Source organism: Dasypus novemcinctus, chromosome 8 (assembly GCF_030445035.2).
Source record: "Dasypus novemcinctus isolate mDasNov1 chromosome 8, mDasNov1.1.hap2, whole genome shotgun sequence".
In the NCBI taxonomy this organism is placed as follows: Eukaryota; Metazoa; Chordata; class Mammalia; order Cingulata; family Dasypodidae; genus Dasypus; species Dasypus novemcinctus.
In genome coordinates, this window is record NC_080680.1 from 14794275 (window position 1) to 15899406 (window position 1105132).

At 40.9% G+C, this 1105132-nt stretch overlaps 11 protein-coding genes, 1 long non-coding RNA gene, 6 other non-coding genes and 4 pseudogenes across 41 annotated transcripts; 15 read left to right on the top strand and 7 right to left on the bottom strand.

Annotated features, from left to right (window-relative positions):
* Positions 1 to 33475: 33475 nt before the first annotated feature.
* Positions 33476 to 112630, top strand: BICD2 (BICD cargo adaptor 2). Of its 3 annotated transcripts, none has more exons than XM_058301471.2 (8): positions 33476 to 33803; positions 68911 to 69123; positions 73610 to 73762; positions 75127 to 75582; positions 76636 to 77679; positions 78410 to 78561; positions 81113 to 81323; positions 112547 to 112630. In XM_058301471.2, exons 1-8 carry the CDS (start codon positions 33564 to 33566, stop codon positions 112556 to 112558), a joined length of 2481 nt encoding a protein of 826 aa, XP_058157454.1. In that variant the 5' UTR covers positions 33476 to 33563; the 3' UTR covers positions 112559 to 112630. The 3 variants fall into 3 exon arrangements, with proteins under 3 accessions (XP_058157454.1, XP_004452341.1, XP_004452340.1); XM_004452284.5 differs by lacking the exon at positions 112547 to 112630 and adding an exon at positions 83305 to 85446; XM_004452283.5 differs by lacking the exon at positions 112547 to 112630 and having other exon boundaries at positions 81113 to 85446.
* On the bottom strand, positions 51417 to 51610 carry LOC111762691 (U2 spliceosomal RNA). The gene has a single exon (XR_002795737.1). It is a non-coding gene; the product is annotated as a U2 spliceosomal RNA (small nuclear RNA).
* Positions 112631 to 170916: 58286 nt separating the features above from the next.
* On the top strand, positions 170917 to 238414 carry IPPK (inositol-pentakisphosphate 2-kinase). Its single transcript, XM_058301472.1, has 13 exons — positions 170917 to 171142; positions 184715 to 184762; positions 186979 to 187074; positions 195287 to 195353; positions 197283 to 197404; positions 198851 to 198940; positions 207479 to 207537; positions 210011 to 210083; positions 212452 to 212731; positions 215290 to 215440; positions 216263 to 216365; positions 230272 to 230351; positions 235233 to 238414. Exons 1-13 carry the CDS (start codon positions 171062 to 171064, stop codon positions 235456 to 235458), a joined length of 1476 nt encoding a protein of 491 aa, XP_058157455.1. The 5' UTR covers positions 170917 to 171061; the 3' UTR covers positions 235459 to 238414.
* On the bottom strand, positions 234498 to 666107 carry CENPP (centromere protein P). Of its 2 annotated transcripts, XM_058301476.2 has the most exons (8): positions 665922 to 666107; positions 635337 to 635518; positions 607124 to 607212; positions 595889 to 595977; positions 532768 to 532864; positions 240440 to 240519; positions 239014 to 239105; positions 234498 to 238570 (listed from the first exon to the last, which is right to left on the bottom strand). In XM_058301476.2, the coding sequence occupies exons 1-8, from the start codon at positions 666026 to 666028 to the stop codon at positions 238446 to 238448; spliced, it is 861 nt and encodes a 286-aa protein (XP_058157459.1). In that variant the 5' UTR covers positions 666029 to 666107; the 3' UTR covers positions 234498 to 238445. The 2 variants fall into 2 exon arrangements, with proteins under 2 accessions (XP_058157459.1, XP_058157458.1); XM_058301475.2 differs by lacking the exons at positions 234498 to 238570; positions 239014 to 239105; positions 240440 to 240519 and adding an exon at positions 363800 to 364207.
* LOC139439425 (zinc finger protein Helios pseudogene) lies at positions 267791 to 289969 on the bottom strand (annotated as a pseudogene).
* On the top strand, positions 279204 to 279335 carry LOC111762692 (small nucleolar RNA SNORA31). The gene has a single exon (XR_002795738.1). It is a non-coding gene; the product is annotated as a small nucleolar RNA SNORA31 (small nucleolar RNA).
* Positions 317530 to 369306, top strand: ECM2 (extracellular matrix protein 2). 2 transcript variants are annotated; one of them, XM_004452279.5, is made up of 10 exons: positions 317530 to 317778; positions 337876 to 338173; positions 341898 to 342086; positions 344323 to 344877; positions 347759 to 347874; positions 349974 to 350109; positions 355616 to 355773; positions 358553 to 358692; positions 360065 to 360391; positions 368117 to 369306. In XM_004452279.5, exons 2-10 carry the CDS (start codon positions 337900 to 337902, stop codon positions 368283 to 368285), a joined length of 2064 nt encoding a protein of 687 aa, XP_004452336.1. In that variant the 5' UTR covers positions 317530 to 317778; positions 337876 to 337899; the 3' UTR covers positions 368286 to 369306. The 2 variants fall into 2 exon arrangements, with proteins under 2 accessions (XP_004452336.1, XP_004452335.1); XM_004452278.5 differs by having other exon boundaries at positions 317638 to 317778; positions 344257 to 344877; positions 368117 to 368869.
* Positions 353535 to 353642, top strand: LOC111762699 (U6 spliceosomal RNA). The gene has a single exon (XR_002795745.1). It is a non-coding gene; the product is annotated as a U6 spliceosomal RNA (small nuclear RNA).
* Positions 394978 to 395084, top strand: LOC111762696 (U6 spliceosomal RNA). Its single transcript, XR_002795742.1, has one exon. It is a non-coding gene; the product is annotated as a U6 spliceosomal RNA (small nuclear RNA).
* Positions 407976 to 433895, top strand: ASPN (asporin). 2 transcript variants are annotated; one of them, XM_004452281.5, is made up of 9 exons: positions 407994 to 408260; positions 411393 to 411528; positions 415886 to 416159; positions 419444 to 419556; positions 425193 to 425406; positions 426268 to 426378; positions 429669 to 429762; positions 430168 to 430306; positions 432584 to 433895. In XM_004452281.5, the coding sequence occupies exons 3-9, from the start codon at positions 415916 to 415918 to the stop codon at positions 432779 to 432781; spliced, it is 1113 nt and encodes a 370-aa protein (XP_004452338.1). In that variant the 5' UTR covers positions 407994 to 408260; positions 411393 to 411528; positions 415886 to 415915; the 3' UTR covers positions 432782 to 433895. The 2 variants fall into 2 exon arrangements, with proteins under 2 accessions (XP_004452337.1, XP_004452338.1); XM_004452280.5 differs by lacking the exon at positions 411393 to 411528 and having other exon boundaries at positions 407976 to 408260.
* OMD (osteomodulin) lies at positions 488478 to 500628 on the top strand. The gene is made up of 3 exons (XM_012522829.4): positions 488478 to 488802; positions 495760 to 496709; positions 497229 to 500628. Exons 2-3 carry the CDS (start codon positions 495764 to 495766, stop codon positions 497555 to 497557), a joined length of 1275 nt encoding a protein of 424 aa, XP_012378283.1. The 5' UTR covers positions 488478 to 488802; positions 495760 to 495763; the 3' UTR covers positions 497558 to 500628.
* On the top strand, positions 508487 to 526162 carry OGN (osteoglycin). The gene is made up of 7 exons (XM_012522863.4): positions 508487 to 508595; positions 509635 to 509885; positions 511885 to 511978; positions 518003 to 518161; positions 521158 to 521360; positions 523380 to 523475; positions 524314 to 526162. The coding sequence occupies exons 2-7, from the start codon at positions 509712 to 509714 to the stop codon at positions 524482 to 524484; spliced, it is 897 nt and encodes a 298-aa protein (XP_012378317.1). The 5' UTR covers positions 508487 to 508595; positions 509635 to 509711; the 3' UTR covers positions 524485 to 526162.
* Positions 553104 to 553882, top strand: LOC101436377 (G patch domain-containing protein 11-like; annotated as a pseudogene).
* Positions 666108 to 666409: 302 nt separating the features above from the next.
* On the top strand, positions 666410 to 700703 carry NOL8 (nucleolar protein 8). Of its 5 annotated transcripts, none has more exons than XM_004452276.4 (17): positions 666410 to 666470; positions 667816 to 667999; positions 668524 to 668586; positions 670493 to 670571; positions 672696 to 672828; positions 673763 to 673831; positions 675624 to 677531; positions 679362 to 679472; positions 679916 to 680038; positions 680324 to 680414; positions 683270 to 683408; positions 684138 to 684215; positions 693996 to 694267; positions 698236 to 698362; positions 698953 to 699023; positions 699630 to 699712; positions 700174 to 700438. In XM_004452276.4, the coding sequence occupies exons 2-17, from the start codon at positions 667861 to 667863 to the stop codon at positions 700222 to 700224; spliced, it is 3537 nt and encodes a 1178-aa protein (XP_004452333.1). In that variant the 5' UTR covers positions 666410 to 666470; positions 667816 to 667860; the 3' UTR covers positions 700225 to 700438. The 5 variants fall into 5 exon arrangements, with proteins under 5 accessions (XP_004452333.1, XP_004452331.1, XP_023442810.1 ...); XM_004452274.5 differs by lacking the exon at positions 666410 to 666470 and adding an exon at positions 666634 to 666717 and having other exon boundaries at positions 700174 to 700703; XM_023587042.3 differs by lacking the exon at positions 666410 to 666470 and adding an exon at positions 666661 to 666717 and having other exon boundaries at positions 673763 to 673826; positions 675569 to 677531; positions 700174 to 700571.
* An 8420-nt stretch (positions 700704 to 709123) lies between these two features.
* IARS1 (isoleucyl-tRNA synthetase 1) lies at positions 709124 to 792624 on the top strand. 3 transcript variants are annotated; one of them, XM_071216587.1, is made up of 34 exons: positions 709124 to 709431; positions 714932 to 715057; positions 715826 to 715982; positions 716230 to 716349; positions 718793 to 718875; positions 721241 to 721358; positions 731246 to 731393; positions 738499 to 738586; positions 739291 to 739351; positions 742300 to 742395; positions 745416 to 745538; positions 746483 to 746574; positions 747264 to 747362; positions 748857 to 748983; positions 751279 to 751352; positions 751739 to 751933; positions 753984 to 754070; positions 756610 to 756693; positions 757912 to 758056; positions 760020 to 760140; positions 763528 to 763619; positions 764827 to 764904; positions 765844 to 765965; positions 766300 to 766402; positions 766658 to 766741; positions 768872 to 769046; positions 772313 to 772425; positions 774154 to 774249; positions 774653 to 774829; positions 775740 to 775845; positions 780438 to 780563; positions 784940 to 785083; positions 785776 to 785928; positions 792074 to 792624. In XM_071216587.1, the coding sequence occupies exons 2-34, from the start codon at positions 714939 to 714941 to the stop codon at positions 792154 to 792156; spliced, it is 3789 nt and encodes a 1262-aa protein (XP_071072688.1). In that variant the 5' UTR covers positions 709124 to 709431; positions 714932 to 714938; the 3' UTR covers positions 792157 to 792624. The 3 variants fall into 3 exon arrangements, with proteins under 3 accessions (XP_071072688.1, XP_058157460.1, XP_071072689.1); XM_058301477.2 differs by having other exon boundaries at positions 709140 to 709535; XM_071216588.1 differs by lacking the exon at positions 709124 to 709431 and adding an exon at positions 713386 to 713634.
* LOC131279577 (glyceraldehyde-3-phosphate dehydrogenase-like) lies at positions 711307 to 712139 on the bottom strand (annotated as a pseudogene).
* Positions 713389 to 713522, top strand: LOC111762694 (small nucleolar RNA SNORA84). The gene has a single exon (XR_002795740.1). It is a non-coding gene; the product is annotated as a small nucleolar RNA SNORA84 (small nucleolar RNA).
* LOC111762695 (small nucleolar RNA SNORA84) lies at positions 761261 to 761392 on the top strand. The gene has a single exon (XR_002795741.1). It is a non-coding gene; the product is annotated as a small nucleolar RNA SNORA84 (small nucleolar RNA).
* An 85495-nt stretch (positions 792625 to 878119) lies between the features above and the next one.
* Positions 878120 to 908807, bottom strand: LOC101432796 (zinc finger protein 84-like). Of its 3 annotated transcripts, XM_071216592.1 has the most exons (6): positions 908545 to 908807; positions 905050 to 905156; positions 886709 to 886835; positions 886337 to 886432; positions 880885 to 882473; positions 878120 to 880218 (listed from the first exon to the last, which is right to left on the bottom strand). In XM_071216592.1, exons 2-6 carry the CDS (start codon positions 905065 to 905067, stop codon positions 880168 to 880170), a joined length of 1881 nt encoding a protein of 626 aa, XP_071072693.1. In that variant the 5' UTR covers positions 905068 to 905156; positions 908545 to 908807; the 3' UTR covers positions 878120 to 880167. The 3 variants fall into 3 exon arrangements, with proteins under 3 accessions (XP_071072693.1, XP_058157462.1, XP_058157461.1); XM_058301479.2 differs by lacking the exon at positions 905050 to 905156 and having other exon boundaries at positions 908545 to 908795; XM_058301478.2 differs by lacking the exon at positions 905050 to 905156 and having other exon boundaries at positions 880110 to 880218; positions 908521 to 908728.
* Positions 908808 to 1001453: 92646 nt separating this feature from the next.
* Positions 1001454 to 1012252, bottom strand: LOC131279406 (uncharacterized). Its single transcript, XR_009186739.1, has 2 exons — positions 1012069 to 1012252; positions 1001454 to 1007970 (listed from the first exon to the last, which is right to left on the bottom strand). It is a non-coding gene; the product is annotated as an uncharacterized lncRNA (long non-coding RNA).
* An 8971-nt stretch (positions 1012253 to 1021223) lies between these two features.
* Positions 1021224 to 1040938, bottom strand: LOC101432344 (zinc finger protein 345-like). Of its 11 annotated transcripts, none has more exons than XM_071216593.1 (7): positions 1040181 to 1040269; positions 1035510 to 1035860; positions 1033559 to 1033691; positions 1029168 to 1029203; positions 1028479 to 1028605; positions 1028133 to 1028228; positions 1021224 to 1024427 (listed from the first exon to the last, which is right to left on the bottom strand). In XM_071216593.1, exons 3-7 carry the CDS (start codon positions 1033613 to 1033615, stop codon positions 1022866 to 1022868), a joined length of 1878 nt encoding a protein of 625 aa, XP_071072694.1. In that variant the 5' UTR covers positions 1033616 to 1033691; positions 1035510 to 1035860; positions 1040181 to 1040269; the 3' UTR covers positions 1021224 to 1022865. The 11 variants fall into 11 exon arrangements, with proteins under 11 accessions (XP_071072694.1, XP_071072697.1, XP_023442809.2 ...); XM_071216596.1 differs by having other exon boundaries at positions 1028133 to 1028306; XM_023587041.3 differs by lacking the exon at positions 1033559 to 1033691 and having other exon boundaries at positions 1040181 to 1040305.
* A 54897-nt stretch (positions 1040939 to 1095835) lies between these two features.
* Positions 1095836 to 1096690, top strand: LOC101443447 (E3 ubiquitin-protein ligase RNF144A pseudogene; annotated as a pseudogene).
* Positions 1096691 to 1105132: the final 8442 nt, after the last annotated feature.

Genomic DNA, 1105132 nt, shown 5'->3' on the forward strand with positions numbered 1-1105132 from the left:
TAAGATACTTCAGAACTTCTTTTTAAAGATTATTTCACATCCCCCTTTAAAGGGTACAGTTTAGTGGGTTTTAGTATAACTGGAAGGTTTTGCAGCAATTAACCACTATCTAAATCAAGAACCTCTTCATCACCCCCAGAACAAATCTCTGAACCAATTAAGCAGTTTCTTCCCATTTCCCCCTCTCCTAGTCGTTGCCTAACTCTAATCTGCTTTCATGTCTCTATGGATTTGTCTAGTCTAGACATTTCATATGAATAGAATCATACAGTATATGGCCTTTCATGCACGGGTACTTCATTCCTTTTTATGGCTGACTAACAGTCCATCGCACTGCTGTACCACAGCACATTTACCAGTTCATCCATTGATGGACATTTGGCTGTGCCCAATTTTTGGCTGTTTTGAATAATGCTGCTATGAGCATTTATGTACACGTTTTCATGTGAACATATAACTTCAGTTTTCTTGGGTATATGCTGGGTCATATATGATAACTCTGTTTAAAGTTTTGAGGAACTTCCAGACTGTTTTCTAAAGTAGCAGCACCATTTACATTACCACGAGCAAGTGATTAGAGTTCCAGTTTCTCCATATCCCAGCCAACGCTTATTACCCTTTTGAAATTTTTAAATTAGAACCATTCTGGTAGGAGAGAAGTGGTATCTCATTGTGGCCTTGCTTTGCGTTTCTTTGATAGATAGTGATGTTTAGCATCTTTTCAGGCTAGCCATTTGTATATATCTTAAGAAATGTTGTTTCAAATCTTATAGCCATTTTTAAAATTGGCTATTTGTCTTTTTATTGTTAACTTGTTCTTTATAAATTCTGATGCTAGATTCTTATCAGGTATGTAATCAGACCATTTCATTTTGTGAACTCTCTTTTCACTTTCTTAACAGTGTAAATTGTAGTACAAACATTTTTAATTTTGATGAAGTTCAATTTATTTCTTCTTTCCTTGCCTGTGTTTTTGGTGTCATATCTGAGAAACTATTTCTTAATTCAAGGGCACACATATTTATACATATTATTTTCTCTAAGGGTAATATCTTTTTTTTTTACTTTTCATTTTGAAATACTTTCAAACTTACAGGACTAGTTACAAAAATAATTCAAACCCCATACAGAGAGCCCCAACTTGCCCCTGCCACCCAGATACCCAAATCCACCAATTTTAACACTTTGCCACATTTGCCATATCATTCCATCTATCCGCCTACCTGTCTAGTTGTCTGTCTATATACTTATCAATCCATTTCCTGAGCACTTGAGTGTAGATTATATATACATTTCTCTTTGAACACCTAGTACTGCCATGTACATTTCCTAAGAACAAGGATATTCACTTACGTGAACCATCTTAAGTACAGTTACCAAGTTCAAGAAATTTAATGTTGATATAAAGCTTACAGTCTATATTCTAGAATTCTAGCTTTATATCAACATTAAATTTTTATGGCTTTTTAAAAAAAGATTTATTTTAATTATTTATCCCTCCACACACACACACACCTTGTTGTTGTTTTGTGGTAGTTCTCTGCTCTCTGTGTCCATCTGCTGTGTGCTCTCTGTGGCTGCTCATCTTCTCTTTTAGGAGGTACCGGGAGCTGAACCCAGGACCTCCCAGGTGGAAGAGAAGCACTCAGTCACCTGTGCCACCTCATCTCCCTGGTTTGTTGTGTCTTTCCTCTTTGTGTCTCTTTATTTGTGTCATCTAGTTGCGTCAGCTCGCCATGCCTGCCCACCATGTCAGCTCACCTTCTCCAGGAGGCACTGGGAACTGGACCCAGACCCTCCCATGTGGTAGGTGGAAGCCCAGTCACTTGAGCCACATCCACTCCTCAGTAATGAGCTTTTAAGCCTTTCTCCTCCATTCTTAGAGCCCATCCAGGGTCACATATTGCCTTTAATTGTCCCTGTCTCTTTAATTGCTCACCCCAGCCGCTAGACTCATCGAATGGACAAGGATCTATGACTCTCAGTAATGCTTTGCTGCCTGAAACATCCCCATTCTAGGAATCTCTCCTAACAAAAGAATTGCTCTGGGGCTCAAAGATGATGCACATGGATATTTATTGAAAGAGACCAACTTTTTTTAAGGATTTATTTTTATTTATTTAATCTCTGCCTTCTCGTTTGTGCTCACTGTCTTCTCTCTGTGTCCATTCATTGTATGCTCTCTGTGTCTGCTCATTTTCTCCAGGAGGCACTGGAAACCAAACCCAGGACTTCCCATGTGGTAGGCAGGAGCTCAATTGATTGAGCTGCCTCTGCTTCCCGCCTAGAGTTTTTTTTTAAAGATTTATTTTTTTATTTTTTATTTATTTCTCTCCCCTTCCCCCCACCCCAGTTGTCTGCTCTCTCTGTCTATTTACTGTGTGTTCTTCTATGACCGTTTCTGTCCTTAACAGCGGCACTGGGAATCTGTGTTTCTTTTTGTTGCGTCATCTTGTTGCGTCAGCTCTCAGCTCTCCGTGTGTGCAGCGCCATTCTTAGGCAATCTGCACTTTCTTTCGCGCTGGGCAGCTCTCGTTAGGGGGTTCACTTCCTGCACGTGGGGCTCCCCTACGCGGGGGACATCCCTGCGTGGCAGGGCACTCCTTGTGCGCATCAGCACTGCACATGGGCCAGCTCCACACGGGTCAAGGAGGCCCGGGGTTTGAACCGTGGACCTCCCATGTGGTAGGTGGATGCCCTAACCACTGGGCCAAGTCCACTTCCCCCACCTAGGGTTTTAAGTACAGCACTCCTATAAAATGAAGTACTCTCTGGTCAATAAAAAAGAATATGTGTGATAGGAAACTGTATACCATATACAATCATTTATTTATTTATTTTTAATGAAAAAGAATGTATTTTTGCATATCTCCTTGTTGGGGGGCTTACATTTCTCTGTATATTGTTCTTTTCTCACATACAAATATGTATAACCTTAGTGCAGGTTCATCTCTGATAGAGACGAGCATTTTTGGACTAGGACCCTGCTCATCAAATTAAAAGCCACTCCATATTTTCTGTTTATCAAACACAATGAAGTAGGTAGACTGTGGAAAAGCTAAAACTCTAAATCACATTGCTTTTAGTTCCCACATGGCTTGTATATATATGTTTTCACTTTTTTTATTTTGAGACTTTTTATTCCAAGATAATCGCAGATTCACACACAATTATAGAAACTGTATGCAGAGATCCTACATCCCCTTCACCAGTTTCCCCCAGTGGTAGCTTTTCTATACCTATGGCACATTATCACAACCAGGAAGTTGACAGTGATACAATCCACTGATCTTATCCGAAACCAGTTTTATGTACACACATTTGAGTGTGTGTGCTTAGTTCTTTGCAATTTCATCACGTGTAGATTCATTAACTCACCCCACAGGTTCATATAGAACATTTCCATCTCCACAAACATCCCTACTGCTGCCTTTTTATAACCACACACACCTCCCCTGCCCGATCCTTAACTTATGATGACCCCTCGTTTTCTTTCCATGTCTCTAATTTTGTCCTTTCAAACGTTATATAAATGAACCCATACAGTATGGCACATTTGGGGGTTGGCTTTTTTCACTCAGCATAATTCTTTTGAGATTGATCCAAGGTGGTGTGTGTACCAATTTTTATATTTTCTATCCTTTTTTTTGTTGGCTAGAATTCCATGGCATAGCTATTCCACACGTCGTTTAACCATTAGCCTATCAAAGGCCTTCTCGGGTTGGTTTTCAATTTTAAACTTTTATGAATAAAACTGTGTAAACCCAAGTTCTCATTTCTCCATGATAAATGCCACGAGTGAAAGTGCTGGGTCCTATTGTAGGTGCATGTTGGGTTTTATAAGAAATAGCCTCCTTTCTAGAATGGTTGCTGCTGCTCCATTTTACATCCCCATAAGCAATATATGAATGATCTAGTTTCTCTGCATCTTCAACAGCATTTGTTGCTGTCACTATTTATTTTAGCCATTTTGATAAGTGTGTAGTTGTAAACTATTTTAAATTAAAACTTTTAAACTTGTGCATATTACCTAAAAACAATAACAGTTCTGAAAAAAAATAAGGGAGCGGATGTAGCTCAGTGGTTGAGTGCCTGCTTCCCATGTCCAAGGTCCTGGGCTCGATCACCGGCAGGAAGGCAGGAAGCAGGAGCCCGCGTATTTCACAGTATCTGCCCTGAGCAGCTTAGCAAACTAAAATATCATGCAGTCTGCCTCATGAGAGCAACTGACAAATGGGATATCAATGTATCCCTTTAAAACAATAGGTGGAGGCATAAGGTCAGATTTCACATCCACTGGCCAGGACACCCTGTGCCCAGCAGGGGCAGCTGCTCGGAAGTCAAGTGACACATTCAGAGCAGAGGCAGTTGAGTGATTTTTTTTTTTTAAGATTTTTTTTTCTCTCCCCTTCCCCCTCCTCCAGTTGTCTGTTCTCTGTGTCCATTCGCTGCATGTTCTTTTTGCCCACTTCTGCTGTTGTCAGCGGCACGGGAATCTGTGTTTCTTTTTGTTGCATCATCTTGCTGTGTCAACTCTCTGTGTGTGCGGCGCCATTCCTGGGCAGGCTGCACTTTCTTTCGCGCTGGGCGGCTCTCCTTACAGGGCGCACTCCTTGCACATGGGGCTCCCCTATGCGGGGGACACCCCTGCGTGGGGCGGCACTCCTTGCGCGCATCAGCACTGCGCACGGGCCAGCTCCACACAAGTCAGGAGGCCCGGGGCTTGAACCGCGGACCTCCCATGTGGTAGGCGGACGCCCTAACCACTGGGCCAAGTCTGCTTCCCTTGAGCGATGTTTTATGTTCTGTTTTTTTGTTTTTTGTCTTCTCATGCTTTATAAAGATAATGTTATTACAACATTAAAACATTTCAGAATTGTTATGAAGAAAGTTTACAAACAGACTGAAAAATTAAAAGCATGGGAAGCAGTGTGTGCACCCATCACCTCCAACTACTGAAACCTTTTCTCCTGCTGATTTGTCCCCTTTTTACTTTCTGGAGTATTTTTAAAGAACCCCAAACATTGTGTCTTTTACTGTAAATACTTTAGGAGGCATATAGATATATTAAGGCATTCTCTTACATAATCGTGATGGCATTATCACACCTAACATTAACAGTAATTTCTTTATCAAAGAACGTTCAAGGGAAAGTAATGCCCCACCCTCCTGCCACCAGTCAGACCTCAGCAATTCCATTTGATTTCACTTCGCATTCTTTCCTGGTCCGTTTCCCAGGAAGGGCATGTTTACAGAGTCCCAAGCACTGGGCATGCTGTAACCGCCCCACTTAACATAGTGTCATGCTCACTTCCACCCGGATGTCCCCATCATCTTCATCAAGGATATTGCATGATTTTTATTTTTTTTTTAAATATTTTATTTTATTTACTTCTCCCCACTCCCTTGTTGTTTTTCACTTGCTGTGTCTGTTCATCTTCCTGTTTCTTAGAGGAGGAACTGGGAGCCAAACCCAGGGCCTCTCATGTGGAGCGAGGGGCCTAATCTCTTGAGCCACTTCTACTCCCTGCTTCGTTGTGTCTCTCAGGTTTTTCCTCCCTGCATCTCTTGTTGCGTTATCTTGTTGCATTAGCTGGCCATATCTGCTGGTCGCATCAGCTCCCTGTCTTCTTTAGGAGACACCGGGAACGTCTGCTCCTCGCTTTGTTGAGTCTCTCATTATGTTTTTTCTTCTTGTTTCCCTTTTTGTGTCAGCTTGCTGTGCCTGCCTGTCATGCCAACTTACTGACTTCTTTAGGAGGCACTGGGATCCAAACCAACAACCTCTCATGTGGGAGGCGGGAGCCCAGTTGCCTGAACCACACCCGCTTCCCACATGATTTTAATAAACTGCATTAACTTCCAAATTCCATTTGATTTCATTTCCAGAATTAGGACAGACTCCTAGAGGAAGAGCTCTTTCCTCTACCAGACTGCCTGCCCTTGAAACACTAGTTGCAAGTTTGGGGCTCCCTACGCCTCTGGTCAACTAGCTACAAATTCAGAGGTAGGGAAGCTGAAGCAGTTGTGCACCCGCCTACCACATGGGAGGTCCCAGGTTCGGTTCCCAGTGCCTCCTAAAGAAGATGAGCAAGACAGTGAGCTGATGTGACAGGCCAGCACAGCGAGCTGACCCAACAAGAGGACATGATGAGATGATGCAATGATGAGACACAACAAGGAGACACAATGAGAGACACAACAAACAGGGAGTGGATGTGGCTGAAGCATTGGGCACCTCCCTCCCCCTTGGGAGTTCCCGGGTTCAGTTCCTGCTGCCTCCTTAAAAAGAAGACTAGCAGATACAGAGAGCCCACAAGGAGGGTGGAGGGTGGATAAATAAGTAAATACATCTTAAAATAAAAATTCAGGGGTACCCACCACCCACTCAGGCTTGATAATCTGCTAGAATTTTTTTTAAGTGCTATACTTACGATAACAGTTTTATTATAATGAAAGGGATACAAATAATAAGAAAAGAAGAGATCCACAGGGTGGGTCTGGGAGGGTCAACAAAGCAAAGCTTCTGTGTCTCCTCCCTGTGGAGTTACAACACCTTCCTGACGTGTATTCCTAATCCGGAAGGCTCACCTGCGCTTCGGTACCCAGAGTTTATGCGGGGTCTCATGACACGGTCGGGATTGACTGAGTCAGCACTCATGAGGTTGACCTCAGTCTCTTGAGCTCAGGCAGGTGAGATGTGGCTCAAAGCCCCAGGCCCCTCGCCGCGAGATTCATGTGTGTCCTGCTGGCCCCGTCCTGCTTTATCTTGTTAGCACAAACCGTCAGGTGTGGTCTGGGGCCCACGAGGAATGACAAAAGACTCCCATCACTGGAAAGTCCGAGGACTAGAGGCCACCTCCAGGAACAGGGAACTAAGGCCATATCTCTTTTTGAAGGCCAAATCCCTCTCCAGATACCTTTTTTAAAATAGCACCAACCAAAACTACAAAACTGATAAAATTATAACATATTAAATTATAGGAACACAGAACCTGGACACAGTCGTCTGTTATCCCACCCCCCACGGAGAGCCATGATGTGCCATTTGGCAAATATTCCTGCAGATGGTTTCCTGTCCCTCTCTTGTGTTATTCTGATTTTTTTTTTTCTTATTTCATATGACGGGGTTATACTGAATCTGTTGGTTTTCATATGGCTTGTTAAACCAAAAAAAAAAAAACTTGGACATGCTTCTGTGATGGTGCTCACAATTCCTTTTTTAAAAAAGATTTATTTCATTTATTTATCCCCCCCACTCCCACCCTCCCGTTGTTTTGAGCTCACTGTCTGCTCTCTGTGTCCGTTTCCTGTGTCTGCTCGTCTTCTCTTCAGAAGGCACCAGGAATGGACCCTGGAACCTCCCATGTGGGAGAAAGGCACTCAATTGCTTGAGTGCTTCCCACAGATTCCTCTTTGATGGCCATGTGGATCAAAGAGGATTAGGGTTAGGGTTAGGGTTGGGGTCACGGTTAGGGTTGGCCCCTCTGCCGCTGACTGCTTCAGGTCTCTGCTGATTCAAGGAAAAGGGTCTGAAGAAAGGCCCATGGCATTGGTGGTTCTAGGCCTGGCAGTGGCTGTGGCATTTGCACATTCATTAAATGCGCCTCTGGGAGCTACCTGCAAGGGCCAGCATCAGGGATGGTGACAGAGGTCACCCATTCCCCTTTCTCTGGGCCCCTGCAGATGCCACCTCGGCTTGCCACATCCTTCCCACGTTGGCTGGAGTCACAGCTCCCTCCAGGTCCACCCTGGCACTCGCATAAAAACTTCTCATAAAATTTAGGATCTCACAGCTTCATTGAGCAATTCCTGAATCGGACAGCATCCCATTCAGAAAGAAGGGAGTTCCACCACAGGCGTGGAAGGGAGGCTTGTGTAGGGCAAGCGCAGAAGGGAGGAAATGTTTCCACGGGCTGACGTTAAGTTTCCATTTTACATCGTGGGGCGAGGGGGGTGTCTTAGGAAGTGGGACTAGGTGTACATTGATTAGTATGGTATGCTTGTCCATTCTGATAAGCTCTCTCTACTGGACCCTGGACCGAAACTGGTTTATCACCAGGTGTTGCTTATCTGCAACACTGAAGGGTGCATTCCGTTTTCTCAGAAAGCCCCTGCTGGTCAATTGTGGGGGTTGTTTTTGTTTTGTTTTTTTAAGATTTCTTGATTTATTTCTCCCCCTACCTCGTAGTTTGCGCCCACTGTCTGCTGTATGTGTCTGTTTGTTGTGTGCTCTGTGTCTTTTTGTCTTCTTTTAAGAGGCACCAGGAACCAAACCCAGGACCTCCCATGTGGCAGTGAGGCACCCATTTGTTTGAGCCACATCCACTCCCTGCTTGTTGTGTCTCCTTGTTGCATCAACTCATTGCATCAGCTCACCACGCCAGCCCTTCACATCAGCTCACTGTCTTGCTCGTCTTCTTTAGGAGGCATTGGAAACTGAACCTGGGACCTCCCAAGTGGGAGGCTGGTGCCCAATTGCTGGAGCCACATCTGCTCCTGGTCAATTGTTTTTGCCTTCTGGAAAATCCCTTCTCTTGAAGGGGTCCACGTGGCAGTGTCCAGTGCAGGCAGCCGTTTTAGATTACGTCACAGCTGTTAGGTAGACGTCTGCTCGCCACCATTGCCTTTGGGCACCTTTTGGTTCTAGAAAAATCCCCAGTGCATCCATTAGTTTGTGATTGAACCCGATGATATTTCAGGCTTTTTTTTCCTGACTTGCTCCTCAGCTCAAGAGGGTGGATGGAGGGAAGGGGGTGGCTACTCCTGACCACAAAGGTGAGGGTTGGACAGGTCATCGGAGCCCGCGGCTTCCCCCTGCTGTTTCCAGAAACAGACATGGATATAAATGTTTTTGAAGGTATACTGGCTGTGCCCAGAAAAACTAAAATAACTGAATCATCCCCTTTCTAGAGGGCCTCTAGATACACCAGGGTAAGATATTAGCTGTAGCATCACGTAACCAGAAAAACAATTAACCAAGGAAAGAACCTAAGTGTTGATTAATAAGGGACTGATTAAACAAAGGGTGGTCCGTGGATACTGCAGAATACTATAAAGCTGTTGAAAACATTAAGGTCGCCTCTATTCGGCGACAGGGAAGGCATCCATGTTCCTTTGTGAAATACTAATTTGCAGAACAATATGTCAGAAATGCAAATGAACCCACGAGTCCTGTGGCAAACTAACACTACAGATACGTATTGCATAGAAAACAAATCTCCCCTAGGGTTCCACAGTAATTTCTTTGGAAAGTTGGATATACTACTATTGAAATTATTTTCAAAAGGGAAGGGAAAAAAATTACTGGCCTAACTAAAAAATAAAAGGCATGGCAAAGGACAGAGTTGGGTGTTTTTGATGTTGGAGTTTTGATGTTGGCGTTGGATGCTGAAGCCTTAGGCTGGAGCCCCAGGAAGCTCACAGAGGAGAGAGAAGCCAGCCCCAGGCAGAGAGGAACCCAGGAAGCCTGAACCCTCGCAGATGTCCGCAGCCATCTTGCTCCAACACGTGGAAATAGACTTTGTTGAGGGAAGGAACTTATGCTTTATGGCCTGGTATCTGTAAGCTCCTATCCCAAATTAACACCCTTTGCAAAAAAAAAAAAAAAAAAAAAACAACACAAAAAGGTGGGGTGGGGAGGGAAACAGCATGCCACAGAAGAGAGTGGAGATGAGACAGGAAAGCAGTCGCCACCCTCCCTGCGGATGACCCGGCTGCGCTCTGCTCCTTGTCCCCAAGCTGCTCCACCCCAGGCGCTCTTCTTTTGCCCTCCTCGGAAGAACACCTGCTCATCTTTAAACTGTTCACAGGCCGCCGGTTAATCTTGTTCCCAGAGGAGTAAGTGGGCGCTCCAAGCTGGCACTTGAGCTGAATTCTCTGTCCTTCAGGGAAGGAGACGGTAGCGGGAGACTGGCGAGAGGGGCGAGCTGGCCCCTGGTGCGCGCTGTGGCCGCCGCGCCCTGCGGACCCTTCCCTGGCCGGGCCTCCGCCGGGGGCGGGGGGGGGGCCCTGGGGGAGCCCAGCCCCCAGCCCCCAGCCCGGGCGAGGGGGCCGCCGGCCGGCCGGGGCCGTTTGGCCGGGGGTCTCTTCTCAAACGCCTTGCGGTCCTCTTCTGTGGCCGAGGTTGTGCCATGGAGGCGCCCTCCTTCCCTGGGGCCCAGGGGTGCGTTGGCAAGGCTGCTAAAAGCGGGGCGCTTCCAGGATGGGGTCGGGTCAGCAGGCTCAGGGTGCAGGCGTCTAGGGGCGCGGGAGGAGGAGGTCCCCGGGCTGAGGGACCCCGCCTCGCTCCGTCCCCGCTGTTCCTCCTTTCCTGCCCCTTCCCCCTCTCCCCCTCTCCCCCTCTCCCTTCTCTTTCTACCTTCTGCAGCAATCGCCAGACCGCTACCCCAAGGGCTGGATGTTGGAGGGAAATGCTTAAAGGCCAGCAACCCACGGCCCCGAAAACATGTCTGCAAAAGACTCTGATATTTGATACTGAAGCATATAGCACAGTTTTCAAGGTGTAAAGTGACAAAACTCATCGATGGTGTTAGAAGCCAGAAGGGGGTTTGGGGTTGGGGTGAATGAAGACTAATGCCTGGAAGGGGCACAAGGGAGCCTGAGCCCCTGGTGCTAGAAGCTTCTACCTGACTTGGGGGAGCATGGGTCATGAGTACAAGAACTGTCATAAGTAAAAATCCACTGAGGTACGCATTTTACTGTGTTATACGTTAATTAAAAAAAAAAGGTCTAAAGAGGGAGTGAATGTAGCTCAGTGGTTGAGCGCCTGCCTCCCACGTCCAAGGTCCTGGTTTAATCCCTGATACCTCCTAAAAAAGAAAAGTCTAAAGATAATATCGTTAGGTATATGGCATATCAGCTTCTGTAGTAAAAAATAATAAAAAATCCACGTGCTTATTTGTATGTGCAAAAGAAACACTGGAAAGACTCAGCAGGAACAATTCCAGCGGTGGCGTCTGGGCAAGACCAGGAGAAGGTAGCAGGAACTTTCCACTGTGTTATTTATACTTGCTAGTTTTGATCCATGTAAAGGTACTGCTAATTTAAAAATTAAATGGAGACACAGAATCACAGCTATGTACGGCAGGGGAAGCATGGAGAGATTGAGAGGTGATGAGTTTTGTTTGTTTGTTTGGTTTCTGTTTTTTATTGTATGATTACTGGAATAATGAAAACACTGAAAATGATTGGAATGATGAATTCACAACTATGTGGCTACGGCTACTACCACTGATTGTACACTTTGGATGTATTTGTGCTTTATTAATATGTATCAATAAAACCGATTTGTTTTTAAAAATTAAGTGACAAGGACTTTGCACCGCATGTCTTGCTTATTCTTGTTAGTTTTCGTCCATGTAAAGGTATTGTTAATTTAAAAATTAAGTGGAAAGGGAAAAGCAGTGACGATATTAAATGTGAAAGGTGGTTGTGAAGAAAACTTTAACCGTAAAGCACTATCCAAACATTATCTATTAATGTGATAAAGAATCCATAAAACTTGAAAAAAAGATAATAGGGGAAATAAAATACTTTGTTGGGCTTTTTACATTGGGCGCATAGTTAAATCACATTTTGAGGGGAGCCAAAGTGTCTCCGTGGTTGAGCACAAGCCTCCCACCTACGAGATCCTGGGTCCAATCCCCAGTTCCTGGTACCTGAAAAAAAAAAAAAAAGTCACGTTTTGAGCCTGAATCATTTTGGCACAGGATGGCAGAGATGGCAGTGCTTGAAGCCACATTAGGGAGAGTGACCCTCACCACTTTCAGTGGCCTTGGTTTGCTCCCATGACCACATTTTGATATACTTTGTTCACCAAAGATACTTTATTTTGCCATTCAGCCCTGGAAAGCTAAGACATAGGCCTTTCACTTTCCTGATAATGTCCTTAGATGCACGAGTGTTTATAATCTTGATGACGTCCTCTTTATCTATTTTTCCTTCTGTTTCACGTTGCCAAGTTCAACTTGAATTGCCAAATTCAAGGTCAAGAAGATCTCCCCCTATGTTTTCTCCTAAGAGTTTTATGGTTTCAGCTCTTATATTCACGCTGTACCATTTTGAGTGACTTTTTGTGTATGGTATGGGGTCGGGTCCAAATTCATTCCTTGCGTGTTGAAATCCAGGCTCCCCAGCACCATTTGCTGAAGGGACCATTCTTTTCCCATTGAGCTGATTTGGCACTTTTGTCAAGAACTCAGTTGCTGATAGAGATGAGAGTTTATTTTGGACTCTCAATTAGATTCCATCAATCTACATATTTATCCTTATGCTGGTACCACGATGTTTTGATTACCGCAACTTTGTTGTAAAAATTGGAATTGGAGAGTGTGAGTCCTCCAATCTTGTTCTTTTTCAAGATTGTTTTGGCTATTCAAGGCCTCCTGCAGTTCCACATACTTCTTTAAAAAATAAGATTTATTTATTTATTTCTCTCCCCGCCCCCCCACCCAGTTGCCTGCTTTCTGTGCCCATTCACTGTGTGTTCGTCTGTGTCCGCTTGTATTCTTATCAGCAGCACTGGGAACCTGTGCCTCTTTTGTTGTGTCATCTTGCTGTGTCAGCTCTCTGTGTGTAAAGCTCCACTCCTGGGCAGGCTGCGCTTTTTTTGCTTGGGGTGGCTCTCCTTATGAAGCATGCTCCCTGCACGTGGGGCTCCCCTACGTGGGAGTCACCCCTGCATGGCACGGCACTCCTTGCACGCATCAGCACTGAGTGTGGGCCGGTTCACCACACGGGTCAGGAGGCCCGGGGTTTGAACCCTGGACCTCCCATGTGGTAGGCGGATGCTCTATTAGTTGAGCCAAATGTGCTTCCCCATATACCTTTGAGAACTGCCTTTTCCATTTCTGCAAAAAAGGCTGCTAAATATTTATAGAGACTATATTGAAACTTTTTATTTACATTTTTGTAATATTAAGACACAGCAGGAAGCGGACTTGGCCCAGTGGTTAGGGCATCTGCCTACCACATGGGAGGTCCTCGGTTCAAATCCCGGGCCTCCTTGACCTGTGTGGAGCTGGCCTATGTGCAGTGCTAATGTGCGCAAGGAGTGCCCTGCCACGCAGGGGTGTCCCCTGCAGAGGGTAGCCCCACGCACCAGTAGTGGACCCGTAAGGAGAGCCGCCCAGCGCGAAAGAAAATGCAGCCTGCCCAGGAATGGCGCCGCACACACGGAGAGGTGACACAACAGGATGACGCAACAAAAAGAGACACAGATTACCTGTGCCGCTGATAAGGATAGAAGTGGTCACAGAAGAACACACAGCGAATGGACACAGAGAGCAGACAACTGGAGGGGGTAGGGAAGGGGAGAGAAAAAAAAAAAAAGACACAGGAAGTCTTTCCATTTATTTAGATCTTTAGTTTCTTTCAGCAGTGTTTTGTCATTTTCAAGATACAAGTCATTCACCTCTTCAATATTTTATTCTTTTAGATTCTATTGTAAATGGAATTGTCTCTTATTTCTGGTTATTATTTATTTGAACAAGCTGTCATATGTTAGATTATTAAGAATAAGAAATACTAGTGGGAGTGGATGTGGCTCAAGCAGTGAGCACCTGCCTCCCTCACAGGAGGTCCGGGGTTCGGATCTTGATGCCTCCTGATAAAACAAAAACAAACAACAAGCAGAACAATGAGAAAACCAACTCAGGGAAGCCAAGGTGGTTCAGTGGTTGAGCGCTGACTTCCCACATATGCAGTCCTGGGTTCAGTCCCCGGCCCCCAGGACCTAAAAAAAAAAATACTAAAATTTTTATTTTACTTTTTTATTCCTTCTCCAATATTTTTCCTTTCTTTTTTTTTTTTCTCTCTTTATGTGGATCTGCTTTGCTGACCAATATAATTTTCCTTCACTTTGAAGAACTTCTCGAAACATTTCTTGCAAAGCAGGTCTGCTGGCAACAAATTCCCTCATTTATTGGTTGTCTAAGAAAGTATTTTTGTTTCATGTTTGAAGGATTTCATTGGATACAGAATTCTAAGGGCTTTTTTTCCTTTCAACATTTTAAACATTTCACTCCATTCTTTTCTTACTTGCACAATGAAGAAAAGTCTGATGTAATTCTTATCCTTTTTCCTCTATAGGTAAAGTGTTTTTCTCCATTCTCTGGTTTCTTTCAAGATTTTCTCTTTGTTTTTGGTTTTCTGCAGTTTGAATATGATATACCTAGGTTCAGAATTTTATTTAATTTATTTTTTTGTATTTATCCTGTTTGGTGTTCTCTAAGCTTCTTAGATCTGTGGTTTGGTGTCTGTCATTAATTTTGGAAAATTTTCAGCCACTATTATTTCAAATTTTTCTTTGGCACCTCTCTCTCCTTCTTCTCCTTCCAGTATTCCCATTATGTGTATGCTACACCTTTTGTATTACGTCAAATATTTCTTCTGTTCCTCTCTTCTGGTATTCCCATTACAATGCATGTTATACCTTTTGTAATTGCTCCACAGTTCTTGGATATTCTGGTCTCTTTCCTTCACTTTTTCTCTTTGCATTTCAGTTTGGGATCTTTCCTTGACATATCTTCAAGCTCACTGATTCTTTCTTTGGCTGTGTCCAATCTACTGGTAAACCTATTAAAGGTACTCATTTCTGTGTGTTTGAGTTCTATCATTTCCAACTGACTATTTCTTAGAGGTTCCCTCTGTTTTTATTACTCATCTATTCTTTCACGTTGTCCACTCTTTCTAGTAGAACTCTTAGCCTGTGAATCATAGTTATTCAAAATTCCCAGTCTGCTAATTCCAGTCTCTGCCCTATCTGGGCCTGGTTCTGATGCCTGCTTTGTCTCTTCAGAATGTGTTTTTTTCTTCCCTTTAGCATGCTTTTTAATTTTTGGTTGAAAGCCGGTTATGATGTATCAGTAATAGGAACTAGAGGTAAATAGGTCTTTAGCCCGAGGTTTTATGTTTATCTAGCTGAAAGTTAGGCTGTGTTTAACATACGTTACAACCTAGGCATCAAAGGCTTTCATTTGGAAATCTCTGGTGTCCTTGTTTTGTAATGTCTCCCTCTTGTCTCTGGGTTTCCCAAGAAACTCCTTCTTAAGTGGAGTCTGTGCTTTGTAGCTCTCTCAGTTGTAATTCAGTTATCTTGGGGCCCTGTTGAGTGGTAGTAAGGTATTGGGGAGGGGAAGCATTCTATAATCTTATGATTAAATCTCCATTTTTGTTTTGTGTTGCTTTTTGGTGGGCCAGAGTCCCTGCTCTTTGATTTTCACAAGTTTCTTAGCCTTTTATCCCCCTTATGTGAGAAAGGAAGGCTAGATGGGGTGGGTGGGTGGGGGGTTGGAATCTGCCTATTGCCCTTCTCCAAGTCAGATAAGTCTTCGGTAATTTCCCTTCAATATCGGCCTTCAGTATAGAGAACAGAAGGAAGATAAGAATGCTCTGGGCTTATGTCAAAATAGTTACTTTCCCCTCCTCCTGGTGGAAGCATGGAGGGATTTTCCTCTTCACTGTAGAGAAGTTGGTAGGGCTCCCTGGACCTAAAATTCACTAAAGCTTGGGGGTCCCCCAGAGCCTGGGCCCCCTGGGGTTTTAAACTCACATGCTAGCCATACTCAGCCACTAGCATTAGTTGCCTTTTATTTTTTTTAAAATTTTTTAAAGATTTATTTTATTTATTTCTCTTCCCCTCCCCCCCCCCCCCCCCCCCCATTGTCTGCTCTGTGTCCATTCGCTGTGTGTTCTTCTGAGTCAGCATGCATTATCTGGCAGCACTGGGAAACTGCGTCTCTTTTTTGTTGCATCATTTTGCTGCGTCAGCTCTCTCTGTATGTGTGGCACCACTCCTGGGCAGGCTGCACTTTTTTCACACAGGGCAGCTCTCCTTATGGGATGCACTCCTTGCGCGTGGGGCACCCTTACGCAGGAGTGCCCCTGCGTGGCACGGCACTCCTTGTGCACGCAGCGCTGCACATGGGCCAGCTCCACACAATGGTCAGTAGGCCCTGGGGATCGAACCTGGACCCTCCATGTGGTATCCGGACGCTCTATCAGTTGAGCTACATCTGCTTCCTTAGTTGCCTTTTACGTGTTCCCACTGTACTAGCTCCAGCAGTAGGCTTCTGCTGCCAGCAAACTGGTATCTCTGTATTCACCCTTGTCCCCAGTTTTGGGTGCAGTGGCTTACCTGTGATCTCAATCTTCTGATGGACCTAAGAAGAGTTGTTTTTCAGTTTGTCTGGCTTTTTTTCTGGTTTTCAGGATGTGAGTGATGACTTCTAAGCTCTTTACACGTCAGAGTGGAAACCAAAAGTCCGTTATTTTGGTTTTACTTCTACTTTTTATGGAGGTATAACTACACCCAGGAAAGTGTGTAAAGAGTGCAATCTTAATGTACACAAGTGAGGCAGGCTAGATTAGGGATTAAAGAGATGAATCTGAGACCTGGCAGAAAAACATGGCTGTGAAACACGTGGCCATGGAGACCCCACAAGATGGCTGCTGGAAGAGCGCTGCGAGAACCCCCATTCAGAATGGGATTTCCTCCAAGATCAAGGAAAAGCCCTGGATATTCTCAAGGGACCTTATCGTTGGGCCTTCCTCAGGGATTGACGGGTGGGGTTACCAATCAAAACAACAAACAACTGGAATTCCTTGCCTAACGATGGAATAATTAGTGGTTTAAAAAGCAAGCACAGAGACTAAATCGCTTGCTTTGCCCTCTCTCTCCCAGCTTGGAATAGCATGCAAGTAGACCTGGGGATTTGTAATCTGTAACAGAGATTTGTAATCTGTAGCAGAGATTTGTAATCTGTAAGGTGGGTTTGTAATCTGTAAATCAGCCCTTTCTACCTTTTTTTAGCCTTTTTCCTCTCTCTGCCTGGACTAATCCGCAAGTATATCTGGGACCTGTACTCTGTTATTTTCTCCCATTTCTTTTCTCTCATTTTCTTAATAAACTACTGGCCTAACTGAACTGGCATGGACTTGAAACTCTTTTTTTTGTAACATAGCCAAGAATCTAGAGAAAATCTGGTAACACATATATATACCCGTGTGGCCTTAGATTAAGGTAGAAAACATTTCCATCTCCTTGGAAGGCTGCCTTGCTCCGCTTCTCAGTCAGTACACCATCCAGAACACTAGTCTGACTTCCATCATTACCAATTGTTTGCCTGTTGTGAACCATCGCAAAAACAAGGTCATATGCTATGTCCTTTTTCAGGTTTGGCTTCTATAGTGGGTTGAATGATGGCCCCCAAAAGATATGTGCACCCGGAACCCATGAATGTGGCTATTTGGAAAAAGGGTATTTACAGATGTAATTAAGTTAAAGCTCTTGAAAGATCATCCTGGGTAATTGGTGTGGGCCCCAAGTCCAATGATAGGTGTCCTCACAAGAAGAGGTAAAGGGAAGCAGTTGTGGCTCAACCGGTAGAGCGTCCACCTACCATATGGAAGGTCCAGGGTTCGATCCCCAGGACCTCCTGACTCGTGTGGTGAGCTGGCCCACGCGCAGTGCTGCCATACACAAGGAGTGCTGTGCCACCCAGGGGTGTCCCCCACATAGGGGAGCCCCACGCACAAAGGATGTGCCCCACAAGGAGAACTGCCCCATGTGAAAAAAGCGCAGCCCACCCAGGAGTGGTGCCACACACACGGAGAACTGACACAGCAAGATGACACAGCAAGATGATGCACAGAGAACTGATGCAGCAAAATGATGTATAACATGCCTCACTTGTGTACATGTCAGTCCCACATGACAAGAATGCAAACAGACACAGAAGAACACACAGCAAATGGACACAAAGAGCAGACAACGGAGGGGAAGGGGAGAGAAATTTAAAAAAAAAACTTAAAAAAAAAAAAGAAGAGGTGAAGGCAATGTGAAGACAGAGACTGGGGTGACGGGTCTATAAGACAAGGAATGCCGAGGAAGGCCAGCAGCCACTAGAGGCGAAGAGAGAGGATTCTCCCTCAGAGAAACCAGGAGCCAACTCTCCCAATGCCTTGATTTCAGACCTATGGGAGAATAAATTTCTGTTGTTGTTGTTGTTTTTTTAAAGATTTATTTATTTATTTATTTAATTGCCCCCCCCCCGGTTGTCTGTTCTCTGTGTCTATTTGCTGCGTCTTGTTTCTTTGTCCGCTTCTGTTGTCGTCAGCGGCACGGGAAGTGTGGGCGGTGCCATTCCTGGGCAGGCTGCACTTTCTTTCGAGCTGGGCGGCTCTCCTTATGGGGTGCACTCCTTGCGCGTGGGGCTCCCCTACGTGGGGGACACCCCTGTGTGGCAGGGCACTCCTTGCTCTCATCAGCACTGCGCATGGGCCAGCTCCACACGGGTCAAGGAGGGCCGGGGTTTGAACCGCGGACCTCCCATGTGGTAGATGGACGCCCTAACCAACGGCCAAGTCCGTTTCCCAAATTTCTATTGTTTTAAGCCATCAGGTTTGTGCTAATGTTACAGTAGCCCTAGGAAATGAATCAATTTTGTATCTCAATGTAGTATCTGTGAGATTCATCCACATTGTTGTATAAGTATTTCATTTTTTAAAAAATGATTTTTAGAACAATTTTGATTTACAGAAAAATTGTGAATAGAGTTCCCATAAATCCTGCACCCAGTTTCCCCTACTATTAATCTCACATTAGCATGGTACATTTGTCACAGTTAAGGAGCCAATATTGATACATCATTAATTAATACACTGATTAAAGTCCATACTTTATTCAGATTTCCTTGGTTTGTTTCTTTTTGTGTTCCAGGATCCCGTTCATGAGATCATATTACATTTAGTTGTCATGTTTCCTTAGGCTCTTTTTGACTGTGCTCTCAACTTTGTTTTTTGATAACCTGGACAGTTTTGAGGAATTCAGGCCAGGTATATTGTCAAATGTCCCTCAGGTAGGCTTTGTCTGGTGCTCTTTTCATTAGATAGGGGTCATGGTTTTGGGGGAGGTGATGTGCCATTCTCATCACATCATATCAAGGGTACATACTATCAATATGACTCATCACTGGATATTGAGCTTGTACACCTGCCTAAGGTAGTGTTTACCAAGTTTCTCCACTATAAAATTATTCGGATTATTTTCTCTTTTCCATACTATATTCTTTGGAAGGAAGTCATTATGCACAGCCCATCCTTAAAGAGTAGGAGGTTGTGATTCATTTCTTTGAAGGTAGAGTATCCATATAAATTATGTGGAATTTTTCTGCTTGGGAGATTTGTCTCTTTCCCATTTATTTATTCAATCACTTAATACAATTACAAGTTTGGACGACTCGTGGATATTTATTTTATGCTTTGGCATATAATCCAAAACTATTCAAATTATTCCAGCTTTGCCATTGGCAACTTTTTCATTTGGCTCCTGTGCCTCTTTTATATACTCCCATCACTGTGGATTTTGGGAGCATGTTCCTAACTTTCTGGCATTACAAGATGCTCCAAGCTCATTTATTTCTTGCCCCAGTACCAGAATCAGTTCCTTTTATTAGAGAATAGTATTCGAAACCAAGATGGGTGCTCTTTTTATTGCTCTGAAATATTCTTTTGAATAGATATACAATTCATATAGACATTCTCCTGGAAGTGGACATTTGGATTGTTTCCAGATTTGGGCTATTATGAATAAAAATATTAGGTATTATCTTGTATAAGTCTTCTGATGAACACATGTCTTCATTTCTCTTGAATATATAACCAGGAGTTCAACAGCTGGATAACAGAATAAATGTATATTTAGCTTTGGTGAAAATTACCAAACAAATTTCCAAAGTGGTTGTACTAATTTACACTCCTGCCAGCAATGCATGAGAGTCTCATTCTTAGTATTATAATTCTTAAAAAATATTAGCATTCTGGTGGTTACTACTCCATGCATTAATAATTCTCTTTGTCATATGCTATTAAAGATAGATGTAATTTTCCCTAGGCATTGAGGTCAATGTAGGATATAACCAGGTGGCCACAGCACTCTATTTTAGCTAAAAGCAAGGACATAGGAAGTAGAATTTTTTTCTTCGGTTTTTACCAGATTTGAAAATTTTTAAAACTAGCTCACAAAATACCTATCATTATTTTAAGTGAATGCCTAGGGACCTGAAAAATCAAGTTTGGAGAACTGCAACAAAACTGTGCAGTAGAACTTTTTGTGATGGACATATTCTGTATCTGCACAGTCCAATATGTAGCTGTAGCTTTATGTGGCTATGGAACATTTATTTGAAATGTGGCTAATATGGCGAAGGAACTGAATTGTTTTTATTTCATTTTATTTTAGACTTATATGGCCACATGCAGCTCATAGCTACAGTTTTGGATGGCACAGCTCTAGAATTATGTCTTCTAGATTTTAGACTAGTAGAACTTAAAAAAAAAAGAAAGATGGGACTGATATAAGGCTGTTAATTTTTCAGATAAAATCCTTTAAAAAATACTCTGCCAGGGAGTAGTGACACCCCAATATCAATGAGCTCACCTATGGCCCTTGACTTTACTTTTTACATACCATTCTCCACTAAAAGGAACCAGGCCCTTTGAAAAGATAGCTGGTTCCAGAAAAGGGGCAGGGAAAGTATAAGAGGAGATGGGAACATCTTCTTATGACAAAAAGTAAGAAAACATTTACAAAATGATGCGGACATATCAGGAGGAAATAGGAGCCAGCTTGAAGAGTCTCCCGTTGTCCAAATCTGGGACACTTTGAACATCAAAATAATATAGTAGCAACAGGAAATCCACATGTAAAAGAATGAATGTGGGCCTCTACTGCTCACCATTTAGAAAAATTAAAATAGACCAAACTTAAAACTACAAAATCCTTACAAGAAAATATAGGGAAATATCTTCAGAACCTTGTAATAGATGATGCATTTTTAGATTTTACACCAAAAGCATGAGCAACAAAAGAAAAAAATAGAGAAAATAGACTTCATCAAAATTAAAAACTTCACCCATCCCCCAGATGGCTCCCTCATCTGTTTTTTCGTTGTTTGCACTCATTGTCTGCTCGTTTTATCTTTAGGAGTCATCAGGAACTGAACCTGGGACCTCCCATGTGGGAGATGGGCACTCAACTTCTTGAACCACATTCATTCCCTGCTCATTTGTTTTTGCTTATTGTCTTGCTCATTGTCTGCTTGTTATTTTTTCTTGTTGTCTGCTCATTGTTTTTGCTTGACATCTGTTCGTTGTTTTTTTTGTCTTCTTTAGCAGGCACTGGGAGCCAAACCTGGGCCCTCCCATGTGGGAGGCAGGTACTCAACTACTTGGACCACATGTGCTCCCCCAAATTAAAAACTTGTGTTCATCAAAGGACATTATGAAGAAAGTGAAAAGACAACCTACAAAATGGGAGAAAATAATTGGAAACCGTATATCTGATAAGGGCTTAATGTCCGGTATATATAAAGAACTCCTACAACTCAACCACAAAAGACAAACAACCCAATTAAAAACTGGGTTCACATGTATGAGGTCCTGTGTTCAATCTCTGGTATCTCCTACAAGAAAAACCCAACCTGGGTCAAGGATATGAATAGGCTTTTCTGCAAAGAAGATATTCAAATGGTCAGTAAGTACATGAAAAGATGTTCATTATCATTACCCACTTGAAAAATGCAAATTAAAACTATAATGAGTGTATTAGTCAGGGTTCTCTAGGGAAACAGAATCAACAAGAGGTATCTGTCGATAGTAAGAGATTTTATCAGAGTCTCTCACGTGGCCATGGGTATGCACAAGTCCAGGTTCCACAGGCAGGCTGCAACCAGGGGCTCCAATGAAAGTCCAATGAGGGAAGCAGACTTGGCCCAATGGATAGGGCACCCGCCTACCACATGGGAGGTCTGCGGTTCAAACCCGGGGCCTCCTTGACCCGTGTGGAGCTGGGCCATGAGCAGTGCTGATGAGTGGAAGGAGTGCCGTGCCATGCAGGGGTGTCCCCTGTGTAGGGGAGCCCCACACGCAAGGAGTGCGCCCCGTAAGGAGAGCCGCCCAGTGCGAAAGAAAGTGCAGCCTGCCCAGGAATGGCACTGCACACATGGAGAGCTGACACAACAAGATGACGCAACAGAAAGAAACACAAATTCCTGGTGCCACTGATAAGGATAGAAGCGGTCACAGAAGAATACACAGCGAATGGACACAGAGAGCAGACAACTGGGGGTGGGGGAGAGGGGAGAAAAATAAATAAATAAATAAGTCTTTTAAAAAAATAAAGTACAGCATCTGACTGTGCAATATCATTTTAAAAAACAAAAGGAAGTCCAATGAAAATCCAATGAAGGTTCTTGACGAGTTCTGGGAGATGTTGGCTGTCCAAAGATGAACTGGGAAATTCTCATTCAATGCTGGAATTACTTTCCCTTTTAAGGCATTCAACTGATTGGATAAGGTATCACTCCTTGCTGACAGCAATCTCCCTGATTGATGTAATTATAAGCAGCTATCTATGACTTACCACTGTAGTAAAGTCGATGGTGACTGAAGTTCATAAATGCCCTTGTATTACAGTTAGCCCAGTGCTTGCTGGACCAAACAACTGGACAACATTACCTGGCCGAGCTGACACATTAGCCTGACCGTCACAATGAGATACCACTTCACACCCACCAAGATGGCTATTACTTAAAAATCTGAAAATAACAAGGGTTCTGCAAGGATACAGAGAAATAGGAACCCCTGTACAATATTGGAGAGAAAGTAAAATGGTGCAGCTACTGTGGAAACAGTTTGGCGGTTCCTCAGAATGTTAAACATCAGATTACCATATGACCTGACAATTCTATTCCTAGATATATACCCAAAGAACTAAAAGCAGGAACTTGAGCAGACACTTGCATATTGATGTTCATAGCAGCATTATTCATGATAACCGAATGTCCCATCAATGGATGAATGGATAAATGAACTGTGGTATATCCATACAATGGAATATTATTCAGCTGTAAAAAGAAGTGAAGTGCTGGCAAATACAACAACATAGATGAACCTTGAACACATCATGTTGAGTGAAATAAGCCAGTCACAAAAGGACAAATATTGTATGGCTTGTCTTCTATGAAATAATTCGAATGAGCAAATACATAGAGACAGAAAGTAGAATAGTGGTTACAAGGAGTGGTAGGAAGGAGGATTGGGGAGTTATAGTTTGGGATGGTGAAAATAGTGAGAGTTTTAATTTGGGATGGTGAAAATAGTATGGAAATAAACAGTGGTGAAAGTTACACAGTACTGATAATGTATTCCATGTCAAAGAATAGTCCACTTAAAATGGTTAAAATGATTTTTATGTTAGGTAAATTTTACAAGTAAAAATAATATATTATTAAGAAATAATATAATAACAAGTTACAACACATAAAATAAAATAGAAAAATTGGATGTGGCTCAAGCAGTTGGACAAACACCTACCACAGCTGACGCAACAAAGTGATGCAACAAGATGATGCAACGAAGAGACACAACAAGGAAACACAATGAGAGACACAACAAGCGGGGAGCAGAGGTGACTCAAGCAATTAGGCACCTCCCTCCCACATGGGAGGTCCTGGGTTCAGTTCCAGGTGCCTCCTAAAAAGAAGAGCACACAGCGAAAAGACACAGAGAGCAGACTGTGAGTCTGGGGTGGGCAGAAATAAGTTAAGTCTTTAAAAAAAATAAAATAAAATACGAACCCTTTTCCATATCGATTTATTTATTTATTTATTTATTTTTAAAGATTTATTTATTTATTTAATCCCCCCCCCCCCGGTTGGCTGTTCTCTGTGTCTATTTGTTGTGTCTTGTTTCTTTGTCTGCTTCTGTTGTCGTCATCGGCACGGAAAGTGTGGGCAGCGCCATTCCTGGGCAGGCTGCACTTTTCTTTAGCGCTGGGCGGCTCTCCTTACGGGTGCACTCCTTGCGTGTGGGGCTCCCCTACGCGGGGGACACCCCTGAGTGGCGCGGCACTCCTTGCGCGCATCAGCACTGAGCATGGGCCAGCTCCACACTGGTCAAGGAGGCCCGGGGTTTGAACCGCGGACCTCCCATGTGGTAGATGGACGCCCTAACCACTGGGCCAAGTCCGTTTCCCCATATCGATTTAAACGGTGAGAAGAAAAAAATTTTTCTTACAGTAAGATGCCAACTAATAACTGATGAAATGAGAAAATTACCATTTGGCAACTAGCATGATAATTCAACCAAGAAACTTCATAGAATGCTAAACCTCGTGGGTGAAAGTGTGATGAGGAATGGGATATTTACCTAATCTCACAGTACTGCCCCCAAAACAATTATGAAGGGAAAGAGAATAACCTTACAATGGAGAAGGCTGTCAGGCTTAAGAGATCTAAGTTAACATCACCAAGGACAGGACAAATTGATGTAAGAAGCACTGAGAAGAATGCAGCATCTCTCTGTACTACTCCTGCCAGAGATACCTAATCTGAATGGAACCATGAGGAAACTTCAGAAAAGCCCCAAATGAAGGACATTCTAGAAAATAACTGACCTGTAATCATCAAAATTGTCAAGTTCACTCAACAGTAAAGACAAAGGCACTATTCCAGACTGAAAGACCAAAATCCACATGAGATTCTGAACTGAACCTTTTTGCATTAAAGGTCATTAATGAAATAATTGATAAAACCTGGTGGCTCCTGGGGATTGGCTGGCAGTAATGTATCAATTTGTAGTCTATTGATTTTGATGGCTTTATTGAGGCTATGTAGGAGAAGGTTGTTTGCAGGAAATTCCTACAAAAGCATATGGGGCTGATGTTTTCTTGGCCTTCTCCCCAGTTCTCTCCATGGACTCCTCCTCGTATTGCTCATTTCCTCACAGCAGCTATTAAACACACCTAATTATCTTATTTTTATTTGTAGACTGTCTATTGACACTTTACCCAATTAGAGTGTGACTCTGTGGGGGAAGGTGCTTTGTCAGCCTTGTTCATCTCCAGAGGAATGTGTCAAACAATGAAGGAAGGAATGCTTGCTCTTTACTTGTTGGTGTTTCCCATGGTTAGTGCTCTGTTTTTCTCACACTCCACACCAGCCGGCTCATTTTTCCTACCATCATCTGTAGCCAATGATGATGTCTGTTGACATTATCTAGGGCAACACCTTCACCAGAGCTCTGACTCTCTTACCTGGCTGGCTCTGGCTCCTGGGGGATTCCCATACTCAGGATATCCAAGGTAGGTCTCAGACCTCCTGCTCCTCTTCCTCCTGTGGCCCTTGCTGGTTAATGGCCATACCAGTTACCCAGTCTCCCAGCCAGAAGTCGGCTGGCATTCTCTCCACTTCCCTGTGCCCATCTGCGGCTGGCTGTTACTTTTGCCTCCTCAGCCTCCGTTCCCTTTCTTGTAACTATATATGTCATCCTCAAGTTCATTCTAGTGGACCTTCGTTCCCCACTCTTGGTCCTTATGGGTGGGACTGACCCAACCCCCACTCCAGGGATGGGTACATGATTCAGGTTGAGCCAATCAAAGATGGGGATTTGTTCAGACATGGCCAAGTGATCCAATACAGCCAACGGGAGTCAAGCCCTGAGCTTTCTGATGGAATACAAGAGGTACTCTTTTCCTTTTGGGGTTGCTAGGCTGATGCGATGAAAGCCTGGAGTGCTGGGACCACTTTGCCAGTGGGCGGGGAGAGCCTGCATGGGAAGAAACCAAGAAAGAAAGAAGGGGGCCAAGGAAAAACAGAGAGACAGTGCCTTGATGACATCACTTGACTCTCAGATCCAGCAGGCCTGAATGCAGCGGTTCCCCAGATTTTCCAGCTGTGTGAACCAATGAACTCTCCCCACTTTTTTGGTGAGACCTGAATCAGGTTTTGTCTTTCATTTCTAAAGGGTCCCGACTGACACACTCTCCACCAGAGTCAACCGACCTTGCCATGTTTACCTTAGGTGTCTATCTCTTCCTCTCCATCCTGGCCACAGTCAGTGGTCAGGCCTCGTGGTTCTTGTCAGATGTGACCACAACCTCCAATGGGCCTCCGGTTTCCAAGCCAGCCTTGATCCATTCCCACAGGAGAGCCAGTTGACCTCTTGTCACCTCCTGTTGACCAGAATTGCATCACACGGCCTTCCCTAAAACCAGGAGATGGTAAGACAAAATTGGTTCCTTAGGCTAATAACGATTCAGCCTCTGGGGCAGGAGGACCACTGATACCTGGAAGGCCAGCTTCCATCAGCAAAGGTAGAGCGGGACACTGAGGAGCACACAGCCAGGAGCATCCACCATGCCCCTGTGGTTTCCCCCCTCATTTGAATGCCTCCGAATCTTCTGGAATTTTATAACAGATAAAACTCGCCCAGGTCTCACGCCTGGAGGTTCTGTTTCAGTTTGGACAGAGGCCCAGAGAGCTGTGTGTTTGACAAGAGCACTGGGGTGGACAGAGAGAGATGCTGTTCAGGTCCCTTATCAGGGAAGGGCTCCCTGCCCAGCTGCCAGGAGTGCAGTGGACAGTGGCTTCCAGCTGGCAGCTGCCTCAGAGTTGGCCTTGGTTGCAGGAGCTGCCCTGCCTGACATGCCCTTCCCAGGTGGCCCAGATGAGTGACCCGGCCATTTGGTCACCACAGGACCCTCTGAAAGGTAAGGTTTCACTCCAGAGCAGTGGCTTGCTGGAAAACTGGCTCTTAGAGGGGAATAAAACCCAAAATATGCAAAGCTTATTTGTAATGTTTGCTGATTCCCATGGTGTAAATCCTCCCCAATGGTTTAACAACCAGCTGGCAAAATTCCTGAAGATGTAACAATCACTACCCCTGAACCTGTCCAACTGAGCTGGCTGGGCCCACCCACCGTGCAGTTATACTTCTTTCGCTGCCCCCTCTCCTTGCTTCCCCTTTCCTTTCCCAGGGCTTGACCTGAAGAACCATGTTCCTCCCCCAGTTTCTCAGCAGCTGCTTCCTGCTGCTGGAGAACAAGCCCTGTGTGCGTCCGGGCACCATGAGCTCATCGGGGCAGAGTGAGTCACTTACGTCTGCCCCCCTCAAATGGGAGGTGCCGTTTCTCCTGAGGGCAGGTTGGGAGGCTGAGGTCAGGAGTCAGACCTAGGTTTGCACAAGCCCCAAATGATTTTGGTCAAGAGCAGCTTGGAAAGCGATGACTCAAATGTTTTGCTGATGGAGTTTTAGGATCTGATGTAACCCAGCTCCTCCTGCTCACCTCCAAATGCACGTGTGTGTAAACACATACACATTCCGTCATGCGCGGCCGTGCTGAACTCACCATTCCCTCCTGCCCCCTCCAACGCCACGCTTATTCATGATCCCACGTCTTTGCATCTCTGGGGCCTTCTTTCTGGAATGCTCTTCTCTGTCTTCCACACCAAGCAAACGGCTGCTCACCTTTCAAGAGCCAGCCCACTCATCAATCTCTCCGTGATATCTGAGTCCTCCAGACCTAGCACTGCTCCTTTTCAGGCTCCTGCAGGCAATGCGTGTGTCCAGGTACCAAGAGTTCATCATGGCAGACTTAGTAATCTCTATCCGAGCCCCTCTGTGATGGGAGCTCCTTGAGGGTGGTGATGGGTGCTGCTCCTCCCGAAGGAAGGTTGGGAGGCTGAGTCTGGGTCAGACCTAGGTTTGGATCTTGGGGAAGTCATTTAACTTATTTGAGCCTCAGTTTCGTCACTTATAAAGACTGTGGTACCTACCTTATAACCTGTGAGGCTTAAGAGAAATGGCGAATGTATGCAAAATGCTTGGCAGGACGCTTGAACAGAGGAAGCGTTCAATGGATAGGTTGGTATCAGTGTCATCATTGTCATTAGTGTATTTGAACCCCAGAACCTGGCAGAGAGGAGGGGTTTACTGAATGAATCACATTTGGGTCAAAGACCCATCTCATGTTAGATAGCATGACTACATAAGGATGCCAAGTTCTCCACCACGCAGGCAGCTAAGCACAGCTGGGCAGGATGTCACTTAACAGCAAGAAGGTTTTGCTTCTCAGCCTGCCATTAGGGTGGAAGGCCTCCATCTACCAAAGGGAGCTGCTGTGATGAAGGCTGTGCCTTTTGCTCAGTTTCTGGGGGAGACTTGTTCTATAAGACATGGGGCTACAGAGAGCCACAGGCGGAGAGGAGATGGGACCTCCGGAGGGAGGAGGAACTCATAGGGCAGGCAGAGCTCTAAGGGGAGCAGGGAGCAAGGGAAGCGGGCAGAGGCTGCCGAGGGGGCCAGACCCAGGCCAAGCCCAAGGCTGGACCTCTGTGCGCATGAGGCCCTTGCCACCTTCACTCCAGACAGGGAAGAGGTGGGAGACCCAGGGAACCTGCTTACAAGGCAGGGTATGACGGGCTGGCACGAACGTCACTTCCCTTTGTCTCCAGTCGGCCTGGCTAAGCATCCAGTTGTTGCTGAGGAGAGCAGGCTTCTGCTGGAGTTCCCCGGCACTACCCAGGAGCCCACACATCTTGCTCTCCCTCTTCCTCTTTTGCCAAGGCTACCTGTCCTCCCGTGCACTCCTTGTTTTCCAGTCCAAAAGTTTTCAGGGAGTGGTGGACGGAGAGGCCAGACTGGACTTTGGGGTCAAGCCCGTGTCTCCATCGGGCTGGGTCCCAACTCAAACACCTTGGCTGAGCCATTCACATTTCTTCATTCACTCTCTCCTTCCACAAATCCTGGAACATCTGCTATGGTCCCTGCCTTCAAGTGGCTGACATTCTGGTGGGGAGATAAGCAGTGGAAAAGGAAATGAGTAAAATGTGCAGTAGACTCTGGAGAAAAATCAAGCAGTGCCCAGAACTAGGGGCTGCCAGAGGCACAAAGCCAGTCTGATTAGGATGACTGTGGAGCAGAAAGCTGAGCAGTTGAGGGAGTGAGCCCTGTGGATACCTGAGAGAAGAGCCTTTCAGGCAGAGAGAAGAGCAAAGACCCTTGCTGGCGGAATGGCAGGGAGACTGGGTGGCCAAGGGTGGTGAGAAAGGGGGAAGAGTGGTAGAGATGTCAGAGGGGGTGGGTCAGCACCCTGCACAGGGACTTGGAGGCTATTGCAATGATTTGGTTTTGATGCTGGGAGGGTTTTGAGCAGAGGAGGGATGTGGCCTGACTTGGATCTAAAGGGCCCCTTGACTGCTGTAAGAGGAGAGACTTGGGTAGGGGAGTGAGGGCAGGGCAGCCAGTGAGGAGGGGCCTGCAGTAGTCCAGGTGGGAGATGATGGGGCTTGGACCCGGGGAGGTGGGAGAGGGGAGAAGAGTCTGAGTCTGGGGCTGTTCTGATACCTGGGCAGACAGCCTTGGCTGACAGATTGGGTGAGGGGTATGAGAAGTGGGAAGTCAAGGGTGATACCAAGGCTCTTGCCTTGAGCCTCAGTTTCCTCATTTGTGAAATAGATGGGATAATTCCAAACCTTCCAAACGTGGTGAGGACTAAATGGGACCATAAATGTTGAGTACTTGGCAACATTGGGTACCCAGTGGGAGCTCAGTAAGGGGCAGCCTGTCTGTGGCCGCTCTGTTTCTGGTCCCTGCCAGTCCCCCTCTTCCTGCAGCCTTTGATTGACCAACTCCTAGCATCCTCTGGGTCTCTGCTCAGGTGTCACCTCTTCCAGGCAGCCTTTCCTGATGCTTTCCCTCCTCTCCCATCACAGACATCATGGCTTCCACTTCTCCCTCAGAGCTCTAACCTTGATGGCCAGAGCAGCTGTCTCTCCTGCTGGAAGGAAGTACCAAACCAGAGTAACAGGTCTCTGTGGCCCCAGCAGAAGAGTCCTTGCCTGTAGACTGAAGCCTTCCCCACCCCTTCGACCACCACCCAGTCTCCAAGGCCAAAGCTCCCTGCACCATCTGCCCTCTGTTGGAAAGCAGGGCGGGGCAAGGGGGAGACCCAACTCAGGCCAGTCTGGGGCAGATCTGGGTGTTACCACTGAGGCTGTGTGACTTGGACCAGTCACTGACTCTGGGAGCATCAGTTCCTCCTACACCAGGAATTTGCTCAAACAAGGCTTGTTCCTTCTTCCCTTGGATCTCCTCTACTTAGGGTGATCAATAGTCCCAGTTTGCCCAGGCCTGACAGTTTTCCCAGGGACTAACAGTGCTAAAACCAGGGCAGTCCCAAGCAAACTGGGGCTGTTGGCCATCCTATTCCTACTATGGTTGAGCGCAAACATTATTTTCAATTTCAAAAGTTAAAAATATGACATATTATTCTCATAAAAATAAAACATGTTTATACCACTATAAGAAATCAGGTCCCCTTGGAGAAATGGTTGATTCCAAGTTGGGGACATGGAAGCACATGATTCTAGAACTTGTAGAGCCAGAAAGGAAAGCTCAAAAAAGATGACATGTTGAAAGGACACAGCAGCCAGTTTGAAAGACTGGCACCCCCAATGGCCAAATCTGGGATGACTGGAGCATCAAAATTAATAAAGAGAAACTCTGTTGCAATAACCCCCCAAGTACAAGGGCAAAGACCAGTGAAGAAGGATGGTCCAGTGATGGGCCCTTGATATTGATGACTACGGTTATAAGCCTGTGTGCTTGAAATTTCAACTGGGGCTAGAACTGCAGGATACCTAAGAGTTACCTCCTGAGAACCTTCATGTTGCTCAAATGTGGCCACTCTCTAAACCAAACTCAGTATGTAAATGCATTACCTTCCCCCCAGCGTGGGATATGACTCCCAGGGATGAGCCTCTCTGGCGCCAAGGGATTACTACCAAGCACCAGCTGGAGCTGTAACCAGAAAAAGACTTGAATAAAAGGGGGAGATGGTAAAGACAAATGCGTTTATATGGCTAAGAGACTTCAAAATGAGTTGAGAGATCATCAGAGGGGTTGCGCTTATATACATCTCAGCAGAATCTCAAAGACAGCAAAAGTAGATACAACCCAAGATAGTGGTTCTCCTGAGGGCCACAGAGACACCCATGGCCTATGGTCATGACAGACAGTTCTGGAGTTCATTGCCTTGCCAGTGGGTCCTACTTTGGAATTTGTGCTCCGGAGTGTGATGGAGTTGGACTCAGATGTGACCTCTCTATGCATGCCTCTACTGTCACTTTTATTGAACCTGTGGTTGGCACTGGAGTTGGTGTAGGGTTAGGAGGTTTGATCTCTGGACTATGTGCCAGCTGGGCCTTGAGCCTCAGCAGAGTTGTAACACTACTCTCCGGTTTGTTGGACTTACCAAGGCCAGCTAACAGGGAGGTAAGGATGGTCAACCACCACACCAGGGAACTGAGAGTCTATAGCTGCAAGCAGGAGAATTCCATCCATCAGCCATGTGGGATCTAAGCCCCCTCTCAATTTAGAGGTGGAGTAGACATTGCCATCCCAGGGTCTACAAGATGGAGGAATAAAATATGGATTAGAGTGGACTTACTGGTCTTCTTCTGTAGAATTATTGCGACTCTAGCAATGGAAGAAATTATATCATTGATATGGAGACGGTGGATGTGGGAGTTGCTGAAGGCAGGGAGAGGGAAAAAGAGGAGTGAAATTGGGCCATTTTTGGGACTTGGAGTTGTCCTGAATGATATTGCAGGGACAAATTATATATCCTGCCATAACCCACTGAATGGACTGGGAGAGAGTGTAAACTACATCATAAACTATAATCCATGCTGTGTAGCAGTGCTCCAAAACATACTCATTAAATGCAATGAATGCACCACACTAACGAAAGAAGTTGTCTATGTGGGGTGTGTGTGTGTGTGGGGAGTAGGGTATATGGGAACCTCATATTTTTTAATGTAACATTTTTGTGATTTATGTATCTTTTTAAAAAAAGATAATAAAAATAGGAAAAAAATTTATAGAGTAATGGCTTGTAACCCATTGAATAAAATATGAATCCATGAAGCCATATTGATGATAAATGAATAAAAAGGGAAATATTTTCCTTGCAGTACAAAGTCAATTAATAAATGGAGAAGGAATGATAGAAATAGAAAAGCAACTAATATGTTAAGAATTCAGGCAAGAAATATCAAATAATGGTAAAGCTAGTGGGTAAAAGAGTGAGGAGTAACCAAATATTTGCATAGTCTCAAAGTGTCTTCTACACTTTTAATTACAAAGAGAAAAATATAATTGTAACTTGACAGGGGAGATACCCAGCAGATACCACCTTAATTTAAATTGATCTAAAGTAACCACCACCAATGGGACATATCAACATTATGTACCTCCAGATATGATGCACTGAGACCTTAGCCTCACTTCTGTGATATTCCTGCCAAAGACATGTAACCTTAACCTACCCATGGGAATACAACAGACAAACTCAAATTGAGGGACAGCGTGCAAATAGCTGACTTGTAGTCCTCAGAATGGTCAAGGTCATGAAAGACAAAGACTGAAAAAGCCTTCCAGATGAAAAGAGCTTAAAGAGGCATGCTAAATGAGTGAAAGCATGGTCTGAGATTAGATCCGGGGCCAGAAAAAAAGGAGCGGTAAAGGACAGTACTGGGACACCAACGAAATTGGAATATAGACTGTGGATTAGATATAGATGTGGATTGATGAAAGTTAAAGATCCTGAATTTGAGAATTGTACTGTGGTTATGCCTTTATTCTTAGGATATATATCCTGAAGTTTTTATGGGTTACTAAAAAAATATATATAGTGAGGGCTTAAATTCTCTTTAACCCCTACACGCTCCTCTTCTGCTAACATACTGTCGTTTTGGTGTGTTGTCTTGCAGCCGCTTTCCTCAACATTTATATCCATCTACGTTCCCACAGAACAAATCTAATATTGTCTCTGTCTTTATTAGAAATCCAGAAATCTCATACTGGGGTTTTTTTTCCACTTCTCATTCTACAATGTCTTGGGGGCTGTGCCCACCTCATTTATTTCAACAGAATGAGGCTAGTCTGTTTTGTAGCTAGTTCCTGTTGTCATGCATCGAAGTTGGTTCCAATGTTCGACCTCCACAAAAAACGGGACGCGACGAACATTCCCGCAGGGTCTGAGGTTTTCTCCAAATGGGCTCCAGGTCAGTTACTTAAAAACGCCAGAATCCGTAACTGCTCTCGCGACCCGTATCAGGGCACATCGCCCCCTCTTGTTGTAGCTCATTTAATCCTCCCAAGAGGCCTATCAGGTCGCACTAAAATCTCCACTCCCAGGCGGGAAAACTGAGGCTGAGAGCAGCAGAGCCATTGGCTCGGGAGCGCGCAGAAGGTCACGAGGCCCGGGGCTCGCCGCCAGGCCTCCGGGCCGTTTGTCAGCGAGCGCGGAGAGCCTAGAACACCAGGCCGTCACCCTCCGCCTCGGAATGTCCCGGGAGCCGCTCCAGGGGAACGTCACTCTGAGGAGCCCCGACCAGCGTCCGGCCGCCAACCCCGCGAGGACCGGAAGACGCGCGGCGGCCGCGAGGGGGCGCTCCAGCGGCGCCGCCTCTGTGACGTCAGCGGCGCAGGCCAATCGTGGCCGGGGGTAGCCGTGACGTGCCGGCGCGTGGCACGTCGGGTCTGGTAGTCGGCGCGCAGAGGGCCTCCAGCCCCCACAATCCCCCGGGCGGCGGCGGGGAGCAGTGCGGCGGCGCGGCGGCGGGCGGGGGCGGCCGTCGGGGATGGGCGGCGGTGGCTGCTGAGCGCGGCGTGAGAGACGGCCCCTCGCCTGCCCGAGCCCCCGCCGCGCGCCCACCATGTCGGCGCCCTCGGAAGAGGAGGAGTACGCGCGGCTGGTGATGGAGGCGCAGCCCGAATGGCTGCGCGCCGAGGTGAAGCGGCTCTCCCACGAGCTGGCCGAGACCACGCGCGAGAAGATCCAGGCGGCCGAGTACGGACTGGCGGTGCTCGAGGAGAAGCACCAGCTCAAGCTGCAGTTCGAGGAGCTCGAGGTGGACTACGAGGCCATCCGCGGCGAGATGGAGCAGCTCAAGGAGGTGCGCGCCCGCCGCCCCGGGCCCGGCCGCCGCCACGCCCTCCCTCCCGGCCGCCCGCGGGCCCCGCCCGGCTCGGACCCCCTCCCCCGCCCCCAGCCTGCGAGCCGGAGCGGGCGGGGGCGGGGGGCGCCTGGGCCTGCGGAGCCGGCTTCCCTGGGGCGGAGAGGGAGGCGGCTGGCGCCCAAGGTCACCCTTCCCTTGGCAGTGGGAGATGGGTCCGGGAGATGCTGGTTGTGGAAGAGGGGTCCGGGGGCCTCGCCCCCTCCCTACCCTTGGCGGCCTTTGCGGGTGGGGCCGCGGGGACCGGCAGCTGGACTCTGGGGACCTCGGCTTCCGAACGCATCCTTTCGGATCCCGGCCCTTCTCTCCCCTTTCCCCACGCCTGTGAGAAATGGCAGGGGCAGAGGCCTGAGGGGCCAGGAGGAGGTGCTGGCAGAGCCCCCCTGATCCTGCAGCAGACCCCCTCCCAGGAGGATACCGGCCTAAGGGGCTTCCTGGGAGCCAGGCAGGAGGGTCCCATACTGGATAGACAGAATGTGTGGGAGTGAATCTTGACCTCGGCGAGCAAAGGCAGGGAAGCTGCTCCGGCAGGCCGCTGTGCGGTTAAGGCCGTCTCACCAGCTCTACCTTTCTCCTCGTGGCTGTTCTCTGGTGACAGCTTTATAAGGTGGGGGTAATAACCTCTGCAGTGTTTTGACAAGCTAAGGAAAGGCCAGGCCCGGGTCTGTGTCTCTGTTGAGCAAATCACTTCCTCTGTCTGGACACAGCTCCTTTTAGCATGGTTTCAGCTCTGGACAGAGACCTAAGGAAGTCAGGGACTAGGTTTTGCATGGGGTTGTGGCTGCTGGGCTGGGGTCCACCCAGTGTTCCCTTCCCAAGCTCTGCTCTCCAACCGGGACACTTCCTCATCGCTGTGATTGCTTCTCTCACCACCTCGGATGTATTGTTTCTCATGCCCACTTCCTGTCCTGTGCCTCCCTCCCAGGACCCTTCCTTGGGTGCAGTGCTGCCCCAAAGACCTCTGCAAATGAGCTTGCAGGTCTGTGGGTGCTTCTGTGGGGCTGGGTTCCTCATGGACAGAGACTTGTTTCCTGTTTCATTTTCACTTTGGGCATTAGATTAGGCCCCCAAGTTGTCTGAGATTTTCTTGGGGGTGGGGAGGTGCAAAGGGGGGCACTCGGAGCTTTGGGGAAGGCAGCTGCTTTAAACACTAGTTTCTCCCCCATTCCTCCCCAGCCTTAAACCCTGATGCAGGGCTCCTTTCCTGGGTGGAAACACTGGGTTTGGACCCAGGTCCTGTCCCTGTCTAGTGATGTGACTGTGGGCAGGCCACTCTGTAAGTCTTGGTTTCCCTCCCTGCAAAATGGGAATGTGACACTGGGGAACCCAGAAAGAGTTGTTTTGAGGATTGTATATTTGGAAAAGCCTGTTGTGGTGTCAGGCATATCAGGGGTGGCTTCTGTGGTCTGCCAGTTTCTCTGACAGTGTATGTTCCCCGTCCCCCTAGCTCTCCTGGTCCCCATGGGCTCTTGCTGCTGTCTCCTGGGTCTCAGGGATCCTCCATGCTTGCTGCTTCCTGGACTGCTCACTCCCCACTCCCAGCCAGCCCAGGGCAGGGGCCTTGGCTGCTTGGAGCCTCCCTTGCCTCACTGCCCAGTAGGCTCTCCCTCTGTGATGGTGGAGAGGAAGCAAGACTTTAACCCAAGCCCAGGCCTTAGCGCACTCTCTGGGCTGAGGAGGTACTAGTTTACACTAGCGAATGATCTAGTGAGTAATCGAATAATCAGTGCGGGGAACAGGAGGGGGCAAGGCTGGGAGCCGGGCTCCTCCCACTCTTATCCTCTGGAAAGCTCCACGCTGGCTGTCAGAAGAGGGCCTTGGTCATCTGTCAGCAGGTGTCAGTGCCTCCTGCAAGCCATTCGGGCTGGCGCTGGAGCCACAAGAGGGATGAGATGTGGTCCCTCCGGTGAGGGCCCCAGATTGGAGGGAGAGAAAGTCAGACAGATGGGCAGATGAAGTGCGGGTGGAGACATGGGCCTGCCACAGGGGGCTGGGGGCTGTGACACACAGCTGTGGGAATGCTCTTGATGGGATGGGGCTCCCCTCTGCCGGCTGCCGCTTCTGGCAGACAGCCGCCCCCTGATGCTGTCTCTTCCTTTTGTGCACCCAGGGAGCAGGCCGGGCGGTGGTTCCCAGCGGGCGCAGTTGAGCCCCTCCTGGGCAGACACACACGTCTCCTTTACGTGCCCAAGTGCTGGCGGTGCGAGTCAGCTGTAAGAGTGCGCCGTCATTGACTGAAGGAGTTGCCAGTTCAGGACATCTCACTTGTCAGCCCTGGGGCATGGCGAACACAAACATTTTGGCACAACATGAGGATCTTGGTGTAGTTTTGTGGCCTGTGTCAGGAGGGTGGGTAAGTCCCTAGCAGAGCCAGGAGGAAGGTGTACCAGTTTCCCCATGTCCTCTTTAGCTGCCCAGTTGGATTTGAATGTCCCCTCCTGGCTTCCCCACTTGCTGGCCACATGACATGGGACAAATTGCTTCCCCATTCTGAGCTTCAGTTTCCGGCTCTGTAAGGCAAGGCTTCAGTTTCCTCTGGAGGTTTATACTGGCATCTGGGGGCACTTGCTTCAAAGTTTCAGGGAATGTTGCTAGAAAACTTGCCCCAGTTCACCCGTCATCAGCATGTGCAAGGCCTGCTTACTCATTCCTATGCCAGCATAGGGTATCGCCAGCTCACTTTATTTGGCCAATACAATAGTTGAAAACCATAATTCTTATTTTAAAAGTCAAGATTTAAAGAGACAGTGTTAGGGTCTTTTTTTTTCTCTCCCTGTGGAGAGTTGAACCATCTGAATTTTTAAAAGCTTATTTCTGGAACCGAAGTGATTTTAGGTTATTAACAAATAACGCTCCATGGGAGTTGCTGCTCCTCTTGGTCAGCATTTGCAGATAAAACAGTTTCTGAGGGAGAGAAGCTGGCGGGTCTCAAGGGGACGGGGGTGTGAGCAGAGCCGAAGAGGGTCCTGTGGCGGGGGAGTTGGAAGCCCCCGCTCTGGCCCGTGGCCTTTCCTGTTGGTGGGGGGTAGGTGTGTTCTCAGAGGTGTCACTAGCAGCACGGACACTGACCCGGGGCCGGGTCGGTGCCCGCTGGCCCATTTTACCAACAGTGCTTTGAGTCAGGCTCCGTTAGGGGCACATCTGTCCCGAGTCCAGCTTTTCCTCCCTGCGTCTGGTGTGGCACTTGAGAGGATCAGGTCTGAAGAGGCTGAGTGACTTCAGGCCAGGTTCATGCACTCCCTTTCCTCAGCAGGGGTTGCCAGTGCCCACCCGCAGGGCTTGGGCAGGTGCCCTGAGCAGTGGGCTGCGTGGGGCGTGGCAGGAGGGTGGGGGGGCCTGACGGTGGACCAGGCCTGGCCCCTTGCGTAGTCTTTGTGGCTCAGGGATGGTGAGGGTGCAGAGCCTCTGCCACCCTCCTCTCCAGGCCTCCCCCGGGCCAGGGCCCAGGGTGTCATCCAGCCTCATCCGTGGCTGTGCCCCCGCGCTGAGAGTTTGGATCTTGGCCGCCTCCTGCCTTATTGTCACCTTGGGATGCGGCTGAGCTTTTGGGGTGTCAGTTTTCTTCCGTGAAGTGGGGTGAGGTAGTACCTCCCAGAGAAGGTTGAGGGTAGAATCAGGTGAAGTGTGGTGTGGCGAGGGCCGGGCGCAGGTAGGCATGTTAAGGTGCGTTGCTGGCTCCGTGTCCTCACTCTTTTCTCCAGCTTGCTTCAGACCTTGAGGTCCTCACTGCTGCACCTGGAGCCCCTTACCATTGCGGGCGGCACTGCTCCTGCCCTTTGCCCCCACTCGGTCGTCAGGGGCCCCCGCAGCCGCCTCCCTCAGGGCCCACCTCCTTAGCTCCGTGCCCAGGGCCTCGCCAGGCTGGCTTGGGCCTGCGTTTTTACCTCTCGTTCTCCCTTCTTCCTCACCTCTGCTGAGCTAGACTGAGTGTGGCTGCACCCGCACCCCTGCCCCCCCACCTACCTGCTGCTTGCCTGTCCTCCTGGGAAGCCCACCGTTGCATGTCTGCCCGCCTGGCTTCACCGTCTCTCTGGGCAGCCTCCCTGCCCGCTGCCTGTCTCCAGCCCCTGTGCTGTCTCGCTCCCATCCACCAGGGCCTGTCGGGTAGCGGTGAGGCTCATTGCCTTGGACGTTTCTGCTCTGTGCTCCTCGTGGCATAGCGTCTTGACTTAGGTCAGTTCAGCAGCACCACGAAGGGCTTGTCCTGGCCAGGGAGGGCGGGGCGCAGCTGGTGGGAGCCTGGGTCCCGTCCCCTCATCCCCATGCCCCCCCCGTCCTTGGCATCTGCCAGGCCTCCCTGCCCTCCTACAGCACCCACAGCTCAGGGTGAGAAGGATTGGTCCTCTCCCCCAGGAGATGGGGTCATTGGGGCCGAGGAAGGCCTAGCCGCCCACGTTAGTGTGGGAAAGGGTCCTCGGGATCCAGCTTCCCATTCCAGGTTGCTGGGCAGAAATGATGGCCGTGATGTCAGGTTAATCTCATCTGGGACGATGCAGACTGTCAGGCTGGGGTAGGGTCTTTGCGTGGAAGTGGGTGTGCCAGGGACTGGGAGTGGGCATGTGGGCCAGGCTCTGGAGGCTCCTGGATGAAGGTGCTTGAGAGAGGCTGTGTCTGCTCCCGTTCTCACACCTTTACCTACAGGGCCGGCATGGCCTCACCTGCACTCGTAGCCGTACCCCATTTGCTCCTGCAGTCCTCACAGCAGCCCCAGGACATCACCATTCTGGCCTGTTTTATAGCTGGGGAAACTGAGGCACGGAGAAGCACAAGTAACTAACTGCCCAAGGCTGTGCACCCAGCTCAGCATCTGCTCTGACCCACCAGAAGGCAGGGAGAGAGGATGGCTGGAGAGGAACCCCTGTGTGTTCCACCGCTCGGGGTCTAAAGGATGGCCGCAGTGAGGTGCCGCCACCTCAAGTGTGGCTTTCTGGGGAGGAAAACCCTGATTTTGGTTTAAACATGTAGGGGCATCTCCTGCTCTTCTGGTCCCACCTGTGGATGTCTTTGCATCCTTGAGGGGAGGCCACTGTTGCAGAAGCCCATGTCTGGAGCCTAGAACTGCGGGGGCTGGGGAGCTCTGGAAGACCCGCGCGCCTGTCGGGGGCTGCCCTGGGCCTGAAGAAGCCCAGTCATGGCAGCTGGGTCCTAGGGAATCCTTGTGGCAGTGAAGGTGGGCCCCATCCCCAGGGGTCTTACAGTTGAGGGGAGGCAGCTACCAGTGTCCAGAGACGATGGCCCTGTGGCCCCAGTCTTGTCTCTACCGTGCCGGGCGAGTCGTCTCTCTTTGCTGGACCTCCCTTTCCCGCCTATGAAGTGTGTGTGGTGGGGCCAGGAGGCCATTGAAGGAGTTTTGAAAGGCCCATCAGCTTTTTTAAAATTTTGTTTTGAATATTTAATATTTGAAAATATAAAAATAATTAAAGAAAAAGAAGATACAGCTGAATATAAACATACGTGTTGGGAAGTGGCCCATCTGCTTTTGAAAATGACTGAGACGCCAAGGTGAGCTCTGGTGCTGTTTCCTCCTGCAGGGCTGGGTGTGGGCCCCTGCACACCTCAGATGGCCGGTGGGCCTGGCTCTGGAGTCTGCCTGGCCAGCAGGATGGTGTGTTCCAGGCAGCCCTGTTCACACGTGGAGGAATGGCCCAGGCCAGCTTCTGGATGCAAGGCTGGTGTGGGCTGTGACTTTGAGGAGTGCCAGGCATGCTTGGAGGCTTAGCAAGTAGAAGCCAGAGGGAAACACAGCCAAAGCCAGTTAAAAGCCAGCCCTGCCAGGGTGTACAACCTGAGGCCTGGGGCCCTGGGAGGAGAGCCTGGTGAAGGTGATGGAGCCAAGCCAGGGCATGACTTGGGCAAAGCCAGAGGGCGGGTTGAGGGGGGTGGGCGGGTCTCAGGCAGAAGGGCCCTCAGGAGCCGTGTGACCCTGAACAAGGCCCTCTTCAGATGGCAGGCCACTTGGATCTCTCATTGGCCCCCGTTGTCACCGTCCGTCCCTAGTTCATTTGCTAAACCCGCCTTTATCGGCGCCTGCTTTGTGCCTGCCCAGGGTAGCTCTGCCATGTGTTGTGTGTGTTCTCCAGGCAGGAGAACTCAACCAGGAGGGAGGAGTTGCGATGGTGCCCATTCTACAAGTGGGGGCACGGAGGCCCAGAACAGGGACAAGCTTGCTCACGTGTATTCACGGGCCGGGAGCAAAGCGGCCGACTCAGCGTTCTGGGCTTGCGGTGCTGTGTGATCCTTCCCCTCTGGGCCTCTGTTTCCGTGTTTTTTTCTCTTTTTATGGATTGTAGAATGTCCTTGAGGTGTTTTTCTCTTGATTAGACTGAGGTTCCTGGAAGGAAGGCCCCAGAGGTCAGGTGTCTTCTCATTCCTTCATATCAAGGGTACCTGCTGTCAGCAGGATTTTCATTGCAGAAGCTAACTTTGACCTCTTGGCTGAGGTAGCTATCAGGTATCTCTGCTGAAAAAGGTTTTTCTTTTTCCTCCCTTTTCTATACTGGACTTTGAAATGGAACCTTCTGCCCTTCCTCCTGGGAGCAGAGTATCTCCTTAAATTATTTGGAATTTTTCTACATGGGAGATTTGATTCTTTTCTTTCATTTATTTATTCAATCAGTTATTTGTCAGTACAGACTCATGGATATGTATTTTATGCCCTGGGTTACAATCTAATACTACTTTGGATTTTGTTTCTCATATTGTTCTAGTTGAAATGGGGAGCTCTTTTAGTTGGCCTCGGTGCCCCCCTTGACATATCCCTGTCATCCATCATTGGGGGTTTTTGTTTGTTTGGGGAGCATGTCCTTATTTCTGGCACTACTAGATGCTTCAGGCTCACTTGGCATATTTCCTGCCCCACTCCTGGAATCAGTCATTTCTCCAAGGAGCCCTGGTCCTTTTATTGGCAAATGATATTAGAAACCGAGATCTGGGCGTTGGTCGTGCTTCTTGCTGTTGGGGTGTCATTACTTCTTGGCCCTTTCGGCTGACAGGGCAAGCAAATATGTGGGTGGATACTAACCCGGCGCGTGCGCAAAGCTATACATATTTCTGCATGGAGCTATGTGTATCTGTATTAAGCTTAACACAAGTCTATATCGAGGTCTCCAACTGAAGTCCTTACCACACGGCTCATTATCACTGCCCACCCTCCTCATTTGTGCCCTCCCACTTCAACAGCAAGGAACCCGAGGAACCCGGCTCTCACCATCCTCCATACAGTTACCTAACTGGTCGGTTCTAGTGTAATGATGGTGGTTTTCGGATTGTTAACCCCTGCGGGAAACACCCTTCTCAGCTGGAGCCCCGTGCTTACGCACAGCCCCTTGTGCTTTCAGTCTTGCAGAGTCCACTCATTTCCAAAGTTGCTGAGGTCAGCACATTTTCCTTCCACCCCTTCAGGGACGTGGTTTCAGAGATTTGTAATACAATTAAGTTCTGTTGCCACAAATCTACTTTCCTTTCTGGGGTCCTTTAACCATCTAAATGATTTTTTTTTTTTAATTTGTATACCTTAAGCTTCACTTTTGGTTCTGTGACGTTCTATGGGAAGCAGGCGCTCAACTACTGACTACACCCACTTCCCTGTAAAATGTCTTGTGTTCCCTATTGCAGTATCAGAGAGAGTAGTTTCACCACCCTAAAAATTCCCTGTGCTCCACCTATTCAGTCTAGGAAGCAGCCTGGATTACCTAGATTTTTGTGGGATTAACTGAGATGCCTCATGTCCAGTGGTTGTTTCTGGAAGATGGTGCTGGAGCTTATTGGAGGTGACACACTTTCGCAGCTGGGGTTGGCTGGTTAGTTCCCTCCCAAAGTGTGACAAGTGGCCACTCTGGGTTTCCCAAGACTCTGCCATCAATTCATTTGGGCCCTGCCCTTGTCTGGCTCCTTCTAGGGACCTGATGACACCGTCTCCCTTGTGGAACCTCCTCCTGCCTGCTGGGAACCCCAATCTCACGCTTCAGCCCTCCTGCCCCTCCATGGCTCCTAGGGTCAGACCCCATGCCTGGGATGTCCAGCCCTGACCCCCCTCCCCAGACCTGGCTTCCTCCTCTCTGCTGACTTTGGGACAGTATTGCAAGAACCCCACACATGGATTTGTGGTGCTTCCAGATCGTGTTCTCAGCTCCAGGCCGGGCTGAGCTTGGGCTTTCCCACGGCTCTGCCTCCTGCCCCACGACTTAGCCTTGAACCACGGCTGGGCCTCCCACGCACAACTGCGTGCCAGCCACACCTTCGAGGGAGGGGCCTTCTCCCAGGGTCTCGCCTTCTGGAATGTCCTTCTCCTTCGCCCACACTGGCTGAAATCTGATGTGCCTTTCTATTTCAGCTCTTGAAGGAGGGAGGCTCACGGAGGGAAAGGGCCTTGCCCAAAGTCCTGTGGCAGGCCAGCCAGGTACCAGATGCCACCCGCTTCACACTCCTCGTGCCCCTCGGAGAAGCCTGTGGTCCCCCCCGATGACAGCTCTTGCACTTGTCTTTGTTACCTTCCCTGTAGGTTCACCTCTTTTGGGGGCCCCACAGGTGACCCGAGGCTGTAGGCTGGCACAAGTGTTTGCTTCTTCCTTTCCCGTGCTATGGTGGACGGTCACCTGAGTGCCCACGCCAGCTGGACGTGGGCCACAGTCACCAGCTGTGGTGTGGGTGGCAGCTTGCTTGGCCCAGTTACAAGTGGCTTATGCTACTTACCTAGGTGGGTTGTTATGATTGGATTATTCAGTGGCCCTGGATTAGTCTCCAAAGGAGGGTATCAAGGGTGATTTCATAGAGGGGCTTGTCTCCTCCCTGTGTGAAGGACTGATCCGTCCACGTGTCGCAGGCTGTCACTGCGGAGGAGCTGGATGTCGTGTGTGCCAGGTCCAGTGATTGCCCAGGAAGGGACCTGCAGGCCCAAGCCCAGCTGCGCCTGCCCAACCTCACACGGGCCAGGCGGCAGCCCCGGGTGTGGTGGATGCGGGGCCAGACTTGGAGACCGGGGTTCAGGTCTGGACTTTGCCTCTCTCACCAGTGAGTGAGTGGGCCCTTTCTTCTCTGGGGCCATCTTCTCGTGCCTTTTACATGGGCATGAGAATGCCTTGGGTTCCTCGGAGCATGTGAGAATGCGCCTTGTGACAGGTGTAATTGCGGCTGTGCAGCAGAAGTTCCTGTGGGTTAGGATGACTGGCGCCGCATGCCAGAGGTGGGGGGACACCCCACCCCCCTGGGACCCAGAGGCTATGGGATGGGGGACGCTCACCCCGCTGGGACCCAGAGGCTATGGGATGGGGGACGCTCACCCCACTGGGACCCAGAGACCCCGGGATGGGGGGACGCTCACCCCGCTGGGACCCAGAGACTGCCATTTCTTTCTTCTTTTTATTACCTGTCAGCACTTGATGTGTTTGTGAACTCCCACTTACATTACTATTTTTTATTATTCCGATCTTTAAATGTTAACTTGTTTAAAAAGAGTTTATTTCTCTACTATTTAATTGAAAAACCATCTATCTGTGGTAAATGGGTACTAAGTGTAAAAATCAATACCTTACCACTGCAAGGAAAAATGCTCCTCCTATCACACCAAGGTTTCCTGGGAAATAAATACTAGTTTAAAGCCCTCCCAGCCCCTGCCTATTTTCCAGGCCCTAGGCCAGGGAAGGTGCCTGATATTCTCATGCAGTGTCAGGGCCTCCCACCCCCCTTTTCTTTTCCCACTCTCCAGCAGTGTGTGCAGCTGATAGGCAGCTGATAGGCCTCATGTACCTTCCGGAGCATTCTAAGCACATGTGAGCCTGTGTACCTTGGAGAGGTGTGACCATGTTTGCTGCGTGTCTCACAGGGTCTCCCCAAGAGGTGGCAGCATGGCGTGGGGGGGGGACCTGGGCCTTGGAGGGAGTCAGCCCTGAGTTGGGTCTCCTGTCTCTTGCCCAATGTGCCTTCCTAGCGCGGGGCTGATAACTTGAATTAGGTGGCTCAGAGAAGTCGGGTGTGTGGGAAGGAAACACTGGTAGCTCCCGCCGCTGTCCTGCTGCCTGGGGCCCATGGGACCTGGGCAGCTGCCCTGGGTGCCTCAGCTAGTGGAGCCCCTGAGCTCCACGGGGGACTGCTCCTCCCGCCCAGTGGGTGCAGGAGAAAGGAGTCCTGCTCAGGGCAGCTCGTGCGGGAGCCCAGCCGCCGTGGCGGTGAGGCCGTCCCCAGCTGGCCTGCGTCCTTGGGTGCAGAGCCAGGGTCTGTGGGGGCCTCCGCCTGCCTGGGGCTCAGCTGGCCAGAAGCCTGTCTCCCGACACCGGCGCAATTAGGGGTAATCTTTGCTAAATGGCCCTCAATTCTGGTTAAATCCCGCTCGCCTGGGATGAATTCCCTGTTCTCTAAAAGCAGCTTAGGGTTTGGGACGCTGCCCAGGGCAGCTGGGTGTGCAGTTGGCGGAGGGACGACCACTGCCGATCACCCCACAGCTGAGGCCAGAGAGACATGGGCCCTGCTGAGGGGTGAGGGGTGCTGGGCCGCAGCTGGCTCAGGGTGGGAGCCTGGAGACCACCCTGCCTTCGTTCTCTGTGGCTCTGGGCTGCGCTTGTCAGTGCCACTAAGAGGCTGGCCGGCTCACTCAGCAGGGCTGCCCAGCCTCCTTCCATGGGCACCTTCACCCACTTCCTCTGCTTCAGCAGAGGTGGGACCTGGGGCCTTCCCAGACCAGCTCCTAGGGATGGGGCCTGGGCCCGGGCAGGGCCTGGAGAACCTTGGGATGGGAGCTGTGCTCAGCTGCCTGCCCCCACCTCCACTCCCGACCCACACATCGCCTGACTCTTAGAAGCCCAGAGCACCTTGGGTCCCACCTCCTGTTGCCAGGACTTGTGCAGCTTCCCAGGGCTCCACCCTGCCTGCCAGGTGAAGTGATAGAAGCTCCTGGGGCCCCCTCACCTCCTGCCCCTTCCCCACCATACCCCTGCCCCTCCCCGGACGCACCCTGCTTTGAGAACCACCTTGTGCAAAGAAGCAAGAATGGTTTTGGAGTGGTAACCTTATGTGCCACTTGGGTGAATTATCTGACCTTGCCGTGAGATGGGGTTGATAAGGATCTTTGCTGGGCTGTCTTCTCCTGAGGGTAGTAGCTTTTCTTGTCTCCAGGAGCCCAGGGCCTGCTGGGCCAAGCCCTTTGAACAAAGGGAGGAGGGAATGGGGGTGAGGGCTCCTTCCTGGTGCCTCCCTGTGGATGTGGCTGGGGAGCTGCCTGAGGGGGTGGTGCGGCGAGGTCGGTCGTGTGGTGTCCACGGGGGCCTTTGGCAGGTGAGCCAGTCCGTGGAGGGGGCCTGGTTTGGGAGCAGATGTATTTCAGGTCTCTTAGCTGATCTGGGTGGAAGTATAAGTGCGGTGGGGGTGGGGGGGCAGCCAGGCTGCTAGCATCCCAGGCCTGGGTTCTTTCAAAAATTCTAAAGCCCAGGTCACACCCAGACCAATTAAACCTCAGGGGTGGGACGCAGGAATCAGGAGTTTCTTAAGCTTCCTGAAAGATTCCAGTGGGCAAACCTGTCTGGGAAGCACTGATCTGGCATTTGCAGTTTAGCCTTTGGGGAATCTGAGCCTCCCTCTGTGGGGTGGGGCTGGGATCCAGCCTCCCGAGGCTGAGAGGCTTAGCTCCACTGATAGCTTGGGGTGGATGCCAGTTTGCATTTGTCTCTAAGATGACACCCTGTATCCTGGGCCCTCCGATAGCCCTGGCCTGCCCACTGCACATGGAGCTCAGCAGGGTCTCCCACTGTCCCGGCTTGGGGTGCTGGCCTCCCAGACTGACCAGCCGACGTGTTGGTGGGCCCTCTCTGGCTGGGCTCTCTCCTGGGCCCTGCAGGCTACTCTGGCCCTTGGTGTCTCCTCTCTGGAGGGGCATGAGTGGGCCGAGGAGAAGCAGGGGCCCTGGGAAGGTGGAGGAATTAGTCCCAGGAGCATCTTCAGCCTGCTAAGTCACAGGGTGGAATCCTTTCGCTGACTGGGGGTGGGGGTGTAACAGGAGCCACCCCAAAGGAACCCTGCAAAGCCTGCTCACCCAGCCCCCCAGCCACCTACCCACTCATCAGACCTGACCCCCGCCCACCCACTTGGGGCATCCCTGGATGCTGGCAGTCACCTCCCACCAAGCGTCCCCTCTTCTGCCTGTGCTCGCTCATTCCTTCCACATGTTTATTGAACGTATCACTGCCGGATCACTGGCCAGGCATGCCGTTACCCCTCTCTGTTCCTCCATCCCACCCAGGAGGCTGGCTGAATCCTGGAGGTGCCCTTGACCCCTTTGGTCTGACCCGCTTCCCTCTTCAGCCCAGCCCCTGGTGGGCAGGCGGTCCACACTGCTGCCTGCTGGGTGTCTGGGCCATACACCCCACTCTTAGCCTCGCTTTGGCATGGGGTCCCTCCCAGCACTGTCAGTGCACCTGCCCGTCCTCCCCACTGAGCCCTGGCCCAGACCTCTGCCCCTCCCAGACATGGGGCACACATAGCGGTGGGCATAGTGGCCCCTGTTCTCTTTCAGCAGGGACAGGCAGGCGGCCTCAAGCACCTTTCACCTGCTTCCTAGCAGCTCCTCCTGCCGGGAGATGTCGCGGAGCCGTGTTGTCACAGAGCTGTGTCCACCCTTCTAAAAGGTTCTCTCTTGGTCGGCTGGAGCTCGGGGTAGGCACGGGCACCCCATCCTTTGCACTCCACACCCTCTGGGCCTTGCCTTCCCCAGAGGCTCCTGGAGACCCTGCTGCTGCCCACCTGTCACTGGGGCAGAACACTCTGAGGCGGAGGAGGCCCTACTGCGGAGGTGACTTTTTCGGGTGGCCTCTGACCTTGAGGAGCAGACAGATCTGGAGTGACTCTGACTGCTGCCCGGATGATTCTGCTTTGTAACAGCTTGTCACTTTTTGAAAACTGAGGTAGAACTGGCATGCAGTGACCTGCACCGTTGGGTAGTGTAGCGGCAGCTCCAGTGAAGGGACAGTGCCTCTCCATTCTCCTGAAGTGCCTTCGTGCCCTTCCTAGACCAGCCCCCAGCCAGAGGCTGCTGCTCTGCTTTTGCCCCTGTAGACTGGAGTTCTCTTCTAGAGTTTCATATGAATGGACTTATACAGTGTGCATTCTTCTGGGTCTGGCACAAGAAGCCATTGCTTAGTATAATGTGTTCAGAGTCATCCAAGCTGCACTTACCAGTAGTTTCTTTTCCCGGCTGAGGAGTATTGCGTTGCCTCAGTATGCCGTAGTTCGTCCATTTACCTGTCAGGGGACATCTGGGTAGTTGCCTGTTGTTGACTACCAGGCACACAGCTGCTGGAACATTCCTGAGCAAGGCTGTGTGTGGTGTGGACATATGCTTTCCTTTTTCTGGGGTGGACTCCATCTCGCACTTGTGTCTAGAAGCCTGGCATTGACATATACACATGCCACCCTGTCCCCTGGCGAATAGCCACTCCTGCGCCCGAGAGTGCTCCCACTAGCCAAACATCTGGGGACGAAGGGGGCTTGTGTCAGTCAAGAGAGAAATGAGCCCTGTGACCATGAGGAATCAAGCCCAGGGCCAGCAGGACCTGGTTGCAGGCACATCTGAGTGAGGGGCACTTACCTCCATGAGTCTGAGCTTTCCAGACGCCAGGCCTCTGCGCAGGAAGGGCCGGCTTCTGAGGCATGCCCGGGCCCTGGGAAGCCAGGCTTCCCGTCATTCCATGCTTGGTTCCGAGGAGCCGGCAGGTTTGGCCTGTGGTCTGGCAGCTGAGCCGTGGGGGCTCTGCCAGGGAGGAGGGTGCTGCTCCCTCCTCGCTCTTCCTGCCTGGCTCATTTGGGGAAGCTGTTACGGAGTTCCTTGTTCTCAGCCTTGTTCCTCCCCTGCAAAAGGGAGAGAATCCCACCTGTGAGAGCCGCTAATGAGCTTGGGCTGGAGCAAATTGTACTGTGCACCTAGCTGGGGGGGGTGATACTTCCTCCCTGGGGCACCAGGAGTCCTTAGCAGCCCTTTTCGTCTTCTGTCTCCCTCCTCCACCCTTGACTCCCCAGCAAAGCAGAGAGGGCGCCAGTGACATCTGCCTCCTACCTCATTGCCCCGGGATGTGAATGGTGCCCTGGGAGCCCCAGACTGGCCAGGTTGGGGGTGTCTGGGTAGAGTAGCCTCCTCCTCGCCCACCCGGCCAGGGGCACTCCAGGATTGTTCAAGGCTGTCAGACCCACCCCACAGGCTGCCCTTGTGAACAGGCTTGCTGGGCACTTGAGTTCAGTTTCCCTGGGGGCTGCTTTAAGCAGGGCTGCTGTGAGCACCCTCATCTACCGTCCAGATTCTTCTTTCCTTTGGATTTCTTTCTGGGTATGATCCCAGGCCAATTAATAGGTGAAGCAGTAGGTTTCAGCTCTTATCAAGCCCAGATGCTCAGTCCATTGCCGTGGTCCCAAGAGGTGCGCTTGACCACAGGCCCTTCTAGTTGGTGCAGTGGTGCTTTGCGGCTGTGTTGGCTTTTCTTACTTGCTAGCTGGGCTGTGGAGGAGCTGAAGCTGACTCACGGCCTCGTGTAAACCAGCGGTCCATTTCTTTTGACCATTTACTTAAGTACCATGCCTTCAGGTTTTTGCTGAAGTGCATTGACAGAAATGTGGTGGTTTGTCTTGTCTCAGATACCACCCATTTCATCAATGACAGGTGATTGAACTCCGTGGGGTCTCTTCAGACCTGGGGTACATTTCGTTTTGGGTTTTATGAATCTTTCAAAATGTAATTACATATAGTAAATGCACAGACTTAAGTGTCTGTGTGTATTTTGACAATATATACATCAGCCCTGGGGCGTGTTTGCCAATCTCCTTTCCTTTTTAATCCCCATGGGTGGGAGAAGCTAAGGCTCTGAGCTTTTCGTCATGTGTTTGGATATAGCATTTCACATACTGAATCCTTACTGTTGGGTTGCTTGTGAGGTTTTTAAAAAAATAATTCCAATCTATTTCAATATAGTTTAAGAGAAGTTTTTTTTTCCTGTTTATCGACAATACGGTTCATTTTCTGTTTATCGTTAAGCCCTGTTCATAATAGTTTCACTGTAGTCGAAATGATTGTCATATTGCACAAGCCTTTTTTGTTGTTGTTGTTGAAGTGTAAAATAAATCTGAAAACTATATACAGCATCATTGTGCAGCTTGATAATTATCAACGTGCACACACCCATGTAGTCTCCAGCAGATGGAAAAACAGCCTATCAGCAGCGTCCCAGCGAATTACTTCCTAACCTTCCTCCAGAGGTCATCCTTCCAGACTCCATCCTTTCGCCTCACCTATTTTTTACCTTACTATAAATAGAATCCCACAATACTTATTTTTGTGTGTGCCTGGCTGCTTTCACTCAGCATTGTATTTGTAAGCTTGATGAGCATTGTTCCCTGTATTCGTAGCTTGTTGGCAAGTAGGGACATACCCCAACTTCCTTCTCACCTGGGTAGGTTCCCTGGGGGAGCAGTTGGAATGGGCTGCTCTGAGCAGCTGTAGTTGCACCACCCTGCTGCCTGTGGACCCAGGGCAGGAGACTCTCCTGGAGCTGGAGTCACTGCCGCAGCCCCGCAGGAGAGCCCCTCCTGCGCCCTCCCCTCCCCTCGGAGGGTGGGATCCTCCTCCTTTCTGAAGGGTGTGCTCATTTGCATTTACCTGATGCACCTTTTTAAATGTTTACTAGCCCCTTTGCGGAGAACCTGTTCTAGACCATTGCCTATTTTTTTCTTCTGGGTTCTCAGTATTTTTCTTACTGACTTGTGGGAGTTCTTTATATGTTCTGGCTATGTATCCTTTTTGCTATCAGCAGTAGCTCTGAAACAGTGTAGTGAAAGGAGCTGGCATGGAGGCATTGGGGACAGCTCAGTTCCAGCTGTGCCTCTGCTCCCAGGGATAGCTGAGTGATCTCAACATGGCCCTTGGTCTCTAGGAGCTTTGAGATAAGCATCAAGTGAAATAATATATTTAAGGAGACTGGAAACTTACAGAGTGGCTCATGATTTTTTAGTAAATGGTAGCCATATTGTTACTAATATTACTTTAAAAAAAAAAAATGAGAGGGGACTTCACACCTGCTAGGATGGCTGTGATCCTAGCAGCCAGGCAGACGATAACAAGTGTTGGTGAGGCTGTGGAGAAATCGGAACCCTCACGCGCTGGTGGTGGGAATGTGAACGGGTGCAGCTGCTGTGGGAACGTGGGACAGTTTCTCACAGTGTTAACCATATGCCCCAGCAGTTCCACTCCTGGGTGTATTCCCAAAAGAACTGAAAATAAAGTTCACATAAAAACTCATACACAAACATTCATAGCACCTTTATTCATAATAGCAAAAAAGTGGGTATAACCCAGATGTCCATCAAGTGATGAATGGATAATGTGGTAGAGTCTGACAATGGATATTGTATGTTAAGTGAAAGAAGCCAGTCACAGAAGCACATCTTGTATGATTCTCTTCAGATGAACTACTCAGAAGGGGCAAATCCTTAGAGACAGAAAGCAGTTTCATGGTTGCCAGGGATGGGGGTTGGGGGTGTGTGACTTGGGAAGTGACTGCTAATGGGTGTGGGGTTTCTTTATGGGGTGATGAAAATGTTGTGGAATTAGATAGTGGTGCTGGTTGCACACTCTTGTTGAATATACTAAGAACCACAGAATTGTACACTTAAAGGGTGAATTTTATAGTATGTGAATCGTATCTGAAATTTTTTTTTAATGCAGGGTAGAAGGCAGCCTTTAGGCTTGGTAATTCTTCCAGGCAAATTTCACTGCATGTTTTTGTTCACAGAAGAGTTTGAGGCAGCAGCCCCCAGGGCACTTGGATATAGTGCCCACGTGGCCTCAAGCCTGAAAAGCAGCTGGAGGAGTAACCCCTTCCTGCTTTCTCCTTGGAGTGCTGGTACTTTTCTTTGGATAAATCGTATGTTTCCAGTTATATCAACATCCAGGAGGTTGACTTTTTTTTCGGTCAAGGTTATAAATATAATCAACCTTTTAAATGATGCGTTCCTAAAATAACTTAAGTGGGCAAATTTGAGATCTGTGAGTGACCTTTTATGAGGTGTTTCTCAGTGCCTTTTCTAGCTAAAATTGCCCTCTGCAAAAGATGCAGAATGGATTTGTGCTTTCCAATGTCTTTCTGCTTTCTCCAGCCTTCTGATAAATGTGAGAGTGGGTCGTCTCGCTTTGACCTGATCTTCAGGCGAGTAACGCAAATGCGTCTCCATTTGTAAATGCTTTCCCATTACTTATTAATGCTGCACATTATTTTTTAATGGCTACTCTTGGTTTTAAATCTATCTGGGTAGATTTAGTGTAGCTATAGAGCTCTTTTTATGACATTAAGAAAATCACCACATCTATTTTCGGTTGCTTCCTTTGTGGAGAGACCAAGTTACATGAACACTTCTCCACATAGATGGCATGCTTTATTTCCTTTTTTAAAAAATTAGCTAATCTGTAAGACAAAACGATGGCAGTTCATCTTCTGACACTCTAATTTTATTATTATGTTTGTTTGTTTATCCCCAATCCATATCAGATACTGCTTTTTTTTTTTTTTTTTCCTCTTTTTTTGGTCCCCGAAAAGGTGTGCTGTTCCTGGAGTACTGCAGTGAATACCAGATCTATGTGTGGAGTGGATGGGAGCATGCTCCTATTCCAATGCCTGGCTCCCAAAATCCTTGGAATATATTGTTCTCGGATAGAGGACGTATCAGATATTAGACTGATAAGAACAATACTATACTTGATCTTAGCCAAAAGACTAAGAAGCAGTATATATAATGTTGCTTTTTTTTTTTTTTTTTAAAGATTTATTTATTTATTTAATTTCCCCCCCTCCCCTGGTTGTCTGTTCTTGGTGTCTATTTGCTGCGTCTTGTTTCTTTGTCCGCTTCTGTTGTCGTCAGCGGCACGGGAAGTGTGGGCGGCGCCATTCCTGGGCAGGCTGCTCTTTCTTTTCACGCTGGGCGGCTTTCCTCACGGACGCACTCCTTGCGCGTGGGGCTCTCACGCGGGGGACACCCTTGCGTGGCAGGGCACTCCTTGCGCGCATCAGCACTGCGCATGGCCAGCTCCACACGGGTCAAGGAGGCCCGGGGCTTGAACCGCGGACCTCCCATGTGGTAGACGGACGCCCTAACCACTGGGCCAAAGTCCGTTTCCCCAAATGTTGCTTTTTTTTTAAGGTACCCGGGCCATTGATCGAACCCGGGACCTCATATGTGGGAAGCTGCCATTCAGCCACTGAGCTACATGGCTTCGACTTAGATTTTCTTGTTCGCCTGTTTTTGTTTTTGTTTCTAGGAGGCTCCCGAAACTGAATCCGGAACCTCCCTTGTGGGAAGCAGGCACTCAACTGCTTGAGCCACATTTCCCCATATATATATTTTAAATCGAATTGAATTGGCCACCTCGATATTGTGTTCCTAAGGCAAGAGTTTTCTTGACCACAGTAACTTTTAATAAAGTACATAGTTGCTTCTCTGCTGAAAATGTTGGCTCTGTGATGACATGCGCACCCCCTCCTCTTTTCCTCTCATCCTGTCTCTGTGGTGGTGTGGTAGTGCAGGCCAGCGCTGTGGGGGCGTCAGGCCCTTTGCCCCGTGTGCCCTCGGCAGGGCCGGGGAATACAGTGTCCCCTGGTCTAGGGCACTGGACTTTCTTTGGACACTTACCGCTCTATATAAAATCGTGGGCATGTTTAAAAATATGCACATTTAGTTGCTTTGGCTTGTTGTGTCATTTCCTCTTTGGAAGATGGCCTCGTTACTTTGTTCAGTTTCTGAACTCCTGGAGCAGGAAGCTGTTTCTTTTTATCTTAATGAATATTTTTAGTGCATCACCCCCCACCCCAGTCAGTGTAGAACTGCTTTGGCAGTGGTCCCTGCATTTTGACATGTTATGTTTCTATTTTTTGTTGATTTGGTTTCCTGTTTTTTGTTCTGGATGCCTTCTCTGATAGAGACATTATTTAAGAGATCTTTTGTCAATTTTCACATGTTTGGGTACATGCTAACAAAAAAAAATACTATGTTTTAGAACAGTTATAGAGTCACAGAAAAAATTGTGAATTTTAAAAAATCTTGTTCTACCATGGTGCATACGTCTGTGGAAGTTCTTCCTTTTTTAGATGACTCTGGCACCCTTCAGATCCCATTGAGTTGTCCTTTTGTTTTGAAACAGATCTGTGTATCTGCAAAAGAAAGTCCTGCCCTTTGTCCTGCAGTAAAGTCTTCTCTGTGTTTTGTTTTATTTTATTTGCTAAATAAAATGCAATTATTTTATTGTTTCGTGTTATTGTGTTATATTTTTATTGTATTTATAGTGAGTGGCTAAACTCCCTGGTTTCTCTTCCTTTTCCTGGTTGACATATTCATGCATTTCGAGCATCATTATGTATTTAGTGCTAGATTGGGTCCCATGGATTTAGTATTGATAGCCTTTGATGGGTGAGTTTAATCTCTTTGTAAGATCTTTGGCTCATAATAATGTTATTGAGCTTGTGTTTCCATCAGCTTAATAAGCCTGAGCCCAGTCTTGAATCTAATAAGATTTAATGCCGTCTGGTTTCCCACGTGTCTTGTGCACCAGCTGGAGCTGGCCTAATAGTCGCAATGTAAAGAAATGTGCGGGGGAGGCTGCTGCCCCGCCCCCCAGCGCCTCCTTCCAGCTGTCAAAGATGCAGCACTGTGTGTTGAAACCTTTGGCTTGCATGCACTGGTTTTGAGGGAAATCCATCAATCATGGAATATTTATTGAGCCCTTATGGTTGTGAGGCCAGCCGGGCACTGGCCTTAAGTCACCATTTGTGCGTTCTTGGGACCAACTGCCTGCCGTTTCATGACCTCCTTCGCCCTCCCCAGAGTGGAGTTGCTGGGTGAGAGGCCAGCCTTACTCTGAAGGCTGCTCCGTCCTTCTTTAGGGACGGAAGAAAAGCCCTGCAGGAACACAGGTGCCCACCACCCATAAGCACCTTGCCACGTGTGTGCAGGGTAGACTGAGGCACATCCATTGGGGGCTCAGGGGTGTCAGCAGACCATGGTTGTGTGGGCTGGGGGCCAGGGCGCTCCCGGGGCGGATGAGGAACCTGGCTAGCCCCTCACAGGCCCTGCCTCATGTTCAGTGAGTGGCTGCTCCCTAAAGTCATGCTCCCCGAATGCTTGGTTCTAGTGCAGAGCCACTTTGAAACAGAAACGAGGTGCATCGGTGGACATGTCAGGGGGTTCTCTGTGTGGGGTGGGGCATGTGGTACTCAGTGACCAGATTATCGTGAGCCAAGGGAGGTAGTGATTCCTGTGATTCCATGGTGCCCCAGAATGTGTGGCTTTTGAGTCTCAGCCCAGAGGTAGGTCTTGGGGGCCTGACAGTGGCTGCTGCCCCTGTACCACCGGTGCCCAGCGGAGGCCTGGCCAGCCGGTGTGAATAAATGCTTCTTGCTGGGAAGGGCGCGTTGGTGGAGGTTGCATGTATGCGTTGAAGCCCTGTGGAAAGGTCCTGCTCGGGCCAGCCAGCTGGCCTTTCCAGCCAGCCCAGGCAGAAAGACTGGTACTGGTGCCGCGCTCTGGGTGCCCCAGCTACCGGTGAGGACGAGCCCTTCCCCCTGCAGCCGGCTGCCCTCTGGGGCCCTTTTCTGCTCAGCTGGACACTCCCACCGGGAGCCTGGCCTCTTCTACCTTTGCAGGTGGCGGGAGGGCCCTTGTAGATAGCAGAGGGCCAGGCTGGGCTGCTGGGACAGGGGGTCCTGGGTGCCCAGGGTGGCCTGTTTCCGAGAGGGTGAACCCACCCTGGGGCAGGCGTGGGATGGCCGTGCAGGGAAGGGCATGGGGCCAGCCCCACTCGGATGGGTGGTGCTGGGCCCACTCAGGGATTCTGACCAAGACAGAGGAGTTCCATATCCCAGCTTCAGTGTGGAAACTGCTTCCTGGAAGAGTTTCTTGCCTCAGTTGACTGACTCATCACTGGCATTTGCTGTGCTGGCTGTGTCAGATGACGGGCTGGCTTAGGTAGAAGAGAGAATTCCCCAGAACAGCCCTGCCTGGAGGCGCCGTTCCCAGCCCTGGCTGCTGTCCTCTTGTTGGAAGCACTGGTCCCGGCAGCCAGGCCTGAGTGTTCTTAGCCCTTGTTCTGGAAGGTCAGGTGGGGGGTGGTTCTGAGGTTTCCCCGAGGAAGGTGTGTTGCGGAGCCTTGCACAGGTGGCCCTAGAGGCTGCAGGGGAGACCTCCACAGATGAGCGCTGCTGCACGCAGGTGTTCAGCTTCCATTGTGGGAATGCTGGGAGAAGAAGATACACTGTGTTGGGATTGTTCTCTTAATAGTGGGAAGGGCAGGGGGCTGGCTTTCCTTTGGAGAATTAAGAAAAGACCTTTGTTGGGGAGGAAATGGATCGAATTAGTTGTCACAGAGCCAAACGGAGCTCTGCTGACAAAAGGAGGGGCAGGTGAGAAGGGGCAGATGGGGAGGGGTAGGTGGGGAGGGGCAGGGAGAGTCTACTTCTGCCCCTAGCCTCTTGCCTCTGTGCTTTTGCCCTCCACCTGGCACGCCTCCTTCCCTTCCCGGCTCCAGGTGTTGCCTTTTCCTCTTCTGCACGTGCCTCAGAGGTGGAGGTGGGCTCCCAGGGTCAGCGGTGGAAGCCCTGTGGACCCCAGGAGGTGGTGATTCTCTGTGCTTTGTAGAGATAAAAAGGCACGCACCTGGCTCTGAGTAGTGTTGGGGTGGAAGCAGTGGACACCCCATGTTGTGACTGGGTGAGGCCCCAGGCCTGGCCTGCTTCTCGGTTCCTGCCTGGTGCTTGGGGCAGCTGGCGCAGGCCCCTGCGGCCTTGAGGCGCGTGGCTGGGCTGCACCTGCCCCCTCACCTGTCCCTCTGCGTGCCCTCCAGGGCAGGGGCATGAGGTTGTCTGGAGGTCTGCTGGGAGGGGGCCTCCTGCACCTTCCTGGCCACCCAGCCGGAACCCTGGTTGCTTCCTGGAGTCGCTCTAGTGCTGGCTTCCTTGCAGCCCTCCCTCACTGTGGTAGAAGCCACGACAGTGACAGCAGGCGTGGCTCCACGTGTGTTGTCTGCCCCGATTTCTCCTGGGTGGCAGGTCTGCAGGTGGAGCCCGGGCTGCCTACCCTGTGGCCCCTGGGCCTGCAGGGACGGCTCCACCCTGACGGGGGCTGAGTCAGGAGTGCAGACAGCCCAGGAGAGGGTCCTGCTCCCACTTGCTTCCTCCTGGCTCTGCAGGGGCTAGCGGTGAGGGTCCTGCTAGGCCCAGACCAGGGTGGGCTCTGCACAGACTCATAGTGGGCCCCTGTTCTGTGCAGGTGCTGTACTGAGTGCCTCCTAGTATTTATCGAGTTCCCATGGCAGCTCTGCTGATGTCCTTTAGACATGTGGAAACTGAGGCACAGGGAAGTTGAGTCACCCATCTGGACCTGTCCAGCAGGGGAAGTGGGAGCTGGGCTGTGCCTGTGGATTTGTCCCCTGGGACCTGCTAGCTCAGGGGTTAGGGTCCAGCAGTTTGCAGGAATGGAGGCAAGCCCTTTAGGAGTGGCAGATCTGATGCTGGCCCCTGCTTCAGCTGTTTAAATGCCTTTCCGTCCCTGAGCTTGTCCCTCTGCCTCTGGATGGGCACACTCCTCCCCTCTTCGTGTGAATTGTCATTTGTCTCAAATGCCTATGATGCAGCCAGGCACACATGGGACTCTTTAGCAGATGTCAGGGAGGCATGGAGCAGGAAGGGTCCAAACTTGGGTCTCGTCCGCTGAGGCGCCCACCTGCATGGCCTGCTCAGCAGGTATCGGGAAGTCGGCCTATGCCCTGCCCCAGGCTTGGGTGGCCCCTCTCTGCAGCACTCCTGGGAAGGCAGGTGGCCCGGCCAGCCCTCTGCACAGGCGCCTGGCTGAGCTGAGCTGCAGTCTGTCTTGGTTTCTGTCTTGGTTTCTTGTCTTGACGGTAAGGGAAGGCGAGAAAAGGCGATCCTCTCCAGGGAGGGCAGGTAATCCTGGGCCCAGGCGACTTCTGGGGAGGGGAAGGGAGGCTGGAAGTTTGAGGTTTCCTGGGTTTTCAGCCAGGTGCGTAGAGCCGAGCACAGGACCGTGCCTTTTGGGGTGATGGCGGTGTGTGTCCGCACCTCAGTTTTGTCTTGTGGGATCTGTTCTTAGGCTGAGCTTGGCGAGTATAAGGGAATTGCTCCCCCAGGAGCATGGCAGCCATCTTGCACCGGTCTTCAGGCTGCCTGGTGCTCAGCAGTCCTCATCTCGGGGAAACACAGACTTGACCTTGCCAGTGATTCTCAGGCATTTTCAAAAGCGCCTCTAATCGTCTACCTCAAGTAGCACTTGAAAACTGGTTCGAGGGGTGGGGTTGCCCAGGCGATGGCAGGGCGCTCGGAAGGTGAGTCCCTAAAAGATAGGCGTGCTGACGTAGACCAGGGGCAGCAGACTGCGGCCCGCAGGGCAGATCTGCCCGCACAGTTTCTGCAATGAAGCCTGTACCCAGTGTCGTCCTGTTTTCACTCTGGAGTGACATCGCCCTCTGGCCTGCTCCCTCCCCCCACCCAGGCCTCAGGTGCTCACACAGGGCTTGAGGAGAATGTCTGGGTGGAGGCTGCAGTGTAAGCAGGGCCTGCTTGAGTGGGTGGGAGCCCAGGAGGGCCCTGGGCCAGCTGTCTAGGATGTGGGCTCCAGATGGCACAAGTCCCGGCCGGCAGAGCTGCTGGAGTCTGGAGTCGCATCCCCCTTGCCCCAAGCAGCCCCACCCTCCACCCTGGCTCCTGCCCTTCCTGAGCAGCCACGGGTACAGGTGGCCTGCTGGGCCTCCCCATGGGGGCAGGGAGGGCTCCTGGGGCGGGGGCCACTCCCCAAGGGGTGGAGGGAGGTTGCCGAGGGGGAACGGTGGATGGGCCTTGGGCCTGGAAAGTTCCTGAGCTCCCCTTGGCTTCCAGGCTCTCAGTTCTGACAGGCTTTGCCCTAGGTTTGGAGCAGCCCATGGGGCTGCTGGACTCCAGGAGGACAGAGGGGGCCAGGCCGGGTGGGTGGGATCTGGCTCTGGAGCACTCCCAGGCCCCCCTTCCTCCACCCACTGTGGGTTCCAGGCAGGTGGCGCTCGCATCAAGCTGCCCATTTCATTTTCCTGCTGGGTCGCCAGTGACGTCTTCAAATCGAGCTGCAGACACATCCCAGTGTTAGAGTTGCGCCTGCCTTTCAAGCCTGAAAAACCTCCTTGTCGCTCCTCCATTGGTTACTCTTTGCTCAGGCTGGTTCTGCTCGTTTCTTGCCCTGGGCCTATGTTGGGGTGCTCGTGTGGCAGCAGACGGGGGCTGGTCCCCAGGAGCGGCCTTCCCGTGGTGTCCAACACCCACCCTGCACCCCCAGCTTCTGGGGTGCTGCCTCCACCCCGCAGGCTGGCCTGTGAGTCTAGGCCTGTTGAAACCCGCCCAGGGCAAGAGCCAGTGAATGACTCACTGCAGGAGTCCAAGCCCTCAGCCTCCTGTAACCATAGAAACGCTGAGTCCTGGATGTCCACTCTGCCGCCCATGTGGAAGGGGGCTGCCCTGGGGCCAGCGGGGCCGCTGCATATGCATCACGCTGTGAGAACTGTGGGGCCCTCCCCCTGAGACCCAAGATCTGGACACCCTCAGGGGTTGCCGCCCGTGCCCGGTGCTCACACGTGTGCAGGGCCTCCACTTCCTCCGACCCCCTCTCTTCCCCCCTCGAGAACCTTGGCTCAGGGTCCGTGGTGGGGTAGCTGGACAGACAGTGCAGCTTTGGGAAGGCCTGGCAGGGGTGCAGAGGGCTCAGGGGCTTGGCTCTGGCTGCCCCTGGCAGGGGCTCTCCTGTGTGCTGGGACCGAGACCTGTCCCCTGCGCGGGGGCCAGGCTCTACTGGTTGTCCCTCTGTGCTCGCCCACTCCTGTGGACCGTGCCCTCCCCACCCCTCCTTTTTCAGCAGCTTCACTGTGTCGTTGGTGAGCACCTGCCCGCGGCGTTGCGTTCCCATGGCTGCTTGCTGGTCTGTCCTTGTGTGGCAGCACCCCTAGTGCTCAGCGCCGTCCTTCTGGGGGTCCCTCTCTGGATTTCAGGGTTCCTCAGCCTGGGCCCCCCATCAGGGTGGAATGGGCCCTGGCCTGGCCAGACCTGGGCATTCTACCCCTTCCCTACTCCAGGGCTGAGCCACTGGGGTCAGGGGGTGTGGGGAAACTCAAGGGGGGCCCCATCTGAGTGGAGGGGTGAGGGACACACGGTTTATCCAGGCGGGGGGGGGGCTGGGCCGGGCCAGAGTTCTGGAGGATGGCCTGGGCAGAGACAGAGGCAGAGAGGCCACAGGGCATCGGGGGGCGGGGGTGCTGGAACCCCAGAGTCAGTAGGGAGCCCCTGGAGAGTTGAGAGCAGCAAGGGACTCAACTGATGTTGTCTTTCACAAGCTGAGCCTGTGGGGGCTGAGGTAAGAGAGGCTGGCGGAGGCTGCGTGGCCACCGGCCCCCTTTCCGGAGCTGGCACTGTGGTGAGTTCTTTTAGCAGAGGCTGAGGTTGGCGGCATCATAGATGGCTCCCCAAGGTCCCCCAGTTGTGATGCCATCGAGGGGAGGGAGGCAGCAGCAGAGGCAGCAGGGGGTTCAGCCGCACTTGCCTGGGACGGGCACATGTCGTGGGGGAGGAGGATGGGTTAGGGGGGTGAGGGGAGCGGGGCACGCCTGGGCACACCCGTGCTTCTGCCCCTGGTCTCCACATCTCCGAGTGGCTGAGTGGGGTGCCGGCTCTTTTACCGACCCCCTTCTCCTGGTGCAACTTGTTGCCCGCAACAGACTGCTGTCCTCCCTGACGCCAGCTCAGCGTGGCCCTTTGTGCGCTGCAGCCCAGCTGGGTGGCCTCGGCCAGGTACTCCACCTGCAAGGTGGGCGTGTTTCCATGTCCCCTCCCATCACCACAGCAATTCCCACGGGCGGCGGGCACTGTCGCCCATTGAGCCCCCTCCTGTTCCTCCGTGAGGTGCCCCCGGGCCCATGCAGGCCCTTTCACAGGACCTGGAGCCCGAGTGAGTGAGGACAGGGCTGGGGGAAGCCGGCCCTCCGGTCTAGTGTGCTGGGGCTGGCACGCTTCTAGCTGAGCCCTCACACCACCCTCTGCCGTGGCCGCTACTATTGCCTAGTAACTGCCAAGGTCCTGGGCAGGGTGCAGAGCTGGGGTTTGAGCCCAGCCCAGGGGCCCCACACCCACCACACCAAGCTGCTGTCTTCATAGCACCCCCTTGCCCCAGGACTGTCCCTCCTGCCCCTTCCTGCCTCTGACACAGCCCTGTCTCCCCACTCGCACTTCCCCCCCATGGTTGGTCCCTAGGGACCCACTTCTCTTCTCTTCCAGCTCCACACTCGCTCTCACAGTCTACTCGTGGTGCTTCTCAGGCATGTTGAGCCCCCGCCTCCTCGTCTTGTGCACCCTGTTCACTCAGCTGAGACCACCCTTTCTGTCCCCTCTGACACCCCCGTTGGCCAGCCTCCCTCCCGTAGTTGTGCCCCTGCACCCCGAGGCCTGCCTCTGAGGAAGGGCCAGGCCTTCTCCAGCTGTGCTGGTTCTGGGCACCCAGTAGGCACAGATGGTTGCACGATGTCCATGTGACTGTCCCAGACAGACAGGCTGGAATCTTCCCCGAGACACTTGGCTGGTGTGTGACTTCATTCCTGGGCTCACCTGCCGTGTCTGCTCTTGCCGGGCCTGGGTGGCATCAGAGCAGAATGCAGGGTGTGTGCAGGAAGAGCTTGCGCCAGGGACAGCGTCAGCGCCGCCTGAAGCCAGGGCGGCCCCTGCAGGGCCACGTCGCCGAGGTGGCACCTCCTCGCAGCCCAGCCCAGTGGGCCGCGGTCCAGGGGGGTGGGGGCTGAGGGCAGGCTGGGGGCAGGGCGGCAGCTGGGGTCGCCTTTCCCCAGCTGGATCTGGACGGCAGGGCAGACAAACCCAGCCGGGGCTGGCTTGGCTCTGGCTGAAGGGGCTGAGCAGGCTCTTAGCCTGCACCTGCTGTGGGCAGGGCAGGGACTCACCTCCGTGGGGCACTGGCCTTCGCGTGCTGGTGAGGCCCAAACCGCCAATATCAGCACGCCCGCAGCTGGGGACGCCTAGGTCAGGTGACAGGCTCAGCTCAGTCTGAGCTCTCAGCGCACGGCTGAGGCCATGGGCGTGGGAGCAGGGAATGGCCCTAGGTTTTGGGGAAAGCGGCGCTTGAGGTAGGGGACGTCAAACTGCATCTGGTGATTATCTCAAAAGATACAGGAGTAGCATCTGACAGTTCAGCATCCACTCCTGATTTAAAACAAAAAGCAAATAAACCTCTGCGAAATAGTGAACATCCTCAAGCTGACAGAGCCTCTTCACCAAACCTTACAGCTAACACAGTGAAAAACTGAATCTTGCCACTTATATTCAACATTATACTGGAGTTTGCAGCCTGCAGTGCAGTGAGGCAAGAAAAATAAGACACTTAGAACTGGAAACAAAGATGTAAAACTATCGTTATTCATACTTTATATGATGGGGCCTATGTAGAAAATCCAGTGAAGGTGCCAATGTTAGAGCAGTGTTATTCACAGTAGCCAAAAGGCGGAAGCAACCCAGGTGTCCATCAGTAGATGAAGGAGTGAACAAAATGTGCTTTGTACATACAATGGAGTATTATGTAGCCAAGAAAAGGAATGACGTGCTCACACAGTGTCACAGCATGGGGAAGCCTTGGCAATAACATTGAGTGAAATAAGCCAAACACAAAAGGACAGATATTGTATGATTTCATTTATCTGAAATATCTAGAATGTACAAATTCATAGACAGAAAGTGGAGTACAGGTTACCAGGGGAGAGGGAATGGGGAGTTCGTGCTTAATGGGTACAGAGTTTCTGTTTGGGGTGATGATGGTAGCACAACACTGTGAATGCAATTAGTACCATTGATTTGGACTTGAAGGTGGGTGAAATGAGAAATTTTATGTTATGTATTTGCTACCATAATTTTAAAAAATCCAATGTAATCTACAAAAAAAACTACTAGAATAAGTGAGTTTAGGTTGCAAGATACAAGATCAGTATACGAAATTCTATTTGATTTCTATATATTAGCAATTTACCATCAGAAAGTGAAATACCACTTAAAGTAGCATAAAAATACTAAATGCTTATGCTTAAGTTTGGCAGAAGATGTTCAAAATGTAGGAAACCACAAAATACTGCTGAGAGAAATTAAAGACCTAAGTAAATGGAGAGCAATACCTTGTTTGTGGGCCAGAAGAATCAGTATTGTTAAGATGTCACTTCTCCCACAGATTGATCTATTGATGCATCCCAACACCAGTCAAAATCCCAGTAGGCTTTTGGTAGAAATTGACAAGCTGATCCTAAAATTCATATAGAAATAGCCAAAACCACTTTCTGTGCCAGTTAAGTGTTAACTCCTCACTTACATATAAATCTGATGATTGGCTTTTCCATTTCTGCAAAGAAGACTGTTGGAATTTTATTGGGATTGCATTGACTCTGTAAATTGCTTTAGGTAGAATTGACATCTTAGCAGTATCTGGTCTTCCAACCCATGAACACAGAATGTCCTTCCATTTATTTAGGTCTCCTTTTTTCTTTCAGCATTGTTTATAGTTTTCCATGCTTTAATTTATTCCTAGATAGTTGATTCTTTTAATTGCTATTGTAAATGGATTTTTTCCCTTGATTTCCTCTTCAGATTGTTCTTTAAAAAAAAAAGATTTATTTCTCCCTACCCCACCCCCTTGTTGTTTTGCTCTTGCTGTCTGTTCTCTGTGTCCATTCGCTGTTCTGTGCCTGCTTGTCTTCTCTTTAGGCAGCCCTAGAAACTGATCCTGGGACCTTCTGGAGTGGGAGAGAGGCACTCAATCTCTTGTGCCTCCTCAGCTCCCTGGTCTGCTATGTCTCTTACTATCTCAACTCTGTGTTGTCTTCTTGTGTCATCTTGCTGCGCCAGCTCTTTATGCAGGCCAGCTTGCCTCACGGCCAGCCCTTCTGTGCAGGCCATCACTCTTCTTGGACCAACTCGCCGCCCAGGCCAGCTTGCCTTTCACCAGGAGGCCCCGAGACTCAAACCCTAGACTTTCTATATGACTGACGGGAGTACAATCGCTTGAGTCACATCCTTTTCCCCAAATTGTTCTTGACTTAACCGTTCCATTTTCATCTCCTTTGGTGAATTGTTTGTTGTTATTTTAGTGGTTGCTTTAGGGTTTAGAGCATGGGTCAATAAATTTTTCTTCAGGAGCCAGATAAGTGAATATTTTAGATTGTGGGCCATAAAGTCTCTGATGTAACATATAACTCTGCCTTGTAACGGGGACACAGCCATTAGACTATGTAAATAAACAATCATTCCTGGGTTCCAGAAAATGTTATTTATAAAAACAGACCTGGGCTACTTGTTTGCTAACACCTGGTTTAGTGTATATAGTTTTCACTTATAACAGTCACATGATGTTATACCACTTCTTGTATAGCATAAGAACTTTACAACAATCTACTTCCATTTCTTCCCAAGCAGTGCTGGTGTTCTCTTGCCCTGCTTTTGATCTCTCCTTATTTTATGGAATGCTTTCAGGAGTTAACTGCTTTTTTTTTTTTTTTAGCTGAAAGCCACGGAACATAAAACTAACCATCTTAAAATGTACAATTCACTAGCATTTAATGCATTCACAGTGTTGTACAACCACCAACTCTTGTCTAGTCTGAAAACATTGTCATCACTCCCAAAGAAAACCCCATGCCTGTTAGCAGTCCCTCTCCATTCCTTATCCCCCACACACACACTCCAGCCCCTGGCAACCATCAGCCTGCATTTTGTCGCCATGGATTTACCTATTCTGAATACTTCATTCAAATGGAATTAAATGCTATGTAACTTTTGGTGACTGGCTTCTTTCACTTAGTGTAATGTTTTTTTTTAAGTTCATCCATGTTTTAGCATGTTTCAGCACTCCATTCCTTTTGATGGCAAATAATATTCTGTTATATGGATAGATCACACTGTATTGTTATCCATTCATCAGTTGATTTGACATTTGGTTGTTTCCATCTTTTAGCTTATTGTAAATAGTGCTACTATTTACAGTTGTGTAGTTTTCTGAGTACCTATTTTCAGTTCTTTGAAGTGTATACATAGGTGTAGAATTGCTGGGTAATATTATGTATAAGTTTGTGAGGAGCCACCAAACTGTTTTCCAGAACAGCTGTTCCATTTTACTTTCCCACCAGCAAATACAAGGGTTCCAGTTTCTCTACGCTCTGATCAACACTTACTTTCTGTGTTTCATTTTGTTTTTTAATTGCCATCCTGGTGGGTACATAACTGTATCTCATTGTGGTTTAGAATTGCATTTCCCTAATGACTAGTGAGCATCTTTTCATGTACATATTGGACATTTGTAGATCTTCGGAGAAATGACTCTTCAAGGCTTTTGCTCATTTTTCAATTGAGTTGCCTTATTTAGTTGTAAAAGTTCTTTCTATATTCTGGTTACTAGACCCTTTTCAGATATATGATATGCAACTATTTTCTCCCATTCTATAGGCTGTGTTTTCATTTTCTTGATAATATCCCTTGATATACCAAAGTTTATTTTAATTATGTCTAATTTATCAAATGTTTTTCATTTGTTGCTTGTGTTTTCGGTATCATGTCTTAAGAGTCTATTGCCAAAGGGAGCAGATGTAGCTCAAGTGGTTGAGTGCCTGCTTCCCATGTACAAAGTCCCAGGTTTTATCCCTGGTACCTCCTAAAAGCAAAACAAATGACAAAACCAATACTTACTGGGGAGTAGATGTAGCTCAGTGGTTGAGCACCTGCTTCCCATATACAAGGTCCTGGGTTCAATCCCCAGTACCTCCTAAAAAAAAAAAGAAGAATCATCCATTGCTGAATTCATGGTCATGACGATTTATCCATGTCTTCTTCCAAGAGTTTTATGACTTTGCTCTTATGTTTAGGTCTTTGATCTGTTTTGAGTTAGTTTTGTTATGATGTGAAGTAGGAATCCAACTTCATTCTTTCACATGTGGATATCCAGTTGTTCTAGCACCGTTTGCTGAAGACTCTTCTTTCCCCGTTGGGTGGTCTTGGCGACCTTGCTGAAAACCTGTTGCGCATAGGTGTATGGGTCATATTTCTAGACTTCAATTTCCTGTGTTTATCCTTATGCCAGTACCTCGCTATTCTGATAACTGTAACTTTGTAGTAGTAAGTTTTGATATCAGGAAGGATTTCTCCAACTTTGTCGTTCTTTCCCATGTTTATTTTGGCAATTCTGGTCCCTTTGCCATTTCAGATGATTTTGAGGATTGGCTTTTCTATTTCTCCAAAAATGACTGTTGTAATTTTGATAGGGATCCCCGTTGAATCTCAACAGTTATAAATTCTTTAAAGATATTTATGTATAAAGAAAAACGAGTCTTTCCTATTTCCCTGCATACTTACCATTTCTGGCACTTTTCATTCCTCCCTCTAGATCCAGATTTCCACCTGCTATTTTTCTCTTCTACCTGAAAGATTTCACTTAACGAATCTATTGTAATGCAAGTAGCTTGTGAGGAATTCTTTTAGCTTTTGTGTGTCTGAAATGTCTTTATATCACCTTTCTGAACAGTTTTCTCTGGGTATAGAGTTCTAGGTGGATAGGTATTTGCTTTGTTTTTTCAAGAGGTTGCGCCACCATTTCTCTGTTTCCACTGAGAAATCTGCTATCTTCCTCTTCTACTCCCCTCTAAGTGAGGATTATTTTGCTTTTGGCTATTTTTAGGGTTTTCATTACATCCCTGATTTTAAGCAGTTGTATGCCTTAGTGCAGCTTTCTTTGTATTTCTTTTGCTTGAGAGTCAGTAAGCTGTTAGTATTTGTGGGTTTATAGTTTTCATCAAATTTGGAAAATCTCCAAACATTATGTCTTCCAGTATTTTCTCCATCCTCCCCTCTCTCCTCTCCTGCAGGAACTTAGTTACCCATGTTTTAGATACTTGAAATCCCATACCTTACAGGAGGCTCTGTTAGTTTAAAGTCTTTTTTTGTTCTCTTTGTGTTTTATTTTGAGTAGGTATGTTACTGTGTCTTCAAGTTCACTAATCCTTTTTTCCTCACTTTGTAATCTGCTGTTCATCCCATCCGGTGTGTTTTTCATCTTGTACATTATAATTTTCATTTCTAGAAGTTTGGTTTGGGTCCTTTTGATACCATCCATGTTTCTGCTTCTCTTGATCTATTTTTCCACTAGCTTCCTGCACATCTGGAATTCAGTTGTGATAACTCATTCTATCATGGTTTCTTTTACTTGATTTTCTTTTGTTTCATTATGGATCATTTTCCCTGTTTCTTTGCATGCTGGATTTTGTGAGTTTTACTTGTTGGGACCTGGATAGTTTTGTATTCCTATCTATATTCTTGTTAGGGGATGTGGTTAAACGGGAAACAGTTGGACCCTTTCCAGGCTTGCTTGGATAGGCAGGACTGGAGGAGCGTTTTTTCTAGGTCTCTTTTGCCAGGCCCCTCTGAGTCTCTACCTGCTGCCTGTGAACGACAAGCTTCTCCACTCTGGCTGGTGAGCTCAGGGGCATTTTGCCTGTGTCATGCTAGGATTGTTGCCCCATCCCTCCTGGGGGGTCCTTCCCCAGCCTGGTGGTCTCCTCAGGCCAGCACTGATGGATCCGTCTGTCTGGGGATCGCATTCACCCTGGGCTTCCAGCTCCTTCTCCCAGGATTCAGCTAGGGCTGGCCTTGGGTCCCCTTTGGGGTACGGTGGGGGGAGGGGGGCTGCTGCTGCACAGCTCACCTTTTCCTGTCTCTCAAGATCACTGTCTTTATTACCTGACGTCCACTATCTTGAAACCCAGCACTGATGCATACAATTTTTTCAGGTTTTTTGAGCGTTTTCACAGAGGAGGTAAACCCTTTACTATCTCGCCTTGGAGGGAACGTCCTCATCTTAGTTGTTTTTGAAAAGCTGCCTGGGAGCCTGGGCGGAGGTGAAGATGCAGGGAGGTGAAGATGCAGGGCAGAGGCCTGGCCGGGCTGGCCTGAACTCTCGCGGCTCTTCGGCTCTTTGCAGCCTGTGGCTGTCACCCCCAGGGCGCCTCTGCTGGTGCGTGGAGCTTTCACGGGCTGCTGATCTCCTGCTGCGGGCCGAGAGCTTGCTCTGGGCCTTCAGCGTTTGCCCTGCTAGCCCAGGACGGGCCCTGCCGGAGCAGCGTTTGCAGGGACGCCCTGAGAGGCTGGTGTCTCAGTGCTCCTGGGGCAGGCTCCTCCTGCTCCCTGGGAGTGCCCTTGGTGCCGCCCTGCAGCCACTCACCAGGCCGGCGGGGCAGGGGGCTCTGGCCCACCCACTGCCTCCTCCCTCCCTGCTCTTGGCCAGGAGGCGGGCGCGGGCGCTGGAGGACGGGCCTGGGCCTTGGGGCGTGACCTGGCGCAGCGTCTGGCTCCGTCCATTGGCCTGGGTGACCGGAAGGGGCAGGTGCTGGTTAGAGCAGATAACTAGCGAGTAGGTCTTTCCCCTAGACCTGGAAGAAGGACAGCAACAGAGAGCGTCCCCCTGCATGACTGTGTCCGAGCAGCAAGTCGGAGGCCCGTCTTTGGCCTCTTGCTCAGAGGGCCTGTAGTGATGGGCTGGGAGCAGCGTAGGAGCCCTCAGCCCCAGGAGAGGGTGTCTGCTCCCAAGGTCGGCGTTTCTCCCTCCACGCGCCCTCCAAGCAGGCAGCCAGGAATGGCCCACCCGCTTCGGAGGGCCTGTCTGAGCCAGTGTTCCCAAGCTCCTTTGTTCAGAGAGCCTCCCCAGTAACGCACACGCACACACACATCCACGGAGCGTGAGTGTCTGCAGTGGCGCTCCACTGTCCACGTCGCCCAGGCGGTCTGTCTCCTTCCTCCGGCGCAGACTCCTCAGCCCTTCAGCAGCCACCTGACTTCTCCTGCTAGACCTGACTCTGCTTATGTAATCAGGGCCCTATGGAAAGCAGAGACTCTTTTTGATTTGTTGATTTATAAACAGTTCTGCTTAGGAAATACTCATATTCCTGTCTTTGCACATTTTCCCAGTCATCTTGGGGAGCAAACTGGGAAGTTATTGAACTACTGAGTGAAAATATCCCTATTTCTCCAATAAGAAGTGAAAAGGCGTCCGTGTCCTTGCTCTCCAGTGGCCCTCTTTTGATTCGCTTCCCTTCTGAAATCAGGAACCCTGGAGAGAGACAGGTTCTCCAGCCCTGCCACTCTCCCCTCCCTGAGGGTGGCTTCCCGTCTCCCGTCAGGTGGGGCCGGCAGTGGGCCCGGCTCCCTGCTGCCTGGTGGGGGGCAGCAGTGGCGGGTTGGGGGCTGCTGGCCCTGGCAGCGGTGTGTGGAGATGATAGACCTCTCAGCAGGGCCATCCCGCTGCCTTTCACCCTCAGCAACCCTGCCCCACCAAGGCTGGGTGACGAAGGTGGGAAGGGAGGAGCTCGCCCCGAGTGTGGTGACTGGGTGCTGCTGGCCACGGCCCCAGCTGGTCAGGGGCACGGGCTGGGCCTACAGGGCCCTGCTGCCCGGGCTGCAGGTGCGTGAGAGGCCTGCATGTCCCCTCGGCTGGGTCTGCCGCCTCTTTGTGATGGCTCTTGTTGGGAGCCACCTCCCCTCGAGCCTCAGCACCCCTAATGCCTCCCAAGGCCCTTACTCGCCTGGTATTGACAGCCCTGCCTGCCCGCCCTGCCCGATCTACCTCCCCTCTGTTTGGACTACTCTAGTATTTTCCCTCCATGCCTGGGGCTCCCTTCCCAGGACCTGGACCCCAATTACCTGCCCCAGGCCGCATGTGTGAGTCCCTCCCACCCCAGCCTTCCCTGTTTGCCCCCCGCCCCCATACTGGAGCACTGTCCCCTTCCACTCACGGGTCACGGCCAGCAGCTCCCAGGAACACGTGAGCAGGGGGCTTAGAATCCGAGCAGAGAAAGAGGCGGGGAGAGCAAGGGCAGATTTCTCCATCTCTTGCTTGTGGGGAGGCTCCTCGGAGGGGAGGATGGGGTCTCAGCTATTCTGTGGCCCTGGGACACCTTGCTCATGAGTTCTGTGTCTCCCGGCTGCAGGCGTTTGGACAGGCGCACACGAACCACAAGAAGGTGGCCGCGGATGGTGAGAGCCGGGAGGAGAGTCTGATTCAGGAGTCGGCCTCCAAGGAGCAGTACTACGTGCGCAAGGTGCTGGAGCTGCAGACGGAGCTGAAGCAGCTGCGCAACGTCCTCACCAACACCCAGTCGGAAAACGAGCGGCTCACCTCGGTGGCCCAGGAGCTCAAGGAGGTGAGGGGCGGTGCAGGGACGTCGCGGTCAGCTATGCTGCAAGAATGCTGCGCAACAAACCTGCCTTACACTTGGTGGCTGAAAACAACCGCCGTTCCTTATGGCTCGTGAGTCTGCCGATTGGCAGGTGGTTCTGGACGGGGTAGGCTCGCACGTGTGTCTGCTCAGCTAGCCCACCTGGGGCAGCTTCAGCCTGGACGGCTCATCTCCGTGCCCCGCAGTCTCATCAAGTGGGAAAGTGAACAAGAAGGGTGCTCGTTTCAAACCTCTGCTTGTGCCGAGTTTGCTTCCTCCTCATTGGCCAAAGCAGGTCACATGAGCGAGCGCAGCGCAGAGCAGCCTGGGCGACAGGGCCCCCAGGACAAAGGGTGCCTCACTGCCGATGGGGACAGTAGCGCCACCGGGCCTCCTGGGGTCCGGTTTGGGGCCCACAGGGTGTTTCCGGCAGGTGCTCCATCTCCCCTCCGTTTGATTTTCCTTCCTTAGGGAACGCTGTCCCACTCAGGCCTGTGCCCTTCGTGGCTGCAGGTAGAAACAGACCCAGGTTCTCCACGGGGAGCCCAGGGAGGTCATATATGTGAGAATTACGAAGGGAAGACAGGTGCATGTTGGGGTGTGAGCAGGTGCCCCTGCATGAGCCAGGCCATCTGGGAGAGGGGGTCCTGTGCCCCCTCCCTGTGCTGGGCACGGGTCCCCTCCTTGCAGGAGCAGCGGTCGGGCAGAGACTGTGGCCAGGTCAAACCTTGGTGCCAGGACAGCCGGATGCTGCAGGGCTCTGTGGGCCATGGCCAGGGCGGGGGCTTCTCTCTGAGGGGGCTGGCGCTGTGCGGGGTTCCAAGCCAGGAGGGGTGGCCAGGGCAGGCTCTGGGCCCTTGGCGGTTGCTGCGTTGGGATGGCTGGGGGCCAGGGCAGTGGCAGGAGGGCCGGGGAGGGTGACTTTGCGGGGTGGAGATGGGGAGTGAGGGAGGGAACGGGGGCTGGGAGCCACGGCCAGGCCAGGGCTGAGCAGCTGGCAGGGCGGCGCTGCCGCTTTCCAAGGTGGGAGTGCAGGCAACGGGGGGGGGGGGGCGGCCTGCTGGGAGGGCGTCCCTTCCAGGCTGCAGTCCTGGCAGGACCTCGGGGACCTTGGCCTCTGAGCCCCAGGTTCTCCTCTGTGGCGGGAGGCTGTGCGTGGGAGGGAGTCAGAAGTGCTCTGGCACGTGTTCCCCCTGCTGGCAGGGCAGAGCTGTTGCTGAGCCTCCCTCCAAGCCATGGGACCCTGCACCAGCCTCAGTTTCCCCATCTGTAAATGAGGGTCTCTGAAGCCCCTTGCTATGGGAGTGCTCTTGGCCCTTCCTTCCTTCTGTGGTGCTTCTGACCCTGGGAAGACCACAAGCCGAGCAGGAGAGGTCCCTGGAGGGTTTTCTTGGGCGAGGGGGCAGGATCAGCAAGCACACGGCAGGCAGTGGTGGGGTTGGAGGCGAGTAAACGGGCGCGAGGCAGCCGCCGTCAGCCCCGCGGGGTCGGGAAGGGGGCGCGGGGGCTGTTGACCAGGTGTGCAGGCCGGGGGCAGCAGCCTGAGCAGCCGGGGGCGGGCTGGCGCCTCAGCAGGGCTGGTGTCCAGCGGTGGCGCCCGGGGAGGAGCTGGGGCGGGGTCCCACGGGCGATGGAGAGTGGCATGATCTCATCTCCTCCAGGGCTGCCTGGCGCTGGGTGGGTGTGGGGCGGAGGAGCCAGAGGCGCTGACACAGCCTCAGCCCTGGCTGCCGTCCAGGCCCGCCTCCTGCGGAAGAGCCAGAGCCGGCGCTCCCTCAGGCCGCCCGCTGGGCACCTCTTCCAGAAGGGCCTGTCGCAGTCCCGCCAGGGAGGGCTGGGGTGGCCCGCGCAGGCCGGCAGCCGGAAATGAGCTCAGTGCAATCCCAAGAGCGCCTAAACGGCTGCGCGGCCTGGCCAGGAGGAGTTACTGAGTTACGGGGGTGGGGGGGTGGGGGGGTGCTTCCTGTTTGTCCTGTTTGTGCCTCTGGAGGAATGTTGGCTCCCGCCCCTCCCCTCCCTTCCTCCTGGGTGGTGCAGGCACTGCTGCGCTGTGACTGAAGCAGGCAGCCTGGTCTCCAGAGGACCCCCACCTCCGCCCCTGCCCATGGGTCCCCGGCCATGTGCAGCCTCCCGGGGCTCCATCCTCTCCGTCCCCTCTGTCCGGGCTTGGCCTGCCATGTCCTGGTCAGGGTGAGGAACACCCCTGCCCGCTGTGTGCCTGGACCAGAGCCTGGTCCTGTTCTCCTCCCCAGCACACTCCCCAGTTGCCACGACCGTCCATGCTGGGCTCTGGGCATTCAGCTGCCTGCTGTCCCCCCGCCGCGCCAGCTCAGGCCTCGGGTGTGATGCCCAGGGACTCTTAGCAGCCTGGTGCCCCCTCGGCGGAGAAGAGCCGTGCCCAGGAGCCGCGCCCTTCTGCGTCCCTGTCCTCCCTGGCCTGGTCCTTCAGGCTGTGATGCCCGCGTGGGTGTCCCTCTCCACCCTTGGGGGGTGACCTCTTAGCAGCCACCTGAGCAGTGCTGGCTCTGTGTCGGCATGGTTCTGACACCTCATAACTTCTCCTTTTCCCATCCTCTTGATCGCCCTACCAGGGTGCCCCCGTTATTTCCCTCTTCTTTATACACGGGGGGAGACGTCCTGGGGCCCCCAGCTGTGGGGATACGTGGGGACTTCTCCAGGCCGCCCTTCCCGGCTCGAGGCCCGGCCTCTGCGCTGTCGTCTTGTTGAAGCAGGAACACGCTAGCCTCGTCGTGGTGGCCCAGCTCCTGCCTGGCCTTCCTAGAGCCATCCTCAGGGGGCCCGGGCTGGCAGGGGGGCCAGGCTTCTGGAGGACCTGGGGAGAGGAGGCCGTCATGCAGAGGGGCCGGGCCCGGTCACGGGCTGGGCTGGAGGACGGCCAGGGGCCCGGATGCACGGCCGAGGCTGGTCGGGATCGGCCTGGCTGGGGAAGCAGGTGAGGAGGGGAGCTGCTGGGAACGGCCTGCGAGGAGGGCCGGCAGCTCCTGGGCAGCAGCTTAGGGCAGGGTCAGGAGCCGACAGCTGAGAGCGAGAATGTGTCCTGGACGGATGTCCCCGTCCCTCCCGGCCAGGGGGCAGGAAAGGGCTCTTTTCCTCACCAGGGGAAGACGGAGCCTTAAGACGACCTGCCGGCAGGACGCCAGGGCTCTGCTGGGTCACTGCCCAGAGCCTGGGTCCGATCCCAGGAGCGCTGTGGGGCGTGGGCAGCCTGGGCCCGGGAGGCCCTGGGTGGCTCCTTGGCCCTCGGCCAGCATGCCCAGGCAGCGGCAGGGCAGTGGGCAGCCGGGCCAGGGCTCCAGAAGCCGGGGAAGCAGCAGAGGAGAGCTGTCCGGGCAGGGGGAGGGTTGTTGACGGGTGGCCTGGAGGCAGGTGTGAGCTCGGGGCTTCGGGGCAGGGGCCCCGGTGGCACTGGCCACGAGGCAGGCGCATTTCACCCTAAAGGCAGCTGGAGGCTGGGAGACTAAGGCTGGCCCAGGCACTGCCCTTGAAGGAGGCATCTTGCATGCCCACTGGCCTGCAGAGGAGGGGCTGAGCCCTGCCTCGGTCTCCCTGCCTCCACGCCAGGCTCTCCAAGAAATCCCATGCCCCCTCCTCCGTGGAAGTCCTCCTGTCTCTTGGTCCTGCTCAGATTCTCTCCTCGCTGACCTCTTCCCGATGACAGCCGCCCTCCTGCTTGTCTTGACCGGGGGCTCTCTGGCCGTGCTCTCTGGCCCCTCGCCCGGTCGGCCCCTTTGGGTTTTGGGCCCAAGTGGTCTCAGGGCAGAGGCCTGTGGGCTGGGCACTGGGCATGCCCCTCCACTGTCTGAGCGGTACCCCTCTCACGCCTTCCGTGTGCTCCCTCCTTTCCGGGGGGACCCCAGGAGCAGTGGGTTCTGCTACCCCACTAGAGCTCCGGCGCAGGACAGCAGTGACCCCGGGAAGCACCCCTGAGCAGACGGCCCGGGGCGGCACCCAGCACCCAGTTGTTCCTGACAGACATTGCTTGAATGACACAGTGGACACTGCCCTTGGGAGGCGGGAGCCAAGCCTGGCCTGTGGAGGAAGCTCGAAACAGAGGGCCCTGAGGAGAGGGTTCCCGAACCGGTCACAGAGGCCACGTGCTGTGTGACTCCATTACGTGACGTGCCCAGAAGAGGCCAGCAATGGATGAGAGAGGAACTGCTATTTTAGCCCCATTTTGCAGATGAGCGGCCCAGGTCACTTGCTAGCAGTTCCACAGCTGAGAGTGACTGATGGGGTCCTGAGTTGAGGTGGCCTGACTCCAGACACATGGCCACCCGCCCCCCCCGCCGCACCGCCCATGGGCTTCATCTCCCCTCCAAGACAACCGCTTGGCACTGTGGGTCTGGGCATCTGCGTCCCGGCTGGTGGCTGCAGCGTACCTGGCCACTGTGGGCCTCCCCGCTACCCGGCCCAGAGCGCTCACAGGCACCTTTCTCCTCACCTCCTGCAGATCAACCAGAATGTGGAGGTGCAGCGCGGCCGCCTGCGGGATGACATCAAGGAGTACAAGTTCCGGGAAGCCCGCCTACTGCAGGACTACTCGGAGCTGGAGGAGGAGAACATCTGCCTGCAGAAGCAAGTGTCTGTGCTCAGGCAGAACCAGGCAAGTCTCCGGGCCCTGGCAGGGGCCGCCGGGAGGACGCGAGCAGGCTGTGTGTCCCCGTGGCCCCCTCCCCTGTGCCCCACCACTCCCGTCTTCCCAGGTGCAGGAGGTGCACCCCCTCTCGTTCCACGCCTCGGCAGGCCCAGGGCCCGCCTGACCCCGAGGGGGCAGAGGGATGCGGTGGGTCTCTGGTCACTCCTGAGTCCCCCAAGACCACAGTGGAGGAACGGTCTCCAGCCGTGGCCTGTCCCCTCTCCAACACCAACACCCCCCACCCCCACCCCGTGCCTTAGATCTGGCGCGGAGCTGCGGGCTGTGTCTGCTTTGCCCCTGCCTTGGCCCTGGTCTCCCGCCGGTGGCTTTTCCCTGAGCCTCCGTGCACCGTCCTGCAGGGTACACTCCCCTCCCCCACGTGGGGAAAGGGGGAACCTGCTTCCTAAGGAAACCCCAAGTCCTTTCCCAAATGCCTTGAGGCCCTCTTTGCTCTCCTCCGAGCAGGTAGGCGCCACCTTCAGGGAGCAGGGCGTGCAGCGTCGCGGGGAACAGCAGAGCCTCCCCAGGCCCACAGGGATAGGAGTGGACAGCCTGTGCCACCCGTTCAGTGCTCGTGGAGGGCTGCCGAGTTGTCCTAAGTCGTGAGCGCCGCTGGGAGATGGGCAGGCTGTCGGCAGAGCCCTCCAGCTCCCGAGGAGAGCGCCTCCTTCCTGCATCTGCACTGGGGAAGCTGAGGCTCGGGGACCTCGCCCCTGGCACGCAGGCTTGGCTCCTGGAGGCATCTACTCGTCTCCCCAGCTGGAACTCGCTGTCCGAGACCCCGCTCCACATTCCTGTCCTGGGGGATGGTGCGCCGAGGCCACACAACCCCCGACCCACATGGATCTGCCCCCATCTAGAGAGCGTGGACGTCGGGGTCCTCCTCGCCCTGGGCCACGAGCCCCAGAGATCACTACTTAACTTTTGTTGCTGTGTCTCCAAAGTTTTAAAGGCTTTTTTTTCTTGAACAAATAATACAAAGTAATAACAAATGTTTTGAGAATGTTCCCAGGAACCCTGACCCTCCCCACCCCATCAAGCATCCGCTTCCACGCTGCTGTTTGTCCACCTGCAGATGTAATTTCACTGAGACACCGTTTCGGAATCGGTCCTTTTCCCAGTCGAGGTCAGCGCTTCTGCGGCAAGTGCCAGCTGGTGCGAGGCGCGTCTCGCCCTGCTGCGCCCCGTGTCCCGGGGGCCACCGCCTGCCTTGGCGGGCAGTTCCCGCACTCGTGCTTCCCGGCAGGGCCTCGGCACCTTGTGCCCATTCTGTCGGGTGTGAGCAGAGCCTCCCTGTGGCCTCACCTCGCGCTTTCACCTCCCTTTCCCAGGTGGAATTCGAGGGCCTCAAGCATGAAATCAAGCGGCTGGAGGAAGAGACCGAGTACCTCAACAGCCAGCTGGAGGACGCCATCCGGCTCAAGGAGATCGCCGAGCGGCAGCTGGAGGAGTCGTTGGAGACGCTGAAGACGGAGCGGGAGCAGAAGAACAGCCTACGCAAGGAGCTGTCGCACTACATGAGCATCAACGACTCGCTCTACACCAGCCACCTGCAGGTCTCCCTGGACGGCCTCAAGTTCAGCGACGATGCCGCTGAGCCCAGCGGGGACGCTGAGGCCCTGGTCAACGGCTTCGAGCACGGCGGCCTGGCCAAGCTGCCTCTGGAGCACAAGGCCTCCACGCCCAAGAAGGACAGCCTGCCGCCACCCTCCCCTAGCCTGGTCTCCGACCTCCTCAGCGAGCTCAACATCTCCGAGATCCAGAAGTTGAAGCAGCAGCTGATGCAGGTGAGGACGCGGCAGGGTGCGCGACCCATGGGCTCCTCGTCCCACCTCAGTGGGGTCCCTCGTCCCAGGCCCTGGAGCTCTAGAGCCCCTGTCCTGTCCTCTCTTTAGGGTTGACCACATCCATGCCTCGTCTAAGTGTCCTCCCGGCACCCGTACTTAGTTTAGTTTAAATTCTACATGGCACACCAGAAGGTGTTCCTTGTTACGGAGTGAAGCGTGGGTCCCCGAGGCACCCACATGTCCCTTTTTGCCTGTGTGCACTGTCCCCCACTTTGCGTTCTGTGGGACCAAGCGTGCCACAGACCTGCAGGAAGGGCCCCTGCGGCACTCTCCCACCCTCCCGAGGGTCTGGGACCCACTTGTGAAATGATACCTTCAATCCCCCAACAAGGCCTTTCACAGACGAGAAAACAGGCCTGGGGGGTGGGTTGTTTAGGGTCCTGGCCTCCTCTGGTTCATCCAGCAGGTGTGGCTCGAGCACCCCTAGGGCACTAGGCAGAGAGGATAGTGTGTCCCTGTCCTGGGGGGCTGAGATTATTCGGGGGCAGTGAGGGCCCTCCCTGCATGTGCTTGGCAGGCCTGGGACCTCAGCTTTTGGAGCTAGTGTCCCCCAGAGCATGGGGTGGGAAAGCGAAGTGCCAGCCCCGCAGCCACCGTGGAGTGACGCACCGTGGCCATGAACAGCCCCGCACAGGCTCTGGGCCCTGGCCCCCTCCCAGCCGAAAGCTTTAGGCAGGTTCCCGGGCGCCCCAGCCTTGGCTGGGCAGTGCTGGCAGCAGGCACTTGCCTGGCCCGTGGTGAGGCCCAGAGCATGCCGTGGCCACACAGCTGCCACGCGGACAGCTCAGGCCGGCAGCGCTTGAAGGGCCCGTGCATTACTGCATCTGTTCTCCCCACACCTGCCACAGGGCGCTGCCACTGTCCCCATTCACCGATGAGTAAACAGGGGCCCAGAGTGGCTGAGGACCCTGCTGGGGCTGCCAGCAGCACAGGCTACCGCTCGGGTCCCCTGGGAAGTGTTAACGTGCCTCCCCTGCCCCTGTGCCTGTGCAGATGGAGCGGGAGAAGGTGGGCCTGCTGGCCACGCTGCAGGACACGCAGAAGCAGCTGGAGCACACGCGGGGCGCCCTGTCGGAGCAGCACGACAAGGTGAGCCGCCTCACGGAAAACCTGAGTGCCCTGCGGCGCCTGCAGGCCGGCAAGGAGCGGCAGACGGCCCTGGACAGCGAGAAGGAGCGGGACAGCCACGAGGACGGCGACTACTACGAGGTGGACATCAACGGGCCCGAGATCCTGGCCTGCAAGTACCACGTGGCCGTGGCCGAGGCGGGCGAGCTGCGGGAGCAGCTGAAGGCCCTGCGCAGCACGCACGAGGCCTGCACGGCCCAGCACGCTGAGGAAAAGGGCCGCTACGAGGCCGAGGGCCAGGCCCTGACCGAGAAGCTCTCCCTGCTGGAGAAGGCCAGCCGCCAGGACCGGGAGCTGCTGGCCCGGCTGGAGAAGGAGCTGAAGAAGGTGAGCGACGTCGCCGGCGAGACGCAGGGCAGCCTGAGCGTGGCGCAGGATGAGCTGGTGACCTTCAGCGAGGAGCTGGCCAGCCTCTACCACCACGTGTGCATGTGCAACAACGAGACGCCCACCCGCGTCATGCTGGACTTCTACCGCGAGGGCCAGGGCGGGCCGGGCCGGGCCAGCCCCGGGGGCCGCGCCAGCCCCGAGGGCCGCGGCCGCCGCTCGCCCGTCCTCCTGCCCAAGGGGCTGCTGGCCACCGATCTGGGCAAGGCGGAGGGCGGGAGCGGGGACAGCAGCCCCTTGCCCAGCCCCTCGCTCCCCTCGCCCCTCAGCGACCCGCGCCGAGAGCCCATGAACATCTACAACCTGATCGCCATCATCCGCGACCAGATCAAGCACCTGCAGGCGGCCGTGGACCGCACGACGGAGCTGTCGCGGCAGCGCATCGCCTCGCAGGAGCTGGGCCCCGCCGCCGACAAGGACAAGGAGGCGCTGATGGAGGAGATCCTGAAGCTCAAGTCGCTGCTGAGCACCAAGCGCGAGCAGATCACCACGCTGCGCACCGTGCTCAAGGCCAACAAGCAGGTGCGCGGCCAGGGGAGGCTGGGGGCCGGGCTCAGCGTCCACCTCGAGAACTCGCCCCCCCACGGACATCTTCCCCAGCCCGGGTCGCACGGCCCACGTGGGCCTGCGCCTGCAGACGGGGCTCGGTACACGCTTCCCCTTTGCTGCGGCTGGAATGCCCCAGCCGCCTCGGACTCCCCAGTGCGGGGGCTTCTGCTGCCTCAGGGCCCCAGGGAGGAGCTCAGGTCAGGGGGTCGGAGAGGGGCCCGGGGGCCGGCCCTGGCAGGCCCCCCGCTTCAACCAGAGCCGTTCGGCAAACAGGAAACCAGGGCTCTTCGCGGTAGTTCTCCGTTGGGGTTCCGTGAGCGGCGGTCCTTGCTGTGTAAGCAAAGGCTGTCGCCTTACTGCCAGGCAGAGTGGAGCTCGGGGTTTAGGAGGGGTCCCCAGGTAGAATTTGGGGGCCCCGTGGTCTTTCTTGGCTCATCGAGAGTCAGCTTGTTAGAGCTGCTGTGGAAATGGGCTTCCTTTTGCAGCTTGTGCTGTAGGAGTTTGGTCAGTAGGATTGTGCTGGAGAAAAGGCATCCCCCAAGGTGCTTTCTGGGGGGCCTGAGACTGCCCCTTGTGCGCGGCGGAGCCCCAAGTGCCTCTGGGCTGGCTCCAGCCCTGCAGGCCCTGGGCAGGCAGGGGCGGGGTCCTGGGCCCTCCCAGCCGCTGCCCCCCTAACTCGCCCGTCCACGGTGTGTCCCCCTAGACAGCCGAGGTGGCCTTGGCTAACCTGAAGAGCAAGTACGAGAACGAGAAGGCGATGGTGACTGAAACCATGATGAAGCTGCGCAACGAGCTCAAGGCACTCAAGGAGGACGCTGCCACCTTCTCCTCGCTGCGCGCCATGTTCGCCACCAGGTAACAGCATCCCCGTGAGCCCCGGGCAGCAGGCGCCCTGCCTCTGCCAGGCCAAGCGCCCCACCAGCCGGGCTGCTGCCCAGAAGGGGAGTTTGCCCTGAGGAGGGGACCTGCACCCACAGGGCGCCAGCAGGGCACCCTGTCCCAGCGCCTCGACCCTGCTAGCACTTTCTCTCCAGTGAGAGGGCAAAGCTGGTGATGCCACCTGGGGTGGGGGGGGCAGGCGAGGCGAGGCCTGGGGGGTGGGGAGCGCCCACTGGGAACGCGTTCCTGCTGCCAAGGCTAGCCCGGAGGGCCGCGTCCCTCGCTGTCAGGGAAAGATTACAGATGGGGTGGGGCTCGAGGAGCCTGAGCGGTTTTCCTTCCGCTCTGGGGGGGGAGTGGGGTCACAGCAGAGGAGCAGGCTGTCCCAGTGCTGCCGTTGCCCTGCCTGCGCTTCCGCCACCAAGCCCTGTGGGAGGCTGAGGGCGGGTCGCATCGCAGCAGGAGTCCTGCCACGCCTGACCACGGGCTGGATGGGGGCACCCACGGGTCCCTTGCTGACGGCGAGCGAGGGAGAGGCCGTGTCCCCGCCTCCATGAGGACTCACCTGAACGGAGGGCGCCAGGGCTGCTGCTTCCACCCCGCTCGCTCACGTGGGGTGGGGAAAGGGGAGGGAGCCGCTGGCTCTCCGTGTTCCCTGCGAATCCAATCGCCAGCACCTCCTTGGCCACCGCACACTAATGGAAATGGCTCACCGGGCTCTTGGGTCGGGTCTGGGCAGGGCCCAGTGGAGAATGCGGGCCTGTGCAGTCAGGCTTCTAGCTCTGGGGCCTGTTTCTCTGGGATGCCTCCCTGGGGAAGTGTGGGCCAGGAGGCTGGAGAAAGGGGGGCTTCCTAGGTGTCCCCAGGTGTTGGGGGCTGCTGCAGAATCCCTCCATGGCAAGGGCTAATTCAGAGCATCTCTGCCAGGTACCCACTTTGCACCATCCAAAGACCGATGGTGCCCCCTGCTGGCCGGCAGCGGCCGGGCACCGTGCGGGCGCCCTCCCTGGCGCACAGACCGCCAGGCCTTCCGTGTCCGGCCTGTAGCCCAGGCAGCAGAGGCTCCCATCATGCAGGGCCCGAGCCTGAGCTCAGGTCTGCTTTTCCTCACGCCCAGGCCTCAGTACGCCCAGTGGCTGAATTCCTGTAGGGGTTTATCCTAAACTGGGTGTGTGAGCTGAAAGAGCAGGAGAGGACTAGCAAAGAACGTCCAAGGGTTCTCTGGAAGCTTCCTCCTCTTCCTGGGGCTCAGGCAAGGTTTTGGGAAAAGATTTCACCACTTTCCAGCCTCTGACATCCGAACCTTGGGTTTTTAGAACCCGCTTTATTTAAAGGCACATCGTCCCTGAGTTTTCCCTTGGGGCAAGGCCAGAAACCTTTGCCCTCCTAACATCAGCCTGTGGCTCTGGGCGCAGGGCTGGGCACCCCCTGAGCACTCGGGCAGCCCCCTCACGGGGCAAGGGCGCCGTGGGCCTGTGGCCAGTACGCCCCGGCCCCGCCTGCTCTGTGGCACGGTGGTCTCGGGGAGGCCGCTGCCCTGGCTGCGCTGGGTGCTCAGGCAGCTGGAGTGGGTGAGAGAGGGCGCTTTCCTCTCCCTCCAGGCCGGTAAGTCCCAGATCCAGCAAAGATGCAGGGGCCGCTCCCCTGGGAGCGGCTGCAGGCGCCATCCACATACGCTGTTCCCTGGCTGCAGCTGTTCTGCCCACAGCCCTGCTAAGCACCGGCTGTGTGCGCTGCTCTCCCAGGCCGGGGTGCTCCTGCCCTCTGGGGGTTTGCACCCCACACTGAGAGCCAGGCAGCATCGCGGTGCAGTCACAGTCTTGACTGGGCCAGCCCTTCAGCCGGCTGAGCCTGGGTCGCCTCAAGGCTTGAGGGACGCCGCTGGGTCCCCTTGTGCCAACCTGCTGCAGAGGGTCCCTCCCAGAGAAGGCCAAGTCCTCGGGGCAGATGGGCACTTCATAGAAGACCACTTCCAACTGAATTGGCAGATCGGGGCTGAGTCAGTGCAAACCTGCCTCATCAAACCAGCGCGCTGGGGCTGCGCCACCTGAGGCGCCAGGCGTGGGCTCTCACCTGCGGTCAGGGGCCTTTGCCCAGCACCTTTGCTAAGAACAAACCCCCCCACCCCAGGAGCCACTGAGAGCTGGCTCTGGCATCGCTGAGTCTGTCAGGGATTCAGTGGGGCTTGGCAGGCCTTCCCAGAGGTCCACTTCACCACTGGCCCCACTCTCCCTGCCGCCCAGGACGGGGCTGCGGCTCCAAACCCAGCCCTGCCTCTGCTTCCGGCCCTCGGTTCTCTCGAGTGTTTGCGATGTCCCTCGCCCTCATCTCCCCACTTCCAGGAGCTGCTGGGTTCAGGGCCTGCTCTGAGTCTCTTCCCCAGTACCCTCTTAGCCCTGCCCCTCCCACCTGGGACCTGCCTTCTTTCCCACCCCTGTCCTCCTGCCTGCCTTGAACTTGCCTCCCCCACCTGGGTCCAGCCCTGGACCTGCGCACCCCTCCAACCACGCCCTGTGCCACCCTGCAGGTGCGACGAGTACATCACGCAGCTGGACGAGATGCAGCGGCAGCTCGCGGCTGCCGAGGATGAGAAGAAGACGCTCAACTCACTGCTGCGCATGGCCATCCAGCAGAAGCTGGCTCTGACCCAGCGGCTGGAGCTGCTCGAGCTGGACCACGAGCAGGCGCGGCGAGGCCGCACCAAGGCCACCCCCAAGGCCAAGCCCGGCCCCCCCAGCGTAAGTCACACCTGTGCCTGCGCCAGCGACAGGGCCGACGGCCCCGGGCTCACCAGCCAGGTCTTCTGCAGCGAGAAGTATAACATTTCCTGCGACTAGGCCGCGGGGCGCCACGTGCCGCAGCTAACACGCCGCCTGTCCACTCCCCTCCACTAACCCAGCCCACAGGGGCCTGGCTGTGGGGCGCGCGCTGGGAGGCTCGCCCTAACCGTGACTAATGCACAAAGGGAACGCTTCTAACTGAGGCTGCACGGGACCTGGGCGGGCTGCTGGCTGCTTCTCACGGCCTCCGCAGCGCGGGGCGTCCGCACGCTCAGCTCCTCCATTGGGGTCAGGTGGTGGCGATCGCACATCCTCACGTGAGCAAAGCATGGTTTCCTGGGGCCGCGGGCAGCCGCAGCTCCGTCCGAGTTGGCAGCAGGCACGTCCCTGGCGTGTGTGAGGTCGGGTTGCCCCCTCTGGCCCGTCCTGCTTCGGGAGGTGAGCTGCTGAGGATGCTCCCCATTGGTGTGCTCTACGGACACGGTTCCTTTGTAGTTTGTGTAGTGTATCATCGCAAGTTACGCTCGGGACAAAAATGCACAATTACTCCCCCAAACGCAGTGAAAGCAGCCCTGCCTACCCACATCTCCCCGACCCAGGCCCGCACACACCCCCTGGGGACTGAGCCCCTTCACACAGCAGGGGCCATGGGCGACCATGACCCGGGAAACCAGCGCTCGGCAGCCTCAGTTTCTCATTTCTGAGATGTATGTGCTTGCCCAGTGCCTGCAATGTGGAGAGTTGGAAGGCACGGGCCTGGGGTTTCCTCTTTTAATGAACAAAGCTTTCCAAGTGCCTAGCCAGAGCCTCTGTACTCCGTGGGCAGCCCCATCCCTTTGTACCTGAGGTCCCCCAGGCTCTCTTGGCAGGTGCCCTCGTGGGGCCAGCGTCCCTGGGACTGGTCACATAACTGCTAGCAGTCCCCGTCGTAGCGGCCAGAGTCTTTCCAGGGACATTGACCCCTCAGAAGCAGGGCTTTGCAAATCCACACCTGGAACCCAAGACGGGCGGGAGCTCAGGTGAACTGGAAACACTTAGTCGTGCTTAGCAGCAGCCCAGTGGGGATTGGCAGCTCAGCCCGTGGCCGGTCCCAGGATTCCCAGGTAGGGAGAGTGTGGTTTTCTTTATTTAGTGCAATTTGGGGGGTGGGGAATGTGGGAGGGGGAGAACAAGTGATTACATAGAAGGAGAGCAGGCAGCCCTAGGGGCCTGTGAGTCTTCCGTTATCAGAGGCTTTCTCTACACTAGAGCTTTGGCAGCGGGCACCATCTGAGTTTACATTCTCTGAAGCAGAACTTCTCCCAGTATTCCTCTTCTGTGTCTGGCGGTGGGGCATGAGGCTGCTGTTCTTTTTGTTTTTAAAGGGCTTTTGGCTGTTGCTGCCGCCACCACTAACCCAGAGGGCAGAGGGACGGCCTTTCTGTGGAAAGGAAATTACCATGACCACTCGCTTCTCTGTTGGTTCTTGAGCGTGTCCGGTCCCCACCCATCTTCAAATGCTCCAGGCATTGCCGACAGATTGCACCTGAGGTGTCAACTCGCTGGGGGCTGGGACCTCTCCGTGGGTCCCCCCACGTGGCCTGCTGGGGGGGCATCTGGGCTTGAGTGCCCCCCACCCCCTTGAAAAAGGACTGTGCCGTCCCCTGCCTGCACAAGCAGGACTTTCTGGCAGGGTGACCTCCTGCCTCGCCCTGCCTCGCATGCCATCTCCCGCACGCCGCCCTGCGCCCTCCTCGCGCCCAGCCGCCGGGCACACAGCTTCTCTCAGTACTTGTAAAGGGTCTTGGCCTCGGTGGGGACCCCGCTAACCACACGCAGCTGTTCGCTGCCGACTAACCTGCGCCGCACTCGGAGCGCGGCCTGACGTTCAGTTGTCAGAGGGACAGGGCGCGGCGAGCCACCGCCTTTCTAATGCTGTCTTGTTCTCTCCTGTTTGCAGCTGTAGAGTAGTTGCTGAGGACTCGGCCCCTGGCAGCTTCTTTCCTCGCCTCTCGTGGTGCGGTGAACGGAGTGCTGACCGCCCACCCGAGGAAGGAAAGGCGGCCTAAAAGTCCACTTAAAAACGTTGTCTGGATATGCCACTGCAGTTTTTTTCAAAACAGCATTCCCCGAGTTTTTAGTGGGAGGAATGAAAAGCTTTAATGTTGAAAACGCTGCGAGCCGCTGCTTGAAAAGACCTTTTTACAAGTGCTGAAGAATCTGCTTCAAACAGTGATCAACATGCTCGTTTATGAACCTACTAGAAATGCTCACCATTGGGGGATCCTTCTTCTTACAGAGATTCCTTTTTTATCCGATAAACCTGTGCACTTTTGATATTTTGATATTATATTTGCTTCTTTAATTCCTCACGTTAGAGACGGTTCTCAGATGCTGTGGTTTGTGGTCATGGTTGCATAGCCTCCGTCTTAGCTCTCAACTTGTTGATTTGACATCAGCACGTTGCAAAGATGTGTCCTCTTTGTCATGTCTAGCTCTAGACTGTGTAGAACGAGGGCTTCGACCCCGCAAGGAGCTCGGCCACATGTGTCCACGCTGTGGCCCGGCAGCCTTTTAGATGATGTGGCGTTACGGTTCGTGTTTGAAATTATGGATTTTAAATGCCATGTTCATTAAGAAATCCAGGGTATTCAGATTCTGGGGTTTTTCATATTGTATTATTATTATTCTTAGGAATAGTTCAATGTAACAAGAAGAAAACTTGACCTTTGCTCTGGTTAAAACAGTAATAGGCACTTGGAAAAAAAACTGATAAATTATTGAATGAATAGTATTACGTACAAATTCCAGAATTTTCTGGGTTTTAGGACATTGTGAGGCATGACTGATTAACAGAATTTTATACAACTGTACCAGTGAAATTCCAAATTGGAATTGTTTTGTTACTCTGGTTGTTGTGCCAAATTGTGGTACACTTAGAAAATTCTCCAGCCGTCGATTTTTAGGGTGTTTGATTTCAACGCCTTTTTGTTAGTAACCATTGCCAGTAGTGCCTTCATTGTTTAAGGGACGTGTCCCAGAGTAGTTTTTTCTCGAAAATGGACAGTGACGAGCTAGTGTGGAATCTTCAAGGCCCGTGTGGAGCAATAAGTGTGAAGTGAGTGCACGCTTTCACACCTTTACCTGGGGAGCTTCATTGAGAAAGAGAACAGAGATTGTACAAAATTCTGTTAGTCAGTGATCCTTTACTGTGCAGATCCTTGCAAATTCAGGGGCTTAGAAAACAAAAGCAAACACAAAACATTGAGTGTGCTTTGGGAACCAAATGGACTTCTATGGGACAAACTAAGCAAGCTCTATTAAAACGCGTTTGTGAGGAACCGAGACTGTGTCAGGAATGCTCTCTTTGTGCAGAGGTGGGCAAGGGGGAACCCTAGGATTCTTTGCAAATGTGAAAACAGGACATTAATATCCACTCTTGCTTGGTGTAAACTAATCACTGTTAATTTCAGGAAACAGAAGTCATTAGAGCTCCTTAGCAAACCAGATCTGCCTGCTTTTTCTGTTTTGCTGAGGTTCCTGTGAATGGCAAATTGGTACTTGGGGAGGAAGAAAAAAAAAACTGCCCTCCCACCTCCAAAAAAACCCTACAAATTATAATAATATAAATGACAAGAATAAGAGAATTCTGTTTCCTGGAATAAGCATTTCTTACTTCTAGTCGTAGGGACTCCTATTTTTACCTTCTGTTACAGTATTGATCCATAAGAAATGTTGTTACATTTGAGATAACTTCATCTGTATGGGGTATTTATTTGCAATGTTGTCTGAGTACTGTATTTTTTCTGTGCATTACCCTAGAATGTTGGTCTTTATTTTAAGGTCATATGCATGTTTTCCTGCCAAGGAACCTTTACACAGACCCAAACAAACAAACAAAAATTAATAGTAAGCAAATGCCTTCAGTTTCAGAGAAAATGAGGCAGAGCGTGAAAAAGGAATAGGAAGGAAAAATTAATTGAGACTCTTGGGACACAAATATGCCTTCACTGCCACGTAGGCAGCACGCATAGGAACAGTGGGCCTGTGTAAAGAGTCACGTGGCAGGACCAATAAATAAAGAGAATAATGAAAGACAAAACACATGTCTTCTTCTCTGTGGCTGCTAGGAGCCCTGCGCCAATAGCTGTGGTTCTAGCAGTGAGGAATCGGAGTGCCTCAAAATTAACACGAAATATGCAACAGCAAAGCACACTCCTGGGGAGTCTTGGTGACGGGAGCTGGAAGCACTGCACCCGGGGGCCCATCGCGGGGCTGTGGGGAGGGGAGGCGTGGGTGCATCCCCGGGGTCCTGCCCTGCACCAGATGCCCTTTGCGGGGCGTTGGGACGCGGGGTGCACGTTCAGGGGCCTTCCATGGTGGCAGGCACCGCAGGTATTGTAAAAACCCAGCAGCGTGATTGTAAGAAGACATTGCCACTTACATAAAATAGAAGCACAAGTATCCTGTACTACCCTGACCTCAAAGAAAAGAGATTCGGGTAATGTGGAATCTCCTGCTGTCCAAACTCTTGCTCTACAAACCCAGGAATGAATGGTTTTGGGCAGCAAGAGTTACCTGTTGGAACGCACAAAACCGTATTTATTTGCAGGAATACACTCAAATGATGGCCGCTGGGAGTGAGAAAAGGAACATCCCTGGGCTAATTCAGAGCCTCTCCCTCTGCTGACTCCCCATCCACCCCCACCCCCTTAGTAGCCACTGCCGCGGCCGGTGTCAAGTTGGGGACTTTTCTGTGTTTGAATAAAAGGGGCTTGTTTGGAAGTCACTGGAAGACATCTCCCCTGCCTGCTGGACCACATTGTCCCAGTAGGCCTCTGCAAGTGACTGGAAATAGTCAGGTGGCACCCACTGATCTGATGGCACCCCAGATGGAGGAAGGAGCCTGTGGCTGCCTCTGCTCACCAGCGGACTGCAGCAGCCCTGCCTGGGCCGCCGTCGGCATTAGGGCCTTCCTCGTGGAGGCACCAGGGGCTGCCGGGCAGACCTCCCTCACACAAGGGTGGGTACTCCATCGTGGCCCCCCAGCTCCACCCTGTTTGTGAGTTTGATTTGCACAAAGGACCCAGGTGCAGAGTGCCCGGGGCCCTGGCTCACCTTGGTCTTGGAGGCAGAGCTGGAATGGCAGCATTTCACATGGGTGGACCTGCATCTGTCGGAGGGAATGCCATGAGAGGCCTCCTGCCTCTTTCCACCCCCTCCATCTCCCACAGCGGTTTTCACCTTGGGGGCCCTCCACCACCCCAGGCAGGTGACCAGGGCGGAGCCACCAGCCTCAAGAGTCTGTAGCCATGCATGACGCCTTAATTGGCAACAGGAGGCAGCAGGCTGGAAGGACACACGGACTCACAGACCCACGAGGCCCTGGGTCCCGGCAGGAGCCACCTGTAGCCTCCAGCCTGTGGCTTGCGCCCGAGAGGAGGCGCAGGACCCTGGAGCTCTCCCACCCCAGGCTCGTTTTGGTTTAGACTCACTGCACACAGGTCTCGGCAGCCCACGGCCAGCTGCCTGGGATAAAACGGCTAGGGAGGACTGAGCGGGACCCAACGCTCAGCTGCCTGTCCCGGTTCCTGGCCACGTGTCAGTCCCTCATCGTTCGTGATGCGCCTGAGTTAGACGGTTACACATACCGGCGGGATGAAGGGATGACTCGAGAACCCCCTGAGTTAACAGGAGACCACAAGGCAGCCGTGGTCCAGGAGTCGGCAGAATGACAGTGTTTCTCTTCAAGTTGTTATTTTGAAATACTTTCAAACTTACAGGACAGTTTCCAAAATAATAGAAACCCATACAGAGAATTCCAACACACTCCATCCCCCAACGCACCAGTTGGAACATTTTATCAATCTATCTATTCATCTAAGAGACTGGATCAATCCATTTTTTTTTTAAGATTTTATTTATTTTTTTCCCCTTTCCCCCTCCCCTCCAGTTGTCTGTTCTCTGTGTCTGTGTCCATTTGCTGCGTGTTCTTTGTCCACTTCTGTTGTTGTCAGCGGCACAGGAATCTGTGTTTCTTTTTGTTGCGTCATCTTGTGTCATCTCTCTGTGTGTGCAGCACCATTCCTGGGCAGGCTGCACTTTCTTTCGCTCTGGGTGGCTCTCCTTATGGGGTGCACTCCTTGCGTGTGGGGCTCCCCTACGTGGGGGACACCCCTGCATGGCAGGGCACTCCTTGCGCGCATCAGCACTGCACATGGGCCAGCTCCACACGGGTCAAGGAGGCCCGGGGTTTGAACCGCGGACCTCCCATGTGGTAGACAAACGCCCTAACCACTGGGCCAAGTCCGCTTCCCTCAATCCATTTTCTGAACACTTGAATGTAGGTTGTATTAGCCAAAGGGGTGCTGGTGCAAAATACCAGAAATGGGTTGCTTTTTAAAAAGGGAATTTATTTGGGGTAGGAGCTTCCAGATACCAGGCCATAAAGCATAAGTTACTTCCCTCACCAAAGTCTATTTCCACGTGTTGGAGCAAGATGGCTGCCGACGTCTGCCAGGGTTCAGGCTTCCTGGGTTCCTCTGGACTCAGCTCCTCTCTTTCCTCCACAAGGTCAGCTGTAGACTATCAGGTGAAAGGCTCTGTCTCTCTCCCTGGGGTTTCTTTTGTGTCTAAGGAGCCATCTTTACTCCTCTGTGTTCTCCTGGCTGAGGTCCTCTCTTCCCAGGGCTTGCTTCTCTTTCCTCTTCGTGCTGACTTCCTGGGGCTCTAGCTTAGACTTCAGCATCAAACTCCAGCATCAAAGCTCTAACATCAGAGACCCTCAACTCTGCCCTTTGTCATGCCTTTTATCTGTGAGTCCCCACCCCTTTAAAGCCCTAATCATAACTTAATGATGCCCATGTACAGACCAGATTACAAACATAATCCAGTGTCTTTTTAAAATTAATAACCATAGCAAGCTGCTACAGTTGCGTACATCATCTTCCTTGAACACATTACCTATGTTCATTTCCTAAGAAGCATATTTATGTAACCACCTTAAGTGCAGTTACCAAGTTCAAGAAAGTGGCATTGATCTTGAGCTTACAGACTATTTCAGCTTTCCCATCTCAACCACTCCCAAGCATACCATTAGGAGGGATTACTCATTTACAATATCGCACCCCCACCGCCCTCCAGCACCGCCAGTCAGCCTAGAGATGGGCCTGCTCAGGAGGGCCTGGGTGTCCCTGTGCTGCCTTGGGGAGACCATGACACATCGGGGAGATGCAGCCAGATTCGGAAGCCGGGGAGGGTGCTCGTGCCTGGGGGCAGGTGACCCGAAGCGCAGCATGGGACTCAGAAAAGGCTCTGGGATTGCAACACCAGTCGTGTGCCTGCCAGTGACCCTTATGTTCTCTCAGGAAGCCCGTGTCAGTGTTCAAAGAGCTGGATCTCTGTTAGCAGGGAGGGGTCAAATTAACTGGGAAATCCAGTCCATGGGCATTAGGCAGCCTTTAAGAACAAGGCCAGGGAAGTGGGCGTCTGCCTACCACATGGGAGGTCCGCGGTTCAAACCCCGGGCCTCCCTGACCTGTGTGCAGCTGGCCCATGTGCAGTGCTGATGCGCGCAAGGAGTGCCCTGCCACACAGGGGTGTCCCCCGCGTAGGGGAGCCCCACGCGCAAGGAGTGCGCCCTGTAAGGAGAGCTGCCCAGCGTGAAAGAAAGTGCAGCCTGCCCAGGAATGGTGACGCACACACGGAGAGCTGACACAACAAGATGACGCAACAAAAGAGACACAGATTCCCGTGCCACTGACAACAACAGAAGCGGACAAAGAAGAACACACAGCGAATGGACACAGAGAACAACAACTGCGGGGAGGAAGGGGAGAGAAATAAATAAAAATAAATCTTTAAAAAAGAAAAAAAGGCCACTCCGAGGTTCAGACGTGAAACAGTCTGTGTGCAGCGGGTTCCCGTGAGAATTACACGAGCTAGATGTGTACGTAGGAGATGGGTCTGGTATGACAGCACGGGAGAATAAATCCATAGCAGGTGTATCTCACGGTGTCCAGCACACGTCAGCAGTCGGCAGCGATGCCCTCCTGTATCCGGTCCCCGGGGCAAAGGTACCTGTGCGTTCAACACGACTCAGCGCGGCTTCTCGGCCATTCCGGGGAGGTGTCGCAGCATCGAGGTCCAGGCTCGAGCCAGCTGTCTCCAGGAGCTCCTGGAGGACCCCGGAGCCAGGCTGGGAAGCAAGACTTGGGCAGGATGCAGGCCCGGGAGCGCCCCTGAACAGCACAGCAGCCGCCAGCCCTTGGGTCGAGGGGAAGGTCCATGAAGTGACGGAGAACTGTCCATTCACTGTCCCCATTGCAGGGGCACGGGTCAGGGGTGCGGGAGGCCCTGGGACCGTGGCTCCCGCCTTGGTGCGGAGACACTTACACTGTGCCGGAGCGCTCTGTGGCACGAGCTGCCCAGGGGACGCGGCCTGGGCGCTGTGGGAGGAGCCAGGTGAGCAGCACATGGCCCTGCCGTGCACGGGGTGCGTGGGGGGGCTGGACCCCCAGGAGCGGGGTAGTTGGGGAAGCATTGCACTATGTGGTGGGCAAAGTGTTTTTCGTAGGGAGGTGACACAGCCCTGGGCGGTAACGGTTCGCACCCGCGACAGGAGGTTCTGTGCACAGCCAGGTCCATCTCGTCCCCTCTGCTCAGCTGGGAGGCCTTGCTGCTGGATGTCAGACCCCATGTCCCAACTCCAGGTCCAGTATAGCTACTGAGAGGCAAGCGCAGCTGCCCGAGACACCCTGGCCACGCTGGCCGAGGGCCAAGGAGCCACCCCAGGGCCTCCTGGACCCAGGCTGCCCATGCCCCACAGCGCTCCTGGAACCGGACCCAGACCCTGGGCAGTGACCCAGCAGAGCCCTGGCCTCCTGCCGGCAGGTCGTCTTGAGGCTCTGTCTTCCCCCGCTGAGGAAAGAGCCCTCTCCTGCCCCCTGGCCGGGAGGGATGGGGACATCCGTCCAGGACGCACTCTTGCTCTCGGCTGTCAGCTCCTGGCCCTGCCCTGAGCTGCTGCCCAGGAGCTGCCGGCCCTCCTCGCAGGCCGTTCCCAGCAGCTCCCCTCCTCACCTGCTTCCCCAGCCAGGCCGATCCCCACCAGCCTCGGCCGTGCATCCAGGCCCCTGGCCGTCCTCCAGCCCAGCCCGTGACCGGGCCCGGCCCCTCTGCACGACGGGCTCCTCTCCCCGGGTCTTCCAGAAGCCTGGCCCCCCTGCCAGGAGCCCGGGCCCCCCGAGGATGGCTCTAGAAAGGCCAGACAGGAGCTGGGCCACCACGACGAGGCCAGCGTGTTCGTGCTTCAACAAGAAGGCGGCGCAGAGCCCGGGCCTCGAGCCGGGAAGGGCGGCCTGGAGAAGTCCCCACGCATCCCCACAGCTGGGGGCCCCAGGACGCCTCCCCCCACCTCCCAGAACCTCGGGTCCCAGGAAAAAAAAATCTAACAAAAAATCCCCTAAAGTACTTCAGCCATGCTAAACAGAGAAAAGTGTTCCCTTGTGAAACACCTAATATGGTAAAAGTGATTGATGAGTGAAACCCATGGAGAAGTGTGAAGTGAGAAAGAACTGAGGGAAATTGTCCACCAGAATATAACCATGAAGCAGAAAAAACTACTTGTAGCGTAAGTCTACCCTCCAAACTGAATTAAATATTAAACAAGGATTTGAGAGTGTGCAGGATGACCTTGAATCATAAGTTCAAAAACTAAAAATAGAAGTGGACCAAAAAATAGGGAGAAATGAAAAAGGAGTTGCCTAAACCCAGGAAAGACAAAGGGAGAAAAGACAAAATTTTCTTAAAAATGAAAAATTATTCTGTGTCCAAGGAGACTAGACTTAAATGGAAATTTAATAAGGGCCCTCCAAGAAAGGTGGGAAAAGAAACCAAGACAATAAAAATGGCATGAAGAAGTAAGACAGGTTAGAGAAAAAATTGTGGAAATGGAAGAAGGCAATTTAACAGAGTTCAAAGAATAAAAACAACAAAAGGTAGTTAATATTTGAAATCCAATAAAACTTTGCAGGAAAAAAAAATGTTCCGATACCACACATCCAGGTCTTATTGGGTATCTGGAAAATTGAGTGATCACTCTGAGACATACTCTAGTAAAACCATTAGATCCTTTATCAGTTGACGGACATTTAGGTTGTTTGTACTTTGGGGTTATTACGAATAATGTGGCTATGAGCATTCATATACACTCAGCCTTTCTGGATGAACCCCCTGGAAGATGGAGCTTCATCTGCCCATTTGCTTACTAGGAGAACTTCAGCAAAAGAACTGGTGGTGAGCACTTTAAAATATATAGATACACATCTAAGACTAAAACCAAGGGTGGGGATGAAGGTAGAACACTAGCATATGAATGTTACCTATTACGGAAAGTATAAATAATACAATCAGAAAACGGGGAGAGAGGGAAAGAGGAAAATAGAGAAAGCTCATTGTCATATAAGATCAAAATCTTTAAGTAAGAAAGAAGCACACGTAAATGTTAAGGATATTGTGCTGGGTATCCTTTAAATTTGCTGTTTGCATCAAAGTTTTCATAATGAAGGAAAAAAAAAACTTTTCAAAATATGGATAAACTTATTCAAAGGAAATGAAAACAAAAAGCAGGAACAGTGATCCCAGGAGTAGAAAAAGTAGAATTCAAGGCCAAAAGCATTAAATAAGATAAAGAAGGACCCTTTTTATGTCAAAAGTCACAATTTACAATGATGCAATTACACATGAATACTTATGCATCAAATAGCATAGGAAGCAACTTATGTAGGTAAAGCTACAGGAGATATAAGGAAACAAACACAATAATAACAAAGTTTTAATACATTGTCAGTACATGATGGATAAAAATAAGATAGTGGATAAAAATAAGGTAGAAGGTGTAAACAACATAACCAATAGAGTAAATCTTATGGATGTTTTATTAGAGTTCTCTGGGGAAACAGAACCAACAGGAGATACCTGTAAATAGTATGAGATGTTATAAAATTGTCTCACGCGATCGTGGGATGCCCAAGTCCCAATTCCATAGAGCAGGCAGAAGCCAGGTGTTCTGATGAAGGTCCTTGAGTTTCCCAGGAGATGGTGGCTGTCTCAAGTACAGATGGGAATTCTCTCTGAACGCTGAAATCACTTCTCCTTTTAAGGCTGTCAACTGATTGGATGAGATGTCACTCATTGCTGAAGGCAAAATCCTCAGTTGATTGTAGATGTAGTCAGCCACAGATGTAATCAACTCACTGATAAAGTCCATGAAATGCCCTTCTATTACAATTAGCCCAGTGCTTGCTTGACCAAACAACTGGATACCAACTTGGCCAAGTTGACACATTAGTCTGACCATCACAGATGTGTACTGAATTCTACACCCTAGGAGAAAATACATTTTCTTCTCAAATACCCATGGCACACGTGCAAAATGGATCAGTACCTTCATAAATCAGAAATATTCCAAACACTCTGTTCATAATGCAGTAAAATTAATTTCACTAATAAAGACAGAAAGGGCCTCCCATCTGGAAATTTAAAAACTGTCCTATTAACTCATGGGCTTAAGGAGAAATTCAAACTAAAGTTACAAAATTAAAAACAAAAAAAAAACACCAATGAGAATGAAAAAAACTACTTTTCCACAAACTATGCTATACATATAAATCAGCAATCACAAGAATACTATTACAAGAAGCACTTTCCCATTAAAATTAAAGACTAAGAATAAATTAATTAGAACGTTACCATATGACAGTTTGATGTTATTTTATGAATCCCAAAATGAAAAAAGATTATATTCTTGGACTAATCCATTCTTGTGGGTGTAGGGCCCTTTTGATTGGACTATGAGGCATGAGCCAACTTGGGTCTTCACAGAGGAAGAGACACACAGAGACAGGAAGCTGCCATTTTGACCCTGTCATGTGAGAGAGGACTCAAGCAGCCAGAGCTGGAGCCCAAAGTCCCCAAGAGGCTGGGACCACAGAGCAGCTCGGGGCTGAAGAGATGAGTCGCCTCTGATGCCTGGCTGCCCACAGCTGAGCTCTGAGAGACAGTATATTCTGGAGGGGAAGGCGGGGACCTCAGCAGAGATGGGTTGCCTTCTTCACCACATGGCAGGACACCGGGATCTCCAGTAGTTGACTTTGGAGGGACACATCTCTGATGATTTGGACATTTCATGGCCTTGGAATTGTAAACTTTTATCCTAAATACAATCCCCATTACAAAAGCCAACCTGTCACTGGTACTTTGCACGAGCTGCCCCGTGGCAAATAAGGCAGTATATATCCAAGAGAATTGAAAATATATTATGTTCGGGAAACGGACTTGGCCCAGGGGTTAGGGCGTCCGTCTACCACATGGGAGGTCCGCAGTTCAAACCCCGGGCCTCCTTGACCCGTGTGGAGCTGGCCCATGCGCAGTGCTGATTCGCATAAGGAGTGCCCGGCCACGCAGGGGTGTCCCCCGCGTAGGGGAGCCCCACGCGCAAGGAGTGCGCCCTGTAAGGAGAGCCGCCCAGCGCGAAAGAAAGTGCAGCCTGCCCAGGAATGGCGCCACCCACACTTCCCGTGCCGCTGATGACAACAGAAGTGGACGACAACAGAAGTGGACAAAGAAACAAGACGCAGCAAATAGACACAGAGAACAGACAACCGGGTGGGGGGGGGGGGAATTAAATAAATAAATCTTTAAAAAAAAAAAAAAGAAAATATATTATGTTCATAAAATAAGAATTGTAGCAGCATCATTCATAATAGCCAAAAAGTGGAAACAATCCAAATATCAAATGAGTGGATAAATTGCGGTATATCCGTATGATGGAATATTATTCAGTCACATAAAGGAATGAAGTAGTGATAGATGCTTCATCATGGATCAATCTTTAAAACATTCTCAAGGAAAGAAGCCAGACACTAAAGGTCATATACTGCATGATTCCTTTATATGAATTCCAGAATAGACAACTCCATAGGGATAAGGTGCATTAGTGGTTGTCTAGTGTTTGAGGAGGAGCAATGAGGAGGGGCCACTTAATGAGTATGGCACTCATTTTGGGGGTGATTATAAAAATGTCCTGGATTTAGATAGTGGTGGTAGTTGCACATCACTGTGAATATACCAAACCACCTAATATTACACTTTAAAATGGTTAAAATATTGAATTTTATGTGAATATTATCTCATTAAAAAGTAAAAAAGTAATGAAGTACTGCTATATGCTAGTTGGATAGACTTGGAAAACATTATGTTTCTTAACATTAAGAAGCCAATCTTAAGTGGGTACATTGTATGATTCTATTTATATGACTGTCCAGAATAGGGAAATCCATAGAAACAAAGTAGATTACCTATTGGCAGGTGCTAGGGGAAATAGGAATGGGGGACTGACTGCTAAAGGGTATGACATTTCTTTTATAAGTGATGAAAATGATCTGGAATCAGATAATGGTAATGGTTAAACCACAAGGAAGGAAATAATAATGATAAGATTAGAAAATGGTGCAGAGAATAGAAAAACTATATATAATCTTAATAAATTTTTAAAAATTAAGAAAATTTCTGGTTCTCTGAAAAAATCAAAATAGACAAACCACTAAATAACTTAAGAAAAATAAGGGTACAATCATGCATATACAGAATAAGAAATTACAAGAGGTAAGTAGCTATGTAACAGGAATTTTTAAAATTACATGACTATTTTGCAGAATGCTTTGTAAGTAAATATAGAAACCGGGACGAGAAGGGTAATTTTACAGGGAACTACAGATGACCAGAATTGGCCTCATTACAGTTAGAAAGCTTAAAGGGACTAATTTAACTATCCTACAAAAAAAGGTTGATGAAATATTTTAAAATTCTGAGAGCCAGGCTCCACCCTGAACAAGGTGGTGGCATGAGGTACTTCAGGGCTCCTTCCTGCCCCCCACCCCTAAGCTCTGAACAACCAGAAAGAACGGGCAGAAACGATTTTTAAAAGCTGCACCCCCCCAAAAAAAAACAAAACAGACTTCAATAACAGGGAGAGTATTAAATAAAAAACACTTCTAAGCAGCGGGCTCTCATGGCACTTGGTGGCCTCTCCCTCCCCCCGCTGTGTCTCCAGCCTGGTGTACATACCTGATTCTGGTTTTGGAGCAGAGCAAATCTTGTGTGCATACTAGGAGCACGGATGCCTGGCCCATCGGTGTGGTGGTGGCCTGAGAGACTTGCTGTCCCAGAACTTGCGCTGTGGGTAGAAGGCAGCTCACGGAGTTCTCCTGCACAATGCTATGGGAGAACAGTCTAGGAAATACAGTGCAGTGCCTGGGGCCTTGAGGAAACTCTTTCCTAAGGAAAGGTGAACCTTCAGAACACTGTAAATGGAATTCCTGAGGTCACAGGCACATGTTAAGAGACATGTGCGGTAAGCATCAGGGAAGCCCCTATGCTTGGCCTGCAGCTATTTTTGCAACTCAACTCAGTTCATGCATAAAGTGCTGAAGGAGGGAACTTGCAGAGTCCATTGGAAAACACTAGGAAAGGGGTGTTTTATTTCCTCCTCTTTTTTTTTTTTTTTTTCTTTTGAGGAAATGAAGCCTTCTCCTGGAGGTGAAACAATTGCATTCAACTACATATCCAGGGCAAGAATCATACGCAAAAGAGCTGAGAAAATCTGACCAGGGCTACTCTAAAGATCCAGAATAAGTTGGACCAAGTGTCAAAGAAGAGCAAAGTCAATCAACATTAGAACCCTAGGCAAGAGGGAGAAACTGCTCTTCCGAGTTAACGCAACAAAATAATCAGATCCCAGACATCAGCAAAAAATTATAAGCCATACTAAGAAACAGGAAGATATGGCTCAGTCAAGGGAACAAACTAAAACTTCAGAGGAGACAGAGAATTGGGAACAACTAATCAAAGAAGTTCAAATAACTCTCCTAAATCAATTCAAGGAGATGAAGGAAATTATGTATATAGAGCTCAAGGATATTAAGAAGAAAATGTGTGAACATAAAGAAGAATTTGAAAGATTAAAAAATAACAAATTATGACAATGAAAGGCACACTAATTGTAGAAGTCTGATATGGTTATGAATTCCAAAAAGTAGATATTGCATTTGTTCGTAATCTGGTCTGTACCTGGGCGTGATGACGTTATGAGTAGGGCTTTGATTGGGCCACAGCATTAGGGCCCACCTTGGGGCATGGGGACTCACAGATAAAAGACATGGCAAAGGACAGAGCGGAGGGTTTTTGATGTTGGGATTTTGATGTTGGAATTTGATGCTGAAGTCTTAAGCTGGATTCCTAGGAAGTAAACTCACAGAGGAAAGAGAAGCAAGCCCCAGGAAGAGAGGAACCCAGGAAGCCTGAACCCTGGCAGATGTCGGCAGCCATCTTGCTCCAACACGTGGCAATAGACTTTGGTGAGGGAAGTAACTTATGCTTTATGGCCTGGTTCTATGTAAGCTCCTACCCCAAATAAACACTCTTTATAAAAACCAACCAATTTCTGGTATTTTGCATCAGCACCCCTTTGGCTGACTAATATGCTCATGAAAACTAAAAATACACTATGGGGGAACTTCGGGAAGATGGCTTCAGAGTAGGGCAACAGGGCTCAGCTCTCTCACAGAAACAAAAGATAGATGGCAGGAAGCTTTCTGAGGGAGCTGCTCTGGGGGTCTGCATATGAGGAGGGCCAGGGACAGACTAAGAGCCAACGTGAAAACTGTGTTACTAGGCCCCATGGCCAGGACGGACGCCCAACCCCACGCTCAAGACGACCTGGGCCAGCCCATGGCCCGCTGCAGCCAACCGAGAGGGGAACAGCCGTCTTCCTCCCGCTGAGGAGGGAGAGTGCAGTGGAAGGAGAGCGGTTTCTCTTCAATAATTTTGGCCAGCGGAATCCATTTTGAATCAGACCAGAATTCACCAGCTAGCGGAGGTCGAAAGGGACACCTCCTTGGAAAGGCTAGCCAAAGGCCCCATCTGCTGGCAGGTTGGGAAACTGCAATAGATACAAAAAGGTCTTGGAACGCCCATGTCCAGGCGCTCTCAGATCTGGTCTGTGCTGCATTAGTGGGTCCCTAGCCACGTTTTCATAACTTAAGCCGGGCAATCTTAAAGATTTAGAATAAGTTGAAACAAAAATCAAAGAATAACTGTGAAACGAAACCATTAGGCAAGAGAGAAATTGACTGTCAGAGTAAATTCACCAACATAAAATCAGATACCTAGACATCAGCAAAAAAATTATTAAGAAACAGGAAGATATGGCCCAGCCAAAGGATAAAATTAAAAATCCTGATGAGATACAGGATTTAAGACAATGAATGATATTCACACAAATCTCCTAAATGAATTGAAGGAATTAAACGCAAATACGGCTTAAGAAAGGATATTAAGAAGACACTGGGTGAGCATAAAGAATAATTTGAAAGTCTGCAAAAAAACAGAACTTCTGGAAATGAAAGACAAAATAGATGAGATTAAAAATATATTACATGGGGAGCAGGTATAGCTTAGTGGTTAAGCTCCTACTTCCCATGTAGGAAGACCTGAGTTCAATCCCTAGTCCCTTAAAAAGCAAAGAAACAAAAAACATCAGAGGCATAAAACAGCAGACTTAAATTGGTGGAGGACAGAATTTGTGAATTGGAGGAAATAGCACCTGAACCTGAAAAGACAGGAGATCAGTAAAAGAAAAAATATTTATTGGAGCAGAGTCTCAGGTAAATTAAATGGCAATGTAAAACATACAAACATATGTATTATAGGTGTCCTAGAAGACAGTGGACAAGGGTCAGAAAAAATATTTGAGGAAATAATGACCCAAAACTTCCCAACCCTTATGAAAGACATAAATATCAATAAACAATGGGAAGCAGGTTTGGCTCAACGGATAGAGCATCTGCCTACCACATGGGAGGTCAAGAGTTCAGATCCAGGGCCTCCTGACCTGTGTGATGAACTGGCCCACGTGCAGTGCTGATGCGCGCAAGGAGTGCCATGCCACTTGGGTGTCCCCTGTGTAGGGGAGCCCCACGCACAAAGAGCAGCTCACCACATGGGTCAGGAGGCCCTGAGTTTGAACCCTGGACCTCCCATTTGGTAGGTGGACACTCTATCAGTTAAGCCAAATCCACTTCCCTCTATATTAGTCTTGACTCTATTCCCAAGGAAAATGGCTCATCTCTCTTCCCAGAGTCCCAGACAGAACTCTCTTTCCTGTGTGTCTTCTTGAGTGAGTGTCCATTTATATTAGCTCACCAAGGGGGCAGGGTCTCAAAGCAGGCTACGCCTAACTGACATAGCCCAATCAGAAGCCTTAGAATGATTTTATCAAGTAAACTTAATCAGAGACCCTCACCAAATTTAATACAATCCAAGGGCATCATACCCAAAGGAACAGACCAGTTTATAAACATAATTTTTCTCTTTTTGGGATTTCTAAATAATCTCAAACTGCCACACCAGGGAAGCTCAATTAGACTAAGTGCTAATCTCTCATCAAAACCATGGAGGCAAGAAGGCGGTGGTATAATGTATTTAAGATTCTGAAACAGAAAAAATGCCAGCCAAGAATTCTTTATATGGAAAAACTGTCCTTCAAAAATGAGATGAGTTTAAAGTCTTCACAAACAAAAACTAAAAGAGTTGGTGACCAAAGGAAAAGATTTACAAGAGATACTAAGGGGAATTTTGCAGCCTGAAAGGAAAAGACAAAGGTGGGACATTGGAGAAGAGTGTAGAAATTAAGATTATTAGTAAGAGTAACTAAAAGACTAAAAAAAAAAAAAAAAAAGCAGGCAATATGAAGATATGACAATGGAAAGCCCAAATGATAAAATGGACAAAGTAGGCAATGCCTTTACAATAATAACATTGAAAGTTAATGGATTGAAATCCCCAATCAAAGCATAGAATGACAGAATGAATAAAAAAATATGAGCCATCTATATGCTCACCTTAGCTGCAAAGACACAATCAGGCTGAGAGTGAAAGGTTGGAAAAAGACAGCCCATGCAAACAGAAGCCAAAAAAAGATCTGGAGTTGTGATGCTAATCATAAACAAAATAGATTTTAAATGCAAAACTGTTACAAGTGATGAAGAAGGTAATAATATAGTAATAAAAGGGCCAATTCACCAAGAAGAAATAATAATATAAATATTAATGCACCTAACTTGGGTGCCCCAAAATACATGAAACACTCACTGGCAAAGCTGAAGAGGGCAATATATGTCTCTGCAATAATAGTTGGAGACTTCAATACACTAAGCATTGGGTAGAACATCTGGACAGAGGATAAATAAGGAAATAGAGAGCTTGAATAATATGATATATGAGCTCAAACAAACACATTTTTAGAGAATTACACCCCAAAACAGCAGGATATACATTCTTCTCAATTGCTCATGGAAGCTTCCCCGAGAAAGACGATATGTTGAGCCACAAAATAGGTCTCAACAAATTAATTTAAATCATACAAATACTTTTTCTGATCAGAATGGAATGAAGCTGGAAATCAGTAACAGGAAGAAAAAGGGAAAATATACAAAAGATGAAGATTAAACAACACACTTTTAAATTATCAGTGGGTCAAAGAAGAAATTGGAAGAGAAATCAGTAAATATCTCAAGATGAATGAAAATGAGACTACAACATATCAAAACCTATGGGATACAGCACAGTGCTGAGAGGGAAATTTATAGCCCTCAATGCTTACATTTAAAAAGAAGAACTAAAATCAAAGACCTAACTGCACACCTGGAGGAACTAGAAAAAGAACAGCAAACTAATCCCAAACCAAGCCAATGGAAAGAAATAATAAAGATCAGAGCAGAAATAAATGAAATTGAGAATAAAAAAACAATAGAGAGAATATTAACAATATCAAAAGTCAGTTCTTAGAGAAGATCAACAAAATCAATAAACCCTTAGCTAGACTGAGAGAAAAAAAGAAAAGAGGCAAATTTTAAAAATCAGAAATGAGAGGGGAGACATCACCACAGATCCCACAGAAATAAGCATGATCATAAGAGGATACTATAAGCAACTGTATGCCAACAAACTAGACAATGTAGATAAAATGGGCAATTTACTAGAAACACACAAACCACCTACACTGACCCTAGAAGAAATAGAAGAGGGAAGTGGACTTGACACAATGGATAGGGCTTCTACCTACCACATGGGAGGTCCGTGGTTCAAACCCTGGGCCTCCTTGACCCGTGTGGAGCTGGCCCATGCACAGTGCTGATGCGCGCAAGGAGTGCCGTGCCACGCAGGGGAGTCACACGCATAGGGGAGCCCCATGCGCAAGGAGTGTGCTTGGTAAGGAGAGCTGCCCAGCACGAAAGAAAGTGCAGCCTGCCCAAGAATGGTGCCGCACACACGGAGAGCTGACGCAGCAAGATGATGCCACAAAAAGAAACACAGATTCCCAGTGCCACTGATAAGGATAGAAGCAGTCACAGAAAAACACACAGTGAATGGACACAGAGAGCAGACAACTGGGGATGGGGGGAAGGGGAGAGAAATAAATAAAAATAAATCTTAAAAAAAATAAAAGAAGAAATAGAAGACCTTAACAAACCAATTACAAGTAATGAGATTGTGCACAACACTGTGATTATACTAAAAGCCATTGATTATGTACTTTGGATAGATCATATGGTATGCAAATATATCTCAATAAAACTGCTAAATAAATAAATAAATCCACATACCAGATAAAGTCCAAGAATAGCTAAGAAAAAAAAAAGGCATTGGATAGATAGTATGGTATGTGAATATATCTCAATAAAACTATTTTTAAAAATTATTTTAGGGAAACGGACTTTGGCCCAGTGGTTAGGGCGTCCGTCTACCATATGGGAGGTCCGCGGTTCAAACCCCAGGCCTCCTTGACCCGTGTGGAACTGGCCATGTGCAGTGCTGATGCGCGCAAGGAGTGCAGTGCCATGCAAGGGTGTCCCCCGCGTGGGGGAGCCCCACGCGCAAGGAGTGTGCCCGTGAGGAAAAGCCGCCCAGCGTGAAATGAAAGAGCAGCCTGCCGAGGAATGGCGCCGCCCACACTTCCCGTGCCGCTGACGACAACAGAAGCGGACAAAGAAACAAGACGCAGCAAATAGACACCAAGAACAGACAACCAGTGGTGGAGGGGGGGAAATTAAATAAATAAATAAATCTTTAAAAAAAAAAAATTTATTTTATTTCTCTCCCCTTCCCCCTGCCCCCAGTTGTCTGTTCTCTGTGTCCATTCACTGTGTGTTCTTCTGTGACCACTTCTATCCTTATCAGTGGTACCAGGTATCTGTGTTTCTCTTTGTTGTGTCATCTTGTGTCAGCTCTCTGTGTGGGCGGCGCCATTCCTGGGCAGGCTGCACTTTCTTTCATGCTGGGCGGCTCTCCTTACGGGACACACTCCTTGTGCATGGGGCTCCCCTACGCGGGGGACACCCCTGCATGGCACGGCACTCCTTGCATGCATCAGCACTGCGCATGGGCCAAATTCACATGGGTCAAGGAGGGCTGGGGTTTGAACTGCGGACCTCCCATGTGATAGATGGATACCCTATCCATTGGGCCAAGTTCGCTCCCCATACTACTTTAAATAAATAAATAAATGTGCAAGAATTGCCAGAAATAGCAGCTATGTACAGGTGGGGAAGCATAGAGATTGAGAGGTGATAATTTTTAAAAAATTATTATTATTGAAATAATGAAAATCCTCTAATAATTGAAATGATGAATATACAACTATGTAGTTATGCCAGATACCATTGCTTGTACACTTTGGATGGAATGTATGCTTTATTAATATGTACCAATAAAATTGATTTGTTTTAAAAGAGAAAAATCACTCAACGTAATGTCCTCTAGGTTCATCCATGTTGTCATGTGCTTCATGACTTCATTTCCTCTTACAGCTGAATAATATTCCATCATACGTATATCCATTCATTAGTTAATGGACTCCTGGGTTTCCATTTTTTGGTAATTGTGAACAAGGTACTATGAACATTGGTGTGCAGGTGTCTGTCTGTGTCTCTGTTCTCAGTTCTACATTCCCACCAAACAGTGAATAAGTGTTCCTGTCTCTCTACATCCTCTCCAATACTTGTAGTTTTCTGTTTTGTAATATTGGCCATTCTAACAGAGGTGAAATGATATCTTATTGTAGCTTTGATTTTCATTTCCCTAATGTCCAGTGATGCTGAGTGTATTTTTTCACCATTTGTATCTCTTAATTAGAAAAATGTCTATTCAGTTCTTTTGCCCATTTTAAAATCAGGTCATTTGTCTTTTTATTGTTGAGTTAGGATGTCTTTATAGATCATGGATATTAGACCCTTGTCAGATGTGTGATTTCCAAATATTTTCTCCCATTGAATAGGCTGCCCTTTTACCCTCTTCACAAATTCCTTTGCAGTGCAGAAGTGTTTAAATTTAAGGCAGTCCTTGTTCTATATATTTAGGATTTCTCTGGTTTAACTGCTCAAACCAGGGCTAAGGACACACTATAGGGGTGCTGGCAGTTTTCAAGGGCCTTGGAAAGGGAGGCAGTAAAAGTCCCTGTTTACCTCTTTATTATTTTTCCTTTTTCGTGCACTTTTTTGGTCTCGCCTCTAGATGGCTCTCTTTGGCAGACTTCTTAGCGCAGACCCCAGGTGCTATGGGGGGGTGGGCGGGGGAAATGCATTCAGTGTAACTCCTCAGGTGGGTGGGTGGTGCAGAAGCAATGTCCTCAGGGCTGGCCAAGGCTCACAAACTTTCTAAGAGCTGCTGCAGTCCATAAACTGCTATTTTACCCTTAGCCAGCTACACCCTACCTCCCTCTGCCTCTTCAGCAACCAGCCCAGGACTATAGGGAGGTTTTTTGAGGAGGCAAATTATCTTTAGCTGCCTGTCTGCAATCAGGGCAAACAATGTCACAGCCCCACCTGGCCTGGAAGTGTGCAACCCCTCCAACCAGCAGACCAAGTTCACTGGCCAAAATCTGAATTCGTTGTAGGCTGTGGCCCTCCCTTTCCCCTTTCTTGGGGAAGAGGACCCCTGCAACCCCTCAGTCTGCAGCCACTGAAATCCACAGCTGCCGCAGTCCAAAAACTGCTATTGACTCCATAGGTGGGGGGATGGCCACCTGCTGCTGCTTTTGCAGCTCTAATCGTGGGATTTTTCAGCCAGCTGAAATGCCTTTCCTTCACCCGTCTCTCTTCTGGGTGGTGTCTCACTTCCCTTGCAGCATTCCCAGAGAGTTTCTGCCTGTCCTCTAACTTTTTTTTCTGGGAGAGAAGCAATCCCTCTGCCTCTTTAATCCTCCATCTTCCCAAAAGTATCTTCATTCATTTATTTTTTTATTTTACGTTGTTGTTATTTAGGAGGTACCAGGGATCGAACTTGGGACCTCGTACATGGAAAGCAGGCACTCAACCACTGAGCTACATCTGCTCCCCAGTGAGAGTTGGGTTTTTTGTTTGCTTGGGATTGAACCCGGGATCTCATGTGTGGGAAGCAGGTGCTCAACCACTTGAGCTACATTCACTCCTCTTTATTTTTAAAAGAGCTTTAGATTACATAAACGTTACATAAAAAATACAGGGGATTCCCAAATATCCCACCCTATTTCCCTCCTACATTTTCCCTATTAACATTTTTCATTAGTGTGGTACATCTGTTACAATTGATGAACACATACTGAAGCATTTCTACTAAGCATTATCTGTAATTTACATTATGGTTTACACTTTGCACTGCACAATTTTATAGGTTGTATCTGTCATTGCAATATCATGCAGAACAATTCCAATGTCCCCAAAATATCCATGTTACACCTTTTTCCTCTCCCTCCCCTCAGAACCTCTAGTGACCATTGTCTTTCTATCAATGTTATAATTTCTTCCATTACTAGAGTAATAATAAGTCTACTTTAGTTCATAGTTGCATTCCTCCCATATGTTTGTTCACTCCTCAATATTGAGGACTTGGAGATGGTGCTGCCCCTTCTGATTCTGATTGAGAGAAGACTTAGATCCCATGGTGCAGATGGATGGAACTGTCTTGCTTGTAATTGTAGACACTCTCTGTTTTGGGGGATGAGACTTGCCCATTATCATTCTTTTGTTAGTTATCCTGGGCAAGTCCAATGAACTGGAGAGTAGGTGTTGGATGCAGTCTAATGTATATTTAATCTTATCCATCATGTCTTTCATTCCCATAAGCTCTGTTACTTTTCTTCACAGGCTTTCAAATTGTTCTTTATGCTCACACAGTGTCTTCTTGATTTCCTTTATCTCTTTAGTCATATTTTCTTCAATTCTTTGAATTGATTTAGGAGATTTGTGTGATTATCATTGATTAGTTGTCTTAAATCCTGTCTCTCATCAAAATACTTGGTTTGTTCCTTTGGGTGGGCCATCTCTTCCTGTTTCCTAGTATGGCTTCTAATTTTTTGCTGATATCTAGGCATCTGAATATGTTGGTGAATTTACTCTGGTGGTCAATTTCTCTCTTGCCCAGCATTTTTTTTCATGGATCTTCTTTGCTTTTTGGTTCGACTTATTCTGCATCTTTAAATTGCCCAGCTTAAGTTATCAAACTTAGGTCAAGGACTCACTAATGGGGCACAGATTTTTCTTCCAGGAGTTTGGGCTAGGAGAAACCTAAGAGCAGTTTTTCACCTTGCAGTTTCCAGGCTGGCTAGCAGATGGCACTTGTTGGCGAACCTTCCATGGAAGTGTTTCTTTCAACCTCTGCTTGCCTGTTTTTCTGGTCTTGTCAGAACCAAGATTCAGAGTGGGCTCTGCTGGCCAAATTCACTGAAGAGAAGTCTCTTTCTGCCCTCTGCCATAACCTCCACCTTCCCTGGAAGGAAGTCTTCTCTTTCCCTCTCAGCCGACTGCAGCAAACCATGGTTTTTATTCGGGCTGCATGCCTTGTGGGTGGGGGGTGGGTACCCTTCCTGGCTTCCCCGAGGTTTAGTTACTCATCATTGTCATTTCAGATTCTTTGTCTCTCTGTCCCTTGCCCTCTTGGGGATTGAACAGCACGTCCTGGTCTGCTGACCCCCAAAGTTAGTCCCTTAGATAGCTTTTCTTTAGCCCTGCCTGCTTACTGTGATGCTTTCTTTCCAGAAGTTTCCAGTATCCTTTCTTGTTAAAAAAAATTCTGAAAGATAGGAATAGAAGGAAACGTTCTCAACATGGTAAAGTGCATATATGAAAAACTCACAGCTGACATTGTACTCAATAGTGAAAGACTGAAAGTTTTCTCTTTGAGACTGGGAACAAAATGAGGATGTCCACTGACACCACTGCTATTCAGTATTGTGCTAGAAGTCCTAGCTAGAGCAATTAGGCAAGAAAAAAAAGGCATCAAAATAAGGAAGGAAGAAGTGAAATTTTTGCTATTCATTGATAATATGATCCTATACCTAGAAAATCCCAAAATATCCACAAGAAAGATCCCAGAACTAATAGAAGAGTTTAGCAAAGTGGCTGGACACAAGATTGACACAAAAAAATCAGTGGCATTTCTATATACTACTAATGAGCCATCTGAAGAGGAAGTCAGAAAAAATTCCATTTATAATAGCAATTAAAAGAATCAAATATTTAGAAATAAACTTAAACAAGAAAATAAAGGATCTCTATTCAGAAAACTATAAAACATTCCTTAAAAAAAAAAGATGAGCTATATAAATGAAACCAATATTCTATGTTCATGGATTGGAAGAATAAATATCGTACCATTAAGATGTCTTTTTTACCTAAATTGATTTACAGACTCAACACAATCCCAATAAAAATTTCAACAGCCATTTTTACAGAAATGGAAAAGTTAATTTTCAAATTTATTTGGAAGAGTAATGGCCTCTGACTTGCCAAAAATTTCTTTAAAAAGAAGAACAATGTTGGAGGACTCTCTTTTTCTGACTTTAAAGCATATGACTTAGTTACAGTAGTAAAAACAGCATGGTAGTGGCATAAAGATAGATATGTTGACCAGTGGAACTGAATCAAGAAATTAGAAATGGATTCTCATGTCTATGGTCGAGTGGTTATTGACAAGGTTCTCAAACCCACCCAACTAGGTCAAAACAGTCTGTTCAACAAATGGTGCTGGGAGAAGCAGATATCTATATCAAAAGAAAGAGGACCCCATCTCACACCTTATACAAAAATTAACTCAAAATGGATCAAGGACCTAAATATAAAAGCTACAATCATAAATGTCCTAGAATCAAATGTAGGTTTCTTAAACTTCACACACAAAGCATGAGCAATGGAAGAAAAAATAGATAAAATTTTTTTCAGTAAACCCAAATTTTCTATAAGAAAATATTAAAAAAGATAAATGGGACCTTCTAAAAATTAAATACTTTTGTGCTTAAATGACTTTGTTAAAAAGGTGGAAAGGCAGCCTATAGTGGGAGAAAATTTTTGGAGATCATATATCTGATAAGTGTTTTAACTCCATGTTAAAGAGATCAAGCAACTCAATGATAAACAGACAAGCAAACCAATTAAAAATGGGCAAAAGACTTGAATAGACATTTTCCAAAGAAGAAATAAAAATAGCAAAAAAAAATCACATGAAAAGATGTGCAACATCTCTAGCTATTAGGGAAATGCAGATCAAAACTACAATGAGATATCATTGCATACCTATTAGAATGGTCACTATTAAGAAAACAGAAAACTACAAGTGTTGGAGAGGATGAGGAGAGCTAGAAACATGTATTCACTATTGGTGGGAATGTAGAATAGTACAGCCGCTATGGAGAACGTTTTGGCAGTTCCTAAAAAAGTTGAATATAGATTTGCTACATGACCCAGTAATACCACTACTGGGTATATACCCAGAAGAACTGAGAGCAGTGACACAAACAGACATCTGCACACCAATGTTCATAGCAGCATTATTTATGATTGACAAAAGATTGAAACAACCCAGGTGTCCATCAAGTGATGAATGGATAAATTATGATGTATACACACGATGGAATATTATGCAGCTGTAAGAAGAAACAAAGCCACGAAGCATATGACAACATGGATGAACCTGGAGGACATTATGTTGACTGAAGCAAGCCAGAGAAACAAGAACAAATAAAGTATGATTAGCCATTATGAACTAAATATATTGTGTAAACTTACAGAATTAATAACTAGAATATGGGTCACCAGAAAATAGAATGAGGTTAGCGAATGGAAAGCTAAGGGTTAGCTTTTGCAGAATTGGTTTTTAAAAGTTGTGTGTTTATCTTTGGAAATGAATAGAAAAGATGAAAACACATCATAGTGTTTGTAACTAGCAGTGCTATTATATGGGTATGACCATTGTCGAAATGGAAAGTCTAAAGTCATGTATATTACTAAAAGGAAAGCTAAAAAATGTAACATGGGACTGGATAGCTAGGTAAAACCTCGTGTGAAGTATGAATATGGGTAATTTTGTATACATGATGGTTTTTCTTTGAAACAGAAATATTATTATGTTAATGTTATGAGATGTTAATATCAGGTAAAAAAACACACACATCATGCTAAGTGAAAGAAACCATACACAAAGTTCTACATATTGTATGATTCCATTTACACAAAATGTAAATATAATCAATTTATAAAGATGAAATTAGATTAGTGGTTATGTAGGGCTGGGGAAGGCTAGAGAGATTGAGAGGTGACTGCAAAGGGGTGTGGAGTTTTGCTTTGTGTGTTTTCTTGGAGTAATGATACAGCTCTAAAATTTTTTGTGGTGATGAATGCACAACACTGAGTATACTAAAAGTCATTGATTGTACACTTTGGGTAGATTGTATGGTATGTGAACATATCTCAATTAAAATGGTTAAAAAAAAGCTTACAAGGGAAGCGGATTTGGCCCAATGGATAGAGCATCCACCTACCACGTGACTCGTGTGATGTGCAGACTCATGCACAGTGCTGATGTGCACAAGGAGTGCCCTGCCACACAGGGGTATCCCCCGCGTAGGGGAGCCCCACGCGCAAGGAATGCACCCCTCTAGGAAAGCTGCCCAGAGCAAAAAAAAAGTGCAGCCTGCCCAAGAGTGGCGCCGCACATACAGAGAGCTGATGCAGCAAGATGACGCAACGAAAAGAGACAAAGATTCCCGGTACCGCTGACAAGAATGCAAGCAGTCACAGGAGAACACACAGTGAATGGACACAGAGAGCAGACAACTGGGGCGGGGGGTGGGGGTGGGAAGGGGGCGGGAAGGGGAGAGAAATAAATAAAAAATAAATCTTTAAAAAAAAACAACAGAAAAACCTTACAAGATAAAAAATTCAGTTAACTATATAACCTGAAGGACAAATATCCACCAACCACAAACAACTTGTCTAATCTTTTCCTTTAAAAACTCTTGCCTGAAATGCCAAGACAGGACACAATTTGAGTTGCAACTTGAATCTGTCTGCCCCAAGTTGCAGTTCTAAGACCCCCAAATAAATATCTTTGCTGCCTTGGAAAAAAAACAAACATACAAAAAAACCCTGGAATGAGATATAACTTCATGCCTTACAGAATGGCCATTATTTAAAAAAAGAAAAAGAAAAGTACAAATACTGGAGAGGATGCAGAGAAATGGTGTGATGGTTAGCCTAAAGTGTCAACTTGGTCAGATAATTGTGCCCAGTTGTTTGGTGAAGAATCACTGGGCTAATTGTAATACGAGGACATTTATGGGCTTTAGTCACCAGTGAGTTTACTGCATAGACAGTTGATTACATCTACATCAACCAGGGAGATTTTCATCCACAATGAGTGATGCTGTATCCAATCAGTTGAATGCCTTAAAAGGGGAAGTGATTTCAGTATTGAGAGAGAATGTCCCAGCTTGTCTTTGGACAGTCAACGTCTGCTGGACACTCTCAAGGACCTTCATTGGACTTTCATCAGAGCCCCTGGTTTGCAGCCCTCCTGTGGAACCTGGACTGGTGCGTCCCCATGGTCAAGTAAGACTCTTATAAAATCTTACTATTTACAGATATCTCCTGTTGATTCTGTTTCCCTAGAGAACCCTGACTAGTACAAATGGGAATACTCCTTCACTGTTGGTGGAAATGTAAAATGGTGCAGCTTCTGTGGAAGACAGTTTTTGGCTGTTCCTTAGGAAGCTAAATATAGAACTGCCGTATGACCTGGCAATCTTGTTACTAGGAATATATTCAGAAAACCTGAAAGTAAGGATGAGAACAGATATATGCACACTGATAGTCATAGTGGCATTATTCACAATTGCTAAAAGATGGAAACAACCCAAGTGTGCATCAACTGATGAATAAAGTGTGGTATATACATATGATGGGATACTATTCAGCTAGAAGAATAAATGGGCTTGGGCTGCATATGACAACTTGGACGATCCTTGAGGATATTATGTTGAGTGTAAATATTGTATGGTCTCACTAATATAAACTAAATACGGTGAGTATACTCATGGAGTTAAACTATAGAGTATGGATTATTAGGAGATATAATGTGGGTTTGGAAGGAGGAGCTAATGCTAAATATATGTGGAATGGTTAATAAAGGGGATTGTAAGTGTGGGGAAATGATTAGCGTTGGCACATTATAGTGAGTATAATCAACACTGCTGATTTATAAGTGTGATTGTGGTTGGAAGTGGTCATCTAGGGAGGTTAATGTCAACTGAAATAAAGCTAGAGGATAATCTATGGACTGTATAACAGTGATTTTGGTGGTGGTTGATGATTGTGGTTAATAGTAAAAATACAAGAATGTTCCTCAATTACAAGGTGTTAAGAGTATGGATATACATGGGAAAATATAACTAATGTAATGTATAGACTATAGTTAACAGTAATATTCCAATATTTTTATAGCAATGGTAAATGATGGACTATATCAATACCAAGGGTCAATAATGGAAGGTATAAGAGGATATGGGATTTTTTCTTTTGGAGTAATGAAAAGATTCTGAGTGGGCTGAGTTGATGACAGCACAACTCTGATGAAACTGAGAGCCGCTGAGTGTACACTTGGCTGGATTGTACAAGGTAGGGGACTATATGACACAGCAAACTCCATGGTGAATGATGGACTGTGGTTAACAGTGCATATATGAGAATGTTCTCCCATGAACTATAACAAATATCAATACAATACATGGTGTTAATAATAGGATCATTTGTGGGGGGAAATACACCATATATAAGCTATGGACTAAAGATAGCAGGAATATGATGATGTACTTTCATCATATGTAACAAATGTGTCACAACAGTGTATGGTGTTGGTGGTGGGGCAATGTACTGGAATCCTGCATGGTATTCATGATTGTTTTGTTAACTCACTATTTCTCAAATAAGTAAATTAACTAATTGTTAATAAAAATACACTAGGGAAGCAGGTGTAGCTCAAGTGGTTGAGCGCCTGCTTCCCGTGTATGAAGGCCCAAATTTGATCCCACGTGCCTCCTAAAAACAAACAAAACAAAAAGTACAGCTCTCATTGGGGAGCAAATGTGACTTATTGGTTGACCACCTGCTTCCCATGTACGAGATCCTGGGTTCATTTCCCAGTACCTCCTAAAAAAAACACACTAGATGCACACAAAGGTAGATTTGAACTGACAGAAGAAAGAGTCAGCAAGCTAGAAGGCAGGACAATTGAAATCATACAGCAAAAGAAAAGACAGACAAAAGAACAGAAGAAATTGAGCAGCGTCTCAGAGACATGAGTGACAGCATGACGCATTCAAATATTTCAGGGACAGCATGGGTGTCCCTGAAAGAGAAGAGAAAAGGGGCAGAAAGAATATTTGAAGAAATAATGGCCCAAAATTTCCCAACTCTTGTGAAAGACATAAATATACATGTCCAAGGAGTATAATGTACTCCAAATAGGATAAACCCTCATAGACCTACTTTGAGACACATATTAATCATCATATTAAATGCCAAAGATAAAGAGGATTCTGAAATCAGCAAGAGAAAATATGTTGTATACAAGGGATTCTTTTTTTTTTTAAGATTTATTTATTTATTTTATTTCTCTCCTCTTCTCCCACCCACCCACCCACCCACCCCAGTTGTCTGTTCTCTGTGTCTATTTGCTGCATGTTCTTCTTCGTCCACTTCTGTTGGTGTCAGTAGCACAGGAATCTGTGTTTCTTTTTGTTGCGTCATCTTGTTGTGTCAGCTCTCCTTGCGTGTGGTGCCATTCCTGGGCAGGCTGAACTTTCTTTCGCGCTGGGTGGCTCTCCTTACAGGGTGCACTCCTTGCACATGGGGCTCACCTACGCGGGGACAACCCTGCGTGGCATGGCACTCCTTGCGTGTATCAGTACTGCGTGTGGGCCAGCTCCACACAGGTCAAGAAGGCCTGGGGTTTGAACCGAGGACCTCCCATGTGGTAGATGGATGCCCTAACCACTGCGCCAAGTCTGCTTTCCCTTACAAGGGATTCTTAAGAAGACTAAGTACCAATTTCTCATCAGAAACCATAGAGGTAAGAAGGCAGTGGTATATATTTGAGGTACAAAAAGAGTAAAATTTCCAACCAAAAATTCTTTATCCAACAAAAGTGTCCTTTAAAAATGAGGGAGAGTTTAAAATACTGATAGATAATCAGAAACAGAGTTTGTGAACAAAAGGCCTACCCTACAAGAATTACTAAAGGGAGTTCTTCACAGTGAAAGGAAAAGACAGGATAGAGTGGCTTTGAGTAGTATGAAGAAGTGAGGATCTTCAGTAAGTGTAACTAAAAAGCTAAATACTTTTAGTTTATGCATCATCAGTATATAACTCTACTATAATTTCTGTAAGAGCAAATACAATTGAACAGGAAAATTTCACATATCCTGATAATGGACATAAAATATAAAGAGGTAATATGGGGGATAAAAAGCAATGTAAAGAGGGGAAACAGGAGGATATGGGAGCAAAAATCATGTGTATGCTATTGAAGTTCAGTTATAGATGTTGGTTGTATAACAAACTCTAGGGTAATGACAAAGAAAGTATTTTTAAAATACACCAAAACTGACGTGAGAAAGGGATCAGATAGTTGCAACACAAAAGATTAACTCTACAGGAAAGGAAGCTGCAGTAAATGAAAAGAGAGACAAAAATATATAACATATAAAACCAAAGGACAAAATGGCTGAAGTAAGTACTGGCCTTACAGTAATAACGGTGATTTTTTTTTTTTTTTAGGCAAAAGAGTAAAGAGTTTATTAAGAAAAAAGAAAATGAGGAAAGTACATGGTTCAATGCATGGGCCGCCGGCATACTGAAGGGTGAGTTATGTGCCTGGGTGAAGTAACCTGTGACCCCAGGTCAGTACTTTTTAAAGTCTTTCCTCTTTCCTCTTTATAATATTGGGGCAGTTGTTTGCAGTTCTGATTGGCTACCCCACCTGTCATTTTTCAGGGGGCCAATGGTGAGGCCTTTCGAGGGTATCCAGGGAGGGTATCCCTTGACCCTGAATGGGATTCTCATTCCAAATGGGATTCTCATTCCAGGGTCTCGTGGGATCCCTCAGGAGGTTTCTGGGTGAGGCCTCCAAGCCATGTGGTCTACTGACCATGTTGTCCACCAGCCATGTTGTCTACAACATGACCCAAGTCTTCCCTTTCACTATACGAACCTGCCTCAACTCCCTCCTCAGGGGGTTTGCACACTTATTCTTAAGGGGGTCCCAAAGGGTGATGGCCAATCTTCTGTAGCTATTTCCTCTGATAACACTGATTGTTAATGGATTAAGATCCTCAATCAAAATACACATATTGGCTGGAGGATTTTAAAAAAACACGATCCAACCATATGTTCTTTACAAGAGATTCACTTTAGACCCAAAGACAAATAAATTCAAAGTGGAAGGATGGAAAAAGGTAAACTATATAAGTAGTAACTGAAGAAGAACTGGGATAGTTGTACTAATATCAAACAAAATGGACTTTAAGTCAAAAGTTGTTACAAGACACAAAGAAGGACACCATATATTAATAAATGGGGGCAATCATCCAAGAAGAAATACAATAATAAATATTTATGCAACTAACCACAGTGCACCAAAATACTTAAGGTAGAAATAGACACTCTACAAAAGTGTTAGAAACTTCAATACGACACCTGCTTCAATAGTACATCTAGAGAGAATATCAATAAGGAAATAGAGAACTTGAATAACATGATAAATAAACTAGACCTAACAGACATATAGAGAACATTGCACCCCAAAATAGCAGGATATACATTCTTCTCAAGTGCACATGGATCATTCTCCACGACTGACCACATGTAAGGTCACAAAACAATTCCCAATAATTTTTTTTAGGAGGTAACAGGGATTGAACCCAGGAACTTGTATATGTGAACCCAGGAACTTGTATAGGTGCTTAACCACTAAGCTATATCCTCTCCCCTCCCATAAAATCTAAAAGATCGAAATTAGATAAAGCGTGTTCTCTGACCACAGTGGAATGAAACTGGAAATCAATATCATGCAGAGAACTAGAAAATAAACAAATATATGGAAGTTAAATAACACAGCCTTAAACAATCAGGGTCAGAGAAGAAATTACAAGAGAAAGGAATAAGTATATTAAAATTAAAATTAAAACACAAAATTTCAAACCTGATGGGGTACAGTGATGATAGTGCTAAAAGCTAAATTTATAGCCCTAAATACTTAAATAAAAAAGAAGAAAGAGCTAAAATTGAAGACCTAACTTCATATCTGGAGGGACTAGAAAAAGAATAACAAACTAAACTCAAAGCAGTCAGAAAGAAAGAATTAAGAAATATTAAAACAGAAATGAATGAAATAGAGAATAAAAAACAACAGAAAGGAAGACAACCAGCAAGATGGTGGCAGAGTAAGGAGCTCCTAGAGTCAGATCCTGCTACAGGGCAGTCAGTAATCACCCAGAGCTATCTGGAGCTAGCTGAAGCACCTGTTTGGGGACTTCAGGAGACCAGAAGAGCACCTTGCAACATCCTTGAAGGAATGGAAGGAGAGGACTGCCCATTTGCAGAGAAGACTCATAAGTAGAGCTCTCCATGCCACAGAGGCCAGTGCCCATCCTCCATTGGAGGCACAAGCTGTCTCAGGAGCTGTTCTGTGGCTGGAATTGAAAGTTACACTTTCCAGAAATGGGGGAGGAAGAGATGGTTGGGCACCAACTTCAGCTACTGATGAGTAAATTCAGCGGCGTAAAGTATAATCCTAAGAACAGCTAAATTTTGAGCTGTCCAATCCAGAAAGAGACCAGCCTCTTTCCATCCAGATCAGATTGCAGCTGTAGCCTAGGCCCCAGTGCTGACTGTGGCAAGGAGGAAGCTGCGGGGACCTAAGCCAGCCTCTCCAAGAAATTACCAGCCACTCTGGTGGTACAAGCTGCCCCAAGAGCTGTTCTGTGGCTGGAATTGGAAGCTCCATTTCATAAAAACAGGGGAGGAGGAGATGGTTGGCTACTGGTTTCAGTTACTGATTAATAGACTCAGCTGGCTAAGGTATAACCCTAGGAACAGCTGGGGTGTGAATCTGTCCAAGTCAAAAAGAGGCCAGTAGCCACCATTTTTACTCCACCCCCAGCCAGAGCGGGGGAAAGTCCTGCTGACTGAAAATCACAGTGATGGTAGAAACCGGTTTCTTTCACCCAGATCAGGCTGCAGCTCTACTGGCAGGGAGGAGGCTGGCAGGCCCTGCGCCAGCCCATCCACATAACTGCAGCTACCTTTGGCTGGCACAGACTGAATAATTGGAAGTCTACCAGGACAACTGTGGTCATCTTGGACCCGCTCTGCATAGATTGGTGCCCACACCTGCAGCTCCATCTCCGCCCCAGGCAGGGGAGAAAGGGGTGTGAAACTTCATCAGTCTCTCTAGGCCTGTACAACTTGGATTATTCCACACAGCTGTGACTCTGTCCCTACCCCTGGCAAAGGAGAAAGTGGGGAGAAGCTTCATTGGTCCCTGGGGCAATGGGGGCAGCTTGAATCTCCACAGCTTATAGCACCAATTATGTCCTTGACTCCTACTGCACAACCAGCAAGGGAGAAAGGGCAGTAAGCCCTAAACTAAAGAGAAAAACTGCACCTAGATAAATGCTCTAGTAAACCAGATGCCATACACCAACAAGAATTAAAATCCACACCAAGAAACAGGAAGCTATGGCCCAGTTAAAGGAACAAGAAAAGCCTCCAGATGACATGAAGGAGTTAAGACAACTAATCATAGATGTTCAAACAAATCTCCTTAATAAATCCAACGAAATGGCTAAAGAGATCAAGGATATTAAGGAGACACTAGATGAACACAAAGAAGAATTTGAAAGCATACATAGAAAAATAACAGATTTATGGGAATGAAAGGTGCAATAAATGAAATGTAAAAAAATTGGAATCATCTAATAGCAGATTTGAGGAGGCAGAAGGAATATTTGAAGAAATAATGATAGAAATTTTCCCAACTCTATTGAAGGACATAGATCTCTATGTCCAAGAAGCACAACATACTCCCATCTGTAAAAATCCAAATAGACCATGCAAATTCATGAAATGTTCCATATTTTTAGGCTGCCATGTGCATTGGCATGAGATCCAGGCACCAGGACCAAGGATCACCAGCAGCCAGCCCCAGAACACCAGTCTTCAGGAAGAAAACATAGCCTTCATGAGGCCTTGATGTGGACTTTTTCTAGCCTCAAAAACATGAGCTAATAAATTCCCATTGTTTAGGCCAAAAAAAAAAAGATGTCTATTCTACTCAAATTGATATGCAGATTCAATGCAATCCCGATAAAAATTCCACCAGCATTTTAAAAAAATTGGAAACATGATTATCAAATTTATTTGGAAGGGTAAGAGGTCCTGAATAGCCAGAAACATCATAAAAAGGAAAAGCAAACCCTCATCTCCAGACTTTAAATCATATTACCTACCTATAGTGGTAAAAGCAGCATGGTAATGGCATAAAGACAGACATATAGAGGAACCAAATTTATGATTCAAAACAGACCCTCACATGTATGGACAAGTGATTTTTGACTAGCTTGTCAAGCCCACACAGCTCAGGCAGAACAGTCCATTCAACAAATGGTACTGAAAGAACTGTATATTCATAGCTGAAAGAAGGAAAGAGGACCCCTATTTCACATGTTATCAAAAAATTAACCCAAAATGGATCAAAAACCTAAAAATAAAAGCAAGAATCATAAAATTTCTAGAAGAAATTGTAAGAAAATATCTTCAAGATCTGTCGGTAGGTGGTGGATTCTCAAAGGAATTAAGAGGAAGACTGAGATGGACTACTGATGTTTAACATATGTAGAAGTTTTAATTAGCTTTACTGTAAAATGTGGACATATATAGAGTGGATGGTAACATATAGTTAGTAACAGCTAGTTTATAAATGGGGACGTGACTGAAAATGGTAGTCTAGGTATGTAAATGCCAATTGACAGAATGCTAGAGAATAATCTAGGAGCTGAATAGCACAGTAAACCAAGAGGTGGATGAGAATTGTGGTTGATGGAACAGATGCAAGAGTGTCATTTGTGAGCTAGAGCAAATGTACATCATTACTGCAGGGTGTTGGGAATGTGGAGAAGCATGGGAAAAATACAACTGGAGTGACCTATGGACTGTGGTTAACAGTAATAATATAATATTCTTGCATTTATTCCAAAGATGTACTGTGTTTATAATGAGGCAGTATGGAAACTGTAAGCCAAATGTACACTATGGATGTGGTAACAATTAGATGATATTATCTTATCTGTAACAAATATTCCACCACAGTATGGTGTGTTGATAGAGGGGTGTTGTTTGGGAATTCTGCACATGTGCATGATTGTTTTATAAGTTTACAACTTCTGACATTAAAAATATATTTGAAAAATAATAATAGGGTGGGTTGGGGAAAAAACACACCAAATGTAAGATAAGGACTATAATTAGTAGTAAGATTTTGACAATATTCTTTCATAATTTGTAACAAATGTCTCATGACAAAGCAAGGTGTTGGTGGAGGGTTGATGTATGGGACCACTGTATAGTGTTACACATGTTTGCTTCGTAAGTTCACAACTTGTTTATGTATGTTCACATGTAAATGATATAAAGATAATAATAGGTAAAATAATAAAGCATTAACAAAAGCAAAGTTTGTTCTATGAAAAGTTCAATAAAATTGAGACACCTTTAGATAGACTGACAAGAAAGAAAGAGAGAAGACATAAATAAATAGAATCAGAAAGGAGAAGAGAACATTACGACTGACACCACAGAAATAAAAAGGATCAAAAGAGAGGATACTATAAATAATTGTATGCGAACAAATTACAAAAACCTAGGTGAAATGGACCAATTCCTAGAAACACAAACAACCTATGTTGACTTTAGAAGAAATAAAAGATTTCAACAGAACAAATATAAGTAAAGAGATTGAATCAGTCATAAAAAATCTCACAACAAAGAAAAGCTCAGGACCAGATGGCTTCAAAGGTGAATTCTACCTAACATTCCAAGATGAATTAATATCAGTCCTGCCCAAACTCTTTTACAAAATTGAAGTGGAATAAACATTACCTAGTTCATTCTATGAGGCTAATATTATCCTAATCCAAAGCCAGATAAAGATACTACAAGAAGAGAAAATTTAGATTAATTTCCCTTATAAGTATAGATGGAAAAAGCCTTAAGAAAATACTTGCAAATTGACTCCAACAGCACATTTAAAGGTTATATGCTATGATCAAGTGGGTTTTATCCCAGATATACAAGAGTGGTTCAAAATAAGAAAATCAATGTAATACACCATGTTAACAAAATGAAGGGGAAAACACACACACACAGAATCATGTCCTTTGATGCAGAAAAGGCATTTGACCAAGTCCAGGACTGGTTCTTGATAAAAACACTTAGGCAAGAAAAAGAAATAAAAGGCATCCAAATTGGAAAGGAAGAAGTAAAACTTTCACTGTTTGCAGATGACATGATCCATACAGAATAGGCTAATATTCACTTTCAAACTTGACATCCTCATATATTACGACATGAAATGGATACAATTTGTTGTATGATAAGGGGAAAGTTTGGGGAAGAAGACAGAGAAATTCATTTTGTGTACATATACAATCATCATCATAAAGAAACAAGGAAGAAAGATTCATGATCATCATAGTCCTCATTTCTGTAATAGTTCACGCGGTCAAGTTTATATTTATCACTACCTTATTCCACTCTCCATTCCTTGTTTTCATTACCCTCAGCAAGCACTTCAGCTGGCTGTGGTTCTTTGCCTGGTTGGGTGACCCAAACTTTCATTCCTGAAGATTCTGGGTCATTGGTAGTCCTGCTTGGATTGGGTTGTTGCAATTTTCCATTGATTTTAATCATAGGACATGGCAGTACTAGGAGATGCCCTAGAGGATCTCCTGTATTCCAGGCAAACTCTTCTGTACCCCCATTATGTAGATGCAGTCCTATTTCCCCTTGATAGTCAGGATCAATCACCCCAGCCAGTACAGTAATTTCCTTCTTTGACTGTTGATTAAGAGGTAAGAGGAGCCCAAAGTGGCCAGGTGGCAGGTTTAACTTCCAGTTCAATGGAATCATTGTTGTGTTCCCTCGTGACAGCACTCCTCCTTTTGGCACTAAAACTTGTAGACCAGCAGAGTTTGAAGTTGCAAGGACAGGAAGCAAAAATTTTCCTAGTGGGTCACTAGGGGTAATAGTGAGTGGTGCCACCCCATTTCCACCCCTTGATTCCTGGACCCATGGATCCTGGTTATGGGACAAACAGCATCATAGAGTGGATGCTGATTTAAAGGATACACAGGGCAGCGGACTTGGCCCAGTGGTTAAGGCATCCGTCTACCACATGGGAGGTCCGCGGTTCAAACCCTGGGCCTCCTTGACCTGTGTGGAGCTGGCCCATGCGCAGTGCTGATGCGCACAAGGAGTGCCCTGCCACGCAAGGGTGTCCCCCGCGTAGGGGAGCCCCACACGCAAGGAGTGCACCTTGTAAGGAGAGCCACCCAGTGCGAAAGAAAGTGCAGCCTGCCCAGGAATGGTGTTGCACACACGGAGAGCTGACACAAGATGATGCAACAAAAAGTAACACAGATTCCTGTGCCACTGACAACAGAAGTGGACAAAGAAGACGACGCAGCAAATAGACACAGAGAACAGACAACCAGGGTGGGGGGTGGGGAGAATGGAAGAGAAATAAATAAATAATAAAAAATAAAAATAAAGGATACACAGCCTCCTGGAGAATATTGCCCCAGCCCTGCAAGGTACTGCCACCTAGTTGGGGCTGTAATTGAGTCTTCAAAAGACCATTCCACCATTCTATCAATCCACCTGCTGCAGGGTGATGGGGAATATGGTAAGACCAGTGCATTCCATGGTCATGTGCCCATTCCCACACATCATTTGCTGTGAAATGGGTTCCTTGACTGGAGGCAATGCTGTGTGGAATGCCATGGTGGTAGATAAGACATTTGGTAAGCCCACAGATGGTAGTTTTGGAAGAAGCATTGCATGCAAAACCATATTCAGAGTATGTGTCTATTCCAGTTAAAACAAATCGCTGCCCTTTTCATAGTGGAAGTGGTCCAATGTAGTCAACCTGTCACCAGGTAGCAGGCTGATCACCTCGGGGAATGGTGCCATATTGGGGGCTGAGTGTGGGTCTCTGCTGTTGGCAGGTTGGACACTCAGCAGTGGCTGTAGCCAAGTCAGCCTTGGTAAGGGGAAGTCCGTGTTGCTGAGCCCATGCATAACCTCTATCCCTACCTCCATGGCCACTTTGTTCATGAGCCCACTGGGCAATGACGGGAGAGGCTGGGGAAAGAGGCTGAGCATTAGCCACAGAGCAGGTCACCTTATCCACTTGATTGTTAAAATCTTCCTCTGCTGAAGTTACCCTCTGGTGAGCATTCACGTGGGACACAAAAATTTTCATGTTTTTCACCCACTCAAAAAGATCAATCCACATACCTCTTTCCCAGACCTCTCAGGCACCGATTTTCTAATCAAGTTCCTTCCAAGCCCCTGACCATCCAGACAAACCATTGGCAACAGCCCATAAATCAGTGTACAAACGCACCTCTGGCTATTTCTTCTTCCAAGCAAAATGAACAACCAGGTGCACTGCTCAAAGTTCTGCCCACTGGGAGAACTTACCCTCACCATTGTCCTTCAGGGATGTCCCAGAAAGGGGCTGCAGCACTGCAGCTGTCCACTTTTGGGTGATACCTGCATATCCTGCAGAACCATCTGTAAACCAGGCCCAAGTTTTCTCTTCCTCAGTCACCTGATTGTAAGGGACTCCTCAAGAGGCCAAAGCTGTGGGCTGGGAAAGAGAAGGTAACATGGCAGGGGTGGTGACATGGGCATTTGGGCTACTTCCTCATGTAACTTACTCATGCCTTCAGGACCCACTTGAGCCCTATCTCATATACACCACTTCCACTTTATTATGGAGTGCTGCTGTGCACCCCCAACTCTATGGTTTGGTGGGTCAGACAATACCCAGCTCATGAGAGGCAGCTCAGGTCTCATGGTAACTTGATGGCCCATGGTTAAGCGTTCAGGCTCTACTAAGGCCCAGTAGCAGGCCAAAAGCTGTTTCTCAAAAGGGAAGTAGTTATCTGCAGAGGATGGCAGGGCTTTGTTCCAAAATCCTAAGGGTCTTTTTTGTGATTCTCCTATAGGGGCCTGCCAAAGGCTCCAAACAGCATCTCTATTTGCCACAGAGACTTCTAGTACCATTGGATCTGCTGGATAATATGGCCCAAGTGGTACTGCAGCTTGCACAGCAGCCTGGATGTGATGAAGAGCCTCTTCTTGTTCTAGTCCCCAGTCAAAAGTAGAGCTTTTCTGGTCACCGGGTAAATGGGTCTGAGTAGCACACCCAAATGAGGAATGTGTTGTCTCCAAAATCCAAAGAGATCAACTAAGCGTTGTGCCTCTTTTTTGGTGATAGGAGAAGCCAGATGCAACAGCTTATCCTTCACTTCAGAAGGGATATCTTTTTTTTTTTTTTTAAAGATTTATTTTTATTTATTTAATTCCCTTCCCCTTCCCCGGTTGTCTGTTTTCTGTGTCTTTTTGCTGCGTCTTGTTTCTTTGTCCACTTCTGTTGTCGTCAGCGGCACAGGAAGTGTGGGCGGCACCGTTCCTGGGCAGGCTGCTCCCTCCTTCGCGCTGGGCGGCTCTCCTTATGGGTGCACTCCTTGCGTGTGGGGCTCCCCTATGCGGGGGACACCCCCGTGTGGCATGGCACTCCTTGCGCGCTTCAGCACTGTGCATGGGCCAGCTCCACACGGGTCAAGGAGGCCTGGGGTTTGAACCGTGGACCTCCAGAAGGGATATCTTGACATGCCCCACACCACTAGACACCTAGAAATTTCACTGAGGTGGAAGGACCTTGTATTTTAGTTGACTTTATCTCCCATCCTCCCTCATGCAAATTCCTCACTAATAAGTCTAGAGTCTATGCTACTTCGTGCTCACTAGGTCCTATCAACATGATAGCATCAATATAATGGACCAGTGTGATGTCTTATGGGAGGGAGAGACTATCAAGGTCCCTGTGAGCAATATTATGACACAGGGCTGGAGAGTTGATATACCTCTGAGGCAGGACAGTGTAGGTATACTGCTGGCCTTGCCAGCTGAATGCAAACTGTTTCTGGTGGTCCTTATTAATAGCAGTTGAGAAAAAAGCATTTGCCAAATCAACAGCTGCATACCAGGTAGCAGGGGATATATTGATTTGCTCAAGCAATGATACCACATCTAGGACAGCAGCTGCAATTGGAGTCACTACCTGGCTAAGTTTATGATAATCTACTGTCATCCTCCAAGATCCACCTGTTTTCTGTACAGGCCAAAAAGGAGAGTTGAATGGGGATGTGGTGGGAATCACCACCCCTGCATCCTTCAAATCCTTGATAGTGACACTGCTTTCTGCAATCCCTCCAGGAATCTGGTATTGCTTTTGGTTTACTATTTTGCTAGGTAGGGGCAGTTCTAGTGGCTTCCACTCGGCCTTTCCAACCATAACAGCCCTCACTCCACAAGTCAGGGATCCAGTGTGGGGATTCTGCCAGTTACTGAGTAGGTCTATTCCAGTTATGCATCCTGGAACTGGGGAAGGAGCTGGGGAAGGAATGGGTCCAGGGACCCACTGAACCAACTGTGAGATGGACCTGAGCTAAAACTGCATTAATCACCTGACCTCCACAAGCCCCTGCTCTGACTGGGGGCCCACAGTGATGTTTTGAGTCTCCTGGAATTAATGTCACTTCTGAGCCACTGTCTAATAATCCCCAAAATATCTGATCATTTCCTTTTCCCCAATGCACAGTTACTCTGATAAAAAGCCATAGATCTCCTTGGGGAAAGGTTGGAGGAAGATTAACAGTATAAATTTTGGGCAGTTTAACAGGATCCTTCCCCCAGGAGACCTGACCTGCTCCTCATTCAAGGGGCTTAGGGTCTATAAACTGTCTCAAGTCTGGGAATTGATTAAAGGGCCGTGATTCTCTTCATCTGTAATTTGAGTTAAGGTTTCGTTCACTTAACCTAAAACTCTTCTGTTTATACAGATCCCGAAGAAATTTAGTAGACTGCCTGTCTATTTCACTGCTAGGTACCCCAAGATGTATTACCCAATGCCATAACTCTACATGCCTTAGACTATTTTGAGTGTTTTTTTGTTTTTCTTAAAAGATTTATTTTTTTATTTATTTATCTCCCCTTCCCCCCCAGTTGTCTGCTCTCTGTGTCCATTCGCTGTGTGTTCTTCTGTGACTGCTTCTACCCTTATCAGCTGCACCGGGAATCTGTGTTTCTTTTTGTTGTATCATCTTGTGTCAGCTCTCCATGTGTGTGGCACCATTCTTGGGCAGGCTGCACTTTCTTTCACTCTGGGAAGCTCTCCTTATGAGGCGTACTCCTTGCACGTGGGGCTCCCCTACGCAGGCGACACCCCTGAGTGGCACGGCACTCCTTGTGCGCATCAGCACTGTGCATGGACCAGCTCCACGTGGGTCAAGGAGGCTCAGGATTTGAACCGTGGACCTCCTATGTGGTAGGCGGATACCCTATCCATTGGACCAAGTCCGCTTCCCTTGAGCGGTTTTTTGAATCTGCCTTTCATTGCAGTAGCCACGTCCACCTTGACTTTGGTGATCAACTGCCCATACTTGACTTTTACAAGACTGACATCCAATCATCCCCATAATGTTTAAGGATTATAATTCCACCACAGCCCTCCCTATAGTAAGAGAAGAGCAACCACAGAGCTCTTCAGGGAAGACGGAGTTAGTCTTACAAATTTATTCTTCACAGTCCTGGTTAAAGGTGTGTCCTCTGGACATTCCTGGGGTGGGTGGGTATTTCTGAAATGATAAATCCATTCTAGCATTCCAGTCTTCCTAAGCCTTTGAATTAGTTCCTCTACTGTATACCAGGGCAAATAGGGCATCTCAACCTCAGACATGTTTGGCCATCTTTTGGCCCATGTTTCAATCAGCCACCCAAGCATACTGTTGGAGCCCTTTCTAAACTCTTAAGCTACAGTGTTGAATCCAGAATTTCTGCTTAGTGAGCCCATATCAATAAATTCAGCCTGATCCAACTTTATATTCCTTCTACCATTATCCCATACCCTCAGTATCCATTCCCACACATATTCCCCAAATTTCTGTCCTTGTAAGTTGGAAAACTCATGCAGTTCTTTCTGAGTATACCTTACTTCCCCATGGGTCACACTTTGTATTTCATTGTTGGGGGTTTATTGTGATTTTAGTCTAGTAATAGGTCTTGAAGACAAGAGAGGTGGTGGGGGTGGGTAAGGAGAATGGTTAGAAATGCCTTGCAAGCTACTGACCTCAGGGCATCCCCTTGCATTTTCTTCTGGTGAGAGTGGATTAATCTCTTCAGGCAGGGCTTGGAAGGCGGTTTCCTCACGGCACACTGGAGGCTCCGCTGAGCACGCTGGCGTTTAGGTGGCATGTGCCTCAGGGTTAGGAAGAGGTCCAGACTCCTCTGGCAGGCTGGAAGCTGGGCAGGGCAAGCTTCAGTTTGGCTGTTTCAGTCCTGGGGCAGGCTGGAGGCTGGATGGTACAAGGTTGACAAGGTGTGGTCTGGACAGGGCAGGCCATGTCAGGCTTATCTGGCAAGGTCTCTGCAGAATTCAGGGTTCCAGTGTCTCCATCAATATCACCATCATCCCCTATGTCTCCATCCCAATTTTCTGGATTCCACTCTTTTTCAATCAATGCCTTCGCTTTAACCGCAGAAACCCTGTGGGGTTGATACTATAGTTTCCTTTGTAACTCCACTACTTGAACAATGAGAGTCTCAGTTTTGTTCTCAGATATTTCCAGCCTGTGGCGACAGGAGACAAGGTTTTCTTTCAGAGCACAATTAGAAACTTTCACTTCATCCATTCAGTGTTTAAGTTTCAAAACTGAGGACTTTAACTCATCTCTTTCTTTGGTAACAGTATCCAGAGTATCTAGGAAGAGCCATCCAACATCATCATATGGTTTGACTCCACAAAACTCTGCTAAGGTGTTGAAAACACTCTCACCCAGATCCTTGCTTCTTACAAGCCTGGAAGTAGGGGAATCCAGTGATGCTATTTTGCAGATCTCGATTGCCAACTCCTGTCATGGACTGTTAGCAGCCTCTTCATTATTGGAAAGGGAGTCGTCAGTACCCTTGAGTCCGATTAGAGTAGAAAGACAATTGCAAAACTCCCAGAACCACCTCAGGCATCCTATGTTTAAGACTCTGTTCCTCAAGAACCACTCCCAGTATCAAGCTGTATTAGTCAGGGTTCTCTAGGGAAACAGAATCAACAAGGGATAGCTGTTCATAGTAAGAGATTTATCAGAGACTCTCACACAGCCGTAGGGAGGCACAAATCCAGGTTCCTCAGGCAGGCTGCAACCAGGAGCAGCGGTGAAAGTCCAATGAAGGTTCTTAACTAGTTCTGGGAGATGTATTCTGTCCAAAGATGAGCTGGGAAATTCTCTCTCAATGCCGAAATCACTTCCACTTTTAAGGGATTCGACTGATCGGGTTAAGCGTCACTCATTGCTGAAGGCAATCTCCCTGATTGATGTAATTATAACCAGCTATCTATGATTTACCACTGCAGTAAAGTCAATGGTGACTAAAATCCATAAATGCCCTTGTGTTACAGTTAGCCCAGTGCTTGCTTGACCAAACAACTGGGTGCAATTACCTGGCCAAGTTGACACAATAGCCTAACCATCACAAGTACTATTTAATGTTCTTTCATCAGTTGTAGCAAAGGTACCACACTAATGCAAAGTGCCATCAATAGGAGGATACGTAAGAACAGTGTATTTTTTACATGACTTTTCTGTTAACCTACCACTTCTCTAATTAAAAATAAATTTTAAAAAGGACATTATTAAAACATAAGAAAAATTGGAATGTAGAATGTAAGTTTTATATAAATGTTAAATTTCTTCAACTTGATAATTGCACTTTCAAGGTGATTACATAAGCAAATAACTTTGTTTGGAAGTATTATGTGTTCAAGGAGTATGATGTGTGCAACCAGCTCTCAAATTTCCAGGAGACAGATAGAAGGAAGAAAGGAAGGAAGGAGGGCAGAAAGGGGAAAAGAAAGGGAGGGAGAAGGGAGAACAAATGTGGCAAAATGTTAAAATGGTGGATATGGTATCTAGAGGGGGTGGGGGTACGTTGGATTTCTTTGTATGGGATTTATATTATTTTTGCAACTGTCCTCTAGGCTTGAAATTAATTCAAAATAAGAGTTTAAAATATAATAATAATAATTTATTAACTTGAGCAATCATATCATTTATCCTAACTGAAATTTTTGAAATACTGTCAGTGATAATAAAGCAACTAGATTTTTCTAAAATTATTGTTGCCTACATCACTTTGAATCTTTAAAATGAAAGGAGACTTACATGGAAAATTCTAAAGTTCTAAACAAGGACGAATACTAATAAACAGTATGATGATGTCAAGTGAGAGGTTTGTTTGACTCCAATGAAAGCTGATAGAGGCAGTGTTTTTCTTTTTATGTTTTTTTTTCCCCGAGACAGCATTTTAAACCATTTTTCTTTTTGCTAAATATGTCAGCAGTAACACAGTGAAGGACCCTAGAGTTAACACCTGAACCATACTGTGATTTATCTGTTCTCTGTTATGTCAAGTTAACTCTTCAGTAAAACATGCTGTGGAATTTTTTTTAAAAAACACAATTACTGTTGAAATAAATTTTGCCAAATAATGACGCAATTTGTTTAAATACAAACTTACTTTTTTGTCATCTTAAATATTTAGTAGATACGATGCTAGCTTATTTGACCTGTAAACTTGTATAACATTAAGGAGAACATTTCCAAGTAAAATAAAATGCTTATTATATTGTATTTAACAATGATAAGTCAGGATTCAAAGTTGTTTTTATTAAACCTTGACGTTGCAAGTTAAAAATAATAAATTAACACCAATCCTGCTGATGTACTCCAAATAACCGAAGATGAGGAAATACATCTTAATCATTCTATAAGGTAAGCATCGCCTTAACACCTAAGCCAGATACAGATATAACAAGGAAACAAAATGACAGAGCAATATCCCTTATGAATATATATGTAAAAATCTTAGACAAAATACTAGCAAACTGAATCCAACTGGACATTAAAAGGATTATGCACCATTATAAAATAGGATTTCTACTAGGAATGCAAGGATAGTCCAACATAAGAAAACTCAATCATTTACAATACAGCACATTGAAGTATGTAAGGAAAAAAGCAACAACACATGTCCTTCTCAAAACAGGAAAGATAATTGATAAATCCCTTTCTTGATGAAAACACTCAGAAAACCAGGAATAAAAGGACATTTAGCCAACATGATAAAGCTTATATATGAAAAAATCCACAGCTAACACCATACCTAGTGATGTTAAGACTGAAAGCTTTCCCCCTAAATAAGGTTGCTGATGCAATAAGAGACACAGTGAAGCAGGGGAGAGACGTGGCTTGAGTGATTAGGTACCTCCCTCCCATATCAGAGTTCCTGGGTTCAGTTCCTGGTGACTCCTAAAGAAACAAGGGAGATGAACAGACACAGCAAGTACAAACAACAAGGGGTTGGGGAGTAATAAATAAATAAATATTTTTTTAAAAATAGACAAATTCACAGCACAAAGATGTGAATATACATTTCCCCAAAGATAGACAAATGGCCAATAAACATGAAAAGATGCTGAACAGCATCAGCCATCAGGAAAATGCCATTCAAAACCACAATTAAATATAACCTCATACCCACTAGAATGGCTGTTACTTAAGTAATAATAACATGTTGGCAAGGAAGTAGAGGAGTATGAGGCTTCGGACATTGTTGATGAGAATATAATACGGTTCAGTCCCTGTAGAAAAAATGTTTGGCAGTTCCTCAGAAAGTTAAACATAGAATTACTATATGATTTGGCAATCCCAATTCTAGGGATAAACCTATGGCAGTTTGAATTATGTAAACCCAGGAAAGATATGTTCTTAATCTGTGTTCCTTTCAGTGAAATTTATTTGTAAACAGAACCTTTTAAAAAGATGTTATTTTTCATAAAGATGTGCAAGATACAGCTGAACTGAAATAGGGTAGGCCTTAATCTGTATTAAGGAATCCTTATAACTAGAAGAAATTCAAACACAGTCATTCAGGAAACACCACAGGAAGAACACAGAATCAGCAGAAAATCAGAGAGCAGACACAAGAAGATCCAGAATGCCTCGTGATGGGGGAGAGAGATGGAAGCTAAGGAACCCAGAGGATTGCGGCAAGCCAGCACAAGGACGCGGCAGACTTTGGGGGAAAAGTATGGCTTTGCTGATGGCTTGACATTGGACTTCTCATCCTCCGAAATATGAACCAATAAATTCCTGATGTTAAGCCAACCTATTGTGTGATATTTGTCATAGAGCTCTGGCAAACCAAGCCAATAGTCACATGAATTGAAAGCAGGAACTTGGGCAGATATTTGTACACAAACATTTATAGTAGCATTATTCACAACAGCCAAAAGGTGGAAACAACCCAAATGTCCATTAGCAAATGAATAGATAAACAAAATGTGGCATATACATACAATGAAATAGTACCTTGAAAATGAATGATGTTCTGATACATGCCACTATCTGGTTGGACCTTGAAGACATCATGGTGAGTGAAATAAGTCAGACACAAAGGGACATATACTGTATGATTCCACTGATAGGAAACAGTTAGAATATGATAATTCATAGAGACAGAAAGTAGAATACAGATTAAAGGGAGAGGGAGGGGAATAGGGAATTAATGCTAAAGAGTACAGAGTCTTTGGGGTGATGGAAAATTCTGGTAATGGATGGTGTTGAGGGTAATGCAACATTATGGACCTGTTTAGTCCCACTTGCAGTGGGTTGAGATGGGAAAGTTTATGTATATATATACATATCCACATGATCCTGGACTGGATCTAATAATGGAGGAGAATAGGCCCAAAAGGACATTATTGGGGGCATATGAAAAAAATTGAACTTGAAAACTTTAAGTAAGGTGGTTACAGAAGTGAATACCATTGTTATTAGGAAATGTACATAAAAAGATTAAGTGGTTGAAGATGTATACAAATTTCTCATAATATTTTGAAAATAGACATAAATAGAATGATATGGCAAATGTGGCAAAATTTGGTGGATCTGGGTATCTGGGTGGAAGTATGTTGGGCTTATCTTTATGGGTTTTTATTATTTTTGAGCTGCCATGTAAATTGGAAATTATTTCAAAAATTAAAAAAAAACACTGCAGAAAGAAATGACAGAAGATCTAAATATATGGAAAGATATCCCATGTTCATGGATTGGAAGATGTAATATTGTTAATATGTTGTCCTAACTATTAAAAAATTTGTTTGCTGCTTTAGCATCCACTTCCCTCAACACTGAGCTTTTTTTTAAATATATAAATTATTTTTTTAATTATTATTTTTTTAAAGATACATAGATCACACAAAAAACATTGACCTTTGTTCTGGTTAAAAACCCCCAGATCTCAAGCCCACACCACACCACTCACACACCTCATCTAAAACCCACACCTCCTTTCAAATGAGAAGGTAACCATCTCCACCACCCTCAGATTCCCAGTCTCTTTCCTTTTTGTGTGCATTTGCTTTAAACTAGCCAATCCTTGACTCACACAGGAAATCTACTAACCTCCAGCCCTGGACCACAATAAAGGCACAAGTCTGCAGGTTCCTCTCACTCTGCTTCTGTGCTCCCCACCATTTGTTGAGCCACCTGAACCTGTCCTACTTTCCATCAACCCCTCGTGGTCCCCCTCTCTCCCTGGGACCTGTGAGTAATAAATTATATTTTCTCATGAGTTATTGTCTTGGTCATACCTGACTCCCACTCAGACCCAAATTTAAAATCTAACTTAATCAATTTGAAACATATGTCAGTGGTACCAACAGCTATCTACAGATTCAACATAATTCTGATCAAAATCTAAGCAGGCCTATTTTTTTGCAGAAATAGAAAAGTCAGTCATCAAATTCATATGGAATTCCATGTAGCCAAAACCTTCTTGAAAAAGAACAAATTTGGAAGACTTACCCTTCCCAATTTTAAAGTTTATTATAAAGCTATGGTAATTGAAAACAGTGTGGTACTGGTGTAAGGACAGACATATAGGCCAATGGAATAGAACTGAGAGTTCAGAAATAAATCTACTTATCTATGGCGAACTGATTTTCAACTCAGGTGCCAAGTCCACTTAAAGGGAATGGGGAAATGTCTAACGAATGATGCTGGGAAAACTAGAATATCTCCTTGCAAAACAATGAAATGGAAACTCCATCTCTGTACTAGGATTCTCCAGAGAAACATAACCAACAGGATATAATATGTATATATATATAAAGAGATTTATTATAAGAATTGGCTCACATAACCATGGAGACTGGCAAGTCTGAACGCCATAGGACAGTTTAGCGAATGAAAGCTTTCCAGCCTTTGAAACCATGAGCAATAAATGGTGCAATAAATTCACATTGTTTCAGGCAACCCATTGTGTGTCTAAGAGCCAGGAAACTAAGACAGGTTTTCTTTTGGAGTTTTGGAACTAAACAGAGGTGACAGTTGCATAACATTGTGACTGTATTAAATGTCACTGAACTGTTCACTTGAAAATGGTTAATTTCATATTATGTGAATCTCATCTCAATGAAAACAAACAAAATGAACATAGATTTAAATGTAAAGTTATAAAACTTTCAGAATAAGACAAAACACAGGTGAAAGTTTTCAGGATCTAGTACTTAGACATGACACCAAAACTGTTATCCATAAATGAAAAAAATCAATAAATTGGACTTCATCGAAATTCAAAATTTTGCTCTGTTAAAGTCTATTAAGAGAATGGGGGGGGGGGACAAGCTAAAGGCTGGGATAAAATATTTGCAAACCACTTATATGACAAAGGACTCATCTAGAATATATAAAGGACACTCAAAAGTTCAACAGTAAAAAAAAAAAAATCCAATTAGAAGGTAGACAAAAGACAAGATAAGACATTTCCCTGATGTGTATATACCGATGGCAAATAAGCACATGAAAAGATATTTAACATCAAAAGCCAGTAGAGAAATGCCAATCAAGACCATGGACAGGTATCAGTACACACCTATTACAGACCATTAGCTAAAAGAAAATATAGTGACAATACCAAATGCCAGCAAGGATGTAGAGGAAGTGATTTTTCATCCATTGTTGGTGGGATTTGTAAGATGGTACAGCTACACTGGAAACCAGTCTTGCATCTCTTAAAAAAACTGAACATACTGTTATGTCTACACATACGTAGAAAGTGGCCACAGTAGTTGCTGAGGGCAGGGAGAGGGAAGAAGGGATGTGATGTGGGGGTATTTTCAGGACTTGAAGTTGTCCTAAATGATATTGCAGGGACAGATGTTGGACTTTGTATATCAATTGTTTATTACAGCTTTATTTATACTTTTCCAAAACTAGAAACAACTATAATGTCCCTCATTATGTTACACAATGAGGAACACAAACTGGTGCATTCAAACTATGGAATATGACTCAGCAATGAAAAGGAACGAGGCAGAGTGCGTGTAGCTCAGCGGTTGAATGCTGGCTCTGAATGTACAAGGTCCTGAGTTCAATCCCTGGCACCTCCTAAAAAATAATAAATTAAATGGAAAAGGAAAAGGAATGATACACTCAACAACCTGGAAGAATCTCAAAGACATTAGGCTAAGTGAAAAAAAGCCAGCCTAAAAAGATTACATATTGTTAGAGGTTTGCAATAATTAACAAACTGTAGCTCAGTTTCCCCTCTTAGGCACTGGGGAAAGGCTAACCCCATCCCCCAGAAGCCTATGTGCCTAAGGGCACAGCACTTCCCCACAGGTTAAATAAAGAAACCACATAGAGAGAGGAGTAAAGGGAAATGGAAACCTTCCCTACCTACATATCAGAGGGAGATAAAATCCCTACTGATCAAAGAAACATCTGCTCCTGCAGCATGCCAAGGAACCATAACTCCCTAACCCACTCTCTTCTAGTCACCATCAGGGAAAGTTTTCACCTCTAGGACTTCCTATCGGCCCCTGCACCTCACTGAGACCTTCAAACCCCTCCCACCAACTATCATTCCCCCTAGGAAAGTTCTGTATAAATTCAAGTCCCCCCTTCCAGGAGTGGGCTGAAGTCTCTCTTAAGACCCCCACCATGCTGGTGGGGGGGGGGGGACTGAAGTCTGTTTTTCAGACCCCCTCCGTTGGGAGAGCTTCTCAATAAATTCTTTGTCTATAGTCATTTCAGTCTCCGTGTCCCAGTAAGCACCGTACTTTCTCCAACACATATTGTCTGATTTCTTCCATATAACCTTCTTGAAATGACAAAATTATAGAGATAGAGAACAGAGGGGTGGCTTCCAGAGGGATAGGGGGTGGGGTTGAGGAGGGGTGGGTGTGGCTCTAAAAAAGTAGCATGATGTGATAGTTTTGTCTTGATTGTGGTGTTGGCGTATAGAGCAACAAAATGTGGTATGTGCATACAATGCAATACTCTTTGGCAAAAAGGAAAAGAAAAGAAAGTATGAATCTCCAAAGTATTATGAGGTGTGAGAGAAGCCAGAAGCTAAAGACTCTATTGCATGGTTCTATTTATATTACATGTCCCAAAGAAGGCAAATGCTTGCTTGCAAGGGATGGATTGTATTGTACGTAAATTATACCCCCCAAAAAGCTGTAAAAAAAATCCCATTTGGAAAAATGAAAGAAAAGGAAACACCCTGGTGGCTCTAGGTCTTCCTGCCTGGCAGTAGCGTGGGTTTCTTCTTTCCTAATTTGCTCACCTGGCTGCCTATTACAGACTCCAAATATAGACATGGACACAACGCTTCACCCTCCCCTCCTGCTCCTCACCTAAAGCCATGCCCTTTAAAATGTGACTTTGCAGCAACTCCCACTAAGAGATGGTGTCTACTTCCCCACGCCTTGAATCCAGACTGGCCTCTTGACTTACTTCCCACCCCACCTCACCCCTGCCCAGATGTCTCCCTTACCTGTTTGCTCATTGTTTTTGCTCATTGTCTGCTCGTTGTCTGTTTTGTTTCTTCTTTTGGAGGCACTGGGAACTGATCTGGACCTCCCAGGTAGGAGGCAGATGCCCAATGGCCTAAGCCACATCCACTCCCCTTGACTTACTTTGCTAATAGGATGTGGCAAAGTGATGTTGTGCTGGTTTCAAGCTTGGGTCTCAAGATGCTTTGAACTCTTTCATTCTCTCTCTCTGAAACTGGTCCTGCACTTTGGAAAACATGCCTGGGGCTAGTGTACTAGGTGGTGAGAAACACTGGTCCATCATCCCCCTTGTTCCAGCAGATGGGCAGCCAAGGAAGTGAAGGAACCCTAGACCATCTAGCTGACCCAGATGCATGAAGAAGTGCAGCCAAGGTCAGCCCAGCCTCATCCAAGACAAAAGAACCATCAGTTGACCTACAGGCACATAGCTAAATAATTGGGTGTCATTTTTTTTTTTCATAATCCATTATACATTTTAATTGTTATTGTGTTTCTTTTTTTTTAAGGCATGTCCTATCTCTATTTTATTTTTATTTTCCCCCCCCCTTTTTTTTAATTGACTTTGTAATAATATTACATTAAAAAAATATATATATGAGGTCCCATTCAACCCCACCACCCCCACCCCACCTCTCCCCACCCAGCAACACTCATTCCCATCATCATGACACATCCATTGCATTTGGTAAGTACATCGTAGGGCACCTCTGCACCTCATGGTCAATGGTCCACATCATGGCCCATACTCTCCCCCGTTCCATCCAGTGGGCCCTGTGAGGATTTACAGTGTCCGGTGATTGCCCCTGAAGCACCATCCAGGGCAGCTCTATGTCTCAAAGACGCCTCCACCTCTCATCTCTTCCTGCCTTTCCCCATACCCATCAGCCACCATGTCCACTTTTCCCCATCCAATGCCACCTTTTCTATGTGGACATTGGATTGGTTGTGTCCATTGCACCTCTATGTCAAGAGGAGGCTCAGATTCCACATGGATGCTGGATGCAATCCTCCCACTTTCAGTTGTAATCACTCTAGGCTCCATGGTGTGGTGGTTGTCCTTCAACTCCATCTTAGCTGAGTGTGGTGAGTCCAATAAATCAGATTGTAGGTGCTGGAGTCTGTTGAGGCTCAGGACCTGGCTATCACATTGTCAGTCCAGAGATTCAAATCCCCTAGATATATCTTAAACCCCAACACTAACGGCAACTCCAGCACATTAGCATGAAAGTCTTATGAAGAGAGATCCCATCTGAGTCCAGATTCATCACACATAAACACCAGTTCCAAAAAGGGGCCATCTGACCTGGTAATTAACCCCATCTGCCATGACCATAACTCCCATGGGTCTCTTTAGCCCTCAAAGGAACCAATACCTGGGGGTTGTATCTGCTTTATCTGTCTCTCAGACTCTGCTCAGTTGTGCAATTGGGTGTCATTTTAAACCACTCATCTGGGGGTGGGGGCATGGCAATTTGAGATTATTTTATGAATTTCAAAAAGAGAAAGATTATATTTGTAAACTAGTCTATTCCTCTGTGTGTGATAACTTCTGATGCTATTAAATTCAGCTGAGGGGACTTTGACTAGATTGCCTATTAAGATTAGATTTTTAAAATATATATTTATTTCTTTTTAAAGTATACATAAATCACATAAAATGTTACATTAAAAAATATAAGAGGTTCCCATATATCCCACTCCCCACACCCCCACCCCTCCTACATCAACGACGTCTTTCATTAGTGTGGTACATTCATTGCATTTGATGAATACCTTTTGGAGCACTGCTACACAACATTGATTATGGTTTACATTGTAGTTTACATTCTCTCCCAGTCCATTCAGTGGGTTATGGCAGGATATATAATGTCCTGCATCTGTCCCTGCAATATCATTCAGGACAACTCCAAGTCCTGAAAATGCCCCCATATCACACCTCCTTTTCCCTCTCCCTGCCTTCAGCAACTCCGGTGGCCACTGTCTCCACATCAATGATATAATTTCTTCAATTGCTAGAGTCACAATAATTCTATAGTCGAATACCAGTAAGTTCATTCTAGTCTATAATTTATTCCCCAATCCTGAGGACTCTGGGATGGTGATGCCCACTCCACCTCTTAAATGAGAGGGGACTTAGATCCCAAATTGCTGATGAATGGGATTCTCCTGCTTGTAGTTGTAGACTCTCTCAGTTCCTTGGTGTGGTGTTTGACCATCCTTACCTCCCTCTTAGCTGACCTGGGTAAGTCCAACAAACTGGAGAGTAGGTGCTGCAACTCTGCTGAGGCTCATGGACCATCCAGAGATTCAAGTCTCCTGGGCATACACAAACCCCAGTGCCAATCACAGGTTCAAAAGTGACAGAAGAGGAATGTGTAAGGAAGTCACATCTGAGTCCAACTCCATCACACTCAGGAGCACAAATTCAGAAGCAGGGACCACTGGCAAGGCACTGAACTCTGGAGCCATCTGCCATGACCGTAGGACTTGGGTGTCTCTGTAGCCCTCAGGAACACCACTCCCAGGGGTTGTATCTACTTTGGCTGTCTCTGAGATCCTGCTAAGTGCATAAACACAAACCCTCTGAAGACCTTCTGACTCATTTTGAAGTCTTTTAGGCATATAAACTCATTTATCTTTACCATTTCCCCCTTTTATCCAAGGTATTTTTCTAGTTGCATCACCAACCAGTGCTTGGTAGTAATCCCTTGGCTCCAGGGAGGCTCGTCCCTGGGAATCATGCCCCATGCTAGGGGGAAGGTAATGCATTTACATGCTGAGTTATACTTAGAGAGTGGCCACATTTGAGCAACATGGAGGCTCTCAGGAGGTAACTCTTAGGTACCCTGCAGCTCTAGGCCAAGTTGAAATTTCAAGTGCACAGGTTCATTAGCATAGTCATCAGTATCAAGGGCCCATCATTGGACCATCCTTCTTCACCAGTCATTGCCCATGCACTTGGGAGATTGTTCCTGTTTCATTGGGGAATGTGACAGAGCTCCCAGGATGGGGACTCAGCACTCCCTCAGTTGTCATGTGAAACTACACCCACTGGCAATACCCAATGAATATCCGAACATATCTATATAATCTTTGTGCATGCCCTGGAGAACTCCCTCCCACCCATGCATCCCCCATCAATGACACCCCACACTATTGCTCCTCCCCTGCCATAGTTGAACCCCTCTGTGATCCAAAACTTGTTAAAAAATGAAGCCTAATATATTGTCAAATTCAATTAATAGGAAAATGAAATAGTGATGATAGGTTTAAAGATTAGAAATAAAATACATAATAATTTAGATAAACTAAAATAAAAAATAAATTGGGGTATTAAAAAATGGAAAATATTTAAAAAAATTTTTTTTGGGCATTTTGCCTTTCATCACTGTTGTAGATGTTGTTCTGTATGTACAGTGGCAAGGCAATCGCTTTCATTTCTTCCTCTGGTCCTGCATCTTTTTTTTTTTTTTTAATTATGTCTTCAAAAAAGTTTTAGGTCACAGTAAAGTCACATATTGAATATAGGGGACTCCCATATAGTCAACATTCTCTCCCTTTTTCCCCTTTCCCCAACAATGATCTTTTTACATGTGGATGTTACATTTGCTACAACTGATGTACAAACATTGAAACAGCTACTAGCCATGGTTCCATTATGGTTTACACTATAGCCTACATTTTAGACTGCACACTTTTATAAATTTTTGGCTACATTATGGTTTACATTTTATACTGTACACTTGTATAAATTTTTGGTGAAATTTAACATGATCTGTATCCATCATTGCATGATCATGCAGAATACTTCTATTACCCCCCAATAACCCCCTCTTCCATCTATTCTATTCCTCTCTCCCCCTCCCCTCGGGGCCCACAGTGACAACCAAGCTTCACAGATACTTGCAACAATGCTGAGGGCTTGACACATTAGTCTGCCCTCCCCCACTGGGAGCCAACCATGCTCTTGAGAGACTCCGTCCCCTCTGTTTGAGAACTCGTCTTGTCAGAGTGTGTTGTATCAGTGGGTGGAGACTCATACAGTGAGAGGGAAGGTGTTGTACCCCCTCCTGGGGAGGCCTGATGTTCTCAAACAGAGGGGACGGAGTCTCTCAAGAGCATGGTTGGCTCTCACTGTATGAGTCTCCACCCACTGATACAACACACTCTGACAAGATGAGCACTCACATACTCCCTAGAAGCCTGCCCCAGGTGCACCCTGTGTCAAATGCCCCCCATCCAACACCCTAAACCATTAATTCATTCTTATTATATTTTCAAAAGCGTTTTCTCAACATTATGGTTTCAACTATGTACCCACCAACCTCCTGTGTTCACCTGCTCCCCCCAATTCCATGGGCCATCTGACCCGCCCTCCCAACCCAGGCCCCATCAAGACTGCAAAGCCCAACCCAGTAGTATCCCTATACCCCCGTCACATCTCTTCACTGCACAACTATTTACCTCCACTTTATCATAGATTTTGCCCATGTGGACATTGGCAAGATTAGAGCTATTTTGATCTGATATACTTCAATAAGGCATGAGTTAGGTTGGGTCTCCACCCCCTTGCTGGGTCTGATATAAATGGACACTCACTCAAGAAGATGCATGGGAAGAGAGAGACAGCTCAGTCCTTTATGATCCTGCCATGTGACAGAAAGAAGGCTCAAACAGCTAAAGCCCCGGGGAGAGAGGGATGGTTTTGCCTGATAGCTTACAGCTGACCTTGGGAAGAGAGCGGAGACTAATACAGGAGGCCCAGAAAGAAACAAGCCCTATGCCGGGATAGAGAGGACTTCACTTAAGTAGGAAGCCTCAAGAGGCTAGTACATGGAGCCTCAAGAGGAAGAGAAAGCCCAGAGGGGAAATCTGAAATCTTGCAGAGCTCGCCCGCCATCTTGCTTCAACATGGGCCAGCTGACTTTGGTGAGAAAGTACCTTTTTGGTACTTTGAGTTGGACTTTCCACAACCCTGGGACTGCAAGCTTTGACCCCAATTAAATACCCTCTATAAAAGTCAACAGATTTCTGGTACTTTGCATCAGCAGCCTTTTGGCAGACAAACACAGGGGGTGATTTGTTATGCAGAATTCCTAACTCTCTTGTTCACTGGGAGGCTCTCTGCTGTGCATTCATCTCCAGTCACATCTGAGTTGGGCATTGAGTAGGATGACTCTTCTGGGAACTATTAGGAGGGTACTGGGTCTAGAGTCAGAGAATTGTCCTATAGAGGGTTTGGCAAACTACAGCCCACAAGTAACATCTGGGCTGCAGCCTGTTTTTTTTTGTTGTTTTTTGTTTAAAACATTTAATTTAAACGTTTTTTGATGCATCACCACTCTGTGTTACAACTGAGTCATTAATCTTATATCCCCTTCAACATTAATTGGTGTGTTTTCATAATGCTGCTGAGAAATCAGCTGTTTATGCAGAGGTCCAAGGGAAAGGCCTTTTGAGATGTGTGCGAGTTACTTCTTTGTATCTACAAAAGCTTCCTTACTCTCAGCTTTTCATCATTCACAGGATTTAGCTTCTGAAGATTCGTAGTACTTGGCTTGGCTTTGCTGGCTGATCACGTGAACTACATTGCTGGACTTCTGCCCTTACTGGCTGTCGTCAGTCCTCTGGTACCTATGCATAGCTGTTCAAACCCCAGGTGAGGCCATCAGCCTGCTGCCGCCTGCTTTTGTAAATAAAGGTTTATTGAGACACAGTCATGCTTGTTTATTTCCTTACTTTTAGGGCTGCTTTCCTCCCACAGTTGCAGAGTTGCAGAGAATGTCTGGCCCACAAAGCCTGAAAGACACACTCTCTGACCCTTCCCAGAGAAAATTTGCCAACCCTTGCCTTCTAGGGTCAAGATCACAAGGATTTCTCTCAAAATACAATGACCTTTCAAACTTAGTAGGCATCTAAAGTATGTGAATTTATTGAACTCCCAGAGCCAACGGCCAACGCTGAGAAGTTCCCTGGGTCGTGGCTGGGGAAGGTAGAACGAGCCCGAGCATCTCCTCTGTTTCCTAGCCTCCGTCCCTGATAGGTTAGTGAGCTCCATCCCGGTCTCTGAAAACCATAACCTGGGAAAGGATGGCACCATGAATCAGCACCTGGCTCCCAAGCTGCATCTTTCTACTCTTCACAGGCAAGGTATTTGTCCTTTTCCTCAAGCCAAGAGGTGCCCTAGAAGGAATCTGAGAGATCAGACTTCTCTCCTGTCCCAGTTCTAACTCTTGTTCTGGTTTCCACTTCCCTGCCTCAGAAATCACTAACTTTGCCTTGAGGCTGAGAAGTCAATTTCTCCAACAAGATCAATTAGGATGCTTTTGTTTGCAAGTAACTGAAAACTGGCTTGAGTGATAGTGAAATTTATTGGTGCCTATATCTAAAAGTTGAAAAGGAAACAGCCTTCAGGTGTAGTTTGTTCAGGGCTCTAGTTCTGTTTTGCCTTCCTCTGACCTCCTCTACACAGAGCTCATCCTCAGGATGCAAACTGGCTCCAGAAATAGTTCCCAGGCTCAGCTTGGCACATCAACCATCCAGGAAGACAGACTGCTTCTTTCTGTCCACCCATAAAGTAACATTTTGGGCTTTGCTCATGGACCTTCTTAGGTCACCTGTCTACCCAAGGGCAGGGATGCTGTGTGCAGAGCAGAAGGGGGAGGGAGTACCCTTGTTTGGCTTAGGCTAATAAGGGTCCCCCAAAAAGCTGCAAGTGAGACATTCCCACCCCAGTTCCACAGCAGCCAGCGGGAGGGCTCTAGGGGAAGAGATGTTGGGATGTTACCACCCATGTACTCCACATCAACTCTGTAGGTCTCTGGGTTATGGGATACCCCACCATCTTGGATTACAGGCCACAGGCAGAAAGGGCCCTGCAAAACACAGCTGTATTTTCTTCCCTCTGCTTTTTTTTTTTTTGTGTGTGTGTGTGTGTTTTATTTTTTTTAATTTTTTTCTTCTTTATTTTCTTTTAAATTTTACATTTAAAAAAATGAGGTCCCCATATACCCCCCACCCCACCCCTCCCCCATCAACAACCTCTTCCATCATTGTGGCACATCCACTGCACCTGGTGAATACATTCTGGATTACTGCTGCACCACATGGACAGTGGTCCACATTGTAACCCACACTCTCCCCCAGTGGCCCAGTTACCAGTGGGCCACGACAGGACACACAACGTCCAGCATCCGTCCCTGCAGCACCACCCAGGACAACTCCAAATCCTGAAAATGCCCCCACACCATATCTCTTCTTCCATATCCCTACCATCAGCAGCCACTGTGGCCACCCTCTCCACATCGCTACTACAATTTCTTCCCTTACTAATCACAATAGTTCCCCAGCAGAACACCAGTAAGTCCACTCTAATCCATACTCTATTCCTCCATCCTGTGGACCCTGGGATGGTTATGTCCAATCACCCTCTACAGCAACAGGGGGCTTAGATTCCACATGGATGTTGGATGAAATTCTCCTGCTTGCAGCTGTAGACACTCTTGGCTCCCTGGTGTGGTGGTTGACCCTCTTCACCTCCCTGTCAGCTGGCCAGGGTAAGTCCAAGAAACCAGAGGGTAGGAACTGCAAGTCTGCTGAGGCCCAGGGCCTGGCCATCACATGGACAGTTTAGAGATTTAGGTCTCCTGAGTATACACCAACCCAAACGCCAACCACAGGCCCGGTAAAAGTAACAGAAGAGGCATGTGTAGAAAAGTCATATCTGAGTCCAACTCCATCATACTCAGGAACACAAACTCCAAAGTAGGGCCAACTGACATGGCCCTAAACTCCAGAGCCATCTGCCATGACCATAACTCCCTCTGCTTTTAGACAGATGAGCTTCTACCTAAAAGTATCTTTTGCCTTTAGGACTTTTCTGCAGCCCACACGGAAAGAACTCTCATGCTAACATTTTCCCACAAGTGTCCTGATAGTCAAGTCTTGACAGGCATGTGGACTATGTACACAACAGGCAACAGTTCTACTGGCCATTTCACAACGAATAAGAATCATCAATTTCCCAGCCCAACATAGAGGGGTTATCTTCATGAAAATTGCCTGCTGCCACTTAATTTTTTAATTTTTTATTATTAATTATTCCACCCACCCCCCCGCCGTTGTCTGCTCTGCTTTCTTGTGCCCATTCACTGTATGTTCTTCTGTGTCCACTTGCATTCTCGGTGGCACAGGGAATCTGTGTCTCTTTTTTTTTGTTGTGTCATCTTGCTGCATCAGCTCTCTGTGTATGTGGTGCCACTCCTGGGTGGGCCGTGCTTTTTTCATGCAGGGTGCACTCCTTGTGCATGGGGCTCCCCTACGTGGGGGACAGCACTGCGTGGCACAGCACTCCTTGCATGCGGTAGCACTGTTCATGGGCCAGCTTGCCACACAGGCCAGGAGACCCTGGATTCGAACCCTGGACTTCCTATATGATAGGTGGATGATCTATCAGTTGAGCCACATCCTCTTCCCTATTGCCACTTTAGAGCATGCAAAACCTCAGTTTCCTGATAATGCAAGCAAAAGTCCCAGAACTGAGAATCAACTGATATGCCAGTTGGCCTGACTCCAGTCACATGACCATCCTTAAACTAATCACTGTGTCGGATTGGCTTAGCCTAGGTCACATGATCCAGGCAGAGATGAAGTCAACCTTACTAGGACAATCTGAGCTGAGAGTGGGTAGGGTGCAGGGTGTTTCCAAATGGAAATACCAATAGTGTTGTCACACATAGGGCCAAGAGGTGCTAGACCAAATACATTTGTTACTTCCCCATGTGGATTGGTTTGGGTCCCCATTGGGATTGTCAAAAAGACTTAAGAGGGAAGTGGATTTGGCTCAATGGATAGAGTATCCGCCTACCACATGGGAGGTCCAAAGATCAAACCCAGGGCCTCCTGACCCGTGTGGTGAGCTGGCCCATGCACAATGCTGATGTGCGCAAGGAGTGTTGTGCCATACAAGGGTGTCCCCCTCGTAGGGGAGCCCCATGCTCAAGGAGTGTGCACTGTAAGGAGAACAGCCCCATGTGAAAAAAGTGCAGCCTGCCCAGAAGTGGGGCCGCACACGCGGAATGCTGACACAGCAAGATGATGCAACAAAAAGAGACACAGATTCCCAGTGCCACTGACAAGAATGCAAGTGGACACAGAACACTCAGCGAATGGACACAGAGAGCAGACAACTGGGCGGGGGGGGGGGGCCGGTGTGAGAAGGGGAGAGAAATAAATTTTAAAAATAATAATAAATCTTAAAAAAAGAAAGACTTAACAAGGAAAAGGCAATGGGCTTGTCTGGGGAGTGCAAGAAAGAAGGGAGCCACAGAGACTGTGGCTTGTTTCTGGACTTCTCTCAAGAAATAGAGATAGTGTATGGTGTGATGGTGTTTTAGTTTGCTAGGCTGCTGAAAGCAGATACCATAAAAATGGGTTGGCTTTAACTTTGGGGATTTATTAACTTACAAGCTTATAGTTTTGAAGCTGTGAAAATGTCCCAGTAAGGCATCATCAGGACAATGGTTTCTTCCTGAAGCACGACTGCCAGTGAGCCTTGGCTCCTCTGTCACTCGGCAAAGCACATGGTGGTGTCTGCCGGTCTCTCCTTTTTCTTCCTGGGTTTGTAGCTCTCAGCTTCTTGCTTCCGTGGCTTTCTCTCTCTCTTTGTCTGAATTTCATTCTCTTATAAAGGACTCCAGTAAGAGGATTAAAACCCATTGTCTGGGTCTGCCAAAGAGAGCACCTCTGATACAAAGTACCAGAAATCTGCTGGCTCTTATAATGGCGATTTATTTAGGGGTAAAAGCTTACAAGGTCAAATCAAGACATCAGCAGAGATGCTTTCTCACCAAAGTCCGCTACTGTTGATCCCAGTGTATTGCCACGTGGTAAAGCAAGATGGTCACCAATCTGCAAGGTTTTAGCCTTCCTCACGGGGCATCCTCTCAGGCTCAGCTGCTCCGCTTTCTTCTGGATTTCAGCTACAAGTTGGCACAGGGCTTGTCTCCTAGGGCCTCCTGTATCAGTCTCGGTTGTTCTGCTCTCTTCCCAAATTCAGCCGTCAGCTATCAGGCAAATGGCTCACCTCTCCCCAGGGCCTCAGCTGTTTGAGTCTTCTCTTTTCTGGCACATGACAGGACCAAAAATGAAAGAGTTCTCTCTTCTGTCTGTCCATGTGAGTCCATTTATATGAGACCCGGCAAGGGGGCAAGGACTCAACCTGAGTCACGCCTTATTGACATAGTCAAAAAAGCCCTTAAGCAATCTTAGCAGGTAATCTAATCAAGTCCCTTCAACTAAATTTAATGCAAGCAAAGGGTATCACACCCAGAGGAATAGATTAGTTTACAAACATAGTCTCTCTTTTTGGGATTCATAAAATAATTTCAAGCTGAATGAGGTGGGTCACATCTTCACTTAAGATCCTACTCACCAAAAGATCCTACTGACAATGGATCCACTCACACAGGAACGGATTAACTTTAAGAACATACTTTTCGGGGGTCCACACACAGCTTCAAGCCATCATCGGTGGTCACACTCAAGGCCATGCAGGATGGGCTGCATTTCTGGGGCAGAGAATCCGTATGGACTGAGAGTCATGGTGTGCCAGCTGGACATTCAGGCGTTCTTCAAACCTTAGCCCTTCCTCATCCCAGACCCCCAAAGTCTTGCTCATCTCCTGCAAGCTACAACTCTCTGATCTTCAGTTTCCTGAAGCAAAAGAAGAATAATGCTATCATTTTCACAAGGCTATTGGAGGAATTGAGGTTAGGCTCTGAAAGCTGGGTAGATTTTCAGGTTCTAATTCCAGCTCCATCATCGACTGCCCGGGTGATTGGGGAACTCACTGGCCGCTCTGAACCTCCGTTTCCTTCTCTGCACATGCATGTCCATAATAGTAAAAAGCACAGATTATAGAGCCAGGCTGCCTGGCTTCAAATCTTCCTTCTGTCACTTATCTACCTATGAGAACTTGGAAGGTAGTTCTCTCCTTTTCTCGGTGTCCTCAGTTCTAAAATGGGGACAATCATGGTACCTCCCTCCTGGGGTTGTTGCAAGGACTAAATAAGTTGGCAGAGGTAAAGTGCTTAAAAGAATAGCTGCCTCAGAGTGTGCTCTTTTCATTGCTATTATTGTGAGGATAGAAAATATCTACAGAACCGAACCCTGCTTTGCTCATAGAATTGCTCAGTGGGTGGTAGTCACATGTGAGAAGCAGCATAGGGTACAGTAGAGGTTCTCAAAGTGGGATCCCTCGCAGCACCCCTGGGGTTTCTTACGAATGCACATTCTCAGGCCCCACCCAGGGCCCTGGTTCAGAAACTCTGGGGTGCAGCCCAGGAGACAGGTGATTGTGATGCTTGCTCAGGTTTGAGAACCTCTGTAGACCTTATTAGGGTGTGTTTAAAAATACATCCATACATGCTTTGTCACTGCTCTCCTACAAAGGGCGGAACCTAATTCCCCTCCCATTGCGTGCAGGCTGGGCACGTTGGCTCACTTCCAAAGGATACACTCTGGCAGTGGTAGCGCTGTGTGATTTATAGATTAGGACACATGTACAAGGCATGGTGCTTCCTGCTTGCTATCTCTTGGACCTCTCCTTGTGGAGAGAGCCAGCTGCCACGTTGTGAGGACACTCAGGCATGGAACTAAGGCCTCCTGCCAACAGACGCATGAGTGCACTTTCCTGGAAGCAGATCCTTCAGTCCCCGTCGAGCTTTCAGGTCACTGCGGCCTGGGGGACGTCTTGACTCCAGTTTCATCAGAGACCCGGAGTCAGAACCAGAAGCCTAACTGCCCCTGAATTTCTGGTCACAGAAACTGTGAGATAACCAGTGTCATTCTAAGCCACTATGTTTGGGAGAAATTGGTCACACAGCAGTAAATAATACAATAAGTTAGCCTCTCTGTGCCTTGGTTTCTTTATATAAAAACACAATGTTTTCCGTGTCTAGTTGTGAGGATTTAACCCCCCATTCATTTATTTAGCCCCTACTATACGCAGCCAACTAACCAGCGATGACAACTGTTAATCCCCATCTTACTAGGTTAGTGGTCTCACGCAGGTGCAGTTCCCCGAGATCTCCAGGCCCCACCCCAGCATGAGCCCTTGGGTGTCCCCTCCATGTGGGGTGCGGGGAGTAGAACAGACAGGCCGAGCCGCCAAGGAGCAGTTGCAGCCAAAGCGAGTGCCTGCCAACGCGGCGCATGTCCAGGCGCTGGGGCCCGTTTCAGCTCCTGTCAGCTGGCCGCACCCCCCCGCTGAGCTAATACAAGAACAGAGAGGCGGCTGGTGCTGGTGTGCATGCACCTGCAAAGGGCTGAGCGTATGCAGCCTACCAGTCGTCTTCCTAGACCAGAGGACGGCACCCGGGTCGTCTGGGGACCCTGTCTAGACCCGACCTTCCAGAGGGAAATCTGCAGGAATACGAAACTCTCGGAAATCCGCGGGGCCCCCCCGGTCAATTTTTAAAATCAATTTTATTCATACATATTCATAAAGCATGCAAGCTACCCAAAGTGTATAACCAATGGTATTTGGTATAATCACAGAGCTGTATGCACATCACGTCAATCAATATTAGAACACTTTCATTGCTCCAATAATAATAATAAAACGAAAAAACTCTCTTTTAATAATCACCTTTCAATCTCTCTATCCTTGCCCTGCCATTTCCTTTATTTATACTTATATTTCGTATGGATGGAGTCAAACAATATGTAGTACCTTTTGTCCAGTTTCCTTATTTTAGTACATTTCCCTCTCTTTCACCCTTAATGGAAGAGTATTAATATATTACTATACATTACTGTCCGTAGTTTGCTTTGGTTGTATTTTTGCCTGATAGTAACATCTTATAAAATTAATGTATATTTGTTCTGTTTCAAAGAGAAAGTCTTATATATGCAATATTACCCTTACTCATTTTTCACACAAAGTTTCACTATGCTATACAGACCCATGTTACATTTTTTAGCTTTCCTTCTAGTAATATACAGGACCTTAGATTTTCTCTTTCAACCGCTATTATACCCATATATTAGCATTGCTAGTTACAAACACTATGCTATGCTTTCACCATTTCTCTTCATTTCCAAAGATTTATGAATAAACTTTTTACCAATTCTGGTAAAAGAGTAAATCTCAACTTTTCATTCTCTACCCTCATTCTATTTTCTGGTGACCTATATTCTGGTTATTAACTCCATGAGTTTACTCAATATATTTAGTTCATAAAAGCACAAGCATACAATATTTGTCATTTGTGCCTGGCTTGCTTCGCTCAACGTAATGTCCTCCAGGTTCATCCATGTTGTTATATGCTTCGCGACTTCATTTCTTCTTACAGCTGAATAATATTCCATTGTGTGTATACATGACAATTTGTTTATCTTTTCTTCAGTTGATGGAAGCCTGGGTTATTTCCATCTTCTGGCATTCATGAATAATCCTGCTATGAAAATTTGTGCGCAGGTATCTGTTCATGTCCCTGCTCTCATTTCTTCTGGGTGTATACCTAGAAGGAAAATCTATGTTTTTCTAGGAAAATCTATGTTCAACTTCCTTAGGAATTGCCAAATAGTCCTCCACAGTGGCTGTACCATTCTACATTTGCACCACCAGTGAATAGGTGTTCCTATCTCTCCACATCTAACAAGTGTGAAATGATAGCTCATTGTAGTGTTGATTTGCATTTCCCTAATTGCTAGTGATGCTGAACATCTTATCATGTGTTTTTTCACCATTTGTATTTCTTCCTTGGGCAAATGTTTATTCAAGTCTTTTGCCCATTTTTTAATTGGGTCGATTGTCTTTTTATTATTGAGTTATAGCACCTCTTTATATATCATAGGTATTAAACACTTACTAGACAAGTTGATTTCCAAATATTTTCTCCCATTTAGTTGGCTGCCTTTTCACTCTTTTGAAGTCCTGTGAGGGGCAAAAGTGTTTAATTTTAAGGAGGTCTCATTTATTTATTTTTCTTTTGTTGCCCATGCTTTCGCAAGATCCAAGAAACCTCTACCTACCACAAAGTCTTGAAGATGTTTTTCTAATTTTCTTCTGGCAGGCTTTATGGTCTTGGCTTTTACATTTAGGTCTTTGATCCATTTTGAGTTGGTTCTTACATAGGGAGTGAGATAAGGGTCCGCTTTCATTCTTTTGGTTATGAATATCCTGTTCTCCCAGCACCATTTGTTGAAGAGATTGCTTTGTCCCAGTAAAGTGGACTCGGTAGACTTGTCAAATCCAGTTGGCCCTAGACATGAGGGTCCATTTTTGGACTCTCAATTCCATCCCATTGATTAATGTGTCTACCTTTATGCCAATGCCAGGCTGTTGTGATCACTGTATCTTTGTAATATGTTTCAAGGTCAGGTAGTGAGAATCCTCCTACTTCACTCCTCTTTTTAAGGATGTTTTTGGCTATTTGGGTCCCCTTTCCTTTCCAAATAAATCTGGTGATTGCCTTTTCTATTTCTGTAAAGTAGGCTGTTGAAATTTTGATATTGCATTGAATCTATAAGTCAGTTTGGGTAGGCTTGACATCTTCACGATATTTAGTCTTCCAATCCATGAACATAGAATGACCTTCCATTTGTTTAGATCTATTTTGATTTTATTTTTTTTAAGATTTATTTTATTTATTTCTCTCTCCTTCTCCCCCCCCCCCCCATTGTCTGTTTTCTGTGTCCATTTGCTGTATGTTCTTCTGTGTCTGCTTGCATTCTTGTCATGTGGCACTGAGAAACTGTGTCACTTTTTTGTTGCATCATCTTGCTGCATCAGCTCTTCGCGTGTGCAGCATCACTCCTGGGTAGGCTGTGCTTTCTTTGTGCAGGGCAGCTCTACTTGCGGGGTGCACTGTTTGCATGTGGGGCTCTCCTACGCGGGGGACACCCCTTCGTGGCACAGCACTCCTTGCACACAGCAGCACTGCACATGGGCCAGCTCACCACACAGGTCAAGAGGCCCTGGGTACCAAACCTTAGACCTCCTAAATGGTACGCGGACGCTCTATCAGTTGAGCCACAACCACTTCCCTTCTTTAATTTCTTTTAGCAGTGTTTTGTAGTTCTCTGAATACAGGACCTGTAAACTGATTCTTATGTAAGTGAGTTTTTTTGTTGCTATTGTAAATTGAATTTTTCCCCCTGATTTACTTCTCAGATTGTTTAATAGTAGTATATAGAAACATTACTGATTTTCAGGCATTGATCTTGTATCCTGTCACTTTGCTGAACTTGTTTATTAGCTAAGGTAGCTTTGTTGCAAATATTTTGGAAATTTCTAAATATGGGATCATGTCATCTGCAAATAGTAAGAATTTTACCTCCTTTTTTCCTATGTGGATCCTTTTATGAGGATTTTTTTGTTTTTTCTTATCTAATTTCTCTACCTAAAACTACTAGCACAGAGTTGAATATCTGTTGTGACAGTGGGCATCCTTGTCTTGTTCCCAATCTTAGAGAGACAGTTTTCGGCTTTTCCCAGTGAATATAATGTTCACTGTGGATTTTCATATATGTCCTTTTTCATATTGAGGAACTTTTCTTCTATTCCTAGCTTTTGAAAAATAGGATAATTCCCATTTTTATCAAGAATAAATGCTGGATTTTGTTGAATGCCTTTTCTGCATTAATCAAGATGATCATGTTGTTTTTAGCCCCTACAATTTGTTAATGTGGTATATTACATTAATAGATTTTCTTGTGTTGAACCACCCTTGCATACCAGGAATAAATTCCACTTGATTTTGGTGTATATTATAATATGGTTTTGGATTTGATTTGCAAATATTTTGTCAAAAATTTTTGCATCTACGTTCATTACAGAGATTGGTCTGTAATTTTCTTTTCCTGTAGCATCTTTATCTGGCTTTGGTATTAGAGTGAGGTTGATTTATAAACTATGTTGGGTAATTTCCCCCCCCCCTTTTCAATTTTTTGCAAGAGTTTAAACAGGATTTGTGTTAATTCTTCTTGAAATGCTCGGTTGAATCATTTGTGAAGCCATCTGGTCCTGGACTTTTCTTTGTTGGGAGATTTTTGATAATTGATTCAATCTCTTTAAATGTCCTTGGTTTGTTAAGGTCCTCTATTTCTTAGAGTCAATATATGTTGTTCATGTGTTTCTAGGAATTTGTCCATTTCATCTAGGTTGTCTAGCTTGTTGGCATACGGTTTCTCATAATAGCCTCTTTTTTTTTCAAGGAGTCATATCTTTTATGGGTAATATTTCTTTATGTTTTGAAATAAGGAAGAGTTGTGTTTTTTTTAAAAACACAATCACAGTTATTACACCTAAAAATAACAAAAGTTATTTAATACCGTCAAGTATCCAGTCAACATTCATATTTCAATTATCTAATATATTCTCTAAGTATATTTTTTATTTTTAAAAGATACTTAGGTTACATAATATTTACATAAAAAAATATAAGGGATTCCCATATGTCCCATTGCCCACACCTCCCACTTATCCCCACATTATCATGATATCCTCTTTTGATCCTTTTTGTTTATGTGGTATCAGTTGTAACATCCCCCCTCTCTTTTCTGATTTTATTTATTTGCATCTTCTTTCTTTTTTTCTTTGTTAGTCTAGCAAAGGGTTTGTCAATTTTATTGATCTTCTTAAAGAATCAGCTTTTGGTTTTGTTGGTTTTCTCTATTTTGTTGTTATTGTTGTTCTCAATTTCATTGATTTATGCTCTAATCTTTATTATTTCTTTCCTACCACTTGCTTTGGGAATGGTTTGCTGTTCTTTTTCTAGTTTATCCTGTTGTTAGATCTTTAATTTTAGCTCTTTCTTCTTTTTTAATATAGGCACTTAGAACTATAAATTTCTTCTCAGCACTGCCTTCACTATATCCCATAAGTTTTGATAAATTGTGTTCTTGTTTTCATTCATTTCAGTATATTTACTAATTTCATTTTCAATTTCTTCTTTGACCTACTGATTACTTAGGAATGTGTTGTTCAGCCTCCACACATCTATGAATTTGCCTCTTTCCCATCTATTATTGATTTCCAGTTTCATTCCATTATGATCTGAGCAAGCACTTTGCACAATCTCAATCTTTTTATATTTATTGAGACCTGCTTGTGGAGAAAGATCCATGAGCACTTGAGAAGAATGTATAACTTGCTGATTTGAAATGCAATGCTCTGAATATGTCTGTTAGGTCTAGCTTGTTTATCATGTTGTTCAAGTTCTCTGTTTCCTTGTTGATCTTCAGTCTAGTTGTTCTATCTATTGATGTAAGTGCCGTGTTGAAGTCTCCAAATATTAAGTAGAGATGTCTATTTCTCCATTCAGTTTTACCAGAGTTTGTCTCATGTATTTTGGGGCATATTGGTTAGATACATAGATATTTATGACTGATTCTCCTTCCTGTTGGATATTTCCTTTTATTAATATATAATGGCCTTCTGAATCTCTTGAAAATTTTTTGCATTTAAAGTCTGTTTTGTCTGATATTAGTATCTTTTTTTGGTTATTGTTTGCATGGAGTAACTTTCTCTAACCATTCACTTCAGCCAGTTTGTATCCCTGGGTCTAAGGGGGTTCTCTTGTAGACAGCACATTGGATGGATCTTCTTTTTTTTTCAATCCATTCTGTCAGCCTTTATCTTTTGATTGGTGAGCTTAATTCAGTCATATAAAATGACACTGGTATAAATGTATTATTTACTTCCACCAATTTATTCTTTGGCTTTCATTTTATTCTTTGCAATATCTTATTTTTGCCTGTCCTTTTATACCTTTTTGGTTATCCTTTCAGATATTCTTCACTTCTACCCTCTCCTCCAAGTCTCTCCCTTCTGTCTTTTCCTTTCAGGCTGTAGGGCTTGCTTTAGTGTTTCCTGTAGAACCAGATTCTTTTTTCACAAACTCTCTTAGTTTTTGTTTGTGAATATTTTAAACTCGCTTTCATATTTGAAGGACAGTTTTGCTGGATAAAGAATCCTTGACCGGTAATTTTTCTCTTTCAGTATCTTCATTATATCATACTGCTGTCTTCTCACTTCCATGGTTTCTGATGAGAAATTCGCACTCTTACTGGGCATTCCTTGTATTTGATGGTTTGTTTCTCCCTTGCTACTTTCAGAATTTTCTCTTTATCTTTGGCATTTGACATTGAATAGTATGTGTCTTGGACTAAGTCTATTTGCATTTATTCTGATTGGGGTATGCTGTACTATTTGGACCTGTAAGTTCATTTCTTTCATCAAAGTTGGGAAATCTTTAGCCATTTTTTCCTCAGATACTCCTTCTGTTCCTCTTCCTTTCTCTTCTCCTTCTGGAACGCGCATAACATATGGGTTATTGTAACTTCATGTTATCATTCAACTCCTGAGCCTTGATCATTTTTTCCCATCCTTTTCTCTCTGTGTTCTTCTTTCTCTTCAATTTCAGCTATTCTGATTTCAACATCAATTATTCCTTCTTCTATGATTTCAGGTCTGCTGTTGTATGCCTTTTTTTTTTTTTTTAAAGATTTATTTATTTTTATTTATTTAATTCCCCTCCCCTCCCCCGGTTGTCTGTTTTCTGTGTCTTTTTGCTGCGTTTTGTTTCTTGTTTCTTTGTCCGCTTCTGTTGTCGTCAGCGGCACTGGAAGTGTGGGCGGCACCATTCCTCGGCAGGCTGCTCCCTCCTTCGCGCTGGGCGGCTCTCCTTATGGGTGCACTTCTTGCGCGTGGGGCTCCCCTACGCGGGGGACACCCTGCATGGCGCGGCACTCCTTGCGCGCATCAGCACTGCGCATGGGCCAGCTCCACACGGGACAAGGAGGCCCGGGGCTTGAACCGCGGACCTCCCATGTGGTAGATGGACGCCCTAACCACTGGGCCAAAGTCCGTTTCCCTGTTGTATGCCTTTAATTGTTTTTAATCTCACCTATCGCATCTTTCATTTCCATAAGCTCTGTTATTTTTCTATTCAGGTTTTCAAGGTCTTTGTGCTAGCCCAGTGTCTTCTTGATGTCCTTTATCTCTTCAGCCATATTGAATTTAAACTCACTGATTTGTTTTAGGAGACTTGTTTGAACCTCATTGATTAGTTGCCAGCCTGGTTGGTTTTTTAAAAAATCGACTTTCTTGAGGTATATTGTACATACAGGAAAGTGCAACCATTGCAAGTCCAGCTGGATGCATTCTGGTAAATGAATGCATCCACACCCACGTAACCAGGACCTCAATAAAGATATAGACCATTTCCATCAACTCCTGAAATCCCCCTGTGCCCCTTTGTAACAATCTGCTTGTCATCAGGGTAGACTGATTCTGCTTGTGTCTTTTGCTCAGCATAATGTTTTTGAGACTTACCAGTGCTGTATGTTCTAGTATGTACCTTTCTATTGCAGAGTAGTATTAAGGTACGGATATAACACAGTTTATTCTCTCACCTTTTGATGGGCATTTGAATAGTTTGCAGTTTGGGGCTTTATTTTTTCATTTAAAAATTAAGCCATTTTGAATACTCCTGTATAGATATTTGTGTCTATACAAGTCTTGTTTTTCTTTGGTAAATCCTAAGAGTGGAATTGCTGGGTTGTATGGAATGTGTGTGTTTAACTGTCAGAACCTGACAAACCATTCTGTAGAACTGCCAAACCATTTCACACCCTTATCGCTAGTGGAAGAGGATTCCAGTAGCTTTGCATCTTTGCCAGACCTTGTCATTTTAGCCGTTCTGGTTAGGTGTATAGTGGTATCTTGTGGTTTTCATGTGCTTTTCTCTTTTAACTAAGGATGTAGCACACTTCGTTATTTAGCATTTATAATTTCTAGTTATGAACTGTGAAAACTTTTACCTTCAATGGACTAATTGTGTGCATGTATGTTTGCCTTTTTATTGTTGTGAGAGTTCTTTCTTTATTCTGGATTCAAATCCATTTTCTGATATATGTAGATTTTCTCCCAGTCTATGGCTTGCCTCTTAATGTCTTAATGGTATGCTTTATTGAGTAGGCACTTCCAATTTTGACAAAATACAACCTATCAAGTTTTTCTTTTATGGTGTCTTTTGTGTTCTAAGAAATCTTTACCTGCCTTAAGGTCATGAAAATGGTCTCTTGTGTATCTACAAGCTTTGTATTTTAGTTTTCATATTTTATGTCTGTGATCCACCTCTAATTTGCACATCATATGAGGTAGGGGCAAGGTTCATTTTTACTCCCATATGGACATCCATTTGTTCTAGTACAATATATTGAAATGACTTTTCCTTTCCTCCCTTGGATTGCTTTGGTACCTTTGTCAAAAATCACTTGACCATAAGGATATATATATTTATATATATTTATATAGTTATATTTATATAGTTATATATATATAACATTATACCAAAGTCATACTATTTTTAATTTTTTAATTTTTAATTTTTATTTTTGTTTTTTTCCTTCTTTCTTTCTTTTTTTTAAATACTATTTTGATTACCGAAGTTTGGTGAAATCAGGTAATATAGGCCCTCAAATTTTGTCCAAGATTATGTTGCCTATTCTAGATCCTTTGAATCTCTATAAATTGTAACATCAGCCTGCCAGTTTCTAATACCATGCTGGGACATGTTTGACTTGGTTCTGATTTCAATCCAGAAAAGCATAAGGGAGGAGAAGTGCATATTCCCACTGTTCAGGTAACACAGTAAGCCTCAACAAAAAATTTTTAAAAGGAATACAAGAACATTTAGCCTATAAATTATGCAGCTCTGTTGCCCACCTCCTCTCCCTGAAAGGAGCCTCTGCTGAGTTTCTTGTGTTAACTTCCCCATCTTTTTTTTCTAGGCACATTCCTTTCTTAAAGGAAGGCACCGTGCACCGCATGCAGTTTTGCACCTGCAGACCTCCTGCACAGTACGTGCGAGTTGCCGTCTTTCTTTTCAGGGGGCACAGAGTATCCCAGAAATGCCAATCCCCAGCAATGGCCATGGAGGTGGTTTCCCACTGTTCAAACCAAGTCCAACAGTGACAGGCCTTTTGCAGATTCCTTGGCATATGTTTTTAGGGGTGTAGTGGAGATAACTTTAGCTCCTCCACAATTCTGGGTATAAGAAACGTCCTAATCTTGCCTTGCTCGACATCCACTGTAATCGATTCCTAGCCCCCAGTCCCCTGGGGTGGAAGGAAATTCAATCCCCATCCCTGGGGTCCCCTCTCCCCTCCTTGTCCAGGTCTGGGGAATCTGGCCCAAAGCGTCCGAAGAGTTCCCTGCTAAGTAAATCATTCGAAGCTTTGCTGCCAGGGTTGGTGACGCTTCACTTCTGATGCATACTTGGCCGGGGGATGTGCCTGAGCCTTGTGGCCCAGCACCTGGGGTTCGCCTCCCTGGGGGGTCATGTAGCTATTTCTTCTACCCTAAATGATCTTCCCCCAAAATGTACATTGGGCCATATCCCTCCCATCTTAAAATTCTCCCATGACCTCCCATTACAATAAAAAGAAAAAAAAAATCCTGCCTACTTTCCCCCTCACTCTCTAATGCCAGTCATGCAGGCCTCCCTGTTCCCTGCCTCAGAGCCTTTGCACCTGCTGCTGATGCTTCCTGAAAGCCCTTTTCCTTGACCTCAGACCAGAAGGGCTGAGATTTAGAAATCCTGACATAGAAGAGTGAGCTGAATTGATCTTACAAAATCTTCTGCATCCAGGTCTATTTCAGAGAATTTCTTAGATACAATTCAAAGGGTTTTTGCAAACGTTGTATTCTCGTCAGGTCGCCAAATTGTGTTCCCAAAAGATTCCACCAGATTAAAAGATTGTTGACAGTGTGCGAAAGGATGCTCATTTTATCACAGCCTCACCAGCAATGGGTGCTGGTGAACATTTATGTTCTTTACTATTTCTCCTTATCGAAGAGCTAGAGAAGCCAGATCTTTGGACAGCACGTTCAGGACTTTTGTAGAGTGGAAGGTGTCGCTGTTTTCTAATTCTTGTAATAAGAAGATTCTCTGGCTGCTGATGCGATGAAGCAGGTTTAAATTCCAGGGGTTGTACAAATCGTTTTGTGCCTGCTGGGGGTTAATCGCAAGCAGCTTGTCTGGGTATGTCAGTGGCTAACCTGAGGTGAGTCTGCTTGGGAGAAGCCTAAGAAAGCAGTAACTCTGGAAGGTCTGCCAGGGCTGGGCAAGGGCAGACTCCTGGGGTGAAGTTTCCTAAGAGGGAGATGGAGCAAGCTGAGTGAGCAGCCAGGTCCTGAGGGGCAGGCAACAAAAATCCGGCTCCCTTGTTCCCTGGGGAGCGATGCAACTCCTGGAGGTTGCTCAACACCTAAACCCAGCTCTACTGCCTTTCCTTCCCAGCCCTCTACCCTCTGCTTTTTTTCCTTCTCAGCCCACCAAGCTCCCCAGGGAGGAGAGGCTTTTTCCAGCTCTCACCTCCGTCTCGTGGGAAACCTGCCTCTCCTCTTTGGTCTTGCAAACAGGCACATTTTCCCAGAGTTCTACTTCTCTGGCAGCCATGCCTGCTCGTTGGCACCCCTGGTTCCTGCCTTGGAAATAACTTTTGGTCCACGGGCTTCGTCAGGAACTGCTTTCCTCCCCACCCCCCCAGATACGCACGCATCCCCCCCGCCCCCATCCTCCATCTCTGGGTGACTCACAGCCCTTCCCTGGCAATGATTTCCCCAGTGCCTGGAAACCACACCGAGATTGCCTGGAGAGAGTTGGCAAGGGGAATTCGCTTGGCGCTGGCGGTGGACAACATGTTCCTGCTCAGGCTGCCCCTAGTGCCAGAGGGGTAGAGAATGCCAACAGCCTCACCTTGGGGTAAATTGCCTAATTGGAGTGAAGAAGACAAGGAACTTTTTGGGCTAGCCTAAGAGCGGCCCAGCAACATTCCTACCTGTTGACCGGTCAGCACAAGCACAGATTTTCCCGAAGCTCCCCTTTCACCCAATGGTGACGGGGGCACTGGCCCTGGCGCCGGGCCTGCATCTCCAGCAGGGTTCCGGTGCCAGGCTTCCTGCCTGCCTCATTCTGCCTCAGCCCTTTCCCCTCCTCTGTGCAGGCAGTCCTCCCCTTCTGGGGACTCTTGGTGACTCTTTCTGGACACTCGGCAGGTGCTTTATGGATGCTTTCAGAATGAAGGAGACTCCGACCCGTGGCCAAGGCTAAAGACCAATTCCAACCTCGCTGGACTCCAGGCTTGCTGGGATTTTGCCCTGAGCTTTCTCTTGGGCTACAGAGCTGCCCACCGGCAGCAGGTACCAGCCCAGTTCACCAGAGCTGCCGTAACAGATACCACCCGGGGGTGCTTGAACCAGTGGGGGTTTGATTGACTCATGGTTTTGGAGGCTGGAAGTCCAAAACCAAGGGGTGGGCAGGCGCAGGCTGTCTCTGAAGCCCGCAGCGTTCTGGGGGTGGCTTGCCGGCCCTCTACAGCTCAGCTTCTGCCTCCGTCACCCAGCGACCCGGTGTGGTCAGCCAAAGGGTGCTGAGGCGCAAGACCAGAACTCTGTTGGTTTTTGTAAAGAGTACTTATTTGGGGTAGAAGCTTACAGTTATAAGGTCCTAAAGAGTCCAACTCAAGTCTGTTTTCTCACCAGAGTCAGCTGCCACATGTTGAAGCCAGATGGTTGCTGATCTCTGTGAAGGCTCAGCCTTCCTCTCTCTCAGCTACAGGCGGGCATAGGGTTTGTTTCTTTCCAGGCTCAGCTGCTCTGGTCTCTGGACAAGTCAGTTGTAAACTAGCAGGCACGTGGCTCAGCTCTCTCTGGGGCCCCAGGATCAAAGTTCTCTCCTCGGTTGTGTCTACGGAACTCTCTCTTCTTTCCTTTGTATCTTCTTCTGTGGGTGTCTGTTTATAGCACACCAAGGGGGCAGGAACTCAACCCTGAGCTGCACCCTACTGAGGTGGTTGAATCAAAGCCCTAGTCTTTTTTTAATTTTTTAAAAATTTTATTTATTCCTCTCCCCCTCACCCCCTCATTGTCTGCTCTCTGTGTCCATTCACTGTGTGTTCTTCTGTGTCTGCTGGTATTCTCATTAGGCAGCTCCAGAAACCGATCCTGGGACCTTCTGGAGTGGGAGAGAGGCGATCATTCTCTTGTGCCACCTCAGCTCCCTGATCTGCTGCATCTCTTTTTGTTGTGTCATCTTGCTGCGCCAGCTCTCCATTGGGCCAGCACTCCTGTACAGGGCAGCACTCCTGCGTGGGACGGTGCTTTGCTCAGGCCAGCACTCTGCGCAGGCCAGCACTCCGCATGAGCCAGCTCGCCACACGGGCCAGCTTGCTTTCACCAGTAGGCCCTGGGCATTGAAACCTGGACCTCCTGTATGGTAGGCGGGAGCCCAATTGCTTGAGCCACACCCACTTCCGTCAAAGCCCTAATCTGGATTTAATCAAGTAAATGTAAAACCTTTGAATTTAATACAGTCAAAGGATGTCACACCCAGAGGAAGTTTATAAACATATCCTTCATTTTGGAGTTCATAAATAATACCAAACTGCCACACCCCACCCTCTGAATTCCAAAAAGACATTACCGCTGTTAAAAAACAACAACAACTACAAATCTTAAATCAGTAACAATGCTAACTACAAAAATCACATCACAATGAATCGGTTAAAGAAATACAGTTTGTCTTGGGGTAAAGTCCCCTCTGGCTGTAGGTCTGTGAAACTTACAAAACAATTTATCTGCTTCCAATATACAAAGGGGCAGACATGGGTAATTTGCATTACCTCAAGGAGAATTTGGGAGGGAAATGTGAGTCACTGTCCCCTACAGTTCTGAAAACCTGCAGAACATACTCGATTAGATTTCAAAATCTGAGAGTCATTCTTTTTTGTTTGTTTGTTTATTAAAGTTTTATTGCGATATAGTCACATACCATATGAACTATCCAAAGTGCATAATCAATGGCTTTTATAATATCACATTGTTGTACATACATCATTTCAAAAATTTTAGAACAATTTCACTACTCCAAAAAGAAAGACTCCACATTTAAATTGAAATGTAAATTTAAATCAATTTATAAAGATGAAATTAGATTAGTGGTTATATAGAGCTGACGAAGGAATGCTAAGGGGTATGGAGTCTTAATTAGTTTTAAAAATGCTGGTCAGGAACACTGAATTAATTTCATAACCACTAATGGGCTGTGACCTACAGCGTACCTTAAATTCTTTATTTAGATCTCTGTAAATTTTTTTTTGTACTGGATACATATAAAATTTTTAAAATCATACAATATGTTATAGTACAATATATTTTATTCATAGTAAGCAATCATATATTATTTGTCCTTTTGTGTCTGGCTTGCCTTGCTCAACATAATGTCCTCCAGGTTCATTCATGTTGTTATGTGCTTTACAACTTCCTTTCTGCTTAGAGCTGCATAATATTCCATCGTGTGAATACACCACAGTTTGTTTATCCATTCATTAGTTGATGGACACCTGGATTGTTTCCAACTTCTGGCAATCATGAATAATGCTGCTGTGAACATTGGTGTGCAAATGTCTATTCATGTCACAGCTCTCAGTTCTTCTGGGTGTATACCCAGGAGTGGTATTGCAGGGTCACATGGCAAGTCTATATTCAACTCCTTTAGGAACTGCCAAACAGTCCTCCACAGTGGCTGTACCATTCAGCATTCCCACCAACAGTGAATAAGTGTTCCTATCTCTTCACATCCTCTCCAGCACTTGTAGTTCTCTGTCTTTTTAACAGTGGCCATTCTGATAGGTGTGAAATGATAGAGTCATTCTTAAGATGCTGCTTTCTTCTCCTCTTTGGGCCCTTGTGCGGCCCACCCTTTCCACAGGCTTGCCCAATGGCCATTTCCTTGGTTACATCCTCAACAAGCATCTGGATAGTGACTGAGCTCCTGGACTCACCCTCCAAGAACACTGGGGTGTCGGCCACTCTTTCCCCAATCTGTGGGGTACAGTCTCAGCCCCCTTAGTGGAGTGAGGTGGCAGCAACGTTCCCCCTAGTACAGGCCCCATCCTCTCAGAACAGTGAGTTGGCCATCTGGCCTTCCCTAATCCATGGGGGGCAGGTCCACCCCTCTCAGGGCACTGGGGTGTTGATCTCACTCTCCCCAACCCTTGAGGAATGTGCTCCACCCTCTCAGTAGCCTGGGGAGGCAAAACTCTCCCTGAACATCTGGCCACAACAAACACCTACTTCAAATGCAGAGGCAAACTCCCCTCTCCGTGTACACGGGTGGGGTCTCTCTCTTGGCCCAAGGAGAGGTCTTAATTCCAGACCTCAGCTCTCATCCTTTTCCTCTTATACCGTTTTCCCTCCCATCTCTCCTGTCCATGTCCCTGTTAGGCCAGGCTGACAGTGGCTTTGTTCATACAGCTCTCTCAAAAAGCTTGTTGGTTTAGCATGCAGGAAGTAGGGGTCCAATCCATCAGACAGTGAGACTTTCCACAAGTCGTTCCTGTTTAACTGCATTTTCAATCCTGACTTACAAGTTCCAAGGTTAGCTAATTCTTAAATGGAACACTGTTGCCTGGGGGCTTGATTTCCAGAAGCTTGGAATTTTCAGAATCAGTTTCTGGTTTCAGTGTGCCCAACAGTTCAGTTCTCAGTTTATCGCTGTCATCTAGCATTTTGCTATAAGCTACAAGGAGAAGCCAAGTCGCATTCCCTGAGTTTAATGTGGAAAGCTCTTCAGTAAGTCATTTTCAAATTCTGCCCTCCATGTAACATCAGGAGTCAATCTCGTGAAGTTCTCTGCAACTGTAATACACGAATCACCTGTCCTCCAGTTTGCAATAATAGTTTCATCATTTCCTTCTAAGGCCTCATCAAAAGCCTCTTTAGCATCCAAATTCCTACCAGCAGCCTCTTCAAAGCAATCTAGGTCTTGTCTACCAAGAATCTCACAATTCCTCCCCAAAATGACCCTTACCCGTTTATGAAACCATTCCAGCATTTTTGGTAATTCCAAAAACATGACCTTATGCTCCTGGTACTAAATTCTGTGTTAGTTAAAGGGGTCCTGATGCAAAGTACTTGATGCAAAGAACTCTGTTGGCTCTTATAAAGGGCATATATTTGGGGTGAAAGCTTACAGTTACAAGGTCCTAAAGAGTCCAACTCAAGTCTGTTTTCTCACCAGAGTCAGCTGCCACATGTTGAAGCAAGATGGTTGCTGATCTCTGTGAAGGCTTAGCCTTCCTCTCTCTCAGCTACAGGCGGGCATAGGGTTTGTTTCTTTCCAGGCTCAGCTGCTCTGGCCTCTTGACATGTCAGTTGTAAACTGGCAGGCACGTGTCTCAGCTCTCTCCGGGGCCTGAGGATCAAAGTTCTCTCCTCTGCTCTGTCTATGGTCCTCCCTCTTCTTTCCTCTTTGTCTTCTTCTGGGAGTGTCCATTTATATAGCCCACCAAGAGGAGGGACTCAACCCTGAGTTACATCCTACTGAGGTGGTCAGATCAAAGCCCTAATCTTGATATAATTGAGTAAACATAAAACCTTTCAATTTAATACAATCCAAAGTTGTCATGCCCTGAGGAAATGACCAGTTTATCAACATAATCCTTCTTTTGGAATTCATAAATAACATCAGACTCCAACATCTGGCTTCTGACTCCTCTGCTTCTACTGATTTCCCAAATTCCTCTGCCTATAAGGACATCAGCCTTGTATTAGTCAGCCAAAGGGGTGCTGCTACAAAATACTAGAAATTGCTTGGTTTTCTTGAAGGGTATTTATTTGGGGTAGGAGCTTACAGATACCAGGCCATAAAGCATAAGTTACTTCCCTCACCAAAGTCTATTTTCACATCTTGGAGCAAGATGTCTGCCGATGTCTGCCAGGGTTCAGGCTACCTGGGTTCCTCCCTTCCAGGGTCTTGCTTCTCTCTGGGTTCAGCGTTCCTCTCTTCCCAGGGCTTGCTTCTCTCTGGGCTCAGGGTTCTTCTCTTCCTGGGACTGGCTTCTCTTTCCTCTGTGAGCTGACTTCCTGGGGCTCCAGCTTAAGGCTTCAACATCAAACTCCAACATCAAAACTCCAATGCCAAGGGAAGCAGACATGGCTCAACTGATAGAGTGTCTGTCTACCATATGGAAGGTCCAGGGTTCAATCCCCAGGGCCTCCTGACCCATGTGATAAGTGCTGCTGTGTGCAAGGAGTGCCCTTCCATGCAGGAGCACCCCCATATAGGGGTGCCCCACGGGCATGGAGTGCACCCTACAAGGAGAGCCACCCCACGTGAAAAAAGCACAGCCTGCCCAGGAGCGGCGCCACACACACAGAGAGCTGACACAGCAAGGTGATACAACAAAAAGAGGCGCAGTTTCCCAGTTCTGCCGAAAGGCAAATGGATGCAGAAGAACACACAGCAAATGGACACAGAGAGCAGACAATGGGGGGAAGGGAGAGAAATAAAGAAAATAAATCTTTAAAAATAAAAAAAAAAAGAAACTCCAACATCAAACCCCCTCAATCTGTCCTTTGCCATGCCTTTTATCTGTGAGTCCCCACTCACCAAGGGGTGGGGACTCAGCACCCTAATGACGTGGCCCAATCAAAGCCCTACTCATAACTTCATCAAGCCCAGGTACAGACCAGATTACAAACATAATCCATATCTATTTTTGCAATTCATAACTACATCAAACTGCTACAAATCTTATTGGACTCAGGCTCTCCCTGATTCACTTTGGCCTGCATACCTTCAAAGGCCCTATTAATAAATGAGTTTGCAGCCACAGGACGGAGGAGTAGAACTTGAACTTGTCTTTGTAGGGGACACGATTCAATGCTAAGAGTGTCCCGTGGGAGACTTGTGAAGGGGTTGCCCTGGGCCTCTTCTCTCCTCTGCTCCACTAAACCAAGTACATACACAAAGAACTCCATGGCCTCTCTTCAGTGCTAATGCCCCTTGCTCCAGCCTGCAGGGCTCCATGTTTACCCCCAAGGATATTCCTTTTTTTTCTATTTTTTTTAAAGGTTGTTTTTTTAGAGAAGTTTTTGAATTTCAGAAATATTACATCAAAAGTCAAAGGAATTCCCATATAAATCCCCACTCGGCCACACACAGTTTCCCCTTTTATTAACATCTTACATGAGTATGGTACATTTGTTACAATTGATGAACCAATGCTGAAGCATTGCTACTAACCAAAGCCCATAGCTTACATTATGGTTTGCATGTTGTGCTCTATAGGATGTTCTTTATCTCTGCCTTTCAAAGTCCCACACGAGACAAGTGCCTCCCTCTAATCCTCCTCCTTCTCCTGTGCCTCACTCCTCTGTCACTTACTGTCTCTGTGGCTGAGCACAAAGAATTTATTTAAATGTTCTGATGGCAACTTTCTAGTCCAGGGCTAGGTGACCCCACACAAACAATCTGTTCAAACTCTGGGCATCCGTGAAGCAGCAGTACATACCTGGGCCTCAAAGGAAGAGGAGAAAAGATTTTACATTCATTCATTCATTCATTCATTCATTCATTCATTCATTCATTCATTCATTCATTCATTCTACAAGTGTTTATTGGGTACTGTCTGGACCTTGGACACTGTGGGAACCAGAGAGACAGTCTGTGGCCATTGTGGACTTTCATTTCCATGGTGGGGAGAGGGGTGGTGTAGACAATATGCAAACAAGAAAAATATGCAAACAAGAGAGGTGATTTCAGATAGCTATAGAAGAAAGTCTTTCACAAAGATGAGAAAAACAAGATCCTGAAGTAGTTAGAAAGAGGGTGGAGAAAGAAGCCTTTGGGCTGCTGGTCAGAGGGTTTCTTGGAGGAGGTGGTTGAGAAGGATTGACTGAATGTGGAGAAACGTGGCTGTGCAAAGATTGGGGCCAACAGGTCAAGGTCCTGAGTGCTAAAGGAACTCCTTTGGATCTCTGCAGCCAGATGTCTCGAAAGGAGCCATTTGACCTGCAGGTTTTGTTGTTTTGTGGCATCTGAATAATGGCACCTTATTGAAGTTCTCATTTGCAGTCGAAACCTTTGATGAAGCACCCACAGCAGTCTGTTCTTACTTGGAAGTGAGCACAGAGGTGAGGGAAGACTGGATTGAGGCAACCAAGCCCTTTTTTTTTTTTTTTAATTCTCCCCACCCCCCTCACTGTTTGTTGTGTGCTCATCTTCCTTTCAGGAGGCACCGGGAACTGAACTCAGGACTTCCCATGTGGGAGGGAGGTGCCTAATCACTTGAGCCACCTCTGCTCTCTATTTTGTTGTGTCTCTCTTTATGTTTTCCTCCTGTGTCTCCTGTCGCATCATCTCGTTGTGTTAGCTTGCTGTGCTAGCCCATTGTGTTAGCTCGCAGTGTTGCTCGTCTTCTCCAGGAGGCACCAGGAACCTAACCCTGGACCTCCCATGTGGTAGGTGGGAGCTCAGTCACCTGAACCACATCTGCTTCCCTACACTCAATTCTTTAAAAAAAATTTTAGAGCAATTTTAGGTTTACAGAAAAATCATGCAGAAAGTACAAAGTTCCCATATACCTACATAGTTTCCCGCATTATGAACATTGTTCATTAGTATGGTAAATTTGTTACCATTGATGAACCAATATTATAATTATATTATTAACTATAAGCCATAGTTTACTCTTTTTTTTTTTTTTTAGGTACCAGGGCCATCCCCAGGACCTCATATGTGGGAAGCCAGTGCTCAACCACTGAGCAACATCAGCTCCCCTGAGTTGGTTTTTTTGTTTGTTTTGCCTGTTGTTTGTTTTGTTGTTGTTGTTGTTTTCAGAAGGCACTGGGGACTGAACCCAGGATCTCCCATGTGGGAAGTAGGCGCTCAACCACTGGACCCACATCCGCTCCCCAGGGTTCACACTCTTTGTGATCTAGAGTTCTATGGTTCTTTGAAAAAAATTTTTTGTGTGTGATAACACATGAACAACCTAAAATTTCCCAAACAGCTTCATCCATCCAGAATAGCCACCTCGAGAAGACTGAGCGGTCCTGCCCCACGACCACGGGGATGGCCATGGGGCCGGGGGTGCTTCTTGCTCTTTCCACTGCTTCCCAACACAGGTGTTGGCTGTGCGGTGCTTGGGTCGAGGGTGCTGAGCTGTTTGCTGGCTCCTGGGCACTGGTGAGGGAGGACAGGGGCCAGACGCTTTTACTGAAACTGAAGCAAGTAGGTGGGTGTGGAGCAGAATGCTTTTCTGGATTTTGTGGTGCTTGTCTGTAATCTTTTTTTTCCTCCCCCTTTATCCGTTTACTTATTCTTGTGTAATTTTCTCAGATCTTATCATTAGGCCACATTTGCTTCAGATCTTTCTGATATTTGAGAAGTAAAACGTTTCAAATGCTCCTGAGTCCCCTGTGTGCCCTCAACCCCTCCCCTTCTCCATAAGTCTCCGTCCTGAGTTCAGGATTTATTGATGTCCCACGTGATGTCATTCTTTGACTAGTCGGGATATAGTAATAGTTTTCATGGGCAGGGTTTTAGCCTTTACATAAAGGAGACCACACTGTGCATCGACTTCTGCTATTTTTTTTTGCTCGGCCTTTTACTTTTGAGAGTCACCCAAGCTGATAGACAAGGATCAGGTGCATTTTAACGGTTTCGTAGAACTGTTTGTGAATTCATCATAACGTGTTCATGCATTTCTCCCGCTGATGGACATTTTAGATTGTTTTGAATGTGTTTCACTATTACAAATAGTGCTGCCACAGCTATTTTTTTTTTTAAGATTTATTTTATTTATTTCTCCTCCCTTTCCCCCCATTGTCTGCTCTCTGTGTCCATTTGCTGTGTGTTCCTCTGCATCTGCTTGCATTATCCTGTGGCACCGGGAATCTGTAGTTCTTTTTGTTGCATCATCTTGCTGCGTCAGCTCTCCGTGTGTGCGGCGTCACTCCTGGGCAGGCTGTGCTTTTTTCACGTGTGGTGACTCTCTTTGAGGGGGCACTCCTTGTGGCACAGCACTCCTTGCACATATCAGCACTGCACATGAGCCAGCTCACCACACAGGTCAGGAGGCCCTGGGTTCGAACCCTGGACCTCCTATATGGTAGGTGGATGCTCTATCAGTTGAGCCATGTCCGCTTTCCATGGCTATTTTTGTTGTGTCCTATGTATGCGTGGGAGAGAGCACATCCAGGAGAAGGAATTTCTAGATTACAGGGCAGCCTCGGTCTTCACTATTTACCATCAAATTGCTCTCAAAGTAGCTATACCAATTTACAGTCTGATTAGAGGCAAAAGGAGAGTTTCTATTGCCTACTTCCTTCTTAGCCCTGGCCATAGTCAGACTTTTTAGTTTTTGCTAATCTGCTGGGATATGGACTCTTATTCCTTTTAATTTTCTTGGGGTTCTACTTTGTACCTGCCTGGTTACAAGCGTAGTCCAGTCTTGTTTCCTATTTTTGTTGGTCACTCTGGGGCCCTCTTGCTCCAGTCTTATGGCCATTTTCCTCTTGGGTTATGTGTCTAATCTTTTTGAGTTGTAGTTCTTTATGTAATTTGTTTATTTACAAAGATATGTTATATATTTCCTTTTGCTAGGTAATACATGTGTATGTACAAAATTCAGAAAGTTAAAAAAAGGATATACAGACTAAAGCAAGGTTTTTCGTTTGTTTTCCCACTTCCCCATTCTTCTCCTAATATGCATTTGTTACTAATTTCTTGTGTTTCCTTCTAGAGATAGTCTTTGCCCATAGAAACATTTGGCTGACATTATATATGTATATATGTGTGTGTGGGCAAGTGTTGTATATTTTTATAGCATGGTAGCAAAATTGTGTCCTACATTTTGCCTCTTTCACTTAACAATGTATCTTACAGATAGCGCCATTCTATGTAATGGCTACATAGTATATCTTTAAGGGATAATTTAGGTGCTTCCAACTTTCTTTTTTTGTCAGTGCATTGCATTTATGTGGCTTGTGCTGTGCAGATTTTCATTTTTAATATAGATAAAGGTGTTGATCTTTTCCTTGATGGCTTGCATTTTTTTTTCTTTTTAAAGTCAAATTGATGATGATGATGATGATGATGATTTGGGATGAGGGGCTGGTGACATTAGGGGAAGCTTGGGTCTCCCCAGTCATCCTTTGGTATAATCACCCTTTTGCTCAGATCTTCCTGGAGTTTAAAAGCTGGAGGAGGGAAGCAGACTTGGCCCAGTGGTTAGGGCATCGGTCTACCACATGGGTGGTCCGCGGTTCAAACCCCGGGCCTCCTTGACCCGTGTGGAGCTAGCCCATGTGCAGTGCTGATGTGCGCCAGGAGTGCCGTGCCACGCAGGGGTGTCCCCCCCCTAGGGGAGCCCCACGTGCAAGGAGTGCGCCCCATAAGGAGAGCCACCCAGTGGGAAAGAAATTTCAGCCTGCCCAAGAATGGCACCACCCACATGGAGAGCTGACACAACAAGATGATGCAACAAAAAGGAACACAGATTTCTGGTGCCACTGATAAGGACAGAAGCGGTCACAGAAGAACACACAGCGAATGGACACAGATCAGACAACTGGGGGGGGGAGGGGCAGGGAGGGGAGAAGGGGAGAGAAATAAATAAAAAATAAACTTAAAAAAAAAAAAAGCTGGAGGAAAGAGAGGTAGGTGGAAGATAGGTGGGCAGCAGACCCTGTGGTAGCAAACCCCAGGAGAGCAACTAGCTCATCAGCTCCGAATCCCCTCGGAGGCAGTGGGTCACCGTAGGACAGAGAGCTCTTGCCCTCTGAGCAAGCTCAGGTGAGCTGACTACCTAGGAGTGCACCTTCTGGAAAAGCTGCCTGAGGTCCATCCAGCTGGGTATCCTGAGAGCATGGATGGAGGCCTCTTGGGTTTTATCCAAGTTACAAAGGCCACTCAAGCTTTTCATGTAAAATTCAAACGTTACACAAACACAGAGCATTATTGGTGCACACTGCCAGGAACCCTACCCCAAAGACCACCTCAGTTACCAACAAGGCGCAAGTCCTCTATTTTCTCTTCAGACACACACATTATTCCTGTACTTACTCCACTTTGTTTTTTAGTGGGCTTTTAATGTAATCGCTGGTTTTCAATTTGCCTCTTTTCAGTTGACAACATATCATGGCCATCTTGCCCAGCAAGACAAAGATACGGCTATGTCATTCAAGAAAGTGAGGTAGGAGAATTAGTTATATTTTAAAAAATTCATTAGTAATGAGTGAAATTTTTATTACTGAAGTGGTACACATATGCCTGCTCTTTGTAAAAGGGTCAACAATTCATGAGTGTAAGGGGAAAGTGGCAATTCCCCCTCTAGTTCCCCCTGCTTTTGCTCTTCCTCCCAATGGGAAGAACCATCTCCATTTCTTTTTCCTTGCCTTTACACACACATATGTGATAGGCTGGAACATCTTCCATGTCAGTACAGAACAGATCGGACACACATTTTTACTGGCTGTATAGTTTTCCTAAGCATAATATCTATCATCTATCAATCATCTATCATCTATCCTGATCTCATAACTGAGTGGCTCTCACACTTGGGGGCCTGAGATTCTAAACATGGGTTGCCAAGCCCCCTAGCAGACCCTGCGAATTGCATTCTGCTGGTAGATCCGGTGCAGCATTTCAAGTCTGCAGGCCATCCTGATGTGCTCTAAAGCTGGGAACCAAGCCCTGGCCTATCATTTCTCCTGTTTTTGTACAAACACTCTTCTACATGCCTTCAAGCACTTGAGGGAGAGTTTTGTAGGAAATATTTCTAGGTATGGAAATCAGGAGCCAAAGGGGATTAGCTGCATTCATCATTTTTTCTTTTTTCTTTTTTGCTATCATCTTAATATGGCCAAAGTGAACTCCAAAAATGCTCTACTGTCCCCTCCCCCCAGCAGCAAAGCACAGGAGTGTCCTATTTTTCCTCTCCCACCCACAAGAAACACTGCATAAGATCACTGTGATTTTTGTCACATTGATATTTGAAAAAGTACTTCATTGTTTTATTTCATCATGAATGAAGCTGAGAGATGAATGCCCCCTTTTTTTCGGATATAAACTTTTAATCTTGGAATTACTTTAAATTTACAGACACATTGCAGAGGTAGAGGGTTTCCATATACCTTCAGGTGATAACACCTGACATTAACTATGGAGCATTTGCCAAAACTAAGCAACTAATATACTAATGACACTCCAGACTTTATTTGGATTTCACCAATTTTGCCACTAATGTTCATTTTCTGTTCCAGGATCCAATTCAGGACCCCACGTTGCCTTTAGTTGTCATACCTCCTTGGTCTCCTTGGGTGTGTGACACTTTCTCAGACTCTCCATGTTTTTCATAACTGTGAGTTTTAAGAGTAGTGGTCAGATATTTTGTAGAATATCCTTAGGAAACTTTCAAACATACAAAAAAATAGCAAGTAGTCCTCACTCAGCTTCAATAGTTATTAACATTTCGCCATGTTGTTTCTGGATGGCTTTTCAGTGTCACTAGAAATTAAGTTTTCATTTTTCTTTCTTCCTTTTTTTTTTTTTCTTTTTTAACACACGAAAAAGAGAAAACGTGGATAAAGTGTTCAGAATCTAGGTGGGACCTAGTTGGAAAAGCATAAACTGTCTAGTCAGATAGCTTCCAGTTCAGGAATCTTAAGGTGGCATTTCAGTCTTTGCTTAAATATTCCTGGTAGCAATCCACTCCATCCCAGTATACTGTACTATTAGTTTGGACTCTTTGGGTTGTGAGTTGCAGGAACCCAAATCAAACTGTCATGAGCAAAGGATGGGATTCACTAGCTCAAAAGGCATCTGGGTATGATTAAATCCCTGGGTTATTTCTCAGCTCTGATTTCCTCTCTACTGCTGCCATCCTCTGGTGCCTAGATGGCTGTTACCAGTCCTAGCTTCTCATTCACACCAGGTAAAGTGTACTTCTCCTTCTCAACCATTTCAAAACAAGTCACAGGAGTGAGTTTCACTGGATGAACCCGATCACATACCCTCCCCGAACCAATCATTGTGCCAAGGAAATGAAGGTAATTCCTGATGGGCCAGGGATAGGTATGTGGGTCAATTCAATTCAGACCAGCTGGGCCTAAGAGAGGACCTGTGCTTCCCCTAATAAAACAACCCAGTTATTATTCTAAAAAGAAGGGGGTGTGGATCCCTCTAAAAAGAAGAGGGATGAGACCACCATCCCTCTGTCTCATGCCTCACTCGTGTCCTCCCCACTCCTGCAGATTGGACGATTTTCCCCTTTGTCTCCCACTGTTAACCCCAAGGTAATTCTTTCAAAGTCTCTTTCTCTGTAGCCAGTGGTGAACCCAGATGGGGGTAAAGGTGGGAAAGAGTTGGTGTCATCCAACTGCAGTCTGTGGAGGATTTAAAAACAATAAGCAACCCAAAATTTGGTCTTTTTATCATCACCATATGCTGACAATTCTAGACAATGTCAGGGATAAAATAATTCTCCTTGGGCAAAAAAATAAAATAAAATATAGAACATTTCCAGAACAACAGGGGCTTCCTCAAGGCAATGTTTTAATACTTCTAATGCTTCAATACTCCTTTCACAGGGTGCTGAGAAATTTAGTCATGTTTACAGCACCCTGGCTTTGTGTGAGGTGTGGGGAAGGTCTGGATTTTCCGTAAACCCCGAAGTCTTCTCATGGTCCTATGAGTGCTTCATTGGGAACCACTTACCTCCAGGAGTGGGCTATTTCTGTCCCCATTTCTCAGGGGTTCCCTGGAGAGGGACCCTTTTGGGGCTCAGGGCCGGGGAGAGAGATGTTCAAAGCTGTCAGCTTGTTTTTCTCTCATTGGCCCTATTTCAGTAAGAACCTGAGTCAGCCCTTCCCAACGTGTCTGAGGTCCTCCCTTTTGGAGCCACATATTTGTGAAGCCAGATTTTCTTCAGTACTTCAACCAAAGCAATATGTTGAAACAGAGCGAATGCCAAAGAAGATGTGTGAACCCACCTATGTTCTATTAGGCCATAAAGAAATCTGCAAAAATGTAAATACCACTCTTCTTTATTGGGGGAGGGAGGGCATTAAATAGCTACTTTTCATAAAAAATGTGCTTCTCAGTAAAAAATATTTTTAAAATGATCAGTTTCAATTTATAATATGGTAAACATTGATAGACATAACCTACAGAAACAAACGTTTTGACGCTCTCATTTTTAAGATTGTAGTGGTTCTAAAACCTAATTTAACCCTGACAGCAGCTCTGCAAAATGGTATTATTCCCACTTCAAGTATGCGTGAACTGAAGACGGGAGAAAGGGATCGGACCTCCACTTCACTACCACTAAATGCCCATGTAGCACTGGAACCCAGAATCTCGTGCTCAAAGTGCGTCTCTAACGGTTCAGTGAAACCTATTCCACCCACAAAAGCACAAGGCAGATAGCGGTTTGAATCCTGGCTCTGGCACTTAAAGAGTCCGTTCACTTTTTCAAGTCACAGTGTTCTCATTTGTAAAATGTTGATGACAATATTTTCTTCCCCACAGGATAACAGGGTGATTCCGCGTCAGTAAACGCGCTTTGCGCAGAGCCTGCATGCTACAAACCGGAATATTAGTAAACCCGTTGAAAGAAGTTACAGCCCCATTCTCCACATAAGAAAGCCGAAACGTAGGCGCCAAATGCAATGCCTTATTTGGGACACATGACTGAGCCGCCAGGAGTCTCCAGGGACCCCCGGCCGCCACGACCACGCCACTCCACTCCCAGCCAGGTTACTCTGGTACTCTGAGCAACCTCCCGTGCCTCTCGCCTTACTCACATCCGGGGCAGCAGGCCGGAAGTCTCCTTTCCGGTTCCTGAGATCGCGCTCCGGAAGTGAGTCAATGTGCCAACACCTAAGATGGCCACACGGCCTATCCTCCGCAATAGTTGATGGAGGGGAAGTGGGCGCGAACTCGGAAGTTGCCCGACTTGGTCATGGTGGCCCCCTGGGGGCGGGGCTTCCGGCGGCCAACCGCTGCGCCTTGAGGCCGTCGGGCCGCGCGGAGCCTGCGGCTGACAGGCGCTCCTCTGTCGACGGCGGCGGCGGCGGCGGCGGCGGCGGCTGCCCAGAAGAGGCCCGGTGGCCGCTAGCTCGCGTCGCCGCGTTCCGAGCCCGCGAGGCGCCAGGGCCGCGCCGGGGGATGGACGAGGGGAAGATGGACGAGAATGAATGGAGGTACCACGGCGAGGGCAACAAGAGCCTGGTGGTGGCCCACACCCAGGTGAGGCGGCGGGCGGCCGGCGCGGTTGCGCGGGCCTCACCCCCACGACCCGGGTCGGCGGGGCTCCCGGCTTGCAGTCCAGTCCTCCGTGCCTGCCCGGTCGGGCTTCGCGTCCCCCCAGCACCCTCTACCGGATCGGGTTCCGCGTCCCCCCAGCACCGCCCCGGGTCTGGTGCGCGTCCTCCAGCACTGACCTCCCAAGTCGGGTTCTGCGTCGCCCCCGCACCCCTTCCTGGTCCAGTTCCGCGACTCCCCAGCCCTGACCCCTGGGGTCGGGTTCCGCGATCCCACCCCCAGCCGACACTCTCTCCACGTGCGGTTCTGTGACTCCCCAGCATGATCCTCTCCCGTCCTCCTCCTTCTTCAGAACCCACCGCCTGCCCCTCCGGCCTCCCACCCGGTGGGTGCCACGCGCGTGGCCTCACGCGGTTCCGCCCCGGAGCTTCCAGCCCGACTTCGAAGCAGCGGAGGTGGAGGCTGCCGGGTGAGGCCGTCCCAGGGTGGCGGGGGCCAGGCTGGAGGGTTTGGGGCAGAGACTGAAGGAAGAAGTAAAGCGCCAGGGATGCTTTCTCCTCATCACCGAGGAAGATGTGGCTGGTGAGCCGCCTGGAGCTGCTGCTGTTAGTAACGATAATCGAGCATTGCCCACAGGTTCTCCTCCAGCCTTTAGAACCTCTGCATGGAGCCAAGCTTCTATCCTTTCTTAATTTAATGAGGGTGAGGGCTTCAGAAACTGCATCCCCTGACTTCAGCAACAAAGTCCCCTAATCAGGTGAACACGGAAGAGAAGCTTATGGATTCGTGTGAGGTGATCTTTTTGACACGGCTTGCTCTGGATACAACCCCGCGGGAATGTGGCCGGCTGGAAGAAGCAGGGAGGCTGGGATGGGTGTCATGTAGGGGTTAAGAACAAGGGATTTAGAGTCACCCAGTGCTGGGCAGGATTCCAGTTCTGCCACTGCCTGGCCGAGGTTCAGTTTCCACATTTGTAAAGTGGAGCTGGTAATAGAATCTGCTTGGGGAGTTGCTGCAAAAGCTTAGGTGAGCTGGAAGCCAGACAAGTTAATGCTGAGCAAGTGATAACTATAGTCCCCCTTGGACAGAGGAAGAGAGCAGAGCTTGGAGAAGTTGAGGGCCCTGACCCAAGCATCACATTGGAGGTGGTGCAGATACTGGGCACAGACGTCTCACCTCTAGTCCTGTCCTGCCACTGCTACAGAGCCAGATGCACTGGGTGGGCTGCAGCATAAGCCTCAAATATCCAGATGGCCCCTTCAGGTTTTGCCTTTGCAGAGTTGGGAAACTAAAGAACTGAGATGGCATGCTTTGTTCAAGAGATTTAGATGAATGACTAATGAACAGGGATTAACCCGAAGAGGCCCTTCTCTGTGTACTGTGTAGTCTGCTGGGCCTTCTTGCTTCTCAAGGTCAGGTGAAACGAGGGATCTTCTAGTATGAATCCCTTTCTTTGTTGGATTCCTGCCGTGATCCCGAGTCCTTTCATTAAAAAAACAATTTTTTTTTTAAGCATGGGCATCTTTTAAGTGGAGCATTTCAGGAGTAATTACAAGCAAAGGAGAAAGTTCCAGATGTGGAGCAAAAGATTTGGAAGGTAGAGGCACCTTCTGGCCAGATACCCCTGAAGTTTGGATCCCTTTAACACTCTTCTTGACGAGCGTGTGTTCATCCTGTCCTTTGCACAGGCATCTCCTGGCAGCTGACAGCCTCCCTTGTTACACAGCTCCACTGTGGTTCTTTCTTTTCTTCCTTCCCCCCCTTCCTTCCCCTCCCTCCCTTGTTGTCATGGACTTATGTTATTCTTTCTTTATTTTACATCTAAATTTGGCTTCTTCTTACTCCTGCTTGGTGGTTGGTTTTAGTTCATTTGAACCTGAAGTGTGATTAGTCTCATGAGAAAGCCTTTCCCATGAAGTTAAGGTCTGGACTGTGCCTGTTATAAATAAATTAAACTGTGCTCCTCAAGTGGTGAGCAGCTAGAGGAAGCCTTTGCAGCTTGTCTCATCCTTGAACCCTTCCTGCTGATTCTACCATGCCTAGCGAGCTTGCTCTGGCTGCGGACTGAGGAGGAGGTGAGAGCCTAGAAGGCAGCTTTTCAGTGCCCCCTTAGGGCTTTGTGCCCAAGGGCGGGGTACGTGTGAGGGACGTATAGAGAGAGAAGGTGGGTGAGGGAGAACAACAGGAACTGCTGCTCCTGTGGGTGCTGTGAGGGAGGCAGGTCAACGGGGCAGGAGTGGAGTCTGGGAGGAGGCCAGCCTGGCCTTGAGGACACTATTTTATGCCTTCCTTTCTGCTTCAGGTGGGAAACACTTGCTTCTTCACTCAGCTCATCGGATGCCACCTCCTTCCTTCCAAGGTAGCAGGGAGGGCTTTGGCCAGGTTTCTTCCAGATAGGGAGAGGGTTCCTTTCTCTGAGAGGGCATCATCTTCTCTTGGGATTGGAAAAGGCCTTAAGCCCTTCCCGTTCTCCAGTGTAGGAAGTGTTCAGACAGCCAGTCAACAGACAGCGCAGCCCCTCACATCTGGTCCCTAAGCCCTGGCTTCCAGGAGCTGAGCTGCTCGTTGGGAGCTTTGCTGATGCACAGGTATCTGTCCTAGGAGAAGCTTAGTGATGGTCATCGTGAGGGTGGCAGCTGCCACCTTGGAGCTGAGGGAAGGCTTCATGGAGATTGAGAAATCTGGGCACCTGAGATGTGCCACAGGAAGTACATAACATTTTAGGGTGTACTGAGGCATGGGTGGTGAGAGGAAGGACAGTTTGAGGCCACAAAAGTGATTGCAGGCAGTGCATAGAGAGCCTGCCTTCTAAGGCTAAAGTGCCAGTGTTGTTAGCAGAATTTCTGACGATGGTCATCAGCTTCTCCGCTGCTCCTTCCCCTAGACACAGCCCAGGCCAGCACTGGACAGCTCGAGCCTTGCATTCTCATTTTGCCCTCTGGCCTGTCTTCTGGCTTCGGTTGCCATTGACTTGTTACTCTGCACCCTTGGGCTGCAGCTGTGCAGTGTAGCCTTTCCTCTGCCTCGCATGTCTACCCCTTCAGTGTTCTTGGCCCATGTGCAGGTGTGCTTCCCTGGTGCTCACATCCTGGCCTTCGGTGGGCATATGGCTTTGCATGCTATGACCCCGTCAGGTGTGTCCTGGGCAAAGGTGTTTCCCACCTGGGTCACATCCTTTCCTTCCTGCCACCTAAAGGCATTTGATCGGTTTTGAGTTTTAGCAGCCATGTCGAGTCTGGGACAGTTGACCCCTCAGGTTGTTCCTGCATGAGCTGTGGTCAGGTCAGCATTTTCCTTTCTTGTAGGGAGAGCATCACCTTTACATTTGCATTTACCCTGCTTCACCTTCATCTTGTTGGTTTTGGCTCAGTGTCCTAGCCTGCAAAAGGTCACTTTCAATCTGACTTGCCATTCGATCTCCTCAGTGTCTTCCAGGTGCTTGTTATTTGTGCTCAAAGGAAATGAGTGGACGCTCCTGTCTGGCACTGAGCGAGGCATTCCAGGCTGTCCTTGACCTTTGGGACATAATGGGCAAAGCAGTTTTCCTAAGTTTCTTCAGGACATTTTTCTTCTTGACAGAGGTATAGTGGAAGATGGTTCTATAGCTGATCTGCCAACCAAGAACTTTTCAGAAAGATGAATGAAGCTCATTTCCTTTCTTTTGAGTCTCATAGCCTTCCTAAGATTACAACCAGTGCTTTGGATCATTTCTGCAAATTGGTGCACTGGGATATATTTTATCTGGGCCTTAAAGATTCAAAGTTTAAGAAGTCAGGTGCGCTCTTCTATTTCTCCTTTCATCTTGTATTTCAGGATTTTTGGTTTGTAAATCATACTTAATGGAGATATTGAAAGCAAAATAGGAGTTTTTCTGTCACTTTTTTTTTTTTTGAGGTACCAGGGCCTGGGGATTGAACCCAGGACCTTGTATGTGGGAAGCCGGTGCTCAACCACTGAGCTACATTGGCTTCCTTGAGTTGGTTTTTTAGTTTGTTTTGCTTGTTGTTTTTTGTTTGTTTTTCCAGGAGGCACCAGAACCGAACCTGGAACCTCCCATATGGGAGGCGGGAGCACAACCGCTTGAGCCATGCCCGCTAATGCAAAATAGTAGTTTTGCCTACTGTTTTTTCTGCACCCCCCCTTCCCGGCAACCATATCGCATATTCTCCAGCTCTGACACACTCCCTTTAATTTTTGTCTGCATGTAGTTGAAAGAGTCTTAACTTTTCATGGCTTCTAGCATTTTTCTTAAAAAAACAAACTAAAAAGCTTCCCCAAAACACAAGCAAGTCATGACTTACTCTGTATTTGGGATTTTCAGTGGCCTTTTTATAGTTTGATCCCAGTGATGTGAATTATTTCTTGGTGTTGTCCTCCTTTCTTTTAAAATCTGAACTCATCAGAGAGCTTTGCATCTTTCTTTATTTCTGGGATTATTTGTGGTTGAATAACCAGGGATTGTTTATTCCCAAACTCTCTTCCCTTGGGTAACTTTCTGCCACAGGATCATTCCTGTCCTTTAGACTGAGCTCTTTGGAATCTGCTTTCCTAATGCTTGAGGATGTTGGCAGTCCTTCTGTTTACTTTTACGCCTTCTGAGATAACATGATTTCTTTCCCCACCACCCCAGCACCAACCCCTTCCTCCTCCTTGGCGAGAATTAAGTCAGAATAGTCATTTCTGTGTGCTTCCTCGGGCAGGCGTGAGTACTGGGAGGGGAGGATAGTGTTCTCTGCTACAGAAAGGAGGCCTCCAGCATGATCACCCTGTCTTGGAGTGGGGGTTTGAAATCTCTGCCAGGGTCGGCCCGCAGCCCAAGGGCACCTTCCCTTCCTCTAGACCAGCTCACCTTTTTCTCTCTTTGACTTTTACTCGGCACTTTTTCTTCTTTTTAAAATTTTATGGGAACATTCATATTGTGTGTGTGTGTGTTTAAAATAGCTTTATTGAGATATTCATATACCATACAATCTATCCAATGTGTGCAATCAGTGGCTTTTGGTATAATCACTGTGTTGTGTGTTCATTGCCACAAAAATTTTTTTAGAACAATTTCATTACTCCAAAAAGAAAAACTCCCACCCCTTAGCACTTTTACATGGAACTCTGCTTGGTCTTCTGGCTGGCAGGCTTTATGCATCCCTTCGGAACTCCCCAGAGGGCTTCTTGTACCCCAGCCCTGAGAATGAGGTGAGCCTCTCCATGCTCTATTCTGGCCTCCAAGCTCCCCTGGAACTGTGCCATCAGCGGCATGTTCATGGGCGAGCTGTTCTCTCACCTCATTACCCTGCTTTGCGCTTCCCCCTTCTTCCTGACTGGCTCACGCCTGAGTCTGCTGTTAACCTCGCAGCAGCCCGCGAGGTCAATAAAGCAGCTGCCTTTGGGGAGGGTCAGTGCCTTGACCAGGTTGGGCAAGAGCCAGGCCGCTGCCGCTTCATGCCTGGCTGCCTTCTTCCCTCTGACTTCCTTGTTTTAACCTGCAAAGCACCAGGTTCCTTTTTCTCTATGGAGCATCTTCCCATGTCACATCTTCATGCATCATATCTGGCTTTGTAGGTTTTTTGAGATTGAAGAGTCAACCTGAAGCCAAATTGTTCCATCGGAGAGTCTCCTGTCGGAGCCCCAGTGCCTTCAAGGCTGCTTCGACATCAGCCAGCTCCCTTTGGGGACTTGCACCTGAGGAATAGAGCTGCCCCTGTCCTTGTGTCTTATTCCCTGCAGTTCCTGGGGAGGCATTTCTGGTCATATCAACACGCTTGGCAGGCACCTCGTCATGCTGTGAAGGGACATTCTGGGTGTAGGCTCAGTCCTGGCCCCTGGGGCTGGAATGCCCCACAGGGCAGGCTCTGTATCGCTGTGAGCACACCAGGGCCAGGGAGGGGGGAGAGTCTGCAGGGAGGTGGCCTTACTGAAAGGTGACATCTGAGCCAGCTCCTCTGGGCTGGCTTTTCCAGCCACTCTGCCTGTGAAATCAATCATCTCAAGAGGCAGGGCTGAGTGCCCTTTCTCTGGAAAGGCCTTTGTCTCCCCCCACCCTAGGGCAGCTTCCTGAGGCTGACAACACCTTCTGTGATTGTGCTTTTCTATCTTCTCTTCCCTGGAAAGTTTTCTCATCTCAACTTCTGGGGAATCTTCTTCTCTGGGGCCCCCTGCCTGGGTCAGCTGCTCATACTGATGGAAGAGCTGACGTGTCTCCCCCTAACAGGGAAGCCTGTGCGCTGGGTTGACGCCCCCAGCATGCATGCCCTGGGGGACACAGGACAGCAGTCTCTCCCGTCCTTGCTGGGTGGATTCCACCCAGACGTGCCCTTCCATGGCTTCCAACTGACAGATGTCCCTTGTCATAGAATGATGTTTTAGGGCCATTTATTTACTTAATAAATGTCTATTGAAGGATATCATTCATATATGAACATACATAAATAATAAGTATATAGTAAAAGTTATGAATTTATAAAACAAACATGCATATCATCATACAGGTCTTCCATACATCCTCCCCGCCACCAAACACCTTGCACTGTTATGAGCCATTTGCTATAAACTATGAAAGAGCATCATCAAAATATTACTAACTACAGCCTATAGCTTACATTTGGTGTATTTTTTATCTACTGTCAATTATGTAGAATATTAGAATATTAGAATGTTAGAATATTAGAAGGAAGAAAGTAAAAACAAAACAGTATTTCCCCAGTAAGGAAACAACCACTGTTATTAACTCTTTGGAGCATTTCCTTCCAGACTTTTTCAATGTGCCTTCACTGAATAGTGAAGAACCCTCTGCACACTTTTGTTTTCAACTGTTTTGGATCAACTTTACAGCATAAACATAGAGAAAAGCCTTTGCACACAGGTCCTTACAGGGGACCGTTGTGATCTTGGCCCTGGCAGCACTGTTGAACATTCTTATTTTTGCACTTTTAGTCTAGTGTGAGCTGTGCTTCACTGAGTCTCTGTGCATCAATCTGCATCTTCTTTTTTTGTTGACTTGGGCTGGTTCCCTGAGTGGGGTGAAGGGCACCCCCACCAGCTTCCCCCAGACCATGCCACACTCTGCACAGCCTGCAGAGGGTCCCTCCTGGCACCCTGGCCAGCACTGAGTGCTTATTATTAAATACTGCTGTGCTATTATGAGTGAGGAATCGTGGCCCTTAACTTTGAAGGTTACTTAGTATTAAATGTATCACCTAACATTTTTAAGGTTATTCAGTGTATGTGTGTATTTGTATATACAGGCGGACCTCGTTTAATTGGTTTTCACTTTACTGAGCTTTACAGATATTGCAGTTTTAACAAATTGAAGGTTTGTGGCAACCCCGCATTGAGCAAGTCTGTGGTGCCATTTTTCCAGCAGCCTGTGCTTACTTCATGTCTTTGTCACATTTTATTATTTTTATTTTTAAAGAAGTTTTAGATTACATAAAAATATAGGGGATTTGCATTTTTATTAAGGTATAGACATTGTTAAAAATTTTTTATTAAGAAACTTTAGATTACATAAATGTTACATAAAAAATGTAGCGGATTCCCATATGCCCTACTCCCTCCCACTCCCACAGTTTCCCACATTAACAACATCATTAGTGTGGTACATTTGTTACAATAGATGAACACATATTGACACATTGCCACCAACCATGGATTATAGGTTATATTATAGTTGACACTCTACCTGCACAATTTTGTAAATTATGACAAGTATATTATGGCTTATATCCATCATTGCAATATCATGCAGGACAATTCCAGTAACCTGAAAAATGCCCCATATTATACCTGTTTTTCCCTCTCCCTGCCCTCAGAACCTCTGGTGGCCACTGCCTCCACATCAGTGATAAAAGCTCTTCCATTGCTAGACTCACAATAACTCTATAGTAGAACACCAGTAAGTCTGCTTCATACATTGTATTTTTTAAAACCGAATACTAATGTATATGTGATAGACTCCAGGACAGTGTAAACAAAATTTTTTTATATGCGCTGGGAAACCACAAAATTTGTGTGTGGCTTTATTGCGCTGTTGGCCTATTGCTGTCCGGAACTGAACCTGCAATATCTCTGAGGTCTGCCTGTATGTAGATTGTTCCTCTTGTCTTCCATCTGCCCATCGGCTTACTCAATTTGATAAAATAGTTGAATTCTCATATAGTTTCCCAAGGTATAACTTAGCATTCCAGACTTTTCTGTGTGTAAGCCTTGATTCTGTGTCCTGCCCTTGGTAAGAACTGCTTGCTTTTGCCACAGTGCAGAAACATTCATTAAGCCCTGCCCTTGTGAAGCCTACCTCTTCATTCTGTCTCCTCATTCTTTCTGTATTTTATCTTAAACCTGAAAAGGTCAATTTCAAAAACCTGGTTTCACATATTTGGTATAAAAGAAAGGGAGTTATTTCCTTCAAAATAGCTAGTTTGAGTCCTGGAGCTTATCACTCTAAGCCTGAGAAGGCCAAATTATCTATCTATCTATCTATCTATCTATGTATCTATCTATCTATTTATCGAAGCATTTCATTTTAGAATTAAAAGAGAAACCAATCATTGAAAGCAAAGGCAAAGGAACCTCATCAGACAGAAAATGAACAGAAGCATGATGGAAACAAAGTTTATATATAATAGTTGGTTATAGATGCCACTCCAAATGTACCATTCGCCACAGTTCAGATTATTTAAGAATTAATAATTTAAAACTAATACATGGAAAAGATTTTAAAAAATGAATGGTCGTATTAATCAGATTTCTTCTGACAAAGAAATGTCCTGTATTTCACTGTGGGAGCAGTGACTTTGGTATTCAGCATGTTATGAAGGTAATATGAACACGGGCCTCACTACAGGAAATGTAGCCATGCATTGCCCTTGGGGGGGTCAGCACTGCTCCTGGGCTGTTCCTGGAGAAGGCTCGTCTGCCTACCGCCCTGGCCGGCCCTGCTTGAATGGCACTGCCTGGATCCCCTGGCAGATGGTTTTCCCAAGGCTTCTCCCTGTGACCTGTCGCCAAGCGCCCCTGGCCTCAGCTGGCAGAGTCCCATTGTGCCTCTCCCTGGGAGGAGTTGCCAGGGACTGGACAGAGTGGGTGAGCTGGCAATCTGGGTGCTGCTCTGTCAAAGGTGGGGTCGGTGTTATGTGTGGACTCTGGGCTGATCCAAATCAGCCTTCCAGGCTGGTACCATGGTTCCCATGTGGGATGGGCTGGGCTGAAGCAGCTTCTCTGATGACAGCTTTTTTTTTTTCAAGGTAGCAGAGCTTGAACCCAGGACCTTGTACACCTTGTACCTGGGAAGCAGGTACTCAACCACTGAGCTACATCTGCTCCCCAGTGAGAGTTGGTCTTTTCGTTTGTTTGTTTTTAGGAGGTACTGGGGGTCACACCAGGGACCTCGTACATGGGAAGCAGGTGCTCAACCACTTGACCGACATCTGCTCCCCTGTTAACAGCTTTTGACTAATAAAGGAAATCAGTGGGAAAAGCACCATTTTCCTTGAGATGGCCATATCCCTACATTTAGAATTTCCTACCTGGTCTTGGTTTTGATTCCCTAATGGAACGGGAAAGAGAGAGAGTTGCCTGTGGAAGAGGATTGAAAGAGACGGTGGGGGGCTGAGGGAGGTGGGGCTCCTGAGGACCAGAGGCTGGCCAAGGCCTCTGCTGTGAGGAAGGGGCTGCTCAGAGCCAAGGACAGTCCTGGCCACACCCTCTGCTGGGGGCAGCTATCGAGTCAGAACTCCACCCCCCAGGTCCTGACTTTTCCTACCTGCCGCCCCCCCCCACTGGCCTCTCAGCATGAGGCTGTGAGATGGATGTCTTAAACTGCCAGAGTTGCTGTGACAAGTACCCCACAGTGGTTTGGCTTAAGCAGCAGGGAATTAGAGTCTCAGGGTTTTGGATGCTAGAAGTCTCTGAACTCCATAGCATTCAGGTGGTAGCTCAGTCTCTGCCTCTGTCACACATTGCTCTCTCCTTTTCTGGCTTTCTACTGACTGCGTCTGAATTTCCTCTCATAAGGCTCTCAGTCATACCGAATCAAAGCCCACCCTGATTTAACTTGTCTTTGTCCAAATGGGACTTTTGAAGGCCCTATTTACAGGGGCATTCACACCCACAGGACTGGGGCGGGGTGGGGTGGGGATTAGGAGGAGCATGTCTTTGTAGGGGACACAGTTCAGTCCCTGACAGTGGACCGCTGGCAAGGCAGTGGAGACCATCCTCTCTGGGGCCCTTGTCCCCCTGTGGAGCTCTGCTCCATCCCTCCACAAGCTTGACCTTTGGGCAGTGGTTCTCTACAGCATTCTGATCCTGGATCTGCAGGCTGCTCGAGGCTGGTGGGGGAGTCTGGGAGCTGGATTTTCCCAGACCTGATCTGTTCCTCACTTTGCTCATTCTGTAAAATGGGGCTATTAGTGCCTTCTTGGAGGGGTATGGTGTGTGGAGATGGTGTGTTTTAGGAGTGTGCCCAGGGTCTGGCACAGCTGGGGGTGCTCAGTGCATGTAGGTTGTTGTAGTAATAACAACAGCTGGAGGTGCTCGGCATGTGCTGATTGTTAAAACAACAACAACAACAACAGTAATACTGTGGTTGATACTAATAAATGCTACTGGGAACAGCAATGTTCTTATTTATTTTTGGCAAGAAGGAGAAGGCCGTAAACCCCAAAGTCACTTACGGCTCTGACTTGTTTTCCTTCTGAGTCCTGCCTAGGATTTTTCTTTGTATCGTCCTGTACAGTTTTTCTCCTCCTCTCCCTCCCCTTTTCCCTTCCTTCTCCTCTTTCTTCCTGATAGGCCAGATAATGGCTCTCCAAATTACCTCATACTTGAACTTAATGTACTCTGTGTGTGTAATGATGCAAAGTAAACCTGTCATTTTCATTTTAAATAAACTGAAAACACAAGTGTGTCTTGCTTTTTCTGGACCCACAATGGCACAGAGCTTTGGGAATCTGAATCTGTATTTAGGAGGTGAATTGTCAAGCAAGAGGATTCCTCTTTCCTGTAGTTTGTATTTTTTCCATAGGCCCACGAAACTCCTTTCTCTCCTGCTAAAGTGGAGGAATTCCCACAGTGAGCAAAGTGCCATGGCTTGCCCTTGGCATTGCCCTTCTCAGGAATGTTTAGCCACCAATATCTAGCTCCTGGGGGGAGGTGGAGGCTCTTGTGCATCTTATTAATTAGTAACTGGATGGAGGGAGATACAGAGAGCTCCACACATGAAGTCTAGCAGGGGAATGAGCCTGGCTGCCGTGGGTGGCAGGGGACTGCACTGTGAGGCGATGGTGGCAAGAGCCTGAAAGGTAGGCAGGCTGTGCAGTGTGTCAGCTTACGCGGCTCAGGGACTCCGTATGTTTTCTCACGAGGTTGCTTTTGAAGCCTGGCCAGGCTCACTCTGGTTAATTTATTAATTTCCCTTGCTGTGCTCCCACATTGCTGGTAGTATGTCACTGAATCACCACCAACTGTAAATGAAGAACTGCACTGTGCTTGGTGTATAATTGGTGGAGAAGCTTTCGACTCCCGTGGCACAGTTGTAAACTGAGCACAGCCCTGCACGGAACAGTGCACCCCATCCAGGTGATGATGCACCTTTGAGGGAGGCTGAGTTTCTGGAAAGTTGTCTAAAATTAGGATTTCCATATATCCCCTTCTGTTTTTCCTTCACTTTTGATGGAATTATAGTTCCATTAACATGATCCTCAGTCAACTGATTCCCACAATCAACCGTTGAGGTTGGCCTTGGATGGCGGAGGGCAGAGTAGCAGCATGCACGCCTCTGACCCTGGCTTCTCTAAGTCTAGTCTTGGGACTCAGGATGTACAGCTACCAGGCAGATGGACCGATTGGGAACTAGAACTCAGGAAGAGGAGGGGCCAAGGGCCTGTGAGTTGGAACTGGGGCGGCCGGGATTTGAGAATAGCGGGCCTTGTCCCTGAGTGGGACCTGGGCCCAGGCGCCAGGGCGGTGAGAGGGTACCCAGAGCCCTTGTGGGACTGCCTGTGTGTGTGGAGACTGAGGCAGGCCGGCAGGCTGGGGACCAGAGGGAGCCCAAGGGGCTTTGTTGCCATACCAGCCTCGGTTGTTTCTGAGGCATCTTGTGGATTTGAAAGCTGTGCTGGCTTAGCCTTCCTCAGGCCCAGCCTGCGCTCCAGGCCCCTCTGCCCAGGCTTTGGCCCAGGTCTGACCAGCGACCATCGTTTAGTGCCGGCCTGCCTCGGGGCGTCGACGGCCCTCTGAGGGCACTGTCTTCTCACAACGCATTTCTGCTGTGACCCTTCCAACGCTTCCAACCCCGCCCCCCAGCTCAGCCTGCTCCTCTCCCTGGCTCACTGCCTCTCTCTGGGCACACCCAGGCTTTCCTTCCTCATTCCATCTGCTTGGAACGCCCTCCACCGCCAGCGGCAAGGACTGCAGTTCCCTAGCGCCAGCAGCCAGAGCCGCCCGGGCAAAACCCTCTCCTAACTGCACGTCCACACCCCTTCAGAATGTTTCCGAGGAGAATGGCTGTCTCAAAGGCTGCCTGTGATTAAAAAAAAATATTTTTTTACATTCTTCTAATGTAGATTATATGAACATTGTAAAAAAAATTGGAAAATTCAAATAAATAAATAACCCCAATTCCTGCTGCCTTGACACACTGTTAAAAACCATGTCAAATGGCTTTCCAGACTTTTCAGTTTCGCAGATCACCCACATACTTTATTTTAGACTCTTTTTCAGTTGAAGTAGCCCACACCTATAGAAAAAGGCTCAGATCCTGGGTGTGTGGCTCGATTCATGACCTCAGAGTAAATGGCCTGATCCAGAAGCAGCGCACCACCAGCCCCCCGAGCCTCTCTCGGGCCCTCCCATTCCCCACGCCTTCATTGAAGGCGGCATCACCAGATGCTAGTTTTACCTGTTTTTGAACCTTATATAAATAGAATATTACCCACACATACGGTGGTTTTGTTTTTTGTTTCTTTTTGGTTGGTTGGTTGTTTTATAGAAACGGATTCATCAGATAAGCCCTGGATTCATTAGATAAGCCCTGTTGGGTAACTGTTTTCACGTGGGTGATCTGTGATGACCGTTAATCTATATCTGTAAATAATGAACCACGCCTTTATTTTCTTTTAAATGGCTGCATTGGATTCCCTTGTCTGCACTAGGCCACACTGTTAGCCATTCTCTCTATTATTAGACATTTAGGTTGTTTCTGTTTTATTTGGAATTATTGACAGTGCTTTTTATACACCAGGAGCACTTTTGTGCACCTTTAATTATCTTCTGAAGATGAGTTCCTGGGGCAGGGCCTACTGGGTCCCAGGGCCTGGAGTTCTGGTTGGCCGAGGCCTGTAATGTGTGCCCTTGGCACATACCAAGTCCTGTGCCGCCTCCTTGGTGCTGCTGTCTGCTTCTAGAATTGGTATCATCCTCGGGTCTTCTTGGCCTCCTTGCTGCCGAGCACCCCCTGTGGGCTTCATCTGCTGGGACTAGTGCCCCCTGAGCTCACCGGGTGACCGCCTTCTGGCTGTCCTGGGCTATGGGCAGAAGACTAATCAGATTTGCTTTATTTTCCAACAGCGCTGTGTGGTCCTGCGCTTCCTGAAGTTTCCTCCAAATAGGAAGAAGGTAAGTTAGGCTGGTGTGCCATCCAGTCATTAAAACAATTGTCTAAGAAAACCTTGATTTGTTGTTGTTTTTTTCTGAATGCAGAATTAATAGTACTATTTATAAAAATTTAAATATGACACAAGCATCTGATTCAGAAAGTGATGTGTCCCTCATTTCTTATTCAACACTTCCCTGGATCCAGTGCTTTGACCTGTGTGGCCCGGAAAATGGTGTCATGTCGCCACTGGTGAGTTCTCTGTGGGGCTCTGCTGGGGAAAGGTGGCCTGTTCAGGCGTGCGGGCTGTGGTTAGGGTGCCCAGGTCCGGTCTTGGCGTTGCTGTGGCACTTTCCTTAACCCTGCTGCCTCTGTCCCCATCTCTGGGATTGGAGCCATGAAAATAAAGTCTCTAGCTGTGAATGACAGCCTGTGTTACAAGTCAGCCTGGGCAAGATGAAGCAAATGAGTCATTAGGTGTCTTACTAGCTAACTAATCTGAGAGAAATGCCATGGCCTTCTTCCTAAGAAAACCTCAGTGGACTGGCCTCTGCCCCTTCTGCTGACCACTGAGTCACCTTGCCTGTGCCATTGTCCCATGATGTGGGGTGGGTGGAGGCCAGGAGCTTGGTCCACAGCCTGCTGCCACTGCGTTTTTATCATCTCAGGTGGGCCCACGGGCCCAGTTGTAACAATGCCAAGTGCCACGTCTTGGACTCTTCCTGTGTCCATGGCACTGGGCTCAGCCCCTAGGTGCTTTGGCTCCTTTAATCCTCTCAGCAGCCCTCTGAGGGGGGAGGGTTTCCTCCTTGTGCTTGAGCAAAAGGGAGGCTTAGAGGAGCCAGGAAGCCTCTGCTGGCTCTGGCCTGTCCTCAGTGGCCCAGCTGGGTTTTGAGCCCATGTTCTCACCTAAAAACCAAAGTAAAAGTTGTCCATGTTGGCCACACCTGCGAGCCATGCATTTGAGAGATGGTGGTTACAGTGGGCGTGTGGAAATTGGGCTCAGGATGTGGGTGTGAGAGGCCGAGGCCACATTTGAGTCACTGCTGAGACAGCGGTCTGAGATGGAGGACTGGAGGCTGGGCAGAAAGGAGAGGTGAAGGGAGCCCAGCCGGCTCATGTGGACGGTAGCTGGTCCCGCAAAAGGAGAAGTGCAGTGCAGGGCCTTGCTTCTTAGAAAGAGAAAGTGGGAGAAGGCTGCGTTGTGGCCATCTAGGTGGGGGTCAGTCCAGAGAGCCTCGGTCTGTGGTGGGGAAGAAGGGGGGTGGTGTGAGCTGCGTGGCAGAGCTGGCCTGCGTCTGTGGCCTTGGCGTCCCTGCAGCCTCCTGGCTGAGAAGACATCGCGGTCAGTGAAGGTACTTCCAGCGGCAGTGGCACTTATCTGCCTAGGCCACTGAAGGAAAGTGTGCTGAAAGCGTCTCTCCTGTGGAAACCAGAGATGAGCGGGGGCTGCCAGCAGCTGTTCTGCCTTCCCTTCTTTCCTCCACTCAGAGACAGCAAAGCCCAAATCCAGCGGAACCCCCTCAGCGCTGTAAAGGCCTGGCATTTTGTGCGTGCCTCCAATATCTTGTCCTTCGGAGGTTGATTCTGGGCAATGTCTTTCAAGGCTGTAAAGTTGCTTTTATTTATTATATAAATGAGCTGCCTTATTGGGAACTCATGTGTGGTTATTCTTCTGTTGATAAGAAGGGGCTATTCCAGCACCACCCCTTTTCTCAGAAACTCGGTGACCACTGCCGCACACGGCCACAGGGTGTGTCCTAGGGTATTCTGCGGGGCTTAGTGCTCATGTAGTGGTCGCATGTGCCATGGACACAGGCAAGTCATGGGGACGAATGGGCACAGCCGTCATGGCTGTGCAAGCCTGTCCCACAGCCCAGGTGGCAGTGCCAGGAAAGGGGGCAGTGGGGCTTTCCAGGGGCTCCGTGGTGCAGTGGGGCCAGCCCAGGTCTGGACCCTTCCCGGGTATTCACCATGCGCCGTGTGCCAGTCACCGTTGCGGGCCTGGGAGGAGGCGCTGGGGAGAGGGCTGCTGATGTGGAAGCTGCAGCTCAGGCGCAGGCGCTCTGTCACGTGCTTCCTGGTCTCGCCATGCCCAGGGCTCTGGGGACTGCAGATGCCGCAGCCCTGCTTCTGAGGTTGATTGTGGCCTGGTTCTCGGAGTGTCAGCGCACCTTAGGGGGGTGTCTTGCTCCAGAGGGCGCTGCCACTGAGGTGCTCCTATTCTGGTCTTTTCTAGGCCTCAGAAGAAATATTTCAGCACCTGCAGAACATAGTGGACTTTGGGAAAAACGTCATGAAAGAATTTTTTGGGGAGAACTGTGTCCACTGTGGGGTAAGTGACTGTCATTAGTGCTGCTGAGCATTCAAGGGTGGGTCCCGCACCAACAGTACCCAGCCCGCAGTTAGATTTTGAACTCTGCTGACTCATCTCGCTTTCCTCGTCTGCTTCACCGTGAGGAAGGCAGAGCAGGTGTTCTTACCCCCATTTTCTAGATGGGAAACATAAGGCTCTGAGAGGCCGTGTGAGCCCCCAGCTTCCAGGGCCCCACCCCCACCGCCTGGCAGGATGGTGGCTCCCCTCTGTCCTCAGGGAGGCGTTGCGCCTGGTAGAGGCTCTTGAGGGATGGTCCGGACATCATAGCCTTCGTCGGTGCCATGGAGGGATGGGCTCTTGCCCCTCTGCCTTGTGTGGGCATCTTCGCAGCAGGTCAGGGTGGAAAGCGTAGGCTCTCGCCTGGGGGTGTGGCCTGGCCTCTTGGGGCGAGCACCCTGGTGGGACTTAGGGCCTCTCCTCTGGCCTTGCCCTCTCCTCCCGGGTGGACGAGGTGGTAGACTCTCCCAGGTCTTGAGTAGCTGAGAGGAGCTCTTACCGGTGAGCTTCAAGGTTAGGCTACACGGCAAGGGAGGCCACTCGGGAAGCCACTGTGCCTCTCTTCAGGGGACTGGCCTTGGCCCTTGTGTGGTGATGGCCATCCTCACGTCTCGGCTTTGATCCCCACCACACGTCTGCGTCTGCTGGCCTTTCTGCTTCACTTAGGGCAGAACCCCGAGCAGAACTGGTGAATGGGTGTGCCATTCTGAACAGAGAGGACACTGTCTCGATTTTGTAAATATTGGACCGTGTGTCTGTCCTGAGAGATACTATATGAAGGAGAGAACAAAGTTCCTTTGAAGCTTAAGGGTCATTAAAGTGGGATTTCAAACAGCTCTGACAGCAAAATGTCCTCCAAGGCAGGAGGGTCCTTCAACAGCTTACGGTGGACTACGGGTGGGGCCGTTGGTCCCTTCTGCTGTGATCAGGGCTCTTGAGGCATCACACAGGGCTCCAGGCATGAAAGGCTGCATTCATACTCTGTGCTCATCATTGGCCTGATGTCCACCCTCATGTATCAGTTAGCTGTTGGTGTGAAACAAATTACCCCAAAGCTTACCAGTGCCCTAAAATGGCAGTAAAGAAGCTCTCACACAGTTTCTGGGTGTTTAGGCTTACTGGTGCTTCTGACCTGGGGTCTCTCATGAGGCAGCTGCCAAGATGCCAGTCAGGGCCACCCAGGTCTGACTGGGGCTGGAGAGTCCCTGCCCCAGGGGCTCACACATGTGACTGCCAAGCCAGTGCCTGCTGCTGGCTGGGGGCCTTGGGTCTCTGCCACACGGACCTCTCCTTTGGGCTGCCCAAGCGTCCTGACGACCCGGTGGCCAGCTTCCCCTAGGGCAAGGGATCCAAGAGACAGCGTGGTAGAAGCCACTCCCGAAGTTGGGAGGCCTTTCCACAGCGTCCTCCTGTCGGTTACGCAGGGCAGCCCTTGCGGGGCGGAGGGAAGTGCCCAGGCCTGTGCGTGCTGGGAGGCAGGAACCACGCCGCCTTCTTGGGGGCTGCCTGCACAGAGCACTCTCCTCGGCAGCGTGGCACCCTGGGAAGCGCCTCTGCCCGGTGAGCCAGGGCTCCTGCTGGCCGAGGATGAGCTTTTCTGTCTTGTACCATCCAAGGGCTTTTTAGACCCTCTGCCCCTGGACTGGATGCGCTTATGAGGGATCAGCCAGCTGCACCTGCTCTTTCCAGCCACCAGGTCTTTGACTCCAGATTTGCTTCTATTTGTCTTTAGTGCAGAAAGGATCAAAATAAATGTAACTGGCTGTGGGGCTTGCCAGGGTCCGCCATCGAGCCCTGAGTTGTTCTCCATACGTGTCTCCTCTGGATCAAGCCAGAAATGTGTTCTTTTCTTCGGGATGGACATTTTGTCCTGAGAGGACTGTCTCTTGGGTCCTGGCCTGATTGAAATGTAGGGCACAGAGTCCATTTCCAGGTAAACTGTGCTGCTCACACAAATTGGAGTCCCTCAGAGTAAACTCCTTGACCTGCCTCATTGGGCCATATCTATAGGACCCACAAAAGACAGCTTTTGAGGCAAAGACAAAAATGTGTAAATGGTGCTGTTTCTCTCTGGCCCCCCTGTAGGCCTTTCTCCCCAAGGGAGGAGGAAGCTGACGTGGTTAGGGCAAAGCAGCGCTCTCCCAGAGGCATGTCTGTTCCCTGTTCTGGGACTCTCTGTGTCGGGACAAGACAAAACCAGCACCTGTCATGACAACGGCAGACAGAGAGAGATGGGCAGGCACACCCACCCTTGCCTTCCACCTGGGCTACTCATGGGCTCTGTGCCCAGCCGCCTTTTAGAGCCCGGCCTGGGAGTGTCTCTGTGTGGAGAGCTTAGTAAACGGGAGAGCCAGGGGCTTCTCCTCCTGGTTCTCCAGTTGTTTGCTTGGTAAGTACTGTTAGAAATTGAGATGCCGATTTAATTTCAGAAGTTCAGCCTTCTTCTGGTAGGCCTCTTTCTCCTTGGGGGACCTCTGCGGGCCAGCCTGCGCTCCACGCTGGAACACTCCCTGGTGAAAGCATTTGCTGGCCCAGGTCATGCCATAAACCAGGAGTGCTTGGTCTCCCTAGAGGAGGTTCACCTGCCGGGGCTTCTCCAGCCTGGCGGGGAGCCCTGTACCTCTCGTACATCCGATCCTCAGTAGACAGAATGGTGATCGGGGGAAAGCTGGTGAAAGCCACGACTCTCCTGGGCATGCCCCTCTGAGCCTGGTCTCAGCACTAACAGTTTTGTTTCCATAAGAAAAATCCTGCAGTTTTGACTTTTATGTGATTCAAGCCCAGTCTTTAGGGACAGTTTTGCTTTTTAATGTATTTTTTAATAGAGAAGTTGTGAACTTGTAAAAAAATTGTGCATAATTTGAAGCATTCCCATACATTACCCCTCCACCAGCACCTTACATTGTTGTAGAGCACTCATTTCAGATTATCAAAGCACATCACCAGAATATGGTCCAGAGCATTCACTTGGGATATTTTTCCATACATCCCGTTATTAACACCATGTATTAGGAGTGTACATTTGTTACAGCTCATGAGAAAACACTCTTCATATTTATACTGTTAACCACAGTCCGTCTTCTACCACATGGTTCTCAGTGTTATACAGTCACATGCCTTGTACAGTGTATCCGAAGTGTGCACTCAATGGCTTTTACTTTCATCACAGAGTTGTGCAGTTATTGCCCCAGTAAACTTTTGAACATTTTCCTTAGTCCAAAAGAAAATAACTCATATTCCCCTATTATTGTTATTTTTTTTTAAGATTTTTTTTTTCTCTCTCCTTCCCCACCTCCCCAGTTGTCTGCTCTGTGTGTCCATTTGCTGTGTGTTCTTCTGTGACCGCTTCTATCCTTATCAGCAGCACCATGACTCTGTGTTTCTTTTTGTTGTGTCATCTTGTTGCGTCAGCTCTCCGTGTGTGCGGCGCCATTCCTGGGCAGGCTGCACTTTCTTTCGTGCTGGGCGGCTCTCCTTACGGGGCGCACTCCTTGCACTTGTGGGGCTCCCCTACGTGGGGACACCCCTGCGTGGCAGGGCACTCCTTGTGTGTATCGGCACTGCACATGGTATCCCCTGTTATTGACCCTCAGCTTTGATATGGTACCTTCTTTGCCATTGATGCCAGAATATTACAATACTGCTGTTAACTATAGTCCATAAGGTACATTAAGTGTATTTTACCCAGGCATCACTATGTTCTTACCACCTGGTAATAGTGACATATACTTGTTCTAGCTCATAGAAGAACATTCTTGTATTTGTACTATCAACCACAGTCCTTATGCACCTCCAGTTCACTGTGCTATTCAGTCCCTAGATTATTCTCCAGCTTTTTTTTCAATTGACATTCACGTCTCTGAACTACCCCTTTCAGCCACAATCCCATTTAAAAATCGACTGTGTTCGCTATACTCACCATAATTTGTTACCGTCAACTCCATTCTACATACTTTAAGCATCTGTCCCCCTTCTCAACCTTCATCCTATCTCCTAGTAACCTATAGTCTAGGTTTTAACTTGATTTATTTATTCTTTGCAATTATTTCATAAGGGACTTTTTTTTAGGGTTCAGTATTTTTAGGCTTCAATATTCATTTTTACTTAATATTTACATACAGTGAAATACACATATCTTAAGTGATGAGTTTTAACAAACATATTCATACACACCTCCGTAACACAAATCCTATCAAGTTATAGACCATTAACCTTCACTCCATAGATTTCTCACATATTAATCCTCATCCAGGGGAACACTTCTTTTTTTTTTTTTTTTTTGATTTATGTTTTACTTATTTCTCTCCCCTTCCTCCCTGGCCCAGTTATCTGTTCTCTGTGTCTATTTGCTGTGTGTTCTTCTTTGTCCGCTTCTGTTGTTGTCAGTGGCACAACTTCTTTGTTGTCAACGGCACAATGGAAATCTGTGTTTCTTTTTGTTGCGTCATCTTGTGTGTCAGCTCTCCGTGTGTGCGGCGCCATTCCTGGGCAGGCTGCACTTTCTTTTGTGCTGGGCACCTCTTCCTTACAGGGCGCACTCCTTGCATGTGGGGCTCCCCTACGTGGGAGACACCCCTGCATGGCACGGCACTCCCTGTGTGCAGTGCGCATCAGCACTGCGCATGGGCCAGTGGACTTGGCCCAATGGATAGGGCATCCGCCTACCACACGGGAGGTCCGCGGCTTGGAACACTTCTTTCCACATTGACTCAGTGCTGGGGCCCTGCTGTGTGGCCTGGGTTGATGACCTTGGTCCCCTTGCGGTTCTGGTGAAGCCTTCCCGCCCGGTGGAACAGGTGGGTTCACACCACTCTGTGAATCCAAATTGGGAGTTGGTAAATGTTGTCTGATATCAAAGAGGATGCCTACCTCATTATTTTGATGTGAAACAGAAGTATATCTCCTGTATGAGGTCAGTGCTTTCAAGTTCTTTGGAAGAAGTGCAGTCCTTTTCTCTTACAACCTTGCTGACCGCCGGCCTGCATGGGCACTGGGTCTAGAGTGGGAGCACAGGGCACTCTGGACTCTGGATTGGGCCTCACCCCCTCCTCTTTGTGTTTCTCTCGCAGCATTGATGACATCTGCATTGGCTGTGGCTTCTTTTCCCAACAGGCAAGCTGCATTCCCCCATCATAAAACCAGCCCTTGGTGTCCTACAGGGTGACATTTGTGCTAGCTGAGAGCTTCCTGCACTGCACTGTCATGTTGGCCAGGTCTTGCTTGTGTTCCTTTCTCATTCCTCCATAAACAATATCTGCCATGTGTTATTGAGGTGCCTTGTATTTTTGGCTTCTTTAAAGTGGAGTGAGAATTGGGCTTTTTTGAGACAGTTCAAGCTTAGAAGTTTTAATTTTTTTTCTTAAGGAGGTACCAGAGATTGAATCCAGTACCTCATACATGGGAAGCAGGCACTCAACCACTTGAACTGTATCTTCTCCCCTAGAAGTTTTGATTTTTGACAACTCCCACTGTTTTTCCTTGTCTCACCTTACCTAATTCAATAATAACTTTCTTGGTAATTTACAAATATTTCAAATATTTTTTTATGTCCAAAGTATTCAATTTAATTTTTTAAAAAACTGTACTGTGGTAAATATATATATAACATAAAATTTGCCATTTTTGTATGGTACAGTTAGTGGCATTAATTCACAACATTGTGAATTAATGTTGTGGTGAAATAATCACCACTATCTGTTTTCAAATCTTTTTCATCACCCCATACAGAAACTCTGTACCTTTTTAAGCAACAATTCCTCTCTCTTCCCAGCCCCTGATACCGTCTAACTTACTTTTATTTTTAAAGATTTATTTTATTTATTTATTGCTCCCTCCACCCTGTTTGCACACGCTGTCTGCTCTCTGTGTCTATTCATTGTGTGCTTTCTGTATCTGCTTGTCTTCTCTTTGGGAGGTAGTGGGAACCGAACCTGGGACCTCTCGTGGAAGTGAGCCGTTCAATTGCGTGAGCCACCTCTGCTCCCTGCCTTGTTTTATCTCATTGTGTTTCCTCTGTGTCTCCTCACTGCATCATCTTGTTGTGCCATCCCATCGCGCCAGCTCACTGTCTTGCTCGTCTTCTTTAGGAGGCACAGGAAACCAGACCCAGGACCTCCCATGTGGTAGGCGGGTGCCCAAATGCAGGTGTCCAAATTGACATTCACTTCCCCCTCTAGCCTACTTTTTATGTCTCTATGAGTTTTCCTGTTCTAAATGTTTCATCTAAGTGGAGTCATGCAAGGTACGTGCATTGGTGTCTGGCTCCTTTTACTTAGCATAATGTTCCCAAGGTCCCTCCAGGTTGTTGTGTGTATCAGAACTTCATACCTTTTATGACTGAGTAATGCCCATTGTGTGGATAGTCCATAATTTGTTTATCAGTCTGATGATGGACAGTTGGGTTGTTACTATGTTTTTTTTTTTAAAGATTAATTTTATTTATTTATTCCCCCCCTCGTTGTTTGCATTCGCTGTCTGCTCTGTGTCCATTCACTGTATGCTCTCTGTGTCTGCTTGTCTTCTCTTTAGGAGGCACTGGGAACTGAACCTGGGACCTCCCAGCTGGGAAGGAGGTACTCAATTGCTTAAGCCACCTCAGCTCCCTGCTTTTTTTGTGTCTCTCATTGTCTTCCCTCTTTGTGTCTCCTTCGTTGCATCATCTTGTTGCGTCAGCTCGCCATCTTGCTCGTCTTCTCCAGGAGGCATCGGGAACTGAACCCGGGACCTCCCGTGTGGTAGGTGGGAGCTCAATCGCTTGAGCCACATCCGCTTCCCTGTTTCTACCTTTTGACTATTTATTGTGAGTAATGCAGCTATGAAAAGGGCATGTAAGTATCTGTTTAAGTCCCCATTTTCAATTATTTGGGTGTATACCTAGGAGTGGGATTGTGAGGTCATATGGTAATTCTGTGTTTAACTTTCTGAGGTACTACCAAATTGTTTTCCACAGTGGCTGCACATTTTACAATCCCACCAGCAGTTCAGGAGGGTTCTAATTTCTCCACGTCCTCTCCAACACTTGTTATTTTCTGTTTTTTAAGTAGCCATCCTTGTGAGTGTGAAGTGGTATCTCATCATGGTTTTGGTTTGGGTTTCCCTAGTGACTGATAGTACTGGAGATCTCTTCATGTGCTTATTGGCCATATACCTTCTTTGGAGACATGTTGATCCAAGTCCTTCACCCATGTTTTAAATTGGGTTGTTTGTCTTCTTGTTGATTTATAGGAGTTCTTCATATATTTTGGATATTAGATATTTGTGGCTTCCACATATTTTCTTTTCTGTAAGTTGTCATTTCACTTTCTTGATAGTGTTCTTTGCACAAAAGTTTTAATTTTGATGAAATCGAATGTATTCATTTTTGTTTGTTGCTCATGCTTTTTGTATTGTATCTCAGAATCCATTGCCCATTCCTGGGTCAAGACTTTTCCCCATATTTTTTTCTCAGTTTTATGATTTTAGCTTTTATATTTAGGTCTTTGAAGCCATTTTGAGTTAATTTTTATATATGATATGTGGTAGGGTTCCAACTTCATTCCTTGCATGTAGATATACAGTTTTCCCAAAACCCTTTGTTGAAGAGACAACCTAGTTTTTATAGAAATAACATTTTCCTCAGTTTAGAACATTTTGAGGTAAATGGCAGAATCACAGGTTGAGCTTGCAACACCAGGCTGGGGACAAGACATGACTGGCTGGCCCGTAGCAGCAGAGCATGTGGGTGTCCGCAGGCAAGCCTTGGCTCGTGCAGACCCCTGTGCACATGGGCAGGGGTCATTATTCTAGTGGGGAAGGTGACATGAATGCTGGCTCCCCAGCAGCTGTCCCTGAGATCCAGGAGGCCTCCACTTTGTTATTCCTGTTCTGTTAGCAGGAAGACGGGATTTTTAACAGCCCCAGCCCATCTAGCTTAGAACCTTAGGCCTCCATTTGGCCTTCTGAGGTACTTGACTTCTCTGAGCTTGTCCTGTCTGGGGCAGGGTGGACCCTCGACTTCCCTGGGGTGGTGAGGATGCAAGAGTGGCTATATGGGGAGCCCCCCCAGAGCTGGTGCTGGGTGCATGCTTCCGCCCCCAACCTGAGAGCAACCTGGATATATGTCCTTAAAATAATAAGGCAACTCTTACTTCCCAAAGCCACGTCAAGAATGAGTATTTCCTATTTGTTCTTACAGGAAGTTGTTCAGCTGCCTTTAGATTTCGTGAAACAGCTTTGTTTAAAGATACAGTCTGAAAGGCCAGGTAAGGGCTTTGAACTTATAAATTTTGTTTGTAATTCAAAATATTCCACTTGAAACATGTTTAACATTATGACTGATATTCTTCAGTAATTATTCTGTTGCCACAAGGATGTTTTCCAGGGATGCATTTAATGCCAGATACTTCCACACCAGGGGAAGAAATCCTAGGAAGCTTGCAAATATTGTTCAAGGCATCACATGACAAGAGCACAGCACAGAATACATGGCTAAGAACTAATTACTAAAATGTTTTAACACTGCATTTGGGAGCTGGAGGCATCGGGGGAGACTTGGGGAAGGGAAGGCAGGGCAGAGGAGCCTGCAAGAGTCAAAAGGAAGTTACCTGAGCCATAGCAGGTAGCCTGGTGCTGAAGGGGCCCCAGCCCTGAGGAGCCCACCCCCGGATGCTAGAGTCCAGGCCTGCCTGCTTATACTCCCAGAGGAAACCGGGAAGCTGGGTGAATTTCTGTGGTTGTTACCTTCCCGGCCATTGCCAAATACCATCCTTCCCCCACCCCCACCCCCGCCCCCAGTCAGCAAATTCACCTTCCTGTGCACACAATGGTGCCTGCAGTGGCAAGAGGCAGGTCAAAGCCTTTTCTTTCCCACTCAGATCGAAAACTTAAAATCCAAATGTTGGGGAACAGGTGTAGCTCAGTGGTTGAGTGCCTACTTCCCATGAATAGGAGTTCCTGCGTTCCTTCCCCGGTATCTTCTCTAAATAAAATAAATAAAATAAAAAAATAAAAATAAAATAAAATGTAAAGGAAAGAGAAATACATATGTTGTGGAGTATGGAAATGCCTTCTTACCAAAGGGCAGCCCGTCAGGTAGTATAAATGGCTCATGGAAAATTCCCTCTTGATTTAAGAAAAAGATAGCACCAAGGGCACTGGGGCCCTGGGAGCGCCTGTCTGGCAGCAAGAAGCGAGCTGCTGTCTATTGGAAAAGGACCCAGGAAGTGGGGAGGAGGCTGCAGCTACCTACACGGCCAGGCCCGTTTCCTGGTTCCCATTTTCCTCAGCTAGATGAAGACAAACTGAAGCTGCGTGCTGGGGTTCTGCCATCAGCTGCTAGCCCTGTTCAACGTTGTTTTATTTTATGGTGAGCAACTCAGACTGCACTGCTCAGTAGTACTAGACCAGCTGTTGGCAGGACTCATCATAATAAGCCTCGTTACATAGAGGAGGTGAGGAGGCTCCTCCTGATCCTGAGAGACCACCTAATTTGATTCTTCCACAACATGGTCTCTAGCTGAATGAATCAGTGCTGAGAAAATACTGGTGTGCTGGATATTTTGAAGGAAGGAGGAGGGCAGGGCTGGAGGCTGCCTGAGCTTCTGGATTAAGGGAGCTGCAGGGTTAGCGGAGGCAGTCTCCAAGGTCATCTTCACTTCTGACAACATTTGCCACCTTGGGGGCATCCCCGAGGCCACTCTTAGGTCGACCATCTGCTGGAAGGGCTCACGGGACTCGCTGAAAGTTGGCATGGTTTATTACAGAAGAGAGACGCTTGAGGCAGCGGCTGGCAGAGCTGTCCTCTCCCTGTGGAGTCACAGACCCACTGCCTTTCCTGGCCCTGCATGTGACAATAAGTATGGGGTGTTGCCAGCCAGGGAAGCTTCCTGGAGCCTCCGTATTCAGAGGTTTATTGGGGTCAGTCATGTTTGACCTTTACTATGACCTTGATCTTCAGCCCCTCCAGAGATCAGCTGATACTGTGTGACTGAAATCCCCCAGCCTGTAAGTCACCTCGTGACTGTTGTGGCTCAGAGCCCCCAGGTAGGACATTCCCAGGAGCCGAGGACAAAGGCCAGACCCGTCCTTAGGCAGGGCCCATCCTTGACCACGGGAGTCTCTCCAGGTGCCTCGAGTTTCAACTTGTCTCCCTGGCACTGATCCTCAGGTGTTTTCCCTGTTCTCTTTTCCAGAATCTCGCTGTGACAAGGACCTGGACACTCTGAGCGGTTATGCTATGTGCCTTCCTAATTTAACCAGACTTCAGACCTACCATTTTGTGGAGCACCGGCCAATTCTGTGTGTAGAGATTAAGGTGAAATTTTGTCAAGGGGAAATGATGTGGGCAAAAGGGGAAAGACAGTCTCAGGTTAGAGGTGGATTGTCTTTCCAGAGCCTGTGAAGCATCTGCCCGGAGCCCTTTCTAGAGAACTGTGGTCCCTGGCCACTCTGTGCTGGGCCCTGCAGCCCCTTCTCAGGCCCAGGCTGCTCCACACCTCCCCGAGTCCTGGCCTGCTGCCCTTGCCTTCCTGAAACTGCCACTCACTCTCTATGCATGCTAGTTCCTCCCACCAGTCAGATCAGAGAGGGATGCAGGGCCCCCTGTAGCCCCCCGCTGAGGCTGCTTGCTGGGAGTAACCCACAGGGGAGCCAGCACCACCCCTTGGGCTGGGCCAGGCCTGCCCGCTCGTCACCAGGACAAGGCTGTGCTGGGTGCCGCCTGCCAGCCTGCCTTCTGCATGGCTCCAGCTCTGCTGCGCTCCCTTTGCCAGCTTGGCAGTGTGGCACTCTTGGTTCTATGAGCTCAGTTTGTGATTCAGGCCCTTGAGACAGGATGGCACTCATTTCCTTTGCTGGTGTCCTGCTCAGGAGGGATTTCCCTAGAGGCATAAAAAACCTGTTGAACACTCTAAGGCTCCAGTTTTCATGGCCAAGAGTCCTAAACCTAGACCCACAAAGGGCATTTCTCTTCCAGTTAATGGGGGAGTGGGGCTGGGAGCTGGCGAAGGGCCAGGGACCCCACGCCTCAGCACTCTGCTGTCGAGCTGAGGGTAGCAGCTCAGGTCTCCATCAGGAAACCTCCCTTGGTGCCCCAGGCATGGCCCCTGTCCTTCCACAAAGCCTCGGTGGCACTGACTCCCAGCCACTCCCTCAGTCCCGAGCACTCAGACTGTGTGGTGCATGTCCCCAAGAAGAGGGTCGGCATTGTGGCATGTGAATGGTGGGTGTCGTGTGAGGTGGTGTCCAGTGCTAAGCACACCATCGGCTCTCTGCGAAGGCTTGGGATGCCCTGAATCATGAGACCAGAGCTTTGTGAAGGCTGGTAGAGTTCTACAGTGTTCTGGAAGCATAGCAACTATCAGATTGGCACCTTCCAGTGTCACGTATTTCTTGTCAGAGGGAACAATGATTCTGCTTCTTGGAGGGGGAACTCTAGGAGAGCTGCACTAGTCAGCGCTTCAAGCCACATTCGTGAAGGAGAAGACAAAGCCACCCTGTGTTGTGTTTTGTCAAGCCAGCAAGAGAGGCCCCCCGTTTTTTTGTGTTTTTTTTTTTTCCACTGAGCCTTCTGGCCGTGTGTTTTCTAGAGATGAAGAGCTGTTTGTATGACACAGTCAGGGACACACCTGTTCCCACTGGGAGCTCCAAACACTTGCCAGTCCACCTCTGCTTTGCATGTGTATCTCATAGCCCGCTGGATGTGCTTATAGAGGCATGTGATTTCTCCCTAAACAGTTGTTCTCCCATATTTGTTTTGCAGCCAAAATGTGGTTTTATTCCTTTCTCGAGTGATGTCACCCATGAGATGAAGCATAAGGTGTGCCGTTACTGCATGCACCAGCACCTCAAGGTACACAGCGGGGCATGCCCAGCTGCGGCGGGTTTCCCTCCTGGCTCTTCCGTCCAGGTGAAAGCTGCTGGGTGGGTCACTGGGCCCAGGGAGTGACACTCAGTGTTTCTAGAAGAGTCAAAGAAAATGTAGATATTTATTATTTAGGTTTTATTTCATAAGAATTTCATGTTCATCTTTTTTAAAAAATTGAGATACAATTCATATACTATAAAATTCACCCTTTTAAAGTATACAGTTAAGTGGATTTAATAACATTCACAAAATTGTGCAACCATCACCACTCTAATTCTAGAATGTTTTAATCACTTCAAAAAGAAACCCTGTACCCATTACCTGTCACTCTCTATTCCCACCCTCCTCCCAGCCCTGACACCTAGTAATCTTGTACTTTCTGTCTCTGTGGGATTTGCTTTTTCTGGACATTTCATATAAGTGGAATCATACAATATATGGTCTCCTGTGAGTGACTTCTTCGATTTAGTTTTTCATGTTTTTGAGGTTCATTAATCTTGTAGCATGTGTCTAGACTTCATTTCTTTTAGGGTTATATACCCACATTTTGTTTATCCATTCATCTATTGAAGGTCATTTGGGTTGTTTCCACCTTTTTACTACCATGAACACTTGTGCGTAAGTATTTATGTGAACATATGTTGTTGGTTCTCAGTATACAGCTAGGAGTGGAATTCCTAAGTTATGTATGTGATAACTCTATATTTAACTTTTTCAGGAACTGCCAAACTGTTTTCCAAAATGGCTGTACCATTTTACATTACCATCAGCAATATGAGGGTTCTAATTTTGCTACATTCTCGCCAGCACTTGTTATTTTCTGTGTTTTTGACGATAACCACTTGAGTGAGTATGAAGTGGTATCTCACCGTGGTTTATTTTTTTGGATTTCCCCACTGCCTAGTGATGTGTTAGTAATTCCCAAGCATTGTTTCGTGTGCTTTTTGGCCATTGTATATCTTCTTTGGAGAAATGGTTATTCAAATCCTTTGTCAATTTTTTAATTGGGTTGTTTTTTATTGTTGAGTTCTTCCTATATTCTGGGTATTAGACCGTTATCAGCCATATTTGCAAATATTTTCTCCCTTTCTGTGGATGTCTTTCCATTTTCTTGAGAGTCTTTTGAACACAAAAATTTTTAATTTTGATGAAATCCAATTTATCTGTTTCTTTCTTTGGCTGCTTGTGCTTTACGTGTCATATCTAAGAGACTCTTGACAAATTCGAGGTCATGAAGATTTGCACCTTTGGTCCATTTGAGTTAATTTTTGGATATGGTGTGAAAGAGGGGTCCAATTTCATTCTTTTGCATGCGCATATCCAGCTGTCCTGGTCCCGTTTGTTGTAGACTGTATTCTTTCTTCCATTGTATTATATTGGCACCCTTTTTGAAAATTAATTCAATATAAATGTGAGAGTTTAATTCTGGACTCTTGAGTTCTATTCTACTGATCAATTTGCTCTTTTGCCAGAACCACAGAGTCTTGAAAACTGTGGATTTGTAGTTAGTTTTATTTATTTATTTTTTAATTTAAAATTTTTTTTTAGGAGGTACTGAGGATTGAACCTGGGGCCTCAAACGTGTGAAGCAAGTGCTCAACTACTGAGCTACACCTGCTCCACAGTGGTTAGTTTGAAAATTGGGAAGTGTGAGTCCTTTTATGTTTTTCAAGATTTGGGGCTCTTCTGGGTTCCTTGCCTTTCTGTTTGAATTTTAAGATCTTTTTGTCAATTTCTGCACAAAAAGCCAGCTGGGGTTTTTGATATGGATGCTGTTGAGTCTGTAGATGAATTTGAAAGGATTTCCATTTAGCAATGTTAATACTCTAATTCATAAACATGAGATGTCCTTCCCTTTAGTGAGGTCTTCTTTATTTCCTTTCAATGATGGTTTGTAGTTTTTCGTATACAAGTCCCGTCCTTTTTGTTAAACTTATCCTTGAATATTTTATTCTTTTTGGGGCTATTGTAAATGGAATTTTAAAAATTTCATTTTCAGATTGTTCACTGCTAGTATATAATTATATAATTGATTTTTCTCTTTTGATCTTGTTCCTGAAACCTTGCTGAATTTATGAGTTCTAATAGTTTTTTTTTTTCCTTCTCAGTTTTGGTATGTTCTTAGGATTTTCTAGATTCAAATCATAGCTTCTACAGATAGATGTAGTTTTACTTCTTTCTCCCCAATCTGGATGTCCTTTCTTTTCTGTGCTTAATTACCCTGCTTCGAACCTCTAGGACAGTGTCGAGAGATTGGCGCTTAGTCTTATTGAGCTTTCTTTGTATGTGATGTTTTGCTTTTCTCTTGCTGCTTTCAGAATCCTTTCTTTATATTTGGCATTTGACATTCTGAACAGTAGGTGTCTTGGAGTAAGTAGGTCTGTTTGAATTTATTCTGTTTGGGGTGCATTGTCCTTCCTGGATATTGATACTTATGTCTTTCATAAGGGTTGGGAAATTTTCAGTTATTTCTTCAAATATTCTTTCTGCCCCTTTTCCATTCTCTGCTCCTCTGGGACACCTATAATGTGTATGTTTGTGCGTTTCACATTGTCATTCAATTCCCTGAGACCCTATTCTAATTTTTCCATTTCCTGTCTTGTCAGGATCAGATGCTCTGTCTTCTAATTTACTAATTCTGTTCTCAGTCAATTCAAATCTGCTGTTATATGCCTCTAGTTTTTTTGTTTTGTTTTGTTTTGTTTTTGAGGTACCAGGATCAGGGTTTGAACTCCAGACCTAAACCACATTGGATCCCTCTAATGTATTTTTAATCTCATCCATTGTGTATTTCATTCCCATAATCTCTTACTTTTCTTTGCAGGCTTTCAAATTGTTCTTTATGCTTACCCAGTATCTTCTTAATATCCTTGACCTCTTTAGCCATATTTTCCTTCAACTCTTTGAATTGATTTAGGAGGTTTATGTGAACATCATCCATTAGTTGTCTTAAATCCTGTATCTCTTCAGGATATTTGGTTTGTTCCTTTGCTTGGGCCATATTGTCCTGTTTTTTATGGCTTGTAATTTTTTTGCTTAAGTCTAGGTATCTAAATATGTTGGTGAATTTACTGTCAATTTCTCTTGCCTAGTGGTTTTGACTCATGGCTTTTCTTTGATTTTTGGTTCAGCATATTCTATATCTTTAAGATTGCTCAGCTTGAGTTATCAAAAATTGGCTAGGGAGCCACTAATGGGGTGCAGACCAGATTCAAGAGTGCCTGGATGTAAGATACCAAAATGCTTTTTCACCTTTTGCAGTTTCACAGCCTGTCAGCAGATGGCGCCCTTGAGCTAACCTTTCCATGGAGGAGTCTCTTCAGTTGCCACTCACTGGTGATTCTGGTCTGGCCAGAGCTGAGATTGAAAACAGATTATGCTAGCCAGTCTCACTGAAAAGAAACCACTCTCCTCCCTCTGTTGCATCCTCTCCTCCCCAGGAGGAAGATGCCTCTTCCCCTCTGAGTTGCTTGCAGTGAGGCACAGGTTTTACCAAGGTTGTTTGCCTTAACAGTGGGGAATGTGTGCTGTTCCCAGCCGAGGGGCGAGTAGCTCCAAGTTGCTGTTTAGGCCACTTCATCTCTCTGCCCTGCTCCCTTCTGGGTTATGCACAGCACTCTCCTGCTCTGCAGATCCCCAAAGCGGCTCCCTTTTTTTTTGCCCTTCCTTGTTTTTGTAAGAGAGTTGAGCCCTTCTGACCTATTCCGATGCCATTTTCCTGAACATCCCTAGAGTACTGTGTTGACTGAAAGTGGCAAGGGTGGATACTCCTGTCTTATTCCTGATCTTGGAGGGAAAGCTTTTAATCTTTCACCATTGAGTATGATGTTAGCTGTGAATTTTGAGATACCCTTTATCAGATTGAGGAAGTTCCTTTCTATTTCTAGTTTACTGAGTTTTTTTTAATAATAAGGAAAGAATGTTGGATTTTGTCAAATCTTTTTCTGCACATATTGAGATGATCATGTGATTTTATTCCTTCATTTTATTTTATGATACATTACAGTGACTTATTATCATATATTGAACCATCCTTCCCACTTGGTCATGTGTGTAATCCCTCTCATATGCTTCTGGATTGGTTTGTTAAGGAGTTTTGCATCTGTCTTCATCAGGGATATTGCTCTGTTTTTCTTTTTCATGATATCTTTAGCTGGCTTTGGTATCAGGATATTACTAGCCTCACACAATGAGTTAAGAAGGCTTCCCTCCTCTTCTAATTTGGAAGAGTTTGGTATTACATCTTTAATGATTTTTTTTGGAGGTGCCACGAATTGAACCCAGGACCTTGTGCATGAGAAGCAGGTGCTCAAACCATTGAACTAAACCTGCTCGCCTGGTGTTACTTCTTTAAATGTTTGGTAGAATTCATCAGTGAAGCCATATGGTTCTGGGCTTTTCTTTGTTGGAAGATTTTTGATGATTGATTTAACCTCTTGTTATAGGTTTGTTCAGATTCTCTGTTTCTTCTTAAATCAGTTTTGGTAGTTTGCAGGAATTTGTCTTTCTCATCTAATTTGTTGGCATACAGTTGTTCATAGCATTCCTTTATAGCTCTTTTTATATTTGAAAGGTTGTTAGTAATGTCTCCACTTTCATTCTTGATTTTAGTATTTCAAATCCCTCTCTACCTTTCAGTTGGTCCAGGCAGTGGTTTGTCAGTTTTATTGATCTTTTCAAAGAAACAACTTCTGATTTAATTGGTTTTCTCTATTTTTTCTCTTCTCTATCTCATTTATTTGTGCTTTAATTCTTACTATTTCTTTTTACTTGCTTTGGGTTTAGTTTATTCTTTTTCTAGTTTGTCAATGTGGAAGTTTAGATATTGATTTGAGATCTTTCTTCTTTTTAATATAGGTGTTTACAGCTATAAGCTTCCCTCTGAGCCCTGCTTTTGCTGCATCTCATAAGTTTTGGTATGTTATGTTTTTATTTTCCTCATCACAAAGTATTTTCTGATTTCCCTTTTGATTTCCTCTTTAACCCATTAATATATTTAGCATTGTGTCATATTGCACATATTTTTGAATTTCCTGAATTTCTTTCTGTTACTGATTTCCAATTTCATTCCAATTTGTTCATAGAATATGCTTTGCATATCCTTTTAATTTTTTTTTTTTTAAGTTGGTACTGGGGATTGAACCCAGGACCTCATATATGGGAAGCAGGCACTCAACCACTTAGCTACATCAACTCCCCAATGAGAGTTGGACTTTGCGTTTCCTTGTTTGTTTGGTCTTTAGGAGGTATTAGAGATCGGACCCGGGACCTCGTATGTGGGAAGCAGGCGTTCAATCACTTGAGCTACCTCTGCTCCCCAATCCTTTTAAATTTATGGAGACCTGTTTCACTTGAGATGAATGTATTTTCAGCTCTTGTTGGGTGGAATGTTATGTAGAAGTCTGTTAGGTCTAGTTGGTATATAGTGTTGGTCAAATCCTCTGTATCTTTGTTTATATTCTGCTTAGTTGCTTTATATATTATTAAGTTAGTGTCTAACTTGAACAGTCTAGTTCAGATGAATACCAACTTAATTTCTGTAGTATACAAAACTTTGCTCCTATCTTGCTTTGTTGCCTTCCCCATCCTTTGTACCATTATTGCCACACAAATTACACCTTTGCATGTTATATGCTGGTCAACACATATGTGTAATTATTGCCTTATGCAGTTGTCTTTTTTTTTTTTTTAAGATTTATTTATTTATTTAATTTCCCCCCCTCCCTTGGTTGTCTGTTCTTGGTGTCTATTTGCTGCGTCTTGTTTCTTTGTCCGCTTCTGTTGTCGTCAGCGGCACGGGAAGTGTGGGCGGCGCCATTCCTGGGCAGGCTGCTCTTTCTTTTCACGCTGGGCGGCTTTCCTCACGGGTGCACTCCTTGCGCGTGGGGCTCCCCCACGCGGGGGACACCCTTGCGTGGCACGGCACTCCTTGCACGCATCAGCACTGTGCATGAGCCAGCTCCACACGGGTCAAGGAGGCCCGGGGTTTGAACCGCGGACCTCCCATGTGGTAGACGGATGCCCTAACCACTGGGCCAAAGTCCGTTTCCTGCAGTTGTCTTTTAAATAAGATAGGAGAAACTAAGAGTTATGGGGAAAATATGTTTTTACTCTCTTTTATATTTATTTGTGTTAAATTTACCAGTGGACATTATTTCTTCATGTGGATTTGAGTTGCTGTCTAGTAGCCTTTCCTTTCAGCCCAAGAACTCCCTTTGGTATTTCTTGTAGGGCAGATTTTTGAGCAACAGATTCTTTTAGTTTTTGTTTATCTGGGGATGTCTTAATTTCTCTTGTATTTCAAAGAGTATTTTCTCTGGATATAGAATTCTTGGTTGACCACCATTTTCTTTCAGGACTTTGGCTATATCATCCCATTGCCTTCTGGCCTCTATGGGTTTTGATGAGAAATCTTCTGTTAATCTGTGGAGAATCCCTTGCAGGTGATGAGTTGCTTTTTCTCTTGCTGTTGTCAAGATTCTTTGTCTTTCAACAGTTTGATTATAATGCATCTAGATGTGGATCTCTTGGAGTTTATCCTGCTTGGAGTTCATTGAGCTTCTTGAATATGTAGATTAATGTTTCTCATCCACATTTGGAAGTTTCCAGCCATTTATTTCATCAGATACTCTTTCTGCCCATTCTCTTTCTCATCTCCTGTGGATTACGCATGTGTTGGTACGCATGTGTTATCTCACAAGTGTCTAAGGCTCTGTTCATTTTCCTTCATTGTTTGTTCTTTCTTTTCCTCAGACTTTCTGTTCGGCTCCTTTTTAGAATGTTTATTATTCTATTGCTATTCTTATTTGTTGAAATGTGTTCTGCTGGTTTCCTTTAGTTCTTTAATCATATTTAAAATATTTGACGTAAAGTCTTTGTCCAGTAAGTCTGATTTCTGGGCTTTCTCGGCCAGCAGTCTCTTGATTGCTTTTTTTTTATTTTTTAATTAAGGTGAAATTCTGACAACAAACAAGTTTAGCCATTTTAAAGTGTAAAATTCAGAGGTATTTATTTTATTCACAATGTTGTACACCACCAGGTCTCTGTATTTTCATACACACTTTGATTTCTTTTTTTTTTTTTTTGCTTTTTTTTAATTTGAGAAGTTATGAGTGAACAAAACAATCATGCATACCTTACAGGATTCCTATACATTGCCCCACCACCATCACCTTACATACCCATGCATTTTTTTTTAGGAAGTATGGGGAATTAAACACAGGACCTTGTACATAGGAAGCAGGCACACAACCACTTGAGCTGCATCCACTCGCCCCATGCACTTTTTTCCTCCCACCCCACCCCCTTGTGGCTTTTTGCTTGCTGTCTGCTCTGTGTCCATTTGCTGTGCGCTCTTCTGTGTCTGTATTTATTATTTGTATTCATCCCCCCCCCCCGCCTTGAGGCTTGCTTGTTGTCTGCTTGCGGTATCCATTCGCTGTGCGCTCTTCTGTGTTTTTTGCTTGTCTGCCTTTTCGTTGCGTCACCTTGCTGAGTCGGCACTCTGCAGCACTTGCAGGGGAGCCTGTCTTCACAAGGACACCCCGGGACGTGAACCCAGGGCTTCCCATATGGTGGATGGGAGCCCAACTGATGGAGCCACAGCCGCTTCCCCCATGCACTTTTTAAAAGCAAAAGTGGGTTCATACCGTATGTAACTGTTCTGCTTGTTAATTTTTTCCCCACTTAATACTCCTTGAGGATTGTTTGTTTTGTACTTTTCAAGGTTTTTCTATGTTTATTTGGACATATGGGTATATATATGCACATAAACCTTTTTCCCTTCGCAAAAGTGATCTTACTGTATGCATTTTTCTGCCACTTGCTTTTTTTGTTTTAGCTCTACCCCTGTCTCTTCGTGGCCGCATACCATTCCTTCTTTCATGTCTTCCTTTATTCAGCAGCTTTGCCTACTATGTGCTAACCCGCGGAGTGGGTGTGTGACGGCTCACATAGGCGTCTCCTGAGAGCTGTGGGCGTGGTTCCAGGTTTTTGCTATTGTAGCTAGGGTGTGGTAAACATCCTTGGCACTGCTCTATTTTGCCTTGTGCTAGTTGTTCTAGGTTCCCAGTGGGTTTGCCACGTCCAGAAGACATTGGCATTGTACATTTTGACCGATGCCGGCAGATTGCCTTTCAGAGGGTTCTGCCAATTCATCTTGCCACCAGCAGCATGAAATTACTTGTTAACTACCCCTCCCCATCACTGGTATTACCATTTTAAAGACTTTGGTTAATCAGATTACTAAAACTTAGCCACTGAGTTTGGAAAAGGTGCCGGTCCCTTGCTCTGCCCTGCCATGTGCAGGGCGGGGCGCCGTCCGCCCCGAGTCTCCTAGAGGACGGGGCGAGGCGGGCAGACGAGGGTCCTCCTCCTCTGCCCTCTCATGCGGCTCAGGTCCAGGGTGAGGCTGCAGCCTGTCCCGGCAATCTCATAACCACTCGTGTGGTGTGCGCGTTCAGGTTGACACAGCCGTGTCGCAGACATCATCTCATTCCACACCCTCGTATTGTTCTTTAACAGGTGGCAACTGGCAAGTGGAAGCAGATAAGTAAATACTGTCCCCTCGACCTCTACTCAGGGTAAGAAACGCCCCTGGTCTGCCCCTTGTGCGACATTCTGCAGGGTTGAGTGCCAGCTCGTGTGAGGGCCCCTGCCTTCACTGCTGGCAAGAGGGAGCCGAGCCCTCGTGTCCTTGAGCTGCTGGCCTTTGTCCTTGCGCTCACAGGCTTGTGCCCAGATTTGTCATCCACCAAGGCACAGTTGGCACTGAGCTGTGACCCTCAGCCATCTGGACCGTCGTGGTCCAGTTGCTCGTGCCTCGGGGTCTCGTGTCTCTGGAGAGAGTAAAGAGCCTGTTGTGGCCTCTGCGCCTGCTGCTGGCCTGCTGCTGGCCTGCTGCTTCTGCCCGGGCGAGGCTGCCCGTGGCTGCCTGTCAGCCCTCTGCCTCGGGCTCTTGCGCCCCTTCTGGCCAGCCTGGCCCCGCAGCCTTTGCTGTGCCCACTGCACGGCTCTGCCCGGGGCGGCCCAGAGCATTCTCAGTGAGGAGGGAAAGTGGTGGTGGGCGGCAGGCACAGGGAAGGCTGGCATCAGGGCCAAGACAGACGATGGTGGGACAGGGTAGAGGGAAGTGGGGCTCAGCCTCCACCCAGGGGAGCTCTGCGCGCCGCCCCCCACCCACGGTGTGTGGGGTAGATTGCTGACAGCAAGTGGAAGGAGTCTCAGCTGGCAGGTAGGGTGGGTGGTTTGCAAGCTTCTGCTGATCCTGTTTTTTAAGCAACGGAACCTCATTTTCAAACCTCCTTGTCCTTACTTGGAGCCCCACGTCAGAGCAGAGCTGCTCTGGCTGAGCCTGGTTACCCCCCCCACTGTGCTGTTCTCCTTCCTCCCTCCTTTGCTCCCAGCCTTCCATTCGTCCACTCTCTCCAGTGCCTTCTACCCTTGCAAGTGTGCAGCCCTGACTTTGCTGAGCATGAATACAGTCTGGGCTTCTGTGCCACGGCAAACCTTGCAGAACAGAAACGAGACACAGAGTTGTCTTTGGAAGTTAAGTAGATCAAAGTAGGACATTTAGGATTTATTTTCAAGCAGAAGACAGAAAAGCTCACCCAATTTTGTCACCCAGAAAGTAGGTAACCAGTACTTTGGCATGCTGGTTTGGTTTTATTTCATTTTATTTTTAAGCAATCAGTACTCAAGATTTTTGGTTGAGAATTTGTAACTTGTTCAAACATGGAATGATCACACCTTCCCTGCTTTCCTGGGCTGGGTGTAGAATGCAGCCTTTCCAGAATAAGCAAGAGAAAGTTCCCATTGGAGATCTGGGTAACTTTAAATAGCTCTGTGCATTGCTCTCCCCACCAAGGACGGCCCCTGGAGGGCAGGTCAGGGGTCACGCTGGGCCCCAGAGTTTGCTCACTTTGCCGCTTCAGACAGCGATTTGGCCCCTGCACAGGGAGGAAGAGGACTGGGCTTCCAGGACAGCTGGGTGGGGGCGTCAGCAGCTTCCAGAGGTACATGGCGAGGGCCCTGCCTGCAGACGGGCCTCCTGGGCCCCGAGTTGGGTCTCATTGCTCCCTCCAGGGGAAGGGAGGATGAGAGTGGCTGAGTGGCTGGCAGCGGCAGCTGGAGATGGCACGATGGAGTCAGCTGCTGTGGAGGAGAGACGGCCCGAGGGTAGGGTGGCCTGGTCCCCAGGGAGCGGGGAGGTGCCCACGGCAGGCCCCCAGCTGCTGGCCCCGGGGGCCTCCTGCTCTTCCCTGGCATCTCTGCATCGTCACCCCTCAGCCAGAAGGACCAAGTGCCTCCTACTTCCCTGGGCTCCTTTTCCAGCTTTTTGGATTTGTAGCAGGAGCAACGGGGGCAGGGGGAAGAGGCCTCTGAGCCACGTGTTGGGCCAGTGACCCAGAGCCTGTGGGGCCCGCCACCCTCCCCAGGTCCGGCCCTCGCCTGCGCCCCTGCCTGGCTCGCTGGTGTCTGCTCTCGGGCCCAGGGACTCTGGGTAAACCACCCTCCCACACGGCCTGCCCCGGGGCTCTTCTCCAGGTGAGGGAGCGACCCCTGAGGTAGCCAGCACACCACAGGATGTTGAGAGTGCGTGGCTTTCCCATGAGCCCAGAGCTGCTGTGCTGACGGCCTGGCCCAGGGCTTCACTCTGGCTTTAAACCTCAGCACCCTCTGGCCCAGCAGGAGGCCAAGGCGCGGGGGAGATCCCGATGGTTACCCTGTAATGAGCTAGGAGCCCAGAGCAGGCGAGGGCCGTGCCCGGGGGCTCCCAGCCTAGACTGGCCAGCGGGGTCTGGTCTGCTGTGTGCGGCAGGAGCCCTGCAGGCCGCTGCTCAGAGCCAGACGTGTGGCAGGAGGAGGCTGCAAGCACCGAGTGCCTGGGGCCCGGCCGGTTTGAGCTGGTTTCCCACGTCCTGCAACTGAGCAGAGGCTGAGAGCAACCCTGAGCTCTGGAGCAGGCGCCCTCTAACCCCATGCCCTGCAGATGTTCAGAGGAGGAAGGTAATCTAGACTGCTTTTAAAGTACATCAATCATATTTTTCTTTTTAGAAATAAACAGAGAATGCACTTTGCCTTGAAAAGTTTGTTACAGGAGGCCCAGAACAACTTAAAGATATTTAAGGTAAGAGTTGCTTCTCTCGTGGCAGTTTTCAGGGATGGGGACCTGCGGGTGCCTTTGACCTGCGCCTGCGCTTGGGTCTGACGGGGAGTCCCTGCTGCTTGCGGGACGGGGACCTCTGGACAGGGCTTAGTGCTGTACTGCCCCACCCCTTCCTGTCTTTGAAAATCCCTTTTCCAGGTTCCTCTCCACTGATAGAGTTCCATGTGGGCACAGTTGATGTCGATGGCTGCTTTAGCCACTGCTGGGTGAGGCCTTGGTGCTTGTCACTTAGAGGTGGGATGACCTGGCCTTTGTGCCTGGGTCGCACAAAGAGGGCAGAACCCTCGCTCCTAGACAGGGGCGTCCGTGTCCTCACGGCCCTCATGGCTGGGGCGTGCACGGTGCTGGGTTCAGGGGCGGCGGGCAGCCCTGTGCCACAGGTAAGTGAGTGTGGGTGCCAGGCTGGTTCTCCACGCCTTGCCTGTGCTGCCTCCCAGTTAACCGAGGGAGCTGGTAATTCGGGGGGCTCCTTGCCAATCAGCCTTTCTAGAAGTGATTAGCAATTCTTGAAATCCTGCGGACCGACTACCCTGCACACTGACAGCGTAGGGGCGAAGGGCCCTTCCCAGAAGGTTGCCTACACATGACTTCGGGCTCCTGGCGGAGCCAAGGCTTCAGTGGAGGCTCCTTTGGGTGGTCTTCTCTCCCTGGAGCTGGTGTCCTGATCAAATAGCTGCAGCCCGCAGTTGTCTGAGGGGGAGAGGCAGGGGTAAGCTAGAAGGTGGGGGGAGAAGGTGAGGAGGGGGTGAGCAAAAAAGAGGGAAGAGGATGGCTGTGGAGGCCAGCAGAGGCCTCGAATCCCAGGCCAGGCTTGGGTGTCCATGGGGGAAAGGGGGAGGTGGGGTAGACCCAGGGAAGGCTGGGCACAGTGTGGCCTCGCTAGGACGCAGGTACCGGGGATGAGCCCTGGCTGTGCCTTGGCCCCCTGCAGCCTTCCAGGTCCGGCTCCCTGAGGACTTGGCCGCCAGGGAGCTGGGCCGGTGTGGGCAGTGGCCCACCAGTCCTTGTCAAGTCCTGGCTGAAGCCGTTGCTGCCTGGGGCTGGCCTGGAGGTGCTGCCCGGAGCCTCTTACTGACTCTTACTGAAACCCTGACAGCGGATACCAAAGAAGCTCCGTCCCTTTTCCTCCCACTCCATCTGAGCAGGGCCACGTTAGCACAGGGAGGGTGGCGGGAGCCCGTTCTTGCCTGCCTCTGCCTCCTCTGCCCAGACGCCTGCTGACCTGGCCATGCGGCAGGGGTCCCTGACGTCCTGTGCTGGCCCCCGTCCAGGACCAGCGCTGGCAGGCCCCGGGGCCTTTCTGAGAGCCTGGGTGGAGGCTGTGAGGAGGCCAGCGCCTGTCGTGGGTTCTCAGGCTGCAGAGCTCGGCCTTTCCTGTGAAGTGCCAGAGAGTCTTGGCACTTGCTTTTTAAGTCACTCTCAGACCCTGGGGTGGGGGAGTGGTTGGCAGGGAAAGGGGCAGCTGATGCTGCCTGCTTTCTCAGAGGGAATTCTCCTTCCTGTCTGCCTCCATCTCCCCAAGTGTAGATAAGGAAGACTATTTAAAAACTGGTTATTTCAATTCTTGTAAGGACCAGTCCTGAAGAGAATTTCCCTGTTTCTTTGAAACCTCCCTGGGGGACCCTCGCTAGGGGCCTGGGGCAGGGCTGTGTTGGCCCCGAGGGTTGGGGAGTAGTCTTAGAAGAGATGGGGAAGGGGAGCAGTGGCCTGCAGGGCTTTTCTGAGGGCTGTCCCTTATCTCAGTTCTGTGCCGGGCGCCTGGGACGCAGACTGCGCGGGCCCGCGGCTGCCAGCCGCTGTGGGTGCCCCCGCTCCGTCGCGTGTGCTTTCTCCGGGTCGCATGCCGGCCTTCCTAGACCCTACCGGCCGTGCAGCTCCTTAGACGGAGCGGGTAGGGGTGCGGCCAGCGTTGACCGGGAGCTGTCGCCGTGCCACGGGGGACGCCGCCCCCGCGAGCGATGGAAAAGCACAGTTCCAGCGCTGAGGGCGAAGCCTGGGGGCTGCGGGGCTCCGACAGGGCAGATGTCTCCAGGTGGCTGGCGAGGACCTGGAGTTGCGCTTGCCTCCTGCGGTTAAGAGGAGCTGTCGCCTGCCCCTTCGTGGCTTGCGCTGTCGAGTAAACCACCCGAGGTGCCGCCCGAGTCTGTGTGTGCACGGGGGCTGCCCGCCGCTTCCCAGGCTCGGGGCGCGTGCCCGGGCAGCGCTCCCAGCCCCAACCCTCCTGGTGGCGGCGGGGGCCCCCAGCGGGCTGTCCCCGCTGCCCCTGCAGCCGGGCGGGGCGGACCCGCGGGCCTGCAGCAGCCGACGCCCGCTCTCTCTCCCCCTGAAGAACGGCGAGCTGATCTACGGCTGCAGAGACGCCCGGGACGCGGCGGCCGACTGGAGCGAGCTGGCGCACCACCTGAAGCCCTTCTTCTTCCCCGCCAACGGCCTGGCCGCCGGGCCGCACTGCGCCAGGGCCGTGGTGCGCGAGCTGGTGCGCGTGCTGGCGCGCGTGCTGCTGAGCGGCGCCGACAAGGGCCCGCCGGGCGCGCCCAGGGCCGGGCCCGGGCCGCGCGGGCCGCGGGTCTGCGAAGCCAGCCCCTTCCGCAGGGAGCTGCGCCGGCAAGGTAGGCCCCCGGCCGCCCCCTACCCGCCCTGTGCCCCTCCCCCCCATCTTTTCTCTGGGCCTATGAATTGGGCTGTACCCCCTCCCTACTTGCAGACTCTGCAGTGTAGTGTTTCCACCCCCACTCCCCTGTTCCCTCCTCCTAACAGCCGACGGGGGGAGGTTGTCAGTCATGTTGTTTTAGAGTCAGCTGTCGCACCACTAGAAAGCCCTTGGAGGCCGGGGTCTGGAGCCCTTGCACGGGAGCCCCCTGAGACACGTGGTTCTCAAACGGGTGACAGCGTGGGGCCCAAACGCTGGAGGTCGCAAGCTACCCGTTGTCTTGTGCTCTGCATGGCCGGTGTGCAGATGGGGTGAGGCCGGGTCTGGGGCTCTCCTGAGCAGCTGCCTGCACCCTGGGGAGCTGAGTCCCGCTTGCCAGCCCATGGGCTAGCTGGAGTTTTCGTCTTAGTATTTGTTGACTCCTTGCTTGTTCCCATTGTCATCCGCCTGCCGGTGCTGCAGCTTCATTGCAGTCTGTGGCTCTGAGAAGCATGGCCATCACCTCACTAGTTTTGGGAAGACCGATTATTCGGCTTCTGTGTGAACACGCCTGTGGCCCAGGGGATCCTTGTGTAGGTTCCACTGTTGCTGTTTGGTGTTTGAAGGAGGCTGCTACCCTGAGGTGCCCAGACACGTGGGTCGGCTGCGCATCTCCCCTGGGCTGCATACTTGGGCCTGCAGTACCTGCCCCTCCCTGATCCCAGGTGCAGAGGGGTCTGCCTGCCCTGCCACCTGATCAGATGCCGAAGGCCCCGAGAATCTGTCCTGGCTCAGGCATGGGCGCTCATCTGTACCCCCTGCCATTTTTTTTTTTTTATCACAAATGACTTTTTTTTCCCTTGTTACAAAACTGGTGCATGACCATTTCAGAAGAATTCAATAAAATTCTACCCATGTTCTAGGTCCATAAATGTTCTTAAGTAAGCAGAATGGCTAGAAGGGCCCTGGCACTGAGGTGGCCTTTGGGGAGGGGTGCTTCCTTCTGTGCGTGTACTGCAGTACCTGTGCAAGCGCTAAGAGAAGCCCACTCCCCACCCGCAGGTGAGCACTGTGCCATCCTGGGGGCCGTTATCCAGGGTTGTGCATTTTTTGAAAAAATAGGATCCTTCTTTACTGATTATTTCATAACTGGGTGTTTTTCAGTTAATTAGCTTAAATCTGTATCTGTATCAGTAATTGTATTTTTCTTTGAAATGATTAAACTTACAGGACAGTTGCAAAAATACACCCATTCAGAGAACTCTGACCTATGACCCCACCCAGACACTGAGATTCACCAATTTTTAACATTTTTGGCTACTACAGTAAATGTATTTTTTTCATCTTTTATTGATCATGAAGTGTTCCATTGTATAGGTCCCTGTAATTTTAACACGTCCCCCATGAGCAGGCTTGGGGGCAGTTCACGTTCCCACTAGCACCGAGTCAGTGGAGAACCTCCTGCTGGTGGCAGCCGAGTGGTGCCCCGCGCAGTGCCCGCTGGTGGTAGGCGCTGTCTAAGTGTTTGTTAGTGTTGTGAGGTGGCTGTGGTTATTTCCCTGCATACAAGAACACTTGGCCTGTCCTATATTTTCTCTGATTTGTTCCATTCTTCAAAGGAGATGATTAGCTCCCTTCAAAGGTACAAAATGGTCTTGAACTTAGTGTCTCCAGAGTTTCACACAGTACCTTGTATGCAGTAGGTACTCAAAAAAGGCTTGTTGAGTCTCTGTCCGTATGTTCATAGGTCTTTGGCATGGTTTTAATTCTGGGGCCTTCGACTGTCACCTACACCTGGGAGTGGGAAGAGCAGACCCGAGCTTGTGACCTGTGCCTGTGGCCTACCCAGCACCCACCCCTTAGTATGGCTTTGCAGCCCCGGATGCAGCAGATAGGGTTCACGGGGCTTATCCTGTTATAAACATGGGTATTTGCAAACATGGGATGTCCATATGATCATCTGAAATTCTGTGCTTTGGTTTTATTTAGAATGAGGATGATCTGAACTTAAATTGTGTAAGTAACCTCTGGGGTTGTGTGATGATTTTTTTTTTAAGGTAGTGGGACTGGAGATTGAACGCGGGACCTTGGAACGTGGAAAGCCGATGCTCAACCACTGAGCCACACCGGCTGCCCTGGGACGAATTTTAAAGACTGTTGTGGAGAAGGGAAAGCCTCTTTGGGGAGGATCAGGCACAAAAAGAGATGCCTGGGTCCTTGCCTTGCCTTTTCCCATGGCTTCAGGCTGCTCCCTCCAAACGTACCCTTTGCTGCCAGCTGGGGTGGCGCCTGCCGTGGCCAAGCCCTGCGCTGGGGGCCTCACCTGGACGCTCTTTCACTCCCGGCTCCTCAGGTGGGAGCGCCCTGTCCACAGCCGGCCCCTGCGCCTGTGTCCCGCCTGCACAGACCACGTCTGCTCTGGTCCTGTGGTCCTGTCGGAGCCCGCGCTCCCCGTGGCCACCTCCCCGGGCTCTCAGCCTTTAATCTTTAATCTCTGACAGTAAACCTGCTCTCGTTTTCCCCTGATGTTCTCGGTAGGAAAAAACACCCCAGAGCACTCGGGGTTACCGAAGGGCTGTCTTCTGTACAAAACCCTCCAGGTGCAGATGTTGGACATGCTGGACATCGAAGGTCTCTACCCTCTGTACACCCGGGTCCAGCGGTACCTGGAGGAGTTTCCCGAGGCGAGGTGAGCCCCGGAGCAGCGCTGGGGTCGACTGGGAAGGGCCAATGGAGTCACCCCAGCGTGCAGAAACAGCTACCTCCCGTGACCCCAGCTGCCCAGAGGCCCTGTCAGAAGCATTCCTCGGACTCAGAAGGGAAAGCACCCTGATTGGGGTGTGGCCCCGTCCCTTAGCACCCTGTTCCTCTTACCTCATGGCTTAGTGCCTTGGGAAGGAGGACCAGGGTTTGCAGTCACATTAGCTGTTCTTTATCCCTTTCTAGAAAAGAGAGCACATTCTGTGACCCTGACAAGTCCCACACTGGGCAGTTGGCTGTCCTGAGGCAGAATTGCCGGCTTGTGTCTCTGTCGCCTGTAGAGGGCAGTGTTGCTCCATGGGATGCCAGAGCTTTGCACGGCTGCCCCGGCGGCCTACAGCTGAGCAGCTTCTGCCCTGAGGTCCCCGGGGCCCCAGAGAGAGTGAAGCCCCTCGTTTGCCCAGCCTCTGGTTCTGGCCCATCTGGAATTGGGGCGTCACGGAGGTTCCACCTGGCCGTGGTTCTGGCCTGGACTCCTCTTCTTCCCGCGCCGTCGTCACTAGTCGCATCTCTAGCCCAAGAGGCCACTTGTCACAGACAGGAAAGTCCTGAGCTGCTAGGACTCTCCGGGTTCTGGTTTTGCTCGAGTCTATGTGAAACTCGGTTGCGTCAGATGAACAAATTTTACTATCAGGAAGAAATAAATACACTAGGCATTCTTTAAAATTGAATGTCTGAATTGTTTAACAGTTCAAGAAACAAATTTCAGATGACTTTGTCATCCTGGTTTTCTTATGCTTTTTCCTTTCAGAAAATCATTACAAATCGATGGGCCTTATAACGAAGCATTTTATCAGAAGTTGCTAGATCTTTCCACTGAGGATGATGGGTCTCTGGCCTACGCGTTAACAAAGGTAGAGTGGGTGGCACTCCTGGCTCAGACTGCTCTGCGAGCCTTAAGCACGTCATGAGATCTCAAGGCTGCCTCTTGCCGAGAAGTGTCGTTTCCCACTGCCGACTCTTTACCGTTAAAGAGGAAAATTTGTAAAATGAAAGTGGCTAAAGTTTCCCCCAAATGTTTGGGCAAGTTTTTTGTAGGACCAGGTGGGCAATATTTTAGCTTAACTATTTTTTATTTAATATATATATATATATTTTTTTTTATTTTTTTTATTTTTTAAATTTATTTCTCTCCCCACCCCCCCCCCCCCCATTGTCTGCTCTCTGTGTACATTTGCTGTGTGTTCTCCTGTGTTCACTTAACATTCTTGTCAGAGGCACCGGGAATCTCTTTGTTGTGTCATCTTTCTGCATCAGCTCTCCATGTGTATGGCGCCACTCCTGGGCAGGCTGCACTTTTATTGAGTGGGGCGGTTCTCCTTGCAGGGGTGCACTCCTTGCGCGTGGGGCTCCCCTACGCGGGGGACAGCCCTGCGTGGCACAGCACTCCTTGCACACATCAGCACTGTGCATGGGCCAGCTCACCACATGGGTCAGGAGCCCCTGGGTTTGAACCCTGGACCTCTCGTATCGTAGGTGGACATTTATTTGATCAGTTGAGCCAAATCCGCTTCCCTAATATATATTTTTATTACAGAAGTTGTGAACTTCCAAAACAATTGTTCAAATGTGTATAATTCCCATACACCCTTCCTTTACCAACACACCACACTGTTGTGGAACATTTGTTACAAATTTTGAGATAATGTCATCAGACTATTAACACTAACTGTGGTCCATGGCGTACATTTGGCATATTTTTTCCATGCCCCCCTATTATTAACACAGTACATCTTTGGCATTAATGCAAGAATATTACAGTATTGCTATTAACTGTAATCCATAGGGTACATTAATTGTATTTTTCCCATACTTCTTCACATTCCTTCCACCTTTCAGTAGTGACATACACCCATTCTAGTTCACAGGACACTCTTGGATTTGTACTATTAACCACAGTTCTCTCCCACTCTGGGTTCACTGTGTTATTCAGTCCCTAGATTATTCTGTAGTTTTCTTTCAGTTGACACCTACATTCCTGGACTACCCGATTCAGCCTTAATCCCAGTTATGAACCAGCTGCTCCTCGTTCTCATGTGTTACCATCAATTTTATCCATTTCTACACTTTTACAGTGAAGTTAATTAAAAACTTGTACATACATTAAGCATCAGTAGTTTTCTTATCTCCTAAAAACCTATACTCTAGGTTTTAATTCCGTACATTTATTCTTCGTATTACCTTCACTTTATTTTTTTTTACTTTTTTACTTTTTAAAGATTTATTTTATTTATTTCTCTTTCCCTTCCCCCCCATTGTCTGCTCTCTGTGTCCATTCGCTGTGTGTTCTTCTGTGTCTGCTTGCATTCTCAGTGGCTCCAGGAATCTCTCTTTCTGTTGCATCATCTTGCTCTGTCAGCTCTCCATGTGTGTGGTGCCGCTGCTGGGTGGGCTGCGCTTTCTTCACGTGGGGTGACTCAATGTGGGACTCCTTGTGCGTGGGGCTCCCCTATGCGGGGGACACCCCTGCATGGCATGGCACTTGTTGCACGCAGCAGTGCTGCCCTTGGGCCAGCTCACCACATGGGCCAGGAGGCCCTGGGTTTGAGCCCTGCACCTCCCATATGGTAGGTGGATGCTCTATCAGTTGAGCCATGTCTGTTTCCCATACTTTCACTTTAAAGAGAACCTTCCTCAGTTTAGTTACACCCCAGCCCACTCCCACCTAGCCCTGTGCGCCCTGACCTGCTCTGCGGCCTGGTGTGAGTCAGAGCTCCGGTGTCCGCCCCTGTTCCGAGGTCCAGGGCCGGACCCAAGGCTGCTGATCTGCCCTTCCTTTAAGCTGCCTTGGTAGGGGCCTCGGCATCAACTGTTCCTTTCCTTGCATCCTCCTGGAGCCTCCCGCCCCGCCCACGGCAGTGTGAGGATGGCTTCCTTCCTCCAGAACTCTGGGAGAATTCTTAGGGAGGAGTGCAGGTTCTGTTTGTAGCGGATTCTATAGAGGAAATTCAGGGGCCCCATGAACTTGGTAGAAAAACAGCTGCATCTGTATTTTTAGTAACTCCAACTGAAACTTAGCATTTCCTTCCATTGGGAATGGAGGCAGCCACTCTGGTGGGATCAGAGGCCCCAGCCCCAGCTGCCACTGCGAGCTCAGCGCTTTGCCTGTCACGTGTAGTTGTCACAGGCACCTTGTAATGCCATGAGACATCCAGGCCTGAGATCCTAATTTTCTAAAAAAAATTATTTTGGTATTTGGCATTGTAATTCTGTGTATTTTATTTTAAGCACTTAAAAAGATTACTCTGAGAGAGGTCCAGAGGGCTTTACCAGACAGCCAGAGGTTGACCAGACACTAAAATGGTTAAGAAACCCGTTCCAGAGGTGGCTGGGTTCCGAGGCAGCAGCAGCTCGGCGGGCGTGAAGCTCCTTCTGCATTCGCTGAGCCGCCCAGGTGCCCCGGGCCCCCCCTCTCCTACTCCTGACACCTGTCTAACCACGTGTCTGTGCACGCTCTCACCCCTCCCTGCAGAAGGAGTCCTTGGCGCGTGCCTCTGGCTGGTGCTTGGCTTCACCCTTTGCCGTAGCAGTGTGTTTTCAAGGAGGAGGACTGAAGGAGTTTTGTAGTGTCCACAGAGGGGTCTGAGAAGCCAGGGTCATGGGGGAATTAGCTGAGGTGCCAAGGGCAGAGCCAGCAAGTTGGTGGGAAGATCTGAAAGTATTGGCTCCCAAGAGAAGCCCACTGTGTTGGAATCAAGTGATGGAATCTGCAGTGTGGTCTATAATTTGGGCATTGATTTAGGTCTAAATAACAGTGTTGCTTTTTTTTTTTCAAAAGGAGACACATGGGACTTTATTTCCGTTTTTCTGTATTTCTATATTTTCCAAAATTCCTATATAAGTATTTAAAAAAAAACACTTTTTATTCTGAAACAATTTCAAGCTAAACAGGAGATTGGCAAAATTAATACAACAGTAATGCATTTGAACTTCAATATACCCCGTTATGATACCCAGATTTACCAGCTTTTAGCATTTTGCCGCATTTGTTATATTATTCTACCATTTATCTGTTTATTTTCTAAGCATTTGAGAGTAGAGTGCATATGTCATGCTCCTTGGACACTTAATCCCGCCATGTACATTTCCTAAGAACAAGGATATTCACTTATGTAACCACCTTGAATGCAGTTATCAAGTTCAAGAAATTTACTATTGACGTAAAGCTTACAGTCTATATTCCAACTTTTTCACGTCCCAATAATGTACCTTTGAGCCTTTTCTCCTCCATTGTTAGATCCAATCTAGGATGATGTGTTGCATTTAATTATCATCATTGTCTCTTTAGTCTTTCTCTTTATTTAGCTGTGGTAACCTAGACAGTATAACATAACCTTCCCCATCTCACCATTCCCAAGCTTGCAGTTAATCAGGGATTAACCTCACTCACAGCTTGGTGCTGCCATCAGCACCGTCCACTACTGAACCTCTCTCCTCACCCCGGAGACTGCACCCGTTATGCATTAACTCCCTAGTCCCCTTTCTCCCCCCCCTCTGGTATCCTGCACTCTATTTTCAGTCTATGAATTGGCATATTCTAGTTATTTTATATAAGTGGAATCATACAATATTTATCCTTTTGTATCTGGCTTATTTCATTGAACATAATGTCTTCAAGGTTCATCCAGGTTGTAGCATGCGTCAGAACTTCAAATTGCTTTCCTTCCTTCTTTCCTTTTATGGCTGAATAATACTCCTGTGTGTGTGTGTGTGTGTGTGTGTGTATGTATATGTGTATGGTGTTTATATACTGTTCATCTGTCGATGGACACTTGGGTTACTTCTCTCTTCTGGCAATTGTGAATAATGCCATTATGAACATCGGTGTATTTGTTCAAGTCCCTGCTTTCAATTCTTTCGTATATATACCCAGAAGTGGGATTGCCAGGGCATGCGGTGGTTCTGTGTTTAACTTTTTGAGGCACTGCCAAACTGTTTTCCACAGTGGCTATACCATTTTGCATTCTCACCAGCAAAGTACAAGGGTTCCTATTTCTCCACATCTTTGTCAGCACTTGTTATTTTCTGTGTTGTTGTTGTTGTTGTTGGTTTTTAGTAATAGCCATCTTAGTGGGTGTGAAGTGGCATCTCATTATGGTTTTGACTTTCATTTCTGTAGTGTCTAGTGCTGTTGAGCATCTTTTCATGTGGTTATTAATCGTTTGTTTATCTTATTTGGAGAGGTATCTATTCAAGTCCTTTGTCCATTTTTAAATTTGGCTGTCTTTTTGTTGTTGAATTGTGTAAGTTCTTCATATTTTCTGGATTTTAAACCCTTATCAGATACACGGTTTCCAAATATTTTCTCCCATTTTGTAAGTTGTATCTCACTTTCTTAATAATGTCCTTTGATATATAACTTTAAATTTTGATGAAATTCAGTTTATTTTTTCTTTTGTTTCTCATGCTTTTAATGTAGAATTCTTAGTTTTGTTCTGTGATAGATACATGTGATTCTTTTTCTTTTTTGGTAGTCGTGTTTATCTTGCTTGGAATTGGGAGATTTTCTTGAATCTATGGCTTGATGTCTTCAGTTTTGGAAAATTCTTGGCCTTAACCTTTTCAAATTTTGTTTCTGCCATTTCCTTTATTCTTCTATTAGATTGGTGCAAAAGGAATTACAGTTTCGAACTGTGAATTTTAAATCATTAAAACTAGGCTCAAACACATCTTTATTAATCAAAATAGGAACAGTTACAGTCAACACATTTTGTCAACATGAACTAAATTTTTGTATTATTGTAGCGTAAAAATCTGTGCTTTGGGATTCGACAATCTCTTGGAAAGCATTTCTGCATCCTGCTAGTTGTGGAAACATTTCCCCTGCAAAAAGTTGTCGAGATGCTTGAAGAAGTGGTAGTCAGTTGGCGAGAGGTCAGGTGAATATGGCAGATGAGGTAAAACTTCATAGCCCAATTCTTTCAACTTCCAAAGCGTTGGTTGTGCGATGTGTGGTTGGGCGCTGTTGTGGAGAAGAATTGGGCCGTTTCTGTTGACCAATGCCGGCTGCAGGCGTTGTAGTTTTTGGTGCATCTCTTTGATCTGCTGAGCGTACTTCTCAGATGTTATGGTTTTGCTGGGATTTGGAAAGCTGTAGTGGATCAGACTGGCAGCAGACCACCATTGACCATGACCTTTTTTGGTGTCAGTTTAGCTTTGGGAAATGCTTTGGAGCTTCTTCTCGGTCCAACCACTGAGCTGGTCATTGCTGGTTGTGTAAAATCCACTTTTTGTCACATGTCACAATCCTATTGAGAAATGTTTGTTGTTGTTGCATAGAATAAGAGAAAACGACACTTCAAAATGTTGATTTTTAAAATTTTTTGGTCATCTCATAAAGCACCCACTTAATTGAGCTTTTTCACCTTTCCAATTTGCTTCAAATGCCAAACAGCTGTATAGAATGGTCGACGTTGAGTTCTTCAGGAACTCTTGTGTAGTTTAAGAGGATCAGCTTCATGATTGCCCTCAATTGGTTGTTGTCAACTTCTCATGGCCAGCCACTATGCTCCTAATCTTCAAGACTCTTGTCTCCTTTGCAAAACTTCTTGAATCACCACTGCACTGTATGTTTGTTAGCACTTCCTGGCCAAATGCATTATTGATGTTTTGAGTTGTCTCTGCTGCTTTATGACCCATTTTGAACTCAAATAAGAAAATCGCTTGAATTTGCTTTTTTGTCTAACATCATTTCCATAGTCTAAAAATATATATAAGGGGAAGTGGACTTGGCCCAATGGATAGGGCGTCCATCTACCACATGGGAGGTCCGTGGTTTAAACCCTGGGCCTCCTTGACCCGTGTGGAGTTGGCCCATGCGCAGTGCTGATGTGCACAAGGAGTGCCCTGCCATGCAGGGGTGTCCCCCACGTAGGGGAGCCCCACGCGCAAGGAGTGCACCCCATAAGGAGAGCCGCCCAGCTCGAAAAAAAGTGCAGCCTGCCCAGGAATGGCGCTGCACACACGGAGAGCTGACACAGCAAGATGCTGCAACAAAAAGAAACACAGATTCCCGGTGCCGCTGATAAGGATAGAAATGGTCACAGAGGAACACGCAGCGAATGGACAGAGAGAGCAGACAACTGGGTGGGGGTGGGGGAAGGGGAGAGAAATAAATAAATCTTAAAAAAATATATATGTATATATAAAAAAGATAAACAGCAAGTAATAAGTCATTAGCAAAGAAAAAGGTGAAAAATGCACATTAAAATTATGTATAACATAACCACATTTATTTAAGAACATAAGCCAATAGCAAATGGCAAATTTCAACAAAGCAAAACTGCAGTTACTTTTGCACCAACCTAAATATTAAGTATATGTATGTTTGGCACACTCTCTTTCCCTTCTGTCTCGTACCATTTTTTCTATATTTTTGAGGCTGTTTTCCTTTCCATGCTTCATTCTGGATGTTCTTTTCTTTACCTATCTTCCAGGTTAACAATAGTCTCCTCAGTTTTTTCCTAGTCTTCTGTTAATTGTCCACTGAATTCTTAACTTTGATTTTGTTTTTTTTAGTTGTAGAATTTCCAAATGGTTCATTTTTTTGGTTTCTAATTTGCCTCTGAAATTTTCAGCTTTGTCTTTTATTCCTGAAAAAAGAGGATTTTTTCCCCCTTGTAGAATCCTTAAATCCATGGCAGTTAAAATTTATTAGTCTTTCTACTGAGAGGTAAATTATATACAACAGTATTGAAAAAGAGTAACTGGCCAGTTATATCTATTATGAATCATTCCAAAGTTGTTCAACAGTGGCCAAGATTCTTTTCTCATATTCCTGTTTGTCTTCCTGATAAAGCTGTGCTAACTGGCTCTTGGCTGGACTGTTTGGATTTGGTTCATCCAACAGAGACTGAATTGATGTGAAGATAGAAGATACATCATCTGTTGGGCTCCATCTGTTCTGAAGGATATCTCAACATATGGTATCATCAGCATACACATTTGGATGAAGCATTTTGGATAAAAACCTTACAGTTGACAGTTTATCTGGATATTCTTCAGAAAATTCTATTATGAATTTTAAAGTACCATCTTCAAAGGGTGTCCCTTCTGGTCCAAATATAAATGCATTCCACTGCATGATGTTGTTTGCAGAATGGCATGTGTATCTGGTACCTCCAATATCTGGAGTCCATGTGGGTCTTTTTTTCTGTCATTTTTATTTTTTCTTCTTTCTTGCCTTATTTACTTATTCATTCATTCTTTCATTCTTGATTTTCATTCATGTTATCTTGTCTTCTTGTACCTGACTATTTTTGGTTGTGTGCCAGACATTGTATTTACAGTTATTTTAAAAATAATGTAAAGCTTAGGATGATATCTTCTTCCAGAGAAGACTTTAGATTTGTTTCTGCCAGGGTCTTGGAAATCACCAGCAAGGTGGGTCACCTTCATACAATTTTGGTAATCCCTTTAAAGCAAATTTGCAGTTCCTGGTACAGCCTATCACCTTCTGGTTCATGTTTAATTTTAAGGTATATCTTAACTCAAAGAGGGAGTTCATGAGGGTTACTGTCCTCATAGCCGCAGAGGCTGGTGTAGTGCCTCCCAGTTGACCCTTCAGAATTGGTACTCCTGCCCTGCCCCAAAGAAAAACATTCCCAAATACTTTTGTCCGCCTTCTGTTCCAGCAGTTCTTTCCTGTTTTGTTAGTTCTGCCTCTAAGCAGATGTTTTTGATATTATGTCCAGCTTTTATAGTTGACCACAGTGCTTTGGGCTGGCTTCAAAATTACCTTGTCCTTCATTACTAGAAATAAAAGTCTACCCCTTTATTTGAACTTTTCTCTATCATTTAATTTGTCCTTCCTTAACTAGAGGTAAGGTTGAACATCTTTTCATATATTTATTGCTTTTTTTGGTCATTTATTTGATTCTTTTCTTTTTTGGGTAGTTTTTCATTTTTCATATTTACCTACAGCAATACATACATATATAATTAAATGACTTGTATTTTATATTTCTTATTACCACAGTTGCTTTTTTTTTAACAAAACCAATATAAATAATAATAATGGTGATTAGGTCAAGTAGGAGATGTTTACTTTGTTTTGCATGTTTTCTACAATGGTGAGGGAGTATGTTTAAAAGCATAGTTTTATAAATTTTATTTTAAATAGGAGTGAGAAAAATTCCACCCGAATTCCCACTGCCTTACCTTGCCCATGGTCCCCATGAGAGTAGGTCTCAGGACTTGCATTGGGTGCATCATGCCAGGTGTCGACAGTCACAAGGAACAGAGCACAGATGTGCTACCAGTTCAATGAGCAGAATATGCATTTCTTTTCTAAAAAATCAGTATCATTAATACATATTAATAAAGCATAGAACCAACAACATGCATTTCTTGCATGATAAGAAATCTCAAGCTCTTGAGGTGGCAGTTGGCTGATTGACTTGATTTTATTGATATTTTTTCCCAAAAAAACAACTTGGTTTTGTTAATTCTCTCTGTTTCTCTCTTCTCTACTTTATTTCTGCTCTAATCTTTATTTTTTCCTTCCTTTTTACTAACTTTGGGTTTAGTTTGCCCTTGTTCTAACTTCCTTTGGTGTGATGTTAGGTTATTGATTTGTGGTCTTCTTATGCAATGTAGGCATTTAGAGCTATAAATTTCCCTCTGTTTGGTATGCTGTGTTTTTGTTTTCATTTGTCTCAAGATATTTCCTAACTTCTCTTTGCTTCTTTGACCTAGTGATTATTTAAAAGTGTGCTAATTTCTGCATATTTGGAAAATTTCCATTTTTTCCTTCCATTATTTACTAATAGCTTTATTCCATTGTGGTTCAAGGATATACTTTGTATGATTTCAGTACTTTTACATTTATTAAGATTTGATTTGTGGCCTAATATATGGTCTATCCTGGAAAATATTCCATGTGTACTTGAGAAGAATGTATGTTCTGTTTTTGTTGGGTAGAGTATTCTATAAATGTCCATTAGGTCTAACTGGTTAATAGTGTTGTTCCAGTTCTGTTTCCTTTTGGCTCTTCTGTTCTGTCAGTTATTAAAAATGGTATACTGAAGGCTCCAACTGTTATTGTAGACCTATTTATCCCTTCAGCTCTGGCAATTTTTGTTTCATAAATTTTGAGACTCTGTTGTGAGGTGCATATATGTTTAAAATCATTATATTTTCTTGCTGGATTGAACTTTTTATCAATAGATTATATCCTTCCTTGGCTCTTATAATCTTTTTGACTTAAAGTCTACTTTGACAATAATATAGCTATTCTATCTCTAATTCAATTAGTGTTTGCATGGAATCTCTCTCTCTACCCTTTTATTTTCAACCTCTTTGGGTCTTTGTACCTAAAATGAGTCTCTTGTAGACAGCACAGAAATGGATCATGGTTTTTCTTCCAGTCTTCCAATCTCTGTCTTTTAATAGTAGAGTTCAATATGTTGGCTTTTTATTAAAAATTTTTTTTTCTGAGGTACTGGGGCTGGGGAATGAACCTAGGGCCTTGTAAGTGGGAAGCTGGCACTCAACCACTGAGCCACATTGGCTCCCCTCAGTTTATTTTTTTATTTCTTTGCTTGTTGTTTGTTTTCTTGTTTTTAGGAGGCACCAGAAATTGAACCCGGGACCTCCCATGTGGAAAACAGGCACTCAACAGTCCCTCTGTTGCCATTTAAGATAATAACTGAGAAGGAAGGATTTACTTATGCCATTTTACTGTTTATTTTCTGTATGTCTTGTGTGATTTTTGTTCCTCAATTACTCCATTACTGGTTTTCCTTGTATTTAGTTGCTCTGTTGTATGTACCATTTAGATTCCCTTCTTCTTTCTTTTCTCTTTATTTTTTAGTTATTTTCTTAGTGGCTACCTTTGTAAATATAGTTAACATATTAAACTAATAACAACCTAGTTCAATTAGTACCAGCCTAGTTTCAGCATTATACAAAATCTCTAGTCATATATCTGTGTTTCAGATTACATCTTATATGTTGTATATCCATTAACAAAGACTTAAAATGTTATTTTACACATTCACCTGTTAAGTCATATAGGGGAAAAAAGCAGTTACAAATCAAAAGTACAGTGATACAGGATTATATATTTACCTATGTAGTGACCCTTATCAATATTCTTTTTTTTTTTTTTAAGGTTTATTTTACTTATTTATTTCTCCCCACCTCCTTGTTGTTTGCAGTTCCTATGTCTGTTTGTTGTGTGCTCATCTTCTTTTTTTTGGAGGCACTGGGAACTGAACCTTGGCCCTCCCATATGGGAGGGGGGTACCTAATTGTTTGAGCCATCTCTGCTCCCTGCTTTGTTGAGTCTCATTATGTTTTCCTCCTTGTGTCTCGTGCATCATCTTATTGTGTCAGCTCACTGTGCCAGCCTCTCTTGTCAGCTTGCTGTCTTACTTGTCTTCTTTAGGAGGCACCGGGAACTGAACCTGGGACCTCCTGTGTGGTAGGCAGGAGCTCAGTAGTTTGAGCTACATCTGCTTCCCCCAATGTTCTTTATTTCTCTTATAGCTTTGAGTTACTGTCTATTGTCCTTTTTATTTCAGCCTGAAGGACTCCTTTTAGCATTTCTTATAGGACAGGTCTTCTGGTAACTCTTTCAGTTTTGTTTTGTATGTAAATGCCTTGATTTCTCTTTCATTTTTGAAAGATAGTTTTGTGGATATTAAATTCTTGGTTGATAGTTTCATTCTTTAGGGACTTTAAATATGCCATCCCACTGTCTTTTGGCATCCATGATTTCTGATGTGAAATCCAGTGTTAATCTTATTGGCGATCTCTTGTATGTGACAAGTCACTTCTTTCTTGCTGCTGTCAAATCCTCTCGTTGTATTTGGATTTTGACAATTTTGCTATAATGCGTCTTGGTGTAAATCTCTTGGAGTCTATACTGCTTGGAGTTCATTGAGCATCCTAGATGTGTCCATTCGTGCCTTTCATCATATTTGGGAGTTATCTAGACATGATTTCTTCAAATACTTTTTCTCCTCCCCCATCTGCTATCCTTCTGGGACTCCAGTGCTGCATATGTTGAGACACTTGATGGCATCCCACCAGTCCCTCAGGCTCTGTTCATTTGTCTTCATTATTTTTTCTTTTTTCTCCTCATACTGGATAATTTCAATTCTTGTCTTCAAGTTCACTGATCCTTTCTTCTGCCTGTTCAAATCTGCTGTTGAGTCTATCTAATGAGTTTTTCATTTCAATTATTGTACCCTACAGCTCCAAGTTTGTATTTGGTTCTTTTTCTATAATTTCCATCTCTAGTTTCTTCCAACAGTGTTTTCCTAATGTCCTTTATCTCTTTGAATATGGGTTCCTTTAGCTCACTGAACATATTTAAGACAGTTAATTTAAAGTCTTTGACAAATATTCCCAGGGTTTGAGCTTCCTCAGGGATGGTTTCTGGCAAAATCTTTTTTTCCTGTGAATGGGCCACACTTTCCTGTTTCTTTGTGTTTTGTAATTTTTTGGTTGAGAACTGGACATTCTGAGTATTATGTAGTTATAATTCTGGAAATCTGGTTCTCCTACTCTGGGGTTACAAGGTTTTTGTTGTTGTTGAGGGCTGGAGCTATCAATTTATGATTTTTCCAACTTTTTTGCTCCTAAATGAAGAATGAAAGGAGAAAATAGGAAAAAAAAAAGTACTACTTCTTTAAGACTTCTTTGCCTCTTTTGCCTGATAGGTTTGGTACAATGTCTGCCCTCAGAGCCAGGGCTAGCCCCTCAGTGATCTGAAGTAGTTGATCAAAAGCAATGGTCAGTGATCAGAGCACACCCTGGATTTTGGGTTTTAGAGCCCACCCTGGCACCAACAAGCTGTACCAGGAGCCTGCCACGTGGTTGGTGGATGGGAGCTGGTAGCTGCTGCAGGGATGTGTCTTAGTTTGTCAAAGGGCTACTGATGCAAGTACCAGAAATGAGTTGGCCTTTATAATTGGAATTGAATTTAGGGTAAAAGCTTACAGTTCTGAGGCTGTGAAATGTCCAAATCAAGGCACCAATAGAGGTGCTTTCTCGCCAAAGTCAGCTACTAGTGATCCTGGGGTCTGCCATGTGGTGAAGCAAGAAGTCAGCTCATCTCTGCCGAGGTCCCTGCCGAGGTCCTCTCTGGTCCCGGCTGGTGACCAGGCTCACAACTTGGCTCTTTCCAGCCTCCTCTCTCTGTCTCAGCGGCTCTACTTTCTTCCAGGTTCAGCTGTGGCCTATCAGGCATAGGGCTAGTCTCTTCAGCCTTGAGCTGCCCCGAGGGCCCAGCCTCTTGGGGACTTGTGCTTGATCTTTGGCTGCTGGTGATCCTCGAGTCCTCCCTCACTTGGCAGGTCAAAAACGGCGGCTTCTCTTCTCTGTGTGTCTCTCTCTGTCTCCATTTATAAGACCTAGCAAGACTAAAAAGTCATGCCTCACTGACGTAGACCTGTCAAAAGGGCCCCACGCCCACAGGAATCGATTAGTTCAAGGACATAGTGTTTTCCTTTTTGGGATTCATAAAATAACTTCAGACTGTCTCAGATGGTGAAATGCACTGATATTTATAGCAGTTTACCAGCCTCCTCTCCGTCTTCTTCCTTGGCTACTGCAGTGTACAGGGTTTCAAAAGAGTTGATTTAGACAGTTCCTGCTGGTTCGGCAGTGCTTTCTGCTTGGCCATCTCCTGACATTTCCTCTTCACTTGATATATTTTTTATATTGATTCTCTGTTATAAGTTGTAAATATTTCCTCCCGGTCTTTCACTTGTCTTATTTTAAAATTATGATTGAATATGATAAGGTATTCAGAGCTGTCAGTCTTTTATGGCTTTGGGGTTTTGTGTCTTGCTTAGAAAGTCCTGCCCTATGCTAAAAACATAATAAATATTCTCCTATCCCTTATATTTGCCCACATTTTCTTCCCCATACCATGGTTAAAATTTTGGTGACTGTCCTTTCTGCTCTCTCTGTACATCTGTTTTTATGTAAGTTGGATCCTACAAAATGCACTGTGTGTTGTTTTAGTCAGTGCCTGTGGAGATACTGACATATCTCCAGGTCAGTCACTGCAGATTGGCATCTCCAGGTCAATCACTGCAGATTGGTGTGTGCTTGTAGCCTGGTATATCAGAGTGCAAACTTCAGGGCCAAACCAGGTTTGAGTCCCAGCGCTGCCCTTCACCAGCTGGACAAGTTACTCTGTGTTTCCTCATCTATAAAATGCAAATGCTAGCAGTGCCTGCTTCTTTGGGTTGCAGGCCCAAGGTTTCTTCTTCCTACAGCCTCCTTTGTGACGGCCGTGTAGTATTCCAGCTTCTGGGTAGGGCCTCACCTCCCAAAGCAGTCTCCTGGTGCACGCTGAGGCTATCTTCGGCCTTTTTTGTTACAAGCTGTGCCCTGCTCAGCAGCCTCTGTGTGTCTTCCTGGTGTGGAGGAAGGCTCGTGCAGCACTGTTGGTGTGCAGCACCCCAATGCACCAACAGACCTGGGCTTCCAGCCTGGGAGGAGGATTCCTGTTCTCCTTCCAAAGACAGACACATGGAAGACAGATACTAAGTAATAAGTTCCAGGGTTTGGAATTAGGAGTCTATAGACTTCTTGCATTGACAAAGTCAAAGGGCAGGGCTGCCATGGAGCGGCGTCCTCTGGGGTTGGGCTGTGTGCCAGGGGCTCTTGATGCCTCCTGCCTGGGGGCCGACTGCCCTGATAAGCCCTCACGGGCTCCAGACGTGGCTTGTTAGCTGGGAGGGCCAGCGGTGCCTCCTGGAGGCTCCGTCGGGGCCTGCGCTGACCTCTCCTCCCCTGCAGGTCCAGCAGTACCGCGTCGCCATGACCGCCAAGGACTGCTCCATCATGATCGCCCTCTCCCCGCGCCTGCAGGACGAAAGGTGAGGGCCGCTGGGGGTGCCCAGGCTGGGCTCGTGGGAGTTGTTTGGTATTTACAAAATTACCACTTTTCCCGTGTTTCTAGACCCCCTGACAGGACCGCATGTATTCACAGAGGCTGATCGCCAAGGCCGCCTCAGTATCAAGGGGCTTAACTCTTGCTTTCTATGAGCTTGCAATTCCATCCAAAAGACATTTATGGAGGATAACTAAAAATGGTTGTTTTATTAAAGTAAAAACTAGTATTATTCTCTAAGAAAATATAAGGACTTTGAAGCAGTTTGGATATTATTGTACAAATTCCCCTCTCTCAAAGAAAACCCCAAACCCCATCAGGAGTCCTCTGAAATCTGAGGTGTTGGAGGTTTCCAAGAGCTTTGTTCCTCAATTTTCTACCATAGCAGCATGATTTTCTGACCTTTACAGCCATCTCAGTCATGTAGAAGCCTTTTAAAACAGTGGTTTTGTTTTTGTTGTTGTTTTTTTGCTGCTGCTCCTTCTGAGTAACTTACACGGGATTTGCAGCATCTCTTTCTGGTTTAGCCCTGAACCTCACTGCTGCCATCCAGTCCTGGGCGGAGCCTGCTGGTGTTCTTGTAGTAATTAGATAGCCTTGATCTTCTCATAGTAATTTCTTGTCTTCAGGGGTGCCACATTCCACACAAAGTATTTACTAAATATTTTGCATTCTTCCCAATGATTATTAATCTTCCATATTTTTCTGGGTCAGGATGACCTTTGTTGCTGGCTGCTGGCCATGAGTTTTTCTCATGCCTTTGAACTAAACTGTCTCCAGGGAGTCCTGGCAGGCACAGAATTGTCCACTTTCCAAGAAGAGGTACTGAGGAAGCATTTATCAGGCATAACTGAAAAGCAAACAAACGTTGTTCAATGTAGTTGAAAAAATCCTATTATAGCTTAAGAAAATATTCTCAGTGTTTAGTTATGATTAATAATTAATTTGTGGGAGAAAATCCACAGAGTCCTTTGTATCCCCCACCTTCCTGTATCAAGGATGCAGTTAGGAAACGGGAATGTTTGAATGCAGGGGGCTCTGATAAAGATGCAGAAAAGATTGGTTCAAAGGCTAAAGGCAGGGTGGGATTTGCAGGTAGACTTGGATTTCTTTCCTCCAGGGGCTGCACGTCGTTCAGTCCTGGTGCAGTGGGTAGAAAGCAGACACAGCACAAGGGCTTTAGCTGAGGGTCCAGGCTCCTCAACTGTGCCCTGGCGGCAGCAGAAACTGACTCACTGGGAGAGGGAAGGGGGCCCGAGGCCATGGGGTGCTCCAGGCTTGGGGTGGACGCAGGGCAGCACCACTCACGAGGCACCACACCTGGTCAGCCTTGGCTGAAGAAAGCTGGGAAAGACGGGTTGGTGGATTGGCTGTGACGGGAACAGTGAGGAGGCAGGGGCTCAGGGCACCAACGGGCAACTCAGAGAGATGTAAACGGCAAGATGTGTGGAAAGGGCTCAGCCCAACCGCTTTAAAACGACATCCTTCTCCTTTTTCTCCCCTTTGCCTTTGTCAAATTGGCCAAGATTTTTTTTTTAATAATAAGTGTAAAAAAAAAGAAAACTCAATGTGAAGAAATTGAGGTAATAATGGCACGCTCAGTCCTAGAGTGCACATTTTTACAGTACTTCTTGTCCCCATGATTTCACTTTCAGGAATTCATATCTGTGGGATCACCAGAGGCCCCCGTACTGTATTAGAATGCCTCTTGCAGCATTATTTTGATTTGAAAAATTTGAAAACCACTAAATGTTAAAAATAAGGAAATGGTTAAATTATGAGGCAGTCACTTGCTTATTCTATTTATAAATTTGTAACCTCTTTTTATCATTTAACATTTGAGCATGAGCGCTTTCCCAAGCCATTAGAGGCACATTCAGTGACTGCAGAAGATAGTGAAGAAAGGGACCAAAGCTGCTCTGTCGGCAGCTTTTACACTTTCCTGTATTTCCTGTATATTCTGTAATAAATATTAATTATAGTTAAAGAAATGAGGTAAAACACAAATTAAAGACAAAAGATAGTATGGTGGAAAGCATGTCCAGTCTCAAGTGTTTGATAAGCAGTAGCTTAAGAGAGATTATCACGTAATCTCAAAATGTTAAAAAAATATATTAGCATTGTATTTGAAAAGTTTTGCCAGCAGATGTGTACTTTAGATTTTGGAGGAAGTTAATGTAGAATGTTGAAGAGGGATGGGATGCCTTGAAGAAATTCTGACCATCATTTCCAGAAGATTCTGAAGAGGAAGGAAAGGGTGAAACGACTTCAGGTGCAGGGCAGCCTCCGGTGGGCTCTGATTCCAGAAGGGCTGTGACCTGGTCCCCGTGAGAGACCAGCTCTCACAAAGCCCGCCTTTGGCACTGACGCTGAGGGAGGCAGGGCGTGGAGCAGAAGGAGGGCCATGGCGGGAGCGGGGGCCAGAGGTGGGCCGGAGGAGGCAGGACTTACCTGACAGCCCCTGCCGCATCTGGGGGAGGGGACTGCAGAGGACGCGTGGGGCAGCCCAGGTGTCAGGGAAATGAAGCCGGCGTGGGGGAAGAGTAGGTTAGGGTCTCACTGGCATAGAGAGGAGGGGTCCTTTGAAGGAGGTGAGCACCCCAGGCAGGGGCTCTTGGCTCGGGGTGTGGCTGTCAGGAGTTCTGATTGCGGCAAGGTCACTGCTCTGCTTCTCCTTGCAAAGGTGCCCTGGCTCTAAGCCTCCCACAGAGAGGTGACCCCACCCACACCACCCCCTTATGGCAAAATCAGAGACAAACCAAGGCTAGAAATTGTCACGGTCATCTTTGCATCCTCGCGATGCTGTTCTCTTGGGTACAAAACCTTAGACTAAATTTATATTCATAAACAATCTACAGCTCACAAATAGATGAATTATATTTTCATTTATCACATCAACTAAAATAAACGACTAAACTAAGGGTTCTTCAGCCTGCTTTGCTCTGTCTGCCCTGTCATGAAAAGAAAGAGTATGATCTTGAGCTGGATTCCACCGTCACTGGCAGGCGTTTAGCCTGTGGGAAGTAGGATGGCTGTGACAGGTGGTGGTCCACCAGAGCCCAGACACTGTCCTTTGTCTCTGGGACTCCTACTGCTTGTCTTTGCTGCTCTGAGCGCAGCCCGGGGCAGCAGCTGCTGGCCTCAGTGTGCTCTACCCCAGTTCCTTGCCATGCCTTGAATGACACTGTTCCCGGCAGCCTTGCTCCCTGGTCACACTCCCAGTTGGTCAGTGCCCCAGAACAGACACATGCCAGGCAGAGGCGGGGATGGGGCGCTCCTCCAGGTGGAATGTAGTCACCCCTCTCCAGTGTCTGAAGTTGCCAGGAGAGCACTCACGGCCGTGGCACAAGGGGAAGCCTGGCTCCGGGGATGCTCGTCCTAGGAGATCCCTCCAAGTCTGAGCCCCAGGGCAGATGAGTGTCAGAAAAGAAGTTTTATTTGTTAGGAGTGGCCTGAATTGCCAACTGCTGCTGTTGGCTCCTGTGGAGTGGTGGGAACCAGTGCCATCAGATCGTGCTTTCGCCAGTCTCCACATGAAGGGTTTCTTCTTAAAAAAAAATCCTTACCATCTTTATGTCATGGCATTTATCATGGCATTTGACATGAGAAATTGAGGTGTCCTTTAAAAATATGTAGTTTCTGTCAAATGCCAGAAATGTGAACTGTCCCAGCCCAGGTGCACTGAGCTTCAGGTTTCAGGCCTCAGGGCTGAGCAGGCTTCTGGCCTGGTGGCCTTGGGTGACAGCAGCTCTGCCTGTAAGAATAGGGCTGGCCAGGATAGTCCCAGGCCCTTCCCAGCTCAGAGAGTACAAGGCTGAAGCAGGACCTTGATTTGCAAATGTGTTATTTGTTGTTCTTTACTATTCTGGAGAGAATAGGTAGTGATTCTAGCAGCTGAGCCAATTATTTATTTCTCCTATAAACAAGATTCTGGAGCAGGAATTTGTAAAGGCCATTAAGTGTGATTGTGGGCCTCAGATTAGCATCATCAAAACATGAAAATATTTATTGACTCCTTCCCACTCCCAGGCAGAAGCTATCAGAGTTGGTGTGTTTGTGTGTTTTAATGTTGTTTTCTGAATCTAAAAGAGTAGTAAGTATGGGGAAATCATGACCCCAGAATTCTTGGGCTAAACTGAGTTTATATAATTTATTTGACCAGTCATTTGAATGCTTAGTATTGTGCAAAGCACTCTGAAAGCTAAGTGTGATACACAGCAATCTTCGTACAAGATTCAGGACACTCAGATTATTTTGGTACAAGCATATGAGTAACCCAATGCTTGAAAATTAAAAACAAAACAAAACAGAAAAAACCCTCAAAGCTAAGCTCTAAGAAAACATACAAAGCACTGCAGATATGATTTGAGATGAGAAACACGAAACCAAGTCTCTCTGTCCAAATGTGAAAAGCATAAGGGAACATAAGTTTCTCACCAGACATGGGGAAAAGGCTCATAAAGAGAAGTCTGTTCTCATTATTCCATCCATTCAGCTGTTGAATGGCCAAACCCGCTTTTTTCCTTTTCCCTTGGTTTTGTAATACTTGGCTCATGATAAAGTGACTTTTTCAGCATTCGTTTATACCATTGGGATATGGGGGATATTAAACACATATTCTGCATAATTGTTTTTCCATCTTTGTCAGTCCGCTAACCCTTCCTCATTCGAGGTAATTTCTTTGTTGTGTTATGGTGCGCTGGCCTGTAGCACAGCAGGCCCCCTGCCTTGGAGAAACTTCTTCATGGGCTAATGCACACAGCTGACACAGATGGAGTGGTACACACAGCATGAGTGCTTTTTGTGAGTTGGGGTGAGAGGCTCTGGAAGGTTTGTGTATTCTGAGGATTGCATTTTGTATTTCCAGCTCTGATCAAAGGCCCGTTGTCCCTTCATCAAAATCCAGATTTGCCTTTTCGGTTTCTGTGCTGGACCTTGACCTGAAGCCCTATGAAAGCATCCCTCATCAGTACAAACTGGATGGCAAGATAGTCAACTATTATTCAAAGACTGTACATGCCAAAGATGACGCTGTGATGTCAGCTAGGTTCAAGGAAAATGAAGATTGCACATTAGTTCTCCATAAGGTCTAACTTATTTCCTGCAGTATTTTTGGACTGGAACATAGAATGTGAAAGCTTAATGATAGAGCTATTTTCTGGTGTGTTCGGGGACTTTGGCTGTGAATGTTTTTGCTTTAACCCTTGCTGAAGTATAATTGCTTCTCAGAAACATGGAATCGAGTAGCACTAGACGCATCTTCCAGGAGAAGCGGTGTATCGATGCAAACCCAGCAATGTGCTCGTTCCCAGATGGCCTCCATGTTCTTCAAACAGCGTCCGTGAAGCACTGGGAAGACATTCTGGGTAATTCTTCATTCAACCAGGGCTCATGTCTAATTCTGTAATGCAAAAAGCCTTATTGTTAAGAACCAAGGTTTGGATCTCCTGACACTATACTAACTTAGAAAACTTGAATTATCACACACATCTTACAGTTTGGATTTTTAAGGAAACATGGCTACTACTGGAATTTTTCCCTAGCTGAGTTACATGGTTACTTTTTAAATGCAAGCCACACGTTGAAAACAGGTTTCTAGGCAATTCCTTACTGCAGAGCGTGAGAGTGTTGGTCAGTGTGGACGACTGTTTTGAGCAGTCTAGACTCAGGGTCCCTGTGGAGATGTGGCTGTTGGAAGTCCCTGTGGTGCTTGCACAGGGCCAGCGGGAGGTGGAGACCCAGATCAGTGATGGACACCACTTGCTCACGCATTTACCCCCCTCCCCCAACGAGTTTATCTTCCACTTTAAGGAGAGAAAAGGCGTTCTTTCCCCCCTGGATTTGCTGCTGTAGAGACTGAAGGCAGAGCTGCAGCTCGCCGAGTGGCCAGTGGGCTGGGGTGGGCGCTGCGCTTGGGACGGGCTTCTGTAGCCTCGGCATTCTGACGTTTCAGGTGCTAGGCGCCTCCAGCCGATTCTGCCCGAGCCAGCACGTCAAGTCCTTCCCCTTCTCCCAGGGACTCTTACCTCCCTCTGGTTTGCGTTGAGACATGGGGTGTTTGTGAGCCCCACGGTCCTGGTGTTGGGTTGCTCTGGGACCCCTCCCCTAGTTGGGTGCTGGCGGAAGGCCCTGCTTCCTGAAGACAAGCTCCTCGTGGTTGGCGCCGAGAGGTTTCTTCTTGGAGTCACCAAAAGTGTGCCCAGCTGCTATGAAAACTGCCTGGAACCTTGACTTCAGTTTTTTATTCTATGGTAGTTTATACAGATTGATTATTTATATGACTTGGAGGGGCTAATGAAGGCTTATTGTAACATAGTTTTAGTGAAACCATGGAATTGTATGAAAATTCTACATAAAAAATGAGGAAAATATTTTGCTGATTGTAAATTTTTGTGGGAAATTTTGTGGTAACTTGAGTATTATACTTGTTTGAGTCAAGCCAGCTCTTTTAGAATTTGTTGTTCATTTTTCTCCTAATATGGCATCTTTATTCTGCACTCAAGAGGCGCAAAAAGATACCTACACATTTGGACACTTTATTGCTACCTTCCTGTATTTCAAACCGTATACATCTAGTACATGTGCAGTGTGTGCATTCCTCTCCAAGATCTGGTCTTTTGAAATTGTACACGGGGCCTTTGGAGATCTCTGAAGACAGTGGCTGCAGATGTCTAGAGTGGCAAGGCCGCTGGCTCCCTGTCTCTGTGTTGTTTGTAACTTGAGGTGGTTCATTGCTTTTGGCCTGAGGCTGAGGTCGCCCCGCTCAGGACGATGCTACCCTGCTGCCCGTCTGTGGGGCATGGATGGCGCGACCCCTGCAGTGAGGCCACGTGCTGGCCAGGGCACTCCAGGCTGGGCCGGGCGGCTCCGCTGGCCTTCCTTGCCTGCTTCTGGGCAGCTTCCACCCGGGGCTTGTTAGAGTTTCTGTACTAAAACAAACAGCTCTGTTTGGGGGAAGAAGAAAATAGAGGAAGCCTCTCCCCCTGCTGCCCTGACTCACAGACCCGGCCTTGGGCTGCGCTGGCGTGGGCCCCGCAGTCGCAGCTGTGGCGAGCCCCCGAGCAGGGCCTTGCCTGGCGGTGCTGCTGCTGTGGATGCTTTTCCTGCCAAGACAGGCTGCCTTGGCCTCCACCCTGACCCTGCGGCCTGCTGCATTTGCTCAGACTCCAGCTTGATGGCTCCTTCCCTGTCTGTGGTACTCATCTGTTTGAAAACAATGGTTTTTCTTCGTTCTAATAGCAACTGCAGTGGGTGGCCGAGGTGCTTAGTGCAGCCAGGACTATTACAGCACTTTTAAAGCTGTGGGTGGCAACACTTACACTCCGTCAGTCTTTAATAAAGAACACCGTCTCTGTTGTGAAAAGGGATTTCCTCTGGTGGTGGGGTGGGTGCTAAGGCCCAAGTGTGAAGGGGACAGCACTCTCCTTGCCATCTTACTGTATGTTTTTTAAAGCTAACAGCTCTGCTTTTTTTCTTGTGGAAGACCAAGAAAAGTGAATGTCAGAAGACTCTTTGGGTGACGCTCAACAAGTACATGCCTCCAAGTGCTGCTTTCCTCACGGGACGGGGAGTCTCCGAGAGACGTCCACGCACTCGAAGAGGGCAGAACGCAAGGGCCTGGAACACACAGGGTTTCATGTGGGGTATCTGGGAAACATTTTCAAAGCGAGGCTAGAGCAGCAGGTTGCCCCTCTGGAATGCCCTCGCTGCCGGGGCGCGGTGTCGGGGAAGCCCGGGCTGGCAGAGCAGTGCCCGGCTGCGCTGTGGCGGCTGGGGTGCGCGTGTGCAGAGCCCCTCTCCAGGCGTTTACGAGGATGCATAACCACTCCTGGTACACTGACTCAAATGTTAAGCTTATTTAAAAAATACACTATACATGTCACTTATTTGGCATTTTGTATTTAAATAGCTATATTTATTTTTCATGTCATGACAATTTATATATACTGTGCCATAATTGCATAGATAGCATGTTTTAAGGGTTTGGTTTCTAAACGGAAAATAGCAAATGTTTATATTCAATAAAATTATAAACTGCCTAGTGCAGCATCTTCTTTCCACAGTGTTCACTTTTTGGGAACTAGTTCCCTGTGCAAAATGCATTGATCAGGCTTTCTAGAGCGGCTTCAATTCCAAGCACACCCAGCAGGGTTCGGAAGCTGTGAGGAGCGCTTTCTATAACTTTCTTCTTGTCCAGCTCCAGGGCTATAAAGGAAACATAAACCAGGTAAGAAACTTCCCTGTGACGGGCTTCGGGTTTAGTGTTTCCTCCTAGTGTTTGCCTCACCACTGTCACTCCCCAAGAGCTTGGGGGACCACCCTCCTGACGGGCCTCCCTGAAAGCGACTCCTGCAGAATTCCATCCGCAGGGTGCTCTTAAACGAACCATTGCCTTCAAGGGAGAGGGCCAAGCCTTCATGCTAGAGGCAGAGACAGAGCAGTTCCTTCATGGATTCAGCCCCAGGGGGCCTTTGATGCACCCCACCCCATGCTTTCTGAGTGATCATTGATAAAAATATTTTTAAAACTGATGTAAAACGTACATTAATTAGATTGCCATGGGAACTAGATGAAATAAGTATTTAGCACATAAATAAATTAGCTCAGAACATCTATACCAAGAGACTCTACATTAAATTTCAGACTACCTTGCTGTGATATTTTGGTTAGAAGATCCAGCTTTGGTGACACCTTCCCATCTTTATCTATATGTATCCTCCAAACAATTACTAATTCAAACCTGCAAGAAGAAAATAAAAAAAGGAACAATCAGGATATCCACTCACAGATGAGGAAAACTGTCTGGTCAGTTAAACATGAAAAGATGTTTAATGTCATTAAAAAATGAAAATGGAGACCACAAAAGGTACTATTTTGTACCCATTTAGACCAGCAAAAATTAGTATGACATTACAAATGATGTATAGAGGATGTGGCGCAACAGGAACTTATAAATTCTGGTGGGACTATAAGTTGATGAAACCACTTTGACAATAATCTGGTATTGACCTAAAGCTGAACACACACCTACCCTAGTAACAGGGATTTTACTCCTGGGTATATACCCAAGGGAAGTATTGTACATGTGCACCAGGAAGATGTGGACAATCGTGTCATGACAGCAGAAACCTGAATAACCAAAGTGCTCTACCTACAGATTAGAGAAATACATTTTAGTATATTCACCTAATGGAATATAAGCAGTGAAAATGAATAAACTACGGCTTGGCATGCGACACCAGAAGGAAATTTTAGAAACATAATGTTGAACAAAAGCAAGTCCCAGAAGCCTAGACGGTCATTTTAAGGCTCAAAAACATGTTTTAGACAGGCTATAAAAGTACACATATACATAAATACATATGTACATATATAAAGACAAGAAAATGAGAAAACAGTTTAGAACTGGTGCTCTGGGCAGCACATGGTGTGGGGAAGGCGTACAAAGGCAGCTGAAGGGAAAAGGGCTTTGATTGGCCTGAACTTAGGAACCTGTTTTCCCCTATTTCTGTTGCTAAACTTCTCCAGTGAGTACTCCTTGCCCACTTGCTCACCCCTGGCTTCCTCTCTGCCATTTCTGGAATAACAGTTGACTAGGGTAGCTCTGCACTTTCTCCTGGCCTCCCTCCCTTGGCTCAGCTCATCAGCCCCTGAAGCCCGTCCCCATGGCCTCTGTAAGAGAAATGCCGCTTCCTTCCCGCCTTCCTCTCTCCAGTAATATTTACTGAGCCTGGTTCTGGGACCAGCAACAGTGACCAAAACAAATAGCTCCCGGTTTCTCACCCTCATGGCTGGTCTCATAACCACACCGTGTGCTGCACATTTCCAGTAGGCGTGCACGACCAAGCTGAAGCTTATCAGTCTGGTGCTTTACATTGTTCTCTACCTATATTGGTAGCAAGAAATGGAAGGTCCAGAGGCTAAGGGAGCTGCCCAAGAGTGCGGGCTCTACACCTGGCACCGAGGGAGGAGGGGGAGGGATTGCTCAGCAGTGACCAGTGCCCAGGACAAGGAGGCCCAAGGGGTGGTGGCCTTGGGCTCAGTTGGGGGAGAGCCTCTGTGCTGGGGACTCACCCAGGCTGACTGGCGCTCCGGATCCCCATGCAGCTGGAGGAGGCACCTTCAGGGAGCTGCACTGTATCTGGGTATTTTTCCTGAACGTGGAAAAGAAATTGGTTACAAGAAATCCATCGGGAGGAACCAAGAGCTGAGGCAGTGGCCATGGGCCCAGAGTGGGGGGCAGCCGCATACCTCTGCAGACAGGTGTGACACAAGTCACAAGTCACAGAGACCTGCTAAGCGGCCAGCCTTCCTACCTTCCGTATGCACCCCCCCCTTTTCTACTGTGTGCCCTTCCACAACCTGGGGGAGATGTTAAGCTTAATGAAAGGGCCAGTCCTTATATCTGGAAATGAGGAACCAGTAGCCTCAGATGCTGATCAGAAGAGGAATTCTCAGCGGCAAGGCCCCTATTCCTGAGGTGGATAAAAACCACCTTTCGTATAGATTGGGCTCTTTTCCATTGCAAAGTGGGGTATGCAGAGCTGCATTTGTTGCCCCAACCTGGAGCAGTTTTCAGCCACTCCGGGACACTGGCCATGATGGGACTTCTCCAACCCTTTTGGATTCTGTGTAAGTGCAAGGAGATTATTTGCCCATTCTGGACTCTGTGCTGCGCAGTACAGGGATTGCTTGCTGGAAGTTTCTCTTGTGCCGTGGTCCTGTGCTCCTGCTGTAGCAGCTTGCTTCACGGTGGACTTGGAGGCTTCTGGCACCAAGTCCAGCTGTGGCTCCCACAGCCCTTAGCTCTGTTCACACCCTAAGCGCTGCCTGTGTGACAGATGGGGAGGCTGGCAGCATGGACACTGTTCTGATAGGACTGACTGGAAAGAAGGGAAAACTTTTTGAGGCGTTTTCTACATTCTCCTTTAAATTCTAAATTTTAAACATGCCATTCGTTCATCTCTTCCTCGGGCATCTTGATGCCTTGGCACATCATTGTTGCTCTTGGAAAGCTTCGCCTTGGCGGAGGGCCCCAGTCCTCCTGTGTTTGGCACCACGGCCCTGTCTCCTGACCGCTTGTTGCCGGCCTCACCGATGCTCCCTTCCATTATTGCTCACCTCTACCCGCTACGCTTGAGCTTTCCACCGCTGGCACGGCCTCCTCCAGTTTCCCAATGTTTACTGGACTTCTTTTTTTTTTCTTAATACATTTTAAAATTTGAAGTAATTTTAGATTTACCAAAAAGTTGCAAGGACCCAACTTCCCCTAATGTTCACATCTTACACCAGCAGGAAATACATGTGAAAACTAAGACACTAACATTGCTGTAGGACTATTTAACTGAAGTTCAGACTTTATTCAAATTTCAGCAGTTTTTCCACTGATGTCCTTTTTCTGTTCCAGGATCCCCCACTGCATTTGGTTGTCATGTCTACTGGGTTTCTTCCAATCTGAGGCACTTTTTCAATCTTTCCTTGTTTTTCATGCCCTTACAGTTTTGAAGACTACTGGGCAGATGTTTTGTAGAACGTCCCTCAGTGTGGGTTTGTCTGATGTTTTCCCACAATTAGTCTGGGGCTACGTGCTCCTGGGAGGAAGGACACAGAGGTGAAGTGCCTCCTCACGTGTCAGGGCTACGTGATGTGGACCTGACCCACCACTAGGGGTGCCGACCTTGACCACTTGGTCCAGGTGGCGTCTGCCAGGTTTCTCCACTGATGTAAAGTTACCATTTTCTCTGAACATTTAAAAAAAATTTTGTAACTTTTTATTTTGAACTATTTTCAAACCTATGGACAGTTTAAAAAGCAATAGAAATCCCATACAGAGAACTCCAACATATCCCTACCCTCTAAGTACTCAGATCCACCAGTTTTAACATTTTGCCACATTTGTCATATCATCCTTCCTATCTATTCATCCAACCATTTTCTGAACACTTGAGTGTAGGCCGTATACATCATGTTCCTTCAACACTTAATACTGCCCTCTACATTTCCTAAGAACAAGGATATTCACTCATTTAACCAGCTTAAGAGCAGGTATAAAGTTTTAAGAGATTTAACACTGATAATGAGCTTACAGGCTATATTTCATTTTTTTATATGACCCAATGTTCCCCCCTTATTCCCCCTCCCCCCCCCCCCCCCGTTTTTTTGAGGTACCAGGGCCAGGGGGATTGAATCCAGGACCTCATTGTGTGGAAAGGCAGCACTCAACCACAGAGCCACATCAGCTCCCCTGAGTTGGTATGTATTTGTTTGCTTGTTTGTTTTTGTTCTTGGGAGGCACTGGGAACTGAACCCAGGACTTCCCATGTGGGAAGCAGGAGCTCAAATGCTTGAGCCGCATCCCCTCCCCTCAGCATCCTTTTGAGCCTTTTTTCCTCCCTTGCTAGAACCCATCCAGGATCATGTATTTCATTCGATACAGTTCATGGTCTCTTTAGTTGCCTTTTGTGTGTGTGTGTGAGAACATATACACAACATATATTTTCCCAAGTCCACTCCCAAGTGGTTGAGATGAGCGTCATCACATTCGCAATGTTGTGGTGCCCTCACCACCATCCACCACTAGAACTCCCATCTCCCCAAACAGAAACCCCACACCCATTATGTATTAACTCCTCATTCCCCTGCCCCCACCCCCTAGCAACCTGCATTCCAATTTCTCTCTCTATGAGTTTGCATATTCTCTGATATTTTCTTTGTAAAGAAGTCACTGTGGGGCTTAAATTTAACAGCCTAAATCTATAACAATCTCATTTGCTTTGATACCAACTTCAGTGGCATGCACAATTATGTTCCTATATCCCTCCATCCCCCACCTTTATGTAGTTCTTGTCACAAATTACATGGTTATACATTATGAGTCCAAAACCACTGAATCACTACTTTTTATGCATTTGCTTTTTAGATCCTGTAGGAAATAAAACATGGAATTACAAACCAAAAACACAGTAGTACAGGAATTTAGATTTACCCCTGACATTACCTTCACTGGAGATCTTTATTTCGTTGTGTGCTTTGATCTATTGTCTATTGTCCTTTCCTTCCAAATTACAGAACTCTCTTTAGCCTCTATTGTAGGGTCTAGTGGTGACAAAATTCCTCATCTTTTTTTTGTTTTTGTTTTTTAACTTCATCTTTTGTTTATCTAGAAATGTCTTAATTGCTCCCTCATTTCTGAAAGACAGTTTTGCTGGATATAGAATTCATGTCATCCCACTGCTTCTTGCTTCCATGGTTTCAGAAGAGAAATCAGCAGCTAATCTTATTGAAGCTCCCTTGTATGTGACATGTTGCTTCTCTCTTGTGGCTTTTACAATTCTCTATCACTGGCATTTGACCTTTTGATTATAATATGCTGTGGTGTAGGTTTCTTTGGGCTTATCCTGTTTGGAGTTCATTGAGTGACTTGGATGTGTATATTCATGTCTTTAATTACATTTGGGGGAGTTTCTGGTCATTATTTCTTTGAATATTCTCTCTTCCCCTTTTGCTATTTCTTCTTCTGGATTCCCACAATGTGTATCTTGGTACACTTGATGGTGTCCCACAGGTTCCTCATGCTCTGTTCACTTTTTTCTATTATTTCTTCCTTCTTTTCTTCAGACTGGATATTTTCAATTGTCATATCTTCAGGTAGTTTCCTCTGTCAGCCAAACTGCTGACAAAATTCCCTCTAGGGAATTTAAAATTTCTATCTTGTGGTTTCAGCTCTGTTTGGTTGCTTTTCATAATTTCCATGTCTCTACTGATATTCTCTTTGTGTTCATCTATTATTTTTCCCAATTACTTTAGTTCTTTGTCCATGATATACTTTAGCTCTTTGAGAGCATATTTAGGACCATTTAAAAAAATTATTTGCCTAGTATGTCCCAGATCTGGTCTTCCTCATGGGTGATTTCTAATGTTTAAATCTTCTTCTTCACCTGGGCCATTCCTTCCATTTTAACATTTTTTAACCTTTCATCGAAACCTGAACATTAAAAATTTATTGTCTTTTTTTAAAAAGATACATAGATCACAAAAATTATTACATTAAGAAATATGAGGTTCCCATATACCCCACACCCCATCCCACCCCACTCCTCCCACATCAACAACCTCTTTCCTCAGTGTGGCACATTCATTGCATTTGGTGAATACATCTTGGAGCACTGCTGCACTGCGTGGATTATAGTTTACCCTGTAGTTCACACTCTCCCGCAGTCCATCCAGTGGGTTGTGGCAGGATATATAACGTCCAGCATCTGTCCCTGCAATATCACTCAGGACAACTCCAAGTCCCAAAAATGCCCCCACACCACATCTCTTCTTCCCTCTCCCTACCCTTAGCAATTACTGTGGCCACTGTCTCCACATCAATGATACAATTTCTTCCATTGCTAGTCACAATAGTTCTATAGTAGAACACCAGTAAGTCCACTCTAATCCATATTTTATTCCTCCATCCTGTGAACATTTTTAAAAAGTTATTTATTCCCCCCCTCCCTGTTTGCGCTCACTTTGTTCTCAGTGTCCATTTGCTGTGTGTTGTCTCCATGTCTGCTTGTCTTTTAAAAAAAAAATTATTTTAAAGGTTTATTTTATTTATTTCTTTCCCCTACTTCCCCCTGTTGTCTGCTTTCTGTGTCCATTTGCTGTGTGTTCTTCTGTATCAGTTTGTCTTCTTGTCAGCGGCACCAGGAATCTGTGTCTCTTTTTGTTGCGTCACCTTGCTGCACCAGCTCTCCGTGTGTGTGGTGCCACTCCTTGGTGGACTGCACTTTTCTTGCCCAGGGCGGCTCTCCTTACAGGGCGCACTCCTTGCGCATGGGGCTCCCCTACATGGGGACACCTCCATGTGGCAGGGCACTCCTTGCACATGGCAGCACTGCGCGTGGGCCAACTTCACCACATGGGTCAGGAAGCCCTGGGTTTGAACTGTGGACCTTCCATGTGGTAGGCAGATGCTCTATCTGCTGAGCCAAATCCACTCCCCTCTGCTTGTCTATTGTTCCCAGCTTCTCTTTAGGAGGCACCAGGAACCAATCCCGGGACCTTCTGTGTGGGAGAGAGGCACTCAATTGCTGGAGCCACTTCAGCTCTCTGTTCTGCTGTGTCTCTTACAGTCTCTTCTCTGCGTTTCCCTTTATTGTGTTATCTTGCTGCACCAGTTCAGCTCTCTGCAGCATGGGCCAGCTTGCCTTCACCAGGAGGCTCCCGACAATGAACTCATGGCCTCTCATATGGTAGATGGGAGCCCAATCGCTTGAGCCACATCTGCTTCCCGAACCTGGACATTTGATATTTTAATGTGTTATTGCTGGAATTTAGACTTTGGGATGTCTGTTTCTTAAGCTTGCGTCCAAGTAGTATTATGATGGAGCTTTCCTTGAATGCTAGAAACTAACATAAAAAATTAAAAAAAAATTTAAAGTAGGATAAAAGAAAACACCTTTCCCACTCTTTGCAGATTGACCTGTGTGAGTGTTCTTCTTCAGAGCTTATCCACACAATGAGTTTGGAGAATAGCTCTAGGCCAAAGTGTAGGGGCCTCCCTGATCTTTCCCCCATATTTGGGGGCACTGGGCATGCAGGCATGGCCCCAGGAATTCCCCCATTTACGCGGACATGTCCTCTCTTCTCTCATCCTCCCAGTCCTGGTCCCAGTACTGCACCGTCTGTCCCACAGCCAGCAGTCCCTTGCCCCAGGCAATGCAATTTGACTAATTTTCCACAGCCCTCTGAAGGAGAGTCTGTGAGCTGCCTTCTACATGCGGAGCAAGTTCTGGGACAGCAAGTCCCTCAGGCACCAGCAGACAGACTGTGCTAGACATTCATGCTCCCAGATGTGCCTGAGGGCCACTCTGCTCCCTCTGGAACCAGGACCAGGGACTCGCACTGGGAGCATGGGCAGCTCTGTGCTGGGCCAGTAAGGGGCAGGGGAGGAGCTAGCCAGGGCTCCAGAAGACGGTCATTTTCTCGGTTAATTTCTCGCATTGTTCTTGCAGTATTTTAAGTGTTTTCTGGAGCCTTGAGAAAGATGTTACTCCCAGATCTTGCTGGATGTTCAAAGCTTCTGTGGGGAGGGCTGGGAGCCCTGTAGCATCTCACTCTGTCGTCTTGATAGGGTGGGGCCTCTCACTGAACTTTTTTTTTTTGAGATACGGCCAGGGATTGAACCTTGGACCTCATATGTGGGAAGCTGGTACTCAACCAGTGAGCCACATTGGCTCCCCTCAGTTGGTTTTTTTCATTCGTTTGCTTGTTGTTGTTGGTTTTTTATTTTTAGGAGGTACTGGAAACTGAACCCGGGACCTCCCATGTGGGAAGCAGGCGCTCAACTGCTTGAGCCACATCAGCAACCCTCACTAAACTTTTGAAAATAAAAGCCTTTCCAACCAAGGCTCTACCCAAGGATTTCCAGGCTAGCCTCTAGCAATGGTGGATGCTCACAACCAGTCCATTCTCAAGTGGCATCTTGCCTGAATGCACCTCTCCTTATGTGCTGCCACCTGAGATGCCTCCCAGATACATGGAGCTGGGTACGACCTTCACACATCCACATCGTGACACAGTGCCTGGCTCCCAATGGGAACTCAGTAATATATTTCATGGATAACATGGTGTATTAGTCAGCCAAAGGGGTGCTGATGTGAAGTATCAGAAATCTGTTGGCTTTTATTAAGGGTGTTTATCTGGGGTAGAAACTTACAGTTATAAGGCCCTAAAGGGTCCAACTCAAGGTTACTTCCTCACCAAAGCCTGTTGCCATACGTTGAAGCAAGATGGCGGGCGACCTCTGCCTGGGCTCTCCTGCCTGCTTCCTCTGAAGGCTCCGTGGGCCCAGCTTCTTCCCATCTCAGCTGTCGGCTGGTGTAGGCCTTCTCTGCCCTTCCTGGGCTTTAGCTATTCGAGCCTTCTTTCTGTCACCTGGCAGGACTAAACTGACCAAGTCCTTTCCTCTTCCTCTGTCTTCTTCTGTGTATCTTCTTGAGCGCGTGTCTGTTTCCACCAGCCCGCCAAGAGGGTGGGGATTCAACCCTGAGTCACGTGCTACTGATGTGCTCGAATCAAAGTCCTAATCTTGATGTAATCAAGTAAACATAAACCCTTTCAATTTAATACAATCAAAGTATATCACACCCAGAGGAACAGACCAGTTTACAAGCTTCGAATCTTTTTTGGAATTCATAAATAATATCAACTGCTACACATGGCTTCAGGAAGTAATTGCCCAGAATCTCATTACCTTTCTAGAGTCAAAAGTATTCTCTCTAAAAACAGGAAAATAAATGGAATTTCACAAAAGTTTAGGCTTGCAACTCTAAGGTAGGGTGACCCCCTCTCCCCCCATGTAATATACTAATTGTGAAAATGTTGGCTTGCTTCTGTTAATCACAGCAGGGCTTGGGAATATCTAGCATATGAGAACAGACACATTAATTAAGAATTAATGTTTAGATCATTAAGACAACAACAAAACTTACTTTATAGGATTCTGAACAGAAGATGCATGTATATTTACAACTGAGTCAACAACTTTAAAAGTTCTGGCTTTTTTTGCTCTTGTGAGAACAGAGAGTAGGGCAAAGGATAATACTGGAGAGACTATAAACATAGTCTCCACAGTGAGATTTTGTGACCTGGGGGTCAAGTTTTGAAATGCAGTTTTCTTTCTGCCCTCCCCACAGTGCCTGATGTAGAAATGAAAACCTGGAGGTGAGGCTTAAGGCAAATGAAAGTCCTAACACTGTCTCTCAAACCCACCACAAACAAAATAAACAACATCATTGCCCCCCCAAAGCCTCTGCCTCCTGACTCTCTCATTTGTTGACTGAATCACTGTATGCTCAGAGACTCGGAACATTTCAGAAGTAAGATGCAGCTTCATTTTTAAAATGAAATTCACTGATTGGCTAACAACCAATCAGTGAATTCCAAAAGATGAAGGCAACAAAGGACGTTGTACAGGTTGGGCAGAGCCTTGCCGCACTCCAAGGCAGGAGCCCTCAGGAAGGCTGCAAATCCTGCTGCATGGAACCCACTTTAGCTCCTGTCAGAGGAGGCCTTGTGGGGACGAAGACGTGTCAGTTTTTAAAGCACACAGCCTACATATCAATTAGCATGTTTCCAGCGTGTGAGGTCAGTGCTTCCATTACCACTGAGTGTGAATGACACTCAGAATAAAAACATCCAAACACAAAAAAATATTCCAAACCAAATACTGTGGGCTAGTACTGGTTTAAGTTTACAGATAAATGTAACTATTCGTTCAGCAAAACAAATTTTTATGAGAAAATGTATACCTAAGTGTTTTAAGTGGAAAGTACTGGTTGATTTCTAGCCCTCAAATTCTCCTAAATTAATAACAACTGTATGAAGAATGTAAAGGAGCAGTATGAGGACGTGGCAGTTCACAAGTGCCAGCAGCAGCTTGTGCTTTTCTCCCAGGCTGTCTGCGCCATATGGAACTCGTCAGAGACAGTCTATGGTCTGCGCAGGCTGCAAACGTGGAGACTCGAGGGAGGCAGCAGCCCAGGCCCAGGCTCAGCCCAGGCTCAGCCCCGGGAGCACAGGGGCAGTGGGGGGAGTGGAGAACAGCACACAACCTCTCCAGGCTCCCCCTCCCACCCCCGCTGGCCAAAGGGGCTTGAGATGAGATGAGAAACTTTCACTCGCAAATAAAGTACTCCCTTTAGTTAAAAAAAATTCAACAGAAATGCTCGCACTGGGAACGGGTCAGGCATTCATTCAATCCGCCCTTTTGGGGCTGGGGTGAAAAGTTGTTTCACTGCATAAGTGGATAATATTGCTCCTTTCACCCATCTTCATTCACTTGTCTCTCCAGTGCAGATATTTGGGCACAGCTGAGAACAGAAAGGACGCAGTAAAGGCTGACGAGCAGGCAGATAGGCGAGAGAATGAGGGGCCGTCTATTTACGGTTCCTTCACGGATGATGTGGAGGGGAAGGATGGTCCCGTTGACAGAAGTGCACCCAGACGGGTTTGAGGGAGAAAACGGATAAGCTGTCAGGAGTGACAACACGAGGTGCAAAGCAGCCTGGAGCTCACGTAGCATAAGATCGGCACATTTCAACAAGTGCAGAAAAGTTTTGTGAATTACTGTATGTGACATTGATTTTTTTTTTTTTTAAAAGACCAAATTGCCAATAAAGAGTTAAGACCAACTTCCACTATATTTGAGAGTATCTTAGAATCGTTTCTTTGAAAAAATAGTTATACACATGTAAAGGTTGACTGGAAAGTTATAAACCTGATCTGGAAAGCGCTTCAGGTATTTCACGTTTTGGCACCGATAAAGCTGAGGTCCAGAGAGATGAGGTGTGTCGGCTGGCTCTCGCGCGAGGCCGGGCAGGGACTCTTTCACCTGAGTTAATTCTGCACTCCACAGTGAGTTCTAGGTACGTACAGAAACAGGAACACAAAGCCTGCTGTTTCACAGATGTCACTGTGCGGTGACAGAGAGCTGTATAATGTGGGACCAGTGTGGGAAGGGGCTCGCCCGGGCCTCGTCCTGCTCCCGGGTGCTTGCTGGTTGGCCAGCGCTGGGCTGCGCTCCCCCGGGAACGCTTCAGCCTTTCTCAGGCGAGCCTGTCCTGAGCTCAGCTACAGAAATGCTGGGGCACTGACCCAAAATGGGTGTTTATACAGCTGCTTGCCATATGTGTAGTTTGCATTCAAGAACTCTCCTGGTAGTTAGGATAGAAAAATTGCGACTGTGAAAACGTTGGCAATTTGATATCCATCCCCAGTTTTACACCTGAAACCCCCTTTGTTGCAGTAACAGATGCTGGATACTAGTCCAACAGGGAATAGAACTTGAAACAGAGCTTTATAGAAAACTGGCCTGCGTTCTCTATCAGTCATCCTAGCACAAACACCCAGGAGGAATTACCAGATAACCAGCTCCACCCTCAATCACCATCCTGTGTCTCCCACTTAAATTAATGGTAGTTCTAAAAAGATCCAAAACCTGTACGCACTGTGGTCATTCCCCATTCCCTCCTTCTCCTCAACCCCTGGCAAACACTAAATCTATTTCCTGCCTCTACGGATTTCCATACTCTAGACATGTCATATAAATGGAAGCATAGAATATGCTGTCTTTTGTGACTGGCTTCTTTCACTTAGCACAATGTTTTCAAGGTTCATCCATGTTGAAGCGTGTGACAGAACTTCGTTTTAATTGCCAAATGATATTCCATTGCATGCATGTAACACTAATGGACATTTGGGTTGTTCCCCCCTTTAGCTATTCTGAATAACGCTGCTGTGAACATTTGTGTACAAACACATGCGTTGACGTATGTTTTAATTTCCCTCTTGGGTATATACTTAAGAGTGGAATTGCTGGGTCATATGGTAATTCCATGTTTAATCATTTCAAGAGCTGCCATACTGTTTTCCTAAGCAGCAGTACCATTTTACAATCCCAAGAGCAGTGTATGAGGTTTCCAGCATCTCCACATCCAACACTTGTTATTTTTCCTTTTATTGATGATAGCCATCCTGGTGAGTGTATCTTATTGTAGTTCTGATTTGCATTTCCCCAATGGTTAATGATGTTGAATGTGCTAATTGTATATCTTCTTTGGAGAAATGTCTATTCGGATTCTTTGCCATTTTTTAAAAAGATGTATTTATTTATTTATTTCTCCCCACCCACTTGTTTGTACTTGCTGCGTCTATTCATTTTCCTTATTTCTGTAGGAGGAACCGGGAACCAAACCCGAGACCTCCGTTGTGGGATGGAGGCACTTAATCGCTTGAGCCACCTCTGCTCCCTGCTTTGTTATGTCTCTCATTAAGTTTTCCTCGTGTGTCTTGTTGCATCATCTTGTTGCGTCAGCTCCCTGCGCCTGTCTGTTATGCCAGCTCGCTGTCTTCTTTAGGAGGCACTGGGAATCGAACCAGGGACCTCCCATGTGGTAGGCAGGAGCTCAGTCCCTTGAGCGACATCTGATTCCCTCTTTGCCATTTTTAATTGGGCTACTTGTCTTTTGATTATTGACTTGTAATAGTTCTTTATATATTCAGAATACAAGTCATTCATCAAATATATGATTTTCAAAAAATTTCTCACATTCTGTGGGTTGTCTTTTCACTTTCTTGATGGTGTTTTTTGAAGCACAAAAGTTTTGATTTTGATTAAGTCCCATTTACCTATTTTTCTTTTCTTGCTTGTACTTTCATGTTATATCTAAGACAGCACTGCCTAGTCCAAGGTTACAGAGCTTTACACCTGTTTTCTTCTAGGAATTTTGCAGTTTTACATCTTACATTTAGGTCTTTGATCCATTTTGAGTTATTTTTGTTATTTTGTGAGGCAGGAATCCAACTTCTTTCTTTTCTATGTGGATATCCAGTGTCCCAGCAACATTTCTTGAACAGACTGTTCTTTATTCATCTAACTGTCTTGGTTCTATTCACATTTTAATATCATTTTCTAATATGAAAGGTAGTCTGGTCCACTGAGAGGCCAGATCAGTGAGCTTGCACTGTGGGGAAAAGTAATGGCAAAACTCATCCCAGTCTTTTCAACAAATGGTGCAGGAACAAATGGATATTCACATGCTAAAAAACAAAACAAACAAAAAAACCTCAACACTTACCTCACACCATTTACAAAAATTTACTCAAGGGAAGTGGATGTGGCTTGAGCAGCTGGGTGCCTGCCTACCACACGGGAGGTCCTAGGTTCGATTCCCAGTGCCTCCTAAAGAAGACGAGCAAGACAGCAAGCTGATGCAACGGGCAGGTGCAGTGAGCTGATGCAATAAGGTGATGCAATGAGATCCCTCAACAAAGAGATGCAATGAGGAAACACAATGAGAGACACCACAAAGCAGGGAGCAGAGGTCGCTCAAGTGATTGGGTATTGGGCGCCTCTCCCCACCTCGGAGGTCCCTGGTGCCTCCTAAAGGAAGAGAAGACAAACAGACACAGAAGAACATGCAGCAAATGAACAGAGAGCAGACAGTGAGTGCAGGTGGCAGGGTCGGGGGATAAATAAATCTTAAAAAAAAAGTTAATGCATAGACACCTAACCAAAGAAGAGATATGGACAGCAAATAAACACATGCAAAGATACATCTTTAGTCAAAGACATATCTCTGCAAATTAAAACTACAATGAGATACCACTACATACCCACCAGAATGGCTAAAATTAAAAAGACTATACCACCAAATGTTGGTGAAGATGTGGAGCAACTGAAAGTATCATACATTGCTGATGCGAATGCAAAATGGTGCCACCACTTGGGAAAAGTTTGGCAGGTTCCTAACAAGTTAAAGATACAATCCCACTCCACCCAAGAGAAATGAAAGCATACGTCCATACAAAAAACTGTATGCAAATATTCTTTGTAGCCTTTTTTTTTTTTTTTTTGGATACTGGGGCCAGGGCGGGTTGAACCCGGGACCTCTTACGTGGGAAGCAAGTTCTCAACATTGAGCCACATTGGCTCCCCTGAATTGGTTTCATTTGTTTGCTTGTTGCTTGTTTTTGTTTTTTTAGGAGGCACCGGGGACCGAACTTGGGATGTTCAATATCTGTTTCTGACAATGTTTTAGAAAGCCTACTTTATGCCAGTTTTGTTCTGCAAGCCAGGGATACAGAAGTGCACCTATACATCCCATATACAATATGCAGTGATGCACAGTGATGCGAGACCAAGCACCTGGCCACGGAAGGCCTCTTGGAGCACACGACATTTGGTTCAGGCTGAATGATGGGAAGATACAGGGAGGAGGATTCCAGGCAGAGAACAGTTAACAAAGAGCCTAAGGCAGGAATGAGTTGGCTTGTTTGATGTACCAAGGAGCGGCACTTATTTAGTAGGGAGAAAGGTACACAACGAAGTTGGAAACTGGGCTGGAGTAGGGCACACAGATTTAAACCCCAGGGCACAGAGCTTGGCCTGAGTGGTGTGGATCAGGCTGACAGCTGGGTGGAGAATGGACTGGGGAGGAGGGCGCCGAGGGTAGGAGGACAAGGGAGGCCGGAGGTTGGAGAGTGACTGCTGTATTCAAGGGAAGGGCTGTGATGGTGGAGATGGACAGCAGTGGGCGGCTGCTGCATGTGCTCTGGAGCAGGAACTGACAGGGTTTGCAGGATGCAGGGGTGAGAGACACAGCGGGGAGACTCCCTAACCTAGACTTTTGGCCCCAACAAATACGTCAGTCATTGTGCTGTGTGCTGGGGAACGATGGGGATGGGGTGAGGGAGTGACCAGAGTTCAGGGGGCAGAGGTGGAAAGAGTGAAGAGGCTAAGGCAGAGGCCAGGGACCCTAACGCTCTGGGTCCATCCAGAAGGCTGTGTGTGCACTTCTTGCGGTACATTGGACTTCTGAGACGATTTTTCCAACCTTCAAAACGGTTTTAGAAATTCCTACAGCATTAGGACTTGGAAGAATAATAGTCTGCCCTTATTTTGAAAAGGAAACTAATGAATAGTAAGGGCTACTTTGTGCTGGACACTGGTTCAGTTTCTTTATAAACATTATTTAATCCCCTGGCAAGGGAATAAACATGGATATGGTTTAATTTTATTTTAGTTACCTACTACTCAAACCACAAGTGTGCGGGAGGCTTTCTGAGTGCCTAGCCCGGAGCACTCAGGGCTGCTCCGTGGATAATGGGGCTGGCTTTTCCAGTGCTGCTATCACTACAATCTCATTTTCTGACTGCCGTAGAAAGAGTTAAAAGTCCTGGGCGCCGGCCCAACCTGCTTGGCTATTTGTTAGCTGTATGACTTTGAGAAATGACTTTTAAATTCTCTAGACCTCAGTTGTGTATTTTAAAAACTTATTTTGAAATAATTTTGAATTTGTAGAAAAATTGTAAGAACAGCACAAAGAAGAGCAGTTGCCAGATTTCCCTGCTGGTGACATTTTGCCACATGGGCTCCATCACTCCTCTCTCTCCTCACAACCCCCCCCACAGACCACCCGCTATTATTGTCTGTTTCTGAATTGAATGTGAGCTGCAGACTTGATGTCTCCTCATCCCTAAACTGCGTGTTTTTCTCCAAAACAAGGACATCCTCATATCACCAAAAATATAAACAACCAAATCAGAAGACGACCATCCAAAAACACAGACCACTTTCGAATTTCACTAACTGCCCCACCAATATCTCTTTCAATTTTCTGGTCCAAGATCTAATCGAGGAACATGCAACTGCATTCAAGTGTCAGGTCTCTTCAGATTCCTCCAATATGGAGCAATTCCTCAGTCTTTTTCTGTTTGCGTCCTTGGCATTTTAAAAAGTGCAGGCCTGTCCTGCTGAGGAGGTCCCTCCACCTGGCCTGCCTAAGGTGATGCCTCCCCGGTAGGAATTACAGATGCTCTGCGGGTGTGTACCTGCATCGTGCACCCGAGGCGCAGCGCGGCTCAGCCTCCACTAGTGGGGCTGACCTGACATCAGGCTGCCAGCTGCCAGGTCACGCCCCTGTCAAGTCACCGTCTCCGCACCATTTTCTGAGGAGACATACTGAGATGGCACCAATGTCTTGTTCTGCCTCAAACTTCCGCCCACTAGCCTTTGCCTCTGTTGATGACGCCACCACAATGTGGGTGTCAATGGTGATTTTCTATTTCCATCATGCCTTTTACATTCATTACTTGGCTTTGTATTCTAATTAAGACCATTTTCCTTTCTTATTTATTTTGTGTCAGTATTGTCTCATAGATTACTTATTTATTCAATGGGTTTTAATCTATTAAATATCATTACTCAGTTTGATGCTCAAATTCTCCAGATATGGCCTGTATGAGCCCCTTTGGGCTGGCCCCTGTATCCTTTTGACACGTCCCCATCATTCTTTGAGCATTTCCTTACTTTCTGGCACCACAAGATGCTCCAGGCTCATTTCGTACTTGCCCTGCCAAGCTCTGGAATCAACTTTCTCCAAAGGAGCCCTAGAGCCTTTTAGTAGAGGACAGTATTTAGAAACCAAGATCTGGGATCTCAGTTTGTTTACTGCTACCCGAGTAAGCAGTTTCACTCCTTCTAGACCCTCTCAGTAGAAAGAGTGAGGAAAGAGCCAGAGCACATAAACATCTACAGCTGTTTCTATATCTATCTGCATGCATATATATATTAAAAAACAAATAGAAACCTCGATTCTAATCCAACCTCCCTCAGGGTTCTTTCTAGCCTTCCCCTTTTCCAAGTTTGTAATTCACTTGACTGATTGTGAGAACCCTCAATTTATTTACTTACTTGATCAGCCAATTTACTTACTGGCTCAGTGGAGCCAATCCTCCCACAGGGCCTCCTGCCTACTCCAGCACGGGCCACCTCCCCCCTCCTCCACTGTACATCCTTGGCCACCAGGCATAGCATCCTCTGAGAAGTGAAAGACAGGAAAGAGTATTACCTTAAAGTATATGTATATAAAAAAGGTGGACAACAGCTTATAGCTTGCCTAGCTCTGAAGGTGGTTTTGAATACATAATGATACCATGTAGTCATTCATTCACCACAAGTGATTTTTGTGGGCAAAATACTGTGCTATAGGCCTTTGTCCTTTTTATCAGAGATGTGGTATGTAAATAAAAGGAGAATGGTTATAATAACAGGTTGAATATGGTGAAGGGTTTTTCAGGCTGTAAAGAGCTATAAAACTTAAGTAATTACTATTCCAGGGCAATTCTGGAGAAGAAATCCTTTGCATAGTCTATAATCACATGAAGTCATAATAGCACCAGCTATTTGCAATACTAGAGATTCCATGTGGAAATTTCCTAATTAGCATGACAACCTGACTAGATGGAACCTTTTCATTTTAAGAAAGTACTTTCATCAACACACCACTGAATTGAAACATAATAAAAATCTCCAAGCTACAAGGCTGGATAAAAAGTGACCTACTTTTAAATCTTTTGAATACATACAGGAGGGAAAGACTCTATATTTCCAAAGTCTAATATTAGTGTGGGCTTTTATTTTGACCAATTTTACCAGACTCTGTGCTTTTAAACTAAACATTACATGAAGTAATATAAACAGAACTGAATGAAGTAGCTATATGGCCAAATTACCTCCTGTAAATTGTATTACCTAACTTTCCTGGATGTGGTCCTGAGAGGATTTCAAGACATGCAAGCAGAGACCCAACTACACACATGGTTTGCATACGAGTCATCTGGTTGATTAAAAAAAAAAAAAAAAAAAAAAAAGAAGGGCAAACAACAACTCATGGGCCTCTGAAGAGGCCTCAAAGAGCCTTACTCATCTGCTCCATTGTGTGGCAGTGGTTGGGGGGACAGAAAGATCATACGGCATCGGCAGAATTAACATGGGGTGTTCATAATTTCTCTCAAATGCAAGACTCCTCAGGGTACCAGCGTCAGAGGAACCGTCCAAAAAAAATAATAATAAAATAAAAATAAAAATTAGGAATGCCTGAGTAGCTCTGCTAAAAATACTGCTTGTCTAGAGGGAGTTAAAAAAATGTGTTCTAAATATTGCTTTTACATAAAACAACCAGAAAACCAAACCTCTATTCCAAACCCATGGGGGTCATAAACCTGGGACAAGTCCGAGCACGGTGGCAGCGCTGATAGCTGAAGGAGCGCTGCCCAAACACAAACCTTCCCTGGAGGAGGGCGCCCGCGCTGCCTGCTCAGGACTCACGGCTGTTCTGAACCGATGCCCCCCGGTTAGGGGCTTGCGGTGGCCCCTGAGCCCCTCCCACCCGCAGCAGGGGACCCACTTTACTTTGATTCTACCTTTACCTGGCTTTTCTTATTTTGTACAGACTTGGCCAGAATCAGGGGATTTCAGGGTTGAAGGGACCCCCTTTATTGGGAATATAGTCCATAAGCATTTTTAAAATGAAGATTTAGGGAATTTTACTAACAGAAGGCTCCGCCTGATTAAACACCCTGCCAGCGAATAATCAGCTTGCATCACAAGGAGGAGGGAACTACCCGGAGCAGGTTCAGCAAACTGTGACCCTCAGGCCACATTTCACAACTGCCCACAAGCTAAAACTGATTTGTAAGTGGCTGAAAAGAAAATCAAAAGTACATTTCATGACACATGAAAATTATATGAAATTCAAATTCCAGTGCCCCTAAATAAAGTTTTATTGGAACACAGCCATACTCATTCATTTATATATAGACTATGGCTGCTTTTGTGCTATAATTGCAGAGTGTAGTGGTTGTGTCAGAGCCATGTGGCTGGCAAAGGCTAAAATATTTGCTACCTGGCTCTTTGCAGAAGTTTGCTGACCCTGACCTAGACAATGGGAGGTGGGAGTCCTACCCGCGTGCCCAGCTTGGAAGATGAAATGTGGCTCTAGCCAGGTAGAACAAAGACCACCAAGGGAGTGGCCGGAGAGCCACCAGGCTAGTGAGGGGAATCAAAAGTGTGTCATATGCGTGGAGAAAAGCTGGGAAGGAATCGCATCATATTTTTGATAGTGTCTTCTTTTGGGAAGTAACCCTAGGAGACAGAAGTAGAACAGATCGAACGTACACACACATACGCACACAGCATGACCATCCAAACCAAACAACAGAAGGCACAGTGATAATTGAGCCTGGGGACGTCTTTGGAAAGGGAGGGAGAAGATGCATGATCTGGATGTGTCACTCACAAGAGAAATTTGATTTGTTCTGGCCTGGCCCTGAAGAAGAAAACCAGAACACATGGTGGAACTGCTCTGCTTGATAAAAACCTCTCTACTTCTAACTTTTTCCCCTTCACCAGGACAATGTCCTCTTTAGCCCCTAAGACGGAAATGCCTTTTTTCTTTTTTCTACTGTTTTTTTTTTCCTGGAATGCCTGTTGTCTCCAAGTCCACCTTTCAGGGTCCAGTTCAAGTGATTAGATTTAAGGTAAAAAAATTGGTTCCCAAAGTTCTAAGGGTGAAATTCTCAAATGAAATTCCTTTATTCCCCAAACAATATTTTTACTTCTTTATAATTTTTACTATTTTTTCATATCTCATTTTTATTCAATTAAGACAGGAAAAAAGTCTCACAAAAACCCTTCAGTTACAATACTTATTTTATAACTGAATGTGTTTTATTTATCTTGTTTATATTATTTGATATTCATGATGACTTCTGTGTTGGAAGACAGTAAACAGTGTTTGAGAATGTTCTCAATTATCCTTGTTTACAGTCAGACAGGATGCCCCATCTTTCAACTTCCTTCCAGCTAAACCCTTGTTAACACAGTGACGGGGTTAGACCCAGCACTGCCTTTTTCCATGTCGTATGTAACATCAGTTTTGAAAAGAAAATGATTTACTCTCAGTTTTTAAGCCTTGGTGTCTCCATCTCTCTGGGCTGCTGAGGGCAGAGGCAAGTTCCCATTCTCCCCACGGGTCCCCCTGACTGAGAGGAGGCGCCGGTGAGGGGAAAAGCATGGGGCAGAACCTGAGTCTTCCCCACACCCCAGCCACCCCGATGGTCCAGCTTCCTGGTGGCTCTTTCTAGAACCACCTGGCAAAGGTAGAGTAATTTCTAGTTAGAAAACTCTATAGACAGATGGGAAGGGTGTGTGTGTAGAGAAATTGTGCCAGGGGGAAGAAATTAAATGGGGTAACAGAAAAACTAAGATTTGGACACATGGAAGGTTGGTCCAACTTTTTTTTTTTGAGGTATGGGGGGCTGGAGATTGAACCTGGGACCTCGTATGTCAGAAACCAGCACTCAACCACTAAACCACATCAGCTCCCCTGAGTTGATTTTTAGTTTGCTTGCTTATTGTTTGTTTTTTCAGGAGGCACCAGAAATTGAACCCGGGACCTCCCATGTGCGAGGCAGGTGCCCAACTGCTTGAGTCACATCTGTACCCCAACAGTATGTTTCTTGAAGCAAATGTTAGGTTACCCATGATCAAGTGAAGTGCTGATCAGAATGGAGGAAGATCAGATGTTTATTTACCCTGAAACAAATAAAGCTTAAGCTTCAGGGGACCTTCCTTGCATGGGCTCCTTTAAAGACCCTATCCCTATTTTTTTAAAAATAAACTTTAATTTTTTGAACAGTTTTACATTTACAAAGAAATTGCAAAGATATTATAGAGAGTTCCCATATACCCCCTACCCAGATCCCCTATTACTAACATCTTACATTAGAATGGTATATTTATTACATGTAATGAATGAATATTTATGCATTATTATTAACTAAAGTCCATACTTTATTCAGATTTCCTTAGTTTTTACCTGATGTCCTTTTTCTGTTCCAGGATCCCATCCAGGATCCTACATTACATTTGAGATTAGGAAGAAAGATAGCAAAGTTTGCCTAGATGCTTATTTCTGGTATTATTTTCCCCGTTATGTACTATCACAGGTTTAAGTATTATATTTAGTTAATTTAATAAGTAGTTTCCATTTTTTTACTAAAAAAATTTAAGGATAAAAATGCATAGTTTTTATCTGGGTCCTAGAATAACACACGTCTTGCAGTCTGGCCATAGACCACATAAAGTAGTTGCATACTCACTAATTTCTGTTCAGACTCACTCACAGCAGGCCCAGGACACATGGAGGGAACTAGTTTTTTTCAAGCTTAGCTTCAAATCCATACATACTAGAAGAATAGCAAACATTGTATTTTCATTTACTAATTTCTCTACATATCATCCTTCAATTGGCAAAAATGCTTCTTATAATAATTCATATTTTCAGCATGGACTGTTTCTTGAATTAGGGGAAATTTTCTCTGCTGCCCTAAAATACTGCTTTATTTTCCTAGTGTATCTCTTAGTAAAAATATTTCATATTCATCCTATCTATGACCTACCCAACCTGATAAACTTGGATTGACTCATTCATTAAAAATGACTTTGACTGTCTACTGTGTGTAAAGTTACAGTGGACAGTTAGATACCTGTTTTTCTTTGCCCAGGAAGCTTTCTCATCTCCGTTCTGGCAACAAATCCCCCTTCCTAGCCATAGGACCCAGGCTCATCAGAATACTATCACCTCCTTACAAATAGTGACAGTTTAAGCTTGGTCAACCCAGCTTGCTTGGCTGGAATTGACAGGCTCCCAAGGAAGAAGTCTTCTTCTGCTGGGGTTGCTAGGTTGTGAAGATGTGACACTGGGGCTGCTGACGGCTGTCTTCCTGGCTGTGTGAGAAGGCCTGTGCACTGCTGTGGCAGAGTGAACTGTGCAGCGACAGGCAGAGATGAGAGGCTCACGCAGAGTGGAGAGAGAATCTGTCACTGAGCACCTGGCTTCAGTCACCAAGGGGCTGCAACTCTATTTTTGACTCTTTGACTTACTCCAGTCCTCCTACTAGCTACAAGAGCCATTAAATTTCCTTTTCTGCTTAAGCTAATGTGAGTTGAGTCTCTGTCACTTGTATTGAAAGAGCCCTGACTAGTAAAAAACAGAGACACTATGCTACTATATAGAGTGATATATAGAGTGATGAACAAAATAAACATTGTGCATCAGGAAAATACAAATTAAATCCACAATGGTATACCGCCTCACAGTCACCCGAAAGGTAGAGAAGATGGACAAAACCAGTGGCGAAACAGATGAGGGGCAATTACAACCCTGGAGAGAGTGTAAATTGGTACACCTACTTTGGAAAACTGTTTGGCAGCATCTACTAAAGCTGACCATATGTATGGACCATACTCTATGATTTAGCAATTCTACCCAACATAAATATGTTCGTGTTCATCAGAAGACATGTACAGGACAGCTTATAGCAGTACTATTTATAACAGCCCCAAACTGAACTGCCCAGGAACAGTATACTATTAAGATCAATAATTTGTGGTCCATCCACACAACGGAACACTATACAGCAATGAGACCATGAATTACAATCACACCAACACGGACAAATCTTACACAATGCTGAGCAAAAGGAGGTAGACATGAAATACTGTGCACTGTAAGATTCCAGTTAGAGTAAGTTCAAAAGCAGGTACAACAAACCTTTGCTGTTAGATGTCAGGTGATGACTGGCCCTGGGTGGGGGTCTTGGCTCCAAAGAAGCACGACAGGGGCCCCTGAGGACTGCATGTTTTGGTTCTTAATCTGGGTGCTGTTTAAATAAGCTCATGTTGTGTGTAAACATACATGCTATACAGTTAGGATGCACGCCATTTTCTGCATGTATCTTCTATTTCAACAAACAGTTAAAAAATAAAGACAGCATACTTGACCCTGTGAAGTATACGATCTGGTGGAGAAGACAGACAATAAGTAAAGAAACAACTAGTTAGGATTTCAAAAACTTGTGGAGTTCTGCAATATCTCATCTTTGCCTTTACCATTCCAGGTTGAAGAATTCTTTTTTCTGTTTCTCATTTGTAAGTCCTGCAGCGATATTGATTATTCTACTGTGTGTCTTTGGATCTTTCCTAGGCCTGTCATATCTCTCCTGAACAGCAGTGACCATAAATGCACAGAATAGTATGTATGAATTCTTCTGGATTTTAGACAAAGACAAGAACATATAATCAGACTTTTCCCCCATGATGTACCTGATTAAGGCTAGCAATCTGCAAGCCTTTCCTAACACTGTGATTTTCTGCAATAATTTTCTTGGATGGTGCCTGATTGCCAGACAAGGGCATATCTTTCAATAAGTATTTTTTTGGATTTTTTTCTTATGCACAAGATATCTGATTATTTTTTGGTGTGCCCTGGATAATATTTTCAATGCATTCCCATCCCCTTGCTATTTCAACATGTGAATGATTTTACTGAAGATTTTACTGTTGACTCCCTCTTGGGTATTTACACGAAATCTCAGTTGCTTAACAGTTCTCTCCTCTGAAGTTATGATCAAAATGATTTTGTTCAACTAGAATTAGTTGTATCACATTTGAAGTAAAATAAGTGGGCCAAGAGCTGCAGCTTTGAAATCTTTGTTACATGAATATTTTGGTTGTAAAGAGAATGTTTTAATGTTTTTAAGATTTCTACTTACCTTTCATAATCTCCTTCTATTAAGAATCCAGCTAAGCTGTGAGTTTAAATATGTAAAGAAACATACTAATTCACAGAGGTCAAGGCTAACCAAAGAAATGGGAAAAAAGTATTGTACAATCTTAGCTTTATTTGGAAACACAGAGACATTGTGTTTAAATGCTGGAGAGGTACAAGGGCGTCCAAGCCCCGGAGACTTGCATAACAACTGCCTAACTTTGATTATGGAACCTCAGCCAAGAGTAGGAAATGGAAACAGAGAGTGTGGGCCAAGAAAATCAAGATGTTCACTTTTTTCTTAAAGACAAAACAGCCAAAAGACAGACTGCAATTTCCTAAAAGTCACACATACTTCAGACAAATGCAAATTCCAGGCTGTTTTCAAAGTGAAATATCTTAAAATATAGCATTTATACATTTCTAACAGGAATTGGATTCTTTATTTACAAGTGCCATATGCTCTGAATATTTACCCATACATTAAGAAAAATTCCTTCCTTAAATACTACCAGATGTGTTTTACTGCCTCTTATAAAACAAGAAAATGCATTAAGAAACCGAAGTTAGAGTTTGAAAAAGAAAACCTTAGAATAAGTAGTTAACAATTTGTTTGTGTTAACAGAATTAGAGGAGCTGAAAGCCCTTTGCTGAAACCTTTCTCATCGCTGATAAACCTTTAATGAACTTGCTCAGAAACCTCCAGCTTCTTTCCGAGAGCACTGGAAAACCTTTAGACCTTTCCTTTTCCACATTCTTTGCATATATGACAAGGATGTTCTCATTTAGTGCTACTAAATTACTGGAGATAAGCCCCTGACACTTGCAGTAGTATTCTTGGCTTTTGCAGAGCTTTCAAACTAAAGACTAATATACTTATGGCCATGTGAAATCATTTAACTAATTACAGCCTAAAGCTAGGAAGATGCTCAACTGAAACAAGCTGCCTTCTGAAACCAATCTTTAAATTCTCAGGGAGAAGAAATAATCAGCCATTTTGGGGGCGAGGGGGAGTCAAACCATGTAGTTTGAGTTTATCAGTCGAATATAATATTTTTAGAAACACCATAATTAAAGCCAGGATAAAACCTGACAAAGAGCCAGGACATCTGAACCTATGGTTATTCTAAATTCGAACTACAACTAGATTTTATAAGATAAGGTACATTAGAAAAGCATTCAGAAACAAATTTGAACTATCATAAAAATCATTCAAAATAAAGCAGTTCCAAATAAAAAATAGACTTGTAGGAGGTTTAGTTTGACATCTTCCTTAAAAGCATAATCACTTCACACTTTCTAGAATATCTATAATAAAAAAGACAGACAATAACAAGTATTGGTGAGAATCTGGAGACACCAGAACCCTCATACATTGTTGATGAGAATGTAAAGTGGTACAACCACTTTGTAAAATAGTTTGGCAATTTCTTCTTTAATTAAAAAAAAATCCATTATTAATTCTGAAATATTAGTAATACATTCACAAGTTATACAAAGTTAATATCGCTCCTTTGTTTTTCTTAGTAACGCTGACACTTTATCTGTTACCCCACATACATTCACTCCTCATGGAAAACTCAGAATGGGGATTTACTATCTCTTGCAAGGTGATGGTCCTTGTTTCTCTGCTTCCCACAGTGCTAAACCGTGACCCTAATATTGGAACTTCTAGGAAAGCATGACTGGAGACATACAGACTCCTCTTTCACCTGAGTTACTTCTAGGGCCACTTGGCTCTTTCTCAACCCAGCCCCAACCCATTTTCACAGAGGATCCTGTCGTTCAAATATTTCTGAAGTGGGACAAACATTTGAGGGTATCTGAAAAGATAACATTCTTCCATTCCAGAAACTTTTGCCCAAACCCATCTACAGACTGGGTAACAGAGAGGGTAAGATACAATGGGGAGGGACTTATTAAACACACAGCTACTTCTTATAAGAAAAAAAAATTATTGAGGTGAAATTCATATTACATAAAATTAAACCACTATTAAGTGAACAATTCAGTGACAGAATATTTGCAACGTTGTGCAACTACCACCTCTATCAACCTCCAAATATTTTCATCACCCCAAAATAGAACTCCACACACATTAAGCAGTTAATCACCATTCCCTTCACCCTGTCCACCCCCCACTCACCCAGTCTCTGGGAACCACAATAAACTTTCTGTTGCTATGGATTTACTTATTCTGCACATTTCATATAAATGGAATCATATAATATGTGGCCTTCTGTATCTGGCTCTTTTCACTTAGCATGTTTTTGAGATTCATCCATGTTCTAGCATATATCACTACTTCATTACATCCTTTTTTTAAAAATGTGATTTACTTGGTGTCTGACCGTCATATCTAATTTTAGATTTTACCACTGTGCATATCTATTTCCTTTTGTGAAGAAAAGGCATACAAATATAGCCATCCAGAGTTTCTCAGAAAGCATTATGTCCAAGAGAATTCTTTGTAATCTACAAATCTGAATTCACTTTGTCCTCATTTGTCCCCACCATACCCTAAGCCATCCCCACCTCTTTCTGTTTCTTATGAACTAAAGCTAAGAAAATACAAGTATATACTTAGAGCAAATATGCTCTCACAAATTCTAACTCTCTTCAACAAAACAGATTTCCAAAAATAAGGGCAGAAATCAGAAAAGAAGGGTGCATTAGTATTGTTTTCATAGGGGTACTACACAACTCTTTAGGTCCACTCAAATTCAGTTTCATTTCAGAGTAGGTAGGGATGTGACTGTTCATATGTAAGCAGGGAGAATGTTAATAGAAGATGCCAGAAGAAATTCACACACAAAGTTACAAGCATATTTTGTAATCCAAACGTTTTCTTAAATTCCAGTAAAACACAAAGTCACTTGATCTTAAAATTATTCACTTTCTTCCAAAAGGAAAAAAAATTCCAATATTATTTTGTAGTGGTGATGATGGGTGGGGGTGATGGATTCTCAAAGACATGCTTTACCTATGAATAAATTGTATGTTCACAATGTACCAAAAGCACGCAGAAGAAAAAGTAACAGTTGACATTGGTATAACAGATTTCACATCACTGTTCTGGTGCAGTCTCTTAGATTTAAAGGAACCGTTTGGCTATCGATCCAAAAATAGTTATAGCAGAGACTAGTGAAAGAGCTGAGTTGTAATCACTTTTGCCTAGTTTTTGCTATATTAGGGCTTAGAGTTTGCTTAAATAAGCAGACAGCAAACCAGAGAATGAGTTAAGAGCAGCATTGGGACCACATTTCATCTGTCCACCGTTTTCTAGTCTTGATAATTTCATACCACCCTGTATTAAGATGAAGAAACCTAGTTTCAGCATACTATTTAATAATCTTTTAGAGCAGTTATCAGTTCCTGCTTAACTGAATTTCAGTATATGCAAATGGTTATCATATAATCCAGTCGGAGCCAGACCTGTTCACATCGAACACCAACCGCGAGTTCTGCCCTACAAATGTGTCCCCCAAATGACTTCAATCGATATCAGTCAGTTCCTCCCCTCTGCTGCTGTGGGAGTATAAAGAAAAACAGTATCCATATAAATGAAATGAAAATCTGCACATGAAATATGGTAACATATATCATATGGTTACAAGGAGGGAAATTCTGTAGGAAGGGATCGACATTCCCTTCTGAGGACTTGCATGGAAGTGAATGTGTTTGAAATAAGAGAAGTGTTCAGGACACAGACACTTTGCTTGGGGGTTCAGTTACATTCTAGATTCCAAGAAAGGTAAAAATCAACTTTGTTTTGTTGCTCGTTTTTCTTTATCTGTACTCCAATGTACAGTTTACAAAGAAATTCCATTTTCCTTGTACCAAGGGTGGTAAATATTATCATGGAAGAAATACAAGAAGTATCCCTAGTTCAATCACCCTACAGTGTTCAAGTTAGCCACATTCAGGGCAAATGAGCAATTGCTCTGAGGAGATTTTGATATAAACAGCCTCTAGCAAGATTTTTAAGATCTTCTACTCATGGACTATGGACAGAACACTAGGTAGCCACAGCTTGAAAAAAACAGTGAAAAGAGAAATACCAGAAAAAGGATTACTAAGTGTTTCCCACCCCCTGGAATTAGCCTAATTACACTTTTCTACTGATGGGTTAACATTGATAAACTGCTGATAAGGTGACAATCACAATAAGCATACTTTGAGAAATATATATGTATACTATATGCTGCCATCACATTACAGCTTAAAACAACAACAAAAAACATCCCAAACAATTATATGAAAAATAGAAGTGTCTCCTGAAAACTCTTAGTCACTCTTAGACCGTATGTTATTCTGAAAAGTAGATAAAAATACTATTCATTAAAGGTATTAAAAGTAAGGCTGCCAGGGTGTCTATAAAATGCCAATCATCAAAATTATGGAAAAGCGAGTGCTTAAGTTGAGGACAAATAAGATCCCAGGATCTCAGATGTATTGTGCTCTTTTTTTTTTTTAAGACTATAGAGGTCAGTCTCAGACTTTTTTTTTTTTAAAGATTTATTAATTTATTTAATTTCCCCCCCTTCCCGGTTGTCTGTTCTCTGTGTCTGTTTGCTGCATCTTGTTTCTTTGTCCACTTCTGTTGTCTTCAGCCGCGTAGGAAGTGTGGGCGACGCCATTCCTGGGCAGGCTGCACTTTCTCTCGTGCTGGGCGGCTCTCCTTACGGGGCGCACTCCTTGCGAGTGGGGCTCCCCTATGTGGGGGACACCCCTGCGTGGCATGGCACACCTTGCGCGCATCAGCACTGCGCGTGGGCCAGCTCCACACGGGTCATGGAGGTCCGGGGTTTGAACTGCGGACCTCCCATGTGTAGACGGACGCCCTAACCACTGGGCCAAGTCCGTTTCCCTGTATTGTGCTCTTAACTACCTGTAGTTTAAACGTTTTGTTTTATGGTACAGTGTATAACATACTGTAGTATAAATTCCATAGTGGAAGTAAACAGAACCCACAACAATTCAACCTAGCAGTTATCACAGAAAATAACTATGTGTTTGATTTGTGTTCCACGAGCTCTAGAGAACAAACAAAAAAATGATTTATATTTTTAAACAAACTACATCATAAGTCCTACCCAGAAAACTCTAAACTTTCCTGTCTTTGATTATCATCCTGAGTATCGGTGGCAAATTAGAATCTCTTAGGTGAATCTATATGAATCAAGTGATTCTTTCAAAGATTGATACACCTTATCTCTATGCATGGTAGAAATGAACTGCTTTAAAATTTCTCCAAAATAAACAAGCCAAGTTATCAAGAAACATCCCTTGTTCCTTCTCTCTTCTGTTTCTTCCTTATTATAATTAGGCAGAGCAGGGTCCACAAAATAAGAATTATTGACAATAGCAATATCAAAAAAAAATAAAATGTCAACATCTGAGGGAAGATGCAACTTTAAGTGCAGTATTTCTTCATGTTCAGTTCCTTACTTCATAGGGATCCCCTTCGGAATGAAAAGGCCTAGTGGACTATGTGCTCCCCTTGAACAATGTGTGACGGAAACTCATAACAATCCTAGCCTCTACAGCCACAGATGCTGCATTCCAGTGGCAAACCAAGTGAATGGTGTACATGACAAGGTCGAGGAAAAGGACTCGGCTGTGCTCACACTTGAAGGCCCTAATTTGTTCTCCTTCTCCACTGAAGGCCTTGCAGATGTCCTTTAGAGAGCCCTTAGGAGCCTTGGTGGCATCCAGAGCTTTGAGATCCTCCTTCATATAAGCTGGGCTTTGTTTCCTCTTGGGACTTAAGGTAGTATTTCCTTGGTAGGACTGGTGGTTATCATGGCTGCTTTCTGAGTCAGTAGAATCCAGGCAGCTACCACTGGGAGAGGCCTCTCTTTCCTGAGGTTGACTCTTTGGTCTGATGAGAGATAGAGCCATTCATGTTGTTTTCATGACTATCAGAGTTTCCCTGCTAATGGGCCTTTCTATCCTATTTGGATAGTAGACCTGAGAATAAGCTCAGCTTATTAACTGGGGCCATCTCAGTGATCATGTGTGGTGGGTGCTGCATCAGAGGGTGGAGGGCCTCAGCTCCAGGGTAGGTGACTGCATTGGTGATGACTCGGTCCATCATATGAGCCTGCATCAGCTCAGCCTCCTTCTCATATGTTAAGTTCATCTCAAAGTGGATATCTGGGTAGCTGAATCACATGAGATTTTTCCCCCACAAACTTTGGTGGAGTGGGGCTTTTATGAGTTCCCATGTTCCCTGTGAGCTTCTCTATGATAGAAGGTCTCTCAGAAGTTACCTGAGAAATACTGTTGTCCATAATTGGCTCTTGTTCCTAACAATCTTCCGTAGGAGGTACATGGTGACTCAAGACCTGCCCAGAAGTTTTATGCTGGCATTCTGGAGATAACTGTGGCAGCATTTCTTGTGCTCCTCCAGTGAACTATGCTGCTTTCAGCTTTATCCACAATAGTTGCACTTGTGAGGTTTATCCAGAGTGGGTCCTGAGGTGTACTGTGCGGGCATCCCTTCTTCTAGAGGCAGAACAGCAGAAAGGACATTTGAATGGCTTTTCTCCAGAGTGTAACTTTATGTGCCTCCGAAGGCACATAAAGAATAAAAGAAGCTCCTTCTGAATAAAAGAAGCTTCACACTGGTTACAACGGAAGGGACGTTTGACCAGTGTGACTCATTTTATGTATCATAAGCACAATGGGCCCAACGCAAACCATGCCACAGATGTCCCATTTCATTTTACCATTCGGAAGCTTTCAGGTGAAAGCTCATTGTCACGTTATCATTAACCTCTGTTTGCAAATTCTGCTCTGCAGTGCAGGCAGTAAAATAATCACATCACTCTATTGTTTGTGTTTACTGTTAAGTGTGTCCTCTCTATCTTTCCCTTTCTATGTTTTTGGACTGCAGTTTGTGGTGGAAACCAAGGCATTGGACCTATAGACAAGGGTAATTCTGGTTTTGCTTTCTCCATCTTCAGCAAGGAACAGTTAGCCCCAGACAGCTAATCAAACCCTGAAGAACCTATCTGGTGCAGCAGGAGCACATCTCCCCTGCCTGTGGGGCTTCTGCAGGCAGACAGAGGGTGGTGGTGGGGCCTGTGGTGAGAGGGTCTCTGTGTCATCCATTTAGGTTGTTTCCATCTTTGGCTTTATAAATAGTGCTGCTATGAACATGTGTACAAGTATTTGTTTTATTACCTATTTTTAATTCTCTTGGGTATATATCTAGAAGTGTATTGCTGGGTCATATTATATTTCTATGTTTAACCTATTCAGGTACCGCCAAACTGTTTTCCACAGAGGCTGAACCATTTTACATTCCCACTGGCAAAGCACAAGGGTTTCAATTTTTCCACCTCCTTGCCAACACTTGTTATTGCCTGTTTTTCTTTTTTAGTGGGTGTGAAGTGGTCTCATTGTGGTTTTGATTGTATTTCCCTAATGACGTTGGATATGTCTTTGTGTGCTTGTTTGTCATTTGTATAACTTCTTTGGACAAACATCTGTTCAAATTCTTTGCCCATTTTAAACTAGGTGGCTTGTCTTCCTTTTGTAGTTGTATGAGTTTTTATATATTCTGGATATTAGACCCTTATCAGGTATATGATTTCCAAATATTTTCTCTCATTCTATATATTGCTTTTTTACTTTCTTGATAGTGTTCTCTGAAGTACAAAAATTATTAATTTTGATGAAATTCACTTTATCTACTATATTTAAGTTGTTAATCCCTTTTGAGTTAATTTTTGTATATGGTGTGAGGCAGGGGTCCAATTGGTCTATCCAGGTTTCCCAGCACCATTTGTTAAAAAGACTATTCTTTTCCCACTAAATGGGCTTGACACTCATGTTGAAATCAATTGACCTGAGACATATGGGTTCATTTCTTGACTCTCAATTCTATTCCACCAGTCTATATGTCTACGGCTATGTCAGTACCACACTGTTTTGATTTCCTTTTTGGATTGTTCCTTGTATAGAAACACAAATGACTTTTGTGCGTGTGTTTATCTTGTAACCTGATGTTTTTAAATTTGTTTATTAGCTCTAGTAGTTTATTTTGTGGATTCTTTGGGATTTTCTTTTTTTTTTTTTTTTGCCCCCTTTTTAAAAATTATCTTTTTTTAAAAATAAAGATAAATAGATCACACAAAATGTTACATTAAAAAACATAGGAGGGAAACGGACTTTGGCCCAGTGGTTAGGGCGTCAGTCTACCACATGGGAGGTCCGCGGTTCAAGCCCCGGGCCTCCTTGACCCGTGTGGAGCTGGCCCATGCGCAGTGCTGATGAGCGCAAGGAGTGCCGTGCTACACAGGGGTGTCCCCTGCGTAGGGGAGCCCCACGCGCAAGGAGTGCACCCATAAGGAGAGCCGCCCAGCGCGAAGGAGGGAGCAGCCTGCCGAGGAATGGCGCCGCCCACACTTCCCGTGCCGCTGACGACAACAGAAGCGGACAAAGAAACAAGACGCAGCAAAAAGACACAGAAAAACAGACAACCGGGGGAGGGGAGGGGAATTAAATAAATAAAAATAAATCTTTAAAAATAAATAAATAAATAAAAAAATTAAAAAAAAAAAAATAGGAGGTTCCCATATACCCTACTCCCCACTCCCCACCCCCACCCCTCCCACATCAACATCCCCTTTCATCAGTGAGGCACATTCACTGCATTTGGTGAATACACCCTGGAGCACTGCCACACCACATGGACCATAGTTTACCCTGTAGTTCATACTCTCCCCCAGTCCATCCAGTGGGTATGGCAGGATATATAATGTCCTGCATCTGTCCCTGAAGTATCATTCAGGGCAATTCCAAGTCCCAAAAATACACCATATCACATCCCTTCCTCCCTCTCCCTGCCTTCAGCAACTCCCGTGGCCACCATCTCCACATCAATGATATAATTTCTTCCATTGCTACAGTCACAACAGTTCTATAGTAGAATGCCAGCAAGTCCACTCCAATCCATATTATATTCCTGCATCCTGTGGACCCTGGGATGGCAATGTCCACTGCACATCTAAATCAAGACGGGGCTTAGATCCCACATGACTGATGGATGCGATTCTCCTGCTTGCAGGTGTAGACACTCTTGGTTCCCCTCAGCTAACGAACTGGGTAAGTCTAACGAACTGGAGAATAGGTGTTGCAACTGTGCTGACTTGGACAGTCCAGAGATTCAACTCTCCTGCGCATACACAAACCCCAGCGCCAATCACAAGTTCTGTAAAAGTGACAGAAGAGACATGTGTAGAGTGGTCACATCTGAGTTCAACTCCACCACACTCAGGAGCACAAATTCCAAAGTAGGGCCCACTGGCAAGGCAATGATCTCCAGAGCCATCTATCATGACCATAGAACCTGTATGTCTCCATAGCCCTTGGGATTTTCTAAGTGTAGGATGTCAATTGCAGAAAGAGATAATTTTACTTTATCCTTTTCAATTTGAAGGGCTTTCCCCCCCCCCTTGCTAATTGCTCTAGCTAGAACTTCCAGTTCAATGTTGAATAGTATGGGGAAAGATGACAGCTTTGTCTTATTCCTGATTTTAAAGGGAAAGCTTCCCATCTTTCACTACCGAACATGATGTTAGCTGTGAAGTTATCATAAATGCTCTTTATTGTGTTGAGGAGATTCCCTTATATTACTAGGTTTCTGAGCATTATTTTTTACCATGAAAAGGTGTTAGATTTTTACAATTGCTTTCTTTCTGCATCAATTGAAATGATCATGTGTTTTTTCCTTTCATTTTATTAATGTGGCATATTATGTGGATTATCTTTCATATGTTGAGTCACCACTGGATTCCTAGGATAAATCCCAGTACAATGGTATTTAATCCTTTTACTATATAGCTGAATTTGGTTTGCTAGTTTTTTTGTGTGTGTTTTTTTGAGAATTTTTGCATATATATTCTGGTCCTGGACTTTCTTTTGTTGGGAGATTTTTGGCTACTAATTCAATTCCTTTACTTGTTATAGGTCTATTTAGATTTTCTATTTCTTCTTCAGTTTTGTTAATTTGTATATCCAAGAATTTTTCCATTTCATAGAGATTATCTAATTTGTTGGGGGTACAGTTGTTCAAAATTTTTATAATACTTTTTATTTCTGTAAAGTGGCATAATGTCTCCACTTTCATTTCTGACTTTAGTTATTTGTACCATCTTTCTTTTTTTATTAGTCTAGCTAAAGGTTTGTCAATTATTTTGATTTTTTTCAAAAAACCAATTTTCAGTTTTGTTGATAAGCTCTGTTGTATTTCTAGTCTCTATTTTGTTTATCTCTGCTTATTTTATATATCCTTCCTTCTACTAGGTTTGGGTTTAGTTTGCTCTTATTTTTCTAGTTCTCTCAGTTGTAAAGTTAGGTTATTGATTTGAAATCTTTCTTCGTTTTAACATAGTATTTACTGCTATAAATTTCCCTGTGTGCACTGCTTTTGCTGCCTCCTGTAAGTTTTGGTATGTTGTATTTTCATTTTCCTTTGTCTTGAAGTATTTTCCAATTTCTCTTTTTGATTTCTTCTTTCAAGCATTTGTTGTTTCTGGGTATGTTTAATTTCCACATATTTGTGAATTCCCCAAATTTCCTTTGTTATTGAACAAAAGCTTCATTCCACTGTCATTGTGGAAGAGTCTGTATGCTTTCAATTTTTTGAAATTTACTGAGACTTGTTTTGTGGCTTAATATATGGCCTATCTTGGAGAATGTTCCATGCACTTAAGAAGAATGTGTATTCTGCTGTTGTTGGATGGAGTGTTCTATAGCTGTTGATCTACTTGGTTTACAGTGTTGTACAAGTTGTCTATTTTCCTACTGATTGTCTAACTAGATGTTCTGTCCATTATTGAAAGTAGGGTATTTAAGCCTCCTTTCATTTCTTTCAATGCTTTTTAAAATACTTTGTTCTATTATTGGTGCATGTATGTTTATAATTGATATAGATTCTTTAAAAATTGACCCTTTTATCAATATTTAATGACTCTTTTTGTTTCTTGTAATACATTTTTTTTGGTATCAGGGCCAGGGATTGAACTTGGGGCCTCGTAAGTGGGACACTGACACTCAACCGCAGAGCCACATTGGCTCCTCTGAGTTGGTTTTTTCATTTGTTTGCTTGCTTGTTGTTTCTTTTTGTATTTAGGAAGCACTGGGACCTGAACCTGGGACCTCCCATGTGGGAAGTAGGCGCTCAACTGCTTGATTCACATCCACTCATCTTGTAATACTTTTTGACTTAAAGTTCATTTTGTCTTATATTAGCATAGCCAGGTTTCTTTGGTTCCAATTTGTAAGACATATTTTTTCCCATCCTTTCACTTTCAACCTGAGAGTCTTTACATTTGATTCATTTTTTTTTTTTTTTTGACTTTTAACTGGTGAATTTGATCCACTTACATTTAAAGTGATAACTCATAGGGAAGGAATTACTTCTGCCAATTTGCTATTTGTTTTTTATATGTAATATCTTTTTTGTTCCTTTATTTCTCCAGTACTGCCTTCTTTTGTGTTAGATTTTTTTCCCTAGTGTATCTCTTTGATTCACTCCTCATTCCCTTTTCTGTATACTTTTTAGTTATTTTCTTAGTAATTACCTTGTGGATTACAATGAACATTCCAAATTTATAACAACCAAGATTGAACCTGTTGCTTCTATGGACGCATAACATATCGTTATTGGTCTTTATTTTTTTATTTGTTTTTTTAAAAAATTTAATTTATTTTATTTTTCTCCCCTTTCCCCCCATTGTCTGCTCTGTGTGTCCATCTGCTGTGTCTTCTTCTGTGTCCACTTGCATTCTTGTCATGAGGAACGGGGAAACTGTGTTGCTTTTTTTGTGTGTGTCATCTTGCTGCGTCAGCTCTCTGTGTATACGGTGCCACTCCTGGGTGGGTTGTGCTTTTCTCACGTGGGGCAGCTCTTCTTGTGGGGCACACTACTTGCGCGTGGGGCTCCCCTATGCGGGGACACCCCTGCATGGCACAGCACTCCTTGTGCATGGCAGCACTGCACATGGGCCAGCTCATCACATGGGTCAGGAGACCCTAGGTATAGAACCCTGAACCCTCCATATGGTAGGTGGACGCTCTATCAGTTGAGCCACAACCGCTTCCCATGTTATTGGTCTTCATACACACACACACACATACATATATAAACAAACACAATTTTTAATTTTTGGAAACTTGAGTTGTGCTGTCAACTTTGGAAGAAGAAGTATCCCTGTTAAGCTGGCATTGTACAGAAATTAACAGCCGTATTGGTCTAGAAATGTTAAACTTAAATTTCCCCCGTTTATACAAGGGTAACGCACTGTATTAATTGTAAGGTCTTAACTACATGGATTTGATTATAGAAATTAATATAGTGTTCTTTAAAAAAAAAAGAATGAATTGATAGTTTCAAGAGCATAGAAAATCTTTGTTTTACAAAGCTCCATCCATCCTGAGTTTAAGTTGTTATTGTCACCAATTGCATCTTTACACATTGTGCAATGTTAACATAGGTTAATAATTTTGTTTATGCATTTGCTTTTAAAATCATATAAAAAACAAAAAAAGGAGTTACACACTAAAGTAGTACTAGCTTTTATATTTACCTATATAGTTATTTTTGCCAAAGTTATTTATTTCTTTATATGGCTTTGAGTTATGGTCTAGAGTCCTTTCATTTCAGCCTGAAGGAGTAACTTTAACATTCTTGTTGGGTAAGTCTAAAAGTGACAAACTCCCTCATCTATAGTTCATCTTATCTGGGAATGTCTTAATTTCTCCTTCATTACTGAAGAATAATTTTGCCAGTTTCTTGGTTGACATTTTTTTCTTTTAGCATTTTAAATATCATCCTTATGGGAAGCATATGTGGTTCAAGTGATAAGGTCTCCGCCTATCATATGGGAGGACCCAGGTTTGATCTCTGGGACCTCCTGGTGAAAAAGAAGAAAAAGCATGCCTGTGCAGTGAGCCACTGCTCCCATGGTGAGCCACTGCCCACATGGTGAGTCGAGTGCTGACGTGAGTGCCTGCATGGTGAACCAGTGCTCACACAAGTGAGTTACACAGCAAGATGATGATGCAACGAAAGAGAGATGAAGGGGAGAGTCAAAGTGAAGAAGAGCAGAGTCCAGGAACTGAGGTGGTGCAATGGACAGGGAACCTCTCTCTACATCAGAGGTCCTCAGGATCAAATTCCTCTGAATTCTAGAGGAGAAAGGTGAGAAGAGAAGACAAATAGAGAAATATATACAGAAGATCACACAGCGACAGGACAGAGACAGTAAAAACAGTGGGGGAGGGGGAAAAAGAAAAAAAAAAACCCTCTACTTTCTTGCCTCCAAGGTTTCAGATAAGAGAATAGCTGTTAATCTTAATGAGGAACACTTATACATGAGTCACTTTTCTCCTGCTCCTTTCCATATTCTCTCTTTGCCTTTCAACAATCTGGTTCTAATGTATCTCAGTGTGCATCTCTTTGAGTTTAGCCTACTTGGAATTTTTTTGTGCTTCTTGGATGTATAGAGTCATGCCTTTCATCAAATTTGTGAAGTTTTGGCCATTGTCTCTTCAAATATTCTCTCGTTCCCTTTCTCTGCCTCCTTCTGGGACTCCCACTATGAGCATATTGGCACACTTAATGGTATCACATAAGTTTCTTAGACTGTTCATTTTGCTCATTCTTTTATCTTTTGCTCCTCAGACTGTATTGCTTCAATTATTATAGCTTCAAGTTCACTGATTCTTTCTTCTGCCTGCTCAAATCTGCATTTGAGTTGCTGTAGTGAACTTTTCATTTCATTTAATTTTACTTTTCAGTTCCAGACTGTATATTTGATTTTATTTTATAATTTCTACCTCTTTGTTGATTGTATTCCACTATATTCCTTGTTATGTGTGCTAGACTTCAGCTAGCACACATAATGGAATAGAAAAAAACTATTCTCCTGATCGATGCAGCTTGGCTCTGAGCTGGGAAACTCCTTCATTAATAATCCAGGGCACCTGATATCTGCCTTGTCCTCACTATCTGCTTGTGTGAAGCCCACAGATCCACCAGAGATGCAAATCTAGGGTTTCTGAGCTTGTGCTCAGTCCTGGGCATGCAAATTGCACTTCATCTTTCCTAGTGTATATCATGGCCCTTATAATGCTTTTTTCCCCCAAGAAACTTCCTCCTTAGTTTTTTCCTTTCTGGGCTTTGGGTTTGTATGCTGCTTGCTCTGTTTGCCTTTCCTTGCCCCAGGCAGGTAAGCACAGGCGTTATATGACTTTAAACCTTTCGACAGATAACACTGCTTCAGGGAAAGCTGGTCCCTCAGGAAGCTGCCAGATAAGTCAAAATGCACAACTGTAATATTTTAAGAACAAGATCTGTATTTGTTCCTGTGGAACCAGTAATGCAGGCTGCCATTCCTATGGTTATGTCCACAATGCTGGGAAATGGAGGATGACAGGCAAATAAAACACAACAACACTTTCTCACTGAAATTCAGTTGCCTTTTTCTTCAAGTACTCCTCCAGTTACTGTAAACTTTTATTAGATCCCAGAGTTCTGATAAAGTCAACTGACAATTTTGGACCAGTTTATGTTGATTTCAATGGAAGGACACATTCTTTGAGCACCCTACTCCACCATTTCCTATATCACCTCAACCTGGGAATTTTTTAGAATACTTAAACATAAACTTATCATATGTCATGGTTAGGTTCATGTGTCATTTTGCCCAGGTGCTGGTGTCCAGTTGTTTGGTTAAGCAATCACTGGCCTGCTTGTTACTGTGAGGACATTTCATGGATTTGAGTAATCAGTAAGCTAATTGCATCTATGGCTCATTACATCTACAATCAACCGAGGAAATTGCCTTCTACAATGAGAGAAGTCTCATCCAATCAGTTGAAGGCTTTAAGGGAGAAGTGATGATTTCAGCAGTCAGAAGAAAGAATTTCCATCTCTCTTTCAGTCAGTCAGCTTCTCCTTGGGAATTCACTGAAAACTCTCATTAACTTCCCAGCTTGCAGCCTGCCCTAGCAAATTTGGACTTGTGCATTCCCACAGTCACCTGACACAATTTTTGTAAAAACTCATAGTATTTATGGATATCTCCTGTTGGTTCTGTTTCCCTAGAAAACACTGATTAGTATACTATACAACATAGCAAGACCAAGCCTAGGAATTTACACAAAAGAAATGAATGTATATGTCGATATAAAGACCTGTATGCGAATTTTCACAGCAACATTCTTCATAATAGGTAAGTAGGAATGACCTAAATGTCCATCAAACAGTGAAGAGATATACAAATGGAATATAGCCATACAATGTATATCATTGGGCCCTAAAAAAACAAAACAAAATACAGATATTTCTACAACATGGATGAACCATCAAAACCATACTAAGTGATAAAAGCCAGACAGAAAGATCACATATTACATGATTCTCTTCATGCGAAATGTTTAGTAAAGGCAAATCTATAGAGTCAGAAAGGAGATTAGTAGTTTTCAGGAGCTGTGGAAGCAGGGGAGGAAATGGGGTATGAATACAAATTTCTCATCAAATTAGGCAGTTTAAGGAGTGAATGTGGCTCAAGTAGTTGAATGCCCACCTCCCACATGAGGTCCTGGGTTCAGTTCCTCCTGAAAAAACAAGCAAAACAAATGAAAAAAGCAACTCAGCTTCCCACATACAAGGTCCTGGGTTCAATCCCTGGTCCCCGGTACTTCAAAAAAAAAATTAGCTAAGAAGTCTCTTCTTACTCTCTGTTCATTAATTTATAATAGGATGTTAATGTGACCATTAAAACAGTTTTGTTTTTATTTATCTGCAATAAGAAGGTAACAGAAACAAAAGGAGATACTTATAAATATTATGAGCAATATGATATTTATGGAGAACTGATAAATGTAGTATTTCTTTTAGCACAGGGAAGTTTTTTTTTTTAATAAATGCATTCAGTCTCTGATGTTTTATTCACTTAGAATTTTTAGTATAGTACCTAGGTTCATAGTAGGTACTTGATAAACAGCTACTGAATTCATGAATGGGGTTTAAATCAAGTGCGATCTTTGGCATATCGGATATGACAGGTAGCTTGGATGACTGAGAGGAGAGATTGTTATAGAGATATTTACGGAGAGAAGGAGGATTTTGAGTAGTGAAGGCAGACATACTGTCTTCCTATTTCTCTCTCTCCTGTATTTTTCACCCTTAATCATTTTTAAAATAATGGGTCTTCACTTGAAAGGTGGGCTAAGGGGAGCCAACAGGTCTCTATTGGTGATCCATCAAAATTCAATTATTCACAAGACAAATGTCCATCAATATCTCAATGGATAAACAAAATGTAGTATATTCATGCAATGAATATTTCTCAGCCACTAAAACAAATGAATTACTGATGTGTCCAAGAACATGGGTGAACCTTGAAAACATTAGGCTAAGTGAAAAAGTCAGACATAAAAGGTTATATATTATTCCATTTATATGAAATATTCAGAATAGGCAAACACACAGAGACAGAAAGCCAATTAGTAGTTGCTAAGGGCTCTGGGGAGGTTGGAATGGGAAGTGATTGCTAATGGGTATAGGGATTTCTGTTTTGGGTAATGAAAACAGAAATGAAAAGTTCTGAAATTAGATAGTGGTAATAGCAGCACAGCATTGGGAATGTACTTAATGCCACTGATTGCACATTTAAAATGAATAAAATTTACATTTTGTGTATCTTGCCATAATAAAAATATTCAATTATTCCGAAAAATGATAAAAGCTCCAGAGCTTTAGGAAAAACACTTGGCTCAAAACATAATCAACTAAAGCAATTCCTGGCACATAAACACCTGTTGAATGAAAAATATGATTAATTGGTTTAAACAGACAGAAAAATAAACCATGTTTGCATCTCTGACAGACCTGAAACAGTTAATGTCTGCGGCTAAGGTTTCCACTACAGATGCAGGAAAAAGAAGGTCCCTGTGCTTTCTCTCTGTCTGGTGTGGCAGCCAAGATTGAATGGGGGACTACAAGAAATTCCAAAAACATGCAGAAGGGGAAATAATCTTTGCAACTCAGAAATAAACTTAAAAACAGCAAATAAAATAAAATAAACAATGTAAAAAAGGAAAATACTGAATATTCTGTGCTGACAGTACGCTAAACAAATACTTAGATGAGACTCATATGATTTCGGGAACTCAAGAGTAATTGAAACAACAGACATATGCTGGGACAAAGTCACTTCCAGGAACTTCTTTGGAAAGAACTTGTATCTAGCTGCAGACGGGAGTAATTTGAATAGCACTTCATTAAATGAGCCAGGCTGAGACTGGGTAATGGCAGTGAGGATGGGTCCCTGAGCAAATATGAGGAAGTGGAACTAATCACAGTTCCACTGACTCAGCTTTTGATTCCTATTTGAAACAGAGCATAATGCTTTTGATAGGGCTTATGATTGTTCAAGAAACTGAACTAATGATAGCCATCAAATCCCAGGTAGAAAACTTGGTTACTGCTAAATATTCAGTCATTGCTAATCTTCCCCTTCAAAGACAGAAATAAAGCCATTTACAGTATGAAAATACTTAAAATTTACTTTTTATGTTCTGATTTACATTAAAAAGACCAAATGGTATACTATCATAAACAGATTATGGCACAAATAATCTAGCTATTATGCTGATATCATAATAAAAACAGTGTTTGTTTCACTAAAGTCTGCTTAAAATTAGTCAATTTAAAAGCAAAGAAACCATAAAAAAAACAAAAAAAAAACCCCAAAACAAAAGCAATCTCTTATCCACTGAAGACTTTGCTTTAAGTATGTTATTACTAATGATTTTAAACTACTCCTCCATACAACTCTCGCTGCAGTTTAAATATATATAATTAAGAAAAAAATGCTTAGGATGAAATAAAGCAACTACAGTCATTGAATCTTTTTTTTTTTTAATAACTGAAGGGCAATTTTTATGAGATAGAATTAAAAACTGTAAATAAGATTACTGTAATCAGTTATATCGTAAAGGAATCAAACTGAAAGAAAATAAATCAATACTTTCGGATAGTTTAATAGATATAAAGTTTGCACTATGTTATACAACATAGCACTCTGACAATATAACTGTTCTCTTCAAGAAGTAAAGAGATACACATATTGATTGAAGAAAGTAATATTAAGCATTAATAACCTTTTCCTTGTTAGAAGAGCATTACATGGGATAATCTCTATGAAAGTTCCTTTGCTGAATATATGTTTAACATATACTACACCACTATTACCACCACCCCCTTCATGCTTGTACTATCTGTACTTGACCTTGATCCCTCTGAACGAAGTGGATAGGACCAGGGGTGGATACATGACCTAAGCTGGCTCAATCAGATTCTCCTGAAGAAATCTGAAATTGAGAGTCAGCCATTGATCTGGGAAGTTATCAGATTGAGGATATATACATTTGGTCACATGCCTGTCAACACAATGCAAGTTGTTCAGAAGAAAGTAAGCTCTAGGGAAGTGGATGTGGCTCAACTAATAGAGCATCCTTCTACCATATGGAGGGCCCAGGGTTTGATCCCCAAGGGCTCCTGACCCATGTGGTGAGCTAGCCCATGTGTAGTGAGTGCTGAGGCACACAAGGAGTGCCATGTCACATAGGGGTGTTCCCACGTAGGGGAGCCCCACATGCAAGGGGTGCACCCTGCAAGAAGAGCTGCCCCATGTGAAAAAAGTGCAGCCTGACCAGGAGTGGCGCTGCACACATGCAGAGCTGATGCAGCAAGATGACACAATAAAAAAGAGATGCAGTTTCTCAGTGCGGCGGGATAATGCAAGTGGATGCAGAAGAACACACAGCGAATGGACACAGAGAGCAGACAACAGGGGGGAAGGGGAGAGAAATAAATACAAAATAAATGCTTAAAAAAAAAAAAGCAAGCAAGTTCTATTGAGAGAGATGAAACACAGTTACAGAGAATGGTAGGGATGAGGTAACACAAGACCTCAGGAAGAGAAAACAATTTCTCCCCATTTCTAGTCCTAGGTGTAGCAGTTTGATATGGTTATGAATTCCAAAAACAGATATTGGATTGTTTGTAATTTGCTCTGTATCTGGGCATGATTAATTTATGACTAGGGCTTTGATTGGGCCATGTCATTAGGGCATTAGGGCACTCCACCAAGGGGTGGGGACTCATGGATAAAAGTCATGGCAAAGGACTGAGTTGAGGGTTTTTGATGTTGGAGTTTGATGCTGAAGCCTTAAGCTGGAGCCCTGGAAAGAGAGGAAGCCAGGAAGCCTGAACCCTTGCAAATGTAGGCAGCTGTCTTGCTCCAACACATGAAAGTAGACTTTGGTGAGGGAAGTAACTTATGCTTTATGGCCTGGTATCTGTAAGCTCCTACCCCAAATAAATACCCTTTATAAAAACCAACCAATTTCAGGTATTTTGTATCAGCACCCCTTTGGCTGACTAATATACTAGACATTTGTGAGTCCTTGCTGCTCTTTCTGTCCTTTGAGAAAAGGATGTTCTTTAGTGTACTTAAAAACATTTTTTTTCAGTGTCCTTCTGATACATTCCCTTTCATATGAGTCTTGACAAACAAAATGGTCATTTCAACTCCATTAGTGACAATGAAGAATAAGGGATGGATGTGGGAGAGATTTTTTTCAGGAAGACTAGCCAGGACATGGTGATAGAATATAGATAATATGAGAGAGAGCAGAACTGAGCCTGAGAGCTTGGTCAAGTTGGTTACATTGTCAGAAATAGTAAAATCACTGAGAAAATTGGTACTGGGAAGAACATAAGTTTAGTTTTGCAAATGTTGATGGAAGGGCTTGTGGGTCATCCAAGAGCACATTACACAGACAAGTGACTCACAGAATTGGATCTCAGCATAGAGGTCAGAACTAATGCTACAAATTTGACAGATATCAACTTAATATTATGCTTTTTTTGACATTTGCATATTTTTGGGAACATTTTTGCTAGCTCTGAAATCAAGACATATCTGACAATCAATGGTGAGTCACAACTGCTGTTGGCTAGGTGACAATGATGAAAAGGTTGTCATTGCTTGATACTTCCTGATAAAATCAAGAAAGTGGCCACATGAAAACTTGCAGACTGAGTGCCAGAATTTTAGACAAAAAGTTAATCATGACAATAATGGAACACTCTTAAGAACATTGCATCATTAATCCTCTGATGGTTCAGAGAATGATATTGTAGAAAAAATCATATATTTGAAGAAATTAAATTTCTAAACCAATTTATTTGCTTATATTTTCTTTATGTATAACAGAGTGATATATATGCTAAAATTTATATTCAAATATTTTAAAAGAGCAGTATAAAAAAGCATGAAATAAAAAACTAAGTGACAAGAAAGCACTGTGATCTACTTTTCAGCAGCTTTTTTTTTCCTTAGTAAAACACAGTTAATGATTTGACTCAAAGTATGTTTTTCCCACCCTTTCACTTTCAGCCTACTTGTGTCTTTAAATTTATTTAAGGTGAGTCTCCCATAAACAGCATATAAGTGGGTCATGCTTTTTAATACATTCTTGCAATATCTGCCTTTTGACTGGAGAGTTTAACCCATTTACTTAAAAAAAAAAAAAAGATTTATTTATTTTCCTCTCTTCCCCTTCTCCTGTCCTGCTGTTTTTGCTGCCTGTGTGGTCTTCTCATTTTCTCTCCTCTAGGATTCACCAGGATTCAATCTTGGAGATCTCTGATGGGGAGAGAGGTTCCCTGTCAATTGCACCACCTCAGCTTCTTGTTTGTGCTGTGCTTCACCTTGACTCTCCCCTTATCTCTCTTCTGTTGCATCATCATCTTGCTGCATGATTCACTTGCGCAGGCACTGGCTCACCATGCGGGCACATTCTCTCTTCTTCATTTTCACCAGGAGGCCCCAGGGATCGAATCCAGGTCCTCCCATATGGTAGGCAGAAGCTCCATCACTTGAGCCACATCTGCTTCCCCCCATTTACTTTTAAAATAACAATGGATAATGCAGGACTTTCTTATGCCATTTTGCTATTTGGTCTTTGTAAGTCATACTTTTTTTTCCATGCTCAATTCTTCAGTGTGAATGCTTACTTTCATATATGATTTTTTGTATTGCACTCTTTTGAATCCCTTCTTATATCTTGCTGCATGTATATTTTCTTTGTGGTTTCCATGGTCTAAAATTCAACATCCTAAATCTCCAACAGTCACATTTGATTTGATACAAACTTCAATAGCACACACGTACACTGTTTCTCCCTATCCTATCACTTTTGTTGCACTTGTTACAAATTATATCTTTGTACATTGTATGTCCCAAACCATAGATTTATCACTGATTTTTATGAATTTGTGTTTGAGAACCTTTACTGGAGTTCTTTATTTCTTTATACCACTTCAATCTATTGTTTAGTGACCTTTCCTTTCAGTCTGAAGAACTTTTAGCATTGCTTGTAGGGCAGGTCTAATGGTGACAAACTCTCTCAGCTTTTGTTTATTTGGGAAAGTCTTGAATCTCTCCCTCAGTTTTGAAAGACAATCTTGTTGGGTATGAAATCCAGATGGCATTTTTTCTTTTCCTTTCAGCATGTTAAATATGTCACTACACTGCTTTTTTGTCTCCATAGTTTCCAAAGAAAAAACTGGCACTTACTGGTACTTCCTTATACATAACATGCTGCTTTTTCTCTTGCAGTTTTCAGAACTCTATCTTTTCTTTCAAGCTTTACTACTATGTATCTAGGTGTGGTTCACTTTGAGTTTATCTTGTTTAGGGTTCATTGAGAATCTTGGGATTCATGTCTTTTGTTAAATTTGGGGAGTTTTCAGCCACTATTTCTCTGTTGAATATTCCTTCTGTGCCTTTCTCTCTTTCTTCTCCTTCTGGGACTCCCATAATGAATTTACTGGTACACTTGATAGCGTCTCACAAATATCTGTTCACTTTTTTTTTTTTTCATTCTTTTCCTTTCTGCTCCCCAGCGTGAATCATTTCAATTGTTTTGTCTTAGAGTTTGCTGATTCTCTCTTCTGCCAATTTCAATCTGCTGTTGAAATCCAATAGGGAATTTTTCATTTCAATTATTGTGGTCTTCAACTCCTTATTTCTTTTTGGTTTCTTTGAGATTCGCATATTGTCCATTCATTATTTTCCTGATAGCCTTTTGTTCTTTCTATGTGTTTTCTTTTATCTCCTTGAGCATATCCAGGACCATTTTTAAAGTCTTTATCTAGTATGTCCAAAGCCTGGTCTTCTTTGTTGAAGGTTTCTGGGTTTTTCTCTTGTTTCTCTGGATGGACCATCACTTCCTGTTTCTTTGTCTTCTAATCCTTTATTGCACACTGTACATTTTAATATTTTAAAGTGCTCACTCAGGGATTTAGTCCCTGAACTCTCTGTCCCTTAAGTTTGTATCCAGCTAGTGCTATGAGAGAGATTTCTTTGAATGCCAGGAGCTAATAAAAACAAATAATGAAGGCCAAAAAAACCCAAAAACCAAAAACAAACACTTTTTGCAGTGTTTGCAAATTGGCTCTGCATTGGCGGGTGATCTTAAGAGTTCAGCCCTCCTACCAAGAAAATGAGCCCAAGTGAAAGTGAAGTACTGAGTCCTCTCTATTTTTTCTGAGCCTGCCTCTTATCCTGGCTTGTGCTTGCTCCTGACCATAGGAACTCCCCTGCTTACAGGAATTCAAATACCCCCTCTACTCCCTATGAAATTGACTTTCCCCCCTCCTGGGTGCTCTATTGTGTTTCTTAAAGCAGGTAGCTCTTTGCCCCAGGGTACTTTGGTTTAAGCTTTACACTGTGTTTTTTTTTTTTTTTTTTTGAGGTACCCAGGATTGAACCCAAGACCTCATATATGTGAAGCAGGTGCTCATTCACTGAGCTACACCCACTCCCTCTTACACTGTTTCAACTGTCAGCAAGCTGCTTCTGCCTGTGGGGCAAGTTCTGAGAGTGCAAGCCAGAGACAAGTTTTGTGATTTAGTATTTTAGGTTGCCACCTGATAGATTGGAAGCAACATATAGGCAACCCAGTATGTACATTGCAGTTACTCTGCTCCCTCTGGAACAGGGTCAGGAACCTACAATGGGAGTGCAGGCTTGCTACACACTGAGCTGGGGAGGTGGGTGAGGCCAGCAATGGTGCCATGAGCTTCTCCTTCTGATTTTCAGCTTTTCTTGATTTGGCACTCACCCAGACACCCTTTAACTGTTTTCTGGAGTTTTAAGGAAGACTGCTGTGCCAGTTTTTGCTAGCTGTATGAAGATTCTGTGGGCAAACTACATCCTGGAGCATCTTGCATTGCCATCTTGGTCTACTGGAACTATTATTAACTTTTTAAGAAAACTGCCAGTTTTCCAAACTGACTATACTATTATATATTCCCACCACCAATATACGAAGCTTCCCATTTCATCATTCTCACCAACACTTTTATTGTCTTTTTGATTATAGTCATTCTAGTGGGTGTGACTGCATGAATGGTTTTAACTGGCATTTCTTTAATAAATAATTATGCTGAGAACCCTTTCAAATGCATACTAGCCATTTGTGTATCTTCTTTGGTGAAATGTCTGTTTAATCTTTTCCATTTTAAAATTGGTTGTTTGTCTTATTATTGTTTTGTAATAGTTCTTTAACATTCTGCATGCAAGTCCTTTGTCAGATATATGGCTTGTGAATTTTCGCCCAGGCTATGGTCTGCCTTTTCATACTCTTAAGGGTTTCTTTTGAAGCACAAAAGTTTTAAGTTTTGATGAAGTCCATTTTTTTCACTTAAAAAAAAAAAGGATTATGCTTTTGATGCTATATTAAAAAACTCTTTGCTTAACTGAAGGCTGTGAAGATTTTCTCCTTTCACTTTTTTTGACAAGCTTTATGGCTATAGCTCTCACAATTAGGTCTATAGTCCATCTGGAGTTCATTTTGGAATATTTTGAGAATAGTATATAGTAAGGGTTCAAATTCATCTTTTTGCATGGGATAGTCTATTTTCCCAGCACTGTTTGTTGAGAAGACTAAATGTTCCCCATTGAGTTGTATTTAATCAAAAGCAATTGACAAAAAATGTATATAAATGTTTAAGGGTTTATTTATGGAATCTCAATTGTTCCATTGATCTTTGTGTCTATACTTAAGCCTGTACTATAGTATCTTGATCGTTGTAGGTTTATAGTAATTTGGGAAGTGAAACTCTTCCAATTTTGTTCTTTTTTTTTTTTCACGATTGTTTAGGCTATTTGAGCAAATTGTCATCTTGACAATACTAAATCTCTTGATCCATGAATGTGGAATGTCTGTTAATTTTCTCTTAGCAATATTTTAGTTTTCAATATAAAAGCCTTGTAATTCTTTTGTTAAAATTAATTTTAAGTATTTTATTCTTTTTGATGCTATTGTTAATGGAACACTCAATTTCATTTTTGAATTGTTATCACATAGAAATATGATTTATTTTTTGTATATTGCTCTTGTATCCTGAGATCTTCATGAATTCATTTTTAGTTCTAGTAGTAGTAATTTTGAGTGGATTCCTTAGGAGTTTGTACATAAAGGAACATGTTTTCTGTAAATACAGTTTATTCTTTCCAGTATAATCTTGAATAAAATGACAAGAGTAGAAAACTTTGCCCTGTTTTTGAACTTGGGGAAATCATTCAGTCTTTCACCATTAAGTATGATGTTAGCTGATCTATATCAGGTTGAAGAAGATCCCTTCTATTCTAAGTTTTTCTTAAAATGATGAATGGATGTTGGATTTTGTCTAATGTTTCTTATGCATCTATAGCAATGTAGTTTTAATTCTTTATTTTATTAAATGATTCATTACATTAATTGATTTTCAGATACTAACCCAAACTTTCCTTTTTGGGAAAAGTTCCACTTAGCCCTAGTGTATAATCCTTTCTATATCTTGCTTAATTAGGTTTGGGGCTTTTTTTTAGGATGTTGTGTCCATATTCATGAAGGATATTATTAACCTGTTTTCTTTTGTGATGTCTGGTCTGGCTTTGGTATCATAAAATGAATTAGAAAGAGTACTTTCCTTCTCTATTTACTGGAAAAGCTTGTGAAAAATTCATGTTATTTTCTTTTTAAATATTTGATGGAATTCACCAGTGAAGCCATCTCGGCTTTGGTTTGTCAGAAGTTTTTCAACTACTAATTCAATCTCTTTTCTTATTGTATGTCTATTCAGATTTTCTATTTCATCCTGAGTAAGCTTTGGTTATTTTTTCACTTCTAGTAATTTATCTATTTTATCTAAGCTGTCTATTTGTTGGCATATAGTTGTGCATACTGTTTCCTTATCAGCCTTTTAAGTCATATAGAATTCATAGTGATATGCCTTCTTACATTTCTGATTTTGAATATTTGAGTCTTTCTTTTTTTCTTACTCAATCTAGCTAAAGGTTTGTTTATTTTGTTGATCTTTTCAAAGAAACAACTTTTGGTTTCATTTATTTTCTGCACTGTTTTGTGTTTTCCTTTTCAGTGATTTCTTCTCAATTCTTTATTATGTCATTCCTTCTGCTCTCTTTAGGTTTAGTTTGCTCATCTTTTTTTTTTCCCCTGATTTTTTATTTTTCCCCTGATTTTTTAAGGTGGAAACTTGGATTATTAACTTGAGATTTTTCTTCTTTTCTAACAAAGCCCTCTAAACCTGTAAGCATTTTCCTAAGCGCTATTTTAGCTGCATCTCATAAATTTTGACATGTTGCTTTTTTTTTGTTCCCCCCTCCCTTGTGGCTTTTTGCTTGCTGTCTGCTTTCTTGTGTACATTCGCTGTGCATTCTTCTGTGTCTGTATTTATTTTTGCTTATTCCCACCCCCCTTGCAGTTGGCTTGCTGTCTGCTCTCTGTGTCCATTTGCTGTGCGCTCTTCTGTGTTTTCACTTGTTTCCCTTTTTGTTGCATCACCTTACTGAGTTGGCTCTCTGCATGCTTTCAGGCCAGCAGCTCTCCGCAACATCTGGGTAAACCTGCCTTCACAAGGAGGTCCGGGACGCAAACCCAGGGCCTCCCATATGGTAGACGAGAGCCCAACTGACTGAGCCACAGCCGCTTCTCGATATGTTCTATTTTTATATTTCAGTTTAAAATATTTTTTAATGTTCTTTGTATTTTCTTCTTTGACCCATGAGTTATTCAGAAATGTGTTTAATTCCCAAATATTTGCAGACGCCGCCCCATTTTTTTCTATTGTTGTATGCTAATTTAATTCTGTTATAATATATACTTTAAAATGTATTGACACTTGTTTAATGACTTAGTATATTGTCTGTAATGAAGAATGTTCCATGTGCACTTGAATGTGTATCTTGCAGTTGTTGGGTTAGGTCAAATTGGTTGATAGTTTTGTTCAGATCTTCTATATCCTTTTTGATCTTCTGTCTAGTTACTCTATCAGTCGGGTAATATTCTTTACCTAGATTTAATTTTCAGAAAATAGTTTTTCTGGATATAGAATTCTTAGTTCAGAATGAGTATGGCTGAGTATGAATTTGGTTCACACTGTCTTGTTTTTTTGCTTATCTTTTGCTTTTTCATTGAAAACTGGACATTTTAGAAAATACAATGTAGCAACTCTGGTTTTCTTCTCACTATTTTTGTTTTGTTATAATTTATTTTAGTAGCTTGTCTGGACTTAATCTGTGGAATTTGTGTACTCTATGGTTTGAGGCTGTGATGTCCCTGAATGGGTTTTTAAAATTCTTTATTTTTGTTTTTTATTCTGGCTTCCTAGGAGTCCCTCCTGTGTTTGTGTAGCTTAGTGGTCAGACAATGGTTTGGGTAGAGGATGTGCTTGAACAACTTGAGCCAATAAGGCACCCATTCTATGCCAATGGATACATGTGAGGTGGGGAAAAGTTTCAAAATTCAGATAGTTCCTAAATCTGCCTCACACATTTCCCCACACATGAGCACTGTTTCCTAGTCAACAAAGGCTGTGTGGAGAGCTTGTCTAGCTTTTCTTTGGCTCAATTGTTTCCAGGGTCTCCCTGTTAAATTTCTGGCTGTTGTGCCATTTGCTGCAACTGAGATTTCAACCTAATGATAACACTGCTGCAAAATACCCCAACTTAATTCATTTCCTACCCTGTTTGGTACTTTCAATGACAGAGTCACCAGGCACTTTGAAAGCTCCACACAAGTCTGTTTTTTGCTTTGATCTCCAGACCACTGAAATGGTTTATTTATTAAAAACAATTTGCCCCATTTTACACTTGTTTTTGTGAGGGAAGAATTCACTGACCTTTTCATTCTGCCATAGTTGGAACTCCCATCACAAATGAGCTTTCTACTTGTCTTAAAATTTTTTTCTTCTTTGCTTTCTTTTGGATTAGCATTCCCCCACCCATACACATCAGTTGGGATGTTATATACTCTCCTTTCATTCAGTAGTGACCTCAGATATTTTTTGTTTGTTTTTAGATATTTTCACATGCATATTTATAAAAACCTAAATTAATCTATCCTAATCTTCCTCTTGAATACAGAACATTAAAACATTTTAATTTCAATCACTCTGTATTGTGTATTTAAAATGATGCTATGATTTAATTATACAGTCACTAAATTAAAATTTATTTACATATTTACCATTTTCTTTCCTCTTCACTCCTTCTTGCATCTCGAACTTTCCATTTGGGATCATTTTCTTTCTGCCTGAAGAATATTCTTTCATTCTAAAATGAGTTTCTGGGAAGCAGATGTGGCTCAACTGATAGAGTGTGTCCATCTACCATATGGGAGGCCCAGGGTTCAAACCTAGGGTCTCCTGACTCGTGTAGTGAGCTGGCCCACGTGCAGTGCTGATGCAAGGGTGTCCCCATGTAGGGGAGCCCCACATGCAAGAAGTGTGCCATGCAAGGACAGCTTCCCCAAGTTAAAAAAGTACAGCCTGCCCAGAAGTGGCACTGCACATACGGAGAGCTGATGCAGCAAGATGATGCAACTAAAAGAGACACCTATTCCCAGTGCCGCTGACAAGAATGCAAATGGATGCAGAAGAACACACAGAGAATGGACACAGAGAGCAGAAATGGGAGGAGGGAGGAAGGGAAGAGAAATAAAAATAAATCTTTATAAAATAAATAAATAAAGTGAGTGTCTACTGAAGGTAAACACTCTCAATTTCTATTTATCTCATATTGTCTTTATATCACTTTCATTCTTGAAAGAGATTTTTGCTGGGTATAGTAGATTTGATAGTATTTTCTCTCAGCATATTGAAGCTTTCAGTCTATTGCTTTCTTTTTAAAAAATTTTAAACTTATTTTTCCCCACCCCTGCCCTGCTGTTTTTGCTGTCTGTGTCCATTTGCTGTGTGATCTTCTGTATCTATTTCTCTTTTTTGTCTTCTCTTCTTGTTTTTTCTCCTCTAGGATTCACTGGGATTCAACCCTGGGGAGCTCTGATGTAGAGAGAGGTTCCCTGTCACCTGCACCACCTCAGTTCCTGGTTTCTGCTGAGCTTCACCTTAACTCTCCCCTTTGTCTCTCTTTTGTTGCATCATCATCTTGCTGTGTAACTCACTTGCGCAGGCACTGGCTGACCACATGGGCACCTGGCCCGCCACATGGGCACTGTCTCACCGTGCAGGCGGGCATGCTTTTTCTTTTTCTTTTTTTTAACCAGGTGGCCCTAGGGATTGAACCCAGGTCCTCCCATATGGTAGGCAGAAGCCCTATCACTTGAGCCACATCTGCTTCCCAGTCTACTGCTTTCTGGTTTCCATTGTTGCTGTTGTTGTGAAGTCAGAATTTGCTACACTGAAGGTAATCCAATTGATCTCTCCCTCTGGCTGCTTTAACAATTTTCTTCTTGTCTTTGGTATCTGCAGTTTCAATATAATGAATTCAGGTGTGAATTTACATTTTTCCTGCTTGGATTTTATTGCGTTTCCTGAGATGAATTTTTTAAAAATGCATAAAATATAGCCTATGTCTTAATGAATGAAAATGCATTAAACATAGTGAACAGCTTAACAGAATCTTGCCAGCATCCCAGGAGCCCTCTGGTATTCCTCTTCCCTCTTAAAGAAGTGGTTATCTTAATTTTTATGGTAATAACCTCCTTGTTTTATTTTTTAAGATTTCTACCACTTAAGAGTATGCATCCATAAACATTTTCGTTTAGTTCTTCCTGTTTTTAAACTTGATGTATATAGAATCATAAGATTTATTTTTTGATCTGGTTTCCTTTGTTTACTATTTTGTTTGTGAGATTTATCCACAGTGTTCCATGTAGCTCCATGTCATTTGTTCAATTTCAATTCTAAATGGTATTTCATGATATGAATATATCACAATCTATTATTTTTCCACAAGGTTGGGCTATTATAAATAATGCTGCTGTGATATTCTTGTACATGTTTCTTTGATATATATGCACACACATTTCTTTTGGATATATATTATGCCTAGAGGTATGTGTATTTTAAACTTTTATTATAGGTAATATCAAAGTATCTGTTTCAATTTACAATTCCACTAGCAGTATATGGGAATTTCTATTATCCCATCCTGACAGGTAAGTTGTGGTACCTATTGGAGATGAACACTTACATGTGTCTGTTGGCCACCTGGATTTTGTCTTGTCTTTGCTTGTCCATTTTCCCCCTGGGTTGCCTGTCTTTTTCATATTGATTGTGAAAAATACTTCCTGGGATATTCCAAATGCTTAGTAAAACCTGCCTTCCATATATGCTACTTACAATTCTCCACTGACTATCATTTGGGTTATTTGGATTTTTCACTATTTTATAAAATATAGTGAATAACTTTGTAAGAAATTTTGTACAATTTTTTTGAAGAATACATTCCTAGAAGCAGAATGTCTTCAAGAGGATTAACATTTACTAAAGGCTGATAAAATAACCAGTATTACTGGGGATGAGCCTCCCTGGCACCAAGGGATAACTACCAGGTGCCAACCAATGATGCAGCTGGAAAAAGGCCTTGGATAAAAGGGGGAAAGGGTAAAGACAGATGAGTTTATATGGCTAGGAGACTTTGAAGTAAGTTGGGAGATCATCCCAGAGATGATCCTTGTACACATCTCAGCAGGATCTCATGGACTGCCAAAGTAGGGACTACCCCAAATAGTGGGGCTCCTGAGGGCTCCGGAGATACCCAGGTCCTATGGTCATGGCAGACAGCTCCAGAGTTTGATGCCTTGCCAGTGGGCCCTACTTTGGCGTTTGTGCTCCCGAGTGTGACACAGTTGGACTCAGTTGTGGCTTCTCTACATGTGCCTCTTCTATCGCTTCTATTTGAACCTAAAGCTGGTGCTGGTGTTGGTAGGTGTACATTCAAGAGACTTGAATTTTTGGACTGTCCATGTGCCAGCTGGGCCCTGAGCCTCAGCAGAGTTGCAGCGCCTACTTTCCAGTTCATTGGACTCACCCAGGACAACAAACAATGAGTTTAGGATGAACAACTACCATACTAGGGAACTGAGAGAGTCAACAAGTGCAAGCAAAAGAGTCCCATCCATCAGCCGTCTGGGATTGAATCCTCTTCTCAATTAAAGGTGGAGTGGGCATCACCATCCCAGAATTCTCAGGATTGGGGAATAAAATATGGCCTAGAGGGACTTACTGGTATTCTACTATAGACTTATTGTGATTCTAGCAATGGAAGAAATTACATTACATCATCGATGTGGAGACAGTGGCCACTGGAGGTGCTAAAGGCAGGGAGAGGGAAAAAGAGGTGTAATATGGGGACATTTTTGGGACTTGGAATTGCCTGAATGACACTGCAATGACAGATATAGGCCATTATATATCCTGCCATAACCTACAGAATTTAGTGGGAGAGAGTGTAAACTACAATGTAAACTATAATCCATGCTTAGTGGCAATGCCCCAAAATGAGTTCATCAGTTGCAATGAACGTACCACATTAATGAAAGATATTGTTAATGTGGGGAAGGATAGGAGGCATGGTTTGGGGCATATGGGAATCCCTTATATTTTTTTATGTAATGTTTTAGGTAATCTAAGTATCTTTTATATATACATATATATATATATATATTTTTAAATTCCCTAACATCATCTTTAAATAATCAATATCAAAGAATCTATAAATTTATCTTTTTACCAACAAATTATGGTATTCATGGTTTTTAAAAATTATCTTTTATATATTCTTGAAAATGCTCAAAGTGCTCATTTCAGAGAGTTAAAAAAGTCTCACTTTATTTCCCATAATTATTGAAAATCTTTCCCAATGGCCTGGTTATATAGCACGATGTATGAATTCATTCAATTTTGTGGCTTCTGTGCCATTTATCCACATAGTGAGAGATCTTAAATACCCATCTTAGGTTCTCTTTTGATCTGCAGAACTGATTACATTATCTTTCTCCATAAACCTGTGCTCATCTCAGGAAATGACTCTCTCTCTACTACTCCGAAGTTGTTCAGGTAAAAAAATTGGGCTTCATATATTTGATTCCTATTTCTTCTTTTTCTCTACACCCAACCAAATATTAAGCCCTGTTGATTTCACCTCTGAATTATCTCTTGAATTCTCCCCTACCCCTGTAAAGAAATCTCTCTCTCTTGGATTACTGCAATAGCTTCTTGAATGGTACCCTCCCTCCAGACTTGATCCCAACATTCACTTCAAAAGCCACACTACAATCAGAATTGTCTTTCTAAAAGGCAGACCTGATTATATTTTTCCCCTGTAGCTTTTATGTAAAGCCTAAAAATTCCACATTATTTTCAAAGCTGTCATGATCTGGCAATTTACTTCCTGCACTTGTCCCTCCAGACCTGATGAGTCACTTTCACTTTCTTCAAGGTGCTAGTTTCATCTCAGATCTTTCTGCACACTATTCCCTCTGCCTAGAACATTCTCTTTCTCCTTTTCTATCTATATCCAAACTTTTATTTAACCTTCAAGTTTCAGTTTAAATATGGCTTCATTCATTCATTCATTCAATAGATACCTGGATCTGTTAGTTTTGAGATCTACTAGACAATTCAGACATGTCAAGAAAGCATAAGGAAACTATCAGCATATAGATGGAATATAGATTATAGCATATAGAGGGTATTTAAACATTGATATTAGATACATTTACCTAGGGAGAAATGAGGGATAGAGAAAAGGTTCTAGGCCTGAGTTCTAACATATAGAGATCAGGCTGACGAGGAGGAAACAGGCAAAAGAGACTATGAAGTGGGGAGCAGGAGAGCACAGTGCCATAAAAATCAAGAGAATTGAGTGTCTGAAGGAGGAAAAGAATCATTTGTGTTGAATGCTGCTGAAACCTTGTCTGACTCTCCAGATACGTGCCCTCCTGTGTGTCAATAAAACTCTGCATTTCCCCAATCAAAAATGATTAAACTGTTTGATATTATTTGTACCCCTTAGTAAATGAGTGCTATTATCAACTATGTTGACCTTTTTTATTATTACAGATTTCAGCTCAAGAGACACACAATAAAAAATTATTTAATGCGTAATCACCAACACATGTATGCATAAGTCATCAAAGAATTTACCTACTATTTGGGGGAACAGATGAAAACCACCATCTATAATATAATATTAAGCAAGGTGAAATAAGTGCTGGCAAAGTAGTGTAATTGGTGTCCTGTGGGAGTATTGTGGAATTGGAGAAAGCTTCTTGGAAAAAATGATAGTTAAGTTAGGGATTGAAAAGAATAGACTGCCAGAAAGTGAAGGTTTGAGATTTTGAAAGAATAATATTTATTTTCTTTTAATATAGTTAATTTTTCCCTGTCATGGCAAGATAACTGTGATAAACATTTGTGCCAAAAAGTGGCAAAAAACTCTCCATTCTGGCAGAGAAATGCAGGGTAAAGATGAGCACTGCATTTTAAAGTACTATTATTTATTTATATATTACTTATCTCAACACTGGATGGTTTTAATTTTTTTCTTTATATTTTTGAGAAATTTTCAAATTTTCTATTCTGCCATAGTTTTGGGGCAAAAAATTTAGTTTTGTTCTTTTTTTAAGATCAGTGTTTCATTTGGGGAAAATGAAAAACGAAGTTAATTCAGAAACAGTATCCCTGCACAAATATAATAAAAAAGGGAGTGATTTCCAGAAAATTATAAATTATAAAAATTCCACATATCCTTGGGAAGAATTTAAAAATGCCATTCACATATCTGGCAGAATTAAACAAAAATTCTCTTTAATAACAAAAATACAGCATAACAAATGAAGTTAAAATTATTTTTTCCTGCTCCTGGATCCTAATGGAAATTGAAAAAGATGATATCACCCATTAGTAATGGGAAAAAAATGAGGCCATGGACAAACACAACTATGTTTTGATTTATTAAACCTCAAGTGAGCTTTACTTTATCCCCCATGAGTGATGGGTTAAATTAGTTGCCAAAGTCTTCTTTTTCATTAAATACCTTTGTAAATAGTGTGGTCACTGGTTTACAGCCATTTCCTTTAGACAGTATATCAGTGGAAAAGAATCTCCATTACCAAAGAATTCCCAGCAAATGTTAAAACTACCATATGTGTAAGCCTCTCACCAACCTCACACTAAGCATGAGGCTCAGGGTTTGCAGGAAGAAAATTATAGGGAAAATAACAATTTTGGGGTCTGCAGCTGTAGCTGCCTGCTTCCCACAGCAAGAACACCACATTCTAAAATGCTAGTGAGAGAAAAACAGCCAAAGAAATTGTTCTTCTTTTGATCTTCTTATGGTCTTACTTTAAAGACAAGAAAATTGAGCCCCAGAAGGTGAATATGACATATCCAAGATCTCACTGTGAGGCAAGTCACTGAACTGAGATTTGAATTCCAGTTTCTGACTCGTACAGCAGTGATCCTTTCTCTTTTTTTTTGTATTAATCAATTACTTTAAAAAGATATTCGATTACATAAATGTTACATAAAAAGTGTATATTATGCTCCACTCCCTACTCCTCAGTAATCTTTTCACTACACCTCTCCAAACACCCAGGCAATCTGGTTTTGATCTCAGCGGTACGGAAAGCCCACTTCTTTATGGGCGTGTATAGCTGTAATGGTGGTGATAGTTGATTTCTGTTACATGGGCTGCAGAATATAAAGCTATACTTTAAGTGTCTGTTGGGGAAAAGAACCATTGCAGAGGCAAGCTGGAGAGTTACTCCAGCTTGATTGCTGTAGGAAAAAAAGAAATCAAATCAACCTGGTTCAATTTTAGTTTGCCTATTTACTTGCTGAGTGCCCTTAGGCAAATTCTTTATCTTACATGAAACTTTAGTTTCCCCGTTTTCCTTCTTTGAAAACTGAAGGATAACAGCATTAGGCTGAAGGATTTATTGAGATTAAACATGTACAGTGCCTGGAAAGAACCTGGCATCTGGCACACAGTAGGTCCTCATTGATACTGATTCCTTTTTCTTTGTTTCCATCTAGCTCCACTCATCATCTACCATGAATAGTACCTGTAGGAACAGATGAGTACCTGATTCTGCCAACGAACATACATACTAAAGAAGTTTATTCCAAGGTTACTTTAAAACTCAACAAAATAAATTATATTTTTATCTTTGAATCTTATGGTAAAAAATGACAATGTAGTTTACTTTTTAGGAGGTATCAGAAATTGAATCCAGGACCTCCTACATGGGAAGGAGGCACTCAACCACTGAGCTATATCTGTTCCCTACAATGTAGTTGTGAAGAAAGGAAATTAAACTACAAACAAATGTTGTTTTCTTTGTACAAAGTTTCTCCTGTAATTTAAACTCTTCCTGAACTCTTGTCAGAATATTACAAAGTGTTAAAATTGGTTGGTTTGGATAATAGACACATTTTCCTGGCTGAAGGTACATAATATATACACTCACTTTCTCCATCCAAGCCCAAGCTTATATAAATAGCTATAAAAAGCAGAGATGAAGCTAAATTTTAAAACCCTTCCAATCAGTAAAGCCAGTGGTTAGGTAAATCTTGCATTTCCATAAATTGTCTGCAGTAAGTAATATAGGAGAAATAATAAGTTTTGGGGAAAAGAGTACATCTTGTTCTTCTGGAAGGGCTGATGTAATGTCTGGGAGACATCCAAGTCAAGCCGACCAAAAGGAAGTTGGCAATTTGAGTATGAAGCTCAAGAAATAGTTTAGAGCTTAAAATAGATAAGTAACTCATTAGCATATGTTAAATCAATGTAATGAGGTGCTCATTTATATTTATTTAATGAACGAACAAGATCATGCAGGGAGAGCAAGAATGGGAATAGAAAAGGGCCAAAAGGGGATTGGGGAACATCAACAGTTAAGAAATAGACAAAAGAGGGGGACTACCAGAAGATATTGAGAAACAAAATTAGAAAGATTAACGAAAGAACAGACAGATTTCTAAGAACAGGGTAATCAATAAGAAAAAGGCAAGTGAAAAAAAGGTTGATTACAGGGATTTGCAGAAACCACTGGGACTTCTGAGAGTACAGTTTTACTAGAGCAATAAATGCCGAAGTAGAGCTGCAATAGAAATAAGGAATAAATGAGAGGTGAATAACTGGAGGCATTTTCTGTACATTACTTTTTCAAGAAATAAAGTAGAGAATGGGAAGGTGGAATAGATGACAGTTTGGGGAGCTGGGCAGGATGCAGAAAGATTGTTTAGGCTGATAGAAGCTTAGCATATTAGTAGGCTGTATTGTTCTGCCAAAAGGATGCTGATGCAAAGTAACAGAAATCTGCTGGCTTTTAGAAAGGATACTTAATTGGGGTAAGAACTTATAGTTACAAGGCCCTAAAGAGTCCAACTCAAGGTCGCTTTCTCACCAAAGTTAGTTGCCTTGTGTTGAAGCAAGATGGTTGCTGATCTTTGTGAAGGTTCAGTCTTCCCCTCTGGGTTTCCTTTCTCTCAGTTATAGGCTGGCACAGGACTCATTTCCTACCCAGCCTTCTATATCAGTCTTGGCCCTCTTCCTAAGGTCAGCTGCAAACTATCATGAATGGCTCATCTCTTTCTGGGACCCCAGGATAAAACAATGACAGAGCTCTCTTTTCCCGTGTGTCTTCTTGAGTGAGCGTCGATTTATATGGGCCTACCAAGGGGGTGGGGATTCAAATTGAGTCATTTAATGTAGTAAAATCAAAGCTCTAATATTAACATGTAATTTAATCAAGGGCCCCTCACATGAATTCAGTATAATCAAAGGGTATCACACCTAGAAGAACAGATTAGTTTACAAACATAATTTTTCTTTTTGGGATTCAGAAAAATCTCAAACTGTCACATAGGCTAAGAAGAACAAATTAAGATTATGCAAATCACCATGCTCCTGATTTAAGGATGCTGTCAGATGGGCTCCATTATGTTCCTTTCTAGACAGTCACTGACCCATGATTTAGCACTTGGTCTCTAATGTCATATGCTTCTGAGATAGTTTAGTCTATTTAATTCAGGTTTAGGTCATGATCCAAAAGGTTTAGATCATGGGTTAAAAGGATGGACACATGGGAGTTAGGAATTCATATCCAAGACTAGACTGGCAAACTAAAGGGTCTATTCCTGACCCAATCCAAAAGATTCATTACTGAGTCACTCACCTTTAAATGTTAATGCATGACCTTTGCTATCATGGACAAGTTTATGAAGGTGCTATCTTCAGTCATGTTGTAAGAACCTACTTTCTACTTACATGTTTGCTATATTTTTGTTTCCTCAAACCAGATTATTTCAGAATAAAGTTTCACCTACTTTCTACTTACATGTTTGCTATATTTTTGTTTACTCAAACCAGATTATTTCCGAATAAAGTTTCCTTGATTTGTGATTTCACTTATGGTAGAACTTCCATAATCTTAAGAGCAAAGCACATTTAAAATGTAAGAAAGAAAAAAAACCAGCAACACATAGGACATCACTTTGGGAGCACTATACCATAGCACTATAAAACTATCATACCTAACTCCTTATCATAGAACAATACTATATATTTCTTTACACAGGATACTTTGTTCCCTGACAACTATGGCTTCCACTCATGATACTTCTTGGTTTCTAATCCCAGTACCACCCTTAGAACTGGGGTTCGTGAACTGGGATCTACTCTGGTCCTCTTCTAGGCAGGCTCCTCCATATTAAGCAAGGCATTCTAAGAGCCAAGGAGCTCTCACAGACAATGTCGCTCACCTAGATCATGTTCTGGGTATCAGGCACCCCAGAACTCTCTGCCCGATAGCTTTATATCCAGGGCCTATGCAGGCCGTTTCCCTGGTTCCGTCACCCTGAAGACAGACCACACTGCTAATGTGAGCAGCCCTAGGCTCAAAGGGTAGCTATTTATATGGAGTTGAGGAAGGAACTGGGACAAATGGAAAAGGGAGTCTATATAAGTAGGTCATAGGATGGTGCAGGAAGAGATTTGTGGTGGGAGAGGTTCTGGCTTTTTCCTGAGTCACCATATTCTGCAGTAGGTGAATTCTGAGGAATTCAAGAACTCTAAATTTGAACCTGGCTTTCCAGGTAATCATGAAAGCATACATTTCTGAGCATACTCAGAAATGAGTATGGAACATTTCTGATTTAACTGTTTGTTAGCTTGATTTATAACTTTTACACATTCTGAATATCATATGTGAACCTTCTTTGTACTCTTGTCTCATTTCCTACATCTGTTGGATGACTGGCTATATGGAAATACTTCTATATCCTCAGGTTAAACGTTACTACAACAGAACAGGAAATCAAAACCCAAACAACAACAACAAAATGACAGCCTTCAAGAAAACGTTTCATATCAAATAGCAAATCTTATAATTCACTCGATTATCAAAAACAAAAATAAGAAGCTGAACTACAGTCCCTCTTACTAAGACTTCAGCACTTCAACATCTTCAGTTCCACCATGTATTCTATTGAACTTGTCTCCGCAGCCAGACTTAATACAGAGGAACCCATCAAAGTGTTTTCTATCTTAGATATGCTGAGTACAAAGAGATTTAGTGTCTGTTCTAGAACCCAGGACTGCAAAGAAAAGCTCTAGTACCTAGTAGACTGGAGGATCTACAAACAGCAGAATCAGACTAGAAACCTGTCTGATATGAACATCCTTACTCTATGTTGACTATTTTTTTAAGCCTAGCCTCTGATTAAATTTTGCTTAGGAACTGAGGGAAGTACCCAGAGAATAAATTCACATTTTAAGTTCCATGCTCCCTAACAATGCCATCTTAAGAGAGATAGAATCAAAGAAGCGTAGTATTATTATACCAATAAAATATCATCTAGTCCAGTGCTTGAGAAATTCCTTCTGCAACATTCCCAGTAGAAAGTCACCTGGTTTTTCATGTGGGCTCAGCACCTCATAAGAAGCTCAGCTGGACAGTTCTAGTCGTGAGAAATTGTTATTATTTTTTTGGTCAGCCTCTCGGTCATCTTTATCCATTGATTCTGGATATATTTGCTGGAGCACAATAAAACAAGTCCATAGCCCATTCTCATATTTGTAACCTGCTATGCCACTTTGTCACACTTTTTGTTTCTTTAGTTCCTTTACACAATCTGGGTGAGACAGAGTTTCTTGTCCTTTCACCATCCTGTTCGTTCTTCTCTGGCCACATTACAGTTCGGCAGTAAATCTTTAAGACTGTGCTCCCAGAGCTAAACGCAGTTCTTTGATGAGGTCTGACCTGTGCAGAGTCCCCACACTAGGCTAATTTTGAGCTTGTGGTTTAAGTAAAAACGCCAAATCCTTTTTATAAAAACTGCCATGTCTCCTTCTGTACTGAACACATACAATGGACATTTTTCCATTCTAGATGAAGGGACATACATTATATCTCCCCTTCCTGTTTTATGCTGTTGGTTTTGGCGCATTGTTATTTTTTATTTTGTCCTTCAATGTTGACCCAGTCTTTTAGCATCCTGGCTATCTCTCCCTGCCATACAGCAATATAAATACCAAAGTTTCTATGCTTTTATTTTTAAAAAGATGATTAAAACACATAAGACAAAGTCAAGGACAAAGCCTTATGACACACAAATAGGGGTCTTACCCCTTACCATGTTCTGATCTCCTGATAATTAAACTTCAGGTTCAACTATATACAGAGCAAATGCGAATTTAGTGCTGACTGTGAGGCAAGTAGCTCTCATTTATCTTGCAATTAGAAAATCATAGTTTTCTTTGGAAGGATGAGACTTTGTCAAATGTCTTGCTGTACTCAAGATCCCTGAGCTCTCCTTGGCTTTAGAAATGATAAGTGGCTTTAGAAATGATATAGATAGGTAGCTACGTAGCATGCTGCAGACAGCTAGAAGGAGAAAGAGATAGAGATAAGAAGATTCTGGATGACTTGTTCATTTAATACGTGTGAACTTCTGGTCACATCATTTTCTATGTGCTCAGAAACTATAGGCTTACTATATGCAGAATACTTTGATATAAAAAATTTCCAGAGATTAAGATATTTCTATAACTTCCAATTTGAAAATTGAGATAATATTTACTAATTTCTAGGCTTCTGGCAAAGTCAGTGAGTGAATGCGACCAATAATAAGCCTAAGGAAATTCAGAATCAAACTGTTTCAGAAAAACTTTACAACTAAAATTTTCACAGTCACATTAAAGATGAGAGCTAGGAGGGAACTCAAGAGAATGACTTTTCTATATTCTTTCTTTCATATTTAAAACATAATATCCATGTTTTAATATGAGGCAAGCCCAAAGAGAAAGATAAGGACAGAGGAAGGGAAATGGGTATACAAGAAAGGTGGTTTCTTATATAAAAATCCTTCATAAGTCTATCAATTCTCCTTTTTGCACCCATATCTACCAACCTATTCTATCATCTCTCACCTAGTTTACTGCAGCAGCCTCCCCCAAAGTATCATGTCTTCCAGTCTTTCCCCACTCCACACCCACCCACACCATTCTCTGAGCAGCCACAGGGATCTTAATCATGTCACTCCCTTACTTGGGACCCTTCCTAGGCTCTTTACTCCTCCTGTGGATGTGTGCCCACTCCCTGGCTTGGCCCACAGGCCCTCCTGACCTCATTCCTGGCCACTGCTCCAGCCTCATTCCTTACCCACCCTCCTCCATAGGCACTCCAATCACCCAGAACTCCTTGCAGTTCTAAGAATTCTGATTCTCTTTCTCTTCCCTGCTTTTGCACAAGCTGTTCCATCCGCCCAGAACACCTTCCCTTCCTGTCACCCAACTCCCTACACTGCCCCGTTGCCCAGAAATTCCAACTTTTTTAGGACTGGGGTCCAGAAGACCCTGCTCTGTTGCATAATTTCTAGTACAGACTGCTCTTTCCCCTCCCTCCAAATATCAGAGACCCAGGAGGAACACCCCAGGACCACTGCCTGCTTATTTCTCTCTTGGCCTCAGGAACACTGCACCCTCTGACTCTTGCACCTTGACTTTCCCATCCTCCATCCCTCATTTCTCCTGTCCACAGCCAGGTCTTTGTTACTATTGTTTTTCGGTCTGGCTGATTTCTACTCATCCTTCAGGGGCTCATATAAGTCTCCTTTCCTCTGGATCCCCCTAGACTAGTTGGATATCTCTGCTAGGTACTCGGTCCCCTTCCCCTTGCAACTAAAGTGTGTGGAGTACTGTACAGTCCACACTGTACCCTGTGACTTTGTGCTCTGGACAGCCGACCATGCTGGCCAGTCTCAGATGGCTACTGTGAATTTTCTACTATGTTGTAATTAGAGGGAATATTAGGGCTGCCAGCATGGACTTGAAGTAAGAGAAATAAACTTCCCTCAGGGAATAATACCTCAAAATGGATGGATAAAGAATCCATGCAGAGGGAGGTAAAGTCTCACGGAAGAAAAAGACTGGCTTTTAGGTCCAGAAATCAATAATATATTGGTAATCTGGGGAGATCAAGGGTTTGAAAGGGATTTACAATTTTTTTAACTTTTTTATTATATAACATTTTTCAAAAAGCATAAAACCTAAAAAGTAATAACTTCTAGATTTTATTTTTCTCTAAGTATGCATCCCTTAAAAAAATATAGTCACATACTGCATGATTCCATTTCCTATTTATATAACACTCTGGAAATGGCAAAATTAAAGAGATGGAGAATAGATCACTGGTTGCCAGGGGTTGAGGGTGTGTATGTATGAAGGGGCAGCACGAGGGAGATCTTTGCAGTAATGGAATAGTTCTGTATCTTGATTGTGGTGTTGGTTACATGACTATTCATGTGGGATAAAATGACACAAAACCATATACACATTCTGCACCAATGTCAATGTCCTGGTTTTGGGATACTGTATAATAATTATGTAAGATGCAATCTTTGGGGAAACTGGGCACATGGGATTTCTCTGTACTATCTTTGCAACTTTTTGTGAATCTATAATTATTTCAAAACGAAAAGTTAAAAAAAAGTTTTGGTTTTGCTTTTATTATAAATGGGAATTACATAGTATGCATTTGAATCTGGCTTTTTGCTTAATATATTTTTAAAATTCAAATATGTTGCTACATGTAGCTGCATTTTTTTTTTCATTGTTATGCCCTATTTCATCATATCAGTGAATCACAATTTATCCATTCTAATGTTGATTGACATTGGCATTGTTTCTTGTGTTTGGCTATTAAGAATAACAATACTATTAACATATTTGCACATGTTTCTTGCTGTACATGTGTCGGTATTTGTGACTTGTTCATACCTAAGAACAGAATTTCTGGGTCATGCAGTACTGTGTTACAAGTATTTATAGGAATTTACTTTCCCAAAGGCAATATATGAAAGTTCTCATTGCTTCACACCAGCAAGTGGTACTGGTATTTTCAGTATTTTAATTTTAGCTGTTCAGGTGGGTGCGTGGGTTTTTGTTGTTGTTGTTGTTATTTGTTTGAGGTACTAGGGCTGGGTATTATATCTGGGACTGCATATGTGGAAAACTGGTGCTTAACCACTCAGCCACATTGGCTCCCTGCGTTGGTTTTTTCCTATTTGTTTGCTTGTTATTTTTTTGTTTTTTAGGAGGCACCAGAGATAGACCTCCCACGTGGGAAGCAGGTATTCAACTGCTTGAGCCACATCCACTCCCCAGTGTTTAATTTTATGTAAGTTTTAATAAGTATTTCTCTGATAATGAGATTGAGCATCTTTTCTTATATCTGTTGGCTTTTGGAATTCCCCTTTCATAAAGTGCCTAACTGAAGTTTCTTATCCATTTTTCCTACTGGATAGTTTGTCTCTTTCTTATGGATTTGTAGCAATTTATTACATATTCTGGATACTATTCTTAATAAATTTTATTTATAGAAAATATCTTTTCATACCCTGTACTGTGCTTTTTACTCTCTTGGTGTCTTTTGAGGAATAGAAATTCCTCATTTTAATGTAGTCTGATTTGTCTAGCAATTGATTTTAGGTTAGTGTCTTTTGTGCTCACCTTAAAAAGTCTTTTCCTATAAAAAGGTCATATTATTTCCCAAAATAATTTTGTCTTACATATTTAGGTCTATTTTTAACCTGGAACTGATTTTTTAAATGTATGATATGAAGCAGAGGTCCAATTTCATTGTTCTCTATATAAATACTTGATTTCCCCATCACCAATTTTTGAAAAGAATTTTCTTTCCCTACTACTTTGCAGTGCCACTTCTCTCATAAATCAATTATCCATATATAAATGAGTCTTTTGGCTCTCTTTCTGTTCCACTGGTCTTATGTTTATCCTTATGTCACTATCAAACTGTCCTAATTACTGCAGATTTTTATAAGATTTGATATTTGGTATAGAAAATCCTCCAGCCTTGAGCTTCGTCAAGAATGTTGTGGCTATTCTTTGGTCTTTATATTTCCATACAAACTTTAATCTGTTGTCAAGTTCCACCAAAAACATAGAAACTAAACTGTTAGGATTTTGACTGAGAATGCATTGACTCTAAGGTCAGTTTAAAGAGAAATGATATTGAAATGATTTTCAATTTTGATTATTCCAATATTGAGTATCCCCCACCCCTATGTTTAGGTCTTCTTTAGTTTCCCTAAAAACTTATAATTTTCTCTAGAGATTTCTTGCTCTTCTTTGGTTAGATTTATTTCCTAATTCACATTTTTTTATATACTTGATAAACCACATCTGTTTTAGTTTGTCAAAGGGGTACCAATGCAAAGTACCAGAAACCTGTTGGCTTTTATAAAGGGTATTTATTTGGGTAAAAACTTAAAATTCCAAGGCCGTGAAAAGTCTAACTCAAGGCACCATAAGAGGTGCTTTCTCACCAAAGTCAGCTGCCACATGTTGGACTAAGATGGCGGACGGTTTCTGCCTGGTCTCTCCTTCCCCTCCTGGCTTCCTCTCTCAGGCTCACCTACTCTGCTTTCTTCCTGATTCCAGCTGCAAGCTGGCATAGGCTTGTCTCTTTCTGGGCCTCTCATATCAGTTTCACCTCTTTTGCTCTCTTCCCAAGTTCAGCTGTAAGCTTTCAGGCATATAGCAAGGCTGGTCTCCTCTTGAGCTGCTCCATGGGCCCATCCTCTTGGGGGCTTTGGGCATAAGCAATCCTTTCTCTCTCATTGCAGAATCAACAATATGCCCCGCTCCCTTTTTCCTCTGTTTGTCTGTGTGAGTCCTTTTATATCAGATGCAGCAAGGGGGTGGGGACTCAACATGAGCCATATCTCATTGACACAGCCAAATCAAAAGCCCTAAAGCAATCTTATCAAGTAATCTAATCCAAGTCCCCTCAGCTGAGTTTAATGCAGTCACAGAGTACCATATGCAGAGGAATAGATTAGTTTACAAATATAATCTTTTTCTTTTTAGGATTCATAAAATAATCTCAAAATGCCATAAAATCTTTCACTCCATTTCATTTGCTAACTGTGGAAATAAACATTGAGTTTTAAATATTAATTGCGTATCTGAAAAACTCTTTAGATGATTAATGATTCATCTGAAAATTCATTTGGACATTCTATATAGTCATATCATCTGAGAAAAACAGGAGCTTTTTTCCTTCCTTTCCTTTCTTTTCTTTCTTATACTCCCCTCCCCCTCCTCTTTTTACACTAGCCAGGGCCTTCAGTGAACCTCCTTGTCTTGTTCTCATAAAGAGAAAACTTTCAATATCCCACCATTGAGTAGTTTTAAAAAATAAATGCTTTATTGAGATATAATTTCTGTACCATAAATTCACCCTTTACAAATATACGATTTAGTGGATTTTAGTATATTCATAGTTCAGAACCATCACCACTACCTATTTTTAAACATTTTCATCACCATGTAAATAAACCCTGTAGCCATTAGCAGTCACTCCTCATCTCCTCTCCCTGTTTTAGTTAGCAAAAGCTGTCAGAATGTAATATACCAGAAATGGGTTGGCTTTTACAATCAGGATTAATTTATAAGCTTACAGTTCTGAGGCCACAAAAATGGACAAATCAAGGCTTCATCAGGCAATGCTTTTTTCCTTGAAGACTGGCTGCTGGGGATCCTGGACTCCTCTGTCAAATGTCAAGGCATGTGGTGGTGTCTGCTGGTCTCCCATCTCTTCTGATTTTCATTCCTTCAGCTTCTGGCTTCCTCTGACTTTCTATCTCAGCTTCTCTATTCTGCTGAATTCAGCTTCTGGCTTCCAGGGTTTTCTCTCTCAGCTTCTGGGGATTTCTCTTTGCTTCTGTGGTCTTCTCTCTCTGTTTCTGTGTCCTTTTCTCTCTGTAATCGCATTTATAAAGGACTCCCAGTAAGAGTATTAAGACCCACCCTGGGTCACAACCTACTGAAGTAATCTAATCAAAAGGTCCCATCTGTAATAGGAATGGACTAGCTCTAAGGACATGTAGCCATGAACTACCATACCCCTCCAAACCCCCAGTTCTAATAACCATTTCTACTTTATGTTGCTATAGACTTGACTATTCTGGGCATTTCATATAAATGCAATTATATTCTATGGAGTCTTTTGTTTCTTTTTTTAAAATTAAAGTTAATAGATCACAAGGAATGTTATATTAAAAATCATTAAAAAAAATCCAAAAAACATAAGAGGTTCCCATATAAGCCACTAATTGTGTTGCCTTCCCCCCAGCGTGGGACATGATTCCTGGGGATGAGCCTCCCTGGCGCCGAGGATTACTACCAAGTACCAGCTGATGATGTAACTAGAAAATGACCTTGAATAAAAGGGTCAACTCAGACCAGCAGAATATCTCAGTCTACATATAATACCAGGAGTTAAAAATGCTTTTTGACCTGAATAAAAGGGGGAAATGGAAAGGACAATGAGTTTATATGGCTATGAGTCTCCAAAATGAGCCAGGAGGTTATCAGAGGGGTCGCCCTTATGCATACCTCAGCAGAGTCCCAGAGATAGATAAAGTCAATACAACCTCAGGTATTGGTTCTTCTGAGGGCTACAGAGACACACAGGTTCTACAGTCATGGCAGATGGAGTTCAGTGCCATGTCAGTTGGCCCTACTTTGGAGTTTGTGTTTCTGTGTGATGGAGCTGGACTCAGATGTGATCTTTGTTCACAAGTCTCTCCTGTTACTTTTACCGGATCTGTAGCTGGCGCTCGGGTTTAGTGTATATCCAGGGGACCTGAATCTCTGGACTGACCATGTGATAGCCAGGCCCTGAACCTCAACAGACTTGTAACTCCTACCCTCTGGTTTTTTGGACTTACCCCACTCAGCTAACATGGAGGTGAAGAAGGTCAACCACCACACCAGGGAGCCAAGAGTGCCTACAACTGAAAGCAGGAGAATTGCATCCAGCATCCCTGTGGAATCTAAGCCCCCTCTTGATATAGATGTGGAGTGGACACAACTATTCCAAGGTCCACAGGATGGAGGAATAGAGTATGGATTAGAGTAGACTTACTGATATTCTATTCATGAACTATTGTGATTAGTAATCAAAGAAAATGTGGCACTGCTGTGGAGGAAGTGGCCATGGTGGCTGCTGGGGATAGGGAGTTGGAGGAAGAGATGTGATGTGGGGGCGTTTTCGGGACTTAGAGTTGTCCTGGGTGGTGGGCAGGGACAGTTACCAGACATTGTATGTCCTCCCATGGCCCACTGGGTGAACTGTGAGAGTGTGGGTTATGGTGTGGACCACTGACCATGAGGTGCAGCGGTGCTCAGAGATGTATTCACCAAGTGCAATGAATGTCTCATGATGATGGAGGAGGTTGTTGTTATGGGGGGAGGAGTGCGGTGAGGGGGTTGAGGGGTATATGGGGACCTCATATTTTTTTAATGTAACATTAAAAAAATAAAGACAAAAAAATATATAAGAGGTTCCTGTATATGCCCCACCCTCCACCCCCTAGTCCTCCCACACCAACAACCTCCCTCATCATTGTGGTACACTCACTGCACTCAGTGAACACCTTTTGGGGCACAGCTGCACTACACAGATAACAGTTTACCCTGTAGTTCACACTCTCCCCCAGGACATTCAGTGGATTATGGCAGGTTATATAAAGTACAGCATCTGACACTGCAATATCATTTAGGACAACTCAAAATCCCAAAAATGCCCCCACATCACATCTCTTCTACCCTCTCTCTGCCCTTAGCAACTACTGAGGCCACTTTCTTCACCTTGATGCTAAAATTTCTTCTATTACTTGTCACAATAGTTTTATAGTAGAATATCAGTAAGTCCACTCTAGTTCATATTTTATTCCTCTGTTTTGTGGAATCTGGGATGGTGATGTCCTCTCCACCTCTAGATCAAGAGGGGGCTTAGATTCCACATGAATGATGAATGCAATTCCTCTGCTTACAGTTGTAGGCACTCCTGATTCCCTGATGTAGTGGTTGGCCATCTTCACCTCCCTGTTAGCTGACCTGGGTAAGACCAATGAACCAGAGAGGAGGAGTCGCCACTCTGCTGAGGCACATGGGCAGTCCAGAGATTCAAGTCTCCTGAGTTCCATCCCTAGTGCCAACCACAGGTTCAGTAAAAGTGACAGAAGAGGTATGTGTAGAAAAGTCACATCTGAGTCCAGCTCCATCACACTCAGGAGCACAAATTCCAATGTCCCTCTGACATGGCACAGAGCTCCAAATCCATCTGCCATGACTATGTACCCTGTGGATCTCCATAGCCTTCAGGAGAACCAGTACCTAGGGTTCTATCTACTTTGGCTTTTTCTGGGGTGTATGGGGTCTTTTGTGACTGCCTTCTTGTACTGAGCATGTTTTTGAAGTTCATCCATGTTGTACCACGGCATTAATACACTATTTTTTTTTTTTAAAGATTTATTCCTCCCCTCCCCCATTCCCCCTGTTGTCTGTTCTCTTGTCCATTTGCTGTGTGCTCTTCTGTGTCTGCTTGTATTCTCATTAGGTGGCTCTGGGAACTGATCCTGGGACCTTCTGGAGTGGGAGAGAGGTGATTACTCTCTTGTGCCATCTCAACTCCCTGTTCTGCTACATCTTTTTCTTTTCTCTTCTCTGTGTCTCTTGTTGAGTTATCTTGCTGCGCCAGCTCTCCAGGTTGGCCAGCACTCCAGTGTGGGGACGCTTTTCCACACTGGGCAGCATTCCCATGCAGGGTGGCACTCTGTGTGGGCCAGCTTGCCCTCACCAGGAGGCCCTGGGCATTGAACCCTGGACCTCCTATATGGTAGATGGTACCCCAATTGTTTGCGCCACATCTGTTTCCCAATACATTACTTTTTATTATCCACCTGCATGACCTAGACATAAGTTAAAGGTTAATAACCCTTCCCAGAGGGGAAATGATGTATAGATGGTATCATAAACCATAATCTCCTCAGAGCAGTAAAACTTCATTCCTGTGAGAACATCACCAGACCCCACATGTACCACTTTGGGACCCTAGCAGGAACTCTGTTCTTATACCCTATGGAATGTCTTTATTCTGAAATCCCTTATATCATCCCTCATTTTCTCGTCTCTTTGTTGAGTGCTATCTTCATTGTCTGGACCACTACCACCAGAGATTCTCTCCTGTCCATAAGTTCAAATAAAGCTTAAGCCTGACTCAGTGCCAGGTACATTCTTTGGTCTTGCAGTGGTCCCAACCCTTCCCCTTCAAGAGTTGGGTTGGAACATATGGCTACAACATATTTGGTTTATCCATTCATCAGTTGCTGAACATTAGTACTATTTCCACCTTATGGCTATTATGAATAGCTGTGCTATAAGCATTTGTGTACAGGTTTGCATGTGGATCTATGTTTTCACTCCTCTTGAGAATGTACCTAGGAGTGGAAGAATGTTGTTTTTTGTAGATGTTCTTTTATAAAATTATGGTAGTTCTCTCCTATACTTGCATTGTGACAGTTTCTTTTTTCTCTTCTTTCTTTCTTTCTTCTTAATTTTAAACATTAATTTAATTTTGTCAAATACTTTTCTGCCCTAATTAAGATGTTCATATAATGATTGGAGTTCTCTCCTTAAATCAACCTGGTATTTCTTAAATAAACTCAATGTTTAGATATTTAGATATTGCTGGTTTTGGTTTGCTAATATTTTAGTTTTTTTTGAACCTATGTTCATTAATGAGCTTGACCTATAATTTTCCTTTCTTGTATTGTTCCTGTCAGGTTGTGGAATGGTCATGTTGGCCTTACAAAATTGTCTGGTAGAATTTGTTGATGGAAACATATGAGGTTTTCTTTGTGGGAAGGTTTGAAATTATGGATTTAATGTTTTTAATAGTTATAGACAATTCAGATTTTCTATTTCTTTTAGTGACAATTTTATTGTTTATTTTTCCAGGAATTGTTTGTTTCATCTAAATATACACATTTACTGGTATAAACTTTTCATAATCTCCTCTTATTTTCTTTTAAATGTTTTCAGGATCTGTAGTGACAGCAATTTTTCTAGTAATCTATGTTTCCTGCCTTTTATCACATATCAGGCTCGCTAGAGATTTTATAAGTTTTCTTTTAAAAAAAATCCACCAACTTTTGGCTTTGTTGATCACAACTCCTATATATTTGTTTTCCATTTCATTGATAATTTTTGCTCTTTAATGTTTTAAACAAACACTCCCAGGGAAAAAGTCCGTTCATCTTTTATGGGTTACAGTCCTCTTTCAGATCTGGGCCCAGTGATTCCTCACTATCTTTTTAATTCCTTGATGATTTTAAGATGTTTTTATATATGATCTAGTTTTTTAGTAATCTTTGATGGGAAGATTGCTTTTGATGGGGAGTTGGTAAAATCACCCATCTGCTAATACTGAAAATTTTAACTGTGTACTTTTAAAGTTTATTACTTGTATAAATTATCTATTAAAATATGAAAATAATTAAAGAAAATAAATAAAGTGGTAGGAAATGGGCTTTTAATATATTTCTTGTGGGAATATACATTACTACAACCTTTAAGAACGCAATTGCTAAATGTGTACCAAAACTCAAAAAACATATTTTATGTGAGAGGTGTAAGGCGAAAGAATCCAAATGTTCATCAATAGGGGAATGGCTGAATAAACTGTGGTATATTTATACATCATTGCTCCACTTAACATTCTTTTGGGAGGGTAAGTTCAACAAAAGTAAAGAAAGCAATTGTCACACTTCTATGTGAATTAGTTTAATAGGCATTTAAATAGCTATTTATTTCTTCTGGCAGCAAGAAGGGAGGGTTAATCCTGAAACAAGCCTGAAGCAGTGGAGGTATAAAATAATAATCCCATTTTTGTGGATGGACCTACTTAAAATCTCCAACATTTAGCTTTATTTTGGTATTAATATCTACAAAGTTGTCATATGGTAAAGCACTTACATACTAAAAGAAAAACTAACTCATTGGTACACTAGACCACAGAGGTTAAAATACTGAAAAGGCAACTTCACTTAAAGCAAATGGCATCTGAAGAAAATTTTCTGATGTACAAATACCCACTGGCAGTCAGAAACCTTGTGGCATTGTATAATGTTCTTTTTGCTCATTTTGTATTTGGGCAACCAACAACATAATTTTGCAGAGCTGCTGTCAGAGTCAAATTTCAGAACATAATTATGTCTGCAATAATAAAGGGGGTAGGAGAAAATGTACTACCAGCATTTTCCATGTACTATTGTGGTTAAAATTGTTTCTGTGAAAGGACTCATGTAACAGTACATTAAGCCACAAAATTTTAGAGTAAGGATTTCAGAAACTGTATAATTTGTTTCTCTCCTTCCTTAACAATCTCAGCATAGTAGCTACTGCTACTCCTTTACCCTGATGTTTTAAGTTATTTCTTTTTCTGGTAGCTTATATTCTTTTTAAAAATTATTCTTTTTCTGATCTGGTTATAAAATGCTCAAAACATTATACAAATACAGCAGAATTACCTAGTAAAATTCCCTCTATGATTCCATCACCCAGAGATAACCATTATTAACTATTTGTTTATTCCTTTCACTTTGTAATTTCACTAGTAATATCCTAAGTTTTAAAGGAAAATAAGATTATTGAATATGTACTGTTGTGAACATTTTCTTTTTCATCTTAGTATAATATGGATTTCATTTTCTAACTAGTTCTATGGGAGCCCACTGTCTCCCATCAATGTACAACTGGGTTAACTCCTTTTTTCCTAATGGCAAATGCTTCAAGTATTTCTCTAGAGATACACTTTTGTATAGAAAGAAGCATTTCTGTATAATGGATTCCTAGAAGTGAAAGTCCTGGGACAAAACATATAGCTACTATGAAACTATCCTCCATCTTATAATCCTGACCAAGAACATTAGACTCTTTACTCAAATGTTTAATAACACTACATACCATTAACATTTAAAAATCTTTGTTAACTTGATAGTGAAAAAAAAAAATCTTACTGTTTTAATTTACATTTTTTTAATTACTGAAGTTGAAAAATAGTAACTTTTCTTCTGCTTATCAATCATTGACCTCTCCTTTACATTGCTTATTTAATGACTTTTGTTCATTTGTTTACCTAGTTGTTCATCTTTTTCTTTTTGTCTTGAAATGTCTGTAATGATTCTGGAAGTGAATGCTGTATAATCCTCTGCTGCAAATAATTTGTTATTTCTCTTTGTTAAAGATACATATATTTTTTAGGAGGTACTGGGGCTTGAACCTGAGACGTACATGGGAAGCAGGCTCTCAACCACTGAGCTACACCCACTCCCTCTTTATTAAAGGTATTTTTATCAAACAGAAGTTCTTTATTTAGTATGGTTGAGTGTATCAGCATCTTTGTTTTATCATTTATAGGATATATACTCTTTAAGAAGTTCTTCTCTAACCCAAGGTTATGAGCATATTTACTGACTTTTCCTTTTCATAACTTAATATTCTGCTTTATATATAATCCTGACATTAATCGGGAATTTGTTTTTGTGTTTGGTACGAGGCAGGAATCTAATTTAAATGTTTTTCTAAATGAAAGCCAATTGTACTAACATCATCTATTGAATAGTGATCCTTATTGACTTGAAATGGTCATTTTAACTCAATTCCCATATCTTACACAACTCCCATATCTTACACTGAATGAGCTCACCAGTAGAGGAGTGTCATCGCTTTTAGGCCTGCTCAATAGACAGAGCAAAGAATTATATGCATGTATATTTGTCTCCCTCTCTCCCAAACTCTATATGTTATATAAATACATGTCTGCAGGTATGTCTGTATCTATCTATACATATATATATACTATAAACTATGGGTTCACACTGGTATCTCCAATTCTATTGGGTTCATTCTAGCCTCTCTGCTTTTCCTATTTGTAACTTCTTTCTTTGATAGTGAGAAACCTGTCTCTCACTATCCACAAGATATTTACTTACTTGCTCAGTCCTGGAATACACATAATACCATGTGAAAAACAAATTTATGAACTAATACACAACTTTCTGTATTTTCTGTCTTGTGTTACAACATATAGTTGAAATACTGTTTTCCAAAGTTCCTTAATTTGTGATAACTATGTTTTGATCATCAATTTTAGACACTGTCTATTGACTTCCTATAACGGCCTATGAGAGCTTTGATACAACCATATTATTCTCTATTATCCAATTCCCCTAATATAGTAAAATCACTTCTTGTGAAATAGATCATTAGTGGTTACCTTATTAAGCCTATGCAAATATTATGCCTGTGTAACTATTATTCACAGCTTAGCATTACTTCATTCTTTTCCATTTCAAATGCATTTATTGTGACAACATATATAAAACATAGAATTTGCCATTTGAGCAATTTTTTTTGGTGTAAATTCTGTGGCATTAATCACATTTACAATGGTGTGCTACCATGAACACATTGTTTTTTTGCTTTTAATTTTTCCTAAAGTTAATAACTTTTCTTTTGTACCTATTGCTAGTTCTTTCTATGTTCTAATAACTGCTCAATATTTTACATTAGTCACATCAGGTAATTTACTATTCCTGGCACAATCTCTCTTGAAATAAACTGGTTGCATGATAGGTCCATGTACTTAGAATTTTCCTTGCCCTTCTCTTGTGTTGGATTTTCTGTTTCCCAGATTTTCATATTTTCCTTTCTTGCCTTTCTCTCTTGCTTTGTTGTAATACATACTCCAGGTGTTCATTAAGTTAGATGGCTCAGTAGCCATGGGCATGGCAACGAAAGCCCTCAACATGCTTGCCTTTTGTGGTCTTGTTATAATCTGGAGTGGGTGCCTCTATCACTGATGTCTACTGGTATTCCTGGGACTCCCTTCTCATCCTGGAGACTTTCTTTGCTTTCCTGTGTGAGATATCCTGTTTTAGTATCTTCTGTCATTAAAAGAAATTCGTTTATCCCTTATTTTTGTGAAGTATATATTCTCAGAGTCCTAATGAATGGTGCATGGAGACAAATTGTTTGAAATATTCTATGTACAAAAAATATTTTTTTTCTACACTTTTACTTGATATAGTTTGACTGGGTACAGGAAATATATTAGAAATAAATTTCCTTCAGAATGGTAAAGGCATTTTTCCATTATTTTGTTGCTTTTCAAGTCGCTATTAAGAACTCTGAAGGCATTCTCATTCTTGATCCTATGATTAATTTTTTTCTCTGCAAGTTTGTAGGATCTTCTTTTTGTCCCCAGTATTCTTACATTTCAAAATTATGTTCCTTGATGTGTGTCTGAGTTCATCTATTAGGCTGAATATTCAGCATGCCCCTTTCTTTCTTTTTTTTTTTTCTTTTAAAGATTTATTTATTTATTTAACTCCCCCCCTCCCCTAGTTGTCTGTTCTCTGTGTCTATTTGCTGCGTCTTGTTTCTTTGTCCGCTTCTGTTGTCGTCAGCGGCACGGGAAGTGTGGGCGGCGCCATTCCTGGGCAGGCTGCACTTTCTCTCGCGCTGGGCGGCTCTCCTCACGGGCGCACTCCTTGAGCGTGGGGCTCCCCTACGTGGGGGACACCCCTGCGTGGCAGGGCACTCCTTGAGTGCATCAGCACTGCACATGGGCCAGCTCCACACGGGTCAAGGAGGCCCGGGGTTTGAACCGCGGACCTCCCATGTGGTAGACGGACGCCCTAACCACTGGACCAAGTCCGTTTCCCAGCATGGCCCTTTCCATGTCCTTTAATTCTAGCACATTTTCTCCAATTATATATTCAATTTTCTGTTTTCTCTTTCTGGAACACCTAATTGGATATTCAACTTCCTCGTCCAGTCATCTTATTTTAATCCATTTTCTTCTGTTTTCTATCTATCTTTTGGCTCTGTTTTCTAGAAGGCTTCTTAACTTTATCTCAACTTCACTATTGAGTTTTTTGTTAGTGTTATTATATTTTTATATTATATTTTTAGTCTTTTCTTTTCTGATTGTGTGTGTGTATTAGATATATAATTTGAGAGGGGGCACCTACATTTTAAGTTAGAATTTTCCTAATTGTTTGGTAAGCATGGGTACTCTGCTTGCGATTATTTATACAGGATTTAAAAATTGATTAAATGCTCTGAACATGTGGGTGAAGCTTGTCAACTTTATGCTTTTAGTTGGGCTATATTAGTACCTAGTTTGGATTTGGAACATGGGGCCTCTCTGTTCTACCAGCTGCTCACATCACTCTCCAGCTCCTCTAGGCCAAGTTGAGTAGAGCATAGGTTCTAGTGTAGGGATAAATGCTTCTGCTGCCTGATACTCGGCACAAATCATGGTGACAGCAGGAGGATTGGGTTATCTGTCTGGTTACTCTAAGTGTAGTTTCCCACCAATCCCACTGTTTCCAGGATCTGTAATTTCTAAATCTGGAACATGCACATTTCCCAGCGATCATCTCTCACATAGTTTTGGGTTGTGGGATCTTCCGCTAGACAGAATCTATCTTGAGTCTTAAAGGAATTACTCAAAATTTCTTGTCTTCTAATACTCTACTTACTGTTTTTCAGTATAGTTTTAGATTTTTAAAACAAATACTATTTTTGTTATTTTTAGGAATTTAGTTGGCCCATGTGCATAAATTTTAATTTAATCTGTCCAGGTCATTTTAAGATTTTTGGAAAACAAAATGTAGTGCTTCTGTCAAGTAATTTGGACCCCTGAGATAGAAAAATAAGAATTAAAAAATTGTTACTATATACTTACATAGTCAGTGACATGCACTGAGCTTGCTTACTTTTATATTCACAGAAATTTGAAAGGTAGATATTATCCTAGTTTTAGGAGAACAAACTTTAATTAAATACATTCAATAACTTGCCTAAGGTCTCCCAATAAGCAGCACATTCTTGACCTTGAACCTTGACGTGACTAACTTGCTCATTTGCAAATGAAGAAACGGAGGCCAAAGTAGACAACTAATTTGCCAAAATAACAGATGATTACAAGCCTCTTATCTACCTTGCATATTTTCTTTTTATTACTTCATAGTTTCAAACAGTACTAATATATAACAAGTTTTTTGTTTGTTTGTTTGTTTGTTTGGTTAACGATGCTGTGTATGTGATTTTGGTGGCTGGATAGAGAGAGGATGCCAAGTTAAATAAAATTAAATTTAAAATGTCATTCCAAACATATACATTTTCATTTGGCAAGTATATCATAAAGTCTGATAAAGCTAAAGTGAAATCATGAAGGCTAGTGTGAACTTTAAGATTTTAATGAAAATCACCTATGAAAATGATAGACTTCTTAATTAAGCTTCATTTGTGCTTCCAACTCTGCCTTTTTAGGCTACAGAGTAAATGTTGCTTTTTTTTTTTTCTCTCCTCCTCTTACTCCTCCCTCTCCTTTTCCCCCTCCTCCTCTTCTTTCCACTTTTCCAGTGCTTTAAAAAATATTTCCCTTGGTAACCATTTTCCCTGGTTACTTTCTTGGCAGATTTTCTGCACAAAGATCTGAAAGGCATTTATCCCCAAGGGAGGCAGTTATTTTGGTTTTTACTAAGAAGTCAGTTAAAATTTTTCAACATTCCTTTCTGTTGCTCTCTGTTTTAAAGAAAGCTCTGATTTTGTTTCATTTTCAGCTGGAGACTTAAATGACACCAAGCAAAACCTACTTAGTTTAGATTTCCAGGTAAACAAGTTTTAAATTTTAAGTTTCTACTAAAGCATGTGGAATGGTTTTTAATGTTTCGGTATTTTATGTTGCAAATATGTTTAACACTTTAGGAAATGAGTTCTTTACTAATAGATTTTAAAAGTTTAAAGTACGCAATATTATGTTTACTCGTTTTTTTCAGGATGCATATTACCCAATTATTTTAAACTTTACAGAATTAGAAAAAAAGTCATTTTTGTCTAGATAGAATTATGGGCTAAACAGAAGTATAAGTGGTTTGAAAATTTCACTCTTTCTTTATTTTTAAGTCCTAAAAGAACATCAAGGATTAATTTTAAATGTTTTTCACTTTAAACCTGTTGAGGGAAGTGAAAAGAGATGATATATCTTACAACTTTGTTCAGAAGATTAAAATTCTGATTTTTTAAAGCTTACTGAAAAGACAGTTGATGAAAAACATTAAACAGAGAAAATTAAGTAAAATTTAATCAAGGTTTACAATTATATTAATATTAGGATGAACACAATAAGTGTTAGAAAAAATGTACTTGATTAAATGCTATCTAGTATAGAGTGCTATAAAATTTACCTCTAGAAACATACTCATTAAATTATAAAGTTCTTTCTTAAAGAAAATACAAAAAACGTGAAATTCCATAAATCACTGAAAATAACAATGGCCTAAGCTTCAATTATAAAATTAGTATTGAGAGGCCATTTCATAAGGATTATTTAAACATTTCAATGAGACTATTTAGATACTGACTTCATAAAAATTAAGATAGCACTTTAAATTTATTTTGGACATATCAGTTTAAATTTTAGGATGAGTAAAAGTTGGCCAATTTTGGGGGCAAAGGGGATGAAAGATTAAGGGAGATGGTTTCCAAGATGGGGTAATCGGAAAGAGGGGTATCCTCAGCTGGCAAAAGTTGGCACATTCTTTCCTATCCATTTCCTCAGGCAATGCCCAGGCAAGTACGTACTTAGATCAGGCCCAGGGAAACCAGGGTGCCAGAGCACCAGGTCTAGGAGTTGGCGCTTCACAACAGTTTCCCATCCCAGGTGGAGTCTGTACATATGATTCTTAAAGCAAGAAAATTTCAATGTACATAATTTATGCAAACCAGAGAATGTATACTCTCCTTCAGAGCCCACTTCCTCGGCCACTCAGCAAATCCTAGTTCTATCCTGTCTCATAGTTTAATTTTTTATAATGTTTTCTTCTGCTGTTATGGCCATTCCTTCCCAACATACTAGTTTGCTCTGTGAATCTACTTTTACAATTTCAACTGCCAGTTAGTTAAGAAATTTGCTAATTCCTTAGATTTCACATATTACTTTTTCTAAACTAAACTAGATTACAAAAAGTGTTCAAATGACCTATAGCATTTGTTTTGAAATGGCTGCAGTAATTAATGTACATATATACTGAACAAAATTTTATATGCTGAGGTTAGCTGGCATGAGGCTGACCTTAAAGGCTGCTATTAGCTGAGCTAAGAAGAGGTGGTAGCTAGTGAGAATATGAACAAAATGAAACCTAACCAGAAGAGGATGATTTTGGTGGGTGAAGTTATAAAAGGAACTACTTTGACTTTCAAGAAGGCAAACTGAGTAGACACTGTAACCTCTCCTGATCTCACCAGTTCCTAGAAATAATAGAAAACATGTTACAAAAAGTACATACATGAATATATTGCACTTGGAAATAAGAAGGAAAATTCCTGGAGAGACAGAAACCACAAGAAACCCTTGAAAGACAGAGAGAAGATGAAACTGAATTTAAAGAGGGAAAATGTAGCATTGGATAGTCAAGGGAGAGAACTGAGTAAAAAAAGCTTGTCTGGAAAAGAAGGAAATCATCAGATTAAAAGATCCAAAGAAGGAGAAAACAAAAACTAACTAATCTATACCTAGATACATTTAGGGAAAGTTCTGAATATTAAAGATGAGTTGAAAATCTGAAAAACTACCATATATAGAAAAAAAAAAAAAGGCTTCCTACAATGGGATGAGAATCAGTCATGTCAAACTTCTCATCAACACTAGAACATTAGATACAAGAAAATAATGATATCTGTAATGTATTAAAGAAAATGATTTTGAAACTATAATTCTATTGCCAACTTAGAATATTTTCAGACATACAAGAATTCAAAAACTTTATATGCATGTTCTGAGAGGATATATTTCAGCAAGAAATAAAATGAATCTGAGGGAATTTCTGCTTCTGATAGTGGCAAATTCAGACCAATCCATCTGATGAGAATAATTACAAAAGTTGGGAAAAATAACAAGGTCAATGTTTGGGAAAGGAGGGAAACCCAGAGAGGTATGTGGCAGCTTCTTCTTTGGAGGCACCTGCGGATTCCAGAAGAGGCAGCAGAGAAGCTTAACAGAGCTTTAAAACAGCCTCATAAGGAATAGAAACAAAAATAGAGGACTAGGGCTAAACAAGCAGCAGGGGGCAGGAAAGAAGAGGAGTGCTGGTGAAATTACCAGACTTTGGGCTAGAACCCAAGGTGGAAGCACTAACTGAACATAGTGAAGCCTGGAGTACCCTTAACCTCATGCCTGAAGCAGACGTAAATCCTTTTTGGATAAAGGATATATCATTCTAGGCTTCCAAGTATTTTCATACCTTTTCAAACAAAATGACTGCCACTAAATCAAAAGGGACAAGAGGGAACTAATGGCTATAAAACTAAAGAAATAACAATTAATAAAAGTAGGCACATAGAAAATCTATTAAATGGAGTCTTCTGACAGACTTTAAAACAAATGTGATTAAAATGTTCAAGAAAGCAAAAGATGGGAAGCAGATGTGGCTCAAGTGATAGAGCTTCTGCCTATCGTATGGGAGGACCTGGGTTCGATTCCTGGGGCCTCCTGGTGAAAAAGAACAGAGAGCATGCCTGCGTGGCAAGCCAATGCCCATGCAAGTGCTTACATGGTGAGCCACTGCCTGCACAAGTGCCTGCAGTACCTGTGCAAGTGAGTCATGCAGCAAGATGATGACGCATCAAAAGAGAGACAAGGGGAAAGTCGGGGTGAAGTGCAGCAGAGACCAGGAAGTGGGGTAGCACAATCGGCAGGGAACCTCTCTCCATATCCTCTGGATGGAATCCTGGTGAATCCTAGAGGAGAGAAAATGAGAAGAGAAGACAACACATATAGCAAAAACAGCAGGGCAGGAGGAAGGGAAGGGGAGAAAATAAATAAAGAAAGAAATCTTTTTTAAAAAAGTAAAAGATAAGATTGAAAAATTTCAGCAGAGAATCAGAAACTATAAAAAGAATGAATTGAAAACTCTAAAACTAAAAGATACAATAACAGAAATATGGAGATCAATGGATGGGTATAATAGCAGATAAAGCAATGATGAAAAGAGATAATTAATGGACTGGAAGCTGGGTTAGAAGAATAAACAAGATGAATCATGGAGGGAAAGTGAAAAAAGCAGTGAAATTAAGGACATATAAGAAGTCTATTGTACATGTAATTGTAGTTCTAAAGAGAAAAGGGAGAGAGCAGAGGGAAAATACTATTTAAAAAGGTAACAGCTGAGAAGTTACCAAATTTGGGAAATAACATCAGGGTGTAGATTCAAGAAGTGCTATGAAACCTACACAGGATAAAAACAAGAAAACCACTGTGATGGTTAGGCTAATGTGTCAATTAGACCACATAACGGTGTCCAGTTGTCTCGTCAAGTAAGCACTGGGATAACTGTAATACAAGGGCATTTCATGGACTTTAATCACCAGTGAGCTGATTGCACAGATGACTGGTTACATCTACTATCAACTAAGGAGACTGCCATCAGCAACGAGTGACTCTCATTCAATAGCTGAAGGCCTTAAAAGGGGAAGTGATTTCAGCAATCAAAGAAAATTCACATCTCTACTTCATACAGTGTCTCCTGGGAACTAATCAAGAACCTCAATCAGAGTCCATGGTTTGCAGCCTGCCATATGGAATTTGGACTTGTGCAATTTCACAGTCATGAGAGACAATGTTATAAAATCTCACTGAAGAAAAAAACCTCATAATAATTATAGATATTTCCTGTCAGTTCTGTTTCCCTTGAGAACACTGACTAATACAGTTTGGTACTGAGAGTGAAGGTCCTGAGGAACAGAATCTTAAAAATGGGATTTCTAAATTCATTCTGGGGTTTTTGCAGTTGGCTATCTACTCTGGACTCAAGGGCACTAATGACTGTTTCCAATAATCAAGAGGCCGCTGAGAGTCCATGGCAAGAGTTGGCAAGAGAGATACACACAATATCACCACTGGATATGATTACTTCCATGCTTATATGAGGCAAGGATTTGGGTGAAAGTGTTTTTAACAACTTTTTTCAAAGATTTATTTTTTATTTATTCCCCCCTCTTTCCCCCCTCTCCCCAGTTGTCTGCTCTCTGTGTCCATCCACTGTGTGTTCTTCTGTGACTGCTGCTATCCTTATCAGCAGCACCGGGAATCTGTTTCTTTTTGTTGCATCATCTTGTTGTGCCAGCTCTCTGTGTGTACGGCGCCATTCTTGGGCAGGCTGCACTTTCTTTTACGCTGGGCGGCTCTCCTTATGGGGCACACTCCTTGCACGTGGGGCTCCCCTATGTGGGGACACCCCTGTGTGGCAGGGCACTCCTTGTTCGCATCAGCACTGTGCATGGGCCAGCTCCACATGGGTCAAGGAGGCCCAGGGTTTGAACTGTGGACCTCCCATGTGGTAAGTGGATGCCCTATCCATTGGATCAAGTCCACTTCCCATGTTTTTAACACCTTAACAGACTTTTGTGGAATTAAAAGTTAAATGTTGCTGGGTGGCTGTTTCTAAGTACACTGGATAAATTTACAAAAGAAAGGTATGAGCTGAAGTCTTCAAATTTGCAACTTAAGTGCTACATGAATGATGTGAAAGTGTCTATGTGCTCTGAAAGAAAATCTTATTTCATGTAGCTACAGTCTTGAGATCTCTGAAAATCAGACTCAGAGTCTCATTACACAAGTAGCAAAGTTACAAGGGTAACTGAAATCTCAACTTTGTAGGGTGTCTGCTGTTAAAGTGAGAACACTGATGGGAAAGGAGTGGAACACTGAGGATTGGAATGGAGACAACTGGTGATGATATTGGTGGGGACACTGAAATCCTAAATTCTACTGAAACTTTGCCAGATAAACCCGTAATGGTCTGCCTTGTGGAGACCACCCAATGTCAAGCTTGCACCACTGAACCTCCAGCCTGCCCTAAGGACTTCAGACCCCCTGCTGCATCCACCAAACCTCTATCCTGTACTGCCTAATTGCCAACCTATCCCAAGAAGTACAAACCTCAACCCGGCCCTGAAGAAACCATCACACAACCTCTATCCTTCCCTGAGGAGTCTGCCATCCAACCCTTGCCTGAAAAGATTAATCCTGTCTCACCAGATGAAACTGCAAGGGAATGCCTTGAAGTATTTACTTGCAAAACACTTCTAATTCTTCTCCTTACCCACCCCCACCACCCCTCTTCTCTTCCAGACCTATAAATAGACTAAAATCACAAGTCCCCAAAGGGGAAGTATGAAGTGTGACCCATGAAGAAGTACGCTATACTCTAAAGGAACTGCATGAGTTTTCCAATTTATATAGACAGAAATGAGGGGAATACATGTGGGAATCAATATTAAGGGTATGGGATAATGGTAGAAGGAATATGAAGTTGGATCAGACTGAATTTATTGATATGGGTTAACTAAGCAGAGATTCTAGATTTAATGTTCTAGTCTGAGGGCTCAGAAAGGGCTCTAACAGTTTGTTCCAGTGTCTGGCTGAAACATGGACTAAAAGCCTAGAATGCCTGAGGTTGAGATGCCTAATTTACCCTGGTATACAGTAGAAGAGGGAATTCAAAGGTTTAGAGAGCTAGGAATGCTAGCACGGACTTACCATTTAAGATCTGCCCACCTACTGCAGGAATGTCCAGAGGACACACCTTTTTCCAGGACTGTGAGGAATAAATTTGTAAGACTAACTCCATCTTCCCTGAACAGCTTTGTGGTTGCTTAGTTCTGTAGTCCAGATGTTACTGTAGGAACTGCTGTCCTGAAACTAGAATCCTTAATGGATCCTTGGCTGGCAGAAGCCAAGTAGCAGCACTTAATCAGCAATGAAGAGGTGGGCGTGGCTACCGCAATGAAAGGCAGACTCAAGGCAGGAACCAAGAGTCTGAGTTGCATAAAACTTAGGCGCTGGCTAATGGATCATGGGGTACCGAGAAGTAAAACAGATGGGTATCTATTAAATTCTTACTTGATCTGTATAAGCAGAAGAGTTCTAGGTCAAGTGAACAAAACCCTAAGTTACAGAAACAGAGAATCAAGGCCCCTTATTCAATTCCCAGACTTGACACAGTTTACAGACCCGAAGTCCCTTGAATGAGGGGAAGGCCAGGCTCCATTAGGGGAAGGATTCTATTACATTGCCAAAAATTTATACTGCTAATCCTCCTCCCAGCATTCCCCAAAGAAACCTACGGCCTTTACCCAGGGTAACTGCATTGGGAAAAAGGAAATGATCACACCTTTTTGGAGTTATTAGACAGTGGCTCAGAAGTGACACTGATCCCAGAAGACCCAAAACATCACTGTGGTCCACCAGCAGAACAAGAGCTTATGAAGATCTGGTGATCAATGGAATTTTAGCTCAGGTCCATCTCACAGTGGGTCCAGTTGGTCCCTGGACCTATTCTGTGGTTATTTCACCAGTTCCTGAATGCATAAGTGGAAAAGACATACTAAGTAAGTGACAGAATCCCCACATTGGATGCTTGACTTGTGGAGTGAGGGCTATTATGATAAGAAAGGCCAAGTGGAAACCAGTAGAACTGCCCCTACCTAGCAAAATAGTAAATCAAAAGCAATACTGGGGGGAAATGTAGTTCAATAGTTGAGTGCCTGTTTCCCATGCACAAGGTCCCAGGTTTGATCCCCAGTACCTCCTAAAAAGAAACGAAAAAACAAATTCTCATTGGGGAGTAGACATAGCTCAATGGATGAGTACCTGCTTCCCATGTAAAAGGTCCTGGGTTCAAACCCTGGTACCTCTTTAAAAAAAAAAAAGCAATACTGGATTCCTAGAGGGATTGCCACCATCAGGGATTTTCAAGGATTTGAAGGATGCAGGGGTGGTGATTCCCAACACATCCCCATTCCCCATTTATCTTTTCTATTTGGCCTGTGCAGAAAACTGACGGATCTTGGAAGTTAACAGTAGATTACTGACTCCAATTGCAGCTACTGTCCCAGATAGGGTATCACTGCTTGAGCAAATCAGCACATTCCCTGGTACTTGGTATGCAGCTATTAATCTGGCAAATGTCTTTTTCTCAATTGCCATTAATAAGGACTGCCAGAAACAGTTTGCTTTCAGCTGGCAAGGCCAGCACTACACCTTCACTCTTCTGCCTCAGAGGTATATCAGCTCTCCACCTTGATGTCATAATATTGTTTGCAGGGAACTTGATCGACTCTCCCTCCCATAAGACATCACGCTGGGATGATACTGATTGGACCTAGTGAGCAAGAAGTAGCAATTATTCTAGACTCATTGGTAAAGCATTTGTGTGAAAGAGGATGGAAGATAAAATCAACAAAATTATAGGAGCCTTCCACCTTGGTGAAATTTCTATGTTTCCAGAGGTTTGGGGCATGTCAAACTATCCTTTCTAAAATGAAATATAAGCTGTTGTATCTGTCCCCTCCTACAACCAAAAAAGAGACACAATACTTAGCTGGTCTCTTCAGATTGTGAAAACATCATATTCCTCACTGGGTGTGCTACTCCGGTCCATTTACCAAGTTACCAGAAAAGCTGCTAGTTTTCTGTGGCAACCAGAACAAGATGAGGCTCTGTGGCAGGTCCAGGCTGCTATGCAAAATGCACTACTATTTGGGCCATATGATCCAGCAGATTCAACAGTGCATGAAGTGGTAGTGGCAGTGGCAAATAGAGATGCTGTCTGGAGCCTCTGTCAGGCCCCTATAGAAGAATCACAATGCAGACCCTTAGGATTTTAGAACAAATCCCTGCCATCTGCAGATAACTACACTCCATTTGAGAAACAGCTTTTGGTTTGCTACTGGGCCTTAGTAGAGCCTGAATGCTTAACCATGGGCTACCAAGTTACCATGAGATCTGAGTTGCCTATCATGAGTTGGGTATTGTCTGACCACCAACTATAAAGTTGGGCATGCACAGCACTCCATCATAAAATGGAAGTGGTATATACAAGATAGGGCTTAAGTGGGTGCTGAAAGCACAAGTTACATGAGGAAGTGGCCCATATACCCATGGTCAACACTCCTGCCACATTACCATCTCTTTCCCAGTCTACACCTATGGCTTCTTGATGGGTTCCCTACAATCAGCTGACTGAGGAAGAGAAAACTAGGGCTTGGTTTACAGATGGTTCTGCACAATATACAGGTACCACCTGAAAGCGGACAACTGCAGCACAGCAGCTCATTTTTAGGACATCCTTGAAGGACAGTGGTGAGGGCAAATCTCCCAATGGGCAGAACTTAGAGCAGTGTACCTGGCTGTTAATTTTACTTGGAAGGAGAAATGGCCAGAGATGCATTTGTACCCTGATTCATGGGCTACTGACAATAGTTTAGCTGGATGATCAGGGACTTGGAAGGCGTATGATTGGAAAATTAGTGACAAAGAAGTCTGGGGAAGAGGTATGTGGATAGTCCTTTCTGAGTGGGCAAAAAAATGTAAAAATACTTGTGTTCCACATGAATGCTTACCATAGGGTGACTTCAGCAGAGGAAGAATTTAATCATCAAGTGGATAAAATGACCTGCTCTGAGGCTAGCACTCAGCCTTTTTCAACCCAGCCACTCCTGTCATTGCCCAAATGGGCTCAAGAACCAAGTGGCCATGGAATTAGGGATGGAGGTTATGCATGGGCTCAGCAACACGGACTTCCCCTTCTGAGTGCCCAATCTGCCAGCAGCAGAAACCCACACTCAGCCCCTGATATGGCACCATTCCCTAAGGTGATTATCTTGGTACCTGGTGGCAGGTTGATTACACTGGACCACTTCCATCATGGAAGGGACAGCGATTTGTTCTACCTGGAACAGACACATACTCCAGATAAGGATTTGACTTCCCTGCAAGCAATCTTTCTTCCAAAAATACCTTCCATGGAATTACTGAATGTCTTATCCATCACCATGGCATTCCGCATAGCATTGCTTCTGACCAAGGAACCCCCTTCACAGCAAATGATGTGTGGGAATGGGCACATGTTCACTGGTTTTACCATGTTCTCCATCATCCTGAAGCAGCTGGATTGAAAAAATGGTGGGATGGCCTTTTGAAGACTCAATTATGGTGCCAACTAAATGGCAATTCCTTGCACGGCTGGGCTATGTTCTCCTGGAGACTGTGTGTGCTGTAAATCAACATTCATTATATGATGCTGTTTCTCTCATAGTGAGGATTCATGGGTCTAGGAACTGAGAGGTGGAAATGGGAGTGGCATCACTTACTATTACTCCTAGTGATCCACTAGAAAAATTTTTTGTTTCTAGTCCCTGCAATCTTAAGCTCTGTTGGTCTACAGATCTTGGTTGCAAAAGGAAGAGTGCTGCCACCAGGAAACACAATAATGATTCCACTGAATTGAAAGATAATACTGCCACCTGGCCACTTTGGGTTCCTCATGCCTCTGAATCAACTGACAAAGAAGGGAATTACTGCACTGGCTGGGGTGATTGACCCTGTCAAGGGGAAAAAGGACTGCTCCTACACAATGGAGGTAAAGGCGAGTTTGCCTGGAATGCAGAAGATCCTCTAAGGTGTCTCTTAGTACTACCATGCCCTGTGATTAAAGTCAATGGAAAATTGTAACAAACCAATCCAGGCAGGACTAGCATTGGTCCAGAATTTTCAGGAATGAATGTTTGAGGGGAGTGGATGTGACTCCAGCGGTTGTGTGCCTGCTTCCCACATGGGAGTCTCAGGTTCAGTCCCTGCTGCCTCCTAAAAACTAAAACAACAACAACAAAAAGCAAACGACAAGCAAACAAATGGAAAAACCAACTCAGCGGAGTTGATGTGGCTCAGTGGTTGAGTGCCAGCTTCCCACATATTACGTCCTGGGTTCAAACCCCAGCCCGAGTACCTCAAAAAACAACAATAACAACAACAAAAAGTTTGGGTCACTCCACCAGGCAAAGAACCATAGGCAGCTGAGGTGCTTGTTGAGGGTAAAGAGAACGTGGAATGTATAGTGGAAGAAGGTAGTGTTAAATACTAACTTTGACCACGTAACCAGTTACAGAAACGAGGAATGTAATGATCATGAATATTTCTTCCTTGTTTTGAGTATGCTTGTATATGTACATAAAATGAACATCTTGTTTTCTTCCCTAACATCTCCCCTTATCATATGTCATAAATTGTATTAGTTCCATGTTGTAGTAGGATATCAAGTTTAAGAGTGAATATTACCTAAGGACTTGCATCCTATTCTGGAGAGATTTAGTGTTTCTGGTTGTATATAGGACAGATGAATACTGTTAGGCAGAAATACATGTATGTTATTGTTTTTATTTAGAGCCTAAGTATGGTTAAGATGATTTGTATGGCTGCCAAGTTGAAAAGGGGTGGACTGTGATGGTTAGGCCAATGTGTTAGCTTGGCCAGGTAATGGTGTCCAGTTTTTTAGTCAAGTAAGCACTGAGTTAATTTTAATACAAGGGCATTTCATGGACTTAAATCATCAGTGAGTTGATTGCATAGATGGCTGACTACATCTACAATCAATGAAGGAGATTGCCATGCAATAAGTGACATCTCATCCAATAGTTGAAGGGCTTAGAAAGGTAACTGATTTCAGCATTTAGAGAAGAGAATACTCATCTCTACTTCAGACAGCCAGTGTCTCCTGGGAACTCATCAAGGACCTTCATTGAGTCGCTGGTTTGCAGCCTGCCATGTGGCATTTGGACTTGTGCATCCCCATGGTTAAGTGAGACAATTTTATAAAATCTCATAATATTTACAGATATCTCCTGTCAGTTCTGTTTCCCTAGAGAACTCTGACTAATCCAACCACATTTAGGTACATCAGAGTAAAGCAGTTGAGAAGCAAAGACAAAGACAGTATCTTAAGCACAGCCAGAAAAAAAAAAAAATTACCTGTAAAGGAGAAATAAGAAATAAAGGGAGAAGACATCAGAATGCTTTCCTCAAAATGCTAAAAAAAACCCCACATGTCAACCTAGAATGCTATATCTAACAAATAATCCTTTTAGAACAAAGATGAAAATAAACATTTTCAGACAAACAAAAACAGAATATTAGTCATCAAAAAAATGTACTAAAGGAAATTACTAAAAGGTGTTCTCCAATCTGCAAGAATATGATCCAGATAGATGACTGGAGATGCAGCAAGGAATGAGAAAAAACAAAAAAGGGTAAATGTTTAGGTAAACCTAAATCTGTGGTTCTTAACTGAGGTAGGGAGGGGTGCAGTGACTTTCCCCTCAGGGGACATTGGCAATGTCTGGAGACATTTTTGATTGTCACAACTGGGGGAAAGTGGTAGTAGCCTCTAGTGGGTAGAAGCTAGGGACTCTGTTAAATATCCTTTAATACAAAGGACAGCCCCAACCAGAAAGAGTTATCTTGGGCAAAATGTTAAGAGTTCTGGGGTAAGAAAGTCTTCTCTAAATGAATTTTGAGTATAAAACAATGATGATAATCTCTTGAGGGTATAAAATCTATATGGAATTAAAGTGCATTACAAAAACAGCATATATGATAGGATAGGGTAACTGATGTTAATGTTGATCCTTTCAATGTCCAGGAAGAGGTAAAGTTATAATTTATTTTAGATTTTGATAAGTCAAATATGCATGTAGTAATCTCTAACATGAGAGCAAACTGTGTATAATTACTAATGGAATAATAAAAACTAAGCAATCAATTAAAAAGGAAGCAAGAAAGAATAGAAAAGGAATATGAGACCTGATATGAATTCCCCATTACTGAAAAAGTAGTTAACTTCAAAGCCTCATTCAAACTGAGTTCCATACAGTGATGTACAATGTAGATTGCCAGGAAATAAGTGTCACCTGAGGATGTCAGAAATAAAAATGAGCTGAAAGTAGGACCATAAATCAAGGAACAGAAATTTTGACTATATGACCACTGGTTTTTGAAGCCACATGCATAATGTGGACAATGACACCATCAGTAGTGCCATCTTTCATTAAGAATAAAATATTCAAAATAGAAGATGATGTGTCTGGACTTTTTCTCCTTGACACACACTAGGAGACAGATCAAATGAAGAGAAAGTCTTGGACTTAGAAGAAAATTTTGGGAAAGATATTATCATTGGAAATGATATTCATTTATTTTTCTTTATTCTTTTTGATAATTAACCACTAAAAGACCTCCTCTAATTACAATTCTTTGCATTTTGTCAAAATAAGCAACACGTGACTGCTGCGTTTTAACCGCTATACAAGTGACATTTTGGGCCAACTAATTCTTGGCTGTGGTAGGTTATCCTGTGCACTGTTAAGATGTTTAGCAGCATCTCTAGCCTCTACACACTAGATGACAGTAGCACCCCTGCCAGTTGTGACATTTAAAAATGTATCCAGAGGTCACGAAATGTCCCAGGTTGGCAAAATCACCCTTGACTGAGAAGCATTATTGTGAACTCTGGGTTGGCAAATTTATTGTATAAAATATTTTAGACTTTGCCTGCTTGTTAGTCTCTGTAACAACCACTTGACTCCTCCTTTGTAGCGCAAAAGTAGTGAAATTGTGTTATTATAAAACTTTATGGATAAGGAAATTTGAATTTTATAACATTTCACATGTCATGAAATATTATTCTTCTTTTAATTTTTTAAACCATTTTAAAATGGGAAAACACTCCTGATGGCTGTAAAAAAAAAAAAAAAAGCAGCAGGCCCCATTTGGCCCATGGTCCATAATTTGCTAACCCCTGTTCTAAACTATTATCAACTCTGCAGCCTGGTTCCCCACGATACTCTATAATATGACTTAACCTCCTCAGAAAAGTGTTTATAGATTCCTACAACATTGCTAAGTATGTTGGACCAGATTGGTCTGTGGAATTTGCTCATTACATGAACTAGATTTGTGACTGCAAATAGCTCTCTATTACATAGAACATCAAAGTGATAGCCCTGTCCAAATACGGTGGTAAACAATTGAAAATTAAAGTGCATTTAAAGTATAGCTGTAAAAATCATGACCACATTCTAGAAAATGAATATATCCATCACCTAGAAAAGTTTCCTTGTGACCTTTGGTAAACCCACCAGCCTTCCCCACTGTCAAACCTCATCACTGTCCCAAGGCAACCATTTACCTGCTTTCACCCTAGAACAGTTTGTATTTCCTATAATTTTACATAAATGAATCATGTATGTATCCCTTTGTGTAAGACTTCTTTTATTCAACATAATTATTTTAAGATTCATCTACTTTTACTGCTACATAGTATTACTGTATGGATATATTCCAATTTATTTATCCACTTACAAATTGATGGATACTTGGGTTGTTTCTACATTTTGTCTATTATAAAGAAAGGTGCTATGAACATTTACATACATTTTTGTGTGGACGTATGCTTTCATTTCTTTTGTGTAAATTCCTAGAAGTGGAATGCTTAAGCAAATGGTACATATTTAACTTTTGAAGAAACTGTGGAGCTGTTTTCAAAACTGAGTATACAATTTTATATAGCCAAAAGCACTGCATTGTTTCAGCTCTTCCACATTCTTGTCAACAGTTGCTATTATCTGTCCTTTTAATTTTAGCCATTCTAATAGGTGTGTAGTAGTACCTCATTGAGGCTTTAATTTACATTTCCCTAATGATTAATGATATTGAGCATCTTTTCATGTCCTTATTTGTACATCTCTGTTCAAATCTTTTTTTTCTCTTTCTCTTTTTTTTTTTACATTCAGAATCTCTTTTTTTTTAATGTTACATTAAAAAAATATGAGGTCCCCATATACCTTCCACCCTCCTCCCCCACTCCTTCCACATCAACAACCTCTTTCATCATTGTGGGACATGCATTGCTTTCGGTGAACACATTTTGGAGCACTGCTGTACAACATGGATACTGGTTTACATTGCAGTTTACACTCTCCCCCAGTCCACCAAGTGGGCCATGGCAGGACATACAATGTCCAGCATCTGTCCCAGCAGCACAACCCAGGACAACTCCAAGTCCTGAAAATGCTCCCACATCTCTTCTTCCCTCTCCCTACCCTCAGCAGCTACCGTGACCACTTTCTCCACACCAATGCTACAATTTCTTCCATTACTAATAGTTCCATAGTAGAATATCAGTAAGTCCACTCTAATCCATACTTTATTTCTCCATCCTGTGGACTCTGGAGTGGTTATGTCCACTCTAACTCTATCTCAAGAGGGGGCTTAGATTCCAAATGGATGATGGATGCAATTCTCCTGCTTGCAGTTGGAGGCACTCTTGGCTCCCTGGTGTGGTGGCTGACCTTCTTCACCTCCCTGTTAGCTGGCCAGGGTAAGTCCAATAAGCCAGAGGGTAAGAGTTGCAAGTCTGCTGAGGCTCAGGGCCTCGCTGTCACATGGACAGTCCAGAGATTCAGGTCTCCTGAGTATACACTAACTCCAGTGACAACCACAGGTCCGGTAAAAGTGACAGAAGAGGCAGAAGTAGAAAGGTCATATCTGAGTTCAACTCCATCACACTCAGGAACACAAACTCTAAAGTAGGGCTAACTGACATGGCACTGAACTCCGGAGCCACCTGCCATGACCATAGAACCTGTGGGACTCTGTAGCCCTCAGGAGAACCAGAACCTGGGGTTGCATCTACTTTGGCTGTCTCTGGGACCCTGCTAAGGCATGCGACCCCTCTGATGACCTCCCGACTCTTTTTTGGAGACTCATAGTCACATAACCTCATTTGTCTTTTCCATTTCCCCCTTTTATCCAAGGTCAAAAAGCATTTTTTAACACCTGATATTACATGTAGGCTGAGATTTTCTGCTGGTCTGAGTTAACCCTTTTATTCAAGGTCTTTTTCTAGTTACATCATCATCTGGTGCTTGGTAGTAATCCCTTGGTGCCAGGGAGGCTCATCCCTGGGAGTCATGTCCCATGCTGTAAGGAAGGTAATGAATTTACATGCTGAGTTTGGCTTAGAGTGGCCACATTTGAGCAACATGGAGGCTCTCAGGAGGTAACTCTTAGGCACCCTGCAGCTCTAGGCCTAGTTCATATTTCAGGTGAACAGGCTCATAAGCATAGTCATCGGTATCAAGGACTCATTGTTGGACCATCCATCTTTATTGGTCTTTGTTATTGGACTTGGGGGATTGTTGCTGTTCCACTGGGGAATGTGATAGAGCTCCCCTGGCTAGAAACTCAGCACTCCCTCAGTTGTTGTTTTTAACTGTAACCACTATGAAAATATCCCAACATTTTTATATACCCTGTATACATGCCCTAGAGAACTACCTCCCAACCATGTGTCCCCTATCAAAAACACACCACACCAGTGTTCCTCCCCTGCCATAGTTGAACCTCTCTGTGGTCCAAAACTTCTTCAAAAATGAAGCCTAATATATTGCCAGGTTCCATCAATAGTAAAATGGAATATAGTGATGGGTTTAATGGTTAGATGTAGAATACATAGTAATTTAGAAAAATTAAATAAAGTAAAAATAAATTGGGATATAAAAAAATGAAAAAATGAAAAAGCTTTGTTTTTGACATTTTGCCTTTCATCACTGCTATAGGTATTGCCCTGTACACACAGTGGCAAGACAATTTCTCCATTTATTCCTCAGTGTCTACGTTCAAATGTTTTGGCTGTTTTTTTAAAGAAATGGGTCATTTGTCTACTTGTGAAGAGTTCTTTACCTTTGATACACATCCTTTGTTGAATATATATTTTGCAAATATTTTCTCCCAGTCTGTGGGCTGCCTTTTATTTTCTTAACAGTCTATTGAAGAGCAAACAATTTAAAAATTGATGAAGCCCAATTTATTATTATTTACATTTCATGCCTTTCATTCCTATACTTAAGAAATCTTTACTAAATCCAAAGTTGTTAAAATTTTCCTATGTTCTCTCCTATAAATTTTATTGCTTTAGCACTGATCTATATTTACATTGGTATTGTTTTTCATATACCTTAAAATAAGTATAAAAACCAGGTAGTGTTAGTCCTCCAGTTCTTTTTTCAACAATGTTTTGACTATTCTAGGATTTCTGCATTTCCATATATCATTTTCTACTAAAAAGCCTGCTGGCATCGTGACAAATCTATAGATTAATTTGGGGAGAGAACTGAGAATTTAACAATATTGAGTATACTGAAGAACACTGACAATTCTGATCCATATACACAGTATATACCTCCATTTATTTAGATTTATTTAGGTCTTCATTAATTTATCTCAGCAGTGCTTTATAGTTTTCAGGCTACATATCTTGCATATCTCTTATCAGAATTATCTGTTAAATATTTCACATTTTTTTATCTATTATAAATGGTATTGGTTTTATTTAAAAGATTCATTTTCTTTTTCCCTCCTGACCCTTGCTGTTTGTTCTCACTGTCTGCTCTGTCTGTTCATGGTGTCTTCTCTGTGTCTGTTCACTTTCTTTTTAGGAGGCACTAGGAACTGAATCCAGGACCCCACATGTGGGAGGGAGGCATCCAATTGCTTGAGCCACCTTCACTTCTGTTTGTGTGTGTGCATGTCTCATTGTGTTTTTCTTTGTTGTGCCATCTTGTTGCATCAGCTCGCTGTCTTGCTCATCTTCTTCAGGAGGCACTGGGAACTGAACCTGGGACCTCCCATGTGGTAGGTGGCCACCCAACTGTTTGAGCCACATCTACTTCCTAGTACTGTATTTTTAAATCCAATTTCTGATTGACTGATGTTGGCACATAGACATAAAGATTTTTGTATATTAATCTAGTATCTTAAAACCTTGCTAAATTCTCTTATTAGTTTCAGGAGCTTTTCTGAAGACTGTAGGATTTTCTAAATAGATATCTGTGTATAAAGCCACTTCATTTTTAATTTGTATGCACCATTAAAATTATGCTTTTGTCTATTTCTTCTTGCAGTTCTATCAATTTTTGCTTCATGTATTTTGCAGCTGTGTTGCTAAGTGAATAAAGGTCTAGGATTCTTATATTTTCATGATGAATTAATTTCTGTATCATTATGCAGTGACCCTTTTTATCCTTAGTAAAATTCTTTGCTGTGAAATCTACTTCATTTTATATTAATATAGCCACTGCAGTTTTCTTTTGGTTGGTGTTCTATGGTATATCTTCTTCTATCTTTTTACTTTTAACTTATTTGTAGCTTTCTATTTAACATGGGTTTCTTGTAGGCAGCATATAATTGAGTCTTGCTTCAATCTGCCCAGGCAAAGGATCCAAGGAAGCAACTAAGACAAGATCACACTACTTTACTAGACTTAACAACGATTACCCACAATTTCATAACATTTGGGTGAGAGACAATGTGACTTGAGGAAGGGACGCTTTATCCCTAGTACATTTCAAATGCCACAATTTTGCTTGGCACACAGTTTTCCAAACAGCCTCCCTCAGAATTCCCACAGCTTTCCTTTAGATGTTGAAGCAGCCCTCTAAGAAAGAACAGACCAGCACATGACTTTATTTAGTCAAATGGTCAGAAAGAAAATTGAGTCAAACATTTAAAAGACTTGGCTATTTTCCAAGGTCTGAAAAAGATGGCTGAATTGAAAGTCTAATGGCCCCTTTTACCCCTTTACCCTTCAAAGCTCCTTCTTTGCAATTTCGGATTTTAATCTCTAAATGTAACATCATTCTGAACCTTTTACTATCCTTGACCATTACTCATCAGTGTGAATACTTGTGAAATATAACAGCTTTGTTCTGGTCAATGATCAAGGCAGGCCTGGGAAGCTTGGGATACAGGTCATGACTGAGCAAGGCTACTCTTTTAACTAACTTTTTATAGAATCACAAAATACTTTAAATTCTCATTAAAAGATGATAGCAGCAAAGTTTTTGTAATCCTTGGTCCTTAAAATCTCTGGGGTTTCAGATTCTCCTCCACATAATCTCCTGGCTGTATGGAGAATATTGACCATAAGGGAGTCTAAGAGAGCAGAAACAAGCGGCTGACTTGGCCCAGTGGTTAGGGCGTCCGTCTGCCACATGGGAGGTCCGTGGTTCAAACCCCGGGCCTTCTTGACCCGTGTGGAGCTGGCCCATGCTCAGTGCTGATGTGTGCAAGGAGTGCCCTGCCATGCAGGGGTGTCCCCTGCATAGGGGAGCCCCATGCATGTGGAGCACGCGCAAGGAGAACCGCCAGCACGAAACAAAGTGCAGCCTGCCCAGGAATGGTGCTGGATACATGGAGAGCTGACACCACACACGGAGAGCTGACACCACAAGATGATGCAACAAAAAGAAACACAGATTCCCGTGCCGCTGTTAACAACAGAAGCGGACAAAGAGACGCAGCAAATAGACACAGAGAACAGACAACCGGGGTGGGGGGGGGGGAGGGGAGAGAAATAAATAAATAAAATAAATAAATAAATCTTTAAAAAAAGAAGAGAGCAGTTAACAAAACAGTGGGCTCGGCAGGTGTGAGGGTGGGGACACAGACCAAAGCAGTTCTCAGATGTTGACATTTTAAGAGTAGCTGCAAACGACCAAAAACTTCCTTTGCACTTCAACTGCAGATCAAGAGACTTTTGACTCCAGACCCTGTCATTACTTTGCAGAGGACTTCCCTTTACCCGTCCTGCTATCTGACTTTACAGTGACTGGACCAGCCTTTCTGACTACAATTTATCACCAAGAGTACCTTCATTTCTCAAATTCTTTTTTCAGCTTTATCATGTGCGTGGCTCTGTGCTGCCACTGAGATCACTCAAGAGTTTTTCTTCATGCCTCTTGCTTCTTTATAAGTGCTGGTAGTTTACTGTTATTTTTATATGGTACAATCATGCCAACTCCCACCCAACTCCCAACAAAATACAATTAGAGAAGAACAAAATAGAAGAGCTGGGAAAATGGGTGGTTGATGATATCAGTCACAGAACAACTTGGTAGAGAGATGGAGAGTGTTCTCCTGAGTGAACTATGAAAATCTACAATGCAGTGGGATTAAGAGAGGAGCAGTCAAATGATGGCCCTTGGGCACAATCTAACTTGCTGCCTTTGTAAAAGGTCTTAAGGTATCATAGCTACATTAACTGGTTTATATATTGTCTGTGGCTGCTTTTGTGCTACAACAGCAGAATTGAATAATCGTGACATAGAATGTACATCCTGCAAAGCCTAAAATATTTAATATCTGGTCCTTTGTAGAAAAAGTTTGCTGATGCCTGGTCTAGAGATTAAGATAAGATATTAAAAGTTCTTTGATTCTGGGAAGCGGACATGGCTCAACTGATAGAGCGTCCGCCTACCACATGGAGGGTCCAGGGTTCTATACACAGGGCCTCCCGACCCCTGTGGTGAGCTGGCCCATGCACAGTGCTGCCGCATGCAAGGAGTGCCATGCCAGGCAGGGGTGCCCCCGTGTAGGGGAGCCCCACATGCAAGGAGTACACCCTGCAAGGAGAGCTGCCCCATGTGAAAAAAGCACAGCCCACCCCGGAATGGTGCTGCATACGTGGAGAGCTGATGCAGCAAGATGACACAACAAAATAGAGAAGCATTTTCCCCGTGCCACCTGATAATACAAGTGGATGCAGTACACACAGTGAATGGACACAGAGTAGACAACGAATGGGGGGGAGGGTGGAAGGGGAGAGAAATAAATAAAATAAATGTTAAAAAAAAAAAAGTTCTTTGATTCTGAAACAAAAATTCTAAATTCTGATTTGGCAGTATTACTTTAACATATAATCCATATATTATATATATGTTATTTCTCAGACTTGCATGCAAACAATTATGAGTCAATTTTTAGAGGCAAAAATTTAGTCACCACTAACTCTAATTTTTTGTTTTATTTTAATTTTAGAAATTGGTCGATGAAAAGTCAAAGATGAAGTTTGCAGTTCTGTATTATTTTCTTCTGCTTTTAACTCTTCATATTGACCTTGGACAAAATGAAGAAACTTCTAGGAAACAAAGGAGAAAGATATATTACAGAAGACTAAGGAAAAGTTCCTTATCCAACCATAAGGCAAAGAGGCAGCTGGGAACTCACCCAACAACTATTGCAAAATTTCCAGTTTACTTTGATTACAGCACAGATGAAAACTTTGAATCCTTTTTAAGTTTTCCTGGAAGAGAATCTACCTATAATGTGTTACCAGGTAAGAAAACCACCGTGTAGATAATCTTCGTACCCCTCCCCAAATAACCCCAAGATATTATATATTTTGTTTCATCTATGAAGAAAAAATTTAAAATAATTTAAAAAATCATTTAAGAAACATACTTAAAAATTATTGAACAAAGAAAAATACTTGTCCTATCACTATCCTTATAAAACCATATTTACCATTTTGGTTTATTTCTTTCTAGTCTATTTGCTATACATTTATTTAAAATAGTTGTAGTCATTTAAGTATGCATATACCTTCATAAAATACGTTTTCATTTATAATAAAAGATAATCTAGAAAAAGATAAATCATTTAGATCATGGGTTCTCAACCTTTTTTGTTCCACGGACCGCTTTGCTAGTCAGGTGAAAACCATGGACCCCTTACTAAGTCCACACTATACTGCATATTATTTAATAAATATATCACACTTGCACCAACATGTCCCCACAGGAATAATGTTTTTTTAAAATTTCAATTCAAATTATGGACCCCTGGTTAAGAACCCCTAATTTAGATGATTCTATGAACACAGAGCTATTAAACACAGTCTTTCACTTAAATTTTCTTTCTAATTTTCTCTATCTCTTACTTCTCACTCCTTCTTCAATTTCTCCATTTTATATTTGTCTATTGTTTTCTTAGTTTTGCCTTCTTTTTCCTACTGTTATATCTTGCTTTCTTCAATGCTTTCTTTGGGTCATATTAAGGCCCAAGATGCACAAGTTTGTGTTTTGATTACTTCCTAGGGAGTCATGAAACACAGGAACTGTCATACCAACCTCAGCCTTGTAGGAAAACAGCAGAGGATGACAGCAAGAGATCGAACAAAAAGTTGAATGAATTTAAACATGTTCAGATGCTTATTCTATTACTGAATTTACTTTATATTCTCATTTTTACACTATCAATGCCTATAAACATGGGTCTTTTTACTAGGTTTTTGAAAAAAATCTTTCTGGCTGTGGCATGAACATAGTGATTTTTAAATTTATATTTTTGGTTCAGTTCTTCATCAGGAAATTAAAATCTACATCTAAATTATATATAAGTAAATATTATCACATTTCAGCAGAGAGCTTTGTCATGAGCTTTTAGCTTTTCTTTCTTATTTATATATAGAAAAATCTTAAACCAAAAATGGATATATGAATTCTTTTTATATAGTATAATCTACAGAATTTTTAAAGATTGAAAAGATTAGAAATTTTGCCAAAGATTTCAACTAGGCATTTAAAAAAAACTGGTATTTAATGTACCATGTTCTTACAGGTTTGGAAGGAAAAAGTAATTATGTTACTGGTATGGTGTCATTAAATAAAAATTTCAAAAGAAAATATCACCATATAATTCCATATAATTTTTTGAGGCCAATACATTCACACATTGTTTACAGAAAACCAAATGCTTCTAAATAATATTATTTTCATAAAGTTAACAGGAATAACACAATTTTCAGGAAAATAGGTAATTTAGGCCATATTTACAGGATGGGTGGAATAAAAGAGAGTCTGGAGGCAGGGAACTCAATTCAAAAGATGATTAAAAATGATTTCAAAACATGATTTCCTATGGTGTAGTATTTTTTTATTGCAATAAAATACACATAACAAAATATTTACCACTTTAACCATTTTAAATTGTACAATTTCAAGGTTTATCTATGTTGTAGCAAGTATCAGTACCTATTCTTTTTTTATGGCTGAATAATATTCCACTGTAAGAATATATCTCATTTGTTTATCCATACATCTGTTGATAAGACATTTGGGATGTTTCCATTCTTTGGCCACTACGAATAGTGCAGATATGAACACTCGTGTACAAGTTTTTATTTTAACATTTGCTGTCATTTCTGTTTGGTATATACCTAAGATTAGATTTGCTGGGTCATATGGTAATTCTATGTGTAAATTTATTGAGGAAACACTATTAACTGCACCTTTTTATACTTCTGCCAGCAATGTATTTCTCTGCACCCTCACCAATACTTACTTTCCATTTTTTAAAATTGTAGTCATCCTAGTGGTTATGAAGTGGCACCTTATTGTGGTTTTGATTTGCATTTCCTTAATAATGTTAAACATCTTTGTGTTTGTTGGTCATATATGTATCCATTTTGAAGAAATGTCTACTCAAGTTTTTGCCCATTTTGTAATGGGTTGGTTTGTCTTGTTGTTGTTGAGTTGTAAGTTTCTCTATTCCGGATACCAGACCCTTATCAGATATATGATTTACAAATATATTCTCCCATTCTGTCGCTTGTCTTTTTATTCTATTGATAATTTACTTTGAGTCACAAGTTTTAAATTTTGATTAAGTCTAATTAGTTTTTTTCTTTTGTTGCTTGTACTTTTGGCATCATATCTAAGAAACCCCTGCCAAAACCAAGGTTAAGAAGATCAGTCTATGTTTTCTTTAAAACTTTTATAACTTTGCCTCTTATATTTAGGTCTTTAATCCATTTTTAATTTTATATATGGTGTGAGATAAGGGTCCAACTTCATTCTTTTGCATGTGGGTGTCCAGTTTTTCCAGCACTACTTGCTATAGAGACCATTTGTACCCAGGTGAATTGACTTGGTACTCTTGTCAAAAATCAACTGGCCATAGATACATGGGTTTATTTCTGGACTCTCAATTCTATTCCATTGGGCCATATTTTATTTCATGGGAGGGCGGGGATTAGTCTATTGCATGTATCTAAATGAGAGATGGACAGGGCCTGAATTGGGCTGAGATCATGGTCAGGGAAAGGAGAGGACAAATTTGATAACTCATTTGAGGAATGATACCTAGAGGTTAGAAGGAAACAGCTCCTCTAATATTCTGCTGGGCTTTCTAACAGCCTGCTTAGTCAGTACACTTATCCATACTCTTTTATGTGTATATTCTTATTTACAACTCTGTATGCAGAGAAGTGAATATACTAAAAACCATTGCATTGTACACTTCAAAAGGATGAATATTATGGTATATGAATTATAGTCCAATAAAATAATAATAAGAAAAACTCTAAAAAAGAGGTAACTGAAAAAGCTCACTGAGAATTCAATGTCAGAAGTACCACAGAAACATGCTCTCTGGTTTCACTTTTCCCCATCTACACATCAATAAGTGCGGGATGTAGGTTTATCTAGTGCTGTTCCAGCTCTTTGTTCTCCTGCTCAATGATGGAACTGCACAGCCTTGCCCCTTTTGAAGTGCAGTGCAGCCCTATAATTTGTTTTGGCCAATAACACGAGACACTTTTAGAGTCTGTGTGTGATCTGCAATCTCACTGTCTCATTGTTGATTAATCATGGAAGCCTGCTTTGAAACAAAGCCTGTTGTCTGGGTTGCTGAGTGAAAAGAGCTCCCGTGTGCCAACACTGGACATGCAGTATGAACAAGATTTGGGGGGTGTTTGTTGCTGTTGCATAATTTAGTCTATCCTAAGATACAGATGGTAGTGCCGTTTACAGAGTCTAGTTACCACGAGGAGGTCATTCACATAGCTTAAATGAGATGGATTGAGAAGACATGCATGTGAAAGGCATTTCAGAGGGTTTCATATATAAGGCATTTTTACTCTATGCATGAATGCACACAAACTGCTATTCTTGTGTAATAATATCAGTTTGACTTCATATTGTGCTCATTTCTATTCACAGTTGCTGAAGACCACATAAGGAAGTTAATGCATTCCATGTGTGTTATCTGTTCTCTTCTAGGAAAGAAGGGGCACTGTTTGGTAAAGGGGATGATCATGTACAGTAAAGCTGTATGGTCTCCTGAGCCTTGTACTACCTGTCTATGCTGGAGTGGAAGAGTGCTTTGTGATGAAACCGTGTGCCACCCTCAGACGTGCTCCCAAACGTTCATACCTGAAGGAGAATGCTGCCCAGTCTGCTCTGATACTGGTATAGAGATGTAGCCAAAACAAAATATCACATATGACATAGTCTATCTCCCACTACCTTACGTTTTAAATTATGATAAACTAGTCATCAGGGCACTTAAAAGACTGGCACAACACTGATAAACAGAAATATTTGGAAAAGCATTCTGGAAATAAAAGATCTTGGTTTTATAGTTCTAGCTTTATCAGGCTGAGTATACTTGAATCATTACATTCCATATTCACTGTCTTGAGTAATATAACATGTATTGGATTTAGAAGTGTAGTGGGAATTTTCTATAGCTAACAGTTACTTAGCTCTTATGTGGTAAGAACTCTACTTAGTGCTTGGCAGGCATTATCTCATTTAATCCAACTCTACATGAGTATAATTATTTTAATTTTAGACTTGAGGAATTCATGGTAAGCAAAGGGAGGAGTGGTTTGCATTCAGTGAGAAGGAAGCTCTAACTCTCTAGTATATTTTCCACTGCTCAAAGGTAGCACCAGAACTCCAAGGACATGATTCCTTGGCTAACCCTAAGGTAATAGGACCCTGGAGCCTATTTCTGCACAGGAAGATCATAACGTATGGTTTTGTTGCCTGCTCACTGATCTCATCCAATGAGGTTTACACCTGATAGAGCAGAGGATCCTTGGGAGAGCCCTAGGTCTCACTTTACCTATATATTCTCTAAGAAAAGTCTAGCCAATGCCTTAGGAAATAAACAATTATTTGTTAAATAATTGATGATGGGAAGGGACAGAAGAATTTTCTATTGTCTACAACCAAGGTAAATTAGTCCCATACACAAAGGACAATCATAAGGTAAGTATTTACAAAAGTCTCCTGCCAGGAAGAACAATTAGACTATTTTGGAACTGTATTTTGCTTTATTCTACCAATTATTTCACTAAGTTATAATACCCTTTTAAAAAATGTTAGAAAATAAAAATTTTTAATGATTCCTTGGTGTGAAACATAGGACTTACAAAGGCAAGATTCAGAAATTCTCAGACATGTTTCAAAGGATACGGAATATTCTTGAAATGCAATAGTTATTTTTAACAATAAAGGTGAATGTACAGGAAGGATTTTAAATGTTTCAATGTGATAGATTTAGTCTTCTTTTACTCTTTTCCCCCCTTTCTCCTTTTGCATGTCTACTAGAGGTGTAAAAATTAACTCACAGACTTTATAATATATACTGATTTGATATGTCAAGTAATTAAAGTAATTACATTTTAAAATTTCTTTTTTGATAATTCAGATAATTATAATATTAAATGAAAGTAGGGAGATTGTTAAATAAGTTTATACATTTTTGATGGAAGAAAACCTATGCAACTGTGAACCCAGTTCTCCCTAGAACTCCTCATTAGGAGGGTATGTTTGAACTCTAGTCTTTGTTACGTCTTCCCTACTTTCTGCCAAAAATAATAATGGATAAATATAAAAGTGGACTAACTTTCTAATATGATTTTTTTCTACTTCTATTATCATGAAATGTTAGAAAGCACTCGTGTACATATGTCTAAGATAAAATACCACCAGTTAAGTCCAGTAAGTCTCCAATAAGTCTTAGTCTGTAAAAATGATTTAAGTAGAGCATCTGGGAGCGATATGGAGGAGAACTTTCTATATTTCTAAATTTTGGAGTATACTATTAGGCCCACAAAGCTAAAAGAAAGAAAATCAGACAATAATAATATTAATAATCTCTAAACAAAAGCCAATTTTACTATCATAAGCAAGTAAAATACATTTGTTTCAATTTTTTATGTCTGATGACAGTCTACAAAATCTTACATTATCAGTAACCCCAATTCACTGAACAGTATCTATTATAAAGGTATCATATCTGATTATACTGTAATCTGATAACCGGATTGCTTACCATTTTGCATCATATGGTGATATTATTCCCTCTTTAGTTATCAGGTAGCATGGTTTTAGTAAAAATAAGTATTAAGGCCCATAAGCAAAAAGAAAATCATCTATAATAGACATTACAAATAGAAATAAAATTACTATCAAAAATTTTAAAGCAAAAATTCCCAGAGGCATTTCATCTTTAAATTGCAGACAAATACTTGGAGGGAATAATATTTACTAATCTCGTTTTCATTATGATTTTTCCTCCTATTAATATCATCAACTTGCCTGTTACCTCCTTCTGCCTGGTCATTAGTCTCCTATTCTCTACTCAGTGATGTAGCATTAAATGATAGAAATGAATTTTCTGGTGATTCTTCAGAACAAAGAGAATCTCTCCATTTACTTCATAAGCAACTGCCACCTACTCAGGTGGAAATAGACCGAGTATTCAGAAAAGAAGCACTTCAATCTGAAGAGAATGAAGAAGAAATTAAAGAAGATGAAGATAAGGAGCAAAAGAAAAAAACTGCTGGACCTGTAGATCAGGAGAATTCTCACAATGCGGAAGAGACCAGAGAAGAAGCAAGCAAGCAGAGATCTCAAGTGGAGGAGGGGCAGGCATATCAATATCCAAACCAAGCGGGGGAGGAGGAGGAGGAGAAGGAGGACGAGGAGGAGGAGGAGGACGAGGAGGAGGAGGAGGACGAGGAGGAGGAGGAGGCAGCGGCAGCAGTGGAGGAGGAAGAGGAAGATACCTTAAGAGGAGATGTTTTCAGAATGCCCCCTCGATTCCCAATACCTGCTCCTCCTAGAAACAGACCAACTCTACCAAGTAAATGCTCCCTGTCATATAAGACTATAAGCTGCATAAATGTCAAGCTCTCACAGATACCGCCAATAACAGCACCAGAGATAACAAGTCTGGAGCTTGTTGGTAAGAGATGTTGACTACTGTTTTTTGCCAAAGTTGAATCTATTTTATTGGTCTTTTCAATGAACCAGCTTTCATTTTTTATGGTTGAGATGTACTTCATTAATTCTTGCCTGTGTTTTTTTAAAACTCTATCTTTTAAAGATACTTTAGAATACAAAAATATTACATAAAAAATATGGGGGATTCCCATATGCCCCACTCCCTACCCCTCCAACACTTTCCGACATTAACATTATTCAGTAGAGTTGTACATTTGTTACAATTGATGAACATATATTGAAGCATTACCACTAACCATGGATTATAGTTTATATTATAGACTCTTCTGTTTTATTATGTGCTTTAAAAGCAAATGACATCTCCTTGCACTGAGTGTCATTGTAATTTTATAATATAAATTGACTCCAAATAGACTAATTTCACAATCTACAGGCATAAACCTCGCAGAAGAGATATAAAAGTTCACTGCAGAATGGCATTGGGTAGGTATAAAACATTCCTCCAAATCAAATCATGATTTCCCATTGACTTTTTTTTAAAAGTAAGCTTCATAAGGGATAATTTACATATAGTAAAATTATTTTTAGTGTATAGTGCTATCAGTTTTGACAAATGCATACAGTTGTGTAACCAGTGACACAATCAAGATATAGACCATGTCCATCACTCTCCAAAATTTCCTCATGTCCCTCCTTCCACCAGGTCCTGGCAACCACTAATCTGTTTTTAGTCCCTAAAACAGAATGCCATGTAAGTATGCAGTCCTTTCATTTGGTCATTTGGGCTTCTTTCATTTATGATAAGTGATGCTTCTGAGATTCAACCAAAGTTTTGCATGTATCATAGTGAGTTCCTCTTCAGTGCTGAGTAGTGTTCCACTGCATGGGTGGACCAATTACCAGGTGAAAAACATTTGGGCTATTTCCAGTTCCGGAAGATTATCATAAAGTTGCTTTAAATAGAGCTGTATAGATATTTGAGTAGACCTAAGTTTCCTTTCTCTAAGGTTGGCATTGCTGGGTCATAGGGTAATTGTATATTTAACTTCATAAGCAGCTGCCAAGCAGTTCTCCAAAGTGGCTATGCCACTCTCCTCAGCAATGCAGGCAAGTTCCTGCTACTCTGCATCCTGGCCGGTACTTGGTATTGTTAGTTGTTTGTTCTCTCACTTTAGCCATTCTAGTGCTATGCAATGGTTCAGACCTTTTGCAGATGCTTTTATTGGGTCAACTGGGAGGGTTTGGAGTGGAGAATAGCATGATGTGATGTGTGTCTGAGGCTGAATGGGGTTTCAAAGCATGTTTCAAGAGGAGGGTGACTCCTTGGTTATTGTATTCACCACCGACTTAGTCAGGGACCCCAGAAGTGACCCTGAGATGAGAATTTTGGTGCAAGTGATTTATAAGGAAGTGATCCCAAGGGAAATTGCTCAGGAAGTGGAGCCTATTAATGCTTTTTCAACTCTAAAATGTATTACCACAGAAATAAAAATAATAAAGGTCAACACTCTTGATCAGAAATGACCAATCTGTGATAGGACACTTTTAGTGTCAAATTAGCAGCTTCAATGCCCTTTCCTGACATTAGGATTTTCATTTCACTTCCTTTATGATCACCTAAGGAATTCCTCTCATGCCTAGAGATTCCTCAACATCTACACTGCTTACCTCCTCTTTTGGCCTGTGTGCCAGGTATGCGCTGCTCCAAAATGTATTCACCAGGTGCAGTGAATGTGCCACGATGATGGAAGAGGTTGTTGATGTGGGAGGAGTGGGGTACGGGGGGTGGGGGACATATGGGGACCTCATATTTTTTGAATGTAACATTTAAAAGAAAATAAAGAAGAGAAAAACAGATGATGATGTATAAACCTACACTCAAGTGTTCAGAAAATGAATAGATATACAAAGGTAATGTTTGGATGAATGAATGGCTGGATGGATAGATGGATAGATAAAATGATATGGAAAATGTGGCAAAAAAATGTTGAAATTAGTTGATTAGAAGAGTTGGGTATGGTTATGCTGGAGTTCTCTGTATGGTTTATATTATTTTTATTTCTGTCATATAAGTTAGCAAGTATTTAAAAATAAAAAGTTACAAAATAAAAATAATAAAAAAAAGAAAACATGACTTGTAAAAAGCTAAAGTCTTATGAAAGTGAAATGACCTGTGGTTAGTCACATTATCATAGAATTCTTGGCTTGACAAGATCACCACTTGTTTTCATGACTTCTGTTAAGTTTATTTTCTGTGTTTAAAACCATTGACTACTGTATTTGACCCAGTATCAAAAGCCAAAACCTGTAAAACTAAAGCATGTAGGAATTTTTGTAGATTGAGATAGAACAGAAACAAGGATAAAAATAAAAGAGGTATAACGTTAGACCTGGAGAGAATCTAAGAGATTATCTTCCCAAACTTCTAATTTAGAGAAGGAAACTATTTCTCAGAAGGCAAGTAAGATTTCCTCTAAAAAAAAAAAAAAAAAAAAAAAAGCATCATATTTTCAGTGCAGCATCTAAGAACTGTGAATGGGAAAATATGAAGAATATAAAAATCAGTTTCTCTGTAACCTTCCAGAGACACATCTTTGTTGTAAAATGCATAATGCTAATAGAATTGTCAAGCAGACCACATTCTACCTGTTTTAAGCAGCTATATGTAACACATGACAAATCCATACAGAGAAAATTTTGACCAAGAAACACAACCAAGTTTGTTTTCTTATTTTTCTAAATATGTATTTGTTTAGAACATATATATTCTGTTCTTGTTCTGAGTATTGTTTTCTCATCCAAATCCCCTTTTTAAAATATCCATGCACACTTTTGTATGTACATGCACATGCAACTAAAATATACACTGCTCTTTATCCTAGGGAACTCTATCACTTCCATCCCAGATGAAGCATTTAATGGATTACCTAATTTGGAAAGGCTTGATCTGAGCAAAAATAATATCACCTCTTCAGGTATAAGCTCCAAAGCATTTAAGGTAAAAATACGATCTGATTTGTAACAATATATTTAAACTATTTTTCCTGCATGATGTAAATTGGTAATGGTTGGGAGGTGGGGAAGGAAGGAAAAGTAAAATATTTTTAAGTCAGTTTCTTTTTTTTTTTTAAGGACGTTTCCTCTCTGATGTCCCTAAACTGCTTTATCTTAAAAATAGTTTCTGTCCTACATATTTCTAGCTTCATCCTTGGCATCAACAATGGCATCAGTGACAAAACTAATCTTTTGAATTTACGGAGGAGTTTCTCCTAGGTAGCTGAAAACATGTTGAATTATAGTCTCTTAGCACATGAAGTCCTTTCTTGGAATAAAGGAGAGCTCATCTGGAAACTATTAATAGTTTCAGGCTAGCAATATGGTGGTTCTTTTTTTGCAAAAATTTGATGAAGGATTCTTTGGCAGGAGGGGGCTCTGGAAAAACAAATGAACAGCATGGGGATATGATGTTGGAAGAAGAGAGAAAGATAATATGAAAAAGCACAGAATAAACCTATGACAGCACAGATTTGACTAAATTTTTTAAAAAAGGAGAAGAGAGGTTTGAGGAATTTCAGATAAAGGTAGAAGCAAGAGGGCTTGTGTGTGTAAACAAATACACATAAATGCATGTTCTTTAAAAACCCATAAGTAGGGAAGCGGACTTGGCCCAGTGGTTAGGGCGTCCGTCTACCACATGGGAGGTCCACGGTTCAAACCCCGGGCCTCCTTGACCCGTGTGGAGCTGGCCCATGCGCAGTGCTGATGCATGCAAGGAGTGCCCTGCCATGCAGGGGTGTCCCCCGCATAGGGGAGCCCCATGTGCAAGGAGTGCACCCTGTAAGGAGAGCCGCCCAGTGCGAAAGAAAGTTGAGAGCCGCCCAGTGCGAAAGAAAGTTCAGCCTGCCCAGGAATGGTGCCGCTCACACGGAAAGCTGACACAACAAGATGATGCAACAAAAAGAAACACAGATTCCCATGCTGCTGACAACAACAGAAGCAGACAAAGAACACGCAGCAAATGGACACAGAACAACTGAGGGGAGGGTGGGGAAGGGGAGAGAAAACAATAAAATAAATAAATCTTTAAAAAAAAAATCCATAAGCAAAACATACTACATCCTCCAGGTCTAACTTCTTTCCACTGGGCAATCTTCTGTTCACTGTATTCTGTCCACTCAAAGGTCAAATCATTGGCCTCTTCCACTCTCAGTTCCTGGTTTTCTTCCAGATTCCAGAGTGGCAGATAAGTGAGTCCAAATACACAAAGCGTTCCGCATTCATGCCAAAGAACAGGAGTGTCTGCTACATGTTACGATCTTTCTGATAGAATAATGCCTGATATTAGGGAGTTCTTTTTATCAAGAGGATGATGTTGTAGGAAATTACTTCTTTTCTAGTTTTAGGATTCTCTGTCCTGTTTCAAAGTGGTGAAATTTGATATGAGAAATGGATGAATGAACCATTCCATACAACTTCCACTTTATCAGAGCAGGCTAGGTTTGGCCTAGTAGCCTGCAATTACGAATGTGAAACTGCACCTTTTCCTAAATTATTTGGCTATCTTATAAAAAGTCTGATACCAGTAGCATTTCCATTTGAAAATTTCCCACAATAACTAGTGCTATTTTATGACATGGTTTCTACCTAGTGTAGACAGGAAACTGAGGTTTACAAAACTGTTAAAAGGATTAGAATTACTTTTAATTGTCAGTGTTGATGGCAGATTCCGATTACTGCATGAATTAAGTAATTTTAAGTCATTGCTATTAAAGTAATAATCTAAGGATCAAGCAAAATACGACCAATCCAGTGGCTAGAGCGGCCTTTTTTTGCTTACTGAAGCTGCAATATAAATGTTGGTGAGTGGGACAGAAAATCATAAAATATAGCTTGCCGAAAACTCTGACAATATATGCTATTAACAGGATCAATATCATCCAGTCCATTCTACCTGGCAAGATGAATATGGGATTTCTAATGTGGCCTGGGCATTACTGTCTAAGCCCAAGTGCAGGTTTGCAGTACTCTGACTACTTCAAATTGCCCATTAAGATCTGTGACTACATAAAAAGGTAATTTTGAGATTTGCTTTTTAAGCTTCTGAAGAAGTTATTGCGTCTGAATCTAGATGGAAACAATTTGATACAGATTCCTTCGGAATTACCATCTACATTAGAAGAACTTAAAATCAATGAGAACAATCTTCAGGCTATTGACGAAGAAAGTTTTTCAGGTATTTAATTTTTAAAAATTATTATGTTTCCTTCTAACCTTTCTTCTACAGTTGTGTGGAAGTTTTATTTACAGTATTGCCAAATGAAGAGCTAGTGAATTTTTCTAGGTCACATTACTACTTTAGTTGATAATTATTTTAACTATTGACCAAAGAAACTTTTTTAAAAAAGATTTATATTTTATTTATTTCTCTCCCCTTCCCCACGCAGTTGTCTGCTTTGCTGTGTGTTCTTCTGTGTCCGCTTGTATTCTTGTCAGAGGCACTGGGAATCTGTGTCTCTTTTTGTTGCATCATCTTGTTGCATCAGCTCTCCGTGTGTGCAGCACCACTCCTGGGCAGGCTGCACTTTTTTCACGAGGAGTGGCTCTCCTTACGGGGCGCACTCCTTGCATGTGGGGCTCCCCTACATGGGGGACACCCCTGCGGGGCAGGGTACTCCTTGTGCACATCAGCACTGTGCGTGGGTCAGCTCATTACATGGGACAGGAGGCCCTGGGTTTGAACCCTGGACCTCCCACGTGGTAGGCATACACTCTATCCATTGAGCCAAATCCACTTTCCTGAAGAAATTTCTTAAAGTGTGTTGTAAAATACCTATTGTCTTAAAAAGTACCCTAACCACAAATAAAACTTTCTCTTAAATATTTCAGGTTATCATAATCCACAATACAATAATTATACTACAAATCCATAATATCTTAATTTATATTCCTCAAAATACTATGAACTTTGCATTTGTGTCTGTATCTTTATTTTTGTTTGTTTTATTTCCCTAGGCAGTGACTAACACAGTGCCTTCCTCATGAGGCACTTGCTTTCAGTTGATTGTATTTCCTCTATCACTCTTACACAGTCAATATACTTCACCCACAATTCTCCCTGCCTCCATACCTTCTATAATTTTAATTTATCATATTCCAGATCCTGAAACCAAGCACAGGAATATTATGTATAAAATGTAAATAAGTTGGTATTAAATATGAGGCTGAGACGCTACTCTACAATAAAAGCACATAAATTTAGCATGTGAACTTTATGGTTGTAATTTTGGCTTTGAAAATTCTGTTCCTGAGAGGGCTTGTTCTGGTACTTCCAGGAAATGGAGATCCTGCTATATCCATACCATGTGACAAGTATGAACAAAAGTGTGTTGATGTACTGCTACCATGATGTCCTGGCTTTCTGATGGAATAGTCTTTAGTGAAGGTGCCCCCACGTTTGGTAGATTTGATATTGCTGGAATGTTTTTTTCCCCCATGATCTCTTTATTATTTTTTAAAATGTTACATTCAGAAAAATATAAGAGATTCCCATTTACCCCCTACACCCCCTCACCTCACTCCTCCCACATCAAGAATCCCCCCCATCACTGCGGTACATTCACTGCACTCTGGAGCACCACTGCAGCACATGGATAACAGTCCACATTGTAGTTTAGGAATTTTTTTTTTTAATCTTTGTTTCTTGACCATGTCTGGATAATGAAGCTGTCATAATGTAAATGCTGTATACAAGAGGCATTGTTTTTCACTTACTAGGAGCTAATGTCTTTAATTAGATTATGTGCTTTAAGTCCAAGATTTCTTAATTTCTCTTTTTATCTTCATAATAGTTTAACATAGCTCTTGAGGCATGGTGCTCAACACTTTTTGGTTATTGGATTTGAACTATATTTATATTAATGTCGATAAATGACACTTTTAAAGGAACAAAATGATTCAATTATTTCCTTTTACTTCCAAAAACCTCATAGAAGTTAAAGTAATAAGACACTACTGGTGATGGGAAGAGAACAATAATGAGAAATGCCAAATTTGAGGATTATACAGTTATGGAAATACTCACATTCCAGATGGATTTCAGGGTATATATGAAAAACAATAAACATAATTTGATGGGTTTTGTCATATGGAAAGGACATTAGAAAATTAAATTTCTATCTGCTGGGTAAAACAGAAAACAAAAGAGAACACTTAATTTAAAACAAGTGTACTAGTTTGCTGCATGTGAAGTACAGGTGAAGATCACATTTCTAGCTATATTATCAAAATGGTACATCATAAAGTATAAACTCCTTATTTTGAAGGTGTTCTCATACATCTCTTGAATTGTTTCTCTACTGTCTCCTTCAGGAAATTCTTCTGCCTCTTGCACAAATGTTTCTACTATTCCTAACTTCTCTGCTTGCAGTCCAGGGTAAACTGGACTCCTACTCATTTCCCTCCCCTTCTGGCTCCAAAGTCCAAATACCACAGAAGCCTTGGCCCTGCATAGATGGCCATAAGAAGGCTCTCTGCTGTCATCACACTCAGGCACTGGGTTTTTATTCCTCCTCTAGGGTTCGTGCCTCAGGTACTGGGATCTTAGTTGTGCTCTAGTGCTGGCTTTTGGGTGCTGGGTTCTCTCTCAACGGCTGCAGCTGCTGAGGCTTCTCAGCTTCTACAAGTCCTGCCACTGTGGGCAAGTAGGCTAGCAGGCAGTGAGGAGGGAGAGTCTGAGCACAGGCCAATGCCCAGTGCCAAGATTCTACTTTCTTTCATGATAGAAGCCATTGGCTTGATCATCAGTGGACCAGTGGCTCTTCTGTTATACCTCTCATGGCAGTTCTTCACTCATGTCCTTTGACATAGTTCTAGAGAAGAGGGGAGAAAGGGAATTCTGGAGGGAGAAAACATGTGCAAAGTCATGAAGAAATGAAAGATTCTCGATGCCTTGGGAATAGCATGTACTTTTCCAACACTGGCATACAGGATATGTATGATGTGGGGGCGAATAGCCTGAGATGAGTGTGAAAAGACAGGAAAGAATCAGGTAACTAAGAGCTTTATATATTATGCAAAGGAGTTTAGAATTTATCCAGAAGAAGATGCAGCATCCACTGAAAAATTTTAAGCAGAAGAATGTCTTGATGAGATTTGTATATCCAATAAGGAGAAAAGAAGGTCATATAAATAAGGGGAAAGGGTATAAAAGGCAGAAGCGATGGAGAACAGGAAAAAACTGGACATGCTTAAAAACATTTCTTTCTTCATTAATGACTGAAACAAATAAAAATCCATTATTACTGAGGCCTTCTAGAAATTATCATGTGTTGTCATTCACTAAGAATACCTACAATGTTGGTGTTCTTATACACTTCTATCAACATCCATTAATTTGCTCATGCCATTCTCCCAGTCCCCATAAATGGTATAACTTCTTCCCTATTCCCTGCTAACTATCCTTCTTTCAACATCTACCCCAAGTCTGATCTACAGGACAAAACTTCTCTAACTCCATCCAATTTTCTGTTACTTTGTTTCCTACAAATACAACATAAAAATAGGCCAGAGAATAATTGCAAAGTAATATACAATATCATCAATTTGTAGCATGTGTTATGTTTTTCTGTCCTGTGAGGACAGGTAATCATCACTAGCCTAGTGCTAGCTTCGGCAGCACATTAACTAAAATTGGAACGATACGGATAAGATTAGCATGGTCCCTGTGCAAGGATGACACACGAATAACCACTAGCATACTTCTATTATCTATATTTCAGTAGAAAACTTTCTTACATTTCAAAACTTCAACTATATACTAGATAAGTATGCTGGATTCCCACTACTTTTAGTTTTGGAAATTTAAAAGAATATGAAGGAAATATAGTTACTTTTCACAGGCTGGCCTCCTGTTTCCTGTTTTTCAGCCCTTCCATTTATCCTAAACACTACCATACGTTAATCTTTTTAAAATTTAGCTTTAGCCGTGCCATCTCCCTGCTCAAACTTGTATAAAAGCCTTCCACAGTGAGGTTCTATTCTCTCCACTCAACTTTTGCTCCTGCCAGTCTATTCCCAGAACAAACCATCCACTTCAGGCCAGGTTTGGTCTCTTTTTCTATTCCCTGAGCACATCCAGGAGGGTTCTAAACCTGCTTGTGTAGAACCTGGAACTTCCTCCCCATTTTTAATTCTTTCCATCCTCCCATTTTCAATTCTTTCCATCCTTAAGATGGAGCCTAGCTCCAGTTCCACTTCCATTAAGTTTTCTCCAACCCTCCAGTCTCCTCTTTGTAATCTTAGCATTTATTGTTTGTACTCCTGACAAAGTACTGTCTTTTGCTTTTGCTTAAACTCTTGCTTCTCTAATTGGATTATATTATGCTTAAGAGGAAGAATGCACTGCATATAGTGCAATGCCTGCTACTTGTAGTTGATCATGAAAACTTCTATTTTGGGAATCTTGGTCACTGAACAAAATACAAAGTTACACCCTGAAAATGACTCACACATCTGGATACATGGCTACTGAGCTGTCAATTCTCTTTCTTTAAGCTTTCAATTGATCTGTGTCATACCATTCCTAGGGCTAGTAGAGAGTTTTTTAAACATTTGTTTATATAAAAGGCCTTTCTTGGAAGTGCATTCTGATTGCGTGGAGAATTTTTGATTGTCCTCCTTTCCACACTTCCATTTGGCTGCCATCTTTGCCGCTAAAAAAAATGATGAACTATGATGGGAATTCACTGCATTGCTTTACTGTTCTAACTACTTAGCTCAGAAGTTGAGGGTTTCCCTGGGTACAAGTGCATCTTTGTAAGTCCTGAAAAAAGGAACCCCTCATTGCATTAAAGTCCCAAAATTATCCCTCTCTGCCATTTCACACCTGTCTTTTCAAATGCTAAGAAGAACCTTCAACTTTCCACTTCTTGTTCATCTGAGTTCCAAAACCCCGTTTCAGCTATCACTGCCTTTGTGGTGGTTTTCCTGACTCTTCCCCATCTCCCTCTAAACTTCCACTGACCAAAATAATTATAAATACCACCATTGGGAAACGGACTTGGCCCAGTGGTTAGGGCATCCGTCTACCACATGGGAGGTCCGTGGTTCAAACCCCGGGCCTCCTCGACCCGTGTGGAGCTGGCCCACGCGCAGTGCTGATGCGTGCAAGGAGTGCCCTGCCACGCAGGGGTGTCCCCCGCATAGGGGAGCCCCACGCACAAGGAGTGTGCCTAAGGAGAGCCGCCCAGTGTGAAAGAAAGTGCAGCCTGCCCCGGAATGGTGCCACACACACTTTCCGTGCTGCTGACGACAACAGAAGCGGACCAAGAAACAAGACGCAGCAAATGGACACAGAGAACAGACAACCGGGGGGGGGGGGGGGGGGAGGGGGGGAGATAAATAAATAAACGAATCTTAAAAAAAAAACAAACCACCATCACACTCCCCTCAATCTTGCTTCTGTTTCTTACACATACTTTTGTCATTATTTCTTTACAGTCCCACCTTTTAATTAGACCATGCATTTAGGCCCTAGCTGGAACTGACTGAGCAGCAAATTTAGGACATGCAATATGCTCGGGAAAAACCTTTATGTGGGGAGGAGGGAGGATAAAATGATAAAGAAGCTATAGCATTTGCCCTCCAATAGGTGAAATATTTCATATGACATACTGAAAGACTATAGAAATTGTATGATTTTCAGTTATCCTAATATTCCAATAACTTTATTTTTCTTATAGACTTAAATAAATTGGTCACCTTAGAACTGGAAGGAAATCATCTCAGTGAAACCAATGTCAATCCTTTAGCTTTCAAACCTTTGAAGAGCCTTTCCTACCTGCGTCTGGGAAAAAACAAATTTAGAATTATCCCACAGGGTCTTCCTGCTTCTGTTGAGGTACCACTCTTTCTTCTAATGTTTTACATGTTCTATATTTTAAATAAAGTACATTACAATGAAAGAAATAATATATTTATAAAGGCAATTTTGAATATTAAATTCTGTTTGGGTGCTGATGTACAGAATTTCCTGGACTCTGAGCATTGTTTTCCCTTCAAACAATACAAAAATAAGAATTAATATTATAATACTAGTAGAGATCCCTAATAAAGTGAAAAATGGGAAGGGAGTGGGGAAGGAGAACTGATAATTGAAAGAAAAATCACAACTTGCCAAAAGTACCTTGACTTGCAAGATGGTTAACGTGTACTAAACCAAAATCATGATGTTCATTACAAACTAAGTTCAAAGTTTTAAAATACCAGTTTGTTTAGACCCATATGTTTTAAGGTAAAGCTATAGGTAAAATGATCTAATACTTAACTCTACACTGACTTGTGTATTCTAATGAGAAGGCCACTGCCTGTTCCAGCCAACTTTATAGCTTAGAAATCTCGACCAATTCCTATCAAAACTGTCCTTTGACTAACTGCAGGCCTCTAAATCCACTGCTTACTCCTTTATTAACTTAGCCCTTTGGAGATGTTTCACTGTATCCCATGTATGTCCCCCTGCACTGCAGAAAGTAATAAGCCTAACTTTGTTTATGTTTACCAGGTGATCTTGGTAGTCTTTAGTTAATGAGCATCAACATTCCTCATTTATGCATCAAGAAAATGAAGGCCCACAGATTCTATAAATATTGGCAGAACCCAGCTAGATCCAGGTTTCCTTATCTGAGTTTTGTTTCTGTAAAATGACATGATCATTCAGTCAGAAGTCAGGATGGAGTTTTCCATGTATGTGGCCCCAGAGAGTCAGAAAGAGGTTTATCTGTCTTGAACTTATGCTACTGCCACAGCGTCAGCCTTCCTCTTCTATTTCCAGATTAAGAGACAGAGTTATATAACTTTGGAATATATCAAAATCTTAAAGATAAGTGATTCCAATACCTGCTTTCTATCATAATCACTTGGGTCCTTAAGAAATATAGATTCTCTTGCCCTATCCCAGAAATGCTAAATCAGATTCCTTTGGGGAGGAGAGGGAGGCAGGGCCAGACAGTATTTTTTAAAATTTAAATTGTTAAGCAGATAATGCATGCACATGGTAAAAACATACACACACAATTTAAATAATACAAAAGAACAATGTGTCTCCATCACATGTTTGAACTTCCCCTCCCTGGTTTCTCTTTCCAAAGAGAGCCACTTTTACTAGCCTGGGAAATTCTATACTCATAACAACATATGTTATAAACCTTTCTCAAAAAGTCACTGCTTCACAGCTTCCCCATATAGCTAAAAATTTTGAATACTGCCTCATGACTATATATAAAACGTCTACTCATTATTTCTTAAAACTGCAGAGTTTAAAATGTACAGATGGGTGTACCATGATTAATTTAACTACTTTCTTAATGAGACACATTTAGATAAGAATTTATATTTTTAAAATCTTCCCTAGGTGATTCTTTTTTTCAAAAAGATTTATTTTTTATTTATTTCTCTCCCCTTCCCCCCCCCCCCTGCAACCCCCTCATTTTCTGCTCTGTGTCCATTTGCTGTATGTTCTTCTGTGACTGCTTCTATCCTCATCAGCGGCATCGGGAATCTACGTTTCTTTTTGTTCCGTCATCTTACTGTGTCTGCTCTCCATGTGTGCGGCACCATTCCTGGGCAGGCTGCACTTTCTTTCATGCTGGGCAGCTCTCCTTATGGGGCACACTCCTTCCGCATGGGGCTCCCCTATGCCGGGGACACCGCTGCATGGCAGGGCACTCCTTGAGCACATCAGCACTGCGCATGGGCCAGCTCCACACGGGTCAAGGAGGCCTGGGGTTTGAACCACAGGCCTCCCATGTGGTAGGCGGATGCCCTATCCATTGGGCCAAGTCTGTTTCCCTAGGTGATTCTAATATACAACCAAGTTTGGGAACCACTAATCCAATTCGACCCCCTCAACATGTATGAAAGTAAAAGCGAAAACATGAACCTTTCTTTACCCATTTCTAACAAATACCAAAATTAGGAGACAAAGAGTGGGAAACTGCCATAATATGAATAAAAAGTGACACTGAAGATATATACCAATTCTATTATGAGTTTCAACAGGAGAACAAAGAGAATTTTTGCAGTTCAGGACTTTCAGTGAAAAACTAAATTTAACTTGAAGGCAGTTTGCTATTGAAAACCTACTAATAATTCTAGCAAACTTCGCCTTGCTTTTAAAATTAATTACAATGTAAGTGAATCTAAAAAAATGTAACCCTAAAAATATACAGATAGCAAGGATAGTGGGAAGCACACTTGCCCTGGAACTAGGGTCTTGAGTGAGGGGGAGTTTCTCACATGTATCAGCCATGTAATCTTGGGCAGTTCTCACAATCTACTTTTTAGGGCTTTGAAGCCCAAATGAGATAAATTAGGTAAAAAAAATGCTATAAACTAGAAAACATTATATAATCATTATAGTATGGTCTATCTTACAACATTTCTTATAGCTAAAAAATTAAATAAAATTCATTTAATTTCATAACCATGAAAGACAGTATATTTTATTTCACTAATTAGTTAGAAAATTTGACATCTTAAAAAAGAGTATGAAAGAGCAGTAAATGAATTGTTAGATAATAATAATGAGAATAGTCCACATTAAGCTATTACAATCTCTTTGAAATTAAATATATTTATCAACTAACACAAAAGGAAAATAATACTTTTTCTCTAAATTACAGGAATTGTATTTAGAAAATAACCAAATTGAAGAAATAACTGAAATTTGTTTCAACCATACCAAAATGATAACTGTTATTGTATTACGTTACAATAAAATTGAAGAAAATAGGATTGCTCCTTTAGCCTGGATAAATCAAGGGTACGTATATGATACAATTTGACTTAGCCTAATTCTTCTGTTTCCTATTACTAAAAAGGATAAAAAATTGGGGAGTAATATGTGAGGGAGGGGCCTGCGATGGCACTGAGGGACTCTGGCAGAGAATTCCTTATTAAATCCTCTCTGCCACAAAACTTGCCTAGTTCATGGAGTTTCCAAACTGTTAAATATTTGACCCTAGAGGTCTTAACCACAACGGTAAAAATATATTTTAGTTTATGTCTACCTCATAGGCATAAATGAGGAAGCTTAAATGAAAGAATCTCTTGTATATGGTAAGTAAGCTGCTGCCTCTTTTTCAACATTCTCATTAGGTAGAAGAACCAAGCTTCAAAGTCCAGGCCTTTCTCTTATACTACACTGTCTCCATTTCTCCAAACGACTTGTTTACCCCAAGTCTGACAAAACAGATTGGAGAAATGTGTGGTCTGATAGTGGAGGGAAAACCAGAATCCATCTTTCTGGACAGGAATCAATAGGGTCAGGCTGCAGTTCCCAATGAAGGGGGCCAGGCTGTGCAGCCATGTGCATTAGGAGAAGGAAAAGACAAGCAACACAGTAAAACACTCAGCACATCTGTCCTCTTCCCCTAACAGAGAAGATCTGGAGCTACATGTGTGTTCATATGAGTGATATGTAATCATCTGAGTAGAATAACCTGGGACATTTGTTTCTCAGAATTAGGATAGAGAGATGGAAAGAGGCCAAATGGGTTCAGGCAGGATGAGGGAGCAGATGGGTATGACCAGGTATGTCCTGTGGACAGAGGAAAAGTGCTCTTTATTAGGTACAAAGAAGTGGGGCAAAAGTCTTAGGAAGCTCAGGTAAGGCTCCTGAAACAGCCACCACATTTCTCAGATCCTTTGGCTGATTAGCAATGTTTTCTAGATATTCCCCTACCCACTTTATCCCAGGTACTAGGTATGCCAGGTCATCAAATCAAACGTTGAATGAAAAGGTAAAAAAAACCTGTTTTTTGGAATTGAAGACATGATAGATAGTTTAATATCAGATGAGACTCCTGGGTTTCATTTCAGATTCAATACTTTGACCTTTGAGATATTTCTGGAATGTCTTTAGGCCCCACTAGTACATCCAGGGATATGAATTCTTCTCTCCTAAGCTTTGGTACTCCTCTGTAATGGAACAAGAAGCTGGAAAGGCAGTATGGTCGACTGCTAAACATGTGAACTTCAAAGTCAGACAGACCCAAGCTGGTATTTAGAACCAGTATTTCAAACCAACTGCTGTAAGAAAGTGGGCTAGTGTCAAGACTGGCTTTGTCAAAACTTAGAGTTCATGGTCATGACTGTGATATTCCCTACCCTGTTAACTTTTTTCTTTACTGCAGAAATCTAGAATCGATTGATCTCTCCTACAACAAGCTCTATCATGTCCCCTCCTATCTTCCCAAGTCTTTGCTGCACCTAGTGCTAATCGGGAATCAAATTGAGCGGATTCCTGGCTATGTGTTTGGTCACATGGAGCCAGGCCTGGAATATTTGTACCTGTCATTTAACAAACTCACCAATGATGGTGTGGACCCTGTCTCATTCTATGGGGCATACCATTCTCTGAGAGAATTATTCCTGGATCACAATCACTTAAAATCTATACCATCTGGGATACAAGAAATGAAGGCGCTACATTTTCTGAGATTGAACAACAACAAGATACGGTAAATTTTGGCTTTTTAAAGTATAAAGTTAAATTATTGTGGTTGACAAAACATATGATTAAATGACTATGGCATGGTATCTGGTCAGGCAAGGGAAAAAAGTGAAAATGGGTTAAACAAGATTGGTAAATGTTGATAACTATTGAAGCTGTAAGGCAGGTATATGAGGAGTCATTATAGTTTTTGCTACTTTTGAATGTTTGCAAATTCCCATAGTAAATTTTTAAAATAATAAGCATCATTACATAATACTTAGAACCTTAGAGACAGGTTCAAATGAGGCTTTAAAGTGACAAAAAGATAATGGTGCTACTCTTACTCCCACATATAATTTAAAAAATACTAATCTGTACTGTAAAACACAAAACAAATTTATGCTAAAGTTAAACTTGCTTCTATCTAGATTTTTCTGACTGCAGAATTCCTCATAAATTTATTGAGACTTTGACTTTCCTCACTTTTAGAAACACATTTTTCTATGTGAGTTCAATCTACCTTTTTAGTCATCCAACCCTGCCTAGATAGGAATGCTATAAGAATTAATCTGGAAAGGTTTGTTATTGCAGTCTTTATCACTGGCAACGAAGGAGAGAGGAACACTAATTTCTTTTTGCTCTGTCACTGAGGATTATGCCCCTTACTCTTTTACCACCTATAAAAGTCCAAACATACTTAAACTCCTAAAAAGAGAGAAAGGTGGGGGGGGGGGGGGGGGGGGAAGGGGAGGAGGGAAGAGGGGAAGGAGGGAGGGAAGAAGGAAGGTATCCAAAGGTTTATAAAAGGGTTGGGGAAGGTGGAGATGGGTAAGGATGGGAAGTAGACTGGCATGTGCATAGTATAGCTAGAGCTACCCATTTCTCATACTAGCTCTGAAGAACTGCTTTTCACTTGATTTACCATTAAGGGAGGGGTGTGTGTGTGGGGTGGGGGAGTAGAAGTGGGGAGGAAGAAAGCAAGAGAGAGGGCCAATATATTTTTATCTGTAGATTCTATAGATTGCCTATATTTCTTGTAATATACTTTTGAATACATAAATTACAGTGTCAAAAATTTTAAGATGTCTTATGGAATGTTAAAGAGATATAAAGTAGCAATAGAACACCCATTCTAAATACAGCCATTTTTAAGTCTTCAATGTTATAGGATTGATCACTTGACTGACCCTGATGCTCCAAACTGTGAAAGACAGTGGCAGCAAAATTTAACACTACTATGTAAACTAACAAACAAGAGGTAGGGGCAGCTTATTTTCTATTAAAGGTCACTGATCTTAGGAAAAGAAATTATTTGGTGCTTACCCATAAAAATGTAATTAACTTGGGATTTATCATATAGAACTAAACTATCAAAGAGAAGAAATATAAATTCTTCTTCAACAAGCACTTTAATGTACTTTATCTCCATATTATAATCAGTAAAAGGGTCAACAGAAGGGAGATAATTTTTAAAAAAGAAGGCCTCCCAGTTCCAGACAAGATAGAGTAATATTTGTCCCCATCCCAGGATATTATATATGAAACAAACTTAGGAAGACTCTGAAAAGTGGAGAGAAGAAGGTAGATTAGCCAAAAGGGTTGGCATCAAGAAATGGTGAGTTCCTTGGGGTTTCTTTTGCCTCATATATCCCAGATGAGAGCAGACAAAAAAGGTCCCCAAAAGCAGCCTTATCCCCAACTTGCCCTCCCTCCAGGACCCCCTTGTGGAGCTGAGGCTAGGGCTCTGCCCTGCTCCTGTGGGGTCAGATATGGCACTCCCAAGCCTGCTGTCTCCAGCAGGGCCCTGAGGTGGACACTAGCCTCTGCCACTGTAGGCGCCGTGTTGCTTCAGCTGTGACAAATGAGTCATTTGTGAAAGAGAATCCTGAAACATTAATGTATTACAAAGTCAGTGGACTGCCCTGAGACCTATGTACAAGGAAAGGCTGTTCCAGCACATGGACTATTTTTGTACTAGCATTTGCTAACTTGTAATAACTTGGAATTTTCCTTTCGTCAAATAATCAGGATTTCCCTATAAGTCACTTGGACATTGGTCACTTGTAGGAAATTAAACTCTAATTTTAACAGTTACACTGAAACATAATTGTACTGAAATTAACTTCTTTATCTTCATTAGGTTTAGTTTTTAAATGTGTGTGAAAAGAGACTGTTTTGGGGGGATGGGGCTAAGGGGGTAGGCAATTTCTTTTGTAAAAGTAAAATAAATGAACATGCATTGAATACCAAAGGAAAAAAAATAAAAAGAGCCCCAAGAAAAGCCTGCTTTCTTTATTCAAAGAAACAGAAAAGAAACCTAGCAAGAAATTTTTTAGATAATAACTGCTCTACTCTGGCCAAACACTGTGGTCCCAACCCCACGAGTGTCAGCAAAGGCCTAGTAGATAGCCTATGTTTCCACCCTTCCTGGATGTAACGTGGCCCTCAAGCCCCGATCAAGTGGGGAACTGGGACTTTCACCAGGCCTGGTGATAATGAGTACCCCTCCCCCCACTGTGTCAGTGGAGGCCAAAATGAGGTTCAATAATGAAGTGTTCCTCCTATTCCTAGCCAGGACTAATGGGGGGCTGAACTCCCACCTCTGCCCAATAGCGACAAGGCACCCTTTGCTGAGAGACAATGGAGGCCAAAGAAGAAACTGAAACTTCACCCCCATCTAACAGTAGCAAAGTAGCACCCCTTTTACCCCACCAGTGTGGTATCATAGAAGCCTACTAAAAGAGAAGATTTAAATAAGATCCAGAGTCTTATAATACCCAAAATGCCAGGATACAAATGAAAATTACTGATCATACCAAGAACTAGGAAAATCTCACCTTGAATAAGAAAAGACAATGGATACCAACAATGAGAGGACACAGAATGGAATTATCTGACAAGGATTATAAAGCTGCCATCACAAAAATGCTTCAATGAGCAATTATGAACACACATCTAAAAGTAGAAAGTCTCGGCAAAGAAGCAGAAGGTATAAAGAAAACAAAATGTAAATTTTGGAACTGAAAAATATAATAACTGAAAAAACCCTCAATGGATGGGCTCAACAGCAGAATGGAGAGGACACAGGAAAGAATCAATGACCTTGAAAATAGAACAAGAGACATCATTCAATCTGAACAACAAAGAAAAAACAGGGAAAAAATAAACAGAATCTCAGGGAAGGTGGGACTATAACAAAAGAGCTAATATTTAAGTCATTAGAGTCCAGAAAAGAGAGGAGAAAGAAGGTAGGGCTGAAAACTTCTCAAATATGGCAAAACAAAAAAACCTACAGAAGAAAGTGAGCAAACTCCAAATAGGATAAACCCAAAGAAATCCATGCTAAGACATATCATAATGAAACATCTGAAAATGAAAGACAAGGAAAGAATCTTGAAAAGAGCAAGAAACAATGAAAACAGAAATGACAACAGAAATCATGGAAAGCCAGAGGAAGAGGCACAAAATCTTTCAAGTGCTAAAAGAAAAGAACAGTCAACCCTGAATTCTACGTAGTGAAACTATCCTTCAGAAATGAGGGACATCCTCCAGATGAAGGAAAACAAAGAGAATATGTTGCCAGCAGAGGAGCCCTAAAAGAATGGCTAAAGGAAGTTCTTGAAATAGAAAGGAAATGGGGGAGTGGATGTAGCTCAAGCAGTTGAGCACTTGCTTCCCACATATGAGGGTCATGGGATTGATCCCCAGTACCTCCTAAAAACAAAAACAAACAACAAAACAAAGTGAAAAAACAAATTCGAGGAAGCCAATATAGCTCAGTGGTTGAGCACCGGATTCTTCCCACATACAAGGTCCTGGATTCAATCTCCGGCCCTAGTACCTAAAAAAAAAAAAAAAAAAGGAAATGATGGAAAATGCTTTGAAACATTGGGAAGAATGAAAGAACAATGGAAAGGGCCAAAGTATTAGTAAATAAGACAGACTTTCCTTCTCCTTTTGAGTTTCCTAAATTATGTTTGATGGTCAAAACATAAGCACAAAATTGTCTGAGGTGGATATCAATATATGTAGAAGAAATATAGAAAACAATTAGATTAAAAGCAGTGACAATAATGGGCTTAAAGGAAGGCTAGATTTCTACATTTCACTTGTACTTGTAAAATACTGACAGCCGATCTTTGCAGTGATGGAATAGTTCTGTGTTTTGACTATCGTGGTAGTTTCACAAATCTACGTGTGTGATAAAATGGCAAAGAAATATAGACACACATTGTACCCATGACAATTTCTTTGTTTTGATCTTGTACTACAGTTATATCAGCTATAACCTTTAGGAAAACTGGATGAAGGACATAAGGGACTTCTTTGTACATTCTTTGTAACTTCCTACAAGTCTATAATTATATCAAAATAAAAAGTTTAAGAAACAAAGGAAACAGTCAAGAAGCTGAATAGGATTAGCAGAATATTTAAGTGTGTGGCTTTAATGCCTGGGCCAGTGGTTCATTAACTTAGATGGGTAATAAAACTTTTATAACAAATATGAAAAAAATTTTAAATTTTCCTGACAATACTAAAATATTTCAAGTCCATGAAACTTATTTAAAAGATAACTCTAAAAAGAGTGGCTAAAACACATAAATGTCTTTCTTAGAAAAAAATAAAAGCGAGTTTTTGGGTTCTATCATGGTAGTGTTCAGATTTTTGGATATAGTGATTGGTAGGAGAAAAATACAAATGATCAAGGTTTAAGCAAATCTAAAATTGAAGTAAATCTAACTAAGGGCAGGATGGAAGCAAGCCCTTCCACATGTTAAACTTTAAAACTGCTAAGGCCCAAACAAAAACAGATTGATTTTAGTAACTTCAAGAATGTAGTTAGGGGATCTCTAGGCATATAAAAGAAAATCTTAAGATTGTGGGAAAGAACACTGTTGAAAAACAGCATGAGATTCCAAAGTAGGGAAAGTCACCACAAAAGTACTTTAAGTACTAAAATATTCTTAGCATCTTGAATATGAACACAATTTACATCTTTTTCATCTCCAAAAGTTTTAAAATCAGTCTTTTAGTGAATTTTTTTTCTATTACGCAATAAAGGGGGCTTAAATTATTTCCTAAATAGCAAACATTGTTAGAATACATCTATTCCATGAAATGTGAGATATTTATATTTCAAATTTTTTTTTGTTTTAAGACAATTTTAAAAAATTGGTATGTCAAAGCAAATTCTAGATAGTTTTTCCCTTACACACTCCAATATGCATCTCTAAAAATAATGACATTTTCTTATATAACCATAATGCCATTATTACAACCTAGAAAATTAACATGAATTCCCTGGTATCTTCTATTTAGATGAGAGTATTTACTTTCCACTATTCAAATTTCTCCAACTGTCTCAAAAATGTCTTTCTTTCTTTTTTTCCAAAGATTCATTTTATTTATTTTTCCCCACCCCCTTGTTGTTTTTCCCTTGCTGAGTCTGTTTTCCTTGTTTCTTTAGGAGGCTCTGGGGGCCGAACTCAGGACCTCCGATGTGTGTCTGCTCCCTGCTTTGTTGTGTCTCTCACTCTACTTTGCCTCCTCATGTCTCTTGTTGTGTCATCTTGTTGTGTCAGCTGGTCACACCTGCCTGTCGCATCAGCTCATTGTCTTCTTTAGGGAACCTCTGCCTCCTGCTTTGTTGTGTCTCCCATTATGTTCTTTTCTTTTTGTGTCTTTTGTTGTGTCAGCTTGCTGTGCCCGTTGTGCTAGCTTGCTGTCTGCTTTAGGAGGCACTGGGATTTGAACATGTGGTAGGCAGGAGCCCAGTCACCTGAGCCACATCCACTTGCCAAAAATGTCTTTCTATAGTTGGTTTTGTTTAACTCAAGATCCAAATATGGGCCACATGTTACATTTTGTTTTCTCTGTTTTAATTGAGACCAGTACCTACTTTCAACTTTTTCTGGACTTCTTAATAAGTCACATTTTGCTACTTTGTGGTATCTTGACTTACTTCTCTATCACCTTTCCTTTAAAGTAGAAATTAACTCTAGATTGTTTCCAAAGTTTTTGACAAAAATACTTCATAGGTTATCCTTCATATGTCCTTCATATATCATTGCATCAGGAGGTATACAATGTTTCCACTTTTAGTGATTCTAAATTTATCAGTGGGTTTAGGTAGTCTCAGTCTGATATCTCCATGATAAAGTTTCCCATCAATGGTCTAACTCACTGATGATTGCGCTTGAATCTAATATCTCATTAAATGTAATAAAATGGTGAATATCTGTTTTTTTGTCATTCCTTCCACATTTATTAGCTGAAATTCCTTTGTAAAGAATTTTCCCTATCAACAGAGCTATTTTACTACTCTGAAACGTAGGATAAATGCTCATCCCTTCCTTTAATCACCTATAAGAATAAGAAACTGGTGCCTAAGTCTTTTTGTTGTTTTTGTTTTATTTTTGGTTTTCTCTTTTTCCTCTGGAGACTCAGTAAGAACTGACAGGTTTTACATATTCATTATATATATTTACACAGTTCAATCAATTGTAATCATTATTCCTTTAGATGCTTAAAATGTCCCATCTTTGGCCAATGGAAGCGCTTTAAGCTGGTCCCTCTGTCCTTTGCGATGTCTCCATTGATCTTGTATAGCTTACTTGCTTAATGATATAAAAACATGCCTCAGGACCACTTTTTATATTTCCTACTGAAGACTGTAATCAACCTTCCTCCGAATAGCTCTATTTTATTGGGAAATAGTATTTAGAGACTACAGTCTGGGCATCAATTTGCTCATTTCAATTTTGTGGTTACTTTTTCTAGGCCTTTTCAGTAGACTGTCAGGAAATACATATTTCGAAAAGGAAAAAAATCTCAGTTAATATGGATATTTCCAATTCAAATTTAATATTACAGTTTGTTTATTTAATTCTTTTCTGTTTTAAACTTGTTTCTCTTACACTGAAAAATCTGGCTTCCCAACAATATTAATTTACTTTTATTAACTTTGTGCAGATATCATTTTGTATTTTTCTATTTTAACTTTGGGATAGAGTCTTAGAAGTCGGATTGCCGGGAGAAAAGGGGAAAATACATATGTAATTTTTCTAGAGCTTATCAAATTTGTTTCCATAAGATAAGGGCTGTGCCATTTTGCATTCCTTCAATAATATTTTCTTCCTATACTCTCATCATCAGTCTTTAATAATAACCTTTTAGATTTTTTTCCAAATCTTTTAAGTGAGGAGTGTTAAGTGCCAGCATAGTTCTAATTTGCATTGCTCCTATTATGACTGAAATTGAGCATCTTTTCATGATTACAGTTCATTTTCTTTCTTTCTTTTTTCTCTCTGTGAAGTGGTCACCCATATTTTTGCTCTTTTCCTTTTTTCTCCTTTTCTCCTAGCTTTTTAGGAGGCCTTTGTATATTAACTTTTTATCTGTGATATAATTTACTAATACTTTCTCCTACTCTGTCTTTGCAAGGTTTTTAAACCTACAGTCAATTTATTAATTTTTTCTCCTTAGTGCTTTTGGTTTTTGAGTCACAAATAGGATGATTCTCCAGTTTTCCAGAAAATACCCCTTTTTATTCTAGTAGTTTTATGGTTTCAATTTTCACATTTAAATCTTGGACATTATTTGAAATTTATTCTGGTGTGTGGTATGAGAAAAGGGTCAAATTTTATTTGAAGAAAAAATTTTCTTAATAAATGTAAAATTTCACTCATAAATTATGAAGGCAGATTATTAACATGGACCATTTGTGACTGGGATATATGTTTTTCCTTAGGAATATTCTTCCAGAAGAAATTTGCAATCCTGAAGAAAACAGTGACTCAAATTTGGAACATCTTCATCTTGAAAACAATTATATTAAATCCAGAGAAATATCACCCTATGCATTTTCATGCGTAAGATCATATTCAAGCATTGTTCTAAAACCACAAAATACTAAGTAATTCAAGTTTATCCTCTGTCATTTATAAAATGTACTCATATATATGTTGTAGTAGTATTTGCCATCAATAAGAGAGATATAATTCTCATACTATACTCAGCATCATTATGATAGTTGACTTGACATACCAAACCACAGATGATCACCTGAAAATATATCTACAAGGTGTAGACATGTAGGAGTTTTAGTGAAGGTAAAATACATTCAGATTCCGACCTCTAGAAAGAAGCTATCTAATTGCAAATTTTTTTCTCATGAGAATAGGATTTCGTACATTGCAGAACTAGACTGGGAGACTCCGAAATAAAATAAACAACATCCTTTTCTACGGATCTGAGAACTGCTATTAGCTATGAACTTCACACACATCCCATTACAAATTATTCATGTTATGGTTCAAGACTAAGAAGTGTATTGGTAAGAAAAATAATACTTAGAATTTATGAATTAGTTCTGCTTAAATTATTCTGTTAAAACAATAATTTTCTGTATCACCCTACGTTATAATTACTGATATAAATATATTTAGCTTTAGTTCCTTCTATTAATTACATATGTGGAATTAAAACACTATTGTAATGCTTATTTCCTGATTTTGATAATTGTACTGGGGCTATGTTAAAATTAGGGGGAGCTGGGAGGAAGGTAGATGTGGATTTGATACTATTTTTGAAACTTTTCTGTAATTCTAAAATTATTTTTTTAAGTTAAAAAAAAACCCCCACTATCTTAAGCACTAGCATCATTATTCTTTACTCAAGATCAAAAGATTTTATGGAAAGCAGTGTAGTTTGGTTAAATTACAAGTTGATTATCCTTGACTATTACTTTGTAATGTAAACCTAACACATGAATTTTTGAAAAATTTCGGTCCATTGAGCATCATTACCACCTATTTCCTTTGTCCTAATTTGTTCAAAAACATCATTTTTTTCAGGTCAATTTGACATAAAGCGATTAGTATTTACTATGCAGTAGTTAGTGCCTACCGAAAACATAAATTAAAATTTTCATTTACATAATGATCTTTTATCTATGTATTACTAAATAATTTATAAAAGACAAACATAGAAATTATGTTGACTTCTTGTGTTACCATCTTTATTAGTCAGGGTTCCCTAGGGAAACAGAATTGACAGGAGATATCTGTAAATAGTAGGAGATTTTATTAAACTCTTTCACGTGACCGTGGGGATGCACAAGTCCAAATTCCTCAGGCAGGCTGTAAACAGAGGCTCTGATGAAGGTCCTTGATGAGTTCCCAGGAGACACTGGCTGTCTGAAATCAATCTGGAAAATTCTCTCTGAATGAATCACTTCCCCTTTTAAGGTCTTCAACTGATTGGATAAAATTACTCATTGCTGATGACAATCTCCTTGGCTGATTCTGATATAATCTATCTATACAATGAACTCACTGATGACTAAAGTCCATAAACATCCTTGTATTACGATTAGCCCAGAGCTTGCTTGACCAAACTACAGGGCACAATTACCTGGCCTAGTTGACACATTAGCCTGACCATCAGTCTACACCTTGTCAACTTGGCAGCCATACACATCACCTTAAACCATACTTAGTCTCTAAATAAAAACAATCACAGACATTGATATTTATATTTCCACCTAACAATATTCAACTGTCCTGAATACAACCAGAAACACATTAATTCCCTACAGAAAATGGTGCAAGTCCTTGGGTAATATTCACTCTTAAACTTTACATCCATAAATTTTATGACATGAAACTAACACAACTCATGTCATATGATAAGGGAAAAAGTTAGGGAAGAAAACAAAGATAATCGTTTTATGTACATACACAATAATACTCAAAACAAACAAGGAAAGAATATTAATGAACATTACAGTCTTCGTTTCTGTAACTGGTCACGTGGTCAAAGTTTATATTTTACTGCCTTCCTCCACGACCCATTCCATGTTACCAATACCCTTCAGCAAGCACCTCAGCTGGCAGTGGTTCTTTGCCTGGTGGCGTGACCCAAACTTTCATTCCTGAAGATTCTGGGCCATTGTTAGTCCTGCTTGGACGAGTTCTAGCAATTTTCCACTGACTTTAATCACAGGGCATGGCAGTACAAAGAGACACCCTAGAGGATCTCTTTTATTCCAGGCAACCTCTTCTTTATCCTATTATGTAGATGCCATCATATTTTCTCTTGAGAGTCAGGATGAATCACCTCAGCCAGTATAGTAATTCCCTTCTTTGCCTGTTGATTCAGAGGCATGAAGAGCCCCAAATAGCCAGGTGGCAGCACTCCTCCTTTTAGAACTAAGACCTGTAGACCAGCACAGCTTAAGGAAGCAAAATTTTCCTAGTGGATCATTGGGGGTAATAGTGAGGGGCACCACTCCCCTTTCCACCCCTTGCTTCCTGGACCCATGAATCCTGGCTATGGGAAAAACAGCACCATAGAGTGAGTGCTGATTTAGAGCATACACAGCCCCCTAGAGAAAAATGGCCCAGCTCTGCAGAATATGGCTACCTAGTTGGCATCATGTAATTGAGTCTTCAAAATACTACTCCACTTTACCATCAATCCAGTTGCTTTGGGATAATGGGGAACATGGTAAGACCAGTGAATTCCATGGGCATGTGCCCATTCCCACACATCATTTTCTGTGAAATGGGTTCCTTGATCAGAAGCAATGCTGTGTGGAATGCCATGGTGGTGGATAAGACATTCGTTAAGACCATGGATTGAAGAAACATTGCATGCGGGGAAGGCAATCCCATATCTGGAGTATGTGTTTGTCCCTGTGAGAATAAATTGCTGCCCCTTCCATGATGGAAGTGGTGCATGCAATGTAATCACCCTGCTACCAAGTAGCAGGGTGATCACATTGGGGAATGGTTCCATATTGGGGACTGCGTGTGGGTTTCTGCTGCTGGTAGATTGGGCATTCAGCAATGGCTGTAGCTAGGTCAGTCTTGGTGAGGGTAGGCCCATGCTGCTTAGCCCATGCATAACCTCCACCCCTACCTCCATGAGCCCATAAGGCAAGGACAGGAGTGCCCAGGGAGAGAGGCAGAGTGTTAGCCACAGAGCGAGACATTTTATCCAGTTGATTATTAAAATCTTCCTGTGTTGAAGTCATCCTCTGGTGAACATTCACGTGGGACACAAATATTTTCATGTTTTTTGCTCACTTAGAAAGGTCTATTCACATACCTCTTCCGCAGAACTCTGTCACCAATTTTCCAATCATGTTCTTCCAAGTCCCTGACCATCCAGCCAAACCACTGACAATAGCCCATGAATCGGAGTACAGACGTACCTCTGGCCATTTCTTCTTCCAAGCAAAAGAAACAACCAGGTACACTGCTCGAAGTTCTGCCAATGGGAGATTTTGCTTTCACCACTGTCCTTCAGGGACATCCAAGAAAGGGGTTGCCGTGCTGCAGCTGTCCACTTTCAGGTGGTAGCTGCATATTGTGCTGACCCATATGTAAACAGGGCCTGAGTTTTCTCTTCCTCAGTCAACTGATTGTAAGGAACTCCTCAAAAGGCCAAATCTGTGGGCTGGGAAAGAGAAGGCAACATGGCAGGGGTGGTGACCATGGGCATTTAGGCTACTTCCTCATATAACTTACTTGTACCTTTAGGATTTACTTGAGCCCTATCTCATATATACTGATTCCACTTTATTATGGAGTACTGCTGTCCATGCCTCACTTAATGGTTTGGTGGGTCAGACAATACTCAGCTCGTGATAGCAACTCAGGTCTCATTGTTAATGTGGTGGCCCATGGTTAAACGTTCAGTCTCTACTAAGGCCCAGTAGCAAGCCAAAAGCTGTTTTCTCAATGGAGAATAGTTATCTGCAGAGGATGGCAGGGATTTGTTCCAAAATCCTAAGGGTCTATATTGTGATTCTCCTATAGGGGTCTGACAAAGGCTCCAGATGGCATCTCTGTTTGCCACTGATACTTCATGCACTATTGAATCTACTGGATCATATGGCCCAAGTGGTAGTGCAGCCTGTACAGCAGCCTGGACCTGTCACCGAGCCAACTCTTGTTCTGGTCCCGAATCAAAACTAGCAGCTTTTCTGGTCAGGTCACTCGGTAAATGGGTTAGAGTAGCACACTCAAATAAGGAATGTGTTGTCGCCAAAATCCAGAGAGACCAACAAATCGTTGTGCCTCTTTTTTGGTCATAGGAAGGGCTAGATGGAACAGCTTATCCTTCACTTTAGAATGGATATCTCGACATGCTCCACACCATGGACATCTAGAAATTTCACCAAGGTGGAAGGCCCCTGTATTTTTGTTGGATTTATCTCCCATCCTCTCTCATGCAAATGCTTTACCAATAAGTCTAGAGTAATTGCTAATTCTTGTTCACTAGGTCCTATCAACATGGTATCATCAATATACTGAACTAGTGTGATGTTTTGTGGAGGGAGAGATGATCGAGGTCCCTATGGATTTTATTATGATATTGGGCTAGAGAAATGATATACCCCTGAGGCAGGATAGTGAAGGTATATTGCTGGCCTTGCCAGCTGAAAGCAAAACTGTTTCTGTTGGTGCTCACTAATGGAAATTGAGAAAAAAGCATTTGCCAGATCAATAGCTGCATACCAGGTACCAGGTGATGTGTTGATTTGCTCAAGCAATGATATCCCATCTGGGACAGCAGCTGTGATTGGAGTCACCACCTAAGTTTACGATAATCTACTCTCATCCTCCAAGATTGATCTGTTTTCTGCACAGGCCAAATAGGAAAGTTGAATGGGGATGTGGCGGGAATCACTACCCCTGCATCTTTCAAATCCTGGAGGGTGGCATTAATCTCTGCAATCCCTCCAGGAACCTGCTATTGCTTTTGATTTACTGTTTTGATAGGTAGGGGAAGTTCTAGTGGCTTCCACTTGGCCTTTCCTACCATACTAGCCCTCATTCCACAGGCCAGTGATCCATTGTGGGGATACTGCCAGAATAGACTATGTCTGTTCCACTTATTCTTTCTAGAACTAAGGAAATAACCAAAAAATGGGTCCAGGGACCCACTGGACCCACTGAGGGACAGACCTGAGCTAAAACTGCATCAATCACCTGACTTCCATAAGCCCCTACTCTGACTGGTGGGTTACAGTGATGTTTTGGGTCTCCTAGAATTAATGTCACTTTTGTGCCAGCGTCTAATAATCCCAAAATGTTTGATCACTTCCTTTTCACCAATGCACAGCTACCCTGAATAAAGGCAGCCAGTCTCCTTGGGGAAAGCTGGGATGAAGATGAGTAGTATAAATTTTTGGCAGTGTAACAGGATTCTTCCCCAAGTGGACTGGCCTCCTCATTCAAGGAGATCTGGGAAATGATTATGGGGCTGTCATTTTGTGCCTGTAGTTCAATTTAAGGTTTTGTTCACTCAACCTAGAACTCTTCTACTTATGCAGATCAAGTACGAATTTAGTAGACTGCCCATGTATTTCACGTCTAGGTATCCCATGATCTATTAGCCATAGTCTATGGGACTCAAAATCTTTTGATTGCTGTTTTGAGCCTGCCTGTCATTGGGGTAGCCATGCCCACCTTGACTTTGGTGATTAACTGCTGATATTTGACTTTTACTGACCTGAGATATCTGATCATCCCCCAAAAGTTTAAGGATTCTAGCTCCATTACAGAAGTCCCTACAGTAATATCTGGACTACAGAGAAAAGCAACCACAGAACTCTTCAAGGAAAATGGAGTTAATCTTACAAATTTATTCCTCACAGTCCTGGTAAAAGGTGTGTCCTCTGGACATTCCTGGGGTGGGTGGGCAGATCTTAAATGGTAAATCCATTCTAGCACTCCAATCTCTCTAGGCATTTGAATTCCCTCTTCTAAGGTATACCAGAGTAAACTGGGCATCTCTACCTCAGACATTCTAGGCCATCATTTGGTCCTTCTATCAGCCAGCTACCCAAACAGTTAAAGCCCTTTCTAACTACATTGTTGAATCCAGAATTTCTGCTTAGTGGGCCCATATCAATAAATTCATCCTGATCCAACTTTATATTCCTTAACCCATACCCTTAACCCACACCCTTATTATCTATTTCCAAACATATTCCCATGATTTCTGTCTATGTAAGTTGGAAAACTCATGCAGTTCTTTTAGAGTATAGCGTACTACTTCCCGGGTCACACTTTGTACTTCGCTTTTGGGGACTTATTTTAATTTTAGTCTAGTAATAGGTCTCAAAGAGAAGGATCCGAAATGCCTTGCAAGCTAATGGCCTCATGGCCTCAGGGCCATTTGCATTTCCATCTGGTGAGACAGGATTAATCTCTTCAGGCAGGACTGGAAGTCAGATTCCTCAGGGCAGGGTGGACATTGGGTGGTGCATGCTGGAATTTGGCTGTTACCTGCCTCAGGACTGGGAGGAGGTCCAGACTCCTTGGGGCAGGCTTGCGGCTGGGCAGTGCAGGCTTTTGTTTGGCTGATACCCACCTCAGGGCTGGAAGGAGGTCTGGACTCTCTGGGGCAGGCTGGAGGTTGGGTGATATAAGCTTGACATTGTGTGGTCTCTACAGGGCAGGCCATCACAGGTCAAAGTCTCAGCAGAATTTAGGGTGCCAATGTCTCCATCCCAATCCTCAGGATTCCACTCCTTTCCAGTCAATGCCTTCACTTTGACAGCAGACACCCTACGAGGCTGAGATTTTGATTTCCTTTTTTAACAATACTACTCATACAATGAGACTCTGAGTCTGGTTTTCAGAGATCTCAGGTCAGTGGTAATGTGGCCTGTGCATGAATTCAAACTTACCTTATTCTATATTCAAGTATGCCTAGTTCCCAGAAAGCCAACTAAGTGATATAGGCTCTATAGGGAGGATGCAGACTGAATATGTATTCAAATTTACATCCAGACAGAATGTGGGGGATATGTTATTTCAAACTTACCTGGTATGTGGGGGATATGCTAAACCGAAACCTATCTGGTACTCAAACACTTAAAACTCTAAGAAACTACCAAAGAAAGTCCTTTTGCATAAAAGCACTGTTTGACTCTCTACTCCTATATCCTCTGTATGAAAGGGACCCAAAAATCCTATTCCAGGCTTGGTTTTTTTAGACAGAAGTCTGCAGAGCCTCGGTGGCTGTTAATAAATCTTCCTTCTCATATTCTCATGTCCTGGCCTTCAATACCACGATCACCCAACTTTTCTCTGCCACAACATCTCTGGGGGCTTGTCCATGATTCGCTGAGAAGGCCAGAGGCAGCAACAGTTGCTTGCCCTCTCAGATGCCTCTAAGAAGGCTGAGAGGGCCCAGGTGAACTCCAGACCTGGAGGGCCCAGGCGAACCCAGCCCTGGGTGCCCCTGGGCTCCTTTTAGTCCAGAAAGAGATTGTGGACTTTTCCAGAGCCCTCCCACAGAAACTGGAGGCACCAGAGGGTTTGAAAGAGACCCTGAGAACAAAGCAAGGAGCTCTGTATGCCAGACAGATAAGACCCCTGGGGGCATAGCACAGGAAAAGCCTAATTCTGAAAGCAAGGAAGAGAGCCTAATCAGCTTTCGAAGAAGACCCTAGTACTCCTGAGGAGAAGGGAAGAAGCCATCTTCTCTAGGTCTGAGAAAGGAAAGGATGGAGGATGGTTGTGTGCGTGTGATTGTGGAGACTGAAGGAGATGCAGAGACAGAGTTCTGTGGGGCAAGTGCAGAGTCCCAATCTGCGGTTCCGTGGTGACCTCATCTGGTCAAGGGTGATCTGGAGGGCCTCTCTGCAAAGGGACCCTCTTCCGAGTCAGGGCCTTGTACAGACCTGCTAAGGCTAAGAGGTGCCGTAAATTCCCATAAGGGATGTGGCCAGAGACAAATGAAACAAAAGGCTGAGTGAGTGTTGTGCAGTGTTGACACAGGGTGGAAACATGGGGAACACACAAAGTAGGACCCTGTTAGGTTGTATGCTGAAAAACTTTCCCTGAGTTCCATGGAGATGTATATGGCATAAAGTTCCAGCCAGGAAAGCTTAGAATGCTTTGTGAATTAGAATGGCTAACTTTTGGCAAGGGCTGGCCCTGGGAGGGCGCCTTTGACCCCCAGATCATCTGTAATGTCCACGACATAGTAACTGGAAAACCAGGGCACCCTGATCAGTTCCCTTACATCGATGCCTGGCAGGATGCTGTGAGTCAAAGTCTGCCCTGGTTAAGGAAATGTACGGTAAAGTCAGGATTTGCCTGATACAAAAGCCCAGAGGTGCTGTCCCAGGTACCAGGCCAAACAAGTGCCGTGCAAAGGATCCAGAGGAAGTGAGCTCTAAATCTAGTGCCGATCAACCCATTCTAGAAGGGACAGATGAAAATGACCTCCTGCCCCCTTATGCAATTCCTCCTACCATGACAGTGCTGAGGAGTGGGATGAGCCAATTTTCTTGAGCAGTGCTCCCCCACAGCCATCTCCACTGCCATCTTCCCTGAGCAGCTCGTCTCTGCTGCCCCTTCAGCCATCTCTACTGCCATGCTCCCTGAGCAGCACGTCCCTGCCATCACCGCTGCCATCTTACTGAGAGTGTCCCCGCCACCCCCACAGCTGTCTCTGCTGCCATCCTCCCAGAGCAGTGTGTCCTCGCTGCCTCCACAGCTGCCTCCGCCACTGTCCTCCCTGAGCAGCACTCCCCTGCAGCCGTGTCCACTGCCATCCTCCCTGAGCAGCGCGGCCCAGCCACCCCCGCAGCTGTTTCTGCAGCTGCTGCCATAGCCGCCCCAGCAGCCATTTCCATAGCTGTTGATGCAGTTGCTTTCTCCAAGCAATGCAGTCTCTTCACCTCCACAACCGCTATCTGCCAATTTTGGACCCTGGCAGCATAGTGCCAACCATCAGTCAGGAAGGAGTCCCTGAAAGACGACAACTCAGACCATGGGGAGTCCCAGGGACAGGTGGAGCAGGGAGAAAGGCTGCCCTACAGTTACCTCTCCATGAAGCCCGAGCTCCAATTTATTATGATGCAGATGGCAGATTCAAGGAGGAACCCGAACATTCAAACATTTGTATACCAACCCTTCACTACCACCAACTTCTTTAACTGGAAAAGTCACGCCCCACCATACTCAGAGAAGCCTCAGGCCATGATAAACCTCTTCCAGTCCATTATACAGACCCACAAACCCACCTGGGCTGACAGTAAACAACTCATGACCTTACTCAACTTCAAGGAGAGAATGCGAGTCACACAAGGGGCTCTAACCTGGCTCAAAGAGCACCCACCTGACGGAACCCTGGACAGTGACCAATATACCTGCATGCAGTTCCCAAACGAGGATGCCCAATGGGATCTCAATGACACCATCAGGCTCAACTGACTAGAAACTTTCCATAGGGCCTTAATTGAAGGGTTCAGAGCTGGTAGCCGAAAAGCAGTAAACATGGCAAAGACCACCCAAGTCCTACAGATTCTTGATGAAAGTTAATTCTATGAGAGACTGTGTGAGGCATTTAGTGTATACATGCCCTTTAACCAAGATGCTCCCAAAAGCCAAACAATGGTTAATGCAGCATTTGTTGCCCAATCACAGGCTGACATCTGAAGAAAGCAACAGAAGTTAGATGGGTTCATTGGGATGGACATTTCCCAGGTCATGGAGGCAGCCACCAAGGTTTATGTCAACAGCGATGTAGAAACCAGGAAGGAGGAAACCTGGAAAATGAAAAAGAAAGCAGACCTTCTCACAGCAGCAATAGTCAAAAGAAGGAATCCCGTGTTAAGGAAAGTAAACTGGGAAATCCCTGCTCTGGGGAGAGGGGGTCCACCACTCGGGCAAAATCAGTGTGTGTACTGCAAGGAGGAAGGGCACTGGAAGCAGGAGAGCCCCTACAGACTGCTCAACCCCGTCGCCCCCAAGAAAGCAGCCAAAGCATTAGCCAGGAGAGCAAGTGGAGTGTTGCAAACTAAACCCTGGGTTCACAAAAATTCAGAAGGAAAACCTGCAAATCAGCTCATTGGACTTGCAGGAATAGAGGGCTCTGATGAGGATTATTAGGACAGACCAGGTTCCTATTCTCTCGGCCCCGAGGAGCCTATGGTTGGAGTCCAAATTGGGGGCCACACCATACATATGATGGTCAACACTGGGCCTCTACACTCTGTGATGATGAGGCCAGTGAGGCCATTATCAAAAAGATAAGCTACTATCATAGGGGCAACCAGCGGCCCTTCCTCCAAGCCAGGACCTGTAACATTGGGGGTAAAGAAGTCACTCATGAGTTCCTGTATCGCCCAGAATGCCCAGTCCCCCTCCTGGGTCAAGACCTGCTGTCTAAACTACAAGCTCAGATTACCTTTGATGCCACGGGGCAATTCATATTAACACTGGGACCACCACACCCTCTGAAAATAGTGCGAACCCTCCCTCTGTAGGAAGAATGGAGACTGTTCTGCCTCAGTGAAACTGGCCAATCTATGGCCGCATAGCTCGCCTTCGAGTATGTACCCAAAGTATGGGCAGAGGGCAAGCCAACAGGGGTGGCACATGACATTCCTCCAATTATTGTTGAAATAAAGCCCACAGCCAGCCCAGTGAGCATAAAGCAATATCCAGTTTCACGTGAAGCACAAGAAAGAGTCCAGCTACATATTCAGAGATTGCTAAAGGAAGGCATACTAAGGCTGTGCCAGTCTCCATGGAATACCCCACTCTTCCCAGGTAAAAAGGCTGATGGGAATTACTGCCTGGTCCAGGACTTGTGAGCAGTCAACTCAGCAGTAGTGACCCTACACCTGGCAGTCCCCAACCCTTACACTCTCCTCAGCTTGATTCCCTCATCGGCAGCTGACTTCTCATGCCTGGATCTTAAAGATGCCTTCTTCTGCATTCAGATAGCACCTGAGAATCAATCAATTTTTTCTCCTTTACATGGGACAATCCGAATCCTGGCGAAAAGCAACAGCTAACCTGGACACAGCTCCCTCAGGGATTCAAAAATGCACCCACTATTTTTGGACAAGCCCTGGCCAGTGATCTGAAATCCTTTAAACCAGAAAGTCATAATTGTTTTCTCCTCCAATATGTAGATGACCTCATCCTCAGAAGTCCCACCCACCAAGACTGTGCTAGCGGAACCCATGCCCTCTTAAAACATCTGCAACAAAAGGGTTAAAGGGTGTCTAAAAGGAAACCCCAAATCTGCCTACTTCAGGTCAAATATCTAGGTTATAAAATAGCACAGGGGCTTCATGAATTAGGACCTGAAAGAAAGGAAGCAAGCTGTAGCCTCCCTGAGCCCAGCACTTGCTGAAAGTTGTGAGAGTTCCTCGGAGTGGCTGGATTCTGCCGCATTTGGATCCCCAATTTTGAGGTCCTCATGCGCCCTTTGTATGAAGCTACAAATGGGGGAGATTGTAATCCCCTGCTCTGGGAAAGCCCACAGAAAGATGCTTTCACTGCTCTCAAGCAGGTTCTGATGGATGCACCAAGCCTCCGGCTTCCAGATCACAGGAAACCATTCTACCTCTATGTCTATAATTGCCAAGGCATCTCAGGAGGAGTACTCACTCAGTACTTGGGTTCCTGGCAAAAACCTGTAGCCTATCTATACAAACAACTGGACACTGTAGCCCAGGGATGGCCCTCATGCCTACAAGCTGTAGCAGCTGCAGCAATGCTAACACTAGAAGCCATAAAATTAACTCTTGGGCAGGCTATGATTGTTTGGGTTCCATATGCAGTAATCACAATCTTAGAAGCCAAAGGAATACACTGGCTTACTAACAGCCACCTGGTTAAATATAAAACCCTATTATGTGAAAATCCATCCATCCAACTGGAACTTGTAAAAATTCTGAATCCTGCTACCTTGCTACCCGTCCAGCTGGGGGTATGGGGTTCCAACCCATAACTGCCTGGAGACATTGCAAGAGATGTATTCCAGCAGGCGGGACAACCAAGACCAGCCACTACCAAATCCCGACATTGAGTTCTTCATGGATGGGAGTAGCTTTGTTCAGGGCAGTCACCGGTAAGCTGGATATGCTGTGGTAACCTCTGAAACCATTGTGGAGGCCCAGCGTCTCCTTGATAACACATCAGCACAAAAAGTCGAACTCATTGCCCTCACCCCAGCCCTACAACTTGCGACTGGGGCCAAAGGTTAACATCTACACAGACTCCAAATATGCCTTCCTTACCCTGCATATGCATGGAGCCTTATACAAACAAAAGAGACTCATTAACTCGGGAGGCAAGGACATTAAATATGGCACACAGATCCCAGAATATGGCCACAGCCCCGTCACACAAGGAAATCGGAGGGCAGACGCTAAAGCAAAAAGAGCAGCATAGGAGGGATCCCTATCTGAGGACCTGGTCTCTGTCCTCATTTCCCAGCCTCTTAATTATCAGAAACTCCAATATACACTGCCTGCTCTTGTCCCACAGCCTCTGAATCACTGGAAGCCATGACATACCCAAGCCGAGAGAGTGGATACTCTCTGAGAGCGGGACACAAGGAGCAAACAGGTGGTGGACATTGCCCAATCACAGAATAGTCATGTCTCTAATATTAGCCACAACTGTAGCTCAGGACTACCACGAAAACACACACTTGGGAAAAACCCATCTTAGAGAAGTATCAGAAAGATTTTTCTGCATCCCAAGTCTAGTCACTATCGCCTATGCTGTATGCCAGCAGTGCGTGTCATGTGCAAAGAATAACCCTTGCCAGGGACCTGTGGGAGCCCCAGGAGTCCAAAGAATCGGCAGTATGCTTCTTGAAGATCTAGTAATTGATTTCACTGAAATGCCACAATCCGGAAGCTACAAATACCTCCTAGTCCTCGTTTGCACCTCTTCCAAGTGAAAACCTTTCCCACTTGGACTGAAAAGGCTGAAGAAGTGGTCAAAGTTCTCCTCAGGGAAATTATTCCTCCATATGGGCTACCCCTCTCAATAGGCTCCAACAATGGATCCGCCTTTGCCTCCGAAATCACTCAAAAGATTGCCAAAGCACTGCGCATCTGATGGAAACTGCACACCGCTTACTGTCCTCAAAGCTCAGGAAAAGTAGAGTGAATGGATCGTACAATAAAAACTTATATTGCTAAAATTTGCCAAGAAACTGGACTAACATGGGTGCAGGTACTCCCGAGTGCTCTCCTCCAAGTTCGGACCAGCCCAAGCCGAAAGCTAAGCCTAACCCCTTATGAAATCCTCTTAATCTGAAATACAGAAGGGGATCTCAGAGAAAGAGGAAACTTATCAATAGCTCAGCAAATGATCAGCTTAGGAAAAAGCCTACAAAACCTGCATCACTGGGTCCAAGAAAGGGCCCCCATGAGCTTAAGCAGCTCCATACACCCATACAAGCCGGGAGATGCAGTCTGGGTCAAAGACTGGAAATCAGCTCCACTAACCCCTTGATGGAGAGGACGCTATCGTCATTTTATCCACCCCCAGTGCAGTTAAAGTTGTTGAAATCACCCCGTGGATAGACCATAGCCAGGTCAAGCAAGCTGCCCCAGAGTCCTGGACCTGTATTCCAGATACTCACAACTCAACCAAACTCTTGCGAAAGAACAAAATACCAAGCCCTGCTCCAGTCACACCCCGGAAGCTGACTGGTCTACACATAGCCAAGAGTAGGAATCTGGTTTAATCCCAGTTACAATGCCCTTTTGTTTATTTTCCCTACTCCTAGCCCTGACTGTCCCCTGGTCCCAGGTCAGCACCACAGCACCAGGTCAGCCATGTATCCAAGAAGTATGAACGTGGGCCCATGTCAATATCACATTAATATTTTACAGCCATTACACCTGCAAGGGCCATATAACCACCTGCCAGTTTCAGGGAATCTCCTAAAGTGTCTGTAACATATCTGGTCAAATAACTTGCTGTGACCCCAAGCCCCCAACAGTCTCCCATAATTGGGAAATAAGACTCTTTAATCAAGACTGAGAGCTACTTAACAACCCCAGTCACTAGCCGGAACCAACAAGTGTCCCTCCTATTTGATGCATGTCAGGTTATAGACTCTGGGATACCATGGAACACCAACTGTGAAGGGCTCACCTGGAAGCAGGAATATACTCATAACAATAAGTATTTGTGTGCTCCAGAAATGAGAAGTGCAGCCCAAGGGGGGGTTTCTAGTGCAAATACATAGGTGCATACTACTGCCCCTACTGGTCCTGTGTCACCTGGGTCACCTGGAACACAGACACAACTAGACAAACAGCCATCCTCACCAAAGGAATGACCCTGACTAACTGTTCATGTGCTCAGTGTAACTCCTTCAACCTCACCATCCTTATACCCTGAATCCTGGCAGACCCAGGGAGTCCAAATGGGCCTCTGCATTGACAGTAAAGGAGTAGACCCAGGAGCCTATATCTGGGTTGGGTATTGGGAACACCTACTCACAAGTAAAACCCACTCTGTGTTCCACTCCTTTTATGAAGAAATGGAAAGACCCTTTTCCATTCTGCAAGTAGCAAAAAATCTGTTTATAAACCTAGTTGAGGTAGTAGGAGCAGCCCTTAAATGTCTCCTCATGCTATGTATGTGGAGGTAGTAATATGGGACAGCAATGGCCCTGGGAAACTAGAGAATACAATTACAGCCAACCATATTAAAAAAACTGGCCTCCTAGCTGTCCCCTGAGATAGTATGTGGCCCTTGCAAACTTCTGTCATAGGAAAATATCGTGCTTCAAGGGTATGCCTAAACCCCTCTATATCTGCTGAAAACCTAACATGTACAGGGGGAGGATTCCAAAATCACACCACCAATACAACAGAGCCTTGGGGAATATGGAATGAATCTGACCTCATTCTCATAAATCATACTTTCCCCAAATTAATCACAGTATGGAACTCCACTGCAAAGGGCTTCATTACTGCCTCAAATGGTCTGTACTGGATTTGTGGAAAAGTCACATTCGAAAAACTTTCCCAAAATTGGTGTGGTACTTGTATGCTTGGTACAATAAAACCCTCCTTCTTCCTCATTCCCTTAGCAACAGGGAAAAAGCTAAGCCAACCAGTATACCAAAACATAAAAGAAAAAGAGCTGTCATTACCTGGGGAAATGAAGAATGGCCCCCTGAATATATAATCTAGTACTATGGGCTAGCAACTTGGGTGGAGGATGACATGTGGGGTTACTGCGCCCCTATCTATATGCTTAACCGAATCATTCACTTATAATCTGTGGTAGAAATAATAACTAATGAAACTGCCCATGGTCTAAACTTACTAGCCCAACAGTAAACTTAATTCAGAAATGTTATCTATCAAAACCATCTTGCCCTAGACTATCTCCTGGCAGTTGAAGGGGGAGTCTGTGGAAAGTTCAATCTCTCTAATTGCTGCCTTGAACTATACAGCACTGGAAAAGTCATTGATGAAATTACAAACAAAATGGTAAAATTGCTCATGTTCCAGTGCAAACCTGGAATGGCTGGAATTTAAGTAATCCCTTTGGAAACTCGCAGTCAAGAGCAGGCAATTTCAAGCTTCCGGTGGGAATAATTGCCTTCCTCATAGGAGGATGCACCATACTTCCTTGCCTCTTCCCTTTCGTTGTAAGCAGGATATATGCCCTAATAAATGGTAAAGTGAAAACACAGACAGTTGCTCATGTCATGGCTATATATACATACTGGTTAGTCCAGAGAGACTCTGACAATAGTGATGCCAAAGCTTAACAATCTTAAGCATGCATCAAAGGGGGGAAGTAATATGGCCTGTGCAAGAATTCAAACGTATCTTATTCTATATCCAAGTATGCCTAATTCCCAGAAAGCCAATTAAGTGATATAGGCTCTATAGGGAGGATGCAGACTGAATGTGTATTTGAACTTACATTGAGATGGAATGTGGGGAATATGTTAATTCAAGCTTACCTGGAATGTGGGGGATATGTTAATTCAAGCTTACCTGGAATGTGGGGGATATGTTAATTCAAGCTTACCTGGTATGTGGGGGATATGTTAAATCAAAACCTATCTGGTACTCAGACAAACACTTAAAACTCTAAGAAACAAACAAAGTCAGTCCTTTTGCATAAAACACTGTTTGACTCCCCACTCCTACATTCTCTGTATAAAAGGGACCCAAAAATCCTATTCCAGGCTTGGTTTTCTTGGACAGAAGTCCGCAGAGACCAGCTGGCTGTTAATAAATCTTCCTTCTCAGAGTCTCGCATCCTGGCCTTCAATACTGTGATCACCAGACTTCTCTCTGCCACAACAGTGGCTGTACGAAATAAGATTTTCTTTCAGACACATACAGAAACTTTTGCATCATTCACGTGGCATTTAAATTGCAAATTTGAAGGCTTTAGTTCTTCCTTTCTTTTGTAACCATATCCAGAGTATCTAGGAATAGTCAGACAATATCATTGTACCTCTAGATTCCATAAAATTTGTTAAGGTGTTGAAAACACTCTCACCCAGATGCTTATAAGCATGGAAGTAGGGAAATCCAGTGGTGATATTTTGCATATCTTCATTGCCAACAACCAATACCAGGGACTGTTAGCGGCCTCCTGATTATTGGAAAGTGAGTCATTAGTACCCTTGAATCCTATTAGAGAGCCAATTGTAAAACTCCCAAAACCACTTCAGAAATCCCATGTTTAAGATTCTGCTTCTCGGGAAACGGACTTGGCCCAGTGGTTAGGGCGTCCGTCAACCACATGGGAGGTCCGCGGTTCAAACCCCGGGCCTACTTGACCCGTGTGGAGCTGGCCCACGCGCAGTGCTGATGCGCGCAAGGAGTGCCGTGCCACGCAGGGGTGTCCCCCGCGTAGGGGAGCCTCACGCGCAAGGAGTGCGCTCATAAGGAGAGCCGCCCAGCGCAAAAGAAAGTGCAGCCTGCCCAGGAATGGCGCCGTCCACACTTCCCATGCCGCTGACGACAACAGAGGTGGACAAAGAAACAAGACGCAGCAAATAGACACCGAAAACAGACAACCGGGGGAGGGGGGGAATTAAATAAATAAATAAATCTTAAAAAAAAAAAAAAAAAGATTTTGCTTCTCAAGAACCACACCTGGTACCAGTCAGGGTTCTCTAGGGAAACAGAATTGACAGGAGATATCTGTAAATAGTAGGAGATTTTATTAAATTCTCTCACATGACTGTGGGGATGGCACAAATCCAAATTCCACAGGCAGGCTGCAAATGAAAGGTTCTGATGAAGGTCCTTGATGAGTTCCCAGGAGACATTGGCTGTATGAAGTCAAGCTGGAAAATTCTCTCTGAATGCTGAAATCACTTCCCCTTTTAAGGTCTTCAACTGATTGGATAAAATCACTCATTGCTGATGGCAATCTCCTTAGTTGATAGTAGATGTAATCAGTCATCTATGCAATGAACTCACTGATGACTAAAGTCCATAAACATGCTTGTATTACAATTAGACCAGTGTTTGCTTGACCAACAACTGGGCACAATTACCTGGCTGAGTTCACACCATCAGTTTTGTGTCTTGAAAAAACACCAGACTAAGAACCTGAGTTCCAGTTTTGGTCCCCTATGTCTGTCAGTTACACCTTGGGAAGGTTACTGTAATTTTTCAAACATTAGTTATTTAATCTTTTAATAGTTTTTTCACCACAAAGGAACATTTAAGCCCCACTTCACTGGGCTGTTACGAGAATCAGAGAAGAATGTAAAGCATTTTGAGAAGTATGGTATGCAGAGTGAATATAGTTATTACTACCAACATTTCATATAAAATTGATAGGAACAAGTATCTTCAAACAAAGTTGACACCTGTCAAGATGTGAGAGTTTTACTTGCTCCATTTGAACTAAAACTATTTCTAAGCCCATCTTTCTATCTCCTCTCATAATATGTAGGAATCTGAGATTACAACACAAATAAGAATAATAATATGACCAAGACTCTTAGAAGAGCAGCACCATGTTATAAGTGTAACTAACACCACTGAATTACATATTTGCTTATGGTTAAAAGGGAAGTTTTGTTTATATATATATATATATATATAACTAGAATAAATGTTATAAAAAAACCATAGGATTATATAACACAGTGTACCTTAATGTATTCTATGAACTATAGCTCATTGTACCAGTATAGTAATATTCTTTCATCAATTGTAACAAGAGGGGGATGTATTAACAAGAGGGGTTATATGTGGGAACTATATTTTCTGTATAACTTTTCTGTAAACTTCTCTAATTAAAAAATTATAAAGAAAAACAAAACAAAAAGACTGTTAGAGTCTTTTTAAGGGTCAAAGGCTTAAGGCAGGTGGCTAAGAACCAGTAATAGGATCTTATGGAACAAAGTTGAGACTGATAATCAGTTTAGGAATGCAGGAGCATTAATTCAAATTGGCTAAGTTGAATGTAAGAGACAGGTAAAAACAAGATGATAAAGTTATCTGTTCATTTAACAAGAATTCTTGTACAATCTTCTTGCTGTAAAGGATTGACATAAATGGCTGACAACAATCTAAGCAATAAAACAAACTAATGTTAAAGGGGACTCAAATTGAATAAGGTGAGCCAATAGAATTAGCAACCTGGGACAACACAGACACTGATACTGAACCACTCCTTCTATCATTTATCATTCTGACTTTATTCAGCTAAATTCTAGATGCTGTTCTACAGGGATTTAGTGATGAAAAGATAAGATACAGTCTGGTCTGGTAAGGAGCAATCAGCATGTAATCAAATAGACAACCAAATAAACAGGAAAATGCTATAAGTCAATAAAACAGTGTGGTAATGCAATTAAGCATCCTAGGGTTCTCAGCCTCCTTTGCCTAGAATCGGACTCATGGCTAGCCCTAGAAGCATTTCCAGATACTGGATCTCAAAACAAAGACTAACAAGTCCCAGTGATGATGAGGCCATTCCTAACAGTCTGCAGCAAGATGAAGAGATCCCGACTCAGCAGTGTGTGGGAGAGAGCACGCTGGAGAACCTACGCTACATGTTCTTCCCATTGGTAGCAGAATCTCTAAGACAGCTGAATATTAGAATGACTGATTGGAATTTTACTCTTAAGTTTGAAGATGAATTCATTTCAAGTGATTTTACAATCTATAAAACAAAATATGTCTAACATTGAACTAGTTTGGTCTTGAAATTTCATCATGTTCTAGATGGTAAGTTAATGATAAATCTCTGTATAGTAAACATTCTTCAGGGTATGATATTTTAATAAACAAATATTCTGTTTGGCTTCAGAAATATGCTATAGTTACTAATATGTATGTACATCAAGGAAGTCCAGTCCTAGCTATTATCTGAAAATATTAATGGTGTGCCATCTTTGCAAGAAAAGCGTGCATGTACAAGAAAAGCTAACTACATTTTTAATTTACAGATTTGGCATATTGTAGATAATATTTCAAATCAGAAATTGACTTCAGTAAAGTACTAAAGATCACACCAGGAATCAAGATATACGGGTGGGCGAGCCAATGTGGCTCAGTGGTTTGAGCGCTTGCTTCTCACATACAAGGTCCCGGGTTCAATTTTCAGCCAGCGTAGCGTAACTAAAATGAGACATGGGTGACCATCTGTTCCAACTGTGCAGTTGTTTTACTTCTCTGGGATTCATTTGATCCCATTACAAAAGAAAGCATCTAAAACAGATAAATCATTTTTAAACAGGGCTATTTAAGGGTTCTGTGGAGCCCTTGGATGTCAGTGAAGAGGACTTGAATAGACTGGACTGCCTCTATCTTCAAATGATATAGCTTTGCTCTCTATTTGAAAAGGCTAGCAGTAAGTCCCCTCCCCTTCTTTTTTTTTTTTATTTTTTTTTTTAAAGATTCATTTATTTATTTAATTTCCCCCCCTCCCCTGGTTGTCTGTTCTTGGTGTCTATTTGCTGCGTCTTGTTTCTTTGTCTGCTTCTGTTGTCGTCAGCGGCACGGGAAGTGTGGGCGGCGCCATTCCTGGGCAGGCTGCTCTTTCTTTTCACGCTGGGCGGCTCTCCTCACGGGCGCACTCCTTGCGCGTGGGGCTCCCCCACGCGGGGGACACCCTTGCGTGGCAGGGCACTCCTTGCGCGCATCAGCGCTGCGCATGGCCAGCTCCACACGGGTCAAGGAGGCCCGGGGTTTGAACCACGGACCTCCCATATGGTAGACGGACGCCCTAACCACTGGGCCAAAGTCCGTTTCCCCCCTCCCCTTCTTTTTCTTTTTTTTAGATAGATTTTTATTTATTTTTTAAAGATATATAGATCATACAAAATGTTACATTAAAAAATATAAGAGGATCCCATATACCCCCACTCCCCACCCTCCCCACTCCTCCTACATCACCAGACTCTTTCATCAATGAATGTGGCACATGCATTGCATTTGATGAATACATTTTACCCTTATTTTTCCTTAAAACGAATGGATATGGGGAGCAGACATAGCTCAGTGGCTGGGCACCTGCTTCTCATGTACAAGGTCCTGGGTTCAATACCCGGTACTTCCTAAACCAACCAACCAACCAACCAACGGACTAGGTATTATCTACATTACATACCTTTTTTCACAATCCATATTAAACATGAAGCCACAGTCTCCAGGTCCTTCTTTCCCCTTTTCCCCAACCAGCTATAAACATTTTCCCCGGTTCCACCTACACTCCTGGAACACCCAAGCTGGAGAACCTTTGCCTTGGAAAAGGCTTGTCCAGGTATTCTGATTACAGCTGTTTGTGATGCAGCCAATCTATCCTGTTTTTCAGGGGTAGTGAAGTTAGTTGGGTATCTTGGTTCCGTTTAAGCTGCAGTGCAATAAGATGGGATTAGCCCTGCATGGTATAAAATATTATACTGTGAAGAATGTTTACTTGTAAGACTTCTGACCACCTGATCTGAAAGACATCAAAGGTTTAATCAGCTGAGCATTCATTCTTTAGGAATGGGCACAGTGCAAATAGCAGAAACAGTGGGTTACTGTAGAGTTCACAAACCAGGTTCCCATCCTCAATCTCCTCCCAACCTCGTGATATCTCCATGAAGCAAGCAAATAAGGTAGCTGGGGCTCAGAGAGGATAAGGGGCGCACAGAAGGACACAGTGAGTTAAGTGGTGAGTCTAGGCTTAACCTGTACCTTCTGACTTTAATACGCACTGCTTATACCAGACCCAAGTTGCCTCCATAGGAGAGTTTAAATGAGAATCCTGGAAAATCTGGGTATCAGGGTGCCACCCAATAAAGGGGAAGACCCATGTGGTATACATGAGTCTGGGCAGCTGGTGAACAACTTGAGGGCTTCGGGCACCTGGTATCAGAGGTGTTAGCAACAGAAGTGGAGGAAGACACTCAAAACAATCAATCTCTCTTGGAGCTGGTCCTGTCAATGATTCTGTAGATTTCTCATAACTTATCCTCATTAAGTCAAAGTTAATTACTCTTTAAGATGACTGTTTTTATTAAAATGGGGAGGAGGAAGCCCCAAGATATATATTCCTGAAAACTGCATGTCCAGTGTCTCCTGATCCTTACAGAGGTAACGAGGCCAAGAATGGTTATCACCATTTACACTTAAGAAATATAATTATTCCACCCCTATATAGATATATATTTTTAAAGATTCATTTATTTATTTATTTCTCTCCCCTCCCCCCCCCCCCACCCCGGTTGTCTGTTCTCTGTGTCTATTTGCTGTGTCTTCTTTGTCCGCTTCTGTTGCTGTCAGCGGCATGGGAATCTGTGTTTCTTTTTGTTGCATCATCTTGTTGTGTCAGCTCTCTGTGTATGCGGCACCATTCCTGGGCAGGCTGCACTTTCTTTCGTGCTGGGCGGCTCTCCTTATGGGGTGAACTCCTTGCGCGTGGGGCTCCCCTACGCGGGGGACACCCTTGCGTGGCACAGCACTCCTTGCGTGCATCAACACTGTGCATGGGCCAGCTCCACACGGGTCAAGGAGGCCCGGGGTTTGAACCGTGGACCTCCCATGTGGTAGACGGACGCCCTAACCATTGGGCCAAGTCCGCTGCCACCCTATATATTTTTTTATGTGACTTTTCTGTAACTTAAACCTTCTTTGGAAATAAAGAGGAAAAACTAAGACACTGGGGGAATATACAGAAGAAACTGTCAATTTGCATAAAAGATATCAGTTCTTATGGTGATAAAAGTCACAGTGCAAAAGAATTGTTTTTATTTTTTATTTTATTATTATTATTTGGCTGTTTTGGGGAAGGTTGTGGATTGCAGAAGGGTTGCAAATATGGCAGTGGAGACTCACTGGTGTGGGGTGTCGGTGGTGGGGGATGTATGGAAAGGATGACAATGGACAGCATCTAGCTCAAAAAACAGTATATCTACAACTGCAAACAAGACAGTTCCATCCATTTGTTCTATGTGATCTAAGCCACCAAGCCATTCTGTGCACAAAGTAGGTGCTAAAACGACTGGTGAATCAAGAAAGAGCCCCACATCTTTGACACCCCAGTCTAAACATGAGGTATCCAAAGGTGATATTAATACTCCTCAAACAAACAGAAATGAACCTGCAAAATTTAAGGGTTTTTAAAGAAAAAATGAGAAATGGAGCTGAAAAAGATTTATATAGGGTCATCAAATTAATATGGAATAATTTATCTTATTAATATTTCCTGACATGGTCCATCAGAAAGTAGAGTTTATATTTCAAACAATTAAGGCATACTTTGACAACAATTAAGGTACATGGTAAGCAAACTGATTGTTCTGCATAATAGCAACACTGACCATACTTTTCAAAGCCATCATTTAAACATATCATGAATTACTATGTTCACAAGATGCTGACCTAAAAGAATGAAATAACTTAAATTCTGTTGTTTAAGGGAAAAATCTCTTAAACTGGGTAAAATCCTCTATGATTTCTATTCCACTGCTTTTCCTTAGAAAAAGATTAGAATGTTTCTTGGTAGGAGAAGTAATTATATGTTGGCAGATGACCAAACTATTTGTCCAAAGTTGAATATAAGTCCACATTCTGATCAACTTAAAGTTCAAAAATATTAAAAGTAACCATGAAAATAGTCAGAAGTTTCTGGCCAGCTAAAATCTAGTACCAGATGACCCTTAGGGGTCCTTAAGCCCTAGAGGTCTATGAAACTTAGAGACTGGTCTCTTGTTGTTAAAAATATAAAGCAAATCCTTACTAGATATGGTCTTGGCCATTTTACCAAGAATCTGAATTCCAGTTTCCTCACCCATAAAATTAAGGGAAACAACCTCTACCTTACATGGTTAATGTGGAGAAAAAATGAGGTGATGTCCAAAAAAGTTCTGGGTACAGGGAAGCGGCTGTGGCTCAATCAGTTTGGCTTCCCCCTACCATATGGGAAGCCCTGGGTTTGCATCCCAGGGACTCCTTGTGAAGGCAGGTTCGCCTGCATGCTGTGGACAGTCACCGGCCCACAAGCGCTGCAGAGAGCCAACTCAGCAAGGTGATGCAACAAAAAGGGAGACAAGAAAAAAAAAAGCATAAGAACGTGCAGCGAATGGACACAGAGAGCACGCAGCAAGCAAGCTGCAAGCGGGGAGAGTAAATAAATAAAAATAAATACAGACACATAAGAACGCTCAGTGAATGGACACAGAAAAAGCAGACAGCAAACAAAAAAGTCACGGGGGGTGGGGGGGATAAAAGGGCTGAGTACATGGTGGACATTAAATAAAGATGAGTTTCATTATCTTCATTTATAGAAACCAGAAAACTATGAGGCAGGGAGGTTTAGTTAACGTGCTCAAGGTTTCCATGTCTCTTAATATTGTAGATGTTAATTGTTTAAAGAAATTAACTCTTTAGATTGATGTGAAATATAATAGGGGAAATGGCAGGGGTCTATTACAGAAGATCAGGTGTCAGCGAGAATTTTCTGTAAATCTTTTAGGCTTCAACCTGCCATTATAGCGTGACTACAATCCTAGAAAATATGCAAATGATGAGCATGGACCTACCCACAGCCTGTAGCTGCTGGGCCTACACTAGACTTTTTTTTTTCAATGGGGATAATGAATGATTTATTTATTTAATTTTTTGTTTTATTTAATTGCCTTTTTTTTTTTTAAACATACATGGCTCACAAAAAATGTTACATTAAAAAATATAAGAGGGGAGGCGGACTTGGCCCAATACATAGGGTGTCCGCCTGCCGCATGGGTGGTCCGCGGTTCAAGCCCTGGGACTCCTTGACCTGTGTGGGGCTGGCCCATGTGCGATGCTGATGTGCGCAGGGGGTGCCCTGCTGCGTGGGGGTGTCCCCCGCGTAGGGGAGCCCCATGCATGAAAGAAGGTGCGGCCTGCCCAGGGGTGGCGCTGCACACACGGAGAGCTGACACAACAAAGAGGAGGCACAGATTCCCAGTGCCGCTGGTGGGGATGGGGGTGGTCACAGAGGGGCACAGCGAGTGGACACAGAGAGCAGATGGCTGGGGCCGGGGTGGGGGGGGAAAGGAAATAAATGAAAAATAAATCTTAAAAAAAAAAAACATGAGAGAGACAGCAAGATGGTGGCAGAGTAAGGAGCTCCTAGAGTCAGCTCCTGCTACAGGGCAGTTAGTAATACCCAGAGCTCTCTGGAGCTAGCTAAAGCACCTATCTGGGGGTTTCAGGAGGCCAGGAGGGCATCCTGCAACATCCTTGAAGGAATGGAAGAAGGAGGCTGCCCATCTGCAGAGAAGATTCATAAGTAGAGTGCTCCATGCCCCAGAGGCTGATGTCCATCCTCCACTGGAGGCACAGGCCACCTGTTTGGCAGCTGGAATTGAAAGCTCCACAAAATGGGGGAGGAAGAGATGGTTGGGCACCAACTTCAGCTACTGATGAGTAAAATTCAGTGGGCTACAGTATAATCCTGAGAACAGCTAAAATTTGAGCCTGTCCAAGTCAGAAAGAGGCGGGGAGCCACCATCTTAACTCCACACCTGGCACAAGGAGAAGTGGGGTGGACTGGAAATCCCAGTGCTGGTGGGGACTGGCTTCTTTCCATCAGGGTCAGATTGAAGGTCTAGCCTAAGACCCAGTGCCACCTCTGACAAGGAGGAAGCTGCAAGGACCTCCGCCAGCGTCTCCGGGAAACTGCCGGCCAAGCCGCGGAGGCCAGTGATTGTCCTACTCTGGTGGCACAAGTTGCCCCAGGAGCTGTTCTGTGACCAGAATTCAGAGCTCCATTTCTCAAAGACAGGGGAGGGGGAGGCAGTTGGCTGCCAATTTCAGCTACTGATTGGTAGACTTGGATGACTAAGGAATAACCCTAGGAACAGCTGGGGTGTCAAATTGTCCAAGTTGGAAAAATCCCAGTGGCTGCATTTTGACTCCACCCACAGCCTGAGGGGAAGCCAGCCTGACCAAATATCAAAGTGAGGGTAGAAAATGATTTCTTTCACTCAGATCAGCTGCAGTCTTAGTGTAGGCTTCAGTCTCACCTCTGGCAGGGAGGAGGTTCGCTAGCTCAGCACCAATCTATCCAGGTAACTGAGGGTACCTTTGGCTGGCACAAACTGAATAATTAAAAGTCTACTGGGGCAACTAAGGTCATCTTAGAACTGCACTGAACAGATTGCTGCCCATACCTGCAATTCCATCCATGCCCCAGGCAGGGGAGAAAGCTGTGTGAAGCTTCATCAGTCTAGTCTCTCTGGGCAACTACAGTCTAGGCCTACAGGACTTGGATTATTCCACTCAACTGTGAATCTATCCCTACCTCTGGGAAAGAAGAAAGTTGGGAGAAGCTTCATCGGTCCCTGGGGCAATGAGGGCAGCTTGAGCATCCACGGTTTATAGCACCAATTACATCCTTGGCTCCTACTAAACAACCAGCAAGGGAAAAAGGGCAGGAAGCCCTAAACTAAAGAGAAAAACCGCACCCAGAATAAATACTCTAGTGATTCAGATGCTAAGACACCAACCGAAAATTACATTCCACACCAAGAAACAGGAAGATATGGCCCAGTTAAAGGAACAAGATAAGGTTCCAGATGACATAAAGGAGTTGAGACAACTATTCATAGATGTTCAACCAAATCTCCCTAATAAATTCAATGAGATGGCTAAAGAAATTATGGATATTAAGAAGACACTGGATGAGCACAAAGAAGAATTGGAAAGCATGCACAGAAAAATAGCGGATCTTATGGGAATGAAAGGCACCATAAATGAAATTAAGAAAACATTGGAATCATATAATAGCAGATTTGAAGGGGCAGAACAAAGGATTTCAAGGTGAGCTTGAAAAAAATGGCCTCTGAAAGTGAACATACATACAAAAGAACAGATGAGGAAAAGAATGGAAAAAAATCAACAGGTCTCAGGGAACTAAATGACAGTCAGAGATGTGCAAACATACATGTCATGGGTGTCCCAGAAGGAGAAGAGAATGGAAAGGGGCAGAAGAAATATTTAAAGAAATAATGTTAGAAAACTTCCCAACCCTATTGAAGGACATAAATATCCACGTCCAAGAAGCACAACATACTTCCATCTGAAAAAATCCAAATAAACCAACCCCAAGACACATACTAATCAGAATGTCAAAGGCCAAAGACAAAGAGAATTCTGAGAACAGCAAGAGAAAAGCAATGCATAACATATAAGGGATATCCAATAAGATTAAGTGCTGATTTCTCAACAGAAACCATGGACGCAATAAGACAGTGGTCTGATATATTTAGGATACTATGAGAGAAAAATTTCCAGCCAAGAATTTTATATCCAGCAAGACTGTCTTTCAAAAATGAGGGCAAGTGCTTGCTTCAGCAGCACATATACTAAAATTGGAACGATACAGAGAAGATAAGCATGGCCCCTGCACAAGGACGACATGCAAATTTGTGAAGCATTCCATATTAAAAGAAAAAAAGAAATGAGAGCAAGATGAGAATATTCACAAATAAACAGAAACTGAGAGAATTTCTAAGCAAGAGACCAGATCTCCAGGAAATACTAAAGGGTGTGCTAGAACCTGAATCAAAAAGATAGGAGAGAAAGGCCTGGAAGAGTCTAGAAGTGAAGATTATATCAATAAAAGTAACTAAAAGTGTCAAAAGAGTGGTGAAAATAAAATATGACAGATAAAACTCAAGTAGTCAGGAATAAACTTAACCAACGATGTAAAGTACTTGTATTCAGAAAACTGCAACCCAATGTTAAAAGAAAGAAAAAAAGTCCTAAATAACTGGAAGAACATTCCATGCTCATGGATTGGAAAACTAAAGATCGGGAAGCAGACTTGGCTCAATGGATAGAGCGTCCATCTACTACATGGGAGGTCCACAGTTCAAACCCAGGGCCTCCTTGACCCATGTGGAGCTGGCCCATGTGCAATGCTAATGCGTGCAAGGAGGGCTGTGTCACGCAGGGGTGTCCCCCGTGTAGGGGAGCACCATGTGCAAGGAGTGCGCCCTGTAAGGAGAGTCACCCAGTGTGAAAGAAAGTCCAGCCTGCCAAGGAGTGGCGCTGCACACACGGAGAGCTGATGCAGCAAGATGACTCAACGACAACAACAACAACAACAACAACAAAGAGACACAGATTCCCAGTGCTGCTAAGGATACAAGTGGACACAGAAGAATACACAGCAAATGGACACAGAGAACAGACAACTGGGGTGGGGGGAGAAGGGGAGAGAAATAAAAATAAAAATAAATAAAGTGTCATATTAAAAAAAAAAACTAGGGAAGCGGACTTGGCTTAGTGGTTAGGGCGTCCATCTACCACATGGGAGGTCCACGGTTCCTTGACCCATGTGGAGCTGGTCCATGCGCAGTGCTGATGTGTGCAAGGAGTGCCCTGCCATGCAGGAGTGTCCCCGCATAGGGGAGCCCCATGTGCAAGGAGAGCCCCCTGTGTAGGGGAGCCCCACGTGCAAGGAGTGCGCCCCGTAAGGAGAGCCGCTTAGCATGAAAGAAACTTCAGCCTGCCCAGGAATGGCGCCGCACACATGGAGAGCTGACACAGCAAGACGACGCAACAAGAAGAAACACAGATTTCCGTGCCACTGACAATAACAGAAGCGGACAAAGAAGAACACACAGCAAAACAGACACAGAGAACAGACAACTAGGGCAGGGGGGGAGGGGAGAGAAATAAATAAATCTTAAAAAAAAAAACTAAACTAAAGATCATTAAGGGGAAACGGACTTGGCCCAGTGGTTAGGGCGTCTGTCTACCACATGGGAGGTCCGCAGTTCAAACCCTGGGGCTCCTTGACCCATGTGGAGCTGGCCCATGCGCAGTGCTGATGGGTGCAAGGAGTGCCCTGCCACGCAGGGGTGTCCCCCGCGTAGGGGAGCCCCACGCGTAAGGAGTGCGCCCGTAAGGAGAGCCGCCCAGCGCAAAAGAAAGTGCAGCCTGCCCAGGAATGGCGCCGCCCACACTTCCCGTGCAGCTGACGACAACAGAAGCGGACAAAGAAACAAGACGCAGCAAATAGACATAGAGAACAGACAACCGGGGGGGAATTAAATAAATAAATAAATCTTAAAAAAAAAAAAAGATCATTAAGATGTCACTTCTACTCAAATTGATACACAGATTCAATGCAACCCTGATAAAAATTCCACCAGCATTTAAAAAAAAAATTGAAAACACAATTAGCAAATGTATTTGGAAGGGTAGGGAGTCCTAAATAGCCAGAAACATCATGAAAGTAAAAGCAAATCCTCATCTCTGGACTTTAAGTCATACTACCAATCTATAGTGGTAAAAACAGCTTGGTACTGGCATAAAGACAGATACCTAGACCAATGGAACCAAACTGATGGCTCAGAAACAGACTTTTACTTGTACGGTCACGTGATTTCTGATTAGTCAGTCAAACCCATACAGCTCAGGTGGAACAGTCCATTTAGCAAAGTGGTGCTGAAAGAACTGGTATCTATAGCCAAAAGAAGGAAAGAGGACCTCTATCTCACACCTTATCCAAAATTTAACTCAGAATGGATCAAAAACCTAAAAATAAAAGCAAGAACCATAAAATTTCCAGAATAAATTATAGGAAAATATCTTCAAGACTTGGTGGTAGGTGGTGGATTCTTAATGGAGATAAGAAAAGGACTGAGATGGACTACTGATGTTTAATATATGTAGAAGTTTTAAATAACTTTACTGTAAAAGCATGGAAATGTATAGAATGGATGGTAAAAATAGTAATAGCTAGTTTATAAATAGGGATGTGGCTGAAAATGGTAGACTAGGGATGCAAATGCCAATTGACAGAATGCTAGAGAATAATCTAGGAACTGAATAGCACATAAACCAAGAGGTAGATGAGAATTGTGGTTGATGGTACAGATGCAAGTGTGTTCTTTGTGAGGTAGAGCAAACGTATATCACTACTGCAGGGTGTTGGGAATGCATGGGAAAAATACAACTGGAATGACCTATGGACTGTGGTTAGCAGTTATAATATTCTTGCAATCCATGCCAAAGATGTACTGTGTTGATACTGGGGCAACATGAAAAATGTGAGCCAAAAGTATACTATGGGCATGGTAACAATCAGATGATATTATCTTATCCATAACAAAATGTTCCACCACAGTTGGTGTGTTGATAGAGGGGTGTTGCTTGGGAATTCTGTATATATGCATGTTTGATAAGTTTACAATTTCTGTCATAAAAAATATATATTTAAAAAATAATAATGTTGGGGGAAAAACACAGCAAATGGAAGATAAGGACTATAATTAGTAGTAAGATTTTGACAATAATCTTTTGTAATTTGTAGCAAACTTCTCATGACAATGCAAGGTGTTGGTGCAGGGTTGAGATATGGGACCCCTGTGTGATGTTATGCATGTTTGCTTTGTAAGTTCACAACTTTTACTATACATTTAATTGTTTAAGTATGTTCATATATAAATGACATAAAGATAATAGGGAGGGTTGGGGGAAAATTACTTTGGTTAGTAGTAATATTTTGACAATGCTCTTTAATCATTAGTTAAAAAGGTTTAACAATGTAAGGTGTTGGTGGTAGGGTGAGTTATGAGAGTCCTGTATGATGTTATATGTGTGTTTTGTAAATTCACAACTATTACTATACACATATTGCTTATGTATGTTTTTGTGTAGGTGATATATTTCAATAAATTAATTTTAAAAAATATATGAGGTTCCCATATACCCCACACTCCACTCCACCCCACTCCTCCCACATCAACAATCTCTTTCATCATTGTGGCTCATTCATTGCATTTGGTGAATACATTTTAGAGTACTGCTGTACCACATGGATTATAGTTTACATTGTAGTTTACACTCTCCCCCAGTACATTCAGTGGGTTATGGCTAGACTTTGCAGTTGCATTCTCAGTGGCTCAGCTAACTAATGGCTCTCCATGTATCTACAGTATCTTCCCGATGAGAAGGTGCGGGATTAACAAAACCCAATTTATCTGCCTTTCTACTATCTCACTTAGATGTTCATGTCCATTGCACAGAACAGAATCAAACATAACCAGGAATGTACTTAAGCATGAGGCTCCACAAATGCAGATTCTTTAGGCTGAGTGAGCCCAATGTCAAACATTTCTTCTTAGACAAGTGAGTACATTAGAAGTAGATTTTAAAAATCTTGGGACCTCACATATATATTTTTAATGTAATATTATTACAAAGTCAATAAAATAAAAAAAAATAATAAAAAAAAATCTTGAATATGGGAAAGAAAAGTAGGTGTGGCCTGTGAGTATGATTCACTGTGCTTACTTATAACATCTCAAAGGGGAGAAAACTGTATTTAAAAGACCCAGTCAAACTGGCAAAATATTTGATCAATAAACCTGTCATGTAGATAGAGTTCTACCTCAGAATAAACCTCTAAGTGAGTCTACAAGGATAGAATAAGATAGCCTATATTTTCAAACCCAGGATTTACCATCTGTAGCTGGGTAGCGGGCAGCGTATGAGACAGATGTTTCTGCTAGGAAAGTTTGTTTCTTTAAGTATTTCATTACTGGCCCTATGAATGTTAGCTACAATTGAACTTAATCCAAAGAAACCAGAGGGCATCTGTGAGAAATTTTTAGAGAAACTAAAATATACTATAAACAGTGCAGTCATGGGTTGATACATGTTTGATTTTAAACATCTTAAACAATGCTTCAACATATTTTAACATATTACTCATGTCATTTGCTTCAACACGTTGAACAGAATATTAAAGGATAAAGTCATGGCTGGAGGTTGATTTGTTACAGGCTTTTATTTGGAAAGGAGTAAATGTTTCTAACTCTGTAAATAGAACTTAGTGATTTTACAACTAAAAAATAAAAGCATGACTACTTCTTCTGTGAAATTATGATTCCCTTTCTACATAAGAATGGATAAAATAAAACCTTACAGCCTAGCATATTTTTTCTTTTCCTAAAATGTGAAGAATGTGAAGCCACACAAGGAAAAGCAGGATTTTATTAAAAATAACATGTGATTATACTAAACACGTATTTGTTTGGAAAAGAAAAGGAATACATCATGCTACTAAAATGTCATGGGGTGTTTCTAAGTAACAGATTCTCTGTGGGCAAATAAACTTAACATTAAACTATCAGCTGATACACACGAACCTTTTTACAAGTTGGAATCTGTTGAAGATTCATTTGTTTTGCAAAAATTGGGAATTCCATTCACAATTACCAAATTTATATGCAAATCTCTGAAAACTTAATTTAACTAGTGTTGTGACACTTGGGATATTATAAATTGTACTAGAGCAGTAGTTCTTAACTATTTGAAGGATGAATACCTTTGAGAATATGACGAAATCTATGAAGGAACCTCTCTGCAGAAAAATAGATGTATAAAAAAACAGTTTGCATGTGAACCCCAGTTAAGAATCCTTGCCTAGGGTAATTCCTTAATTAACTTAACATAGGTTTTATCTATAAATATTCCACAAGAGTGAAATCTAAGGTTGCACCTGAATTTCAGCCCCACTTGAAGGAAGCAGCTGCTACACAGCTCAATATATAGCTGCCATGCAGGAATTCAGGCCCAATTTTGTAGATATTTTAATTTTTTAAGATATGTGGTAAACTTGGATTTTGATATAAAATTTCCCATTTTTAAAAAATACCATCTGCTCATGTACAAATTCAATACAATCCGTACTAAAATTCCAGTAGCCTTTTTTGCAAAAATAGAAAAATTGATCTTCAAATTTATATGGAACTGCAAGGGACCCTGAATAGTCAAAGCCATCTTGAAAAAGAACAGGATCAAAGGATTCACACCTCCTGACTTCAAATTGTATTACAGAGTGACAGTAATCAAAACACTGTGGTACTGGTACAAAGACAAATAGATCAGAGGCACAAAATTGAAAGTTCAAAAATAGACCCACATATTTCTGGCCAATTGATTTTTTATAAGGGTACTAAGTATGTAGAGTGGGGAAAGAATAGTCTCTTCCACAAATGGTATTGGGAAACAGGATATCCACGTATAGAAGAATGAAGTTAGATTCCTACCTCATACCACACACAAAAATCAACTTGAAATGGATCAAGAGCTAAAACTATAAAACTCTTAGAAGATAACATAGGGGTAAATCTTCATATCCTGGAATTCAGCAATGGATTTTTAGATATGATACCAAAAGAACAAGTAACAAAAGAAATAACAGATAAATTTGATATGAAAATTAAAAACTTTCATTTATAGAAGGAAATTATCAAGAAAGTGAAAAGACATCCTACAGAAGAGGAGAAAATAGTTGCAAATCATGTATTAGATAAGGGTTTAATATCCAGAATAGAGTTCCTACAACTCAACAACAACAAAATAATGAAAAAAAATTTTTTCTTTGAATAGGCAAAGGGCTTTGTATTAGCCAAAGGGATGCTGATGCAAAATACCAGAAATCTCCTGACTTTTATAAAGGGGATTTATTTGGAGGCAAGAGCTTACAGGTACCAGGCCATAAAGCATAAGTTACTTCCCTTACCAAAGTCTACTTTTACATGTTGGAGCAAGATGGCTGCCAATGTCTGTGAGAGTTCAGGGTTCATGGGTTCCTCTCTTCCTAGGTCTTCTCTCCAGGTTCAGGGTTCCTCTCTTCCTGGGTCTTGCTTCTTTCCAGGCTCAGAGTTCCTCTTTTCCCAGGGCTTGCTTTTCTCCAGGCTCAGGGTTTCTCTATTCCCAGAGCTTGCTACTCTTTCCTCTGTGTGCTTACTTCCCGGGGTTCCACCTTAAGACTTCAGCATCAAACTCCAATATCAAAGCTCCAACACCAAGAACCTCCAACCATGTCCTTTGCCATATCCTTTATCTGTGAGTCCCCACCCACCAAAGGGCAGGGATTCACCCTACTAATGTGGGCCAATCAAAGCCCTAATCATAATTTAATCATGCCCAGGAACAGACACACACACACACATATATATATAATATATACAGATTATGTTTACAAACATAATCCAATATTTTTGGAATTTATAACTATATCAAACCGCTACACTCTACCATCTGAATTCCAAAAAGATATTACAATATTCGAAAAACCTTAAATCAGTAACAATGCAAGTACTAAATCATATCACAATCAATTTAAAGAAATACAGTTTGTCTTGGGGCAAAGTCCCGTCTGCCCATCTGCTATAGCCCTCTGAAACTTACAAAACAATTCATCTGCTTCCAATACACAAATGGACAGACAAAGGATAAACATTTTCATTACAATAAGGAGAAATTGGGAGGGAAACATGAGTCATGGGTCCTCTACAGTTCAGTAAGCCTGCAGGGCATCCTCCATTCCATTTCAAAGGCTGAGAGTCATTCTTAAGAAGACGGTTTCTTATCCTTGTGGCCTTATGGGAACTCACCCTTTCCACAGGCTTGCCGGGTGGCCATTTTCTTGGTTCCACTCTTATCAAGCATCTGGGTGTCAACCAAGTTCCAGACTTCCCCTCCAAGAGTGTTTGGGTGATTGCCACACCTTACCCAAACTTTGGGTTAGAGACTTAACCTTCCTAGTACAGTGAGGTGAAGGCAACATCCTCCCTAACCTTTGGCATACAGGCTCAACCCTCTCAAAGCAACAAGTTGACCACCTGGCCTTCCCTAATCCATGGGGGACAGGCCCGCCCTCTCAGACCTGTGGGGTGCTGACCTTAACTGCCATAATCCTTGGGGAATGTGCTCCACCCTCTGTGCACCCTTGGGTGGCAAAACTCTCCTCCACCCCCGAACTTTGGGTGGGAACATCTACCCTCTTCAACTGCTGGGGCAAACTCACCCTCTCTGTCCACATGAGTTGGGTTCCTCTCTTGGCCCAAGGCAATGTCTTAATTCCAGATCTCAACTTCCATGGTTTTTTTCTTAAGACTATTTCTCCTTCAATCTCTCCTTTCCATGTCTCTTTCAGTTCAACCTGACAGTGGTTTTATTAATACAGCTCTCTCAAAAAACTTGTTGATTTAGTATGCAAGAAGCAGGGGTCCAAGCCATCAGACAGTAAGACTTTCTACAAGTCTTTCCGAGATAACTGCATCTTCAATCTTGAATTACTAGTTCCAAGTTTAGATAAGTCTTCCAATGGGGCACCATCATCTGGGAGCTTGATTTCCAGAGGTTTGGACTTTCCAGAATCAGTTTCTGTATTCTTTGTGCTCAACAGTTCAGTTCTCAGCTTATCTGTCTCATTTAGCATTTTGCTATAAGTTGCAAGCAGAAGCCAAGCCTCATTCTCTGAGTTTACTTTGGAAAGTTCTTAAGCCTAATGTCCAGGCTTGCCATTTTCAAATTCTGCCTTCCATACAATACCAGGAGTTAACCTTGCTAAGTTCTCTGTGACTTGAAAACATGGATCACTTTTCCTTCAGTTTCCAATAATAGTCTCATCATTTACTTCAAAGGCATCATAAAAAGTCTCTTTAGCATTCATATTGCTATTAACAGCCTCTTCAAAGTGATCTAGGTCTTTTCCATCAAGCATTTCACAATTCCTTCAAAAAATACCCTGTAACCATTTATAAAACGGTTCCAGCATTTTGGTAATTACAAAAGTACTTCCTCACACCTTGGTACCAAAATCTGTATTAGTTAGCCAAAGGGGTTGCTGATGCAAAATACCACAAATCTGCTGGCTTTAAAAAAGGGTGTTTTTTTGGGGTAGGAGCTTACAGATACCAGGCCATAAAGCATAAGCTACTTTCCACACCAAAGTTTATTTTTACGTGTTGGAGCAAGATGTCTGCCAATGTCTGCCAGGGTTCAGGCTTTCTGGGTTCCTCTCTTCCCAGGTCTTGCTTCTCTCTGGGTTTAGAGTTCCTCTCTTCCCGGGGCTTGTTTCCTTTTCCTCTGTGTGCTTACTTCCTGGGGCGCCAGCTTAAGACTTAAGCATTAAATTTCAACATCAAAACTCCAACATCAAAAACCTCCAACTCTGTCCTTTGCCATGTCTTTTATCTGTGAATTACCACCTACCAAGCAGCAGGGACTCAACACCCTACTGACATGGCCCAATCAAAGCCCTAATCATAATTTAATCATGCCCAGGTACAGAACAATTTACAAACACAACCCAATATCTATTTTTGGAATTTATATCAAACTACTATAGGCTTGAATGGAAATTTCTCCAAAGAAGATATACAAATGGTCAATACATGAAAAAACACTCAATACCATGAGCTATTAGGGAAATGCAAATTAAAATCACAGTGAAGTACCGCTTTCTAAACCACAAATAAACTACTATGAAAAACATGGAAAATAAGTATTGGAGAGGATACAGAGAAATTGGAACTCCAGTGTATTGCTGGTGGGGAATGTATAATGGTACAGCCACTGTGAAAAGCAATATGGTGGTTCCTCAAAAAGTTAAATAAAGAATTATCATGTGATCTGTCAATCCCACTTCTAAAAGAGAATGAAAACAGCCACAAACAGATACTTTTACACCAATTCTTACAGCAGCATTAATTACAATATCCCAAAGCTAGAAATAACCCAAATGTCCATCAAAAAACAAAATGTGGTACAAATATGATGGAATATATTTGGCCATAGGAAAAAATGAAGTTATGAGACATGTTACAACATGGAAGAAACTTGTAAACATTATAAGGACAAAAATGATATCATTTATTTATAAGCAATGACTAGAAATAGCAAATTTGCAGAGATAGAAAGCAGATTAGAGGTTACTGGGTGAGGAGAAGGGGAAAAGGGGGAGTATTTGTTTGTTTAAAAAAAGAAAAACCATATGCTCCAAACAAAAACATTTGCAGACTGATTATTGCCCATTGGGTCATGACCTATTAATTAAAGTATAAAGTAAATTCACTATACCAGAGAATCTAGTCTACTATGAAGGAGGTTTGAATATTTAACACAACTAATGGAATCTTCATTCATTCATTCATTCATTCACACAATTTTTGGTGAGTGCTTACCATATACAAAACTGTATGTTACACATAAAGAGTGTACATGATTTACATCCTGGGATTCCATGACCTAGGACATTATTAAATTAGATGTATGCATGGCACATACCCTCACATCTTTCAGAGCTTTGTGAATATGTCACCTTGACAGTGAGGGCTTCCCCATGACACCAAATAAAAGAGGGAACTCTCCTCCTTTCATCTTGCTTTTTCTTCAAGTACTTAAATCGTTCGTTGAATGAAGTCTTCCTTGTAGCTGCTACTAAAATCCAACCCATTGGATTGTATACAATCCTGAGAATATAAGATGAAAGAGAGCAGCAAATACCATATACTGACTAATAAATATCAGAATGCTCAGGTCAATTGAGTAAATATCTAAAACCAGAAAAGGCATTGCTTGTAGCCTCCAGAATTCATTCTCCTACTTTTCATCTTTCCTGCCACAGGAAATTTGTCTATTCTTCTTCCTTTCACTCATAAAATTACTATTAATTTAAATAAGAGGATTTCTAAGGTCCTTTCCAGTTTAAGGAACTGTTTGTTCTTTTTTATGTTTGGGCTCTGATCTACAGTTGTCCATTTCTAGACTATGATAAGGTCAGGAATGGATCTTAAAATTATATGCTACCTTGGCTTCAGCAACTTAGCTTTATTTTCACAATGGCTGGAGTATATTGGGAAATGCAAGAAATTTGTGTTCAAGGTTCTTTTGACATTTTGTTCATAAAATGTTAATGCAGAGACTATTACTTTTTTCAGTTTTATTTCTCTTTTTGTTTGCAACATAATAATGTGTAAATTACTGATTCCTAAAGATATTGTTTAATATGATAAAACTAGTAATCCAATATTTAGACCAAAGCCCATGAGACAAAACCAGACAATAAACATAACAAAAACAAACACACCCCTAGAAAAGAATTGGATCCCCTCTATTACCCTTAACCCCACAGGAACCAAAAATGGAAGATTTTCTCTCTTCATAAAACTTTCGGGAAGAGGCGGTGCACTGTTGTGTTTGGAATGATAGTGTGGAAAAGTGTGAAAAAAAACTCCAGTTACTTTCCAAATGATTTGTTTTGCCCAGGGCAGTTGTAAAGGTAAGCACTTCATGCAGGCCGTCCCAAGACTTGAAAGATTTTACCCCTATAATGGTACCTCTAGTCACATTAGCTACAGAACAAGGTGAAGATGCCAACTATAACTCTCCCTATCCCAGCATTATTCTTCATGCTTATTTCTTCCCCCAAACCCTTTGACCAAACATCAAAGCTCGGGATTCAACAAGTGGGAAGAAGAGAAAATACTCGCAACATAGCATAGTAATACAATCTTACCAGGAAGCGCCTCAAATCTCTCTAAGACATGCATGGTAAAACCTTGCCTAGAAGGGGCCTGCAGATAGGTAACAGAGAGCAGTGGGTATATGAATATGTGCTTGCTGCTTGTAAAGTTAGAAAGGTGGGAAACACAAGTCCCAATGAAAGAGGACGCTGTCTCTCATTTCTAGCCAATGGTTGCTTTGCAAATATATGAGCCACATATTGGCAAAATTTGATTTTTTAAGAAGTTGAAATCTCATGATTTTTAAGTACAACTCTATTCCTATGTATAAATTCAATAAAAATGTATACCTATAGGCCTCAAAAGAGAAGTTAAAAAATATTCGTGGCAGAACTCCAAACAAATTTAAACTGGTTGAACACATAAATAATTTGTGGCATAGTCATACAAATACCATAAAATCATGAGAATGAACAAATTATTGCTAACCACAATGATATAGATAGATCTCAAAAACAGTGTTGAGTGAAAAAAAGAACAGATACAAGAAAGAGTGCACTGTATGATTTCACTTATTGAAAGTTCAGAAAATAACCTTCAGCGTTAGAAGTTGGAGCAGCCATTTTCTTTGAGGAGAAAGTGACTCAAAGGAGCATGAAGAAGGGCTTCTGGAATGCTGGTAATTTCTTGATCAGGGTTCAGTTTGTGAAAATTAACTAAGCTGTGCCATTATGATTTATTTTTCAGCAATATACACTTCAGTAAAAACTTAAAAATAAAACACTGTAGAGAATAATCTATATCTCCTTAGACTGAACTTTGCCCAAGAGATTTCTGTTTATGACCCCTGCTCTAGATGGAATCCAGGAGCTATGCTGGATGCTCTGGATACAAAGATTAATAAAATCCAGTTCATACTTTCAAGGTGTCCCCAGTTCATCAAGTTAACAAATATATTTGTACCTAAAACATAATGGAATAAATACGAATATGAGCATTCTCACCAAAAGAGGAGGGCTGCTATTGCCCACAGATATTTACACCAATTGAGGGGGGGGGTCTGAAGATATGCCCAGGGAAAATTTGGGGGAGGGGGCTGTTGACTTTACTATGATCATCTGTGGGATGTGAGGTCCAAGGAAGAGTATTTTATTGAAATGAAAGAGAGATGAACAGGTGGCTCATTTTAGGCAGGAGTACTTAATAGAATCTATCTATGACTGTGACTACCTTGCCTCAACAATTTCTCTGGAAAGTAGGAATAAATGAAAGTCAGATTCCCTATGACAGGGTTAGAAGAGACTGTGCTAACCCATTGGAAATGCTCTTTGCAAGCAATTAGGAGGATCCATTGGGGTCAATTAGTTCCAGTGAGTCCTCATTATTACATTTAGAAAAACTTTTGAAGGATTTTGTCTTAGTTGACAAAATTGGGCATTCTCTTAAGGATGAAGTGGGAAAGGGGGTACTAATAGCGACTTTTTTCTAAGAGAATGGAATTTCCCCTCCCTCCCTCAAATCTTCCCCATACACTGCTGTGGTCAAAGCTGACATTCTCTTGAAACGGGAAAATTGCATGGGTCCCAAGAGGATGTCACCTGGGCTATCTTATCTATCTGTATCCCATATATATAATATATGTTGGGGCCAGGGAACATTTCTTGGAATATGCCAGTATGCCTATGGTGGGGCTAAGAGCTCTGTAAAGAGGCAAAGCAATCTTGAGAAATACGCTTAATGTAATAGCGTTAGTCACTAGAAGAAAACAAAAGTGTAGCTCCTTTCTTAGGTATTTCTGGAGTTCTGGTTTATGCTTCAATAATGCTGGTATTCTTTACAAAGATCGATAAACATTTCATTAGCCTATATAAGGTAAGTGATTTAAGATTATAATTTGTAAGTATTCGTTAACTTAAGAATTTCATAAAGTATTTTTTCAAATCAGGTATTTCTTGAATGATTTTGACTGCACTTTCTGTGGCCAGTTGCCACGCATTATTAAACGCGCTCTCTCTCTCTTTTTTTTTCTTCAGAATCTTCCAGTAGACGTCTAGAGTTTAGCTAGAAGTCTTGGCTACGATACAAACAGTGATGGAAAACATATGAGCAGTAACAAGTTTTAATCTCTCTCTTCAGTACTAAAATGGACTAATCTGTAGAAGCAGTTTATTCAAGTATCACCCAGTGTGCCAGTCACATCAGGAGTTTTGTTGAAGGCTTTTTTTAAAAATGTAATACCTTCTCATCTTTTCTTCTTAAATAATAGCTGACAACATTTACTTTATATATATGTTTTAGATAAGTACATGGTGATTCTTCTTTCAAGAGGACGACTCTCTTCTTACGTGGTATGTTTTCATTTCTGTCTTACATGCACTGATGTATAATTATAAATTTTAGTCAGCACTCAGGGGACATTAATGTTATTAACATATATGCTTCTAAATAATATGATAAAGTTGATTTCTATAATGATAATTTCTTAAAAAAATCAACACTTAAATACTTAACAACCTAAAATTACTCTAGCTTTTATGTTTTATAAATGAATTTATTTTAATGTAATTATATAATTTTTTTAATGCTAAAACCTGTCATTATGCTTTACCATAAATATTAACACTGTTGACTTTAAAAATCATTTAAACAAACACTTCTGAATATTTTCTTCTAGAAAAATAATGTTATCTTAATAATCAATGATAAAGGAGTTTGAGATATCACAAATATATTACATGTAATACTGGCATGTAAATATTAATGTAAATATTTCTTTCAAAATATAAAACTGATAATTTCTGTGTTTTTAAAATGTTTAAATTATTCAGATGTCATTTTTACTTTCCATTTGAATATCAATATTTTTCCCTGATATGTTCCTTAATCTTATATAATAAAACGGCAATGGACAATTAAAATGGAAATTCCTAACATCCAAAGAATACTTAACAGCAAGTTTAATTAGCTCTATATTCAATATGAAAGATTTGATTTCTTTTCCCAAAATCCACACAGTCAGAATTTAATACACACAAAACAAACATTTGATTAACTCTTATTAAAAAATCAAACAATGTTTTCAGTGTTCTACTCCCTAGTAAACTAAATAGAGCCTAGCATTCTTTCTTGTTAAGCTATTCAGAGGTGTGGCAGCTAAGAAACAGTGGCCACATGGTTTAGGCATTAAGTCATAAAGAAACCTGAGGGTTTTATAGCTCTCTATAAGTAAAGTGGTTTTTTAAAATCTCACCAAAAATCATTGAGTTCTTAAAAACAATAAATAAATAAATCACAAGCCCACATACATGTAAAAGCATTGCGAAGTTTTTGGTTTGTTTTTAGCATTAAGGAATATAGTGTAGTAATGAAAAGAAGAGAGAATATGCAGTCTTCTGTTACAACTAACCACTACAGTAAAAATGAATACTTCTGATTATCTTGTCTGAGGTTTGAGGCAAAATAAATAGACTTTACTAGCACAAGTCTTAAGGCATCAAAAAAATGGAGAGATAGAAGTTATTGATTTTTTGTTTTATAAGACAGCAGCTAGATTGCTTAAGGTATCAAAAAGCTGATGAATAGCAAAATTAGTATAAATAGAAAATCAACCAGCAAGTTCTTTAATTTGGATGGTATTTATACTTCTAAGGTAAAATTAATTATTTCTTTAAAGAAAATATCTTTTTAAAAAGTATCAGTACCCATAAACAAATGGTGCTGCAAATAACTTTTCCAAGTGCTTGTTTGAACTTTTAAAGTTATTTAACTTATTTCCAATGCTTTGCATTGATTATACTTCAATTTAGTTTGGATTGCTTCTGTGATATTATATTTACTTACATACTAAAAACTATTATTGGTAAATGTGAACTACTAATATTTAAGCGACAGGGGCAAATTGCCAAGCAGATTTAAAAGCACAGTGACTTTTTAAAACCTAATAATAGTGTCTGAGCAGAAATACCATTTCACTTAGACAAATTTTCCATTCTAAGATTTAAAGTCTAGTTAAGTGGAAAATAAGTAGCTTCAAGCAAATTCAGACAGACAATTATTAGCTATATTTTCAATTCTGTTATGAACTCTTCCTGAGAACTTGGCCAAACCTATTACTGGTTTTTTCAGAGTAAAGGTTGCTTTCATGTCTGGAAAGAATGGTGAGATTAAAATTACTTTCAAGAAAACTGTGTAGTATAGGGGAAATTGTAATCAATGAGAAGTGAGAAAGCCTCTCCTTAGTTCCATCACCTCCAGGTAAGTTACTTAAGCTCTATGCCTCAGTTTCTTGCTATATAAAAGCAAGACCCTGGTCAGGAAAGTCTTGAAGGTCTCTCCTGTTTAAAGTGCTATATTTACTGATAGCAGCAGTAGCACTGAAATAATATTCCAAGTATTGTTTTTATTAGAAGAAACTTGAAGCCAAAATTCAAAGCTTTTCATGAGTAGAAAAGACTGGCAAAATTGGTCTAAATCAGGGAAATACTGAGTCTTCCTAAAAATAACACATAAATAGTTCTAAAGTCTTTAAAAATAGCACACTCTGGATACTGCCCAAACTAATAAAATAGAGCCTGAACCTATGAAATTCAAAATTTTAAAACAGGAATGAACAACTAAAAATGCACATCATTTTAAATGAGAAATAATAATCTCTATATTCCTTCTAAATAACAGGAATAAAACTGCTATACAGCATGCCCTCAGGACACTCTAATATTTCTATTAATAAAAAACTGTACAACTAGAGTAGGCAATGATTTGGGATCTATAATCACTTGCACTTTCTCAAGGTGTGGAAGAGATCCAGCAATACCAGTTGAAGAGTGTAAACAGTGAATTATCCTTGTAGGTTGACCTCCCCCTTTTTTCCCAAGTAACCAGGAAAAGAGAATGCTAAAAGATTAATTTTATATGGCTAACAGGGGACAGAACTGGCAGAGAGACAAATTTGCCAGAAGGCATTTTTAGTTTCTATATGATATGATGATTTTTCTAACAACCTAATAGAGGAACAACAGTGAAACGGGATGTCTCTTGAAGTGGTGTGCTTCCTTTAAACAGAATGGATGCACTATCTGATTCAGAATTTTCTGGAGGAACCTCCAACACTGGGAGGGAGTTTCAACTAGATGGCATTCCCTACTTCTGGAGTGCCCATTTCTCATTCACCAGGGAAAGCTTCAGCTAATGATGGTTGCCTCCACCAACCAGCAACTGGAATGCTTCCCAACTCCCAATCGCTACAAAGAATGCCTAAAACTAGCAGGCAAAAATCTCAATTTCCTTTTTTAGTTTTACCCTAATTGTGATTAAAAGTGGGGATGGCCTCAGGTAACAGCTTACAGGAGAGAAAGGGTGGGACACTTGCTAGTTGGCAACACTGAGGGAGGGGATGTGGAAGAGAAACGAGCCCTGCCAACATTTTGCCTTCATTGTTCCTCTTCACCCTGTGTATCATGGCCTTCTCTTTAATCTCTCAGCCCCAGTGCTCCTCACCACTCACCTTCAGATGCCATCTCATCTTGACTCTCCACCCACATCTGTCACACCTGACCCTGTTTCTCATCTCTAAGCCCGACCCCAGGGACCTCTGCCCAACTCTGCTGGAGCCCGCCTGTAAGTCTCAGGTGCCACCCGCACAGCAGCATGACCCCGAAGAGCTCTAGGCACCAGCATGTGGTGTGCAGACGGAGGGAAGGCAAGGCCTCCCTCCTGCTGCCAACACACAAGGAAAACCACTATGGATCGCCAATACATTCCTCTTGTTATACGTATTTTTAAAAAGTTCCATGGTTTATTAATTCTATATTTCAAGTATATTATTTGTTAAACAGAATTTTCTGGTCTACACTTGAAACTTAAAGCCCATGTACTTCAAAGTTTCTATGAGAAAACAAACTAAAACAACCAACTAACTTAAAAATAACTTTTCATAAAAACCTTCATATTCCATTGACCAGAGTAAATGGGTTTAGGGCTCCAGAAAAGAAGCTGTGAGCCCCAAAACAATCTCTCATATGGGATTTATGTTTGTTTAACTTTTGGGGAGAGATAGAACAGAAGAGTGTATATGAGTAAATTTTCACTGTGCTTACTAACTGTATTATCAGTCTAACACTACAGAGGTGGTAGGGAAAAAATACCGTATATGCTGGACCAAAGCAAAGAAAATTTTGTTGCCAGAATATTTACAATATTTTTAAAGCAGTATAATAATATAAAAACAATAAAGGAGACAGGAGGGGCAGAGAAAGGGAGAGGGAGAAAGAGGGATAGAAAGAAATATCCTTACCCATAATCCACTAGTCTTCTTATTAGGTTTGGATGTTCTATTTCAATCTTTTTTTTTTATATGCATGTATAATTTTATAGATGTCTATATTCTACTGAGGGCTATAAGGAGTAGACAGATAGATGGTGAAGAACTTTACTTTTAAAAATCTGGGACCATACATTTAGAGATCCCTCCAGACTACTTGCAGCCCCCCAGTGAGTCTCAGTCTACATGGGCTCCAGAGTCTGCCCCATCTACTTGCAGTTCACTTCTATATACTAATCCAGGCATTTATTCCTTAGTTTTTCTATTAATGCACCTGACGTTCAAGTATTAACTTTTATGAAAAGTCTATACTTAGTTGCTTAGAACTGTTTTGAGTAGGGAGTGTGGAAAAAAGAGGGTAGGGAGGAGTTTCACACTTGAAAGTGCAGATATGCCCTACGCTCCACTGACTTGGGTTCCTCACACTGTGCCTGTGACACAGTAGGTGCTTGATAAACACCCCAGAAGAACTCCAGTAACTTCAAACAAAGCCAGAGAAAGGGCCCCAAATGTTATTTTTAATTCAATATATTCTCCTTGACTAGGTCAGAGAAGGCAGAGTCAGAAAAGCAGTTATGACCCCAGAAGACAGAGCTAAAATGAAAGAAGATTGCTGATGAATAAGGTCATATTGGGGTCAATTTTTGGTTTAGTTAAAATCAAGAGTTGAATTACCTAGGGAATGAGTATTTTGGGGGCCAGCTGTCAAGGCAAAGCTGGGAACCAAGCATTAAGGAGCCAGGAACCACACAGAAGCCTGAGGTAAAAAAAATATAATGGATCAGTTAGGCAGGCAGCCAAGAAGAAGAAATAACTGTGCCAGAGACAAAAGAGGTATTGAAAATGAAACCCAGTCCAACCTTAACCCAGAGCATCCTTTTTCTAAAATTAAAAAAATTTTTTTATTTCTCTCCCCTTTCCCGCCCCCCCCAGTTGTCTGTTCTCTGTGTCTATTTTGCTGCGTGTTCTTCTTTGTCCGCTTCTGTTGTCAGCAGCACGGGAATCTGTGTTTCTTTTTGATGCGTCATCTTGTTGTGTCAGCTCTCCGTGTGTGTGGTGCCATTCTTGGGCAGGCTGCACTTTCTTTCACTCTGGGCGGCTTTCCTTACGGGGCGTACTCCTTGTGCGTGGGGCTCCCCTACGCGGCACGACACTCCTTGCGCGCATCAGCACTGTGAGAGGGCCAGCTGAACACAGGTCAAGGAGGCCCGGGGTTTGAACCACGGACTCCCATGTGGTAGACGGACACCCTAACCACTGGGCCAAATCCACTTCCCAACCCAGAGCTTCTTGCTGCTAAAACAGAGCCTCATGTCAGGATTCGCAGGCATCTAATATGTGGATGATGGGAATAATACGGGACCAGACAGACAAACTGCCTGCTGGCTCAGAGACTGAGTGCTCAGAGGCTGCTACAAGTATGACAGTCTACCTCAGCCGGTAGCTGAGGACTTACAGAAGCCACGAGGCCCTGCACTACCAACACAATCTCTCACTCTGCACTGTACAAATTGACCACATAGTCATTCCCATTCTCTGCCCTGCCAAACCAAGCTATATAAGTGCCCCTTTTTTGTTCAAATATATATCAGACAGCACTGTGTAGAATGATTATATAGGAGATGATAGAGTGTGCACATGAAGCCACTAGATTTCTTGATAAAGAACTGTGTCCTCTGGCCTGGAGTGCAGCAGAAGAATGCAAGAACAGAGAGTTGGATTACATAAGTCCTAATTCTGGTGCTATTACTATTTGATTATATGACCTTGGTGAAGTCACTCAAGCTCTTTATACTTATTTTCCTCCCAAAGCCATGCTGATGGAGAAATGCTGAAGCAGATTTCAGGATTCTAGGAAATCATAACCAGCTGGAATGATCCAAGGATTTGGGGGCTACATTTTCTTGTGACCAGACCAATTCCAAACTTAGTGTTTCACAAGATAAGTCCCAGGCAGTCACTTGGGCGAACTTCAGACCAAGTGGACTGTTAAGTGAATGTGGCCCAAGGGACATTTTACAGTGGGCTTCTGCAGAGGGGGCATGGCAGTGAGGGTAGGTGTCCTCCCACCAGTACTCAGCTCACCAAAGGCATCTGTGTATAAAGCCAGTTGCATGTCCCAAAGAGAAGACAGGGATATATCTGTTTTCGATCATTTTATAATGTTTTTAATTTTGAAAATTTCTAAGCCTGTAAAAGTTTCACTGGTATTCACCTGTGGGAATCCCAGACCTTGGGTAGCAATGGATCTATGCTCAGAAGGTTCTAATTTGTACATTCCAATTATGTGCATGCTTTAAAAATTACAACTGAAAACAAACATTCCCTCTACACAAACAAACAAACAAAACAAATCTTAGTGGAAAGATAAGTAAGAAAAAACAGTCTGGCATCAGATGCTTTGGATCAGGTATTAGACAGTAGAACAGATTAGAAAGAAAAAAATCCAAATGGACTGTGGAAAAAGTGACCGACTGTGAAAATGAGAAAATAAGATTGGGGAGGGTAGTGAAAGAGAAAGATGAGTTAAAGAAAACTTCCAGATGTCGTTCTAAGGAGACATTGAGGATTTTACTTTGAAAGTGATAGATATTAAGGTAATGGAAGATTTTTTGAAATAAGGAGCCAGGTATGGTCATCTAATTTCTTTTTGTTTTTAAAAATATTTATTAGTTTCTACTTACAATGTAGTATTTGCTCATTATAAAAATTAAACCCAGAAAAAAAAAAAAAGGGAAGGAATAAGGCATCCATGGTTTTATCACTTAGAGACTATCTTCCAATAGGTGCTTTTCATTTGCATGTTTTAAAAAAAATGTTTGTTTGGTGTTTATAACTAACTATATCATGTGTGGATTTTTAATATTTGTGTAAAATAATATTCCATATTTTTAAGCAGTTTTGCAAAAACTTTATGAGTTCTAAAATATTTCATGGCCTTAATATACCTGATTTTATTTTACTATTTCCCTTTAACCATTAGAATTTTCTTTAATATTTTCCTATTATAAATAATTCCACAATGAAAATTTTTGTACACGTGAGAATTATTTCTTGAGAGTAGATTTCTTTTTTTTAAAAATTTATTTCTCTCCCTTCCCCTCCACCCCAGTTGTCTGCTCTCTGTGTCCATTTGCAGTGTGTTCTTCTGTGACCACTTCTATCCTTATCGGTGGCACCGGGAATCTGTGTTTCTTTTTGTTGCATCATTTTGTTGTGTCAGCTCTCCGTGTGTGCAGCACCACTCCTGGGCAGGCTGCACTTTCTTTCGCTCTGGGTGGCTCTCCATATGGGGCGCACTCCTTGCGCGTGGATTTCCTCTACGCGGGGCACCCCTGTATGGCACGGCACTCCTTGCGCACATCAGCACCATATATGCACCAGCTCCACACGGGTCAAGGAGGCCGGGGTTTGAACTGTGGACCTACAATGTGGTAGGTGGATGCCCTAACCACTGGGCCAAGACCGCTTCCTGAGAGTAGATTTCAAAAAGTAGAATTATTGAGTGAAAAAGAAGGATATTTTTAAGGTTCCCAATGCATATTGCAATAGATAAGAATATTACTTCATTGTATTCTTGCCAGTTCTGAGTAATATATAAATGCAGGTATTATACGTGTTTAATATCTAACTTAATATTCAATGTCTATTTAGTCCTAGATTGGTCTTCTACACTAAGACAACATGAAGGAATACGTGCTCCTACTGTTCTTGGCTTTGTGCTCTGCCAAACCCTTCCTTAATCCCTCACATATAACATTAAAGAATATGATGCTGAAGGATATGGAAGACACAGATGATGATGACAATGATAATTCTCTTTTTCCAACAAGGGAGCCAGTTAACCCTTTTTTCCCATTTGATATGTTTCCATCTTGCCCATTTGGATGTCAATGCTACTCGAGAGTTGTTCACTGTTCTGACCTAGGTAAGAACAAAAATCAACTTTGCTTTGAAGAATAATGTCATTCTGACAAAATTAAAGGATGGGAAAAGTCCTCACTGATATTTCAAAAATTACCTCATTGATTGTAAAAGACTTTTTCATTTAAATTTTTATATGGAAAGTATAATATACCTCAAGAATGCCCAAACTTATTTTGAAAATCCAGAAAATCAGAGGAAAAGAATGGTAATTATATACAGAATATTTCTTTCTCTTCCTGAATTGAATCAAAGAGCTTCATTTTAATTTCCTTCAGAGAGAACGGATATTGCTGCAGTTTCATCTCAGGGTAGAATATGCTGAGATCGTAAAATTCTACTATAACAAAATAAGTTGCCTGCCCAGAACAATGAAATGGATTATAGAAAGTTTACAAAATCCATAATCTAGAAATTTTACAGATAATGCTATTTGTTTTAAATCAGTTAGGTTTAGAACTGCCTAGAAAAAAAGTGGCTGAACTAAATCACTTTCTACTGTTAGTCACCTACTATTTTGAAAACCAAGAATTTTATTTTTGTAATGCTTCTAATGAAGAAGCCCACAAATAGAAGAGTACAATTATATTCTGCTCAGGAAGGGGGTGCAATGGGAATGGATAACAAGTCATTATATCCAGCCATTTCCAAAAGAAGAGATGGCTGAGACATAATATCTGACTGTGGGAAGCCAAGGTCTGGTAAAGGGAACGGCCATTCTAGGGGCTGATGACCCATCCTGGGACTTCATGAGTCTATATGAGCAGAAGGTGCCTCTGAAAGCTCTAAGATGAGTTTCCTACTGCTACTGTATTTCTGGAAACAGGCACTTGTTACACTCTTATCATGACAAAACATACCAGGTGAAACAAAAAAGCATTTAAAAAGGGAGATATTATAAGCTAGAATCATTGGAAGAGTCTTAATGCAATAGATAATTAGGAAAAAATGGGTTTTAAGCTTTTCCTTAGACAATCTTTGGAGAAAGATAAGATGTAAACAATGTTTGAATGAGAAATCAAAGTTGAGAGAGACCCTTGATGTGAGAAAAAATTACAGTTACAGAACATCTGGATGTACTAGCATTACTAAGCCATATCCCAGACAAGATAAACTACTACCATCGGTTTGCAGAGTTGACGGATGTCAAAGTACTTTGTAAACCAAAAATCCAGGATAATAATGTATGCATCTAAAAAAAGATTGTTGAAAAATTGAAAAAAATTATGTCTCTATTTTTAGACAGCTGGATAAGACTGTGAAAAAGGAGACATTTTTAGTAATAATCTGGGTATTCCCATGTGCTAGACTTCACTTGTTGCTCCATTACTAAATCATATGCTTCCAACTTACAGCCATTGGAGGAAACATTGCAGAGCACTGCTCTGGTATACAATGCCATCAAAGACCTGGGAAAAAACAAATCACCTCATGACAGATAGCTTGTTGAAAATAGAATTTTGGTTACAATATGAACATTAAGCTTTGGAAAAAATCTACTAGACTAAGTTCACCTAAGAACAGCTGATAGTCAGGTGCATATCTTTAAAACATGTCACCACCACCAGCATATACTTCACCACTCCATGACAACTGATGATGAAAAGAAAAACTTTTACAAGGATCTCTAGAACTTTAATTTTTTACCAAGGGTAGAGTAGCAGTAGCTTTATAAAAATCTCTATCACTAGTTGGCTTCTTTCTACAGAACCTCCAGCTTTCTATAGGACCTTTCTCTTCCTTTTCTAAAACCAAAATAATCTCCTATGCTCATGAAGATGGCAAAATTAATCTATGTTACAAAACAAACAAAACTGCCTATCAACCTTGCTAACCCACCAAGTTACTCCCTTTTTTTCCTTTCTATCTATGGTCAAATTTCTTAAAAGAGCTGATAATTTTAAAGTATGGAGGGGGAAAGTATGTATGACTATAGTGTAGAATGTTGATAGTCAAAATATTTAGATATTGAATTCTTCAACTTGGGGCTATTAGATATACTAAGATCTAGCTACTTTTCAGGAATAAGGCAGGCCCCACCAAAAGTGTACTAATATCTGCAACTCACTTTAGAATGCATTAAAAAAAAAAACAAAAAAATGAATAGTAAGTACAGTGTAGTAAAACGTTAATGGTAGAAAGTAGGTAGTGAGAATTAGTTTTGACTATACATTTTTTTCACCTTTTTTGTATATTTGAAAATTTTCATAATAAAATGTTTGGGGTGGGAAGGCCCTATGCTTATCAAGCATAAGTGTTACATGGAATGGTTGATAATAAATAGGGGTGAGCATATTTCAGGATGCCCAAAGACTAAAGATTGGCCATGAAGGCAAAGCAAGAAAAGTGAAGAAGAAATGCACCACAGGTAGCTCCTGATCATTTTCTGCTCATTTTTTTTTCACTTCAAGAGGGAAAAAATACATTTGTCTTTCAATGATTTAAGTAACATTTATTGAGTTATCCACACAAAGAGGAAATATGTAACTGACCCTATTCTGAGAGGATAGGAAAAAAAAGTTATTTTTTGTTCCTTCAAAGAGGAATGACTACTAAAAGATAGGCCCATATAACTTTAAACTATGGCACATGGATGGAAATGTAGTTGTGAGCCAAATTACTTTGCTCTTAAACTAATGATGTGAAAGATGAATTGAAGTTATACCTCACAGTTAAAAATAGATTTTAATGAAGAGTTACGTATAGATAAGTTTTTGTAAATCAAATAATTTATGACAAATTAGAGGAGCTCACTACTTAAAGGAAATGAGAAATAAAGTTTTCAGTAATGTACATGAAAATAATTTATATGTTTTCTAAGCACATCTTTCTACATGTTGAGGCTTCTAAAATTTTTCACATTTATCACTACATGCTCCACATGCTCCAATTTAGCATTACAAAAGACTGAAAATTTATAAAGAATGTTAAGATTCCTTAGCTTAAGTGCATCACCAGAAGCTATCCCACAGTTTGGTCACCTCTTTGTGATAATGACAGCCCCAATTTGTGCCATTTAATTTCACCTTGGAGTGAATAAGCGGTGACAGCTAGAACCAGCTAGATAGATGAGTAGATGGCTTATTCTTGTAAAAATAAATAAGTTACCTGAAAAGGTCTTTAGCACTTTCCAAAGAACAGCATTTTTGTTATCTGTTACAATCTTAAGTCACCTGTAACTTAATGATAACCATGGACTTTCAAAAATGTATGTGTACTTTTATCATATTAATACTCTTGTCTTGGCATGACTTTCTGGTATATATAACATGTTTGTTTATTTCTCAGGTTTAACTTCCGTTCCAAGCAATATTCCATTTGATACTCGAATGGTAGACCTTCAAAACAATAAAATTAAGGAAATCAAAGAAAATGATTTTAAAGGACTTACTTCACTTTATGTAAGAATATATGTTCATATTTTCAAATATTTAAGTGAAAAATCTATATTTGCTAAAATGATTAATTTTATTGTATTAGGGTAAACAAGTCTTCCTTTACTGCACATGATGACAAAATTCCTGTTATCCTGCAGTGTTCTGGTTAATGAAAAATTACAGCTATAATTCAATTAATAATTTCATTCAACTGACATTTATTGAAAACCAGCTAGGTGAAAGGCAATGGGCTAAGAATTTAAACGGTCCTTAAATAAGCTTACAATCTACACAAGCAAAGACAGTCAAAATTCACTAAAATGAATGAGAATAAAATTATTTATAGGAACTACCTAGCATAGAATGTAAGAAAATCTTTACCAGAACCCACTGACTAATCTTAAGATACCACAAACTTCAAACAGCAGCAGATGGGATAAATCTAATTGGTTAATCTATACATGTAAATATTAATCCTTTCTGGACCTGCAAAGATGAAAACACATTTTCTTACCTGCTATCTTCATTAATACAATTTTAATTTTCTAGGATTTAAAAGATTCTATTCTATTCTTTATATACCATTTTGAGCCTCTCTATTTTGGCTAGTAAAATTTCTAATTTAACTTGAAATTAGGGTTTGAAGGGAGAACTTGATTCCACATTGCCATATATATGGAAGTATCACTTTTCTCCCCTTAGCCTTGCTAAATTTTAGCTCATTTTAGAGTAGAATAAATTTTTTTCTGCACTATGCTGTGGTGGTAAGACAAGATGGCCATTTTTCTATATTCTCATGCTGAGCTGGGGAGCTGGGGAAAACAAAGATAAAGCCTGCCATCTCCAGTTAAGTTATATCACTGAGAAGAGAAGGTAGAAAATACTATAACCATATTAGTTCCTTGCTGCCAGGAGGCCTGGCTTTGTTCCTGTGTCTGAGGTATAACAATGAGATCTTTTCCTCACTATTAGCATTCAGAAACATGTCATGGGACCCACTATCAATCAGTGCACCAATGTCATGGGGCCCCTTATTGATCAGTACACCAATGGCATGGGGCCCTTGTAAGCAGGCAGGGAAAAGGAAGTATTAGGCCTCAATTGAGTCTTACTATGCAAACCATTCCTTGCCTCTTTTTACTGGCTAGATAAGTGAGGACATAAACATTTATTGAGGGTCTATTATGATCTAGGCACAGTTAGAGATGCTCTTAACTTATGCTCTCTGGCTCAGACCTCACAAGTAGCCTCCTATGGCAAGGAGCTCCATAGGAGAGCCCAGCTCTGTCCTCCTGCAAAACCCATGATCATACTCTCTGGGGGCCTTAATTGCTTCTTTCTCTCTCAAACTTATTATACAGAGAGTTCAGATTTGGTCAGGCTCTATAAAAAATATAGCTTTCATATTTTTAAAAAAGATCATCAGGACAAACATATATTTACTTTATAATTGAAAACTCACTTAAATATTAACAGTCTTAAATAACTGAATGGATTCCACCAAAGATCCAACCAGTACATTCCATTAACTTTGGAACAAAGAAATTTTGGGGAATGGCAAGACCATTATTCTACTATCAGAAGTTGGAAATACATAGTCTATGAATACTTCTACCCCTTTTTTTTTTTTAATGTTATATATCCCCCACACCCCTCACCCCACTCCTCCCACATCAACAACCTCTTTCAACATTATGGCACATTCATTGCATTTGGTGAATACATTTTGGAGCGCTGCTGAACCACATGGGTAATGGTTTACATTGTAGTTTACACTCTCCCCCAGTCCACCCAGTGGGCTATGGCAGGACATACAATGTCCAGCATCTGTCTCTGCAGTACCACCCAGGACAACTTCAAGTCCTGAAAATGCCCCCACATCATATCTCTTCTTTCCTCTTGCTACCCTCAGCAGTGATGTGGCCACTTTCTCCACATCACTGCAACAATTTCTTCCATTACTAATCAAAACAGTTCCATAGTAGAATATCAGTAAGTCTACTCTAATCCATACTCTATTCCTTCATCCTGTGGACCCTGGGATGGTTATGTCCACTCCACCTCTATATCAAGAGGGGACTTAGATTCCACATGGATGATGGATGCAATTCTCCTGCTTGCAGTTGTAGGCATTCTTGGCTCCCTGGTGTGGTGGTTGACCTTCTTCACCTCCCTGTTAGCTGGCTGGGGTAAGTCCAGTAAACTAGAGGATAGGAGTTGCAAGGCTGCTGAGGCTCAGAGCAACTTCTACCACTTCTTAAACTCATATTCAGCTTATACAGTTGTAAAAAGAATACTTAATGGCATATTTAATACAAAAATCATAAAATGTTTTAAATTTAATTTGTCACATAATTATGATATTACATTTTTAGGAGTATTCCAGGGACTAAATCACAGATACTCCAGTTATCACTGAGAAACGAGAATCTAAATGGTGTCAGGAGCTGTCTTAAGTCTCCTTTGTTTTCTTTTCATTAATGTGTATGTGGCATTGTGTTTAACAGTGAAGTGAGCATTCTGGAATCAGGTAGAACTGGGTAAAAATCATAGGTCTATCATATGTATAACACTGGGAAAGTGGCTTAACCTCACTAAGCCTTACCTGACTTAGATGTAAAAGGGCATACTAATAGTATCTAATTCAGAGTGATCATTAAGATTAAATGAGCTAACCTATAAAGCTTTTAGCATTCAGCAGGCAAGTTTAACTCAGCTGTTAAACATTATTACCATGAGTTCAGTGTTAGCAGACTGAATCACAATATACTAACTTAAAGCACTTTTTAAAGTAGACACTTTATACTTGGATTGTGTACATATTTTGTAATTTTTGAAATATTTAATTATAATATGACCATATATAGTATCTATCTTTAGAGAGAACCAAATATTTATAAATTGTCCATATTATGTTCCAACTGCTTGTATGATATTCTGGTTCTTTTTTTAAATTTATTTTTTATTTTAGCTAGATACTTTTTTTTTTTAAGGTTTTCTCACTTCCTTTATTTTTAATTTATTTTCTTCTTTTTTTAAAGATACATAGATGACACAAAATGTTACCTTAAAAAATATAAGAGGTTCCCATATACCCCACTCCCCACATACCCCACTCCTCCCACATCAACAACTTTTTTCATTAGTGTGGTACATTCATTGCATTTGATGAATACATTTTGGAGCACTGCTACACAGCATGGATTATAGCTTACATTGTAGTTTATACTCTTTCCCAGTCCATTCAGTGGGTTATGGCAGGATATATACTGTCCTGCATCTGTCCCTGCAATATCATTCAGGAAAACTCTAAGTCCCGAAAATACCCCCACATGTGCACCTCTTTTCCCTCTCCCTGCCTTCAGCCACTCCCATGGCCACTGTCTCCACATCAGTGATATAATTTCCTCCATTGCTAGTGTCACAGTAATTCTACAGTAGAATACCAGTAAGTCCACTCTAATCCATATTTTATTCCTCCATCCTGAGGGCCCTGGGATGGCAATGCCCACTCCACCTCTAAATTGAGAGAGAGCTTAGATTCCACCTGGCTGCTGGATGGGATTCTCCTGCTGGCATTTGTAGACTCTCTGTTCCTTACAATCTGGTTCTTACACAAATGAGAATACAATAGTAAGGAAAGAGTCAGGTCATTAAAAACACACACACACAGACATTCCCAGTTTACTTCCAACCCACTATTACAGCCACATTCATTAGGAAGAACTATTGTCCAACTTTTGAAAGATATACTTTTCTCATCTTTTATCTTTACATATAACCACGTTTGTTAATGACGAATTTGGGACTCTGTAACTTCCATTTTTGGAATTTTTATGTAAAAGCCAATACTGAAAGTACAGTTTAACTGGAGATACTTTGTAACCCAACGCACTAGAAAAGCATTTAATAGAGCTAAATAAAAACACCTATTTTGTATTATTTATCCTCCTCTTTATGCAGTTAAAAGTTCATGTCTTAACCATAGGAAAAAACAAACAAAACCCCTTTTATATTATAGTTGGTTCTTTACTAAGGTATACTTTTTTTTTGGGGGGGGACTCTTACATCGGAAGCATGGCACAAAAGAAAGAATAAAGAATCCAGAGGTAGAGGAACCGGCAAAAGCCCTGATACTTGTTAGATGTCTGTATGTAAGTCAGTTTGCTTCGTTGCACCTATTTCCTCATAATGAAAACAAAACTAGTAATTTCTGCTAAATTTACCTTGTGGAGTCAAATGAGGGTTCACAAACCATCCTTGTTAATTCACCAAGTTGTTAAATTCCTTTCCCTCCTCTCGTTTTTCAGTATAGCCAAAGGAAAATAGAATGAACTTTTAAATGGGTGGCATTAGACATTAAAAAAAGAGTATATTTTACCAGGCTTGGTAGCAAAACGTAGTTAACTCTTTTCCTAAGCTTAAACTTTTTCAGGTGAAATCTTTAACAGTAGTGCTATATCTTAAACGAGTAAGAAAAGAGAGAAGGAAAGGGCCTATAGTGACATGAGTAAACTCAATGATAAAAGGAAGTTAACTGCCAAGGTGTTCTATTTCTTGCATGGAAAAACAACAATAACTTGAATAATACCAGGAAATTACATTAAATCACTGTGGAAACAATGGGAAAATTGTTGAATGGGATTGGGGACAAAATTTATATAAGGAATGAATCTAGTGCTGCTCCTTAAAAGGAGTATATGACTTAGACTAGAAGGTACAAAAAAGTCTTAAGAATATTAAGAAATTTGCCATAAACCTTGACACACATAAAAAATTCTTTTTGCAAAATCTGGCAATAAGAAAAGGGTTGAATTATGTCCATTTTGCAATGAAAATAGTCATTAGGGTGACCAACTTGTTGCAGTTTGCCCAGGATGTTTCCAGATATAGTACTGAAATTCCCAGTAGCCTGGGACGGTTACCCTAATAGTCAGGCATCTTTGAAAAGGTCATAAAGAGTTTGGCTATAGAGAAAGTAGAATCACTCTAATAGCAAACTCTTTTACTCTCTGGGGTTATATCATCTGTGGAGGGTGCTAACACATTGCACTGAGAAACATCATTGTACCAGATTGGGTTGAGTCATTCCTCAGGATCTATTTCTATTTCCCCTTTGTCCAAAAATATGTCCACACTAAGGGCACTTTGTAGGTTTCTTCCACAAGTCTCTATTCTGGGAGAAATGATAAACATTAGTAAACATGAAAGAAAAGAGGTTTTAAAAGTGGTTAAAAACCATGCAAAAAATGGATTGATGTGCACTAAACCTGATTCTGTAGAGTAAATATATTTTTGAGATAAGATAATAACACTGATTACTTCCACGAAGGGAACAAGAGGTTGGGGATGAGGTCGAAGACTTAACCACATGAATATATTACCTATTCAAGTGCAAGCTAAATTTTAAAAGATGACCTTATATCTAAACCAAAGGCACAAAATAAATCATTAAAGCTTTGCACACTGTTGTAACTCAGTAATAAGTGTTTTTTTTGTTTTGTTTTGTTTTGTTTTTTGCTTGAATTGGAAAATTTACATGGTTGGTCAAGTATATGAATGACAGACAGAATTGATTTTCATGATTTATTAATAATTATAGAACAAAGGTAAATTAAATCCACTTTCTGACATTGTGTAACTTTCTATGTTCTATCTAGGGTCTGATTCTGAACAATAACAAGCTAGCAAAGATTCACCCAAAAGCTTTTCTAACCACAAAGAAGTTACGAAGGCTATATATGTCCCACAATCAACTAAGTGAAATACCATTTAATCTTCCCAAGTCCTTAGCAGAACTCAGAATTCATGATAATAAAGTTAAGAAAATACAAAAGGAGACATTCAAAGGAATGAATGCTTTACATGTTCTGGGTAAGTTCTGCAAATGAATGGGGTACCCTGAAAGTATAAGCAATATGTAAATGAATGTTGAGATCTTTATCATCTGTAATACATTTTAAGATTGATAATTTCTAAAATTAATTTTTAATCTATTATAATATCCTTACTAAAATGAACCACTTATAAATCAATTTAAACATCAGTAAAATATAACAAAGAAAATATCACTTTTATAATATATTTAAAGTAGGCTCTTTACAGTAAGAATATTGATCTAAGGATTTATTGTGGGATGTTTTAAATCTCACTCTACTTTACTTCTACTACCCATAATGTATGCCATCTCCCTCACAATATCTATTCAAAAATTCCAACCTAATATTCTCATTTATTTATGCATTTATTTAATTCATCCAAGTGCCTGATACTTTCCAAATAGCCTCATTTACTGGCATTTCTTCAAAGTTATATTCTGTTAATCAAATCACAATTTCTAACTGACTTAAAATAAAAAAAAAAGTTTAGGTGCCAAGTAAATAAAATGTACCCTGGAGAACCCATTTTGAATAAAGAAAGAGTGATTTTTCTGGTGCAATATTACTATAACGAAACCTTTCTATTGCTTACATTTGAGAAGAGTATTGCTACTGATTAAGTAATTCAAAGTAAAATAGTGAGCCTGCTACGTAATCCAGTTTAATTTAAAAAAAGGAAGTCTTTTTCTGAGGCTGACATAAAAGGGAGCAGAAAGACATAGATACAGTGAGTAAAAAATGAGCCTGAATGATGAAGCATTCACTTCTCAGAATTTTCTCAGGATGTGTATCTCTGCATGGTGGGTTTCCTTTACATACATATGCATATGCTAAATTATATGGTTTCCTCCTATAGAAATGAGTGCAAACCCTCTTGATAACAATGGAATAGAACCAGGGGCATTTGAAGGAGTGACAGTGTTCCACATTAGAATTGCAGAAGCAAAACTGACCTCAATTCCTAAAGGTTTGTATTTACTTAATTTAAAATGGAGTAAAAAAATCATCTTTAAATAAGCATTCATATAATGTTGTGAACTGTCAAAACCGCACTGTAACTAGAAATCTTTTTTACCAGTCAGTACAGTAGGAAATTAAGCATTTTCTCATGTACACTTAAAGAGCAATACGTAGTGCTTTTTCTTTTGATGGTATTAAAACCAGAATCTTAATTTTTTTTCCCAGTGAGAACAAATATTAAGATGCAGGGAGCTGATGTAGCTTGGTGGTTGAGCACCTGCTTCCCATATATGAGGTCCTGGGTTCAATCCCTGGTACCTCCTTAAAAAAAAAGATGCAATGAAACTTTTCCTTTTCTTTCCTGACGTTTATTCACATATACCTGTCATTCCTTGAAGTACCTGTTAGAGGTGGAGAATTCCCTAGAGAAGCAGAAAAAGTTGGAGATGGGGCTGGATAACAATTCTTCCAGGAGCTGCAGCCCTGGTTAGGTGTGCAGCACGTGAGGCCAGACTGGAGCAAACTTGGCTTGGCCGCGAGCCACACTTCTGGCAATGGGTGCAGCTCCTTCCCAAGGTGACCTTGCAGATTGATGGACTGGCACCGGAAAGCCTGGGGACAGTGTCCGGCACATAATGAGGGTCCTCTCAGGACAGTACTGATGCCAATGAATATGACACTCCCAGGCTTCATGTGACCTGAAGCTGATCCCTCAGAGCAAAATGTTTTAAGTTTGCTAGATGACAGGTGTTTTTAACCCATTGTTTCCAAGTTCCCAGTCAATGATTACCTGGGTATGACTACCTTTCTTTGAACTCAGGCTCAAAGTCTAGCTTTCCTTTTCCCTGCCAATGGTTCACTCTCTCTCTGCTTTGCCGATTAAATGGTAATTCAAAAAAGATATAGCAAAGCTACTATTATTAATCAAGTGGTGATCTTGTACTCATGAGAAAAATCATCTAAAGTAAAAGTGGGAAGACAATTTTTCTACAGAGGATAAAACAATTTAATTCAGGACCCCACAAATTAAAAAGAAAGCCACCTTAATTTAGTTTTGAAGGAGATGGTTATTTTCTATAAGAAACCTAAATGTTATAGTCACCATCCTACCTTTAGAACAAAAGAGAAATAAAAACTCTTTCCAATAAGTAAATAAAGTCCCTTTCATATGGCAGAAATTGACACAGAAAGGGGAGAGACGTAAGTAGTTGGGAAGAAGAGGAAGGCCTTAAGGAGAAGGAGGGGCTCCACAGGTCTTAAAGAAGGAAGGATGCTACCTACTCTGTGCTGTGTGCTGTGGACGGCAAAGAGGGCTTCACACATCATCGCTGCTCTTGGGTAGTCACACTAGCAGTCTTCCCTGTATGGCAAAGCATCCTGACTGCTATTCCCTTCAAATTTCAAAGTGTATTTTTAAAATCAAGGTTTAACTTCCCTTAAGGTTCTCAAAATTCTTCTTAAGCTTAACAGACTATTTTATGTTCTTAGAATTCACACTAAACTTTACATAAAATTTCCCCTCAAGTTCTATACACTTTCTTCCAAATTTTCTTGACTCTTCAGTATGAATAGAGATTTCTCTCCTCTCTGAGTTTCTAAAACATATTCTAGAATAGGCTGGCATAATGTATGATATACTTTATAGTGATTTTTATATGTATGTGGATTTGCTCAACTAGAATATGAAGTCCTTGAGGACAGAACCTTTGACTTTTACATATTGAAGGAGGCATATAGTCATTCTACAAATATGATTAAGCTCAACTAATTAGAGTTTAAGAAATTAGAACCCTCTCAGTTTAGAATTTCCTGCTCTCTGCCTCTGGTTTATTTTTAAAATTCAAGGTATATTCTAGAAGTGGCATATATTCAGTCCATGAATAGCACTGATGATATTCATAAGGATGTTTCAATTACCTTCATCATTCTTTACTATTAATATAGGAAAGATGTGTTTTAGCAAGAGTTGAAAAAGTTAGGTAACTAGAACATGTGGCTAACAGATAATACTTTATATATAGGTCTAATAAATGAGGTTTGACTGAATTTTCTGATTTGTCTCTTTCATTCTAGCTTTGGCTAATCTGCATAGGGTTAGGACCAGGACAGGAAAGGTGTGAGAAGCACCTGTGGCAAGTGGCATCTACAGATGCTTCTCTGTATTTATACAAAAACCACTACCAAATGAAAAGAAAAAAAATTACTGCAATGGAGTGAGCAAATAAAAACATTAAAAACCTATGAGTTCATTATGATATTTTTTTAAAAATTTCACCCGACATTAGTGGATACTATACTAATTCACTACTCTGAAAATTGATAAAAGAATCAAGCATTTATGCTATCTTTACTATAAAAACTTTATATAAAGTAACTAGATAATTGATGAGGAAAATTCCTTATAAAACAATTCCATCCAGCTAATAAATACAGAAAGAATGACAAAATCAGAAAAATCATCATTTTCCAATTCCAGATGAAATAATTATCAGCAATGTTAAAATCATTATATGAAAGGTTGACCTATCTGAATTGAATCAAGTCTCTAGATCTAGCTAACAGATCATAATATATAAAGAGGATTAGAGGAACATGGTAAACAAAATCATGTTGAAGTCATGAATCAAATACACAGTGTAAGTATCTCAAACAAATCAATACTGAAACAAACAAGTAGAATAGGGAGAAAAATTTAGAAGAAAGATTTTAAGAGCTGTAAGAACCAACTCCATTCTATAATAAGAACCAATTGTATTCTATAAACATTATTTGGATCTCGACTTGAACAAATCGGTTATAAAAAAGATATATCTGAAATAATTGGGGAAATTGAATATTCGATGATATTAAAATTATTAATTTTGTTAGATATGATATTGACACAGTAGTTATATTTTTTAAAAAGATGACTGTCCTTAGATAAGAGAAATCTAGTGAAAAATTTACAGGTGAAAGGACATTCTGTATGGGATTTTATTTAAAATACTCCAGCAAAAAATAAATGACTAAACAAATAAAAACAAATAGATAAATAAGTTATTAATGTATAAGTATTGGGGTAGATGGAAAAGGTAAGAAAAATGGAGATAAATTGTTGAAGCTAGAAAACAGTACTGTGGTTAATAATACTAGCTTATACTTTGAGGGTATTTTTTAATTTTCCATAATAAAAAGTTAAAAAAAAAAACACAACAAATTCTCTGAATCCACAGTTGGAAACTTATTGAGTAAATTAATAATCAGTGGGGGCTTTGCCTTTCTTAATCTAACATATGTCTGTTTTATTTTTATCATTAGACCTACCATCAACTTTACTGGAACTTCATTTAGATTATAATAAAATTTCAAATGTAGAACTTGAGGATTTTAAACGGTACAAGGATCTGCAAAGGTAAAAGTCTCCCAAGTCTTAATTTACAAGTGGTAGTACATGTGATTGACATTAATCAAACTTCTTGGAGAAATTAGGGACCCTAGTTAAGATTATACTGTGAAGGGAAAATGAAAAAAAATTACTATTATTGCTGCCTTTGTTAATGGGAGAGGGAAGCAGTGGAAAGAAGAAAAGTATACTTTCTTTCTCTCATGTTTAATTTAGGTTAGAATTTTCTGAGGGTGGAGGAGAGGACTTTCCCATACCAAAATAGGTTATTAAATAAAGCCATGAAATAGCTTTCTCTAGACATATGTATAACCAGGACTGATTTATATTTCTAACTAGGTTACAGTGTTTTTGTCAAACTGTATCACCACTAACCGAATGCAAAAGAGTTGATGCATTTTATGTCATTTTTAGGGTGGGCCTAGGAAACAACAAAATCACAGATATTGAAAATGGAAGCCTTGCTAACATACCACGTGTAAGAGAAATACATTTGGAAAACAATAAACTTAAGAGAATCCCTTCAGGATTACAGGAATTGAAATACCTCCAGGTAAGACACTGTACTTGTCTTTGGTAGATTTTAGTAAGTTCTTATAAAATTTGTTAGCATCTCAAACAAAGACCAAGCAAGCTGCAAGGGTAATTCAAACATAAAGACTTTACAGGTTATATGAGATGTTTTGTGAAGTAGGAGAGGCTTAGGAAAATAGTTTCTACAGAGATGTCACCTGAAAAGCTCAGGTACCCATCTCCATCTTCTGAGTTGTCCTGTTGCAACTGCTAAGGCCACTGTGGCAAAGTTACCAGCACAGTTAATTTCAGGTTTCCTCCTATATATAAACAGAAGTGGTCAGGAGGAAACCAAATAGGGTCATATATACTGTTACCCTGAAAACAGTTCACAAAGACAGAGCACAAGGACTAGATTCCAGGTATCTTCATTATTACTGTAGTGCTGTATTTTATAGTGAATATGCTTTATTTAAACCAAAAAAAGAACAATAATTAAGTGAAAATCAGTTTTTGGGGTATCACAAGTTCACAGTTTGCCATTTATCGTTTTTTATTATTAGAAACCTTTTCCTTCTAATCTAGTAATTCCAAACTAGATGGGAAGGGTCACAGATTCCTTTGATATATGGCAAAGCTTTAGATTCCCACCAAGAAAAAATGAAGACAATATTTTGCACATAATTTTAGGAGTTTCATAGGATGTCCTTGATTTCCTATTTATAGACCTCAGTTTAAAATCCTTACTTAATCCTTTTTCACCTTAATACATTTTTAGCAAGTGCTTTCCTTGCTATATGAAGCCCTTATCTTCCAAGAAGCAAAACGACAACAACAACAAAAACACATTGAGAACAAAACTGGGCCTTAAGCCACTTTGCTTCTTTTAGTTTTTTCTTTTATCTATCTTAAACAAGTTTTGTTCAATGTACTCCAATGAGACACAGCCACCAAAATGAATGTGCTACATGCAGGTATTGATTTCAGTGTGATGACTTCTCCTTTAGTTTTTTCAAATGCTAAATCTGAATGTCTACCTAACCAGTAAGTATCACCCCAATCTTTTCTCTCTCAAACTATTCCATTGTGTATCTCATTTTTGCTTATTTTACTCCACAACTGTTGACTCCAGCTTCTGGTCTCTCTTAAATCTTTCAATACTTCAGCTAGCATTTTTTTTTTTTAAGAATAAAATTATAATACAAACAGAAAAGAACACAAGTCACAAGTGTACCATTCAATAAAATTTCCAGAGTAAATATATCCATTTCTAGGTTTCATTCCCAGTGAGGTTTTAGTGCTTTCGTAAACTGTACCTTGTGTTAATTCTGAGCTCCTGAGGAAACATACAGGAACCATATAAAACACCTGTCTCAAAATCCCTATGACTAATATTGGACAGTAGGGGATCTAATATCAAAAATAAAAGGTTTTTTAGCAATATCTAGTTTTCATGACTGGTTCAAATCAACCTTAGCAAGACATAAAGTCAGAATCTAGAGGTAACAACAGACATACTTATATCCTAGCATTGACAGCAAAAGGCGTCTACCTTTTTGCATGCCAAAAAGCTGCCAATTAAATAATTCTCAGAAAGGATGTATATAGCTTATAAAATTGTAATTTGTTTTTTTTGGTGCAAATAAAGTCAATTATTGATGTCTAATTACAGATATGTATTTAAGATGATCTAGACACATCTTTCTATAAAACTTGAAAAAAATTCTTCACAATCACATTGCAAGCCAAGCTTTTAGAGCATGAAATTACCTTCTTCTGCTCATTTCTAACACTTTAAAAACATATTATTGTAAATATGTCATCAAAGTAGGCATACATATATAGAGAAGAAAACTAACCTGTGCTGGCCAGGCAGTGTGCTTTGTTTTGTGTATATGGTTCTATGCAGCATTCCGTTCACAAACCACTTTTGTGACTAACACATGAACTTGAGTCACATTATAACAAGTATTTAGTAGGCATATACAAGTACATATATATTTTTAATATATCTATTTTTTTTATAAAAGTTGTGAACTTACAAAATAATCATGCCCATGTGAAGAATTCCCATAAAACATCCCTCTACCAACACATTACATTGTTGTGGAACATTTGTTAGATATTATAAGATAACATCATCAGAATATTACCACTAACTATGGTCTATAGCATCAAGTATTTTAAGTGAAGATATTTTCAAGGCAAGGTAAAATAAACAGAATAAACTCACAGGCAAATGATGACTATAAAGAGATTATCCTCCTTTTACATTTAATGCAGTTTTATAATCCATTCTTTTTTCCCACTGTCACAGATAATCTTCCTTCATTCTAATTCAATTACAAAAGTGGGAGTGAATGACTTCTGCCCAACAGTGCCAAAGATGAAGAAATCTTTATACAGTGCAATAAGTTTATTCAACAACCCAGTGAAGTACTGGGAAGTACAGCCTGCAACATTCCGTTGTGTTTTGAATAGAATGAGTGTTCAGCTTGGGAATTTCAGGAAGTAATAACTTGTAATGTCCATTTAATATAAAATTCAAAAATTGTTGCATTTGGAATACTTGAACTCTATTAGTAATGGTGGTATTATACACATACATGTAGCAAAAATCTATTCCCAAGTGTTAAAATTGAATTAGGTACATAATGTGGTAAGTCCACTGACTTATTTTATGACAAAAAATTTCAATAGAATTTTGCAAAACTATTGCTATGTGAGGATTACGAGAAATAAGCATCTATTGAAAGTTTCCTTTTGCATACATATAACTTTACATAAATCCATGCCTAAATATTCCTTTCTCAATAACAAAAAATTAAGACATTTAGTATTTAACACTTTATCAAGTACATTTTAAGAATAATTGTACTGTAAATCAAATGCTTGACTTGGCAAAATTTATGCTCCTTCATTTCGCTATTAGAAAAAACTGACAAGGACAATTATATGAAGAGTACATTATACTATTCTTATTCTTTCTCTAATAACTTGAGTAGTACTGTAATATTTCTAATGATGTTGAAGTGTGGTTTATATAATCACATTAAAATTCTTACATCTTAGAACCTTACTATCTTTATCTTTAAAACTAATTTCTTTTAATGAAGCCTTCAGTAAGTGCTTATCACCAGCTTGACAGATGCTTTTTTTAAGAGCTGGTATTTGAACTATAGCCTATGTTTTTCTTTTTAATTATTATTACCTGATTATAAACCGCTGTAAAAATGTGTAGTTAGTGTTTATATAAAATCTGTAACTCACATTTTTTATTATCACTTTATTATAAGCTTTTAATGACATGTCAATTGTTAGATTATATAACATTACAACCTCAATACTAAGAAATAGTTTTGAAACGTCTCTTTGGAAGACCTTGGTTTGAAGAACTTGAATACTATCAATTCTATACCAAATTTTTTCCTCAAAGAGGCACAAACTGGATAATTCTGAGAAACACAGCTGGTATAATTGAACACGCAGAACATTAAGTAAAACAGACAAAAACCGAAAGCTCTGCATAAAAATTAAGAGTACATTATGTATTTTTATTGCAATTTAAAATAAGTAAAATAAAATTGGAAAATAAGGAAAACATCATTAAAAATATTGGTTTGAAATTACATATTTGTGCTTTGGTTTAATTTTTCTTGTCCTACCCAGGAACATAAACTAGTTTTCAGAAAATTCTAATTTATATATGACCTTTATGGAGCAGTAATATGCTTACTCTTAATAACAGTGCTGAAACATACTAAATTATTCCTGCATCATGAAAGATACTGTTATGCTAAACTACCTCAAAACTAGATTTTAAATAATCTTGGGGGGCAGAAAATATTACAGATCTAGCAAGAAGGGTGGAAGGGGTGAGTTTCAAGGTTAAGAATGGGTAAATAAAGTCTTATTCTTCGCAGCAGGATTTCTAAACCTCAGCATTTGACAGGATATTGACATTTGACAGGATAATTCTTAGGGAGGGGAGACTGTCCTGTGCATTGTAGAATGTTTAGACACTCCTTCATCCCTGGTTTCTACTCACTAATTGTCAGTAGCAATTCTTTTTCCATGCACCAGCTGTGACAATCAAATAGGGGATGGGGCGCTGCAAAATGATAGCTTGTGGAGAACATTTGTTTAGTATATAAATGTTGACATAACTTAGGAAATATGAAACAAAACCAATACTTCTGTGAAATTTGTTGAGGTAAAATGATAGTGAGATCAAAATAATACAGGTTAGCTAGTAGTAGCAACGTTAGATAAAGAGCCAAGGAATCTAGGGCTTTGAGTTGGAAGTTCTTAACTGGAAATCCAGTTCTGTTTATAGTCTCAGGCAGGTCACAATCTCTTGCACCTACTTCCTCACCATGGTAATACTGATCAAATAAGGTGGCTATGAGGACTGAATAATGAAAGTGTATGTGCACATACTTTATAAACCATACACGCTCATAAAACATGAGTATAAAATGGGCAAGTACTGAGTGACAAGAAAAAGATTACCAATTTCTTAAAAACAAAAACAACACTACACTGATAATCATTCTAAAAGTAAAATATTCTTAAGTTCCAGTACTTTTAATAAATAGATTTTCCCCCAATATGACAAAAATAAAATAAAATTGGGACACCATGGGACTTATAAGAACATATTTAAGCCCAAGTATTTCATTGAAATCCACTGGATGAATTTAATGCTCAAAATTAATAATTAATCAGAAGGTCAATGTTAAGGTTAGAATCATCAAAAATAAAAAGAGCTGAGATTAATGATGATCTTAATAATGAAACAAAGTAGCTAATATTTTTCTAAAGAGAAAAGCAAAGTATTTTAAAATATCAGAATGATTTCTGAAATTACTGCAATTAATGCTTGTATTTTTCACTCCACAGCTGTTAGTCTATCTGGTTATAAGTTTCAAAAGAAATCACTAATAAAAATCATAACCAAAACTGAATTAAGTTTTTTCTGTCACTATATTTCTTTGAATTTGGTCATTTAGGAAAATTTCTAACTTTTTACTTCCATATTTGTTACAAATCTTTATCAAAAAGCTCAGTCAGTAAATGCCACAAGCCCATTTTATGGTAATGGAAATATCCACTTGAAATCCAGTTAAGATTGAAAATAAATGAGTTACTAATTGAAAGAGTTGCCTTACCTAGGTCTTCATTTTCTCTCTACTCACATAGCCCTTAAATGGTTGTGGTGGACCTAACAGTTCTCCTGAAACTATATTTTCACAATCCTATTATTATACTAAAAATATAATAGCTGAGGTTTTAATGATATTTTCAGGCATTCTGCCAAATACTCTAACTGTATTGATTACTTAAATTTCTATGAGGTGGATACCTTTATTATAGCTGTATTTTACATATAGGAACTGAAGAAGGGACAGTAAATAACTTGTGGCAAATCTGATTTTGAACTCAACTGTATAGCACATGTGGGCATGTGCCTATCAGTGCCAATCTATTAGGTGGAAACCTGAAGAACTGAATGAGGAAACTTGTCTTGGGCTCACCCTCCCAGAACTTGTCCTGCAGCCAGAAGTAGCTTGCAGACAGTTAAAGCTGTATAAGAAAGTCAAAGCAGCCTTGGGCAGAGGACTACCTGCAGTAAGTCATACAGTATAGCACCCAAGATGGGGAAAGAGTCTACTGCACTAGGGAATAGAGGGGGCATTTGAGTTCCGAGAAACAGGGGAATTCCTAACGCTATGATAAAGCACCAGCCAGGGAAAAGAAGCAGACTCTGATATGAGGGCTAAACTCTGAAGAAAAACACTAATCAAAGCAGAGCCAATTTTCAAAGACTATGAAATGCATTTTTGGCATTGATTTGCTTATTTTTCTTAGCTCCTAGCATTCGAAGAAATTTCAGTCATATCTCTAGCTAGATACAATCTTAAGAAACAGACAGCTTAAGTACTAAATCTGAGAAGTAACATTTTAAAATATTAAAATGTACCCTCTGCAACAAAAGATTAAGGAAAAACAAAGAAACTGAAATGATGGCTGTAGCAGTTTAACATTACTGATGAATTCCAAAAAGAAACATTGGATTTTGCTTGTAATGTGATCTGTACTTGGTCATGATTGAGTTATGATTAGGGCGTTGAGTCACCACCCCAAGGTAGGTGGGGACTCACAGATAAAAGGTATGGCAAAGAACAGAGTTGAGGGTCTCTGATGTTGGAGTTTTAGGCTGAAGTCTTAAGCTGGAGCCCTGGGGAAAGAGACAGAGCCATTCGCCTGATAGTCTACAGCTGACCTTGTGGAGAGAAGCAAGGCTTGTGAGCCTCATAGTCTATAGCTGACCTTATGGAGAAAACAGAGGCGCTGAGTCCAGAACCCAGAAAGCCTGAACCCTCACAGATGTCAGCAGCCATCTTGCTCCAAATTATGGAAACAGACTTTGGTGAGGGAAGTAACTTATGCTTTATGGCCTGGTAACTGTAAGCTCCTACCCCAAATAAATGCCCTTTATAGCGCCCATCAGATTTCTGGTGTTTTGCATCACCACCCCTTTGGCTGACTAATATAATGGCCCATCGAAAGGAACAAGATAAAAATCCAGAAACTCTGAATGAAGATCAGAATTGGACATACTGGACAACTTTAAAAAATGATCCTCAGTATTCTTGAGGAGATAAAACACAGAAAAACAAACAAACAAGCACACACACAAAAGGATACCAGGAAAACAATGAGTAAAGAATATGAGACTCTCAATAAAGAGATAGAGACTTTAAAAGGAACCAAACTGGAGTTGAAGATCACAGTAATTGAAAGGAAAAATTCAACAAAGGGGGATTTGAAAGCAGATTTGAACTGGGAGAAGGAAGAATCAGTGAACTCAAAGACAACACAATGGAAATGATTCAGGCTGAGGAGCAGAAAGAAAAAAAAGTATTTAAAAAAGCAAACAGATTCGAAGAGACCTATAGGACACACTAATCATACCAATAAACACAGTCCCCAAAGGAGAAGAAAGAGAGAAAGGTTAGGGGTGGGGGTGGAGAGCAAAAGGAACACTCAAAGAAATAATGGCAGAAAAAGTCCTAAATTTAACAAAAAATACGAATATGCCCATACAAAAAGCCCAATGAACCCCAAACAGGATAAAGACAAAGAGAACTAACCACAGACACATAAAAATCAAACTGCTAAATGCCTAGTACAAGAGAACTTTCAGAAAGCTGCAAAAGAAAAGCACTGTGTTATGTACAAGAACTCACAATAAAATTGAGTGCCAATTTCCGATCAGAAAACATGGAGGTAAGAGGGTAGTGGGGTGAAATTTTAAAGTGGTGAAAGAAAACAACTGCCATCCAAGAATTTTATACCTATTAAGACTGTCTTTCAAAAATGAGGTCAAGATTAAGACATTCCCAGATAAAGAAAAGGTATGGAAGAGCTTGTCACCACTATATATGCTCTATAAGCAATGCTAAAGAAAGTTCTTCAGACTGAAAGGAAAGGACACTAGTAAGTGGATTGAAGCAACATATAAAGATCTCTGGTAAAGGTGAGCATAAGGGTAATTATAAGTGCCAGTAGTATTATATGTACTTTTTGTAAGTAATTCCACTTCTTACAGATAAAATGCAAATGCATAAGAGTAATGATAAGTTGATGATTTGGGGCATACAATGTATAAAGATATAATGTGTAACAAATACAACAAAAAAGTGGGGGGAAGTGAGGGGTTTGGTAATGATGTATGTGGATGCTACTGAAGTGAAATTGGTATCAAAGCCAATGTGATTGTCAGAGATATAGGATGTTAAATTTAAGCTCTATGGTAAACACAAACAAAATATATGAAAAAAAATATACATAAAGTAATGAGAAGGTACTCAAAATGATATAACATAAAAAGTCAATATGAAAGTAGGCATTGATAGAAAAATTAAGTACAGACTTAGAGATAAATAGCAAAATGGCAGAAGAAAGTCCTGCATTATCAGTTGTTCCTTTAAATGTAAATGGCTTAAACTCTAGTCAAAATACAGGGATTTGCAGAAAGGATAAAAAGCATGATCCAACTATATGTTTTTTACAAGAGATTTACCTTAAATTCAAAGACACCTGTAGGCTGAAAATGAAAGAAGAAAGAAATCTACAGTATGGAAATAGTAACTCAACAAATATCAGGAAAAAAAAGATGCTAAATCAAATACTGTTTCAAGCTACAAGAAGGCCAATATATACTGATAAAGGGATCAATTAAACAAGAAGAGAAAAAAGTTATAAATATATGTGTACCTAAGGGCAGAGAGACCTCCAAAATATATGATGAAAATATTGACACAATAGATGGTTAAAACTTAATAGTAGGAGATTTCAATACACTACTTTCAATACTGGATAGACTAGCTACACAGAAGATCATTAAGGAAACAGAAGTCTTGAATGATAATCTAAACTAGTTAGACCTAACAGAGATATACAGAACATTTTACCCAACAGCAACAGAATACATTCTTCTCTAGTGTTCATGGATCATTCTCCAAGACAGACCATATCTTAGGTCACAAAATAAATAGCAAAAAATTTAAAAATCTGAAATCACAAAATAATGTCTGACCACAATGGAATGAAGCTAGATATCAATGACAGAGAGAAAATTGCAAAATTCACAAATATGTGAAAATTAAACAACACACTCTTAAACAACCAATGGGTCAAAGAAGAAATCATAAGGGAAACAAAAGGCATATCTTGAGGCAAATGAAAATGAAGACACATCTTAGCAAAGCTTCTGAGATGCACCAAAGGCAGTGCTGAGAGGGAAATTTATAGCTCTAATTGCTTACATTAAAAAGAAGAAAGATTTCAAACCAGAGACTAATAACTGGAGGACCTAGAAAGAGAAGAGCAAAGTAGCTCAAAGCAAGCAGAAGGAAGAGTGGAGATAAATGAAACAGAGAATTTTAAAAAATTGAAAAAACAAAACCAAAAGTTAGTTCTTTGAAAAGTTCAATAATATGGGCAAACATGTAGCTAGACTGACAATACAAAAAAAGAGGATGCAAATAACTAAAATCAGAAGTGAAAGGGGAGACATTACTATCATCCCATAAAAATACAAAGGATTATACAAGGGTACAATAAACAACTGTACATCAACAAAGTAGATAATCTAAATGAAATTGACAAAATCCTGGAAACACACAAACTACCTACACTGACTAAAGAAAAAACAGAAGAGCTCAAGAGACTAATAACTCATGAAATAATTGCGTAATTAGAAACCTACCCAAAAATAAAAGCCCAGAACCAGATGGCTTCAGGAGACAAATTTTACCAAATATTGCAAGAAGAATTAACACTAATCCCACTCGAACTCTTCCAAAAAACTGAAGAGGAGGGAACACTCTCCAACTCATTCTATAAGGAAACATCACCCTAATACCAAAGCCAGATAAAGATACCATAACAAAAGAAAATTACAGACCAATATCTCTTATGAATAAACATGTAAAAGTTCTCAACAAAATACTAGGAAACTGAATCCAATAGCACATTACAAGAATTACACACTATGATCAAGTAGGATTTATCAAATATATGCAAGAGTGCTTCAATATAAGAAAATGAATTAATGTAATATACTATATTAACAGAATAAAGGGGAGGGGGGAATCCCACATGATCAACTCAATTGATGCAGAAAAAACATTTGGCAAATCCAGCACCCTTCTTGATAAAAAAACATTTAGAAAACTAGGACTAGAAGGAAACCTCCTTAACATGATAAAGGGCATATATGCAAAACCTACAGCAAGTATCATACTCGATTGTGAAAGACTGAAAGCTTTCCCACTAAGATCGGGAATAAAACAAGAATGCACACTGCTACCAGTGTTATTCAACATTGTACTAGAAGTTCTAGCCAGGGTAATTAAGGAAGAAAAAGAAATAAAACACATCCAAACTGGAAAGGAAGAAGTAAAACTCCTCCTTTTTACATGAGATAATCCTAATTAGAGAAAATACTGAAAAATCCACAACAAAACTACTAAAGCTAATAAGCAAATTCAGACAAATGGTGGTCAACACACAAAAATCATTAAGGTTTCTATACACTAGTCATGAAAAATCAATAGCAACAAAAAGAATCAAATATCTAGGAATAAACTTAACCAAGTAAATAAATGATTATATGTGGAAAACTACAGAACATTGCTAAAACAAAGAAGACCTAAATAAATGGAAGGCCATTCTGTATTCATGGAATGTCAATACTGAATATTAAAATGTCAATTCTACCAAAGTGATTTACAGATTTAATACAATCCCAACCAAAATTCCAACAGCTTTCTTTGCAGATATTGAAAAGACAATCATCAAATCTATGAAGAAAGATCCCTAATGGCCAAAGCCATGTTCCAAAAGGAGAATGTAGTTGGAGGACTCATACCTCCTGATTTAAACTTATTACAAAGCCACAGTAATTACAACAGTATTGGCACAAGGACAAATATGTAGATCAATGGAATCTAATTGAGAGTTCAAAATTAAACTATTTCATCTATAGCCAAGTTATTTTTCACAAGGGTGTCAAGAACACTCAATGGCGAAAAAAATGTCACTTTCACAAATGGTGCTGGGAAAAATGGATTTCCACAGCAAAAGAATTAGGGTGAATCCTTACCTTACACCAAACTTAAATGGATCAAAGATGTGAGTGGGGTGTTGAAGTCTCCAACAATTATTGTAGAGATGTCTATTTCTCTCTTCAGTTTTGCCACAGGTTGTCTCATGTAATTTGGGGCACCCTGGTTAGGTGCATTTTTGCATTTAAAGTCTGTTTGTCCAATATTAGTATAGCTACTATACCTGCTCTCTTTGGGTTACTATTTGTGTGGTAACCCAACCTTTTGCTTTCAGTTGTTTTATATCCCAGGGTCTAAGGTGAGTTTCTTGTAAGGAGCATATGGATAGCTCATGTTCTCATGGTTTTTTATCCATTCTGTCAGCCTGTATCTTTTGATTGGGGAGTTTAATCCATTCATATTCAATTATATTACTGTAAATGCATTATTTACATCCACCATTTTATTCTTTGGTTTTCATATATCATATCCTATTTTCATCTGTCTTTTCATTCTTTGCTTATCATTTCTCTATTCTTTCTTCTATACTCTCCTCTAGGCTTCTCTTTCCTGTCTTTTTACTTCAGGTTTTAAGACTTCCTTTAATATTTATTGCAAAGGTGGATTCTTTTAGGGAAACTCTCTTAGTTTCTGTTTGTTTGTGAATATTTTATACTTGCTTCATATTTGAAGGACAATTTTGCAGGATAAAGAATTCTCAGCTCACAGTTTTTCTTTTTCAGTATCCTAATTGTATCATACCACTATCTTCTCACCTCCATGGTTTCTCAAGAAAAATCCATACCAAGTCTTACAGGGCATCCCTTGTATGTGATGGTTTCCTTCTCCCTTGCTGCTCTGAGAATTTTCTCTTTATCTTTGACATCTGACATTCTGAGTAGTGTGGGTCTTGGAGTAGGTCAATTTGGATTTATTCTGATTGGGATATGGTGCACTTCTTGGACATGTAGGTTCATTTCATTTGTGAGAGTTGGGAAGTTTTCAGCTATTATTTTCTCAAATATTCTTTCTGCCCCTTTTCCCTTCTCTTCTCCTTCTGGAATTCCCATGACAAGTATGTTGTTGTGTTTTGTGTTGTCATTCAACTCCCTGAGCCCCTGCTCAATTTTTTCCCATTCTTTTCTCTCTCTGTTCTTTTCTCCAATTTCAGCTGCTCTGTCTTTGGTATCACTTATTCTTTCTTCTTTCATTTCGAGCCTGCTATTGTATGCCTATAAAGTGTTTTTTTTTATCTCACCTTTTGTGTCTTTCATTTCCATGAGCTTTGTTACTTTTCTGTTCAGGAACTCATTTTCTTCTTTGTGCTCATTCAGTGTCTTCTTGATGTCATTTATCTCTTTAACCATACTGTCTTTCAACTCATTGATTTTGGAAATGTGTGCACATCTTGCTAATTATAGTTTTCTCAAATCCTGCATCTCTTCTGGGGCTTTGATATATTCCTTTGCATGGGCCATGTCTTCCATTTTCTTAGTATGGCTCACAATGGCATTATTTGTGATTGCCAAAAGGTGTCCATCAACTGAGGAATGGATAAACAAACTTGGGGTATTCACATGATGGAATATTATGTAGCTGTAAGAAGAAATGAAGTTGTAAAACTTACGACAACATGGATGAACCTGTAGGACATTATGTTGAGCGAAGCAAGCTAGGCACAAAAGGACAAACACTGTATGATTGCATTACTATGAACCAAATATATTGTGTAACATATTGTATGATTTAAAAAAAATGGATATATATCCAGTACATTTAATTGAGAAATGTATGTTTTTATTGAATTGTGTTTTTTTCTTCTTAAATTTGTTTATATTTTCAATTATTAAAAGTATAAAATAAAGTTAAAAAAAAGAAATACCACATTTCTTCAGGCTGAATGGAAATATCAGATGGAAACTGGATCTTCATAAAAGAATGTAGAGCACCAGAAATGGTAAATCTAAAAACATTTTTCTTTTAATTTAAAATTTATATTATAGATTAAAGTAAAAATTAAATAATTGTCTCATGGGATTTATTTTTAAAAAAATGGATCAAAGATCTAAATATAAGAACAAGATGTATAAAATCCCTAGAAGAAAACATAGGGAAGCATCTTTAGGTCCTGTGTTAGGCAATGGTTTCTAGATTTTACATCCAAAGGCACGGGGAAAAAAGATGGAACTTCATAAAAATTTAGAACCTTTGTGCATCAAAGGACTTCATCATGAAAGTAGGAAGACAATCTACAGAATGGGAGAAAGTATTTGGAAACCACATTTTCTATAAGGGTTTAATATCCAGAAATATAAAGATTTTCTATAACTCACCAATAAAATGACAAACAACTCAATTTAAAAAGTGGGAAGGATGTAGAGTTTACCTCCCAGAAACCAAGAACAAAAAACAGCCAAGTTCTTTATTATACTACAGATATGAGAAGCCAGACAGTACCATACCTCCTTTTGATGTACTCTCATCAAGGCATTTAAGAAGAGCCCTTACCCTGGGATTGATTCCAGAGAATGACTTGCTAAAGAAACTGGGGTTCCAGATTCAAGAGTTCAAATTTGGCTTCAAAACAGAAGAGCTAGATTCCATGTCCCAAGAAAAAGAGAACCCGGTAAGGTCTTGGAACAAATGTAAGTCCAAGGACAAAATCTCAGAGATGAGAACTGAAGGCATAGAAGCTACACAAAGTATCACCAACCTCACTAGCAACTGTTTTTTGTTGTTGTTTTATATACATACATAAGATTTTAATTAGATAAACACATATTTTATAGCAATTTTTAGCATGTGTACATTTCTACCACATGCTTAGGAACAAAATATATCCCTTGCTCTTGATAAGATTAGATTCATGTAAGGAAAAAAAATATACATATATTATTCTCAAATCAGGAAAAACGTGATAAATGCTAAATATATACATGTCTGTCAGCTCTATACTACTGGATCCTAAAATGAGTACTAATTTTGATGTTTCCAACATATTGAATGTAAACATTTCTATTTAAAATAATATATTCCAAGCTTAGTCCCAGTAATACAAAGTTTAATAAGAAAATATGGTTGGACTAGCAGTATAAAAATAATCATATTTTAGTAGCACTGACACCATTGCTTTTTTACAGCATGATCCCAAAGGAAATTTGTCTGAAAGTTATAAAATATGCTTAACATTCAGAGCTATAAAATACATTGAAATGTGATCCCCAAAATAATTTTCAACAATTTCATGAAAAAAGATGGAATGAGACAAAGTATAGCAACTGTTTTATTTCTCTGGAACCAGAAAGAGGGGGCATAGAGACAACTTGAGGGTATCTGATATCATCACCCTGGGCCCCAAATCTTTCTCTCTCACTCTTCCTGGGAATGCACTTAGAGGAATGCACTTCCTCTAAGACTGCAAGCTGAGCATACTGGAAATGATAAACAAGGCTTTAGGAGGCAGAGAAAGGTCCAAGAGGCACTGTACAGTGCTACTGATGCAGCCTGGCTTTCGAGTTCAGCAGAGCTTGGGGGCAGTAAAACTAATACATATCATTTTCCAATCATCAGAGTAATAACTGATTTAGACAAAAATCCTCAGTGTATGTAAAAACCTCAAAGTGAATGTTTTATGAAAAACAATATATATATTGTCTCAAAGAATCTCCCCACAGATTATTTGTCAATTAAGTAATCAGTGAATTTTCAATAGAGAAACTTGGCAGACTCAACCAAGTGTTCAAAATTTACTTCACCAACAGTACCACAGACTGATATGAGATGCCTCCTGATGTGAAGCATCTAAGAAGGACACAATATTCTTTCTATCAAATTACTGCCAAAGGTGCATAAATTTAAACATAAGGAAACACCAGGCAATCAAAATTGAGTGACATTCTACAAAGTAACAGACCTGTGCTCTTCAACAATGGATTGAATAATTGCAATAAGGATGGAGAGAAAGTATGCTAACTCAGGAAATATTTAGAGTGTAAGTCTTCTGGAAACTTATCTTCTATATGTAGCATATGCTGCCATTTATGTGGGGAAAAGGATACAAATTCAGATCTGTGTATGCCTAAATTTCTCTCCAAAGATGCTCAAGAAACTGGTAACATTAGTTATCTCTAAGGAAGAGAAGTGGAAAACTGGGGTGGAAGATAGAATTTTTTTTCACTTTACTCTTTTTTAAAAAATTTATATATATATATAAAACTCAAATTTCTCATTTTAACCACTTTTAAGTGGTTAAGTACACTTAAGTACAATTCCATGGCATTAAATCTATTCACAATATTGTGCTACCATCACTAACATCCATTACCTCAACTTTTTCAACACCTCAGACAGAAACTCTGCACCCATGAAACAATAACTCTCTCTTTAACTCCCGACCCCCGACATGGCTGTTGGTAACCTGTAATCTACTATCTGTCTCTATGTAGTTTGCTTATTATAGATATTTCATATAGGTGAGATCATACAATCATACAATATTTGTCTTTTGGTGTCTGGTTTGTTTTACTCAAAATGACATCGTCAAGGTTTATCCATGTTGTAGCATATATCAGAACTTCATTTCTTTTTATGGCTGAATAATATTCTATCATTGTATGATAAGCAAATTCATAGAGTCAGAAAGTAGAATTCAGTTAATCAGGAGCAGAAGTTAGAATAGGGAATGGATGGGAAACGGACTTTGGCCCAGTGGTTAGGGCGTCCGTCTACCATATGGGAGGTCCGCGGTTCAAACCCCGGGCCTCCTTGATCCGTGTGGAGCTGGCCGTGCGCAGCGCTGATGCGCGCAAGGAGTTCCTTGCCACGCAAGGGTGTCCCCCGCGTGGGGGAGCCCACGCGCAAGGAGTGCGCCAGTGAGGAAAGCCGCCCAGCGTGAAAAGAAAGAGCAGCCTGCCCAGGAATGGCGCCGCCCACACTTCCCGTGCCGCTGACGACAACAGAAGCGGACAAAGAAACAAGACGCAGCAAATAGACACCAAGAACAGACAACCGGGGGAGGGGGGGAAATTAAATAAATAAATAAATCTTTACCAAAAAAAAAAAAAGAATAGGGAATGGAGAGTTAATGCTTTTTCAGTATAGAATTTCTGTTTGGGGTGACAGAAAAGTTTTGGATATGGGTGGTGGTAAAACTTAAGGTAAATTATGGACTATTCATAGTACAATTATAATATTCTTTCATCAGCTGTAACAAAGGTACCATTCTAATGCAAAATTTAATAATAGGGGTGATAAATGGAAACTCTTTATTTTCAGCATAATTTTTCTGTAAACGTAGTTGTCTAATTTAAAAAACAAATTATTAACAGAAACCAAAAACCTATTAAGAGTTCCCATTGATTATTACTTTTTTCTATAAATTTTTTTTATTCTTTATTTTCTTTTAAATGTTACATTCATAAAATATGAGGTCCCCATATACCCTACCCTACCCTACCCACCCCACCCTCCCCCATCAACAACCTCTTCCATCACTGTGGCACATCGACTGCACCTGGTGAATACATTCTGGAGCACTGCTGCACCACATAGACAGTGGTCCACATTGTAGTCCACACTCTCCCCCAGTCCACCCAGTGGGCCACAACAGGATGCACAATGTCCAGCATCCGTCCCTGCAGCACCACCAGGACAACTCCAAATCCTGAAGATGCCCCCACACCATATCTCTTCTTTTGTCTCCCTACCATCAGCAGTCACCGTGGCCACCCTCTCCACATCACTACTACAATTTCTTCCCTTACTAATCATAATAGTTCCCCAGCAGAACACCAGTAAGTCCACTCTAATCCATACTCTATTCCTCCATCCTGTGGATCCTGGAATGATCCAATCGCCCTCTCCATCAAGAGGGAGCTTAGATTCCACATGGATGACGGCTGCAATTCTCCTGCTTACAGCTATAGGCACTCTTGGCTCCCTGGTGTGGTGGTTGACCCTCTTGACCTCCCTGTCAGCTGGCCAGGATAAGTCCAAGAAACCAGAGGGTAGGAACTGCAAGTCTGCTGAGGTCCAGGGCCTGGCCCTCACATGGACAGTTCAGAGATTCAGGTCACCTGAGTATACACCAACCCAAATGCCAATCACAGGTCCGGTAAAAGAAACAGAAGAGGCATGTGTAGTCTGAGTCCAACTCCATCACACTCAGGAACACAAACTCCAAAGTAGGTCCAACTGACATGGCCCTGAACTCCAGAGCCATCTGCCATGACCATAGAACAGCCAAGGTAGATGGAAACCCAGGTGCTGATTCTCCCATTGATTACTGAATTACAAAAACTTCTTAACCTAGCTTTCAATACTATGCAGTACATTCAGCCAATGATTTTGAGCTTTTTATTTCATGCTTACCTCATTTTGTGCTCCTCCAGCTAAAGATTACTTTTTATATTCTGGCTTCTATATCCTTGTTATTGCCATTCTTTGCACCTATCAAAATCTCACCCAACCTTAAACGTCCATGTCAAAAGTTACAAACCTCAACTCCTCTTTCTGCTTCTCCCATAAACAGACGTGGACTCTTACCCACAGAATCTTCGCAGTATTTTGTTTCTGCTTTTCTTCTGCACTTACCATAATCTAATTATTACAGCTATCGGTAGACTGCCCTTTTCTTTGACATTCTCCAAAGGATTTAAGCATCTTGGTTCTAAGGACTGTGCTTTAGTCTTCTTTTCATTTTCTCTTTCTCCCCCACACTAAATGCTAGCACATTATTCTAACTCCATATATGTCTCTGAATTAAATCACTTAAGGATACTTCTTAGGGAAAAGAAAGAAAAACTTTATCCCTATCCTAAGAACACAATGTATAGATATTTTCTTTCATTCTTGTAGTTCATCCCTACCCTTTAGCTCTATCATAGACCATAAGCACTGTATGCAGATGCATGATACACTCTACATTACATAGAGGTAGGAGCAGACAGTACTTTTTTCAAATGCAGTTTAATTCAGTGTTATTGAAGGAACTTAATACAACCAGTTGTATGAAGTTCTCATATTAAGACTTTGGGTTTAGGAAGCGGACTTGGCCCAATGGATAGGGCGTCTACCTTCCACATGGGAGGTCCGTGGTTCAAACCCTGGGCCTCCTTCAACCGTGTGGAGCTGGCCCATGCACAGTGCTGATGCACGCAAGGAGTGCCGTGCCAGGCAGGGGTGTCCCCCGTGTAGGGGAGCCCCACACGCAAGGAGTGTGCCCCGTAAGGAGAGTCACCCAGTGTGAAAGAAAGTGCAGCCTGCCCAAGAATGGCGCTGCACACATGGAGAGTTGACACAATAAGATGACGCAACAAAAAGAAACACAGATTCTCAGTGCTGCTGATAAGGATAGAAGTGGTCACAGAAGAACACACAGAAAATGGACACAGACAGCAGACAACTCGGCGGGGGGGGGGGGGGTGTTGAAAGGGAAGGGAAGGGGAGAGAAATAAACATAAAATAAATCTTAAAAAAAAAAAAAAAGACTTTGGGTTTGAGTACCAGAGACTTTTTTTTCTGTATACCTTTTTATTATGGAGAATTTACTACAGAAGGAAATGTAGACAAAATAATAAAATGACCTTCCAAATTACCAGGGTTTTTTTTTTTTTTGGTGAGGAGGGGATGTTTATTAAACCAAGCTTTAAAATTATATACCCACCTATAGTCTGTAATTTGTACAAGTTTTTGAGTTGACTTATGTCTTCATTTCTCTTGGGTATATACCTAGGAATGGAGTTGATGGGTCATATGGAAACATGATGTTTCTTTTGAGGAACTGCCAGAGTATTTTCCAAAGTGGCTGCACCATTTTATATTTCCATCAGAAATATATAAGGATTTCACATCCTCTTCAACACATGGCATTGTCTGTCTTTTTGATGATAGTCATCCTAGTGACTGTGAAGTGGTAACTTATTGTTTTGAATTGCATTTCTCTGATGACTAATGATGTTATACATCTTTTCAGGTGTTTATTGGCTATCTGAATATCTTTGGAGAAATATCTATTCAAGTCCTTTGCTCATGTTTTATTTGGTTGCTTTTATTTTTATTATTGAATTGTATGAGTTCTTCATATACTCTAGATATAAACCATTTATCAGATACATGATTTGCAAATTCCCCCCCATTCTGAGGGTTGTTTTTCCACTTTCTTGATAGTGTCTTTTGATGTACAAAAGTTCTAAATTTTGATGGTGTCTAATTTATCTTTTTAGTTGGTTTGTTTGTTTGTTCCTTTTCCTATCACACCTAAGAAACCATTGTCTGGATTTTGCTTACTGCTTTCTTGTAGGATATTTTGACAAAATCTTCTGTCACCTGAATTTTCTGTAAATTGGTAGATGAATCTATACTGTTGATTTTTTTTGTGTATTATCTTTTTACTCCCCCACCCCCGAGATGGCTCCCTTGTCTGTCTGTTCATTGTCTGCCTGTCTTCCTTGGGAGGCACCAGGAACTGAATCTGGGACCTCCTGTGTGGGAGGTGGGTGCCCAACTGCTTGAGCCACATCCGTTCCCCTATACTGTTGACTTTTTAAAAGCTGTTTATTGAAATTTTATATGCATTCAGAAAAGTGCACAGATGATAAGTATACAGCTTGATAATTTTTTATAGTGGAAACACTTATTTAACATCCAGATTAAGAAAAAAAAACCCAACACATTAAGCACCTAAGGTTCCTTTCTAGTCTCTAGCTCCTCAAAAGGTAAACACTAGGGAAGCAGGTGTGGCTCAATCAGATGAGCTCCTGTCTACCATATGGGAGACCCTTGGTTCATGTCCCCAGCCTCCTTGTGAAGGCAGGCTCGCTGACTCAGCAAGGTGACGCAACCAAAAAAGGGAGACAAGTGAAAACACAGAAGAGCCCGCAGTGAATGGACACGGAGAGCAGACAGCAAGCAAGCTGCAAGGGGGCAGGGGAAATAAAATACAGACACAGAAGAATGTACACTGAACTGACACAGAGAGCAGAGAGCACACAAAAAGCCACAAAGGGGGAGGGGGGGGAGAAAAAAATAAAAAAATTAAAGGTAACCACTACCCTGACTACTAGCATAGTATTATTTTTACTTTTCTTGTTGCATATAAATGTGTTCATACATATACTGTGCTGGTCACTGACACTCTTATAAAAGGAGGATAATGTGTTGTTGTATATATACTGTGTTCTCATTACCCATGCTTGGCTGTCTGACTCACATTTTCAGTGGTGAGTCAGAACTGAAGTAAGAGAGTGTGGAATTCCTTACATGGAAAACATAAGAGAATGAAACTCAAAAGCTTCTTCAGAATCACACAGCAAAATGCAGCTGCTAGAGCTCAATGGCCCTAATGAGGTGGCCAAGGTAGAGAACCCAGAAAACGGAATCTACCAGGAGGGGGAGTTTCTGAGACTCAAGAAGCCCTAGCACAGTGCTAATGGGAGCAGATGGCCTCACCATCCCAGCGCAGGGGCAACTAACTGTAAGCATCAACTATGTTTTCTGGTAACCACTTGAAATACTGATAAATCAGTATGTTGAAGAGCAAAATACAGTAACTCTCAGCTAATTTATTCTAGGGAAGAGGAAGGAAAGATGGCATTCTCATCTTCTATAAGAGATCAAGGCAATCCTACACAGTTCTTAGTACTTAAATTCTATCATTTAGTGAATTATACAAGTATTAATGCTGTTCAATAATTATTAAAATATTTCTCAAAGTAGTAGGAGCTATGTTGGTTTATTCAACCTAGATTCAAAATTAAATTTTAAAAAATCCAAAAAATGAACAAAGATGAGTTTTTTTTCTTTATGGTTTAAGTGCACTAGTATCCTACAATTCAACCACAGAGGTCAAACTAGTTGAAGAAATGCCTCCTCCCCTTCCTACTCCTATTTTCCCTTGCCCTATCTGCACCCCACCCATTCATAGAAATAGTCAATCATTTATTCATTTGCTCACTCACCCACTAATTCTACCAATTAGACATAGTAGCCCCAGCCAGACCTCTGCCACCAGCAGAGTAACCCTGTCCTCAAAAATTTTTTAAATAAATTTTCATTAACTTTTAACTTGTAGAAACTTAAGCAATTAGAATTTGGCTTCCTGAGTCCATATACCCACCACTCCTATCCACACTTCCTAATATTTCAAAAGTTGGAAGGGACAAAAAACAACTTCTTTTATCTAAAGGGTACCTGTAGCAAGATTATATATTTGCAAAGTAAATATGTAACTAAGTCTCAAAGGTGACTTCAAGAATTTTAACATGGGATTAAAGAAGAGGGTTAGATATGATGATATGAGTAATCCCCCCAAATAATAGGCAGCAAAGAGAAGGTGGCAGAGAAAGCATAAAGGAATCACAGTTGGAAGCAGGCTTCTTTAAAGTCCTTTAATTTAAGATGAGAAAACTGCTTCTCCAGAGAGATACTTACAAAGTTGTGGAGAGACGCACCATTAGTTGGTCAATGTAACCCTCTAGCTCTTGGGATTCTACTGTCTCTGCCCATATATACTGTCAAATTTAAGCATTTGAAATTAGGTAATTGCTTATCTCATATTTTCCACGTATTTTTAAAAAAGAAACACATTTCTAAGTTTTTTTCCTCAAAAATGAGCCCATTATATTTACCAGATAGCTTATAAGTCTGAAATAAAGACAACAAAGCCAGGCATGTCTTAAAATGATATTAAAATACTACTATCATATTTTTAAAATTTAGATCAACTCTAAATTATAACACATGATCTGACTGATAAAAATGCTTAGGAAAGTAAAGGGATGGAATATTTGAAAACCGGGATAGGCAGAATTATGCTTGGTATACTTATAAAGTATCTAAGTCACTTAATAAGGCTATAAATTTTTACTAAGAGAAAAAGAACAACATTTAGCATTTATTGAGCCCATACCACATGCCTGCAACAAATATGCTTTAAATGCAATGCTTAAATGATTATGGTTGTAGAAATGGACACATTGACTCCCCAAATTTTATGGAAATGCAGGATTTGCAATAGTGAAAGCAATCTAGAAAAAGAGCAAAGTTTGAGGATTTACACTACCTGATGGCAAAACTTACTGCAAGCTACAGTAATCAAGACAGTGTGGTAATGGTTTAAGGCAGGTATACAGATGAATGTAATAGAATTTAGAATCCTGAAGCAAACCTCTATATCTAGGGTCAACTGATTTTTGACAAAGGTATTGTAGCAGTTTGATATAATTGATGAATTCCAAAAAGAAATATTGGATTATGCTTGTAATCTGATCTGTTCCTGGGCATGACTGAGTTATGATCAGGGCGTTGCGTCCCCACCCACAGATAAAAGGCACGGAGAAGAATAGAGTGGGGGATTTCTGATGTTAGAGTTTGATGCTGAAGACCCGGGAAGTCAGCACGCAGAGGAAAGAGAAGTCAGCTCCAGGAAGAAAGGAACCTTAAACCCAGAGAAAAGCAAGCCCCAGGAACCCAGTAAGCCTGAACCCTCAAAGACATCAGCAGTCATCTTGCTCCAGATAGACTTTGGTGAGGGAAGTAATTTATGCTTTATGGCCTGGTATCTGTAAGCTCCCACCCCAAATAAATACCCTTTATAACGCCCAGCAGATTTCTGGTATTTTTCATCAGCACCCCTTTGGGTGACTAATATAGGTATTAATGTAATTCAATGGGGGAAATGATCATTATTTCAACAAATGGTGCTGAGACAATTAGATACCTGTAGAGGAAAAAAAAAGTGAACGTAGAGCCTAATCTCACACTACATACAAAAATTAACTCAAAATGAATCATAGACCTAAACCTAAGAAGTAAAACTATAAGACTTCTAGAAGAAAACAGAATTTTCTTTGAAAATCTTTGAAATCTTGGATTAGGTAAAGAATGCTTAACTTGTTAACAAAAGCATGACCCCTAAAAGAAAAAAATACATAAACTGAACTTAACAAAATTAATTTTATATATCAAAAAGAACCATTAAGAAAGTAAAAGACTGGGAGAAAATAATCACGTATCTAATAAACTTGAATCCAGAATATATAAAAAACCCTTGCAAAACAGTAAGAAGACAAACAATTCCATTTAAAAAGAGGCAAAAATTGATATACAGGTTTAATTTCTATTAAAATTCCAGTAAGGCTTTTTTTAAAATATAGTAAAAATAGTCTAAAATATATATGGAAAGGCAAAGGAACTAGGATAGCCAAAACAATTTTCAAAAAGAATAAGGTGGGAGAAATCATTCTTTCTGATTTTGAGACTTTTTATATACCTACAGTAATCAAGATTATGTGGTACTGGCAGAAAGATAACATATATAGCTTAATGGAGTAGAATGGAGAACCCAGCAATAACCTTAGAACATGACCAACTGATTTTTGAGACGCAAAGGTAGTTCAATGGATGAAGATAGTCTTTTAAAAAGATGGTGATGGAGCAACTAGATATCCATTGGTAAGAAAATAAACCTGAACCTAAACCCCAAACTCATACAAAAATTAACTCAAAGAGTTAAAAGTCAAGCTAAACTTTTAGAAAATAATATAGGAGAAAATCTTCAGGATCTAGGGTTTAAGGAAGAGTTTTTAGATATGACACCAAAAACACTACCCATAAAGAGAAAGTATTGATAAATTAGACTTCAAAATTTAAAACTTTTGCTCTGTGAAAATGCAGTTAGGAGGATGAAAATAGAAGGTACTGACTGGGAAAAAAGTCATTGCAAAACACATATCTGACAAAGACTAGCATCTAGAACTCTTAAAAACCCATAGTATATAAACAATCCAATTGGAATATGGGCAAAAGACATTTCATGAAGAGGATACACAAATGGCAAATAAGCACATGAAAAGATGTTCAACAATATTAACCATTATGGAAATGCCAATGAAAACTAGAATCTCCACACCTATCAGAATGGCTACCATAAAAAATAGTGACAACATCAAATGCTGTTGGCAAGGATGTGGAGAAAATGGATCACGCATACATTGCTGGTGGGAATATAAAATGGTACAGGCACCCTGGAAAAGAGCGGGGTAGTTTAAAAAAAAATTATTATGTGCTTACTGGATGATCCGGCAATTCCACTCCTGGGCATTTCTCTAAGAAAAATGAAAACTATGTTCACACTGAAACACATATAGGAAAGTTTACAGCAGCTTTATTTGTAGTAGCTTGGAAGTAACCAAGATGTCTTTCTAAGGGACAATGACTTAAATAACCTGTGACATATCCATACCATGGAAATCAGTAATAGAAAGGAATAAACTTGATACATGGAACAACCTAGATATATCCACGGAAATTTATATGGTGTGAAAAAAAGCCAATTCCAGAAGGTTATATATTGTATGATTCCATTTATATAACATTCTTGAAATGACAAAATTGGGAAATTTGAGAACAGATTAGTGGTTGACAAGAATTTAGGGACAGGATGGGGGTGGGAGAGAGAAAAGAAGACTGGTGTAGCATTAAAAGACAACATGAGAGAGCCTTGATGATGATGGAAATGTTTTCTATCTTGACTGTGTTGATGGCAATATCCTCCTGGCTGTAATACTGTACCACAGTTTTTAAGATGTTACCATTGGGGGGCATTGGGTAAAGGGTCTCTCTGTATTTTAACTACATGCCAATCAATAATTATCCCACGATAAAATGTTTAGTTTTAAAAATAAAGAGTAAATGATTATTGTAGTATAATCTAAGGTATAGGATAGATTCAACACCAGGGCTCACTTGAGGATTGTTTTATAAAATGATCAGATAGTATTTTTTAACCTCTCTGAGAGTTAGGGATTTATAAACTTTTGTACAAAAAGAAAAAATGCAGGATCATAAAGACAAAGGTTGAATCTAAAAAACTACAATTACAGATTGTCTGATAAGAGTTCCATCCTGGAGCTCTTCTCTCAAGGACTGCCAAAATACATACCAAAGATGTATTAGTGTATAGTTAAAAAGAAAAAAAAAAAGGGCTTAAACACCCTTGTATGCCTTGACTTTTCCTCAAAAGTTAATACTTTCTTTTTAAAGTTTTACTTTTCTGAATTTTTTATTCTAGCAGAATTTATTGAAAAGACTATCCTTTCTACATTGAATTACCTTTGACAAAAATCGACTGACATTAATTTAAGAGTCTATATCTGAACTTTCCCATTGGTTCCATTGATCTATATGTCTATTCTTTTGCCAATACCTCTTCCTCAGTTAATTTAATCAGTTCTTTTATTGCTTTCAGCACACAATTCTTGCACATATCTTGTTAGATTTTTAACTAAATATTTCAATCTCCATTTGTTCCTTCCCACTGTACAGAAATAAAGTAAAATTTCATATATTAATCTTGATCCTGACTAGGCTAGAGGCACTATGCATTTGAGGATATTTTAAGGAAGGGGAATACAGTGTATGTGTCTTTAAAGAGTGCTGATGTGTACACATTTTTGAAATTACCTTTATATTGTTTTTATATCAACCATTTATAAAATATTCCAAATGATTCTACAATTCTCAAGCTGTTTCTAATCCCTTTTTCACTTCTGAAGGTAATTTTTCTGCCTAATGCTCCTTTCTTCCACCAGAGAAGAAAAGGAGATATTAGCCTGCCTTATTAAAAAACCAAATGTAGATTAGGGAAAAACTCTTGTTCTGTACCAAGGGGCAGTTAACCAGAAAAGTGATTCCAGAAGCAAGTAACTCCCCCAACCCCAAACACATTCAGCTTTATTGTATATTGGGGTGTGTTTTTAAGTTTTTATTTTTCATTTAACCAAGGATGAACAAAATAAAGAAATACCAAGACACCTTTTCTGAGATTGTAACGGTTTTGCATCTTTTTTCTGCCCATCGCCCGGTCTCAGAATGGATCATGTGCTCGACATGATAAAGTGTCTACTATGCCCACCTTAACAAAAGAATATTTGCTACTGATTTGGTCAAGTCAAATATATCCTGGGCCCTTCCGATTCTTTCCTAGGTCTGAAAATGCTACCTCTAAAAATGGTGTTTGTACAAATGAATGATGAAGAAATCCTGAATTGATATACAGACAACTTTTGGGACTTTGCTTCTGTTAGAATGGGGAGTACTAGCTGCTCCCCACTGTGAGTGTTCTCTCTTGCTTTCTTGAAGTCTGTGACCAGTCTTTTAAAAATTTCTCTCTGTACCCAATCTCCCCACTCCAATTTAGTGGTTTGTATGATGTCTGTTTTTTAATTTTCTGTTGATTTTTTAAATCACATGGCATATTGCATTTATATATACTTTAATTTCATGTGGGTTATTTGGAAGCTAACTAGGAAAAAGACAAATGAGTGGTTGGACACTGAAGATTTACAAAATGTCTTTTTGAAATAAGTAACTATTCCCTCAAAAATAATTTGAAAGAAGAGAGTAAAACGATCATTTCCACATGATATATATGTAACTAGAAAACCTGAGAATCAACTGAAATATTATGACACTGTCACATTGATTTAAGAAAAGATCACTATCCAGAATATACAGAGAGCTCCTAATTAGTAAGAAAAAGACAAACCAAGAGAAAAATGAGCAAAAAACACGAATGGGCATATCCTAGAAAAGAAAAATTCAAATTGCTGAAAAACATTTGAAAACATTTTAAGCTTCTTTAGTAAATAAATTTCACAAAGTAATGCCATTTTATACCTATTAAATTGGGGAGGGAAAGCTGAACAATTTCAAGTATTAAGAATATCTAAAAGAACTGGCACCCTTACCAGCTCTTGGTGAGAATGTAAATTGGTATAACTACTTTAGAGCATAAGTTGGCATCTTGTAAAACTAAAGAAAACAATACCCTTTTACCAGCAATTCTACCCGAAGGTATATGCTCCAGTGAAATCCAGGCAAGTGTTCTCCAAAAGACAAGTTCAAGAACATTGATGGCATTATTTTTCAAATACCAAACACTGGTAACAATTTAAATGTCTATTCACAGAAGAAAACAGATAAATGGTGGTTATGGTAGTTTGGTATTGTTTATGAATTCCAAAAATAGATACTGGATTATGTTTGTAAATTGGTCTGTTCCTCTGGGTGTATTAGATTGTATCAGATTCAGAGGTTTCACTTTTACTTTATTAAATCAAGATTAGGGCTTTTATTTGAACATGTCATTTGAGCATGCAGGGTTGAGAACCCACTGCCTTGGTGGGGATAAAACAGACTCTCAAATTGAAGTAAACACATGGAGAAGGAGAACACAGAAGCAGATACACAGGAAAACAGAGTGCTCCATAGACAGAGCCCTAGGAAGAGAGATGAGCCTGATAGTCTACAGCTGACCTTGTGGAGAGACCAGAGCAGCACAGACCAGAAGGAATGAGCCCCCCAAAAAGTGACAAGCTTTATGCCAGCCTACAGCTGAGATCGGAAGAAGGTGGGACCACAGAACCTTAAGAGGAAGAAAGAAGGCTGAATCCTTGCAGACACAAATGACTTTGGGTGAGAAAGTACCTTTATGGTAATTTGAGTTGGACTCTTTAGGGCCTTGTGATTGTAAGCTTCTACCCCAAATAAATACCCTTTATAAAAGCCAACAGATTTCTGGTACTCTGCATCAGTACCCCTTTTGGCTAACTAATACAGTGGTATTAGCACACAATAGAATATTATATAGCAATGAAATGAATGAACCACAATGTTCAGTGAAAAAAGCAAATTACAGAAGAATAACTATAGTAGGATATGTATATAAAATTCAAAAGGAAAAAATTAAATAATATTAAGTAATGGTTTAGCATTGCAATTACATATCTATGTAGTATACATAGGAAGCAAGAGAAAATTAAACATAGCCATAATTCAAAGAGTGGTGATCTTAAGTTGGGGGAGAGAGAAACAAATGGGAAGTGTCTTCAAATGCATTAATAATGTCCTATTTCTTAAGCTGAATGGTGAGTACATAAGTATTTGTTTACTTAGTCCTGGCATCTCACATATACACATTTTATCTATTCTTTGTATTTTTGAAGCATATTATTGATCTATCACATAAACAAAAATAATTAGGGAACCAAAAACCAGAAGTAAAGAAATTACCCACAATAAAAAAGAAAAACTTTAATATTGAAAAATATTAAAGAAAAGGAGATACGCAGATCAACGAAACCAAACCACACAAATCAGCAGCAGCAACAATACATAATAATAGGTTAATTCTGAAAAAAATAAAGAGGGTTGAGCGGAACAAGTACTACCAGACATTCAAAAAACTACAATAAAGTTATATAGTAACGTTGTATGAATTAAGAGACAGGTTCATCTAGGTAAGGGGTTCTTAACAAGGGGTCCATGAGCTTGAATCAAAATTTAAAAAAAACAACAACATTATTCTTGTGGGGATGTGCTGGTGTGGTTGTGATATATTTATTAAATAATACACAGTTTAGTGTGGACTTTGTAAGGGGTCCGTGTTTTTCACCTAACTGGCAAAGGAATTTGCGGAACAAAAAAAGGTTAAGAACCCCTGATCTAGGTGAAAGAATAGAATGTTCAGAAATATACTTAAATACTTAAAGGAATTTAGTGTAGAGTGGTCTTTCAAATTTGACAGGGAAAGGCAGGCTATTCAATGAATGTTAGTTCATTGAAGGGATAGTCATCTGGAAAAACATTAAGTAAAATAATACCTCCACCTTACAAGAGGGTAAAATCTAAACAAATGAAATATATAAATGGAAAAGAAAAGGAAAAAAGGAAAGAAAGAAGAATGCAAAAGGCAAAAAACCCCATAACAATACTAGAAAAAACTGTGGAAATTGTAAGAAATTTTTCTGATAATGTAAGAATAGGGAAGGTCCTTCTACCTATGACACAAAACCCAGGTAGACAATGCAAAAATGTCTGTATGTTACAATGGTTAAGAATATGGTGTGACTTCTAGGAAGAGGGAGGATTAAAGAGACACTCCTCTCCCAGAAAAATAGCTAGAGGGCAGGCAGAAACTGACTGAAAAAAATGTTTTAGAGTTTTGGGCACCAGGAGAAGGTTGGACGTCATTCAAAAGACAGAGGGGCACAGGAAAAGAAGCTTAACCTGTGAGTGAAAGCTGGAGTTGCAGCTGCCAGTGCCCATCTTTCCACCCTAGAAGCAGAGAGCTTTCAACTGTCTGGTCTCTGGCCGGTGGCTATGGATAGTACAGGCTGCAAGGACCTAACTAACTCCCCAGGAGAGGGCAGAGAGAGGGATGCAGCCTAAGGCTGATTCAGCTTCTCCCAACAAACCTGCTCTGCTGTGTCCCACAAGTCCTTCCAGGCAAGGAGGGGCTATGATACGGTTTGCCCTGGAAGCTGGCAGGCGATGGAAGAGCTCCAACCCTCTTGAGCCCCCTCCCATTATTGAGACTGGATGTTGAAGATGCAAATAGGAATGAAATTATTTCCTACCCAGGAAAGAGGATGCTGCAGGCAAAGGTTAGAGAAGAGCCTCCAAGAAAGTTTGAATTGCCAGGCTCTAAATAGACTTGAGGCAGGATCTCGTAGCTCTGTTGCTGTCCCTGTTGCAGCAAACACATTCCAACCAGAATTTAAATAGGGCTGTCAAGGAGCGCCATCTGTTGGTGGGCCAAGGAAGTATGTGCGAAGAAATTAAAAGGAAATAAATAAGGCTTTTCCAGGACTTTACAGCCTCCCTCCCCAAGGCCCTAGGAAGCGGATCTGCAACCCATTACTGGGTTGGTGGCCCAGATTTGAGCAACTAACCAGAGATAATTCCAAAGAGCTAAAACAGGCTGAAACAAGAATCAAAGAATGTCAGTAAAACAGCCTCCCGCCACTAAATTCCTATCTAAGAGAGAGAACAATTAAGCATTAGAATAAACTTACCATCATAATCAGATGCCTAAACATCAGCAAAAAATTACAAGCCATACCAAGAAAATGGAAGAAATGACCCAAACAAAAGAATATATCCAAGCCTCAGATCAGACACAGAATTTGAAACAATCAACAAGGTCCATACAAATCTCCTAAATCAAATCAATGAGTTCAAAGAAAATATGAATAAAGAGACAAAGAACATCAAGAGGACACTGGGCGAGCACAAAGAAGAATTTGAAAACCTGAATAGAAAAATAATGGAGCTAAAGGGAATGAAAGACCCAATAGGTGAAGTCGAAAACATATCAGAGGTATACAAGAGGAGACCTGAAATGATACACGAAAGAATAAGTGATGCAAAAGATAGAAGAGCTGAAACTGAACAGAGAAAAGAACAGAGAGAGAGAAAAGAATGGAAAAATTTGAGCAGGGACTCAGGGAGTTGAATGATAACATGAAACATGACAACATACATGTCATGGGAGTTACAGAAGGAGAAGGGAAAAGGGGGAGGAAGAGTATTTGAGGAAATAATAGCTGAAAATTTCCCAACTCTCATGAAAGAAATGAATTTACATGTCCAAGAAGCACAGTGTACCCCAATCAGAATAAACCCACAGACCTACTCTAAGACTTACTACTCAGAATGTCAAATGCCAAAGATAAAGAGAAAATTCTAACAGCAGCAAGGGAGAAGCAAAAGGGATGCCCAGTAAGACTTAGTGCAGATTTCTTATCAGAAACCAAGGAGGGGAGAAGATGTGGCTCAGTGACTGAGAGCCTGCTTCCCATGTATGAGGTACTGGGTTCAATCCCTAGTATCTCATAAAAATAAAACATAAAAAGCAAAGAATTAAAAAAAAAAGAAACTGTGGATGCAAAAAGATAGTGGTATGACATAATTATGACAGTGAAAGAGAAAAATTGCCAGCTGAGAATTCTTTATCTGGCAAAACTGTCCTTCAAATATGAAGGTGAGTTTAAAAGATTTCCAAATAAACAGACACTAAGAGAATTCATAAAAAGTAATCCAGCTTTGCAGAAAGTATTAAAGGGAGCCTTACAGCCTGAAAGAAAAAGGAGAGAGAGGTTTGGAGGAGAGTGTAGAAGGGAAGACAGGCCGAAAGAATAACCAAAAGAGTAAAAAAACATATGAAAATAAAATATGACATATGAAAGCCAAAGAATAAAATGGTGGAAGTAAATAATGCACTTACAGTAATATCACTGAATGTGAATGGATTAAACTCCCCAATCAAAAGACATATAATGACAGAATGGATTTTAAAAAGCAAACAAGCATGATCCATTCATGCTGTCTACTAGAAACCCACCTTAGATCCAGGAGTACAAATTGCGTGAAGGTGAAAGTTCGGAAAAAGATATTCTATTCAAACAGTAACCAAAAAAGAGCAAAGGTAGCTATATTAATATTGGACAAAACACACTTTAAATGCAAAAAGATTATAAGACATGCAAAAGCGCATTATATATTAATGAAAGGGACAATCCACCAGGAAGAAATAAGTCATAAATATCTATGAACTTAACACCAGGGTACCCTAAAATACAAGGCAAACTCTGGCAAAACTGAAAGGAGAAATAAACATCTCTACAATAATAGCTGCAGACTTCAACACACCACTCACACCATTAGCTAGAACAACTAGACAAATAATCAAAAAGGAAACAATCTAAAAATATGATAAACAAGCTTGACCTACCAGACATATACAGAATGTTGCATCCCATATCAGTGGGTTATACCTTCCTTTCAATGCTCATGGATCTTTATTCAGGATAGACTACATGTTGGGTCACAAAGCAGGTCTCAATATACATGAAAAGACTGGAATTATACAAAGCACCTCCTCAGATCATAAAAGAATGTAGATGGAAATCAATAATAGAAAGGAAAGGGGGAAATTACAAATGAGTGTACGCTAAACAAACTCTTAATCAGTGAGTCAAAGAAAAATTGTAAGTAAAATTAGTATATTAGTAAATATCTCAAGACGAATGAAAATAAGAAAGTAACTTATAAAAATGTATAGGACACAGGGAGTGGATGTGGCTCAATCCATTGGTCACTCCCCTCTCATGTGGGAGGCCTTGGGTTTGGTTCCCAGTACTCCTAGAAAAGGTGAGCAAAAAATGAGCAGACAGATGACGGAACCACCTAGGGGAAGCAGGGGGGATAAATGAAGAGAAATGAATCTTAAAAAACAAAAACAACAACTTACAGGACATGGCAAGGCAGTGTTGAGGGAGACATTTATAGCTCTAAATGCCTATATTAAAAAAGAAGAAAGAGGTAAAAACCAAAGGCATAACTGAACACCTGGAGGAACTAGGAAAAGAATAGCAAAGCAATTCCAAAGCACAGAGAAAAAAAGAATAAAGATTAGATGAAGTTGAGAACAACAAAAAAGAGAGAAAATCAACAAAACCAAAAGCTGGTTCTTTGAGAAGATCAATGAAATTGACAAACCCAAGAAAAAGGCATAGAAGATGCAAATTAAAATCAGAAATGAAAGAGGGGATAGGACGACTGACCTCACCAAAATGAAAAGGATTGTAAGAGGATATTATAAGAAACTGTATGCCAACATATTAGACTACCTAGATGAAATGGACAAATTCCTAGAAACACACAAACAACCTACACTGAAGCTACAAGAAATATAGGAACTCAACAAACCAAGCACATTTAAAGAGATTGAGTCATCAAAAATCTCCCAACTAAAAAAAGTCCAGGACCAGATGTCTTTAAAGGTGAATTCTACAAAGCATTTCAAGAATAATTAATACCAATCCAGTTTAAGCTCTCTCAAAAAACCAAAGAGAGTGGAAAATTATCCAACACACTTTATGAACCCAAAATAACCCTAATACCAACCAGGAAAAGACAGTACAAAAGAAAATTACAGACCAATCTCTCTAATGAACATAGTTGCAAAAATTCTCTAAATAAATAAACAAACAAACAACTTGCAAACAGAATCCAACAGTATATTAAAAGAATTATTCACCATGACCAGGGATTTACTCCTGGTATGCAGGGGTGGTTCAACACAAGAAAATCAATTAACCTAATATACCACTTGAACAAATTGAAGGAAAAAAACCTCACATGATCGTCTTGATTGATGCAAAAAAGGCATTCGACAAAATTCAGTATCCTTTCTTGAAAAAACATTTAGAAAGATAGGAATAGAAGGAAAATTTCTCCATCTGATGAATGGCATATATGAAAAACACCCAGTCAACACTGTAACCAATGGGAAAAGGTTGAAAGCTTTCCCTCTGAAACTGGGGACAAGACAAGGATGCCCGTTCTCACCACTGTAATTCAACATTGTACTAGAAGTTCTAGTACAATTAGAGAAGAAAAAAAATAACAGCCGTCAAATAGAAGAGAGGAAGTAAAACTCTTACTATTTGCAGATGACATGATCTTATATAGAGAAAATTCTGAAATGTCTAGCTCCTTGGGCTAATAAATGAGTTCAGCAAAGTAGCAGGATACAAGATCAACATGCAAAAATCTGCAGTGTTTCTGTACTCTAGTACAGGTGTCCATCAACCAATGAATGGATAAATAAGTTGTGGTGTATATATACGATGAAATATTATGCAGCTGTAAGAAGAAATGAAGTCATGAAGCATATGACAACATGGATGAACTTGGAGGACATTAGGTTGAGTGGAGCAGGCCAGACACAAAAGGAAAGATACTGTATGATTGTAATATTATGAACTAAACATACTGTGTAAACTCATAGAGTTAATAACTAGAATACAGGTCACCAGAAAATTGAATGAGGTTAGAGAATGGCAAGTTGAAGGCTAATCTCTGTAGGATTGGTAAAAAGGTTGTTCATAAATCTTCGGAAATAATAGAAATGGTGAAATCACATCATAGTGTTTGTAACTAGCAGTGCTAATATATGGGTGGATATAATAGTGGTTGAAAGGGCAAATCTAAGTCATGTATATTACCAGAAGGAAAGCTAAAATAAGTAACATAGCTGTAAAGGATAGTGAAACCTATGAGTATGGGTAATATGGCACATATGACTATTTTTCTTTGACACTGAAGAAATGTATGTTAAATGTTACAAGATGTTAGTATTAGGCAAAAATACAACCAAAGCAAAATATGGGCAGTAGTGTACAGTAATATATTAGTAATCTTCCATTAAGGGTGAAAAAAAAAAAGAAAATATACTAAGTGAAAGAAACTAGACAAATATATTACATATGGTTTGACTCCATCTATACAAAATATAAATACAAATAAAGTAGACAGATAGAAACAGAACAGCAGCTATGTAAGGCAGGGGAAGCACAGAGAGATTGAGAGGTAATTTATTAAGGGATAAAGCTTTGTTTGCCTGTTTATTATTATTAATATTGGAAATGAAAATGTTCTAATAATGACTGAAGTGATGAATGCACAACTATGTGATTATACCAAATATCACTGATTGTAAATTTTGGATGGATTATATGCTTTATTAATAAGTATCAATAAAAACGGTTTAAAAAAATGATATTATTAACAGTTTGACATATTTGGAATGTACACACCTCCAGGTTTTTCCCAGCTCATTTATAAAAATAAAATGGGAAAAAAAGAATATGGTGATATATGAGCAATGACAACTAATTTAATTTATGGATGATAGTTAACAGTAATATTGTAATATTTTTGCAGCAGTGGCAAAGAAATTATTATATCAATTCTAAGGGACAATAATAGGGGAGTATTTAGGGAGTATGGGATTTTTCCTTTTGGAGTAATAAAAATATTCTAAAGTTGACTGAGGTGATGACAGCACAGTTCTGTGATGAAATTGAGAGCCACTGAGTATGCACTTTGAATGGACTGTACAAAGGATGGGACTGTAAAACACAGGGAATCCAGTGGTGGAAAATGGACTGTGGTTAACTGAACAAATATGAGAACATTCTCTCATGAACTATACAAATATATATATATTTGTGGGTTGGGAGTAAAAATATACCAAGTTAAGATATGAGCTATAGTTAGTAATGTTTTGATGATGCTCTTTCATAGTTTGTAACAAATGTTTCACAATAATGTATGGTGTTGGTGGTGGGGTGACGTGTGGGAGCCCTGTGTGATAATATGAACATTTGTTTTATAAGTTTATAACTTTTACTATACATTTATTGTTTATGTATGGGCATGTATGAATTACATACTTCAATAAAATTTTATAAAAAAAGAAAAAATGTATATATGTCAAAACTGTCAATAGCAGATGATAATCTGGAAAACAATATTTATAACTCATTGTACATAGGCCTAATTTCCCTGATATAGAAAGAATTCCTAAAAGCCAAGCAGAAAAAGACCAATGGTAGAATAAGAAAAATGGCAAAAGATTTGAACAGTTCTAAAAAAATAAAGCAAAATGGCTGTGAAATATAAGTTATACTCAGTCAGACTCATAGAGAAAGGAAAACTAAAACTACAAGATACCATTTTAACCTATCATATCATGAAAGATTAAAAAATTGATTAAGTATATTGAGGAGAATTTAACAAGTGCCCTTATATTCTGCTTGTATGATCTCTATGGAGGGCAATTACAAATGTTCACACCTGTGCCCAGTTCTGAGCATTTATCCCTCACATATATTGGAACACTTTATAATGATATAAAAGGGAGTAATTATTTTTAAAATATGACTTTTAAATATTCAAATTTTCTTCTGTATGAACCAAATTATAACATTGCATTCTATTGGACATCTGCAACCATAGCAAAGGGTGTCCCCTGGAGTTATACAATGTGATGGTCTTTAGCAGCTGTTTCTGGGATGAGAACTAGGTGGTTAGGGGACAGGACTTGCAGGGTGATTTACATAGTGAACACATTTGATCCACTTAAACTTTGAACCATGTGAAAACCACTCACCCCTCCTTGCGGCTTGCTTGCTATCTATTCTCTGTGTCCATTCACTGAACACTCTGCTGTATTTTCACTTGTCTCCCTTTTTGTTACGTCACCTTGCTGAGTTGGCTCTCTGCGGCGCTTGTGGGCTGGCAGCTTTCCACAGAGTGCGGGTGAGACTGCCTTCACAAGAAGGCCCCAGGTCACAAACCCTGGGCCTCCCATATGGTAGACAGGAGCCCAACTGATTGAGCCACAACCACTTCCTGCCATGTGAATTTATTACTATTTAAAAATATATTGGAGGTAAGCAGACTTGGCTCAATGGTTAGAGCATTTGCCTACCACATGGGAGGCCCATGGTTCAAACCCAGGGACTCCTTGACCCGTGTGGAGCTGGCCCATGTGCAGTGCTGATGTGCGTAAGGAGTGCCGTGCCACGCAGGGGTGTGCCATGCAGGGGTGTCCCCTGCGTAGGGGAGCCCCATGCACAAGGAGCGCACCCCATAAGGAGAGCAGCCCAGCGCGAAAGAAAGTTCAGCATGCCCAGAAATGGCGTCACACACATGGAGAGCTGATGCAGCAAGATGATGCAACAAAAAGAGACACAGATTCCCGGTACTGCTGACAAGAATAGAAGCAGACACAGAAGAATACACAGCAAATGGTCACAGAGAACAGTCAACTGGGGTGGGAGGAAAGGGGAGAGAAATAAATAAAAATAAACCTTAAAAAATAATAATAAAAATATATTGGAAAAGGTCAAAACCTCCCCAGATGATTCAGATATGGAACTGGGATAAGACCTTATTTCTTCTTTCCCTTTTCCCTCTTCTATAGACTTCAGCCACTTCGTTACCAAGTGACTTCTTTTCCTAATGTTACTGTATTCGTGTTTTTATGTTCATGAAAGTTTGTTCTTCATGCAGGGTATATGTGGTCCACTGATCAGCTGACCAGATGGAGTCAGGAGCTGATAGCAAGATAACAGGATTAATTCCTGGAATGAAATAAGGCAGTTCACCTAGGGGAATTATTCCAACAAAAGGTAACAAGTTATAAAAATGTTTACAAAATGGGGAAAAGTGTTAACCTTGGAGGGTACTGTGTCTAAATTGATTCAGTCAATATTTATTGAGCACCGATTATAAACAGATGATTTGGAGAAATGGTAGTGCATAAGGCAGCATCTAGCGATAAAGGAACAAATTGGGATAGGCTGATATCTGAAAGATAAGTAGGAGTTAGGTGCAGGTTAGGGATGAGGAGGTTCCAGCATTTCAAACAGAAGGAAACACACACGCAAAGGTACTGGATAGGAAAAGGCACCGTAGTTTGAGTCTCTGAAGAAGGCCAGTGTGGCTACAGCCAGAAACAATGGTGTAAATAAAAAATAGTGCTACCATGGGCTAGAGAGGTAGGCCAAGGTCAGATGCTCCCAGGCCTTGCAGATCATGTTTGGAATTTATTTTAAAAAATAAGGCCCCATTGCAGGATTTTTTTTTAAAAGATTTATTTATTTATTTAATTCCCCCCCTCCCCCGGTTGTCTGTTCTGTGTCTATTTGCTGCGTCTTGTTTCTTTGTCTGCTTCTGTTGTCGTCAGCGGCATGGGAAGTGTGGGCGGCGCAATTCCTGGGCAGGCTGCACTTTCTTTTGCGCTGGGCGGCTCTCCTTACGGGCGCACTCCTTGCGTGTGGGGCTCCCCTACACGGGGCACACCCCTACGTGGCAGGGCACTCCTTGCGCGCATCAGCACTGCGCATGGGCCAGCTGCACACGGGTCAAGGAGGCCCGGGGTTTGAACCGCGGACCTCCCATGTGGTAGACAGACGCCCTAACCACTGGGCCAAGTCCGTTTTCCCTATTTATTTAATTCTCCCCCTCTCCCGGTTGTCTGTTCTCTGTGTCTATTTGCTGCGTCTTGTTTCTTTTGTCCGCTTCTGTTGTTGTCAGTGGCATGGGAAGTGTGGGCAGCACCATTCCTGGGCAGGCTGCACTTTCTTTCACGCTGGGCGGCTCTCCTTCTGGGCGCACTCCCTGCGCGTGGGGCTCCTCTATGCGGGGGACACTGCTGTGTGGCAGGGCACTCCTTGCGCGCATCAGCACTGCGCATGGGCCAGCTGCACACGGGTCAAGGGGTTTGAACCGTGGACCTCCCATGTGGTAGACGGACGCCCTAACCACTGGGCCAAATCCGTTTCCCCCATTGCAGGATTTTAGTCAGAAGAATTTTAAAATCAGATTTACTTTTATGTTTGAATAAGCTAAAATATGGTTTGGAGAAGATGTGTGAACACAGGGAGAACAGTCAAGAGACTACTGAAAACATCTGAGTGAGAAATACTGGTCACTGGACCACTGTGACAGTGGAGACCAGGAGAGGGAGAAGACTGAAAAGATATTTAGGTACAAGGGACTCAATATAGATCAAATTTGAAAGTAAGGAAGAGGGAGGTAATTTAGCTCAATGGTTATCAAATTTTCCTTACACCTAGGAGTGGCAGATGGCCAGCGTCTGGTCGACCAAGATGGTGATTAAAATGGTGGCATACAATTCTCCAGGATGCCATTCCCCACAAAATCTGTGAACAACTAGCAAAAACTGGTAGCACCATCTTCTTCAAAACTCCGGAAAATATTTAAAGGGTTCCAATATTTGTAGCATGTGTCAGATCAAGAAAAAACAGTTTTAAAAATGTAGGAAAAAAATTGGTAGGAGAAACTTATGGGGTCCTTGGTAGTCCATCCTCCATCCCCTACCAGGCATGGTTTGGTGCCAGCCTTTGCTCCTACTATGGGTCCCTGGCTGTGTTCCCAAGAGAGCAAAGTAAATCTTATGTACATTCTGGGGTGCCTGATTCTCAGTGCCAATCAATTGGACAACAAACTGAAAGACTGCACCAGGAAACTTGTTTCTGGCTCACCCTCCCAGAAGTTGCCCTGTAGGCAGAAGCACTTGGGAAGCTAAAATTGAAAGAAACAATTAAGTCAAACTGGCCTGGAGCAAAGGTTTACCTTGTAAAGTCATACAACAGAGATCCCAGAAGGGGGAGAAAGTCTGTGTCACACGGAGTAGAGAGGGTATTCAAAATCCTGTAAACAGGGGACTTCTGAAGCACACAAGAAGGCACAAGCCCAGGAAAAGATACAGCCTCAGAAAAGATAAGAGGACTCTGAACATCACATCACCTTGGGCTGATTTTGATATTAGGGCTAAATGTGGAAGGAGAGCATTAGCCAACAGACAATTTGCAAAAACTGTGAAAGATAGGTTTGTAATAGTTTGTTTTTATAAGCTCCTGGAGATCAAAGAAATCTCTGTCATATCATTATCCAGATACAAACTTAAGGAACAGACAAGCTTAGGGACTAAATCCCAGAGTTAACATTTAAAAATATTTTAAAAAGATTACAAGACAAAAGAGGAAACAAGAAATAATGGTCCATCCAGATGAACAAGATAAAATCCTTAAACCAACAATGAAGAGGACCAGTCTTTGGACATACATGACTTGCTGGCCCACATGGAGTGCCGGTCCATGTTGGAATGCCGCCTCATGCAGGAGTGCCCCCCTGCGTGGGAATGCCGCCCAGCATGGGAAAGCTGCCCAGTGCAGGAGTGCCAGCTGACACTGAGAGCTGGTGCAGGAAGATGATGCAGCAACAGACACAGAGGAGAGAAAATAAGAAGACATAGCAAAACAGGGAGTTGAGGTGGTGCAAGAGAATAATCACCTCTCTTCCACTCCAGAAGGTCTCAGGATCAGTTCCCGGAGCCACCTATGAGAATACAAGCAGACACAGAACACACAGCAAATGGACGCAGAGAGCAGACAACAGGAGGAATGGGGGGATGGGAGGGATAAATAAAATAAATCTAAAAAAATGATCTTTGATATGCTCAAGAATATAAAGGAATACACAAAATAAGAATAAAATGGTATCAGGAAAACAATGAACAATGTGAAAATGTCAATAAAGTGATAATTTTAAAATGGAACCAAACACAAATATGGTAATTCAAGACTACATAATTGAAAAGAGAAATTCCCTAGGGAGGATTCAAAGGCAGGTTGGAGTTGGCAGAAGAAAGAATCAGTGAACTTGAAGATAAGACTATTGAAATGATTGAGGTTGAGGAGCAGAATGAAAAAATAATAATGAACAGAGCCTAAGAGACTGGTGGGACACCATCAAGCGTACCAATATACACAATGGGAGTTCAAGAAACAGAAGTAAGAGAGAAAGGGGGAGAGGAAATATTCAAAGAAATAATGGGAGAAAACTTTATAAATTTAATGAAAGTCATGAATATGCACATTCAAGAAGCCCAGTGACTGCCAAAAAGGACAAACTTGAAGAGGCCCATGCCCAGACATATAGTAGTCAAATTGCCCAATGGCAAGGACAAGTAAAGTTTTGAAAGAATCAAGAAAAAGGGAAAATGTTATGTACAAGGCAATCACAATAAGATTAAGTATGAATTTCACCATAAGACAAGAAGGCAGTGGAACAAAATATTTAAGTGCTGAGAGAAAAGAATTGCGAACACCGAATTTTATACTCATCAAGACTGTCTTTCAAAAATAAAGGAGGGAGCGGACGTAGCTCAAGCAGTTGAGTGCCTACCTCCCACATGGGAGGCCCTGGGTTTGTTTGGCTCCTGGTGCCTCCCAAAGGGAAAAAAAACAAATAGAGCAGACAATGAGCAAAAACAATGAGCAAACAGACAAGGGAGCCATCTCGGGGAGGAGGAGTGAAAAGGAAATGAAGGAGAGGAATATACAGGAAAAAGGTGGAGTAGAGAGCCCCAAGACAGTCCCCTCACCAAAGCAACTACTCAATAGGGAGGAACTGTCTGAAACAATTACTTGGAAACTCCAGAGGCCAGAAGAACACTGTACAGTATGCAGGGAAGAGTGGGAGGAAGAGGCTGATGAATTATGGCAAAGAACTATAAACTGCTTTTTCTGCACAGTGGCTACCAGATCCCATTCTGCACTCTCATGGCAGGTTGCTGTGAGGTCCAGTCCCTGGGTAGTGACTGGTGACAGAAAGAGACAAAAAAAATCTTCTTTGCCAAGAAAAGGGTTTATGTGGCTAATCACTGATCACAGCTGTTGGTTAGCAAATTTGAATCACTGGGTCCTGGCTCTGAGAACAGTTATTCTTTCATCCTGCCCTAGACAAAGGAGGCAGCAGTTATTGTTTCAACCTTTGTTGGACAGAGTCAGATGTGGTGGAGTTTTAAAAACTAAGGGCTTCCTCAGGGCTTTAAGGAAAAGTTAGCTAAAGTGTTGCATTTGCTGGAAATGCAAGGAAACTTCAGCTTTGGGAAGCAAACAGAGAAGTTTATGGTGCCCTTCCGACCCCCATCACAGGGCACTTTGGAGCCATTATTCACCCTCTTTGTGAGTCCCAAGCCCTCTTTTGGCTGGGAAAGACTGAACTAGGAATGTCCTCCTTGGGGTGACTCTTCTCTCAGAATTTGCCCTCTATGTAAAATCAGTGTGAGACAAAGAAAAGAACATTAAAAAACTATAGAGGCAGACAGTCTGGGATGAAGGCCTGTCACCTGGGGGAGGGAGGTTTGTCCCATGGGAAACAGAGGGGACAACTACACTCCTGTAAACAGGGGAACTCCAAACAACGAACAAGGAAAGCTGAGAACAAGACAGAGGCCCAATAAGACAGAGAAAATCATGCATTGTACACCTTGGGCACACCTTCCTGATAGGAGGGCTGAAGCTCAAGAAAATTTCTGTCTTTTCACCAACTGGTTACAAAACCAGGAAACAGATATCCCAGGGAGTAAATCCCAGAGTTAACATTTAAAAATATTAAAATGTACAGTGTGCAGGGAAGCAGATGTGGCTCAACCAATCAGGCTCCCGTCTACCATATGGGAAGCCCTGGGTTCACTTCCCAGGACCTCCTTGTGAAGGCAGGCTGGCCTGTGCCTGCGGAGAGCTGACGGCCCACACCCATGAAAAGCTGACGGCCTGTGCCCAAGGTCAACTGGCGCAGCAAGATGACACAACAAAGGAAGACAAACAGACACAGAAGAACACAAAATGAATGGACACAGAGAGCAGACAGCAAGCAATCGGCAAGGTGGGGGAATAAGTAAATAAAATAAATTTTTTTAAAAAGTACAGTGTGCAACAAAAGATTAGTAAAGGAAACAGGCAATTATGGCCGATCCAAAGAAAGAGGACAAAACCAGAAAATACCAAAAAAGACAACAGGAATGTGGACACATTGAACATAGCCTTTAAAGGAATAATCTTAAGGATTCTTAAGGAGATTAAGGAAAATACAGAAAAAGAACTACAGGCTATCAGGAAAACAATGAATGAACAATATGAGAGACTAAGCAAAAAAGGAGAAATTTTTAAAAGGAATTAAATAGAACTAGTGGAGTTGAAGATAATAATAACTGAAATGAAAAATGCGTAGGGAGCGTCAAAAGCAGATTGGGGAAGCAGATACGGCTCAATGGGTAGAGCCTACATATAGTCTACCATATAGGAGGTCCAGGGTTTGATACCCAGGGCCTCCTGGCCTGTGTGGTGAGCTGGCCCACGTGGAGTGCTGCTGTGCACAAGGAGTGTTGCCCCGCACAGGGGTGGCCCCCACGCAAGGAGTGTAGCCCCACATAGGAGGACAGACTGCCCAGGAGTGGAGCCGCCCACACAGAAAGCTGATGCAGCAAGATGACGCAACAAAAAAGAGAAACACAGAAAAGACAATATGAGACGCAGTGAACTAGGGAGCTGAGGTGAAGCAAGAGAATGATCACCTCTCTCCCACTCGGAAGGTCCCAGGATGGGTTCCTGGCACCACCTAATGAGAATACAACAGACATAGAAGAACACACAGCAAATGACACAGAGAGCAGGGTGGGGGGAAGGGGAAGAAATAAGGAAAAATAAATAAATAAATAAAAAAGATCTTGTGGTAGGTGGTAGTTTCTTAAAAAAAAAAAAAGCAGATTGGAGCTGCCAAAAGAAAGATCAGTGAACTTGAAGACAAGGCACTTGAAATGGCCCAGTGATGCTTGACTCTAATGTCCTGCAGGGGTCCCTATTTGGTGGGGCTCAGCCCCCACACTATCTACCCCCAGCTGAGGTAGAGCCCTGAGGGCCCAGCTCCGTGAGGCCCCTGCCCCAGAAGGCCGCTCAGGGAGGGGCTCTGGCTCCTCCGCCTGCCACGTCCTCTCCAGCTCCAGGGCTGGGCGGATGGGGCAGCAGGTCCAAGCCGTCTGTGTGTCTGACCGGGAAGGACCTTGTAGGAGGGGTGGAGGGTGCTCTGTGGCTGCTCTATAAATCTTAAACTGAGAAGGTCTGTCAAAGAAGAAAAAAAAAAGATACTTGAAATGAATCAGGCTGAGAAAGAGAAAGAAAAAGAAATAATAAAAATGAAAATAGCCTAAGAGAGCAATGGGACACTACCAAACACATCAATATACACGTTATGGGAGTCCGAGAAGGAGAAGAAAGAGGGAAAGGGGCAGAAAGAATAGTCAAAGAAATAATGATAGAAAACTTCCCAAATTTACCAAAAGACATGAATAGGTACCCCCAAGAAGCTCAGAGAATACCAAAGAGGATAAACATGAAAAAATACACCCCATCATATACTGATTATATTCTCTAATGCAAAGGACAAGGAGAGTTTTCTGAAAGCTGCATGAGAAAAGCAACATGTTACATACAACGGAATCCCAATAAGACTGAATGATGATTTCTCATCAGAAACCATAGAGACAAGAAGGCAGTGGTTAAAATACTTAAAGTGTTGACAGAAAACAACTGCCAGCCAAGAATTTCATATCTGGGGAGACTCTTTTAAAAATGAGGAAGAGATAAAGACATTCTCAGATAAACAAAAGATGATGAAGTACATCACCACTAGACCTACCTTAAAATCAATGCAAAAGGGATTTCTTCAGATTGAAACAAAAGGACACTAGACTGTGGTTCAAAGCAGAAGAAAGAAATAAAGACCTGCAGTAAAGGTAATAATTTGGGTAATTATAAATAACAGTTGTATTGTATTGTACTGTTTGGTATATAACTCTACTTCTTACTTCCTACAGGTGCTATAATGCAAATGCATAAAAATAAGGATAAATCTATGTTTTTGGACATAGACTATATAAAGCTGTAAGTGGTAATAAGTACAAAAACATGGTGGGGGACAGAGGGTTACAGGAAAAGTGTATCTGCATGCTGTTGAAGTAAAGTTGGTACAAAATTATAATTGTTATATATTTAGGATGTTACATTTTGACCTGATGGTAACCACATGGAAAACAGATGAAAAACATATCCAGATAGAAGTGAGAAGGCATGCCATATGGCACAACCCAAGAAATAAAATAAATATAAAAGTAGGCTTTAATGGAAGCAAGGGACAAAAAAGGTATGACTTACAAAGGCAAAATTAAAATAAAAGCAAAATGGCAAAAGACCTGTATTATCAGTAGTGACCTTTAAATGTAAATGGTTTAAACTCACCAGTCAAAAGGCAGAGACTGGCAGAATGAATAAAAAAGCATGACCCGACTATATGCTGTCTGCAACATAAAGTAAAAAATACAAAGAGGTTGAAGGTGAAAGGATGGAAAAAATAAACCATGGAAGTAGTAACCAAAAGAGAGCTGAAGTGGCTATACTAACATTGGATAAAATAAAGTTTAAGTCAAAAACAATTACAAGGGACAAAGACTGCCATTACATACAGATAAAGGAGACAATTCAACAGGAAAGATGTAACCATTATAAATATATATACACTGAACAGCAGACCCCAAAATATATGAAGCAAATATTGACAGATTTGAAGGAAGAAACTGATGTAGAAGTAATAGTAAGAGATTTCAATACACAGCTTTCTATAATAGATGGAACAACTAGTCAGAAATTAAATACGGACGTATGGGACTTGAATGACACACTAAACCAACTAGATATAACAGACATATTTAGAACACTGGACACAAGAAAAACAGAACACACATTCTACTCAAGTGCACATGGATCATTCTCCAGAACAGACCACATGTTGGGTCATAAAACAAGTCAATAAACTAAAACTACTGAAAACATACAATGTATATTCACTGACCACAGTGAAATCAAGCTAGAAACCAATAACAGAGGGATTAAAGGGAAAATGCACAAATATGCAGAAATTAACAACATACACATAAACAACTAAAGAGGAAATCAGAAGCAAAATTTTAAAAAATCTTGAGGCAAATGAAATGAAAATACAACATACTAAAATGTATAGGATTTGGCGAAAGCAGTGGTGAGAGGGGAATTTATAGCTCCAAATACTTACATTAAAAAAGAAGAAAAACTTCAAGTCATAGACCTAACCACAAAACTGAAAGAACTAGAAAAAAAAGAGCAAACTAAACCCAGCAGAATGAAGGAAATAAAAAAGTTTAGAGCGAAGATAAAGAAAAAAGAAAAAACCCAACAACAATAGGGAGAATCAACAAAACGAAAAGTTGGTTCTTTGAAAAGATCAATAAAATTGACAAATATTTAGCGAGGATGACAAATAAAAAAAGAGAGAAGATACAAATAACGAAAATCAGAAATTAAAAGGGAAACATTACTACCAACACCACTGAAATGAAAAGGACTATAAGTGTATATTATGAACAATTGTACACCAATAAATTAGATAATCTAGATGAAATGGATAAATTCTTAGAAACACACAAACTAACTACATTGACTCAAGAAGAAATAGAATATATTAACAAACCAATTACTAATAAATAGATTGAATCAATAATCAAAACATCTCTCAGGGAAGTGGACTTGGTCCAATGGACTACATGGGAGGTCCATGATTCAAACCCCGGGCCTCCTTGACCCATGTGGAGCTGGCCAACCACAGTGCTGATGTGCGCAAGGAGTGCTGTGCCACGCAGGAGTCTTCCCTGCACAGGGGAGCCCCATGCATAAGGAGTGTGCCCCGTAAGGAGAGCCGCCCAGCGCGAAAGAAAGTGCAGCCTGCCCAAGAATGGCGCCGCACACACAAAGCTGATACAACAAGATGACACAACAAAAAAACCCACAGATTCCCAGTGACGCTGATAAGGATAGAAGAGGTCACAGAAGAACACACAGCAAATGGACACAGAGATCAGACAACTGGGGGTGGTGAGGAAGGGGAGAGAAATAAATAAAAAGTAAAAATCTTAAAAAAAAAAATAAAAGAAAACCCAAAATGAATCAAAGACCTATATATAAGAGCTAGAACAATCAAACTCCTAGAAGAAAATGTAGGGAAGCAACTTCAGGAACTTCTGTTATGCAATGGTTTCTTAGACTTTAGACTCGAAGCACAAACAACAAAGGTAAAAATAGACAAATGGGACTTCATCAAAGCCAAAACTCTTTTTTCCTCAAAGGATTTTATCATGAAAGTAAAAAGACAACCTACAGAATGGGAGAAAATATTTGGAAATCACATATCCAATAAAGGATTAATATCCAGTATATAGAAAGAAATCCTTCAATTTAGAAACAAAAAGACAAACAACTCAATTAAAAAATGGACAGAAGTCTTGAATAGACATCTCTTCAAAGAAAACAAATGACCAGAAAGCAAATGAAAACATGCTCAACACCATTAATCATCAGAGAAATGCAAATCAAAACCATAATGAGATACAGTGGTATCATACCCATTAGAATGCCTGCTATAAAAAAAATGGAGGGAGCAGATATAGCTCAAGAAGTTGAGGGCCCGCCTCCCACATGGAAGGTACTGGGTTTAGTTTTTGGTGTCTACTGAAAAAAAGCAAAAACAAAACAACAAGCAAAACAAACGGTAAAACCAACTCAGGGAAGCCAATGTGGCTCAGTGGTTGAGCTCCAGCTTCCTACATACAAGGTCCTGGGTTCAATCCCCGGCCCCTGGTATCAAAGTAAAAAAAAAAAAATAAGTGTTGGAGAGGATGCAGAGAAACAGGACACTCATTCATTGCTGGTGGAAATGGAAAATGATGTTGCTGCTATAGAAGACAATTTGGCGGTTCCTCAGAAAGCTAGGTATGAAACTATCATATGACCCAGCAATCCCACTATTAGATATACATCCTAAAGAACTGGCAGCAGGGACCGGAACAGGCATTTGCACACTGATGTTCACAGCAATATTATTCACAACTAACAAAAGATGGACACAACCCACGTGTCTATCAAATGATGAATGGATAAATAAAATGTGGTATATACATATAATGAAACATCATTCAGTCACAAAAAGAAATGAAGTCCTATACATGTGTGGCAGTTTGAAATTATTTTACTCCTAAAAAGAGAAAAATTATGTTTTTAAACTAATCTGCTCTGGTGGATGTGATACCCTTTGACTGCATTAAATTCACTTGAGGGTCCTTTAATTATATTACTCAGTAAAATTGCATTAGGGCTTTTGATTGGACTATGTCAGTGAGGTGAGAGCCAACTTGCGGGCATCACCCTCTCTCTGGATCTGATATAAACAGAGACACAGACAGAGACAGACACAGATAAAGGAAGCTACCATATTTGATCCGGCCAAAGTGAGAGAAAGGATAATAGTTTCGCCCATAGCTGAGCTGCAAGGAGAGAAGGCCCTGGGAGGTTCAAAGAGCTAAGGACCAGGGAAAGATGAGTCATATGCCTAATAGCTTATAGCTGAATTCAGGAAGAAAGTGAAGTCACCGACACTGAGAGAAGAGGCCCGGTAAGAGACAAGCCCTACGCCAGATTTGCCTATAGCTGCAGAAAGGCAGAGACCATGGCAGAGATTGGTGGCCATCTTGCTTTACCACATGGTAGGTGATTTTGGTTGAGAAAATACCTCTTATGGTGCTGTGAGCTGGACTTTCACAGCTTTGGAACTGTAAGCTTTTATCCCAAATAAATCCCCATTATAAAAGCCAATCCATTCTGATAATCTGCATTGGCAGCACTTTGGCAAATTAAAACAACATGTGACAAAATAGATGATGCTTGAAGACATCATGTTGCATGAAGTAAGCCAGACACAAAAGGGTAACTATTGAATGATCTCGATGAGTTGATACAATTAGAAGAAGCAAACTCATAGAGTCGAAATCTAGAATACAGGTTACGAGGGAATGCGAAGTTAAGGCTTAAAATGTACAGGGTTTTTATTTGGATCAATGGAGATGTTTTGGTAATAGATGGTAGTGAGAGCACAACATTGTAAACACAATTAACAGCACTGAAATGTATCTCTGAAGGTAATAAGAGAAAATGTTACATTGTATATATAGTAACAGAATAAAACTTTTTAAAAATTCATGAAATGATGCTACACAAACCATGAACACCCTAGGTTAAACCATGGACTTAAATTAATAGTACAATTATAAAAATATACTATCATCAACTATAACAAATGCTCCACACCAGGGAAGCAGACTTGGCCCAGTGGTTAGGGCATCCGCCTACCACATGGGAGGTCCATGGTTCAAACCCCTGGGCCTCTTTGACCCATGTGGAGCTGGCCCATGTGCAGTGCTGATGTGCGCAAGGAGTGCCGTGCCATGCAGGGGTGTCCCTGCGCAGGGGAGCCCCACACGCAAGGAGTGTGCCCTGTAAGGAGAGCTGCCCAACGCAAAAGAAAGCGCAGCCTGCCCGAGAATGGAGCCGTGCACACGGAGAGCTGACACAACAAGGTGACGCAACAAAAAAGAAACACAGATTCCCGTGCTGCTGACAACAACAGAAGCAGACAAAGAAGAACACGCAGCAAATAGACACAGAGAACAGACAACTGGGGCGGAGCGGGGGAGGGGAAGGGGAGAGAAATATATAAATAAATCTTTAAAAAAAAATGCTCCACACCAATGCAAGGTGTTGGTGGGAGGGGTGATATGTGGGAATCCTGTATTTTATGCATGATATTCTGTAAACCACAACTTCTCTATCAAAGGAAAAAAAAAGGAGAAAAAATATGAAGGAAAGATCGACATTCTCAGATAAACAAAAGCTGAGGGAGTTCATCACTAGACCTGCCCTGCAAGCAATGCCATCAGGAGTTCTTCAGACTGATAGGAAAAGACAAGAGACACTGGTCCAGGGCAGCACAAAAAAATAAAGATTTGTGGTAAAGGTAACTGTATAAAAACTACTTATTGAATTTTTTGGTATGTAACTACACTTTTTACTTTCTAAGTTGCTAAATGCAAATGCCTAAAAAGTAATGATAAATCTATGGTTTTGGACATACGATGTATAAAAATGCAATTTGTAATGAGTACAACAAAATGGTGGGAGGATACAAGGAAATAAGAACAGTGTATATGTATGCTATTTAAGTTAAGTCGGTATCAAATCAAACATGATATACAGATTTAGGTTATTAAATTTTAGCTCCTGGGAATCACAAGAAAATATCTGAAAAATATATGCAGAAAGAATGAGAAGAGATGCAATATAGTACAACAATAACAAAAAAATCAAACAAATATGAAAGTAGACATCAATGGAAGAATTGAGGGTCAAAAAATGTGTAAGACAAAGTTCAAAGAGCAAAATGGCAGAAGCAAGTCTTGCATTATGAGTAATTTCTTTAAATATAAATGGATTAAATTCTCCAATCAAAAGACAGGGAATAGCAGAATGGGTGAAAAAAAAAAACATGACTTAACTGTATGTTGTTTATAAGAAACTCACCTTAAATTCAAAGACAAGTAGGCTGTAAGTGAAAGGATGGAAAAAAATATACTATGCAAGTAATAAGCAAAAAATAGCTGGGGAAGCTTACCAATTAACAGATAAAACTGACATTAGTTCAAGCACTGTTATGAGAGACAAAGAAGGTCACTGTATATTGATAAAGGGGTCAATTAAATAAGACAACAATTTTTAAATGGGGGTAGCGAATGGGAAGGTTATGCTTAATTTGTGCATAATTTCTATTTAGGTTGATTGGAAATGTTTGGAAATGGATAGAGGTGATAGCACATTATTGTTAGTTTAATTAATAGTATTGTATTATGTGTATGAATGTGGTTGAAAGGGGAAGTGTTGGGTCATATATGTGACTAGAAGGAAAGTTAGAGGATAAAACATAGGACAATATAACATTTTGAACCCTGTGGTGGATGATAACTGTGGTTAACAGTACAAATATAAGAATGTTCTTTCATGAACTATAACAAATATATGTCATTATTATAAGGTGTTAATAATGGGGGGGGAGGAGTGGGGTGAGGTGGGTGGGGGGTATATGGGACCTCATTTTTTTTAATGTAATATTAAAAAATAAATAAAGACAAAAAAATAAAAATAAAAGGTGCGGAGTTAAAAACTTCTGGCCTTCCCTCTAGGTGTGCTGTCACCTTCAGCCCTTCCTTGCAGATTTTAGTTCCTGGATCATGTTTTTTCATCCAAACTTGCACTCCTTATCAGTGAATTAAATGAGAATACCTGTATCTTACATTTGGTGAATTTGGACTATTGTTAGTAATAACACTTTGATGAAGTTCTTTTATAAACTGTAATAAATGTTTCACAACAGTGCAAGGCATTTGTGGTGGGATGATGAGTGGGGGCCCTGTATGATGTTATGTACTTTTACTATATTTTATGTATTTCATGTATGAATGATATACTTCAATAAATTGTTTTTAAAATGAAAAAAAAAAAAAAATAGGGTGGTGTGGTAGTTTGAGGCTTTTATGGACCCCAGAAAAATCATGCCCTTAGAGCTAATCCATTGCTATGGGTGTGAACCTATTATCATTGGGACCTTTATGTTAGGTTACTTCAGTTAAAGGCCTTTTGATTAGATTAATTCCGTAGGGCATCCTTTGTAAATGGGATAAATATAGAGAGGACACAGAGAAATGCCACAGACGCTGAGAAAGAAAGCCAGAGCAAGAAAGAAGCCGAGGGCAACAAAACCCAGAAGAAAAGCGAGAGACCAGCAGATGCTGCCATGTGAGAGAGGAATCCAATGTTCTGGGAGAAAAGCATCACCTGATGAAGCCTTGATTTGGATATTTTCACAGCCTCAAAACCGTAAGATCATGAGTTAATAAATCACCATTGTAAAAGCCCACCTATTTCTGGTATTTTGTATTCTGGCAGCCTAGCAAACTGAAACAGGTGGTAAATGGGGAAAATATACCTAATATAACTATGGACTATAGTTAACAGTAATATTTTAATATTCTTTCATCAATTAAAACAAAGCCACACCAATGCAAAGTGTCAACCATAGTGGGGCATATGAAAGTACTGTATTTTTAAAAATTATGTAAATCTACAACTTCTTTAATTAAAAAATACAATAAATAAAATGTCCATCCATAAAAATAATTTAACTAATCTAATAAAATCTATTAACAAAAATATGCGTACTTAATGGCAGAGTCCCAAAACAGATGAAGCAAATATTGACATATTTGAAGAGAGAAACAGACAGTTCTACATTAATAGTAGGAGACTTCAATACAATTCTTTCAAAACTGGATAAAGCATCTAGCGTCTAGACAGAAGGAAAAAAAAGCAAATAGTAGACTAGAACAATACTCTATACCCCTTCTACCTAACCAGCATATAGAGAAGACCTCATCATATCAACAGCAGAAACATATTCTCTACTAGTGCAAATGAATCATTTTCCAGGATAGACTATGTGTTGTCACAAAACAAGTTTCAAAAATTTAAAAATACTGACATCATATAATGCATCTTCTATGATTAGAATGTGAATGAAGTTAGTTTATCAGTAATAGAGAAAGAACCGCAAAACTCACAAATATGTGGAAATTAAACAACACACACAAATAAGCAATGGGTCAAAGAAGAAATGGCAAATGAAAATGAAAATTCAACATACTAAAATTTATGGGATGAAGTAAAGGCAGTGGTGAGAGGATAATTTATACTCTAAATGCTTATATTATAAAAGATCTCAAATCAGACACCTAAAAACTAAAAGATCTAGAAAAGGAAGAACAAACTAAACTGAAAGTGAGGAGAAAGAGGAAATAACAAAGATTAGAACAAAGATAAATGAAATAAGGATAAAAAATGAATAGAGAGAATCAACGAAAATAAAGTTGGTTCTTGGAGGAGAACAACCATTAGCTAGAATGAAAATTTAAAAACTAAAATCAGAAATGAAAGTGGGGGCATGTTTTAGTTTACTAAAAGCTACCAAAGTAATCTGGCACATGGCAGGGTCTGATAGTTTCTCCCTCACCTCCTGGCCTCAGTGCTTTCAGCTTCAGACTGCTCTGACTGTGGCTTTTCTCCAATACAAAAAGGAAGATCCCTTAACTGAATCTAATCAAAAAGTCCCAACTACCATTGATTCATAAGCACAGGAATGGGTTCGGTCTAAGAATAGGATTTTCTGGGGTCCATGCAGCTTCAAACTTTCACCACTGATTCCACAGAATTAAAATGGATTACAAGAGGATACTTTAGGGAAACGGACTTGGCCAGTGGTTAGGGCGTCCGTCTACCACATGGGAGGTCCGTGGTTCAAACCCCGGGCCTCCTTGACCTGTGTGGAGCTGGCCCATGTGCAGTGCTGATGTGCGCAAAGAGTGCCCTGCCACGCGGGGGTGTCCCCCATGTAGGGGAGCCCCACACGCAAGGAGTGCGCCCGGTAAGGAGAGCCGCCCAGCACGAAAGAAAGTGCAGCCTGCCCAGGAATGGTGCCGCCCACGCTTCCCGTGCCACTGATGACAACAGAAGCGGACAAAGAAACAAGACCCAGCAAACAGACACAGAGAACAGACAACCGGGGGAGGAGGGGAATTAAATAAATAAATAAATCTTTAAAAAAAAAAAAAGAAAAGAGGATACTTTATTAAGTCAGCCAAAGGATGCTGATGCAAAGTATCAGAAATCTGCTGGCTTTGATAAAGGGTATTTATTTGGGGTAGAAGCTTACAGTCACAGGCCCTAAAAAGAGTCCAACCCAAGGTACCATAAGAGGATACTCCTCACCCAAAGTCATTTACCCTGTGTTGAAGCAAGATGGCAGACAATGTCTGTGAAGGTGCAGCCTGCCTTCTTCCCTCTTAAGGCTATGTGGTCCCAACTTCTTCCGATCTCGGCTGTAGGTGGGCATAAGGCTCATCTCTCTAGGGCTCATTCCTTTCTGGGCTCAGCTGCTCTGCTTTCTCCACAAGGCCAGCTGTAAGCTATCAGGTGAATGGCTTGGCTGTCTCCCCAGGGCTCCAGCATCAAAAACTGAAACTCTGTCCTCTCCCATGTTGTTTTCTCTGTGAGTGTTCACCCACCAAGGGGGCAAGAACTCAACATCCTACTGATGTGGCTGAATCAAAGCCCTAATCTTAATTTAATAAAGTAAAAGGGACTCTTCTGAATCTAATACAATATAATATACCCAAAGGAACAGACCAGTTTACAAACATAATCCAATATCTTTCTTTTAAGATTTCTCCCCCTGCCCCCTGTTGTCTGCTATGTCCATTTATTTTGTGTTCTTCTGTGTCTTCTTTTTAGGCAGCACTGGGACCTTCTGGAGTGGGAGAGAGGCACTCAATCTCTTTGCCACTTCAGCTTCCTGGTCTGCTGCATCTCTTATTGTCTCTCTTTTGCATACCTTTTAGTTGTGCCATCTTGCTGCACCAGCTCTCTGCATGGACCAGCACTCCTGTGCAGGCCAGCACTTCACATGGACCAGCTCTCTGCTTGGGTAGTTTACCACGTGGGCCAGCTTGCCTTCACCAGAAGGTCCCAGGAATCAAACCCTGGACCTCCCATATGGTAGACAGAAGCCCAATCACTCGACCCACATCTGCTTCCCCAAAAATGTTATTTTTAGAATTCATAAATAATATCAAAGTGCCACAGATACTATGAACAACTATCCATCAACAAATTGGATACTAGAGAAAATAGACAAATTCCTAGAATTTGCGTACACTGACTCAATAAAAAGATCTCAAAAGACAGCAGCTGTGGCTCAATCAGTTGGACTCCCGTCTACCATATGGGAGGCCCTGGGTTTGTGTCCTGGGGCCTCCTTGTGAAAGCAGGCTCACCCACACACTGCGGAGAGCCGCCTGGTCTGCAAACACGGCGGAGTGCCAACTCAGCAAGGTGACGCAACAAAAAAGGGAGAGAAGCAAAAAAAAAACCCAGAAGAGTGCACAGTGAATGGACACAGAGAGCAGAAACCAAGCAAGCTGCAAGGGGGGAGGGGAAATAAAAATAAATAAATACAAACACAGAAGAACATACAGCGAATGGACACAGCAGCATACAAAAAGCCACGGGGGGGGGGGGGTAAAAAAAAAAAAAAAAAAAGAAGACAATAAGTAAAGAGATTGAATCTGTAATCTAGATGGCTTCAGAGGGGACTCTTACCAAACACTCCAAGAAGAATAAACACCAATCCTTCCCCAACTCTTCTAAAAATTGAAGAGATAGGAAAATTCCTTATATCATTCTATACTGCCGACATCACTCTAATATCAAATCCATACAAAAGAAAATTAGAGACCAATAACTCTTATGAAGTAGATGCAAAAATCCTCAACAAAATACTAGCAAACTGAACCCAACAGCATATTAAAATAATTACACACCTTGATCAAGTGGGACTTATCCCAGGCTTACAAGGTGATTTCATATAAGAGAATCAATTAATGTAATACAACACATTAATAGAAGGAATTAATGCCACATGATTGTCGCAACTGACACAAAGGAGGCATTTAACAAAACCCAGCACCCCTTTAAATACCAAAAAATTAGAAAATTAGGAATAGAAGGAAACTTCCTCAATATGATATAGGACATATATGCCAAACCCACAGCTAACATCATACTCAATAGTGAAAGACTGCAAGCTTTCCCATTTAAGTTCAGGAACAAGACAAGGAAATCTACTGTCACCATGGTTATTCAACACTGTACTGTAAGTGCTAGGCAGATGAATTAGTCAAAGAAAGAAATGAAAGTCATCCAAATTGGAAAGGAAGAAGTAAAACTTGTCCTATTTGCAGATAAGATGATCTCATGTAAAGAAAATCCTGAAATATCCAAAATAAACACACTAGAGATAATAAATAAAATCAGCAAAGTGGAGGTATGCAAATCAACATGCAAATATCAGTAGTGTTTCTATACATTAGTCCAGAACAATCTGAAAAAGAAGTCACAATCAGTGAACCCTAATGTAAACTATGCACTACAGTTAATAGTACAATTATGAAACTGTTCTTTCATCAGTTGTAACAAAGGCACCCCACTAATGCAAAGTGTTAATAATAGGAAAACTGCCTGTACATGGGTATGGTATTTGAAGACTCTGTATTTTCTGCATGATTTTCTCCTTCAATCTCAAACTTCTCTAATAAGAAAAATATTTTTTAATAAGTAAATTCCTGCCCCCCCCCCCCAAATTTTTGATTTTTTAAGTTTAGGGGGTAATGATCCTGGAATCTTAATTTTTATCATATACCCCTGATAATTCTGATGCTGATGGACCTATTATATACTTCCCAAAGTATACTTTGGGAAGCACTGATTTAGAGGATTACAAAGCTCCTGGTTTTCACATTCGAGTTGGTGGGGATGGTGTCATAGCACCATTTACTGAAAAGGTGAACAGTGTGGGAAAAGAAAGCTAGTGAGGGCCAAACATGAGTTCAGTAATGTATGCTCCTCACAGTTCGAGAGGAACATAGACATTTCATTTTTTTTTTTTTTTACTTCTGTTAAACGTCCTAAACTGTCCTTCTGAGAGAAGTATTTCTATAGTCAAATGTTATATTTGCCTAGCAAACATAATTGTGATTTGGAATGCTGGGAGGCTGATACTTTCAAACATGTCAGAAATATATGTTTGTCTTGATCTTGGCCTTCACAGCCAAGTATATCTTCCACTACTCTCCTAGAGCACTCTGCTCCAATCACACTGGTCTTATACCCTTCTGATACCAACTTTGCTTGTTCTCTATTCAGGTCTTTGCTAAATTATCTAAAAATAGTATTCCACCTCTCCCCCACCCCCAACCCTTCTTTATTTTTTTGGCACTACTAGATTCTCCAAGCTCATCTTGTATATTTTCTGCCCCAGTCTTAGAATCAGCTCTTTCTCCAAGGAGCCCTGGTTCCTTTTAATGGAGAATAGTACTAGGACCTGAGATCCAGGTACTGGGTACGCTGGTGCTACCAGGGTATTGTTGCTACTAGGTCCTCTCAGTTAACAAATCAAGGAAATATGTGTATCTACTAACCTATGTACATATACACGTTTATAAGTATTTCTATATGTAATCATCTGCATCTATATTAAGCAGAATGAGTTCATAATAATGTCTCCAACTCTAATCCATTACCATATGATCATACTGGCTTCTTCTTGCTTATCTGTAAATTCTCACTGCAAAAAGGAGAAACCTAGCTCCTACCATCCATTTACTTGTTTTATTCCAGTATATATGTATAGCAGTGTCAGAACTGTTAATCCATATCACCATGCCCCATTTTTATTCCTTTATTTTTCTCTATATACTCATAATTACTTGATAAATGTTTGTTTTCTTCAGTTAGAATGTAAGCTCCATGATAATAGGGACTTCCACTGCTGAAACCCCAGCACCTAAAACTGCTTTGCACAAAGTAGGTGCTCAATAAATATTAGCTGAATGAATAAAATCAATATGCTTATTCCCTTAAGGTTTTGCTAGGACCTTTCCTAGTCAGAACTGTGTTATTCAACTTTAAGATACTGTATCTACAGAAATCAAACTATAATCATAGAGTATTCTATAAATAAGAATATTAGCCAATTCAACTGACTTATTTCATAAATTGCTACATTTATAATTACCTAACTAAAACAATGAATTATCACAAACTATCATCATAGTTCCTATTTTTCCTTTAAGACCTGACTCTACCCACCACCTCTCCCCATCCTGAATCTCTGCCAATGTAAACCTTCTAGATACTGTTAACCCTGTTTAAAGTTTCCAGACATTTTTGATTCTGTGTGCTCTAGCTACTATATATTTTTTTCACCTTTGTTGGGAACATGAACAATAACCACTATCGTTTCACAGTTCAAATCACAGTGTTAAAAGGGGAATTATATAAAAAAATTTTTATTTCAAATTAATCTTCCAGAAGAACTGTGAGAGCATGTAAAAATACATTTTGGAATAAATATAAGGATTTGTTCTCTTTTCCTTGGTGTGGAAGCCTGAGGTGTAAAAACAAAGATGCTAAGAGGAAACATATGGAAATGATCAGTAACAAGATGAAATCTTGGCTCAAGTGTGGTTTGCCACGTTTGTGGGGTTTTGTTCTGTTTTCTGTCTTTCACGTTTTACAGACCAATTCTCAAATAGACTAGATTTTTACAATACTGTCACTTGAAACACTCTCTATATACCTTTGAAAATCTGAAATATAACAATATAAATCTTGTGATCTCTTTGTAAAAACTTAGTGGAAAATATTAAGTTGAGGAAACAAAAAAATGAACTCCAAGATCACTTTACCTTATTAATTTGCACAACCTTGAAAGATCCCTCCAAAGAATGAACTCAAAGTTCACTGTCAAGACACACAAGTTAACTCTGTTAAAATATGTAAACATTAGTATAAAAATTTAGCATTTATGTAGTTAACTATTAATCTGCAGGACAGATAGCTTAGTGAAATGAAGAAATTTTCTGTATCTGCAAAATAAAGGCAATTATTGGCCAACAGAAGTTTCTAATTCTTCTTATTCAATATTATAAAATTATTCTATGTACTATTAAAACAGGCAAATCAGAGAGTTAACTTCTGAATTCAAGGCACTGAATTTCATACAATACATTTTTTTTTCAGAGGTTATTAGGAGCCATTCTAGTGGATATATTTGTGAGCAATGTGAGAACAGGGACAGCAGTTAGAAAAGAAGGTAGGCATAAGTCTTCATATAGAAAAGTTACACATTCAATCAGTGTAACTAATTACATCTATTTCATTTGAAAAATAAACCAAATGGCTCTTTCACAAAGATAGTGTCGAAAGTGAAGAAGGAAGCCCCTGTGTCTCCCAAAACTGAAGCCAAAGCAAAGGCTTTGCAGGCCAAGAAGGCAGTGGTAAAAGGCATTCGCAGCCACACAAAAAATATCTGCATGTTACCCACCTTCTGGCAGTCCAAAGGAAGAATAATATCAAAGACACCTTCCAAAGTCTCAGGAGACAGCCCAAATATCCTCGGAAAGGAGAAACAAGCTTGACCACTATGCCATCATCAAGTTCCGCCTGACCACTGAGTCAGCCACGAAGACGATCTGAGACAACACCACATTTGTGTTCATTGTGGACGTCAAGGCAACAAGCTCCAGCTCAAAGAGTCTGTGAAAAAGCTCTATCACTGACGTGGCCTAGGTCAACACCCTGATCAGGCGTGATGGAGAGAAGAAGGCATATGTTCGACTGGTTTCTGACTATGATGCGTGGGATATCGCCAACAACTCATCTAAACTGAGCCCAACTGGCTAATTCTAAATATAAATTTTCTCACCATAAAAGAAATTAAAAAATAAACTAAATGTGTAATGCTATATAATTCTAATACTGTTTCTTTGTATCAGCATGAATACATGATGTCGGACAACCAAGGGATTCAAAACAACTTTGAGTTCCACCTTAAATTGCTAAGACACTGAGTTCCATGTTAGAGTGGACCTTAATTTGAAGATTTCTTTGGCATGAGAATAAAAACAGTAATCAGTGCATCAGGTTTCATTTAGCTCTGTTTGCCTTTCATATTGGGGGAAATTCTTGCCATAGCTCAAACCAAAATTAAGGGGGGAAAGAAAGAAGTCACATCAACCTGACCAAGAATACAAACATCTCAATTTAAATCCACAAAGTTTTGTGTAATGAAAAGAAATGCATAATTTAAATTCAACCCCAAGTGTTTTTCAAGCAGATTATATTTGCTTAAATTGCTACAGTAATTCAAGGGACAACCCTCTCTGGATACACAGTTACTGCGGATTTTTAAGAGAGACAGTTAAAGAATTTAGGAATTTCTGATTCATTTAAAGGATATGCAATTCATCAACCCCTGAAAACTAAAGCAAATTTAACAGGTATGATAAAATAATTTTCAATTTTTTTTTAAAAAAAGTATTCCTAACGTTAAAAATAAAAAAGTATGTTCAATTTGTTTAACATTAAAATAGATTGCAGCTATCATAAAAGAACAATTTTTTAAAAGCAAAATCTGATAAAGCTACATTATTTATTAGTCAAATTGTTTAGGGAAAGGAGTAGTATAATGAATTTAATTTTCTTATTTTAGATTTACCCAATACACAATCGTTGTTTCAAGAAGGAAAGGAAAGATTAATGGAATCTCTCTCTCATTTTTAAATGACTAAAATTGGCAAAGCCTTGCAGTCAATACATGCATGTTAGTGACTCTTGTTGTATAGAGGATGGGCATTTGTACAGTAAATTTCTCTCAAAATTGTCTCGAATTTCTCTATTGACTAAATCTCTGATATTAGCATGTTGTTTTCATTTGCCTCTTTTTCAAAGGAAAGATATGATTGCTCAATCTGGTCTATTAAAGAATCTAGTTACTTGGGGTTCAATTAATTAATTGAGACATTCATGTTTTTAATAGCAAAAAGAGTCTTACTTCCTTGGGCCTTGGGTACAATAATGATGTATACTACTTTAATTTTATAGAGTTAAATTTAAAACTGCTTTGGAAAAAATTCTGAATCATATACTAATACTTAGTTTCTTATATGCTAGTTTATATGACATACCAATAAGACAACAATGTCTTTAAAATAATAAAGTGCCACAAAGTTTTCCAATTACTTTTAATTTCCAGAAAAATTAAATTCCACCTCATTTTATTAAAATTTGAATTAGAGCTTATCTTTACAAAAGCTTATCTTTTCCCCAAGTAAGAGAAATTTTCTAACATAGACACTTTTACAGTTATAATATAAAAAAATGCATATTAATGGGTAATTTTTTTTAAAAAACTGCTAACACATTTTAATTTTCTTTTTTACATCTCTTATTTTTCTATTAGACAATATAATAGGAAAGTGAATGCATTTTATCAGAGAAAGATTAAATAGAAAAGAGAATAGGAAACTTCTCTATGATTATGTCCAGCCAAAAAAAACACAATGGTGAAATAAATGCCTAGAAATAATCGGCATTAGTAGAAACGAGCATTGCTAGCAAGATGTAATTTATAACTTATTAATTCAATCATTCATTCAACAAATTATTGAGTAAATACACACCATGAATTGTATGTACTAGATTCTGTCAAAAATTAGAGGTCTAACTGACAATGAGATATACTCTTTTGCTGTGAGTTATTCTACAAGGAACAAGGCAAACATTGTAGAATATCCAAGGTAAAAGTGACAAAAAAAATAGACTTAGCTGAATGAAAAACGTGGATAAAGAGAAATAAGATATAATTATAACAGGGAAAGTCACTAGGGGTGAAGAGCAGGGAGAAGGGGAATAAAGAATAATGTGCATTTGGATGGAAAAGGGATAGATTTTATTTAGATCAGAAAACTGCACTTAATCAAAATGGAATGGGAGGGTTGAGCTGCAGAGGTTAAGAACCTCAAGGGATGATGTTTATGATGAGTTCAGATATAGAACAGAACTTGTTATTCAGGGAAAGCCTTTCTTAGGTCCCCAACAAGACCAAAAACAGACAGCATTAAGAATCCCTTTACTTTTAGAGAGACCCCAATGATGAAATCTTGATTCTAAGTCAAAGTTATGTAATTAAGTGCAATATCACAAATACCACCCATGCCTCCTCCTTTTTCTAAAACTGTTATCCTCAAAGTATGGACAACGTTATCATAACTCTAATTCTCAAATGTAAGGTTATTAATTGGTGAATGCTAATGTTCTTAACAAAATCATACAATTCAGATTGAGTTTTCATGAGCAATGCTCTTTTCAAAGTTTAACTGTGATAACCAGCTTCTCAGACTCATAGGTTGCCTGAACACAATGTAGCTATACTTCTTTGCCTCTCTGATTCCACTTTCATCTTTCTGTGAACTCAGCCAACCTTGGGAATCTGCCTGTCCTTATAGAACCTCAATTCTAATGGCTGTAATGATACTAAAATGAAATATGACAGGTACTTTAAAAAGTTAATATGCCATAACTATTAAAATAAAATACTATAAAATTAATATGTAAAATATCAACTGATGAGTAAAATGTATAGAATGTTCTATATCCATTCCTGCTAATCTCCAAAAGTCTGGTTCAAGTAATATTTACCAAAGACTTCCTTGTCTCTCCCAAGCATGGTTAAGCCACTGGGCTCCCATAACATTGTTACACACAATATTACCCTCTGCCTTATGCTACAGCTTGTTCTGGTGGGTCTCTCTCCTCCACTAAACTATGTGCTCTTTAAAGAGGAGAATATGTCTTCACATCTTCTTCAGTTCTGTATACCTCACCAAGATAAGCACAGAACCCCACTCCTAGAAATAACTAAAAAAAAATCTGTTAACTAAAGTGACTCAATCAAACTAAAAATAAGTAAACAATAATACGTGTTAAGTGTTATACTAAGAACATTCTTATACATTATCTAGTTACAGGTCAACAACTATACCAGGTGAAAGAGTGTTCCCAATGAGACCCATTGGAAGCTTCCCAAGCCCCACTGTCTGGGTCACCCAGCACCCTTATGACCTAGAGAAGTTCAGGCTCTGCTCTGAATATTGTCCTTTGGGATGGAACCATAACTCCTTCACACCACCTCCTCCCAAGACTTTCTCTTATTTCACACATGTATACTGCAGTATGAAGATCAGGGCTACAAATTGTGTAGGTGCTAAAGATGACAGAAGTATACAACTCAAATATATTAATTAAAATTAGTTGTTCATTCTCAAAGTACAAATTCAAGATTTGTATTCCTCTTTTATCTGGAAAATCTTATTCCCTATCTTCTTCTATCAGAATCCTAATATTTCCTCAAGGTCTAATTCAAATGTTATCTCCCTGATGAATCCGATGGAAAAGTAGGAAGAGTGGATGTAATATATTTAGAATCACAAAAGAAAACTTTATGAGTTTCAAAATCACAAACTGTTAAGATCAAATGATTACTATTTTGACATTTTCTTGTAGGAAGGGATAATATTAAATATAGGAAATAAATTAGAATAAATATTTGAATAGAGAAGAACAGAGTATAGTTTTACAAAATTTATCTGAGTAGTTTTTAAACCTTTTTTGGCATTAGGATTGTGTTTATTTATAAAATTTGGGAGAAAAAAATCTCAATTTGGGGATGACACTAACTTTATTTATTTATTTATTTATTTATTTATTTATTTATTTATTTATTTATTTTATTTCTCTCCCCTCCCCCCCCTCCCCGCCCCGGTTGTCTGTTCTCTGTGTCCATTTGCTGTGTGTTCTTTTGAACGCTTCTGTTGTTGTCAGCGGCACAAGAATCTGTGTTTCTTTTTGTTGCGTCATCTTGCTGCGACAGCTCCCCGTGTATGCGGCGCCATTCCTGGGCAGGCTGCACTTTCTTTCACGCTGGGTGGCTCTCCTTACGGGGCGCACTTCTTGTGCACGGGGCTCCCCTACGCAGGGGACACCCCTGCGTGGCATGGCACTCCTTGCGCCCATCAACACTGTGCATGGGCCAGCTCCACACGGGTCAAGGAGGCCCGGGGTTTGAACTGCGGACCTTCCATGTGGTAGACGGACGCCCTAACCACTGGGCCAAGTCCACTTCCTGACACTAACTCTTTTAAACAGAAAAACACAAAGCCAGTGGGGTCATATTTTTACAATCTTATTAGAGAAGAAAAGTGACAGGTGAATTAATTGAGTATTTCATTCATTCATTCATGTAACAAATTCTTCTGTGTACCTACTGTGTGTTAGGAACTGTTAAAGACAAATAAAACACATTAATTTCTTCTCAAATAGTGGGCAGTGGAGGTAGAGAGAATAATAAATATATAAGTAAAATATATGGTAGTGGTAATAAGTGATATAAGGAAAATAAAAAGGGAAAGATGAAAGGGCACGGTAATGGGGAGGAGGTTTACAATAATAAATAGGGTGATCACAGGGAAGGCCCCATTGAGAAGGTAACATCAGAACAAAGACCTAAAGGAAATGAAAAAATAAGTGATCCAGGCAAGGAAAAAAAAAGTGTTAAGACCCTAAGGAGGAAACATGCCTGGTGATTTCTGTTTTAGCAGGAAAGAGAAGACATGTGGAACTGGAGGATAATCGCCAAGGGGAAAATGACCAGGAAATGTTCAGAGAGATAAAGGGGACACACATACATACACAAACACACACACAGACACACACATGTGTGGGACCCAGAAGGTCAATATAAGGACCTTGGCTTTTATTCTTTTTATTCAGTGGTAACAGTTGAGAGAAGATAACAGCTTTGGACCAGATTGATAGTGGATACATTTGGAAGGTGGAGCCAGTAGGATTTGCTGGCATATTGGATGTGGAGTATCAAAAAAAGAAATATCAAGGATTACTCTTAAGGTTTTTGGTATGAGCAATAGGAAAGATGAGGTTATCATTTATTGAGATGGGGAAGACTGAGGAAATATTATAAGGTTGGCTTTGGTAGTGGTACGTTTGAGAAAAATATTAGACATACTAGTGGAGATTATCAAGTAGGCAGCTGAATAAATGAGATATTCAGGGAAAAGAACTGAACCAAGAAATACAAATTTGAGACACATTAGTAGTTAGATCTAAAGCATTTAAAGCCATGAGACTGGAGAAGGCATAGGAAATAAGATCAAATGAAAAGTGTGGATAGTCGTATTAGGGACTTGTATAGTTTCTATTTTGATTCTATTTTTTTGGTTTTTTAAACGGAAACAATGAAATCACCTGACAATAATGGGGAATGAAGTGTTGGACACTTCATAGAAAAACGGTATCAAATAGATGTCTAGGAGAGAGGGAAAGGGAATGGAGTAAGGAAATGTACTCTAAAGTTTAAATTTAAAGTGAGACCAGTCAGCATAGTCCTGTTTTTCTATGGTCACATTCAGCTGCATGAGTCAGGCAGAGAGTAGGTGGAGAATTGGATTAACCAGGGTTGGAGTTTCCCAGATGAGTATGATGAAGTAAAGGACAAGAAAGTTTAGGGCTTGTGCAAAGGAGTGATGATGGTGATGAATTATGAAGTCTCAGTCAGATAAGAAGGGAACTGAATATTTTGAAAGGTATGAATTATAAGGACAGTAAAAAAAAACCTCAGTAGAATCAATATAATTTAGGTCCCACTGATATTGAAGAATTATTGCAGTTGAAGTTATGACATGGATTAAACTATAAAAATAGGAGATAGTGGCAGTGTGGGATGCTCCAATTGAGAGTAGGAAGGGGATGCAGTTACTGTAATGTGGGCACATGGAAGGGAATAGTGAGGTAGACTGGAGTATGCTATCATTGAAGGAAAAGAGAAGAAATGTTTCTGACTCTACATTCCAGAGATTGTTAGTTTCTGACAAAAAAACAAAACAAAACAAAACAAGAAACTGAAGTATTGGGGTTTAGGACAGGCTATTTCAAAAGGAGTTCTGCCAGAGAAAATGATTTCTCAGTTCTCCCAATTAGGAAAAATAGCTAGTACCGTTCTAGATAAATAGGAGATATGTTATTACACATAATGATGCATTAGGGCATTAGGGCTTAATTCTCTCATGGAACCCTCAATGAAAAGGGTAGAGGGAAAAAAAAGGCCTTTAAAAATTCATTTTTTCCTAAATAATACAGTCAGTTCCATCTGGATAACACTTGCCAATTTGCAAAGTACTTTTACATGCCTATTTGATATGATTCCAACAACGCCCACATGAGATAAGCAAGTGAGCAATTGTAATTCTCATTTTATTCACAAGGCAAGAGGCAGATATGTCAAGAGACATGACCATTTAAAGTAATATAAACTGAAATGGAGGTTTTCAGGCTCCTCATCCAGTGTATAATCCATTCACTTCAACTTCAAGTTTCACATGAACCAAATGTCAATTCTTCGTAAAGCATACCCTGTCTTTCTGGCGCTGAGTACTCTTCTACTTTAGTCCTACTCCCTATGACACCTTCATCCTGGATTGTACTGTGTGTCTCCACCAGACCTTATCAACTCCTGAGGGATAGAGATTATGTGTTTTTAATCTTTCTATACCTAGTAATTAACTCAAAATACTAATGGAAAGAAAGAACATAGGAAGGCATTTAGAAAAATGTATAGAATAATCAATTAGAAATATAAAATCTGTAGAATGTAACCATTGTGTGTACTTGGGATTTGAAGTAGTTATTCAAGTACAGTCAGAGACAAAATAATTGGAATCTGGAAACTGTTTCATATAAGGAAAATTTGAAGGGGTAGTTAGGCTTGGACAAAAAACACTATGAGGACAAAGGGTAGCTATTTTGAAATGTCTCAAGCTAACACAAAGAAGGGAGTATTTCATGTTCTTCCAAAGTACAGAAAAAGCATCAGGAAATAGAAGTTATAGGGAGGCAGATTTTGGTTTGATATTAAGACTTTCCTTGGCAAAAACTCTCTAACTGAAAAATAGGGCTTCTTCACAGACACTGACCAACCCTAAAGCAATCCAAATGGTCGGTAAGATTAGCCAGCATTAAATACTGGGAAGAGCAATAAGTTTTACAGTTGAGATAAGTCTATTAAGCAAGATAAACAAATTCTCTGAAAAGATGGTTATGCAGTAAAAAGTCTAGAACACAAGACTTTTGACTCTGGTTCAAAGCAATATGTGACTTTTTAAAAAAAAATTCATTCAATTCCTTGGTATTAAAACACTAATTTTGATTTGCACATTGTCCATTCTTTCTGGGCATTCTGTACATATTTCAATATAGATATAAAGAACAGTATTATGTATGCTATATATGTGTTTATATGTATGTTATATAACTATCCATTTGTACAAAAATTATTCTATTTTATTCACTTTTCCCATATTTATTCTTTTTTCTACTTATAATAGGAAAATGAAGAACATGAGTTTTTTAAGTCAAATATGTGTCCTTTTCTTCTTCTCTGGAGTCAAAGTATATTGTCAGTATGATTATCAATGGGATGAAGACTATGATCAAGAGCCAGACGATGTCTACCAACCAGAATTACAATTTCATCAAAACACAGAATATGGAGCTCCTTTTCATCAGCACATTTTAAGCTGTGCCAGTGAATGCTTTTGTCCACCTAACTTTCCAACATCAATGTACTGTGATAATCGCAAACTCAAGACTATCCCAAATATTCCAATGCATATTCAGCAACTCTACCTTCAGTTCAATGATATTGAGGCTGTAACAGCAAGTTCATTCATTAATGCAACTTATCTTAGAGAAATCAATCTTAGCCACAACAAAATTAAATCTTCAAAGATTGATCATGGTGTGTTTGCTAAGTTTTCAAATCTACTACAACTTCACTTAGAGCATAACCATTTAGAAGAATTTCCATTTCCTCTTCCTAAATCTTTGGAAAGACTCCTTCTTGGTTACAATGAGATCTCCAGACTGCAGACAAATGCCATGGATGGGTTAATAAACTTGACCATGCTTGATCTCTGTTATAATCATCTTCATGATTCTATGTTAAAAGAAAAAATCCTTTCCAAACTGGAAAATTTAATGCAGCTCAACCTATGCAATAATAGATTGGAATCAATGCCTCCTGGTTTGCCTTCTTCACTAATGTATCTGTCTTTAGAAAATAATTCAATTTCTTCTATACCAGAAAATTACTTCAAGGAACTTCCAAAACTTCATGCATTAAGACTGTCATACAACAAACTTCAAGATATTCCTTATAATATTTTTAATCTTTCCAACCTCATACAGCTCAATGTTGGACACAACAAACTGAAGCAAGCATTCTATATTCCAAGAAATCTGGAACACCTATACATAGAAAATAATGAAATTGAAGGTATGTAAAATTTTATTTTTAAAAAGAAAAAATGATTTCTTGACCTTTTAAAGAAAAAGTCTTTAATAATCTATGCTTTACACACTGTTGGAAATAGTTGCTTTGCAGTTGGCTAGGAACATGGCAGGAAATTGTCTCCAGAGAAGTGTGTGTAATAACGTTTTTAGTCTTTTCTATTAAAATTTCCCACCTTGAATCCTGTAGAGTATATAAAGCATATGAATATCCCGTGTAGTGAAATTATGTGTCATTTTAACATTTTTCTTTTTAGGATTGTTTCTACTCAGTATTTCTTACTTAAATAATCAGAGAAGCCATTGAAGCCATATGTATTTTGATAATATAAACTTCATTTATATTTTCATTTTCATTATTTGACTAATGTAAAAAAATTTAAACCTAATTCCACTTAAAAGTATTTAAGTGGCAAAAGTATATCCCATGTAACATTTTAATAAAATTCAATACAGGATTATAGAAGCAATGCTGCAAGATTAATTTTTAATTTGTATTTTTCAGATATTAATATTACAGTGATATGTCCATCTATTGACCCACTATATTACCACCATTTAACATACATACGTGTGGACCAAAATAAGCTAAAAGAACCAATAAATTCATATGTTTTTGCCTGCTTTCCTCATATCCATGCTGTTTATTATGGTGAACAAAGAAGCACTAATGGTCAAACAATACAACTGAAGACCCAAGTTTTCCGAGGTTATGATGAGGATGACGATCATGATGATCAAAACAATGATCGTGAAGGCCACGAACAAGAAAGAACTGAAGAAGACTTTGACCCTCATCATTATGAAATTCAAGAATGGCAAGAAACTAGATAGGTATACATTTATCATTTCACAAAATCTTATAATTCAGTGTAAGTCTAAATGAACATGCATTGCTCACAGTACTATATCTAAAATTATGTGCTAGAATAAGATCAGAATTGAATTTAAGTTGATAAGATTTGCATAGGATTAGAATTTACTTAAAATTATACAAATATTTAGAAATATAAATTACAGTGGCAAGTGGAAATAAAAAACTAATTTTAATGAATATTATGTTTAGAAAGAGGGAATATGCCATTTCTATTAACACTAATTTCTTAAAGAAATGAAAAAAGTAGTTTTAGAAGCTATGAACTGAAGCCATGTTCTTTGAATCAATATAATATTTGAATCAGTATATTTCAATTATAGGAGTTTATATTAATACAATAGGTGCCACTTCCTTTGTTATGGTTTTCAGAAAAGCTTTCATGCTTTTCTTTGCAATCTAAGACATCCAATTTCCCTGGCTCACAATTTATAGTATAGGATAACGTTTTAAATTTTTATAAGAGGCCAATATGAAGGATCCAAGGCGAAAGATTCATGACAATAACTAGTCTTGCCCTTCTCTTAAAGCATTAAAGCAACAAAATTATAAACTCTATATTTGGATAACTAAAAAACACAAATCCATCTCATTGCAATCCACATTGTAGCAAATTTCAGCATTTATCCAAAACAATCTTTACTGTGCCCCACTTTAACTGGGAAAAATTTGTTTTTATTATAAATTCAACTAGAGAAAAGTTTCTTTGTTTTAGTTACATAAAGATTTGCTAATAAATAATTGCTCGATATAGTGAGAAATGCCTTATGTATTAGGTAAGACTAAATTAGTGTTAGAAAAATAATGTTATATCAGTGTTGTTAACAAGTCTATTTTCCTAGTACACTATATATATATATATATATACACACACACACATATATAAGAAGTATAAATGCCAATGCTTATTTATGCAATCCCAGAGCTGAATGAATTCCCTTTAAAATCTGAACATTAAAACAGGCTTTAATATCTCTAAAACCTTTTTAAAAAGCATGGGTTCTTTCACTATCATTTTGAAATATTTTACATATACTTTATCTTTACATATACTTTAGCATGAAGATTACCTAACTGTTTTGATGAACTCTCTTGAATTGAAGCTAACAATTTCATAAAATTAATCAAATATGGCATAAATAAAAATCTGGGGCTAACGAGAATACCAACCTGTCCCATCTGTCCTCAGGGACAACCTCAACAATCTGGAATGAACATGAACAAACTCCATTCATTCATTTAATCAATATTAATCAAGTAATTTGGTATATAGGGCTTCGCAATGAAAGATCAAGAATCAGAGCACATGTGTGTGATTGTGGAACTGTAAGAAACAAATGTGCGAGTAAAGGTAAGATTAAAATGCTAGTGGGCAAAGGACGTTTTCAAGGGAGGTAAAACTTTCAGGACCACTTCCCCTTTATTACAATTTTTAAAAAAAGAAGTGATAAATTAATATATAGAAATTATTTTTATTCAAACTTTATTTCAAATACAAAAAATAACAGACAAAAGGCAAAAAAAATAGGGTTATAAATTCAAACATTTATTTGAGCTAATATGTGGAAAATACTGTAGATGTTTTAGATGAGAAGAAAGATAAGACTATTTCTAAGTAAAAGAATCAAAATTTAATGAGGAGCCATAAGGGCAATGCAAATCGAAGCCACAATGAGATACTAGTTCACACTTGCTAGGATGGCCATCATCAAAAAGATAGACAATAACAAGTATTGGTGAGGATGTAGAGAAATTACAGTGTTATCTAGTATCCAGCAATTTGACTCCTAGGAACATAACCAAGAGAACTGATCATATAACACACAAAACACTTCCTAAACAAATATTTGTAGCAGCATTATTCATAATAGTCAAAAAGTGGAAACAACCTAAATGTCCATCAACAGATAAATGGATAAACAAAATGTGACATATCCAATCCAATGGAATAGTATTTGGCCATAAAAAGGAATGAAGTAATGATGCATGCTACAACATGGATGAACCATGAAAACAAGCTAAGCAAAAGAAGTCAGTCACTAAAAAAAAACAAACATATATTGTATGTTTCCCTGTGTATGAAATTTCCAGAATAGATAAATGTATAGATACAAAAAGATTTGTGGTTGCCTAGGGCTCTAGGTAGAGGGCGGGTAGATGGCAAGAAGGCTAGGGGGAAATAGGGACTGATAGGATACAAGGTTTCTTTCTGGAATCACAAATGTTCTAATTTTGTGGTGACGATTGCACAACTCTGAAAAAATAATAAAAGCCACTGAACTGCATACTTCAAATGGGTGAATTGTGATGGTACATGAGTTATATCTCAATACAGCTGTTACTAAAAAATTATGAAAACAATAAACTCACACAACTCATTCAACAAAGAAGAAAAATAAAATGCTAAAGTGGAAGTAACTATGAAAAACTGTGAGCACCAATTCTATAATTTTTACTTGGTAAGGGAGTGGTGAAACAGCTGAAGGCATCAAGCAAAAGGAGATACCTTGCTATGTGAGTAGGAACTGATTGGCAGAAGATGGAGAAAACAACAAAGATGTGGTAGTTTCTTTCACCTTGTGATAGTTTAATGCTATTATGGACTCCAGAAAAGATCGTGTCCTTAGAGCTCATCCATTCCTGTGGGTATGAATTCATTGCAGGTAGGACCTTTTGATTAGATTACTTCAGTAAGTTGTAACCCAGAGTGGGTCTTAATCCTCTTACTAGAGTTCTGTATAAATAGGATGGAGAGAGAGAAAAAAAGAGAGAGATAGGAGCTCAGAGAGGAAACTACAGAAGCTGGGAGAGAAAGTCATAGATGGAGCAGCCAGAAGCTGAAAGCAATGAAGCCTGGAGGAGAAGGCAGAGACCAGCAGACACTGCCACGTGCCTTCCCACATGATGAAGGAGTCCAGGATTGCCTGCAGCTGATCTTCAGAGAGAGAGCATTGCCTGATAATTTGGACACTTTTCTCAGCTTCAGAACTGTAAGCTTGCAAGCCAATAAACCCCAATTGTAAAAGCCAAACCATTTCTGGTATATTGCTTTCAGTAGCTTAATAAACTAAAACACCCCTCTTGCAAGGTTCAAACAAACAAAAACAAAACATGAAAAAAACACAAAAATAACACAATTTTCAGAATTTGGGAGTTGCTATTTTTGTCTATTTTTTTTCAAAATTGGTGAACTTTATTTCAACTTCAAAAAATAAAATAACAGACAAAATGAAGCTTAACAAATTATGGAAGCATTGCTTTAAAAAAAATCCTGGGGGAGATGTGACTCATGGGGAGAGGATGTGGCTCAAGCTGTTAAGCACCTGCTTCCCACATGGGAGGCCCAGGGTTCAGTTCTTAGTGCCTCCTAAAAACAAAACAAACAAAACAAAACAACAAGCAAAACAAACGAAAAAAACCAACTCAGGGGAGCTGATATGGCTCAGTGGTTGAGCACTGGCTTCCTACATATGAGGTCCAGGGTTCAATCCCTTGTACCCCACAAAAAAAATTCTATCCTGGCACAGTTCCACATTTATTTTTATTTAATCCTAAAACCAAACTCATCTTTTTCTCCAGCGTTTACAAAGTTGAATAAATGAGCACAAATTGGTTAAATGACATGACCAAGGTCTCAAGTCAAGGTAATAATGAAAACGGAAAAAAAAAGATTTGGTCATATTCACATCATATAAAATGAAATCCCATATTCTGTTTTTTGACCTTTAACATTGATATAGTACCTTCTTTGTCTTGGCTACAAAAATATTACATTACTGTTAACTATAGTCTACAAGGTATATTAGTTATATTTTCCCCATATATCACCATATTCTTAACACCTTGTAATAAAGGAACATTCTTGTATTTGTATTATTAACTGCAATATTCATCTACCGATGAAATCCCTGTTATACAGTTCCTAGGTTATCCTTTAGCTGTTTTTTTTTTTTAAAGATTTATTTATTTATTTATTTCTCTCCCCTCCCACCCCACCCCAGTTGTCTATTCTCTGTGTCTATTTGCTGCATCTTCTTTGTCCGCTTCTGTTGTTGTCAGCGGCACAGGACTCTCTGTTTCTTTTGGTTGCGTCATCTTGTTGTGTCAGCTCTCCGTGTGTGCGGCACCATTCCTGGGCAGGCTGCACTTTCTTTCGTGCTGGACGGCTCTCCTTGCGGGGCGCACTCCTTGTGTGTGGGGCTCCTCTACGCGGGGGACACCCCTCGTGGCATGGCACTCCTTGCGAGCATCAGCGCTGCACATGGGCCAGTCCCACATGGGTCAAGGAGGCCCGGGGTTTGAATCGCGGACCTCCCATGTGGTAGACGGAAGCCCTAACCACTGGGCCAAGTCTGCCACCTAGCTGTCTTTTAACTAACATTAACCTCCTTAGACTACCCTTTTCAGCCACAATCACATTTATAAATCAGTATATTATATCCATCTTAATGTGTTATCATCAACTCTATCCATTTCTATATATTTATAATCAATCTCATTAAACATATCTCCTAACTTTGATAAAATACATCTTAATTCTCAAAGATCAGCCTCAGCTAAGAATAAAATTGCATACTTCAGCAATTCAAATCTAGGGATCTGAAATCAGATAGACCTGGGTATGAAGCCTGACTTGATACGTAGTAGGGTGATCCTGAGTAAATTACTTAGGTTCCCTAGTCTCCCTTTCTTTATTTTTATAAGGAAGACCTCACAGGGTTGTTACAATGATAAAGAGAAATAATGAATATAATAAAGCATTTTTAAAAAGTGCATACCAGATGTAGGTATCCAATAAACCATAACTATTACTTCAGCATGTCTAGCACTGCAGCCAATTAGATATGTGTGCCAACCAATGTCAGCTGTCCATACCTGAGCGCTACCTCTTCTATTCTTGGTACTAGGGGACACACAGAAGGAAGTCAACATCTCTTCAGGTTCCTTCCAAAATTCTACTCATATAAAAGATGAGTGGGCGGCGGACTTGGCCCAGTGGTTAGGGCGTCCGTCTACCACATGGGAGGTCCGCGGTTCAAACCCCGGGCCTCCTTGACCCGTGTGGAGCTGGCCCATGTGCAGTGCTGATGCTTGCAAGGAGTGCGCCCCATAAGGAGAGCCGTCCAGCGTGAAATAAAGTGTAGCCTGCCCAGGAATGGCGCCGCACACACGGAGAGCTGACACAACATGACGACGCAACAAAAAGAAACACAGATTCCTGTGCAGCTCACAACAACAGAAGTGGACAAAGAAGATGCAGCAAACAGACACAGAGAACAGACAACCAGGGTGGGGGTGGGGGAGGGGAGAGAAATAAATAAATCTTTAAAAAAAAAAAAGATGAGTGAACAAAGGAGACTTAACTAAAGGTTTCATTAGAGAGAAAGAGGAAGATGCTTAAATTGTATAACCCACAACAAACAAACTGAAAACCTCTATTTGACTGTTTGGTTTTCTAAAGTACCCTTCTGGGAGGCCTATCAGGAAGAGGAAAGCAGGGCTTCCTCCCTCACCTTCCCTCCCTCCAAAGGCACTCAGCCACCTGGCTCCCATCCCCCAGAGTCTTTTAAAACCTCTATTATCAGGTTATCAGAAAGAAGTATTCAAGTCTACTGCAGCTCCTATTTTGAAAGTTGTGTATATGTAAACTTAGCACAATGCTCAGCAAAGCAAAAGATCCTCCAATTATAGGACCCAATGAGAACAACCTTGGTTACGGTGAGAATTCCTTGAGGAACTCATTACTCACCCCCAGTATTTCTCATAAAAGTTTTAAAAACACAATGCTTTCCCTAAAAGAAACTCTGAAGAATAAAATATTTCTTTAACTAGTAAATTAAGACTACATAGTCACATGTTAGAGCTACAGACTAAATCAATTGATTTAATGTTTATAACAGGAAAGAAAAGAAATGGAAATTCATATTTTTTCTCAATGTATGTCAAAGAATTTAGTTATATTAGCTAACAGACTGAAATGTGTTTGTGACTCTTAACAAATAAAACTGGCTTCTGTAATTATGTGTGACTTTTTCACTGTAAACCAAACTTGGTGAACAAACATAAAAACTTAATAAATGTATACTTAGTGTTTAGAAAGGAAATAAAAATAAAGGATATTTCATAAATTTACTCACACAATAATACTGGTTAAAAATGGTTAGGCTGCATTTAAATATTACCCAAAACACAAAAGTTTCCTTTTATTCCTTAGGTTTGGGGCCACTAAACTAAAATACAGATGTATGGATATCATGTAACATACTTCACTAACTCCATGGTGGAAAAAATAGAAGAAATAACAAACCTTGTTTTGTCTATATACTTTTTCTGCTGCAAAGAAATTCGTATGACCACAAGGACAGCTAGAACTAAAAACCAAGGTTTCCTGATTCCAAATCCATTTCTAAATACTGGAAATAAAGTATAACAGCAGCAGGAAAAGAAATTAAGTCATAACAGCTAACAATCCAAAGTTTCTTATATGTTCCAATTCCCTAAATAAATATAACTATGCCGTGAAAGCATCATACAATATCATAAGCACATCTGTCATCATTTTATGTGTTTAGGTTAAAAATTCAGCTACATGAAGGTTTACGTGCTACTCAGAAAAATTAAATCTACAAATAAGATACATTTTTACCATGCACTCTTCCTTACATTGAGTAAAAATCTCCCTTCCTTTAAATTCATTGTTTGGTATGAAAGATACTTGAGTTCTCATCTTTATCTCATTTGACCAAATGACTGAGCTTCAGGCATAAGCATGCTATTTGAACTGAAGATTCAAACCACACACTTCCCATAAAATCCTTGGATGTCAGATTTAAAAGGGTTTATAAATATCCAGTATTTTAGATTGTAAAAGGCTACTAAGGCAATATACTAGAAATGGGTTGGCTTTTACAGTGGGGGTTTATTGACTTTTAAGATTACAGTTCTGAGCTGAGAAAAATGTCCAAACCAAGGCATCAGGTGAAGCTCTCTCCCCGAAGATTGGCTGCTGGTGATCCTGGACTCCTGCCACATGGCAGGGCACAAGAGCGGTGACTACCAGTCTCTGCCTTCCCCTCTGGGCTCTGTTGCTTTCAGCTTCTTGCTCTTGTGCATTCTTTCTGCTCCTGTGGCTTTCTCTCTCCCAGGTCCCATTAATTTCAGCTTCTGGAGGTTTCCCTCTGTGTCCGTGGGCTTTTTTCTCTGTATATTTATCTAATTTGTAAAGGACTCTGGTAAGAAAATTAAGACCCACACTGGGCTACACCTTACTGAAGTAATCTAATAAAATGGCTCTTAACTGAATCTAATCTAATCAAAGAGTCTCACCTACAACAGATTCACACCCACAGGAATAGATCAATCTAAGAACATAATTTTCTGGGGTCCACAAAAGACTCAAACTGCCACATCTAGTAACTCAGTGGTTCTCAAGTGGGAATGATTTCCCTCTGGTAGGGGACATTTGGCCATGTCTAGAGACATTTTTGGCTGTCACAGCTTGGAGTTGAGGGGGATCTACTGGCATCTAGTGAGCACAGGCCAGGGATTCAGCTAAACATCCTATAGTCACAGGACAGCCCCCAACCCAAAGAATTATCCAGCCAAAATGCCAATAGCACCTTCAAGTAACTAGATTCTAATCCAGCAGATAAACTAAGGCCCAAAGAAATCAAATAAGATACTCAATGTCTTAGTTTCTTAGGGCTGCCATAACGAAGTATCACAAATTGGGTGGCTTAAAACAACAGAACTTTATTGCCTCATAGTTCTGATGGCCAGAAGTCTGAAATCTGTACTGGTGCATACATTCCATGCAGCTTTACTGGTTTCTGGCAGTAGCTTGCAGGCAATCCTTGGTGTTCTCTGCCTCAGTTAATAATGGTTCTCTCTCCTCTGTCTTTCTGTGTCCAATTCTCCCCTTCTTATAAGGACATCAGTCATATTAGATTAGGGCCCAAGCTCATCCAGTTTGGCCTCATCTTAACTAACAATATCTTTTACATCTTTTCTTATTTCCAAGTAAAGGCATATTTACAGACACAATTCAATCCATAACACCCAAAATCAGTGGAATATTGATGACAACACCAAAACCAGAACTAGAACTTTAGAGTTCTGACTCCTAAATCACAGTTTCTGGAAAAGTTAGAGGATGAAGATAGGGGAAAGACTCTTCTTGCTTACAGTCTTTATTTAATAGCCAATCTACTAAGTAGTTATATGATCACTATCAATAGAACTGATGCACCTCCAAAGAATACTCCTCAGAAATCCCTTGTTTCTATAACTTAGTTCTATTCAACACAGTTTTTGAGTACCATTGCTGAAACCAATTAGGAGACAGAACCAGCAGATCAATGGGACTAGGCCACCTAGATCTCTAAGACTAATCTCCAAGGATAATGAAATAGGGTCACCTAAGAGAATTCTGTAGAGAAAACTCTTTGAACTTTTGATACAATGCCTGCTCCTAGTTTTCATCTTCTATTATTCAGTGAAAGCTAAATAGCTTTCTAGCAAGATACAACAAGCCTTTCTGGAATAGAAAGCAAAGTTTCAGACATATTTTATATGGGGAACATAGGTTTATTTTTCAGTGCATTTCTGAATATTCCCAGACTCTTTCTTTGTATAATCCTGTTCCCTTCAGGGTGAGCAAAGGAGATGGGATATATGTGTACATGATTGTGTTCCACAAGAATGTGATACCAGTTTTGCTAAGAGACCACCTCCTTTTCTGGGTGTGAAAAAGCAAGCTACCATGTTAAGAGCTGCCCTACAGAGGAGGTCACAGAGCAAGGAATTTAGTGTAGTGTGCAGTCAACAGCCAACAAGAGACTAAGGCCCTTAGTCCCATAGCCTGCCCAGAACTGAATGCTGCCAACAACTACATGAGTTTAGAAGCAGATCTTCCCTAGCTGAGCCATGAAATGAGCCTAAAGCCCCAGCCAACATCCTGACTGCACCTTTCAGATAGACTGAAGCAGACAACCAAGTAAAACCATGCCCGGACTTCTGACCTCCTTGGAAACTGTCAAATAATAAATGTGTGTAATTTTAAACTGCTAAATCGATGGTAATTTTTTGCACGGTAATAGGTAACTGTCCCAATAGACTAACAATGGTAATCTTCAGAAATGCAACATTTGAAGGATACTTCTAAAATGCATATTGGATCATGTTACTAACTTGTTTAAAAATCTCTCAATAGTATCTCAATGCCTACAGAATAAAGCCCAAACACCTTAGCAGGGTATAAGCCTCTCTTTACCTGACCTCTAATCCCGTCTAGTAGTCATATCTCTTAATATGCTCCATCCACTTTTCACTCTCCAAAATCCAGCCACATGCATTTAATTATATATTGCAAACAAATTACCCCCACACTTTCCACTTGTGTGCTGTTTCCCTTGCCCCTACAGTCTTCTCCTATTTGCTCTCAGCTTGGCTGCCACCTCCTTAACAAAGCCTTACATGTGACCTCTCCCACGCTATCAGAGAACCCTGTGCATATTTCTGTAGCAGGCATCACTGCATTTTAATCACTGATTTGCTGCCTCTCCTTCTGACTCCCAGCCTACAAAATTATGTTTTATTTGTCTATGTATCTACTACTACAAAAATAGTGCTCAAAAAACTTTTATTCAATAAAAAAAAGAAAAAGAAATATTAAATGCCAATAAAATTGTATTCAATGGCCATAAAATTTCAAGGAAAGATGTTAGAAATTACAAAGTAATTTTCTACAGTACAAAACAACAAACTGTATATACCATTAAGGAAACAAAGAATTTCTAAGATTCTCCAAATCTGGACATTTAGCATCTATCCAACTCACTTTTCAACATCCCATTAAACTAGCTACACAATGCAATAACAAAATCAATATCTTCTGTTTCACTATCATATATTTTCAAAGACAATGTTTTACTGTATCCTTAAAGTCATAAAATTGACAACTTATATTAACCAAAATCAGAAAATATCATAAAAAATTTTAAAATAGTTCATATTGAAATAAAGATTTTGAGTATGCCAGTCTTTCTTAGTTTGTCCAAGTTTTGATTTGAAAGGCTCCAAAAATGTTTTTGAACAGAAAAAAGAATTAGTATTTTTCATTTCTGTGTTTTAACAAAATATTTATCCATATTTGTTAAATTTTTAGCTTGCTGGAGAAAGAAATGTTACCTTGATTGCTAAAAGTAGTAAAGAGTAAAAAACAAGTAAGAATGGATCTTTAAAGATGCTCATATGATTATTAAAACCACTGTAACTTCCTAAAATAAAATTTAATATTAATATAGTTTTTCTACAGTTTCCTTCATTTAGCAAACAAAATTATCTTTTCCTATCAAACCCAAATTACAAATTGCTTTAAAAAAAATAACTGATTCTTAAACTTAGGCTTTTCATTATATGTAGTTACATATAACTACACAAGAATACATAAGAAAGGAGGAAAAAACCTAAATGATCAAACTATAAAAGCATGTGTGCTAAAACTAATTTTTACATATATACAAATTATAGTACTAGAACAATATTTTTACTCCTCATAAAATTAAGAGCCTGGTTTATGCTTTGGTTTGGCATTCTATTTCATTAAGAGAGCAGATGTTTTATCTCCTAGGAAAGCATTAAAATGAAAAGCAGGATTTTATAAATATGTTATCTTTATAAACTATTCACTAAAACAGTTACAAGGTAAAAATGAAAAAATCTTACAGTAGATTAATAGAAGCAGACTGAATATAGCAGTTATAAATATTTTAAGCACAGTTCTCTAGTACAACACACTACGTTTCACCCTAGAGAAAGAATGTTGGCAAAGATCTCTACCGCATGGAAATTGCTTTTAAAGCTGCTGGCCCTGAAATTTTACTCAGCAGTTTGAATTCAATCCACAGCTTTCCTCATTCACCCTCCCACTTGGGGCTAATGCACAAGCATGCACATCTATTGAGGAAAACCACAAAAAACTTCAAAACGGCTAAAACGGTAGGCTCTTTTTCACTTATTATTTTAAATATTGTTTGTTAAAATGTGACTCATCTAACAGTCTTAATAAATATAAAGGCCACCTCTTTAAATTTTTAAAGTTCCCGTTACCTTGAATATTAAAAAAAAAATACTTTTCTATAACATTGCCTAACTTTAATATCCATGCAGGCAAGAGCAGGGTCCTATAAAAGTCAAAAAACTATTTTATTCTCAAATTTTGACCACTGGAGTTTTTACAAACTGGCATCTATTATATCTATACTGCAGCATCAGCAACTCAGAGTAATTCTGTTTGAAGTTACTTAAGAAAAAATCTGATATGTGTATCCACCAGATGAAACCCACTGGTGAGCCTAAAAGAATCCCTTTCCATTTCATTTCCCAAAGTTCCTTGATTAAAGTGTTATATTTCCTCTAGTGGGCAATACTGTTTTGCATTTTTCATAGTTTAAAATTAAAGAAGCAATACTATTAACTAATAATAACACAGTTATATCTATTAAAGTTACAAAACTGAGAAAATGAAAGACTCGTGGCTTTTTCTACATTCTATACAACCTAAAAACTTAGTAAGTGTTAATAACTACTTTTCACTATGTTAAATTTCAAATTTAAGGTTTAAAACTTTCCTTGGAATTTGTTTATACCAACACAAAACAAAGAATTTTTATAAAGTAGAAAAGTTGAAATATGATATTTTTAACTCCTTGGAGACAGTACCTTAAGTCTCCATTTTAACTATTTATACTACAGGTATCCTAAGAAGATTCTAACTGCATATGAGTATCTCTGTTCAGAACATCTAATTATTAAGAAACTGAAATGATTGACATTGATTGAAATATTTAGATAAAGAAATGAAATGATTTCTGAAACTATTTTTCAGAATGTTCACAGATACATATAAACTGTTAGCATCTAATTAAAGATCATGAAGGGTTAAATACTTGTTCTCTGGTTCCTAATGCTTAAACCCTGCCAAAAAGTCTTCAGAGCTTTAAATATTGTTTTCCATGGTCTGCATTTTTATTTCCAGGGAAAAAGAGAGTATTGTCCTACAGTCAGCAGGTCACTAGTTTATTTTAACTTCCAGTCACCTTGAGTTTTCCTAAAATGAAGACTCTGCACTCTACATTTCTTCTGTTACTGTTTGCGCCTCTGATATTGCCAGCACCACCAACTCAGCAGGACTTACGCATGATGAATGATTATGGAACAGATAATTTTGAAGAAACCATATTTGGCCAAGATTATAAAGATAAATACCTGGATGGAAAAAATATTAAGGTACTTTCTTTCTACTCTAAATTCAACTTATAAAATAGTAGCCTATTTTAAATGCATGTTTTTGGTTTTCCTGATTGTTTGATAACGTAAGGGGAAAGAAAAGGCATTTTAAATTATTCAAAAGCAATTCACAATAATTGTCCCTAAAATTATATTTTAAAAATATGCATGCTTCTCAAATTAATAAATGAGAGCTATGATGACATATGTATCTATAGTAACAAAAAAATAAAATTTTCAAAAACAAGACTGTAAGATGATCCTTGACCAGCTGAAATTTATGTTAAATAATGTTACACAACACCCAATTTGTGTTGCCTCAAAAATAAATTAGGAGAAAAGTGCATTAGGAGAAATAAAGATGGATTATTAGGTTAAGGTTTATCATTTTGGGAAAAAGAGGTTCAAGGAAATAAATACAATATTGGTTATTTTGGTACCTATAGCATTTCACAAGAATTTACAAATACCAGCTACATGCATTACCAAAAAAATGAAAATCTATTTAGTATGTGACTTTTAAAAAAATCAGTTTCAACAGATTAAACCTTTTATCAATCTGTACCAAGTAACTGTCACTGAGTTAATATTCTGCAGGGATGACTTATATCATTCATACCACTCCTTTATGGCTAAGTAATTACTTGTGGTTTTCTTGGCATGCAGAAATGAATGCTGGGTAAGGAAAAAGTTAATATAGCACACAAGTACGTTGCCCACTCTGCCTGTCACCATACACACAAAAAAAGGAAAATGAGAAAGAGAGCCAAATATATAACCATGTTGATTACTTCAAAAATCCTTCTCTACTATAAATAAGATGGTAATGATTTTAAGATCAATCTGTTAAAGCTGCTTTTCTTTTACTTTTTTAAGCACACAATGAGCAAACATTAACACCAGTTTTTTTTCAATGAAGCTAGTTAATAGGCTAGTATTATTTTTGCCCATAATTAAGACAAAAAGAGATACGAATCACTAGTCATAGCTTCAAATGAAAAAAAAAGGGGGGGCATCATTACATAGCTATTAGCTCAACATGGATGATTTGAATCTAGTACTCAATTACAAGAACACTTTCATAATTCCATGGTCTCTAAAAAATAAAAAATTTAGAGATGATTTTTCTCTGTTTCTTTTATTTACATGGCTTTAGACATTTTCCATCGAATTATTAATGCAGAGACTAAGATATTTTAAAGGTGGAGTAAAATTCATGACTATTGACATAAAAATGCAGAGTGGAAGAAGAATGTTCAACCAGCATACACAGAATAAACAAAGGTTAAGGGCTGATTTAGGAGTCAAGACTGAATACACAGAATACACAAAAGTTAAGGGTGAGTTAAGACTGAGACTAAAGATTGAAAAAGTGCTTACAATGGACACAAAGAACAGGAATCTATATAATATACTTTAATCTTATGTTAGAAAATGTACTTTCCTATGATAGAAAATAAAGTAAATTATAAAGATCCCAATTCCTTCAGTTAATAGCCTTACCTAGTAGTGTGAAGCACAGTGGGCAGGCTCTCAATTTCAGATAAGAACCAAAACAAACAAACAAACAAACAAACAAAAACAACTAAAACAGCTATTCTACATATAAATAATTTCAAGACAGTATCTTCATGTTAGATATTCACTTCAGAAAAACTTTCATTCTGATTCAGAGAATTTCCTCCTAGTTCTCATTTTGTATTTTAGTATGTTCAACATTTACTAAGCACTGAATTTGGCTATTAGAGATTGAAAAAATTAGAAAGACTTGGCTGACTCACTCAAGGAATTCACAGTCTTTTCACTGGAGTGAAAGCAGAATGAACAAATACTTACATTATAATTTAATGAATAGTTTTATATAATAATATCCTAATTGCAGTATAAAAAATGTCTCAACCTACCTATGAAAAGATAAATGCTGTCTGTAAGCCTTCAGTTTTACTGTCAAAGTTAAGACTTTATCACATCTGGTAATAAACTTTCATTTTCCCAAAAGGATAAAGAAACTCTGATAATACCTGATAAAAAAAGTCTTCAATTACAAAAAGATGAGAGTGTAATATCCTCAACCCCCAAGAAAGAAAGTGATGGTAAGTATGAATACCATCTAATTTTTTAAAAAGGATTATCTAAAAATAGCTTATATTGGACCTTTATTACTTATGGTAATCAAAAATTGCCTCAGGATATGGTAAATCCAATTAGTGGAATTTGCTCTCCAATGAGGCCAAACAGAGATATTGGGAGCACACACGATTTGGTGTAATACATTATGAGTGAGAAATATGGAACAGGAACATTCAAGAACAATCAAAGCTTAGTTAGTCCAAAATTAGCCTCCATAAGGAATGTGTCTATATAAAATCAATTTTGAAAATACTTATTGAATACCAGTTTTTGTCAAATATTACGTAAAGTCCAGGGATAAGGTAAAGAAAAGATAATACATGTCTTCAAGAAATCCACAGAAGAGAGAGATGGCTATATACAGAAATAATTATAATATACATTCCAATTTAAGAGTACAAAACTTATCATAAAGTAGCAAATTATAAGTCCTATGTAATAAATGGTCCCCATCTATTTGTCCAATTTACAAAGAATTCTTAAAATTTCAGGGAAAAAAAAGACCAAAAACTGAGGGACGAAATGGGGTCCCTGTTAAGGGACGAGCGGGGTCCCTGTTGCGGGACGAGTGGGGTCCCATTGTGGGACGAGCGGGGTCCCTGTTAAGGGACGAGTGGGGTCCCGTTGTGGGACGAGAGGGGTCCCTGGCGTGGGGAAGAAAGCCTCGTACGGCCGCTGAGGCTTCCCTCGGGGGTTCCGAAGGCGTGGAGGGCGCACAACCCAGGAAGATGTCGCGGAGACAGGCTGATGGCACAAGTCTGGTCTATTGCAGAAGGGGATGCAGATTTATAGGATTGGGGAGTGGTGTGGCGGGTTCTGATTGGCTAGGGCAAATGCTGTTTCCATATAAGGCAATGTTCTGGCACTGGGCTAGTGATTGGCCAGTAGAGTATGTGCTAACTCTTGTTAGGCTGAAGCTGTTGCTGGGCAAACAGCGTACTAAGAGATTAGGTTTAAGGGAGGGAGGAGGGGAAGTGAGAGCTGGGCTAGGCGGGAGGGCGGTGCCGGCTAGCCGTTAGCAGCAAAGGCCTAGTCAGGCGTGGTCACCTTGTCTAGGCCCAGTGGGCAGAGGCGGTGTCACCTCCTGCCGCACTGTTTGCCACTGAGGCAAGCCGGGTGCCCCTCCTCCCACAAAAAACTATATTGGAAAATGGGCAAAAGACATGAACAATTCACAAAATGATACAAAAATGACTCTTAACATGAGATGTTCATTCTCACATATAATTAGAGAAATTAAAATTAAACTGAGATACCTTTTTTAACCTCTCCAATTGACAAAAGTGAAAAATATGACAATATATTCCATTGGCAAGGCTGTGGGGTAACAGACACTGTTATACACTGCTAGTGGGTATACAAATAGGTACAATACTTTTGGAGAGGAATTTGGCAATATATAAAAAAAACAAATATGCATTTGCATTTTGACCTGGCAATTCCACTTCTGGGAATTTATCCTGAAGATATACCGCCAACGATAAATAAAAATATCTGCAAAATCTTTGCAGCATTGTTTGCAATTGCAAAATATTGGAAATCATCTAAGTCTCCATACACTGAAGAGTGGTTGAATGAACCATGATACATCCATGTAAGGGAGTTCTATGCAATAGTAAAAATGAATGAGAAAGATCCCTATCAACTGAAATGGAGTGATTTCCAGAATACATTATGTGAAAAAAGCAAAGCACAAAAGAGTATCCATAGTACACTGCCTTTCATGTAAACAAGAGGATATAAGAAAATATATATGTATCTGCTCATTTGTGTGTAAAGAAACACAGAAAGGATAATTTAAAAACTAATGAAGAAGCAGGTGTAGCTCAGTGGTTGAGCCCCTGCTTCACATGCACAAGGTCCCGGGTTCAATCCCTAGTACCTCCTTAAAAAAAGTAGAAACAAACAGCAACAACAACAAAAATTAATGAGACTAGTTACCTACAGGATGTGGATGAGATGAGAATGGAAAGGATGGGAGATAAGAATGGACTAAAGAAGATGGGGGGTGGGCAGGGATAGTGACACTTCTCTGAGTATACATTTTTATATGGATTTGATTTTAATAACAATGTTAATTTTCACATAGGTAAGCAAACAAATATATACATACGTAAATAAATAAAATCAACAATGATAAGTTTAAACCCCAAACTGGAATACAAAAAAAAAAAAAACAACCTTAACTGCATTTTAAATAACATACTAAACAGAAAAAACTAATCCAAGTAACCCTTACACACAGTATTTTGACCATATACCTTCAATCTGATAACAAAAAAGAACTATAGAGCAATACAAATTCCAGGAAGTAGGTTTATTTCCCATAGTGTTATGGGTTAGGAATTTTGAAACTACTTAATGTGTTCTAGGACTGAGTAAAATAAAGTAAATATACTGTGGATAAAGAAAGCCTGGTTTCTCACTGCTAGAGATGGACAATACATATATGGAGAGGGGGAAGGCTACAATGAAATTTGTGGAGTAGCCTGGAGTGAAAGTTTTGGTATCAATTCATGGTTTGTAATATATAAAGAGATATTCAAATAGATAAAGATGTGTTTGTCACTCTGGATGAGTGTGTATGTGTATATGGGATGTTTGTGCATATATGAGTATATGGTACATGTATATATGTATGTATATGTGTATAAACATATGTGTGTATGCATGTGTATTTTATTTGGAAAAAACACATACCTATATATCCTAGGTCTCTCTGTGAAAGAACCTAAAAGCAATGAAACCCCAGTAGCAATGAGTTCACCTAATGCCCAGATCTTGGTTTCTAAATATCATTCTCCACTAAAAGGAGCCAATGTTCCTTGGTGAAGTAGGTGACTTCAGAGGAAAAATGGAAGATTAGTCTGGGACATCTTGCTATGCAAGAAACTAAAGATGTTCTTAAAGAATAACATGGACATTTAATTATTTTTTTTAAATCCTCAAATATATGAAATATTTAGATATTTACAAAAGATGTCTAAGACCTATACACTGAATCTGTAAAACAGGGCTGAGAGAAATTAAAGAAGACTTAATAAATGGAGAGATACATTGTGTTCAAGGATCAGAAGACTCAATATCGTTTAAATGTTAAAATGTTCTTTCCAAATTTATTTATAGATTCAACACAATCCAAATAAAAATTCTAGCAGTCGTTTTTTCAATTAACAAGCTGATTCTAAAATTTATATGGAAATGCAAAGGACTTAGAGTAGTTAAAACTGAAAAAAAAAGTTATACAACCTAATTTCAAGACTTACTACAGGAATCAAGATAGCATGGGTATTGAAATAAAAATAAACAAATAGGTCAATGGAAGAGAATAGAGCCCAGAAACAGACTTTTACAACACAGGGAACTGGTTTTCTACAATGGTGCCAAAATAGTTCAATGGGGAAAGAATAACGTTTTTAAAAATAGCGCTGAAAGACTCAGATAGTCATAGGGGGAAAAATAATCCATGTTGTGTAGCAGTGTTCCAAAATGTCTTCATCAAATGCAATGAATGTGCCACATTGATGAAAGAGGTTGTTGGGAGGAGTGGGGGTGAGGGGGTAGGGAGTGAGGGTATATGGGAACCTCATATTTTTTAATGTAACATTTTGTGTGATCTATGTATTTAAAAAAAAGTAACTTAAAATGGATCCTAAAGCTAAATGTAAAGAGTTTAAACTATATAACTTTGAGAAAGTAAAAAGTCTAAAATCTTAGTGACTGGCAAAGATTTCTTGATTCAATATAAAAAAGCATGAACTATAAAAGAATCAATAAACTGTTCTTCATTAAAAGAGAAAAATATTTGTTCTTCAAAAGACAATGTTAAGAAAATTAAGACAAACCACAGACTGGGAGAAAACATTTGCAAAACATAAATCTGACAAATGACTTTTTTCTTGAATATACACTCTTATAACTCAGTAATAATACACAAAACCTGAATAAAAATAGAAAGTAGCTATGAACAGACACTTCACCAAAGATACTGAATAGCAAATGAGAACTTCACCAAAGAACATATATGGATGGCAAATAACATAAAAAGATGCTCTGCATTGTTACTTGCTAGTGAAATGCAAATTAATACACTAGGTATCACAATACACCCACTTGAATGTCTAAAATTAAAAAGACTTACCATACCAGATGTTGGAGAGGATGTGGCGTAATGGGAACTTTCATACACTGTTGTTGGGAATATAAAATAGCACACTTTGGAAAACAGTTTGGAACTTTCCTCAAAAGTTAAAAGATATACCTATAATAAGACCCAGGGTTTCTACTCCTAGGTATTTATCTAGGAGAAATGAAGACATACGTCCGTACAAATATATGTTCTAAGCAATGTTCTAAGCAGTTTCCTTTGAAATAGCCCCAATTTGAAAATAATCCAAATGTCCATCGAGATGACTGAATAAACAAATTGTGCATATGCATAAAATGGAATACTACATAGCAATAAAAATAATAAAAAGGAATGATCTCCTGATACATGCGAGAATGAAGGAATCTCAAAATAGTTACACTAAGTGAAAGAAGCACAAGAATACTGCATGATTCTACTGATAGAAAATTCTCGAAAAAGCACACTAACGTGTAATGTGCAATGACAAAAAGCAGATTAGTGGTTGCTAGGAGACAAGAGTAGGAGGGAAAGATTCCTAAATAGCATGAGAAAATTTAGGGGATGACAGTTCAGTTAATTAGCTGGATTGTGGTGATAGGTATATACATATGTCAAAACTTACGAATTACACAATTTTAATATGTACAATTTATTATGTCAACCATAATAAAGCTATGGTGGGGAAAAAAAGAAGTCAGCTTGAAAGGGCTCTTGCTGGCCAAAACTTGGTCAATTTGATTATCAAAATGAATATGATGGAAATGGATTACAACCAATGGAACAAAGCAATTATCCATAAGTTCATACTGAAAGAAAAGAAAGGAAAAGGAAAAAGAAGGAAGAGAAGGAAAGAAGGGAAGGAGGGAGAGAGGGAGGAAAGGAGGAAAAAACATTCCACTTTACAGTAAAATGCCAACCAATAAATGTAAAAGGAATGATGGAGTTAGAAAATCACTATCTGCAGCTATCCAGTGATAACTGATAAGAATTAGCAATCGATGCTAAAACTAGTGAGTTTTAAAGTTTGATAAACCATATATTCACAATCCCAAAGTACTTGTTCAGAAGACAACTATTGATTACAGAGTAAAAAACAGTTAACTGTACATGGCAGACACCCCCTTAACCAAATGACTGAAGATGGTAACATCATCAGGAATGGGATAGATATTGTGTGCCTCCTGATAAGTGGCACTGATAACAGCATCAGTTTCAAGATATTCCTGCCACAAATAAGGAACCTTCAGTCAAATCCTACTGGAAAGATATTTACTACATAAATGCTGTACTATTTAAAGAAGTAAAGGCAATGAAAAACAAAGATCAACTAATTGTTCCAGGTTAAGAGATGAAAGAGGTATGACCATTAAATGAAATAAATGACATGGAGTGCAATGGGATCTTTCAGGGCCTATGATGACTCAAATTTTCAAGTTAATGGTTTGCTTATTTAACTAGTGATTTCTAAACACATTAGCTATAGTCATTAATCAGAAATATGTTTCTGATACACCAAAGTTAATACATAAAGCGTGTGTTTACTTTAATTCCTGCTTTATGAGTTTTTTTTTTTTGGTATTCGAAGGAGAAAATGTAACATCAGTTCAGCAATTAAGTGATCACTACTAAAACAGACAATAAAACAGATTATGGATTCCAGAATATAAAATATTGGTGAATTATCAGGTACAATGTAAGTTACTGTGACTGAATATCTTTCCTCTTATCACCTCAGTTTCTATTTAAAAAAATCAATTCAAATTTGTAATAGTATTCATGATAGCAATAATTTTAGCACCAGAGGCCAACTATTTTTAAACTTCTGTTTATACTTTTATGATTATATTTTCCAATTTAGAAATGCCCACGTGCCTGTTGTGTGTGTGTTTAAGTCGCTCTGTATACTGTGAAGAAATTGACATTGATGCTGTACCACCTTTGCCAAAAGAATCAGACTACCTTTATGCACGATTCAACAAAATTAAAAAGCTGACTGCCAAAGATTTTGCAGACATACGTAAGTTAACTTTAAATAAGATATCAGTATTTGACTCATTTTGGGAAAAACTGGGTTTCAGGTACTTGTGACCTATCACATCTGGGGTTGTCACTGTTGGAGTGTTTATCCATAACACTTCACAAAAATCAGTTGGTTTGTTGGTGAATTACCTTTCCATTCAGATGCCCCTTGTCATCTCTCTTAACTGGTGAATTCAGTGTTTATGTTGACAACCCATCTAACACGACGGGCAACTGCATGTTCTTAATGCTATACTTTCACATCTGTTTATGCCCCAGCCAGTCAGCGCACTGATATAAATGGGATGCTTCTCCAACCACATATTTTATTTTCTGCCTTAACTATAAAGATACAGAAATGGCTTTCCCTTACTTTAGCATGGTTCTTAATCCTGGGCACATATTAAAAATATCCAGGGAAACATTTTTAAAATTCTGATACTTAGCCCAACTATCCAGAGATTCTAATTCAGTCTGGGGTAAGGCCCAGACACTGGCATTAAAATCCACTATTAAAACTAAAACTTCTCTTGGAAAAAAAAAAATCACAAACTCCTCAGATGATTCCACTGTGGAATTAGTATTGAAAACAACAGCATTTAACTCCTTCCAACTGTCCCTGCTCATTAACAGAGAAGCACTTTCGGCTTCTAATCAAATCTTTTTTTTTTTTTTAAAGATTTCTTTTTTATTTCTCTCTCTCCCCTTCCTCGCCCTGCCACCCCGCCCCAGTTGTCTGTTCTCTATGTCCATTCGCTGTGTGTTCTTCTGTGTCCGCTTATATTCTTGTCAGGGGGCACCAGGAATCTGTGTCTCTTTTTGTTGTGTCATTTTGGCTCCATCAGCTTTCCGCGTGTGTGGCGCCACTCCTGGGCAGGTTGCACTTTTTTTGCACTGGGCGGCTCTCCTTATGGGGTGCATTCCTTGCGTGTGGGGCTCCGCAATGCGGGGGACACCCCTGCGTGGCATGGCACTCCTTGTGCGCATCAGCACTGCACGTGGGCTGGCTCATCACATGGGTCAGGAGGCTCTGGGTTTGAACCCTGGACCTCCCATGTGGTAGGCGGACGCTCTATCTGTTGAGTCAAATCCATTTCCCCCAATCAAATCTTAACCAACAGTTTGCCATTAATGTGTTGCCACAAGGCACCCTAGAATTGCCTATGTCTGCATTACCAAATCCCAGTTCAAGATCATTAGTTTTTTTGTCTGTTATTTAGATTTCTATTTTGCTGTTTTCAAAAAAAAAATCATAACAAAAAATGTACGCTGGACACAGTACTCATATATGAGTTTAACTGTAACTGGATTCATGCTGCTACTAGTAGCTCCCAATTATTGACAGAAGTATTTTCTAATCATCGCAGATAAAAGTCCTACACACGCACTTCGAAAATTTCTCTATCTTCCACTCTGCATTGCTTTAACAGATCAGGGGATACTTTTAAGAAATAAGGCATAGAGGGATTAAAATAACATACCCACAATCACAATGTAATAAGTGGTGAAAAATACAAAAATATTTACATGATTCCATTCAATCAAAAATATTGCTTACCTTCCACGATTTGCAAAAAGAATTTATTTGAAGCTGCCTGAGCATTCTGAGAAATTCAGTCAGAAGGATGAAGAACTCTATTAACTTTAAGATCACTTCCAAACATAAGATTCTATGATCATTAGAAAGGTCATCAGTGTTGAGTATATAGTGGACACATGGTATTGATTCAACAAAAATTTACTGAGCTACATAATTGCAGACTCTCGGCTAGGTACTGAAAAAAGAAAGGTGTTTGAATGATGCATTAAATAAATATTTTTCTTCACTCTACACAAATGAGAATTTAAACAATGTTACCCATTTTTACTCTGCACATACAAATACACAACATATTTTAAAAATGGGATTTATAATACAGTTTAATCACCTGGTTTATAACTAAATATATTGTAAACATTTTCCCTTGTCTTCTACAGCAGTTAAAATAATTGCATAATATGGAGAAAACAATTGATTAACCAATCTTGTTGGGAGAAATTTAGATATAATTTTTTCCCAAGGGGACTTAATACTCCTTACGATGCCTTGGAAAAAGAGGCATTCTTGTCTTATGTAACTTTCTATAGGTGATAGGAATTTGCTTCTCTACACCCATCTAATCATCAAGCAGGTAACCCATTTTCTTTTTTCCACTGTCTCTCCATTTGCTTCCTCTTTTCTTCCCCATCTCTCTGGGACACAGGCATTCTTCCATTACCCCAGCACTCCTATCCCCTCACCTCTAGCATCTGCCTCTTCCCCTCCCGTTTTCTCCCTTTAAAATGCTTTCTTTCCATTTCTTTTAAAGATACTGTCTTTACTGAAGGCAGAATTCAATTATTTAAAAGAAAAATGTTAATATGAACTCTTTGTTAGAACTAATGTATCAAGAAATACAGGACAAGGGCACAATGTAGATATAGTTGACTTTTTTTTTAAGTAGGCTTTTTTTTGTGTGTTTGGGGGTGGAGCAGAGGAAAGTAGCTGGTGCTAGCGACCATATGGAAATGTACTCATTTCGAGGTAACTAACAAATGATCATCCCTCAGTTACGGCATTTGAGCAGCAACTTCACTGGCCGCCATGAAATTTCCATGGCATCTGATCTTGTTCCAGAGAAAGGCAAGGGTTGGTTAATAGTAACTGTATGGAAAGGCAGAAGTCAGCCAGCATAAGAGTGGTACTTGCAGATGGTGCCCATTCTGGAGTCATGGAGGCTGTGCTCATCCATCACTTGGCCACCATAATCAGGTAAGAAGGTCTGAGAAAAGCAGCGAAACCTGCCGTGCCAGCACTTAAACATGGAGCACTTCCTGGGGAGCCAGGTGCAATGGGGCACAGATCCACAGTTCTCTCTGTGTATGTCATGCTCACAGTTCCATCCGTAGGAGAAGTGGGGGCAGGCACACAAATGAGAATTTAACTTTTTGTTTTTTGTTTATTTTCCCCTCAAGCTAACTTAAGAAGACTTGATTTTACGGGAAATTTGATTGAAGATATAGAAGATGGTACTTTTTCAAAACTTTCTTTGCTAGAAGAACTTATACTTGCTGAAAATCAACTACTGAAACTTCCAGTTCTTCCTCCCAAGCTTACTTTATTTAATGCAAAATACAACAAAATCAAGAGTAGAGGAATCAAAGCAAACACATTCAAAGTAAGTATTTTACAATATGATTGAATGTAAAATCAGTTTTATACAGCCAATGATAATATGATAATTTTATATATGATAAAAGAAAAACATGTTTAGAATTCTGTTTTGATTATATTTATAAAGCAAAACAATTCTAATTTAACAATTGAAAACACTGCTTACATAATAAACAGTCAAACCTGAGGCTGTTTTAACCTAGATTATGCTACTCACTTAAAATACCTACCCTTTATTTTGCTTCTTAGGACTATATTGTATCTCAATTTTTTGGCTGTTTATTCAGCAAATATTTAGTTAGAGACATGTTTGGCACCTCATGATACAGGCTAGCAAAAACTCAAAGTGGGAGTTTTCCTGTGTTTCTTTTTCCTTACAATATTAGTAATTCATAAATGCCAGACAAAAAATAAAGTTCTAAAAGTAAACATTAAATTTAACTTTTAATATTCAAAAATATTAGACTATAAAACTCTGTTAGCAGACTTTTTTTTGAGTCCCATGATGGCATCTAATGCAAAATTCTCTATGTTGTAGGAATCAAATACATTACTAATTTAGTAATTCAAGAAAATATCACATACAGGAAAAAAGGAAAGCGATCTACTTTAAGAAAGCCAGATTATCTCAAAATGCATGGTCTACAGAGAAGTCATCACCAAATTCCAGGACTTCCTTAGTGCTAATATAAACATTCTCAGTCCTGGAAGGTAACTCAAAATAAAAAGATTAGATGTGATAATGGATAATGCTACTGTTGGGCATAAGACATGACCATATCCAAAGGGCAGGATTTGTAGCTGCTAATGATAATTCCTACAGAAGCATCTAAAACTGTCAATTGAATAATCATATTACAGTAACGTTTACTTCATAAATGTACAATCTATCAGAAAAAAAGAATATTTTACAACATTAACCTTTAAGATATCCCTTTTCAACTTTAAGGAACATTTTAAAGATACATCAGCATTCCTCTGATGGTTCTGGGTTAAGGGACTCAGAAATTAAGGGAGTCTGAGTTAAGGGACTTTTTTAAATGAGACTCACTTTTAGGAAAAAAAAATACTTTGTTATTTGAAGATATGTAATTGCAGTTGGTAAGTCTGGGAAACTAGCATTTCAAAGCCTGTAGGAGATGAGTGACATTTCACACATACTAAAAAGAATATTTTAGGTTTTGCACATGAATTACAGAAAGGACTCAGGCTGAGCTAGCATGGAAATGCTAAACATGGCCACCCTTGTAATTTTCCCTAATGCCCCAGGATACGAAAGTCCTTGGTACAGTGGGATTACGCTCAGCCATATAAATGATGTTCAAATGGGGAAGACAGGAGCTAGGGTGCCTGTATGAAGGGTGGCATGGTAGGACACTAAGAAGGATTAAAATAATAGCACAGAAAAGACTTAGGGAAATCTGACACAAGATGTATTTCAAAAGTAAGGTTAATGTCAGGGAAAATTACATCTTGAAATCATATTATAAAATTATCCAACATAGAAAACCTAGGAAAAATTATATCCAGTTGAGGATTTATTAATAAATTGCTTTGGGAAACATTTTACAACTTTCAGGAGTACCAACACTTAGCTAGAAATAGGGGTAGTTTTGGGAAGAGATTATGGTGCACTAGGGTCCAAATTCAATCTGATCTAGGGACTGACTTCATTAGCTGCTCTCAAGTCAATTCAAAGGGCTCTAGAAGCTAGTATTAAGACAGCAGGCCTGACATAAACTAGGTCTTCAGAGAACAAATGAATGGATAGAAATATGAAGTATGGAGCAGAAGTCTATGGCTTTCATAAAGGCCCAAAAGACATTATTTGTGAAATTAAAAAAACAAAAAAACCAAAACTACCATACCAACAATTAACAGTATGATCTGTATATACATCAATATCTATGTATATATATGTTCACATGCACAGAATATCAACACACACACACAGAGCTTGAATCCTGTGAAGAAGTGCTCTCACCTCAATATCAAATCAATCAAAGGTACGTTTTCCTTGCAGAAACTGAATAACCTCTCATTCCTCTACTTGGACCACAATGCCCTGGAATCTGTGCCTCTTAATTTACCAGAAAGTCTACGTGTAATTCATCTTCAGGTATGACTGTTCTGTTCAAAATAATGACTTTAATTTAAATTAAATTAAATTAATTTAAGACTTATGGGCCAGTCTTCAGACTCATTAGGAAACTCATTTATTTGTGTGTAAATTTTAGTTAGATAGCATGGTGGTGTGGTAGCCCAATGCATATCAGAATATTAATATTTAGACAAGCAAGATCTGCCCAAAAGCCCAGGTTCTATCCAGGGTATCATGAATGGTTCAACTGCAGTCTACTGAGAAGCCTCAGTAAGGGTGGGGTTTGTCTCCCTGTGTGCACTTAGCATTTCCTAGTTAATCTGACACATGAATTTGAAATTTGGGGGCACTGCAACCTCTGGTTTATGTTTCTTTCTCCAAATAGTGATAAACATTTGCTTTGGGAGACTCTTCAGCTGACTTTATTGTACAACATCAACTTGAGGTAATATAAAAGTGAAGCAGTAATTAAAATAACCTAAAACTGGTCTCTCAGCATCCCAAGAATTCACATTTCTTTTTACTTCTTTAAAGTATATTTAAGTATATAGTGTCTATTTTGAGTTGACACTCTAGAATAGAATACTTCCTCCAGCTAGAATAATTTTATTTATACTTAGAACTTTGTGTTACACTGTTATAACACTGGGTAACAGCAAATAGTCTGCTATCCTCAAGTAATACTATAGTCTTTTAAAAAAAGGCAGACTCAGCACAGATTGCAGAGAAAGTTTCATTACCATGAAGATACGTAGAATGCACAAAATTTTAAAATCACATTTGAGATAAAATATTACAAAACATACAAGAAGTTGATCTCAGATTTCTGAACAATTTTTTTCCTTTTATTTTACAGTTTAACAATATAACCTCAATCACAGATGATACATTCTGCAAGGCTAATGACACGCGTTACATTCGGGACCGTATTGAAGAAATACGCCTGGAGGGCAACCCAATCATTTTGGGAAAGCATCCAAACAGTTTTATTTGTTTAAAAAGATTACCTGTTGGATCATACATTTAGCCACTATTAATGCTGTGTATAAGCTAAGGTACACAACATATACCTATAAATCTGTCTCAACAATGCTTAAACGAACATAAATATTTGCTTAATATTAATTTTGCACCCCATTATGAAGCAATTTTGTTTTAGGCAATGGTGATCAAATATCTGATATGTAACAACAAAAAGTAAGATTAAATCTAGAAAATTTAAAGCAAAGTAATGTGAAAATATTTAAACAGCATTACAAAATTCTCGTAGTTTATAGTAGAATGCTATTCAAATGCTATATTTTTATGTTAAAAGTCAAATTTGAGATGTATTGTTTCCATTATCAGTGAAATGAGAGGATAATTTCAAAAAACTTTCAGTTGTTTTTCTTCCCTGAGCTTTGTTATATCCCTAAAGCATTTAAGGCAGACAATCCAAAAACTCTAAAAAGCTAGATATTTCCAGTGATAACATATTTTTTCTTTTTGATTCATATTTTATTCATTATGAAGTAGAAAGTTGCTTTTTTTCTTTCAACGCATTATATTTTTAATAAGTCTGATAAAAAAAGTTCATACCTACACAAAACTTATCAAATAAGGTATAATTTTCTCTTTTAGAGGCATTATAGTAATATTCAAAGTTATTCCACTTTGTAGTCCTACAGTTAAAGTCCTTAGTAAAACAATACAACATTTTCTTTTATCTCAATATTAACATTACAAGTCTCTCATAAAATATTTTAAGAAGTCAATTATACCACAAAACCAGTTGACTTATAAGAAAAACTGAGAATCCATCTTATTCCTAAGAGAATATCCATAAGGTCCTCCTTGTAAAGGCTTTCAAATATACATACTATAAAACATTTATTTTTAACCTACAGGAATGAGAATCTTCCTATCAAACTTATCTGAACTTCAAAAATGAAAACAAAGTGCATTGGTGGTGTTATTGTATATAGCATTCCCCCCATACATATTCACATTGATCTAAATAAATAGCATATTCGCTATAAAATTTCTGATCAACATTTTCTAAATACCCATGATGAACTAATATGTTTAACAGGGAGAATTCATCCTCAGCCTAATAATGATGACATAAAATTGTGAGATTAAAGTTTCTAAAATAACTTTCCTTTTGCTCATATCCCACTCAAACGTCTTAGTCTCCACATTGCATCAAAAATACAAAATTCTCAGTACTTCAGAAACATGAATCTTAACTCTGTATATAGAAAATTATCTACACTATGACCAATACAAATTATAGATTAGAATCAAGTTGGTCTCTATATACTATTCCTAGAACACATACTTATTCCTATTTTTCAGCTTTTGCTTCTGATTTTTCCCTACCTAGAATGACTTCCTATCTGTTTTAAGTCACCCCAGCATCCCATCCTGACTTTGTCAAAGTCAATTCCAAGATGAAACTTTTTCATTAAACCATCTATAATATCCTAAAGTCACAAGAATGACCCCCAAAACCAGTAACTTGTTTACTTATTTTGGCAACTGATAATTGTAACTGTTGTACTGCTTTCTTATTATTTTGTACGCATGCCTTATTTCTATGTGATTGAAAGTTTCCTGCGAACACAGAACATGTCTAATTCTCTCTTTACATTTTCAAAGTGCTTGGCATAATGGTGAGCATATTTGAATTGAATATACAATAAAAAAATGTGAAATAAAATGCATCTAAGTAGAAAGGTTCTGTTTTATTTAGAAAAATAGAATTTTTGAACTATTATAATCTTGGATAAATCAATAGAAATAAATAGTAATTCTACCTGAAAAGGAGACATGAGTAATGGGATCAGGATTGGGATGGTGGACAAAGGAGACTTCTGTGATGATTCTAGATTTCAAAAGAATAATGTATTCTTATATTCTTCATATAACTAAAATTTAATGAGAAAAAAACACCATAAAATACTTCTCAAATTTAAAAAACCTGTAAAAATTACTAGTTTAGATAAAAGAGATAAAATGAAATACCACAGTATGCCAACCAAGAGCTAGTAGGTGCCAGGAAGAATCACGAGAGAAAGTAAAAATATACCAAGTCCATTATCTCACAATAGACAGCATCCTGTTCTTGACACTGATAATTAGTGAAAAAGTGGCTCAAACATAAAAATAATTTACTATTTGCTCATTCAGTCACTCACCTATGGTGTGCCAGGCTCTGTTCTAGATGCTGAGGGCAAGGAGTGAACAAAATAAGACACAAATTCCTGTCCTCAGGGAGTCTATATTCTATAGAATGAGAAAGACTACCAACAAGATCAATAAGTAAACTATACTAAGTACATTATATAGTCCTAAGTGCTTGGTGAAAAAAAGAAGGGGTGTGTTGGTGGGAGAGATAGGGGATTGAAAGCTCAAAATAAGCCCTCAATGAGAGTTGAGATTTGGAGAAAGTCCTAAAGGAAACAAGGGAGATAGAATTAAATTCAGAATTAAAATTGCATGTGTCTGCCTTCCAAATTAATGAAATAGGGGAAGGAGGGGAAGAACTACAGAAAACAAAGGCAACATGGCCAAAATAGTGAAAATGACAAAGACAAATATAAAACAGAAAGCATTAAATAAGATGAGAGAAGGAAAAAGAAAACACACAAATTCCCCTTTAAAAGACAAAGACTTTCATGTTGGGCTAAAATTTTTATTTTTTACAAAAGGTTATGCTGGCATAAACCACACGATTGAAATAAATTACTTAGGTAAAAAAATAAAGACATGAACAAAGGTATATCAGACAAATGTGAAAAACAGTAATTTCAATTAAAAAATTATTGAAGTGTAATTCAATATCATTAATATAGAATCTAAATTAATGAAGAAGATGCTACAGATCCTGAAAGAATATAAAACTCCAAGCTAAAACATCAGGAAAGAGATCCACTTTTATGATGAAAAGGACAATTCACAATGAAGGAAATTAGGGACTTTATGAGCCAAGTAATATAGGAGTAAATCAATTGAAGGGATAGATTAACATACCTCTATAAATCCAGTTGGAGAAAAAAGATCAACAAGGATACTACTAAGAGACTGTGGTGTTTTTCAAACATTTCAACTGCTTGCACAGAGTCCTCAGCCCTCTTGTAATTAGTTAGAGCAATGAGACTAGTTATGGCCAAAGACATCTGGGGAAAAATCATGTGTATCCTTTTTGGGCTGTAAACTATGAATAATTTTCTAATATTGTTTCCCTTCTACAAAATAAGGGTGTTCCACAGACACAGCTATAATAAGGTAGTCCTTTAATGACTGTGTGGAGCACAGTTCCCTGCTCATCCATGTAAGACAGTGTAAGCAAAAAATAAATTTTGTTGCATTAAACCGTTAAATTGGGGGGGGGGGTATTTGTTACTGCAGCATAACATAGTCTGACTGATACAGTAGAGCAATGGTTCCCAAATGTTTTCACCTGAAAACTTTTTTCTTGAGATACCGGGGCTGGGGATTGAACCCAGGATCTCATATGTGGGAAGCTTGCCATCAACCACTAAGCCACACTGGCTCCCATGAAAACTCTTAAGATCTAAAAATATGAAGGACTCTCAAGTGTTCATAATGTTACTTCTACTATGACTGATATACTTACAGATTAAGTATAGATTAAGTATAGATTATTCCTTGCAGTAATTCTATTGGAGGCACAGATACAGGGAATTAAATACTATTAATAATCAGGTTCATTTACCAAATAAAATATTGAACTCTATATCTTACAAAGACTATACCTTTTTTTTCTGCCAGTTTTTATAAAACTGATCTATACCATGTCCCCTAAGAAAGCTGCAATAAATTCCAAGTACCAAAAACTGATTATACTTTATGATTACAGTGAAGTAAAATTAGAAATTAATAATGGGATATATAAAATAAAACTAACCAAATAAAGGAAACTAACCACTTGAAATTTTTAAAAACCCCTGTGAGTAAAATTTGGATCAAAGAGGAAATGAAAATTGCAATCACAGACTAGGCAGAAAATACTGACAATGAGAATATTGTAATCACACATATGTACAGAACAAAGTTACAGTCAGACAAACTTATCACATCAAATTATAGGGAAGTGAATGTGGCTCAAGCAGTTGGGTATCTACTAAGCACATGGGAAGTCCTGGATTTGTTTCCCAGTGCCTCCTTAAAGATGAGCAAGACAGTAGGATGGTGCGGCAAGGTGAGTCAACGAGATATCACAACAAGGAGCCACAATGAGTAAACACAATGAGAAAAACAACAAGCAGGGAGTGGAGGTGGCTCAAGTGATTGGGTGCCTCCCTCCCACATGGGAGGTCCCAGTTCAGTTCCCAGTGCTCCTTAAAAAGATGAGCAGACACAGAGAGCACACAATGAACAGACACAGAGAGCAGACAGCGAGCACAAACAACAAGGGACAGGGGATAAATAAAAATAAATAAATCTTAAAAAAACATTATAATCATGAAATAAGGAGGAACGAAAATAAATGAAGTACTCGGTCAAGGAATTCGAAAGAAGACACACTCTATATTCATAACCCTAACCCAAACCTGAGGTAAGCAAGGAAGAAAAATAGTAAGAGACTATGCACATGAACAGGGCTTGGTCACCAATATGCTGAACTCATAACCAGTAAGATTTTAGTACTTCATTCTTAGATATAAATAGACAACCAGGATCACCAGATATTTTAGGAAAGATTCAGTACAAAAGAAACACACCAAAACATATAGGAAAAAGAAACTCATAAGAAACAAAGTAAGGAGTAAAAAGAAAAGAAAAAAAAATCCTTTAAAACCAATCTTTAATATACTTTAAGAAAGAAGAAAATTTAATGTATACAAAAAATAATATTGTGAGGAAATAAAAAATATTAAGAGAATTAGACAAAGCTTTTGATGATTAAATATATGGTAGCAAAAATTTTAAAATGAGATGAACTATAAAACTGAATAAATCTCTGATAAAAGGACTTGTACCCAAAATATACAATAACTCTTAAAACTCAACAATAAGAGATATTTTAAAAAACCATTTACCAAATGGGCAAACAGCACTTCACCAAAAATATATAGATTGAAGATAAGCCGAAGAAAAGATATCCAACATGCCCATAGAGAACTGCAAATTAAAACAATGAAATACTACTATGTACCTATTAGAAAGACTAACATACAAAACACTGATAACACCAAGTGCTGGAGAAGATGTGGAGCAATAGGAACTTTCATTCAGTGCTAGGGGGAGGAAGGCACAATGGTACAGCAATTTTGGAAAACATTTTGGCAGTTTCTTACATAGCTCAACATAGGCTTACCATACTATCTAGCAATCAGTGCTCTTAGGTACTTATCCAAATGAGTTGAAAACTTGTGTGCACTCAAAAACTCACACACAAATGCTGATAGCAGTTTTATTCATAACTGCCAAAAATTGGAAGCAACTAAAATGCCCTTCAACAGATGAATGGATAAACAAAATGTGGTATATCCATAACATGGAATATTATTCAGTGACAAAAGAAATGAACTATCAAGTCACGAAATGACACAGAGGAACTTTAAATGCATATTGCTAAGTGAAAGAAGCCAATCTGAAAAGGTCAGTGTATTAGTCAGCCAAAGGGGTGCTGATGCAAAATACCAGAAACTGGTTTGTTCTTATAAAGGGTATTTATTTGGGGTAGGAGCTAACAGATACCAGGCCATAAAGCATACGTTACTTCCCTCACCAAAGTCTATTTTCACCTGCTGGAGCAAGACGGCTGCCAACATCCATGAGAGTTCAGGCTTCCTGGATTTCTCCCTTCCAGAGACAGGTCATATCTGAGTAACAGTTTTAAAACTGAAGGATTTAACTTTATGAAAATCTCACTCCATTTGGCCTCCTGGAACACTGCTGTTTTGAATTTTTCCAACTGGATGATGCAGCTCTCTGCTATAATCACTAGCACTTAACCATTTTCTTTAGCCTAGCCCTCAGAAAGTGCTCAGTAAATGTTAGCTGTGATTATTGTGATTGCCATTACCACTGTCATCAGCATTACCCGACTACCTCACCCTGGTAGTAAGTAATGTAAGCCAGGAAAGCAACTTAAAACCAGGACAACGATCAAGCCACCTTTGTTCTAGACTCAATAGTTAAAATCCAGGGACATGCACACATTTATTCTACATATGCCAGAATTTTAAAACACAAGCATTTTTCCTACATTGTAAGTTTCCAAGAAACAGAAGAGATATATTGCAACTAATAAATTATGAAACATGGTTTGCATTACTTAGCTATGATTAGAGTATTGTAACCAGGAATCAACACTGTATAAGTATGGAAAAAGTTATTTTGTACAAAAATAGAACACACAGCTGTTTTGCTTAAGTGCCTGCCACTCTTTTGATATATTCTTTTACCAAGGCAGCTCTAATGTGTGTCATGAGCAAAAGTGTAAATTTGAAGCCAAGTGTGATACAGGGGACTGAGAAACTTCTACGTATGTACATTAAAGAACCACTTTTTGTCAGTTTTTATTTTTAGTTTAAACAAAATAAATTAGAGCCCCCCATTAAAAAAGAAATATAAAACTTATAATTCAAAATCCTGTTGGAAAATAAACTATGTGAACCTGAAAAACAACATTTCCAATCCCCTTTATCTTATTTACACACTAATTTTTATTATGTGATTTTTGATAATAGGATATTTTAAGAATGCAAATACAGGGAGTGGATGTGGCTCAAGCAGTTGAACACCTCCTTTCCACACGGGAGGTCCTGGGTTTGGTCCCAGGTTAGTTCCTGGTACCTCCTAAAAACAAAAAAAAGAACAAGCAAACAAACAAAAAAACAATCTCAGGGGAGCCACTCAGGGAAGTGGCTCAGTGGTTGAGTGTCAGCATCCTACATACAAGGTTCTGGGTTCATTCCTGGCCCTGGTACCTCAAAAAAATAAAAAAATAAAAAAATAAAAAAAAAGAACAAGAATGCAAGTACAGTTCTATCGAAAGAGGGTGTAAACATCCAAACATCCTTGTGCTCTGCCATTTGATCTGTATCCAACATAAATCCCCTAACTGAATCTGTGTTTGGTGTTGGAACCTATATTATCTCTCTCCATTGCATCCTCCTCCCTGTTGCCTTGCTTGAATCTTTGAAAGTCAATTTTCATCCATATGCTCATAATCATGTTTCTGCTTTAATCCTTGCCAGGCTTGAACTTCTATATATAAATCTCAATTTATATTTAAAGGGTCCAAGTTTGTTAAAACCTTCAATACAGCCTTTTAACAAAGACTCTTTGACTTTAACACTGTAGTGCCTGTAACACCAACGGCCTTTCCAAACAAGCCAACCAAAGATTGTGGTTGTGTGTGTGTATATGTATACTTGTTCTTAGTAATCTTATCACTAACAAAGCCCAGCTCCTTGAACTGCTCCATCCTTTTTAAGAAAAATATACCAGTTATGCTTCTATTCCTGCATAGAAATCACCTAATGGCAAATCAGCTTTTAGAAATGGAACTAATAATCACATTTTCCATTATCCATTCACATCCACAGGCCAAAGAACATATTAAATTATTCGGTACCTTAAAAGCAAGCACACCCCCAAGCATTATTGTATTTTACCAATTATAAAGCAGAGATATTTAATTGCTCTGGCACAACAGTACCTGACAGCAACCGTAAGAGAATCATGAGCATGCCTCAAAGGACTACAGTACAGGTATTACCATGCTTCATTCTGCCAGTTTTAATCAGCACAACTTAACAGAATGTTTAAATCCAAAGTAAAGGAGAGTCAGTGCATGTTTTTTAAAAAATGGTCATAATTTAGCTAAGTTTCTGTGGTAACCTGAACCTTGAGAAATTACTTATAGCCTAGGAAATAAAAAGAAGTCTTTGAAGTAACCTTCTCACACTTAAGAAGCATCACTTCACAAGAATTTTAATTCAACATTTAAACTTGAAATGTGTAATAGTTAAGAAGCTCAGATACATAGTCTGACTCAAGAAGTTAAGATTACATTGCTTTGTGATGAACTAGCTATGATTACATTCCTTATTAGTTTTTGCCATTTTATTTCAAGTACTGTTGACAGACTGATGTTTCAATAACTACATTTCTTTCAAAATATTCTATAATATAAATGGTTCACTGATTTGTACAAAAGCAGTCTGTCTTTCATTTATTCCAAATAACTGCAAATTCCAAAAGCTACTAAAAAGGTTTTCCATTGTTTGAAAAGTTTAAAGCCAAGTTCATTTTCCATATATGATTAAATTTTAAAAACTTTAGACTTTACCTTGAAATGTTTAAATGTACGCTTACGATATTCACACCACTCTACAAAATAGTGTAGGCTTCTGAAAAACATGAAAAGATCTCTTCTTTCCTCTGCTCTGTAGAAATAAAAGATTCTATGATTAATAAATATAATTAAATGATAGCCCCAACCTAGTTTTCTTTATTTTGTATTATTCCTTTTTATATATCTTATACTAAAGCTGAAAAAAGTATTAATATTTGATATATCTATATTTATGAACCCTGTACCTCTCAACCCAATATGATTGCTAATGCTGACTGCTAATGAGACTTTCTCAGTCCAGAATGCCCTTTTCCCCATCTTCAAATATTTACCCGTTTTTCAAGATATGCTCAATTGCCAAATTCTCCTTGAAATCATACTTGATGACCTCACTGCCACACCATATGCCCCATTCCCTAATAGCTTGAAATGCTTTCTCATTTTTCTGCCTATGGCTTTGAGTTTCCACAGGAATTTATCTTTACTGTCCTAATATTTTATCTATTGCAACGCCAACATCCATGTATTCTAACAAATGCTACAAGCAACTTGAGAGCAAGATCCATATATTCATTTAATCATTCATTCAATACATGCTGATGGGAGTGGGGCTCTAGTTTTAATCACAAGAGTAAGCACATTCCACCCGAACACTCCTAATTAGTTACAATTTAAACCCTGTTCATAACACATGAAGCAACTATCAGATTCTGAATTGTGGAGAGAAAACAAAATTAATAGGATTTCAGGAAGTCGAGGGAGGACCTGGTGATGAGGTCCCTGGGGTTTATATTTGCCTCTTCTATATCTCAGTCTGGGCACTAAAGCCGGCTTTTAACAGAGAATTGCCAAAAGGTACAAAAAACACACAAAAGGCCCAGGAGAGACTTCTAGGCAGCAGACTCAGATGGGAATGGCCCTGCTAATACCAAGGGAGAGCTGTGCTCCTCCCTTCAAACAAGCACTGTTGCCACGTAGCCTGGGGTGGGAGGCCTGCTGCTGGCGATAAGCAAATACCAAAAAAGAGGCAGTGTCCTCATTCTCCTCACACAGGGCTGACGCCAGGGAGACGCTGCAATGAAGAGTTATCAACTAGCCCCACCTAGCACTAAATAAACAATAACAAAGAGGCGGTACCAGCAACAAACACAGTGGGATGCTCTGTCAACTATCCACATACATCCTATATCAAGCAGATAGTGTGGGAGAAGCAGAGAAGCAGGACCTAGAGAAAGGAATCTTTAAATCTCTGTATGAAGTCTTGGGATCACCACCAAGGGCTTCATATATAAAACCTTACAGAATCAACAAAGGGAAAATACTAAGAAGTGAATTATGGTGAAGAATATTGCCTAGGATTCAGATTGACCTCTGAGTAATGCACAAGTAAAGCAGACAAAAATAGGTATTTGAACTACAGCCTGTAAAAGTGGGTCAGGATGTGCAGTTTGAATAAAAGTGTGTTAACAAGGATTTTCAGTGAAAACGATTGAGTAAGGACCTCCAGGGCCAACCCTCTACAAAAACACCAAAAGAACCAGAAAAAAAAAAAGTCTGAATCAACCTTATAAAAATAATAAAAGATAATCCAAAATTTATAGCAACCAAGCAAATGCTTAACCAGGAGAAAAGTCACTGAAACAGGGTAAGAGAGCTTTGTGTTAGTAAATTTACCTTATCCTCAATTAGCCCATGCCCATCTAGTGAAGTTCCCACTCTGAAAGGAGCAGAGTAGATCTTGTTCCCATGGAATTATGCTTGTCTATTTTGACCTTTCTGAAAGTTTCCTGAAAGACTAGAGCAAAGAGCCTGCCTTGGTTCCACCTAATTTAAAACTTTCTCTGAGTAGATAAACAGCTATGGTGGAGACATTCCTCAAAAACATTGAAACCCAGATGAAGAAGCCTCTGCCCACCTGTAACAAAAAAAAATAACAGTTGTGGCAATCAGTAGATAGGCTGAAATGGGGGTGTGGGGAAGTTGGGGAGTAAAAATATTTGAGAGAATAAGGACATTGAAAAGAACCTGTATATACCAGAGAGCCAAGAAAGCCATGCAGAATGCAAGCTCAGAAAGGAACAGAGAAGACCCTAACTTTCACTTCTGGCTGATCTTTAGACTAAGAGTAAACAGGAAGTGAAACCTCAGGCAGAATTGTGAACAGCCTAGTTAAGTGTTGAAGAAGTGGCCCAACAAAGTCAAAATGAAAAGACTTATAGAGACATTTTTTTCCCTTTTCTCTCTCTCTTTCATTTTTTTCCTTTTTGTACATCAAAATACTCAAAATAGTCAGTTTTCAACAAGGAACTGCTCAGCATGCAAAGACACAAGAAAGTATGGCCCATGCTATAATGATAAAAAGTTTTTGTGTGTTGCATAGACATCCATCTTACTTTGCTAAGCCACTTGCCTTAACACTGACCTCGGGCCTAATTAAAACAGCAGCTTTCCAATTCTGGGGCATAAACTTTCCCAGAGCCCAAACCCACACCACACACACACCTCCCCAAACCCACAGCTGGTTACAAATGATAAGCTCACCATCCCTAACACTCACACTTCTAGTCCCTTTTCCCTTTCCATGCATGTTTACTTTAAAATAACCAATCTCTGACTCCTGTGGGAAATCTACTAACCTCCACCCCTGGACCATAAAAAAGGCACAAGTCCAATGGTCCTCTTGCTCTGCAATGTACTCCTCACTGGTTGAGTCAACCAGACCAAACATGGGTCCTATCAACCCCTCGGGGCAACTATCTCTTTATGGGACCCGGGAGTAACAAACTACCTTTTATCATGTCTTATGGCCTTCATTTCCCATTGTGCTACACCTGATCTAGAGGAATTCTTCAGCAGATTTGAACAGGTAGAAGAATCAGTGAATATGAAGATAACTCAAATGAAATTAAGCTCGTTGAGGAAAAGAAAGAAAAAAGAAGGAAGAAAAATGAACAGAGTCTGTGACAGTTTGATATTGCTTATGAATTCCAAAGATATTGGATTATGTTTGTAAACCAGTCTGTCCCTCTGGGCATATTAGATTATATTGGATTCAGAGGTTTTACTTTTACCTGATTAAATAATGATTAAGGCTTTGATTGGGCTACATCAGTAGGACATTACATCCCCGCCCCCTTGGTGAGCAGGGACTCATAGAGAAACCACACAGCAGAGAAGGGAGGTTGAAGTTTTAAGCTGGAGTCCAGGAAGTAAACATACAGGATGAGAGATGAGCCATCTGCCTGATAGTCCACAGCTGACCTTTTAGAGAGAATCGAGCCCCAGAGAGAGAGACAAAGCCTGGAGAGCATGATGAACTACAGCAGATATTGGAAGAAGCCAAGATTATGGAGTCTTAAGAGAAAGAGGAAGGCTGAGGAAGATGAGCAGTCATCTTGCTCCAACACATAGCAATAGACATTGGTGAGGGAAGTAACTTTTGCTTTATGGCCTGATAACTGTAAGCTTCTACCCCAAATATATACCTTTTATAAAAACCAACTGATTTCTGGTATTTTGTATCAGCAAATACAGAGCCTAAAAGACTTGTGGTCTACAAATCAAGCAAACCAATATACACATAATAGGAGTTGCAGAAGCAGAGGAGAAAAAGGGGCAAAGAGAATACTTGAAGAAATAATGATAGAAAATCTACAATATTGAATTGAAAAAAATTAATCTATATACCCATCAACAAGCTCCAAGCAGGAAAAGCTTGAAAGAGGTTCACACCTAGACGTACCATAATCTAACTATTGAAAGATAAAGATAAAGAGAGAATCTTTAGGGAAGTGGACTTAGCCCAGTGGTTAGGGCATCCGTCTACCACATGGGAGGTCCACGGTTCAAACCCTGCGCCTCCTGGACCCATGTGGAGCTGGCCCATGCGCAGTGCTGATGCGCGCAAGGAGTGCCATGCCACGCAGGGGTGTCCCCACATAGGAGAGCCCCACGTGCCAGGAGTGTGCCCCATAAGGAGAGCCACCCAGCATGAAAGAAAGTGCAGCCTGCCCAGGAATGGTGCCACCCACACGGAGAAATGACACAACAAGATGACGCAGTAAAAAGAAACAGATTCCCATGCCGCTGACAACAAAAGAAGCAGACAAAGACGACACAGCAAACAGACTCAGAGAACAGACAACTGGGGTGTGGGGGGAAGGGGAGAGAAATAAATAAATAAATAAAATCTTTTAAAAAAGAGAGAGAGAATCTTTAAAGCTGTAAGAGAGAAATGACTCATTATATAGATTAACGTCACAAAACAAAGAGGACAGAAGACAGTGTGATGACATATTTAAAGTGGTATGAGAAAAAGACCATCAAACATGAATTTCATATCCTACAAAACTGTCCTTCCAGGATGAATGAAAAATAAAGACATTCTGAGATATACAAAAGCTGAATAAGTTCATTCCTACCAGACCTGCACTAAAATAAATGCTAGAAATAAAAGCTGAAATAAAAGAATTCTAGATAGTAACTCCAAAACATTTGAAGAATAAGAATACTGGTAAAATTAAGTACGGAGGTAAATATAAAAACCAGTATAATTGTCAGATCCAAGATAGCAGACTAGGGAGCAGCAGGCTGCAATAGTCCTACAGAAGGGGTAGGAAGACAGGCAGGTTTGCTGGTCATAGTGGAAGCAGTGAGACCACAGGGTGATGAGTTAGTGAGGGGGAGTCTAGCCATGCAGTGGGACAATTGGCACAGGTGGCCAGCAATGGTGGGTGGGGGGATAGCCAGGTACAGGGGTAGCATCAGGGACAAAGGGAAAGTGGTGTGGGTGACTGGCTAGTTGGGGCCTGTCCAGATATTGATGACCTGAGAAGTAGACTTGTTTTCTTTTATTTTTCTTCCTCTTCCTTTTTTAATTTTAAAAATTCCTCTTCATTTCCCTTTCATCTTTTCTTCTTTTTTTTTCTTTTTTCAGTTAAACACAGGCAATTCTAAAGATTTAGAATAAGTGAAATCAAGTGTCAAAGAAGAGACTTAACAAAAAGTCAAACAAAAATAAAACCATAGTCAAGGGAAGCAGATGTGGCGCAAGCGACTAAGCTCCCGCCTACCACATGGGAGGTCCCGGCTTCAGTTCCAGTGCCTCCTGAAGAAGATAAGCAAGACAGTGAGCTGATGCAATGGGCAGGCGCTGTGAGCTGATGCAACAAGATGATGTGGAAAAAAAAAAAGAGACACAAAGGGGAAAGACGATGAGAGACACTAGAAAGCAGGAAGATGAGGGATTGAGTGCCTATCTCCCACACGAAATGTTCCAGGTTCAGTTCCTGGTGCCTCCTAAAGAGAAGACAAGCAGACAAAGGAGAGCAAACAGCAACTAGACAGAGAGAGCAGACAGCAAGCGCAAAACAACGATTTATTTTATTTTTAAAATAAAATCTTTAAAAATATAAACCATAGGCAAGAAAGAGAAACTTACCAGCAGAGTAAATGCATGAAGATAAAGAGATGCCTAGACATCAGCCAAAAATTATAAGCCATGCTAAGTAACAGGAAGATATGGCTCAGTCAATGGTCCAAACTAAAAAGCCAGAGATGTATAATTTGGAACAATTAATCAAAGATGTCGAAACAAATCCCCTAAATCTTTTCAAGGAGATGAAGGAAGAGATAAAAGATAGTAAAAAGACATAACAAGACACTGGGTAAGCATACAGAAGAAACTGCAAACATAGATTTAAACAATAACAGATTTTATGGTAATGAAAGGCACAACAGGAGAAATTAAAAATACACTAGATTCACACAGCAGCAGATTTGAACAGGCAGAGAAAACAGCTAGCAATTAGAAGATAGGACAACAGAAATCACAGAGATAGAAGGATAGGAAAAAATTGAGCATGGACTAAGGGAATTGAATGACAGCATGAAATGCATAAACATATGCATTACTGGTATCCCAGAGGGAAAAAAGAAGGGAAAGGGGCAAAGGAGTGTTTGAGGAAATAAATCCGAAAATCCCCCAAGTCTTATGAGGGTCATAGATGTACATACTTCAAACGGAATAAATCCCAGGAGATCTACTCTGAGACACATACTAATCAGAGCACTACATCCCAAAACAGCAGGATATAATTCTTCTCAAGTGCTCATGGATCATTCTCCAAGATAGACTACATGTTAGGTCATAGAGCAAGTCTCAATGAACTTAGAAAGATTACTATTATACAAAGCACTTTCTCTGACCACAACATAAAGACGCTGGTGCTGGAAATCATAATGGATGGAGAACTGGAAAACTGACAAATATATGGAAATTAAAAAACACACTCTTAAACAATCAGGGGGTCAAGGAGAAAATTACAAGAGAAATCGGTAAATATCTCGAGGTGAAAGAAAATGAGAACATTTTAATACATGTGGGATCAACTAGAAAAAATGTACATAGCTATTACAAAATGGTAAAAATACAGTGATGTATGGGAAGATACAATTAATGTAATTTATGGACTATAGTTAACAGCAATATTTTAATATTCTTGCATCAATGTCAAAGAAGATATTATATCGATGCTAAGGGTCAATAATAGGGATGTATGAGATTTTTTCTTTTAGACTAAGGAAACATTCAAAGGTTTCCTGGGGCAATGATTGCACCACTCTATGATAAAAGTGAGAGCCACTGTGTATACTTTGGATAGAATGTACAAGGCATGGACAGTACCACGCCTTGTAGTGGAAGATGGACTGTGGTTAACAGTACAAATATAAGAGTATTCTCTCATGAACTGTAACAAATGTACAATACTAATACATAAAGTTAACAATAGGGGATGTATAAGAAAAATATACGAAGAGTATGCTATGGACCATAGTTGGTAATAGTCTGACCATGCTCTTTCATAATCTATAACAAATGTTCCACAACAATGTGAGATGTTGGTGGAGGGGTGATGTATGGGAATTCTGCACATTATACGGGATTGTTTTGTATGCTCACAACTTCTCTAATAAAAAAAAAACAAACACTCATAGGATGCAGCAAAGGCAGTGCTCAGAAGGAAAGTTATAGCCCAAAATGTGAAAATTAAATAAGAAAAAGATCGCACTGTACATCTGGAGAAACTAGAAACTAGAAAAACTAATCCCAAAACAAGCAGAAAAAATTAAATAATGAAAATTCGAGCAGAATTAGATGACATTAAGAATTAAAAAAAAACAAACAATAGAATTAAATCCAAAAGCTTGGACAATGGATGTGATTCGAGCAGTTGAGCTCCCACCTCCCATATGGGAGGTCCTGGGTTCAGTTCATGGTGACTTTTGAAGAAACAAAAATGAACAACAAGCAAAACAAACAAAATAGCTCAGGGAAGGTGATGTGGTTCAGTGGTTGAGCACCAGTGTCCCACATATGAGGTCCCGGATTCAGTCCTCAGCCCCCTCAACTGACAAACCTTTAGCAGGACTAACAAAGAAAAAAAGAGAAAAGATGCAAGTAAATAAAATCAGAAACAAGAGAAGGGACATCACCAGTGACCTCATAGAAATAAGAAGGATAAGAGGATACTATGGAAACTGTATGCCAGCAAGCTGGACAACTAAAATGAAATGTACGAATTTCTAGACACACAAAAAAACCTACACTGATGAAAGAAGAAAAGGAGACCACAAGAGACCAATTACACCACACTTCCTGTGCCGCTGGCGACAACAGAAGCGGACAAAGAAACAAGACGCAGCAAATAGACACCAAGAACAGACAACCAGGGGAGGGGGAAATTAAATAAATAAATAAATCTTAAAATAAAAAAAAAAAAAAGAGACCAATTACAAGTAATGAGATTGAATCAGTCTTTAAAAACCTACTAACAAAGAAAAGCCAAGAACCATCTAGATGGCAACCAATCATTGCAAGAAGAAATAATGTCAATCCTACTCAAACTTTTCCAAAAAATTGAAGAGGAGGAAACAGTACCTTACTTATTCTATGAAAACAACATCACCCTAATTCAAAAGCCAAATGAAGATGCTACAAAAGTAAATTACAGACCAATCTCTCTAATGAGTTTAGTCTGCAAAAATCCTCAACAAAATTCGTGCAAATCAGATACAACAACACCTTAACTGAATTATACATCACGATCAAGTGGGTTTTATTCCAGGTCTACAAGGATGGTGTGAGATAAGAAAATTAATTAATGTAACACATTAACAAATTGAAGGAGAAAAATTACATGACCATCTCTATCCATGCAGAAAAGGCATTTGACAAAATTCAAGAAAGAAAATTTTTCCTTGATAAAACACTTTGAAAGATAGGAACAGAAGAAACCATCCTCAACATGATAAAGGGCATATATGAAAAACCTACAGCTAACATACTCAATTGTGAAGGACTAAAAGGTTTCCCTCTAAGATCCAGAACAAGACAAGGATGCTCAGTGTCACCACTCTTACTCAACATCGTGCTAGGGCAGTTAGGAAAGAAAAAGAAATAAAAGGCATCCAAATTGAAAAGGAAAAAAATAAAACTTTCACTATTCACAGATGACATAATCATACATGTAGAAAGTCCTGAAAAATCTACAACAAAGCTAGTAGAGCTAATAAATGTGTTCAGCTAAGTGGCCAGATATAAGATCAACATACAAAATTCAATAGTGTTTCTAAACCCTAGGAATGAGAAATCTGAGGAGGAAATCAAGAAATAAAAAATCCATTTAAAATAGCAACTAAAAAATTCAAATATCTAGGAATAAATTTAACCAAGGATGTAAGAGTCTTGTACGCAGAAAATGATACAACATTGCTAAAAAAAAAAAATCAAAGAAGACCTAGATAAATGGAAGGGTATTTCATGTACATGGACTGGAAGACTAAGAATCATTAAGATATCAATCCTACTCAAATTGATTTATAGATTCAACGCAATCCCAGTCAAAATTCCAACAGTCCTGTTGCACAAATGTAAAAGCCAATTATAATTATTTGGAAGGCAGGGGTCTCAAATAGCTAAAAACTTCTTGGAAAAAAAAAAAAAAGAATTTGGAGGACCCATACTACCTGACTTTAAAGCATATTATAGGGAAGCAGATTTGGACCAACAGATAGGGCATCTGCCTACCACATGGGAGGTCCAAGATTCAAACCAGGGGCCTCCTGACCCATGTGATGAGCTGGCCCATGCACAGAGCTGATGTACGCGTAGGGGAGCCCATGTGCAACAAGTACACCCCGTAAGGAGGGCAGCCCAGTGCAAAAAAAAATGCAGCCTGTCCAGGAATGGCGCCACACACACGGAGAACTGACGCAGCAAGATGGCGCAACTAAATGAGACACAGATTCGGGGTGCCACTGACAAGAATACAGGCGGACACAGAACACATAGTGAATGGACACAGAGAGCAGACAACTGGGGGGGAGCGGGAAAGGGGAAAGAAATAAATTTTAAAAAAATAAAATAAAAAATAAAGCCTATTATAAATCTCCAGTGGAGCAAAGCAAACCCTTTGCTCTTAATGTCATTTAATTCTGCTCTAATCTTCATTACTATGTCTAACATTTTGTCAAAATCTTTTGGTATTGGCAAAAGGTTAGACATACTGACGAAAAGAATTGAATTGAGGGGGGGGGGCAAGATGGTGTCTGAGTGAGTGCACCTTATAGTCTCTCCTGCAAAGAGGCAGCCAAGTGGGGTTGGAGCGCTGCGGAAGAGGGCTATCTTGAGGGCTTGCAAGGCGGAGGGTATATGGATGTCGATTTGGAGAGACAGTGACAGAGGTGGTGCTTGCTAAAGGTAGAATTGCGGGTTACAAGTACAGAGGTCGGAAGCTGTGGGCTGGCGGGACCCTACCCCCTGGGGCAGCCTTGGTGTTCCCTGTGACCTGTTGGTTGTGCGGTGGCGTTCCTGGGCACCGTGGTTCCCAGATGCATGGTCCCCAGGTCCGCAGTCCCCAGGTCCGCGTCCCCTGAGCCCCCATAGCTCGTGTTCCACGGACCTATGTATCCTGGGTCTTCAGTGTCCTGGACTTCCCTTTCCTGAGTCCAGCGCTCCCAGAGTTCCAGGATTGCCCTAGCCCTCCAGTTTTGGACTGATTCCGTGGCTGGGAGGGATTCGGTGGGAGAAGGAGCTGGGGGGCCTGGCTAATATGGGTTCAATTTTCTGGTGTTTCCCCGCCCCCCTTTTTCCTTTTTTTTTTGTTTTGCTTGGAGGAGTATACCAGCTGGCTCGGGGAGAGCCTGGGAAGAAAGGAGTGATGAATTTCCTGAGAAAGCCCAATTCACCTAAATACCCTGGGATAGGAAACTTGGTCTGCGAGAAGGTGGAGTCAGATAATCAACTAGCCCTCTCGTAGCACACCTAAAAGAGAGGGACTATAGGAGGTGCTTTCTAGCCTCCAATAGCATACTTGGGGTTCCTGGTGAGGTGTGGGTGCTCTCTCTCTGGAAATTAAGAGTCATTGTTGTCTGTGCAGAGGTGGTTCAACAAGTACCCACTTGAATCTCCTACCGGACCTCTCAGGCAGCTTTCCTCCTGCCCTGGAGAGAGAGAAGTGAGGAAGGGAGAAAGGGGGAACGTCAGATCCCTAAGCGTTTTATTTAACTGCCAAGAGGATTCCTTGCTTAAAACATTGTTGGGTATTTGTTGGTTTGTGTTCCTGTTTTTCCTTCCTCTTTATCCCCCCAAGGCCCTTTTTTCTTTCTGTTTTTTTTTCTTTTTCTTTTTCTTGCTTGCTTCCCCCCTCCCTTTTGTACCTTTTTTTTTCTTTTCTTTCTTTCTTTCTGTTCTTTTTCATTCTTTTTATATTAGGTGCTGCAGGGAGCGCTTCACATTTGCTGTATTTCCTCTTTTCTGTGTGTTTTGATTTTGGCCACCAACACTATCCCCTTTACTCTACATCTTTGTATCTTCCATCATTGATTGTTTCTCTTACATTATACCTCTCTTTGTTTGCCCCCCTATTTTTCTGACTTTTTATTTCTAATACCTTTGTTCTGTTTTCTGTCTTATATTCACTAATTACATTATTACCCTTTCTTTCTCTTTCCCTCTCTCCTGAACACATTGGTCCTTTATTTTTATTTATTTACTTTAAAGAGTTTTTTTTAAGATTTGTTTTTTATTTATTTCTCTCCCCTCCCCCTGCAACCCCCCCATTGTCTGCTCTCTGTGTCCATTCACTGTATGTTCTTCTGTGACCACTTCTATCCTTAGCAGCAGCACTGGGAATCTGTGTTTCTTTTTGTTGCATCATCTTGCTGTATCAGCTCTCCCTGTGTGTGGTGCCATTCCTGGGCAGGCTGCACTTTCTTTTGCGCTGGGCGGCTCTCCTTATGAGAAACACTCCTTGCGCATGGGACTCCCATACACGGGGGACACCCCTGCGTGGCAGGGCACTCCTTGCGCACATCAGCACTGCACATGGGCCAGCTCCACATGGGTCAAGGAGGCCCAGGATTTGAACAGCGGACCTCCCATGTGGTAGGCAGACACCCTATCCATTGGGCCAAGTCTGCTTCCCACACTGGCCCTTTAATTCACACTATATTCCTCCCCATATTCAGTCTCCTATCTCATTGTATGTACTCTACTTTCCTTACTGTTATAACTCTACATACCTTAAATGAGTCTAATATCAATTATCTTAGATCTCACATGGTTCTTCTCTTAATATTTACTATCATTATTACTATAATTCATTTTCTTTTCTTACTCCTTGTGTTTTCTCTGGCCCTAATATTTTCCTTCAAGTGAACTTAGCCAACAACAAGGAAACAGAATAAGAAGAACAAAGTGACAAAGAGAAGACTTAACATGCACGCAAAAACAACTAATTAAACCCTAAACTAGACAAAGAACCTAAGCAACGAATTAAACGTGTCAAGATAAAATGATGACCAAACAGCAACAAAAAACTACACACCAAACCAATAATCAGGAAAACATGCCCCGATCCAATGAACAAACTAAAAACCAGGAAGAGGAGCAGAATATCAAAGAAGTGATTAAAGCTCTCAAAACATATAATAGGGACCAATTCAATGAAGTGAAGGAAGAGATTAAGAATATGAAGAAAACACTTGGAGAGAATACAGAAGAAATTGCAATCATAAACAAAAAGATAACATATGATTGTGATGAACAGCACAATTCAAGAAATCAAAAATACACTCTCAGCAAATAACGGCAGACTCAAAGGGCAGAGGAGAGACTTAATGATGTGGAAGACAGTACATCTGAAATCAAGCAGATAGTAGAACTGATTGATAAAAAGATAGAAAAAATCCAGCAGGGACTTAGGGACGTGAATGACAATGCAAAATGCGCAAACATATGCATTATAGACATCCCAGAAGGAGAAGAGGAAAGGGGACAGAAGGGAAAGGGGACAGAAGGGGTGTTGGAGGAAACAATGGCTGAAAACTTCCCAAACCTATTGAGAGAGATAGATGTACATGTCAAGGAAGCACAACGCACCCCAAACAGCTTAAATCCCAATAGGCCTACCCCAAGACATATACTTGTCAAATTATCCAATGCTTGAGACAAAGAGAAAATACTAAAAACAGCAAGAGAAAAGAGAACCATCACATACAAAGAAGGCTCCAAAAGATTAAGTGCTGATTTCTCATCTGAAGCCATGGAGGCAAGAAGGCAGTTGTATGACATAGTCAAGGTACTAAAAGAAAAAAATTTCCAACCAAGAATGCCCTATCCAGCAAAGTTAGCATTCAAAAATGATGGAGAGTTCAAAATATTCACAGATAAACAGAAACTAAAAGAGTATACCAACAAGAATCCTGCCCTTCAAGAAATACTAAAGGGACTTCTGCAGGAAGAAAGAAAAAAACAATAGAGACAGAGTTGCAGGAGTGTGTAAAAACAATTAAAAAGACAAAAACAGTAAAAGAAAATCAAACAAAATATGACAAACACAAATCTAAAAAAAAATATGCCTAATATAAATAATTCCTTTAAAGTAATACCACTGAATATCAATGGATTAAATGCACCTGTCAAGAGACTCAGACTGGAAGATTGGATATGACCCATCTATATGCTGTCTACAAGAAACACATCTTAGACCCAGGGATTCAAGGAGGTTGAAAGTGAATAGCTGGAAAACAATCTTACAAGCTAACAATAATCAAAAAAGGGCAAGAGTAGCTATATTAATATCAGACAAAATAGACCTTAAATGCAAAAGAATAGTGAGAGACAAAGATGAACACTACATAGTGAAAGGGATAATCTTTCAAGGAGAAGGAACAATCATAAACATTTATGCCTCCAAATATGTGAGGCAAATACTGGAAAAACTAAGTGAAGGAATAGATACCTCTCAAATTATAGTAGGGGACTTTAATATACCACTATCAACTTTGGACAGAACATCTCAAAAGAGAATCAATAAAGAAATAAAGACTTTGAACAATATATTAGAGGTGCTGGACCTAATAGACATATTCAGAACATTACATCCAAATACAGCAGGATATACATTCTTCTCAAGTGCACATGGATCATTTTCCAAGACAGACCACATGCTAGGCCACAGAAAATGTCTCAATGAATTTTGAAAGATTGAAATCATACAAAATAATTTCTCTGACCACAGTGGAAAGAAGCTGGAAACCTGCAAGGGCCAGAGACCCAGATTTGGCACCAAGATTTGGAAGTTAAACAACACACTCTTAGAAAAAGTGTGGGTCAAGGAGGAAATCACAAAAGAAATCAATAACTACCTTGAAACTAATGAAAACGATAACACAACATATCCATACTTATGGGATGCAGCAAAAGCAGTACTGAGAGGGAAATCCATAACCATAAAATCATACATCAGAAAAGAAGAAAGAGCTAAAATTGAAGAACTACACTTGGAGGAATTAGTAATAAAAAACAAGAAACTAACTCCAAAGGAGAAAGAAAGAAATAATAAAGATCAGGGCAGAACTAAATGAAATAGAAAATAAGAAAGCACTAAAAAAAATAAACAAAACAAAGAGCTGGTTCTTTGAGAAGATCAATAAAATTGACAAACCCTTAGCTAGACTAACAAAGAAAAAAAGAGAGAAGATGCAAATATGCAAAATAAGAAAAGGGAAAGGCGATATCACCACTGACCCCACAGAAATAAGAGGATACTTTGAAAAACTATATTCCAACAAGGACAATTTAGAGGAAATGGACAAATTCCTAAAAACACATAAGCAGCATCCATTGACAAAAGAGGAAATTGACAATCTCAAACAAACCAATCACAAGTAAAGAGATAGAATCAGTCATTAAAAACCTGCCAACTGAGAAGAGCCCTGGGCCAGACAGCGTCACAGGTGAATTCTACCAAACATTCCGGAAAGAACTAACCCCAATCTTGCTGAAACTCTCCCAGTAAATCAAAACAGAAGGAACATTGCCTAACTCGTTCTATGATGCCAACATTACTCTAGTACCAAAGCCACACAAGGACACCACAAGAAAGGAAAATCACAAACCAATTTCTCTAATGAACCTAGACGTGAAAATCCTCAACAAAATACTTGCTAATCTTATTCAACAACACATTAAACAAATTATATACCATGACCAAGTGAGATTCATTCCTGGTATGCAAGGATAGTTCAACATAAGAAAATCAATTAATGCAATACACCATATAAACAGATTGAAGGGGGAAAAAACACATATATAGACACAGAAAAAGCATTTGACAAAACAAAGCACCCTTTCTTGATAAAAACACTGCAAAAGATTGGAATACAAGGAAACTTTCTGAACATGATAAAGAGTATATATGAAAAACTCACAGCTAACATCATTTACAATGGTGAAATCCTAAAATCTTTCCCTCTAAGATCAGGAACAAGACAAGGATGCCCATTATCACCCCTTCTATTTAACATAGTCTTAGACGTACTTGCTCAAGCACTGAGGCAAGAACCAGACATAAAAGGCAACCAAATTGGAAAGGAAGAAGTCAAAATTTCACTATTTGCAGATGATATGATCTTATACATAGAAAACCCTGAAGAGTCTACAACAAAGCTTCTAGAACTTATAAATGATTTCAGTAAAGTTGCAGGTTACAAGATCAATGCACAAAAATCAGTACCATTTCTATACACCAATAATGAGCAATTTGAGGAGGAAATCAGGGATCAAATACCACTGACAATAGTAAATTTAAAAAATCAAATACCTAGGAATAAATTTAACTAAAGATGTAAAAGAATTATACACAGAAAACTACATAACACTTTCAAAGGAAATCAAAGAAGACTTAAATAAATGGAAGAATATTTCCTGTTCATGGATAGGAAGACTAAATATCATTAAGATGTCTATCCTACCAAAACTGTCTACAGATTCAATGCAATCCCAATAAAAACCAACACAGCATTCTTTAATGAACTAGAAAAATTAACTAGGAAATTTATTTGGAAAGGAAAGAGGCCCTGAATAGCCAAAGACATATTGAAAAAGAAAAATGAAATTGGAGGAATCACACTACCTGACTTCAAAACATACTACAAAGCTACAGTAGTGAAAATGGCATGGTACTGGCACAAGGATAGACACACTGACCAATGGAACTGAATTGAGAATTCTGATATAGATCCTCATATATACAGTCATATGGTGTTTGACAAGGCCACCAAACCCTCTCAACTGGGAGAGAATGGCCTCTTCAACAAATGGTTCCTGGAGAACTGGATATCCATATGTGAAAGAATGAAAGAGGATTACCAACTCACAGCTTATACAAAAATCAACTCAAGATGGATCAAAGACCTAAATATAAGAACCAAGACCATAAAGACCTTGGAAAGCAATGCAGGGAAGCATATACAGGACCCTGTAATAGGAAACAGCTTCATGAACTTCACACCAAAAGCACGAGCAGTAAAAGAACAAATAGATGAATGGGACTTCCTCAAAATTAAAGCCTTCTGCACCTCAAAGGAGTTTGTCAGGAAAAGTGAAAAGAGAGCCTATGCAATGGGAGAAAATATTTGGTAACCATATATGACAGGAGACTTATATCTTGCATATATAAAGAACTCCTATATCTCAAAAATAAAAAGACAAACAGCCCATTTAAAAATGGGGGAAAGATTTGAACAGACACCTCTCCAAAGAAGATACAGAAATGGCTAAAAAACACATGAAAAAATGCTCAAAATCACTAGCTGTGAGGGAAATGCAAATCAAAACAACAATGAGATACCATCTTACTCCCTTAAGACTGGCAGTTATCAAAAAATCAGAAGATTACAAGTGTTGGAGAGGATGTAGAGGAATAGGAACACTCATTCACTGCTGGTGGAAATGCAGAAGGATCCAGCCATTCTGGAGGACAGTTTGGTGGTTTCTCAAAAAACTGGCTATAGATTTGCCATATGACCCAGCAATTCCACTGCTGGGTATAAACCCCGAAGATCTGAAAACAAGGACACAAACTGATATATGCACACCAATGTTCATAGCAGCACTATTCACTATTGCCAAAAGTTGGAATCAACCCAAATCCCCATCAACAGATGAATGGATAAATAAAATGTGGTATATACATACAATGGAATACTACTCGGCTTTAAGAACAAATACAGTACAAACACATGTGGTAACATGGATGAATCTTGAGAACCTTATGTTGAGTGAAGCAACCCAGGCACTGAAGGACAAATACTACATGACCTCTCTGATATGAAATAAGTAAACCAAGCTGCCTCAGAGAGCTAGAGACTGGATGATAAACTTAAAGGAAGTTAGGGGGCAGAGGAAGGTTGTAAGCTGACACCTACGTGGGTGAAATCTATGATAAGCTGGAGGTAAGTATTTGTACAAGGAAGGGATAAAATGGGGGCATAGAGATATCCTTGGGTGGGGCTTTGTGGGCTTGAGGTGCACTAGGGATGGGAGAAAGGGTCAGATGGCCCAAGAATTTGGGGGTGGGGGGACATTTGAAAATAGGAGATTGTCAGGTATGTGGTTGAAATTATAATGTAGAGAAAACTCTTTAAAAAATATAATATGGAAGGTTACCTGTTTAAGATGCTTAAGGGGGGGCATCTGACACAGGGCAAGCTTCTAGGGAGTGTGTGAGTACTCATTTTGTCATAATGGGTTATACCATTGGGTGGAGACCGATACAATGAGAGTGAAGGTATACCCACATCCTGGGGAGGACTGATGTTCTCAAACAGAGGGAATTGTATCTCTCGAGAGACTTGGTGGCCCCCAATGGGTTAGGGCAGTCGAGTATGTTACAAGTATCTCTGAATATGGTCCTTCAAGCAATGAAGATTGATTATCATGGTGGGCCCTCAACATTGCTGCAAGTATCTCTGAATATGGTCCTTCAAGCAATGAAGATTGATTATTATCATGGTGGGTCCTGAGAGGGGGGGGAAAGAGGTGTTGAATAGATGGAATCAATGTAACTGTGGGGCAGTAGAAGTGTCCAAAAGATCATGCAATGTTGGATATAGGACAAGTTAAATTACACCAAAAATGTATAAAAGTCTGTAGGCTAAAAGGCAAACCATAATGTAAAACATAAGATAACTAAAAATTTAGAAAATTTTATAGTTGAAAATATAAACCATAATGTAAACTCAAATGGAACCATGTTTGAAAGCTATTGTTTCAATATCTGTACATCAGTTGCAGCAAATATAATATGAACATGCAAAAAGATCATTGCTGGGGAAGGGACAAAGGGTTTGATGTTGGATATGTGGGAGTACCATATATTGTGTATGTGAATTACTGTGATCTAAAACTTATGTGAAGAGAAACTTAATAATTAGAAGAAAAAAAAGAAACGATGTAGACACTGAGGAAGAAATGGAACAAACTGCCTTGCCACTGTACATACAGGGCAACACTTGTAGCAGTGATGAAAGGCAAAATGTCAAAAACAACCTTTTTCATTTTTTGATACCCCAATTTATTTTTCCTTTATTTTTCTTAATTACTATGTATTCTATATCTAACCTTTAAACCCATCACTATATTCCATTTTATATTAATGGAACTTGGCAATATATTAGGCTTCTTTTTAAAGATGTTTTTGACTACAGAGAGGTTGAACTATGGCAGGTAGGAACACTGGTGTGGGGTGTTATTGATAGGGAACACATGGTTTGGAGGGAGTTTTCCAGGGCATGTATACAGGGTACATAAAAATGTTTGGATATTTTCATTGTGGTTTCAGTTAAAAATGACAACTGAGAGAGTGCTGAGTTCCTAGCCAGGGGAGCTCTATCACATTCCCCAATGGAACAGCAACAATCCCCCAAGTGCAATAGCAAAGACCAATAAAGATGGATGGTCCAACAATGAGCTGTTGATACTGATGGCTTCAATAATGAACCTGTGTGCCTGAAATATGAACTAGGCCTAAAGCTGCAGGGTGCATAAGAGTTACCTCCTGAGAGCCTTCATGTTGCTCAAATATGGCCACTCTTTAAGCCAAACTCAGCATGTAAATTCATTACCTTCCCCCCAGCATGTGACATGACTCCCAGGGGTGAGCCTCCCTGGTGCAGAGGGATCACTACCAAGCACCAGCTGGTGATGCAACTAGAAAAAGACCTTGAATAAAAGGATCAACTCAGACCAGCAGAATATCTCAGCCTACATGTAATATCAGGTGTTAAAAACTGTTTTTTGACCTTCGATAAAATGGGGAAATGGAAAGGACAAATGAGGCTATATGGCTATAAGTTTCCAAAAAAGAGGCAGGTGGTCATCAGAGGGGTAATCCTTATGCATGCCTCAGCAGAGTACCAGAGACAGCCAAAGTAGATAGAAACCCAGGTACTGGTTCTCCTGAGGGCTACAGAGACCCACAGGTTCTAGGGTCATGGCAGATGGCTCTGGAGTTCAATGCCATGTCAGTTGGCCCTACTTTGGAGTTTGTGTTCCTGAGTGTGATGGAGTTGGACTCAGATGACTTTTCTACACATGCCTCTTCTGTTACTTTTACCAGACCTGTGGTTGGCATTTGGGTTGGTGTATACTCAGGAGACCTGAATCTCTGAACTGTCTATGTGACAGCCAGGTCCCGGGTCTCAGCGGACTTGCAGCTCCCACCCTTTGGTTTCTTGGACTTACCCTGGCCAGCTGACAGGGAGGTGAAGAGGGTCATATTCCACACCAGGGAACCAGGAGTGCCTATAACTGCAAGCAGGAGGATTGCATCCATCATCCATGTGGAATGTAAGTCCCCTCTTGATGTAGAGGGGGACTGGACTTAACCATCCCAGGATCCACAGGAGGGAGGAATAGAGTATAGATTAGAGTGGACTTACTGGTTTTTGCTGGGTAACTATTGTGATTAGTAAGGGAAGAAATTATAATATTGATTTGGAGAAAGTGGCCACAGTAGCTGCTGATGGTAGGGAGAGGGAAGAAGAGATATGATGTAGGGGCATTTTCAGGATTTGGCGTTGTCCTGGGTGGTGCTGCAGGGACAGATACCGGATATTGTGTGTCCTGCCATGGCCCACTGTGTGGAATGGGGGAGAGTGTAGACTACAATGTAGACCACTGTCCATGTGGTGCAGCAGTGCTCCAAAATGTATTCACCAGGTGCAGTGAATGTCCCACAATGATGAAAGAGGTTGTTGATGTGGGAGGAGTGCAGTGAGGGGGGTGGGGGGTATATGGGGACCTCACATTTTTTGAATGTAACATTTAAAAGAAAATAAAGAAGAAAAAAAATATTAAAAAAAAAGAATTGAATTGAGAGTTCAGAAATATCTACATGTAGAAATATATACATGATATCAAGTCTACGGCCAACTGATATTTCACGTGGCTGCTAAGTCCACTCAACTGGGACAGAATAGTCTCTTCAACAAATGGTACTGGGAGAACTGAATATCCATATCCTAAAGAATGAAAGATGATCCCTATGTCTCACCCTATACAAAAATATTAATTCAAGATGGATCGAAGACTTAAATATAGGAGCAAGAATCACAAAACACCTAGAAGATAATGTAGGGAAGCATATACAAGATCTTGTGGTAGAAAATTATTTCATAAACTTTACACCTAAAGAGCAAGCAACTAAAGAAAAAAATACATAAATATGTTTGTGTTTCAAAGGATATTGTCAAGAAAGTGAAAACGCAACCTACTGAGTAGGAGAAAATATTTGGAAATCATATATCTGATAACGGTTTAATATCTAGCATATATAAAGAAATCCTAAAACTCAACAAAAAAAGACAAACAACCCAACTTAAACATGGGCAAAAGACTGGAATATTTTTCTAAAGAGGAAATAGAAATGATTAAAAAGCACATGGGGAGGGGGATAAGTGGCACTGCCAGATTCAATTGCCATATGAAGTTGAACATGGCAGAAGAGGACTACATGTCTGATTCCTTAATTAATGTCCAAGAAGATATTAGACCAGAATTACCAATGCTGAGGCAAATCCGAGAATCTCATCAAAAAGAAGAAAAGCAAATAGAGGGTAATTTGAAAAATAGGCAGAAGAGTTTAAAAGAAGAAAAAAAGAAAGATGTGACATTGGGTTGAAAAATGCACTAGGCTGTGAAAACAAAGGGTTTGCTTTACTCCAGAGGATGGGATATAAAAGTGGTCAGGTTCTTGGCAAGAGTGGAGATGGCATTGTGGAACCAATTCCTCTCAATGTCAAAACTGGGAAAAGTGGCATTGGTCATGAAGCAGTATTAAAACGGAAAGCAGAGGAAAAATTAGAAAGCTAAGGAGGTTCATATGAAAAACCAAGCCGAAGAAGAAGCTGCGAACAGTTTCGAATGAGGCTTAAGAATAAGGAAGATGAAATGAAGCTAGAAGACCTTAAAAGAAGCCAGCAAGCCTGTCAACAATTGGATAGCCAGAATATTCAGGTTCCCAGGGAGGCATGGTACCAGTTGAGGCCTGAACAGGAGAATGAAGAAGAGGAAGAGGAAGAAAATGAACAGGATGAAGATGAATATGAAAGTGAAGATTTAGGTACACTGGAAAATTTACAAATATTGACTAATTATTTAAGAGAAGAACATCTGTACTGTATTTGGTATGGAATATCCTATGAAGATAAAGAAGATTTAACTTCAATTTGCCCAGGACTAACTTCTGCAGATCATGACTAAAAATATTCTTAATAAAGTGGAACCTAGAAAAATAAAAAAAAATATTTTAAAAAGCATATGAAAAGATGCTCAATATCATTAACTCTTAGGAAAATGCACACAAAACTATAAGATATCATTTCACACATACTAGACTGGCTGCTATTAAAAAATAAAAAGAAAACTACAAGTGGTGGAGAGGATGTAGAAAAATAGGAGCACTCAATAACTGCTAGTGGAAATGTAGAATGATACAGCCAATGTGGAGGACAGTTTGGCGGTTCCTTAGAAAGCTAAGTATAGAATTACCATATGATCCAGCAATCCCGTGACTATGTATAGATATACTCAGAAGAATTGAAAGGAAGGACATGAATGGATACATGTTTATAGTAGCATTATTTGCAATTGCCAAAGATGGAAGGAACCCAAGTGTCCATCAACAGATGAATGGATAAACAAAACATGGTATATACATAAAATGGAATCTTATTCAGCTGTAAGAAAGAAGTAATGACACATGTGGCAACATGCAAGAACAATGAGAACCTTTTTGTTGACTGAAAAAAATAGACAGAAAAGGATTCCACTGATATGAACTTAGTATAGTGAGCAGACTGATGGAAGAAGAGTCTTGAAGTCTTGAAGATAGCTTACCAGGAGACAGAATGGGAGAATAGTTAGTTGATGCTTAATCTGTGCAGAATTTATAATTAGGTTGATTGTAATGATTTGGAAATGGACGGAGGTGACGGTGGTGCAGCAATGTGAGTAATTAACAGTGCTGAACTGAAGTGAGTGTGAGAATGTATTAAAGGGGAAATTTGGGGTCATATATGTTGCTGAAAGGAAAGCTAGAGGATAAAACGGGATTTTATAACACAATAAACTATATGGTCACTGAAGATAGTGATGTAAGATACAGATGTAAGAATGTTCTTTCAGGATCTATAACAAAGTTATTTCACTAGTACAGGGTATTGATAGTGGGGAGGGGTATATGGGCAAAAATGCACTGAAAGCACACTTCTATGGGATATAAATGTATCCTTGTTGCCATAGGTATATATTCTGGATAGATAGACACCCACATAGTAGCTAACAAAATATTAAAATTCCCACGTGGGCAAGTCCTGTTACTTTGTCAAATAAGATGTTAAAAACTCTGGAATATATAAGCCTTGCGTAATAAAAGAAAACAGGCCAATAAGCCAAGCCATCAATCTTAATGCTTGTACTTACAAATCTTACTCCCGTGGTAATGAAAACAAACTTAATTATAATTAATGCCTAAAAGTTACCGCCTGAAGTATTCCTTGTGGCCTCCCTCTAAGGCGCACTCTGCAAATAACATACTACCTTGCCCCCAACATGGGGTATGGCTCCCAGAGTATGTGACTACCTGGCACCAAGGGATTATTACCAAGTGTCAATCAGTGATGCATTTGGAAAAAGACCTTGACCAAAAGGAGGAACTATTAGACAAAAATAAGAATTTTTATGGCTAAGAGAATCAAAGTCAGTGGGGAGGTTATTCCAGAGGTTATGCTTATACAGGTCTTAGACAGATTTCACAAACTGCCATAATAAACAAAACCTCAAACAAAAGTGCTCCCAAGGGCTCTAGAGACATCTGGACACCATAGGCAAACCACATGGCCTCATGAAATCAATACCCCAGAAGGGCCCTGTATTAGTCAGCCAAAGGGGTGCTGATGCAAAATACCAGAAATCTGCTGGGCGTTATAAAGGGTACTTATTTGGGGTAGGAGCTTACAGACACCAGGTCATAAAGCATAAGTTACTTCCCTCACCAAAGTCTATTTGGAACAAGATGGCTGCCAACGTCTGTGAGGGTTCAGGCTTCCTGGGTTCCTACATTCCTTGGGCTTGCTTTACTCTGGCTTCAAAGTTCCTTCCTTCCTGGGTCTGGCTTCTCTTTTCTCTGCATGCTGACTTCCCGGGTCTTCAACGTCAAACTCTAATATCAGAAATCCCCATGTTCTTCGCCATGCCTTTTATCTGTAAGTCCCCACCCCCTGATGCAATGCCCTAATCATAACTCAATTATGCCCAGGTACAGATCAGATTACAAACATAATCCAATATTTCTTTTTGGAATTCATCAACTATATCAAACTGCTACAGGCTCTATCTGGGACGATATGAAAATCTACTTCTCCAATATTAACAAAATTATACTCATTAATAATTCCCCTAATTATGATTCTTGTACTCCTTTTATTTGAACCTATAATTTTCAAGGTACTGGTTAAGAGATTTAAATCTTCAGATTATTTATATGTTGGTTGAGCCCTGAAATCCAGCAGAATTGTGGCTAACTCCTACTCTCCAGTTCCTTGGGCTTGCCTTGGACAACTAACAAAATGATGATGATGATGGACCAGTCCCATCCACAAAACAAATATCTTCAACTGCAAGCAAAACAACTCCTTCCTTCTGTCCCATGATATCTATGTCCCTCATCAGCCTGAAGCAGTCAGAGTGGACCTTGTCCCAAATTCCTCAAGATTGAGGAATGGACAAAAATAAGTGGGGGGGGAGGGGGGTACAAAAATAGACCAAAGCAGATTTGGTGTTACTGTAGTTATTACTTTGTGTTAACGGAGTAACATATAGCATTCATGTAAAAAATGAAAAAATAAAAACAGTGTAATTGTATTCTTGGTGCGTAAATCCTCTTTTTTTAACTACGTGACATGAAAGACAAATGCATACATTGGCTACATTGGCATAAAATCTAGTATAAGATGTTTGCATAAACTGCATTTGTGTAAGATCTGCTTCAAGAGAGATTTTATATATTTTACAATCTGCATAAAATCTATTACAAGAGACATAGGAGGAGGGAGGCAGACTTGGCCCAATGGATAGGGCGCTCGCCTACCACATGGGAGGTCCACGGTTCAAACCCCCGGCTCCTTGACCCGTGTGGGGCTGGCCCATGCGCAGTGCTCATGCGCGCAAGGAGGGCTGTACCACGCAGGGGTGTCCCCTGTGTAGGGGAGCCCCACGCACAAGGAGTGTGCCCCGTAAGGAGAGCCGCCCAGCTCAACAGAAAGTGCAGCCCACCCAAGAATGGCGCCGCACACATGGAGAGCTGACACAACAACAAGATGACACAACAAGGGAAACGGACTTGGTGCAGTGGTTGGGGCGTACGTCTACCACATGGGAGGTCTGCGGTTCGAGCCCCAGGCCTCCTTGACCTGTGTGGGGTTGGCCCATGCGCGGTGCTGATGCACGCGGGGAGTGCCGTGCCACGCAGGGGTGTCCCCTGCGTGGGGGCCACGCGCAAGGAGTGCACCCGTAGGGAGAGCCGCCCCGCGTGAAGGAGGGTGCAGCCTGCCCAGGAATGGTGCAGCCCACACTTCCCCTGCCGCTGACAACAACGGAGGCGGACAAAGAAACAAGATGCAGCAAATGGACGCAGAGAACAGACAACCGGGGAGGGGGGGAATTAAATAAATAAAAATAAAATAAATCTTTAAAAAAAAAAAAAAGATGACGCAACAAAAAGAAACACAGATTCCCAGTGCTGCTGATGAGGATAGAAGCGGTCACAGAAGAACACACAGCAAATGGACATAGAGAGCAGACAACTGGGGTAGGGGGGAAGGGGAGAGAAATAAATAAAAGATAAATCTTAAAAAAAGAGAGAGACATAGAACATTACTTTTTTAAATTTTAAATTTCTTTTATTAAATTGTCTTTTTAAAAAAAAATATGTAGATCACAAAAAATGTTACATTAAAAAGCATAAGAGGTTCCTCCATACCCCACACCCCTAGGACATTACACATTGATAAAAGGATCGATGCACCAAAAGATTTAACAATTATATACAGGTTTGCTCCTGTAAGAGAATACCCCCAAAATGAAGCAAAAATTGACAAAATTGAAGGCAGAATTATATAGTTCTCAAATAACAGTTGGAGTCCTCAACATCCCACTTTAAATAATGGAAAGAAAACTAGATAAAATATCAATAAGGAGGGGAGAGGGTGTAGCTCAGTGGTTGAGCACCTGCTTCCCATGTATGAAGATCCGGGTTCAATTTTCATTACCTCCTCAAAAAAGATTAAAAATTAAAATAAGGAAGTAGAGGACTTAACACTATAAACTAATTAGAGGTAACAGACATACAAACATCACCAAAAAAATAGCAGAATACACATTCATCTTAAGTGCACATGGAACATTCTTCAAGATAGACCAGATATAAGGTCTCAAAACAAGTAAAAAATTTTAAAACAAGTGAAATTATACAAACTATATTAATTGTCCACAACAGAATAAAACTAGAAATCAATAACAGAGGGGAAATGGGAAAATTCAGAATTATGTGGAAATTAAATAATAAATTCCTAAACAATGAATGGGACAAAGAAGAAATCAAAAGGGAAACTAGAAAATACTAGAGGCAAATGAAAATGAAAATACAAGATACCAAAATTTGGGGGATGTAATGAAAGCAGTGCTCAGGAGGAAATTTATAGCTGTAAAAGCCAATGAGAAAGAAAAATCTCAACTCAATAACCTAAAGTTACAACTTGAAGAACTAGAACAAGAGGAGCACCTTAAGCTAAGCTAAAATAAGGAAATATATATCATCAGAGTAGAGATAAACGAAATAGGCAATTAAAAAAAAAAAGGGAAATTAAGAAACCAAAAATTGGTTCTTTGAAAAGGTTAATCAACAACCCTTTAGCTAGATTGACTAAGACAAAAGACTCAAAACACTAAAATGAGAAATAAAAATGGGGGCATTACTACCCACCTTATAAAAATAAACAGAATTACAGGAAAATACTAGGAAAGATTGTATACCAAAAAATTGGATACCTGGGATGAAATGGATAAATTCTTGATAACATACAAAATATCAAAAGAGTTTCAAGAAATAGAAAATCTGAATAGGTGTAGAACAAGTAAAGGATTGAATAGTAATCAAAAATCTTAAAAACAAAGAAATGGCTCTCTCTCCATAGAGGAGCCTGTACCAAATCTTGGTGTGTATTTCCTCTTTCTCTCCCATTTCTCAACAAGTGCTGTTCTTTCCATTTCCCAAATAAATTCTTTTTACTGGCCTAAGTAAAACAAAACAAAAACAAAGAAATTGCCCAAACAGATGGCTTTACGGGTTAAGTCTAGCAAATATTCCAAGAAGAATTAATATGAATCTTTCTTAAACCCTTATAAAAAATTGAAGAAGGAACACTTTTTAACTCATTCAATGAGGCCACTATTACTCTGATACTAAAGCCAAAGACACTAAAAGTGGTCAATAACCTTTATCAATATAGATGTAAAAATACTTAAAAATACTAGTAAAGTCAATCAAACAGCATAGTAAAAGGATTAGACTTGATGACCAAATGGTTTTGGGTTTTTTCTGTTTGTTTGTTTGCTTGTTTGTTTTATGAGGTATGGGGGATTGAAACTGGGACCTCATACATACAAAATAGGTACTCAACTAATATGGCCTGTGCATGAATTCAAAGTTACCTAATTCTATATCCAAGTTTGTCTAGTTTCCGGAAAGCCAGTTAAGTGATATAGGCTCTATAGGATTTGAATATTCAAGAAGGATGCAGATGGAATATATATTCAAACTTACATCTAGACGGAATGGGAATGTGGGCGATACGTTAATTCAAGTTTACCTGGTATGTGGACGATATGTTAATCCAAACCTACCTAGTATGTAAACAAACCCCTAAAACTCTAAGAAACTAACAAAGAAAATCCTTTTTGCATAAAAGCGCCACTTGACCCCCATTCCTACATCCTCTGTATAAAAGGGACCTAGAAATCCTATTCAGGGCTTGGTCTTTGGACAGAAGTCCGCAGGGCCGGGCTAGGAGTTAATAAACCTTCCTTCTCAGGAGAGTCTTGCGTCCTGGCCCTCAATACTGAGATCACCCAACTTCTCTCTGCTACAGCACAACCACTAAACTACACCCACTCCCCCCAAATGGGTTTTATCCACAGAATGGAAGAGTAGTTCAACATAGGAAAATCAGCCAAGGTAATATGCGACGGTTTGCTCGGTCGGTAGAGGTGGGGTCTGGCTGCGGACGAGGGGTCGGTCCAGCTTTGGACGAGGGGTCGGTCCCGCTTGGGACGAGGGGTCGGTCTCACAGGGGTTGCGCGGTTCGGCTGACGGGGTCGCCCGGCGAAGCCGGCGACAAAGGGGTCGCCCGGAGAAGCAGGCGACGAACTGGGGACAAGGGAGGCCAGGCCCTTGTCGGGGGCTCTCAGGACTGGAGGGCGCACGGCAGAAGAACTACCGGGGAGACAAGGTAAACATGCAAGTCCAACTTTATTGAGGGAGAGGCAACAGTTTTATAGGGGCTGGGGAAGGCTGATTGGTCGAAGCCACGCCCTGTTCTGATTGGTTGTTGGAGAAAGGTCAGTGGGAGGTACTGGACGGGGGAGGGGTGGTGATTAGGGATTGGCTGTTGCTGTTGCTGGGGGAAGTGGCAGGGTTTAGTGATTGGTGGCTGCTGTTGCTGGGGGAAGTGGCAGGGTTTAGGGATTGGTGGCTGCTGTTGCTGGGGTAGAGGGCAGACTGGAGTTTCCTGCCCACGCCTGGCTGTTGCTGCTGTCGGGGGGAGGGAAAAGGGCAGACTGGATTTTTCTGCTCACGCCTGGCTGTTGCTGCTGTCGGGGGGAGGGAAAAGGGCAGACTGGATTTTTCCGCCCTGCGCCTGCGCAGGGAGAAAGAAGGCATCATGTGGCGCTATCTGGGAGGAGGGGCGTCCGCAGAAGCATGGCTGCCGAGAAGGGGAGACCCGAGGGCACTCTGCGCCCATGCCGAGCTTCCTTCAGGGGTGGCGGTGGGCCCGACCAACCACCCTATTATGGGGGCAGCAGTTTGGAATAGGCCTACCGCGGCCGCCGCCCCTCGCCAGGCCAGCAAACCACACTTCAGCCCGAGGGGTGACCGCAGTAATATACTAAATGAATGGAATTAAAGGGGGAAATACGATCATCTCAATTGCTGCAGAAAAGCCTGTAAGAAAATCCAGCATCCTTTTAAGAAAAACACTCAGTATAGTAGGAATAAAGGAGAACTCCTTCAACATGACAAAGGTCAGATTTGAAAACCCACAGCTAACATAATCAATGATGAAAGACCAAGAAGCTGTCTTTCACCACATCCATTCAATATTTAATTGAAATTCTAGCCAAAACAAGAAAAAGAAATAAAAGGACTTCTGGGAAGACACGGGACTCTCTTCTCCTCCAGAAAAATAACTAAAGGACAGACTGAAACAGCCTAGAAAAAGATCTTTTAGGGTTTAGGACACCAGGCAAAGGCTGAACCCCAGCCAGAGAAGAGAGGGACAGAGGAGGGGAATCGCCACAACAGAACTGTAAATTGAAACCAGCAGTTGCTGCTGCCAGCATTATCCCCCACACTAAAGACACTACAGAATTCTCAGGCTTCTGGGCCTAGGCTACAGACAAAGCAGGCACCAGGGATCTACCACCTCAGGAAAGGAGAGAGAGAGGGACACAGGCTAAGGCTAACTCAGCTTTTGACTCACAAATTAGGTCTGCTGTGTCCCAGGAGACTTTCCAGTCCAGGTAGGGCTGCACCATTGTTTGTCTTGGGAGCCCACAAGGGGCTAAAGATATACAACCCTCCCAATCTCCTTCTCTACTAACCAGGACTGATTGTTGAGGACTCAGGGATGAGTGGAAATATTTCCTAGCCAGGAAAAGGGAGGGGGATGCCAGAGAAGGCTGAAGAACTGTCTCAAAAAAAGTTTGAATCACAAGGCTCCAAGTCTCCCAAAGGAAGCTCTATCACATTGATCTGTCTCTGTTGCAATAAACAAACTCCAACCAGGCATTGAAGCGAGAGATGCCAAAGAGTGCCATCTGCTGGCAGACCAAAGAAGTGCACATGAAAAGATTAAAAATAAGTAGAAGCTTTTTCCGGTCTCTTCAGCCTCCCTCCCCAAAGGCCTAGGAAATAAGTCTACAACCAATTACTGGGTCCAGTACCCAGTTTTGAGCAACCAGCAGGACAATCCTAACAATCCAGGTTGAGTCAAGAATCAAAGAGCGGTAGTAACATACAACCTCCTGCCACTAAATCCCTACAAAAGAAATAAAAGGCATCTCAATTTGAAGGATGAATTAAAACTGTCTTTGAAGAAGACATGATCTTATGTGTAAAACATATGAAGGAATTTACATAAAAACCTGAGAGAACTAAAAGCAAATTTAGCAAAGTTGTAGGTTACAAGATCAACATGCAAAAACAAGTTAAATTTCTATGCAACAGCAATGAACAATCAGAAAAGAAAACCAAGGAAATTGTTTCATTTACAACCACTTGAAATAATGGAATATTTAGGAATAAATTTAACCAAAAAGGCTATAAAGATCTGTATGCTGAAAACTATACATCATTGCCAAAAGAAATGGAAGAAGATCTAACTAAATGGAATGGCATCCATGTACATGGGTTGGAGACTTAATCTTGTTAAGATGGCAACACATTGCAAAATTAACTACAGATTAAATATCTATCAAAATCCCACTAGCCTTTTTTTGCAGAAATGGAAAAGTCAAACCTAAAATTCATATGGAACAGAAGGGATACAGAATACCCAAAATCTTGAAAAAGAAGAAAATTGAAGGACTCAAACTTTTTTATTTCAAAATTCACTACAAAGGGTATGTCATATTGGCCTAAGAAAAGAACAGAGACTCCAAAAATAAACCTACACATCTACTGTCAAATGATTTAGACAATGATGCCAAAATCATTCAATGGGACAAGCACATTCTCTTCAACAAATGGTGCTGGGACATTTGGATATCTACATATACAACTAACTGAAGTTAGACCCTTACCTTATACTAGAAACAAAAATTAACTCAAAATGGATCAGACCTAAATGAAAAAGCTAAGATAATAAAACTCTTAAAAGAAAACATAGGGGTAAAAATTTATGACAGTGGATTTGAAAATAGTTTCTTAAATGTGACACCAAAAGGACAAGTAACCAAAGAAAAAATAGGTTAACTGGTCTTTAACTGGTCAGTCTAGTATCAGCAATATATAAAGAACACTTACAAAGCAACAACAAAAAGACAAATAACCAATTAACAAATAAGCAAAGAATTTAAAAAGAAATTTCTTCAAAGATATAAAAAAGAACAACGAGCACATAAAAAGAGTTCTCAACATTATCAGTCATTAAAATCACAATGAGATACCATTTCATACCTACTATAATCACATAATTTTTAAAAAGTATTGTTGAAGCTCTGGAGAAATTGGAATCCTCACACAGCTGGTGGGTGTAAAACTCTGCAGCCACTGGGGAAAACAGGTTGGCAGTTCTTCAATAAGATAAACACAAAATTACTATATGACCCAGCATTCCACTCCTAGGTGTACAACCAAAAGAACTGAAAATAGGTATTCAAACAAAAACTTGTATAGGAATATTTATATCAGCTCTATTCACCAAGTGATGAAAACACCCCAAATGACCATAAACAAATGAGATGATAAACAAAATAAGGTATATCCATACAAAGGACTATTACTTGGCCATAAAAAGGAACGCAGCTCTGATACATGCTACAACATGGATTAATTTGAAAACACTATGCTAAGGGATAGTTGCCAAATGCCAAAGGCCACATATTGTACAATTCTATTTATATGAAATATTCAGACTAGACAAAATCATAGAGACAAAAAGCAGATTAGTGTTTACTAGGAGCTGGAGGTAGGGAGGTATCAGGAATCACTACTTAATGGTTATAGGGTTTCTGTCTGAAGTGATGAAAAAGTTCTGGAACACTAGATAGTGGGGAAAGTTAAACAACATTCTGAATGTACTTAATGACCCAGAATCATATATTTTGAAATGGCTGAAATTGTAAATTTTATGTAATGTGTATTTTGCCATAATATAAATGTATGCAGACTGCCTGCTAAATTAGATTAACTATAAAACAAAGTTTTATAAGATAACATTGAAAATGTCTAGAATACTATCCAAAATTACTCAGCATACCAAGGACTAGGAAAATATCAACACAAATGACAAAAGAAAATCAGATGCCAAAGAGAGCATAAGACAGATAAAGAAATCTGACAAAAAATTTAAAGCAATTGTCATAAAAATGTTTCAACAATCTACTCTAAACACTGATGAAACATGCAAAAATGGAAATTAATGAAGAAACAGTAGAAAAAAGAAGACTCAAAAATTTTAGAACTGAAAAATACAACAACAAATACAAATCTCACTAGATGAGCACAAAGAATGGAGATGGCAGAGAAAAGAATCTATGAACAAAAAGAGATCAACAGAAATTATTCACAGAAAGAAAAAAGATTGGGAAAAAAATGAACAGTCTAGGGACAATAAAAAAAGGTTTAACCTTCATGTCCTCAGAAAGGAGGAGAAAAGAAAGAGTATGTGACAAAAAAAAAAAATCTGAAGAAATAATGGCTGAATATTTCTCAAATGTGGTGAAAAATATGTCTATAGATTCCAAACCTTCAATGATCCCCAAACAGGAAAAAGCCAAAGAACTCTAGACCAGATGTATCAAAATCAAATTTCTAAATATCAAAGACAAAGAAAAGTTCTTGAAAGCAGGCAGAGAGAAGTGATGCATAACTAATAAGGGAAAAATGATTCAGGAGATAATGAATTTTACATCAGAAACCACAGAGGTCGGGAAGCGGATTTGGCTTAACTGATAGAGCATCCACCTACCACATAGGAGGTCCAGGGTTCAAACCCAGGGCCTCCTGACCCATGTGGTGAGCTGGCCCATGTGCAGTGCTGATGTGCACAAGGAGTGCCGTGCCATGCAGGGATATCTCCCGCATAGAGGAGCCCCATGTGCAAGGAGTGCGCCCCTCAAGGAGAGCTGCCCTTCATGAAAAAAAAGTTCAGCCTGCCCAGAAGTGGTGACGCACACACAGAGAGCTGATGCAAAAAGATGATGCAACAAAAAGAGACACAGATTCCCAGTACAGCTGACAAGAATGCAGGTGGACAAAGAAGAATACACAGTGAATGGACACAGAGAGCAGACAACAGGGGAGGTGGGAAAGGGGAGAGAAATAAATAAAAATAAAATAAAATAAAAAAAGGAAAGCATACCTTTCTATTAAAAAAAAAAAAGGAAACCACAGAGGTCAGGAGCAAATGCCACAACATTTTTTAAATGGTAAAATAAAAGAACTGAGGTCTGTATCAGGTAAAAATACTAATTAGGGATGAATATAAAAAAAGATATTCTCACATGAAGGAAAACTAAGATAATGTGCTGTCAAAAGACTTACTGTACAAGGATTGCTAAATGAAATTCACCAGAAAAAGGAAACAAGAAGGAAATAATGAACATCAGGAAAGAAGGAGAAATATAAAAGGAAAATATCAAGGTAATTGTAATACACTATTTTCCTCTTGAATTTTTAGGAGTAGAAGGTAAATGGCACTATATTGACAGAAACAACAATGTATGTAAAAATAGCTTTTAAGGCAACCATATCATAAAAGTGGGAGAATAAAAGAACTTAATTGATGAAAAAGTTTTTATATTCACCATCAAATTGGCAAAATACTGATATTAGTAGACTATGATAACATAAGTCCACATATGGTAACTCCCAGAGTAACTGTTTAAAAAGTTATACAAGGATATATAGTGAAAAACACAATAGATAACTAAAATTAAATTCTAAAAATTATTCAAGCAGCAACCCCAAAATAAAAAACAAAAATAATAAAATGGCAGACTTAAACCCTAACATATCAACAATTACATTAAATGTAAATGCTCTAAACAAATAAATTAAGAGACAAAGATTGTCAGAATGGATAAAAAAATATGAGAAGTGATATAATCAAAATGGCAGTGTAAGACATTTGGTGATCATTTACCATTAGAAACAGCACACAAGAAAAGGGAAGAATCAAGTTTCTCAAAACTCTGGAAGATGTTCCCAGTCAGAGAACAACTCAACAAACACTAAATGTGTGTGTGTGTGGGAACACCTAGAAACAGTGGGACTGCAATGGACAAATTTACCAATCTGGGTCCCCACCCCATGTTCACACGGGTGTAGCAGTTTTTATGACTCACAGCAGTGGCTCAGCAACTCAAGGCATTTGACTACAGGACCCTGAAGTCTCATCTACCCACAGTGATGGTTTGGCAGCCCATGGGTATTTCTATTGTCTTTTCCTGATTAGTGGCACACCTAAACAAAAATATTGGGTATAATTGTACATAGACTCCAACTGGTTCCATGGAAGAATGATTCAGAGCATGAGGCTGCGTTCCTAGCCCACAAGTTAGAGACAACAAAAAACTGGTGTGGAAAGGGGGAGCTAAGCCATGGAACAGAGGACCAGACCAAGTGCTGAAAAAGCAGACCAGAATGCAGGAGCAGAGCTGAGCATATTGCAGCTGCCAGCAAGGAAAAACTGTAATAAAAACACAGCACATCCCAGGGCACTGGGAGAACAAACTGTGAAGAGGAACCCCTTTCTTGGAACAGTTATACACACTGAGGAATTCTTGAAAGTTACTGAGCACACCCAGGGCAAGATGCAGCCTTAGAGATCCTAAATAAAATGGAACTGTTTATCATGGATTATTCTAAAGGTTCAGTATAAAGTGAGCTAAGGGAAGTGAACGTGGCTCAACTGACAGAGAGGCCACCTACCATAAGGAGCGTCCAGGGTTCAATCCCCAGGACCTCCTGACCCGTGTGGTAAGCTGGTCCACGCACAGTGCTGTTGCGCACAAGGATTGCCATGCCATTCAGGGGCGCCCGTGTAGGGGTGCCCCACGCACAAAGTGTGCGCCCTGCAAGGAGAGCCTGTGTGAAAAAAGCACAGCCCGCCCACGAGTAGTGCCACACACACACAGAGCTGACAGAGCAAGATGACGCAACAAAAAAGAGACACAGTGTCCCAGTGCCACTGCACAATGCAAGCAGACGCAGAAGTGAATGGACACAGAGCAAACAACGGGGGAAGGGAAGAGAAATAAATAAAATATATCTTAAAAATAAATAAATAAAGTGAGTTAAACATTAAAGAGCCTTAACACACAATCTACACTAAAACCTTGGGTAAGGAGAATCTGACTACCAGAGAGTGCATGTCAAAATAATCAAATGCCCAGGCTTCAACAAAAGATGAAAAAGCATACAGAGACACAAAAAGAAATGATACATTCTAAGGAAAAAATAAAACAGAGGTAGCAAAAACATTGGAACAACTACTCAAAGATGCTAAGTCAATTCTAAGTTCAATGAGCTGAAGGCAAACAAGGTGTAGCAGTTTGATATCATTGATAAATTCCAAAAAGAAATATTGGATTATGTTTGTAAACTGTTTTTTATCTCTGGGCATATTAAATTGTATTGGATTCAGGGGTCTTACCTTTACTTAAAAGAAAACTAAGGTTTTGTTTGGGCCATGTCAGTGGGGCAGTCAGTCCCTGCCCCCTTGCTGGGTAGGGACTCATAGAGAAGTTGCACCACTAAGAAGGTAAGTGGGAGCCTTGAACTGGAGCCCCAGGAAGTAAGCACACAGAGCAGTTTGGCTATGAGGAAAGAAAAGCAATCCCTGGGAAGAGAGGATCCCTGAGCCCAGAAAGAAGGAAGCCCTAGGAAAAGAGAAACCCAAGAAGCCTGAACCTTGGCAGATATCAGCAGCCATCTTGCTCCAACACCTGGCAAAAGACTTTGGTGAGGGAAGTAACTTATGCTTTACAGCCTGGCAAATGTAAGCTTCTACCCCAAATAAATACCCTTTATAAAAACCAATTGAACTCTGGTATTTTGCACCAGCACCCCTTTGGCTGACTAGTGCACAGGGACATAGAACTAATGGAATCAAGAAAAAGATACGTGAACAAAGAAGGAATTGGAAATTTTTGAAAGGAACCAAACAGAGCTTCTAGGGATGAGAAGCACAGTAACAGATTAAAAGTAAACCAGAGGCAGTGAGACAACATGAAGCATATTAATATACTATAGTCCCAGAAGAAAAGAAAAAGGAAGAGAAAGGGGAAGAAGGAATACTTGAAGGTGTAATGGTCAACACCTTCCCCAAACTGATGAAAAATGTGAATACATATATCCAAGAAGCCCAATGAATTCCAAATAGAATAAACCCAAACAAACATACTCCAAGAGATAACATAGTCAATGTCAACTGCCAAAGAAAAAGAACTCTGAAAGCAGCAAGAGAAAAGCAACTCATCATGCAATAGGAATCATCAATAAGACTAAGTGCTGATTTCTTATCAGAAACTATGGAGTTAAGAAGGCAGTAGTATAAGATTTAAAGTACTAAAAGAGAGAAACTGCAAACCAAGAATTCCATATCCAGAAAAATGTTCATAAAAAATGAGGGAGAGTTTAAGAAATTCTCAGATTATCTAAAGCTGGGAGAGTGCATCACAGTGAAACCTGCCTTACGGAAATGCTAAAGGGAGTTCATCAGGTTGAAAGGAAAGGACTGTAGAGAGTAGCCTGAAGAAGTATGAGGAAATAAAGACCTCCAGTAAAGGTAACTACATGGGTAAATACAAATGCCAATACTATTGTATTCTCAGTATGTAACTATATTTTTATTTCTTTCCAGATTTAGAATGCAATTAAAAAAGGAAAAATCATGTCTATATTATAGTAATGTACAATAAAAAGGGGTAAAGTGTGACAAAAACAACATAGAGAGGGGGAACTGAGGGATATACAAACAGAGACTGTATACTATTGAAGTTAAATTGGTATTTCAAAGTAGTTTGTCATACATTCAATGTCCATGGTAACCACAAAGAAAGTATTTACATATATAAATTGAAATAAGAAGGGGATCAATCTGTTTCACTACAAAATATCAACTATACACAATAGGATGCACTGGAGGAAATGAGGGGAAAAAAAGATATAAGACATATAAAAAATGAAGGACAAAATAGCTGAAGTAATTCCTGCCTTATCAGCAATTATTCTGAATGTAAATGGATTAGACTTTCCACACAAAGCCACAAATTGGCAAAATGGATGAATAAGAATTATCCAATTACACATTGTTTACAAAAGACTCACCTTAGACCCAAAGACAAGAATAGGTTGAAAGAGAAAGGATGGAAAAAGTATTCCATATAAATTTTAACCAAAAGATGGTTGGGTTAATGGTACCAATTTCCACAAAACAGACTTTAAGTCAAAAGCTGTTATAAGAGATAAAGAAGGACACTGTATATTAAAAAAGGTAAAAGGAACAACCCACCAAGATGATATACAAGTATATACATATATGCACCTAATCACGGAGCACCAAAATACATGAAGCAAACATTGACAAAACTGAAAGGAGAAATAAGAAGGGGTTCTACCATAACAGGGAGATTTTAATACACCACTTTCATTAGTAGAAAGAGAAGATCAATACAGAAACAGAGGTCATGAATAATACTATAATACTACAATACAATGGAATGAAGTTAGAAATCAATAAAAACAAAATCTGGAAAATCCACATATATGTGGAAATTAAACAGCACATTCAAATAATCAGTAGGTCAAAGAAGTCACAAGGGAAATTAGGAAATATCTAAGACAAATGAAAACAAAAAATATCAAAACTTATAGGATACAGCAAAAACAGAGCTCAGAATAAAACTTACAGCTTTTTAAAATGTATTAAACATCACAAAAAAAATTTCAAATCAGTAACTTAGTCTTACCCCTGGAGGAACTATAAAAAGAAGGGGAAACTAAACCTAAAGTTAGTAGAAAGAAAGGAATAATAAAGATTAGAGCATAAATAAATGAAACAAAATACAAAAACAATTGAGAGGGAATCGGACTTGGCCCAATGGATAGCGCGTCCGCCTACCACATGGGAGGTCCACGGTTCAAACCCCAGGCCTCCTTGACCCGTGTGGAGCTGGCCCATGCGCAGTGCTGGTGTGCACAAGGAGTACCATGCCACACAGGGGTGTCCCCCGCACAGGGGAGCCCCATTGGCAAGGAGTGCGCCCTGTAAGGAGAGCCACCCAGCACGAAAGAAAGTGCAGCCTGCCCAAGAATGGCACCGCACACACAGAAAGCTGACACAACAAGATGATGCAACAAAAAGAAACACAGATTCCCAGTGCCGCTGATAAGGATAGAAGCAGTCACAGAAGGACACATAGCAAGTGGACACAGAGTACAGACAGCTGGACAGGGGGGAGGGAAGAGAAATAAATAAAAAATAAATCTTAAAAAAAACAAAACAAAAAACAACTGAGAGAAACTAGACTGACAAGGAAAAAAAGAGAAGAAGAAACAAATATCTAAAAACCAAAATGAAAGGAGGGACATTTCCACTGATCTTGCAGAAATTAAAAAAAGATTATAAAAGAACACTATAAATATGCCAACAAATTAAATAATCAGCTTACATAAAATGACTCAAGAAGAAATAGAAGATCTCAACAGACCTGAACAAGAAAAGCAATTGAATCAGTAATCAAAAACCTCCAAACAGGACAGCCAGCAAGTTGGTAAGGAGTAAGGAGTAAGAGTAAGGAGGTCCTAGAGTCAGCTCCAGCTACAGGGCAGTTAGTAAACACTCAGAGCTATCAGGAGCAAGCTGAAGCACCTGTCTGGGGGCTCCAGGATACCAGAAGAGCATCCTGCAACATACTTGAAGGAATGGAAGGAGGAGACTGCACATCTGCAGAGAAGATTCATAAGTAGAGTACTCCACATCATGGACGCCAGTGCCCATCCTTCACGGGAGGCACAAGCCACCTCAGGAGCTGTTCCACGGCTGGAATTGGAAGATCCACTTCCCAAAAACGGGGGAGGAAGAGACGGTTGGGCACCAACTTCAGCTATTGATGAGTAAATGCAGAGGGCTAAAGTATAATCTTGAGAACAGCTAAGGTTTGAGCCTGTCCAAAGCCAGAAAGAGGCTGGTAGCTGCCAACTTAACTCCATGCCTGGCATGAGGGGAAGCGCGGCAGACTGAAAGTCACAGTGTTGGTGGGGACCGGCTTCTTTCCATCCAGATCAGATTGCAGCTCTAGCCTAGGCCCCAAACCCACCTCCGGCAAGGAGGAAGCTGCGGGGACCTACACCAGCCTCTCCAGGAAACTACCGGCCAAGCCTCAGAGGCCAGTAATCATCCTACCTTGGCAGCACAAATGTCCCAGGAGCTATCCTGTGCCTGGAATTTGAAGTTCCATTTCCCAAAAACAGGGGAGGAGCAGGAGGTGGCTGGCCACTGATTTCAGCTACTGATTGATGGATTCGGTTGGTTAGACTATAACCCTAATAACAGCTAAAGTTTGAAATTGCCCAGGTCAGAAAGAGGCCGGTAGCTGCCATTTTGGCTCAGCCCTCAGCATGAAGGGAAACTAGGCTGACAGAAAATCACAGTGATGGTAGGAACCGGTTTCTTTCACCTAGATCGGCCTGCAGCTCCAGGCTAGGCATCAGCCCCAATTCTGGCAGGCCCGGCACCACCCCATCCAGGTAACTGCAGGTGTATTTGGCTGGGTCTATCGGGGCAACCATGGTCATCTTGGGCCCACACTGCATAGACTGTTGCCTATACCTGCAGCTCCATCACCGCCCCAGGCTTCTATCCTTATCAGCGGCACCAGGAATCTGTGTTTCTTTTTGCTGCGTCATCTTGTTGTGTCAGGCCTGGGGTTTGAACCACGGACCTCCCATGTGGTAGGCGGATGCCCTATCCATTGAGCCAAGTGATTTTTTACTAACCTGTCAAACACACACAACTCAGGAAGAACAGTCCATGCAACAAATGGTGCTTGAAAGAACTGGATATCCATAGCCAAAAGAAGGAAAGAGGACCCCTATCTCACACCTTATCCAGAAATTAACTCAAAATGGATCAAAAACCTAAAAATAAAAGCAATAATCATAAAGTTTCTCAAAGAAATTGTAGGAAAATAGCTTCAAGACCCGGTTATAAGTGATGGATTCTTAAAGGAGATAAGAGGAGAACTGAGATGGACTACTTATGTTTAATGTACGTAGCAGTTTTAATTAGCTTTACTGTAAAAGTGTGGAAATGTATAGGGTGGACGGTAGCAAATAGTAACAGCTAGTTTACAAATGGAGATGTGGCTGGAAAACAGTAGGCTAGGTGTGTAAATGCCAATGAAAACAATGTTAGAGAATATTCTAGGAACAGAATAGCACGGTAAACTAGGAGGTGGATGAGAATTGTGGTTGATGGTATAGATGCAAGAGTGTCCTTTGTTAGCTAAAGCAAATGTACATCACTATTGCAGGGTGGTGGGAATGTGGAGAAGCATGGGAAAGATAAAATTGGAATGACCTATGGACTGAGGTTACAGTTACAATATTCTTGCATCTATGTCAAAGATGTACTGTGTTGATAATGGGATAGTATGGGAAATGTGTGCCAAATGTACACTATGGATGTGGTAACAATCAGATGATATTATATTATTTGTAACAAATGTTCCACCACAGTGTGGTGTGTTGATAGAGGGGTGTTGTTTGGGAATTCTGTACATGTGCGTGATTGTTTTATAAGTTTACAACTTCTGTCATAAAAAATAAATTTAGAAAAATAATAGTAGGGTGGGTTGGCATAAAAATACACCAAATATAAGATAAGGACTATAATTAGTAGTAAGATTTTGACAATATTATTTCATAATTTGTAACAAACATCTCACGACAATGCAAAGTGTTGGTGGAGGGTTGATGTATGAGACCTCTCTATGATGTTATGCATGTTTGATTTGTAAGTTCAAAACTTTTACTATACACTTGTTTATGTATGTTCATATATAAATTATATAAGATAATAATAATAATGGGGGGATTGGGAGAAAATACTGGGGGAAAAAGCCTCCCAACAAAGAAAGTCCAGGAATAGATAGCTTCACTGCAAATTCTACCAAACAGTCAAAGAATTAAGAAACAGTGAACACTGAATTAAACCATTGAGTAAAGGTAATAATATACAATTCATCAATTGTAACAAATGTATCATACCAATGAAAAGTGCTAATAATAGGGTAATATATGGAAATCCTGTATTTTATGCATAATTGTTCTGTAAACTCGCAACTTCTTAAATTAAAAAAAGAATTGGGGAGCGATGTAGCTCAGTGGTTGAGTGCTTGCTTTCCAAATACAAGGTCCTAGGGTCAATCCCCAGTACATTCTAGAAAAAATAATAAGAAGAAGAATTAACAATTCATCTCAAATTTTTCCAAAAATTGAAGAGGAAGGAACTCTACCCAATTCACTTTATAAGGTCAACATTACCCTTATACCAAAGTTAGATAAAGATATCACAAGAAAAGAAAACTACAGACCAATTACTCTTATGAGTACAGATGCAAAAATATTCAATAACATACCAGCAAATGAAATCCAACTGCATATTAAAAGAATTATACACTATGACCAAGCTGAATTTATGATAGGAATGCAAGGGTGGCTCAACAAAAAAAATCAGTCAATGTAATACACCACAGTAAGTGAATGAACAGAGGGGAAAAAAAATTACAAAAAGGGAAATGGATGTGGCTCAACCAATTGAGCTCCCGTCTACCATATAGGAGATCCAGGTTTTGGTGCCCAGGGCCTCCTAGTGAGGGCAAGGTGGCCCACATGGTGAGCTGGCCAACACGGACTACCGGCCCACACTGGATTGTCCCCCTGCATGGGAATAAGGCCTAGTATGGGAAAGCTGCTCCGCACAGGAGTGCGGGCCGATGCTGAGAGCTGGTGTAGCAAGATGACACAAGAGACACAGAAGACAGAAAATAAAAAGATGCAGCAGAGCAGGGAGTTGGGGTGGCGCAAGAGTGTAATCACCTCTCTCCCACTCCAGAAGGTCCCAGTATCAATTCCCGGAGCCGCCTAATGGGAACACAAGCAGACACAGAAGAACACACACTAAGTGGCCACAGAGAGCGGACAACAGGGAGAATGGGGACAGGGGGAGGGGGAAGAAATAAAATAAATCTTAAAAAAAAATCACATAAGCAACTCAATTGATGCAGAAAAGGCATTTGACAATGTCAAATGCTTGTTTATGATAAATACACACAACACACACACACAAATAAGAACAAACAGTAACTTCCTCAACATGTTAAGAACACATGAAAAACCCACAGCTAATATACTCAATATGAAGTACTAAAAGCCTTCTCCTACCTCATACCATAATTTTTAAAAAAGATTTATTTATTTCTTTGTTTACTTATTTCTCTCTCTCCCCTTCCTCCCTCACCCCGGTTGTCTGTTCTCTGTGTCTATTTGTGTCTTCTTCTTTTGTCCTCTTCTGTTGTTGTCAGCAGCACAGGAATCTATGTTTCTTTTTGTTGCGTCATCTTGTTGTGTCAGCTCTCCATGTGTGCGGCACCATTCCTGGGCAGGCTGCACTTTCTTTCACGTTGGGCGGCTCTCCTTATGGGGTGCACTCCTTGTGCGTGGGGCTCCCCTATGCAGGGGACACCCCTGTGTGGCACGGCACTCCTTGTGCGCATCAGCACTACACATGGGCCCGCTCCACACAGGTCAAGGAGGCCCGGGGTTTGAGTCGCGGACCTCCCGTGTGGTAGACAGACGCCCTAACCACTGGGCCAAGTCCACCACCCCAACCTCATACCATATTAAAAAATTAACTCTAAGTGGATCAAAGACCTAAAAGTAAGAGCTAAAACCATAAAACTCCTGGAAAAACACATAGGAGAGAATCTTCATAACCTAGGATTTGGTAGTGATTTATTAGATATGACACCAAAAGCATGAGCAACAAAAAAAAATACATATAACAGACTTCATCAAAATGTAAATCTTTTGGGAAGTAGATGTGTATCAAGAAGTTACACACTTGCCTCCCCCATGGGAGGTCCTGGGTCCAGTTCCCAGTAAAGAAAAAACAAAAACAGACAATGAGCAGACAATAAGAAAAACAGTGAGTAGACAATGAGTAAAAACACTGAGCAGAAAACGAGTGCAAACAGACAACGGAGCCATCTCGGGTGAGGAGGGGGACTTTAAACCTTTTGTATGTGAAAGGGCACTGTAAAGAAAGTGAAGGGAGTGGATGTGGCTCAAGCGGTTGAGTACCAGCTTCCCACATGGGAGGTCCCGGGTTCAGTTCCCAGTGACTCCTAAAAACAACAACACACCGATACATTTATGCTGTCTTTTATATTTACCTATGTTGTTACCTTTACTCATGCTCTTAATTTCTTCATATGGATTCAAGTCACTGTATAGTGTCCTTTTATTTCAACTTCATGGACTCCATTTAGTATCTCTTGCAGGGCAGAACTTTTAGCAATGAATTCTCTAGTTTTGTTTATCCAGGACTGTCTTAATTTCTCCTTGATTTTTCAAGAACATAGAATTACTGGCTGATGATCTATTTTGTTAGCACTTTATTTCATCCCAGCACCTTATGCCTCCATGATTTATGGTAACAATACAACTGCTAATCTTACTGAGGGTCACTTGTATGTGTTGAGTTGCTTCTCTCTTGTTTCTTTCAAAATTCTCTTTGTCTTCCAACAGTTTGATTTTGATGATGTTTCTAGGTGCAGATTTGAGTTTACCCCAGTTGTAGTTTGTTGACATTCATGAATGCATAGGTTAACTTCTTCATTCAATCTGGGAAATTTTCAGCCATTATTTCTTCAGATATTCTTTCTGTCTCTTTCTCTCTCTCATCTCCTTCTGGGATTCCCATAAAGCATAAGCATACCTCAAGGGGCAAAATGGTATGTTCATGTTTCTTCATATAGTTTTTCTTCCTGCTTCTCAGGCTGAATAATCTCCTTTGACCCAACTTTAAGTTTATTGATTTTTTCTTTTACCTGATCAAATCTACTATTGAGCCCTTCTAGTGAATTCAACATTTCAGTTCATGTAATTTTCAACTCCAGAACTTTTATTTGATTACTTTTTTAATTTCTATTTCTTTATTGATATTTACTATTTCAGGAGAGTTTATTCTCACATTTACCTTTTGTTCTTTAGGCCTGGTTTCCATCAGCTCTTTGAAATATTGAAAATAGCTTTTTGATGTGGGAGAAGCAGGGGTGGGGTGGGGAGTGGGGTATATCGGAACCTCTTATGGTTTTTATTGTAACATTTTATGTGATCTATTTATCTTTTTAAAAAACAATAAAAATATTAAACAAGCAAACAAACAAATAAATAAATTATTTTCTAGTAAATGAAACACCTGGGCTTTCTCAGGGAGAGTTTCTACTGATTGCTTTTTCCCTGTGTTTGGGCCATACTTTCTTAGTTATCCACCTATCTAGTAATTTCTTGTTCAATGTGTATATTTTAAATAATATAGTGAGGCAATTGTGGAAATCAGATTTCCTCCTCTGTCCAGGGTTTGTTCTTGTTTTTGTTTTGTTTTGGGTCTTTCCGAAATTAATTCTGTAATGTATTTATTCTTTGTTGCATGGTTATTGATGTCTGAGCTTAGGTAATAAATGGACAGAAATTCCCTTAAACACCTGGAACAATCACTCTCTTAGTCTTTTCCTAAGGGCTCTGTGTATATGTTGGGGTATGCCTTCAATACTCAGCAAGGCACTTGACAATTATGTCTTAGTCTTCACTTCCTGATTGCTCAGAGCCTCAAGGCCAGGCAGCAGTGAGAAATTAGGGCCATTTCACATATTTCTTGTGCACCCACTCAGCCCTAAACATGCACAGGACCTTCTAGATTCTCAGGAATGTGTTGGAGATTTTCAAAGCCCTTGTGGACATTTCACTTTCCAGCTTTTCCTTTTAAGCTTTTTGGTTAGCCTACATTTGCCCCAATTGGTCTGCATTGCCTCGTGCAACAATTAAGTGTCACAATTGTCTCCAAATATTTTTGAGAAGCACTCTCAGGGAAAAGCTTTTCACCCTAGGTGAGCTCTAAGTCACGCCAAATACAGATGATCTTGCAAATAGGGCCTTCCAAGGAACCAACAGAGAGGTTAAATAAAGACAATTCTCTAGGATGAGGCTCTAGTACCCATTCAGCTTCTTCTGATGGCTGCCACATTGCTGGGTATCACCACAATTATGGACTGTTGATTTTTGAGGATACTGTGGTGGTTTGAAGCTGTATGTACCCCCAGAAAAACATGTTCTTGAATCTAATCCATACCCTCAGCTAAACTCATTGTAAGCAGAACCTTTTGATAGGTTACTTCAGTAAAGGTGTGTCCCACCTCAACCAGGATGGGTCTTAATCCTATTTCTGGAGTCCTTTATAAGAGGATGAAATTCAGACAAAGAGAAAGTCACAAGAAGCTAGAAGCTGAAATGGAACCCAGAAGAGAAGCAAGAGATCAGGAAAGGGTGCCATGTGCCTTTCCATGTGGCAGAGGAGCCAAGGATCATCGGCAGCTGGTCTTTGGGAAGAAAGCACAGCCTTGATGATGCCTTGATTTGGACATTTTCACAGTCTCAAAACTGTAAGCAGATAAGTTCCCATTGTTTAAGGCCAACCAATTTCATGGTATTCAGTGGAGTAGCCTAGGAAACTATAACAGATACCATGGAACTGGAAAGTGAAACTTAGGAATAGAACATTTAAAATGCCGCAAAGCTCACTGTTCTTACCAAGATTCTGCCATTTTACTGAAATAAACCTCCATGGAATGCTGCAGTCCTTCACTAGAGTTCTGAAAAAGTTGACTGACCATTTTTGCTACTTTTCTCATTGCTTTTATGGAGGAGATAATTTTCATAGATAATTTCTCTGGCATTTTTCACTGGCAACCTGATAACTTGGATTTTAAGAGGGCTCGGGCAGGGTTCCCATTCATTAATTTTTTTAGTTTTTTCATTAATTTCTTCATGTAGAGCTTTTGATGCAAGGGTTTCTGCTGTTGGAGTTTGATGCTGAAGACTTAAGCTGGAGTCCCGGGAAGTAAGGTCCCAGAGGAATTGGAAGCCAGCCCCAGGAAGAAAGGAAACTTGAACCCAGAGAAAAGCAAGCCTCAGGAATGTAGGAACCCAGGAAACCTGAACCCTCACAGATGTCGGGAGCCATTTTGCTCCAAAGGGAAGTAACTTATTCTTTATGGTCTGGTATCTGTAAGCTCCCACCCCAGATAAATACCCTTTATAATAACTAACCAATTTCTGGTATTTTGCATCAGCACCTCTTTGAATGACTAATACAGAATTTGGTACTGAGAAGTGGGGAAGTGCTTTTGCAATTACTGAAATGCTGGAATGGTTTTATAAATGGGTAAGGTGTATTGTTTGGAGGAATTGTGAAATGCTTGATGGAAAAGGCCTAGATTGCTTTCAAGAGACTGTTGATAACAATATGAATGATAAAGAGACTTTTTATGATGTCTTAGAAGTAAATGATGAAACTATTATTGGAAACTGGAGGAAAGATGATCCGTGTTTTAAAGGTGCAGAGAACTTAGCAAGATTAACTCCTGGTGTTTTATGGAAGGCAGAAATTGAAAATGGCCAGCCTGGGCATTTAGCTGAAGGAATTTCCAAAGTGGACATGGAGAATATGGCTTGGCTTCTGCTTGCTGCTTATAGCAAAATGTTAGATGAGAGAGATATGCTGAGGATGGAACTGTTGGGCACAAAGAAAAAAACTGATTCTGGAAATTCCAAGCCTTTGGAGATTAAGCTCCTAGATGAAAGTGTCCCATTGGAGGACTTAACTAAACTTGGAACTTGTATATCATGATTGAAGATGCAGTTATGTCAGAAAGACTTGTGAAAGTCTTACTGTCTGATGGCTTGGACCCCTGCTTCCTGAATGCTAAACCAACACACTTTTTGGAAGAACTCTATGAACAAAACCACTGTCAGCCTGGAATAAAAGGGACATGGAAAGGAGAGATTAAAGGAGAAACAGTTTTAAGAAGAAAGCCATGGAAGCTGAGATCTGGAATTAGGACATCATCTTGGGCAAGAGAGGAACCCCACCCATGTGTACAGAGAGGGTGAGTTTGCCCCAGCAGTTGAAGAGGGTCTATGTTCCCACCCGATCTTCTGGGACAGTTTTGCTGCCCCAGGGTAGAGAGAGAGTGGAACACATTCCCCAAAGATTAGGGTGGTTTAGGCCCACACCCCACAGGTCTGACGTGGGTGGACCTGTCCCCCTTAGGTTAGGGAAAGCCAGGTGATCAACTCATTGTTCTGAGAGGGTTGAGCCTGTATGCCAAAGGTTAGGGGGAATGTTGTCTTTACATCACTATTCTAGAGGGGTCACGACTCTAACCCAAAGATTGGATAAAATGTGGCTATCACCCCACCACTCTTGGAGGGAGAGGTCTGGAGGTTGGTCAACACTCAGATGCTTGATGAGAGTGGAACCAAGAAAATGGCTGTTGGGCAAGACTATGGAAAGGGTGGATCCCCATATGGCCCCAAGGAGAAAAAAACATCTTCTTAAGAATAACTTAGACTTTGAAATAGAATGAAGGGTGCCCTGTAGGTTTACCTAACCATAGAGGACCTGTGACTCATGTTTCCCTCCCAGTTTCTCCTTATTGTAATGAAAATATTTATCCTTTGTCCATTTGTGTATTGGAAGCAGATGAATTGTTTTGTAAGTTTCAGAGGTCTATAGCAGACAGAGTTTTGCCCCAGAAAACTGTATTTCTTCAAATTGATAATGATATGATTTAGTACTTGCATTGTAATTGATTTAAGGCTTTTTTGAAGATGTAATGACTTTTGGAATTCTGAGGGTGGAGTGTAGCAGTTTGATATAATTGATGAATTCCAAAAAGAAATATTGGATTATGCTTGTAATCTAATCTGTACCTGGGCTTGATGGAGTTATGATTAGGACTTTAATTGGGCCATGTTATTAGGACATTGGGTCTCCACCCCTTGGTGGGTGGGACTCACAGATAAAAGGCATGGCAAAGGACAGAGTTGGAGCTTTTGATGCAAGGGTTTCTGCTATTGGAGTTTGATGCTGAAGACTTAAGCTGGAGTCCTGGGTAGTAAGCTCCAGAGGAAAGAGAAGCCAACCCCAGGAAGAAAGGAACCTTGAACCCAGAGAAAAGCAAGCCCCAGGAATGTAGGAACCCAGGAAGCCTGAACCCTCACAGATGTTGGCAGCCATTTTGCTCCAAATAGACTTTGATGAAGGAAGAAACTTGTGCTTTACGGCCTAGTATCTGTAAGCTCCTACCCCAAATAAATACACTTTATTAAAAAAAAAAAAAATTTCTTCATGTAGTACATGTCAAAGGTAAGCTGTTGGTTCCTATGGATAGCAAAAGGATTATCCAAGAATTTATGAACAGTAGTGGCGCAATTTATTTTCTCCATACCTAATCACTCAGGGAAATAGTTCTATAACAGTTGATGAGCTCATTGGGACTCTGTCAGAGAGACCTAACCTCACCATGTTGGTCTTCATAGCAGCTATAGTTACATTTCTTTCTATGAAGGTGATTAATTTAGGACAGTTCTTGATCACTGAGAAAATGGCCCTCAGAAACTCTTTTGAAGCTAATTTTGGTAAGCTTATTAGAACTTAGAATAGTAACTCCATGAAGGCTTCTGTGAAAATCTATGTAGGGATTTATTGAATCATAATTCTCTTGGTAACCGTCCTCAACCTAGGCTCAGATGTTTAAAAAATTAGCATCTATACATAACAGCCATTAAAGTTACTAGTAAAATGATTAATCTAAAAAGTAGTCTCTTCCCAAATTCCTTCCAGTATATCTTTTTATATTTTTCTGTATTTTTTAAAAAAGCTTTTTTTACTTTATTTTTATTCTTTACAAATACTGGAAGAAAGCAGGGTCACATAGATTTCATTCTTAAGCAAACTTTGTAACTAGATTAGTTGAGTGTAATATAAATATTGGTGGGCATATATTTACTGAAGGAATTTAGGAATCTGTGCCACAAGTAATACCAAACAATAAGCAATTTGTATGATAAAGTAATTCCCTGTCTAGGAACAGTGCTTTATGGATCTGGTTTTGCTGACCAGCATTCCCCAGATACTGGCAATCATTCCATAGAGAAGAGAACTAAATTGTAAATGTCCTCCTAAAAATTCTATTCTTCTATTTACAGAAAGTTCCATTATTTCTTGGATATCTTTTTAATCTTTGAATCAAAAACATAAAAACTTTTGGAATGAGACAAAACATTGGTGATAATTTTATCCATTTCCATAATTTTGTGGATAAAGAGCTCCACAGAGATTAAATACCTTTCCTAATTCCATGCTTTTAGTCATTAGTCACAATGAAAATTGTTACATGAAGACACATCATCCCTTTTCTTCACATATTTACACTGAGGATAAGATATACATATTGAGGAATTATAATACAAGATTGAATCTGACATTTTAAAAGTATAAATTTATGAGAGTGCCTACAATTGATACCCAATTGGGAGGAATTAGGCAAGGCTAGTTCCTTCACTTACTCATTTGTGTCCTTCTCAATGGAGTCTTTTTTGACCATACTATTTAAAAATGTATACTCTTCCCTTACCCCGTGCATAGTCCCATCCTACTTTATTTTTCTTCATAACACTTCGCACTATCTAATGCATTATATATTTTACATATTTGTTTTGCTTATTTTCTCTCTCTCCTCTACTAGAAAATAAGCCACTTGAGTTGATGAGGGCAGGGATATTTGTTTTGTTCATGCTACATCTTGAGCACATAGAACACTGCCTGGCACACAATAGGCACTCAACTGCTAAATGAATGAAGGAATAGCACTGACTCAAGTTTACTGTCTACTCAACTTCAGTCTTATATTTTCAGTTGTTAACTGGATGGTTCAGTCAACAGCTATTTGAATAATAAACATGTCCAAGGCACAGTACGAGGTGACTTCAGACTAGTACCATCCCTTTCTTGGCCCTAAAATAAAGTATACATTCATGTTCCTCTCCAATTACCTCTTCATCACTTACCACACACTGTTGTTTTTGCTCATTCACTATAATCCTCATGAAGTCAGAAACTATCTTGCTCATCATTGTATTCTTTGAGACTAATATAGTGTAAAATACATATTATGCCGTAACACACATGTATTTATTTCTAAATTTACATACAGTAAAATTCCCTCTTCTTGTTATAGTTTAATGATTTTGCCAAATGGATACAGAGTTGTGCAATCACCACCATAACCATGATATAAAACAGTTCCATCCATACAGGGCAATAAAGATCAGAATAACACCAGACCTACTATCAAGACATTTAAGATTATGGAGGGATGTCTTTAAATTACTGGGAGTGAAAATGTCACATAGAATTCTATACACAGAGGAAATATTTTTCAAAAACTTTTTAAGAAAAAAAGAAAGACTGCAATGATCTATTGCCATCAGAACTTCACTACTACAAAAAAAAAAAAAAGACTGAGCAAATGAGTAAATGTATTGATATCATTTTGAGACAAGTTTCTCACTGTGGAAGAAGGGACATAAAATATGAAATTGGGGTAGTCATGAAAAAACACCATGGGAATGGATCGGAATTGGAGATACTGGTGTGAACTTGTGATTTCTAATATAAATACACATAAAGATATACCATATATTATATATGCAATATATATATGGATATATATGTGCGAATATTATATATACATAAAATATATAAATATAATTTATATGTGTGTGTATATGTGTCTTAGTTTCCCAGGCTGCTATGACAAATACCACACAATGGGACAGCTTAAACAACAAGCATTTGTTGACTCAATTTTGAGGCTAGAAGAAGTCCAAAATCAAGACATCAGCAAGGCAATCCTTCTTCCCAAAATCTGTACCATTCTGGTGTTGGCTTGCAGCAATCTTTAGGGTTCCCTGGCTTGCATCTCTGCCTCCAATCACATGGCAATCTCCTCTATTTTTTTGTTTCTGTGACTTCCAGGCTCTCTTTTTAAGACATCCAGTAATCTGGACTAAGAGTCACTCTGCTTCCGTTGGCTACACCTTGACGAAAAATCTTTAAAAGGTCCTACTTACAATGGGTCACACCCACAGGGACAGAGATTAAGATTATGTGTTTGTTGGGGTACTTAATTCAATCTACTACAGTATGTATTTGTGTGTGTTTCCATGTATGTATATGTATATATACATGCATTTCCTAGTTTTATCCAGTGAAAGGGTCAAAGGGAAAATAATTCATTGCTAGCAGACCTGAGCCATAAGAGATTCTAAAAGATCTTCAGAAAAAGGAAATGATACCACAGGGTAACTGGATCAAGAGTGAAAAAGAACAAGAAAAATGGTATACGATTTGGGTAAATATAATAAACTCTTTTGCTGTTAAGTTCTTTAAATCATGTATGATGGTTGAATGTAAAAAGTATAACACAGTCTGATGGGGTTTCAATGTATATACACACATGTAATTTATATGAAACTACAACGTGAAGCAGGGAAGGAAAAGAGATCTATATAATTGTAAGACTTCTACACTGTACTTGAAGTGGTAACAATTAAATCTAGTAGGTGGGGAAAAGTTAGTTTACAAATTTTGTAATCCCTGTGGCAACCAGAAAAGAAAAATGCAAAGAAATATAGCAAAAAAATCAAGACAAATTAAAACAGAATGCTAAAAAATATTTAAATAATCTAAAAGAAGGGAGGAGAGGGAAGCAGAACAATAAACAAAGAGGACAAACAGAAAACAAAAATATTTTATTTTAAAAATAAAAGAAGAAAAGCTGGATTACCATCTAGCTGTACACCAATGCCACATTTTCTTCAATTACTAATCACAATAGTTCATTAGTAGAATATCAGTAAGTCCACTCTAATCCATACTCTATTTCTCCATCCTGTGGACCTTAGAATGGTTGTGTCCACTCCACATCTATATCAAGAGGGGGCTTAGATTCCACATGGATGCTGGACGCAATGTGATGTGGGGGTGTTTTCGGGACTTGGAGTTGTCCTGGGTGGTGCTGCAGGGACAGTTACCGGACATTCTATGTCCTCCCTGGCCCACTGGGTGGACTGTGGGAGAGTGTGGGCTATGATGTGGACCACTGACCATGAGGTACGGCGGTGCTAAGAGATGTATTCACCAAATGCAAGGAATGTCTCACGATGATGGAGGAGGTGTTGTTATGGGGGGACGAGTGGGTTGAGGGGGGTAGGGGGTATATGGGGACCTCATATTGTTTTAATGTAACATTAAAAAAATAAATAAAGACAAAAACAAAAACAAAAACAAAACAAAACATGCAGCTGTATAAGCATGTACTGGGGGTAGGGGGTATATGGGGACCTCATATTGTTTTAATGTAACATTAAAAAAATAAATAAAGACAAAAACAAAAACAAAAACAAAACAAAACATGCAGCTGTATAAGCATGTACTGTACAGGTAACATTGGAGATTAAGTGTTAATACCAATCCTATTAAAAATATTTTTAATGTTTGAAAGAACAAATTATTCCCCCAAAATAGACCTATAAAGAACAATTACTTTGTTAGAGTTTATAGGGTTAAGTGACATGATATATTAATCTCCATCAAACAAATGAGCAATAAAATAAGATCTTAATCATGTTATGAAAGAGCAAACCAAGAAAAAAATCTGAAAATCTAAAACTGCCGAAGTTTAAACACACAAAGAGAAAGGAGAGACAGAGAGAGTGTGAGAAAAAGAGAAACTGTTCTACTATATACATTTTATAAAAGAGCTTTATTTAAAAGTGAAGTAATTCACAATTCTTTTACCCTCATTTGTATCTTCTTAAAAGATACTCCATGTTATAGCATATATAGTTTTCTTTAATAGAAAGAAATTTTGAGTGTTGTGTGTATTGGCTCTTATAGTGGTAAAAATGACTGTAATTTATCTATCTTTCCTAAGCAAAGTCCAAACTTCACTAAACATAAAACAGATGTTATGGATTTCTTTAAAAAATGTTGGCAGTGACATGTTACAACTTCAACTAGAGTAGTTAAACTAAAATCCAAATGTCTCTTTTTCAAAGATAAAGCAAACAAGAAGAGAAATTAGAATAAACATTCTAAATTTTTATTTTAAAAATAAATTCCTGAGTATATCAAGTATAAAATGTGAATGATAGAAGTTAATTCACTAAATGTTATCAGTCACTCTGATACAGTGGTAGTGGAATTGCGAAATAGTATAGCCAAACTGGAAAACAGTTAAACATAGGCTCCAACTATCCTATTCCTGGTTATTTACCCTAGAGAAAAGAAAACGGATATTCACACAAAAACCTTGACATGGATGTTTATGCAGCTCTATTCATAATCACCAAAAACTGGAAATAACCCAAATCTCATTCAATGGGTGAATGGATAAATTGTGTTTTCGCCATGTAACAGAATACTATCCAGCAAGAAAAGAAACACAATTACTGATTAACACAACAATGTGGATGACACTTAAAAGCATTATGTTAGTAAAAAAAGTCAGTTTCAGAAGGTCACATATTATTTGATTTCATTTATATGACACTTAGTAAAAGGAAAAATTGTAAAGATAGAGATCAGATCAGTTTTTGCCACTGTTTAAGAATTAGGTAAGGGTGTAACTATAAAGGGATATCACAAGGGAATTTTTGTATTGCTGGAATTGTTTAATATCCTGATTGGGGTGGTGGGTACACAAAGCTATAGATGTGTTAAAATTCATAGAATTGCAAACTAAGAAAAATCAACTTTATTGTATGCTAATTTTTAAAAAAATGACGGGGCAGGCTAAAAACTGGAAACTATCCAAATGTCCATCAAAGGTAGAGATAAAATATTTTATATATTTTATCTAAAATATGGTATATTCATTCAGTGGAATAACATACAACAATATGAATGAAAAAATTACAATCTTTTATGAATATACAAGTGAATCTCACAAACATAATGTTGAGTGAATAAAACAAGAGGAGTTTCTGAATGCTGATTACATGGATGTGCTTTATTTTCTGAAAATTCATTGAGCTTATACTTAGGATCTGCATGCTTTTCTGTATATATTATGCCTCAATACAAGGTTTTAAAAATGACAAAAAATAAAATCAGTCAAACCCATTGGTCTACAAACACAGTGGGACAGTTTGACACTGGGTGGATACCAGAAGATCATTTTTCTTAAAGTTAATACATTCCTGTGGGTGTAAAACCTATTGTAGATGGGACCTTTGGATTAGGTTCAGTAAAGAGAGCTTCCTTTTGATTAGATCACTTCAGTAGGGCATGACCCAGGGTGGGTCTTAATCCTCTTATTGGAGTCCTTTATAAACAAAGGAATAAAGAGCCAGAGACACAGAGAAAGAGCCACAGTGATAGGCCAAAGCCTCCAGAAGTTGAGATCAGTGAACTCGGGTCAGAGAAAAGCCACAGACAGAGGAGCCCGAAACAGAACTAACAATGAGGCCCAGAGGAGAAGGGAGAGACAAGCCAGTGCCGCTATTATGCACTGCCATGTGACTGATCACCCACAGTTGAACTCGGTGAGAAAGTAAGCCTGGAGGAGAAGGCAGAGACTGGCAGGGCCACCATTATGCCTTGCCATATGGCAGGAGTCCAGGATCGCTAACAGCTGACCTTCAGTGAGACATCTCTGATGACTTCATTTGGAAATTTTTCCAGTCTCAGAACCATAAGTTTTTAACTTAATAAAGTCCCATTAATAAGGAAACCCATTTCTGGCATATTGCTTCCAGCAGTTTGCAAACTAAAACATTTACTAGAATCTTATTATATGCCAGGCTGGCACTGTGGATTAAGCTTTGAACAATAACAAAAACAGCATAATCCTTGCCCTCAAGAAAGGGAAGATAAATTATATATATGATACAAATAAATAAATAAGTTTAGGAGCAGAGAAGTACTAAGAGGAAAATTTCATGTAATAACACAAAAAACTGGAGGGAGACATTTTAGCTCTAGTTAGGCTCCATAAAAACTAGGAGATTGGATTTTAATGCCCATGCAAGAGTGGAGATAAGATTGTAGGCCTGTTTGAGATGAAGCGTTGGAACTATGACTACCCCAGATAGCTATAGTCTCAAAAGTCTACAGCTCCAATGAAAAGTACACAAGGAAAACTCCAAAAATGAACTATTAATTTTTGCTACATCTGGGCCTTAGGTAGTTAAACTTCATGTTGTTTTCTTTTTTCAAAGATTTATTATATTTATTTATTTCTCCCCACTCCCTCGTTGTTTGTACTTGCTGTATGCTGTGTCTTTAGGAGGTACCAGGAACTGAACTGGGACCTCCAGTGTGGGAGGGAGGCACCTAATCGCTTAAGCCACCTGTTTTCTGCTTTGTTGTGTCTCTTATTGTGTCAGCTTGCCATGCCTGCCCATCATGCCAGCTCACTGTCTTCTTTAGGAGGTACCAGGACCTAAACCAGGGATCTCCCATGTGGTAGGGAGGAGCTCAGTCACCTGAGTGACATTCACTTCCCCAAAACTTCATGTTAGATAGTAAAAACCAGGGCCAGGACTTCACATAAGTTTTTTGCCTGATTTATAATACTTTCATAGTGAAAGGAACTTCAAGAAGAGAAAATATAAAAATTGATCCCTGAGCAATGACTTCAATGGGAAAAAACTCCTTAGGAGGGAATACTTTAGCAATGCAGCCCCTTCAGAATTTCCACAGAGGAAATAAGTACCACTAAAGATGAACTCATGATAAAAAAAATAATGAAACTTATGAGGAAAGGAGGAAACACTTAAGAGCTAGCAAGCACAGTGAACAGGAAGATTAGCTCCTTGAGTATGTAAGATAATAGAAAAATATGAAAAACTATAAAACAAGCATATTTAAAAATAGTTAAAGAATGAAAAGAAATCACAGAAAATGTTTTAATTAAAAATAATAGAGGGCTCAGGATTCAAACAGAAAGCTCCTGAGTCTGGCCGGCCGTCAATAAACCATTTTTCCTTCTCAAAAAAATAAATAAATAAATAAATAAATAAATAAAATAAAATAAAATAAAAACAATAGAATCTTGAGTCTGCGGGGAACACATGGAGGAGCTATCTGTAGATTGGAAAATAAATGGAAGCTGGTGCACTGCAAAAGGAGACCAAATTCAAAGTTCAACCCAACTGTCACTATCAGGCAATACTGTGAAGATGGCAATATAACAACAACAGTGGAATCAAGGCAGGCAACTAAATCTGGAAGAAGTAGAATCCTTCCTATGATCAGAGGAGCTGTGTCCCAAGAATATGAGGTGAATCCCCATTGCATTTTTTTCTCTCTGTCCCCCCACCACCTGACACAGGGCACAGACAATGATGTAAGAAGTGCACAGCAGAAAAGGGGGCCTGAAGCCCCAGCTTACTGGTTGAAGGACTGAGAAGGAAAGCCACAGGGAGACAGAAAAGATGGTAGTGAGATTACAGAAAGGAGGGAAAACAATAACATGATTCCATAAAGATTTGTATAAATTTCTGTCTCACCTACAAACTGTACATACTGGTATCTGATGCTAAACAGCATACCACAAGTTTTGAGAATTGAGCTACAGGCCACCTACCATCCAGGTCCCAGGTAGCACTGCAAAGGCATTAATACCTAAACTGATATTGAGAAGAATAGTTCACAGAAGACATGTTAGAGCTTGTAGTCTAAACCTAAACTAGTTGATTGCCTGGTAAAATAAAAATATTAACAAGCTAAACAGAATTTAAACAAGCCTTAAAGTCTCATATCATAATATTTTACATGTCCAGGACACATTCCAAAATTATTCAGAATATGATGAACAAGGAATATATAAACTTAGAAGGGAAAAAATGATACACACAAACCTGTGATGAAAGAGTTGTTGGAACATACTGTGAAGCAGCTATTGCAACTATAATTCACAAAGTAAAGGTGAACATTTGTGAAACGACTGGAAAGAGAGAATACTTTAGCAAAGAAACAGAAGACATGAAGAACCAAATGGAGGGAAGTGGACCTGGCCCAATGGATAGGGCATCCGCCTACCACATGGGAGGTCCAAGGTTCAAACCCAGGGCCTCCTGACCCGTGTGATGAGCTGGCGCACACACAGTGCTGATGCGTGTAAGGAGTGCCATGCCACACAGGGGAGCCCCACACACAAGTGCAACCTGTAAGGAGAGCCTGCCCAGGATGGCGCCGCACACACGGAGAGCTGATGCAGCAGGATGACACAAGAAAATGAGACAACAGATTCCAGGTGCTGCTGACACAAGCGGACACAGAAGAACACACAGTGAATGGACAGAGAGCAGACAATGGGGGGAGGTGGCTAAAAGTAGAATAGATATGAACTTGTAGATAGATCAATAGAAGCTGTCCAATCAGAATAGTACAGAAGAAAAGAATTGGGAAAAAAAGAACAGAACCACAGGGGTATGTGTGACAATCACAAAGATCTGATATTCATGGATACCCAGAAGCAAAGGAGAAAAACCACTGACTGGAAAAAACATCTGAAGAAATAATGGCTGAAAATACCTCAAATGTGGTAAAAGCTCAGAGAACCCCATAGAGGACAGAATTCTATGCCTAGCCTAGACACATCATAAACTGTTGAAAACTAAACAAAAAAAATATTCTGAAAGTAGTCAGAGAAAAACAGTCAACATTCCATATGATGGAACAAGGGTTTAAACGACAGAAACCATGGAGGCCAGAGGGGAGTAAAACAACGTTTAAACACTGCTGAAAGAAAAGAACTGAATCCAGAATTTAATGTCCAGTGAAAATATCCTTCAAGAATGAAGTGAAATAATGACATTCCTAGATGAGAGAAAAGGAAAAGAATTAATCCAAGTGAACCTACTCAAAAAGAAATGCTAAAGGAAGTTCTTCAGAGGAAAAGGAAGCGATAGCTGGAATATCAGGAATGAAGCGCAACCAAACTATTAAAAATCTGCATAAACATACTACACTATTCTACCTTTGAGTTCTTCAAAATATGCATAAAGACTAAAAGCAAGAATTGTAACATTATGTCATGAGGGTTTCAAAGTATGTAGAAGTAATAGATATGAAGAGGAAAGAGTAAAGGGATTTAACTGGTTTAAGGTTTCTACATATCATATGAAATGGAAAAACAATAATTCAAGTAAACTGTATTCCCTATAGCAACAAGTATTGTGTATGTGTGTGTGTATATATGTATACACACCCATACAAATATGGTTATATACACATATGTGAGTATAAAAAGAGAGCAAAAAATGGGTATATATATATATACACATACATATACACATAAGTGAGTGTAAGAAGAGAGCAAAAAAAAAAATTTAAATAAAAATGGAATACTAACAAACAGTCAAATAATACAGAAGGGACTGTGGGAAGTTGGCATCAGACTAGGCAAGCAAGGCTCAACTTTCTCACAAAAACAACAAAGAAAGAGCCAAAAGCTGTCTGGCAGACCTGCTTTGGGGGAGAGCACTACAAAACTCCCAGGAGGGTGAGGGACAGAGAGACGGGAACCAGAAACAACAAACGCGAGTTACCAAACCATAGGGGGAGCCAGAAAAGGCTCTTCTCTTCCACCCCAAAGATATTAATATTAAGCTCAGTAAAACCCCTGGTTCACTGCAGCCAACTCAGAGGGGAACAGACATCTTCCTTGCTGTCAGCTGTTACGAGAGAAAGGGGAGGGAGAATTGGGGGGCTTTTCCTCAGTTAATTCAGCCAGCAAAGCCACTTTGAATCTCTGCTCTAGCCAAATCTAAATACAGGGAAACAGAGATTGAAACACTTCTGTGGAAAGGTACACCAACAAATGCCATCTGCTGGCCAGACTGGAAATTGCATGGAGAAATATTGCTTTTGGTTCTCTCAGTATTCTAACTCCCAGGAGAAAATCTGGGCATCATTAGTGAGCCCCTGGCCCAATTTGATAACTTAAGTTGAGCAATTTTAAAGACTAAGAAGAAGTATAATCATATATCAAAGAAGAGCTGTGAAAAAAACAGTAGGTAAGAGGGAGAAACTAGCCATCAGAGTAAATTCACCAACATATTTAGATACCTAGACATTATCAAAAAATTAAAAGCCACACTAGAATGGAGGAAGAAATGACCTAGTCAAAGGAACAAAGCAAATATCCTGAAAAGATACAGGATATTTAATTAATCAGATAATCATGCAACTCTCTAAAAATCAATCCAAACAACTGAAAGAAAATAGGACTAAAGATATAAAGGATATTAGCACAACACTAGGTGAGAATAGAAACAACGTGAAAGCCTGAAAAGAAAAGTACCAGACATTACGGGAATGAAAGACATGATGGATGAGATTAAAAATACATTAGAGGCACATAAGAGCAGATTTGAATTGCTCAAAGACAGAATTAATGATTTTGAAGACAGAACATCTGCACTGAAGAAGAAAGGAGAACAGAATGGAAAAATTGGAACAGGGTCTCAGGGTATTGAAAGACAACACAAAAAACACAAACATACACATTAACAGTGTCCCAGAAGGAGAAGAGAATGGAAAAGGGGCAGAAAGAATATTTGAGGAAATGATGACTGAAATCTTCCCAACTCTTATGAAAAACATAAATATCAATATCCAAAAAGGACAACACACCCCAAACAGAATAAATCTGAACAGATCTACCCCAAGAAAACTACTTTTCAAATGACAAATGATAAAGAGAGGTTTCTGAAAACAGCAACAGAACATACAATGGAATCTTGACAAGATTAAGTGCCAACCTCTTATCAGAAATGATGAAGGCAAGAAGAAAGTATATGATGTATTTAAGATACTGAAGAAAACTACCAGCCAAGAATTCTCTATCTAGCAAAGCTGTCCTTCAAAAATGAGGGTGAGTTCAAAGTCTTCACAAACAAACAAAACATGATAGAACACGCTACCAAAAGACCATGATTACAAGAGATATTAAAGGGAGTGCTGCAGCCTGAGAGGAAAAAACAAGGGCAAGAGACTTGGAGAAGAGTAGTAACATTGAATGTTAATGACTTGAACTGCCCAATCAAAGACATACACTGAGAGACTGAATTAAAAAACATGAGCTATCTATATGTTGTCTACAAGAGACTCAACTGAGAAGTAAGGACATGGCAGCGGACTTGGCCCAGTGGTTAGGGCGTCCGTCTACCACATGGGCGGTCCGCGGTTCAAACCCCGGTCCTCCTTGACCCGTGTGCAGCTGGCCCATGCGCAGTGCTGATGTGCGCAAGGAGTGCCCTGCCATGCAGGGGTGTCCCCCGCGTACGGGAGCCCCATGCGCAAGGAGTGCGCCCCATAAGGAGAACCGCCCAGAGCGAAAGAAAGTGCAGCCTGCCCAGGAATGGTGCCACACACACGGAGAACTGACATAACAAGATGACACAACAAAAAGAAACACAGATTCCCATGCTGCTGACAAAAATAGAAGCAGACAAAGAAGACGCAGCAAATAGACACAGAGAACAACCAGAGTGGTGGGGGAAAGGGGAGAGAAATAATAAATAAATCTTAAAAAAAAAAAAAAAAAAGAAGGACATAACCAGGTGAAAGGCTGGAAAAAGATATTCCAAGCAAATAGAAACCAGGAAAGAGCTGGAGTAGTGATACTAGTACCAATCAAAATAGATTTTAAATGCAAAACTGTTATAGGGGAGCAGATGTGGCTCAAGCACTTGAGTACCTGCTTCCCACATGGGAGGTTCCAGGCTCAGTTCCCAGTGCCTCCTTAAAAAAAAAAAAAAAGCAAACAAATGAGAAAATAATTCAGGGGAGCCTATGTGGCTCAGTGGTTGAAATATTGGCTATCCACATATAAGGTCCTGGGTTCAATCTCCAGCCCTGGTACTGGGAAAAAAAGATGTTATAAGGGATGAAGAAGGTCATTATATATTAATAAAAGGGGCAATTCACCAAAAAGAAATAATTATATTAAATATTTATGCACCTAGCCTGAGTGTCCTAAGATACATGAGGCACACACTGGTAAAGCTGAAAGAAGAAACAGATGTCTCTACAATAATTGTTGAGACTTCAATATGCTACTCTCAGTATTAGATAAAATATCTGGATAGAGTATAAAGAAACAGCTTGAATAATATGATAAATGAACTAGACCTAATAGACATCTATACAGCAAGTGCTTGTGTACCCTTCTCCAAGAAAGACTATATGTTGGGTCACAGGATGAAGTTGTAATAAATTTTAAAAGACTGAAATTATACATAACACTTTCTTTGACCATAATTGAATGAAGCTGGAAATCAACAATGGATAGAAATATGGAAAATTCATAAATATATGAAGATTAAACAACACACTCTTAAATAATCAGTGGGTCAAAGAAGTTGCAAGAGAATTCAGCAAATACCTTGAGACAAATGAAAATGAGAACACAATATATCAAAACCTATCTGATACCACAAAGGCAGTGCCGAAAGGGAATTTTATAGCTCTCAGTGTTCACATTAAAAAAGAAGAGCTAAAATTGAAGATCTAACTGCAGACCTGTAGCAGCTAGAAAAAGGAAAGCAAACTAATACCAGAGCAAACCGAAGGAAAGAAACAGTAAAGATAAGAGCAGAAATAAATGAAATCAAGAACAACAACAATAACAACAAAAATAAAAGCAACACAAACAAAACTTGGTCCTTTGAGAAGATCAACAAAATCAACAAACCCTTAGCTGGATTGATAAAGAAAAAAAGAGAGAAGACACAAATAAACAAAATCAGAAATGAGATGGAGGGACATTACCATTGACCCTGCAGAAATAACAGAGGATACTAAGAACAACTATATGCCAAAAAACTAGACAATAGAGATGAGATGGACAAATTCCTAGAAAGGCACAAACCACCTACACTGACACTAGAAAAAATCAAAGACCTCAACAAACCAATTAAAAGTGAAGAGATGGAAACAGTCATTAAAAATCTCCCAAAGACTTAAAGCCCCAACCAGATGGCTTCACAGGTGAATTCTATCAATCATTTAAAGGCGATCTCATACCAGTCTTGCTCAAGCTCTTCAAAAAAACTTAACAGGAAAGAATGTTACCAAACTCACCCTAATACCAAAACCAGTTAACAATACTATGAAAAAAAGAAAATTACAAACCAATATCTCAAATGAATATAAATGCAAAAGTCCTCAACAAAATACTTGCAAACTGAATCCAAAAACACATGAAAAGAATTATATACCATGATCAAGTGGGTTTATTCCCAGGTGTGCAAGGGTGGTTCAACACAAGAAAATCAATTAGTGTAATAAGCCACATTGATAAATTGAAAAAGAAAAATCACATGATCCTCTACATCGATGCAGAAAAAGCATTTGACAAAACATAGCACACTTTCTTGATAAAAAAACGCTCTAAAAAATAAGAATAGGAGGAAGCTTTCTCAATATGGTAAAGTGCATATATGCGGGAAGCGGACTTGGCTCAAGTGATAGAGCATCTGCCTACCAAAGGGGAGGTCCAGTGTTCAAACCCAGAGCTGGCCCATGCACAGTGCTGACACACGCATGGAGTGCCGTGTCACGCAGGGGTGTCCCCCGCACAGGGGAGCCCCATGCGCAAGGAGTGCACCATATAAGGAGAGCTGCCCCGTGCAAAACAAACGCAGCCAGCCCAGGAATGGCATGCACACACCAAGAGCTGACACAGCAAGATGATGCAACAAAAAGAGACACAGATTCTCGTGCCACCTAACGAGAATGCAAGTGGACACAGTGAATGAACACAGAGAGCAGACAATTGGGGAGGGGAAGGGGAGAGAAATTAAAAAAAAAAAAAAGAAAACATTAACTCATTAGAGCTGAGTGAGTGTAGCTCAGTGGTTGAGTGCCTGCTTCACACGTAGGAGGTCCTGGGTTAAATCCCTGATACCTCCTAAAACAAAAATCAAAAAACAAAATAAAACAAAAACCTCATTATATGGGTTTAATAGCAGATTAGTCACAAAATAAATAAATAATTACTGAACTGAAATATAGATCTGAGGAATAAGCTCAAAGACGGAGAGAGAAAAATACATAAAGGGTAAAATAGATGGAAGAGAGAATAAGTATGAACGTACATCCAAAATTCCAGAATGAGAATCAAGAGTTCTGCTTTTGCATAGGATGTAGAGAGCTGCAAGAATAGGTCAATTCCACCATAACAAGAAAAATCTGAATAATGCATAAAATCATAACCTCTCTTGAGCCCATGAAAGGCAAGAAGTCACAAAGTAACAAAGGAAATTAAATTTTCTCCCTACAAGGGGGAGATAGGACAAACAAGCTTCTCATTTTGTTTAATTTTAACAAATTGTTAAAGTACAAGTGTGGGATAAAGTGTCATTTTGAAACACATAGAGTCCCAGATATAAGAGGACGCCATCAGAAACACGGGTCATGACAGACCCAAGAGAGAGCGCCCTTCAATAGCACAAGAATGCAAGAGATGATCAGCTGCTGCTGGAGCACAGGCATGAAGCCCTCATCCACTTGCCTGGACTCTTCTCTTACAGGATGCAAAAACCTTAAACCACCGAAGAAGAGGCAGCAAAGTCTCTTGCCCCCAGCACTCAGGAGAAAAAATGCATTGCCTTCAAACTCCTGATATATGTTATGACCCAACAACATTATGTACCTCTCCTTTGCAAAAATTAATACAGTTAAAATTTTAGATTTATTTCTGTGATTATCTGATTAATATCTGACTTCTCCAGTAGGATGTAAATCCCATAAGGTCCAAAGATCATATCTGTTTTTGCTCACATTTTAACCTCAATGCTCAGCACATAGTGAGAGTATAATAAATATTTACCACATAAAAAAATGATAGAGAGAATATAGGCTTAAATATAAGATGTAATACTGGTGTTATGCTTTCAGAAAAGTTTTATTTACTTAAAATGCTGAAGAAAATATAAACTTAAAATTTTATAGTGAAAATAGTACCCCCCTCCCCAAATTAATTTGTAAAATAGCTTACCTGGACACAAATTCACTTAATTCTGAATATTCTGTGGGTTCCATTATTATGTTGAGGTCAGTAACAACAGAAGATAAGCTCTCCTCGTCCTAATATAAAGAAAATAAGTTTATGTATCAGAGCATAGTAAACTCTTACAATAAAGCAAAAAAACCATAAAATAATTATGCAAATGAACACTACCAAGTAATAGTAAATGACATTGAAAACGGAGGTTATTCATTACAGGATAAAATCAGATCTTTACCAAAAATTAAAATAAACTCAAAATGAATTGTTTACTTAAATGTAAGCACTGAAACCATAAAATATTAGGGAAAAGTTTTCATAAATATTAAACTGATTACTGAGTGAGGAAGAACTTCCTAAACAAAAATAGAAGGAAAAAAAATAATATGATTATATAAAATCTCAAAATATGTATGTAAAAATGATCTAAAAATTGAGAAGCAATAAATTGAGGAAAATATTTTCTATAAACATGAAAAACAGGTAATGAAAATTGAAAAGAAAAAGGCAAAGAACAAAAACTAAAAATTCAAAACATAATATACATGTAAAAAATGTTTGATTTCACTAGTAATAAGATAATGCAAATTAAAACAATGAGATGACATTTTTGCCTATAAAATGAGCAAAGATTAAAAAACATTAATGCCAGTGAGGCTGGAATGAGATAGTACACACAAACCTAGTGGTGGGAGTAAAATTCGGAACAACACTTTTAGAAAGCATTTTGACAATGTATAAGTTAAAATATTCATATTCTCAGCCCAACAATTCTACTTCAGGGAATTTATCTTAAAGCAATAATAAATGAAGACAATGTCTTATGAATAAAGATTTTCATCGCAGTGTTACTTACAACAAACAAAACAAAACAACAACAAAACAGAACTCTGTACCCAATAATGAGGGTTTTTAAAAAGCGATCATTCCTGTGTGGAGCTGGCCCATGCGCAGTGCTGAGGCATGCAAGGTGTGCTATGCCACGCAGGGGTGTCCCCACATAGGGGGGCCCCACATGCAAGGAGTGCTCCCGTAAGGAGAGCTGTCCAGTGCGAAAGAAAGTGCAGCCTGCCCAGGAATGGCGGCATACACACGGATTGCTGACACACAAGATGATGCAACAAAAAGAAACACAGTATTCCCATGCCGCTGACAGCAACAGAAGCGGACAAAGAAGAACGCACAGCAAACGGACACAGAGAGCAGACAACGGCGGGTGGGGGGGTGGGTTGGGGGAGGAAGGGGAGAGAAATAATTAAAAAATGAATCTTAAAAAAACAAAAGCGGTCATTTTGATCTGTAAATTCAGGGTCTTCCCTGTAATCTAGTAACTTTTTAATTATGTATTTGCATGTTATTTCTGTTTTCCTTTTTTTAGTCCTATTTTTGGAAAAATCACTTAAATATGTTGGTTCTCCATTGCCTGTCTTCCAGATTTATTATCATCTTTCCAATTCCTTTTATAAGTGGTTTTTCTCAAGCTGATACTCCATATTCCTTCTAATGAAGTTTTCAGTACTATAATCATTTTATTCTTCCTTCTCTCCTTTCTTCATCTCTTAGTTCTCGTTTCCTTATTTAATTTTCTTCATTCTTTCAGAATCATAGCCGTTTTTACAGAGCTTGTATATTTCCTGGATTAATTCTTCCTACTGATTTTATCTGCAGTTTCAGTAGGAGTCTTTGGGCACTGACCCCATTTTAAATCCAACAAGCATCTGTACAACTCAATAATAAAAAGACAAACAACTGAATTTAAAAATGAGCAAAGGATCTGAATAGACATTTCTCCACACAGATACACAGATAGCTAAGATAACCATGAAAAAATGTTCAACAACATTAATCAGAAAAACGCAAATAAAAATCTCAATGAGATACAACCTCATAGGATACCTTGAATCAAAAAGGCATACAAAATCAAGTGTTAGTGAGGATGTGGAGAAACTGGAACACTTCTAACACTGTTGGGGGAATGTAAAATAGTACAACCACTTTGAAGAACAGTTAGTATTTCCTCAAAAAGTTAAACAGAGTTAACCATTTGACCCAGTAATTTCATTCCTAGGTACACAGGTAAGTTTTAAGTCCACTGAAAAACTTCTACACTAACATTCATAGCAGCATTATTCATTATAGCCAAAAGGTGGAAACAACCCAAATGCCTATCAACCGGTGAATGGAAAAACAAAATGTGGACTATCCAAACAATGGAATATTATTCCCAGCCACAAAAAGGACCAAAGTACTGACACATATTACAACACAGATGAACTCTGAAATTTTTATGCTAAGTGAATGAAACTAGTCCCAAAAGAACACTTATTATACTATTTATATGAAATGTCCAAAATAGGTAAATCTATAAAGACAGAAAATAGATTAGTGGCTGCTTAGGGTTGGGGGCGAGTTGGAGACACAGGAGTCGGAGGTGATAGCTTAAAGGTAAGAGGTATATTTTTAAATTGACGTGGTAGTAGTTACACAACTCTGTTGAATATAATAAAAACTATTAAATTGTACTCTTTAAAGAGATGCATTGTAAGAATATAAATTATATTTCAATAGAATTGTGGAAGGAAAAAAGGAAAGGAGGGAGGAAGATAGGGAGGAAGGTCAGAGGGAAAAAAAGAAAAGGAATCCCTGATATACTTCCAGTCTTTTTTTTTTTTTGTAGGTATAGGCAATATATGTTGGATTTTGGACTTTTACCCATAAGGATATGTAAGTCACCCTCTCAAGTGGCAAGGTCAATATAAAACCTAAGATGTACCGGCCCTTATTTTGGTGGTTTATGTATTCTGTTCAGCCACTAGAAAGGTGATTCTCAAGACATTGTTTCCCCATCTCTCTCCTGCCTGTCACACTGCTAATAAAATCAATACTCCTCAGTCAGTAAACAAGGGAAGTAACCTTAAAAAACAACCTGACTTGATGTCCCTAAGTGAGCCTTCAGTAGCATATTCCTTATTCTACCACAATCCGTTTAATTTAAGCTGACAGCTCTCATTATTCTTGACAATTTAAGGATGTGGACAGACAAGTTGAGGAAAAGTGTTTCATTAACTTTGCAACATTTATACAACATTATAAAGCACCCTATATCAGATTTCATGCTTTCCTTCACTTTGGTTCAAATTCTATCATATCAGGCAGATATTATTTGGTGCCAGCGGTATCAAATTGTATTGTCTTCATTTAAAAGTTTCTCTATTTTGGAATCTTTTTGTTCATTTTATTGGGTCACAGGGACAAAATTATGTAAACATACTTATCTGCCATTTTTCCCCAGAAACTCCCATCCTTTTGATTTATTATGCTGCATGAACTATGAAATGCTGAAACACATTAATTTTGATGTTCTTGCAACTCCTCACAAAAATTTTAGTGTAATACTAGAGAATACTAAACTGAACTCAGAATATAAAAGCAATAACTTCCCCCCCAGTGTGGGACATGACTCCTGGGGAATACCCACCCTGGCACTGAAGGATTGCTACCAACTACCAACAAGCAATGAATCTGGAGGAAAAAAAAAAAAAGAAAGAAAAAAAAGACCTTGACCAAAAGGGGGAAAAGCTAAAGAAAAATGAGTTTGTATGGCTAAGAGAATTCAAAGAGAGTCAGAAAGCCATTCCAGAGGTAGCACTTAAGCACATCTCAACATGATCACACTGACAGCCAAAGTCAATACTACCCCAAATAGTAAAGCTCCTCAGGGATATGGAGACATCCAGACACTATAGTAAGGGCAGACAACTCAGGAATTTGGCCCCTTGCCAGTGGGCCCTTATCTGGTATTTATGTTCCCCAGTAGGACAGAGTTAGACTCATGACTATTTTCTCTATGCTTGACTTGTCTGTCCTTCTATTTGAACCTATAATTAGTACTAGAGTTGATAGGTAAACATTCAAGAGACATAAAGCTTTGGGATGTCCATGTGCCAGCTAAGCCTTGAATCTCAACAGAGTTGCAACACCTACTCTCCAGTTCAATGGACTCACCCAGGACAACTAAAGGGGAGGAGAGAATGGACAAACAATACACCAAGGAACTGAGAGTGGCTACAACTGTAAGTAAGACAGTCCCATCAACTGAATGCATGGGATCGAAGCCCCCCTCAATTAATGGTGGAGTGGGCATCACCATCCCAGAGTCCTCAGGATTGGGAAATGAACTATGGACTAAAATAAACTTACTAGTATTCTACTATAGACTTATTGTGATTCTAGCATCAGAAGAAATATCAATGTTGTGGATGCAGTGACCCATGGACGTTCTGGGGTTAAGGAAAGGGGAAAAAAGGCATAATAGGGAGGTATTTTCAGAATTTGGGAATCACCCTCAACGACATTACAATGACAGATACAGGCCATTATATATCTAGCCATAACCTACAGAGTTAAATGGGAGAGAGTGTAAACTACAATGTAAACTACAATCCATGCTAATGGCAATGCTCCAAAATGTGTCTATCAGTTGCAATGAATGTTAACAGACTGATGAAAGATGTTGCTAGTGTGGGAAATGTGGGAGGTGTGGGGAGCGGGGCATATGGGAATCCCCTATATATTCTCTGTAACATTTATGTCATTGAAGTATCTTTTAAAAAATAAAAAATACCAGAGAATAAATCTGGGGAAAAAGAGTTCTATACTGTAACTACCATTGACAATGATAGGTATGGCAACACAGGCTGTCATTCACACTCTCTGGGCATATTTCCCTATAAAATAAGAGGATTAGCCTAGATAATCTGTACGGTCACTTTTGTTTCTGATATTCTATGAAAATGATTTTCTTGCAACAACGTTCTGTAAAATGAAATGGAGTTTTATTATTTAGACTACTTAAAAATATTCTGACAGCTAAAGGTCTCCCTCTAGTGGAAATTTTGTTTCTAAAAAATGTTTTAAAGGGAGTGGATGTGGCTCAAGCAGTTGAGCACCCACCTCCCACATAGGAGGTCCCAGATTCAGTTCCCAGTGTCTCCTGAAAAAAACAAAAAAAGCAAAACAGCAAGACAAACAAAAAAAACCAACTCGGGGAAGCTGATGCAGCTCAGTGGTTGAGTGCTGGCTTCCTACATACAAGATTCCGGGTTCAATCTCGAGTCACTGGTACCTCAAGAGAAAACAAAAAACAGAGCAGGGCATATGGCAATCCCTTATATTTTTTATGTAACATTTATGTAATCTAAGCATCTTTTACTATATATATATTTATTTATGTATTTATTTTAATCTTGCTTGGAAGGCCCCGAATGTGTCACAGTTTGGGTTGCTATTTGAAACTATGCTTCCCAAATTACAATTCTAAGACCTCAAATACATGCATTTTTTTGCCTTGAAGAAAACAAAAACAAAACAAAATGAAACAAAAAAAAGCGTTTTAGAGCACTGAAGTTTACTGTGACTTCTCCAATGTTTTTTCCATCAGTATCAAGTGTTAAAATGTCGTCAATATGCAAAATGATAAAAAACATTTTAGAGGATAATCTGGCACTATCAACCAGAATTTATATGGGCATCTCCTTTGACTTAGCAATTCTACTAGAGCTGTAGTCTAAAGGTATACTCACACAGTAGGCCTAAAATATGCTAAGATTTACCATTAAATAATAACAAAATTTAAAAAATCTCATCACCTCATTAAGTCAGAATTCTAAGCAACAAAGTAAGATGGTACTTTGTTCCTTTTCTCTCCAAGCAAGAAAATCTAGGAATCTCATATATGCCCTATCCCTACAACCCTGCTGACTCAAGCAGTCTATGACTTCTTCCAGCATCTTGACTCCAGGCTGATCCTCAAGAAGAATCAATGGGGAAACGGACTTTGGCCCAGTGGTTAGGGCGTCCGTCTACCATATGGGAGGTCCGCGGTTCAAACCCCGGGCCTCCTTGACCCGTGTGGAGCTGGCCCACGTGCAGTGCTGATGCGCGCAAGGAGTGCCGTGCCACGCAAGGGTGTCCCCCGCGTGGGGGAGCCCCACGCGCAAGGAGTGCGCCCATGAGGAAAGCCGCCCAGCGTGAAAAGAAAGAGCAGCCTGCCCAGGAATGGCGCCGCCCACACTTCCCGTGCCACTGACGACAACAGAAGCGGACAAAGAAACAAGACGCAGCAAATAGACACCAAGAACAGACAACCAGGGGAGGGGGGGGAATTAAATAAATAAATAAATCTTTAAAAAAAAAAAAAAAAAGAAGAATCAATGATTAGAAAGGTCCAGAGAGGGAAACGGTCTTGGCCCAGTGGTTAGGGCGTCCGTCTACCACATGGGAGGTCCGCGGTTCAAACCCCGGGCCTCCTTGACCCGTGTGCAGCTGGCCCATGCGCAGTGCTGATGCGCGCAAGGAGTGCCTTGCCATGCAAGGGTGTCCCCCGCATGGGGGAGCCCCACGCGCAAGGAGTGCACCCGTGAGGAGAGCCGCCCAGCGGGAAAAGAAAGTGCAGCCTGCCCACACTTCCCGTGCCTCTGACGACAACAGAAGCGGACAAAGAAACAAGATGCAGCAAACACACACCAAGAACAGACAACCGGGGGAGGGGGGGAAATTAAATAAATAAATAAATCTTTAAAAAAAAAAAAAAAAAAGAAGAATCAATGATTAGAAAGGTCCAGAGAGGGAAACGGTCTTGGCCCAGTGGTTAGGGCGTCCGTCTACCACATGGGAGGTCCGCGGTTCAAACCCCGGGCCTCCTTGACCCGTGTGCAGCTGGCCCATGCGCAGTGCTGATGCGCGCAAGGAGTGCCTTGCCATGCAAGGGTGTCCCCCGCATGGGGGAGCCCCACGCGCAAGGAGTGCACCCGTGAGGAGAGCCGCCCAGCGGGAAAAGAAAGTGCAGCCTGCCCACACTTCCCGTGCCTCTGACGACAACAGAAGCGGACAAAGAAACAAGATGCAGCAAACACACACCAAGAACAGACAACCGGGGGAGGGGGGGAAATTAAATAAATAAATAAATCTTAAAAAAAAAAAAAAAAAAAAAAAGGTCCAGAGAAAAACAGTGTTCTTAATACAGCTCCCAGGTATAGCACACTCTTTCTGCAACAAATTTTAAGAAAAACTGGGCAGTTCAAAAGTACCTATACACTTTAAAATATGAATACAGATAAGTCATGTCTCTTCAGAGACTCAGCAATTAATGTGTTCCATATCTCGATATCTTATATAGATATATGAGTATCAACAGTCTCTCCTGAGATTTTTTCCCAGCATCCCTTAAAGCATGTGTGACACAAACTGCTGGAAGTTCCCAATATTTCCAATTTTCTTCTTCCTTGCCCCAATTTCACATGCCTAATGAAAACTAAATTTCCCAGCTTCCCTTTCACTAAGTTATGGCCAAGAGACTGTAAATGAAAATGATGGGTGTACAAATTCTAGAAAGTATACTTCAAGGGAAAAATGAATCCTTGTTTGGGCATTACCCTCCCTGATAACTGAAATGCTAATGTGAAAACTGCACCATGATTTGGAAGCATGGATGACAGCAGAGTAACACATTAGGCAGTGTCTAATGAGCATGGAGCCAACATACTAGGGCTTGAAAACTTATTTACAATTTTGTTTAAATAGCAGAAAATAAACTTCTAGTACTAGTACTGTGAACCATCTTTAAGTTTTTTGTCATTTGTAGCTCAACTAATTCTCATTCATTCAGTATATAAACTAATTACATAACTTTAAGCCATTATCAAATGGCGACAAAATTTTCAATCATGCTTTGGTGGTATGGTGATCGGGATATTTACTTAAAACATTGTTGCCAGGGCAGCGAGGTCATGGCCAGAACTGTCACTGCCTGGTAGGAGATAGGGCTTGTGGTCATTGCAGCAAGGGTGGCAGAGCTCCATAGCAAGACAGCTGTTGCTTTCCCCCTACAACTCTGGTCCTGTCTACACTGTCCCAGGGAGGTTACTCGGACCTGGAAAGTCTAGCCAATGCAGGTCCTGGGGTGCCCAATGTAAGTTCATGCTAGGAATGCCTCAGTAGTATACCATGGCGTCAAAAATGTCCTCTAAACCTCATCCTTAACCTGATTCAGGATGGGATCAAACTACTGGTTGGTGTTTTCCTCCAGAGCTAATGTGACATAATGTGAACTTAAAATACTGCAATCTATTTTATCTCTTAGGCCATAGCCCCATCACACACAGACCAGATTTTACCACAACTCATTTTGGAATGTACAACTCCCCTAAGCAGCTCTTTACCTCAACTTCAGAGGACCATCTTTATCTTTTCAGATAGATTTGTGGATCAGACCTCCCAATTTTGCCCATGTCTAGCTTCTATCCAGATAACCCATGCATGACTGTGAAAGAGATGTATGTCTAGAGCAGAAAAAACGTGCTGAACAGCAAGGGTGCTGGAATGCCTCTGCCGTTTTCTGACCAATGAATATACTTAGAGTGCAGATGGAACTGAATTCGCAGGCTTATGACTTTAACAACCTTCCAGAGATTGCAGGCCTGGCCTAGTAATGGATGCCAGGATGCAGGCACATAACCACAGAGTTCAAGTCACATTAGACACAGAAAGAAAATGCAGATGGTCAGACTATGCAGCCTTGTATGTGAGACAATATCCAGGAGCTCCTAGACCACCCAAAGAAAGACTGGGGTGCTAGCACACGTTGTTCTCTCAATATAACACCTCTTTATCTTGTTCCATGTTCTGGCTTAGCCTTCAGCAGATGATCGTTGAGGTCATGAAGAACAATGATATCACCTTGGCCTACTGCCAACCAAACAACAGTGTAACTCCCTCAGGATACCCCTTACCCATGCCCCTGACATGAGACAATGCTGAGCTATGTGTTGTACCCTCTTCAGTAAGACTTGGCAATGCCACACTGAGGATTTTCTTGGTCACCTTGGTGGAACTGAAAGGTGATACTCTGAAGTGGAGTGCAAGCTGGAAACTCTGTCATAGGTTGAGGGGCTTAGATATCCCTCTGCCTATCCTCAGCCTATCAGGGCCCATAGTGTCAGTCAGGACACAGACTGCAAAGAGAAGAACAAACTCTAAGCCCAGATCCCTAGAACCAGGTACTCTGGACTAGTCAGGGTTGACTAACACATAAATAAAAAAGGACAACATGGGGGCTGCTTTTGTGGCTGAGGACAATGGCACCTAGGACAAGAATAACAAATCCTGCCTTTGGCCTCATATCTGCATAGGATCCTTTTTTTTTCCTAATAGTTCTGGTTTCTTCCTTTTTTTTTTTTTTTTTTAGTGTTGTACATTCATTGCATTTTTTTTTATTTTTTTATTGACTTTGTAATAATATTACATTAAAAATATATATGTGAGGTCCCATTCAACCCCACCCCCCCACCCCCCCTCTCCCCCCCCCCAACAACACTCGTTCCCATCATCATGACACATCCATTGGATTTGGTAAGTACATCTTTGGGCACCTCTGCACCTCATATACATTGGTTCACATCATGGCCCATACTCTCCTCTATTCCATCATGTAGGCCCTGTGAGGATTTACAATGTCCGGTGATTACCTCTGAAGCACCATCCAGGGCAGCTCCATGTCCCGAAGATGCCTCCACCTCTCATCTCTTCCTGCCTTTCCCCATACCCTTTGTCCATTATGTCCACTTTTCCCAATCCAATGCCACCTCTTCTATGTGGACACTGGATTGGTTGTGTCCATTGCACCTTTATGTCAAGAGGAGGCTCAGATTCCACCTGGATGCTGGATGCAATCCTCCCATTTTCAGTTGTAATCACTCTAGGCTCCATGGTGTGGTGGTTGTCCTTCTTCACCTCCATCTTAGCTGAGTGTGGTAAGTCCAATAAATCAGATTGTAGGTGCTGGAGTCTGTTGAGGCTCAGGATCTGGCTATCACATTGTCAGTCCAGAGATTCAAATCCCCTAAATATATCTTAAACCCCAACATTAACTGCACCTCCAGCACATTAGCATGAAAGTCTTACTTATTTATTTCTCTCCCCTTACCCCACCCCAGGTTGTCTGTTCTCTTTGTCTATTTGCTGCGTCTTCTTTGTCCACTTCTGTTGTTGTCAGTGGCATGGGAATCTGTGTTTCTTTTGGTTGCGTCATCTTGTTGTGTTAGCTCTCCATGTGTGCGGCACCATTCCTAGGCAGGCTGCACTTTCTTTCACGCTGGGCGGCTCTCCTTACGGGGTGCACTCTTTGCACGTGGGGCTCCCCTACACGGGGGACACCCCTGCGTGGCAGGGAACTTCTTGCACGCATCAGCACTGCGCATGGGCCAGCTGCACACGGGTCAAGGAGGCCCGGGGTTTGAACCGCGGACCTCCCATGTGGTAGACGGACGCCCTAACCACTGGGCCAAGTCCGCCGCCTGCATAGGATCCTTAATACAAGCAGGTGGCATGTTCATGGTTGTGACAATTACTCTACTACATCTATTTCGTTATGTGATGAGCTGACAAAGGCCAAGGCAGGCCACCTGCTCTACCCTATCCTCTCTTTTGCATGCATTCCCTGTAAGCCCAGCTATCAAAACCAACTAACTGAAACAGTTTTCTGCCATCAAGGCATGTGCCCAACTTGTTCAGTTCTTGAAATTATGTCTGAATTCCACTCTTCTACAGCCATCTTTGGAAGGTGCCTGAGCCCTTCTCTGCCGCATCCTGGTCAATGGAGATGCCAGCTACCATCCTGTCTACTGTATTTTATGTGGAAGTTTTAGCCAAAGGCATCTGCCTCTCCTGTTGTGTCTCAGCAGTGCAGCATCAACATGCTAGCTATTAAGAATGAGCCACCTGGAAGATAATATTCTAGCCCCAGTGCATTCTTCAAATGACTGTGGTCCCAGATGACTACAACTTCATAAGAAGCCCTGAGCAAGAGCAATCCAACCTAGGTGTTCCCAAATCACTGAAACTGCATGAAATGATAAAATGTCTCGCTTTTTTATGCTGCTAAACTTTGGCAAATGTGTTAAGCAGTAACAGAATAACTAATATGGCCAGCATATTCAGCTGACTCTGAAGGCATCCAGGATAGTCTCAGATCTCAGGGCCTTGCACTGAAAGCCCAGAAGGGGGGGGGATATATATATATATATATATATTTTTTTTTTTTTTAATGTTACCATTTTCCATGAATGTGGTAGGAGGGAATCCTGGCTCATGAACACCACCTCAGCTATGCCACTGCTGGAGGCTGGGGCAGGGGAAACAACATACGTACAACATATTCCTATAATTTACCTGCATATCCAGAATTTGAAATTCAAGTTGAAATGTAACCATGCGGCAATTTCCTGATAATCTGTATCTTTGTAGAACTTTCTTCATATCTGTAAATAAGGAAAAGAAACATTTTGGTTGCAAATAATAATTTTCTTCAAGCATCTATTATTTCTGTGACTGTAATACATGTTATGTGTATGAGTGTACAATAGTATTTGCACTGAAAAAGTGTGGAAGAACGTGCACCAAATTGATTACATTAGTGGAATATAACTAAAAACAACCTGTATTTTCTAGTTCTCAATTATACCAAAAGTTAAAGTTAGAAATAAATATACTAGTATAGACTTAACACAAGTTTGTAACTGTCAGATAGTTCACATTTTTTCAACATTATCTAGCTGTAGATACCACTAAAATAATACAGTCTCTTTGAGGTATTAATATACATGTACTTAAATGTACAAAATGCTCTAATCTTAACCATACAGCTTACTAATTTTTTACACACATGTGTACCTGTGTAAACACCACCCAGATCAAAATACAGAACTTTCATAGTATCTAATAAGGTTCCCTCGAGCCCTTTCCTAGAATATAACCCTATTTCCAAAGGTAACCACTATTATGACTTTATCATCATCTAGATTTGCTAACAAAGGCATTTTTAGACGGGCACAATTCTAGATTTGCTACAAGTATATATTTAGAAAGGCACAATTCTAAAGAGCATGAAAATGATGAGTGAAGCCTAATTTTGGACTCTGGAAATCAGATGGATGAGCTGATAGCATGTGGATAAGTAAACCTGACTTGGCAGGCTCAGGAAAATTGAAACCTTAGGCAGGAATGGGTAAAGCCCAGAGGCAAGCCAATTTAAACAGCAGAAACCAGAAAGCCATTCTGAATTGGCAATGCCAAGTATCTGTACAAACAGGGGTAAATTTATGACTCAAAATAGGAAGAATGGTTAAAGATCTATTTAAGAAGAGGTTGGGGAATACAAGGTATTGTTGGGATAGGGGTGATGTATGGGAGCACTGTATGATGATATGCATGCTTGTTTTGTAAGTTCACAACTTTCACTATACACTTACTATATGTATATGCATATATGTATGATATACATCAATATTATTTTTTTAAAAAGAAGAAGTTGCAGGTAATACCACACAAAATGGAGGAGTAGGAAGTTACCGGGGTTGGTCCCTCCATCAAAGCAACCAGTAATCTGGAAAAACTGATTGAAATAAAATTATTTTACAGCACTTGAATGTGCTCAGATGTTAAAATCAACCAGGGAAGTGCCTGATGAAGGGAGAAACTGCTGATCTTTCATATGTGAACCAATACCATCCCTTTTCCTCAGCTCTACTGTGGACCTGGGGATAGTGCTCCTCTCCCAAGGGACCAAAAATACGAACACTTGCCTATTTTTGGCCTATCTGGCTGCAGTATGTTTCCTGGTGGCATCTATCAGAATATTTAAAGAGATATCATGATTTTAACTTCACTCTTTAGAGTCGGACAGTTAAGGAAATTGTTGACTGCAGAGATAACAGAACACTAATTTCAGTCACCACATACAATAAAGAATTCACAGGAAGCAGATTTGGCCCAGCGGATAGGGTGTTCACCTACCACATGGGAGGTCAAAGTTTCAAACCCAGGGCCTCCTGATTCATGTGATGAGCTGGCCCACATGCAGGGCTGATGTGCACAAAGAGTGCCATGCCACACAGAGGTGTCCCCCAGGTAGGGGAGCCCTATGTGCAAGGAGTGCGGCCCGTAAGGAGAGCCGCCCAGCATGAAAGAAAGTGCAGCCTGCCCAGGAATGGTGCTGCACACACAGACAGCTGACGCAGCAAGATGACACAAGAAAACGAGACACAGATTCCAGGTGTTGCTGACACAAGTGGACACAGAAGAACACACAGTGAATGGACACAGAGAGCAGACAACTGGGGGGGGTGGGGAATAAATAAAAAATAAATCTTTAAAAAAAAAAGAATTCACATTTTCCTAAAATAGTTCAGAAAGATCATGAATGGATGGCTTTGCTCCTCAACAAACAAAACCAATAATCCTTGAGAAATGGGCAAATCAAGATACCCAGAGTTACCACATTCTAATAGTCTGAATGTCCAATCAACAAAAAATTACAACACATAAGAAGAAATAAGAAAAAATGGCCAATTCACAAGGAAAATAAATGAACAGAAATTGTCCCTGAAGAAGACAAGATATTGGAATTACTAGTCAAAGATGTTAAATCAACAATCTTAAACATGATCAATGAGCTAAAGGAAACTATAGACAAAGAACTACAGGAAATGAGGAAAACAATATATGAACAAAATGAGATAAAATAGTGACAAAAATCATAAAAAGGAAGCAAACAGAAATTCTGGAGCTAAACAGTACAATATCTGAAATAAAAAATTCATTAGAAAAAATATTCATTAGAGCTGCACAACAGTAGATTTGAGCAGGCAAAAGAAAGAATCAAAGAACTTAAGATGAGACAATTAAAATTATCCAATCTGAGGAATAGAAAGAAAAAGGAATGAAGAAAAATGAACATAGCTTGAGGGACCTGTGAGACACCTAAATATATGCATCACAACATTTATATCACAAGAGTCCCAGAAGAAGCCAAGAGAGAGAAAATGTGAAAAAGAAAAAAGAAAATTGAAGAAAAAATTTGGGAATAAGTTCCCAAATCTGATGAAAGACATAAATATACACATCCAAGAAGTTCTATGAATATCAAACAGGATAAACTCAGAGATCCATACCAAGACACATGATGGTTAAAATGTCAAAGCCCAAAGACAGAATTTTGGAAGCAGCAAGAGAGAAGCAAGTCATCATGTATAAGGTAACCTCAAAAAGATTAACAATTAATTTGTCATCAGAAACTATGGAAGATAGTAGGCAGTAGAATGACAAACTTGAGGTCCTGAAAGAAAAAAAATTGCCAAATAAGAATTCTATATCTGGCAAAACTATCCTTCAAGAATAAAAGAGAAGGGAGGTATTTTATGCTATTTCTATCCCCTGTGAATTGAGCTAGTTGTAAAATTTTTCCCATTTTTAGTGACCTAAGCAGGTACAGTTATTGGGAGCAACTCCATTTGAAAACAAGTTTGCTGGGATCAGGTTATTCCATGTGGGAGTCTGGTCCATCCTGTAGTGTTCACTGATGGGGTTTAGGCACACAGACCACTGAGTAAATCAGTGCCCACATTAGGGACCCAGAATATTAATTTATAGTATTAGTCTTTTTTGAAGGGTAAATGAAAAGTACATGTGCCATCAGTTTTAAATTTCCTAGTGATAAGGTTAATTTTTATATGGTCCTTTCCCAACTGGTCTTCTTACCAGCCAGAAGTTCCCTATGATGTCACCTAAAGACTTCATCATTTCCTTCCCTTCTATTCCTTCTTACTTTCCCTAAAACTCTTCCCTTCTCTTTTCCCCTTAAAGACAAGTTGTTTTACAAACCTAAGAGGCATCTAAAGACAACATCCATGCAACACTAGAATCTTTGAAAATGTATATATTCTCTTGATAAGAGTATATATTCAAGACTCCTTGGATTAAAATTTCTCTTGGAGAGATCACTTCATGATATAAAAACCAATTTATAACTTTGGATTCAGAAGATCACCAAATATATCTCTATTTAGATATTTAGATCTTAGCTAAGGTCCGGGATCCTGTTTTCACTAGAAGCTTCTTCTTTCAGTCTCTCACCTTACCTGGAACAGGTGGCCTTCGGACCTAAGGCTGTGCAAAAGCCTAAGAGTTGTGTGGAATGCAGGAATGAGGTCCCAAAATGCCCCCAAGTATTCAGGTTCCAGCTAGTAGCTAATTGATGTACTTCTTAATCCAGCTCTGATGACCCATACCATTGTTATGGCAAATTTGAACTTTATGTAATTTGAATAATCACATGGTGGTGCTAAATAATTCGGTTTGGGCAGTTACCGTTCACGTTTGTACAGCAAAGTCGGTGCTGTTATTTGAATATTTTATTTCAGTGGTTCATGAAAAAGGTTATAGTTGGCTTTAGGGCAACCTGATGGGAAAGGGCTAGCCAGCAGGTGGAGCTCCTGGTCTCTAAGCCTCCCACCTCATTTCATCAGCATTTTTGCTGAGGCTGCTCTGCTTTCTTGTGTTCTACACATTTAGGCTCTGGGTGGGTAAAATTTTATGTGATGAGAGTTCTGTTGCTAAAAAAAAAGATTGTGAATCACAAGTATTCTGACTTATTTGCTAAAAACGAGAAGGAAACAAATCTAGAAGAGCTGATGCCAAAGAAAGCATGTCTTAAGAGATGGAATCAAAGACTCTGGATGCACACTGAAGCTGACCTTGTCAATTTTGTTGAATTAGTAGTAAAAACTCAAGATTAAAGAGCTTATAAGAAATGCTAGAAATATATCAATGATCGCATTTGAAAGTAAAACTTTAGGGATCCTGTATATTTTTTTTTAATTTTGGAGGAAGGGAAGAAATGACCATAAAAATGATAATTTATTATTTGATTATCACAGATTCATATAAAAATTTCAGGATACATTTGTGAATAAAAGTGGTACAATGACAAAAGGACAAATATTGTATGATCAACCTGATATGAAATAATGAGAAGCAAAATTATGAGTTAGAAACTAGCATACAGGTTACCAGGGGCTGGAGTGGTTAGGAACTGGGGAGCTAATACTTAATTGGTAGAGAGTTTCTGTTTGGGGCGATGGAAAAGTTTTCATAATGGATGGTGGTGATGGTAGCACAACATTGTGAATGTAATTACACTAATGAACTATATATTTGAATGTGTTTAAAAAGGGAAATTTTAGATTGTACATGGTACTAGAATAAAAAAACTTTACATAAGACTGTACAACACAAATAGTGAATCCTAATGTAAATTATGGATTATAGTTAATAGTACAATTACAGTAATATTATTTTATCAATTGTAACAAAGGTACCACACTAAGGTAAAGTCTTCATAAAGTGGGAGGGGAGGAGGTATATGGAAACTCTGTATTTTCTACATGATTTTTGTGTAAACTACAATTTCTCTAATAAAAAAAAAAAGTCTTAAAAAAAAAAATTCCCCAAATTGGGGAAGGGTAGTGAATTGACTGGGTTTTTTTTTTAAAGATTTTTTTTCTCCCCTTTCCCCCTCCCCCTGTTGTGTGTTGTGTCCATTAGCTGTGTGTTCTTCTATGTCTGCTTGCATTCTTGTCAGCAGCACCAGGAATGTGTATCCCTTTTTCTGTTGTTGCATCATCTTGTTGCATTAGCTCTCTATGTGTGCGGCACCACTCCTGGGCAGGCTGCACTTTTTTTGCACGGGGTGGTTCTCCTTACAGGGTGCACTCTTTGCGCGTGGGGCTCCCCTACGCGGGGACACCCCTGTGTGGCACGGCACTTCTTGCGCACATCAGCTCTGCGCATGGGCCAGCCCTGGGTTTGAACCCTGGGTCTCCCATGTGGTAGGCAGACGTTCTATCAATTGAGCCAAATCTACTTCCCTGAATTAACTGTTAAGTACTATAGGAATTTAAAAAGAGAAATTAATATTGACATGATCAGAGAAAGTGACATGTACTGTATGTTTTGGTAAAATGATAGAATTATAATATGGAGAAATTCAAAGTAAAGGCTTCTATAAAACAAAATATTTTAAAGTATTACAGTGATAATATCGATAATGTATAAAATTCTAAGTAGAGGAAAAAAATCACATTATAGTGCATGTAACTAACACTGCTGATTTATAAATGTGATTGTGGCTGAAAGAAGTAGTCTATGTCAACTGAAAGGAAGCTAGAGACTAATCTAGGGAATGCATAACAATGATTTTGGTGGTAGATGAAGATTGTGGTTAATAATACAAACATAAGAATGTTCTTTTACAAAGTGTTAAGAACAGGGTGATAATTGGGGAAATTACAACCTATGTAACTTATAGATGATAGTTAACCTCAATATTATGGTATTTTTGAGGCAAAGCAAAGAAGATATTACATCAATTCTAAATCAATAGGGAGGTATAAGCAGGTATGGGATTTTTCCGTTTGGAGTAATGAAAACATTCTAAAGTTAACTGAAGTGATGATAGCACAACTCTGATGAAAATGAGTACACTGAGTGTACATTTTGAATGGATTGTACAAAGCATGGGACTGTATAACACAAGGAATCCTGTGGTAGAAAATGGACTCTGGTTAACAGAAATGAGGGGAAGTGGACGTGGCTCAACTGATAAGAGCATCCACCCACCATGTAGGAGGTCCAGGGTTAGATACCCAGGGCCTCCTGGCCTGTGTGATGAGCTGGTCCACATGCAGTGCTGCTGTGCACAAGGAGTGCCATGCCATGCTGGGGTGCCCCCTGCATACAGGACCCCCCACGCAAGATGACGTAACAAAAAAATGAGACAGTTTCCCAGTGCTGCCTGATAATACAAGTAGACGCAGAAGAACACACAGTGAACAGACACAGAGAGCAGACAATGGAGGAAAATGGGAGAGAAATAAATAAAATAAATCTTAAAAAAAACCCAAAAAGCAGAATATGGAATGCTCTCTCATGGACTATAATAAATATATAATATTAATATACGGTGTTAATAATTGGTTGGTTGGGGGAAAATACACCAAATGTAAGACATGAGTTATAGTTAGTAGTAATATTTTGACAATGCTATTTCATAGTTTGTTAACAAATATTTCACAACAATGCAAGGTATTGGTGGTGGAATGAAGTAAGGAAGCCCTGTATGATGATATATGTTTGTTTTATAAGTTCACAACTTTTATTACACATTTATTGTTTACATATATTCATGTAAGAATGATGTACTTCAATAAAGTTTTACACATATTAAAAAAAAAGAATGAAGGAGAAATTATTTCCAGATAAATTTAAATTGAGGGGAGTTCACTACCAGTAGATCTGCCCTAAAGGAAATAAATGGAGTCCTTCAGGATGAACTGACAGTATACTAGACAGTGCCTTAAAGTCATAATTGGAAATAAAGAACACTGGTAAAGGTAATTATATAGATAAATATAAAAGCCAGCATTATTTTATTTTTGGTTTATAATTTGTGATGGTTAAGTCAGCTTGGCTAGGTTATGGTGTCCAGTAGTTTGGTCAAGTAAGAATGGCCTGATTGTTACTGTGAGGATATTTTGTAGATTTAAATCATTAGTCAGTTGATCTAATCTATGACTAATTATATCTACAATCAAAAAAGGCAGATTGCCTTTAGCAATGAGAAAAGTCTCATCCAATGAGTTGAAGGCCTTACAGAGAGAACTAATGTGTCCGTTGTCTGGAAGAAGAATTTCTATTTCTACTTCGGCCAGCCAGTTTCTCCTGGCAAATTGACTGAAACCTTCATTGGAGTTCCCAACTTGCAGCCGGCCCCATGGAATTCACACTTGCCAATCCCCATATCATGTGAGCCAATTCCTATAATAAATCTCATAATATGTGTGTGTGTGTATATATATCTCATTGGTTTTGTTTCTCTGGAGAACCTAACATGGTATGTTACTTACCAGTGTTGCCATAACTTTTTTTTTTTAAGATTTATTTATTTATTTATTTCCTCTCCTTCCTCTCCTCCTGCCCTGTTGTTTTTGCTGTCTGTGTTGTCTTTTCTTCTCATGTACTCTCCTCTAGGATTCACCGGGATTCAATTCTGGGGACCTCTGATGGGGAGAGAGGTTCCCTGTCAATTGTGCTACCTCAGATCCTGGATTCTGCTGTGCTTCACCTTGATTCTCCCCTTGTCTGTCTTTTGATGAGTCATCATCTTGCAGCGTGACTCACTTGCACAGGCACTGGCTCGCCATGCAAGCACACTTTCTCTTCTTCTTTTTCAGCAGGAGTCCCAGGGATCGAACCTGGGTCCACCCATATGGTACGCAGAAACTCTATCACTGGAGCCACATCCACTTCCCATCCACGACTTCTTAAAAGTTTATAACATGTATAAAATTGTATTCAAGTAAATTAAATGACAATAATGGATATCTTTTTTAAATATATTTTTTATTTATTTTTAAAAGATACACATAGATCACACAAAACGTTACATTAAAAAATATAGAAGGTTCCCATACGCCCCACTAGCCACATCTCCCACTTTTCTCACATCAACAAACTTCTTTCATTAGTGTGGTACATTCATTGCAATTGATGAATACATTTTGGAGCACTGCTACACAAAATGGATTATAGTTTATGTTGTAGTTTACACTCTCTTCCAGTCCATTCAGTAGGTTATGGCAGGATATATAATGTCTTGCATCTGTCCTGCAACAACTCCAACTCCTGAAAATGCGCCCATATCACACCTTCTTTTCCCTCTCCCTGATTTCAGCAACACCCGTGGCCACTGTTTCCACATCAATGATATATGGGTATCTTTTAAAAGTTTAATTACAGTGTTATAAATCTTAATAACTTAATGTGCTAGCTAAATTGTAGTTTCCATATCTTAACTAAGTTCAAGAACTTATAGAGGGAAAACGGACTTTGGCCCAGTGGTTAGGGCGTCCGTCTACCACATGGGAGGCCCGCGGTTCAAGCCCCGGGCCTCCTTGACCCGTGTGGAGCTGGCCCATGCGCAGTGCTGATGCGTGCAAGGAGTGCCCTGCTACACAGGGGTGTCCCCCAAGTAGGGGAACCCCACGCGCAAGGAGTGCACCCATAAGGAGAGCCGCCCAGCGCGAAGGAGGGAGCAGCCTGCCGAGGAATGGCGCCGCCCACACTTCCCGTGCCGCTGATGACAACAGAAGCGGACAAAGAAACAAGACGCAGCAAAAAGACACAGAAAACAGACAACCGGGGGAGGGGAGGGGAATTAAATAAATAAAAAAAATAAATCTAAAAAAAAAAAAAAAAAAAAAAAAGAACTTATAGAAAGGGTTGCATTAATTAATTAACAAAATAAGTAGGGGAGTAGATGTGGCTCATGTGGTTGAGCGCCTGCTTCCCACATAGGAGGTCCCAGGTTTGGTTCCTGATGCCTCTTTAAAAAGAAAAAAGAAAACAACAACAACAAGCAAACACATGAAAAAATCAACCCCAGGGAGCCAAAGTGGATGAGTGGTTGAGTGCTGGCTTCCCACATATGAGGTACCAGGTACAATCCCCAACCTTGGTACCTCAGGAAAAAAAAAAAAGAAAATGCCTGTGAATAATATTACACGTGTTTATTCTGCCTCCTCAAAATTATTAAATGATATAAAATGACTTTAGAGAGAAAAATAGTGAAAAAATAAAACACTTCATTTCATGTCCTCTAGTTATATCATGTGCCAGAATAAAAGAAAATTTAACTTTGGTTAAAATTACAATTAATATAAATGATTCACTGTATTAAGCACAATAATTGCATAAAAATACAAATATGTATATAAGATAATGGATATTATTTTCCATTTGTTTATTAGGTTATTCAGCTGGCAAATTTAATATGATACATTGTTTTGTTTAATATACCAATAAGTTAATGATAGTTTAAAGCTATAAGCTTTGAATGCTTTAACTACTTATACATTTATATAGTTGTACATGTCTAAAACTACACATATTCAGGTATATCAATAAACTTTTTTACTGCAAATTATTGCATAAATAATGTTCAAAAGAAGTAAAATTAGAACTTTTAAAATGTAAAATGACAAAGGAATTATATGCTCAGATTCGAAGTTCCATTTTGCTACCAAATTATTTTAATTCCCTGTATTTTCTGACATACTTTCGAATGATTTCTTAAAGATTCCTTAGTTTTGGAAAAAATGATAAGTTTTCATAATCATTATTTATTGCTATATGTTTTTACAATGTCCATAATTATTTCTTATCTTCACATACTTATAACTTATATCTTGTCTCCTAAAACAACTATTCTTGCTTTACCTTTCCCGAAATTAAACTGCATATTTTGAAGAATAAAACACTAGTAAGATGTCTTTTATGTCTGAACTATCTTTGATTTTTTAAAATGGCTATGGGTTTAGGCAAAGGTTTGTCTTTCATGCTATGAAACAAAGTATAATTGGATATAGAAGTATCCAATGTTTAAGGAACATGGTATACAAACCTACTATCAAATCTTTAGAAACTATGTAGGTAGGTAGGCAGATAGACAGACATAAAGATAGATAATAGACAGATGATGGGTTCGTTTGAGTCTTTTATGTGAACCCCATAAAATTTTGTTCTTCAACTGAACCTACTGTTAACCTTTGATTAGATTAGATCAGTTAAGGGCCATTTGATTGGATTGCTCCAGGAGGGAATAGCCCAGGGTAGGTCTTAATCCTCTTACTGGAGTCCTTTATAAACAGAGGAATAAAAGCTGCAGACATAGGGAAAAAGCCACACAGACAGAGAAGCCACAAGAGACAAGCCACTACTACCATTATACCCTGCTATATGTCTGATCACCCACAGGTGAATTCGGAGAAAGTGGGCCTGGACAAAGCAGAGACTGGCAGAGCCACCATTGTGCTCTGCCCATGGCAGGAGTCCAAGATCAACAGCAATCAACCTTTGGTGAGGTAGCATCTCTGATGATGTCTTGAGTTGGACATTTTTACAGCCTCAAAACAGTAAGTTTTTAAGCTAATAAATTCTCATTATAAAAGTCAACCCATTTCTGGTATATTACATTGGCAGCCTTTAGCAAACTAAAATAGATGGATGGATAGATAGAATGATACAGTAAAATGTGGCAAAATGTTAAAAGTTGGTGGATCTGAGGATCTGGGTGGAGGGTATATTAGAGTTCTTTAAGTGGGTTATGTTTTTTTATTTTTTATTATTCCCCCCCTTTGCGGCTTTTTGCATGCTGTCTGCTCTCTGTGTCCATTAGCTCCCCATTCTTCTGTGTCTGTATTTATTTTATTTATTCCCCCCCTCCACCGTGGTTTGCTTGCTGTCTGCTCTCTCCATCTGTTCGCTGCGTGCTCGTCTGCATTTTTGCTTGTCTCCCTTTTTGTTGCGTCACCTTGCTGAGCCAGCTCTCTGTGGCACTTGTGGGCCGGGAGGCACTCCACGGTGCCCGGGCCAGTGGCTCTCTGCAGCGTGCAGGTAAACTTGCCTTCACAAGGAGGCCCCAGGACGTGAACCCAGGGTCTCCCAAGTGGTAGTCGGGAGCCCAACTGCTTGAGGCACAGCCACTTCTCTAAGTGGGTTATATTTTATTTTTGCAACTATCCTGTAGTTTGAAATTATTTCAAAATATTTTTAAAGAAAGCACAATAGGGGAAGAGGATGTGGATCAAGCAATTGGGCTCCTGTCTACCATATAGGAGGTCCAGGATTCAATTCCCGGGGCCTCCTGGTGAAGGCAAACTGACCCGCATGGAGAGCTGGCTTGCATGGTGTGCTGGCCTGCATGGAGTGCTGGCCTGCGTGGCATGCTGGCCTGCCCAGGAGTGCTGGCCTGCATGGAGAGCTGGCGCAGTAAGATGATGCAACAAAAAGAGACACAGAGGAGAGACAGTAAAAGATGCAGCAAACCAGGGAGCTGAGGTGGCACAAGAGATTGAGTGCCTCTCTCCCACTCCAGAATATCCCAAGGTTGGTTCCCAGTGCCACCTGAAGAGAAGACAAGCAGACACACAAGAACACAGAACAAATAGACACAGAGAGAAGACAGCAAGCACAAAATAACAAGGAATAAATAAATAAATCTTAAAAAAAAAAAGCACAATAGGAATAATTAGATTTATCTAAAATTTATCCAAATTTCAATTCAGCAAAAATGTTATGACAGCTTTCATCTACCAGACTTAGAAGTCACACACACACACACACATACACACATACAAATCAATCATAGGTTTATTATTTGTAAGTAAGCTATGTTATTATAAGCATCTTCCAAAGATTATAAACTTTTCAAGGTAAAAGAAGCATATTTACGTTTAAGTACAAAAACTTCTATTGTAACTGTCTATTAAAAGATTTTTTTCCCCAAGTCTAGATTTACAAACGCTTTTTCCTTTTTTGCTCATGGAAACTGAAGAAGCACTAGGGAAACTGGTTCAGTTACACAGTTGTTAGAGGTCTGTTACTTATTTCAATCCTTCATTAGGTCCAATAGCCAAGGAAATATCTACCTTTCTAATATCTCTAGCAGTAATAGAAAAATGCATGAAACTGTCAGTTGACTTAGTCTACTAAACTTAATGGTTCCCCATGCTGTATGGACAGAAAGTCCTCAGGACTTTATAGCTCCTACCTTTCTGTTCACACATCACTAATCATTACATAACACTCTAAACATAGCCATCCTGCTTCCCTCACCCCAAGAAGGAAAAGCCCATATCTGACTACCTCTGTAAGGAAACGATACACCCTGCATGGTCCTTCTAGAGACTTCCTTGGATGTCTCTGATTTAATTTTGTTTGTGGATGTTTCTTTTTTTTTTTTTCATTTCTCTCCCCTTCTCCCCCACCCTGCCATCATCTACTTTCTGTGTCCATTTGCTTTGTATTCTTCTGTGTCTACCTGCATTCTTGTCAGTGGCACTGGAAATCTCTGTCTTTTTTTTTTTGCATCATCCTGCTGCGTCAGCTCTCCGTGTGTGCAGTGCCACTCCTGGGCAGGCTGCGCTTTTTGTGTGCAGGGCAGCTCTCCTTGCGGGGCACACTCCTTGAGTGTGGGGCTCCCCTACATGGGGGACACACCTGCGTGGCACGGCGCTCCTCACGCATGGGTCAGCTCACCACATGGGTCAGGCGGGCCCTGGGTGCTGAATCCTCGACCTCCCATATGGTAGGCAGATGCTCTATCAGTTGAGCCACATCTGCTTCCCATGTTTGTGGATGTTTCATACCTTGTGATAGTTAAGTTCATGTGTCAACTTGGCTAAGTTAAAGTGCCCAGTTGTTTAGTTAAGCAAGCACTGGCCTGATTATTATTGTAAGGCTATATTGTGGACTTAAATCACCATAAGTTAATAGCATCTATGGCTGATTGTACCTATAATTAACTGAGAAGATTGCCTTCAACAATGAGAGAAGTCTCATCCAATCAGCTGAAGACTTTAAAAGGAGAAGTGATGATTATGATTTTAGCAGTCAGAAAGTAGAATTTCCATCTCTACTTGAGCCAGCCAGCTTCTCCTGAGGAACTAATTGAAAACTTGCATCAGCATTCCCTACAGAATCTGGACTTGCCCATCCCAAAAATCACATGAGAAAATTCTTATAAAAATCTCATAATATTTACAGACACCTCTATCAATTCTGTTTCCCTAGAGAACCCTGACTAATACATACTTAAAAAAGGAAAACTAAAAATTGAAAAATGGGCTATGGTACCAGAGATTTGAATTTATCCTTCAAATGTAAGCTTCTCAAAGAAATGAAACCAGTTCAGATGGCTAAATTAAATGCCTTCACCCAAATCTACCTGTCCATAAACGATGAAATAACATCTGTTTATAATATTGAGGAGAGGTACATGATTTGGGTAAGTCTATAATGTTGAAATGTTTTTAAAACAAAGATTTCCTGATCATCCCAGGAAATCCTAAAGAAATGTACAGGGAATTAAAGAATCTTGAGATGCTTTGCTATTACCAAAGACGGGGTTTCTCAACTGAGGTGGGATGGGAAGTGAGGGAGTGATTTTGGTCCTCGGCACATTTGGCAATATCTGCAGACACTTTTGTTTGTGACAATCTAGGGGCATGCTGCTGCCATCTAGAGGGTAAAGAAATTCTGCATTGCAGAGGATAGCACCATGTCAACAAAAATTGTCCACTCCAAAATATCAATAGTGCTGATATGAAGAAACCCTGACCTGAGCAGATAGCCATTAAGAAAAAGTGAACTTTAATAAAAATGCCTCATGATATTACTCACAAAAGCAGGAAAAAATAAAACTGCTCGTAATGTTAAACAAATATTGGGTAGGTAATTTTAAGAATACTGCACCAAGGACATTTCCAATACCCTTCCTAGCAGCCAATGACACAGTGCTGGCAAGGCTGTAAAGGCAGGACATGACTAGGAACTAAATCCCTGAAGCCCCTCATCTTAGTTTCCTAGGGTTATTGTAAAACAGCAGCACAAACTTGATGGCTTAAAACAGTAGAAATAAATTGTCTAACAGTTATGAAAGTTTGAAATCAAACTATTAGCAGGGCCCATGCCTCAACTGGAACCTATAAAGAAATATCAATCTTGCCTCATCTTAGTTCTGGTGTTTGTCAGCAATCCTTGGCATTCCTTGGATTGTAGATCCATCACTGCAATTTATACCTCCTCCATCCTCACAAAAAACTTCTCCTTCATGTCTGTCTGTGTCCAAATTTCCTATGATAAGGATACCAGTCATAGAGATTAGAGCCACCCTCATCTAATTTGGCCTCATCTTAAATAATCACATCTTGAATGACTCAATTTTCAAATAAGGTCACTTTCATCTGACCAGGCATTAGGACTTGACCGTATCTTTTTGGGGGACACAATTCAACCCATAACACATCTTCAATACCTCCAAAAGCATGTTGTAAATAAGTTCTAGTTACTGTTGCTTATTTAAGGATGGATTGAGGCTTTTCCTTGCTAGAGAAATATGGCTATAATGATGATGACAAAAATAATTACTGTAGTTAAAGAATCCTCTGCATAAAGAGTTATTAGCATAGCAGGCCTAAGACTGCTATTCTTAGAAATGCTTGCTTTCAGGGCTGGCCCTCGACTGGTATCTGAGAACTTAGGTTTCAGGAGAGTTCCCACTATTTCCAGAATTGTTAAGAGTGGCTCACTGAGCTTAAACTGCTTGTATAAATAATCTGGTTTATGGTGAACACCTTTCTTCTTTCTATGAATCTGGAATTTTGATATGTGCTAGGCAGAGGGTGCCTACACTAGCCAACAATAAAGACCTTGACTATTGAAACTCTAATGAGCCTCCCAGGTAGACAATTCACATGTGTTGCCACAGCTCACTGCTGAAGGAATTAACTGCATCCAGCAGGACTCCACTAGGAGAGGACCCTTAGAAGCTTAATCCTTATTTTCTCTGGACTAGATTCCCATGTGCCTTTTTCTTTTGCTGATGCTGTTTCGTATGCTTTTGCTGTAATACCTGTAAGTACAATTATATGGAGAGTCCTATTAGTCTTCCTAGCAAATCACTGAACCAAGGGGTAATCTTAGGGCTCCCCAACACAAGACTAACTTATCTCTCTATTAAGAAGAACACACCTTTTATTGTAACATTATGAAAGAACCCCAGAGAGCTCTATCTTGAACTCACAAACTCTACTGTCCTTATCCAAAAACTAAAACCCTGAAAGTGGAAACAAGCAGCCCCAGATGCTCATCAAGGCACAGATTCTCAATAGCAAGTCCCCGTACCCTACAGGGTGGATAAAATATCACATTCAAACAGAATACATTTGTCTTTCTTCTTCATTCCAAGTGGAGTATAGAGTTGCCATCTACAGACCCTGACCCAAACAATTTTGGCCACCATGGGAGAGCAGCCACAATGGGATCTTTTCCTCTGCTCTTTTGGACAATTTGTACTGTATAAACAATAAAGTGGTCATTTGATGAAAGTTCCTGTCGTGCCCCAAGCCTGTATTACCATGATGCTCCATGTAGCAACTCACTCCACAGGCATTAAGAGATAGAAATTATAAAAAGGATCCTAAATAGAAACTGGAGCTAAAGATCACAAGAGCAGGAGAAAAAAAATCCCTAGAGGCTGGAACTGGCAAAAGAAAGTGAACCTGAAGACAAGATGACAATTGAAATTATTCAGTTTGATGAGCAGAACGAAAAAAGAAAAATTAATAGGACTTCCAGGAAGATGGTGGGCTAGAAAGACTTGGGGCCCTCTCCTGTTGCAGAAAAATAGCTAGAAAACAGGCAAAAATGGACTGGAAAAAAATTTTGTAGGGTTTGGGATACCAGGGGAAAACTGGACACCACCCAGAAGAGAGAGAGGCAAGGGAAAAGAATCAGGTGGCAAAACTGTGAATTAAAAGTGGCAACTGCAACTGCTGGTAGTCTTCACTACCCTATAGACACTTTTGCATTCTCAGGACTTGGGGCTGGTAGCTATAGACAAGGGGGGCCCACGGATCCACCCCTCCTCACCAGGAAAGGGAAGAGAATGGGACAAATCCAAAGGCTGGCTCAGCTTTTGACCCACAAATTTGGTCTGCTGTGTCCCAGGAGCCCTTCCTGGCTGGGTAGGGCCAGGCCATTGTTTGCCTTGGGAGCCAGAAAGGGACTAAAGAGTTCTGACTCTCTCAAACTCCCTCTCTACATACTGGGACTGGTTGTTGAGGACGCAGAAGGGAGTGGAATTATTTCCTGCCCAGGAAAAGGAATGGGGATGTCAGTAAAAGTGAGAGAAATGCCTCTGAGAAAGTTTGAATTACAAGACTCTTAGCCTCAGGCAGGATCCATTATCTGTGTCCACTAATACAGTCGGTGTTACAGTGAACACATTCCAAGCTTTGAACTGAGAGGGCTGTCAGAGCACCATCTGCTGGTGGACCAAGGAAGTGCAATGAGGAAATCAAAAGTAAATAAAAGAGGTTTTTTTCTGGACTTTACCTTCCCTCCCCAAGAACCTTGGAAGTAGGTCTGCAACCCATTACCAAGTCCAGGGCCCAGATGGACAAAACTAACAATGACAATCCTAAACACCCAGAACAGGGTGAATCAAGAATCAAAGAATAACAGTAACACAGAGCCTCCCACCACTAAATCCCTAAGAAAGAGAGAGAAATTGAGCATCTGAGTAAACTCAACATCCTAATTAGAAGCCTAGACATCAGAAAAACTTTCAAGCCATACTAAAAAAATGGAAGAAATGATCCAAAGAAAGGAAGCTATCAAAGCCTCAGGATTTGAGACAACTAATCAACAAGATACACACAAATTTCCAAAATCAAATCAATGATTTGAAAGTCATTATGGCTAAAGAGATGAAGGACATCAGGAAGACAGTAAGTGGGAGACAGGTGTGGCTCAACCAATTGGGCTCCCATCTACCATGTGGGAGGCCCTGAGTTCACTTCCCGGGGCCTCCTTGTAGGGGCAGGCTGGCTTGCCCCTGTGGAGAGCTGACGGTCTGCGCCTGCAGAGAGCTGGTGCAGCAGGGTGGCACAGCAGGGGAGACAGGCGGACGTGGAGGGGCACATGGTGGGTGGGCGCAGAGAGCAGACAGCAAGCAAGTGGCAAGGGGGTAGGATAAATTAATAAATCTTTTAAAAAAGAAAAAGAAGACAGGGAGTGAGGACAAAGAATTTGAAAACCTGAGAAGTAACAAAGCTCATGGAAATGAAAGACATGAAAGGTGAGATCAAAACACATTTAAAGGCATATAACAGCAGACTAAAAATGACAGAAAAAAGAATAAGTGATTCCAAAGATAGAACAGATAAAATCAAAGAGAGAAAAGAACCAAAGGAGAAAAGAATGGGAAAAATTGAGCAGAGGCTCATGTAGTTGAATGATAACATGAACACAACAACATATGGGTCATGGAGTTTGTAGCAGTTTGATATTAATGAATCACCCCAAAAATTTTGGGTTATATATGTAAACTCGGTCTTTTCCTCTGGGTGTATTAAAGTGTATTTGATTCAGCAGTTTTACTTTTACTTCATTAAATAATGATTAAGGCTTTGATTGGACCACGTCAGTAGGACGTTGAGTCCCCGCCCACCAAAGGGGAAGGGACTCACAGAGAAACTACACTGCAGAGAAGGGAGGTTGGAGTTTTGAGCTGGAACCTGGGAAGTAAGCACACAGAGGAGCAGAGTAGCTGAGCTAGAAGAGAATCAAGCCCTGGGGACACAGACAGAGCCAGTAGCCTGAGAGTCTACAGCTGGCCTTGTGGAGAAAGCAGAGGAGCTGAGGCAGGACAGAAACAAGCTCTGGAAGAGAGGAACCCTGGATGCCTGAACCCTGGCAGATGCCGGCAGCCATCTTGCCCCAACACATGCAACAGACTTTGGTGAGGGAAGTAACTTATGGCCTGGTAACTGTAAGTTTCTATACCCCAAACAAATATCTTTTATTTGAGTATTTATAAATACCTTTTGGCTGACTAACACAGAGTTTCAGAGGGAGAAGAGAAGAGAAGAGAAAAGGGGCAGAAGGAATATTTGAGGAAATAATGGCTGAAAAATTCCCAACTCTCATGAAAGAAATGAACTTACCTGTCCAAGGAGTACAGTGTATTCCAGTATGAATAAATCCAAATAGACCTACTCCAAAACACATGCTACTCAGAATGTCAAATGTCAAAGATAAAGAGAAAATTCTGAGAGCTGCAAGGTAGAAGCAAACCATTACATACAAGGGACACCCAGATTTCTCATTAGAAATCATGGAGGCAAGAAGACACTGGTATAATACAATTAGGATACTGAAAGAGAAAAAGTGCCAGCCAAGAATTCTTTATCCAGCAAAATTGTACTTCAAATGTAAGAGTATGTTTAAAATATTTACAAACAGAAACTAAGAGTTTGTAAAAAAAGAATTTAACGTTCCAGGAAATATTAAAGGGGGTCTTACAGCTTGAAAGATAAAAAAGGACACAGAGGCTTGAAGGAGAGTATAGAAGACAAGGAAAACAGAAAGGAAAACCAAAAAAGTAAAAAGACACATTTCGAGAAGAATTAGCACCAATCTTGTTTAAACACTTCCAAAAACTGAAGGAGGGAAAATTACATAATACCGTTTATGAAGCCAACATCACACTGATACCAAAGCCAGATAAACTACAAGGGGAAAAAAATCACAGACCACTCTCTCTAATGAACATAGATGAAAAAATGCTCAACAAAATACTTGCAAATAGAATTCAACAGTATATCAAAAGAATTATACACCACAACCAAGTGGTATTAATTCCTGGTATGCAAGAGTTGTTCAACATAAGAAAATCAATGAATTTAATACACCACATTGAAAATGAAGGAAAAACACACACAATCATCTCAATCCATGCAGAAAAGGCATTTGACAAAATCCAGCACCATTTCCTGATAAAACACTTCAAAAGACAGGAATAGAAGAAAAATTCCTCAATATGATAAAAGGCATATATGAAAAATCACAGCCAATATTGAACTTAATGGGGAAATGTTTAAAGCTTTCCCTGTAAGACTGAGAACAAGACAAGGATGCCCAGTCACCACAGTTATTCAATATTGTGCTACAAGTATAGCTAGAACAAATAGACAAGAAAGAAAAATAAAGGGCATTTAAGTAGGAAAAGCAGAAGTGAAACTCTAAGTATTCCCAGATGACATAATCCTACATTTAGAAAATTCTAAAATGTCTATGACAAAGCTACTTGAAGAAGTAATCAAGTTCAGCAAAATAACAGGATACAAGATCAACATGTGAAAATCAGTCAATGTTTCTGTACACTAGTATTGAATAATCTGATGAGAAAATCAGGGGGAAAATTCAATTTACAATAGCAACAAAAAACACTTAAATACCTAGGAAGCAATTTAACCAAAGAAGTACAGGACCTATATTCTGAAAACTACAAGACAATGCTAAAGGAAATCAATGAAGACCTAAACAAATGGAAAGACATTCCATGTCCATGGATTGGAAAACTATCGTGAAGATGTCATTCCTACCCAAACTGATTTATAGCTTCAATGCAAGGGGGAGCTGATGTGGCTCAGTGGTTGATTGCCTGCTTCCCAAGTATAAGGTCCTGGGTTCAATCCAGGGTACCTCCTAAAAAATAAATTTAAAAAAATAACAAAATAGATTCAAAGCTATACCAGTAAATATTCCCATAGTCTACTTTAGAGAAATAGAAAAGGCAATCACCAAGTTTATTTGGAAGGAAAGTTTAACTGAATAGCCAAAAGCATCCTAAAAACATAGAATGACATGGGAGGAATTTCACTGCCTGACCTTGGGACACATGAAAAAGCTATAGTGGTAAAACAGCATGGTATTAGAATAAAGACAGCCACATCGATCAGTGAAATAGAATTGAGAGTCCAGAAATAAACCCTCACCTCTACAGCCAACTGGTTTTTGACAACCCTACCAAGTCCATGATAATGAGAGTAAACAATCTCTTCAAAAATGGTGCTGAGAGAACTGGACATCCATAACCGAAAGAGTAAAAGAGGACCCCTATCTCACTCTGTAGCAGTTTGATATAATTGATGAATTCCGAAAAGAAATATTGGATTATGCTTGTAATCTGATCTGTATCTGGGCATGGGTTATGATTAGGGCACCAAGGGGTGGGGACTCACAGATAAAAGGGATGGCAAAGAACAGAGTTCAGGGTTTTCTGATGTTGGAGTTTTGCTGTTGGAGTTTGATGTTGAAGATTTAAGCTGGAGCCCCGGGAAGTCAGCACGCAGAGGAAAGAGAAGCCAGCCCCAGGAAGAAAGGAAACTTGAACCCAGAGAAAAGCAAGGCCTAGGAACGTAGGAACCCAGGAAACCTGAACCCTTGTGCAGACGTTGGCAGCCATCTTGCTCCAAATAGACTTTGGTGAGAGAAGTAACTTATGCTTTATGGCCTGAAATCTGTAAACTCCTACCCCAAACAAATACCCTTTATAAAAACCAATTCTGGTATTTTGCATCAGCACCCCTTTCACTGACTAAAACACACTCCCTAGATAAGAATCAACTCAAAATAGATCAAAAACCTAAATATAAAAGCCAGGACCATAAAACTACTAAATGATAACACTGAGAAACATCTTAAAGATCTTGTTGTAGGTGTGGTTTCTTAGACCTTACAATCCAAAGCATGAGTAACAAAAGAAAAAATAGATAAATGGGACCTGCTCAAACACTTTTGCACCTAACAGGACTTTGTCAAAAGGATGAAAAAGCAGCCAACTCAGTGGGAGAAAATATTTGGAAATCACATAACTGATAAAAGTTTAATATCCATGACATATAAAGAGATGCTACAACTTAACAATAAAAAGACAAAAAACTGAATTACAAAATGGGCAAAAGACCTGAACGGACATTTGCCTAAAGAAGAAATACAAATGACTAAAAAACACATGAAAAAATGTTCAACACCACTAGCGATTAGGGAAATGCAAATCAAAGCTACAATGAGATATCATTCCACACCTATTAGAATGGGCACTATTTAAAAGACAGAGAACTACAAGTGTTGGAGAGGATGTGGAGAGCTAGGAACAAGTATTCACTATTGGTGGGAATGTGGAATAGTACAGCCACTGTGGAGGACTGTTTGGCATTTCCAAAAAAAGTTAAATGTAGATTTTCCATGTGACCCAGCAATACCGCTATTGGGTATATACTCAGAAGAACTGAGAGCAGTGACACAAACAGATGTCTTCCCACTGATATTCATAGTAGAGTTATTCATAATTGTCAAAAGATGGAAATAGCCCAGGTGCCTATCAGCTGAAGAATGCACAAACTGTGATATATACATACATACAATGGAATATTATGCAGCTGTAAGAAGAAATGAAGTCATAAAGCATGTGCCAACATGGATGAACCTGGAGAACATTATGTTCAGTGAAGCAAGCCAGACACAAAAGGACAAATACTGTATGACTGCACTACTATGAACTAAATATATTGTGTAACATATTATACGATTCCATTTATATAAAATGTAAATATAAGTCAATTTATAAAGATGAAATTTGATTAATGGTTATGTAGGGCTAGGGAAGGCATGCTCAGGGGTGTCAAGTTTTTCTTTTTGGAGTAATGAAATAATTCTAAAATTTTTTGTGATGATGAATGCACAACATTGAGATTATACTAAAAGCCATTGATTATATAGTTTACATAGATCATATGGTACGTGACTATATCTCAATAAAACTGCTTAACAGATAATCATGCAAGAATAGCCAGAAATAGCAGCTATGTACAGCAGGGGAAACAGAGACTGAAAGGTAAAGAATTTTCTTGTTTGTCTTTTTTGTTTATTATTATTATTGAAAAAATGAAGGTGCTCTAATAATGGTTTAAGTGGTGAATGCACAACTATGGGATTATATGACATGCCACTGATTGGACATTTTGGATGAACTGTATGCTTTATTAATATGTATCAATAAAACTGACTTGTTAAAAAAAAAAAGAAGAAACCAATCCCCTATGGATTTCAACCCTATGTACTATGATTCCAAAGCCAACATGTTCTTCTTGTTACTATGTTTATTTCTTTATTGAAGAATACAGAAGCTAATTGTTGCTTTACACTAAATCACTCTAGTGTGCTTTGAGCTATTACATACTAAGGTAACAAAATAAAATAGAAAATATTAAAAAAACAAAAAAAAAAGGGAAAACGGACTTTGGCCCAGTGGTTAGGGCGTCCGTCTACCATATGGAAGGTCCGCGGTTCAAACCCCGGGCCTCCTTGACCCGTGTGGAGCTGGCCATGTGCAGCGCTGATGCGCGCAAGGAGTGCCGTGCCACGCAAGGGTGTCCCCCGCGTGGGGGAGCCCCACGCGCAAGGAGTGCGCCCGTGAGGAGAGCCGCCCAGCGTGAAAAGAAAGAGCAGCCTGCCCAGGAATGGCGCCGCCCACACTTCCTGTGCCGCTGACGACAACAGAAGCGGACAGGGAAACAAGACGCAGCAAAAAGACACCAAGAACAGACAACCAGGGGAGGGGGGGAAATTAAATAAATAAATAAATCTTTAAAAAAAAACAAAAAAAAAACAAAAAAAAAAACAACAAAAAAAACAAGAAATGAAGTCGGGGTACATGAGAACATGGCTAAACCTTGAAGACATTATGTTGAGTGAAGCAAGCCAGACAAAAAAGGATAAATATTTTATGATTTCACTAATATGAACTAAATATAATGAGCAAACTCATGGAGTTAACAACTAAAATATATGTCATCAGAAGATAGAATGAGAATAGAGAATTGAGAGCTGAGGCTTAATTTGTGCAGAATTTGTAATAAGGTTGATGGCTAATGTTTGGAAATGGATCGAGATGATGATAGCACATTAGAGTGATTGTAATTAGCAGCACTAATATATGGGTATGATACATGGTAGAAGGGAAAGTTTAAGGTCATGTATGTCACTAGAAGGAGAGCTAAAGGATAAAGCATGGGACTGGATAGTATAGTGAACCCTCTTATGGACAGTGAGTATAGTTAATACTGCAATAGTAAGAATGTTTTTTCTTGAAACAGAACGAATATGTTAACATTACAAGGTGTTAATAATAGGATGATATTTGGGCAAAAATACAACTAAAGCAAACTATGGACTATAGTGAATAGAAATATATTAATATTCTTCTATCAATTGTAAAAAAAAAAAAAAGGAATTATGCTAAGTGAAAGAAACCAGACACAAAGTACTATATTGTTTGACTCCATCTATATAAAATATAAATACAAATAAATGTATAGAGATGGAATTAGATTAGCAGTTATGTATGGAGGGGCAAGGTAGAGGGACTGAAAGATAAACTGCTAAGGGGGTGGGAGGCTTTTCTTTTTGGAGTAATGAAAATGCTCTAATATTGATTGCAGTGATGAATACATAACTCTGTGATTACACCAAAAGCCACTGATTATACACGTTAGATGGATTGTATGATTTGTGAATGTTTCAATAAAATTGATTTTTTAAAAAGTATCCATAGCCATTCATATGTACACACATATGCATACATTTATAGGCTCAGATTAAAAAGACAAGATGCTTTTATTTTAAAGTTTACATATCAAAATGTTAATTTCCTTTAATAGCGATTTAATTTTCTTACTTTTTCTCAGCTGTATTTTTATTTTTCTACATCAAGTATAATTTTAAAATAATAAAGAATAAGGAGATATTCTCAAAACCTTACATCTTTATTATTTTTCCCCCCAAAATTTGTGATCTCTGTAGACCCCAGCCTCAAAATTCCTAATTTATTATCAATAAATATGCCAGGGGAGCAGAAGTAGCTCAAGTGGTTGAGCACCTGCTTCCCATGTACAAGGTCCTGGGTTCAAACCCCAGTATCTCCAAATAAATAAGTAAATAAATAAGCTAAAAACAAGATAAAGAACAAATGGAATCCTAGAAATAATTGAGTTCAACCACTTTATTTCATAGAAAAGAAAACCCAAGCCCAGAAAGATGTCCTCATTTGTCTAAGGTTCACACTTTTTCATTTTTGCATATAATATACACACATAAATTCCCACTTATACACACACAAACAGAGCAATTCAGTGCTTTTAAAATTGATCACACTTATGTTTTTAAAATAAAGAAGAAGTCTGGACAAAGTTCACAGATACCAAAAAGTATTAATCATTCAAAATAATCAATTATCAAGGCTATGCATTTACTTTTTTTTTTTAACATAGTATGTGTAAATATAAGGCACTCAACTGTAAAACAATAATTACAGTATAGGAAATGAGGGGAGAGAGCAGCTGTTTTCTGATGAATTAAGGCCCAGAGAAAGGCCGGCAAAGGCTTGGGGATCTTGTTACAAAGACTGTTGTTTGAGAGAGTGACTGAAGCCAGGGCTGCAACCCTGGGCTGCAAAACAAACACAGAGCTGTCCTTTCCAGATCTACCGAGGGCAGCACCAAGGCAGCACGACTGCAGGTCGTTCAAGCAGATTTGCTTCCTAGCTCATCAGCAGGGTATGAGTGCAGATGAGAAAAATGATGCAGGGGATAATTTAAGTATATTGAAATACACATATGCACAGTAAACTCAGACATGTAAGTATAAAACTGCAAACAACTAAAAACAAAACACCATATAGCTGAGTAGGAGGGTCATCAACCACCTTTGTTTGGCAAGCAGCATCAGCAAGCTGAGGCAGTGGGACCAGCATAGGTGGCTGCACTGTGGCTGGTCAGGTGCCACAAATTTCCTGATCCACCCATCTCTCCTGCCAGAGGCGATGTGATTGTCCTAATTAGGTTGTGTGGGCTTGGGGAACGCCCTGCGTGGTGGCAAGTCGAACAACAGAATTGGGTGAAAAGTATTCATTTCAAACCAGTGGAAAGAATTTGTGACCAACAGAAAGTAATCCCCTCTTCATACACCCCAGGAGAGGTTACTTATAGGATCTTGACTATATGATGCAGAATTTATTCCCACAGGGGAGAATGAACTTTCCAAGGATCGGTCCTGCGCAGACACAAGAGTGCAGAAATACAGGGTTGTCCTGAAGGTATTAATTCTCTTGTAAGCTCAGCTCCATCCTGCAACTTCCTCTGGGTTTGTCCAGGTTTGGAGGCACATATTAGTTGGACAGGTCAGGTGGAACAGGCTATACACTTATTTTTAACAAATGCTTTCAAGGCCAGTTTAAAATTTTTAAAAATTATATACTCTTTACTTTGTAGTAAGAATTAATTTTGGACTCCAAACTCCAGTAGTTGGTAAAACCCATTCTCAAAGAATCAAAAGTGAGATATTCAAAAGAATCACTGTAGGCTACTAAAGGAAATTCCAAAACAAGAGTTCTAAAACTTGTTTTTAACAATGAAAGCCTAACTATAATAAGTGCACATTCTTCGAGCATGCACATTTTGAAGGGAATGAAGATGATTTGATTACCCAAGTTTTAATTGATTCATTACTGCAAAATAGGACCTTATTTGCACAATTATTAACTAGTAAAATAAATGACCTCAACAAATAGTTCTTGGGAAGAGGACTTGGCCCAGTGGATAGGGCGCCCATCTACTACATGGGAGGTCCGCGGTTCAAACCCCGGGCCTCCTTGACCCGTGTGGAGCTGGCCCATGCGCAGTGCTGATGCACGCAAGGAGTGACGGGCCATGCAGGGGTGTCCCCCGCGTAGGGGAGCCCCATGGGCAAGGAGTGCGCCCCGTAAGGAGAGCCACCCAGAGTGAAAGAAAGTGCAGCCTGCCCAAGATTGGCACCACACCCACAGAGAGCTGGATAAAATTTAAAAAAAAAACAAAAACAAAGAGTTCTTTGTTTTCCCATCAGCACTTGACCATGTGCCTTGATCAGACAAAGTAAATACTTGTTGATTAATTAAAGATTTGGAATAGCGTCATTGAATACATTCACTAAATCAAACTGTTTTGCTATCAGTTTGCTCAATAGATAAAAATGCTGCCAAAATACATTATTGTTATTACACATACCATTTTATACAGCATTGTGCCACTTGGCTCTGTTAGGAACAACAATTTACTTTTTCATTGTAATCTTTTTTGTGTTATAACAAACTGGTAATGTTACATGTGAAAATATGGTCTTCAATGACAGTTCTTTCAAACATTTTTAAGTTGTGAAGCCTATCTTCTGTTCTACCACCTTTATTTTTTAAAAAGATTTATTTATTTATTTATTCCTCCCCTCCCTGTTTTCTGCTCTCTATGTCCATTTGCTGTGTGTTCTTCTATGTCTGCTTATATTCTCATTAGGCGTCTCCAGGAACTGATCTTGGGACCTTCCACAGTGGGAGAGAGGTGATCATTCTCTTGCACCACCTCAGCTCCCTGTTCTGCTTACTGTCTCTCCTCTGTGTCTCCTGTTGCATCATCTTGCTGTGCCAGGTCTCTGCATCGGCTGGCACTCCTGCACGGTGCAGCACTTCTGAGAATGGGGGCATTCCCATGCGGGGTGCTATTCCCATGAGGGGCAGCACTTAGCGTGCAGGTTCACACTCCGCATGGGCCAGTTCGCTGTATGGACCAGCTTGCCTTTACCAGGAGTCCCTGGGCATCAAACCCTGGACCTCCTATAAGGTAGATGGGAGCCCAACTGCTTGAGCCACATCCATTTCCCTACCACCAACTTTTGATATTATCCAATTCCATATGTATGTAAAGGTTCCTTTTTTTGAAACAGAAATACCAGTAAACCAATGACACAAGGTACTATATTGTCACATGGTTTATTGTGATTGGAACATTTCATATCTTGATTACATTCTGCATGCTGCTATCAGCCTTCATTCTTTTCCTCTTCAAAATATTTTTCTTCCTGTACTATTACTTTTGCTCAATTGTTTCATAACTCACTTTAGAAAATTCCCACAGCTACTGAGATTTCTGGCTTCAAAATGATATCACCTAATATATTCCTTATAATTTTTATATTATGCAAGTTTTATAAAATGAACACATATTACTTTCACAGACAGCAGAAAAGTACTTCATCTCTTGTGATATCCCTGTCCAAAATCACCCCTTCTGGCCATAGTAGCTTTCTGAAGACTCTACGCTTAATCTTCATCTTAAGACTTCTATGCTAGTAGGAGTCTTATACCTGGCATAACCTCACTCTCCCTACTCTCTGTATGCCATCTCTTCCCTTTCTCTGTGTGATTTAAGTATTTAAATTCTATCAATTCATCTCAATATATAATTCAAACTCCCCCTGTGGTGAGCTACCTAAAATCTTCTGAGGGTCACTCTCCTTTATTAGGGTCATTTCAATGGAAAAGTCAGGAAGCACTGCCAAAAGTCTAAACAAAGTTACTGTTGAGTTAGCTTCCTCTTACTTTTTAGTGCATAACAAAACCCTGCTAATAAAACTTAGTTAACTGGGACGAGAGACTTTCCTTCTGACAAAAAACCCAGTTGCTAAGACATTTATCTTGACAATAGGTCAAAATATTTAGGAATAGAGCACTGTAGAAGAGAAGGTAGGCAGCTTTCATCTCAGTGAAGAACAACTTCTAGGTTTTATAAACTAATGGTTCTGTTGTTCTCAAAACCATTTATCTTTATTTCTTAACTATTAACTCACTTGATGGCAGGGTCTAAGTCTCTAATATCTACCTCAAGCAGCTTTTAACAGTAACATGCACACTGCAATGTTTGAAATGCACCTGATTACACAGGTTTAACACAACCACACTTTCAAATACTTACCTTGTAGAATTTTAATTCAACATTATGACAACAAATTTTCAATGCAAAATAATGTAACCCTCAAAACAACATAAACTATAATCCATGCTGGGTAGCAATGCTCCAAAATGTACTCATCAAATGCAATGAATGTACCACACTAATGAAAGAAGTTGTCGATGAGGGAGGAGTGGGAGGTGTGGGGACTGGGGTAAATGGGAACCTCTTATGTTTTTTAATGTAACATTTTGTGTGATCTATATATCTTTTAAAAAGTAATTTAAAAAATTAAAAAACAAAACAACATTTAGATTAATACTTACTCTTTTCTGTTATCTCAGTACTTGATAGGACCTCTGTTTTCTTGGAGTAATTTCTTATATTGATGCCAGTAAGTGTACTTAGAAATGAAAGTTCAGATTCTAAATGTCCAAGCTGAAGTCTCAGATCTTTTGAAGACTCCCATCCTTCGGAATTTGACTGGTATATTTCTTGAAATGATTTTCTAAAGAGCAAATGTCAGAAATAATTACTAAAATAAGGAAACCACAAACATATGTTTCATCTAAAATCTCATTTACCTCAAACCATTCCTATTTTATCCTCCTTATTCTTTTCCGATTAAGGCTACATGAGAATTTTCTCAGAAAAAAGTGTGACTGCTAACACTGTAAACTCTAATTTCAACATAAGACAAACTTTAATTTCAACATAAAGCAAATGTAAACAAATCACTGTGGTACATTTCTAGATGAGAAACACCTGTGAGAAAAACAAAAATAGAAATACAGTGCCAAATTAAAATGTCAATTTTAATCCAGGATTTCCAAAGAAAATGACTGATATCCCAGGATATCTTGAATTATTCTAAAAGGTGTTTTGAAGTTAAAGAATAAAATCAATTAGCTGACTTTAATTTCTTAAATGAATAAATATCATACAGCGCTTTATAGTAAGGAGATTTCTCAGAAAATCTAAGAATACAGGGGTAAAAATTACAAGGGAATAATAGCATAATATTTTTTAAAAAACAAAAGACACAAACAGCCAGCAAGATGGCAGCAGAGTAAGGAGCTCCTAGAGTCAGCTCCTACTACAGGACAGTTAGTAAACATCCAGAGCTATCTGGAGCTATCTGAAGCACCTGTTTGGGGGTTTCAGGGGGCCAGAAGAGGATCCTGGAACATCCTTGAAGGAATGGAAGGAGTTCACACATCTGCAGAGAAGATTCATAAGTAGAACGGTGCCCATCCTCCACTGGAAACACAAGCCGCCTCTGGAGCTGTTTCGCGGCTGGAATTGAAAGCTCCATTTCCCAAAAATGGGGCAGGAAGAGACGGCTGGGCACCAATTTTAGCTACTGATGAGTAGACTTGGTTGACTAAGGTATAACCTGAGGAACAGCTGGGGCAGGAATCTGTCCAAGTTGGAAAGAGGTCTGTGGCTGCCATTTTGACTCCACCCTCAGCATGAGGAAAAGCCAGGTTGACAGAAAACCACAGTGACAGTAGAAACTGGTTCATTCACCCAGATCAAGTCCTAAACAAGGCTTCAGCCCCACCTCTGGCAGGGAGGAGGCTAGTGGGTCCTGCACCAGCCTAACCAGGTAACTGCAGGTACCTTTGGCTGGCACAGACTGAATAATCAGAAGTCCACAGGGGCAACTGCAGTCATCTTGGACCCACACTGCATAGAATACTGCCCACACCTGCAGGTCCATCCCTGACTCAGGCAGGGAAGAAAGGGGCATGAAACTTCATCAGTGTCTCTGGGCAACTACAGTCTAGGCCCGCATGACTTTGATTATTCCACACAGCTGTGACTCTGTCCCTACCTCTGGCAAAGGAGAAAGTTGGGAGGAGCTTCATCAGTCCCTGGGGCAAAAACACCTTGAGCCTCCATAGCTTATAGCACCAATTACATCCTTGGCACCTACTGCACAACCAGCAAAGAAGAAAGGGCAGGAAGCCCTAAACTAAAGAGAAAAACTGTACCCAGAGTAAATACTCTATCAAGCAAGATGCCAAGACACCAACAAAAAATTACAATCCACACCAAGAGACAGGAAGATATGGCCCAGTTAAAGGAACAAGATAAACCTCCAGATGACATAAAGGAGTTGAGACAACTAATCACAGATGTTCAAACAAATCTCCTTAATAAACTCAATGAGATGGCTAAGGAGATTAAAGATATTAAGAAGACACAGGATGAATACGAAGAAGAATTTGAAAGCATATACAGAAAAATAGCAGATCTTATGGGAATGAAAGGTGCAATAAATGAAATTAAAAAAGCACTGGGGGAAATGGATTTGGCCCAATGGATAGGGTGTCTGCCTACCACATGGAAGGTCAAGGTTCAAACCCAGGGCCTCCTGACCCATGCGATAAGCTGGCCTACACGCAGTGCTGATGCGTGCAAGGAGTGCTATGCCATGCAGGGGTGTCCCCCGCGTAGGGGAGCCCCAAGCGCAAGGAGTGCGCCCCATAAGGAGAGCCGCCCAGCATGAGAAAAGTGCAGCCTGCTCAGGAATGGCGCTGCACACACAGAGAGCTGACACAGCAAGACAACACAACAAAATGAAACACGGATTCTGGGTACCACTGACAAGAATACAAGCAGACACAGAAGAACACACAGCGAATGGACACAGAGAGCAGACAACTTGGGGGGGGTGCATGGAAGGGGAGAGGGGAAAAAAAAGCACTGAAACCATATAATAGCAGACTTTAGGAGGCAGAAGGATTGGTGAGCTTGAAGAAATGGCCTCTGAAAGTGAACATACAAAAGAAGAGACGAAGAAAAGAATGGAAAAAATTGAACAAGGACTAAGGGAACTAAATGAGAACAAAAGCATGCAAACATATGGGTCATCAGTGTCCGAGAAGGAGAAGAAAAGGGAAAGGGGCAGAAGGAATATTTGAAGAAATAATGGTCCAAAATTTCCCAACGCTATAGGATATATCGATGTCCAAAAAGCACAACGTACTCCCATCCGAAAAAATCCAAATAGACCAACTCCAAGACACATACTAATCAAAAATGTCAAATGCCAAAGACAAAGAGAGAATTCTGAGAACAGCAACAGAAAAACAATGCACAGCATATCAGGGATACATTATAGGATACATAAGATTACATAGGGTACATAAGGATACATAAGATTAAGTGCTGATTTCTTACCAGAAACTATTGGAAGCAAGAAGACAGTGATCTAATATATTTAAGGCACTACAAGAGAAAAACTTGCAGCCAAGAATCTTATATCCAGCAAGACTGTCCTTCAAAAATGAGGACATTTTAGATAGAGTAGAATATTCACAGATAAACAGAAACTGAGAGAATTTCTAGGCAAGAGACCAGATTTTCAGGATATACTAAAGGGTACATTAGAGCCCAAAAAGGAAAGAAAGGAGAGAGAGGCCTGGAAAGTCTAGAGATGAAGATTATATCAATAAAAGTAACTAAAAGTGTCAAAAGAGTGGTGAAAATAAAATATGACAGATAAAACTCAAATAGTCAGGAATAAACCTAACCAATGATGTAAAGCACTTGTATTCAGAAAACTGCAATTCAATGTTAAAAGAAATGAAAAAAGTCCTAAATAACTGGAAGAACATTTCATGCTAATGGATTGGAAGACTAAGTATCATTAAGATGTCAGTTCTACTCAAATTGATATACAGATTCAATGCAATCCTAATAAAAAGTCCACCACCACTTTTTTTAATTGAAAACATGATTATCAAATTTATTTGAAAGGGTAAGGGGTCCTGAATAGCCAGAAACATCATAAAAAGGAAAAGTAAACTTCATCTCCAGACTTTAAATCATATTACCTAGCTATAGTGGTAAAAACAGCATTGTACTGGCATAAAGAAAGACACATAGACCAATGGAACCAAATTTATGATTCAGAAACAGACCCTCATATGTATGGTCAAGTGAATTTTTACTAGCCTGTCAAATCCAAACAAGCTCAGGCAGAAGAGTCCATTCAACAAATGGCACTGAAAGAACTGGATATCCATAGCCAAAAGAAGGAAATAGGACCCCTATCTCACACCTTATCCAAAAATTAACTCAAAATGGATCAAAAACCTAAAAATAAAAGCAAGAACCATAAAACTTCTAGAAGAAATTGTAGGAAAATAGCTTCAAGATCTGGTGGTAGGTAGTGGATTCTTAAAGGAGATAAGAGGATGACTGAGATGGACTACTGATGTTTAATGTATATAGAAAGTTTTAATTAATTAGCTTTACTGTAAAAGTGTGGAAATATAGAGAGTAGATGGAACAAATAGTGATTTATAGCTATTTTATAAACGGGGATGTGCCTGAAATGGTAGGCTAGGTATGTAAATGCCAACTGACAAGAATGCTAGAGAATGATCCAGGAACTGAATAGTACAGTAAACCAAGAGGTGGATGAGAATTGTGGTTGATGGTACAGATGCAAGAGTATCCTTTGTGAGCTAGAGCAAATTTACATCACTACTGCAGAGTGTTGGGAATATATATTTTTTAAAAGATTTATTTATTGATTTATTTCTCTCCCCTCCCCTCCCACCCCGGTTGTCTGTTCTCAGTGTCCATTTGCTGTGCCTTCCTTTGTCCGCTTCTGTTGTTGTCAGCAGCATGGGAATCTGTGTTTCCCCTTGCTGCGTCATCCTGTTGTGTCATTTCTCCATGTGAGCGGCACCATTCTTAGGCAGGCTGAACTTTCTTTCGCACTGGGCAGCTCTCCTAATGGGACGCACTCCTTGCGCGTGGGGTTTCCCCACGCGGGAACGTCTGCGTGGCATGGCACTCCCTGAGAGCATCAGCACTGCGCATGGGTCAGCTCCACACGGGTCAAGGAGGCCTGGGGTTTGAACCACAGACCTCCCATGTAGTAGACGGACACCCTAACCTCTGGGCCAAGTCTGCTTCCCGGGAATGTTGAGAAGTGTGGGAAAAATACAACTGGAGAGACCTACAGACTGAGATTAACAGTAATAATATAATATTCTTGCATCTATGCCAAAGATATACTGTGGTGATAATGGGGCAGTTTGGAAAATGTTAGCCAAATGTCCACTATGGACATGGTAACAATCAGATGATATTATCTTATCTGTAACAAATGCTCCACCACAGTGTGGTTTGTTGATATAGGGGGGGTTTGCATGGGAATCCTGCACATGTGCATAATTTTTTATAAGTTTACAACTTGTGTCATAAAAAATATATTTAAAAAATAATAATAGGGTGGGTTGGGGGAGAAACACACCAAATGTAAGATAAGGACTATAATTAGTAGCAAAATTTTGACAATATTCTTTCGTAATTGTAATAAACATCTCACAACAATGCAAGGTGTTGGTGGAGGGTTGATGTATGGGACACCTGTATGATGTTAGGCATGTTTGCTTTTTAAGTTCACAACTCTTACTATACACTTAATCGTTTTTGCATTTTCATATATAAATGAAATAAAGATAATAGGGTGGGCTGAGGAAAAATACTTTGGTTAGTAGTAATATTTTAGCAATGCTCTTTAATCAGTAGTTAAAAAGGTTTAACAACAATGCAAGGTATTGCTGGTAGGGTGAGTTATAAGAGTCCTATATGATGTTATATATGTTTGTTTTGTAAGTTTACAACTATTACTATACATTTATTGTTTATGTATGTTTATGTATGAGTGATATACGTCAATAAATTAATTTTAAAAAAGACATTAACCACTCTTCAATGAGAAAATATTTTCCTTTAGAAAGAGTAACCCTTTAGCTAATAATGGCACTGGATAGTATTTTGCTTTTTCTCACCCTTTATTTCTCTTAAACTCTGTGCTACATTCTACACTGTTGATTTCTCCAACATTTTAAAGCATTCCTTCTTTGGATTCTGTGGCATAATTATTTGGATTCTCATTTTACATCTTGGGTCCTCCACAGTCTCTGCTTCTCGCCTGCAACCTTAAAAGAAAACCCTATTCTAGCCTCTGCTGTTCTAAATATACATTCTCACATTCCAGAGGAATGTTCAATAATTAGTCTCAGCTCCTCCATGCAAGTAACTCCTAAAATAAACCTCTAACTATGTATCTCTTCTTCCTGTCAGGTAGAGCTAGCTTGATATCCTGCTAAATGCTTGTCTCCAAATTCGCTTTACTCCAAATTTCCCTGTTTTTGTTAATAATAAAATCCTTCCCTTAATTCCTCAGGCTCTGTATCTTTCTGAGAATCCTTGGCTCCTTTACACTGTACATATCTGAAACTATTGTTCTCCTTTCTACTCCCTCTCATATGAATTCTTCCTCTTCTATTCTTAATTCCACAACATTAGCTTATGCCTTTATGAGTTTACACCATATATTTAGGGACTACTGTCAGTATTCTGTAAAGACATTGGTAAAAGCTTTTTAAATTTTTAATGATAACTCAGAATATTAAAATAAGTACATTTTACATCATCTGAGAGATCACACTCTCTTTTGCCTTTGCCAAAATAAATTGAAGCAAAAATATATATACATACAGAAAGCTAATGAGAAAAGAACAGAGGCAATCTTCATATATAAATGACGAGTTCCTGCCCAGTCAACACCAAATGATGAAGAGTTTCAAAGTATTTCCAATAGAGCAAAGTCATAAGAGAATGAAGTCATTACATTAAAGAGGAGACATGCAGAATTCAAAAGGGACCATGCTTATTCTCAGAAAAAGCAATAATTTACTTTGAACAAGGTGTCTGATTATGTCAATTAATGATCATAGGTAGAAATTGTTGGTTACTATGAATTTTTTTTATTTGTACATTTTGTTAGTGGCATAAAAATTTTTGCCAAAATTAGCAGTCCACAGGAAATGCTTTTCCTTTAAAACAAATGTACATAACACTTGAGTTTAAAACTCAATGACCGATGTTGGACAGTGTATGTACTGTCATGGCCCACTGGGTGGACTGGGGGAGAGTGTACACTACAACGTAAACCACTATCCATGTGGTGCAGCAGTGTTCCAAAATGTATTCACCAAATGCAATGAATGTGCCATGATGATGAAAGAGGTTGTTGATGTGGGAGGAGTGGGGTGAAGGGGTTGGGGGGTATATGGGGACATCATATTTTTTTAATGTAACATTAAAAAAAAAATAAAGAAGGGAAAAAAACCCCACAAAAACTCAATGACCTGAGGCTGTGGGAAGATGGTTCAGTAGGAAGCTCCAGAAATAATTTCCTCCACTAAATAACTATCGAACTGGCAGGAACTGTCTGAATTAACTATTTTGAAACTCTAGAGTCTAGTGGAATACAGTGCAGCATCCAGGGAAGAACTGGAGGAAGGGGCTGGTAAACTGCAGTAAGTTTCACCCTCTGTTCAGGGTCTACCATCCTCCACCCCAAACCACATGGCAGGCAGCAGTGGGGACTGCAAACAAGGTTCCTGGTACAGCCTGCTGGAGCCAAGTGGGTTATAAGGACCTAGTCTTCTAAAATCTGGCAGGAAGTGGGATGGGGAGCATGACCACTGATCACTGAGTTTGATCAGCTACTGCAGGGGGCTAGATCTGAGAGTAACCACTATTCTAGTCCCCCTCAAGCAGAAGTGGTAGGGAAATCTAAAAGAGGCAGTATCTATTTTTTCCTCTTTCCATTCCCCATTTGCGAGCAAAATTGTTTGGAAAAGTCACAAATTGATGGCTCTAGCCCTCAAGAACAAAACAAAACAAAACAAAACAAAACAAAACAAAACAAAACAAAACACCTATCAATACCAAAGGAATGGGAAAACTAAATTGCCAGAATTATAACAAGATAATACTCAGAATGTTCAGTCAACAAAAACTATCACACACACACAAAGAAACAGAAAAGTATGGTCCATTCACAGGAAAAAAAGAATTTGCCAGAAACTATCTGTGAAGAAGCTAATTGACTAATTGGAACAATTAGTCAAAGACTAAAAATTAACTATTAAATATGTTGAATAAGCTAAAAGAATCCATATTCAAGGAACTAAAGTAAAGTAGGAATAGTCTGATAAAATAAAGAGATGGAAATTATAAAAAAAGAACGAAAGAGAAATTTTAGACCTGCAAATTACAGTAATTGAAATGAAAACTCATGAAACAGATATAGCAGCAACTTTGAACAGGAAGAAGAAAGGATCACCAAACTTGAAACAGGACAATTTAAATTATCCATTGTGAGGAACAGAAAGAAAAAATAATAAAAAGAAAGCAACAGAGTCTGAGGGAACCTGTGGGACACCATCAAGTGTACCAACATACTAATCACTGGAGACTCAGAAGGACGAGAGAGAAAGGGGCAGAAAAAGTATATGAAGAAATAATGACCAAACTTTCCAAACCCAAAGAAAGATATGAATATGCAAATCCAGTAAGTTCAATGCACTCCAAGCAATTTAAGTTCTAAGAGACATACAGGAAGACACATTATAACGAAATTATCATAATCCAAACACACAGAGAGGATTTTGAAAGCAGCAAAAGAAAAGTGACTCGTCACATACAAGGGATACCCAATAAGATTAACAGCAGATTTCTTATCAGAAACCATGGAGGCCAAAAGACAGTGGAATGGTATATTTATTTATTTATTTTTTTAAGATTTATTTTATTTCTTTCTCTCCCCTTCCTCCCTGTTGTCTGCTGTCTGTGTCCATTCACTGTGTTTTCTTCTGCATCCACTTGCATTATCTGGTGGCACTGGGAAACTGCGTTTCTTTTTCGTTGCGTCATCTTGCTGCATCAGCTCTCTGCGTGTGCGGTACCACTCCTGGGCGGGGCTGTGCTTTTTTCACACAGGGCGGCTCTCCTTGAAGGGCGCACTCCTTGTGAGTGAGACACCCCTATACAGGGGCGCTTCTGTGTGGCACAGCACTCCTTGCATGCAGCAGCACTGCACCTGGGCTGGCTTATCACACAGGTCAGGAGGCCCTGGGGATCAAACCCTGGACCCTCCATATGGTAGACAGATGCTCTATTAGTTAAGTCACATCTGCTTCCCGGAATGGCATATTTAAAGTCCTCAATGAAAAAAAAAATGTCAACCAAGAGTTCTATATCCAGCAAAATTATCTTTCAAAGATGAAGGAGAATTTAAGACAGGTACAGAAAAAACAAAAGCTGAAAGAGTTCATTACTAGAGGAACCTATAAGAAATGCTAAAGGGAGTCACTCTGGCTAAAATAAAAAGAAACTAGACAGTAACTCAAAACCATAAGAAGAAATAAAGAATATTGGTAAAGGTAATTATAAAGGTGAATATAAAACCCTGCATCATTCAACCTTTGATTTGAAACTCTTTCACATACTATATGACTAAAATGCAAATGTGCAAAATAACATATTAAATCAGAATTAATGGGCATACAATGTATAAAGATGTAATCTGAGACAATATCAATATAAAATGGGAGGATGGAGACATATAGGAGTACCAAGTTTGTATACTACTGAAACGAGGTTGGTACTGGTCAAAGGAGGTTGTTATTAGCTAATGGTTTAAAATGTTCATTGTAATTACAAAGTTAACCACTAAGAAAATAACAAAAAACAGAGAAAAAGAAAGCAGAGAATCAAAATGATACATTTTTAAAAAGCAATAAATACAAAAAGATAGTAATAGAGTAACCAAGGCACAAAAAACATAAGACATACAGGAAACAAAAGGCTAAGGGGCAGAAGTAAATCTTTCCTTTCCAATATGAAAAGATGCTCAACATCATTAGCCATTAAAGAAATGCAAATTAAAACTATAATGAGAGGGGAGCAGATGAGGCTAAAGTAGTTGAGTACCTGCTTTCCACGTGGGAGGTCTGGGGTTTGGTCCCCAGTGCCTTCTAAAAACAAAAAAAGCAAACAAACAAAAAAACCAACTGAGGTGGCTCAGTGGCTGAGTGCTGGTTTCCCACATACAAGGTCCCAGGTTCAATCCCCAGCCCCAGTACCTAAAAAACAAAGAAAACTATAATGAGATAACACTTCATACCCACTACAATGGCTATGATTTAAAAAAATGAAAGTAATAGGGAAGTGGATGTGATTCAAGTGATTGGGCTCCTGTCTACCACATGGGAGGTCTAGGATTCCATATGGTGGCCTGCATGGTGAGCTGGCCCAAGCAGAGAGATGGCCCACAGCTCAAGCAGAGAGCTGGTGAAGCAAGATGACACAATGAAAAGAGACACAGAGGAAACACAAAAAGAGATGCAGCAGACCAGGAAGCTGAGGTGGCTCAAAAGATTGAGTGCTTCTCTCCCATTCTGGAAGGGTCCAGGGTCGGTTTCCAGTTCCATCTAAAGAGAAGACAAGCAGACACAGAAGAATATACAGTGAATGGACACAGAAAGCAGACAACGGGTGATGGTGAGTGGGGAGAAATAAACAAATGTCAAAAAAAAAAAAAAGTAGAATTAATAAATAGTGGTGAGGCTACAGAAAAATAGGAACCCTCAATCACGGTTAATGGAAATGAAAAATGGTGCAACTATGGTGGAAAACAACTGGGGGCAGGGTATGTAAGTCAGCCAAAGTTAGTACTTTACTAATGCAAAGTACCAGAAATCTGTTGGATTTTATAAAGAGTATTTATTTGGGGTAGCTGCTTACTGTTACTAGGCCCTAAAGAGTTCAACTGAAGATTACTTCTTCACCAAAGTCTGTTGCCATATGTTGACACAAGATGGCAGGTAATATCTGTGAAGGTTCAGCCTTCCTCTTTCCTCTTAAGGCTCCGTGGGCCCAGCGTCCTCCATTTATCTCAGCTGTAGACTAGCATAGAGCTCAGCTGCTCTGCTCTCTTCAGCTGCAAATTATCAGGCAAATGGCTCATCTGTCTTCCCAGGGCACAGGATCAAAGCTGACAAGTTCTTTCCTCTTTCGTGTCTATGGAGCTCCCTTCCTCTTTTCTCGCATATCTGCTTCTGTCTTCTTGATTCAGTATCCGTTTATATAGCCCACCAAGGGGGTGGGGACTCAAACTGAGTAGCCCTAATGATGTGGTTGAATCAAAGTGTTAATCTTGATTTAATCAAGTAAACATAAAGTTTTGAATTTAAATCGACCAAAAGGTATCATGTCCAGAGGAACAGACCAGTTTACAAATATAATCAATATAATATCTCTTTTACGAATTTATAAATAATATCAAACTGCCACACAGGGTTTCTTCAAAGTGTTAAATGTAAAATTACCATATGACCCAGCAATTTCATTCCTAGTGAAAGAATTGAAAGCAGGGACACAAACTGATATGGGTACACCAATGTTTATTACAGCACTATTCACAAAAGCCAAAAGGTGACAGCAATCCAAGGGTTTGTTTCCTGGCTTCCAAAGCAAATACCATGCAATGGATTGGCTTGAACAATAAGCATTTATCTGTTCATGGTTTTGAAGCTCAGGGAAGTCCTAAACTAATACATCATCAAGGCAGTCTCCCAGAAGACTGTGGTCAACTGGGTCTGGCCACCAGCAATGCTTGGTCTTGGATTCCTCTGGCACATGATTTCCCTTCTCAGGTTCCGTTGAATTTCAGCATCTAGGAGTTCACTCTGTGACTTTCTTTTCTGTCTGAATTACATTCCATTTATAAAGGATTCCAATAATAGGATTAAAACCCATCCTGATTGTGTTGGTTCACATCTTAACTGAAGTAACCTCATCAAAAGGTCCTACTTACAATGGGTTCATACCCACAGGAATGAATTAAGTTTAAGAACATGTTTTTCTGGGGTACACAGCTCGAAATCACCACAAGTGTCTGTCAACATATGACTAGATAAAAATAACTTAGTATATCCAAATAACAAAATATTATTCAGTCATAAAAAGAAGTAAAATCTGATACATGCTACAATATGGATGAACTTTGAAGACACCATGTTGATGAAATAAGCCAGAAACAAAAGGACAAATATTGTAGGCTTTCTCTTTCATGAACTTCTGAGCATAAGCAAATTCATAGAGACAGAAAGAAGACTAGTGGTTACCAGGGCTAAGGAGAGGGGGGGATGAGGAATTATTGATAAATAAGTATGAGTTTTGGTTTGGGATGACAAAAATAATCTGGAAATAGATAGTGGTGAAAGTTAAAACAGTATTGTGAACGTACTTAATGTCAAAGAGTTGTCCATGGTAAGTGATTAAAGTGATTTATGTATTTTACCATAACTGAAAATTATTTATAAAATACATGCAAAAAATCTATGGTCTACTTAAATGCTAAAACGTACAAAACACTGTCAAAGAAATTAAAGAAGACCTAAATAAATCAAAGGATATCATGTGTTCATGGATTGAAAAAATTACTATTATTAAAAAGTCAAAACAACACAAAGCATATACAGATTCAATGGAATCCCTGTCAAAATTCCAGCAGCCTTTTTGTAGATATGGAAAAGCCAATCTTCAAATTCATAAGGAACATCAAGGGATGCCAAATGACCAAAACAAACTTGAAAAGGAATAAAATTGGAAGACTCACATTTCACAATTTCAAAGCTTATGACTGTATCCAAAACAGGGTGGTAATGGCAGAAGGACAGACATGCATACCAGTGGAAAAGAATTGAAGGTTGGAAATAAATTCACACATTTATGGCCAACTGATTTTGACAAAGGTGCCAAATACAGTAAGAAGAAAAGAAGAGTCTCTTTCACAGATGGTACTGGGAAAACTGGAAATTCACATGCAAAAGAATGAATGTGGACACCTAACTCTCACCATATACAAAAATTAGTTCAAAATGGATCAATTAATTAAATACCGAAATATAAGAACTAATGCTATAAATCCTTACAGGAAAATACAAGGAAATCTCTTCAGGACCTTGTAGTAGGCAATGAAATTTTAGATTTTATACCAAAATCATAAGCAACAAAAGAAAAAATAAACCAAATGGATGTCATCAAAATTTAAAAATTTTGTGCATCAAAAGACATTATCAAGGGAAGCTGATATAGCTGAAGTGGTTGATCACTTGTTTCTCATATATGAGGTCCTGAGTTCAATCCCCAGTACCTCAAAAAATCTATCAAACAAAGGAAAAAAACAACTCTCATTGTGTAGCGGATGTAGCTCAGTGGTTGAGCATATGGTTGCCATGTACAAGATCCTAGGTTCAAACCCTGGTACCACCAAAAAAAAAAAAAAAAAAAGACATTATCAAGAAAGTAAAAAGATAATCTACTAGTGGGAGAAAATACAATATCTGGAACCATTTATCTGATAAGGGCTTAATATTCAGAATTTATAAAGAACTCCTACAATTCAACAACAAAAAGATAAACAACCCAATTAAAAACTGGACCAAGGATGTAAGCAGACATTTCTCCAATGAAGATAATAAAATGGCCAGTAAGTATATGAAAAGATGTTCAATATGATTAGCTATTACAGAATTGCAAATTAAAACCACAATGAGGTACCAGGTCATACCCACTAAGATAGCTATTATTAAAAAAGCATGAAAATAACAATGTTGGTAAGATGTGGAGAAATGGGAACCCTCATAGATTGTTGGTGGGTATGTAAAACTGTTTGGCAGTTCCTCAAAAAGTTAAACATAGAATTAACATATGACCCTGCAAATCCACTCCTTGGTATATACCCAAAAGAATTGAAAGCAGAGACGTAAACGGATATTTGTATATCAATGTTCAAACACCATTATTCACAATAGCTAAAAGGTGGCAGCAAACTCAAGTGTCCCATCAACAAAAGAAAGGCTAAGCAAAATGTGGTATATCCATGCAATGCAATATTATTCAGCTGTGAAAAAGAATGAAATTCTAATACATTCGAAAACATGGATGAGCCTTGAAGACATCATGTTGAGTGAAAGAAGCCAGTCAGAAAAAGATATCGTACAAGCTCGGTGATATGAAATAATTATAATATGCAAATTTATAGTCAGAAACTAGAATACAGGTTACCAAGGGCCAGGCTGAAGGTAGAGAATGGGCAAAAATGCTTAATTCGTACAGAACATCTTTTTGGGGTGATGGAAAAGTTTTGGTAATGAATGGTGATAATGTAAGCACAGTATTGTGAATGGAATTAACACCATTTAATTATATATATATTAATGTGGTGAAGGGAAATTTTAGGTTGTATATAAGTTGCTAAACATAAAAATTTAAAAACTTTTAGAGTAGTATGCAACCTACTCTCAAATGTTTAGAAGACAGATAACAGATCAGATAGTTATAGATAGATAAATATACATAATAGATATAATTAGATCAAATGACATGCCAAATGGAGCAAAATGCTGGTAAATTTGGGTATCTGCATTGTGGTACATTGGAATTCTGGGTACCGCTTCTATATTATTTTCGTGATTTTCTTGTAAGTTTGAAATTATTTCAAAATAAAGTATTTTTTATTTTTTATTTTTTTAAATAAAGAACTATACAACACAGTGTACCCTAATGTACACCATGGAAAAAAAAATAGTAGGTTGTCCAGGTGCTCTTGCTGGCCCTTTCCCCACCCCCTCACCAGTTTGGTGCAAAGCTGGCACTCTATCCCAGTGCAGATTCCTGGTCCCATTTCCACAGTGAGCAGAGTAACTCTCATGCACATATTAGGTGCATGTATGCTTGTGCTAATCTGTCTGGTGGCAGTACGAAGAAATGAACTAGGACACTCATCACAGGTTCACAGTCCCAGAATTTGCTCTACACTCACAGAGCTCTCCAACAGAACACTATTAAGCAGTCAGATGACAGCAGCCTGGGGCAAAGGATTGCTGGCTGTGAGAAATACTGTATAACACCTGAAACGGTGAAGAAACAGTATTTTCTATGGAAAAGAGGACATGCCAATTTGTGTAAACAGGGTAATTCCTGCAACCATGTATGCATTAACAGCAGAAGACACAAGCACACAAAAGATCTGGGAGACTCTACACTTTGGCCTCTGACAGTTCTCTAAACTGTTTGGTAGCACAGTGTAGTAGTCTGCCAAAGGGGTGCTGATGTGAAGTACCAAAAATCTGTTGGCTTTTATAAAGGGTATTTATTTGGCGTAGAAGTTTACAGTTACAAGGTCCTAAAGAATCCAACTCCAGGTTCCTTTCTCACCAAAGTCAGCAACCATGTGTTGAAGCAAGATGGCCACTGATCTCTGCCTGGTCTCTCAGGGTTTCCTATATCAGTCTCTGGCATAGGGATGTTTCTTTCTGGGCCTTCTCAATTGCTCAGCTTTTCTGTTCTCTTCAGCTGCAAACTGTCAGGCATGATTCATTTCTCCACCAGTGGCTCCAGGATCAAAACTGACAAAGATCTTTCCTCTTCCATGTTTCTTCTTGTGTGAGTGTCCATTTATATAGGCCCACAAAGGAGGTGGAACTCAACTTAAGTCATGACTTACTGATTTGGTTGAATCAAAGCCCTAACCTTAACAGGTAATTTAATCAAGGGCCCCTCAACTGAATCCAATATAATCAAAGGGTATCACAACCAGAATAGGTTCATTTACAAACATAATCTTTCTCTTTTGGGGATTCATAAATAATCTCAAACTTCCATAGACAGCAAGCTTGCCCAGTTCTGAAGGAGGCTAGGTCAATCTTCAAAGACTAATAAAGGTGGTTTATTTTTCTTTAGATTCTTTTTTCTTTTGTTAGCTCCTGTCATTCAAGTATATCTCTGTTATAACACTAGCTAACAGAGGCATAAGGAACCTATTCCTCAGTGTCTAAATTTCAGAGATGACACATTAAAATATCAAAATGAGGTGAAGATTGAAGATAAGACACTCTAGGGCTACATCCCTCCACAGAAGATTTGAACAATAAGCAGAATTGGTAGAAACATCTTTCTCAAAACTATAGAAAACAGGTATAGGATTACACTAACAGGGTGAGCAGTAAATCAAGAAAAAGAAAAAACTTTAAAAATTATCTCAAGGGTTCCTCACCCCCCAGCCCCTCACTAGCTTGGCATGAAGCTAGACATGTTCCCAGTGCAGGTCCCTGGTCCCAACTGCTGAGGGAGCCAATTAACCTTTGTGCACACAGTAAGGTCCATTTATGTCTGTGCCAAAATATCTGGAGACAGTTTGAAAGATTGAACCAGAACATACATCATAAACTTGCTATCCAGAACTTTCCTTGCACCTACAGGTAGCTCAAAGAGCTCTCCTACAGAGAATCTCACCCAACACCATGAGGAAACTGTTTCCCAGGAAAACAAGGGTACTCATATCTGTGTAAATGGGGGACTTCCTAGAGCCACATACCCATGCCAAGGACAAGATGCATACCCAGAAATGTCTGGGGAGTGTCTTCATATTTGTCTCAGGCTGATCTCTAAACTTATTGTATGGCTAAGCACTGAAGGAAAGCACCAAAATAGTCAATCTACAAAGACTGGGAAAAGTATTTTCTTCTGTCCTTAGTTTTCTTTTACTTTTTCTTTTTAGATATCTTCCAGCATTCAAGGAAATCTCTGTCATAACCCTAGCAGAAAACAAGCTTATGGAACAGATACCTCAGGGTCTAAATTACAATATCAAAGTCTTCAGGTTGCAACAGAAGATTACAAAACATACAGAAAAGTAGGAGGGGCTGTGTAAAGGAGCAAGGTAAAGCATTAGAAGCCATTGATGAGAGGACCAGGACAGGACATGCTAGACAAAGGCTTATAAAAAATTGTCCTAAATATGCTCAGAGTTAAAGGAAAACAAGAATATTAGGAAAACAAGAGGTGAACAAAAACCGAATATCCTTTAAGAGATAGAAAGTATGAAAAGGACCAACAGAGCTGAAGAAGAAACAGAAATATCCCCTAGTGATTAAAAAATCCTGAACAAAGTATTTGCATACTGAAACTAAGTGCACTTTAGAAGAATTATACCCAGCAATCAAGTGGGATTTATCCCAGGAATTCAAGGGTAGTTCAACATAAGAAAATCAATTAGTGTAATATACCACATTAGTAGAAGGAAAAAAGAAAACACATGATCATCTCAATTGATATAGAAAGGGCATGTGACAAAATCTAGCACCACTTCTTGATAAAAACACCAAGAAAAATTAGGAACTGATGGAAATATCTTCAACATCATAAAGGGCCTATATGCAAAACCCATAGCTAACATCAAGGCAATGGTGAAAGACTAAAGATTTTACCACTAAGATCAGGAACAACAAAGGAGAACCATACACACCACAACTATTCAACACTGTAGAAGAGATTCTGGCCAGAGCAATTAGGCAAGAAAAAGAAATAAAAGGAATCCAAACTGGGAAAGAAGAAGTAAAACTTTCCCCATTTGTGGAAAACATGCTCCTATATATATAAAATCCTGAAAAATCTACAACAAAGTTACTAGAGCTAATAAATAAATTGAAATTAAAAAAAAATAGGATTGTGCAGTGCAAAAAGGGATCCCTAAAGTAAATCATGGACTAGAGTTAATAGCGCAATTATAATAATAGTTTTTCATCAATTGTAACAAAAGTATCATACTAAGGCAAGGTGTTAGCAATGAGGATGTATATGGGAACCCTAATTTTCGGTATGATTTTTCTGTAAACCTGTAACTTCTCTAGTAAAAATATAAATACAATAAATGAATTCAACAAACTGGTGGAGTACAATATCAACACCCAAAAATCAGTGCTGTTTCTCTACACTAGTAATGAACAATCTGAAAAGGAAATCAGTGAATATATTCCACTTACAATAGCAGCTAAAAAATAAAGCATCTAGGAATAAATTTCACCAAGGATATAATGGGCTTGTACACAGAAAACTATAAAACACTACTGAAAGAAATTAAAATACCTAAATAAATGGAAGAACATTCCATGCTCACTGATTGGAAGACTATTATTTATCTAAAGTGCTTTATTTTTTTTTTTTTTTTAAGATTTATTTTTATTTATTTAATTCCCCTCCCCTACCCCGGTTGTCTGTTTTCTGTGTCTTTTTGCTGCGTCTTGTTTCTTTGTCCGCTTCTGTTGTCGTCAGCGGCACGGGAAGTGCGGGCGGCACCATTCCTCAGCAGGCTGCTCCCTCCTTCGCGCTGGGCGGCTCTCCTTATGGGTGCACTCCTTGCACATGGGGCTCCCCCACGCAGGGGACACCCCTGGGTGGCTCGGCACTCCCTGCGCGCATCAGCACTGCGCATGGGCCAGCTCCACACGGGTCAAGGAGGCCCGGGGCTTGAACCGCGGACCTCCCATGTGGTAGATGGACGCCCTAACCACTGGGCCAAAGTCCGTTTCCCTAAAGTGCTTTAAAGAATTATGGCAATCCCAATCAAAATTCCAACAGCCTTCTTTGCAGAAATAGGAAAGCAAATTATCAAATCCATATGGAAGGAAAAAGAAGCCCAAATGGTCAAACTATGAGAAAAAGAACAAAGTTGCAGAGCTCACATTTTCTGATTTCAAAACTTATTATAAAGCAACAGTAATCAAAACAATGTGGCACTGGCACAAGGACAAATATAGAAACCAATGGAATAGAGTTGAGAGTTCAGAAATAAACTGTCACATATATGGCCAACTGATTTTTGACAAGGGTGCCAAGGCCACTCAATGGGGAAAGAATAGTTTCTTCAGCAAACGGTCCTCGGAAAACTGGATGTCCACATACAAAAGAATGAAAGAGGACCCCTTCCTCTTGCTATATGTAGAAATAACTCTAAATGGATCAACATCCTAAATATAAAAAGTGAAACTATAAAACTGTTAGAAGAAAACAAAGAGGAACACATTCAGGACCTTGTATTAGGCAATGAACTCTTACACTTTATACCAAAAGCACAAGCAAGAAAAGAAAAAATAGATAAATGGGACTTTATAAAAATTTAAAACTTTTATGCATTACAGGAAATATCAAGAAAGTGAAAAAACCTACAGAATAGAAGAAAATATTTGGAAACCATATTTATAATAAGAGTTAATACCCAGAACACATAAAGAACTACATATAAACAACAAAAAGACAGCCCAATTAAAAATGGGCAAAGGATTTCAACAGACATTTTTCAGAACAAGATATACAGGGGGCAGATGTGGCTCAAGGGTTGAGCACCTGCCTCCCACATAGAAGGTCTTGGGTCCCATTCCTGATATGCAAATGGCTAATATGCACACGAAAAGGTGTTTAACATCATTACCCACTATAGAAGGGGTTCTTAACCTTTTTTGTTTCATGGACCCCTTTGCCAGTCAGGTGAAAACCAAAGACTCTTTACTAATAACTATGTTTTACTTAATAAATATACCACGCCCACACCAAAACATCACCACAAGAATAACGGTTTTTTTAATTTCAATTCAAGCTCACAGGCCCCTTGTTAAGAACCCCTCACTGGAGAAACACAAATCAAACCTGTAATGAGATACCATGTAATACCCAATAGAATGGCTATTCTCTTTAAACAGAACAGATAATAAATGCTGGAATGAATACAGACGAAGGCACCTTGGTACAGTGTTATGGAATGTAGAATGGTGCAGCTGCTGTGTAAAACTATTTGGCATTTCCTCAAAAAGTTAAACATAGGATTATCATATGATCAGGAATTCCAAGTCTAGATATATACCAAAAAGAAATGAAAATAGGGACATGAACAGATAATTGCACAACGTTCATGACAGCAATACTCATAATAGCCAAAAAGTGGAAGCAACCTAACAGACCACCAATGGATAAATAGAAAAAAAAAATGTGGTCTATATACATAATGTAGGTGCCAATACATGCGACTACATGTCTGAAAATTGAAGACATCATGCTAAATGAAATAATTTAGACACGAAGGGACAGCTATTGTATGATTCCACCTAAATGAAAATAGCTAGAATATGCAAATGCATAGGGACATAAAGTAGACTAAGGTAGAGGGAGTTAACGTGGAGTTAAAGCATAATCGGTACAGTTTTTCTACTTGAGATAATGGAAAATTTCTGATAATGGACAGTGATGAGTGTAGCGCAACATTGTGAAAGTGACTAATGCCCCCAGATTGTATGATTGGGAGAGGATGAGATGGGAACATTCATGTTGTATTATGTTTCCATAATTTGGAAGAAAAGAAAGAGAGAAAGAGATAATATCAACTAAATGCAATATGCAATACTGAACTGCATCTAATAATGGAAAGAAAATGCCCAAACTACATTATTGGGGTGTATTAAAAAATTGGAATACAAATTGTAAGCTTTATATCAATGTTAGAAATTTCTGAATTTGTTAACTTTACTTAAGGTGGCATGTAAGTGAATATCCTTGTTCTTAGCAAAAGTACATGGAAGTATGAAGTATTCTAGAACTTGATATATAAAATCTATTCTCAAATGTTTAGAAAATACATAGACAAATAAATACATAGGTAGATAGATGGGTTGATAAATGGATAGATAGAATGATGAGACAAATACGGTAAAATTTTAAAATTTTATGGATCTTGATATCTGTAAGGGGTTATGTTAGAGTTTTCTGTATGAGTTTTATATTCTTATTGAAAGTGTCCTGTAAGTTTGAAAATTATTTTTAAATAAATAAATAAATGTAGGTTTCAGGATATCAGGATGGGGGCAAGGTGGCGGGATTGCCTTTCGGGAGAATGGTGAGTTATTAATGGGTGCATTGTGTTTCCATTCACGGTGATGAAAAAGTTGGGGTAATGGATGTTGGTGATGGTAGCAGTGAAATTGTAATTGATGCCACTGAAATGAACACTTGCAAGTGAGTAAAATGGAAATTTTGAGTTGTATGTGTAGTAATACCACAAAAAGTATGTATAATGTATGTGTATGTATGTATATAAAGATGTACATAGGTCCCAATCCTCTTCCTCCACCAGTGAAAAGAAACTTCACATTAAGACAAACACCGTGGGTCTGACATTTGTCTTCCAGGATCTGGACCCTTCCTACTTTACCAACTTAATCATTGAAGAGACCCCGATAATATGAATAATCTATTATACTATCCTGGGCTAAAAATGACATCTTGTGCCCAGTAAAGAAATCATTTTTCCCCACACTGTAATACAGGACTTCTCAAACTTAAACTATGCCGACAAATAGTCTGGGGCTCACTTGTTAAAATGCAGATTCTGACTGAGGGCCAGGGTTGGGGCCAAAATCTGTAATATTTAACAAATTCCTACATGATCCTGAGGCTTCTAACCCATGGAGCACTCTAGGAGTTGCCAGTGTTGTTAACACACCTACTCTTTCACTTGTGGGGGAACATGCTCATGCCCTGTTCACTTGTTTCCCTCTCCCTTTTGCCAGTCACAGTTTATTTTCATGTCTCCATCTAACATGCATGCAAACATTTTCTTTAGATATCAGTCTGCCAATCAAATCAGTTTTGACAAAAAGAAACCAAAAAAGATAATTTTTGCTTCCAAGCAGTTTGCATATTTGAGATGATACATATACAACTATTAGAGACTTTCTCTCCTTCTCCTTCTAAAAAGCCTGGGCTGAAAATAGAAGAACGGTAGAGAATAGAAAGCTGAGGAGGTTTAATCTGTGCAGAATTGGCTAAAAAGTTGTTCGTAAATCTTTGGAAATGAATAGAAATGGTTTAAGCATATCATGGTGTTTGTAACTAGTAGTGTTATTGACACAAACAGTGGTTGAAAGTCTAAAGTCATATATATTACTACAAGGAAAGCTAAAAATTGTAAGATGGGATTGTATAAGATAGTAAAACCCCATGTAAAACACGAATATGGGTGATACTACGTATATAAGACTGTTTTTACAAACTACAAATACAAATATACAGAGAGGAGGAAAAAGAATAGCAGCTATGTACGGCAGGCGAAGCATAAAAAAGACAGAGAGGTGATGAGTTTTGTTTGGTTTTTGTTTATTATTACTGGAATAATGAAAGTGCTCTGGGAATGACTGGGGTGATGAATGCCCAAATATGTGATTATATCAAATACCACTGATTGTACTCTTTGGATGGGTTTATGCTTTATTAATATGTAACAATGAAATTGATTTGTTGAGAAGCAGATGTGGCTCAAGTGATAAGGCTTCCACCTACCATATGGGAGGACCCAGGTTCAATCCCTGGGACCTCCTGGTGAAAAAGAAGAGAAAATGTGCTTGTGCAGCGAGACAATGCCCGTGTGGCAAGCTGAGTGCCCACGTGGAGAACCAGTGCCCGTGTAAAAGAGTCATGCAGCAAGATGAAGATGCAACAAAAAGAGAGACAAAGGGAAGAGTCAAGGTGAAGCACAGCAGAGACCAGGAACTGAGGTGGCACAATTGACAGGGAATCTGTCTCCACATCAGAGATCCCCAGTATTGAATCCTGGTGAATCCTACAGGAGAAAGATGAGAAGACAAAAAAGAGAAAAAGACACAGAGGATCACACAGCAAAAGGACACAGCAAAAAACAGTGGGGAGAGGAAGGGGAAAAAATAAATAAATCTTTAAAAAAACTGATTTGTTAAAAATGACTGCCGTTACACAGAAATGGGTGATATGTGAATGACAAGTTTTGAAAGGTGAAAAAAAAATTGACTGCAGGTAAGCACTGGCTACTACAGAACTGAGGTTTGCCTGTTTTTTAGAACCAGAATTAAACAAATTACAGTCTCTAAAGGATAAAGGACACTTAAAATTAAGTACACAAACATAACCATATCATTTGTAGCGAAATGCACCCATGAGAGACTGGATCATACCTTAAACACTGCAATGCTACTAGTGGACATACAAGACAGAAATTGATTTCTAAAATACTGTTACATACATGAGTAATGTTAATATAAATTCTTTATTTACATCAAGACTTTCAGTTTCAGTTTGCTGGTGTGACTCAACTTTAGAATGGTAACCCCAAAGGGTAAAGAATGTAAAAGTAGATAATTAGATATTAGGTAATGAATGATTCAATTCAATGCAATCATAAACCTTCATAGATATTTCTTTAAAGTCAACAAAACCATTTTAGGTAGTGTTATGGTAGTCTGCTAAAAGTGAACCATTAATCACTATTAATTGTTATCCTTATAGTATTTCTCGACTTTGAATGGGAATACCATTAATATAGAAACATTTTAAGTAGTAAAAGACTGATACTCCAAATGATGCTGTTTCATTTTATAAAAAATCTTATAGACCTCACCTTCAAAAGTTGTAGAGGAGCTTTATAATAAATTCTTAAATATACTTAAAAAAAACAACAACCTGGGTTTTGGAGTTAGATTCCTGGGTTCCAATCCAGCTCTGTCATTTCCTTTCTATGTGACCTTTCACAAACTACTTTTCTCAGCCTCTGAGAATAACAGCTCTACAACAAAGTTAATAGTAGCACCTGCCTCAGGAGACTGACATAGGTATTAAAAGAGATGATGTAAAGAAATTCCTTTACATTTTTCAGTCTGTCACTTAGTAAGTAAGCACTGGATGATGCCTATTACTAGTAACAAGGACTCTGTTATGATGCTATTGTTTTGTGGCAGATAGATATACCTCTCTATAGATAGCTACCTATTCCTGTATGTACTACATTCTCCTTTAAAACAGGGAATGTCCTTCCTTCCCTTACAGCAATGTTTTTTAAACTACAGACATTTGACAACTCAACTGTTGGGAGCCCCCAGAAATCCCCACCACTACCCAATAGGATAGGAGGTGGCTACTGTTTCTTCAGCCTCCCTGGGAAACAGCAGGTGCTTCTGGCCTACAGGGACTGACCTGTTGGGTGCTGGTGGTTCCATTCCCATCCCCTAAAGGGCAAAAGGGACAGGATTCCCTCAGCCTCTCAGGGCAACTGCAGGCATATTCAGCCCACACGGATTAGACTGTTGGGCACTCCAGAGGGTCCACTTTCACCCCCAGCAGGGAGGGGGTCTGGTGCTACATCAGTTTACCTGGGCAACTGTGGACATTTTGGACCCACATGACATAGACTGCTGCTCACAACTATAGATCCATTCCTACCCAAGAGAGAGTAGGAAGGGATGTGGAGCTTCATCAGTCTTTCTGGGCAACTACAGAGAGTCTTGTCCTGCCCAACTTGGATCATTATACATGGCTGCAGCTCTGTCCGTACCCCTGACAGAGGAGAAAGGTGGAAGATACTTCATCAATTCCTGGGGCAATGTGGGCAGCACCAGCCTCCAGGGCTTACAGCACCAACTACAGCCTCAACTCCTACTACACAACGAGTAAGGTAGAAAAGAAAAGAAAGCCCTAAAGGAAAGGGAGAAACTGCACCCAGAATAAATACCTCTAGCAAGCCAGATGTGAAAACACCAAAAATTACAATCCATACCAAGAAACAGGAAAATACGTTCTAGTTAAAGGAACAAGATAAGCCTGAAGATGACATAAAGAAGTTGAGATAACTAATCACAGATGTTCAAACAAACCTCCTTAATAAACTCAAGACGATGGCTAAAGAGATTAGGATGTTGGGAGAGCACAAAGAAGAATTTGAAAGCATACACAGAAAAATAGCAGACCGTATGGAAATGAAAAGTACAATAAATGAAATTTTAAAAATACACTGGAGAAAAATATACTCAAATCTGTTATTTTTAAAATAACAGCAGATTTGAGGAAGCAGAAGAAAGGATCAGTGAGCTCAAAGACATGGCCTCCAAAAGCAAACATACAAAAGAACAGAAGAAGAAAAGAATGGAAAAAATCAAGCAAAATCTCAGGGAACTAAATGATAGCAAGAAACAAGCAAACATATGTGTCATGGGTGTCTTAGAAGGAGAAGAGAAGGGAAAAGGGGCAGAAGGAATATTTGAAGAAATAATGGTGGAAAATTTCCCAACCCTATTGAAGGACATATATATCCATGTCCAAGAAGCACAATGTACTCCCATCCGAATAAATCCAAATAGACCAACTCCAAGACAGATACTCATCAGAATATCAAATGCCAAAGACAAAGAGAGAATTCTGGGAGCAGCAAGAGAAAAGTAATGCATAACACACAAGAGATACCCAATTAGATTAAGTGCCAATTTTTCATCAGAAACCATGGAGACCAGAATGCAGTTGTATGATATATTTAAGATACTGCAAGAGAAAACATGCTAGCCAAGAATTTTATATCCGGCAATATTATCTTTCAAAAATTAGGGCGAGATTAGAATATTCACAGAAAAACAGAAACAGAGAGAGTTTATAACAAAAAGACCAGCTTCCAGGAAATAATAAAGAGAATGTAATAACCTGAAAAGACAGGGGAGGATTGAAAGAGAGTCTAGAAATGATGACTGTAGCAGTAAGAGTAACTAAAAGTTTCAGAAGAGTGGTGAAAATAAAATGACAGATAAAATGCAAATATCAAAATGGATAAGAACTGCCTTTACAGTAATAACATTAAATGTTACTGGATTAAGCTTCCCAACCAAAAGACACATAACAGTGGAATGGATAAGAAAATATGAGCCATCTATATGCAAGAGACTCACCTTAGACCCAAGGATACCAATAGATTGAAAGTGAAAGGTTGGAAAAAGATATTCCATGCATGCAGTAACCAATAAAAAAGGCTGGAGTACCTATACTTATATCAGATGATATAAAAGCAAAACTGTTATTAAAGACAAGGAAGGACATTATATATTACTAAAAGGGATGATTCACCAGGAAGAAATAACAATCATAAATGCATATGCACCTAACCAGGATGCCCCAAGATACATGAGGCAAACACTGGCAAAACAGAAGGGAGAAATAGACATCTCCACAATAATATCTGGAGACTTCAATACATCACTCTCAGCAATGGATAGACATCTGTGCAGAGGATCAATAAAGAGACAGAGAGCTTGAATAATATGATAAATGGACTAAATCTAATAGACATATACAGAACACTGCATCCCAAAACAGCAGAATACACATTCTTTTCGAGTGCTCATAGATCGTTCTCAAGGATAGACCATATGCTGGGTCACAAAGTAGATCGCAATAAATTCAACAAAATCGAAATTATACAAAGCACTTTCTCTGATCATAATGGAATAAAGTTAGAAATCAACAAGTGGCAGAAAAAGGGAAAATTCACATATATATGGAGATTAAATAACATTCTTAAATAATCAGTGGGTCAAAGAAATTTCAAGAGAAATCAATAAATATAGTGAGATGAATGATGAGAACACAACATATCAGAACCTATGGGATGCAGCGAAGGCAATGCTGAGATGAAAATTTACAGCCCTCAATGATTACATAAAAAAAGAAAAAAGAGCTAAAATCAGTGACCTAAGTACACAGTTGGAGGAACAAGAAAAAGAACAGCAAACTATTCTCAAAGCAAGTAGGACTGAAATAACACAAGAGCAGAAATAAATGAAACTGAGAACAAAATAACAATAGAGAGAACAAAACCAAAAGTTGGTTCTTTGAGAAGATTAACAAAATCGACAAATCCTTAGCTAAACTGACTGAGAAAAAAAGAGAAGATGTAAATAAATGAAATAAAAACTGAAAATGGGAACATGATTACTGACCCCACAGAAATAGGAGAGATCATAAGAGGATATTATGAAGAACTTTACATCAAAAAACTAGATAATGTAGACATAATGGAAAAATTCCTAGGACCATATTATACAAATAACCTACTCTGGCCCTAAGGAAATAGAAGACCTTAACAAACCAATCACAAGTAGAGATTGAAACAGTCATCCAACAACTCCCCAAAATGAAAAACCCAGGACCAGAGAGTTTGACAGATGAATTCTACCAAACATTCAAAGATATAGTACCAATCTTATTTAAGCTCTTCCAAAAAATTGAACAAGAAGGAATGCTACCAAACTCATTCTATGAAGCCAATATCACCCTAATACCAAAGCCAGATAAAGATATTATGAAAAAAGAAAATTATAGACCCATTTATCTAATGAATACTGATGTAAAAACCCTCAATAAAACACTTGCTAATCGAATCCAACAACACATTAAAAGAATTATTGATCATGATCAAGTGGGTTTTAAACCAGGCATGCAAGGGTAGTTCAACATAAGAAAATCAATCCACAAAATACATCGCATTAATAATCAAAGAAGAGAAATCACATGATCTTATCAATTGACACATAAAAGGCATTTGAGAAAATACAGCATCCTTTCTTGATAAAAATACTACAAAAGACAGGAATTGAAGGAAACTTTCTCAACATGGTAAAGGCCATATATGAAATACCCACAACTAACACTGTATTCAATGGTGGAAGAATGAAAGCTTCCTCATTGAGATCAGGGACAAAAAAAAAGGATGCCCACTGTCACCACTGTTGTTCAATATAATGCTAGAGGTTCTAGCTAGAGCACTCAGGAAAGAAAAAGGAAAAAAAAAGGGCATCTAAACTGGAAAGGAAGAAGTAAAACTTTTACTATTCACAGATGATATGATCCCACTAATATATCTAGAAAGTCTGAAAAATCTACAACAAAGCTGCTAGAGCTAATAAATGATTTCAGTAGAGTGTCAGGATACAAGATCAATATGCGTCAATTAGTGGTGTTTCTATACAATTGTAATGTGCAATCTGAGGAGGAAGTCAAGAAAAAAAATTCCACTTACGATAGCAACTAAAAGAATAAAATATTTAGGAATAAACTTAATCAAGGATGTAAAGCCCTTGTATTCAGGAAACTATAATGCATTACTAAATGAAATTTAAAAAGACCTAAATAATTGGAATATTCCATGCTCATTGATTGGAAGACTAAATATCGAATTAAGATGTCAATTCTACCCAAATTGATATACAGATTCAATATAATCCCAATAAAAATTCCACCAGCATTTTTTAAACAAATGGAAAACACAATTATCAAATATATCTGGAAGGATAAACGGCCCTGAATAACCAGAAACAGCTTAAAAAGGAAAAGTGAAGTTGGAGGACTCTCACTTCCAGACTTTAAATCATATTACTAGCTACACTGGTAAAAAAAAAAACCCAGCATGGTATTGGAATAAACATAGATACATAGACCAATGGAACTGAAATTGATGGCTCAGAAACAGACCCTCACATCTATGGCCAAGTGATTTTTGACAAGTCTGTCAAACCCACCCAGCTGGGACAGAACAGTCCATTCAACAAATGATGCTCGGAGAACTGGATATCCACAGCCAAAAGAAAGAAAGAAGACCCCTATCTCACACTTTATACAAAAATTAACTCAGAATAAAGGAAAGACCTAAATATAATAACAAGTACCATAAAGCTCCTAGAAGAATATGTAGGGAAACATCTTCAAGACCTGATGGTAGGTAGTGGATTCTTAAACCTTACACTGAAAGCACAAGCAATGAAAAAAAATATGGATAAATGGGACCTTCTCAAAGTTAAACACTTCTGTGATTCAAAGGACTTCATCAAGAAGTTGAAAAGGAAGCCCACTCAATGGGCAAAAATATTTGGAAATCACATATCTGATAAGGATGTGATTTCCATGCTATATAAAGAGATCATACAACTCAACAATAAAAGAGCAAGCAATCTAATTTAAAAATGGGCAAAGATTTAAAATGATATTTCTCCAATGAGGAAATACAAATGGCCAAAAAGCAAATGAAAAAAATGTTCCATATCACTAGCTATTAGGGGAATGCAAATCAAAACAACAATCAGATATCATCTAACACCACACTGAACGGCCATTACTACAAAAAAAAACCAGACAACAATAAGTGCTGGAGAGGATGTGGAGAAATAGGAACACCCCTTCATTGTCGGTGGGATTGTAAAATGGTGCAGCCTCTGTGGAAGACAGTTTGGCAGTTTTTGGGGAAGCTATTATAAATAAAGAACTGCCATATGATCCAGAAATTCTTCTACTAGGAATACATCCGGAAGAACTAAAAACTGTGACATGAACAGATATCTGCACATCAATGTTCACAGTGAAGTACTCACAATTGCCAAAAGATAGAAACAACCGAAGTGTCCATCAACCAATGAAAGGATAAAAAAATATGGTATACATACAATGGAATAGTGTGCTGCAGTAAGAAGAAATGAAATTGAGACACATATAACATAGATGAATCTTGAAGATATTATACTAAGCAAAGTAAGCCAGACACAAAAGGACAAATATTGCATGGTCTCATTGATATGAATTAAATATGACGAATAAACACATGGAGTTAAAACCTAGAGTATACATTATTAGGAGATAAGAGGAGGGTTGAGAACTACTGATGCTTAATGTATGCAATTGTTTTAATTAACTTGACTGTAAAAGTATGGAAAGGGATAGAGCTGATGGTAACATATTATAGTGTAGCAGTTGGTTTATAAATGAGATTGTGGCTGAAAATGGTAGTCTGGGAAAGTAAATGTCAATTGAAAGAAAGCTGAAGAATAATCTAGGAACTGAATAACACAGTGAACCCAGAGGTGGATGAGAATTGTGGTTGAGGGTACAAACGCAAGAGTGTCCTTCCATGAGCTAGAGCAGATGTACATCACATGCAGGGTGGTGAGAATGTGGAGAAGCATGGGAAAACTATAATTGGTGTAACCTATAGACTGTGGTTAAGAGCATATCTATAATATTTGTGCAGCAATGCCAAAGATGTACTGGATTCATAAGAAGGTGTCTAGAAAAAGTGTGCCAAATATATGCTATGGACCATGGTTGGTGGCAATAGTTTGATTATATCATAATCTGTAACATGTTCTACCATGGTGTGGTGTGTTGGTGAAGGGGTGTTGTATGGGAATTCTACACATGTGCAAGATTGTTTTATAATTTCACAACCTCTATAATAAAAATATATTTTTAAAAAATTGGCTGGGTTGGGAGAAAATTACACCGAACGTAAGATAGGGATTATAATTAGCAATATTTTGACGGCACTCTTGTATTGTTTGTAACAAATGTTTCACAACAATGCAAAGTGTTCGTGAAGGGATGATGTATGAAACCCCTGTATGGTGTTATGCATACTTACTTTGTAAATTCACAATCTTTACGATATACTTATTATTTATGCATGTTCATGTATGAATGATATACTTCTATAAAAATACATTTTTTAAAAAATTATATATTAAAAAAGGATAGTGGTTGCCAGAGGTTCTCAGGGGAAAGGGAGGGAAGAATAGGCAGAACATAGGGCATTTTGGGGCATTGGAATTGTTCTGCATAATAGTGCAATGTTGGATACAGGTCATTATTCATTTTGTCAAAACTTATAAAATGGTATGGTGCAAAGGGTAAACCATAATGTAACCTATAAAACATGGTGAGTAGTAATGCTTCAATATGTTTTTTCATCAATTTTAACAAATGTACCACACAATTATAAGATGTTATTAATAGGGGGAACTGTGAGAAGGGGAGGGGATGGGGCATATCATTTCTATAATCTAATACTCCTTTAAAAGTAAAGTTAAAAAAATACCTTAAAACTAAGCTGAGTTATTAAATCCTACCTAGGCAATGCTGCCTTCCAAAGGCAAGATTATCTTGTTAGGGGATGGGCAAGTCTTTTTCTTAGACAATTAACAGCAAGGGGACTGAAAAGAAAACAACTTCTTCACCTCATTGAATGACGTTAATATATTAAATTAATACATTGCAACGCGCTTAAACCAGAGTTTCATATTTAGTTCTCAGTAGCTGCTGACCATTATTATTACAGAATCATATCATCTTAAGCCCGCAGCTGGGGACGCCCCACCCTACTATACTCAGCGCAGCGCCGGGTTTGGAGTAGGTGCACAAGGAACCGAGGTCCTAAACGCCTAGAGAGAAGAGAGTTCCCCGCGGGAATGAGGGCAGCCTCATGTGGAAGACGCTGGACAGCTAGGCCCCGAGGGGGAGCAGGGCAAAAGCGGTGGGCGCACAGAGAGGCGCGAGCCGGAGCGGGGACGATAGGGGTGGCCACGTACTGAGCTCTGGAGATCTCTTCCCAAGGCTCCGGCGGCTCCTTGCACGCGCGCCTCAGGGCTGTGATCTCGCCTTCCAAGGCGCGGACCTCGGCCCACTCGGCCTCCATACCGCGGTACTGACAGGGACACCGCCTCCCGGGGTCCACAGTCCCGCGCCGACTGACGCGCGCTGGCCGGGAGCTTCAAGCCTCGCGCGCTCTCCCAGCAAGGACCATCCACAAGCTCAACGGGGGGAGGTACGAAAAGGACTCCCATACTCTAGCACTAGACCCATGCGCTCGCAGTATCCCAGCTTCGTGGACATTCCGACGCACACTTGCACAGTTGCCTTTAAGCAGTCTCTACACTTTCGAGAGAGTTGAAGCATTTCAGCCCGAAGCCCAGGGGGCCCGTCCCCAAACCCCTGTGCTGGTGGCACCTTGGAGCAATCCGGACGCCTACGTCACTGAAGAGGAGGTTCCCGTACGACGTGAAAAGGAGCGTCTCTTTATTTTTCTTCCCAGCCCTTACTTCCGCCGACCAAATCCGAGAGTTGATGGACCTACGGCGGTAAATTGCTTTATTAGAGATTAGGGAATTTTGGTTTGGGTTCTTTTGCGGTCGCTGAGACAGAAGGTGACGGAGGCATCGAGGTAGCCCAGAAGACTAAATAAAGAGCACGCGGGAACTCAATGTGGTATCGGAACTCTAGGAGAGAAAGTTGCAAATCGAGTGGGAAGGAAAAGAGAATGGGCTTCTTAAGGCCATGCGACCGGAAGTAGGGGCCTAAGTGGCGCTGCCTCTGGAAATCCGAGTGGTGAGGAATGGGTTTGGTGTTTAGGAAGTGAAGGGCTGTTCGGCGTAGCTTTATCTCATCGCTACTTTGGGTTTTCCTTGAGGAAGAAGGCCGGGTGGGTAGGTTGGGGGCTGGAACGCTCACAGGAGGAGGTAAGCCGTGGCTCACGCCCAGAACACGAGCCCAGCTTTGAGTTTCTGGGCTGTGGTTTGGGCTTCTGTCAACTCCTGAGGAAAGCGCGGGGCGGGAGCTAAGATGAAAAATCTCGTAATGTACCTCAAATCGCACTGTCTCTGGAAAAGCTTTACTGCATCCCCCTTCTAATCCAATTACTTAATATAGATTTGTCTCCTATTAAGAAGTTATGTAATTTTAGAATGCTTTGTTCTGAAATTAGACCTTAAGTATCATACTGGCTTCACTAATTTAATCTGTGGCATTGGGAAAGTGACTTACCCTCTCAGATCCTCAGTTTACTCGTCTGAAAAGTGGGAATACTACTAGTACCTTCGTGTCCGGATTAAATGAGAGGATGCATGCAAAGTACTTAGTACAGTGTTTGCAGATAGTAAATACAAGTACACAGTAAATACACTACTAATACAAATCTGTAGTAGCTACAGTTTTCAGTTGCTCTCCCTGTGCTTGAACAGTATTTTGCGGACAATTTATTGATATGACTAGCGTTGTAATTGCAGCATTTGTTTACTTCTCACATGACTGAGTAACTCCAGGATGGGGACTTGTCTTACTTTTAGCTTATTGCCTGTCATATACTGTTTTGTCAGGGTTTATTAAAGTGAATAACTGTTTGAATAAAGAAAAAATACCTAGCAACATGAATAGGTAAACTAGGAGGAGAATCAAATATAATGGTTATTCAGAAGGAAAACATCTGCCTGTACCTTTGTGTGTTATGTGTGTAAGGGTGCTGTTTGAAAGTGCATTCCTCAAGCATGTGGGGCTTGAGCAGAATCTCCACGAATAAAATTTAGGAGGAATAGGATTGGAAGTAAAATACAGATCTGGTTACCAATTTGGCATAGATGGCTCAGGGAAAGGAGACATCTTTTGTTAGATTTAAGAAGCACTAAGAGGAAAACTCTTCTCTGCATATAGAAAACTACTTTTCCTATTTGAACGCCAAGTGTATGCCCAGTCTTCATGAAAGCCAACAAAGAAACAAAGCGCCTTTTTGTGGGTGGCCTTGGCCAGACCATTTCCCAGACAGACCTACAGAATCAGTTCAGCAGATTTGGAGAAGTGTCTGATGTGGAGATCATCACACGGAAAGATTACCAAGGTAAATTTAAAGTCTTTCATTTGGGTCGTTAAAGGTAGCCGTTACTCATATCAAATAGTATAAAATAAAGGAAGCCCAAAGAGGAATGTTAGTGCTGTAAGCTGAAATGATGTGGGTGCAGTATCTCCACATCCATGCCCTGGAGTGGTAAAGTATGTTGTGGACCTTGCCCAAAATTATGTTTCTGAAAGCAGAAAAATACTATATTCCAAAACACATCTGATTTCTGAAATGTATAACTTATAGTTTTCAGAACTAACATTCTAACGTTGACATTAAGTGTCCTCTTAAGTGAAAGATCATTAATATACAATCAAGACGTTTCCCTAACAATCCTTTTGAATATCTTGATAATAATAGTTAGAAAAATATAAATCTTTATAGCCTGTGAAATAAACAAGGTTTTTCTTTGAAAGTATAAATTTAAAAACTTAATAATTTCTATATTGTTCTCTGGGTAAACGTTTATATATATATATATATATATATATATATATAAATATATATATATGTTTTTTTTTTAGGAAACCCGCAGAAAACCTTTGCTTATATCAACCTCAGTGTATCAGAAGCAGATCTGAAAAAATGTAAGATCATCTTACGGTTTCTATACTATTTGCCAACTGATATCATTGTGTAAATTGGAATAACTTGTCTTCTAAATCTTAACCTCAATAGCCACTTTTAAGTCATTCAGAGAAACAGTTATGATCAGGGGAATTCTAGTATCCTACAGTCAGCAGGTTCAGGTTAAAATTGGTATTCTCAAATATTTTGGACAAGGGACCGAACTTTCATAGAAACTACCTGTTATGAATCTTACTGAATATCTATCCACAGAATCCCACTTAAGTGTATTCATTTCTTAGCAGTTCCTTCAAATGCTGTTAAGAAAGTGCTTTAGAATACACCCTTGTAAGACCATATTAACTCCTTAAAATCATGAAGTCTCTAACAGTAAAGTTAGTAAAGCTAAGGTAAAACAGTGGCCTTCTGTGAAGAAGGAAGGGGAGATAATCCATACTGCCACTGATGCCATAATCTAAGTTTTCGGATGCTGGAGAATAAAAAGACTCAAAAGTGAGTAAATGGAAGAAACTAATAGAGGACAAGGGCTAATCAACCTTTGATAATTTCATTTGCAAAATGATTGCTTTGTCTATCAGAGTACTCTAGCCGTCTCTCCTTAGTTTGACATAAGATCATGCACAACCTTTTTATTTCTTTGAGTGGTGAGTATATTTTTATTTCCTAAATGATGTATTATAAAGATCAAATTTTTAAGGGAATTAGATGTGGGTGAAGCAATTGGGGTCTCATCTACCATATGGGAGGCCCTGGGTTTGATTCCTGGGGCCTTGTGGTGAAGGTCAGCTGGCCTACGTTGCGGAGAGCTGGCGACCCGCACCACCATGGAGAGCTGAGAGCAGACAGCAAGCACAAACAGCAAGGGGGGTGGGAGAATAAATAAAGTAAAATAAAAAATAAGAAGATCAAATTCTTAAGTGTGTTTGTGCAGCTCAAAAATAAAGATTACAAAAACATTGGTCTAGGTGCAAGACACACTTAAAGCAAGTTTTACTTTTGATTGTATTTTCTTTGTATATTAGAAGTATTTATTTAACTTATTGCAGTTTGAAGCAAGAAATTTCCAAAATGTCTGCTCAATAATAATCATTAAAATGTTTGCAGCTCAAAAAAAAATTGCTTTTTTCTTTTGCTAAAATGAGGAACTACATATGACAAATAGGAAGTTGTAGACTCTGCTGTGTATATAATTCGTGGCACGTTATTAAACTTCTAAGCCCCAATTCACTTATCTGGTAAATGATGATAATGTAGTCCTCACCTCATAATGAGGATTAAATTAAATAATGCATTTGTATTTAGCACAGTACCTAGCACATAAAAAATACTGTTAGCAGTTATTATGAAGGAAGCAAGGAACAGATACTCAGAAAAGTCAACTACTAGGGCATAGCACTTCAAACCCAGTTCTGTCACGTGCAGCTAATTCATTTGCAAGTTATACACTAATAATAGGTGGAAAGTGCTACAGGATTCTGAAATGTCCTCTGCTTCACCCTAAAAATATCACATTTACATTTTGTAGGTATAGTATGGGAAATAACAATGAAATAATAAATAAATGTCAGTTATTCACCAGAGGTACCTGGTATTACTTTATAAACAAATTTTTATTTACAGTTTACAAATTTTGCCCTATTCAAACATTCCAGTTAACACTGTGAGAGAGAGTAAGGGCCCTCCTCACTACTCAGGTGACAGTAGATAAGCAACCTTGCATCTATAGCTAAGTGGTAAAGGTAAAGTCCATGGCTATATTTCTCCAGGTCTGTTTTCTTCCTTCCACTCTCTCTTTCTTTATGATATACAAATCTACTTTTCATGGTACCAACATAATTAGAAAAAGCACACATGGAAATATATTTGCATTGCCATGTCATTGGGTGATAATTCTTTACTTTATAGGTATGTCTGTTTTAAATAAAACAAAATGGAAAGGTGGAACCCTACAAATTCAGCTAGCAAAAGAAAGCTTTTTGCACAGGTAAGATGTGCTATACATGGATTTTATTTCTTTATGTTGTAAATGGTTTTATATATTCACTTAATTGATTTAAAATTTCAAGTAATATATTAATTGCATTCTTAGTAAATTCAGGTACTACAAATAACGCTGAAATCCCTCTCAACTCCCAATTCCCTCTCACCCCAGATCCCACCAAAAAAGATAATTCAATGTATTTACATGTGTATATATATAAATATATATATATATACATACACTGACATTCAGCCATATGTCATTCTAGAAGGTGGTATATAGAGACAGGCTAGAGGCAGAGGACCAGTGAGGATTGGTCAGTGCAGTTGTATGTGGGGTGGGGAGTGGGGGTGGAGGATAGTTTGAATTTGAAAGTTGGTGTGGTGTTCTAGTCATTGCAATCATTAGTTGGCTTGGTAAATAGGACTTTGAAAGACATCTCGTATGGGGAAGAGTGAAGGAAAAGAGGATAAAGGGTAAAAGACTGTTGAGATGAAAAGGTCTTGGTAATAGATGGTGGTGGTGATAGTACAACATTGTGAATGTCATGAATACCACTGGGGTATGCACTTAAAAATTGTTACAGTGAGCAATTTTGTGTTATATGTTACCACAATAAAAAAAATAGGGGGGTGGCGGACTTGGCCCAGTGGTTAGGGCATATGTCTACCACATGGGAGGTCTGCGGTTCAAACCCCGGGCCTCCTTGACCCGTGTGGAGCAGGCCCATGCGCAGTGCTGATGCGCACAAGGAGTGCCATGCCACACAGGGGTGTCCCACATGTAGGGGAGCCCCACGCGCAAGGAGTGCGCCTCGTAAGGAGAGCCACCCAATGCGAAAGAAAGTGCAGCCTGCCCAGGAATGGCGCCGCACACACGGAGAGCTGACACAACAAAATGACGCAACAAAACACAGATTCCCGTGCCGCTGACAACAACAGAAGCGGACAAAGAAGATGCAGCAAATAGACACAGAGAACAGACAACCGGGGTGGGGTGGGGTGGAATAAATAAATAAATAAATCTTAAAAAATAAAAAAAATAAAGTTAAAAAAAAAGGTGAGCGTGTACACGCTGAAAGGGGAAGATGGAGAGAGCCACTCTGGTCTCAGTCTTCTCATGAAGAGGAGCTAGGATGTCTGCTGGGTCCAGGGTGGTGATGTGGGAGTGGATATGAGGAGTTAGGACAATAGGAATGGTCAGAAGGAGCAGAACCTCCATTCGCCATTGTAAGAGCTCTAATGATAAGCCTTTCACTGCCATACAGGTCTATAGTACTCAATTGCCTGCAGTAGGTACTGGTTGAGTAAATTATGATATAGTTAAATAATGGCATGTTGTACAGCCATTAAAATGATGTTTTCAAAGATGTTGTAATGATAAGGTGGGGGGAAAAAGGTACCCAGCCATATTTATAGTATTATCTGAATTACATTTAAAAATATATATGGAAAATGGACTTGCCCCAGTGGTTAGGGCATCCGTCTACCACATGGGAGGTCCGCGGTTCAAACCCCAGGCCTCCTTGACCTGTGTGGAGCTGGTCCATGCGCAGTGCTGATGCGCGCAAGGAGTGCCGTGCCACGCAGGGGTGTCCCCCGCATAGGGGAGCCCCACGTGCAAGGAGTGCACCCTGTAAGGAGAGCCGCCCAGCGCGAAAGAAAGTGCAGCCTGCCTGGGAATGGCGCCGCCCACACTTGCTGTGCCGCTGAAGACAACAGAAGTGGACAAAGAAACAAGACGCAGCAAATAGACACAGAGAACAGACAACGGGGGGGGGGGATTAAATAAATAAATAAATCTTTAAAAAAAATAAATAAAATAAAAACATATATATCTTCATATAGAACAAAGCTGAAGAGAATAGACAAAATATTAACAGTTGAATGTGTAATGTATTTTTCTTCACATTTCTGTGTTTTCCAGTTATTCTACAACAAAAAATGTATGTTCAGATTAAAAGATGAGTTATTAGGCTTTTCACAAAGTTGTTTTTGTTTTAGTCTGTCATTTAAAACTATAAACCTGTTTACTATCTAGTGATCATTTAAGGTCATCTCAAGGGAAATGCCATTTTGCTTTGTTAGGTTATTGTAATTCTTTCGTTTGTATTTTTCTTTGATTCAGATTGTCCCAGGAGAGAGAAGCAGCAAAAGCAAATAAAGAAAAATCAACAGGCAACACTGACTTGTTAAAAAAGACAGGAGTGGTGGATTTACATATGAAAGCTGTGCCAGGAACAGAAGTACCAGGGCATAAAGTGAGTCTCCCTCTGGTACCCCAGCTAGCCCAGGAACCAGTACCTGAGACCACATCATCATGGATGTCATGCATAAAGGCAGTTGATTTTTACCCATTGTTCTGAAGCATTTTACACAGATAATCTTTTATGATCTTCAGAGTATGTTAATACACTTGGGTAAGCACAGCTCTCAACCATTTTACAGACAGAGAAATTGAAACCTGAGTGAGTGTTCCAAGATAACATGGTAGTGAGGAGCAGAGTAAGGTCCTAAGTCCCAAGTTTGCCCTTTTTTTTTTTTCTTTTAAGATAATGCAGAAAATAGAGTTCCCATATACCTGCCCCCATTTTTAACATTTTGCATTTGTATGATACCTTTGTTACAATTGATGAGAGGATATTATTATAATTATACTATTAACTATAGTCCATAATTTACAAGTCAGTTCACTGTGTTGTACAGACCCGTAGTTGTTTTTTGTTTTTACTGCTAACATACATACCACCTAAAATTTCTCCTTTTAACCACATTCAGATACATTAATTCACAATGTTGTGGTACCATCATGAGTATACATTACCAAAATTTTTCCATCACCTCAAATTGAAACTCTGCTCCAATTAAGAATTAATTCCCCATCCTCCATATCCACCCCAGCCCCTGGTAACCTGTATTCTAGTTTCTTACTCTCTACCTTTTTAATGGCTGGGGTTTTTAGTGTAGCATTCTACATGGTTTATATGGAATTAGTATCTACATCAATTTTCCTTCTTTCCTTTTTTTGTTCCTCTTATACTTTTTATTTCTTTGTAAGAAAACTAAACCCAACAGTAGTCACGGCTACTCTGAGTTCTTTTTTTTTTTTTTTAAGTTATATACCTATGCAGTGTGGTTATTAAAATCTTCCATTTATGACTCATAAATATGTTCTTTCATTTTTTTTCCTTTTAGAATTGGGTTGTGAGTAAATTTGGAAGAGTCTTACCTGTTCTACACCTTAAGAATCAACAAAAACGTAAAATATCCTTTGTGACTGATCTTTCTTGATAATTATTGTCTATCAGTGCAACAGATACTTTCAAAGAGTTACTTCATTCCTTTAAAGTTTCACTGCCTCTGTCAGGAAGTCTTTATGTATTTACTTAGCAGCTTCAGTATTCCCAATTTTTAGGCAGATAAGACCACATACCACATGTATAAAATAATTATAGAATAACATGAAAATGTAATGACACTCTATACAGTTAATACAAATCATAACTTCCAAAGAAGTGATTGCATTTATTGATTTATACATACTTCCTCTTTCCTCATGGATTCAAAGCGATTGCTAAAGGAGCTAAAAAAAAGGGTAAAAGAACAATGTGCTATCATTAAAGGCTTTATGAAACCTTAGGACATGAGTTGGGTCATGAAAAATCAGGGAAGGTTTTGAATTCATAGGAAAAGGTTGGGAGGAAATCCAGGAAAGAGGACGATAGTCAATACAAATATGTAGACAGGAAAGAGACTCGTGGATGGGGAAATAGTAAAGAACCCAGGATGACCAAAGCAGTGATGCCAGTTATGTTGAGCAAACATGGTCAGATTATATAACTTTGAAAACCTGGGGTTATGAACTTGGAAGCAAAGGGCACATCTTTGTGTATCCTTTACCTCTTAACCCTGTGTTTCAGTCAGTTAGGGAAACAGAAGCCATTTAAGGTATTTCAGATTACTAGAATGTAATACTGCAGTTGGTTAAAAGGTGCTAGAGGAGTAAAAAGCTGATGGCCAGGTTGCTCAAAGATTAGTGACTACAGCAAACTGCTACCACCCCTGGAGCTAGAAAAGCAGAAAGGTAGTGTTCCTCAGAGCTTGTGCTTCCCGTGCCCCTGAGGCTGCTACTAGAATTGAGGCTTCAGCAGCCCTGGCTACAGCTGCTGCTCCTGCTGCCAGTGGCACTAAAGTCAAGGAAATCGTAATTTCTTTCTTCCTCTTCACTTTCTACCTTCCCATTAATGGCAGCTACTGATAGCTGGAAGGAGGATATTGAAGGACAGTGTGGAGCCAAGAGGCGATAAACAATATCTAGCACACCTCACAAATAATTGACAAGTATTATTAAATACTAATTACACGAACGAAGGTGCTTGTCAAGAGTAATAGCTTGAAGCAACTTACATTTGTCTGTTCATGTTTTAGGAAATCAGCAAATGTCAGTTATCACAATATGTTGACATTAACTAGACTCTTCTCTGGGTAATGTCATCAACACAACAGGCCTAGTAAAACTTTATTAACTACTAATAGAGACCTACAAAGTGCTTAATGAGTGAATATGAAATGGGCTTCATTGAGCTAGGGAAATCAGAAGCTCTAGATGAGTCAATATTGAGAAGACAAGAATGACCAAAAGAATATGAGAAGGACAGGAGTTGTATAGCTATATCATTCTGGCTTCCCTCTGTATTCCACTTTACAGTATCAGCTCACTGAATGATTTTCTCTGATTTACAGGAGACACAGACCTGAGGCCTGTGTACCTGGAATATAACTGGAGTAGGTTTACTATAACATGCTACATACATCACAAATAATTTCTCCTTGCTGCTAATAGTGGTGCTTGGTTTTAACTGTGGGTATGTCATAGAAAGCTCAATTCCAAAGACCCTGAAAATGTCACCTTGTGAAGATTTTGTTTTGATAGAAAGCTGAGGATGAGATGAGATAAATGACATGCCCACTGCTATTTATATTGTTCCTTTTGTTTACCAGATGGATAGGTTTTCCTAAAGCCTAGTATTTTATTCATTCCTTGATCTTGGATAACATCATAAAATATGATCCATCCAAATACTGCCACAACCTGAAGAAGATAGGGGAGGATTTCACAAATACCACTCCTATAACCAACCTCACTTGGAAATTAGAAGGAGGAAATGATCTTATGAGTAAGAAACGGCGAGGAGAGTTCTCTGAGTTTCGTGGCTCTTCCAAGAAGAAAATAAAAGTGCAATGTAAAGAGGGCTCCACTGGGTCTCTTTATCTGAGTCCAAGACACAGTTGTGTAATGCATAGTCCACACTTAAAACAGCAACAGGCTGCACAAAAAACACCACGTGACTCCATTGTTCTTTCCAAATCATTCTCTATATCTAATTCTGATAGTCAGCAACCTGGAGATGTATTTTTCCAGACCTCTGGCTTGAAAACTGCCAGGAATAGAAATAGCATGTCTGATGATGATATGGATTCTGAAGATGAACTAAGAGCAGTGATTGCAAGAGAGGAAAACTTGCAGAGAACTACGTGGTCCTCAGTAATGGAATCTGAAAATGATCCCTTTGAAGTTGTAAAGGATGATTTCAAATCAGATGTTCACAAACTTCATTCTTTAACAAGTTTAGCTATCAAAAATAATGTCTCCTGCCATGCGAGTGGTGATAATGTTACAGAAAATGATTGTGGCTATGATTCAGGAGATACAGATGAAATCATTGCAATGAAAAAAAATGTTGGTAAGGTCAAAAGTACAGAATTTTCACAAATGGAAAAATCTACCTGTGAAAAAATTTCTTTGAAAAATAGAAAGACCTGTGAGCCTTCTGATCATTGTGTTAACATACAAAAAACAAAAAATGTAGAGTTAGCAGTAAATAATGCAGTTAGGCTTCTTAATGATGTATCTCCATCTGACTCCAGTAGTGGTGAAGATTCTGTATCAGAATCAGCTGAATCTGAAGGAGACGAGGAGTATAACGCCATGATGGAAAACTGTTTGCATGTGAGTCTGACTTTAGCTGATTTGGAACAGTTGGCTTCCAGTGAGCTGGAGGCTCCAAAAGAAAGTGCTGAGAATGACAGCCTGAAAACCACCCTCACCTGCCAGTTGGGCAGGAGCTCCACAAGCCCCAAGACTCCTAATGGTCTTCACAGAGGCAAACAGTGCATTCATCCTGAGGAAATTGTGGCTTCCCTTCTAGAAGAAAAAACAAACGTCTGGGATAAACAGAAACCTAAGGAAAACAATTTAAAGCCAAAATTCCAGGCCTTCAAGGGAATAGGCTCTCTCTATGGAAAGGAATCTGTTAATAAAGCTTTGAAAGAGGATGTTGCCTCTAATGATATTAATAAAGATCAGAACCCCTTGAAACTTGAGGATCCCAGTAGTATTTCCACAGAAAAGGAGTCCCCATATACTAATGGCTTGTCTAGAGAACTGACTCAATGCCAACATGCACAGAAGGCAAATGGCTCAAATCCTATTCAGCCTGAAAAAAAAGGGCCCACTTTTGAGAGCCAGGATCACAAGGTGATATCGCCTAGCAGTTCAGAAAAGGAAAGTAAAAGTCCTATTTCTAGGCTATTGCCATTAAAAAGTAAGAAATCCTTAGGTCTTGGTGCAAAGTCTCACAAGACAAACTTCAGTAATGATGGTCACCATGGCACTGCAAAGACAGAAGAAGGCTCAGAGGAAGAGGGGACTGATTCAAGCAGCCTTACATCTCCTGAGAAATCACCAAAGGGCTCTTCCAAGAAAAACAGGCCCAGCTGTGTTTTCAGCAAAGATTCTCAGGAGAGCAAAACTGATTTTCCTCTTTCCATTAGCAATTCATCAGATGTTACCACGAAGGATAAACATGCTCAAGATAATCAGAAGCGTTTGGCAGCCTTAGAGGCAAGACAGAAAGCAAAAGAAATACAAAAGAAGCTGGTTCACAATGCTCTAGCAAATTTGGTAAGTACATTTTTAATCTATTTAACATGAACTCCCAAAGTCCAGCTTTTCCTTCCACATGAAGGAAGGTGTCTCCCTTTAGAATTGATTGTCATCTTAGCATTCTCCAATTTTGTGATTAGTGTCCTTGATATATAAGCTTTTATCACCATATACCTGCCATATACCAATTTTTAGTATATCCCAAAGGAAGTGAGATTACACTTTGTTTAGTAAAAACCTTTTAAATTTGCTTTTATTAAAAGCTTTCTTCATAATTTCCTTTCATTAAGAAATTATAACTAGCAGAATTAAGTGGTGTGTCCTATATGTCTGAATTTACTTATAAATCACTTATAGAAGTCTAACCAAGATTTAGTATACTGAGCTTTTATAATTCTTTCAGCAATTAAGTATCTACAGAGTTCCAGGTTTTTACAATAAGTGCTAGATTTGAAAATGTCACATGTGGTCCCTGCCTTTCATGGCTGAGTGGCATATGGCATACAATCACAACTCAGTTTGATCCAGCCAAGACAGAGTATGCCTGAGTGCCATAGCACATAGGAAGAACATTAGGCCGGTCTGGAGGGCCAGCAGGGGAGACTTCCCTAAGGAAGAAATGCCTTAGTTGAGTCAGATATGAAAGGATGAGTGGGCAGAGGTGAGAAGGGTGGGAGGGAGAGGAAAGGCATTCTACGTAAAAGGAACGAACATTTTTCCAGATCAGCGTGACTGAAATTTATAGAAACAAGGTAGCAAGAAATGGATTAAGAAAAATGAGTAGGGGTGAGTTGTGAAGAGCCTAGGGAGGTTGCACTTTATGGCTGTGAAAAGACAGTGAAGACCTAAGGAAAATAAGATTAGTTTTATGTGTTTTGGAATAGGAGTTGGCAAACTACAGCTCTCAGGCTACTCATCCCACGGCCTGATTTTGTACAACCTGTGAACTAAGAATGTTTTTTACATTTTTAAAGGGTTACGGGGAAAAAAAACAGGGCAGAGATCATATGTGGCCTATATGTATTATCTGGCCCTTTACAGAAATGTCTGCTAAACACTATATTAGAAAAATTATTCAGGGAAACGAATGTGCCTTAGGTGATAGGGCCTCCACCTACTATATGGGAGGACCCAGTTTTGGTCCCTGGGGACTCCTGGTGAAAAAAAACACAAAGCGTACCAGCACGCAAGCCAGTTTCCATGTGGTAAGCCAAGTGCCCGCTCAGTGAACCAAGTGCCCACATGGTAAGTTGAGTATGTGGGTGCCTGCGCAGTGAGCTGAGTGCCCATGCAAGTGCCCATGTGGTGAGCCAGTGCCCGCACAAGTGAGTCACACAGCAAGATGATGATGCAGCAAAAGAGAGACGAAGGGGAGAATCAAGGTGAAGCACAGCAGAGACCAGGAACTGAGGTGGCACAATTGACAGGGAACCTCTTACATCAGAGGTCTCCAGGATCAAATCCCAGTGAATCCTAGAGGAGAAAGACGAGAAGAGAGGCCAAAAAGAGAAATAGATATGGAGAATCACACAGTGAATGGACATAGACAGCAAAAACAGCTAGGCAGGGGAGGGGGAGGGGAAGAAAATAAATAAATAAAACTTAAAAAAAGAAAAATGATTCAGCACATAATAAGAACAAATTGAATGGGTCAGGTCTGGAACTGGGCAGAACCTTTGGGAGGGTGTAAGTCAGAACTAAGGCAGTGACTAGGAATGGGTTTAAAAGATACCAAGTAGAAGAAAAAAGATGTGAAATAGGTTTGGCAGGGGACAGAGATGATGTTTGGACATGCTAAGTTTGAGGTTGGATTGTTTTACAATGTAATACTTTTGATTACCTCTCTAGGATAGTCATTCAAAGAACAAGCCAACGCATATCGTCTTTGGTTCTGACAGTGAAAGTGAAACAGAAGAGACATCCCATCAGGGGCAAAGCCATCCAGAGGAACTTCTGAAAGTAAGTTCAGAACATCACTGGAGGCATTTACCTACTTTTGCTGATTCATTTTTGTGATTTCTACCTGACTACCAATCTCAACCTAAAATCCGGGGGGCTGTGATGAGATCCAGGTTCCCCAGGTCACCCTACGCTGAGACGGTCAGTGTCTTAGAAATTTCCTCTGACACAAACCTATGCCTTCCACATTACCTGCTAACTGATACCAACTGCCGCCCCTCACTACTGACCTCCAGATCCAGGCCACATGGGGGACCTCGGCATTAATGCTCTGAGAGGCCAGTTAACTCTCACTGAGTTTGGCGTTCCCATTTTAACCCACCTTTTAATGCATCTGGATTGTTGCTGCTTAAGTGTGAGGGGGGGGATTAAATTTTGAAAGGAAGTGCTGATTTACCTCAGTTATAACAGATGTTTCTGTTTTCGCTTCATCAATCTAAAAGGAGTCCATGCGTCAGACATCTGGGAAACTGTTTGATAGCAGTGATGATGAAGACTCTACGTCTGAAGATGATAGTAACAGGTTTAAAATTAAACCTCAGTTTGAGGGCAAAGCTGGACAGAAGGTTAGTGAAAACTGAAATAATAAAACTTCCAACATGTCATTATTTTTCTACATCACCTTTAGATCTAAGTAAATGGAGATAGACCTTGATGTACATTCTAGTGTTGAGGTATTTTGAGAATGAGTCCTCTCTGGCCCTTTTTAATGGATTCATTGTTAGGTGAGTTTATCCAAACAAGCATGTACTGAATCTAAGGTGTGGGGATGTACACTGCAGAAAGTCTTCTTTGGAAACAGTTTCTTGAGAATGTGGCTATCAATTGTATATGGCTTTTTATCTTGGTAGCTCATGGATTTACAGTCTCACTTTGGTGCTGATGACAGATTTCGCATGGACGCCCGATTTCTAGAAAGTGACAATGAAGAGGAACAGGAAGGTAAACGTCTTACTGTCCAAAAAGTCATGATAACAGTGCCAGGACCTAAACTGTACATCCCAGAACAATGAATTGAGAAGTTTGTGATTAGAAGTGATTTGCTTACTTAATACTCCTTGAATTTGTCTGTACATAATAATTTATTTAGAAAAATGTAATTTCTTGAAGCTGTCAGAACAAGAATAGTGAGCATCTACCAGAAATTCCATTTTCCTCTATCCTACCCCTGGCATGCATCCTCTGTCAGCTCCTGTCAACAATTGGCAGGTTCTGGCTGACGTCATGGAGGGCTGTTAGGTCACACTTGGCTTTTTAAAAAGAGAAGTTTTCATTTTCCCTTAAATGTGCAGATTTTGAAAAAAAATGATGTAGCATATAATGTCAAAATTATTCTACCTGAATTCATCTTATTTGGACATAACTAAGAATAATAATGCTATCAGAAGCATACTAATTCCTCTTTTTGACTTCCAGTATAATGTTTTCACAGCAGTGGTTCCAGACTTTCTCTATGAAACCTTGTACTCATTTTCAAAGGACCTTTCCTCCTGCTTGACCAAGAGGATGGTCACATTCCCTCTCTCTCAATCTCATTCTTTTTTTTTTTTTTCAAAGATTTATTTATTTATTTAATCCCCCCCACCCGGTTGTCTGTTCTCTGTGTCCATTCGCTGTCTCTTGTTTCTTTGTCCGCTTCTGTTGTGTGGGCGGCACCATTCCTGGGCAGGCTGCACTCTCTTTCGCGCTGGGTGGCTCTCCTTACGGGGCGCACTCCTTGCGCGTGGGGCTCCCCTACGCAGGGGACACCTCTGTGTGGCAGGGCACTCCTTGCACGCATCAGCACTGCGCATGGGTCAGCTCCACACGGGTCAAGGAGGCCCAGGGTTTGAACCGCGGACCTCCCATGTGGTAGACGGATGCCCTAACAACTGGGCCAAGTCTGTTTCCCATCAATCTCATTCTTTTCTCTTTTCCTACCCCTTATTCTTTTTGTTCTTATCTCCTTCCTGAGTTAATCTATATCTGTCTCCTAATCCTGACTGTTCATTGTTAAGTGTCACGCGTCCCAAAAAGAGCCATTCCTTCAACACTACCAGTTTTTAGGTTGCTATTTCATCTTTTTCATTTCTAATGGTGAATAAGGTCCACACCAAAATGTTTCAGAGCCAAGACTTGACTTCATATCTTCTGACTCAAAATCCCATGTTGAAAACACAGAATGGACAGAACCTTGGGAACAGCCTATGTTTAGAAGCTGCATAGAAAGGTTACTTTCTTAACTTCTACTTTATCTGTCTCCTTACAATTATTCTGACATATAATAACTGTATTATTGTAAAGCTATGGATAATTAATTCACCACATATAGTGACATGCTCTCTAGCCTCATTCTCTTCAGCCTACCTGAGCATTGTCACTGATGACCATCCCTTCTTGAATTGTTCTTTTCCCTTTGCTTCCATTATATCATAACTTCCTGGTTTCCTACCTAGTTCTTGGTTCCTAGTTCTCCCTTTGCCTTGAGATATTGGCTCTTGCCAAGGTGTCATAAGTCCCTGTAAGCTTTAACCTTCACTTGTACATGGGTACTTCCCACATCTTCTCCTACTGTTCTGTTGAGTTCCCAACTCTTCTTTTCAGATGCATATTGGATATTTCCAACAGGCTTTTCTTTGTCCTGTTATACTTGGCAAGACCAGAACTGAATCTCTCTTTCCCTATCCCAGCTCCTCCTGCCTTTCTCTTGCTGTCAATAGCACTTCCATTCTTAGGGCAGCCAGACATCAAACCTTCTTCAATGTTTGAGGCTCAATTTTTATGAATTGCAAAGACCGTCTGGTAAATAAGGGGCACAGCCAGCCTTCAAACACTTTCAGCCTTTGTACTGCTTCTCCCCTCTGGGTTTTTTAAATTGTGTTTTGAAGTTAAAAATTGTTGGATTATAAGCAGTTTCATACAGTTTAACCTATTCCATTTGCAATCTAAACTCTACTTTCTTTCTTCAATATACATGTGCATTTTGCTTCCTACACATAGCATGCCCTCCTCCTACTTTGTATCAAATTTGTCTTTCCTACCTCAGACTCTGTCTGGTCTGTAGGACATTTCTTGCTCCAGTTAAAACATAATCTCTACCTCCTTTCAACCCTTAAGAACTTTGGGGCATCTCTGTAGAAAACTTACTCAAGTCGGAGTTTTATGCTAGCTCTGGTACTTGGTTGTTTATATCCTGTGGCAAGTTGAGCTTACTCTTCTTTCATATTGATATATATAATCTAAAATAGCTGTTTAACTTTGTTGTTTGATAGTTGCCTGTTTCTAGTAGTTGAGGTCAGCAGATTCCACGAATGCCATGATCCCTCTATGTATGGGTAGGGCACATGGATCTCACCCTGCAATATTTATTAATGCATCAAAGGCTGTAGCAACTGTCTTCTAAAGTGTCATATTAGTAGTCAGTAAAAGTACCATCTTCATTGTAATTATCATTATTTAGAATGTTTCAAAAAGTGACTAGTCCCTAATCAGTCTAGTTTTGTTAATACCTGGCTGTGTTACATTTATCAATCTTTAACTTAAAGATTTTTAGACTTGCCCCTAAAAGCCATTAAATCCAGATTTCATCTTCATAACTACATATATAGATGGGACTTTTTCTTTGCTGGTTAGGTAATTTCTGGTTCCTTGTGGAGAAAGGGTCTGGGGAATAGGGAGGTTAGCAAACTGAGGTTTAATTTTTTCCTTCCTATCTTAATGGGCTTTACACATGTTTTAAGTGATGGGTTAGTATTTGAAGATTGAGACTTTTAATGCTGTTTTGCCATGAGATTACTCATTACCTTTTTCTCTCAAAGAGGTAAATGAAAAGAAAACTGCTGAGGAAGAGGAGCTTGCTGCAGAAAAAAAGAAAGCACTGGCTGTTGCACAAAGTGTTTTGCACATTAATTTAAGCAATTCTACAAACAAAGGATCCATAACTGCTAAGAAATTTAAGTATGATTTATTTTCATCCCCAATATTCTCCTTTACCATAAGTGACTTCTTGAATTTAGTTGAAAACTAAGTCTTTTTATATTTCCTGGGGAGGCCAGCTGGCAATATGAATCAGAACCCTTAAAAATATGCTTACCTTTGACTTAGTAATTGGCTTCAATAAATATTAATATTTATCTTTGGCAAATAGGTTAGAGTGTTTTCATTTTCTTTAACTTTCCTTTAGATAAATCACTTAAACTATTTATTGTGGAAATTTTCAATCATATATAACTTAGGGAAACAATTGTACTGAAACCCTATACAACATCGCTTAGCTTCTGTAATTATCACATGTGACCAATCTTCTCATCTTTACCTTTACCCACTTCCCCTCCATCTCCAACCCAATTATTTTATGGAAATCCCAGATTGCATATCATGTTTTCTATATATAATAAAATATAATTTTAAATGTATATATTTGAAAAATAAATATTAAAAAAAATTTTTTAAGGTTAAAGAGCCAAGGAAATTCAAAACTAGATAATTTAAAATAGCATTTCTAAGAAGATCTTAATACTCTTCTTAAATATATAGCTTTCACTTGTCCCAAAGTCTTCCTACTGTTGAAAATAATTTGCTATTAATTTTTATAACTTTTAATAATTTTATAATGTGCTACTAATTTTTGTGTAAATGTTCTGAATTATCTCTTCTAATTTCTCTCCTTTTTTTTTTTTTACATAGGGACATCATACATTATGACCCAACGAGGCATGACCATGCCACTTTTGAAAGAAAAAGAGATGATAAACCAAAAGAAAGGTGCGTTTCAAGCTACTTCTTTTAGTAGCAGATCATATGAATTAATATCTTCTCAAGCAATAAAAAAAGCAGATAGTAACCAATATATCATCCATTGGACACAATATAAATACAATAAGGATTGTATTTAGTTTACGGTCAGGGGTGGGAAAAGTTAAGAGAGAAATTATTGATATGGTGGAGAAAGTCTTACCTTTTGACAAAGAAATCCCATGCACATAAATGAGGATATATCCTCCTAATCTAGTGTGGTGTTTCCCACTTCTCTTAGTTTTTTGTGACTGCTGTAACAAATTAAAACAAACCTCATGGCTTGAAACAATAGAAATTTTCTTTTCTCACACATCTGGAGGCTGGAAGTCTGAAAGCAGTGTTGGCATGGCTGCAGTCACTCTAGAGGCTCAGGGTACAGAAATGGGGAACCGTTCCATGCTTCTGGTGGCTGTCAGCAATCTTGGTATTCCTTTGCTTGTGGCCGCTTCATTCCAGTCTCTGCCTTTGTCTTCACACCACCCCTTCCACTTCTGTCTGTGAGTCTCTCCTCTCTGTGTCTCTTATAAGGACATGTAATACATTTAAGACCCACCTGCATAATCCTGGGTTATCACTTCATCTCAAAATCCTTTACTTATATCTGCAAAAACCCTTTTTCTTGAATTAGGTAACATTCTCAGTTTCCAGGAACTAGGACATGGACAAAACTTTTGGCGGGTTCTGCACCATTCAATCCACTGTACTATACTGTGGTTGTTGTTTTGTTTTTCTTTTTGTTTTCAGTGTGGTAGTTTTTATTTCCTATAGATGTGCAATCAGTTTGTTAAATATATAGAGGAACCAATAACACTGGTTTAATTCCTTCATTTTCTTACTGTTAACTAAAATCACTGAAGGCAATGTTGTATCCTGGATAGGAACTGGAACAGAAAAAGGATATTAGTAGAGAAACCAGTGAAATCTGAGTTAATAGTAATGGACCAATAATATGGACCAATATTAATCTTTTACTTTTTTAGTGTTTCTTGTTTTTTGTTTAACTTTTTATTTTAAAATACTTCGAACTTACAGGACAGTTACCAAAATAATATAAACCCCATACAGAGAATTCCAAATAACCCTATATTTCCAGATGCCCAGATTCAGTGATTTTAACATTTTGCCACACACTATATCTATCCATCTGTTTGTCAGTCTGTCAGTCCATTTCCTGAACATTTGCATGTGGGTTGTCTGCATCATGCTCCTTAAATACTTAATCCTGCCATGTACATTTCCTAATAAGATTATTTACTTATGTAACCACCTTAGATGCAGTTATCAAGTTCAAGAAATTCAACTTTGATTTTATTTATAAATTTATTTATTTTTATCTCATAGGCATGTTTATTAATTATTTTGAAATAGCATTGATTTTAAAGCTTACAGTTTATATTCCAATTTTTTCAAATTTCCCAGTAATTTGAGCTTCTTCCTTTTTAGATCCCATCCTTGACACATATCACATTGAATTGTCATTCTCTTTAGTTGCACTTTATTTTTTAATTGTGGGAGCATATAAACAACATAAACGTTTCCGTCTCAGCCCATTCCAAACATATCATTTCAGTGGGATTAATCACATTCACCACCTTCCTTTATTAAAACTTTTCAATCTACCAAAACAAACCCTATAACCATTATGCATTAATTCTCCGTACCCTGTTACCCCTCCACTCTTGGCCACCTGTACTCTAATTTCTGTTTCTGTGATCTTGCATATCATCCATTACTCTCTTTGTAGTTATCAAGGGGTTTAAATTTAACATCCTAAATCTGTAACAATCTCATTTGCTTTGATACTGACTTAACTTCAGTAGTATACAAAAACTTTTTCCCTATACCTCTCTGTCCCCCCACCCTCCTGTAGTTCTTGTCACAAATTGTTTATATTCTGTCCAAAACCCCAGATTTTATTGGATTTTATGCATTGTTTTTTTTTCAAAGATTTATTTATTTCTCTCCCCTTTCCCCCCTGCCCCCCGCACCTCCCCAGTTGTCTGTTCTCTGTGTCTATTTGCTTCGTGTTCTTCTTTGTCCACTTCTGTTGTTGTCAGCAGCACAGGAATCTGTGTTTCTTTTTGTTGCATCATCTTGCTGTGTGAGCTCTCCGTGTGTGCACCACCATTCCTGGGCAGGCTGCACTTTCTTTCACGCTGGGCGGCTCTCCTTACGGGGCGCACTCCTTGTGCGTGGGACTCCCCTACGTGGGGGACACCCCTGCGTGGCATGGCACTCCTTGCGCACATCAGCACTGCGCATGGGCCAGCATTTGAACCTTGGACCTCCCATGTGGTAGACGGATGCCCTAACCACTGGGCCAAGTCAGCTTCCCTATGCATTGTCTTTTAGAGCCTGTAGTAAATAAAAAGTATAGTTACAAACCAAACATACAGTAGTACTGGCATTTATATTGTCATATTTTCCCCTTATTGGAGATCTCTGTTCCTTCATGCAACTTTGATCTATTTATCATCTGTAGAGACTTTTCCTTTAAATGTGCAGATCTCTGTAGTTTCTTATGTAGGGCTGTTCTAGTGGAGTCCACTCAGCTTTTGTTTATCTTGAAATGTCTTAACTTCAATCCCATTTTTGAAAGACAATTTTGCTGGGTATAGAATTCTTCATTAGCAGTTTTTTGCTGCCAGCACTTTAAATATATGTCATCCCACTGCCTTCTTGCCTATATGGTTTTAGATGAGAATTGGCACTTAATCTTATTGAGGCTCCCTTGTAAATGGCATTTTACCTCTCTTTTGTAGCTTTCAGAATTCTCTCTTTAAAATGTTGCAGTGTGGGTCTGTTTAGGTTATCCTGTTTGGACTTTGTTGAACATCTTGATGTACATATTCCTGTCTTTTGTTAAATTTGGGGAGTTTTCAGCCATTATCTTTTTGAATATTCTCTCTGCCTCTTTTTCTTTTCTTCTGGGACTCCACAGTGTGTATACTGGTACACTTGATGGTATCCCACGAGTTCCTTATGCTTTGTTCACTTTTTTCATTCTATTTGCTCCTCAGACTCAATGATTTCTGTTCTGTTATCTTCAAGTTCACTGATACTTTCTTCTGACAGCTCCTATCTGCTGTTGAATTGCTCTAGGGAATTTTTAATTTCTATTTCTCTTGTCTTCTGCTGTTTGGTTCCTTTTCATAATTCCCATCTCTCTATTGATGCTCTCTTTGTGTTCATCTATCATTTTCCTGATTTCCTTTAGTTTTTTGTCTGTGTTTTCCTTTAGCTCTTTGAGAAGATTTTGGACCATTGTTTTAAAAGTCTTTGCCTAGTATGTCCCAGGTCTGGTCCTACTCATGGATCATTTCTAATGCTTTAATCTTTGCACGTGCCATCACTTCCTGTTTCTTTGTATGCTTTGTAATCTTTTGTTGAAATCTGGACATTTTGGTATTTCAATGTATTATCACTGGAATTCAGACCCTGAGGCATCTGTTCCTTAAGCTTGCATCTAGCTGGTATTATGACAGTGTTTTCCTTGAATGCCAGGAACTAACAAAAAAGAAAAAAAGGATAACATCTGTCCCAGTCTTTGCAGATTGCCCTGTGTAAGTGCTCTCCTTCAGAGCTTATCCACACAATGATTATAGGGAATGGTTCCAGGCTGTATTAGTCAGCGAAAGGGGTGCTGATGCAAAATACCAGAAGTTGGTTGGTTTTTATAAAGGGTATTTATTTGGGGTATGGCAAGGTAACAGGCCATAAGCATAAGTTACTTCCCTCACAAAAGTCTATTTTCACGTGTTGGAGCAAGATGGCTGCCGATGTCTGCAAGGGTTCAGGATTCGTGGGTTCCTCTTTTCCAGGGTCTTGCTTCTCTCTGGGTTCAGGGTTCCTCTCTTCCCAGGGCTTGCCTCTTCCTGGGCTCAGGGTTCCTCTCTTCCTGGGGGCTTGTTTCTCTTTCCTCTGTGAGCTTACTTCCCAGGGCTCCAGCTTAAGGCTTCAGCATCAAACTCCAACATCAAAAACACTCAACTCTGTCCTTTGTCATGCTTTTTATCTGTGAGTCTGCCCATCAAGTGGTGGGAACTCAACACCCTAATGACATGGCCCAATCAAAACCCTACTCATAGCTTAATCATGCCCAGGTACAGCCCAGATTACAAACATAATCCAGTACCTATTTTTGGAATTCATAACCATATCAAACTGCTACACAGGCCAAAGTAGAGGGGCTCCCCTGATATTTCTGCATGTGTCTCATCTTGGGCAGTGAGGAAACAGTTTCATCACAGTCCTGGGCACTGCTCTCTATCTGCACTGTACGTCCTATAGCCAGTAGTCCCTTGCCCTCAGGCAGCCATGATTTGACTGCTCTCTCACAGCATTCTTTTTTTCTTCTTCTTTAGTATACCACCAAAATGAAGGTAGCATCATATTTTATTATAGATACACATATACTTTACTTAGTGCAGAGATATATCCTAGCCAGAATTAAGCCTACCATGGCCATATATATGCCTCATCAGTAACCTTTAAGAATATACTATAAAAGCATAATCTTTGGAATAACCCAAAGAAGGGAATTTTTAAAATGTCAATCAAGTTGTAAACAAAAGTAATCTACGTCAAATAACTAATCTTAGCCAGTCTTTGTGAAATATGTGAATTAAGATTATGGATTTAAATGATTCACTTGTTCTTTTGGTATTAATATTGTTAAGTTTTAGATTGAACTGGCTGATAAAAGAATTGCCATAGATAATGATGAATATTCCGTTGTGCCAGTTTAGGACAGAGCTATATCATTCAGATACAGATTCCTAGAGATATTTGGGACTTCCCTCTGAAAAGTCACTCCTGCCACCACAATAAGGGGCAAAGAAAGGGAACCTATTCTGTATTTATCAGTAATCTTGCATTCAAATATACCGTGTCCACTTGAAAAGGCTTCCCTTCATTCTGTCTTTGAAACAGCAGCCTTTAAGTTCCTCAGCAACTTGAAAGTGACACAGCCTCGCACTGGCAGCCACAAAGGCCTCCATAGCATTCTGAAGAACTCTGTGATCAGTCTGCTACCCTCAGAAAGTTTGGGGGTGACAAGCCTGTGATGAGTATCCTGGTTTAGTCCTTCAGGCCTCCATGAGCGTCTGGAGCAGACATCCATGGTCCCAGGATGTATACCAGGGTTACTATGCTCCTTTCAGAAAGAGGACCAGGGATCTGCAGTGGGAATGTAGGCAGGCTCTATGCCAAGACAGTGGGAGTGAGGGGAGCAGCCAGGGTGCTACAAGTTCTTCCTACTGCTTTTAAGATGCCTCTTTCTTGATTTGACACTCACCCTATTACTGCAATCCTGTAAGTGTTTTCTGGAGCTTTGAGAAAGATGTTTCTGCCAGCTCTTGCTGACTGCTTAAAACTTCTGTGCTAATATGGATCCCTGAAGCACCTCGCTCTACCATCTTGTGGTGAGGCTCCCAATCTTTTAGTTTTGACAATTTATCATAATTACATAAGATGCTAACAGTAAAGGGAAGCTAGGTAGAGATTATTTGGGAACCCTGTATGCTCTCTCCAACTTTTCTCTACATCAAAAATTAAAAGGTTATTTTAAAAAGAATCACATAGCCCAAAGCAGAAAGTAGAGATAATATAAATATTCAAAAGTAGAACTTTTGTATATTATTTCAGATAATACACATTGAATGTGACAAGTCTGGGGGCTATTTCATATTACATATTAAAATTATTTTTATTTGTATCTAAGGTATATTATGTATTACTGTGAAGCAAATTCACCAAAACATAACATCATAAAGCCACAAACGTTTTCTTATCTCAGTTTTTGTGAGTCGTAAATTTGGGAGCAGATTCACTACGTTGTTCTGGCTCAGGGTCTCTTTGAATTGCAATCAAGACATCACCTGGGGCTTTAGTCTCCAAAGGCTTGACTGTGGAGGAAAATCCACTTCCAAGATGTCTCACTTACATGGCACTTCACTTCGTGGCCCTCTCCATTAGGCTGCTTAAGTGCCCTGACAACATGGCAGCTGGCTTTCCACAGAGCAAGTGGCTTGAGAAAGAGAGGAGGAGGAGGAAACCACAGTGTAATATATAATCTAGTCTCAAAATCACACACTGACACATCTGCCATATTTGATATTTTAGAAGCAAGACACTAAGTCCAGCCCGTATTTTTCCTTCACTTGAAGGGAGAAGTATCAAAGAATTTGTGGACATAGTTTATTTTTTATTTTTATTCTTTTTAAAGATTTATTTATTTTATTTAATCCCCCCCCCCCCCCCCCCCCGGTTGTCTGCTCTCTGTGTCCATTTGCTGCATCTTGTTTCCTTGTCCTCCTCCTCCGTCGCCAGCGGCACGGGAAGTGTGGGCGGCGCCATTCCTGGGCAGGCTGCACTTTCATGCTGGGCGGCTCTCCTCACGGGTGCACTCTTTGCGCATGGGGCTCCCCCACACAGGGGGCCACTCCTGCATGGCACGGCACTCCCTTGCGCACATCAGCACCGCGCATGGGCCAGCGCCACACGAGTCAAGGAGGCCCGGGGTTTGAACCACGGACCTCCCATGTGGTAGACCGACGCCCTAACCACTGGGCCAAGTCTGTTTCCCTGTGGACATAGTTTAAAACCACCGCAATCTGCCCTTTGGCCACAAATTATTTACATTCTTCCCACATGCAGTATATGCTCACTCCCTCCATATATTCCCCCAAAAAAGTCATCCCTTTAAAATATTAGCTCAGTATCTAGGAAGTTGTCATCCAAATCAGATCCAAATGCAGATGAGGTTTATCTGTTATAATTCCTTGTGTATGCCTGGAGTGCAGTTCCTTGTGATCAGAAGACCTGGGAAGTAAAGAGACAAGTTATCTGTTCCTCCCACAAAATAAACCTATGGGACAGGCATCGGATAACCACTGTAAACACCACTGTTCAGATGGGGCAACGAGAAAGCAGGAGGCACAGAGGAATCACTGGTCCATAGTAGCTCTGAAATCCAGGCAGGTAAATGTTGGAAGTTCTTTGATTAAGACTGAGAACCTGGGAATAATTCTCCAGGGCTTCTGAGTCCACTTTATGAGCCATCCTTCATTTTTCATGAAATATAGCATATTTTTGCAGCTGAATAGTTTTTGCAGCCTGCCTTTGTTTGTAGAAGTTTAGGGATCCAAATGCCTCATTTCATTTTGCAATGTCTAGAGTCTGATCAAATACTTGTTTTATTTTTAGACCAGAGTCTAGAAACTTTCTTTGTAAAGGGCCAGATAGTAAACAGTTGTCTTTGAAGGCCATATGTTCTCTCTCACATTTGCTTGGCTCTGCCTTTATAGCACAAAAAAGGCCATTGATAATATGTAAATAATGAGTGTGGCTGTATAACAATAAAACTATGAATTGGCATGGAAATTTGCATTTCATATAGTCTTTGCATGTTGCAAAATCATCTTTTTTATCTTATTTCTTAAATCACTTTAAAAATGTGAAAAAAAATATCCTTAACTTGCAGTCCGTACATAAACAGGCATCAGGCTGGATTTGGCCCGTGGGCCATATTTTGCTAACCCCTTCTTCAGACCATATTTTCCTGAAAGTGCCTTATATTTGATCTTTGCTCAGAAGCCATTTTGTAAATTTCTCATCATTTGCCTTTTGGAGATAAGAAATCTCCAAAATCAGGAGGTCCTGGCTCCTTATATAAAAATTCTTCCTTAAGTTTCTCTCTCACTTCACATTTTACAGTGAGTGGCAAGAGAAAACACTTTCCTAGAAATCTCCTTAGCTGGAGAAAGTACATTTTCTACTTTCTACATTAATAAACAGGGAACAGTGTTGCTAAACTTTTCTGCTATTACATAACAAAAATCCCCTTTGTCCAGTTTGCAGTAGCATTTACCTCACTTTTCTGTAAGCTTTTACCTACAGCCTTTTCAAAAGTTATACGTTTTCTAGTTCTTCAGGTCTTTAGGTGTTCACTATCATTCTCAGTGACCTTCCAACTTCTGCCCATTTTGTGGATACCACAGCCTCTCCTACATTTCAAAATACCAAAGTCAGTATCAATTATCTGTCATTGTGAAAAAAAAAAAATTGCACCAAAGCTTAGCAGCTTAAAACCACAAACTTTTATAAGGTCACAGTTCTTGTGGGTCAAGAATTTAAATGAAGCTTCACTAGGTAGTTCTGGTTCAGGGAATCTCATGAGATTTTAGTCAAGAAACCACCTGATTGCTGTCTCTGAAGGCTTGATGGGTGAGGATCTGCTTCCAAGATGTCTCACTCACATGGTTATTGGCAAAAGGGCTCAGTTCCATGGTTTGTGTTCTTCTGTGTCTGCTTGTCTTCTCTTTAGGTGGCACCGGGAACCAATCCTTGGACTTTCTAGAGTGGGAAAGAGGTGCTCAATCTCTTGTGCCACCTCAGCTCCCTGATCTGCTGCATCTCTTATTGTCTCTCTTCTGTGTCTCTTTTCATTGTGCCAGCACTCCTGTGCAGGCCAACACACCACGTGGGCCAGCTCTCCAGTTGGGCCCACTTGCCACGCAGTCAGCTTGCCTTCACCAGGAAGCCCCGGGAATCAAACCATGGACCTCATCAAACCATGGACCTCCTGGATGGCTGACTAGAACCCAGTCGCTTGAGCCACATCCGCTTCCCTCAGTTCCATGATTGTCAGCCTCTCCTCTCAGTTTAGCTGCTTGAGTACCCTTATAGGATGGCAGATGTCTCCCCCCAAAGCAAGTGATCCAAAAGAGGGAGAAAATCAAGGAGGGGACCTGAGCTTATTCTATGACCTGAGTCTCAGAAGTCACACACCATCACATTTGCCGTACGCTATTTGTTAAATGGTCACTGGGCCCAAGCCATACTCAAAGGATATGAGAATTAAGTGCCACTCTTTGAAGGAAAGAGTATAAAAGAACTTTTAGACCAATTTTAAAGCTACCACGTTGAGGTTCAGTGATAATCCCATGAAATGTCTGCACAACACAATTTTTTATAAAGCTCAGTTTGATAGCAGGGTTATCTGTCTTAAATGCTAGACAAATTGCCTTATTGAACAAAATATTAAAACTTTCAATGAGATGGTCTCCACCAATAAAATAGTTATTTAGGCCATCCTAGTCTTTAATTATTTTAGGCACTATTAAGAACTTTGGCCTGATACATGGAGTGGACTTTTATGGGGAAAAGGATTTTAATCTCTTAGCTAAAAACTCAATATTAAGAACTGTCATATAACTTTTAGTCTGAGTTCAAAGAAGAAAGCTTATTACTAAAATAGAGAGCAGCTTCATGGTAAAATAAACATTTCATTCCACAACGGACTAGACTTAGCACATTTATAGTTTATTCCTAAAACTAAATTATAAGCAAATCCTTTCATGCTGCTATTATAAAATTGACAAGAGTTTTAGAACGGAATGGTTGTAGAAGCCATCTTGTTTAACATGCTTATTTTGCAGATGAGGCCCACTGAGGTTAACTGACTTTGCTCAAAGCCAATATCTTAGGTATAATTTCTAAAATGTAGTTCAGAAGATACGAGATAGCTGAATATGATTTGTGTTTACTATCTGAAGCTGTATGCGATAGTTTTGTGTAAAAACTTACTGGTGAAGATGCTCCTCTGATAGCAGAGATTTATATGTGGATACTCTTGGTTGTTGAATGGATAGAGTTCAAGTTATTTACCTTTCCTGTAGATTTCTAGAAAATATCCAAAAATTGACTCTTTCTTTGTGATGTACATGTCTGTATATGTCATGACAGTAAAGCAAAACGAAAGAAGAAAAGGGAAGAAGCTGAGAAGCTACCTGATGTGTCTAAAGAAATGTATTATACCATTGCCACGGATTTGAAAGAAATATTCCAAACTACTAAAGATACCAGTGAAAAGGAAAAAAACATACCTTGGAATGAGGACAATGATGGAGAAAAAATAGAAGAAATAAATGATCCTACAGTTGTGAAGGATGGGGACAAGGAATCTGTTGGGTTTACATTTTCCTTTTTTGATTCAGATCCTGAGGAAGTAAAGGAAGGTAAATGTTTTTTCTTTTTCTTTTTTTTTCTTTTTTTCATTTCAAACAGTTTGGATTTAATTGAGTCCCCATTAAATGTCATGATTTAGCACTAACTGAATAAAAGATTCTTATACCTAAATAATGTGTGATTCAGTATTACATGACCAGAAATGTAATGTGCCTGAAGCTATATTTAATACAAGAAAATATTTTTGCAGTTAAAAGAGCAAACTGAGTTAGCTGCCATGTGAAGGGAAGCCAGAGAATAGTATGGTAGGGGTCCCTGTTGTTGAATAGAAATATTCACACGGAAGAGTCTTAAGTTGTCTATTACTTTGTTTCTTAAATACAGTTAAATGCCATGAGTTTTTATGGAAAGGTGGCATAGGTCACCTTCTTAGCTTTATACAAATATGCCATGTGAGCAATAATCCAGTGTTTTGAAAGTTTATCCTTAATTTGTCAGAAACTAGACAAAAGCACCTATGATTTTGCATTCCATTTCAGAAGGTTCACCTCAGAAACCTAACATGGACCACAGGTTAAAAGTACCTGACCCTTACTAGGGTGCTGCTTACTCTGTATTCAAGATAGACATGCAGCTTTTCTGGAAGTTTATTATAAAAAGCAGGATATAAACTTATATAGAAGAATATATGCAAACTTCAACTACAATGATTCTAATTTAGAAATGAGCAGTAAAAATAGCATCCATGTGCTTAACAGATATGTATTAAACATCAGCTCTTTTTTAATACATACCTAATAATTTTTTTCAAAAATGTTATGAATGAGCCACAATCTATCACGTGCTCTGCCTGTGTATTTTATTTGAGTACCAAGGTCAATCATAAACTGTTGAGTAGAGTTGGCACTAATGTGAACATTAACTGTAATTCCTCTTTCAGAGCCAAGTATAAAGAAATTGACCTTGAAATGAATCCTAAAGACACCCCAGCACACTGGGAGATGTGCTTTGAGTACTTGGGAATGTTGGGGTTTTATGAGATGAAGTCCACATCTTATAGCAGTGACTTTTTCAGCAGTTGTAGAAAGAGGTGTTGTTAATTGAAAATGTAAAGATACATTCCTTTTCTCATTTTAAATAACCAGAAAGGGAAACCTGGTTTAACTGCATCATGTTATATTTTAGTCTTCTCATGTTGGCACAGGTGCCAAGTTTATTTTGCTGGTACCTTTGTAAATTATAACACACATTTATAACTAGAATACTTTTAGCTTTTTATGGTATTACTATACTCTTTATCAGATCACTCTAAAAATGTAAAAAGAAATGAGTAAAATTCTAAAAGGTAATACTACTGTAGCAGTTTGATATAATTGATGAATTCCAAAAACATATTGGATTATGTTTGTAATCTGTGTATTCTGGGCATGATTGAGTTATGACGAGGGCTTTGATTGGGGCATGGCAAAGGACAGAGTTGGAGCTGTTGATGTCAGGGGCTTTTAATGTTGGAGTTTTGATTTTGGAGTTTGATGCTGAAGACTTAAACTGGAGCCCTGGGAAGTCAGCACGCAGAGGAAAGAGAAGCCGGCCCCAGGAAGGAAAGAACCTTGAAGCCAGAGTAAAGCAAGCCCCAGGAAGTAGGAAGCCTGAACCCTCGGATGTTGGTAGCCATCTTGCTCCAAATAGACTTTAGTGAGGGAGATAACTTATGCTTTATGGCCTGGTATCTGTAAGCTTCTACCCCAAATAAGTACCCTTTATAACACCCAGCAGATTTCTGGTATTTTGCATCAGTACCTCTTTGGCTGACTAATACAGAATTTGGTACCAAGGACTAGGGAAGTGCTTTTGCAATTACTGAAATGCTGGAACGGTTTTATAATGGTTAGAGGGTATTTTTTGGAGGAATTGTGAGATGCTTAATGGAAAAGGCCTAGATCGCTTTCAAGAGACTGATAACAATATGGATGCTAAAGAGACTTTTCATGATGCCATAGACGTAAATGATGAAATTATTATTGGAAACTGGAGGAAAGGCGATCCGAGTTTTAAAGTTGCAGAGAATTTAGCAAGATTAACTCCTGGTGTTTTATGGAAGGCAGAATTTGAAAATGGCAAGCCTGGGCATTTAGCTGAAGAATGCATCTTGGCTTCTGTTTGCTGCTTATAGCAAAATGCTAGACGAGAGAGATATGCTAAGGATGGAACTGTTGGGCACAAAGAAAACAGAAACTGATTCTGGAAATTCCAAGCCTCTGGAGATCAAGCTCCCAGATGAAAGTGCCACATTGGAGGACTTAACTAAACTTGGAACTTGTAAACCAGGATTGAAGATGCAGTTATGTTGGGAAGACTTGTGGAAAGTCTTACTGTCTGATGGCTTGGACCCCTGCTTCCTGCATGCTAAACCAACAGACTTTTTCAGAGAGCTGTATGAACAAAACCACTGTTACCCTGGAATAAAAAGGACATGGAAAGGAGAGATTGAAGGGGAAATGACTTCAAGAGGAAAACCATGGAAGCTGAGATCTGGAATTAGGACATCGCCTTAAGCCAAGAGAGGAACCCCATCCATGTGTACAGAGAGGGTGACTTTGCCCCAGCAGTTGAAGAGAGTGGATGTTCCCACCCAATATTCTGGGAGAGTTTTGCCACCCCAGGGTACAGGGAGGGTGGAGCACATTCCCCAAGGATTAGGGTGGTTAAGGTCAGCACCCCACACGTCTGAGAGGGGTAGATCTGTCCCCCAAAGGGTAGGGAAGGCCAGGTGGTCAACTCATTGCTCTGAGAGAGTTAAGCCTGTATGCCAAAGGTTAGAGGGAATGTTATCTTCACATCACTGTACTAGTGGGGTTAAGACTATAACCCAAATATTGGGTAAGGTGTGGCAATCACCCCAACACTCTTGGAGGGAGAGATCTGGAACTTGGTTGACACCTTGATGCTTGACCAGGGTGGAACCAAGAAAATGGCTGTTGGGCAAGCCATTGGAAAGGGTGGGCCCCCTTATGGCCCCAAGGAAAAAAACTGTCTTCTTAAGAATGACTCTCAGACTTTGAAATCAAATGGAGGATGCCCTGCAGGTTTACTAAGCTGTAGAGGACCCATGACTCATGGTTCTCTCCCAGTTTCTCCTTATTGTAATGAAAATGTTTATCCTTTGTCCATTTGTGTATTGGAAACAGATAAATTGTTTTGTAAGTTTCAGTGGTCTATAGCAGTCGGGACTTTCCCCAAAAACAAACTATTTCTTTAATTTGACTATGATATGATTTAGTACTCACATTGTAACTGATTTAAGGTTTTTTTGATTACTATAATGACTTTTTGGAATTCAGGGAGTGGAGTATAGCAGTTTGATATAATTGATGAATTCCAAAACTAGATATTGGATTATGTTTGCAGTCCGGTGTATTACTGGGCATGATTTAGTTATGACTAGGGCTTTGATTGGGCCACATCATTAGGGCATTGAGTCTCCACCCACCAAAGGGCATGGCAGAGGACAGAGTTGGAGCTGTTGATGTCAGGGGCTTTTAATGTTGGAGTTTTGATTTTGGAGTTTGATGCTGAAGACTTAAACTGGAGCCCTGGGAAGTCAGCACACAGAGGAAAGAGAAGCCAGCCCCAGGAAGGAAAGAACCTTGAAGCCAGAGTAAAGCAAGCCCCAGGAACATAGGAACCCTGGAAGCCTGAACCCTCACAGACGTTGGCAACCATCTTGCTCCAAATAAAATAGACTTTGGTGAGGGAGGTAACTTATGCTTTATGGCCTGATATCTATAAGCTCCTACCCCAAATAAGTACCCTTTATAACACCCAGTAGATTTCTGGTATTTTGCATCAGCACCCCTTTACAACTACTGACTAATACAACTACTTATTTTAAATTAATGATTAAGATATTAGACATGTAAAGATAACGTGTACATAGTGAAAGAACTAAAATGAATGTTCAGAATTGCTTGTTTGCTGAGTTATAACCTCATTGTCTTTCATTGTTACAACAATATAGAAACCTATAAAGTTGAAACAGTGAAACCTGGAAAGATTGCCTGGAAAGGGGAACCTCATTTCCAAGAGAGCAGTTCAGAAGAGGAAGATATTGCTGAAGAAATAGATCACACAAAACCCAGTCCTGGGTAAGCAATTTTCCTTCCATGCAGGTATAGCACCTATTTTACAAAATCTGAGTTAGACCTACTTTAAGGATATTTTAGAAGTATCTAAGCTTATCTTCACAAAGACACTTAGCTCTTTGAGAGAGTTCTCTAACGTTTTTATAGTGGGGAGCTTGTTTCCTTTTCCTGGAGATTTGGATCAGTCTGGGTGGAGGGTATGATGTGTACCAGGAAGGGAATCTGACGGTGAAGTTGCTGGGCTAGAGAAAGGATGCTAGAGCAGGTTGTCTCCTCACCCCTTTGGAAATACTGGCAAGCTGAAGTGGCAGTAACAGTGGGATAAGAGTATGGTATCAGAAACCAATGTTGGGAAGATAGAGTTTGTGCTTAAACAAGTCTTCATTATCAAAGCTTCAGAACAAAGAAGAATGGAGTGGAGAAAGGGCAGGGTCATTGTAACACAGAAAATCAATGTGGAAAAAAAGCACAAAGCATGTATATTTGAGGAACAGTTCATTTTTATATTCAGTTTAAACATTTCTTGTTAAAGATTGAAATTAAACTAACCAATATTCACCTGTCTCAATCTTTGTCTCCCTTTCTTCCTTCAGAGAAGGATCATTACCTGAGAAAGAGACTGTTAGATTTTTCTTTTTCTCTAAGAATGATGACAGACTTCACAGTAAGTGCATTTTCCCACATAATGATATAGTAGACAGGTATTAATACAGCTCTTAGCGCTGCTTTCTCTGGTATAGTAACAAGCAGCCAAGTAAGAATAATTTGGCAAAAGTACTGACCCCGAAGTTACTTTGTAAAGTCAAGTGGGTTAGCTCCCTCCATTCAGACCCATGGATGTCGACTTGTGAAACTCAAGAGATGGAGAACTCACCAGTTACCACCCCCTTTGCTCATAGCTTATCAACAACAGGGTTTGTTTTGTACCAGGGACTTGCTTAGTTACTAGATGTAAAAACCCTGTATGTTGTTATTACCTGAAAAGTCCATGTGAAGGCCCCAAGGCTATCGTTGAACTCCTCATTTCTTGAAGCCTAGCACAAACAGAAATAAACAAAGTTACGTAGTTGTAAATGACATCTAAGCAGCAAAATTCTAAAAGTACTATATTTTCATTTTTCAAAAATACAAAAGATTTATTTTGGAAAATATGTTGAATGGGGAAAAAATGGGCTTAACTAGAATTGATAATACCTTGACAACAGCAGTACAATAATACTGTCCGTTTTGGTATTCATTTGCTGACTCCTCTTTTTTGTTTTTCCCCTAGTTGGTTCTGACTTATTCTGGAGAGGAGCAGGAAGTAATATAAGCAGGAATTCTTGGGAGGCCAGAACAAATAACCTGCGTATGGTGAGTAACTGTATCTCCATACCTCCATACTGATAGTCTCCTAGAACAGAATATTCTTTGTATTTCTTTGTGTGGATATTTTCCTGGTGTAAGACTAATGGCAATAAGTCATGACACTTAAGAGAACACAGAGGTAGCTTAAGTCAACCCAAGCATGATACAAACGAGAAAACAGAAGAATGGCCAGATTGAGTGACTTTCACAGAATCCCAAATGGGCTTTTTTATAAAGTGACAGGAAACCAGGAGATATTTAAAGACAATTGCAGTAAATCCTTAAAGGCCAAAGTTTGAATATTCCCTGTTCATTCCAAGTAAGTGCTTGCAAAATGGATGGACTCCCTTGATTTTCCACAACCCAAAGACTGTGGATAACCTAAATTTTACTTTACCATTACTCAACACCTTGAAAACAGTTTACCTTTATTGTTGACAAAGGCTTTTGATTTTATGTTTTTCTAGGATTGTCGGAAGAAACATAAAGATGCAAAAAGGAAAATGAAACCAAAATAAATGTCAGCATTGATACTAAATGTAAACACAGATCATCTAAGGAAGTAGACCTAGAAAGTCATTCTAGCAGAACAAGAAGAAATTTCACAGTGAAAGAATATTCAAAATTTGGCTGGTGGAATATCATTCTGGTTGCTATCTTTTTCTATGGAATTCCTCTGTATTTTTCCCTAAGCAATTACTTCAAAAGATTAAACTGAAATTTTTTTTTTAACGAAGCACAAAATTGCTCCAGAATACTTTTCAACTTTTTGTATATAATCTCTTGGCCCTCCATCCTCAATAAGTGATGGACATCTTCTGATGAAAGGTTTACAGGAAGCCTTTTTAATAAATGTGTCAAAGCACTTGTGTTTTCTGTTAGACTTTATGTGAATTATAGAATATTTGAAATATTTATTTCTGATTGAACCAAATGTACTTTATCTCTTTTTTGTCTTTTTTTTTTTAACAGTCAAATTAAAAGTCTATATTTGTGATCTGCTGAAGTATAGGATGCTTCAGAACAATACCATATGAGACAGTTGTGTGAGGATCAGAAAAGGAAATAGAAAACAAAGTACTCTTGTCCTTGGCTTCCAGAAATTAGGGAGCAGCATAGGAGGGCAGGCACATCAGTCCGGAAAGTCTAATTAGATCAGGTGCTTATGAAAAATAACCACATCTGAAAGATAAGTAGTCAGAATAAGTCAGAACTATAAATCCAGCTAAGAAAGCAGATTTAATACTTCATAAATAAAGTCTCCTGGCTAGGATTCAAGACAGGTTTCCTAACAAACTAGGCTTAATAAGAAATTGTGTTATATGGACAGCTCCCAAGTGATTAGAATTGAGCCCTGATGTGTATACGAAATATCTCAAGTATTTATTGATCTACATCTCCGTGGTCTTTCTCAATAAAGTGTAAATTTTTGGGGGGCTGTGATCTAATCTGGCTTCCTTTTTTTTTAAAGATTTTATTTATTTATTCCCCCCCATTGTCTGCTCTCTGTCCATTTGCTGTGTGTTCTTCCGTGTCTGCTTATATTCTTGTCAGGCAGCACCGGGAATCTGTCTTTATTTGTTGTGTCATCTTGCTGCATCAGCTCTCCCCATGTGCGGCGCCACTCCTGGGCATGCTGTGCTTTTTTGTCACGTGGGGCAGCTCTCCTTGCAGGGTGCACTCCTTGCACATGGGGCATCCCTACATGGGGGGCACCCCTGTGTGGCATGGAACTCCTTGCACATGGCAGCACTGCACATGGGCCAGGAGGCCCTGGGTATCAAACCCTGGACCTCCCATATAGTAGGCGGATGCTCCATCAGTTGAGCCACATCCGCTTCCCTAATCTGGCTTCTTAACCATTAAGTCCCCACTGCCTAGAACTGTATCTGGCACATAGTGGGTACTCAATAAATATTTTTTTAACAGTTATGGTCCAAGAAATGTAAGTAGCCAGAGAGTGTTTCCAGATAAATGGGAACAACCACTCAGCAGAATAAATAATTAAAATATTCCATCTTGTCTAGACATCCATCATATTTATACCCTCTTATCTATCGCTGCATGACAGACCACCCCAGTCTCGGTCATTTATTTTGTTCACAAATATGCGAGTTGGTCAGAACCCCAAGGATTGTTCATCTCTACTCCATGCAGCATCATTTGGGGAAGAGGCTCAGCTGGGGCTAGAGGATCCAATTCTAGGAGGACTCACTGTCTCAGTGCCTCTCATGACCTTCCTCACAGCAGGGTGACTGGGTTCCAGGAGCAAGCGTCCGAGAAGCATGTAGCAGATGCTGCTAGTCTCTCAAGGCCTGAGCTCAGAAACTGGCCCAGAGTCACTGGCCAAAACATACAATCCCCTTGGAGCCCACAATGACACCCAAGCTTCACTGAGGACAAGATTCATAGATTCTTAAAACAATGTGGGGGCTTGACACACTAGTCTGTCCTCCCCCATTGTCTTACCAGGGTCTCAGAGACAGCCAAAGTAGATACAATCCCAGGTAGTGGTGCTCTTGAGGGCTACAGAGACACCCAAGTCCTACAGTAATGACAGATGGCTCTGGAGTTCATTGCCTTGCCAGTGGGCCCTACTTTGGAATTTGTGCTCCTGAGTGTGATTTAGTTGGATTCAGATGTGACTTCTCTACACATGCCTCTTTGTCACTTTTACTGAACCTGTGGTTGGCGCTGGGGTTGCTATATGCTCAGGAGACTTGACTCTGGACTGTCCATGTGCCAGCTGGGCCCTGAGCCTCAGCAAAGTTGTAATACCTACTCCCCAGTTCATTGGACTTACCTAGGTCAGCTAACAGGGAGGTTAGGATGGTCAACCACCACACCAGGAATCTGAGAGTCTACTACTGCAAACAGGAGAATCCCATAATCCCATCCATCAGCCACGTAGGATCTAAGCCCCCTCTCGATTTAGAGGTGGAGTAGACATTGCCATCCCAGGGTCCTCAGAATGGAGGAATAAAATATGGATTAGAGTGGATTTACTGGTATTCTACTATAGAACTATTGTGACTCTAGCAATGGAAGAAACTGTGTCATTGATGTGGAGACAGTGGCCATGGGAGTTGCTGAGGGCAGGAAGAGGGAAGAAGAGGTGTGATATGGGGGCGTTTTGGGGGCTTGGAGTTGTCCTGAATTTTGCAGGGACAGATGTGGAACATTATATATCCTGCCATAATCCACTGAATGGACTGGAGAGAGTGTAAACTAAAATGTAAACTATAATCCATGCTGTGTAGCAGTGCTCCAAAATGTATTTATCAAATGTAACGAATATGCCACTGATGAAAGGTTGTTGATGTGGAAGGAGTGGGAGATGGGGGAGGGGGGTATATGGGAACCTCTTATATTTATTTTTATATATAAATATTTTTTATATCCTCCCCTCCCCCCCCCGTGACTTTTTGCATGCTCTCTGCTCTCTGCATCCATTTGCTGTGCATTCTTCTGTGTATTTATTTATTTCCCCTACCCCCTTGCGGCTTGCTTGCTGTCTGCTGTGTCCATTTGCTGCACATCTGCTATTTTTTACCTGTCTCCCATTTTTTGTTGTTGTTGCAACACCTTGGTGAGTTGGCTGTGCACAGCGTTTGTCGGCCAGGCAGTACTCCGTGGCGTCTGCGGGCCAGGCGGTGCTGTGCGGTACTTGTGGGCTGGTCGGCTCTCCACAGTGAGCGGGAGAGACTGCCTTCACAAGGAGGCTACAGGACATGAACCCAGGGCCTCCCATGTGGTAGACAGGAGCCCAATTGATTGAGCCACGGCCGCTTCCCTGAACCTCTTATATTTTTAAATGTAACATTTTGTGTGATCTATAAATCTTTAAAAAAAAAAAAAAAGATAATAAATAATACAAGTAGAAGAAAAAAATGCAGTCCACCCAGATTCAAAGGGAATAGACACGAGACCCTCAGTTCTCAATGGAAAGAATGTCAAAGAACTAGTGGCTATATGAAATCTGCCATTCCCTCCATCCCCAAAGGAGATAAATACGTGATATCAAGTGGCCTCGTTAGTGCTTGGCCCCTCTGTGGTCCAATCTACACGTGAATGCTTTTGTCTCCTAATGTATAATAATATTAACCTTTTCTCATTCCCCTATGTCCATTAACACACTGAACCTCATTACCCAAAATCCACTAACTTAAATATCCCATTCTTAGGTCACGAACAAGAGCTTGCCAGCTTTTCTTTTCAAGATTTATTTTTCCCCACCCCCACATTGTTTTGCATTTGCTGTGTCTGTTTGTCGTGTGCCAGTCGTCTTCTTTTTAGGAGGAACCAGGAACCAAACCTGGGACCTCCGATGTGGGAGGGAGGAGCCTAATCACCTGCGCCACCTCTGCTCCCTGCTTTGTTGTCTCTCTCATTGTTTTCCTGGTGTGGTTTTTTTTTGCATCATCTTGTGTCAGCTCGCCACGCCTGCCCATTATATCAGCTTGCTATCTTGCTCATCTTCTTTAAGAGGCACCAGGAACCAAACACAGACCACCCATGTGGTAGGCAGGAGCTCAATCACTTGAGCCACATCTGCTTCCCAGCTTTTTAAAATACAAAATATTTTACCTACACATATAGTACCTCGTGAATACCTTCAACTTTTTCTTTTTTTAATGGTACCAGACCCAGGGAATGAGCCTGGAAGCTTGCATGTGGGAGACTGGCACTTAACCACTGAGCTACACTGGCTCCCATAAGTTGGCCCTTTTTGTTTGTTTGCTTGTTTATTCCAAGGAGGCACTGGGAACCAAAGCCAGCACCTCCTGTGTGGGAAGCATGGGCTCAACCACTTGAGCCACATTCATACTCCAATACCTTCAAATTTTTAACCTCTCCTTCCTTATTCCATATTCTTCCACAACTAGCTTAGAGTCTTTCATCCTTTAGTTCAGTCAATCCCTTGAAAGTCAATTCAATGTGGCAGGCTGGTTCTCCTAAAGTTATGGATACCAGCCTTCCCTGGCACTGCCCAATAACCTTCCATATTTCTCTATGCCACTGTTCATCTTCAGTGGCGCCCAAGAGATGCCATCTCAAGCACCTATAATGTTTGTTAAGAATACAGTTCCCTGAGCCCTGTCTTAAACCTGGGAAAGAAAATGTGCTTTTCTTCAAGTTGAAGTCAGACATTCCCCCTCTCCCCAATCCAGGAGCTATCTTCATATTCTCTTTCACTTTTAGTTTTGGCTTTCTCCTGCCACTAGAATGTAAGCTTTTTGAGAATCAAGTCCTTATTCTGATGTTCACTACTGGGTTCTCAGTTTCTGGCACAGTTGGCATGAGATAAATATTTCTTGAATTAATGAATAATTTAGATTCTTCAGATAATATTGAATCTCATGTTATTTAAGTGGAAGAAAGAATAAGAATACTTCATTCAGCTAACATTAAGTCATGACATTGAATGTAGACTCAAGTGTTTTTTCCAGTAGGGCACGGAAAAAATTATTGTGAAAACTAAAAAGCTTATTTGTGGCGAGAGAACAGCTCTTTAGGTTGCAATCTAGATATACTGTGTTCAGAAAAGCGAAGAAAATTTTGATGGTGTCTCAAATTATAAAAGGGACATAAGAGTGGGTCTACTGCAGGAGAGGTGTATAATTAGGCAGAGAGGACCCTGGAGCCACTTTTTAAAATCAGTGTAATAAATAAACATAATTTTGAAAGTCATGGGAGCAGATGCAGCTCAAGCAGTTGTGTGCTTGCCTCCATGTGGGAGGCCCCAGGTTCAATTTCCGGTGCCTCCTAAAGAAGACGAGCAGGCATCAAGCAAAAACAACAACCAGACAGTGAACAAAAGCAACAAGCAAGACAACAAGCAAAACAATAAGCACACAATGAGAATAAAAAAATTAAAGAACAGGGAGTGGATGTGGCTCAAGCAGTTGGGCACCTGCCTCCTGCATGGGAGGCCCCGGTTTCAGTTTCTGGTGCCTCCTAAAGAAAAAGCAAGCAGACAACGAGCAAAAAAACCAACAATGAGCAGACAAGGAGCACAAACAAGTAAAAACAATGAGTAAACAGATGAGAGAGAGCCATGGCGGAGGCAGGGAAACTAGCAAATTAAAATGAATTTTAAAAAGTCAAAGAGACTATAATATATGCCAATAAGGTGCTTATTAATTATACAAAGTTAGGGAAAAAAGTTACTTTTTAAATACAATGACAAAACCTGGCAGTAACTTTGACCTTACCAATGGTCAGAGTTAACATCACCAGTAATGGAACAAATCAGTATCATGTGCCTCCTGGTGTGATATACTGAGAAGAACACAACATCACATCCATGCCATTCTTTCCAAAAGAGAATAACCTGAATCGAATGATGAGGAAACATCAGACAAATCCAAATTAAAGACACTTCACAAAGTAACCAGTCTGTACCCTTCAAAAACTTCAATACCATAAGATGCAATAACAGAATAACTTCCCAATTAAAGGAGACGAGAGCCGAGGGAAGCAGATTTGGCTCAATGGGTAGAGCATTCGCCTACCACATGGGAGGTCCAAGGTTCAAACCCAGGGCCTCCTGATCCGTGTGGTGAAGCTGGCCCACACGCGGTGCTCACGTGCTCAAGGAGTGCGCTGCCATACAGGGGTGTCCCCGGCACAAGAGAACCCCACATGCAAGAAGTGTGCCTGGTAAGGAGAGCCGCCCTGCATGAAAAAAGTGCAGCCTGCCTGGGAGTGGGGCCACACACAACGGAGAGCTGATGCAGCAAGATGATGCAACAAAGAGACACAGATTCCCAGTGCTGCTGACAAGAATACAAGTGGACACAGAAGAACACACAGCGAATGGGCACAGACAGCAGAAAACTGAGTGGGGGTGCAGGGAGGAAGGAGAGAGAAATAAATTAAAAAAAAAAACACCTGACAACTGAATTTAACTCATAACTCAGTATTTTCTTTGGCTATAAAGGACATTATTAGGACAACTGGATGAGTCTGATTTTGATACATTGTAAGAATGATTTTGTTTTTAAAGGTGTATATACAGACACATTAAAGGACTAGTTTGACTGCAATATACTCTCAAATAGTTCTGAAAACAAGTTTGTGTATGTATAGAGAGAGGGTGGGGAGAGAAAGGGAGAAGGGAGAGAATGAGGTAAGTGTTAACATTTGAAGAATCAAGGGAAAGGATACACAGTAATTCTTTGTACTAGTCTCATGACTTTTTTTTTTTAGTATATTCTTTTTTTTTCTTTATTCTCATAGTCAGCTTTTTGTGTCCATTCACTGTATGTTCTTCTGTGACCACTTCTATCCTTATCAGCGGCACCGGGAATCTGTGTTTCTTTTTGTTGCGTCATCTTGCTGTGTCAGCTCTCCGTGTGTGCGGTGCCATTCCTGGGCAGGCTGCACTTTCTTTCGTGCTGGGTGGCTCTCCTTACAGGGCACACTCCTTGCACGTGGGGCTCCCCTATGCGGGGGACACCCCTGCGTGGCAGGGCACTCCTTGCACACATCACATCAGCACTGCACGTGGGCCAGCTCCGCAAGGGTCAAGGAGGTCTGGGGTTTGAACCAGGGAGCTCCAGTGTGGTAGGCAGACGCCCTATCCATTGGACCAAGTCTGCTTCCTTCATGGCTTTTATAAAACCAAGATATATATATGTCAAAATAAAAAATGAAAGGAAAAATAGAATTAGATTTGTCATGAAAAACAGTAAGCACATGCCCACCCCCAATTATTGCTCCACGTTCAATAATTACATTTCCTCTGGTATTTATCTCTGTTTCTACCTGCTATGCTGTGATATCTTGGATTTTCAGTTTTAGACATTACCTATCGACTCCTGCTCGGAAAAATAATGACTCAACACTTTAATTCAAGTAGGATATTTTGACCACATTTAACTCTTTTTCCTGGAATTCTTTTATTTGCTCAACTTTTTTCCAGGTATACCTTCCCATACCTTCCAAAAGTTCTGTAAAATGTTTTTCAATCCAATCTTTAAATAATCAAACCCATCAATCTCCCTCATCTCCGCCTTTTTTTCTCTAGAGATATCAGTCTGGGAGCCCTTCATCCTCCCCTAATCTGGTCTCTGTGGACAAATGAGATGAACAAGGAGGCAATCTGAGGAATGTAAAATATTAAAACATATTCCAATACTTAGAAGTAATAAACCAAAGATATATATGGTCAAGTGAGTTAAGTTACTGAATTATTGAGAGTTACCCCTATGATCAAGGACATGAAATCACTCAGCAGGGCATTCCTAGACCATAAGTGATTGCTGAGTGAATGCTAAACAGTCAACATGTTCTTGTTAAACTTATTAAGCAAATGCTTCCTACCTATTCTAGAAGAGATCAATTTCCCCTGTCCCTCTGATGCATGAAAGAGGCAGTTACACACAGAATTGCTCTCAATTTGTCAATGTGCTGGGCAAAGATAAAGCAATTTTTTTCTTTTTTCTTTTGTATATCTAGATATAGCTAATTTAATAAAAATAATTTTCCCACTACAATAAACAATATTAAACAAAGCACAATAAAAGTTTAAAGACTGCTTTTGCCAGGCCCTTCCTTCCTTTTTTGTTTTGTCATGTCATTCCATATAACCCTTTAAAATTTCTGCAGCAATGTCCTGGAGAATTCATGAGTTATCAATGAAGGAGACAGAAGGGGAGGCTTCCTTGGAACACCACTGACCCAGAGTGTTTGGCTCCTCACTGACAGTTCTATAGGCCTCTGTCTTTCCCTCAGGAAAAGGAGGGTGGCTCCAAATAGACTCGTCGCGAAGATTAGAAAGCACAATTATTGGGGATGCGAGTTAAAATGCAGATTACTGGGGCCTATCCCCAGAGATGAACTCAGCAGGCCTAGCGAGTGGCCCAGGACTATGTCTGCAGCTTAGCAACTCTCCAGAGAGAGAATTTGGATGCAGGTTCCCACTGCTCTAGAGCCTAGAACTGCTTTCCTCCCAAGGGAAAGTAGCTTTGGAATTGACTCCTCACGGCCGCACACACAGTATAATAGCTGAAGGTCACAGCTCCGTTAAGTTTTTTTTTTTCCGGATATACTTTTTGGAGATGAGTTTTGGATATAACGTAAACGTGGTGAAATACAGATCTTAAGCGTACAGTTATATTAATTTGACGCATGCAGGCAGCTGTGTAACCAAAACCCCAATCAACTGTGAGGTATAAAAATTAGCATCTATTTCCCCTAATTTCCTTTCTTGCCGCTTCCTAAACAATCCCCAACCACCCCACCCATAATGGAGACCAACAGCTAAGAAAGGTCTCCATTCTGATTGCTATGACCGTTGATTAAATTGCCCCTTATCGTTTCCTATAAATGGAATGATGCAGTGCGTGAGCTTTTTCGCTCATCATTACGTCTGCGAGATCCATTTGGACCGTCGCGCGTATAACAGTCCTTTCCTTTTCATTGCCGAGCGGCTGCATTCCCTATGTCTACTCACCTTACTCGCACAACCCTGGCGGCCGTGACTTGACTGGGACCCTGCTGACCAATCAGCAGAAGGTTTGTTGGTGGGTTTCAGGTAGCGCGAGGTGATTGGCCGGTGCGCAGCAGGCTCCTGACTCTTTGCCTGGCGCTGTCTGGACGTTGCATCATCTACGTTCGCCCTGCTGCGGCGTGGACGCCGGCACCCTCCAGAGATAGCGGACACGCGGGGACTTGCTGACTGCCACCCCCGCCCTCTTGGGCCCGCCGTGGCCCCCCAGGTACGGTCCCGGCCTGTCGGCCGGCTTCTGCGCCCTACGGAGGCCCCTGCACCCGGAGAAGCGAGGCGGAGGGAGGGGTCGCGCACGCTTTACTCCCGGAGAAGGTAGAACACGAATTTTTTTTAAAAAATGCTTCTTCAGGGCTTGCTTTGTGTTAGTTGCGTATTTATTTCCAAAGAACAAAGGTAGCAGGCGGCCTGGGGCTAAAGAGCGAAGAACGGGGTGCGAATCCTAGCCTGTCGTCTTCATATCAGCGCGGCTTTGGACCGAAGACTTCAGTCCTCTTTTAAGTTCCTCGTTTGTAAACGGGAATAATGATAACACTTCTTGAGAAACAGTGTGATTGAGCACACTCGAGAAGTTCAGAAGGTGGGCGAAATTACTTCGAAATCAAGGTACTAATAAAAAAAAAAACAAAGCATGGTTTAGTATCACCGTAACTGGTTCATGTGAACATCTGTTAGTGGGGACTAGGGACCAGAGAGGAGAAAGGTGCTGTGTCCTCGTTCTCAGTTCACGCACATTCTGTTGTGGCATTATGCCCAGTGCTGTGGAAGACGTCTGCACGCAACGCCAGGAGCACAGAGGAGGAAGAAAGGTCTTCACTGGGGCATGGACGTGGGAGAACGCTTCTCAGGAGCTGCGTTGGGGTTGGGTCTTGAAGAATAAGTAGGAACTGGAGTACAGGACAAGAAGGGCCAGAAGAGAACCCAAAATTTGGGAGAAGACCATAAGTAAATTATAGCGAAGGGGAAATCACTGTCAACACTGCCTGCAGCTTAGCGCATGTGTCAAGAATAGGTGGGAGATGGAATTTAGCTTCCAGGCTTATAAATTTATAGTTGACTTATTGAATGAGGTGGTGTTTCAAATGAGTCCAGAAAGAGAAGATGGATTTTCAATAAGGTAGGAAAACATTACTTTTAGCATTTGGTGAAATAAGAAGCGAAATAATTGATTTAGGGGATTTTTAATACTATGAGTAACATTAAAAAGGCAAATATCAGTTAAATGGTGGGAGATATATTCTCTTTGTAAGTGATTAAAGAGTAATTTGTATGGAAGAGAAGACACCTAAGTGTAGATTGTTTTAAAAGTTTGAGGAAAGATAGACCATAGTATAGTACTTGGGCAAGGGCAATAGAATTGAGTTTGTGAGCAAAGACATAATAATAGCTTACATAGGTAGCATGTGATTGCTGTTATCTGTGATGGCTATTATTTTACTTAACATTAAAATAGCTTTCTAAGGATTTATGACCCTTCCTTAATAGATAATCAAATCGAGGTTTAAAGATTTAACTTTTCCTATAGCTCACATATTCAGTGGTGGTATCAGAACTGTCTAATTACAAAGCCCATCATTTTTAACCACTATCTTGTACCAAGAAGAGCCCATGGAGTTGGATAGATTGGAGAGGGAAGTGGGAAAAAGTATCTCTGATTCAAGAACTAAAAGATGCAGAGAAAGCTATTAATTTCTTCAGCAAACATTTGTTGGGCACTTGCCATTTGCAGGCATATGCTGGAGGTTAATTTGCAAAATATTTCTGCCAACAACAAGCTTATGGTTGGATTGGAGAGTATGTAGGACATACAATATAAATAAACCACCATGTGCAGTATAGGAATGGATATGGGTGTTCAAGGGAGGGAATGCTACTTCTGTAAAAGGGGGTTAGTGAAAGCCTCAGTGAGGAGAGCTAACTAGTGCTAGATTATGTGGAGAAGGGGCCTGATAAAGGAAAGCAGTTTTGTTTCTTCACAGTGTGGTGTGGTTGGAGCTTCAGTATCTTCGTTTTTGGTTTTGGGGCTAGGTATAATGTACTTTATTGATGGTACATGACAAGGTATGACTCTGTAATCCCCTCCCCTTCAGGGGGAAACTCTCGAGGATGGGAGATTATCAGTGTTGGGAAATCGTTGACAAAAGTGATCGTTGAGGGCATTGCCAGCCCCGTCATCAAAGGTGGAAGAGCAGATGTCACTGTTAAAGTAGCAAGAGACAACCTGGTCTTCACTGTAGCTTCTCATACCTGCATCATTACCTTCTTGATGTCATCGAACTTGGTTGCTTTCTCCAGATGTCAGGTCAGACCCATGATGGATGCACTGGCGGTGGGAACTCAAAAGGCCATGCCAGTGAACATGCTATTCAGCTCAGGATGACCTTGGCCACTGCCTTGGCAGCACCATTAGATGCAAGGATTATATTCTGGACAGCCCTGCAGCTGTCACGCTACCATTTCCTGGAGGGGCCATCGCTAGTCGTCTAGGTGGCAGTGATGGCATGGACCTGTGGTCAGTAATCTCTCCATGATGCCATAGTTGACATGGATGACCTGACCAGCGGAGCCAGACAGTTTCTTGTGCAAGAAGCAGGTGAGCCCCAGCCTTCTCCAAGGTCATGAAGACACCAGTGGACTCCACAACATTATCAGCACCAGCATCACCCCATTTGATGTTGATGGGTCTCACTTCTGGAAGATGGAGAAGGGCATCCCATTGATGACAAGCTTCCCAATCTCAGCCTTGGCAGTGCCTTTGAACTTGCCATGGGTGAAAACATACTGGAACTTACAGGCCATGTAGTTAACGTCAATGAAGAGGTCATTGACAGTGACAGTCCCCATTTTGCCAGAGTTAAAAGCAGCCCTGGTGACCAGGTACCCAATACGGGCCAATCTGTTTACTCCAACTGTTACCATCATATCTCAGGGATGCAGCTGTCTGTCAGATGGAGAGGAGCAGAGTCTGGTGCTTGAGTTTTATGACTCAGGGATAAGAGAAGTATATTTGGTTTAAGATCATGGTGGCCTTGAGTGCCCCACTGAAATGTCTACTTTTTTCTGTTGGGAATGAGGAACCTTTGGATTTTTTTTTTTTTTTTTTTTTTTTTGGATTTTTTAAAATATGGAAATGATACTTTCAGAGCTTTTCCATTAGGAAGATTATTCTACAATGGTATGTAAGATATATACTGTTTACTTTTTTCTTTATTATAAAAGTTTTTTAAGTTAATACTCATAAAAAGTAATAAAGCATTAAAACAAAATAGTCTGAAGTAACAAATAAATACACTGTTCTTTCATGCCTTTTCCTTCCAGTCCTCCCTGATTGTAGCCCTAGTCATTTTTGGTGGGTAGCCTTCTAAATTCAAGTACAAAAATATTTAAAACATAGATTTGTATATTTGTAAAAGTCTTCTGCAAATATTATACTACACTTACAGTCCTGTGACTTGCTCTTTTTTTCCCTCCTGTATAGATAATGCATATAATTAATATGTCCCAATTTATTATTTTAAATAGCTGCATGCTATTCACTTGGTTGTTAATTTATTTCAGTTGCCTATTCATGGATATTTAGTTTGCTTATTATTTACTTCTGGAAACAGCGTTTCAATGAATATATTTCTGTGCATATTTTGTACATTTGTGTGAGTGTATTTGTGGGGTATGTATTAAGAGGACATCTCCAAATTGAGAAGAGTGTGGATGGACTCACCTTTGGGATTAAATCTGACTTAATCAATAGCTTATGAAGACCTGAAAATGATAAGGAGAGGATAGAGAAATTGATTTAGAAGTAAGATCCACATGATGTGGTCATTTAATAGGATGTGGGGATCATCCAGGTAGTATTTCACATCTAGTTAAAAGAAAGAATAGTGGAACCACTAGTATACTAGAAGTAAAAAGAAAAGCACATATGGCAAGGATGATTTTGAGATTTATTTTAAACAAAAAGTGTTTTTCTATGCTTTTCCAAGATGAGTTGAGGTGAACAGAAGTGAAGGTCAAGGAGAGCCTTCTAGAAATTGATGAAGAGGAGATTGAGGCTAAGGAATCCTACAGGAGTGGCAGAAAAGGGAAGGGTGTAAGTAAGGTCTGGATTGTAGAAGAGCCAATTGCATCTCTAAGCACAACCTGGGAGGTCAAGCGTCCCCATCCCCGAGCCCTGTGGTTGCTGGATGCTGTTGTGCAAGTACAGCTCTCCAGTGCATAGCAGTGGGCCAGAGCAATCCTGTGGTTTATGCATGGGGTCTGCTCTCCCTCAGCAGTCGCCATAGCCCGGCCACTGGCACATGGTTCTTCTGGAACAGTCAGCACCGTAACACCAAGTCTTTGTGTTTGGCATAGTAATATAGTGATTCTTAATTTGGTTGGGGCAGTAGTGACTCTATAGAAAATTCAATAAAAGGTATGAGCCCTATTCTCAGAAAGCTTAAATCTCATTTTCTTAAAAAAAAAAAAAAAGTTTAGGTAGGTAGCTCTTCATAATTTTCAGAACTATGGGAGAGTGGTGATTCTCAGACTTTGATGTGCCTGCCATATTACAACTCAGTAATAAAAAGACAACCTGTTAAAAAATGGACAAAGAATTTGAATAGACATTTCTCCAGAGAAGATATACAAATGACCAATAAACACATGAAAAAGCATTCAACATCATTAGCTATCATGAAAGTACAATTCAAAACCACAATGACATACCACTCCACACCAACTAGGATGGCAATGATCATAAAGACAGACAATAACAAGTATTGGTGAGGATTTGGAGACAATGAAATCTTCATACACTACTGGGAAAATGTAAAATGGTGCAGCCACCCAGGAAAACTTTTTTTTTTTTTTGGCAATTTCTCATAAAGTTAAACACTTTTTTTAACTAAATGTCCTAAATTTTTGCTATCTGTTTTAAAGGAATAACATCATGCATTTTTATTACCTCTATTAGATTTACCTTCTATGATGGGCCTCGTTTTTGCAACTGGATTGCCTCACTATGGGCTTATACTTGCAGGAACAATTAAATATATTGTTACCATATCTTTACCAACAATTAAAGATAGAGTTACCATATGACCCAGCATTTCCATCCCTCAGCACATAATCCAAGAGAAATGAAAGCATGTTCACACAAAACTTTGTACATGTATATTCACAGCAGCGCTATTCGTAGTAGCAAAAAAGTGAAAACAGCCCAAATATCCATCATCTAATGAATGGATAAACATAATGTGGTATATCCACATTTTGAGTTTTTATTCAGTCATAAAATGTACGGAGGTACAACATGAATGATCCCTGGAAACATGCTAGAAGAAGCCAGACACAAAAGACCACATATTATATGAGTCTGTTTATAGGATATGTCTAGAACAAATCCACAGAGGTAGAGATTAGTGGTTGCCATGAGGTAAGAAGGAGTCGAGTGACTGCTAACAGGTACAGGATTTCTCTTTGGGGTGATGTAAATATTCTGGAATTAGATAGTGGTGATGGTTGTACACAACCTTGTGAATGTACTAAAAACCTGAATTATACAATTTAAATTTGTACAGTTTAATTATGATGTGTGAATTTTATCCCAGTTAATCTAATTTTTTAGCGTATCATGTATCATAGGTGGTGATATATATACCCATTTTAATAATGCGGTACTGTGTTTCCTAGACTTCTCTCAGGAATAATAAATTTGATTTCTCTTGCAGCAACAAAATGGTTCAGCAAGTTCCAGAAAACATCAGTTTTCCTGCTGAAGAAGAGAAAATCTTACAGTTCTGGTCCGAATTTAATTGTTTTCAGGAATGCTTAAAGCAGTCAAAAAATAAGCCAAAGTATGTGAATTCCTTTGGTAAAGAGAGTCCTTAAGAATAGTCTTAAGAATAATCACTTCTTAGACTGGGTCCCATTAAAACAGAAACTCTTTATTCATCTTTGTATATCCCTAGAGTCTCATTTCTGTCTGTAAGGTGCTCAGGTATGAATGAACGAGTTCTTATTTATAAGGGCAGATTTTGTTTCTTTAAGAGGTTCCCTGAATGGACTAGAATTTGTGTATCACCCTCTTTCTTTGCACCCTTACAAATATCACCACCCTCATTTACCTAGACTGGTGATGGCCTCCTATTGGGTATTTTCTGTCTCTAGTCTTGTTACCTAAAAACTAGTCTTAATCACTGTTTTCATCATGTTTCTTCTCTGCTCAAAAACTTCATGAGATAGGTGTATATTGCCCTCCTTTACTGATGAAATAACTCAGGATCAGATAAGTAACTTGCTTTATGTCATGAAACTAATAAAGGAACAGTGGAGAGTTGAACAGAATTCTCCTCAGCTCCACTGTTAATAGCCTTTCTGAAGCAGCACCTCTAGTAAACATCTGACTCACTATGTCCACTGTCTTTTTTTTGGTAGGGTGGGGGAGATACTGGAGATTGAACCTGGGCCCTCATACATGGTCATTATGTCTTTGACGTGGCTATTCTGAACTGCTTTTCCTCTCTCCAAAGATTGCACTATAAAGGGAGCTATCTATAGAAAAATGTCCTAAATTTTTGCTGTTTTAAAGGAATAACGTCATGCATTTTTATTACCTCTATTAGATTTACCTTCTATGATGGGCCTCCTTTTGCAACCGGATTGCCTCACTATGGGCATATACTTGCAGGAACAATTAAAGATATTGTTACAAGATATGCTCACCAGAGTGGATTTCACGTTGACAGAAGATTTGGATGGGACTGTCATGGTTTACCTGTGGTATGTTGAGTTGCCTCCAGCCTTATAGTATTCTGATATTTTTAAGCATTAGATTTTGTCATACAATATGTTTAAGTATGATTAATTTGGATTGTATGTCATACTTTTTCTTCTACTTCATTTCCATTATAAAAATAATCATTTATAATTAATTTCTCTGTAGATTTTCTGTTTTAAATTCTACAATTTCTGAGTTGCAATTGCTTCTTAGGGCAGAGATGTTAATCTTTTCACTGCAAATTTTCAGGAATATGAAATTGATAAGACACTGGGAATCAAAGGACCAGAGGATGTAGCCAACATGGGGATTACAGAGTATAATAAGCAGTGCCGAGCAATTGTGATGAGATATTCTACGGAGTGGAAGGTATGTTGGGTTATTTTCTGTAGAATGAATAAAAACTAGTTTTAAGTGGGAGCTGAAATGGTTTATGGTATTTTGTATTTTATGAGACACTCTTCAAAATGTGGCTGTCTGTGGGAGGTTGTGACAAAAGTGGTGTAGATGTTCCTTTTTACACCGTATGCTAAGAAAGGGTCTCTTATTTCCATCTCCAACTCCGTGACTTCCCATGCCTTCAACTGTTAATTTAAACCGAACCTTCTCTTTTTCTGGTCTTTGTGTGCTTGGTTGTTCTTCTGTGTTTGATCTACCTACCTAAGAATCAGGCTTCCCTATTGATAGATTAATGTTAATATTTCATATAAACATTCAGGTGTTAAGGAAATTTAAGTTTAGACCCACTTTTTATATTAATTTAGCTCCATTGTTGTCCACTACTTCTCCTAGCAAGTCGAGTTTCCACAAGCTATGGTACCCTTTCAGTAAAAGTCAGTTGCTAGCCAAACTCCAGCCCTTCCCTATTCTCTTGACCTTAGAAACAAAGAACCTCAGCTCCTCCCCAACTCTCATATTCTTTCTGTTTGATTAGATTAGTCTGTCAGGTTGACTTAAAAACTTGTCTAGCTTTTACTTTTTCCATCTGCTTCATCACATGGACCTCCCAGTCTTGTTCTTCTTCCAGAATTGTGTATTCTACCAGGGGTACCAACTGTTATTCTTCTAGACTTCAACATTAATCCCCATGATCAAATCAGACACCGAATCCCATTACGTCTTCTTAATATCTCTTATCTAGTCATTTCTTTTCATTCCCACAACCTTTTCCTAGCTTCTCACCCACCGTCTTAATTTCTATAATAACCTCCTAACTGGTCTATTCATATTTTTTTTACTTAGGCTGCCAAGTTAATCTCTCCCAACAGACTGTATTCACTGTGTTTTTCCCCTGCTCAAAAACTTAGCTTCTTTTCATTGGTGTAAAAAGTCTGACTTCATCAACATGAAAATCAAAGCTCCTTAATTTTCTCCCAACCTAACTTTCTCACTTTATCATCAATAGGGAATAATACTGATGAGTATAATATAAATACAGACCTTTCCTCTTTTCCTTAAAAATTTTAAAGAATTATTTAACTTTTTGTTTTGAAATCATTTCTGACATTTTAAAAATTGCAGAATTGTATTAAGAATTCCATTTTTGGGAAGCGAATGTGGCTCAACTGAGAGAGCATCTGTCTACCATATGGAGGGTCCAGGGTTCAATCCCTAGGGCCTCCTGACCTGTGTGGTAAACTGGCCCGCGTGCAGTGCTGCTGTGCACAAGGAGTGCCATGCCACGCAGGGGCGCCCCCACATAGTGGTGCCCCACATGCAAGGTGTGCACCCCGCAAGGAGAGCTGCCCCATGTGAGAAAAGCACAGCCTGCCTAGGAGTGGCACACAGAGCTAATGCAGCAAGATGACACAACAAGAGACAGAGTTTACCAGTGCCGCTTGACAGTGCAAGAGGAAGCAGAAGAACACACAGCAGGTGGACACAGAGAGCAGTCAACGGGGTGGGGAGAGAAATAAAATTTTAAAAATCTTTTAAAAATATATATAGAATTCCCTTTTTTGCTTCCCACATTTTCCAAATATTAACATCTTCAGTAACCACAGTATAAATATCAAGTGAAAAATTAACATTGATACAATTCTAAAAACTATATTCAGATTTCACTAGTTGTCCCACTAATTTTTATTTCTGGTCTAGGACCCAAACCAGGATCATGCATTGCATTTAGTTGTAACACCTCCTTAGCCTTCAATTTGGAGCATTTCTTCAGTCTTTGTCTTTTATGACCTTGTCACTTTTGAAGAGTGCAGACCAGGTATTGTGTCGAATGCCGTTCACTGTCTGAGGTTTCCTCATGATTCGGTTTAGGTTATACATTTTGGCAAGAATGCCTCTAAAGTTCTGTTTTTCCTTTCTCTGTGTCACATCAGGAGGCACTGTGATGTTGACAAGTCTTGATGGTTACCTTAACTTTGGTGTTGTTAGCGTTAAGGTGGTGAATGTCAGCTTTTTCCATTTTGAAATTGCAGTTTCTTTCATGATGAATAAGTATCTTGTGGGGAGAGTCTTTACAAATATCCTGCTTATCATATTTTCAGCATCCAGTTTTCACCAGCAGTAATTGTGCTTGTGGTGTTTGACAAATGGAGATTTTCCCAGAAGACTTTTGTAAATGAATGTTTATACTTTTAAATAACATCTGCCTTTAGTACAAATGCCAAGAAAATTGTTTCTTAACCTTCTGTAGTGTGTTGTTTTCAGTATAAATTTCCTTGTTCATTGATTGTTCTGTCTTCCTAAAATCATAGTGTCTGTCCTTGGGTTGGTGATAACAGAAGTAGAAAGTAGACATGAATACAATAGCAAATGTCATTATCTAATCATACTCTAATATATTAATATTTTTTTAAAGTCTACTGTTACCAGACTTGGCCGGTGGATTGACTTTGAAAATGACTACAAAACCCTGTATCCACAATTCATGGAATCTGTCTGGTAGGCTTGTTTGAAATTGTAAATACAATGACTGTTCTGTTGTACTGGTTAATGAAGAGGTAGTCTAGCATGACTCAGATCCCTAAATATTTATCTGAAATCTTTGGGGCCAGGCATATTTTTTGTTGGGTTTTATTTTTTAAATTCAGAAGTTTGGGGATTCTAGAGTGATAATAGGGTATCCCTGTATTCTGTAGTCTGTAATAGCTCAGCTGGTTCAACAGAGACTTGTAATTAAATATATTAGTATTTCTGCACCAGAACATGTAAATATCCACAGTAAATAAAATAATTAAATAAATAAATAATATAAATGGTGATCTGGTGTCAAGTTTTTTTTTTACCAATTAGTCTGCAGTAAATTTAAGAAAAATGAGTTTTCTCAAGTGTTTTTATTATTTTTTTAATAAAGTTTGAAATTGTGTACTTGAACTTACTACTGACAGAGGTTGTATAGTACGTAACTGTCCCATGAGAGTATCAAAATAAAATTTTATTTCTTTTTGCTATCATCAGACAACTATAGTAATCTAATATTGGTAGTTGGTTTAAATAGTCTGAAAATCATGTATCATTAGCGGACAAACTGGCAACATTAATGTAGTTGCAAAATGCCCTCTGTACATAACTCTCAGCAGGCCTTGAGAAAATTCTGCTTTTACTAAATTATACATAGGAATATGGGTGAATTGCAAAGGTGTTTTGTAAGATGTCCTTTTTTTTGTACTGCACTGTAGGTTCTTATAGCCCTTATTACCCTCTTTCTACCTATTCACATTTCTTTTAGTCAAGGTGTATTGTACACTCTCGGTGTATTTCCTTTACCTTTGTGTAGCCAGTTCTAGAAACCTGGGAACATATCTTCAGAACCTCTGGCTCTCACATTACCCCTTTGAAAGCTTTCCCAGGCTCAGGCACCCAAGGGTAGGAAACCAGTCCGATTCTCTGGCATGCCAGAGACTTTGGACAGGGGTTCTCATTTCACTGAGCATCTGGATTTCACATAATTCAAGTATCTAAAAACCAAGTTTTGTTTTAAACATCTGGCTTTTAGATCAGGCCTATAGGGCCCTTAAAAGATGGCTGATGTGACTGAGAAATTGAAGTTTTAATTGTAATATGTTTAAATTTAAATGACAGTATTTGGCTAGCACCTACCATGTTGGGCAGTACAATACTAGATGATATTAATTTATGTGAAGCATGAATGAATCAAGAGGAAAACCATTTTTAAAGTCTTTTGGTATTAGAATGTTAGTTATTTCTGAGGAACTTGGCAAATAAATAAAGCACATAAATATAGGGCAAATATAATAAATCAGTGGTCATTGTTTAGATTTCATTGGTGCTTTTGTGTATACAAAGCACTTCCACATGACAATCCAGAGATGACTGTGGAGTGGGCAGGACCCAGTTTGATGTGAAGGCAGGTATTATCTCCTGTGACTGTCTTTACATCCAAAGATATAATTTAGATTGAGTTTAAACTTGGAATATTTGTTTCAAGAGTTTACTATTTTTAGGTTTATCTAAAGCGAAAGAGTAAAGAAAAATATGCACATTATTTCATGAAAGTATCATTTTAAGAAATGATAGGATTTAATTTACTTACTGTGCCAGACAGATGGAAACTAGTATATAAGGATGGATTAAATAAAAGCAGAGGGGTTCTTTCCAATGCATTTCTGGTATCCAATTGGGAATGGCAGTAGAAGGTGACTGTGATTCTTACTATTTATGCTCGCATAGTCTTTTGTTATGTTTAGCTTAGTGCAGCACATTTAAATATTTAGAAGTTTTTTGACCAACTTTAGTAGAGATGTCTAATCTTAAGTGGATTCATGTTTTGTGTTTTCACTTCTAAAATTTTTAAATTGCTTTTGTAAAATTGCCCGTTCTGATGAAATTAAACAATATACCTGGAGACTATTTCAAGAAAAACTTCTGAAACCCCTATCATAGTTAACATATTGGTCAAAACTTCTTTCAGCATCTCTAAAACGTGTTAAATATGTATACTTTTTACACAATTTTTCATCAGCGCTACCTCACTGAACAGTGTGGTCTGCCAGTTGCTGTTTCCTCACTCAAAATTATGTCATGGACATCTTTCCATGTCTACTATATTACCACTTTTAATGTCTCCATAAAATCCCTTTTTACTGTTGTGTTATAATTTACCAACTAGTCACCCATTGAGAGGCATTTTCCTTGTTCCTGTTTTGTTTTTCTTGATTATAAACAATTGTACTTTGTATTTTAGGTCTGTATTTTGTTTATTCACTTTGGTAGACAGAAACTAGAAATTAACATAATGTGTTTGGGTTATGTAATTGTTGTAAAACTCTGTATCTTTACCTCTTAGGTGGGTTTTCAAACAACTCTACGATAAAGGCCTTGTTTATAGAGGTGTGAAAGTTATGCCCTTCTCCACAGCGTGCAATACTCCACTTTCCAACTTTGAATCTCACCAGAATTACAAGGTACGTGAAATGCTGGGCCGTCATTAGTCATTAAGTATACGGGAACAGGAAGTGCACTTGGCTCAATGGTTAGGGCGTCCACCTACCACATGGGAGGTCCGCAGTTCAGGCCCCGGGCCTCCTTGACCTGTGTGGAGCTGGCCCTTGCACAGTGCTGATGCGTACAGGGGGTGCCATGCTGCGCGAGGGGAGTGTGCTCCATAGGGGAAGCCATTCAGTGCGAAAGAAAGTGCAGCCTGCCCAGGAATGGCGCCGCACACGTGGAGAGCTGACGCAGCAAGATGGCGCAACAGGGAGAGACAGATTGCCGATGCCGCTGACGAGAGTAGGGGTGGACACAGGAACATGCGGCGGGTAGACACAGATAGCATACACCTGGAGGGGAAAGGGAGAGAAAGAAATAAAAATAAGTCTTAAAAAAAAGGTATATGTGGACGTTGTAGGGGTCACGGTGAGTGTGCCCCGGTAGTCTTAAGTGCGGAGTATAAGAGGGCATCTGTCACTTTGATCAGTTTCTCCTGAGTCCTCATGATGTTACTGGTCATTGTACCTAAGCTCTGTGAAGATTAAAAGTGAGAAGTTTCCTTACCATGGGATTTGTGAATGATATATCTTAAGGTTACAGGTTTTCCTTGTTTTAACCCTATTTTTGTGCCTCTTATTGGAGAACAAGTCTAGCTTTGCCATATTTCCCTTCTGTTACAGTTTTCAGGATTACTGGTATTGGTGGATTTTATGCCTTATCTGCTAATTGTCAAAACATTTATTTAAAGGTATTTGGAAAAAATCTTAATTTAGAATGAGTGAAGAGTATTACAAACTTTTCTGTCATGAAATGGAATAACTTCCTGTCATTGGTAAGAGAGAGTTCAGATGTGTGATGTTTACAGAGTTTCCTGCTTTACTGAATATAGGCAGATAGTAAAGGATAATGAATCTAGTAGAAACAGTATCTGTTCTCATGTGTGTATATTCAGGGGGTGTTTTCATTTTTAAGATTTTGTCTAACTCTCTTAGTGTATATAAAGGATATATACACAGGGACCAAGTTGAAATTTATATTGTTAAAATTTCTATTTCAAAAGTACTTTTTCTTTTATGTAAGGCTTTCACGTATCCCATTAGGTCTTTCCAAATCCTTGTGGTAAGGCATGGTGATTCCTATTGTCTTTAAAATACCCTTCTGCGGTAGTGCTCATATTGTGTTGTACTTTTCAAATAAAATATTTCAAGCACATAAAAATGTAGAGAATAATATATTAAGCAGTTGGGTACCCAAGACCTAACTATCAAATCTTCATGTGTTGCTGCATTTGCTTTTTTTTTTTTTAATTAATATGAGAATTTCAAGCATATACCAAAGTAGGCAGAATAGTGTAATTAATTCCCATGTGCTCATCATCACATAGCTCAATGGCTGTTGACCAGTCCCATCCACACATTCCCCCATATCTTATTTTTAAACAAATTTCAGACATCGTATCATTTAGCAATAAATAATGCAGTATATACCTTTAATAGATGAGGTATCCTTTCTTTAACATTATTACTGCAGTACCATTAACACACCTAAAACATCATCAGTTATCCTTAATATCCTTAATATTAATAATCTATAATTGTGACTATAAATAATATTCAGAAATTAAGCATTTCTAATTGTCTCATAAATATCCTAACATTTTTCCCTTGGGATTTCTTTTTTTTTTTTTTTTTTTTTTTGAAACCGGATCTGAGAAAGACTCACACACAATGAGAACTTTCTTTTAGTTCTGGTAATCTGCAGGTCTCTATTCTTCCCCATGTCTTTCTTTGCATTTTGTTGTATAGGAAACCAGTTTTGTCTTATAGCATTTCCTGTTGCCTGGATTTTGTTGATTACACTCACATGATGTAATTTAATATTTTCTGTTTTCTGTATTTTCAGTAAATTGATACTTCATTGGAGGGAGGGGTGTAAAATTAATGTGCAATTAAATGCTAAAAATCTCCCTTTTCTTTTTTTATGATTTATTTATTTATTTCTTCCCACCCCTTGTTGTTCACACTTGCTGTGTCTGTCTTTTGTTTCTTAAGAAGGCATTGGTAGCTGAACCTGGGACCTCTGATGTGGGAGAGATGCGCCCAAGCACTTAAGCCACCTCTGTTCCCTGCTTTTTTGTTGTGTCTCTCATTATGTTTTTTCTTCTTGTGCCTCTTGTTACATCAGCTAGTTGTGCCTGCTCCTCATGTTAGCTTGCTGTCCTGCTCTTCTTCAGAAGGCATCAGGAACCTCTGCTCCCTGCTTTGTTGCATCGCTTATGTTTTTTTCCCCTCTTGTGTCTTGTATTGCGTCAGCTTGTCACGCCTTCCTGTCATGCCAGCTCACTTAACTGTCTTTAGGAGGCACTGGGAACTGAACTATGGACCTTCCATGTGGTAGTCAGGAGCGCAGTTGCTTGAGCCACATCCACCTACCTAAATGCACAAATTTTTTATTTTATTTTATTTTATTTTTATGACTAGTCTTAATTTATTGGTAGTTTTACAGCAATCTTTTTTCTAATAAGAATGCCAACAAAAGTAGTCTCTCGGACCAATTTACATATAAAGTGTAAGCAATATAAAATCATTTATATTTCTCATTTCTCAAATTAGAAATTGCATAAACTGAGATAAGTTAGAAATAGAGTCATAAAAATTTCCAAAGGATAACCAAAGGTAGCTAATCACAGGATATATATATATATACATCTTTTTTTTTGGTCTTTTTTTTAAAAAAGATGAATAGATCACACAAAATGTTACGTTAAAAAACCTAAGAGGTTCCCATAAACCCCACTCCCCACCCCCACTCCCACCCCTCCCACATCAACATCCCCTTTCTTCAGTGAGGCACATTCATTGTATGCCATACCGCATGGACCATAGATTACATTGTAGTTCACACCCTCCACCAGTCCATCCAGTGGGTTATAGCAGGATAAACAGTGTCCAGCATCTATCCCTGTAGTATCATTCAGGACAACTCCAAGTTCCGAAAATACCCCATCTCCTCTTCCTCCCTCTCCCTGCTCTCAGCAACTCCCATGGTCACTGTCTCCATATCAGTGATACAGTTAAATGCACAAATCTTAAGTGGACTATTTGATGTGTTCCAGTAAATTTATCTTTTTAAAGACATGCTTCAAATATTACATTAAAGTTTATTAGTTTTGCCTGTTTTGTATAAATGGAAACATCCAGCATCTATTCTTGTGTATTGTTTTCTCTCTCAAGGTTATGTTTGTGAGTGGGTCACCCATGTGCTATATAGATCATTTCTTCTAATTTCTGTGTAGGTGAATATATTACAGTTTTTTTCCTTCTCTTCAGCATCTTTATATTTTCCATTTCCTTCCTTACATCCTAAAATGTACCCACTGTGTGAAATGTGAAATTTAGTGTCTCTCTCTTGTAGGAGTTTGATATTGGTTATGAATTCCAAAAGTAGATATTGGATTATGTTTATAAACTGGTTTGTTCCTCGGGGCATATTAGATTATATTGGATTCAGAGGTTTCACTTGCATTTGATTAAATAATGATTGGAGGAAGCAGACTTGGCCCAGTGGATAGGGTGTCCACCTACCACATGGATGGTCCGCTTTCAAACCCCGGGCTGGCCCACGCGCAGTGCTGATGCGCGCAAGGAATGCCGTGCCACGCAGGGGAGCCCCACATGCAACCCCATAAGGGGAGTTGCCCAGCGCAAAAGAAAGTGCAGCCTGCCCAAGAATGGCGCCGCACACACAGAGCACTGACACAAGACGACGCAACAAAAATAAACAGATTCCCAGTGCTGCTGATAAGGATAGAAGCTGTCACAGAAGAACACACAATGAGCGGACAGAGAGAGCAGACAACTGGGGGAAGGGGAGAGGGAAGGGGAGAGAAATAAATAAAAAAGGAATCTTAAAAAAAAATAATGTTTGGGCCGTGTCAGTAGGACATTGAGTCTCCACCCACTTGGTGAGCAGGTATTCACAGAGAAACCACAATGCAGAGAAGGGAGTTTTGAGTTTTGAGCTGGATTCCCAGGAAGTAAACACACAGGAGAAGAACACAGGAGAAGAAGCAGATATTTGAGGAAATAGAAAATGCTTCTTTAGACATAGCAAAAGCCCTGGGAAGAGAGATGGGTCATTCAACTAATAGTTCGCAGCTAAAGAGATCAGAGCCCTGAGCAGCTGAGCCCAGAGAGAAACAAGCCCCAGGAGTGGCAAGAGACTTATGCCAGTTTACAGCTAATATTGGAAGAAGCTGGGACCACAGAGCCTTCAGAGGAAGAGGGAGGCTGAATCTTTGCAGACATCACCCACCATCTTGTGTCAACATGTGGCAACAGACTTTGGTGAGGGAAATAACATGTATCTTTATGTCCTGGTAACTGTAAGCTTCTACCCCAAATAAATAGCATTGTAAAACCCAACAGATTTGTGATATTTTGCATCAGCCCCCCTTAGGCTGACTAATACATCTCCCATGCATGTTTTTACACTTCTGCTATCTTCATAAGTATCCATAAACAGTATATAGCATTGTTCTTCATGTTTTTAAACCTCGCAGACTGTGTTCCTTCTTCAACTTGTATTTTATGCTAAATGTTATGTTTCAAAGATTCTCCATATTGATACATGCAGCTTTAAGTTGGTTGAACTGCTCTGTAATGTTTCCTATAACAAATAGACTATATTTAGTCGTTATTTTATTTATTTTAAAGATATAATTTATTTATCCTCCCCCCTACCCCCCCCCACCTCCCTTGTTTGGGGTCACTGTCTGCTCTCTGTGTCCATTTGCTGTACGCTGTCTGTGTCTGCTCATCTTCTCTTTTGGAGGCACAGGGAACTGAACCAGGGACCTCCCATGTGGGAGAAAGGCGCTCAATCACTTCAGCTCAGCTCCATGCTTTGTGGTGTCTCTTATTGTCTTTCCTTTTTGAGTCTTTTGTGTTGAGTCATTTTGTTACGTCAGCGCGCTGCGCCTGCCCACTTCACCTCCTGGAGAAGGCACTGGGAACCGAACCCGGGACCTCCACTGTTGTAGGTGGAAGCCCAGTCACTTGAGCCACATCAGCTTCCCTGTTCACTCTGATAGACATTTGAGTTGTTTTGAGGTGATTGACCTTTTTATTTTTAAGGTATTAATGTGTTGCTACAAACTTTTAAAAGTAAGAATTCTTAGACCTTTTGCTGGAATTTCTCTTGGGCAACTATATTTTTACATGTTAGGCTCCTGTAATAGTTCGTGAGCTCCTGGGTTCTTCAAAGGCTGTGCTTGTCTATTAATAAATAAATACTTTATTAGAAAAGAGTCAAACAGTGTGTAAATAAATCGAGTTACAAGACAAAATCTTTCTAAGTCTTACAAAAGGTAACTGTTATGAGCTTGATATATGAACATAGATTTATTTATTTTTGATGTGTCTGAATTGTAGGTTTTAGGAGTCTGGTTGATTTGATTAATTATGATATTATATGGTAATGGAAAATTGGAAACCATAGAAGATAGAAAGATGGTGAAAAAAATTATGATCCCGGTACCCAAAGATAACTTAATGTTTTATATCGTTTTCCCTTTAGTGGTTTTTCTATATATGTTTTTTTGTTTGTTAAATTTATGATTGTGTGTAGTAAAATTTGTTGTTTTTTTAATCCCCCCTTGTGGCTTTTTGCTTGCTCTCTGTCCTCTGTGTCCATTTGCTGTGCGTTCTTCTGTGTCTGTATTTACTTTTATTTATTCCCACCCCCCCTTGCGGCTTACCTGCTGTCTGCTCTCTGTGTCCATTTGCTGCACACTCTTCTGTGTTTTTGCTTGTCTCCCTTTTGAGTCACCTTGCTGAGTCGACTCTCCTGGGCACTTGCAGTCCAGTGGCACTCCACAGCATGAGAGCGAGCCTACCTTCACAAGGAGGTCCTCAGATGCGAACCCAGGGCCTCCCATAATGTAGAGGGGAGCCCAGCTGATTGAGCCCTAGCTGCTTCCCAAAATTAGTTATTTTTTACATCTTAGAACCTGTTTTAGTTCTCTTGTTGCTAAAGCAAATACATGGGTTAGTTTTATTTTTTAATTTTTTAATTAAAAAAAAGATTTATTTATTTCTCTCCCCTCCCCCCCCCCCCCATTGTCTACTCTCTGTGTTCTTCTTTGTCTGCTTGCATTCTTGCCAGCGGCACAGGGAATCGAATCTGTGTCTCTTTTTGTTGTGTCATTTTGCTGCGTCAGCTTTCTGTGTGTGCAGCACCACTCCTGGGCAGGCTGCGCTTTTTTCGCATGGGGCGGCTCTCCTTGAGGGGCGCACTCCTTGCCCTTGGGGCACCCCTGTGTGACGTGGTACTCCTTGCACGCATCAGCACTGTGCGTGGGCCAGCTCATCACAGCCCAGTCAGGAGGAACTGGGTTTGAACCCTGGACCTCCTATGTGGTAGGCAGACACTCTGTCAGTTGAGCCAAATCCACTTCAGTTTTAATAATGGGAATTTATTGGCTCATGGTTTTGAGGCTAGATGTCAAATCAAGGCATGCTTTCTTTCTGAAGATTGGCATTCTGGGGCTGGCTACTGGTGATCCTCTGTCATGTGGCAATGCATATGGTGGCCTCTCCTCCAGGTTCCATTGACTGTCAGCTTCTGGTTTCTCACTCTATGACTTTGTCTTTTCTGTCTGAATTTCATTCTGCTTATAAAGGACTCTGGTAGTAGGATTAAGACCCATCCTCATTGAGCTGGGCCGTACCTTAACTGAAGTTGAAGTAACCTCTTTGAAAAGTCCTACTTACCAGGGGTTCACACTCACAGGCATGGATTAAGTTTAAGAACATGTTTTCTGGGGTACATAGCTCCAAATCACCACAGTACCTGTCTGGTTTAATGATAACATTTTTTTGATGATGCCATTTGTAACACTTTTGTTCTTTTAACTTTTTTTTTTTTAAGATGTATTTATTTATTTATTTTACCCCCTTTCCCTCCTCCTGCCCTGCTGCTTTTGCTGTCTGTGTTGTCTTCTCATTTTCTCTCCTCTAGGATTCACCAGGATTCGATCCTGGAGACCCCTGATATGGACAGAGGTTCCCTGGCACTTGTTCCACCTCAGTTCCTGGTTTCTGCTGTGCTTCACCTTGATTCTTCCCTTGTCTCTCTCTTTTTTTTAAAAAAAAGATTTATTTATTTATTTATTTCTCTCCCCTTCCTCCCCCACCCTGGTTGTCTATTCTCTGTGTCTATTTTCTGTATCTTCTTTGTTCGTTTCTGTTGTCAGCGGCACAGCGGCACAGGGAATCTGTGTTTCTTTTTGTTGCGTTATCTTGTTGTGTCAGCTCTCCGTGTGGGTGGCGCCATTCTTAGGCAGGCTGCACTTTCTTTCACGCTGGGTGGCTCTCCTTACAGGGTGCACTCCTTGCATGCGGGACTCCCCTACGCTGGGACACCCCTGCGTGGCAGGGCACTCCTTGCGCACATCAACACTGCGCATGGGCCAGCTGCACATGGGTCAGGGAGGCCCGGGGTTTGAACCGCGGCCCTCCCATGTGGTAGACGGACGCACTAACCACTGGGCCAAGTTCGCTGCCCCTTGTCTCTCTTTTTTGATGCATCATCACCTTGCTGCATGACTCAACTTGTGTGGGCACTGGCTTGCTGTGCGGGCACATTTTTCCTTCTTTTTCACCAGGAGGCCCCAGGGATCGAACCCAGGTTCTCCCATATGGTAGGCAGAAGCTCTGTCACTTGAGCCACATCCATTTCCCTCTAACTTACTTTTTAATAACTAATTTTTAATTATAGTAACATATACATAACAAATCATTTTAACCATTTAAAGTAGACAATTCTTTGAAACTAAGTACATTGACAATACTGTGTAACTTTCACTAATATCCATTTCCACACTAATTTCATCCCAAACCAAAACTCATACTCATTTAGTAACAGCTTCTTTTCCTTCTATCCCCTACCCCTGCTAACCACTATTCTGCTTTCTGTCTATGAATTTGCTTATTCTAAGTATTTCATGAAAGAGAAATCATACAGGGGAGCAGAGGTAGCTCAAGTGGTTGAGCTCCTGCTTCCCATGTTAAAGGTCCTGGGTTCAATCCCCTATACCTCCTAAAAGAGAGAGATCATACAGTATTTCTCCTGTTGCATTTGACTTATTTCACTAAACATGATTTTCAACACCCAAATAAAGACACCTACCAGAAACTCTATTTATGATCTTTTCAGGTTCAACCCCACTCCCTCCCACCCTCACTGTCCTCATTTGTAATATCATTGATTAGTTTGCTGATTTTTTGCTGTATACAGATGCATCATCATACAGTACTACTTTCTTAGGTCTGAGTTCTCTCATTCAACATGTTTGTGTCATCTACATGGTACGAAGTTGTAAGCCAATATTTTAATTGCTATGTAGGATTTAATTTATCCATTCTACTGTTGATGGGCTTTTGTAAATTTCCAGTTTGGGGCTTGCATGAATAGTGCTAATGTAAGCATTCTAAAATTGTCTTTTGGTGCATATGTACCCATTTCTATTGGTTATATACCCAGGAATAGAACTGATAAGTCAGAGGGTGTACTTAGGTTTAAGTTCAGGGGTCAGCAAACCTTTACTGTAAAGGCCAGGTAGTAGATATCTTACTCAGTTATTCAACTCTTGTCATAGTCATTCCTAGCTCATGGGCTGCAGTTTGCTGATAAATGCTCTAATAGTTTTCCAAAGTAATTGTACAGCTTTATACTCCCCCCTGGAGAGTTCTGACCACCCTGCATCCTAGTCAGTACTTAGCGATTTCTATTTCATTTTAGCCATTCTGATTATTGTGTATTGGTTGTAACTAAGGTTTTGCTTTGTTTTTGAATTTTGAATTTTGACATAATTTCAGACTTTGGGAAAAGTTGAAAAGAATTCCCTTATGCCCATCAGCCAAATTTCTTACTTGTTAAACTTTTACCATACAGACATAACATTGCATTCTTCAATATCAGACAGTTCCTTGGTCTTTCTTTGTTTAATGTTATTGACATAGTTGAGGAATATAGGCCAATAAATTTGTAAAATGTCACCCATTTCAGATTGCTTTGCTGTTTTATAGCTAAGTAAGTTGAAATTTGCACTTTATTTAGAGTATCGGTGGTTATGTTAAAAAGTGATCTTTTCTGCTTTGTAGCTGTTTATTTTAAAGTCCTTTATATTTGCATTGAAAAATTGCTGTAGAGTTGAGGCCAATCTTTTACTTAGTGAACTGAATTAACAGAAGTATATTACAAATTCAAATATATGGTTTTCAGTATGATTTCATTTTGATATTGGGGTGGGGGAGTATGACTGTTTTCTAAAACAGTTATTTTGTTGTCCTAACTCTTCATAGACAAATTATAAAAGAAAATTGTAATAGTGGAACTCCATTATGTGTACATTCCCTCTGGATACTTTAAAAAGCCACCAGATGAGGAGCTAATATAGTTGAAGTGGTCGAGCACCTGTGTTTCCCATGTATGAAGTTCCGGGTTCAGTCCATAGTACTTCCTAAAAACAAAAACACCAGCTGTCATTAGGGAGGAGATGCAGCTCAGTGAGCACCTGCTTCCCATGTACAAGGCCTTGGGTTCAATCCCTGGTACCTCCTAAAAAAAAAAAAAAATAAAGGCCCCAGATATCTGCAGATACTGTATTTGTGACTACTAAGGTAATTGTTTAAAAAATTTTATTTGGATTTTCTTGTTTGTATTTCTTTTTATAAGTATGACAAGTAGTTTTTTAAAAGCCAAGTTTATTCTGAGAATTGATATTTTTCTTTAGGATCAGTTCTTTTTTCTTAGATGTCTTAGATTTTGTAAAATAATTCTCTATCTCAATTGTTTTCAGGATGTTCAAGATCCTTCAGTATTTGTAACTTTTCCTTTGGAGGAAGATGAAAATATATCTTTAGTTGCTTGGACAACCACTCCTTGGACTCTACCTAGTAACCTTGCCGTCTGTGTTAACCCAGATATGCAGTATGTGAAGATTAAAGGTAAGCATGAGCCTAGTAACTTATAACTGACATATAAGAGATAATTTTAACATGTTTTGGTAAAGTAAGAGCTTACATTTCTTTTTGGAGTAAAAATAGAGATCTTTGAGAAGTGATTGACTTAATCAGAAAAAGAACCTCCAAAACCAGTTTGTTGGTTTTTTCATTTCTGATTTAAAAAGTTGCACAAACAAAATAGTACAGAGATGTCAAACTTGGGAAGTAAAGATTTATTATAATTTCCAGCTCATTATCTGCTTTGATTCAGTGGTGACATGGTAAGACGGAACATGAGGTTTTGTCACTTTCACATTTTCCCTGGTAGAGTCTCAGCTAGGCCCACAGTCTCAGCTAGACCCTTTCCATAGAGGTTTATATGAAAAAAAAGATGATTAGCATTTTACATGAATATTAGTACCTTAAAGTTTCAGTAGTTTATGGGGTGGAGCTGGGGGGAGGCAGGAAAAGAAGAGAAAATCTCATAGTCAGGGGGAACTATATTGCAAGGAATTTAACTTGAGTCAAAATGGTTTGTACTGGCAAAAGAAGGATATTAAGACAAGAACAGGAGAGTATTAGGGGTCAGAAAAAAGAATGAGAGGGAATTCTTCAGTATTTAGTTCTGTCCTGGAAATATATAGGACCATGAGTTCATTTCTGATGAGACCTGCTGGGACAGAACTGTTTTCCATGCAGGGGCCTGGCCCTGGTTTCTCAATTGCTTCTCCAGGGCAGGTGGCAATCACATCTTCAAGGTTCTCCTCCTGCAAGCCCGTGGTAACAATGGTCATTCTTTAGTGAGCCTGACAGCCTTAGGAGCCATCTGGCTGAGATTTCAAATACCCTTTCCTTCTGCTTGCGTTAAGATAAGTGTGTATTTGTTGAGTCATGTACTGTGAGTTTTACTCAGAAAATGTAACATCTGCTTATAACAAAATTTTGTGAGGTCAGAACTGGGTGAATTGCAGCCTTAATAGTAGCAATTTTTCAATTAATTGCAAAGCCATTCTCAGTGATTTATATTCTTTTTGAAAGTAATAACAATAATAGGGGAGCCAGTGTAGGTCAGTGTTGGAGCATATGCTTCCCATATACGAGGTCCCAGGTTCAATCCCTGATAACTTAAAAAAAAAAAAAATAGAAGTGGCTTCTTCTCTTTTTCTGTTTTCATATGAGGAAACACATGTACATGAATGTGTAAAGAAGTTTTATAAAATAATAATAAACTTTATTTTCTAGAGAAGTTTTAGAAGTAAAGAAAGATTACACTGTAAGTATAGGGAATTCTCATATAAACCACACACCTGCATGCATACACACACGCAATTTCCCCTATAATTAATATCTTACATTAGTGCAGTACATTTGTTACAGTTGATGAAGCATTGCTCTAACCAAAATCTACACTTTCCATTATGGTTTACACTGTGTGCTGTACAGTTTTATAGGCTTTGACAAATGTGTTATGTCATGTATCTGACATTAACAGTATCATGTAGAACAATTTCACTGCCTTAAATATGCCCTGTGTTCCACCTCTTCATCCTTCCCCCTCCCTTCTAAACCCCTGGCAACCACTGTTTTTACATCAGTATTACAAGTTCTTCCTTTTACACTAGCTAATAGTTACCGTAACAGTAAATGTACTTTGATCCATGATTATACTCTTTATGTGGCTTTAATGATTAGGGTGATGTTGGCATCATAGAATAAGCTAGGTAATGTTCTCTCCTCTTCAATTTTTTGGAAGAGTTTGAGCAGGAATGCTGTTCTATTCTAAATGATTGATAGAATTCACCCGTGAAGCTATCTGTTCCTTGGCTTTTCTTGGTTAGAAAGTTTTTAATGACTGGTTTAATCTCATTACCTTGATTGGTCTCTTGAAGTGTTCTAGTTCCTTTGACAAGGTTACTCATGTGTTTCTAGAAATTCATCAGTTTCTTCTAAGTTGTCCAACTTACTGGCATACTGTTTTCCATAGTATCCTCTTCGGATAGTCTTAATTTCTGTGGGGCCATTGGTGATATCCCCTTTCTCCTTTTGTTTTTTTTTCTTTTTAATTTTTTTCTTTTATTTTCTTTTTTCCCCTCTCTCCTTTCTGATTTTATTTATTTGCATCTTCTCTTTTTTGTTTGTTTGTTAGTCTAGCTAAGGGTTTACCAATTTTATTAATTCTCTCAAAAAATCAGCATTTTAATTTAAATTTTGCTTTTTTATTCTCAATTTCTTCTGCCTACTTTGTGATTAGTTTGCTGTTCATTTTCTGGTTCCTCCAGATGTACAGTTAGTTCATTGATTTTGGGTCTTCTTTTTTTTTTTCACATGTTCCATGATTCTATTTACATGAAATGGCCAGAACAGGAAAATGCATGGAGACAGAAAGTAGATAAGTGGTTGCCAGGGACTGGGAGAGCATGGGGTTTAGAGGATGATAGCACATGGGTATGAGGTTTCTTTTTGGGGTGAGGAAAATGTTCTAAAGTTGATTGTGGGGATGGTTGCACAACTCTGTGAGTATACTAAAAGTCACTGAATTATACACTTTAAGTGGACAACTTGTGTGGTATATGAATGGTATCTCAATAAAGCCATTATCAAAGAAAAGTAACCTTAAAAAAAAACTGTGCCACCTGGTAGACAGCAGTATTTTTCCATGGTTTAGGGCACTTTGTCCCAGGAGAAAGGACCACCCAGGGAAGCAAGTCAAAGGCAGAGGATTTTAGGGGTGGGGAGGGGCATGCACAGTACTGGGTAGCTCTGGTCATTTGGATGGTCTTCTCCACCCTTGCCCACCAGAGCTGAAGCACCACAGGATGGACATGCCCGGTGTCCCTTTACCTCTCCCAGCGATACACTCTCCAACTCAGGTCGCCTTTCCATTGAGCAGAGGCCTCACACGGGGTCATTGTGCAACTGGGATGTGCACAGGACCTGAGAGCCTGGGAACCAGGAAGGGGTGATTGTCGCTGGTGAGGGGACCTGAGTGTGGAGATGGAGCCTTCGGCCTTCCGCTCCCCCCCCCGTGGCCATGCCCAGTGGCAGCCCATCTCCTCCACACTCTCCTTTCTGGCTGTTTCTGCATCTGGATTCATCCCTGCCTCTTAGTGAGGATGTCATGGGGTGACACAGCATCCAGCACACAGGCCAAGTTCAAAAGTCGCCCTTCCTTTCCACAGCTCTTCTTTTTTAATGTAAGCATTTAGGGCTATAAATTTCCCTCTCAGTACAGCCTTTGCTGTATCTCATGTTTTTGATATATTGTGTTCTCATTTCATTCACTCTGAGATACCTACTGATTTCTCTTGCAATTTCCTGCTTGACCCACTGATTCTTTAAGAGTATGTTGCTTAACTTCCATATATTTGTGAGATTGCCAGTTCTTTGCCCATTATCTGTTTCCAGTTTTATTCCATTGTGGTCAGAGATAGTGCTTATATAATTACAGATGTAAATTGTAATTATATAAGTTTGTTGATACTTGTTCTGTGACCAACATGTGATCTAATCAGATAATGATCCATGAGTGCTCTTCATCAATATATGTCCTGCTGTTTTGGGGTGCAGTGTTCTGTATATATCCATTAGGCCTAATTACTCTAATGTATTATTTGAAATCTCTTTTTCCTTGTTGAGATTCTGTCAGGATGTTCTGTCTATTGCTGAGAGTTGTGTATTGAAGTCCACCACTATTATTGTAGAGGTGTCTATTTCTCCTGTTAGTTTTGCCAGGGTTTGTGTCATGTATTTTGGGGTGCCCTGATTAGTTGCATAAATATTTGTGATTGTTGTTTCTTCTGGATAGATTGTCCCTTTTATTAATACATAGTTTCCTTCTTTTTCTCTTACAAGTTTTGCATTTAAAGTCTACTTTCCTGTATTTATATAGCTACCCCAGATTTCTTAGTTACTATTTGCATAGAAAATCATTTCCCAATCTTTACTTGCAATCTGTTTGTATCCTTCAGTCTAAGGTGAGTCTCTTATAGATAATATATAGATGGGTCATGTTTTTTTATCCATTCTTTTAGGATTCTGTGTTTATTGCTGATGTTTGACAATTTGATTAGTACATGTTTCAGAGTATATCTGCTAGGATTTATTTTGTTTGGAGTGTGCTGCACTTTGTGGACATGTACATCCATGTTCCTTATATGGGTTGGAAAATTTTCAGCCATCATTTCCTCAAACCCTCCTTCCCCTTTTCTTTCCTTTTCTCTTTTCTTTTCTTTTATTTCTCTCTACAGCCCCCGCCCCCATTATCTGTTCTCTGTGTTCATTCACTGTGTGTTCCTTCTGTGTCCGCTTGTGTTCTTGTCAGCAATACCGGGAATCTCTGTCTCTTTTTTGTCACATCATTTTGCTGCGTCAGCTCTCCATGTGTGTGGTGCCGTTTCTGGGCAGGCTGTGCTTTTTTCACGCAGGGCGGCTCTCCTTGCAGGTCGCACTCCTTGCGCATGGGGCTCCCCTACGCAGGGTACACCCCTGCATGGCACAGTACTTCTTACGTGCATCAGCACTGCACATGGGCCAGCTCACCACACGGGTCAGGAGGCCCTGGGTTTGAACCGTGGATCTCCCATGTGGTAGGCAGATGCTCTATCAGTTGAGCCAAACCCACTTCCCATCTTCTTCCCCTTTTCACTTCTCTTCTCCCTGTGGGCCACCCACAGTGCATATTTATGTGCATTTTGTGCTGTCATTTGAATCCCTGCTGAATTTTTTCCAGTTATTTTGTCAGTCTGTTCTACCAACTGTGCAGTTTTGGATGTCCTATCTTCCCTTTCTGTAATCGTTTCTTCTGCCTTTTCTAATCTGCTGTTGTAAGATTTATTTTTTTTTAATGTATGCGTACAGTTTCTTTCACATATTCACGCATTGTCTTGATTATCCTTTATCTCTTCCCTCATCCCATTGAATTGATTTAGGACATTTGTTTAGAAATCTCTGATTAGTTGTTCCACTTTCTGCATCTCCTCCTGCTTTTTAGTATATTTATTTGATTGGGCCATATATGTCTTTCTTAGTCTGTCTTGTAATTTTTTGCTGACGTATAGGCAGCTGTGTATCTTTTTGTTTCTCAGTTTCTCTTTCTTTCCTAGAGTTTCATTTTTGTGTTAAGGATCTTTAAGACTTGGTTGCACTTACTCTAAATCTTTAGAATTGCCCATACTCAACTGAAAAAGAAGAGGAAAAAATATAAAACAAAAGAAAAAGGAAAAGTAAGAGAAAGGGAAAAGAAAAAACCAGGAAGGGAAAAAAGAAATGAAGAAAGGGAAGAGAAGAGAAAAAGAAGGGAAAAAGTAAAACAGGATGTTGAAGAAAAAAAAAAAGAGGGCCTCCCTCTTGGGCCACTGGCTTCTGGCTTGGCACATCCTATTCAGCCACCCGTGCCTACCAATAAATTGCCCTGTAACCTGCCTCTCCTCAGGTACCTGATAAGGAGGGACAGACAAAGAAAGAAAGAAAAATGGGGGGGTTGGGTTTCCTGTCAAGCCTTTAGCTCTGGCTAGGTCTCCCCTTACCAGCCCCACAGCTGGGCACTCCTTCAGTGCTCATCTGGTTACTCCTATACTTCCCTGTTCCCCCTGCAGCCCCCCACTCTCCTGGTATCTGACTGGACACCCTGTCACTGGCTGGATTGCGCTGCAGCTTCCCTGTCCTCTGGTGCCGCACCACCACCTCCCCAAGCCACCCTCTCTCATCAGCCCCATGCCTTCTCCTATACCCATCAAGCCTGCCTGTCTCCCCACAGCTTCTGGTAAAGTGCAGCCTGCCATTACCTACTCCACCATCTTGGGCCTCCCAATTCATAGATTCTTATTTTTCTTACAGTGAACCGAATATATGATATAGGTTCTAGTAAATTCTTTGGTATATCATATTTTATTTATGGGTGTTTAAATTGGCCTAGATTTTTGTAAGGCAGTTTGTCAGTATCTGCTAAATGTAAATGCTTATTCATTTGCTCCACGTTTTCTATTCCTAGGATATTATCCTCTAGAAACACCTCTGTTAGGGTACAAAGATACATGCAAAGTTGTTACTCCACTGTACATAGTGCAAATTTGAAAATAATTAAGTTGATTTGTTAAAATTAACTGAAGGTACCTCCATAAAATTGAGTATTATAGAGCTAATTTAAAAGTATGAGAAAACTCTTATGTGCTAATATTATGGAAAGATGTTCATTGTATTTTAGGTGGAAACAAGATGCAAAAGGGTATATAGTATTCTCACATAATTTTGGGGGGGGGTATCTTTTTTTTTTTAAATTATTTATTTATTTCTCTCCTCTTCCCCCCATCCCCAGTTGTCTGCTCTCTTTGTCCATTTGCTGTGTGTTCTTCTGTGACTGCTTCTATCCTTATCAGTGGCACCAGGAATCTGTGTTTCTTTTTGTTGCATCATCTTGTGTCAGCTTGTGTGCGGCACCATTCTTGGGAGGCTGCACTTTCTTTCGCGCTGGGCGGCTTTCCTTACGGGGCGCACTCCTTGCGCGTGAGGCTCCCCTACTCGGGGGACACCCCTGCGTGGCAGGGCACTCCTTGCGCGCATCAGCACTGCGCATGGGCCAGCCCCACACGGGTCAAGGAGGCCTGGGGTTTGAACCACGGACCTCCCATGTGGTAGATGGACGCCCTATCCATTGGGCCAAGTCTGCTTCCCACATAATTCTTAAAGAAGAAAGATCTTACACATTTAAATATGTCTGATAGTATGTTCAAAGAAAAATACCTAGATAAACAGACATCGAAATGACAGTGTCTGAGGGGGCATGAGATTCCAGGAAACTTTACTAAATGAGCTACTTGGTTTCTTAAATATTAACATATATTACCTTTGAAAGGGAAAAATGAGTATTAATTTACTTAAAATGGATATAGGTGCAATTAATAACACTATTTAGCTGCATGGCTGCATTTGGTCTTCTCTTTTTCATGTAGTCTGCTCTAGTATTCTTTATAGGACTCCTCTATGAGTGCTATGCACACTTAATGCAGGTATTTCAGGAGCTCATGCAGGTAAGAGTATGCTTGAGACATGTCTTTAGAGTAAGTGAAAGTCTGAGTATCATTGAAGTCCTCTTTTTCCCTTGCTTTCATAGATGGTGTCAGAGGAAAAGTATTTGTTTTAATGGAAGCCAGATTATCAGCCCTCTATAAATTGGAGAGTGACTATGAGATCCTTGAAAGGTAAATACCGAGATTATTGATTTATATCTGTGTGCATGTGTTTGTGTTCATTTTTTTTTTTTAAAGATTTATTTATTCATTTATTTCTCTCCCCTTCCCCCCCACCCTGGTTGTCTGTTCTCTGTGTCCATTCGCTGCACCTTCCTCTCCGTCTGCTTCTGTTGTTGTCAGTGGCACGGAAATCTGTGTTTCTTTTTGCTGCATCATCTTGTGTCAGCTCTCTGTGTGGGTGGCACTACTCCTAGGCAGGCTGCACTTTCTTTCGCGCTGGGCAGCTCGCCCCACGGGGCACACTCTCCCCCCGTGAGGCTCCCCCACTCAGGGACCCCTGCGTGGCACGGCACTCCCTGCATGCATCAGCACCATGCATGGGCCAGCTCCACACGGGTCAAGGAGGCCCGGGGTTTGAACCACGAACCTCCCATGTGGTAGATGGACGCCCTAACCACTGGCCCAGTCCGCCTCCCGTGTTTGTGTTCAGTTACACAAAGTTAGAAGCTATATTAAAGCAATATTATTCAAGTTCAGTTTTTACATTTCAGTTCTAATAGTGAATGTATTCACGTAACATTTTAGCATTAATGACTAAGTAGCAAGCAGACTGAGGAGGGGGGCGTGTTGCAGGGGAGTAGGCAACCTGATGTGGTTCCAGCCTTGTTTCTTTGATGATTTTAATCTGTGAGTTTGCCTTACTCTTTCTCTAGATTTCCTGGTGTCTATCTCAAAGGCAAGAAATACCGGCCACTGTTTGACTATTTTGTGAGGGTAAGTTTAGTGACTGCTATCCTCAGTGGCTTTTCACAATAAATTTTTGTGGTAAATGGAGTGGTATTTTCATTTTCTTATTGGTTATATTGTCCATACAAGAGTGCCTGAATCCAGAAGCCTGTTTAAGTATTAACAGATTTATATTCTGATTTATATTGCTTTCTTATTTTAATAACTAAGATTATATAGAGATTTTAAAAGTAATTTTCTCAGATTACATCAGGAATCAAAATACATTTGATTTATGTGTATATTTTTATTATTTATAGTTTGTATATCACCCGGGGCATTTAGTCAGTTTTCTACAAATTAAAAATAATGTTCAGAATAAAACATTATATAGAAAAATACTGTATTCATTTAAAGGATCTCTAAAGTCTAGGTGCTACAACAAAATTCATACACTACATTTAGCACCTTAGTTTTTCTTGAGTTGAAAAACTGCTTAATATAGTTTTTATTTTCTGAGAGAGAATCCACAGCTGTTTTTTTTGCAAAGGTCCCCTTCATGGGAGTGGGGAACAGAGTCACACAGTCACAGGGATTATCATTGGTCCTTATTTTATAGATCTTGGAGTAAGATAATGAGCAAGAAACACTCTCAGACCTGGCTTTACACCTTATATGGAAATTAAATTCAGCTGGATAGTTCTTATATCATTAGGAAGCAAAACCTTAAACCAAAGCCCAGTATAAACATTTGCTTACTTTTCTGATGTGCTGGCCTGATGCAGGCATAGCATTTGGTTAATGCTGGTGCCCACTGCCTTTGGGATTCTTTCCACAACATCTCTTACCTCTGTCTTTTCCTTTTCAGGCACCTTAAATATTTCCCCCTTTTTCTTCTCTGGAATATTATGGTAGTCTCCTAACAGCCTTCTTCCTCCTTCCATTTTGCCACTGGGTGGATTTCCTTGCAATCCCCTCCCTGCCAGTGCATGACAGACATGGCACCCCCAACCCTACTGCCACCGTATGCTGTTCCCCTCCTTGGCTCACAGCACGCCTCTTTCCTAACCACATCTCCTATTGTTGCTTTAAATCTTTCCTTTGCTTCAAATTTCCTTCTGTTTTTATAAAGCCCCTTGCTTTTCTGTAATGTTATATCTGGTGGAGTTCAACCCACCCTTCAATCCTGATCTCACATGCCATCTGAAAGAAGAATTTTCATAAGTGCCTCTTTGCTTTCTTCCTCTGAAAAATGTCATTACTGTACTCATCTCTTGTATATCTTAACATATTTTGGTTTATGTTCTATTTGTATGGATTGTCTAAAACATTTTCACTACATCAGTGACTCTTAACCTTTCTGAATAACAAACCCTTTTTGAGAACCTGAGGAAAACTTAGCTATCCTCTCAGAAAAAATAGCACATGGACACTTATTCACCCTGGATGCTGGGTTACAAGTGCCTGAATTGTGAATTTTGAGTTGTCAGAGATCTTTCTGGAATATGCACTGAGCATATATAAATTAGGTTGAACAACACCTATCCATTAAATTAGCTTCCTGAAATATCTCGGGCTATCAGTGAGTTTTAGACAGGTACTACAAATTCTTTGACTTCTCCCAAACTCATCTGATGTATACTTTAAATATCTGTATTCTGAAATACTAATTAAGTGAAAACTGTGACACTTAGATGCTGTTGGGGAGGGAGGCAGCATGTAGTTCTTTGTGGATAACTGGGGGTCTGGCCTTCGGCAGGGCAGCCTTGGTGTGGAGACCATCAGGAGCTGGACCTTGGGAGACCTGAAAATGCAAAATGGGCTTTCTTTCTAGAATCAGAATCAGGGCGATACCTTTAGAGACCCTGTGTGTGCCTATGAGTCATATTAAGGATCCACATAATCTCTCTCCATATTGTAATGTTGACAACACACCTGTTTTGTTTTTTTTTGTTGGAAGATACATCTTTTAAGCACTTATACCATACCTTCTAAAGTACTTCATGGTGATTTGGGTTATAGCACTAAAAATTCATGGTTACTTTTCAGGTTTAATTTTATATTCTAAGGAAGCAGAGAGCTATGATGTAGTTAAAAATAACTTTGAATTTGAAACCAGAAGAACTTGTTTCAGGTCCTGTCTTCATTGTTAGTGGTGTGATTTGGGCAAACCATTTAACCTTTGTTCTGAGTTTGCTTATCTGTGAAAAGCAAACCAAACCAGGATGTTTTAAAAGCAGGAATACTAATACCTTTTCCACAGATTATAGGAATTAAATGTGGAAATCACTTGAGAAAGTACTTTCTATAAAGGCAGAGGTAGGAAAGCAGAGAGTGAATTTGATTGAAACAGAGGGTATTTGGAAAGAATAATTAAGGCATGAAGGTAGACAAATAGGTATGTAGCTTTCTATATAGTAACCTGATATTGTTGCTGGCGTCATTGTTGCGAAGAATATCAAGTTGAAGACATTTCCCCTCACTTTTCCAGTGGGTAGAGCACCTTTAATGGAACCTGTAGTTCTTGACTCTCCCAGCCTGTTTCTTTTAGGGATTGTCTTTTGTAACTGAATACCTTGATCTTGGCTGAAAGAAAATGGAGATGCCAAGCATCCGCAGTGACTGAGAATATACCAGGAGTGAATAATTTAGGGCATACATTTTTTTAAGCTGTGTGCTAAACCACATGCTGGAATGGGGTGGGAATAACTAAGAAAAAAGCCCAGTTATGTGGCTAAAGAAGTTAGGAAATTTTATTTGCAGGTCTTCAGATAATTGTTTCATTCATAAGTGGTAAAGAATCATTCAGATTTTCTAGGAAAAGATGTATTAAATTAACATATTTCTTCCTAACCTGAATTTCCATTCTTTTTAGTTTCTGAAAATAATTGTACACTTTAAAGGTTTTTCCAAGCTCTTACCAAAACCTGTTAGAAAATTAATACTCTGTTATAGTAGTGTTTCATCCTTTAAGCCTGCTAACCTTCCTTTTGCAGTGTAAAGAGCATGGTGCTTTCACTGTGCTTGTGGACAACTATGTGAAGGAGGAAGAAGGCACGGGGGTTGTACACCAGGCTCCGTACTTTGGTGCTGTAAGTAGCATAAACCTTGTAAGCCCATTTATGAGATGTTACGTTGGAGGCCATTCTCATGGGATGCGGAGCCTCCTGTAGCCATGCTTCTTGGTCTGCTTTGCACTAGTGGGTGTGCTGCTTTTCTAGCTACTGTCTCCAAAGATGGCTTATAAAACTTGGGTGTGTCTTGCTGGAATTCCTTTTCATCCTGAGCTGCCTTCAGAAAATGGTGGGCTAAACCCAGGGCAACTCCTGGGCACTTAGTGTTTCTAAAAGGCTAAGGTGTCTGTTGTGATTTCATTCATTCATTCATAATTTTCATACAAAATCTTTTTGGTCTACAGTTAGTTCAGTGGGTTTTTTTGTTTTTGTTTTTGTTTTTTAAGATTTATTTCTGTCCCCTTCCTCCATTGTCTGCTCTCTGTGTTTGCTTGTATTCTCATTAGGTGCTCTGGGAACCAATCCTGGGACCTTTCAGAGTGGGAGAGAGGTGATCACTCTTGTGCCACCTCAGCTCCCTGGTCTGCTGCGCCTCTCACTATCTCTCCTTTGTGTCTCTTTTTGTTGCATCATCTTGCTGCATCAGCTCTCCGTGTGAGCCAGCACTCCTGTGTGGGCCAGCACTCATGTGCGGGCCAGCACCCCGCATGGGCCAGCTTGCCTTCACCAAGAAGCCCTGCGTATTGAACCCTGGGCCTCCTATGTGGTAGATGGGAGCCAATTGCTTGAGCCACATCCATTTCCCTGTTCAGTGGGTTTTAACAGATGCATAGAGTTGTGCAGCCACCATGAAGATCAAAATGCAGAAACTATTCCATCACCTCTATTAATTTGTGTATGAATAGAAACAAAATGGCATTGGGGTTAAGGGCATATACTTTGAAGTGAACCAGACCTCAATTTAAGTTGTGGCTCTGCCACCTAACTGGTAGTCTCTGGCCAAATTACTGAGCCTATCTGTACTTCAGTTTCCTTTTCTGTAACTGATAATATATAACAGAATATATGTCTGGGTAATTGTGTTAATTAAATGGAATCATATATACAAAGTGTTTATTACAGTGCCTTTACCCTGTAAGAATTCTGTGTATGGCATTACTGCTAGTGTAATGCCCACTGGGAACTTGCTAACTCTTCCTGGGTTTGATTAGTTTGTCAGTGAGAGAGCTTTAAAAATTTTTCATTCCAAAAGGCAGTTAAGCTAGTCTGCCTCCATTTATCATTGTGCTTTCACACTTGATCTCTGGAGAGAGATGTTCATATCATCCAGCTGCATTATTTACCAACATTTTGGGAATCTCATTTTATTGCTCTTATCCTCCTACCTTTTCCCAATACCTTTTTTTGGGGAGGGGTTGGTGTTTCTGGAGGATTTTTAAGCAAATCCTAAACATCATGTCTTTGATGTGTAAATATTTCTGTTAGGCATCTCAGACTAAGGACTTTTACGTCACTTATCTTCCCATTGTTATAGCTAATGAAATTAACAATTCCTTAATATCAGCTAATACCTGGCTCATATTCAAATTTGATGGGAACATTCATGATAATACTACTTATTGAATTTCAGGATCTAGTCAAATTTCAGTCATTGATAATCATTTTAAGGTCAACTGGTTTGGTTAATCCATTCACTATATTTTAAAAAATAACTTCTTTCATTTAAATTGTATTTCAGATTTTCCTCTTCAAATGGGTATTTGTCATTTACTGTGGTAATCCCTCACATATCTGTCCTAAGCTTTATAGATCACATCTTTAACCTGGTGGGTAGACATCCTCTGGGAGGTCTCCCACCACTCACATTACCCTGGTGGTGTGGTGTGCGATCCCACTACAGACACTGCATTTCTGCCTCCTCTTGCCTTCTGAGCTCGGCTCTGGAATGCTCCTTTTGGCTAGTTGGAGTGGGTAAGGCTGCTTCTCCCCCTCCGTGATTCAAAGCGCTATGCTTCTCATGTTTCCTGCCTGCTGCCCAGGCATTTTTTTTCTGGCTCATCCATCACAGCCAGGCTATTACAGTCATTCCTCTTAGCATCTGCACGTCCCATCACACCCTGAACACTCTCAGCTCAGCAGGTCCAGGGGAAGCACCTCAGCTTTCCAGCTTGTTTTGTAGTCAAACCAGAGTGTGGTTTCATTATTTAACCTAAGACAGTCCCTTTACTTTCAGCTTTAGGCAGCATAGCACAGTGGTGAAGTTCTTGGATCCTGGGCTCCAACTGTTTGGTCTTATCCTCGCATCCATAGCTGAGCTGCTGCTTTGTGCCTCAGCTTCCTTATCTATAAAATGGGATAATTGCCATTTTATGCAAGGGGAGCACATTGGGAAAACTAGTCTGTCTGTCTGCTTTCCTCACAGGGTTGTTGTGAGGATTAAATGCATTAATAACTAAAAAACATTTATAGTGCTTTTTTTGTTTGCTCTACTTTTAAGACTATTCCGAGTAGATTCCTGAAGTATTCCAGTGTACTTTTGGATAGCTGTGTTACTTAGGGCCCAGCTTACCTAGCTGTCAAGTAAATACTTTGGATTTAGGTCAGTGTTGCCATCCTTTGGGGTGCCCCTTGACAGGGTGCACATCCATATGTATCAAATCCCTATTGAGCATTATGTGGTCCTCCATAGGTAATGCCTTATATGCGCCTCTGCTTTTCAGATGTACATATATGCAGCAATTATAAATCAGATTTGATTTAGTTCATATGTATCACCTATCTTCTCATTTAGTGGATGTTAAAAATTTAGCTATCATTTAGGGGTCTGAAATAATGGAAAGACAGTACTAGATGATTTAATTTTTTGTCTGATTAAAAGACTGACTCTCTGAATAGTCTTTAAGTTAACTTAAGGATAAGACGATAATTAAAATTGACTGTAATTATGTCAGAATATTGAAAAATGCCCTTGTTTATCGATCACTTCATATTCTCCTCTGTCCCAGTGCTCCTTACCAACACACACACATACTTAAACTGTTTTGTTCTTCCATCCTTTGCCTCTCTCCCTCTACCGTGTCCCCTTTTTTTTCCTCCAGGATGACTTTAGGATCTGTAAAGACTTCAACATTATTCAGAAAGATTCACTCCCTGTTTGCCCTGTTGATGCGTCAGGCTGTTTCACAGCAGAAGTGCCAGATTTTGCAGGACAGTATGTGAAGGTCTGTAACGTATATAACATTACATCTATCTCATCATAATTCTGTCATTAATCAGCTTTTGATTGAATAGGTTTTGTTTCATATTTTCCTCCTTTTTTCCATTAAGGATTTTTTTTTTTTTTTAAGATTTCTTTTTATTTATTTAATTCCCCTTCCCTCCCCCGGTTGTCTGTTTTCTGTGTCTTTTTACTGCGTCTTGTTTCTTTGTCCGCTTCTGTTGTCGTCAGCGGCACGGAAGTGTGGGCGGCGCCATTCCTCCGCAGGCTGCTCCCTCCTTCGCGCTGGGCGGCTCTCCTTACGGGTGCACTCCTTGCGCGTGGAGCTCCCCTACGCGGGGGACACCCCTGCGTGGCAGGGCACTCCTTGTGCGCATCAGCACTGCGCATGGGCCAGCTGCTCACTTGTCAAGGAGGCGTGGGGCTTGAACCGTGGACCTCCCATGTGGTAGACGGACGCCCTAACCACTGGGCCAAAGTCCGTTTCCCCGTTAAGGATTATTAATACACCTTTTAATTGATTTCCTTCATCACTTATAATTGTAATTCTAGGAAAGTCTGTATTATATATTTGCAGCAAATAAAATTAGGATTGCAATTATTATTAGCTCTTTTCAGAGGGTCTGGTTTCAGAGAAAGCATGATACTATTTGAGGAGTAGAAATCAGAAAAATGGGGCTCTGTTTTTCTCATGAAGCAGCTTTGTAACTTTGGCCATCATTGCCAATGAGAAAAATCTACACTGCCTTATATGTTGTAGAATGTATTCAAAACATACTTAAAGTTACACAGTGGTTTAAAAAAATGGGAACATAGTATTTTTAAATAATATTTTTGTTCCCGTTGCCTTTTATTCGGAGTAAAGATTTTAGTAATATACTTAATTATATTGTATTACCATGCATTGTATGATAATTTTATGGGTAAATTTTTAAAATTTTTTAACAGGATGCTGACAAAAATATCATCAGGTTCCTGAAGGAACAAGGCCGACTTCTTGTTGCCAGCACCTTCACTCATAGTTACCCTTTCTGTTGGAGGTAAAAAGAAAACAAGACTGTATTGAAGCTAGCATTTCATGTTTGTGGATACACTTATGTCTGTGCCTATTCCATCATATTTGTGATTCCCATCTCATTTGTTGCTTCAGGGTTACTGTTTGGAAACTTGTCTTCTTGTTTCATTTTTTAGGAGGGTTTTTATGAATGTCTAGAGATCTCATGGTTGTCTTACATCAGGAGTCGTATGAGAAAAATAGATACATGCAAACCTGTCATAGCTGGGACCACATTTTTTAGGATGAGACATATTTCTAAAATTTTTGAATGGGAATTTAGTGAAAAATCATATTTGGTATCAAGTTTTAACACAAAATCATGTTATTGAGATATGGGTGAAGTGGGATGTCTGGTGGCATCCTTCTCCTTTCTTTACTCTTCTGTGCTCACATTGACAGCATTTACTAGACTACTGTTGCATATCAGCAGAACTTTTCTTTCTAAACTTTTTCTTTTATTTATTTATGCCTTTCTTGGTATTGTGGAGGGGATGACCAGTCTGATATTTGGATTCATATGACATTTTTGGGGTTCTTATACATTTGTATTTGTAATAAAATTAATATTAGCAGGCCAAGTAGGTGGTGGTGAAATCAATAAGAAGCTGAAAGTCATATCTGGGTACCAGCATATCATAGTCTGACCAGTTACATTCTGCACTACTTCCCCAGATCAGATACTCCCCTGATTTACAAAGCAGTTCCTAGCTGGTTTGTACGAGTGGAACACATGGTGGACAAACTTCTAACTAACAATGACCTGTGCTACTGGTAAGTAGTAAAATGTTATGTTGTATGTCCTTTGTCATTGTTAGTAGTATGATTAATGCCTTCCTCAAATTATAATACTTTGTTATCTTTTATTGGGTATTATATTAATAGCCATCTTTTATTCTATATTTTCAGGTAACAAAATAATTCACATACTATAACAAAAGTAATGTCTTTTTTTTTAAGAAATCAATTTTATTGATACATATTAATAAAGCAAAAATCCATCCAAAGTGTACAGTCACTGGTATTTGGTGTAATCATATTTTGTGCATTCATTTCAGACATTCTTAGAACATTGTCATTATTCCGATAATAATAGTAATAAAAACCAGACAAAACTCATCACCTCTTAATCTCTCTATGCTTCCCCTGCCATACAAAGCTACTATTCTTTCTCCTCTCTAGTAAATTTGTATTTATATTTTGTAAAAACATTCTTATATGTGCAATATCACCCATATTCATGAGGTTTTTCTATCATATACAGTACTGTGTAACAGTTTCTAGCCTTCCTTCTTGTATTATACATGATCTTAAACTTTCCTTTTCAACCAGTCATACCCATAGTAACATCCCTTTTGTGATAATACATATATGGAATAGTTTTTTCTTTAATTCCAATGGAAATTAGAAAGTGCCATTTATTTTATATACAGAATGGAGTGATTGGGGGCAAAAATCTTGTTGCACTTGGAATTTTTAGCCTTAAATAGTAATCATTCATAGAATAAAGTTATTTTTGGATGTACCTACAAAAGCTATTTATACTTAATGTTTATGATACATATTGAGTTCCTAGAATAAGATCATATCTTCTACACATTGACTGTGTGGATAATTGCTGCAAGGACAGTATCATTGCACTCATCAGCATAGTATCTGACCAGCAGGTTACTTCTGAGAGGTTTTATTTAAATCTGTAGGTGCAAAAAAAGTTAGAGAGGTGAAAGAGGATGATGGAGGGAAGGAGGCCTTCAAGATGGAAGATGTTTGCAGGAGAGAGATGGCATGAGTACAGGCAGTGAGATAATAAGAAGCAGCATTTTAAGGAACTTAACCTCATTGCAGGAGCCTAGAGTGACCACAGTTGACACTGGAGAGGTGATTTACCGTCCAGCTCTCAGTAGCCAAGGTCATTTAGTCTCTGTTTTGTAGATGATTGGAAGCCTTTGTCAACAAGTTTCAGAAAAGTCCCTCTAGTGACTAGATTAGAGTGGGACTAGGAAGTTTTTCTCAGTGTGGAGAGGAAGACGTGCAAAGCATGTGAGTCTTTCTGTTACACTGGATTCCCTGGGATAAATTCACAGCAAAGGACAGTTATTACAGGTCATTTATAGCAACATGGAGTATCATATGTGCTGGTGCTATTTGTTTAAATGACCTCCTCTTAGTAGTAAACTCAGCGTCTCTACAAGGTTTGGTCTACAAAGCATTGTAGGCTGATGAGGATATAATATTGTCTTACTAAAGTGTCTGACTTCTTTATTGCAGGGTCCCAGAGTTTGTGAGAGACAAACGATTTGGAAATTGGCTGAAAGATGCACACGACTGGGCAATTTCCAGAAATAGATATTGGGGCACCCCCATTCCACTGTGGATCAGTGATGACTCTGAAGAGGTGAGGCTGGGAATTACTTCCTTGTTTTATGTTTGCCAAAGTACTTGCTTCATGCCATCTACATACGGGATAAAGGCATATGTTTTTTTTTTCTTTGTTCCTTAGGCATCTGTGTTTTAATTCTCTCTTTGTTTATTTGTACTATAATTTATACTATTTAAAACTTCCCCTATGTAAAGATGAAGAATATATTTTTCTTAAAGACACCCATGCATTAAATTTCGTGTGTTTGTTGCTTAGGTCTATTTTTTTCTTTGTGAATTATTGATAAATGTTGGAACAGAGATTCCTGATGCCTGCATTAAGTTCATAGCATGTTAAGATGATCTTACAAATAATGAAACAGGAAAACTTGAAAGAAGAAAAAGTTTCCCAAGGACCTTTAATTTCTAAATTCAAGTGATAATATTTATTGGTGCATATGTTAATATATGTTCATATATGTGTATCTTAACTTCCATGCCTGGGCCTTCTGTCCAATACTGAGACCATTAGAGCAGTGATGAGGAAGTCTGGGGTCTAGGAACCCCAGGGACCTTGGTAAGTCTCCACTAGAGACCTGAAAGGGAATGATTGGGTAGCTTGGTCAAAAGTGAGAGGAAAGGTGTTAGGTCTTTTCATCACTGAACAGGAAGGGCAGAGAAAGAGGTCCTCTGGTTGAAAAACTCTTAGCATCTCCTACTGGTAAGATTCCTCTCAGATGCTTTCCTTCATTTTGAGTGCCCAGCCGCCCCGTCTCTCAGCCTCCTTAACTGGACAGAGCCTAGCATTTTGAAATCTAGTCAGCTTATTTTGGTCTGCTCTAAGCACAGTAATTTAGTTCTAGCTTTGACTTGGAAAGATTACAGATTATAGGACCAGAGGAAAACTAAGATACAGTATAAGTACTCTAAAGCATTTCACTTTGCTAATTGTTTTTGGCAGAGATTTGTACTTGGTATACTTGAAATATTATTCTTGAAATTTGCTAAAATGATGGAATTTTTAGGACCTGGGCCCTATAGGCTCAGGTTCCAAAATTGATTATTTATCTTTGCATTTTGACTGATTGTTCACTCTTTGGAGCAGAATGAAGAGTCAAATATAGGAGTCATTCATTTTCTCTCTCCCTTTGCCCTTTTTAAGTAGTTGAGTTCAGAAAAAACGAAAGGCATATATGATGCAACAATTTTATACATCAGGTCATGGTGTCACAGTTTCTGTTCTGTTCCTAGAACATAACCTTGCCTGTCTCTATTCCATTGCATTGTGGGTTGAGTTCCTAATTTAGTTCCTAAGACAACTTTATTTCCAAGTGTTGCTCTTATATAAGGTCAAGAAACAAAGAGTTGAGAAGCTACAAAAGTGCACTGAAGACACTGAAATGCAATAAGGAGCAATAGGAGAGAGAGTGGAAGAAGGGAAGAGGTAGGGAGTAAAAGGGAAAAAATTAGAGCAGATGAAAGAAAAAAAGGAAGGAAAGGAGTGAAATTTAGAAAGCAAAAGGAAGGAAAGGAAGAGAGGGAGAAAGGAAGGAAATGAATCAATTGTAGGACTGGATCAGGAGCTTTGTTATTTCCCTGTGGGTTTGAGATATTATAGAAGTAAACACTTCGCTTAGGAATAGATGCTTTTTTAAAATTTTTTATTCAGTTTTATTGAGATCTATTCCCATACCGTATGATCTATTCAAAGTGTATAATTATAATGTTTTGCATTCATCACCACAAAAAATTTTATAACCGTTTCATTACTCCAAAAAGGCTAACCCCATGCCCCTTAGCATGCCTAAGGAGGAACAGGGAGTTGAACCCAGGACGTTGTATATGGAAAGCAGATATTCAACTACTTGAGCTACACGCACTCCCAGGACTAGATGCTTTTGGTACCTACCTGGTTAAAAGATTAAAAAGTGACTCAAAGTAGTGGTTCAGAATGTATTTAACATAAAGATTTCACTCTTTGAATATATTTTTCTTTACTGACTGAAAAAAAATCTTGTCAAAATGATTTCTGTGAATGTTTAAAATAAAGCAAAATCTTTTCCGGGTAGGGACTTATTTTGATGTGAGGTAGGTAAATAAAATAATGAAGTTCATGCTTGCCTTTTCAAAAAGTAACCTGCAGTCTTTGATGAAAGGTGTGCTGAGTTGGTGATAATTCCTCTTATCAGACATGAGCCCAGATTGGTGTGTTAATGAGCTTTTCCAGGAAATCAAAGATTGGCTAAACCTGCATATGAAGGCTACATAAATTATCTCTCAGGATCATGACTGTCTCTCAGGAGCTCCTGCTTTTTAACTTGGTTTTTGACAGGTAGTATGCATTGGATCAGTGGCGGAACTTGAAGAACTAACAGGAACAAAGATCTCCGATATCCACAGAGAGAGGTCGGTTTCTGAATGTGTTTGATTCCCTTCATTTCAGTCAGCATTCTAAGAGCATCGGCCCAATTTCTAACCTGTTGTGACATAGTCTTTGCAGTGTAAATGACATGCAGAAATAACTAGTTTGCTCTTTTTTTAACTCATTTTGTGTTGAGATACCATGGCCTACATCTTGGACTGCATCCGCTCTTATCCCGTGACTTTGAGGTCTCAGCTTTCAGATTGAGAACTCATGGTGCTCTCTGAAAGCCTTTTGATAAACTGTTGATGTCTCTGTTTGAATATACAATTAAGAGCTTATCAGGGTTTTGTGTTTCCATATTTGCAATTAAATGACTGATTCTCTTATGCTTAAAATTAATGAAAATGGCTAATTTTTAACTTACTAGCATTGACCATCTGACCATTCCTTCACGCTGTGGGAAGGGATCCCTCCATCGCATATCTGAAGTTTTTGACTGCTGGTTTGAGAGTGGCAGCATGCCTTATGCACAAGTTCATTATCCATTTGAAAACAAGAGGGAGTTTGAGGATGCGTTTCCTGCGGACTTCATTGCTGAAGGCATTGACCAAACCAGAGGATGGTATGTTCCTTATTTTTCATCAGGTATTTTACTGATTTTGTTTTATTTAGCAAGTATTTTACTGAGAGCTACCGTTTATTTGCTGGCTTCTGGAGAAAGAATGGCAAACAAGACGGGTCATGTTCCTGCCCTTTGTTGCTTAACCGTGGAAGTATGAACAATAAAGTTGCCTTTTGAGTAGGAATCTCTCACTACAGGAGGTCTGTAATTTTATAATTTGAATTATTTGACATTTTAGAATATAGAAGTTATTTATACTAGAAGTTCATATGATAGAAAACACAATGTGTTCTTAGCGTGCATACTTAGAATTATTTACTCAAATGTTGAATGAGTATTTACATTACAGGGTATTAGATGATTGGATGCTAGATACTTAGGATCTGGAAATCCACTCAAACTAGTCTTATCAGTAACACTCTGAAAGAAAAAGTCAAGGTGAAAATAACATTGGGGAGGATTTTGATACTGATGTTATGTGGTCCCTTATTTAAAGCAGTACTCTTATCCTCTTCATTAGAAAAGATGAGTTACTTTCTCTTCTTGTATGGCAGGGCTTCTTAACCTTTTTTGTTCCACTGACCCCTTTGCCAGTCAGATGAAAACCATGGACTCCTTACTAAGTCGGCATTATACTGTGTATTATTTAATAAATACATCACACCTGCACCAATATGTCCCCAATGGACCCTTTCTTAAGAACCCCTCTTCTATGAGCTTTTCTGGCCCAGGTTATAATCATGCTTTTGTTAATAATGTTTTTGCAGGAATGTGCTTAAAGAATATTGACATCATTTTCCACTTTTGCATCTTGTGGTAGTCATCACAAACTCATTGAATTAGAGCTTTAACATTCCAGAATGTGCTATGTGAGAAGCACAGTTACAGCTTCAAAGTCCTTTGATCTCCTTTCAGCTTGTAATCCATTTATCTATAACAACACTTTGCACGAGCAAATTCTTGTTTTTAGGGAGGGCCCTGACTTACCAGCAGGCCTGTTACCCTGAGAAGTGGCTAGTCTGGCAGCTATTAAAAGTCCTTGTTTTGGGTCCCTACATCCATGCTACCTTCCTTCGTTGTTCACTCAGGCATAGGCTGCATAGACTGGGCTCTAGGGGTCCTCTTTTTTTTCCTACCTGGTTGCCTCTTCATCTTTTTGGTGTATTGCTTTGCTGCATGAGGGCACCCTGTGCGACTCCACACCATGGTCTGGGATGCCTTTTTCCTTTTTTATTTTTACCAGGGGGTCTCAACAGTAGAACCCTGGTCCTCCATATGGTAAATGAGAGCTCAATTGCTTGAGCCACAGCTGCTTCCCACTAGTGTTCCTTTTGATTCTCCTTTAGAAGTGGAAGGGATGTCTGGTCAGGTGTGTGTTAGGTGTAGGGTCTGTGCTCCATCCTCATCAGTTCAGTCCCTTTGTGTTCTTGGGTACAGAGTCAGGTCAGGGTGGCCCATGACATCACTTCCTGGTCAACCTGCAGGGTGTGATATAGTTCTTTTAGGGAACAAACTAGCTAGCAAAGAAATGAGATACATATTATCAGGTAGAATGAAAATATGTTCTTTGCTCCTATAGTGTACCTTTTGACTTCGAGATGAGAGTGCTTGTTGCATCTTTTGTCATCACATTGTTTACTTTATATGACCTGTGTCACCAGGCATGGCAAACATCTTTGGTTCCCCAGCCACTTGTTTTGGGTTGATGATGAGAGGCCTCCCCATTCTGTCCTATTGTACTTTTGGCTCTCTACATAGAGAGGATGGGTTAAGGCACTGCCTTTTGCTCCTCGACTGTGGGGGCCTTTTAGAGGAAGGTTTACTGGCCCAGGGGCTCTGAATTGATTGGTTTGGTGTGGGGTGGGGCCTCTGTATTAGTAATTTTTTTAAAGCTTTCCACATAATTCTAGCCAAGGTTAAGAGCCATTGCTTTAAATGATTGTCAGGAAGTATAACATACCAAAAATTGAAATTCAGTACCACAAGTAAATAGTTTTTTCCTATGCTTGGAGTCCTTTTCTATTGAACTATTTTTTTTTTTCTCCCCCAGGTTTTACACCCTGCTGGTACTTTCTACAGCCCTCTTTGGACAACCAGCTTTCAAGAATGTGGTTGTGAACGGTCTTGTCCTCGCAAGGCAGGTGTACTCCTTTTGCATAATGACTAGTTCCAGTTCTTCCCCCCCAAAGATTTATTTATTTATTTATTTAATCCCGCCCCGGTTGTCTGTTCTCTGTGTCTATTTGCTGCGTCTTGTTTCTTTGTCCGCTTCTGTTGTCAGCAGCACAGGAAGTGTGGGCAGCGGCATGGGAAGTGTGGGCGGTGCCATTCCTGGGCAGGCTGCACTTTCCTTCGCACTGGGCGGCTCTCCCTACGGGGCGCACTCCTTGCGCGTGGGGCTACCCCACGTGGGGGCACCCCTGCGTGGCAGGACACTGTTTGCGCGCATCAGCACTGCGCATGGGCCAGCTCCACACGGGTCAAGGAGGCCCGGGGTTTGAACCGCGGACCTCCCATGTGATAGACGGACGCCCTAACCACTGGGCCAAGTCTGTTTCCCTAGTTCCAGTTCTTGACACCCCTCTTACTTGCACCTGAAAATGTTGCTCTGGGTTCTGTATGGACCCAGCCACAGTTTTCTTTCTGAGTCAAGGAATTCAAGAACTCCTCCCTCCCCCAGCTCTATTCCTACTTTTTCTCCCCTCTAGCTCTATTTTCTTACTGCTTGCTCTTCAGTTTTATTGAAGCTCCTGCTCTGTTTGTCCATCCTTAACTTTCTGTCTCCACTCCACACACATCCTCACTGTGCAGAGTAAGGATGAAAGCTAAGGATCAAATTGAGATCTGAGGAGGAGGAAGTAAGGGCGTTCAGATTATGTGTTTCCTGGGATACTACCAGAAGTAAAATGACATTTATTTATCACTTAGCTGGTTATAAAGTACTTTTACAGATCTTATTTAATCTGTACATGATCCTTCAATATAGATTTCTTTTGTTCTCTATTTAATAAGAGGAAGCCATGGGTTGTAGAGTCTGAGTAGCCAGAATCAGACCTAGTGAGTATAGTTAGGTTTGACCCAAAGACTCTTGGCTCTTACCCCTTTCCTAAAATGATTCTCCCACTGAGTAGTACTTCCTATTGCCCAGTATTACAGGTGAGGCTCCTTTTTCCTCAGCTGTGCCCCATGCCCTTTGCTTCTGTTAACTGTAGTCATTAGAAATAAAAACAGAAGTCAAATCAAATGCTTACCCACCCACACAGCCTTTCATATGTAGTATGGTGCCAGGGAGGGATGACACCTAACCTCATGTGCACCCTTATTCCTTGCAAGCCCTCTTGGGAGAATTTACCATCTTCAGCATTTAATCCTTACAACTCTCGAGGGGGGCCTGCAGTTATCCCCTTTTGACATTTGAGGGATTTGAAGAACAGACAAATTAACTTGCCTGAGGTCACTCAGCAAATAAGTGGTAAATTGAAGATTTGAACCCAGGCAGTCTGGCTCTAGAGTCTCTGTTTTGTTTGTTATGTTCCCCTCCCCTGCCCTTTTTTTTAATTGAGATAATTTTTTAGCTCACATGTAGTTGTAAGAAATAATGGATAGAGATCCTTTGTACATTTTGCCCATTTATCCCCACTGGTGACATTTTGCAAAACTATAGTACAGTATTGTATCCAGGATATTGATGAAATCTGATTTCATTCAGATATCCTCAGCTTTGCTTGTGCTGATTTGCTCATGTGTACAGTTTTATCACATGTGCAGCTTCATGTACGCACCAACACCGTCAAGGTAAGAATAGTTCCAACACAGAGGTCCCTCCTCTCACCCTCTTATAACAGCCCCTACCTCCCTCTGCCCCTCTCACCCCTTATCCCCAATTCCTGGCAATCCCTAATCTGTCCTTCCTCTCTATAATTTTGTCATTTCAAAAATGCTATAGGGGAGCAGATATGGCTCAAGCAGTTGATTGCCTGCTTCCCACATGAGAGGCCCTGGGTTTGGTTCCCAGTGCCTCCTGCAAAAACAAAAACAAACGAAAAAACTAACTCAGGGAAGCGAATGTGACTCCATGTTTGAGCACCGGCTTCCCACATATGAAGTTCTGGGTTCAGCCCCTGGAACCTAAAAAAAGAAAAAAAAAACCTATATAAATGGAACCATATGGTATGTAACTTTCGGAGATTGGTGTTTTTCACTCCGTGTAATTCCCTGGAGAGTCATCCAGATTATTGCATGTATCAATTCCTCCTTCCTTTGTCTTGATGAGTAGTGTCCCTCGGTATGAATGGGCCAGGGTTTATTTAACCATTGATCCACTGCAGGACATTTGGGCTGATTCCAGGTTTTAGTTGGCATGCATAAAGCTGCAGTGATCATTCTTGTACAGATTTCTGTTTGAGCATAAGTTTTCATTTCTATGGGGTAAATACCAGCCCTGTGTTTTTAATTGTTATACTGTAAGATCTTCCTATTTCAGTCTACCCAAAAGCTCCTCCTTGACTTATCACAAAGTCAAGTTTCACAAAGAAACTTAAAAACAGCCTTATAGTTGTGCCTAAACATTAGTTTGTATCTAAGTTAGTTACTCTTTCCTATTTGCAAATAGCCTAGAACTCTGTGAAACTGTGATGTTGACTTGCTTAATTGGCATCTCCTTTTTGTTTTTCAAGTGATGGCCAAAAAATGAGCAAACGGAAAAAGAATTATCCAGATCCAGTTTCAATCATCCATAAATATGGTGCTGATGCCCTCAGGTAAAAATCAGTGCTTTGCCTTGTGTGTATTTATAATTTATAATATAAGCATTGTCTATTCTGTTAATGTTCCTTAGATGAATATAAGATTTTTAAAAGTATCTCTCTTATAAGGTGCATTCCATTGGTATGGTGGTTGATTTTAAACCCCAAAGTAGATTTCCAAGTAATGAAAACATGTTCAAATCTAGAGATCTTTTTGAGAAAGAGGGCCTATGTTTGATTTAGTTGAAATGGCCAAGAACTCCCTGGGCTAGTTGCTGGCTGTTTCTGCTTCCCGCCCCCTTGGTCCCCAGTCTTATTGATGTTAGAACTCTCTTTCATCATTTATTTAATTTATTTTCTTTTAATTTCTCTTTTTGTTTTCTTTTTCATCATTTATTTTAATTTTGGCATTACTCCTGAAAAGAGCCACAGGAGATATATTTATGCTAAAGGAAATAAAAACTTATATTTAGAAACTTTTAGAGAAACTTAAGCCACTGTTTGGAATAGTCATCATCCTTACATCCCTCCCTGTGAAAGTCAAAGGAACCATGGAGATGCCATTCATTCTTTATAGGCAAGGAGACCAGATCGAGGGGGTGGGGGGGCCTGTTGAGCCCATCCCTGCAGTCGTGTATGTTGCCCAGGAGCAGTGCATGGGGCTCTCCCATGACTCCAGGTACCTATAAGACCAGAGTTCCTTACCCTCGGTCCTGTGGTTCTTCGTGGTAGGGGCTGTCCTGTGGGATGCTGGTCACCCCTGCCTATGTTACCTCCCCAAGAACCCTCCTATTAAACTCTGGGCTGTGAGGGGAGAGCACATGCGACTTCTCTTGTGCATCCTTGGTGTCCAGCCCATTGAGGTGGTCAGATCCATGTATGTGGAAACCAGGAAGGGGGTTCTCCAGGAGGCCCAGGTGTGCCTTTACTCCCATGGTGCTATGTAGCACCAGGGACTCCCTCTGGCCCTGCAGCGAGGCTGGTGTAGGAAGTATCTATGTTGGCCCAGAGCTTTCTTTTGGTGTGGGATTACATACACCCCTGAATAATATGGTTGATCTCTTACATAGTAAGGGCTTTGTGAGTTTTAAATTGACGATTAGAAGAAGAATAATCATTTCCCCTGTTTATAGAAAAAAAGTTTTAATATTATCCTTTAAAGGAATATATTGAATTAAAGTATTTGGTTTACTGTCTATGTGCCTTTCCTGTGTAATTTATCTCCCTTTCCAGGTTGTATCTTATTAACTCCCCTGTGGTAAGAGCAGAAAACCTCCGCTTTAAGGAAGAGGGTGTGCGGGATGTACTGAAGGACGTGCTGCTTCCTTGGTACAATGCATATCGCTTCTTCATCCAGAATGTGCTGAGGCTCCAGAAAGTAAGTGCTACACTGGTGCTGGCTCAGGGAGTTAACACGTGGAGCCAGCTGTGCCCTTGGCATGTTAGGGCTGAGCCTATATTTCCCTAGGATGGTCTCCAGAGGGAGTGTGGCAGGGTACCTTACATGGGGAGTTTGCCAGCTCTCGAGCTGGTCTGGAGCTGGCTAGGGGAGCAGAGTGACTCAGAGCCATTAGGGAGGCCATAGCTGAAGTGACAGGAGTCTGGGGTCACTGTTGTGCGCAGTCAGCACAAGATCCAGTTAGACAAGATGGCTCACCTTTCCAAGACATAGTTTTACCTGTAAGGTGGTATTTGGGTACCTTCTATGTGCTGGGTGCTGGGGCCACAGCATTGAACAAGACTCTTCTCCTTTCATGTATCCATTGGGAGAGATAGTAAAGATGTCAGCTGTCAGATAATAAGTACCTTAAAGACAGACAAACCTGGTAACAGGATAGAGTCACACATGGCAAAGGATGGACCAATTTGGATGGGGTAGTCAAGGAAAGCCTCTGAGGGTGGCATTTGAGCTGAGATTGAATGTGAAAGAGTTCTTGTTGGTGATTTATAAGTGCCCTTACAGCAGTTACCTGCTGTTTTAGTTCCCCAACTGCTGAAACAAATACTATATGATGGGTTGGCCTCACAACAGGAATTTATTGGCCAGTGGTTACAGAAGCTAAAACGTTTGCTTCCTCCCAGGGTCAGTATCTTTTGGCTGGCCAGCAATCTTTGGGATTCTTTGTCTTTTCCATCACATGGCAATGTGCATGGCTGTGTCTTCTCCTTTCTCTTCTGGTTTCCATTGACTTCTAGTTTCTGGTTGTTCCCTGTGACTTCTCTCTGCGTGTCCAATTTCCTTTGCTTCTTAGGACTTCAGCCCTATTGGATTAGGGCTCACCCTCATTCAGTTTGGGCTCACCTTAATTAATAACATCTTCAGAGGACCTGTTTACAAATGGGTTCACACCCCCAGGACCAGGGATCGGGACCTGAACATGTATTTTGTGGTGAATAGGTTTCAATCCCCAGTACTTGCTCACCTCTCCCAACCAAGCCAGGGCCTAACCAAGCCAGGGCCTTCTCTCCTCCATCCTGATGACTGATGTTAGAGACCCCATCTCATTTGGTTGAGCATATTCCTCTCGGTGCTTTAAAACAAAGTTTGAGGTCAGGACCCAGATACTACTCATCTTTATATTTCCAGAACCTTACAGGTACAATTGCTTAGCAAATTATGGTTGCATAATTGTGTGGCACTATTATTCCTACTTCAACAATAAGAAAAAAAACAACAGGTTGCATAGCCCTGTGCTCTGGACACCACACTTCAGCAGGGGCAATACCTGATTTCTTGTCTCAGCCAGGCTGAGGAAGCATCATGTTTCACCTGAATCCTTTTAAACCCAGCATGTGAGGCTTGCAGTGAGGATTTTTTCACTGTGAACTGAGAAAGATAGGAGCCTTGCCTACATTTCCCAGTCTTTCCCGTCTTTGCAGTCCTACCACCTCCTCTTCACATGGTTCTGTGGCAAATAGGGTTAGCACCACCGGCCTTGGGAGGGTTTTGGTTTGCATACTTCACTGGCAACGTGGGCTCGGTCAAACCTCCTCATCACAAAGGCTAGGCGCAGACAGCGGCAGGACACAGGCTGCGCCCGTGAAGTGCCTAAGTCCAGGCAAGAGTCAGAGTCCCCACTCTCCTGCCAGCCTCGCGGTGATGCTGCGTGAGTACCAGAGGGGGCAGTAATTCATTAACTGAAGACTTACTGTCCCAAGTGAGTGCTTATTTTGGAAGTATAGCTGAGAATTAGACATTTAGATTGCCAACAAAGTCTGGTGTTTTGTTTTTGTGTTTTGTTTTTATTTACCTTATTCCAGTTTAAGTGATTTGAAGAGTCTATTTCTCTCACAGTTTCCCACCAGGCATTCACAGTGTTTCAATAATTGTAAATTACTAGGAGGAAGAAATAGAATTTCTGTACAACGAGAACACAGTGAGAGAAAGCAACAACATCACTGACCGGTGGATCCTCTCCTTCATGCAGTCACTCTTTGGATTCTTTGAGACCGAGATGGCAGGTGTGTCCCTTGGGGCTGTCCTAAGTATAGGGTTAGACTGTTCTCTTTATAACTGCCTTTTTGATACATAACCATTTTCTTTATAAGCATAAAGGAAAATTTTGAAATGTCCAGAACAGTAGATAAATGGGAAATACCTACTGTCCTATCACCTTAAAAAAAGCAGTTTCAGTATATTTTCTTTCAGTATTGTTTCTGTATGTACTTTTCTCAATTTACAGTTTTATATATGTACTAATGGTCTTGCATCCTCATAGTTTCCAATCAACATTAGAATATAAGCAGTGATTTTTCATGTTATCTAGCAACTATTAGTAGTCATTTTTGGTAACAATTATATTATGTGTGTACCTAAAGTTGATTTCATTATTCCCTTTGTTGGGCATTTAGATTGTTTTCCTATAACTGTTTCTTTTAACCTCTCAAATACAAGTTTACTAAGGCTTGTTAGTTGTAGTACTGTGTTGGTTTCCAAGTACTGGGGGAAATCTATCTTTTAGGGACGTCCAGGTGGCATCATTCACAAGCGGGGCACCAGTATGTGTCCTGTGGGATCTGGAAAGAGAGCAGGCTTGGTGCTGGGTAGCTGTAGGTTCAGAACTACTGGAAGTGTTGCCAGATCTTCGTGAACTCAACTTCTTTATTTGTAAAATGCTTGATAGAGGAGTTATTGCAAGGTTTTTAAGTAGAAATTATATACATGAAGTAGCTGGCAGATAATACGCACTCAGTAAGTTGTACTTACAGATACACTTTTTAATTTCTTTTTAGATCTACTTTTATTACTAAAGGAGTAGTCCTTGTCCAATCTAGAAAAATTAGAAAGTACAGGAAAGCAGTAATAAAATGGACATTTCCCTGTATTATCATAATAGCAATGAGCTTGGTTTTAGAGATGGAAAAAGTAGAATATGTGGGTTTCCTCAAGGTTTGAAATAGATACAACCATTGGTCAAGATGAGAAGTTCCCCAAACTCTGGACTAGAGTCCCTAAGATGGATCTGACTATAATTGAAATAAAAATGCATCTGATAAAGTAAGTGGGCAGAGGCCCCTGGGTCCCAGTGAGGGGAGGAAGAGGAGATTGCATCCCTGTGCATGACAGTCCCCCCGCCCCCGCTCCCCGTGGTGCTGGATGTTGTTGTGCAGATACAGCTCTCCAATGCATGGCTGTGGGCCAGAGCAATCCTGTGGTTTATGTGTGGGGGCCGCTTCTCCTCAGCAGGCCCACAGCCCGGCCACTGGCATGTGGCTGTTCAGAGCAGTCGGTGCCATTTCACTGGGTCTCTGTTTGGCACAGTAGGACTGCTAATCCAGGGGAGCTGAGCATGTTAATTAGTTGCACTAAAGAACTGTGTTCACTGTTTTAAGCATTTGTAAGGATCACATACTACACAATTTTTGATCATGTATTGAAAAATGAGCCATATCTCTGCCCTTAAGGAGTAGTGGAAACTCAGAGATTGAAGTAAGTGAATATGGCAGTGAGGGGCCGTCCTCCAGCGCATGTGCAAAGGCAGATGCCCCAGGTAGGAGTGCTGGGAGTGCCATGGTCCCCTGGGACACTGGGACACCTGTCCCCAGCTGCTGTCTACTTTTCCGTCTCTGTGAGTGATGTGGCTGAGCAGGAAACAGTGGTGGAGATGGTGGCCCAGGCACTAGCCACTGCCACTGTCCTGACCTCTTCTGTGAAGCTGGGGCTCAAGAGTGTGCAGCCGGCTGGAACCCTGTCTCACTGTGTCAGCCCAGGAATTAGAGAGCAGCAGTTATACACACCAGCCCAGGAGTGAGGACCACAGCGGTGGTGGGGGCAAGAAGCTAGGAGCAGTGCACAGGGAGCTCTAGATGGAGTCTGTCCCAGGTCTACACTTCCCATCTGCTTTGTGATTCCTGCTTCCCATCAACAGTGTGGGTATAATCATAGTACCTACCCTTTGGAGAGGTGTGAGTAAAGAAGTGTACTTGAAGAGTTCGCAGTTATTAGTGGTTTCAGCAGTACTTTTACTGTACATTTGTTCAGTGCTCACTCTATGCTGGGTTCGTTCACTCTCAATTGAGGTTTCTAGAATTGAAACCTGAACACAGAGAACTCCAGCTTCCTGGAAGGTAAAAATTATAATGAACCCTGGAAATAATTTGGACAGCCTTTCCTCTTCAGAACAGGCCTATAAGTGTACATCACTGAAATCACCTGTCTAAGAGCGTGTGAGCAGGTCCAGCCTCTGGCCTGGGGCCTTGGCCACAGCAGCACCAGACCCTGTGTGCTTCTGGGCAGCAAAGAGAAGCGCTGCCCCTTGCAGCTTCTCATCTCTTTAGCTTTGCCTGGGAGCCTCATTTAAGTCACTGAACTCTGTGCCTTGAAATTGTATATGTTGATAATGCAGGTTTTATTCTTTTTGTTTTCATTATTGGTGTTAGTTTTTCTTTTTGTGTGAGAGTGTATCAATTAAAGGGCAGGACAGCGAGAGAATCCATAAAATAAACCTGTGCTTCAAACAAGATTGGTTAAATGCCCTGTTTTCCTACTTGCCCTCTGAATTCCTCAAATCCTTCTAATTTCCCCAGGCTCTTCTTTCTACTACTTTCATCAACTTTCTCCCCTTGACTATTTTAAAAATACCTTTAAAAAGCCTATTGTATTTTATCCATAGCCTATGCCAGTGTTTCTAAATAGCTCTGCCCTAGACATTTTAGGCCAGATTACTCTTTGTGATGGGACTCTGCCTATGCATGTAGGATGTTGAGCAGCATCCCTGGTCTCTACCCACTGAATTCCAGTAGCACCCCCCACCCCAGTTGTGACAAAAATGTCTCTCCACACATTGCCAGATGTCCTCTAGAAAAATCACTCCTTGTTGAGAACCCTGACCTATGTATGCTTCTTGGCATTTAATTAAATCTTTTGCATTTGTTTGATTTTTAGTTCAATGTAATATAATGGAGAGAAGTTGGGCTTCTGTCAGTGCTGCTGTATCACACAACTCCAAGTGTGTGGTGTCCCCTGGAGTTGTGTCGTGTGCAGCCCTCGGTTTTATCACCACATGTCCCAGTCCTATTAACTGCATACCCTCTGGCTTGTCACTTAACTTATCTAACTCTGTTTTTTTCACTGTCCACTGAAATTCATGAGTAGCTCCTAGAGCAGTTTGAAAGTGAAATGAGGTTTTGTATGCAAATACTAAACACCTTGACTGCCATGTAGCACATCCTCAATAACTAAGCATTGTGCTGATTGTTTCACTTTGGTTCTTCTTGCAACTGTACTAAGAATGGAGGCTTTTGGATGACAGGAGCTGCTTGTTCTTTTTTTTGTCCCTAGCCCTTACCCCTACACATCCTGAATACTCAGTGTGTACTTGCTGTCTGATTGACTTTTCTTATTTTTAGCTTATAGGCTTTATACTGTGGTGCCTCGCCTGGTCAAGTTTGTAGATGTGCTGACCAATTGGTATGTCAGAATGAATCGCAGAAGATTAAAGGTAAGGACCAACTGCTGTTGGGAGGGAGCAAAAAGCATGTGAAGTTTGAGAGTTGAGGACAAATGAGAATTGCCAGAATGTAAAGGGATGTTCTCAAATGCTCTCAATTTTTGAAACTCTTTTCCTTTATACTGTATATTAACTAAGTATAACTTTGCCATTCAGTGGGGATCTAGAGCTTCTGTAAGTTGTTTTGCATATGTTCAAAACAAAATGGAAATATCATTGGAGGGAAAGACTCAAGGGCCCATATAGGACTAAACTAAGCTAACCTTTTAAATTCAGAAACAAATTCATGCAAATATTTAGCAAAAGCCATCATGTCTGGCTGTGATCTTGAGAGAGGGGAAGCCTCCTTGCTTCTACCACTAAAGGGTCAGTTACCGAGTGTCAGCTGTGACCAAAACTCTTCTTAAGCCAGTTGGGGGATTACAATGAGCCAAGCACAGACGCCCTGGTCCCAGGGCATAAGCTGCGGGCATAAATCACTGTGGTGTAAGACAGGAAATGAGCGATGCCCTCGCTACTGGGCCACAGAAAGGCTTCCACCACTAAGCAGTCCTGTCTTAAAATTTGTTGAATGATAAAAGTCAGTGACAAAACAGTAATTTCACTTTTAACTATGTTATATACACATACATATATATGTGTTTTTTATATATGCATATATCTAAAAGACATCCACTAAATGTTTACAGTAATTTCTGCATCAATTATGGTTGATTTTTATTTTCTTTTTTATCTTTGTTTTTCTTACACTGAATTAGAATAGTAATTTAAAACTACACAGTATATACTTAAAAAAAAAAATAAGAAATAAATTTTTCTATTAACAACTACTGTATATGACTACATTTTATCCTCAATCAGAGTTAACTTTTTTAAACATGGCTTTAGCTCTTGCAGCCAGTCAGTCTTTACCTCACATTTGCAGAGCCATTTTCTACCTACCTTTTCCCATCCCAGGGATGGGAAATAATAAGGCGGGATGGAAGGTGCTTACCCCACTTCTGACTTCTACCACTGGGTTGGTGCCACTTTGACAGTACTGATCACAGATTGCCTATAATTGTAGTTATAGTTGCATGCTCTCTGTGGGTTGCCACTTTTTAATAAACTTCTTAGATTGGTTTTATGGTAAAATAGACTTCTAGCATTTTAATGTTTATGGAAGGGCAGCCTTCTCAGCTTTTTTTTAATTCACTAGGGTGAAAATGGGATGGAAGATTGTGTTATGGCCCTGGAAACCTTGTTTAGTGTTCTCCTTTCTTTGTGCAGACTGATGGTAAGATTCCTGATCCCTTCCTAAAATTATTTGGCCTTGTGGGCTGCCATGCAATACCCTATTGCTGCAGCATTCTCCATCTGTAATCTCCTTGGCAAGATATCTGTTCTAAATTTCTTCTACAAGAAATACAGGCAGACAGAAGTTTCAAAAACTAAGATTCTTTCTTATAACCACAGGTAGTACAGTATAGTTTCCGATCCTTTAATCTAGACAGAGCTCTCACAGTTTCCTTTAAAAAGCACCCCTCATCTTAATGGAAATTGCCATAGTGTTTGTGAATCATGGGGAAGTTCTTGAACTAATATCTAACCACAGAAACCTATCACCAACAATATTTTAAATAAGTATTGAGAAGGAAATTTACAAAATTACAAATTGAAATGTTAATTAAACCATATAAAAGTGAAAAATCTCCAGTGTTAATTCTCTGTATCCTGTCTCTGCTACTCCAGTGTAGTTTTATGAAACTTCTGTTTATCTCCTTGACATGATCTGAACTTGGACCTGCTGTGTGCTAGGTGCCTTACATGTCAGTCTCATTCACTGCTCACCTGCAGGCTGCAAGGCCAGGAGTGTTATCCCGTTTACAGATGAGTTTCTGAGGCTTAGGGACTTTTAGTCCTCTGTGCATATTTACCTGCCTGGAAAATGGTAAGCTAAATTGAAAGCCTGGTCTGTGGCTCCTGTTTTTATTATGAACATCCTCCAGGAGTCTGGAGAACCTTTGGGTCCCACGGGCTGCATGCCTGCTGCTTCACAGATAACCAACTCTCCAAGTTCAAAATGAGATCATTTCTCTTTCATAGGCATGTTTAGTGACCTAGTGCCAATGTCTGTGCTATTCTCTAAAATGTTTAGTTGTAGGTTTTCAGTCTAAATGAATTCAGTGGATGCTATCTGCATATGAATGAAATGACATAATCTGTTCTCATCCAGGCCCCCTATACACCTTTTCTCACTGAATTAATGTACCAGAATCTAAAGATGCTGATTGATCCCGTTTCTGTCCAAGACAAGGTCATGCTCAGTATTCACTACCTCATGCTGCCCCATGTTCGGTAAGAATCAAACCCAGATAAGCTGGAGCATTCCTGTGGGGTTCGCAGCCTCACTGCTGCCTGGTGGGGGGAGGACTGGGGAGAGCAGTGATTTCCCTTCTCTAGGCCCCTCCCATGGTGGGAGGGATGCCCTGTGAGGACCCCTCTGTAGAGCTCTGGCACGTGGGGCACAGCAGGGAGCTTGCCAGTCTGGTTCACTTTGTGCCTTCCACCAGGAGGCCTAGCCACACCATCACATCTCTAATCCTGACCCTCTTCCTCACTTAAGCATACCTATTTTGGATTTTCTCCTTTTAACTTTAATCTCTTTCATATCCCTAACTCTATCAATCAGAGAGGAGCTGATTGACAAGAAAACCGAGAATGCAGTATCTAGAATGCAGTCTGTAATTGAACTTGGGCGAGTGATCCGAGACCGCAAAACTATTCCAGTGAAGGTTTGAAATTATGGTTATGTTTTACATTGCATGGCCTAAATAATTATGTCTTTGAGATGTTTTCTTAATATCGTGAGCTTCTAGCAATGGCATAAATTTTCTTTTCTTCAAGAAGGGGGTGAATGATATTTTTTTGCTAGTTCAGTCCAGTTAAAATTCAGATAAAATTCAAATAAAAATATTTAATATTCGATTTTTCTACAATTTAGAGAACTGGCTACATCATGAGCTTTTTTCTGTTCCTTTTCTTCCTAGTATCCTTTGAGAGAAATAGTGGTTATCCATCAAGATCCAGAAGCTCTTAAAGATATTAAATCTTTGGAAAAGTATATCATTGAGGTAAGATAGATGAGTTACTTGTTCTAGGTCCAGACTTCTTTCCTTAAAAAAAATTATTTTGATTAATATTCTTCAATGAAGTACACTTTGAGTTTATAATTTGTTCTTTTTTTTTTTTTTGGTATATCAGTGTTATGTAACAAATTTAACAATATCCATTAATTTTTTTTTTCTTTTCAATCTGGTTGCATCATCATCGTTTTGGTGCTTCTCTTCACTGCATGAGGGCTGTGCCTCCCTGTAGGTCTGGGGCGCCTTTTTTCGGTTTCTGGTTTTTTTTTTTTTCACCAGGAGGGTCCCAGGAATCAAATCTGGATCCTCCATGTGTTAAATGGGAGCTCAATTGCTTGAGTCACAATTGCTTCCCATCCATTAAATTTGTACTGTTCTTAGAATTGTAATACGTTTTTACCAGTGCAGTTATAATTATTTGAAAAATATTTAAGATAAATGAAATCTTTACCTTAGTTGCATCATTGATTACATCTGCTTCTCTTGCCCAAAGTCCTTTTTGATAGTAAATAGAAAAATTTTGTTCCTTTTCAAATTACAAAAGTAACAGATGGATATTTATTAGTTATAAACAGTTTGAACACTAGCAGAACATATATACAATGAAAGGTGAGTCTCTTTAAACCCCTTTCTGTTCTTTAATGATTTTCCCCTCCTGAGGGATATTCACTAGTATGTCTCCTTCTAGGGTTGTTTCTAGGATTTTACACTTATATGCACAAAATGTGTATACACACCTTTTGGTTTATTTATGCATCTGTAACGTCTTATACGTGGTCTTGTTTCTAATAGACGCATTGTGTTCATTCTCTTGATGCACATCGTAATTTATTTACTTTCTTGTTTCTAATAGGTGCATAATGTTCTGGATGCACATCATAATTTATTTAATTCTTCCCCTACTGATTGAAATTTACATTTCTTATTACAAAAGGTGTGTGTCTGTGTGATATCTTAGTACGAATGTTGGATAAATTCCTAAAAATGAAGTTTCAGGGTCAAAAGTTCAAAATATAGTGTCATTTGTCCTTCTGAAAAGCTTTATTTCACCATGTTTTTAAAATAAACAATTTTAATTTCATTTTTATCTTTTCACAGGTGATATTTTAATCCATTATTATAGAAAATATTAATTTCTATAATTGGTTTTGAATTGCTTGGGAATGCCAGGCAAATATTAGAAACCAGAAAGTTAGGAAGATTGTAAATTCTGATGCTAGATTATAAATACCTATAATGTCTATATATGACTAAAAAATTTTTGTAATATATTTTAATCACCCATGCAATCAATTAATATAGGTAAATACTAGCTCTTAAAGCCTCTTACTTGCTTTAATCTGTAGTTCTCATGATTGTTTTCATACCTCACACTGTCACCATTCCCTGTGCATTAATATCTCTTAACTAACATTGTGGAGGTATGAAATGTTATAACTGATTCATCTGCTTAATTGATTGTTAATGTTCTGGTGCACTGAAATTGCTAGAGCAACAGTTACCCTTGAATGATGCCATTTCTGTTTGTAATTCTTGAATCCTCTTTCAGTTGTGCTCAGCAAGATCTTGCTTGATCTTAATAAGAAAGGTTTTTATATACCATACAATTCACCCATTTAAAGTATACAATTCAATGGTATTTAGCATATTTAAGGAATTGAACAACCATCATCCCAGTCAAATTTAGGACATTTTCATCACCCCCAAAAGAATCCAAGTACGTACGCATTACTAGTCATACCCCGTTTCCCCGCAAGATCCCCCCAGCCTCTGGCAAGCATGGATTTCCTCTGTGTTTCTGTGGTTTACCTGTTATGGACATTTCAGATAAATGGAGTCATACATTACGTGACTGGCATCTTTCACGTAGCATGTTTTCAAGGGTCACCCATGTTAGAGCCAGATTCAGTACTTCATTTCTTTTTATTGATGAGTAATATTCCATTGTTTGGATATTCCATATTTTGTTAATGTATTCTTTGGTTGATGGATTTGGGTGTTTCTACTTTTTAGCTAGTATGAATAATGCTGCTTTGAACATTCAACTATAGGCTTTTGAGTGGAACATATGGTCTTCATTTCTCTTGAGGTTTATTTCTTCTTGTCTGCCAACAATAGGAATTAAATGTTCGAAAAGTTACATTGTCTACAGATAAAAATAAATATGGAATTCAGCTGAGGGCAGAACCTGATCACATGGTCCTTGGGAAGCGACTGAAAGGAGCCTTTAAAGCAGTGATGACTTCCATCAAGCAGCTGACTAATGAGGAGTTGGAACAGTTCCAAAAGAGAGGTAGGTGTCTGATAAGACGATAGTGTCCCCAGGTCGACAGATTTGTACCATATCTAGATTGGCTTGACTTTTACCATCACATCCTTTACTTTCTCTAAGTAAAAATGTTTTTTCCAATCACAAAAATGTTTTTTATAATTTGGATAAGAAAATAAAAGTGACCCTAATCCACCACCTGTCCGTTTAACATAGATTGAGTATATACTATATGCTAGGTACAGGGCAGTATTAAATCTGATATATTTCCTTTCAGTTACGTATGTAGTCATAAAATTACAGCCTTACAAATTTGAAATCACAATATAATTTTAAATTTCATCTTTTTCACCTTTATAAAATATTTTCATATATGTTATATGTATTTTCATTTATTTTACATTTCTACCTTACATTATAAATATTTTTGTGTGTCTTTGAAAATGTTTTGGTAGCTGCATAAATCTCCTTCATATATCCAACAATGTATTTTTTTTTTTAAGATTTATTTTTTGTTTATTTCTCTCCCCTTCCCTCCCCGCCCCCCGCCCATCCGTTGTCTGCTCTCTCTGTCCATTTGCTGTGTGTTCTTCTGTGTCCGCTTGCATTCTTGTCAGCAGCACCAGGAATCTATGTCTCTTCTTGTTGCATCATCTTGCTGCGTCAGCTCTCCATGTGTATGGCGCCACTCCTGGGCAGGCTGTACTTTTTTCACGTGGGGTGGCTCTCCTTAAGGGGCACACTCCTTGTGCGTGGCGCTCCCCTTCGTGGGGGGGACACACCTGCATGGCACAGCACTCCTTGCACGCATCAGCACTATGCGTGGGCCAGCTTACCACAAAGGTCACGTTTGAACCCTGGACCTCGCATTTGGTAGGCAGATGCTCTATCTGTTGAACCAAGTCCGCTTCTCCAACAATGTATTCTTAATTAAGTCTTTTATTGTTGGTGTTTTAGGTTGCTTCCAATTTGTTTTTATTATAAAATCATAGTGAATATTTTTGCATGTAAATCTTTGCTAGATTTCTAGATGGAAATAATACTGAATCAAGGCTGGAACTTAGGTTACCATTGAATTCTTCAACTATTCATGCATGCCTAGAGAGTGTTCCCTAATGTTGAGAAAGAGCCAGTACCCCCTGAGACTTCATTACAGGCCATATGGAGTATCATTGTTATCAGATTTTGCTTATAGGGAGAAAAGATAATGGATTTTGGAGAATTAGAATGAAGACTTGAAAATATTCAAAAGAGAAGATTGTAGTTATTTTTAGAAGAAAAGGAATTAGCGTTGAAGTTTGAAGCTTCCTGCAAAAGAAAGCTGGGTCAGCACTTACCAAGTTTATCTAAAATATCTAGAACCCCTATTTTGGTCTTTTGTTTGGGAAAGACTGAATTCATTCATTCAAGAAACATTTTTTAAAGCTCTTATGTGTGGTTGGCCCTGGAAATACAGAGTTGCATGAGAAAGACATTGTACTTAACCATTATGGTGCTGACAGACACTGAAGACTTACAGAAATAATCATGGTTTTGATAAGCTATGAAGGAGAAATATAGAATAATATTAGGACACCTCTTTGCCTATCCAAATCAGAGGACCAGGAAAGGGAACTCTACCCCCTCTCTCCTGCCCTCTGGAGAGACTTTTAGGGTGCTCAGGAGTGTGCCGCTCTGCCAAGGTTAGAATTACACTTAGGTTGGATGTGGTTGCTTGACATCCTGCAGCTCTCATGGGGCTCAAGATTCTTAAATTGTTAACTCCCTCTAAAGTTGGAAAATCATACACCGAAAGGTGTAAAGAATGAAGGACTCAGGAATCAGAAGACTTCTTAAGAACTTGCAACCCAGTGATTATGGAAATAGGGGGAATGTCTGTAAGATTCCCCAGATTTTTAGAATTATAAAACATAAGAGATTAAAAGCTGAAAGTTGAATCATTACTAGTTCATCTTGAAATATTACACTAGTGAAATGCTTTTTTATCGATCTTTAAGTCAGAAATCCAAGTTGTCTCACGAGAAACCTTTACAATTCCTGAGCTAAGCCTTGTTTGAAACTGAAAGCCCACAGCTTTTAAAATGTAGTTTCTGAATGAACTGTTCTGCACTGATAGAAAGCAAAATAGTTTTTAGAAGACAGTATCATGAAGTAAGAATGACAGCCTGATGCCCACCCACCAGCCAAGAAGATAACTAAGAGTGACCTCTGCCAGCTTCCCTGAAGATGAAGGGCTCGCCTGTTCTGATCTCCCACTGTATACTGCACTGGTGAAAAGGGGTTCCTCCATCCTCTCTCCTCAATAGTACAAAATGGCTGAACCCACCATACCCAGCACTGGACAGATGAGATTGGCAGTTTATTAGTTTATTAGTCACATATCCTCACAGCCTGGAGGAGGAGGAAACTCCCTGCTGTGCAAGACCACACAGGGGCTGCACTTCAGAATAGAGTGAACCAGAGGGCCTGGGGGAGGAAGGCTTTGTAGTGACAGGAGGGTAGGAGGACTCTTGGTTCTCATGGGAGGGTTTGATTACCTTGCAAGGAGGTTAAACCCATGAGGTTGGGAACTGGAAGGGTGTATAGTTGGTTCAGCAAAGTGGCCAGGTGGGGCACTTTTCCTGCTAAATGGGGGACATTATCTGGTGAGAGCAGAGGAACTCATGATTTGGCCCTTGGTGCCCTGTGAGGCTCAAAGATGTAAGGAAGCACTGGAAACTATAAGTCCCATGATAAACTTGACCCCTTGATGACCTTATATCAGATATCTACTTACTCTTCTGCCTTCTGTAGGCAGGTATGATGCTCAGTACTTCACACTGTTGAGTCTCATTTAATCCTCACTGCACCCTACACAGCAGAAAGAGTTTCCCTCTTTTTAAAGTGGAGGACACCATACAAAAAGTGTGTAGTTGACTTGTGTTCCACTTCTCTAAACCCTGTGTCCTTTTCATTACATTGTGCTGCTTTGTGTTTATGGTAGAGTGCCTTGCTTTGGTATGTCCTTGGATCTGGGAGTTTATATAAAACAATAAACACTGGTGGTGATTAACCATTTTCAAGGCAGCATAGTGTAATCCTAAGAAAGTTGCTATGGAAATAAGGAGATTTTATGTTTGTCACACTTTGGCTGCAACACCGACATGAATTAGGAAGAAAAGATCTCTTGAAGCCTCTGAAGCTCTGATGTTGAAATTTTCTTCAAAAAGTGACACAACATACTTATAGTGGGGCAGCTTGAGTAGGAGGAGGGGCCGATTTAGTAACAGTGCCAGTTGTTTCTCCAATAGGGACTATTGTTGTGGAAGGCCATGAATTGCACGAAGAAGACATCCGCCTCATGTACACTTTCCATCAGACCACAGGTGGGAGTGCACAGTTTGAAGCACACTCAGATGCTCAGGTACTTTTTTATTCCCTTGCCTGTATCTTTAAAAAGAGATGAGCATATAAGAGAAGAAAGTATTTACCTATGCCTTTCCCGACAATATAACAGCTTGCCTTAGAGTAAAATATTCCCGTTATTCCGTTTGAATTGGTTTTATTAAATTCCTCATATGTCTTTAACATATGCATTATTTAATGAGTACATTAACATTTTATGATTTCCACTTGCAAGTAGTTCTAAGTGTTGGGTTGTACGAAAATGAATAAGCTGTAGTCCCATCCTTTGAGGTAAGAATTACTCATGGAGACAGGAAAGAAAGTTAATTCTTGTTATTCTGCCTAATAAGTTATCTGGTGGAAGTAAATAGAGTATGGTAGGTGGTCAGCGAAAGCTCCTTGAGGATATATGCTGCTTTTGATTCTAGGGTCAATATTTTTTGTCAGGATGAATCAGAATCAGAGCAAATCTCTTTCTCCTCCTAATCACACTTCTCCAGGCAGATCGGTTATATGATCTTCAATGTGGGAGTAGAGAGGATTGCTGGAATCACTCTGTGGTTAACATGTCACATTGAGTGGGAGGCAGAATAGCAGCTCTGATATAGGGAAGGCAGATCTCAAGCCTTTGCAAAGGGAGAGTAAATAAGAGATATACGCAACTCAGTTGTGGGCAGGGAGTAATAAAGAATCAAAGGTACAGTAGATAGGAAAGAAGGAAGAGGGAAAGCAAGGAGATTTATAAAAAAGGAGAGCGGACATTCTTTCCTGTTACAACACTACTATTGGACATGTCCTCCTGCTGGAAACTTCTGATGACAATAAAAGTGAGGGAGGGCCTGAAGATTTTGTTTGAACTATATGTGTCTTCTGATGCTTTGAGTTAATTTACAAGCTTTAAAATATTGTCGTGATCTGTGGTTCCCCAGTCCTGAACTACGTTTTCAAGCTCCTTTTACATTTCCAGTTCTTCCTTCTTGTGCGTTTGTGAAGTAGAGCCAGTTCTAACTTCTCAGATACAGTTTCCTGTAAGATAAAGGAGGATAATGCCTAATTTAAAAGGTTTTGTAGATTATATTCCCTTTATAATGTGCTCTATAAAAGAACTGACATTATTGTTATTATCCTGTCATAACTGACAACCTTTAGATCAGATAAGCTAAAAAAGTGAGAAAGTTGATAAGAAAATGGCATTTCAAACTAAATCATATAAAAACCACTGTGATCCATTGTAGAAATCATTGTGTCTTGAATCATACAGACCAACCAAAGGATTAAAAGGGTCATGGTGAGAAAAAACACCTTTTTTGGGGTAGTTTTGGAGGTGGCTGCTTGGAGGCCTTTGATCCACTAGTTTGTATTATGAAAAACCGTGCTGCTCCTGGAACTTTACGATTCTTATTTTGTTTATCTGAAGAGCTTGATGGCCAAAAAGCTGAGTCACATGAGGAACTTTGTCGTAAAAGCAGGTCCCCAGGCATTTTGCTGTGACCAGCACCCCACCAGCCTTATGTTTCAAAAAAGTGTTACCAAAACAGACAAGACCTGTATTGCCTATGTGGAAGAATAGCTGTTACAGTTAAGAATCTCAGCTGTAAAGAAACTAATGCCATTTCCTATATTCAGTTTATGAATAGATAGTGCTCTATTATAAATTTTTTGTGAATTCTTAAATAGCATTTTGCCAAGTATAAAAGAAGTGTTTTCCTTATTTTATTTTCATGTTGTGCATTGTTCGTTCTTACAGGCTTTGGTTCTCTTAGATGTCACCCCTGACCAGTCAATGGTAGATGAAGGAATGGCTCGAGAAGTCATCAATCGCATCCAGAAACTTCGCAAAAAGGTCAGTTTGTCAGATAAAGACAAGCTAGTCATTGAGTCAGCATTTAGAATCTAGGTTACCAGGGCATGGGGATGGGGATAGGGAATAGGGAGTTAAGGCTTAAATGGTACAGAGTTTCTATTTGGGATAAGAGAAAAATTTTGGTAATGGATGATAGTGATTGTAGCAGAACATTGTAAATGTAATTAACACCACTGATTTATATATTTGAATGTGGTTAAAAGGAAAAATTGTAGGTTGTATGTATGATCCTAGAATTTTTTTTTTTTTAATCCATGGGTTAAGGAACTGGTATGGATGCCTTCCATAATTATTCGGAAGGCATCATCCTTTGTTCAGTAGTACTTTATATTTTGATTAGTAAATTATTTCCCTTTTAAAATTTTCTCTTATGTGCTTTCAGTGCAATCTGGTTCCAACTGATGAAATAACAGTTTATTATGATGTGACATCTGAAGGAAGGTATCTGAATAATGTTATTGAAAGCCACACAGATTTTATATTTTCCACCATAAAGGCTCCCTTGAAACCATACCCAGTTCCCAGATCAGATAATATCCTTATTCAAGAAAAATTGCAGGTGAGTTCTGAGTACTGTTGGACTGTTAAAGATTTAGAATTCAGTTTTACTTTGTTTATGTAGTCACATCGTAATATTCTATCCCTCAGTAGAGATTGGTGTAGTACTCAGTCTTGATATAGTGTTCTGGACAGTAGTACATCAAGTTAGAGAGAGGGTGTTCTGGAGACAGGACAGAGGGAAAGCTGAGCTGTTCTCTTGGAAGTCATGAGGGTACAGAAGATTTGCAAAGAGATGAGGTAGCTTTTGGGGCCTGTTTTGTCTGAAACCAGAGAACTCAATATTGTGGATCCAGGTAATTATTGTTAAAAGATAGCAGTTGGCTTGAAAAGCATTTAATTTTATGGTAATAAAGTATCCGTAAAATTATATCACTTCCTCTCTTGGTACATCTAGGGATTTAAGATATAACTGAAAGTCTGATACCAGACATCGAATATTGACCCATTAATCAGATGTCGGTCGTTCATAACAGAGGCAGAAATTCTTTCCTTTAGCAGTCATTTATTTCTTGTCTGATTCCTTCTTTATAATGGCCAGATAGGACAAACAAGCTGGGACTGAAAGTGCCTGTTCATCTTTTCAATGGGAACAAGTTACAGGACCATTTCACTTTCTATTTCATGTTATTTTTAATTGTTCGACTTTTTAGAAAATGTTCATATCTATTGCTTATATGATCAGACTAAAAGATTTACATTTTTAAAATGAACCAAAAAAAAAAAAAATGGGGAAAGAAATTACAGCTCTTGACTGTTTCATTGGTAAGAATTTATATGTTCTCAGAATGACATAGAGCTCTTCTTTCATGGTCATTTGTTCTTACTGAAAAGGTAATCTGTTGTTTTTAGTGTGGCCTCCTACAGTTCAAACATTGTAGTTACTCAGTCACATGTTCTCATGTGTTCAGTTAAAGGCATCTGAGCTGGAAATTACACTCACCAGAAGATCATCCCTACCAGGTCCTGCTTGTGCCTATGTCAATCTTAACATTTGTGTAAATGGCAGTGAGCAAGGTAAGAGTAAATAAATCCCATGGTTTGTGTTCCAGTTTCTTAGTTAAACCTACAGTTGTCTTTAAGGATATTATAAGGGAATTGGTAAAATTGAATCCACAAAAGTAAATGATGTCTCGCAGTTCTGGAAAGATGGAGTACACACACTTTTCCTTGTTCTCACCACTAAGTACAGCTAAAAACCCTGGATGTTTATATATATTTTTATATATGTATGTATATGTATATTTGTGTGTAAATAAATATATATGTGTATATACAACACAAACATAAAAAGACTCTGAACAGTACAGAAAAGAGGGCAGACTGGCTAGGAACCTCAAGATCAAATAATAGCCCTCACAAAATTCTTCTCTCTCTAGCCAAAGGCTCAAGAAAAAGGCAGCGTAGCAAGGCAGAAAACTCCAGCCATCACCATAGGAAACAACTGTGACTCTATAACCACCTACACGAACAAAGACCAAATATGGGAGCCTAGTCTTCTAACTCACCAGACTAGAAAAAGGAACCTCAGGTCCCCATGCTGCCTCAGTGGTATTGGAGAAGACTGACTAGGGAGCCAGGACTTTGGTCCCAGCTAGGCGGTAATGATCCCCTTCCCTACAGCATGTCAGTGGAAACCCGGTGGAGAGCCTGGACTTCCATCCCCTCCTGGCAGTAACAGGCTGTCCCTCTTCCTCTTCACTGGAGTGGTGTCAGAGGAGACCTACTGGAGAGTAGGGCTTTTGCTACCACCCAGGGGTAACAAGGCCACATACTACCACCGCCACCAAGGTGTCTCAGTGAAGGCCACCTGATGAGCAGTAACAAAGCACCCCTCCTCTTCTAAACCGGAGGTATCAGTGGAGACCTAATGGAGAGCTGGAACTGCATCTTTCCACCCAGCAGTATAACAAGGAATGGGATTCTGAACATCTACCTGGTGGCAGTGCCCCTGCCAGAGCAGTGTCAAAGTCAGCTAAAATAAAATAGTTTAATTAAGAGCCAGAATCTCATAATATCCAGAATGCCCAGGTTTCCATTGGAAATCACGCAACAGACCAAGAACCATGAAATTCTGTCAAACTGAATGAAAAATTCAGTCAATATTTATGGAAACAAAGATGACAGATGTTAAAATTATCTGACAGAATTTAAAGCAGCCATAACAAAAATGTTTCAAGGAGCAATTACAAACATGATTGAAACAAATGAAAGCTAGAAAGCAGAGAAATAGAAGATTGTGGCAGTTTGGTATTGTTTATGAATTCCAAAAATAGATATTGGATTGTGTTTGTAAACTGGTCTGTTCCTTGGGCATATTAGATAATATTAGATTCAGAGGTTTCACTTTCACTTTATTAAATCAAGATTAGGGCTTTCATTTGACCACATCATTAGGGTAACTGTCAGATGAAGAAACTAAAAGAATTTTTCACCAGCAGACCTATCCTAAAGAATCGCTAAAGGAAGTTCTTGAAACAGAAAGGAAATTATGAAAGAGGGAATTGGGAATATCAGGAAGGTTGAAAGAACAATAAAAAAAGTACAGATATAGGTAAATTCAATAGACATTTCTCCCTCTTGAATTTTCTGAACTTCTTAATGGTTGAAACAAAAACTGTAACATTGTTTGATTTGGTTCTCAATGTATACAGAAGAAATATTTAAGACAATTTTAAATAAGGATGAGTAAAAGGAGGTAAGATTTTTATACTTTACTCAAACTGGTAAAATGTCAATACCAGTAGACTGGTAAGTTCTGTACATAACAAATGTATGTCTTGGAACAACAACTAAAATAGCTGTACTAGGAGACACAAACACACGTAGTCAAATCAAAATGAAATTCTAAAATAAAGTGGAGGGAGGCGGATTTCGCTCAACTCATACTACATGGAAGATCCAGGGTTCAAACCCAGGGACTCTTGACCTGTGTGTTGAGCTAGCCTATTCACAGTGCTGATGCACACAAGGAGTGCCGTGCTGCATAGGGGTGTCCCCCACTAGGGGAGCCCCATGCACAAGGAGTGAGCCCCTCAAGGAGAGCCGCCCCATGCGATAATGGCATAGCCTGCCCAGGAGTGGCCCTGCACACGGAGAGTTGACGCGGCAAGATAACTCAACAAAAAGATACACAGATTCCCGGTGCCACCAACAAGAATGCAAGTGGACAAAGAAGAACACACAGCGAATGGACACAGAGAGTAGACAATGGTGGGGGTTGGGGGGAGAGAAGTAAATAAAAACAAATAATCAATATGAAATAAAGTGGAAGACTTAAGCTTTAACATATCAATAATTACATTAAATGTAAATGGTCTGAATGTATCAGTTAACCGTCAGAGATTGACAGGGTTATAAAAACAAATACCCAACTATATGCTCTCCTAAGAAACTGCAAATATAATAATATAGATTGATTGAAAGTAAAAGAATGATTAAAGGTATACTGTGTGAACATTAATCAAAAGAAAACAGATGACATAAAATAGATTTCAGAGCAAAGATAATTACTAGGGACATTAAATAATGATAGGTCAGTCCACAAGGAAGACATAATGTCACTAAATGTTTATGGACCAAGCAACAGCTGCAAAATACAGGAAACAAAAACTGATAGGCCTTAAAGGAGAAACAGATAAATCCACAATTATAGTTGCAGACTTCAGCATCCTTATTTCAACAATTGATAGAACAGATAGCCAGAAAATCAGCAAAGATTTAGAATTTAGTAACACCATCAACCAGCAAGATCTAATCAACATTTAAACAATACCCCACCCAGCAACAGTAGAGTACACATTCTGTTCATGTGTTCACAGAACATTTACCAAGATACACAATAACCTGCAACATAAAACAAACCTCAACAAATTTTAAAAGTCTAAAATAATGTGTTCTCTGACCACAATGGAATATAACCAAAACCAATAACAGAAAGAAAGGAAAATCTCCACATACTTGAAAACTAAACAACATACTTCTAAATAATCCATGGGTTAGGGAGGAAGTCTCTAGGAAAATAAAGAACAGATACTTTAAACTGGATGAAACATATCAAAATACGTGAATGCAGCTAACGCAGTGCTGTGGGGAATTTATATCACTAAAACCTTAGAGAAGAAAAAAAGATTTTACATGAATAAGGCCTAGGGAGTGGATGTGGCTCAAGTGATAAGGCCTCTGCCTACCATATGGGAAGACTCAGATTTGATCCGTGGGACCTCCTGGTGAAAAAGAAGAGAAAGCATACCTGTATGGCAGGCCAGTGCCTGCGTTAGTACCTGTGTGGTGAGCCAAGTGCCCGCGCAAGTGAGTCATGCAGCAAGATGATGACACAACAGAAGAGAGTCAAGGTGAAGCGCAGCAGAGACCAGGAACTGAGGTGGTGCAATTGACAGGGACCCTCTCTCCACATTGGTGGTCCCTGGGATCAAATCCTTCTGAATCCTAGAGGAGAAAGAAAGATGAGAAGACCAAAAAGAGAAATAGATACAGAGGATCACACAGCAAAAATAGCAGGGTGGGGGTGGGGAAAAATAAATCTTTTAAAAAATAGTAATCTGAGGTCTAATCTCAAGAAGTGAGGTAGGAAAAAAGCAAAATAAACCCAAAGAAAGCAAAAGAAAGGAAAAAATAAAGATAAGTAGAAATCAAAGCAGTTTTAAACAGGAATAGAGAAAAATCAAAATGAAACTGGTTCTTTGGAAAAATCATTAAAATTGATAAAACTAGCAAGGCTGACCAAAGAATGAACCACCAAATCACCAGTGTCAGGAATGATCTGTATCATTCCTACAGTCCTACAGATTCTACAGACTGCAGACAAAAATAAAAAACAAGTAAATCCGTAAACAGCTCTATACACATGAATTTGGCAACTTGTAATGCAGCTGCTTGATGAATCTGTAGAGTTTTATGCTGAGTGAAAACATCAAATCCAAAAGGTTCTGCATTCTTGAAATGGTATGATAGAAATGGAGCTCAGGTTAGTCTCTTCTAGAAATTGAGGGAAAGAAGGTGGGAGGGAAGTGGGCAACACAAGGGCTCCTTGTCAGAGAAATGTTATGTATCTTGATTATATCGTGGTTATGATATTTGTTCCATAGTTCTACAAGATGTTATTGGGAGAAACTGGGTAAAGGGTTCCCGGAATCTCTTTTAAGTTTGTTTTTTGATGACTATATGATTCTAAAATTATATCTCAAAACAAAATGTTTAAGAAAATCAAGTAAGTGATAATAGTTGACTCTAAGAGGATAAATCAGCATCTGAGGGACATTGGAGGATGATTTTTTAAAATGATGAGGTGGTATTTTTAACCACTCTGAGCTTTAGAAATTTCTGACACAAAGGTGAAATCTGAGGGTCATGAAGACAAAAGGGTGAATCTAGAAAAAGATGACTACAGATGCCTGGTAAGGTTTCATGCCTGGATCTTTTCTACCAAGACTTCCAGAACATACACTAACCCTGTCTATAGTGTACACCTAAGAATAAAATTAGCACTTGAACCCCCCCTTGTATCTCCTGGATTTTCTTCTGTATTTAACTTTTTTTTTTTCAAGGTTTTACTTTTCTGAATGAGATTTTAATTTTGTGGTTTCTAGGTGGAGTATTGCTTCTGGAAAATCCAAAAGGTGATAACAGGTTGGACTTTTTAAAGTTGAAAAGTATTGTTACTAGTATTTTTGGTATTAAAAATCCAGAACTGGCTGTCTTCCATGGTGAAACAGGTATGTGGAAAGTTAAAGGATGTCCATGTCCTTTCACATGAGGTAGTTTGAAGATAGTTCCTAACTGTTCTCACTTATACTTCATAACCTTTGCAGTTTTCCTGACTCTCTAAGTCAGGGTTGGGCTCTTTAACAGTGTTTGCCTACAGAGTCTCTTTGATGCCTCCTCACTGTGTGATATAGTTGAAAGCACTGACTTATTAAGAGATGACGGTTCTAATCCCATCATTTATTTTTTGTGATGGTTTTCAGATTTTCAGGAGACGTTTCTGGTGAATTTTAGTTTTAAATCCAGAAAATAAGATGTCTCAATGAGATTTTAAAAGAATTATAAGTTCATTCTGCCCTCCTTTATGGATCTGAATGCTTGCCTTCAAAAACTTTTAAATAACAAAAGAGGAAGTCTAAAGGGCCAGTAAATAAAAGAAAAACTGCTGAACCTCAGTAGTAATCAGGAAAATACAATATGAAACCACAATGAGGTACTTTTACATGCCCTCAATTTGTCAGAATCTTAAAAATCTGACAGTATCAAATACTGGCTAGGATACTGAGAAGTAGGATCCCTCATTCACTTCTGGAGTGTACGTTGATAGAACTGTTGCTGCACAAAATGGGCTTTCTGTCTGTTGAACACAAAAATTAATTTTGTGACACCAGTGTTTCAAAGAGGTTTATTACACAGCTGCTAGTAAGGAGAACAGGAGCTAAAAGAACAGGGTGGAATCTGTCCAAGAATAAAGAGCTTAGGGTTTTTATGGGATTTAAACAAAGGGAGGTGGAGATAGTAATGTCCATAGATATTAACTGTAATTGGAATGTGTGGGCCCAAGGAGTCTGCCCTTGAAGACTGACAAAAGCCAGCTGGGGTAAATTTAAGCTTTGGTTTACAGGTTACAGTAGAGTTGTAAATCACGTAGTTAACATAAGACAACAGGTAAAGGAATTGAACTGAGCTAAACAAACAGGCCATTAAGAACTGTCAAGGAAAGCGGACTTGGCCCAGTTTTTAGGGCGTCTGCCTACCACACGGGAGGGGGAGGTCCGCGGTTCAAACCCCAGGCTTCCTTGACCCATGCGGAGTTGGCCCATGCGCAGTGCTAATGCGCACAAGGAATGCCGTGCCACAGAAGGATATCCCCTTCTGAGCCCCACAGGCAAGGAATGTGCCCCAAAGGGAGAGCTGCCCCGTGCAAAAGAAAGTGCAGCCTGCCTAGGAATGGTGCTGCCCACACGGAGAGCTGACGCGACAGATGACGCAACAAAAAGAAACACAGATTCCCGTGCCGCTGACAACAACAGAAGCAGACAAAGACACAGAGAACAGACAACAGCAGGGGCGGGGGGTGTAGGGGAGAGAAATAAATAAATCTTAAAAAAAGAAAAAACTGTCAAGATCATACTGAAGCACTACACATGGTTATAGCTTCCAACAGAGTCACAAAGAGTCTACTCCACATATGATAGCAAGTAAGGGAACTAAGCTAAACAAATGGGCTCTAAGATCTGACAGCAGCTGGGGCTAAATAAATAGTTACTAGTTGCAGCAATGTTGTAAAACATAAGATAACAAGGAATGGGAGCAAGCTAAAATAACATTTACAGTTAAAAACTTGTGGGCTCTAAGATCTGACAGCAGCTGGGGCTAAATAAATAGTTACTAGTTGCAGCAATGTTGTAAAACATAAGATAACAAGGAATGGGAGCAAGCTAAAATAACATTTACAGTTAAAAACTTGTGGGCTCTAAGATCTGACAGCAGCTGGGGCTAAATAAATAGTTACTAGTTGCAGCAATGTTGTAAAACATAAGATAACAAGGAATGGAAGCAAGCTAAAATAACATTTACAGTTAAAAACTTGTGGTCAGCTGTTATGATCCACAGAGAAATGCTTTTCCAAAGGGAAATGGGCTCCCTGGCAACAATAGCAGTTATATGGTGCCAGAACCACTTTGGAAAACCATTTGTTGTTATATTTGTTAAGGGGTGGGTCAGGGAAGCAAAAGTGATGTGTGAGAAGCTTGGGAGAATAAAGGTCTGGAAGGAAGTAGTCGGAGGCTCTGAGAAAAATCTCAAAGGGGAGCTGATGAATGAGTCAGTGGAGGGCTGAACCTCTGCCTAAAGTCACTGGAGAATGAAAAGCAAGGGGAAGTGCAGGCAAACTGGAACCCACATTTGGCTGTAACTGCATCTCTTTTTTTCTTTTAAAGAGTCATTTTATTTCTTTCTCTCCCCACCCCTTGTTGTTTTGGGCTCACTCTCTGCTCTTTGTGTCTGGTTGTCTTCTTTTTAGGAGGCACCGGGAACCAAACCCGCGACTTTCCATGTGGGAAGGAGGTGCCCAATCATTTGAGCCACCTCTGCTTATTTTGCCTCTCATTGTGTTTTCCTTCTTGGGTCTCCCTGTTGCATCATTATCTTATGTCAGCTCACCGCACCAGCCCTTCACATCAGCTCGCTGTCTTGCTTGTCTTCTCTAGGAGACACTGGGAACCAAACCTGGGACCTCCCACATTGTAGGTGGGTGCCGTACTGTTTGAGCCACATCCACTTCCCCCTATAACTGCATCTCATATAATCAGGTCACTATGGCAGGTATCCTTGGCCATAGAGATTAACATTTGTCTGACCCAGAACTAAGAGGAGGAGCCACAGGCCTACTTGCTGTCCTACCCTAACAAGGTGAACTGGCAGAACAGCAGCAGTCTGTGAAAGCTGAAGTGTGCCTGAACCTTGTGTTAACCTTTTGAGCATAATAGCTCTTGCTAAACTAATACCTTCCAAATCCTGTGCATATTTCTCTTGTGGCCATCTCTTGCCCAGAGCCATATAGGGCAGAGAATTCTGGGAAACATAGTTTTAATGTAGCTAAGTTGGCTTAGATTAAGGCCACCACAGAAAACCCCTGGTGCTCTTGGCATCTATACATGACTGTCTAAACCATATTTAACTCCCAGTTTAAAGCTGTGCTTCCATCTAACATGATATAACTAACACTTATACATCTGAAAACATGCTACCCCCCAAAAGAATACAGAAAATCACCTTCATCTTTGGGTGATGTTTATTTCCTTCTGAGTCCATTCCCGCTTTATTCTCTTTTAACTTTACTGAGAGATGAAGTTAGCTTCTGTTCATATATTTTTTTATTTTATATGGTAGAGAAATAGAGTGGGAAAAAAATGGGTGAATATGTACACACATTTGTTCTTATCAAAATAAACCTTTTTAATTCTTACCATTCTCAATTCTGTAACTTCATGTATTCACATCTTTTATCACTTCCTTCTTCTACCACCCATTTCATATTTTCCTTCAGCAAGCATCTTTCTGACTAGAGTGATCCAGATCTTCTTTTCTGAAGGGTTGGAGCTATTAACATCCCTGTCTATGTTCTTCTGTTTTAGTTTTTCACTAATTTTATCCCTGGATATGATGTAGGGGATCTCTGTATTTCTTCTTGCCCTCATTCTGTAGTCAGGATTCAGCACCCAGTCAGTGCAGTAACCCCCTCTTTGCTTGTTGGTACACTGACCCAAGGAACCCAAAATGGCTAGGTCTCAACTTGCAGCTGAAGGCAGCCATTATTATGTCACCCGTTGGAAGCATTCCTGGGGGCATTCTCTTGCAACTATGCTATTGTAATACAAAAGCAGCCACAGGCAATTGTGAACAAAAGAGCAAGTCTGTTTCTCCTTAAATATTCATGTATACAAGCAGGCAGCCAGCTCTGAAAGATGTTACCACTCAGACAATATTGAAATTGAGTCTTCAACAAGCCATTCCAGGGAGCGGATGTGGCTTAAGCAGTTGGGTGCCCACCTCCCACATGGGAGGTCCCAGGTTCAGTTCCTGGTGCCTTCTTGAAGATGAACAGACACAGTGAGCAAAAACCATGAGCAGCCATTTGGGGTGGGGGATCTTTTTTTTTTTTAAAGGCCATTATGTCATTTAATTAGATGATTAGGATGATGGGGGACATGTTCAGTGAAATCCAGGAACATAAGCTCCTTTCCACACTTTGCTGAATGAGGAGTTCCTTGGTCTGAAGTGATACTGTGTGGAATGCCCTGTGTGATAAGTCCCTGGATGGTGGTTTTGACAAAATCACTGGGGACAATGAAGACAAATTCCATGTCCAAAAGAAGTGTCTATTCAAGTGAGAACATTACGTTCTAAACAGCAGACTTGATTTCCTACTATTTGCATGTCACTGAAGCTTGATTTTGTAGAAAAGGCAATAGCCTTTGATGAACAGATTAAGCAGAAAACATCACTGTAAAAAAACATATGATAGTGTAATAGGTGAGGAGGAAAAAATGAATGACTAGTTTTGATCTACCCAGCCCTGAAATAATTTTTCTGTCATTTTTAGAAATAAAAGGTCAGACCGACTTACTGAGTCTCAGTGGGAAAACCCTTTGTGTAACTGGAGGATCAGCTCCCTCTTTGATCAGCAATCCCAGTCCTCTTCTTTGTCAATACATCAACCTGCAGCTCTTGAATGCAGAACCACAAGGTATGGTGCTTCAGCCCTGGCGTGAACACCCACCGCCATCAGGATGTGGGGCTTGTTCGTTAAGGTTTCCCTTTAATGTTCAACATCCATTTTATGTGCATTTTTCAAGTCTGCTTGAAGGTAGTGATTTAAAATGTGGTTTCTCGTAGTCCTTTGAGGAGGATGCACAGGCTTATTTCTTTTAATATGTTTATGGTTTTTGGCACAGTCAGGAAATAAAATTAATTGGTTAGATAAAAATTGTAACTCAGTGAAGCTGAATTGTTCAAGTGCTAAAACATTTTCATTTTAAATTTTGCCTGATGTGTTTTCTTTCTTGAAAAATGATCTGAAAACTATTGTACATCCCCATGCCTTAATCAACAGACTGAATTGGTATTTATCTTTCCTTAATATTTTAGGATCTTTGCTATGCATGTTTGTTACTGAAGTCTTCAGGTTCTTAAATTTGCCTGTATATTTTCCTCCAGGAGTGGAGCTCTTTGTTATGCTAGCTGGTTTTTCTTCTTTCCTTTCTGCTATCTCCGTAAAATGTTTAAGACTGTTTCCGCAGCAGCTGTGTCTCCAGATGTCACTGTCATCCTCCTGTACATGCTTCTGATTCTAGAAGCCTTCATCTTGGCTTGGTAGAGCTGCATGCAGTCGTGGCCTGCCTCTTGGGGTTTTAATCCAGTTTGCTCTTCCTTCTGTAGAATGTTTAGTGGGAACAGTGGGGACTCTGCTGCTTGAAAACCCAACTGGGCAGAATGGACTCACCTACCACGGTCTTCTGCATGAAGCAGCCAAGGTGTTCGGCCTTCGGAGCAGGAAGCTAAAGCTCTTTCTAAATGAAACGCAAACACATGGTAAGGTGGAGCATGATAAGTTTTTTCCGTTTGGTTTTTCATTTGTTGAAAGTAGATTTTATTACCATCTACCCATTGTAGAATATGTGTGTGAGATAGTAATTTTATCTTTTTGCCCCTTTCTTAGTTCAACGAAATTCCTTTTAGGATAATAACTCTACTTTGTAAATAATCTAAAAATTTTGTGGGTATGTTATTAGAAATACATGCTTCTAGGTAAATTAACATATTTGCTATCCTAAAATTGTTCTCTTCTCCAAGAATCAAAGTTAGCAAAGGGTTGTAAAATAGTCTGAAGGAAATGTATAACTGACATAGTACCTCCTTTAAGTTTATAAATCATGCTCTATGCATTTTATCATTGAGCTATATAAGAACTTGAAGAGTTAGATCATTAATTAGCGTGTTCCCTATTCTATAATTCAGAAAACTGAGATTCAGAACAGTGACTTGTACAAAGCATACAGCTAGTGTCTGACAAAGAGTTTTTTCCTCCTCCTGTTGCCCTCCCCCTTCACGTATGCATCCCTGTGATTTCAGTTTCTCAAAACAAGTTCTGACAACTTGTCCATTGACATCTTAGTCCCACCCTCTATATTTGGTTTCTATAATCTGTAGTACACATCAGATATGTTCATTTTAACCTTGCCACCACTGAAATCATTTTCCCAAGCAGCTTCCCTTTGTGGCATCTGTTTCATCTGTTGATAACCATCCATCTAATCATGCCAGTTCAAAACGTTTTACCATTCTTTGATTTTATTTATACAACTTGGTATTTATCGGACCTTCTGAATCAGGATTTGTATCTTTCAGCACTGTAGAAAATTGTAAGACATTAACTTTTCCAGCATTACAACCTCCTCATTTGCTATAAGATTCTTTCTTTCTAGAGCTTTGATTGGACGTATTTTAGATAGATCTTTCTTATTCTATTCTCTGTGTCTCTTATTCTCTCTCTATTTTTTTTTTTTTGGTCATCATATGCTACCTTCTGGGTAATTTTGACTGATTTTTCTTACCCTTGTTCCTCTAAGTTACATTGGTTTTTCCTCATGTCTTCTTTCAGGTTTTCTCTTTCTCTTTGATTTTCTGCAATTTGAAAATGGTATGCATAGGTGTAGATTTTTGGTATTTATACTGCTTAATGTTCTCTGAGCTTCCTGGGGTCTGTAATTTCTTACAATTATCAGCCATTATTACTTAGAATAGTTCTTCTATTCTTTTCTCTTTTCCTTCTGATATCCCTATTTTGGATATATTATACCTTTCATAATTGTCCCACCAGTAGGGGATATTCTGTTCTGGGCTTTTATTTTTCCAGTTTTTAGTTTTGGAAATTTCTAATGCTGTATCTTCAGGCTTACTGATTCTCTCTTTGGCCATGTCCAGTCTACTGATGAGTGCATCAGAGATGCTCTTCATTCTTGTTACAGTATTTTTTATTTCAAGCATTTCCTTTTTTATTCTTTCTTCAAGTTTCTCTATCTCTGCTTATTAATTTTGCTTTGTCTCTTCAGACTATTTTTTGCCTCTTACTGTGCCTTGTAATTTTTTGTTGGTAGCCAGACATGCTGGATCAAGTAAAAGCAACCGAGTTAAATAGGCCTTTAGTGTGAGGGTATATGTTTATCTGGCCAGGACTTTGGCTGTGTTTGCTATAGTCATAGATGTCAGAGGCCAAAACTTCCTTTAGTGTCCTTGTTTTTGTCTCCCCTCTTGTCTTTGGGTTTTCCATAGAGACTTCTCCTTAAACTGAGCCTTGCAGTACTTTCCATGTTGCCATTACTATGCAGGAACCTGATTGATGGGGGAGGGGAGTGAGGTGTGGGGAAAGGCGAAGCAGTTCTTTTCCTGTCTTAGTGAGCTGGTGTTCCTCAGCTGTACCTTCACAAGAGTTTCTCATCTTGGATTTTTATTTTTCCCTCTTAGATGAAACAGGAAAGAGTAGAGGGGGCTGGAGTTGGGTATATGTCTTTCCTCAGGTCAGTTAGGCTCTGATAAAACCCACTTCGGTTAGGTCCTGGTAAAATAGTTCCCTTTGAATGCTCTGGGCATATTTTAAAAGGGTTATTTTCCTCTCCCTGCCCAAAATGAGGGGATTTTTTCTCCAGTCTTCACAGTGAAAACTTGGTGGGGTTTCTGTAGGTAAAACTCAGAAAAGCATGGAACCTAAGGCTTGTTCCCCAGGAGTTTTATTAGTCTCAAGTTAGTTCATGCTTTGTTATTACAGTTTTCATTTCTAAAGGTTTTGTGTGGGTCAGTTTTTCAAATCTGCCTCGTGTTTTGTTTTTTTTTAAGATTTATTTATTTATCACACACACAACCAACCTTGTTGTTCTGTGCTCACTGTCTGCTCGTCTTTTTTAGGAGGCACTGGAAATCAAATTTGGTACCTCTCATGGGAGGGAGGTGCCCAATCACTTGACCCACATCTGCTCCCTGCTTGTTTTGTCTTTGTTTGTGTCTCCTCGTTGTATCATCTTGTTGTGTCATGTTGTTGCATCAGCTCTCTGTCTTGCTTATCTTCTTTAGGAGGCACCAGAAACAGAACCCAGGCCCTCCCATGTGGGAGGCAGATGCCCAAGTGCTTGAGCCACATCTACTCTCTGCCTAGTAGTATATGTATAGTCTAATGTTCTTTGGTCGTATTTTTTTTTTTTTTTAAAGATTTATTTTTATTTATTTAATTCCCCTCCCCTCCCCCGGTTGTCTGTTTTCTGTGTCTTTTTGCTGCGTCTTGTTTCTTTGTCCACTTCTGTTGTCGTCAGCGGCACGGGAAGTGTGGGCGGCGCCATTCCTGGGCAGGCTGCTCCCTCCTTCGCGCTGGGCGGCTCTCCTTATGGGTGCACTCCTTGCGCGTGGGGCTCCCCTACGCGGGGGACACCCCTGTGTGGCAGGGCACTCCTTGCGCGCATCAGCTCTGCGCACGGGCCAGCTCCACACGGGTCAAGGAGGCCCGGGGCTTGAACCGCGGGCCTCCCATGTGGTAGACGGACGCCCTAACCACTGGGCCAAAGTCCGTTTCCCTGGTCGTATTTTTTATACTTTTTTCTTTCTGTATTTATATTAAATAAATATGTATTTATATATGATATTTTGTATTAGATATTTTTATTATCCTTATTTCATTACATATTATATGCATGCATATATATTATATCAATCTATTATTTTACCAACTGTGGCTTATGGAACCTTCTTTTGTGATAGTGAGTTTTTTGTTGTTGTTGTTTTAAGATTTATTTATCTTTCCCCACCCCCTTGTTTGTACTTGTTGTGTTGTTTCATCTTTGTTTCTTTAGGAGGCACTGGGAACTGAAACTGTAACCTCCGATGTGGGAGGGAGGTGCCTAGTTGCTCAAGGCATCTCTTTTCCCTGCTTTGCTGTATCTCTCATTATGTTTTCCTCTTGTGTCTCTTGTTGCATCATCTTGTCATGCCAGCTCACCATCCTGCTAGTCCTATTTAGGAGGCACCAGGAACCTCTATTCCCTGCTTTATTGTATCTCATTATTTTTTCCTTCTTGTGTCTCTTGTTGAGTTATTTTGTTTTGTCAGCTTGCCATACCTGCCTGTTGCACTAGCTCACTGTCTTTAGGAGGCACTTGGAACCAAACCATGGACTTCCTATGTGGTAGGCTGGAGCTCAGTCGCTTGAGCCACATCCTTTTCCTAATATTTGGGTTTTTTTGTTGGAGCTTTATCAGTAGACATTCTTGGAGGCTCAGTTTTAAGGTTGCATTTATCTAATTCCTTGGGCATAATTATCAATCCAGACCCACTTTTAAGTCAATTCTTTTGGGCCACGGAGAGAGTGGTAAGAAAGTTCTGGCTTCAGCCGGAAATTCTCATGGGGACATGTGCCCTCCACCCTTACCCCAAATCAAGGCTGAGGGAGGCAAGTTCACTGCGTTGATTTCCTGTGGGAGCAGCAATGAATCATCACAAACTTAAAACAACAAAAAATTGTTTCTTTCACTTTTCTGGGGGCCAGAAATTTGAAATCTAGGTGTCAGCAGGGCCACAACCTCTGGAGGCTCTTGGAGAGAATCCATTCTTTTGTCTCTGACTTCAGTGGCTCCAGACATTTCTTGATCTGTGGCCTCGTCACTCCTGCCTCTGCCTCTGTGGTCCCTTTGCTTGCATTGGATTTAGGGCCCATCCAGATGATCCATGATGTTCTCATCTCAGTATCATAAGTTTAATTATATGTGCAAAGACCCTTTTTCCAGCATTCACACATTCTCAGGATTAAAACGTAGACATGTTTTGGTGGGACCACATTCAACCCACTACATTCTGCTAGCTGTTTTTCTCTGTGGAGAAGGATATTATTGAAAATTTACTTTTCTGCATGGGGTCCTCATTTAATTCAAGGTCTCAGTTTTCTGAGGGAGGTTTCGTTAGACTTCCCAGTGTGTGTAATCCTTGTCTTTTTTTTTTTTTTTTTTGTCTTGTTTACATATCACCTTTATGACAAAAGCTTTAAGTACCAGGAACCAGTAGAAAATCATAATGTTCATATGCCTCTTAGGATTCATTATTTTTGGCCTCTGTGGATTTCCAGTCCCTTCTCAGCTTTTTTTACAAAGTAATGGTTTACCCATACTTTTATATTTTCTACGCCATTGCTAGAAACTGGAGTCTCCTTCCCACTCTGATTCTTCCTTCACTCCCCGTAATGTAACACAAGCACTGTGTGTCTAGTGACTCTCCCTGGTTTCTGTCCCACTACCTGGTTTAGAGCCTCATCACCTATGGAAACAGCCTCTGTGCCTATGGAGAAACTTGCTTTATCAAGTTCTCCACTGGCAATATATTTGTGAGTTTTATTTCCATGATGTGACTCCCCTGCCCAGAGACTCCAAGGCTCCTGTCTCATGCTTCAGAATCTTTAGCATGGCACACTAAATTCCCATTCTAGCCCTTTTCTGTCTTTCTGATTATGTACCCATAATCTTTCACCCATCAAAAGGCTGCTTTTACTTTTCTTCCAATACACTTACTTCACTCTTTCATTGTGGCATGGTAGTAAAGATCATCTAGAAATGTAGTCTCCTCCTTAATTCCTTTTCTTCATCCCATAATCCACTGTGTACTAGGGCCTTTCGAGTGGTGTAGGTGAAGAACCAGCATCATTTCACTTGTTCTGTGCAAGTGCAGGGGAATGTTTGAAACTGACCAGGGATCAAATCTTGTCTGAATGACTTAGATATTAGTAATACTACCTGTAAGTCATGTAACCAGATCTTCCATAAACTGTCTTATTTCATTCTTAATACTCTGTGAGGTTAACTGGGCAAAGGTTTAGTAGGTAAGAGTTTAAAAAGTAGGTTAAGTGACTCACCCAAGATTACCACCAAGCCGGGGCTTTTCTAATCCAGTATCTTTTTCTAATTAGTATCTATAGCCTCATTTCCATCCTTTCTCCTCAGAATTGTCTTAAAATGTATTAATAGTTTGATAAATTAAGAAACCACTGAAGCACAAAAAAACTAAATAGTGCTTACAATTTAAGAAACCTGTTGATGGCATCTTCCTGGTTCCACTAGATTCTAATATCATCTACAGGTCCTGTAATTATCAACTGAGGAGGCAGCTTTGAGAATATTTTCACAACCAAAGTTGCCTGCTTTTTTTTTTGGAGAAAGCAGTTCCTTCCCTTTGAATTCAGTTCTGTCCAGAAGCAAAATACCACACTATAGGCAGTTATAGGCCATTAATTTTTAAAATTTCTTCTCTCTCTCTCTTTTTCTCTTCTTGAGTTTTTATATATTCAGTGTGTTTTAATCCATTGCACTTGTGGTATAAATTCAGATGTTTAAATTATCTCTTTGGTCCAGTTAGTTTCTCTATTCTTTGACATGATCCTTTAAGTCTTTGATAACTTTTTGCTTTCTGGCAGAGCAAGATGTCCTTATCTTATTTCCTCAGACCTGGAAATAGCTGTTCCTCCAATTATAGGGAATTATACTTAGAACCCACAAGTCTGGGTATCAGGGGTACTCATCACTACTGGGCTGGCATTGCTTCTAGGTCTTTACTTTGGACATAGGAAATATGTGTATGTGAAAAAAAGTTCTTGGGTAAATAACAATTAGGTAGAAAATTAATTATTTTAAACTTTTTCTTTCCATTCTAGAAATGACAGAGGAAATCCCCATGAAGACTTTGAATATGAAAACTTTGTATGTTTCTGTGCTACCAACAACAGCAGACTTCTAACATTCGTTCATCAGCTGGTTCATTCAGCCATTCCTTGGCACCCGAGCTCTGCGTGCTTGCATGTGTTTACGCAGGCGCGCACACACACAACACACTCTTTCTGAAGATCTTTTCTTCTGATATACGTGTAATATGCTGCTTTGGTCCAAAATTCAAATGGGATTGATTCATCAATTGACTTGAGACCTCACAATAAAATTTCACTTAACCTTAAACACCTTTTTTGTTGGGAGGAGGTTACAATGTTGCCTAAGCACTATATAGAATTTATTTCTATACATGAGTTCTTAAGTATAGAAGGTAGAAGTGATTTAAAGGGCATGGTATATGTACCATTTTATGGCCTTTCAAAACATATTTGAGACCTATTAATGGAATGGATGTGTTATATATTTCTGCTACCTGTATGATTTGATGGAATATTTTAAGTTACAGTAAATCAGAACAATAAATGGACTTTCTCTCAAATAATAAGTATATTGGAAATAATGCATTCTCCAGTAGTTGTAATAATGAACACAAAAACTTAATAGTGATTGCTATATTAAGACAATAGACTAAACATCAAATTTCACTTATTCCCAAAATCCTATGCATTAATTGGGGATTTCAGAGGCACAGCGGTGAAGACAAAATTAGATGTGTAAGAATTTGTTTGAGAAAACATAGATGAAAGATAAAGAAGACGGAGCAAGCAGAGGTGGCCAGAGCCTGCAGACTGCAAAGTGGATTCCCACCTGTAAAAAGGGAAGGATGGAAACAAGATTGATGAAAGAAAGCCTCACATTGCAGAGTAATGCTGAGAAGGTCTTGCTCAGGCCAGTGGAGGGTCCCCATGCAAATTCTTTTTTATAAGAGTCCCAAAATGATCTGGGTTTTGTATCCTGCCCTGCTTAGTCAGTGGCTGGGAACAGCCCAGGGGTAGTGTGGCCTTGGCATAAATATCTTAGTGAAGCACAGTAGCTGAAGTTTGTCAGCCAACCTGTATTCATTACATCAGATCCTCTTAAAGGGAGATCTAAATGACTGGTAGAATAAAGGCAGTAAAACAATCTCACACCCATAAGGTTGGAGGAGACAGAAGACAGCAGCCAGGATTTGGGAGCTAGAAATAAGGTAGATGCATGTTAACTAACTTGGTAGATCCAAGAAAAAGCCCAGCAGTAGGGGGGAAGTGGGAAACATTTATTTGTCTCAGAATCCTCAGCACCAGGAGACACAGAAATAGGGAAGAATGGGTGAGTACTTGGAAGCAGATCCTTAGAGTTCTTCCCATTTCCACATGGCTAGGCAGCTCTCCTTATCCCACCACAGTTGTTATTTAGAGATTTATTCTCTAGAGGGTGACCATAGACTAGTGGACTTCAGGTGGGTTGAAGAGAAGTGTACTTGTGAGTTTGGGTGATTCCCAAAACTACTCTGTTTCAATCACTAGAAGTACCCACAGAACTCACTGAAAACTTTTATATTTCTAGTTACAGATTAAAATCAACCAAAGGAAAAGCTGTAGAGGGCAGAGTTTAGAAGGAATACCACACATGGAGTTTCCATTGTCCTCTCCCTGTGGAGTCAGGCTTCTATGTGTGACTGGACACGTGAAGTAATCAACCAGGGAAGTGCACCAGAGCTTTAGGAGTTCATCACGTAGGCATAGTTGATTGATATGATTGCCCACATAGTCAGTCTCAGTCTCTAGGTCATCCAATACTGCATGACCCTAAGTCACAGTATTGGTCTTTCTGGCATGGCCAGCTCCTACCCTTAGACTAGATGGGTGTAGCTTGTACCCACCTTAATTCACATTGATTATCCATGATGACCAAGAACCCCAGGTAAACAAAAGCACATGTTTAATAGAGATACGACATTCTAATAACCTCCTAGAAGCACAGGGCAAAAGCCAGACCTTTTTGGGCAAGTATTTGTAGAACCTTGCTAATAGAACAGGTTTCTGCTCATGTACAGGCATTATCACAGTTCACCATGTATCAGTTATATCTGGGTTCCAAGTCAGTCACCCTTTCTCACTTACCTGACTTGTATTGAGGTTTGTTTCCATTGTGTGCTTATGTTAGGGCAGGGCCCAACTTTATCCTACAGGGAGGACATGGGTGGCTTGCAGAACAGTTCCTATCTCTGCTACCTGTACTACCAGATAAGTCTTACTCTGATCTGTTCCTGGAGTGACGGCAATCATAGTGCAGTGTCATAAATAACAAGTGCCCCCAAAGGATTTCCACAAGTTGGGAGGTTCATATTATTCCCATAGGTGTGCCCGTTGACCCTCAGCAACTAGGATGAAGAACCATTGCCCCATAACTACTTTGGCTTCATCTGTGTTAAAATAATCAAAAGGCCTGGTTGTATCAGGGTACAAGCCCTTGCCCAACACTGGTCGTAACACTACGGCATTGTGTGTTGAGTCTGCATGATCTACTTTACTAATGCTGACTCCCATCCTTTGCCTTTCTCCTAGAAGAGAATTCCAGTAGTTGGCTTATCACATTTATTCTGAATGCCACTCCTTATTAAAAGCTAATTCAGCTCGTATTACAATACCTAAACTGGCATCTATATCCCTAAAGCCTTTTCTGTCTCTTTGAGCAATGTTGTTTAATCAGTCATGCATGTTGTTGTCGTGATATACTAGTAGCCTCCGTGCAATTGAGTACACATGTTCTGTACACAAAAATGTTGCCCCCCCCCCTTCTAGGGTTAGAGTGATAGTCACACCTAAATGTATTTGGTTTGAGTATGACATAAGACCTTGTGTAACCTTCTTTGTCTCAGAATGGGGCTATTACCAAAGGAGATTTGACCTATGTGATGCCTACTGCTTTAATTCCATGAGGAGCCCATTGTTTTTTTCCTATTCTGATAAATTACTTTCCATCCACAAAACAAAGGTTAATACAATTTGTGCATAGCATTCTGGAATGTTGGACATGTCACCATTCTGTTTTGTCCATTAGCACCAGGGGCCATTCTAAGCATTCAGTCAAGGTTGATAGTTACACAATGATCAGTCTGCCCAGAGTGGTACACACATGGCCCAATAGCCCAGAAGGGAGAAGTTCCCAGAATTCCTTCTGATACCCTTTGCCTAGATTAACCTGAAGACTGACAAACTAGCTTTCTATTTAGTCGTTAACAGTTGCTCCAGTTCATCATGTTATGTGACCAGAACGTGTTTCAGAGTGATATCTCCCAGGTCAGTAGTCCTCCGTCTGACCTCATCTTGTTCCCAAAGCAGAGGTGGGCTTGGCAAACGTATAGCTTCACCCTTCTGGGGACCTGGTAATTGGTGCTAGGAGATTAGTTTGTTGCTCTGAGCCTTTATCAAGGCACTAATGTAATATTGGGTTTCCTTCACTGAATAACTCTTTTATTCATTTCCTTGCCCTCAGCTATTATTTCTTCATTTCTCCAATTGTTATTTATTTTTACCCAAACCGTTCCTCTTTTGGAAGTGATGTTAGGTTGGATATTGTGCTGGTCCAGATTGCCAGCATCAGTACTAGTCTTATCAAGTGCCTCCCCCTCAGTCTATTCCTATTCATACGGTGTAGGATTACATAGGTAAAACAAAAAAACAACTAACGGGCTCTCTCAGCCACTAGGTAATACAGCTGCATTCACCATCAACCCATTTTTGCCAGATGTGGCGAAGGCACAATCCATACCATCAGGCCCTTAAGAATTCTGGCGTAAAAATTTTAAAGTACAGATATATTCTCTTGTTTGGGAATCATCCCTGCTTCTGACACCCACATTTTTTTTTAATAAAATTTTATTGAATCTCATTTATACATGAACATACATAATGTATAGTAAAATTTGTGTTTTTACAAAACAAAGATGCACATCATCATACAAGGTTTCCCATATCTCCCCACCACCAACATCTTGTGTTGTTGTGAAACATTTATTACAAATTATGAAAGATCGCCATAAAAATATTACTAACTATAGCCTATGTATTACATTTAATGTATTTTCCCCCAACCCACACAATTACTAAAAGCCTATATTATATATTTCTATCATTCAGAAAAAAATGTCCTAATATTTTTCCTGTTAACCACAATCCATAATCCACCACTGGATTCCCTGTTATATGGTCTCATGCTTTGTAAAATCCATTTAAAGTTTATACTCAGTGGCTCTCATTTTCATTGGAGTTGTGCTGTCCTCTTCTTATATGACATAAATCATATTGGATTAAGGGTCTGCCTTACTCTAGTATGATCTAATTTCAATTTGCCTCATTGAATCTACATCTGTATTTCCAAATAAATTCACACTACATATTAGTAAAAGGAATAATCTTTCTAGAAGAACAAACAATCATAAACATTTATGCTCCAAACCAGGGTGCCTCCAAAAACATGATGCAAACACTGGAAAAACTAAGTGACAGAATAGATGCCTCTACAATTACAGTGAGGGACTTTAATACACCACTATCACCATCAGACAACATCTCAACAGTCAATAAAGAAACGACTTTGAACAATCAGAGGAGCTGGACCTAATAGACATACAGAACATTACACCCAAATACAGCAGGATATGCATTCTTTTCAGGTTGACACCCACATTTGCAGTTGTAAATCTGGGATCACTGAATCAGGGAGGAAAAAAGAAAGTCGAGGTGTTGTGGAGAAGAATTGTATAGTCATACCAACATCTTTCTGCATCCCAACTTCCCAGAACCGCAGAGAAGTGGAGGTGTCTATCTAGTGGGGACCCTCCCTGGGCCCCCTTGTGTTAATTATGAGCACACACTCGTGAAGGTGTGTGAGCCAGCTTCATGGCTTTATCTCCCCATTTTAGACAACAAATGTTTTACTTGCCCACTCCAATTCTTCAAATCATTACTCTGAGCATGACAAGCAACATGATATGTCCGCTTGTGATATTTCTTTGCCCATTTTTAGGCATAATGAGCTGTAAAGTATGTTCTTGGTCTGAAGAATGTAACTTGGTGGTTCATATTGGTAAAGTAACTTCTGTTACAGTCCTTTAAAAGTCCAGGTTGGGGAGCGGATGTAGTTCAAGTAATTGAATACCTGCTTCCCAGTATGAGGCCCTGGGTTCAATCCCAGTACCTCCTAAAAGAAAAAAGAAAAAAAAGTTCAGTTTCCCATTGCCGGTCTGTCTGACCATATAGCCAGGCCACTGCCAATGTGTCAGTAAAAACCCAAATACAGGAAATTCTTCCATCACTGCAAGAAAACAGCATGCAATCCAGCACATTGAACTGATTTGTTCTTAACTTCTTGTCTTTCCATCCATCAGTCTTATGCAGCTTCCAAATAAGACATGGCCCATCTACCTTGGAACACCATCTGTGAACAAAGCACCTTTTTGTCAGTTAAAGAGCTGGGGTACTTTCCAGGTAGCAATAGAATCTGGCAGCTCCTCAGGTGATCATAAAGTCAAATCTAAAGGGAAAATGTCTACCTCCTCTTGAGTACCTTCTGGTTCCCCATCAGTAGCATGATCCTGATTTCTGTTTTATTATGGAATCTTCTGGTCACTGTCTTCCTTATTAGAGTGTTTCTTCAACATCTCTCAACACATTAAAGGTATTTCAGGTTCCAGAATTATTTTATATCCTTCAGTCATAAGGACAGTTTCCATTTACATCCAATAGTAAGGCTATGTCTCTCAAATAGTGTATTCGCAGCATCTGGAAATTTTCTAGTCTAGAATTTCAGAGGTTGCCACAAGATGGCACTCAGGATTTTCCTATGAGCTCTAGCCAACGTAAATATTTGTTGTACAAACTTCATCATCATCTCCGAGTATGGATTGTAGGGGCCAAAAACCATTGAGAGAGATTGCTTTTTTGCATTTCATTAATGGTCTGCTTTTGTTCAAGCCCCCACTCAAACCTGCCTTCTAAAGTGGGGTAGTTTTATGGATAGGAGCTAGCAATATACCCAGATATGGAACAACCATCCTCCAAAATCCAAATAGACCAACTAAAAACTGGGCTTCTAGTTTAATTCTAGGGACAGGTTAGGAAACCTGTTTGTTTTTATTCTCCTGTGGGATGTCATGAGTGGCTCATGCCCAGGTTATTCCTAAGAATTTCATCATTTGAGTAGGCCCTTGGGCCTCTGCCAGATTTATCACTCACTCTGTTGGTCATGTGTGTTGACATGGCATTTAGGTCATTCCTTTATGAAGAATTTTTTCCCAGTTCATCAAGCATTTTAAAAAATAAATGTAGGGAAGTGGATGTGGCTCAAGTGATAGGGCGTCCGCCTACCTGCTCAGCAATAGGTCTGCACGAAGGGAAGGCAACGCAGAACTGAAGAAATAAAAGGACAGAAAGAAAGACACAAGAGAGAAAAGAAAGATGGGACCAGGGGACTCAACAGCTTCTGGAACTGAGAGCCTCGACCCTAGTTTCCACATCATATTTATTAGAAATTGCAAACCATAGTTACCTACGTTTACTTTCAAGCCTGCTTGCTATTAGAGCTGCAGCACCTGCAATACTAGGGAACAGGCCATACAAAGTTCAAAAGCTCCCTCACGCAAACAGTTTTTGTGCTGACCAGACAGCGTTCTGTCTAGTCAAGGCTGGCGTTCCTAAGCCCACACTTCTTATCTGCATTATGGAGATGTTTCAACTTCAAGCCAGGTTCCCACATTCAAATTCAAGCTATTTTCCCACATTTCCCCCTTTTTGTTTTTGCAAAGCAGTGAAGGAAGATTTGGCAGTTTCTTGTTGTATTAATCCCCGGAGGGTTTACAGCATGCATGTGAGAACTAAATATATACAAAACAGACAGGAACAGATACTGTACCTCCTAGAAGACCCCCTCTCCAACTCTTAATCCATATCACGGGGTTCAGGGATCTTAATGCATCCACAATTCCTGTCATAGTTTGTGAGGCAGAAAGCAATTGCAAATGAGCATATTGAATTCTTATTACTTGGGCTTGTAATTGAGCAATATCTAAGCTTAAATTGTTTTTATGGCCATGCAAATGATGTTTCACTGATTCCTAAGGGATATCACTGCTGTTATATACATAGGGTGTCACACAAAAACCAGATACCTTCCAATCACATTGTAGGCGAAAGTGCATATTTACAGTTTGTAATTCTTCTCCCAAGCTCAAAACTGCATTTATGTATAATCTATAACTGCAGTAGATTATACAACAATAAACAATAAGACTTCCAACTAGCAGACATTTAATGAATAGATTTTCATTTTTCATGGGCTTAAGATTCCCAACCAGCAAGTCTATATAGGCCAGTAGTCGATCAAAAATGACCTCATTTTCCCCAATTTGTATAATTTGAGGCATAGGCAACAACAAATTATTGTTACTCCCCCATCTTGGGCTGTGGGGCAGCAGGAAGTTTAACTCATAATTTCAATGCCTTCATTGGTCCTTCTTGTAGCATCTCGCTGGACCTGGGGCCACAACTCTGTTGAATTTAAAATTAGGCCATTGTTGTAAGGATTCATTTTCTAGTCAGAAAATAGTAGCTGTCTTGTTATAAGAGTCCCGAGGCAGTGTCTGCAGCAGTGAAAGCATACCTCAACCCTCCCAAGAGCAGGGGGGATCCGATGTCACAGGCATTGGAGTGAGCATGAAGGAACTCATGGGGGATGTCCATGAGCTGTTGGTGAATAACAGGCAGCCAGAACTGCTGGGCTAGGCACCACAAGGTCTGGTAGTCAAGATGTTCATCTTTCTGGTGGAGCCACTCTGCTGCTTCTCAGGTCTCAATGGTATGGCTCTGCATCTTTACGAGGGCATCTGCCTAACACAGTCCTAAGAGAGATGTTAGAGGAGTGGGCAGGGACGTGGTAGACAGTTACCTGTCACTGCTGACAGGTGTCCCAGATGTTCTTCCACAGATCTCTCCCCCATAGAGGGTGATTCACAATAGTCCATCGTTTGTCTTTTTAGTATTTGCAATTTACCCCTAGATAGGGATGGCAGTCTTCAGAGTGACCAGACACTATTAGGTTAAATCTTTTACTTTCTTTCTTTTTTTATTTTTAAAGATTTATTTATTTATTTATTTCTCTCTCCTCCCTCCTCCCCACCCCCCCCCCCCCCCCTCTGGTTGTCTGTTCTCTATTTGCTGCATCTTCTTCACGGGAATCTGTGTTTCTTTTTGTTTCGTCATCTTGTTGTGTCAGCTTTCCGTGTGTGCGGTGCCATTCCTGGGCAGGCTGCACTTTCTTTTGCACTGGGTGATTCTCCTTAAGGGGTGCACTCCTTGCACGTGGGGCTCCCCTACACGGCGGACACCCCTGCATGGCAGGCCACTCCTTGCCAGCATCAGCACTGCGCATGGGCCAGCTCCACACAGGTTAAGGAGGTCCAGGGTTTGAACCGTGGACCTCCCATGTGGTAGACGGACACCCTAACCACTGGGCCAAGTCCACCGCCAAATCTTTTACTTTCAGCAGGGCTTTCTCTGCTGCGCACAATGACTTTTTTTTTTTAATTTTTTTTATTGACTTTGTAATAATATTACATTAAAAATATATATGTGAGGTCCCATTCGACCCCACCCCCCTGCCCCCCCTCTCCCCCCCTCCCCCCCACAACAACACTCGTTCCCATCATCATGACACATCCATTGGATTTGGTAAGTACATCTTTGGGCACCTCTGCACCTCATAGACAATGGTCCACATCATGGCCCATACTCTCCTCCATTCCATCCAGTGGGCCCTGTGAGGATTTACAATGTCCGGTGATTACCTCTGAAGCACCATCCAGGGCAGCTCCATGTCCCAAAGACGCCTCCACCTCTCATCTCTTCCTGCCTTTCCCCATACCCATCGTCCACCATGTCCACTTTTCCCAATCCAATGCCACCTCTTCTATGTGGACATTGGATTGGTTGTGTCCATTGCACCTCTATGTCAAGAGGAGGCTCAGATTCCACATGGATGCTGGATGCAATCCTCCCATTTTCAGTTGTAATCACTCTAGGCTCCATGGTGTGGTGGTTGTCCTTCTTCAACTCCATCTTAGCTGAGTGTGGTAAGTCCAATAGATCAGACAATGACTTTTTTATATTGTACTTTTGGCCCCTTCCCAGAATTATGACTAAAACCCAAGGGGTACTTGTTTAGAATGCTACCTTTGCCACAAACCCCACCCAGTTGGGGCTGGCTACGTCCAATTCACAGGCTAAGTCAATGTCCACCTTTTCTTTCCCTTTTTATTATTGTTTTTATTCTTTAAAGCAGCTTGCTGGAGGTCCTCCTACTCCCATGGCGGACCTTTCCCAATTAACACATACAATGGTTTTAATATTTGAGCTAAATGGGGGATGAAAGATTTTTAGTATTCCAACAATATTATAAACTACATTAATATGAGAAAACATTGTACTTTATCAATTACAACAGAGGGTATAGTTTTGTCTTACCCAAACAACATTTAAGAATTTGATAGAGCAGCAGGGACCTTGTAGCCTGCCCCAATTGTATGCCTATTTCAGGCTTATAAGATAAGATACTCTTGTCTCTAATGTTTTTTTTAATTCTGAAAAAAGGATTACTGGTTAATGTAATGCCATCAGTAGGGTTTCAGCCACTGATTTCTTCTATGCAGCCAGATTCTTTGCCACCAGGCCAAGGAAGATGGTTTGGCTCTGCACACAACCTTGGGGAGGCATTGCAAAAGTCCATTTTTGGATTTTCTATAGGTAGGAGAATATAGACTGGCTTGACTTGCCTAAGGAAATACTAAAGAAAGTCTTAGCAAGTTTTGAAACAAAGTGATAGTGACACAGTTGGATATTAATTTCTTGCAACAAACTAGCAATATTTGGGACTGCTGCATACAGCAGTGCTGTGACTTTATGATAAGAGGTTGTTTCTGTGACACATATCTATTTTTAGTAATAATTAAAACCATGATTAGCAATTTTGTACTTTTGTCTAATATTATGCTGAAACACTGGTAAATTTCCAGGAGTTTTATACACTCTATTCATAGGAACTTTTTATTGATACAACTTTAATTAACAGAGAGTTAAAGAATCCTTTTAATTTTATAACACTTTTGAACACTTACTATTCAACTTATATTAAAGGAACTTAACTATTTTATTATTTTAATTTTTTCAAGGTAAAAGAACAAATCTTTTGCAATAGTTTGAAATAAAAAGATACTTTTCAAAGCAGGTTTGAACATTATGTTCCTTTAAAAGTGATAAGATGTTTCTTCTTTAAAAACTAAGGAAATGATAAGGTTAAACTACAAGAAGTTATTCTGATAAAACAGACTTTTTTTGTATACTGATTATTCAGAAGAAAAACTGTTTATAAACTTTTACTAAAATGGACCAATGACTTGAGAAACTTGGTCACACTAACAATGAGAGAACAAAATTTTAACTTTGCATCAGTATACTATTTGATACTAAAGCTTTTAAAACTTTATAGATAGACCCATCATATCTTACTTAACTTTAACCGCAAAAATTCCTTTTCCATGAACCTTCTGCACTTTCAGTATTCACGCAGGTTTTGTCCCACATTTTACTCTTTCTTAATAATCAATCATTTTATTTTAGGACAAATTATTTACTGTTTTCTTAATAATAAAAACACATTCTGTACGTTCTACATACATAAGTTACCAAAATGATTTTGGAAACTGTTTCCAAGCAAACTTCTTACAATGTACAATTACCATCAATACTAACCAAACTTGTTAAAATAATTCAGTTTGGTTTTATGCAAAAAAAAAACCTTTTCTCTATTTCAAATACCTAGTAGCATGCAATACTAGAAACAGTCTATAGAAACAAGTTGGCAGGGGAGCCTGGCTGCCAACAAGTTTTCCTGTTATAAAATTCCTTTTTTTGGGAAACAGCTGTGGCTCAACTAGTTGGGCTCCCGTATACCATATGGGAGGCCCTGGCTTCACGTCCCAGAGCCTCCTTGTGAAGGCAAGCTGGCCCATGTACCACGGAGAGCTGACAGCCCATGTGTTGTGGAGAGCTGGTGCAACAAGACAACACTGCAGAGGGAGACAAGCAGATACAGAAAAAAAAAAAGCACAGCGAATGGACACAGAGAGGAGGCAGCAAAAGAATGGAACAAGCTGCAAGGAGGGGTAGGAAATACATACATACATACATACATACATACATGAAAATCTTTTTTAAAAATTTCTTGTTATTATTATTAATTCAGTTTTTGTTTAATAATGACTTCTTGAAATTAACCATTTAAACACTTTAATTCAAACAATGCTTCCACAAACATTTTATAATTATTTATAGCCATATAGACTATAATTATTTTAAGACAAATTTCACCTTCAGAGAGCATATTCCCTTACTTAAAGTTACCACAATACCTTCTGCAACTTGCCACATGCATTCAAGTCCCATCCTACATATTTTCATTTTGATTTTATGAAACCAGCCATCTTATTTGAGGACAAAACACACTTTATTTTTAACAAACATTGAATTTTAGTCAGCACTCCCATAAATTTTTTACCTTTTTAAATTCATTTAAATTTTACATCCTTCATTTTATCCTGTAAAGAAAAATAAACTATTAATTTCAATTTAGGCAAGAACTATTTTTTATGAAGAGACTTATAGTAATTTCATTAATTAAGACTTACAACTTTTATCATTGTATAGATTTTATTAACATTTAAACTTATGTATTAATATAAGTGCCTATTTAATTTTTGGCCATTTGAATAGAGCTCTTTTAGAAATTTTTATTTATTAGTTTATATTACCATCCAGAGGTATCAAAATATACAATGACATTGAATAAACAAACACAAAAATGATTATAACACACCAACAGAAACAAAGTTTATAATTTGACTCAAAATTCTTACTCTTCTGGTATAGCCGTTTTTTAAGTTCTTCATCATTTCACATCTTAGATTATACTGTTTTCAAGATTTCTTTTGGAATCCATGTTGCCTGTAACAGACATGCAACTTGTTCTTGGAAACACTTATTAGTAATCAGCAACTAGTTAGGATAACTTGAGCAGCATAAATGCAGTTAAGCTCTTATTTAGCAATTTAGACAAACAGTTAACATACATTTTTTGGATTACTACTCTTTAAGACTACACTGAGACTTGAAGTTCAGGAGTAAGCTATTGATTCAAAACCAAAAATTCCTTTTAACACCTTGTTAAAAATTTTGTACTAATTTTATTAATTTGGCTAAATAGGCCCAATCAGAATCAATATAGAAACAAAACAGAACACCAGTGTCACCATATGTTCCTCCTCTTCCAGCAGCTTAATTCTATCAGCCCCCACTAGCCCACAGCCACATTATCATGTAGGCAACAGGAGGTTTGCACAGTTGCTGCCAGAATATTTTCCTTCTCTTAGTCAACACTTTAACAGAGTTTTCTTACAAGCATGATTTTACTAACAAGAACCTTATTAAACATTTTTGCCTGTGCAGGATGTTTTATTTGTGAGTTAACCTTTCCTTACACAAGTGGCTCAAGTTGATTTCCCTCCATTCTAGCCTGCAAGATGCCCTGTTGTAAAGCTCACAACTTTGGCTGAGTGTCTCCAGGTATGGGAGGAAGAGGAGGTGTCAGAGGAGGGGAAAGTGACTTTCTAAAGTCAATTAATGAAGGAGCTGAAGGCAAAACTTTAGATTTAGTATCAAAACAGACTTAGCAATAGTCAAAGTAGGCCAAATAGTAACAGGGAGCAGAACACCTTGTACATGTAATATTTTAAAGTCTTTTTTCTACTCTTTCCCTCTCTCCCAATTCTAAACTTCCCATTGCTGGAAACTATGAGCAATATTTTTCTATAATCTGTAAGAGTTCTGAAATATGAGACTCACTGGCCTCAGCTCCTCTTGCCTTAAGGAGTTGAGGAGACAGACATATAGGTGATATTTTGTTGAACTGTCTCTGTTTCATATCATAACCCTGCTAAAATACCCGAGAGTGTCCTTACTTACCGAGGACTTGGAAGGCCTTCTAAACCGCTCAAGGCTCTGTGTCATAACAACACCTTTAATTTTACTCAAAGTGACTCTTCTTCCCCTCAAGTCCCTGTCTGGCAACCAGTTGCTGGGAGACCAGCTCAGCAATAGGTTTGCACAAAGGGAAGGCAATGCAGAACTGAAGAAATAAAAGGACAGAAAGAAAGACACAAGAGAGAAAATAAAGATGGGACCAGAGGACTCAACAGCTTCTGGAACTGAGAGCCTAGACTCTAGTTTCCACATCATATTTATTAGAAGTTACAAAGCAGTAGTTATCTACATTTACTTTCAAGCCTGCTTTTTATTAAAGCTGCAACACTTGCAATACTAGGGAATAGGCCACACAAAGTTTAAAAGCTCCCTCACGCAAATGGTTTTTGTGCTGACCAGACAGCATTCCATCTAGTCAAGGCTGGTGTTCCTAAGCCCACACTTTTTATCTGTGTTATGGAAATGTTTCAACTTCAAGCCAGGTTCCCACATTCAAATTCAAGCTATTTTCCCACAGCCTAGCATATGGTTTGATCCCCAGGGCCTCCTGGCCTGTGTGGTGAGCTGGCCCATGTGCAGTGCTGCCAGGTAGAAAGAATGCTGTGTCACGCAGAGGTGCCACCCACATAGGGAAGCCCCATGCACAAGGAGTGTGCCCTGCAAGGACAGATGCCCATTCAAAAAAGCGCAGCCCACCCAGGAGTGGTGCTACACACATGGAGAGCTGATGCAGCAAGATGATGGAACAAAAAGAGACACAGATTCTTAGCTCCACCTGACAAGAATGCAAGCAGACACAGAAAATCACACAGTGAATGGACACAGAGCAGACAATGGGGGGGGGGGGGGAGCGGGGGTGTGTGGAAGGGTAAAGAAAAAAATAAATCTTAAAAAAATTGATGTAAATGTCAGTAAATATATGTTAGACTAATGTAATGAGATTTAATATGAATTAAATTAATTGGTGAGACCCAGGGATACATATGGTTTATTAGGGTTCTCTAGGGAAACAGAACTGACAAGAAATATCTGTAAATAGTATGATATTGTATAAAATTCCCTCATTCCACTGTGGGAATGTACCAGTCCAAATTCCACAGGGTGGACTGTAAACCACGGGTTCTGATAAAGGTTCTTGAAGAGATCCAGCAGACACTGGCTGTCTGAAGTAGAGATGGGAATTCTCTCTCTGACTGTTGAAATCACTTCCTCTTTTAAGGCCTCAAATGATTGGATGAAATGTCACTTATTGTTGATGACAATCACCTTAGTTTACTGTAGATGTAGTTAGCCATCTATGCTTTCAACTCATTGACTAAGATTAAAGTCTACAAAAGGCCCTTTTATTACAATTAGCCCCATGTTTGCTTTACCAAACAACTGGGCACCATTACCTGGTTGATGACACATTATCTTAATCATCACACTGGTGAAAGGCATGAATATGCACATCTAGGAAATTCAATGACTTCATGCAGGGAAGACTTTAAAAAAAGAAAAGATTTATTATTTATTTATTTCTCTCCCCTTCCCCCACCCCCACCCTGTTGTCTGCTCTCTGTGTCCATTTGCTGTGCGTTCTTCTGTGGCCGCTTGTATTCATGTCAGCAGCACTGGGAATCTGTGTCTCTTTTTGTTGTGTCATCTTGCTGCATCAGGTCTCCATGTGTGTGGTGCCACTCCTGGGCAGGCTGCACTCTTTTCATGCTAGGCAGCTCTCCTTATGGGGCACATTTCTTGCGCATGGGGATCCCTTATGGGAGGGGACACCCCTGCGTGGCACAGCACTTCTTGCAGTCATCGGCACTGCGTGTGGGCCATCTCATCACACGGGTCAGGAGGCCCTGGGTTTGAACCCTGGACCTCCTATGTGGTAGGCAGATGTTCTATCCATTGAGCCAAATCCGCTTCCCAGGGCCAGGGCAAACTTTTAGAAGATCTACACCAAGACACGTTTTAGTGAATTATCAAAATCCAAAGAAAAAGACAGGATTTTGAGAGCAGCAAGAGAGAAGCAACTTGTTGCATATAAGGAATCACCAGTAAGATTAACAGTGGATTCCTCATCAGAAACCATGAAGCCCATAAGACAGTGGGATAATATATTTAAGGTCCTTATAGAAAAAAATGCTGTCAATCAAAATTCCATATATCTTTCAAAAATGAAGGACAGAAGGATGCCCGCTATCAAGAATGTTGTTCAATATTGTGCTACAGGTTCTAGCTAAAGCAATCAGTCATGAAAAAGAAATAAAAGTCACCCAAGTAGGAAAGTAAAACCCAAGTAGGAAAGTAAAACTTTTTCTATTTGCAGATGATCTGATCTTATACCTAGAAAGTCCAGGAAAATCTATGACAAAGCTAATAGAGCTAATAAATGATTTCAATAGAGTGTCAGGATACAAGATCAATACACAAAAATCAGTAGTGTTTCTATACATTAGTAATGTGCAATCTGAGGAGGAAGTCAGGAAAAAATTCCATTTACAATAACAACTAAAAGAATCAAATATTTAGGAATAAACTTAACCAAGGATGTAATTCACTTGTATTCAGAAAACTACAATGCATTGCTAAAAGAAATTTGTAAAAGACCTAAAAAATTGGAAGAACATTCCATGCTCATGGATTGGAAGATTAAATATCATTAAGATGTCAATTCTACCCAAATTGATATATAGATTCAATGCAATCCCAATAAAAATCCCATCAGCATTTTTTAAACAAATGGAAAACACAATTATCAAGTTTATTTAGAAGGGTAAAGGGCCCTGAATAGCCAGAAACATCTTAAAAAGGAAAAACAAAGTTGGAGAATTCTCACTTTCAGATTTTAAATCATATTACCTAGCTACAGTGGCAAAAACAGCATGGTACCGGCATAAAGATAGACACATAGACCAATGGAACCAAAATGATGGTTCAGAAACAGACCCTCACATCTATGGTCAAGTGATTTTTGACAACCTGTCAAACCCACCCAGCTGGGGCAGAATAGTCTAGTCAACAAATGGTGCTGGGAGAACATGATATCCACATCCAAAAGGAAAAAGAGGATGCTATTTCACACCTTATACAAAAATAAACTCAAAATGGGTCAAAGACTTAATAAAAACTAGAATCATAAAGCTCCTAGAAGAAAATGTAGGAAAACATCTTCAAGGCCTGGTGGTAAGTGGTAGATTCTTAAACCTCACACCAAAAGCATGAGCAATGAAAGAAAACATGGATAAATGGGACACCCTCACACTTAAACACTTTTGTGATTGAAAGGACTTCATCAAGAAGGCAACCCACTCAGTGGGAGAAAATATTTGGGAGCCATATATCCAATAATGATTTGATTTCCATTCTATATAAAGAGATCATACAACTGAACAATAAAAGAGCAAGCAATTTAATTTAAGAAATAGGCAAAATACTTAAATAGATATTTCTCCAAAGAAGAAATACAAATGGCCAAAAAGTACATGAAGAAATATTCAATATCACTAGCTAGTAGGGAAATTCAAATCAAAATGACAATGGTACATAATCTCACACTGCATAGAATGGCCATTATTTAAAAAAACAGAAAACACTAAGTGCTGGAAAGGATGTGAAGAAATAGGAACACTCTTTCAGGGTTGGTGGGGTTGTAAAATGGTGCAGCCTCTTTGGAAGACAGTTTGGTGGTTCCTCAGGAAGCTAATATAGAACTGCCAGATGATTCAGCAATTCCTCAATTAGGAATACATCCAGAAGACCTGAAAACTGTGATGTGAACTGACAGTTGCACACTGGTGTTCATAGCGGTGTTATTCACAATTGCCAAAAGATGGAAACAACACAAGTGCCTATCAACCAATAAATGGATAAACAAAATGTGGTATACATATACAATGGACCACTATATGCAGTAAGAAGAAATGAACATATGATAACATGGATGAATCTTGAAGACATTATGCTAAGTGAAATAAGCCAGACACAAAAGGACAAATATTGCATGATCTCACTAATATGAGCTAAGTGTGAAGAATAAATGCATGGAGTTAACACCTAGAGTATAGGTTATTAGGAGAGAAGAGGAGGGCTGAGAAGGAGTACTGATGCTTAATGAATGTAGAAGTGTTCATTAACTTGACTGTAAAAGTGTGGAAATAGAGTTGATGATAACACATTATAGTGAGTAGCTGCTGGTTTATTAATGGGATTGTGGCTGAAAAGGATAGTCTAGGGATGTAAATGTCAATTGAAAGAAAGGTAGAGAATAATCTAGGGACTGAATAATACAGTGAACCCAGAGGTGGATGAGAATTGTGGTTGATGGTACAGATGCAAGAGTGTCCTTCTGCGAGCTAGAATGGATATACTTCACTATTGCAGCATGGTGGAAATGTGGAGAAGCATGGGCAAAATACAACCAATGTAACCTATGGAACATAGTTAACAGCAGCACTGTAATATTCTTGCATCAATGCCAAAGGTGTGCTGTGTTAATACTGGGGGGTGTGGAAAAATATGCTGAATGTACATTATGGATATATGGTAATAGTCTAATGCTATCAGCTCATAATCTGTAACACATGTTGCACAACTATGTGGTGTGTTTGTGAAGGAATGTTGTGTGGGAATTCCACATATGTGCATGATTGTTTTGTAAGTTCACAACTTCTGTAATAAAAATAATTTTTTAAAAAATTAAAAGTGAAGGAGAAAGTAAACATTTATAGATTAACAAAAGCTAAAATTTCATTGCTAGGAGAACTGCTCTACAAGATTTGCTAAAGGGAGTTCTTCAGGCTGAAATGAAAGGATGCTAGCCAGTAACTTGAAGCCAAAACAAGGAAAATAAGGAATATAGGTAAAGGTTACTACATAGACAAATATAAAAAACCCTGTATTTTACTGTGGTTTGTCACTTTTTCCTTTTTATATGACTTAAGCAAATGTGTAATCTATGTTAGAGGGCATACAATATAGAAAGGCGCAATCTGACACAATACAATATAAAAGGGGAGGAACAGAGATATATAGGACTGGAGAATTCATAAAGTACTGTGGCAGTTTGATATTGTTTACAATTTTCAAAAATACATATTGAATTATGTTTGTAAGCTGGTCTGTCCCTCTGGGCATATTTGATTATATTGGATTCAGAGGTTTCATTTTTACTTGATTAAATAATGATCAAGGCTTTAATTGGGCCACATCAGTAGGACATTGCATCCCTGCCCCTTTGATGGGTGGGGACTCACAGAGAAAATGACAAGGCACAGTAGTTAGTTGGAATTTTTGGTCGTAGAGTCTAGGAAGTAAACACACAGAGAAGCAGATACATGAGAAGGTTCCATTAGACACAGTAAAGGCCCTAGGTAGAGAGATAAGACTTATCCCAACCTACAGCTGATATTGGAAGAAGCTGGGACAATGGAGCCTTAAGAAGAAGAGGAAGCCTGAACCCTGGCAGACGTTGGCAACCATCTTGCTCCAACACGTGGCAACAGACTTCTGTGGGAGAAGTAACTTATGCTTTATGGTCTGGTAACTGTAAGCTTCTACCCCAAATAAATTCCCTTTATAAAAGTTAACAGATTTCTCATATTTTGCATCAGCACCCCTTTGGCTGACTAATACAACTACTGAAACTAGGTTGATACTAGTCACCCTAGGTTGTTATTAATTTAAGGTGTTAATTGTAATTATAGAGGTAATCTCTGAGAAAATAAGTAAACAATACAGGAAAGAAAGGAATCAGGGAGCAGATGTGGCTCAAGAATTTGAGCACCTGCCTCACATATGTGAGTTCCCAGGTTCAGTTCCTCGTGCCTCCTGAGAAAACAAAAATAAAAACAAACAATAAGCAAAACAAATGAGAAAACCAACTCAGGGAAACCAATGTGGCTCAGTGGTTGAGTGCCAGCTTCCCACATAAGAGGGACCAGTTCAACCTCCAACCCCCAGTACCTCAGAAAAGAAAAAGGTATACTACAAAAAGGCAACTAAATATAAAAACAGCAGTAATGGAGTGATTGAATAAAAAGTACAGAATATACAGAAAACAAGTGGCAGAAGTAAATTCTTTCTTCACAGTTATTACTTTAAATGTTAGTAGATTGAACTCCTTTATTAAAAGACAGGGATTGGCAGCTTGGATAAAAAGAATGATCCACCCATATTATGCTGACTACGCGAGACTCACATTATGTACAAAGACCCAAAGAGTTTGAAATAACAGTGTGGAAAAATATATTTCATGGAAATAAAGAAAGAGCCATAGTGGCTATATTATTATCAGACAAAATAGACTTTAAGTCAAAAAGATTGCTGGAGACACAGAAGTGTATTATATATTGATAAAAGCTTCAATCCAGCAAGAAGATAAAGTGATCATAAACATATATACCACACCACAGAACCCCAAAGCATATGAAAAAAATTGACAGAATCGAAGGGCAAGGGAGCAGATGTAGCTCAAGTGGTTGAGTGCCAGCTTCCCACGTACAAGGTCCTGGGTTCAATCCACAGTACCTCCTAAAAACCAACAAATTAGAAAACACAATTTGCAAGGGTAGCAAATGTAGCTCAGTAGTTGAGCGCCTACTTTCCATATATATGAGGTCCAAGTTTCAATCCTTGGTACCTCCTAATTAAAAAAAAAAATTTTGAAGTTAGAAATAGTTTTAAAATCATAGTTGGAAATTCCAATACACCTTTTTCAATAATTGATAGACCATCTAAACAAAAGAGCAAGGAGGAAATAGAGGGCTTGAACAACACTATTTATGAATTAGACCCAAAAAGGCATTTATGGTACACACCACCCAACAGCAGAATATGCATTCTTCTCAAGTGCACATGGAACACTTTCCAGGACAGACCACATGTTAAGCCACAAATCAAGCCTTAATAAATTTAAAAATATTGAAGGAAGTGCACTTGGCTCAAAAGATAGAGCATCTGCCTACCACATGGGAGGTCCAAGGTTCAAACCCAGGGCCTCTTGACCCATGTAGAGCTGGCCCATGCGCAGTGCTGATATGCGCAAGGAGTGCTGTGCTACGCAGGGGTCCCCCACATAGGGAAGCCCCATGCACAAGCAGTGTGCTCTGTAAGGAAAGCCACCCAACACAAAAGAAAGTGCAGCCTGCCCAGGAGTGGTGCCGCACACATGGAGAGCAGATGCAGCAAGATGATGCAACAAAAAGAGACACAGATTCCCGGTGCTGCTTACAAGGATACAAGTGGACACAGAAGAACACATAGCAAATGGACACAGAGAACAGACAACTGACATGGGGGCGGGGGGAGAAGGAGAGAGAAAGAAATAAAAATAAATCTTAAAAAAAAATATTGAAAGCATGCAAGGTATCTTCTCAGGCCCAATGGAATAAAGGTAGAAATCAGTAAGATAAGAAAAACTGGAAAATTTACAAATATATGGAAATTAAGCAAAAAACAATTAAATAGCAAATAAGTCAAAGAAAAAAAAACACAGGGGAAAATAGAAAATGTATTGAAATGAAGGAAAACAAAAAGACAACATACCAAAAATTATAGGAAGGAGGGAGGGCAGAGCTCAGGGAAATTTACAACCCCAAATGCCTATATTAAAAAAGGATCACAAATAAATAGCCAAAGTAATACCTAATGAAACTAGAGCAAAAAGAGCAAACAAAACCCATAGTTAGTAGGAAGAAGGAAATAGTTAAGATTAGAGCACAGTTAAATGAAATATAGAATAGAAAAAGACAGAATCAACCAAACTTGGGTTTTGTTGTTGTTGTTGTTGTTGTTGTTGTTGTTGTTGTTGTTGAGGTATTGGGGCTGGGGATTGAACCCAGGACTTCATATGTGGGAAGCCAGCACTCAACCACTGAACCTTGTCAGCTCTCCTGAGTTGGTTTTTTCATTTGTTTGCTTGTTGTTTGTGTTTTTAGGAGGCACCAGGAACTGAACCTGGGACCTTCCCACATGGGAAGCAGGTGTTTAACTGCTTGAGCCACACCAACTTCCCAAAAATGGGTTTTGAAAAGATCAATAAAATGGAAAAACTTTCACTAGACTGAAAAAGAAAAAAGAGAGAGGACAAAATAATTAAAATTATAAATGAAAAGAGGGACGACACTACCAACACCACTGAAGTAAAGAAGAATATTAGAGGATACAATGAAATGCCAACAAATTAGATAACCTAGATGAAATGGGCAAATTTCTAAAAATACACAAACTACCTACACTGACTCAAGATGAAATAGAATATCTCAATGAAACAATAGCTAGAAGAGAATTTGAATCAGTAACGAAAAATCTCCTATCAAATAAAAGCTCAGGACAAGATGGCTTCTAGGGAATTTTACTAAATATCCCAAGAAGTTAACATCAAACCTGTTCAAAGTGTTCCAAAAATTGAAGAGGAGGGGACACTCCCTAATTAATCCTATGAGGCCAACATCACACTCATACCAAAGCCAGATAAAGATGCCACAAGAAAATAAAATTAAAGACCAATATGTCTTATGAATATAGAGGCAAAAATCCTGTACAAAGCAAATCCAATGGCACATTAAAAGAATTATATACACTATGATCAAGTGGGATATATACCAGGAATGCAAGGGTGATTCAACAAAAGGAAATCAACTAATGTAATACATCACATTAACAGAATAAAGGGAAAAAATTACATGATCATCTCAATTGATGCAGAAAAGACACTTGACAAAATCCACTACCTCTTTGTGCTAAAACACCTGGTAAACTAGGAATAGAAGTGTGATGGTTTGAAGTTGTTATGTACCCCAGAAAAGTTTATTCTTAAAGTCAATCCATTCCTGTGGGTGTAAAACTGTTGTAAGTAGGAAATTTTGATTAGGTTACTTAAGACATGGCCCAGAGTGGGTCTTAATCTACTTACTGGAGTCCATTATAAATGGGATCAGTATACAGAGAGAGAAAGCCATGGAAGAAAGAAGCTGAAATCAATGAAACCCAGAATAAAAGGGAGAGATCAGAAGATATCACCATGTGCCTTGCCAAGTGACAGAAGAGTCCAGGATCATTGGCAGCCATCTTCAGGGAGAAAGCATCCTCTGATGATGCCATGATTTGGACATTATTCTCAGACTAAAACTATAAGCTTGTACACTAATAAATTCCCATTGTTAAAAGGAACCCCTTTTATGGTATTTTCTGGAGCAGCCTAGGAAACTAGAACAGATTTTGGTACCAGGAAAGTGGGGTACTGCTATTGCAAATACGAAAAATGTGGGAATGGTATTATAAATGAGTAAGGGGTAGATTCTGGAAGAACTGTGCGTTGTTTGATAGAAAAGGCCTAGATTGCTTTGAAGAGATGTTTGGTAGAAATATGGACACTAAAAGTACTTCTGATGAGGACTTAGGTAGAAATGATGAATTTGTCATTGCAAACTGGAAGAAAGGCAACACTTGTTTTGAAATGGTAGAGAATTTGACAAAATTGAGTCCCAGTATATTAGTTAGCCAAAGGGGTTCTGATGCAAAATACCAGAACTCTGTTGGCTTTTATAAAGCATATTTATTTGGGGTAGAAGCTTACAGCCACAAAGCCTTAAAGGATCCAACTCAAGGTATCAAAGAGGTACTTTCTCACTCCAAGCCACTGGCCACATGTTGGAGCAAGATGGTGGGCGATGTCTGCAAGGGCTCAGCCTTCCTTCTTCCTCTTAAGGCTCCGTGATCCCAGCTTCTTCCAATATTAAGTGTAGGCTGGGATAAGTCTCATCTCTCTCGATTTCTCTCCAAGCTCAGATCCTCAGGGCTCTCATCTCTGCAACTGGGAACCATAAGGCAAATAGCTCATTCTCTTCCTGGGGCCACAGGATCCTGTCTAATGAACTGTTTCTCTTCCTCTATGCTCTCCATCCCCATGCATTTACTTTCCAGGGATCCAGCATCAAAAGTCAAACTCTCTCCTGTGCTGTGTTGTTTTCTCTGAGTCTTCAACCCCTACTGATATGGCTGAATCAAAACCCTAACCATAATTTAATCAAGTAAAAGTGAAATCTCTGAATTAAATAAATCTAATATGCCCCAAGGAACAAACTAATATACAAACATAATCCAAAATCTATTTTTGGAATTCATAAATAGTGTATCAAGCTGCTACAGCCAGTTTTGGATGGAAGGCAGATTTTGAAAGTGATGAGCTTGGATGTTTAGCTGAGATTTCCAAACTTAATGTGGAAAGTGCTGCCTCGTTTCTCCTTGCTTACAGTAAAATGCAAGAGGAAAGAGATAAGCTGAGAATTGAATTCCTGGGCACAAAGAAACCACAAATTCATGGTTTGGAAAGTTCTGAACTTTCATAAAATGAGTCCTCAGAGAACAGTACTTCATGTGAGGATTTAACTGACCATGGAACCAGTCAGCCATTTCAGGGCAAGTCAGGATTAGCAGTATGGTTATCCCAGAAGGATTTGTGGAAAGTCCTACTGACTGATGTTCTGAACCCCTGTGTCGTACATGTGAAACCAAGTTTTTTTTTGTGTGAGATCTGTATGAATGGAAATACTGTCAACCTGCACGAAAGGGACAGATTGAAGGAAAAATGACTTCAAAGGCAGAACTATAGAGACTGAGGTCTAGACTGAAGACAACTTTTTGGGCCAAGAGAGCAGACCCACCCGTGTATGTGGAAAGGGTGAGTATGCCCTGGAGCTCAGAGAGGGTAGTGCTTCTGCCCCATTGTTCAAGAAGAGTGCTATCATCCAGGTTTCTCAAGATGCCCGGGGGATTGTGGAAAGCCTGCCCACCAGCCTGATACTTGAGAAGGGTGGAGCCTAGAGTCCAGCTGCCACCTCATTGCTTGAGAATGGTGGAGTCTGGAGTCTGGCCACCATCCTGATGCTTGGCAAGGGTGGAGCCAAGAGCCTGGAATCACCCCATTCTTGAAGATATTGGCGCCTCCACCCCAGTTTTTGGTGAGAGCATGCCTGCTGTGCAAGCACTTTGAAAGGGTGAGGCTGCCATTCCATCAGGCCCTGAGGACAAAGCATCATTCTATAGATGACTCTCAGACCTTGAAATCTGATGGAGTATGCCCTACAGAATTTCAAAACTGTTTGGGACACATTACCCCTGTTTGCTTCCAGTTTCTTCCTATGGATATGGGAACATTTATCCTATGACTGCCCTCCATTGTATGTTGGAATTAGATAACTTTTTCTCCAAGTTTCACAGGTCCACAGCTTAATGGGAATTGTGTCCCAAGACAGATTACACCTATAACCAATTTTTATTTTTATTTACTTTTTTTTTCTTTTCAAACACTTTTTTAAGAGGTACTAGGGGTTGAACCCATGACCTTGTACATGGGAAAAAGCATTCAACCACTGAGCTATATCTGCTCCCCTCTAACCAATTTTGATAAAAATTTATACTCAATATTGTTACTGAAATGATTTAAGGCTTTTTGGGATATTGTGATGGAATGAATGTATTTTGCATATGGAAAGAACAAGTCTTTTGGGGACCCAGAGGATGGCATGTTATGGTTTGAAGCTGTTATGTACCCCATAAAAATGTGATCTTAAATTCAATCTATCCCTGTGGATATAAATCTATTGTAAGTACGACATTTTGATTAGGTTACTTCAGTTAAGGCATGGCACAGGGTGGCCTTAATCATCTTACTGTAGTCCTTTATGAATGGGATGAATACAAAGAAAAAAAGTCATGAAAGCAAGAAGGTGAAATCAATGAAACCTGGAAGAGAAGGAAGAGACCAGCAGATGCTGCCATATGTCTGGCCATGTGACAGAGGAGTCCAGGATCACTGGCAGCCATCTTCAGGGAGAAAGCATACCTTGATGATGATGCCCTGATTTGTGCATTTTTCTCAGCTTTGAAACTGTAAACTTGTAAACTAAATTCTCATTATAAAAGCCAACCGATTTTATGTATCTGCTTGAGCAGATTTAGCAAACTAGAGTAAGAAGGAAATGTCCTCAATAGGATAAAGACCATATATGAAAAAGTCATAGCTAACATCATACTTGATTGTGAAAGACTGAAAGCTTTCCCTCTAAGATCTGGAACAAGACAAGGCTGCCTGCTGTCACCACTCTTGTTCAATATTGCACTGGAAGCTCTTGCTAGTGCAATTAAGCAAGAAAAGGAAATAAAAGGCATCCAAATTGAAAGGAAGAATAAAGCTTTTCCTATTTGCATATGACATGATCCATTATACAGAAAATCCTTAAAAACCCACAAAAAAGCTTATAAAGCTAATAAATGAATTCACCAAAGGGGCAGGGTGCAAGCTCTATACATACGTATCAGATGTTTTGACACACTAGCAATGAACAATCAGAAGAAGAACTCAAGAATAAATTCCAGGTACAATAGCAACTAATAGAAGAAAATACCTAGGAATGTATCTAACCAAGCAGGTAAAGGACTTGTACACAGAAAATTATATAATATTGCCAAAATAAATAAATGACCCAAATATATGGAAGAACTCATGTATTGAAAGACTAAATACTGTTGCAATGTCAATTCTACCCAAAGCAATTTGCAGATTCACTGCAATCTCAATTAAGATTCCAACATGTCACAGAAATGAAAGACTCACACACCAAAACTCATATGCAGGGAGGGCCCCATCTATTTTATTTCTCCTGCTTATATATCATGTATTTTTGGATTCAGTCAAGGAAGGTGGTTTAAGTTAAATTCCTCAAGGATGTTTTGTCTTGGAACAAGAAACCTTGTCTCTAGACTCACATCCTATCTAGTGGCAAAAAGGGCAAGAGGAAGCCATTTTCAAACTTCAAGTGAAAAGAGACATCTTGTGCAGAGATAAGCAAGGACAGAACTATTTTTGCTCTGAAGCAAGAACAGATGAGCTTTAATAAATCATTTAACCATGCCCTTGCCAAGGTGGTGGAACTAATCCCCACTCCCCCCCCCCCCTTTCTTTTATGAGCAGGTGGCTTTATTTGAGTAGCTGTATATACAGCAGCCAGGTACTCATAGCATTGTGTGGTATGTTGCCATGGTTGGAAGAAGTATCGGCATACTGTAAACATAACAAGACAGAGACAAATTAATCCTCCTATTGTTGCCCACCATTTAAAACTTAGATTGGAAAACCACATTGAAGGGTTCAGCTATTGTAACTGTTTGGCTAAGATTTTTAGTGAGGTTTGTTGAGTTTGATTTTTTTAAGTTCCATAATTTCCACTCTAATTAGAGATGGAGAACCCCCACTTCATCTGATATTTGAGTGGAGAAGGAACTTTGAAGGTGTTTTTTTAATTAGGTTTTAATTATGTTGGGTGTCATTCCATTTTAAAGGAGTGACAAAAATGCCAGAATGCCTTCCGTCACTTTCATTTATTAGCGGCCCTGCATGAGGAATCCAGTATCCTCCTGTCCATGTTGAATCATTTAAGGATAACGGGAGCTCAGGATCCCACCAGAAGGTGAGGGGAAATAGGGGTGGATTTGTTATATAGGCTCAATAGATGTGATTAGCAGTGCAGGGGTTAAAAGACACAAGGATGAGCAATATATACATTTTTCATGTTCCCACTTTAGCAGAAGCAGTAGTAACTATTGCCAAATAAGCTAAAAATGTATTTTCAGGCATCTTAGAGCACCTAACTCATGCCATAAGAGTTTGTGCTTGGTTGCCCAATTTTTATGACTCCCCCATGTAACGGGTTCAGCTCCTTGGGTAGTCTTCAGGGGGATGTTGGTCAATTGCAAGTTGAGTGCTTCCAGGCTTTGTATTGGGTTGTACTGCAGATTCCACCAGGCCATGGTATGGTTTTATGTGTTTTGCTGGAAGCCAAAGAGGTCCTCCTGGGGAGAGAACACATACATACCCTCTTCCCCATGTTAGTAAATTTACTGGACCATGCCAATTACCATTAGCTTCTTGTCCATCCAGGAGTTTGTATAACACTTTAGGATAAATTTTTACAATTGGTAGCTGAAAATGTCATTTTGCTGTTGTATAACCTCATTGTGACTTTAAAAATTTTAAGTATATAAGGCTATTTATATGACATCCTTTGGACTGGTTAGACCTAATGCCCTATGCCCCCCCCCCTTTTTTTTTTGGTAAGCGTAGTTTTAAGGTGGAGTACAATTATTCTGTAAAAAAAAATAATTTGTTAACATAATAGTATTAATATAATGAAATAGGATTAAAACTATAGGTTTTTTATGCAGTTATATTTTTGTTATAAGGCTAGGATAGATGATTGGGTTATGCACACAGCTTTGGGAAAGCACTGCAAAATTTATTGTTGGCTTATTCACATATGAATGCAGATGGGCTTGCTTAAGGAGATATTAGAGAAAGCTTTAGTAACTTTGAAAATAAAGTGATAGTGACATAATTGGATATTAATTTTTGTAATAAACTAACAATATTTAGGGTTGCTGCACACAGCAGTGGTGTTGCTTTAATTTATGATAGCTTACTGTTATATATCACCCTATGGTAGTTTTTAATGTGAATTGGACAAGTATGAGATAAAGCATCTGCTTTGTGGCAGTGTAAATCAGACCAGTATGAGTGAAAGCATTTGCTTTCTGATTTTTAGGTAGAGAGGTTGCTTTTAAGATACATATTATTTTCAATAATAGTTAAAACTATGATTAACAACATATTTTTATTTAATATTATGTTGGAACATTATTAAATTTTCAGGAATTTTATATATTTTTAAAGTATTCATGTGAACCTTTTACTCATACAACTTTAACAGAGGGTTAAAGAATCCCTTTTAATTTTATAACACTTTAGATATTGTTCATTTAACTTATAACATATTAGATGAACTTAACTATATTATGACCTCACTTCTTTTAGAACAAATCCTTTGCAACACCTTGAAATAAAAGATACTTTTCAGGATTTGACTTTGAGAAAGCATGTTTGAACATTGTTTCTTTAAAATGATAGGACTTGGGGGAAGCGGCTGTGGCTCAATCAGTTGGGCTCCCATCTACCATAGGGTGGCCCTGGGTTAGAGCCTCCTCATGAAGACAAGCTGGCCTGCTCCTGCAGAGAGCTGATGGCCCAGGCCCGCGAGAGAGCTGATGGCCTGCACCTGAGGAGTGCTGGAGCAGCAAGATTACATGACAGAGGGAGACAAGCAGACACAGAGGAATGTGCAGCGAATGGACACAGAGAGCAGATAGCAAGCAAGTGGCGGGGGGAGTGGGGGGAGTTGTAAATAAATTAAATAAATCTTTAAAAAAAGTGATAGGACTTGCTTTTTCTTAAACAGCCAAGGACATGATATGGTTAAAATACAAGAAGCTATTTTGGTAAAAGAGACTTTTTTGCATTCTGATTATTCATGAGAAAAACTTTTTATAAACTTTTACTAAAACAATGACTTGAAAGACTTTAAAAAAGGACAAAATTCAACTTTACATCAGTATATTATTTGATACTAAAGCTATTAAAACTTAATAGATAGACCAATCAAATCTTATTTAAATTTATTCACAAAATTTCCTTTTCTGCACACCTTGCACATTCTGTATTCATTCAGGTTTGACCCAAATTTTACTCTTTTTAAATAACTAGTCATTTTATCTTTCTGTTTCCTCAATAATAAAAACACATTCTATACACCCTACATACATAAGTTACCAAAATGATTTTGGAAACTGTCTCTAAGCAAACTTACAACATACAGTTACCATCAACACTAAACACATTTGTCAAAATAGTCATTCAATTTGGTTATATGCAAATATAACTTTTTAAAAATTTCAAATACTTAGTAGCATGCAATACTAGAAACAGTTTTTAGAAACAAGTTGGCAGGGGGAGGCTGGCTGCTAATAAATTTTCCTGTTATGAAGTTACTTTTTGTTATTATTATCAGTTCAGTTTTTGTTTAATAATGACTTCTTGGAATTAGCTATTTAAATACTTCAAATCAAGTAATGCTTTCACAAACTTCTTATAATTATTTATAACCACATAGATTATAATTATTTTATCTTAAGACAAATTTTACCTTCACAGAACACATTCCCTGAATGCTATTACAACACTTTTTTATGACTTGCCATATGCATTTAAGTTTTGTCCTGCATATTTTTATTTTATGAAAACTAGCCATTTTATTTCAGGACAAGACACACTTTTTTGAACAAACTTATCAAATTTCAGTTAGCATTCCCACAAACGTTTACCTTTTAAAATATTCATTATAGTTTCACATCCTTCATTTTATCCTGTGAAGAAAAATAAACTATTCATTTCAATTTAGGGAAGAACTATTCTTTATGAAGAAACTTGTAGTAATCTCATTAATCAAGACTTATAATTTTTATCATTGCAGAGATCTTATTAATATTTATACTTATGTATTAATATAAGTACTTGTTTATTTTTTGGTCATTTGAATAGAGCTCTTCTAGGAATTTTTATTTATCAATTTATATTACTACCTGGAGGTATTAAAATATACACTGACATTGAACAAACAGACCAACACAAAAACAATTATAACACACCAACAGAAACATTAAGTTTACAACTTGACCCATAATTCTAGGTTTAGAGTTCCCATAATTTAACATTTAAGGTTCCTTCATCAGGGAGGTATAGTCAAAAGGTCTGTACTGTTTGAAGCAATGTAATCATTTGTTCTTCTTTGACTTCACAATTAGCTGCTTTCAATAGTTGCTGTAAAGTGTGGAGATAGATCTCCTGTTGCTCGGATAATGTATTTCCCATGTTATACTAGCGTCTCTCAGGGCAGCTGATGTCCTGTCTGTGCAGGATGCATAGTCTGGACCAATCTCAGTACACAGACATTCTTACGACTGAACACTATGAGCAGCTTACCTCAAGGGCGGCTGTGATTGCTGGCAGAGATGAACATCTGGACTGTAGTTACACTGGGCTGTTCCCAGGGGCCCTCCCAAAAATTCCCCTCAGCTAGGGGGAAGATCAGCTGCCCCATGTTGGGCACCAATTGCCACAGGAATGAAAGACTCACACACCAAACCTCATATGCAGGGAGGGCTCCATCAGGTTTATTTCTTTGTTTATATATCATGTATTTTTGGATCCAGCCAAGTGCTGTGGTTAAAGTTAAATTTCTCAAGGATGTTTTGTCACGGAACAAGGAACCTTGTGCCTAGGGTCACATCCTGTCTAGCAGCAGAAAGGGCAAGAGGAAGCCATTTTCAAACTTCAAGTGAAAGAGACAGCTTGTACAGAGATAAGCAAGGACAGAGCTATTTTTGCTGTGAAGCAAGAACAGATGAGCTTTTTTTTCTGAAAGATTTATTTTTATTTATTTCTCTCCCCTCCCCTGCCCACCCTTCCCCCCCCCCCCAGGTTTTCTGCTCTCTGTGTCCATTTGCTGTGTGTTCTTTTGTGTCCGCTTGTATTCTTGTCAGTGGCAGCTGGAATCTGTGTCTTGTTTTGTTGCGTCATCTTGCTGCATCAGCTCTCCATGTATGCGGCACGACTCCTGGGAAGGCTGCACTTATTTTGTGCTGGGCGGCTCTTCTTACGGGGTGCCCTCCTTGTGCATGGGGCTCCCCTATGCGGAGGACACCCCTGCATGGCACAGCACTCCTGGCGTGCATCAGCACTGCATGTGGGTCAGCTCAGCACACAGGTCAGGAGGCCCTGGGTTTGAATCTTGGGCCTCCCATGTGGTAGGCGGACGCCCTATTCATTAGGCCAAATCTGCTTCCCCAGATGAGTTTTAATAAATCATTTAACCATGCCATTGCTGAGATGGTAGAACTAATTCCCACACCAACAGACTTCTTTGCAGAAATGGAAAATTCAGTCATCAAATTTATATGGAAGAGTAAGAGGCTCTGAATAGCCAAAACCATCTTTTAAAAAAAGAAGTTGGAGGATTCACACTTCATGACCTTAAAACTTTTACAAAACCACGATAATCAAATAACCATGGTATTGATCAAAGGACAGACATATAGACCAATGGGATCACAAAGCCAACTGATTTTTTTTTTCAGGTTCACTTCACTTTCATTATGAACAAACATAATCTCAGATCAGTCAAATGACCTTCAGAGTTGATGTTACTAGAAATTATTCCCAAATTATTCTTAAGTCACAAATAACTCCTAACCCACATAAAAAGGGGGAAATTCTACCAATCAAGGAAAAGGTTTCCTGTCCTTGTTTCCATAGCAATGAGTTTATGCATTCTCACACTTGGTTTGCCTAGTTATCCACTGCTTATCCAATGGATTCATTCAATCTTTGGAGAAAACCATACTGGTAAATGCATGCAGGACCATGACATACCAAGTTCATGTTGGACAGAATTACCATAAAAACCCTCAGGGCTTGAGAGAATTCTTCTGATAAAGGACCCCAGAATGTACCACATTAATGAAAAAGTTGTCAATGTGGGAGGAGTGTGGGGAGTTGGGTACATGGGAATCTCTTATATTTTTTAATGTAACATTTTGTGTAATCTATGTATCTTTAAAAAAAAAAAGAAAAAAAAAAAAAGAAAAACCAACTCTGGCAAGAAAAATAGATCAAATTCCGTGACCAAATAGTCCAACAGAATAAATTCTTTGTGCAAGAGAAAAAAAAAAAAAGCATTAGGCATGCCTCAGAACTGCCCTTTGAGGTAGGTTGATATTATCTTTTCCATTTTAACAGAAGGAAAACCTAGGCACACAGTTCTATAATTGAGTAACTTGCCCATGGTCACAGAGCAAGTCAGTGGCACAGTGGCAGGAGAGGCCCTAGTCTTAACCACCAGCACAGCATTGCCACCTTCCTTAGTTCAACACTTTACCCTGACCCATTTGAGCTACACGTACAGAGAATACACTCAGGATCCTTGCAAACTAAGTAGGAAATTTCCCATATAAATGCTACAACCATCTTTTATTTTTTTTAACTTTATTTTGTACATTTAATAATTGAAAATATAAACAACTGAAAACTAAAAAGAAAACATTGAATAAAAACATACATTTCTCAATTAAATGTACTGGAAACATATAAAAATTTTTAACATCATACAATATGTGTACTAGTCAGCTAAAGGGGTGCTGATGCAAAATACCAGAAATCTGTTAGCTTTTATAAAGGTATTTATTTGGGGTAGAAGCTTACAGTTATCAGGCCATAAAGCATAAGTTACTTCCTTCACCAAAGTCTGTTGCCATGTGTTGGAGCAAGATGGCTGCCAATGTCTGCCAAGAGTTCAGGCTTCCTGGGTTCCTCTCTTCCCAAGGCTCATTTCTCTCTCCGGGCTCAGCTGCTCTGCTTGTTCCACAAGGCCAGCTGTAGACTGTCAGGTGAATGGCTCTGTGTCTCTCCCCCAGGCTTCTGCCATGTCTAAAGAGCTATCTGTATTCCTCTGTGCTCTTCTCCTGTGTGTTCACTTCTTGGGTTCCAGCTCAAAACTCCTTCTCTGCAGTGTGGTTTCTCTGTGAGTCCCCACCCACCAAGGGGACGGGGACTCAATGTCCTACTGATGTGGTCCAATCAAAGTCTCAATCATTACTTAATCAAGTAAAAGTGAAACCTCTGAAACCAAACCAGGGACAAACCAGTTTACAAACATAATTCAATATCTACTTTTGGAATTCATAAACAATATCAAACTGCTACAATATGTTACACAATATATTTGGTTCATGAGAGGGTATACAACTGCAAGCAAGAGAGTCCCATCCATCAGCCATATGGGAACAAAGTCCACTCTCAATTAGAGGGGGAGTGGGCATCACCATCCCAGAATCCTCAGGATAAAATATGGACTAGAGTGGACTTACTGGTATTCTACTATAGACTTATTGTGATTCTAGCAATGGAAGAAATTATATCATTGATGTGGAGACAGTGGCCACTGGAGGTGCTGAAGTTAGGGAGAGGGAAAAAGAGGTATCATATGAGGGCATTTTCAGGACTTGGAATTGTCCTGAATGACACTGCAATGACTGATACAGGCCATTATATATCCTGCCATAACCTACAGAATTGAGTGGGAGGGAGTATAAACTACAATGTAAGTCATAATCCATGCTTAGTGGCAATGCTTCAAAATGTGTTCATCAATTTCAATGAACATACTACATAATGAAAGACGTTGTTAATGTGGGGAAAAGTGGGAGGTGTTGGGAATGGGGCATATGGGAATCCCCTATATTTTTTATGTAACATTGTATGTAATCTAAGTATCTTTTTTTTAATAAAAATATTCTTTATAAAAGATTAATTTTTTAAATTTCTCTCCCTGCCCTCCCCTCCCCCATTGTCTGCTTTCTTGTGTCCATTCGCTGTGTGTTCTTCTGTGTCTGCTTACATTCTCGGTGGCACTGGGAATCTGTGTGTCCTTTTGTTGTGTCTTCTTGCTGTGTTAGCTCTCGGTGTGTGCGGCGCCACTCCTGGGCAGGCTGCACTTTTTTCATATGGGGTGGTTCTCCTTGCAGGGTGCCCTCCTTGTGCATGGGGCTCCCCTACGCAGGGGACACCCTTGCGTGGCATGGCACTCCTTGCATGCAGCAGCTCTGCACATGGGCCAGCTCACCACATGGGCCAGGAGGCCCTGGGTTTGAACCCTGGACCTCCTATATGGTAGGCAGATGTTCTATCAGTTGAGCCACATCCACTTCTCTTAAGTATCTTTTAAAAAAAATTAAAAATGTATTTTAAAAAATATTTCGTTCATAGTAATGCAATCATACAGTATTTGTCCTTTTGTGTCTGGCTTGCTACAACCATCTTTTAGTCTAAAAAAATTATAAATCTAATATATTCAAATTACTTCCACCTCCATCATGTGTGGGCACATAATAAAAACAGCCCTAAGAAACTAAGAAAATTCCCAGAATGAAGCCTAGAACAGAATCCTGCAAATAGCTGAACTGATAACGCTTCAGCCAGGCACCCTTTTCTACCAGACACTTCTGAAGGCTCTCAGATGCAAAGGAACTCTACAAGGGAGCAATTGGGAGTAGAGTAGGGCAGGATCATTATACAACACTGATTAGAAAAGATGTAAGGCATACCCACAAAGCAAGGACCGTTAGAAATTCAGGCTCTTGATCATTTTTGAGTTTCTGGATCACTGATGTGCCTCTTGAATTGAGCTTTAGTACCTTGAAAATAGCATTCCTTATTCAGAAGACACACCCATTTACTCACTGGAGCTATCAGCCTGAGGAACTCTGCCCAACCTTGTGTAGAGTCATGAGATATGGACAAGATCCATAGAACATAAGTAGAAGAGAAAGAAGAAAGCATCTGATGACCTATGCAATTAAAACTACCCACAATTCATTTCCAAGTGAGACACACACAAGTCAGCAGATCTAAGCTATAAGGGCCTTCCATTCAATTCTTTCCTACTGAGATGACCAGCTCAAAAACAAGGGCGCCTTTAGTCCAGGCTAACCCCTATAGCCTCTATTAACACAGGGAGAAAAGGCAGTCATTCGCTACCATCACTGGTGCTCAACAGTGGACAGAATATTTTGGTATTGTACAATTTGCATCTTAATAGGGTAAAGCTCTGCCTTGATAATTGAGATATAGGGACAGGAGTACTCCAAGTTTCCCAAAGCACTGATTTTTCCACCCAGATTTCTATACTATTGTCTGCCCTAGGTTGTGTTGTGGGCAATGCTGGTTAGTTTGCAGAACAGAGACACTGTCCAGCAAATTTCATGACCTTTCAGACCCCCAATTATTTATTTATTTATTTATTTATTTATTCATTCATTCATTCATTCACTCATTCATTCATTCATTCTCCTTCTCCCCTGCCCAGCTGTTTTTGCTGTCTGTGTTCATTCACTGTGTGAGCTTCTGTATCTATTTTTCCTTTTGTCTTCTCATCTTTCTCCTATAAGATTCACTGGGATTTGATCCTGGGACCTCTGATGTGGAGAGAGGTTCCCTGTCAGCTGTGCCACCTCAGTTCCTGTTCTCTGTTGCGCTTCACTTTGACTCTCCCCTTTGTCTTTCTTTTGCTGCATCATCATTTTGCTGCGTGGCTCACTTGCACAGGCACTGGCTCACCGTGCAGGCACTTGGCTTGTCATACAGGCAATGGTTTGCCATGTGGGCACTGACTGGCTGTGCAGGCACTCAGCTCATTGCACAGGCACTCAGCTCACTGTGCAGGCACTTGGCTTGCCACAGGGGCACCCACATGGCACTTGACTCTCCACATGGACACTTGACTCACCATGTGAGCACTTGGCTCACCATGCGGGCACTCAGCTCGCTGTGCAGGCACCCACATGAGCACTCGGCTCACCATGAGGGCACGTGGCCCACCGTGCAAGCACTTGGCTCACTAAGCAGGCACTGGCTCACCACACAGGCTTTCTCTTCTTCTTTTTCACCAGGAGGCCCCAGGGATCAAACCTGTGTCTTCCCATATGGTGGGCAGAGGCCTTATCACTTGAGTCATATCTGCTTCCCTCAGCCAAAGCTTTTGCAGAACACCTTGGCTCCAGGGAATGGGTCCTCCTTTCTAATGAGACACTTTGGAACTCACATTTGCTTGTGTGTCCCAGTGAGGACTGGTCTCCCTCCTGCACTGTCAGTGCACTGTCAGCTGGGTGCACTGCCTCCGGCTATACAGGCTCACTGAGCAAATGGGGGGCATCCAGTATGTTGTTTGGTTCTGACCTAATAGAGGAGACTGAAAACAAACCCTCTTACCTCCATGGTTGGCTCACACACACCATGAGCATTTGACTTGACTGTGCCTCAAGAGAGAGAATTTCTGAGCCAGTGAAGTTTCTAGGAGGGTTTGCCAGCCTTGTCTCTAGTTATCAATGTGGCAGGGAAGCACAGCAGTGTAGGGTGGAGTGACTCTGGGGGGTCAAATCAAAGCGGTAGCTAGAGTCACTTTTATAAAAAGAAACATTGCTTTGTTGACCCGAGCATTTCTGCCTGTGGGGAATGGGTAGCTGCCTGCACAGCAATAGCCATCACTGTCTATGTATAAGCACAACAGATTTTACCTGTCCAGAGAAAGAAGAAAATGTCAGAGAGGAGAGAGAACCAGTCAGAGAAAAGGGACAGAGAGGGAAGACCCAGGAATCAAGAATCAAGGCAATCCTATATCTAGGCTAGATGTGGGAGGAGTGGGGTGGGGGTGGGGTGGGGGGTATAGGGAACCTTTTATGTTTTTTACATCTGACCCAACTCCAACTCCTAACATCCTTCCTTTTTTTTTTTTTTTTGCATGTCTGGAAATATTGTAACCATCTTGGAACTATAGAGATCCTGAAGATGGCAGAGCAGAAAGACGAACTCTGATTCCATGAGCTTCTGGAGTCACCAAATATGGAAACACTCAACTTCAAGACTTCTTGTTATATGAACGAAGAAACCTCTGTCATTTAAGGAAAAAAATGCTTTCCCAGCAGAGCTCCTTTTACTGCAAACTAAATGCTTCTTCTTTATCCACAGTCTAAACCATAAAACTGTTTTTTGTCATGAATTCTTTTATTTTATTTTTTAACTATCTTTTTAAAAAGTTAATAGATCACACAAAATGTTACATTAAAAAACATAAGAGGTTCCCTATACCCGCCCCCCCACCCCACTCCTCCCACATCAACAACCTCTTTCATCATTGTGGCACAGTCATTGTATTTGGTTAATACATTTTGGAGTACTGCTGCACCACATGGATAATAGTTTACATTGTAGCTTACCCTCTTCCCCAGTACATTCAGTGGGTTATGGCAGGACATATAATGCTCAGCATGAGTCCCTGCAATATAATTTAGGACAACTTCACATCCCAGAAATGCCCCCACATCATATCTCTTATTCCCTCTCCCTGTCCTCAGCAACTACTGTGGCCACTTTTTCCACATCAATGCTACAATTTCTTCCATTACTATTCATAATAGTTCTATAGTAGAATACAGTGAGTACACTCTAATCTATATTTTATTCCTCCATCCTGTGGACCCTGGGATGGTGATATCCATATCAAGAGGGGGCTTAGATTCCACATGGATGATGGATGCAATTCTCCTGCTTGCAGTTGTAGGCACTCTCGGTTCCCTGGTGTGGTGGTTGACCATCTTCACCTCCCTGATAGCTGACCTGGGTAAGTCCAATGAACCAGAGAGTAGGAGTTGCAACTCTGCTAAGGCTCAGGGTCCAGCTGCACATGGACTGTCCAGAGATTCAAGTCTCCTGAGTATACACTAACCCTGGTGTCAACCACAGGTTCAGTAAAAGTGACAGAAGAGGTATGTATAGAAAGGTCACATCTGAGTCCAACTCCATCACACTCAGGAACACAAATTCCAAAGTAGGGTCCACTGACATGTCACTGAACTCCAGAGCCATCTGCCATGACTGTACAACTTGTGTGTCTCTGTAACCCTCGGGAGTGCCAGTACCTGGGGTTGTACTACTTTGGCTGTCTCTGGGATCCTGCTGAGGTGTGCATAAGTGTGACCCTTCGCATTGCCAAGTTCCATTCTCTACTCAATCAAGGCAAAAAGGAAGTATGCTGCATGGTGGGGCTTGAAGTCTGCACTAGGTAGGCAGCTCTAAGTGTGATTTGTGGCAGGAGCTTCCTCTGGCTTTGTTTCCCACCCTGCCTCCATCCTTACATGGTCATCATACCATGCATGCTAACTTTCTCCCTTGACAATCTCCCTGCTTTAGAAAAGATTTGTGCCAAATAAAGTTATTTTCCATTGGAAGCAGAAAAAGCCTGTGCTGAAGAATATCAACAGAGGCCTCATAAGAAGATTTATTTCTAGCCTAAACCATCTATCCTGAAGCTCAAGACAGCTCAAGAGAAGGTTGTTTTCTGGAGCAAAGACCCCAAAAGCTGTACCACAGAAAGGTTAGCTAGGTCTTGGAAGCTGAGCACCCTCTAATGACTGTTCATCTGCTTGCCTGGGAGGCAATTAGGGTGAAAAGAAAGAGATAGAAACAATCAAAGTAGAGGCCAATGAAACCAGAAGAGAGGCACTCAAAAAACCAGTCTACTTGCCCAGAGAGGCTGAGGGAACAGCTTCCCTCCTATCCTAATGGGGGTGGGGGTGGGGGTGATACCACAGGTGTCCAAGTATCCAACTGTGCAGGCTGAGATCCCCTGCAGTTGCCCAGAGAGCTCCCCTATTATCCCATGAGGGAGGGAGGTTGGGATGTAATCAAAGATGCTCAACAGATAGTTCTGTGCCAGCTGAAAGCATCTGCAGTTGCCAAGAGAGGCTGAAGAAACACAGCTCCCCTCCTATCTTATTGGGTTGTGGAGACAGAGCGCCAGGTGTCCAACTATTTAGGCTGTGCCAGCCAAAAGCACCTGAAGTTGCTTGGAGAGTCTGGTGCAGGATCCCCCAGCATTCTTTCTGCTGGAGGTGGGACTGGAGCTTAGGCTAGAGCTGCAGTCCTATCTGGGTATAAAGAAGGCTGTTCCTACTGTCACTGTGACTTTCAATCAGTTCTGCTTCTGCCCATGCTGGGGGCTGAGCTAAAATGGAGGCTACCAATTTCTTTCTGACTTGGACAGGTTCAAATTTAGCTGTCTGTACGATTATGCTCTAGCCATCCAAATTTACTCATCAGTAACTGAAGTTGGTGCATGTACATCTCATCTTCCTCCCCGTTTTTGGGAAATGAAGCTTCCAACTCCAGCCACAGAATAGCTCCTGAGGCAGTTTGTGCTGCCAGTGGAGAATGGGCACTGGCCTCCATAGTATGGAGTGCTCTACTCATGAATCTTCACTGCAGGTGGGCAGTCTACTCCTTCCATTCTTTCAAGGATGTTGCGGGATGCTCTTCTGGCCTCCTGGGTCCCCAAAACAGGTGCAAGTGCAGCCTGCCCAAGAATTGTGCCACACACACGGAGAGCTGACACAGCAAGATGATGCAACAAAAAGAAACACAGATTCTTGGTGCTGCTGTTAAGGATAGAAGTGGTCACAGAAGAACACACAATGAATGGAGACAGAGAGCAGACAACTGGGGGTGGGGGGAAGGGGAGAGAAATAAATAAAAAATAAATCTTAAAAAACAAAAAAGAGCCAGAACAACAAAACTTCTAGAAGAAATCCTGACACCATATACAAAACCTAAGGAAATATCTTCAGGATCTGTGTTACACAATGGATTCTTAGACTTCACACCTGAAGCACAAGCAAGAACAACAAAACAGATAAATAGGATCTCCTCAAAACTGAAAACTTTTGCACATTAACATAATTTATCATGAAAGTAAAATGACAGTCTTCACAATGGGAGAAAATATGTGGAAACTACATATGGGAAAAAAAAAAGAAGGAAGATTTAATATCCAGATTATGTAAAGAAATCTTTCAACTCAATAACAAAAATAAACAAACCAAGTTTTAAAAAATTGCAAAAAGAGTAAGGTCATCAACCTGATGATGTAAGATATCCATTGGAAAAGTCTCTCCTAAGAATCGTCTAATAAAAGGACAAAAACCACATGCCTGGATCTCTGTAGTATGATAGAGACTGGAAAAGGACTCCACAAATGCTGAATAAAGAAAAAGAAAAGCAAACACCAAAATCATGTAGGGAATTTGTATCCCAGACCTGCCAGTTCAGACCCCTCTCCTTTTCTTTGTCCTACACAGCTTAGGAGTTGCACAGAGGTAGTGTAGCAATTTGATGTGGTTATTATTATTATTTTTTAAAGATTTATTTCTCTCCCCTTCCTTCCCCCCCCCCCCCCCCATCATTGTCTGCTTTCTGTGTCCATTTGCTATGAATTCTTCTGTGTCCACTTGCTTTCTTGCCAGTGGCACTGGGAATCTGGGAATCTGTGTCTCTTTTTGTTGCATTATCTTGCTGTGTCAGTTCTACATGTGTGTGGCACCAACTCATGGGCAGGCTACACTTACTTTGCATGGGGCAGCTCTCCTTGCAGGATGCACCCCTTGCACATGGGATTCCCCTAGATGGGGGACACCCCTGTGTGGCATGGCACTCCTTGCACACATCAGTGCTGTGCATAGGCCAGCTCACCACATGGGTCAGGAGGCCATGGGTTTGAACCCTGGACCTCCTATATGGTAGGCAGATGCTCTATCAGTTGAGCCAAATTCCCTGATGTGGTTATGAATTCCAAAAATAGATATTGGATTATGTTTGTAATCTGGTCTGTATCTGGGCATGATTAAGTTATGATTAGGGCTTTGATTGAGCCACATCATTAGGGCATTAAGCTCCCAGCCCTTGGTGGCATGGCAAAGGACAGAGTTGAGAGCTTTTTGTGTTGGAGCTTTGACATTGGAATTTGATGCTGAAGCTGGAGCCCCAGGGAGAGAGACAGAGCCATTCACCTGATAGTCTGCAACTGACCTTTTGGAGAGAGACAAAGCCTAGAGAGACTGATAGTCTACAGCTAACCTTGTGGAGAAAACAAAGGAGCTAAGCCCAGAGGAACCAAGGAAGCCTGAACCCTCGCAGATGCTGGCAGCCATCTTGCTCCAACATTGCGGTCACCCCTCGGGCTGAAGTGTGGTTTGCTGGCCTGGCGAGGGGAGCGGCCGCGGTAGGCCTAATTCCGCTGCCCCCATAATAGGGTGGTTGGTCAGGCCCACCGCCACCCCTGAAGGAAGCTCGGCATGGGCGCAGAGTGCCCTCGGGTCTCCCCTTCTCAGCAGCCATGCTTCCGCGGCCGCCCCTCCTCCCAGATGGCACCACCCGATGCCCTGTGGGGCGGCACCCTTCTTCTTCTTTCTCCCTGTGCAGGCGCAGGGTGGAAAAATCCAGTCTGCCCTTTTCCCTTCCCCGGACAGCAGCAACAGCCAGGCGTGGGCGGGAAACTCAAGTCTGCCCTCTACCCCAGCAACAGCAGCCACCAATCACTAAACCCTGCCACTTCCCCCAGCAACAGCGACAGCCAATCCCTAACCACCACCCCTCCCCCGTCCAGTACCGCCCACTGACCTTTCGCCGGCAACCAATCAGAACAGGGCATGGCTTCGACCAATCAGCCTTCCCCAGACCCTATAAAACTGTTGCCTCTCCCTCAATAAAGTGGACTTGATTGTTTACCTTGTCTCCATGGTAGTTCTTCTGCCGTGCGCCCTCCAGTCCTGAGAGCCCCTGACAAGGGCCTGGCCTCCCTTGTCCCCAGTTCGTCGCCTGCTTCTCTGGGCGACCCCTTCGTCGCCTGCTTCTCCGGGCGACCCCTTCATCGCTGGCTTCGCCGGGCGACCCCATCAGCCGAACCGCGCAACCCCTTGTGAGACCGATCCCTCGTCTGCTGCCGGACCGACCCCTCGTCCCAAGCAGGACCGACCCCTCGTCCAGAGCTGGACCGACCCCTCGTCCGCAGCCAGACCCCACCTCTACCGACCGAGCAAGCCGCCGCAGTTGGCGCCCAACGTGGGGCAAAGCAACCCCACCACAGCACAACGTGGGGCAAGGCAACTCCACCACAGCCTCACTCCATAACCTGGCGGCCCCCCCCTCCTCTCTTCTCACCTTGGGACTTCTCTCGTGCAACATTGCTGCTACCTGAGCCTTGGCTACCTCATACGATCCACGGCGGTCTGGGAGAATCGCTGGATGGCTTTCTCCTTCCATGTCGGGGGCTTATACCGACCCGCTATGATTAAGAGGAGCCTTGGATTTCTCGGGAGCGCACGCTTGCACGTCTGAAGCAACCCTACCACAGCCCTACGCCCTCCTCTCTTCTCACCCCTATCTTTTCTCTCTGCATTGCTGCTCCTGAACCTTGGTGACCTCATATGATCCACGGCGGTCTGGGAGAATCGCTGGATGGCTTTCTCCTTCCATGTCGGGGGCTTATACCGATCCGCTATGATTAAGAGGCGCCAATAAAACTCTCAGGAGCGCGTGCCTGAGCACCTCCACCCCTGCCTTCACCTCTGCCTCCTCCCCTCCGTGCTTGCTCCCCTTTGCCTTGCTCCACTGCTCGTCGTTCCGCCCTCCCCTTGTCGGGGCCTTCTTTTGGCCCACGACCACCGTCGGAGTCCCATCGGCTCCGACCCCTCGTCTCACCGCGCACCTCAGCTCCCATCGCCGCGCTCTCAAGGTAAGGGCCCCTTTTCTTATCGGCTCCAAAAGGCCATTAGCAATGGGTAACATCCTATCTGCTAAGCAAGCCCCACAAGTTCGGGCCCTCACCGGTCTCCTAGACACTCACCGGTGTAAGATCTCTTTCAAACAGTTTCAAGTATATTGGGACCTTCTTCTCCCCTTTAATCCGTGGCTTACCACATGTCAGCTTTGGGGCCCAGACACCTATACTCGCCTTATAGATAGGGTCACTTTTGCTGTGGAGCAGGAAGGTAAAAGATTCCCTCCTGGCTTATTACAGGCAACATGAAGTCCAGAAGAAATCTTGAAGGGTATAATCTATGATATGCTATATAAAAAAGGATTTAAAAGCAGCTATACCAAGAAAGTAAGAGTTATGAGTCAACTGTAAATAAATTATATATTTCTGTTAATGTGTTGTAATTGTTCTGTGTTTTTCTGTCTGTTCGTTCAATGTCAACATATATTGTGATACCTCCAGATGGTAAATATAAATTACTAGAAATCTTTAAAAGAGCTCTATTCAAATGGCCAAAAATTAAATAAGCGCTTATATTAATACTTAAGTTTATTATATTAATACATAAGTTTAAATGTTAATAAGATATCTACAATTAAAAAAAAATGTAAGTCTTAATTAACAAAATTAACTGTACGTCTTCATAAAAAGTTGTTCTTGCCTAGATTAAAATGAATAACTTATTTTTCTTCACAGGATAATATAAAGAATGTAAAACTTATATGAATATTAAAAAGGTTAAAAGTTTGTAAAAATACTAACGGAAATGTAATAAGTTTTGCAAAAAGATGTGTTTTGTCCTAAAGTAGGATGGCTAATTTTTCATAAACTCTTGAAATTTAATTTGCATGCGGCAAGTGTAAAAGGTATTGTGATAACTTTACATAAGGGAATGTGTTCTGTAAAGATAAAATTTATCTTCAATAGTCTATATGGTTGTAAATAATAATAAAAGGTTTAATAAAGCATTGTTTACATTAAGGTATTAAATAGCTAATTCCAAAAGGTCATTCTTAAATATATATATATAAAACTGAATTGATGATAATAATAATAAAAGGTAATTTTATAACAGGAAAGATTTACAGCAACCAAGCTCCCCTGCCAACTTGCTTTTAGGAAACGGTTTCTAATATTGCATGCTACTAAGTATTTAAAGAAAAGTTATTCTTAAGGAAACAGAAGATGATTTTGTCTTTGCAGCCATTGTCTATTTAGCAACACCCCTCGCTATCGGCCTAGCCACTGTTGCGCCTGACGATTGGAACCTTAAACAAAGACTCCTCCTCACTGTCATCTTCCTATCTATTGTTACTATATTTACTGCCCTCATTCTCCTTCGTTTATAAAGCAGTCTCCCACAAACCACAAAGCTTCTGTCTTAAACATACCATTCTCAACCCTATCCTCTAAATGATCTTCTCACTTCCCCCACAGCCTTTAATACTTTATTTCTTCCTCATAACCTTTGCTTTCTTGATAATATTTTCCGCCATCTGTCTAGCCACTACCGCCCCAGAAGATTGGAACTTCGGCCAACGATTTCTACTCTCCTTCGCCTTTCTGTTTATTATCCTCTTTTATGCTTTACTCCTTATCTTCCTCCCATAATGACTTCACCAAGCCTCCTCTTGTCCAAAACCGTCACCCTTCTTTTCCTCACACTCCCCATTGCACTCACCAACCCCAGCCATCAGCCTTTTAATTGGACAGTAAGCCTCTGGCAGGAAAAAGTAATCCTCTCCTACAATGTCTTCGCTGCCAAGGAGAGATCAACTACCTGTAACGCGCTGTCACCCTGGACTTTTAACAGCAGATGGACCTTATAGCCACCGAGATCAACAAGAATTGGACATTGGCCACCCTTGCTTGCAACGGCAAGATACCGCCCCCCAAATTGTACATTTATATCCCCGTCATACTCACCTCCCTCTTCAGCCCTGCTTCCCTCATTGCTTACTGCCTCTTGGGCCTCGGCTACTTGTTGCTGCTGCCATCGTGGCCCTTATTTGAAAAGAAGGGGGAAATGCGGTCACCCCTCGGGCTGAAGTGTGGTTTGCTGGCCTGGCGAGGGGAGCGGCCGCGGTAGGCCTAATTCCGCTGCCCCCATAATAGGGTGGTTGGTCAGGCCCACCGCCACCCCTGAAGGAAGCTCGGCATGGGCGCAGAGTGCCCTCGGGTCTCCCCTTCTCAGCAGCCATGCTTCCGCGGCCGCCCCTCCTCCCAGATGGCACCACCCGATGCCCTGTGGGGCGGCACCCTTCTTCTTCTTTCTCCCTGCGCAGGCGCAGGGTGGAAAAATCCAGTCTGCCCTTTTCCCTTCCCCGGACAGCAGCAACAGCCAGGCGTGGGCGGGAAACTCAAGTCTGCCCTCTACCCCAGCAACAGCAGCCACCAATCACTAAACCCTGCCACTTCCCCCAGCAACAGCGACAGCCAATCCCTAACCACCACCCCTCCCCCGTCCAGTACTGCCCACTGACCTTTCGCCGGCAACCAATCAGAACAGGGCGTGGCTTCGACCAATCAGCCTTCCCCAGACCCTATAAAACTGTTGCCTCTCCCTCAATAAAGTGGACTTGCGTGTTTACCTTGTCTCCATGGTAGTTCTTCTGCCGTGCGCCCTCCAGTCCTGAGAGCCCCCGACAAGGGCCTGGCCTCCCTTGTCCCCAGTTCGTCGCCTGCTTCTCCGGGCGATCCCTTCGTCGCCTGCTTCTCCGGGCAACCCCTTCATCGCCTGCTTCTCCGGGCGACCCCTTCGTCGCCGGCTTCGCCGGGCGACCCCGTCAGCCGAACCGCGCAACCCCTTGTGAGACTGATCCCTCGTCTGCTGCCAGACCGACCCCTCATCCCAAGCGGGACCGACCCCTCGTCCAGAGCTGGACCGACCCCTCGTCCGCAGCCAGACCCCACCTCTACCGACCGAGCAAGCCGCCGCACAACATGTGAAAATAGACTTTGGTGAGGGAAGTAACTTATGCTTTATGGGCTGATATCTGTAAGCTCCTACCCCAAATAAATATCCTTCATAAAAACCAACCAATTTCTGGTATTTTGCATCAGCACCCCTTTGGCTGACTAATACAGGCAGTATGACCCAGGTTGCTCCTGCCACAGAAGCAGAACATAGAGCCCCTCACACCAGGTAATTAGAACCCCATACATACTCAGGAAGAGATCCAGAGTAGACCACAAGTTGCTGAGTAGTACCACATATGAAAGTGCCCCCAAGGGGGAAAAAGACTATGGCAGAAGTATTAGCATGAAGTGCACCCACTCAATCTGGTCTCTGTTTGCTGGACTACCTAAACACAAAACAAGCCTTTCTGAACTGATTCATCTGGTTCCCTGGGGTGGGATATTCTAATTGGGAAGAAATTGGAGGCAGAAAGTCCTCTTGGGAAAAAAGGGGAGGGGGAACTGAACAGAACAGGATGGGTCCCAGGACACAAAATGTAATGGAAAGAGGACACTGAGTGAGGGAAGGATTTAAAGAAATTACAGGAGCTGGGGAGAAAGTACTGTACAAAAACAAACAGAAGAGATCAAGTTTCCTGGAGAAAGAACAGAAGAAAGGAAGCTTTCTCCTGGAGGTAAAGCAATTATACCTAACAAGCACGATTTTGAAAATTGTACTGTGTATCCAGGGCAAGAGTCATGTGTAAAAGAGTTGAGAAAATGAGACCAGTTAAACATGGACTATTCTAAATATCCAGAATAAGTTGGACCAAGTATCAAAGAGCTTAACATGAAGCCAATCAACAATAAAACACTGGACAAAAGGGAGAGATTTACCTTCAGGGTTAACACATCAAAATAATCAGATGGACAGATATTAGTTAAAAAAACCCTATAAGCCATACTAAGCAACCAGGAAGATAAAATTAAAACTTCAGAGGAGACACAGAATTTGGAACAACTAATAAAGATGTTCAAACAAATCTAAATCAAGAAGATGAGGGGAAATATGGCTAAATAGATAAAGGATATTAAGAAGACATTGGGTGGGCATAAAGAATCTGAAAGAGGGTAATGGACTTGGCCCAGTGGTTAGGGCATCCGTCTACCACATGGGAGGTCCACGGTTCAAACCCTGGGCCTCCTTGACCCGTGTGGAGCTGGCCCACACGCAGTGCTGATGCACGCAAGGAGTGCCCTGCCACGCAGGGGTGTCCCCCGCGTAGGGGAGCCCCACGCGCAAGGAGTGCGCCTGTGAGGAGAGCCGCCCAGCGCAAAAGAAAGTGCAGCCTGCCCAGGAATGGCACTGCCCACACTTCCCGTGCCACTGACAACAGAAGCGGACAAAGAAACAAGACGCAGCAAATAGAGAACAGACAACCGGGGCGGGGGTGGGGGTGGGGGTGGGAATTAAATTTAAAAAAAATAAATCTTTAAAAAAAAAAAAGAATCTGAAAGTATGAAAAGAAGCATGACAGAACTTATGGGAATGAAAGGCACAAGAGAAAGAGTTAAAAGTACTCTAGAGGCATACAACAGCAATTTGATCAGGCAGAAGAAAGAGTCAGTGAGCTGGAAAATAGGACATTTGTAATCACATGGACAGAAGAACAGATAGAGAAAATATTGGGGGAAAAAACTGAGCATGGTCTTAGGAAATTGAATGACAGCATAAGGCATGTAAATATGTGCATAATGGGAGTCCCAGAAGGAGAAGAAAAGAGAAAAAGGGCAGAAAGAATATTTGAAGAAATAATCACTGAAAATTTCCCTACTGTTATGAAAGACGAAAATATAAAAGTCCAAGAAGTTCAACATGCTCCAAACAGAATAAATCTTAATTGACCTACTCTGAGACACATAAGAATCAGAATGTAAAATGCTAATGATAAAGAGAGAATCCTGAAAGCAGCAAGAGAAATGTGATTTGTCACATATAAAGGAAGAGAAATAAGATTAAGAGCCTATTTCTTTTTCCTTTTTCTTTTTAGGAGCATATTTCCAAAGGATGATGATGGACAACACCCATTACAAAATCAGAGTATCTACAACTGCAAGCAAGCCAGTTCCATCCATCTGCCCCATAAAACTGAGCCTCCTCTCAATCAGAAACAGAGAGGGCATCACCATCCCAAAGTCCTCAAGACTGAGGAATGAATGAACATAAGGGGGCAATGCAACTATGGATTATGGATTAAAGTAGACATTATTATTCTAGCAATGGAAGAACCTGTAACATTGATATAAAGGCAGTGGCCACCAGAGGTTCTGAGGGGAGCAGAGGGAAGAAGTGGTGCAACATGGGGCATTTTTGGGGCATTGGAATTGTCCTGCATGACATAGCAATGATGGACACAGGCCATTACACATTCTGTGAAAACCTATAAAATTGTGCAGTGCAAAGGTGTAGTCTATAATATAAATTATAGACCATCATTAGTAGCAATGCTTCAATATATGTTCATCAATTGTAACAAATATAGCACATTAATGAAAGAAGTTGTTAATGGGGAAAAGTGTGGGAGAGGGAGGGGTGGGGTATATGGGAATCCCTTATATTTTTGATGTAACATTTATGTAATCTAAAGCTTCTTTCAAAATAAAATTTTAAAAAGATTTAAAATATATCAGCTCTACTTAAATTGATTTACAGATTCAATGCAATCCCTATCAAAATTCCAACAACCTACTATGCAAAATTAGAAAAGCCAATTACTAAATTTATTTGGAAAGGTAAGGGGACAGATAAAGAGAAACTGAGTTTGCCAACACAAGATCTTCCCTGCAAGAATTGAGAAGGGAGTTAGTTATACAAGCTGAAAAGAAAAGACAGGGGAGAGTGGCTTGGAGTAGTGTGAAGAAGTGAAGATCTTCAGTAAATTTAATGAAAAGGGTAAATGCAAACCAAATAGTATTATTTACTCAATACATTACTCTTTAATTCCTATAAGAGAATAAAATTGAACAGGAAACATAATTTATCCAGATAATGGACATGGAAAATATGAAGTGGTATTGTGGTACGAAAACAATACAAAGAGGGGAACTGTAAGGATATGTATACAGATAACATGTCTGTAACTGAAGCTAAGTTGTTATCTCTATAAATTAGTAGGTTATAAACATAAGTTGTTTAATACAATCCTCAGGGTAACCACAAAGTGTTTTAAAAATATATGGAATGAGAATTGAGAAAGGTACCAGTCAGCTACATCACAAAAGATCAATTGTACAGAGAAGGAAGTTGCAATAAAGTAAAAGAGAGACAAAAAATATGACATGCATTATAAAACCAAAGGACAAAATGGCTGATGTAAGTACTGCCTTTAAAGTAATAACACTGAATGTTAATGGATGGAACTCCCCAATAAAATGACACAGATTGGCCGAATGGATAAAAAATCTTGATCCAACTATTTATTGCTTACAAAAGACTCACCTTAGACCCAAAGACACAAATAGATTGAAAGTGATAGGATGGAAAAAATATGATTCATTCAAATAGTAAACAAAAGGGAACTGTTCAATGCCTACACAGGTGAAATTTATGATAAAGTGGAGGTAAGCAGTTGTGCAGTGAAGGGATAAGATGGGGGCATATGGATACTATTGGGTTGGGCTTTATAGGCTTGAGGGGGGCCTGGGTTGGGAGGATGGGTCAGATGGTCCAAGGAATTGGGGGAAGGACTGGGGGGGGCAAGTGAACATGGGAGATTGTCAGGTATGTGGTTGAAGCGATAATGTTGAGAAAACTCTTTAGAAAATTTAATAAGGAAGGGTTACTGGTTTAAGGTGTTTGACGGGGGGCATCTGGCATAGGATGCACCTGCAGGCTTCTAAGGAGTGTGTGAGTGCTCATCTTGTTATAGTGTGTTACATCAGTGGATGGAGACCCATACAATGAGCAGGAAGGTGTTATGCCCCCAACCTAGGGAGACCTAATGTGCTCAAACAGAGGGGAGGGCATCTCTCAAGAGCATGGGTGGCTCCCAATGGGGGAGAACAGACTAATGTGTCAAGCCCTCAGCATTGTTGCAAGTATCTATGAAGCTTGTCCTTCAAACAGTGAAGCTTGGTTGTCACTGTGGGCCCTGAGGGGAGGGGGTCAAAGGAAATGGGGGTCAAAGGAAGTGTTCAGCACAATTCTGCAAAGATGGATACAGGCCATGTTAAATATCACCAAAAATTTATAAAGGTGTTTAGTCTAAAATGTAAAACCATAGTGTAAACCATAATGGAACACGGTTAGTAGGTATGCTTCAATATCTGTACATAAGTTGCAGCAAATGTAACATCCACATGTAAAAAGATAATTGCTGGGGAAGGGGGAAAACGGTTTGATATTGCATATATGGGAGTTCCCTATATTCTATATGTGACTTTACTGTGACCTGAATTTTTTTTGAAGATGTAAAATAAAAAGGATGTAGACACTGAGGAAGAAATGGAAGAGATTGCTTTGCCACTGTACCTATAGGGCAACACCTATTACAGTGATGAAAGGCAAAATGTCAAAAAAATTATGATATGTTTCATTTTTTAATGCCCCAATTTATTTTTTACATTTTTTAGTTTTTCTAAATTATTATGTATTCTATTTCTAATCTTTAAACCTATCATTACTATTTCATTTTCCTATTATTTGAATTTGACAATATATTAGACTTCGTTTTTGAAGAAGTTTTGGGTCACAGAGAGGTTCAGCTATGGCAGGGGAGGAGCACTGATGTGGGGTGTCATTGATGGGGGATGCATGGGTGGGAGGGAGTACTCCAGGGCATGCATATAGGTTAGGTTATATAGATATGTTTGGATATTCATTGGGTATTGACATAGAGGGCAGAATATCACACAACTGAGGGAGTGCTGAGTTCCCAATTCTGGGAAACTATTGTACTCCTCAATGGAGCAGCAACATTCCCCCAAGTACAAGGGCAAAGACCAGTGAAGAAGGATGGCCCAATGATGGGCCCTTGATACTGATGACTATGCTTATGATCCTGTGTGCTTGAAATTTCAACTGGACCTAGAGCTGCAGGGTGCCTAAGAGTTATCTCCTAAGAACCTCCATGTTGCTCAATTATGGCCACTCTCTAAGCCAAATTCAGCATGTAAATGCATTACCTTTCCCCCAGTGTGGGACATGACTCCCAGGGATTAGCCTCCCTGGCACTGAGGCATTACCACCAAGCACCAGCTGGTGATGCAACTAGAAAAAGACCTTGAATAAAATGGAAAAATGGTAAAGACAAATGAGTTTATATGGCTAAGAGACTTTAAAATGAGTTGGGAGGTCATTAGAGGGGTCACACTTATGCACATCTCAGCAGGATCTCAGAGACAGCCAAAGTAGATACAACCCCAGGTAGTGGTGCTCCTGAGAGTTACAGAGACACCCAGGCCCTACAGTCATGACAGATGGCTCTGGAGTTCAGTGCTTTGCCAGTGGGCCCTACTTTGTGCTCCTGAGCATATCAAGTGTATCAAGACTAATGTATCAAACCCTCAGCATTGTTGCAAGTTGACTCAGATGTCACCTCTCTACATATGCCTCTTCTGTCACTTCTGTGGTTGGTGCTGGGGTTGGTGTATGCTCAGGAGACTTGAATCTCTCGGCTGTCTATGTACCAGCTGGGCTCTAAGCCTCAGCAGAGTTGCAACACCTACTCTCTGGTTTATTACTTACCCAGGTCAGCTAATAGGTAGGTGATGATGGTCAATCGCCACACCAGGGTACTTAGAGATCCTACAGCTGCAAACAGGAGAATTCCATCCATGAGCCATGTGGGATCTAAGCCCCCTCTCAATTTAGAGATGGAGTGGACATTGCCATCCCAGGGTCCAGAGGATGGAGGAATAAAATATGGATTAGAGTAGACTTACTGATATTCTACTATAGAATTATTGTGACTCTAGCAATGGAAGAAATAATATCACTGATATGGAGACAGTGGCTACAGGAGTTGCTGAAGGCAGGGAGAGGGAAAAAGAGGTGTGATATTGGGGCTTTTGGGGACTTGGCATTTTCCTGAATGTTATTGCAGGGACAGATGCAGGACATTATATATCCTGCCATAACCCACTGAATGGACTGGGAGAGACTGTAAACTACAAAATAAACTATAATCCATGCTGTGTAGCAGTGCTCCAAAATGTACTCATCAAATGCAATGAATGTACCACACTAATGAAAGTTGTCTATGTGGGAGGAGTGGGGGGTGTGGGGAGTGGGGTATATGGGAACCTCTTATATTTTTTAATGTAATATTTTGTGTGATTTATATATCTTTAAAAAAGATAATGAAAAAGGAGCTGTTATAGCTAAATTAATATCAGATAAAATGGACTTTATGTCAAAAGATGCTATAAGAGAAATAAGGACACTATATATTATTAAAAGGGGCAACCCCAAAGAAGTAAAAACAATCATAAATATTTATGTGCCTAATCATGGTGTCCCCCAAAACATGAGGCAAACATTGGCAAAACTGAAGGGAGAATTAGACACCTGTACAATAATTGTTAGAGACTTCAATACACCACTCTCATCAAAAGAAAGACATGTAGATAGAATATCAATAAGGAAACAGAGAACTTAAATAATGTGATAAATGAACTAGACCTTAGGGACATATACAGATCATTGCACCTCCAAACAGCAGGATAAATATTTTTCTCAAGTGCACATGTATCATTCTCCAAGATAAACCATATGTTCTCTCTCAAAACAAATTTTCAATGAATTTAAGAGAATGAAATTTACAAAACATCTTCTCTGACCACAATGGAAGGGAGCTGGAAATCAAAACAAGAAGAGAACTGGAAAATCCAAAAATTTATGGTAGTTAAATAACACACTCTTTTTTTTTTTTTAAGATTTATTATTTATTTCTTCCTCTCCCCTTCCCCCCACCACCCCAGTTGTCTGTTCTCTGTGTCCATTCACTGTGTGTTCTTCTGTGTCTACTTGTATTCTTGTGAGTGGCACCCAGAATCTGTGTCTCATTTGTTGTGTCATCTTGCTGTGTCAACTCTCCATGTATGTGGCACCATTCCTGGGCAGGCTGCACTTTTTTCTTGCTGGGCGGCTCTCCTTACAGGGCTCCCTCTTTGCCCATGGGGCTCCCCTATGTGCAGAACACCCCTGCATGGCATGGCACTCCTTGGGCACATCAGCACTGCATATGGGTCAGCTCATCACATGGGTCAGGAGGCCTTCGGTTTGAACCTTGAACCTCCCATGTGGTAGGCAGACGCCCTATCCATTGGGACAAATCTGCTTCCCAAATAACACACTCTTGAACATCAGTGGGTCAAAGAAGAAATTACAAGTGAGATCCGTAAATATCTTGAAACAAGTAAAGACACAACACATTAAAATTTATGGGGTGCAGGAAAGGCGTGGTGAGAGGGAAATTTATAGTTTCAAATGCTTACACTTAACCAAATCTGTGCTCACTTATTCATCTTTTGGAACACTGGAAACAAATTAGTTTGCTTTTAGGATTAAATAAGATAAATGTGCCTGGATAGGATTTTTTAAAGTAATGCTTCCATAATTTATTAAGCAAACTTTTGTTATTTTATTTTTTGAAGTGTAAGTGAAGTTTAAAAAAGAAAGAACTAAAGTCAAGGATTTAATTGCCCACTTGGAGGAAATAGAGAAAAAAATAACAAAGTAAGCCCAAAGAGTGAGAAGGAAAAAATAACAAAGATGAGAGCAAAAATAAATGAAATTGAGAAAAGAAAACAACCAAAATATTAAAAACACACACACACACAAATTGTTTCTTTGAAAAGATCAATAAAATTGACAAACTCTTAGCTAGATTGATAAAGAAAACAAGAAAATATACAAATAAATAAAATCAGAATTTATAGAGGGGACGTTTTGACTGACCCTACAGAAATAATAAGGACCATAGGAAGATTCTATGACCAACTGTATGCCAACAAATTAGACAAATAACATGCAATGGGCAAATTCCTAGAAACACAAACAACCTACACTGACTCTAGAAGAAATAGAAGCCCTCAGCAGACATTTACAAGTAAAGAGATTGAATCAGCCCTCAAAGACCTCCCAACAAAGGAAATCCCAGGATCAGATGACTTCACAGTTGTATTCTACCAATCATTTCAAGAAGAATTAATACCAATCCTGCTCAAATTCTTCTGAAGAATTGCAGTGGAGGGAACATTACCTAATTCATTCTATGAGGCCAACATCACCTTAATTCCAAAGCCACATAAAGATACTACAAGAAAAGAAAATTAAAGGCCAATTTTCCCCTCATGAATAAAGAGGCAAACATCCTAAAAATTACTTGTAAATCTAACCCAACAGCACACTGAAAGAATTATATACCATGGTCATGGGGAGTTTATCCCAGGTGTGCAAGGGTGTTTTAACATAAGAAAATCAATTAAGGTAAAAAAAACCACATAAACAAAATGAATTTAAAAACTACATGATCATCTCCATTGACACAGAAAAAGGCATTTGACAAAGTCCAGCATCTTTTGTTGATTAAAAAACACTTAAAAAAACAGGAATAGAAGGAAACTTCCTCAACATGGTAAAGGGCATATATGAAAATCCAAAACATCATACTCATTGGTGAAAGAGTGAAAGCTTTCCCTCTAAGATCTCAAATAAGACAGGGATGCCCACTCTCAGCACTGTTATTCAACATTGTGCTGGATATTCTAGTCAGAGTAATTAAGCAAGAAAAAGAAATAAAAGGCATCCAAATTGGAAAGGAAGAAGGAAAACTTTCCGTATTTTCAGATGACATGATCTTGTATATAGAAAGTCCCTAAAAATATAAAATAAAGCTACTAGAACTAATAAGTTTGATTTCAGCAAAGTGATAAGAAATGTGATCAACATGCAAAAATCTGTAGTGTTTGTATACACTGGTAATAAACAATATCCAGAAGAAATATGGAAAAATATTCCATTTACAATAGCTACTCTAAGAATCAACTATCTAGGAATAAATTTGATGAAGAATGTAAAGAACTTGTACACAGTGAACTATAAAATATTGCTAAAAGAAATAAAAAATCTAAATAAATGGAAGGACATTCTGTGTTCATAAATTGGAAGAATATCATTAATATGTCAGTTCTACCCAAATTGATTTATAGATTCAATGCAATCCCAATCAAAATTCCAGCAGCCTACTTTTCAGAAATGGAAAAACCAATTATCAAATTTATTTGGAAGAGTAAGTGGACCAAAATAGCTTAAAACATCTTAGAAAAGACGAATGAAGTCAGAGGGCTCACATACCCTGACTTTAAAGTATATTACAAAGCTACAATGGAGAGAACAGCATGGTACTGGAACAAGTATAGATATATTGACCAATGGATTCAAATTGAGATTTCAGAAATAGACCCTCATATCAATGGCCATTTGATTTTTTTTTAAGGTTTATTTTTTACTTATTTCTCTCCCCTTCCTCATCCCCCCCAGTTTTCTGCTCTCTGTGTCCATTTGCTGTGTGGTCTTCTGGGTCCACTTGTATTCTTGTCAGCAGCACCAGGAATCTGTGTCTCTTTTTGTTGCATCATCTCTCCATGTGTGTGGCCCCACTCCTGGGCAGGCTGTGCTTTTTTTGCATGGGGCGGCTCTCCTTACTGGGTGCACTCCTTATGCTTAGGGCTCCCCTACATGGGGGACACCCTTGTATGGCATGGCACTCTTTGTGCACATCATCATTGCGTGTGGGCCAGTTTCACCACACGGGTCAAGAGACCCTGGGTTTGAACCTTGGACCTCCCATGTGGTAAGTGGATGCTTTATCCCTTGAGCCAAATCTGCGCCCCCCCCACCAATTTGATTTTTTGACAAAGCTGCCAAGCCCACTCAATTGGGAAAGACTAGTCTCTTCAACAAATGGTCCTGGGAGAACTGGAGAGCCATATGCAAAAAATGAAGGAGGATCCTTATTTCACACCGTGTACAAAAATTAACCTAAAATAGATCAAGGGCCTAAATATAAGAACTAGGACTATAAAATTCTTGAAAGAAAATATAAGGGAAGCATTTTCAGGATCTTTTGTTAGACAGTGGTTTCTTAGACTTTACAACCAAAGCACAAGCAATGAAAGAAAAAATAGGTAAATAGAACCTCCTCAAAATTAAAAATCTTCATGCATCGAAAGGCTTTTTCAGCATGGTAGAGCTTGGTGCCACCACTGTTTCCTGCCACACAGCCATTGCCACCACTGCTACCTGTTTCACCACAGGGGGACCAGCTGTGTGATTAGGCCATAATCTTCATTGAGTTAACATATCCCTCAGTTCTGTGTTCTTGGTTACACAGTTACAGAATTTTGAAGGGCATTGGAGATTACTGCCAGGCATAGCATGACCTCTGTGTAGACAAGTGAACTATAGAAACTCTTTACTATTCCACCGAAAAAACCCCACAACAACCCATAAGAGTAAATCCATAGAACATTTTATGAGAGTTCTGACCCAGATGGGGTAAACCTCAGTGCACTTATGTGTATTTCTATATTGTCTCATTATTACTGGATTGAAGAATCACTGCTTCTTGTTAGGAGGTTCATTTCACTTCCCACTACTTCTGGCTTCATTTTTAAGGCACTGAGAATTTCAAGTAGATTATAGTGAAGTAGACCAGTTTCTTTACATCATTTCTGTATTCAATTTTAAAAATTCTTTCATAACCCTATTGAGTGTTTTTTTAAACTAAATTAACATGGCTTACATGAACTGCCCAGCACCTGTGGAGTCACAAGCAAGAAATGAGATTTCTTATTACACACAATTGAGCCAACACAATCTTAATCAAATTTATAGAGGAATTTAAGAAGTATGCAGTTACCACAAAAGTAAGAGTATGTGAAGTAACTTGTGACAAAACTCTTGTGGAGGAAGAAGACATCAATGTTCTTGATTGGCTTTTTGATGACAGTGCACCACCATCCAACTAGATTGTTAAAGATGGGTTAAGTCTTGTAAAAACAAAGTTTCATGAAGAACCTGTTTGCTGCATTGCTGTTCACTGTGCTGCAGATCTTGGGAGAATGCCAGTGCTTGTTGCCCCAGCACTGATTGAAGGTGGAGTGAAATATGAAGATGCTGTACAGTTCATAAGACAAAAGCTGCATGGACCTTTTAACAGCAAGCAGTTTTTGTATTTAGAGAAGTATCATCCTAAAGTATCATCCCGAAGTATGGTTGCACTTCCAAGAGTTCATTTGTTATTACAGAAACAACTGCTGCATTCAATGTAACTGGTGTGCCAGATTCTTTGGAAGTGGAACTTGAGACAGCCCCTAATTTATTATACGTATTAGCCAATGTTGGAAACTGAGGCACAGTGGCCTCACAAGGAGAGACGTGCTGTTTCCATTGCTATGCTTGCACCCTAAGGAATGCGGTAATTAAGAGTTCCCAGCAAACAGGATGAAGCTGTTAAAGGCTGAAAGAAAAGATGAGCACATACCTTTTGTAGTAAATAGAACACTTAGACTTTGTACCTTGAGATAAGATTTTAAAAAATTACTTAGACTATGGGTAATGATAGTTAACTCCATGTTGCTGCTTGTTGTCACTTAGGCTAAGTGTTACTGCTTGTCAAGTAGACTGGGGTATATAGAGAGCCCCTTGTAAACAATAAAGTTGTCTGATGAGTATCTACTCACAGACCCCCTGATCCCAGCTCTCTTGTTCTTTCTTTCTCTTTCTTTCACTCTCCTTTTTCTCTTCCTTTCGTTCCCGATACCCTTCGGGTCCAAATCTCCAACAGCCAACACGTTGGTGACTAAGCCTAATGAAGCTTCCATAGGGGTTTTGAAAAGCAGTTTTGCTCTGTTATAAGTTTGACAGAATTGCAATCTGTATGTTTGGGTTACAATCGTTCTATTTGGACGCTTAGCAAAAGATTCTTGCCATTCAGCACTTAAAATGGACTTGTCATTTGTTAACATTGATCTTTCCTGAAATCATGCAGTATTGAGTTATGTCTTCTTTAAATCTATTCCCATGCCAGAATCTTATCAATATAAAAGAAATTTAGAGAGATGAGGTACCAGGATACCCAGCACAACCAATGTACATTTTTAGTATCATACAGAACTTAAATTACCAGGAACTATGAATGCTCTGGACATTATTTGGTTTATTCTTTCAGGCATCTCAAACATTGAAGCCTATACAGTTATTTGCCTGTTCATTTTTTGTTTATTTCTCTCATGTTCATACCAATATACATCAGGTTTGTGTAACCATTGAATTTTGTTGGATTTTTACCAAGTCTAATGGTGATTATTTAATGCCTTTCTATAAATCTCATTTTGTGATGTTAGAGAAAACCTCCATTTTGAAAGTCGGCATCATAGAGAAGCATATGTCTTTAATGTCCCCAGACAAAAAAGGCTTACATTTAATTTGATGTAATTTGAGGTGCAACTTAACTGGGGAGGCTTGACAAATGATTGGGGGGGCCTATTAAATATTTTTACTAAAATATTGCTTTAATCTTGTGCAGAACATGTAAAATATGCTTTCTGATTTAGTAAATATTTCTTAAAATATTTACTTGTTATTGTTATGTACTATAATTCTTAACCAAAAAACTTCTGAAATCTTGTAATTTTTTCCATATCTATTGGAAGTTGTTTACCAACTATTATTTTTGTTTGAAGTGTGATTCTTTTCTTCTCTTCCCAACTTCTTGTGAAAGAAGTAATCTTCTACTAATGAATTATCCATTACAGAAATACAAAAGAAAACCACAATGAAACACCATTTCATATCCATTAAAAGGACAACTGTTAAAAACAACAACACACACCAGAAAATTACAAGTGTTGGAGAAGATGTGGAGAAATAGGAGCACCCATTCATTGTTGGTAGGAATGTAAAATGGTGCGGCCAGTACAGTTTGGAAGTTCCTCAGGAAGCAAAATATAGAATTACCATATGACCCCAAAACCCACCTACTAGGTATATATCCAGAAGAATTGAAAGCAGGGGCTTGAAAAGATATTTGCACACTAATGTTCACAGTGGCATTATTCACAATTGCTAAAAGATGGAAGCATCCTAAGTGACCAACAGTTGATGAATCGATAAACAAAATGTGTTATGTACATACAATGGAGTATTATTCAGTCAAAAAGAAGGATCAAGACTGTGGGAAGGTGGCATCAGAGTAAGAAGGCAGGGCTCAGCTCTCTCACAAAAAGAAGGGATAAATAGGCAAAAGCTGTCCAAGGGATCTGCTTTGGAGGCCAGTAGACCAGGACAGTGCTACACAACTCCCAGGAGGGTGAGGAACAGAGAGATGAAGAGCCTGAAACAAAAAAATGTGAGTTACCACAGTGAATCCTATGATGGAAGATGGACTGTGGTTAACAGAAGAAATAATGATAATGTTCTCCCATGAACTATAACAAATATATAATATTAATACAGGAGGTTACTAATCAGGTTGGTTGGGAAAAACTACTCCAAATAAAAGATATGGGTTATAGTTAGTAGTAATATTTTGATGATCCTCTTTCATAGATTGCAACAAATGTTTCACAACAATGCAAAGTGTTGGTGGTGCGGTGATATATGGGAGCCCTGTATGATAATATGCATGTTTGATTTATAAGTTCACATCTTTTATTATACACTTATTGTTTGTTTGTTCATATAAAAATAATATTCTTCAATAAAAATTTTAAAATAAAAAAAAGTAAGTTACCAACCCTTAGCAGCAGCTAGGAATGGCTCCCTTCCCCCACCTCCAAATTAAATTGGGGTAAAACCTCTGACTCACTGCAGCTGACAGAGGGGAACAGATATCTTCCTCCCTGTGTGCTGTTACAAGGGAAAAATGAGGGGAAGTCACAGGCCTTTTCTTCAGTGAATTCTGCCAGTAGAGTCTGCTTTAAATCTCCACTCTGGCAGACCCAAACAGAGTAAAGTGAAGATTGAAACAGCTCCATGGAAAGCTGTGCCAAGAAGCGTCATCTGCTGGATGGTCTGGAAATTGCATGGACAAATCTGCTTTTCAGTCTTTCTGTACTCTAATGTCTGGGAGGAAATCTGCCTCCCATTAGTGAATATTTGGCCTGAGATGGATCATTTGAGCTAGGCAATTTTAAAGACTTAGAATAAGTTGAACCAAATGTCAAAAAAAAAAAAAAAAAAAAAAAAAAAGAGCTGTGGGGAAAATAAAACAATAGGCAAGAGAGAGAAATTGCCCATCAAAATAAATTCACCAACATATTCAGATGCCCAGACATCATGAAAAAATTAGAAACCATTCTAGGAAATAGGAGGAGATGGCCCAGCTAAAGAAAAAATGAAAATATCCTGAAGAGATACAGGATTTAAGACAATTAATGATAATCACACAAATCTCCTAAATCAATTTAAATAATTGAAAGAAAATATGACTAAAGAGATAGGACATATTAAGAAGACACTAAGTGAGCATAAAGAATAATTTGAAAGCCCACAAAGAAAAGTAACAGAACTTGTAGGAATGAAAGACATGGATAGGATTTAAAATGCATTGAGGCACAGAAGAGCAGATTTGAATTGCTCAAAGAATGAGTGATTTTGAAGATAGAACATTAGAACTGGAAATGACAGGAGAACAGAAAGAGAAGAGAATGGAAAAAATGAAACACAGTCTGAGGGAATTGAATGACAATGCAAAATGCACAAGCATTCACATTGTCAGTGTCCCAGAAGTAGAAGAATATAGAAAAGGGTTAGAAAGAATATTTGAGGAAATAATGACAGAAAACTTCCCAACCCTTATGAAAGATATAAATATCAATATCCAAGAAGGACAATGCATCCCAAGCAGACTAAATTTAGTTAGACTTGAGACACCTACTATTCAGAAGGACAGATATCAGAGATAGAGAATTCTGAAAGCAGCAAAAGAAAAGCAAACATCATGTACAAGGGAACCTTGATAAGATTAAATGCTGACCTCTCATCAGAAACCATGGAGGTGAGAAGAAAATGATATGATGTATTTAAAGTACTGAAAGAGAAAAACTGCCAGGCAAGAATTCTGTATCCGGCAAAACTGTCCTTCAAAAATGATGGTGATTCTGAGAGCCTCCTAGTTGCTAAAATGTGGTCTCTCTCTAAGCCAAATACAGCATATAAATGCATTACCTTCCCTGTACTGTGGGACATAACTCCTGAAAATGAGCTTCCCTGGCACCAAGGGATTCCTACCAAGCACCAATTAGCAATGCCACTGGAAAAAGACCTTGACCAAAAGGGGGAAAGGGTAAAGACAAATTAGTTTATATGGCTAAGGGACTTCAAAGTGAAGTCTCAGCAGGATCTCATTGACTGCCAAAGTAAATATTGCCTCAAATAGTGGAGCTCCTGAGGGCTCTAGAGACATCCAGACACTATAGGCAAGACAGACAGCTCAGGAGCTTGGCACGTTGCCAGTGGGTACAACTTTGGAATTTATGCTCCTCAGTGTAACAGAGTTGGACTCAGTTGTGTTTTCCCACACATGGACCTTCTGCATCTTCTATTTGAACCTGTAGTTAGTACTAGAGTTGATAGGTTTATGCCTAAGAGACTGAAATCTTTAGGCTCTCCATGTACCTGTTGGGCCCTGAATCTCAACAGAGTTGCAACACCTACTCTCCAGGTCACTGGGCTTACCCAGGAAAACTAACAAGAAGATAATGATAGACAATGACCATCTCAAGGAACAGAGAGCATTTGCAACTAAAGAAAAGAGAGTCCCATCCATCTGCCCCATGGGATCTAAGCCCTGTCTCAATTAGAAGTGGAGTGGGCATCACCATCCCAGAATCCTCAGGATTGAGGAATGAGCAAAGGACTAGAGTAGACTTACTGTTACGCTACTATAGACTTATTGTGACTTTAGGAATTGAAGAACTTTTATCATTGGTGTGGAGGCAGTGGCCACTGGAGGTTCTGAGAGAGAAAAGGAGGTATAATTTGGGGGCATTTTTAGGACTTAGGAATTGTTCTGAATGACATTGCAATGACAGATACTGGCCATTATATATTTTGTCATAACTTAAAAAAATGTGCAGGAGAGAGTGTAAACTACAATGTAAACTATAATCCATGCTTAGTAGGCTATGCTTCAAATTGTGTTCATCAATTGTAACAAATGTACCACATTATTGAAGGATGCTGTTAATGTGGGAAAATGTGGAAGGGGTAGGAAGCAGGGCATATGGGAATCCCCTATATTTTTTATGTAACATTTAAGTATCTTTTTAAAAATTAAAATGCATATAAAAAATGAATGTATAGTTTAACACAAAAACAAAAACAAAACCATGGCTATGTCATGAATGTCTAGGTAGAAGAGAATATTAAAAGGAAAGCTTGGCAAATAGTAGAGTTAACCATATTTTATGTGTAGTATGCATAATAAAAATATTACTAACATTAAAAAATAAAGACAAAAATATTACTGAGCACTTAAAGATTTTTGTTGCTAAATATTTGATTCTTTTAGTCACTATTGTAAATGAAATTTTTTTTCTTTTTCAGTCTAGCAGAGGTTTTTATCAATTTATTAATATTTTCATAGATATAATATTTGGTGTTCTTGAAAAAAACATGAGGGTGAGTTCGAAATCTTCACAGACAAATGAAAACTGATAAAGTATGTTACCAAAAGACCAATTACAAGAGATACTAAAGGGGGTGCTGCTGCATGAAAGGAAAAAAAAACAAGGGTGAGAGACTGGGAGAAGAGTATAGAAATGAAGAATATTAAGGGTAAATTAAAGGGTAAAAAAGACAGACAATAGAATGATATGAGAAAAGAAAGCCAAAGGACAAACTGCATGAAGTAAGTAATATCTTTACAGTAATAACCTTGAATGTTAGTGGCTTGAATACTGCAATCAAAAGACATAGATTGATAAAATGGATTAAAAAATACCAGGCACCTATGTGTTGTCTACAAGAGACTCACCCTTGGTTGTAAGGACACAACCAGGTTAAGAGTCAAAGTTTGGGAAAAGATATTCCATGCAAATTGTAACCAAAAAAGAGCTGGAGTAGTGATACTGATATTGAAAAAAACAGATTTTAAATGTAAAACTGTTACAAGGGATGAAGAAGTTCATTATTAATAAAAGGGGCAATTCACCAAGATGAAATAACTATACTAAATATTTATGCACCTAACCTGAATGGTCCAAGATACATGAGGCACACACAGGCAAAACTGAAGGGAGAAATAGATGTCCCTACAATAACAGTTGGAGACTTCAATATCCCACTCTCACTATTGGCTAAGATATTGGACAGAGGATAAATAAAGAAACAGAGAACTTTAATAATAGGGTAAATGAACTAGACCTAACAGAAATCTATAGAGCACTGTACCCCAAAACTGCAGGATATGCATTCTTTTTACATTCTCATGGATCCTTCTCAAAGATAGACTACATGTTGGGTCACAAGACAAGTCTCAATAAATTTAAAAAGACTGAAATTATACAAAATACTTTCTCTGATCATAATGGAATGAAGGTAGAAACCAATAATGGATGTGAAAAGGGAAAACTCATAAACATATGGAGATCAAACAACACACTCTTAAATAATCAAATCAGTAAGTCAAAGAAGAAATTGCAAGAGAATTCAGCAAATATCTTGAGAGGAATGAAAATGAGAACTCAACATATCAAAACCTATGGGACACTGCAAAGGCAGGGCTGAGAGGGAAATTCAAATCCCTCAATGCTTATATTAAAAAAGAAGAAATAGCTAAAATTGAAGATCTAACTGCATATCTGGAAGTACTAGAAAAAGAACAGCAAACCAATCCCAAACCAAGAGAAAGGAAATAGTAAAGATCAGAGTAGAAATAAATGGAATTGAGAACAACAACAACAAAAAATAGAGATTATTAACATAAACAAAAGTTGGTTCTTTGAGAAGGTTAAAAAAAAAAGACAAACCTTTAGCTAGACAGACAAAGAAAAAAAAAAAGAAGACACAAATCAATAAAATCAGAAATGAGAAGGGTGGCATTACCACTGACCCCTTAGAAATAACTGGGGTCATAAGAGGATACTATGAAGAACTGTATGCATAAAATAAGACAATGTACACAAGATGGACAAATTCCTAGAAGCACACAAACCACCTATACTGACCCCAGAAGAAAGAGAAGACCTCAAGAAACCAATCACAAGTGAAGAGACTGAAGCAGTCATGAAAGACTTCCAAAGATGAAAACCCTTGGATCAATAGCTTCACAGGTGAATTCTCCCAATCTTTCAAAGACAACCTAACACCAATCTTGCTCAAGCACTTCCAAAAATTTGAACAGGCAAGAAGGCTACCAAACTCATTCTATGAAGCCAATATCATCCTAGTACCAAAACCAGATAAAGATACTATGAAAAAAGAAAATAACAGACCAATATCTCTAATGAATATAGATGCAAAAATCCTCAACAAAATACTTGTAGGCCAAATCCAAAAGGACATTAAAAGAATTATAAACCATGATCAAGTGGGTATCATCCCAGGTATGCAAGGGTGATTCTGCACAAGAAAATAATGTAGTGCAGGGAAGCGGACTTGGCCCAGTGGTTAGGGCATCCGTCTATCACATGGGAGGTCAGCAGTTCAAACCCTGGGCCTCCTTGATCCGTGTGGAGCTGGCCCATTCACAATGCTGATGCACGCAAGGAGTGCCCTGCCACGCAGGGGTGTCCCCTGTGTAGGGGAGCCCTATGCCCAAGGGGTGCACCCTGTAAGGAGAGCCACCCAGCGTGAAAGAAAGTTCAGCCTGCCCAGGAATGGCACTGCATACACGGAGAGCTGATGCAGCAAGATGACGCAACAAAAAGAAACACAGATTCCCATGCCGCTGACAACAGAGTGGACAAAGAAGAACACGCAGCTAATGGACACAGAAAACCGACAACTGGGGTGGGTGGAGGAAGGGGAGAGAAAATAATAATAAATTAATGCAATAAATATTAATTAATTGAAGAGGAAATAATCACATGATCCTCTCAATTGATGCAGAAAAGGCATTTGATAAAATACAGCACCCTTTCTTGATTGAAAAAAACCAAAACACTCCAAAAGATAGCAATAGAAGGAAGCTTTCTCAAAATCATAAAATGCATATATGAAAACCTACAGCTATCATTGTGCTACAGCTTTCAATGTGACTGAAATCTACTGCTGAGACCAGGAAAAAGACAAGAATGCCCACTGTCACCATAGTTATTTAATATTGTGTAAAAAGTTCTAACGGGGGCAATTAGGCTAGGTAAGATATAAAAGTCCTCCAAACAGGAAAGGAAGAAGTAAAACTTTCACTATTCACTGAGGACATGATCCTATATCTGGAATCTCCTAAAAAAATCTACAACAAAGCTACTAGGACTAAAATGAGTTCAGTAAAGTGGCAGAATACAAGACTAATATGCAAAAATCAATAGCATTTCTATACATTACTGATGTGCAACCTGAGGGGGAAATCAGAAAAAATTCCATTTATAATAGCAATGAAAACAATAAAATATTTAGGAAAAAACTTAACCAAGGACATAAAGAACTTATATTCAGAAAACTACAAAACATTGCTTTAAAAAAAATGAAGAAGACTTAAATAAATGGAAAAGACATTTCATGTTCATGGATTGGAAGACTAAATATCCTTAAGATGTCAACTCTTAAGACTATGCTTCAGGGATCATTTCTATAGTTTGTTACTAGAGAAGATGCCAACTCTACCAAAACATATTTACAGATGCAAAGCAATCCCAATAAAAATCTCAACTTTTTTTTCAGAAATGGAAAACTCAATTACCAAATTTATTTGGAAGCATAGTGGACCCCAAATAGCCAGAAATGCCTTCGTAAAGGACAACGAAGTAGGAGGACTCTCACTTCCAGATTTTAAAGCATATTGCTTAGCTACAGAGGTAAAAACAGCATGGAACTGGAGTAACAGATTGACCAATGGAACTGAATCAAGAACTCAGAAACAGACTCTTACATCTACAGTCAAGTGATTTTTTACAAGGCTGTCAAGCCCTCACAGCTGGACCAGATCAGTTTATTCAACAAATGGTGCTGGGAAAACTGGATATTCATATCCAAAAGAAAGAAAGAAGACCCTATATCACACCTTATATAAAAATTAACTAAAAATGGATCAAAGACCTAAATAGAAAAGCAACAACCATAAACCTCCTAGAAGAAAATGTAGTAAAACATCTTCAAGACCTTGTGGTAGGTGATAGTTTCTTAAACCTTACACCTACAGTGCTAGCAACAAAAAAAGAAAGTAGATAAATGGGACTTCATCAAAATTAAACACTTTTTCACCTCAAAGCAATTTGCCAAAAGGGTGAAAAGGCAATCAACTCAATGGAAGAAAATATTTGGCAATCACATATTCAAAAGGGTTTAACTTTTAGCAATAGTGAATAATGCTGCTCTGAACCTTGGTGTGCCTATATCTGTTCGTGTCCCTGCTTTTAATTCTTCTGGGTATAAACCCAGAAGTGGGATTGCTGGATCATATGGCATTTCTATAGTTAGCTTCCTGAGGAACCACCAAAGTGTGCTCCACATTGGTTGCACCATTCTACAAACCCACCAGCAGTGGATAAGGGTTCCCATTCTTTCACATCCTCTCCAATATTTGTAGTGCTCTTTTTTTTTTTAATAATCACCACTCTAATGGGTGTAAGATGATATCTTTAACCATTTGATCTCTGCCTTTTGACTGGAAGGTTTATTCCAATTACATTTAAAGTTACTACTGAGAATACAGGACTTTCTTCTGTATTTTGCTATTTAACCTTTGTATGTCTTTTACCTTTTATGTACCTCACTTCTGTTAATGCCACCTTTTATATGTATTTGAATTTTTGTGTTGTACTATTTTAAGTGTCTTCTCATTCCCATCTGGATACATTGTTTATCTATTTCCTTTGTGGTTACCATGGCGTTAATATTTAACATCCTAAATATATAACAATTATATTTTGTTTGATAACAACTTTAATGGCATGCACATATTCTTTTCATATACCCTTCTGTCCCCCAATCTTTTTTTTTAGAGGGCATGTGGAATTGAACCTGGGATCTTGTACATGTGAAACAGGCACTCAACCACTGAGCTACACCTGCTACACCCCTTACCTTTTTACTTGTGCTTGTGACCACTTAGGTCTTTGAACATTGTATATCCAAAATGATAGACATATTACTTTTTAAAGTAAATACCATTTTTTAAAAGATTTTTTCTTCCCCTCCCCTTCCCCTGCCCCACTGTTTTTGTTGTCTGTGTCTATTCACTGTGTGATCTTCTGTATCTACTTTTCTTTTTGTTTTCTCTTCTAGTCTTTCTCCTCTAGGATTCACTGGGATTTGATCCTGGGCAACTCTGATATGGAGAGAGGTTCCCTGTCAATAGTGCCATCTCAATTCCTGGTCTCTGCTGTACTTCACCTTGAGTGTCCCCTTTGTCTCTCTTTTGTTGCATCATCATCTTGCTACCTGACTCACTTATGCAGGCCCTGGCTCACCACGTGGGCACTGCCTCACCACGTGAGTACTCAGCTAACCATGCAGGCACTCAGCTCACCATGCTGGCACTCATACAGGCACTTGGCTCACCATACTGGCACTTGTGTGGGTGTTCAGCTCACCATGTGGGCACTCGGCCCACCGTGTGAGCACTTGGCCCACCATGTGGGCACTGACTCTCCTCACAGGCACAGTTTCTCTTCTTCATTTTCACCAAGGTGTCCCAGGGATTGAACCTGGGTCCTGCCATATGGTAGGCAGAAGCTCTATTGCTTGAGCCACATCTGCTTCCCTAACTTTACTTTTTATACACTTGCATTTTAGCACCTGCAAGAAGTAGGAAATGGGGTTATATACCAAACAACACATTACAATGCTGTTGGCATTTCTAATTACCAAAATGGTTACTTTTACCACAGGTATTTCTGTATGCTGTTTTGAACCACTGTCTAGTGGTGTTTCCTTTTAGTCTGAAGAATTCCTTTAGCACTGCTTGTTGGGCAGTTCTAGGTGTGATAAACTCCCTTAGCAAATGTATACTTGAGAATGTCTTAATCTCTCCCTCATTTTTGAAGGACAGTTTTGCCAGATAAAGAATTTTTGGCTGGCAGTATTTCTCCTTCAGTACCTTAAATATATCATACTACTGACTTCTCACCTCCATGGTTTCTGATGAGAATTGGCCCTTAGTCTTATTTAAGATCCCTTGTGTGTGATTAATAATTTTTCTCTTGCTGCTTTCAGAATTCTGTTTATCATTCGCAGTTGACATTCTGATTAGTATATGTCCCAGAATAGCTCTATTAGGGTTTGTTCTAGAGTATGTTGTGCTTCTTGGACTTATATATTTATATCTTTCCTAAGAGTTGGGAAATTTTGGGCAATTTTTAACTTAAATATTCTTTCTGTCCCTTTTCCCTTCTCATCTCCTTCTGGGACATCCATGATGTGTATGTTTGTATGCTTCATGCTATCACCCAAATCCCTGAGACATTGCTCAATTTTCTTCTATTCTTTTCTCTATCTGTCCTTCAGACTGTATGTTTTCAGTTGCCCTGACTTCTAGTTTGCTGATTCTTTCTTCTGCCTGTTCAAACCTGATGTTGTGTGTCTCCAGTGTATTTTTAATCCCTACTATTGTGCCTTTCATCTCCATACATTGTTACATTTATTTTTATACTTTCAAATTCTTCTTTATGCTCGTACATTTTCTTCTCAATATTCTTTATCTCTTATGTTTATTTTCATTCACCTCCTTAAATTGATTTGGGAGATTTGTTTGAACTTCTTTGGTTAGTTTTTCCAGTTCTATGTCTCATTTGAATTTTCTAACTTCTTCCCTTGCTTTAGCTATATCTTCCTGTTTCTTAGTAGTATGGCTTATGATTTTTTGCTTATGTCTAGGCATCTGATTATTTTGATGAGTGAACTCTGAACATTAATTTCTCCCTATAGCCAAGGTTTTTACTGTTGATTCTCTTTGTATTAAGGCTCTTCTTTGATGCTTGTTCCAATTTATTCTGGACACTTAACATAGACCAAATTTAACTGATCATATTTCCTCAGCTCTTTTCATCTGATTCTTGCACTGGATATGCAGTACAATTTTTAAGTTTGCACTTTTTGTATAATTGTTTCACCTCCAGGAGAAAGCTTCTTTGCCTCTGTTCTGTCTCTGGAAGTCTGGATCGCTTCTGTTTTGCCCTAACTCCTATGAACTGTTTAATTGTCTTCCTTTTCCTTACAGTTTTCAGTTCTGGGACCCATTCTCTCTTACAACATACAGTTCCCCAACCCCCACAACACACATGAAGCTGTTCTACTTTCTGTTTCTTCCCTGTTAGTGTATCCCAACCTGGGAATCCAGATGGCATCAATCCAGAAAGGTGGGTCAATTGAGAAGGGCCAATTTGCATTTAGGTGGTTCAGCATAGACTAGATAATGTGTGCACTCCTTGCCAAGAGCTTTTCTGTGGTCTCCTTTTTCTTTATTTTCCCTGGGGGCATTTTGTATGCAGCACTCCTCAGCTGCTTGTGTTAACCTGGTTCTTTGTGGACCTGGGCGCCTGAGCTTGGATATGTATGGTATTGCTGCTGTGTGAGGCTCTATGGGCCATGCCCTGATTTTTCAAATATACTCTTTGTAATGTTGAGAAAGTTCCTTTTTATTTCTAGTTTTCTACATTTTAAAGCCGAGAACTGGTGCTGGATTTTGTGAAATTCTGATTTTGTGTTTTTGTGCAAGAATTGAGGTTTTTGTGTTTATTTTCTTCATTCTATCAATGTGGGGTATTATATTGGTTGATTTTCTTATGTTGAACCACCCTTACATTCCTGGGGTAAATCCCACTTGATCCTATACAATTATTTTAAGGCACTGTTGGATTTAGTTTGCTAGTACTTGTTGAGGATTTATACATCTCCATTCATGAGGGATATTTCTAAATTTTTCTTGTGGTATCTTTATCTGGCTATGGTGTTAGCGTTATGCTCACTGCAAAAGACAAGTAAGGAAGTATTCCCCATTCTTCAGATTTTGGGGAAGATTTTGAGAAGTATTGGTGTTAATTCTTCTTTGAATATATGGTAGACTTCACCAGTGAAGCCATCTGACCCTGAGCTTTTCTTTCTTGGGAAGTTTTTATTATTGAGTCAATCTCTTTAGTAATTATTGGTCTTTTGATATCTTCTATTTCTTTTTTTAAAATTCATTTAAAAAAATATTACATTAAAAAAATATGAGGTCCCCATTCACCCCCACTGCCCCCACCCTACCACTCCCCCCACAGCAACACTCTCCCCCATCATCATGACACATCCATTGCATTTGGTGAGTACATCTCTGGGTATCGTTGCACCTCATGGTCAATGGTCCACATCATAGCCCATACTTTCCCACATTCCATCCAATGGACCATGGGAGGATCTACAATGTCTGGTAATTGTCCCTGCAGCATTACCCAGGACAACACCAAGTCCCGAAAATGCCTCCACATCTCATCTCCTCCTCCCATTCCCTGCACCCAGCAGCCACCATGGCCACTTTTTCCACACCAATGCCACATTTTCTCAATTATTAACCACAATATTTCATGAATAGAATATCAGTAAGTCCACTCTAATCCTTACTGTATTCCTCCTTCCTGTGGACCTTGGATTGGTTGTGTCCACTCCACATCTATGTCAAGAGGGGGCTTAGATTCCACATAGATACTGGATGCAGTCCTCCTGCTTTCAGTTGTAGGCACTCTAGGTTCCATGGTGTGGTGGTTGACATTCTTCAACTCCATGTTAGCTGAGTAGGGCAAGTCCAATAAACCAGAGTGTAGGAGCTGAAGTCTGTTGAGGCTCAGGGCCTGGCTATCATATTGTCAGTCCAGAGATTCAGATCCTCTAGATATATCTTAAACCCCAGCACCAACTACAATTCCAATAAAGTAACAGGAAAGACTTGTGAAAAGAGATCACATCTGAGTCCAGCTCCATCACGCAGAAACACCAGCTCCAAAGAAGGGCCAACTGACATGGCAATGAACTCCATCTGCCATGACCATAAAACCTGTGGGTCTCTTTAGCCCTCAAAAGAACCAATACCTGGGGTTGTATCTACTTTATCTGTCTCTGAGACTTTGCTCAGGTGTGCATAAGGGCAATCCTTCTGACAACCTCCAGACTCTTTTTTAGAGACTCATAGCCATATAAACTCATTTGTCCTTTCCATTTCCCCCTTAATTTAGGTCAAAAAGCATTTTTAACTCCTGTTATTATATGTAGACAGGGATATTCTGCTGGTCCGCGTTGAACCTTTAATTCAAGGTCATTTTCTAGTTACGTCATCAGCTGGTACGTGGTAGTGATCCCTCGGCACCAGGGAGGCTCATCCCCGGGTGTCATGTCCCACGCTGGGGGGAAGGCAGTGCATTTACATGCTGAGTTTGGCTTTGAGAATGGCCACATTTGAGTAACAAATAGGCTGTCAGGAGGGAACTCTTAGGCACAGTGCTGCTCTAGGCCTTGTTCTTATTTCAGGTATATAGGCTCACAAGCATAGTCATTAGTATCAGGGGCTCACTGTTGGACCCTCATTCCTTCCTGGTCCTTGCCGTTGCACCCAGGGGACTGCCGCTGCTCCCCTAGGGACCACGACAGAGCCCCCCCGGCCAGGACCCAGCACCCATCCAGCTGTTGTTTTTAATTGTTTCCACTATGAGTATATCCAAACATTTCTATGCACCCTGGACACATGCCCTGTATAACTCCCTGTCAACCATATGTCCCCTGTCAATAACATCCCATACCAGTGTTCCTCCGCTGCCATTGTTGAACCACTCTGTGATCCAAAACTTCCTGAAAAGTGAAGCCCAATATAATGCCAGGTTCTCTTAATAGTAAAATGGAATATAGTGTTGAGTTTAAAGGTTATAGAATACATATCGATTTGGAAAAATTCTACATCCTATCTTTTTCTTTTCTTTTTTCCTAATTATTGAGCTTCTCTTCACAAGAGCTATAGATCACAGTAATTCATATATACAATATACGGTACTCCCACATATCCAATATAAAACCTTTTCCCTTCCACAGCGATAATCTTTTAACTTATTCATACAATATTTACTGAAACTGATGTACAGATATTGAGACAATAGCTTTCAAACAAGGTAACATTTGTGTTTACATTGTGGTTTATACTTTAGGCTATACAGTTTTCTAAATTTTTAGTTATCCTATGTTTTACATTATGGTTTACATTATTAGTCTGTCAGCCCCTATATGTTTTTGGTGTAATATTACATGTTTTATATCCATCCTTGTGTACTCTTGTGAAACACTTCTATTGCCTTCACAGTTACCTTGGTTCCATCTATCCAATATCTATTTCCCCCTCCCCTTGGGGCCCACAGTGACAGTCAATCTTCATTTCTTGAGGAGCCATGTTCAGAGATACTTGTAACAGTGTTGAGGGCTTGACTTGCTCAACTGCCCTAATGCCCTGGGAGCCACCATTTCTCTTGAGAGATACAGTTCCCTCTATTTGATGGCATTAGTCCTCCCCAGGATGTGGGTATACCTTCACTCTCATTACATAGGTCTCTACCGAATGGTATAAGCCACTCTGGCAAAATGAGCATTCACATATTCCCTAGGAGTCTGTCCTACATCAGATTATCCCCTTTAAGTATCTTAAACAGGGAACTTTCCTAATTATATTTTGAAAAGGTTTTCTCAGCATTATACTCTCAACCAACACCTGACAATCTCCTATGTTCGTTTGTTGCCCCACCCTCCCCCCAATTTCTTGAGTTAGTGTAGGTAGTTTGTGTGCTTCTAGGAATTTGTCCATTTCATTTATGTTATCTAATTTTTTAGCATACAATTGTTTACAGTATCCTACGACCCTTTTTATTTCTGTGGGGTCAGTCATAATGTCCCTTCCCTCCTAATTTTAGTTATTTGTATCATCTCTTTTTCTTTGTCACTATAGGTAAAGATTTGTTGATTTACTATCTTTTCAAAGAACCAACTTTTGAGTTGATTGATTCTCTTCACCGTTTTTAAAAATTGCCTACTTCATTTATCTGTGCTCTAGTCCTTATTTCCTCCCTTATCCTCACATTGGGTTTAGTTTTGCTGTTCTTTTTCTAGTTCATCCAGGTTAGCTGTCTGAGGTCTTTCTTTCTCTCTCTTTTTTTTTTTTTTTTTGTGTGTGTGTGTGTGTTTTACCACAATCAGTTAGGGATATAAATTCCCCTCTAAGCAATGGCTTTGCTGCATCCATAAGTTTCAATATGTTGTGATTTCATTTTCTTTCATCTCAAAATGAAATGAAAATCCTGAGTTTTTCCTTGTTTTTTTTTGACTGTCAATTGTTTGAGAAAGTGTTGTTTAACTTCCATTTATTTGTGAATTTTCAAGTTCTCTCTCTGTTATTTATATCTAGCTTTGTGGTCAGAGAAAATACTTTGTATAAGTAAATATTCTTAAGTTTATCGAGACTTGTTTTGTGAACTAATATGTGGTCTATCCTAGTGTATGATCCATGTGTCCTTGTGAAAAATGTGTATTGTGCTATTTTTGGTGTAGTGTTCTGTATATGTCTATTAGGTCTAATTCATTTATAGTATTGTTCAAGTTCTCTGTTTATTGATCTTCTGTCTAGGTGATCTATCCACTGATGAAAGTGGTATATTGAAGTGTCCATTATTGTAGAGGTGTCTATTTTTCCCTTCAGTTTTGTCAATATTTGCTTCATGTATTTTGGGGCACTGGGTTAGGTGCATAAATTTTATTTCTTCTTGGTGTATTGACCTTTTTATTAATATATGGTATACTTCTTTTAGTAAGTTTTTTACTTAAAGTCTATTTTGTTTTAGTATAGCTACCCCAGCTCTCTTTCGGTTATTAATTGCATAGAATATTTTCTTCACAACCTTTCACTTTCAACTTAATTTTTCCTTTGGGTCTTAAAGTAAGTCTCTTGTAAACAGCATAAAGTTGAATTGTGCTTTTTTATACACTCTTTCTATCTGGGGAATTTAATCTATTTCCATTCAATGTAATTACTGATAAGGCAAGATTTACTTCAACCATTTTGTCATTTATTTCTTTTATATCACATCTTTTTTTTTGTCCCTCTTATCCTTTATTGCAACCTGATTTTGTGTATAGTTGATCTTTTGTAATGTAACTGGTTGAATTCATTCTCATTTCCTTTTCTGTATATATTTTAAATACTTTCTTAGTGGTTACCCTGGGGTTTGTATTAAACTGCCCAAGTCTATATAACTAGAAAAAAAGATGTCACCTTAAAAACAATAGCACAGTTTCTGTTCCTATACCCTTGTTCCCTCTCTTTGTTTTTGTCATATATTACCTCTTTATATTTTGCATGTCCATTATATGGAAATATGATTATTTCTTACTAAATTGTATTCCAAATCTAATAGGAAATGAAGAGTAGATATATATGATCAGTATACCATATTTTTTAGTTTGCATTTACCCATGTAATTACCTTTACTGGAGAGAGTCATTTCTTCATACTGTCCTTTCCTTTCAACCTGAAGAACTCCTGTTAAGTTAGCATTTTTTGTAGGGCAGGTCTCTTGGTGATGGGTCTTTCAGTTTTTATTTACCTGTGAATGTCTTATAGTCTCCTTCATTTATTTATTGTTTTAAAAAATTTCACCCCCCTCCCCCCCTCATGGCTCTCTCATCTGTCTGCTTGTTTTCTGCTTGTCTTCTTTAGGAGTCACCAGGAACTGAACCTGACCTCCCATGTGGGAGGTGAATGCCCAACTGCAGAGCCACTTCTACTTCCTGATGGCTGCATTGTCTGCTGATTGAGGCCACTGTTCATTGCAGTGTCTGCTCATGGCAGTGGTTGCAGTTTGGTTGTGGCATCTGCTGGTTGCGGTGGTTGTGGTGTCTGCTGGTTGCAGCACCTGCTAGTTGCAGCATCTGCTCACATTCTTTAGGAAGCATCAGAACTGAACCCAGGACCTCCCATGTGAGAGGCAGGTACCCAATTGATTGAGCCACATCTGCTCCCCTTCCTTCATTTTTGAAGGACAGTTTGCCAGATAAAGAATATTTCAGCTGGCAATTTTTCTCATTCCATACCTTAAATGTCCCAGCAGTGTCCTTGTATGTGATGAGTCACTTTTCTCTTGCTTTCCTTCATTTCTCAAAGATAATTTTTCAAAATATAGGATTCTTGGTTGGCATATTATTTGCTTTCAGTAAATGTCATCCCACTGCCTTCCTGCCTTCATGGTTCCCAAGGAGAGATAAGGACTTAATTCTACTGAGACTCCCTTGAACTTGACATATTGCTTCCTCTTGCTTTCAGAATTCTCTTTGGCACTTGACAGTTTGATTGTGTTATGTCTTATGTGGGTCTATTTGGGTTTTCCTGTTTAGAGTTTATTGAGCTTCTTGGAAGTCTATATTCTTCTTGGTCTCCCACAGGAGATATATTGGGATGTTTAATGGTGACTGTATCAGTCAACCAAAGGGGAGCTGATGCAAAATACTAGAAATCAAATGGGTTTTATAAAGGGTATTTATTTGGGGAAGAAGCATACACTTACCAGGCCATAAAGCACAAGTAACCTCCCTCATCAAAATCTTTTGCCATGTGCTGGAGCAAGATGGCTGCTGACATCTGCCAGGGTTCAGGCTTCCTGGATTCCTCTCTTCCCTGGGCTTGCTTATCCCTGGGCTCAGGGTTTGTTTCTCTTTCCTCACAAGCAAGCTCCTCTGTGTGCTTACTTCCCAGGGCTCCAGCTCAAGATTCCCTTCTCTGCAGTACAGTTTCTCTGTGAGTCCACACCTTTTGGTGGGCAGGGACTCAATGTCCTACTGATGTTGCCCAGTCAAAGCCTTAATCATTATTTAACCAAGTAAAAGTAAATCCTCTGAATCCAATACACTCTAATACACCCAGAGGAAAAGACCAGTTTACAAACATAATCCAATATTTCTTTTGGAATTCATCAATAATACCAAACTGCTAATGTCCCACAGGTCTCTCAGGCTTTTCAATTTTCTTCATTCTTTCTCTTTTGCTCCTTAGACTATATAACCTCAATTGTTTCATGTTCAAATTCACTAATTTGTTTTTCTTCTTCCAGCTACACTTGCTCCTGAATCCTGTTAGGGAAACTTTATTTTATTTCTGTTACTGTGGTCTCAACTTTGTTTTATTCCTCTTCTTTTTTTTTTTCTTTTTTGAGATTTCAGCTTTAAAAAAATATATATTTTTTAATTTATTTTTTTAATGTTACATTAAAAAAATGTGAGGTCCCCATATACCCCCCACTCCCCTCACCCCACTCTTTCCCCCATAACAACAACCTCCTCCATCATCTTGAGACATTCATTGCATTTGGTGAATACATCTCTGAGCACCGCTGCACCTCATGGTCAATGGTCCACATCATAACCCACACTCTCCCATAGTCCACCCAGTGGGCCATGGGAGGACAATGTCCAGTAACTGTCCCTGCAGCACCATCCACGACAACTCCAAGTCCCAAAAATGCCCCACCACATCACATCTCTTCCTCCCACTCCCTACCCCCAGCACCACTTTCTCCACACCAATGCCACATTTTCTTCTATTACTAATCACAATAGTTCATGAGTAGAATATCAGTAAATTCACTCTAATCCATACTCTATTCCTCCATCCTGTGGACCTTAGAATGGTTGTGTCCACTCCACATCTACATCAAGAGGGGGCTTAGATTCCACATACATGCTGGATACAATTTTCTTGCTTTCAGCTGTAGGCACTCTTGGCTCCCTGGTGTGATGGTTGACCTTCTTCACCTCCATGTTAGCTGAGTGGGGTAAGTCCAATAAACTGGAGTGTAGGAGTTGCAAGTCTGTTGAGGCTCAGGGCCTGCCTACCACATGATCAGTCCAGAGATTCAGGTCCCCTGCATATACATTAAATCCCAGCAACAACTACAGTTCCAGTAAAAGTAACAGGAGAGACTTGTGGACAAAGATCACATCTAAGTCCAGCTCCATCACACAGAAACACAAACTCCCAAGTAGGGCCAGCTGGCATGGCACTGAACTCCATCTGCCATGACCATAGAACCTGTGGGTTTCTGCAGTCCTCAGAACCAATACCTGGGATTGTATCTACTTTATCTATCTCTGGGACTCTGCTCAGGTGTGCATAAGGGCAACCCCTCTGATAACCTCCTGGCTCTTTTTGGAGACTCATAGCCATATAAACTCATTTGTCCTTTACATTTCCCCCTTTTATTCAGGTCAAAACGCATTTTTAACTCCTGGTATCATATGTAGACTGAGATATTCTGCTGGTCCGAGTTGACCCTTTTATTCAAGGTCATTTTCTAGTTACATCATCAGCTGGTACTTGGTAGTAATCACTCAGCACCAGGGAGGCTCATCCCAGGGAGTCATGTCCCACACTGGGGGGAAGGCAATGCATTTACGTGCTGAGTTTGGCTTCGAGACTGGCCACATTTGAGCAACACGGAGGCTCTCAGGAGGTAACTCTTAGGCACCCTGCAGCTCTAGGCCTTGTTCTTATTTCAGATGCACAGGTTCACAAGCATAGTCATTAGTATTGAGGGCTCATTCTTGGACCTTCCTTCTTTTTTGGTCTTTGCCGTTGCATTTGGGGGATTGTTGCTGTTCCTTTAGTGACTGTGATAGAGCTCCCCTGGCTAGGAACTCAGCAATCCCTCAGTTGTTGTTTTTAATTGTAACCACTATGAAAATATCCAAACATTTTTATGTACCCTGGATATATACCCTGTAGAACTCCCTACCAACCATGTGCCCCCCTGTCAATAACATCCCACACCAGTACTCCTCCCCTGCCATTGTTGAACCTCTCTGCGATACAAAACTTCTGCAAAAGTGAAGCCCAATATATTACCAGGTTCCATTAATAGTAAAATGGAATATAGTGATGAGTTTAAAGGTTAGATATAGAATACACATTAATTTAGAAAAATTAAGGTAAAAATAAATTGGGATATCAAAAAATTTAAAAATGCAAAAGCTTTGTTTTTGATATTTTGCCTTCCATCACTGCAATAAGTATTGCCCTGTATGCAAATTGGCAGGACAACTACTTCTGTCTTTTCCTCAGTGTCTATGTCCTATCTTTTTCTTTTTCCTAATTATTAAGCTTATCTTCACAAGTTTTAGATCACAGTAATTCATATATACAATATACAGTACTCCCACATACCCAACATAAAACCCTTTTCCCTTCCACAGCAATAATCTTTTTACATATTCATACTATATTTACTGAAACTGATGTACAGATATTGAGACAATAGCTTTCAAACAAGGTAACATTTGGGTTTACATTGTGGTTTATATTTTAGACTATACAATTTTCTAAATTTTTAGTTATCTTATGTTTTACATTATGATTTACATTTTAGCCTATCAGCCCCTATATATTTTTGGTGTAATTTTACGTCTTGTATCCATCCTTGCGTACTCTTGTGGAACACTTCTATTGCTCACACAGTTACATTGGTTCCATCTATTCAATACCTCTTTCCCCCTCCCCTTAGGGCCCACAGTGAGTCAATCTTCATTGCTTGAAGGGCCATGTTCAGAGATACTTGCAACTGTGTTGAGGGCTTGACATGCTCAACTGCCCTAATGCACTGGGAGTCACCATTTCTCTCAAGAGATACAGTTTCCTCTATTTGAGAACATCAGTCCTTCCCAGGAAGTGGGTATACCTTCACTCTCATTATATGGGTCTCTATCCAATGATATAGACCACTATGGCAAAATGAGCATTCACATACTCCCTAGGAACCTGTCCTGCATTGGATTATCCCCTTTAAGCATCTTAAACAGGTAACTTTCCTTATCATATTTTTGAAAAAGTCTTCTCAGCATTATATTCTCAACCAAATACCTGGCAATATCCTATGTTCATATGTTGCCCCACCCTCCCCCCAATTTCTTGGGCAATATTACCCATCCTCCCATCCCTAACCCCCCTCAAGGCCACAAAGCCCCACCTAAAGGTAACCCTATCCCCCCATTTTATCCCTTCCTTGTACAAATACTTACCTCCAGCTTATCATAGATTTCACCGATGTAGGTGTCAGCTTACATCCTTCCTCTACCCCCATTTTCCTTTAAGCCTATCATCCAGTCTCTAGCTCTCTGAGGCAGCTTGGTTTACTTATTTCATATCATTGAGGTCATGTAGTATTTGTCCTTCAATGCCTGGGTTGCTTCACTCAACATAAGGTTCTCAAGATTCATCCATGTTATCACGTGTGTTTGTAGTGTATTCATTCTTAAAGCCAAGTAGTATTCCATTGTATGTATATACCACATTTTATTTATCCATTCATCTGTCGACGGGCATTTGAGTTGATTCCAACTTTTGACAATAGTGAACAATGCTGCTATGAACATTGGTGTGCATATATCAGTTTGTGTCCTTGTTTTCAATTCTACTGGGTATATACTCATCAGTGAAATTGCTGGGTCATATGGCAAATCTATAGCTAGTTTTTTGAGAAACTGCCAAACTGTCCTCCAGAATGGCTGGATCCTTCTGCATTCCCACTAGCAGTGGATGAGTGTCCCATTCCTCCACATTCTCTCCAGCATTTGTAGTGGCAGTTATTTTCTTAAACATCTTTGTCAGGTTTTGGTATCAGGGTAATGCTGTTCCTATAAAATGATTTGGGGAGTTTTTCTTCATCCTCTAATTTAAGGGAATTGGTGTAGAATTTGTATTATCTCTACCCCAAATGTTTGACAGAATTTACCAGTGAAGTCCTGGGCATGAAATTTTCTTTTTAAGGTTTTAGATTACAAATTAAATTTTTAAATGAATGAGACCTATTTCTTCTGTGCCAGCTTTGGTAATTCATGTCTTACAATAATTTGACCATTTTGTCTATATTACCAAGTTTATCAGCAAGAAACTGTTTAAAATCTCCTAAGCTTTTATTTAATTTTTAAAGATTTATCTCTCCCCCTCCTCGCCCCTCCCAGTTGTCTGCTCTCTGTGTCCATTTGCTGTGCGTTCTTCTATGACTGCTTCTATCCTTATCAGCAGCACCAGGAATCTGTGTTTTCTTTTTGTTGCATCATCTTGTTGTGTCAGTTCTCCATGTGTGCAGTGCCACTCCTGGGCAGGCTGCATTTTCTTTTGCGCTGGGTGGCTCTCCTTATGGGGTGCACTCCTTGTGCGTGGGGCTCTCCTATGCGGGGGACACCCCTGAACGGCATGGCACTTCTTGTGTGCATCAGCGCTGAGCATGGGCCAGCTCCAGACAGGTCAAGGAGGCCCGGGGTTTGAACTGTGGACCTCCCATGTGGTAGGCAGATGCCCTATCCATTGGGCCAAGTCCACTTCTCTCCTAAGCTTTTAAACCTCTGGAGGATCTGTAGTGAAGTTCCTATTTCATACTTGATATTGGAAACTCATTTTCATTTTTTATTCTTGATCAGTTTAGCTGTTTAACAATTTTATCTTTTCAACAACTCAAAATTTCATTTCATTGCTTTTTCCTATTATGGGGTTTCTATTTTATTGATTTCTACTCTTATTTAAACGTTTCTTCCTTCTATTTGCTATGGGATTTATTTGCTTTTCTTTCTATAATTTCTTAAGATAACAGCTTGATAATTGACTTTAGACCTTTTTCTCTAACAGAAATATTTAACACAATAAATTTTCCTGTAGACACTATAGCTGCATCTTACAAATTTTGATATACCTTTTTTTTTTTTTTTTCTTTTTTAGGAAGTACCAGGGTTTGAACCTGGGACTTTGTACAAGTAAAGCTCATGTTCAGCCACTGAGTTATGCCCAGTCCACTGATATGTCATTTTCATTTCACTTGGATCATTTAAAAAATTCCCTCATGAACTCCTCATTGGCCCACATACTATTTGGAAATGTGTAACCTCCAAATATTTGGGGCATTTTTCAGAATATTATTTTGTATGATTTCATTTTTTGTTTTAGATTTTTATTTCTCCCCTTCCTCCCCCCCCCCCCCCCCCCCAATGTCTGCTCTCCATGTCAATTCACTGTGCACTCTTCTGTGTCCGCTTGTATTCTCATTAGGCAGCTCCAGAAACTGATCCCAGGAACTTCCAGAATGGGAGAGGCGATTACTCTCCTGTGTCACCTCAGCGCCCCTATCTACTGTGCCTCCCACTATCTCTCCTCTGTCTCTTTTTGTTGCATCATCTTGCTGCACCAGCTCTCTGCATGTGACAGCACTCCTGTGTAGGGCAGTACTCTGTGCAGGCCAGTACTCCGCACAGGCCAGCACTCTGCTTGGGCCAGCTCACCTCACAAATCAGCCTGCCTTCACCAGGAGGCCCCAGGCATCAAACCTTATACCCTCCCATATGGCAGATGGGAGCCCAATTGCTTGAGCCACATCTGCTTCCCATGATTTCATTACTTTTATCTTTTTTATTTGATTTCTTTTATTTTTTCTTCTTTATTTTCTTTTAAATGTCACATTCGAAAAACATGAGGTCCCCATATACCCCCCACCCCACCCACACCACCCCTCCAACATCAACAAACTCTTCCATTATTGTGGCACATCCACTGTACCTGGCAAATACATTCTGGAGAACCGCTGCAGCACTTGGACAGTGGTCCACATTGTAGTCCACACTCTCCCCCAGTCCACCCAGTGGGCCACAACAGGACACGCAACATCCAGCATTTGTCCCTGCAGCACCACCTAGGACAACTCCAAATCCTGAAAATACCCCCACACCACATCTCTTCCTCCATCCTGTGGACCTGGGATGGCCATGTCCAGTTCCCCTCTACATCAAGAGGGGGTTTAGATTCCACATGGATGATGGATGCAATTCTCTTGCTTGCAGCTGTAGGCACTCTTGGCTCCCTGGTACGGTGGTTGACCCTCCTCACCTCCCTGTCAGCTGGCCAGGGTAAGTCCAAGAAACCAGAGGGTAGGAGCTGCAAGTCTGCTGAGGCCCAGGGCCTGGCCATCACATGGACAGTTCAGAGATTCAGGTCTCCTGAGTATACACCATGATTTCATTACTTTTAAAAACATATTTCTTTTTGACAGCAAATGGACTTGCTTTTTAAAATATTCAAACAGTTTGACTTGCTTTTTAAAATCCATTCTGAACATCAGACTGTTTTGATCTTCGCATTTGCTATAATTATTGATTTGGTTGGAATTAAGACTACCATTTTGTTACTTTTTTTTTCTCCCTATTGGTCCATATGATCTCTGCTTCATTTTCTTACTTTTACTTTCTCCAGATTATTTTTTAGTATTCCATTTTATGTTTTCTACTGAATTATTAGCTATGGTTGTCTTTTTTTTCTTGGTTGCTCTATACGTCTAACTTGTCACAAACTATCTTTAAACAATATATTCCACTTTTATGTTTAAACCTTCCACTTCTTCCCTTACATTCTTGGTGCAGCTATTATCATACATTTTACTTCTGTATTTATTATGAACTATTTTGCTTTCACATATAAACACAATATATTGCAATTATTTTTTTAAGTGATTTTTCTTTTTAAAAATTTAAGAAATAAGAAAATCTTTCTAAATTTACTGATACATATTTTTTTCTGGTACCCTTCATTTATTTGTGTAAATCTGAGTTTCTATCTGGAATCATTTTCCTTTTGATTGAAGATATTTCTCTAACAATTCTTGTAGTGCAAATCTGGTGATTCATTTTCCCTCTTTTCATTTTTTGGGAAAATTATTTCCTCTTTACTGCTATTTATTTTTAAAAATTGAAATACAACTCACATACTTAAAAATTTGCCCTTTTAAAATAATTATCACTTTCACAAGGTTCTGCAACCATCATCCTTATCTAATTCCAAGACATTTCAATCAATCTCTCCCCATCTCCTGAAAAAAAACCATACTATTAGCAGTAACTCTGTCCTCCCTGCCCCAGACCCTGGCAACCACTGATCTTTCTGTCTCCATCATGAGTTTGCCTATTCTGAATATTTCATAAAATTGGAATTATACAATATGTGGCCTTTTGTGTCTGGCTTATTTCACTTAGCATAATGTTTTCAAGGTTCATCTGGTTTTAGCAAGTGTCAATACTTCATTCCTCTTCATGGCTTAATAATGTCCCATTATAGATATATACCACATTCACATTTTGTTTACCCATTCATAAGTTGATGGGCATTGGGGTTGTTTCCACGTTAGGCTACTCCGAATAATGTTATAAAACAAATTTTAGGATACACATGTTTTCATTTCTCGAGTATATATTTAGGACTGGAATTGCTGAGTCATATGGAAACTGGTGTTTCGGTCATTTCAGGACCTGTCAAACTGTTTTCCACAGTGGCTACATCATTTTAAATACTCACCAGCAATATATGCAGCTTTGTTTCTCCACATCCTTGTCAATAATTGTTAGTGCTTCTTTGATTATAACTACTGTAATGTATATAAAGTGGTATCTCACTGTGGTTTTAAAGTGCATATTACTTGATCACTAATGATGTGAGACGTTATTCATGCACTTGACAATTTCTATGTTTTCTCTGGGAAAATGTCTATTCAAATTTTGCCCAGTTTTAACTGGATTATTACTGTTGAGCTGTAAGAATTCTTTAGATATTCTAAATATTAAGCCCCTAACAAACATATGTTTTGCAAATATTTTCTGCCATTCTGTGGGTTGTCTTTCACTTTGATGATGTCCAATTCATCTATCTTTTCTTTGGCTGTTCATGCTTAAGTAATCCAAGGTCATGAGGATTTACACCTATGTCATCTAAAAGTTTTAGAGCTTTAGTTCTTAGTTTTAAATGTAAGTCTTTAATCAAATTGAGTTGATTTTGTATATAATATGAAGTGGGGACCATATCTATATATTTTTCCCATGTGGATATGCAGTTGTTCCAGCATCATTTGTTGAAAAGACTATTCTTTCCTGAGTGAACTGTCTTGGCACCCTTGTCAAAAATTAATTGAAAAAAATTAATTGAAGATAAATACAAAAGTTTATTTCTGGACTCTGAATTATATTCCACAGATATACATATATCCTTATGCCAGTATCACTCAGTCTTAATTATTGTAGCATTTGTACTAATTTTTTTTTTTTTAAAGATTTATTTTTATTTTATTTAATTCCCCTCCCCTCCCCCGGTTGTCTGTTTTTCTGTGTCTTTTTGCTGCGTCTTGTTTCTCTGTCCGCTTCTGTTGTCGTCAGCGGCACGGGAAGTGTGGGCGGCGCCATTCCTCGGCAGGCTGCTCCCTCCTTCGCGCTGGGCGGCTCTCCTTATGGGTGCACTCCTTGCGCGTGGGGCTCCCCCACGCGAGGGACACCCCTGTGTAGCACAGCACTCCCTGCGCGCATCAGCACTGCGCATGGGCCAGCTCCACACGGGTCAAGGAGGCCCGGGGTTTGAACCGCGGACCTCCCATGTGGTAGACGGACGCCCCAACCACCGGGCCAAAGTCCGTTTCCCTGTACTAATTTTTAAAATAATTATGAGTTCTGTAACTTTGTTCTTCTGTTTCAAGATTGTTTTGGCTACTCTGAGTCCCTTGATTATTTCCATATGAATTTTAGGATCAGCTTGTCAATTTCTGGTCAAGCTGAAATTTCGACAGAATTTCAAATCATCTGCAGACCAACTTGCGGAGTATTGCCACCTTAACAGTGTTAAGACTTTCCATATATTTTAGGTCTTCTTTAATTTCTTGCAATGATGTTTGATAGTTTTCAGCATATAATTCTTGCTCTTTTACTGAAATTTATTCCTAGGTATTTTGTTCTTTTTGATGCTACTGTAAATGGAGTTGGTTTCTTAATTCCAATTTTGGATTATTCATTGCTAATAAAATTGATTTTTGTCTACTGACCTTGTATTCTGCAAACTTGCTATACATTTGTTTATTGTTTCTAAGTTTTTTAGTGGATCCTTTAGGATTTTATACAGACAAGATAATGTTATGTGCAAACAGAGGTTGCTATACTTCTTTTCAAATCTGGATGCCTTTTGTTTCCTTTTCTTGCCTAATTGCACTGGCTAGAACCTCCAGGACATTTGTGAATAGACGGGCAAGAGTGTAGAGAGGTGGGGTGTCCAAGTGAGTGCACTCTTGTCATCTCTCCTGCAAAAAACCAGTTGAGTAGTGATGTGGAAGACAGTACAACTTAAATCAAACAGATAGTAGAAATGATTGATAGAAAAATAGAAAAAATCCAGCAGGGAATTAGGGACCTGAATGACATTGCAAAATGCACAAACATATGCATTATAGACATTTCAGAAGGAGAAGAGAAGGGAAAGGGCACAGAAGGAGTGTTGGAGGAAATAATGGCCAAAAACATCCCAAACTTATTGAGGGAGATGGATGTACATGTCCAGGAAGCACAACACACCCCAAATAGCATAATTTCCAACAGGCCTACCCCAAGGCATATACTTGTCAAATTATCCAATGCTCAAGACAAAGAGAAAATACTGAAAGCAGCAAGGGAAAAGAGAACCATCACATACAAGGGAACCTCAATAAGATTAAATGCTGATTTCTCATATGAAACCATGGAGGCAAGAAGGCAGTGGTATAACATAGTCAAGGTACTAAAAGAAAAAGATTTCTAGCCAAGAATACTCTATCCAGCAAAGCTGGCATTCAAAAATGATGGAGAGTTCAAAATATTCACAGATTGTTAAAACAGAAACTAAGAGAGTATACCAACAAGAAACCTGCCCTTCAAGAAATACTAAAAGAAGATTTGGAGGAGGAGAGGAAAAAAAACCAGGAGAGACAGAATTGGAGGAGAGTGTAAGAACAACCAAGACAAAAAGAGATAAAACAACAACAACAACAACAAAAAAAACCATATGACATACACAAATCCAAAGAAAATCTGGCTAATATAAGTAATTCCTTGAAAGCAATAGCACTGAGTATCAATGGATTAAACACTCACCTGTAAAGAGACAAAGATTGGAAGAATGGACAAGGAAATATGACCCATTTATATGCTGTCTACAAGAAACACATCTTAGACCCAGGGATTCAAGGAGGTTGCAACAAATGGCCACAGAGAAAGTCTCAATGAATTCAGAAAGACTGAAAAACACTGCAAAAGACAGGAATAGAAGGAAATTTTCTGAATATGATAAAGGGTATATATGAAAAACCCACAGCTGACATCATTTACAATGGTGAAATCCTAAAATCTTTCCCTCTAAGATCAGGAACAAGACAAGGATGCCCACTATCACCTCTCCTATTTAACATTGTGTTAGAAGTACTTGCTTGAGCACTGAGGCAAGAAAGATATAAAAGGCATCCAAACTGGAAAGGAAGAAGTCAAAATTCTATTATTTGCAGATGACATGATCCTATAGATAGAAAGCCCTGAGAAGTCTACAACAAAGCTTCTAGAACTTATAAATGAGTTCAGTAATGTCACAGGTTATAAGATCAATGCGCAAAAATCAGTATTATTTCTATACACCAATAATGAGCAATCTGAGGAGAAAGTCAAGAAACAAATACCATCTACAATAGTAAATTAAAAAATCAAACATCTAGGAATAAATTCAACTAAAGATGTAAAAGACATACACAGAAAACTACACAACACAGTTCAAGGAAATCAAAGAGGGCCAGCCTGACCTCACCAACAGGCCCCAGGAATAAAACCCTGGACCTCCTATATGGTGGACAGGAGCCCATGAGAGCCACATTCACTTCCCTCTAATGCACTTTATTAAGGCAAGAATTATGAATATATGCTGTATTAGCCAAAGAGGTGCTGATACAAAGTACCAGAAATCTGTTGGTTTTTATAAAGTGTATTTATTTGGGATAAATGCTTACAGTTATAAGGCCCTGGAGGCCAACTCAAGGTTGATTTCTCACCCAAAGTCAGTTGCCATGTGTGAAGCAAGATGGTGGGCCTGGTTTCTCCTTCCTTAGCTGTTCAGCTACTCTGTTCTCTTCCACTGAAAACTATCAGGTGAATGGCTCATCTTTCCCTGGGACCAGGGGATCAAAGTCCTCTTCTGAGTCTACTGGAGCTCTCTTTTCTCATGTATCTGCTTCTGTCGATTGAGTGTCCATCTATATAGCCCACCAAGGGGGTGGGGACTCAACCCTGAGTCATGCCTCAGTGATGTGGCCGAATCAAACCCTAATCTTGATCTAATCAAATAAAATAAAACCTTTGAATTTAATAAAACCAAAGGGTATCATACCCAGAAAAACATACCAGTTTACAAACATATCTTCTTCTGGAATTCATAAATAATATCAAACTGCTACATATGCTAAACCACTGGGAAAAACAGAATATTCATATGGTCTCAAGGTATCACATCACAGATGAATTAATTATAATGGGAAAATATACCATTATGATGGAGAGATCTGGCAATTTCCACTTTTTCAAAGGACCAAATTTATATTCTAGGACTTTTATTTAATTAAATACTTGTTTTAATTTCCAAAAGTCCTTTTATGTACCAATCACATTGTTTTAATATTGTCATATTTTTGCTTATTCCATTACCCATATTATCAAATGTCTCTGAGAATATTAGGCATTTTAAATTAACTATCCATTAGCTGGATTATCTCAATGTGGATATGTCTTCTCTTTGCCTGTCTCTTCCACCCATCCACCCCCAAATGAAAGGTTCCTCAAAGGTTGTCTTACAACCATGCAGACAAGTGACACCATAGAAAACTGTCTGGGAGTTCTATGCATGTATAATTCACTTTAGGATGTTTTGGAAAAAAAAAAAAAAAGAGATTTTCCATAGGGAGAATATTAGATTTCCAAATGCAGAGAGCTTTCCTCTGGAGTCTCTATGTTTCTTTATACATGGAGACTCTGATTTTTCATTCTGTGAAGGGAGATGGCTGTTCAGGCAGACGGTGCTTGGGATGGGTGAATTCATTTCCAAACTTGCAAATAGTCCCCCTAGATAACAGCAACATGTTTCATATCCAATGTTTCTGAGACTCAGATTATTTTGAGTTTCACTTCGGCAGGTTCAATTTACATTCCTGTTCATGGCATACACACTCAAGGCCATGGTTTCCTTGGTTACCAATACTCCTTCCCTACACCCTATATTTGCTTAAATCTCTCAGCTCTTTGGGATCTCTTTTCCTTTTTCATCATTATTCCTATGTTATACTTTTGTTAAATTCCTTAAAACCATTCTAGTAGGTTCTCAGTGACAATGCCCCATGGGCAATTTACCATATTTAATTGAAAATCTGGTATTTATTTTACAACTTAACAATAAACACATTAGCACCAGTATATTTTTATTTACAATTTTAAATAGGAGTGTTTTCTTGCTATAAGAAATTCTATGTACTTACAGATGAATTTTATTGTCACAATTATGTAAAATTTACATGAGAAATTCCCCAAATTCTGAGTTTTATATAATGTATTAAGAAATATAAACTCTCTTATTTGGGAACTATCCAAACATGGAACTGATTACTGTGTGGTTCAATGGGATTTTACTTTGACAAGCTTCGTACTCCACAGAGAATAAAATTATTATTTAGGATTGTTTCCCTTAAATTTCCCTAAGTTTGGAATTATATCCCTATAAGTGTTTCTTTAAGAGTGCTTTCTGAAAATAAAACATGATAGTTTCTTCCTCATATAAATTTTCTAGTTTCAGAAGATTGGCGGTATATTATTCATTGTTCTATTATGGTAGGCTAAATTATGTACCTCAATACAGACACATTCCTAATCTTAGACCACATCTTTATGGGTGTAAAACCATTATACATAGAAATTTTAGAAGATGTTATTTTTATTTTATTAAAGTGTGGCAAACTAAATCAGGGTAGATCTTAATCTGGATTATTGGAGGCCACGAGGAGGAGGAGGAAGGTGGTTGGAACCTGAAAGAGAAAGGAGAGGACATCGCCATGTGACAGGGAAGCCAAGTAACCCCAAGGACTGCCTGTAAGCACCACAGCAGGCTAGTCTTTGGGGGAGAAAGCAAACCTGGCTGACATCTAGATTTTGGACTTCTCCCAGTCTCAAAACCCTAAACCAAAAAATTCCTGTTGTTCAAGTAAACCCATTAGGTGGTATCTGTGATACAGCTCTGGCAAACTAAGAAATCCACATTGAGTTCATTTTTATGTGAATTCTATAAAGGGCAATTAGTTCTCACTTCAAGGTAAGGGCCATGCTGTATTAAGTACACATTTTTTTTCATACTGAATTTTCTGAATGTATAACGAGTTCTAGTTTATTGCTAGTCGTTACTTTGACGAGGCTTTTCACTCATTAAATAACCTTTAATGAAATGTGCTAGATGGGAGAAGGCTTCCCAACACTCAATATGATATGAGGGTTTTTCCCACCTTGAATATTCTATTGTCTGATGAGTACTGACTTCCTGATGACACTCCACACACATATTCATTGTGTTTCTCACCAAGTATTTACTAACTGATGATTAACGAGGTGTGATTTCTGACAGGCTTTCCAACATTTGGTACATTCATAGGGATTCTCCCCAGTATGGGTTTTCTGACGCTCTCTGAGAACTGACTTACATGAGGCCTTTCCACACTTAGCACATTCATAGGACTTTCCCCAATATGAATTTTCTGATGCTTCCTGAGATCTGAATTCCACGAATAGGATTTTCCACACTCAGCACATTCATAGGGCTTTTCTCCAGTGTGAATTTTCTGATGTGTCTTAAGACTTGCCTTACGAGAAAAGGCCTTTCCACATTCTGCACAGTCATAGGGTTTCTCCCCAGTATGAATTCTCTGATGTCTAATGAGCTCTATTTTACTTCTAAAGGCTCTCCCACATTCTTTACATTCATGTGGTTTCTCATCAGTATGAATTAACTGATGTTTGATGAGGTATCCTTTCTGCGAGAAGGCTTTCCAACATATAGTACATTCATAGGGTTTTTCTCCAGAGTGAATCCTCTGATGTCTGATGAGTTTTGACTTCCTGCTAAAGGCTTTCCAACATTCAGTACATTCATAAGGCTTCTCCCCAGTATGGATTTTCTGATGTTCTCTGAGAACCGACTTACATGAGAAGGCCTTTCCACATTCAGCGCATGCATAGGGTTTCTCCCCTGTATGGATTCTCTGATGCTTCATGAGATCTGAATTCCATGAATAGGATTTTCCACACTCAGCACATTCATAGGGTTTTGCTCCAGTATGAATTTTCTGATGTGTATGGAGACTTGCCTTATGAGAAAAGGCCTTTCCACATTCTGCACATTCATAAGGCTTCTCCCCACTATGAATCTTCTGATGTCTAATGAGCTGTACTTTACTTCTGAAGGCTCTCCCACATTCTTTACATTCATGTGGTTTCTCAACAGTATGAATTAACTGATGCTTGATGAGGTATCCTTTCTGGGAGAAGGCTTTCCAACATGCAGTACATTCATAGGGTTTCTCCCCAGAATGAATCTTCTGATGTCTGATGAGTTCTGACTTCAAGCTGAAAGCTTTCCCACACTCACTACATTCATGAGGTTTCCCACCAGTATGAATTACCTGATGCCTAACAAGGAGTGCTTTTAGGGAGAAGGTTTTGCCGCAATCAGTACATTCATAAGTTTTCTTCCTGGTATGATCTGCCTGATGCTTCTGGAGATCGGACTTACAGGAGAAGGCTTTTCCATACTCAGCACATTCACTGGTTTTCTCTCCAGTATGAATTTTCTGATGTGTATTGAGATCTGCTTTAAGAGAAAAGCCTTTTCCACATTCTGCACATTCACAGGGTTTATTCCCAATGTGAATTTTCTGATGTCTAATGAGTTCTGACTTACTTCTGAAGGCTTTTCCACATTCATTACAGCCGAAGGGTTTCTCTCCAGTATGAATTAACTGATGTCTTACAAGATGCGTTTTCTGAGAGAAGGCTTTCAAACATTTAGAACATTCGTAAGGTTTTGCTTGAGTATCATTTCTTTGATGAATATTAAGTTCTGATCTACCACCTCTAAGGGGACTCAAAAGTTTACCACAGCTTTCCACAACTTGCCAGTCTTCTATAATGGAGCAGAGTGAAGCATCTCTTGCAAACTGATCCATGATCTCCAAAGGGAATAAATATTCTTCAGAAATTCCCACTTTTGTGGTGTTAAGTCTAAATTCTTCATCTGAAAGGAGAAAGAAGGAAGATTAAATTGACTCAAAAAGAAGTAGAAAACTGAAGAGAAAGCAAGCTATTCAGCCCACGTTACATGCACTATTCTGATTGCTAGTCCAGGGCGTGGCATGTAGGTGGCAGTAAATAAGTTATTGTGAAAAATTAAGTATCTTTTCAGAACTCCTTTTCATTTTATTGACCATTATTTCCTATTTCCTTCTCATATTGTCTTCATCTGTATACATTTCTTGTCTTGTCTTTAAAACCGCATTTCCTCTTAACTTGAATGTTAAATCTTGACATTTATGGCTTCCATTGAATTTGGCTATATATACACTTGGACCTTTTTCACATTTTACTCTCATTTCCATAAAACAAACAAAGCCAACCAACCAGCAACCTGTTATATCATGTCACTATAATGTTCAAACTATGTAATTCTCATGCTCAAAACCTATTTGTAACCCTCCTAGAATAACAGAGTCAATTATGTACAGCAGTTCTTTAGATCAACAAATATATTCTGTTCCAGTAGGATAAGAGTACTAATAATTCTGTCAAATCCAGGTTTGCTGAAAATTTGTACATATGCAGATGCTTCTCTGCATTACTTAGCCTACTCTTCTTCCTGCCTACTTATTCAAATGTGTGTGTGTGAGGACGTGTCTCTGGGGGAAATTAGTGTACCATGTTCTGAATTAATATCTTTTTCCAATTTCTTCAAACTGCCTATGGCAGTCTGAATTTTGTGAATCCCAGAAAAATATTATGCTATTAAACTAATCCATTCCTGTGGGTGTGGGGCCCTTTGACTGCATTGAATTCAGTTGATTAGATTACTTGATAAGCTAGATATAGGGCTTTTGATTGGACTAAGTCAGTGAGGCACAGGTCAGTTTGGATCTCCCCCCACTTGATGATTATGATATAAATGGAGACACATAGAGGGAGACACCCAGAGAGAGACACAGAGAAAGGAAGCTGCCATCTTGATCCTGACATGTGAGAGAAAGGAGGCTCCAGGTTTGCTCATAGCTGCAGACAGGCAGAGAAGCCTCAAGAGGATGAGAGAGGTCCTGAAATCTGGAATCAGCACAGAGGCACAGAAAGAGACCCATGACAGGCTAGGCCCACTGAGCAGCTCAAAGCTGAGAAGACAAGTCCTGCCATATGCCTGATTGCCAAGGGTCAGGACACCAGGATCCCTAGTAGCTGACTTTCGTGAGAAAGCATCTCTAATGGTGCCTTGATTTGGACATTTCATGGTCTTTGAACTGTAAGCTTTTACCCTAAATAAAATTCCCATTATAAAAACCAACCTGTTTCTAGTACTTTGCAGCAACCCTGTTGCAAACTAAGACCCTGCCTTAAAAGTTCCTGTTTTTTTTCCATGGCCCTTTAAAGCGGACATTGTAACAATTATTTTGGCAACTCCATACTCTTGAAGCCATTTTTTTCTGAGTGGCTCCAATCTGCACTGACTGCTCTCTAGAACTGCTGTACAATTATCACCATGGGAACTACTGTCTCCTTCTCCTGGGGGATTCCTCCCTTACGTACATGTTTTGCTGGAGCCTGCTAGGTTGATTCCATGTCTTCCCTTTCCAGTACCTTGTCAACAAGTATATACCGGAGGTGAATCCCATGAGATCATCGATGGCTGACAACGTCAGTATTCTAACCAACACACAATTAATAGTTTTGCAGGGTGTAAAATTCTAGGCTAGAAATAATTTTCCCTCAAGTTTTTAGAGGTAATACTTTTTAGCTTCCAGAACTACTGTTGAAGTCCAAAGCCAATTTGATTCCAGATCCTTTATTTGAGTCTGTTTTTTTTTTTTTCCCTTCCTCTTGGGAAGCTTCTAGGATATACTTTTGTAATTAACATTTGAAATTGTATGATAATTTGGGTTAATATTAGTTTATTTTCATCACTCTGCTAGCCATCATTTAATGTGCTCTTTCAGTAAGAAAATTCCTTCCTGGAATTATTTCTGCGACACTTTTCTTCATCCATTTTCTCTCTTCTTTCTGGAAATGTTGTAAGTCAGAAGTTATGCCTCCCTGACTGATGTTCTAGTCTCCTTATTTATCAATATCCTATCTCTCTGTTTTGCTTCTCTGCCTTTTGATGGACTGCTGCTACTTGATTTTCAAGTTGAGCACTTAGAAATACTTTCTTAGTGGATCAGTATGATCTTTCCCATGCTTAGCTACACAAAGAAGCACCCAATAAACAATTTGTTAAAGACCTTAAATTCTTAGTGCTGGTAAAATAAAAGTTAAGAATTAGTTATTTTATAAAACGTTCAACTCTAATAAATAATAAAAGGCTCAGACATTACACACACCAAACCAATATAAAACACGTATATTTTGTGTCTGCTGTATGTATAGTCATTAAGTGGGGTGGGATATCTAAATATTTTAGGGATAAGATAAAAACTGAGCTTAAACTGACAAAAGGAACATCCCATAAACAAAGGCCTATATGTTCAGAAGAATATCACGCATGTGGAGAGCAGCAAGAACACTAAAAATATCGGATAGTGAACTGTGGAAACTAGTAATAGAAAATGTTGGATAAGCAGCTGCAATGATATTATGGAGAGTTCTTTAAAGAAATGCATTCGAAATGTAATGTTAGGTATGAGGGAGACCCTATGCATTTATTTTGTTAGAATAAAGACAGAATAAAATGTGGGCATTCCCAGGAAGCAATCTGACAGTACCATCTAAGAATAACCCAAAATAAATAAATAAATAAAAAACAAAGAAGAAGGAGAAAGAAAAAAGAAAAACAAATGAAGAAATCAGAAAATCCAAATAAGAAACAAAATTTTTCAGGCAAAAGATTACATCTTGCATGACACTAATCAGAGCTGACAGATAAGGGAGGCCGAACCACACTTCATAGAAGAAAAGAAAAAAAAAGCTCCAGAGAGATTACTAAAAGCAGATTTTTTAAAAAAGGAATTAAGAAATACAGTAGAATTTGATGAAACAGAGGAGAAAAAATAAAAATAAAGAAAGACCATTCCATGGGAGCTGTTCTGGAAAGAATGCATGTACCTAGATCACCAGTGAGGCAAAGAAACTAAAGATATCAAAATACAGTAGTCATCAGCGATAAAAACCTGCTAAATTTTCAGGAAAAATGAATACTTTGGGAGGATTACATATGAAAAGAAAAAATTAAGGCTGTTGGGGCACTTCATTCAGGGAGGAAAATAAGGGATGAATCAGTCAATTAATGAAGGTCATACAGCTGGCCAAGGTGGAGGATACTTCAGGAAGGAGTTTTAAAACCAACAAACACTAACTCTAGCAGGATGCAGTGTCAATCTTAAAATTAACAATTAGAGTAGATTCACAGGGTATGGAGAAGTAGGAAAAGAGTGTGGGAGGCAGCTTATTGCAGTGCATACAGATAGCAGCACAGGAAGCCTAACTGCAGATGGAAACTAGTAGGCATTTCATGGAAGCATAAACCAGAGAAGATAAAAAGGGACTGAAAGGATTAGGAGCATCACACAAAGTAATTTGGAAAGAAGGTAGATCCGTAATGTCTCAGCACACAAAGGAATGGCTCTAAATTCATGGCATGAGGGAGAGAAAATGAGAATGCTGAGGGAAAGGGAGGGACAAACCAAGAGGCTAAGAGTACAGATAAGAGGGCTGACATACTACCAAAGCCAGGAGACAGCCGTGGCTACAGAGAAAGAGATCTGACTGAGGCTCATTCGATTCCTTTCATCTCATTAAAGATTAGATCTAAGACTTGTCCAGAGCCTTAAAAAGTAACAGCCCCTTCCTTTCCCACTAGAGTTTTAATTCCTCTGTCTCCCATGTGTCAGACTCACACTCACTCACCTGGGCAAGGATCACTAGGAATCTTCCCTTCAAACATTCCTGGGTCATCATCTTGCTCCAACTTGAAGGGCATATGTAGTTTAGGAACTGGAGATCCTGTTGAGGAGAAATGACATCAACTTGGGAGTTAAGGGCCATCTAATAAAGTTCCCACTTTGCACTTCAGCAAGTTTACTGGTAAGAGAGAAAAACAGATTCAGTCTCTAAAGGGACACTGAAATTTTGAGAGCTTAAGGACAAATCCAATACACACTTCATAGGACCTCTATCCCACACACCCCACATCCCAGTCCCTGCACAGCTTTCCGCAACAGATAAAGAAAAAGCCCGCAGTCCATGGGACACATGCTTGCACAGGAACACAATGCTTACCCACAGACATGAGGTGGCTGTAATTCTCCAGCATCACATCCCTGTACAGTGTCCTCTGTGCTGGGGTCAGCTGCTGCCACTCCTCCCAGCTGAAGCGCACAGTCACATCCTGGAAAGACACTGATCCCTAAAAGAGAAATCCCCTCTTTATATAGTTTCTTTTTTAATTTGTATTTTTTTTGAAAATACATAGATGACAAAAAATGTTACATTAAAAAATATAAGAGGTGCCAATATACTCCCCACCCCACCCCACTCCTCCCATATCAACAACCTTTTTCTTCTTTGTGGCATACTCATTGCATTTGGAGAATACATTTTGGAGCACTGCTGTACCACATGGATAATAGTTTACATTGTAGTTTTACACACTACCCCAGTACATTCAGTTGTTTATGGCAGGATATATAATGTCCAGGATCTGTCCCTGCAGTATCATTTAGGACAACTCCAAGTCCCAAAAATGCCTGCATATCACATCTCTTCTTTCTTCTCCCAGCCCTCAGCAACTACCATGTCCATTTCTCCACATCAATGCTACAATTTCTTCCATTATTAGTCACAATAGTTCTATAGTAGAATACCAGTAAGTCCACTCTAAACCATATTTTATTTCTCTATGCTGTGGATCCTGGGATGGTGATTTTCACTCCACCTCTACATTGAGAGAGAAAATCCCTCTTTAATTCTAGATGGTAGGCAGTGGGTAACGAGGAAGTGAGGTGCAAGAAGAGATTCTATTCATTTTCACCATATTTATTAGCTACCTGGCTTTCATTCTACTTTGTGAGACAAACAAACCAAAGATCTAAGTACTAGGTATGCACTGTCACTGGGGTTTCATTAGTTCTAGCTTCTTTTAGTGAAGAGAATTAGGAATTAAAAATTTTCAACTATTAACATTTCCAACAAATTTGTTTTTTTCTTAATCCTTCAAAAGTTATAGCCATCTCTTCTCTTTGAAAAATTGTATTTGCTAATAATATATTTACTTATATGCTTTGTAAAACTGAGTGGATATACATATGTTTCAGAGTTATAGTACTAAATTATTAATAGTAGACCTACTAAGTGAAATTTGATGTTTAATTGAAGTTCTTTTTTGACATAGACTATATCCTCCTAAGGATATGGACTCAAATTATTATGTTCAAAAGTCACTTGAGACGAGCTAAGGAGGGCAGGGCAAGATGGCACCAATTTAAGTGTGTACCCATCAACTCTCTTGCAAAAATGGCTGTGTGGGGGCAAGATGCTGCCCGAGTGAGCTGTTTTGGGAACCCACAGAGCAGGAGGCTTCAGGGTATCAATCTGGAGACAGCTGGACAAAGAGATAAATTGCTCAAGGCTATCACTTTTCTTTCTTTCATTTCCTATCTTCCACTTACAGTTGTTATTCTTAAATACCACCTATCGGTTTAGTCCTCAATTTTTCTGGTTTATATTTCTAACTCATCTATTTGCTTTCTTTCTTGTATTACCTTTTTTTTTCTCTTGTCCTTTTTTTCTCTTTCCCTCTCTCCTCATCATTCTGGCCTTTCAATTTATTCTATCTATTTTTCTCTATTTGGATTCCCATTTCATCATAGGCACTCCACTTTACTATTCCTATTACTTTACACTGCTTACATGAGTTAAATATTCATTTTCCTAGGTCTTATATGGTTCCTCTTCTAACTTTTACTATCATTATCACTATTATCCTTTTTCTTTTCTTACCTTTTTCCCTGTCCCTAAACTTTTTCCTTCAGGGGAACACAGAATTCAGTAAGGAAACAGAAGAAGAACAAAGTGTCAAAGAAAAAACTTAATGCACATACACACCCATACACATAAACAACAGCTAAACAGAATCCTAGAGTACAGAAAGAAGCTAATCAACAGAATAAACACATCAGGATAAAAAGATGACCAGACAGGAACAAAAATTTACAAACCATACCAAGAAAGAGAAAGACATGCCCCAGTCTAATGAACAAACTAAAAAACAGGAAGAGATGCAGACCATCACACAACTAATTAAAGCTGTCTAAACAAGTATCATGGACCAACTTAATGAAGTGAAGGAAGAGATTTAGGATATTAAAAAGACTCTGGGGGAACATATTGAAGAAATTGTAAACATATGTAGAAAGGTAACATATGATGATGATGATGAAAGGCACAATTCAAGAAGCCAAGAACGCACTGGAAGCACATATCAGCAGATCTGAACAGGCAGAAGAAATTATCATCAGTGTAGAAGACAATACATCTGATATCAAACAGTAGAACAGACAGACAAAAAATAGAAAAAATCCAGCAGGGACTTAGGGATTTGAATGACAAAACAAAATGCACATACACATTATAGGCATCCCCAAGGAAGAAGGGAAAGGGGAGAGGAGGAATGTTGGAGGAATAATGGCTGAAAACTTCGCAACTCTATTGAGGGAGATGGATATACATGTCCAGGAAGCACAGCCACCCCAAACAGTACAAAGCCCAACAGGCCTACTCCAAGACATACACCTGTCAAACTGTCCAATGCACAAGACAAAGAGAAAATACTGAAGGCAGCAAGAGAAAAGACAACCATCACATACAAGGGACACTCAATAAGATTAAATGCTGACTTCTTATCTGAAACCACAGAGCCAAGAAGGGAGTGGTATGACATGGTTAAGGTGCAAAAAGGAAAGGACGTCCAGCCAAGAATTCTCTATTCAGCAAAGGTGGCATTTGAAAATGAGGGAGAGTTCAAAATATTCACAGATAAACAGAAATTAAGAGAGTTTGTCAATAGGAAACCTGCCACAAGAAATAATAAGGTGAGTTCTACAAGTTAAAAGGAAAAAACAGGAGAGACAGAGCTGGAGGAGAGTGTAAGACCAATTAAAAAGACAGAAAGAGAAATAAAAATAACATTTGACATATGTAGCAGTTTGATATGGTTATGAATTCCAAAAATAGATACTGGATTATGTTTGTAATCGGGTCTGTACTTGAGTGTGATTAAGTTATGATTAGGGTTTTGATTGGGCCATGTCATTAGGTCATTAAAAGGCATGGCAAAGGACAGATTTGGGGGCTTTTGATGTTGGAGTTTTGATGGAGTTTGATGGTGAAGCCTTAAGCTGGAGCCCCAGGAAGTAAGCTCACAGAGGAAATAGAAGCCAGCCCCAGGAAGAGAGGAACCCTGAGCCCAGAGAGAAGCAAGACTCTGGAAGGAAGGAACCCAGGAAGCCTGAATCATCGCAGCTGTCGGCAACCATCTTGCTCTAACACATGAAAATAGACTTTGGTGAGGGAAGTAATACTTTATGGCCTAGTATCTGTAGGCTCCTACCCCAAATAAATACCATTTATAAAAACCAACCAATTTTTGGTATTTTGCATCAGCACCCCTTTGGCTGACTAATATAACATACATAAACCCAAAGAAAATATGGCTAATGTAAGTTTCCTTGTGAGTAATAACACTGAATGTTAATGGATTAAACTCACCAGTCAAGAGATACAGATTGGTAGAATGGATAAGGAAAGATGACTCATCAATATGCTGCCTATGAGAAACCCACCTTAGACCTAGGGATTCAAGGAGGCTGAAAGTGAATGGCTGGAAAACAATCCTGCATGCAAACAATAACCAAGAAAGGGCAGAAGTACCTATACTAATATTGGACAAAATAGACTTTAAACGCAAAACTATTGAAAGAGGAAAATACGGACACTATATATAAATGGGGTAATCTTTCAAGAAGAAAGAACAATTATAAACATTTATGCACCTAACCAGTGAGCCTCAAAAATATATGACGTAAACACTGGAAAAACTAAGTGGAGAAACAGATGCCTCTACAATTATAGTGGGAGACTTTATCATCATTACACAGAACATCTTAACAGAGAATCAATAAAGAAACAAAGACAGTAGAGGATCTGGACCTAATAGACATACAGAACACTATACCCAAAATAGAGTAGGATATACATTCTTCTCATGTGCACATGGATCATTCTCCAAAAGAGACCACATGCTACATTCTTGATGAACTCAGAGAGACTGAAATTATACAAAATAATTCCTCTGACCAGAATGGAATGAAGCTGGAAATCAGGGCCAAAGAGCAAGATTAGGTACAAAAATGTGGAAGTAAAACAACACAATCTTAGACAAACAATGGGTCAAAGAGGAAATTTCAGAAATCAGTAACTACCTTGAAAAAAATGCAAATGACAACACAACCTATCAAAACCTATAGGACCAAGCAAAAGCTGTATTGAGAAGGAAATTCATAGCCATAAATGCATATATTAAAAAAGAAGAAAAAGCTAAATTCTAAGACCTAAGCACACCTGGAGGAATTAAAAAAGAACAACAAACTGACCCAAAGGAATTAGAAAGAAGGAAATAACAAATATTAGAGCAGAACTAAATGAAATGGAAAATAAGAAAGCACTAGAAAAAATAAACAAAATCAAAAGCCGGTTCTTCGAGATTAATAAAATTGACAAACCCTTAGCTAAACTAACAATAAAAAAAGAGAAGATACAAATATACAAAATAATGAGGATGGGATGATATCACCACTGACCCCACAGAAATAAAGAGTATCGTAAGAAGATACTTTGAAAAATTATATGCCAAGAAGGAGGACAATTTAGAGGAAAGGGAAAAATTCCTAAAAACACTTAAGAAGCCCACATTGATGAAAGAAGAAATTGATAATCTCAACAAACCAATCACAAGTAAAGAGATAGAATCAGTCATTAAAAACCTCCCAACTAAGAAGAGCCCTGGGCCAGATGGCTTCACAGGTGAATTCTACCAAACATTCCAGAAAGAACTAACACCAATCCTGCTTAAACTTTTCCAAAAAATAGAAGAAGGAACATTGCCTAACTCATTCTATGATGCCAACATTACCCTAATACCAAAGCCAAACAAAGATGCCACAAGAAAGGAAAATTCCAGAACAATCACTCTAATGAACGTTAAGTGCTAAAATCCTCAACAAAATACTTGCTAATCCTATTCAACAACACATCAAACAAATTATACACCAAGACCACATGGGTTTCATCCTGGGTATGTAAGGATGGTTCAACATAAGAAAACCAATGAATGTAATACACTATATAAACAGATCAAAAGAAAAAAATCACATGACATCCTATAGACGCAGAAAAAGCATTCAACAAAATACAGCACCTCTTCCTGATAAAAACACTGCAAAAGATAGGAATAGAAGGAAATTTTCTGAACATGATAAAGGGTATATATGAAAAACTTACAGCTAACATCATAGACAATGGGGAACTCCTAAAAGCTTTCCCTCTAAGATTGGGAACAAGACAAGGATGCCCACTATCACCACTCCTATTTAACAGTGTGTTAGAAGTACTTGCTCGAGCACTGAGGCAAGAAACAGATATAAAAGAAATCCAAACTGGAAAGGAAGAAGTAAAAATTTCACTATTTGCTGATGACATGACCCTATTCATAGAAAGCCTTAAGAAATCTACAACAAAGCTTGTAGAACTTATAAATGAGTTCAGTAAAGTCGCAGGTTATAAGATCAATGTGCAAAAATCAGTAGCATTTCTATACACCAATAATGAGCAATCTGAGAAAGAAACCAAGAAAAAAACTACTATTTACAGTAGCAACTAAAAAAATCAAATACCCAGGAATAAACTTAAAGACGTAAATGACTTATACACAGAAAACTACACGACACTCTTAAATAAAATCAAAGTCTTAAATAAATGGAAGAATATTCCCTGTTCATGGATAGGACGACTAAATATCATTAAGATGTTTATCCTACCCAAACTAATCTACAGATCTAATGCTATCCCAATAAAAGTCAATACATTTTTCACTGAACTGAAAAAACTAACTATGAAATATATTTGGAAGGACAGGATGCCCAGAATAGCCAAAGACATATTGAAAAAGAAAAAAAATTGGAGGAATCATATTACTTGATTTTAAAACATACTACAAAGCTACAGTGGTCAAAACTGCATAGTATTGGTACAAGGATAGACATACTGACCAATGGAACCAAATTGAGAGTTCTGATATAGATCCTCCCATATGCAATCATCTGTTATTTGACAAGGCCACCAAGTCCACCTAACTAGGAGAGAATAGCCTCTTCACACAAATGGTGCTTAGAAAACTGGATATCCATAGTGAAAAGAATGAGAAAGGAACACCATCTCACACCTTATAAAAAAATCAACTCAAGATGGATCAAACATCTAAATATAAGAGCTAAGACCATAAAGACCTTGGAAGATGATGTAGGGAAGCATCTACAGGACCTTGTAATAGGAAATTGGTTCATGAACTTCACACCTAAGCACGAGCAGCAAAAGAAAAAATTAAAACCTTTTGCACCTCAAAATTAAAACCTTTTGCACCTCAAAGGAGTTTCTTAAGAAAGTGAAAAGACAGCCTGCCCAAAGTGAGAAAACATTTGGTAACCATATAGCTGACAGATGCCTAGTATCTACCATATATAAATACTATTTCTCAAAAATAAAGACAAACAACCCATTTTAAAAATGGGTAAGTGATTTGAACAGACACTTCTCCAAACAAGAAATACAAATGGCTGAAAGCACATGGAAAGATGCTCAACATCACTAGCTATTAGGGAAGTGCAAATCAAAATTACAATGAGATACCATCTTATACCCATTAGACCAGTGGCCATTAAAAAAACAGAGGAATACAAGAGTTGGAGAGGATGTGGAGGAATGGGTACCCTTACCCACTGCTGGTGGGAATGTAGAATGGTCCAGCCATTGTGGAGGACAGTTTGGTGGTTCCTCAAAAAATGAACTATAGATCTGCCATATGACCCAGCAATTCCACTGCTGGGTATACACCCAGAAGAATGAAAGCAAAGACACGAACAGATATATGCACACCAATGTTCATAGTGGCATAATTTACTATTGTCAGAAGTTGGAATCAACCCAAATGCCCATCAACTGATGAATGGATAAACAAAATGTGGTGTGTGTGTATACACACACATACACACACAATGGAATATTATCCAGCTGTAAAAAGAAATACAATACTAACACACGGGATAACACAGATGAATCTTGAGGACCTTATGTTGAGTGAAGCAAGCACTGAAGGACAATTACATGACCTCTCTGATATGAATTAAGCAAATTGAGATGGCTCAGAGAAGTAGAGTCTGGAAGATAGGTTTATAGGCAATAGAAAGGGAGAAGATTGTAAGCCAATGCCCATACAGGTGAAATCTATGATAAGGTGAAAGTGAGTAATTGTGTAGTGAAGGGATATGACAAGGGTTGTAGCAGTTTGATATTAAGATGAATTCCAAAAAGAAATATTGGATTATGTTTGTAAACTGATCTTTTCCTCTGGGCATATTAGATTATACTGGATTCATAGGTTTACTTGATTAATTATGTAAACTTCTTGTGTGAGTAGGTAAAGGCATGGCAAAGAACAGAGATGAGGGTTTTTGATGATGGAGTTTTGATTTTGGAGTTTGATACTCAAGCCTTAAGCTGGAGCCCCAGGAAGTAAGTACACAGAGGAGAGAGAAGCAAGACCATGGAAGGAAGGAATCCAGGAAGCTTGAACCCTCGCAGATGTAGGCAGCCATCCTGCTCCAACACATGAAAAGAGACTTTGGAGAGGGAAGTACCTTATGCTTTATGGCCTGGTAACTGTAAGCTCCTACCCTAATAAATACCCTTTATAAAAACCAACCAATTTCTGGTATTTTGCATTGGCACCCCTTTGGCTGACTAATACAGGGGTGTAGTGATACACTAGGCTGGGCGGTGCAAGTTTGAAAGAGGAGTAGGGTAGGGAGGATGGGTTGGACAGTCCATGGAACTAGGGGGAAGGTTGGGGGAGGCAGCAGGGGAACACTGGGGATTGGCGGGTATGTGGTTGAAACTATGATGTTGAGAAAACTCTCTTGGCAATATGACAAGGAAGGGTTACTGGTTTAGGGTGTTAGATGGGGGGGCATTTGGGACAGGGCGACCCTGGGGCAGTCTTCTAGAGAATGTGCGGGTGATTATTTTGTCATAGTGTGTTGTATCAGTGGGTGGAGACCCATATAATGAGCAGGAAGGAGTTGGACTCCCATCCTGCAGAGGCCTGATAATGTTCTCAAACAGAGGGAAGGGTGTCTCTTGAGAACATGGGTGTTTCCTAATGTGGGAGGACAGACTAGTGTGCCAAGCCCTCAGTGTTCCTGCAAGTATCTATGAATCTTGTCCTTCAAGGAGAGAAGCCTGGTGGTTGCCATGGGCCCTGAGGGGAGGGCGAAGGAGGAATAGAATAGAGGGAAGAGGAAAGCGGACTTGGCCCAATGGATAGGGCATCCTCCTACCACATGGGAGGTCCGCAATTCAAACCCCGGGCTTCCTTGACCAGTGTGGAGCTGGCCCATGCGCAGTGCTGATGTGCGCAAGGAGTGCCCTGCCATGCAGGGGTGTCTCCCGCATAGGGGAGACCCACGTGCAAGGAGTGCGCCCTGTAAGGAGAGCCGCCCAGCGCGAAAGAAAGGGTAGCCTGCCCAAGAATGGTGCCACACACACGGAGAGCTGACACAGCAAGATGACGCAACAAAAAGAAATGCAGATTGCCAGTGCTGCTGATAAGGATGGAAGTGGTCACAGAGGAACACACAGGGAATGGACACAGAAAGCAGACAACTCGGGGGGGGGGGGGGAAGGAGAAATAAATAAAAAATAAATCTTAAAAAAAAAAAAGAGAGGGAAGAGGGGGTATTTAGAGGGCAATGGAAGTGTTCTGCATAATCTTGCAATGATGGATACAGAACATGTTAAGTTTCATCAAGTATTTTATAAAAATGTATGGTCTAAAGTGTAAACCATAATGTGAACAATTAACCATGGTTGGTAGCTATGTATCTATGTTTGCACACTAGGTATGGCAAATGTACCATCCATAAGTAAAAAGGTTATTGATACAAGAGGGGGGTAAGGGGAGAGAATGCTGGGTGTATGAGAGTCCACTATATTCTGTATGTGACTTTACTGTTATCTAAAACTTATATTACTGTTATCTAAAACTTCTCTGAAGACAAAATGAAAAAAAAAAAGTAAGACACTGGGGAAGAAATGGAAGAAAATCCCACTGTACATACAGGATGACAGATATTACAGTGATGAAAGGGAAAACATCAAAAATTTTTAAAAAATATTTTTCATTATTTTTTTACTATCCCAACTTTTTAAACTTTAGCTTTAGTTTTTCTAAATTATTATATATTTTATTTCTTATGCTTAAACCTATCATTATTAATTTTCCTAGTAATTGTATTTGGTGATATTCTGGGCTTCATTTTTGAAGGAGTTTTGGATCACAGAAGGGTTACAACTATGGCAGGGGAGGATCATTGGTGTGGGGTGTCAGTGATGGGGGATACATGGGAGGAAGTTCACTTGGGCACACATATAATGTGTTCAGGTGTTCACGGGGCATTGCCACAGTGGGCAGAGATTCACACAACTGAAAGTATATTGAATTTCTATCCTGGGGAGCTCTGCCACATTCTCTAATGGAACAGCAACAATCACCCAAGTACAGGGGCAATGACTAGTGTCCGTTGATGGGCCCTTGATATTTACGACTATCCTTATGAGTCTTTGTTCTTGAATTTGCAACTTAGCCTTAGTGTTGTAAGCTGCCTAAGAGTTATCTCCTGAGAGCCTCCCTGTTACTCAATTGTGGCCTCTCTCTCAGCCAAACTCAGCATATAAATACATTACCTTCCCCCCAGAGTGGAACATGCCTCCCAGGGATAAGCCTCCCTGGCACTGAGGGATTACTACCAAACACCAGTGAGCAATGCAATTGGAAGAAGACCTTGAATAAAAGGGGGAAAAGGTAAAGACAAATGAGTTTATATGTCTAAGTGACTTCAATATGAGTCAAAAGGTCTTCCCAAAAGTAACATTTATACACATCTCAGCAGGATCTCATAGACAGCCAAAGTAGATATTATCCCAAATAATGGTGCTCCTGAGGGTCTGGAGACACCCAGGTCCTATGGTCATAGCAGATAGCGCCGGAGTTTAGTGATTCACCAGTGGGCCCTACTTTGGAGTTTGTGTTCCTAGTGTGACAGAGTTGGATCAGATATGACTTCTCTACACATGCCTCTTCTGTTCTCTTTACTTGAAACTATAGTTGGTCCTGGAGTTGGTAGGAGTACATCCAAGAGACTTGAATCTCTGGGCTGTCCATGTGCCAGCTGGGCCTTGAGCCTCCACAGAATTGTAACACCTACTCTCCAGTTCCCTGGACTCACCTAGGATAACTAACAAGGAGGTGAGGATGGACAACCACCTCTAGAGAGAGTCTACAACTGTAAGCAAGAAAGGCCCATCCATTAGCCATATGGGACTAAATCCCCCTCTTGATTAGAGGTAGAGTGGGCATTACCACCCCAGAATCCTCAGGATTTGGGAATAAAATATGACTAGAGTGGACTTACTGGTACTCTTATTATAGACTTATTGTGAGTCTAGCAATAGAAGAAACTATACTATGGATGGGAGACAGTGGCCACTGGAGGTGCTGACATCAGGGAGAGGGACAAAGAGGTGTGTGTAACACAGGGACAATTTCAGGACTTGGAATTGTTGTGAGTGACATTGCAATGACAGATACGGGTCATTATATATATACATCCATAACCTACAGAATTGAGTGGGAAAGAGTGTAAACTACAATGTAAACTATAATCCATGATTAGTGGCAATGTTCCAAAATGTGTTCCTCAGTTGTGGTGAATATACCACACTAATGAAAGAAGTTGTTAATGTGGAGAATGGTGGGAGGTGTGTGGAGTGGGGCATGTGGGAATTGTTATATATATATTTTATGTAACATTTTATGTAATCTAAGTATCTTTTAAAAATAAATTAAAAAATATATTAAAACCAAACCAAACAAAACAAAAAAGTCACTTCAGGGGAGCAGATGTAGCTCAACTGGTGGAGCACCTGCTTCGCATGTACAAGGTCCTGGTTTGAACCCTGGAACCTCCTAAAAACAAACAAACAAACAAACACCAACTCTCATTAGGGAGCAGATATAGCTCAGTGGCTGAGTGCCTGCTTTCTATGTACTAGGTCCTGGTACCTAGTACATGGGACATCCTAAGTCACTTGAAATAATCCTTTTAAAATGTGTTTATGAAGTTGATGTCTATAAATCTCAAAGCCTCCAAGCAGGATAAATTAAATTTAAAAGACCATACTGAGACAGATCACAGTCAAAATGCTAAGAACAAGCAGAAAGGAAGGAAAAACGGAAGGAAGGGAGGTAAGGAAAGAAGGGAGGTAGGGAGGAAGGGAAGAATTGGAAAAAATCTTAAAAGCAATTGATATATATGTGTATATATATGTATGCATATACAACTTAAAAATGATGGCGATATGGTAATTTCAGAGAAAAAAATGGCAGGATTTATATTACCAGATTTCAAGACTTAAAGCTAGCACAGTCTGGTATCCGCATATAAAAAATATAAAAAGAGAAAACCTGAACAGGACAGATTCCTGAAATAGACAAACATATAAGGATGACAGATATTTGTCAAAAGTATAAATATATAAGTATAATTCAATGGGGAATGGAAAGCCTTTTTCATAAATGATGCTGGAACATTTAGATATTTACATGAAGAAAATAATGCTCTATACATCATATAATATACAAAAATTCAAGATGGACATAAATCTAGATGTGATAGTAAAAATTATAAAGCTTCTAGAAGCAAATAATAGAAGAAAATCTTCATGATACTGGAGAGGAAAAAGTTATAATTCAGGACCAAAAAAAAAGCATTAATCATAACAGAAAAAATATACAAATTGGGCTTCCTGAAAATAAAAAATTTTGTCCATCAAAACACAATATTAACTAGAAGACTTGTACACCTAACAGCAGAGCCTGCAGCTATGTAAAACAAATACTTTAATACATCACTTTCACTAAAGGATAGAATTCTAGACAGAAGATGAATAAGGAAATATGAGACTTCAACAATAAACCAACTAGACCTAACAAATACATAAGGAACACTTCACCCAGCAGCAACAGATACACATTCTTCTCTAGTGCACATGGAGGAACGGATGTAGCTCAGTGGTTAAGTGCTCACTTTCCATGTACGAGGTACTGAGTTCAATCCCTATTACCTCCTAAAAAAATGTTCATTTGACTATCTAGTGTAAATGGATCATTCTCCAGGATAGACCCTATATTTGGTCACAAAACAAGTCATGAAAAATATTGAAATCATACAATGTATCTTTTTAAAACACAATGGAATGAAGCTAGAAATCAATAACAGAGTGAGAAATGGAAAATTCACAAATACGTGGAAATTAAAAATAACACTCTTAACCAATGGGTTAAAGGAAAAAATTACAAGGGAAATTAGGAAATATCTTGAGGCAAATGAAAACAAAAATATAACATTCCAAACTTAGGAAGGAGCAAAGGCAGTACAGAGAGGGAAAGTTATAGCTCTAAATACTTACATTAAAAAGAAGAACAATTTCAAATCAGAGACCTACTCTCAAAACTCTTAAGAACTAGAAAAAGAAGAGTAAACTAAACCCAGTGTGAGCATTAGGGAGGAAATAAAAAACAAGAGCAGAGACATATGAAATAGAGAATAAAACACAATAGAGAAAAATCAACAAAACCAAAAGTTGGTTCTCTGAAAAGGTCAATAAAATCTACAAACCTTTAACTAGACTGACAAAGAAAAAAAGAGGAGCAAATAATTAAAATCAGAAATGAAAAAAGGGTTTTACTACCAACCCCATTAAAATAAAAAGGACTACAAGATTCTATATATAGGGAAGTGTATGTGGTTCAAGCAATTGGGATTCTGCCTACCACATGGGAGATCTCAGCTTTGATTCCTGGTGCCTCCTAAAGAGATGAGCAGACAGTGACTGCAAAACAATGGGGTGGGGGCAGTAATAAATTAATGGGAAAAAAAAGATTCAACGTACAACTGTATGCCAGCAAATTAGATAACCTAGATGAAATAGACAAATTTCTAGAAACAAAATTACCTACACTGATTCAAGAAGAAAGATCTCAACAAATTAACAGCTAGTAAAGAGACTGAGTCAGTCATCGAACATTTCCCAACAAAGAAAAGCCCAGGACCACATGTCTTCACAGGGGAATTTTAACAAACATTCCAAGAAGAATTAACACCAATCCTGCTCAAACTCTTCCCCAATATAGAAGAAAAGGGAAGATTCCTGATTTCATTCTATGAGACCAACTTTACTCTCACACCAAAGTCAGATAAAGAAACCACAAAAAAAGAGAGAAAATTACAGACAAATGTCTCATATGAATACATGAGCAAAAATTCTCAACCAGTACCAACAGCACATTAAGAGAATTATCCACCATGATCAAGTGGGATTTATCCCAGGTATGCAAGGGTGGTTCAACATAAGAAAGTCAATTAATTTAATATACCACATTAAGAGAACAAAAAAACCATGATCATCTGAATTGATGCAAGAAAGGCATATGACAAAATCCAACACCCTTTATTGATAAAAACACTCAGAACATTAGGAATAAAAGGAAACTTCCTCAATATAACAGGCATACATGAAAAATCCACAGCTATTATCATATACAATAATGAAAGACTAAAGGCTTTCCCTGTAAGATCAGGGACAAGACAAGAGCAAGTAGAAAAGAGAAAGAAATAAAAGGGAACTAAATTTGAAAGGAAAAAGTAAAACTTCTTATTTGTAGATGACATGATCCTATATACAGAAAATCCTGAAAAATCCACTTTTTAATAAAAATATTAAAAATTAAGAACCTAGAAATAAATGTAACCAAAGATATACAAGACCTATACACTAAAAATTAAAAATTGCTGAGAGAAATTAAATAAGACCTAAAGAAATGGAGATATATGTCATGATAATGAACTGGAAGATTCAATATCATTAAGACCACTGAAATGACTAACATAAAGATTTCCTTTTATTTTTGATTTTTTGCTGTTAACAGAATGATTTGTAACATTATTGTAACCAGGCACTTCTCTTGATCTTCAAGTACTATTTCTTGCCCCTTCCAAAATGACTTGTTTCCAACTAGTTCTAACCGGCCTTTCAAGGTTCCCTGAGCTCTCTCCTAACAGTGACCAAAAAGTAACCCTGGAACATAAAGCATCCTGTAAGTAGAACCAAAGTCAGCAGAGCCAACAGGACAAAGAAACGTCAGATCCTAGAAAGAGGCAAGAGGTCCAGCAAACAGTTCCAGCAACATCACAATCCATTCCTCAGAAAAAAAGCAGCCAATTAGCAGCCTACATGCTCCAGCCGAGTGCTGCCTTGCAGCAGACTCTAAGTTAGCTTTAAAATCCCAAACCCATGGACTATAGTTAGTAGTAATACTTTGACAATGCTCTTTCATAATTTGTTACAATTGTTTCACAACAATGCAAGACTTTGTGGTGGGGTGATGTATGAGAGCCCTGTATGATGTTATGCCTGTTCATTTTGTAAGTTCACAATTTTTACTATACACATATTATTTATGTGTGTTCGTGTATGAATGATAAACTTCAATAAATTGTTTTCAAAATGAAAATAACAACAACAAAAACCCCATACCTTTCCAGCTTGCAGACACATTTGAGCTTGATCCTGTCTCCTTACTGGTAGCCATGTAATAAATCTCTTTTTCTCTTTGAAATGCTCATGTCACAGAATTGGTTCTTTGTGCGCATTAGGCAGCAAGCCTGTCTGTTTCACTAACAATATAAAGTCTCCCAAAATTTATTTATAGATTTAATGCAATCTTCATCAAAATCTTTTTTGTAGAAAGTGTAAAGCTAACTTTACAGTTATGGTAATTAAGGCAGAGAAGTATTAGTATAAGAATAAAACAAGAGATCACTGGAATAAACAGAGTCAATAGATTGACTCACAATTATATGACCAATTGACATTTTCACAAAGGTAATCAAATAGGGAAGAATGAAGAAAGAAATGCCATTTCAAGAAATGATACTAGCACAACTAACTTTTACTATGGAAAAAAGATAAACCTTGACTTCTACTATATAATATGTACAAAAATTAATTCAAAATATGAATTAAGGGAAACGGACTTTGGCCCAGTGGTTAGGGCATCCGTCTACCATATGGGAGGTCCGCGGTTCAAACCCCGGACCTCCTTGACCCGTGTGGAGCTGGCCATGCGCAGTGCTGATGCGCGCAAGGAGTGCCGTGCCACGCAGGGGTGTCACCGCGTAGGGAAGCCCCACGCGCAAGGAGTGCGCCCGTGAGGAGAGCCGCCCAGCGTGAAAAGAAAGTGCAGCCTGCCCAGGAATGGCGCCGCCCACACTTCCCGTGCCGCTGACGACAACAGAAGCGGACAAAGAAACAAAAAAGCAGACAAAGAAACAAGACGCAGCAAATAGACACCAAGAACAGACAACCAGGGGAGGGGGGGAAATTAAATAAATAAATAAATCTTTAAAAAATAAAAAAAATTAAAAAAAAAAAAGATATGAATTAATGCAGCTAAAACTATAAAGCTTCTAGAGAAAAAAAGAATATCTTGACAATCTTTGAGTAGGCAAAGATTTCTTAGATACAGAAAAGCACTGACCATAAAAGGAAAAATAGATAAATTTTATTCTATCAAAACTAAAAACAACTCATCAAAAGATATTAAGAAAGTGAAAAGGAAAACCACAGACATAGAGAGAAAATGTTCATAATATACAGATCTGACAAAGGACTTGTACCTACAATATTAAAAAAAAAACCTCCTATAAATCAATAATAAAAAACAACACAATTTAAAAATAAGCGAGACTTAATAGACAACTGAGAAAAATAAGCACGATTAATTATCTGAGAAATGCAAACTATAACCATAAACATAAACATAATGAGATACTGTGACACACCTCTAAACTGGCGAAAATACAAAGACTAACTTTAACAGAGAATGAAGGAACTTTCAGTGGTTATGGAAACGTTCTATATATTGATCTTGATGATAACCACATGGTGTATATATTTATCAAAATTCACTGAACTCTACATTTAAGATTTTATGTAAATTATACTTCAGTGAAATCTTAAAAATGTCATTATTGTTGTGGGGGACAAAGATTGGGGGACTGCTCTAGACTTTTTAATTCCATCAACCATGACTATAACCCAAATTAAATGAAAGCTTTGTATTCTTGTTTTACTTTTTTGAAAAAATCTATGACAACAATTTTTGGGAACATTTTGCATATTCAATGTTATTCATGTAGGAAAATGTCTTTATTCTAAAGATATACATGATGAAGTATTTATCAGTTCAATGTCATATCGGCAACATATTTTCAAATGATTTGGCAAACTAATATATTCTATCTTGCTTTATTTATTTATTTTTATTTTTTAAAAGATACTTAGATTACATAAATGTTACATAAAAAATGTAGGGCATTCCCATATGCCCCACTCTCTATGCTTTATAATTATATATACCAAAATATACTAAGATTGAGGGAGATGGATGTTTATCAGTCAATTCTTTCAACTTTTCTATGAGCTTTTAAATTACCCAATATAAAGTTAGGAAAACAGAACATGAACAGAAAGAAAACTTTCTTAGGAAACTAGGAACACAAAGGCACTTCCTTAATCTGTTAATGGATATCCATTCAAAATATACCATATCATGAGAGTTAACAGTAAGTGTTAAGATGTGTTCCATACAAAATCAGACACTAGACAAGGAGGGCCATAAGCTAGACAAGGAGGGCTGAAACTACCATGACTACTGAGCATTGTACTGGAGGTCCTAGAATTCAACAGGGAGACCACCACTAAAAAACAAAAGGAAAAAAAAAGTATTGGAAAAGCAGAAAAAAAACCTTTATGACTCACATTCAAAAAGATCCACATAAAGAGTATACAGACTATCAAACTTATTGAAACAGTTTAGCAAGGTATCTGGAAGTAAAACTGATATACAAAAATCCAGAGTTCTCCATACTAACCACTGAACTTAGAAAGTAACATAGAGATAAGTGAGCATTTCCAATCAGTGCTTGAACAGGCCTGTCATACACAACACAATAAAAAATGAGCGCCACATAGACTGCAAACCTAAATGTAGAAAATAAAACTATCAAATTATTTGAACAAATACAGTAAACTATTTTTATAATTAGCTGAGGTGCACGAAGATTTCTTAGGAAGACACAAAACTCAGAAACTATAATGAAAAAGATTAAAGACGACCTAACTAAAAATACAGCTCTCTTTAAAATAAAGTGACCACCTAGGAGAAAACATTTGGAACTTTGTCAAAATAAGGAGAATTATGACTATTCAATATACATAAAGTGCTCCTAGTAGTCAGGAAGAATAAACACCACAAAACAATGGGCCAAGGAATTGAATCAACAGAAACAGAAGTACAAAGGGTTAATACATAAAGAAGATACTCAAAACTCAAAAGTTATTAAGAAATGCAAATTAAATTTAGATATTTAAGATTCATTAGATTGGTCAAATTTGAAATTAATTTATCTTTTGGAATAATAAATGCTCATGGTAAACTACACAAACACATAGGCACACCCACAAAATTTATGAAGTATTGAAGGGTTACAGAAAATTTAAGCTCTTTCTCCCATGGCTAGGCCCTATTCTCTGGTTTTTACCTTCAGAAGTAATTAGTTTTTTATGCATTTTGACAGTGATAATCCAAGGATATAAAAGCTTTTGTGAGCACATACACAACAATCAGTTCAACACAACTCATACCATAAAATGCAGTTTCTTATATATTGCTGAAGGAAAATAAAACTGGTAGCATCTATTAAAATACCAGAACACTTTATCCTAGCAATCCTACATTCAGTATCCACTTTTTCCCTACCCAAATATGTGTCTGATGAAGTTCTTTGCTTTGTTTCATTGTCAAAAATGTACACCACTGAATGTACTTCCACAATTGTGGGAAGAAATTGCATCCAAAAAAGAACAATCACACAAGTTGATAATTGTTGAAGCTGGATGATGAAGATATGGAGGCTCCTATGACTATTTTCTCTTCTTTTACATATGTTTGAAATTTTCCGTAACATAAAGTTAAATAAAGACCAAGCAAGCCTCATCATTTTTCTCGCAGATCACAAACCTCCGCCCCTGTTCTTTCCTTTCCATTGCACTGAATCACATAAACCTCCTCAAATCCTGTGAGGCTTGTGCAAGCACCAAGCTGAACTCACCAGGGTCGGGGTCATCATCCTCTGCAGTCAGGAGAAACGGGGGGCACTTTCTGGTCTCGCAGTCCTGCCCCAAAGAGTCCCTGGTCCTTACCCAAGTTGACTGTCCCCTAAAGATTCAGAGGAAACCGCAAATGAGGGAAGCTGCCAGCACTCAGGCTGAATCCCTGGGACTCTAATGGGGAGAGACTGGTGGCGGCCTGCATGGGGGGCTGTGGTATGACACAGGTGCTCCGCAAGGATGACCACAAAGCAGAGTTGGGCAGCCTGCAGGTCCCTAATGCAGGAAAAACACCAGCAATCCAACTCTGGGTATCAGGCAGGCGCGATCCGAGAGGGGCCAAGAGACGTGGACCTGCAGACCAGGAGGAGAGAAGATGGCAGTACTTGTTGGAGCTTGTGAGACCCTCAGCACATCATCCGGCTGAGGGTGCACCCGCAATGGCCATTCACCATCGGGGTCTGCTGTGCCTTGTCTAATCTTATAACAGCCTAACTGAGGGACTCTCCAGGTCACAGGTGACCTGCCCCCTTCCCATGGAACCAACACTCCTGGAAAATCTGAGGTCCTGTTAAGCCGAATGCACCCTTTTTCAATGAAGACAGCCCCAGTCCCACCCCGGATGGGCCTGCCCACCCTGCCTTTGCACCAGTTATAGGTGCAGACATGTTAACCCAGGTTCCACGTGTGGGTCAGATGAATTGGGGGGAAATGAAATGTGAGATTTTACCATTCAAACACATGTCCCTGGGCCCCGTAAAAGAAACAATGACCAGGACCAGGGCCACTGCATGTCCTGAATCCACCAGCATTGACTCTGTATGTAGCAGTTTGATATAGTTTATGAATTCCAAAAATAGATATTGGATTATGTTTGTAAACTGGTTGGTCCCTCTGGGCATATTAGATTATACTAGATTCAGAGGTTTCACTTTTACTTGATTAAATAATGATTAAGGACTTGATTGGGCCATGACAGAAGGACATTGAATCTCTGGCCCATTGGTGGGCAGGTACACTCCGAGAAAATAACAAGGCAGAGGAGTTGGTTGGAGTTTCTGAGCTGGAGCCTGGGAAGGAAACACAGGAGAAGAACACAGAGGAATAGAGACTGCTCCTTAGATGTGGAAGGGGCCCTGGGAAGAGAGACAAGCTGTTTGCCTGATAGTTTGCAGCTGCAGAGGCCAGAGCCCTGAGAAGCTGAGCCTAGAGAGAATCAAGCCCAAGGGAGAGAGGCAAAGCTTAGAGAGTCTCATAGTCTGTAGCTAACCTTGTGGAGGAAATAGAGCAGCTGAGCCAAGAGAGGGCCCCGGGAGAGAGATGAGACTTATCCCAGCCTACAGCTGATACTGGAAGAAGCTGGGACCATGGAGCCTTAAGAGGAAGAGGAAGCCTGAATGTCAGCAGCCATCTTGCTTCAACATGTCGCAATAGACTTTGGTGAGGCAATTAATTTAGGCTTTATGACCTGGTATCTGTAAGCTTCTACCCCAAATAAATATCCTTTATAAAAGCCAACAGATTTCTGGTATTTTGCATCAGAACCCCTTTGACTGACTAAATACTGTGCCAGAAAAAAACAGGTGGGAGAATAAAACTGCACTGGGAACTTGGTGAACATTCTGGCTCTGATTCTAGCAAGGCTTGCCTACCATAGCTCTATCTGAATTCTGTTTCTATAATTTCCCTCATGTTATTCTTTAATAGTGATTATTTTACACATGGCCCATAATAGTCCCCAGGGACTCCCTCCTCCTCCTCCTCCTCCTCCACCTCCACTTCCACCACCACCACCACCACCACCACCGCCGCCACTACCCACAGGCACACAGAGCATTTTTTTTAGAAAAGCAAAACAAATCCCTCCACTACCCACTTTAAAACCCCCCCAGTGGCTTCCCACAGTCACCATCTACCCCACTGCACTATTTTCCTCACGGCACGTAACACATTTGAAATCACCTTCCTCGTCTGTTTGTATGCACACTTATTGCCTGTCATTTCCACCATAACAAGAATATCTTTACCCAGATCACAGGTTCTTGGTATAAGTAGGGGCCCAATAAATATTGAGTTTGATGGTGGACACAGCTCATAACTTATTCAGCTAGCCACAAGTGAAATAACATGATTGATGCTACTTCAACTTTGTGTATAAAATGAAACACTGTACATTATTCAAATATCAAATTTACATACATTCACATAAAATTTGCTACTTCAATACAGTAAAAAAAGGATGATGTCTACTTTGAATTAAGTTTTACTTTAAATTGGGGTCTGAGTGGAGGTCAGGTGGGACACAATGGGAAACCAAAACCACAATGCATGAGAAAAGACTGTTATTCACAGGTCCCAGGGAGAGAGGGGTGCCGAGAGGAGTTGACGATAGGCTCTGGTGGCTCAACCAGCGAGTGGGGCACACACAAGAAGAACAAGGGGAACCCATAGGCTTAGGCCTCTATTGAGGTTCAGAGGTGGAGATTAGCAGATTTCCCAGAAGAGTCAAGGACTGGTTAGTTTAAAGCAAATTCGTGTTGCAGGTGGAGATGACAGCTTATCATTTGGGATCAGCGGTGGGCTCTGGGTGAGGTGTGTAGGTGGCGTGAGAGGTGGCCACAGATATAGATTTGGCGTCTGGGGCCATTTCTGCCCCAGGGCTGGAGAGCGCCTTATTAACTAGGCCAAAGGTCAGCGTTGTAGCAGGTGACTTAGCCAAAGTAAGATGGATGCAACGGCAGCACATACACAGACACACACGTTTGACAGCTATGACAACAGCACTACGACTGCCATTCACAAGGAAGAAATGAGAGAAGAGTAAAAATAATAGCTCATGTTTGTTGAGCAATTACTCTATGCTATGCACATGTATTAAATCATTTCATCCTCTTGAGAGCAGAGCTGAAGTAACTTGGTCAAGGTTACAAAGATAGTAAATGGTGGGGCCAGGACTTAAAAAATTAATGGGGCATTTTGAATGTGTTGATGCTTACACAAAACGCATAAACCTCTACTCCAAAGATAGTTAATTTTACTGAAAGTAAATTTAAAATAATTTTCTAAAAATGTATGGGGCAGTGATTATCAAAGAAATCGGGGATAATTTAAAAGAGGGAATTAAAAAGAGACAAATAGCTAGCATGAAGTGCACGGGTCTTCACTTGTGATCAGGGCTTCAAATGGATCTCTACCAGTTGATCTATGAGCACCAGCCCCCACCACTCATTCCACGATCTCATCACTGTCCTGCAGACCCTCACCGCTAAGCCAACGGAACCTCCTTAATCCAATTCCGCTGAATCCAATGAATACAGCCACAGACACCTCTTCACTGAATTTTTAAAAGCCCATGATCTCATCACTGCAGGCACCAAACCAACCGCGCATCACTGCCCCGCCAACCTTCCATCAGCAAGCTCACACACACGTGTTACCCGACATGGGTGGTCCCCCAAACCCCTGACACTCACATCACAGGGGAGCCAGACACCCACCAGCCACTCCGTTTTGTCCGGGACCTGCGACATTCAGGATTCAAGCCGGGACAGTTCGAATAAACCAGGATGAACTCGTCACGCTAGCAGTGACTCTTGACACAGAACTCCCTTCAGTGATCCCACGAACACAACCTTCTTTGATTTTCCACTTATCCTTTCTGAACAAGAGATTTCTCTGTATGCGGAGATCGATTGAATCACTCCTTCGGTATCCGAGTAAGGCTTCCGTTTCCGAACCTCTTTATGACGTCACAAGTTACGCGTCCACCCAGTGGGAGTTGCGCACGCTCAATGGGTCTCGAGGCCCCAGCCCGCCAGAAGCAAACATGGCGTCTTCTAGCCGCGCGGTCTCAGGGACAAGATGGCCTCGCCCACATTGTCGCTTTACCGTGGGGGCGGCCATATTGAGGAGATGTCGTCCTCAAAGCATCGTCGGTCCTGCCTACAACCCCAGAGATTCTCACAGAGCAGGATCCGAGCGTGCGGAGAGGGAAGATTCGGGGCCAAATTCGGTACCAGGGGACTTGGGGTGTAGATCTGGAAAAAAACACTGGACTGGAAAACGATAAAATTGAATCGGCGTCGCTTGCGGCGTGGTGGGCTTTTGTGTGGATAAAGACCCGGGAGGTGGGGAGCCCTGGTAGCAGCCAAAGACTGAAGGTCGTGGGAAGATAGAAGAGAGTCTTCGAATAAACAAAATAAGGAATAACAAGAGCCTAGAGGAAAAGTAACCAGGGGCGTGAGTGGGCAGAAGTCCCTCAGGCACGGAGCAGCCACGTAAAGATGGGGAGTGTGACCCCGGCCTGGTGCAGGCCTGAGCCTAGGAGCCCCCGCCCGGGAGGACGCGAAGCACCAGGCTTAAGACAGGGTCCAGAGCTGCAGCACGGAGGAACATCACCCGTTCGCCCTCGTTCTAGCTGTCCCAGGGCTGCCGGCGCTCGTCTCGAACCAGGGCGCCAATACTGTGTCTCACTTTCCTCATTTGCATGGTGAGGACAAGAACGGTGTCCTCACTTAGAGCTGTGTAAGGGTCAGGACCTCCAGGGCTGTCGTGAGGGTGTGGTCATGGGCCTCAGAGCGGGGCCTGCAGCCAAGGAGCGCTGGGGTGGGGCTTCTCCCGTCATCACTGTCCAGTTAGGCTGTGGGAACAACTCACTCATGTGATCTGAGGGAAAGTCAAACACTCCTTGGCTGCCACGTGAGGAGGTCCCTGCTAGGGTCCCTGTATGCAGCACATTAAGTGACACACTTATCAGGTAGGAAAACTGAGTCATAGAAAGACTCCCAAGCCCAGCATTTAACCCACATGGTAAATTCTCCTCTGTGCTGTGTCCATCACTTTATCTGCAGAGCCATGAAGCTCAAGAAACAAAAACAAGAACTGAGAGGTGTTTGTACCAGAAATACAGACCAAGCTTCTAGGCAGCTCAGGCAAAGGGAAAAACAGGATGAGTGTGTGCTAAAGTTTGGGAGCTCTGCACCTCCTGGCTCCCAATGAAGTCCATCCAACGTTGTCTGAGCTCTGAACTCCCAAGGGGCAGGTGATAACTTGTGGCCTCCTGGGTCCTTCACTATAAGATCCCTTCTGTCCCAGACCTCTCTCCTGGCTTCCACTCCTTTAACAGACACTGAGCCTTGGACTGACTATTTTTCAAGAAATCTGTGGGGTTGGGCCATAGATGAGTCTGTGGGGTCAAGGTAGGGGCTCTGTGGGCATATGTGAGATCAAGGGTTGAGGGTTTGGGGTCATGGGTAGGGATCTGTGGAGTCAGAGATGGAACTCCGTGGGACAAATGATTTGTAGTCTACAGGGTTAAGAGTGGGGAGTCTTTGCTTGATTGAATTTTGGTGTCAGGGATGAGGGTCTGTGGGGTCAGTGATAGGGGTCTAGAAAGCAACTCCTTGCTTTTTCATGTTGGGCCAGGATGAGGATCTGGGGTCAGTGATGGGGACAGCATTTGTGGTATCTGAGCTAAATGATGGGGTTGTGGAGTTAATGATGGACTGTGTGAGGTCAGTGATGTATGATGTGGTAGTCTATACTGTCAGTTATGGTGTTTTGAACTACGTGATTCTGTGGAACAGTGAGGGGACTTTGGTCTGAATGATATATGAATTTTGGTGGTTGGTTATGTAGCCTGGGTAGTAAATACTGGTAGTCTTTGTGGTCAGTAATGTAAATGATAGGGTTGACTGAGGGGACAGTTTTAAAGGGGTTCTATGTTAAGAGTCCATGGAATCAGTGATTTGAAGTCAGCAAAGGGTGTCTGTGGAGGTTCACATGAAGGAAATTTTGAAATTCATGATGGGAATTTTTGTGTATGAAATGGGCATCAGGTGTGGTGAGTTAAGTGGATCTTGTGGGACAACGATGTGGACTCATTGGAGTGATTGGTGGGAATTTTGTAATGGTCTCAAATTCAGGGCCTAGTTTATGAAACCAAACCCCAGAATCCAGTTGGGTGTGTTTCAGAGAGCCAGTGGACTTTTCCTTTTAGTCTAGGCACAGACTGTCCTCTTTGTCCTGTAGGTGTAACAAAGTTCCCCTTGACTGACCAAGAGAAAACTCAAGAGGCATGGGGTGGTCTATGACAACGGTAGTTAAAGAATCTAGACTATCTCATTGAGATTTCAGAGCAGAAGTGTTATTAATGATGATCTGCCAGGGTCAAAGGTAAGTTTTGAACCATCTTTTCTATTTGTATTATTCCCATGGTTAGAATTGCAGTTTGCAGAGTATGTGTGGAGAGGAAATCAGTGTTGCACCCTGGAAGTTCTCCTGAAATATGGTGAATTGAATTGTGTACCCAGTTTGGGCATGACTTTTAAAAATAATTAGATATATATAAATCTAATATATAATATATGTATTATAAAAGTTGTGAATTTATGTAAAGCAATCATGTACAATGTGCAGAATGCCCATACAACACCCTTCTTCCAACATCACATTGTTGTGGAACATTTGTTACAGATTATGAGAGAATATCATCAGACTATTACCACTATGATCTATAGCATACATTTGGTATATTTTTTTCATACCCCCCCATTAATAACACAGTACCTTCTTTGATAGTGGTGCAAAAATATTTTAATATTGCTGTTAACTATAGTCATAGAAATTACAATAATTGTATTTTCCCATGCATTTCCATATTCTTACCACCTTGTAATAGTGATGTGCATTTGTTCTAGTTCATAGAAAAACATTCTTGTATTTGTTAACCACAATTCTTATCCACATCCAGGTTCATATTCAGTCTCTAGATTATTTTCTAGCTTTTAAAAATTGACATTTATAACCCAGACTATACCATTATATATCAGCTGTGTTAGTTGTACTTAACTATAATATGTTACCATCAACTCTATCCATTTCCACACTTTTATAGTCAAGGTAATTCTACATACATTTAGCATCGGTATCTTTTCTCAGCCCTCATCCTTTGGGCATGTTCTTGATCTTGGTCCACGTTCTGGTACAGATAAGATCTCTTCAAGATGTTGCTGCTGTTTAGGTGTGGCCTAACTGAATAAGGTTGGGTTTTACATTTGATCTTAGCTGCAAGGCCAAGAAGTGAACAGGTTGGGTTTTAATCCAGATTACTGTAGCCCTTTATAAGACGACTGAAGGTCAAGCATAGAGAGAAGCCAGAGGTCAAGTTAACACAGAGAAGACATCACCACATACATTGCCAAGTGACAGAAAAGCTGTCAGAAGATATAACCCAAATGTAGCCTCTGAAACTATGAGCCAATACCTGTTGTTAAACCAAATGTAGCAGTTTGATATTGTTTATGAATTCCAAAAATAGATATTGGATTATGTTTGCAAACTGGCTTATTCCTTTGGTCATATTAGATTATATTGGATTCAGAGGTTTCACTTTTACTTGATTAAATAATGACTGAGGCTTTGGGCCATGTCAGTAGGACACTGAGTCTCCACTGCCCCTGGTGAGTGGGGACTCAGAGAGACTGCATCCCTGAGAAGGGAGTTTTGAGTTTTGAGCTGGACTCGGGAAAGTAAGCACACAGAGGATCTTGGCCATGAAGCAGAGGCCCTGGGAAGAGAGACAGGCCATTCACCTGAGAGTCTATAGCTGACCTTGTGGAGAAAACAGAACAGCTGAGCCCAGAGAGAAACAAGCCCCAGGAGAGATGAGATTTATCCCAGCCTGCAGCTGATATTGAAAGCAGCTGGGACCACAGAGCCTTAACAGGAAGAGGAAGAGGAAGAGGAAGGCTGGGGGAAAAAAGCCAAAGGATTTCTGGTACTTGGCATTAGCACCCCTTTGACTGACTATAAGACAGCAACCCATTATATGGTATTTGTTTTAGCAACCAAGAAACTATAACATGAATCACCCATACTCCCTTTGTTTTGGAGGCTTCTGAGAGTCCTTCCCAAAGAAACATGATGCACTGAAGGGATAGTAGTTTTAAAGACCTGGAAATTTTAAATTGGGAACTGCCCATGCTGTTCTTAACCTAGTGTATTAGTCAGCCAAAGGGGTGCTGATGCAAAATACCAGAAATTGGTTGGTTTTTATAAAAGGTATTTATTTGGGGTAGAGGCTTACAGTTACCAGGCCATAAAGTGTAAGTTACTTCTCCCAACGAAGCCTTTTGTCCCATGTTAGAGCAAGATGCCTGCCGACATCTGCCAGGGTTCAGGCTTCCTGGGTTCCTCTCTTCTCAGGGTTCCTTTCTCTCTGGGCTCAGCTCCTCCGTCTTCTCCACAAAGTCAGCTGTAGACTCTGAAGTCAACAGCTTGTTTCTCTTCCTGGGGCCTTCTCTCTTTCTTTATGGCCAGGCTCCTCTCTATGCTTACTTCCTGGGGCTCCAGCTTAAGACTCCAGCATCAAAACTCCAACATCAAAACTCCAGCTAAGTCCTCTGCTCTGCTGTGTAGTTTTATCTGTGAGTACTTGCCCACTAAGGGAGCGGAGGCTCAATGTCCTAATGACATGGTTCAATCAAATCCCTAATCATAATTTAATGCCCAGGTACAGACCAGTTTATAAACACAATCCAGTATCTATTTTTGGAATTCATAAACCATATCAAACTGCTAAACCTAGCAAATGCCTTTTTTAGGATTCCCTTGGATACTAAGTCTCAAAATCAGTTTGCCTTCACATAGAAAAGTCGACAATAGACCTTCACTATTTTACCCCAGGGATATCTCCACAGTCCCATTATCTGTCATGGAATGGTGGCCTGAGAACCGTCAATGATTGTCCTACTATCAACTGTTGCTCTGTTCCCTTAAGTTGATATCGTAGGGAAGCGGACTTGGCCCAGTGGTTAGGGTGCCCGTCTACCACATGGGAGGTCCCCGGTTCAAACCCCAGGCCTCCTTGACCCGTGTGGAGCTGGCCCATGCGCAGTGCTGATGCGCACAAGGAGTGCCGTGCCACGAAGGGGAGCCCCACATGTAGGGGAGCCCCATGCGCAAGGAGTGCGCCCTGTAAGGAGAGCCGCCCAGCGGGAAAGAAAGTGTAGCCTGCCTAAAAATGGCGCCGCCCACACGGGAGAGAGCCGACACTACAAGATGATGCAACCAAAAGAAACAGATTCCCGTGCTGCTGACAACAGAAGTGGACAAAGAAGATGCAGCAAATAGAACAGACAACCGGGGCGGGAAGGGGAGAGAAATAAATAAATAAATCTTAAAAAAAAAAAAAGATGTCGTGCTGACATCTGATTCCTTTGCAGATTTAGAAATGGCTTTAACAATCATACTTGATGGGTTAAAATCTAGAGAATGGGAAATCAATCCTGCCAAGATTCAAGAGCCCAGAGTAGCAGTAAAAATCTTGGGTATCACCTGGTTGGGTAAGACCCAGAATATTTTGGATAAAATAATTGAGAAAACCTTACAACAACCTATTCCTACTACAGTTAAACAGCCACAAGTATTTATAGGGCTCCTAGGTTACTGGAGAATATTTATTCCATATCTGGCTCAGGTCCTTAGACCTTTGCATGCACTTATAAAATAGGGAAAAACCTGGGACTGAGAAACAGAGCAAAAGGCATTTGAACATTCTAAGCTCTGGATTTCATAAGCCAAAGCCCTTTGCTCCCCCTTGACCGAACACCCTTATATATTATAAGTAACAAGAAGTACTGAAAGTATGAGCTGAGGCTTATAGCAAAAACAGCCCTTAGGCATGATGCCCATAGGGTTTTGGTCACAGACATGAAAAGGAGCTGAGCTAAGTACACTATGATGGGACGACAATTGTTAGCAGTATATAGGGCTCTCCAACAGATTGAATTCTTCTCTGGAGCCCAAACTGTATCCGTCAAAATAGTCTATCCTATAAAAGGCTAGATAGAAGAGCTGTTAACCAGACCCCAATCAGAAGTAGCCCAACTAGAAACCTTACAGAAATGGCATACTTATTTACAATAAAGGGAAATATTAACCAGCCCTCTTTGTTAGGCCCTATGGCAGGTTCTGGGTCCTATATTATTTGAAGAACCAGAATGTTCACCACCGATAGAGGTGCCTGCTTCTATTCTGCCTACGGTGCCTGAAAAAAATCCCCCTATCCGTGATGATGCATGTATATTGATGAGGCTAACAAAGGAAATAATCAAAGTCGGGTGGCTGTTGCTATACAGCTACAGATGGACAGTATTTGGTTGTGCTCTGGCCTGGGACAGAGCAGCTAGTGAGCTGAATTGAAGGCCACTTGGATGGTCATCACCAGAGAAACATAGCCTGTCACCCTCTGTACAGATAGCTGTGCCATATATCAGGGTCTTACACTGTGGATTAACCAATAGCAGAGGAATAATTGGCAAGTATTGAATCACCCATTATGGGGTGCTACCATGTGGCAGGAAATTTATGTTTGCCTCCAAAACCCTGAGGCATCCTTAACTTTATCATGTTCCTGCACGTTAAAAATCCTCTCTGCCCAGAAACCAAGAGGTGGGTGCTTTAGCTCGTATTCATCTGATATGCCCCACCCACACTGAGGAAGCAGCCCTATGGCTACATAAAAAATATGACCATCGAATGGGCTGCCAAAGGGGGGTACATAGCTAAGGCATTAGGCATTCCTATAAAGTATTGTGACCTCGTTTATGTCATACAAAATTCTGGGGCCTGTTCTCAACTCTGGTCATGAACAGTGCCTTATAGCAATGAGCCTGTACATAAAGCCAGCATACCCACATGGGACTAGCAAATAGATTACATAGGTCATTTGCCCCTTAGTTCTGGCAAACGCAATGCAATAACCTGTGTAAATACCAATACCCATCTTCAAGCTTTTCCAGTGAAACAAACTACCCAACAAAATAGCATTAAAGGATTAAAGTAGCTCAGTAGTTCATACAGAATGCCTCGTGGCATAGATAGCAACCAGGGAACAAACTTTACCAGGCATGACATACAGTAATGGGCTAGAGACTAAGATATTGATTGGTGCTTTCATTTACTTTATAACCCCTTGGGGGCAGGATTAATAGAAAAAGAAATGGTCTGATAGAACAACAAATTAAACAGGTAACGAATAGCCATACACTTTGGTGATGGACTTCAGTGTTGTCCGATTCTCTAATGCATTTAAACCAATACTGTGTGTAGTCTCTCCATTTGAGTTATTGGCAAGAATGGTCACTGTGACCCCTAAAACAGTAATGGTATCTGCCACATCTCCTGGTCATGCTCTTGAAGTAGATGAAGAAAAAAAGACATTGCTGCTTTAGACTCCTGGAGACATTGTCTCCAGACTGGCTGTGCCAGGGGATGCTGTGCACCAGGCCAGTGGAACACTAGAGACTACCTTCCTGTTCTCTCAAGGACCAACAGTGCTGCCATATGCTGGCTGTGTGAAGGATATACCAAGTGGAATAATAATCACCAGAGTAATGTGGGTAGAACCTAAACAAACACAATTGGCATTACAGCCTGCTCCCAGGGAGGGACAACATTTATGATACTGCAAATCTGGAGCTCTCTCATTGGCTGCCCATATCTTAGGACCTATGAGGGAAACTTCAACTGTCACTGTGCTTACCAGAGAAGATCTCCTTCTTGGAGTAACCACTAAACACTTAGGTTTGCATCTTTAGGCTAACCTTCCTTCACATGAGCTCATCCAATGTCTACCTCGACTGGGCTGCCCACCGTGGCAGCTGCACATAACCAAATGGATTGTTGGATATGTGCTGGCCTCCAGTAGCTCCTGTCTTCCTTGGAACATCCTACCCTTATCTTTGACTAATTGGAGTAATCAGTAACTATAAATCATAGCTGCCCTTCTAGGTGGCAACTCTGAGAACCCACAACCTTTTATAGTTACTCTGCTTCTATTAAACATGTCTTTTCTATTTTCAAGTAACATTTCAACAAAACCTGCCCATCCCTTGTATCAGTTTGGGATGGTCTCACTTGGAGGGTGGCAGGATATAATATCCTAGATGCTCAAGCAGCGTTTTTTGTTTTTTTAATTAATTGAAAGAAACAATGCGTCTGATTAAAGAACCCACCATCTATAGGATGACTGCCATCACAGATATGCAACTGAGTCATCATCATCTGGCAAACTAAATGGACTGGAGGGCAAAATGCATCCCTACACATAGGAGCTTATATACCCCCTTCAGGAGCGGGTTGGTTATATGGAACACACTTTTGGCCATATCTGCCCTATAACTGGACAGGCAGATGTACACTAGGGTATCTTTTTGTATTAGGAGTCCATAGGGAAACAGAATCAACAAGGGATATCTGTTGATAGTAAGATTTATCAGAGTCTCTCATGCAGCCCTGGGGATGCACAAGTCCAGGTTCCTCAGGCAGGCTGCAACCAGGAGCTCCAATGAAAGTCCAATGAAGATTCTTGACAAGTTCTGGGAGATGTTGGCTATCCAAAGATGAGTTGTGAATTTTTCAATGCTGGAATCACTTCCTCTTTTAAGGAATTTGGCTGATTCAGTTAAGCATCGCTCATTGCTGATGGCAATCTCCCTGATTGATATAATTATAACCAGCTATCTATGATTTACCACTGCAGTAAAGTCAATGGTGACTAAAGTCCATAAATGCCCTTGTATTACAGTTATCCCAGTACTTCCTTGACCAAACAACTGGGCACAATTACTTGGCTGAGTTGACACAATAGCCTAACTATTACAGCTTTCTTGCTGAAAAGTATACACAAAATTTTACCCAGCACCCCTCAAAACCTCCCAGCTCTACAAATAAAATAAAGCACTTTATAGTATGGTGGGAATAGCCTCTTAGTATTTTCTTTCCTGGTACTGCAGTTTTAAATGTTTTAATGCAAGTAACAGCCCTAGCTAACTTCACTGCCCAAGCTCTTAGTGACATTAAGCGTAACATAATCCTCTTTTTTTTTTCATTATTGCATTAAAAAAATGTAAAGATACTTTAGATTACATAAATGTTGCATAAAAAATATAGAGGATTCCCATATGCCCCACTTCCGACCCCTCCCACACTCCCCACATTAACAACATCCTTCTTTGGTGTGGTACATTTGTTACAATTGATGAACACATTGAAGCATTGATACTAACTGTGGATTATAGTTTACTTTATGGTTTACCCTCTGTCCTATATAAATTTGTAAGTTATGACAAAATAGATAATTGCCTGTATCTGTCATATTGCAACATCATGCAAGACAATTCCAATGTCCTGAAAATGCCACCATATTACACTTATTTTCCCCTGTATTAGTCAGCCAAAACCAGAAATTGGTTGTTTTTTATAAAGGGTATTTATTTGGGGTAGGAGATACAGATACCAGGCCATAAAGCATAAGTTACTTCCCTCACCAAAGTATATTTCCATGTGTTGGAGCAAGATAGCTGCTGATGTCTGAAAGGATTCAGCCTTCCTGGGTTCCTCTCTTCCCAGGTCTTGCTTCTCTCTGGACTCAGAGTTCCTCTCTTCCTGGGGCTTGCTTCTCTTTTCTCTGAGAACTTTCTTCCCAAGGTTCCAGCTTAAGACTTCAGCATCAAACTCCAACATTAAAAACCCTCCAACTCTGTCCTTTGCCATGCCCTACAGACATGGCCCAATCAAAGCTCTAATCATAATTTAGTCATGCCTGGGTAAAGACAAGTTTTTGGAATTCATAACTATGTCAAACTACTATACCCCTCTTCCTCCCCTTAGAACCTCCAGTGGCCACTGCCTCCACATCAATGATAAAAGTTCTTCCATTGCTAGAATAAAATGACTTTTTATGACTAAGTGATTTCAAAGTGAGTTGGAAGGTCATTTCGGAGGTTATGCTTATGCACATCTCAGCAGGATCTCATTGACTGCCACAGTAAATATTGCCTCAAATAGTAGGACTCCTGAGTGTTCTAGAGACATGTAGACACAATAGGGAGGGAAGAGAGGAGTTTGGTGCCCTGCCACTGGGCCTTACTTTGAAATTTATGCTCCCCAGTATGACAAAGTTGGACTCATTTGTGGTTTCCCTACACATGGCTCTTCTGCCCCTTTTATTTGAACCTATAGTTAGTAATATACTTGATAGGTGTATGTCCAAGAGACTTAAATCTTTGGTCCACCCAAGTGCCAGTTGGGCCCTGAATCTCAGCAACAGCTCCTCTCCAGTTCATTGGACTCACTCTGATGATGGGCAATGCTCATCCAAGGAACAACTGCAAGCAAGATAGTCCATCCATCTGACCCATGGGACCTAAGCCCCCTCTAAATCTTATCTATGTCAGAAACACTATTGTTAATATACAGTGAAAAAATCATATGTGTGATAGATGACTTGTATCTATAGTACATAAGAGATTCCAATTTGATAAAAAAACAAAGACCCAATTAAATAAAAAATACTTGAACAATCTTCAAGACCTGGTGATTGGTGCTGGTTTCTTAAACCTTACTGAAAAAGCATGAGCAACAAAAGAAAAAATGGATAAATGGGACCTCCTCAAACTTAAACCCTTTGGGGATTCAAAGGACACTGTCAAGGTGAAAAAGCAGCCCACTCAATGGGAGAAAATATTTGGAAACACATATCTGATAATGGTGTGATTTCCATGCTATATAAAGAGATCATACAGCTCAGCAATAAAAGATCAATCAATCCAATTAAAATGGGAAAAGACAAATAGACATTTCTCCCAAGAGTAAACACAAATGGTGAAAAAGCACATGAAAACATATTTGATATCACTATTAGAGAAAGGCAAATCAAAACAACAATGAGATATCGCACACCTCATAAAATAGTCATTATTATAAAAACAGAAAACAAGTGCTAGAGAGGGTGTGGAGAAGTAGGAACACTCCCTCACTGTTGGTGGGAATGTAGAATGGTGCAGCCTCTGAGGAAGACAGTTTGGTGGTTTTTCAGGAAGCTAAATATAACTGCCATATGATCTGGCAATCCCTCTACTGGGAATATATCCAGAAGAACTGAAAACAAGAATGTGAATAGGCATTTGCACACTGAAGTTCACAGCAGCTTTTTTCACAATTGCCAAAAGATGGAAACAACCCAAGTGTCTATTAAACAAGGAATAGATTTAAAAATGTGGTACACATAATCATGGAATACTATGCTGCTGTAAGAAAAAATATAATTGGGGCACATATGATAACATGGATGAACCTTGAGGACATTATGCTGAGTGAAATAAGCCAGACACGAAAGGACAAATATTGTATGGTCTCACTAATATGAACTGAATCTGAAGAATAATACATAGAGTTAAAGCCTATGGTATAGGCTACTAGAAGATTGGATGAGGGCTGAGAAGAAGTAGGGATGCTTAATGTATACAGAATTTTTTATTATTAATAGTTTGACTTTAAAAGTGTGGAAATGGATACAGTTAATGGTAACACATTATAGTGAGTATAACCAACACAGCTGGTTTATAAATGGGATTGTGACTGAAACGGGTAGTCTAGGGATGTAAATGTCAATTAAAAGGAAGCTAGACACCAGCTGATGATGTAACTACAAAAAGACCATGAACAAAGAGGTCGACTCAGACCAGCAGAATATCTCAGCCTACATGTAATATCAGGTGTTAAACACTGCTTTTTGACTTTGGATAAAAAGGGAGAAATGGAAAGGACAAGTGAGTTTATATGGCTAAGAGTGTCCAAAAAAGAGTCGGGAGGTCATCAGGGGATGATGCTTATGCATGCCTCAGGAGGGTGCCAGAGACAGCCAAGATAGAACCAGGTGCTGGTTCTCCTGAGGGCTGCAGCAACCCACAGGCTCTATGGTCAAGGCAGATGGCTCTGGAGTTCAGGGTCATGTCAGTTGGTCCTACTTTGGAGTTCCTGAGTGTGATGGAGTTGAACTCTGATATAACCTTTCTACACATGCCTCTTCTGTCACTTTTACCGGACCTGTGGTTGGCGTTTGGGTTGGTGTATACTCAGGAGACCTGAATCTCTGAACTGTCCATGTGACAGCCAGGCCCTGGGCCTCAGCAGACTTGCAGCTCCTACCCTCTGGTTTCTTAGACTTACCCTGGCCAGCTGAGAGTGCCTAAAGTTGCAAGCAGGATAATTGCATCCATCATCCATGTGGAATCTAAGCCCCCTCTTGATGTAGAGGGGGACTGGACATAGCCATCCCAAGTCCACAAGATGGAGGAATAGAGTATGGATTAGAGTGGACTTACTAGTGTTCTGCTCGGGAACTATTGTGATTAGTAAGGGAAGAAACTGTAGTAGTGATTGGAGAGGGTGGCCACGGTGGTTGTTGATGGTCAGGAGAGGGAAGAAGAGATATGGTTTGGGGGCATTTTCAGGAGTTGGAGTAGTCCTAGGTGGTGCTACAGGGACGGATGCTGGACATTGTGTGTCCTGTCATGGCCCACTGGGTGGACTGGGGGAGAGTGTGGACTACAATGTGGACCACTGTCCATGTGCTGCAGCGGTTCTCCAGAATGTATTTGTCAGGTGCAGTGGATGTGCCACCATGATGGAAGAATTTGTTGATATGGGAGGGGTGGTGAGGGTGGGGTGGGGGGGTATATGGGAACCTCATATTTTTTTAATGTAACATTTAAAAGAAAATAAAGAAGAAAGAACAAAAGGAAGCTAGAGAGTCATCTAGGGACTGAATAACATAGTGAACCTAGAGATGGATGAAAAGTATGGTTAATAGTACAAATACGAAAATGTTCTTCTATGAGCTAGAACAAATGTACATTATTATTACAAAGTGGTAGGAATATGGAGAAGCATAGGAAAACACAATTAATGTATCTTATGGACTCTAGTTAGCAACAATATTGTAATATTCATGCAGCAATGTTGAAGAAGGTATTATATCAATGCTAAGGGTCAGTAATAGGAGGGTATGGGAACATATTCCCAGTGCAAGAAGGAAAGTGTTCAAAGGTTTACTGGAACAATGACTACACAACTTTGTGATTAAAGTGAGAGCTACTGAGTGTACATTTTGGATACAATGTACAAGGCATGGGAGTGTATATCACAGTGAACAATGTGGTGGAAGATGGACTGTGGTTAACAGTAAAAATATGAGAGTGTTTTTTCATGAACTATAACAAATGTACAATACTAATACATGATGTTAATAATAGGGGTGTATGGAAAAATATACCAAAGGAACGCTGTGGACCATAGTTAGTGTTAATAGTCTGATGATGTTCTTTCATAATTTGTAACAAATATTCCACAACAGTGTAAGGTGTTGGTGGAGGGTTGTATGGAAATGCTGCACATTAGGCATGATTGTTCTGCAAGCTCATAACTTCTCTAATAAAAAAAAAATAAATAAATATATATATATATATATAAATCATGGGGAGAGTGGATGTGGCTCAAGCAGATGGATGCCTGCCCCCCACGTGAGAGGTCCCAGGGTCAGTTCCTGGTGCCTCCTAAACAAGAGCAAGACAGAGTGCTGATGTGAAGGGCTGGCATGGCAAGCGGAGGCCACGAGATGTTGCAAAGAGATGTCACAATGAGATGACATGAGATGATGCAATGAGACACAACAAGAAACACAACAAGCAGGGAGCAGATGTGGCTCAAGCAACTGAGCATCTTTCTCCCACATGGAAGTCTTGGATTTAGTTTCTTGTGCTTCCCACATGAAGATGAGAAGACATAGCACACAACGAACAGACACAGAGAGCAGACAGCAAGTACAAAAAATGAGGGGGGGGCGTGGATTAAATAAGTCTTTGAAAAATCATGACCTGACCCTTTATCATGGAAGATACATAAAGGACCATAAAACACTTGAAAAAGTTACAACTTCATTATCCATAAGGGAAACACAAATTAAAACCTCAATAACATACTGTACACACTTTGTAGAAAACATACTATGATAAACACTGATGGCACCTGTAGCAGTTTGATATGGTGCATGAATTTAAAAAATAGATATTGGATTATGTTTGTAAACTGGTCTATACCTGGGTATGATTAAATTATGATTAGGTCTTTGATTGGGCTGTGTGACTACACAGCAGAGCAGAGGAGTTAGTTGGAGTTTTGATGCTGGAGTTTTGAGCTGGAGCCTGGGAAGTAAGCACACAGAGGAGCAGAGCAGATGAACTCAGATTGAAGGCCCTGGGAAGAGAGACAAGCCATTTTTGTAAGAGTCTACAACTGGCCATGTGGAGATAACAGAACAGCTGAGCCCAGAGAGTGGCAATCCCCGGGAAGAGAGGAACCAAGGAAGCCTGAACTCTTACAAATGTTGGCTGCCATCTTGCTCCAACAGGTGGCAATAAACTTTGGTGAAGGAGGTAGCTTGTGCTTTATGGTCTGGTAACTGTAAGCTTCTACCCTAAATAAATACCCTTTATAAAAACCAACTGATTTCTTGTATTTTACATCAGCACCCCTTTGGCTGACTAATACAGCACCAAACACTGACAACTCTACAGCTAGATCTTTCTGATATTGACTGTGAGGCTGTGCATTGGCAAAACCACTTTTGAAAAATATTGTCAGTTTCTTATGAAAGTAAACATAGGTACGCTATGACCTAGTAATTCCACTGCTAGGTATTTTCCCCAAAGAAATGAAAACACTGGCCACCAAAGATGATACACAGTGGCCATACCATACATCATCTTACTTGCCCCAAAATGCAAGTAACTCAAATGTCCAACAACGAGATGATGGATAAAAATTTTTGACATATTAAAAATGATAGAGTCCTTCAGCAATAAAAAGAGATGACCTACAGATACTAACATCATTTTAGATAAATCTTAGAGGAGTGAAAAAAATCCAGACACAAAACAGAATTGAATGATTCATTTTATATATGTGTATAGAACAGGCAAAACCTAAACTGTCTTTAAAAAGCAAATAAACAAACCACAGAGAAGCTGTAGACTTTTTAATGAGGAAATTTACTCAAGACAAGCAAGTGGGGGATTATATTAGTCAGCCAAAGGGGTGATGATGTAAAATACCAGAAATTGGCTGGTTTTATAAAGGGTATTTATTTGGGGTAGGAGCTTACAGATATCAGGCCTTAACGCATAAGTTACTTCTTCACCAAAGTCTATTTTCATATGTTGGAGCAAAATGGCTGCCGACATCTGCCAGGGTTTAGGCTTCGTGGGTTCCTCTCTTCCTGGGGCTTCTCTTTCCTCTGTTAGCCACTAACACTAAGTGGTGGGGACTCAATGCCCTACTGGCACAGGTTTACCTGATTACTTAATCAAGTAAACTCCTGAATCCAGTAAAATCGAATATGCCCAGAGGAAAAGATTAGTTTACAAACATAATCCAATATTTCTTTTTGGAATTCATCAATAATTTCAAACTGTGACAGGGGATGATGTTGGTAATCAGATTTTGTTTGTAATCTGGTCTGTACCTGGGCATGGTTAAGTTATGATTAGGGCTTTGATTAGGCCACATCATTAGAGTGTTGACTACCTACCCCTTGGTGGGTGGGGACTCACAGATAAAAGGCATAGCAAAGGACAGAATTTGGGGGTGCTTAATGTTGGAGTTTTGATGTTGGAATTTGATGCTAAAGTCTTAAGGTGGAGCACCAGGAAGTAAGCACACAAAAGAAAGAGAAGCAAGCCCCAGGAAGAAAGGAACCTTGAACCCAGGGAGAAACAAGACCCTGGAAGGGAGGAAACTAGGAAACCTGAAACCTCACAGCTGTCAGTAGCTATCTTGCTCCAACACATGAAAATAGACTTTGGTGAGGGAAGTAAGTTATGCTTTATGACCTGGTATTTGTAAGCTCCTACCCCAAATAAAAGCCAACCAATTTCTGGTATTTTGCACCAGCACCCCTTTGACTGACTAATACAGAATTTGGTACTGAGGAGTGGGGAAGTGCTTTTGCAATTACCAAAATGCTGGAGTGGTTTTTATAAATGGGTAAGGGGTATTTTTTCAAGAAATTGTGGGATGCATGAGGGAAAAGGCCTAGGTTGCTTTGAAGAGACTGTTGATAGCAAATTGGATGCTAAAGAGGTTTTTTATGATGCCTTAGAAGTACATGAGGAAAGTGGACGTGGCTCAACTGATAGAGTATCCATCTACCATATGGAGGGTCCAGATTTCAATCTCCAGGGCCTCCTGACCCATGTGGTAAGCACACAGCACTGCCACATGCAAGGAGTGCCATGCCATACTGGGCACCCCCATGTAGGGATGCCCCACATGCAAGGAGCGTGCCCCACAAGAAGAGCCACCCTGCATGAAAAAAGCGCAGCCCACCCAGGAGTAGCACCACACACAGAGAGAGTGGATGTAAGAAGATGATGCAACAAAAAAGAGATGCAGTTTCCCAGTGCCGCTGGATCATGCAAGTGGATGCAGAAGAACACACAGCAAATGGACACAGAGAAAAGACAATGGAGGGCGGGGAGAGGAGGAGAAATAAATAAATAAAAATAAATCTTTAAAAAAAAGTAAATGATGAAATACGATCTGTGTTTTAAAGTTGCAAAGCACTTAGCAAGATTAACTCCTGGTGTTTTATGGAAGGCAGAATTTGAAAATGGTTAGCCTGGGCATTTAGCTGAAGAAATTTCCAAAGTAAACCCGGAGCACGCAGCTTCTGCTTGCAGGTTATAGCAAAATGCTAAATGAGAGAGATAGACTGAGGACTGAACTGTCAGGCACAACGAAAACAGAAAATAATTCTGGAAATTCCAAGCCTCTGGAAATCAAGTTCCCAGAAGAAAGTGCACCACTGGAGGACTTAGCTAAACTTAGCACTTGTAAGTCAGGATTGAAGATGCAGTTATCTCAGAAAGACTTGTGGAAAGTCTTACTGTCTGATGGCTTAGACCCCTGCTTCTTGTGTGCTAAACCAACAATGTTTTTGAGAGAACTGTATGAGTGAAACCACTGTCAGCTTGGGCTAAAAGGGATATGGAAAGGAGACATTGAAGGAGAAATAGCTTTAAGAGGAAAACCATTGAAGCTGAGATCTGGAATGAAGACATCACCTTGCACCAAGAGAGGAACCCCACCCATGTATACAGAAAGAGTGGTATTTTGCATCAGTACCCCCTTTGCTGACTAATACAGGTGATTTTCTGGCATTATAGAATTGTTCTCTATCTTGCTCATATGTGGGTTCCTTGGATAAATGCATTTTTCAAACTCATTAAGTTATATAGTTAAGAATTTTTGAAAAAAAATTATTTGAAATCAGGTTAATGACCATGGCATGGAGAGAATTTATGAACTTAACATTTCAAGTGTTAGAAACCATGGCTCACCAGTACCATTTAGTACATTTAATTCCTGGGTCTTAATTTCTAAATACCACTGATGTCCAATATAAGGAAGCAAAACTCCATGGAGAAAAAGCTTATTCACAGGCAAGGCAAGGGAGTTGGAAAGTGTGTCTGAAACATCTTGTTCCATCAGAAAGTAATGTCCTTGGGAAGTAGATTTGGCCCAACTGATAGGGCATCTGCCTACCACATGGGAGGTCCAAGTTCAAACCCAGGGCCTCCTGACCTACGTGATGAGCTTGTCCATGCACAGTGCTGATGCAACAAGGAGTGCTGTGCTATGCAGGGGTGTCCCCCACATAGGGGAGCCCTATGTGCAAGGAGTGCACCCCGTAAGGAGAGCTGCCCTGCATGAAAAAAGAGCAGCCTGCCCAGGAATGGCACCACACACAAGGAGAACTGGCACAGCAAGATGACGCAACAAAAGTGAGACACAGATTCTACGTGCCACTGATGAGAATACAAGCGGACACAGAAGAACACACAACAAATGGACACAGAGAGCAGACAACTCATGGCGGGAGGGGGAGAAATAAATAAAAAATAAATCTTTAAAAAAAAAAGTAATGTCCTAAGAACACAGGTGATGTAACAAAAGGACAAAGAAGTTAAATGGAGCTCTCTCTAGTTCAATCTTGAGCATCAAAATAATGATAGTACTGGATTTTAACCCAATGAAATATTAATGAATCCATAAATTCATGCAGATATGAATGAATGAATGTATAATGGAGGGACTACCAAAGTTCTATTGCAAGGTACAACGTCCACTAGTAAGTATACACTGATAGAGAAACAGATGAATGGATAAATAGTGGTATATCCATAGATTAGAATACTTCTCATCAATAAAAAGAATGAACTATTCAAATAAGCATCTTTGATGGATCTCAAAATAATTATGCAGCATGAAGAAAATGGGGGGAGGGAGTAAACAATTAATGATTTAAATTAAAATAAATTCCAGAAAATACAATTAATGTAAAGGAAAGTAAATCAATGATTGCCTGGAAGGCTGGGGAAGGCAAGGAAAGAGACTATAAAAGAATAAGAGAGAAAAGTGTGGGTGACAGATGTGTTCATTATCATGACTATTATGACAGTATCATAGCACGGGTGTACACTTATGTGAAAAGTTATCAAATTGTATACTTAAGTATGTTGCTTATTGTATGTCAAGAACACCTTAATAAAGCTTTAAAATGGTTCAAAATAAACATTTTGATATCCTTTTCAGAAAGTCAGGTTTTGCACCATGGACAGATTTCATCATCTCTCTCCTCATGCTCTAGGAGATGTGGCCTTGCACCACTGAGAGCAAATATTGGCAGGCTATGAAAGTTATTCCCTCTTGAGTCAACAGGAATGCTGGCTGGGTCACAAAAGCCACATCTCTGTCCTTGTTTACCTGCATGTGCAGTAATGGAAATGAGGTGAACAATTCAGACAGGCTATCGGCATGCAAAATCTTTAGAGTTTTTTTCTCTGACCATGACAGAAGTTTCTTTAGCATCCATATTGCTATCAGTAGTCTAGAGGTTCAGTGCCATGTCAGTTGGCCCTACTTTGGAGTTTGTGTTTCTGTGTGATGGAGCTGGACTCAGATGTGATCTTTGTCCACAAGCCTCTCCTGTTACTTTTACCAGAACTATAGTTGGTGCTGGGGTTTAATATATAACCAGGGGACCTGAAACTCTGGACTGACCATGTAATAGCCAGGCCCTGGGCCTCATCAGACTTGCAGCTCCTACACTCTGGTTTATTGGACTTACCCCACTCAGCTAACATGGAGGTGAAGAAGGTCAATCACCACACCAGGGAGCCAAGAGTGCCTACAACTGAAAGCAGGAGAATTGCATCCAGCATCCATGTGGAATCTGAGCCCCCTTCTTGATATAGATGTGGAGTGGACATGACCATTCTAGGGTCCACAGGATGGAGGAATAGAGTATGGCTTAGAGTGGACTTACTGATATTCTATTCATGAACTATTGTGATTAGTAATTGAAGAAAATGTGTCATTGGTGTGGAGAAAGTGGTCATGGTGGCTGATGGGGTTAGGGAGTGGGAGGAAGAGATGTGATGTGGGGGCATTTTCAGGGGTTGGAGTTGTCCTGGGTGGTGCTGCAGGGACAGTTTCCAGACATTGTATATCCTCCCATGGCCCATTGGGTGGACTGTGGGAGAGTGTGGGCTATGGTGTGGACCATTGACCATGAGGTGCAGTGGTGCTCAGAGATGTATTCACCAAGTGCAATGAATGTCTCATGATGATGGAGGAGGTTGTTGTTATGGGTGGAGGAGAGGGGTGAGGGGAGTGTGGGGTATATGGGGACCTCATTTTTTTAAATGTAACATTAAAAAAATAAATAAAGACAAAAAAAATAGTCTAGAGGTCTTGAGAATTTCTGTTCACACTGATCCAACACAGTCATACTGATTGGAACATTTGTAGAATCCTTTTAGAAGAAGCACATTTAATCTAGTTTACTGCAGTCTCCTCCACACCCTATTTTTTATTTATTAAGCATTTTTGAGATATATTCATATGCCATACAATCTATTCAAAGTATATAATCAATGGCTTTTAATATAATCATAATGTTGTGCATTCATCACCACAAAAAATATTAGAACAATTTCGTTACTCCAAAAAGAAAAACTCCACACCCTATAGCAGTCCTCCCCTTTTTCTACATAACCACTAATATAACTTCACCTTTATAAATTGATTTATATTTACATTTTATATAAATGGAATCATACAATATGTAGTACTTTGTGTCTGGTTTCTTTCACTTAGCATATTGTGTGGGTTTTTTTGTGTGTCTGAGATTAATGTCTTGTAGCATTAACATAACATTTGTTCAGTTTCAAAGAAAAAAACTTATATATGAAATATTATCCATATACATATTTCACCTAAAGTTATACTATACTACACATTCCCATGTTGCAATTTTAGCTTTCCTTTTAGTAATACATGTGACCTTTGACTTTCCCTTTCAACCACCGTCATACACATATAATAGTACTGCTAGTTACAAACATTAAGTTGTGCTTTCACCTTTTCTATTCACTTCCAAAGATTAACACACATCCTTTTTTTTTTTTACCAATTCTGCATAAATTAACCCTCAGATTTCCATTCTCTAATATCATTCTATTTTTGGTGACTCATATTCAAGTTATTAACTCCATGAGATTACACAATATATTTAGTTCATAATAGTGCTATCATACAGTATTTGTCCTTTTGTGTCTGGCTTGCTTCACTCAACAAAACGTCTTCCAGATTCATCCATGTTGTCATATGCTTTATGACTTCATTTCTTCTTACAGCTGCTTAATCTTCCATCATGTGTATATAACATTTGTTTATCCATTCCTCAGTTGATGAACTTTGTTGAATTCCTTTTCTGCATTGTTTTAAATGATTGTGTGTTTTATTCCCTTCAATTTGTTAATGTGGTGTATTATGTTAATTTATTTTCTCATTTTGAACCAGCCTTGCATACCAGGAATAAATCCCACTTGGTCATGATGTATAAGTCTTTTGGTATGCTGTTGGATTCTATTTACAAGTATTTTGTTTAGAATTTTTGCATCTGTGTTTATTAGGAAGATTGATCTGTAATTTTCTTTTCTTGTAGTATCTTTATCTGGCTTTTATATTAGGGTGATGTTGGCTTCAAAAAATGTGTTGGGTAATTTTCCCTCCTCTGCAATTTTTTGGAAGAGTTTAAACAGAATTGGTGTTCATTCTTGAAATGCTTGGTAGAATTCACCTGTGGAGCCATACAGTCCTGGACTTTTCTTCTTGGGAGATTTTTGATGATTGACTCAATCTCTTTAAATGTCACTGGTGGAGTTCCATCAAAATGGCACCAAGGTGGTTAGGCAGAGTCTGACCCTCTCACAACAAAGGAGTGAAGAGAAGGACAGAGACCTATCTGAAGGAGCTGCTTTGGATAGATATAGAATGGAAAGGTGCTCTGAGTCATCTAGGAAGGTACTGGAAAGATAAAGAAGCCAAAGGAAAACCATGAGTTGCTCATCCCTATGACTGGAAGTGGCACATATACCCCACCCTCAGAGCAAATAGCCTAGGTGAAAACCCTGGCTGGCTGCTCTGAATGGAGTGTGAGGGGGTGCGGCTGGGGCGGCTTGCACCCCGATGCTGACGGGGGGGTTTGGAGGGGTCAGACTAGACCGCAGTGGCGTCTGATGCTACGGCAGACAGCATCAGAGGGGCTCTCAGGCGTGGAGGACGCACGGCGAGGGGAGGAAGAATGCCGCGGAGACCAGGTCTGTGCGCAAGTCCGTTTTATTAAGGAAGTGCAGTGGGTTATATAGAGAATGAGGAGGGCGGGGTAGAGCAGGAGGAGTGAGGGCTACGGGGCGGCTGGGGATTGGCAGAAACTTGTGGGCGGACTTGTGGTTTTGTGCTGTTAGCTGTTGCTAGGGAAGTGGGCAGATTTTAGGTTATGGTGCAACAAGGGGGCATTCCCTGGGAAGAAGAGGGGTCTGGGAGGGTGGAGAGTGGTTTCTTTGCCCTTGAGTTTGGCCAGCTGAGGCTGCCTTGAATCTCAGAAGGGACCCTGACCTGATGGGGAGAAGAGTGGGGGGATCTCCTCAGGTAGGCTGTCAAGCTCATGTATTTTCAAGGCTCTGTATCAGAACTCTCAATTTGGTGCCATTATTCAGAATGTCTATCCCCTGCCAATGCCATGCAATTTTGACCATTGTAGATTTGTAGTATGTTTTAAAGACAGGCAGTGTGATTCCTCCAATTTCATTTTTTCTTTTTCACTATGTCTTTGGCTATTTGGGGCCCCTTGCCCTTCCAAATAAATTTCATAATTAGCTTTTCCAATGCAGTGAAAAATGCTGTGGTAACTTTTATTGGGATTGTGTTAAATCTGTAAATGAGAAAATACAGTCACTGATATTTGACAAGGCCACTGAACCCACTCAACTTGGAGAGAATGGCCTCTTCAACAAATGGTGCTTTGAGAACTGGATATCCATATCCAAAAGAATGATTGAGGAATACTACTTCACACCTTATAAAAAATTAACTCAAGATGGATCAAAGATCTAAATATAAGAGCCAAGACCATAAAGATCTTGGAAGATAATGTAGGGAAGTATCTACAGGATCTTGTATTAGGAAATGGTTTCATGAACTTTACACCCAAAGCATGAGTGATGAAAGAAAAAATAGATAAATGGGACCTCCTCAAAATTAAAACTTTTGCACCTCCAAGGAGTTTGTCAAGAAAGTGAAAAGGTCACTATATCAGACAGCCAAAGGAGTGCTGATGCAAAATACCAGAAATTGGTTGGCTTTTATAAAGGGTATTTATTTGGGTTAAGGAGCTTACAGATACCAGGCCATAAAGCATAAGTTACTTCCCTCACCAAAGTCTATTTTAACATGTTGGAGTAAGATGGCTGCTTATATCTGCAAGAGTTCAGGCTTCCTGGGTTCCTCCCTTCCAGGGCCTTGCTTCTTTCTTGGCTCAGCATTCCTGTCTTTCTGGGGCTTGCTTCTATTTCCTTTGTGAGATTACTCCCCAGGGCTTCAGCTTAATGCTTCAGCCTCAAACTCCAACTTCAAAACTCCAACATCAAAAACCCTCCAACTCTGTCCTTTGCCATGCCTTTTACCTGTGAGTCACCACCCACCAGGGGTGGGGGTTCATCACCTTACTGGCACAAGGGGTTTACCTGATTACTTAGTCAAGTAAATGTCTGAATCCAATATAATCTAATATGCCCAGAGGAAAAGATCAGTTTACAAACATAATCCAATATTTCTTTTTGGAATTCATCAATAATATCAAACTGCTACAGTCATCTACTCAATGGGAGAAAATATTTGGTAGCTATATCTGAAGGGGACCTAATATCCAGCATACATAAAGAAATCCTACACTTCATAAATAAAAAGACAACAACCCATTTAAAAAATGGACAAGTGATTTGAATACACATTTCTCCAAAGAAGAAATACAAATGGCTAAAAATCACATGAAAAGATTCTCAATATCACTAGTTATTAGGGAAATGCAAATCAAAACCACAATGTGATATCATCTTACACCCATTAGAATGGCAGCTATTTAAAAAAACAGGAGTACAAGTGTTGGAGAGGATGTGGGGGAATGGGAACCCTTATCCACTGCTGGTAGGAATGTAGAATGGTGCAGCCATTGTGAAGGACAGTTTGGCAGTTCCTCAGGAAGCTAACTATAGAACTACCATCAATCCCACTGCTGGGTATATACCCAGAAGAATTGAAAGCAGGGACATGAACAGATATATGCACACCAATGTTGATAGTAACATTATTCACTATTGCCAAAAGTTGGAAACAACCCGAATGTCCACCAACAGATAAATATATACACAAACTATGGTATTTACACACAATAGAATATTACTCAGCTGTAAGGAGTGCAGTATTAACACATGGGATAACGTGGATGAATCTTGAAGACCTTGCGTTGAGTGAAGCAAGCCAGGCACTGAAGTACAAATATTACATGACCTCATTGATATGAATTCAGCAAATTGAGCAGACTCAGAGCTAAAGTCTGGAAGATAGGTTTACAGGAGACAGAAATGGCAAAGAAGGTTGAGAGTCAATGCCCATATGGGCAAAATCTATAAGGTGGAAATGTGTAGTTGTGCAGTGGGTGAGCATAACAGTGGTGCATGCTGGTCTGTGGGAGGTTGGGGAGGGTGGGTTGGACTGTCCATGGAACTGGGGGGAGGGATGGGGGAGGGAGTAGGTGAATTATAGAGATTTGAGGGTATGTGGTTGAAACTACAAGTTTGGGAATGTTCTTTTGGCATTGGAGGTTTAAGGTGTTGGATGTGGGGTTCATGCGGAACAGGGTACACCTGAGCAGGCTTCTAGAGAGTGTGTAGTGTTTATCTTGTCATAGTGTGTTACATCGGTGTGTGGAGAGTCACATTATGAGTGGGAAAGTGTTAGATTCCCATCCTGGAAAGTTCTGCTATGATCTCATATAGAGGGGCAGGAGTATCTTGAGACCATAGGCAGTGCCTAACAAGGGAAAACAGGCCAGTATGTCAAGCCCTTAATGTTGTTGCAAGATACTATGAATCTTATCCTTCAATGAGTTAATCTTGGTGGTTACCATTGGGTTCCAAGGGGAGGGAGAGGGAGGAATAGTACAGATGGAACACAGGGCATGTTTGAGATGATGTAATTGTTTTACATGATCTTGCAATGATGGATACAGACTATGTGAAACTTCATCAATATCTATAAAAGTGTACAGTCCAAAATGTAAACCATAATGTAAATCATTGACCAAATGTCTCAATATTTATACACCAATTGTAACAAATGTACCACACACATGTAATATGTTTTTAATAGGGGAAAAGGGAAAAGGAGGAGGATGTTGGGTATATGGGAATCACCTATATTCTGTGACTTTTCTGTAATCTAAAGTTTCTTTGTAGACAAATGAAAAAAATAAGATACTGGTGGAATAAATGGATGAAAATGTCACTGTACATACAAGACAATAGATCTTACAGTGATGAAAGACATAATGTCAAAAATATTTTTTATTTTACATTTTTAATTTTCTTTATTATTTTAAACTTTAAAAAAGTTATATATTACTCATTATTTTTAAAACTATCACTATTATATAATTTTCCTATTAATTATATTTAGTTATTTTGTTGGCTTCAATTTTGAAGAAGTTTTGGATCACAGAAAGATTACAATGGAGGCAGGGGAGGATCATTGGCGTGGGGTGTCAGTCATGGGGGATGCATGGGAGGAGGTTCACCTGGGGCATACCTGTACATCATATGAATGTGTTCAAGGGTTCATGGGGTTTTGTCACAGTGGGTGGAGTTTCACAAACAACCAAAAGAATATAAAATTCCCATCTGGGGAGCTCTGCCACATTTTCTAATGGGACAGCAAGAATCCCCTGAGTAGAGGGGCAGTGACTAGTGAAGGAGGATGGACCATCAATGACCCTTAAGAGTGATGATTGTACTTATGAACTTTACTTTTGAAATTGAAACTTAGCCTAGTATTACAGGATGCCTAAGAGTTACCTCCTGAGAGCCTTCTTTTTGCTCAAATGTGGCCTATCTCTAAGCCAGACTCAGTATATTAATGCTTTACCTTCCCCCTTGGTGTGGGACATGACTCCTGGGAATGAGCCTCTCTTTCACTGAAGGAAGGATTCCTACTGCATACCAACTAGCAAAAAGACCTTGGCCAAAGGGGAAAAAAGTAAAGACAAGTGAGTTTATATGGCTAAGAGACTTCAAAGTGAGTCAGGAGGTCATTCCAGAGGTTATGCTTATGCACATCTCAGCAGGATCTCATTGACTGCCACAGGAAATATTGCTCCAAGTAGTAGGGCTCCTGAGGGTTCTAGAGACATCCAGACACTATAGGCAGGGCAGACAGCTCAGGAGTTTGGCACCCTGCCAGTTGACCCTACTTTGGAATTTATGCTCCCTGGTATGACAGAGTTGGACTCATTTGTGGTTTCTCTACACATGTCTCTTCTGCCCCTTCTATTTGAACCAATAGTTAGTACTAGAGTTGATAGATATATGACCAAGAGACTTAAATTTTTGGACTATGTACCAGTTGGGCCTTGAATCTCTGGGGAGTTGCAGCACCTACTCTCCAGTTCATTGGGTTCACCCAGGACAACTAACATTGAGATGATGATGGACAACAATCATCTCAAGAACAGAGAGACTCTGCAACTGCAAGCAAGATAGTTCCATCCATCTACCCCATGAGATCTAAGCCTTCTCTCAACCAGAGGAGGGGTGGGCATCACCATACCAGAATCCTCAGGATTGGGAAATGAACCATGAATGAGAATAGATTTACTGCTATTCTACTATAGCCTTATTGTGAGTCTAGGAATGGAAGAACTTTTTTTTTTTTTTAATCATTGATCTGGAGGCAGATGCCACTGGAGATCTGAGGAGAGGTAGAGGGAAAAATGGGTGTAATATTGGGGCATTTTGGGGACTTGGGAATTGTCCTGAATAACATTACAAAAACAGATATAGGCCATTATATATCTTGTAATAACTTGCAAAATGCGTGGGAGAGTGTCAACTACAATGTAAACTATAATCCATGCTTAGTAGCAATGCTCCAAAATGTGTTCTCCAAATGTAACAAATGCAGTACACTAATAAAGGATGTTGTTAATGTGGGAAAATGTTGGCAGGCTAGGGAGCAGAGCATATGGGAGTCCCCTATATTTTAATATAATATTTATATAATTTAAGTATCTTTCTAAAAAAATTAAAAAGTATAGTTAAAAAAAAGTGAATGATTTGTTAAGTTCCTTTATTTCTTGTAGCATCCATGTAGGTTGTGTGTGCATTTCTAGGAATTTGTTCATTTCATCTAGGTTATCTATTTTGTTTACATACAGTTACTCATAATAATGATCCTTTTTATTTCTGTAGACTCAGTCATAACCTTCACCCCTTTCATTTCTGACTTTTTTTCTTTGTTAGTCTAGCTGGGTGTTTGTCAATTTTATTGATTTTTTCAAAGAATCAGCTTTTGGTTTTGTTGATTTTCTCTTTTTTTTTTTTTTTGTTCTCAATTTCATTTATTTCTATACTAATCTTCATTATTTCTTTCCTTCTGCTTGCTTTGGGAGTGGTTTGCTGTTCTTTTTCTAGTTACTTTGGTTATTCAGTTAGATCTTTTATTTTAGCTCCCTCTTCTTTTTAAAATATAAGCATTTAGGGCTACAAATTTCCTTCTCAGGACTGATTGCCTTTGCTGTACCCCATTAGTTTTGGTAAGTTATGTTCTCATTTTCATTCATCTCAATGTATCTACAAAAACTTCACTTACAATTTCTTCTTTGACCCACTGCTTATTTAGGTGTGTGTTGTTCAGCCTTCACACCTTTGCAAATTTACCTCTTTCCTGTCTATTATTGATTTCCAGTTTCATTCCATTATGATCTGAGAAGGTGCTTAGTATATTTCCAAACTTTTTATATTTATTGAGAATTGCATTGAGACCTAACATGTGGTCTATCCTGGAGAAAGGTCCATGAGCACTTGAGAAGAATGTATAACTCACTCAGTTTGGGTACAATGTTCTGTATATGTCTGTTAGGTCTAACTCATTTATCTTATTGTTCAAGTTCTTTGTTTCCTTGTTGATCTTCTGACTAGTTGTTCTATCTAATGATGTGAGTGGTGTGTTGAAGTTTCCAATGATTATTGTAGAGATGTCTATTTCTCCCTTCAGTTTTTCCAGAGTTTGTTTCATGTATTTTGAGGCATCCTGGTTAGGTGCATAGTTATTTATGACTGTTATATCTTCCTGGTGGATTGTCCCTTGTATTAATATATAATGGCCCTCTGTATCTCTTATAACTTTTTTGTATTTAAAGTCTGTTTTGTCCATTATTAATGTAGCTACTCCTACTCTTTTCTGGTTACTCTTTGCACAGAGTATCTTTTTCCATTTCACTTTCAGTCAGTTTGTATCACTGCATCTAAGGTGAGTCTCTTTTAGGCAGCATATTGATGGCTCCATTCTATGAGCCTATGTCTTTTGACTGGGAAGTTTAATCCACTCACATTCAATGATATTACTGTAAATGTATTATATACTTCTACCATTTTATTCTTTGGTTTTCATATGTCATATCCTATTTTCATCTGTCTTTTTACTCTTTTGGCTATCCTTTCTGCTATTCTTTCTACTATACTGTCCTCTAAGGCTCTCTTTCCTTTTTCTTTCAGGCTCCATGACTCCCTTTAATATTTCCTGCAAAGGTCAATTCTTTTTAACAAACTCTCTTAGTTTCTGTTTGTGAATATTTTAAACTCATCTTCATATTTGAAGGACAATTGTCGGAATGTTGGCCAGAAGGGTATCAGGAATGAAAGAAAGAGAAAGGGAGAAGGAAACAAAGAGAAAGAGAGAGAGAGAGAGCTGGGATCAGGGGGTCTGCGAGTAGAGACTCATAGACAACTTTATTTTTTTTTAAAGATTTATTTATTTATTTATTTCTCCTTCCCCCCACCCCTGTTGTCTGTTCTCTGTGTCTATTTGCTGCTGGCTCCTTTCTGCTTCTGTTGTCAGCAGGGCAGGAATCTGTGTTTCTTTCTGTTGCATCATCTTGTTGTGTCAGCTCTCCATGTGTGTGGTGCCATTCCTGGGCAGGCTGGACTTTCTTTCGCACTGGGCGGCTCTCCTTATGGGGTGCACTCCTTGCATGTGGGGCTCCCCTACGCAGGGGACACCCCTGAGTGTCAGGGCACTCCTTGAGCTCATCAGCACTGCGCGTGGGCCAGCTGCACATGGGTCAAGGAGGCCCAGGATTTGAACTGCGGACCTCCCATGTGGTAGACGGATGCCCTAACCACTGGGCCAAGTCCGCCGCCCCCAGACAACTTTATTGTTTACAAGGGGCTCTATATATACCCCAGTCTATGAGAGAACAAGCAGCAACATGCAGTTAACTGGTAGCATTACTTATAGTCTAAGGAATTAAAAAAATCTTATCTCAAGGTACAAAGTCTAAGTGTTCTATTTACTACAAACGGTATGTGCTCATCTTTTCTTTCAGCCTTTAACAGCTTCATCCTGTTTGCTGGGATGTCTTAATTACTGCATTCCTTAGGTTGCAAGCGCAGCCATGGAAACAGCACATCTCTCCTTGGGAGACACTGTGCCTCAGTCTCCAACAGACAGTTTTGCTGGATAATGAATTCTCAGCGGGCAGTTTTTCTTGGTCAGTACCCTAATTGTATCATACCGGGGTCTTCTTGCATCCATGGTTTCTGATGAGAAGTCCCATCAGTCTTATTGGACATCCCTTTTATGTGATGGTTTGCTTCTCCGTCATTGATCTCATATTTTCTCTTTATCTTTGATGGTTTACATTCTGAGTAGTATGTGTCCTGGAGTAGGTCTATTCAGATTTATTCTGATTGGGGTATGCTGTGCTTCTTGGACATGGAAGTTCACTCCTTTCATGGAATTGGGAAATTTTCAGCTATTATTTCCTTAAATACTCTTTCTGCCCCTTTTCCCTTCTCTTCTCCTTCTAGAACTCCCATGACACATATGTTGTATTTCAACTACCCAGGCCCTGGCTCAATTTTTTCCATTCTTTCTTCATTTTCTGCTATTCTGCTTTCAGTATCACTTATTCTTTCTTCTATCATTTTGAATCTACTGCTGTATTCCTTCAATATGTTCCTTATTTCACCTATTATGTATTTCATTCCCATGAGTTTGACTTTTCTATTTAGGTTTTCAAATTCTTCTTTGGGTTAACTCAATGTCTTCTTCTTTTGAAGATTTATTTATATATTTATTTATCCCCACCCCCTCATTGTTTTGCACTTGCTACGTCTGTTTGTCTTCCTTGCTTCTTCTTTTCCTTTACATGCAATACATGCGTTATTTATTTATTTATATTCTTTTTAAAAAGATACATAAATCACACAAAATATAAGAGTTCCATACACCCCACTCCCCACACCCCCCATTTTTCCCACATTGACAACTTTCATTAGTGTGGTACATTCATTGCATTTGGTTAGTACATTTTGGAGCATTGCTACACAGCATGGATGCTGTGTTTATGTTGTAGCTTACACTCTCTCCCACTCCATTTGGTGGGTTATGATAGGATATTTAATGTCCTGCATTTGTCACTGCAATATCATTCAGGACAATGCCAAGTCCTGAAAATGCCCCAATATCACACTTCTTTTTCCCTCTCCCTGCCTTCCGCAACTCCTGTAGCCACTGTCTCCACATCAATGATATAATTTCTTCCATTGCTAGAGTCACAATAATTCTATAGTAGAATACCAGTAAGCCCATTCTAATCCATATTTTATTCCTCCATCCTGAGGACCCTGGGATGGTGATATCCACTCCACCTCTAAATTGAGAGGGGGCTTAGCTCCCACATGGCTAATGGATGGAATTCTCCTACTTGCAGCTGTAGACTCTCTCAGTTCCCTGGTGTGGTGGGTGAACATCCTCACCTCTCTGTTAGCTGACCTGGGTAAGTCCAATGCACTGAAGAGGAGGTGTTGCAACTCTGCTGAGGCTCAGGACCCAGCAGGCACAAAGAAAGTCCAGAGATTCAAGTCTCCTGACCATACACCAACCTCAGTGCCAACCACAGGTTCAGTAGCAGTGACAGAAGAGGCATGCATAGAGAGGTCACATCTGAGTCCAACTCCATCACACTCAGGAGCACAAATTCTAAAGTCGAGCCTATGGGCAAGGCACTGAATTCCAAAGCCATCTGTCTTGACTGTAGGGCCTGGGTGTCTCTGTAGCCCTCAGGAGCACCGCTACCTGGGGTTGTATCTACTTTGGCTGTCTCTGAGATCCTGCTGAGATGTGCATAAGCACAACCCCTCCGATGACCTCCTGATTCGTTTTGAAGTCTCTTAGCCATATAAACTAATTTGTCTTTACTATTTTCCCATTTTATTCACAGGCTTTTTCTAGTTTCATCACCAGCTGGTGCTTGGTAGTAATGCCTCAGTGCCAGGAAGGCTAATCCCTGGAAGTCATGTCCCATGTTGAGGGGAAGGTAATGTATTTACTTGCTGAGTTTGGCTTAGAGAGTGGCCACAGTTGAGTAACATGGAGGTTCTTAGGAGGTAACTCTTAGGCAACCTGCAGCTCTAGGCCTAGTTGAAATTTCAAGTACACAGACTCATAAGCAAAGTCATCAGTATCAAGGGCCCATCATTGGACCATCCTTCTTTACTGGCCTTTGCCCTCAAACTTGGGCGATTGTTGCTGCTTCATTGGGAAGTACAACAGAGTTTCCCAAAATGGAAACTCAGCACTCCCTCAGTTGTCATGGGAAATTTCACCCCCATGTCAATACCCAATGAACATCCAAACATATCTATATACCCTATATGCATGCCCTGGAGAACTCCCTCCCACCCATGCAACCCCCATCAATGACACCCTACATCAGTGCTCCTCCCCTGCCATAGCTGAACTCCTCTGTGATCCAAAACTTCTTCAAAAATGAAGTCAAATATATTGCCAAATTCAATTAATAGGATATTGAAATAGTAACAAAAGTTTTAAAGATTAGTAATAAAATACAAAATAATTTAGAGGGAAGCAGACTTGGCCCAGTGGTTAGGGTGTCCGTCTACCACATGGGAGGTCCGTGGTTCAAACCCCGGGCCTCCTTGACCCGTGTGGAGCTGGCCCATGCGCAGTGCTCATGCACGCAAGGAGTGCCATGCCACACAGGGGTGTCCCCTGCGTAGGGGAACCCCATGGGCAAGGAGTGTGCCCCATAAGGAGAGCCGCCCAGCGTGAAACAAAGTGCAGCCTGCCCAAGAATGGTGCCACCCACACGGAGAGTTGACACAACAAGATAATGCAACAAAAAGAAACACAGATTCCCGTGCTGCTGACAACAATAGAAGCGGACAAAGAAGATGACGCAGCAAATAGACACAGAGAACAGACAACTGGGGGGGGGGGGAGGTGGAGTGGAGAGAAATAAATAAATAAATAAATCTTAAAAAAAATAATTTAGAAAACCTAAAATAAAGTTAAAAATAAATTTGTGTATTGAAAAATGAAAAATATTATAAATTTTTTTTATGTTTGCCTTTCATCACTGTAATAAGTGTTGCCCTGTATGTACAGTGGCAAGGCAATCTCCTCCATTTGTCCTCAGTGTCTACATCCATTTTTAAAAAATTATGTCTTCAAAAAAGTTTTAGGTCACAGTAAAGTCACATATAGAATATAGGGAACTCCCATATACCCAACATCAAACCCTTTCCCCCCTTCTCCAGCAATGATCTTTTTACATGTGGATGTTACATTTGCTGCAACTGCTACACAGATATTGAAACACAGCTACTAACCATGTTCCATTATGGTTTACATTATGGTTTACATTTTAGACTTAGACACATTTATAAATTTTTGGTGATATTAAACATGGCCTGTATCCATCATTGCAGAATTGTGCTGAACACTGCCATTGACCCCTTATTACCCCTTCTTCCAACTATTCTGTTCCTCTCTCCCCATCTTCTCAGGGCCTACCATGGCAACTAAGCTTCACTGCTTGAAGGACAACAATACTGAGGGCTTGACATACTAGTCTGTGCTCACCCACTGGGAGCCACCCATGCTCTCTAGAGACACCATCCCCTCTGTTTGAGCACATAGGCCTCCCCAGAATGGGGGCATAACACCTTCCCACTCATTGTAAGAGTCTCCACCCACTGATATAATACACTATGACATGATGAGCACTCACACACTCCCTAGAAGCCTGCCCCAGGTGTACCCTGTGCCAAAGCCCCCTGTCAAGTACCTTAAACCAGTAATCCTTCCTTATTATATTATCTAAAGAGTTTTCTAAACATTATAGTTTCAACCACATACCCAACAATCTCCCATGTTCACTTGCTCTCCCCCAACCCTCCTCCCAATTCCTTTGACCATTTAACCCATCCTCCCAACCCAAGCTCCCCTCAAGCCTGCAAATCCAATCCAATAGCATCCAAATGCCTCCATCTTACCCCTTCTGTCTGGCTTGCTTCACTCGGCATAAGGTCCTCAAGACTCATCCATGTTATCCCAAGTGTTAGTACTGTATTCCTTCTTACAGCTGAGTAGTATTCCATTGTATGTATATACCATATTTTGTTTATCCATTAATCTGTTGATGGGCATTTGGGTTGATTCCAACTTTTGGCAACAGTGAATAATGCTGCTATGAACATTAGTGTGCATATATCAGTTCATATCCTTGTTTACAGTTATGCTGGGTATCTACCCAGCAGTGGAATTGCTGGGTCATATGGCAAATGTGTAGCTAAGTTTTTTGAGGAACCAACAAACTGTCCTCCAGAATGGCTGGATCCTTCTGCATTCCCACCAGCAGTGGATGAGTGTTCCCATTCCTCCACATCCTCTCCAACATTTGCAGTCCTCTGTTTTTGTTTTTTTTTTAATAGCTGCCAGTTTAGTGGGTGTAAGATGGATCTCACTGTAGTTTTGATTTGCATTTCCCTAATAGCTAGCGATGTTGAGCATCTTTTCATGTGCTTTTTAACCATTTGTATTTCTTCTTTGGAGAAGCATCTGTTCAAATCACTTGCCCATTTTTAAAATGGGTTCTTTGCCTTTTTATTTTTGAGATATATGATTTCCTTATATATGCTGGATATTAGGCTCCTATCAGATATATAGTTACCAAATATTTTCTCCTATTGGGTAGGCTGTCTTTTCACTTTGTTGATAAACTCCTTTGCATGCAAAAGGCTTTAATTTTGAAGAAGTCCTGTTTATCTATTTTTTCTTTAGCTTCTCGTGCTTTAGGTGTGACGTTCATGAAGCCATTTCTTATTACAAGGTCCTGTAGATGTTTCCCTACATTGTCTTCCAAGGTCTTTATTGTCTTGGCTCTTTATATTTCAGTCTTTGGTCCATCTTGAGTTGATTGTTGATTTTTGTATAAGGTGTGAAATGGTAGTCCTCTCTCATTCTTTTGCATATGGATATCCAATTCTCCAAGCACCATTTGTTGAAGAGGCCATTATCTCCCAGTTGTGTGGGCTTGGTGGCATTGTCAATTATCAGATGACTGTATATGTGAGGATCTATATCAGAACTCTCAATTTGGTTCCATTGGTCAGTATGTCTATCCTTGTGCCAATACCATGCCATTTTCACCACTACAGCTGTGTAGTATGTTTTAAAGTCAGGTAGTGTGATTCCTCCAATATTTTTTTCTTTTTCAAAATATCCTTTGCTATTCTGGGCCTCTTTCCTTTCCAAATAAATTTCATAGTTAGCTTTCCAGTTCATTAAAAAATGCTATGTTGAATTTAATTGGGATTGCATTAAAATTTGTAGATCAGTTTGGGTAGGATAGATATCTTAATGATATTTAGTCTTCCTATCCATGAACAGGGAATATTCTTCCATCTATTTAAGTTTTCTTTGATTTCCTTTAACTGTATTGTGTAGTTTTCTGTGTGTAAGTCTTTTACATCTTTAGTTAAATTTATTTCTCGATATTTGATTTTTTAATTTATTATTGTAAATGGTATTTGTTTCTTGATTTTCTCCTCAGATTGCTCATTGCTGGTGTACAGATGCTACTGATTTTTGCGCATTGGTCTTATAACCTGTGACTTTACTCAACTCATTTATAAGTTCTAGAAGCTTTGTTGTAGATTTCTCAGGGCTTTCTATGTATAAGATAATGTCATCTGCAAAAAAAAATTTTGATTTCTTCCTTTCCAGTTTGGATGCCTTTTATATTTGTTTCTTGCCTTAGTGCTCGAGCAAATACTTCTAACACAATATTAAACAGGAGGGGTGATAGTGGGTTTCCTTATCTTGTTCTTTATCTTGGGAAGATTTTAGGATTTCACCATTGTAAATAGTGTTAGCTGTGAGTTTTTCATATACTCTCTTTATCATGTTCAGACAGTTTCCTTCTATTCCTGTCTTTTGCAGTGTTTTTCATCAAGACAAGGTGCTGTATTTTATCAAGTGCTTTTTCTGCAACTATAGATATAATCATGTGATTTTTTCCCTTTGATCTGTTTATGTGGTGTATTATACTGATTGATTTTCTTAGGTTGAACCATGCTTACATACCAGGGATGAAACCCACTTGGTCATGGTGTAAAAGTCCTTTGAAGTATTGTTGAGTATGATTAGCAAATATTTTGTTGAGGATTTTAGCATCTAGGTTCATTAGAGAGATTAGTCTGTAGTTTTACTTTCTTGTGGTCTTTGTTTGGCTTTGGTATTAGGGTAATGTTGGCGTCATAGAATGAGTTAGGCAATGTTCCTTCTATTTCAATTTTTGGAAGAGTTTAAGCAAGAATGGTGATAGTTCTTTCCAGAATGTTTGGTAGAATTCATCTGTGATACCATCTGTCCCTGGGCTCTTCTTAGTAGGGAGGTTTGTTTTTTCTTTAAAGATTTTTTTTTTCTTTCCCCTTCCCACCCCCCAACCCCCAGTTGTCTGCTCCCTTTGTCCATTTGCTGCATACTCTTCTGTGACTGCTTCTATCCTTATCAGCAGCACCGGGAATCAGTGTTTCTTTTTGTTGCGTCATCTTGCTGTGTCAGCTCTCCGTGTGTGGGGCAACATTCTTGGGCAGGCTGCACTTTCTTTTGTGCTGGGCGGCTCTCCTTACAGGGCGCACTCCTTGCACGTGGGGCTCCCTATGCGGGGGACACCCCTGCGTGGCAGGGCACTCGTTGTGTGCATTAGCACTGCACATGGGCCAGCTCCACATGGGTCAAGGAAGACCAGGGTTTGAACCGCAGACCTCCTGTGTGGTAGGCAGACGCCCTATCCATTGGGCCAAGTCTGCTTCCAGTTGGGAGGTTTTTCATGACTGATTCTGTCTCTTTACTTGTGATTGGTTTGTTGAGATTATCAATTCCTTCTATTGTCAATGTAGGCTGCTTATGTGTTTCTAGGAATTTTTCCATTTATGTCCTCTAAATTGTCCTTCTTGTTGGCATATAGTTTTTCAAAATATCCTCTTAAGATAGTCTTTATTTCTGTGAGGTCAGTGGTGATATGCCCTTTCTCATTTCTTATTTTGTGTATTTGCATCTTCTTTCTTTTTTCCTTTGTTAGTCTAGCTAAGGGTTTGTCACTTTTATTTATCTTCTCAATGAATCAGCTCTTGGTTTATTTATTTTTTCTTGTGCTTTATTTTCTATTTCATTTAGTTCTGCTTGGATGTTTGTTATTTCTTTCTTTTTTCTTCCTTTGGGGTGAGTTTGTTGTTGTTTTTACTAATTCCTCCAAGTGGAATTGATTTTAGGTCTTTCTTCTTTTTTGATGTATGAATTTATGGCTATGAATTTCCCTCTCAGTATAGCTTTTGGTGCAACCCATATGTTTTTTGTTTTTAATATTTATTTAATTAATTTCTCTCCCTTCCCCCCCTATTGTCTGCCCTCTGTGTCCATTCACTGTGTGTTCTTCTGTGTCCACTTGCATTCTTGTCATGCGGCACTGTGAAACTGTGTCACTTTTTGTTGCATCATCTTGCTGTGTCAGTTCTCTGTGTGTTTGGTACCACTGCTTGGTGGGCTGTGCTTTTTTCATGTGGGGTAGCTCTCCTTGAGGGGCCCACTTCTTGCATGTGGGACACTCCTATGTGGGGGACACCCCTGCATGGCACAGCACTCCTTGGAAACAGCAGCCCTACACATGGGCTAGCTCACCACACAATCATGAGACCCTGGGTACTGAACCATGGACCCTCCATATGGTAGGTGGACACTCTAACAGTTGAGCCACAACCACTTCCCAATCCATAAGTTTTGAACTTGTGTTGTCATTTTCATTAGTTTCAAGGTAGTTACTGATTTCTTTTGTGATTTCCTCCTTGACCCATTGTTTGTCTAAGAGTGTGTTGCTTAACTTCCATATCTGTGTTCTCCGGCCCTTGAAGATTTCCAGCTTAATTCCACTGTGGTCAGAGAAATTATTTTGTATGATTTCAATCTTTCTGAATTTGTTGAGACTTTCTCTGTGGTCTAGCATGTGGTCTATCCTGGAGAATGAGCTATGTGCACTTGAGAAGAATTTATATCCTGCTGTATTTGGGTGTAATGTTCTGTATATGTCTATTAGGCCCAGGTCCTCTAAGATAATATTCAAAGTCTTTGTTTCTTTGATTCTCTGTTGAGATATTCTGTTTTATGATGATAATGGTGTATTAAAGTCCCCCACTATAATTGTAGAGGCATCTATTCTTCTATTTTGTTTTTACAGAGTTTGTCTCATGTATTTTGAGGTGTCCCAGTTAGATGCATAAATGTTTATGATAGTTCTTTCTTCTTGAAAGATTACCCCTTTTAATAGTATGTAGTGTCCATCTTTGTCTCACACAATAGTTTTGCATTTAAACTCTATTTTGTCCAATATTAGTGTAGTGACTCCTGACCTTTTTTAGGTTATTGTTTGCTTGTAAGATTGTTTTCTAGCCATTCATTTTCAACCTCCTTGAATCCCTGGGTCTAAAGTGGGTTTATTGTACACTGCATATAGATGGGTCATATTTCCTTATCCATTTTGCCAATCTGTGTCTCTTGACAGGTGAGTTTAATCCATTAACATTCAGTGTTATTACTCACAAGGAATTACTCACATTAGCCATATTTTCTTTGGATTTGTGTATGTCATTATAGCAGATTGATATTATTGATGAATTCCAAAAAGAAATATTGAATTATGTTTGTAAACTGATCTTTTCCTCTGGGCATATTAGATTATATTGGATTAATAGGTTTACCTGTTTAAATAATTATGTAAACCTCTTGTGCCAGTAGGGCATTGAATCCCCACCCTTTGGTGGGTGGGGACTCACAGATAAAAGGCATGGCAAAGGACAGAGTTAAGGGTTTTTGATGTTGGAGTTTGATGCTGAAGCCTTAAGCTGGAGCCCTAGAAAGTAAGCACACAGAGGGAAAAGAAGCAAGCCCCAAGAAGGGAGGAACCCAGGAAGCCTTGGCAGCCATCTTGCTCCAACATGTGAAAATAGACTTTGGTGAGGGAAGTAACTTATATCTTATGGTCTGGTATGTGTAAGCTCCTACCCCAAATAAATGCCCTTTATAAAAACCAACCAATTTCTGGTATTTTGAATCAGCACCCTTTTGGTTGACTAATACAGTCATATATTGTTTTTCTTTCTTTTTTTTTTTTTTTTTTTTTTGTCTTTCTAGTTGTTCTTACACTCTCCTCCAACTTTTTCTCTCCTGTTTTTTTCTTTCCTTCCACAGAACTTCCTTCAGTATTTCTTGAAGGGCTGCTTTCTTATTGGCATACTCTGTAATTTTCTGTTTATCTGTGACTATTTTGAACTCTCCATCATTTCTGAATGCCAGCTTTGCTGGATAGAGTACTCTTGGCTGGAAAGTTTTTTCTTTTAGTGCCTTTATTATGTCATACCTCTGCCTTCTTGCCCCCAATGTTTCAGATGAGAAACCAGCACTTAAACTTATTGTGCTTCCCTTGCATGTGATGGTTCTCTTTTCTCTTGCTGCCTTTGGTATTTTCTCTTTGTCTTGAGCATTGGATATTTGACAAGTATATGTCTTGGGGCAGACTGTTTGGATTTATATTGTTTGGGGTGTGCTGTGCCTTCTGGACATGTGCATCCATCTCCCTCAATAGGTTTAAGAAGTTTTTAGACATTATTTCCTCCAGCACCCCTTCTGTCCCCTTTCCCTTCTCTTCTCCTTCTGGGATGCCTATGTTTATGTTGGTGTGTTTTGCATTGTTATTAAAATCCCTAAGTCCCTGCTAGATATCTTCTACCTTTTTATCGATCAATTCTACTATCTGTTTGATCTCAGATGTACTGTCTTCCACATCACTAATTCTTTCCTCTGTCTTGTCAAAACTGCTGTTATTTGCTAAAAGTATATGTTTGATTTCTTGAATTGTGCCATTCATCACCATCATATCCATTATTTTTTGCATATGTTTACAATTTCTTCAGTATGCTTTCCAAGTGTTTTCTTAATATCCTTAATATCTTCCTTCACTTCATTAAGTTGGCCCATGGTATTTGTTTGGAAAGTTTTGATTAGTTGTTCAAAGTTCTGCTCCTCTTCCTGGTTTTTAGTTTGTTCATTGGATTGGGTTCTGTCTTCTTGATTATTGGTATGGTTTGTAATTTTTTGTTGCCCTCTGGTCATCATTTTATCTTGATGGGTTTGTTCACTTGCTTAGCTTCTCCATCTAGTCTCAGCATTTATTTAAGTGATGTTTTTGTGTTTTTGTTAAGTCTTTTCTTTGACACTTTGTTCTTCTTATTCTATCTCCTTGTTGTTGTCTAAGTTCCCTTGAAGGAAAATATTAGGGCCAGGGAAAGCAAAAGAGGGAAGAAAAGTATAATAGTAGTATTGAAAGTATGTATTAGCAGAAGAACCATGTAAGACCTAGGAGAATGAATATTAAACTCATGTAAGCCGTGTGGAGTTACAGTGTAGAATAAAAAAATGGAGTACTTACAATGAGATGGGAAACTGAATATAGAGAAGAATATAGTAAGAATCAAAGGCCAGCATGAACAGGAGAGAGGGAAAGAGATAAGAAAGGACAGTAACATAAAGAGTTAATAGAAGATAGAAAGCAGAATAGAAGTGTTAGAAATAAAAAGTCAGAAAATTGGGGGTTAAACAAAGAGAGGTGGAATGTAAGAGCAGCAACAGAATGTGGAAGATAGAAAGATGTAGGAAGGAAAAGAGATAGGGTTGGTAGCCAAAATCAGTACACACAGTAAAGAAAAATTTGAGGACGAGGAAGCACAGCAAACAAGAAACAAGCCAGCAACACCCTGAACAATCACTCTTTTTGTCACACTCTCCAGATCAATGTCCAGAAGCCTCCTGCTTTGTGGGTTCCCCAAACAGCTCACTCAGGTAGGATTTTGTCTCCACTCAGCTGGTTTTTTTTGTAGGAGAGATGATGTGGGTGCACTTACTCTGATGCCATCTTGCCTGCCTCCTGCCCTTGCTTCTTTAGGAGGTACAGGGACCCAACTCAGGACCTCCTATGTGGGAGGGTGATACCTAATCAATTGAGCCACTTCCGTTCCCTCCTTTATTGTGTCTCTCATTATGTTTTTCTTCTTGTGTCTCTTATTGTGCCATCTTGTTGTGTCAGCTTGCCACAACAGCCCATTGCACCAGCTCACTGACTTCTTTAGGAGGTACCAGGAACCAAACCAGGAACCTCCCATGTGGTAGACAGGTGCTCAATCACTTGAGCCACATCTATTTCCTTCAATGTCTTCTTGATGTTGTTTATCTCTTTAGCCATATTGTCTTTCAACTCATTAATTTGATTTGGGAAATTTCTGTGCGTCTTGTTGATTAGTTGTCTCAAATCCAATGTCTCTTCTGGGGCTTTGATATATTCCATTTTTGGGGCCATGTCTTCCATTTTTTTTTTAGTATAGTTCATATATTTTTGCTGAAGTCCAGGCATCTGATTAGGATGGTGAGTTTACACAGATGCCAAATTTCTCTCTTTTTCATAGGGACTTAGTGGCAGGAGGCTGTATGTTACTACTGTTCTTTGATTTTGGTTCAATCTGTACTTGGTGTTTAGGATTGTCCCTGTAAAAATTAAAAAAAAAAAAAAAGCAAATGAGAAAAAAGGACTGTCCCTGTCGATTGCTCAAAACTGGACTCTGGACCAGTAATGGGTTGCAGACCCACTTCCTTGGGCCTCAGAGAGGGAAGCAGTAAGGCCGGGAAAAAGCCTCTTTAAATTTTGCTTTTAATTTCCTCATGTGCACTTCCTTGGTCTGCCAGTAGATGGTGCTGTTTGGAAACACTCTCAGTTCAGTGCCTGGTCAGAGTGTGTTGCTGCAACATGGACCAGATCACTGTGACAGCTGTTTCTGCCTGGGGGCTAAGAGCTTCTTATTTCAAACTTTCTCAGAGGCAGTTCTCCAACCTTTACTTGCACCAAAGGTAGGAAATAATTCCACTCCCCTCTGCATCCTCAACAATCGATCCTGGCCAGTAGAGGGGGAGATTGAGATGGTTGGATCTCCCTAGTCCCTTGCAGGCTCCCAATGGTGTGGCCCCACCCAGCCTGGAAGGGCTGGTGAGACACAGCAAACCAAATTTGTGAGTCAAAAGCTGAGTCACCCTTAGTCTTTGTCCCTCTCTCTCTCCTTTCCTTGGAATAGGGGTACCTGGGGCCCCCTTTTTCTGTAGCCACTAACACCAAGGCCTGAGGATTCAGAAGTGTCTACAGTGTGGGGGAGGCTGTTGGCAGAGCAGCTGCCACTTTTAACTCACAGTTTTGCCATTGTGATTCGTTTCCTTTGTCCCTCTCTCTGCTGGGCAGTGTCCAGCCTTCCCCTGGTGTCCTAAACCGTGGAAGAATTTTTCCAGGTCGTTTCTGCCTGTCCTCTAGCTAATTTTCTGGCAAAGAAAAGAATCCATGTCTTTCTAGTCAGCCATCTTCCCAGAAGTCTCCTCCACTCCCTATTAAGCCAGTGTCTCTGTACAAATTATGGTTCCCCTTGGAACTTGTGTTATCACAAGTATCTTGTGAAACCAATAATGTCCCTTTAAAAATCATTATTTTGTGCAAGCTGCCATCAGAACTCAGATGGAAACTGTGGGCCACACCTGAGTCAAGTCCATGCCCTAAAGTGTCAGAGAGAAGGGAATGAGGACCCACCAAGGGCTCAGGCTACTTGTGATGTCCTCCCGTGAATGTAAGACCATAGAGTCTGCTCTCCTGAGCATGAGTGGTGACAGATGCACACTGCACACCTGTCAAGTAGAGGAGGCAAAATGACTTCTGCCACAGAAATCAGCAGTGACTTAAATCTGACCAGGGCCCTGGGCACGTTGGTAAGTGCAGTGCTGTAACTGGATTTTGTTTAGGTTCTTGTCTGTGCTGCAGAATTGAATTGCAAGAGCATGTCAGGTGAATTAGGCCAATAATTTATTAAGGTAGGGAGGAAAGAGAAATGGGAGAAATTAACAGATCATGGGTCCCAGGTAGAGAGGAAGGGGCTGAAAAGTGATAAAGTGGGCTGATTTACGGACTACAGTTTCCCATTATAGATGATAAATGTCCAGGTTTTACTTGCATGTTGATCCATGTGGAGGAACACAGTGAGAGCAGGGCACAGAAGGCAGGAACAGGGCAAGACTGGCACCAGGACTGGTACTGGGACAGGGTGAAGGCAAGAGAGCAAAAGGTTTTTGTGCTTGCTTTTTTTTTTTTTTAATTTTTAATTTATTTCTCTGTCTTCCCCACCCTCCCCACCCCCCAAGTTGTCTGTTCTCTGTGTCCATTTGCTGTGTGTTCTTCTGTGTCCGCTTATACTCTTGTTAGCGGCACCGGGAATCTATGTCTCTTTTTGTTGCATCATCTTGCTGTGTCAACTCTCCGTGTGCTTGGCACCACTCCTGGGCAGGCTGCACTTTTTTCACACTGGGCAGCTCTCCTTACGGGGTGCATTCCTTGTGCTTAGGGCTCCCCTATGTGGGGATACCCCTGAATGGCATGGCACTCTTTGCACACATCAGCACTGCGCATGGGCCAGCTCACCTCAAGGGTGAGGCCCTGGGTTTGAAGCCTGGACCTCCCATATGGTAGGTGGACACTCTATCAGTTGAGCTAAATCTGTTTCCCTGTGCTTGCTTTTTAAACCATTAATTATTCTGCCCCTTTGTTAAGGGCAGGGGAAGAGTTCCAGCTGTTTGCTTTTTTGATTGATTACCCCACCCATCAATCCCCCAGGATGGCCCAATGATAAAGTCCGTGGTGGAATATCTGGGGCTTCTCCTGGCTTCTGGAGGAAATCTTGTTCTGAATGGCAGAATCTTGTGTGTGGGGGAGTTCTTCCAGCAGCCATCTTGGGGACATTGATGTCCACGTGGTCTCTTTGCCAGGTTCCAGATCCATCTATTGATTCCCTATCTTACTGACTTCAGTGCTGCTCCTTCAGCTTTTCCAGCTCCCTGAAATTTATGTGCAAGCTCCCTACTGTGGTTGTAGGATACATGAGGACAAATGAAGGTTTCTCCTCCATTGTCATCATACCGAACAAAGAAATGGCACCTTCTCCACACATTTAAGGCCTTTTTCCAGGTGACCTCCCTGTGCCAAATAAGCTATGAGCAATTGATTTTTTTCAGTGCCTTCCTTTATTCATTTAACATTGTCTTAAAGATTATTCCTTTTCATTACACAAAGAATTTTTTTTTTTTTATTTATTTTTATTTATTTAATTCCCCTCCCCTCCCCCGGTTGTCTGTTTTCTGTGTCTTTTTGCTGCGTCTTGTTTCTTTGTCCGCGTCTGTTGTTGTCAGCGGCACGGGAAGTGTGGGTGATGCCATTCCTTGGCAGGCTGCTCCCTCCTTCGCGCTGGGCGGCTCTCCTTATGGGTGCACTCCTTGCGCGTGGGGCTCCCCTACGCAGGGGACACCCCTGTGTGGCAGGGCACTCCTTGCGCGCATTAGCACTGCGCATGGGCCAGCTCCACACGGGTCAAGGAGGCCCGGGGCTTGAACCGCGGGCCTCCCATGTGGTAGACGGACGCCCTAACCACTGGGCCAAAGTCCGTTTCCCACAAAGAACTTTTCATTCCTTTTTATAGCTATGTAGTATTCCACTGAATGGAGATAACATAATTTATTTAACCAGTCCCCTATTAAAAAGCAAAGCATTAGATTATTTCCAATCTTTTGTTAGCACAAACAATACTGCAATAAAATCTGAAAAATTATCATTTCCTATTTGCCTGAGCTCATCCATAGCATACATTTCTAGAAGTATAATAAACTTAAAAAATGCATGGATGTTACATCTTGATATGTAATGTCAAATGGATTTCCAGAGAGATTATACAAATTGTAGCTCAATGAATCAGAGTATTTGTTTCCCTACAGCCTCAACAATCGTATGGGTGAAAAGTGGTATATCAGCATAATTTTAATTTGTAATTCTTTATTATGAGTGATATTAAAATATCTTTTCATCTTTTTTTCTGAAAATGCCTGTTCATATCCTTTGCTGACTTTTCTATTGGATGTGGCCAAGCTATCTATTGATGATTTGTAGGTGCTTTTTAATTATCAGAGAAAATCACCCTTTGTCTATAAGATGAGCGACTAAAACTTTTTCCAGTGGGTTAAGCCTTTTACTTTTGTGTATTTATGTTCATTAATATCCAGTTTCCTTCTCTGGGAAGGTGCTGACCTCAGGTATAGGAATGTGACTCGCTTTGGCTAATTAAATGTTAGCAGAAGCTTGTGTGTCACTTCTGGGCTGAAGCTTGAAGAACCAGTGCTTTGGGCATTTTCTCTCCCTCTGCCACGGCAACTGGCAGCTACAGATGATGGCTGTGCCTTCAACTCGGGAGCCCAAAGTGAGAATGACAAAACTGACAACTTGGGAGCAGAGCCCCTGGCTGACCTGCAGGAGAACATGTAGTGTGAACAAGAAAAAATCCTTTATTGTTTGGTGCCACTGCGATTTGAGGGTTGTTTCTTTCAGTTCAATAATTAGCCTATCTTGATTAATCTAGGGTATTTTTTCCACAAACCTACCTCTTTATTTTGATAAAATCAAAATGATTTCCTTTATTTCATGACTTGTGGGTTTTGAGTCAGAAAATCTTCTCCACTTCTGGATTATTATTTTTATAACTTCCATGGTTTTTTTTTTAATTTTTATTTCCTTCCTGACTTGAAATGCCATCAGTTGCCATTACTCTGGCTGCCACTACACAGTTAAAGAAGCAGGGCTTGGGACAGTGGTAGCTGCCCCCTGTTGTGCCTGGCCACCATAACTACAGCACATTTAGCTGCTGTTAACAGAGGCTTGAGTATAGAAACTCCAATAAGGAGCTTACTCTCTGACACAGACATCCAGAGTGGGGCATTTCAGGGCTGGTAGGGCAGCTCCAGACACTAGAGACTCTAGCTTCCTATGTATTTCTACTTTCTGCTTTACCTTCCTTAACATGTGGATTTCTTGGGCTTCATGATGCAAGATAGCTGCTGGCGCTCCAGCCATCAAATTGGGTTCCAAGGAGGAAGTAGGGAGGATGAGGTAGGGCAAAAAATCACATGATCCTCTCAATTGATGTAGAAAAGGCATTTGATAAAAATACAGCACACTTTCTTGATTGAAAAAAAAAAAACACTCCAAAAGATCGGAATAGAAGGAAGCTTTCTCAGTATGGTAAAGTGCATATATAGAAATCCAAAGCTGCCTTTGTAGGTGAAAGACTGAAAGCTTTCCTGCTGAGATCAGAAACAAGACAAGAATGCCCACTGTCACCATTATTATTCAGTATCATGCTAGAAGTTCTAGCTATAGCAATTAGGCAAGATAAAGATATAAAAGGCATCCAGGGAAGTGGATGTGGCTCAACTGATAGAGTGTCCAGCTACCATATAGGAGGTCCAGGGTTCAAACCTAGGGCTCCCTGGCCCATGTGGTGAGCTGACCCACGTGCAGTGCTGCTGTGTGCAAGGAGTGCAATGCCACACAGGGGTGTCCCCTGAGTAGGGGAGCCCTACATGCAAGGAGTGTGCCCCGCAAAAAAAGCGTAGCATGTCCAGGAGTGGCACCACACAGAGAGCTGATGCAGCAAGATGATGCACCAAAAAGAGACACAGATTCCCGGTGCCACCGAGAATGCAAGTGGACACAGAACACACAGTGAATGGACACAAGAGAGTAGACAACAGGGGGAGGAGGGGAAGAAGGGGAAAAAAATAAATAAAGTAAATCTTTAAAAAAAAAAGTCATCCAAATAAGAAAGGAAGAAGTAAAATTTTCACTATTCACTGATAATGATCCTATATCTAGAATCTCCTGAAAAAAATCCACAAGCAAAGCTGCTAGAACTAAGAGGAGTTCAGCAAAGTGATAGGATACAAAATTAACATGCAAAAACCAATAGCATTTCTGTACACTACTGATGTGCAATCTGACAAGGAAATCAGAAAAAAAACTTCCATTTATAATAGCAACTAAAACAATAAAATATTTAGGAATAAATTTAACCAAGGACATAAAGGGCCTGTATTCAGAAAACTACAAAACATTGCTAAAAAAATGAGGAAGACTTAAATAAATGGAAGGACATTCCATGCTCATGGATTGGAAAACTAAATATCATTTAATATATGAATTCTAGCCAAACTGATCTAGAGATTCAATGCAATCTCAATAAAAATCTCAACAGCCTTCTTTGCAGAAATGAAAAAACCAATAAGCAAATATATTTGGAAGCATAAGTGACCCCGAGGAGCCAAAAATGTCTTTAAAAAAAAACAACGATCCCAGGATCTGCAGGATGGAGGAATAAAATATGGATTAGAGTGGACTTACTGATGTTCTACTATAGAACTATTGTGACTAGTAATGAAAGAAATTGTAGCATTGATGTGAAGAAAGTGGCCATGGTAGTTGCTGAGGGCAGGGAGAGGGAAGAAGAGATGTAATGTGGGGGCATTTTTGGGACTCGGAGTTGTCCTAAATGATATTACAGGGACAGATGCTGGACATTATATATCCTGCCATAACCCACTGAATGGACTGGGGGAGAGTGTAAACTACAATATAAACTATTATTCATGTGGTGCAGCAGTGTTCCAAAATGTATTCACCAAATGCAATGAATGTGCCACAATGATGAAAGGTTGTTGATGTGGAAGGAGTCAGGTGGGGATGGGGTGGGAGGTATATTGGAACCTCTTATATTTTTTAATGTAACTTTTTTTGTGTGTTCTATGCATCTTCAAAAAAATACAATTAAAAATGATGGGGGTGGGGGGGTAGGGAGTGGGGTATGGGAACCTCTTATGTTTTTTAATGTAACATATTGTGTGATCTATTAACTTTAAAAAAAGATAATTAAAAAATAAAAATAATTTAAAAAAGAACAACGAAGTTGGAGAACTTTCACTTCTGGACTTCAAAGTCTATTACTTAGCTGCAGTGTAAAAACAGTCCCGTACTGGCATAAATATAGACAGATCGACCAATGGAATTGAATCAAGAACTCAGAAATAGACCTCACATCTACAGTCAAGTGATTTTCACAAGGTTGTCAAGCTCTCCCAGCTGAGCCAAAACAGACTATTCAACAAATGGTGCTGGGGAAACTGAATATCCATATCCAAAAACAGGGAAACAGGACCCGTATCTCACACCTTATACAAAAATTAACTCAAAATGGATCAAGGACATAAATACAAAGGCTACAACCATAAAACTCCTGTAAGAAAACATAGTAAAGTATCTTCAAGATTTTTTATTTATTTTTATTTTTTTTATTGATTTTGTAAAAATATTACATTAAAAAAATATGAGGTCCCATTCAACCCCACCACCCCCACCGCACCCCCCCCCCCCCAGCAACACTCACTCCCATCATCATGACACATCCATTGCATTTGGTAAGTACATCTCTGGGTATCTCTGCACCTCATGGTCATTGGTCCACATCATGGCCCACACTCTCCCCCATTCCATCCAGTGAGCCCTGGGAGGATTTACAATGTCCGGTGATTGCCCCTGAAGCACCATCCAGGGCAACTCCAAGTCCCAAAGGCGCCTCCACATCTCATCTCTTCCTGCCATTCCCCATACCCATCAGCCACCATGTCCACTTTTCCCACTCCAATGCCACCTTTTCTCTGTGGTCCTTGGATTGGTTGTGTCCGTTGCACCTCTATGTCAAGAGGAGGCTCAGATTCCACATGGTTACTGGATGCAATCCTCCTGCTTTCAGTTGTAGGCACTCTAGGCTCCATGGTGTGGTGGTTGTCCTTCTTCAACTCCATTCTTAGCTGAGTGACGTGAGTCCAATAAATCAGATTGTAGGAGCTGGAGTCTGTTGAGGCTCAGGGCCTGGCTATCATATTGTCAGTAAAAAGATTCAATCCCCTAAATATGTCTTAAACCCCAATACCAACTACAATTCCAGTAAAGTAGCATGATAGTCTTATGAAAAGAGATCCCCTCTGGGTCCAGTTTCATCACGCAGAAACACCAGCTCCAAAGAAGGGCCATCTGACATGGCAGTGAACCCTATCTGCCATGACCATAGAACCCGTGAGTCCCTTTAGCCCTCAAAGGAACCAATACCTGGGGATTGTATCTACTTTATCTGTCTCTTAGACTCTGCTCAGTTGTGCATAAGGGCAATCCTTCTGACAGCCTCCAGACTCATTTTTTTTTTAGAGACTCATAGCCATATACAGTAGTTTCTTAAACCGTACACCCAAAGCACAAGCAACAAAAGAGAAAGTAGATAAATGGGACCTCCTCAAATTAAACACTTTTGCACCTCAAATGACTTTGTCAAAAGGGTGAAGACAGTCGACTCAATGGAAGAAAATATTTGGCAATCACATATCTGATAAGGTTTAACATCCATGATATAAGGAGATCATACAACTCAGCTATAAAAACCCATACTACCCTATTAAAAAAGTAATCAAAAGACTTGAAAAAACAAATGTCCAAAGAAGAAATACAAAGGATGAAAAAAACACATGAAAAAATGTTCAACATCACTAGTGATGAGGGAAATGCAAATCAAAACTACAAAGAGCTCTCATTTCACACCTATTAGACTGTTTGCTATTAAAAAGTCAGAAAACTGTAAATGTGTGAGAGGATGTGGAGAGAAGGGAATGCTTATTAACTGTTGGTGGACATGGAGAATGATACAGACACTGTGGAGGACTGTTTGACAACTCCTAAGGAAACTGAATATTAGACTTGTCATGTGTCCTGGCAATACCATTACTAGGTATTTACCCAGACAAACTGAGAGCAGTGACATGAACAGACATCTGCACACTGACATTCATAGCAGTGTTACTCAGGTGTCCATCAACCAATGAATGGATAAACTAATTGTGGTGTATACACATGATGGAACATTATGCAGCTGTAAGAAAAAATGAAGTTGTGAAGCACATGAGAACATGACAACATGACTGAACCTGGAGGACATTATGTTTAGTGAAGCAAGCCAGACACAAAAGGACAGATACTGTTTGATTGCACTATTATGAGCTAAATATATTGTGTAAACTCATGAAGTTAATAATTAGAATCTAAGTCACCAGAAAATAAAATGTGGCTAGAGAAAAGAAAGCTGAAATGGGAAAAAAGGTTGTTTGTAAATATCTGGAAATGAATAGAAATAGTGAAAGCACATCATAATGTTTGTAACTAGCAGAGCTATTATATGGGTATGACAATGGTTGAAAGGGAAATTCTAGGGTCATATATATTATAAAAAAGAAATCTAAAAACTGTAATATGGGAATTTTTTTAACTATATGCATAAAAATATTCTAGCAAGAAGAAAAAAGAATAGCAGCTATGCATGGTATGGGAAGCATAGAGAGATTGAGAGGTGATGAGTTTTGTTTGTTTTTTGTTTATTATTATTATTGGAATATTGAAAGTTCTCTAAGAATGACTGAAGTGAAGGGTGCACAACTATGTGATTGCACCATTGATTGTACACTTTGGATGGATTTATGCTTTATTCATATGTATCAAAAAATTAATTTGTTAAAAAATGATGAAGTCCTGATACATGCAACAACATGATGAATCTTGATGACATCATGTTGAGTGAAAAACCCAGACACAAAAGGACAAATATTGTATGCTCTCACATTAACTAATTAGGATAGGCAAACTCATAGAGTCCAACTCAAGAATCTAGGTTACCAAGGTACAGGGTGGGATCGAGAATAGGGAGTTAAGGCTTAAAATGTACAGAGTTTCTATTTGGAGTGATGGAAAATTTTTGGTAATGAATAGTGATGATATAGCACAACATTGTGAACATAATTAACCACACTGAATTATATATTTGATTGTGGTTAAAAGGAAAAATTTTAGATCATATACATATTACTAGATTTAAAAATTCCTAAAATAAATCCTTGGTACTGCATAGCACAAATGATCTGGATGGTTCACTGTGCCCAGATTGTTTGTACAAAAAGGTAGGTTGTGCTAAACAATTGATTCCTTCTGACAGTCTGGAATTTTGGTATAGGTTAGCACACAGTGGCTACATGGGCAGCCCGCATGAAAACCTTGGGTGCTGAGTCTCTAATGGAAGTCCCTAGGCAGAACCATTGACTACATGTTACTGCTGTTGTTGCTACTGAAGAAATTAGCATGCTGAAGTGTGTCCCTTACAGAAAGGAGAGAATATCAGGAAGCCTGTGCAAGGATTTCTCAAATTCTGCTTATGTATTTTTCCCTTATTGATCTTATACTGTATTATTTTGCTGTGATAAACTTTAGCCATTGTATTAGTCAGGGTTCTCTAGAGAAACAGAATCAACAAGGGATATCCATCGATAGTAAGAGATTTATCAGAGTCCCTCACACAGCCATGGGGATGCACACGACCGGGTTCTGTAAGCAGACTGCAAGCAGGAGCTCCGATGAAAGTCCAATGAGGATTCTTGATGAGTTCCGGGAAATGTTGGCTGTCCAAAGATGAGCTGGAAAATTCTCTCTAAATGCTGAAATTACTTCTGCTTTTAAGGCATTCAACTGATTGGGTTAATCGTCACTCATTGCTGATGGCAATCTCCTTGATTGATGTAATTATAACCAGGTATCCATGATTTACTACTGCAGTAAAGTCAATGGTGACTAAAGTCCATAAATGCCCTTGTATTACAGTTAGCCCAGTGCTTGCTTGACCAAACAACTGGGCACAATTACCTGGCTGAGTTGACACAATAGCCTAACCATCACAGTCCACCCCTTTTCATGTTGGCAACCACACACATTATCTTAAATCATTCTTAGTCTTTAAGTAAAAAGAATAACATATATATATACGCATGCCTGTTATATATATGCACATATATATTTCCACCTAAAAATGTTAAACTCTCCTGCATATAACTAGAAACACATTAATTCCATACAGAACAGGGTGCAAATTCTTGGGTAATATTCACTCTCAAACTTGACATCCTCAAATATATTGAAATGAAATGGATACAACTTGTTATATGATAAGGGGAAAGTTTGGGGAAGAAGCCAAAGAAATTCATTTTGTGTATATATACAATCATCATCATAATGAAACAAGGAAGAAAGATTCATGACCACTATAGTCCTCATTTCTGTAACTGGTCACATGGTTGAAGTTTATATTAATTACTACCTTCTTCCTCTATCCATTCCATGTTTCCATTACCCTCAGCAAGCATTTCAGCAGGCCGTGGTACTTTGCCTGGTGGGGTGACCCAAACTTTCATTCCTGAAGATTCTGGGCCATTGTTAGTCCTGCTTGGATTGGGTTGTTGCAATTTTCCATTGACTTTAATCATAGGACATGGCAGTAGTAGGAGATGCCCTAGAGGATCTTCTGCATTCCAGGCAAACTCTTCTTTGCTCCCATTATGTAGAAGCAGTCCTATTTCCTCTTGATAGTCAGAATCAATCACCCCAGCCAGTACAGTAATTCCCTTCTTTTACTGTTGATTCAGAGAAAAGAGGAGCCCAAAGTGACCATGTGGCAGTCTTAACTTCCAGTTCATTGATGTGTTCCCTGGTGACAGTGCTCCTCCTTTTGGGACTAAAACCTATAGACCAGCAGAATTTGAGGTTGCAGGGACAGGAAGTAAAAATTTTCCTAGTAGGTCACTAGGGGTAATAGTGAGCAGTGCCACTCCCATTTCCACCCCTTGATTCCTGGACCCATGAATCCTGGTTATGGGAGAAACAGCACTGTAGAGTAGATGCTGATTTAGAACATACACAGCCTCCTGGAGAACATTGCCCCAGCCCTGCACAGTATTGCCACCTAGTTGGTGCTGTAATTGAGTCCTAAAAAGGCCATTCCTCTGTCCATGTTGCTGAGGCCATGCATAACCTCCATCCCTACCTCAATGGCCACTTTGTTCATGAGCCCACTGGGCAATGATGGGAGAGGCTGGGGAAAGAGGCTGAGCATTAGCCATGGAGCAGGTCATCTTATCCACTTGATTATCAAAATCTTCCTCTGCTGAAGTTACCCTCTGATAAATATTCACATGGGACACAAAAATTTTTGATTTTTGCCCAGAAAGGTCAATCCACATACCTCTTTCCAAGAATTCTTTGTCAAATATTTTCCAATCATATTCCTTCCAAGTCCCTGACCAGCCAGCCAAACCATTGGCAACAGACCATGAACCTGTGTACAAATGCACCTCTAGCCATTTCTTGTTCCAAGTAAAATGAACAACCAGGTGCACTGCTCAAAGTTCTGCCCACTGGGAGGATTTGCCCTCACCACTGTCCTTCAGTGATGTCCCAGAAAGGGGCTGCAGTGCTTCAGCTGTCCACTTTTGGGTGGTACCTGCATGTCATGCAGAACCATCTGTAAACCAGGTCCAAATTTTCTCTTCCTCAGTCACCTGATTGTAAGGGACTCCTCAAGAGGCTAAAGCTGTGGGCTGGGAAAGAGAAGGTAACATGGCAGGGGTGGTGACCATGGGCATTTGGGCTACCTCCTCATGTAACTTACTCATGCCTTCAGGACCCACTTGAGCCCTATCTCATATACACCACTTCCACTTTATTGTGGGGTGCTGCTGTGCATGCCCAACTTTATGGTTTGGTGGGTCAGACAATACCCAGCTCATGAGAGGCAACTCAGGTCTCATGGTAACTTGATGGCCCCTGGTTAAGCATTCAGTGTCTACTAAGGCCCAGTAGCAGGCCAAAAGCTGTTTCTCAAAAAGGGAGTAGTTATCTTCAGAGGATGGCAGCTATGCTCCAAAATCCTAAGGGTCTGTGTTGTGATTCTCCTGTAGGGGCTTGCCAAAGGCTCCAAACAGCATCTCTATTTGCCATAGAAACTTCTAGCACCATTGGATCTGCTGGATAATATGACCCAAGTGGTAGTGCAACTTGCACAACAGCCTGGACCTGATGCAGAGACTCTTCTTGTTCCAGTCCCCAATCAAAACGAGCAGTTTTTAGGGAAGCAGACTTGGCCTAATGGATAGGGCATCCACCTACCACATGGTAGGTCTGTGGTTCAAACCCCAGGCCTCCATGACCCTTGTGGAGCTGTCCCTGTGCAGTGTTGATGCACACAAGGAGTGCCTTGCCACACAGGGGTGTCCCCTGCATAAGGGACCCCCATACGCAAGGAGTGCATCCCATAAGGAGAGCCGCTTAGTGCAAAAGAAAGTGCAGCCTGCCTAAGAATGGCACCACACACACAGAGAATTGACACAATAAGATGACACAACAAAAAGAAACACAGATTCCCAGTGCCACTGATAAGAATTGGAGCAGTCACCGAAGAACACACAGTGAATGGACACAGAGAGAGACAACTGGGGGGCGGGGGAAAGGGTGAGAAATAAATTTTAAAAATCTTCAAAAAAAAACCAAAACAAACCAGCAGCTTTTCTAGCCACCTGGTAAATGGGCCAGAGTAGCACACCCAAATGAGGAATTTGTTGTCTCTAAAATCCAAAAAGATCAATGAAATATTGTGCCTCTTCTTTCGTCATAGCAGGGGCCAGATGCAACAGCTTATCCTTCACTTTAGGAGAGATATCTTGACATGCCGCCCACCACTGGACACCTAGAAATTTCGCTGAGGTGAAAGAACCTTGTATTTTAGTTGGATTTATTTCCCATCATCTCTCACACAAATGCCTTACTAATAAGTCTGGAGTCTTTGCTACTTCTTGTTCACAAGGTCCTATCAACATGATATCATCAATATAATGGACCAGTTTGATATCTTGTGGGAGGGAGAGACAATCAAGATCCCTGCAGGCAATATTATGACATAAGGCTGGAGAGTTGATATACCCCTGAGGCAGGACTGTGAAGGTATACTGCTGGTCTTGCCAGCTGAAAGCAAACTGTTCTGGTGGTCCTTACTAATAGCAATTGAGAAAAAAGCATTTGTCAAATCAACATTGCATACCAGGTACCAGGGGACATGTTGATTTGCTCTAGCCATGATAGCACATCTGGGACAGTAGCTGCAATTGGAGTCACCACCTGGTTAAGTTTATGATAATCTATTGTCATCCTCCAAGGAAATTGACCTCCTTATTCAAGGGACTCTGGGTCTTTAAACTGTCTCAAGTCTGGGATCTGATTAAGGGGCTGTGATTGTCTGCATCTGTAATTTGAGTTAGGGTTTCATTCACTTGACCCAGAACTCTTCTGTTTTTACAGATCCCAAAGAAATTTAGTAGAGCGCCCATCTATTTCACTGCTAGTTACCCCATGAAGTATTAGCCAATGCCATAATTCTACACAACTCAGACTATTTTGAGTGTTTCAAATCTGTGTTTCATTGTGGTAGCCATGCCCACCTTGACTTTGATGATTAACTGCCGATACTTGACTTTTACCAGACTGACATCCAATCACCCCCATAATGTTTAAGGATTCTAATTCCATCACAGCCCTCCCTACAGTAATATCTGGAGTACAGAGAATAGCAACCACAGAGCTCTTCAGGGAAGATGGAGTTAGTCTTACAAATTTATTCCTCACAGTCCTTGTTAAAGGTGTATCCTGTGGTCATTCGTGGGGTGGGTGGGCAGCTCTCAAATGGTAAATCCATTCTAGCATTCCAATCTCCCTAAGCCTTTGAATTGTTCTTCTACTGTGTACCAGGGCAAATAGGGGATCTCAATCTCAGACATGCTAGACTGTCTTTTTGTCCATGTTTCAATCAGCCACCCAAACAAACTGTTAGAGCTCTTTCTAACCCCTCGAGCTACAGTATTGAATCCAGAATTTCTGCTTAGTGGGCCCATATAAATAAATTCAGCGTGATCCAACATTATATTCCTTCTACCATTATCTCATACCCTTAATATCCATTCCCACACATATTCCCCTGATTTCTGTCTATATAAGTTGGTAAATTCATGCCATTCTTTCTGAGTATACCTTACTTCCTCATGGGTCACACTTTGTATTTCACCTTTGAGGGCTTGTTGTGATTTTAGTCTAGTAATAGGTCTCGAAGACAAGAGAGGTGGTGGGGGTGGGTAAGGAGAAGGATTAGAAATGCCTTGCAAGCTACTGACCTCAGGGAATTCCCTTGCATTTTCTTCTGGTGAGACAAGATTAATCTCTTCAGGCAGGGGTTGGAAGGTAGTTTCCACTGGGCAGACTGGAGTCTAAGCATCACTTGCTGGATTTTGACTGGCATGTGCCTCAGGGCTGGAAGTTGTTTCAGACTCCCTGGGGTAGGTTGGAGGCTGGATGATACAAAGTTAACAAGGTATGGTCTGGACAGATCTAGCCATGACAGGCTTATCCGTTAAAGTCTCAGCAGAATTCAAGGTTATAATATCTCCATCAATATTATCATCATCCCATATGTCTCCATCCCAATTTTCTGGATTCCACTCTTTTCCATCAATGCCTTCACTTTAACTGTAGAAAGCCTGTGGGGTTGAGATTTTAGTTTCCTTTGTAACTCTGCTACTTGTACCTTGAGAGTCTGAGTTTGGTTCTCAGATATTTTGAGCCTGTGGCTACAGGAGAGATTTTCTTTTAGAGGACACGTAGAATCCTTTGCCTCATCCATTCGTGTTTAAGTTTCAAATTTGAGGCCTTTAACTCATCTCTTTCTTTTGAAACAGTATCCAGAGTATCTAGGAGGAGCCAGCCAACATCATTATACCATCAAATTCCTCCAAATTGATCCGTAGAGCTAATGCAGTTCTTATAAAAATCCCTCAAATATTTTGTAGATATGAGCAAATTATTCTAAAACTTGTATGGAAGGGTACAAGAACTAGAATAGCTAAAAAAAAACCTCAAAAAAAAAGAATAAAGAGGGAGGAATCATTCTACCTGATATTAGGATTTCCTGTAAATGACAGAAGTTAAGAGAGAATGGAATTAGTAGAGGAGCAGACAGATAGCTCAATGAAACAAAATGGAGAACCCTTGGATAGACCTACACAAAACTGCAAAAGCAATTCAATGGAGGAAATACAGTCTCTTTAACAAATGATGCTGGAGAAATTGGGTGTTGGTAGATAAAAAATGAACCTCAACCTAAGCTTCACATCTTATACAAAAATTACTTCAAAATGCATCATGAACTTAAATATAAAAGGTAAAACTGTAAAACTTACAGAAAAAGAACACAAAATATTCTTTGCTATTTAAGAAAAGGCAAAGATTTCTTTCACCTGACACCAAAATCATGAAAGTAAAAATTGATAAACTAAACCTCATCAAAATTGGAAACTTGCTCTACGATAGACCCTGTGAAGGGGATGAAAAGACAAGTTACAGACTGGGAAGTCTTTGCAAATAAAATATTAACAAAGAATTTTATCTAGAATGTATAAAGAACAGTCAGAACTTGACAGTCAAAAATAAAACAATACAATTAGAAAATAGGTGAAAGGCATGAAGATAAATTTCACAGAAGAGGATATACAGATAAGACAAGCACAAAAGGAATTCATCATCTTTAGTCATTAGGACAATGGAAATTAAGACAAAAGTGACAAGCAGGACAGCAAGCTGATTTGACAGCCTGGCACAGTGAGCTGACACAACAAGATGATGCAATGAACAGGCACAATGAGGGACAAGATGGCAACTGAGGAAGTGCACCCTCATCATCTCTCCTGCAAAAAACCAGCTGAGGGGGAAAGAATCCTGCCCAAGTGAGCTGTTTTGGGAACCACAAAGCAGGAGGTTTCTGGACATCAATCTGAAGAAAGTGTGACAAAAGGAGTGCTTGCTCAAGGTAAAACTGGAGGTTTCTGGTACTTGTGTCCAAAGCTGTGGGAAGGTTAAACACTTACCCTAGCACTGATAACTGCAGCATTCCATAAACACTGCCAGTTGCACAGTGGCATTCTGGAGGCCCCTTTTCCCCAAATCTGCAATCCCTGAACCTGCATTTCCCAAGCCCCATGTTCCCTGAACCCACATTTTCTGAGCCTACATTCCCCAAGTCTGTATTCCCTGAATGTAGCACTCCCCAAACCATGGCATTCCTGAGCCCTCTGTTCTCAGACAAACTCAGGGAGTGGGATCGTTCTGGTGAGGGGTACAGAGGCACACAAGGAGTGTGGGTTCAATTGTCTGGTCCCCTTTTTTTGGGCTTGGAGGAGCATGCCAGCTGGCTTGGGGAGAGGCAAGGAAGAGAGGAGAGGTGAATCTGCTGAGGCAGCCTGATTTACCTGGGATAGGAAAAATTGGTTTAGGAGAAGGTGGAGTCAGCCAATTAACTAGTCCTGTACAACAGACATAGGGGAGAGGAACAGTAGAATGTGCTTGGCAGGCTTCCAATAGCATATTCAGGGTTCCCAGCAAGGTGTGGGAGCTAGCTCTCGAAGAGACTGAGAGTCATTATTTTCTGCAGTGAGGTGGTTCGCCAGGGTTCCATTTGAATTTTGGAGGGGAGCTGTCACACAGGCTTCCTGCTGCCCTGGGAGAGAAAGAAGAGAGGAAGGGAGAAAGAAGGAAAGACAGATTCCTAAGCAGTTTATTCAATTGGAAAGAGGACTCCTTGCTTGAGGACTTGTCTGCTTGTTTGTTTGGTTTTTTCTTGTCTTTCCTTCCCCTTTATCCTCCCACTGTACTTTTTTTCCCTTTTTTTTTTCCCCTGTTAGGTGCTGCAGGAAGTGTTTCTTGTTTGCTGTGCTTCCTCATCCTCAATTTCCTCTTTTCTGTGTGTACTGATTTTTGCTACCAATGCTATCCCCTTTCCTTTACATAATTCTATCTTCCATCTTCTGTTCTTGCTCTTACATTCCACCTCTCTTTGTTTAGCCCTCAATTTTTCTGACTTTTTATTTCTAACACCTCTATTCTGTTTTCTTTTATTCACTCTTTATATTATTGTCCTTTATTTTCTCTTTCCCTCACTACTGATCACACTGGCCAATTAATCATACTATACTCTTCTCCATATTCAGTTTTCCATCTTGTTGTAGGTACTCCACTTTTTTATTGTTATAGCTCTACACAGCTTACATGAGTTTAATATTCATTCTCCTAGCTCTTACATGGTTCTTCTCCTAACATTTACTATCAATACTACTATTATACTTTTTCTTTTCTTCCTTCTTTTGCTTTCCCTGGCCCTAATCTTTTTCCTTCAAGGGAACTCAGACAACAGGAAATAGAATAAGAAGAACAAAGTGTCAAAGAGAAGACTTAACACACACACAAAAACAGCACCTAAATAAGCCCTGAGACTAGATGGAGAAGCTAAGCAAGTGAACAAACCCATCAAGATAAAATGATGACCAGAGGGCAACAAAAAATTACAAACCATACCAATAATCAGGAAAACATGGCTCAATAGAATGAACAAACTAAAAACTAGGAAGAGGAGCAGAACATTGAACATCTAATCAAAGGTCTCCAAACAAATATCATGGGCCTACTTAATGAAGTAGAGGAAGAGATTAAGGATATTAAAACACTTGGAGAGCATACAGAAGAAATCGTAAACATAACCAAAAAGATAACAGATATGATGGTGATGAATGGCACAATACAAGAAATCAAAAATACACACTCAGCAAATAACAGCAGATTTAAAAAGACAGAGAAAAGAATTAGTGATGTGGAAGATAGTACATCTGAGATCAAACAGATAGTAGAATTGAATGATAAAAAAGTAGAAGAAATCCAGCAGGGACTTAGGAGTATGAATGACAACACAAAACATACAAACATACACATTATAGGCATCCCAGAAGGAGAAGAGAAGGAAAGGGGCACAGAAGAAGTGATGGAGGAAATAATAGCTGAAAACATCCTGAACCTATTCAGGGAGATGATGTACATGTCTAGGAAGCACAATGCACCCCAAACAGCATAAATCCCAACAGGCCTGCCCCAAGACATATACTTGTCAAATTATCCAATGCTCAAGACAAAGAGAAAATACTGAAGACAGCAAGAGAAAAGAGAACCATCACATACAAGGGAACCACTATAAGATTAAGTGTTGATTTCTCATCTGAAACCATGGAGGCAAGAAGGCAGTGGTATGATATAGTCAAGGAATGAAAGGAAAAAAAATTCCAGCCACAAATACTCTATCCAGCAAAGCTGGCATTCAAAAATGTCAGTTCACAATATTCACAGACAAGCAGAAACTAAGAGAGTATGCCAACAAGAAACCTGCCCTTCAAGAAATACTGAAGGAAGTTTTGCAGGAGGAAAAAAAAAAAAAACAGGAGAGGAAGAGTTGGAGGAGTGTGTAAGAACAACCGAAAAGACAAAAAGAGAAATAAAAACAACATATGACATACACAAAACCAAGAAAATATGGCTAATGTAAGTAATACCTTGAGAGTAATAACACTGAATGTCAATGGATTAAGCTCACCTGTCAAGAGACAAGATTGATTGGCAGAATGGATAAGGAAATATGAACAATCTATATGCTGTCTACATGAAACCCATCTCAGACCCAGGAATTCAAGGAGATTGAAAGTGAACAGCTGGAAAACAATCTTACAAGGAAAAAATAACAAAACACGGGCAGGAGTAGCTATATTAATATCAGACAAAATAGACTTTAAATGCAACACTAGGGTGGTGGACTTGGCCCAGTGGTTAGGGCGTCCTTCTACCACATGGGAGGTCCGCGGTTCAAACCCTAGGCCTCCTTGACCCATGTGGAGCTGGCCCATGTACAGTGCTGATGCATGCAAGGAGTGCCATGCCACGCAGGGGTGCCCCCCACATAGGGGAGCCCCACGCTCAAGGAGTGCACCTCGTAAGGAGAGCCGCCTAGTGCGAAAGAAAGTGCAGCCTGCCTAGAAATGGTGCTGCACACACAGAGAGCTGACACAAGATGATGCAACAAAAAGAAACACAGATTCCCATGCCACTGACAACAACAGAAGTGGGCAAAGAAGAAGACACAGCAAATAGACACAGAGAACTGACAAGTAGGGGGGGGAAGGGAAGAGAAATAAATAAATAAATCTTTAAATAAACAAACAAATAAATAAATAAATGCAAACCTACTGTGAGAGACATATATGGACTCAACATATTAGCAAGAGGGGTAAACTTTCAAGAAGAAAGAAAAATCATAAACATTTTGCTCCCAACCAGGCTGCCTCCTAAGATGTGAGGCAAGCTCTGGAAAAACTAAGTGAAGGAATAAATGCCTCTACAATTATGGTGTGGGAGTTTAATACACCATTTCACCATTAGACAGAATAGCTCAACAGAGAATCAATAAAGAAACAAAGACTTTGAATAACATATTAGAGGATTGAAATCATACAAAATAATTTTTCTGACCATGGTGGAATTAAGCTGGAAATCTTCAAGGGCCAGAGAATCTGATTAGGCACAAAGATATGGAAGTTAAGCAACAAAATCTTAGACAAACAGTGGATCAAGGAGAAAATCTCAAAAGAAATCAGTAATTACTTTGAAACTAATGAAAATGACAAAACAACATATCAAAGCTTATGGGATGCAACAAAAGCTGTACTGAGAGGGAAATTCATCGCCATAAATTCATTCATCAAAAAAGAAGAAAGAGCTAAAATCAAAGACCTAGCTGCACACTTGGAGGAATTAGTAAAAAAAACAACAAACTAACCCCAAAGGAAGAAGAAAGAAATAAAAAAGATCGGAGCAGAACTAAATGAAATAGGAAATAAGAAAGCACTAGAAAAAATAAACAAAACCAAGACCTGGTTCTTTGAGAAGATCAAAAAAATGGACAAACCCTAAGCTAGACTAACGAAGAAAAAGAGAGAGAAGATGCAAATACACAAAATAAGAAATGAGAAAGGGGACATCACCACTGACCCCACAGAAATAAAGACTATCATAAGAGGATACTTTGAAAAACTATATGCCAACAAGAAGGGCAATTTAGAGAAAATGGAAACATTCCTAGACACACATAAGCAGCCTACATTGATGAAAGAAGAAACTGATAATCTCAACAAAATTACAAGTAAAGAGACAGAATCAGTCATTATAAACCTTCAAACTAAGAAGAGCCCTGGGCCAGATGGCTTCACAGGTAAATTCTACCAAACATCCTGGAAAGAACTAACACGAATCTTGCTTAAACTCTTTTAAAAAATTGAAATAGAAGGAACATTGCTTAACTCATTCTATGATACCAACATTACCCTAATATCAAAACTAAACAAAGATACCACAATGAAGGAAAACTACAGACAAATCTCTCTAATGAACCTAGATGCTAAAATCCTCCAAAATAATTGCTAATCATATTCAACAACACATCAAAGGAATTTTACACCATGACCAAGTGGTTTCATCCCTGGTATGTAAGCGTGGTTCAACCTAAGAAAATCAATCAGTATAATACACCACAAAGATTGAAGGGAAAAAATCACATGATCATATCTATAGATGCAGAAAAAGCATTGGACAAAATACAGCACCCTTTCCTGATATAAACACTGCAAAAGATAGAAGGAAACTTTCTGAACATGATAAAAGGTATATATGAAAAACCCACAGCTAACATCATTTACAATGGTGAAATCCTAAAATCTTTCCCTCTAAGATCAGGAACAAGACCAGGAAGCCCACAATCACCCCTCCTATTTAACATTGTTAGAAGTACTTACTTGAGCACTGAGGCAAGAGCAAGATATAAAAGACATCCAAATTGGAAAGGAAGAAGTCAGAAATTCAATATTTGCACACAACTTGATCCAATACATAGATAGCCCTGAGAAGTCCACAACAAATCTTCTAGAACTTATAAATTAGTTCAGTAAAGTTGCAGTATATAAGACCAATGTGCAAAAATCAGTAGCATTTCTGTACACCAATAATGAGCAATCTGAGGAGGAAATAAGAAAAAATGCCACTTACAATAATAAATTAAAAAATCAAATACTCAGGAATAAATTTAACTGAAGATGTAAAAGACTTATACACAGGAAACTACACAACACATAAAGGAAATCAGAAAAGACTAAATAAATGGAAGAATATTCACTGTTCATGGATAGGAAGACTAAATATCACTAAGATGTCAATCCTATCCAAACTGATCTACAGATTTAATGCAATCCCAATAAAAATCAACACAGCTTTTTTTAAATAAACTTAAAAAAAACTGACTTTGAAATTTATTTGGAATGGAAAGAGGCCTTGAATAGTCAAAGACATATTGAAAAACAAAAATGAAATTGGAGGAATCACACTACCTGACTTTAAAACATACTACAAAGCTACAGTGGTCAAAACAGCATGGTATTGGCACAAGGATAGACACACTAACCAATGGAACGGAATTGAGAGTTCTGATATAGATCCTCATATACAGTCACCTGATACTCAACAAGATGATCAAGCCCACTCAACTGGGAGAAAATGGCCTCTTCAACAAATGGTGCTTGGAGAACTGGATATCCATATGCAAAATAATGAAAGAGGATTACCATCTCACATCTTATACAAAAATCAACTCAAGATGGATCAAAGACCTAAATAGAAGAGCCAAGACTATAAAAACCTTGGAAAACAATGTAGGGAAGCACCTACAGGACCTTGTTATAGGAAACATCTTCATGAACTTTATACCCAAAACATGAGCAACAAAAGAAAAAATAGATAAATGGAATCTCCTAAAAACTGAAGTCTTTTGCACCTCAAAGGAGTTTATTAAGAAAGTGAAAAGGCAGCCTACTCAATGGGAGAAAATATTTGGTAACCATATATCTGATAGGACACTAATATCCTGCATATATAAAGAAATCCTATATCTCAAAAATAAAAAGACAAACACCCCATTTAAAAAATGGGCAAGAGATTTGAACAGATGTTTCCCCAAAGAAGAAATACAAATGGCTAAAAAGTGCATGAAAAAATGCTCAACATCACTAGCTATTAGAATGCAAATCAAAACTACAGTGAGATAACATCTTACACCCATTAGATTGGTGGCTATTAAAAAAACAGAAGACTACAAGTGTTGGAGAGGATGTGGAGGAATGGGAACCCTCATCCACTGCTGGTGGGAATGCAGAAGGATCCAGCCATTCTGGAGGACAGAGGATAGCTCAAAAAACTAGCTATAGATTTGCCATATGACCCAGCAATTCCACTGCTGGGTATATACCCAGAACTGAAAACAAGGACAAATACTGATATATTTACACCAATGTTCATAGAAGCATTATTCACTATTGCCAAAAGTTAGAATCAACCCCAATGCCCATCAACAGTTATTGTGTGGGACTCCACCCATTTACACACCTCATGACCATTTGCACACATTTATATGCCATAGAGGTATGCCCCAGGTGCAACCCTCCACACATGTACTCCACACACAGACACCCCACACCAGTGATCTTCCCCTGCCACAGTTGTGACCCCTCTACTATCCAAAACCTCCCCAAAACAAAGCCAAAACATAAATAATAATAGAATAAAATAAAAAATAAATACAAAAGTAAAAAGTAATAAAATAAAAAATTTTTCATTATGTCTTTCATCACCATGAGAGCTGTTATCTTTTATGTACAGTGACAATTTCTTCTATATGCTCCCCAGTATCTTTTTTTTTTCTTTATCTTCAAAGATGCTTTAGGTTACAGAAAAGTCACATAGAAATGTAGGGGATTCCCATATACCCAATGCCCTCTCTCTCTTCCACTCTCTCCTATTTATAATATTTCACATGTATATGGTACTATTGTTATTACAATTGATATAAAAATATCAAACCATGTTCAATGCTACTAACCATGTTCAATGGATTACATTATGGTTTACATTTTGCACCATATACTTTTACAGATTTAAACAAATTTAAAATAGCCTGTATCCATCATTGCAAGATCATACAGGTTAATTCCAATGCCCTAAAAATGCCCTATGTTCAATCTATTATTTTCTACCCTCACACTCCCCTCAGAACCTATGGTAACCATTAAGTTTCAATTTTTGAAGAATAGGGTTCATAGTTACATGCAATAATATTGAGGGCTTGATACATTGGTCTGTTTTCTTCTATTAGGCACTGCCTATGTTCTTGAGAGATTCTTGCCCCTCTAACTGAGAACATAGCAGGACTCCCAAGGATGGGAGTTTAATATTTTCTTGTTTATTGTGTAGGTCTCCACCCACTGAGATAACACACTATAACAAGATGAGCATTTTCATATTCCATATAGGCTTGCACCAGGTATGCCCTATCCTGCATACCCACCCTACACTGAGGCTCGCCCCAGTCACCCTTCCCTGCTGTATTTGCCAAAAGAACCTTCCCACCATTGTTTTAACCACAGACCTGGAAACCCAGAGTTCACCGACTCCTTCCTCCAACCCTACTCCCAGTTCCATGGATAGATCAACCCAACCCTCCACCTCACTTTCCCTCACTTTCTTGCACCATCGAACCCAATCAGATTTCTGCACCACTATCATGCCCATCCACTGCCCAACCACTCCCATCTACCTTATCATAGATTTTGCCCATATTGAGCATTGGCTTAGCACCCTCTACTCCCTTTCAATTACTCTGATAAACTATCTTCCAGACTCCAGTTCTGTGAGTCTGCTCAATTTGTGTAAGACATATCAGTGATATAATATATTATTTATCCTTCAGTGACTGACTTCATTCAACATAAGGTCGTCAAGATTCATCCATACGGTCCTGGGTGTTAATACTGCATTCCTTTTTACAGCTGAGTAATAGTTCACTGTATGTATATACCACAATTTGCTTAACCATTCTTCTGTTGATGGACATTTGGGTTGCTTCCAACTTTTGGCAATAGTGAAGAATGCCACTATGAAAATTGGTATGCTTATCTCTGTTCATGTCCCTGCTTTCAATTCTCCTGGGTATATACCCAGAAGTTTGATGGCTGGATCTTATAGCAGTTCTATAGTTAGCTTCCTGAGGAACTGCCAAACTATCCTCCACAATGGCTCCACCATTCTCCATTCCCACCAGCAGTGGATTAATGTTCCTTTTCCTCCACATCCTCTCCAATATTTAAAGTCTTCCATTTAAAAAATAGTCACCAGTCTAATAGGTACAAGATGATATCTCATCGTAGCTTTGATTTGCATTTCCCTAATAGCTTAGAGATGTTGAGCATCTTTTCATGTGCTTTTTAGCCATTTGTATTTCTTCTTTGGAGAAATGTCAATTCAAATCCCTTGCCCATTTTTAAAATGGTTTGTCTTTATTTTCAAGATGTAGGATTTCCTTATATAATATATACTGGATATTAGTCCCTTATTGGATAGATGGTTTGATGTAACACTTATGTAGTCTAAAGCTGATTTAAAAATAGAAAAGACAAAACTAAGAATTTCAGCATGTTTGTAAATTTTATTTTTATTAGAGAAGTTGTGGTTTTATAGAAAAGGCATGCAGAAAATATGGAGTTCCCATATAACCATCCCCATTTTTAACATTTTGCATTATTATGGTAAATTTGTTACAACTGCTGAGAGAATGTTATTATAATTGTGTTATTAAATATACTCCATAGTTTACATTTGGGTTCATTGTGTTCTACAGTCCTATGGGTGTTTTGTTTGGCTGAATTTTTACTCTAACAATACATATATGACCTAAAATTTTCCTTTTTATTTATGTTCATATATATAATCCAGAGGTGTTAATTACATACACAATGTTGTTTTACCACCACCACTCTACATTACCAAAACTTTTCCATCACCCCAACAGAAACTGTACCAATTAAGACTTAACTCCCCATACCCTATCACAACCCTGATAATCTTAATTCTTGTTCTGACCCTAAACATTTGCATATTCTAATTATTTCATATCTGTGAGATCATACACTGTTTCACCTTCTGTGCCAGTTTATTTCACTCAACATGATATTGTCAAGGTTCATCCATGCTGTAACATGTATCTGAACTTCATTCCTTCTCACAGATGAATAATATTCTACTCAGTGTATTTACCACTTTTGTTTATCAATTCATCAGTTGATAAGCACTTAATTTACTTCCATCTTTTGACAATTGTGAATAATACTGGTATAAACACCAGTGTACAAATATCTGGTCAAGCACTTGCTTTCAATTCTTTTGGTTATATACCTAAAAGTGGTAATGCTGAATCATATAGCAATTCTAAACTTAACTTTATGAAGAACCACCAAATTTTTTTCCACAGTGGATGCCCCATTTTACATACCCACCAATAATAAATTAATGTTCCTATTTCTCCACATCCTTTCCAACAATTGTTATTTTTCATTTTTAAAATAGTAGTCATTTCAGTGGATGTGAAATGATATCTTATCATCGTTTTGACTTGATTTTCCCTAATGGCTAGTGAAGTGGATCTATTTTCTTGTGATTTTTAGCTATTTGTTTATCCTCTTTGGAGAAATATCCATTCAAGTCTTTTGCCCATTTTTAAGTGGGTTGTTTGTGCTTTTGTTGTTTAGTTGTAAGATTTTCTTTATAAATTCTGGATATTAATTCATTATCAGATATGTTGTTTCCAAATATTTTCTGCTATCATTTAGTTTGTCTTTTTACTTTCATGATAAAGTCCTTTGATGTACAAAAGTTTACATTTTTATGACGTTCGTTTGCTCTGTTTTCTTTTGTTGCTTGTGCTATTGGTGTAAAGTCCAAGAAACCATAGTCTAACACAGGTCCTGAATATGCTTACCTACATTTTCTTCTAGGAGTTTTATAACTCTGGCAATTATATTTAGGTCTTTGATCCATTTCCAGGTAGTTTTTGTATTTGGTGTGAGGTAGAGGTCCACCTTCATTCTTTTGCATATGGAGATACAGTTTTCCCAGCAACTATGTTGAAGGACTATTCTTTACCAATTGAGTGGACTTAGCACCCTTGTCAAAAATCAAACTTGGAGGGGAGCTACTTAAGGAAAAGAAATTAATTTTCTATCTGCAACATTGCCTGACCACCATATAAATTAGATGACAGTGAAAAATAACCTAAAAATGAGTCTTTAAAATTTCAGTACTGTGATGGTTAGGCTATTGTGTCAACTCAGCCAAGTAATTGTGCCCAGTTGTTTGGTCAAGCAAGCACTGAGAAAACTATAATACAAGGGCATTTATGGACTTTAGTCACCATTGATTTTACTGCAGTGGTAAATCGTAGGTAGCTGGTTATAATTACATCAATCACAGAGATTGCCATCAGCAATGAGTGATGCTTAACCCAATCAGTTGGATGCCTTAAAAGAGGAAGTGATTCCAGCATTGAGGGAGAATTTCCCAGCTCCTCTTAGGACAGCCAACATCTTCCAGAACTCATCATGAACCTTCACTGGACTTTCATTGCAGCCCCTGGTTGCAACCTGCCTGCAGAACCTGGACTTGTGCATCCCCACAGCTGCATGAGAGACTTTTATAGAATTGCATAATATTGACAACTCTTTTTTATTTGGTTTCCCTAGAGAACCCTGACTAATACAATATGTCATTGCATTGCCATTCAGGACAATGCAAATGTCCTGAAAATGCCCTCATCTTACACCTATTTTCCTCTTCTCTCCCTTCAGAACCTTCCATGGCACTTGCCTCCACATCAATGATAAAAGTTCTTTCACAGCTAGAATAACAATAAGTCTATAGTATTTACCCAGGTCAGCTAACAGGGAGGTGAAGATGATCAACCATCATACCAGGGAACCGAGAATGCCTACAACTGCAAGCAGGAGAATTGCATCCATCATCTATGTGGAATCTAAGCCCCCTCTTGATATAGAGGTGGGGTGGACATCACCATCCCAGCATCCACAGAATGGAGGAATAAAATATGGTCTAGAGTGGACCTACTGATATTCTACTATAAAACTATTGTGACTAGTAATAGAAGAAACTTTAGCATCAAGGTGGAGAAAGTGGCCACAGTAGTTGCTGAGGGCAGGGAGAGGGAAGAAGAAATGTGATGTGGGGGCATTCTTGGGATTTTGAGTTGCCCTAAATGATATTGCAGGGTCAGATCCTGGACTTTATATATCCTGCCATAACTCACTGAATGTACTGGGGGAGAGTGTGAACTACAGAGTAAACTATTATCTATGTAGTGCAGCAGAGCCCCAAAATGTGTTCACTGAGTGTGATGAGTGTGCCACAATGATGGGGGAGGTTGTTGGTGTGGGAGGAGTGGGGGGTGTGTGGAGGATATATGGGAATCTCATATTTTTTAATGTAACTTTTTTTTGTTATGTATATATCTTAAAAAATACAATTTACAAAACTGATGAGGTGGGGGAGTGGGGAGTGGGTTATATTCCCATATATAACCTTTTTTTTTTTGCTTTTTAATGTTTTTTAATGTAACATTCCTTGTGATCTATTAACTTTAATAAAATTTTTAAAAATGTCTATAGCAGAATAACAGTAAACCTACTGTAGTCCATCACTCATTCCCCAATCCTGAGATTTCTGGGATGGTGATGCCCAGTTTTCCTCTAACTGAGATGAGACTTACATCCCATGGGGTAGATGGATGGGACTATCTTGATTGCAGTTGCAGACCCTTTTGTTCCTTAGGATGGTCATTATCCATCATTGTTTCCTTGTTAATTATCCTGGGTGAGTCCAGTGAACATAGAGAGTAGGTGGTGCAATTCTATTAGATTCAGGGCATGACTGGCACATGGAAAGCCCAAAGATTTAAGTCTCTTGGACATGAATCTATCAACTCTAATACTAACTATGGTTCAAATAGAAGGTACAGAAGAGCCATGTGTAGGAAAACCACGACTGAATACAACTGTCACACTGGGGAGCATAAATTCCAAAGTAGGGCCCACTGGCAGGGTGCAAAACTCCTGAGTGCTCAGCCGTGTCTATGGTGTCTGGATGTCTCCAGAGCCCTCAGGAGCTTTGAGGCAATATTTACTGTGGTAGTCAATGAAATTCTGCTCAGGTGTGCATAAGTGTAACCTCTGGAATGACCTCTTGACTCACTTTGAAATCTCAGCTATATAAACTTATTTGTCTTTACTCTTTCCCACTTTTGGTCAAGGTCTTTTCCCAGTTGCATTGCTAGTTGATGCTTGGTAGTAATCTCTCAGGACCAGGGAGGCTTGTCCCTGGGAGTCATGTCCAACAATGACGGGGTGGGGAAGGTGATGCATTTATATGCTGAGTTTGGCTTAGAGGCCACCTTTGTACAACAGGTGGCTCCTAGGAAGTAACTCTTTTTTTTTTTTAAGTGAACAATTTATTGGCTTTTAGCACATTCACTATTTTGTGCAACTATCACCTCTATCAAGTTACTAAACATTTCCACCACCCCTAGGTAAAACACTGTGCCCATCAAGCAGGCTCTACCTATTCCTTCTTTTTTTTTTTTGAGGTACTGGGGGTTGGTAATTGAACCTGGGACCTCATATGTGAGAAGCTGGGGCTCAACCTCTGAGCCACATTGGCTCCCCTGAGTTGTTGTTTTTTTAATTTGTTTTGTTTGTTGTTTTTTCAGGAGGCACTGGGAACCAAACCCAGGGCCTCTGATATGGGAGGCGGGAGTTCAACTACTTGAGCCACATCCACTACCTCCATTCCCTCTTGCTCCCACCCCTGACAACCCCGATCTGCTTTCTGGAAGTAACTTAGGCAACCTATAATAGTAGGCTAAGTTTCAGTTTCAAAAGAAAATGTTCATAAGTATAGTCATCAATATCAAGGGCCTGTCAATGATCCATCCACCTCACTAGTCACTGCCCCTGTACTCAGGGGATTCTTACTGTCCCATTAGAGAATGTGGCAGAACTCCCCAGGATGGGAAAAAGATATTCTTTCAGTTATTGTGTGTATCTCCACCCACCATGAGACTGCCCCAGGAACACTTGAAATCTTTCATATAACTTATAGGTATGCCCCAGGTGTTCCTCTTCCCATGTATCCCCCATCATTAATGCCCTAGACCAGTGATTTAGTGATCTTTTTTAAGAACAACTTTTAGTTTTGTGGAGTCTCTGCATTTCAAAAAATTCTCTGTTTCATTTATCTCCAATTGAATCTTTGTTATTTCCTTCCTTATGCTCACTTTGGTTTTGTTTTCCCTTTTCTTTTTAGATCCTCCATTTGTGAAGTTAGGTATCTAATTTGAGAACTTTCATATCCTTTAATGTAAGTGTATAGAGCTGTACATTTCCCTCTCATCACTGACTTGCTGCATTGAATAATGTTGGTTTGTTACATTTTCATTTTCATTCACCACATGATATCCCATAATTTCCCTTGTGGTTTCATCTTTGACTCATTGGGTAAGAGTGCATTTTTAAGTTTCCAAGTATTTGTGAATTCCAATTCTTCCTCTGTTATTGATTTTTATCTTCATTCCATTAGTGTCAGGGAGATACATTGTGTGATTTTGTTATTTTAAAATTTGTGACCTGTGATTCCTGTAGAATGATCCATGTGCACTTGAGAAGAATGTGTAATCTGTTGTTTTTGGGTGATGTGTTTCTTATATGTCTGTTAGGTCTACTTGGTTTAGAGTATCATTCAAGTACTGTATTTCCTTATTTATCTTCTAACTAGATAGTCTACCATTACTGAAAGTGTTGTATTAAATTCTGCTACTATAAATGTAGAACTACCAATTTCTCCCTTCAAATTTGTCAGTATTTGCTTCCTATATTTTGGGACTCTGCTATTAAGTGAATATATATTTATAACTATTCCATTTCTTGTTGAATTGTCCCCTTTATCAGTATATAATGATCATCTTTGCCTCTCATAACTGTTTTTTACTTAAAGTATATTTTATTTTATATTAGGATAGCTACCCTAGCTCTCTTTTGGTTACTATTTCCATGATATATACTTTTTCCATCCTTTACTTTCAGCCTATCTGTATCTTTGAAATTAAGATTAGTCTCTTCTATATAGCACATAGTTGGGTCAGAATTTTTTTAAAAGATTTATTTATTTATTTTCCCTCCTTCCACTCCCCCCAACCTGCTGTTTTTGCTGTGTCCATTCTCTGTGTGATCTTCTATAGCTATCTCTCTTTCTGTCTTCTCATATTTTCTCCTCTAGGATTCACCAGGATTTGATCCTGGGGACCTCTAATGTGGAGAGAGGTTCCCTGTCAGTTGCACCACCTCAGTGCCTGGTTTCTGCTGTGCTTCACCTTGACTATCCCCTTTATCTCTCTTCTGTTACATCATCATCTTGCTGCATGACTCACTTGCGTGGGCACTGGTTCACCACACCGGCACTTGACTCACCATGTGGGCACTGGCTTGCTGCGTGGGCACTGCTTACAACTTGGGCACTCACCTTGCCATGTGGGCACTCAGCTCACCATGCAGGCACTCATGTAGGTACTCAGCTGACTGTGTGGGCACTTGGCTTGCCATACAGGTACTCCCATGGGCACTCAGCTCACCACATGGGCACTCGGCTACCACGTGGGCACTTGATTTGCCACACAGGCACTTGGCTCACTACACGGGCACTAGTTCACCGTGCATGCATGCTTTCTCTTCTTCTTTTTCACCACAAGGCCCCAGGGATCAAACCTATGTTGTCCCATATGGTAGGCAGAAGCTTGATCTCTTAAGCCACATCTGCTTCCCATGGGTCATAATTTTTTTAGCCATTCTGGCAATCTATGTCTGCGGTCACCCCTCGGGCTGAAGTGTGGTTTGCTGGCCTGGCAGGGGAGCGGCCGCGGTAGGCCTAATTCCGCTGCCCCCATAATAGGATGGTTGGTCGGGCCCACCGCCACCCCTGAAGGAAGCTCGGCATGGGTGCAGAGTGCCCTCGGGTCTCCCCTTCTCGGCAGCCATGCTTCCGCGGCCGCCCCTCCTCCCAGATGGCGCCACCCGATGCCTTGTGGGTCGGCACCCTTCTTCCTTCTCCCTGCGCAGGCGCAGGGCAGAAAATTCCAGTCTGCCCTTTTCCCCTCCCCCGACAGCAGCAACAGCCAGGCATGGGCGGAGAAATCCAGCCCGCCCTTTTCCCCTCCCCCGACAGCAGCAACAGCCAGGTGTGGGCGGAAAAATCCAGCCCGCCCTTTTCCCTTCCCCCGACAGCAGCAACAGCCAGGCGTGGGCGGGAAACTCAAGTCTGCCCTCCACCCCAGCAACAGCAGCCACCAATCCCTAAACCCTGCCCCTTCCCCCAGCAACAGCGACAGCCAATCCCTAACCACCACCCCTCCCCCGTCCAGTACCGCCCACTGACCTTTCGCCGGCAACCAATCAGAACAGGGCGTGGCTTCGACCAATCAGCCTTCCCCAGCCCCTATAAAACTGTTGCCTCTCCCTCAGTAAAGTGGACTTGCGTGTTTACCTTGTCTCCGCGGTAGTTCTTCTGCCGTGCGCCCTCCAGTCCTGAGAGCCCCCGACAAGGGCCTGGCCTCCCTTGTCCCCAGTTCGTCGCCTGCTTCTCCGGGCGACCCCTTCGTCGCCGGCTTTGCCGGGCGACCCCATCAGCCGAACCGCGCAACCCCTTGTGAGACCGATCCCTCGTCTGCTGCCGGACCGACCCCTCGTCCCAAGCGGGACCGACCCCTCGTCCAGAGCTGGACCGACCCCTCGTCCGCAGCCAGACCCCACCTCTACCGACCGAGCAAGCCGCCGCATATGTCTTTTGACTGGAAAGGTTAATCCATTTACATTTAAAGTTACTATTGATAATGTAAGAATTTGTTTTTCTTGCTTATTGCTCTGTCTAGAACTACCACTCCAATATTGAATAACAGTGATTACCAAGGGCATCCTCCTTTGTTCCAGACATTAGAGCAAAAGTTTTCATATGTATGGTGTTGTGGGTATTTTGTAGATGCCCTTTATCATTTGAATACATTTCCTTTTATTTCTATTTTCTAAGTGTTTTTGTCAAGAAAGGATGCTGAACTTTTTCAAATGCCTTTTCTGTGTAAATGGACATGACCATGTGTTTTTTCCATTCATTTTGTTAATACGGTGTAGTACATTAATTGATTGTCGTATAATTCTTTTAATATACTATCAGATTCGATTTGAAATTATTTTGTTGAGGATTTTCGCATATGTATTTATAAGAGAACTTGGTTTGTAATTTCCTTTTCTTGCTGTATCTTTATCTGACACTGGTATTTCATTCCGTCTGTTAGCTTTGGGAAAAGTCTTCTGTCCCTTTTCTAGTTTCTCCAGCTGTGTAGTCTTGGATTTCAGCTCTTTCTTCTTTTTAAATCTAAGCATCAAGGCTATACATTTCCCTCTCAGCATTGCCTTCACTATATCCCATAAGCTCTGTTATATTGTGTTCTCCTTTTCATTCATCACAGGATATTTATTGATTTCCCTCACAATTTCTTCTTTGGACCATTGATTACTTAAGAGGGTGTTTAATCCCCATGTTTGTGAATTTTTCCCTTTTTTGCCTGTTGTTGACTTTCAGCTTTTTTCATTATGATCAGAGAAAGTACTTTGTATAATTTCAGTCTTGTTGAATTTATTGAGATCTGCTTTGTGACTCACCATATGGCCTCTCCTGGAGAAAGAGCCATGAGAACTTGAGAAGAATGTGTATCCTGCTGTTTTGGGGTGCAATGTCTGTATATGTCTAATAGGTTTAGTGCATTTACTATATTATTCAATCTCTCTGGTTCTTTATTGATCTTTTGCCCCAATGTTCTATCCAATGTGGAAAGTAGTGTTTTAAAACATCCATAAAGATATCTATTTCTCCCTTCAGATTTGCCAGTGTTTGCCTCATGTTATTTGGGCCATCCTGGCTAGATGCATATACATTTTTTATTGTTATTTATTCTGGTAACTTGTCCTTTTTATTAATACACAATTCCTTGTCTCCAATAACAGCTTTGCTTTTAAAGTATATTTCATCCAATATAATTATAGCTACTCCATGTTTGTTTGTTGTTGTTTTTGTTACTGCATGTGTGGAATATCTTTTCCAGCTTTTCACTTTTGCTCTATTGGTATATTTGAGTCTCAGGTGAGTCTCTTAGAGACAGCATGTAGATGGCTCATGTTTTCTTATCCATTCTCACAGTCTGAATCTTTTGACTGGGGAATTTAATCCATAAACTTTCAATGTTATTATTGTAAAGACAGTTCTTACATTACCCATTTTGACCTTAAGGTTTTATCTGTCCTATCTTATTTTCACCACTTTCCCCCACACACTTTTAGTTACTTTTGCTGATATAATCTTCATCTTATTGGTTTTGGAGTAGGGGCTGAGGATGCAGTTGGTACTCTAAGCCATGGACACTGAAGCTGCCCACATTGTCCCAGGAATTGATGAATCTTCTCCCACCTTTCTCCCCTGCTAGTGTTAGGGATGGAGCTGTAGCTGTGTGTAGTAATCCATGCTGTACAGGCTGAGACCATCAGGAGTTGATTGATGAAACATTAGCCCCCCTACTCTCCTGCCAGGGGTGGGGAAGGAACCTCAGGAGCATCCAGCAATCTTGTCCATGTAGGCCAGAAGTGACTCCAGTTGCCCAGAGACGGTGAGGGAGCACTTTCCCTCCTCCTGCTCTGTTAAGGGTGAGGATAAACCCTAACAAAAAAGTAAAAAAAGTGTCAAAAAAGTCTAGTTCAAGCAGGCCAAGGCTGGCTGCTGTTGCTCAGAGAAGCTGAGGAAGCATGGGCCCTCCTCATGCCCTTTCAAGTGTAGAGATGGAAACACAGATGTTTTCAACAGTTTAGTCCATGCTGGCCAAAAGCAGCTACAGTTGCCCTGAGAGGTTGCAGGAGCTCTGTCCCTCTTGCCTTGGTTGGGGGAGGGGGAAGGATGGAGCCATAGGTACCCAACCATCTAGTCCATTTGGGCCAGAAGCACCTGCAGTTGCATAGAAAAGTCAAGGAAAGACCATCCTGCTCCTGCCCTATCAGTGGTGGAGCCACAGGTGCTCAACAATCTAGTCCACATGGGCCAAAAGAGACTACAGTTGTCCAGAGAATCTGGTGCAGGTTCCCCCAGCTTCCTCCCTGCCAGAGTTGGGGCTGGAGCCTAGGCTAGGGCAGCAATCTCACCTGGGTGTTAAGAAGCTGGTCCATACCATCACTGATTTTCAATCAGCCTCAAGTCCCCTCATACCAGGGGTGAAGTTAAAATGGAGGCTACCAGTTTCTTTCTGACTTGGATAGGTTCAAACTTTAGCTATTCTTAGGATTAGATGTTAATCAGCTGAAATTACTAATCTGTACCTGATGTGGATGACCTACTATCTCTTCCTCCCCCATTTTTGGGAAATGTAGCTTTCAACTCTAGTTGGGGAATAGCTCCCAAGGTAGCTTCCACTGCCAGTGGGGATGGGTACCAGCCTCTGTGGTTTGCAGTGCTCTACTCATGAATCTTCACTGTAGATGAGCAGTCTCCTCCTTCAGTTATTCTTAGGATGTTGCAGGATGCTCTTCTGGTGTCCTGGGTCCCCAAAACAAGTGATTTAGATAACACTGGGTGATTAATAACTGCACTGTAAGACAAGCTGACTCTTGGAGCTCCTTATTCTGCCACTATCTTTCTCCTCCCTTCTACTTCTTTTGAAGTAGAGTATTCCTCCCTCCTGGGTGCTCTCTTATGTAACTTATTACAGGTAGTTCTTTGCCCCAGGCCACTCAGACTTATTGTTTCTAATGCTGCCCCAGCTGTCTGTGGGTTGCTTCCCTGCCTCTGGAAGGGTGATCCTGAGACAAATTCCCCAGTTTAATCTCTCAGACTTCTACACAATACATTAGCAGACATTCATGTAACCCAATATGCACATAGGACCATGGTGCTCCCTATTGAACAGGGCTAAGGACTCACCATGGGAGTGCAAGTTGGCTCCATCCCACATTGTGGAGGCTGTGTGGGAGAGGCCAGGAAGAGCATTAGGAGCTTCTTCCAAGGCTTTTTAGTTGTGTTTTCTTGATTTGGCACTTGCCCAGTTGATGCTTTACCTGTTTTCCATAGTTTTGAGAAAGGTTACTGTCTGTAAGATACCTTTGCCATCTTTGCCCAAGGGGAGTTGGAGCAATGGCTACCCTCTGAGCTGGCTCTCAGCAATCTAAAGCAGGAAGTCAAAAGCAGTAATCATTACTAGTCACAATAGTTCTATAATAGAATACCAGTAAGTCCACTCTAATCCATATTTTATTCCTCCATTCTGTGGACTCTGGGTTGGTTATGTCCACTCCACCTCTATTTCGAGGGAGCTTAGATCCCACATGGTTGATGGATGCAATTCTCCTGCTTGCAGTTGTAGGACTCTCGATTCCCAGGTGTAGAAGTTTAATATTATTGATGAATTCCAAAAAGAAATATTGGATTATGCTTGTAACCTGATCTGTACCTGGGCATGATTGAGTTATGATTAAGGCCCTGAGTCCCCACCCCTTGGTGGGTGGGAACACATAGATAAAAGGCACGGCAAAGAACAGAGTTGAGGGTTTCTGATGTTGAAGTTTTGATGTTGGAGTCTGATGCTGAAGACTTAAACTGGAGCCCTTGGAAGTAAACTCCCAGAGGAAAGAGAAGCAAGCCCCAGGAAGAAAGGAACCTTGAACCCAGAGAAGAGCAAGTCCCAGGAATGTAGGAACCCAGGAAGCCTGAACCCTTGCAGACATCGGCAGTTATCTTGCTCCAAATAGACTTTGGTGAGGGAAGTAACATACTTTATGGCTTGGTATCTGTAAACTCCTACTCCAAATAAATACCCTTTATAAAATCCAACAATTTCTGGTATTTTTCATCAGCACCCCTTAGGCTGACTAATACACCAGGTGTGGCAGTTGACCATCTTCACCTCCCTGTTAGCTAACCTGTGCAAGTACAACAAACTGGAGAGTAGGGGCTGCAACTCTGCTGAGGCTCAGGGTCTAGCTGGCATGGAGAGGAATGAAGAGATGAGATATGGGAGCATTTTCAGGACGTGCAGTTGTCCTAAATGATATTGCAGGGACACATGCTGGGCATTATGTATCCTGCCATAACCCACTGAATGGACTGGAGGAGAGTGTAAACTACAATGTAAACTATAATCCATGTCATGTAGCAGTGCTCCAAAATGTCTTCACCAAATGCAATGAATGTGCCACAATGATGAAAGAGGTTGTTGATGTGGGAGGAGTGTGGGAGGGGTTGTTGATGTGGGAGGCATGGGGGGTGGGGTATGTAGGAACCTCATATTTTTTAATGTAACATTTTTTGTGATCTATGTAGCTTAAAAAAAGACAATTAAATAATAACAATTTTTTTAAAAAAGCAGTAATCTGCCCACAACTCCCCCCTGGAGTTTGGAGGACGGTCTTCATAACCTACCTTGGCACCGGCAAGCTGCACCAGGACTTGAGCTGCAGGTCCCACTGCTGCCCACCACGAGGCTGGGGATTTAGGATTGAAGCCACTGAGGAAGGGAAGAATTCACAAGTATTTTACTTAATTTACCAGCCTCTCTCGCCCATTTCTCTCTGGATACTGCAGTGTTTCACTAGATGCAGGAGTTTCAAAATAATTGATTCAGACAGTTCCTGTTAGTTGTTTTGGTGGGAAGACTGACTCACAGAGCTTCCTACTATGCCATCTTCCCCAGTAATATATTTTTTAAATTAGAGGTTCATGTTGAAATTTTCACTTCAAGTTTAATATTATGAAGTTTTCCATAAGTTCATTTTCATTTTAATCTATTTTCTTCTACTCTAAAAATTTTAGAACCTAATGTCAAAACACATTCCTCAGACAAATTTTGTTGTTGTTATCTCTGTGTTTCAATGTTTTTGTCACTTTTCTGGAAAGATAAGAGAATTTCATAAGAGGCTGACAGGTACAAAACATGCATTCATTTTGCCTTTTTTCCAAGATTTGGATAAATTGTTTTGTACCATTTTCCATTTGGATCCTTGACAATGTTCACATTTTGGTCTTGGTTAAAAAAATGTATGATCTTACATTTTCATGTCATTAAAAGAGATTAGGGGAAGCAGATGTGGTGCAAGTGATAAGGCCTCTGCCTACCATACGGGAAGATCCAGGTTTGATCCCTGGGACCTCCTGGTGAAAAAGAAGAGAAAGCGTGCCTACATGGTGAGCCAGTGCCCACACAGTGAGCTGAGTGCCTGTGCAAGTGCCTGCATGGTGAGCCAAGTGCCCACATGAGTGCCTGTGTGGTGAGCCAGTGCCTACACAAGTGAGTCATGCAGCAAGATGATGATGCAGCAGAAGAGAGAGGAAGGGGAGAGTCAAAGTGAAGCACAGCAGAGACCAGGAACTGAGGTGGTACAATTGACTGGGAAACTTTCTCCACATCAGAGGTCCCAGGATCAAATCCCTCTGAATCCTAGAGGAGAAAGATGAGAAAAATAGATACAGAAGATCACATAGCAAATGGACACAAACAGCAAAAACAGCAGGGCAGGGGTGGGGAAGGGGAAAAAGAGATTAGAAGGTGGAAAATGACTTGCTTGATTGCTTATTTTCTTCAAATCTTACAAGTAATAGAAATTCAATTTAGGTTAAATTTAATGTATCTGTTCAGTTGTGACTGTCAATACTTGACCAAATATTGACATCCCTTTAACCTATTTCCTTTCTTGGAGAAGAGATTTCATATTCTCATGGTAACAACAATTCAGGGTGGCTACTTTAGGTAATCTCTCTGCCCTTGTCATGTGGGTTCCATTTTCTGTGTGTTTTAGTCTACTTGGTCAGGTTCCTTTATGTAAGCACACCAAGAGCTCTCAGCACATGAGCCTCCTTGTGCATGGTCAAGTGGGCTAAAGCAATGTAAAATCAAGCAACTAAGAAGGCCAAAGACTCAACTTGTCTGGAGAGAGTGCCTGTCACTTCAGAAATGTTTCTACTAATGTGGTTTTTTTCTTTGGCTGGGTAATATCTTCCTATTTCCTAGTAAGGCTTGTAATTTTTTGCTGATGTCTAGGCATCTGAATATGTTGATGAATTTAATCTGATGGTCCATTTGTCTCTCTAGCTAAGTTTTTTAAATTTTTTATTTTTTTATGGTTCTCCTTTGATTTTCAGTTCAAGTTGTTCTGAGTCTTTAAAATTGCCCGGCTTAAGTTACCAAAATTGAGCCAGGTGCTACGGAGTGCCACCAGCCCGCAAGCAATGCCGAGAGGTGACTCAGCAAGGTGATGCAACAGAAAAAAAAAGAAAAAGGGAGACAAGCAAAAAATGCAGAAGAGCATGCAGCAAATGGACACAGAGAGCAGACAGCAAAACAAGTCACAAGGAGGGTAGGAATAAATAAAAATAAAATACAAACACAGAAGAACACACAGCGAAGGGACACAGAGACAGACAGCATGCAAAAAGCTGCAAGGGGGGGATAAAAAAATTGAGCCAGAAATCATTAATGGGGCACAGATTTTTATCCCTGGACTTGGAACTAAAGAGAGAAGTAAAAGTGTTTCTCCTTGCAGTTTCCTGGCCAGCAGATGGCACTCATTGGTGAACATTTCCATGGAGGTGCTTCTTTCAACCTTAATTCACCTGTATTTCTGGTCTAGCTAGAGCTGAGATTCAAACCAGGTTTTGTGTGCTGAATTCACTGAAGAGAAACCATTCTCCACCCTCTGCTGCTCCTCCCTCTTCCCAAGGAGGAAGATGCCTGTTCCCCTCTCAATGGACTGCACTTATTAAAGGTGGGGAATGGGTGCCCTTTTCAGCAGCCTCAGGGGTTTAATAACTTACATTTGTTGTTTTGGGTTCTTTGTCTCTCTGTCCTTCACCCTCCTGGGGCTTGAAGAACACTCTCTGGTCTGCTGACCCATGAAACAGGTCCTTTGGACAGCTTTTGGCTCTTTCTTCATTGTTTTTGTGAGAGAGTTTGGCCCTGCCTCTACCAACACCATCATCCCAGAAGTCCTTCTGATTTCCTCTTGATATTGTTGACCAAGATCATAAACTCATCAGTATAAATGTCTGTGATGTAGCCTGACCACTGCTTTTGATAATATTTTAAAATTTTTAAAGTAGGGTGCATTGTGTTTGACAGAAACCTTTTTCGCTTAATTTTTCCTTCTTTTCCCAGCTTGCTTGAGTCTTTGATAACCCTGTTTTCAATTAACCTTGAGAAAATGCCTATTTTGGCCTTTCATAGAATAGGAGGCAAGGTACTTAGGGGATGTCACCCTCAGAAGCACCCTGAAAAATCATGTATTTTCTGAAATTTCTTCTTTTCTGTTATTAAGCCTTTTTTACTTGCTAAAATTTTTATATTAAATTTAAACATATTTTCTATCATAAAATATTGTATTCAATGTTTGTGAGAATAACTTTTGTAAAGTACAGAGAGCTGATGCATTTCTTTAAGAATTTATGACTAATATACTTGGTTTTAGGTATATATGAGTCTCATGTTTATGTGGCTCCAGCTCCAAAGTATTTTTTATTCTGCTACTAATTCTGGCTAACCAAAGCATTGTGTTTCATGAATTAAAATATTTGTGAGGTTTTCTTTGAGAAAATGTCAAGTCTCTTGGTGATGGATTTTTTCAGTTTTTATTTATCTGTGAATGCCTTACACTCTCCTTCATTTTTGAAGGATAGTTTGCCAGATAAAGAATTTTTTAGCTGGAAAATTTTCTCTTTCCACACCTTAAGTGTCCCCACAGTGCCCTTGTATGTGATGATTCACTTTTCTTTTGCTTTCCCTCATTTCTCAAAGACTAATTTGCCAAATATAGAGTTCTTGGTTGGCATGTTTTTGCTTTAAGCAAATGTCATTCCACTGCCTTCTTGCTTCCATGATTCTCTCAGAGACCAGCACTTAATCCTACTAATGTTCCCTTGAACACAATGCTTGTCTCTTGCTTTCAGAATTCTCTTTGACATTTGACAGTTTGATTGTGATATGTCTTATGTGGAGCTATTTGGGCTTTCCTGTTTAGAATTTATTGATCTTCTTGAAGTCTATATTATTCTTGGCCTCCCACAGGACATATCCCACAGGCCTCTCAGGCTCTGTGCACTTTTCTTCATTCTTTTCTCTTTTTCTCTTCAGACTGTATAACTTCAATTGTTTTATGTTCACATTCACTGATTCTCTTTCCCTTCTTCCAATCACACTTTGGTACTAAACCCTGTTAGGGAATCTTTTTTCTTTTTTAATTTCTGTTACTGTCATCTTCAGCACTGTTTGATTATTCTTCTTGATTTCTATTAATTTACTGATTTCTTTTAGCTTTTTGTCCATGTTTTCCTTCAACCCTTATAGTATAATTAGGACCAAATTTTTAAAAGTCTTTTTGTCTTGTATGTTCAAGGTCTGAAATTCCTTACTGGTTTCTGTATTAGTCAGGGTACTCTAGAGAAACAAAATGAACAAGAGATATCTGTTAATAGTATTTGATTCTGTGAGAGTATCTCATGCAGCTGTGGGGATGCACAAGTCCAGGTTCTGCAGGCAGGCTGCAACCAGTGGCTACAATGAAAGTCCAATGAAGGTTCTTGATGAGTTCTGGGAGATGTTGGCTGTCCAAAGATGAGCCGGGAAATTCTCTTTCAGTGCTGGAATCACTTCCCTTTTAAGGGATTCAACTGATTGAGTTAAGCAACACACAATGCTGATGGCAATCTCCCTGATTGATGTAATTATAACTAGCTATCTATGATTTACCACTGCAGTAAGTCAATGTGACTAAAGTCATAAATGCCCTTATATTACAGTTATCCCAGTACTTGCTTGACCAAACAACTGGGTACAATTATTGACCAAGTTGATAGAATAGCCTAACCATCACAGTTCACCCCTTGTCAACTTGGCAATCATACACATTATCTTAAAAAATACTTACTCTAAATAAAAACAATAACAGACATGCATATATATATATATTTCCACCTAAAAATGCTCAACTCTCCTGCATACAACCAGAAATGTATTGATTCCACACACAGTAAGGTGCAAGTTCTTGGGTAATATTCACTCTCAAACTTGTTGTCCTCAAATATTATGACATGAAATGGATACAATTTGTTATATGATAAGGGGAAAGTTTGGAGAGGAAGACAAAGAAATTAATTTTGCATACGTATCATCATTATAATGAAACAAGGAAGAAAAACTCATGACATTATAGTCCTTGTTTCTGTAACTGGTCATGTGGTCAAAGTTCCTATTTATCACTACCTTCATCCACTAACCATTTCATGGTTCCATTACCCTCAGTAAGCACTTCAGATAGCCATGGTTCCTTGCCTGGTGGGGCGACCCAAACTTTCATTCCTGAAGATTCTGGGCCATTGTTAGTCCTGCTTGGACTGGGTTGTTGCAATTTTCTATTGACTTTAATCATAGGACATGGTAGTAGTAGGAGATGCCCTAAAGGATCTCCTGTATCCCAGGCAAACTCTTCTTTACCAGCATTATGCAGATGTAGTCCTATTTCCCCTTGATAATTGGATCAATAACCCCAGTCAGTACAGTAATTCCCTTCTTTGACTGTTGATTCAGAGGGGAAAGGAGCCCAAATGGCCAGGTGGCAGTTTTAATGTCTAGTTCAATGGAATCATTGTTGTGTTCCCTGGTGACAGCACCACTCCTTTTGAGACTAAAACCTGTAGACCAGCAGAGTTTGAGGTTGAAGGACGGGAAGCAAAATTTTTCCTAGTGGGTCACTAGGGTAATAGTGAGTGGTGCCACTCCCATTTCCACCCCTTGATTCCTGGACCTATGGATCCTGGTTATGGGAGAAACAGCACCATAGAGTGGATGCTGATTTACAGCATACACAGCCTTCTGAGTACATTGACTCAGCCCTGAAAGGTATTGCCACCTGATTGGCACTGTAATTGAGTCTTCAAAAGTCCATTCCACCGTTCTATCAATCCAGCTTCTTCAGGGTGATGGGGACCATGGTAAGACCAGTGAATACCATGGCATGTGCCCATTCCCACACATCAATTGCTGTGAAATGGATTCTTTGATCAGAAGCAATGGTGTGTGGAATGCAATGGTGGTAGATAAGACACTCCATGGATGGTAGTTTTGGAAGAAGCATTGTGTGCAGGAAATGCAAACCCATATCCAGAGTATGTGTCTATTCCAATTAAAACAAATCACTGCCCTCCCATGGTAGAAGTGGTCCAATAGTCAACCTGCCACCAGGTAGAAGGCTGGCCACCTCGAGAAATGGTGCCATATTGGGGGCTGAGTGTGGGTCTCTGCTGCAGGCAGATTGGACACTCATCAGTGGCTGTAGCCAAGTCAGCCTTAGTAGGGGGAAGTCCATGTGGCTGAGCCCATGCATACCCTCCATCTCTACCTCCATGACCACTTTTTTCATGAGCCCACTGGGCAATGACAGGAGTGGCTGGGGAAAGAGGCTGAGCATTAGCCACAGAGAAGGTCATCTTATCCACTTGATTATTAAAATCTTCCTCTGCCGAAGTCACCCTCTGGTAAGCATTCATATGGACCACAAAAATTTTAAAGTTTTTTTAAAAAGATTTATTTATTTATTTCTCTCCCCTTCCCCCCCCCCCCCCGGTTGTCTGTTCTCTGTGTCTATTTGCTGCGTCTTCTTTGTCCACTTCTGTTGTTGTCAGCAGCATGGGACTCTGTTTTTCTTTTTGCTGCGTCATCTTGTTGTGTCAGCTCTCCGTGTGTGTGGCACCATTCCTGGGCAGGCTGCACTTTCTTTAGCGCTGGGTGGCTCTCTTTACAGGGCTCACTCCTTGTGTGTGGGGCTCCCCTATGTGAGGGACACCCCTGAGTGGCACGGCACTCCTTGTGTGCATCAGCACTGCGCATGGGCCAGCTGTACAAGGGTCAAGGAGGCCAGGGGTTTGAACCGTGGACCTCCTATGTGGTAGATGGACGCCCTAACCACTGGGCCAAGTCTGCCGCCCATAAAAATTTTAATGTTTTTTGCCCACTCTGAAAGGTCAGTCCACATACCTCTTCCCCAGACTTCTTTGTCATCAATTTTCCAATCATGTTCCTTTCAATCCCTGACCATCCAGCCAAACCATTGGCAACAGCCCATGAATCAGTGTACAAACACAACTCTAGCCATTTATACTTCCAAGCAAAATGAGCACTCTGGTACACTGCTTGAATTTCTGCCCACTGGGAGGATTTGCCCTCACCACTGTCCTTCAGTGATGTCCCAGAAAGGGGCTGCAGTGCTTCAGCTGTCCACTTTTGGGTGGTACCTGCATGTCATGCAGAACCATCTGTAAACCAGGTCCAAATTTTCTCTGCCTCAGTCAACTGATTGTAAGGGACTCCCCAAGAGGCCAAAGCTGTGGGCTGGGAAAGAGAAGGTAACATGGCAGGGGTGGTGACCATGGGCATCTGGGCTACTTCCTCATGTAACTTACTCATGCTTTCAGGACCCAGTCAAGCCCTATCTCGTATATACCACTTCCACTGTATTATGGAATGCTGCTGTGCATGCCCAACTTTATGCTTCAATGTGTCAGACAATACCCAACTCATGATAAGCAACTCAGGTCTCATGGTAACTTGATGGCCCATGGTTAAACATTCAGTCTCTACTAAGGCCAAATAGCAGGACAAAAGCTCTTTCTCAAATGGGGAGTAGTTACCTGCAGAGGATCACAGGGCTTTGCTACAAAATCCTAACGGTCTGCATTGTTATTCTCCTGTAGGGGCTTGCCAAAGGCTCCAGACAGCACATCTATTTGCCATGGAAACTTCTAGCACCATTGGATCTTATGGATCATATGGCCCAAGTGGTAGTGCAGCTTGCACAGCCGCCTAGACCTGACACAAAGCCTTTTCTTGTTCCAGTCCCCAAACAAAACTAGCAGCCTTTCTGGTCACTTGGTAAATGGCTCAGAGTAGCACACCCAAATGAGGAATGTGTTGTCTCTAAAATCCAAAAAGATCAACTAAATGTTGTGCCACTTTTCTGGTTGCAGGAGGAACCAGATGCAACAGCTTATCCCTCACTTTAGAGGGAATATCTTGACATGCCACACACCACTGGACACCTAGAAATTTCACTGAGGTGGAAAGACCTTGTATTTTAGGTGGATTTATCTCCCATCCTCTCTCATGCAAATGCCTAATAAGTCTATAGTCTTTTCTACTTCTTGTTCACTAGGTCCTATCAACATGATATCATCAATATAATGGACCAGTATGATGTCTTATGTGAGGGAGAGACGATCAAGATCCCTGCAGACAACATTATGACATAGGGCTGGAGAGTTGATATACCCCTGAGGCAGGACAGTGAAGGTATATTGCTGGCCTTGCCAGCTGAAAGTAAACTGTTCCTGGTGGTCCTTACTAGTAGCAATTGGGAAAAAAGCATTTGCAAAATCAACAGCTACATACCTGGTACCAGGGGACATGTTGATTTGCTCAAGGAAGATATCACATCTGGGACAGCAGCTGCAATTGGAGTCACCACATGGTTAAGTTTATGACAATCTACTGTCATCCTCCATGATCCACCTGTTTTCTGTACAGGCCAAATAGGAGAATTGAATGGGGATGTGGTGGGAATCACCACCCCTGCATCCTTCAAGTCCTTGATGGTGGCACTGATTTCTGCAATCCCTTCAGGAATCCAGTATTGCTTCTGGTTTACTATTTTGCTAGGTAGGGGCAGTCATAGTGGCATCCACTTGGACTTCCAAAACATAATAGCCTTCACTCCACAAGTCAGGAATCCAATGTGGGGATTCTGCCAGTTACTGAGTATGTTTATTCCAATTATGCATTCTGGAACTGGGGAAATAACCACAGAATGGGTCCGGGGACCCACTGTACCCACTGTGAGATGGAACTGAGCTAAAACTCCATTAATCACCTGACCTCCATAAGCCCCTATTCTGACTGGGGGACCCCAGGGCCTATTTGGGTCTTCTGAAATTAATGTCACTTCCGAGCCATCATCTAATAATTCCTCAAAATGTCTGATCATTTCCTTTTCCCCAATGCACAATTATTATGGTAAAAGGCCATAGATCTCCTTGGGGAAAAGTTGGAGGAAGATTAAGAGTATAAATTTTGGGTAGTTTAACAGGATCCTTCCCCCAGGAGACCTGGCCTCCTCCTCATTCAAGGGGCTCAGGGTCTCTAAACTGTCTCAAGTCTGGGAATTGATTAAGGGGCCATGATTCTCTGCATCTGTAATTTCAGTTAGGGTTTCATTCACTTGACCCAGAACTGTTCTATTTATACAAATCCCAAAGAAATTTAGTAGACAGCCTGTCTATTTCACTGCTAGGTACCCCATGATGTATTAGCCAATGCCATAACTCTATAGGACTCAAACTATTTTGAGTGCTTATTTGAATCTGTCTTTCATTGTGGTAGCCATGCCCACCTTGACTTTGGTGAATAACTGCCGATACTTGACTTTTACCAGACTAACATGCAATCATTCCCATAATGTTTAAGGATTCTAATTCCATCACAGCCTTCCCTATAGTAATATTTGGACTACAGGAAGAACAACCACAGAGCACTTCAGGGAAGATGAAGTGAGTCTTACAAATTTATTCCTACAGTCCTGGTTAAAGATGTATCTTCTGGACATTCCTGGGTTGGGTGTGCAGCTCTCAAATGGTAAATCCACTCTAGCATTCCAATCTCCCTCAGCCTTTGAATTTCCTCTTCTACTGTGTACCAGGGCAAGTAGGGCATCTCAACCTCAGACATGCTAGGCTGTCTTTTTTGTCCATATTTCAATCAAGCTGTTAGAGCCCTTTCTAACCCCTGGAACACAGTGTTGAATCCAGAATTTCTGCTTAGTGGGCCCATATAAATAAATTCAGCCTGATCCAACTTTATATTCCTTCCACCATTATCCCATGTCCTTAGTACCCATTCCCACACACATTCCCCTGACTTCTGTCTGTATAAGTTGGAAAATTCATGCAGTTCTTTCTGAGTATACCTTACTTCTTCATGGGTCACCTTTGGGGGCTTGTGATTTTAGTCTATTAAGAGGTCTGGAAGACTAGAGAGATGGTGGGGGTGGGTAAGGCGAAGGATTAGAAATGCCTTGCAAGCTACTGACCTCAGAGAATTCCCTTGCATTTTCTTCTGGTGAGACATGATTAATCTCTTCAGGCAGGGGTTGGAGGGCAGTTTCATTAGGGCAGAGTGACGGCTTGGCCATGCCTGCTGGAGTCTGTTTGGTACATGCTTCAGGGCTGGGAGGAGGTCTAGACTCCCTGGGGCAAGGAGGAGGCTGGATCATACAAGGTTGACAAGGTGTGGTTTGGACAGGGCAGGACATGGCAGGCTTATCTGGTAAAGTGTCATGAGAATTCAGGGTTCCAGTGTCCCCAATTATATCATTATCATCCCATAAATCTCCATCCCAATTGTCTGGATCCCACTCTTTTCCAATCAATGCCTTCATTTTAACTGCAGAAACCCTGTGGGGTTCAGATTTTAGTTTCCTTGGTAACTCCACTATCATATAATGAGAGCCTGAGTTTGATTCTCAGATATTTCAAGCCTGTGGCTACAGGAGACAAGATTTTCTTTCAGAGCATACATAAAAACTTATGCATTATTCATTTGGTGTTTAAGTTTCAAATTTGAAGCCTTTAATTCATCTCTTTCTTTTGTAACAATATGCTGTATATCTAGGAGGGGCCAGCCAACATCAATACACTGTTTGACTCCGCAAAACTCTGTTAAGGTGTTGAAAATACTCTCATCCAGATTGTTGCTTCTTATAAGGGTGGAAGTAGGGGAATACAGTGATGCTATTTTGTGTATCTCAATTCCCAACTTGCGCTATCGACTGTTAGCAGCCTTTTTGTTATTGAAAAGGGAGTCATCAGTGCCCTTGAATCCAATCAGGGTAGAGAGATAATTGCAAAACAACCAGAACCACCTCAGACACCTCTTGTTTAAGACTCTGTTCCTGAAGAAACACTCCCGGTACCAAGCTGTATTAGTCAGCATTCTCTAGAGAAACAGAATGAACAGGAGATATCTGCCAATAGTATGCGATTCTATAAGACTCTCTCGAGCAGCCATGGGGATGCACAAGTTCAGATTCCACAAGCAGGCAACAACCAGGTGCTGCAATGAAAGTCTAGTGAAGGTTCTTGATGAGTTCTGGGAGATGTTGGCTGTCCAAAGATGATCTGGGAAATTCTATTTCAATGCTGGAATCACTTCCCCTTTTAAGGCATTCATCTGATTGGGTTAAGCATCACTCAATGCTGATGGTAATCTCCCTGACTGATATAATTATAACCAGCTATCTATGATTTACCACTGCAGTAAAGCCAATGGTGGCTGAAGTCCATAAATGCCCTTGTTTACAGTTATCCCAGTGCTTGCTTGGCCAAACAACTGGGCACAATTATCTGGTTGAGTTGACACAATAGCCTAACCATCACAGTTTCTAATGCTGTAACCCTTTCATTTGCATGAGCCATTGTTTCCTCCTTCTTTGTTTTTCCTTTACAATCTGATATTTTTATATTTTGTGTTATTTCTGAAGTTTGGAGGCTGGGGTACCTGTTTCTTAAGCATGTACCCAGCTATTGTTCTTGAATTACCAGACGTAATGTTGGAGAAAAACAGTGCTTTCTGGAACATGGACTCTGATAGGACCACAGGCTATAAATTTACTGAGAAGATCTCTCAGTGGAGGGGGTCTGAAGAACAGACCTAAGCCCACTTCTAGAAAGGGGAGATTTGAATTTATACAGTACATTTCTAGGCAGGGAAATGATAGTGGGAGAGGGTTGAGAGTCTGAGTAAGGTACAGGGACCAATAGGAAACTCTAGAAGTGAAAATTTTCCCTTGTATGGCTAGAGGGTAGTGGGTTAGGGAGTTGGGTTTTCTTGGAATACTGAATGTGTGGGTGTTTCTTTGATCTGCAGGGAGTAAAGGTTTTTATCTCCCTTTGATATGCGGGTAATGAAAGTTTCCATCTCCCTTTGATATGCAGGTAGTTAAGGTCTTTATCTACCTTTACTTCTATTTCCAGATGGCTTCTTTCTTCAACCTTTGGGGAAGTGCCATGCTTTCAGAAATGTAGACTATGAGGGAGGGGGTTTGTCTTTCCTCAATGCATATCAGGGGGAACTGAGTTACAGCTTGTTAATTATTGCAAACCTAGTGAGGGGAACCTCTAATTCATAACAAAGAAAAAAATGGAAAAGGAAACTACCTTTTCCAGTCTTTGCAGATGGACATGAGTGAGTGCTTTTTTTCAGAGCTTTGCCATCCTAATAATAAGATTAGAGAACAGCCTGAGGCAAAAGTATTGGGTCTCCCCAGTCTTCTTTGTGTATGTATCTTGCCCTGGGAATGTTTACATTGGCACTAAGATGCCCCCAGTTACATCGAAGGAAATGTCCCCCTTTCCATAGGAAACAGTGTTCCCTCAGGTTTTGCACTGTTTTGCCCCACAACCAGCAATCCTTTGCCCCAGGCTTCTGCAATTTGACTGCTTTCCTACAGTACTCTGTCAGAGAGCTCTGTGAGCTCCCTCTACATGCAGGAAAAGTTCTGGGAAGGAAAGCCTGAATTTTGTCAAGATTCAATCTTTCAGATGTCTAGCAGACAAGTTGGCAAAGACATATATGCACCCAATGTATACACAAAGGTTTCTTTGTTTTCTCCAGACCTGGGATCAGGGGCTTTTACCAAACACATGGAGGATCAGCTCCACACCAAGTCTTTCTGAGGGTAGTAGGAGGGCTATCAAGGATACCATGAGTTCTTCACTTCTTAAAATTTTATTGAAGTATATAATTCATACATGAACATACATAATAAGTGTATAGAAAGTTGTGAACTAACAAAACAAACATGCATAACATCATACAGGGGTCCCATACATCAACCCACCACCAATATCTTGCATTATTTTTTAGCAATTGACAATCAGTTTATTAAAATAGTTGACTTAAACATTTGCAATGGTGACTTCAACCTCTCCTCCAGGCTCAGTATTAAGGGAAGTAATCTGCTTAACAATCTCAGAAGGACTGTGCAGGTCAGTGAGTCACTTGTGGATTCTCATCTGGAAACCATCCCCAAGTCTTTGAACCTTCACCATAAGGAGTTTTCCTTGTAGTGATTCTCAGAGCCTTAGCAGGCATCCAGACTGGTCCCTTCATTTTAAGGTTCTTTTCCTTTGTGCCTCTAATCAAGTCAGCACACACCTTCTCCAGAGACTTCATGTTGTGGCTGGTCAAGGTGATTCTAATGCAGTGAACTGTCACCTTTGGTTCCAAGGGTGGTCTTTCCAGTGTCCTTAAAAGCCATGGCTGTGGTGCAGCTTCCTAGACAACTTGTCCCTCAGTAAGAGTTAACAGCAGTGACTCAGCAGGACCAGAGAGCCAGAGTATAGCTGCAACAGTGACTGCATTTTGCTCAAAAAGAACCACCTTGCATTGTTGTTTATTACAAATTATGAAAGAATATCATCAAAATCTAACTACTAATTATAGCCCATCTATTATATTTGGTGTATTTTTCCCACAACTCACTCCATCTTTTCTTAAATATATTTTTATTACAGAAGTTGTGAACTTACAAAACAATCATTCACATGTGTAGAATTCCCATTCATCAACACACCACACTGTGGTGGAATATTTGCTACAGATTATGAGATAACATCATCAAACTATTTCTACCAACCATGGTCCATAGTGAACATTTGGCGCTTTTTCCATTCTCCCCCATTATCAGCACAGTACATCTTTGGAATAGATGCATGGATATTACAGCATTACTGTTAATCACAGTCCATAGATCACACCAGTTGTATTTTTCCCATGCTTTTCCACATTCCCATCACCCTGCAATAGTGATGTACATCTGCTCTAGCTCACAGGACACTCTTGCATCTGTACCATCAACCACAATCCTCATCCACGTCTGGGTTCATTATGTTATTCAGTACCTAATAAGCTAGATTATTCTCTAACTTTATTTGAATTGACATTTACATCCCTAAACTACCCTTTCCAGCCACATCCCCATGTATAAACCAGCTGCTACTATCTATAATGTGTTACCATCAACTCTATCTATACATTTCCATACTTTTACAGACAAATTCACTAAAGATTCTATGTATATTAAGCATCAGTAGTCTTTCTTATTCCTCCTCTAATCCCCTTTAAGAATCTACCACCTACCACAAGGTCTTGAAGATGTTTCCCTACATTTTCTTCTAGGAGCTTTAAGGTTCTAGCTTTTATATTTATGTCTTTGATCCATTTTGAGTTAATTTTTGTGTAAGGTGTGAAATAGGGGTCATTTTTCTTTCTTTTGGATATGGATATCCAGTTCTCCCAGCATCATTTGTTGAATAGACTGTTCTGCCCCAGTTGGGTTGGTTTGACGGGCTTGTCAAATATCAATTGGCCATAGATGTGAGGGTCTGTTTCTGAGCCATCAATTTGGTTCCATTTTTCTATGTGTCTATCTTTATGCCAGTACCATGCTGTTTTTACCACTGTAGCAAGGTAATATGATTTAAAGTCTGGAAGTGAGGGTCCCCCAACTTTGCCTTTTGATATCACTGCCTAGATTATTTTAAGTATTTTCCCCACAATATGAAGCCTAGATTATTTTAAATTTATTTTCCCCACAATGTGAAACTTCTCATGTTCTAAAGAGGGCCCAGGCTTGCATATGTACAGTCTGGGGATGACAGTGGTTTTAATAGGGACCTTTTTTACTGTCTTTTTCCTTGACATATGTGGTTATGAAACTCCATTAAATGCTGCTGATTGTGGAATTGTTTTCTACAGTTCCTTGATGCATAAACTGTTCTTCAGACTTACCCAATTAAATTCAAGCTACTTTGCAGGGATAGTTTTTTTCAGATCAGTGTTTGAGGTTTGTCCTGACCCCAAGAAAACTCTTCTTAGCTGTTTTACACTAGCTGTCTCTGGTAAACTAGTTGACCTAGTTTTGAATATATATTTAATGAAGTTTTCTCTATTTCAAGTGACTTATTTAGTGAAGAGTTACAGAGGTCTCTATTTTATGGCCTGCCTACCCCCTGGGTAAAACCTCTGAGCCACAGCTCTGGAGGTCAGGGTAGGACAGGGCGCACGTCTCTCTGAATAACACCACTGCCTTAGGAGCAGAGTGCTGGGTGTGGTTGGTAGTCTCTGATTTCTTGGCTCACCTATCCCAGCATAGACCCTCTGCCGTAAGAACAACGTGGGTGGTGTGGTGAGAATCCCAGTATTCTCAACATGCTATGCTTGAGGTAGAATCCATCCCAGACTGAGGGTTGGGCATAGAAAGAGAATCCCTAACCTTTTGCCTGCACTTGCCCTGAAAGCCTCTATAACATAAATGTAGAGGGTGGGAGTAAGAAATGCTAGTGACTTAACCTTCCCGGGAAAATACAGTTCTTAATTGGGAGCTGGGGTATACAGGTAGCCTGTGTTCTTAGCTGCACTTGCCTGGAATGGAGTGTCTATTATGCTGACTGAAAATAGGGGGGTGGATGGGCAAGAGTAGGTCAGGCTCAAGTGCCACAGACTGTCACTGTTGTTATTGAGTTTTATGAATGTTTATTTACTATATGCCTGTTAGTACCATTTACTGAGACTTATTTATTTTTAAAGAGCTTTATTGAGATATTCACATAAAAAAAAACTCATTCATTTAAAGTGTACCATTCAGTGGTTTCTCATATAGTCACTGGGTTTTGCAACCATCACTGCAATCAATTTTAATTAAAAAAAAATAGTCATTGGGTTTTGCAACCATCACTGCAATCAATTTTAATTAAAAAGAATAATTTTCAGGAGATTGTGGAAACATGGTGTCAGATTAGGCAGATAAGGCTTGGGTAATATTAGGCAGATAATCTAATCACAATATCAAAAAGCAACAGATAAAGAGCCAAAATCTGCTTAAGGGAACTTGCTTTGGGGGTCAGCAGACCAGGACAGTGCTTCACAACTCCCATGAGGGTGAGGGACAGACAGACAAGCCAAAACAACAAACTGTGAGTTACTAAACCTTGGCCTTTGGGATGGGCTCCCCACCCTGACACCCAGGATATTTAGCAACAGTAAAACCACTGTGCATTGCAGCTGAGAGGAAAGCAGACGTCTTCCTCCTGCCAGCTGTTACAAGGGAAAAGGGAGAGGGAGTCAGGGGCTTTTCTTCAGTGAATTCAGTCAGCAGAGCCCACTTTGAATCTCAAATCACCAGAAGAAAACAAAGGAATACTGAGAGAGAGATACATCTCTGCAGAAATATGCATCAACAAGTGCTAACTGCTGGCTGATCTGGAGTTTACCTGGACATGAACTGTTTTTAGAGTTCTTTTTATCCAACCCATGGCAGAAAATGTATACCCCATTAGCAAGTCCTGGGCACAGGCTTTGGTAAAATAAGTTGGGCAATTTTAAAGACTTAGGATAAGTTGAACCAAATATCAAAGAGCTGCAAAAATAATAATAATAATAATAACAACAATAGTTAAGAGAGAGAAATTGGCCAGCAGAGTGAATCCACCAGCATATCAGATGCCTAGACATCAGCAAAAAATTATGAGCCAAACTAAGAGACAGGAAGAGATGGCCCAGCCAAAGAAACAAACCAAATATCCTGAAGAGATTCAGAATTTGAGACAATACATCAATGATATCACAATTCTTAAATCACTGAAAAGAACTGAAAGAAAATATGACTAAAGAGATAAAGGATATTAAGAAGACACTGGGTGAGCATAAAGAACAATTTGGCAATCTGCAAAGAAAAATAACTGATCTTATGGGAATGAAAGACACAATGATGAGATTAAAAATACATTAGAGGAACATAAGAGTAGATTTGAAATGCCTGAAGACAGAATTAGTGATTTTGAAGACAGAAAATCTGAACTGGAAAAGACAGGAGAATGGGAAAAATGTAATAGGGCCTCAGGGAATTGAATGACAACGCAAAACACAAAAACATATGTGTTATTGGTGTCCCAGATAAAAGAAGATAATGGAAAAGGGGAAGAAAGAATATTTGAGGAAATAGTGACTGAAAACTTTCCTACCCTTATTAAAGACATAAATATTAATGTCCAAGAAGGACAATGCACCCCAAACAGAATAAACACAAATAGACCTATCTTGAGACACCTACTATTCAGAATGACAAATATTGGAGATAAAGAGAAGATTCTGAAAGCAGCAAGAGAAAAGCAAAGCAACACATGCAAGGGAAACTTGATAAGATTAAGTGCTGACCTCTCATCAGAAGCCATGGAGGAGAGAAGAAAGTGGTATGATGTAATTGAGGTATTGAAAGAGAAAAGCTGCCAGCCAAGAATTCTGTATCTGGAAAAAGCTTCAAAAATGAAGGTGAGTTCAAAGTCTTCACAGACAAACAAAAACTGATAGAACATGTTACCAAAATACCAGAATTACGAGAGATATTCAGGGGAGTACTGCAGTCTGAAAGGAAAAACAAGGACAAGAGACTTGGAGAAGAGTGGAGAAATGAATATTAGAAAGGGAAAAAAAAAAGACTATAGTATGATATGACATCTGAAAGCCAAAGGTCAAAATGGAAAAGTAAGTTAATACCTTTACAATTATAACATTGAATATTAATGGCATAAAGCCCCCAAGCAAAAGACACAGATTGATAGAATGGATTAAAAAATATAACCCATCTATATGTTGTCTACAAAATACTCACCTCAGATGTAAGGACACAGTCAGGTTAACAATGAAAGGTTGGAAAAAAGATTTCATGCAAATAGTAACCAATAAAAGAGGTGGAGTAGCAATACAATATCAGACAAAATAGATTTTAAATGCAAAACTGTTATAAGGGATGAAGAAGGTCATTATATATTAATAAAAGGAACAATTTAACAAGAAGAAATAACTATCCTAAATATTTATGCACCTAACCTCAGGCCCCAAGATACATGAGGCACACAGTGGCAAGCTGAATGGAGAAGTATTTGTCTCTACAATACTAATTGGAGACTTCAAAACACCACTCTCAGTATTGGATAGAACATCTGGACAGAGGATAAATAAGTAGAGAACTTGAATAATATGATAAATAAACTAGACCTCACAGAACTCTATAGAGCATTGCACCCCAAAACAGCAGGATATCCTTTCTTTTCAAGTACTCATAAATCCTTCTCCAAGGTAGACAATATGCAGGGTCACAAGACAAGTTTCAATAAATTTAAAAAGATTGAACTTATACAAAACACTTTCTCTGATCATAAAAGAATGAAACTGAAAATCAATAATGGATAGAAAAAGGGAAAACTCATAAATATATGGTGATTAATCAACATACTCTTAGTGGGTCAAAGATGAAATTTCAAGAGAATTCAGCAAGTTTCTTGAGACGAAGGAAAATGAGAACACAACATAACAAAACCTGTGGGAATCTGCAAAGGCAGTGCTGAGAGGGAAATTTAAAGCCCTCAATGCTTACATTAAAAAAGAAGAAAGAGCTAAAATTAAAGATCAAACTGCATACCTGGAAGAACTAGAAAAAGAACAGAAAACTAATCCCAAACTAAGCTGAAGGAAAGAAATAGTAAAGACCAGAGCAGAAACGAAATTGAGAATAACAACATCAATAACAACAGGGAAACAGACTTTGGCCCAGTGGTTAGGGCGTCCGTCTACCATATGGGAGGTCCGCGGTTCAAACCCTGGGCCTCCTTGACCCGTGTGGAGCTGGCCATGCGCAGTGCTGATGCGCGCAAGGAGTGCCGTGCCACGCAAGGGTGTCCCCCGCGTGGGGGAGCCCCACGCGCAAGGAGTGCGCCCATGAGGAAAGCCGCCCAGCGTGAAAAGAAAGAGAAGCCTGCCCAGGAATGGCGCCACCCACAGTTCCCGTGCCGCTGACGACAACAGAAGCGGACAAAGAAACAAGACGCAGCAAATAGACACCAAGAACAGACAACCAGGGGAGGGGGGGAAATTAAATAAATAAATAAATCTTTAAAAAAAAAAAATCCATAACAACAAAAAAAAAAACAATAGAATCAACAAAACCAAAAGTTGGTTCTTTGAGAAGAGCAACAAAATTGACAAACCCTTAGCTAGACTGATTAAAAAAAAAAGAGAGAGAGAGAGAAGACACAAAGAAATAAAATCAGAAATGAGAGGGAGGACATTCCTACTGACCCCAAAGAAATAAGAGAGATCATAAGAGGATACTATGAACAACTGTTTGCAAAAAAACTAGAAAATGTAGATGAGATGGATAAATTCTGAGAAACACATGAACATCTACATTGACTTTTGAAGAAATTGAAGACCTCGACAAACAAATCACAAGTAAAGAGATTGAAACAGTCATGAAATACCTTCTCCAAAAGATGAAAACCCAGGGACCAGATGGTTTCACAGGTGAATTCCACCAATCTTTCAAAGTCTGTCAAATACCAATATTGCTTAAGCTTCATAACAAAGCTACACAAATTAATAAACAAGTTCAGCAAAGTGGTGGGATACAAGGTTAATATGCAAAAATCAATAGTGTTTTATACACTACTGATGTGCAATCTGAGGAGGAAATCAGAAAAAAATTCCAGCGGCTAAAACTAATATTTAGGAATAAACTTAACCAAGGACATAGAGGACCTGTATTCAGAAAACTACAAAACATTGCTCAAAGAAACCGAAGACTTAGATAAATAGAGGGACATTCCATGTTCATGGATTGGAAGACTAAATATTGTTAAGATGTCAATTCTACCCAAACTAATTTACAGTTCAATGCAATCCCAATAAAAATACCAACAGCCTTTTTGCAGAAATTGAAAAATCAATAATGAAATTTATTTGGAAGGGTAAGCAACTCTGAATAGCAAAAGATGTTTTAAAACAACAAAGCTAGAGGACTCTCAATTCCTGACTTTAAAGCATATTACTTAGCTACAGTGGTAAAAAAACATGGTACTAGCATAAGGACAGATAAATTGACCAATGAAACTGAATCAAGAATTCAGAAATTGACCCTTACATCTATAGTAAAGAGATTTTTCACATGGCTATTAAGCCCACCCAGCTGGGCCAGAACAATCTATATTCAACACATGGCTCTGGGAGAACTGGGAAGCCATATCCAAAAGAAAGAAAGAAGACCCCTATCTCACACTTTATATAACAATTAACTCAAAATGGATCAAGGACTTAAATATAAAAACAACAACCATAAAACTCCTAGAAGAAAATGTAGAAAAACATCTTCAAGACATTTTGGTAATTGGTAGTTTTTAAACATTACACCCAAAACATGAGCAACAGAAGAAAAAATAGATAAATGGAACCTCCTTGAAATTCAACACTTTTGTACCTCAAAGGACTTTGTCAAAAGGGTGAAAAGGCAGTTGACTCAATGGGAGAAAATATCTGGAAATCACATACTTGATAAGGGTTTAATATCCATGATATATAAGGAGTTCATACAACTCAACAACAAAAAGACAAAGTATCCGATTTAAAAATGGTCAAAAGACTTGAAAAGACAACTGTCCAAAGAAGAAATACAAGTGATGTTCAACATCATTAATAATTAGGGAAACGCAAATCAAAACGACAATGAGATATCATTTCACACCTATTTGACTGGCTGCTTTTAAAAAGTTGGAAGGCTGTAAATGTTGGAGAGGACATGGAGAGATAACTTATTCACTGTTGGTGGAAATGTAGAATGGTACAGTCACTGAGGAGGACTCTTTGGCAATTTTTAAGGAAGTTGAATATAGATTTACCATGGGACCCAGGAATACCATTGCTAGACTGAGAGCAGTGACACAAATAGATACCTGCACACTGATGTTCATAGTAGCATTATTCATGATAGCCAAAAGTCGGAAACAAGCCAGGTGTCCATCAACTGATGAATGGATAAACAAATTGTGGAGTATACACACGATGAAAGGGAAGTGGACTTGGCTCAGTGGTTAGGGCATCCATCTACCACATGGGAGGTCCGTGGTTCAAACCCTGGGCCTCCTTGACCCATGTGGAGCTGGCCCACGCACAGTGCTGATGCATGCAAGGAGTGCCGTGCCATGCAGGGGTGTCCCTGTGTAGGGGAGCCCCACATGCAAGGAGTGTGCCCCATAAGGAGAGTCGCCCAGCATGAAAGAAAGTGCAGCCTGCCCAGGAATGGCACCGCACACATGGAGAGCTGACACAACAAGATGATGCAATAAAAAGAAACACAGATTCCCATGCCACTGACAACAACGGAAGTGGACAAAGAAGAACACGCAGCAAATAGACACAGAGAACAGACAACTGGGGGCGGAGGGAGAGGAAGGGAAGAGAAATTTTAAAAAAAAGAAATGAAGTCATGAAACATGGAAACATGGATGAACCTGGAGGATGTTGAGTAAAGCAAGCAAGACAAAAAAGGACAAAAACTGCATGATTGCCCTATCATGACTAAATGTATTATATGAAATATAAAGATATTATGTGAAAAATGAACATGGGTAGAATTGCATATAAAAGATTATTTTTCTCTGAAGCTGAACAAAGGTAAGTTAATAGTACAAAATATTAATATCAGACAAAAATACATTTATTACAATTGATGAACACAGTTTGGAAATTGCCACTAAGCATGGATTATAGTTTACATTGTAGCTTACACTCTCTTCTGCACAATTTTGTACGTTATGGCAAGATATGTAATGGCCTGTATCTCTCATTACAATGTCATTCAGGACAATTCCCAAGTTCCAAAAGTGCCCCTTTATTACACGTTTTTCCCTTTTCCTGCACTCAGAACTTCCAGTGGTCACTGCCTCATCAATGATATAAGTTCTGACATTGCCAGAATCACAATAAGTCTGTAGTAGAATACCAGTAAGTCTACTTTGGTCCATAGTTCATTCCCCAATCCTGAGGATTCAATAAGAGATAATGCCCACTCTACCTCTAATTGAGAGGGGGCTTTGATACCATAGGACAAATGGATGGGACTCTCTTGCTTGCAGTTGTAGGCTCTCTTGGTTCCTTAGGATGGTCATTGGCCATCATCATCTCCTTGTTAGTTGTCCTGGGTGAGTCCAATGAACTGGAGAGTAGGTGTTGCAACTCCATTGAGATTCAAGGCTCAGCTGGTACCTGGACAGTACAAAGATTTAAGCCTTCTGGATGTACACCCATCAACTCTAGTACTAATTATAGATTCAAACAGAAAGGTCAGGAGAGACGTGTAGGGAAACCATAACTGAGTCCAACTCTCACACTGAAGAGTTAAGAATTTAAAAAAATATAGGGATATTGGGAAATAGTTTTCTTAAGTATCTTTGCCAGGTTTTGGTCTCAGGGTAATGCTGTTCTTATAAAAGGTGTTGGGAAGTTTTTCTTCATCCTCAAATTTAAGGGAGTTGGTATAGAATTAATATTATTTCTCACCCAAATATCTGACAGAATTCACCAGTGAAGTTCTGTGTATGGAATTTTCTTTTGAAGGTTTTGAATTACAAATTCAATTTCTTAATGGATGAGACCCATTTCTTCTTGTGCCAGCTTTGGTAACTTATATCTTTCAACAATTTGACTATTTTGTCTATATTACCACATTTATCACCATGAAATTATTAAAAATGTCCTAAGCTTTTGAATGTCTGGAAAATCTATAGTGACATTCCTATTTCATACTAGATTTTGGAAATTCATTTTCTTTTTTTATTCTTGATCAGTTTAGCCATTTATCAATTTTATCTTTTCAAAGACTCAAATTTTCATTTCATTGATTTTTTCCTTTTGAGGTTTCTACTTTGATTTCTACTTTTAATTATTATTCTCTTTCTTCTATTTGCTATGGGATTAATTTGCTTTTCTTTCTATAGTTGCTTAAGATAACTGCTTAGATAACTGATTTTAGATCTTTCTTCTCTAATAAATATTTAATACTATAAATTTTCCTGTAAGCACCATTCTAGATGCATGTAACCAATTTTCATATATCTTTTTGTTTAGGAGGTACAGGGATTGGACCTGGGACCTTGTATATACATGTAAAGCTCACACTCAACCACTGAGCTATACCTTCTCCACTATCATTTTCATTTCACTTGGATCATTTTTTAAATTTCCCTCATGAACTCCTCATTGGCCCACATGTTATTTAGAAATGTCTTGTGTCACCGCCAAATATTTGGGGCATTTTTCAGAGTATTACTTGGTATGATTTTGATACTTTTAGCAGCATATTTCTTCTTGACAACAAACAATTGACTTGCCTTTTTTTTTTTTTAACCAGTTTGACTAGGTTTTTAAAATCCAGTCTATGTCTGCCTTTTTGACTGTTTTGTTCTTCACATTTAATTGTTGCTTTTTTGGAATTAAAACTACCATTTCATCAGCGTGGCACATTCATTGCATTTCATGAATACATTTTGGAGCACTGCTACACTGCATGGATTACAGTTTACATTGCAGTTTACACTCTCCCCCAGTTCACTCAGTGGATTATGCAGGATATATAATGTCCTGCATCTGTCCCTACAATATCGTTCAGGACAACTCAAAGTCCTGAAAGCGCCCCCATATCACACTGTGGGAGGAGTGTGTGTGGGGGGTTGGGGAGTGGGGTATATGGGAACCTCATATTTTTTAATGTAACATTTTGTGTGATCTATATATTTTTTCAAAAAAAAGACAAGAAATTTCATTAAGAAAAAGTTATTTACCTTTAGCCTTACCATATGACCAAACAATTCCATGTCTAAATGTAATTATGTATATACTCAATGAAAGAAGCCAGAGCCAAAAGAAAACATATTGCTTAATTGTTTGTATGCAATGTTCTGAAAAGGCAAATCTCTTTAGTCACAGAGTAGATAACTGGTTTCCCAAGGATAGGGCAGGAATGGTTTCTTTTTAGGGTGGTGAAAATGTTTTAACATTAGATTGCAGTGATCAATATATAACTCTGTTATTATGTTAAAATTTAAAAAAAATGTATTTGAATGTTACAACATGCTATTAGGCAAATTTTTTAAAAAAGCATTATGTTAAATGAAAGAAACCAGACACAATGTACTACATATTGTATGATTCCATTTATATAAAATGTAATTATAAATTCATTTATAAAGATGCAGTTAGATTAACGGTTATATAGGGCTGTGGTATGATAGCGGGAGTGAGGAGTGAGGGCTAAGGGGTGTTGTGTTTTTCTCTTTGGAGTCATGATATTGTCCTAAAATTTTTTGTGGTGATGAATGCACAACACTGTTACTATACCAAAAGCCATTTACTGTACACTTTGGGTGGATTTTGTTATGTGAATAAATCTCAATAAAACTGCTTAAAATCAGAAAAAAAAAGAAAAAAGTAACACCATATGCAGCAGCCCTTCAAAAAAAAAAAAAAAAAAAGAAAAAAAGTTATCATCTCCCTATTTTTTTTCCCTGTTGTTCCAAATGATCTCTGCTTCATTTTCTTACTTTTGCTGTTTATCTCCAGATCATTTTTTAGTTTTCAATTTTGTTTTCTACTGAATTAGTTATAGTCTTTCTTGGTTGCTCTAGATTTTAAAATATGCAAGTCTAATTTGTCACAATCTATATTTTTTATTATTTTTAAAGAAGCTTTAGATTATATAAATGCTACATTAATAGGGAATTCCCATATACCTCACCCTTTTCCCCTCCCACACTTTTCCCCATTAACATTCTTCATTAGTGTGGTATATTTGTACAATTTGTTATAATTTATTACAGTTGATGAACACACATTGAGGCACTGCTACTGTGGACTATAGTTTACATTATAGTTGGAGGCTACTGCCTTTATATCAATGATAAATGTTCTTCCATTGCTAGAAAAACGTCTATAACAGAATAATAATAAATCTACTTTATTGTTCATTCCCCAATCTTGATTTTGGGATGGTGATGCCTACTCTAATTGAGACGGGGTATAGATCCCATGGAACAGATGGATGGAACTATCTTGGTTGCAGTTGCAAACACTCTGGTCCTTGGGATGGGTGTTGTCCATCATCATCTCCTTGTTAGTTGCCCTGGGTAAGTCCAATGAACTCACCAGGATCCAAACGGCACATGGACAGACCAAAGATTTGTCTCTGGGACATATGTTTAACAAGTATAGTGCTATTACAGGTTCAAATAAAAGGGGCAGAAGAGCCATGTTTAGGGAAACTATAAATGAGTCTAATTCTGTTACACTGGGGAGCATAAATTCCAAAGTAAGGTCCACTTACAGGGTGTTGAATTTCTGACATTCTGCCCTACTTAGAGTGTCTGGATGTCTCCAGAGCCCTCAGGAGCCCCACTATTTGAGGCACTGTTTAGTGTAGTCAAAGAGATCTGCTGAGTCGTGCATAAGCCTAACCTCTGGAATGACCTCCCGACTCACTTTGAAATCTCTTAGCCATAAAAACTTATTTCTATTTGCCACTTATCCCTTTGGGACAAGGTCTTTATCCAGATCCATTGCTAGTTTGCACTAGGTAATAATCCCTTGCTGCCAGAGAGACATGTTTAAACAATACATTCCCTTTTTTTGTTTAAACCTTCAGTTTCTTCCGTTACATTCTTAGTACTGCTATTTTATTTAACTTCCAGCTCTATTATGAACTATTTTGCTTTCACATATAAACACCACAATATATCGTGACTGTTTTTGTTATAAACAGTGATTTTTCTTTTTAAAGCTTTAAGAAGTAGCTCTTGCTGGGTTTGAAGACAGTCTCCATGAGTTCAACAGTTACAAAGAAATGAATTCTACCAACAACCAGATGTCCTAAACTTTTGGAGCAGGGAAGTAAAGGGGGAGAAGAAACTACTCACTGAGCACATAGACAGGCACCGTGTGGATACCTTACTTATGTTAGCTCAGAGCAATCTGCAAGGACGTGAGGTTTGTATTTGGACACGTCCTTCTCATCGGATGCATCCTCTTGACACTGGACAAGAAAAGAAGTGCGCCGAAAACGGGCAGATGCAACTGAAGAGGCAGGCGAGAGGATGAGGATAGCGTTATCAGCCCCGACTCCGCAGATTTCTTTCCCCACCCTCTGAGAGCAGGAATAAATTCCAGGGTCGAGTTCCCATTTCTCCTAGCCCTCCACCGCTCAATGTCCAGAACTCGAGGGCACGACCCCCACCCTCTGCCTGGCCTGGTCCGGAAGCGCTGCCGCGGCCTCCCGCATCCCCGCCGCACGCCGGTGCAGCGCCGGGGACTGACCCAGCAGTGACTCGGTGGCCGCATCGTGCTCCCGCAGCTTCTCCAGCAGTGACTTGGCGTCTGTCAGAATCTTCCCGACGGTGCAGCTCAATGTACAACAACAGCACTCCGCACCGCTCACCTACGCGATTCGCTCAGCTCTTTCTGAACCCGTCTCTGCGTGGCAGGCGTCACTTCCGGGCACGTTTAAAAGGTGCCTTAGCAGCCGCCGTCTTCGCGCCTGCGCATTTGTAGACTTGTCCGTGGTTTGACCTCTCTTCATTAGCAGCGGCCTCTCCCTGAGGAGAGCCGGGGACCTGGCCTTGCCACGCCCTTGGTTTTCTTGGTTTCACAGCTTAGGGGCCTGGGTGAGTTGCGGCTGGGCGCGTCCGATTTTCTCTTATTTTTTTCCTTTCCTGTTTTAATTCGGCTAATAAATTGAAAGTAAATTTAACCAGAACCACGGTGACTTTTGTGCTGTTACATTGATTCAAAAAAGTTTTCCTTGTAAAAAAAAATTAAGAGGTAAAAATAATCTTCTATGGGAAACGGACTTGGCCCAGTGGTTAGGGCGTCCGTCTACCGCATGGGAGGTCCACGTTCAAACCCCTGGCTTCCTTGACCCATGTGCAGCTGGCCCATGCGCAATGCTGATGTGCGCAAGGAGTGCCCTGCCACGCAGGGGTGTCCCCCGCGTGGGGGAGCCCCACAGCGCAAGGAGTGCGCCCCTGAGGAAAGCCGCCCAGCAGGAAAGAAAGTGCAGCCTGCCCAGGGATGGCGCCGCCCACACTTTCCATGCTGCTGACGACTACAGAAGCGAACAAGACTCGGCAAATAGACACAGCGAACAGACAGGGGGGGGGGGGGATTAAATAAAATAAATAAATAAATAGTCTTCTGTATTTAGCGATCTATTTGATTTCTGGCACCCTTCATTTCTGTTGTAGATCTGACATTCTATCTGGTATCATTTTCCTTTTAACCAAAGATATTTCTCTAACAATTCTTGTAGTGCTGATCTGGTGATGAATTGACCTTCTTTTCATTTTTTGGCAAATCTCTTTTTTTCACCTTTATTGCTCGACTGTGTGCTCATTGTTGTTTTTGTTTTTTGTTGGTTGTCTGCTTGTTTTCTAATTTTTCTTTAGGAGGCACCAGAAACCGAACTAGGGACCTTCCATATGGGAGGTAGGTGCTCAACTGCTTAAGCAACATCCACTCCCTACTCATGTTTTGGTTTTGCTCATCTCTCGTTGTTTGCTTGTTGTCTTCTCATTGTTTTTGATTTTTGTCTTCTCATTGTCTGCTCATTGTTTTTCCTCACTTTCTGTTCATGGTTTTTGCTTGATGTCTGCTTAGTGTCTGCTAGTTATTTAGTTGTCTTCTTTAGGAGGCACTGGGAATTGAACCTGGGATCTCCCGTGTGGGAAGCAGGCACTCAACTGCTTAAGCCACAGTGACTCCCTGCTGCTATTTATCTTTAAAATTTGGAATACAAATCATATACTAAAAAATTTACCCTTTTAAATTAACACATTCACAAGGTTCTCCATCCACCATTATCTAATTCAAAGACATTTAAATCAATCTTCCACCCTCTGAAAAATCCCATACCATTAGCAGTCACTCCCTATCCTCCCTGCCCCAGCCCCAGGCAACCACTAAGCTTTCTGTCTCCATGGGTTTGCCTATTCTGAATATTTCATATAATTGTCATTATGTAGTATGTGGCCTTTTGTGTCTGGCTTATTTCACTTAGCATAATGTTTTCAAGGTTCATCTAGTTGTAGCAACTATCAGTACTTCATTCCTCTTTATGAGAATATAATAATGTCCCATTGTAGGCATATACCAAATTCATATTTTGTTTATTCATTCATAAATTGATGGGCATTTGGGTTACTATGAATAATATTATGAGCAAATTTTAGGGTGTACATGTTTTCATTTTTCTTGAGTATACATTTAGGACTGAAATTGCTGAGTCATATGGAAATTGGTGTTTTAATCTTTTCACTACCTGTCAAACTTTTCCCCAGTGGTTGTATCATTTTAAATATCCACCAGCAATGTATACAGGTTCAAATTTCTCCACGTACTTGTCAATGCTGGTTATTGTTTCCTTGATTATAGCCATCCTAATGGCTATACCTAATGGTATTTAAATACCTAATGGTATTTAAAGTGATATTTCATTGTTGTTTTAATTTGCATTTTACTTGGTCACTAATGATGTGGGACATCTTTTCATGTGCTTATTGGCAAATTTTATGTCTTCTTTGGGAAAATGTCTATTCAAATTTTGCTCAATTTTAACTGGATTACTACTGTTGAGCTGTAAGAATTGTTCAGATATTCTGAATGTTAAGTCCCTATCAGACATATGCTTTGAACATCTTTTCTGCCATCCTGTGGGTCATCTTGCACCTTGATGATGTCCAATTTGTTTTCTCTTTGGCTCTTCATGCTTAACTAATTGAAGGTCATGAAGATTCACACCTATGTCATCTGAAAGTTTTAGAGCTTTAGTTCTCACAGTCTTTAAGTAAAGTCTTTAATGAAGTTAATTCTGTATATAATGTGAGGTAGGGACCAGAGTTCTTTTTTTCCCATGTGGATATGTAGTTGTTCCAGCATCATTTGTTGAAAATACTCTTCTTTCCTGAGTGACTTATCTTGGCACCCTTTTCAAAAGCTAATTGAAGGGAAGCAGATATGGCTCAAGCAATTGCACTCCTGTCTACCACATAGGAGGTCCAAGGTTTGATACCCAGGGCCTCCTGGTGAAGGCATGCTGGCCTGTGTGGTGAGTGGCCCGTGCAGAGTGCTGCCCTGCGCAGAAGTGCTGGCCCACATGAAGAGCTGGTGTAGCAGGATAGCACAACAGGGGGAGACACAGAGGAGAAATAATAAGAGACACAGCAGACCAGGGAACTGAGATAGCACAAGAGAATGATTGCCTTTCTCCCACTCCGGAAGGTTCCAGGATCAATTCCCAGAGCTGCCTAATGAGAAGACAAGCAGACACAGAAGAACACAAACAACAAATGGACACAGAGAGCAGACAATGGAGGGAGGGGGAGAAATAAATCTTTTTAAAAAATTAATTGAAGATAAATATGTTTATTTCTGGACTCTGAATTATATTCCATTAATGTATATCTATCCTTGTGTCATGTAACATCAAAAACCCTCAACTCTGTCCTTTGCCATCCCTTTTATCTGTGAGTCCCCACCCACCAAGGGGGCGGGCACTCAACGCCCTAATGACATGGCACAATAAAAGCCCTAATCATAACATAATCACACCCAGGTACAGACCAGATTACAAACATAATCCAATATCTATTTTTGGAATTCATAACCATATCAAACTGCTACACTCCACCCTCTGAATTCCAAAAAGACATTACGATATTCGAAAAAACCTTACATCAGTAACAATGCAAGTACTAAATCATATCACAATCAATTTAAAGAAGTACAGTTTGTCTTGGGGCAAAATCCTGTCTGCTATAGAACTTCTGAAACTTAGAAAACAAATTTATCTGTTTCCAATACACAAATGGACAGACAAAGGATAAACATTTTCATTACAATAAGGAGAAATTGAGAGGGAAACATGAGGCAAGGGTCCTCTACAGTTAAGGAAACCTTCAGGGCATTCTCCATTCGATTTCAGTCTGAGAGTCATTCTTAAGATGATGGTTTCTTCTCCTTGGTGCCTTATGGGAAAAAACCCTTTCCCCTGCTTGCCCAATGGCCATTATTTTGGTTCCATCCTCATCAAGCATCTGGGTGACCAAGTTCCAGACCTCACCCACAAAGAGTGTTGGGGTGATTGCCACACCTTACCCAAACTTTGGGTTAGAGTCTTAATGCCCCTAGTACAGTGATGTGAGGACAACATTCCCTCTAGCTTTTGGCAAACAGGCTCAACCCTCTCAGAGCAATGAGTTGACCATCTGGCCTTCCCTAACCTTTGGCACGCAGGCTCAACCCTCTCAGAGCAATGAGTTGACCACCTGGCCTTCCCTAATCTGTGGGGGACAGGTCCACCCCTCTCAGACCTGTGGGGTGCTGATTTTAACCGCCCTAATCCTTGGGGAATATGCTCTACCCTCTCTGTACCCTGGGGCAGCAAAACTTTCCCAGAACATTGGGTGGGAACATCCACCCTCTTCAACTGCTAGTGAAACTCACCCTCTCTGTACACATGGGTGGGGTTCCTCTCTTGGCCCAAGGTGATGTCTTAATTGTAGATCTCAGCTTCCATGGTTTTCCTCTTAAAGCTGTTTCTCCTTCAATCTCTCCTTTCCATGTCCCTTTTAGTCCAAGCTGACAGTAGTTTTGTTCATACAGTTCTCTCAAAAACCTTGTTGGTTTAGCATGCAAGAAGCAGGGGTCCAAGCCATCAGACAGTAAGACTTTCCACAAATCTTTCCTAGATAACTGCATCTTCAATCCTGATTTACAAGTCCCAAGTTTAGTTAAGTCCTCCAATGGGGCACTCTCTTCTGGGAGCTTAGTATTTCCAGAATCAGTTTCTGTTTTCTTTGTACCCAACAGTTCAGTCCTCAACATATCTCTCTTATCTAGCATTTTGCTATAAGCTGCAAGCAGAAGCCAAGCCGCATTCTCTGGGTTTACTTCAGAAAGTTCTTCAGCTTAATGCCCAGGCTTGCCATTTTAAAATTCTGACTTCCATAAACCAGGATTAATCTTGCTAAGTTCTCTGCAACTTTAAAACTGCCTTTCCTGCAGTTTCCAATAATAGTTTCATCATTTGCTTCTAAGACATCATAAAAAGTCTCTTTAGCATCCATATTGTTATCAACAGTCTCTTCAAAGCACTGTAGGTCTTTACTTCCAAGCATCTCACAATTCTGCCAAAAAATACCCCTTACCCATTTATAAAATCATTCCAGCATTTCAGTAATTGCAAAAGCATTTCCCCACTCCTCAGTACCAAATTCTGTATTAGCCAAATGGGTGCTGATGCAAAATACCAGAAATTGGTGGGTTTTTATAAAGGGTATTTATTTGGGGTAGGAGCTTACAGATACCAGGCCATGAAACGTAAATTACTTCTCTCACCAAAGTCTATTTCCACGTGTTGGAGTAAGATGGCTGCTGACATCTGCGAGGGTTTAGGCTTCCAGTGTTCCTCTCTTCCTGCATCCTGCTTCTCTCTGAGCTCAGGTTCTCTGGTTTCTCCACGAAGTCAGCTGTAGACTATGAGGCACTCTAGGCTTTACCTCTCTCCACAAGGTCAGTTCTAGACTATCAGGTAAATGGCTCTGTCTCTCTCCCCCAGGCTTCTGCCGTGTCTAAGGAGCCATCTCTGTTCCTCTGTGTTCCTCTGGCTCCAGTTTAAGGCTTAAGCATCAAACTCCAATATCAAAAATTCAACATTAAAAACCCTCAACTCTGTCCTTGGCCATGCCTTTTATCTGTGAGTCCCCACCTACCATGGGGTGGACACTCAGTGCCCTAATGATATGGCCCAATCAAAGCCCTAATCATAACTTAATCATGCCCAGGTATAGACCAGATTACAAACATAATCCAATATCTATTTTTGGAATACATAGCCATACCAAACTGGTACATGCCAGTATCACCCAGTCTTTTTTTTTTAAGATTTATTTTTTTAAAGATTTATTTTTTAATTCTCTTCCCTCCTTCCCCCCCCCCCCCCCCCCCCCGTTGTCTGCTGTGTCCATTTGCTGTGTGTTCTTCTGTGTCCACTTGTATTCTTGGCAGCAACACTGGGAATCTGAATCCCTTTTTTTGTTGTTGTTGTTTCATCATCTTGCTGCATCAGCTTCCCGTGTGTGCAGCGCCATTCCTGGATAGGCTGCACTTTTTTCGCATGGGGCTGCTCTCCCTATGGGGTGAACTCCTTGCACATGGGGCTCCCCCATGCGGGGAACACCCCTGCATGACATAGCACTCCCTGCTCGCATCAGCGCTACACATGGGCCAGCTCACCACATGGGTCAGGAGGCCCTGGGTTTGAACCCTGGACCTCCATATGGTAGGCAGATGCTCTATCAGTTGAGCCACATCCACTTCCCTATACTAACTTTTGAAGTAAGTATGCATTCTGTAACTTTGTTTTTCTGTTTCAAGATTGTTTTGGCTACTGTGGGTCCCTTGATCATTTTCATATGAGTTTTAGGATCAGCTTGTTGATTTCTGGTCAAGCTGAAATTTTGATAGAATTTCATATCATCTGTAGATCAATTTGCAGAATATTGTCACCTTAACAATGTTAAGTCTTCCCATGCATTTTTTAGGTCTTAACTTCTTGCAATGTTTGATAATTTTAAGCATACAATTTTTCTTTCACTAAAGTTATTCCTAAGTATTTTGTTCTTTTGATGGTACTGTAAATGGAGTTGTTTTCTTAATTTCAATTTTGGATTATTCATTGCTAATAAAACTGATTTTTGTCTATTGACCTTGTATCCTGCAAACTTGCTGAAGTTGCTTATTAGTTCTAATAGTTTTTTGGTGGTTCACTTGGGATTTTATATAGACAAGATAATGTTATATGCAAACAGAGATGGCTGTACTTCTATTCCAATCTGGATGCCTTTTATTTCATTTTTTGCCTAGTCGCACTGGCTAGAACCTCCAGTACACTTTTGAAGAGGCAAGAATGGACATCCTCATCTTGTTCCTGTCTTAGCTGGAAAGCTTCCAGTCTATCATAAAATATGTTAGCTGTGGGTTTTTAATAGATGACCTTTAGGAGGCTTTAGAATTTCCCTTCTATGTCAAATTTGTTGAGGCTTTTTTTTTTTTTTTTTCATTTTGTTTTTGGAGGTACCAGGGAATTGAATCCAGGACCTTAAAAATTCAAAGCAGGTGCTCAACTACTGAGCTACACCTGTTCCCTGATTTTTTTTTTAATCATGAAAGGGTGTCAGATTTTGCTAAATTATTTTTAAGTGTCTATTGAGATGGATCATATGTCTTTTCCCATCCTTCTATTAATGTAGTGTATTACACTGATTTTTGGACATTAAAACATCCTTTCATCCTTAGAATAAATGCCACTTGGTTATGGTGTATAACCTTTTTATATGTTGCTGGATTTAGTTTGCTAGTATTTTGTAGATCACTTTGTATTTCTATATAATTTAAAATTTTTTGCCAAGTGTTAAATAGAAGTAAAATATTTATCAGAATTGCATTTATTCTACAGATTAAAACAGAAAGTTTTTCATTAATATGTATCACTCTCTGAAGCAATTATTTCACATCTGCTATATCCTCAGAACAATAACATTTTCTGTCTTCCCATAGCTAATGAGGTTATTTCTTCTTTCATTGAGAAAATGTGTAAGAGAACTTTTCTTACACTCCTGCCACCAAATTTATCCACTTACCACATAAAAATCTAGTTTTAATAGATCAGGATTGGAGATTTGGAATGTTTTATATCCTAATCTCTTTAATTATGGTCAATGTGGAATAGATCTGAACATCAAGATACCTAATTACAATACCCTGAGTAAAAAAGAAAACCTTAATTCCATATTATCAAAAATAAAAATGAGAAAAGGGAAAAGACTCTTTGCAGAACACTTAATAAATTAGAAATAACAAAATTATTAAATTACCAGTTTGCAATCACTAATGTACTTTATTAAGGCAAGAATTACCAATACATGCTCTATTAGTCAGCTGATGCAAAGTACCAGAAATCTGTTGGTTTTTGTAAAGTGTATTTATTTGGGGTAAAAGCTTATAGTTACAAGGCCCTAGAGTCCAACTCAAGGTCGATTTCTCACTCAAAGTCAGTTGCCATGTGTGAAGCAAGATGGTAGGCGGGGCCTCTCCTTCTTTAGCTGCTTAGCTGCTCTGTTCTCTTCAACTACAAACTATCAGATGAATGGCTCATCCCTCCCCAGGGTTGCAGGGATCAAAGTTCTCTTTCTTGTCTATGGAGCTCTTTTCTCATGTATCTACTTGTGTCTCATTGAGTGTCCATTTATATAGCCCACCAACCCTGAGTCATGCCTTACTGATCTAGATTTAATCAAGTAAATGTAAAACCTTTGAATTTAAAACAATCAAAGGATATCATGCCCAGAGGAACAGATGAGTTTACAAACATAATATATTTTTTTGGAATTCATAAATAATATCAAACTGCTACATATGCTAACCACTGGGTAAAAACCAAGAGAATATTCATATGGTCTCAAAAGTATCACATCAGAGATGAATTAATTATAAAGGGAAATGATGGAGAGATCTGGCCATTTCCAGTTTTTCAAGGGATCAAGTTTATCTTCTAGGACTTTTATTGAATTTGATACTGTTTTAATTTCAAAAAGTTCTTTCATGTACCAATCCCATTGTTTTAATATTGTCATAGTCCATTACCCACATTACCAAATGTCTCTGAGAATATTAGGTATTTTAAAGTTATCTATTAGTTGAATTATTTGTATGTGGTTGTCAACTTCTTCTCTTAGCCTACCCCTCCCGTCCCCGTCCCCGGCCCGCCCCACCCCCATCGAAACGTTTCTCGAAGGTTTAGGAGTTTGTCTATGCAGACTTACAAGTGACACCAGAGAAAACTAAGAGGAAGTTCTATGCATGTATAATTCACTTTAAGATGTTTTCGTAAAAAAACAGACTTTCTATTGGGAGAATATTAAATTTCCAAATGCAGAGAGCTTTTCTCTGGTCTTTATATTTCTTTATAAAACTCTGATTTTTCTTTCTGTGGAGATGCCTATTTAGGAAGGCAGTGCTTGGGATGGTTGAATTTGTCTCTAAACTTGCAGTTAGTCCCTGTTACCCACAAGATGTTTCATTCCCACACTGCTTCATATTGACTGTTTCTGAGAATCTTATCATTTTGAGCGTTTCCTTGGCAGATTCATTTTACACTCCTGCTCATGGCATGCACACTCAAAGTCATGGCTTCCTTGGTTAGCACTACTCCTTCCCATTTTCCCTATATTTGCTCAAATATTTCAGCTATTGGGATCTCTTTTCCTTTCTCATCATTACTACCAGGTTTTACTTTTGTTAAATTCCTTAAAATCACTCTAGAGAGTTCTCAGTGACAATGTCCCATGGGCAGTTTACCATATTTAATTTAAAATCTAGTACCTATTTTACAACTTAACAATAAACACCAGTATATATTTTTTTAACAAATCAATTTTACTGATACATATTAATGAAGCAATTCGTTCAAAATATACAATCAGTGGTATTTGGTATAATCAGAAAGTTTTATGCTCATTTCAATCATTATTAAAGCATTTTCATTATTTCAATAATAATAATAAAAAATAGACAAGTAAAAAAATTCCTCACCTCTCTCTCTGCTTTCTCTGCTGTACATAGCTGCTGTTTCTGGCTATTCTTGCACAATTATTTGTTTATTAAGCAGTTTTACTGAGATATATTCACATACCATATGACCTATCCAAAGTGTATAATGGCTTTTAGTATAATCAGAATGTTATACATTCATCATCTCAAAAATTTTATTTACAATTTTAAACAGCAGTGTTTATTACTTGATATAAGAAATTCTATATACTTACAGATGAATTTTACTGTCACAATTATGTAAAATTCACATGAGAAATTCCCAAAATTATGACAGTTTTATATAACATATTTAGAAATATAAACTCTATGCAATTAGGGAAACATCCAAACATGGACTTGATGAGTGTGATCAATGGGATTACACTTTTGACAAGTTTCATACTCCACAGAGAATAAAATGATAATTTAGAATTGTTTCCCTTAATCTTCCATAAAAGAGTTTGGAATCACATCCCTTATGAGTGTTTCTTTAAAAGTACTTTTAGAAAACAAAACATGAGAGTTTTTTCCTTGTATAAAGTTCCTAGTTTCAGATGACTGATGCTATATTATTCACTGTTCCACTGTGGTAGGCTCAATTATGTACCCCAATACAGACATGTTCTCAATCTTAATCTACATCCCTGTGGGTGTGAAACCATTATATATAGGACCTTTGAAGATGTTATTTTTAATGAAAGTGTGGCAAACTAAATCAGGGTGGATCTTAATCTGGATTATTGGTGGCCTTACAAGATGGCCACGAGGAGGAGAAGTAAGGTGGTGGGAACCTGAGAGAGAGAGGAGAGGACATCACCATGTGACAGGGAAGCCAAGTAACCCCAAGGACTACCTGTGGTCAGCACCACAGCAGTATAGTCTTTGGGGAGAAAGCAAATCTAGAGGCTCCCAGCCTCAAAACCATATGCCAAAAAATTCCTGATGTTTAAATGAACCCCTTAGGTGGTGTCTGTGATATCGCTCTGGCAAAATAAGAAATCCACATTTAGTTAATTTACATGTAAATTCTACAAAGGTCAATTAGTTCTCACTTCCAGATAAAGGTTATCCTATGTTAAGCACAGTCACATTTTTTTCCATACTGAATTCTCTGATGTAAAATGAGTTCTGGTTTCATTCCACAGTCATTACTTTGATGAGGATATACACTCATAAGAATTCAATGATCTTTAATGAAATGCGCTATATGGGAGAAGGCACCCCAATACCCAGTATATGAGGGCTTTCCCCACCAGGAATATTCTATTGTTGATGAGTGCTGACTGCATGACGGCACTCCACACTCACATTCATGGTGTTTCTCACCAGTATTTACTAAGTGATGCTTAATGAGGTGTGATTTCTGACAGGCTTTCCAACATTTAGTGCATTCATAGGGCTTCTCCCAGTATGGATTTTCTGATGCTGAGAACTGACTTACATGAGGCCTTTCCACACTCAGCACATTCATAGGGTTTTCCCAGTATGAATTTTCTGATGCTTCCTGAGATCTGTATCCCATGAATAGGATTTTCCACACTCAGCACATTCATAGGGTTTTTCTCCAGTATGAAGTCTCTGATGTGTCTTAAGTGTTGCCTTACGAGAAAAGGCCTTTCCACATTCCGCACAGTCATAGGGTTTCTCCCCAGTATGAACCCTCTGATGTCTAATGAGTTCTATTTTACTTCTAAAGGCTCTCCCACATTCTTTACATTCATGTGGTTTCTCATCAGTATGAATTAGCTGATGTTTAATGAGGTATCCCTTCTGGGAGAAGGCTTTCCAACATATAGTACATTCATAGGGTTTTTCTCCAGAGTGAATCCACTGATGTCTGATGAGTTGCGATTTCCTGGTGAAGGCTTTCCAACATTCAGTACATTCATAAGGCTTCTCCCCAGTATGGATTTTCTGATGTTCTCTGAGAACTGACTTACATGAGAAGGCCTTTCCACATTCAGCGCATGCATAGGGTTTCTCCCCTGTATGGATTCTCTGATGCTTTGTGAGATTTGAATTACATGAATAGGATTTTCCACACTTAGCACATTCGCAGGGTTTTGCTCCAGTATGAATTTTCTGATGTGTATGGAGACTTGCCTTATGAAAAAAGGCCTTTCCACATTCTGTACATTCATAAGGCTTCTCCCCACTATGAATCTTCTGATGTCTAATGAGCTGTACTTTACTTCTGAAGGCTCTCCCACATTCTTTACATTCATGTGGTTTCTCACCTGTATGAATTAACTGATGTTTGGTGAGGTATCCTTTCTGGGAGAAGGCTTTCCAACATGCAGTACATTCATAGGGTTTCTCCCCAGAATGAATCTTCTGATGTCTGATGAGTTCTGACTTCAAGCTGAAAGCTTTCCCACACTCACTACATTCATGGGGTTTCCCACCAGTATGAATATCCTGATGCCTAATAAGGAATGCTTTTAGGGAGAAGGCTTTCCCACATTCAGTACATTGATAAATTTTCTTTCTGGTATGAACTATCTGATGCTTCTGGAGATCTGACTTACAGGAGCAGGCTTTTCCACACTCAGCAAGTTCACTGGTTTTCTCTCCAGTATGAATTTTCTGATATGTATTGAGATCTGCCTTAAGAGAAAAGCCTTTTCCACATTCTGCACCTTCATAGGGTTTATTCCCAATAGGACTCTCCTGATGTCTAATGAGTTCTGACTTACTTCTGAAGGCTTCTCCACATTCATTACAGCCAAAGGGTTTCTCTCCAGTATGAATTAACTGATGCCTTACAAGATGTGTTTTCCGAGAGAAGGCTTTCAAACAGTTAGAACATTCATAAGGTTTTACTTGAGTATGATTTCTTTGATGAATATTAAGTTCTGATCTACCACCTCTAAGGGGACTCAAAAGTTTACCATGGTTTTCCACACCTTGCCAGTCTTCTATAATGGAGCAGAGTGAAGCATCTCTTGCAAACTGATCCATGATCTCCAAAGGGAATAAATATTCTTCAGAAATTCCCACTTTTGTGTTGTTAAGTCTATATTCTTCATCTGAAAGGAGAAAGAAAGTAGATTAAATTGACTTAAAAAAAAGTAGAATATTGGAGAGAAATCAAGCTATTAAGCCCTGCTATTCTGATTGCTAGTCCAGAGCTTGGCACATAGGTGATGTTAAGAAATGTGAAAAATTAAGTATCTTATCAGAGCTCCAGTTCATTTTATTGACCATTATTTTTAAATTTCTTCCCCCATTGTCCTTCTCTTTATACATTTCTTGTCGTGCCTCTGAAATCACATTTTCCCTTAACTTGAATGTTAAATCTTGACATTTCTGACTTCCATGGAATGTGGCTATATGTATACTTAGGCCTTTCTCAAATTTTAACCTCATTTCCTTAAAACAAACAAAACAAACTCACCAACAAGCTTGTTACATCATATAATATATAATATATGTTCATGCTATATATGTAACTCCTGTGCTCAAAAGTTTATCTGCAATACTCCTACAACAGAGTCAATTATGTACAGTATTTCTTTATAAACCAACAAATATATTGTTCCATAGGATAAGTACTAATAATTCTGTCAATCCAGGTTTGTTGAAAATTTGTACATATGCACATGCTTCTCTGAATTACTTAGTCTGCTCTTCTTCCTGCCTGCTTATTCAAATGTGTGTATGTGAGGATATGTCTCTGGGAGAAATTAGTGTACCATGTTTTAAAATGATATTTTTTTCCAATTTCTTCAAACTACCTGTGACAGCCTGAATTTTTTGAAACCCAGGTATAGATTATGTTCTTAAATGAATCCATTCCTATGGGGGTGAGAACCTTTGATTGCATTAAATTCAGTTAAGGGGACTTTGATTAGATTACTTGATAAGCTAGCTTTAGGGCTTTTGACTGGAGTATGTCAGTGAGGTGTGAGCCAGTTTGGATCTCTGCCACTTGCAAGGTCTGATACAAATGGAGAGAGAGAGAGAGACACAAAGAGAAAGGAAGCTGCCATCTTGATCCTGCCACGTGAGAGAAAGGAGACTCCAGGTTTGCCTACAGTTGCAGAAAGGCATAGAAGCCTCAAGAGGATAAGAGGTCCTGGAGTCTGGAATCAGCACAGAGACACAGAAAGAGGCCCCTGATGGGCTAGGCCCACTGAGCAACTCATGGCTGAGGAGATAAGCCCTGCCATATGCCTGATCGCCAAGAGGCAGAACACCAGGATCACAGGTAGCTGACTTTCAGGAGAAAGCATCTCTGATGGTGCCTTGATTTAGACATTTCAGTCTTAGAACTATAAGCTTTTACCCTAAATAAAATTCCCAATTTGATTCCAGATCCTTTGAGTCCTGTTCTTTGTTTTTTCTTCCTCTTAGGAAGCTTTTAGGATATTCTTTTGTAATTATTAACAACATTTGAAATTGTATGATAATTTGGGTTAAGATCAGTTAGGAATAAGATAAAAATTGAACTTAAACTGAGAAATGGCACAATCCGTAAACAAAGGCCTATATGTTCAGAAGAATATCATGCATGTGGAGAGGAGTAGGAAAATTGTAAAAATACTGGAGATAGTGAACTGTGGAAACTAGTTACAGAAAATGCTGGATAAGCAAGCCACAATGACATTATGAAGAGTCTTTAAAGAAGTCAATTTTACATGTAATACATTAGGTATTAGGGAGCCCCCTTTTTTTTTAAAGATTTATTTTTATTTATTTATTTCTCTCCCTTCCCCCTCTACCCCGCCCCACCCCAGTTGTCTGTTCTCTGTGTCCACTCGCTGCATGTTCTTCTATTTTTGTCTGCTTCTGTTATTGTCAGTGGCAAGGGAATCTGTGTTTCTTTTTGTTGCATCATCTTGCTGCGTCAACTCTCCACGTGTGCGGCACCACCCCTGGGCAGGCTGCACTTTCTTTCGCGCTGGGTGGCTCTCCTTACAGGGCACTCTCCCTGCGCGTGGGGCTCCCCCATGTGGGGGACACCCCTGCGTTGCACGGCACTCCCTGCATGCATCAGCACTGTGCATGGGCCTCCACACAGGTCAAGGAGGCCCAGGGTTTGAACCATGGATCTCCCATATGGTAGGTGGACGCCCTATCCACTGGGCCAAGGCCACTTCCCAGGGAGTCCCTTTGTATTAATTTTGTTAGAATAGGGAAGTGGATTTGGCTGAATGGATAAAGCATCCGCCTACCACATGGGAGGTCCAGGGTTCAAACCCAGGGCCTCCTGACCCATGTGGTGAGCTGGCCCACGTGCAACGCCGATGCACGCAAGGAGTGCCGTGCCATGCAGGGGTGTCCCCTGCATAGGGGAGCCCCACGTGCAAGGAGCACACCCTGTAAGTAGAGCCACCCAGCGCAAAAAAAGTGCTGCACACATGGAGAGCTGACGCAGTTAGATGATGCAACAAAGCGAGACACAGATTCCTGGTGCTGCTGACAAGAATACAAGAGGACACAGAAGAACACACAGCAAATGGACACAGAGAACAGACAACGGGGGGAAGAGGGGTGGGAAGGGGAGAAAAATTAAAAAATAAAATAAAAAATCTTTAAAAAAATTTTTTTGTTAGAATAGAGACAAGACAAAATGGGGTATTCTCAGGAAGCAATCTGACAGTACTAAGAATAATCCAAAAAAATAAAAAATAAGGAGGAGGAGAAAGAAAAAAGAAAATCCAAGTAAGAAACAGAAATTTTCAGGCAAAAGATTACTTCTTGCTTGACACTAATCAGAACTGACAGATAGGGGAGGCCAAAATACACTTCATAAAAGAGAAACAAAAACAAAAAAACTTCAGAGAGATTGCTAAAAGATTTTTTAAAAAAGGAATTAAGAAATACAGTAGAATTTGATGAAAATGGAGGAATGAAAAAATAAAGACCATTCCATGGGAACTGTTCTGGAAAGAATGCATGTACCTAGATCACCAATGAGGCAAAGAAACTGAAGAGATCAATATAGTAGTCATCAGAACAGAGATAAAAACCTGTTAAATGTTCAGGAAAAATGTATCATTTGGGATGATTATATGTGGAAAAAACACCTGAAAGAAAAAGATATATGACTGTCGGGGCACTTCATTCAGGAAGATGAACAAGGGATTAATCAGTCAATTAATCAAGGTTGTACTGTTACATATGTATAAATACATAATTTCAGGAAGGAGTTTTAAAACCAACAAACACTAACTCCAGCAGGATGCAGTGTCAATCTTAAAATTAACAGTTAGAGTAGATTCACAGGGTATGGAGATGTAGGAAATAGGAAAGAGTGTGGGAGGCAGCTCACTGCAGTGCATACAGATAGCAGCACAGGAAGCCTAACTGCAGATGGAAACTAGTAGGCATTTCATGGAAGCATAAACCAGAGAAGATACAAAGGGACTGAAAGGATTAGGAGCATCACACAAAGTAATTTGGAAAGAAGGTAGATCCGTAATGTCTCAGCACACAAAGGAATGGCTCTAAATTCATGGCATGAGGGAGAGAAAATGAGAATGCTGAGGGAAAGGGAGGGACAAACCAAGAGGTTAAGAGTACAGATAAGAGGGCTGACATACTACTAAAGCCAGGAGACAGCCACGGCTACAGAGAAAGAGATCTGACTGAGGCTCATTCGATTCCTTTCATCTAATTAAAGATTAGATCTAAGACTTGACCAGAGCCTTAAAAAGTATCAGCCCCTTCCTTCCTCACTAGAGTTTTACTTCCTCTGTCTCCCATGTGGCAGACTCACACTCACTCACCTGGGAAAGGATCAGTAGGAACCTTCCCTTCAAACATTCCTGGGTCATCATCTTGCTCCAACTTGAAGGGCATATGTAGTTTAGGAACTGGAGATCCTGTTGAGGAGAAATGACATCAACTTGGGAGTTAAGGGCCATCTAATAAAGTCCCCACTTTGCACTTCAGCAAGTTTACTGGTAAGAGAGAAAAACAGATTCAGAGCTTTAAGACAAATCCAATACACACTTCTTAGGACCTCCATCCCCACACACCCCACATCCCAGTCCCTGCACAGCTTTCAGCAACAGATAAAGAAAAAGCCCGCAGTCCATGGGACACATGCTTGCACAGGAACACAATGCTCACCCACAGACACGAGGTGGCTGTAATTCTCCAGCATCACATCCCTGTACAGTGTCCTCTGTGCTGGGGTCAGCTGCTGCCACTCCTCCCAGCTGAAGCGCACAGTCACATCCTGGAAAGACACTGATCCCTAAAAGAGAAATCCCCTCTTTAATCTACTAGATGATCTGCATTGGGTAATGAGTAAGAGAGGTACAACAAGAGATTCTATTCATTTTCACCATATTTATTAGCTACCTGGCTTTCATTTACTTTGTGAGACAAACAAGCCAAAGATCTAGGTACTAAGATATACATTGCCCCTGGGATTTCATTGGTTCCAAGCTCTTTTAGTGAACAGAACTAGGAATTAAAATTTTGCAACTATTAACAGTTCTAACTTAAATTTAAAACAGGTTTTTAAAAAATATTCCCAAAGTTATAGCTCTTTTTTCTTAGATTGAAAATCATATTTGCTAATACTACTAGTATACTTATTTATATGCTTTGTAAAACTGACTGGATATACATATATACATTTCAGAGTTATACTACTAAATTATTAATATACCTACTAAGTGAAATTTAATATTTAGTTGAAGTTCTTTTATGTCCACAGACTATATCCTCCTAAGGATGTAGAGTCAAATTACTGTGTTCAAAAGTCACTTGAGGGGAGCAGATGTAGCTCAAGTTGTTGAGTGCCTGCTTACCATGTATGAGGTCCTAGGTTTGATCCCCAGTATCTCCTAAAAACAAACAAATGAAAAAGCCAACTCTCATTGGTGCAGCTCAGTGGTTGACCACCTGTTTCCCATGTACCAAGTCCTGGGTTCAATCACCAGGACCTCCTAAGTCACTTGAAATAACCCTTTAAAAATGCTTATGAAGTTGCTATCTATAAAGCTCAAAGCCTCCAAGAAGGATAAATTTTTTAAAAATGACCATTCTGAGACAGATCATAGTCAAAATGCTAAAAGAAAAAGCAGAAAGGAAAGAAGAACAGGAGGAAAGAAGGGAAGGAATAGAAAAAAATCTTAGAAACAGTTTATATATGTGTCTATATATACACATATATATGTATACATATATAATTTAAAAACGATGGTGATAAGGAAACCAGAGAAAAAAGTAGTAGGATTTATACTACTAGATTTCTAGACTTTCTTAAAGTTTGCACAGTCTGGTATCAGCATATAAAAGCTATAAAAAGAGACAAATGGAACAGAATAGATTCCTGAAATAGACAAACATATAAGGATGACAGATTTTTGTCAAGGGTGTAAATATAATTCAGTGGGGAAGGGAAAATCTTTTCAAAATAAATGATGCTGGAGCATTTAGATATCTATATGAAGAAAAAATGCTCTGTACATCACGTAATATAAAAAAATTCAAGATATGACAGTAATTCTGAGTTCCAAAAAGAGACACAGACTGCATTTGTAAACTGGTCTGTTCCTCTGGCTGTGATACCCTTTGATTATATTAGACCCAGCTGAGACGCCTTGATTAAATTATGTTGAGATTAGGGCTTTGATTCAACCACATCATTGTGGCAACTCAGTTTAAGTCCTTGCCCCTTTTGTGGGCTATATGAAACAGACACTCAATGAAGGAGATGGAAGCAGAAATGAGAGAAAAGAGAGAGCTCCATAGACATGGAAGAGGATTCTGTTGCCCAAGGTAGAGAGATGAGTCATTTGCCTAATAGTTTACAGCTGACCTTAAGAAGAGAGCAGTGCAGCTGAGGGCAGAAAGAAATGAGCCCCAGAGGAAGAGAGATGACCCCTATGCCAGCCTACAGCTGAGATAAGAAGCTAGGACCATGGATCCTTAAGAGGAAAGAGGAAGGCTGAACCCTCGCAGACATTGCCCACCATCTTGCTTCAACAGGTGGCAACAGGCTTTGGGTGAGGAAGCACCTCTTATGGTACTTTAAGATGGACTCTTTAGGGCTTTATAACTGTAAGCTTTTACCCCAAATAAATATCCTTTATAAAAGCCAACAGATTTCTGCTACTTTGCTTCAGCACCCCTTTGGCTAACTAATACTGTCTTCATAATCTTGGAGGGGGGAAAGAGTTATAATTTCGGACAAAAGAAAGCATTAATTATAATAGAAAAGAATATGCAAATTGGGCTTCCTCAAAATTAAAAACTTTTGTCCATCAAAACACAATGTCAGGGAAACGGACATGGCTCAACCAATTGGGTTCCCATCTACCTGCCCCGGGCAGGAGTGCTGCCCTGCATAGGAATGCCGCCCCATGCAGGAAAGCCACCCTGCACAGGAGTGCCGGCCAATGTGGAGAGCTGGTACAGCAACATGACGCAACAAGAGACACAGAGACACAGAGAGAAAATAAGAAGACATAGCAGAACAGGGAGATAAGGTGGTGCAAGAGAGTAATCGCCTCTCTCCCATTCTGGAATGTCCCAGGATGGGTTACCAGAGCAGCCTAAGGAGAATACAAGCAGACATAGAAGAACACACAGTGAATGGACACAGAGAGCGGACAACTGGGGGGGGGGGGGAATAAAAAAATAAAAATCTTTAAAAAACAAAACAAAACACAAGGTTAACTAGAAGGATTGTACACCTAACCTCAGAGCCTGAAGATATGTAAAACAAATTTTGACTAGATTAGAAGGGATAAATTGATGGTTCTACAATAATAGTAGGAAACTTTAACACCACTTTCAATAAAGGATAGAACTCTAGACAGAAGATGAATAAGGAAATATGAGACTTGAACAATATTTTAAACCAGTTAGACCTAATAAATACGTAAGGAATCCTTCACCCAGCAACAATATATATTCTTCTCTAGGGCACATGGATCATTTTCCAGAACAAGTCATGAAAAATACTGAAATCATACAATGTATCTTTTCCGAACACAATGGAATGAACTTAGAAATTGGGAACAAAGTGAGAAATGGAAAGTTCACAACTATGTGGAAATTAAAAATAACACTTAAATGACCAAAGGGTTAAAGAAAAAAAATTACAAGGGAAATTAGGAACTATTTTGAGGCAAACGAAAACAAAAATACAACATTCCAAAACTTATGGAATGCAGCAAAGGCAGTACTGACAGGGAAATTTATAGCTCTAAATGCTTACATTAAAAAGGAAGAATGATTTCAAATCAGAGAACTAATCTCAAAACTCTAAGAATTAGAAAGAGTAAACTAAACCCAATGTGAGCATTAGGAAAGGAAAAAAAAAAAATGAGAGCAGATATAAATGAAATAGAGACTAAAACACAATAGAGAAAAATTCAACAAGACCAAAAATTGGTTCTCTGAAAAGATCAATAAAATCTAGCTGGACTAAGAAAAAAAAGAAAGGATGCAAATAATTAAAATCAGAAATGAAAAAGGGGTATTACTACCAACCCTAAAATAAAAAAGGACTAAAAGAATATTCTATGTACAGCTGTATGCCAGCAAATTAGATGAAATGGACAAATTTTTCTAGAAACAAACCACCTACACTTATTCGAGACGACTTTAACAAACTAAAAACTGATAAAGAGATTAAGTCAGTCATCAAAAATTTCCCAACAAAGAAAAGCCCAGGACCACTTGTCCTCACAGGGGAATTTTAACAAACATTCCAAGAAGAATACCAATGCTGCTCAAACTCTTCCACAATATTGAAGAGAAGGGAACATTCCTGAATTCATTCTATGAGGCCAACTTCACCCTCGTATCAAAGTCAGAAAAAGAAACCACAAAAAAAGGGAAAATTACAGACAAATGTCCCATATAAATACAGATACAAAAATCCTCAACAAAAAAACAAATCCAACAGCACATTAAGAGAATTATACACCATCATCAAGTGAGAGTTATCCCAGGTATGCAAGGGTGGTTGAACATAAGAAAGTCAATTAATTCAATACACCACATTAAGAAAACAAACGAAATGATCATCTGAATTGACGCAGGAAAGGTGTTTGACAACATCCCCCATCCCTTATTGATAAAAACACTCAGAACACTAGAACAGAAGGAAATGTCCTCAACATAACAGGCATACATTACAAACTTACAGCTAATATAATCAATGGTGAAAGACTGAAAGCTTTCTCTCAGATCAGGAACAAGACAAGGATGCCCACTGCTACCACTGTTGTTCAACGTTGTAGTGCAAGTTCTAGTCAGAGCATGTAGAAAAGAGAAAGAAATAAAAGGCATCCAAATTTGAAAGGAAAAAGTGAAACTTTCCCTATTGGCAGATGACATGATCCTAAATACAGAAAATCCTGAAAAACCTGCAACTTTTTAATAAAAGTGTCAAAAAATTAAATACCTAGAAATAAATGCAACCAAAGCTATGCAAGACCTGAACACCAAAAATTAAAAACTGCTAAGAAAAATTAAAGCCCTAAATAAATGGAGATATAAGTCATGTTAATTAACTGGAAGACTCAATATTATTAAGAACACTGAAATGACTAACACCAAGCCTTCATTTTACTTTTCTTTTTTGCTGTTAACAAAATGATTTGTAACCCTACTGTAACCAGGAGCTTCTCTTGACCATCAAGTATTATCTCTCACTCCTTACAATATGCCTTGTTGCCAACTAGTTCTAATCAGCCTCTCAAGGTCCCCTGACCTCTCTTCTAATGGTGAATAAAAAGTAACCCTGGAACATAGAGCATCCTGTAAATAAAACCAAAGTCAGCAGAGCCAATAGAACGAAGAAACATCAGATCCTAAAAGGAGGCAAGAGGTCCCACAAATGTTCCTACAATATCACAGCCCGGCTCCTTGGAGAAAAGCAGCCAATTAGCAGCCGACGAGCCCCAGCTGAGTGCTGCTTTGCAGCAGACTCTAAATTAGCTTTAAAAATCCCACACCTGTGACTATAGTTAGTATGACAATGCTCTTTCATAACTTGCTACAATTGTTTCACAACAATGTGAGGTATTTGTGGTGGGTGGATGTTTGGGAGCTTGTGTGATGTTCTATGTTGGTTTTGTAAGTTCACAATTTTTACTAAACACTTAAGAGTTTATGTATGCTCATGTATGAATGATATACTTCAATAAGTTACTTTAAAAATGAGAAAAAAATAATTCCATACCCTTCCAGCTTGAGAAGACAGATTTAAGCTTGCTTTTGTCTCCTTACTGGCAGCCATGTAATAAATTTATTTCTGTCTTTGACACCCTGTTGTCACAGAATTGGTTCTTGTGTGCATCAGGCAGTGACTCTGTCTGTTTTGGAAACAATATAAAGTCCCCCAAAATTTATTTATAGATGTAATGCAATCTTAACTAAAACCTTTCGTAGAAATTATAAAGCTAACTTTACAGTTACAGTAAATAAGGCAGTGAAGTATTGGCATAAGGCTAAAACAACACATCACTGGAATAAAGTCAATAGATCAACTCACAGTGGTATGATCAATTGACTTGACAAAGGTAAATGGGGATGAATGGGGAAAGAAATGCCATTTCGATAAATGAAACTAGCAAAACTAGTTATCAGTATGGAAAAAAAGTCTCGACTTTTACTATATATAATACACACAAAAATCAATTCAAGATATGAATTAATGTGTCTAAAACTATAAAGCTTCTAGAAAAAAATATCTTTATAATCTTTCGTAGGCAAATATTTCTTAGGTATGATACAGAAATCACTGACCATGAGAGAAAAAAATAGATCAATTTTATTCCATCAAAACTAAAAACTGCGCATCAAAAAATACTAAGCAAGTGAAAAGGAAAACCACATAAAGAAAATGTATAATATACAGATCTGATGAAGGACTAGTATCTACAATATATAAAAACCTCCTACAAATCAATAATAAAAGAAAACCCAATTTAAAAATAAGCAAAAGACTTAATAGACACCTCAGAAAAATAAGCACCATTAATTATCTGAGAAATGCAAACTATAACCATAAACAAGCATAATGAGATCCTGTGACACACCTCTAGACTGGCTAAAATAAAGACTGACTTTAATAGAGCATGAAGGAACTGTCAGTGGATACAGAAATGTTCCATATAATGACCTTGATTATGGTTACATGGTGTTTACATTTATCAAAATTAACTGAACTCTATGCTTAAAATGTTATGTAAATTATGCTTCAGTGAAATACTGAAAAATGTCTTTATTGTAGGGGGAAGATTGGAGCACTGTTCTAGATTTTTAAAATTCTATCAACCATTAGCCAAACTGAATGAAAACTTTGGTTCCTGTTTTATTAACAAAAAACGCTACAAAAACATTTTTTGGGAACATTTTATATATTCAATATTATTCATGTAGGAAAATGTCTTTATTCTAAACACATGCATGCTGAAATACACATCTTGATAGTGATAGTCCAAGTATATAAAGTGTATGTGAGCACTTATACTTTTCAACACAACTGATACCATAAAATGCAGTTTCTCATACATTGTGGAAGGAAAATCAAACTGGCATTACCTACTATAATATTGTAGGTCATCCTTGTAACCCTACATTCAGCATCCAATTGCTTCTTACCCAAATATATGTGTCTGAGGAGGTTCTCTGCTTTGTTTCATTATCAAAAATGTAAACCACTGAATGGGCATGCACAATTGTGGGGGAAAGTTGCATCCAAAAAAGAACAGGCATACAAGTTATAATTGTTGAAGCTGGATGATGAAGATATGGAGGTTCCTATTACTACTTTCTCTTCTTTTGCCTATGTTTCAAATTTTCCATAACAAAAAGTTAAATAAAGACCAACCAATCCTCATCATTTTTGTCCTTTCTAAAATTAGTGTAGAAATTGTAATCAACTTTATACTTAAAAAGACAAACTTTGCTTCATTATTGTCTATTCGGTTTTTCAAAATCAAGTCTCGTGAAACATTTTCCACATAATTTCCTGGGAGATTTTGGTCTTCCTTCTGAGTGGATGCGCTCTCTTCCTTTTCTGTACCATTTTACTCAGAGATCAACAAAGATCCCTGTTCTTTCCTTTCATCTCAAAGAACCTCCTCAAATCCTTTGTGAGGCTTGTACAAACACCAAGCTGAACTCACCAGGGCTGGGGTCATCATCCTCTGCAGTCAGGAGAAATGGGGGGCACACTCTGGTCTCACTAGCTTGGCCTGAAGAGTCCCTGGTCCTTACCCAAGCCGACTGTTCCCTATAGATTTGGGGGAAACTGCAGATGAAGGAAGCTGCCAGCACTCAGGCTGAATCCTTAGGGCTCTAATGGGGAGACACTGCTGGGGGCCTGCACGGGCGGCTGTGGCCTGACCCAGGTGATCTGCAAGGATGACCACAAGGTAGAGCCAGGCAACCTGCAGGTCCCTATGCAGGAAAAACACCAGCAATCCAACTCTTGGCATCAGGCAGGCGCGATCCGAGAGGGGCCAGGAGACATGGACCTGCAGACCAGGAAGAGAGAAGATGGCAGTACTTCTTAGAGCTTGTGAGGCCCTCAGCACATCACCTGGCTGCGGGTGCACCCTCACCGGCCATTCACCATCGGGGTCTGCTGTGCCTTGTCTAATCCTAACTGAGGGACTCTCCAGGCCACCTTCCCATGGAACCAGTGCTCCTGGACAATCTGAAGTCCTGTTAAGCTGAATGCACCCTCTTTCAGTGAAGACAGCCCCAGTCCCATCCCAGATGGGCCTGCCTACCCTGCCTCTGCACCAGCTACAGGTGTAGACACAGGACCCCAGGATCCCACAGATGGGGCTGATGAATTGGGAAGGAAATGAAATGTGAGATTTTACCATTCAAACATCTGTCCCTGGGCCCTGTGAAAGAAACAATGACCAGGACCAGGACATGTCCTGAATCCACCAGTATTCACTGTGCCAGAAAAAACCACAGGTGGGAAGGGTAACAGTACACTGGGAACTTGGTGAACATTCTACTCCTGACTCCAACAGGGCCTGCCTGCCATAGCTCTACCTGTATTCTGTTCTATGATTTCCCTCATGTTATTCTTTAATAGTGATTATTTTACACATGACCCATAATAAAGTTCCCAGGGACTCCCTCCTCCTCCACCACCACCCCCACCCCCACCACCCCACCCTCAGGCACCCAAAAAGGTTTTTTTAAGCAAAACAAATCCCTTCCCATAGTCACCAGCTACCCCATTGCACTATTTTCCTCACTGCACTTAACACTCATGAAATCACCTTCCTTGTCTGCTTGTATGCACACTTATTGCCTGTCATTTCCACCTTAGCAAGAATATCTTTACCCAGATTGCTGGTTCGTGGTACAAGCAGAGGCACAATAAATATGATGAAGGAGTGTAAAGAAGACAGTTATTTCTGGTTCTTGCCTTAAGTGAAACTGACAGTAGCCTCTAAGGTGGACACAGCTCACAACTCATTCGGCTAGCCACATGTGAAAAAACATCAATGACGTTACTTCAGCTTTGTGTATAAAATGAAACATTGTACAGTATTCACACTATTTCAAAGTTGCATAAATTAGTTCAAATAAAATTTGCTATTTCAATTCTGTTAAAAAAAAAAGGATGCTGTGTTTTCAATTAAGTTCTACTTTAAATTGGGGTCTGGGTGGAGGTCAGGTGTGACACAATGGGAAACCAAAACCACAATGCATGAGAAAAGATAGTTATTCACAAGTCTCAGGGAGAGAGCGGTGCCAAGAGGAGTTGATGACAGGTTCTGGTGGCTCAACCAGTGAGTGGAGAACACACAAGGAGAGCAAGAGGGACCCGGAGGCTTGTGCCTCTATTATGGTCCAGAGGTGGAGATTAGCAGATTTCTCAGAAGAGTCAAGGATTGGTTAGTTTAAAGCAAATTTGTGTTGCAGGTGGAGATGACAGTTAGCTTATCTTTTGGGATCAGCTGGTGGGCTCTGGGTGAGGTGTGTAGAGAGTGTGAGAGGGTGGGTTTGGCCTCTGAAGGCATTTCTGCCCCAGGGCTGGAGAGCTCCTTATTAACTAGGCCAAAGGTCAGTGTTGAAGCAGGTGACTTAGCCAAAATAAGATGGATGCAAAGGCAGCAAAGGCAGCACATACACGCACACATTTGACAGCTGTAACAACAGCACTACAATTGCCATCCACAAGGAAGAATATAAGAGTAAAAGTAATAGCTCACGTTTGTTGAGCAATTACTTTATGTGATGCATGCGTATTAAATCATTTAATTCATTCAATTGAGATGCAGAGCTGAGGTGACTTGCCCACAGTCAGAAAGATAGTAAATGGTGGGGCCAGATTTAAAAATTCATGGGGCATCTTGAATGTGTTGATGGCTACACAAACGCATAAAACTCTACACCAGAGTTTAATTATTGAATGTAAATTAAAAATAATTTTCTAAAAATGTAAGGGGTAGTGATTATGAAAGAAATAGGGATGATTTAAAAGAAAGAATAAAAAAGAGACAAATAACTAAGGACCAAGTACATGAGTCTCCATTTGTGGCAGCTTGATATTATTTATGAATTCCAAAAAGAGATATAATTATGTTTGTAAACTGGTCTGTTCTCTGGGCATGATACCCTTTGATTGGCCTAAATTCAAAGGCTTTAAATCAATTAACCGATTAAATCAAGATTAGGGATTTGATTCAACCATGGCATTAGTGTTGAGTCCCTGCTCCCCATTGGTGGGGTATGTAAACAGACCATCAAGAAGATAGGAGAAGATACACAGAGGAATAGGGACAGCTCCATAGACAGGGAAGAGGAGAGAACTTGTCAGCTTTGATACGGGGCCCCAGGAAGATAAGCCATTTGCCTGATAGTTTACAGCTGACCTTGTGAAGAGACCAGAGCAGCTGAGCCCAGAAAGAAAGGAGCCTTTTAGTCTACAGCTGGGAACAGAGGAAGCTGGACCCACCAAGCCTTGAGAAGGGGAAGGCTGAACCCTCATAGACATCATTTTCTTGCTTCAAAAAATGGCAACAGACATTTAGTGAGAAAGCACCTCTTATGGTACCTTGAGCTGTACTCTTCAGGGCCTTGTAACTGTAAGCTTCTAAATAAATGCCCTTTATAAAAACCAACAGATTTCTGGTACATCAGCAACCCTTTGGCTGACTAGTACACCATCTGTGATCAGGGCTTCAAAAGGATCTCTACCAACTGATCCCCGATGCGCATCAGCCCCCACTCATCCCATGGTCTCATCACTGCCCCACAGATCCTTGTCACTAAACCAACGGAACCTCCATAACCAAATTTCGCTGAATCCAATGAATACAGCCACAGACACTTCTTTTATGAACTCAAAAAAGCCCATGATGTCGAAGATAATATGGCATTGGTGTGGAGAAAGTGGCCATGGTGGCTGCTGCGTGTGGGAAATGGGAGGAAGAGATGAGATGTGGAGGCGTTTTCGGGACTTGGAGTTGTCCTGGGTGGTGCTGCAGGGACATTACCGGACATTGTAGGTCCTCCCATGGCCCACTGGGTGGACTGTGGGAGAATGTGGGCTATGATGTGGACCATTGACCATGAGGTGCAGCGATGCTCAGAGATGTATTCACCAAATGCAACGAATGTGTCATGATGATGGAGGAGAATGTTGCTATGGGGGGAGTAGTGGGGTGAGGGGAGTGGGGGGTATATAGGGACCTCATATTTTTTGAATGTAATATTTAAAAAATGAATGAAAAAAAAAGAGAACATTAAAAAAAAGAGGGAGAAAAAAAAAAGCCCATGATGGAAAGCAGATGTAGCTCAAGCTACTGAGCTCTGGCCTGCCACATGGGAGATCCTCGTCAGGCAGATGCAGGCACTCACTGCAACTAAAGCTAGATGCCGCTCCCTGTGGCACCAAGCAGACGCCTAAAGGAGCAGATGTCGCAGAGCCAGCAGGCACCACAGCTCAGGTGGAGCGGATGTAGCTCAGGCCAGTTGGCATTCACCTCCCATGTGGGAGATTCCTCGTTTGGTTCCTGATATAGACAGACAAGAGACCCACCTGGGGGAGGGGTGGAGAATAAAAAATAAATAATAGGGGGGTACTTGGCCCAGTGGTTAGGGCGTCCGTCTACCACATGGGAGGTCCACGGTTCAAACCCTGGGCCTCCTTGACCCGTGTGGAGCTGGCCCATGCACAGTGCTCATGCATGCAAGGAGTGCCCTGCCACGCAGGAGGTGTCCTCTGCATAGGGGAGCTCCACGCGCAAGGAGCGCGCCCCATAAGGAGAGCCGCCCAGCGCGAAAGAAAGTGCAGCCTGCCCAGGAATAGACACATAGAGAGCTGACACAACAGGATGACGCAACAAAAAGAAACACAGATTCCCCTGCTGCTGACAACAACAGAAGCAGACAAAGAAGACACAGCAAATAGACACAGAGAACAGACAAGGGAGGGGGGGAGAAAGAAAGAAAGAAATCTTTAAAAATAAATAAAAGTTTAAAAATAAATAAATCTAAAAAAAAAAAAAAAAGCCCATGCCACCCAAACCAGCCGCGCACCACTGGCCCGCCAACCCCAAACGAGCAAGCACACGGACACGCATTACTCGCCCCACATGGGTGGGCCTCCAAACCCGTGACACTCACATCACAGGGGAGTCAGACACGCGCCAGAGGAACCAACCACTCAGTTTTGTCCTGGACGCGAGACATTCAGGATTCAAGCCGGGACAGTCCGAACAAACCAGGACGAACTGTCACCGTAGCACACTCTTGGCGCTCAGCGAACAAAGCCCCCTTCAGTGACCCCAGTAACCCAACCTTCATTGGTTTCCACTCACCCTTTCCGGACAAGATTCCTCTGCTCGCGGTGATCTACACAACCACCACAGCAGTATCCCAGCAACGCTTCCGTTTCCGAAACCTCTCTATGACGTCAGAAGCTACGGGTCCACGCCCCAACCCTGATCTGCGCATGCTCAGATCTCGAGGTCACCGCGCTCCGGTAGGAAACATGGCGTCCTCCACCCTCTCCGGCTCAGGGACAAGATGGTGGGGCCCATATTGTAGCTTTTTCTGTGGGGGCAGCCATATTGGGGAGGTGTCTTGCCACAAAGCACCAGCGGTCCTGCCTCAAACCTCAGAGATTGTGACGGAGCAGGAGCGGAGAAAGCGGACAGGGGAATTCCGGGCCAGATTCCGGCGCCAGGGGTGTAGATCTAGAAGAACGCACTGAACTGGAAAACGACAAGATTGAATGCCTGCGGGACGGTGGGCACTTGTGTGGGCAAAGACTCGGGAGGTGGAGAGCCCCTGATCGCAGCCAAAGCCGGAGGCCGGTGGGAGGATAGACGACAGCCCTCGAATAAACGAACAAATAAATAAGTAATAACAAGAGCCTAGGGGAAAAGTAACCAGGGGCGTGAGTTAGGGGCCGGTTGGGGCAGTCCACCTGGGCAGATGACCCTCAGGCACGGAGCAGCCACTCAAAGATGGGGAGAGGCGCTGGCAGGGGCAGAGCAGGTCAAAGACCCTGGGGCGCGTCCGGGCGTGGTGCAGGCCTGAGCCTAGGAGCCTCCGCCGGAGGACGCGAAGCATCAGGCCTATGACAGGATCCAGAGCGGCAACACTGAGGAACGTGACCCGTTCGCCCCCGTTCTAGCTGTCCCAGGGCTGCTGGCGCTCGTCTGAGACCAGGGCGCTCACACTCTGTGTCTCACTTTTCTCATCTGCATGGTGAAGACAGGAACCGTGTCCTTACTAGAGCTGTGTAAGGATCAGGACCGCCAGGGCTGTCGTGAGGGGTGTGGTCATGGGCCTCAGAGCGGGGTCTGCAGGCAAGGAGCGGCGGGCTGAGGCTTCTCCCGTCCGCACTTGCAGTTAGGCTGTGGGAGCTACTCACTTGCGTGATCTGGAGGGAGAGTCAACCCTTGGCTGCCATGTGTGGAGGCCCCTGCTACAGGTCCCTGTATGCAGCACATTAACTGAGTCTCAGAAAGGCTCCCAAGCCCATTTAACCACCGGGTAAACTCTCCTCTGCACTGTGTTCATCACTCTATTTGCAGCGCCATCAAGATCAAGAAACAAAAACAAGAGCTGAGAGTGTTTATACCAGAAATACAGACCTAGCTTCTAGGCAGCCCAGGCAAAGGGAAAAACAGGATGAGTGTGTGCTAAAGGTGGGGAGCTCTGCACCTCCTGTTTCCAGCAAAGTCCAATGTTGTCTGAGCTCTGAACTCCTAAGGGGCAGGTGATGGCTTGTGGCCTCCTGGGCCCTTCACCATCAGACCCCTTCTGTCCCAGACTCCTCTCCTCAATTTCACTCCTTTAACAGACACTGGGTCTTTGCCTGACTCTGTTTTCTCTCAAGAAGTCTGTGGAGATGGGCCATAGGGCTCAAAGATGAGGGTCTGGGAAGTGGCTGTGGCTCAAGCAATTGGGCTCCCACCTACCACATGAGAGGTCCCAGGTTTGGTTCCCAGTGCCTCCTGAAGAAGACAAGACAGCAAGCAGAAGCGTGGAGCAGGTGCAGTCTTGACATAACAAGATGATGCAACGAGAGACATGAGGAAAACATAATGAGAGACGCAACAATGCAGGGAGAGGAGATGGCTGAAGCAATTAGGTGCCTCCCTCCCCCAGGGAGGTCCTGGGTTTGGTTCCCAATGCCTCCTAAAAAGAATATGTAGCAAATGCAAACTGACACAGCAAATGGAAACAAGGGGGTGGGAGAAATAAATAAAATAAACCTTTAAAAAAAAAAGAGAGAGAGTCTGTGAGGTCAAGTATATAATGTCTGGGGTCAGTGTAGGGGCTCTGTGCTCATTTGTGTGGGCTTTATGTGGTCAAGGGTTGAGGGTTTGGAGGTGGTGGGTAGAGATCTGTGGGCTCAGAGATGGAGATTTATGGAATAAGTGTTGGTGGAATCTACAGGGTTAAGGGTAGGGAGTCTGCATGATGGATTTTTTTTTAAGATTTATTTTATTTATTTCTTTCTCCCCATCCCCTCATTGTTTGCACTTGCTATTGTGTGTTCATCTTCTTTAGGAAGCACCGGGAACTGAACGTGGGACTTTCAGTGTGGGAGGGAAGCACCCAATCACTTAAGCCACCCCCATTCTCTGCTCTGTTGTGTCTCATTATGTTCTTCCTCCTGGATCTCTTGTTGCACCATCTTGTGTCAGCTTCCCATGCCTGCCTGTTGCTCCAGGTCACTGTCTTTGTTTGAAGGCACTGGGAACTGAACCCCGGACCTCTGATGTGGTGGGTGGGAGCTCACTGACTTGAGCCACATCACCCTTCTTTGCATGATTGAATTTTGGTGTCAGGGATGAGGGTCTGTGGGGTCAGCAATCACAGTCTAGAAAGCAACTCCTTGCTTTTTCATGTTGGGCCAGGATGAGGATCTGGGGTCAGTGATGGGGACAGCATTTGTGGTGTCTGAGCTAAGTGATGGGGTTGTGGACTGTGTGAGGTCAATGATGCATGGTGTGGATGTCTGCTGTCAATTAGGGTATGGTATTTAGGTTTGGGGTTGAGCTACATGGTTCTCTGGGAACAGTGAGGGGACTTTGGTCTGAATGATACATGAATTTTGGTGGTTGGTTATGGGGTCTGGTAGTGAATAGTGATAGTCTTTGTGGTCAGTAATATGAATGATAGTGGTGACTGAGTGGACAGTGATCAAGGGGTTCTATGTTAAGGGAGTCCACAGAATTGGTGGTTTGAGGCCAACAACGGATGTCTATGGAGTTTCACAATGAAGGAACTTCTGGAGTCCATGATGGGAACTTTTTGTGTACGCCATGGGGAGCAGGTGTGTTAAGGGGTTTTTGTGGGACAATGATGTGGACTCATTGGGGTGATTGGTGGAAATTTTGTAATAGGTCTCAAATCCAGGGACCTAGATTATGAAACCAGACCCCAGAATCCTGTTGGGTATGTTTCAGAGAGTCAAGGGACCTTTTCGTTTAGTCTAGGCACAGACTGTCCTCTTTGTCCAGTAGGTGTAAAAAGTTCCCTTTGGTTAGCTAAGAGAAAACTCAAACGGCAGGGATTATCGATGACAACTGTAGTTAAAGAATCTAGACTAGCTCATTGGAATTTCAGAACAGAAGAGTTGTTGTTAATGATGATCTGCCAGGGTCAAAGATAAGTTTTGAACCACCTTTTCTAGTTGTATTATTTCCGTGGTGAGAATTGCAGTTTGCAGAGTACACATGAAGAAGAAAACAGTTATGCATCCTGTAAATTCTCCTGAATTATGGTGAATTGAACTGTGTACCCAGTTTGGGTGTGTTCTTTTTTTAAATAATTTTATATATGTAATATATATATTAAAGAAGTTGTGAGTTTATAGAAAACAATCATACACAATATGCGAAATTCCCATAAAGCACCTCTCTATCAACACATTACGTTATTGAGGGACATTTGTTACAGATTATGGGAGAATATTATCAAACTATTACCATTAACTACGCTCTATAGCGTACATTTGATTTATTTTTTCCATACCCCCTATTATTAACACAGTACCTTCTTTGACCTTGGTGCAAGAATATTACAATATTGCTATTAACTATAATCCACCTGGCCTTTTGGCTAAGATCCAGTGTAAAACCCAATCTCATTCAGTTAGGCCATACCTGAACACAAGTAACATCTTGAAGAGATATTATTTGCAATGGGTTCACACCAACCAGAATGTGGACCAAGATCAAGAGCATGCCCATTTTCCAGCTTTGTTTCAAGTATTCCTCTAGGTTTTTGATCTTCTATTGCAGAAATATTTTAAAGAAAATATGGATTATGTCTTCTCACCCACCAAAATAATAATATTAATAACAACAACAATAACAGCAGCAGCAGGAGAACTTGAGGCAAAATAGAATATCCCACGTTGAGATATGGTCAAAATTGGCAATTAGTACTTTTATGATTCTAAAAAAGATATTTAGCTATTTTACAGCCCCCAAATAGGTAAGATGACTTAAAATTTATGATGGAATCTATCACTGACATCATATAGCATTGCATAGTAGAAGAAAAAATGGACTGGGAGTGAAAAAATCTCAGGGTTCATACCCTTGTTCTGCCATTAACTTTGGGACAAGTCATTTAACCTCTGTGGACCTGTTTTTCCATCCTGAAGAAATCTGTTTTTCCCTAGTCTGGTTAAATATAGGATCAAACACAGGATTGAATGATCCAGATGACTTTTCAAAAACAATCTCTGTTCAAAAATTACAAACATCACTAGTCCCATGCCACTAGTCATAGGGAATTTGCACAGTTTTATGCAAATTCATTACTACTTCAAAAAATACTTTAAAACACCTGTATGATATGTAATTTTATCTCTATAGAAACATGCAAATGATATGACATTTCTATCCCTTTATTTTATGACTATAAAATACTAAAATAAAAAATTTAATTACCAATATTTAGGTGGATGTTCAGGTTTCTTTTGACTCACTTGATTTTTCATTAATAAAATGAATCCAATATTTATTATTTTAAAAATGCCCAAAGGATGAGGGCTGAGAAGAGGTACAAGCCACAGTGGTCAACAACATGGTACTGGCACAAGAATAGAGAGATGGATGGAATTTAAATGGGATTGAGTTGTGAGTTCAGAAATAGACCCTTATAGCTTTGGCAACTTGATTTTTTTTTTTTTTGGTAGCCAGAGGCCTTTTTTTTATAAAGCAGATTTATTGAGATATATTCATATACCATATAATCAAGAAGGTGAAAAAGCAGCCCACTCAATGGGAGAAAATATTGGAAACCACGTATCTGATACGGGTGTGATTTCCATGCTATCTAAAGATCATACAAATCAACAATAAAAGATTGGACAACCCAATTAAAATGGGCAAAAGAAAAATAGACATTTCTCCCAAGAGGTGATACAAATGATGAAAAAGCACATGAAAAAATGTCTGTTATCACTAACTATTAGGGAAATACAAATCAAAACGACAATGAGGTATCATCTCGCACCTCAAAAAATAGTCATTATTACCAAAGCAGAAAACAACAAGTGCTAGAAAGGATGTGGAGATATAGGAACACACCCTCACTGTTGGTGGGAATGCAGAATGGATGCAGCCTCTGAGGAAGACAGTTTGGCAATTCTTCAGGAAGCTAAATATAGAACTGCCGCATCATCTGGCAATTCCTCTACTGAGAGTATATCCCAAAAAATTGAAAACAGGGACATGAACAGACATTTGCACACTGATGTTCTTAGTGACTTTTTTCACAATTGTCAAAAGATGAAAAAAACCCAAGTGTCTATTAATCAATGAATGGATTAAAAAAAAATAAGTGGTATATACATATAATAGACTACTATGCTGCTGAAAGAAGAAATGAAATTGGGACACATATCTGATAACACGGAAGAACACTGAGGACATTATTCTGAGTGAAATAAGTCAGACACAAAAGGACAAATATTGTATGGTCTCACTAATACAAACTGAATATGAAGAATAAATATACAGTGTTAAAGTCTACAGTATAGACTACTAGAAGATAAGATGAGGGCTGAGATGCAGTATGGATGCTTAATGTATGTAGAATTTTTAATTAGCTTGACTATAAAAGTGTGGAAATGGATAGAGTCGATGGTAACACATTGTAGTGAGTGTAACTAACACAGCTGGTTTGTAAGTGTGATTGTGACCAAAAGGGGTAGTCGAGGGATGTGTCAGTTAAAAGAAAGCTAGAAAGTTATCTAGGGACTGAATAACATCGTGAACCTGGAGGTGGATGAGGATTGTGGTTAATAGTACAAGTACAAAAATGTTCTTCCACAAGCTAAAGCAAATGTATGTCACTATTACAAAGTTGTAAGAATATGGAGATGCATTGGAAAAATGCAATTAATGTAACTTATGCATTATAACTGACAGCAATATTGTAATATTCATGCAGCAATGTCACAGAAGGTACTATATCAACTCTAAGGGTCAATAATAGAGGGGTATAGGATTATTTTTCCATTGGAATAAGGAATACATTCAAAGGATTACTGGGATGAATGACTGTACAACTCTGTGATAAAAGTGAGAGCACCTAAGTGTATACTTTGGATACAATGTACAAGGCATGGAACTGGATAACAGTGAACAACGTGGTGGAAAATGGACCATGGTTAACAGTACAAATATGAGCGTGCTCTTTCATGAACTATAACAAATATACAGTACTAATATATGACGTTGATAATAGGGGGTATATGGAAAAATATACCAAGTGAACACCATGGACCATAGTGGTAATTGTCTGATGATGTTCTTTCATAATCTGTAACAAATGTTCCACAAAAGTATAAGGTGTTGGTGGAGGGTTGATGTATGGGAATGCTGCACATTGTGCATGATTGTTTTGTAAGCTCACAACTTCTCTAATAAAAATTAATTAATTAATTTTAAAAATTTACAGAGGGCATTGATGGTACAACTCTCTGATAAAAGTGAGAGCCACTGTGTAGCAGTTTAATATGGTTATGAATTCTAAAAATAGATATTGGATTATGTTTGCAATCTGGTCTGTACCTGAGTATGAATAAATTATGGTTAGGGCTTTGATTGGGCCACATCATTAGGGCATTGAGTGGGGACTCACAGATAAAAGGCATGGCAAAGGACAGAGTTAAGGGTTTTTGATGTTGGAGTTTTAATGTTGGAATTTGATGCCGAAGCCTTAAGCTGGAGCGCTGAGAAGTAAGCTCACAGAGGAAAGAGAAGCAAGTCTCAGGAAGAAAGGAATCCTGAGCCCAGGATGAAGCAAGCCCTGGGAAGAGAGGAACCCTGAACCCAGAGAGAAGCAAGACCCTGGAAGACATCGGCAGCCACCTTGCTCCAATACGTGAAAATAGACTTTTATGAGGGAAGTAATTTTTGTTTACGGCCTGGTATCTGTAAGCTCCTACCCCAAATAAATATCCTTTATAAAAACCAACCAATATCTGGTATTTTGCATCAGCACCCTTTGGCTAACTAAGACACACTGGGTGTATAATTTAGATGGGTTGTATAAGGCATGGGACTGTATAACACAGTGAACCATGTGGTGGAAGATGGACCATGGTTGACAGTACAAATATGAGAATGCTTTCTCATGAACCATAACAAATGTAAAATGCTAATACATGGTGTTAATATTGGGGGGAGGTAGTAGAAAAATAAACCATACATATGTTACAGACTGTAGTTAGTGATAACAGTGTGATGAGGTTCTTTCATAATCTGTAACAAAACTTCCACAACAATGTAAGGTCTTGATGGAGGAATAATGTATGGGAATTGTGCACATAATGCAGGATTGTTTTGTAATCTCATGACTTTTCTAATAAAAAATATATATTAAAAAATCTTGAACAGACACTTTACCATGGACGATACATAAATGGCTATAAAACACCTGAAAAAGTTACAACTTCATTAGCCATAAGGGAAACACAAATTAAAACCCCAATGACATACTTTACACACTTTGTAGAAAACGTAGTATGATAAATATTGATGACACCAAACATTGACAAGTATACAACTAGATCTTTTTTTTCTTTATTTTTTTAATATTACATTAAAAAAATATGAGGTCCCCATATACCCCCTCACCCCACTCCTCCCTCCATAACAACAATCTCCTCCATCATCATGCGACATTCATTGCATTTGGTGAATACATCTCTGAGCACCACTGCACCTCATGGTCAATGGTCCACATCACAGCCCACACTCTCCCACAGTCCACTCAGTGGGCCATTACAACTACATCTTTCAGCTATAGACTGTGCAATTGTGCAGTGGCAAAGCCACTTTGGAAAAATATTGTCAGTTTCTTATGAAAGTTAACGCATTGGTACCCAATGATCTAGCAATTCCACTACCATATATTCTTCCAAAAGAAATGAAAACACTGTCCACTAAAGTTGGTACACAGTGGTCATAACATATATCATCTTGGTTGCTCCGAACTGCAGTTAACTCAAATGTCCATCAACAAGGTGATGGATAAGCAATTTTTGACATGTTAAAATAATGGAGTCCTTCAGCAATGAAAAGATACGACTCACTAACATCGTCTTAGATAAATCTCACAGGAGTGAAAAACATTTCGATGCAAAAAAGATTCAAATGATTCCTTTTATGTATTTATAGAACAGAAAAAACCTAAACTGTCTTTTAAAAAAAAAACCCACAGAAAAGCTGTAGACTTTTTAATGGGGAAATTTACTCAAGTCAGGCAGGTGAGAGATTTTCTGGCATTATGGAATTGTTCTATATCTTGCTCAGATATGGATTCCTTGGATAAATGCATTTTTCAAACTCATCAAATTATACAGTTAAGAATTAAAAAAAATTTTTTTTGACATCTGGTTAATAACCATGAATGGACAGAATTTATAGACCTAACATTTCAAGTCTTAGAAGCCATGGCTCACCAGTAGCATTAAGTATGTTTAATTCCTGCATCTTAATTTCTCAATACCACTAATGTCCAGTATAAGGAAGAAAAATTCCATGGAGAAAGAACTGATTCCCAGGCAAGGCAAGAAGTTGCAAGATGTGTCTGATATATCAAGCTGCATCAGAAAGTAGTGTCCAGAGAATACAGGTGAAATAACCAAAGGACAAAGAAGTTAGATGGAGCTCTCTCTGGTTCAATCTGGGAACACTTGAGCATCAAAATAAATAATGACAGTACTGTATTATAACCCAATGAAACATTAAATCCACAAATTCATGCAGATATGCATGAATTTGTATATAATGGAGGGAATAGGAAAGTTCTATTCCACAGTACAATGTCCACTAATAAGTATACACTGATAGAGAAACAGATGAATGGATAAATAGTGGTATATCCACAGAATAGAATACTTCTCAATAATAAAAAGAATGATCTACTCAAATAAGGATTTTTGGTGGATCTAACGATAATTATGCAGCATGAAGAAAATTAGAGGTTGGGGAATAATGATTTCAATTAAAATAAATTCTAAAAAATACAATTAATGTAAAGGAGAGTAAATCAATGGTTGCCTGGAAGGATGGGGAAGGCAGGGAAAGTGAAATTATAAAAGGATAAGAGGGGGGAAAGTGGGTGACAATTGTATACGTAAGTATGTTCAATTTATTGTATGTCAAGAACACCTTAATAAAGCTTTAAAATGGTTCAAAATAAACATTTTGATCTCCTTTTCAGAAAATCAGGTTTTGCACCATGGACAGATTTCATCATCTCTCTCCTCATGCTCTAGGAGACGTGGCCTTGCACCACTGAGAGCAAATATTAGCGAGTTATGAAGATCATTCCTTCTTGAGTCAACAGGAACACTGGCTGGGTCACAAAGGCCACATCTCTATCCTTGTTTTCCTGCATGTGCAGTAATGGAAATGTGGTGAATAATTCAGAGAGGCTATGGGCATGCAAAATCTATAGAGTTTTTTCTGACCATGATGTAAACGTTACAGGACACACAGGCCTAGAGGTCTGAGGATTTCTGTTCACACTGAGCCCACACAGCCATTGTCACTGGAACATTTGGGGAAGCACTTTTAGAAGAAGCACATTTCATCTAGTTTACTGCAGTCTCCTCCACTCCCCCTCCTCTTTTTTTATTAAACAGTTTTATTGAAATATAGTCATATACCATATGATCTATCCAAAGTGTATAATAAGTGGCTTTTAGTATAATCACAATGCTGTACATTCATCACCATAAGAAAATTTAGAACAATTTTATTACTCCTCACACCCCTTAGCAGTCCCTCCCCAGCTGTACATAACCATTACTCTAACTTCATTGTTATAAATTTATTTATATTTACATTTTACATAAATGGAATCACACACTATGTAGTACTTTGTGTCTGGTTTCTTTAACTTTGTATAATGTTTTTGGTTTTTTGTCTGATATTAACATATTGTAGTGTTAACATGTATTTGTTCAACTTCATAGGAAAACAATCATATATGCAATTTTATCCATATTCATATTTCACATGTGGTTTTACTATGCTATACAGTTCCATGTTACAATTTTTTATTTTTCCTTTTAATAATGTACATGACTATAGACATTCCCTTTAAACTCCTTTCATACCACATAATATTACTGCTAGTTTTAGACATTATGTTGGGCTTTCACAATTTCTATTCATTTCCAAAGATTAACAAACATCCTTTTTACACATTCTGCACAATTTAACCCTCAGCTTTCCATTCTCTAACCAAATTCTATTTTCTAGTGACCTATATTCAAGTTATTAACTCCATGGCTTTACACATAGTAGCCCAATCATACAGTATTTGTCATTTTCTGTCTGGCTTGCTTCACTCAACATAATGTCCCCCAGGTTCATCCATGTTCTTATATGCTTTGCAACTTCATTTCTTCTTAAAGAAGTATAATAGGGAAGTGGATTTGGCCCAATGGATAGGACGTCCACCTACCACATGGGAGGTCCAAGGTTCAAACCCAGGGCCTCCTGACTTGTGTGATGAGCTGGCCCACACACAGTGCTCATGCACACAAGGAGTGCTGTGTCCCCCACATAGGGGAGCCCCATGCGCAAGGAGTGTGCCCCATAAGGAGAGCAGCCCAGTGTGAAAAAAGTTCAGCCCGCCCAGGGTGGTGCCGCACACAGAGAGCTGATGCAGCAAGATGATGCATCAAAAAGAGACACAGATTCCTGGTGCCGCTGACAAGAATACAAGTGGACACAGGAAAACATACAGTGAATGGACACAAAGAGCAGACTACTGGGGGGGGGGAGGGGAGGGCAAGGAAGGGGAGAGAAATAAATAAGAAATAAATCTTTTTAAAAAAAGCATAATAGTCCATTGTGTGCATATACCATTATTTGTTTATCTGTTCATCAGTTGATGGGCACCAGGGTGGTTTCCATCTTTTAAAAATTGTGAATAACACCACTATGAATATCAGTGTGTAGATGTCTGTTCATATCACTACTCTCAGTTTTTCTGGTATATATATACCTAGGATTGGTATTCCTAGGTCACATGGCAAATCTACATTCAACTTCCTTAGAAACTGCCAAACAGTCCTCAATAGAGGCTGTATCATTCTACATTCCCACCAACAGATAGACAGTGAACAGTATATTTCTCCACATCATCTCCAGTACTTGTAGTTCTCTGTTTTTTTAATAGTGGATTTCCAATAGGTGTGCAATGATATCTCATTCTAATTTTAATTTGCATTTCCCTAATCATTAGGGATGCTGAACATTTTTTCATGTATTTTACTTTATTTTTATTTCTCTTTTGGACAAATGTCTATTCAAGTCTTTTGCCCATTTTTAAATCAGGTCATTTGTCTTTTTATTGTTGAGTTGTAGCATCTCCCTATATATCATGGGTATTAAACCCTTATCGGCTATGTGATTTCCAAATATTTTCTCCCATTGAGTTGGCTGCCTTTTCCCCCTTTTGACAAAGTCCTTTGAGGTGCGGCAGTGTTTAATTTTGAGGGGGTCCCATTTATCTATTTTTTCTTTTGTAGTTCATGCTTTGGGAGTAAGGTCCAAGAAACCACCATCTACCACAAGATCTTTAAGATGTTTCCCTATATTTTTCTTCTAGTAGTTCTATTGTCCTGGCTTTTACATTTAGGCCTTTAATCCATTTTGACTTGATTCTTGTGTATGGAGTGAAATGGGGTCTGCTTTATTCTTTTGGTAATGGATGTCCAGTTCTCCCAGGGACCATTTGTTTTGTCCCATTAACATGGCTTTGACTGAAGATGTGCGGGTTTATTTCTGGATTCTTAATTCTGTTCCAATAATCAATGTGTCTATCTTTATGCCAATATCATGCTGTTTGACCACTGTAGCTTTGTAATATGTTTCAAGGCCAGGCAGTGAAATTCCTCCCATGTCACTCTTCTTTTTTAGAATGATTTTGGCTGTTTGGGTGCAATTTCCCTTACAAATGAATTTGGTAATTGTTTTTCAATTTCTGTAAAGTTGGCTGCCAAAATTTTGATTGGTATTGCATTGAATCTATGAATCAGTTTGGGTAGGATTGACATCTTAACAATATTTAGTCCTCCAATCCATGAACACAGAATATCTTTCCATTTGTTTAGGTCTATTTAAAATCTCTTTTAGCATTATTTTGTAGTTTTCTGATATAAGTCCTGAACTTTGGTTAAATTGATTCCTAGGTATTTGAATCTTTTCGTTGCTATCATAAATGGACTCCCCCCCCCCCCCATTTTGCTCCTGAGATTGTTCAATATTAGTGTACAGAAACATTACTGATTTTTGTGTGTTGGTCTTGTATCCTGCCACTTTGCTGAACTCATTTTTTTAGCTCAAGTAGCTTTGTGGTAGACATTTTAGAATTTTCTGTATATAGGCTCTTGTCATTTGCAAATAGTGAGAGTTTTACTTCTTTTCCTATTAGATGTCTTATTTTCTTGTCTAATTGCTCTAGCTAGAACTTCTAGCACAATGTTGGATAACAATGGTGACAATGGGCATCCTTGTCTTATTCGTGATCTTAGAGGGAAAGCTTTCACCTTTCCCCCACTGAATATGATATTGCTGTGTGTTTTTCATATATGCCTTTCATCATATTGAGGAATATTCCTTGTATTCCTATCTTTCAAAGTGTTTTTATTAAGAAAGGATGCTGGATTTTGTCAAATACCTTTTCTGCATTGATCAAGATGCTCATGTTATTTTTCCCCTTCAATTTGTTAATGTGGTGTATTGTGTCAATTGGATTTTCTAATGTTGAACCAGTCTTGCATACCAGGAATAAATCCTTCTTGATTGTGATGCGTAAGTCTTTCGATAAGCTGTTGGTTTCTATTTACAAATATTTTGTTTAGAATTTTTGCATCTATATTTAATAGGGAGACTGGGCTGTAATTTTCTTTTCTTGTAATGTCTTTGTCTGGTTTTGGTATTAGGGTGATGCTGGCTTCATAAAATATACTGGGTAATTTTCCTTCATCTTCATTTTTTGGAAGAATTTAAACAAGGCTCAGTGTTAATTCTTTTCAAAATGCTTTGTAGAATTCATCTGAAACCGTTGGTCCTGGACTTTTCTTCATTGGGAGATTTTTTATGTTAATTCAATCTCTTAAATTGTGATTCATTTGTTAAGTTCTAGTATTTCTTGTATCATCAGTGTAGGTTGTTTGTGTATTTCTAGAAATTTGTCCATTTCATCTAGGTTGTGTAGTTTGTTGGCATATAGTTCCTCATAACATCCTCTTATGATCTTTTATTTCTGTGGGTTCAGTCATAATTTCACCCCTTTCATTTCTGATTTTATTTATTTGCATCTTCTCTCTCTCTCTCTTTTTTTTTTTAGTCTAGATAAGGGTTTGTAAATTTTATTGATCTTCTCAAAGAACCAGTTTTTGGTTTTGTTGATTTTCTCTATTGTTTTTTTTTTCATCTTGTTGTTCTCAATTTCATTTATTTCTGATCTAATCTTTATTATTTCTTTCCTTCTGCTTGCTTTGGGAGTGGTTTGTTGTTCTTTTTCTAGTTTCTCTAGTTGTTCAATTAGATTTTTAAAAAATCTCTTCCTTTTAAAATTTAGGCATTTAGGACTAGAAATTTTTCTCTCAGGACGGCCTTTGTTGTATCCCATAAGTTTTGATAAGTTGTGTTCTCATTTTCATTTGTTTCAATATATCTACTAACTTCACTTACAATTTCTTCTTAGACAAACTGATTATTTAAGGGTGTGTTGTTCAGCCTCCATACATTTGCAAGTTTACCTCTTTCCTGTCTATTATTGATTTCCAGTTTCATTCCATTATGAGCTAAGAAGGTGCTTAGTATAATTCCAAACTTTTTATATTTATTGAGACTTGCATTGTGCCCTAACATGTGGTCTATCCTGGAGAAAGATCCATGGGCACTTGAGAAGAATATAGAACCTGCTGAGTTTGGATGCAGCATCTGTATATATCTGTTAGGTCTAACTTGTTTACCGTATTGTTCAAGTTCTCTGTTTCCATGTTGATCTTCTATCTAGTTGTTCTATCTGATGATGTGAATGGAATGTTGAAATCTCCAACAATTATTGTAGAACTATTTCCCCATTCAGTTTTGCCAGAGTTTGCCTCATGTATTTTGGGGCATTCTGGTTTGGTACAAATACATTTAAGATTGTTATTTCTTTCTGGTGGATTGTCCCTTTTATTAATATATAACGGCCTTCTGTATCTCTTATAACTTTTTTTGCATTTAAAGTCAGTTTTGTCCAATATTAGTACCTACCCCTGCTCTTTTTCTGGTTGCTGTTTGCATGAGTATCTTTTTCCAACCTTTCATTTTCAGCTGGTTTGTATCCTTGGGTCTAATATGAGTCTCTTGTAGACAGCATATGGATGGCTCATATTTTTTTAATCCATTATCTCAGTCTATATCTTTTGATTGGGAATTCATTCACATACAGTGATATTACTGTAAATGCATTATTTACTTGCACCATTTTATTATTTTGTTTTCATGTCATATCTTATTTTTGTGTCTTTTTACTCTTTTGGTTATCCTTTCGGCTATTCTCACTTCCTTATTCTCTCCAAGCCTCTCTTTCCTGTCTTTTTCTTTCATGCACTAAGGTTTCCTTTAATATTACCTGCAAATGTTGATTCTTTTTTATGAACTCTCTTAGTTTCTGTTTGTTTGTGAATATTTTATACTCACCTACATATTTGAAGGACAATTTTGCAGGATAAAGAATTCTCTAACAGTTGGCAGTTTTTCTCTTTCAGTATACTAATTGTATCATAATACTGTCTCCTCCCCTCCATGATTTCTGATGAAAAATCCACACGTAGTCCTACTGGGTGTCCCTTGTATGTGATGGTTTGCTTCTCCCTTACTTCTCTCCGAATTTTCTCTTTATCTTTGAAATCTGATATTCTGAGCAGTATGTGTCTTAGAGTAGTTTTTTTCAGACTTATTCTAATTGGGGTATGGTGTACTTTTTGGACATGTAAATTCATTTCTTTCATGACAGTTGGTAAATTTTCAGTCACTATTTCCTCAAATATTTTCTCTGTTCCTTTTCCCTTCTCTTCTCCTTCTGGAATTCTCATGACATGTATGTTGTTGTGTTTCATGTGCCATTCAACTCCCTGAGCCCTTGAACAATTTTTTTCCATTCTTTTCTCTCTCTGTTCTTTTCTTTTTTCAATTCCAGGTGGTCTGTCTTTGGTATCAATTATTCTTTCTTCTTTCATTTCAAGTTTACTGTTGTATGCCTCTAAGGTATTTTTTTTAACCTTTAATTTTTTTTTATTTTTAAAGAAGCTTTAGATGACATAAATTGTACACAAAAAAATAAGGTATTCCCATATGTCCCACTTCCTCCCCCTCTCACATTTTCCCACATTAACAAGATCCTTCATTACTGTGGTGTATTTGTTATAACTGATGAAAACATATTGAAGTATTGCTACTAAACATGGACTATAGTTTACATTATAGTTTATACTCTGTCCAGCACAATTTTGTGGATTATGACAAAATATACAATGACCAGGGTCAGTCACTGCAATGTCATGCAGGACAATGCCAATGTCCTGAAAATGCCCCCATATTACACCTATTCTTCCCTCTCCTATCCTGCAGCACCTCTGGTGGCCTCTGCCTTTATATCAATGATAAGAGTTCTTCCATTGCTAGAATAATAATAAGTCCATAGGAGAAGAAGTTTTCTTTAGTCCATTGTTCATTCCCCAATCTTGAGGACTTCGGGATGATGATGACCACTCTCCTTCTAATTGAGAGGGAGCTTAGGTCTCATGGGGCAGATTGATGAAGCTATCTTGCTTGCAGTTGTAGACACTCTGTGTTCCTTGTGATGTGTATTGTCCATCATCATCTCTCTCAACTATTGTGTCTTTCATTCCCAGGAGTTCTATTACTTTTCTATTCAGGTTTTCAAATTTTTCTTTCTGTTTGCCCAATGTATTCTTGATATCATTTATCTATTTAGCCATATTGTCTTTCAATTCATTAATTTGGTTTTGGAAATTTGTGTGCATCTTGCTGATTAGCCCTCTCAAATCCTGCATCTCTTCTGGGGCTTTGATGTATTCCTTTTCTTGGGCCATGTCTTCATTTTCTTAGTAAGGCTTGTAATTTTTTTGCTGATGTATAGGCATCTGTATAGGCATGGTGATTTTACTTAGATATCCAATTTCTCTCTCTATCTTAGGGATTTAGTGGTGGGAGACTGTGTGTTACAGCTGTTCTTTGATTCTTGGTTAAACCTGTTCTAGCTCTTTGGGTTGTCCCTATTAATTGCTCAAAACTGGGCTCTGGACCCAGTAATGGGTTGCAGACCTACCTCCTAAGGCCTTGGGGAGGGAGGCTGTATATACCAGAAATTCCTTGGTCTGCCTGCAGGTGGCACTCTTTGACAGCCCTCTCAGTTCAATGACTGGTCGGAGTGTGTTTGCTGCAACACAGACCAGATCAGTGTGACAGAGTTTGCTGCCTGGGGGCTAAGAGCCTCTTACTTCAAACTTTCTCTGAGGCAGTTCTCCAACCTTTGCTGACAGCCCCTGCCCTTCTCCTGGGTAGGAAATAATTCCACTCCCCTCTGAATCCTCAACAACCAGTCCCAGCCAGTAGAGGGGGAGATTGAGACTGTCTGATCTCTTTAGCCCCGGGCCACCTCCCAAGGCAAACAATAGCCTGGCCCTACCCAGCCTGGAAGCGCTCCTGGGACACAGCAGACCCAATTTGTGGGTCCGAAGCTGAGTCAGCCTTAGGCTGTGTCCCTCTCTCTCCCCTTTCTTGAGGAGGTGGATCCCTGGGGAATCCTTTTTCTGTTGCCACTGATCCCGAGGCCTGAGAATTCAAGTGTCTACAGTGTGGGGGAGGGCGCTGGCAGTAGCAGCCGCCCTGGAAGATTTTTTCAGGCCATTTCTGTCTGTCCTCTAGCTATTTTTCTGGGAGAGAGCAGAGTTCCCATGTCTTTCTAGTCTCCTCCACTCCCTATTAATCTATTGTTTCTGTACAAATTATGGTTTCCCCTGGGACTTGTGTTATCACAAGCATTATGGGAAACCAATAATGTCCCTTTAAAAAAATCATTATTTTGGGCAAGCTGCTGTCAGAACTCAGATGGAGTCTGTGGGCCACACCTGAGTCAAGTCCATGCCCTAAAGAGTCAGAGAGAAGGGAATGAGGACCCACTAAGGGCTCAGGCTACTTGTGATGTCCTCCCGTGACTATAAGAGCATAGAGTCTGCTACCCTGAGCATGAGTGGTGACAGATGCACACTGCACATCTGTCAAGTGGAGAAAGCATATTCTGTGCCAATTTCTGCCACAGAAATTGGCAGTGACATAAATCTGTCAACAGCCCTGGGCATGTTGGTAAGTGCAGTGCTGCTCATTCAGGTTTCCCACCTCCCTGGAATTTATGTGTAATCTCCCTTGTAGGATACATAAGGCCAAATACAGGTTTCTCCTCCATTGTCATACTGAGCAAAGAAATAGCACCTTCCCTGCACGTATAAGGCCTTTCTCCAGGGTGGCCTCCCTGTACCAAATAAGCTATGAACAATTAATTTTTTCAGTGCCTTACTTTATTCATTTAACGTTAAGTCTTAGAGATTGTTCCATATCATTACACCAAGAACTTTTCATTCTTCTGTATAGCTGTGTAGTATACCACTGGATGGAGATACCACATTTTTTTTAACCAGTCCCCTACTAAATTTTTTTAACCAGTCCCCTATTAAAAAGCATTAGATTATTTCCAATCTTTTGTTAGCATGAACAATCCTGCCATAAAATCTTTGAATAATTATCATTTCCCAGTTGTCCAAGCTCATCCATAACATATATTTCTAGAAGTATAATAACCTTCTTGAAAATTGTGTGGACTCTAAATCTTGATATATGATGTGAAATTACTTTCCAGAGAGATTACACAATTTATAGCTCAATGTATGAGAGTATTTATTTCTGTATACCCTCACTAATTGAGTGGGCAAAAAGTCGTATCTCAGCATAATTTTAATTTGCACTTCTTTATTCTGAGGGATATTAAAACATCCTTTCATTTTCTTTTCTGAAAAATGTCTATTCATATCCTTTTCCCACTTTTCTTTTGGATGTGGCAGGGCTGTTTACTTGATGATTTGTAGGTGTTTTTTTTTTTTATCTGAGAAAATCGCCCTTTGTCTGTAAGATGAGTGGCTAAAACTTTTTCCAATGGGTTAAACCTTTTACTTTTGTGTGTTTATGTTCATTAATATTCAGTTTCCTTCCCTGGGAAGGTGCTGACCTCAGGTATGTGAAGGTGACTTGCTTTGGCCAATTAAATGTTAGCAGAAGCTTCTGTGTCACTTCTGGGCTGAAGCTTGAAGAACCAGTGCTTTGGACATGCTCTCTCCCTCTGCCACGGCAACTGGCAGCTACAGACAGTGGCTGCGTCTTCAACTTGGGAGCCCAAAGTGAGAATGACAAAACTGACAACTTGGGAGCAGAGCCCCTGGCTGACCTACAGGAGAAGATGTAGTGTGAACAAGAAAAAATCCTTTATTGTTTGCTGTCACTGAGATTTGAGGGTTGTTTCTTTTGCTTATCCTGACTAGTCTAGGAGACTTTTGCCACAAATAAACTTTTTATTTTGATAAATCAAAGTGATTTCCTTTATTTCATGACTTACAGGTTTTGTATTAGAGTATCTTCCTCACTTCTGGATTATTATTTTTAGAACTCCCATGGCTTTTTGAAAATTGTTATTTCCCTTCTGACTTGAAATGCCCCCAGTTACCATTAACTCTGGCTGCCACTACACAATTAAAGAAGCAGAACTTGGGACAGTGGCAGCCGCCCCTATTGTGCCTGGTCACCATAGCCACAGTGCATTTGGCCACAGAGACTTGACCATAGAAACTTCAATGAGGAGCTTACTCTCTGACACAGACATCCAGAGTGGGGCATTTCAGGGCTGGTAGGGCAGCTCCAGGCATGAGAGACTCCAGTTTCTTATGTGTTTCTGCTTTACCCTCCTTAATATGTAGATTTCTTGGGGTTCATGGTCCAAGATAGCTGCTGGAGCTCCATCCATCAGGAGTGAGTTCCAGGAAGGAAGTAGGGGGGATGAGGTGGGGCAAATGAGCCTGTGCAATTCTTAATTTCCTTTTTAAGGAACTTCTGGAAATCTCACACCAAAACTTCTCCTAGACTCATTGCCCAAAACTCAGTCATAGGGCCACACCTTGATTCGAAAGAGCTAGACTTGTGTGTTTTACTAGGTATATTTGCAGGGAAGTTTGGGGTGTTGGTGCTGCTCCTCATAAAAGAAGAGTTCCTGTGATTGTGTACCCCAACATAAGGCACCACAGCCCTCATAAATCTCTTCTGGCTTTCTCATGGCTCCCAGACAGTCACCGTCTTTTTGGGCCCTCCCTAGAGGTGGCTGCACCTGTGCAGGGGAGAAGGCAACTGCAAGGGACCCCACCCCTGCTCTGGGAGTCACGAGATCGGTGGTTTCCGGCTTGGTAATGGTCAGCTGTGGCTGCAAGTTCTCTGAGCCTATTTCTTTCTCTGTAAACTTGGGTAACAATAACAACTTCCCAGAGTTGCTGTGATAACAGGGTGAAATCACTTTGGGGATTGTAGGTGTTGGATCTTGGGACCTGAAGAAAAGACTTCCTGAGAAGCCAGTCTGCCCAGCTGGGAATCAGTGGTGGACTGGGTGCTGTCAGTAGAAGGCTCGGTGGAGAAGGGTGTGGTGCTCACCTGCATGTCCCACTGTCCTGATCCTCCTGGATTTTTCACCATCTCAGCAAAGCCAAAGTCATTCTCGTGCTGTCAAATCCAGCCCCTCCCTCCTGCCTCAACTCCAGTCCTGCTCTCTCTCAGGCAATGGCCATGGCGCTAAGCCCACTGGCCCCTTTTAAACATTCATTTCCCCTCCCTACCTCTTTTAATATCTCTAAACATATTTTCCTCCTGCTCTTTACTTTTCTTTTCCTCTACCACTACCCTCGCCTGACCTAGTGACCTCAGAACCTGGTATTACTCAGGGTATTAGTCAGGAAAGGCTAGAGTTATGCTGTAGTAACAAACAACACCCTCTCTAAGCAGCTTGATATACATATTTATTTCTTGTTCTCACTGATCCAGGCAGGTTGGATCCGGTGAAGGGCCCATCCTAACACGGACCTCTATACGTGCCACAGGAAGTGAAGAGAGATTGTAGGGACTCACACCTGCTCTTCCGTGCTGCCCATTGGCCAGAGAAAAGTGCTGCCTAACTGCAAAGGGGCTAGGAAATGTAGGGAGCACAGAGATTAAGTGTCTGCGATGGAGTCCTTGTTAGGAACTGCCAAATGCAGTAACTACCTCTGCCAAAGGCCTACAGGAACCTGCTACCAGTTTACATCTGAGATTCTGACCCCCAAAACTCCTATGATCTTGACCAATTTATTATTTTTAGGAAGTACCAAGGATTGAACCTGGGACCTCATACATGGGAAGCAGGTGCTCAATCACTGAGCGACATCTGCTCCTCTGGCCAATTGCTTTTTTTTTTTTCCCCTCAAGCTATTTTCCCACAGACAGCTCTGAATGGTTCCTTTTAAAATATTATTAGAGAAGTTGGGAGTTTACAGAACAATCATGTATATCATACAGGATTCATATACATTGCCCTACCACCAACATCTTACATTGTTATGAAACATTTGTTACAAATGATGAAAGAGCATTGTCATACTATTACTGCTATCTATCATATATAGCTTACATTTAGTGTATTTTTCCACAAGTCATCCTATTATTAAGACCATGTATTACTATTGTATATTTGTTATAGTTCATGAGATATCATTCTCATATTTCTACTGTCAACTGCATTCCATCATCTACTAGAGGGTTCATTGTGTTATATGGTCTCCTACCTTTTACAGTCCATCCAAAGTGTACACTCAAAAATCCAATACCCCTTATTTTCTCCCCCATTTTTTTCTCTCTTTATTTTTTAAAAAATGTTACATTCAAAAAATATAAGAGGTCCCCATATAGCCCCCACCCCCCTCACCCTACTCCTCCCACATCAACAACTGCTTTCATCATTGTGGGACATTCATTGCATTTGGTGAATACATTTTGGAGCACGGCTGCACCACATGGATAATGGTTTACATTGTAATTTACACTCTCCCCCAGTCCGTTCAGTGGGTTATGGCAGGATATATAATGCCCAGCATCTGTCTCTGCAGCACCACCCAGGACAACTCCAAGTCCTGAAAATGTCCCCACATCGTATCTCTTCTTCCCCCTCCCTACCCTCAGCAGCTACCATGGCCACTTTCTCCACATCAATACTACAATTTCTTCCATTACTAATCACAATAGTTCCATAGTAGAATATCAGTAAGTCCATTCTAATCCATACTCTATTCCTCCACCCTGTGGACCCTGGGATGGTTATGTTCACTCCACCTCTATATTGAGAGGGGGCTTAGATTCTGCATAGATGATGGATACAATTCTCCTGCTTGCAGTTGTAGGCGCTCTTGGCTCCCTGGTGTGGTGGTTGACCTTCTTCACCTCCCTGTCAGCTGGCCGGGGTAAGTCCAAGAAACCAAAGGGTAGGAACTGCAAGTCTGCTGAGGCCCAGGGCCTGGCTGTCACATGGACAGTCCAGAGATTCAGGTCTCCTGAGTATACACCAACCCCAGCACCAACCACAAGTCCAGTAAAAGCAACAGAAGAGGCATGTGTAGAAAGGTCACATCTGAGTCCAACTCCATCACACTCAGGAACACAAACTCCAAAGTAGGGCCAACTGACATGGCACTGAACTCCAGAACCATCTGCCATGACCATAGAACCTATGGGTCTCTGTAGCCCTCAGGAGAACCAGTACCTGGGGTTGTGTCTACTTTGGCTGTCTCTGGAACCCTACTGAGGCATGCGTAAACATGACCCCCTGATGACCTCCTGATTCTTTTTTGGAGACTCATAGCCATGTAAACTCATTTGTCCTTTCCATTTCCCCCTTTTATTCAAGGTCAAAAAGCAGTTTTTAACACCTGAGATATTCTGCTGGTCTGAGCTGACGCTTTTATTCAGGTCTTTATCTAGTTACATCATCAGCTGGTGCTTGGTAGTAATTCCTCAGTGCCAGGGAGGCTCATCCCTGGGAGTCATGTGCCACACTGGAGGGATGGTAATGCATTTACTTGCTGAGTTTGGCTTAGAGAGTTGGCCAATTGCTTTTTAAATTTTTATTTTATTTTATATTTCATTTCATTTCATTTCTCCTCCATGCCTCATTGTTTTATGCTTGCTGTGTCTATTCGTTATGCACTTGTCTTCTTTTTAGGAGGTACCGGAACCATACCTGGGACCTCCCATGTAGGAGGGAGGTGCCTAATTGCTTGAGCCACCTCCACTCCATGCTTTGTTGCATCTCTCATTGTCTTTTCCTCCTTGTGTCTCTTTTTTGTGTCATATTGTTGTGTCACCTTGTTATGTAATCTCATTGCATCAACTTGTTGCATCAGCTTACTGTGTCATCTCCCTGCATCATCTTGTTGCATCAGCTCATTGTCTTGCTCATCTTCTTTAGGAGGTACTGGGAACCGAACTTGGGACCTCCCTGGTAGTAAGTGGGAGCTCAATTACTTGAGCCATATCCACTTCCCTGGGCAACTGATTTTTGACAAAGCTGCTAAGTTGACTCAATTGAGAAAGACAGTCTCTTCAAAAAATGGTGCTGGGAGAACTGTATATCCATAAATAAAATAATGTAGTAGGATCCCCATCCACTCCATATACAAAAATTAACTCAAAAATGGATCAAACACCTAAATATAACAACCAGGACTATAATACCCTTAGATGAAAACCTAGGGAATCATCTTGAGGATGTTGTGTAGGCAATGGTTTCTTAGACTTTACACTCAAAGCACAGGTAACAAAAGAGAAATAGATAAATAAGACCTCATCAAAATTTAAAAATTTTGTACATCAAAGGACTTTATCATGAAAACAAAAAGACCCTACTCAATGGGAGAATATAGTTGGAAACCACATATCCAATAATGGTTTAATATCTAGAATATATAAAGAAATCTTACACTCAACAATAAAAGACAAACAACCTGATTAAAAATGGGCAAAAGACTTGAATAGTTATTTCTCCAAAGAAGATGTAAAAATGGCCAAGAAGGCATTAAAAGATGCTCAACATCATTAGCTATTAGGGAAATGGAAATCAAAACCACAATGAAATGCCATTTCACGCCCACTGCCACTAGAATGGCTACTATTAAAAAAGCAGTAAATTACAAGTTTGGAGATGATATGCTGAAATGCTCACTCATTGTTGGTGGGAGTGTAAAATGATGCAGCTGTTGTGGAAGACAGTTTGGTAGTTCCTCAGAAAGTTAAGTATAGAACTACCATATAGCCTTGCAACCCCATTACCCTGAAATAATTGAAAGCAGAGACTCAAAAGATACTTGCACACCAATGTTCATTCAACATTAAAAAGGAGCATGTGACAATATGGATGAACCCTGAAGATATTATTTTGAGTGAAATAAGCCAGATACACAAAGACAAAAATTGTATTAGCTCACTGATACAAAATTAATTAGAGTAAGTATGCTCAAAAAATTAGAATCTAGAACATAGGTTACTAGGTGCTGGGTTGGGGGTAGGGAATGAGGAATTAGTGCTTAGACTGTACAAAATTTCTATTTGTGTTGATTGTGAAGTTTTGATAATGGATGGTGGTGATGTTAGCACAACAATGTGACTAACCACACTGAATTATATATATGAATGTGGTTAAGAGAGGAAATTTTAGATTGTATACTAGGTTACTAGAATAAAAATTAAAGGAAGAAACAAAGAAGTGTACAACACAGTGAACTCTAGCATAAATGGATTAGAGTAAATAGTACAAGTATAGAAATGTTTTTCACCAATTATAATAGATGTACCACACTAAAGCAAGGTATTAATAACAGGTTGGTATATAGGAGCTCTGTGTTCATGTATTTTATGCGTATATTTCTATAAACCACCAACTTCTCTAATAAAAGAAGGAAATTAAAAGAATACATTGTTTAATTTCCACATATTTGTGAATTTTCCAACTCAGGGGAGCTGGTGTGACTCAGTGGTTGAGAGCTGGCTTCCCACATACGAGATCCTGGCTTCAATCCCCAGCACTGGTACTGCAAAATAAAATAAATAAAGTACCATTTTGAGACCCTTCCCGTTTCTTTCTTAACATATTTTTCATGTATTTTCTTTGCGGTTATGATGCTGTTAAAATTTAACATCCTAGATCTATAAAAATTGTATTTGATTTTATACCAACTTATCTTCAATAACATATACATACAATGTATCTATATCCCTCCATCCCCCTTTCTGTACTTGTTACATATTATATCTTTGTATATTGTATTTCCAAAACCACCAATTTATCAGACTTTTTATGTGTTTGTATTTTAGCACCTGTGTGAAGCAAGAAGTCAAGCTATATAACAAACAATACGATGCAATAATATTTATAATTATAATTATCTATTATGTTTGCCTTTCCTGGTGGTCTATATTTCTTTGTGCTGCTTTGATCCACTGTCTAGTGTCCTTTCCTTTCAGTCTGAGGAACTTCCTTTAGCATTGTTTGTAGGGTAGGGATATTGGTGACGAATTCCCCCAGCTTTAGCTTTTAGCAGAATTTCTTTTTTTAAAATGTTTTTTAGTATTTTATTCTATCGCCTCTATTAGCTTTTAAAAATACTTTTATTCCTCCCTGCCCTGCTGTTTTTTGCTGTTTGTGTCCATTTGCTGTGTAATCTTCTGTATCTACTTCTCTTTTTTTGTCTTCTCTTCTCATCTTTCTCCTCTAGGATTCACTGGGATTTGATCCCGGGAACCTCCGAAGAGGAGAGAGGTTCCCTTCCCTGTCAATCGCATCACCTCAGTTCCTGGTTTCTGCTGTGCTTTACCTTGACTGTCCCCTTCATCTCTCTTTTGTTGCATCATCATCTTGCTGCGTGACTCATTGTGTGGGCACTGGCACACCACACGGGCACTTGGTTCACCATGCAGGCACTAGCTCACTGTGTGGGCACTTGCACGGGCACTCAGCTAGCCATGTGGGCACTCAGCTCACCATGCAGCCACTGGCTCGCTGTGCAGGCACATTTTCTCTTCTTCTTTTTCACCAGGAGGCCCCAGGGATTGAATCCAGGCCCTTTCATATGGTAGGCAGAGGCCCTATCATTTGAGCCACATCTGCTTCCCAATATCAGAATTTCTTAATCTCTCTCTCATTTTTTAAAGAAAATCTTGCCAGATGTAAAATTTTTGGTTTGCAATTGTTTTCTTTCAGCACTTTAAATATTTCATACGACTGCTTTCTTTCCCCTACAACTTCTGATGAGAAATCAGTACTTAATCTTATTAGGATACCCTGGTCTATAACTCATTGTTTTTCTCATGAGGCTTTTGGAATGAAGAGGGACCCTGAGTGGTCCTTGCCTGGGTTCGTTCACTCAGTGAGGCAGAATAGACAGACACACTCAACTAGGCTAAAAAGAGAAAGAGGCTTTGTTTGCCAGTGGGAGACCAGAGAAGTATAATTTCAAATCAGCTTCCCCATTAAGGGTGTTTCTCACATATTTTATTCCAGTTGAAACTAAGAATGTTAATCGTTAGGATTACATTTCTTAGAAGGGTATGGAAAAATTAGTTTTTGCTTTCTTGGTTAATCTTAAAATATGCATGGTTCCTGGGGTCCCATAATCTTGAGGTGATAAGAACGGGGGGTGGTGGCGGACTTGGCCCAGTGGTTAGGGTGTCCGTCTACCACATGGGAGATCTGCGGTTCAAACTCCCTGCCTCCTTGACCTTTGTGCAGCTGGCCCATGTGCAGTGCTGATGTGCGCAAGGAGTGCCGTGCCACGCAGGGGTGTCCCCCGCATAGGGGAGCCCCACGTGCAAGGAGTGAACCCCATAAGGAGAGCCGCCCAGTGCGAAAGAAAGTGCAGCCTGCCCAGGAATGGCACCGCACATGGAGAGCTGACACAACAAGATGACGCAACAAAAAGAGACACAGATTCCTGTGCCGCTGACAACAGAAGCGGATAAAGAAGACACAGCAAATAGACACAGAGAACAGACAACCGGGGTGGGGGGTGGGAGGGGAGATAAATAAATAAATAAATCTTTTAAAAAAAAGAATGGGGTGGGGGTGGTATGGATGTGAAGATACAAATAACAAGTGAGGAAGTGCCTAGTTACACATTCTTGGTGGAACCAAATCTAGTTAATATTAAACCTGTAGCTCTGTGTGCTTGTGAGCAGGAGTCACATTGAATTTTTCTAAACTTATATGGTACAGTTCAATGTCTTAATATTTAAGCTATACTGGGTTTCTCTAGTACTACAGGAACTCTCTCTTTGTCCTTGGCACTAGTCAATTTGATTACTATATGTCTGGGCATGGTTCTCTTTGAATTTATTCTATTTGGGGTCCATTGGACTTCTTGAATGTATATATTATATCTTTCACCAAATTTGGGGAGTTTTCTGCCATTATTTCTTTGAATATTTCTTCTGCCCCTTTCTCTTTTTCTCCTTCTTCTAGGACTCCCAAAATGTGCATATTTGTATACTTTATGGTATCCCACAGGTCTTCTATGCTTTGCTTGTTCTTTTTTATTCTTTTATCATTCTGCCTCTCAGACTAAGTCATTGCAATTTTCTTGTCTTGGAGTTCACTGATTCTTTTTTCTGCCACCTCCAATCTGCTGTTGAAACCATCTAGGAAATATTTCATTTCAGTTATTATGAATTCCATATTTCTCTGGAGAGATACTCATATTGCTTACTCATTGTTTTCCTTATATCCTTTAGTTCTTTCTCTGTGTAATCCTTTATTTCCTTGAGTATATTGAGGGTCATTACCTTTTTAAAGATTGATTTTTTTATTTACTCCCCCCACCCCTTGATTTTTGCTCTCTGTGTCCATTTGCTGTGTGTTCTGTGTTTGTCTTCCTTCTTTTTTTTTTTTCTTTTTCTGTCAAGGGTAAGTTTTTTGTTGTTGTTGTTATTTATTTTTTTAATATTACATTAAAAAAAATGAGGTCCCCATATATCCCCACCCCCCTCATCCCATTCCTCCCCCCATAACAACAACCTCCTCCATCATCATGAGACATTCATTGCATTTGGTGAATACATCTCTGAGCATCACTGCACCTCATGGTCAATGGTCCACATCATAGCCCACACTCTCCCACATTCCACCCAGTGGGCCATGGGAGGACATACAATGTCTGGTAACTGTTGCTGCAGCACCACCCAGGACAACTCCAAGTCCCAAAAATGCCCCCACATCTCATCTCTTCCTCCCACTCCCTACCCCCAGCAGCCACCATGACCACTTTCTCCCCATCAATGCCACATTTTCTTTGATTACTTATCACAATAGTTCATGAATAGAATATCAGTAAGTCCATTCTAATCCATACTCTATTCCTCCATCCTGTGGACCTTAGAATGGTTGTGTCCACTCCACATCTATATCAAGAGGGGGCTTAGATCCACATGGATGCTGGATGCAATTCTGCTTTCAGTTGTAGGCACTCTTGGATCCCTGGTGTGGTGGTTGACCTTCTTCAACTCCATGTTAGCTGAGTGGGGTAAGTCCAATAAACCAGAGTTTAGGAGCTGAAGTCTGTTGAGGCTCAGGGCCTGGCTATCATATGGTCAGTCCAGAGATTCAGGTCCCCTGAGTATACATTAAACCCCAGCACCAACTGCAGTTCCAGTAAAAGTAACAGGAGAGGCTTGTGAACAAAGATCACATCTGAGTCCAGCTCCATCACTGTTTGTCTTCTCTTTGGGCAGCCCTGGGAATTGATCCTGGGACTGTCTGGAGTGGGAGAGAAGTGCTCACTCTCTTGCACCACCTCAGCTCTCTGGGGGGTCTGCTGTATCTCTCATTATCTCTCCTCTGTGTCTCTGTTTGTTGCATCATCTTGCTGCACCTGTTTTCCATGCTGGCCAGCACTCCTGCATCGGACTGCACTCTGTGTGGCCCAGCACTCTGTGTGGCCCAGCTCTCTCCTTGGGCGAGCTCACTGCATGGGCTAGCTTGCGTTCATCAGGAGGCTGCCAGAATTAAACCCTGGATCTTCTATATAGTAGATGGGAGCCCAATTGCTGGAGCCACATCTGCTTCCCTTGGAGGTCATTATTTTAAAATTTGTCTGCTAAGTCCAAACTCTGGTTCTCTTCATGGATAATTTCTGATTTTTATCTTGTTCCTTTGGATGGGTCATCATTTCCTATTTCTTTGTTTGCCTTGTAATCTTTTGTTACACACTGTGCATTTTAATATTTAATGTGTTGAATCTAGGATTTAGTCCCCATGCTGTCTCTTAACTTTGTATCCAGCTAGTAATATGACAGAGATTCTCCTGAATGCCAGGAGCTCATCAAAACAAACAAGCCAAGTGTAGGGTAGAGAGTTTCATTTAGGGAAACCCTGTCTCCCTTGCTTGTTATATTTTATTTCCCTCTTCATTCTTGTGGGAACAAAGGAATTAAGGCAAGCTAGAACAGGAACCTGAGAGGAAGGAAAGATGCCATGGGAAAGCATTAGAGCAACAAAGATAAAACAGCCAGTCTTATATGAACCTCCTGTTTGTGGTTGCCCATCTTTGCCTGCCCCTGCAATGGAGAGCTGCCAGTGACAGTGGAAAGTCCTGCCAACAAGGGAGGAGTCAACTGTCCAAGGTCGGGTGCCTGAAAACAACAGATAATGAGAGGCCCATTAATCACCTGACTACTGCATGTTTGTAGACCGCCCCCATCCCCTGACCCCCACTCAGGTCAACTGACACTCTGAACCAGTAAGAATGTTGTGTTTCCAATCTCTTTTTTGCATATAATAGAACCAATGGGAATATTATAACTAACAAGTGAAGGAAGGAAAGGGGGGCAGCCTTAATACAGCTGTATTTCCCACACTAGGGTGTGTCTCCTTCTTGAGCATGCCCACACTCCCATCTTGAGTGTGCACATTTGCTTTACATTAAACTCTTTACTTGCTTGCTTAAACTGTGGTGTCCTTGAACTCTTTCTCACAACATGGTCAAGGACCTGGAAGCCTACCTGGCAACATCTTACGGTGAGTCAGCCAGGAGCACTAGTAACACTCTCTGCCACCCGATTAAGACCAATGAATCTTGGCCTCTAATCAGAGCCTGTCAATGCCCTCTCTTGTCTGCTCACTCTTTCCTCCTGCCACTTCAAGCAGGTTCCTGGATTGGTCCCCACAGAACATAACCTAGGTCTGCTCAGAGTCCTTCAGCTCCTTCCTTGGAGGTGGCAGGGGCTGACCCTGCACCATGTAGATTCAAGGAGACTTTGGATGGCAGGTTCCCCAGGTCATCACCTTCAAATGACCTCTACCCTGCGCACATACATTCTCATCCCATGCTGTCCCTTTAGACATGTTCTCATTTGTGATTCCTGCTTGGGGGGGGGGGTGTTAGACAAGAGAGGATTGGTTCCTTTTTGGTTTTCATTTCTGTCCCCTCTGTCCCAGTTTAGGTCAAATCACTGGGTGAGTTCCCTCACTTCAAGCAACAGTCCTTTGGCTACTATTTCAGCCCATTGCTTACACAGTAAATTATCTTAGGGTGACTGCTAACTTGATAGTTTTGGTCTCACACTCCCCCTAGGGGACTGCAGTCAACTCCTTGGGGCTTGACTTGGATATCTCCCAAGACCATAGGGTTCCTGGGGATGCCCATTGGCCAAGGCGATTTCCAGGATTTCCAGGAGTCCAGAATGACAGGAATTTTTGGCTGCCTTCAGGACATGAACTGGGATGCCAGTTGGCCTGACAGGCATTTGGTTTCCAATCCCTTGGGGTTTTACTTGGATGTCTTCCAAGTACTATTGGCTTGGCAGCTTCAGGGTCCCTATAGGGGATTGATTCTTGTTCCCTAGGAAGATGAGCACTTTATCCAGCATCCCATAGGTTTTTCTCTGGAATGCCTTCTTTGGAACTGAGACAATCTGCCCACCAATGGTCTGAAAAAGAAGTTACTCTTTTTATGCAATGCTGCATGGACTCAGTACAAACTAGAGGATTGCTGGTAATGGCTATTAAATAGGACCCTCAATTACAAGCCCATACCTCAGTTGAATCTGTTATGTAAGAGAGAGGGGAAGTGGATGGAGATCCCTGTTGGTATCAGGAATGAAAGAAAGAGTAAAGGAGAATGAAACAAAGAGAAAGATAGAGAGAGAGCTGGGATCAGGGGGTCTGTGAGTAGAGACTCATCAGACAACTTTATTATTTACAAGGGGCTTTCTATATATCCCAGTCTACATGAGAACAAGCAGCAACATGCAGTCAACTGGTAGCATTACTCATGATCTAAGGAATTCAAAAAATCTTATCTCAAGGTGCAAAGTCTAAGTGTTCTATTTACTATAAAATATATGTGCTCATTTTTATCTCTGCCTGTGATATCATCCTGATAGCCATCAAGCATTCAACCGTTGCATTCCTTATGTTGCAAGCATAGCCATGGAGACAGCATGTCTCTCCTTGTGAGACCACTGTGCCTCAGTTTCTAACATTTCCCCCTTTTTGTTTTTGTCAAGGTGACTGTGCCTGTCTTAGGTTGCCCCCCTCTGAGAGTCTTACCCATCATTGACTACCAGCCAAGCCCTTCAACTGGGGGAAATTATTGCAGTGCTTTCATTAGCACCAAATTATTAGCTTGTCCCATGGCTATTATGGTTTGCAGTTTTCTTCTAAAGCACCATCCGGCATAGGAGAAAATCATGAGCAATAGAACAAATATGAATAGCCCTATTCCTAAAGCTGACAGGAAATGCTGTGATTTCCACCAATTAACTGGGTTAAATTTTGTAATATGTGAAATCATATCTGAGAAAACATCCTTATCATTTGTTACATGAATTTGTTTGAGACATCTCTAACATTTTCCTTTGTAATTCACTTATTTCCAGAGAAATATTACGTATATGGCCTAATAAATGATTCTTAATTTTTTCCATACTACATCTGATGAATTATAAGCAAGCAGAGTTATACAGAAATTAGTTTCATTCCAATCACACCTCAGCCCCCTTAACAAATTCAAATTATACAATTGATCTCCAATATGTAACACAGCTGATCCCAAATCATTAACTTGATTATTTAACTTCTTGTCCATATGCTCTTCACTATGTCACAAATCACTAGCATTTTTATGCCAATCATGTACATATTGTTGTGTTTGTACTTTCATGTAAAGCTACTGCAGCAGTAGCAGCAGCTGTAATGATTCCAATCAGTCCCAAAATGCTTATAATAAGCAGTCCAATAAAGCATCTAGTCCATTTCAAGAATTATTGTCCCATATGTAGCAATAACTGACTTTCAGGAGATGATTGCCAAATCCACATCATTCTCACAGGTATCCAGATGGTTTTTCTTCTTCTGGCCATTGCTATTGTTTCTCCATCTGCAACACACTTTCTGATAGACATGTATACAAGGTACCATTTTCGTAAAACAATGAGTCATTCTTAATAGTTATCTTACCAGTTATGAAAACAAATGGATCTCCAACACAGGCTTTAAAATGATATGTTTGATTAAGGGTCAAATACTGTCCTGTCTTATTCATATTTCCCAGCCATTCATACATAGGAACAATTTCAAGAAATATTTTCCACAAATTCTTTTGTAGGTTATGACTATGAGTGTCATTAGCCCAAGGGGAGGATATACATTTTCTTTTGTAATGTTAACAGTTCCTGCCACAATAACATAAGGAGAGGGCACACAGGCCGAAAGTCCATAGGCAGACACAAGCTGCAAGTCCACAGTTCCAGGATTTGTAAAGTTAATGTGATGCATGGCAGCAATTGCCACAGGTCTCAGTGAAGTATTTTAACCTCTGGCCATATTTCCACATTTTCCCCTTTTTGTTTTAGTAAAGTAATGAATACAGCTCTGGTGGTTTTTTGTTGTATTGCTCCCTAGAGGGTTTGTAGCATACATCTGAGGGCTCATTCCTCTCAAGAGCAGGAGGGATCTGATGTCACAGTCATAGGAGTAAGCATGATGGACATTCATGGGTGATGTCCATGAGCTATTGGCAAGTAACAGGCAGCTGGAACTGCTGGGCTAAGCACCACAAGGTCTGGTATTCATGATGTTCACCTTTCTGGTGGAACCACTCTGCCTCTTCTCAGGTTTCAGTGGTAGGGCCCTGGATCTTCACAAAGGCATCTGTATCAATAGTCCTAAAAGGGATGTTAAAGGAGTGGGCAGGGACATGACAGACAGTCACCTGTTACTACTAGCAGGTATCCTGGATGCTTTTTCATAGATCTGAGGGTGATTTACAACAGTCCATCATTTCTGTCTTGCTTTTAGTATTTGCAATCCACCCCTGGATAGGGATGGCAGTCTTCAGAGTGACAAGACACTATTGGGTTAAGTCTTTCACTTTTAGCAGGGCCTCCCATGTTGCACACAATTGCTTTTTTATATTTTACTTTTGGCCTCTTTCCAGAATTGTGATTAAAACCCAAGGGGTACTTGTTTAGAATCTTGCCTTTGCCATAAACCCCACTCAAAGCCAATATTGGTGCTTGCCACATCCAATTCATAGGCTAAGTTAATGTCCATAATTTACCTTCTTATTATTATTATTTAAAGCAGCTTGCTGGAGGTTTTCCTACTTCCATGAAGGACTTTTCCCAATTAATACATACAATGGTTTTAGTATTTGAGCTAAATGAGGGATGAAAGATTTTCAGCACTTCAACAATATTACAAACTCTATTAACATGAGAAAACATTGCACTCCATCAACTACAACACCCAACCAAACAACATTTAGGAATTTGATAGAGCAGCAGGGACTTTGCAGCCTGTCCCAATTGTTTGCCTACTTCAGGCTCTTAAGATAAGATACTATTGTCTCTGATGTTTCTTTCCATTCTGAAAAAAGGATTACTGGTTCACATAATGTCATCAGCAGAGTTTCAGCAACCAATTTTTTCTACCAGCTAGATTATTATCACCATGCCAGGACAGATGGTTGGGCTATGCACACAAGGCTTGGGGAAGCACTGCAAAAGGCCATTGTTGGGTTTTCCACAGATAGGGGAATGCAGGCTAGCTTGATCTGTCTAAAAAGACACTAAAGAAAGTCTTAGCAAGTTTTAAAACAAAGTGATATTGACACAGCTGGACATTAACTTCTTGCAACAAACTAGCAGTATTTGGGACTGCTGCATACTACAGTGCTGTTACTTTAATTTATGATAAGAGGTTTGTTTCTGTGACACATACTTTTTAAATAATAATTAAAACCATAATTAACCACACTGTATTTCTGCTTAATATTATGCTGAAATATTGGTAAATTTATACACTCATAAGTATTCATTTGAAACTTTTACTCATACACCTTTAATTAACAGAGGGTTAAAAAAAACCTGCTATTTTTTATAACACTTTTAAACACCTTCCATTCAACTTATAACATATTAAATGAACTCAACTGTTACTTCAATTTTTCTTTCAAGGTAAAAGAACAAATCTTGTAACTAGTTTGGAATAAAAAGCTACTTTTCAGGATTTGATTTTGAGAAAGCAGGTTTGAACATTATGTTCCTTTAAAAGAGATAAAACCTTTTTTCTTCTTGGAACACTGAGGAAATGATGAGGTTAAAGCACAAGAAGCTATTCTGATAAAACAGATCTTTTTTGTATACTGATTATTCAGGATAAAGCTTTTCATAAACTTTTACTAAAACAGAATAATGATTTGAGAGACTTTGAGAAAGAACAAAATTTAAAAATTTGCATCAATATACTATTTGATACTAAAGCTTTTAAAACTTTATAGATAGACCCATCAAATTTTATTTAATTTTAACCTATAAAAATTTCTTTTTCATGAATCTTTTACACTTTCTGTATTATTCAGGTTTAGGCCCACATTTTACCTTTTCTTAGTAACCAATTATTTTATTTTAGGACAAAATTATTTTCTGTTTTCTTAATAATAAAAACACATTCTACACATCCCACATACATAAGTTACCAGGCAAACTTCTTACAACATATAATTACCATCAACACTAAACAAGCTTGTTAAAATAATGAACTTTTCTTCACTTTAAATACTTAGTAGCGTGCAATACCAGAAACAGTCCCCCAGAAGCAAGTTCGCAGGGGATGCTGGCTGCTAACAAGTTTTCCTGTTATAAAATTACCTTTTATTATTATTATTATTAATTCAGGTTTGTTTAATAATGACTTTTTGGAATTAGTCATTTAAATACCTTAATTAAAACAATGCTTCGTTAAACTTCTTATAATTATTTATAACTATACAGACTATAATTATATTATTTTAAGACAAATTTTACCTTCATGGGACACATTCCCTTACTTAAAGTTACCACAATACCTTCTACAACTTGCCACATGCATTTAGGTCCCATGAGTTTATGAAAATTAGCCATCCTATTTTAGGACAAAACACACCTTTTTGAAAGAACTTATTAAATTTCAGTCAGCATTCCCACAAACTTTTAACCTTTAATATTCATTTGTGTTTTACATCTTTCATTTTATCCTGTGAAGAAAAATAAACTATTTCAATCTAGGCAAGAAATATTTTTTATGAAAAAACTTATAGTAATTTTGTTAATCAAGACTTACAATTTTTATCATTGTAGAGATCTTATTAACATTTAAACTTATGAATTAATATAAGCACTTATTTAATTTTTGGCCATGTGACTAGAGCTCTTTTAAAACTTTTTATTTATTAATTTATATCACCATCCAGAGGTATCAAAATATACACTGACATTGAACAAACAAACACAAAACAATTAAAACACACCAATAGAAACATACAGTTTACAATTGACTCCTAATTCTTACTTTCTTACTTTTTTGGTATAGCTGTTTTTAAGTTCTTCATCATATCACATCTTAGATTTTACTGTTTTTAAGATTTCTTCTGGAATCCATGTTGCCTGTAACATGCAAGCTTGTGCTTGGAAACATTTTTATTAGTTATCAGTGATCAGTTAAGACAACTTGAGCAGCATAAATGTAGTTAAGCTCTTATTTAGCAGTTTAGACAGTCCGTTAACACACATTTTTTAGATTACTACTCTGTAAGACTACACTGAGTCTTGAAGTTCAGGAGTAAACTATTGATTTAAAACTGAAAATTCCTTTTAACACCTTGATAACAATTTTGTACTAGTTTTATTATCTTGGTTAAATAGGCCCAATCAGAATTAGCATGGAAACAAAACAGAACACCAATGTTGCCATGTTTTTCTCCATTTTCCAGTGGTTTAATTCTATTAAGCCCCACTAGCCCACAGCTACATTATCATGTAGACAGCAGGGGGTTTACAGAGTTGCTGCCAGAATCGTTTCCTTATCTTAGTTAACACTTTAACAGAGAGTTTTCTTACAAGCCTGATTTCACTAACAAGGACTTTATTTAGTATTTTTGCCTGTTTTAAATCTTTCAATAGTTTAAAAGGTATTTGCTCAGGATGAAACTTGACACCCCCTTGTGGATTATTTATATCTGGTGGTATCACATTTAATGTTACCGGGAAAGCAGATAATAATTGATTAACATAAGGCAAAGCATCGGCAACCTCTGAAAACATTTCTAACTTAGACTTGGTAACAGAAGGCAATTAGTAGGTGCAGAGGGTTGTACTGGATACATAGAAGATATTTCATTAGGACATTTCATTGAGCTTTTGTTGATGAAAGTGTTAGTATCAGGATGAGGGGAAAAACCTGATGGTTCCCCATTCACCTCAAGCTCCTCTTCTGGTTCCAATTTACTTTCTTTTATTTCAAATTTACTCATGGGCTTAGAAAATATAGTAATTTCATCTTTCTCTCCTTCTTCAGACTGTAAAGGATCTAAAGCTGCTGCTATCTGGTGGCATAAGGCCCATACTGATAATGGAATGAATTCCCTTTTTTATGTTCTTTGTAAAGCTTTCTTTACGACACATCTCCACTGTTTCACAGGCACCCCATTAACTTTCAATAAAGTTTTTAACACTTTCAAATATTCTTCCACACATCCCATTTGATTACTCATTACCCTGATGACTTCGTGGAAATGTTACTTACCAAAAAGAAGACTTGAGTCACACTGTTTTGGACTTCATTCACAACCCTCACAGGAGTCCTTTCCATGGTTCCGGATACTGTTTTGGAAGACTCACATCTTAGGGCCTCATGTTGGGCACCAGATGTTGGTGATTTGGGCCTGAAGGGTATCAGGAATGAAAGAAAGAGAAAAAGGAGAATGAAACAAAGAGAAAGATAGAGAGAGAGCTGGGATCAGGGGGTCTGTGAGTAGAGACTCATCAGACAACTTTATTATTTACAAGGGGCTCTCTATATATCCCAGTCTACATGAGAACAAGCAGCAACATGCAGTCAACTGGTAGCATTACTCATGATCTAAGGAATTCAAAAAATCTTATCTCAAGGTGCAAAGTCTAAGTGTTCTATTTACTATAAAATATATGTGCTCATTTTTATCTCTGCCTGTGACATCATCCTGATAGCCATCAAGCATTCAACCGTTGCATTTCTTATGTTGCAAGCATAGCCATGGAGACAGCATGTCTCTCCTTGTGAGACCACTATGCCTCAGTTTCCAACAGATCCCCTATGTCCAATTTTTTATGGTCATATACCAAGATAAAGGTCTAAAGGGCTCTTGTTGCTTGTTTTTATGTACAAGAAATTCTGCCACCTTCAGAAAAGGAAGACACCCTAGATGATACTCTTTTCAGCAGTTCACCTTCTTATGACCCTATACCCCATTCCTATGGGCATCTCAGTCCACCCTTACATCCTGGGGTCCAGTCCAGCAGGCCACATCCAAAGTGGGGCTTCTTTCCTCCCAGTGCAAAAGTCCACAGAACTTTACCCTTTGTGAAATATAGCTAATAGGGATGCAGCCTACAGAATAGCCCTGAACCATGTTTTTTCAGCCACAAGACTTCCCTGGATCCCTCGCCTCAAGACTAGCAGTTGCCTGGGGATTTCCTTGGAGGACTGAGGCTGGAGGTTCTGAGCAAGGTTTCTGCCATGGGTGGACACTGGGTGTTTTATGTGAAGGTAATTCTGAAGTTGGGTCTTTCCCTACTCCTAGGTAAGTGTGTGAAACTCTCATTTTAATCTGTGCTTACTTTCACTTTGTCAGTCTTCTTGTGTCTAGGAGCTCATAAATCAGATTTGGGGTTTGCCTGTTGATTTTGTATCTTGAGTTGGGAAAACTGCTGGCTTTGAGGAGTTCCTGTTCTTGATGTTCTGTCTTCATGATTTCTTTTGGTGTTGCCTAGCCATGGGAAAATCTAAGAATGTTCCAGTTGTATCTACTTTGGGTTGTATATTGGATAATTGATCTAAACTTGGAGGGGATCTCCTTAAGAAAAAGAAATTAATTTTCTATCTGTAACATTGCCTTGCCACAGTATAAATTAGATGACAGTGAAAAATATCCTAACAATGAGTCTTTAAATTTCAATACTGTGATGGTTAGGCTATTGTGTCAACTTGACCAGGTAATTGTGGCCAGTTTTTGGTCAAGCTAACACTGGGCTGACTGTAATACGAGGGCATTTATGGACTTTAGTCACTATTGACTTTACTGCAGATGTAAATCATAGACAGCTGATTACAATTACATCAATCGGAGATTGCCATCAGCAATGAGTGATGCTTAACCCAATCAGTTGAATGCCTTAAAAGAGGAAGTGATCCCAGCATTGAGAGAGAATTTCCCAGTTCATCTTTGGACAACCAACATCTCCCAGAACTCATCAAGAACCTTTATTGGACTTTCACTGGAGCCCTGTTGCAGCCTGCCTGCAGAACCTGAACTTGTACATCCCCACGACTGCCTGAGAGACTCTTATAAAATCACATACTATTGACAGATATCTCTTGTTGATTCTGTTTCCCTATAGAACCCTGACTAATACAGATTGGTTCCAGGAGTGGGGTTGGAAGGCAATTTCCTCAGGACAGACTGGAGGCTCAGCAGTGCATGCTGGAGTTTGGCTGCTACATGCCTCAGGGCTGGGAGGAGGTCCAGACTCACTGGGGCAGTCCAGAGGCTGGGCAGGGTAGACTTCAGTTTGGCTGGTACTCACCTCAGGGCTGGAAGTTGTTTTAGACTACCTGGGGCAGGCTGGAGGCTGGATGATACAAAGTTGACAAGATGTGGTCTCCACATGGCAGGCCATCACAGGCTTATCTGGTAAAGTCTCAGCAGAATTCAGGGTTCCAATGTTTCTGCCAATATTATCATCATCCCATATGTCTCCATCCCAATTCTCTGGATTCCACTCTTTTCCAATCAATGTCTTCATTTTAACTGCAGAAACCCTGCAAGGTTGAGATTTTAGTTTCCTTTGTAACTCTGCTACTTGTACAATGAGAGCCTGAGTTTTGTTTCTCAGATATTTCAAGCCTTTGGCTACAGGAGACAAGATTTTCTTTCAGAGCACACATAGAAACTTTTGCATCATTCATGCTGTGTTTAAGTTTCAAATTTGAAGCCTCTAACTCATCTCTTTCTTTTGTAACAGTATCCAGAGTATCTAGGAGGAGCCAACCAACATCATTATACTGTTTGACTCCACAAAACTCTGCTAAGGTGTTGAAAACACTCTCACTCAGATCCTTGCTTGTTATAAGCATGGAAATATGTGAATCCAGTGATGATGTTTTGTGTATCTCAATTGCCAACTCATGCCATGAACTGTTAATAGCCTCTTTGTCAATGGAAAGGGAGTTGTCAATACCCTTGAGTCCTATTACAGTAGATAGCCAGTTGCAAAACTCCCAGAACCACCCCAGACACCCTATGTTTAAGACTCTGTTCCTCAAGAACCACTCCTGGTACCAAACTGTATTAGTCAGGGTTCTCTTGGGAAACAGAAACAACAAGAGATATCTGTGCATAGTACACAATGTTATGAGTCACGTGACTATGGGCATGCACAAGTTGAGGTTCCTCCAGCAGCCTGCAACCTGGGACTACAATGAAAGTCCACTGAAGACCCTTGATGAGTTCTGGGAGATGGCTGTCCAAAGACAAGCTGGGAAATTCTCACTCAATTCTGGAATCATTTCCCCCTTTAAGGCATTCAACTGATTGGATAAAGCATCACTCATTGCTGACGGCAATCTCCCCGATTGATGTAATTATAATTAGCTATCTATAATTTACACTGCAGTAAAGTCAGTGGTGACTAAAGTCCATGAATGCTCTGGTATAACAGTTAGCCCAGTGCTTGCTTGACCATACAACTGGGCACAATAACCTGGCTGGGTTGACACAATAGTCTAACCATCACAAATACTATCTTGCAGTTGGATTTTTTGGTAAAAGAAATCATAATGGAATTAGTTCATCTGTTGGAAAAGTGGAAAAACTTAGCAACATTAATGTTCTCTGTTTTGTTTCCATGTTAATTCTAATTGGATCTGAATAGCCACATTAATAAAACTGGTGCTCTTGAAGTGTAGTACTTTGAACTGGACAATTCTATAAAGGTAAAAATACAAAAATGCTAGCTGGTTTTGTAAGCGTGCAATTCAGTTATGACTTAGCCCTGATAGCAACCAGGCTCCTCTGCCAACTTGACTCCAGAAAACTGTTTCAGAAATGTGTCTTTGTAAATGTCTCCTAATATCTCTCTCTGAAATACTGATAAAACATTTTTAGTTGTTAGTTGATAAAAGAAAGTGAAAATTAAGCATGAATCTGTAACTGAGGGTTAAGAATTAACAAATAATTATAACAATATCATTTCATAGATGCCTTTACATTATAAAACAGCAAAAAGTTAATATCTGAAATTGCTGAAACTGACTGAATTTAGCCTAGAACTGCTATTGTGCTAGTAATTCTAGACGGAATCTACCTTTGTTTATTGTTATTTCAGAACAAGACTCACCCTTGTGTATACTTGCCATTATGGTGGCAACCACTCTACTCTACCCTGATGGAATCCATAAAAATTCCTGCTCTCATGGTTCAGGAGAAGGCAGATTTGAGACACCCCTGTCTCTTATCTTTCCACTGGCATTAATAAACCTGCTTTCTGTCATGACAACCCCAGTGTGAACTCCAATTGATCTTCTCTGAGCAAGAACCCAGATGGGATCCCATTGCCTCTGAGGTGATCATTGCCTGGTCGAATCCTTGACCCTCAGAGTTGGACATACTCTCTTCCAGCCCAGTGGTCACTGGCATCCTGTAATCTCTGAGGACTGAGGAGTGGGGGATCTCTCACCTGGAGCATTGAGCATCTTGAAAGCAGCAGGTCATGAGAGAAACATTTTCCAAAACTTCAATGACCTCAGTGAGTATAAAATTAGTTTGATTTTGGTAAAATATTCTGGAATTGGTGTTATGCATCTGAGGTCTGTCAAAGTCAAAATGGGAAATAAGCAGAGTTCTGAAGTAAAAGTAAATGTTGTAGATTGCATTTGAAAGCATTGGGAACAATTTAGTGATAAGCCAATCAATGACTAAAAAGAATGAAATTTTTGTGGAAAACTGCATGGTCACAGCACAGATTAGAGTAATCAGAAATAGCCTTCAAAGAGATCTGTATTAGTCAGCCAAAGGGGTGCTGATGCAAAATACCAGAAATTGGTTGGTTTTTATAAAGGGTATTTATTTGGGGTAGGAGCTTACAGATACTAGGCTATAAAGCATAAGTTACTTCCCTCACCAAAGTCTATTTTCACATGTTGGAGCAAGTTGGCTGCTGATGTCTGTGAGGGCTCAAGCTTCCTGGATTCCTCTGTGCTCAGCTCCTCTGTTTTCAGCACAAGGTTAGCTGTAGACTGTGAGGGTTTCTGGGCTTTGCCTCTCTCCACAAGGTCAGCTGAAGACTATCAGGAGAATGACTCTGTCTTTCTCCCAAGGGCGCCAGCTTCAGACCAGCATCAAATTCCAACATCAAAACTCCAACATTAAGAACCCCAACTCTGTCCTTTGCCATGCCTTTTATCTGTAAGTTCCCACTCACCATGGGGCAGGTACTCAATGCTCTATTGATACAAGAGGTTTACTTAATTAAGTAAACCTCTGAATCCAATATAATCTCATATACCCAGAGGAAAAGACCAGTTTATAAACATAATCCAATATTTCTTTTTGGAATTCATCAATATCAAATGGCTACAAGATCTTTTGGATATTATGTTATATTACAGTTACACCTATTTTGTAAGAGAAATTATAAGTAAAATTAGTGAGTTGTGTAGTTTTATTTATGTGCCTCTCTAGTTGTGTCTATTTATTCAGTGTATTTTCCTACATCCAGATGGTAATATCAAATTAACAAATGAAAGTCTTAAAACAGTTCTATTCAAATTATTAAAAATTAAATAAGTGCTAATATATGTAAATGAATATTCCTGGACCCCAAATTAGAAAAGTCAAGCAGTATGGATAGGTCATTTAAAAATCTAAACAGGGAAACGGACTTTGGCCCAGTGGCTAGGGCGTCCGTCTACCACATGAGAGGTCCGCGGTTCAAACCCCGGGCCTCCTTGACCCGTGTGGAGCTGGCCCATGCGCAGTGCTGATGCGTGCAAGGAGTGCCGTGCCGCACAGGGGTGTCCCCCGCGTAGGGGAGCCCCACGCGCAAGGAGTGCACCTCTAAAGGAGAGCCGCCCAGCGCGAGAGAAAGTGCAGCCTGCCCAGGAATGGCGCAGACAACAACAGAAGCGGAAAAAGAAACAAGACGCAGCAAAAAGACACAGAAAACAGACAACCGGGGGAGGGGAGGGGAATTAAATAAATAAAAATAAATCTTTAAAAAAAAAAAAATAAAATAAAAAATAAAAATCTAAACATAGGAACTATTGGAAGAAGAAAATGTTTTTCCTTTGCCCCCCCCACCCCCCCTCCAGGGCCTTCTCTTTAAGAGAGCTATGGGAGAAGGACTAGGTGTGACAAGATAGGGAAGTTTACCTTAAAATTCTGTTTACTAGACTGGGAAATTAAAAATAATGACATAGGAAATATTATAGAATAATCTTTGGTTTGCATAATTTGTCCTGAAATTCCCTAGGTTAAACCTTTTAACAGCCTTGGAATGATAGTTATTAATAACCCAATTGCCAAATTTCGGTAAATAAAGAAAAAGTCCCTGAAAGCTATAGAAGCATTTTTAAAAATTATGATTGAAACAAATTAAACAATTATAATATATTCCAGAACTTGGCAGGCAGTATGGTTTTAAGGTTATTCACAATTTTAGAATAAAATAAAAAAGAGGTTTTAGCCTCCTGTGGAGGAAGGTAAAAGAACATTTCTTGCATAAACTATAATTGTTTCCATTTTACTTGGCTTGGGTGTAATCTCCCTAGGTTTATAAGATACTAATAAAATAAATTAGTATTATATTTATTAGATCTTTAAGATGAAAATTGTAAGTTTGTGCTTAATGGAATTAAGTTAAAGAACAAAATGTAAATCTGTCCTTAAGTGAAATGACTAGTTTTCACAACAAAATGAAGTATGTAAAACAAGACTTAAATGAATAAAGTAAATTTCATTGGTTGCTAACAATAATTTAATAATTATTTTAATAATATTTAAAGATGAAATAACTAGTCTATTGGTTAAGGTTGATTATAGGAAGATTGTAAAATAATTTTCTAAACTGAAATATTTTAATATAGATGGCTAATTCCATTTATATTGGCTAATCCATTATTAAGTAGAATCCTGAATTGATATTTATTAATGTCAATTTTTAAAATAAAATAAGTAATATCATAATAGAGAAGCTTGTCAGAGACCACCTCAATCTGCATATTAAGGTGGTGGTAGGGGGAATATAATCTTGATTTCACTGAGAATCTTAGGTTTTCATAGAATAATTAAGAAAGTCATGCTTTCCTGTACTGCTGAAGTAAAATACCTATTAATTAACATAATCATGGTACAGGTGTAAAAGTAAAAAGTGAAGCACAGAAAATAGTTAAGTTCATTCGATATGCTTGTGTTGGAAGTGTTTAGAAAGTGTATAAAAATAAAAAGGGAATGACTTCAGTATTGCCAGGCTCTCTTGTGCGTTTAAGCCAGGGCCCCAGTACACTGCATGGTGCCTCTCCATTTGAGTTATTGGCTAGATTGGTCCCTATGACCCCTAAAACAATAGAAGTATCTGCTACATCTGGTCATGCTCTTGAAGCAGAGAGAAATACATTGTTGTTTCAGGCTCCTGCAGCTCTGTCAGCCAGTGATGGCTTGATATCACTAGCTTTATGATGAATATTGCCTCCAGGCTGGCTCTGTTTCATAGTGCTGGAGGGTGCTATGCACCAGGCCAGTCGAACACTGGATCCTACCTTCCTGTTCTCTCCAGGACTTACAGTGCAGCAATATGCTGGCTGTGTGAATGATATACCGAGTGGAACAATAATTACCAGAGCAATGTGAGTAGAACCTAAACAAACTCAACTGGTATTATGGGTTGCTCTCAAGGAGAGCAAATATGGGAAGTGCAAGGTCCTCTCTGACTTATCTGAGCATGCCTGGAGTCAGAGTCAGAGAGCCTGCCTCTTCTCCTGGGTCTGTGCTTGCTAGAGGCCCAAGATTTCCCCATTTACAGTCCACAGGGGTTTGGGTGAATGCCCCCTCCATTGCCTTTGGAACAGTTTTCCTTCCCCTCCTAGGTGTTCTTTTGAGTGCCTTAATGTAGGTTGCCCCTTGCCTCTACAACTTAATGCAGGTTATCCTTTGCCCCACCCAACTGTCCTTTGCCCCAGGCTATTTCAAATCTTAATTGTTTCTCACACTGTTCCAGTTGTGTACAAGGGATTTTTCCAGCCCTCAGGATAACTCTTGGAGGGTGTGCCTGAGACACATTTCCAGAATAGCCTGTCAGACTTCCAATAGTGGGTTGGCACTGACATATACATGCATGCCATTATGCACACAGGGGCCACTCTACTCTCTGTGAAAGAGAACCAGGGATCCACAATGTGAGTGCAAAATGGCTCCACCCTGTGTTGTGGGTAGGCTGGGGGAAAGGCCAGCAACAGCATCAGGAACTTCTTCTATGTCTTTTGGAGAATTTCCCTGGTAAATGCAGCTCTTGAACTGTTTTCTTTCTTTTTTTGGGGGGTCCATATCTTACATTTATTGTAATTTTTCCCTAACCCACCCCATTATTATTTTTTTAACTTGGTTTTGTACATTTAATAATTAAAAATTTAAAAAATTAAAAACTAAAAAGAAAACATAGTTGAATAAAAACATACATTTCTCATTTAAATGTACTGGATACATACACATATTTTTTAAGTCACACAATATTGTTACACAATATATTTGGTTCATAGTAATGCAATCATACAGTATTTGACCTTTAGTGTCTGTCTTGCTTCACTCAACATAATGTCCTTCAGGTTCATCCATGTCATCATATGCTTTCTGACTTCATTTCTTCTAATAGTTGCATAATATTCTATCGTGTGAATAGACTAGTTTATTTATTCATTCATCTCTTGATGGACACCTAGCTTGTTTCCAACTTTTGGCAATCATGAATAATGTCAGTATGAACATTGGTGTGCAAATGTCTGTTTGTGTCTCTGCTCTCAGTTCTGCGTATATACCCATTGCAGGATCAAGTGGCAAGTCTATATTCAACTTCTTTAGGAAATGCCAAAAAGTCCTCCACAGTGGCTGTACCATTCTGCATTCCCCCAACAGGGAATAAGTGTTCCTATCTCTCTACCTCCTTTCTAACATTGTAGTCTTCTGTCTTTTTAAAAGTGGCCATTCTGATAGGTAAAAATGATATTTCATTGTAGTTTTGATTTGCACTTCCCTAATCATTAGGGATGTTTAGCATTTCTTCATGTGTTTTTTAGCCATTTGTATTTCTTCTTTGGATAAGTGTCTATTCAAGTCTTTTGCCCATTTTTTAACTGGGTTGTTTGCCTTTTTTATTGTTGAGTTGTAACATCTCTTTACATATCCTAGATATTAAACCCTTATCTGAATTGTGATTTCCAAATATTTTCTACCATTGAGTGGGCTTCTTTTTCACCCTTTTTACAAAATCTTGTGAGATGCAAAAGTGTTTAGTTTTTAGTAGGTCCCATTTACCTATTTTTTCTTTTGTTGCATGTGCTTTGGGTATAAGGTCCAAGAAACCAACACCTACAAAGCCTTGAAGATGATTCCCTACATTTTTTTTCTAGTAGTTTTATGGACCTGGCTTTTATATTTAGGTCTTTGATCCATTTTGAGTTGATTCCTTTATAGGGAGTGAGATATGGGGTCCTCTTTCATTCTTTTGGTTACAGATATCCAGTTGTCCCAGCACCATTTGTTGAAAAGATTCTTTTGTCCCATTAACACTGACTTGGTAGCTTTGTCAAAAACCAGTTGACTTAAGGAGTGAGGATTTACTTCTGGGATCTCAATTCTGTTCCACTGATCGATCTGTCTATCTTTATGTCAGTACCATGCTGTTTTGTTTTGTTTTTAAAGATTTATTTTATTTATTTCTCTCCCCTTGCTGCATCAGCTCTGTGTGTGTGTGGTGCCATTCCTGGGCAGGCTGCACTATCTTTAGCATTGGACGGCTCTCCTTATGGGGCTCACTCCTTGTACGTGGGGCCCCCTACATAGGGGGCAGCCCTGCATGGCAGGGCACTCCTTGCACGCATCAGCACTACACATGGGCCAGCTCCACATGGGTCAAGGAGGCCCGGGGTTTGAACCGATGACCTCCCATGTGTCAGATGGATGCCCTATCCACTGGGCCAAGTCTGCTTTCCTACCTTGCTGTTTTGACCACTGTAGCTTTGTAATATGTTTCAAGGTCATGCAATGTAATTCCTCCCACATAGCTCTCCTTTTTTTAGAATGCTTTTGGCTATTTGGGTGCACTTTCCCTTCCAAATGAATTTGGTTACTGCCTTTTCTAATTATCTAAAATAAGCTGTTGGGATTTTAATTGATATTGCATTGAATCTTCATGATATTTATTCTTCTCATCCATGAACACTGAATGCCTTTCCATTTGTTTAGGTCTTTTAAAATTTCTTTTAGCATTGTTTTGTAGTTTTCTGAATATAGGTCCTGAACCTCTTTGGTTAAATTAATTCCTAGGTTTATGAATCTTTTCAGTGCTATTAAAAATGGAATTTTCCCCCCGATTTCCTCCTCAGATTGTTCAGTACTAGTGAACAAAAACATTACTGATTTTTTCATGTTGATCTTGTATCCTGTCACTTTGCTGAACTCATTTATTAGGTCAAGTAGCTTTGTCATGGATACTTGAGAATTTTCTAAGCACAGGATCATGTTATCCACAAACAGTAAGCTTTACTTCCTCTTTTCCTACTTGGATGCCTTTAATTTTGTTTTTCTAGTCTAATTCTAGCCCTAGTGTATTAGTCAGGGTTTTCTAGGGAAACAGAATCAACAAGAGATATCTGTCAATAGTATGCAATTTTAAAGAGTCTCTCATGCAGCTGTGGGGATGCACAAGTCCAGCTTCTGCAGGTAGGCTGCAACCAGGGGCTCCAATGAAAGTCCAATGAAGGTTCTTGACGAGTTCTGGGAGATGCTGGCTGTCCAAAGACAAGCTGGGAACTTCTCTCTCAATGCTGGAATTACTTCCCCTTTTAAGGCATTCAACTGATTGGGTTAAGCTTCACTCATTGTTGATGGTAATCTCCCTGATTGATGTAATTGTGATCAGTTATCAATGATTTACCACTGCAGTAAAGTCAATAGTGACTAAAGTCCATAAATGCCTTTGTATTACAGTCATCTCAGTGCTTGCTTGACCAAACAACTGGGCACAATTACCTGGTTGAGTTGACACAATAGTCTAACCATGACAGTCCACTGCTTGTCAACTTGGCAACAATACACATTACCTTAAATCATACTTAGTCTCTAAGTTAAAACAAGAACAGACATGCATATATATATGCATCCATTCACTGTGTGTTCTTCTGTGACCACTTCTATCCTTATCAGTGGCACCGGGAATCTGTGTTTCTTTTTGTTGCATCATCTTGCTGTGTCAGCTTTCTGTGTGTGCAGGTGCCATTCTTGGGCAGGCTGCACTTTCTTTCACACTGGGCAGCTCTCCTTAAAGGGTGTACTCCTTGCACGTGGGGCTCCCCTACATGGGGGACACCCCTGTGTGGCAAGGCACTCCTTGCGTGCATCAGCACTGCACATGTGCCCCCTCCACACTGGTCAAGGAGGCCCTGGGTTTGAACTGTGGACCTCCCATGTGGTAGGCGAATGCCCTATCCATTGGGCCAAGACCGCTTCCCCGAAGTTCACATTTATTACTATCTTCTTCCACTACACATTCCATGTTTCCGTTATTCTCAGCAAGCACTTCACCTGGCCGTGGTTCTTTTTCTGGTGGGGTGACACAAACTTTCATTCCTGAAGATTCTGGGCCATTGTTAGTCCTGCTTGGATTGGGTTGTTGCAATTTTCCGTTGACTTTAATCATAGAACATGGCAGTACTAGGAGATGCCCTAGAGGATCTGTCTTTCTTCCAGACAAACTCTTCTTTAACCCCAATATGTAGATTCAGTCCTTTTTCCCCTTGAGAGTCAGGATCAATCCCCCAACCAGTATGGTAATTTCCTTCTTTGACTATTGCTTCAGAGGTAAGAGGAGCCCAAAGTGGCCAGGTGGCAGTTTTAACTTCCAGGTCAATGGAATCATTGCTGTGTTCCCTGGTGACAGCACCCCTCCTTTTGGGACTAAAACCTGTAGACCATCAGAGATTGAGGTTGCAGGGACAGGAAGCAAAAATTTTCCTAGTGGGTCACTAAGGGTACAGTGAGTGGTGCCCATCCCATTTCCACCCCTTGATAACTTTGTTAAATAGCCAAGGAAACAATAAGGTTAAATTTTAAAAGCTATTTTGATGAAAAAAAGAAAGACTTTCTGTACATTGTTTAGTCAGGAGAAAAACTCTTTGTAAACTTTTGCTAAAACAGAGCAACGATTTAAGAAGTTTTGTTACTTTAACAGAGAAAGAACAAAATTTTAACTTTGCATTGGTATATTATTGATATTATAGCTTTTAAAACTTTTACACGTAGACCTATTAATCTTATTCAACTTTAACTACAAAAATTCCTTTTCCACACCTTCTGCACTTTCTGTATTCATTCAGGTTTTGTCCCACATTTTATTTTTTCTTAATAACCAGTTCTTTTATTTTAGGACAAAATTACTTTCTTTTTCCTTTTTTTTTTAAGATTTATTTTATTTATTTCTCTCCCCTTCCCCCCCACCCCAGTTGTCTGTTCTCTGTGTCTATTTGCTGCGTGTTCTTCTTTGCCAGCTTCTGTTGTTGTCAGTGGCACAGGAATCTGTGTTTCCTTTTGTTGCATCATCTTGCTGTGTCAGCTCTCTGTGTGTGCAGCACCATTCCTGGGCAGGCTGCACTTTCTTTCATGTGGGCGGCTCTCCTTACGCGGCGCACTCCTTGCGTGTGGGACTCCCCTCCAGGGGGCACACCCCTGTGTGGCACGGCACTCCTTGTGTGCATGAGCCCTGTGCACGGGCCAGCTGCACACGGGTCAAGAGGGCCTGGGCCTTGAACCGCACACCTCCCATTTGGTAGACGGATGCCCTAACCACTCGGCCAAGTCTGCTTCCCTCTTTTTCCTTAATAAAAAGAAAATAACACATTCTATATGCCTTCCATATTTAAGTTACTAAAACAACTTTAGAAACTGTTTTAAAGCAAACTTCTAATAGCATGCAATTACCATGAAAATTAAACAAACTTGTCAGACTAATGATTTCATTAAGCACAATAAAAGAAAGATAAAGCTCACCAATTTGACTTAAAATTCTTATTCTTTTGGTATGGTAGTTTTAAAGTTTTTTATTATTTCATATTTTTGGTTTTATTACTTTTAAGAGTTTTCTGGGATCAGTGTTGTCTGTAATATGCAAGCTTGTTCTTGGAAATATTTTTAATTAGTAATCAGCAACCAATGAGGAATATTTGAGCAGTATATATGGAGTTAAGCTTTAATTTAGCAGTTTAGATAAACAGATGTTTAACACATATATTTGGATTATTACTTTTTAGGAGTACACTTAGACTTAAAATTCAGGAGTAAGCTAAAGAGGTGAGTAATTGGAGGTTTGGTACTGTGCAGGACATCTAGAGGGACAGGATTTAGGATGTGAATGGCATGTGGATAGGATTTTGGAGTTGAACTGTGACTGGTTTGTGATAGGCAGCAATGATAGGAATTTTAGTATTTTAGATTTCAGGATTAACAGAGTTTGGCAGAAAAAGGGAGAGCAGAGGAGGATGTGAGCTGGTGAACAGGTGGCTTCTTAGAGGTACAGTAAAAAGGGGGTTGTGAAACTATTCTATTGACCTTCACTATTGAGATTGAGGAGTGAGTTAAGGGTTTAGGGACTTTGGGAAGGGCAGAGTAAGTGGGTTTCATATCAGTAAGAAATGAAATTGGCTTACCTGCTACCATCGGTTATCTGAGATTCTGCTTTGGAGATGAGTGTGGGGGCCTGCACAGTTTCTGGGCAGCTTCAATCATCTGTTGTTCCTGAAGTGCTGGGAGGTTGAAGCCGGGGGTTGAGTCTGGCTGGGTAACTGATGCCCTTTTGTCCTGAGAGGCATGGGACAGTCAGACTTCCAGTGGATTTCTTGCTTGCACAGTGGGCACAGCCCCAGAGGAGGTTGTGGGTTTGGGTACTGCTTGGCCCAGTGCCCAGCCTTTTTGTATTTGAAACATGGCCTTGGTGGTGTTTTTGTACTTGCCTGGAGTGGGGCGTCTGTTGGGAATTCTGGAGGGTGGAGGATTTACATCTAGGCTTTTTTTCTTTTTCTGGGGCACTGCCATGGCTCTGACAGGGCTGTTGGCAGCCTTTTGCTGATTTAGGGTATTTGCAAGGGTTTGGGCTGCAAGCCAAATTCTTTTTCTTCTGGGGATAGATAGGTGGAAAGAATGATGTAGAGGTTTTCAGAGAAAGATCCTAACCAGTTTTATATCTGGCTTAAATCTAAGAATGAGAAAGGAAAGTGGACTCTGACTATTCCTTCAGCTCCAGAGGGGTAAGAGAGGAGCTGGCACCTGTGTGCTGATGGAGGTGGAGGGCTGTGGTGCAGAAGGAGGGGGAGGTAGTCCCCATGAGTGAGTATGAGGAGGAGAGAAGGCAGCGGTGATGAAGCGGGGTGGAAGGGGTAGAGGGTGAGTTTGGAGATAATGCTAGAGGAGTATATGGAGGAGGTACAGGGGAGGGTGTGATCTGAGGGATCAGAGTCAGAGTTTTCAGAAGTTTTAGGGGGTAGAAGTGATGAGAAGGAAGTTTTCTGAGGAGGTTTCTGGTGTAAAAGAAGAATTTGGTAGGAAGAACAGGATTGGCAGAGGGAGGTAAGGAAGGAAAAGGAATGCCTGAACGTAAGGGATCTCTAACCATCTGCCATTGCACTGGGTAAAGTTCTCTAAGTCTCAGAAATTGAAAGTGCCATTCTTCTGCCACTGATTTTCATTGTCCAATTTGTATTGTGGCCACACAGAGGTCAAACAGAAAATGAGCTTTTTAGGTCTGATGTCTCCTTCCAGGTACAGAGATTTTTTCTTCTTCTTTTTTTTCTTTTAATGTTACATTTTAAAAATATGAGGTCCCTATATACCCCCCATCTCACCCCTCCCACATTAACAACCTCTTCCATCATCGCGGCACATCCACTGCACCTGGCGAATACATTCTGGAGCACTGCTGCACCACATGGACAGTGGTCCACATTGTAGTCCACACTCTCCCCCAGTTCACCCAGTGGGCCACGACAGGACATACAACGTCCAGCATCCATCCCTGCAGCACCACCCAAGACAACTCCAAATTCTGAAAATGCTCCCACACCATATCTCTTCTTCCATCTCCCTACCATCTGCAGTCACCATGGCTAACCTCTCCACATCACTGCTACAATTTCTTCCCTTACTAATCACAATAGTTCCCCAGCAGAACACCCGTAAGTCCACTCTAATCCATACTCTATTCCTCCATCTTGTGAACCTGGGATGGCTATGTCCAGTTCCCCTCTACATCAAGAGGGGGCTTAGATTCCACATGGATGATGGATGCAATTCGCCTGCTTGTAGCTGTAGGCACTCTTGGCTCCCTGGTGTGGGGGTTGACCTTCTTCACCTCCCTGTCAGCAGCTGGGGTAAGTCCAATAAACCAGAGGGTAGGAGCCGCAAGTCTGCTGAGGACCAGTCTATGTAAAAACTTATATACCAATCAAAATAGTGCCAATCCCTTTCTCAATTGGTTTTCTTCTCCCATCACAGCGTGGTTCGCCCCCCTAATTAGTCCTCTTATACTAATCGTTATTTTCTTCACCATAGCACCTTGTCTTTAAAAGACACTTTAAAAGTGGTTGCAGAGGCGACTAGAAAACATTTCTGCCTTCATTATTTACTCCATGCAGCTCCACGAGTACCAACCACTCGCGCAAGAAGAAACCGAAATCACCACTGCCTTATAGCCATGCAGCTAGCATAAAGCCACCTTTCCTCCAGCCGAAAAGCTCAGTTGGCAGCCAGAGACGGGTAAGACCTCCAGAGGGAGGCAACCTAAGACAGGCGCAACTGCACGGCACAAATGACTCGTAACCAGTAGCCAATGATGGGTAAGATTCTCAAGGGAGAACAACCTAAGATAGGCACGGTTATTGCAGTCTCCTAATAAAACAAAAATGGAGGAATTGTTGGTGAGCTCACTAGCAAGTAACATCTAGCCAAAATGGCCACTAAGCATACATAATGGCTATCACAAACAGCACCGCCCTTCTTCCTCGTCATCTTCCCGCCAGAGAAGCCCACGCGTGCCAACTTCAAACCTGCCTCATCCAATCAGTAGCCACTTCAAATAACCCCAGCCCCCTTAGCCTATCCATAATTGCCACGTCACCTCAAGCCCCCACCCCTGCCTATATAAGCTGTACCACTTCCCCAATAAACTAGACCTGCGCCACGAGCCTGCGTCTCTGGGGTGGTTACTGTGTGTTTAACTTGGCTGTGTGATACCAGGGCCCCATCATCACTCACAACCCGTTCGAGAAGTTTGCCTCACCGAGGCAAAAGCCGTCTAGCTAACGGCCAGGTCAGCCGTCTAGCTAACGGCCACAGGGGAACAGCAACAGACCAGGGCCTGGCTGTCACATGGACAATCTGGAGATTCAGGTCTCCTGAGTATATGCCAACCCAAATGCCAACCACAGGTCCTGTAAAAGTAACAGAAGAGGCATGTGTATAAAGGTCATATCTGAGTCCAACTCCATCATACTCAGGAACACAAACTCCAAAGTAGGGCCCACTGACATGGCCCTGAACCCAGGTACAGAGGTTTAAGGTTACGGAGACAGCCCAGAGGCATGGTTTTTTTTGGGGGGCTGAACCTGAATTCCACACGTTAGGTGGCTTGGGTGAGACTAAGGATCTCTAGAAAGGAAAGAACAGGGGAGATTCTGAGAGAGACAGACATCCCTGAATCAGTCAGATATCTCCAAGGAAACAGGAAACCATGCTTGGAATCAAATATCTCCGGAGCTGAGGGGTTTCTTCCCATGAGGATGCAGGCCTTCTGCCCGCTGTGGCCCTTGGGGACAGTGAGGCTCACTGACCTAGTGCTAGTTTTTTTCCCATGGAATGTCCTGGATAAGGAAAAGGAAGAGAGAGAGCAGGATCCTCTGGTGGAGAAATCCTTAACTTACCCAGCCGAGATTCGATGTCCGGTGTTGGATGGGCACTTGGCCATGGCAGAGGGGAGATTCCTTACCAATCAGTCTCAACATCACCCTAGTCCCAGGTTTTTGGCACCAAATGTTGGAGAAAAGGGGGGCAAGGAGACTGATTGTAGGCAGAAAGTTTATTGAGAAGCTCTCCCAATGGAAGGGGTCTGAAGAATAGACTTCAGTCACCTCACTGGCATGGCAGGGGTTTGAAGAGAGGATTCAGCCCACTTCTGGAGAGGGGGGATTTGAATTTACACAGTACCTTCCTAGGCAGGGAAATGATAGTCAGTGGGAGAGGGTCGAGGGTCCAAGAGAAGTGCAGGGGCCAACAGGAAGCCCTAGAGGTGATAATTTTCCCTTGTATGTCTAGAGGGTAGTGGGTTAGGGAGTTGTTTTCTTGGAATGCTGGAGAAGCTGGTGATGCTTTGATCTGGATGGAGTGAAGGTCTTTATCTCACTTTACTCCTGTTTCCACATGGTTTTTTTGTTCGGCCTTTGGGGAAGTGTCGTGCTTTCAGAAACGTATGCTTATGGGGGAGGGGTGCTTATCTTTCCTCAATACATATGAAGGGGAACTGAGTCACAGCTTGTGAATTAATGCAAACCTAGTGAGAGTAAACTTCTAACACATTCCCTAAGGCCAATGTTGACAAGTATCTATTTTTATTAGCTATATGTATATATTCTTAGGAGATATGTCTATTCAAAATTTTTGTGCACTTAAAAAATTGGGTTATGTGTTTTTTTCCTGTTGAGTGGATCTTTATATAGTCTGAATATTAAATCCTTATCATATATATGATTTCCAAATATTTGCTTTCATCCTGTGAGTTGTCTGTTCACTTTCTTGATAATGTCCTTTGATGACTGTGGTAGTCTGCCGAAGGGCTGCTGAGGCAAAGTACCAGAAAATGTGTTGGCTTTTATAAAGGGGATTTATTTGGGGTAAAAGTTTATAGTCCCAAGACTGTGAGAAATCTGGCTCAAGAAGCCGTATGAGGTGTTTTCTCACTGAAGTTTGTTGTGATACATTGAAGCAAGATGGCGGGTGATCTCTCCCTGGTTACTCCTTCCCCTCTGGATTTTCTCTCTGTGACTCAGCTGCTCTGCTTTCTTCCAGATTTCAGCTGCAAGCTGGCATAGGGCTTGTGTCATAGGGCTTCCTATATGAGTGTTGGCTATTCTTCTCTCTTCCAAAATTCAGTTGTAAGCTGTCAGGTAAATTGCTCATCTCTCCCTGGGACCTCGGCTGTTTGAGCCTTCTTGCTGTCCTATGGCAGGATGAAAAATGACAGGTCTCTCTCTTCCTACCTCTTCTTGTGTCTGTCTGTCTGTGTGAATGACTTTATTTCAGACCATGAAGGGAGTGGGGACTCAACCTGAGTCATGCCTTACTGACATAGTCGAAGAAGTCCTAAAGCAGGGGATTTTTAACCTTTTCTGTTCCATGGACCCCTTTGCCAGTCAGATGAAAGACACGGACCCCTTACTAAGTCCACACTATACTGTGCATTATTTAATAAATATATCACAGCCATACCAACACATATCCACAATAATGTGTTTTTGTTTTTGGTTTTTTTTTTTTGAATTTCAATTAAAGCTCATGGACCTCTTATTAAGAACCCCTGCCCCAAAGCAATCTTAACAGGTAATCTCATCAAAGGCCCCGCAACTGAATTTAATGCAGTCAAAGGGTATCACACCAGAAGAATAGATTCGTTTACAAACACAATCTTTCTTTTTGGGGGCTTCATAAAATAATCTCAAACTGCCCCAATGACCAAAAGCTTTTAATATGATGAAGTTCACTTTATCTATTGTTCTTTTGTTGCTCATGCTTTTGGTGTCATGTCTAAGAATTCATTGCTCAATACAAGGTCCTGAAGATTTTCCCTATGTTTTCTTGTAACGTTTTATGGTTTTAGATCTTACATTTAAGGCTTTGATCCATTTCGAGTTAATTTTTGTATATGAGGTGAGGTAGGGTTCCAATTTCACTCGTTTGCACATGGATATCCAGTTTTCCCATTTGTTGAGACTATTCTTTCTTTATTGAGTGGACTTGGCTCCAGTGCACAAAATCCATTGGTCAGAGCCGCTGCCGGGCGTGGTGCAGGGCGGGCTGCGCGGGGCGCGCGTGGAGGGCGGCGCGCCGGCCGCGGGCACCCGGGTGCAGCCGTCGGAGCTCCGCGCTGCCGCTGCGGTCGAGCAGTTGCAGCCGGGCGGCTTCCGATAGCCCAGGCGGGCGCCGACCCCAGGCCGCAGCCGCCCCCGTGCTCAGGAGGAGCGCCCGCCGTGCTGCCACCAGGTACCTAGCACCCAGATGCCCCTGGCACCCTCCCAGGCTTCCTAGCTCTGGAGGGGCTCCTAGTGCCAAGAGCACGTCTCCCACTTCTTCCTGGGGGCAACCAGTGATGAGGGGAAGAGCCAGCTGAATGCGCAGAAGCACACCAGTATTTGGTGGAAGACTGTTCCTGTCCTTCACTCAGGACCTCTCAGAGGCTGCTCTGCAATGACTACAGCAAGGTACCGGCCCACGTGGGACCTGACCCTTGACTTGATAGTCTTGCAAGCTCTGTCTCGGGGAGTATCCAGTGGAACAGATGAGGACAATCGCCCAATGCCAATGCATCTTCTGTACTCTGTGCCTGAAACAGTATGTTGAGCTCTTGATCAAAGAAGGACTAGAAACTGCGATTAACTGCCCTGATGCTGCCTGCCCTAAACAGGGCTATTTCTACAGGAGAATAAGCTTGAGTGCATGGTTGCAGCTGAAATTATGCAAAGATATAAAAAGCTACAATTTGAGAGAGGTCCTCCTCGATCCCTGCCGGACTTGGTGCCTCACGTCCACCTGCCAGGCCGTATGCCAGCTCCAGGAAATGGGCCTGCAGACCCCTCAGCTGGTGCGGTGCAAAGCTTGTGACATGGAATTCTGCTGTGCCTGCAAAGCCAGCTGGCACCCTGGCCCAGGCTGCCAAGAAACCATGCCAATCACTTTCCTTCCAGGGGAAACCAGTTCTGCTTTCAAAGTGGAAGAGGATGACATGCCAATCAAATGCTGCCCCAAGTGCGAAGTGTACATTGGATGCGCTGAAGGCTGTGCCCAGATGATGTGTAAGAACTGCAAACATGCCTTCTGCTGGTACTGCCTTGAATCTCTTGGTGATGATTTTCTCTTGATACAAGACCCTGCCAGAACAAACTGGGCCACTCCAGGGCATATGTGACCTGGCATCGGACACAGGTCATGGGCATCTTTGCTGGATTTGGGCTCCTGCTCTTGGTGGCCTCACCTTTCCTGCTGCTGGCTACTCCATTTGTGCTTTGCTGCAAGTGCAAGTGCAGCAAAGGAAATGCCACCTAGAGAAAGGCAAGATGCTGGAACGAGATCCCTGCCTTCAAGATGCAGGGCTTGCCCCCATCCTACCCTGTTGTCCCCCTCTCACTAAATATCTTTCTTGCTGTATGTGCCCCATTGAGCTTCACAGTGACACGCTGGATACCGCGATTTCAGGGACTGATGCCGGAACGTTTGCCAAGGTCCCAGTTGCAGTAAACTAGGCACGTGAAAGGCAAGGCAGGTGTGGGCAGGGCACACTCCACCCAATCGGTATTTGCCACCTTGATGAGGGAGGTGCTGTGGGACAAACACTGGGCAGTTTTCTTCCTGGGGTGACACACTAGAAGTGGCTGGTAATAGCCTGAGAGACCTTCTCGTACAAAACATTCCACCTCCTCATTGGCTTCACGATGGTGTCATGTTGTTGAGAGAAAATGTCTTTTAAGAATTACAACTCACTTCAGACAGAATCTGATTATTCTGACAAGAAAAGCCCTTGTTTGTGACAACTGTTTTTATTATTAATGGCATTTAGTAAAATCCTTTTTAGAGTAAGTTTTTTGTTTTTGTTTTTTTCCATATGAGTAGTGAAAATCAACAAGGTGCTTATAAACCATCTTTTGCCTTTCTCAAATTTTGCATTTTAAGAAGTTAGAGTTAAAACAATTTTCTGGCTTGGTCACTTTTCAGGAGATTTAGAAAGACTTATGCAATCTGTTTTTTTCTTGAAACTTGTTGTAATGACATTTCGAAAGCTCCAAGTTGTGTATTGTCATAACCGTGATTCCTGTATAGTTGCATTTCTTTCAAAGTACCTGACAGGTTTAAAGGGATATCTCCTTTGCGCACCTGAATTTGCCTTTGGTTTTTTCTCAGCTCAGCTCACAGGACTCACTTCTCACCCAGTTTTGTTTGTTTGTTTGTTTTTAATGTCTTAAATGCTTTACATGGTAATCAGTCTACTTGGAATCCTTACAGTTTGGCTGCTCACTTCAGTCTCTTTAAACAGAGAATAAGAAGAAAATAACATTGACCCTCAGACTACAGAGGCTGGAGGACCTTTGATGGCTAGGGAGGAATTTCCCTTTTTGTTTTTCTTCAAATAACCTAGTTGCTTTGAGAAATCAAGTTCTGCATCCTGTTGCTAACAGTTTTCCCGCTCCTGAAAAAGCCTTCCACCCCATTCAGGCATTTTCATTTGGGGGTTTTAACTCTTGTCTCAGGCAGGGCTGTGTGTAGCTGTTATCACGACAGCAAAATGCACTAATCGATAAGAAGACAACAATTACTCCATCAGTTGACTTTGAAAAGTAGAGAAAATATATTCTTTAAAGAGAGCTGATTTTAAAATGGCTTTTAAATATATATGTGCTTTCTAAGAGCAAAGTCATTATATTGGGCTTGGGACTTCTAAAAATAACAGAGAGGCAAACATTCTAGATTTACTATAGTGGAACTCTTTTAAGCTTACTCAAAGTACCACAGATGAGTGAAAAAAAAAAGAAGCAAAATGTAACTTTTATCTCAGTTGTTTCTGATGGCAAGCATATTTTTTCAAATGCTTTTGTATATTTGACTTCTAAGTTTACGTATCAATCTTGGGTCCTAATTTCCCTTCCCTGGATAGGATTTTTTTTTTCTTTTCTTTGTTAAAAGTTAATAGTTTAGAAGAAACAGGATCTCCTTGCTTTCCACCTCTAGTATTTGTCGTTATGAAACTGAAGCCATCTAGAAAGCCAATCTGCATCAAATTCATTTTATTTTCAAAAAATCCTCTAAATTATTGCTATTTAAAATTTAAAACACACCTGAGATCATCTTTCCGGATAAAATCTGGGCAATGAGTCTCTGAAGTTTGAGATATTGGGATTGGAACTAGGGATCGAATGGCTTTCTGGAGAGGGGTGACAACTTCTTGAGTCCTGAAGAAGTAGCCTGGGTTGGAAAACTCAGACTTTGGTAAATGAATTCAGCCATCTAGCCATTAATGAGCCTGTGAAAGATGGCAGGTCTGCAGCCCTGTTTTCAGTGGTAAATATGACAGGCTTCTATGGCCTCCCCAGCTATGCTGCCTGTGAAACCTGCTGCCCATTGGATGGCTTATCCAGGCATACCTTAGAGATATTGCGGGTTCAGTTTCAGACCACCACAATCAGATGACTATTGCAATAAAGTGAGTCCTACAATTTTTTTGGTTTCCCAGTGCATATAAAAGTTACATTTACACTATACTGTAGTCTATTAGGTAAGCAGTATCACTATGTCTAAAAAACAATGTGCATACCTTAATTTAAAAATTCTTTATTGCTAAAATATGCTAACCATCATCTAAGCCTTCAATTAGTCATGAACTTTTGGCTGGTGGAAGGTCTTCCTTGGATGTTGATGGCTGCCAACAGATTAGGGTGTTGGTGCTGATGGTTGCAATGGCTATAGCAAATTCTTAAAAAATAAAACAACAATGAAGTTTGCCACCGCCTTTGACTTTTCCTTTCATGAAATATTTCTCTGTGGCATGTAATGCTGTTTCATAGCATTTTGCCCACAGTAGACCTTTCAGAATTGGAGTGAACCCTTTCAAACCCTGCTGCTGCTTTATCAACTAAGTTGGTGTAATAGTCTGAATTGTTGTCATTTCAACATTGCTCACAGCAGCTTCACCAGGAGTAGATTCCACCTCAAGAAACCACTTTCTTTGCTCATCCATAAGAAGCAACTTCTCATTCAAGTTTTATTGTGAGATTGCAGCAAATCAGTCACATCTTCAGGTTCCACTTCTCACTCTAGTTCTCTTGCTAGTTCCGTAACATCTGCAGTTACTTCCTCCCCTGAAGTTTTGGATCCCTCAAAGTCATTCATGAGGTTGGAACCAGCTTTGCCAAACTCCTTTTAATACTGATATTTTGACCTCCTCACATGAATCATGAATGTTCTTAATGGCATCTAGAATGGTAAATCCTTTCCTGGGGTTTTTTATTTACTTTGCCCAGATCCCTCAGAGGAATCATTATCTATGGCAGTTATAGCCTTTTGAAATGTGTTTCTTAAATAATAAGACTTGAAAGTCAAAATTACTCCTTGTTCCATGAACTCCAGAAATGATATTGTGTTAGCAGGCATGAAAACAAACAACCTTCATCTCATTGTACATCTCCATCCAAGCTCGTGGGTGACCAGGTACATTGTCAATAATCAGTAATATTTTAAAAGTATTCTTTTTTTTTCTGAGTGGGAGTTCTCAACAGTGGGCTTCAAATATTCAGTAAACCATGTTGTAAACAGATGTTATCCAACCTTTGTTGTTGCATTTATAGGGCATAGGCAGAGTAGATTTAGAATCATTCTTAAGGGCACTGGGATTCTCAGAATGGTCAATGAGCAATGGCTTTAACTTAAAGACACTAGCTACATTAGCCCCTAAAAGAGAGTCATCCTGTCCTTTGAAGCTTTGAGACCAGGTATTGACTTCTCTCCAGCTATGTAAGTCCTAGATGGCATCTTCTTCCAATAAAGTCCTAGATGGCATCTTCTTCCAATAAAAGTCTATTTCATCTACACTGAAAATGTTATTTAGTGTACTTACCTTCATCAATTATCTTAACTTCTGGATAACTTGTTACAGCTTCTCCATCAGCACTTGCTGCTTCACCTTGAACTTTTTTGTTATGGAGATGGCTTCTTTCTTTAAACCTCATAAACCATCCTCTGCTGGCTTCCAACTTTTCTTTTGCAGCTTCCTCACCTCTCTCAGCCTTCTTTGAATTGAAAAGAGTTATGGCCTTGCTTTGAATTAGGCTTTGGCTTAAGGGAATACTGTGGCTGGTGATCTTCTATCCAGACCACTCAAACATTCTCCATTTCTGTGAGAAGGTTGTTTGGCTTTCCTATCATTTGTGTGTTAACTGGAGTAGCACTTTTATTTTCTTATTTTTTTATTTTTAGGAGGTACCAGGGATTGAACCTAGAACCTCATACATGGGAAGCAGGTGCTCAATCACTGAGCTACATTCACTCTCCTAGAGTAGCACTTTTAATTTCCTTCCAGAACTTTTCCTTTGCCTCCAAAACTTGGCTAACTGTTTGGCACAAGAACCCTAGCTTTCAGCCTTTCTTGGCTTAATCATTTCTAGCTTTTGAATTAAAATGAAAGCCATGCAACTCTTCCTTCCACTTGAGCATTTAAAATCCATTAGAGGATTATTAATTGGCCTAAATTCAATACACATTGTCATGTCTCAGGGAATAGAGAGGCCCAAGGAGAGGGAAAAAGGGGAACAGCTGGTCAGTGGAGCAATCAGAATACATGCAACAGTTATCGTATATTTTATGGGCAGTTCATAGTGCCCCAAAGCAATTGCAGTAGTAACATCAAAGATCACTGATCACAGAATACCCAAATGTGACACAGAGACAAGAAGTGAGCTCATGCAGATGCAAAAGTGGCACCAATAGACTTGGTTGACTCAAGTTGCCATAAACCTTCAATCTATAAAAAACGCGGTATCAATGAACTGCAAAGAAACAAACCACACTAAAATGAGGTATGCCTGTATAACATACCCCTGTCCTTTGGAATGGAAATAAGAACCTTTGGGAGGATTTCATTCCCTGGGTCAGGACCCCAATTTCTGGATTCCTGGAGGGATGGGCTTTTCTTTTAGACTAGAGCATTCTCTAGTCCCATCATGTATATCTAAAGCCCTGATCATCATCGTGCCTTCACCACCAGTGTATTTCGTAGGCACTTGGTTTGATTTATATAGGGAACCTAGAGATGGCAAGGCCAAGGACATGGAGTCTCTCTTGGCAAAGTAGCACCTGCTTGCTCAGAGATTTTATGTTGAGCATACTTAGTTTGCTCAGCAAGCTCACATCGAGAGACACATAAACTTAATTTTTTCTCCCTATTGGATTAGTTTTCTTTTTTTCAGTATGGAATGCCATACTTATTTTTCATGTTGATGTAGTATGTATAATGATTGATTGATAGAAAGTGTAAACAGAACATGAAAAGATAGTCCTATTTTTGAAATTGGTCCTTTCTGTCTCTCCCCAGTAAAACTTGTGGAGTCCTACATTAGATGGACTTGTTGTTATTCAGCATAATTTGTCTTACTTTAAAATTGATATTCATTTTTGCAGATGGTTTTCACATTGACACTCTGGAAGCCCATGTATGTTTATTCATCTGAACACCTTTAAATCCTGGGGAGTGCGATGGAAGATTGGCCCGGGCTTGCTCTATTGCAAGGGGTGGGTGACAGGGGTACAACTGAGCCCCTTTGGTCACTGGCCACATTATGCAGTTTTACTGGGTTTGGCTTTTCTCTTAATTTGTTCTGTCATATACGCCTGTAGCCTGGCCAGCTGAGCCTTGCAATCTTCACCGAAGGCCACTGCCTTCAGAGAAGAAGTCCACACTGAAGTTTACACAGCAGATTGACTTAAGATCTGAACATTAAAAAAAAAAAAAAACCTTGATGGCATGAATTTCTTTCAAAACCAATTCTTCTTCCTCAACTCCAGGGGTAGCAGTTGACTGAGGAACCAACCTCAATCAGATCGGGTATCTTAAAAAGAAGAGATTGTCTTGACAATGAATTATTCTTTAAAACCAAGTAACAAGTTAGGTCAATTCCTGATTAGAACCAGGCTTCATGGGCAAAGAGATGATCAGATAGGCCAACATTACTTAAAGATGAGTTTATCTTTATTACATTACATTACAAAAATATAAGTTATTTTATAAATTAGAAGAGAAAATACTTCCCTTGATAGTTTTTAAAATTTGGAAAGAACCAGGGTGGGCTTTTTGTATATTTATCAGATTCCCATTTAATAATAAATGTCTGTATGTATATATATATATATATATATAATCATGATGAAATTATCAAGGGAAAACATTTTGCATGTATAACACTTCATGAAAGTCTCTTTAAAAATACCAAAGCTTGTTTATTTCTTGTAATTAATCCTAAACCCTTATCAAAATACACAAGATGAAGGGAATATGACTGGCATTGCTGAAAATGCTAAATGGAACAAAGGGGCCTAGATTAAAAGATAAAGCCTAATTCATTACAACTAAAAGAACATGCTGTTTTGGTATTTAAAACCCCATGGTCTCTATCATTCCTTCGATTTGTGTAATCCTGTCTTCCATGATTCCAGGAACCGTCAGTTAGGGGTAGGTACATATTATATGCCTGAATCTTCCTTTTGTTTTGCTCATTTATCATGGTTGTATTTTAATCTTGTACAAAAATATGCTTGAATGAGTCATGTACATGTATACATTATTTGGCAAGTGGTGGTAAAAAGAAAACAAAACAATTTGGTTTGTGCTTTTAAAATGTCAGTACATTTTGTGCCACTAACACTGTGATGTATAAAAGAACTGTTTGAATGTCTTTTAATGCTGTGTTTTGTACTTTGGAATCATAAGGAAAACTATGGTTGGTAATTTCAATACATATTTTAAATGTAAAAAATATCAATTGGTCATATATGTGAGGGCTTATTTATGAACTTTCAATTCAATTCCATTAGTCTATAAGTATGTCTTTATGCCACTGCTTTCATTACTGTAGCTCTGTAGGAAGTTTTGAAGGTAGGAATAATTCACAAAAGTACTCTAATATTGTTCTTTTTCAAGATGGTTTGACTGGAACCCCTTCCCACTCCATAGGAATTTGATGATTGGCTTTTGTATTTCTGTAAGAAATGCTTTTGGAATTTTGATTGACATTTCATTGAATCTATAAATCACTTTAGGTAGTACTGACATCTTAACAATATTAAGTCTTCTGATGCATGAACACGGGATGTCTTGCCATTTGTTTAGGTGTACTTTAAAATCTTTCAGCAATGTGTTTTAGTTTTCCATGTGCAAATCTTTTACAAGCTTCTTTAAGTTTATTTCTAGATATTTTTTTCTTTTAGATGCTGTTGTAAATAGAATTATTTTCTTGATTTTCTTTTTGAGTTGTTTATTGCTGGCATAAAAATACAATTGATTTTTACATGTTTATCTTGTACTTGTCAACTTTGCTGAATTTGTTAGCTCTAATTAGCTTTAGTAGCTTTAAGTTTTCTTCCTGAGAATTCTTGACATGCCCAAAGTAGTCTCTCTGTATACCTTCTTCGCTTTTACTTGTTTCAAATGTTCTGATAATTATAAGCCATACATCATTTGCTATTGAGAACACTTTAGGCGACTTAAAAGGTAAATCACAGGAAGCAAAAGAAATAGTACTAAGATAATGAGTGTCCTTTTTTTTTTTTTAAATGAATAACAAATTTCCTTGAGAATTCTAAATAAATTATGTAGAATCTGTGCTCCCCCCCACCAAGCCTCACTGGGTGTGGGCTGCAGAGTGACTTCCTTCGAAAGACTATTACAAGATTTTATGTAGGTTCTTGGCTATGCTGCAGCAATGAATTTCAAGAACACGCCAGGTGAGTTAGGTCAGTAATTCATTCAGGTAGGGAAGGAAGAGAAATGAAGAAAACAACAGAGCAGGGGTCCCAAGTAGAGAGGAGGGGGGTGAAAAGGGATAAAGAGGGCTGATTTACAAGCTACAATTCCCCATATATATTATAAATCCCCAGGTTTACTTGCGTGACCACATGGCAGAGGAACAATGGTGAGGGCAGCACACAGAGGGCAGGACAGGTCCACGGGCAAGAGAGCGGGGCAAGAGTGTGCTCAGGCCTCGAAGTTTGCTTTATAAACTATTAATTATTCTACCCCTTTGCTAATGGCAGGGGGGCGGTTCCAGCTGTATGCTGTTTTGATTGATTATGCCACCCATCAGTCCCCCAGTGAGGACCCAACGATAAAAGTCCTGGAACATCCGGGGCTTTTCTTTGCATCCAGAAGTCTTTGTTCTGGATGGCAGAATCCTGGGGGTGGGGGTCTTCCAGCAGCCATCTTGGGGGTTACTGATGTCCACGTGGACTCTGCCAGGTTCCAGATCCATCTATTAATTCCCTATCTTACTAGTCTGCTTCACTATAGTATGGAAAGGTGGGAAAAGTGACTTTACCTGAAAAATACCCGAGCCAAGGTGATCAAGGGTAACATCAACAGTGACAAGCTATGTTGATAGTGTGCATCCTTCATGTGATGAGAAAAGTACTTAACCCTGTGGTCTTCCTCTCCCAAACCCATGAATCAAATCATTAAAAAACCACAAGACAACCATAAGCAGAGGGACAGTTTTATAAAATACCTGAACCGCACTCTTGAAAACTGTTGAGGTCATCAAACCATGCCTAAGGAGACATGATAATTAAATAAAAAGTGGTATTCTGGATGGGCAGAAAACGGGACTTTTAAAAAAGAAAAATGGGTACAAAAACCTCAACTCACGAGCACGCAAACCGTTCCCCTCATTGAACCAATGAACCGCCAGAGGGTTAGGGGTCTTCATGCTGTTGGGTTGGGGTCCTTTTGGTATT

What these genes read in the sequence shown, in the direction of transcription:
- BICD2 (XM_004452283.5), top strand. Translation starts at nt 33,564, where the DNA reads ATGTCGGCGCCCTCGGAAGAGGAGGAGTACGCGCGGCTGGTGATGGAG. An exon ending in TGGCCCAGGAGCTCAAGGAG is followed by an intron (nt 69,124 to 73,609) that starts GTGAGGGGCGGT and finishes CACCTCCTGCAG; the next exon opens with ATCAACCAGAATGTGGAGGT. An exon ending in TGCTCAAGGCCAACAAGCAG is followed by an intron (nt 77,680 to 78,409) that starts GTGCGCGGCCAG and finishes GTGTCCCCCTAG; the next exon opens with ACAGCCGAGGTGGCCTTGGC.
- IPPK (XM_058301472.1), top strand. Translation starts at nt 171,062, where the DNA reads ATGGACGAGGGGAAGATGGACGAGAATGAATGGAGGTACCACGGCGAG. An exon ending in TTCTGTGTGTAGAGATTAAG is followed by an intron (nt 197,405 to 198,850) that starts GTGAAATTTTGT and finishes TTTGTTTTGCAG; the next exon opens with CCAAAATGTGGTTTTATTCC. An exon ending in TGGCCTACGCGTTAACAAAG is followed by an intron (nt 216,366 to 230,271) that starts GTAGAGTGGGTG and finishes CCTCCCCTGCAG; the next exon opens with GTCCAGCAGTACCGCGTCGC.
- ECM2 (XM_004452278.5), top strand. Translation starts at nt 337,900, where the DNA reads ATGAAGTTTGCAGTTCTGTATTATTTTCTTCTGCTTTTAACTCTTCAT. An exon ending in AACAAGTCTGGAGCTTGTTG is followed by an intron (nt 344,878 to 347,758) that starts GTAAGAGATGTT and finishes TCTTTATCCTAG; the next exon opens with GGAACTCTATCACTTCCATC. An exon ending in GTCTTCCTGCTTCTGTTGAG is followed by an intron (nt 355,774 to 358,552) that starts GTACCACTCTTT and finishes TCTAAATTACAG; the next exon opens with GAATTGTATTTAGAAAATAA.
- ASPN (XM_004452280.5), top strand. Translation starts at nt 415,916, where the DNA reads ATGAAGGAATACGTGCTCCTACTGTTCTTGGCTTTGTGCTCTGCCAAA. An exon ending in AAGGACTTACTTCACTTTAT is followed by an intron (nt 419,557 to 425,192) that starts GTAAGAATATAT and finishes TGTTCTATCTAG; the next exon opens with GGTCTGATTCTGAACAATAA. An exon ending in ACTGACCTCAATTCCTAAAG is followed by an intron (nt 426,379 to 429,668) that starts GTTTGTATTTAC and finishes TTTTATCATTAG; the next exon opens with ACCTACCATCAACTTTACTG.
- OMD (XM_012522829.4), top strand. Translation starts at nt 495,764, where the DNA reads ATGAAGAACATGAGTTTTTTAAGTCAAATATGTGTCCTTTTCTTCTTC. An exon ending in AGAAAATAATGAAATTGAAG is followed by an intron (nt 496,710 to 497,228) that starts GTATGTAAAATT and finishes TGTATTTTTCAG; the next exon opens with ATATTAATATTACAGTGATA.
- OGN (XM_012522863.4), top strand. Translation starts at nt 509,712, where the DNA reads ATGAAGACTCTGCACTCTACATTTCTTCTGTTACTGTTTGCGCCTCTG. An exon ending in CAAAGATTTTGCAGACATAC is followed by an intron (nt 518,162 to 521,157) that starts GTAAGTTAACTT and finishes TTTCCCCTCAAG; the next exon opens with CTAACTTAAGAAGACTTGAT. An exon ending in TCAAAGCAAACACATTCAAA is followed by an intron (nt 521,361 to 523,379) that starts GTAAGTATTTTA and finishes TTTTCCTTGCAG; the next exon opens with AAACTGAATAACCTCTCATT.
- CENPP (XM_058301475.2), bottom strand. Translation starts at nt 666,028, where the DNA reads ATGGAGGCCGAGTGGGCCGAGGTCCGCGCCTTGGAAGGCGAGATCACA. An exon ending in TACTGAGATAACAGAAAAGA is followed by an intron (nt 607,213 to 635,336) that starts GTAAGTATTAAT and finishes CCTTATTTACAG; the next exon opens with ATATGAAGAAAGTTCTACAA. An exon ending in TTCAAATTCTGGATATGCAG is followed by an intron (nt 595,978 to 607,123) that starts GTAAATTATAGG and finishes TCTTTATATTAG; the next exon opens with GACGAGGAGAGCTTATCTTC.
- NOL8 (XM_004452276.4), top strand. Translation starts at nt 667,861, where the DNA reads ATGAAAGCCAACAAAGAAACAAAGCGCCTTTTTGTGGGTGGCCTTGGC. An exon ending in AAAGAAAGCTTTTTGCACAG is followed by an intron (nt 670,572 to 672,695) that starts GTAAGATGTGCT and finishes TCTTTGATTCAG; the next exon opens with ATTGTCCCAGGAGAGAGAAG. An exon ending in ATCCAGAGGAACTTCTGAAA is followed by an intron (nt 679,473 to 679,915) that starts GTAAGTTCAGAA and finishes TCAATCTAAAAG; the next exon opens with GAGTCCATGCGTCAGACATC.
- IARS1 (XM_071216587.1), top strand. Translation starts at nt 714,939, where the DNA reads ATGGTTCAGCAAGTTCCAGAAAACATCAGTTTTCCTGCTGAAGAAGAG. An exon ending in CAGTCAAAAAATAAGCCAAA is followed by an intron (nt 715,058 to 715,825) that starts GTATGTGAATTC and finishes TACCTCTATTAG; the next exon opens with ATTTACCTTCTATGATGGGC. An exon ending in GCAAAACTATTCCAGTGAAG is followed by an intron (nt 766,403 to 766,657) that starts GTTTGAAATTAT and finishes TTTTCTTCCTAG; the next exon opens with TATCCTTTGAGAGAAATAGT.
- LOC101432796 (XM_058301478.2), bottom strand. Translation starts at nt 908,577, where the DNA reads ATGTCGCAGGTCCCGGACAAAACGGAGTGGCTGGTGGGTGTCTGGCTC. An exon ending in CAGCCACCTCATGTCTGTGG is followed by an intron (nt 886,433 to 886,708) that starts GTAAGCATTGTG and finishes TCTCCTCAACAG; the next exon opens with GATCTCCAGTTCCTAAACTA. An exon ending in TAAGTGTGGAAAGGCCTCAT is followed by an intron (nt 880,219 to 880,884) that starts GTAAGTCAGTTC and finishes TTTCTCTTTCAG; the next exon opens with GTTCCAACCACCTTCCTCCT.
- LOC101432344 (XM_071216593.1), bottom strand. Translation starts at nt 1,033,615, where the DNA reads ATGGCTGCCAGTAAGGAGACAAAAGCAAGCTTAAATCTGTCTTCTCAA. An exon ending in AACCTAGGACCTCATACATG is followed by an intron (nt 1,028,606 to 1,029,167) that starts GTAAGCAGGCAC and finishes TTTCTCTTTTAG; the next exon opens with GGATCAGTGTCTTTCCAGGA. An exon ending in CAGCCACCTCGTGTCTGTGG is followed by an intron (nt 1,028,229 to 1,028,478) that starts GTGAGCATTGTG and finishes TCTCCTCAACAG; the next exon opens with GATCTCCAGTTCCTAAACTA.